At 39.9% G+C, this 993345-nt stretch overlaps 14 protein-coding genes, 1 long non-coding RNA gene and 1 other non-coding gene across 31 annotated transcripts; 8 read left to right on the top strand and 8 right to left on the bottom strand.

Annotated features, from left to right (window-relative positions):
- Positions 1 to 23508: 23508 nt before the first annotated feature.
- Positions 23509 to 570069, top strand: naaladl2 (N-acetylated alpha-linked acidic dipeptidase like 2). Its single transcript, XM_086283107.1, has 19 exons — positions 23509 to 23691; positions 28506 to 28551; positions 126976 to 127048; positions 235253 to 235292; positions 245423 to 245599; positions 247159 to 247336; positions 249471 to 249632; positions 295895 to 296162; positions 304955 to 305074; positions 307927 to 308059; positions 368794 to 368937; positions 402943 to 403035; positions 408924 to 409111; positions 409368 to 409496; positions 441384 to 441530; positions 483429 to 483518; positions 533044 to 533137; positions 548084 to 548282; positions 565461 to 570069. The coding sequence occupies exons 5-19, from the start codon at positions 245431 to 245433 to the stop codon at positions 565699 to 565701; spliced, it is 2355 nt and encodes a 784-aa protein (XP_086139233.1). The 5' UTR covers positions 23509 to 23691; positions 28506 to 28551; positions 126976 to 127048; positions 235253 to 235292; positions 245423 to 245430; the 3' UTR covers positions 565702 to 570069.
- LOC147301511 (uncharacterized) lies at positions 52259 to 58497 on the bottom strand. Its single transcript, XR_015127145.1, has 3 exons — positions 58407 to 58497; positions 56029 to 56159; positions 52259 to 55454 (listed from the first exon to the last, which is right to left on the bottom strand). It is a non-coding gene; the product is annotated as an uncharacterized LOC147301511 (long non-coding RNA).
- On the top strand, positions 84224 to 86205 carry LOC147301510 (uncharacterized). Its single transcript, XM_086282977.1, has 4 exons — positions 84224 to 84568; positions 84668 to 84823; positions 85274 to 85363; positions 85759 to 86205. The coding sequence occupies exons 1-4, from the start codon at positions 84224 to 84226 to the stop codon at positions 86044 to 86046; spliced, it is 879 nt and encodes a 292-aa protein (XP_086139103.1). The 3' UTR covers positions 86047 to 86205.
- On the top strand, positions 425377 to 430076 carry LOC147301509 (uncharacterized). The gene is made up of 2 exons (XM_086282079.1): positions 425377 to 426492; positions 429930 to 430076. The coding sequence occupies exons 1-2, from the start codon at positions 425377 to 425379 to the stop codon at positions 430074 to 430076; spliced, it is 1263 nt and encodes a 420-aa protein (XP_086138205.1).
- A 2344-nt stretch (positions 570070 to 572413) lies between the features above and the next one.
- On the top strand, positions 572414 to 668092 carry LOC147301507 (uncharacterized). Of its 2 annotated transcripts, XM_086283702.1 has the most exons (18): positions 572414 to 572592; positions 580017 to 580058; positions 581625 to 581698; positions 581806 to 581874; positions 582229 to 582325; positions 587680 to 587818; positions 593402 to 593467; positions 608912 to 609035; positions 624088 to 624187; positions 627904 to 627962; positions 630278 to 630342; positions 642270 to 642422; positions 653918 to 653960; positions 657417 to 657531; positions 657855 to 657957; positions 660447 to 660516; positions 660602 to 660705; positions 660940 to 668092. In XM_086283702.1, exons 1-18 carry the CDS (start codon positions 572448 to 572450, stop codon positions 661148 to 661150), a joined length of 1779 nt encoding a protein of 592 aa, XP_086139828.1. In that variant the 5' UTR covers positions 572414 to 572447; the 3' UTR covers positions 661151 to 668092. The 2 variants fall into 2 exon arrangements, with proteins under 2 accessions (XP_086139828.1, XP_086139829.1); XM_086283703.1 differs by lacking the exon at positions 593402 to 593467.
- A 142-nt stretch (positions 668093 to 668234) lies between these two features.
- Positions 668235 to 716525, bottom strand: tbl1xr1a (TBL1X/Y related 1a). Of its 2 annotated transcripts, XM_086283705.1 has the most exons (17): positions 716069 to 716525; positions 696469 to 696534; positions 676641 to 676775; positions 676431 to 676532; positions 673796 to 673941; positions 673365 to 673590; positions 673069 to 673201; positions 672533 to 672674; positions 671002 to 671065; positions 670657 to 670754; positions 670486 to 670546; positions 670285 to 670406; positions 670113 to 670187; positions 669752 to 669879; positions 668988 to 669153; positions 668795 to 668896; positions 668235 to 668715 (listed from the first exon to the last, which is right to left on the bottom strand). In XM_086283705.1, the coding sequence occupies exons 4-17, from the start codon at positions 676486 to 676488 to the stop codon at positions 668689 to 668691; spliced, it is 1548 nt and encodes a 515-aa protein (XP_086139831.1). In that variant the 5' UTR covers positions 676489 to 676532; positions 676641 to 676775; positions 696469 to 696534; positions 716069 to 716525; the 3' UTR covers positions 668235 to 668688. The 2 variants fall into 2 exon arrangements, with proteins under 2 accessions (XP_086139831.1, XP_086139830.1); XM_086283704.1 differs by lacking the exon at positions 676641 to 676775 and having other exon boundaries at positions 716069 to 716523.
- Positions 716526 to 795564: 79039 nt separating this feature from the next.
- On the top strand, positions 795565 to 812928 carry s100p (S100 calcium binding protein P). Of its 4 annotated transcripts, none has more exons than XM_086282627.1 (5): positions 795565 to 795642; positions 809456 to 809563; positions 810047 to 810217; positions 810349 to 810544; positions 810701 to 812928. In XM_086282627.1, the coding sequence occupies exons 1-5, from the start codon at positions 795593 to 795595 to the stop codon at positions 810983 to 810985; spliced, it is 810 nt and encodes a 269-aa protein (XP_086138753.1). In that variant the 5' UTR covers positions 795565 to 795592; the 3' UTR covers positions 810986 to 812928. The 4 variants fall into 4 exon arrangements, with proteins under 4 accessions (XP_086138753.1, XP_086138756.1, XP_086138755.1 ...); XM_086282629.1 differs by lacking the exon at positions 795565 to 795642 and adding an exon at positions 797470 to 797574; XM_086282628.1 differs by lacking the exon at positions 795565 to 795642 and adding an exon at positions 807876 to 808053.
- A 2484-nt stretch (positions 812929 to 815412) lies between these two features.
- Positions 815413 to 825011, top strand: LOC147301504 (meprin A subunit beta-like). Its single transcript, XM_086283892.1, has 15 exons — positions 815413 to 815648; positions 815789 to 815816; positions 816019 to 816069; positions 816157 to 816200; positions 817116 to 817194; positions 817284 to 817401; positions 818826 to 819004; positions 819163 to 819381; positions 821258 to 821407; positions 822898 to 823113; positions 823349 to 823605; positions 823862 to 824072; positions 824162 to 824338; positions 824459 to 824715; positions 824831 to 825011. The coding sequence occupies exons 1-15, from the start codon at positions 815607 to 815609 to the stop codon at positions 824873 to 824875; spliced, it is 2073 nt and encodes a 690-aa protein (XP_086140018.1). The 5' UTR covers positions 815413 to 815606; the 3' UTR covers positions 824876 to 825011.
- A 1146-nt stretch (positions 825012 to 826157) lies between these two features.
- Positions 826158 to 840383, bottom strand: uhmk1 (U2AF homology motif (UHM) kinase 1). The gene is made up of 9 exons (XM_086284572.1): positions 837438 to 840383; positions 836668 to 836797; positions 835740 to 835926; positions 834754 to 834951; positions 834553 to 834647; positions 834398 to 834474; positions 834205 to 834303; positions 833984 to 834072; positions 826158 to 833491 (listed from the first exon to the last, which is right to left on the bottom strand). The coding sequence occupies exons 1-9, from the start codon at positions 837736 to 837738 to the stop codon at positions 833345 to 833347; spliced, it is 1323 nt and encodes a 440-aa protein (XP_086140698.1). The 5' UTR covers positions 837739 to 840383; the 3' UTR covers positions 826158 to 833344.
- akr1a1b (aldo-keto reductase family 1, member A1b (aldehyde reductase)) lies at positions 837798 to 845662 on the top strand. Of its 2 annotated transcripts, XM_086284574.1 has the most exons (10): positions 837798 to 837938; positions 839437 to 839611; positions 842211 to 842306; positions 842956 to 843075; positions 843246 to 843397; positions 843677 to 843872; positions 843962 to 844161; positions 844575 to 844647; positions 844740 to 844826; positions 845348 to 845662. In XM_086284574.1, exons 3-10 carry the CDS (start codon positions 842226 to 842228, stop codon positions 845411 to 845413), a joined length of 975 nt encoding a protein of 324 aa, XP_086140700.1. In that variant the 5' UTR covers positions 837798 to 837938; positions 839437 to 839611; positions 842211 to 842225; the 3' UTR covers positions 845414 to 845662. The 2 variants fall into 2 exon arrangements, with proteins under 2 accessions (XP_086140700.1, XP_086140699.1); XM_086284573.1 differs by lacking the exons at positions 837798 to 837938; positions 839437 to 839611 and adding an exon at positions 839615 to 839746.
- Positions 840543 to 859448, bottom strand: lg23h19orf44 (linkage group 23 C19orf44 homolog). 3 transcript variants are annotated; one of them, XR_015127350.1, is made up of 11 exons: positions 858991 to 859448; positions 854642 to 854809; positions 854388 to 854509; positions 853768 to 854293; positions 852967 to 853327; positions 851671 to 851750; positions 848700 to 849171; positions 847876 to 847965; positions 846829 to 846995; positions 846274 to 846629; positions 840543 to 844197 (listed from the first exon to the last, which is right to left on the bottom strand). XR_015127350.1 is itself a non-coding variant. In XM_086284571.1 (10 exons), exons 1-10 carry the CDS (start codon positions 859108 to 859110, stop codon positions 846540 to 846542), a joined length of 2196 nt encoding a protein of 731 aa, XP_086140697.1. In that variant the 5' UTR covers positions 859111 to 859448; the 3' UTR covers positions 844237 to 846539. The 3 variants fall into 3 exon arrangements, 1 of the variants encoding a protein (XP_086140697.1); XR_015127349.1 differs by having other exon boundaries at positions 840543 to 844194; XM_086284571.1 differs by lacking the exon at positions 840543 to 844197 and having other exon boundaries at positions 844237 to 846629.
- Positions 859449 to 860004: 556 nt separating this feature from the next.
- trnam-cau (transfer RNA methionine (anticodon CAU)) lies at positions 860005 to 860076 on the bottom strand. The gene has a single exon. It is a non-coding gene; the product is annotated as a tRNA-Met (tRNA).
- Positions 860077 to 867014: 6938 nt separating this feature from the next.
- On the bottom strand, positions 867015 to 883893 carry LOC147301499 (protein shisa-like-2A). The gene is made up of 3 exons (XM_086284323.1): positions 883374 to 883893; positions 872498 to 872634; positions 867015 to 867867 (listed from the first exon to the last, which is right to left on the bottom strand). The coding sequence occupies exons 1-3, from the start codon at positions 883553 to 883555 to the stop codon at positions 867680 to 867682; spliced, it is 507 nt and encodes a 168-aa protein (XP_086140449.1). The 5' UTR covers positions 883556 to 883893; the 3' UTR covers positions 867015 to 867679.
- Positions 883894 to 912271: 28378 nt separating this feature from the next.
- slc1a7b (solute carrier family 1 member 7b) lies at positions 912272 to 966751 on the top strand. Of its 3 annotated transcripts, none has more exons than XM_086284320.1 (11): positions 912272 to 912612; positions 933308 to 933387; positions 937017 to 937232; positions 954477 to 954519; positions 954620 to 954851; positions 954967 to 955066; positions 958098 to 958331; positions 959194 to 959388; positions 962339 to 962473; positions 962589 to 962688; positions 964272 to 966751. In XM_086284320.1, the coding sequence occupies exons 1-11, from the start codon at positions 912472 to 912474 to the stop codon at positions 964530 to 964532; spliced, it is 1737 nt and encodes a 578-aa protein (XP_086140446.1). In that variant the 5' UTR covers positions 912272 to 912471; the 3' UTR covers positions 964533 to 966751. The 3 variants fall into 3 exon arrangements, with proteins under 3 accessions (XP_086140446.1, XP_086140447.1, XP_086140448.1); XM_086284321.1 differs by lacking the exon at positions 912272 to 912612 and adding an exon at positions 932690 to 933166; XM_086284322.1 differs by lacking the exons at positions 912272 to 912612; positions 933308 to 933387 and adding an exon at positions 934255 to 934356.
- LOC147301498 (uncharacterized) lies at positions 948186 to 954090 on the bottom strand. Its single transcript, XM_086284324.1, has 8 exons — positions 953845 to 954090; positions 953283 to 953351; positions 951578 to 951649; positions 950536 to 950600; positions 949408 to 950400; positions 949164 to 949325; positions 948969 to 949064; positions 948186 to 948682 (listed from the first exon to the last, which is right to left on the bottom strand). Exons 5-8 carry the CDS (start codon positions 950383 to 950385, stop codon positions 948374 to 948376), a joined length of 1545 nt encoding a protein of 514 aa, XP_086140450.1. The 5' UTR covers positions 950386 to 950400; positions 950536 to 950600; positions 951578 to 951649; positions 953283 to 953351; positions 953845 to 954090; the 3' UTR covers positions 948186 to 948373.
- A 1934-nt stretch (positions 966752 to 968685) lies between the features above and the next one.
- On the bottom strand, positions 968686 to 992847 carry podn (podocan). 6 transcript variants are annotated; one of them, XM_086284316.1, is made up of 11 exons: positions 992076 to 992211; positions 984968 to 985248; positions 984787 to 984880; positions 982496 to 982560; positions 981446 to 981555; positions 981204 to 981360; positions 978402 to 978517; positions 978041 to 978254; positions 977460 to 977903; positions 976641 to 976789; positions 968686 to 970007 (listed from the first exon to the last, which is right to left on the bottom strand). In XM_086284316.1, the coding sequence occupies exons 2-11, from the start codon at positions 985241 to 985243 to the stop codon at positions 969872 to 969874; spliced, it is 1761 nt and encodes a 586-aa protein (XP_086140442.1). In that variant the 5' UTR covers positions 985244 to 985248; positions 992076 to 992211; the 3' UTR covers positions 968686 to 969871. The 6 variants fall into 6 exon arrangements, with proteins under 6 accessions (XP_086140442.1, XP_086140443.1, XP_086140444.1 ...); XM_086284317.1 differs by lacking the exon at positions 992076 to 992211 and adding an exon at positions 991860 to 992037; XM_086284318.1 differs by lacking the exon at positions 992076 to 992211 and adding an exon at positions 986823 to 987753.
- Positions 992848 to 993345: the final 498 nt, after the last annotated feature.

The following is a 993345-nucleotide window of genomic DNA, read 5'->3' as shown; positions in this document are numbered from 1 at the left end:
TTGAAAATCCCTCTTTTAGATGAAATGTTAAAATAATTCAAAATTTTGTATTTTTTGATGAAGAGTGATCACACTGAAATGGCACCGAATAGTAGGAATGACCCAAAAAGCATACAGTACTGTACTTGTTTGAGACGTAACATTTTAACAAAAGTATAGATAACCACCCCTCCCAAAATGGTTTGTTCCAGCTCGCCTCTCCCCTACTCTGGCTCTAGCGCTCTTGCTGCCAGAGCGGTGGTGGCTGAGACACAGCAGAGCCGAGGTGTAAGTGCCTGGCTTAAAACAGGACATGTTAACTGCATTTAACCTTCAGTTACTCTTTATATAGGTAGGAGTCAGACCATGTTTCTTTCTAGCTGAAAAACATTACACCAGGTAACCTGCAGTGTTGAAAACGTGTTTTCCAACAATGTTTGCTACTCTACAATCCATCCTGCTCTGTAGTAAATTCAGCAACATCTGACCGTCCTGTTGCTCCCATTGAAATGTATATAGTCTATTTAAAATCTAAAACTTTAAATTGTCTGCAGCCTACTGTTGTTACCACTGTCCTGTTTGAAATGGATACTAACTAGCTAACTGACTGAATGCCCATTAACCTTATAACTCCTGGTGTGTGTGTGTGTGTGTGTGTGTGTGTGTGTGTGTGTTTGTGTGTGTACAGAGAGACAGCCAGGTTCATAATGGATATAGGGAAGTCAAATGATCCGTCAGTCAAAAATAATACTGGATCAGTGTTTCAATGTCTATATCTTTTATTAGATTTTCATGTGGTTTGGTTATTTGCCTTTTGGTTGAAAGCACACTGAGAGAGGACTTTTTGTTAGTGATCTTAATATAATTTTTTTCATATTAATGTAATTTTTCATCTAATTGAATACAATCTATTTGTGTATGATTGTCAGTCCAAAGAGGGAGAGAGGAAAGAGGGGAACGTGAGGAGAAAGTACAAGGTCAGGAAGAACCAGGTAAGAAAACAGACAGGGAACAGTGACAGGCACAACAGAAACTGTTAAACTGACAAAGAGAAAAAAAACCTAATTTTACTCACACAATCTGGAAGTTGTGTCCTCCCTATATTAAAGCTGTTATACAGAATCTGCAAAACAAACTGGGTTGAAACATTTTTGACCCTCTTTAACAACATTCCAACATAACATTGTAATTGATTGGGGAGATTAAAATTAATGATATATTTTTATGTGGTTCAGCCACAACTCTGCTAAAACCTCTGCCAGTAATAGGTCGGCCAACTTTTGGACCATTCAGCTGTCTGTATGACTGCTGCAGTACGTACATCACATTTGCGCACTATCAGAAAGTGCCAAACAGCCCTGGTGGAGTGAGGAGCTGTAAAGAGAAGCAGAGTGCTCTGTTTATATTCTAAAAATGTTTTAAGCTTGTTTCAAAGATTCTGTACTGCAGCTTTAAATGTTTTCCAAAAGCACACATACACTTAACTTCTCAGTGTTTCTCAAACTTTTTACAGTGTGTACCACCTGATAAAAATGTCAAGCTCTCCTAAGGACCACTATGAAAGCATGAAACTCATAAATCTTACAACACAAAATTAGTATTATTAAATTAGTAAAATTAGTAGATTTTTTTCATACATTGTATACATTCTACCACAGGCAAAGTTGCCTCCATTTTTATAGTTTTTATTAATATTTTGTAATAATTTATTCTGTTTTGGGGGTTTTGGGAGTTTATTTTTAAGTATCTGTATTATATTATACATACACATTAAAAGTGAATCTGTGTCCAAAAAATGCACTCAGTTTACTTTTTACTCACTATGAGCATCATTCATTATTCTCCCGCAGTAATTAAGGTTAGGATATGCATTTTTTCTATTCCAATCCTTTCTTCTTTTGCAGCATTTAAATAACCTTGATCAGATTTGATGGTTTTGTTACAGACTTTTCAAAAAAGTGTTTTGCTTCTCTTTCACAAATGTGGGGATTAAATTGTGTTAAAATGTAAAAAACAGTGATCTCATGTTTTGTGACGAGGACCCAGGCACGGAGAGACTTGATGAATTTAAGAATCTCATGATTTAATAAAGAAATTTGCAGACTTGCACAGAGATGGTAAAATTATGATGACTGATAATGGAGATGAAGACAACAGACGATGAGGACAGGGAAGAACAGGGGTTTAAATGCACCAAAGTGACAGTCAGAGAGAACTCGGGACAACATTTAAGGATGCAGGGACTGAGAGAGACAGGTTTATCTTGCCTGGCTGGGCAGCTCTCTGGGTGCTCAGCACCCCCAAAGCTCTGATCCTAGAATTTCCCCTGGATGAGGTAAATGACTATTGCCTATTTGTTCTCACATCAAGTGATGAAGGCACTGGAAAAACTAGTCCTAGTGCACATGAGATTGGCAGTCAAAACAAAACCTTAGTGTAAATGATTCAGTCATCAATATGCCAAGGGTCTTTACCCTACAATAAAAATAAAATTAATTGAATTGAAATAAACTGCTACTGACAGAGAAGCAATACAAAAACCCGTAACATCTGACTAAAAGACAAGCTCCAGTATGGTGCAATTGGGGCGGGAAGTGGCTTACAACACAAACTCTGCTACTTATAATCCAGTTTTGAGATCCCTTCCCAGATGCATTAACGCCCATTCGCATCTTGTGTCGCAATAAGTCACATGATAGGTTCAGGCAGGTTCTCACAATGGTTTCATCCGAAAGGCCTTCTGAGATACGGAGGACCACATTTCTAAAATAATTTTGTTTATCCAAATATTGCTAAATTAATGTATTATTTATATTTGAATAAAAACATATTTAAAAACATTATTTTTAATTCCAGTCACTGTCCCTCCATTTAGAAAGACAGAGGCGTCAGAGTGAACTTCTACATTCAACACAGACGCTCTCACAACCCACATTCCGACGTCAACTTGTTGACGGTTTTGAATAAATGTAATTTTTTGAAATTGAATTTATGTATGCTGTATGCATTTTGTCCATTCCTAAGATGTGAGTCTACAACAGCCATATTTCAGATTGCTGTGACTTATGATTATGAATCTCTCAGAATAATGTCAAATTTTCAGTTTCTTTCTTTATTGAATAAACTCTGGCCAAGGGAGCCAATGTGAGAAAATCCAAAATACTGTCTTTAGTTATTAACATTTGAAATGATGAAGGCACTTGAAAAGTAACACAAAATTAGCTGTCTTTCCAGAAAAAAACAAACTTTTCAGAAGTAAGGTTTTTGTGAGCGTACAAAACCCTGTTTACTGTTTCCCTCCCAGGCCTTCTGACTGGCCAACATTTCTTCTTGGTTTGGCATGTTCTTGACAGCGTTCAACTTCATTTTTTGCATTTACATTTACAGATATTTTTTTCAAAACTGCTCGCGTGGACAGGATTTTTCTATAAAAACGAAATCTGAAAATCTCAGCTTTCTAAAATACCTGTGGCCTTAGCCTTAAAAATTATTTTACGTGTAGTTGTTTCCTTTTTTACTGTGTAAGAATATTCAACATTGCTATCAATACATTTTTCAAAGCATGTCTCTCTGTGCAAAATGGGTTCAAAAACATAAACAACTCTGGGATACTGTTCGTCGTGATATGGACACAAAAATTGTGGTAGGATCAACCTGATGTTATTTGTATCCCACTGAAACTTTACTGTATAAAGAGCTAGCATCTCCAAAATTTCAGGAGTAGTTAGTCAATATAAGAAGTGTTTGTGAACTAAAAATCAAGAATGTTGGATACTGTTTGTCCGTGATTTGGACAGCCCAGCGTGTGCTCCCGTCCCAGGCGAGACAGGTGAAGCCAAATGCAAGATATGCTTCATCATATTTTCTAGTCTTTGGCTTGGAAGGAAGTTGGTTTGGAAGCATATTTGGCGATGCTTCAACTTCTGCTTTGCGTTTGGGTGGGAGCCCAATCAAAAACCTGATGTATTCAGAGAATCTTGCTTATCTGTCTCTGATGTTCATGACCTTCAGGAATAGTCCCGCTTCTCCACTCCTCTATTTCACAATGTTGACCACTTTCTACAAGTTTTGTTCAGGTGTTGAAATGATTACAGTGTCATCTCCATGCCTCAGGTTATTAATGAGGAATCCATCAACCACAATGCCTGGGATCAAGGCTGGACTGGGACAAAAAATCGGCCCAGGCATTTTGACTAGAGACCGGCCCACCAGGATAAAGATTGAAAATGTGACGTCATTCAGGGGTAAAACCGCAAAGGATTCTGGGAACTTGTGGCAAGAGGTACTAGCGCACGCAGGCTTTCAATTGAACTGAATTACACAGCGATAAAAAGAAACCCAAAAAATGGCAAGAAGCTGTTGTATTATTAACTGCAATAGCCGGTCGCATGACAGCCATGGGAAGCCGACGGGTAAAGAGATCGTTTTTTTTATCGGATTACGTCGTTGAAGAGAAATTTTTTAAGCCATGTTTCCGAAGTAAGAGCCGACGGATGGTCTGGATATACCAAATATAACGTCCCAGAACACTCCAGCTCACATGTTAGTCTGCTCCAAGCATTCCCACAAAGGTCGGAGTTTTGTAGTAGTTAATACGTCATTTTTCTTAACATAATTGGTGAAATGGGTTACAAGCAAGTCTGGCGCTGAACAGAAATTGTGGCGCTATGCTCCTTTATTTATTGTGCATAAATAGTGAATTGTCCTGACACAATATTGTGTTTCGCTTCTGTTATTACCTTGGTACATTTACAAAAACATATACTTTTATTCACAGGATAAAACAGTTGTTTTGTATCACTAATTGTCCAGTACGATTACAACATACAATATTATTGTCACTGCTACATTTCTGTGATGCTACCAGAAATTATTTCCACTACTAATTACCATTGAGCTCAAAGGTTATATTAATAAACGGTTAACGAATGTGTATCTATGACGACGATTTGTGAAACTGGTAAACTTATGATATGTACGATGGTCTTTCGTTCTACACGGTGCATTTCAAGGTCCTACACCCATCCGTCGGTAAACTGTACCTGGGCTTGTTGCAGTGACCTGAAGTTACTAAACTTCATGAGTGTATGCACTCACTCCAAGAACCGTATAATTATAAATCTGAGCGTGGTGAAAGTTGGGCAGCACGCTAACGTCTTTTGTCCCTCTGTGTGCTCGTAAGGGTCTGACCCTTTCACTCCTTTGATTTTTTCCTCGTATCTTTTCTTTGTCTTTTCGTCGAGTCTGTCTTTGTACGGACCGGCATTGTTCTCCTTTTGTTTTGTACATTCCTTTTTTGTGCGGCAAAGAAAAAACAAGAAGGTATTGGAACCGGAGAATGAACGTTTTGCGGTGCTGCAAATGCTTGCATTTGATGCGGTACTTGATTGTTTTGCCACGAGTTCCCGGCATGCAATGCGCGAAAATCACGTGATTGCTAAACAAGGGGGAGGGTGCATCCGGCCTCCTCGGCTGTAATTGGTCCAGCCCAGAGTCGATCATGATCATACCTAAAAAAAAAAAAAAAAAAAAAAAAAAAATCCATCGGCCCATAAAAACAAAAAATCGCCAGCGGCCCACCGGGCAAATGCCCGGTATGCCCGATGGCCAGTCCAGCTATGCCTGGGATTCAGTTCAGTCTTGCACTTGGTGTACTCACTGATGGCACACACCCTCTCCGTGTACCTCTTCTCTTCTGATTTTGACAGATTCTCCAGTTTCTGCTGATTTTCAGTTTGTTCCGAGTACAGGTTCTTTATAACTCTGAGGTCTTTTTGGTCAATGTTCAGAGCTAATAATAACTTTATCAGATGTTCGTAACTTATGATTAGTGATGTGCGATACCACTGATTTCCTTTCCGATCCGATACCAAGTAATATTCAGGGTGGTATCGACGATACTGATCCGATATGATACTTTGTACAAAAATTTTATTTATTGTATCTCAAATTATAGCATCATAATGATTACAGGACATCAGATTACTTGTTCTTATCACTTAATAATGCAGAGTTCATCATATAGAAATAAAAAAAACTGAAGTTGTGCTATCCGACCACCTTGCCTGCCTGCAGCACTAAAGGACTCAGTGAGAGACGTCTGTCTCGCCCTAGCAGCACCTGTCCCTCTCCTCCTCTTCAGTTCGCCTCAACATACGCTCGTCATATTCTGTGATATGATTTACTCTGAGGTGTTTGACAAAGTTAGTGATGTTGCCACAACCATACATGCCAACCCTCCCGATTTTTCCGGGAGAATCCCGAATTTCAGTGCCCCTCCCGAAAATCTCCCGGAGCCACCATTCTCCCGAATTTCTCCCGATTTTCCATCCGGACAACAAAATTGAAAAACCATATCGCAGAATTCATAGCGGGCCCAGCCAATTCCAGTTTCCAACAATGACGGCAGCGACTTAGTTTTAATATCACTCTTATTTCTCTTTCTGGGTCGCAAAAAAACGTTTAACATATTTTCAGGTGAGAATGTAGCTGTGTAAACTTCAAATATCTGAGCCGACCGACACATCGTTTTCAAACCCCCGTTACTCGGGTTAAACATGATATATAAGTCACTTTGATAACTTCAAAATGTTATCGTTTGGCTTTTTCAGTGTTTTATTTGTTCGTGAGTAAATCGGTTTGGCTGAGATTAAAGTTATTAGATTAGATTAAATTATATGTAACTTTATTAATCCCTCGGTAGGGTTACTCTGGGGTTTTCACACAGCTGAATAAAGGTCAAACAGAAAACTGATTAAATAGAAGTGTGAGACGGTCGACAGTTTATGCCAGTGCCCGCTTATATTTTAGATAGCAACGAGCAGACGGCAGAGTTTCACTCCACTGAGAGAGCTCGTGACGTACTACCCGGCTTTCTTTAGACCACGAAGGCCGGGTCCTCAGGTGGAAGCAGCCTCTGAATTTGGACACCCCCGCTGTTTCCGGGCCGGCCAATAATAACGGTGATATTTAACGTATTTTATCCGATAAATAAACACTGTAATTTATTTATCACCCCCCCCCCCCAACAGCCTTTTTGAATGTCTCCCTAATTCTGAGGTCTCAAGGTTGGCAAGTATGGCCACAACACCTCACTTTTTTGCCACATGTATCGCAAACCACGTCTCGGCTGTTTGTGGAGGTAAAATAAGTCCGCACATGACTCCAATTACGCTCAGCCAGTGTTGTGAGTGCGCACGCCAGCGGCTGAGAGACATTTATACAGCCGTATTTCGCACATGACTATGAAAGGGGGAAGAGGAAGTAGTTCCTTTGAATGTAGACAATCCGAATGATAGTTTCTTTCCACTGTGTTCCTGTTAATAATTACTAAAATATCGATATTTTAATGTGAGAATCGATTCTAGAATATAAATGATTGGTATCGGAGGAATCGGTATTTCAGGATCAATCCGCTCATCACTACTTATGATGTCGAAAGCCTTCATATAATTAATAAAATATGAGTATGGATCTTTCTGAACTTAAATTGCTATCTACAAGGGTTCTAATATGTATATAGTGTTTTTTGTTCCTTTGGTTCTCACAAATCCACATTGTTCTTCTGCCATTTCAGGTTTAATCTATAGTAGTAATTTTGTTACTCTGAATTCATCTCAGTTTTTAAAGCACCAAATCACAGCAACCATTGCCTCAAGGCAGTATTTGACTCAAGAGACTGATGTTACATTCTATTGTTCCGAGTTTCTTTGGGAGTGGGGATCTCAATTCCACACTCTTGTTTGGTGTTATTTATTTGATTGGATTATTGAAGTCTAAAGAAACAAGTCATATTGGAAATTTAACAGTGCCACTATGTCTTGGCACGGGGGCCTGTTGTTGGTTGCTGTGGCAGAAACAGCATCCCACGCTGCCTGCACTTCTGGGGTTGAGGTCATGACTGCAAGAAAACTATTCCATCCTCCCCACTCCCTCCCCACATTATCAAAGTAATCTCTGATAAACCTTGCTCCATGGGGGCAAGCATTGTCATCTTGGAGGACAGAGTTTGGTCCCGGACTAAGGAAGTATGGGATCGCCACTAGTTGCAGAATCTCATCTTGATATCGCTGTGAATTGAGATTGCCTCCATTGAGGAAAGGCTTGTTTGCTTTTTTTTTCTTTTTTTTTTTCAATGAGGGAACTACAACCCATGCCATTACACTGCCTCCACCAAAAGCTGTTGAAAGAATTAAGTTTTTGTACCAACATTGTCCTGTGAATATAAAAAAACAAAGAAAGAAACCTTTTCACTGCATCAAATGGTGGAAGTGCATAAAAACTTGTTCATTCTCCCTTTCAACCAATAATAAAACATACAGCTGACTATTGTCCTTGACAGTAGGCATAACTCTGCTTGCCTCCAAATTCTTTCAAATCTGAAACACAACTCAATCTCAAGGCTGTGATCATTCTCATTAACAAAGGGATAATTGACATTGTTTACTTTTCAGTAAGCAATGTCAGTGGCAGTCATGTAGATAAAAGGTTTTTCACAAGACTCTCTGCAGTCAGGCCGCAGTCAACATTTAAGCACACCCTGTGATATAATAACATGTAGAGCCAACTTTACCAGTAATAAATTGAAGCAATAATTTTTTTATATAACTACAATCCTCTCACATCATTATCACAATTTTTGCTCTTTCTATATGTATTCTCATTGAGGTTTGCAGGTATCCATTTATTCACAACTCTCTGAAGGTCCTGCCAAGGCATTTTAGAAGGTTGACTTTTGGACTTTAATTGGACAAATACAAAATCTTGATTCTTTTTTTCTGCCATGCTGGAGATCATTGTCCTGTTGCATGCAGTGTTGCCAACTCCTCAGTAAGGAAAATCGCTATTGGTAACATGCTAAATAGAATAGAATAGAATAGAATTCAACTTTATTGTCATTGCACATGCACAGGTACAGGGCAACAAAATGCAGTTTGCATCCATCCAGAAGTGCTTTAGTGATATAGATATATTACAATATATATTAGCAATAGTATAGATATGTAAGTATATTACAGAAATGGGTCTATTATGGTATGTTATAATGTACACGGTATGAAGTATGTTGTGAATATTCTATAACTAAGTATGTACAGGCTGTAGTGAGTACAAGCTATGTGCAGGCTATGAACAGGATATAAATATGAAAAACTATACAGAATATGAAATAAATAACTTTACAGAAATCTGAGATATACAGCTATACAGAAATGGGAACTATGCAAGTTGTAAACAGTTCTAGGATTAAAGATTATTGAATGTACAGAATGATTATTTACACAGAGCTATACAGTAGTGCAGTTAAGATAAGTGAGGGTGTAGATAGTTTCTACAGAGGCTATATAAAGTGCTAGTGGTTGTGAGTGGTGGTTCACTCCATGTTATTATTGTGTGTTTGAGGGTACAGTTGTCCATTGTGGGGGTGTGTATGTTCAGTCCATGAGTTTAACGTGGGTCAGATGTCAGGAGGCAGAGTTCAGGAGTCTGACAGCTGTGGGGAAGAAGCTGTTCCGGTACCTGGTGGTCTTAGTCCGGAGGCTCCTGTGGCGCCTCCCAGAGGGCAGGAGGGTGAAGAGTCCATGTGATGGGTGACTGGGGTCTTTGATGATTTTCCCAGCCCTTTTCAGACACCGCTTCCTGTAGATGTCTTTTATGGCAGGAAGTGGTGCTCCGGCGATGCGCTGGGCAGTTTTCACGACCCTCTGCAACGCCTTCCGGTCCGAGGCAGAGCAGTTCCCGTACCAGACTGTTATACAGTTGGTCAGGATGCTCTCGATGGTGCAGCGATAGAAGTTCACCAGGATGTCTGAGGACAGGTGGTTCTTCCTCAGAGTCCTCAAGAAGAAGAGGCGCTGGTGAGCCTTCTTGACCAGCTTGGAGCAGTTGGTCGTCCAGGTGAGATCCTCGGAGATGTGGACTCCCAGGAACTTGAAGCTGCTCACACGCTCCACAGCCATCCCCTTAATGTGGATGGGTGGATGTGGGTCAGCATTCCTCCTGTAGTCCACGATGAGCTCCTTGGTCTTCTCGGTGTTAAGCAGCAGGTTGTTTGTGTCGCACCACTCAGCCAGACGATCCACCTCCTCCCTGTAGGCGGCCTCATCGTTGTCACTGATGAGGCCAATCACCGTGGTGTCATCTGCAAACTTAATGATGGTGTTGGAACCATCAGCAGGTCTGCAGTCGTGGGTGAAGAGGGAGTAGAGGAAAGGGCTCATCACACAGCCTTGTGGTACACCGGTGTTCATTGTGATGGTAGATGAGCAGTGGTTATCCAGCCGGACATGTTGGGGGCGGTTGGTCAGGAAGTCCAGTAACCATTTGCAGATGAGGGAACTGATGCCCAGGTCTGTCAGTTTCCTGATGAGTTGTGAGGGGTGGATTGTATTGAATGCTGAACTGAAGTCTATAAACAGCATTCTGGCGTAGGTGTTGTTGTTGTCCAGGTGTGAGAGGACAGAGTGCAGTGCGATGGAGACTGCATCCTCTGTGCTCCTGTTCTGGCGGTATGCGAATTGGTGGGGGTCCAGGGTGGGGGGGAGACAGGATTTGAAGTGTGCTAGGACCAGCTGCTCTAAGCACTTAGTGATGATGGGGGTGAGTGCTACTGGGCGGTAGTCATTGAGGCAAGATGGGTTGGAGTTTTTGGGTATCGGGACGATGGAGGTGGATTTGAAGCAGGCCGGTACCACAGCGTGGTAAATGACATCGTCTCATAAAGTGAGTAAAAAACACAATACATTTAGAATATATTTAGAACTACTAATTCAATTTCTTTTAGCAATTATTGTTTTTTTTAAATGTCACAATTCCAAGCCACCTCCTTTATCTGGGCTTGGTACTGGCAAAAGTGACCTGAAATAGGCACTCTGGTAGAGTTACTTTGTGTGTGTGTGTGTGTGTGTGTTTGAGTAGTTTTAAACCTTGTGATCCACAAGAAGTAACAGTAAAAGAAGAACTGACTGTGTGACAGTCAGGGCAGCAACAAGGGCTTCACTCATGCGCGATTCATTTGCTGTTTTGGAGGTGTAGGTGATCAACAATGCTCTGACAGCCAGTGTTGCCAAGTTAGCGACTTTGTCGCTATATTTAGCGAGTTTTCAGACCCCTTAGCGACTTTTTTTCTAAAAAAAGTTGCTACAAAAAGACGTGAAAGCGCCTATCGCTTTTACTCTCAACAAGCAGCGGGTGCTGTAACGCAGTCAGTTCTTCTTTTACTCTTTTACTCTTATGCTGTTTTGTGGATCACAAGGTTTAAAACTACTTATAAACACACACACAAAATAACTCCACCAGAGTGCCTATTTCGGGTCACTTTTGCCGGTCCAAGCCCGGGTAAAGGAACAGGGTTGGAATTGTGACATTAAAAAAAAACAATAATTGCTAAAAGAAATTTAATTTGTAGTTCTAAATAAACTCTAAATGCATTTAGGACATTTTTTACTCACTTTATGTCTCTTCCACGATGTTATTTCTCTCTCCAACAACATAGGTTACAATCAGATTAGCATGACCAATTATGCAAATTAGCCGATGACGTCATTTAGCGACTTCTAGTGACTTTTAGGACAACCAATAGCAATTTTCCTTACTGAGGAGTTGGCAACACTGCTGACAGCAGTTGGGGGCGACTGCTGCAGATGACGATCCGTCGCCTGTGAGCGCTTGGCACAGGTGAGGTGCCCATGGCAACACCGCTGCTTGTTGAGAGTAAGAGCGATACGTGCTTTCACGTCAAAAAGTTGTCCTAAGTCTTCCTAATAACGCCAGCAAAAGTCGGCAGATTTGTCACTAGTCGCTTTTTAGACAAAAAGTCGCTAAGGGGGTCTGACTACTCGCTAAATATAGCAACAAAGTCGCTAAGTTGGGAACACTGGTCGCATGAAGGAGCTACCTGATGCCTGTAGAGACTAAGATATGGCTGTTTTTTTTTTTTTTTGTTCTTTTATCTTTGATTATTTCACAGTTTGCACAGCCTTGTGGTGACCACTTCTGAGAAGATTGGTAGCTGTCTTGAGTATTAAAAATCATTTTAATGACTTATTCCTGTAGAGAAAGATGTAAGGATGCATTTAGTTAACCTGGCATTTTGAGTTATTCTGCATTTGGTTCGTTCTTCGTGTTATTATAACGTTTATTTGTCTTTGTGTTGTTCACTCTCCAGGTCCTGCTCGTGTTATTGTGTCTCTTCTCTCTTTTCTATTCCTATGTTTCCCTCCATGTGTTTCATCCAATATCTCCCCCATCTGTCATGTGCATGTTCTCCCCAGGTCATCTCTCTCTCTCTCTCCCTTGAAGTTTCGTCTCCATTAACTGTTTCCGTGTTTCCCTCTTTGTGTCTCCTCCCTTTGTTTCCCCAGCCTGTCATGTTCCCATGTGCGCTTCTTGCTCCTGGCCCTGTGTCATTCCACATGTTTTAGTATGTCTTAGTGTTTCCTGTTTTATTTTGGCAGTCTCTCATCCTGTGTTCTGTTTACTTCAAATGTGTCATTATGTCTAGTCGTCCCAGCTGTGTTCCCAGTGTGTTTCCACTTCTCTCGTCACCCTCATGTGTAGGGGTGGGTTTTAATTATCGATTAAAATCTATTCTAGCTTGGATAACTTAAAATCGATTCATTAAAATCCTGAATTGATTTTTAAATATAATTTTATTTTGCCCGAAACGCCAGAATCTCAGGTTAAACCTCACAAAATTTCAACAACCACCAAACAGCTAAAACAGTAAATGAGAGCAGGTACATGGATTCTGCACAAGGACGTAAACACAAAGCGTGGATCAGAATCAGTGAGCTGTGGCTTTCTCACCCGATGGCACGGACACAGTTGGGGCTGAAAACCGACAGCTTTCTGATTCTTATCCGTCGGCAGGAAGCGGCAGAAACGTTAACTTTTATCAAGTGGAAAAAAAGTTAGCTTGTTTATATTATGCTAACATAGCTGTATCGCTAGCGGTCACGTAGCACATCGTTATATACCAGCTAGCCCAACTTCAGTAACCCTACAAACGTCACTGCTTTTTAGTTTTCTGTCTTCATTTATGCTGGAAGTGATAACAGAGCTGTACGTTTTAATTTGTTTCCAAAACCCCGCAGTCAGGACATGCTATATTGTATTTAGATAGAAGCTAGCGAGCTAACTCCCTGCTAACTTCTAACTCCGTTAAATGTCATAAACTCCCCCTGGTTTCTGCTCGGTGGCTGTTGAGTGAGCCCTCATCTGGGACTCTCCTCAGCTTTTACTGGGACAGTGGCGCGGCTGCCCCTCTGTTGGTCTTCCTTGGTCTCTTGTGTTCTGGGGGCCTCTGGATGTCTGGAGTTTTGATCTCCTCCATACCTGCTTCATACCCTGGAGGACGGGGCTGTGGCTCCCCACACTCCCTAGCAGATCGTTACATGGAGAAACCTTTGGAATGCAAACATGCTGATCCACACAGGTATGCACACAGGTGTACACACGGGTATTCACAGACGCGGACTACAGCTTTCTTGGCTGCTGCCTCAAAGCACATTGTGCGCTGTCTATCTTGCGTGCTGCACAATATCGTTTATTATTTAGTATCTACTGATATCTACTGCTAGCTAGTTTATTGTGATGGTGCTGTTTTTTTTATTATGTTGCTCTTTGTTGTTTGGCGATCGTGGCTCAAGAGTTGGGAGTTCGCCTTGTAATCGGAAGGTTGCCGGTTCGAGCCCCGGCTTGGACAGTCTCGGTCGTTGTGTCCTTGGGCAAGACACTTCACCCGTTGCCTACTGGTGGTGGTCAGAGGGCCCGGTGGCGCCAGTGTTCGGCAGCCTCGCCTCTGTCAGTGCGCCCCAGGGTGGCTGTGGCTACATTGTAGCTTGCCATCACCAGTGTGTGAATGGGTGGATGACAGGTTGTGTAAAGCGCTTGGGGTCCTTAGGGACTAGAAAAGCGCTATACAAATACAGGCCATTTACCATTTACCATTTCTTTTCTGTTTTTTTTCTCCATACAGGTGACCCAGGTGTTTTGTTTGTTTTTGTTTTTGTTTCTTCCCCCCCTTCTCACCGTCTCTTCTCCCCTTTGGTTTTCTTTCTTTCTCTCCCTCTCTTTCTTTCTTTCATTCTTTCTCCCTGTCCTATCCCCCAGTCATGTCTGTCCCGTTTGTAGCAACTGAAAATAAAATAAATTCATAATTATAATAAAGGTCAGTCAAATGGACCAATATGGCAAGGCCATGATGATCCACTTGGTAAAATAAATCCGCTTGGCATCTTTCTTCGCCTTAAGACAACAATTCTGATGGCTAAAGATCCAAACGGGACACAAAAAAAAAAAGAAGAAAAAAAAATGTCATAAATTCCGTTTTCATGGATGCCTGGATGTTAAACTCAATTGTTACACCTGGTAGAGCAGAACGCTGATCATTTTATTAAAGATGAAAGACTTTAGACAGTTTTTCAACTCTCAGTAATGCCATAGTGATCGTTTGATATATGGACCTGCAGCGGAGTTTAGGCCCAGACACGGCTAGTGACGTCAGACTTAACGACCGGATAGGCTAATTTAAACTTTTTAAAATTATGTAAAATTGCAAAATGCTTAGCTGTGTCTGTAATAAAACCTCTGTAACTTTACTCTGCTTCACTTCAGCAGTATCAGGTAATGTTCAGATGTTGATTAATGACTTTCTTTCGTTTTTGATCTACTGCAGAATATTTTTAAGGTCATCTGCTATAGAATCCCAGGCAAGGAAAATCGTCTTCATGTTTTATCCTCAGTTACTTTGACACAAAGACATCTGCTGTGATGCTTACACTTTTGATAAAGTTTCGCAAATGTCAGCTTTCTTTTTATAGATATAAAAATATAGAAATGTACTGATACGTGATCAAAATTATAATATTTCTGACTGAGACAAAATTTCTCCGATTCAAATAGAATCGAATCGAAACGTGGATCAAATCGATTCGGGACCTTGTGAATCAGAATTGAATCAATTCTAGAAATCAGTGACAATGCCCAGCCCTACTTGTGTATATATTGTGTGAGCTTCCCTGTGGTGGTCATCAGATTGTCTGTTATTCTTCCAAAATGGCTCGCTTTTGATTAATTCACGTTTCACGCCTCGTTTTGTCTGCATTTGGGTCCTCACCTCTAAATCCAAGAGTCTGCAGCTGTAGACTCAGACAGCATAGTTCAGATGCTGTACTTCTTCACTTTTATTTAAGTAAAGAAATAAAACTCAAAGTATATCCTCTGGAATATGCTGAAAAATATAATGGCAAAAAGTAGCTTTTAAACGGCATTTCTAGCTGCTGATCTGTGCAAAGGTAACGCACTAATGTCTTTATTTATTTTTTTATCATGCTGCTAACTGTACTTTTTACTGTCACAGGCATGACTCTGCTTTGTGCTTTAGTTTTCTGCCTTTTCATCCCTATGCCAATAAGTACAGACAAAGAATACACCAATAGAATTGTCTTTATGTGTTCCCTCCATTTATGTTCAAGCTAGTTTGATATTGAGAAAGCATATTATAATGTAAAATACTCAGTAAATGTTCGCATATGGTATAAAATTAAACTAACCAGTCCTTTTTTTCTTTTTTTCTTTTTTTGAGTAAAAATTAGAGATAGGGAAGCCAAAATTGATAGTCAACTACTAATACCTGAAAAATAACAAACAATAACTGCTTTGTTAGTTCCTTCACAAAAAACACAAATCTAAACCCAATTTCGATACTGCAGTGACTGGTCATCAAGATTTATAGGATTTACATTGTAAACTTAAAGATGTCTAAAAAAGGCCTAGCAGCAAAAATTGCAGACTTACAGTAGGTCCTGGGTCTGTAAGCTGAAAGAAAGTTCTTTCAGTAACTGTGAATCAATAATGATCTAACCTTGCCTGAAGGAGGTCAGTGAAAACTCTGAGTTGAAGAGATTCTCATCTAAAGAGACAAGGGGATGATTCAAACCCTCTGCTTCATTTAATACAAGGGTGATTACTGACACATCTCAGTTTGACCCTTTTCCTTCTATCACACTAATGGAGCAGGTCGCTGTCACCAACCTTCCCTATTTCCACAAAATAATATTATAAGTCAACACTAGATTAACGGATTTTGCACTTTCAATTGAATCTGTCTTTTTTTTTTTTTTTTTTTTTTACTGTGGAGCAATTGTTCTCTTGTTGATAATTAGTTAACACTGGTAAAGCTTAAATGGTCTTTCGGCATGAACAATACAGTGTTATTGACAGAATGAATGACAAAATTGACAGTGACAGGAAAATTAGCAAATTAATTTTCTACTCAAGATTTTCAATGCTGGCTCTGTGTAGCCATTAGTCAAACAGAGTTTCCATCGACATATAGATTGACATTGAGTAGAGGAAATGTTCCTTCAACAGCGACAGTAATAAATGTGCGCTCACTGAAGCACAGTGTTATTCAGCTCCACTGCCTGGTTGTTTTATAAAAGGCATCTGTTTTTATTTATGCTCTGACATTATAGAGATTTAAAATGGGATGAAGCGAGTGCTTAAATATCCAAACCGCCATCTCCATAATCTCCAGCTCAGTAGGCTCCACTGGACTGAGAGAATGAAAATTACAGCCTGTCAGGCATCAATGACATAGAGGAATGTGAAAATAGTGGACTTTTAACACCCACCTTTTCATCTTATATGCCCACAAAAACATTATTGATGGTCCATTTACCATTATGTCAAATAAGGTCACTCCCCCTTAGTTACATCAACTAGGAAATTGAACCTACATTTTCTTAGATGAGGATGAAACTGCATGATAATTAAGGTAGAAGATTAATTGAGCTGGAATGCCTTAATTTAAGCAGAAGTAAAATGCAGGTGTGCGTGCTCCAAATGTACACATTAAAAAGCATGGTAAAGCATAAGTTTCATGTTATGATGCTTTTTGCACTGCTATTGTCACATAATTCAGTTTTATCCAATTCAGTTTTATTTATATAGCGCCATATCTCAACAACAGTTGTCTCATGGTGCTTTATGTTGTAAGGTGTAGACTCCACAATCATGCAGAAAAACCCCAACAATCAAATGATCCCCTATGAGCAAGCACTTGGCGACAGTGGGAAGGAAAAACTCCCTTTTAACAGGAAGAAACCTCAACCTAACCAGTCTCAGGGAGGGGAAACCATCTGTTGCAACCAGTTGGAGGTTGGTTGGTAAGGAAAAAACAAGTAAACACAAGGTTCCATTCATATTCTGTATTTTACATATATCTAAATGTCAGTGTAACATATCCCATAGAACAGACCACATATCCCCCTTTTGTGGTTCGCTAGTTAACAAAATAGTTACTCTTGGGATTATAAACTAGTGCCCCTGGCTGAGCTGAATTTAACATGACTGAAATGAACAACAAAAAATAATGAACTAAGTGTTAAAGAATTAAATATTCCCTTTTTACTGTTGCTTAACCACATTCAGGTATGTTAAAATGAGTCTGTGATACAATTCTAAAGGTCTGTGAGCTTGAGGGTCCTGCGCAGTATCTTTGCTGTTGCTAGTACATAGATCTCAGATGTTGTTCCTGGGATCTGCTGGAGCCACTCACTTAGCTTGGGATTACCACTAAGACCACTGTTACCTTCAATCTCCTCACCCTCTCAAGTTCTTCTCGCAGCCCTTGGTACTTCTCCAGCTTCTCATGTTCCTCCTTCCTGATGTTGCTAATATTCACTGTAGCTATATTTATTACTGCAGCCGTCTAACGCTGCTTGTCCACCACTACTGTGCCTGGTCAGTTAGCCATCACAAGGTTGTCTGTTTTTACCTCCAAAAAAATCCGTAACCCCCCCCCCCCCCCCCCCCCCAAAAAAAAAAAACAAAAAACAAAAAACAGAAATCAGAGTTCCAAACATGAACCCAGTAATGAGTAGCTCCACCGATATTGTTGCAGCATGTTTGATGCAAGCGTTTCCAATGGGTGAGTGGGAACATTTTTCCAAGTGGTGGAGACGGCTGCACGACTGTTGTCCATTTTTGTAAACTTTCCTTGCCATCCATCCCCAAAGGTTCTCAATTTGATTTAGATCAGGGGAACATGCAGGATGATCCAAAAGAGTGATGTTATTCTACTGGAAGAAGTCCCTTGTTCTGAAGGCATTGTGTACTGTAGCGTTGTCCTGTTGAAAAACCCAGTTGTTACCACACAGATTAGGGCCCTCAGTCATGAGGGATGCTCTCTGCAACATCTGGATATAGCCAGCGGCCGTTTGATGCACCTGCACATCCTGAAGCTCCAATGATCCACCGAAGGAAAAAGCACCCCAGACCTTTATGGCGCCCCCTCCACTGTGGCATGTAGAAAACATCTCAGGTAGGATCTGCTTGTCATGCCAGTAATGTTTGAAACCATCACGACCATCAATGTTACATTCCTTTTTTCCTCCGAGAATAACACTTTCTTCCACCTTTCAATGTCCCATGTTTTTCAATGTCCCAACTGACCGTTTGGACTCTCTTGCAAAGTCCAAACGGTCAGTTCTGTGGTGTTCAAGGAGACGAGGCCTTTAAAGACGTTTTTTGTTTTTGAAGCCCTTTGGTCGCAGATGCCGTCTGATGGTTATGGGGCTACAGTCAAAACCAGTAACGGCCTTAATTTGGGTCAAGGATCGTTCAGCATCTTGACAGATAGTGTATTGGATCCTCCAGCTCAGTGCTGGTGAAATTTTTTGGGGTCTTCCACTTGACTTTTTTGTTCCATAACCCTCAGGATCATATAAGAAATTCCAAATGACTGTCTTACTGCATCCCACCTCAGCAGCGATAGCTCACTGCGAGAGACCCTGGTTATGCAGTTTAACAACCTGACCAGGTTCAAAAAGGGGACTTTTTTTTGCCTTCCCCATCAGAATGTCATGACAATGTGACTACCTGACAGAAAATGACAATGAATTAAATTTTTTTAAAACAGATTTGGCCTAAACTTTTGATCAGCTATAGAACAGCCTATAAAACAGCCTGTTTCAGTTTAAGCATTGTTTTCAATAAATTGCATGCTCAAAAAAATGTTGTCCCACTCCCATTTCTTCTTTTTGCATGTTGAAGCTCTACTTGGGACCTTGTTAAGATCCAACCGTGCAAAACTGTTGATTGGGACATTTTAGGGGTGGGATAGGTCACCTCAATTTAATCGCACTTTGCGTTCCAAGCAAAAGGGAACTTTTGTCAATACACCATTTCCTGGTATACTGATTACACCGATGCACACATCAGAGCTACAAAGAATCAGAAGAAAGTGCTTCGCTAGGACTGATAAGAGGCAAGTTTAATTTCAAAAGACTACCCGACGTAAGCCTTGATAAAAGTGTGGTTTTTTGCAAACTGTGCAGAAGAAGTCTGCATACCACCGAAGGACTTCAACCTTACGGTATCATCTAAATGCAAAACATTGGACAAACTTACAAATTCTCTCGCAAAATGGATTGCTCTGGACTGTAGGCCACTATCAGAAGATAGTGGGTTAGAAAATGTGCTACAGTTAGCACATGTGATCCAACTTTCCAACTGAAAGACTATTTCAAGTAAAATTCAACAGCTTTATGACACTCAAAAGCAAGAAAAATTGGATATATTACAGACAACCCTGCTAATATGGAGGAACTACACCAGGAGCAAGCAAGACTGGGGCAACAGAGCCCCTCATCAGGATGTTTCCACACGGTGGAATTCAATGCTGGATATTGCTGCTAAAGAATCAAGAGGCTGTTTTTGCTGCTTTACACAAACAAAAGCACAAGGTACAAGGTCATTTTAACTCCATCAGAGCTGGTAAAACTCCAAATGTTGGTGACTGTCCTTGAGCCATGCAGGTAGATAAAAAAAATTTTAACTTGTTGTTACTGTTCCTTCAACAAGCTCTATAGTTGACAGTTATTGTGTATATTAATAATTACTTTCTTGAACTGTCTACTGCAGGTTTGTGACTGAGCCTCTTGGAAGTGAGAAATATGTCTCATGTTCAGTGGTTTTACCTGCTTTCTTCCACCTGCATCACACCATGGAGGTCTCCGATGATCAAACTCAAACTACAAGGACCTATCCCACCGTGTAGCTACACTCAACCATCTGTGGCTCAGGATAGCTACTGTGCTTGACCCACGCTTTAAGGATTTAAAGTGTCTTGCAAGGGGACAGCGAAAAGAGGTTTGGACCAGCCTTGAGGCCCTGCTACAGGAACAGTGTAAAGATGCCACCACAAAGGAACCAGCAAAGACAAAGAGCTTCCTCCTCTCTTCAGACTCTGATTCAGATGAGGAAGCCCTGTGTAACAGGGTCCTGAGTTTATACAGAGTAGAATCCACCATCAGCAAGACAGACTACCCGCTGCAGTGGTGGTCCAGTTGAACAGGGACCCACCCACAGCTGTCTGTCCTGGCCCGCAAGTACTGAAATTAGTCCTGCCACTTCTGCACTTTATGTTGAAATTTTTATTTTTATTATTTTTATTATTTAAAGACAATATCACTTTTAAAATGTACTTAAAATAGCACTTTATTTTTAGGTCTGCCCAATTTGGCCAGGGATATTATTTTTGTTTCTCTGTTAATCGAGATTAATTAATTACAAAGCCTCTAATTAATTAGTTTTTTTTTTCGAGTAGGACACAAGTGTAAAGTAACTTTAAACATTTTTATATATGTTAGATTCTTCAAAATAGCCACCCTTTGCTATGATTACTGCTTTGCACACTCTTAGGTCAGGCGACTGTGGAGGCCATGCCATCTTATGCAGCACTCCATCACGCTCCTTGGTCAAATAGCCCTTACACAGCTTGAATGTGTGTTTGCGGTCATTGTCCTATTGAAAAATGAATGATGGTCCAACTAAACGCTAGCAGGATGGGATGGCATGTCGCTGCAAAATGCTGTGGTAGTCATGCTGGTTCAGTGTGCTTTGAGTTATAAAAAAATCCCCAATAGTGTCACCAGCCAAGCACCCCCACACCTTCACACCTCCTCATCCATGCTTCACTGTGGGAACCATGCATATAGAGACCATCCTTTCACCTTTTATGCGGTTCACAAAGACGTAGCAGGTTGAACCAATTTTGGTTTCAAGTTTGATGATATCAAATATATCAAACATGTTTTGCATTTTGTGTTTGAGAAAATCTTTGTTCAATCAATTTCTGGCATTTACATATAGTCAACTGATGAACTGTTCATTAGCGCATATATCTAAACAACAAATCACATGGCAGTAACTCATTGCATTTAGGTAAATAAACATGGGAAAGATAACCTGCTGAAGTTCAAACCAAGTATCATAATGAAGAAGAATGGGAATTTAAGTGAATTTGTTGGATGACTTGTTCTTGGTGCCACGTGGGCTTGCCTGAGTATTTCATAAACTTCACTGTAGTCAAATGGCCTCACCAGTTAGCAGGTCAATTCAATGGAGCACCTTAGGGATCTGGTGGAATGGGAGTTTTATGTTTTCTTTTTTAATTTGTAGGTAACAAATCTACAAAAACTGAGTGATGTCATCATGTCACTTATGTTTCCTTTATCTTGTTGTCATGAAGAATTAAAGTAACTCTGAAGTCAAAATGGTTCTAACAGGGGTGCTAGTAAATCTTACCTAATAGTGTTTAATTTATTTTTAATTCATGAGATCATTAATTTTCTCAAAAAGATTAATGAGAGAAGAAAAAAGTAAATAAATGAGGAAAAAAGGAGAAAAGAAGAAAGATAATAAATGTTGCCAATGCTTGTTCATGTTTCAGTGAAACGCACTCTTAAACAAGGGTGTCTGTTCACTGAAATTGTAAGCCTTTTATTTTGAAACAGTAACAGCAACACTGTAACAGAACATTCCAAGGGACCATTTCAGGAAACTGTGTTCACCATAGCAAAAATTATAACATCAGAAAAATATTAGGTATTTTATGCGATATTGTATTCTGTTTGTTGTTCTGCTTACAGTTTTATTTCAAAGCATTATCACTATAGATGAAATAAGTACCTGGGTTTGAGGAGTGATGTGCTTGTATCCCAACACTAAAAGAAGTACAATTAACGCACACTTACCAAATTAAATTGTTAAATGAACCTTTTCTTGTTCAATTAAAGTTTTTTGTCTTTTAAATTTATATATAATATGTCCAAGTTTGGATAATGCTGCTGAGGTTTGGTCTCACGCTGATAATGAATCTAATTACTGTCGTAGAATTATTAAGGAATTAGCTAAAAGGAAGCAAGAAATTAGTTAAAAAGTAAGACTGATGAATTGCCTGCCAACCGATAACCTACAGCCTTTATACACAACAGCAACAGTTAGTTACGCAAGTATCTTCGACACCATGAAGAACCTGGTCTGAAGCAGACAAATTTACCTACATTGTTATGACGCAGTGCAGCATTGTGCTTTGGAGAGCTAAATTTAGCTGATAGCTGCTGGGATGGATTACTGAGAGGCTTGAAGGCGACGTGATATCTGGGAGGGAAATTACTTGAGCTTAATGAAGTACATAAGTCATTCCTCACATGCTGCCCACTATATAGCACACTCTCTCAATCTGTGAGGACAGTTTAGAGGGCACTACACATACTTGTAGAGGGTAATAGTTCATTTTCCTTGCAAGCTCCTCCATTGAGACCTCGTTTCAGCTTGACCCAGTTTGTGGAAGGAAAATTATGACTCAATCATTGCATTTAATAGCAATCCAATCATATATAGTATTAAAATATTTAATTCTGAGGTGGTGAGAGAAATACTCAGACATTGAACATAATAACACAAAATATGTATAATATGAATAATGCTACATTTAAGTAAACTTAATTAAAAGTAGGAATAGCATTACACAACTCTTCTAGATTTTATTTTATTTTTTTAGATGTACCAGTGTTTAAGCAGGTTTTTACTGTTTAGACAGTAACTAGGTTAACCTATTTTATATGAGAGTTGATCAGTCTTGTTCATATAGCACGAAAAAACCAAGAATATCTTCATTATTCTGATATCTACTCAGATATATTTATTTTTAGGGATTATTTTTTTAAATCACTGCAACAGTCATAGCAACGTATTTTATATTGTAAGGTAATGTTCTAACAATATTGGAGAGAATCTCAATGATCCCCCGTAAGTACAGTTCTTGGCTGGTACGTAGTTATGTTCCAAGTGTTTTTCCGTGTTTTACAACCACTGGCTGTTTTTTGGTGAAGTAAGGCGATGCAAGCAGTGAATCGTTCCCCAACTTCCCGTAGCGTTGAATGTTTCGAAATCCTTTTCAAAAAAGCGTTTGTATCATCAAAGGCATCTCTGAGAAGCTAAACCCACAAAGGTTTTATCAGAGCACCAAAGAGGGTTAGTGTAGTTTTTCATAGGGTTAACCGTTTCCAAATGGTTGGGGTGGTAGATTGGAAGTGAAGGGCGTGCTCCTGGGCGAGAGAGGGGAGAGTGGATGAGAGAGCGGCCCTAATGCGGCATCTCATTACAACCTCTGTCAGGATCCCTCTATTCTACCATCAGCTCCCTTTAACTTGGTAAGAGCCCAACTGTCGTTTCGAGTGAGTGTGCCGCCAAAGAGGCATTTACAAATAAATGAAAAATGTCACATTTGATTTCACTCCTCTCGGACTGCGGCGCCTCAGCTTTGTCACAAACTGTCTTTGTTGTTCTGGTCTCTTGCAGGTCCAGCTCCCGGTCGCCGAAGATAGATTCTGGCAGGCTCAGGCCCTCTACTTCTCTCCCAGGGTAAGCTCGCAGACAATGACCTTCCCGTAATGTTGCTGAAACACTGATTCCTGCTTTTTTTCAGCTCTGCTTCTCTCATCCTTGTCCTTGAATGGCATGCGAGCGAGCAGGAAGTTGGAGCTGGTTTGCTATGACCGGGAAAATAAAGAGCTGGTAAAATGGCGTGGCATGTCGTTTAGGGAGAGTCAGCATGGTATCGTCTTTAACCCTTGGCTTTGTGGTTCGCCTGGGATGCCCTCGCTATTGCTGCTGCCGCCACCACAAAGGCGAGGAATTAAAGACACACTACACCTTTTTTTTTGATCGCGTACGTTTGCTGAGAATATTTATTTCTTTAAATTTTGCCGAAAATTGTCGTTTGCTTTTTAGGGTTTCGGAATTGGGATATTTCTGCATTTTATTTATGACGCTTTACGGTGGCTTTTTTGTATTTATTGAAAGATTTTATTCCTACGCCGAACCGTATGTATTATTATTATCATTATTATTATTATTATTATTATTATTATTATATGTCCGCACTGGCAATAACAAAGTCTATGATCATTATTATCAAAAACTCTACAAAATTACTGCGTTTCTATGAAGTTCCGAAACACGAAATGCAAAAATGTTTCGCTGAATACTACGAAGAATGACAAATATTCTATCAAAATAAGCACAACGTCCTGTTTGCATCAGTGAATTTAATTTAGATTTCAAAATGACTGAATTCAAATCCCGAACGTTTACATTCTATAGTTCATTTAAACTCCTATTTTTTTCTATTGCATTCATTCATTTACTGTGCAGTCCAAGTGAAATATGAAGCCATTTTAGTTCCCCCATAGTGTTCTCCTTATTTATCTTTTTTTTTTTTTTTTTTTTTTCCTTTAATCGCTTCAAGGCATGATTAATCTCATGGACTGAATTCTTACGCAGGTTCAAGGCTTTCATGTAAGCTTCATGACACAGTAATCTGATTTTAGACACAAGCAACTGAGGTACAATGGTGTGTACTTTTCTATTTATAGAAATCTAAACGTATCTCACAATCCCTACTACAGATTTCAGTCAACAACACATCCTCAGCATGCTAAATGCATCCACACAATATTGACATCAAACGCTGGCACTTCTTTAAAGCTCATTCGTCTGATGTAAAACAGCATATACGTATTGTTTGATGTTTCAGTGACGTATTACAAGGATCCATCAGCTCGCAGCGCTGAAGCAGCCAAATGCACGTTTTGTTGTGTAATATCATCATAACAAATGCCTTTTTCATTCATGATCACTTCCTTTTAGCCTGCGTTTGCAGTTGCCTCAAAGGAAACAAGCTGGACGTTACAGCCGCTTCAGATTTCACGTCATGTCGTGACACAGTCATATCCTGAATACTTGTCTAAAGAATGTATATATCTATGCTTTTACAAGATGTCCTAAGGCTATATTTTTACCGTCTTCTGTTTGTGCTCACAGATCTTTGAACAATTATTGGACAAGAAGTGCACTGTAGAGAAAACACTTTTACTCACCTGCTGCTGTCCTTAAGCGTCGCAGTACTGCAATCGGTGTGTGCTCCTCAGTGAAGTGTTATTTGTAGCTTGTTGGGTTTTTTATGGGGTACAAATGCCCCATGCAGGCTTTCTGGAATGGGCTGTTAAGCCTCTTTAGTAACACTTTAAAGAGTGTATGTAGTGGGTGGGATGTCGTAAGGAAGGGGGTATGGACAGCCTGTTAGAAGATCCTGAAGGCAGGACGCCTCTGCATTTAAAAGCTGTTAATGATGCATGTCGCTCACTGAGGAATCAGTGGACCGCAGCCACCATGTTTCTCAGACTAAACGTACGTGTGTGTGTGTGTGTGTCTGAGTAGGACACCTGTTGTGCTGTCTGTAGCAGACCTTCCCTTTGGGAATCAGGATGAATAACAACAAGCAAAGTCTACTGCTAAATAGAAGCAAACCAGTGTAGTTACTCCATTATTGAAGTAGCTAAGTTCAAGAGTTGTTGATGGGGAAGTTTGTTATGGCTTCAGATCTTGATCTTATGGAAGATGCTTATTTGCAATTTAGTAGCAAGTGGCTCTGCTGTTTTGCATTTCTGTTATCTGTTTGCGTGCAAGAAGTGTAAATGGAGCTGCCTTTAGCTAACCAATCAGAATTGTCCAAATTGTAGAAATAATGTGAAACCTGAACACATGTCGTCTGAAGGCTTACTAGAACTGGCTATTCATAATATCCTGTGCTTAACTGTTGCTGTTGTTCACAAAGATAAAAAAAAGACCTTGGGAGCCTGGATAGAGAAAGGATTATCTTTCAATAGACTTCAGGGGGAATGTGATTAGAAAATATGCACTTTAACAGTGAATTCATGTTTGCAATCATACTCTAATTATGATTTTTTTTTAATTGCATATGTAAGGTTTTTTCACCTGACAGATGAAAGAAGTGAATCATTTAACGGGTTAACAGTTAAACAGGTTTAAAGAATAGGATTTGGAAAATTAATACTTTTGGTGGCTTCAAAAGAAAAGAGTAATTTACAGCTTATATTACAAACACATACCCCTGGATGTTCACAGAAGACAATACTGACCAATGATAACAGGATTTCTTCACAGAACATTCAGCCAGAGGAGTGTGGCCATGGCTTAGGAGGTAGTGGGTCTGTTAATAGGATCTCCCAATCATGAACAACCCTCACTAAATTGAGATAATCTGTAGGGTTAAAATCTTACCATGTACAATCAGGTTGTGGATGTGACCACTTCTATAAAAACAGCTGTTACCTCTTGCTAGCTGTCAAGCTTGGTGGTAATGAAATGGTATTGCTGCTTAACGTGGTTCTAAAAGTTGTCTAACCTTGAGGAGCACTTAGTTTTTCAAAGGACTGCAAAGACTTTTTTTACATGACTGTTATGTGTATACACTTTCCCTGATATAATTGTTTAGACAATTCAGACTGTCCTGGAAATGAGAATCACATGCAAATCCCATTAAAACAAGAGCTGAATTTGCAGGGTGCAAAATATTTGGATAGTATGCTGCTGCCAGCATTGTCATCTTTAGTGTTGATAAAGAAAGATTTGGTAAAAGACACAGTTAATGAGTGTCAGTACAGTACAACATGGTCTGTGTCCTCTGTGTTGACAAAGACCTTGGTCAGTTGCACTCAGCTGGAGGTGTGTGTGTCTAGCTGTCTGTCTGTGCGTGTGTGTTTGTGTTTGGCATATGAATGATGAGTTCTATTCACTCAAGGTGACTTTTGAGGAGTCATCCATTTCTCCAATCACTGCCTCCTATTACTTGCTCCAGTGCACCACTTAGGCTACACACAAGCAATCATGGGCTGTTATCTGACTTTAAAGTATACTTCATCCTATACTGCAGACAGACTACATGTAAGGTTATACATTTACAGGGTGTTTGGACCAGAACTGGTGCTTATTTTATATAATCTCTTAATTTATTAACTTCAGAAATTTTAGATAAAGGGTTTCTAAACTGATTGAACAACAGAACTACAACAGCATGGCAGTTACTACAAATGAGCTTATTAAGGGATGTTTTCATTTTTATTCAGCATGTGGATTGATTTAATTATCGACTTGTTTGACAAAGTGTTACATGATCTTTTGTGTCTGCTCCCAGAGGGTTTACGATGACTGGCCCACTGCTGTACACTGATCTACACTGGTCCACTCTGTGCTTCTTATCATTGCTGTTGCTAGCCTCACTGCTAATGTGTTTCACCACCAACTGTATTAGCATAACTGAGTCCTTGTGAGATTTATAGTTGCCTGTGCTGTAGAAGAAGAGGAGTATATGGATATTTAGCTCTCTATAAAAAGGTGTAAAGATTAAATGGCACAACTTTTAAAAAGTTATTGCAGCAGTGGCTGGTGGTAAAGTTAAAGAGTGGAGGAAGATGTGTGTGTGTTTAGGTGGGGGTGGAGCAATCCTCTTTGCCTGTGTCAATTTCTACAGTCATTGGTGTCAATGCATGATACTGCATTACACAGTAGCTGTGAACACAGTGGCTTTTGCTGATGAATGGACTTGGCGCTTCAAAGTTTCTATCTCCAAGGGGTATTTTGTCATTTTTCATTGAGGTGTTGTTTAGTGGATTTTGTATCTGAAGTCTTCATATAAAGTACATATACAAGGGTTTTAGCTATCTACTGAGCTAGGAAGAAGCTCTTTCATCAAAGGTAATGGGAGTAGTCTTCACCAGTTCTTACTCAATCCAACACCATTTCAAAACAATGAAAACAAGTTGACTCAGGCAAGTACACTGTTAACCCTTGTATGGTGTTCGGGTCTGTGAGACCTGTGTTCAGTTTTTTTCAAAAGAAAAATGAAACAATTAATTATTTTTTCACGTGTAAATGTGTTGTGTCTTTCCACTCACTCCACTTGATTATAACTGATTTATTTATAACATTTTATATAAAAGAAAAACGAGAAGCACATTAATTCATAAATGTGATCTAACAAAGGTAAAGGGAAAAAATCAACCATGTTTGCTGTTCATATGTCTTGTAATTGGGATGAAGTAAACATCTGTTGAGTAATTTAACATAAAATTGTTTGATAGTGTTAATTTGGAAAGCCAAAACTCTAGCGGGTCCACCAGACCCATGAACACTGGCTGAGTAACAAAAATACGAACACCATACAAGGGTTAATGGTAGCAGCTTTCAAAGCACATTAGCTGGGAACATCACTAAATGCATTAAATGAATGCCTATTTAAATTCCAAGTGCATGTGCTCATAATCATTAAGTATCTTGCTACTATACACCAACTCTTTTTCTGTTTGCTTACCCAGGAACTCCTACACATTCAGGAGCTGATCAATCAAACCTGGCACCCAGGTACAGCTAAAGGTTTTTATTTATATTGCTTGCAAACATGCAACCACCTCCCAATGACCTAAAATGACCGATTTGTAGCATTTATGCACCTGCAATACCTTATGAATGTGATTTTCATTTTATAAAAATAATATTTAATTTATCAAATTTACCATATTTCTCATTTAATATCTACCACCCCATGTTTTTTCTTAGTGTGATTTATCAGTTTGCCAGCAGTACAAACAGAACAAACAAAACTGTAGCTTAGGCATGTCCTGGTTCAGATTAATGACTGACTCCTGGCATTATTTAGTTGAGGGTTTTTTTTAGTGGTGTCAGCGTTAATCTCGTTAAAATGACGTTAACGCCATAACCTCATTATGCCTTAACGAGCTAACCCCGCTACGGCTTTGACGCCGTGCAGCCCCACGCACAGGGCGATCCGCGTTAAATCGCTAACGGAGATTTGCCACCTTAATGCGGTTATGGTGTTAACGTCAGATTAACACTGACAGCACTAGGTTTTTTTTTTTTTGTTTTTTTTTTTAATGGGAAATTGTTTCATATTACGAGTGGGGCATTTACAGGTATGTTTCACTGACTTTACTTACAGACTGTAATTTTACACAGGGAGTATGTGCAGATGATGATGATGATGATGTGTGATGAAATTGGAGGAGGTAGAATATGTGATAGCCACCACAGTGACTCTACTTCTTCACTGCAGTATTTTTACACACAAAAATAAAAAGTAATATTATACTCGATCCTACTGAAAATCTTAAATTCTATTTTATGTTTAACTTGTATTGATAGTGATTTTGTCAGGTATCCTTGTTAAAAAGGTGAAAAGTACACACATATTCATGCCTGAAAGTGAGGAAAACAAACTTTTCTGTTATCATCCTGCATTCCTCTTCTGTGAACTCCACAGCTGACCATGAGTGTTAGCAGCATACAAGCCGACCCTCTTGTCTATGCTGGAAGAGGAATGCATGAGGAATGTGACAGGGTGATGACAAAATACTGAGTGTCTGGGTGCTTCTAGGACTATCCAGTCTTGTCTTATCTCAAAATACTGGAATAATTAGGTCTGACCTCAAACTAATGGTTTAAGACAAAATTATGATTTACAGTCGTTCTGGCTTTCTTACTACAGAGTAAAATCTGCCTTGCAAATACTGTGCATGGTTTATTGTACATTTGTGGCTTCAAAAAGGATTGATGGAAGTAAATCATTCTTAAAATGTTACAAGCCAGGATGTTAATATTATCCTGGCTTGTAATAATAAACAGACTGTGATTAAAGGTAATAGATAACATATTGTATTTATATACTGTGAGTTTCTAAAAGTGTTTGTCAGATACCCAAATCACTTCGTCTGGCTCTATGCAAGGAGTCCCATTTCTACTCTGAGCCCCTTACAAATGGCCAATCTCGCCACCTTATCTTTAAGACTGATCCCCTATCGCCTCTCCTTGGGTGGTGGGCCTGCAGGCCCATGGCAGTTTGGAGCACACACCCTAAATCACATGTAGCATGACAGAATACAATATTCTATAGTTGCCTGGTGCCTTCGTTTACATTCTTTAGTTTTACCAAGAGCCTGATTCACTTAATTGAGGTGGAAAAACAGTGACAGAGTGTTTAATGGTGTCGGGTGTAATACAAATTTTAAAAATTATTTGGAACTGCTAAGAATTGCTGATATTATTAGGATATATGATGTTAATATTCTAAGAATTGAAAATTGTTTTGGCATTTATGGACTGTTATCATTTCCACATTGTGTTGTTTGATTTTTAATTGTTTTGACTTCTGTCTTGTTATAAGTAACATGCAGAAGTTCACAAAAAAGTCTGAACAATAGTGCAGTATATCACTGGACAAAAAAATTTGGGGATTTTGATTTTAAATCCAATATAAAAATTAAAATGACAGATTAGTGGCTATTTCCTGTTACTTCATTACTCACCTGAGAAAATAATTTATTGCACACGTTTTGTGTTACTCTTTAAATTGACCTGAAAAATACAGTAAAACAATTATGAGTTAACAATAAAAACCTGAGGCTACAGTCCCATGTACAAATCCATATCTCAATCCTAGGACACACATACGATGTTTTAGTTTTTTATGTATAAAGATGAAAAGATAAACCCAAACCCACCAAATCAGTGGCTTGCAGCACAATCACATAGAAAGAAAAAGGGATGTTTTAAGTTGGGGTTATCTCTTGTCAATCTTTATAATGCAATTAATGATACAATTGAAATTGTAACCTAATCACAGAATTTTGTGCAGTAATTGAGTAATTTACTTTTTTCAGTTACACAGTAATATGATTACAATAATTCATTGCTTTAGAATTTGTTACAACCAGTGCTGGTTTTGGCAGTTTCACAACTGCATTTCATATTTAACACAATTCCAATTCATACAATCTCAGAATTTGTAAAAATGTGAATAGTTTAGATGGAGTAACCAATCAGAATTGGTACATACTTGAATTTGGGGGATTTTCCCAAAACTTTGAGGTCAAAATAAAATTTTCTGTTATCTGGCTCGAGTTAAGAACTTTAGGTCTTAGAACTCATCCTGTAGAGTATCATTAAAACTAGAAGCAGTCATAAAACCTAGAATGATTCGACTTTGCCTGCTATCCACTACAAGGCACCTCCCTCCTCCCTGCTAAAAATTTCCATTCTTACTCGCATGTGTGTGTGTTTGCAGTGTCACCACTAACCTCGACATAGCGCAACGAGGAAACATCAAATTGTATTTGCAGCTGTATCTATGATCATTCACAGGGTTTTGTACTGTAAATCTGTGCCAAAGGGGTCAGTCTGTCAGCTGGGTGCTGTATAACATCTCCAAGCATCTGATATAAGTATTTGCTTCAAAATAACTACAACTATAAACTGTAGTATTATGGCATTGTGAGCTGTTTGCTGGCCACAACAACACAATCATCACTCACCACCTACCCCAGCTTGACAGATTTGGCTCTTTGAGACTTTGTCCTCTTCTGATGTTCAAATGGTTAAATTTTAAGAAGTGCACAAAAATAGGCATGCTGGAAGTCAGACACAAGGAAACGACCTTGACAGGGATATAAGCCAAATTTAACCCTGGAGAACCCATGGGGTCAGCTCTGACCCCATGGGTTCTCCAGGGTTAAATCATGTTTGTTTTTCACTCTTAATAATTAAGATGGTCCACATGGTACACATACAGATATTGTGTGTGTGTGTGTGTGTGTGTGTGTGTGTGTGTGTGTGTGTGTGTGGAACATGGGAAATTTTCATCATGTCTAGTGTGACTAAATTGCATAAATATGCTAGATGCACAGATCAATTTTGCAGAGGAACAATGGTAATGGCTTGATAAGATGGCTATGTGAGCCTGTTGAAAATTTAGTTTCCAGCTGCTGGAGACAGTAGGGGTTGGGAATGCTGATTTCATCCAGTGTTAGATGAGCCAGTTATTTAGTTCACGGGTCCTGAAAGTCAGGTGAAGGTCACACATAACTGACAAATAGAGGAGCCAGTGAGCTGGCACATGGTTAGTGATGTAATCAACATAAAACCAGTGCTATAGCTAAAAGTGCACATCCAACAAAGGGCAATACCACAACAATGTGTGTTCGGTCTGAGCTTCTTGAATCCACTAACACGATACTCTGTGCCATCATCAACCACAGAAATGTGGTCAATACAGTCAGCTGAATGACCTTTCAAATATAAATAGAATCTGACTGATTCATTGCAATTGTAAGGGATGCTTTGTCAATATATTTTCAGCAAGAATTATAATGTATTCATCCAATCATCATCAAGAATGATATTGCCTCTTTTATCCGGGTAATTAAAAAACATCTACAAAATGCAAAGGATGCAAATTTTGTGGTGTCCTTTAAACATTTGACTTATGTCATATTTGTAATGCTTTGAGGATATCTAACACACAAACGTATTGCAGTTGCAGCAAAACCCCCACCTCCACTTAGACAACCTGGACCTTTGGAATCAGATTTGAAAGGCCCCTCATTAATAGACCTAATAGTTTTGCACAAGGCCACTTTTTTCAACTGGATGTGAAATTATATTAAATGGACTATGAAACAAGTTAATTTGTAGTGACAAACATCAGTGCAGAAATTTATGGTAACTATAGTACTAGTCAGGTTAACTAACCTGTTTAGCAGAACAGCACTAGGGAAAACAGGAAGTAGGCAGAGACTGGAGCTATATCTAGTTTTGTAAATATGCTTTCTCATACTTGAAACATTTTTATTTAAAATGCTGTTATTATCAGATGCTCTTTGACCCTATTTTTGATAAGCGAATCCTGCTTTGTAGGCACATACAGCCATTGCTGGAATATCAACTTCTCCTGCAGGCTTTGTAGCACTGAATTAGGCTTTCCATCATCTGGAGAGACGTGCATGTGTAGCTGCATTTGTAGAGCCACCAGCAGCAGCACCCTTTCACTGAAAGACTTGTCACTGAACAAAGTTGGTAGTCAAGGGTTATATTTCACATTATATGTGGATATAAAACCAAGAGCAGGGTCAGAAGTTGTTACAGTATTTTAATTTGAAGAACAAAATTGCAACCTAACATGCAAGTATTACTTATTGTAATGTTTATGAGAATTTTCTTTTCCTCACTATCAGCTTTCACTGTGTTTAAGGAAGCCATACTTCAGTGAGCTTTATGTATTAGATTCTGTATTGGACATAAAAGCAATTTCTGTCTCCAAAATGGTTAGGAATAGTCAAGAAAGCATTCTTTGTCCCCATGTATGAAGCGCCCATGTAGAAATGCACTAATCTCCTTCCCGAAAGGTTAGCCCTGCATTTTAATTGTCTCTGACATTTCCCACTTAAACTGCACACAGGGACAGGCCATGCAGGTTTCACGGGCAGTGTGGAGGCTTGTAAATGTCTTTTGACAAAGTCCTTACATTTTAGTGTCTTTCTCATGGCTCTGTCAGTTTACTGAAAGAATTGGTCAATGAATTTTATCTTTGTGTATTGAATTAGGCTTTTTTAAAGTGTCTGGTGTTATTGCATAGATATCTTTAAACAGTTTTTTCCTGTCTTCTGGTTTGATCTGTGTACCTTCTGCATGTCACACCCATCCAATTGCTTGTTGGGCTCTTCAAGCACCCTTTCCTTCCTGTGCTCTCATTCTCTTTCTCTATCAGTTTCCCCTTTCTACCTATTCTCTTATCGACCTTATCACATCCTGCAATGATACATAACTCAGCAGCACACCTGTGATCCGTGACAGCTGAGCCCCTGGCCTGGTGCAGTGCTGTCACTCAGCTAGCTAACTGCCATTAAACAGCATGACCCTGCCGCCCCATTAGGCTTGAGTCAGATGGGAGTGTCAAAATATTCCCCCATGCACCTTGCTGTTTGGCACTACTGTGTAGATGTGGTCTGGGTGGAATTAGCTGTGAGCTCAAGAGCCTTTTTAGTTTACAGTTACACTTGCAGTTACACTTATAATAATTTATATAATGTGTGTTTGTGTGGATGTATGTTTCTATGTATATTGTTTTTCACTGCCTCCCTATTATTCACTATTGGCTACCCCTTATATTTAAAAGACTAGAAAAGCTAGTAGATCTTCACCAAAAACTAATAACTATAGTCATAAACAACGCCAAAAATAATGTAAACATTTTAGAAATAAATGTTTTAATAAATAAATGCTTCTAAAATCCATAGATTCAGTTCAGGTACATTTGCATTGTGGCATCCAGTCAAGTCATTTCATGGACGTCACATAAATTTGTGCCTGCTATGAAAGTTGCTTCGTGTCCTGTTTGCACACATCATTAAAATGCTGCAAGTTTTAAACGAGTTTGTATAATTTCTGCAAATTAAGTCTGTGTCAGTGTGCATTTCTATCACCTAGTTTTTGCATATGTAAAAGGATGTGATAGATTAGATAATTTTGAACCAGCACATTTTATTGCTGCAGCCCACATGAGACGGCTTTTACATTTTCCTCTTTCATAATGACTGACCTTGACTCTTCACTAAGTAAGCTTCTAAAAAAAAAGAAAGAGGGAATGGAAAAATATTAAATCCACTTTCAGGGGATGCCAGTTTAGCTCAGTGCGTTGAGTGGGCGACCACATGCCATACGGCTGAGAGCGACCGGCCTGGGCTCGAGTCCGACCAGCGGCCCCATTTGCTACATGTCTCCCCCTCTCTCTCTTTCCCTCTGCTTTCCTGTCAGTCTTCACTGCCTCTATCAAATAAACCTGTCATGGTCCTGAGTCTGACTAGTCAGTGTTTTGTGTTTCCTTATATTTTTCTAGGTGCTTGTTTATTCTGTTTTATCCTTTAAGGTTTGCCATTTGTTAGGGTTTTGTTCTGTGCCTGCCTTCTCCCACTTCTGTGTTCCCTGTGTCTGTCTATGGTGTCACACAGTCTGCTTGTGAATCTGTCTGTTTAGCTCAGTGTCTTGTCGAGTTCTCTGTGTCTGCGAGTTTCCTGTTTTATTCTGAAAGTATCTTTCTCATGTGAGTGTTCAGTTTACATTGCCCCTGTCCCGTCAGCTCTGATTTCTCCCGGGTGTGTTGCCCTCCTGTCTCTCATCCCCTTGATTACTGCTGTGTGTATTTAAGCCCTGCGTGTTCTCCTGCCTGTTGCTGGTTCGTCTGTGTTCATGTCCTCCGTCTCCCTCCGCAGACAGATTTCCCTTCATCTGTCTGCGTCTCTCTGTTCCTCTCCACGTACGGTTATCACTTCAGGTTTGCTTTTTAGTTTTCCAAGTTTGGGTTCTCCGTTCTGTTTCTCGCCTCCCCTGCCTTGTGTATTTGTTCCACCTCCCTTAATAAATTCTCCTCACTTCAGAAGTACCTGCGTTTTGGGTCCTTAAATAATTCCACACGGCTCGCCTCGACAGCCGTGACAAAACTTTAAAAAGGCTACAAAAAACATATTTCGGGGGTTTCTGTCTGATTGGCAAGCAGAGACATAAATACCATGTCACATTTGACCTCTGACCTCTCCTGAAAATAAAACAATATAGAGCCATTTCGTACTGCCACTGTTTGTATTTGCCACATACATGCAAATAGAGAATGACATTCCCATTATCATTATTATTACTATTATTATTATTACATAATAAGCCTGAGTTATTCATGTCCAGTTATTTACAAACCAGTATATATCACTATCTATTGTCTATTACTTAATTCTGCATAATGTCTTTCTAATCAGTGTAAACATCTGTCATGGTACCGCTTATATGAATTTTACTGTAGTGTAACTTATTAATCTGTCTTTAAAAAGAACAAAGAAAAAAAATGAATATATAGAAAACAGAATAATATTACTTTAATAATAAATGCTGACCAAACAGTGAGCTGCCTTGGTTTGCACTCTTATATTGCTTCTTGTTCATTATGTTATCTTTATTTCTTTCTTTCTTTTTAATCTCAAAGTTGAATTTGTTGGCCTTTTTTGTGTCTTAATATTTGACATTTGGGTTTTCTTAATACACATTCATAACGAGCATATTACTAACACGCCTGTAAAGGTAATACAGTAAGATATACATATGACCTCATGCTATGATTCCATGCCCTGTGCCCTTTTTCTCAAATATTGTTTTAATAGTAACAGCTACTAAAACAGCAGCAGTGACAGCGTGTTAGTTAACCAGAGGTTGCTCAGTTTGCTCCTATTTGTTCATAGCTGTATTTATGTAGTGTAACATTTATTATGAATATGCAAATTAGCTGTTCCACATTCATTATTACCAATTACTCTCTTACTTGGAGGTAATTAGCACTGATGATGATATGCTACCCTTTACTGTCACCTTGTGTTGTGGTGAACGAGGTTGATGAAATAAGTGGGCTATGATATAATATTGCTATGCTAATGTAAATTTAGTTTGCAAAATAGCAGCACCACCTAATACACATGACTTCAGCAGGAGTTATTCTGTGAGAGTCCTTGTTCCACAGATGCAGGGCAGTTCATTTAACTGAGGTCACATCATGTTTGCACACTGTTGGTGAAAGACCTCATCCTTAAGGTGTAAGCAGAAATCCTGTGGTTATATTAAAAAAAGTAAAATAAATGGTTAAAGCAAGTAAACTTTCATTTGCTGTGAAACTGCATGTAAAGATGACCATGACCAGGATATTTTGCTTTTACTTAAAATAGTATGTTAATGGTATGTTTTCCTACAGTAGTTTGAGTCTTGTGCTAATTAAGGCTGATTCTGACTTCCTTTGAACTGGATGCATATAAATTAAATTCTGTGAATTTTAGGTCAAAGTGTTTTTTGTTTGTTTTTAAATATGTTGAATAGGTCCTTAAATTAGCAAAGCTCAATAGGGATCTAAACTTTCTAAATTTCATAAAAAAAATTAAATTGATGGGGAGGAAGAGACGCTTGATAGAGAAAAATGAGAAGAAGACAAGCTGCCTTTTGAGATCTGCAGAATGCAAAGCAGGGCTTCCACCAGGAAAGTTGTTTGACCCAGCACTGCAGGGGGCTTAACTGAGCACTATCCAGCTGCAATACATCATTCTTTTTGACAAACTCAGTACAGCAGAGCTGTGTAGGTGCTGCTTTCAATGCATCAGACACTGCTGCTGATGTAAGTAGAGAGACAGATGATCAGCTAATGGTAAACATTATGATTTCACAGAATGTAGCATTTTTTTATTTTATTTTTTACTACTTTTTAAGTTCTTAATGCCTCTAATCACTTTTGCCGACTCTTTTTCTGCTAAATTGGTAATAGTAGTACTATAGTTTTGTTTTTTTGTTTTTTGAAGACACTCACCACCTTATTTTTGGGAACTGACACACATCTTGGGGGGAGGTGTGTCAGGTTGTCCATCTGGAGGAAAAAAATCTGCCAAACCAAACATGTACAGCTGCCTGGTGTAAAATGTATTAGTAGTAGTAATAACATATGCAACTTAGCCTGGTTAAAAAGCACAAAAATCTTCACATTATAAAATCCCTAATCTTAAAATAACAGCTATTGCCAGATTAGTAATTCAACTGAAAACATGCACACATTGCCCTTAATTTATAATACCTGTACCTGTAGTATATAACTTTAAGACAGTGTATTTAGAGTCTGAAAGCAAAAGGAACCTTTTTAACCTTTTCTAGCAGGGTCTAAAACATCTGTTTAAGAAGGTGTCTAAGAATCTCTTGAATTCACCTCACTTTTGTGGAACAAATCCTTGGTTCCCTTTAATTTTACTGGTTTAAAATTTAAGTGTTCGGGCTGACACTAGAGCCTCGTACAGTGTTCAGCTGTCTAATGCTTAGTACACAGTGCACAAAGGACAGATGATGATGTGTAAAAAGTACAGTAAGAGGCAACATACAAGATAATGGATAGAGAGGAAGAAGCACTAATTACCTCTGTCTCTCTTCCACAGCATGTCTTTATCCTGTTTTCCTTCTCTCACCCCAACCGGTCGCAGCAGATGGCCGCCCCTCCCTGAGCCTGGTTCTGCCAGAGGTTTCTTCCTGTTAAAAGGGAGTTTTTCCTTCCCACTGTCGCCAAAGTGCTCATAGGGGGCCATATGATTGTTGGGTTTTTCTCTGTATCTATTATTGTACGATCTACTGTACAATATAAAGCGCCTTGCGGCAACTGTTGTTGTGATTTGAATTGAATTGAAATTGAATATATGGTTTTGTGTCTAAATTAGCAGCAGTATGAATAGATGTGTGGCTCCAAAGCTTTAAATTCTTAATGGCAATGAAGGACACTTTGTATTTGCATCACAAGTTTCGTAGTATCCCGAGTTTGGACTATCATGGGGTCGAGACTAATGGCATAGGTCAGCGGTCCCCAACTTTTTTTGCGCCACGGACCGGTTTATGCCCGACAATAATCAAATAAAATAAAATAAAATCACTTTTATTGTCACATCACATGTGCAGGTACATTGGTGCAGCACATGTGAGTGAAATTCTTGTGTGCGAGCTTCACAAGCAACAGAGTTGTGCAAAATACAATAATGTAAACAAGCGAAATACAAGAATGGCTACATCTGAAACTAATAAATATATGTACAATATATAATAGTATATGCATTTCTGGATGTGTATACTAAATATTTTCTACGTGTGTGTGTGTGTGTGTGTGTGTGTGTGTGTGTGTGTGTTTACACATATTTTACAAGTTAAATAGAGTAAACAATAAATAAAATATATAAAAATATACAGAGTTGAGACATGTGCAAAACAGTGGCATTACTGTACAGTATGGAGTGCATAATGTTGAAGTTCCAGTAGTGGAGGTGAGGTGTCTATGACGTGTTCAGCAGTCTGATGGCCTGATGGAAGAAGCTGTCTCTCAGTCTGCTGGTACGGGACCGGATGCTGCAGAACCTCCTTCCTGATGGAAGCAGTCTGAGCAGTTTATGGCTGGGGTGACTGGAGTCCTTGATGATCCTCCCCGCTTTCCTCAGGCAGCGCTTCCTGTAGATGTCTTGGAGGGAGGGAAGCTCACCTCCAATTATCCGTTCAGAGCACCGCACTACTCGCTGGAGAGCTTTGCAGTTGTAGGCGGTGCTGTTGCCATACCAGGTGGTGATGCATCCAGTGAGGATGCTCTCAATGGCACAGTGATAGAAGGTCCTGAGGATGCGGGGGCTCATGCCAAATCTTTTCAGTCTCCTGAGAAAGAAGAGGCGCTGCTGCGCCTTCTTCACTGTTTTGTTTGTGTATACTGACCACGTAAGATCCTCAGCCAGATGTACACCAAGAAACCGGAAGCTGCTCACTCTCTCCACAGCAGCGCCATTGATGGTGATGGGGGTGTGTACTTCTCTGCACCTCCGGAAGTCCACTATCAACTCCTTTCTCTTTGCGACGTTGAGGGTGAGATGGTTGTCTTGACACCAGTGGGTCAGGGCGCTGACCTCCTCCCTGTAAGCCGTCTCATCACCGTTGGTGATAAGACCCACCACTGTAGTGTCGTCCGCAAACTTCACAAACTTCACAATGATGTTGGAGCTGTTAGTGGCCGTGCAGTCGTAGGTGTAGAGTGAGTACAGGAGAGGGCTCAGTACACACCCCTGTGGAGCACCAGTGTTCAGTGTGATGGGGGATGAGGTGATGCTGCCCAGTCTGACCACTTGGCGTCTGTCAGACAGGAAGCTAAGGATCCAGCTGCAGAGGGAGCTGCTCAGTCCTAGATCCTGCAGTTTCCCGTCCAGCTTTGAGGGAACGATGGTATTGAATGCTGAGCTGTAATCTACAAACAGCATTCTCACATACGTGTCTCTCTTCTCCAGATGTGACAGGGCAGTGTGTAGTGTCAGGGCTATGGCATCATCAGGCTATGGACCTGTTGTGGCGGTATGCGAACTGTAGAGGGTCCAGTGAGTCGGGTAGTGCAGAGCAGATGAAGTCCCTGACCAGCTTCTCGAAGCATTTGCTTACGATGGGGGTCAGGGCTACAGGTCGCCAGTCGTTCAGTGAGGAGATGGTGGAGGATTTGGGTACAGGGACGATGGTGGCCATTTTGAAGCAGGCTGGGACTACAGACAGAGAGAGGGAAAGGTTGAAGATGTGTGTGAACACTCCAGCCAGCTGATCCGCGCATGACTTGAGGACGCGGCCGGGAATCCCGTCCGGACCAGTAGCTTTGCGCGCGTTCACCTTCCTGAAGCACTTCCGCACATCCTCCTCAGACAGTGTGCGCACTGACGTCATCCGCGGTGCGCACACTGTCCGGTCTCATGGTGTTCGCTGTGTCAAATCTAGCGTAGAATACGTTTAGATCCTCACACAGAGAGGCCGTGGTCTGCGGTGTGCTGGTTTTCCCTCTAAAGTCTGTGATCGTGTTTAGTCCCTGCCACATACTCCGAGGGTTGTCAAACTGTTGCTCCACCCTGTCCCTGTACTCACGTTTGGCTGCTTTGATCGTCTTCCGGAGTTGGTAATGTGCGTGTTTGTAGTCCGATGTGTTCGCGGAGGCAAAGGCGGTGCTCCGTGCCGCGCGAACATCTCCGTTAATCCAGGGTTTTTGATTTGGGAAGGATTTAACTGTTCTGGATGGGACGACATCTTCCACGCATTTCCTGATAAATCCGCAGACTGAGTCTGTGTACTCATCAATGTCCCTAGCAGCCACGTGAAACATTTCCCAGTCCGCGTGATCAAAACAGTCCCGCAGCGCAGACTCCGATTGGTCGGTCCAACGGTGCACCGCCCTCCGAGTTGGAGCTTCCTGTTTCAGCTTCTGTCTGTAGGCGGGCAGGGGCAGGAGCAGGATGGAGCGGTGATCTGATTGGCCAAATGGGGCGCGGGGGAGGGCTTTGTACGCATCCCGGAAAGAGGTGTAGCAGTGGTCAAGTAGCCGGTCTCCACGAGTGTTGAAATGGATGTGTTGGTGGAGTTTTGGTGAGACTTTCTTCAGGTTTCCCTTATTGAAGTCCCCGGTCGTGATAAACGCTGCCTCTGGGTGTGGGGTTTCCTCACTGCTAATCGCGCTGTACAGTTCCCTGAGTGCTCGGTCAGTGTCGGCTTGTGGGGGAATGTAAACAGCCGTAATAATCACGGCTGTAAATTCCCTCGGTAGCCAGAATGGCCGGCACTTAATCATCAGGTACACCAGGTCCGGTGAGCAGAAGGATTTGACCGGGTGCACGTTCGCATAATCACACCAGCTGTTGTTGATCATGCAACATACACCACCGCCTCTGCTTTTCCCAGTAAGATCCTGTGACCTGTCCGCGCGATTCACGGAGAACCCCGGTAGTTGTATTGCGAAGTCCGGTACCTTGTCCGATAGCCAGGTTTCTGTGAGGCAGATCACGCAGCAGTCCCGCATCTCTCACTGGAATGAGATCCGTGCCCGAAGCTCGCACAGCTTGTTCTCCAGAGACTGCACATTAGCCAGTAATAAACTGGGTGACGGTGGTCTGTTAGTGCGCCGTCTCAGTCGAACCAGAACGCCAGATCTTCTCCCTCTGCGTTGGCGTTTGCGGCCTCCAGGGCCAGAGAACAAAGGCGTCTCAGGTGAGATGAATGGGGGGTCTGCAAACGGAGCGTCCGTGTTGCAAAACTTGAACTCCGGAAAGTTATAAGAAAGACCGTCTTTTATGTCCAGTAAGGTTTGTCGGTCGTACACAAGGAGACATGTGCTACTTGCGAAAAAATGAAGAAAAAATGAAGGAAAAGTAAAATTAAACACAGAAAAAAGCTGTTGCTTGGGGGAGCTCGCGACGAGGCTGCCATACTCGGCACCATCTTGAATATTTTCATGGACCAGCCTTTAAGGTGTCGCGGATAAATACAACAAAATAAAACTAGTACCGGTACCGAAAAAAAGAAATTTTTTTCATAACACACGTGAAAAGACCAAGGAAAACCGAGTACACGATAAAAACAATAACAAAATAACCCTGAAAACTATACATTTCACACCTGAGCCTCAACTCTCGCGGCCCGGTACCAAACGACTCACGGACCGGTACCGGTCCGAGGCCCGGGGGTTGGGGACCGCTGGCATAGGTAACAAATAAACTGTTGAAGATACTTGGCACTGATTAGATCTGAAAGAAAATTACAAAAATGACTTTTCCGTTTCCATTTTGGCCAAGAAAAGCATCAGTTTCACAAAGCTCAGTCAAAATGTCACCTGAAAGTGATATGGCCTGAAAGCTCAAGTTGCTATATCACAGTGGCTTTGTGGTAGAGGTAGAACCCAAAAGCAGGGCTCAGAAACTCAAGGAGTAAACTAATAGGTGGTTTTAATTAAACTAAAATCACATGCAAGTAACAAAACTAGAAAATTCAAACCTTTGACAAAATAAGGAAAACATATTGCAAGGGAGGACACAACCATGAGGGAAAACGTGACAGAGAACAGAAGGAAATGCAGACAATAGGTATGTCCCAATTCATAGGAGGCATCCTTCGGAGGACCCGGCCTTCACGGTCTATGTGGGCTTGGTCCTTCGAAGACCGAGAAGGCTGGAAGTGCGAGGCTGTGAAATGGGACGATCTAGCCTTCAGATTTGCATCACCAGCTGTCTCGGTGGAGTTCAATAAACTCAGCCGTTTGCTCCTCACTCGCTAATATATAACACGACACTGGAGTAAATTCTCGACCATCTCACACTTCTGTTTAATCAGTTTTCTGTAGAACTTTAATCTCAGCCAAACAGATTTACTCACGAACAAATAAAACACTGAAAAAAGCCAAACAATAAAATTTTTAAGATAATAAGTAATTTCTATATCATGTTTAACCTGAGTAGCAAAAGACTGCAGGGGTCTGAAAACGATCTGCAGGGAGTCCGGTATTCTCGTCGGCTCTAGTGAGGCTCGACCTCCCAGTTTGCTATCAAGCTGGTGGGTAACAGACATCTCCGACAATGTCGGAGCACTTTTGCAAATATGTGATGTCTTCATAAATCAAGCAGATACACAGCTACATTCCCACCTAAAATATGTTAAAAGTTTATTTTGTGAACCTGAAAGAGTAATATTACAACTAGGTAGCTGCCCCCATTGTTGGAAACTGGAATTGGCTGGGCCGTGCTATGAATTCTGGGATAGGTTGGGCCTTGAAGGATATACCCGACCCATCCTTTAAATTTGGGGGAAATGAAGGACTCATTTGTCGGCCGAATTGGGACCGCCTTCGTCGCCTGGCTGTGACGTAATCGGCCTTCAAATGCAGCCTCAGGAGGATGCTGCCCCTGAATTGTGACTTACCTAATATATACACAAGGAGCATAATGAGGGAACAGGCTACAGGGTGGAACACAGCTGACACTAATCTGACTGATGAGCCAGAGGAAGCAAAACTGATCATAATACACATGAAACAGACGACTATCAAAATAAAACAGGAAATGCAAACCCTGAAACCATGACTAAGAAACCTGGATGGGAGAAAACAGACACACATGACTGGGAAGGCAGAAAGACAAGGAGAAAAGACTCAGGAAAACAGACCCAAGACCACAATAATATAAATAGAATAATCCTTTACCAAATTTCCCCTTGTGGGACAATTAAAGTACTCACTATTCAATAACAGCTGAGCAAAAGTAAAAACAGTACAAAAATGAACCAGTTGCAGAAACTATTCCAATAAGGAGAGATGATAAGAAGGAATTGAACATGATTTATTTATATTATTGGCTAACAATGTATTGCTGTATGTTTTAGAAGCCGTTAGAGTGATGTGCAGAACTTTAGCTGCTTCTCAGTTTTGCAGGTTATCTTTTAAGCATCAGAAGTAATTCCTTTTATCCCAGCAGCAGATATCGAGCAGCCATTACCCAAATCAAGCAATAGGAAGTAAGAAAAGTACTTATTTATTTTTAATTACACGAACAGGGCACAGTGTATTATGATACTGTTAAAGGGATTAGGAATATCACTGATACCCTCAATATATCTTTTTCTGCCAAGTCATTAACACATCTCTCTGCTGATAACATTATAAGCTCCAAAATATAAAGTGGAATTTACTTAATATATTTTTCTCTGTTAAATGGGGTGAACATGTAGCCATGTATGGAAGAAGTTTGTATTATATTAATTATCAAATTTTAGAAATAGACAACTTTTCATCAACAGGTGTGCTAGAATCCCACCAGGGATTGCATGGCTGTGCCCTGTTCGTGTAATTAAAAATAAATAAGTACATTTCTTTCTTCCTATTGCTTGATTTGGGTAATGGCTGCTCGATATCTGCTGCTGGGATAAAAGGAATGTGCCATAGTTACTCTCAACCATTTAATCCAGTGCTTGTGATTCCACCAGATGTGCAGCAAAGTGTTTCAGGAACATCCTAGAAGCTGCTCTCTGACCTGCATTCCTAAAAATGCATGACTAATCTATTTTTAACAGAAGCTGAATCGGCTCAGAGCCGATTTGAAAGGCGGGGACTTGGATACAGTAATGGCATATAGACTCTGGTCAGTTTTCAGAATAAGAGACCCAGTGCAGGCTACATGGTTGGGGGGAGGGGGCAAAAACATAAACATCTCTCTTTTGGCTGTCATAAAACTGTACAGTGGTACCGTTCCTGCCATCTATTTTCTAGGATCACAGAAAGGCTTAACACAATAAGGACAAGTTGTACAGTACACCCTGAACAGGGTGCACTTTCTCAAGAAAGGCACACAGAGATGGACAACCATTCAGTCTTTTTCAAACCCATGGCTAATTTATAATCTGTAAACTGTTTTTTCATGGTGGAAAGAAGCTGACATACCCTGATGAAACTCATACAGACATAGGGGGTACATAGGAATAACATGCAAACTCTACACAGCCCCAGCAAGCCCGTGCTGTGAGGCAACAATGACAAGCACCAGTGTATAATTGTACAGGTAATAGTGAATCCATAAATACATCCATTTACCAAAAACTGTTTGATGGCTCAAGTCAATAAATTTAGGCTCTGTTGTGGTTGCTGGTAATCATAGTCACTAACTCCAATACAGACGTTATCTAAAAGCCTCCTAAAGTCAAAGCCTCTAGCTCTATCATTCTATCGTTGTTGAAATAATTAGAACCAGATTAGACCAATATAGCCACCTTTCTTTGCAAGGACACTCAAAAGCCTGCCATCCATGGATTCTGTCAGTGTTTTGATCTGTTCACCATCAACATTGCGTGCAGCAGCAACCACAGCCTCCCAGACACTGTTCAGAGAGGTGTACTGTTTTCCCTCCTTGTAAATCTCACATTTGATGATGGACCACAGGTTCTCAATGGGGTTCAGATCAGGTGAACAAGGTGGCCATGTCATTAGTTTTTCTTCTTTTATACCCTTTCTTGCCAGCCACGCTGTGGAGTACTTGGACGTGTGAGGGAGCATTGTCCTGCATGAAAATCATGTTTTTCTTGAAGGATGCAGACTTCTTCCTGTACCACTGCTTGAAGAAGGTGTCTTCCAGAAACTGGCAGTAGGACTGGGAGTTGAGCTTGACTCCATCCTCAACCCGAAAAGGCCCCACAAGCTCATCTTTGATGATACCAGCCCAAACCAGTACTCCACCTCCACCTTGCTGGCGTCTGAGTCGGACTGGAGCTCTCTGCCCTTTACCAATCCAGCCACGGGCCCATCCATCTGGCCCATCAAGACTCACTCTCATTTCATCAGTCCATAAAACCTTAGAAAAATCAGTCTTGAGATATTTCTTGGCCCAGTCTTGACGTTTCAGCTTGTAAAGTAAAAGTAAAGTAAAGTGTAAAGTGTGCATGTTAGTCCCCATAGGGAAATAGTTCCCTATGGGGAACTATGTGTGTCTTGTTCAGTGGTGGTCGTCTTTCAGCCTTTCTTACCTTGGCCATGTCTCTGAGTATTGCACACCTTGTGCTTTTGGGCACTCCAGTGATGTTGCAGCTCTGAAATATGGCCAAACTGGTGGCAAGTGGCATCTTGGCAGCTGCACGCTTGACATTTCTCAGTTCATGGGCAGTTATTTTGCGCCTTGGTTTTTCCACACGCTTCTTGCGACCCTGTTGACTATTTTGAATGAAACGCTTGATTGTTCGATTATCACGCTTCAGAAGCTTTGCAATTTTGAGACTGCTGCATCCCTCTGCCAGATATCTCACTATTTTAGACTTTTCTGAGCCTGTCAAGTCCTTCTTTTGACCCATTTTGCCAAAGGAAAGGACGTTGCCTAATAATTATGCACACCTGATATTGGGTGTTGATGTCATTAGACCACACCCCTTCTCATTACAGAGATGCACATCACCTAATATGCTTAATTGGTAGTAGGCTTTTGAGCCTATACAGCTTGGAGTAAGACAACATGCATGAAGAGGATGATGTGGACAAAATACTCATTTGCCTAATAATTCTGCACTCCCTGTATATGAATGACTAACTTCGTATTGTGGCTGCATTATCTCAGTTGTTCTCCTGGCTGAAGTTTGGTCCTTTTACAGCATCCTGCCATGCGATTACATTTGTTCCTGACCACCGAGAACACTCACGCTAACTTTTATCGAGTGGAAAAAAAGTTAGCTTGTTTATATTATGCTAACATAGCTGTGTCGCTAGCGGTCACGTAGCACATCATTATATACCAGCTAGCCCAACTTCAGTAACCCTACAAAGGTCACTGCTGTTTAGTTTTCTGTCTTCATTTATGTTGGACGTGATAACAGAGCTGTACGTTTGAATTTGTTTCCAAAACCCCGCAGTCAGGACATGCTATATTGTATTTAGATAGAAGCTAGTGAGCTAACTTCCTGCTAACTTCTAAATGTCATAAATTCCGTTTTCATGGATGCCTGGATGTTAAACTCAATTGTTACACCTGGTAGAGCAGAACGCTGATCATTTTATTAAAGATGAAAGACTTTAGACAGTTTTTCAACTCTCAGTAATGCCATAGTGATCATTTGATATATGGACCTGCAGCGGAGTTTAGGTACAGACGTCAGACTTAATAACCGGATTGTGAGCTACATCTTAAGCTTTGTTTTATATTCATGCATATCTAAGCATCAATCTTTTGTATAAATTTACTTCATTGTCAGAGTGGCTTGAATAAACATCCTTTTATGCATCCTTGTGTAAGAAGTCAACTGCCCTTCAAGGAAAACATGATTTCCCCATTCTTGTCTATTTATCTTTACTCTGAAACACAGCAATGCACGTCTCAAGCGATGAAAGTCTCCCATGAGTAAAATATGTCCTAAAATTCCTTTTGGTGCACTGTATCATGCAGATTTAGCCAGTTTAGCAGTAGCTGGCAGCACCGTGATGCTAACTGTGGATATCTATATGGAATAAAAGAGATTATTAGGCACTAAGAGGATTGGCTGCTGAGAGGTATAATGTGGGACAAGCTTTTTCTCTCAGGGGCCCAGATAGCACACAGGGAGATGATCAATGGTAGAGGTAGAGATAGCACCATTGTTTAGAACAAGATTAGACAGATTAACACCAGTGGCTGTTTCCTCCAGGGCTTCTGTTAGGCGTTATTAAACCCTAAACACTAAAGCATCTCTACGTTCACTGAAGGGTTTTGCTTTAGATACGAGCCCCTCTCTTAAGGTTTTTCTGCTTTTTTTTTTCTTTCCCTCCTTACTTTTTTTAAAGTCTGAACATTTTTACCCATGGCGTCTCTTCATTTTTTTCATTATCTGACCCTCTCTAAGCCTACATTTAGCCCAGCTTACCTTCCTCTCTGGAGCACCAAATCCTCTGAAACAAGTTCAGAGCGGAGTAGATGGTTGAGACACACTCTTTAAAAGTGTTGCTAAATGTGCTTTTCCAGTAGCAAACATATTTTTTAAAGCACTCCAAAGAAAATTGAAAGTGGAAGGGGAGGGATCCTCACCCAACTAAATTGCCGGTGTTATCAGTTGGGCATTCTTTGACAAAAAAGGTGTATGGATTATTATTGTAGATATATCAAGGACTTTTTGTCCCTGCCCAAGCCTACCGATAGCCATCTGTACCCTCACAAGCCTGTCAATGCTGCTATCTGACAAACACACACACACACACAGTATGATACGCACTAACAAACATACAGAGCAGATGGGAATGATTGCAGAGTGGAATAGAAGATATGTATTTGCTATTTTTGATATCTACTGAGACTGATAAAGAATTTTTGGTACTAAATGTCACATGCAGTATACCGCGCACAGATGAATACACTGATGCTTTTCTACACTTAAATCTCTTTTCCTGCAGGCCCAGCATTTGCTGTTCTTTACTTCCCCAGACCCACTTCTTCACCATATGCCCTAAACATTTTCCACCCCTCTCCAGTCATCTGATTCCCAGCCACATGACACATCTGGCACTATTTGAACTACAGTAATCCCAAATGAATACTTACTATTTGATAGTGTTAGCACTGTCCCGTTGCAAGTCAAGCTCTGCAGTTCCTGAAGTACTGGCCCTCATATTCTCAAGTATGGGCCAAATTTGCTTCCAATTGTTTTTTTTTTTTTCTTTTAACTAACTCACTGCTATAGGATTGGTAGAAACATACACTTCTGAGCATGCATCAGCTATAGGAGAATCTTTTTTTCTGTTTCTCTATGTCATGTGTAGAAAAATCAAATATAATTAACAGTCTCAATGCACAAAGAAGATAAGAGGTTTTTTGTGAACTATTATGGAACAGACGTCTGGCATTGGCAGGCTAACAGTACATTTGGTGTGCTTACAATTTGAAATACTATAATTTATAAAGTTTTTTTTTTTTAATAGAAGATCAGCTCAAATAATTTATTTTTAGGGGACAGCACTTCAAAACACATTACCATGAAGTGGTTGTATTTATCCTGATGTGAAATAGCAGCTACTCTATCACATCTTACATTTTTATGATGGGGTCCCCTTTCATAATCTCAGCTCTGCTCTAATGTGTTGCCCTAATAAGCCTTAAATTGTCATCTTGGTTTGATTTAACTCAGCCATAATGAGAAATCTGCCTTTAGAATGACAGTAGCCATCCATTTATCCTCTCCATCTTTCTTTACATGGCCTCTTAACACCTCCCCCGGACTGTCCAAATTGAAGTTGGAAGAGACAGCGGGGTTGGATTGTGAAATGACAAAAATATATATATTTTCCTAGACAGAATATTGGGTTTTTCATCATTCATATTGTAGACTTATGAAAGGCTAGGAAGATTATTTGAAAAGTTTAATTCAAAGAGTTTTTTGCAATAGATCACTAATGGGTTTGGTAAAATATATTTATGAGTTTTGTGACCGTGTTGACTTGATGGAAGTACAGAGTGAGGGCAAAGTCTAAAGGGATAATTTGCACAAGGAAAAGGTCTTTTGTGCTCACCAAGCATCACTCAATCTCCATTTTCCTCATGTCTCCAAGTGCATGTCAGAGAATGAAAGTAAAATGAAAGCAGACCCATTTCCATTCAGGCTTTGTTTGGTTTGTGACATCTTTGTTAGGCCTTTCTGTTTCAATACGAGTATGCCACAGAGTCTTCCTGTAGAATAGCGCCTCAGAACCTGCTGTATTTCTTAAACCAGAATGCATTACCTGCACTTTACTTTTCTTTTGTTGTGACATGTTACATCTTTGGATGTCATTAAAATAACATTGTAACAATTCCAATTTACTTCTACTTTCTACATCATTGCACATTTCTGAACACAAGTATGTAAATGTGGCATATAGACTTAATAGGAGATGTCCTTTTTTATTAAAAAAAAATTGTTACAACTATTCACAATTAAGTAAAAGTGAATCAGTCTCACCATAATTAAATCTAGCAAAGGATTATGGATTTATAAATGGTAAAAGACAGCAGTATTTCTCCATATTCAACATTTGAGTAGACCAACAAATATATTTAAAAGCATTTTTATTGAAGTTAAAAAACCTCACACTATATTCACTAAAACTAAAATAAATGTGTGAATGTGTCCTGTGAAAGAGTGTGTGGAGAATAGAAAGTATGTGTTTCATATACAGCATGAGCACAGATTTTAGGTCAAAAGAATAGATAAAGTTTCCTTAGTTTCCTTTTTGAATGTTGTAATGCTTAATGTTAAATCAAAGTATATGTGTGTGCTCTGTGTGAGATGGTGATGCAAAAGAGTTTTTATGAAAGATCCTATTTCTGTGTGAAGCATAAAATTAACTTAGCCATAGAACTAACTGTACAGACCCTTAACTATAAACCAGATCACAACAACGTAGACTACCAAGGGCTACCATAGGATTTAGCAGTTGGGGGAACTAATCTCAAGTGTAGTGATGCCACATAAGGAAAGGATTTACACTAGTAGATTTTATATTTTATTTATATTTCACTATAATTGCCATCATCACCTTAAACATCACTAAATTTTATTCTTTGCCAAAAATATTTTCATTCAATCTTGGAATTAAGCTTCAATTGCTTTTACAAGATGTTTCACAAAAACATAATTCAGCAACAAATATATGCTTCCAATATCTGATTTAAAAAGCTGTGAAATTAATTATGACAAGTTAAGTCTAGTTTATCAAATTTCAGGAATGTGTTGAAGGTGCAATAATGTGGGATGTATTTCATTTCTTATTACTGAGCAAGTTTTTCCATGCCATCAGTCTGCAGCACAAAAAAATTTAACTAATTCACCAGTAATTTACATTAATCTTCCTATCACATTCGACTTCTCTTTAACTGAACGCTGTTCTGGCCCACTTAAACTCTTGATAACAGCCTATGAAATGGAAGTGGTTTCTTGGTGTCCTGCTGTGCTGGATGATAAGCCAGTGCTGGAGTAACAGTGTAGTTTTTGACATTTCACACTAAAAGATCAGTTTAAATCACATAAATGAGGGGAAAAAACCAACATCTGTTCCTTGTTGTTCCTCATTGGGATTGAGCAACACCACAATGAAAACCCACTCTGTAGTTGATCTGTCCTTCAACTGTGTCTCCATGATGGAGTGGCTGTAACTCAGGAGTTGGAGCAGTTCATCTGCTAACTGGAAGGTCGGTGGTTTGTTCCCTGTATGATTGGGCCAAGAAGGCATGTTGTAGAAAGTGCTTTGAGTCCCCAAGTAGAGGAAAAAGAAACTACATAAGAATCACTCCAGCCACCATGATCCAACTGAATTATTTTTCTTCTCATATGCTGGCAACTTCAGCTGTGCAACTGACCACTCCTGGACACATTGTGTTTACATCAAACATGCAAGAATCTGTTTCTTTCATCTGTTGAAATCTCCATCTTAATGCATGGTGAATGATATAAGTGTCTCCAGATTCGGAATGGGCATTTTTATGCCTAGTCTTAATCTAATCTGGCAGTAAATTAATTATTTATGACTATGAATTATCTCATCATCAAAACAGGCACTGTCTGACTCTAATGATCAGTGACAGTGTGTGTTTTTCTACACATCACATAGAGAAACTGTAACATAGATTCAATGCGAGTTTATCCAGTCTTTTGGGAATATGGCAGTTGTCCTCCTCAGCCCTGAGCTACACTGAATCTGTCAGGACATTTTAATATTACTTTTGGTGAAAGTACACACTGTGCATACCACACTTGGCAATGTTGGTTGACTAATCAGAGGAATGAAACATCCTGGCTGTGTTATTAGTTTGAAATCTATCTACTTATACTAATATGTGACTCAGTGTGTGCATTAGCTTAGCTGTGGGAAAGAGCTCCACAGCTTGAACAGGTGTAAAAGAAAATGTTAAAGTCCCAGACAATCCTCTAATTCCTGCATCTACCTTGCAATTCAGGTGTGAACACATATGTGATGCGATGGTTTAGTCAGATGACTTGCATTTAACAGAATTCGTGCTCGTCGGTTTTTCTCTCATCTGTGTTCCACTGAATGAGTTAAAGCTGGACAGCCTGTGACTGATGCGCTCATCATATGTCTCACAGTGGTACTCTGATTGATAGCATGTGATTTCTCACAAAGATGCTGAGGAAACTTGTACAGATCCAGGATGCGGTTCTACTTCACACTCTGCCTTGACAGCTGGTACTGCTGTGAAGGAGGAGGACAGCAGGGTTGCATTTCCTCATAAGTGTCACAAAAATCCTTATGTGTCACTTATGACATCTCTCATTGAGTTTCAAATATGAAAATCACAGTATAATAATTGTTTCAGCATGCATCTGAGCCCACACTGACACTATATCACAAAGCAAAATAAATGAATAATAACAATAATTTTTCTCCACCTTTTATTAATATCTTGCAGTGACAAATGATATTGTGAGATAACTTTCCAACTGCAAAGTGTTTCCTCCTGCTGTGAGGTTGTTTTTTTTTTGGCTTCATTTTTTTGGAACAATCTCAAAAGGGCACAAATTGAAACATTTTTCTATTTTTAGAATACAAAGGCAAAATTAGTTTACAAAAAAAAGCATAGTGGAAGCAAAAGACAAGGACATAAATGACTTTGATAGGGACTGGGTTTTACTAATCTTTATTGAAAATATGAACGAACACAGCTCAATAAGTAGAATATACAGTACTACGCAAAGGTTTTAGGCAGGTGAGAAAAAATGCTGTAAACAAAGAATGTTTTCAAAAATGGAAGTGTCAATCATTTATTTTCATCAATCAACAAAATGCAGTGAAATCTAAATCAGATCAATATTTGGTGTGACCATCCTTTGCCTTCAACACTGTATTAATTCTTCTAGGTACACGTGCAAACAGTTTTTGGAGGAACTTGGCTGGTAGGTTGCTCCAAACATCTTGGAGAACTAACCACAGAACTTCTGTGGATGTAGGCTTCCTCACATCCTTCTGTCTTGTCATATAATCCCAAACACACTCAATGATTGTTGCGATAGGGCAGCGGTCCCCAACCCCCGGGCCTCGGACCGGTACCGGTCCGCGAGAGTTGAGGCTCAGGTGTGAAATGGATAGTTTTCAGGGTTTTTATCGATTTCAGCGTTTTGTTATCGTTTTTAATCGTTTACTCGGTTTTCCTTGGTCTTTTCACGTGTGTTATGGATAAATTTTCTTTTTTTCGGTACCGGTACTAGTTTTATTTTGTTGTATTTATCCGCAACACCTTAAAGGCCGGTCCATGAAAATATTGTCGGGCATAAACCGGTCCGTGGCGCAAAAAAGGTTGGGGACCGCTGCGATAGGGCTCTGTTGGGGCCATACGATCACTTCCAGTACTTCTTGTTCGTCTTTACACTGAAGATGGTTCTTAATGACTTTGGCTGTATGTTTGGTGTCGTTGTCCTGCTGCAGATTACATTTGGGGCCAATAAACAATCACTTATATTTCTGAAAGCATTCTTTGTTTACAGCATTTTTCCATACCTGCCTAAAACTTTTGCACAGTACTGTAGTTTGAGTACTTTTGATTTAACAAAACTGTTCAAAACTGGTCACAGAGACACTCATTAGCTCACAGAAGAAGGGCAAGAAAACTACTGGACCAGAACAACAGAATTGAGTTTGACAGCATGGCAAAGCGGAAGTGACAAAAGGAATAGAATAGCAGCACAAAAAATGAGTGAGTACAGAACTAACTTATTGAATTTACAAAAAAGCTTCATAAACACCTGGCAGGGCTCTAGACTAACTTTTTGACATGGGCGCACCGGTACGCCTAACTTTAAAAATTTAGGCGTACCGGCACAAAAGTTAGGCGCACTCAAATTTTTCAACCGCATCGCTTAACACCGCAGTTTTACATGTGCACTTTCTTTGGGGGGGGAAGTCCATACAGACAATATTAATTTCTAAATTATTAACTAACAAACTTGTGCTTAAAGTGCTTTGTCAATATTGTAGAAAATGTTAAACTTAATCATCATCTTGGCCTCCTCTGACGACCTGTTTGCTCCTGTCTGCTGCTGAAAGGCCGTGGGGAGAGGGGACACTTGGGCAGTGCATTTATTGCAGCATATAATGTGTTTCTGGATACACTGTGCTTTTTCAGCATTCAAATATTGATGGCACCGTGTCAGAGCACTGGCTATGAATTTCAGACAGATCAGGCCTTAACTTAACAAAAAAGTTATCAATAGTTCTTTTCATCTTTTCTTATTACCCACAGCTACATCCACTTCTCTCAGGCCTAGGCTGCTCACTAGGGCTGAGTATCATCACTGATTTCTATAATCCATTCAATTCCGGTTCTCAATGTCCTGTTTTGATTCAATTTAGCCTCAGACAGTCAGAAATATTATAATTCTGATCATTTATCAGTACTGACTTCATCAGAATTGTGAACATCACAGCAGAGGCCTTTGTGTGAAAGTAACTGAGAATAAAACACAGGAAAACATGAAGGAGATTTTCCTGGTCTGGCTTTTTATAGCAGATAACCTTAAAAATATTCTGCAATATTCTGCAATTTTGCATAATTTTAAGAAATTTAAATTTCTTCAGTATTGAACAGCAGAAATTAGGCTTTCTTGTCCGAGGTCATTTAAGTGAAAAAAGAAAAAGCGCTGTAAAAAACGCTAGACTGGTGGGTAATAAGCGAATGAATAATGCAGAAAACAGATTTGAGACGGGAAACTGTTCCTGAAGTACAGAGAGAGAGAGAGAGCTGTGCAGGAAGTGTGATTTTTATCGTGGTGGAAGCAAAACAGCAAAAGTCAGAGGGAATTCATGACGACATTGATCAAATGTGAAGCGCAGTTTGCTGCTTCTTTTGCTGCTGGCTCGGTGAATTTTGGTTGGAGAGAGGAAAAACCTGCAGCTCAGAATCAGCGCAAAAAGACGTAAACACAGCGCGGACCCGAAGAATCGCTAAGCTCCGACAGCGTGTCCGTGTTCGGGCCGTCGAGTGAGAAAGCCGAGAAAGACGAAGCTGATTCTGATGTGTTGGGTCCGCTCCGTGTTTAGGTCTTTGTGTGGAATCCGTTAATGAATTGATATCGCTTTATTCAAGCTACTCACCTCTCTCTTCCACCTGCACTTTCAACTGGACCACGGCCAATCAGAGAGGTCCCGCCCCTGACTATCTCTGATTGGTTTAGTCCACGATAGGGGCATAATGTGTGTCTGTTGTTGACCACACGGAGAGTTAGAGTTTTTTTTTTGTTACTGGAACAGTTGGTCGCACCTGTGCGACCAAATATTTATTTTTAGTCGCACCACTGAAAAATTTGGTCGCATTTGCGACCAAATTGGTCGCACTCTAGAGCCCTGCCTGGAAAAAATCAAACATTGTTGATTGAACACTGTCTCATAGTATATGTGGACAATAAACTAAAAGAATTTAACAGTTAAAGAAACTAAACATTCTACTGTGGTTGTCAGTCACCCAGTCTCCCTTCGATCTGTCTCCACTTCAAATGTTGAAGAGAAAACTAAATGGAGGAGGAAAAAAATGGAAGACATGCAGGAAAGAGACTTGGTAGGAGAAAACGCTTTCTGGTGATGTCCATGGGTTCCAGGCTTCAGGTAGTCATTGTCTCTAGAAAAGTATAAAAATGCACTTGTGTTATTGTCTATATTTTTTAAACATCATTTCTGAAATATGGGGGTTTAAGACTGGTTGTAATTCCTCAACCGTTAATGAATAATTTAGTTTTTCCTCTCAAATTGATGCTCATAATAAGATGAAGCTCATCTTATTATATAAGAGCATGCAGTGTGTAAGAATAAATATTTGGACCTAAATGCATTTCTATGATAGTATTGACATGTAGTGTTCAGTGCCATTGGTGATGAAAATAAAAATGATCATTTACAAGTCTGTAAATTCACCCAGACTATCGCCCAGGTTGTCCTGAAGCCACCTTTATCTGCTATTGCTGTTATCTCATTATCCAACTCTTTTGCTTCTTTTCCATAATAGACCTCAATTTTGCTGTCTTTGAACTAATGCACCATTAGCGACACTGCATTTCAAAGCTGACCCACTCAGGCTTTTAATGTAAGCAGCCATGTTTCCAGATGTTTCCAGCCTTTTTTACTTTGATGCCCCATTCCTGATTATTCTTTTTTCACACAAACACGTTTCCTTTCTCTTTAAAGCATTTCCTTACCTTAATACATTTATTTTCTTTGGGTAGACTGAGGCATGGACTGTTTGAGCTCCACATATTGATTGTTGTGGGGAATTTGATGCCTAGAGACTTGCTGTTCTCCTCTACTCTTCTTTCCTCTCTCTTCCACCCTGGGGGAATTTTAAATGGAAACACATTACTATGAATCACACAGCAGGGAGCTCCATGATTGATAGCATTGCTTACCATTTACTAGTCACTGTCTGGAGATAAGCCCTGAATTTATGGAGTATTGGAAATCCTTGCCGTTGCTACATGAGGATTAGAGTGAGGAACAGCTCCCCCTGTACTGCCACTGGAGTCACCCGGTTAACAGCATAAGTGGAAAGTAAGGAGCCCCTTTTATTATTTATTTAAAAAAAAATAGTATTTGCGTTTTTGTTTTTTTTGTTTTCTGGATTTCTGCTGTAAATGAAACTGGGAAAGCTTGGAGAACAGTGTCACCTGCTTGTGAGTGAGTTTATGTTGTACACTTACTTCTCAGCAAAGCAAATGTGACTTTCCTTATTTTAAAAAAAATCATATCGTTACACTAACTGGCTACTTTGTTAAGTACACCTTGCTACTACTGTGTTGGACCCCCATTTACCTGAAATCCTTTCTTTCAACCAGGTCCTGGAAACATTCCTTAGAGCTCACGCAATTGCTGCAGATTTGTTGGCTCCACATCCCTGATGTGAATCTTCCGTTCTGCCATATCCCCAAAGTGTCCTATTGTCATGAGATCAGGGGACTGTGGAGGCCATTTCAGTACAGGGAAGCCATTGTTCGAGCAGCCAGTTTGAGACAATCTGAGCTTTGTGACATGACGTACTATCCTACTGGAAGCATTCATCAGAAGATGGGAACACTCTGGTCATAAACAGACGGGCCACAACAGTACTCAGGCTGTAGCCTTTAAACAATTCTCAATTAGTTCTAAGTGGCCAAGAAAATATACTCACAGCATGAACACCCGAATTGTTGATACAAAGCATGATGGATTTGTGCTTTCATGTTGCTTATGCCAAATTATGACTACAGCATTTTTCCAATCTTCAATGAAGTAATTTTGGTGAGCCTGTGCAAATATTGGCCTCTATTTCCTGTTTCTCAACTGACTGTAATGGCACCTGGTGCCATCTTCTGCTACTGTAGTCCACTTGCTTCAAGGTCAACATTCAGAGATGTGTAATCAGAAATGCTTTTCTGCATGCCTTTGGTGGAATGATTATTGGAGTTACTGTTGCCTTCTTATACGCTGAAAGCAGTCTGGCCAGTCTTCTGACATCAACATGGCATGAACTCACTGTTATTTACTTACTCATATTTCTCTTTTTCTGATTATTTTCTGAAAAACCTATAGAGGTTGTGGGAAAATGCCAGCAGATCAGCAGTTTTTTGGTTTTTTAAATTCTTAACCAACAACCATGCCATGATCAGTCAGGTAAGTCACCTTTCTTACCCATTCTGATTCATTATGTACTTTAAAAGATCACCTCAACTATGTCTACATGCCTTAAATGCACTGGTTTGCTACCATGTGGCCATATTTGTGTTGACGAGCAGTTGAATGGGTGTACCTAACAAAGTTACCAGTCAGTGTATATTTAGTTGAAATGTAAACAGAGCAACCCCAAATGAAAAGAAAATTACAGACCTTAGATTAATATAATAATAATATATTTATGCTGAATCTTTTATATGCTTGTCAAATCAACCTTCAGGTAAATTATCCATTTTCTTCATAGTTCATTTAATACAATATGATAAAATAGATATATGTAATATTCAGAAATGAATAATTAGTCCATCTACTAAGGTGGGCACTATCATAGTTCATTTAAAATCCCTGAAGGCATATATGCAGGAATCCCTAGACTTTGCAGGGTGCAGACAGTAGTTCACCAAAGACTTTTGTTTAAAGAATGTGCTTGCAGACCAGTTTTTCCTGTGCCTCAGATACAATTTGCAGACTAAAACTTTTCTTCTTTAGAAATGGCTAACAGTTATAGATTTTAAACATCAAATGAAAACTGTGTTTGCACAAATAGAGAGCTGTCTGTACTTTTATCCTGCACTCCTTGTGTGTGTATGCTACACAATTCAGCAGTAGCCTAACTCCACTTGAAATAACGCGCGAAGTCAGGATGTAGCGTCCAACTCCTTTTAATTAGTAAGTATTTCCTCATGGAGTAAAACTGAAATACAAATAACATAGCTAAAATTAACCTAGCATCATTAGCACAACAAAATTAGATTCCAATACACATCCATTAGCTTTAGCACACAACTACTAAAGTATTCATCTACAGCAAATATTTTCACAAAATATACATAAAATACAATCCTACAATTCAATACAAATGAAAACTTACAGACGGTGGTGTCGATGGCACAAACAAAAGGCAGACGTCGCTGGATTAAATTTCCCCACATGTGATCCGCTAGGAACTAAACAAACCTGGCTGACATTCTGTCACTTCCCGAAACTGGTTTTCAAAATAAAACGAATTTCAAAATAAAATTAGCTCATTGCAAAGAGCGCCTATATCCGGTTGTTCAGTGATGACGCGACGAATCCTACTTCCGGGTCTAAAGTAGTAGCGTTTAATATGGCTTTTGTGTTGTTAACATGTTTAATGTTATGTATCTTCTTCTATTTGATCTCAAAAAGCTCCTAAAACAGTCAGTGATCACTGTTGACCTCCCTCGGCTTTTATTACCGCTAATCATTTATTTAAGCTTAGTTTTTAAAACCTTAGGATGTAACTACAGCCCAGCCCATGCAGCAGTATATGAATGACTAACCTCGTATTGTGGATGGATTATCTCAGTTGTTCTCCTGGCTGAAGTTTGGTCCTTTTACAGCATCCTGCCATGCGATTACATTTGTTCCTGACCACCGAGAACACTCACGTTAACTTTTATCGAGTGGAAAAAAAGTTAGCTTGTTTATATTATGCTAACATAGCTGTGTCGCTAGCGGTCACGTAGCACATCATTATATACCAGCTAGCCAAACTTCAGTAACCCTACAAACGTCACTGCTGTTTAGTTTTCTGTCTTCATTTATGCTGGAAGTGATAGCAGAGCTGTACGTTTGAATTTGTTTCCAAAACCCCGCAGTCAGGACATGCTATATTGCAGAGGTGGGACCAAGTCATTGTTTTGCAAGTCTCAAGTAAGTCTCAAGTCTTTATCCTCAAGTCTCAAGTCAAGTCTCAAGTAATGTCAGGCAAGTCAGAGTCGAGTCTCAAGTCACTGGTGTAAAAGTCCAAGTAAAGTCACAAGTCTGAAATTTTGAATTTCAAGTCCTTTCGAGTCTTTAAAAAAAAAAAACCGAAAAAAAGCATGTTGCAGTTATATGCTAAATGTAAATATTAGACCATGTAATTTTTATATCTGTGTTTTTCTCAACACATGACAAAATAGTGAACTTAGAAAATATACACAAATTGTGAAATTGCACCTCTTTAAAATGCAGCTCAATTAAACCTAGCTCCAAGAATAATTTTCACCGACAGTTCTGAGATAAGCTGCATGTTATTCTTGGATGCGGTTGTAGGACTGGCTTTAAAATCGCATGACAAAAATATCATACACATTAAAAAAAACTGCATCACCAACGTAGCCTGGAAAACATTTGCTAGTTAGATGAAGTCAGCTATCTCATCGTAGCATATTTATATGCATATTTATAATCATACGGTTCTTGGAGTGAGTGCATACACTCATGAAGTTTAGTAACTTCCGGTCACTGCAACAAGCCCAGGTACAGTTTACCGACGGATGGGTGCAGGACCTTGAAATGCACCGTGTAGAAAGTAAAGACCATCGTACGTATCATAAGTTTACCAGTCTCACAAATCGTCGTCATAAATACACATTCGTTAACCGTTTATTAATAGGACCTTTGAGCTCAATGGTAATTAATTAGCAGTGGAAATAATTTCTGGTAGCATCACAGAAATGTAGCAGTGACAATAATATTGTATGCTTTAATCGTACTGGACAATTAGTGATACAAAACAACTGTTTTATCCTGTGAATAAAAGTATATGTTTTTGTCAATGTACCATAATAACAGAGGCGAAACGCTAGTGATGTGCGATACCACTGATTTCCTTTCCGATCCGATACCAAGTAATATTCAGGGTGGTATCGACAATACTGATCCGATACCGATACTTTGTACAAAAACTTATTTTATTTATTGTATCTCAAATTATAGCGTCATAATGATTACAGGACATCAGATTACTTGCTCTTATCACTTAATAATGCAGAGTTCATCATATAGAAATAAAAAATCTGAAGTTGTGCGCTATTTGAACACCTTGCCTGCCTGCAGCACTAAATAACACCGTGAGAGATGTCTGTCTCGCCCTAGCAACACCTGTCCCTCTCCTCCTCTTCAGTTTGTCTAAACATACGCGCCTCATATTCTGTGATATGATTTACTCTGAGGTGTTTGACAAGGTTAGTGATGTTGCCACAACCATATGCCAACCCTGCTGATTTTTCTGGGAGTGCCCCTCCCGAAAATCTCCCGGAGCCACCATTCTCCCGAATTTCTCCCGATTTTCCATCCGGACAACAAAATTGAAAAACCATATCGCAGAATTCATAGCGGGCCCAGCCAATTCCAGTTTCCAACAACGCTACTTAGTTTTAATATTACTCTCATTTGTCTTTCTGGGTCGCAAAAAAACGTTTAACATATTTTCAGGTGAGAATGTAGCTGTGTAAACTTCAAATATCTGAGCCGACCGACACATCGTTTTCAAACCCCCTCTACTCGGGTTAAACATGATATATAAGTCACTTTGATAACTTCAAAATGTTATTGTTTGGCTTTTTCAGTGTTTTATTTGTTCGTGAGTAAATCGGTTTGGCTGAGATTAAAGTTATTAGATTAGATTAAATTTAACTTTATTAATCCCTCGGTAGGGTTACTCCGGGGTTTTCACACAGCTGAATAAACGTCAAACAGAAAACTGATTAAACAAAGTGTGAGATGGTGGAGAGTTTACGCCAGCGACCAGTTATATTTTAGATAGCAAGGAGCAGACGGCAGAGTTTCACTCCACCGAGGGAGCTCGCGATGTACTACCCGGCTTTCTTTAGACCACAAAGGCCGGGTCCTCAGGTGGAAGCAGCCTCTGAATTTGGACACCCCGGGCAGTTTCCGGGCAGGCCAATAATAACGGTGATATTTAACGTATTTTATCCGATAAATAAACACTGTAAAATGTATTTATCACGCCCCTCCCCAAACAGCCCTTTTGAATGTCTCCCTAATTCTGAGGTCTCAAGGTTGGCAAGTATGGCCACAATACCTCACTTTTTTGCCACATGTATCGCAAACCACGTCTCAGCTGTTTGTGGAGGTAAAATACGTCCACACAGTTACGCTCAGCCATTGTTGTGAGTGCGCGCGCCAAGGGCTGCCAGACATTTATACAGCCGTATTTCGCACATGACTATGAAAGGCGGAAGAGGAAGTAGTTCCTTTGAATGTAGACAATCCAATGTTATAGTTTCTTTCCACTGTGTTCCTGTTAATGATAAACTACAAATTTACCCTAAATTACTAAAATATCGATATTTTAATGTGAGAATCGATTCTAGAACATAAATGACTGGTATCGGAGGAATCAATATTTCAGGATCGATCCGCACATCACTACGAAACGCAATGTTGTGTCAGGACAATTCACTATTTATGCACAATAAACAAAGGAGCATAGCGCGACAATTTCTGTTCAGCGCCAGACTTGCTTGTAACCTATATCACCAATTATGTTAAGAAAAATGACGTATTAACTACAACAGCAGACTGATCTTTGTGGAAATGCTTGGAGCAGACTAACCTGTGAGCTGGAGTGTTCTGGGACGTTATAATTGGTCTTTGAATGGCTGCAATCCAGTCGCCTCTTTGTTACTTCGGAAACATGGCTCGAACAATTTCTCTTCAACGACGTAATCCGATAACAACCGATCTCTTTACTCGTCGGCTTCCCGTGGCTGTCATGCGACCGGCTATTGCAGTTAATAATACAACAGCTTCTTGACATTTTTGTGTTTCTTTTTATCGCTGTATAACTGATTTTAATTGAAAGCCTGCGTGCGCTAGTACCGCTTGCCACGAGTTCCCAGAATCCTTTGCGGTTCTACCCGTGAATGACGTCACATTTTCAATCTCTATATAATATGCATGTTAAATTTTATATTTGGGGTAAAATATCAAGTCTTTTCAAGTAAACCGGTTCAAGTCCAATTCAAGTCCCAAGTCATTGGTGTAAAAGTCCAAGTCAAGTCACAAGTCTTAGAACATTTTTTCAAGTCAAGTCTAAAGTCATAAAATTAATGACTCGAGTCTGACTCAAGTCCAAGTCATGTGACTCGAGTCCACACCTCTGCTATATTGTATTTAGATAGAAGCTAGTGAGCTAACTCCCTGCTAACTTCTAACTCCGTTAAATGTCATAAATTCCGTTTTCATGGATGCCTGGATGTTAAACTCAATTGTTACACCTGGTAGAGCAGAACGCTGATCATTTTATTAAAGATGAAAGACTTTAGACAGTTTTTTAACTCTCAGTAATGCCATAGTGATCGTTTGATATATGGACCTGCAGCGGAGTTTAGACCCAGACACGGCTAGTGACGTCAGACTGAACAACCGGATTGCAATAAAATTAAGAGCGGAACAACTTTAAAGGCACAATGGTTGTTTGTTTTTTACAGAGGGTCTCATTCTTTTATATCATAGAAGCTGCTTACAAATCTTAGACTCCATACATCATGGCCAAGATTTTTTTTTAACACTGAACAGAAAACTGAAGCATTCAGTTTTAAAACTGGTTTGTGATTTAAAGACTACAAACAGAAGATTGTGGTTTATGTCTCTACTAATACTAACGAAATAGCTGTTTTCGTTTATGTAATTAATTTTTTTTAAAGAGCGCTTGAACACATTAATTTTTATACTTATACAAAAAACTTGCTTAGCTGTTTTTTGTTGTTGTTTTTGCCCTGGCTTTATGTATGTTAGACAAAATAGACTTAGCTTCAATAGTTTAAATGAGTTTGTGGACCTTAGCTTCTGCAGCTTAAGAAGGACACATTTTTACAGATTTTATGTGTTAGAAACATTTCTGAGTGCTTGGTTTACACATCTCCATTTTTGGCTGTCAGGGGCAGCTTAGACCTCAGATTTCATACCTCAGCAGCCATAGCCATAGACCAAGGGCTTTGGGTTTTTTAGATTCCTTGCAAGTTTGTGCATCACTCTGAAGAAAGTCTAACCTTACTGCATTTTTGAATTATTTGTTACCAAGCTTGGTTTACCAAACACCACTGCAGTTTGTATAATGGTGTGTTTAGCAAGTAGCCAGGAAGATGACTGATCAAAATCTCATTGCTGCTGCACCCTGAACCATCGAGGCCATTTCATCACATTAATATCCTGCCACACTGTGACCGAATATTTGATCTACACACACTGATAATCAACAAGTCGTTATACATCCACACTGTGCCAGCGCATCACACATGGGGGCTGTTTCTGTGGTGCTGATCCCATTATGGAACATGACTTAATTCTCCTTGACACAAAGCCAATTCAGGGAGTGATTGTCTCACAGGTTCATCCTCTCTCACGCAGCGTGAGGGCAGAAGGGAAGTGGTGGTGAGGAGGTGGGTTGTATTAGGCGCTGAAAGACCACAGCTGAGGGGGAAATAGCTGTCAGGCCTGTGGAGGAAGGAACAGGACACAGTATAGCCCATCACTTGTGCTCCCTGAGAGACTTATTACAGAAGCAGGCCAGGGAGAGAGCTTGTAATTAATTTGGAGGGAACTGATATTGGTTTTGATGCACCAGAGACTGACAACAATGGCTGTCTCCTACATGTACCTGCACTCGTGGCTATATGTGTCTGCATAAAAACAGGAAACCAAGACGAGCAAGGGGAGAAAGGGCTATTTACATGGAATGTCTGCAACAATGCATATTAATGCCTCCTTTAGTCGCCTCATCCTCCTGCAACTCGTATTCTCATCTCTCATCTCTCTCATTCCTCTCTCACTTATCCATCTCTGCAGCAGCTTTGGTTAGATTCTTCCTCTATCATGAGTACGTGTTGTTCAGGGCAGCATTTTTTTTTTAAATAATGAAACTATACTCGGCATGGCAAATTATTAATGTCACAGAAAGGAAATAAGCTTGTTTTCCTTCAGCTCATTCATTTAGAAAGCTCCATGACTGCACCACAGAAGCACAATTACAGCACTAAGGAATCACAGAGATTGAAAGGACCACAGAATTTGCACTCTTAGTCATGCAAATCAGCTGTTAGGTCATATCCGAGGACAAATTCAGCATTATTTTCTAATGACTGAGGAAGAATGGAAAGAAAAATGTGAGTGACACGATCAGAATGGATTTATAATATCTGCTGCCATTATTAAAAGTTTTTATCATATCTTTGGGTATATATATATATATATATATATATATATTGAATATATGCCATATGGGTTCCATCATTTAGCCCAGTATTAGCTCACAATGACATTGGCGTTATGACAGTTTTGTATGATGGACTGTTACCACCTGCTTCTGGGAAGGAGGGCGATCCATTTGATGGAGCTTCAGAAAAGCAAGATGTATATTGTCATAGTTTTGAGTGAGAAGGACACAATCAAATACACTCAACAAAAATATAAACGCAACACCTTTGTTACTGCTCCCATTCCCCATGGGATGGACGTAGAGACCTAAAATTCATTCCAGATACACAATATAACCATCCCTCCCAAACAGTGGTCACAAATCAGTCCAAATGTGTGGTAGTGGGCACATCTGCTATATTGAGATAATCCATCCCACCTCACAGATGTGCCACATCAGGATGCTGATCTGACATCATGAGTAGTGCACAGGTGTACCTCAGACTGCCCACAACAAAAGGCCACCCTGGAATGTGCAGTTTTGTCTCACAGCAAAATGCCACAGATGCCACAAGCAATGAGGGAGCATGCAATTGGCATGCTGACAGCAGGAATGTCAACCAGATCTGTCGCCCGTGCATTCAATGTTCATTTCTCAACCATAAGCCGTCTCCACAGGCGTTTCAGAGAATATGGCAGCACATCCAACCGGCCTCACAACCGCAGACCTCGTGTAACCACACCAGCCCAGGACCTCCACATCCAGCAGGTTCACCTCCAAGATCGTCTGAGACCAGGCACCCAGACAGCTGCTGGAACAATTGGTTTGCACAACCAAACAATTTCTGCACAAACTGTCAGAAACCGTCTCAGGGACGCTCAACTGCATGCCCGTCGTCCTCATCGGGGTCTTGACCTGACTCCAGCTCGTCGCCGTAACAGACTTGTGTGGGCAAATGCTCACATTCGATGGCGTCTGGCACGTTGGAGAGGTGTGCGCTTCACGGATGAATCATGGTTCACATTGTTCAGGGCAGATGGCAGCTGAGAATGTCCCAGTTCTTGCATGGCCAGCATACTCACCGGACATGTCACCCATTGAGCATGTTCGGGATGTGCTTGACCGGCGTATACGACAGCGTGTACCAGTTCCCACGAATATCCAACAACCTCGCACAGCCATTGACGTGGAGTGGACCAACATTCCACAGGCTACAATTGACAATCTGATAGACTCCATGCGACGATGTGTTGCACTGCATGAGGCAAATGGTGGTCACACCAGATACTGACCGGTTCTGGGTCCCCAGACCCCCAATAGCGCAAAAAACTGCACATTCCAGGGTGGCCTTTTGTTGTGGGCAGTCTGAGGTACACCTGTGCACTACTCATGATGTCAGATCAGCATCCTGATGTGGCACACCTGTGAGGTGGGATGGATTATCTCAATATAGCAGATGTGCCCACTACCACACATTTGGACTGATTTGTGACCACTGTTTGGGAGGGATGGTTATATTGTGTATCTGGAATGAATTTTAGGTCTCTACGTCCATCCCATGGGGAATGGGAGCAGTAACAAAGGTGTTGCGTTTATATTTTTGTTGAGTGTATAATAATTCATACCTTCATGGAAGGTATAATCTCCTGTTTTTATGTGACTTGTGGGGAAATAATGACTCAGATTTATGGTCAGTTTGAGGATGTTTAGGAGTACAGGTGTTTAGCCTTTAGATTTTGGAAATTTGTTGTGCACAAAAGCTCATTTAGGCCTCCGTGACATGTTGGTGATCGTCTGGCAGCCACCGGTCACCAGGGTAAAAATGTATTTTCTGCAACTGATTGGTGAGTTGATGGATTGCTGGAAGTTGCTAGGGTGAAACTGGTTGCAAAAAGGTAGAAATATTCAACAATAATTGCTTTATAATTACTTTGGGTGGTAGCAGGTTGCTGCGATCAACAGTTATTTGCATGGAAGACTAACAGGTCTGCAAATGCTCTCAAACTGCTCCCCAAGCAGTAGTCAAACTGTGAAAAGTATTGTCATGTTTAAAATGAAAGTTGTGCTGTGTGAAATGTGTTGGTTGCAGTGGTAATCCACAACTTCCCCTTTGAAGGTAAATGGCCAACTTTCATTTTTTCAAGTTTCACTGCTGCTTGGGGAGTTAATGGTAAGTGTAGTGTAAGTGCAGAAAAGTTGGTGTCTTCCATACAGTCACATTTTCCCCTCCTGATAGGGAGTTGCTGACTAGTCTCTAGGCCTGTGTGACTGGGGTCCATTTTGAGGTGGTGATACAAAATGTTGAAAGTGGTAGAATCCACAGTGCCATTTAAAGATAATTTAAATAGCACAGGTTACCAATTAGACAACATATCAGCAGCATATAGTATACATTATGCATTCTTGTGTTTCTGCTTCCTGATATAATCACTAAGCTTTGTACATCTTTTTGATGTACAGATCTTTGTTTCATTCTGACACTGACTGTGATGCCTTCTGGTAGTGCAATCCCCTCATTTCTGACTTACTTCCCTCTCTTTGTTACCATCTGACTTTTTATTAGTGTGTGTGTGTGTGTGTGTGTGTGTGTGTGTGTGTGTGTGTGTGTGTGTGTGTGTGTGTGTGTGTGTGTGTGTGTGTGTGTGTGAGTGAGAGAGAGAGAGAGAGAGAGAGAGAGATAAGTTACTTTGTGATTAAATTAGTGGGTTACACCCAACACTGTCAGTAATTCATCACATGGGCAACCTATGTTAGTTTGATGTTATGGAATGAAAAGAAAAATGTAGCATTTGTTTCTAATTAGATTGACCTGATTTCTATTAATTTGACATAGACTGGTCTAGTGAGACAAACCCTCAAACTGTACACTTAACAATTTAATTTCAGTCACAACACTCCTTCTCTGTCTCATTCTTTTCTTTTTTTAAAATGTGCATCTAAGACAGAGCCCATGGTAGTAGTGAAACTAGGTCCTGGGCTTCAAATAGCAGCCCATTGTATCCCAGGGGTCCACAGCTGAGGAAAGGCCAAGAGGAGCAGACATACACACATACATAAACACACACACACACACACACATGCACGCACGCGCGCACACAGACAGACAGCAGGAGTGAGAGATAGAGGGCGAATTGTTTGATGAAAATTAATATTTGTCATTTGGTGCCGCACATAATACCCTGCGGACTCATAAAGTACAGCGCCTATTGTTTGAATCTATTTCTTTTGAAGATACTACAATGTACCTGTGTTTTCAGCACAGTTTGGGGGATGTGGGTATGTGCAGTTCTTGTATATTTGCTTTGATGTACTTCGGAACTGCTGGCTGTTTCCAACTTTGTTCCAGTCCGTTACTGGAACCGTCCATTCATCAGGCTGTGAGGTGTCATGTGTGATAACTTTTGTGTGTTTTTGAGAGAGAGAGAGAGAGAGAGAGAGAGAGTGTGATTTAATACCCCTGACAATAACTAAAATTGTGTTTTATTGCTATCTTGTTGCTATATATTTGTTATTTACTTTATATTTAAGTCTGTTTTTATTTATTCATGTTCCAAGATCTTTTTGAGGCATTTGAGGCATCTTTTTGAGGCATGGTTTAAAAGAACTAGTAAAGTAAAATAAAAAAAATAAAAATCCCAGGAAATTTGAAGGTACATAACAGCTTTTAAACATTGTTGGTCAGTCTGTATCTTAAGTGCATGACTGATAAAAGCTGTACCAAAGCTCATGATATAATTTTAAAGAAAACAAAATGAAAAAAGTACAAATGTTCTCATTTTATGCATTCGTTTTTCCAACTGTAAAAATCAAATATTATCCCTGTCTTTTTCCCAGCTTTTTAAAGCCGGTGTCTTACTCACAAACAGATGCTTGCAGAGGACCATGGGGTTACATTTAAATCCATTATTACTGTTAAGTGTTATTTTAGTTTATGTAAGGTTAATGTTGTCTTCTTCTTCTTTCAGCTCTTTCTTTTATGAGTCCCCACAGGGGATCATCTGTTTCCCTTTCACTGTGTCCCTGTCACACCAACCCTCTGCATGTCGTCCTTGACTACGTCCGTGCCCCCTCTCCTCCTCATTTGTCTTTGGTCAACAATAGCAGTTTCCACTGGTTTGACAGTTTATTAGAATCACAGTTCTGCTGCCTTAACCCAACAAATGTGTTAAACCAAAAATAAAAGTGCCAGTGAAAAACAAAGTGAAAACAAAGAATAAAACAGTTCAAATGACCCCATAACTTGAGAATGACTCAAGTTCATCAGTTCAACTTTTTTTTATCTTTGCTCGCTCCTTCTTTAAAAGAGATTCATGAACTCATCACCTCATACTATTGTGGCCAGTGCAGAACTGTGGGTATGCTCTGTAATGCTAGTGTCACCTGGCATGTTGAAAAAGAATCTATGGTTTATTATGGTTAAGTTTTACATATGTAAATAAATGCAGTTCTTAATTGGGGTCTTTGGAGAATGGGCTGCCACTAGCAGTTGGCAACTGTGTATATTATGCATGTATAACACAGCTGGCAAACACTGTCTTGAATATTCACTTTTCTAGTGTTTAAGTGAGTCCTGCTCTACTGGAATGCCTCCAACATACTTGTCCCATAAAACTTTGGTTTGGCACCTCATAATACAGGACCTCTGGATTGTCAGTATGAATCTAGCCATTGTGCATCAATACTACAGAACAGGTTTCCTGTTGTGAAGGATCAGTGTAAAAAGTCTTCGTTAGCAGCAATGAAGATAGCAGTAAACAATAAAACTGGCAGCTGCCAGTGCAGAAGATGGTCATTCCAAAAAAAAGAGCAGTGAGGGTTAAGTCACAGATTTGTAATACATTTGCTGCTAATGGAACAGATGTCTTGTCTGGCCAGTTGTAGTTTTGCTAACATTATAACAATTTTTCATCCCTCATGTGCTCTCTGACGTATTAGTGTAGCTCATCATCCCATAATACCAACCTACCTCAGTGTCTCCTTGGAGCAGCATGGCAGCATTTTAACACTGGTTACCGTGGAGACCACAGCGGTGCCACTGGCAGAAGCAGCCTCTTGCTCATTCCGGATGACATTCAGAAAAGCCCCTCTAGTGTTTGTATGCACACACACTCTCTTACATGAGCATGCAGCCACACAACAGCACCCCCGTGTGCTATGCAATAATGTTTCCTTGAATACACACAGTCAGAGACATATGCTCTTACAAAAGATCAATGGAATATGGATGACACACACAAACATACAACAGTCAGTCAACTGTCATCTGTTGTAACAGCTTTCAGAGTATGTGACTACAGCTTTCTAATATGCCAGAACTATGGTGACTAACACACGTGTGTGTGTGTGTGTGTGTGTGTGTGTGTGTGTGTGCGTGCGTGTGTGTGTGTGTGCATGCGGATTTTTGTATCCAAGTAGATCTTGAGCACTTGGTTATCAAGTGGATATAAAACTAGCAGATGTAAAAGTTTAAAGGGATGTTTTTCTTTTTTTCCTAAAACTACCTGTACGTTTCAATTTACTTTGTAACGCCATATTGCAGTGATTTACACATTTTCCTAACACGCGAAAGGACACCCAAATGCCTCTGGGATTATGTTGGGAGGAGCATCTGTTGTGAAAATTGTCAAGATCAAATATGCAGAGCTATCTGCTGTGGTGACCCCTTTTGAATAGGGGAACAGCTCAGTCTTTACTTTGTTTATACTCAACATCCTTTAAATATACCTATATGAGAACTCATATAGTTATATTTTAAGTTTGATTTTCATTTTGCTTTATTGGTTAATCCAAATAACCTTAATTCATCATGGTTTATAGGATGGGTTGAAGAAAATGGCTGGCAAATACCACTATTTGGTCAAAGTTGCTAGCCTCTGTTGAGAAAATTGTCCTTTGGCACTCTTGCTGCCACAGTTTCAACAATAGTGAGGTGTCATATAAGAGTCCTCCAGTGGGACCTCTTGGTGATGCTTGGATACAATAGGTACTCTACATCGTAATCTTTCAGCTTGGCAAGTTAAAACTGGGGCTGTTGAAAACTGGCACTATGCTTGATATACATAGCTATTACTTTTCATGCCAAAACAATAGCTAAAGGGCAAGTGATGATGATGATCATGATAATAATAAAAATTTATTTTTAAATTTAAATTATTTAAAATAATTTTACATTTAAATTTAAAATAAAAATGAAAACAAAGCAAAAATAGTCCAGTACAATATTGCCAGGGGTGGCACAGCAAGGCCAAAGAACATAGTGTGCATATCACCAATGAGTATCTCAATAATAGCAGCTAATTCATGAATTTGTTTTCTAGTAATAAAACACAGTTTTTGCATGACAAAAATCTAATTTCCATTGCAATATTCATTGTGTCATATGTCATCTAGTTGTCATTTCAATGTTAGATTCAGTTTGTCATGGAAAAAGATGACAAGTGTGGGCTGTTTATAAGAAGGCGTTGGAGGAGTGTGACAGCACTGTCAACATCTCTGTTATGTTTGCACATATCCAATTTGATGCGAATTCTTCGTTTTTATGTTGCTTGATGTTGTGTTCAATGGTTCTTTTTGTTACCTCACAATTTGGATCATGAAGTCATGTTTTTCACTGCTTAACCCAGAAAAAAAACGGCTAAGTGGAGATAAAGCCTGTCCTTGAAAGACCAAACCAGCCCAAGACAGCAGGTAGATACTGGACATGAGATTACGTTTTCAGCCAACTGAACAGGCGACTGCAAGTTAGAGGAAAAGCAATGTTAGTAGAAGGAACACGCAAGAGAATTTCACAAGAAAAAAGGAGCCTGATTACCACACAACATGCAATGACAATCTGTCAGAAAAATGGTTGTTTGAGCTGGTCCTTAAAGTGAGGTTTCATATAAGAGTCCTCCAGTGGGACCCACTTGAAGGTCAGAGAGACTGAGATAGAAAGCAAAAAGAAAGAAAACCCTGACAACCCAGTACTATCACATTCATTTACATTAATGACATACTGCATTTGGCTGCCAATAACCAATCATTGGTGATGATTGGTAATTGGTGTAAAAAGAAATTGTTAAGGTATTTTAGTTAACCTTTTTCATGTTTTACAATGAACAAGGGCAACTGATGATCATTTTACACTCAACAAAAATATAAACGCAACACCTTTGTTACTGCTCCCATTCCCCATGGGATGGACGTAGAGACCTAAAATTCATTCCAGATACACAATATAACCATCCCTCCCAAACAGTGGTCACAAATCAGTCCAAATGTGTGGTAGTGGGCACATCTGCTATATTGAGATAATCCATCCCACCTCACAGATGTGCCACATCAGGATGCTGATCTGACATCATGAGTAGTGCATAGGTGTACCTCAGACTGCCCACAACAAAAGGCCACCCTGGAATGTGCAGTTTTGTCTCACAGCAAAATGCCACAGATGCCACAAGCAATGAGGGAGCATGCAATTGGCATGCTGACAGCAGGAATGTCAACCAGATCTGTCGCCCGTGCATTGAATGTTCATTTCTCAACCATAAGCCGTCTCCACAGGCGTTTCAGAGAATATGGCAGCACATCCAACCGGCCTCACAACCGCAGACCTCGTGTAACCACACCAGCCCAGGACCTCCACATCCAGCAGGTTCACCTCCAAGATCGTCTGAGACCAGCCACCCAGACAGCTGCTGGAACAATTGGTTTGCACAACCAAACAATTTCTGCACAAACTGTCAGAAACCGTCTCAGGGACGCTCAACTGCATGCCCGTCGTCCTCATCGGGGTCTTGACCTGACTCCAGCTCGTCGCCGTAACAGACTTGTGTGGGCAAATGCTCACATTCGATGGCGTCTGGCACGTTGGAGAGGTGTGCGCTTCACGGATGAATCATGGTTCACATTGTTCAGGGCAGATGGCAGCTGAGAATGTCCCAGTTCTTGCATGGCCAGCATACTCACCGGACATGTCACCCATTGAGCATGTTCGGGATGTGCTTGACCGGCGTATACGACAGCGTGTACCAGTTCCCACGAATATCCAACAACCTCGCACAGCCATTGACGTGGAGTGGACCAACATTCCACAGGCTACAATTGACAATCTGATAGACTCCATGCGACGATGTGTTGCACTGCATGAGGCAAATGGTGGTCACACCAGATACTGACCGGTTCTGGGTCTCCAGACCCCCAATAGCGCAAAAAACTGCACATTCCAGGGTGGCCTTTTGTTGTGGGCAGTCTGAGGTACACCTGTGCGCTACTCATGATGTCAGATCAGCATCCTGATGTGGCACACCTGTGAGGTGGGATGGATTATCTCAATATAGCAGATGTGCCCACTACCACACATTTGGACTGATTTGTGACCACTGTTTGGGAGGGATGGTTATATTGTGTATCTGGAATGAATTTTAGGTCTCTACGTCCATCCCATGGGGAATGGGAGCAGTAACAAAGGTGTTGCGTTTATATTTTTGTTGAGTGTACATTTCATCCATGTTAGAAAAATCGCACCAACAGTTGTCACCTTCTTACAAAACGTCTTGCTGATGGTCTCCAGTCTTGTCCCTGATGTTCTTTGACATGTCTTTGGCCTTTCCCGTGGTGGTGTAGAGGTTAGAATGACATAAATTGATTCTTTGGACAGATGTGCTTTATACAATGAGATAAGATCAGCAGTATCTATGATAAGTTGGTTGGTTGGCTTGTTGGTTGGTTGTAATATAGGTGCACAGAAATCTGACCACATTACCACAGTACTGAAGGCACTTCATTGGCCCCCAGTGTAGAGTTACCTCTAAAATTCTTCTATTAGTTCATAAAGCTCTCAGTGGTTTGGCCCCCTGGTATATTTCTGTTTTGCTCACGCTCTACAGTCCAGTCAGACCTCTCAAATCATCAAGCGCAGATTTTTCCCTGTTCCCAGAATCAGATCTTAGTCTGCTGAGGGTGCTGTCCGTTATTGTGGTCCTGTTTTTTGGAACAAGCTTCCTGCTGACTTCACATCAATTACATCTCTCTGAACATTGAAGAACAAACCTGTTGCTTTGTTTTGTTTAATTTGGATGTTGATGTATTTATTTTAATGTTTTGTTTATGATCGGATATTATAGTACATAATATTGAAAATATTCATTAGAAAGAAGAATTTATTAATTCAGTAGCTTTATGATGGGGGTTTAGCAGTGCTGTAAAGTGTAGTGCATCCTTACAATCTGCTGTTGTTTTCTCTGTATTTTATTCTCTGTTAGTTAGCTATTACAGTTTGGCCGTTTGCTTTTGGCATTGCCAAAATTTTTGAGCACCATGTCACCAACATAATACCATTGCTGTAACTGGACTTGCAACAACTCAGCAATATCCATCCAAAGTGTTGGGAGACTGCAGGATTTCAGTTCATAGTGCTGAAATCCTGTCATCAGGGTTCTGATAAAGTTCTGTCTACAACAAATTACAAATCGGAATCTTTAACTGTCAATGTTTATTGCATGGGTCCGCCCCAAGTTCCTGAAGACTCTGGACGTTGTAGGGCTGTCCTGGTTGACACGCCTCTACAATGTTGCATGGAAATCAGGGGCAATACCTCTGGACTGGCAGACCAGGGTGGTGGTCCCCATCTTTAAGAAGGGGGACCGGAGGGTGTGTTCCAACTATAGGGTGATCACACTCCTCAGCCTCCCTGGGAAAGTCTATGCCAGCATGCTGAGGCCATGGTTCTCAGCCGGAAAAGGGTGGAGTACCCACACCGGATCGGGGATGAGTTCCTGCCCCAAGTGGAGGAGTTCAAGTACCTGTTCGCGAGTGATGGGACAAGTGAGCCGGAGATCGACAGACGGATTGGTGCGGCGGCTGCAGTGATGCGGACGCTGCACCGGTCCGTCGTGGTGAAGAGGGAGCTGAGTGTAAAAGCGAAGCTCTCAATTTACCGGTTGATCTACGTCCCTACCCTCACCTATGGCCACGAGCTGTGGGTAGTGACCAAAAGAACGAGATCGCGGATACAAGCGGCGGAAATGAGCTTCCTCCGAAGGGTGGCTGGCCTCTCCCTTAGAGATGGGGTGAGAAGTTTGGCCATCCGGGAGGGGCTCAGAGTAGAGCCGCTGCTCCTCCACATCGAAAGGAGCCAGTTGAGGTGGTTCGGGCATCTGACAAGGATGCCTCCTGGGCGCTTCCTGGGGTTGGTGTTCCGGACATGTCCCGGAGGAGGCCCCGGGGCAGACCCAGGACACGCTGGAGAGATTATATCTCTCGGCTGGCCTAGGAACGCCTTGGTGTTCCCCCGGATAAGCTGGAGGAGGTGGCTGGGGAGAGGGAGGTCTGGACTTCTCTGCTTAGGCTGCTGCCCCCGTGACCCGGCCCTGGATAAAGCGGATGAAGATGGATGGATGTTTATTGCATGTGTTTTTGTGAACCTAGGACTGGATCAGATTGCAGATACTGATGTCAGTTACACATAAGACTTGAATATTTTGGAGGAGTCTAGAGATGTGTTCTTTCCATAAGGAAAAGTGTTAAATGTCAGCTCATTTGTGGAGGTAATATTAGTAATACATAGCAATCGGCTACTGTAACGGCCAGCCGTAAGTATTACAGTGGTCTTTCTTTAAAGCAAAAGGCAACTGTAAGAAACTGAAAGGTCAGATTCTAATAAAAATAAAGGTTTATAGCAATGCTACCTTTTTATCTTGTCTCTCTACACTGAGCATAGACCTCAGACAAGATAGCTTCATAATGCATATTTTAATGTGTGTCTCACTTCAGCTTGTGATCTGTCGGTTGGTCGGTCACTCAGAATGGGCAGCATCAGGCCCTGATATTTACACTTACTGGCTACAGAAGCTAACTGCGTTCCAAGAACATCTTGCAAAACAAATGAACCAGATGCTAATGGATGAGATGCATTAAGCATAGTTAACTGAAGGCTGGACAGTCCAGATCCCCAAGAATCCAAAAAAGGGACCTGTCCTACCTAACGACCAGATAATAACCTGCCTCAGCACCACATGGATGCTCCTGTTAGGCATCATATCAGCGCAGGCATATGGCTTAGTATGGTTTGAGTAGGGCCCAGAAGGCAACTGGGAATGAATCCAGAAATGCCTAGAACTATACAAGAAAGGGAGGTCTGGGTGTCCTTGCTTAGGCTAGTGCCCCCACAACCCAGCCCTGGATAAGCAGAAGAAAATGGATGGATGGATAGTTTTTCTTCAGTAACATTATTCGGTTTGTCACATTCTTAAATACCTATTAAATGTCTGGCGCTAAGAGATTTTTCTACTATTTTGCATGTACTGATCCTATTTGAACTTGAACTGATTAAATGAATGTCTGGCATCTGTTTGCTGTTGGACCATTAGTCAAAACCATAGGCTACAATGGGTGCTGAGACCTGAGATCAGGTGTGCAGCTTGTAACAGCCGTTATGGTGTGGTGTCCCTTTAAGACACCCAAGTCGAGGGTTGATGGTGTCATCAGTGTGTGCCACTGCTCTCTCGCTCTCTCTCTGTGATTATGAGGACACGTGCCTTCACGCTCGTGCTTAACGAGGGACGGACTTATGTTTTCTTTTCGAGACCCTTTTTTTGTTTTGTTTGCAGCGCTTGGGTTGTATGAACGCTGGGCATTTTGTTGTTGAGCCGCAGCCGTTCAGCCGGGCTTTTATACGGTTGCTGAAGAATGCGTATTAAAGAACCACCGTGGATTACTGATACCAGTGTGGGTGTGTATCCTTCCGCCTAGCCTGCTAGGTGTTTTGCCGCCTCTTCTCAACCACACAACACAACCCAACGTTACAAGCTTATGGAAAATAATGACTTTACATACAATATTTTATTTATATTTTGTTTTGTGAGCGCTAGTATATTTTTCTTTGTGTACGGGCTTTGAAAAGGTCCCTTGTATGGATATTCATATTATCAGATTAGCATTTTTTAAATTTTTTTTTATCTCCCTTGGAAACATAGAAAAACATTAGGATTAGCTACCAGATACATTGTGTGACAAACTACAGAAATGGTTAGTATGTTTGGTGATGCTCTTTACCTAGTTTAACATTACTCTGTTTATATGCCCATCTCTTCTGCAGTGTTAGGTGTAGGTTTATTCATAGTATACATGAATATCGACTCCTTTGTCACGTGGTGTGAGCAGAATCATCTGCAGCTCAACGTGGCAAAGACCAAGGAACTGATCGTGGACTTCAGGAAGACCAGGAAACACTTGACCCCTGTTTCAATCCAGGGGGTCAGTGTTGACATTGTGGAGGACTATAAATACCTTGGAGTACACATTGACAATAAACTGGACTGGGCTAAAAACACCACAGCACTTTACAGGAAGGGCCAGAGTCGTCTCTATTTTTTGAGGCGACTGAGGTCCTTCAACATCTGCCAGAAAATGCTGAGGATTTTCTATGAGTCTGTTGTGGCCAGTGCGATCCTCTATGCTGTTGCATGCTGGGGGAGCAGGCTGAGGGTCGCAGATGCCAACAGACTTAATAAACTGATCCGTAAGGCCAGCAATGTTGTGGGGATGGAGCTGGACTCCCTCAAGGTGGTGTCGGAGAGGCGGATGCTGTCCAAGATAAAGACAATGTTGGATAACACCTCCCACCCACTCCATGACATGTTGGTCAGTCACAGGAGCACGTTCAGTGAGAGACTGAGATTACCGAAAAGCACCACTGAACGACACAGGAAATCATTCCTGCCTGTGGCCATCTCCCTGTACAACGCATCCACTTAACACACTGTTTGCTGCTACAGCTACACATGTTTCTTTTCCAACTATTTATTTATAAGTGACTTATGTATGTATGTATGTATATATATGTATATATTGTACTATTCTTAGTTAGCGTATTGTCTGTCTTGTCTTAATGTTGGTTTTAAATGGAGCACTGTAAGAAAAAATAATTTCCCCCAGGGATCAATAAAGTATTCTGATTCTGATTCTGATTATATCAAAAGAATGACACCATATCAGACAGCCCTGTGTCAACTGTGAAGACCTTCAAGTTCCTGGGTACAACCATCTCCCAGGACCTGAAGTGGGAGACCAACATCAACTCCATCCTCAAAAAGACCCAGCAGAGGATGTACTTCCTGAGACAACTGGGGAAGTACAGTCTTCCACAGGAGCTGCTGATCCAGTTCTACACTGCGGTCACTGAGTCTCTCCTGTGCTCCTCCATCACAGTCTGGTATGGAGCAGCCACTAAACAGGACAGGAGCAGACTGCAGCGGACTGTGCGGGCAGCAGAAAGGATCATCGGCACGCCCCTGCCCTCCATCCAGGATCTGTACCTCTCAAGAACCAGGAAACGGGCAGGGAAAATCATCACAGACCCCTCACACCCTGCACACAGACTTTTTGATCTGCTGCCCTCTGGCAGACGGTACAGAAGCCTGCAGACCAGGACCACCCGATACAGGAACAGTTTCTTTCCCCTCGCCATCTCCCTTCTTAACAGTTGACCTGTCACACTGCTCCCACTGCCAGACTGCAGCTGCACCTTATGTACATTTTGTAGTATTCATTCCACCTCATTCATTTCTGTATTTTATGTATGTAAGTTTAGATTTGTTATTTATAGTTGGTTTACACAGCTTTGTGTATGTATGTGTAATGTGTATATATAGACACGTGTGTGTGTGTGTGTGTGTGTGTGTGTGTGTGTGTGTGTGTGTGTGTGTGTGTGTGTGTGTGTGTGTGTGTGTGTGTGATTTACATTGCTGTGCTTGAGAGCCACCATCTACCGGAACCAAATTCCCTGTATGTGTCTGCACATATAGTTGGCCAATAAACACGATTCTGATTCTGATTCTGACAAGAAAAGTGGATGTGTTGAAGGTATAGGCATGGCTGTAGAGTGTCATAATTTTATCATTACTGAGCGAGTATCTCCATGCCATCCCTGGGAGCAACACTAGGCTGCAGCACATGAAACTATAACTAATTTAACAGTAATAAACATTAACCTGCCTATCAGATTTAATTGCTCATTAATGGAAGGTGCGGAAACACTGTTCCAGATCGTTCCGGCCCACACTCTAAAAAACGATTCATGGGGTTAGTAAGTAAAGCTTAAAATCAATAGCTTTTTCTGCATAAAAAATTAAGTTTGTTGCATGTACACATTGTAATCAGTTGATAACTTAATTTAATGAGTTGGTCGAAATGAAAATAAAGAAAACAGTCTTAGCTCAGTAATATATCGATTTTGAACAGACATTTCTGTGTTAACTTAACATGAAAGTGTATTCAGTTAATACAACTTAAAAATCTCGTAAGCGTCCTTTAAAAGCTGAGTACAAGGCTGACTTGCCCGGACATGCTGCTCTCAGACCACTGATCGAGAGAAACGGAGGCAAAGAGAGAAAGCGGAGAAGCGCCATTTTGTACGGAACGTTATCAAACGTTAAAGCTTTGTGGTGAGTACAATTTTTTGCCTTGTTTTATTCACAGCAGCTAATAACTCTAACTTTAACTCTATCAACACGCACTGCAAGAAATCCTTTTTACACAACACTAAACTCTTCCTCGGCGAGTGGTGGTGATAAGCTAGTAACGTTACACTTCTGGCTAACTTGTGAAGTAATTCGACGTAACATTAGTCTTTGTTAAGTTTTGTTTTACGGTGGCAGCCAAATGGTGTTAATTGACACTGAGCTTCTGTAGCAGTAGTTTTAACTCTGCAAAGACAGGGTAATACACGTTTTTCTTCTTTCTACTTTGAAATCGTTGCAGCGTTGATGAAGGTTTGACCAGCAAAAGGCTGGACCGTTTTACATTCATGACTAAACAAATGTAGGTTACTGAGTATACATTCGGTTTAACATCGATGCATTTTGATGTTTAAGTCCTAGAGTTATTTTTATGTGAGATTGAAGTTTGTTAATTGAGCCCTAGCTGAAGAACAGCCTGTGTCAAAGTTCAGTCAAAAAACGCGGGCGAGGAAGCGAACGCCATGTTGTAGAAACGCCACAGGAAAGATCTTAAGTAACATTCATAAACTAGTTGTTTTAATGACATTACATTGAGTGTGCATTAGCACATAAAATATAATTTTGCTCTTTTGGGTGTTAACTGCAGATACATAAGCGCAGTTGTATCACTTAAGAAAAAATATCTTTGATTTGGAAACATAAAGCAACTTTTAGGAGAAACTCAACACTAAAAATAATATACATAGTTTTAACTTTTAATGTCATAAGGATTTCCTGTGAGATAATGATTAGACTAAAGACTATAGTTAAAAAAGCGTGAATATTGATTGCGTGTAGTTCGCCAATTTCTTTGCAGTAGTTTACAAGCATTTTTCTTGTTTTTCATCTTGAATATTCAAAAACAATGAATTAAAATTTACTGTAATGCTGATGTAGCACAAGTTGTTTGTACTACAGCCTTCTGAATCACCCAAGTTAAAGTAATTTAAACTGTTTGTTTTTAAAATGAAGTGGATCTGTAAAATTTGCAAATTTGAAACACCAAGAAAGACAGATCTCTTAAAGCATTATAGATTAAGACATGGTCATGGTGGAGAATTTCACCCTTGTCTTTATTGGGAGTGTTATTGCTCATTTAAAACATGGGGCAGCCTGCGAACCCATCTGTCAAGAACTCACTCGACCCGTGAGTCAGTGACACTGTCCACTGTACTGTCATTTAAATGTCCATGTTGTTCTTTAAACACTATCTCCACAGAAAGAGAATACTTTGAGCATATTGGTCGTCATTTAAAGAAACAGGAAACTGTGTCTTGTGTTTTTGAAAATTGTCCTTTCAAAACAAACATTCATGGAACATTTGCCTCTCATAGGAGCCGGAAACACACTCCTCATACACTTGATGACTTCAAGCCTGAGCTTTTGCAGAGGTGTGTCAATCCTCTAAATGCAGGGGATGATCCTGTGGATGAAGACGATACTGAAGGTGCAGTGAGTGAAGACCCTGAAGGTAATGAAATAAGAGAATTGCCGAATTTAATAGAAAAACATGTAGCCCACGTGCTGCTTAAGTTGGAAAGCATATTCAATGTACCACAACGGTGTATTGATGAGTTAGTTGAAGAGCTACACTTTATCTCCTCATCAGCTTCAGGTCCTATTTTAAAAGAGATTTTACAGTCATGCTTAAAAAAGCATAATTGTGAAGTTGATGATTTGATCATCTCTGAGATGGTAACAGACCTATGTGAGTGCAACCCAATTACATTAGCCCTAGGGCATAATGGTCCTCTTTCCACCTCCTACAAAAGAAGAGAATATTTCAAGGAGCATTTTTCCGTGGTGGAACCCATAGAATATATGCTCAGTGCCAGGGAGAAGAGAAGTTTTCAATATGTACCTATTTTGAAGTCTTTGCATGAGGTTTTGAAGAAAAAAGAGATCCAGGATTTGCTCACATCTAGTAATGAAGCAGACAGCAGTTCCGAAAGTCAATACAAATCATTTCAGGATGGCACACATTTTAAAAACAATACATTGCTGTCAGAAAACAATCCAGCTATTTCTCTTATTCTGTATGTGGATGATTTTGAAGTGTGTAATCCACTTGGCACTTCAAGAAAAAAGCACAAAATTACTGCTGTGTATTGGGTTTTAGCAAATGTGCCACCATTGCTCAGATCATCACTAACATCGATATACCTTGCCATTCTCTGCAAGGCTGATGATATCAAAAAGTTTGGCTATAGTGCTGTGTTTGAGCCAATGCTAAAAGATCTTGCCAGCCTTGAAGAAGAAGGACTTTACATTCCTTCATTAGACATTCGAGTCAAAGGTACTGTGTATTGTGTTGTTGCAGATAACCTTGGCGCCCACTCTATCGGAGGATTTGTGGAGAGCTTCTCAAGTACACACGTCTGCAGGTTCTGTCTTGGAGAAAGATCCCAATTCCAAGTAAGTGAAGTTAGAACTGGAGCATTTAAGCCTAGGACAATACAAGAGCACAAGGCTCATGTTCAGACAGCACAGGGACATAATCATTGTTATGGAGTAAAGAGACAGTGCCCACTGACTGAAAGACTAAAACATTTTGATGTTTTATCTGGCTACCCACCTGATTTGCTCCACGACCTCTTTGAAGGTATTGTACCTTTCGAGTTAGCACTGTGCTTAAATGCCTTAATCAAAAAAAAATATTTCGCACTTGATGAACTAAATAAATTGATCAAAGAGTTCCCATACAGATGGGCAGATAAATCTGATTCACCACAAGCAGTTCCACTGGCTTTTGCTACAAGAAAGACTGTCGCTGGAAATGCCCATGAGAATTGGGCTTTGCTTCGCCTCCTTCCCCTGATAGTTGGAGAAAGAATACCAGAGAGTGAACCAACGTGGCTGGTCATCCTGAACCTGAAGGACATAGTTGAACTTGTCCTTTCTCCTGTGCATACAGACCTAACTATTTGTTTCCTTGAAAGCAAGATTTCTGAGCATCGACACAGATTCCTGGAGACTTTCCCTCAGGAAAGACTTATTCCAAAGCATCATTTTCTAGAGCACTACCCACAGCTAATAAAGGCTTTTGGTCCCCTTGTATCTCTTTGGACTATGCGCTTTGAAGCTAAACACAGCTTTTTCAAGCGTGTGGTCAGGCATACCCACAGCTTCCGAAACATTCTGTTGTCTCTTGCAGTGAAGCATCAGTTCATGGTTGCACACCATCTACATGGTGGTGCAGTTGTTCCACCATCTCTGCAGGCAACAAAACTGTCAATAGTGGATTTGACTGTGCTGAGGGAAGACATAAAAAAAGCACTGCAAGTAAAATTCCCCAGCGAGTCGTTTGTCCAGATGGCAACTACAGTGTGTTGCAGTGGCACCAGTTACTCCACTGGAATGATCTTGGCACATGGCTCAACAGGTTGCCTTCCAGATTTTGTGGAGTTGATTCAGATAGCTGTTGTCAACGGAAAGGTTTGCTTTATTGTGAAATGTTTAAATGCATGGTATATTGAACATCTTAGAAGCTATGAACTCGAAAACACAAGAAGTGTTAAGGTGATTGAGCTGAGTGAGTTGTCTGACATCTTCCCAATGGCAGCATACACTGTTGCAGGGAAGCGTATTGTTACCCAGAAGCGTTACATTTCTGTCCATGTGTAGTGGTCATTAACAGTTTCTCATTTGTTTGACTTTACACACCAGGCAGTTCTGGGATAAAATGCATAACCAAAAATACTCTTTATAGGTGAGGTCATGATTTCATGAAGAAAACAAAAAGGCTGTTTACATTAACGTATGTATCTCAAACTTAAGTTAATCATTTTCACCTGGCCTTGCACCATCTGATGTGTGAAAGATTTGATTTGCTGGCTAATATGTTTACCTTGTATAAGTGTTTTGTTTTTTACAGTTCAAGTGAGAATGTTATATCTACCATCAGACATTGGACAATAATAATAATAATAATAATAAAAAAGCCTGGAACGCCTTTTAATCTCAGATCATGCCATTTCTTAGAGCAAAAAGAGATGAATCTCTTGACTCCCACTAGTATGCAGAAACAAAAAAGTAAATCTGAGTAGTAGTTGTAAATATGACTGGCATATAACTGAAAATGTTATGGTTGTAGCTTTTATGTGACATGTGACATTACTTTCAGCTACTGTAATTTTGTGATCTTTGTAGTTTTGCATTTATTACATTATGCTTCAATGGAAAAATGGAAAATATTAAGAAGATGAAAAAAGACTCCTGTTATTTTCCATAGAAATAAATGTTTCAAACATTTAGTCAAACTAAAAGCAGGTATATAAATGGGCACTCAGTTTCGCAGTAGTCAATTTTGACAAAAAGCATATATAAAATGTCACAGTGTAATGTGAAAGCTAATGATTAGAGACGTAATCACTACCTTAGTTCCTTTCTGCATGCAAGCTAATATCTCAAAGGTGATGAAAAGTCCTTAGCTTATCAAAGGTAATATTTACCTCTGATACTTAATGTCTTAAGGTTGACACTGGATGTATTCTATAAATCAAACTGAAGCGTGTGGTTTCTCTTACAGACGCTCCAATGTCTCATCAAACCAAACTTAGGATCGTTCTTCAGGACCATGACATTCGCAAACTTGACTTACCTCATGGCCTCCCTGGGACTGTGGGTGAACTTGAGTCCATTGTAAGAGAGACATTTGGGCTTCAAGGGAATTTTACTTTGCATTACAAGGATGCTGATTTTGGAGAGGAATATTTCAGTCTTACCTCAACAAGTGACATCAAGGACAAGGACACAATAAAAGTGGTTAACATTGTTGAACCTCCCACATTTACTCTGAACTTAACTGAAGTGAACACTTCCTTTGAAAGTGAATCAGAAACCTCCATCTATAGCTCAGCAACCTCAGTCAGTACTTCAGTGACCGCCGTCGGTCCTCCCCAAAGCAGTTGCTCATCTGGATCCCAGGATACACTGATTCTATCATCACCTGAACATGGGATTCAGCGATCACAGCGGTGGCCGGCTGAATTTCCTGTACCTCGCTTTGCCTATGACACAGAGCTTTTGCTTGCCTCAGGAAATGAAGCTTTCAAGAAGGATGGAATTCCACTCAACTTTACCTCAATCCTTCCAGACATCCTTGAGAGACTGGCTGAAAGCGTCTTTCAGTATGTTGCCTACCCAACAAGCGCACAGTTTGTGGATGTTGCTGAGGCGCTGATTCAGAAGCATCCTTGCCTTAAAGAACCAGGGTCATATAATGGATGCTATGGATGGCAACAGAGACTAAAATATAAAATGGGCAACTATAGAACCAAGTTGAGAGGGCTCGGATGCCCTGAACTTGATGTGAACTCTCTCAGAAAGAAGCGACTACATGAGAAAGCACCTGCAAAGAATGTCAAAAAGCCAAAAAAGTCAGAAGTGAACTATTTACCTCCTCACCCACAAGGAGAAACGGAAGAAAGTTTGGAATATGGAAGAGTGGAGCTCCTCAGTGAAGTGAGGAAGAGGGACAACTGTCAGATCATCAGTGACAAAATGGCGAAGACATTCTCCATTCGCAGGCAGGAAGTTGTCAATCAAGCACCAAAAATCAATGACCTGAAAGAAAGATGGCCTGCTCTTTTTGATGCAGTTCAGGTAAATATTTTTCCATAAGATAATTTGCAGTATGTATTCTTTTAAAGTAAATTGTATACATTAACATGTTGTGCCTATTTGTGCCTTTTTTTTATACAGATAAACCAAGAATTCAGAAGGATCACCACTGTTAACCTGGAGACAACATTCATGGCAAAGCTGGACCAGTACTCTCAGAAAATAATGTCCTTGCTGTCCTCAAGAGGAGGGGCTGCAAAAATGCGCATTCGGCGCATCCAGAACATGCTGCTAGAGGTATGAATGAATGAAATGTAGTTTATTTCAAATAGGATAATCCACTTTTTTTTTTTCCAATAGGTGATATTGAGTCTTAAAAGGTAGCTGTTTACAACTCAACTATGTCAAATTATTGTTTAGAGCTTGAGGCACAAATATCAATTAAAACTATAAATACTTAATAATAAAACAAATTATAGGTGATGTGGATCATGATTGGCAGAGTAATTTGCAAGATTTTCCAGTTTTTCTATTTGTTACCTGGATTTTTCAAGTTCATGAATTGATCATTTCAGAGAAATGGCTCTTTGAAATGATCAATTCATTACTTTGATTATCACTGGAAATCTATAATTGGTACAGTTCAGGCCATATAAAGTCAATCTTTTTTTTTTTTTTTTTTGGATGTAATTATCAAAAACCCATCCTCCTCGAAGAGCAGTTCGACATTCTTTTTCTTATTCACAGGACGATTCTGTGGAGAGAAGGCGAGAGGTCGCTATCCGTGGCTTAGTGGTGTATCTCAGGGAAAAGGAGGAGGATCTCTTCAAAGAGCAGGTAAATCAGACATGACTATACTTTGTATTAGAGATACGATCTAATCTATTATTAATTGATTTCTAAATTAATCGGCAACTATTTTGATAATTGATTGATCGGTTTGAGTAATTATTTTAGAAAAAGAAGTCCAAATTCTCTGGTTTCAGCTTCATAAATGTGAATGGTTTGGGGTTTCTTTACTCCTCTATGACAGCAAACTGAATATGTTTGACATTTGAGGTCATCATATTGGGCTCTGAGAAACATTGACATTTTTCACCATTTTCTGACATTTTCTGGACCAAACAACTAATCAGATAATCGAGAAAATTGTTAGTTGCAGCCCTATTTTGTGTTACTCTCATGTATAAGTATGATTACTTAAAACATTTATATTGATTCTGACCTACCAGGATGGTGGCGGGGATATTACCAATGAAGTGATGAAGATTGTAACCAGAGGTGCCACAACGTCTGATCCAGCCAACGCAAGGATCATACTTGAAGGAACAGAAGTCCTAGCAGACCTGGATGTACCCAGAGCCTGTGCCTTGCTAATGGGGCTGATATATGCACTCAACCTCAGCTACCCAAAAGAACTGAAAAACACTTTTGAAGTGTTTCAAAAGATATTCCTCGAGCTGGATGATCTGAAAGCCAGTCCTAAGGTAATGTCACTAAAAAGTAAACTGTTGTACTAAAAAATGTGAAGAGTGAGGCTATCCTCAAATTAAACGGGAAATGTTCCACTGTTGTTTGCAATGTGTTGTGTTACATACTGTACAGTAGGCAGTAGGTGTAAAGTTGAGCGTTGAGCATTAAGTACACCTAGTTCAAAATAATGCACTTTAAAAGGATAGCTCGGGTCTTTTGAAGTGAGGCTGTATATGAGGTACATATGTATAGTGAGTGTATTACACACAGTAGATGACAGTCAGTAAGCTCCACCTACGGAGAAGCAGACGGGGCCACCGGCACACAAGATGAGCCTCCATCCTAATAAAACTGATGTCAGTTTTAAATGTACATTATATCAAGAATATGTTTACTGCTTTATTTTGCTATCAGACAGCCTTTTCTGTGAGGAAAGAGAAGTTCTACTGCTTGTTGTTTCAATCGCTCTGGCCCACCAGCGTCCATGGACAAAAACAGCAATTTTACCTGACAGCACACAGGAGTTGCTGGTCTCCTGCTGCCTTGATCAGTAAGTGTAATTGTGTTATTTGGTGACTTTGGTGTTAGTTCGGGTTAGTTCAGATTTACCAAAGTCACACAAACAAACTGAGCCTATCGTGCGTGTCGGTGGCAGGAATGTGCTGACTGCTGTCTACTGTGTGTAATATACTCACAATGTACTTCATACTTTAAAAAAACCTAAACTATCACTTTAACACAAACAAACTTGAATCAGAGCATGACTGTCAAAATGTTCAGTCTTTTTGAGACAGATTTACAGGGGTGTTTTATGTCATTTATTTTATGGAGGCAACAATTTTGTCTGCTATTGAAATGTCAATGAGTCTGGAATGGTGGACTGGTGTTCTAATAAACAGTTTGATCATAAAACTGGAATTTCAATGTGTAATTTATTGTATAATTGTAAGTTATAAGTTATTGTAAGTTATTAGTACTCAAAAAAATTAAGGTAACAATTTGCATGGATATTTCTGAGTAGAATAAAAGTAAAAAAATAAGTTTTAATAACTAAATGGAGTAATTTTTAAACAATTAAAATTAAGTTGGTTCAACTTAATTAAGCTTGTAGAGGACAAAGCAAATCATGTTGTTTGTACGTAAGGAACAGAGTTTGCCTAACTAGAGAACTCTTGTGGCATTTACGCTATAGTGGCTAAGCTGAAGTAACTTAAAAAGATCCATGCAAATTGTTACCTTAATTTTTTTAAGTTAAGCCAGCAGATCTTTTTTTAGAGTGCACTTTAACCCCTGGTTCTACCACTTGAGGTAGTTGATTTTTGATTCTGAGGCTTTTTGCAGATCATTATCCTATTTTAGAAACCGTTCTCTTTTCATCTTCAACTTTCAAGCTTCACATATGCTTCGCTGTTTGCTAGTATTTAATTGAATCTATTTTCCTCTGTATCGGTGGAATTTTGCCCTTCCGCTGGTTCCAGCACAAGTCCAAAGGAGGATCCAACCTCATGCTTAACGAGTGAGGTGTTCTTTTAAAAATGTTCTGCAGCCTTTTTATCTCTAAATATATATTTACTCATAGCATTCTTTGTTTGGCCATAGGAACTGGCCAAAATTTGCATAAAAGTTAATTTTTGTGGTAAGCATGAAGGAATATACATAAATGTATATGTATACTACCAGTCAAAAGTTTGAGCACACCTTCTCATTTATTTTTTTTACTTTATTTTTACTACTTTCCACATTGTAGATACATACTGAAGACATCAAAATGAAGCAAGATATAAGGAATTATGTAGCAAAGAAAAAATTGATATTTTAGATTCCTATAAGTAGCCATCCTTTGCTTTGTTCACAGCACTGCAAACCCTTGGCCTTCTCTCTCTGAGCTTCATGATGTTGCTATGGTCGGCAAACAAAACTATAATTGCTATAACTTTGAATGTGTCCCCAAGAGCAGTCCCAAAAATCAGACATAGGCTACAATGAAACTGGCTCACATGAGGACCGCCTCAGGAAAGGAAGACCAAGAGTCACCTCTGCTGCTGAGGATAAATTTATCCATGTCACCAGCCTCAGAAATCCCAAGTTAACAGCACCTAAGATTAGAGCCCAGATAAAAACCACACAGAGTTCCAGTAGCAGACACATCTCTACATCAACTGTTCACAGGAGACTGTGTGAATCAGGCCTTTATGGTGTTACGTTTCGGTGTTGTCAGTGTTTTGTTTTTGCGTGACTGTTATGTATTTCCTGCTTTACTTTGAAAGTCTGTGTTATCTTAGTGTGTTCAGTTTACATTTTCCCTGTCTCGTCAGTTCTAATTTGCCCCAGCTGTGTTTCCCTCCTGTGGTCCATTCCCTGATTGCTCCTTCTATGTATTTAAGCCTTGTGTTTCAGTATGTCATGGTCGCGATCTTCCCCCCCGTTGTAAATAGTTTGACGTTTTGTGTTTTGATGTAAATAATTATCGTATTTTGCTTTGGAGAAACAGTTGTCGATACTTTCGTTTTGGGATTTTTGGTGGTGAGCTTTAGTGGGGTTTTTTTGTGTGTGTTTTTTTTTCTTTATTTTTACTTTTTTTCGTGTTGCACTCCGGTTGCCTAGGCCGGGGTGTAACATATGGGGGCTCGTCCAATCGCTGGGGGGTCCGAGGAGGGACGGCTTCGGCCTTCTGTCTTCGCTGGTGGGTCCGGGGACCGCTTCGGCCTCCGTCTGTCTTCGCTGGAGGGCCCGGGGACCGCTTCGGCCGTCTGTCTTCGCTGGAGGGTCCGGGGGCCGCTTCAGCCGTTCGCCGTTGCTGGAGGGTCCGAGGGTGGGCCGCTTCGGCCTCCGTCTGTCCTCGCTGGAGGGTCCGAGGGAGGGACCGCTTCGGCCTCCGTCTGTTTTCGCTGGAGGGCCCGGGGTCCGCTCCAGCCTTCATCCGCCTTCGTTGGAGGGTCCGTGGGACCACTCCAGCCTTCGTCGTCTGCTGGAGGGTCAGGGGGACCGCTCCGGCCTCCATCAGTTTCATCTGCCTCCGCTGGAGGGTCCGTGGGACCGCTTCAGACTTCATTTGCCTTCGCTGGGGGGTCCGAGGGACCGCCTCAGCCTTCGTCGTCTGCTGGAGGGTCCGTGGGACCGCTCCAGCCTTCATCCGCCTTCGCTGGAGCGTCCGAGGGACCGCTCCGGCCTTCATCCGCCTCTGCTGGTGGGTCCGGGGGACCGCACCAGCCTTCGTCGTCTGCTGGAGGGTCCGAGGGCCGGTCCAGCCTTCATCCGCCTTCGCTGGAGGGTCCGAGGCACCGCTCCAGCCTTCGTCTGCCTTCGCTGGAGGGTCCGAGGCACCGCTCCAGCCTTCGTCTGCCTTCGCTGGAGGGTCCGTGGCAACGCTTCAGCCTTCGTTTGTTTTCGCTGGAGGATCCGAGGGACCGCTTCAGCCTTCGTCCGCCTTCGCTGGAGGGTCCGAGGCACCGCTCCAGCCTTCGTCTGCCTTCGCTGGAGGGTCCGAGGCACCGCTTCAGCCTTCGTCTGCCTTCGCTGGAGGGTCCGGGGCACCGCTCCAGCCTTCGTCGTCTGCGGGAGGGTCCGTGGGACCGCTCCAGCCTCCACCAGCCTTCATCCGCTTTTGATCAAACATTTCACTTGGGGTTACATGTTTGATTTTTGGGTAGGGGGAAATGTTACGTTTCGGTGTTGTCAGTGTTTTGTTTTTGCGTGACTGTTATGTATTTCCTGCTTTACTTTGAAAGTCTGTGTTATCTTAGTGTGTTCAGTTTACATTTTCCCTGTCTCGTCAGTTCTAATTTGCCCCAGCTGTGTTTCCCTCCTGTGGTCCATTCCCTGATTGCTCCTTCTATGTATTTAAGCCTTGTGTTTCAGTATGTCATGGTCGCGATCTTCCCCCCCGTTGTAAATAGTTTGACGTTTTGTGTTTTGATGTAAATAATTATCGTATTTTGCTTTGGAGAAACAGTTGTCGATACTTTCGTTTTGGGATTTTTGGTGGTGAGCTTTAGTGGGGTTTTTTTGTGTGTGTTTTTTTTTTTCTTTATTTTTACTTTTTTTCGTGTTGCACTCCGGTTGCCTAGGCCGGGGTGTAACAATGGTCAAATAGCTGCTAAGAAAACACCACTAAAGAAAAGCAACAAGCAGAAGAGATTTGTTTGGGCCAAGAGACACAAGGAATGGACATTAGACCAGTGGAAATCTGTGCTTTGGTCTGAGTCCAGAGTTGAGAAGGTGAAGGGATGGTCTCTACATACATGGTTCCCACTGTGAAGGATGGAGGAGGTGTGATGGTGTGAGGGTGCTTTGGTGACACTGTTGGAGATTTATTCAAAATTGAAGGCAAACTGAACCAGCATGGCTACCACAGCATCCTGCAGTGACATGCCATCCCACCCGGTTTGCGTTTAGTTGGACCATCATTTATTTCTCAACAGGACAATGACCCCAAACACACCTCCAGGCTGGAGAGTGATGGAGTGCTGCACCAGATGGTCTGGCCTCCAAAGTCACCTGACCTAAACCCAATGAAGATGGTTTGGGATCTGATGCAGAATGAAGAGGGCCAATAAATATATGAGCAGATTTTTATACCTTATTTTTACATTCACAATTCTGGTTAAATGGAATTTCTTAACAATATGAACTAAGGGACAAGAAATTTGAAATAATAAAACTGTTGCTTTCACCATAAAATGTTTTCTTGTTTTGTTGCATCTGTTATTTTAAAAGCAGTTGATGAGTGCAAGACATAGAAGTCCTGTTGAGACTATGTTTGAGTAATCAGAGAACTCATAAAACTTCTAAATTTGCCTTAATGATTGTGAAAAGCCATAACTTTATCAACCCCATTAGGGTCAAAGACTGTGGTTTCAAACACTGAGAAACTTCCGAACTTTTGATAATTTTTTAAAAAGCTAAATTGTAAATTGCAATTTTTTCCATGTAATCTAAATCTGGGTTAATCTAAAAGCTCCAGGCATGCGAAGGTTGTGAGCTGCACTGTGGAAGATTGCCTGCATTTAAGAGCTGGTTGTAATATTTTGTCATTTCACATTAAATGGTGTGCTCTAGGATCGAGGTTGCAGTCAAGTCAGATTAATGGCAGGCATGCTCAATAAGCTCAATATCTCCCCACATTATATTTTCTCTTCAAATTTAACACAATCACTGCTGTTATTCTTGGACAGCTTTTGAATATTGAATTTCAAAGCAAAGCTGCTTCCCACTGGCTGAACAGCTAGAATTAAATAAATGGTGTTTCAGCAGTCACATTCCTCTCTGCACTCTCTGATAACACTCCTAATTTAGCATCAAAGTGATTTATCTTTGGTGACCAATCAAACAACATATGTTTTAAATTTAAGTCTGACTTTTCTATTGTAAGATTCGTTTCACAGAACAAACTCAGACATTCCAGAGATGGGGATAAAAGAAAGACAAAAAGTAGGCAATATAACACAAACGGCTGGTCGAAAAGCAGAAAATGTTTGTCACCAACCCTCTACTTTCTGGCACTTATCCAGGCCAGATATGTGGCAGAAATGCACAATCCTCCTGTAACAACTCAACTTTTGATTCAAAGAAAGAGAGGTTCTAGTCCAAACTTCCTCGAGTTGTCAAGTTAATTTTTGTCTTATTATTTCATCATTGTCAAAAGCCAAAGGTGACCAAACCTGTTGTTTGAATGTAGATCACCTTGTAAATTCAACAATTTGTCCCTTGATTCAACTAACTCTTTTACACAAAAGACCAGTACAAAGTCCACATATGCTGTGTTATTGTTTATATAGTACCAATGCACATTTGACTGTTTTATGTTTTATAATACATCTTTTATTTCATATTATTAATGATTTTGTTGTTGTTGTTGTTGTTTTGCCTGTCTGTCATTTGCCTTTACTCCTTTGGACTTCACAAAGCTCCTTCCACTTTACCTTTGAACCTTTATCGTTACCATAAGACAGAGGCTAGGTTTCCCATGATCTGGCTGGAAGTCAAAATAAACCCTTCGCAGCCAAATCCGAGAATTGGAGCAAGGTATCAAAGACTTGAGAACTGATTATAAAATTACACTGCATCTGGATTATTTGAGTGATTATGCATACACTGCAAAAATTTAAGCTTTTCTCATTTCCACAGTTTTGGTCCCAGTAGAACAATAGCATTAGCAACCTCATCAGTTAAGGCAGATTCTGACCAAGATTAATGCTGACCGAGCTGACTGGTTTTCTATTGGCTGCCCAGTACAGTGCTTGACCTACAGGGGGTGTAATTTTCATTGTTTAGGATGAACCAGCAAAGTGCATAATCAGTCACTAGCAATCTATACACAACCCTTATTAGAGTTCTTTTTGCCTACAAAACAAACTAGTTTATAGCAGTCAGACACAAGAAAAACTGCAGGGCCTGAATTCATGAAGGAATTCATGGCTGTGACTAGAAATAACATGGGCTGGTTTTACAGTTTTATTTTATATTTTGTTCAATTATTTTTTTTTTATTTTGTTGTTAAAGACCATACATATAGACCATAGCTGGCATGATACACTATTATCATAATCTACTGTAATTTTCCTTAAATATTTTAAGCTAATATAATGTTTGATAATTTTTCTTTCATTCTAAATGTTAAACAAATGCAAAATAGACACATTTTCCTCATGGCATCAGATTTTTTTCCCAGTAATAGTACAGAAAGTACTATGTTCTAATTTCTCTGTCATGAAAAGTGATGGATTTTCATAGAAATTCTCCATGGCAGTTTAATAGTGTCTATATAATAATACCAATACTGTCTGCCTGATGCAGTCTCAGTTCTTTCTTGCTATGCAGCACCAGAACAGATGCTCTATTGTAACTTTCTCCTATTGTCTGAATCTTTCTTTTTTTTCTGACTTTGTGTCTCTTTCCCACTCTCCCTCTCCTCCTCTATGTCCTGTTTCTCTACTTTTCTCTTGTAAGCCTTTAATGGTGATAAGCTGTTCCATGCTGAATGTGTCCCTGTGTCTCCACTCTCCCAGGAGCACTATCACTGAACTCAGTCCTGCACTGTTAACTGATTCACCTCAGATGAACGATTTTGGATACAGTATAGGAATGTGGACTAAGGATACTAGGCAGCAGTGCACAGTTTTGGTTTGGCTGAGATGACTTCTCTTACCAATGATGGACTTGTATGTAATGAGTATCAGGCTTGAAAACATTTGCTGTCTATCATAATGTGGAGCAAAATTTGATAATGCAGACAGACATACAAACACACATGCCAAGAAATAAATCTATCTAAACTGTACCTACTTAGCTGCACAAGTTACATTCTACACTGTGCCACTCTGTGATATTACAGCAGTTTTGTTGTGTCTTTGTTTCAACATTGCATTATATTATTCAAAACAAAGCTCTGACATAGGGCCCAGTTGCAGTTTCCTTGTTTATACAGTGGCTTGCAAAAGTATTCGGCCCCCTTGAGCTTTTCTACATTTTGTCACATTACAGCCACAAACATGAATCAATTTTATTGGAATTCCACGTGAAAGACCAACACAAAGTGGTGTACACGTGAGAAGAACAAAAATCATACATGATTCCAAACATTCTTTACAAATAAATAACTGAAAAGTGGGGTGTGCGTAATTATTCAGCCCCCTGAGTCAATACTTTGTAGAACCACCTTTTGCTGCAATTACAGCTGCCAGTCTTTTAGGGTATGTCTCTACCAGCGTTGCACGTATAGAGACTGAAATCCTTGCCCATTCATTACATGGACAGCGTTTGTGAACAGCAGTTGTCAGATCTTGCCACAGATTCTCGATTGGACTTAGATCTGGACTTTGACTGGGCCATTCTAACACATGGATATGTTTTGTTTTAAACCATTCCATTGTTGCCCTGGCTTTATGTTTAGGGTCGTTGTCCTGCTGGAAGGTGAACCTCCGCCCCAGTCTCAAGTCTTTTGCAGACTGCAAGAGGTTTTCTTCCAAGATTGCCCTGTATTTGGCTCCATCCATCTTCCCATCAACTCTGACCAGCTTCCCTGTCCCTGCTGAAGAGAAGCACCCCCAGAGCATGATGCTGTCACCACCATACAGTGGGCATGGTGTGTTCAGAGTGATGTGCAGTGTTAGTTTTCTGCCACACATAGCGTTTTGCATTTTGGCCAAAAAGTTCCATTTTGGTCTCATCTGACCAGAGCAGCTTCTTCCACATGTTTGCTGTGTCCCCCACCAGTGTTGGTCAAGTTACTTGAAAAAAGTAATCAGTAACTAATTACTGATTACTTCCCCCCAAAAGTAATCCCATTACTTTACTGATTACTTATTTTCAAAAGTAATCAATTACTTAGTTACTTAGTTACTTTTTAAAAACACGATTTACAACCTGAATAGGTGATAAAGCGATAGATCTCTCAGCCCAATTCTACTTTTTCTACATAATCCATCATACAAGATGTAATCAAATGGAAAAGTCCCTTTTTAAAACTTTATTAGTTTTAATCTTTTAACTTTTTGCATCAAGCAAAAATGCAATTATATGCAACATTCACTGACTGGAAGAAATTTGTTTAATATTTAAACCTATTTTCTGCACATTCCAGCACATAATTTTTATTTTTTTGTGTTTACACTCAGTCTTTCAAATAGATGCAAGTAAAACACAGCAGAAAATAAATAAAATCAAAGACTAGCGGTCCTGTTGCTCTATTTTCACCTGTAAAGCACAATGCTAATGGACACTAATGTTTTTGTCACTTTTTATGGAATCAAACTTAAAGTAAGGTCAGTACTTCCACGCTTTAAACGCTGCATGCTCATACTCTCTCCGGTACTCGATATATTATCCATTGTTGATCTGCACACAGCTGTTGTCATGAATGTCGCACTCGCTTATGTCACTGTCATGAGACATTCTCGCAAAAAAATCACGGTTTTAGTAACACAGTAACGCAGCGTTCCTACGGGAAAGTAACGGTAATCTAATTACAGTTTTTGCAATAGTAATCCCTTACTTTACTCGTTACTCGAAAAAAGTAATCGGATTACAGTAACGCGTTACAAATAACGCGTTACTGCCCATCTCTGTCCCCCACATGGCTTGTGGCAAACTGCAAACGGAACTTCTTATGGTTTTTGTTAACCATGGCTTTCTTCTTGCCCTCTTCCATAAAGGCCAACTTTGTGCAGTGCACGACTAATAGTTGTCCTATGGACAGATTCCCTGGCTGTCTTGGTAGGTTTACAGTTGTGCCATACTCCTTCCATTTCTGGAATGTTCCTGGGATGTTCAATGTTGTTTGATGGCAGATACTCCCTTCACCCTGGCCAAAAATGACCAAAGAAAAAGTGGAAAACAGCTAAATATGAGAGGGTTTTGAACAAAGTTTGTGTTTTTTCCATTGTTTAAGCACTGCTTCCAGCCAAGAGTGATACCATATATGCCCTATAGCTGCAGAAAAGGCTAACATTGTTATCTTTTTACAAAAAAAACAGCTAAAGGTGAGAGGTTTTAGGACAAAATTTGTGTTCTCCATTCTTTAAGCACCGGTTTGAGCACCGTTTAAGCATCAGCACTGTTTCAAAAGTACCGGTTTGGCACCTGTATCGGATAAAACCTAAACGATACCCATCCCTATCTAGGATGCCCTCTGGACCCAGTGGAGGTGGTGGGTGACAGGAGAATGGTGGCCAAGCTGTCATCCCTGTTGGACAACATCTCCCACCCCATGCAGGAGACTGTTACAGCACTGAGCAGCTCCTTCAGTGGCAGGCTGCGGCACCCACGTGTGGGACTAATAAAGGTTATCTTATCTTATATACATCAGTCTAAGTGGGGTTGACCAGATTTCTCTTCCCCGAGCCTCTGCCTCTACCTCTGGGAGGACACCAAGGGGTTCCTGGGCTAGCCAAGCGACATAACCTCTCCAATGCATCCCAAATCTGCCTTGAGGTATCCTTTCAGAGGTTTCTTCATGTTAACAGGGAGTTTTTCCCTCCTGGTGACGCCAAGTACCTGCTGATAGGGTCTCATCTGATAGTTGTCTAATTGAATTTAATGAACAACAATGTCTGAAAATATTGTTATCTTCTTTTGTGTTATATTTCATTATGAGTTTTTGTCTGTTCTTTGGATCTCTGTACTTTGTAAAATAGTCTGACAGAACAGAGTGAAAACCATGGTTAAGATGGTTGGAGCACTCTCCTCTAGGGAATGAGATGGCAGACGTCAGTGAACAACTCCCACTGTAATTAATCTAAAAAGTGTTTAATCGGCTTGTTAATTAGCAGCACTCGGATTGTAATGGGACTCTTAAAGTCAGGTGCACTAGAAAGGTCAGACAGTTTCACATTTTACTTTAAAATGTAGATGTGTTTAATTAATGCTATCAAGATCTAGTGTATTTGTGATTAGTGAAGTCATTTCTAATAAGGTGAAAGGCCGAAATTATTATTCTATTTACAGACACACACTCAGTGTTTGGTAATTTTACCAGCACACCTCCAAAAATTTAATTACACTATAAGACAGAGTGTCCAATAACTCCTGACTGGTGTGGGGTGTTAAACTGTTTCAAATGACATTAAAATGTAATTCCTGCCAGTAAGACCACAGTGAAAGAGGAGTTTACAGACTAATTTGGTTACATGTCCTTCATGCCTATGGATGGATGAGGCAGGAAAATTAAAGCCTCCCCCACTTTTGGCCCAGTATGTAGTCTTATACTTAGAAAATTATCATCTTCATGCCTAATGGCATATAAGGACAGACAAGCCTCCTCCACTGTTGGCTATTTGTGGATGACTTGGCAGTGTGACCACAACTCATCATCACTCCTTTTTAGCTTAGCTTTTTGTGGACATAAACCAATGTCTGCTTTTATAAATTTAATTTGTGTTGACTTTTGGACTGAAATGTTGACGTCTTGAGACATTCTGGATTGAAGATTGAAGCAGATCTGTTGAATTTTCCCCATGATTTAATTATAAAGTGTAAGTATCTTGTCTAGTGTCATATAAATGAGAAACCAGACTCCTCCGGTCCTGGCAGTTTACAGCATGCTTGGCAGCAGGACTTCTGCTTCTTGTCCATAATAGGTTTTTCCCATTTCTCTCTCTCTTTTTTATAGATCATTTAGCATTTAGTCATTTCTTGCATGTCCTGATATTCTTGATATCCATAAAAAGGCTATATTTATAAAATAAAATTGCAAAAACACCATCTAAATAATTTTGCACTTGGTACCTAGCAACCATCAGTTCTTAGTAGTTGGTGCTCGTTATAGTGGAAAAACACTGGCTATTGTTAAAGGAATGCAATTAAACTGCAATATAAAATATATAATTGCCCAGCTAATGCAATCTACAATATGACAGAAAAAAAGAATGATTAAAATACATTTTAGCATTTGTCTGTGACACCTTGAGGTAGTCCAAAAAAAATTATTGGTGATTATCTTGTAATTTTCCAGGAAGCATCAGTTTAAATGGTAAAAGCTCATCAGAACAACTAAAAGAAAAAAAAAATCAAACAACAATGTCAAAATGGCTTTTTTTTAAGAATTAATATTTCACCATATAGTGTGACAGCCTCTTGTCAAGGAACTCAAATCAATTCAGTTTTACTTATATATCATAAAATCAAAACAGTGCTGCCTGTAATGCGCAGCAGCACAAAGCGTAGCTGCACAAATAACACTGGCACACTGGAAGAAGTAACCTCTGAACCAAAAATAACTGTATAAAATTCTAAATGTCCCTCAAACTCATTTTAATTAACATATTTACGTGAAACCCTATTCACAGCACTCAGACTTCCAAGCCATCCAGACTCTCATTTCCTTCTCTTTGCTTATGTTCAGATTCAACTTCTTCCACTTCCACTGCATAAAACATTCAAAACTTGGCTTAAATATAAAAAAAGTATCAACTGCTGTTCATTTAAAATCTCATTAAATTTTTACATTTTAAAAAGTAATATTCCTGCAGCTGGCACACCAGAAAAAATACCATAAAATAATAGAAATTTACCATTAAAATATAGTACTTTTCAATAATAATAAAAACTCCTCCTAAATATTTAAAATACCTGATAGTAGGGTCAAACACAGATGTAATGCAAAATATCAGACTAAAAATTACACAAACATATTGTTACCATTTGCTTTTAGTATGTTCAAGTAAAAATTGAATGTTCAGACTGGACTTCACAGTAAGTCATAGATATAAACTTTGCAGTATTTACACTTCTTAAATTATCCAAGGCCACTTGATCATTTCGTATGAGATTTATGAATACGAGATATGACAACTGTTAAACAGTTAGGGCACACTTATCTACTGCTCTCAGCATTTCATTTTGTTAACAAATAGACCACAATCGAAAATAGTTGCCCCTCTTTCAACACTCTTGGTAATTAATTTGAACTTATGTGCAGTTTATAACAATCCTCTGAGCCAAATGGCTCTTTAGGAGCCATATTAAAAAAAGCAGAATAAAAATTAAAAACATCCATCAGTTAAACCAAGGGTACCTTAAACAATCACGTTGAACATGGCAAGTCTCCATGGTGGTTCTTATCTGAAAGTTAACATTTACACACTTTGGTCTTGGTCTGTTAATGCTCTTTGACCTGGTTCTAACTATAAATTGCCATTTTCTTCCCCAGGTTTTTACCTTGTTGTATGCATGCCCTCTTCCACTCAAAGTGGGCACTCCACTCTTTTCCGGCATATCTGTGATTTTATATAAAATTTTTAACTCTATCTTTAGTCTAATTATCTCTAAAAAGTGTTTTTACATTAGACATGGTAATTCAGTCGCAAATGTTTTTAATGTATTGCTGTCAGCTCTTCTGAGAACTCTCCACCTTTTGTCTTGCTAAAACATTGTGGAAGTTTGTACACTGAGTGGCTGTCCTTTGCTGGTAGGTTATTGATTAGTTGCTAATGAAAGGCCTATTAAAGACAAGCATATTGATTCAGAGAGAACCCGATGACAGTTTCACTGCAAAAGGGACACAATGGAAAAAGACATGCAATGCCAAGAGGCCAAAGTATGAGGATTGAATAATGACTGTATATTTTGGTTTAACATTATTTATATATTTCTTTTGATTACTTGTTCTATCCTCTAACTTATATACTGATGACTAACATTCTGCAAAAACAACCTTCTGTAAAGTCATGGTTGCAGTATCATTGGTGTATCATTACTTATCAAAATCATTAGCTCTAACATTAATTACTCAACCCATTACTAAGGAGAACACTGGCCCCAAAGGCTGCTCCAGGATCCATTGGTGAATTATCTTTACCATTTACTATAACTGGTTAAAAAGCATAAAACATAGGTCCAAATGCCCAGGGTCCACAGTTTCATTTCTGGCTGGCTGCACCATATGCTGCTTGTCATTCTTGTACTGTGTTTACTCATATATTAGTTTCTCTCCACTGATTATATCAAATGTGCAAAAACGTATGAAAAAAATATTTGCTCTTGTGCAGAGCTGTAGTGACTACACAAGCATTAAAGTAAGCAGCCATGTGATAGGGTGCGATTAGAGGAACTGTGGTATTATAGGAGAAAGTTAGGACTGGCAGAGAAGTATGAGAGGGTGGTGCAGGACATGAGGACAGTAAGTCTGTGGCATGTGTAACAGGTGTTACAAACGGGTTTCAGTTCAAGCCGATACATCAGGGATCCAGTCTGAGCCTCTTCTTGCAATGTTAGTTAGCTAAAACAAAAAACTAAAAGTAGATGTGAGAAAACATTTTCCTTAGTTTTGGTATTTGTTTGTTTGGTGAAATGTTATGAGTTGCCTGATGAGGCATCAATGTATGAGGTGCCGTAAGGGACATTATTACTGAAACGCTCTCACACACACAACTGAAACACTCTCACACACACAACTGAAACGCTCTCACACACACTACTGAAATTTTAGCTCTCACACACACAACTGAAACGCTCTCATACACACTACTGAAAAACCAAGACATTTCAGTTGAACAGGAAGGCATTTCAGTTAAACAGGAAGGCATTTCAGTTGAACAGGAAGGCATTTCAGTTAAACAGGAAGGCGTTTCAGTTAAACAGGAAGGCATTTCAGTTGAACAGGAAGGCATTTCAGTTAAACAGGAAGGCATTTCAGTTTAACAGGAAGGCATTTCAGTTAAACAGGAAGGCATTTCAGTTAAACAGGAAGGCATTTCAGTTGAACAGGAAGGTGTTTCAGTTGAACAGGAAGGCATTTCAGTTAAACAGGAAGTTAATTCTTGACAAGGAAACTAAAGGAAAAAGTGTTAGATTTCAAACAAACCACTACACAGATGTCTACTCAGCAACCTGTTAGTTAGGGGTGGGTTTTTATAATCGATTTATTGATTAAAATCGATTCTGGCTTTGGATAACGTGAAATCGATTCATTAAAATCCTGAATCGATTTTTTAATATAAATTTATTTTGCCCGAAATGCCAGAATCTCTGGTGAAACCTCACAAAATTTCAAATTAATATTTAGGGAAATCGAATTTTTTAAGTTGCACCAAATACATTGTGTGATAGGGCATAGGAAAAAAAAGATGTTCTAGGGTTTCATTTTCATCAGTACAAAAAGAACACTGATCCACCTCAAAGCCAAATCTCTTTTTTTAGAAATTCTGCCACAGTATTAGTTTTGTTTAAAGTGTGTTTCTTTAACTTTAGGTAGAATAGGCTATTTCATAAATTTTTTGTATGCTTTATCCAGTGTATATGAAATAACTAAATTAGAACCATGCCATGTAACCATTCTGTTGTAACTATGAAATATTCTGTCTTTGAAGAAACTACTAACAAATTTCTTATTGCATTTTTATCAAACAGCTGACATTGCCCTAGCAATAAATTTGGGAGCACTGATGAGAAATTATTGTATATCATAAAAATTTTAATCAAATGAAGCAGAGGCAGTGGGACCAGTTCACAAAATTTGTTATATTCTCTTTGAGAACAGTTTAGACAATATTTTTCTGAAAGTTCTGTGTAACTTAGAATGACACCTTTATCATCCAACAAATCTGTTATGAATATAATATTTTTGTTCAAACCAGTCACTCTTGAAAATTGATTTTTGATTAAGTGTTATTACCCTATTATTCCATAAGGTTGAATTATGGGGAGAAGTTGTGGGTAAATCTCATTTTCCCAAAAATGCAACGTCTGTTTTGGAAAGTTTGATATCTTTATGGGGATTTTATTTGCCGCAAAATCACATTTCAAAATAAAGTCTAATCCTGTATACTATTTTATTAAACAAGAATCATGGGATGTGGAGCTAAGTAGAGTCTGGCTGTGACAGACAAGATTTTAACCATTTAATTCTAAGGGTGCCAACCATAAATTCTAATTCTGGAGTTTTGATACCACCTTTATTGTATCCCTTCACAAGCTGAGATCTTTCTATGTAATGGGTTTTATTCCTCCACAAAAATTCGAACACATTTCTATTTATGGTTTTCATGGTATTTATCGTTTTTTTATTTTTATATCGTTTACGTGGCGCAAAAAAGGTTGGGGACTGCTGTACTAGCAGGTTGCTGAGTAGACATCCTTGTGGTGTTTTGAAATATACCACTTTTTCCATCAGTTTCCTTGTCAGGAAACAACTTCCTGTTCAGCGGAAATGCCTCTGGTTTTAGTAGTGTGTGTGAGAGCGTTTCAGTAGTGTGTGTGAGAGCGTTTCAGTTGTGTGTGTGAGAGCGTTTCAGTTGTGTGTGTGAGAGCGTTTCAGTAGTGTGTGTGAGAGCGTTTCAGTAGTGTGTGTGAGAGCGTTTCAGTAGTGTGTGTGAGAGCGTTTCAGTAGTGTGTGTGAGAGCTAAAATTTCAGTAGTGTGTGTGAGAGCATTTCAGTAGTGTGTGTGAGAGCGTTTCAGTAGTGTGTGTGAGAGCTAAAATTTCAGTAGTGTGTGTGAGAGCGTTTCAGTAGTGTGTGTGAGAGCGTTTCAGTTGTGTGTGTGAGAGCGTTTCAGTTGTGTGTGTGAGAGCTAAAATTTCAGTAGTGTGTGTGAGAGCTAAAATTTCAGTTGTGTGTGTGAGAGCTAAAATTTCAGTTGTGTGTGTGAGAGCTAAAATTTCAGTTGTGTGTGTGAGAGCTAAAATTTCAGTAGTGTGTGTGAGAGCGTTTCAGTAATAATGTCCCTTTCGGCACCTCATATCAATGGATGTGTTTTTTGAGATTCTAAATGTCTAAGATATTGCAATTCAGCTGCTTTCAAAAAGTTTGTTTTTATTGGAGTACCTATACTATGTTTTTTTTATTTTTAATATTACCTCTGACATATGCCCTTCACACAGTAACTAATAAAAACTAAACTTCAGCTAAAGATTTTCAAACAATAAAAACTAAACTAAAATAAGAAAATCCACTCTGTAAACTGCAACTAAACTGGAATTAAAACAAAAAGTAAGCTTTTTATAAAAATAAAACCTATTTAGAAAATACAAAACTAGCTCTCTAACTAACTACTAACTACCTCATTGTTTTCAATAGGTTAACGGATGAGGCTGAATTGTAATTTGTAGTTAGTGAAGTTTCTTTCTGCTGAAAGTGCTTGCTCAGAGTGGGTTGTTTGATTGTTAGGGTTTTCTCTGCATTATTGTAGGGTCTTTACCTTATGATGTAAAGCGCTTTGAGCTTTTGTCATTGCTACTATCTAAATAAATCTCAAAATCCTTGTAGAAAACTTTCAGTTTTTACCTTTGATGAAAGATCATTGTGATGATGATAAAGTAGCTGTCTGTGTAATAATGGGGTCATAAAATTCCCTTTCACTATTTATAAATCGCTTTGTTTTGAACCACTTACAGACCAGAACAATGGAGCAACTCTAATCAGTTATTCACAGATGGAATGGCTATGAGACTTTTTTAAAAGAAAAGAAAATTGTCTTTCTAACAAAGCAGACATGAAAGTGTCAATACAGTACATCTGTAATGGTGTAAACCTTTCAGAGCCTACTTGGACTGTCTCCAGTTGCCATTGTTATTGGAGCTCTACAAGCAGTTTCTTTAAGACTGTGCCCATATCCAGTGTCCAACCTTATGGGAGGAGCTCTGAGCTTGTTGTATGACTCACTCTTTACACCGCTTCAGTGAAAGCTATTGCACCACATTTCACAACAATTTATGTTCACGGTGCTTTATGGCATTTACAGTATACTGTTTTGTCTGTAAGATTTTTAAATTTGTATTGATTTATTTTGTTTGCTTCTTTTGCTTTGTTGTAGAGGTAGCAACAACTTCTCATTTTTACAGTGAAAGCAAGTGTGCTTTCAGTACAGTGGCTACTGTGTGTAAGGTGTGTGTCTGTGTCTGATTACAGCAACCAATGTAAAACATAACCGCAGAGGATTACATCATAGAAGCTAAAAAAAGTGCCAATTACACAGAGACACACACACACCCTCTCGCACACACACGCACGTTATGCTGGCAACACAGCCAAACAGGTTAGTTGAATGCAGGTAAGAGAGGAGGAAGGACTATGCTAATGTCAGCACTTGGAGAGAGAAAAGCTAGCCTACTGTTAAACAGTTCAACTAAAACACAGCCGGGGTAAATTAACAGGTGTACGGGTGAGCAGTGAGGGCAGACATTTATCGTAGACGGGTAAATAGTCAGAAAGGTGTAGACAAGCAGTCACACAAGTTACCAAGCAGTGTGTTTTTTAGACAGGCAGAGTGTCAGGTAAACAAGCAGCCTGCTCTCCCTGTCTGCTATGGTGTTGTAGCTGGAGAAATACAAGCAGAGGCAGCAACACAGAAAAGAAGCTATTAGAAAGGTCTTTATCCTCTGCTGCCCCCTCTTTGAGACACACAGACTGAGGCTACTCCAAGGCTATTCAACCAACTCGGCTTTGAAAGGTAAATGTGTAGATTCAGTTTGCTTACATCTCAAACACTTGATCTGTACACATGACTGTGTATGCATGCACTTCATCCATGCTTTAATCTATCTGTGTGTTTACATGGAGTTGGTCAGATTCATTTAGTTTAACATGAATCTCTGTTGTTCTGAAACTCCAGTAAATGGTAAACAAGCTAAGAATATCCTGCTCCTTCTTTTTGAGTGGCAATAGGCTAGTTCAGATACATGCATATTGTCAATGTACTCTGTTATGTTTTTGCACTGAAATTAAAATCTACCTAAAATGCAGTGTGAGATTAATGGGAATAGATGTTTCTTAGAGTTGAGCAAGTTACTTCAGTTAAATTTGTTTTTGTTCCTGGGTAACCAAGTGAAGGCCAATGACAATGAGTATGTAGGCACACTGGTTACCATTGTTACAGGCATGGTCCTTTAAGGGTGAAGCCTGATGGGAAATGTATGCGGGTGTGTGTAGCGGAACTGCCTGTCGGGTGTGTGAGGGTGAGCGGAGAAGGAAAAGAAAAGTAACGGTTAACTACAGAAGAGACGAAGAGAAAGTAAATAAAAGGAATATAATAACTCCCTCGGCAGCCAAAGTTGTATCGGCGATGCCCGCTGTGAGTAAACTGTTTCAGCCCACTGTACGCGGTGTTCGTGCCTTGGAGGAGAAATAAAGGTTCGGTAAAGCAGTTTCCTACGCCTCCCTCGATCTTCTTGCTAGCGGAGTTGACCTGTATAGTAAGCTGTTGCCGGCTGCGAGTCAAGTAACTGCCAGAGGTTTCCTTACTACGGTTCGGGGCCGCGGATCTGGCGCGGTAACACTGGGGGCTCTTTTCCGGGATAAAACTCCGCAAAGCGCCGAGAGAGAGGGAGCGAACTTTCTTTTTCTCTTTTCCCTCGGACGACAGAGAAAATGGCGGCTCCGAGAGATGCTGAAGGGGATGGCATGGGAATGTACTTCAGTAAGAGCAGCAACCCATTTTTGCCAGAAACCCCAGAGAGTGGCACAGCTAATGTGGACCGTGCCACTTATGTAAACAATAGAATCCACAGCAGCAACCCCTTCATCACGGACATAGAGTTAACGCCAGCGGCGAGCATAGCAGCAGTCTATACGACGGAGTTTGAGGCTGCATGGCATCTCACCCCGCCACCTTCAGCTCACACCAACCCTTTCTTAACACCAATAGCGAAGCAGAATGCAGTGTGCAGTGAGTTTAAGCAGTTGCAGTGCTCAGACTGCGAAGGCCCTGGTAACACTGCATCTACACCGCTCACAGTGGGACAGCATGGCTCGCATGATCACCCACCTCGGATTGTTACATCTCGGCCATGCAGCCAGCCATTCACCGCCATGAACTGTACCTGCAGTGTCCCTAGAAAAACGCAGTTTACTGAGCCAGCGAAGCTACCCATTATGCCGGGTATACCCCAACCTGCGCAGTACAGCTATGAAATGCCAGCTCAGGGCTATTTTTCCCCAACAACTCGCATGGCAATACCAGCACCAGATGGGGGGTGTGGGCTTTGCAAGCATGACCAGGGTCACAGTTCAAAACAAGCCATGCCAGGGCCATGCGGCTGTTTTCCTGGTGTAGTGCAAGACGGGGGTTTTGCAGATTGTAGTGCTGATGGACAGACGAGGGGCAAGGAGAAAATTCCCACATTACAACCAGACCATTTCGGTGGGTCAGGGTCATGGAAAGACTTTCTCTATCAGTTCGAGACCTGTGCAAAGGCCAACTGCTGGACGGAGAACACCATGGCTGTCCAACTGAGATTCAGCCTGAGGGGCGCAGCTGGAGCCATAATCCACAAAAACCCCAAATCTGCTCGCTGGAGTTACCAGAGGATTGTGGAGGAGGTGGAGGCTGCCTATGGGCCGTGTTCAGAGCATGCAGCAGCCATTGGCATTGAGCTACGGCAGAGAATCCGGAAACCAGGTGAGGCCCTGCACACCCTCAGAGATGATATATACGAGAAGGTTTCCATTGTGTATGCCAACCGCTCCGAGCTGGAGCAGGACTGCATTGCTGTAGAGATCTTCACTAATGCTTTGGCAGATGCTGAAATGGTCCAGAAATTGTTGGAAGAACAACCACGCACCCTGGCAAGAGCCTATGAAATCGCCCACAGGTTCGAGACAACGAAAAGGGCCGCCAGGGCAGTCACACAGCTTATGCAGCCAGGGCCACGAGTCTCTACAGCACAGGGGACCCGAACAGCTGCATTACGGGAGAGTGTTCATATGCTAAGTTATGAACCACCGGAGAGGGCCCAAAGACCTATCCAGCGTGGGCGCCAAAGCTGGAGCACATCTAACAGGTCAAGCAGGAAGGAGGCTGTTTGCCATAACTGCTCCGGCATAGGACATCTACAGAGGAACTGCCCCTCTCCTCGCTCACCTGCCCAAAAGCCTGTAAAAGCTGCTAGAGGCCCAGCCCCTGACCCAGGCACAGTGTTCCACAACGGAGGCCAAGATGTGATGTGTGTCCAGATAGCAATACAGGGACGGGAAATACGGGCCTTGCTGGATTCTGGTGCACGGCGGAATGTGCTGCCCCTCCACTATTTTAACACCATCCCCGCAGAGTCAAGACCTCAGGTGCAGGCATCCATTGCTCAGACTCTACAAGGCATTGGTCCAGAGGGATTGGCCGTTCTGGGCGAGGTCAACCTGCCTGTACAGGTGGGGAGCGGTGTTGAAAATGTAGACTTTCTTTTGGCCGACATGGCTGAAGGCACTGAAGTTATTCTGGGGCACCCTTTCCTGCAACAATCGTGCGCTTGCTTAGACTACGGCCGCCAAGAGATAACCCTGTTTAATGAAAAGATACCATGTTCTGGCGTGGGCCCTCGACCCCAGGTGCTTGTTGTTAGGGTGGCACGCACTACGGTTTTGGAACCAGGCTGCGAGTATGTGGTCCCCGGGTTTTCCAGCTCCCACTGTGCCGCCCATAGAGACATGATGCTAAGCCCTACAAAGGGCTTTGTGGAGAAGCACCAAGTACTGGTAGCTCACGCAGTTGTGCAACCTAGTAAACCCTCTAGCATCCCAATCAGAGTCTTTAACCCTGGGGCCGCAGCTGTCACCTTAAAGCGTGGTGCCGTGGCAGGGGTTCTTCAGCCCGTGCAGGTCCTGGAGGGGTCGGGGGGTCGCCCACCAAGGGTCCTGGCAGCCCTCGAACTTAATGGTACTCCCCCTGCTTCTGTACCAAGCCATTTGCAGGCCCTTTACGCCGAGAGCAGCCCCGGTTTGACTCACGTTGCCCGCTACGATCTGGCAGGCCTGCTGAGGTCCTACAGTGATGTCTTCTCCACTGGCCCGAATGACCTTGGTCGCACTGGTGTTGTTCAGCATGACATCCTGACCACGCCAGGGCCACCAGTTAAGCACCCGCCGCGCAGGATGGCAGGGGACAAACAAATAGCGGCCGACCAGCAAGTACAGCAGAGCTTGGAGGCTGGGCTAGCTCAACCTAGCAATAGCGGCTGGGCTGCTCCAATTGTGATGGTGAAGAAGAAGGACCAGAGTCCCAGACTATGCGTGGACTATAGACCACTAAATGAGCGAACCCTTAAAGACGCTTATCCCCTGCCACGCATCCAGGACACCCTTGACACGCTTTCTACTGCCAAGTACTTCAGTACACTAGACCTGACTTCAGGGTACTGGCAGGTAGAGATGACCCCCAGAGCCCGAAAAGCAGCTGCATTTTGTACCCGTAAGGGATTGTTCGAGTGGAATGTGATGCCGTTTGGACTGTGCAACGCACCGGCCACATTCCAAAGGCTTATGGACAGAGTCCTGGCTGGGCTGCAGTGGGAGACATGCCTAGTGTACCTAGATGACATCATTGTCCTGGGCCAGGATAGCACCCAGATGCTGGAGCGGCTCGAGCAAGTGTTCATCAGATTGCGTGGAGCCAACCTAAAACTGAAGCCATCTAAATGCTGCCTGTTTCGGGAGCAGGTGGCCTATCTGGGCCATATCATCTCTGCTGGAGGTATTTCCACGGACCCCCAGAAAGTCCAGCAGGTGACGGACTGGCCTGCACCGCGGACCGTCACAGAAGTGCGTCAGTTTGTTGGCTTAGCCTCATACTACCGCCGGTTCGTGGAGGACTTTGCCACAGTGGCTAAACCCCTCCACGAACTCACTAAGAAGTATGCCCGTTTTAACTGGACTGCCGAGTGCCAGGGAGCATTCCAGGAATTAAAAAGACGGCTTACGGCAGCCCCTGTCCTGGGTTACCCACTGGACCAGGGTGACTTCTTCCTCGACACTGATGCCAGCAATTGTGGGATTGGAGCGATTCTCTCCCAAGTGCAAGGGGGCGAAGAGCGGGTCTTGGCCTATGGGAGCAGGCGGCTGTCGGCTACCGAACAAAACTATTGTACGACCAGGCAAGAGCTTCTGGCGGTTGTGGCGTTCACTTCCCACTTCAGACAGTACCTGCTGGGTAGGCCGTTCACTGTCCGGACTGACCATAGCAGCCTCCGCTGGCTGACCAGGCTGAGGGAGCCCGAGGGCCAGCTGGCCCACTGGTTGGAGAAGCTGGCAGAGTATAACTTCCAGGTGCTGCACCGACCTGGGAAAAACCACCAGAATGCGGATGCACTTTCCAGGAGACCCTGCCGCGCTTCATGCCCGTGCACACTCCCAGAGCCCACCATCAACAGCGACCGGTTCGAGCATAAAGGTGTGCAGTGTAACTTAGAGGACTGTGGTACTAGCATGACCCCCCCAGGGCAGCCCCCAGTGGGGGTAGTGGGGCCTGATGGTACCGATGAGAAAAGCCGGGTAGCAGAACCAGAGTGTGCACCCGTAGCAGCAGTGGACTGTTGTTCCAGTAGTAGCCACGACACCTGCCCAAATATCCACCGGGTGGATGAGTCCCATCACACTAGCTTGTTCAGTGGCTGGACCCCAGAACAGCTCTTGGCTAGCCAGAAGAACGATGTGGATATAGGCCCAGTTTGGGAATGGAAGGAAAAAGGGGAAGGTCGGCCCGTCTGGGCCGATGTAGCGGCATGCAGCCCCGCAACCAAAGCCTACTGGGCGCAGTGGAAGAGACTGTACCTAAAAGATGGAGTGCTGGTGAGGAAATTCCACTGTACAGAAAGTAATGTGTTTTTCCCCCAAATCCTTCTGCCTCACGCCTATCGTCACTCCGTAATGCAGCAGATGCACGATGGCCCAGTGGGTGGCCACTTTGGGGCAGAAAGGACCCTGGCACGCTTGAAGAATAGGTACTACTGGTACAACATGAAAGATGATGTGACCCTGTGGTGCCGCACTTGCACCAGTTGTGCTGAAAGGGCGCGGCCCCCAAAAAACCCCCAGGCAGCGATGGGCACGGTACGTGTTGGCGCCCCCATGGAGAGGATTGCAGTCGATCTGATGGGACCGTTGAACGAAACAGAAAGGCATAACCGATTCATATTGGTGGTACAAGACTACTTCAGCAAGTGGGTGGAGGCTTATCCAGTCCCCGATGCACAAGCGCCCACGGTGGCAGGAAAGGTTGTTGCGGAGTGGGTATGTAGATATGGAGCCCCACAGTCTCTGCATAGCGACCAGGGCACCAACTTTGAGTCGGCTGTGTTCCAGGGGATGTGTGAACTGTTCGGAATCAAAAAGACACGCACCACGCCCTTTCATCCACAGTCCGATGGCCAGGTAGAGCGTTTTAATGCTACCCTGCAGAAGGCCTTAGCCACCACCGCGGAGCGCTGCCACTGGGACTGGGATATAATGATCCCCTATGCTGTCATGGCTTATCGGGCAACTAAGCACAGTTCCACAGGATTGACCCCAAACATGATGCTTCTGGGCCGAGAGATAACCGAGCCTATTGACCTGGTCGCGGGTCTGCCGGCCGACGACACCCCCAACTGCACTACACCACAGTATGTGGTGCAACTCAGGGAAAGGCTGGAGCTTTCCCACCAACTGGCACGGGAGGCTCTCGGGAAATCTGTTGAGCGCGCTAAGAAACAGTACGATAAGAATATCTGCCAAGTTCAGTATCCAGTCGGCGCTGCAGTGTGGCATCTGATCAAAGGGACCAAGAGAGTGCGGCACAAGGTTCGCAAGTTTCTGCCTTCCTATGAGGGCCCCTACTTCGTAGTGGGCCTGTTGGATGATTTAGTCTACTGCATTAAAAAGGGGCCCCGAGCAAAGACTAAAGTGGTTCATCACGACAGACTCAAGCCTTATCACTCAAGAACGCCGCTGGACAACAGCTGGGTCTTCCAAGACTCCGACCAGGCAGCACCCACCGAGGTGCCTCCTCCAGCGCTCGACGAAAGCGATTCTGACATTGATTTCGGCCCCTTCGACTTGTGGGAGACCCCAGCTGGGGCAGATCAACCAGATACTGGTGCTTCCCTGAGAGCTGGCTCTCCGCCACCCGCTCAAGGAGATGGTAGTGGGTTGCCAGCCAGCCCTGTTCAGCCTTACGTGGATGGGGCTGAAGGACCAGAACAGCACCCTTCCTTCAGGTCCACACCCCGTTCCAGACCACAGCGTGTGCGGCGGGCGCCGGACATGCTTGGTGACTGGGTCAGTCACTAGGCTAGTATGTCCTAACTGAGTCGGGGTGTAGGCGGATCGCTGCCCTGCTCAGTAGTTCAAAAAAAGAAAAAAAAAAGAAAAAAAAAAAGAAAAAAAATTGTTCATGTTACATATGTTAAGTGATATGACTGTTGTAAATTGAGTTGTTACAGGGGGCTATTCTTACGTGTACTGTTGGGCTTGTTTGTCTTGCTGTTTCCTGGCAACATGGCTGTCGACGGGCTGCAAGTTATTGTTTGAACTGTTTATACTAATGAGGTAAAGCTGGATATAGGGGTAAACGTTCAGCTGTAGTGCCTTAATGTCTTTCTTTATGAATACTGTCTATGTGAAGGGCAGGATATGGATATTGACTTGCACCCTCCTCAAAGTGAACCCTGTACATCCTATGTTTTCTTGTGCTTAAAATATGGACAGTTGTCTACTTCAAGATTGTTCCATCCTAAGGATCGCCATTTTTGGACTGGGGGCACGACTGCTGTCCCGCATTGAATGCTGTATGTTTCCTTGTTAATGGGGGGTTCATGTGCTGGAATGATGTTAAGGGTTTAATTATCATCCAGAGTGGGGGTAGTGTTACAGGCATGGTCCTTTAAGGGTGAAGCCTGATGCTCACACTGCCAAACCAATTCACCACACAATTATATCCACGCTCTTTGGTTCTGTCCACCAGTTCAGAAGTTTTGGCGCGAGATATGTGAAGACTTATCGAAGTGTCTGAAATGTAACATTCCAACTTCCCCCTTAGTGTGTTTGTTGGGCAGCTTAGATAATGTCACTTCAGAAAAGAATATCGCCCATATGGTTTTCACTGCCCTATGCATAGCCAAGAAAACAGTCCTCATGAACTGGAAAAATAAAAATAATCTTAATTCTAACCAATATAGAAATTATCTATTAGATTACTTTAGTCTTGATACAGCCTCTGCCACCACATCAGATCAATTGCTCTGGGCTCCTTTGATCAGCTCCATCACCTAGTGGGGGTGGGGGGTCATAGTTTGGTCCCGCCTTCACTGTTGTGATTGGTGTGGGGGTAGGGACAGGCTTAGGGCGTCGGGGGGTTCCCCGGAGGCATCTTCCTTGGGGGGCTCAACCTGGGGTAGCGGTCATGTCCGGTTAGGGGCTCTGTTGGCTCTCCGGTGACTGTTTCCTCGCGGCTGCGTGCAGCGGGGCTAGGGGAGGGTCTGTGCTGACGGACGTGGGTTACTGACCTGGTAGCCTGGCTGCCCCTGGGTGGGTCCGGGATGGGCGTGAGGTTCTGGGGGCGCTCCGTCTCTGGGCTGGGACCCGGACCGGGCTTCGGGGGCTTGGGTCCTGGTTGGTGTGTTGCCGGGGTTGTGGGCGGGTGGGTGCATGGGGGCCCAGCCCTGGAGCAGGGTGCCGCCGGTGCGTCGAGCCACCTGGGGGGCTCTTCAACTGGTGGGGGAGATTGTCACATCTTGCAGGAGCTTTCCTCTCCTCAGGAGCTCCCTCTGCAGGAGGGGGAGATACAGGAGAGGTGGAGGAAGATCTCAGCCTGGGTGTTTATTGTCTTATGTAGTCTGGAAGATGAGTGGATGGTGGGGTGGGTGCAGTTTTCTCTGTGGTGGGGTTGGGTGGACTGTCCCGGGCTCTGTGGGGCCGGGCGGCGCTGCTGCACTGGGCCCGGTCTGGATGGGCCTGGGCCCCCTTTCCCTGGCGGGTCGCGGAGTATGGGGGTGCCTACTGGGGTCAGCGGGGGAGCTGGCCCCAGGGAGGGGTCACTTGCCCCTCCCTTCCTTCCCTCCCCATCTCCAGCTGCCTCCCTCTTCCCGCTCCACCACAACCACCCACACATGCAGGGCCTTGGAGTAGGGGTATGTCACCAGGGTGCAGAGGAGGCTACCCCCCCCCCCCCCCCCTCTGTCCCCTTCTGGCTGCCTCTGCCTCAATTTTATCCCACAACTTAGACATTCACATTACTCACACTCTCATTACACATACATATAGGATCTTGGGGGTGGGCACGATACACGGAGTCCAAAGTACCATCAGGGTGTACACCCCACCCCTGGCATCGTTGCCCACCTCTCAATTTTAAATACACGTAGACATTGAGGGCTAGCAGGAGGGACCATGCGCTTACCTGCTGCTCTCTGGCAGGTAGCTCCAAGCCCTCCTGGGTTTTAAATGCACCTTAGAACACACATGCATCAACATTACAATGAGCGGGTGGAGGGAGGTTCGGAGTCTTCTCTCACCCCCGTTCCCTGCGACCTGCTGGAGCGGGGGGGCTAGGACTAGGAGGAGGAGTTGGCCGTCCGACTGCGGTCTGGAGTGTGGAGCCTTCCTGCTGCTGCGGAGTCGGGGTGGTCTGCCTCCCCCCACCGCAGGGAAAAGGGAAACACCACCTGGGTCTGGGTGCAGTTCCCCCCTCCAGGGGCGGGGGCACCTAGACCCGGTTTGTAGAGTACGCTTGGGGAGTGTGATCGTGTGTACAACGTCTCTTTATGTCTGTCTCCACGTTGGTTGAGTGTGGAGTAAGTGCATATGAGAGCATGAGGGTGGGAATGGATGTTTGTATCTGTGTGTGCCTGTATGTCTGTGTCTATATGTCAGGTTGGGTGTCAGGCGCCACCTCTCTGGGGACATCTCAGGCCCTCCAAGGTTTGGAGGCCTATCTCCCCCTACCACCACTTCCCCTGCCAGTGGCGGACCCCCTCAGACATCGGTGCGTTGGTGGTTCTTTGTGTCCAGGGATGGGCGTCCAGGTACACACCGGCTCACTCCTTGGCGGCCGCTTATCGGGGCTTGGGGCCTGGGGCTCGCTCGGGCCACTTCGGAGGTGGGGTGCCCCCGGCCTCTCGGCCTGGGGCTCGGTCACTCAGGCGCAGCTGGCTGCCGGCGGAGCTCACGGGCGCGTCACTGCAACTCCCCCTGGCTTCTGCTCCGCGGCTGCTGAGTGAGCCCTCATCTGGGACTCTCCTCAGCTCTTTCCGGGACAGTGGCGCAGCTGCCCCTCTGTTGGTCTTCCTTGGTCTCTTGTGTTCTGGGGGCCTCTGGATGTCTGGAGTTTTGATCTCCTCCACACCTGCTTCACGCCCTGGAGGACGGGGCTGTGGCCCCCCCACACCCTCTAGCAGATTATTACATGAAGGAACCTTTTAAAAAAACAAAAAACAAGCGCGTCCATGCTCACAGGTGTACACACGGGTGATCACACCCACAAACTACACCCTTTTTGGCTCCTACCTCAAAGCACACTGTGTTCTGTTGATCTTATGTGCTGCACAATAATGTTTAACATTTAGTATTTACTGTCATATTCCCATATATCATTGTGATGTTGTTTATTCTATTACTCTTGTTCTCTTCTGCTTGCTTTCTTTTTTCTTTCTCAGCAGGTGATCCAGGTGATTGATATATGCATTTTTTTTTCTCTGCCCGTTCTGTTGGTTTTTGTCTCTTGCCCTTCTCCCCCGTCCCTCTTCTCAGCTGTTTCTCTTTCCCTCTTTCTTTCTCCCCTTCTTTCCCCCAGTCAAGTCTGTCCCGTATTCATTAAGTGAAAATAAAATAAACAATAAAAGGTGAATCAAATGGACCATTACGGCAAGGCTGGGATGGTCAGTTTGGTAAAGTAAATCCGTTGGGCATCTTTGTTTGCCTTTAGACAACAATTCTGATGGCAAAAGAGCCAAACGGGACAGGCCAAAAAAAAAAAAAAAAAAAAAAAAAAAAAAAAAGGGTGAAGCCTGATGGGAAATGTATGCGGGTGTGTGTAGCGGAACTGCCTGTCGGGTGTGTGAGGGTGAGCAGAGAAGGAAAAGAAAAGTAACGGTTAACTACAGAAGAGACGAAGAGAAAGTAAATAAAAGGAATATAATAACTCCCTCGGCAGCCAAAGTTGTATCGGCGATGCCCGCTGTGAGTAAACTGTTTCAGCCCACTGTACGCGGTGTTCGTGCCTTGGAGGAGAAATAAAGGTTCGGTAAAGCAGTTTCCTACGCCTCCCTCGATCTTCTTGCTAGCGGAGTTGACCTGTATAGTAAGCTGTTGCCGGCTGCGAGTCAAGTAACTGCCAGAGGTTTCCTTACTACGGTTCGGGGCCGCGGATCTGGCGCGGTAACACCATTCAAAAATCCTATACCACACCAGGCCAGCCCTGTCTCCCTGTGCTTTATGTATTTGTGTGCCATCTTCTAGAGGATCCCCATCAATCACATTTGTTAACATATGGTCCACACACTGGACCTGCAGCTCAGTGTGCTGCTGTGGTTTTTTCTTACTGTGTTTTGCATGTGTCACAGGCAGTATGTATATACACATAAACACACACACAGCCAAAAGTTGGTATTTAACAGGTGTTGAGGCTCCAGGCATCAAATAGCAGCGCATCCCTGTGTGTGCTGAAGAGATATTCTGGAAGTGATTTACAGCTTTGTAAATCTGAATCACAATTATTCCTTAAATATGAAAGGAGGCGATGGAAATGAATCCTCACAAACAACAATTATGGGAAAGTTGATATTTTTGTTGTTTTAAAATCATTCTTGGTTCATATTGGTTCCTAAAGGTATGTGTAAATAATACTGAAATTTACATATTAACATTACCTTGCAGATTCAGGTTACTCAGGTTATAAATACAATGAAATAAAATTTGGAATAAAAAGTACATTAGATATTAGTTAAACACTGGAACACAATAATCAGGAATAAAAAGAATAAATGAAATAATCAGGATAAAGGTGATCAGTGGACAGTCGTAACTTCTTTACGTTTGAAACAAGTTGGCACTTTTGTACTGTTAATGGAAGAACATAATTAAAAGAACACATTTTAGATGTCACATGTCCAGTTTGTAAGGGCTTGTGTTTGAAATAAAAGTAAAAAAAAATCAAAATCATCAGTAGTTGTAATATTACAGAAATATTGCTGAAATTGTGTTATATCATGAATATATTGTGGGCACCATTAAAACTAGAACCTCCGACTTTCCAAACCCCTTTAGAACCGCTTGAATAAGCTGTTAACATTTGATATATACCTAACAAGTCTAAATCACTGAATAAGTATTGTAGCATAAGAAAAATATTTTAAAGAGGGAAAAAACAGAGAAACGCACGGAACCCATCATTGCCGGTATTTTAAAACTGAGCTCACAGTTGACTACAACAAAATCAGAAACACATTTTTGTTAATTAATCAATGTAAAAACTAGAACTGTGAAAAGTTATCACGCCATACACAACTGTCTTCTCTCCACGAAACTTGAAGTCTCTCTCACGTCAAACGTCTACCCTGCCCCATTCAGTCTGCAAGCCTCTTCAGTTCTCTCAGCTCTGAAATCTGTCAGATTTAGCTGCCCTGCTCAGACTTTCAGGGGAGATTATGAGACCGTGGACCTCGAACATTCAAATGTAATTTATACCAATTTACAAGTGGGCCACATTAGGTTCAATCCACTGAGTCCAGTACACCTAGCTGCGGGCCAGCTAGGTGTACTGGTATTTAGTATTTAGTTTCAGTTAACTAAATACTGAAAAAAATAAAACTAAAGAAAGTCGCACATATTCAGGTAAGCCATTTAATACTATGTTATTATACAGCACTTTTCCTATTACACCTATCACCCTGCCGATTTGTCTGCAACAGCTGCGTCACTCTCTGCCTGCACCATTTTTATAGTTTTATATTTGTTTATAGTTCATAATTTTCCCATATTAGATCTTTCTTTATGAACTCAGTTGCTTTGCGGATTAATATTTTTAAAAAGCTCATTTGATTATTAATGCTTTTTTTCTGATGGTGGGCACCGTTAGCAACACTTCCATGTAGATGCCTTGTAACGAGATCGGGAAACCTTCATGTGACTGCTTAATCTGAATACTGAGGTTAGGTTAAGTGAAGCTAGATAATGGCTACCCATCCTAGATATGTTGAGCTTCATAGTGTAGGGTCCAGTTCAGTTATTACAACATAAACTTGATCATTTGTTTGTTCAGTTTTTCCGTTTTGTGTTTTTTCACCCAACAGGTGTGAAACATAAGTAACTTAAGCTTTTGGAAAACTTTTGATGCCTGACTTTTGTGAACTCAACTTCCCACCTTCTGATTTCTTCAGATTGTTTTATCAGTAGCAAAGCTTTCATGTCTTGAACGTCAAGTCTTTGCCTTTTTTTTTAATTCTACAATTTTATCTTAATTTTTCTGTTTCTGCATATCACTTTCAAAATGTTCACTTTATCCAAAAGGCACATGGATATTTTCTTCTTGTTTCGCACATCTTCTTTGATTTCTCCCGAGCTTTCCTTTTTCCTCTGTCCTTTTTTCATCTTAATATCATCTGACATTCCTTACCTGCAAGCAGACGGGGTATCACCTGTCGTCTGTTCGCTTTTTCTTCTGCAACACGATCTGATGCGTCTCTCAAACAACAAAAGGGAACAGAGAAAAAGAAGGGGTGGGCGACAGTGGAGAGGGAGGAGGGAGAGGATGGGAGGCTGGTCTGCGGCTTGGTATCTTAGACAGTCCAGCACTTTCTTTGTTATCTGCTCTCAGTGTGGGAGAAAAGCATCCCACCTTCTATATTATCATCAAGCAATGATAAGGATGGCCCTGGCTACTCTTCTCTCACAAAGGCAAGCTGATGCCTCAAGGCCATGTATGTGTGTGCGTGCGTGTGTCTGTGTGTGTGTCATGGTCCTGGGTCTTAAGTTTGAGTTTATTTTGTTCATTAGGTTATCTAAGTTCATTTGGTTATTAGACTCCTTGTGTTTTCTTCCCCTGTATTTAAGCTTCCCCTCACCCTTCGTGTTTCATGCTGCGTGTCTTATGTTATCAAGTTTGTATTATTATGCCTAAGTGTTTCTAGTTATTATTTTCCCCTCGTGTTTCCAACCATGTTAAATCTCCCCTGCTCTTCATGCGTTTCATGTCTGTGTCTTACGTTGTCAAGTTCGGGTTGTCATGTCTATGTCTCATTATGTTTCCTGTTTTATTGTGAAGAGGTCTGGTGTTCTGTGTTCATCATGTTCAGTTTTACTCTCCCACTGTGACGTCATTATGTTCATGTGTGCCAGCTGTTTCCTCATGTGTCTCCACTTCCCCTAATCACCTCCTGTGTATTTAAGTCCTCTGTTTTCAGTGTGTGATTGTCAGGTCGTCTGTTGTCCACGCCATGTTTCCTATGCCATGCTTCCAAGTTTCTTGTCTAGGTTTTTCTTATTGTTTGTTTAGATTTCCCAGTTTAGGTTTGTGTTAATTTTGCTTCAGTTTGCCTTGCCCTTTGTTTGTACCTTTTTTTCCAGCCATATTAAACGGCTCGCTTTTTGTTAACATTCAAGTTTTGTTCCCTGTTCCTTGGAGTCTGCATTTTGGGTCCTTTTTCAATTCATACAGTCTGCCCTCGCCAGACTGTGACAGTGTGTGTCCGTCCATGTATCTGAAACCATGTCATGAAGACTCCAAAAACACCAAGGGATGTCTTATCCTTTTATTCTATATAGAGATAACAGTGTTAGCGTGATTTTGTTGCGACTTTGACATACTGGCTTTGGCTCACCTCAGTACAATGGAACTCAAAGGCATTGTGGCATTCAAACAGCCCTGAAATTCACTGACTGAAAGTTTCCGTTTCCAAATGTATTTGCATGGTTTCTTAGGATAAACAACCAAAGAAGCGTCTGTACACATGCTTAAAAAGTTTTCATTAGCTCGGCTTTTGTGGAGAATATCTAAACTATGATTAGATTGGCCAGAAGTTGAAACAAGTTTAATCTTTTCAATTTAGCTGGAAAAGTGTTCATTCAGGCGGTTTCTGTAATAGATGCATAGGAAAAGCCTCAAGAGCTGGATGACATATGCAGTATACGCATCCATGTGCAGGAAGCCAGAGAGGATTCAAGGTAATTTTGACTGGTCTGCCACTTAATTGGTGTGTGGGATCTCAGGAAGTTGGTATTGTTGGGCTTTGAAAATATGTGCATATTTATTTTATTGTATTGAAATAGGTTTTTTTGTGTGTTTTTACAGGGGAAAGTTGCACCACACAGTTTACAAAACATCACATTTTTCTTGACATCAAATGCGAAACGTGTCCATATGTCTCCTCATCTTCCAAAGCGACACCAGAAGCAACAAGTTGCATGGTCAGTGGGGGTTGAGAGAGCTTTTAGATCGGTATGCGTGCCCATTAAGTGCCATCAAAGGGGTCCATATTAATGATAATGATGTTGTTGCACTATAGGACATGTTTGTGAAGAAGCATCCTAGCAACATAAATTAAAAATATCCAAACTCCAATCAGTTACAATTGTTACAGTGTTGTGTCAGCAGTGTTTTAAATCAGTAATTTTTCAGTTTTTCAGAGCCAGGAGGCAGAAAGGGATGCATACAGCATATGGTTATTAATGTTTAAAGATTCTGAACATAAAAGCTTAAAATGATTATTTAACAAAACTGCAGTTGTTTCCATGTAAAAATTAAAATCTAAGTTTATGAATAATTATTACTTGGTGCTGTCAAAGAACAGGGCATTTTATATGCATTTCAAAAGGGTGAGCAAGCTAGAGAGAGCGTGGATTGTGCAGCACTACTCTATTTTTCATTTTTGATTGAATTATTTTTCATTAAATTAACTTAAAACTTGAAATGAACCAGTGAAGGAATGTTGGCATGGAACAGAAAAAACAAATGAACATAAAAGATAAAATGCCAAATTCCAAAGTTTGGTTTGTTTTAGTTTTAGGATAGTGTTAAAGGCCTTCTGTGGGGCCTGTTTTATACAGAAAAGTAGAGACAGGAGACATGAGTTGCGTTTGGTCTGCAGGCTGTTCCTCGTCTGTTTTATTAAACAGAATTTCACAGCATTCTTCTCTGTTCATGCAGACACACATTCCTCTTGTAACACCCCCCCCCATCATCCAGCCCATTTGGTTGCCTTGTTTTCTCACAAGTATAAGTTGTGAGTACAAGTATATCGGTCTCCTTATTTACAATGAATCTGCAGCAATTACATTCTGCTGCTGTTCAGCATCAACAACATCTCTGTGCAGCAATGTTAACACTGCAACCAACCTGCTTATATTACCATTGTACATTCTTTATATCTTAACAGATTCAAACATATATTACACTTGTAAACAATAAACAACCATATTCTGCAATTGCCCACAAAACCGTATACATCAGACTGTTTACTTTGAACAAAACAATAAGTAAGATTTGAGTTATGCTGAAAGCATCTTTATCAACTGTAAACCCTCCAGTAATGTCAGGATAAAAGAGGTGTGTCTCGGGGCTACATTTGTCACGAAATAAAACATATGTAATAAGATCAGCTACCTCTTTACACTACAAGTGGAATCGCGGCTTCCATTACAACTGGCGGGAAGGTTAGCTTTTTCTCAGGCTATAAAAACACACTTTCTCACAAAATTTATGGTCTTTAAACTCAGACAGAAAACGGTTTCTTGTCTTTATATGGGCATCGGAGTCAGCTAACTCAAATTACTAACCTGTTTTATACAGAAAAGTAAAGACAGGAGCCATGAGTTGCATTTGGTCTGCAGGCTCTTCCTCGTCTGAGGTGCAAGAGCGTTGCAACGGCCTATCGCACTCACAGCTACTTCCCCCTATTGGCGATACCACATAATTACATTCTCATAACTTCAACTGAAAAGTGCAATATCACAATGCCTTTTACATAACTAAATATTTAAACCCAATTACAATTGTGACCATACACTTGTAGGTGTCACAATAAGACAGACTTGCCGGCCGGCAAGACTATTCTGTGTTGGTAATTTGTTCTAATAGATGTGAGCAGAAGAGAGAGGAAGACATCATACAATGAATTTTGATTATAAAATCTTATTTGGTTTTCATATGTGCCCATTTTCAGTGATATCAACTTTAATAGTAAGGAATTAACTAGGCATATTATTCTTTTCTTTCTCTATTTTTTTCCTTTTCTTTTGCCCCTGATTAAGATAAGATAAGATAAGATAGAACTTTATTAATCCCTCGGGTGGGTTCCTCTGGGAAATTCGACTTCCAAAAAAAAGCACAGCAACGACCGAAGTTACAGTTACAGAATTGTTATATATATATATATATACACACACACACACACACACACACACACACACACACACACACACACACACACATATATAAATACAGAGACAAATATAAATAAAATATACAAAGGGGATAAATAGAATAAATAGGAATAAAAAATAAAAATACAAGTGAATTGCACATTTCAAGTATTGAGTCTATTGCACTGTTGACTATTTACAAAAAGTATTGCACAAGGTATTGTACCGTGAGGTGAAGAGGCACTACAGCTTAGCTGTTCCCCCCTCCTTTGTCCTCCTGATTAGAATCACTTTAACTTTTGAAATATATTTTTGAAATACTTATAAAAATGCATCTACCATTTTCAGATATATGTAACTGCTGGATATATCGTGAAGTGATTTAGACCATATGATCAAAGTCATGCTTCAACTATTTGGTTGTCTGTCTGTTTAGTTACACAATTTTCTGAAATTGTCCCGTATTTGCAGTCAGGTGAAAGCGTTTTCTTTCTTGCTTTCTTTTTCTGTCTGTCTTTAAACTGTTGCCTTCAACACCGAGCTGCAGGCTAGAAGTAGAAGGAAGCAAATGAGCTCTGAAATACTGACTCCTTGGTAAAACACAGTCGGAATGACCTTTAGTTAACGGACAAATTGAGTTGCTGCCAGGGCACACTTCTGACTGTTGAGTGAACACTGTGAAGGAGTATGCATGTCTATGAATGCTGAAGTCGGCAAGTGCTTGAGATCAAGCTAGGGATGTGTGGGCCATATTTTATTTCAATACTTCCACAATACAACAGGCTCCGGCCCCCTGCGACCCTGAATTGGATAATCAACCGAGTTTTGCTTGATCTGTATTTAAGTAAGATAAACACTGGTAAATATTTAATACTAATGTTAGGGTTGGAGGAAAACCACCTTTATGAAATATATCCTTATAACCAATGTTAATAACCTGTTGGCACACGCAGTTAAGTAATGATTAGGGGCATGCTTATCTTTAATTGTTGGTGATTGTAGAAAAAATGAAAGAAGTGATTGCTGCAGATGAAGTGTACCTGTCTCTGGGTTTCATTTACATAAAGCCAGAAAAAAGTCAAGGTTTTACATTTTGCAGTTTGTCTGAATCTAAAGGCAAACAAAATCATATATTCGGTCTGCATGCCCTGCTTAGAATCAGTTGTGTTTTACTGTTCCAAGTTACAATAGATCATGAGCAGAGATTACTGCCAAGAGAGAAAACCGCTGTGATTTTGAATGTAGTAACTGGATGTTTCTGTGACACCAACAGGTCGTAACAGGAAGACTTCATTCTTTCCCAAGGATAACTTAATTATCTATTTACATAGACATGGTTCTGCTGGCTCCACAACACACTAAAGCTACTTCATTCAGTGTATTGATATTGTGTAGAGATGGTAAAATTCACTGACAAATATTCATTAAAAAATGAATGTTAATAAAAGTGTATATATCTTTGAATATAGTTTTATTTGTATAGCAAATCCAACTTATAGGTATCGCAACACTACAAAATGCTGGTAAAAAGAGTAATTTTATTATTATTACATATTCAATTCAATTCAATTTTATTTATATAGCGCCAAATCACAACAACAGTCGCAAAAGATTGTGAGCTGTCAGAAGCTGTGTTTTTCTTTTTTTTTCATTGCTTAACAAATAAAATCAAAACAAAAAAAAAACAACAACCTGAGGATAGTGATATATGCAAATATCACAAAAGGGACAACTTTAGGTTTCATTGCACTGCCAAGATCCTTCATCTTTCTTTTTCCTTGTAACTAAATGTAACAAAACTGTTTTGGTTCTAGAAGTTTGTTCTATGCTTTGGAGACAAAAGCTTTTTGTCTATGCTGGGGAGGAGAGCAGTCTCACTACTCCCTGACTGAACCCTAAGAACCAATCTTCCCATTTTTATCATCCTGGGAACTAGGAGTGTGATCCAGTACACTGATGTATTCTCCAGATGAAATGAGATATTTGCAATAACTGTCACAGGTGCCCACTTTACACCTCCGGTGTAGTTCAGGACTTCCAGTAAATGATTAAGACTTTAAAATTACCACTTTTTTAAAAAGAAACTCTAATCTCTTTTTTTTTTTTTACGTCAGTATTAAGGTACTGCCGAGGAATAAACCAGCTAAAAACTACAACTGCCTTCAATCTCCCTTCCTTTTCCATATTTTCGTGAAGAAAATACTCATTACAGCTGCGCACGAAACAGAAACGGCTTAGCATGCATAGCATCAAGACTGAAACAAACCGGGGCATACATACAAAATATCTTAGACTCGTGTACTTTTACACACATACACTCATCAAAGACCATTTTGTGTTCATTTCCCTCCCTCCAAGCAGCTCCTCTCCTCCCCAGTCAATTTGACAAATCCATTAGGGATCCATTACAGACTTTATGAAAAGCAGCTACATTATTTTTCTTCCAGTGCCGAGGAGCCACATAAATAAGCCCAGTGATAGTAATGGCAGTCCTGATGGGGGTTTAAGCGGGATATTTGTGTGTGAGCTGACATGTGTGTGTACACTTGTCCCTGGATATGTCATATTTATCCCTGCACAAATGTGATAGCTCTATTTATAATTTCTAAGCTCTTATATTTGGTAACATTTCACTGATTTCTTTGATGCTGTGCTTTTGGTAGTTCTTTTCCCCGAACTATCAAAATCATCATGATGCAGTTTCACAAGTTGCATGTGTGTCTAGAATATGGTTTATGTATTATGTTTGTTATTGACTGAATGAATGATCTTTATTAGTTCAATAAAGATCATTCATCAATTCATTCATTTATGTTCTTTGTTTATTGCTATATGTTTTGTATGTTACCAAATTCTCCCTGGCAGATACGTGTGTTAACTCGGTTGATAAAGTGTAATGCAAACAATATGGCACATCTTAGACCTTTAGTCACCTTTAAAGGACATTGTCATAGAACTCTACAAAGCAGTGAACCATGTTTTGAACACATTTACCTTGCTGCATGCTTAGCTTTCACACTGATTTTCTTTCTTGCTGCTTGCTGTGACCTTCATGCTCAATGGCTGCTACTGTCTTTGATAGCCATATCACTACTGGACAGGTCCATATGGTACCTCCACAAATCTCTGTTCAATACTATTTGTAAGCTGTAAGGTGACCTGTAGCCTCAAAGCCTGCAGAAATTTTTTTCAGCGGATTCAGAATGAATTAAACTTTGTGTTACCAATCGGATTATTACTGATAAAAAGTGTGACATTTTTTCTTGCTGTTTTTCCTCTTTGGTCAGGTTTAGGCACTAAAATCTACATTTTAGTATTTATACGCTAACAACTACAGCAATTTTTTACAAAGCTTGAGAGACATAGTTTGGTCACATCTCCGTCACTACATTAACCAACATTGAGCCAATGCATGTAATTCATTAAAGCATCAATGTTAGTGCTTTGGCATCTGCTGCATTGATTTTTGGAAACACAAGTTACCGTATAATGGTAAACTGATGGAGTGCTAATTTATCAGCTAATGCTAGTTAGCTTGGTTAGATTGCAGGTTGCATTCATAAACTGTAAATCTACTGCAAAGTTGTTGACTTGATAAAACATTTCACCAAAACTGAGGTGGAAACTTCTGGTAAGGTGTTTAACACACAGCAAGTCATAATATTGGAGAGATAATCAATTAGAAATGCCCCCAAAAGGCTCAAAAAGCAAACACACAATGAAAATGTCAAGTTTAATGACTGAAAGCAGAGAATGAAGCCTCACAGATCGTCTTTATCCAGACAGCTGAAGATCAATGTGGCCACGCCCCAAACTCAGTTTTTAATTTTTTCTAAAACAAAATTTGGATTTTGGTGGCATTTTTCATATTCCATTAACAAAGTATTCGAAGAATTTTTTTTTTCATTTTTTAGTATACATTTTAATATGGGGATTGACACCCTGGGGCCAGCCTCAGGTGGCACGTAAAGAAACTTGTTTTTTTCCCCCATTTTAATGTTTGGTTACTTTTTCAGCTCTGAAGGTTGACCCTTGGTGCGTGTCCAGTGGGCACTTTCCAAGAATTCATATGTGAGAACCATAATGGCAGAAATAACAGTGACAGCAATATTTAACAGCCTGTGAATAAAGTGGCCTACTTACAAAAGTCGCAATTTACTACTACTGACTGATATCATTCATTGTGATTATAGATTTTAACATCTTCATCTTCGCTGAAGTTGTTTGAAATTACAGCTGTCACATAGATATACATAGTGGAGTAAAAGGTGCACTGTTTCTCTCAGAGACATAAAAGTTTAAATACTCAAACTGTATATATCTAATAATTGTACTGCAGAACTTATTTGTGAATGATCTCTGATATCGTTATGTGTTCACCCAGAGTGATTGGTAGTAATAAAATTACATTTTTGGTCATAGTTTTCAGTTTGATGCCTGGCAATGTGACAGAAAATGCCAAACTGGTACTTGATTGTGTAGTTTATATAGGGACTCTCTTTATCTCTTTCACACACACACACACACACACACACACACACACACACACACACACACACACTGGATTCATGAACTTTATTGGCTGACATGCACATGAACACAGACACACACAAATTCACACAAGAACGCACAGATATACTTGTACTTGCACTTATACTGTGCATGAAAATGTGAGAAATTGTGAGAAAAAAATGACATCAAAAACAAATAGATAGCTAATAGATTCTGACAGGTGGAAAATTGAGATTTCTCTTAAAATTGAGAAGTGGCCCTGTAAAACCAGACAATCTCACCTTGCTGGTGTTGAAAAGACCTGCCACGAGGAGGAAGAGGATATTAGACAAGCTGACAAGCTGTCACAAAACCCAACTGAGCTGCACTTTATGCACAAAGAGGAAAGGCCTAAAGGTGTGTCTTCTTGCCTCGTGACTTAAAGATGGATTCTCATGTTTATGTTTCAGACCTCCAAAATCTGCCCAGCAGGACACCCAGATGTTTTGTATTTCTTTTCTTGCTCTCTCTTCACTCTGTCTTGGCCTACAGCTTCATCAAAATCCCTGTCTTCCACTCAAATGCCACAAACTATAACAGTTCCTCTAAAATAATGTCAAATGTAAACCTCCCTGGGGACTTTCTTGCTGTTTTTACTTAACTTGACGAATAGCTCAAGTCATGTTGTGCTGTGGTGAGTTAACAGTGATAGAGCACCAATCAGACGTGTAGAAAAGTAGAAAACTTTGCACTGGTGCATACATGATATTGTGAAATCTTTGCTCTCTTTCATTTCCTTTGTTCATTGTTAGTATTCTTCCATCTTGTCTCAGTCCTGCTGCAGAGGCCAGGACCCCTGACACCTGATGTATTAGTCTGTCTGTGGACTCAGCAGTAGATGTTTTGATACCTTGAGTTCCTGCAGGGTGTGCCTGTGTGTGTGTGTGTGTGTGTGTGTGTGTGTGTGTGTGTGTGTGTGTGTGTGTGTGTGCGCATTTTATGTCATCACATGCAGGCCTAGTGCTGTGTGTGCATACATAAATGCCTGTGTGTGTGTGTGTGTGTGTGTGTGTGTGTGTTTGTGGAAAGAGTGCAGTGTAATTGCATGTACTTTTTCCACAGATGGCCACATGTTGTGTAATCAACACCTGCACCATCGTGTGGGTGTCACGGGTCAGGAATTGGTGCTACAGTATAAGCTGCTCTGCTCCACCACCAACTGATGTGGCCAGTGGATTAAGCAATTGTTCTACCAAGGAGACAAATACTTACCTACACTATATCTGTCATGACCTTACCATTCAGTCTGCACTGAGTGTGCAAAGTACAAAGGAAGTGTATGCAATATAAAAAGAATACAATTTATATGCTTTTAACTCTTAGTTGCCTCTATTAGCAGCGAGCAGACAAACAGCAAATGGCCCGACAGCAAAATATTTTGCTCACCGTCTTCGGGGAGACTTCAAAACAAGAAAATCTGAAATTAACCTACCAGAACAAGGCAATTTATCAAGGAATATCTGGGAGCATGTTACTGACACCTATGTCATTACCACAGCAACCCATTCAAATACTTATATGATGTCTGGATACATCATTTGATCTGACCATATAGAAGTATTTATATAGAGAAGGCCAGTCCATCCTTAAAATCTGCTTTGAGAACACATATCTGATATGCCTGATTGTTCAGGAACATGTGATGTGTTAACTAAGCCTTGGGATTTGAGTCACAACAAAGTGATTCTTGTCAGATCTTTTGGTTTCCCAGGTTTGAAACATTGTCTTTCAAACTTCAGAACATATTTACATACTTTATTTGCTTTAGGTATAGCGATGTAGCTACATAGCTGGTTTTAAGAGAAAATCCATACATGCCATCATATAACATTAGTTGTAAACTTTTCTTTTTTTTTTAAATAAAGACACATTTTCCTTTGCCTGTTTTCTTTTACAGAACTTTCCTGTGTGCTTTGTGTTCAGCAGTACTCCTACTGCAGCACTTGAGAGCAACAACAACTCCAGCACTTGTGAGTACATTCTCATTTTTTAAGCATTGCCCTTTTATCAGCATAAAATTCATTAATTTTGGCAAGAACTTCTTATTAAATAAGAACTTCTTATACTTTGTGTTTCAGTTATTCAGTTATTATTCCTCAATATATTAAAAAATAGTCAAGGAATCAGATGTCAACCTGTCCATAATATAGTTACTAGTACTATGCTGGCAACCTGCCTGTAGCTGGTACTGGTACTTGTCTTTTTTCCTTCCATCTCTATGGTAATAGATTGATTAATTCACAATTAGCTCCAGTGTTCAAAGTCCATCTTTGACTGCTTCCAGCAGTAGGGAACATCTGTTTTATGAACACACACACACACAAGCTCTTGCTGATGCTCAAACAAGTACACACATACAAGTTGCGGCACATGCACACGCACGCACAGACAACTACAGAGCTTTTGTTGGGTGGGGGTGAGACATCTGCTGTTTGTTGTTCACAAATTATTGATAGCAGTAAACAGAAAGTTGAGGGGAAAACAGGCATTTCTCATGCTGATGAAATTTTCACGACCTGTCAGCCCATTCAAGCCAACACTTTGTTACCAAGTAGGATGGCATGACAACAAGAGACGCTCCTTCAATATGCTTTTCCCATATCAAGGAGAGTGCAGGGGAGTTACAGAAACAAAGAAATACACAGGAAAGAGACCTGAGACAGGTGAAGCACTTTTTTTTAAGTCATTTGTATTTGAAAACCTAATGAAAATGAATGTAAAGCTATGCTGTTGCTATAAATGGCAGTGTGAGCTGAGCTAATGCATATTTCTGCATTTTAATCATAAAGAGAAAAAGCTCTAATATGTCTTACAGGAATAACTTAATAACTTGCAGTACTTTATGATCAAATAAATACAGACATATAATTCACAAGCATTTTGTCACAAGGTGTTAACAAGGAGAAAACATTTATCCATCATCATGGCATACTTGTCAAGTTGTAGTATAATGTAATTAGCGGGAGGGTGTATGCATGTAAATGATGCCTCTCTGCTTGGCTCTCACCATCTGTATGCCTCTTACTCCCCAACATGTGGCCTATCATTAAACCAGATTAGTGGCACTTGTAACTAAGACAGAACAAATGCCCAGTATCCTAGGTGTAATGTCCATATACTGTATAATTCTGCACTGCATTATCTCATGAAAAATGCCAGTGGATAGGAAGGCAAGACTTTAAAGGAAAGTAACAGGGTATCCTATCACAAACACACTTTGGCAAGAGATATAGAGGAACATCTCTCGCCTCATGCTGACAAGTAACAAGGAACTCCTCAATACTGGCGTTACAGTAGCTAAGAGGGCCAGATTAAAATGCATCTAAACATCTTAGGAATGGTTTGAAAAATTCATCCACCATGTGTCATTTTCAGCAAATATTAAATAGTTTTATGTAACATTGTAGATATTTTTTAAACTATAGTAGTAACAATATTTTACAAATCTTCAGGCAGAAAGAAAATGGCGTCCATGTAGGGTGCAGGCAGGGAGCACAAACGCTATGTTTTCATCTGATCCAATTTATGTTGTTCAGAATCAGAATCAGAATCAGAATCAGAATCAGAATGGGGTTTATTGCCAGATGTTGAGGTTTACAACATTAGGAAATTGCTGCGGTGCTTCAGTGCAAACATAGTGTCATAAATAGCACTTAAATAGACATGAAAAAAAATAAAATAAAAGTAAGAATAAGAATTAAGAGTGCTACGTAGAAAGATATATACATGAGTGCAGGTGGTGATCAGTGCCAAACATGAAATGATGCAGTGACACAGCGTGGGGTCATGTGTTAGTGGTGGGAACAGTCATATGGTTATTGTTCATGTGTCCAACAGCAGAGGGGAAGAAACTGTTCTTATGGCGAGAGGTTCTGGTGCGAATGGACCGGAGCCTCCTGCCTGAGGGGAGCAGGTCAAACAGACTGTGTCCAGGGTGAGAAGGGTCAGCTGAGATCCGGGCTGCACGCCGCAATGTCCTGGAGGTGTACAGGTCCTGCAGAGATGGGAGTCTGCAGCCAATCACCTTCTCAGCAGAGCGCACAACACGCTGCAGTCTCTGTTTGTCCCTGATAGTGGCTCCAGCGTACCACACGGTGATGGAGGAGGTGAGGATGGACTCGATGATTGCAGTGTAAAACTGCATCATCGTCCGTGTTGGCAGGTTGAATTTCTTCAGCTGCCTCAGGAAGTACATCCTCTGCTGGGCTTTCTTGATGACGGAGGTGATGGTGGGCTCCCACTTCAGGTCCTGGGTGATGGTGGTACCCAGGAAGCGGAATGAGTCCACAGAGGTGATGGGGGTGTCAGTCAGGATGATGGGGGGGAGTGGGGCTGTGTGCTCCTGAAGTCCACAATAATCTCCACTGTCTTCTGGGCATTCAGCACCAGGTTGTTGTGGCTGCACCAGGACACCAGACGTTCAACCTCCCTCCTGTAGGCAGACTCATCCCCGTCCGAGATGAGCCCAATAACGGTGGTGTCATCTGCGAACTTGATTAGCTTGACAGACTGGTGGGTGGAGGTGCAGCAGTTGGTGTACAGGGAGAAGAGCAGAGGAGAAAGAACACAGCCCTGAGGGGAGCCGGTGCTGATGGTCCGGGAGTCCGAGACATTCTTTCCCAGCCTCACATGCTGCTTCCTGTCCGTCAGGAAGTCAGTGATCCACCGGCAGATGGGATCAGGCACATTCATCTGGGAAAGCTTGCCTCGGAGATGGTCTGGAAGGATGGTGTTGAAGGCAGAGCTGAAGTCCACAAACAGGATCCTGGCGTAGGTTCCTGGGGAGTCCAGATGCTGCAGGATGAAGTGTAGGGCCATGTTGATGGCGTCGTCTACAGACCTGTTGGCTCTGTATGCAAACTGCAGGGGGTCCAGGAGGGGGGCCGTGAGGGTCTTGAGATAGGAGAGAACCAGGCGCTCAAATGACTTCATGACCACAGATGTCAGAGCCACGGGTCTGTAGTCATTTAGTCCAGTGATCCTAGGTTTCTTGGGGATAGGGATTATGGTAGAGGACTTGAAGCAGGCAGGCACATGACATGCCTGCAGTGAGGAGTTGAAAATGCCAGAAAACACTGGGGCCAGCTCGTTTGCACAGTGTCTGAGGGTGGCAGGGGACATGCCGTCTGGGCCGGGAGCTTTCCGAGCATTCAGACTCCTAAACTGCTTCCTCACATCTGCTTCATGAATATGAAGAGTTGTGGTGGGAGGAGGTGGTGTGAAATCCTCTTTTGTGTGGGGTGAGGAGGGGGGTGTTGTAGGTGAACAGTTTGAAGGTGGTGATGGCTCTATGGAGGGGGGAGAGGTGGGGGAATGAGTGTCCAAAGTGCCTCTATTGTTGGGGCCGTTGGAGGTGTGAAGGCTGCCTGATGGCTCGTCAAAACGGCAGTAAAAGTCGTTAAGGGTGTTGGCTAAGAGCAAGTCATCAGTGGAGTGGGGGGTTTTAGGCTTGTAGTTGGTGATATTCCTAAAACCTTTCCACACAGAGGCCGAGTCATTCTCTGAGATCTGCTGCTGCATCTTCTCAGAGTGCTGGTGTTTAGCAATGTCCACTTCTTTAGTGAACCTGTACTTGGCCTCTCTGTAGCAGTCCCTGTCTCCGCTTCTGAACGCCTTTCTCTTTTCCAGCCACAGCTTTTTGAGTTTAGGAGTAAACCAGGGTTTGTCATTGTTATAACTCACCCTGGTGCGTGATGGCACGATGCTGTCCTCACAGAAGTGGATATAGGAGGTGACAGTGTCCGTAAACTCGTCCAAGCTGTTAGAAGCAGCCTTCATTGTTAAATTGGTAAATAGTGGAGGAAGATGTTTCTGTCTGTGTGTGTGTTTGGTGGCGGTGGTGTTGGCAGGGCTTCTGAATTCTGGTCAAGAATATGCAGAACATTGTATAGAACAGCTGTTGTTCTTTTTGAGTGTGATGCTACAATGTAGTTTGATTCAAGAATGAAACTTATAAAGCAGAGCTTTATATTGGGTTCTGCTAGCTCATTACAAAATTTGTATATGCACTAAAAATTACAGTTTATATTGCAAGAAATGTTGATAATTGTTTAATATACTTATTTAATGCTATTTAGTTTACTACTACTATTTAGTTTGTTTTTGTTTTTTTGTGAATCACTCTTTTTTGTTTTAAAATTTTAAATTACTATTATGTAGCTCTTTTCCCATTGAGAAAAACGTCCCACCAATGAAATGTTGGTCTGAGGGAATATTAAAGTCGTAGTAAGTGCAAATTTCGGTATTTTGCTGATTCTGGCAATGGGCAACCTCCTGAGCTGAAATATGTATGCAAGTGGCAAAAACATCTGTAGGTACCATGCAGCTGGTTGTAACAGAGTCCCATGTTAAAATGTCCATCTTTGCATTAAATAATATGTTTAAGGTCTGATGCAAACAACAAACAATATGGACATTTAGATGTTGTATTGTCATACACTGAACACACTTACTGTGTATGTGTGCTGTTGTCGTTTGGAACATTTTTTAATGGACTGTCTAATAAATACTATGGCTTACTTTGTAGTACAAACCTTCCAAGAAGTACTGTATTATTGTAGGGTCTACCTTACAATATAAAGCACGTTGAGGTGACTGTTGTTGTTATTTGGTGCTGTATAAATAAAATTGAATTGAATTGAAGAGGCTTGTCCTTCAGTTTTGGTGAACGGAATTTTAGCATTTTCTTAATTAGTGCTAACTAGCCAATGTGTGTATTTTATTGCATTCATACTGTTTATGAATGTAGCTTGCTTACTAAGCTAGCTCGCTAGCATTAGCAGATAAATTAGGAATACTCAACAAAAGTTATTTTAATATTGCTGCTAATGTTGAAGATTCAATGTTCACACGCAGCAGGTGATGTCCTGGTGGCTACTGTTTTTATACAGTCTATAAACTTTAGAGACCACAGAGATTAGTTGCTTATGCAAAACACACAAAATCATAATATTAGTGCAAACAAGTGATCGTAATTTCACTCAGCAGTCTTTAATTTGGGACCATTTGTGGGGCGATCATGGCTCAAGAGTTGGGAGTTCGCCTTGTAATCGGAAGGTTGCCGGTTCGAGCCCCGGCTTGGACAGTCTTGGACAAGACACTTCACTTGTGGTGGTCAGAGGGCCCGGTGGCGCCAGTGTCTGGCAGCCTCAGTGCGCCCCAGGGTGGCTGTGGCTACAATGTAGCTTGCCATCACCAGTGTGTGAATGGGTCGATGACTGGTTGTGTAAAGCGCTTTGGGGTCCTTAGGGACTAGGAAAGCGCTATACAAATACAGGCCATTTACCAAACTAAAGAAATACCAAAATGCAAGCATGCAGCAAACATTTGACAAAAATTCAACGCAATAACATAACTTCAACACAAGCACATGCACAACCATAACATGACAGCTAACATTGGAATGCAAAGCAAATTAAACATGTAATGTTACAAAACCAGGCACAATAGAAGAATAGTGGGCAGCAGACATAGCATATTTGGAGACATAAGAGGCAATTCTTTGACCAGCGATTTTCCAGTGGCTTGATATCTTCACAGAAATCAGTACATAGCATTTGAGCAGCACATGTGTTATTAACAGGAGAAGCAGTTTGGAAAAAGTGAACAACATAATAGAGAGGACAAACCAAAAAGAACTTTGTAAAAGAATATGAACTGATGAGTACTATATCTGATGCGCAAGCTCAGCTCATCAACGGAAATACCTCAAAAAAAAAGAACAAATAAAAAATGTGCTTTTGTCTAAGTTTAAGAAAGGTCTTTCAATGTTATTTTTTTTAATACAGTGTAAACAATAGCAATCAAATACACCAGAAATATAATGGACAATGCCAGGTCACTTCAGGGATCAATGTTGTTTTTTCAGAAATTTTGAAGTCTTCCACAGACTGAACAAAAAAGAAACCAAACCAGAAAAAAAGGCCTTCTTTTCATTTGTTATTCTCTTCAGGATTCTTTACTTCTCTCAGAGATATCTTCTTGCTATTCCTGGCCTCTTTATTGACTCCCACAGCCGCCTTTGTTATGTCCCCACTGTGCTGCCTGGAAAAGTGGCCACCTTAAGTGTTCTCTTACTACTGCTCCCATTGTGGGAACATATTTCTAAAACAACACAAGATAGGCAGACTGTTTATAGTTTGATATAGAAGCAGAAAAAGGAACCTTCTTTAGATCCAGAAGGAAGAAATAACTTGAAATGCATCGACTGTTTGCAGTCAACAAAATTAGTACATGGAAACATTCCAAAAAATGAAGAAGAGAAGCAAAGGAAAGCAAGAAGAGTCATTCTGTTTTTATCAAACGCGATGTTTGAACTATAAAGAGGATGAACATCTAAAGTGAAAGGTAATGCCAAAGTAAACACTTGTTTTGCTACTTTGATTTTATCACGGTATCTCTTTGAACCTCCCGTTTTCAGGTATCAGTGAACTGTCTCACTTTTAACCTGAATTTATCCAATTTATCCCTCTGGTCACTTATTCTGAATCCAGAGCAAATCGACTGTTATCAAAGCCAGTCAGTAGCCTAACTGCTGACCAATAGGATTACTGAAAATACAAAAATTATGTTTCTACCAGATCCTAATAGAGATACAAGAGTTTATAATAATGTAACACACTTAACTAGAAATAAAGACTGTTGTGGGTTTTTGATGAATCGATTTTGTTGCAAAACAGAGCTTCAAGAATGGAAGGAGAGTTTATTACACTAAATGCTTACATAATGATAATAATAGCCATGTTTTACTTTTACAAAGATTCTTTTATTCCCAACAGAATTTCTCACAGTTGTTGGGTTTTATTTTTATTTCATTGCTCTGCCTCAGGACAAAATGAAGTGCTCTTTATTTTAATATTATGAAACTGGTTCACTGTCACCACTGTAGTATTACTTGACCATTTAAAGTGTCATAATTCACAGCGGGTGGATGCAGAAAGCGGTCTGCTCCATTTTTGTGTGTGTATCCATATGTGTGTGTGTTTTCTTTTGTCCTTAGGATTATTTGACTGTTTTCTCTAACTTGCTGATTGCATGTGTAGTACATGCAAATTTCATTAAGCAAGCTGAAATATAAAACCTGATATGAAGGCCCAAATATTAGCAGAGGTTGTTTGATGGCTATGTTCAAAATGCCAGTAGCTTAATTCTCATGCAATATTAATCTTCATATGAGTCTGTGGACAGAGATGATTTTTAAAAAAAAAATCTTTCCATCAAACACTAATTTAACTTTAATGTACACAAAAATAGTCGTTTATTTTTTGAATAATTTGAGTTGTTTTGTTTTTGAAACCAAATGTTTAATTATGAATGCTTAGGTAGAGTAGAAAAGTGCTATATAGTCTTAGCATGAAGGATATTAAAGTGTTTTGGATTACCCTGCATTAAAAAAAAGTGCTAAAGAAGAACACAGCATGTTAAAATACCTAATGACCTAATAATACTGAACACGTTCAAACGTGAAAATAGGTTGTTCCACTGGGTCTGAGGACCTGTTGGGCATTCCAGTTGTTGGTTGACCTTTCTGCTAAGCGTGGGCCTCTATATACTCCTCTGAAGTACAGAAAAGGGCCAAGCATTGAGCCAACCAATCTTGTATTCTCTTTACCCCTTTCTCTTCCTTCCTCCATTAGTCTTCCCTACTCCTCTCTTTGTTCCACCCCTCTTCTCTCTTGTGGACAGTGAGATTCTTGGGTATGTGTGTTGTTAATAATTCAGCCTGGAGGATGGATTTTGGTCTTCATTTGCAGCAGGACATGCCTTGCTCCACTGAACAATGCACTCATGTCCAGGACCCTAAAGTGTCTTTGGAGGCAGAAATAGGAAAACCCCTTTTTTTTCCTTTCAGTGACTGCTGGGTGTCTGAAACTATGGGGAAAGAAAACGGACAGGAGAGAAAGAAACAATGACTTAAATTCATTTTCTTTGCGTGTTCACAGAGCGCATTCTCTGACAAAGAGGTTATTCTCCTAGCAGAGGTTGATGTCAGTGTATAGGTACAAGGCATGAGAAGATCAGGCATTTTTAGAAACATTGTTTCTGCCTTTTGAACCTCCTCTGATAGATTTGAGGGTCATTTTTGCTCCATTTCCTCTCTCGATCTTTTTGTATTTTTGCGTTTCCATTTGTTTCTGCCATGACACATTTTCATGTAGTGGCATATTAGTATCCATCAGTTTTGAAGGGCAGGGCGATCAGGGAGGGCTGTCGACTGCTGTGTGTCATACATTATGTCGCAAAACTAATTTCCTGCCTAAGTTTAACAATGTCTGTGTCCTCTGAGAGGTGATACTATATGGGGGTACAAATCGTGAGGTTCTATGTGTTTCACATATTGTGTATGTGCGTGGAAGCTGGAAAAAATGTGGCAAAATAAGGTCAGAAGAAAAATCATGTTTGTGCCAATGTGACATTCAGAGTTACTCTGGTGTCATGCTAATTGATAATAAACATGTCAGGGTAAATTAAGTATTGTTGGAAAATACTGACATAAATAAATGATTATGAAAATTAATGTATTTATTATAATAACACTATATCAAAGTTTAGTCTGATGCATGAAGGAAAAAAAAGGTAACAAGCAACTGAGAGTTGAGATGAATTATTCTGTGAATTTACTATAAACGTATCCTTTGGTCCTGGTGCTGCTTTTAGTTTCATTTACTGGCTTTGTGGGTGTGAGAAGTGCCTGAGACTCCACGTTTAGGGTCTTTAACTGAGTCTTGTTTGGCTAAACCTTGCCTTATCTAGCACACTGGTGTTCCAAGTCATCAAGCTTTGATAGAAACATTTGAAATATAGGACTTACTAAATAAATAGTTTAAAACTTAATTTGTACTGTCAAAAGAATGCTATCTTTTTTTAATGGTTTGTTAGGTTAAGTAGCACCCACTAATGTATTGTTACTTGTAGGGTTGCTTGCTTAATTACTTCTAACTAGACTTTTTTTTTATTAGCAAACAAAAGTCCAGGTAGTCCAGACCCTCTAAGTCAGTAACAATAATAATAATAATGATGATAATAATAATAACCTGCCTAATATCATATGAAATCTTTTAGTCTTTTAAAACAGAATCTTGAGCTAAAATATGTAGCTGTGAAAATTCCCCCTCTGGTCTTTTTTCAACATGTAGATCTCATGTTAACAGAAAAAAAAAATGTTATAGTAATTTTACAAAACAGTAAAGGAGGCAGAGTGTTTATACGTTTTAAAATTTGTTTTGACCTAAAGGAAGAAACTCATTTTTCAATGGAGTGTTACCCAGTCTGTGTTCATACGTCTACATTTTTGCTCCAGCTTTATCACTTTCTGGTTTTGACGTGATAATTATACACCTGGATCATCTGCTCGTGCTTTTTGTTGTCATATCCAGTCTAAGAAGCTGAGCCCTCCGCCCTACATCCCTTCATCATTCTTCATCTCACAAAATGTCTGTGGTTTAAATATGAAATGGAGAATGACTGACAGGCTGGCACAAGGAAATAACTATCACCATTTTCTTGTAGTGGTTAAAGCCCTTTAAGAGTGTCAGGTTTGGTGGAGGAAGTGGAGGTGCTAGTAGGGAGGTGGGTTTCTTATCTCTCCTAAACACCTGTACCTGCTCTATAGTGCCATTTAAGAATTCATCACTGCATAAACAGGAAACACAATGCAGATTTTTGGGTCCCTTTATGAAATACTGCAGGCTAACTGATAATAGTTCCTGGGAACAGTGAGTCTTGTATTACTGAGCCTTGAATTGACTTGTATTGCTTTGCAGAGGCATTTATGTTTTAGATATATATCTTTGTGGTAAAATTACTTAGTGCTAATTTTTGGAAATGGTTGTATTTTGTTTATAAATTAGTTAATTGTTGGTATCTAATTTTTGTGATTCCTAAAATGCACGATCTGATATCGTCGTGTTGGTGTTGTTCCCAGATCAACATAGTAAATGTTGTTCCAGGATCAACATTGCACCAATCAGAATGTTGTGACGTCATACTTTTGCGACTTCGGGAAAAACCGCCATAAAACAAAAAACTGTACTTAATCTGCGAGAAACCGCCTCTGTCAGACGATCAACGTACCCTGACCCTAACCTTTTAATAAACGCTAAGCAGAATTGATATTGTCCTTGCAACATTGGAATTTCATAAATGCACTAATGGCTTGGCGCGCCAAAGAATAACGTCACAACAATGTGATTGGTCACTTGCAATGTTGATCCTGGAACAACATTTGCTATGTTGTTCCAGGAACAACATCAACACGACGATATCAGATCATCCTCCTAAAATAGCCTTATTGTAAAGGTCACAGTGGAAAACAGTAATTGAAGTAATAGTAATAGAACAGTAATACTCACTTTAGTCCAATTTCCATCATTATATAGCATGGTCATGCAAAATTACTGTTGGTTTTCCTGGAATGGCATTTCTTTCAAAGTTTTAAGGTGGATGACTGTCGCACCTTGATTGGACTGACTCAAGCTGGGAAACTAGAGAGTCCGTAAGTCTCAGACAGCTAATTAACATGTTGATTTTAATCAGGCTGTCATTAAGCTGTCACTGGTCTGAGGAAAAGGGTGGTGTGAATTTGTTCATTTACCATGCAGTTAAAATCATGGTAAATATTAACACATTCAAATGACTCAATAGGGTCATGCCTTTTATGTGAATATGCTAAGATGAAATTATAGAACATGGAATGACTTGTCATTTTACATACGTAAGAGACAATCAGCTTAATAATCATCTGTCTATCTATTTCTTTGACACCAGCAATTTAAAGATTCACACTTTTGTCTTGTCACAAAACACAATTTTGACAAAGCCAATTGTTTCGCATCGAGTGTGCTTTGCAGATGCTGGTGATGAGTCTTCATTTTTAAATGCATTTGTCAAAGTCAGAGACAAGAAAATTATAGAGAATCCAATAAAGTATTTATTTTTGTTCAATGTCAAAGAGGTGCAATTTCCCATTTAGAAGCCCAGTAGTTTTATTTCAGAGAAACAGGCCAGTTAATTTTTGTTGCAGGCTAATACCTCCCTTTAAACGTGACATAAATGCCCATCACTTTCTTTTTTTCACCTCTTCTTATTCCATTAAAAAGTAAAGTGAAAGTGAAACTGCTTTGAAGCAATGTCATCAAAGTCGGGAAGTCTGTTGGGAGGGGGCTGATTTAGTGGATGGCAGGGATAAGAGGATGTTAATGGAGAGCAGCACTTTCTGTTTTGTTAGATGCAGTTAGATATAGCAGGCTGGTGAGTGACTACTAATGAATGACCAGACAAATCACACACAAACAGATACACAGTCAGATGTGAAACACAATGAAGAGTCTGATTCTCATTTGGATCTATTTTCTTCTTGGTATTCTGTCCTTTGTGACTCTTTGTGTATATCTGTAACGAACAGCAGACTGCAGCATTGTTACACTAACAGCAATGGTGGATCACCAAACAAAGAAAGGCTTGATGTTTATAACCTTCTGGTTGACTTTGACGTTATTCTATATGCTTCATATAGGATGATCAGGTGAGCACCTAATGAGCACGTGGTGTGAAAGAAAACAAAATGAAACAATCGTTAAATAAGTCTCAAAAGAGGTATAAAAAAAAAAAACAGAACTTAAAGGAAAAGGTTAAAAAACCAAGATGTTTTAAAATATACTTAGCAAATATATCAGATTCTACACTTGATTAGGGATGTTACTTTGTTAACTTTCATCAAAAGAGGAGGACCTAAAGAACAGATTATTATCTCAGCTTGACAGTAGACAAAAAGATAACGTGTGACATTCTTGGCATTCCACAATATTGCACAGGCAATTTAAAGCACTAATATTCTTAAAAGCTAAATGTAGGGGATGAAGGAATAGACTGCAACTATGCCTGTAGTTGTGTTTCTGGTACATTTTATGACTTTGCATTCTACGGATTCAAACATGCTCAGAAATTTTAGCCAGTCAGGAGCCTCAGGGGCAAATGATTCCGTTTACATCACATGGGCCCTTGCAGGCCCCCAGGGTGATGCTGACTGGGAAAGGAAAATTTGAGATTAATTTTTTTTAGCTCTTTATGTGTGACCATCTGTCAAGTCAAATCATGTCAGTTTTATTTACAAAGCCTAAACTTACAAAATATAAATTTCACTCAGGCTACAACCCTGATCTTTCCTGTGTTTCTTAAGAAGTTATGCTGGTTTAGCTAAATGATTACTTCTCAGCAACTGTTCAATGCTTCACACTCAGAGGGCTGAACTTTTGGGTGCTGTCAAGTGCTTCTCCCCGCCCCCTTTGAGGTTGTATCAGGAAGGGCATCTGGCGCAACCTCTTCCCAGCACTGTGGTACAGTTTGCACTTACCATAGCATCACATGCATAGATTCAGGGGAAGAAAAATGTGTGTACGTGCTTATTAATTCATTAATAAAATCAATGCAAAGCATTTCTCACGTGGCTGCTAACGCTGCTGTCACTTTCCATTGGCTTGTATTAGGAAGCTAGTGGTTGGTTTACACATTTACTTGACTTTGCTAGCATTTAGCATAGACAGCATGAGAGCAGCCAGCAGAAACAGGGACAGTTAAGCATCACATCACTGCACTACACATCACTAAGCTTCTACTTTTTGTTTCTGGCATTGTTACGTTCCCCCCGAAGAGGTCTAGGCATGTGAGTGAGGGGACCAGTAACAAATGAGTCCAGAATCAGAATGAAAAGGAAAACAGACAGAGTTGTTCTGTATTAATTTAGCTTTATTACAAATGATATAGGTTTATTACAAACGACATTAACTTAAAGAGCCGGCAACGCCGTTTTACCAATAATGCCAAAGAAACAAAGGAAACACTCGCAGCAACAAAAGACAAGAAGACTACTAAACAAAAAAGGGAGGCACTTCCCACACTTCCTACCCTACTCCTCACCACGGGGAGACACTCTCAGGGCCCACAAGCCCATCTACTCACTAGTCAGAAGGAGGCTGTCTGTCCAAAACGTAGCACAAAAACGTGTCGAGCCACAGAGGGAAAAAACCACCCTGCTCACAGCTCATCCCCAGTTTAAATAGCCTCAGAGGTGATTGCTGACTGGAGTCAGGTGGCAAACGAGGCTAATCAAAAGCAGCTGTGTCCTGGGGAGAGAGGAGAGTGAGAGAGACAGAGGGGGTAGGAGTGGCAAGAGAGGAGGAGGCGGGGAGAGCGGGCAAACACCCCACCCACACACTCCCACAGCCTCAAAGGATGTAACATTCCCCCCCCCCCCCCCCCCCCCCTTACATTAAAGCTCTACCAAAACAACAACAACACCTTATCGCGAGCTGCGTTAGAGTGCATCAGCCACTATATTGTCAGTACCTTTCTTGTTTATGATCACCAGATTATAATCCTGGCATCAGTCGCTGGTTGTGGTTGTACATCCGGTTCAGAAAAACGAGGGGATTGTGATCTGTGAAGACGGTCACCGGGGAAGCGCTGGAGCCCACATACACTTCGAAATGCTGCAGAGCTAGAAGCAGAGCTAAGGCTTCCTTCTCTATGGTAGAGTAGTTCAGCTGATGGTGTTTGAACTTCGCAGAGAAATAACAGACCGGATGGCACACACCCTCCTCATCATCCTGCAGTAGAACTGCTCCGGCTCCGGTGGCACTGGCATCGACCTCTAGCATAAAGGGTCGAGAGAAGTTAGGAGCCGCCAACACAGGGGTGCTGCACAGGAGAGATTTTGCTGACTCAAAGGCATGCTGGCACTCAACTGACCATTCAAAAGGCACCTTTGGGCTACACAGTTTGGTTAGCGGAGTCACGACCACAGAAAAGTTCTTACAGAAACACCGGTAATATCCGGTCATACCTAGGAACCACCTTAGTTCCCGTCTGGTGGTTGGACTCGGGTAGTCCAGGATCGCAGCAATCTTCGCCTCCACTGGGCGGACCTGTCCAAACCCCACCTGCTTACCTAGGTAAGTGACTGTTGCCTTACCAAACTCACACTTAGCGAGACTGAGGGTCAATGAGGCCTCAGCTAGCCGCTGAAACACTGTCCTCAGAAGGGACATATGATCTGCCCACGTGTCTGTGTATAGCACTACATCATCTAGATACACATTGCACTGGGGCACATCTCCCAACACCAACTGCATCAGACGTTGAAAGAGCTGGGGCATTTTTCATGCCAAAGGCCATTACTGTGTATTGCATGAAGTGGTCAGGAGTGACAAATGCAGAAATATCTGAAGCTCTGGAAGTGAGAGGCACCTGCCAGTAGCCTTTAAGGAGATCAAGTTTGGTGATGAATTTGGCAGGGCCGATGCTGTCGATGCAGTCTTCCATACGAGGAAGCGGAAAAGAGTCAGAGACCGTTACAGCGTTTACCTTCCGATAATCTGTGCAGAAACGGGGTGTGCCATCAGACTTAGGCGTTAGTAGACATGGGGAGCTCCAGGGGCTACAACTAGGTTGTGCCAAGCCGTTTTCTACTAAGTACTTAACTTCCTTTTTCATCACCTCACGTTTGGCGATGGGGCAACGGTATGCATACTGCTTGATTGGGGCTGCATCTCCAACATCAATGTCATGCTCACAAACATTGGTACGTGAGGGTACGTCACTAAAGAGAGACGGGTAGGAGTGCAACAAGTCAAGTAAATCTTTACACTGGGACGGAGGAAGGTGAGACAAGTGGGCCTCGGCCTTAGCTAGAAAAACAGAATTTGACAACTGCCCACATTGCTGTCCCTCAGAAAGGGTACCCAGATCATCATCGCCCTTAACTTCTACACTTAGCAGGGTAACAGGGACTGAACCGGGGACAGCCGTCCCAGCAGTGTCTGATGATTCTGTCATGCTGGTGTCTCTGGTATGGTATGGTTTCAACATGTTAACATGGCATAGGGGAGTCTTCCTTCTGAGTTCCGGGGTGTTGAGAATATAGTTGGTGTCGGACACTTTTTTCACTATCACATAGGGGCCTGAGAAACGAGCCATGAGGGCAGAATTAGGCATGGGCAACAACACAAGAACTTTGTCCCCAGGCTGGAACTGTCTTTCCACTGCTTTTTGATCAAATCGTTTTTTCATGTTTGCCTGGGATACACAGAGAGCCTCTTTTGCTAACAAAGTAGCCCGTTGCCACCTGTCCTTGCATGTTTTTACAAACTCCACCACATTAGTTTTAGGCACACAACCGCTGAGAAAACTCTCCTTCAGCACCTTTAGCGGACCCCGCACATGTCCAAACACCAGGGTAGCTGGGCTGAACCCCAAAGACTCCTGCTTCGCATCACGTATAGCGAACAATATAAAAGGGACCCCTTCATCCCAGCTTTTTCCTGTGTCATGGCAATACTTACTCAACATTGCCTTGAGAGTTTGATGCCACCGCTCAAGTGCACTTTGTGACTCTGGGAGATAGGCACTAGACACAGAATGAGAAACTCCAAAGGACTGTAAAGTCCGTTTAAAATCCCTGGACATGAAATTGGTACCCTGATCTGTCTGCACAGTTTTTGGGAGGCCAAAGGTGGTAAAGAATTTGACTAGTGCTTTGGTAATGCTTGCTGTAGTGATTCTCCGCAGCGGAATTGCCTCAGGGAATCGAGTGGACACACACATTATGGTTAACAAGAACTGATTCCCTGCCCGCGTCTTTGGTAAGGGGCCAACACAGTCTACCATGACATGCTCAAATGGTTCACCGACAGCAGGGATAGGACGTAGAGGGGCGGGGGGCACCGCCTGGTTCGGTTTACCCACAAGCTGGCAAGTACATGACCATGCATGATCATGTGCTAACTGTAGCACATGCCGCCGCAGACTTGTCGGAACCACCATCTGCCGCACTGCGCTCCAGTCTTCTCCAGGCCTTGGGGTCCACTTGCGCATCAATAAACCTTCCCAAATGAAAAATGTCTGCTTCTTGCTCCCTTCACCACCCTTATCCTGAGCTGCAGCGGTAAAACACTTAACTAATGAAGGGTCTTCTTTCTGAGCCTTCACAAGTGCTTCCCGGGTGAGTGGAAAAGGAGCTCCAGACTCACGAGCTGGCTCAACCACACTTTGAGCCGACTCTAAGGCTCCATTATCTCCCTCATCAGTACAGGGCATCACATCCTTCTCTAGAATAGAGCCAATCACTGATTCTGACAAATCAACCCCCCCACCTTGTTGCTGGGCACGTGAACGAGTCAGAACGCTCACCGGGAACACATCCGGGTGCTGCTGGCTGAGAGCATCTAACACAGGCTCCATAACAGGATTGATGGTCACCTCAGGGGTAGGATAAACTTTCCCACCCACGATATCATTTCCCATTATAAAATCCACCCCATTAATTGGGAAAGAAGGACGCACACCCACTGGGAAGGAACCACTCACCAGCTCACTCTGTAACCAAATACGATGGAGAGGAGCAGGCACAAAACTCATCCCAACACCTCTTACGATGATGCTAGAGTCACAGTCAGACTTCTCATTAAATTCAAGCACACTAGCTAGTATGAGGGACTGTAAACCACCAGTATCCCGCAGAATGGTCACTTCACACTTATCCTCGGTCTTACCAGAAAGCAAAACTGTCCCCTTAAAAATGAAGGGCTTAAAACACTCATCCGGGGTCTCAGGGGAGGGGGGCCTACTGACAGGAGGCATGGTTTTAATCAGCCCGACCACTTTTGGTTTACGTGAAGTCGAGACTGATTGTTTCCGTTTACAAGCTTCACAATCTGCGATCAAGTGGCCAGACTTAAAACAGAAAAAACACTTTCGGTCTGCCTTGGGACGAAATCCAAGTACCTCACTCTTTGGGTGCGGTGCAACTAGCACCTCGCTAGCCTTCACTGGGGCATCGCACCAGTCATACCTACTGACACTGGTTTTATGGACGAGCGCGAACTCATCAGCCAGCGTCGCAGCCTGCTGTAGCGAGGAAACCTTCTGTTCGTTAATATATACTGCAATGCACTCAGCAATGCAGTTCTTAAATTCCTCTATGAGCATTAGTTCCCGGATCGAAGCCAGGTCAGTGGCTTTGCAGGCCGCACACCACCGATCGAAAAGAACACCTTTTTCCCTGGCAAAATCAAGATAAGACTGACCCTGTCCCCTTTTCAACCCCCGGAAACGCTGCCTTCTGGGACCAGCTCATAAGCCAGCAGGATAGCACTTTTCAGCTTGTCATAGTCCAAGCTGTCCTCAGCTGACAACGAGGAACAAACTTCTTGCCAGCTTACATTGGAGCAAAATGGCCCACGAATCCGGTGGCCAGTGCAAGGCCGTGGCTATTCGTTCAAACGACTCGAAGTAGCTGTTGACCTCAGTGTCACGGAACACCGGAACCAGACGACTATTTTTCCCTACATCAAACGGTGTGTCTGCCTGACGAATGGAGGCAGTCGGAGGAAAAGAAGCCTGCCGGAGTTCCAGCTGTCGCAACTTAACAGCTGTCTCCGCCTCCACCTCCACCTTTTTCAATTCGACCTCCCTGGCTCTGGCAAGCTCTGCGTCTAAACGCATAAGCTCCAACTCCTTCTTTAGCTGGAACTCCCTCTCACGATCCTCCTTTTCCAACTGGAGACGAGCCAGGCGTACACGGAGCTTAGCATCCTGCTTCGAGCCTACACTTGATTCAATGGAGAGAGGTTCGAAGCGAGGCAATGTCATGGCTTTGTCCTCAGGCAGCCCCTGAGCAACAGGTGTAGACACCAATGGACCTACAGCTTGAGCTGGCACCTGCGGAACAGGCTGAGATGCTACACCATGCTCAAGTGGACTGGCAGACACTGGCAAGGCCACTATCCCTTTCTCCACCAAGCCAGACACAAGAGCAGCTTTCAGCTCAGCCTTACGCAAAGCTTTGGAGACAGAAATGCTATAAAATGATGCCACCTCATGCAAATCCCTCTTTCTACAGGCGTCCAGTTGGACAAGCGAGGGGTTTTCCTTAAACACGGCAATATCAAAGGTAGCCATTAAATCCAAAACAAAAATTACCTGAGGCTAACAATAACAACAAAGAAGCACCACCTCCAATACACAAATGAAAAACAGGTGGGAAATGTGTGGCCACAGGTTAATCAATAAATAAAAATACCGCCGACACTCTCCCCAGACCTACCTACTAAAATTTCAGCCTAGTTAGCTTCTGGAGTGAACCAGAGTTGTTCTGTATTAATATAGCTTTATTACAAATGATATAGGTTTATTACAAACGACATTAACTTAAAGAGCCGGCAACGCCGTTTTACCAATAATGCCAAAGAAACAAAGGAAACACTCGCAGCAACAAAAGACAAGAAGACTACTAAACAAAAAAGGGAGGCACTTCCCACACTTCCTACCCTACTCCTCACCACGGGGAGACATCTACTCACTAGTCAGAAGGAGGCTGTCTGTCCAAAACCTAGCACAAAAACGTGTCGCGCAAGAGGGAAAAAACCACCCTGCTCACAGCTCATCCTCAGTTTAAATAGCCTCACAGGTGATTGCTGACTGAAGTCAGGTGGCAAACGAGGCTAATCAAAAGCAGCTGTGTCCTGGGGAGAGAGGAGAGTGAGAGAGACAGAGGGGGTAGGAGTGGCAAGAGAAGAGGAGGCGGGGAGAGCGGGCAAACACCCCACCCACACACTCCCACAGCCTCAAAGGATGTAACATTCATCAATGCAAAGCATTTCTCACGTGGCTGCTAACGCTGCTGTCACTTTCCATTGGCTTGTATTAGGAAGCCAGTGGTTGGTTTACACATTTACTTGAATTTGCTAGCATTTAGCATAGACAGCATGAGAGCAGCCAGCAGAAACAGGGACAGTTAAGCATCACATCACTACACTACACATCACTAAGCTTCTACTTTTTGTTTCTGGCATCCTTTCCATTGTTGTTTCTTTGAGTCATTTTGGAGAAAGGTTTTTTAAAATATGTGTTTGTTCCTTTGTTATAACTGCTTAACAGCTTTTTTTTGTTAAGTGTTTGCTACAGGCACCTAGCTAACTTTTTTTGTTTTTTTCTTAAATTATAATCCATTCATCCATCTTCTTCCATGTATTCAATAAAAACGTTTTCATTGGATACGTTGGATACAAACACATTGTTGCATTTACCCAGACCTAAATGTTCATTCATGGGTACATGCAACAATGTCTTTGTGTCCCTGGTATCAAAAACTGAGTTGCTAGTGTAACAGAAATATGCTGCAAGTGTCGATTGGTGTTGGTTTTCCTGATGCACCGATAGACTTTTTAAAAATGTCATTTTAAAAATGGCGCCGGTGAGGTCGGCTGCCGTGCTGGATGCTCTGCCCCAACTTCTCCACTTTTTGCAGTTTTTCGTCACTTTTTGCTATATCTGCGATAATCTTGCATGGGCATCATGCAAAACACACAAATCCGCTACAGTAAAGACACTTTGGTTTCTATTGGTCTGCAATACATGAACATTTCACCATGTTTAACTCCGGACCCAACCTGGCCAAAGGAGATCCTGAGAGAGAACAAAGGACGCGACCCTAAGTGACGGCCTCGAGGTAAAAGGCATCAGGAACAGGCTACGGGCTCGCGCACACCGCGCACCCATGCCCAGCATCCTGCTAGCCAATGTTCAATCCATCGAGAACAAGCTTGATGACCTCAGAGCCAGAATCAAGTTCCAGAGAGACATTCGGGACTGCAACCTCCTCTGCTTTACCGAGACTTGGCTGAACCCAGCGATACCAGACCACGCCGTGCAGCCGACGGGGTTCTTTTCGGTTTACCGCATGGACGGGACAATGGAGTTGGGGAAGAAAAGAGGTGGTGGAGTATGTTTGATGGTGAACAACAGATGGTGCGACAGCACAAACACAAACACAAACACCCCACTCGCACGCTCTTGCTCGCCCAATCTGGAGCTTTTGATCGTTAAGTGTCGCCCTTTCTATCTCCCTCGGGAATTCACTGCGGTCATTGCCTGCACTGTTTACATTCCGCCTCACGCGGACTCGAACACTGCCTTATGTGAGCTACATGAGGCTCTCACACATCAACAAACACTTCACCAAGATGCCGCACTCATTGTTATGGGAGATTTTAACAGAGTGAATCTCAAACGGACATTTCACAACCTTCACCAGCACATCAACTGCGCCACCCGGGGCACGAGGACATTAGACCACTGCTACACCCCGTTCAAGAACTGTTACAAGGCTCAGCCCCTGCCGGCATTTGGAAAATCGGACCATTCCGCCATCTTCCTCATGCCTGCTTACAAACAAAGGCTAAAGCAGCAACCACCAATCAGGAGGGAGGTCGCTCGCTGGACGGACCAATCGGTGGCCGCACTGCAGGACGCACTGGATGACGCAGACTGGGACATGTTTCGGCGCAGCTCTGATGACATCAACATGTTTACGGAAGCGGTTGTGGGATTTATCGGGAAACTAGCGGACGACACAGCAGAAAGAACTATCATCCGAACGTTTCTCAACCAGAAGCCGTGGGTGGATAAAAACATCCGCGACGCTCTGAGATCACGCACCGCTGCCTACAATGAAGGGCTTGTCTCCGGTAATATGGACCTATACAAGGCGCGGTCCGAAAGGCAAAGCGGAGTTACGGGGAAAAACTAGAGTCACAGCTACGACAGTGCGACTCTAGGAGCCTGTGGAAAGGACTGCGGACTATAACGGACTATAAACGACCAGCTTCTTCAATGATGAATGCAGATGCTTCACTGGCTGATGAGCTGAACACGTTTTATGCTCGCTTCGACGCCGCAGCAATTAAAACAACAAACGACTGCGCGCGCTCGGAGTGCACCAGTGAAGAAAATGCATTCGTCATCACAGAGCATGGCGTGAGGAACACCTTCAGGAGGGTGAACACCAGGAAGGCAGCAGGACCAGATGCAATCCCTGGCCGGGTCCTTAGAGCCTGCGCTGATCAACTAGCACCGGTGTTCACGGAGATCTTCAACCTCTCCCTGGCCCAAGCTGTGGTTCCCACGTGCTTCAAACAGTCCATTATTGTCCCTGTTCCAAAGAAACAACAGCCCACTTGCCACAATGACTACCGTCCAGTAGCACTGACTTCAATTGTGATGAAGTGTTTTGAAAGACTGATGAGAGATCACATCACTTCTTCACTTCCTGCCACCATCGACTCACTTCAGTTTGCTTACCGGACTAATCGTTCCACAGACGATGCCATATCTCACCTGCTCCACACATCCTTGAGTCACCTGGACACTGGCAGAGGGAATTATGTTAGGATGCTGTTCGTGGACTACAGTTCAGCATTCAACACAATAATTCCCTCTAAGCTTTTCACCAAGTTGACGGATCTAGGACTCAGCTCATCACTGTGTCAGTGGATCCTCAACTTCCTCACAGACAGACCCCAATCAGTGAGGGTGGGAAAACAAGTCTCCCCCTCCATCTCACTCAGCACTGGAGTGCCTCAGGGCTGTGTTTTAAGCCCCCTGCTGTACTCACTGTACACTTATGACTGTGTAGCCACATCCGACACCACCTCCATTGTCAAGTTTGCTGACGACACTGCTGTTGTGGGCCTGATCTCCGACAACATCGAGACGGCCTACCTGGAGGAGATTAGAAACCTGGAGACCTGGTGCCAGGAGAATAACCTCCTCCTAAACATCAGCAAGACTAAGGAGCTGATCGTGGACTTTACTACAAAGCAGGCGAGGAATTACAAACCCCTCATCATCACCAGTGGAGAGAGTGGAGAGAGAGAGCTTCTTCCCCCAGGCTATTCGGGGCCTGAACCAGGTGTAGGACTGGACTCTCCCAAACACGTCACTATAAGACTGGACTCTCACACACGTCACCACACGCACCAACACACATTTCCTATAATCCTATAATTCCTATAATTTATAATCTTTATAATCTCTTCTGCTATTTGCACATTCTTTACTGTAAATTCCTAAGTTAATTTGTAAATTTTTGTAGTAAACTGTAAATTGTAAATATTGTAAAACTTTTCTTCTGTCATTTAATGGTCGGGCATTGTACAGCTACAAGCATTTCACCCCCATGTCATACTGTGTATGGTTGTGTGTGTGTGACAAATAAAATTTGAATTTGAATTTGAGACTTGTAGTCAAGACTGCCTAATCCGAGACCAAGACAAGACCAAGACCAGAGGGTATCGAGACCAAGACAAGACCAAGACCAAGTCGAGACAAAGACCAAGACCGAGACCGAGACAAACAAAGTATTTAAACTGCAGCCAGATGCTGCTTCATTTATGGGTGTCAGGCATATTTATGTATTTTTGCTTTCGCACAGCCCTCCTCACCGCTGTCTACTGTCTCACTCACATGCTCAACTTGACTGTCGCGTTTCTCACCCTCTCTGTTTTTCACATAATGATATTATCCTATATCCTTGCATGTAATTGGCCACAGTATGGAGGTATTGGAGCATAGCTGAGCCACTGTGTGAGAGCTGAGCAGCGAAAGGAAATTAAGTGAGGGTAGAAATGACTGAAAGATTAATAGGCTCTGTTTTGAGTTTTGCTCAAAAAACAATGACTTCATATAGGAAAAAAATAAATATCAGGTATGCAGGACACCTTAAACTAGGTTTTTAATTAAGCAGCAAGGCAGAACAAAGTCGGGGCTGTATCAAGACCCAGGGACTAAACCCCAATTCAACCAGACCCAGAACTGATCCGGAATTAAAACAGGACTACAACAGTTCAAAATCAGGACTACTTAGGACTTAACCAAAACAGAACCAGAATCTAGAACCAAAAACTAGATGATAGTAGCACTAAAAATCATCATAGACCTGCACTAAGACCGGTCTCGAGACATCCAACTCTATGCAATATTTCATGTCAAGAGATAAAAGTAGTCTTTGCAAACAAAAATTCTGCATTAGTCACAATTTGTCAGCCAGGACATGATTGTGTTTCGAGATTTTTGCACTTCTTATCAGTTTGTTTATTCTAACTTTTTTTTTTTTTTTAATTTTGATGTAATTAATTTATTAGATTTAGGCAACAAAAACATGGGTTTAGGATTGTGGTTTAAGTTAAAGTATCCATGTATTACACGTATGTGTATTCTCAACCCATTAGAGAATGCTCGACATTCAATTTGTTTAAGGCAAAGGTTAAAAACTGGTTATGGACAAATCAAGTGTGTGATCATGTATAAGTTGTATAGTTTTAATGTTTTATTTGGGAACAGAATGGTGTGTATGTGTAAGTTTGGTGATGGAGTTTTTATTATGAATGAATGATGAATTTTTATGAATTATTATGTCTATTTTTGTGCTTAAGGACAACAGATGGAAATTAGCCCTTGGCTATAATCTGGTATGTTTACATTCATGTAATTTTTTTTTTTTTACATTTATGTTCATTAACATGCACTGTCCTAAATAAATAAATAAATAAATAAATAAATTTATGGTATTAATAATGACATATTACTCTGAACATCAAAAACAGCTTCCATACATAGTTGTTTGTTTGTTTGTTTTTAAGGTCATCTCTGTCTACATGCATGTCTACTGGACTCTTTGTCCACTCCATTCATAAAATCTTTATTTAAAAAGAAAAAAAAAGAAGTGGGATTAAATTAGTTTCATCCTGTAGTCCTTTGCTTCTTTCATCCACCTGCTCTCTCTTACCCTTTCTGTCTCTCTCCAATTTGAGTGTGTTGGGCCTTTTGCCAACAGTTAGATCTCAGTGGGGCCCATCCATATGGCCAACATGTTCAGCAGTCATTATTGGCCCATTTAACACATCTAACTGTTCAACATTTGACATCTTGTCAAGACAGTTAGTGTAGATTATTCCTGCCTAAGACACTGTGATGTTGATTTTCTCACAAATTTCTGGAGATTTGTTTGTGTTGCCATGCATGATACTGGTGCTATAAATAGTTGTGCATGTGACAAATATAACAACCTACTCAATAGTTTTCACACTCACGCTCTTTCCCTTTTTTCACCCTTTCCCTCATTCTATTGTATTTACTTGTTCAACAATGCTGTTTAACATCACGGTAATGATCTCATTCAACCTAATTTTTTTGGGTGTAAGCAAAGAGACAAATTGAAAGATAACCCAATGCATAAAGAAACATGTTTTAATTTTAAGTGTTTTATTTATTTACTTTGATTTATTTTATTAATTAATGTATTATTTATTTATTTGGGGCAGGGGTATTACAATGCATTAATATTTCACATTTTTTGTTTTAAAGGGTGGCATGACAAAAAAAAAAGATCTGTCACAAAACTCTGGAAAAAAAACTGCAAATTTCCAGGGCCCAATCAGGTCCCATATTAATTACTTTGTCAAACAGTGTACACCCAAAGATTTTAATTTGCAATGATAGCTTATACAACAGGGATAAATAAGGATTACCTACATTTGAGAATTTTACATCAGTGATTTTTTGTTGTTGTTTTTTGTTGTTTTATAAATGATATAAACATATCATCAGTTATTCTCTGTGGATAGACTCTGATTAATTGAAAATTGCAATAGTCCTTACATAGTTAAATAGAGGAGGTAAGTTTTACAATGGTTTTATATATGTTTTTACATTCTAAAGAAATGGTACATACATATGCTATAATATTAACATTTTGAGAGTCTCCATAACAGGATAGTGTGTGTGTGTGTGTGTGTGCGTGTGTGTGTGTGTGCGTGTGTGTGTGTGCGTGTGTGTGTGTGTGTGTATGAGAGAGAGAGAGAGACCTACTACAGTAGAAGCGCATTCGTCCCTGAGGAGAGGTGGAAAGTGTAATTACCTGGCATCTGTCTTGCTCTACCTCATTCACCTATTTAATTCCATCAACACTCCCATTTTTCTTAATCTATTTCCTGATCAGTTCATCTCTCACCTCTTTCTCTCATCTCTTTATTTTCCTCAATAACTATTTTTTTCTGATTCCTACAATTTTCACTAAACATTGTTCTTCTACCTCATTTGTGACGCTGATGCTGAAAAACTAGTTCATGCATTTATTACTTCCAGGCTGGACTACTGTAATTCATTATTATCAGGATGTCCAAAAAACTCACTGAAAAGCCTTCAGCTAATCCAAAATGCTGCAGCAAGAGTCCTGACAGGGACTAGAAAGAGAGAGCATATTTCTCCTGTTTTGGCTTCCCTTCATTGGCTTCCTTTTAAATCCAGAATTGAATTCAAAATCCTGCTCCTCACATACAAGGTCTTAAATAATCAGGCCCCATCTTATCTTAATGACCTTGTAGTAACATATCACCCTATTAGAGCACTTCGCTCTCGCTCTGCAGACCTACTTGTTGTTCCTAGAGTATTTAAAAGTAGAATGGGAGGGAGAGCCTTCAGTTTTCAGGCCTCTCTTCTGTGGAACCAGCTTCCAGTTTGGATTGAGGAGACAGACACTATCTCTACTTTTAAGATTAGGCTTAAAACTTTCCTTTTTGCTAAAGCATATAGTTAGGGCTGGATCAGGTGACCCTGAATCCTCCCTTAGTTATGCTGCAATAGACATAGGCTGCCGGGGAATTCCCATGATGCATTGAGTTTTTCCTTTCCAGTCACCCTTCTCACTCACTATGTATTAACAGACCTCTCTGCATTGAATAATATCTGTTATTAACCTCTGTCTCTCTTCCACAGCATGTCTTTTATCTTGTCTTTCTTCTCGGTCGCAGCAGATGGCCGCCCCTCCCTGAGCCTGGTTCTGCCGGAGGTTTCTTCCTGTTAAAAGGGAGTTTTTCCTTCCCACTGTTGCCAAAGTGCTTGCTCATAGGGGGTCATATTATTGTTGGGTTTTTCTCTGTTTCTATGAAGCGCCTTGAGGCGACTTATGTTGTGATTTGGCGCTATTTAAATAAAATTGAATTGAATTGAATTGAATTCATTTACCTCCATATTCTCTTTCCTTTTCCACCCTCTCCTCACTTGTCTACCTGTACTCCCCTTTTATCTTGCAGCTCCAATCTGTTACTGTGTCACAGGAAGTTAACAGGTCAAGCGTAAAGACTAATCTAAATTTCGTTCTCTCTACTCCAGAGAGAGTTTATGATAAAGATGGGAGAGAGGGGTTGTATTTTTATCTAAAACTCTCTTTTATTCTTTCAGTCTGTGACAGGTATATCTTTCCTTTCCTTTCTTCCTGATTAATCTTTTGCCATGGTGTTTAGTAATGTAAGACTGCTATCACAGTAGTAAAGGGCACAGATTCATGGCTCCAGCAAGGCCCTACAGTTGTTCTTGCTGGTATTAGGCAGAGCTTTGAAAGAGAGAGGGACACATGGAATAATATACTCTTATGTTTGTACTGTTGTTGTACAAACTACTGTAGAGGCGTAGTTAAGTTTACAGTCTGTCTTTCTTACACCATAATACTAAATGAAGAAAGAAAAAAACTCTTTCAGTCAATGATGAGCACCATAAGACAGCAGTACGTTGGGACCTTGTACCTTCATTATAGAACACTAACTACCTTTTAATTTTTGGGAGTTGCTTTAAATCTGTCATCAACTTCTGCAACAAACAGATGTGTTGCTTGGTGATCCTTAAAGACATTTGTGGCCCTCACAAATTAATATACCCTGAGTAATTTTGAATCTTCATTTAATGGTCTGTCTTTCATAATTAGCTCAGAAACTGTTCAAGTCTATTTATGTGTAAAGGACATGCTACATCCTACACCACCACAGACTCACAGCCTGAAGAGAATACTTAATCATATGTACTTAACAGATCACATGCAGAGAGAGATTAAACTGTAAGTGCTACTGCAGGTCACAAAACATTCATGCCCTTTCTCAAAAGAGTGATATTTTAAAGTGTTAGTATGCATAAATTCACAACGTTGACCTTCATGTGACATGCTGTCTGCTCCTAAGAAAGTGAAGTGTACATTAGTGTGTGTAGAATCTTACCATGGGGAGCATTGTTGTCTTCACCTTCCACACCTTCTCTCAATTTCAGCACATCATACTTCTCAAGCTTCTTGTGTTCCTTCTCCATGACGTTGCTATCACTTGGTATTGAATCAGTCACTACAGCCTTCTTCCTCTACTTGTCCACTTCTTGGTTAGCCATATCTTGTTTGTCTTAGCTTAGTCATTCTCAACCAACGTCGGGGGTCTGTCCCATTTTGATCTTGGGACTACAGGGCCATACTATTGCAGATGTTCCTGTATAGGCCTGGTAAATTCCAAGTATGCCCTGCCTGCTACCATTTTAGACTCTTCTGTTATGAGCTGGATTGTCTCAGGCGCATCTCTGCAGAGCCTGCACCTTGAGTCGAGCCTGATGTGGTAGACCCCAACCTCTATTAATGTTGTACTTAAAGCTTGTTCTTGTCCTACCATCATTAGTGCCTCTGTGCTGTCTTTTAGTCCAGCTTTGTCCAGCTGCTGGTAGGATTTCTCAGTATGAGCCACTATGTCTATCTGCCAGTGGTGCAAGCCATGCTGGGACTTTGTTTCCAACAGTGGTTCCTCTGCTTCATTCTCTTCTATTTCATTCTATGGTTTCTACCACCTGAGATATTTACTAAGCACATAATCAGCTGTGTACTCATTAATGTTTTTTCTGATGCACTCATGAATGTTTATGTTCCATCCTGGATAGTGGTTCTAGCACTCACTAGTTTTTGGTCACCCTTCATCCACTCAGTGTGCAGTCTCAGAGTGCTGGATTTGGGTGAAACTGTTGATACATTGTAAGGAGGTTGTTTGTCTTGATGTTAGTGGCTTATATCTCCTCTTTCAACCTCCTTTGATGTTCTTCCAGTTCTGCTGACTCCTCAGGATTTGCCTTACTCTCAGGCAGGTAGCTGTAGCTTTCCTAGTGGTTAGTTCATGGTTCCCATTTGCCTGTGATTCCAGACTACTTGTAGTTTTCCTTGTCGTTATTATCGTGGAATCTTTATCTTGCAATATAAAGCACTGAATTTAATGTCTGTAATATTGCCTTCTGACTACCTTCCCTCCCCTTGTTGCCACCTGAGTACAATTCTCCAGCCCAAACATCGTTGCTGTAGATCCTAGTGATGTGGACCACTGAATCAATATTTCATTTACTCTTGGCATACAGCTTGATGTCATCCATGTAGAGGACATGACTGATGTTTACGTCATTTCATTGTCATTTTTTCCTGCGTACTCAAGTTCAATTAAATTAAATTCTGTTTTATTTATATAGCTTGTAATATCAAAATCAGTCAATGTGCTTTGTATTGCAAGTTAATGACCAAGAAAAAAACCTTGAAGAATCAGACAACCTCCTATGAGAAAGCATTTTGTGAAACATAACAACTCTGGCAGAACCAGTCTCAAGGAGGGGCAGCCATCTGCCATGACTGGTTGGAGCTAAAGGGAATTCTAGATTGGTCGTAGGTATAATGTGGATTGTGAATATTTGTCACCACTACAGACTGGAAAGAGTCCTGAAGAGAGTCCTGAATACTCTGAGCAAGAAGTAAGCAAAGCCCTCTCACTAAGTAAGAGGGCTTTGCAAGATACAATATTTTGTGTAACTACAAATTGAGGACTATCAACATAGGCATAGAAATTGTGAGGAACAAACATCTTTTCAAGAGTAAGACCAGATTACCTTGTACTGTATGGCTGCCAGTGAAGACACACAGGCTTGACACGCTGCACACGGCTTTGTAAATGGGTCTGTTAGTATTCTCAGTGTGCCCCTAACAGGAGCTTGATGATGTACAAGGTATTTTGATGCATTGAAATTTTAATGATGCCGTGAACATTCAGTAGCCTAGTTAAAACGTCTGAGAAAGAGGAGTTGCTTCACAGTTAAAAATGTCAGTGGTTATTGTTGATTCATTATAAATGACTGGGTTAACATGATGAGTATTATGCAATATATATATAGTCACTCCCTTGCATTTGTGCTCCCCATCACTGTCTTCTGGCTAGTTACAAATTGTCGGATATGAAAACCTTTTATTTGTACTGATATGGTAATGAACTCACTCTGAATGCAGCTTACTCCATTAGCTTACTCCCCTCGTCCACAACCTGTGTGCCCTTCTCTGTGATTATGTGTCATGATGGATGTGACCAGGTAACTATATTTAATCATACTGATAGTCATGATGGAGAATTTACTACCTTGAACTGGCAGCATGGCAGTGACATATGTTCACACACACACACACACACACACACACACACACACACACACACACACACACACACACACACACATTTGTACATTGCCAACACATAAGTCCCTTTAGAAGGATAGCTGGCTGGTAGTGCTACACAAAGCTAACCATCTGTGCTGTATGAAGAAGTAATTGACAGTTGGGACAATTCAAGTTAATTTTATTATTATACCTTCAAGCAGGTAATAAAATGAAGACCTTAGCCTGCATTGGTAATTCTTTAAATATAATCTATGCATTTTTTCTTCAGAATAAATAAATATTAATGACAACAACAGGTGTCCCACTCCTTTCCCATTGATGAGGAATGAACGTTAACGGCACACAAAGTGTGCCAAAGTCATATTGTTACATTAGCAAACCAAAGTTTATTTTTACTCAGCTAAAACTAAGGCAATTCAGAATAGCAGTGCTAATTAAAATTATATTAATTAATATTAATGCTCAGTTCTCTCTTCAACATAACAGCTTGTAATAGCATCTGCATTGTTGCAGATGCAGCAGCAATGCATCTGTCAATCTCCTACTTCATTCTCCTCTGGTTTTCAAAAAAATAAAAATAAAAAATCTGTGGAGCAGCTCCTTTACACCTCAGAGTGGGCACCCCGCCCATCTCAAATGCTTAATACTTGGCTCCTCAAAATTAAAAAAAAGAAAGAAAGATGGGATCCCAAAACCTTCTGCCAGTTGGCTATACCAGAAATTCTGTCGATATAAATATGGATAAAAGTTGATGATAAAGGGTATCTTGCAAGTAACAAGTCTGAGCTCATAGCAGCAGTTTTAACTATGCTCGCTCTATAGTTGTATAGTATATGTATTGTCTGTGACGATGGGCCCAATTGCCCCATACTCCTGAAGCACCTCTTGCATGGAAGCCACCTGAAGGGATGCAGATATGTGCCCTCTTCACGTCCCCAAAACACATGAAAAATGGCTGGGAAAACTACCATAGACACTGTCTAATGTCTTTTCAGAAAGTTTTCGGAGATATCCGATTTAAAATTACAAATTAGATGCCGATGTGAACAATTTTTTTGTGTGTGTTTGTGTTTATATTTGCTTCTATCTCTATTCGTTTTTCTTATTTTCTGCTCACAATGACAAACATGTAGGACTGGGGGGGACACAAATAAAGAAAAAAAGAGTAGGTGAAAGATTGAATAAAGCACTGGTGGGAAAAGGAGTTAAGAGGCAAAGTATGAAGAAAGAAATAACAAACAGGTGAGCGAGGGAGAGATTGTAACGAATGAAGGGGGAGGTACAGGTGGGCAGAACCAGCAGATGGAAAGTTCAGACCCTGCTTGTTTTCTCTGAAATGTCACAACTGTAAAAATGGTTTTATAAAGCATCAATCACGGTGGAGCTGTACCTCCAGGAATAGTCATGGGGCTTCGGAAATGAGACCTCCACATTGAACTGCAGAGGCAATCACCACTGTGTGGTTCAGGTCACCACACTGCTCACAGACAGGAGGAAATGGAGAGGAGAGGACCTGAGTAATAAATGAGCAGGGAAGAGGAGGGAGGGAAGAGAGAAATGTGAAAAGGTTTGGTATTAAAGCTGCTAGTAGCATTTTCTGGTGATAATATATTTGTTTGACTTTCCATATAATAGCAGATCATACAGACCAATGCCATGATTAATCTATTCAGACAAGACAGAAATAACAAAAAAGTCACCTTTCCTTTTTCTTATTCTTCATGTCTATGCATGGAAACATGATTACATCACTGCACACTACTCAATTACAATGCATATCTTCCATAAAACACTTTATACAAAGTTTATGCGAGCCTCTAGGGGTTAAACAAGCTGGCATTATACATTTCTGCCCACTGTGTGTTTGTGCAAGCTCAAACTTTCTGAATCATCTGTCTGTACACATGTGATATTATGGTTAATAACTGTCTATTTTTTATGTTTGATTTAATTGTTTCCTTACTTTCTTTTTTTCTAAGTTACACCTTGCACAATCCCGTTATAAATAAACTCGTCAATTTCACATATCAATTGGAAAAATATACACTATTGCGGTTAGATTTCACAACTAGCAAACTATACTATTTATCCTGTAGTCCCTTGAGTTTGCATTAATATTTTAGTGCATAGTGTTCCTTTATGATTGAATGAAGCTTTATAGCAGTTGTTACACTGATTTTAGGCACCATATGAAATTTTATATGACATGCAAAGTGCTTCAGGTTCTCTGGTATTTATGGATACAACATATTACTCTGACTTTGCAGAAGTATGAAGAGTGCGTCTTTTATTGGTAGTGTGTGTGTGCACGTATTTGTGCATGTGTCTATGTGAGTGCTACCTACATATGCAATCTGAATTTGTGTGTTCTCAACTTGATTAACAAGGAGACGCTTGCCGGTAATTTATGTTGGGTAAACAAGACAATAATACTGTGTTGCTGATTTATATTCACTTGCAGTAAGGTTCACTGATAAAATGTGACTGTTATTTATTGCTGTTTTATCAGTGCATCTTTAAAAGAAAGATTTAAGGTTTTGAAAAACTTGCTCCAAAAGCAAAGGAACTATTTCTGAGAAGAACAGAGTGTTGAAGATGTTTCTTGAATTGAGTTTTCTGTGGCATTTGCTGTATTTCATATGCCCACTTTATTGTGTCAGATTAGTTTAGAGCCACAGTGAAGTAAGACTTTATTCTACATTGTAAAAAATTATTATCTAAACCATATCACTGTTATGTATTAGTTTTAGTTTTATCTTTTAAAACTCACTGTTACTGATTATGAAGATACAATCAGGATGTGAAAGTGTTGCTCATAGTCCTCAATACAAATGACACAAACCATAAGGGTAAATAAAAAACATACTGTGCGGGACCCTCAAGCTCCCAGCCCACTGGTAGAGGACCTATAAAGCTTTCATATAGATCTCTGGCAGTGCTTCAGAGTTTGAGCAATGAGGATATACAGCAGAAAGCGAATCAAAACACAACACAAAGCCATATAGTCACAGTAATTTGCAATGATGGGACCATGCATAACATTGTCAGGACAGTAGCAACATAATTGGATGACAGAAAGTTGTTTAAAGTCATGTGAAATACCTTTGCCTTTCTATTCAGTAATACTATTAGAAAATCAGAATCAAGGAAGACAGCAAGGAAATGAGCAAGGACTTCACAAATGGGTTTTTTTTATTTTCTCTTCATTTCAACCTGCTTTTATTTTCTGATTCTGCACCCTCTCCTTCCCTCTGCATGCCCGTGCCTTTTAGAGTGCACCTTACTTTTCAAAAAGTACTAAGGGCATTTGCTGCTCTTCAGTAATCAATAAATAAATACCCCTTCACTCCAACACTCTTTTTTTAACACGGTAATTCCCAATGCAGTGGAGCAGTACTTTTGTAACAGAACAGTGTGACCTCTTGTTCGATTCAGGAAAGCCCACACACATTTATAATTAAAACAGATCTCTTTTTACTTCTGTGGAGTCTGATCATCTCTAACTTTGTAGGAGGGAACAGGGATACTGGACATCAGCCAACTTTTTTCTTTTGATTACCTGATAATCAAAGAAGAGAGAATGTTCATTTTACATTTACATTTTTCAGCCATACTCTGATTGTGATTAAAGTTAATTGAAAAGGAAAATGTTTTGTGACCGGTGTGATCACAGGTGGGAATGAAGTCTATAGGTTCTAAAGGTATTGTCCAATGAGTCTGACATTTGTAGTTCTAATCTAGGTAGAAAAAAAATGCAACAATGCAACAAAGAAAATGTAACATTTCATTGTTTGCTTTCCAATAAGCCATTTAAACCTGTCACTTGTAATTCATTTCAGCTACATGCTTCCTTTTCACACAAAGAATAATAATGTGCTATTGATGCGATGAATTTTCATATTAGATTCATACTCATAAGGTTTTCAACTTTGTTTCTATTGGATATACTTTATAGTTTCCAGGGCATTCATGTGCCCCAAAGTAGGGCTGCATGATTTTGCATAAAATGAGAATCACGATTTTTTTGCTTAGAATTGAGATCATGATTCTCTCACGATTTTCTTTTCCAATATAAATATTTATTGCACTTATTAACTGCACATCAACTTTGTAACAGTTGAGACTGAACATAAAAACAATAAATAAACATAAAAACAACAAATGTCTCACATTTTGTCGTTGCCGCAAAATGTTGTACTGCTTGAAATTCCGTCTCCACCGTTGCTCGACACTGCGTGTATAGAGCAGGTAGTGCAACAATAGAAAAATTGTTGCGGGACGGCACTGTGTAGCGTTTGTCTAGGGTGTTGATCATTTTCCTAAATCCCTCGTTTTGCACAGTGTTGATGGGAGCCATATCTTTGGTCAGGTGATAAGTAATAGCCTCCGTAATTTCTTTGTGCCTGCGGGAGTTCAACGGGTATAGGGAAGCAGCCAGGTGGCTTCTGTATCACGTGGTATAAGGCTCCGCCCTTGTCATTTGTTGAGCAGGAAGAGTGAGCGCTTGTTTTCATGCAGATTATGTCCCGGATCAAAATGCTGTACAATCGTCATCTTTTTTTTTAAACCGTTGCCATTTGGAAATGAGATCGCACATAAGTATGAATTGAGATCGCGATTTTCTAACGATTAATTGTGCAGCCCTACCCCAAAGGGTGAATTAAAGTAATTAAATCAATCTCTTTACATTGCCCCAATATAAACTTTGGATTTTAAGAAAAGTAATTGCACAACACAATTTGCTAAATATCACTTAAATATTCAACAAGTTTTAGGAAAGAAGAAAACAGCAATTAGTTTGTTGCAAAATATATCTATTCAAGTCATATTACCTTTTTATCCATTGATGTACAAAATGTGCTAAAAGTGAGCAAAGACTTTAATCCACACATTTTGTCCACAGTATTTTCAGTCCCTATCCCTACAAATAGAATTATGTGAGATTTTTTTATTCCTTTAGCTGCACTTTGCCTTGATTACAGCTTTGTGTGACATTTTCGTATAATGCTGTCCCATGAAATGATTTTCAGATTTTAAAAAATGTAGACCTTGTCAAAAGTAAACTGGTAGAATTTCTTTCAAAGTTGCAATTGTGCTTGAGATTACTTGAGCTTGGACTGGTAGGACCGATACACTGGTACATCTGTTTTAATTAAACATGACAGTAAGATGCGTTCAGCTATTCAAGGATGAATTATTCCTTTGCTAGAGACACCATTAGTGATTCCTTTAAGGCCGCGTGGCTACCACAATATTCTGCAGCAGCCCTGGAGCGATGGGCAATGAGCCAAAAATACACCTGCATGCTCTGTAATGGTTGTTTGGGCAAGAAGCAGAGTGATGGAGTGCTGTATTAGATGACCTGGCCTCCACAATCAACCTACCAAAAGCCACTGAGATGTTCAGAAATTACTTTGGACTACAGAGTGAAAGAAAAGCAGCTAACAAGGATTTAGTATATGTGAGAATTCCTTAATGACAGACTGAATAAATAAAAAATCTCAAAACGCTGACGGAGAATTAAACTGATTTTAGTTGTTTTCGTTCTTTTTCTTTTGCTTATGTGTTACTGTAAATGTGTCACTGTTATTTAAATAGGGAAAAGTTCACTTGCAGGTCTCAACGTGAGAAAACAATGAAAAGTCCTTAAATGTGTTACTGTATCCAAACTGTCAGTGTGTGAGTCCCTTCAGTCTTTCGCTCTGTGTCACACACACACACACAATGACAGAAGCACATTTATCCATTTTGTCCATCTCTGGGATGTTAAAGATTCTCTGCCATACTCTCTCTTCAAGGCTTTATCTGTGCTATTTTCAGAGACCGCAGTAAGTGAAGTATTGTGAGAAGTGATACAAAAGCTTCCTTAAGAGAGGAGAGCGAGAAAGAGAGAGCGCGGGGGGGAAAAAAAGAGTTCGTAAAATATGCCTATTCATCTCTCCTTCTTCCTAGTTCTGTTTCACTCCATGACTCTTTCCAGACTAGTAGAGAGGGCACTTCAGAGGCTTAGTCAAGAAGACTGTTCAAAGTATTAAATAATGCAGGTAGTCGACAATTCCTCCATTTCTCCTTCCTTTTTCCCCCCTGGCCATTTTGAACACCAGATCCAAACCAGTGTATAAGCTGTGAATAACAAATGTGACAGATCATCATAAACACATTTCTGTTTTTCTCCCGCCTGGTACATTATTTAAAATAACACAGTACAGATCAAATTGGATAGGCAGCGTTTGAATGCTTTCATGCATCCATTTCTAAACATTTGATGCCAGTTTACAAGCAAATTGCTCTTGTGTTTACCGAGGAATCGTACATTTCTGCTTCATTTGGACTGATCAATCTTGTGTTCTTTTCAGTGTGTTTCTTGCATCGTGTGTGTGCTTAACTTAGTTTCTATGATCCATGAGGGGTTAAACGTGCAAAGAAAAAAAAACAAATAGTTTGGCAAATGATTAGATTCACCCTTATCGGGGATTTATTTTAATTAGGACTAAACTGCTCACGTTTGCCAGTGTGACTGTCTCTTGGTAGCAGTCATGCATTTGTGTTGCCATCAGTTATGGACCAGGTCATGTCAAGTCCTGACATTAAAGCAGGCATGGTTTTATTATTTATTGATATGTAACATTCACAATAGAAGCTTAATGTCTGTATATGTCCGTTTGGCCGCATACGCCGTCAGCGTGGCAGCAGAGGTTGAAAACACCTAAGAAATAAGATAAATTGTTATTTCCATAGCCCTTTTACACACAATGAAACACATAAACATAGAACCACAAAAAACCTGTAACATACCTGAGTGGTGAATTCATTGCGATCTGTCTGTCTAGTGGATTGAGGAATTTCCCTGAGAATCCTGTTGACTGTGCCGAGGATGGTGGTTTTCCGTCTAAGAAGTTTTTGTGCAAGTGAAAGCGATGTGAAAAAATTGTCCGTGGTAACATTTCTGCCCTTGTCTAGGAATGGTTCCATCAGCCTCATTACTACATTTTCAGAAAGTCTCTCCCCAGTGGGACGATTGGGGTCCTTGCCAAGATATGGGAAGACATTGCAAATGTACTTGGATTTTAGGTCGCAAGCCACCCAAAACTTGATCCCAAACTTGTCAGGTTTACTTGCAATATACTGCAGGAAACAGCACCGAGTCTTTGATGGGAAAAGCTGTTCATCAACGGTGATATGTAGACCAGGGTTGTAGCACGTGATGCAGTTGGTGACAAATGATCCCCACACACTGGAAATTGCAGCAAACTTGTCAGTCTTTGCTCGATCACAGCGGGTGGACTTGTCATCAAAGCGTAGGTGTTGCATGATGTTTTGGAAGCGGTTTCGTGCCATAGTTCCAATTATCTGTGGGTTTCCCAGGTTTCCTGACCAGCAGTCATTTACAGATGGAACCCTGTAAACCCCCCGCAAGATCACAATTGCAATAAATGCCATTAGTTCAGGGAGGTCCATGAACCAATGAACATGCTCCGTTTGCTGTGCATGTTGAATAGTCCATTCTTGAATGCTACGAAGCATGTCAAGAGTGATGAAACACAGGAAGCTCTGAAGGCGACTCGAGATACTTCTCCTGGCCTTAGCCGTTGGCTCTCCATCTGCAGCGTACGGTTCTATTGGGGTGAAAGGGAGACGGGTCCCCACATGTTCTTCACGCCACACTGTGCCATCTTTCGCTGTCTCAGTCCCCAAACAAGCTCTCTTTTTCGGTGGAGAAGCAGTCTCCTCATCTGCAGTGTGAACAAATTCAAATTGTGAGCAAAATGGGAAGGTCAAACAAAATCACAAATGCATGCATAGATACTAATTATAATTCCAGTATCTCCTCCTCTGTATCAGAATAATGTCTGAAATATCTTACTTACTAACTACATCCACTTACTTGTTTGAAATGAAAAAGGAAATAACATGAAATGAAACTAACCGCAAGACTGATCAGACAGCTCTGAGTCCGAATCCGGCTGAACTTCTAGGTCTTCTCCATCCGAGTCACAAGGGTCGACTTCCGTCAGGATCATTTCCAAGGCCTGCTGAGTGGTGAGACTTTTAGCAGCTCCCCCACGCCCTCAATCACACACCCCCACTCCCCTCCCTCCAGAATTCCCAGATAACGACCTAATATACATATGAATGACTAGCCAATTTAGCTTCCACTTGGCTGAAGCTAAAGCTTAGCTAAAAGCCTACCAGCCATTTGGCTGCTCTCGGGTTTTATAGGTAGAAAGGTAGAAGCCTGGGGAAGCTAGTGTTAAGAGACAAAAAATTTCTAATTTCATATAATTCACAGACCATATATGTAGGGGTCTGCAGGAAGTAGTTAACACGTCCTAGTGTTAAACAGAATTCTGAATATTTTCTATTATGAATAGCAGAGAGGCTTATTTAGTATGCACCTGTCTGTGCATCGGCCCATGGGATATTTGCAGCTGATGATCTTGCTATTGATTTAACATTTCTGTGCACTAAAAACATATTTATAAATAAATAAAGTTACTTGAGGGAGCAATTCTATCTGCTGCAATTGTCATTCCTGCCTTTGATGGATAAATAGTATGGTAGGAATTCGTGTTAGTCAGCAGTATCATCCACGAGGTTCAGGCCTTTGACAGTGACATCTCTCTAACTCTGATAATAGAGCTCATTTTTAGACCTTTCTGCACCCCCACGCCGACATACAGCAATTTGGGAGACGCAAATGTCAACACTTGTTTTCCTGTAGTGTCACAGATGCCTTTGCTTATGGCTGTATCTGCCTCGGCTGGTGTGTGTACACATATGATGCCTGGCATCTGCTTGACTGCTCCGTTTGATTGCTCATTCCTGTGGCACTTTGGAAAATGTTAATGGAGGGCAGCTAATGTCAGATACAGTTCACTGCCATCTGTACGTGACCCACAGTCACCCCAACAGAGCTATCCACAAAAAAAAAGTACAGAAAGACTTACCGAATGGCTTTAAGAAAGTCAAAGAAAGTAAAGAATGAAAACCTCCCTTGTATTGCTTTAATCTGCTTAATTGCGTTTATGTGTACTTGTGTTTATACTTGTGTTTATTTGTCTGTGTATGCGCAGGCTTCACACATTTGTGATTTTGTGATTGAAGCGTGTTCTTTTGTGTAAAGCATTTATATCACTGTGTAAAGAAGGTGTGAAGCAGACAGACAGTCAGGACCATAATGTCCAGTGGCCCGTCCACCACTTTAGATACTGTTGCACTGTTGGGGTTTTCACAGACACACCCACACACACTGCTGTAACTCTGACCTGAGATTGCTGTGTGCTGCTACTCTCATCCTTAGAGGCACTGGACCATACAAGCACACATACTCACACACAGACAAGCTCACACTCACGTACACAATGATTTATGGCCTCCAATATAGTCAATAAGAGCCAGGGCCAAGATGAAGGACTTGGGCAGCAGCTAGCTGGACATACACATAAAAAAGAATCACACACAAACACACATACAAACAAACACACAAAGCAAGCCCACACAGACACAGGTATATACACATACACTGTTGTCCATTAGCTAAATGTACGGTAGGGAGCTGCTTTCCTCTTTGACTCTCTTTATCTCATTCTTGCTTCATGCCATTGTTACTCCCACTGCTCCGTGTGAAAAACTCACAGTCCACATATCCATATACTATACTATACTTTTATCATAACACAAATATAAACAGATATAATATTTTTATATGGACAAATTTGGCATCAGAAATTAGCATTACCCACTTTAGCACTCATCCATTCAATATTCCATCATTTTCAATATGTTTGAGTGATTCTGTGCAAGTCTCCTACTGCTTGTTTCAAATCTCCTCACACCATTTCAGTTTGATTTAAATCAATCGGTAATTGTCATTGAAAGCATGTTAGCGTGTTAACTCAAAGCTCCACTGGGGTAAAACAGTTTCACGTAGCCATGAAGATGCTTGTAGAAAATGTATACTGTCATCAGTAAGTCTGTCTGTTCCACTGACATTGCTTTTACAATTAAAAACTTCTATCCGAATTATTTACACAAGAAAAAAAAAACTGTCCTTGAAAAGGCTTAGTACTTATTACAGTATATTTCAGTTTGTCTGTGAACAAAGTCATAGTATATAGTATCTGTTCTTTCTCAGGTCTTCTCCTGCTTTGATTTCTTTTTTCTGCTGTCTTTATCATCCCCTATTTGCTTGCTTACTTTGGTTTTCCTAATAAACACAGGAGTATCTGGAAATAAAAGGAGCTTTTTTCTACAACAGCAAAAACTGTGGATCTCATAAAATCTATCTCATCTATCTTATTTTATCTCTCCATCTCTCTATCTATCTATCTATCTATCTATCTATCTATCTATCTATCTATCTATCTATCTATCTATCTATCTATCTATCTATCTATCTATCTATCTCTCTCTCTCTCTCTCTCTCTCTCTCTCTCCATCCATTGTTTTAATTTTACAGGTAGAATACAACAATGCAAAGCCAGAATAAATGTCCATGAATTTATTACTACTGTATTTAATAAAGCTAAACTGCTTCATATGCTTAGGAGAAAGAATGCATTTACCAGAACTCAAAGTCACTTCTTGATTATTTTGCATAATGCTTTTAGTTTGGATTTAATCTAAAAATGTACTCTCTGAAATACAAAAGGGTCCAGCTGGTAAGAGGAAGTGTGACTCATAAATGTCATGTGTATCCACTGAGTTACAATATTGCCACGAAGTTACAATTTTTGTTTCATATTGAATGGATGAAAGCTTTAAAAGAATTCAAAATATGTTGGTCCCCCCTTTATGTCTAATTCTAATTCCAGCACGCCCCACTGGCCTCCAGAGGAACTAACATTCTTGACTGCAGTTTAAGTCCAGATTTGTAGAAACGACACTCTCTTGGAAGCACATAAATTGGTTCAGAATAGATATTAAACATTTCATGAAAAGTGAAAACTCTGTACTAAATTAGAGCAAAAGACTCATTCTATTGTTATCCTCCCTTCTCTCTCTCATTCAGAGAGGGGTAGGAAGTAAGAGCAACCGACTGGTGTATCTCATAGAGTGTATCGGCCGCTGACTCTGCGTTTTCCAGTGCCTGGGTTATCTCTGTGGCATAATGAATGGAGTCCGATGGAGTTAAGTTGAGATGAATGGAGACAAGTTCTAGATTCTGCACTCAGGCCTTATCACTGGAGTATGAAGGTAACTATTAAATAATGGCTACAACATACAGTGCATAGAAAGGGACTGGTCGATTTAAGCTGGCTCATCATTCAAAGAAGACAATTTATAGTAACAAGTAGACTCTATGTTTGGTTTCTGCAGCTGTTAAAACTAGTTATCCTTATATCCTTGTGTATATATATGTGTGTGTGTGTGTGTGTGTGTGTGTGTGTGTGTGTGTGTGTGTGTGTGTATATAAAAAAAACACCCAGCACGCCCCTGCGGGCGGTTTATCCTTCGAGCTCGGGTCCTCTACCAGAGGCCTGGGAGCTTGAGGGTCCTGCGTCCTGCTCTGATGTTATTCCCGGGATCTGCTGGAGCCACTCGCCTAGCTTGGGAGTCACCGCACCTAGTGCTTCGATTACCACGGGGACCACCGTTACCTTCACCCTCCACATCCTCTCGAGCTCTTCTCTGAGCCCTTGGTATTTCTCCAGCTTCTCGTGTTCCTTCTTCCTGATATTGCTGTCATTCGGAACCGCTACATCGATCACTACGGCCGTCTTCTTCTGTTTGTCTACCACCACTATGTCCGGTTGGTTAGCCACCACCATTTTGTCCGTCTGTATCTGGAAGTCCCACAGGATCTTAGCTCTGTCATTCTCCACCACCCTTGGGGGCATCTCCCATTTTGACCTCGGGACTTCCAGATTATACTCGGCACAGATGTTCCTGTACACTATGCCGGCCACTTGGTTATGGCGTTCCATGTATGCCCTGGCTGCTAGCATCTTGCACCCTGCTGTTATGTGCTGGATTGTCTCTGGGGCATCTTTACACAGCCTGCACCTGGGGTCTTGCCTGGTGTGATAGACCCCAGCCTCTATGGATCTTGTGCTCAGAGCTTGTTCTTGTGCTGCCATGATTAGTGCCTCTGTGCTGTCTTTCAGTCCAGCTTTGTCCAGCCACTGGTAGGATTTCTGGATATCAGCCACCTCCTCTATCTGCCGGTGGTACATACCATGAAGGGGCCTGTCTTTCCATGATGGTTCCTCTCCTCGTCTCCCTCCTCTTTCTTGGGTTTCTGCTGCCTGAGGTATTCACTGAGCACTCGGTCAGTTGGGGCCATCTTCCCAATGTATTCTTGGATGTTCGTTATCTCATCCTGAATTGTGATGCTGACACTCACCAGTCCCCGGCCCCCTTCCTTCCGCTTAGCGTACAGCCTCAGGGTGCTGGACTTGGGGTGAAACCCTCCATGCATGGTAAGGAGCTTTCTTGTCTTTATGTCAGTGGCTTCTATCTCCTCCTTTGGCCAGCCTATTACCCCAGCAGGGTACCTGATCACGGGCAGGGCGTACGTGTTGATGGCCCGGATCTTGTTGGTAAATGGCCTGCATTTGTATAGCGCTTTTCTAGTCCATAGGACCCCAAAGCGCTTTACACTACATTCAGTCATCCACCCATTCACACACACATTCACACACTGGCGATAGCAAGCTACATTGTAGCCACAGCTGCCCTGGGGCGCACTGACAGAGGCGAGGCTGTCGGACACAGGCGCCACCGGGCCCTCTGACCACCACCAGTAGGCAAACACGGGGTTAGTATCTTGCCCAAGGATATTTGGCATGCAGCCAGGATGCAGCCTGGGATCGAACCACCGACCTTCTGATTAGTGGCTGACCTGCTCTGCCACCTGAGCTACAGCCAGGTGGCTACCGTTCAGCTGACTCCTCAGGACTTGCCTGACCCTCTGCAGGTACTTGGTGGTTGCAGCTTTTCTAGCGGCCTCTTCATGGTTCCCATTCGCCTGCGGGATCCCCAGGTGCTTGTAACTGTCCTCTATGTCTGCAATGTTGCCTTCTGGTAGTTCAATCCCCTCAGTTCTGACTACCTTCCCTCTCTTTGTTACCATCCGACTACACTTCTCCAGTCCGAACGACATTTCAATGTCATTGCTGTATAGCCTGGTAGTGTGGATCAGTGAATCGATGTCTCGTTCACTCTTGGCATACAGCTTGATGTCATCCATGTACAGGAGGTGGCTGACAACTGTGTGTATATATATATATATATGTGTGTGTGTGTGTGTGTGTGTGTGTTCTCTCATTTCTTTCTCTGCCTACCTATTCTGCCGACTACTAGTGGCTACAAATGGGGGAGCAACTCCTTCCCAACCCGTGATAGGCACAACACGCTTTTCTGGTTCAGAACCACTGACTCAGACTTGAAGTCTTATCCACGCGGCAAAACAAATTAATTAATTAATTTAAAAAATCATTTGGGTCAAAATATTGAAATCAATTTTTCAGGGTTTTGTTTTTGTTTGTGAGGCACTCTTCTGTGTGGATTTACCTCATTTACAGCTGATACAGCAGGTGATTTTTGAACAAAAATCATGCTAAGAGCACCATCTGGAAAATTTTATCCAGGTTTTCATCTGACAAAAGCAACAGTGAGTGCAATCAATTAGCAGTCTGAGACAGTCGGCAAAGCATACTCAAAGCACTGTGCTGGAAGAGTAGTCTCTGATAATTGGTAAACTGTCCTCCCATTGACATGATGAATAACCATGGAGTTTCTGGAAAAGAAGCTCTCTAATATTTTCCTAAGGTGGGATAACTGCCACTTCAAATGAAACTGAAGATTGTGTTCATAAGGAATAAAGAGGGGGAGAAAGGTAGGTGGTGGTGAGGGATGGAGGAGAGAGTGGAAATGTATACTGAAGGAGTGGGGAATGTTCTGTGTGTGGCTCATTAACCCTTTAAGACCTACCATAGAACCAAGTCCGCCAGAGCTTATATTATATTTTTACATGCTGTGGAGCCATTTTTGGGAGCATTTCAAGTTGCTATACATCAATACAACCATTATAGCCCAGATTTTAATAATATGTATTCATTAAGTGCATAGTAATTACATAAATTGCAAAAAAGTGCAATAAACTACAAAAAAATTGAAAATCGTTTTTGATTTTTTGACATATATTTGTAGTTAGAGAAATTTAAGAGTCTTATCCCTCAAAACTGTAAATACAAAAAAGTTGCACAAAATAGTTTCCCACCACAGGAAAATTATTTTGAGTGTCTTCATAGTTTTATTTTTGAAATACACCAATTTTTATACACTGTAGGAAAAACGAAAATAAATATTATTCCGCAAATTTGCAAAAAAGCAGCATATGCATCAAAATAAACTATTTCCAGCAGTGCAATATGAGTCCTAAGCATCCCAGAAATGACACAGAAAGTCATAAAGTCAAAGATAACTTTTAAAAAGAGCAGTATAGGCCCTGAGGCCCTGATCGCAAAAAAGACTACATTTCCGCGAAAATGACGTCACTTCCGGTTTCGGGCAGGTAATGGCGGAAATGCAAAAGTTCGCGCTGACGTCTATTCCAACGTAGGAAGTGTTTTGAACAGCTGATCAGATCGGTAAAGCGTGTTTCTGGAATATTATGTTTTTGTTCCTGCAAGCGCTTTTTATGCAGTTTTTGCAAAGCTTTATGTGGAAGGAAACTGTGACCTAGGACAAGCTGATGGCATCAGATGTAAGTACAACTCCTCCGGTTTCATATGCAAAAAATTTTTTTGCGTTAGCTTAAGTGGTTGCAGTGCTACTGGGATTTAAAAATAGTTATGCATAACAGAGCGTTCCCGCTCCGATCGGCTCTAAAGGGTTAACTTGGTAGATGTAATCAGTGGGAGGGAGCGAGACATTTTGCCAACAACTAATGAACAGCATGGGTAGTATAGTGGTGAAGCCATACTGTACGTGCACTGGCTGAACTCTCTAGCTCGGAGACTGTGTGCATTTGCATCTATGCTCTTGTGGTAAATAGGATGCATACATAGTAACTTCACTGATCTCGCTGTGAGACATCCAAGTGATAAATAGCAGTGGGACAAGAACTGATTTACAGAGTTGCAAGACCATCACCACTTTCACAAATCACAAAGCAGCTAACCCAAGTGAAATAAATACTATGCCTGTGCCATGTTTGGCTTATTTCCTTACCCCTTTCATACATCATACTAGAATAATTGCCTTATGTAACGTCATATGAATTGGTATTTCATAAAATCATCATGCCTGTTTTTGTTCTCTTATCTATATAACATCAAAGAAATCCAATAAGTTATGACTTTTCTTTGAAATAGTTGCCAAATTCATATTTATGAGCTTATCCATTGTAAAGATGATAAAAGATAATACCTACAGTGCATTTGTGTAAGTACAGCTTGCATCCCCAGCACAGAGAGCAGCCATATGGGACACATTATGGTCTCACTATGTGGTGTCGTCAAACTGACAAGATACCGTGATTTAGCACTGCTGGAAGTGGATGGATCCATGCTTACCTTCAAAGTCATCTGTCTCCTGGCTCTGTGCGAGCCTAAAAGCCCCCAGGGACATAGTACAGCATGTTGGCCATTCAAGTACCTCTCAATTACTGCTTTTAATTCCCCTTACATTGCTGGTCTGTCTCCATTAGGTGTGACATTTCTCTGAAAATGTGAAGGATATAGCAGATTTTTTTTAATGGTTGCCACAATCCCGGTCTGCTGCAGATATTTGTTAGAAATCCATGTTTTCATATACTGAAAGACAAAATGTGAATAGCTGAGCTTTAGATGGCATTTCCCTGCAGCCAAACTACTTAATATTTCATTTAGCCTTTAAAAAGCTGAATGCTCTGTGAGTTTCTTTGAGGTTTCCACGTTCATTAATTGATTGCGTTATTAATATTTTTGTGAAAGAGGTCATTTTCTTAAATGCAATAGCTAATAAGTGTATTTACTCTGAATCATCTGAGCATTTTACTGTTTTGCCAGTACTGTCGGTGTATAAATGGACATTTTATAGCCATACTTGTAATTAGATTTAAATTTAGATTAAAACATTAAACGAAATGTATATTCAAAAGTAAATCAACTATATTATTCCACTTTAAAATACATAAAATTAAAAATAACAATCAGACGTTCCAGATTAGGTGCACTGAAATATCGTTACTGGGTGCATGTGACAAACAACCTTTATACACTGTAACCAACAAAATTCCGCATGGTCGAGTGGTTACAAAAATAGCAAGCAAATGTCAGAGACTAGGGAAATAATATGGAAAACAGCTAAAACAAAGGGGGGGGGGGGGGGGGTTGGGGTTGGTTTTTTTTTTACAATTTTACAATTTCTTAATCACAGTCACTATTTTTTCATTATTTGGACCAGCACTGACCAAGAATAGTTCCTTAGAATCAGTGATCAGCTGAAATTGTAATGCATAAGACTTCAGACTGAGCTGCAAATGGTTGGTGTCATCATGAACCAAAATTATATAATCCATATTAACAATGAAATCAATCTGTGACCTCAGAAATATAGTATAAGGACCTATGTCTCAGCAAGGCTCCTGGGGATTACTACTTATTCAGCAAGAGGCAATAATTTGTTGCCCTTATGCCCTTTAGTAGGTTACCTTGCCATGACACTGACATGCTGACGTTAAAATGCTTCAAGCAAGGATAACTGTTACTACTGCCTTGTTACTAAGCTGTCTCCTTTCTAACAGATAGAATGTTTAATATATTCTATATGTAGAACATCCCATGTTATTTCTATCAATCTATCTGTGCAGTGATGTGGTTATACTTAAGAAAAGTAATGTTTTCAGCATTACTTGTTACTTTTCTTAAAATAAAGGCAGTGTGTTACTTCATTATTTGCCAATTAACCATTTAAACCCATAGGCCACAGTCCTATACACCAACACAGATCCTAATGAAGACACACGTGCAATTTTTCTTGTAGTTTTTATGCATGAACTTCAAACCAAGGTTGAAAGTCAGCCAGAAGTGACTTCAAAGCAATCTCCATAGTGGTTCTACTTTACAAACATGAACAGGTAGAAACAGAGGCTTCAAGCCTGACTGCTCATCACTGCCTTTGTTACCTGTTGAAGTTCAGGTCTGATTTTTTTCTTTTTCTCTCAGGGGCTCTCTCTCTGATTTACTGGGACAGTGACTTTGGATATGTGTCACTGTACACATACACCCATATTATGAAACACATGCACTCATTAAAATAAATAAATAAATAAATAAAATGATTTTAAAAAATCAGGTTGCCATGTTTTTTTCACATCTTGTTAGGGAGCATTTACATCAGAAATAAACCTTATCCTTTCACTGTTTTTCTCTCTCCCATCTTGATATGCCCTCAAGCTGATCTGGCAACAGAGTGACCAAATCTGACCTATTCAGTCTCATTTTTAGCATGTTTGGCCCTTTCTGACATTGCAATTTTCCACACAAACGGTGACAGAGACTAGTAAAAGAACAGATTATGGTTTAAGAATATTCCTTTGATCTGTCAAGATGTCAACAGTGTATCTGTGTGTGTTACTGATTTGCTGCATTAGTGATTTGCTTCTATTAGTAATTTGAATCAATGTGTATGGAGCACCTTTTGCTCCATACATATGGAGCAAACTGATAGGCAGTCAACAGGTGATGGGAATCTACAGACAGCTGCCACTACTCATCTTAATGCAGGTAGTATAAAAAGAAAGAAGCATAAATTCCTTGTTTGCACATGACAGAATACAAATTTTAATCATTGATACACAGGGGGCTAATCTGATTCTAAGTGCCTTTGATTATAATAATGGTTCATCAAAGCTTTATGACTAAATTATTATTCTTTAAACATGTTTTAAAATTATTTTGTATTATTTAAAATAAATGTGTTTCTTGTGTTTGTGCTTACACTGCTGAAGGGAAAAAATACCTTGATAAAGTTCAAATTTAGCATCAGAATGGCAAACAAAGTCTATTTAAGTGGCACTGACTGTGCCATGATTGTTGATGTCAAATGGGGTGGTATTAGTATTTGAAAAGCTGGAATTTCCATTTGGTCTACTGGAGTTTTCCCACACAACACAACACATTAGTATTTGCAGAAAATTGTACCCAAAAAAGATATCAAGTGTACAAAGCAGAAGATAATCTCTCAATGCGCAAGACGTAAAACCTTGAAGTAGTTGGGCTAGAGCTGCATAAAACCACACATTAGAGGCCACAATTTTTTACAGGTTCATCAATATGAACAATATTTGACAGGAAAAATGTCACCTGCTATAATGACTCTCAATTTCTGCTTCAGCATTTAGATGGTACGCTCAAAATTTGGTGTAAACAAAAAAATATACTGATCCATCCTGCCTTGTGTCAATCCTGGTGATGTTGACCAGTAAAGTTACAAAGTGGGAACATTAATCCAGAGAAGTGAGCCCACATTTTAAATATGAAGTATGTAGTAAAATAATGATATCAATTTTGTTTGGCTGGCCTAATAAGCTCTATAAAATATATTATTTAACAAATTATAGTGAGATTTATTTCAGTTCAGATAAATATACTTAGCAAACTGATTGTTAATCAATATATCTAATTAATCATGGTTAATTGAGTGGCACCTCAAGCTATCGAGGTGATTCTTCATTAAAGATTTAATATTATGTAAACTGGGAACAGATAAGCTGAGTTACCAATTTACCTTTAATTGTTTGTGTAAATGTTCCAAGGCTGCAAATTACAAGAAAACAATCCTATTAAGTTCAAGCCAAATGAAAAACAATTTGTTTGGTTTTTCACCTTTAAAATCCTGATAATGACTCTGAAATGATTAATGCTTGCAATTTAATTGCTGCACTGAACAGAGCTTGCTGCTCTACAAAGAATGAAAACTGAGAAAGTGAAAGGAAAAAAAAAGAAATTGTTTCAAAATAGAAATTTCCAATGAGAAGAGGGAGCTGTGTATCCAAGATCTAAAAGCAATTAAAATAATCAGAACACGGTCTCTGTGGCTTCTTGAACTCGGATTAAATGTTCTGATTGCAAGATAAATCACTTTCTAAGAGGGAGATCCATACCTGCCTCTAGTGTAAAGTGGCCTATTGGTAAATCCATTATCCTCAGAGACAGAGGTGTGTTAGACAAATGCTCTAAACGAACGTTATTAAGGATCAAAGGGGAGTATTTCACAGATTCTGCAAGCTGCTAAGAGACTCGCAGGCTTTGCTTCAGGTTGAAAAAAGCCTGAGCTTTCTTGGGGGTGGGGGTGGGGAGGTATTGTGTGTGTGTGTGTGTGTGTGTGTGTGTGTGTGTGTGTGTGTGTGTGTGTGTGTGTGTGTGTATTACATTTACTATTGTATACTGAGAATCTGAATCCCAGCTCATCCTGTCCTATTGAAGGCAACCCATACACATTGAAACATTAGAGATCAGTGTGTAAACGTGCTCCAAGGAACTGGTGTGATTAGGGACTGCATATAACCATCCAATTGCATGACCATTTATCTTTTGTCAATCACAGTTGCAATATCTAGCATCTATATCTAGCATTTTGGGTCTTTCACCAAGTGCATGCTTGAGATAACAATGGATACAATGGATTGATGAAATTTTCATGATGCAAAAAATGTAGGAAATGGGCAGTGATATTGTTTGAAAGACTGTGGAAAGACCTTAAGTGTAGTGGAGTGAAAAGAGATATTGAGGATGTGTAATACTTACATAAAGAATAATCTTTACTGCAGGAATGTCCAATTAAATGTCATTTCTTTATTTTCTTTCTGAGCTAGAAGGCTTTCAATTCATACTGCAATCTCAGTTTTATTGCCCCGTCCTGGTACAGCGAAGTCCTGTATAACTAGCACAGGATCATGATGGAGCTCTTACTTTCTTATCTGTTAAAATACAGTGAAAGCAACACAGAAGACCATCAGCACACTTAAACCCGCATTGCTGGGAGCGCCTGTACATATGTTTTTGTGTTTGTGTTTCTTATTTTACTCACTTGTTTAATTGTTGTTAATAACACAGGGGATTTACGTAAATCCCGGAATGCAGTTCACATCTAAAACTGAATTGATGCTTCAGAGTTGGGATCAGGAAGCAGAGTTGCAGTCTTGCAGTCACATCTCTCTGCAGCTTCTCTTCTCCTGTCATGCACCCGAAACCCCATCCCTTTAGAGACTGATGTAAAAGCCGAGTGCATGCCAACCCCAGCTCAACACCCCCAGGCCCAGCATGTGTTTAGACATTTGTAATAAGGTATATGTGTACAGGGACTGCTATCCAAATTCACTGTACCAGCAAACCAAAGAGATGGTCCCTGAGAGTAAAAAAATTCAAAGCCTTAACTTCAACAGGTAACAAAGGCAGTGATGAGCACTCAAGCTTGAAGCCTCCGTTTCTGCCTGTTCATGTTTCTAAAGTAGAACCACCGTGGAGATTGCTTTGAAGTCACTTCTGACTGATTTGAAACCTTGCTTTGTGTTGTCAGCTTTGTGTTCATGCAAAAAACACTAAAAGAAAGATTGTATGTGAGTCCACATTGAGATGGGGACTTGTGTTGGTGTGTGAGACTATAGCCTATAGGTTTATATTGTTAAATGATAATTATGAGACAAAACACAAAGTAATGTAGTGAGTAATGTAATTAATTACTTTATCTTGGGAATAATGAAGTAACATAATGAATTACTTTCGAGAAAAGTGTCCTGTGTAAAATGCATAATACACTGACTACAAAGAGAGGAAATACCTCAAACATGGACAAACATTTGACCACACAACATGCAACTGATTTGCACGAATGTAATGTCTTTAATATGCTGCTTAGCGTTTGGGGATTAGCGAATGGAGAGCCATTGAGAACCCAATGAGAATCAGTAAGAGAATCGATAAAGAGTTGGATTGACAAGTGAATCGAGAATAGAATCAGAATCGCTAAATTCTTATCAATTCCCGTTCTTACGTTTATCTAGTAATGACTTGATTAATTTCTTCACAAACGACAATAACATTAGAGAAACATTAGAGAAAAAATGCTCATAACCATCTTGCAGACGTATCCTTAAGTACACCTACTTTCAATACTATTGTTGTTTATTTAAACTATTTATTTAAACTATCTCTCCGATTGATCTCTCTGAATTAACTTCAGTAATCAGCCTTTAAGGTAACAGTAATTAAACCATTACTTAAAAAGCCATCATTTGTTCAATGTAGTTAAGTTAGGTTACTGGATTTCTAGTCATGGTAATTAGCTGACCTAATGACCTAATTATAGCTGACCTTCTTTTTAACTGAAAAATTCTTGAAAGAGTCATTGAAAAAAACCTACCTGATCTGATACTGTGCAGATGATACCGAACTTTATCCATGAAGCAAAACTACATACACACCAATTACTTAAAATGAAGGAATGTCTTAAATACATAAAAGCCTGAGTGACCTGTAATTTCCTGCTTCTAAATAAAGATAAAGGGGAGTTTTTTCTTTCCACTGTGTCCAGGTGGTTGCTCCTAGGTCATCTGATTCTTGGGGTCTCTCTGCATTATTGTAGGGTCTTTACCTTACAATATAAAGTGCCTCAAGGTGACTGTTGTTGTAATTTAGTGATATATGAAAAAAAAAAATCTTCCTTTGTAAAGTTTCAAAAAAGGAGGAAACTACTAACAAGAGGGGAAAAACTAATCAGTTCACTTAGGTAAAACAGGTTTTTATCCATAATAACGCAGGTATTTAGAAAACCCCATTAATAAGAAGCCACCAATAAAATGTAGAAGCTTGTGCCTCAGATGTGTGAGAAACAATTTTTCCTTACAGTCTCATGATACTGCTTGGTGCCTGTTCCTTAATGGATTAGCCATGAACATCTAAAGGCCCTGTTTTAAATAGCGACTAAGGGGACTGAGCAGTGGTACCAGGTCAAGTCAAAGTTGGAATCCAAGGAGTTTTGTGTAGCTCAGCTTTTCTCACCTGGAAACATCAGCAGGGAACTGAGTAATTTTGTCCCTATACCAGAAGCCTTTGCACAAAACAGAGGGAATTAACAGCCTTCCAGTGACAGATTATAGTGGTTAAGTGGCATTTCCATTCCATTTCCCTCTCCAAACAGAAAAGGTTTGGAGCCATGACTTTCCAACTGAGGTCTTTGCTCCCACTATTTTCTATTTGCGTGATTTCTAAAAATGTAATCCATATAATAATTTGACTTCAGATCAGCACAGATATGTTATATGCCTTCACCATATATCCAGAAAAAGGTATTTCCTTACTTTCCACTCTCCTACTTTGACATTTCTGTTTGGTTGAATGTGCGGACTAGAAGTTGACCTTTTCGGCAGACTACCAGTGCTGATGGAATGGCTTTGGCTGTCATGGCTTTCATTAACCTGTAGTCCCTGGCTTCATGGGGTCATGGATCTGTTATGTCAATAAAAAGTGAAATATCATTGAAAACGTACATAGACTGTATTCTTTTAATCAAACTGGCATCCCTGGTTCAAATGCAGATATGCATGCATGTATGCAACCAGAAGAAACAGAAGGATGCATGATTAGAGGTCACTGCAGAAGGTGTGAATTGGGGCTGTTAAGAAGAAGAGTTGGAGCATCTTAGTGGCCATTTTATTCTGCTCACTGGAGCATTTAGGAAGCAAAGAGATGAAGGAAGAAGTCAAGTGACATTTTCATTAATTTGTTGTCAGGCATAAACTCTCCCCACCAGTGAGCTTGGCATATAAGTCTGTTTTCTTACACAGATGAATTTTTCATCATGGGACGCTGGGGCATGATTAGATGAAGAACTGAACTAGTGTGAAATAGAAATGGATTACTCTAGTGCTTGTTTAAGCTTTGCACTACCATGTAATGTCATCATTCTAAAGAAAATTAAACTGCCTCTGATTTGAGCTAAAATCAGTTGGCCTGCAGTACATATTGGCTTATATTAAAAGCCACAAGTAAATAAATTTTTCGATCCGATCGTCTACATCACATTGATCACCTTTGAATTTTGTTACCAACAACTTGATAGCGAAATGTTAAATATATATTTTAAAGTGATTAAAGTGGTTAAGCAAGTCTTAACCCTTAAATCTCTTTTTGTCTGTGAATCCTGAGAGATGTTTGGAGCTTCTGCAGATGACAGTTGACTCACTGATGATTGCCTCAATCTCATATGGCCCAGTGTACCTAGGATATAGAATTCTGAACAGGGATTTCAGCAAAATATATTTGGAAGATAATACGACTTTCTGACGTTGATTGCAGTGAGGGTTTGGAGTCCGCTAGCTGGCAGTTCTGGTCTATTGTGCACTTTAACATTGGGCAGATATTAGATGTATAGAAAAGAACACACATGGGCAGAGCTTACCTTTAATGGGCCAGAGCCCTGGGAAAGGTGCCAACTTTGGAGTTTGAAGCATCCATCTCCACTATGAACTGCTGTGGGTCCTATGACAGGTGTAGTGGACTATTGTCTGAGCAGGTGAAAGGCAGAGTCTGCTTCTTTGGAGCAGGAGAAGGACATGAGTTTTTTTTAATGGAGACACTTGATGTAGTAGCAGATGAATCAGCAGTAAAAATTTGTATAGCTGAGATCATTTCTACTGCTGGGCAAACAGGGCACCGGTAAAGTTGATGGAACAGTCATAAGGTCAATGCGGAAGTAGAGAGAGGGCCTTGTTCTTCCCGAACACCTCCTGTAGGGAGTGATATTCTTTGGAAACAGAGGAGTGAGTTAGTATTAGCAGATGCTTGTTTGGCCTGGGAAATGGCTGACCTTCAACAGTGAGAGAGGCAAATACACTCCAAATTTCCACTCTTTCTTTCAGTCCAATAATTATTGATTATGTTTGTCTAACCATGGAAAGCCTGAGATAACTAGTGTTTGTCAGATAGAAAAAAACAGTACACAAAGTACTAACAATGCTTGCCAGAGTCAACAAGGTGGACAGGCTCTGTCTATTGAGTGATTCTAGCTAGGATCTGTCCCTGCAGTCCTGACACTATGAAAGTCATATCAATGGGTTTTGCTGGAATATAAAGTTGTTGAGTTAGATTAGGATCTAGGTTTTATTCCGCCACAGAGTTAACAGATACTTGGAGAGGCGAAGCGTGATGATTACAACATAGGGTAACTGGCAACATTAATCGAGGCTGACTGATTCCGAAGGAGCTGCCCACCAGTAAATGTAGGAATATTGGTGGGCGGCTCCTCGGGTATCAATCAGCCTCGATTTTGGATTTTTGGCTGCACAGAGCATGCAGCAAAATGCCCAGCCCGACTACAATAGAGACACTCTTTAATCACAATTCACCTTCCCTGCCCGTTGGGATCTAACCACGCTCTTCCTAGCTACCTTGGCTCAGCCAAAGTATCAACTGGAAACACATTTATTAGAGAAGGTGGGCAAGTGGTCCAATTTAATCTGGCAAACAGGTGAGCTGATATTGGCAGAGGGAGTGGGAGGTACTCTTCAGTCTGACAGGGAACACTGGGAAACAGTGAAGCACAAGGGTTAAACTGGAAGGTTTACAAAAACACAAGGAAGTCATGCAAGGGCGTGGCTTCACACTAACATAGTAGACAGTCTGGTGTAGAGTGGATATCAGAGCTCGTCCTTCAATACTGGCTGAGAATGAGATTTGAAGAGCAGCAGGAGTGAAAGCTAAAAAGCGAGAACATCTTTACCTGTTTAGCTCTCCCTAGACTTTGGAATGAGTGAAAAGACCAAAATGGAAAACACACCGATGCAGGAATATGACAGATACTGCATTATTGTGGTAATATAAGCAGCAGAAGTGAAGCTTCTTATGTGTTAATGTTCTTTAATCCAAATCATTGGAACAGAATGCTTGTGTGCGACAGTGTAGTAGAAATTTACAGGCTACAATGTCCATGTTCCCTTTTCTCTCTTTAGCGCAAAATATTATCTTCTTAAAGCACTATTGTTTATTATTTATTATTGCAAAAACTTTCATTGTGCAAGAGAGAGTTTTTCACTTGCTTGTTCTTTTGTAGCGCCGTCCCTTTCCTCATTTCACCACCCACCTCCTCCCCATACATCTCCCTCCAAGCCATTAATCTTTATCCTTCATCATTCCTTCACTCATGCCTCTCTATCCCTTATCTCTGTCACTGCCATCTCGGCTGCGTTCTGTCTTCATTTTCCAAAAGCTCTCGTACTGTTAGCGGTACGCTCAAGTCAATTTTCACGTGGTCGACTGCTCGCTAACTGAACATCTGGACATGTATTTAGTGTTTTTGTGACATTTTTTATTTATGTTTCGTTTTGTTCGCATTAAGCGATTTACATAATGGGGGCAGATTCTGACAGGAATTTCATAGGTTTCTGACCATAAATATGACTGAGCTGTGCTTTTGAGATGTTTTCTAATAGATTTAATTGAGATGTATTCATTATTAAAAGCATGGGGCTACAGTACGGATGTAAATTTCTATTTTATCTCACTGACAGATTAGAATAGGTGCCACAACTGACAGTTGATATAACTTAAAGTTAAATAAAATGACAAAAGTTCTACATTCAAGTTCTTTCCATACAATAGTGACCAGCGTACTATCACCAGGACTGGTGGTGGGGCAGAAGAGCCACTGACATTGGTACCCTTAAACTTTACCTTTAAAGTTTGACTGGTCTGATTGGCCTGATTGCATATAATTCCACTTCTGAGAATATCACTATGTTATTATGAAAGTATTAGTAGGTCCCTGTTTCTCGGTATTATTGTATTTACATCTAGTACCACATTAACCGTATTGTGTTTTTTCATAATCTTAACCTTCATCTTCCCAGTCCAGTATTTCTTTCAATCCTGTCCACTTTTCTATCCCAGTACTAACTTGACCCCACATGCTGTTTCACCCTTTCATATTTAACACTTTTTCCTTGGAGATTCTCATCTTTCATTTTGCTGGTCTTTTCTTCTGCCCCTTTTTCAATGTTTTTTCATATTTCTCTGTCAGATTGCTTTGTCTATATCCCAAATATTGCTCTACCTTTTCTCTTTCTCCCAGCAGGCGAGTATAGTAGTGATCTGTGATAGAGAGGATGATTCATGATTGACTGGCAACGGAGAAGAAGACATTAATCAAAATGCCGTTGTAGAGCTCTGCCACAATGCAAATGGAGTGTTAATTGAGTGCTGGATGGGTTTGAATAATGGCCCAGGCTTTTCACTTCAATCAATGCACATCACAACAATGGGCTGACAGCAGGCTTTCACAGTGTAGGTACATCCCATAATGCTTTAATGCTTTATTTCAGTTCTTTGTTTTAGTATAACAGAGAAGGTTGACTGTTGACTGCCTGCACATTAAAGACTTGATGTTAATTGAGAGAAATCACAGGTTACAGACTGATTTGGAGTTCTTCTCTGCATCTTTTTTAAAATGTGATTTGAAATGAGATTCAAAAATGAATGCAGTCAAATGGAATAGAAGGATGATACTGTGTTTATTCAGCATGCAGCTAAATCAAGAAAAATGAGCTGCCAAAAGTTGGGCATTTGTAGCTGAGAAAATACTCACTGACTTCCCAATTTCATTGTTTTGGATTTGAAATGAAACAGGGCATTTTTATTTCACAGCTCAAATTTTGCAGCCATGAATAATGAATTTTATATTACAATGGATCATTTGACTACTTGAAGTATACAATATGTCACTTTTGGTAATAATTAATCCATTATCACCCTTTTAGTGTTATGCTCCTCTTGCATAATTACATAATTTCCTGAAGGATTAATAAAGTATTCTAATGCTGATTCTGATTCTTGCCACTGCTATTCACAGATACAACAGGCAATGTTTTTACTGGAGGTATTTTAATAATTCACAACACACTACCAACACCTACCAAGTATCTGTTTTTAGCAACATGAATAGGAACATTATGGAGATAACATTATTTATCTTAACAAGTCGTGATGACCAAAAAGAGGTAAAAAAATACTTTGTCATTTATTAAAAGGGTATTTTTTTAATCTACATTTTGCACAATGTTTGCTAGGATATTAAACCTAAAAAAAACCCCATTAGTTGTTGTGTTTTCAACTTGTTGCACTGATCCCTTGTGATACTTAAATTGAAGTGATAGATGTAGTTTTAGCTGAAATGTTGAGACCCATATCACAAGAAAGAAGAAAACTCAAACTCAAATAAAATAACTAAGTTCCTCATTTTCTAAGGCACGTTCAAACACCATAACTGTTTTTATAACATATCAGGGTCGTTTGGTTTCCTTCAGGCTTGCCACAAATCACTTACCACATCATCAGGATGAAATTAACTGGTATATATGCCTTCATTTTTAAAGTTTGTCTCTACAGTCCTAAAACATGTTGCTCCATGAAGGGACCATATGTATGTCCCATTTTTCCAGCTTCAGATGGATACCCTCTCTAGACTTTTTTGCTTTGACTGTCAAGTGCAGTCTAACACATATCTCCAAACACACACACAAATATTCCGTTCCGCATACCCAAGCCTACATACATACAAACACACATTTCACTCCATTTCAAAAAACATCTGGTGTACCCTTATCCCCTACCCCACAACACCCCGTCCCTCGCAGGAGACTAATAGACTCATTAGCAGTCTCTCCAATAGAAAACAGAATGCAGGAACAAACTGGGCACCTGTAATGTTATCCAGTGCTACTCTTAATTACAAAGCATCAGGCTGCTAAATGAGCTCTGCTGAGGGACCATGTGGGGAAACAGATCGGCAAACATAGGATCTCACCAGCTGTAGGGAGGTGCTTGATCGCCATTACACTGAAATCCACAGGATTAAGACAAGCTCAATGATGAGAAGAGGCCTTGTAGGTTCGCCGAGCACTGCTGCCGGCAACTGTGATTGGAGAACAGTTTCTGCAACAGAAGACACAAAGCTAAAGTCTGAAAACTGGCTATGTGGTTGTAGTTGTAACCAGCATTGCTATGGTTAAATGCACGACATAAAGGAACCTGCTTATAAGCCTAACAGAGAGTGCTAAGTGAACCCCTAAAGGTTTGCAAGAAGTTGAACAGCCTACGACAAAGTCAGTGATAAGGTTCAGGCAAAGTAGAAAAATGGCAGCATTAAAAATCGGTTTCTTTTCAGAACTTATCTCAATTTTCCATCATCGTAGACTGTGTTGAAATGCGTGGTAGCAAAACCTTATTTCTGAGGATATTTGCAATCAATTTTCTAAAGGAAGGAAGCAAATATACTGAGTTTAATAGAAGTATAAGCACATCTTTTTCTACCAAAGAGATAGCAAGTCACACTAATCAGTGATCAGTCAAGGTTAATCAGGCTTCTCTATGAACATCTTCACATTAACCAAAACTAAAATGCACTGAAGTTAAATTCAACAGACAGCAAAAGATGAATGCAGCATGGTGGAATGTGTGAATAAGAGAAAGCAACATTCATATCGTTTAAGTAGATGATCCATTAATCTTGTCTATATATTCTATAAGCTTCTGTAATCACACTGAATATGCATTGAGAGCTATGAGCTCCACTTATCATATTGATTGCACTATGGAAAGATGGCAACTAAAACCAGTTATGTCTTGCTCATCTGTGTTTAGCTTTTAGAGTGAATAATCTATGATGTGAGACACAATAATAATTAAAAAATAACTTTTGTATTGTATTTGTATTTTACAGTCAATTTTTGTTGAACGGAAAGAAACAACTCTCCATTAAAACTGCCCACAGCCCACAGCTGCTGACAGTTCTGACTGTATCATTAATTAGTTCATCACCAAGTATTTAAAGATAAGTTGTCAGATCAGCTGATTGAATTGTTGCTTGGTTGACACTATGTTTTCCACTTCACTTCTCCATTCTCTCCCCCTCTCTATTTGTCTGGATTACTATTTCTCTCAAAGGGGAAAAAAGCACGTTAAATTAGCACATTAATAACCCGATGTTCCTCAAACACTAATTCAATTAATTAACCCAAAATGAGATGTTTAATTTCCTCTTGCGTTAACAATCGCAGTACCTTATGCTAAACAGGCAAAGCATCAGGTTGAAGGGTAGAGTTGAACTGCTGTCAAATTGAGCAAAGCTTAATTTCTATGCAAATGAGAAAAAGCATAGGGGTAAAACTTCGTGCACCATTCATGCTAATGCGGAAACAGTGGGATTAATTATATAATGTCCCCTTTGTGCAAGAACTCGGGTATTTGGAATGTGGCTCAAAAACATTATTTATGATGCTGTAGTAATTAGTGATAAAACACACAAAGCACGCGTAATCATCTTTCGGAAATATTTTCTTTGCACTTTCTAAATAGATAAAAAAAAACTATAAGCTATTTTGTTTTAGTTATTTGCTGTCACGGCTGGCGGAGGGAGCCGTGTGGAGTGGAGGAAAAGGAGGACCCAAAATGCAGCAAACTGATGATACGAGTGAAGTTTATTTACACGGTGGCAGTGGCAAAAACAGGCAATGAAGCATGAGTAATGACAAACCTAAACTGGGAGAAACTAAAGAGCAAACCTGAAATCTTACAAAACGGAGAGCGGAGCAGAGAGACGCAGACCAAGGACCAGGATACCAAGAAACACAGACGAGCCGACAACGAACACAGACCGACACCCACTATATATACACACACACACACACACACACACACACACACACACACACACGGTAATCGGGTAATCGCACACAGGAGGGAAGAACAGCTGATCTGAATACACATGATGACTGGAGGACACAAGCTGAACACAATGACAACAGACACAGACTTTCAGAACAAAACAGGAAATCTAGAACCCGAACCGGACACAAGGGGGGAGGACACAGAATAACTAGAACAGAGGGAAATAATCACAAAACACAAAACGCTGGGTCAACGACCCAGGACCATGACATTTGTAATGTGAAAGATATAAAGTTAAATCAGACATGCTTCATCGGGTGGAGCACATCATTGTAGGGCTTGTGTATGTGTGTTATTTCTAATCTAAGGTGAGGAGAATTGATTTCTGAAATGCAGCAATAATTACATTCCATGAGAACAAATGGATTTGAAGAAGGACAGGCTCTATGGGAAGATCAGAATGTGCAGAAATAAAATTGCAAACTGTTTTTTAAGGTCACATTTTCAGTGGTGTGAAACTGTGTGGACGAACTAATCAAAATTCTGGGAGGGTTAAGATTTGTCACATTATAGGAGGAACATGGCAGGTTATGAAATCATCAGTTATCTAAGCTCTACAGGGGACAGCTGCACGATGGGACTGGAGCTCCCCAGAGTTTTAAGGGTTAGCTGACCACAGATAATGTCCCCTGGGACATAACTATGGCTTTACAGCAATAAATAAGTAGATAAATAAATGAAAAAAAAAAGGTAGCATACACTTTCTTTACATCTTGAAATTTTGAAATCTGATGCACTGCAAACCAAAAGTGTAATTGAAAAATACCTAAAATATCAAAGGAGATTCAACAAAATCAGAATTCCTCTACTCTTAGCAACCTGGAAAATACAAATATACAAGTCAGCAAGCATTTTGGGGGTTGTATGCTGTCTGCAGTCTTCTTGCTCATCAGAGGTCATACAACATGATTACAATGTCAGACTGAATGAATACAGAGACACAAACGGGTCAGTCAGATTGGCTACTCTGACAAGCACAACAACATAGTATATTTGATTGGTTAACCTGATATATTTCGATTTGCTTTTTGCGTTCCCACTGGAGTTAAAACGAAAATAAAGCTCTAAAACTGAAAACTGAAATCTTCACAGGATTACAATCAGAATTTTAAGTTCTTTAAATGTATAGATAACCTCACCAACAACACTTTTCCACATTAAGCACATGTGGTTCTCTGTTAATTTGCTGTTCTATTCTATATCAAACAGTTGCCCAGTACTGATCATGTCTCCCTGCTCTAATCCTTTCATGGCGCATAATGCAGCAATATGCACGATGAAACAACATTACTATTTGTGCATGAAGCACATTATTAGAATTTTTAGTAATCATAGACATGTCCCGACATTTGAGAGATCAGACAAAATTTCACAGAAAATAATCCGAGTCTGTGAAATCTTAATGTTTTAGCTTCTTAATCTTGCCTTCTTTTCAGAGTGTTATGGAGTCCTTGGACAGTTCATATGGCTTCATATGCTTATAGTAACTTTAGTGAAACATTCAGTGGGCCAGAGGGTTCACAGGAAATAGAAGGCGGAGACACTTGATTGTGTTTTACAGATAGCTGTAGAGGGCAAATAGTGGAGGAAAGAGTAATTGAAGACAGTTCATTAGATGCTGATCCGGTTCCCCCCAGAGGGCCCGGTGAAGGCTGGAGGGAATAGGATTCAAGCTGGGCAGAGAATTAGACAGGATTTGCTGCAGGCTTTGGTTCCTCTGGACAAGTTCTTACTCATTACTCACTTGAGACAGGCAGGCTCACTTGCTAACACTACTATAATACTCACATTATTAGCTGAGGAATATTACTTGGGAGATAGGTCCATATAAGGGGCAAGAAATGCGTGCTAGTGTTTAAAATCTATCCTCCAAATTGTGTGCTAGTCTTATAATAATGGAAATTTAAGATTTCAGTGTATTTCAAAATCAGCCTGCAATATATTGATTCCCAAAGAACAGATATAGATCACATTCACAACATTACTGTTGTATTCAGGTTGACAAAAAATCTATATATACTGGTGCTATTACAAAAGCACACATACAAATTCTTTCATCTGTGAAGCTGAGTCTTTTACCGCTTTGAAAATAGCCTATCCTATATAAATTTTATTCAGAGACAGATTTTTCAGTTTGAACTTGTGAATTAAGAAGTTAAATTTTTTAATCATTTTATCATTAAGACATGCACTGGAAGTATATTTATACATTCCAGTAGAGTTGAGGCTCGGGTGTGAAATTTATGGTTTTCAGGGTTTTTATCTTTTTTTATTGCTATTTTTTATCATTTTTATTGTTAACTCGGTTTCCCTGGGTCTTTTCCGGTGTGTTATGAATAAATCTTCTTTGGCACTGGCACTGATTTTTATTTTTGTTGGATTTATCTGCAACACCTTAAAGGCCAGTCCGTGAAAATATTGTCAGACATAAACCGGTCCGTGCCCCAAAAAGGTTGAGGAATGTTACAGATATTTACTTCAAATGATCAAAAATGAGTAAAATTACAATTTTATACTTTTTTGTTACTTCTAAGAAGGACCGTTTAAAACACAATGTCTTAATGTTACAAATAATTTCAATGAACAATTATGAATGTTTTTTTAATCTATTTCTTTTATTTCACCTACAAACTTTGTCTTTAACTGACAACTGGTAAGTGACACTGATCTGATATAACAAGACAACATGGCTCATTCTAGTATTGTATAGCAGAAAGGCAGGGTTCCAGGCTCCATATTCTACAATAATCAATACTGCTATTTTGTGTGGGAGATGTGACACTGTCATCTCAAGGCATTGAAACAGTAGTCGTCTTCTCCCACTACACTGTGGTGTTTCTCAGCTAGGCTTTTCTGCATCAGAATGTCATCATTTCTACCCCTAGTCTTTCAGAAAGGAACATACTGCAGAATGAGCTGCAACATTCTTTGCTAACGTTGAACTTTACCCATGTTGATCATGAGGCAAAGGGTTATGCACTAATGGTAATTATGAAAGTGCCGAAGTAAAGCCTTTGACTGTTACAATTATTCAAAAAAGGGGAATATTTTGATAGAAGCAATATATCTGCCAAAGATAAGCCACTACATAGTACTTTCTTTACTGTTTTTATTTTTATATGAAACAATTAATTAATGTTTTATGTGATTGAGTAACGAAAAAAGCAAATAGATAGCAGTGAAAACTTCTCTTGCGGGCAGTTTTTATCACACTCCACTCCACTTCTCTACCCTCAGATCATAATCTGCTTTCCAGAATTTGTCATGCTTTTATAGTTCTTTTATTGGCTTTATTTCTCTCTGTCCTTTACTCTGATCTTCTCCTCTTCTCTTCGTTTTCCTTTCATCTACCTCCACTCATCTCTCCTCCTTTGATTATCAGTTCTTGTAAAACTTTTGTACTCCCCTGAACTCCTCTTCTTTTTCTTCTCTCTTGTGCACTCCTTTCAATAGCTTTCTCATGCGTACATGCGGAGAAGTACTTTCTATGACCTGGTTGGAACAAGGGAGAGTATACAGCCTAGCAGTAGCAAAGCAATTTATTTATCTTTCTTTGTCTGGCTTGACCCCTTTTTGTGGGAAGCAGATTGCTTCTGAAAGTGAAATTTGAGGGCAAAGCTAAGGTCCTGTTTCATGGACATGTAGATATGCCATTTCCTCCCCATCAATGCCATGTCAAGGTGTTAGGTTGAGAACATCTGCTGTTTTTCTCAAAAAATACAGAAGGCTTTGACAGATCTGTTTTGGTTGTGGACTTGCAAAAACAGCAGCCAGTGCATGAGCTATAGTGAACTTGTCCAAAAGGACGCCTCATTTTTCCGTGTGGATTTACAAGATTTGTAAATGTCAGGTTTCTGGTATAGAGATAACGGGAGAGACACTGTCTAGTCTACATCCTGCTTGTAACAGAAGTCAGTCATGTGTATATTTTTAATTAATTGTATTGTGTTTGCTTATTACTTGAATGGCATGGAGTAAGAGTAAGAAAGGGCCATTAATGCGGTATGATGGTAGTTGGTTACAGATTTAGCTTTAGTGGTCAAACCAGAGCACTGCACGTGTTCACGTTCTGTTAGCCTTCTTGCTTTGAATCTGCAGGATCATTACACAATGAAAAAAAGGCCATATTGGATTTACTTAATTCAATAGTGGACATTGGTTGCACACAAATGTTTTGCTTTGGCAGAAACTTAAACAACTGAGTTAAATCAAAACAACTTATTCATATTCAATAAACCTGTGCATTTTGTGTTGATAAAACGCGATTGAAACATGTTTAGATGAAGTAAGTTGAGCTCTTGGAATATTTTCATCCTTCACAATTTTGTCATTTTATTTCAACACTATTCAAAAACTTTTACCCCAGTACTACTTGGTCACTTAAATACTACATGTTGTCTTCATATTACATAATGTTTTTTGTTTTGTTTTGTTTTGTTTTTTTTCTTTTTTGCCTGTCCCATTTGGTTTTTTTGCCATCAGAATTGTTGTCTAAAGGCAAAGAAAGATGCCCAATGGATTTACTTTACCAAATGGACCATCCCAGCCTTGCTGTATTGGTCTATTTGATTCACCTTTGCTTTTATTGTTTATTTTATTTTCATTTGCTGAACACAGGACAGACTTGACTGGGGAAAAGAAAAGGAAGAAAGAAAGAGGGAAAGAAAAAGTGTGGGGAAGAGGGACGGTGATAAAGGGCAAAAACCAAAAACCAACAAAACAAGCAGACAAAAAAAATACATATATCAGTCACCTGGATAACCTGTTGAGAAAGAAAAAAGAGAAAACAAGCAAAGAAAAAGAGAGCAATATAATAAACAACATCATCACGATGATCTATGTGAATATAACAGTAAATACTAAATATTAAATATTATTGACAGAAATATTCTCTTTTAGGCTTTGAATACACGTGGAATGCTTCACCTAGAACTGGTTTTTTTATCTTTTGTAAATGTATGGATAAAAAAAAATCACATTTTACTACATGTCATTCACATTAACTGCACTATTCCACACTATGGCGATGCATTCACTCCTCTAATCTATACCACCTCTTCTCTCCTGAAAACACTCCAGTTTATCTTCCCTTTACTTCATTATGTGGTCTTAATCATTTTAATTGTGACTAGACAGAATTCAATACAACATTAGAGCAATTACACGGTATTCTCACACTACACCGATTAATAAATTGTTGAAATGGTCATTCCTTCTACTAATTAAAAGTAAACAATATATTATCCACAATGCAAAGAATACCTTAGCATATGCAGTATGTAACTTTCAAAAGTGCAGAAAAATTTGCACTGATTAACAACTAATACTGAACTACTAATACTCCTTTTACCATTCAACTGATCAGTATTTTTACTAATTATGATGAGCCATAGATTATTAAATGTTTGAATGTGCAGATTCACGGCTCATAATTAGGATATCTTTAGTGTCAAATTCAACATGGTGCATGATGCCGCCAAATCAAGGAAATTCTTTAGTTGCTACTCATATCTGCTCTTTCATTTATCCTCTATATAAACAGTTAGTTCACATATCATCGCCATCTGATCAAGGTGCCAGTGAATTCTCCTCCTGTGTTTCCAGCTTAGTATCTTGTGTGGGACACCAGATGGCAAACCTGAAGGTTGTAGCCTCTCCCTTGTAACGGCATGCATTATTCAAAACTCATTTATCACAGAAAAGTCCCAGTGTAGCCACATTAAACATTTGCCTAGTCGTTTGTTTATGCCTTATTTATGCCTTCAAAATACAGAGCAAGGTTTGATATGTGTACAATTAGTGACCTATATTTAACCCAGTGTGACATAATGAAATGATGTCTGCTAAATAATGCAGCATGATTCACTTTATGCTACATTCTATCTTCTAGGGAGATACATGAATATAAAATGCTAAACATGAGACTCGGTACATAGTGTACACATTAATGTACTTTCCAATACTCTTCTTCATCTTCTAGCTATTTCTCTTACTGTGCTGAAACATTGGTGTACATTTAGCTGCAAATAAATCAGTTTCAATAGGCTGAATTTATCTCTTTTTTTTGCTCATTTACTTAGAATATTATTTGTTATTGTTTCAAACTTGAGACACAGTTTTTAACGTGACGCTGAGCTTCTTAAGCCTCTGAAAATGAATCTGTTGAACATGGGAACATGGGGTTTTTAATGTTAAGCAAGGTTGAAACCCATTTTGATTTAGTTAATGTACACACATGCACCCACAGGCAAAGCTGCTGTGAGGCCTCGGTAGTAAAGTCAGGGTGGTGATCCATGTGATCAGTAGCCAGCATCCAGGCCCTGCGTTCACAGTGGGTGAATAGAAACAATACTATTGTTGTACAAAGCTTTAACCCTGCATAAAAACGAGCTGCTCTTTTTTACTGAAATTCTTTGGCACTGACACACTGGCAATGACTGTTATAGCTCCATTGAAAGTCATAAAGTCCACAGGCTACCTTTAAATCTATACAGTGTCTACACTGAGGGAAATACTTGAAGACCAGTTTTATAACTTTAGATCTGCTTTATATTTTTCCACTTGAGTGCCAAGTTTCTCCTTTTAATCTCTTGAAGTACAGACACACAGTCTCCACAAACTATTTGTGAATCCATCATCAAATAAAATACACTATATCCCCCAAAGTATTGACTCATCTTTGAATTCAGGGCCTCCAGTCACATCCATGGACTCAGGTGTATAAAATCAAGCATCTAGGCATGCAGACCGTTTCTTTATACACTTGTGAAATCAGTACTTCAGTGAATTCTAGCATGGTACCATGATAGGATGCCAGCTGTGCAACAAATTTCCTCTCTTCTAAATATTACGCAGGCAACATTTAGTGATATTATAACAAAGTGGAAGCGACTAGGAATGACCGCATCTCAGCCCTGAGGCTATGTAAAATCACACAGCACAGACCCGGGTCACTGCATACTGAGGTTCATAGTGCATAGACATTGCCAACTTTCTGCAGTCAGTGGCAACAGAGCGTAGACAGTGTCATGGAATGGGTTTCCATGGCCGAGCAGCTGCCTCCAAGAGTTACATCACCTACGCACTGCAAAATCTCAGATGCAGTGGGGTAAAGTACTACGCCACAGGACTCTAGAACAGTGGGGATGTGTTCTACGTGTTTGGTGTGGAAAAACTTAACTGGTCCAAAGAGAGTCCTAAGATCTACCCGGTGGAACACCTTTGAGATGAATTAGACCAGAGACTGCAAGCCAGGCCTTCTTATCCAACATCAGTGTCTCACCTCATAAATGCACTTCTGGAATAATGGTAAAATATTCCTATAAACGCACACCCAAACCTTGTTCAAAGCCTTCCCCGGAAGAGCTAAAGTTGTTATTGGGACAACATAATACTAAACCCTATGGATTAAGAATGGGATGTCATGCTAATTCATATGCATGTAAAGATAGAAGAATGAATACTTTTGGCAATATAGTGTATTTTGTATATGACTTCATCACATTCCATCTATGTCATTAGAAATAGAATATGTACACTTGGTGCTCAAAATCAAACTCAACTTTCATAGCCTAAGTTTCACAAGATGTTATATTCCCTTAAGATTTGGGTCAGTGTTGAAATCTTGTAATTTTTACAGATTTCATTCATGCACCAATCTCCTCCACATTTTGCCATATCCCTGTTTTCTGCTGCATATAGACTTAGCATCTGGGAAAGCCAATAAAATCAGCTGAACTCAGTGTAACATTTATAAATCCAATTGGAAACAACCTATGCTTAGCGACATGGTTCATTGTCATGCTGGCAGTAGCCTTTAGAAGCTGTTCAATTCTGACCTTAAATAGGTTTATGTGGTCAGCAGCTATACTCAGCTATAACAGGGGTAATTATAATTAACTGGTTTAAGAACCTAAAGTATTCCAAGAAAGCATTCTCCTTACCATGACACAATCCAGATTAGATTCCTGGATTTATATGTTTGATGCTCAGTTCTGATCAGTATAAAATGAGACTACTCAGACCAGCTTACCGTATTTTCCGCATTAAAATCCTTTATATATATATATATATATATATATATATATATATATATATATATATGTGTGTATATATATATATATATATATATATATATATATATGTGTGTATATATATATATATATATATATATATATATATATATATATATATATGTGTGTATATATATATATATATATATATATATATAGATATATGTGTGTGTATATATATATATATATATATATATATATATATATATAGATATATGTGTGTATATATATATATATATATATATATAGATATATGTGTGTATATATATATATATATATATATATATATATATATATATATAGATATATATATATATATAAAATTTGGTGCGCCTTTTGTATGAATTCTGGTTGTACTTACTGACCTCGAACCGATTTTATGTGATACATGTGTATTATGTGGCACTCAAATATCTGTCAAAAATGTTTTAGTACGACTTTGGTAAGCTATGAAGCAGCACCGCTTGGTGGATTGTCGGAGCGTTACGGCTACCGTAGTCAAGAGCCTCGTGGAGCAAACTGGGTCCAAAACTCTGTCTCTTCAGGTCCCAAAGTCAATGAACACTGCGTCTTCAGTGAGAGTTAAAAACTGTCTAAATTCTTTCATTTTTAATAAAATGATCAGCGTTGCTGCTTTACCAGGTGAAACAATTACGTTTAACATCCATGAAAACAGAATTTATTACATTTAACAGAGTTAGAAGTTAGCAGGAAGTTAGCTCGCCACCTAAACATGATATAGCATGTTCTGACTGAGACAGCTCTGCTATCACTTCCAACATAAAGGAAGACAGAAAACTAAACAGCAGTGACTTTCGTAGGGTTAATGAAGTTGTACTAGCTGGTATATAATGACATGCTAGGTGATCGCTAGCGGCACAGCTATGTTAGCATAACAAACACTGAAGGTGGAGGATGAATGCTAAATTTTTTTCCACTCGATAAAAGTTAACGTGAGGGTTCCCAAAAGTTAGGGGAAAATGCAGTCGCATGGCAGGATGCTGTAAACAGACCAAACTTCAGTCAGGAGAACAACTGAGATAATCCATCCACAATACGAGGTTAGTCATTAATATACTGCAACAACATGGGAATAGAGCAGCTGCGAGATAATTCAACAATAATGAATCAATGGTACGGAAGTGGAGGAAGCAAGAAGAATGAGTTGAGTAAAGCTTGACTTATCTGACTGTTTTGTTTCGCTTAATGCGCCTTTTAATCCGGTGCACCTTTTGTATGAAAACAGACACGTTCATCGACAGTGTGCCTTATAATCCGGTGCACCTTATGGTCCGAAAAATACTGTACATTATTCTAGCTTTCAAGTTTACTCTTTCAGTGAGTGCGTTGAACACAAAGTAAGCCTCTGTTACTCTAGTCCATCAGTGTCAGGGTTGGAGGGATCCTTATTCAGCTCATAATTGGGCAAGAAGTGAGGTACACCACATGGTCAAAAGTCCATCTCATAACTAACATAGAGAGACAGACTGCCATCCAAATTCTCTTAATTAGAATCACTAACTAACTTATCGTACATATTTGGACTGAGAGCACAAACTGGAACAGACTGCCTCTGAGGACCAAAAGAGAGCCAGAAAAACTGGATCTTGTAGTTATAATCCTAAGCGGGACAGAAAGAGAACTCTAAAGAAATATATACCTTAACAGGTTCTTTTGACAACACGTTTTTTTAGATTATTTATTACACTATCTGGAGTAGGTTACCCCAGTATTAATGCAACTTTGAAACTGTTCAAACCAACTATGTGTATGTTTTCTACACTGAGTAGCTTTGTGGTTTGCCAGCTATTGGTCCTCTTGAGCATTAAAGAGTTTTCCAATTACCAACAAGATGAATCGTAGACAGTCCAATCAATGGCTTTTAGAGGGTTTCTGCTGCTATAATAAAAAGACAGAAATTAAGGGCTAAAGGTATTTCTCGTGCTCATTTGTCATATTGGAAACCAGCGAGATGATGGGTGATTCTAAACAGGAAGTGATGCAATAAGATCAAAGTGATTTACACAACAATTCTGATGAAAGCCTAAATAAATAGATGAAGTAATCATATGAGGTGACCTTTTGAAGGGACTATTCTTGTTTAATACATTTCTGTTCTTTATATATTGTAATGAACAAACTGAAAACAGCATTAAATGTTCCACTCATAGGTCTAAAACTATCATTACACATAAAATGGATGCTACTTACAAGTTAGATGAATTAGTCTACATGCGACCATAACTAAAATTGACACTGAATGAAACGAATGAATCTCATCCCCCAACTGTGGCAGGCTCACTGAACCTGGTTCTGCCACAGGTTTCTTCCTGTTAAAAGGGAGTTTTTCCTTCTCACTGTCACCATGTGCTTGCTCATAGGGGTCATCTGATTGTTGGGTTTTTCTCTGTAATTGCAGGGTCTTTACATTTCAACATCAATTGCCTTAAAGTGACTGATGTGATTTGTTGCTGAATAAATAAAATTCAATTGAATTGAACTGAACTGAATGAAAAGATACATTTCAGTGAGTATTTTTTCTTATTCCTGTGTGCAGTAAAGTATCCAAATTACAGAACAGCCATATTGCTATATGAAACAGAGCACCACCTGCATTCTCCTTAACATTATTAATTTGTTGATAAATAAATTAAGTATATTAAATCTATACTGATTCATCATTTTATTTAATTGTTACTACTTATTAGTTTTTTTTAGAGCAGTCAATAAATCATGGAATAAAGGAAGATACTTTATAAAACTTTGTCATTATAATTTAATTCACTTAATGGATTTGGTTTTCTAATTCAGTGATTAATAACTCAGTCTAAACCACATTTTTCACACTCATAGTTAGGTTTATTTTTTTATATCCTGGTGTTTGCTGCTGTAAAGGCTACAGCTTATTTTAGCCATCCTTGGCTCAAAACAAAAGTCTTAGACATATAGAAAGGTTATAACCTGATTTTGAAGTAGTTAGTGTAGCGGTTTACGCATTTTCCTAACATGCAAAAAAATTATGGTTTGAGAATAGAACGGGACACAAGTCCCTTGGAAGTTGAACGAGCACACCCCTTGTGAAAGAGGGAGGAGCCAAAACACTATTTTAAAAGTAAGTTAACAGCATGATCAGCTGATCAGCATCTAAGGGATAGCATACTAAAATGTATCTGATAATTATTGTCTGATACTAGGCTAGCTTTTTGTACTTTGTTATGTATGTTATGCAGTTATAAACTGTAACCAGCAGACACAAACCGAAATCTTTGTCGCGACTACTGTTGGGTTTACTGTGAAACCCTGAAAAACTGTCTGTTGTCCTATCGGGTAAGTCAGCAGACTAGGCAATGTATTTATACTACCATGCTCAGTAAGTTGAATTTGAATCTTTTTACCAACTGTTTACCAACTGTTAAGCTACATTAAGCTATCTTGCAAAGATCTTTGTGTTATATTCTGACTTTTATTCTCTCTCTAACTTCGCATCCAGTTCCACGCCATCTGCATTATCTGATTCACAAAAGATCTGTAAAGTGAAGACTCACACTGACAGTGTGAAAGGAAGAATTGCTCTGTTATATAGCAATGCAATTAATATTTTAGTTATATTATATTTTAGTTTGTTCATATTGTGGGTTTTTTGTATTTGTTTTTTTGCGTGGCGACAGTGCATGTGCTTGGAATATTGGACTATATTCAGTTATAGGAAGAGAATAATACACATTAAATTTGATTATATTATTATATTATATTTAAAATAATCGCACTGTCAAATTCACATCATTATTCACATCAGCACCAATCCTTACATCCGCTAAAAGAAGAAGTGAGAAAGTGTGTTTGAGACCACTTGCAAATTTGATGATTTTTGGATGTGACTTTGTATTTTTCAGTTCATATTCTTCAAGTGCGGGTCACAATCAGAGTCACAATTTAATGGTCAATGACCCACTGATTTTGACAGATAATCCATTTGAGTAGTCAGTCAAAAAGACAAATGTGCAATCATTCAATGAGAAAGCTAAAAACTAGCAAGTCAGATGGATGTTTGCAAAGTCAGTCAGTAGGTTAAGTCACTGAGACAGATGGAGATGAAGAGATCAAAGTGGGAAAACTAGATGGACCAGCAGTCCAGATGGCTATAGAGACAGATCCCAGCCCAAGTTAAGAGTGCTGCAGCCAACACATTACCAGATAGAACTGTCTCACCAGCAGCCAACTGCCCAAGAGCTCAGTAGGCTGTCTGTGGATGCCAGAACTTGCGAGTCTGGGAACTGGGTCAGACAAATAAAATTGTAGTTCGAGTTTGATACTCCCTGGATCGCATGCACATTAAATGTCTTTTTCTTTGACTCGTGGAATCATGTACAGTATAATGAAACACAGTTTTCAACAGTCATCTGCCATTCAGAAGGAATGTTAAATGGGTACAGTACTGGACCATTAGAAGTCTATATTTGTTTTTAGGAGTGCATCACATCCTTAATGTAAAAATTCTTCTGGTCTCACATTTCTGAATATAATTAGTAGTCAATTGCAGCCAGATTAGATAGTGAATCTGTATAAAGAAAAATAATAATATCTGCACAACTTGTGACCAATGAGAGTTTTTGAATATCTGTTTTTAGTTTAGGCTAAGGCACTTATTGAGAACACTTTAAATGACAAGCCATATCCATTTACAATATATCTGTTTATTTGCACCCCTGAAATTTCTGAGTTAACTATTCGATTAAGTGTTTTTAAAGTAAATGTGCAGAGAGAGCCATGCCGTCAGGTTGAGATGACATTATAAAGTAAAGGGTTACTATGCAGAATTTTGAATGGGTAAGACTATTGTATTTTGGTCTAGGGCTGCTCAATTAATCGAATTTTAATCTCGATTACAATCTGGGCTTTCAACGATCATTAAAAATGACTAAGCCGATTATTAGCCCCTCCCTCGTGCTTTACTCTCGCGCTGCTCCGTGTGGCAAAAGGAGAGCACCTCTCTGCATTTCGAACACGTGTTCGTGTTCTTATCAGTATTTGCACACTATTTTATATTATTTTTTGGACAATCTTTAAAGTCATTATTCAATACATTGTTATTGTTAAATAAATATCGTCAAATAATCGAGATCTCAATTTCAGTGAAAATAATCGTGATTATCATTTTTGCTATAATCGAGCAGCCCTATTTTGGTCTTAATGATGAATCTTAGACTTCATTTTATACTGATTTGAGGCAACAGTGTGGAGCTATGTGGTATGAGATGCATTGTCTGCGATTTTCATTAGTATTAGTTTTAGGTCCTGCTGAAGTGTACGTCCTGCTTCTGAACCTGGGAAACAGGTCTTGGAGAAATGTTGAGCTACAGGTCAAAGGAGCTTGGAAAGAAAAGCGTCTGGACTTCTTTAAGTTGCTTGAAGACGTTTCACCTCTCATCCGAGAAGCTTCTTCAGTTCTAAGGTCAAATGGTGGAGAGTCCCAGATATAAACCTAGTGGGAGTATCCCCCCACAGAGGGACAAAAGGACCCCCTGATGATCCTCTAATCGCCTGAGCCAAGGTGGGAAACTGGGTGTGGGTCCCAATCAGCCAGAGTTTCGGGTGTGTTCATTGTGAAACCTGGCCCCACCTTATCATGCGAATTCCTGAGGTCAGATGGCCCAGGATGTGAGTGGGCGTTAAGGCGTCTGGGAAGGGATCTCAAAACTGGATTATAGATGGCAGAGAGTTGGTGTCGTAAACCCCCGCCTCTGTTCAAAGATGGTCGCTCACAGTGGACATAGATGGCTTCTTTCACTCCTCTTTCAAACCATCTGTCCTCTCTGTCCAAAATGTGAACATTGGCATCCTCGAAAGAGTGACCTTTGTCCTTAAGATGCAGATGGACTGCTGAGTCTTGTCCTGTGGAGGTGGCTCTTCTGTGTTGTGCCATGCGCTTGTGAAGTGGCTGTTTGGTCTCTCCAATGTAGAGGTCTGAGCATTCCTCGCTGCACTGTACCGCATACACCACATTGTTAAGTTTGTGTTTTGGCGTTTTTGTCTTTCGGGTGAACCAGTTTCTGTCTGAGCGTGTTGCTGGGTCTGAAATACACTGGGATGTCATGCTTGGAGAAAACTCTCCTGAGTTTCTCTGATACACCGGCTACATAGGGGATGACAATGTTGTTGCGTCTGTCCTTCTTATCCTCCCTCGCTGGTGTCTGGTCTTCTTTTCTGTGCCTCTTTGCTGACTTTAAGAACGCCCATTTAGGATAGCCGCACGTTTTGAGTGCTTCCTTTACATGTGTGTGTTCCTTCTTTTTTCCTTCAGGCTTAGAGGGAACATGTTCTGCCCGGTGGTGTAGGGTCCTAATTACTCCAAGTTTGTGTTCCAAAGGGTCCTCTTCCATACCCGCCCTGGTTCCCAAACCAAACAACCGAAACCGGTTATGAGTGAAAAAGGTGTTTTTATTTAGTGTCAGGAAGCAGAGCTCCAGGGTGAACCCAGGACAAAATAATAAACAAAACCAACTAAGTCCCGCTAGAGAAAATTAACTAAACCCTAAGAAAGAAACAAAACAAACAAATGACAATAACTATCTCTCGCTTCGTAGCCCAGAAACAGGAGAAAACAGTTCAAAAGAAAAGGCGGCTCACCCCTTCAGCTACAGCCTATGCACGCATAAGCACCGAATTTATACACACAAGTGGCGGCTCTCACAGAGCACACTTACACATATACAAAACAGCACAAGAATTTGGAAACCAGGGCCAGGTCCACATCTGCTGTCAAAACTGCTCACTCTCGCTCGCTTCTCTCTCTCTCCCGGCAGCTGTCAGAGCGGCTTTTTGAACCCAGTCACATGCCCCATGGTCCAATCAGCAGCTCACTGCTCTTTATTAGAGGAAGGACCTGCAGAGAGTCTTAAGACAAAGTAAAGGAACACAATACAGCAGCTCACACACACTTCTTATGGCCACAGGCCATAACACTTAGTTTTCTGATTAACCAGTTGACATGACTAGTTGCAGCAGCAGCTTCTAGATCTGATATAAAAGAGCAAACTCTCAAGTACCAGAAATGGCAAATCCTCAAATGGCCACTTGAGACTGATTTGCAAAGCAAGCAATTCCCATAGACTCTCTTGTTAAAATGCTGCAGCATAAATAAATAGAAACAACCCTTTCAAATAGCATGCTTTGCTGTGTGGTTTTACTAACAGACTATTAGGGCTAAAAAAAAAAAATCATTAATTTATTTATTTTGAGTAAGTGAATTGCACTCTACTATAATTTTAGTTTCACATGCACACATTTTAGTAGATAGTGGTGCATGTGCTATGTGTGACTGTGGTCGTGGTTACTATCAAAGTTTGTTCACATATGTAGATAATTTCAATAAGCAGATAAACAAAAAACATATGAAAAATAATGGGCTAACACTGATTTTTCTTTTTTTAATTAAAGGTTTAACTTTCATTTATTGGTGCCTAAATATAACCAAGACGTTTTTAGTTTCCCCTTCTAACTAAATCAGTGAGAAAGTGAAAGCTAATCAAACAAAGCTAATAAAGTCCCAAACAAGACACAAACCGTGCATTACATTAAGTGTTTAAGGTGCTCTGACTACAGAGGAAGGTGGTGGATGCCAGAGATGTAATTGAGGTGCATTATTGTGAACTAAAGCCAAAGTACAAGTGAAATTTCGTGTCTGAACAGCAGTTTAAAAAGAATTGAATATTGATTGTTGCCATGCTGAGCTTACATTCAAGGTATTTTCTCCCAGGTACAATTGTGCTGTCAGTCAGCCAGATGAAGTCAGTTTGTCCAGCTATACTCCTCTAAGCAGCTCTCTGCTGCTGACAGACAGACTGTTTTCAAGGACAGAGATCAGAGTCAGTGTGGATTTAGTGGATTGAAGGCTCATGTTTCTCTTTTAATGTGAAATCCCAGTTTAACCAAATCCGAAGTGCTCTGAGTGTCACGGTTTGCGGGGGCAAGCCGTGTGGAATATATATAGGACCAAAAGGCGGCAGCTCTGGTGCAGGTGAGTGTTTATTAACAACAAAAATGCAAACAACAAAGGCGCTAGGAACATGAAACTGAAACCTAAACTGGGTAAACTAACACACAAACCAGGAATGACGGTGCAGGGAGGTCCGGGGAAATACATGCAGGGAGACCGAGGGGAAACAACACAGACGAACCAGCAACGAGGACACGGTAACACACACTATAAATACACATGCCAGGAATCAGGGGATGGGAAACAGGAGGGGAACACACCTGGAATACATGATAACTGACAAGGCAGGGGAAACGTAAACAGAACACACTGACATAAGACAGAGCCCTTCAAAGTAAAACAGGAAACACATACACGTAATGACACAGACTCAAAGACGCGGACTAAACACAGAGACTTACTACACTAAGGAAATGCACAAGCAGGGAAGACATCAACCAGAGGGAACACCACTAAATGCTAGAAAATACAAAACTATCAAAAGTACATAACCAAAAACACTGGGTCACCGACCCAGGACCATGACAGTACCCCCCCCTCAAAGGCTGGCTCCAGACAGCCCAACAAGGAAAAAAAAAAAAAAAAAAAAAAAACAGCCAGAAAAAACAGAAAACAACCCGACCAGGGCGGGCGGCGGGGGCCCAGGAAGGAGGGCTCGAAGCAAAACAAAACCGGAGCACCAGAAGGCCAAAAGACAAAAACAAAAAACGAGCCCAAAACCAAAAGAAACGAAGCACACCAAAACACAGGAAAAAAAAAAAAAAACAGTCCAAAACAGAAGAGTCCAGGGGGCCGACAGCACAGGAGTCCAAAACAGTTCAGGGGGCCGGCCAGGGGGCCGACAGCACAGGAGTCCAAAACGGTTCGGGGGGGCCGGCCAGGGGGCCGACAGCACAGGAGTCCAAAACAGTTCGGGGGGCCGACCGTGCGGACGGCAACGGCGGCGACGTGGATACAGTTCGGGAGGCCGGCCGTGCGGACGGCAACGGCGGCCACTCAGGCGATGGCGGTCCGGGGGCCGGCCGTGCGGAAGGCAGCGGCGGCCACTCAGGCGATGGCGGTCCGGGGGCCGGCCGTGCGGAAGGCAGCGGCGGCCACTCAGTCCCAGGCGTGCCGGCCATGGCCCGGTGGGCGCAGGGCCAGACGAGGCAGCTGATGAGGATGCTGGACCAGACGAGGCAGCTGATGAGGATGCTGGACCAGACGAGGCAGCTGATGAGGATGCTGGACCAGACGAGGCAGCTGATGAGGATGCTGGACCAGACGAGGCAGCTGATGAGGATGCTGGACCAGACGAGGCAGCTGATGAGGATGCTGGACCAGACGAGGCAGCTGAAGAGGAGGCTGCGGCAGACGAAGGCTCTGAAGAGGAGGCTGCGGCAGACGAAGGCTCTGAAGAGGAGGCTGCGGCAGACGAAGGCTCTGAAGAGGAGGCTGCGGCAGACGAAGGCTCTGAAGAGGAGGCTGCGGCAGACGAAGGCTCTGAAGAGGAGGCTGCGGCAGACGAAGGCTCTGAAGAGGAGGCTGCGGCAGACGAAGGCTCTGAAGAGGAGGCTGCGGCAGACGAAGACTCGGAGGCCGGGCCAGGCGAGGTTGCAGAGGCTGAGGCCGGGCCAGGCGAGGTTGCAGAGGCTGAGGCCGGGCCAGGCGAGGTTGCAGAGGCTGAGGCCGGGCCAGGCGTAGCAGAAGCACAGGCGGATGTAGCCGGGCCAGGTGATGACGAGGCGGTCGCAGATGGCGGCTGGACAGGCTCCTCGGGCCCTCCAGCTGATGCGGCGTGAGGCTGAACGGGCCCCTCGGACCCTCCAGCGGAGACAGGAGGCTGAACGGGCCCCTCGGACCCTCCAGCGGAGACAGGAGGCTGAACGGGCCCCTCGGACCCTCCAGCGGAGACAGGAGGCTGAACGGGCCCCTCGGACCCTCCAGCGGAGACAGGAGGCTGAACGGGCCCCTCGGACCCTCCAGCCGACGAGGCATGAGGCTGGTGTGGTTCTCCGGAACCACCAGCTGACGAGGAAGGCTGCTGGACGGGCTCCTCGGACCCTCCAGCGGAAACAGGAAACAAAGGCCGGAGCGGACCGTCGGACCCTCCAGCGGAGACAAGAGACGAAGGCCGGAGCGGTCCCTCGGGTGGCTGCTTAAACTCCAGGGGTCCAGAATCAGCTGAGGACTGGGACCTAGCCTCTGGGGAAGCCCTGGAGCGGCAAACAGTGCCAATGGCGGCTGAACCAGGAAAAGCACCTTGAGGTGAAATTAAACTCTCTCCCTGCACGGAGTGAATGAGTGAAGCCGATGATACTGGGGCCTGCGCTACAGGCGGCACTGGAGCTACTGGGGCCTGCGCTACAGGCGGCACTGGAGCTACTGGGGCCTGCGCTACAGGCGGCACTGGAGCTACTGGGGCCTGCGCTACGGGCGGCACTGGAGCTACTGGGGCCTGCGCTACGGGCGGCACTGGAGCTACTGGGGCCTGCGCTACAGGCGGCACTGGAGCTACTGGGGCCTGCGCTACAGGCGGCACTGGAGCTACTGGGGCCTGCGCTACAGGCGGCACTGAAGCTACTGGGGCCTGCGCTACAGGCGGCACAGGAGACCGAACTGAGGGTGGCACAGGAGACCGAACTGAGGGTGGCACAGGAGACTGAACTGAGGGTGGCACAGGAGACTGAACTGAGGGTGGCACAGGAGACTGAACTGAGGGTGGCACAGGAGACTGAACTGAGGGTGGCACCGGAGACTGAACTGAAGGAAGCACAGGAAACTGAGCTGAGAGTGGCTGCGGGGGAGCTAACTTAGCTGCCGGTAGCTGCACAGGCGATAAGCAGCTCGCGTTGATATCCGCCACACAAAACGCAGCCCCTGAATGAACAGTCATGCAGTCCGAAAATGAAAAACAGTCCTCACTCACCACAGCCGGCGAATTAGAAGTCCGAACGTCCAGCTGTGGGGTGGCGCGCTTACGGCGCGATCGGCGTCTCCTCCCCGCAGACGGCTCCGACGGGCCGGGCAAGATCACATCCGGCGAGTCGGGCAGCGAGGCAGGAGTGGCCGAGAGAAGGTGCGGTGTGAGCCGGAGAAAAGCCTGCATAGTCGGAGGAAGCGAGTTCAATAGCCATGGCAGGCCGGAAAAGAGCCGTTGCAGCCGGTCTTCTGTTGCGCGGCGAAGCTCTTCCGGGGGATGTTCCAGCCATAGGCTGAGAAGGATCTCCACATTGTACGTGATGTCGTCCTGGAGCTCCTCGGACGGATTTACTGCCGCTGGGTCCATGGTGGCTGGTTCGTTCTGTCACGGTTTGCGGGGGCAAGCCGTGTGGAATATATATAGGACCAAAAGGCGGCAGCTCTGGTGCAGGTGAGTGTTTATTAACAACAAAAATGCAAACAACAAAGGCGCTAGGAACATGAAACTGAAACCTAAACTGGGTAAACTAACACACAAACCAGGAATGACGGTGCAGGGAGGTCCGGGGAAATACATGCAGGGAGACCGAGGGGAAACAACACAGACGAACCAGCAACGAGGACACGGTAACACACACTATAAATACACATGCCAGGAATCAGGGGATGGGAAACAGGAGGGGAACACACCTGGAATACATGATAACTGACAAGGCAGGGGAAACGTAAACAGAACACACTGACATAAGACAGAGCCCTTCAAAGTAAAACAGGAAACACATACACGTAATGACACAGACTCAAAGACGCGGACTAAACACAGAGACTTACTACACTAAGGAAATGCACAAGCAGGGAAGACATCAACCAGAGGGAACACCACTAAATGCTAGAAAATACAAAACTATCAAAAGTACATAACCAAAAACACTGGGTCACCGACCCAGGACCATGACACTGAGGCTGTACAGTACGCTAACATCAGCCTGCATACATGCTCACAATGACCATAATATAGTAATATTAATCTATAATAATAAGCTGATGTTAAGCAGCTGTGCTATAACAACTATCAACAGCTAAATACTTACTTTGCTTAACATCACGTTGAAGTAAGTGCTAAACAAATCTGCTATCCCAGGTCAGAAGTCAAGTTTTCTGAAAATGTTGTGTGAGGGCAAATATCATACCACTGATACCATAACTGTATATATTAAAAATCCTGCAAAAACCTTCAAATATCATTGATGCAATGTCAAGGTCAAGTTTTCTAAAAATCCTGTGAATGCTATAACTCAAGAAGAAAGTCACCTAAGATTTTCAAAATCTAGGATCCTTGAGTTTAACTGCAAGAATTTTCTGCCATTAAACAGCTGTGCCACTAACTACTCATAACTTTGTACATGAGTAGCAGCAATGGAAAAAATTCTGCCCTTGAATTAAATTATCATCACCTTTTAAGTTCAAAATAGGCAGGATCTTCACCTTGTTACATTCAGTATTAATTTGTAATGTTGTCTTTTTGTCAGTATTCATTACTTGATCCTCTTTTTTTGAACCACTGGCCATGATATAACCACTGCACATTTTGTCCTGCCAATAGCAACTAATAAAGCCTGCAGGAAGGGCACTCTGCGTGCTGTGTGTATGCCTCATTTTCATCTGAATACTTAAGGGACAGTATTCATATCTAAATTATCAATTGCCTTAGGGCTGACTGAGATTTTGACATTCAGCCATTTCTGTTTTTTTTTTCTTTATATTCATAATCGCATCTATAACTTATTATACCCTTTTTCTTCTTTTTATTAATTATCTTCTTGCGTTTTTCCTTGTTATTAACCAAAATAATTCCATCCAGCTTTCAAGCAAATGCTGAAGTGTTAGACTTTGCTCCAATACAGCCAATCAGCTGGGTGAGTAAACTGCTGTTGAATTATCCGCTATATTGTCCACTTTATAGTGGGATTTGTAGTATACCTCAAAATTTTCATCTGACTCATTGAAATGGAAAATACAGAGGCTGTACTCATCAACTGGATAGACCTTGCTTTATTGTGACCTATCTCTCTGTTGTCAAAATGAAATAAGCCTCAGATATGAAGCTGATGTAATTATTTTCTTACCGAGTGCCTTATGACCATGCTTCTATTCTATATTTTAACCATGAAGAAGCTTGACCTCACCTTAGAGGACAGAGAAACAGCCAGAGAAACAGGAGAAGTATTTAAACCTAAACGATAAATGATCCTCCAAATAAAGAAGTTTAGATCATTTTTTTGACTACAGATTGAGTAATGGCACTGTAAATTATACCTATATAAATTTTGATGACTAGTATTTCCCACATTTACACCTCTTTAAAGGACATTGTAAAAGTTCAGTTTGTAAAAGTGTGGAGCCATCCAAAAAAGGCACCTAAGCTTTTGATGGTTTGGTAAGTTTGTCTACACAGACAAACTTAACAAACTATCAATTTAAAATTGTATCTGTAAGCGCTTTGTTACTAGCAGCCTGTCTCAAAGACATATTTTTTCCCTATTTCTTTAGTTCAACAGGTCTTATGGAGTCAACACTCTGAATTTCAAACATTTGTTTCAGGTAGTAGTCAATATGTGCAGATGAGGTCAGGGGAGGAGAACCATCATTGTACAGCCATCTGTAAAACAGGGTAGAGGCTTTCTAAAGGTTTGTTTTTTCAACATGGCGATGATCCCAAATATACTGGCAATTCAGTAAAATTATACTGGAATAGAACAAAAACATAAGGGAAGACTGTTAGTTACAGACTGGCCTTCCTAGAGCCCAGACCTCAACGTTATTGAAGCATCTTGACAGAGAACTGAACAAAAAGCAGCCAACATCCAGACAAGACCTTTGTCCTTCAAGAAGCCTATTACTGAAGTATAGTTAAAACAATTACAAGAAAGCTTGCCTGAGAGATATCAGGCTGTGATGAAGAGTAAATATAGTCAGACAATTTGACTTTTAACCTCATTAGATCTGTTGAAACACTTTTTTGTCTATTATACTGAATTTCCATGCATGTTTGCATGTTTCAATTAATTGCTGAACATATTTCTTAATCACACACAATTTCCATACACACAAATGTGGTAAAGGGCATGAGAGATTGGGTGTAAGATGTTCAAATGACCTTGGGTTGATTAATATGTTTGAGTGGAATATTGTTGTCACTCTTCCTACTCAGCTTTTGGTTTGAGGGTTGTGAAATATAATGTGACAGCTGGGGGTTGATTCATTTACACTGAAATATTCCTTTTTGGTGTAAACCAGGTTTTTAGTCAGACAAATTAAAACTGTTCTTCATCAGTTTCCAAATCATTTATTAGCAGAGCAAGAGCTACACAAGACAAATAGGCATGAGCCAAATTGCTTGGTGATAATTCAGACAGATACCACATGAGTTAAATACTCTAGATAAACTTTTGGCTGGTGGACAAATAAGGACTGATAAGAGCACTGTTTGTGTTTATTACTTATTTAGAATGCGATATTGCTCTCTTCACATATTACTGTAGTTAGTATAATTTTGTTATAGTGGTAACACATTTTTATGACAAAAACGTCATAATAAAACCGTGTAACTTATCATTATAATTTATTCAGGGTTAGATTTCATAAGAAAGTCATCAATATTGATTTGCAGCCAGCCATGCAATATCTGCCATAAGAAATCGAATCAACAGCTGTTGTTGTAATCCTAACAATAATAGAATCTCAATCCATTTGACCCTTTTCCTTGTGCTTTTAAAAATAAATCATACATTTGGGCTGATACTCGGAGTACTTGCTATCTTTCTTTTCCGTGTCTTTCTCCCCCACACACACATAATGGCAGTGATCCTTTGTATCTATGCCCTCACAAAGGCATAATCAATTTAAGAGTTTGTCTTGGGTCATTATTACCTGCTGGAGGACCATCTGTTCACTGAGACTGGCCGAGAACTCTGCCAGGTACACACACACAGACACACGCGCGCACGCGCACACACGCACACACACACACACACACACACACACACACACACACACACACACACACACACACACACACACACACACACACACACACAACAACCGTTCACATACTCCCACCTAGCCTGAAGCATTGCCAGGTAGATTTGGGCTACACTAAGATGTGAGATGTTGAATAATTGTGCTTCAGGAAGAGCTGAAGAAAAGAAATGCTAGCTGTCACACTATCTCTGGCTATGCTAATGTGGTAAATGTGTATGAGAGCATGATGATGTCACATGATGATGAACTGACCAGAAAGACAGGATCATGGTGAAGCTTGAAACCTGGATCCTCCATAGCCGGTTACCAAGACTAAGTGAAGTACCCTCAGAAGAGCTACTAGATTATGTGAATGCAGCACTACGGACAATACCTACCGCTACCATTACCAAGACAATGATCAGTGATATGCTTGGCTATAAGTTGAACAGTCACAAGGACCCTCAGCGGAGAAGGAGACTAGAGGCCAGGATTAAGGTAGCATGGAGGGAGGTTAGTCAACTATTAGAGCTGCAGAAAGGTGTGACAAAAAAGGTGCCTAAGAAGTACAGAAAGCTGTCTATTCCTGAGGCCTTGGAAACTGCTAAGCAGAGACTCAAAGACATGGCCAGCCACAGAGAGAATAAACCAGCTGTTCTCCACAGAATCAGCCAAGGTGTACTCTCAGTGGCAGGGGAACAATAGGAGAACAGCATCACCAAGGCTGGTACGGAGCAATACTGGAAGGAGGCAACCCATAGTGGCTGGGGTAACGCTGGTTCTGTTGGCTAGTAGATCTAAGGGTAGACCATGGCAACCTCCCTGAACAGGGTCCAGTAACCATCACAGTGGCAGAAATCCAAGACAGGGTCTCCATTATGAAGATTTCTACTGGCTGAAGAAGCTGACTGCACTCCACGAGCATCTGGCAACACAAATGAACCAACTGCTAGTCAATGAGAGACACCCAGAATGGCTGCCCAAAGGCCAGACAGTCCTGATCCAAAAGGACCCTCTGAAGGGACTGGTCCCTTCCAAGTACTGACCAATAACCTGCCTCAATACCACATGGAAGCTCCTGTCAGGTATCATAGCAGCTTAAATGAATGGATCAATACATGAGCGGGGCACAGAAAGGAATTGGCAAGAATACCAGAGGCGCAAAACACCAGCTACTGGTAGAGCAAGCAGTCGCCCAAGACTGCAAGGCAAGGCTGACCAACCTGTGCACTGCCTGGATTGATTACAAGAAGACTTATGACTCAATGCCCCACACCTGGATCCTGGAATGCCTAGAGTTGTACAAGATCAAGAGGACCCTAAAAGCCTTCATCAGGAACGCAATGGGGATGTGGCATACAACACTAGAGGCCAACTTCAAGCCCATAGCACAAGTGCAATCGTCTGCCGCCTCTTGTACATGGATGACATCAAGCTATATGCCAATGGTAAGAACAAGATCCGGGCTATCAACACCTACGCCCTGCCCCTGATCAGATACCCTGCTAGGATAATAAGCTGGCCAAAGGAGGAAATAGAAGCCGCTGACATCAAGACGAGGAAGCTCCTTACCATGCATGGAGGGTTTCACCCCAAGACCAGCACCCTGAAACTGTATGCTAAGTAGGGATGGGTATCGTTTAGGTTTTATCCGATACCGGTGCCAAATCTGTACTTTTGAAATGGTGCCGGTGCTCAAACGGTGCTCAAACCGGTGCTTAAAGAATGGAGAACACAAAATTGGTCCAAAAGCCTCTCATGTTCAGCTGGTTTTTGTAAAAAGATAACAATGTTAGCCTTTTCTGCAGCTATGGGGCATATATGGTATCACTCTTGGCTGGAAGCAGTGCTTAAACAATGGAAAAAACACGAACTTTATCCAAAAACCTCTCATGTTTAGCCGTTTCCCTCTTTTTCTTTGGTCATTTTAGCCTTTTTGGCCAGGGTGAAGGGAGTATCTGCCATCAAACAAGAAGACAGCCGCATGTAGCTATGATGATGTTTGCTAGTTCACCTTACCTGCATTAATGTAATAACGTGGTTAGCCTACTCAACGTAAATTACACACAAACAACATTAAGCTACTCACGCAGAGAAGAACGGCTGCTGCTGCCATCATCATCCGTCATCATTTCTGCTACATTGGCAGGGCTAGGGGCCAGGACTCTGTGACGGAGCGGAAAGGCTGATTATGTTTCCAAGATGGTTTGTGTTTTTTAAAAGGAAGGAAACCTTCCTCAAAGCGGGCAGAGCAGTGGAGCCGCCGAGGGAAAAGCACACGATACAAAAACTGTAGAATTAAAAATATAATTTATTATATTTAAATAGTTAAAAAGGTAAAATGAATTAAAACAACCTTGGCCAAGGGAAGACACAATAAAAATCAATAACACACAACATTAAAAGTCCAGTGGAATCCACCACGGCCTAAAAGTCACAGAAAAACTAAGAAATCCAGCGTAGTAATAAAAGAGGGAAACCCAGCAGAGTCCTCGCCTTCCTCCTCGCATTCCACGTCCTGGTGCACTGAAGAAAGGGAGGGAGCGGCAGTCACTATTCCTTTGGCAGTTTACTTTATAAAAAAGGATAAGTCAAAGACTTACCTGGGAGGGCAGAGCTCTCAACTCCGCCCGCCGCTTCCTTAAACTGCAATCGGCACCGCGGTCTCACTGCTTCTGTTCTCCCGCAGTGCACGAGCTGGCTCTTGTCGTTATTGCCACCAGACTGCCGCTACGCGTCCCTAGTCGCTGGTCATCTGCCTTTTTTTCCTCTGATCGTTTCCCCTTTCCAGTCGCTGGTAATCTCTCTTCCCAGTCGCTGGTCGTCTGCTCCATCTGATCATCTCTACTCTCTGATCGTCTCTCGCTCTCCCCTCTGATCGTCTGTGTCTTTCCTCTGTCTGTCTCGCATTCTCCGTGTTACATTTTTGTTGAACACCGGCTCCAAACCTCTTATGTGTCCTTGAGCACTCTGTAAATTACCTTTTCTTTTCTCTTCAGGTGTGTCCAATTAGTAAAAACGGGGGAAAAGGCGGAGTCTCTCCAGGACAATTTGCCGGCAACTAAAACATGCAAACTAAATAAAACACTGCACAAAAATATAACCAATGCATGCAATATAAAAAATAAATATGTACACTTCACATTAAAATACAGCACAGCAAAACAACGTCCGTCCTTCCCTGGATGACAACTCTCCTCTTCGTGTTTTTAGGGTTGTTGCTAACTCCGGGTCTGATAACTGGCACCACACTCGCAGTAGATGCGCTCGGTGTGAAGTCTCGCAGCAAGCTATCAAATACAGCGCATTTCTTGGCTTTTTTTAAAAAACGCTATGCGTCGCCAGGTGTTTCATCGGATTCGAGGTGTTACCTCATTTGACAATATCACAGTATCAGCTTAAAGCACTTGTTGCAGGCTGCTGAGTTTGCATATTTTGCTGTGAAGTACAGCCAGACTTTTGACCGCTTCGCCTTGGGAATTTTTAATCTGTAGCTCTGCTCTAAAAGAACGTACATACCTGGACCCACCTACTATCCTCGGAAACGTAAAATGATTGGCTAGAAGTGTATCACAGCTCAGGGAAAAAAAACACCGAAATAAAGCACCGAAATGTGCGCTGCTTTTCGGTCTGGTTACTACCGTTTATGTCAGAACCGGTGCCATCATGGCACCGGACACCGGTACCCATCCCTAATGCTAAGCACAAAAAAGGGGCCAGGGACTCGTGAGGTTCAGTACCACAGTCTAGGATGAGACAACAAACATCCACGAAGACATCAGAAAGATGGCCCCAACCGACTGTGTGTTCAGTGAATAACTAAGGCAGCAGAAACCCAAGGAAGAGGAGGAACCATCATAGAAGGATAGGCCCCTGTGCAGTATGTGTTACTGGCAGATAGAGCAAGTGGCTGACATCCAGAAGTTCTACCAGTGGCTTGACAAAGCTGGACTGAAAGACCGCACAGAGGCACTAATCATGTAGCATAAGAGCAAGCCATGAGCACAAGATCCACAGAGGCTGGGGTTTATCACACCAGGCAAGACCCCAGGTGCAGGCTGTGTAAAGCCCCTGTGACAATCCAGCGCATAACAGCAGGCTGCAAGATGTATGTATACCTACAACCTGAACACCTACAACAGAGGCTGTGTGGACTGTCATAAAATGACTCCAGTCAGACAGCTACTTACACAACAGAACCAGCTTCAACTCAGAATCCGATTTGCATGTTGTTAGACCACTGCCTTACAACTACATATTTTAAATACAACAGTAAGTACAGTGGGGCAAAAAAGTATTTAGTCAGCCACCGATTGTGCAAGTTCCCCCACTTAAAATGATGACAGAGGTCAGTAATTTGCACCAGAGGTACACTTCAACTGTGAGAGACAGAATGTGAAAAAAAAAAATCCATGAATCCACATGGTAGGATTTGTAAAGAATTTATTCGTAAATTAGGGTGGAAAATAAGTATTTGGTCACCTCAAACAAGGAAAATCTCTGGCTCTCACAGACCTGTAACGTCTTCCGTAAGAAGCTTTTCTGTCCCCCACTCGTTACTTGTATGAATGGCACCTGTTTGAACTCATCATCTGTATAAAAGACACCTGTCCACAGCTTCAAACAGTCAGACTCCAAACTCCGCCATGGCCAAGACCAAAGAGCTTTCGAAGGACACCAGGAAAAGTATTGTAGACCTGCACCAGACTGGGAAGAGTGAATCTACAATAGGCAAGCAGCTTGGTGTGAAAAAATCAACTGTGGGAGCAATCATCAGAAAATGGAAGACATACAAGACCACTGATAATCTCCCTCGATCTGGGGCTCCATGCAAGATCTCATCCCGTGGGGTCAAAATGATCATGAGAACGGTGAGCAAAGATCCCAGAACCACACGGGGGGACCTGGTGAATGACCTGCAGAGAGCTGGGACCAAAGTAACAAAGGTCACCATCAGTAACACACTACAACGGCAGGGAATCAAATCCCGCACTGTCAGACGTGTTCCGCTGCTGAAGCCAGTGCATGTCCAGGCCCGTCTGAAGTTTGCCAGAGAGCACATGGATGATACAGCAGAGGATTGGGAGAATGTCATGTGGTCAGATGAAACCAAAGTAGAACTTTTTGGTATAAACTCAACTCGTCGTGTTTGGAGGAAGAAGAATAGTGAGTTGCATCCCAAGAACACCATACCTACTGTGAAGCATGGGGGTGGAAACATCATGCTATGGGGCTGTTTTTCTGCCAAGGGGACAGGACGACTGATCCGTGTTAAGGACAGAATGAATGGGGCCATGTATCGTGAGATTTTGAGCCAAAACCTCCTTCCATCAGTGAGAACTTTGAAGATGAAACGAGGCTGGGTCTTCCAACATGACAATGATCCAAAACACACCGCCCGGGCAACAAAGGAGTGGCTCCGTAAGAAGCATTTGAAAGTCCTGGAGTGGCCTAGCCAGTCTCCAGACCTCAACCCCATAGAAAATCTGTGGCGGGAGTTGAAAGTCCGTGTTGCTCGGCGACAGCCCCAAAACATCACTGCTCTCGAGAAGATCTGCATGGAGGAATGGGCCAAAATACCAGCTACTGTGTGTGCAAACCTGGTAAAGACCTATAGTAAACGTTTGACCTCTGTTATTGCCAACAAAGGTTATGTTACAAAGTATTGAGTTGTATTTTTGTTATTGACCAAATACTTATTTTCCACCCTGATTTACGAATAAATTCTTTACAAATCCTACCATGTGAATTCATGGATTTTTTTTTTCACATTCTGTCTCTCACAGTTGAAGTGTACCTCTGGTGCAAATTACTGACCTCTGTCATCATTTTAAGTGGGGGAACTTGCACAATCGGTGGCTGACTAAATACTTTTTTGCCCCACTGTATATACACACACACTTCTATATACATATGCAGGACACCTTAAACTAGTTTTTTAATTAAGCAGCAAGGCAGAACAAAGTCGGGCCTGTATCAAGACACAGGGACTAAACCCCAACTCAACCAGACCCAGAACTGATCCGGAATTAAAACAGGACTACAACAGTAACCAAGACAGAACCAGAATCAGAACTAGATGATAGTAGCACTAAAAATCATCATAGACCTGCACTACACTTATTTTTTAATTCTACCAAAGTGCAATATTTAGATTGAGAAATGTTTATATAATTGTTTAGCCTTGTTGTGCAAACAAGCCTGCATAACTTAATAAATATAGAATTTGAAAAGTAACAAATGGTATCTAAAAAGAAACACTAGGTACTAGATACATGTTCTGATGAGTTTTGGCAAACATCCATTTTGGCAACATGTGTGTCTCACCTGCTCTTGTTCCATCTCTGTTCTGTCCTCATTCTCTCTCTCCCTCTTTGTGCTGACAATCAAGCCAAACACCAACGTCATCAAATATACAGTTGAAACCAGATATTTATGTACTCTTCAGATAAAACCACAAACACTTTTTTAATTGTAACATCAAATCAGACTAAATGTTTATTTTTTTAGATTGATAAATATAAAAAACATATTTGTTAACTTTAAGAGTAAAGAGAGAAAATATCTGTATTTCTTAATTGCAAATGGCACCAAATTTTATTCAAAATTGAGCCACATTTATGGAGCTCCACAATTCTTTTCCTGGGGTTTTGGTTGACATCTCTTGATTTTCCCATGTCAAAGAAACAGGCTCTGTGTTTTGCCTTATATGCATCCACAGGTGTGCCACCAATTTACTCACATGGACTCTACTAACCAATCAGAAGCTTCTTCAGCTCAGAATGGAATCGTCTGGAGTTTTCTTATTAATTAACAATAAACTTAGTGTATATGTACTCCTAAATTTGATGAAAGTGATTAAAATAGACAGCTCCCTCTTTTTATTCTGACATTTAACTAATTCAAAAGATATTTCAACATTTATTTATCTAAAACAAAAGTTTACTCTAAATTGATGTTTAACAGTAAAAAAAAAAGTTTTATGTTTTCTCCATAAAGTGTATGTAAATATCTGGTTTCAACTGTGAATATACTGCTGTGTATTGAAATTCCTCTTGTTTTGCATAGATATACTGAACAACATCCAAAGCATAATATATAAAATAACATCTACCTGAGTTTTTTCTTTGAAAGAAGCTCCTTATGTCCATTGTTGTGTTCATCAGTACACAATTGAAACCGATTTAGAGAGTTTGTTTAGCCGTGGAGGGTAACAACTGAAAATATGAGATGTAAGCTAAGACTCTCTAAAAAATCAGCATTGCTGTTGGGCTTTTTATTTATCCATTTGTTGATTCACTCGAAGAGCAAGTAACGCAACCAAGTGATCAGTTTGATATCAATCTTTTGTGATACACCGTCATATTTTACATTATTAGTTCAGTACGAATGATTTGCTTTGGTACCTGGTCAAACTTAAGCTCTCCTCTGTCTGCAGCAAACTCGCAGGCAGCAGCTTCTCCCCCCTCGCTCACATGGGTGCTGTGCTCAGTCTTAACTGTTTTCCATCTGACATTAAGAGGTAGCACAGAGGCAATCATCCACATTCATCTCTATGGCCTATTTAAAAGCACTTGTTATTTTGAAAACAGATGCCTATAGACTTTCTAAAGAGGTGAGCAATTAATTTTTTTCCAAGGGGAACCATGAGAAACTGGGACTGTTGTGGACAATTGCACCTGAACTCTGTTCTGCTCAATATTCATTGTATCTCTTAATAAACTCCCATTTGTAAGAGTACAGTAGATGTTAGAATTATGCAATAAAAATCAAAAATAGGCATAATATAAACAACATTTCATCACTGTTTAATCATCATTCCCATTTTGTCATTTTTAGCTCCAGCCTATTCAAGGATGCTGTTACCTGTTACTCCCTGTCATAGTCTCTTCCACTGACAGCATTGCTGCCAGCTTCTTTGTAATCTCAAATTCATTTCAATTATTATCCAATGTACAAAGATGAGTAACTGGACTGTGTTGCAGACATTACAGCAGACATCACAGCAGACATCACAGCAGACATCACAGCTCTCATCAAAGGAAAAATTCAGAACTGTCTGCTTTGTTTTTCAGCTGAAGCTCCAGATTTCCCGCAATGTCCTTGATCCTTCTTGTTACAGTTCGCCTGTAGGGGACCAAATTCTCAATTGCTTCTTTTTTCTCAGAGCATATTAATGCAGCATACACCACCAAACACTCTGACAAACTCTTCATCGGTGAATGGATCAATGGTTTTTGCAATTTTGGAGGAATTCAGAAAGCTCCATTCCTGGATTTGTTTGATTTGCTAGTTGTATCGATCAAACAACCTTCTTTTGAATTTTTGATTTAAATGAATCCAGTCTATATTACCAGGGAACTGTTCTTAATGTTGGTGGCTAAAACACAACCAAGGCAACTGATTTTCTTACGAAAATCATTTAGTAAATGACTGTACTAAATAATAAGATAGTGCCTTCTATCTTTCGTGTTGTTTATGCATGAAAAACATTATATCATTTTGATTATCATCCTTTGCTGACTGTAATTGCAGCTTCTCTTACCAGTTCTTGTTTCATAAATATATAAAATATATAAATGTATATAGATTTATCACTGTTAAGCTACTCTTAAAATCATTAATTCGATTTTTATGGATAGCTGATAGTAGAGGTATAGACAGGAAATTGTTATAAAAGAAGCTTGAAGACCACCATGTAGGATGTAGAGCAAATGTAAACATCTAGTTCATTGGCTCAAACTAGATGGCTGTACTGGCAAAGAGAGAGAAAGGCAGTATTACTTCATGCGGCATTAAGGTAAAATTACACATCTCTCTTCAGTGGGTCATTAAAGTTTATAAATATGACATAGAAAGGTTTTTTTTAGTTCTCTCCACGAATGAACAAAACTAAAATGTATGAAGTCTGACTTTACCATTACCTTAAATAATGTCTTCACTATAATAACTGGCATTATGGGGATTTGCTTTTTTGTTTGATATCTTGCGTTATGTGAATATGGAAACAGATGTAGATCCCCTCAATAATAGTCCAGTAATACTTAGACTACACACTCACATATGTGCGCTGTGCATTATGCTCTTGACAAAGGCTCTAAAATGAATATATCCATGCAGTTTGGAGAGTCATTGCCATAAAACCCCAGTTCTACACCTGCTTTATCTGTATATACTTGCCATTGACAACACACAAGCAATGTGATGGTCTTAGTTTTAAGGGAGTGGGAAGGTGACACTGATTATGTGTGTGTATGTGTGCCAGCATGCTGTGACAGTGGCAGGTGATAATGAGTGATGTGCATTAGCTGTTCAGCAGCATGATCCAGGCTATATTTAGCACTAATTGTGTTTTTGTGTACAGAGGGTTTGAGAGAAGGTGTGACTTTCAACAAAGTACAAGTTCATCATAACTGAGTCACAGGGTGGGTGAGCAAAACAACCTCATTTGTCTTCCTGATTTCCTCATGACACTGTTTGTGAAAATGTGGGTGTTCCTCACATATCTTTGCAGAATTAAAAAGTTAGTGTAATGTTAGCCACTTAGTTGATTTTTAAATTAAAACCATGTTGATTCCTTAGAACTTGCAAGACATTTAATCTCTCTTTTAGAATCATCACCTAAAAACGATTCAAGGCAAACCAACATATAATGTAAAGAAGAGCGGACACAGGAGTTGTAATTTATTGATTTACAAACTGAATCCATATTTATGCAATGTGATGGGAATTAAAATTTACAACTTCAAACATCAGCATCTGCATTCTGGAACATCTGGATTAGTGAATTTGACTTTCAAATTTAATTAAAATGATTGAATAAAAATATTGCATTGAAATATTTAGGAATAAAAGCCATTTTTATACACAGGCCTCCATTTCAGAAGATCAAAAGTAACTGAACTTACAAGAACATTTATGGCTAGATGAGGCCGGTTCCTTCATTCTTTTGTCCAAGGTTAAGCAAATAAAATATCTGCAGTCAAATCCAAGTGTTGAACCTGCATTTGGTAATTGTACATGTGGAACTCTCAATTTGAGGTCTACAAGAATGTCAGCGCGAATGAGGTCATTGGTAGACTAGAAAACCCAAATAAACCTATCCAGTCTTTTAAGTGATGACGTGATGAATCTTGCTTCCGGGCCCAAACTACCCTGCGTTTAATATGGCTGTTGTGTATTTAACATGTTTTAATGCTTTGTATCTTGTTCTATTTAATCTCAACAAGCCCCTAAAGACAGTCAGTGATCACTGTCAGCCTCTCTCGGTTATTAACGCTAATCATTTTAAAGCTTAGTTTTTAAAACCTTACGATGTAACTACAGCCCAGCCCATGCAGCAGTATATTAATGACTAACCTCGTATTGTGGATGGATTATCTCAGTTGATCTCCTGACTGAAGTTTGGTCTGTTTACAGCATCCTGCCATGCAATTACATTTGTCCCTAACCTTCGGGAACCCTCATGTTAACTTTTATCGAGTGGAAAAAAGTTAGCGTTCATCCTCCAGCTTCACTGTTTATATTATGCTAACATAGCTGTGTCGCTAGCAATCACGTAGCACATCATTATATTCCACCTAGCAAAACTTACAAAATGTCACTGCTGTTTAGTTTTCTGTCTTCATTTATGTTGGAAGTGATAGCAGAGCTGTACGTCTTAATTTGTTTCGGAAATCCCTCAGTCAGAACATGGTATATTATATTAAGTGGAAACTAGCGAGCTAACTTCCTGTTAACTTCTAACTAACTTCTAAAATTTCATAAATTCGGTTTTCATGGATGCCTGGATGTTAATGGAAGTTAATTGTGACTCCTGGTAGAACAGCAAAGCTGATCATTTTATTACACATGAAAACATTTACACAGTTTGTATGCTGCTGCGATTGTCTGATTTTGGGACCTGCAGCAGAATTGGGGCCCAGGCATGGCTAATGACATCAGACTTAAAGACCGAATTGGAGAGATACCCAAAACTTTACGAGTGGCCAAATCTACAATATGGTAAACTCTTAAAATCTCAGCTAAATTAAAATACTTGAAAGACCACTGTTGGGTCTGTGTTTCCACAAACCCCGCTAATTCTAGAGACTTATTCATCATGAAGAAAACAAGACAAGACAGTCGATCGATCCATTACTTGCGCAAGGGAGGTCTCTCATGTCCAGCACGACAAATGACCACAATGGTGGCCTCCTCTCGCTGCCTTTTATTGACAACTTCAAACATACGCACCATGCGCTCAACGGCAGCACATTTACATCAGTCAGACAGCGCACACAGTCATATAAGATACACACACACTTAAGCCAAGCCTACTCATATTAGTAACTATGCATACACAAAGTCAGACTCAGGGAGCATCTCGCCACACATTTTTTCTCTCTCTCCTTCTCTTTATTTATGAACAAGTGACGTATTCTCTCCACCTGTCTAAGCGACGCACACAGCATACATCCCTAGTTATACACAAACATCTATGGGTACACTGAGGTTCATTACATGGAATATAAATGGAGCTGGCTCCAGAGAAAAGAGGTTAAAAATATTTAACCAACTCAAAAAACTACAGGCGGATGTTGTCCTATTACAAGAGACCCACAGACCTCTTAGAGGTTCGAATGAACTTAAAACACCTGAGTTTCCCAATGTGTTCTCAGCTTGTTATAATTCTAGACAAAGGGGAGCAGCAATTTTAATACATAAAAATATTAATTTCACAGTACTCGATACAGTTATAGATCCAGAGGGCAAGGCAAGGCAAGGCAAGTTTATTTGTATAGCACAATTCAACAACAAGGTGATTCAAAGTGCTTTACAGAGACATTAGAAACAAGAACAAATAAAAAGCATGATTTAAAATTGAATAAAACAAGCAAATAAACTAACTAACTAATTAACAAACAAACAAACAAACAAACAAACAACAGTATATAAAATCAAAACAGATAAAATCAGAACAGTAGATAAAATCAGTAGTTAAATGTAAGTTTTGAAATTTAAGCTTAAAGTGTGGATTTGGTGCTTTATTCAAATGCAGCTGAGAACAGGTGAGTCTTCAACCTGGATTTAAATAAACTGAGTGTTTCAGCTGATCTGAGGGCAGATTCTTAATCATTAAACTATCTATACGTGATAAAAAGCTATGTATTGCAAGTGTATATGGTCCAAATGTTGATGATCCCTCATTCTTTCACGGTTTTTTCAGTGCACTCTCTGAACACTTAGATGGCACACTTGTTCTTGGAGGTGACCTCAACCTTGGACTAAATGAAGACATGGCTAGGCTCAATACAGCGGGAACTCAGCGTAATTGGCAGTCCACAAATATAATCAAACAGTATATGAGTGACTTTGGTCTTTGCGATGCATGGCGCTCCCTTCACCCCACCAGTAAGGAATATACTTTTTTCTCACATGTCCATCACTCCTACTCTCGTCTGGATTATTTTTTGGTCAGCAGCTCACTGCTGAACGACATTTCAGACACTGAGATTCACCCTATAGCTGTCAGCGATCATGGTCCTGTATCTTTAACACTAATGCACAAGAATAATACTACGCCAAGAAAAAACTGGAGATTTAATATATCACTGCTTAAAGATGAAGACTTTATTAAATATTTTAAAAAAGAGTGGACTTCATATTTGGACTATAATGACACTCCCGAAACATCAGCTTCTGTTCTATGGGAAGCAGGGAAAGCTGTGATGAGAGGTAAAATAATTTCTTTCTCATCACATAAAAAGAAAAAAGAAAACAAAAATATTCAGGAATTAGAAAAAAAATCAAATCACTAGAAGAAGCCTACGCGTCCCACCAAGATCAGGAAACATTGAACAAAATACGCAAAACAAAACTAGAATTAAATGAGATAATTGATAAAAAAACAAAATTCTTAGTACAAAGACTACGCCTACAAAATTATGAACATGGTAATAAATCCGGTCAATTTCTAGCAAACCAGCTAAAAATAAATAAAGAAAAAACAACTATATGTGCTGTTCAAGATTCATCTGGGAACACATTATATGAACCGATACAAATAAACAACATTTTCAGGGATTTCTATAAAACGTTGTATTCACCACAAATAAACCCATCTAAAAAAGAAATTGATCAGTTTTTGGACAACATAACTCTTCCAAAATTATTGGACACTCAAGCAATGGCACTGGATTCACCACTGACACCAGGTGAACTCCAGGAAGCCCTGATAAGTATGCACAATAATAAGGCTCCAGGTCCAGATGGCTTTCCTGCAGAATTCTACAAAGAATTCTGGTCGATTCTAGCACCAGTTTTCTACAGAACGTTGTTGGAAATTAAAGAAAAGGGCAGACTTCCATCAAATATGAATTCTGCAAACATTAATCTCCTGCTAAAACCAGGCAAAGACCCTGTATATCCCTCAAGCTATCGTCCAATATCCCTTATAAATGTAGACCTTAAAATAATCTGCAAAGCTCTCTCAAAGAGACTGGAGAAAATAACCCCCCTCTTAATTCATCCTGACCAAACTGGTTTCATAAAAGGTAGGCACTCATCAACAAATACACGTAGATTACTTAATTTGATAGACTACTCATACAGTAAAAACCTAGAAACTACAATATTCTCTTTAGACGCAGAAAAAGCATTTGACAGAGTTAACTGGAAATTTCTATTTGCAACTTTACACAAATTTGGTTTTGGATCCTCTTTCATAAACTGGTTAAAAATATTATATAATTCCCCAACAGCTTGTGTTAGAACAAATGACCAGACATCCTCCAGCTTCTGTCTCTTGAGGGGCACCAGGCAGGGATGCCCACTCTCCCCTTCACTATTTGCAATTTTTATTGAACCACTAGCAGCAGCAATTAGACAGAATTCAGTAATTAAGGGCATAAAATGCAAGAACGTGGAACATAAAATCAGCCTTTATGCGGATGATGTGTTACTCTTTCTCCAAAATTCACAAACCAATATCTCTGGGGTGATTGAATTGATAAACTCTTTTGCAAGAATATCAGATTACTCAATTAACTGGTCAAAATCTACAGTCCTACCGATTAATTGCTCCTTCCATAATTCCTCTTCTACACCACTGCAATCGGGAAATATAAAATATTTAGGTATTAATGTTTCTCCCAAGCTTGCAGATCTAACTAAATTAAACCATATCCCACTTTTAAAGAAGGTAGAAGATGATCTGGCTAGATGGAAATGTCTACCCATATCACTCATGGGAAGGGTTGCCGCTATAAAAATGATGGTCTTACCAAAAATAAATTATTTATTCTCAATGATCCCAACTAAACCGCCACAAGATTGGTTCAGATCTCTAGATTCATGTATGTCCAAATTCCTTTGGAAAAATAAACCCCCACGTATAAGCTTAAAAACACTACAAAAGACCAAGGATAAAGGAGGACTAGAACTGCCTAACTTTCAGCACTACTTCTTAGCCAACAGGCTTCAGTTTATCTCAGGATGGCTAAAACACACCCTCTTAGATGAACCTTGGCTAGATGTAGAACAAGCACTCTGCAATAATCTAGAGATCTCAGACCTACCATTTATCAGCTCAAACATCCAACGACATGAATGCTTTAAAAGCATCAACATCAGCTCTTCTCTGACAGCATGGTGGGAGTTTCTAAAATTGACGGCGTCTTCATTAATCCCATGCAAACGTACACCTATCTGGAACAACCCTGACATATTACAAAACAATAATATGATAAACTTTTCAGATTGGAGTGATAAAGGAATCAAATATTTAGAACATATACTAGAAGGAACAGAATTTATTTCATTTGACGGACTAGTTACACAATATGGGATCAACAAGAAAAGATTTTTAGAATATCAACAAATTAAATCCATAGTAAAAAAGAAATTTAAACCGGGTCAAGTTGAACTACAAACACCACCAAGTGTGGTTCAATTTCTTACTCTTAAACCCCCCAAATTACTATCCAAAATATACAGAATGCTTTCTAAAACAGATGAATCAATATCACTTCCTATTGCAAAATGGGAAGCGGATTTATCAGTTAACTTAGACCTAAACTTCTGGTCTCAGATTTGCTTAAAAACCTTTCATCTAATTAGAAATCCCAGTCTTCAATTAATTCAATACAAAATATTACATAGAGTGCACTATACAGGTCATCGGATGTTCAAGATGGGCTTTACGTCTACCAACAACTGCTCACACTGCCAAACCAATTCACCGGACAATTATATCCACGCTCTTTGGTTCTGTCCACCAGTTCAGAAGTTTTGGCGCGAGATATGTGAAGACTTATCGAAGTGTCTGAAATGTAACATTCCAACTTCCCCCTTAGTGTGTTTGTTGGGCAGCTTAGATAATGTCACTTCAGAAAAGAATATCGCCCATATGGTTTTCACTGCCCTATGCATAGCCAAGAAAACAGTCCTCATGAACTGGAAAAATAAAAATAATCTTAATTCTAACCAATATAGAAATTATCTATTAGATTACATTAGTCTTGATACAGCCTCTGCCACCACATCAGATCAATTGCTCTGGGCTCCTTTGATCAGCTCCATCACCTAGTGGGGGTGGGGGGTCATAGTTTGGTCCCGCCTTCACTGTTGTGATTGGTGTGGGGGTAGGGACAGGCTTAGGGCGTCGGGGGGGGTTCCCCGGAGGCATCTTCCTTGGGGGGCTCAACCCGGGGTAGCGGTCATGTCCGGTTAGGGGCTCTGTTGGCTCTCAGGTGACTGTTTCCTCGCGGCTGCGTGCAGCGGGGCTAGGGGAGGGTCTGTGCTGACCGACGTGGGTTACTGACCTGGTAGCCTGGCTGCCCCTGGGTGGGTCTGGGATGGGCGTGAGGTTCTGGGGGCGCTCCGTCTCTGGGCTGGGACCCGGACCGGGCCTCGGGGGCTTGGGTCCTGGTTGGTGTGTTGCCGGGGTTGTGGGCGGGTGGGTGTATGGGGGCCCAGCCCTGGAGCAGGGTGCCGCCGGTGCGTCGAGCCACCTGGGGGGCTCTTCAACTGGTGGGGGAGATTGTCACATCTTGCAGGAGCTTTCCTCTCCTCAGGAGCTCCCTCTGCAGGAGGGGGAGATACAGGGGAGGTGGAGGAAGATCTCAGCCTGGGTGTTTATTGTCTTATGTAGTCTGGAAGATGAGTGGATGGTGGGGTGGGTGCAGTTTTCTCTGTGGTGGGGTTGGGTGGACTGTCCCGGGCTCTGTGGGGCCGGGCGGCGCTGCTGCACTGGGCCCGGTCTGGATGGGCCTGGGCCCCCTTTCCCTGGCGGGTCGCGGAGTATGGGGGTGCCTACTGGGGTCAGCGGGGGAGCTGGCCCCAGGGAGGGGTCACTTGCCCCTCCCTTCCTTCCCTCCCCATCTCCAGCTGCCTCCCTCTTCCCGCTCCACCACAACCACCCACACATGCAGGGCCTTGGAGTAGGGGTATATCACCGGGTGCAGAGGAGGCTACCCCCCCCCCCCCCCTGTCCCCTTCTGGCTGCCTCTGCCTCAATTTTATCCCACAACTTAGACATTCACATTACTCACACTCTCATTACACATACATATAGGATCTTGGGGGTGGGCACGATACACGGAGTCCAAAGTACCATCAGGGTGTACACCCCACCCCTGGCATCGTTGCCCACCTCTCAATTTTAAATACATGTAGACATTGAGGGCTAGCAGGAGGGACCATGCGCTTACCTGCTGCTCTCTGGCAGGTAGCTCCAAGCCCTCCTGGGTTTTAAATGCACCTTAGAACACACATGCATCAACATTACAATGAGCGGGTGGAGGGAGGTTTGGAGTCTTCTCTCACCCCCATTCTCTGCGACCTGCTGGAGTAGGGGGGCTAGGACTAGGAGGAGGAGTTGGCCGTCCGACTGCGGTCTGGAGTGTGGAGCCTTCCTGCTGCTGCGGAGTCGGGGCGGTCTGCCTCCCCCCACCGCAGGGAAAAGGGAAACACCACCTGGGTCTGGGTGCAGTTCCCCCCTCCAGGGGCGGGGGCACCTAGACCCGGTTTGTAGAGTACGCTTGGGGAGTGTGATCGTGTGTACAACGTCTCTTTATGTCTGTCTCCACGTTGGTTGAGTGTGGAGTAAGTGCATATGAGAGCATGAGGGTGGGAATGGATGTTTGTATCTGTGTGTGCCTGTATGTCTGTGTCTATATGTCAGGTTGGGTGTCAGGCGCCACCTCTCTGGGGACATCTCAGGCCCTCCAAGGTTTGGAGGCCTATCTCCCCCTACCACCACTTCCCCTGCCAGTGGCGGACCCCCTCAGACATCGGTGCGTTGGTGGTTCTTTGTGTCCGGGGATGGGCGTCCAGGTACACACCGGCTCACTCCTTGGCGGCCGCTTATCGGGGCCTGGAGCCTGGAGCCTGGGGCTCGCTCGGGCCACTTCGGAGGTGGGGTGCCTCGGTCACTCAGGTGCAGCTGGCTGCCGGCGGAGCTCACGGGCGCGTCACTGCAACTCCCCCTGGCTTCTGCTCCGCGGCTGCTGAGTGAGCCCTCATCTGGGACTCTCCTCAGCTCTTTCCGGGACAGTGGCGCAGCTGCCCCTCTGTTGGTCTTCCTTGGTCTCTTGTGTTCTGGGGGCCTCTGGATGTCTGGAGTTTTGATCTCCTCCACACCTGCTTCACGCCGTGGAGGACGGGGCTGTGGCCCCCCCACACCCTCTAGCAGATTATTACATGAAGGAACCCTTTAAAAAACAAAAAACAAGCGCGTACAGGTGTACACACGGGTGATCACACCCACAAACTACACCCTTTTTGGCTCCTACCTCAAAGCACACTGTGTTCTGTTGATCTTATGTGCTGCACAATAATGTTTAACATTTAGTATTTACTGTCATATTCCCATATATCATTGTGATGTTGTTTATTCTATTACTCTTTCTCAGCAGGTGATCCAGGTGATTGATATATGCATTTTTTTTTCTCTGCCCGTTCTGTTGGTTTTTGTCTTTTGCCCTTCTCCCCCGTCCCTCTTCTCAGCTGTTTCTCTTTCCCTCTTTCTTTCTCCCCTTCTTTCCCCCAGTCAAGTCTGTCCCGTATTCAGTAAGTGAAGGGTCGTAAACGCAGGAAGCTTACATCAAAAGAAACAGATCTTTCAGATAGGATGTATCTACAATAAAACCTCCCCCAGTACAGAGTGGTTGGAGAGGTGGTCAGGATCAAAGGAATAGCTTTGATCCTACTGCTTAAACTAAGACTATACAAATTTAAGAAACACAATGGCAACATTCAACAATTAGACTTAACAACCACAAAAGTGAGTGATTACAGAATTCTTTCCTTGGTTCAGAGAAACCCCTTCACAACATCAAGCAAAGAGGTATTATTGTCAGAGTGTATAATGAGGACATGGATTCATGAATGTAAGGGTATATAAATAGGTGAAAAGAACTGGACAGAACACACAGGAAGTGGAAGGCCAGTCAAGGCTTTATCAGGACACATCTAAAAAAGGAAGCCTAGACAGTTCTAGAAAAAAAAATCTTGGGATGGATGACATCAACATTAACTTGTCTGACTGACTCACAATAAATGATGACCCAAGTATTACAAGCAATCTTTATATTTAAACATATGTTACTTTTTCCAATAACTTTTGACCACCTTAAAAAAAAACCCCACATGTATAGCTACTAGAGATGAGCCGGTATTTGTATCTGTATTTGTATTTGTTGAGGAGGGAAAAGTATTTGTATTCGAGTAAAATTCAAAATAGGCATAAAAATCCAATTTTTTTTGCGTTACACTTCTAACAAATGTTATAGTGTAAGTATTCTTTAATTTTATTCATTATAATAATTATGGATATGCAATATTAGTTGATGTTTTTCCATAAATCCAGCAATAAACATGTAACAAAGAATGTCATTGAAAAGAAAATAACATAATAGCCATTGGCTGTTGTTTTTTATGTTCTTGCCAGATGGCTCAGCAGCAGCGGCAACACTCTTCAAATCCATGTGGGGAGTTTCAGCTAAGTTAGTGAGTGACTACACAAGCATTGTTTTAACCTTTTTAACCGAACGTAAACATTATTCTGTAAACAGCCTATTGTCTAAATTACCGAGCTAACAGAGCTACGTAAACAGAGTGAACATGAGAGCTCCCGACTGCAGACGTCAATAATGCAGTGCAATGGAATAATCTCCCGATCTACGCGAAAGTTTTAAACTGCGTCCGGAACCCAGTTAAGGTAAAATAAAATCGATTCAACAAAAATAGTGATGCCGTTCAGTCTTTTTTCACTCAGCTGAGCCTTCTCTGTTGCTGTGTGCAGCAGCGTCAGTCACCTCTTTCACACGTCACTCACTCAGCCGGCCATGCACTGCGGTCTCATAAGGAAACTCTGCTTTTTGATGTAAAGTTTTTCCTTGTTCCCGAATACAAATATTTTTTTAAAGTATTTGTTCGAAATAGCCCTCTGGCTATTAGATTTACAAAAGTTTTAATAGCTTCACTCTAACTAGTCCCTTAGGGATTTTGCGTATTCATACATTTTTAAGACAAAGATGGACTAAAATGTGTCCTATTTAAGTGCTGCCATGTTTTCTCTTGCTGAGCATGGATCCAGTGATGAGCAGCTGAAAATACAGCAGGGACTCTAGAATTCACATGATGTGAGTGTGCTGCTGAAACAAGTGCATTATGTAAGTTGAGTTCAAAAGTCTGTAAATAACAATTCAGAGTATAAAAGGAACGAAAAGTTTAAAAAAAAAAGTTTTAAATTAAGGCCTCTGTTTTTATGTACCACAAAATATAGGTTTCTGCTGCTTATATAGTCTCATATAACACTGAAAGCAAGATCAAGTATATGAGCAATAGATCCTTGTCGCTGTTTGTTGTCCAAGTATTTGTTTGAAATAAGTATTCGTAAAAAACACGTTATTTGTGCCTTTCCAAATACCGTATTCAGGTTCGGCTCCACCCCTAATAGGTGGAGCCAAACTCTGGCACATTATGATTTAGGGAGGCATAAAGTGTCCTAAAACCAAAACTATATTGTGTTATGTTTGTTTGACTACCATCTAATTCTTTTTTTTTTCTGTAAACTTTAAATTGAATTTTCTGATTCATTGCTGACCTCTAGCAACATGCCTACACTGACATAGACCTGTGTGTTATTTTGCCAGAGGGCTATTGTCAGTCTCAAAGTACTTTAAGTGCTGTCTGAAAGGCTCACCTCAGGGCAAAAACATCCCTTTACTACCATAGCTTGTCTTCTATATCAGGCCATGCAAAGCAGACACTCAGCTGTGGTTCTTGGATCTAGCATGCAATGATTCTGTTCACCACATTATCAAACATCCCTTTAGAATATCAGAACTCACACACTGTCGATATTTTACACCTTTACAACAAGTTTAAATATGTATATAACTAAAGAGGCTCCAAATGATACTTGGATGGCAGGTTGCCTACTTTGAGTTCTTTTTTCATCTATAGTTTCGATATAGTCTAGATATGAAAGAACAAAGTAAATTTAAATTGTGATTGTTCCTGATTCCTATTGTCCTGTATCTGCGAGCTTGACTTGAAAATAGTGCACTTATAACATTTTCTTTTCTTCTTTAATAATTCCCACATTTTAAAGATACAGATAAATTTATTTTCTTGCACTCCTAGCTATAAAGGCTTATTTTACTTTCTTTACTGCTGACTGAAGTCCAGAGTGGATGAGAACTCTCAGCAACAGCTAACTGATAGGCTTGATGTGTAATTAATGGTCTGACACGGGCTAATGAAGCTAATGACGCTAACTGCGCTAGCATATGGGAGCCCCATGGGGATCCACACTTGGCACTCTAATTTAGATAAATGACGCCCCAGGTTATACTGGGCTATTTGCATTTAATTTGGTGGAGGCCATAGAAAAAGAGGGGATTAAACAGGGGATGGATGAGAGAGATCACAGAAAAGGTGTTAAGGGTTGGAAAAATGGGGACATGGAGGTGTTTATTCCAGTGAAGGTGCATGTATGTGTATGCTCTTGCCATATAAAGGGACTGAAAGCTGAGTGGGCTAATGGCAGAAACAGTTTTTGCAGTGTGTGTGAGAGAGAAATAGAGAGAGAGGACAAAAGAGCACACCACTTAGCCACAACAGTGCATAATATTCTGAATGATTGCATCATGCAACCAAAACGTCTGCGACACATTTGGGTGTGAACACTATACTTTTAGAACTTCAGATTAGGGTCGTGAGGCAGGACCTGCAGATATAAGATGTAGTCTAGCGCAACATCTTTGTTCTCAAGTTAGTCCTTAACTATTTGATGATGGGGAGGTCCAAATTGTGCAGCTGGGAGAGATCGGTGCCATTCATGACAAATTTCGCACAAGTGGTAGTTATCAAAGTCACAAAAACATAAACGCCTAAAACCAAGATTAGCCAGCAGATGACTGCATTGCATTGAAATGATCGGTGTTATCAAAATTTCAGTTTATTTGCTCAACAGATAGAAAGTCTCAAGAATAAAGTCGGGATTATATTTTTGGATTGGATCATTGTAGTATATGAGACATCAAGTGTCAAATCTATGTTGAAACCAAGACATACAATACTTCTTCAAAGAACTTAATTAGATTTACAAAAGTTTTAATAGCTTCACTCTAACTAGTCCCTTGGGGATTTTGCGTATTCACAGTCAGTAATTCATGAAGACACTTCAGATGACTGTCACCAGTTTTACATTTTTAAGACAAAGATGGACTAAAATGTGTCCTATTTAAATGCTGCCGATGTTTTCTCTTGCTGAGCATGGATCCAGTGATGAGCAGCTGAAAATACAGCAGGAACTGTAGAATTCTCATTATGTGAGTGCACTGCTGAAATAAGTGCATTAGGTAAGTTGAGTTCAAAAGTCTGTAAATAACAATTCAGAGTAGAAAGGGAGTGAAAAGTAAAAAAGTTTTAATTAAGGCCTCTGTTTTTATGTACCACAAAATATAGGTTTCTGCTGCTTATATATTCTCATATAACACTGAAAGCAAGATCAAGTATATGAGCAATAGATCCTTGTCACTGTTTGTTGTCCAATGTCAGTCACTGAACTCCTTTTGGTCCCTTTACAACTCATCTGCTGTTCTGTTCTGGTGTTTACAGGCAGTTGATTTCATTTCACTCCTGTAGTGCTCCCCACAGCGATCACAAGTGCCAGATGTTTGTTACATTTAGAACTCTGGAACTGGTAGTGTCTGTGCTCGTCTTTGTATTAGCTTAAAAGAATTAAAGAAGAATCAAGAATTAGTCAGTAGCAGTAAGGGCTCCTTTCTGAGACTCAGCTGAATCCGTTATAGTATAAACTGCTAGGTCCATAAATATTTGAACAACAACACAGTTTTTGCAGTTTTGGACAGCAAAGATATGACTGAATTGGATACCTTTAGCTTTTAGCTTTAATTCAAGGGTTTAACAAACAGTGCAAAGTGTTACAGTTACACATTTGCACTGTGAGTTAGTTTTGTAGCATTTGGATGAATCTCAGCAGAGAGTGTAGTCCTGCATACTTCAGTTTATATCTATTTTCAAGTTAATATATATTTATATTCAGTTTATACTATTGATTTGACTGCTTTTATCAGCAGTCAAATCAATAAACACAAGTGACACAGTTCCAATGGCAGCTATATGTTCCCATATGATTGTTGGGGTTTCTTTCTAATATTGAAAAGTCTTTACCGTACAATATAAAGCACCTTGAGGTAACTTTCATAACTAGGAATGCGCTTTAGATGTTTTGATAAAGGCTCATCTTGACTGTTATTGTGTGCAACCAGTGGTTTGCACCTTGTTGTAAACCTTTAATTACAGTCATGCGAAATGCAGTACTTTTTAAACCAATTAAATTAAAGTTGAAAGTTTTTTTTCCTTCAGTCAGATCTTTTTTTCATATTTAAAATAAATAAATAAATAAATAAATAAATATGTAAATGTCAAAATACTTACTTCCTATCTGTATGTGACTCTAACCTCAGTGGGATGTGGAGTCTAGATCCATTTACATAATAATCTTTATTCTGATCTTAAGTATAATTTATTTAAAATGTAATTTTCAATTTTCAATCGCATTCTCGACAAGCTTAGTGTTCTATTGCTGTTCCACTCATTACCTAACTGTAATTTGGACAAGGGCTTTACACTAGTCTGTTTTTCGATAGTCTTCTTTCCCAATTTCTATAAAAATACTAACAATTTAACCTCACATAAACACATTTCAATGCTGACAAATTTTAGATATTCATAGAATAATATTTATTATTTGCTTCTTTTTTGTTGTTAAATTAAGTCTTTACATTTGTGGTCATCACAAAAAACATAGCGATGGACTGCTGATATCTGAAATGTAAAATGTTATTCAGTGTTTGCCTGCGATACTTTTCCATTAAATATCTGACTGTTCTGTTTTCCAAAATCCACCCACCACGGAACAAGAAAACTTGACCTTCAGCTGTAATGGGCTACATAACCTGTTGACTTGTGGGTAATGCAGTTTTTAATGGACTGGCTTGAACCTTTAGAGTCAGGAATATAGCAAGCATAACAGCATCCAAGAGAACCAAGAGAGAAAACAAGAAAGAAAAATGGTATTGAGAGGAAGAAATACAAAAACACCCTACCAGATAAGAATGTTTGGCTGTTATTGTTTTCCGTGTCTAACATCGTGAGACATGGCCTGTGGTATTCAGGAGATTTAATGCGGAGGAGAGAGTGAGGGATCCATAAAGCCTCTGCTCTCCTCCAACACCCCAGGGGAAGCCATCTTTAATTCATGAACACTATAAAAATAAAGGTTTTTCTCTGATGGCCCTGCAGCCTGTAACAAACTCTCACAGCTACATGGCACCGTGCAGATGTTAATGCTGTGGTTATGGATGGATACCGGCATGCGAGACCCAGGATATATTTTATGCAGAAATGAAGTCTACCTTTGGCTGTGCTGCTAAATGGATTCCAATATGCTTCGTGTTGATTTTTTTTACTCTGCAGAGATAAGACAGACACATGAAGGCTAGACTTTGTGTGGTACCAAGCTAGCATAGCTGGCTAAAATAAAAGAAGCAGTTACACTTCTTAATCTTAGAAAGATCCTATCGAATATAAACCAAGTTTCAAGACTTTCTTAACAAGCCCATATTCCAATTTATATGTAGCACATCAGTTTTGGCATTGGATCCTGTCATAGCTGTTAATCTGAAAGTCTTTTAACCGTAGCAAAACATCTTACTAATTGTGTAATTAACTATTTCTGTTAGTATCTATAATGGTGTACTGTCATTTCATTCCTTAAAGTATTTTCCAGTTTGAATGTTACAGAATCTCCCCCAACACTTGCCACAACTTGGGGGAAAATTGAGATAGAAGCTGGTACCAACTTCTGAATTCATAAGTCTCTGCAAATTAAAAGAAAAGGTGTATAGTTATCTACTGGAAAATCATATGGTATAATACAGTCTAGTACATATGGTACCAAAACATAAGACAGTCCGTGATATAAAAAACCCTGCAGTAAACCTGGTGTGACCTGGGCCTCCCCATAATGACAGCTCACCAAATAGATATATATATATGCCTTGTTCCAGTAATCTTCTCATTAATACATCCTGGTTGCTTAGTGCCAATGCTGGGTGTTGCCTGAGCCAGTATGGCTTTAGATATGTATCTCTTACTCATGTTCCAAGTTGCGCTTGGGTAGCATGAAGGGCCAGTCAAAAGTGGTCACAGTAGTAATAGGACCATTAGGAGTTGTAACCTCAAAAATTGGAAGAGTTGCTCCAACAAATTTGAGGTGTAACATCAAAGGTCTCTGTCCAAGGTACAGCTAAGCTACTCTCGTGTGTGTGTGTGTTTAAGAAAACACAGCAAGACTGACTACAGCATAGCAATATACTCCTGTTTTGTATGCTTTATGCTCTGTAAGTCTACTCGGATGGCATAAATATGTCAGAAAAAATTATTTACGCATTTGATTTAGTTATGTGTAAATGAATTTATATCAACTAGACAGGCAATTTTTAAAATACTATTTTTCACATCTTCTCAAACTGTTCTCTCCACTTTACTTCCCTTCACTGTCATTGTTGTCTATCTTAATGTCGTGCCTATTTTTGACTCAAAATGTTTAAAGCAGTGAAGTAAATAAAAATGCAAATATATTTAAACACATTTGTGGGTATGCTTAAAAAGTCACCATTGCCAAACAGTGTTGCCCTGAGAAGGCAGAAAAAAACACAATTCTAAACAGACAAAATGAAGAAAACTTAAATGGGACAGTCTCTACACAGACCTTGCACACACACACAAACAAATCACATTGTTTTATTTTATAGTTTATGTCATATCATTTTAATACATTTTTAAGGCAAATAATCTTCCCTTCATCTTACAGCATGTCCTCCTGTGACAAGTATCAAAAACGTGCTTTTTTCAAATGCTGCTTGACCAATTTTGTTTTGTTTTAATCATTTCTAAAAGCATTAACTAGACATTTGGCTTAAGAAAATTTCTGTTGCCAAAGGCCAATGCTCTGCAGAAGAGGGTTAATGTTGAACATTGAATTCATTGCTTATTATACTGATGCACTTTGTAGAATTCATGGTCAGATTAAATTATATTAACAGTATTCTCTCCCTAAACCTTGAGTCACATAAGTGTGAAAAATTATATCAGCAATATTATCTGGAGTTTGTAAGGATGTGGCTGTATTTTGCTTTGCAAGCTGTGACATGAGTTTTAACCTTAAAGTTGTACGAAATCCACAATGATATGGATAAATAATAGATGACCCATTAGAATGGGGATATGTTGCACATTGAGAATATAACCGAATACAACCCTTGTTAGAAGTTTAGAGTGTAAAAGGTTTACATTGGGACATTAAAGGCTCCTTTCACTTATGCTTCCAAAGTTAAGGAAAATGCATGGCATGAAGTAAAATGCCATCGTACCAAAAAAAAAAAAAAAAAAGATTGTTATTTTTTTCCTAAATACTGACTTAAACCAGACAGTCCCATGTATCTGTTAGCAAATAAGCCTGCATTTTAGCACTCCCACTCATGCAAGGACCTCATTTGCTACCAACCACCACAGAATGTGAACTTAATGGAGATGCTTGATTATTCCATTACACTGCTGTTTGCTCTTCTTATTTGTCCCCGGTGGTCTTACCCTTTCTTGCATTAACCTAGAATACTACTGGGACACGCATCAGGGTGGAAATGATTTTATAATTTGTGTGTATTGTACAGTATTCGTGGATCTGAAAGTATACAGTGAATGGCAAATTTGAGGTTTTTTAATACATGATTTATGTGGAAAAAAATGAATAATTTGTGGTCTGTGCTTCTCTGTGGCAGGGAGAAGGAAATCCATGATTGACAGCATACTTCCTGCTCTGTAAGTACGGCAGCTGACAAGGTCGTGTCAAATGAAATGATTGGTGAGGAGAAGTGTTTGGGAAAATATTCTTTCTTTCTCTCTCACTCTTTGTCTCTGCCCTGATCACACTAAGTGTATTCAGCTGTGTCTAGAGCAAACTGGCGATGCAGTAATTTATGAATGAGAGGCGAATAGTAGTGAAAGGTAGCAGATACAGCAGATGGCCTGTCAATCTGCTTAGAGCTGAAAGACAAAAGATGAATGACAACTTTGTTCCTCAAGCCTGCATTTGTCCTGCTATATAAATAGTAATCTTACACAAATACCTGTGCAAGTATTTCATATCAGAAGAACAATTTGATGAGGGTCTTTGTCCCAGCATACCAGTGCTATTGTTCTACACCTCTTCAAAGCAACAGATCTGTCTGATTATGGAGCGCTCTCTCTGAAGGTCAAAGAGTAGCTTTTGCATCAGGCGTTTCATTTGCTATGCAAAATTAGTTCTTGGTTTGACTCTGAAATTGATTGCTATTAAAAAGCCTACTTTGAATTGTAATTGCACATAATAGAGCCATTTAAGACTCATTGAACAAACTACGTAATTGTTTTGGGCAGTTTTCTCCCTCACTATGGCTGCTCAACATGTTTTTTTATGTCTTAGCATATTTGCCTAAAATATGTTGCTATAAAATCGATCTAATAAGACATCTACTACTTCTACTTCACCAATGTAAATTATATAATATAAACAACACACAATTGAAACTAGCAGTGAAACTAGCACTAGTGAAAATTTTAAATAAATTCCTAAAATATGAAAAAACAAACGATAAAATGAGGGGCTAGATATTATACACAACACTGTAACCAAGGAACTTGTTAATGCTAGTCAGTCACAGCAGCTTTTAAAGTAAGTTAGCCTAGTTGTAAGCAGAACAATAAACCTTGTCTACAGCTAGTAATGTACAGCTAAACATTGCAAACTTGCATCAAATTCATATCCAGCAAAACGTTCAGAGATTTATTTTTCCTCCATGAACTTCAATTCCATTGAATAAAACTGAGTTTGAGAAGTTTTTCCATTTAAATGCTGATGTGTCATAGATATTGCACTCAAGTCATTGCTCAGCAAAAAGCGTAGCTTATGATCCTTCCTAAGTTACATTTTCTTAATGTCAATCTCTAATTGGATTATTTTTTTCTCAAATTTAACTGCAGATTATCACTGAAATTATTGTTGGTTTCTAAAAGTACAATTTAATGTAAAGGTCTGATATAATGACGATTATAAATAAATGATAAATGTATGAAGTTAGTGTCGATAGTTGAATGCTGCACTTTTCCTATATGCTTTGAATTTTATATGAACGTTTTACTGCACAAATGCTTTTAATTTGTTAGAGAAATGTAGCTGCTATGCCTACATCCTCTGAAATGATGTGTCTGTCACCTCAATTAAGATCAAGTCAGAAAAGGCATACAGATGGCAATACACTGGCACTGTCAAGTGTTGTTACACTTCGAAATGAAGCCGTGAGCTCAAAGAGCAACATTTTGTTTTACTTCTGAAAGCATAACGAGCCTTAAAAATTCTGTGACATGTTCAGGCAAACCCACGGGCAAAAGTTGCCCCCTCGCTACATCATTTATTGAAAAAGAGCTTTAAAGTGTGGTGATGTAGTTTTGGTTACAGCTGGGAGACGGCATCTAACTCGAACTGACAAAGAGTGGAGTGGGTGTTGGACGAAGAGCAATCAGCAAACCAACAGTTTGCTGATTGTGTACTTAAAACTCCACTGGAATAATGGTGATTAATGTAATCGTGTTTTATTCAACTACTTTTGATTAATGTTGATAATTGGAAATGAAATTAGAATGTCAGTTTAATTAAATGGTTACTTTTATTAACAGGCATATAGAGCTGGGCGATAGAACGATAACGATATGTATCGCGATATAACTTTTACTCGATAGAGAAATTAAGCTATCGCGATAGACCTCGCCGCTCTTGTCCTCTAAAAAAAAAAAATTAAAAAAAAAAAATTAAAAAAAAAAAGGTCAGCCAATCCAAATTCAGTAGCGCAGAGCCGAACCAATCACAGCCGCAGCGTCACGTCGCGTGACTTGTTACGTACAGCACAAGTGCCAAGCCGCACGTGTGTTTGTTTGGGAAGCAGCCAGCGCATAATGGAGGAAATGAGTGTGCCGACTAGAAAAATCAACCGAGTGTGACCGAAGAGAAAACAGATGATGGTTCCAATGCCGAAGAGATTGTCGAACGGAAGAGCCATAGAAGTTCCGTAGTGTGAAGGTATTTCGGCTATTTCAAGTCTGACAAAAAACAGAGTAGCGTGCACTGTAAATTGTGCCGAAAGCAAGTCTGGAAATACAATAAACTGGAGCATGCGTCACACTGTGCGCCAGGTTATTGTTTCGGTGAAATAAATTTCTACAATACTGTTAATTCTACTCTCTGCAGTGTTTAAATGCTTACATATACACACAGTTACTGTCGGTCCACACATACGACTCGGTTCTGCTTCTATGCCCCAGCTTTGTTTACTTTTTCCCACCGAGGCTTCTAGACTTCTGATTGGCCAACATTTCTGCACGGCTAGGAATCTAGCGCCACCTGCTGCTTTGGCATGTTCATAGCGTTTTCCTTCATTTCTGCCTTTATGTGTGGACGGGATTATTTTTTAAAACGAAAACGGAAAATCTCCGTTTTCAAAAATACCCGTGTACGTGTGGACGTAGCCTCAGTCTCTGACTGGAAGCGCTAATTCGTCATTCGGCTTTTGTCAGACTAAAGTAACTGTTAAAACTGTTTGAAAAGCTCAGCTATACAACAAGGAGAGATTGAGAATTTCCTTTTAGTTCTCAGTTTATTTGATATTGACAAAAGTTAGTCAGTTTTGTCTGTTCTTCTGTAAAACAAACTAAGATTTATTTTTAGAATTAATATTTTGTTTCTAAGTGGAACTGACAATTTAGTCTGTTTCGTTTGTTCTATTTTGAAACTTAAACGCTTTAGCGGCTGCCTTTTGTGTAGTTTGCAATATTTGCCTTTATTTATCTGAAAAAGTCTCATGTTCCTTAAGTACATCTACCCTGTTGAACTTATTATGGGAAATAAATATTTAAAAACAAGCTGCTGATTATTTCACATTTTACTTGTGAGCAACGGCACATTTAAATCTTACAAATATAGTTATTTGGCTTATATCGTGATAGATATCGTTATCGCCTGAAATGAAAAAAACATATCGTGATATGAAAAAATCTCATATCGCCCAGCTCTACAGGCATATTATGTATTTAAGGGATTATTGGTATTACAGTTTGTCAGGATTTCTTATTTTAACTTTCAGGAACTTTAAAGACAGCAGTGGTTAGCATTGCACATTTCTAAGAATAAAATTAACAGAAAAAAAACAATGTGTCTTTGTGTGGATTAGAGAAATCAAGAAGCCTTCAGTAAATCAAAAAATTTATTTTAAGACAAATACTGGGAGGAGTGAACCAAATTGCCAAATTAATGCTAAATTAAGTGACACCATGTTTAATACAATTTTGGATTAAGATGTACAGGAAAAGTTGAAAATCACTCAATAATTGACATGAACAGCAACAATCAATCAACATCAATTTGTGATGTCAATGATGCTGGTAAAGTTATCCAGATTTTTGCTTTTCCTAATGTCAATAGAAAGATAGTAAAAATAGATGGTTATTTGTCCATTTATTTATACTTTTTGTCAAGGTTCAAGGTTCTTTATTTGTCACATGCATAGTTATACAAGTATAACACACAGTGAAATGTAGCCTGACACGCTCCTCGACATGTGCAAAAAAATTGGGGGGGGGGGGGGGGTGTAGAGGAGAAACATTATATATATATATATATATGTGTGTAGTATATACACTGGGTGAATGTGCAGTAGTAGCAGCAAGCAGGTGAATTCTGTACATTAATAAGAATAGACATCTGACTATTTTACAGGATAGACAATATAAACATATTTAAAATTAAAGGAATTGAAATGTACATTGTGCCTTGGTTTAGTGTCTGGAAGAGAGTCCTGTCTCAGTCAGTTATAGATGATGTGAGAGGGCGGGTGTGTGTGTTTAGGGCACGGATGGCTTGGGGATAGAAGCTCCTCTTGAGTCTCTCTGTCCTTGCCCGGAAGATGCGGAACCTTCTACCAGATTGCAGAAGTTGGAACAGTTTGTTGCCAGGATGGGACTGGTCCTTCAGTATCTGCGCTGCTCTAGTCCGGCATCTCCTGGTGTAGGTGTCCTGAAGCGGGGGGAGAGCAATCCTGCAGCAGCGTTCTGCTGTACGGATCACTCTCTGGAGAGCTTTTTGGTCCTTCACACAGCTGTTCCCAAACCACGATGTCATGTTCTGTGTGAGGATGCTCTCCACAGCGCCTGTATAGAAAATCCTGAGGATCTTTGGAGAGACCCTGAACTTCCTCAGTTGTCGTAGGTGATACAGGCGCTGCCTAGCCTTTTTGGTCTGGACCTGAATGTGGGCAGCCCATGTCAGGTCTGAGGAGATGTGGACACCAAGATACTTGAAGGATTGCACCCTCTCCACTGGAGCTCCATTGATGATAATGGGTTTGTAGTCTCTGTGCTGACCCCTTCTGAAGTCCACCACCAGCTCCTTGGTCTTGCTGACGTTCAGCTGGAGGTGGTTGTCCTGGCACCACGATGCCAGATTCTTCACTTCATCCATGTAGGCCGCCTCATCGTTGTTGGAGATGGCACCCAACACCACTGTGTCGTCAGCAAACTTCACAATGGTGTTGGAGCCATGGGTGGCCACACAGTCTGAAGTGTAGAGGGAGTAGAGCAGTGGCGAGAGGACACATCCCTGAGGTGCTCCTGTGTTGATGGTGATGCTGTTGGAGAAGCACCTGCCCACCCTCACCACCTGAGTTCTGCCAGTGAGGAAGTCCAACACCCATGCACACAGACGGCTGTTAAGTCCCAGATCCCTCAGCTTTGTGAACAGTCTGCAGGGCACTATTGTGTTAAACGCTGAACTGTGATCAACAAACAGCATTCGCACATAGTTACCCTGTATCTTGTCCACATGGCTGAGAGTGGTGTGTAGGACGTGGGCGATGGCATCCTCTGTGGATCTGTTGGATCTGTAGGCGAACTGCAGCGGATCTGTGGTGTCTGGGATGGAGGAGGAGATGATGTTCTTCAGCAGCCTCTCAAACACCTTCATTACTACCGAGGTCAGTGCAACTGGCCGGTAATCGTTCAGGGATGAGGGTTTGCTGTTCTTGGGCACAGGGATGATGGTGGATCTTTTGAAGCATGTGGGGACCACAGACTTCGCCAGGGACTCGTTGAAGATGTAAGTGAACACACCTGCTAGCTGGTCAGCACAGCAGCGCAGCAGACGGCCGGTGATGCCGTCTGGCCCCGCCGCTTTCCTTGTGTTCACTCTCCTCAGTGCCGCTCGGACGTCATGCTCCGCGATGCTGGTCACCGGTCTCTCACTGATGACGTCACTGTCCTCGGTAGTCAGGCGGTAGATAGCATTAGCCGCCTGGCTAACCTCGAAACGGGCGTAGAACTGATTCAGCTCGTTGGTGAATGCAGAGTCAGCGTTGATCAGCGCAGTGTCCCTGGCTTTGTAGTCCGTAATGGTGTGTAGTCCGTGCCACATACTCCGTGTGTCGCCCTGGTGGAAGTGGGACTCCACACGTCTTTTCTGTCCATGGAATTCAGTCTGAAGTACATATATGGAAACTTAAGATATACTGAACATCTTTTAACATACACTTTCAGTAACATGATCAATATTGTGTTGTGCGAATATATATGTATATACATATATATTTTAAATCTGTGGATGTCACATGAAAAATCGATATGAAAAATGCAACAAGTTAAATTACATGTACAAAAAAAGATAAAAAAGAGAGGGAATCTTATAACTCCTGCAGTGATAGGTATCAAGTGAAAGCCACTGCATTGTGTGTGAGGCTGTAACAGAAGGTCAGCAGTTAAATGAACTTTTGTTCCATTTTACTGAGAGGAGCCTCCATCTGCATTGAGCTAGAAGTAATGAAAGTGTGGTAGAGCATTGAAGATTGATGCCAAGGAACTCCCAGACCTCTTTCCTCTGCTTTTTACTCTCTCTTATTCATCTATAAACACTCTGTTCTTTCCTTGCTTCCTGTTTTCAACTATGTTTCTTTGTATCTCTGCCACTGCTTTTGTACCATTTTCACTGTATCCGTCTTCTCTCTTCTCTAAAACTCTTCATATAATTGTCACACTCACATGTCTCCTCTCTATCTAAATCCCCCTTTGTAATCACTAAAAAAGAAACCGATGCAGTGTCTAAACAGGGACAATTCAGATCTGTAATCGATTCACAGCTCCTCTGAGCTATAAAACGATAAAATCACAATCATTAGTATAACCAACAATTGTTGTGTTCTTTTGTTATTTTGGTTTTTAGGGTAAGTGCAATAATTGCCTCTGCTAATACAAAGAAAGGAAAAAAAACACAAAATATACTGTTCTTTATATGTTTGTTGATTTACTTGTAGTTATTATTGGCATTGTTAATGCTGACTGTTATACTGTATACATGTAGTCATATGTCTGGTGACGATAAACATAGCAGTCAATCACAGAGGCTTATCTTGTATATATCTGTATATTGCATTGTAAAACTTGAAAAATAAATACAAAATATTTTATTTGTTGAGATGTTTGTTAAGATGAGGTCAAATGTCATCTGGCTTTATCTCTGTGAGTAGCATCTTGCATCCTTAGCATGGCTTTGACTCACACCGGGCACATTTCTGATGTTTGTTCTGTGCATAGTTTTTCCTTTTTTTTCCTGACTCCGACTTCCTGCCCCTTTTTATTTATTCTCTTCAGCTTGATAAAATTGTGTACAGAAAGAGGTCCAGCATCACTGTTTAGCAACGCTGAGTGTGGAACCCCTTCTGGGACACATCCACACCCAAAGTTTGTCTGGAGCAACTCTTGAAAGGGGGTTAAAGTAACCACAGTTGTAAGCCCATTCAATTGCTAATAATAATTTTAAAATTAAATGGCCTAGTGTAAAGAATACTTAAGGACAAGTAACATTACAGTATAAAAAGGCTTAAGATAAGTACAATTACACAAAAATGACTGTAGTAATGAGAAGAGTTGTAACTTATTCGCAACCAATTTAGTTGCTATTTCAAACCCGCATCACCAACTTTCATGTCAACATGATTATCTTTTTGTGTCCTTTCTTCTTTCGTTTTTCTTTGAACCAGTTAGCAATCAATAAGCTGCCAAGTATGAACTGGTCAATGTATGCAGAATAAGGGCCAGTAAGTTTGACAACCAGTCTGGTGCTGTTCTTTATTTATTCTCTCTCTCTCTCTCTCTCTCTCTCTTTTTTTTATCCTACCACAAGCGGTTATTGATTGGGCAGTTCATTTGCCCATTCATGGTGGACTTTGATGGAATAGCGTATAAAAAGCACTGTTAAACTTGATGACATGCTGAGACACTAGCTGGGAGATTTTATAAACCTGATCTTCACTCAGATAACACAGACACATACACAAACAGACACGCAGTCAATGCATGCATGTGATACCAGCCACACTGAGATTTAATGATGCTGTTAAGGAGCTGTATTGAACCCAGAGTTGGTTTTACTGGCCAAAACACAACCAACACATATACTATCCTACAGTCTCGACAAATTCTGCATCCATAAACACAAACTTGCACACACACACACACACTTACATTTACTTAGATCCACTACTTAACTTGCCTTAACAGCTTGTAACCAGCCTTCTCTCTGTCATTTTAATGTGTATAAATGAATCGCAGCCCCCTGTGGTGCTTTTACTCTTCATAATTGTGTGCTGAGAGGCTCTGGTCAGTCACTTAACCCAAGCAGCTTTTAACCACATTTATCAAATTTTATTCTTTGTCCCACACGAATGTAACATCCATTACCTTAAGTCAAATGAGGCAGTTTTAATCCGACCCAGGTGGTGGACTTTCATTGCACACTGCCTGGCTTACTTCCAAATAAGTCTCAGTAGACACTGCGTATGTCAATACAGTGGGGCAAAAAAGTATTTAGTCAGCCACCGATTATGCAAGTTCCCCCACCTAAAATGATGACAGAGGTCAGTAATTTGCACCAGAGGTACACTTCAACTGTGAGAGACAGAATGTGAAAAAAAAATCCATGAATCCACATGGTAGGATTTGTAAAGAATTTATTCGTAAATTAGGGTGGAAAATAAGTATTTGGTCAATAACAAAAATACAACTCAATACTTTGTAACATAACCTTTGTTGGCAATAACAGAGGTCAAACGTTTACTATAGGTCTTTACCAGGTTTGCACACACAGTAGCTGGTATTTTGGCCCATTCCTCCATGCAGATCTTCTCGAGAGCAGTGATGTTTTGGGGCTGTCGCCGAGCAACACGGACTTTCAACTCCCGCCACAGATTTTCTATGGGGTTGAGGTCTGGAGACTGGCTAGGCCACTCCAGGACTTCCAAATGCTTCTTACGGAGCCACTCCTTTGTTGCCCGGGCGGTGTGTTTTGGATCATTGTCATGTTGGAAGACCCAGCCTCGTTTCATCTTCAAAGTTCTCACTGATGGAAGGAGGTTTTGGCTCAAAATCTCACGATACATGGCCCCATTCATTCTGTCCTTAACACGGATCAGTCGTCCTGTCCCCTTGGCAGAAAAACAGCCCCATAGCATGATGTTTCCACCCCCATGCTTCACAGTAGGTATGGTGTTCTTGGGATGCAACTCACTATTCTTCTTCCTCCAAACACGACGAGTTGAGTTTATACCAAAAAGTTCTACTTTGGTTTCATCTGACCACATGACATTCTCCCAATCCTCTGCTGTATCATCCATGTGCTCTCTGGCAAACTTCAGACGGGCCTGGACATGCACTGGCTTCAGCAGCGGAACACGTCTGGCACTGCGGGATTTGATTCCCTGCCGTTGTAGTGTGTTACTGATGGTGACCTTTGTTACTTTGGTCCCAGCTCTCTGCAGGTCATTCACCAGGTCCCCCCGTGTGGTTCTGGGATCTTTGCTCACCGTTCTCATGATCATTTTGACCCCACGGGATGAGATCTTGCGTGGAGCCCCAGATCGAGGGAGATTATCAGTGGTCTTGTATGTCTTCCATTTTCTGATGATTGCTCCCACAGTTGATTTTTTCACACCAAGCTGCTTGCCTATTGTAGATTCACTCTTCCCAGTCTGGTGCAGGTCTACAATACTTTTCCTGGTGTCCTTCGAAAGCTCTTTGGTCTTGGCCATGGCGGAGTTTGGAGTCTGACTGTTTGAGGCTGTGGACAGGTGTCTTTTATACAGATGATGAGTTCAAACAGGTGCCATTCATACAGGTAACGAGTGGGGGACAGAAAAGCTTCTTACAGAAGACGTTACAGGTCTGTGAGAGCCAGAGATTTTCCTTGTTTGAGGTGACCAAATACTTATTTTCCACCCTAATTTACGAATAAATTCTTTACAAATCCTACCATGTGAATTCATGGATTTTTTTTTCACATTCTGTCTCTCACAGTTGAAGTGTACCTCTGGTGCAAATTACTGACCTCTGTCATCATTTTAAGTGGGGGAACTTGCACAATCGGTGGCTGACTAAATACTTTTTTGCCCCACTGTATATGCAATATGCTATCATTGTCTAAAATGGACTGCTCTAAGAATCTGCTTACTTTTTTGGTCATTAAAAGTTGTTGCAACCATTGTATATGTTTTTTCCTTTTTATTTTTACTTTCAGATAACGAGAGGAGATGATGCTTTTAAGGAAGGCTGATCTATTATGCTCTGTTTCAGCTGAAGCAAGTGATTTATAGCTCACATTCATAGTGGTATTAAATATAAGAAAAGGCAAAAGAATGAAAGTCCTGTGATCTCAATAACAAATAACATGGAAACATTTGCACCCAGGGTTGTACGAGGATTTTAATGTTTCCTTCATGAAACAATTTTATTTTTTTTATAGCATCAGAAACATTTCTTATTCATTTGAAACTTGTTATTATATAAAATAAAACCAGTTTTAATTATTTGCATGTGTGTTTCAGGTAAGATAATGGCATATAGGAAGGTGTGTGATGCCCAGGGTGGTCCGCTGGTCGGTGAGGTTCTGCACTGCTCTGGAGGTCTAGACCTTGACTGGGATCTGGACAAGGAAGAGCTGCAGGAACCGGGGCCAAGCATGGACCGCATGCAGATGCAACATATAGACTGCCAGAGATCAGGTGAGGTTTGATTTCATTTCATTTGCAATTCCCTTTAACACTTTCTGTTTGATAAGATATCTGCTAATGGTTTTAAAACCTTTTAAGTACCCTAAAGCAAAACTTGAGTTTCTAAGCTTTGAATGTCTCCGTTTAAGTTGTGCCTGAAGTTCAGTATAAGCAAAAGCTCTCTATCCTATGCCTTCTGAAGCAAGTAGGCTAATCAGTTTAACGACTGAAAACCAAATATTGATTATTTTGTCTGTTTTCTCCTAATTACAGTAAAAGGTACATATTAGAAAGTTATAACCCAATCCAATCTAATATGCTAATATGCTAATATGCTCACAATGGTTATTTATTTGACATTAGTTCAGCATGTTAGCATTTACCTCCCTAAACTGAGTTTGATGCAATGTTATGGTTTTGGCAGAGAAAACAAACTAACTAACTAACAAAAGTATTGAACCCTTTTAATCTCATGACTGATTGATTAATTGATACTTTTATTTTGAACATGTAAATATAACTAAAATGATCATTCATAACTATATACAAGTCTACACACATACAATACACTCATAAAACACTTTTACAAACCAAAACGAGCTACATTTTTACATTGGCCTATAAACCCTGTGATTAAGACCCCACTAAATACATGTGCCTTGTAAAAATGATCTCTTTATATTTGTTTTTTAAACTGAGTTGTGTTTGAAATTATATCCATGTAACGAATACTCTAAGGAGCTTGGAAAGAAAAGCGGCTGGATTTCTTTAAGTTGCTTGAAGACGTTTCCCCTCTCATCTGAGAAACTTCTTCAGTTCTAAGGTCAAATGGTGGAGAGTCCCAGATTTAAGCCCTGTGGGAGTATCCCCCCACGAGGTACAATGGACTACCTCTACCTAATCACATGAGCCAAGGTGTTAAAACGGGTGTGGGTCATAATCAGCCAAAGTTCCGGGTGAGCTCATTGTGAAACCTAGCCCCACCCTATCATGTGATTTCCTGAGGTCAGATGGCCCAGGATGTGAGTGGGCGTTAAGGCGTCTGGGAAGGGATCTCAAAACTGGATTATAGATGGCAGAAAGTTGATGTCGTAAACCCCCGCCTCTGTTCAAAGATGGTCATGCACAGTGGACATAGATGGCTTCTTTCACTCCTCTTTCAAACCATCTGTCCTCTCTGTCCAAAATGTCAACATTGGCATCCTCGAAAGAGTGTCCTTTATCCTTTAGATGCGGATGGACAGCCAAGTCTTGTCCTGTGGAGGTGGCTCTTCTATGTTGTGCCATGCGTTTATGAAGTGTAACAAATACCTTAATGAATACTTTCAGCTTGGGTTACTCTCGCCTTGATCAACATAAATGAAGACAAGCTTCATTAGAATACAATTATACTGCTCCATCACAGAGGGACACATTTTCTATATTCGTGCTGTTTATTGTTTTTAATCTTATGAAGTTATGTAGCGTTGTACTTTTTTTTAACTTCATCTTTACAATTGTTCCACACACAAACTCCTGTGACAGTAATGCTGTAATGTTGACTTTAATTGTGTTCAATGCTATAATTTCAGGGTGTTCAGACCCTGGTCCTGACCCTGACCCTGAACTGATGGAACCCATCCAGCCCTCTGTATCAGTTTCACCACATGGACGATTTGAACGACTTCAAGAAGATCCCAACTACATCTCCCACTTCACCAGGGCTCCTGGACATAAAGGACAAAGACGGCTGCACTGTTTCCTAGTCAAGTAATTTAAGAAGCACTGTACCTGCCCACACTCACCTTTGTAGAATTTCTTTCACTTTTGAACTTAGATCATATTGACAGTTTATGCATTACAATGATGTAGCAGATGATAATGAATAAGATATAGGAGTTTAAATATGGGAACAAATAAGACTGGAAAATAGAACCATGAAGCTATAAAATAAATATGGTGTAATTTCAGAATGGATGCCATTGCGTTTCTTGGTTATTACAACATACTTTTGCTCTATATCCTGCCTTTGACAAAACTTTGCAATAGCATTATTATAATTTAAAAAAAAAAAAACAAATAAGCAAGGAAAGAGTAGTAATGCAATTTTGGAGTGAGTTAAATTTTAACCCATGCAGTCAAATTTTATCGTTTAAACTCTGTGGACAAGGCATTCAGGGCCTTCATTTGCTAGAAGGTAATGAAAACACTGGTCCAGGAAACATTTTTTTCCTCTTGTCTAACTTATGAGATCAACCTTTGCATTACTCCATAAAAAAAACACTGTCCATTTCCCTAACCCTTAAAAAAGTGTCAACCACTTCTTAGTTTCCCTGTCCCTTCAAACAAACTGAAATCAGCTGCAAAAAATGCAAATAACAGCACAATTGGAACCATAATGTAATTACTGATTTTAGTAGAGTAATGCACTGTTACATTACTGCGTTACTGATAAATGTAATGTCATTACATTATTCTTATTGCATCTTTGGTATTCGTTACACCCAACACTGATGACATTTATCTGTTTTTATTATATGACTCTTGCCATTCGTGTCTATACCAATGAATATTTGTTCCCTGCATATTAATTGAATTGAAAGTGGAACTAAAAAAGTCCTTGTCCTTTTTCCTCTCACTGCTGACGCTAAACATCATCTAATCTGAATGTTTCACTGAATTTACTTCTTCCTCTCGCTCCTTCTTCCATGTCTAATTATTACATACTGTATCTATATTACCCTACTCAGTGCCATTAATGTACTATACGAGAAAGTTTGGGAATGGTCCCTGTGTTCTTAGACGTCCTATAATTGACAGCACCTGCTAGAATGCCTTTTGAATATTAAACTTTACATTATGTGCAAGCATTGTTTTACTTTTAAGACTCTCAACTTAGTTAGATGACTCTATTGATCTGTATTTCCTCAAGACAACAGTAAGTTTATGAGGAGTACTTATGACCAGAGTTATCAGTTGTTACTTTCATTTTTTTGTTATAATGTTTCGTAATAAATGTTTGGTGGTTCTGAAATAAACAAGCTGCCAAATAAGACTGAATTTTATTTACAAATAAACCATTGTTTCAACTCATTTAGGGACTTACAGGGGGGTGTGAGCAATGCACTTTTCTCCAAATTGTGTTTCCAACTTCTTCATCTAATCTTCAATGTCAGAAGCACATATTACCATACACATATATCCAAATGTGTTTTTTAAATCAAGAAGATAATAAGTCTTAGAAAGTGTACTACAATGAGATTTTCAGCAAAATAGTTAATATGATTAAAAGCAAGAAGAAGTCTGCGTTATAAAGGACTGACTTCGGTTGCAGGACTGATCGAGTCCGGCATATGCAAAATACAGGCTGTTTAATGTTGTTAAATAGTCAGCACTGATTTTTTAAATTTGTTTATTAATGAACAAAAAGTTATTCTCAGTGTTTAAAAAAATAATCACACAAAAAAAAATCCACTTTATATTGGCATGTATGTAGGTGTAGATCTCAATTTAGTGTATGGATATTCTACAGCAGTTCTTTACCTAGGTCTCAGATAGATTAAGAAGGGTAAACTAATTATCTGGATAATAAATAATATATAAAGCCAAAACTAAATATTCATCAGATAGGCTGTGAACATCAGATAACACCTTAAGCAGCTGCAAGCTTTGGTTGTCTTTAGAAATTAAGGTATTTACATTTTGTAAACATAACAGATTTTTTTCAGTATGACTCAGGGATAGGCCAAGATCAAAAGATATATACATTCCTAGCTAAAGCCAGATGATACTGATTATTACATTATACAAATATATCTAATACATCTTAATAGCATCTTTGATTGCTTATATAATAGAATAACTTTAACATTAATATGTGATTGCTCCCTTCTTTTCTTTGTAGATACTTCCTGGCAGGGGTGGCTCTTTTTGTCCTTGGTGCCCTGATTGGTTGGTTTACTCACACATCTACTATCAAATCACCTGTTCTGCCACCCGACAGCTCCGACCTGCTGGAGGAGTTGTTAAAAGGAATTACCGCTGACAAGATAGATGCCCTTCAAAAGTAAGCCCCCAGTTTCAAAATTTATATTGCCCTTCTTGAATTAAACGCTTTTCTTTGAAACCACTCTTTCAAAAACACTATTCAGCTCAGTAAGGTTTATGTACAGACTAATTGCGTTATCAATGGTGTTATCATAAAGGGAAAGCAATATGGCTATGATGGAGTAGGGCCGAATGATTTTTTTAAAAGAAGTAACACAGGTGGACAGAGAGGAAGTCTCTGTCTACCCGTCTGAGGGCCCCTAACTTCACTATTATTTCCACTTGTTACCTTCTAGCCAGACACTGATCTATTTATAGCCAAAGAAGAAAGAAAAGATCCAGAGATAGCAGAAAGAGAGAAAGGGGAGAAAATGAGAGATAAAAAAGTAGCAGGTAACAAATCTTTTTTTATTTTTTTAATTTATTTATTTTTCTAATACTGATACAAACCTCCAACCTGAACGTTGTTTTCTCCAAGCCAAAGGATCACAGGATGCCTGGGTGTATGTGTCTGTGTGAGATAACAGGCTTTGCCACTGAACTGAAACAATCATGTCACCATGGTTTCTCTCTGAGTTTTCCATGCTTTTTATAATTTATTTTCTCACATTTATATTTCATGGTGCCAGAAACACCCCCATCCAACCTTCCATAACCACCAAAGCTACCCACACACACACTTACACACTACATCTCTACCATCTGTGTGAATGATGAGGTTTTTCTCCATCGCAGTTATCAGTGAATTTAAATGGTTATTTGTTGCTCCTGTCAGTCCTTCATGCAAGAGTTTGTCATTTATTTTAACTAAGAACATCAACACATATGACTAATGTTTTAGATAGGTGAAGCATGAAATTAGAGGAGTGGTCTGCATTAAAAAATGGTGCTAAAATAGAATGTACATACGTCATGGTCTTTGTAGACATTATGGACACCCAGCTTTGTGAACACAATAACTCGAGAACAGGACCACACAGGATTTTCAAATTGGTAATATTAGTAATAGCATCTGATAAAAATGTCAAAAAAGTACCATTACCTCATGGTAAGGAATCCGATCACTAGAGAACCCTAACTGGATCATCTAGAAAGATGAGAGGTAGCACTAGCGGCAGTTTTTTTTTTTTTTTTTGGGGGGGGGGGTTGTGACAAACAACCCTAAAACTAGCCCTCACGTATCAATTCCTCTCAGTTTCCATTAAGGATATATTTAGGCTTTCTTTAATAATGGGAAAAACAGTTTGTTGGGATGCTGTGGAAAAAATCAGAATGCAGTTTTAAACTAAAGAAAGAAGGCAGAAAGAATTATCTATATGAAATATTACAAGGGTAAGGTAAAGGTGGCAAAGCTAAACACAATTCATGCAGATTTTATTATTTAGTTCCAATGTACAGCACTTTGCATCAGCTGTGGTTGTTTTAAAGTGCTTTATAAACAAAGATGATGATGATGATGATGATGATGATTGCAATTTTAGAAATAGTGATGCATGTGTGGTAAATGAATTGATTCCTTTATAGTGCTTTTGTACTCTTCCAGAGCGCTTTATGCAACATTCACCCATTCACACCAGCACTTTTTCCCACCTAAGCTTAAGTGCTTTCTCAGAGAGAAAGTTGAGGTTAGTATCTTGCCCAAGGATATTTGGCATGTAGACTGGAGCAGCCATGGATTGAACCACCAACCTTCTGATTAGATTATGCTTTACCTCCTGAGCTACAGATGGGGCAATTGCGGCTCAAGAGCTGGCAGTTCGACCACCGGCTCGGACAGTCTCAGTCGTTGTGTCCTTGGGCAAGACTGAGACTGAGACTGTGAATGTGTGTGTGTGTGTGAATGGGTGGATGGCTGTATGTAGTGTAAAGTGCTTTGGGGTCCATAGGGACTAAGTAAAGCACTATACAAATACAGGCCATTTTACAGATACCCCTGTATCAATAGTATATGTATGAATAAAAGCAGACCTCAACATAGAACAACAGAAACTTGTGTAGACAAACAGCAGGCCCCTGTGCCATCATCCCTCTTTCTCTGGTTCAAATTTGCAAATACATCAGGACTTTTCCCTGGATCCAGTCCAATAGATGTGGTTAGCCACAAATAAATGATAAATTATTGTAGCAAATATTCTTAATCATTTTCTCTTGTTTCTCTATAATTTTACTTCAACAATCCTTCCCATTTACACCCACAACTTCAAGGCTATTATTGAAAAAGCTTCACAGTTAAAGGTGAAATGTGATCATTACTACACTTTGAAGGGGGTAGTATGTAGTTTTATATTGCCATTCATTGAAACTGATGGCATTTAGGGTTACTCCAGTCATCTCCGTCATCAATTACGATAATGATTCTATATTCACAATCATATGTTATGATAAAAATCTGTTATTTATGGACTCTTTACAAATAGATAGATACTTTAGGTATCTATAGTTTGGTTCAGTGGATATTCCAATATTTGCTTAACCTAGAGTCTGATCATTCTTTTTTTACTATTTACTTTATAAGGCACAGAAAACTGTGAAAAAAAGCTATCTGACTTTATGTTGAGTCTGGGATAGCAAAACTAAATGGTAAATGGCCTGTATTTATATAGCGCTTTACTAGTCCCTAAGGACCCCAAAGCGCTTTACATATCCAGTCATCCACCCATTCACACACACATTCACACACTGGTGATGGCAAGCTACATTGTAGCCACAGCCACCCTGGGGCGCACTGACACACTGGCGCCACCGGGCCCTCTGACCACCACCAGTAGGCAACGGGTGAAGTGTCTTGCCCAAGGACACAACAACCGAGACTGTCCAAGCCGGGGCTCGAACCGGCAACCGGCAAAACTAAGACGGGAGCAGACAAAGCAAAAGAGACACATGAAAGGACTTCTGAAGACAGAGAAAGATGTAAGAGGAAAAAGGGGAGTCTAAGGAGATGATGGCGGAAGGGGAGCGTATTTAAACAGCTTTGCTTGACTAGACAGGGGAAATATCTTCGTGTGAATTAATTACTGTTTGGTTTGCAGGAATCTCCCACATTGAGTGATTATTACATTTGCATGAATAGCTCCCATATTCAACAAATAACAATCAGTGTACATATTGTTTGGAATTGTGACTGTCTTTGCACAAACTAATTAAGTCCCCTTTTGTTTATTATATAATATTTCCAATCTTTGGCCTTGTTTCTTAGCAAAATAGGGGGTGTCACAGCAGAAGAGAACAGACTTTTTTTTTCCAAGCTTGTCACTGTAGAAAGTTTATGCAACCAATTCTTTTTCAATTTACACTTCAAAGAGGTGTGTAAGCAAGCAGAGCTACTTTGAGAGAAAATGGATTAAGTTCAAATCCTTAGAAGATGGGCTGTCACTGCTAGTATCTTTGCCTGTCTAATACTTATATCTCTCCTGCTAATTATACTCCTGTAATAAATTTTTGAGCTATATGGAAGTACATTTTTTTGGTTGTTGCTTTTCTGCATACAGGTCTGCACATATCTCAAATGTGAACAACTGCCTGTGGTTTTTAAGTTTTTAGAGATTTTAGGAGTAAATTATGACTGCAATCACTGCAAATTCCGGTTTGGTGATATGATCAGATGGCAAATCTTTATCTAGCTGATTTAGTCTTATCTAGATGATATAGATCTTGCTGTGCTAGCACCAGAACAAGCAGTAACATACATCACAAGCTATTAACACAAAAGTGAATTAAAAAAAAAAAAAGCTTAAAAGTGGACTTTTAAGCTTTGTGGAAAACTGCAATTTTAGATAACTAGCTAGCAGATGATGGCTGTTAAAACAGTGAATCTGTCTCTATTTAGCTTATTTAGCTCCATCTACTATTTTGTGTGAGTTTCTTTGTAAATTGCCTATCGCTTGACTAAGTGTGTCAATTATTTTTGTTGTACATTTTTATGTGATGCTAATGACCAATGCAGAAATTTGAACTTGCATAGTTCAAATGTCTTGATATCTGACATGCTTTGTGGACAGTACCAGTTTTCTCTGCATATTTGGAAAAATAATGAAAATTATAATGAAAATAATGAAATTATCCATGTTTGTTGACTGAATGGCTCTTTGGCAGTAGAACACATATTATATGTGCTAATAAAATAATCAAAAACCTAAACACACCTTATAGCCTTGTTAAAGCTACTGTATACATGTTTATTCTATTTGGTTATTGAAAAGAAGGGTTTTAGAGGATTTTGTGCAAGAAAACTAAACTACCAGAGAACTGGTCATGGAGAAAGCTGCTGAACGTGAAATGAATATGGGTGTCCTTGATAAGATTACTCGGTAAAACGTCTGACTTCTGGCTTTCTTAAATTATTTTCTTTTATTTTTTATGGAGTGTGAGCAGTGCTAGATACTTATCACTGATTTAGAGCTGACCACGTCCTCACTATTTGTAACTCTAATGTATCTACTACCTGTTCTTGTAGTAATGAAAAGTTTATCTAAGTAATTGCCAATTGGACCAGCTTTTTTTCTTTCTTTTTTTTACCTCTAACCACTTGAATGTCTCTAAACGTCATTAACTTTTTATGCGCATTTGGTCACCACATTGCTGTGCATTGCTTCCAGTGTTGACACGGCTTCACTTATGAGGCCGTAAATCTTTTTAGGATTTAACCAAAATCTCACAGAGCAGGCACTTCCCTTACCAAAGCCAATGCCCATTTTTGCACTTTCTTTAGAGAAACAACCCCTCATCTTCAGCTGCCTGTAATAACTGCCTCTAAATAAGAAAATTTAGATGAGCTTGTTTGTGTGTAGCAGACATGCTTTCGATGGGTGTTTCGTGTACAGTCACGATCCTGCTGTGTTGCAGTGTGACCCATCATCTATAGGTTCTCATCCATCTTGACATCACTGCAGCTCATTTCACTGATTACTTCATCTCTTCATTAAAGTTAAGTTAATCACTGAAATCAGTTGCTTTAGTGACTGATTGCAGAGACTCTCTGGCCATGATAGCACTGTAACCTTTCTATATTGATGGAAGTATAATTAAGCTTTTTTACTGTGTTTCTACTCTTGTGTATGCGCACAAGTCCACATGAGTGAATTGACGATTGTAGGCAGAACCGAGGAGATTGTGCTACCAGAATAGAATTTTGCAGACATTGAGGACAGCTACAAGTACCTTGGAATCCTATAGGGAAATGGGAACCATAAAAAGGCCAGTAAGAAAACCACAACCACCAAACATCTGCAGAGTGAGTCAAGGCCTCAGAAGTCAGCTGATTCCCAGTCAGCAGTGCCTAGGGCAATCAGCACCTGGTCATCATATACCCTGCTGGACTAATCAGTTGGCCAAAGGAGGAGGTGGATGCCACTGACATCAAGACAAGAAAGCTCCTTACCATGCATGGCATGTCGCACTGGCAGACTTAACAAGTGGCTGATATCAAGAAATCCTACCAATGGCTGGACTGAAAGACAGCACAGAGGCGCTAATCATGGCAGCACAGGAACAAGCTCTAAGGACAAGTTCAGTAGAGGGTGAGGTCTACCACACCAGGCAGGACCCCAGGTACAGGCTGTGCAAAGATGCCCCTGAGCCAATCCAGCACATAACAGCAGGGTGCAAGATGGTAGCAGGCAGGGGATACATGGAACGCCACAACCAAGTGGCCGGTGTTGTATACAGAAACATCTGTGCCTGGAAGTACCAAGGCGAAAATGGGATACATCCCTAGGGTGGTTGAGAATGACCAAAGCTTATGGTTTCTGAAAATCGATGTTGTTTTAAGTCATATTCACACAGACATATAGAATATTCCAAGTAATATTCCATGTCAAAAGACGTGGAAGCTTTTGTGGCTGAGCACATGTGTGTGTGTGTGTGCAGTATCCTAACTTGAAATGCAGCCCTTATCAAAATAACACCGAGCAATATGACAGCCATATCAATAACACTGTGTTTGGTGTTTCCAATAACATCAGACTGTAAATGGTAAATATGAAGTAGAATAAATGAATACAAATCCACAGCATAAGTAAGACCGCATCCAAACTGAGACATTATATAATTTGCAGTAGTTCCATTTAGATTATTCCAATGTTCAGTGCCAGGGTTTTGTGTTGAAATATAGACATATTTTATTTTCATGAACGGGATTTCTTGCTCATATAAAGCAATCAAGGGAAGCACAGAAGAGCAAAATACAGTAAGAGGGGAATGAAGGAAACAAATGAAGATGGAAAGGGTAAGCAGTCAACAGTGTGAATAAAAGGAGAGGGAAAGAAAAAAGAGGCCATATTTGACAATGACACTAGTCTAACATGGTGTTTGCTGAAAAAAAAAAAGAACATGAGAACAAGAAATAAGTTTAAAGGTACTTCAGATAATCTTTTTTTTTTAATTTCTTCATGTAAATTTTTAACGATGATAAATGTGTGACAATAGGGGAGGAGACATTTTTAAAGTCATTTTTTAAATAAAATAAGCTTATTTTCCTGATATGGAGATGAATGAATGATTATACAGGGATAGAAATATGAGATAAATGGACTTAATGTATTCCTATGCCACAACTAGTTCTTACAATCATGAAGAAATATTCTATATTGTAATGGCAATAAAGTGAATGAGAGAATAAAGGGAAATGTTTAAATTGCACTGAGATCTACTTGGGTTGCTGTGGGGCCCAGAAACTAAAATTGGCTGTGCTGCTTTAAAACCAAGGTTGAGAATAGATTTAATATATGTTTTAACATTTATTTGTTTTACTCAAATTTAAATAAACATATTTACTGCCTTGCTTCACATTCACTCTATTTGCACTTCTGTCCAGAAAGTATGGCATCTCAGTATTCAGTATCAGTATCTCAATACAGTATTACAGTATTGTCTGTAGTCCAGAGAGCGAAGGCAGCTGAATTAATTACAATGCAACTTTTACACTATTTTTTTTTTTTTTGCTCTAAGATAAAGGTAACAGTAACATTTCTCCAGTTTATGCAAGTCTTTCTGTGTCTTGGATAGATCAAAAAGAATGGAAAGAGAAAGGCCTGACACACAAAGGCCTATAAACCTAACAGTTACCCTCTGACAGCCTCTGGTTGCTAACGAAAAATGTTTATGAATGGTTTGCAAAAGTTGCAGGGTGTTACTAGGGGAGATCAGTTGCAAAAGGTGCTGCACCAAATCTTTCCTTGTGAAGAAATACTAAGTTTTTCTTTCTGACAGACAGCCTGGTGGCTGGTGACCAGTCCATGGGCCTGTGTGACTGGGCCAAAATCTCAACAGCACTGATAAATAACAGTGGGAGTCATTTTTTGAACTGAGAAGAGCATACCTGTTCTCAAAAGACACACAAGTCTTCTATGGTGCAGAAAACTGAACCTGTCTGATCGGCCATAAGTTCTCATCTACCGATGTGCTGCTCTGAGAGGTTTCCTAAGTATTATGTTTGAAAGAGAACAAGAGACACTTGAAATCTAAATATTGTGATAATAATAATACAGATATTCTTAAGCAAATATGAATATCATCTTGACATTTGGGCTGCTGCATTTCTGCTTATTTCATCTCTTCATATTTAAGTCAGCTGGTAAGGCATAAGTCCTGAAATCAAGCCTTAGTTAAAATTTATGAAAAGTCCGCCTATCAGCATAATGTAAGATATAGTTTGTGTATCCCAGCTTAAACTTAGAAGAAATAGCAAGTAACAGCAGGAGTACATAAGAAACTGTGAGAAAGTGATGATACTGTTTTTTGCTGAGAGTGCATTTCTGTTGCTCAGTTAAAGCTCTGCTTCATTACGAGAACACACACTCTCTAAGATCTGTGGTTATGGAGCATTAGGTGCCGGTGATATGTCATGTGTCACTGTTGTTTATAGATATGCAGTATATTTGTGATCACAGACTTTGTTTTTTGATGGCAAGGGTTGATCTCCACTTTTTGTCCAAATTGATGTGAATAGGAAACCATATAACACTTCAAAATCATATTGATTGCTTACTTTTACAGTGTTTTAGGAATAAACTCAAAAATTTTAAATTTAAATGTGCCACATAACCAGATTAAGAAATCTATTACCATTTTGTCTTAAAATTATTTTAAAACTTATGCAGCAGCACAGTGCTCTGAACTACTGCGCACCTTTCTGTGTTTCTTCTTTTTGTTGCGACTTCCTGCAACAACCTTCCGTCGTCAGGAACTGATAGACATCGACCTCAGCCTGAAACCGGACTTTATTTGGGATTGGACAGTATCCTACCCAAGATTGTGATACCACTGGGCACTCCGTAGGTTATTGTGGGGAATAGCAAGTGATGCAGACAGTGCAGGGAGCGGTAACAAAAAGGGGGGGATACAGAGCTGACTAACACGTCCAGCTGCGAAAACAACAACCGTTATGCCAATTGATTGATTGGTAATTTATTTCAAACATGCAAACAATATACAGATACATTTATAAAAGAAAATAAGAGAGAGAGAAAAAAAATACTATACAAAAAAATCAATACGTTTCAATATAGCTGCCGTTCTGATTCATTTACATGTTGAAAGGGAGTGGGAAGAAGTAAACACTTATTTAATCCCAACCCTTTGCCAGTTAATATTTAGTCAGCTTCCTTACTGATATAATTTGTAATAAAAATAGTGAACAGATTTCTGATATACTATATACTATAATATCACATCATGAATTTTTTTTTAAATAGAGACATTCACTTAATTTCAATATTTTCCTTTTCTTTATCGTTCGAGAAGATCATATTTTTATAACTCTTTTTGAACTGTTTTATGTTTGGACATTGCTTTTATTCCATATTCAGACTGTTCCACAGTTTCACTCCATGAACAGAAGCACAAAAGCTTTTTCTTGTAGTACGTACCTTCCCTGATTTGAAGTTACAAAAACCCCTTGAATTATAACTTCCTTCTTTCAAAAACAACATACTCTGAATATTACCTGGCAGTTCTTTAGTTTTTGCTTTGAATAGAATTTGTGCTGTTTGGAATTTCACTAGATCGTCAATTTTCAATATTTCAGACTGCAAAAATAGTGAGTTTGTATGTTCCCTATAACCTGCATTGTGGATGATTCGAATTGCTTTTTTTTTTGAAGAGTAAAAAGTGAATGTAATGTGGTTTTATAGTTATTGCCCCAGACCTCTGCACAATAGCTTAAGTATGGTGAAACCAGTGAACAGTAGAGAATATGAAGTGATGTTCTGTCGAATACCTGCTTTGCCTTGTTTAGTACTGCAATGCTTCGTGATACTTTGGAATGAATATATCTTAACATTGTAATGGCTGTAAAGCCAATCATGCTCCTTTGCCTTTGGGGAGCAAATTACACCTGCAGACAAGCCACCGTTCTCTGCAGATCACTTGTATGTTTGGATTTGTTGATAAAGAGGAAACTAACTATAAAATTTTGCAAAAACAAGAAGTAAATAAGAAGATTGTAGTTGCGACAATCTAGACTAACCAACATTAGCTTCTATCCCAGTAAGTTGATTTTGTTCATTTAGATGCAGTTTTCAGTGGGAGAAATGTTTTGCCACTTGGATGAACAAAATCAACTTTCTGGGATTTCCTTACCTGAATGATTGAGCATCCATCGGGACATTACCTTTTCAGTTTTGGTGTATGTTCCCTGGTGAGCACAGATGGAATATAACCACCTGTTTTGTCAAATTCTGGCCGTTGAAGCTTAAATAATATGAAATGTACTGTGGCTGTTGGATTCTAGAAGTATGTATTCTTAAAATAATATACTGAGAAGATTTTTATTTAAAAGCAAATCCTTTTTACCAGCCTCACGCGGATGCATAACAATCATCAAAAGACAGATTACACTGTTACACAAATTTTTGACCTTCCAAATATAGAGATTTCTTGTATACCCTGTGATAGATTAGTATTAGCCCTTCAGTTGACTGGCAACATGTAGAGGGTGTACCCCATCCTTTGGAGTTAATCTTATATGATTTTAATGAATCAGTTTCACAGTTCAATTCAATTTTATTTATGTAGCACACAACAGCAACAGGCAACATGACGCTTTTTATATTGTGAGGTAAAGACCCTACAATAATAATAACAGAAAAAATCCCAATATGTAAATGACTCTCATGGTCAAGCATTTGGTTTTGAATGATACTGCATGTGTAAGTACATTTGTTCAGTAGAGAGATTTGACCCTCTTGTTTTGTATTTGTGTGTTCTTTTCTTTATTTTCTCTAATAATGTAATATATTACAAAGTAATATTATAATGTAAGTTTGATCAAGCTGTGTTGATGTCAAAAAGCAGCAATAAATACCATAGTTTCAACAGAGAAATTACAGTATTCCATTTCCAGGTCCACGAGTCAACTTTGCAAGTTATGTTGAAGCTGAATAAAACGAAAAAAAGCAATTCAGCAATAAAGCAAAACGCAAGGCTGAATGTGTTTAGAGTGAATCTACTCTCATCTGTGAAAAGCACAAGACCCAGTGTTTAACCCACCAGTTCTGATATTGCATGGCAATAATAATAGAGCACAGGGCCGACTATGTTAGGTCAAAACAAACACCCCCATGAAGTCTGTTTCCGACTGTTTGGTAAGAAACAGTCACACCGGTGGCCTCCTGGATGTTATTTGGTAGGGCTCTGGCAATGCTCATCCTGTTTCTCCTTACACAAAAAAGCAGATACCTGTCCTGCTGATAGGTTTAGAACCTTTCACAGCCCTGTCAAGCTCTCCTCAAATAACTGCCTGTCTCCTGCATGTCCTCCATGCTCTTGAGACTGGGAGACACAATAAACCTTCCGGCAATGGGACATGTTAATGTGCCAACCTTTAGTTGGACTACCTGTGCAAACTCTGTAGGATCCAGTTATCACCTACCAGTAGTGACACTGACCCCATAGCTAAATAGAATAGAATTTGGATAGAATTCAACTTTATTGTCATTGCACATGTCACAAGTACAAGGCAACGAAATGTAGTTTGCATCCATCCAGAAGTGCTTTAGCCATAATATAGATATATTACAGAAATGGGCCTGTTATAGGTATGAAGGTACAAAATATGGGTCTATTATGGGTATGTTACAATGTAAACGATATGAAGGTATGTTATGAATATGCTATAACTATAAGTATGTACAGGCTGTAGTGGGTGTGCAAGCTATGTACAGGCTATGAACAGGATATAAATATGAAAACTATATAGAAATATGAACTATAAAGCTATACAGAAATATGAACTATGCAAGTTATAAACAGTTGTAAACAGTAGAATTATAATTATCGTATTATACTGAATGATTGTCTATACAGCATTTACAGTTGTGCAGTTAAGATAAGTGAAATATGTGGATAATTTCTTCAGAGGCTGTAAAGTGCTAGTGGTTGTGAGTGATGGTTCAGTCTATGTTAGTATTGTGTGTATGAGGGTACAGTTGTCCATTTGTTAGTTTTTGTCAAATGTGTGTGTGTAGATGGTTGTGTGTGTGTTCAGTTAATGAGATTAATGTGGGTCAGGTGTCAGGAGGCAGAGTTCAGGAGTCTGACAGCTGTAGGGAAGAAGCTGTTCCGGTACCTGGTGGTCGTAAATGCAAAGCTAGTGGGAAAAAAACAGTAAGAAAAGATTAGAACCACATCAATATTCCAGACGTTTACTTGACTTGATGCTATACTCTGATTAAAAGGTGTTCCTTTAAGTTTTTTGGCCAGTGCATTGTCTTTGGTTTGATTTTCGTTTTGATCCCATATATCACTGAGAGTATTTTTAAAATAATTGTAATGATGCTCTTAAATGTATGTAAATATCTCTAGATGTAAGTGTAGTTGGAAGAACAAAAAAGGAACCAAGAACACCGTTTACAGCCAAGCCTATTAACACTCTTGTTCTACCACTTTTGAAATGTTGTGTAACAGAATATTTTCCGATCCGAGGCTCTGGATCTGATCCAGGGATACAATTTGTTACAAAGCCAAAAGGCACTGATGGCAGTGTTTTTTTCTTCTTCTCCTCATGGTTCTCCTTTCTCTGTCTTTCTCTGTCTGCACTGTGCTTTTCACTCTTTCCGACTCACACACGGACACAAATAAGCGTACGTACAGAATGTGCATAGACATGTTTAAATTGGTTTTCACAAACCAGTACCTAGAGTTTCACACTTTAACAGTTTTGGGCGCAATTAATTGCATCGTTCTTTCAGTGCGAGTTACTGTGTGTACTTCAGTGGGATTTGAGTGAGGTGCTGTTGTGTTCTTCAATAGCTTGTAATATTAGCCTTATTATATGGCTCAGTCTTTGACTGAATCCACACCTTGTATGTAGATTACTGAAAAGGGAGAACAGAGCAAATCGAACTACTGCATTACCAAACTGGACTCATTGGCTTGAAGACAGCTCTTCAGTCCACTACTATGTTTTACAATTTCAGTAGGGGTAATAACACATGAATGAATAAGACACACTAAATCATGTGTTGATTGTCTTTTGCTTTGGGGTCATAGGAAGGCAAGTTCTGTAAAATGGTGGGAGGGAGGAAATACATTATTATTTAAAAAGTGTGTATCTTTTATTATGATTATGTAGACACATTTAAGACAGTAAGTTTCCTGGAAGGCAATCTGCTTCTTTGTTTATGTTAGGCTATAACATCAGGGAGGTACATCTGGACAGAATTATAAAACACTGTACGCAATCAAAATATTAACCATAAGTTTAGCTAATGCCTCTATTACCCACATAAAGCACTGATGTAAGAATCATAGCGTCACTTTAGAATTATATGACGAGGTTAAAGACACTGATATACACATATCATTAATATCTACATCAAATTTTCTTTCTGTGCACCAAATAAGTGCAATTTTTGTGCAATGCAATTTTTACTAGATTTATGAAATATGTGAAATATGTTTAAAGGGCAGTTTGGTTCTTACCATTTTATGTATCTCAGTGCTTGCATTCTGCATAGTACCATGCTGTTACAAATCACAATTTGTGACTAAATAATCTCAAATAATAGTATTCAAGGAAGAAGTAAAAAAATAATAATTTTCACCTTGATAAATTAAATTTTAATCAGAATCAGAATTGTGTTTATTGGCCAAGTATATGTGCAGACACATACAAGGAATTTGGTTCCGGTAGATTGTGGCTCTCAAGCACAGCAATGTAAATCACACACACACACACGTGTCTATATATACATTACACATGCATACACATACATAAATGGCCTGCATTTGTATAGCGCTTTTCTAGTCCATAGGACCCCAAAGCGCTTTACACTACATTCAGTCATCCACCCATTCACACACACATTCACACACTGGCGATAGCAAGCTACATTGTAGCCACAGCTGCCCTGGGGCGCACTGACAGAGGCGAGGCTGCCAGACACTGGCGCCACCGGGCCCTCTGACCACCACCAGTAGGCAAACACGGGGTTAGTATCTTGCCCAAGGATATTTGGCATGCAGCCAGGATGCAGCCTGGGATCGAACCACCGACCTTCTGATTAGTGGCTGACCTGCTCTGCCACCGGAGCTACAGCCACCCCAGTAATAAGACATTACTGGGGTAATGTATGTGCATACACATACATACACAAATTTAGAAGTGTTTTGCATTTACTCAGGTTATCTGCATCTAATATCACAGTTTGTTTGGTAACCTGAATCATTTAAGTAAAAGAAATATTCAAAAGAATAATAAATTGGAAAGACGGCATACTTTTTCACGGTACCGTGGGCCTATATTCATTTGAAAATTTCTACATCACATATTTGTGGGTAAAACATCTGCACACAGATTTGTGCCTTCTCGCTGTTTATGATCTGATGCAACTTTTAGAGTTGGCTCATCCACAAGTATGTGGGGGTCTGAAGGATCCAAATGATGCATATTTTGTCAGTAGAGCATGAATGTGAGTCTCCATCTCTTTGCCCTACAATTTGTGGTCTTGTCCCCACAGACAGTACAGTACAATGTACTCACGCTCGTCCTGAAGCACACTTCAAGGAGACTTTAAAGGCGTATCTGAATATTTGTGGTCAGAGGCAATATTGATATTCATTATATTTATGATCTGTTTGCTCCACTTACTATAAAGTTAACTGATACAGCAGTTTGCACCTTAAGCTTCTGTACAGCGATGATTTATGACGTTTTCTATATTGACAGCACTATTGAAATAAGTGACATTTGCAGTTACAAAACAGGATGCAAAGACGCAAGAGATTTTCTGTCTCTGGTTAGTTAGTTTGACAGACTTGTGCTTTTTCATGGCTTTGAAAATCAGCCAAGATCATGACCTTGGGAGAAAAAAGCTAGCTAATGTATGTTTTGATGTCCTTATATTTAACATTTTTCACATGCCAACTCCACTGCAGTGGGCCCTTAGTTGCTCATTGGTGTTATTTTTAGCTTAACTTACTATAACATGGTCCAATTAACCAGGGTGGGTTTGGTGAAACATGCTTTCCTGTACATTTAAACACACTGAAGGGAAAGTCTTCCTGAATGAGATTTTTAGCTTTGCTTTAAGTGGATGAACTGAAAATGTATTCTGATTTGCAGTCAATTACTGCTCCAGAAGACAATTTATGTCTAGTATCAACCCCAGTGACTCCTATAGTCTCTGCTACAATATCCATCTCACATTACATATTGCTATTTACTGCGGTTATACTGATTCCACCTACACAAAATCTTTTACATTTCTTGTGTTTGTGTGTGTGTGTTTACATTTATAATTTGTGAATTTGCCTCAAAGCAAAGATTTGGATCACATTCTACAAAGGTCCTGGATCACACTCAAACATAGGTTGTCATCTTTTTATATTGTACCTTTCTTAACTGACGAAGCCTGTCAGCATGACAGATAGAATTTGCTGCTCCAAAAGTGTCTGGGAAGCCTTTTCTTTGACAGGGGTGTCTTTATATGCTTTACCAAATCCCTACTGATAGGACACCAAATCCAGAAATTATTGGTGTAATATAAAAGTGTTTTTGTTTTGCCTCAAGATCAAGATGACTGTGGCAACACTACAGTATGGATCATGTGTAATGAGAACACAAACATTCTCACAGAAAGAATTTATTTGTGTAGAAGCCATGATTTTTTGGATTATTGTGCTTGTTGTATCTTATTAGCTAACCAGAAGGTCTTCTATGGACATTACCATTCATTCAAAATATGTGTGAGTAAAAAGGTTTAAAGCATAAACACATGACTTTAGTCCCGCAAAACAAACTTTTGTCAAACATTTAAAAATAATGTAAAGTAAATGCTTTATATTGGTGTAATGATCCTGCAGTTTCACTTCACACAAACACACACGAAAACACAGTTACCCTTCATGCGTCCGCTGATGCATGCTAGAAATTGGAATACTGCTAATTTCTGACAAGGTGTCATGATAAGAAAAGCAATCCAGTTCTGATTTTCTTTTTTGTTGTGTGCAAGCTCGTGCACTATTAAAAATTATTGTTTTGATTTTTTAAAAAGAGAGAAAAAATTGTCACAGTTGCATAGATGAGTGATAGCTTACAATATAAGTGTATCTGCATGTGTATGTGTGTGTGTGTGTGTGTGTGTGTGTGTTTGATAGACAGAAAGGTTTCGTTTAAGGTCAAATGCCAAGGCTGATCCAAACAATCTACAGCACAGCAGTGACATGTGTCATATTCTATTTATTATCATAATGTCATGTTGAAAAAACATCAATCCAGTCAAAAGGGTCAGTAGTTCACAGTCCAGTTTAAGTTTAAAGTTTACAGAGGCCAAATACTGCAAATGCTCTGTAAAACTGAGCAGAGCCCAACCCAACCATGCATAATCCTTCAACACGACAGCACAATGCAGTTTGTTTTGACTCACTCATACTGCATCCAGCTCCTAATAATACTCACTTACTCAATAGTTTTAACCCTCTCAAGGCAGATTTGCAACAGTTCAAAACTAACAACCTGATTACCCCACATACATATTTTATGAGTTTATTTTACTCAGAAGTACCACTGCAGGACTTGTTTGTGCATTAGCAACAAAAAGTTTAAAAAAAAGTTTGAGCCTGAGAGGGTTAAAATACTCAATATTCTTACGGCTGAAAATCTCAATAAATTTGGTATTTCCACTTGTTTTACCAGTAAAATCACTATGTCCACCTGTTTTACTAAAATAACTAAGCTTTTTTTAAAAAAATGAAACTAAATATGTTTTGTTGTTTTAGAGAAATTATAGCTACAGCAGGAGCAAATGAGCCTAGAGCTGAGTGCCAAAGGCAAGTGTGTTTAAAATACTGAGCCAACAGCTATCACATTTGTTAGCCGTTCACCGGACTTGTTAACAATAAAAAAATGTGAATAAAAAAGTGTTAACATAGTCGATGTATTATAAAGATGCCAGGTCCACCGCCTGCATATCAGAATATACAGCACGGCAACAGTTTACAAGCTAGTTTCCTTTGATCATACTGCAAATGTTTTACAATAAGTCAGCAAAGATGCCTTAGTCCAGTGTAAAAATCTATACTATGGGAGCATATGAGCTATTAACTCCTATTGATTCCTTTATTTTATATTAGCTGATAACCTGAACTGCATTTACAGAATAATCTCCACACGATGATCATCAGAAAGAGTTTGTTTGAAAGAGAGAAAAAAATAAATTGATAAAATAAAATAGCGATAGAGAGGCTTTCTAATGTCACTATTACTTTAACTTTGTGTCGATAAAAATGCTGCTACGATGAGCTCCCGCTGTTCCGTAATGCAGACATGCTCAGAATATCCTCCACCACTTCAAGCGAGCTTTGTGTGTGCATCTGGGGATAGATTTAGGAGTTTGGAGTGCGTCTGGTCTGATTTCAGTGCTATTCTCTTCTCTATCTGTGGAATGTCTCATTCAAGAATGACAAAAGTCTCTGCTGCTTTTACAGTTCTTGCTGCTTCACTCAAGATGTCCCATCCCTTTTCTCCTTATGTAACTTCCATCATTTCTTACACTGCCGCACTGAGACATGACAGACAAATGTCAATGCTGCGCAAGTTGATGGGCTGTAGGTTGTGTTTGTTGCTGAGATGTGACAAGACAGTCAGACATCAACTAAAAGGTTACATGGCCAATCAGAGTCGAACATGGCTGGGAGCTGCCACGACCACAAATCAGCAGTGTTGATGAGGGCTGGTGCTAGAGGCACTCAGTGGGGAGAGTACGCGTGCGTGTTTTTGTGTATTATTTGCCATCAGAACAGATGTCTCTGCAGCCTGTCGTTTTGATGTAGACATGCATCAAACTCTTTTTCTTGATGGCTGCTGATGAGTTTGACACATTACAACTAAGTATTTAGTTGCTAGTGGGCAGGTACACATATTGCTGCTGGGTATGTGTATAAAGTTTTTCTTGGTTTTTTTTTGTTTTTTTTGTAAAGGAAAGTAGGTTCCAAAGTTTTGTAGTCATTAGTCTTTTTTTTTTCTTTTAGAAAGCACTTGGAATTTCCCTCGCGTAATTTCTACCCTCATACTTGCAGAGTATAAATAAAAAAAGTCGGTATAGTCGTTTTGCACAGCTCAGTGCAAATTACAGTGGAAACTCATTTATCTGGAGCCAGTGGGAATAGAGGCTGTTAAGATGGCCGAGACTCATTCACTCATCCAAATGCTCACACATGAGGCTCTACTAGATTGTATACTATTTGGTAAACACTTTGCTTTACACAGTAAATGTGTACAGTTTTATTGGCTCCATTGGGAAATCATCTTGGCTTTTAGCAAAGGTGCGGCCATGGAGTGAAATTGTAACCGTTATACTTCCAATTTTATCACATTTATCTTTTTACAATTATTAAGTGTGTCTTAATGAACAGGAATATTAATGGTGATAATTATAACATGTGCAGCCAACATGTGCTTTAAACAAGTGTGCAGTATTGTCTGAATAAATTTGAAGGTGTATATCAACTAGCATGATGTGAAGTCTTTGTCATGTGGACAGCTGTAAAATTTTCCTTGCGTGCATTTAAGAAAGAAAAGTTTATTTTCTTGCTTCTTTTTACTCATTATTATGATTATACCTAAAAGGCATTAATCAAGGTTTCTATTAACCAATATGCATCCACTTACTGTCCCACTCTCCCTCTTGTGAGTCCCTCAGACTGCCCAGCTGGGTAATTACCAAAGCTTGTAATAAGGTGGGCACCGAGACATTAATGTAGTTTAGTTCGTCATGGTGAACGTGCTGAGACAAGCCATCCATTTTCAATTATAGTTGCATGCATGCGTGTGTGTGTGTGTATCATCTGACATACTTGACTTGTAGACACACACACATGCTCACATATACTTATAAACACGTCCCTGGAGTGTGAAGCCTACAGGTAATTACTTTACCACAGAGCTGTCTGCCACAGCAGTGTCCCTCTGATCAATACCTGTGTTAGCAGCAGGTGCAAGCAGCTTTATACAGTGAAACTTCCCCAGGGGCTTCTGTTAAAGCTGTACATGTGGCTTATAAAAGAGCTCGTGGAATAAAAGTAAATCCTTACAAAATACCCTTTTTAACATGTTTTTTTTTTTAATTTAGTAGTGACTTAACCTTTATTTTCAGAGGAGAGGATCTCGAAATAATTTTAAAATGCCATGCACTCATGGTTACCATTTTACATTCACTCATGAAATGCACATAAACATGCGTTCAGTTTATACAGTCCAACAAAAGAAAAAATCGAAGCGTTCCAGTATTTTATTATAACGTGCCTTATTTAAGTGGTGCAATCAAAACTTAAAGAAAAAACTGTTAATAATTAAGTCTGTTAATATGTATGCATTATACCCAACTTCCAATTAACTAACAGCCCCCAAATCACTAATCATGCAGTTAATTAAGAAATGAAAGCTAAAAGGAGGATGGCTTCTACAACAGATGAGTTATCTTAAGCTTTACGTTCTAGAATGACTCACACATCAACTTTTCTGAAAATCAAGCTCAGTGATCTTAATCATGCTTTATCTGTAATACAGCTGAAAAGCAGCTCAGGGCTTGGAGTGATCTACAAGGACAAGTGGCTGAATATTTGTAAAATTAAAATGAAAAGACTCTTAGTTATCTGCAAGTTTTTTAAAGCAGTGATATCTGCCAGTGCAGAGGTCATTGTATTAAACCATACTGACTTGTTAGGTTTCTGAAACTTCTGGGCATTCCAGAATTACAGTTTATCTTTCATGGTCAACTTACCAAAGAAGCAGTCTTTTGTATACTGTAGTTGTGAGCTAAAAATGCAGACACAGCACAACATTACAGCATATACACTGAATCTAAAGTCCGCCTTTATGTTACTAATCTAATATATTACAGTCGCATTCCTATTTTGACTGTATTTTTACATCGTTTTTGAAATAAGAACCTAAACTGGCAACAAACTGCAGTAAACAGAAGTGAGACTCCTTTTTTTTTTTTCAGAAGAGCTGTACGGCAAGGGTGGGTGGTGTCACCTGACATATTTCTCTGTACGGTTAAGTACATCATTCCTGAGACTCAAGGAATGCCAGGAGTTGTGCTTGGTGGGGACCTCATTAATAATCTGAGGTATACAGATGGCACTGTAATAATTTCACCATCTGAAGAATAAAAGAAATAAGAAAATAGTCGACATCATCAGTGAGAAGAGTGAAGAAGTGGGACTGGTCCATGAATGTGGATGTGGCACTTTATACTATAAGGTAAAGACCCTAGAATAATAAAAAAGTAAACAGAGAAAATCCTAATAATCACATCACTCCCTCTGAGCAAGCTCTTTGGCAACAGTGGGAAGGAAAAATCCCCTTTTAACAGCAGGGGGACTAGATTTTGATGTAACATCTGGAAAAATCAAACCAAAACACTTTTGGAAACCATGTCTAGGCGACCATTAAAAGATATTGGAAAAGTCATATTTACTAAATGGGTTTACATTTGTATTATGTAAAAAATGTTGTTCTTATTATTGATAATAAAGAAAATTCTGCAGAAAAAAATGGTTCATAGCTCACGAATCAGAGAGGAACTGGGCATGCCAGGATATCGGTAAGCTTACAAAAATCATCTTGCATGATGTTGAAATGGTGCTTCTCCTATAGATTCCAGGAGTATCTTTCTTCAGGGTGACAATCTTAAGCTTGTTGAAGAGAAAGTCAAGAAAATATGAATGTCCATGATATTTTATGAATTTTATATATGATTCAGATATGGATATACACAAATAGAGTCCATACCAAGAACACATAACTATTATAGTTGTGAAATGCAACTGGCATGCCAAATGACCTATTTTACTGTGTCAGTTCACACACTGAAACAATTCATCAAAATAATTTAAGTACTAAAAGACATTAAAAAAAAATCATTGACCAGATTTGCCCTCTCAAGTAACTCATTACACAGCCCGGATATAGCATCTGATAGTATGCTGGATATTTCAGCCTTTATTCTCAGCCTTTTCAGGAACTCTAAAGCACAGAAGGAGGTCTGGATGTGGAGGGAGACAAACAGCATAGCAGGAGCTAACTTTCTTTCTAGCTCTGTCTTCATGAAACTTGAAAGGAAGGGAAGAAAGAGTGAGAGAACAGAGGAATTTGTGGGATGAATATATGGGGAGAAGGGAAGGCATTGAAGCCAGTATGAGGATGGAGAAAAAGATAGGAGCACAAACCAAGGCAGAGAAAGCAGGAGACACACAGACGTAAATGAGCCTCAGGAGGGGATCTGAGAGTGACAGGCTGCTGCCATGACTATACCGTGCTGTGGGTAAACTGTCAAAACATCGACTGGTCCACCTGGCAGCCCACCCCATCGCATTTTTCTTTTCAAAGTTTTATTCTCACTCTTTATTTCTGCTCCCTAAAAAGGAAACTCGCAACAGCTGCCACACAGAGACAAAAATAATGAAGATCTAAGTAAAACAATAACAAATTTCATTCGTATTTTAACATCTTCTATTTTTTTTCCAACATGCTTTGCCATTTGCAGACAACACTGAAAGCGCAGTTATGCGATCATGCATGTTTTGCTAACAGTGAATCCATATATAACTGATGTAATGATGTCGCCACATGTGAAAATAGCTTTGGGATTTTGTGACAAAGTAGCTTCATGTCATCATGTGATGAGAGAAACTGCTCCCCGCAGTACATGAAGTCATCATTTTTTTTTGCTTGTTGGTACAGTGACGAGCCTAGGGCCATCATTACTAAATGACACTTGTCAAACTCTTACAGTGAGCTAACAGACTGCAGAGAGAACAGGGTGACAGGTTAGAAGAAGTAAAAAAAACAGCTACACTGCACTGTAGATTGATAGGTTAATATCCCAGAACTTTGGTGCCTTTTACTCGCAAATAATAATAAATAAAATAAAACATCTGGTGTTTGCAGATGTTCCAATATAGAACATGTGAATACAGTTTTTAAAACAATCCTTTGTGCACGTGGATGAGCCTGTGTTTATTTTCTGGGTTACACAAATGTGAATATGTCACACTGACTGATAGCCATGCCTCTCCAGCCCAGTGTATGTTGCCCTAGGAGACCCAGCAGTAAACACACAGTCATCCTTCCACCATGAATCTTTGCCAGCCGCCTCATCTACTGCTCTTCACCCAGAGACAGACACACACACACACACACACACACACACACACACACACACACACACACACACACACACACTGATTTCAACAAGCAGCCATGCTGCAGCAGCTCCAAAATCATCCTCCCAAACCACTGAAATGCTCCACCCATCCATCTAGAGCTCCCCCTGAAGCTCTTGGGTTATGACTCCAGAATAGAACATTAGTGTCATGCAGCAGTATTAAAAAGCAAGTGGAAAAAAGTTCGAGGTAGTTATATTGTTGCTGTTATTGGATCCTGACATCTGTCAAGATTTCTTTAAATTTACAGACATCAGTGGTGAAGAAGCGTTAGTCTATACATCCCTAAGTAATGCTTTCTCAGATTGTGTACACAGAAACTGCTTGCTGAGCTAAAGTGGGATTTTTTTTTTTTGCTTTTGCTATTCTAGTGACATGCTGAATTTAACACAGTATTGATAAAACTTGATATTCAATACATATTTCATATACTCGCAAACTTTTAGTAATTCATTACAAATATCAGCCATGTTGGGAATGGAGGAGAGTCACGCAGATGGAGCGATGGCACTTTGGTACAGTTAATCTTCTCATAGATGGGTGACAAGGTAATGGCAAATGTGTGTGACTATTCCACTTGAACCACTCTCAAACTGGCATTCGGTGTGCAAATGAGCAGACAGCTTAATGAAGCTGAACACTAAAGCACAGCATAATAATTTTATCCCCTTAAAGTCTGTAGCAATCACCAACGATTGCTACGCATATGTAAATGTGTAAATGTATCTCAGCAAGGTCCCTGTGTGGGAGAGTTCCTCACTGTTTAAGGCACCTTTGAAACTTTGCAATGACAGCTAAAGATAGCCAAGTTCAGCAGATGATGGCAAGCTGAAATTGACTCACTAGTTGATTCATCATCACGAATGTGTAATCTGACCATCAAAACATGTGGAAGTTTGTTCACTCTTAGAAAAAAAAGAAGGCCAGTCTCACTAAAAAGGCACGAAAAACAGCAATTTTGTCAAATCCGCTTGCATCTCACAAGCACATGGAAGGTGTTGGTGCTGTGTTGAACTTTTTGGGGATAATGAGAGTTGTCTCTCACTTCCAACTCATGACACAAGCATCGTTGTAAAGGAACCTTTGGTTTCTCAATTAAACGCACTTGCTCCAGTGAGGTCTCTTGTAATCCAGACCCTAATTTTTGTTACCATATAACTACTGGTTTTCAAACTAAACCAGCAAATGAAAGCAAAAGTAAAACACAAGTCCACAGAAAACATGTCGGCGAGTCAAAACAAAGCAGACATGAAGTAGAAGCATTGTGACCTTCTCTCTTTCTCTTTCTTGTCCCATTATTGACTCTGCTGTTCTTTAAATGAGAACCATTTCTTCTGGCATCTAATATTTGTCACAGCCACTCTGCTAAGGCGTCAATACAAAAAGGACAACTTGGATGTTGCAGATTCTAGTGACGTTAGTGGCTTAACAAGAATGCATCTGATCTGTGAGCTTCTCCTTGTGAAAAAAGAAACTATCACAACTATACCTTTAGAAACCAAATGCCATCTTAAATGCTAATGGCAGCTTACCAACATGCTTACTTGTTTTTGATAACCCATGTTTAATGTGGCAAAAACCTTGGGCACTCGAGTATTTGCTGATGTTGAATTTGCTGCTGAAGCCGATTGGCATAGGATTTGCTGATCGCCAGAGCTGCTGCAGTTCATCGTCCCCTTGATATTTCAGTGAGGACCAAAGCAATGAAATAGCTGTCTCGCTCTCTTTTCAACCGACAGTGTGATAAGAGAAAATGTGTGAGACACCAGAAAGTAAGCTGTCTGGGGAAGGTTAATGATAATGATGATGTAGGTTTGTACTGTCAGGGGTTGTCTCACCATCTATCAGTCTGTTTTCAGTGTCAGCTGCTGTCATTACTGTGATATAATGAGACTTGTGCATCGTGACCTCTTATCCTAAAGCAATCCATACTTAGAGCTGAGCATGTAGTTGCAATTATTGATCTTGTTATGGTAGTTTTATCTCTCAATTCATTTCCTTTTTCTTTTCATTCCAGTTGTTGAAGTTGAGTTGTAGTGTGCCGTTTTACTCAGTAACACTGTAACTCCTTCTACTGCTTTCCTTTTGCCATGCCGGTTTATGATCTTTCTGATGCCAGCACTTTTGACATTTCCTAATCTTATTTGATTTCCAAAGCTCTGTCACATATGTCACATATGTAGCAGGTTAGTTGCATATGAGCTAATAACTGATTGCTGGAGCATCCGGGATGTGAATATTAAAAAAATAAAACAAACAAACACCAAAAAATGAAACAGCTTAGGTTCAAAAGATTAAAGAGCTGCATTGCTATCAGTCTTTCCAATGCCCGCAGCTGGAATTCCTTCAAAAGGCATTTGCATATCAGTATGCACATGTACGTGTGTTTATGGTTTCATCATAAAGTCTAATGTTTCTCATAACCCAAGGGTAATTCTTTGACTTCAAACAGAGACAGGTGAGCAGTGAACAATAGTGTGTCAGCGGGTGGCGCACTGGAAGGTTAGAAGTTACATAGGATGTGAGCATGTTACATGGAAAACACACTCCTTGGGGCTAAAATCACACAGTAGCACATCCTTACATGTGCCTCCCGTTTAATTGTGGCAGCTTCTCCTCTGTCCCTGTGAATGAGTCTGTTAACGAACAGTTGTAGCGGCGAATATAAGCAGACACAACCATAATTATAACAAAATAGATTCTGAGAAGCGTTTTACAATCGTTTTTAAATTGTGAAAATGTATCCATGTAAGCCAAATTGAAAGGATGTATAAGTTTCATTCTTTGTGCAGTCTATTTTTTTTACACGGCAACTGAAGTTTTCTTGGAAAATCTGTGAATTTCTGTGCAGCAAACAGAAAACCACAGTTAATAAGCAGAATGTTGAGCCTGATTTTCCCTTAAAATCTGACAAAAGATGAAAAAATGTAAAATACATGTTTTCATTTCAAAAACCTAAGCAAAAAAAATCATAACAATAAAAGAAAAAAGGTGAAAATAAAAAGAGCGAATAATGAGGAAGATCTTTTTCTTGAAGATCTACTTGTTTATTTTTCTGGGTTTTGTTTAGTTTTCTACAGTTTACATGTTTCTTCCTACCCTCTACTGACAGTTAAATAAAAAAAATAAAACCATATATTTAATAATTAATCAATTTAACTTAAATGTGTCCATTGTTAAAATTTTGCTATTGTGCCATTAAAAGGTACCAAAAATGATAAAACATCTTGTTACATTTGGTTTTTCATGATTTTCTAAAAGGAAAAGATTTACCAAAACAACATTAAACATTCCCAGCAGTGGCAGGAAGTGAGCGTTTTCATTTCATTGCTGGACATGCTTTTGCAGCAATGATGCCAAACTAACATTTCCAGTGACAGCAGATAGTTTTTAGGCAGTTACTGTTCAGTATTTAAGCATATTTGTTGAGTATTGCAGCATCGACAGCGATCAACTCGAAGGAAAATGACGACGGAGGCAAAAATGTCCTTAATATTTTGGGAACTTTATTCCTCATCAACATGCGGCAAAACTTTTCTCATGGGTGCCATTTTCGTTGTGGTATACTTTTTTTTTTCTTAGGGGCGTGATGACGCAGCATCCGTGCTCTTACAATGAAACAGTGCCTCCTTGTGGTGGCAACTAAAATACTGTCTCTGTTAAACCACAGTAACCATAATGCAGTTAAACACTGTACAACATGAGTACACACAATGAATATCTTAACACCCCCTCTTGTACTCAGGTTGCTGGAATCAAAGAAAAGTTGTACAATAAACGATAAACAGTTGTACAATCTCTACCACACTTCCTTTTTTCTTTTTCTCTCTTTTTTTTTCTTTTAAGCACCAAACATAACGTTAGCAAACTTAGCAAGTTTTAGCTTAGAAACAGGTTTGGTCATAACATCTGCAACCATTTCTTCAGTGGTGCAATATAACAGACACATTTTCTCTTCATTTACAATGGACCTTACAAAATGATATTTAATGTCCACATGTTTGCACCTCTGTCGGCTCACAGGGTTTTTAGCCAGGGCAATTGTTCCCTGGTTGTCCTCGTACACTATTGTTTGAGTGTAGCTGTAGTCATCTATACCTTTCAAAAGCTGTTCTAAATATATACACTCTTGCATTGTGGAAGCCAGAGCCATATACTCTGCTTCACAGGTAGAGAGCGCAACAGTGGGCTGTTTCTTGGTCTTCCATGAAACTAAAGAACTGTTGTTACATAGACGTACACAGTAACCAGTAGTGCTGCGTCTGTCGCCAGTGTCACTTGCCCAGTCAGCATCACTGTAGGCCACTAGACCCAAATTTTCATCTGTGTTTCTTCTAAAACACAACTTCTTGTCTTTGGACCCTTTGAGATATCTCAACACATGTTTCACAGTTCCCCACTGTTCTTCTGTAAGCTCATGGAAATGTTGCGATAACTTGCTTACCACAAAACTCAGGTCAGGACGGGTACCTGATGCGAGGTATATAAGACTGCCTACAGCCTCTCTATACATCCTCACATCTCTTATCTTAGTAGCACCTTCTGTGTAACACAACTTCTGATCACAGGGAGTTCCTCTGGGTTTACAGTTCTGCATCTTGTTGACATAGGTTTCTTGTGACATTGTTACACATCCATCAGACTGAGTGAAATCAATACCCAGAAAATGCTTAAGTCTGCCCAAGTCTTTCATCTTAAATTTGACTGAAAGCATTTCTTTCGCATCCTTCATTACCTTTTCATTGCCAGCAGCAATTATCAGGTCGTCCACCCAGATGATCATAATCACCTTACCATCTTTTGTCTCTTTGGTATAAACACAGTGGTCTGCTGGGTTTTGCCTGAAACTGTTCGCTGTTAGGTATTCATGCAAGATCCTATTCCAGTTACGACCAGATTGTTTTAACCCATACAAGGATTTTTGTAATCTACAGACTAGCCCTTCTCCCTCTTCATAACCTTCTGGCTGATCAATGTAGATTTCATAATCAATGGGAGCGTGTAAATATGCTGTCTTCACATCCATTTGATGGAGTAACAGGTTCTCCTGCGCTGCTTTCTGTAACAAAACTCTTATGCTGGTTAAGTTGGCTGTTGGTGAGAATGTCTCTCCATAATCTATCCCCAACTGTTGGCTGTAACCTTTGGCTACGAACCTTGCCTTGTATCTGTCGTTTCCCTCAATGTCACTCTTAACGGAATAAACCCACTTCCCCCCCACTGTTTTCTTTCCCTTTGGCAAAGTGGTTAGGGTGAAAGTGTCATTTTCCCGTAACGAGTGAATTTCTTCATCCATGGCTTTGATCCAGTTCTTTGAGTTAGCTGATTCTATGGCTTCCTTAAATGTGTTTGGGACACCACACACTGCCCTGTAGCAGTAGTCTATGGTAGTGTGGATCTCATCGCTGCCACTGTTGGCAGCTACAAAGTCATTTAAATGTCCCGGTTTTCTTCTCTCCCTAAGAGGATACCTTTTGTTGACAAATCCATCACTTGTCACACTTGTCTCTTTTCGTTCACGCTCATCAGGTATACCACTTTGTGGACTTGTGTCTGTCACAATAGGTTCTGGAACCTCATTGTCCTTGTCACCTTTCTCTGAAGGTCTGTTAGCCATAGGCTGTCTTACTCTGCTACAGTCATCATTTAGTTCTCCCTCATCTGTCTGTGTTTGTCTTTCTACATTTACTTTGCTCACAAACTTAACAAGTCTATGTTTCTGAACTTTCTCAGTTTCAGGGTGGTAAACTAAGTAGGCGGGACTGTTCTTATCATAACCTACAAAGAAACCTTGGTCACATTTTGAATAAAGTTTCCCCTTGTCCTGTTTGTATGCATAGCACACAGACCCAAATTTCTGCATTTTTGACAAGTCTGGCTTTTTACCTGTCAGCATTTGGTAGGGTGTTTTCCCTGTTCGCTTATTAAAGCATCTGTTCCGTGTTACAGCAGCAGTTTGAATGGCATAGTTCCATAGGCATTTCGATAGCTGACTCTCAATTAGCATGCACTTGCCCATCTCGAAAAGAGTACGCCACCCCCTCTCGGCTGTACCGTTCTGATGGGGTGAGTACGGGGCTGATGTCTCATGCTTACAGGGTTTGGAAATCTCTGCATGTGAACTCTGTCCCATTGTCTGATCTAATGCATTTTACGTTGCCATATGGTGCAACATCCGCTAGAAATTTCTCTGTTGCCTGCACTGTATCAGTTTTCGTCTTCAGGAAATATACAAACACTGAGTTTGAATAATCATCAGTGAATGACTGCACATATTTGTACCCATCAATAGATTCAGTGGCTATCGGACCTGCTAAATCTGTGTGTACCATTTGTAAAGGAGCCTTTGCTCTTGTATCAGGATCTCTGTTTCGGGTTTGTGCAAACTTTCCCTGGATACACACTTCACATTCCTTTTCAGGTCTATCGGTTCTCCCCTTAATCTGCATACCGTTAACCACACCTTGCAATCTTACTACATCTTCATAGTTGCAATGACCTAATATCTCATGTCATGCCTGTATGTCATGACAGGTGTTACACTTATCATTACCCTCAACTTCAGTCTGCAAATAGTACAACTTGCCATACACATGAATGTTAAAGTTAGTACCGTCTTTGTGGGTCAACGTGTCCTGCCCTTGTTTAAAGGTGACTGTTGCTCCTAATGCAGTGGCTGACTTTACAGAGAATATGTTCTGGGGGTATGATGGAATAAACAGCGCATCTTTCAGCGTTGCTTTGCGTCGCTGGCCTGTATTGTCAATCAGGAACACCTCTGCGTCCCCCCTCTGTTGGGCGACGCCTCTGCACTGGGTACCGTCTGCCAGTTCTACGCTGTGTGACTCCGGTCTGAACGCGTCGTCGAAGCTCTTGAACTTGGCGATGCTGTTAATGATGTGTGAGGTAGCCCCAGTGTCCACCAACAGGCCTTTCTCCTCAATGCTGTACGCTGACTGCTGGACTTTGATGTCTACGCCCTTAATCCTGAAGGCATAATCTGGCGTTTCTGCATTGGATCCGTTGCCGCTCTCATCTGCGACCTTCCGCGCGACATCTTGTTTGTCTTTATGTCTACATGTGGTATCACTGTGTGTGCTGCTTTTGCAATGACTGCACCACGTCCTCCGTCTGCACACTTTTGCTCGGTGGCCTTTTAGTCCACACTTGAAACACACAATGTCCACATCGCTCTTGTATTTGCATTGTGCGCTGGATCTCGTGTGCTCACGCCCGGTTCTTCCTCCTGTTTTCATTACGTTGTCGCTACACTCGGATGCGCTTGACTTTTCAGTGTCTTCGAAACTCCGTAGCTTTGTTTTGAACTCAGCAAATGTCATATCGTCTTTATCGTGAGTAACGTGTATTGCAAATGGCTTAAAACTTTCAGGTAGACCTTTTAAAACCATAGCAATCAATAATCCATCACCTAAAGTCTCACCCGCATTGCGCAGTGCTGTAATGGCGGCCTCTGCTCTGATGACGTGGGTCGTGTCCAAATTCATGGGCTGCATTCTCCTGAGGACCCGGCCTTCGCGGTCTACGTGGGCCGGGTCCTCAGAAGATCGGGTAGGCCGGAAGTAAACGGCCGTGAAATTGGACGGTCTAGCCTTCTGATTAGCGTCACCGCTGTCTCGGTGGAGTTTAATAAACTCAGCCGTCTGCTCCTTGCTGTCTAAAATATAACAGGACACTGGAGTAAACTCTCGGCCATCTCACACTTCTGTTTAATCAGTTTTCTGTTTGACGTTTAGTCAGCTGTGTAAAAACCAAGGAGGAACCCACCCGGGGGATTAATAAAGTTTTATTTTATCTAATCTAATAACTTTAATCTCAGCCAAACCGATTTACTCACGAACAAACAAAACACTGAAAAAAGCCCAACAATAACATTTTTAGGTTGTCTAAGTGACTTATACATTACGTTTGTCACGGCCGGGCGGGTTACACACAGTAATTCGGCGTGCCCGTGTGGCGTGCTGGCTAGACCCAAGCGCGGTGAAGGCTAGCGGTGGGTTTGGAGCAGGCACGCAGTTATTCTAGTAACGATCAGTGCACGAAGCGTGGCTTCGGAACGGTCGTTACCGACAGAGAGCGAGCGGAGCCGGGAAGAGAAAAAGGATTGAAGGGATAATCACTCACGGTTGCTGAATCAGGCGGAGACTGACGTCGGCAGAGTTTCGGAGCTCCTGACACGAAGAGAATGATATTTGAGCGGCGAACAGGTGGGTGGCGTCTCTCTTTTAACCCCGGCCCCGTGATCAGCTGATCACAGCTGATCACCGGCTGACAACGTTTAACCCGAGCAGCGAAAGTCCGCGGTGATCTGAAAATGATGTGCCGGGAGTTGTGCCATTCTCGGCCGCATCAGTAACCCTCGAGCTCCCGGCTAGCTATCGAGCTGGTGGGTAGCAGACGTCTCCGAAAACGTCGAAGCACTTTAGCAAAGATGCGATATCTTGGTAAACCGAGCAGATATTTGATGTTTACACAGCTACTTTCTCGCCTGAAAATATGTTAAAAGTTTATTTTGTGACCCAGAAAGATTAATAAGAGTAATTTTAAAACTTAGTAGCGGCCGCCATTAGCCGGAAACTGGAGCTTGGCTGGGCCGCGCTATGAATTCTGGGATATGGTGGGCCACGAAGGACACACCCGACCCATCCTTCAAATTCGGAAAAAGGAGCACGCATTTGTCGGCTGCATTCGGAGGGGTCTACGAATTTGGACAGCCTTCGGCACGTCGCTGTGACGTAATCGGTCTACAAATGCGGCCTCAGGAGAATGCAGCCCATGAATTTGGACACGACAATAGTCTGTGACAGTCTCTTCCCTCTTTTTCTGAAGCGATGATAGCGTGGTGTACAGGTTGATGATTCGGGGCTTCCCCTTTCCAGCGTAGTAGTCCCTCAATATTTCTAATGCTCTTCTCCCATTATCAGGGGCATCTCTCATAATCAGTGAGAGGCTTTTATCGTCCAAAAATTGGATTAACTCGGCGTAAGCGTCAGCGTTCTTCTTACCGTCTGCTGCTACTTCAGCCTGACTGTTCGGTTCCTTCAGAACAGTGGCTTTTAATCCCAACAAGTGCAAATATCCTAGCACCTTAGTTTCCCAAAGTTCATATCTGGTCTCATCTCCGTCAAACATGAGTCGAGGCAGCCTGCTTGCTTCTCGTTGATCCATGTTGCTATTTAGCCGTTAGCCCGCTATCCGTTGTGGCTCTGGATCTTCATGAGAAAAAAACTCTTCTTCGAGTCGGCCCTGGGCCCATAACCTGTTGAGTATTGCAGCATCGACAGCGATCAACTCGAAGGAAAATGACGACGGAGGCAAAAATGTCCTTAATATTTTGGGAACTTTATTCCTCATCAACATGCGGCAAAACTTTTCTCATGGGTGCCATTTTCGTTGCGGTATACTTTTTTTTGTCTTAGGGGCGTGATGACGCAGCATCCGTGCTCTTACAATGAAACAGTGCCTCCTTGTGGTGGCAACTAAAATACTGTCTCTGTTAAACCACAGTAACCATAATGCAGTTAAACACTGTACAACATGAGTACACACAATGAATATCTTAACAATATTTAACACTCAGTATTAAGGAAAAAAGTATTTATCAACATTTCTTGATTATCAATCTTTGATATTCCAATGTGATCACATGTGTATGGTACTTTTCCTCCCCATCTTAGAAGATACTACTTCCTTCTGAGCACAATGCATTCACGCTGCATTTTAACATTACGATGCTTCGTATGTGTACGAAACACAGTGTTGACTGCATGAGTGAGGAATGAAAAGAACTAGATAAACCTTTACGCAAGGATCAATAACGGTGCAGAGGGAGGATTACAAATTTCATGAAGCTTTTAAAGCCCATGATACTGAGCCACACACACTCGCACATACACACGCATACTAGCAGGTAGATAGAGGGATTGCAGAGAGCAGGATAAAGCCAAAGAAGGATCAAGTAAGAATGATGTAAACTGAAAAAAGTTGATCCTCTTTCTGATGGTCCCTTTCTGCTTTATCTTAGGCTTACACACTCATGTCCATGTCTGCTGGTGCTAAAGATAGAGGTTCACTGCACAGCGATATCTGAGGAAAACCAAGTCTCTGATTTATAAGGAAAATAATAGATCGAGCTCAAATGAGAATTTTTGAATGTTGACTCGGAAAACATCGGGTATTGACACATCTAATCAATGATTTGTTAAAAAAAAAAAGCTGAACAACGACTAAAGACTCAGTGCATTCGAAATGTCAAAGTGACCCATTATTTAAAAATTGCCCCAAACAGTGTTGTGAGAAAGAAGATTATTCATTCAAATTATTCAAATTATTCATTGCTGTCCCAACAGATATCTCATTAAGTATAGAGACTTTAATAACTGCTGATATTTACTTACTCTTTCTCTAGTTCCTCTAAATCATGAATGTGTCTTTTAGACCTCATTGCAAGGCTGTTCAAAGACCTTTTACTGAATGCTTCAATTTTAAACATGATTAATCTGTCTTCATTAACAGGCTACGTACCACAGGCCTTTAAGGCGGTGCTAAACTAGTACTTAAAAAGCCTTTACTTGAGCCAGCTGTCTTAGCTAATTATACACCAATTATTACTGGCTTTCCTTCTATTTCAAAAATTGCTGGAGAGTAGTTGTTAAAAACGTAACTTATAATTTGCAAAGAAATTGTTTATTTGAATAGTTTTAGCAGGATTTCGAGCGCATCATAACACAGACACAGCAAGTTTCTAAGGAAGCTCACAAATGATCTTCTTATGGCCCTTGACAGTGAATTCCTCTCTATGCTCATCCTGCTGTCCTGCTAGACCTCAGTGCAGCATAGCATGGCGACCACAATATTTTACTTCAGAGATTGGACCATATCGCTGTGAAAATACTGGCATGTCTTGAACACTTAAAGGCCTAGATGACCTTTCATTTGCTGCTTCTAAATAAAGACAAAAACTAAGGTTATTGTACTCATGTGTCTGGTTACTTACTCTGGCTTACCTTGGCCTTGAGAGAAAAGGAACAGAGTAAGGAGGAGGAAGAGAACAAACATTGCCAGTCCTTTATTGGGACTGCTACTCTGGCTGTTCTACAACTGGTATCCTGTTGTCTTCACAGGTGAGAGCAGGTTCACATAATTTCAGGGAAGATGACCATCAGCTGCCTGTTCAAAGTGTTCTTCCCCTTATTACCTTTTCCTAGGATTTGAAGAAACTTCTTTTGAATTAAATACAAACACTAAACTGTATAGAAATAAAGGATCCCTACAAAGTCTCACATTGACACTGAAGATGAAAGCTGATCGTTACAGTAAACAAGTTATTTGAAAGCACTGTAATTTTTTTGGGAATACTTGCAAGCTGCTGTACAGCATGCACACTTATGGTGCAAACTCACGTTTTCACACCAACAAGTCATATAATGAATCTGCTGAGAGAAAGAAAACCAAGTCTGTGTGAGTGCAGTGGACTCTTGAAAAGATACATCTGTCTAAATTCAAAGAAGAATATGTAATAAATGCTGTAGTAGCCTAAATGTGTACAGGCAGCTGAAAAGGTAAAGCCGTTATCATAACGTGAGTCATTAGCTTTGCTAGCAAGCCCACTCCTCTCAACACAATGAGTGGGAAGAGTTGGTTTATTAGTTTAAAATAGTTATCTCACCTCTCTGTTATTTTAGCACGCTAATGCTACAGAGCTTGAGTTTGGTACCCTTGCCTTGCTACAGTGTGTACTTTTGTCTTTGGCCGATATTAGCACAGTTTCCACCACCACCCTGCTGGCCAACAGCACCAGAGGCGGCCATTGTTAACCCGAGCTCTGACTGATTCGTTGTGGAAAGCTCATTCTTTATGATTCACATGTTTGATTTGGCCAAGACTTTATGCCCTTCCTGCAATCCTTACCATGTATTAGGGGTTGGGACAGGCACTAGGACTACACTAGCCGCATGTAACAAACTAACACTACAGCAAACTAACTACAAACTAACAAACAGCGTGCAAAATATGTTGGATCATTGGTTTAATCATTCAAATGTGCACAATTAGCAAAATTTTACCATAATAATTGAAGGAATATCATGAGATTCTAAGCTTGTTGTTTAGGTACTGAGCAGCTTCCTCTTCTTCTGCAGCCAATCACAACCTGACTTAAAGCATCCAGACACATAGGGTAGATAAACTATTAATGTGCTGACTTTAGAGAAGTTGTGAGCAGTTTAAATGTCACTGAACCGGCTGGTGTGTCAGCTGCTCTTTCGTTGCACCTGGCTGATATTGTCCATAGACACTTGTTCTTAATTCTGATGACATTTTAATTCAAATACACGTCTGTTATGCTACTAAAGACCACTAAAATAAGCTATGCTTCCATTTACAGCCAGCCTCTAATGACAATATGATAATACCCGCCATCCTATTTTGGAAAATTTCTTTTTTAACTTGACAAAAATTTTCACCCCATTTTTTCTTCTTAGTTTTATCTCAGATCAAATACATAAAAGTATATCACAAATATAACCTTCATTTTACCTACACCTCTGATGTTTTGTAGAAACATTTAATTTGCAAAGGCAACAGCTAATTACACACCCAGCTCTAATCAGCAAATGCATGAAAGATGTCAAAATATAAGTATCCAAAATGTTGGCAAAGGCAATTAATAATTTCAAAATGAGCAAAATTATTTGTGAATCTTAGTGTTACTCATTAAGTTAAATAAAAATGTCTTTCTTTTTTTTTTTTTTAATTAATGCATTAGGAATGATTAAGCTAACCTGAATTAAGAAGAGCTACAGCAACATCAGCAAATACTTAAAAGGAATTCTTCACAAAAGTGACAGCTGGTGGTGCAGTATTTAAAGAAAATTAGGTGACCCAAATCACCCACTATCTCAGAAGGTTACACAGCATTGATGTGCTTTGTTTTCTGCCTAGAATCCCAGAGCATCCAAATGCACATCTGTAAACACAATAATAGTGTTTTAGCAGGTCACTGACCATCTAGCCCACATTAATAAGTGTAATGACCATGAACGCCCCATCTGCCTTTTGTTTATTTTAAAATGGTGAGATGTTAAGTTAGATTCATTTTTACTATCGTGCATTAACAATATGATGCTGCAGCAACCCCTGCAGTGTTTGTCAAAAACACATTCCCTAGTAATGTGTCACTAAATAGTTTTATTTTATTACTGCTATTTTTTTCCTCCTTCTTTAATATTTGTGAATAGTGAAGGAAGTTAAGAATTTTGCAATTTGCTGTTGTACTAAGAACTGGAAGTGAACAGTGAAGCCTGTCATTTTTCACTTTCTATGTGTTGTGAATTTACAGTGTTAATAAAAGTAGTAAAAAAAAAATTAATTAATTAATTAAAGAAATATGTGTGTGTGTGTGTGTGTGTGTGTGTGTGTGTGTGTGTGTGTGTACACTAAATATACATAACCTGTTATAGACATTCAGAAGCTATGTTATTCTTCATTTCCCTGGGATAATTCACAAAATATTACCATAAACATTACATAACAAAAATAAGCCGTATATTAGATTCATCTACTAGTTAATTTTATCTGTAGTCCGTGCAAACAACATTGATTAAGATAAAAATACAAATAAAGACCCAAAATGTAGGTAGAGTTATATAATCAAATATACAGGTCTGTACTTTAAGCCAGGATTCTGGGTTAGGCCAGCTAACTTGTTTTGGTCACTAGTAGAATTCTAGTGAACCCGTCTGCATGGAAGATGCCAACTTATCTTTAACCACTCTCCAACTACTCGCTTAGTATCAGTGAAACATACATTTTAAAAAGTATTAAACTTGGCAAACTAGAAAAGGAGACAAAGTTTTGCCCTATCACCACAACCAGTGTTGCACCATTTCACTACTGCCCGGTGAGTAGTTGGCAAGTGTTTAGAAATAAGTCTCTGTCTTCCTTTAAGGTGTTTGGTACTGCACCATATAACTTATTAGCATTTTCACCTTGTGACTGCCAGAAACCTCCTGCAACAACTTGCCGGCTGGTTAGGGAATACACATTTATCCCTTGTGACCAGTGGTTGTTAAGGAATTGCCGACCGGCTCTTTGTGGCTTGTTTAGGGTTAAACTTTGGTTAGTCAGCATCATGTGGTATTTCTCTAATCATGGTAGCTTATGCTGCAAGTCTAACCTGCACTGCAGAAGATTATGTTGAAGATAAGTAGCAGGTATAAAAACATCACTTCCTGACCAATTAATTATGTTGAAAAATAACGTCTCTTTCCTGACACATTCCCTTGGACCTCAGTGGGCAAGTGCTTGTTTGGAGAGAATTTAATCCCCATGACTTGATGAGCACAAATGAGGGATAAAGATTGCCAGTGAAGGAAACTACTCCGTAATGACTGCAAGTGATTTCCAGCCAAGTAATTGCAAATCTGAGAGCCTGAACTAAAGTCGTTGTACTTGTTGAGTTTACATAATATTTGCAATTAAACAGGTTTTTTTTTTACATTAAAAGAATACATAGAAGTAACACATTATTTTAATTGTATCTGTTATAATCAGATTTATCCATACCCTAATGATACTGATCCACAATTGTGTTACTTTAATCCACTATGTTATTAACGTCTTTTTATTTTTTTCTATTTTCTAAGGTTGCTCATTCTTTGTAAAATATGGCACTCTAGTGCTAGTACTGGTCTTGGTTTTAGATTATTCAGATTCTTCAATTATTACCCCTTCTGTTTGTTTGAGCTAATTAATTAAAGTTGTGGAGAAAAAGTTGTTTCATAGTACAGGTCTCACCTCTGGCCCTTGCAAAACCTTTTGTGCAAGAATACTTGTTTTTTTTCTTCAGTCTGTATACAGTAGTGAATGCCCGGCCATCTGTTCGGGACCTCAAGCTGAAATGCATCTGGGTTCTGTGGCAGGACGATGATCCAAAGCCCACCTGTTAGTGGGTTAAGAAAAACAAAGGGGCGATCGTGGCGATCGTGGCTCAAGAGTTGGGAATTCGCCTTGTAATCGGAAGGTTGCTGGTTCGAGCCCCAGCTCCGACAGTCTCAGTCGTTGTGTCCTTTGGGCAAGACACTTCACCCGTTGCCTACTGGTGGTGGTCAGAGGGCCCGGGCGCCAGTGTCCGGCAGCCTTGGGGTGGATGATTATGTATAGTGTAAAGCGCTTTGGGGTCCTTAGGACCAAGTGCTATATAAATACAGACCATTTACCAAAGTGACGACTTTGGAGTGGCCTGGTCAATGTCCTGACTTGAATCCAATTGAGATGCTGTAGCATGACCTTAAAAAGGCAGTTCTTGCTTAAAAACCCTCCAGTGAGGTTGAATTACAACAATTCCACATGGGATGAGCCAAAATTCCTCCACAGCACTGTAAAAGACTCATTGCTAGTTGTCGCAAACACTTGATTGCAGTTGTGGCTGCTAAGCAACAACTGCTGGCGACAACCAGTTATTAGGTTTAGAGGGCAATCACTTTTTCACATGGGGCCATTTAGGGTGAGATTTTTTCACCTCTATTAATAAACACCTTGAATTAGAAACTGCATTTTGTGTTTAGTTGTATTATCTTTGTCTAATCATTTAAATTTGTTTAATGATTTAAAACATTAAGTGTGTCAAACATACAAAAAAAAGAGGAAATCAGGAAGGGGGCACAGGCTTTTTCACACCAGCGTACATAATAATTTCTTAAGAACGCATGCATCTCCTGACCTGCTCAGGGTCAATCACCAGCCAGTAAGTATTGCATAAAAGGGACTGAGAGGTGGGAAATAATGAACGACAACACTTGAGAGAACGCATGTGAACTGACATGAAAGGAGCGGGAAAATCACAGTCGTAGAAGTATAGAGAAAAAATAAAATGAGCAAAGACTATTGGAATGGAAAAAAGGAAGCATATGAAGCAGAGATGAAGAAGCTAATGAGCAAGAAGAACATGGTAGAGTGAGCAAGGTATTAAGAGTGTGATTGTATTCAGCATTCAAAGCCATCCCACTGGGATCTTCTGAAGGGTTAATAATCAATGCCAACACATCGAGCTGGGCCAATTAACACACAGCTAGAGATCCACCATGACCTGGTAAATGAAGCGAGAGAAAGTGAGGGAGGAGGAGAGATTGATTTTGTTTATACAGAACTAAAGCACTGTCTGAAGAAAAAACTGTCCTCCTTTCAGTTGGTGCTATTATTCTTAAGTAGATTCCAAAATAGTTTTTGCTTAAACTGGGCAACATTGTACAGAAAGAACAACTCATAGCATTTGAAAGCAGCCTATGCATGTGTTCATATGTGACATGCACACTGTAAAAACATCAGGTTATAGACATTAATGTAAACAGAAGCTAGTAAGTTATTGGACTCAAGTGTACTGACAGTATCTGCTGATACAATGACAAATAGTGTAATGATTGGGATTTGGCTTTCTTGATGAATTTGAGATTGTACTGTCCGTAAGTGTCTCTATGCTGTCTAGCAACATGAGCCTGCTCAATCTGTTTGTAAGAGTTGACAAAAATCTGGAAGAAATCAGAAAAACTTTCAAAATGCAAAAATGCAGAGTCACGTGGGCTAATGTTCGGCCCTATTAGACTCTTTGTGTCATTGTTGTATGGAAATGTGTGAGTGAATGGCTTTTGTGTGTGTGTGTGTGTGTGTGTGTGTGTGTGTGTGTGTGTGTGTGTGTGTGTGTGTGTGTGTGTGTGTGGGCGTCTGTATATGTATAGCTTAGTCAAAGTGTCAGGCTTGCTGAGCCTTGGTCCCTGTGGGACATGGTTGTGGAGGATGGGGGTTCTTCGGCTCTTCGGCTCCTGGGGCCTTGGTGCCCAACTCCCTTGGTGGGGTAGGCTGCCTGTTGCATCTTGTGCTCTTGGGCTCTTACCCTTTGGCCGCAAGGACTGCATCTGGTGCATCCCTCCTCCTTCCGCTGGGCTGGGCATGCAGTTATCGTCGGGATGTGTGTCCTCGGGTCTTCTGTATTCTTATGGGTCTGCGGAACATTAAGGATCTCCTGGGTCTTTCTCTGTGTGCCTCTGGGTCCATAGGAGACATTATAGTGGCTTTTCATTCTGATTATCAAATACATTCCTTGATAAACACACATACACACACACACACACACACACACTCAGCTAGAAAAAAATATTTTGTCTTATTTTGTGGCTAAATGTCTTTCTTGCGCGTTTTATTGGTGTCCCCACTCTCAAATATTGTTAGGGCTTAACCTTACAAGACTGTGAACCTGGACTGCTGTTGTAAACTGATTTTATATGAATAAAATTGAATAAAATTTATACGACTTGTATTGTATTACATTGCACTTTATTGGATTGAACTGTAATCAGGTCATTTGACCTGCATACAAATATGCATAGAATCGTGCAAACTGTGTAAGGAAAAAAAAACCCATCATTCCCATCAATGTCACACAATCACAAGAAGAGATTCTGCTGATTGCTCATTTGCCACCTCTGGCCTATCGGTTGCTGGATTCAACAACGGTATGAGCTACTTTAGTAACTTCGTCTTCTACTTTTGTACATCCCATGCACCAAAATTACTATGGCGATATGCAGAATCACTATTTTACTATCACTGCATTACAAAATGACTGTCATGAAAAACAGATACATACAGGTGTGCCGTGAGTTAGGCTATTTTAAAATTTGATAGAAGCAATGACAGAGAAAGTTAGAGTTACAAAGAAATGGTTGTCATATTCAAATATATTTTAATAGATGTTGCAACCCTATCCACTAACACTGTAACTCAAAGTCACCAATATTTAAGCATGGAATTTGGTGGCAAATGTAACAATGAGATTTAGCTCTAATTCTTGCAATTGTCCTGTGAAGTTATTTCAGTGTGCATATTATAAGCAACTATGTTTATCCTACTTTCGGCTTCAAAAAAATGTAATGTGGACATTTCCTACCATCAAAATGCAAAGTGGTACGATAAGATCATCCCTTTAAAGTTTGGCATTCACCTATCACTGTTTTTTTTTTCTTTTTTCTTTTAATAAACAAGAACAATGAATCAGGTTGGCAAAACAGCCATATCTAAAAAAAAATGTTTAGACCTAAAGAGTGAGGCAATTGATAAGAATGTGTTTGCTTGAACAAGCAAATGGCTTCTATAGCCCCATATCTTTCAAATTAGAATCTGCAACTTGTTAGATAAACTAAACATTTCCTGCCACCAAATAAAAGTATGTTTATCCTTTTGCAATTGAGGTCCCATGGATGTCTGTCAGTAGCTTTTTTTGTTTTGGTTTTGGTTTTACTTGTATAGACACATACGTGTGTGTGTGTATATCTACATATATATTCGTATCTGTAAATGAAAATATATGTAGTGTGTATATATTGTTTTTTGTTTTATATGTCTGAAACAAATAAAGATACAATACAATACAATACAATAGACAGCAATTTGTACATCAGTTTTTCAGCTGATGGCAGGCATATATATATATGTACACACACCAACTAGTCAGACAAATATCTATATATATGTATACATGTAGTCCTAGAAACAGCAAAGACACTGTGCAAGACCCTTGAGCTTGAAGTCTCTGATAGGGGACCCACGCCTGAAAGATAAAGACCACCCACAGGCTGAGTGGAAATTTTATTTATTCGTCTTTTTTATAAATGAGCACTAAAAACTGACCAAGTTTTTTCCTTTCACTGTTTATTTGATGTATTTCTTTGGTTTGTTTTAACTTATTGATATGAAATCCTGATGGAGATACATCTTTTTTTTGTGGCAACACTGAATTGACTGAATTTTATTACCATAATACTGTATAAATTAGATTTGTGAAAGTCAAAGGGTGGGGTTAAATTAATTAATTAGGAAATGTCCAAATCCCAATACATTATTAGATTTGTATAAACCAGGATCATGATGGCTGTGAGTGGTTAAAACTAAACTGTTTTTCCTCTTTTTCTCAATTTCCCTCTTTCTAATCTCTTGACAGCCCTTATTACCAGGACTCAAAGAGCAAAATGTAATATTTTGTTCAGGGATGTGAAAGGTTAATTGTACAGTGTATGCGCTGTCCGCATGTGTGCATTACTATTCAGCAGTGTAGCTGAGCGCATTACCACTGGACCTATTTTACATTCAGTGAGAAGCGGTCCTCTAACTGCTGCTGTATTCAAAGACAGCTTCTCTTGGAACTGTGCCTTCATCCATCACTGACGTGTTGGACTCGTAGTTGCATTGCCATCCAATTGCCAATCAGCATTGTTACACGAAAGAAATAATTGACCAAAAACAAAAATCCTTGTCAAACCACAGAAATTTGTGTTTTACCTAATGGCTGGACAAAGCTGGGGTGAAAGACAGCACAGATGCACTAATCATGGCAGAACTGGAACAAGCTCTAAGCACAAGAGCAACAGAAGCTAGAGTCTACCACACAAGGACATGTTATGATAAGCTAGCACATAACAGAAGGGTGCAAGATTGTTGTAGACATGGTATACATTGAACGCCATAACCAAGTGGCTGGTATGGTACAGAGGAACAGCTATGGTGAGTATGGCCTGGAAGTTCTGAGGTCAAAATGGGATACAGACTCAAAGGTGGTTGAAAATGACCAAGGTAGCAAGGTTCATGTGAAAAGGTCGCTCCCAAGACCATCAGAGAAAACTCTGGAGACAACGATTAAGCAGTTAGCAAATGAAGGAGAATTACATGAGGAAAACGCAGCCTGTTTACCACCCTGAGTAAGCTGAATAATCTTGTGAGGTCTGAATGGCAACGCTGGTTGTTTTGAACTGTCGCTTATTGGGCTGATGGGTTTCAGGTTGTCTGGTCAAGTACTGGAAATGCTTCATCTCTGCTGCTCATTTCCAACAGACAGGTCTGTGAAGCAACAAAGCGTCACATATCAGTGGTAGTTTGACAGATTCATAGACAGACATTACCATGTAAACTGTCAGATTCAAGGACTGGACTGAAAATGAAAAAGCAGCCAATGGCTAAAGTAAAATGTTGAAAGACCTTTAGAGTTATTGTTCAATCCTCAGGAGCATAATAAATGAGGGCTGACTCTAGAAAATAATAGAATATTATGATATTAGTTTATTTAGAACTGAATTAGATCTATCAGACTAGAAATATTTGAAAATGTTTCAAATCATCTTTTCAACGTAGCCACAGAATTCCCTGTCCCTGGATCAGTGATTTAACTCTCTGCTGTCTCTCTGATGTGCTTTGCTAATTTCTCCATCCTTACTTGATGTGCGTAAAAGTGCCAGTGATGAGTGGAGTCGTCTTTATTGGCAGCCTCTATCATCACTTGCATTCCACCTTAACACTAGCCCTGGCACCTGAATAAAGATTTCCTATCATGGAGCCTGAGCACAGGCGCCATGCTCTTAAAATGTGACAAATGCAAATGGGACGAGAGAAATCAAATGTGACTAACGTGTGTGGAAACAGAGAAAATCAATTGTCTCCTCAACAAATGGATGAGCTATTAAAATGATTGTGCTCTACAGGAATATATTATCCTCAGCAGCTGCCAGCAGAGGCAACAGCAGCTCATATCCCAAGTCTGCTTGGCCCAAGAAAGCACATCGAGCTCCCACAGAGGCAATTATATATGCAATATGCATGGGCGAAACATGTGATTTATCTGCCTGCTCTCATGCTAATAGCTCTTACATATTACCATTATAGCAAACATAAAGCATTCAATAAAAACACAAATCAAAATAAGACCATAAATGTATTCTTTGCCAAAGTTAATTTGTCTGGCTCTGTTTGAAAGGAGATGGTGCATAGATGCTAAAAACTGGCTTTGAAGAAGCATTGCCATTTTCCATCTTTAATAATAGAAAAGCTTTTGACTTGCATAGAAATTTAAGCTTGGGAGTTTGGGACCAGACTTTGAACTGTTATTTCAAATCAGGATGAAGAGACATTTCTCTTCCTCACCCCATTTGTCAGTGATATTGTGAATAAAGAATTAATTAAAGCGCAGATGCTTTAGAAGAGACGAGATATGAAACATTAAAAAAAAAAAGCCTTTCATGAAACAATTGCAGCTCGCTGAAGTTTGAATAAACAGTTTTTCATCAATCTCTGTGGGGTAGAGCGGCTTCAGAGGAAAGGATTCAATCCACTCATCAGATAAAGATATTTGCCAGCCCTCAAATGCGGCCATATTAACACTTCAAAACAATCAGAGTATCTCTGCAGGCGTAGGAAAGGTTACACAGCATGAAAATAACACAGATTTTCTTGTTTTTTGAAGTTTCTGAACAGCCTTTTAGAATTATTTGCCATAAAATAAATACAGATATTGTACACGATATCCATGCTCAATCCTATTAGTTGGAAGAAAATGTCAAGAAGAGGAAGAAGAGCCATCTGGCTTAAACAGGACACATCTTCACATGATATTGATGGGGTAGTAACCTTCTGAAATGACAGTTTTACTGGAGTCTCAAACATGGCTCCATTAAAGTTTTAATAAATTATATCACAAAATGGTAATGTGGCCCGCTGCACCAAGTGACCAGTGTCCTTTGGGAATGACACATTATATATTCGCTTGTTTGTCTTCAGGTTAACCCTGAAGACAACCCTGGGATTTTAGTGTTATGAAGGTCTGTAAGACAGCGGTCCTCAACCTTTTTTGTGCCACGGACCAGTTTATGCCCGACAATATTTTCACGGACCGGCCTTTAAGGTGTCGTGGATAAATACAACAAAATAAAACTAGTAACCGGTACCGAAAAAAGAAGATTTATTCATAACACACGTGAAAAGACCCAGGAAAACCGAGTTAACAATAAAAACAATAACAAAATAACGCTGAAAACCGATAAAAACCCTGAAGACCATACATTTCACACCTGAGCCTCAACTCTCGCGGCCGGTACCGGTCCGAGGCCCGGGGGTTGGGGACCGCTGCTGTAAGACAGTGTTGCTTCATTACATCATTAATTTTTTAAATCATTTTAAGACAATTTTATTGTTCTATACACCTTCACAATTATCTTAAAAGAGGGCACTGCTACCCTTTTCGTGTGAATGTGCATGATTCAGAAACCCTGGGTCAACTTAGTTGGCAACCACCTTTGTCTGACTAGTTGGTATGATTTTAGATGTTACTGTAAGCTAACAAGATAAGAACAATGTGTTGACACATAGCATATATAAATTTTTACCCAGCCAAACCTGAAAACACAAGCAAAAGTCCAGGTTTGCCTGCAATAAAATTAGCTGTGGCAGCTTATGTTGGAGTATTAACATGGATGGATGGTTTATGAGCTATAGTTATAATATTGCTTCCGCGGCTGATGTGATTAGCTAATTGCTTTCGTGTGGCCTTACAGCTTATGTTGTGTGTAGACACAGGTGAAACACCAGAGCCAGATGATGCTAATTAGGTTTATGCTCTTATTTGTATCCCAAAATTAATATGCATGTAGGACATTTAGGACCCTTTGTTTCACAAGTTAGCTGAAAACAGAAGTTCTGACTCGTTTCATAATGCTAGCTAAAAATGCTACTTTTACTAAAGGATCTGAATTTGGCTTTTAAATTTAAAGACAGATCAATGTGTTCTGAAAAATTGTGTTTGGTAGGTAAGCAGTAAGATGTCGTTTCAACACAGCTGTGTAGATTGACACATACAAGCAAACACAGACACACTCAAGTCACTTGAGACATGACGTATCGTTAGAATTGGGCATGTGTCCCAAACCACAGGGAGCCCTTCCAACAGCTTGGATTATAGATGCAGGTCTTCCACACACATACACAAGAAAACACAAACTAACACAGCAACACACACAATGCCTCCTGCTGCTGCTCCTGGCGAGCTATGTGACGTGGCCTGCTGACTAGAGAATGGCACAATTGTGTGTTTGGGCCATCTGCTGCTGAGACTGATATAGATATCACACACACTAAACACACAAGCACATTCTGCAGGCATACATAAATGTTTCCCTCCTACTTACAGATAGACAAAACAGATATGTGGCCCATCTTTATCAAGGTTATCCATACGTTATTCTTATATTATTTAGCATCGCTCAAGCCAAAAAAGAAATGTAGATAGATAGATATTTTGTATGTTTGTAACCAGCTTTTGTTCAGTGCTGAAAAATGTTTCTTCAGCATGAGGATGAAATACCAGCCAGTCCAATCTGGAAATGTCTTTATTGCTGAACTTTAGAGTCCAGACCTCTCAGAGTCAGAACAATAAAGAGAGTAAACATCAGGAACCAAACAAACCTGAAGAGAAGACTCAAATAAGGCCAACGGATCAAGTTTTATTGACATCTCTTTCCTGCAATTAGGAAAACGGAAATGACAGACTGACAGCTCCTGTAAGGAGTCTGGGTGTAAGAAATGCTTCAAAGAACTCAGCCAAATAGAAGAAGTACATACAAAAAAGATCTGCTTTATTAATTGATAAAAAAAATAATGAAGCTCAGTTAGTCAAATTCTCCAAATGTTGAACTCCCTAATGGAGTTGGGTTTTTATGTGAACAAATACTTTAGTTTAAAGAACAATTTTGAAGAAAGGTCTTTATTTAAAAAAAGCCTCCATGTGAATGTTATGGTCATGAATGTCTTTCCAACTGTGAAATATAAAGTCGTAGAGGACTGCAGGCTCATGTTGCGTGCTGATACCTTTTCTCCAGTTCAAAAGCACAAAAAAGGAAATATTCACAGATTCATAGTTTTCGTTCTTGTGCACAAACGATTTCAGTCAGTTCCTTGAGAGTTGTACGGGTTTATCAGACTACATTTTTATGGTATTACAAATTTGATGTTCCAGGTAGCATCTTGAGGCAATTGTTTTTGTGATTTGGTGCTGTATAAATAAAATTGTATCAAATGGAACTGAAATTGCTGACAGCTTGATAGATTTTTATCATGTTTGGAATGGCATCCTGTTTAATCCTCACTCAGTTTTAACAAAATAGATTTTTCTACTGGTCCATGATCTCACAGTAATTCTGTCTGAGGAAAACATTTCAAGAACAGTCTGACTCAAATTTGGCCAGTCTCCCATTGTAGGTCATCTCTTTGAGGAGTGCTGCACCAACTCAAGATCATTAATTGGAGGTCCCACTTTGAAGACGTGCATCTGTAATTTGCACATGATCTTTTCCAATGTATCAAATTATCAACCCTTCAACTGGAATACTTTTGTCGTATGAAGACAATAGTTTAGGCAACCAGATATCATGAGCTAAACTGGTAATGAGTGAAGATAAAAAAAACTATATGTCTAAAAATAAGTGCAATTTTTCTGGAAGTGGTCCAGAGGTGCACAATGTAAAAAGGAGGATAACATTTAAAGCAGTTTTTGTTAAATTTTACAGAGAAATATAGATTCTTTACAGCTTGATAGTTTGCAATACGTCATTATAATTTCACAGCTTTTCACAGTATTTGTTCATGATTCATTATTAAGCAAACACAATCACTTATCAAGTAAGTTTGTTTAGGAAAACTAAATACATTTCAATGAACAGTTCTGGGAAATAATGGGATCTTGCTTTCTGTTTATCTCCAAAGTAATAAGTCTTTCTCCACTCTTTCTAGATCTTTTTCAAGCTTGTCAGATGACAGTGAAGAGTCAAGAGCCAGGTACCTTTACAGACAGTGGGTGGGACTTGGTTTAACTGATGTCCACCTATCCAATCACACTGTTCTGCTCAGTCTGCCTGGTTCCACACCCAACACCATCACTGACAGATCTAGCCACCAGTGTTTCATGCCAAACGGGACCCCTTGTGACCAGCGTGGGCCAAATGATCTGACAAAGCAGCAGTTCTCCTATGCTGCATACTCTGCCATGGGAAGCGTGCAGGTATGGTTGTGCTGTGTTGTGTCATGTTGACATTTCTTGAAACGAAGGCTGTGTAACCTTTCTGGTTGCTGGAACCCGGTCCTAGTCTTTCTCACTCCTAACCCCAGCCATGGTCATGAACAAAGGTCATGGCAAGAACTTTTAGGTTCTAATGCTGATAATTTGTTTAACCAAAGCTCAGTGTTGAACTGTTGTTTGATTTATTTGATATACTGTAACTGTCTAAACGAGAAGGACACATATGTTATATTAAGCAGCTTTTCTAATAGCAGGTTGTTTGAAATGCAGAAAGCTCCCAGATTTTAGGGAGGTAATGCATAGAACGTGGACAGAATAACTAGCTGTCGTCAGGTAAATGCAAGTAATTGATTTGTTAGACTGAATAGCGCAGTGTTCAAATCTAAAAATGAAGCAGTCCAATTAAGTTTGACAAAAAACAAACAAAAAACAACAAAAAAGCTCATCAAGATTAAATTGAAAATTAAGGCAGATTCATTGACAGTCGATGGCCAAAACTCCCCAATTCTACTCAACAATGTCTTTATTAAGTTTTATTTTATTTTTGTATGTGTTTGATAAAGGATGTGCTTTGGAATACATTGTTTATACCAATTTTAACTTCTTTAAATGATGTTGTTGAATGAAAAAATTAATATATTGTATCTGCACAGGTAACTGAACAAAATGGAGTAGAGTCTTTAAAATGGGTCATACTCAAGATGGTTTTTTTTTTCTTTTGTTTTTCTGTATTTTTATAGAACCAAAAGGGACATTTTCTTAAAGGCTGTCCAAAGCCACCTCTTTCAGATAACCTCATTAACACACATTATTACATACACATTAGAAAGATAATAATACACTTGTACAATACAATAACACCAACACACTCAATGCAGAGATCTTAAAAAATGTTTTCATAGTAGTTGTGTCATGCACAGTGCACAGTTAATCTTTTTACCATCCTTCAAGAGTGTGAAGGTTAATGGAAGTCATTATGTATGTAGTCCACCCACTCTAGCTAGAAGACACACAGACATGCATACACAAAGCATACAGTCACACTATTTTTAGAGAGTTTTACTTCTCTGTATCCTGGGAACAGAGAAAGGGGTTGAAGGAGATGCTTGTTATTCCCTTGAGCCCCTGCCCGGCCTGAGGGCAGATGAAAAGTTGGAGTGATTCTTTGAATACCAAGTTTTCTTCTTCTTTTCTCCCCCTTCGTTCTCCTTTCTCCGCTTTACTCGATCCATCCAGCTGTCCACTCGTCGAAGTCTACCCAAAGGAGGGTCACAGTCATCCATCACTTTATTATTTCCTAGCTCTGTTCCTGCACGCTGCCTTGAATTAAGCGGTGGTTTGCAGGATCTAAACATGGCTTTCAGACAATTAAATATGGCATTTGTGATGGATGGATTGGGCCCAGAGCAAGTATACTGGACTAATAAGTCCTGCTGTTGGTGGCCCTGTTTTGCTGGTGCTGGACTGTGTGCTCTTAAAATTAACAAGTTCAACTATTGTGTTAAATTTGAAAGTAAAATACAATAACAGCAGCTTGTATTATTAATTCTTGATCTGTAACAGAAGAAGACGATATCACCATGTTCATTATGTTGCTATAGGCAAAGTGTATTTCAGTGAAGGGCGTTGTTTACACAGCGTGGTTCACTGGACTGTTTTAAGTGGAAAAGAGGTTGTTCACTTAATAAGTAATAACAGAGAATGGCAACAGATGTGGGAAACTCTACGAGAGAGGGACCCAGTTGCCACAGGACCCCTAGGACTCGTATAGACCGAACAGTGAAAATACAATAGCAGTGTCCCAGGTGTCATGAACATCCATGAAGAACAGAAAATCCTTCTGGTATAGCACGCATTCACCAGAGGATGTTATCCATCAAGTGAAGCAAGATACCAGCCTCCCTGTAGAACTTCAGGGCCATTCGGTCACAGCTGTAAGAACACAGTAAAGCATGCAAAAAAGTTGTTAGACAAAGTATCGACCAACATAAGAACAACTAAGAACTTCAGTTTTTTGCAATGCTTTTCTATAAAAGGTAAAATGTATTCTTGATTTTTTTACCTAAAGCTCTATGTGCTGTTTACTTATCCCCCCAATAACAAATTAGATCATCATTATGCTGCTTGAATATCAAACATTTTCAGTCAGTTTTCTTGTCTGAATATCTTTAAACTCTGCTTTAAAACTTTTTTTACTTTAAAATTGAAGTAGCTGTCATGTAAACTGGATATGATTCTACTCTTTCCTGATTTACTAGTAAATAAATACAAGCCTTGTTTATATACGTTCTCTCTGGAGTCAGTAGATTAGTTTCTAAGAGCCACATCATGTGAAAATTCAATAGATTTATAATGGTTTCTAAAATTGCCCAATTTATCTTATTTTACAGGGAATTAATCAACTATAAGAAAAAGCTTGCTGGACTGTTTCTTTTCCTGATATACTATTCAGGAATTATTTAAAAAAAAGAGAGAGAGAGAAAGAACGTAACTAACATAAATAAAAAATAAAAAAAAATCACACCCAATTGTTAAAGAAAGGATAAGAAAAATGCCAGCATTTATTCATAAATGGAGCCTTACTTTTTCTGCAGTGTTATACTGGCCACCTGCTTTTATGAGGGGTTTTGTGTGTCTGTGTTTTAAATGAAGTTAAAATTTGACCAAAGTTTTTTAAATAATAGGTTTTCTTGACATGAATTATTAATCGAATATGATAAACTGAATTCACTTCCAATCCACCGGCTGAGCAAACGTCAGTATTGAAAGAAACTTTATGCAAACCCACAGGCTCAATTATGTGACTCAATATCACACTGTAAAAAAGCTCGCTAATGCTTTATAAAAGCTCACTTTTAAGCCTTCCAAGGATAGACTGTTGGGAAAAGATTCTGACTAATTCAACACAGGTAGAGTAAAAAATACTCGTCCTGGTGCTTTCCCTTTTCTCTTTTCACTTTATCATCCTTTTTTTTTTTGTCATTTGTATGAATTTTCCTTTCCATTGTCAGTTATACACATAAGGATACAAACATACACTATATAATGAATTACTGGAGTAACTGGAGATCCAGGAATGCATTTGCTCCCAGAAAGCTTTATAAATGGCTATTCTGTATTCTCAGGCAGCACTGCCATGGTCCATTGCCTACTGAACTCTGACCAAGGGACACGTGCATGCAGTTAGGGGCTGTACATAGATACATAAATGTACAGTATTACTCAAGGTCTCAAAAAAAGAAATGTTTCAAGTGTGATCATGTCTGTCCTTTATAAAGTAGCTAAATTGAAGGTGATGGCTGTAAAGATTGAAGCCAGCGCAGCCTTAATCATCAATCAGACTTTTGAGGTACGGCGCTACTAGTGGTGTCTGTGAAGGTTCTCAGTCATCCAGGTCATCGTAGTCAAAGGAGCTTGCAAAGAAAAGCGTCTTTAAGTTACTTGAAGACGTCTTCAAGTAACTTAAAGACGCTTTTCTTTGCAAGCTCCTTTGACTGCTACTAGTAGTGTTTTCTTTACAATTTCACAAATTTTAAAAGTGCTTCATCATCATTGTTTTAACTCAGTGATTTACATGCGTTTGAAGTCATTCTTTGATTGGGGAAGGTTAGGTGTGTCTCAAAGTGGAAAATTCAACAAAACGTGAAAATCGTTTCTTCCTAAACCACTTTCTAAACAGAGAGGCTGTCAGAGGTTTGAAGAAACTTTCTTTTAAAAGTTAAAGTTTGGGGAAAAGTAATGAGAGAAGAGAATGCAAAAACACCTAGTGCAGTTTATAAAAAGAATAAATGGATGATTTAGAGGCGTTTGAGAGTTTAGAAAGAGTAAGGATATAATGTATGAAACATTGCCCTTTATGAGAAACTACTTTTGGCCTTCTGCTGTCAGAACCAGAAGGAAGAATGGAGTCAACCTTTCAGCTACTACCAGACTCACTTGATTTACTATACTGCCGTTGGACCACAGGACAATGGTGGGTTAATAGGGATGGTCATAACTGCTGCTAGAGGACTCCCACTATGGCTTGTTCTGGAGATGCAGATAGGAGTCTAGTTCCTCTTAAAGATTTCTTTTCAGAAAAACATGTCAAATAATTTGTCCCCTGCCAACAGTGAAACCTTGAGCTTTGTGAAGTATCTACGTTGATGGTTTACACACTGTAATTTCACAGAGGGGCCTCTCAGGGTGCTGTTACAAGAGATGTTTGAGGAAACTGGCAAGAACAGCAGCTAAGTTGATGGCAAAAATGCCTACATTTTAAAAAACTAATAGAATATGGCTTCCATCTGTGAGGAAAAAACATGACATTTTTTGTTGCTTAAGGCTCACGTTGTTAGTTGCTGTAGCATTATCTTTGCCTATACCAGTACAAGCAAGACTTTGCATTCAAACAACCCCCATTACAATAAAGTACTATAAAAGTTGCACGTGTTAACAGTAGCTTAACAATATGTCATATGTGTGCTTCTAAAAGTACACAGACAGTAAAATTATATGTATGTATATATATATATATATATATATATATATATATATATATATATATATATATATATATATATATGTATGTATATATATATATATATATATATATATATATATATATATACATACATACATACATACATACATACATACATACATACATACATACAGGGAGTGCAGAATTATTAGGCAAATGAGTATTTTGTCCACATCATCCTCTTCATGCATGTTGTCTTACTCCAAGCTGTATAGGCTCGAAAGCCTACTACCAATTAAGCATATTAGGTGATGTGCAACTCTGTAATGAGAAGGGGTGTGGTCTAATGACATCAACACCCTATATCAGGTGTGCATAATTATTAGGCAACGTCCTTTCCTTTTGCAAAATGGGTCAAAAGAAGGACTTGACAGGCTCAGAAAAGTCAAAAATAGTGAGATATCTTGCAGAGGGATGCAGCAGTCTCAAAATTGCAAAGCTTCTGAAGCGTGATCATCGAACAATCAAGCGTTTCATTCAAAATAGTCAACAGGGTCGCAAGAAGCGTGTGGAAAAACCAAGGCGCAAAATGACTGCCCATGAACTGAGAAAAGTCAAGCGTGCAGCTGCCAAGATGCCACTTGCCACCAGTTTGGCCATGTTTCAGAGCTGCAACATCACTGGAGTGCCCAAAAGCACAAGGTGTGCAATACTCAGAGACATGGCCATGGTAAGAAAGGCTGAAAGACGACCACCACTGAACAAGACACACAAGCTGAAACGTCAAGACTGGGCCAAGAAATATCTCAAGACTGGTTTTTCTAAGGTTTTATGGACTGATGAAATGAGAGTGAGTCTTGATGGGCCAGATGGACGGGCCCGTGGCTGGATTGGTAAAGGGCAGAGAGCTCCAGTCCGACTCAGACGCCAGCAAGGTGGAGGTGGAGTACTGGTTTGGGCTGGTATCATCAAAGATGAGCTTGTGGGGCCTTTTTCGGTTGAGGATGGAGTCAAGCTCAACTCCCAGTCCTACTGCCAGTTTCTGGAAGACACCTTCTTCAAGCAGTGGTACAGGAAGAAGTCTGCATCCTTCAAGAAAAACATGATTTTCATGCAGGACAATGCTCCATCACACGCGTCCAAGTACTCCACAGCGTGGCTGGCAAGAAAGGGTATAAAAGAAGAAAAACTAATGACATGGCCACCTTGTTCACCTGATCTGAACCCCATTGAGAACCTGTGGTCCATCATCAAATGTGAGATTTACAAGGAGGGAAAACAGTACACCTCTCTGAACAGTGTCTGGGAGGCTGTGGTTGCTGCTGCACGCAATGTTGATGGTGAACAGATCAAAACACTGACAGAATCCATGGATGGCAGGCTTTTGAGTGTCCTTGCAAAGAAAGGTGGCTATATTGGTCGCTGATTTGTTTTTGTTTTGTTTTTGAATGTCAGAAATGTATATTTGTGAATGTGGAGATGTTATATTGGTTTCACTGGTAAAAATAAATAATTGAAATGGGTATATATTTGTTTTTTGTTAAGTTGCCTAATAATTATGCACAGTAATAGTCACCTGCACACACAGATATCCCCCTAAAATAGCTAAAACTAAAAACAAACTAAAAACTACTTCCAAAAACATTCAGCTTTGATATTAATGAGTTTTTTGGGTTCATTGAGAACATGGTTGTTGTTCAATAATAAAATTATTCCTCAAAAATACAACTTGCCTAATAATTCTGCACTCCCTGTGTGTGTGTGTGTGTGTGTGTGTGTGTGTGTGTGTGTGTGTGTGTGTGTGTGTGCGCATGTGTATGTGTGTGTGTGTGTGTGTGTGTGTGTGTGTGCGCATGTGTGTGTGTGTGTGTGTGTGTGTTAAATCTAAAAAAAAAAAGAAAAGAAATGAATCCTTTTGCAGTTGAGATTCTGCATTTGTAACTAATTAACTATACTTTAGCTTACATATCTTTCCTATACAATTTTTTTTCTAGGAACATAAATCCTCATAGAAATCAGGACGACTTCTTATACAAAGTTTAGTTGCCTTCCTGCAACATGTATCCATGTACTATAACATATGAAGAAATATCCAGACCCAAGAATTTTTTAAGATCCAGTCAGGCCACTTCTACAAATAAATGTATAATAGTAAATTTTCCTAAATTGCATTAATGCCAGACACACAATTGTCTGTCTCAGGCAGGCCTTCTTTCAACCTGTCCCCTCATGCTGTCTGACATAATGCCTGTATGAAGGTACGGTTTCCACTTGACGTGATGAGACTTAATTGTAAAGTATGTGCAGGCTTTAATCAGCAGACAACAAAAGAAAGAAACAAACCTTAATCGTCTTTCTTTTCCTTGTATGACTGGTCTAATTCACGTCATCATTTCTTCTTTCTTCATATGCTGTATGCATTTAGAAACAGAGACTGAGATATAAAATTATTGCAATTATTGTTTTTTTATGTAGTCCATATTCTTCCTTGCTTTGTGCTTATTTTCATGCAGATTAGAGTATTCTTATATATTAAATCCCTATAATCAGCCACAGCCACATTTTTACCTAATGTTGTAGAAGTGCCTCTCCTCTGAAAACAGCTCTGAACATCCGGACGGGGCTGAAAGTCTTTGTGGGGTATTCTCTATGTTGTTCAGCACAAGGACATTGGCAGGGCATCATTTGGGACTCAGTCAAAGGATCCTCACATTTGGACTCTGTCAATCAAAGCCTTTGGGTCCGTGTGCTGTTCCTCGAGTCATTTCTTAGGCTGGAGGTCTGAAACGATTGCTGCAGCATGTTGGACAGTAACATTTGCATGGACACCAGGATGTAGAGTTTCCCTGGAGAACATTGTACCATAACTAGACAATCCACATACTAAACTTTGCCCATCATTGCATTTAATTTTATATTAATTTTACATACACTGGGTCCACTCACACCTAAGATCCTAAAGTATAAGATTGTGAGAATGCTCGTTTTAGCAAAGACATAAATTAATTCCTGATTGAATGATAGTTAGGTAAATATTCACATTTATTTTCTTCTCATTCAAAAAAGAAATTTGCATGCATGACAAGCCTGCACTTAAAAATACATACAGAACAGATTTAGGATAAGATACTGGATATATATTGGTCAACCAAAACCTGGTTTGACTGACAGGCTAGGTTGAAAGGAAAGATGTTTAAAAAAAGAGGTTAAAAAATGATTACCTTAACAGGTGAAAGATGCTCACTGCTTCAGCCAGACAGAGGACACTTACATCGTTAATTTTATTACCTTGTCAAGATGAAATGAAAGAATAAAGGTAGAGAGGAAAAGGAGATTGGTCTAGTTTAAGCAGTGCCATCTCAATCCGTATAGAATTTTTCTGTATTACAATTTGCTGTGTCTTGTACTGTTCCATGGCTTTCGGTTTAAATGGAAGACTTTTATAATGCAAATTCAGGCAGGAGTGATAAATCTCTCGCGCTCTCATGTACTGGGGTCCCCTGATGCAAAAAGATGTGTTCTCTCTCACTTTCTCGCATTCACACAGTCGGGCACTCTCTACCCCTCACTCACATTCACCCTACTGCAGCATCGTGTTACACTCGCCCCCAGGCCACATGAAAAATGAATCAGGCCCAGGTGAGGAAGTAGCGATGGGTGGAGTAGGGTAAAAGAGAGAGACTAAGAGAGAGAGAGAGAGAGACCCCAAAAAAGTAATGCTTTGACTTTCCTCAACAGCTTCTAGGTCACTTTAATTTGGGAGGTGATAACAGTTGCTCAGTTACCCAGACATGCATGGAGACAAAAGTACACATGCGCACACACACACACATGCATGCACGCACACACTCACATACAGATACAAAGACACTTCGTCAAAGTGATTTCGGGATGCTGCAAAGTCAACAGATTCTTTGGTAGTAATATTCTATATAGTAAATTCTGGGCATGCACGTTGGTTATTAATTGACGTCTATCTGTTTTTTTTTGTTTGTTTGTTGTTGTTTTTTTTGGAGGGGTGGGGGGTCCTCAACAAGCTTAAAACTGAAAGTCATTTAATATTGTCCTAATGAGAAGCCAATGTCAGCATCTCACTTTTAGACAGTAAATATAAAGATCTGATATCCAGAGTAAGGCCATGCAGGAATTATTAATTATTCAGTGAGCTTCCAGTTGACTTGGCATATAAATACATAAATGCTACGTAAAATCTGGGTGGTGTTACCCTCAAACATATTAATAAACGATCAGAGTTTTTAATATTAATTTAGTATCGTAGATCCCTGATGTTCTGCTTGTTTTTCATCACCAGGGTGAGGTGGTGGACATCCAGTATGGCAGTGTCGATGACCTAAGAAGAGCCAAAGAGACCCTGAACCTCACCAACCAGATTGCTGTTGTCAAACTTGGCAAAATACCTTTACTATACAAGGTAAGATAGAAAGCTCCACAAAGTAATGCTCACTATACTGTGCCAATAAAGGTATCAAATGATATGGTCTGAAATGGTAATCCTGCAGCAGGAGAAATGAAATGTTTTGATCTTTAAAAAAATTCCAAGGTATGACTCAAAAATGATTTTCTTGTAATATCAGAGCTTCAAAACAGAGTGTCCTAAATGAAGTACCTTTAACTTGCATGGAAAAGTAGCACACTGCCTTCTGAATCTAAGTGCAGCTTGTTGTACAGGGATTTTATACTCAATAGCACCTAGTCCACGTGGGTTGTCATACATGACTAATTCTTCTGTTTGCCATTACCATACCTAACTTTTTTATCTGCACCTCCTTAGCACAGTGACATCTCAATCCATTTGCTTCATGAGCAGTAACATTAGCAATACATTGATTTATTAGGGTTGTTTCTCCTTGGATGTCTGCCACATTCTCCTCAAAGCAGTTTTCCCATCAATAAGAAGATGACAGGGAAAATATATGTTCCAATCCAGTTAATTAAAACATAAACACATACTAACATGTTAATTACCCTGCTCATTATTATTGTTTCACTTTTCATTAAATCAAAATGAATTCTGTTGAAAAAAATGAAGGCAGCCTCTACAAGGACATAATCAGCAATGAAATTTAAAGTTAATGTAAATGTACTGGATCCATGCATTGCATTGATTACAGCGATACATAAATGCCAACCTTGACACTACATTGTGTAATGATTAGAATAAATTATGATCTGATAACATGAACTTGCAATACAGATCACTTAGTCACCATATTCATTGTTTTGATTCAGCGGCCAGAAGTCAGTGAATAACAAAACTCTTTGTGCATGCGTTGTGCATTAAACCAATCTAATCTGAACGAGATCATTAGGTTGGGTTAACAACATGAATATATTTTAATAAAAGGGAACTATTGAATTTTATTTAAATTACAGGTGTCAAAATTCTGCAGAAAATTGTGTGGATGTATTTGGGGGAATAATGCTTTTACTTTGAGTAAGGTAAAAGATCAAATTTGATGCTTAACTCAGTTTGGACAAAAATATATCTGTGCTTGTACATTTGTGCTTCAACATTTCCAGGAGTTAGATTTTTTTAAGCATTGTACTTTTAACATTCTGGAAAGCCAATGTGGTAAGACGTTTTTGTAAAGATGATCATTATCTATTTAGAGTCACTCACAGACTTGCATAACCTCAGACAGAATATACTTTTTCTCATTGTTATTCTGCTATAACTGAAGGAATACTTCTGTACTTAATTCCTTTGTTTCAGACATTACACAACTTTTTTATGTTAAGCTATTGATAAATGACAGCCTAATGAGGTATAACAGGAGTAAATGGAAGTTAGCAAGGGAAGGAGAGGAAATGTTTAAAGTCGGGTCACTGTGCTTCATCTTGCATTGGCTTGGTTAGACTTCTAAAAATCCATTAACTGAAACAGCTGTCACATGGGACCCCTTCAAGCAACAGGCTGCTGACCCATTTTTTCCTCTTCACCCATAGTTTGTGACAAATATGAGCATGTGTGTTTCATAATGTCTCTATGTACCAGTGGCTGAGAGAAATGATCACTCCTTACGTAGAAGTAGGGAAGGATGATTGATGAGAATTGTACTCTCACTAATGAGTGTGTGACGGTGACTGCAGGGCCTAATGTTACACATGCAGCTTCAGTCAAATTTGACACACACACACTGATGTGCTTATCAGTGTGTTTTAACTTATTTGGCTCCATTAACAGCAGCTAATTTTGGAAAGACATTGCTAATTGCATTATGGTCTTATTTCAGTATATTTTCCTACTGTTGCGTATTTATTCCTAAAATCTTTGATACCCAGTTATCATAAATTTGAGTTGAGTAAACATTTTTCAGCTTGTGTTCTTCTGATTTTGGTTTTCCACAATTTTTTCTGCTTTTATCATGGACTACAAACTGTGTGTATGTGTGCTGTACATGCGTTTTTGTGTGTGTGGGCATGTTTTGTAAGTGAATGGTCTTAGGAACAGTCACAGAACACATGCATAATTGAGAAACGAAAAGAACCATTAATTTGCATGACTTTCGTGTATTAAGGGATTTTCATTAAAAGAGGCTGATTTTTGAGTTTGTGTGTGTCTGTGTGTCCCTGAGTCCATGCCTGTGTTGTGTCCCTGTTTTCCAGTGAAGGACAGAGTTGTGATGAGAGTAGAGTGACCGTGGTTGGTGTCACATATTCAATAAAATAGTCATCTACGCTCATAAAAAACAAGGACACTACATCTTCCATGGACAACCATAAAATACTGTGCTACACAGTGGCAGCTGCAGCACACTTCATCTCTCTCAGAAACACTTCTGCATTATTATCAGTGAGGGTGACTACATAAACACAAGTGTAACCTTTGATCAACATGAAAATCAGAAACCCCCTCTCACTGTGTTAATTTTGCTCATATAATAAGAAATAAACTTCAAAAAAATTATTAAGAAATCATATCAAAAATCTTTTGGTGTATTGTTTTATTAGATCTAAATTTTGAGTTGTGACTAGTCTATACACTGATAAAGGAAGGAGATGAAGTACACCAAAACTCATGTCAAAACAGCGTGCTTTACCGTGATTTCACCCACAGTAATGTTTAATTCTCAATCTTGCTGAATTAATGCTTAATGTTCTGACTTATCACCATCTACTGCATGATAGTGAAGTAAATATTTACTTGAGACAGTGTTTATGAATAAAATAACTATAACGTTTACATGTCTTGTCTTAACAGTGATGGTATACACAGATATTTGCTATTTCTGTTTTCATCATTGAATCTTTGTGTTTGTCTAGCTATCCCTGCTGTCTGAGTTGGGTTTTGGAGGTGTTCTTCTTTACATTGACCCCTGTGATGGTCCCCCCAGTCGCCACACTTGGCATCAAGCCTTTAGAGTCACTTTAAACCCTGGAGGAAATCCTGCAATTGGTAAGTGAGCAATTTGTGTTTTTCATGTATATTTTTTTTTCCGAAAGTTAATTCAGTTTGAGCTTATTTTTATAGAACTACTTCACAACAACGGTAAAGGCATTTTATTTTCTAAGGTAAAAAAACAACAAAAAACAGGTTTAATTTTCTGTCAAAGATATTTCAAAATACAAACAAACAACTTTAGTAAAAAGTAATGCATTTCTCCAAATTAATCAAATGTAATTTGCTGAACAGTCTGACAATAACTGTCAGCTTGTTATGAAAGGGAGCTTTTTACCACTTAAAACACATATTCCTGCTATTCTTATCTAGCTAGATACTGATGATAAGTACACAAACTGCAAGCTTACGACATCTGCCTGCATGACCCCTCTGATGGGAAAGCAAAGAGAATGAGGGCATGTCATGGGGTGACATTATGTTCAGATTTACTGAGTATTTCAAAGTCATAGTCTGTGAGCAAAGCCAAGCTACAGCATGGAACAAATAAACCTGCTTAGCATTATTGTGTTAAAACCTACAAATTATATTTATTCAAAAAAAAAACAAAAAAAACAAACAACAATGACAACACATGGTTCAGTTAAAGCCCTGCCTTTAAGTAAAGCTCAGTTCAATAACACTTCTCTCTGGATACTGGTCAGTGCTTGAAAATTACCTTGATCTCTGGCAGAGGATTTAATATCTTTTCGACTCTATTCTACTGTATTTAAATCACTCTCCCCAGATGAATGACCTCTCTGACACTGTCTTGTCCCTACTTCCTGTTTTTCTGCCCGGTCTGGTCAATAGGGATATGTCATTACTGCTGAAGTATCTTTAGTCCTTGTAAGAGTCCCAGCACCACAGTGGCAAGACCCACTAGAGCCCCACCAGATGTCTGGGCTGCTGTGTGAGCATGTGTAAGAGTGTATATGTGAACGGGTGTGTTGAGCTGTATATAAGTGGAAGAGAGAGAGACAGATGCTGGCTGTCTGATCTCTCACCAATCGCAATGCTCTCAGGTCCCTTGTGCTAATGCAGCTCAGAAGAACAGAGGATGTGAAAGGACACCTCATTACTCATATAAACCATACTTTATTCAACTGCAAGAGTCTGCCAAGATTAATCTCTGTGTAATTAATGAAATTAATAATAATTTCATTTATTAAGTGAAATTAATAATAAGAAGTGTCATGTGAACATGTTACAACCACGATTTAAATATAAATTTAAGTACATTAATATGCTGATGTCTTCTTAATGTGTGATACTTTTTATTGTCACCGATTCTCAGCAGCGGTCATTTGTTTCCATTATGGGATTTGAAAGTTCATGATAGTACAATTGGAAAAAAAACCTGAACAAGTGTGGTTTGTTTGGGTGGGTTCACAGGGGGAAAAGCCCTTTATGTCTAAAAAGAAGAGTGCAGATGGCTCCGCTTTACCTAGGTGTGTCTGAACAAACCACAAGTGTCATGATTCGTTGTGTGGCAGGCAGGAGAAGGACCCAAGATGCAGACTCACAGACACGGGGATAAACTTAAAGATCACAGTTTTAATGCTGGCTTAAAGGTGAAACACAAAACAGTACTGAACTAAACTGGAAAAACTAAACATGAGATGTACCAGGAACCACGGGGAGAATAACACACAACATGAGGGAGAACGCGACGCCGAACAGAGGAAGACGCAGACAGAAATAGAGGGTTAACGAGGAAAGTGGGAACACACGGGGAACACAGCTGACACAGATAACCATAACGAGACAGGGCGGGGTGAATATAACACTGACGGGAGACGGGCAGAGTCCAACAGGAAGTACACAGAGGTTCAGACAGGAGGAGAGAGCACGGGGAGAACACAGACATAACAGGCTGGGGAAAACATGGAATAAAACACGAAAGGGGACAAGGGCTCATGAATACATAGAGGGGCACACAGGGGGTGAGAGTCACAAAGGGAAAGCACACAGGGAACAACATAACAGGGCAACTCAGGAAACAGAACCTAAACAGGGAACTGAATACAAAAATACAAGAGAACTAAGAATACTGGGCCAACACGGCCCAGGACCATGACATCACCCCCCCCCCCACAAGGGCTGGCTCCAGACAGCCCAAACACAGGAAAACAAAAACCAAACAGAAAACGACCCAGGGCGGGCGGCGGGGGCCCAGGACGGAGGGCTCGGAACAAAAAACAAAAACGAACAACAGAAAACACAGGAGCACAAGACCATAGTTCAAATAAAGTTCAGGGGGCCGACCCAGAGCCCACCGGCACAAAAGTTCACGGGTCACACGGTCGGGGGGCCGACCGGGCAGGTGGCACAGGTGACAGAGCTGGTCCGGAGGCCGGCCGCGCGGAAGGCAACGGCGGCGACGAAGGAGACGACGGAGCAGTTCAGGGGGCCGGCCGCGCGGAAGGCAGCGGCGGCGGCGAAGGAGACGACTGAGCAGTTCAGGGGGCCGGCCGCGCGGAAGGCAGCGGCGGCGGCGAAGGAGACGACGGAGCAGTTCGGGGGGCCGGCCGCGCGGAAGGCAGCGGCGGCTCTCCAGTGTCAGGCGTACTGGCCGAGGCCCGGTGGGCACAGGACCAGTCGAGGCGGGAGACTCTGAGGCTGGGCCAGACGAGGACGAAGACTCTGAGGCTGGGCCAGACGAGGACGAAGACTCTGAGGCCGCTGAGGCTGAGGCTGGGCCAGACGAGGACGAAGACTCTGAGGCCGCTGAGGCTGAGGCTGGGCCAGACGGAGCAGCAGAGGCTGATGGAGGCTGAACGGGCCCCTCGGACCCTCCAGCGGAGACAGGAGGCTGAACGGGCCCCTCGGACCCTCCAGCGGAGACAGGAGGCTGAACGGGCCCCTCGGACCCTCCAGCTGACGTGACGCGAAGCGGTGGCGTCGCCGCAGGGTGCCAGATAGGCACACCTGGGAGTCCAACAGCAGACGCAGGACAAACAGTTATGAAGGCCCCTGGCTGGACTAGGAGCTGAGGAAACACAGGCTGCTGAGGCACAAACCCAGAGAGAGAGAGAGCAGGTAAAAAACAGTCTATAGGGCTTAACATCTTAACACAAGAAACCATGAAGTGGACAGTGGGGACCACCAGTTCTGAGCCAGCAATCATTAGGTTCCCAAAGTCCGCACCAGTCCAAAGTGGCTCAGAGGTTACTAGCCCAGTCTGTGTAGTCCTAGGAGAGGTCAACATAAGCTGGTTGGACTCAACCGGTGGTAGTGTGCGGCTCAGAGGAGCTGGTTCGACCATACGGAAAACAAGAACCACCACTCGATCCACAAAAACAAAGCTTAGATCATTAGGAGCTGACTCCTGGAAAAACAGTAAATGCACAGACATGGACCTAACCAATGGCACCGTGGTAGCATGACTGTGGTGTGTTGGATGGATGTGTTTGTTGGAACCCGTACCCGCAGTGATCTGTGGCTTCAGAGTGCTAACCCTATTGAGTGGAGAGACAGATACAGGTGAAACGGTACGTGAACCATTAACTGAAGCAGGTGACACTTCAGGCTGAGAGAGGGTGGTTACGACATTGTCCGGGGCCAAAACCCTATCTAGTGACGAGTTCATAGAGGCAGGAGAAAATGGTGTCACATAAAGCCTGACCCCAGCTTCCATCTCCTGAGTGGTGGTTATGGTGCTGGAGCAAAACAGTTCAGAACCACCTGGTTTATTACCTATGGGGAGACAGGAGACGTGTTGTGACATTACAGTGTCCTGGTCACCATGATCTGCTGTTATGTGTGCATCTTGGTAACATGCTAGGGATTCATGACCAGTGTTCACAGTCTCTGGTTCGTGAAAAGCAAGTGTAGCTGGGCACACCGGAGCACTAGCTATGCTTTTGTTGCCTTCATTCAGTGACCCATGGAGGAGCAGGGCCGGCTCAGGAGGGAAGAGAGAAACCACAGGCAACTCAGATTTAGTTGGAACTGCAGACACGGAAAGAGACACCAAAGGAAACACCTCCCTACCGTTATTAAAACCAAAGGCAGTGGGAAACCTTGTCAGTCTGTGAATCGAGTCTGTGGTCCCTGCCGGGTTGAGTGAAGCGGGAGCGGAACTGTCTCTGGCCTGCGGCTCGGTGAATGGCTCATTGCTAGCCACCTCACCGGCTAAGTCCGTAGCCTCCTCACATGCCTTCCGCTCAGAGGTAACTTGGAGCGACTGGACAGTTTCACTCACCTCCGAGCGTCGGGCGATGCGGTGGCGACGCGAACGCCGTTTTCTTTTGGCCGTGGGCCCCGTAGACGTGGGAGAAGGAGGCTCCTGAGGCGTCGCAGCGGCTGAGGAGGCGGTAGTAAGCGGAGTGGCAGGCGGGAGTCCCAGGCAACTCCAGGGGCCCCCAAGGGCTAGCCGTGTCCCGCGGAAAACCTCATCGTAGGGGGGAGCGAGCCATGGCTCCTCTCGTAGCTCTTCCTCCTATTGCGCGCATACGGCGCGCTGCCGCTCCTCGAGGTCGGAATCCGCGCCCCCCACAGCCACCTCGTGTTGCTCAGTGGAGGGCAGAACGGGCCGTGGCGGTGCGCGACAGCGGCGGGAACGCCGTTTCCTCTTAGGGGCGGCCGCGGGCTCAGCCTGGCCTTCCGTGGCGACCGGCTCCTCGCCCTCAGACCACATCCGTGCCAGGCAGGAAGCAGGAGACGAGTAGCCCGATCGCGGCGGCGAGGGTGGGTGGTCGGTCTGTGGTGGGACAGCTGACGAGAGCTCCTCCTCGGTGATAAGCCAGGGCTTCCAACGGAGCTCGTCCTCCCGATACGCCCGTAACACCTGCTGCCGCTCCTCTTCACCGAAGTAGCTGGCCTCTGGCATCTCCGTGCGCCACGTAGTGTAGACAGGCGGTGGCGAAGATGTAGAAGCCGATGAGAAGCGAACAGGCGGCGTAACGGTGGTGAGCCCCATGGTCCCGATCCTGACCGTTTCCGGTTCTTTCTGGGACAGCTGCCCCGGGCGGATGCCCACGGCGGACACAAGAAAGTCCCGGATGTGGGGGCGCAGCGCGCCGAATAGCCACGGGAGCCCGGACACCATCCGCTGAAGACGGACAGCTACGGTCTCCCGGTATTCGCCTCTAGGCAGCGTCGCCCATTCCTCACAGTGGTATTCCACCGTGTAGACCAAGTCTTCCTGGAGGTCCGCGGAGGGGTTGTGAGCTGCTGGGTCCAGTTCGGGGTCGCGTTCTTCTGTCATGATTCGTTGTGTGGCAGGCAGGAGAAGGACCCAAGATGCAGACTCACAGACACGGGGATAAACTTAAAGATCACAGTTTTAATGCTGGCTTAAAGGTGAAACACAAAACAGTACTGAACTAAACTGGAAAAACTAAACATGAGATGTACCAGGAACCACGGGGAGAATAACACACAACATGAGGGAGAACGCGACGCCGAACAGAGGAAGACGCAGACAGAAATAGAGGGTTAACGAGGAAAGTGGGAACACACGGGGAACACAGCTGACACAGATAACCATAACGAGACAGGGCGGGGTGAATATAACACTGACGGGAGACGGGCAGAGTCCAACAGGAAGTACACAGAGGTTCAGACAGGAGGAGAGAGCACGGGGAGAACACAGACATAACAGGCTGGGGAAAACATGGAATAAAACACGAAAGGGGACAAGGGCTCATGAATACATAGAGGGGCACACAGGGGGTGAGAGTCACAAAGGGAAAGCACACAGGGAACAACATAACAGGGCAACTCAGGAAACAGAACCTAAACAGGGAACTGAATACAAAAATACAAGAGAACTAAGAATACTGGGCCAACACGGCCCAGGACCATGACAACAAGACTTCTGAAGCAAAGTCCTTTGGGAAGATAAGACCAAAGTAGAGATGTCTGACCATAATAGTGCCATGTTTGGAAAAAAGAAAAAGAATAAAGGTCTCAACCCAATTTAAATTATGTGTCAGGACATAGTGCCCTCCAAAATGAGAGAGACGATAACTTCAAGTTATTTCAACTAAAAGTGGTTCTATAACCTGCTGAATAAGTGGGTCTGCTTAGTCTTGGAAACTTCAAATTGCTGCATAATGACAAAATTGGCACTGATACTCAAATAAGCTGCACTTTTACTTTCACTATTCGTTTTTGTTTGCTACCATCTGTCAGTGCCTTTGTTTTCCTCTGTAGAATGGAGGCTAGCGGAACAACTGGAGTCTTAACAACACTTTTATTTGGAAAGTGTCAAATTGTTGGAGATTATTAAAAAATGGTCAAGATATTTTTTTTGCCATTTTAACTACATGCAAACCATTTATTACATTTTTTTGCATATGAAATGGTGTTCTACATCATGAAAAATATCATTACGAATGTGCTTTTGCCATACAAGCAGTATGAGAAGATATTATGCCCTTCAATTTTGTAATTGTAGTTGGTCTAAAATCTGCATAAAACCTTCCATGCTTGCTGCTCACAATCAGCTGCCTTTCTTTAGTTTTAAATGAATCTTCATGAGGTCAAGATGAAAATTGGATCCACTAGTGCAATAAAGTAACCACCATTATTCCATAAAAAACATCCATTTCTGAAAGACATCTGTGTTAAAGTGCTCCACCTTCATTACAATATATTACATTTGTTTTTCAATGCCACAAAACTGTAGGGTTGTCTAAAAACATGTCTAACAAGCTTTGAATTTACTGTATCCTAAAGTAAGCATCACTGTGTCTCCTGGTGGTAAGGTGGAGAATGAGATGTAGAATACAACATAACGATAATAATAATACCCTGTATAATAATATCCTGAGGTTTCTAGTCATTTCAGGGTGGATCTATCTTTGTCACATGCCCCTATGCTAAGCACTTACAATTTACTGAAATGTAGGCCAGTTTCTTCCCCAAACAGAGGCATATTGTGCCGTTTTGTGAGACTTTTAAAAAGCTGTTGTGGTGCACCTGCTTAAGTTGAAACGCTTTTTTCTTTCCGGGCCCTTGGTGTTTTAAGAGCTTTAAAACACACTTGGTTCTCAGTGGTGTCAAAAGTAGCTCCCTTTTCAAATGGAAAAATAAGACACAAGAAGCTGTCAGTGGTGCTTCCCAGTGGAAATGCTGCCAGTGGAAGTGCCTTTTAGAGTAAATGTAATTCCACTGTTTGGAGGGCTCTGTATAATGTTACCCTAGACTTTCCCCCGCCTCTCAGTGTATTGTTTGGACTTTTTGTCTTCCTCACTCTCTACTCTCTCCTCCTCCTTTCTGAGCTTGTTAATTTGACTCTTCCTAGCAGCTTTGTATCACTGCTATATTGTCTGCTGAGACAGCTACAGCAAATCAAGCTGTGTGTACTCTAACACCAGCAGTCGTTCATTCACAGTTGTGGATATTTATATGCATTCACTGTGTACGTGTGGGTTGTTGAGTGTTGTGACCTTTGAGAAGAACTAATCATTTTATATGCATTAATTAAAAAAAATAGTAAGATGGTTTTAAAATGCTCACCCCTGCTAAGTTTCTTGTTTCGTATTTATTTATTTTCCTTCCATACATGTCTGTTAATGTCACATACTGTAGTACATGAGTGAAAAGAGAAACAAATCTAGTTGTATGCAGATTCCTGCAGAGCCCACAGTGTTTGCTTAGATATCATCAGCAGGTGTTCGCTGTCAGCTTTACTCCACATTGCTCCAGCATTCATCTAGTTTGATGTGCACCATGCTGCTGTAGCATTCATTTATTCTCTGAAGAGATGCCACAGCTTGGATTTTCTGGCTTGCCATATAACTGTCTTGACACTTGGTATAAAGTTGAACCAGTGCCAACACAAAAATCTGTTCTTATAGAGACACACTCAAATGACTGACTCAGAAAACATTGGCTGCAATGTTGTTTGTGTGGTGTATCAAAGCTTGATTACCTTGACTTTAATTTGTAAACCATAGTTGTAGAGTTTCACTTAGGCAGTTAATAAACAATATCGTTCGTGGAGCATCTTCTTACTATAATCATTGTAATGTATGCATGTATGTATGCATCCTATCTCATCTTCAACAAGTCATCTCAATGAAACTTTGCATGAGCGTCGTAGACATTAGGCAATTATAAACATCTGCATGCTTTTGAAATCAGGAAACAAAGCACTATGAATTACCATTTATGGCTACATTCCAACCAGGAACAGATAAAGATTAATTTAAAGTATTTTTAATGTGATCTATTCGGTAAAATGTAAGCATGTAAAAGGCTAAAATTTCATTTAAAGGTAAACATGAGCAGTATCCAACTCTTCCTGACATTACAACAGCACCTTAATATGCTTGGGTGAGCTACTGGAACAGGAAGTGGACAAGGTAAAATAATAGGGAAATGTTGGAAGGCTACTACAGATGTAATCCCAGTGGAAGAAGGTACATGAAGACGATTTGGGAGGTATGAAATTTCAGACATCCAGCATCTAGACTAACAGCAAAATAACTAGTAGCCCAGAGTTCCAACATCCGGAAGGAGCAACTGGTATCATAACTAGAGATTGACAAGGTACAACGCAAACGCTACGGCAAGGGGGAGACTTCTTTATACTTTTACTTCCTACATTTTTAAACTTTCTGCTCCTTACATTTTCAAAACAGGCTCTTTTGGGGGGAGTTTTTCTAAACACTCCCCCCAAAGAAAATCCTGTTCTTGTATTAATCACAAGGAGATGTTGCATAAAGAGACATGCGTGTGTTAAAAGTAGGACAGTGGTTTGTCATAATCATCATAATTTATCATCATTATGACCAAAAATATTTACAAACATAAAAAAACTCAATAACTCCAAAGATAACTTGGTGTAAATAAACATAACTGAACTTGAACTGGCAAGCTTTCTTCTGCTTAAATACTTAAGCTATCCAAACACACTGTTCTCCTAAGGAATACTCCATTCAATGGGTAAGACTAGACATTACAATCATAATTATACACTTATGCTACTCTTTGCCAGTTCTTTACCTCCCCTTTCACCCCCCCCCCCCCCCCCCCCTTCACCTGCCCCTTCCTGTGACATCAGCAGTAAACAGGAAGCTATAAATACAGGAAGTGAGGGCACACTTCCTCCTTTTGTTCCTGAAACACAGGTAGGTGAGTTCAAAAAAAGTAAAGTGGACAAACTAACAGTTGAAATAAATAAAATGTTAACTTAATAAACTTGTCAAAAATGATTTAAACCAAGATGTTATACTAAGTAATCTTTAAAAGTGCAAAGCATAAACAAATCTGGGATAGTAAATGTTTGCAAACTACAGAATAAGTTTAAATAAACTAATCAAAACAAGAATGTTAACTAAGAATAACACGCCTAAAATCTGGGCAAATGGTGTTCTCACCCACTTTGTCACAAGAAGAGAGGTTAGATTTAGGACTGCTCAGTGGGATGTGATAAACTGGAAGGTTGCATGAAAATCCTCTGCGGTTTAGTGCAGGATAAACAGGTTAGTTCGCTGTGATGGATTTAAAGTAACAAACAGTGTGTGACTGGTGCACAGTGGCTGTGGCTTCATGGTCAGAGTTGGGTTACCTCAATTGTAGCAGAGATTCATGGTTTTTCAGCTGATGATGCTTAGATTTATTCGCTCTTACGTTCATATCAAAGTTTGTGTTTTGGGGGTTTTTGTGTTGTTGTTGTTGTTGTTGTTGTTGTTGTTTTAAAATGTGCGCATTTGCTTTCCTTGAGTTCAATACGGTATTTTCATCAATTGCGCAATGCACAGCAAAACGAAAATATGAAGATGAACACAGGCCATTTTTAACAGAGTGGGAGAGTTTATATTTTTTTGTTGAACGCAATGGCAAGCCATTCTGTCTTATGTGTCAGACATCATTAGCGCATTTCAAAGCTTCAAATCTTTAGCGCCACTTCAGCTCACTCCGTGCTAACATTGACCGGGAATTTCCAAAAGGGACTGAACTTCGCAAGCACGAGTTTGCCACTTTGAAAAGTCAGGTAGAAAAGCAGATACAGTTTTTCAAAAAGTTTACGAAGCGGTCAGAGACCATAACGCTCGCATCCTATCAGCTGGCTTGAAACATTGCATGGGCTAAAAAGCCATACAATGAAGGGAAGTGCGTTAAAAAATGCCACAGTGACGTTGTTGAAATTTTGTCTCCTGAAAACAACAAACTAAAAAGCATGGTGTCAGACGTCCAACTGTCCCGCCACACTGTTGAACACAGAATATCGGACATTAACTCACAGTTAACTCACGGCTATTGAATCACAGTTGCACTCTGACCTTCAAGCATGTGAGTATTTTAGTGTTGCATTGGATGAGAGTTGTGATATACAAGACAAGCCTCAGTTGGCAATATTTGCACGAAGTTTTGGAATTTCCATTGCATCATCCACATGGAGCAACTTGTGTCTAAATCATTTCATTTAGATAACGTCATGAAGCCTGTGATGGAAATCGTTAACTACATCCGCACTCATGCGCTTAACCACAGGCAATTCAAGAATCTCATCGCTGAGCTGGACCAAGGGCTTCCAGGTGACCTGCCGCTGCACTGCACTGTGAGGTCTCTGTCAAAAGGCCAGGTACTCTCTCACTTGTTTGAGCTTTTGGATGCCGTGAAACTGTTATGGAAGAGAAGGACAAGGACTATCCCAAGCTCTCGCACCTCAAGTGGATTATGGATCTGGCCTTTTTGGTCGACATGTTGTGTCACTTGGACAGACTGAACTTGACCCTGCAGGGTAAGTTAAAAATGCTGCAAAGTGTGTTTGCACCAAACTGAAGCTGTTCAAGATGCATAATCAAAAGGGAGATTTAACGCATTTTACTGCTCTGCGGCTGAGTTGGAGTTGATCGATCTTTGTGAGGAGGACCAATTTAGACCATTGAGTTCTGGAAAAGTGTGCCAATGGAAAAATATCCCAATGTCAAATGGGCTGCGCTTAAGATACCGTCAATGTTTGGGTCAACATACGTCTGCGAGTCTGTTTTCTCAACCCTGAAACATGTGAAATCCAAGCATCGATCTGTTCGGACTGACACTCATGTGAAAGAATTGCGTCGAGTGACAACAACGGAATACAAGCCAGATCTGAAGAGGACTGTTCAAGGCAAGGAATGCCAGATTTCCCACTAAACATCATGCATTGTAAAAGAAAAATGCTATTGTAGATTATTATATTTTTGTTTGTGGACTTGGTTGAACTGAGAGTTTGTGTGTGTGAGACAGTGCACACAATGTTCATTGTTGAAAGTGACTGGCGTGTGGTTTTAGTACTGTAGGAGTCCATTTCTGTCATCATGTTGGTGTGTGACATTTACAATAAATCTGACTGAGCAGAGATGTGTGTATTTTTTGTGTGTGTGTGTGTGAGAGAGAGGGGAAAGGATGGGTGATGCCCATGTGTGCCCATGTGTATGATGTGGCTCTTTGTGGTAACACAGTAAAAAAAAAAAAGTGGCTCTTGGTCTCTGACTGGTTGGCCACCCCTGATCTAGAAAAACACAGCATAAAGTCAGTGTAGAGGATGGAAATCAGCCAGAACAACACATGACATTTTGCAAATCTACAAAGAGCAACAGGTCAGCTGATCACAGCCTATATACAAAGAAAATCTACTGGAGCTCACAATAGAAATTATTGTTATGAGTTATGATTCTTTTCCTCATACTGAGCCACTACAACTAATTTAAGGGTTCCTCCACTTGCTGAATCCCACTTTAACCCCTAACTATATATATTTTCCTGTTTAGAAGCAACGTCACCCTCTACAATGTAGGCAACAGAAAATAGATCATTTTATTTTCATTCTTCAGATTCAAGCAGAGTATAAGTAGAATAAAAAAGGTTTGTATTTCCATCTACTGATATTATTTTATCGTTACATTAACATAGTACAAGGTCCAGTTAGCTCTGTACAAAAATAGAGACATCCTCCAAAGGGCTACTTTTTACTTTCTTGCTTTGAGGACATTTCCGAGCCTATACTTTCTTATTTGTACTTGCATAAATAACATGAATCAGTACCTGAACTTTTACTGGTGTATTTTTTAACAGTATTTGTACTTCTACAGTACAGAAAGTCTGTACTTTTGCCAACTCTGGTTATCTGTGATCTTAACCTTCCTGCCTTCTTGGGACCTTTTTGTGCCACTGCTATGTGTTAAATGGCTGCCATTTCCACTGTGTTCAGTGGAATATAACCAAACTTGCCACAGGGTAGTTTTTACCTGTCAATGTTAATATTCCAGTGTGAATTCCTTAAATCAGCCTAAAATGGCTGAGCAGCAGAAATCCCCACACCCATCACCCTGGGGACCATTTTCTGCCCATTGACTTCCATTATAAACGCTATTTTTCAACCCCAAATTATCATCATATGATTTTATTTTTTCTTCTTTTCTTGGATGTCAATGAAGACTCAGGGCCTTGAAGTTTTAATTTTTAAATTGCAAAAAAAATGCAAAAAAAATAATGGCAGGTCAAAATGTATGTTGGTGCCAATCTTTGGTCCATCTAAAGGCCTACTTATAATGACAATCACATATTACTTCAACTGGTTTTTTGTGGAAATATTTAGTTTCGTTTTTTGGTTTTTGGGGCTTATAACACAGGGCGCTCATGTAATAACACTGGGATTTGAAGGGTTAAAACAACGAAAATATAATTAAAACTTTACATGAATATTTCAGGGAGAAGTAGTTTTACAAGGTTGGCTAATTTAAAGTGGAATAAAATATGGATATATGGTCTTTTTATGACGTGGCTGAGAATGGTCCCTAGGGTGATGGGTGTGAGTTTTTTAAAGGATGGCAGGAGGGTTAACTAGGTTATTATTTGTTATCAAATCAGAATTAGAGGTATTCTATACCCCAACAAGACACTGACCAATATGTTTTATTTCTACGAGGGTTGATTTTGTGGAACTAAAACAGATAACCAGCGGCCAACTTTCTGAATAAATGATAAACAGCAGTATGCAAATGTTAAGTTTACTATTATTAGTGCAATGATGTTGAATAATATTGCTGAAACCCATTTTCAACCTGTCTTGCTGAATTGAAACTAAATGCTATATCAGTCTGAGTGCATTCTTCGTCAGAGCTGGGCTTGAAATCAACCTTGTTTGAAGTGCTAATGATAGCATTGATTTCTCGATAGTGAAATCATAACGTTTTACTTACTGAACAGGTTCTGTCTGGATATATAGTCAGGGTTTTGGCACCAGTGGTGGTACGAATAAGTATTTTTGACATTGTTCTCTTAATTTCAACAATGAGGCAATCTGCATGAAAGGCATGCCATGCCCAAGACTCATATGAGAGCAGACCACAGGAGGGAAACAGAAACTGTGTTCTTCCTTTGTGAGGAAAAGAGAAAAATAATTGTTTCTGGCACCTTTTTCTGCCAGACGAGTCATGTCTTTTGCCAAGCTGTTGCCTCTGGTAGTGAGGCAATTTCCTCTGTCTTTTTAATGTAGCTGCCATGCGTGCAGTTTTTCTTTCACAGATTTATTTCTGGATCCCCTCGCTGTGATAAACAAATGAGCGCTGCTGGTCATCGGCTTATGATTGTTCTCCATTATGAGTTCACTTTGATATTTCGGTATACACTACTGGTTGTGCATATGGCTACGATTCCATAATTGTGTTAAACTTTAATATGTAGCAATTCTTACTGCAGTCCTCTTATGTTGCCAAATATAGTATATTCAAACCACTGCACTGTGTAAATTTCTGAACTGTTTGACACATGGCTCATTTTTACAGCATCCCTTGGGTTATTTAGACACCTGCTGGATTCAAATGAACCCAAGGAATGGAAATGTAGTCATTAACATACTGATTCAGATACAAGGTGGTAGTAAGACATCAACTCCCCTCCTTTCACTGACCAAATATAGCAACGTTAATTTAAAAACTAAAACGGAAAGACACAATGGCTGTCATCTGCATCAAGATTTTCATACTTAACTGTAACTAAAAAACAAACAAACAAAAAACTAAACTAAAATTAGGGTGTACCTTACAATATAGCGCCTTGAGGCAACTATTGTTGGGATTTGGCACTATATAAATAAAATGTAACTGAATTGAACTAAATTGAATTGAATTCTGGTTGGAGAGGCAACTCTCTGTATGTACTAATATGCATGCACCTCAGTGTTGAAGTAAAATTACCTCGGTACACACACACTTTGTCTAGAACTTTAGGTTCTAGTTGGTTCACCAACATTTTCTAGAAGTCACTGAATTCTTTAATATTTGATGGTTTCTAGTTGTAGCCACACCTCTATCAGGAAATTATATTCATAATCTTGCTTCCACTTTCACTGCCACTTTGTAACTATGTGGCATTACTATGATATCTGACTGGCAAGAGATACAGTTATCACTTAAAGTATTCGGGTAAGTTTGGATTAGAAAAAAACATTAATCGCAGCTCTGCAACATACCAACAACATGAAGTACCAATACTTACTATAAGTACTATAATGGTACACTCATACATAACGGTTTACTCTACTGACATAGAATGGTGCCACTGGCTGGGAGGTCCGCAATCATGTAGTATCTTCACTATATTAATTTCCATTAAATTACACCGGATGACACAGTGGTTTAATAATCTCTCATTCTACTTTTCTGTTCCATTTATATAAAAGAAATTATATTTCTTATGGTCAGAGTTCATATTGAGACTTATTTATGATCATAAAATGACACAGAGTGCTGAAAGTTGGTTTTTCATCAAATGGTCTACTGTTGGGTAATAAAATAGAGCACTGAGCTTCTGTTTCTAAAACTGTTTTTCAGGTGTTAATACTAAGGATTGAACTGCTGGGAATAGCAGTAAGCACCCAATCAAGTTAAGCTTTACAACAAATCACTTTAATTTTAAAGACAATTTAATCAAGGTCACAACTGGTGTTAGTCCACGCAGTTCTCATCCTGCTCAAAATCAGGGTATTCTATACTGAGCACAACAGTGTCTGACCTCCCATCTTGTTTCAAGGTTAAAAACAAACCTTTAGTGAGTTCTCATCAGGGATGAACTCACATGGTTTTCAAGAGAATGCACTTTTGCTTAGAGTTGCTGTATGCATTACAACACAGTTGGCTGTTTAGTGGGATATTGCTGAACAGTTAAATGTTGGTACAACAGCGATAGCATTTACATCAGTGCAACCTGAATTATGCAAGGAGGATAAAATTTCTCGTAGATCTCCTTATGATTTATTAATATCTGGTTGCAGATTGGAATGGAGGGCACATTAGGGTACATATACAGATATCTACCTGGGACAGGTAACCCTATCGAAGTTACCATTTCCGGGATGGTAAACTGGACCTTTAGCCTTAATGTTGAGTGCCCAGATCTTGTTATTCCCCTTCAGCTTACTCCTCAGGACTTAAATGGTAAATGGCCTGTATTTGTATAGCGCTTTATTTAGTCCCTAAGGACCCCAAAGCGCTTTACACGTTCAGTCATCCACCCATTCACACACTGGTGATGGCAAGCTACATTGTAGCCACAGCCACCCTGGGGCGCACTGACAGAGGCAAGGCTGCCAGACACTGGTGCCACCGGGCCCTCTGACCACCACCAGTAAGCAATGGGTGAAGTGTCTTGCCCAAGGACACAACGACCGAGACTGTCGGAGCCGGGGCTCAAAACGGCAACCTTCTGATTACAAGACGAACTGCCAACTCTTGAGCCACGGTCGCCCCTGTGTTACTCTCTGTGAGTACACTTTTCCAGTCCAAATGACATCCCAATGTTGTTGTTGTAGATCCTATTGGTGTGGATCAGTGAATCAATGTCTTGGTCACGCCTGTCATACAGCTTGATGTAGTTCATATGGATGAGGTGGCTAATGATTCCTCCATTTCGTTAGTATCTGTATCCAGCATTGTTAATGATCATCTGAGGGGGTCCAGGCCTATGCATAAGAGCAGTGGTAAAACACGATCTCCTTGATAAAGCCAGCACTTGAAGACAATTTATGATCAAAGGAGCTTGCAAAAAAAGGCGTCTGGACTTCTTTAAGTTGCTTGAAGACGTTTCACCTCTCATCCGAGAAGAGAGGTGAAACGTCTTCAAGCAACTTAAAGAAGTCCAGACGCTTTTCTTTGCAAGCTCCTTTGACTACAATGACCTGAATGATTGAGAACCTTCACAGACATAAAGACAATTTATGCAATTTGCTTAAAGTTGACCTCTAGTATTGTGTGTGTAAGTGAGAAAGACATAACACTCTCTCTATCTGTATATCCAATAGCTCAAATGAAAGAGCAGGATGCTAATACAGAGAAACCTGAGCTATAAATCTAAACTGTAATCAGTGTTTTTAATCATGCTACAAGTACACAGAGTGTACAGCCCTCAGTTCATTGAGCTACTAGGATCTGCCTCACATCCTCAGATTCTCTGGTATAATCCTCTCTTGCTGTCACAACAGCTAAATCTGCCACCTGTGTCATACACGATCCTATTATCTTCCTTTTACAATCTAAACACCACTAGTAGTGCCTGACATGTTGCAAAGATAGACAGGTACATCCTATTTGAAATTCCTGTCACACTGGCTTTGCTGAACTTTGCCTATTTCACAGCTGATCCATCATGCATGTCAAGTGTGTGTGTTTAACCCTCTAAAGGACATCATTGGCCTTCATTACACTACTTCCTGTCTCCCTAAATCCTTTCCTTTCCAGCTTTAATGTGATTCTGGTGTGTAACGGTTTGTATGTGGGTGGATATTTGGAGGATGTTGAATGTGCAGCAGAGCTTCAAATTGGCTCTCCTTGCCTCATGTCAAGAGTTGCAGTTTTCTGAGGTAATAGACATGCAAATGTGTGTATATTCCAGGCAGCGTCGCATCTCAGCACTCGGTCAATAACATTATGGAAATGTGCTGTGGTTTTTTCTTTAGGTCTCACTGTTTGAGTTGGATAACAAGGTAGTCCAATGAGCCTGTTAGCACGCTGACAATGACAGAATGAGGCGTTTTTGATACACACCGTGTATCACAGCAAGAGCGAGAGATCCAAAGAGAACGATATACTGTAAATGCATAAAGAAATGAGCAAGAGAGGTGGAAAGAAAAAGTGATCAAAGTTCTACACTCCTTTTCTCATTTTACTTTATTCAACAAACGGAACATGTGCAAGCACATTCCGTGTTCTCGGCCGTTTTAAGTGTCAGCGTTTCCATTTGTGAGACTTAATAGCTTATCAGTTCCAACATCATGCAGCAGTATGACTTCACTCCTTGCTTGCATAATTTAATTTTTATATATTCCAGTTTATTTCTCACTCAAGTATGCATTTACTTTACCACAGCATCTGAGACTCACTTGAAGGAATGGTGTAAATGGTGTTTATAGAGCTTAGCCTTGGTCCTGTTGATTTTCTGATTTAATAGGGTGACAAATAGAGATGTGGCTTATGTGGAGCATGTTTTCTTAATTGCATTGGCATAATTATTGCCATTCTCAAGACAATTTCTCTGCCTGAAGATTTTTTTTGTGCACAATTTTTATGTGCATGTGTGTAAGAAGAGAGTCCAGTGGGAAATTTGAACATCTGTGTCTCGCTGCCTCGCTAAGCCCAGGAGAGTTCTGAAAATAGATGCTTTGCCTATAAGGATTCTGCTTCAGCAGGTATAATATCAAAAGGGGAAAAATATGTAACATATGCTTTACCTGGAAGTTACTTACTTATTTTTATGTGCATGTAAAACTCATTTTACTCATTAACCTATATTCCATAACCATGTTTATTTTTCCTTCACTACAACTATTAAAGGGTTTTCCTGTGGATATCAGATTGTCACCTTCAAAAATGTTTTTCTGCTCTTTGAGATATCAGAAAAATACTTTCAAAATCATTCATACACTACTTCCTGATTTGCCACAACAATTTTTAAGGATTATGTTTATGTACCAAGTCTACTTTTTTCAGCTTTTGTAGGCTGTGCGCTTGCAGAGAAGCTCTTACTAAATCAATATGTGTCTTGGGGGTACTGAGAAAAAGTCAGTCAGCATAGTCAAATATTGTGTGATATTTGTCATTAATTTGAATGACCAGGAGTATTTGTTGTACTCTGTCAAAACAACCACAGGAAAAACTAAGGTGCAAGGATTAAAGTCTGTCTGTCTCAGATTCAGGCTCTTAAAACCTTATGCCTGCATTATGTGACAACAAATTTAGTTTTATATGCTGAAAAAATATTCATTAAGTAATAAAATATTAGCTGAAAGACTGAGCTTTCGCCTGACAGATTACTCAGTCTATTGATGCGTTTGGTTGTTTTTGAGGTTTAAAAAATAAAGTTTTATGGGCTACATTCAGATTAATCAATCACAAAAAAAGTTGGTTCTTTAGCTCAATAATGAATAAAGATCAACATAAGAAAAGTGAGACAGCGATGACATAAATCTGATACTCTCGCAATTACTCTCTGGAGCTATTTTTCTCATTTTCTTAGTCAGTAGTCTAGTAGTATGCATTCCTCTCCTTCATTAAACTTTATCCTGCCCAGCAAACAGCCTACACTGAATGGCTAAAAACCCTGAGCAGCATCAGTAACCAAACCTTCTATATTTGCTGTAGTGTCCTCTCCTGGGCAAATGTAGCTGTTTTCTGTTCTTGCTTCTTGTACCTTCTTTGTCCTTTTTGGCCTTTGCAACTTTCAGTTGATTGAGTGTAAGATGGAAACTTAAGTCTGGGGGAATTGCAAAGTTGTGTTATTCAACACATAAATGCATTCCTGTTTGAATGTGGAATTGCGAAGGAGATGATTGCTGACAGGAGGGAGAAGCTTTCAAAGGCATTTTCTTTTGTCTACTCTCAATTTGGTCAAAAGTAAAAGCTACTTTTTCTTGCAGTATTTTCTATTATTGTTGTCAGAGAGAAGACTATCTATTATTTAGTCTTCTCTCTGACAAATTTTTAATTACGTGTGTAGTTTAATTCTGTATTCTTTATAGACTTTCCTTATAGGTATTTGATTTCTTGTAGTGTCCCCTTACATTTTGTTGCCACGTTTTCATCTGTGCTAGTTGATTTCCCATTTAGTTACTTTCTGTTTTGGTAGTTCTCAGTTTTTTGTGTCTTGCTGTTAGTTTTATGCTTCCTTTGTTATTATCTTAATTAGTTTCTGCTATATTATCTTCTTTACTATAGGATACATTGGGGAAATTTAAACCAAGCTTAACCCTTGTATGGTGTTCGGGTCTGTGAGACCCGTTTTCAGTTTTTCTCAAAAGAAAAATTAAACAATTAATTATTTTTTCAAACTGAAATTCATTGGCTTTGGCTTATTTTCTGTGAAGAACATAAATCCGAACTAATTTTCAATGACCTCATACTGTACCTCCCCCCACGCATTTACATTACATACAAGGTGTTCGGGTCCACTGGACCCAGGCCTAATAAAAGTGTTGAAAGTGTAGGTCCTGTGTTCCCACACTCTGTCTTCCTCCTTTCTGGTGCTGCTGATAGTGTTTTCTTCCCCTCCTGCTCCCGCACAAAGTTGCAACATTGTTGAAAATTCAACTATCAACACCGTCTGCTCTTACATTCCCACACATTTTACCCTCTTTCTTGAGGGATCCAAATTTTATTTTCTCATACCCTGTCCCACCTGCAAATTAGGGGCATAATACTATAAATAAGACTTTGCCAGTGTGGTTCGTTATCACAACTGATCAAGATGGCAAAAGATTATCTGCTGCGAGGGCCATCCAATTGATTTTGGAAGAGAGAGGGGCTTTGGATGATGATGTTGACAAAGAGGTTTCAGAATATTTCACATTTCTGAAAATTCAGAGTCTGACAGTGACTTTGAAGAAGAGGATGAGGTTGAGCACCATTTAGTAACAAAACGAAGATGAGTACCCCATCTGCAGCCAGCTCCAGGACCAGAACAAGCCCACCAGACAGCAAGTGAAGGAATATGGATGTCAATAACTGGTGAAATTGAATGGTCTTCTTGCCCAAGAAATGAGCCACCCTGCAGAGCTGTTACTGTGATAAGGCAGGGCCAACACGGCTGACAGTTACTCATGTGCAGGACATCAAGTCTTCATTTGAGCTTTTCATCCCAGATTCCATCCAGAAAATTATTCTGGATTGCAGTAATCTAGAAGGAAGGTGTGTTTTTGGAGAGAGGTGGAAGGAGATGGACCAAATTCATCTAAGAACCCCAAAGGCCTACTTTGGGGTTTTTATCCTTGCAGGAGTTTTCAGGTCCAAAGGGGAATCCACAGAATCCCTGTGGGATGCAGAAACCGGCAAGAACCTTTCCATGCATCAATGTCTCTGGAAAACTTCCACAAAATTTCCAGGATTATCCGTTTTGATAACCGAGACGACAGACCAGCTCGACGGCAGAGAGACAAGCTAGCTGCCATCAGGACAGTGTGGGATAAGTGTGTGCACCACCTCCCCCTGTCTTACAACCCTGGGCCTAATGTCACCATTGATGAGCAGCTGATCCCATTTAGTTGTGAAACATATTGCTTCACGTGTAAATGTGTTGTGTCTTTCCATTCACTCCACTTAATTATAACTGATTTATTTTTTTATAACATTTTATAAAAAAAAAAAAAAAAACGAGAAGCACATTAATTCATAAATGTGATCTAACAAAGGTAAAGGGAAAAAATTAACCATGTTTGCTGTTCATATGGTTTGTAATTGGGATGAACTAAACATCTGTTGAGTAATTTAACATAAAATTGTTTGATAGTGTTAATTTGGAAAGCCAAAACTCTAGCGGGTCCACCAGACCCATGAACACTGGCTAAGTAACAAAAATATGAACACCACACAAGGGTTAAGTCATACCATAACTTAACCAAAATGTTTTTAATTTTGTTAAGCGCACATTAACTATGAACATTAGACTGTTATAATAAAATCAGCTTCTTGTCCAATTGTTGCTTTTCATGAACACAGATTTATATAAAATCTCTTAATCCAGATTATGAACTATATTAATTGATCAAAGTGCTTTCAAGGTTTTGATTCATTCACTTTCCATTGTTGTATAGCAGCATTATTACTGCCTTTAGCCTTTATCACAAATCAATTTTTAATTTGGGTCAGCTGAGATGAGTGATAGAGGGAGATCATTTTATTTTACAGGAATCACAGAAATTATACAAATTGCAGGATCACTATCAAGCAGGCGAAACTGAAAAATAAGATATGTAATATGTAATTTTCTTAGGCAATGAGAAAAATTTACCAAGTCTGGTAAATTATTATAATCCTGCAATTATAGGATGATCTACTAACTGCGCTATGATTTATATAAAATCACTTTAGTAATAACCAGCATTCCATCCAGAGCAGTGCACATTAGTGGCTCAGAAACAAGTAGACCCAATGAGGAATGTGAGGGATAGTGACACTGGCCTACTAATCAAAATAATACAGTCTAAGCTCACGTTTTACGCTTGTGTTTCTCTCTGACAACAGCAAAGCAATTCTTACTATTTTGTCATTTTTCAGATGCAGTAAAAACTGAAATTGCAGTATGCAGAAAACTGATAAAATGTTATCTTGCAGTAAAAATGTAGGAAAAAAATGTGGGTAAGATCAGGTTAGGCTAGTGCAAATTCCTGCAGGTGAAGAAAAAGGAAGTGAAACTAGGCTGAGTTAATATGCTTAAGGGAATATTAAGTAACAAGTGTTTTCCGATAAATTTGGCTGCTCTCTCCTTCACAGTTTGTCTCCTTTTGCACCTCTGGACTGTTTCCAGCACTACTGCTTTTATGCTTCAAGGGGCTGTGCACTTTGAATTTGACAGGGGTCAAACTGTCAATATGGACTTGCAATTTCCTGAGTCTGTTATCATGTGCCAACAAGCAATGAACTGAACATTTTTGGCCTCATCAACCTAATTACCGAATACCACTGGCTCTGCTGACAAGATCTGGTTGCCTTTTTCCCCATATGGAAAAGAAATAGTATAAACTTATATGTGATTACTCATGAAAGTGGCCACTTTCATGAGTAAATCATATAAGGCTTACATGATTTACTCATGAAAGTGGCCACTTTCTCATTACTTTCATATATTGTTTTAGTAAGTATCCAAAACATACAAGTTTCATTATATAATTTTTCGAGGGATCTTATATCTGTTTTCACTCTTATATGCTTTTCATACAAGTTTCACACAAGACAGATACAAACTTTATAAAATTTATATATATCTTTTCCATATGGGTCTCTAAAAATAAAATTCAAGTTAAAGGGTTAGCATTTTCATCGAATGGAAATCCAGCACATATCATGGATACACAAGTGCAAGTAGGTGGAATTGGACCACCGGTCTAAAACAATGCAGAGAAGTACACAAGATGACAACCTTGAAGGAGCAAGCTCTTTTTTTCTGTGCTGTTTTCAGTGTTTACTTCCTCTAAAGATGTGTTTGAACTAATAAACAGTTCAATTAATTGCCAGAAAAAAAAAATAAAAAATAAATATATATATATATATATATATTTATATATATATATATATATATATATATATATATATATATATATATATATATATATATTTATATTTAAAAAAAAAAAAAACACCCAGCACGCCCCTGCGGGCGGTTTATCCTTCAAGCTCGGGTCCTCTACCAGAGGCCTGGGAGCTTGAGGGTCCTGCGCAGTATCTTAGCTGTTCCCAGGACTGCGCTCTTCTGGACAGAGATCTCCGATGTTATTCCCGGGATCTGCTGGAGCCACTCGCCTAGCTTGGGAGTCACCGCACCTAGTGCTCCGATTACCACGGGGACCACCGTTACCTTCACCCTCCACATCCTCTCGAGCTCTTCTCTGAGCCCTTGGTATTTCTCCAGCTTCTCGTGTTCCTTCTTCCTGATATTGCTGTCATTCGGAACCGCTACATCGACCACTACGGCCGATCACTATATATATATATATATATATATATTTATATATATTTATATATATATATATATATATTTATATATATATATATATTTATATATATATATATATATATATAAATAAATTAGGGGTGCAACGATATTCGTATCGATATTGAACCGTTCGATACAGTGCTTTCGGTTTGGTATGCATATGTATCGAACAATACAACATTTGTAATTTATTTTATCAATTTTCCTTCTGACGATGCTGTCTGTGTTGCGCGCTCAGTGAATCTGTGTTCGACTACTCCGCCTAGGCTGCACTGTCGAGTGCAGATCCACTGAGCGCTCAACACAGACAGCATAGTCAGAAGGAAGAGCGCAGGGCAAGCTAGCAAGACAGAAGTTAAGCTCTCCTTGCAACAGGCAAATTGAACCTCATTCAGATCTGGCGTTTGGAATTATTTTGGTTTTCATGTGACGTATGACCCTGAAGGTAAGCGAGTCATGGACTAAAGTAAAACAGTATGTTGGATGTGCCATGCCATGTTGTTGTGATTTGGCGCTGTACAGGGAGTGCAATTACATGGGTGGGAGCTAGTGTGTTAGCGCAGTTAGCTCGTTAACGTGTTGGCCGTCCAGCCCCATGCACGGGGCGATTCGCGGTAGCTCGTTAACAGAGATTTGCCGTGTTGTGGCGTTAAGGTCATTTCAACGAGATTAACCTGAATGCACTAGTGGGAACACAACGAATATGACTGCACATTTACACCGACATCATCCTAGTGCAAAGACAAGTGGAAGCAGACAAAAAAAAGCAAGCATGCTACTAACTTTAGCCGAGTCATTTAGACCGCTGTTAGCACATGATTCTCCTTATGCTGCTGAGAATATAGCCCAGAAGAAGCGGATAGTATAGCTTTTATTTTGGAAAGAGCCATTTCTCTGTAATAAACTCTCTTTTCCAAAGATGAGTGATTCCTCAATCATATACAGGGCTTGCAATATCGCTAGCCCGACGTCCCGAAGCCAGCGATTTCTGTGGCTGCAATATGATGAGCTAAATAACCAGGGCTGCACATAAGTGGTCCGCAGGTGCGCATTCGCTGTCAAAATAAAAAACACGCACAAGGGTTAGGGTTAAATTTAAAAACTGTACTTTTGAGTTAAAATATATATTTATAATTTTAATAAATGACAAATTAAAAATGCATGAACATTTTTTTGTATCGAAAAAATATCGAACCGTGACACCAAAGTATCGAACCGAACCGAACCGTGAATTTTGTGTATCGTTGCACCCCTAATATATATATATATATATATATGCGCTAAGGCAGCTTTTCATGATTGTCAGACTCTGTTAACACCATGAGGATTGTCCAGCACCCAGGCCCAGTTAACTATGGATTTACAGGGTACAGAGCTGATGTTTTGCAGTCACACAAACACAACTGAAATACACACATACAGAAACACGCAAGGAGAGAGAGAGACAGAGTGAAAGCATCCTTGTGTAGGACACTTAACCTCACAGCCCAACCGAAGAGAGAAAAGAGGATCTCCCCATTGGAGTTGAACAAAGTCTGTCAACTCAAGACAGTTTGTGTTCATTCCTTTCTCACTCATTTCCCCTGTCTGTCAATGTCATTACGTCTTTTTTATCTCTCACATTTTCTTTCTCTCCATAAGCAGCTTTAGAAGTTCCACTGTGCGCTGAAGCCAGTGGCAGAGAATGGCTTTCCTGTGGATTGTGGGTTAGACTAACAGTTTACCACAGTATAATGTAGTCCATACAGTAGCCATTGCAAGGACGAAGGTGCCACTCATGCCACCTTGTGAAACAGAACATGACATGTATTTGTTGACCTGCGTCATTTGAAATGATTTGTAGTTTGAACATAAAAATAAATAGAGAGTCTGTTCTAGAATATAAACATGCATAAGCAAACTTAAATTACTTTAACATGCTAATGTCAATGTGCCATAATCACAGCTAACAAGCTGATTTATTGAACGCGGATAAAATAGCATTAGCATTATTCTGTATTAGCACCACAAACTGAACAATAAAAGGGATGAAATGCAACAAAATACATACTGACAATGCAACGAGAGGCATAAGACCTATGGTACATGTTTTTATAATACAAGGTATCATTAAAATATGATGCATGAGTCAAAACATCTCTTGATCACATGCCTGTGATCTCACATCGAGTAACTGCAGAGCCTATTTTCTTTCCTTTTTTTTATCAAATCAAACCATCAACTCAAAAGGTTTTGCAGCAAAATAATAGCAATAACAGAACAGTCACCAAGAGATGATGTTTTCTTCATAGAAACTTTGACTTATATAGTTCCCAAGAATTTCATTAAATATTTTCACTTGCTGAATTTAAGTTATTATAAACGGTTTACGTAGTTTGGAAACTATAATTGGCTCAAGGACACCACATCCAGCCAAGATTACAAGCTTCATCAAAAAGATATGTTTTAAGCCTAATCCTCAAAGTAGAGAGGGTGTATGTCTCCCAAATATAAGCTGGGAGCTGGTTCCACTGAAAAGGGGCTACGTGTGTGTGTGTGTGTGTGTGTGTGTGTGTGTGTGTGTACACATATTTTACAAATTAAATAGAGTCAACAATAAATAAAATATATAAAAATATACAGAGTTGAGACATGTGCAAAACAGTGGCATTAATGTACAGTATGGAGTGCATAATGTTGAAGTTCCAGTAGTGAAGCTGAGGTGTCTATGACGTGTTCAGCAGTCTGATGGCCTGATGGAAGAAGCTGTCTCTCAGTCTGCTGGTACGGGACCGGATGCTGCAGAACCTCCTTCCTGATGGAAGTAGTGTGAACAGTTTATGGCTGGGGTGACTGGAGTCCTTGATGATCCTCCCCGCTTTCCTCAGGCACCGCTTCCTGTAGATGTCTTGGAGGGAGGGAAGCTCACCTCCAATTATCCGTTCAGAGCACCGCACTACTCGCTGGAGAGCTTTGCAGTTGTAGGCGGTGCTGTTGCCGAAGGCCGAATCTTTTCAGTCTCCTGAGAAAGAAGAGGCGCTGCTGCGCCTTCTTCACTGTTTTGTTTGTGTGTACTGACCACGTAAGATCCTCAGCCAGATGTACACCAAGGAACCGAAAGCTGCTCACTCTCTCCACAGCAGCGCCGTTGATGGTGACTATTACTGTGCATAATTATTAGGCAACTTAACAAAAAACAAATATATACCCATTTCAATTATTTATTTTTACCAGTGAAACCAATATAACATCTCCACATTCACAAATATACATTTCTGACATTCAAAAACAAAACAAATACAAATCAGCGACCAATATAGCCACCTTTCTTTGCAAGGACACTCAAAAGCCTGCCATCCATGGATTCTGTCAGTGTTTTGATCTGTTCACCATCAACATTGCGTGCAGCAGCAACCACAGCCTCCCAGACACTGTTCAGAGAGGTGTACCGTTTTCCCTCCTTGTAAATCTCACATTTGATGATGGACCACAGGTTCTCAATGGGGTTCAGATCAGGTGAACAAGGAGGCCATGTCATTAGTTTTTCTTCTTTTATACTCTTTCTTGCCAGCCACGCTGTGGAGTACTTGGATGCGTGTGATGGAGCATTGTCCTGCATGAAAATCATGTTTTTCTTGAAGGATGCAGACTTCTTCCTGTACCACTGCTTGAAGAAGGTGTCTTCCAGAAACTGGCAGTAGGACTGGGAGTTGAGCTTGACTCCATCCTCAACCCGCTTCTTGCGACCCTGTTGACTATTTTGAATGAAACGCTTGATTGTTCGATGATCACGCTTCAGAAGCTTTGCAATTTTGAGACTGCTGCATCCCTCTGCAAGATATCTCACTATTTTTGACTTTTCTGAGCCTGTCAAGTCCTTCTTTTGACCCATTTTGCCAAAGGAAAGGACGTTGCCTAATAATTATGCACACCTGATATAGGGTGTTGATGTCATTGGACCACACCCCTTCTCATTACAGAGATGCACATCACCTAATATGCTTAATTGGTAGTAGGCTTTCGAGCCTATACAGCTTGGAGTAAGACAACATGCATGAAGAGGATGATGTGGACAAAATACTCATTTGCCTAATAATTCTGCACTCCCTGTATAAATAAAATTGAATTTAAAGGGGCCATTCTACTTTAATACCCTAGGAACCACAAGTAAGGCCACAGTCTCACACAAAGTGCTCTATTTGGTAGGGGTGGGGGAAAAAATTGATACTGTGTAGTATCGTGATATTTTGTTTGCTAATAATGTATCAATACAGGGACAGCAGAAATCGATATTTTGTTACAAAAAAAGTTTTTGTGGACTGGAACATGCTCTGACTTCAGAGCATGTTGATCAGCTCCTTTTTCTGAGCAAGAATCCTGACATTCCTTCACTGTCCAAATGTGTTTAACTTTTTTTATGGCAGCAATAAACATGACAGTTTACTTATTTTAATTTAAGACATGTTTTATTTTAATTAAGTTTAAAACTTTTTTATTTAATGTAACACTATATTTTGTTTTAATTTACTTTCAAATTCTTCAGTTGCTGAAGGGGCTGCATAGTTTTCACAAATTGCATAGTTTAGAATAGCTATAATTGTACCAGATGGTTGCATTCAGTTAAGTTGGACTAGACTGTAATACAAACCGTTCAGTTTGTCAACAATTAAACTGACTGAAATGAGAGAAAGACTGAGTGTGAGACTTTGTTATTAGATAAAATGAATATTGATCAAGTTTACCTTTATGTACTGAATCTGAATATTGCAAAACATTTTTAAAAATTGCAATAATATCGTATCGTGCGTTAAGTATTGTGATAATATCGTATCGTGGGATGTATGGTCATTCCCACCTCTACTATTTGGGTGATATGATACTTTATGGGTTACCTGATTTAAGGTGAATGCTTGTGGTACAGTCAGGCACTTCTCATTTAATTTCTTTTTCAGAGAAGCCACAGTATCCAGAACCTTTGAGGATGTAACACGATTAACGAAATCAAGGGTCCAATATTCCACACAGTTCACAGAAATTTTACCCAGATTACAGACTTATATAAATACATATCTAGCTATGTCCTGGTGTCTGAACATATTTTGCTGATAATCATTGTAATTTCCTTGTTTTGTTATGTATCTTGAAGGAGAAGTCAGATGTGAAATGTGACATGATACTTTAAATCTTTACATGGTACTTTCTATATGTTAACACACCATACTTGTCAGAATCATAGATGTAAGTTTTTTTTGTCAGTTCTGGACAATTAACATTTATATTTAAAAAGCTGTGCTTTTTTTCATTAAAGTTACACCAAATTGTATAAATAGAAATTGGGTTATAAGAGAGAAGTCATGAAGTAAATTCCACACCTACTGTACTGTATATGACATGAAAGGCTAATTTGTTTATTCAAAATGTATGAGGTACTAACGATTTTTTTTCTTTTGTTTTATCTTTTACACAAAGATGGTGAACAGTGTGTCTGCATTGCTAAGTTTATGCATACGGTCTTGGCTGTTTCATTAGTGGATGCACAACCACAGTCATTTTCCCCTGCAGATTTATGTTACATAGCCGAGATTTTTGGCATTTTAAGCAGTATTCTCACAGCTGTTTTCTAAGGCTAAATCTGTTTTAACCCCTACTGTTGAGGTCGCAAACTGTACAGCATTCTGCCAAGTTTTTTTCCATATTCACAAAATCTCAAATGGAAGCGATTGCACATGTCATGACCTGGGGCTCTAAATGTATGTGGACTGTATGCCTATGTGTACAGCTCCACGTAATCCTAATGTGGTGGTGACTTTGCTTCATTTCCTGCTGAGAAATATAATTCCAGGACATAACCTCTTTATTAACATCTCTCCACACGGAATAATATATGCTGTTGGCATCTGATGCCTTCTGACTGGCTTCGTATCTTGTTATATTTCCTCATGTATATGGAAAGGAGACCTCTGTCATGTTGATTCTATTTAAGCCTTTGTGTATGCATTATACAAATATACAAGTCAGCTACAATGTTAAAAGTGCCTGATAATTGCCTTTGTACCACCTACACAATTATTTAGAGACCAAGTTGACGGTCTCAGTTAGGGCTGCCACAAACGATCATTTTGATAGTCGACTAGTCACCGATTATTTTTGCGATTAGTCGACTAATCAGATCATCATCCACTGGACGTAAAACTACAGCTTATTGCACCAGCAGCATCTGCTCATATAACTATCATTAGCTTACAGCTTTAAGTGTTTAAGGTCTGTGCTAACTAAAAATAAAGACAAGATGATAGTTTATTAAATTTTAATGAAATTTGCAGATTGTTTCGGTGAAGTTTAATGAACTCCTTGCTATCTAAAATATAACAGGACACTGGAGTAAATTCTCCAGCATCTCACACTTCTGATAATCAGCTGTCTGCTTGACGTTTATTCAGCTGTGTAAAAACTATAACTTTAATCTCAGACAAACTGATTTACTCAGGAACAAATAAAATACTAAAAAAAAAAAGCCAAACAATAACATTTTAAGTTATCTAAGTGACTCATATATATTTAACCTGAGTAGCGAAAGACGGCGGTGGGTTTGAAAACGATTTGCGGGGAGTCCGGTGTTCTCACGGCGCTAGTGAGCCTAGCCCCCGGCTCGCTAACGAGCCAGTGGGTAACAGATGTCTCCGAAAACGTCGGAGCGCTTTTGAAAATATGTGGTGTCCTGATAAACTGAGCAGATATTTGAGGTTTACACAGCTACATTCTCGCCTGAAAATATGTTAAACGTTTATTTTGTGACCCAGAAAGAATAATAAGAGTAACATTAAAACTAACTAGCTGCTGCCATTGTTGGAAACTGCGCTGGGCCACAGCTGCTTCTTCTTCTTCTTCGGGGTTTAACGGTAGCTGACATCCTTGTACATGCAATGCTGCCATCTTCTGTTTCAGTCCGTTATTACACTCTTAAATCCTGCCACTTATTCCTGCGTCTTTTGTGATCTTACAAAGCTTCAAATGACACGTCGACTATTAAATCAGTCGTCGACGATTTTGATAGTCGACGTAATCGTGACTAGTCGACAAATCGTGGCAGCCCTAGTCTCAGTTCACATCAGACAGTGTTTTTTCCATTAAAGGTTTGCTTGGTCTGCAAGAATGTGATGAGTGGTACATATGGATGGATGCAAACGGCATTTCGTTGCCCTGTACCTGTGCATGTGCAATGACAATAAAGTTGAATTCTATTCTATTCTATTCTATATCAAAGTATACATAGTATACACAAATAACAAAAATGCTGGTTTGTCATTGGTGGTTAACGTTCCAAATTAAATGGATTTAGATAGTCTAGTTGTGTTGTTTTTGTTTATTTTTCCCTCTAATTAATTAAGTCAATTAACATTTACCAATTGTAAGACCAAGGAACAGTCCTGATATCTTCTAGTTTGTCACAGGCATCTCAGGGTTTTGAGAAAATGGAACATTCTCACTGTCGACATGTCAGTGAGTGATAAGCACAATGCCATAACTGCCTTTTGGCTTTTGCATCGCATCAGAACTGAAGAACATGTAAAATGGTGGGCTCGGATGTCCTTTAGCAGGATGAACTGAATGTCTCTGAGTCTAGGGGAGTTTGTATGCCAGTAAAAACACTCTCACTGGAGCAAGTGAAGGCACACAGCAGTAGCTGAAGTGGAAGTAATCTCAGCACACTGTGAGGATGAGTAAGTGTCTCTTTGTTGTGTACTTCATCCACTTAAGAGAGGTTCAATAGTTTCCAAACTTTGTACATCTCTGATAAATCTCTAATAGATCCACAAAGTCCTCCTTGTAGAGTCGATCCTGATTTTTCTCAAGATCGCTGTGAAAACATCACTGCACATTTCCAAATTAAATACATTAGCTGGATCATCATCATCAAAGCATATTTGAAAACAACAAAAAATGTATTTAAACAACTAAAGTATGTACAGTTACTTAAATATTAAAGGAAGAATTTGATTTCAGGTGTACAAAATATTAAAGGCATCTTAATAAAATGTCAAGAAGTAACTTAAAATGAGCAAAGAATAAGGATGGATATTTGGTTTCCTGTACCCAGAACATTCAGTAAAAGCAAAACGGTCATTAAAAGCTTTGATCGAAACACAAGATAGGAATTCTATATTTGGCCTTAACATATTAACCATTATGTACGTTTACTATAATTAATTAAGTAAGCATAAAGTAGATATAGTTGAAATTTAATATGAATAGTTTTCCAAATGCTGTTTAATTTTTTTTTTAAAAAGTAAAGAAATGAAAAAAGAAGAAAAAAAAAGAAATGAATACTCAATAGTTTACATGTAACGAAATTCCCACGATATAAGTTTACAGGTAAATCCGCGTTGTAGTGATTCCAGGAAAAGCAAACCAAGATGTGGCGAGGGAATACTGTATACACAGTCACCAACTATTCATTTTCCACTCTAGTAGTGTACAGTCACTTTTACAGAAAGGTGGTAGATTATCCTCCACCAACGAAAAAAATGAATGAATAGAAAATGAACTAAAATAAAAGAGAGCACCTTGATACAGTTGCGGTGGTGGGATCAGCAAACGGCCCTGAACTCTGTGCTATGTAACCTACGTAAAATCTGATATGCACCTCCACAGAAATACATGTCAGGTTGACAAAGCAAGGAAAGATTGTAATTGGCCTTTTCCAATCATTTGCCAGAAATACTGAACACTAGATATTCTTTGACACACACATTTTGGCAAATCGTCAAACTCCACTAATCCATAATAGTCACCATTATGTTCTTATAACACTTCCAATTAAACATTTAGGGCCATTTGACCTGCTGTGAGGTACGTAGTAATCCAAATCCCAAGTGTACTGAACACTCTGAAGTTTCTCTAAAATGCATGGCTGAACTTCTTGGGAAGTAACATAGAGGTGTATGTTGGATTTAGTAAGGATGTGTAGAAATTTCAGTGCTCTCTAATGCAACACATAATAGTCGTGCCTCTCCTCTTTATTGCTGCCTGCTTCTTGTCTTGGTTCTACCCTCATCTTTCTCTGTTTTTGGCAGACACTGACAGTTAGTACACCAGGGTGTTAAGAGTGTCATTAAGCTTTCATTAAAACACCATCATCATTAGAGAAGGATTAGTTATTCCCTGGATCCACCACTTCAGCAGCTCAGGAATATCAAACCACAATCAAAGTCTATTAAAACAACTGTGGTGCTAGCCCACTTGGAAGCAGTTGCCTTTTACTACCTTATGTTTCTTTTTGGGGGAGGCGGGGGGGTGTCACCATGTGTGTTGTGATTCAGTGCTATATAAATAAAATCGAATATATATGTATATTAGGGGTGCAACGATACTCGTATCGATATTGAACCGTTCGATAGAGTGCTTTCGGTTCGGTATGCATATGTATCGAACAATACAAAATTTTTAATTTATTTTATCAACTTTCCTTCTGACGATGCTGTCTGTGTTGAGCGCTCAGTGGATATGCGCTCGACAGTGCAGCCTAGGCGGAGTAGTCGAACGTAGATTCACTGAATGCAGGGCAAGCTAGCGAAACAGAAGTTAAGCTCTCCTTGCAACATGGCAAATTGAACCTCCCCCAGACTCATTCAGATCTGGCGTTTGGAACTATTTTGGTTTTCATGTGACGTATGACTCTGAAGGTAAGCGCGTCATGGACTAAAATAAAACAGTATGTTGGATGTGCCACGCAATGCTCAATTACATGGGTGGGAGCTAGTGTGTTAGTGCAGTTAGCTCGTTAACGTGTTGGCCATCCAGCCCCACGCACGGGGCGATTCGCGGTAGCTCGTTAACGGAGATTTGCCGTGTTGTGGCGTTAACGTCATTTCAACGAGATTTACGCTGACAGCACTAGTGGGAACACAACGAATATGACTGCACATTTACTCCGACATCATCCTAGTGCAAAGACAAGTGGAAGCAGACAAAAACAACAAGCACGCATGCTACAAACTTTACCCGAGTCATTTAGACAGCCGTTAGCACATGATTCTCCTTATGGGGACCTGATATGTTTAATATGCTGCTGAGAATATAGCCCAGAAGAAGCATATAGTATAGCTTTTATTTTGGAAAGAGACATTTCTCTGTAATAAACTGTCTTTTCCAAAGACGAGTGATTCCTCAATCAGATACAGGGCTCGCAAAATCGCTAGCCCGACATCCCGGGGCTAGCGATTTTTTCAGTCGGGCTACCAAAATCTATCTCTGCCCGTCGGCCTATCGTTGGAAGGAAAAATATATGTCAATGCTTTTGCATTCTTTCGGAAATGTAGCTGGGTAATTATGTCATTGGCATCGGTAAGCCACTGTCAATATGTGACATATTGAAATTGCGTTTAAATTTGCGCTTATTTTTTGCTTTCACTTTGCAATCGCGCGAACTGTGTATAGAGAGCGACAGCACTGATTGGTGAGTGATGATAATTTGCGCACCAATTCCTCCGACATCGTCTTATCAATCGTTAGCTTACCATGTAAACATGACAAGTGAACTCTCCCGCAGCAAGCTTAAACATGTGAGAGGTTGATTGCGCAGAGAATTGCTGAGCGTTATGTGAGTGCGTGTGTAAAAGCAGCAGGATATATATTTTAGTTCTGCTGAGCCAAATAAGACAGGTCAGGGTGAAGAAGTGACAGCCAAAGAAAAGCTTACCACAAAACGGAAAAGTTATGACAAATCAGACTGTAAGGCAAAAAGAAAGTGCAGCTTTATGGTTTCATGGACAAAAGAATTTCTGTGGCTGCAATATGACAAGCTAAATAACCAGGGCTGCACATAAGTGGTCCGCTGGTGTGCATTTGCTGTCAAAATAAAAAACGTGCACAAGATAAGAAGTTGCAATGCGTGTTTGCGTACATAGGATTTTCAGGAGGAGGACAGACATTTGTTTAGAACTCTTAAAGATGTCGAAGAAGCTCCTTTAAGCAATTACTGTGGTGTTTCTCCACCTCCAAAGAAATGTCAGAAGGAGTCCGAACCACAAAAGAAGCACGTATTCTCGGAAAAGTAGTTGCAGGAGGTGAGCTGGCTTCAAACAAATGATGAACGCACAGAGATGTGGTGCGGAATGTGCTGTGAAAATTTAATAAATGACAAATTAAAAAGGCATGAACATTTTTTTTTTATATCGAAAAAATATTGAACCGTGACACCAAAGTATCGAACCGAACCGAACCGTGAATTTTGTGTATCGTTGCACCCCTAATGTATATATCCTCATGTTGTGTTCCAGTCAAATTTGACCGATTGAAAAGTTTTACCTCTGAAAAGTGTAGTTAATTTGATTAGACTGACCTGAGGTTCCATGACTCTGTCCACAAAGACCATGAGTATTGTTGCAAACTATGTATTAGTTTGTAGTTCGCGAAGAGAGATGCAACATTTTTTCAATAACATTGAAGACTTAAGAACAGCTTTTACAACAGGGCAATAGCCCAAATCAATGCTAGCTGACCTGATTGGCTATCTCCCTGGACTTTTTGGGTGCAATAACAATAATAATATTAATAATAGGGCGACCGTGGCTCAAGAGTTGGCAGTTCGTCTTGTAATCGGAAGGTTGCCGGTTCGAGCCCCAGCTCCGACAGTCTCGGTCGTTGTGTCCTTGGGCAAGACACTTCACCTGTTGCCTACTGGTGGTGGTCAGAGGGCCCGGTGGCGCCAGTGTCCGGCAGCCTCGCCTCTGTCAGTGTGCCCCAGAGTCAGTGTGCCCCAGAGTAAACCTGCTCGGGAGCAGGTTTACTTTATGTAAACAAGATTAGATCGCGGCCACTCAGGTATGTTCGCTTCATGTATACGAAAGCAACAGCGATATTTTAACACTGTTTTACCACAAATAAATATTATCAATGTAACTAAAGATAATGTAGTATTTGATCCTTTTATTGATTCCATACAGATACATACAGGTCATTTCCTAAAAAAAGGGAAATGTACTATTAATCATTCTATTTCATGTATTTGATTATTTCAGATGTAATTCATATTTTAGAGTAGTAATTGTAAATTACTTCGTGTAATTGAATATAAAAGTGAAGGTGGATTTGGGAAGTCTGTCGCAGCCATGTCCTGTCCGTATACGCAAGCAGCCCATTGCGGAAGGTGCAAGATTGATAAGGAGAGTTCTCAGAATTCAGCGTATATTGCAGGATAGACAGGATCCTTTAGCTCAGCGCGACAGTGTGCTCATAGAGAGATATCGATTTTCCCGTGAGGGTATTATTTACTTAACCAACTTGTTGACGAGGGGGTGCAGGACCACCACCTGTCTTTTTGTGCTCTGCCCTTTTCTTGGTTGCTGTTATAAACAAACAAACAAACAGATTATTTCAGGGTCTCTTTTCAAGAGACTAAAAGCAATATAAGTGATAAATATTACCATTCTGTAGAATATTCTTATATTTCACTTTTACTTGTTCCCATGTTCTAGTGGGTCCTGTTGTGGCTCTAATGTGAAAGAGGATATAGTGTAATATAATATAATATAATATAGTGTAATATAATAAATTTACCCTACCGCCTACTGGTGTTGGCCAGAGGGGCCGATGGCGCGATATGGCAGCCTGGCTTCTGTCAGTCTGCCCCAGGGCAGCTGTGGCTACAACCGTAGCTTGCCTCCACCAGTGTGTGAATGTGAGAGTGAATGAATAGTGGCATTGTAAAGCGCTTTGGGTGCCTTGAAAAGCGCTATATAAATCCACTCCATTATTATTGTTATTATTGAATTACTTACGAGTTTAATTTGTCAGCAACTTTCTGCCAGCCCTCTCTCCTTGCTTTTGCAGCCTTTGCAGTGTTCCCTTGCGTTTTAATTAAACTCTAAAACTCCTGAAATCCCTCACTCAAGAGTTCTTGCTCTGCTGCCGAAAAATACCGAGCGCGCTCCTTCGACATTTTCGCCGACCAATCAAAGGGTTGCAAATCAATGTTTCTACTATCGATGCGTAGCCCCTGTTAAGCCACCCAGTGATCTCACATTACTTCATCCAGCTGTACTAATCGTCAACAGCAGGTGTGTTTGGAGAACCGGAATAGCGAGCTCAAAGTTAGCGCGATGATTTGATCTTGGATGTGTCATTTGATCTTGGATGTAGTAAGCGAGGTACGAAGAACGGACCCCAGGAAACTGATGGTGAGGATTGTTTAGAGAAGAAAGAATCGGAAGCTGACGACAGCACGGAATATAATTCAGACCTAGAAATGCCTGATGAGGACGAATTCAGTGATGAATTCACATTCAGCTTCTCATTTACTCTCAAGAAAATGAGAAGCCAAGAGAAGTGAATGGTAATCTTGACCAATACATGTACTGTTCATCTTTTTGGTAAGGAATTTTTTTCAGCTCTTCTTGAAGTGGGGTTAACCTAGATTCTCATGTGATGTGTTACATTAGACCTGTAAACACGTGTGAATGATTGGTGGAATTCACCATGAAGTAAAACATTGCTAAAATACCATGTCACTAGAAATGCACAAGTGGCTTATATGTTATTTGAACTTATAGATTCAAATGTGTTTTAATGCTGCTCAAAATGACACAAGCACGTCTACAGGACAGCAAAAAAAAATGAACATTTTCCCTCAGAATATAAATCAATTTAATAGTAGCCAAAGGGCTAGATTTCATGCTGATTTCTGAGAATAGCCTGAAGCAAAGCTGCTGAAAAAACACATACTTTACATCTGGACAGTGCAGAAGACTAAGATGATAATGACAGTAATAGAGCTTTATAATAATATTTGCTTGATAGACAAAGGAAGGATGAATTTAGGACCTCATTGGAGATGCTTTTCCTTAGCTGTTGATTTGTTGAATAACGTTAGAAACATTTGGTATTTAGAGTTCTATGGAAGCCATTACTGCCATGTAAGAACCTAGAGTAGAGGTTTCAATGGAATTTTAAAAAAACAATGACATTTCTAACTGTAGTTTCGTACTGACTTGGTCAAGGTACTAGCTGTACCAAAAATGAATGCCATGCTATTTTTTTTATGTCTGAACTTTCTGCTTCTCATAAAGTCGCTTCAAGGCCTGACTATGCCAAAGGTTTCAGCTCCATATGGTGTTTAATGTCTATCTGATAGTGTTAGATACTTTGTGGAGTCTTATATCATGTGTAGTATTTAGGCTCTCAAAATCTAGTGATGTATTTGACTATGTACTGCAACCAATTATTCATGGCGTCCAGTGGGAGTCCAATAATCAGGTCTTTCAAATTATTCACAAAATATATATGTCTTTATGTGTGACTACAAAGATAAGTGTCACCTGCATACAGACACAATCTCAGAAGCTTCACTGCTACAGCACACTTTAGGTTTTCAGACTCAAAATGAAACTGAATGGAGTCAGATTTCTTGTGATTGGATGATACTGACAAAAGATTTGAAGAATCTTTGTTTGACTTGTACTTTTGCAAACAGAGCAGTGTGCTGTTTCCTTACAACAAACAGTGAAAAATAATAAGTCTTACTACTATCTTGCAAACTTTCCTTTTTACTTTTGCTGCTATCCTGTCACAAATTCTCCCTGACCCTCATCTTCATTCATTCCACCCTGCCTGCACTCACTTAATCACCTCTTTTGTGGACTTTGTGCTGTTTTCAATGATTGAGTCCGGGTATTTAAACTTGTCCACATGCACTACCTCTCCTCTTTGTATCTTAACGTTACAACTGTCTCCCTCTCATTCATGTCTTGCTTCAACTAACTTTCATTCGGATTCTCATCAGACCTCAATCTCTGTAGGCTTCCGCCTCTTGCTATAGATCAGAATATAATCTACAAATAATATAGTCTATGGAGACTTCTATCTGCTCTTATTTGTCAACCTGTCCATCACCATTGCAAACAAGAAAGTGTTCAGTGCTAATCCCTAAAGTAACTCCAACTTGAAGCCATCTGTCACTCCTACTGCACACCTCATCACTGTTTCGCTGTCCTTATACATGTCTTGCACCATGTTCACATACTCATCTGCCATTCCTGAATCCCTCTTGCAATCCAGTAGTTCCTCTCTTGGTACCCTATTATATGCTTTTCTCTAGATCCATGAAGACAGTGAAATTGTCCAAACTTCTACTGACCTTCTCTATACTTTTCCATCAAAACTCACAAAGCAAACATTGCATTTATAGAACTCTTTCTTAGTATGCCTTTGCGCTGCTACAGTGAGCACTGAAACCAACCAGGTGTCTACATCACAGCAACGGTGATTCTTAAGATTCTCTCTTCTTAAACTAGCTTAATTTCTTTCCCAGAGCTATTTGACTTATCAACTTTATCCCTCTCTAGTTACTACAGCTCTCCACATCACCCTTGTTCCTAAAAACTGATACCAGGACACTGCTTCTTTTCATACCTCCACAGGTACTAGTATGTTATTTGGACTAACAACTTTTCAACTTTTCTTTTTCATAGCAACTTTCACTTCTTTCTTACTAATTCACTGCACTTCCTGATTCACTAACTTTTCTTTCTTCCTTATTCATTAGCACTGCAAAATACTCATCCCATCTTCCCCAGTCACTCTCTTTACATGTTAGTACATTAACATCTCTAACCCAGGAATTTAAGCCATAGTGGGATTGTCCCTTAGTAGGTGATGGTTGACCCACTATCAACCATGTGCATTATCACGTGAGCTAAAGTGTGCAATAAGGCACGGGTCATTACCATCAAAGGTTTCAAATAAAATCACTGTGAGACTTTGCCCCTCCCTATCATATGATCTATTGAGGTCACCTGATGCAAGGTGTGAGTTCCCCCATGAGGCACCTGGGAATAGATCTCAGTTGTCCTTCAAAGACACTGGTTCAAAGATGTCAATGTTCACATTTTGGACTGAGAAGATAGATGATTTCATGGTTTCATGGTTTCTCTCTGGTATACCATAGAGATAGATGACAGGAAACTGAACCAGATGTTCTCCACTGAGACATCCAAATTATACTCTGAGTGGCAGGGCAACAATATGAAAGCAACTCCACCAAGCTTGGAGATGGAGCAATACTGGAAGAGCATATGCAAGAAGGCAACAACTAGGGCTGGGCGATATGACCCAAAATTCATATCTCGATATTTTTTAGCTGGATGGCGATATAAGATATATATCTCGATTTTTTTTTTTAAAGCCATAAAGTAAGAACAAAAAGAGAGTTCTTAGTCAAAGCTGTGTCCCAGATGTCACACAGGCACTTTTATTAACATAGAGCAGATGTACATAAAATTTACTCAAAAATAAATTATGAGCATTTATTAAATAATAATGCTCCATAAATAAAAGAAAACAATGTTGTTTTTGTGCATAACAAAAAGCTCACAAATGTGCAGTCAAAATGTAAACTAAAAGACGAGCACTATAACAAGGACAGATTTCACAGCTGCTCTGTTCCCAACTTGTACTGCGTGACTGACAACCTGGAGTTTGAAATCCGCTTCGCAACCACGTCTCTTAACAGGTGCCATTTATGGTCCTTATACACAGTAAGGTAATATTACGTTGAAGCACAGTACGTATCACTCCACGAGGCTCAGCCGTAATGCTCCGACAATCCATCAAGCGCTGCAGCTCCGTAGCTTACCAAAGTCGTACTAAAACATTTTTTGACAGATTGCTGAGCGCCGTGTTCCACATAAAATCGGTGCGCGGCCATCAAGCACAACCAGAATTCATACATAAGGCGCGCTGTCAACTTTTGAGAAAATGAAAGGATTTTAGTCCGTGCAGCACCTCTGGGCTGCATGGCGTTAGCGTGGTTAGCTCGTTAGCGTGGTTAGCTAGCTAACACGTTGACGCCGTCCAGCCCCACGCACGGGGCGATGCGCAGTAACTCGTTAACGGATTTGCCGTGTCCATCTTGTCGCTTCCTGCAGGTGAAGCGATGGGGGAGGAGGGGGAGTTGTGTTCAGTGAAGGAGAGGCGAGGCCGAGTAACGTTGCGTAAAGACGAAAGTGGACGAAAGAGAGGCAAACTTGCGGCTCCGCAAGTATAATTATAACGTAACATAGACTATATCGATATAAAGGATATTGTCACATCTTATATCTCGTATAAAAATATATCGATATTTTTTAAAAACTCGATATATCGCCCAGCTCTAGCAACAACAATGCTCAGTGGCTAGTGGGACTTGGACAACACCAGGCCCTGACATGATTGATACCTGCTGGCTAAAGAAGCTAACTGCACTCCATGAGCATCTGGCAACACAAACGAAGCAGCTGCTAATGGGTGAGATGTACCCTGAATGGCTAACTGAAGGCCGGACAGTAGTGATCCCCAGGAAGGACTGGTCCCATCCAATTACTAGCCAATAAACTTCCTCACCACAAGATGTCAGGCATCTCCAGGTCCAGACAGCTACCCTGCAGAATTCTACACCGAATTCTGGACAATTTTGGCACCAGTATTCCACGGAATGTTGCAGGAAATCAAGGAAAATGGGAGACTACCACCAAATATGAATTCTGCCAACATTAGTCTCCTGCTAAAACCAGGCAAAGACCCTTTATTTCCCTCAAGCTATTGTCCAATATCCCTTATAAATGTAGACCTCAAAATAATCTGCAAAGCCCTCTCAAAAAGATTAGAGAAGACAACCCCCCTTTTAATTCATCCTGACCAAACTGGTTTCATAAAAGGTAGGCACTCATCAACAAATGCACGTAGATTACCTAATTTAATAGACTACTCATATGGTAAAAACATTGAAACCACAATATTATCTCTAGATGCAGAAAAAGCATTTGACAGAGTTATCTGGAAATTTTTATTTGCAACTTTACACAAATTTGGTTTTGGAAACTCTTTCATAAACTGGCTAAGAATATTATATAATCCCCAACAGCTTGTGTCAGAACAAATGACCAGGCATCCTCCAGCGTCTGTCTCCTGAGGGGCACCAAACAGGGATGCCCACTCTCCCCTTCACTTTTTGTAATTTTTATCGAACCACTAGCAGCAGCATTTAGACAGGCTACAACAATTAAGGGCATAAAATTTAAGAACGTAGAACATAAAATCAGTCTCTATGCGGATGATGTGTTGCTTTTTCTCCAAAACTCACAAACCAACCTTTCTGAGGTAATTACCCTAATAAACTGGTTTTCAAGAGTTTCAGATTATTCAATTAACTGGTCAAAATCTACAATTCTTCCAATTAACTGCTCCTTCCATAATTCTTCTTCTGCCCCACTACAATCTGGAAACATTAAGTATTTAGGTATTAATGTCTCTCCTAAGCTTTCAGACTTAACTAAATTAAACCACATCCCACTTCTAAAGAAAGTAGAAGGCGATCTGACTAGATGGAAATCTCTACCCATATCACTCATGGGAAGGGTTGCCGCTATAAAAATGATGATCTTGCCAAAAATAAATTACTTATTTTTAATGATCCCGAACAAACCATCACAAGATTGGTTCAGATTGGTATCAGCTTAAAAATGCATCAAAGAACCAAGGATAAAGTAGGCTTCAGTACATCTCAGGATGGTTAAAACGTATTTTCTTAGATGAGCCCTGGCTAGATGTTGAACAGGCACTATGCAATAATCTAGAGATTTCAGACCTACCATTTATCAGCTCAAACATCAAAAGACATTAATGCTTTAAAATCATCAACATCAGCTCTTTTCTGACAGCATGGTGGGAGTTTCTAAAAATAACGGAGTCTTCATTAATCCCATGCAAACGTACACCTATCTGGAATAACCCTGACATATTACAAAACAATAATGTGATTAATTTTCCAGAATGGAGTTTTAAAGGAATTAAATACTTAGAACATATATTAGAAGGAACAGACTTTATTCCATTTGACAGACTAGTTATACAATATGGGATCAACAAGAAAAGATTTTTAGAATATCAACAAATTAAATCCATAGTAAAAATGAAATTTAAACTCAGTCAAGTTGAATTGCAAACACCACCAAGCGTGGTACATTTTCTTACTCTTAAATCCCCTAAATTATTGTCTAAAATATACAAAACACTTTCTAAAATAGATGAATCAATATCCCTTCCTATATGCAAAGTCTGTGCTGGCGGACGTAGGTTACTGGCCTGGTAGCCTGGCTGCCCCTGAGTGGATCCGGGGCAGGCGTGGGGGCTTGGGGTTCGGGGGTGCTTCGCCTCCGTGCTAGGGCTCTAGCTGGGCCTTGGGGGCTTAGGTCCTTGTTGGTGTGTCGCCGAGGTTGTGGGCGGGTGGGTGCACGGGGGCTCAGCCCTGGCGCGTCGGCCTAACTAGGGGGCTCTGCAACTGACAGGGAGTTTGTTCCATCCTTGCAGGAGTCCACTCTGCAGGTGGGGGAGAGTCACAGGAGAGGTGGAGAATAAACTTAACCTGGGTGTCTACTGTCTTGTGCAGTCTGGGAGATGATTGAATGTTAGGGTGGGTACAGTTTCCTCTGCGGTGGGGTTGGGTGGGCTGCCCCGGGTCCTGTGGGGCTGGGCGGTCCTGCTGCCATAGGCCCCAGTCTGGATGGGTCTGGGCTCCCTTGCCTTGGTGGGTGCCAAAGGACGGGGGTGCCTACTGGGGTCAGCGGGGGAGCCACCTATGCCTCACCTATGCCTCAATTTTATTCCACACCTTAGACATCCATATTACTCACACTCTCATAACACATACATATAGGGCCTTGAGGGTGGGAACGTTAATGGCGTCCAGTGGACGGTCTGTGTATTCAACCCCACCTCTGGCGCCGGTGCCCACCTCTCAATTTTAAATCCATGTAGACATTGAGGATTCTCGGGAGGGGCCGTGCTAACACCTGCTGCTCTCTGGCAGCAGCAATATGCTCTCCCGTGTTTTAAATGCACCTTAGAACAACACGCAGCAACACTACACATGAGCTAGAGGAAGGAGGTTTGGGGTCTTCACACACCCCTGTTCTCTGCTGGCCATCGGGCGGGGGGGGCTGGGAGCAGGTGTTGCCCATCCGATTGGGATCTGGGATGTGGGGCCTCCCTGCTGCTGCGGAGCATCTCCTGGGTCTAGGTGCCGTTTCCCCCTCCAGGGGTGAGGGTACCTGGACCTGGGGTATAGAGTTTGTTTGGGGAGTGTGATTGTGTGTACAGTGTCCATGTATGTCTATCCCTACGTTGGGTGAGTGCTGAGTATTTGTATATGTGATCATGAGGGTGGGAATGCATGTTTGTGTCTGTGTGTGCCTGTTTGTCTGTGTCTATATGTCAGGTCGGGTCTTACACTCCACCTCTCTGGGAACTCCCAGGCCCTCCAAAGGCCTGTCTCCCCTCACCACACTCCCTGGTGGGAGCACATGGTTCTATACATGAATATGGTGGTGCAGAAAGGAAATAGTAGAAAAACCTGAGGGTCAAAACACCAACTACTGGTAGATAGCACAACCACTTGAGCTTGTAAGACCAGACTGACCAACCTGTGCACCACCTGGATTGACTACAAGAAAGCTGTAACTCAGTACCTCACACATGGATACTAGAATACCTACAACTGTACAAAGACTGTAAGAACCTTCATCAGGAATTTAGTGGGAATCTAGAAAACAACGCTAGAGGCCAGTGTCAAGCCAATTACACAAGTCGTCATCCAGTGTGAGATTTGCTCTGTTCCCACTGTTGTTCTGCATAGGCCTGAACCCCCTCAGCAAGCTCATTAACAAGACTGGCTACGGATACTGACTATGGGATGGAGCAAACAGTCACCGACATGGATGACATAAAGCTGTGTACCAGAAGTGAGCGAGACATTACTTCGCTGATCCACACCACTATGATCTACAGCAACAACACTGGAATGCTATTTGGACAAAAGAGGTGTAGTCAAATTGTAACAAAATAGTCAGCACCAATTCACAACAACAGTTGCCTCAAGTTGCTTTATATTGTAAGGTCAAGACAGTGAAAACATAATTCTGGGTTCTGGCTTGGGTACAGATTGCAATCTGTTATAAAAATGAAAGTAATCTTCATACCGCCTCTTGTCAGAAATTTTACTACTTTGCTACTCCATCTACATAAACTGAAGTCAGATTGATTACTGTAAGACAAGTGTGCATGTTAGGGTGTTTTCTGTAAAGTATGTAGAGCAAATAAGATTATAATTGAACAGTAATTATGGCTTAAGTCTTGCTCACACAATATAATTTTCTTCAAATGTTTTTTGAAGTTTCTAGGTGATTATTATATTGCACAAAGCACTTATGATGTGCAGTAAATGTATCTGTTTTAATTTTAACACAGTATGCCGTTGAGGTTTGTGTTTTTTGTTGTTGTTGTTTTTTGTGTATTTTACTGTAATTATTGCTGGGATTTGTAAACAAAAACAAACAAACAAAAAAACCCGAAAGAAACAAAGATTAAAATGGATATGTGAGGTATTGCCAGACCAGTATTTTCTTACAGATAATGGGCATGTTTGCTTTATGGCCATGTCGGTCTATTTATGTTGCGAATAGAATAATAATTCATAAGGGCTCCTAAAACTGAGGAAAAAGCTTAAATAACTTTAGTTTAAAAAAAGAAATAAAAAAAGCAGTTAATAATTTGGCAGTTTAGCCATGTTAATTAACAGGGAAGAAGGATTCTATTTTCTGGCAAACTTTGATACACTTGGATGCTGGTGGGAAATAAATGAATGAATACATTAAAATAATTCCTGTGGATATACTGTATATGAAATACAAGTCATGACAATGGTACTTGTAAATGTTCAGACACTTTCAAATGCCTTGAAATCAACTACCCTCATTTGGGTTTATATAGACCCTATATGTTTCCACATAGGTCGTATTTACCACTACACCAATAACTGATATGACACCAATTACTTATAGTAATGAAGAATGCACCTAAAATAAGTTTACCTTTCCTTAAGCTTTTTACCTCCATTGCTATTCACCTAAAATTGATACCTCTTTGTCCTTCTTATGATTCTGCTACAACACTGGCACTCTACTGCTACTTTTAGCAGTTCCTTTATCATATAGCTACCTTATTTATTAATGCATTAGTGGTACATGAGGAACCTCCACACTAGTGCACCTGCAACCCAACCAATGTGTGACCATGTCATTGTCCCAGATAATGCATTTGTCATTTTAATTTAACTGCCAGACCTCAGGGATGTGTTTGGCACTATTGATCAAGACATCTGTATGTTTGTATTTTTTACAAAAACTGGAACATATCATTGGGTTTAATGAAAACTATTACAGTTTTTTAATGAAATTTATCAGATAGATTCAAGTTTGCTCTTATAAATTATAATTCTTTCACAAACAAACAAAATTTAGTTATTGATTTCCACAAGTTTCTGGTATCACTCAGAGTTTTGGTATAATGCTATTGGGAAATAGTGCAGAAATTTTTGCTACTGTGCAGATGCTCTCCAGCTGTATATGAAATCAAATAGTTAACAGAGTACTGTGCAGTAAGAAAGTACAAACATGTGCCAAAATGCTAATATGTTTCAGCTTTTTATGAACGCAACATATATCATAAATATCAAAATCTTATGCTTTGCTTCTTTTAGTAGTTTTTCTTTCCTGGAACATGCACAATGTAATTTTAAAAAGTTGCATCAGTTACTACCTTTAAACCAGTTCCTCTCTGAACCTGCCACTCTGCACTTCCTAAATCTAGACATAACAGCTATTTCAGACACAATCACCATTAACATGAAACAAACAAGCAAAAAAAGATTTGTTGTGTTAATTGAGCTAACTGTGCATGTGCTGGCATCAAATAAACAAAATAAGCAGTTTTTAAGATTAAAAATGTAGATTTCATTAACTTAAATCTTTTCTCAATTCGTAAAGAATCTACTTCTTGACAGTTTTTCAACTAAATGATTTGATGAGTTCTGCCTGGTCTGCACACCATGGAGGCTGGTCCTGCCTCCGTGATATGTCAAGATGTCAGAGCCCTTCACTTGGTTACACACAAACACGTAAGGAAACACACACAAAGAATCATTGCCCTATAGAGCCAGTCTGTCAGTCCAGGTATCTGTTAATATCAGTGTCCAGTAATGGAAAGACTGATTTACAGAGTGTGGAAGCTGCCCAGGTATTGATTTATGGAGTTCTTGCTTTACTGAACATTCAGACGATGGAGAAAAGTGAAGAGAAAAAAGGTTGAAGTTAAAGTCCATGGGACAAAAAATGTCAGATAAAATAGGAGAATTTACCATGTGAGAAAGAAAAATTGAGAAGTGTTACATGTAATATCATTATTCAAAAAAAAAAGAAAAAAAAAAAGATATTCGATAAGTTTTATAAGTTTCACTGATGAACAGACTTGAGGTTGGTATTCATAGCAGAATTCTGCTGATTTTGCATTGGCTGGAAGGATAGGAAGGCAAGCAAAGAATGTGTAAGTTAAAGTCTGTGTAGTTTCCACCATGGTGACATACAAAATACAACCTAATTTCAGACCGAGCCACTAATCAAAACTTTTTTGTTTTCTCTTAGGGGTGAAAACACATAAGCAGTATTAAGGAATAAGTCCTACTCCTAATAACTCCTCCCAGACAAGACTCAGAGTTCCTCCTGACATGGTACAATTAAGCAATTCAGACATATTGTGTTTTGTATAAAATCATTAAAATGGCCCGCATAATTCTGAGATATAAGAAATGGAAAAAAATCCTTTCAATCCTTTTTTTTTTGGGATGTGGATGGCAGGACTGTCAGACATAAAAACTGCTGTTTTAGAAAAGCCATGACTTTTAAAACGTCTACACTACATTTAGATCTATAGGAAATATTTCAGTAAATACAGCCAAAATCTGTGGTCGAAATTACGATTGCGATTAACACATATGTGCTGTATAGAAACAGCAACCTTTCCTTGAGTGCAGATCCAAATGCGCTGACAGTCGCATTAGTGTCACCAATAACAACACATTAAAGCTGTAGAGGATGTTATAATAGAGTTGAAGTGCTAAAACTATATGCACACATGTTTCCACATGGTACGTGGAGAGAAAGGTCAAATGAGTCATCTTTATTCACCATGTTCTTGACAAGTAGTTGACTACAAGTACAGTTCATACCACAGAGCATCTACGGTAAGCTGTGGCTAAGGTTTACTGTTGAGAAAACTAACAGCAAGATGCCAAGAATATGCAAGTGTAATTGAAGCATCAGCCACCTACATAAACATGAGAATAAATATCAGGTGATTGTGCTGTAATGGAACTTGCTAGTATCCTAATACGTTACTGATGCATAAATGAGGGAACAGAAATAATAGCCAATAATTATATTACTGTATGGTTATCTGCTTTAAAAACGTAATTAGAAAATCCTTAATAAATTCAATTTTACTTATTTCTGAGCGTCTTTCTTGCTGAATCCATAACACTTTGTGCTTTTCCCGATGTGCATTTCTGTTCTTGTTTTCATACTTCCATCTGAACTCTCTTGTCTTTTTTACACTTTCACTGCCCCTTTCTTACCCTAGATGTAGTATCTTTCTGTTCCTCCATCCTCCAATGTCTTCTCATGTCATCTTTCCTCTTCTTCCCCTGTGTTCATCTTCTGTCAACCTTTGCCTATATTGTCACTTCATCTGCTATTCACTTGTCTTATCCCCTATTCTGTTCTCTAACCTCTCATCTTTCTTCCTTTCAGACCATTTTCCCCCATCTTTTCATCCATCTTCTGACCTCCCCTTTTGTCTGTACTTTTTGCCTTATTCCCTATGCTCAGTTTTTCAACCCTTGCCTCCTCCTGATAACCCCTATCTCCGTCCCCGTCCTTGTCTTCCATGTCGTTCATGGATTATTAATCATCCTCCTGATGAGGCAGGGATAGCTCAGTAGGTAGAGTGGTGGCCCCATGATCGGAAGGTCGGGGGTTCGACTCCACTGAACGGCTACCCTGAGGTACCCCTGAGCAAGGTACCGTCCCTACACACTGCTCCCCGGGCGCTGCAATGGTGGCTGCCCACTGCTTCACTGGGTGAATGGGTTAAATGCAGAGGAACTACAGTGGGGCAAAAAAGTATTTAGTCAGCCACCGATTGTGCAAGTTCCCCCACCTAAAATGATGACAGAGGTCAGTAATTTGCACCAGAGGTACACTTCAACTGTGAGAGACAGAATGTCAAAAAAAAATCCATGAATTCACATGGTAGGATTTGTAAAGAATTTATTCGTAAATCAGGGTGGAAAATAAGTATTTGGTCAATAACAAAAATACAACTCAATACTTTGTAACATAACCTTTGTTGGCAATAACAGAGGTCAAACGTTTACTATAGGTCTTTACCTGGTTTGCACACACAGTAGCTGGTATTTTGGCCCATTCCTCCATGCAGATCTTCTCGAGAGCAGTGATGTTTTGGGGCTGTCGCCGAGCAACACGGACTTTCAACTCCCGCCACAGATTTTCTATGGGGTTGAGGTCTGGAGACTGGCTAGGCCACTCCAGGACTTTCAAATGCTTCTTACGGAGCCACTCCTTTGTTGCCCGGGCGGTGTGTTTTGGATCATTGTCATGTTGGAAGACCCAGCCTCGTTTCATCTTCAAAGTTCTCACTGATGGAAGGAGGTTTTGGCTCAAAATCTCACGATACATGGCCCCATTCATTCTGTCCTTAACACGGATCAGTCGTCCTGTCCCCTTGGCAGAAAAACAGCCCCATAGCATGATGTTTCCACCCCCATGCTTCACAGTAGGTATGGTGTTCTTGGGATGCAACTCAGTATTCTTCTTCCTCCAAACACGACGAGTTGAGTTTATACCAAAAAGTTCTACTTTGGTTTCATCTGACCACATGACATTCTCCCAATCCTCTGCTGTATCATCCATGTGCTCTCTGGCAAACTTCAGACGGGCCTGGACATGCACTGGCTTCAGCAGCGGAACACGTCTGGCACTGCGGGATTTGATTCCCTGCCGTTGTAGTGTGTTACTGATGGTGACCTTTGTTACTTTGGTCCCAGCTCTCTGCAGGTCATTCACCAGGTCCCCCCGTGTGGTTCTGGGATCTTTGCTCACCGTTCTCATGATCATTTTGACCCCACGGGATGAGATCTTGCGTGGAGCCCCAGATCTAGGGAGATTATCAGTGGTCTTGTATGTCTTCCATTTTCTGATGATTGCTCCCACAGTTGATTTTTTCACACCAAGCTGCTTGCCTATTGTAGATTCACTCTTCCCAGTCTGGTGCAGGTCTACAATACTTTTCCTGGTGTCCTTCGAAAGCTCTTTGGTCTTGGCCATGGCGGAGTTTGGAGTCTGACTGTTTGAGGCTGTGGACAGGTGTCTTTTATACAGATGATGAGTTCAAATAGGTGCCATTCATACAAGTAACGAGTGGGGGACAGAAAAGCTTCTTACGGAAGACGTTACAGGTCTGTGAGAGCCAGAGATTTTCCTTGTTTGAGGTGACCAAATACTTATTTCCCACCCTAATTTACGAATAAATTCTTTACAAATCCTACCATGTGAATTCATGGATTTTTTTTTCACATTCTGTCTCTCACAGTTGAAGTGTACCTCTGGTGCAAATTACTGACCTCTGTCATCATTTTAAGTGGGGGAACTTGCACAATCGGTGGCTGACTAAATACTTTTTTGCCCCACTGTATTTCCCTATGGGGACTAACACGCACACTTTATTTTATTACTTTATGAGTTGGAATGCTGCTGCGACACTCAAGAACAGCTGCAGAAAGCTATTGACTTTAATTTTGGTTCAAAGATACCACAAGGGATTTTTCAGTGGCTGTTGAACTTGTCCTCTCTGTTGAGGTTAGTGTATAGATTATTCACAAACTTAGTATGGATAGATCAGTTGCAAGAGAAGCAGAAAAGTGACAATATGCTTAAGTTAATGGGGTATGCAAAAAGCAACTGGCTGAGGAAATTAGATATTAGGGACCAAAGAGCATGCCTTTGTAATGAGTTATGACTGCTGGCTATGGGTGATCGGAAATTCTATTTATTTGTGAACATATTATAGTTCAACTACGGCAAAGAGATTAAAAAATACATATTTCATTTTGGAATTCTTCTTTTTTTTTTTCCTGAGCAACGAAATTACATTAAAGAGACATCTTTTGATTGTATAAAAATGGCTGTAGAATTTGAAGGATTTATTTAAGTTTGTTTCTTGCTCACACTGGAACAAGAGATTTACAGTTATGTTGAAAACAAGGTTTTCAGTAGATTATGCAGTCTTGTGTAATACACCCTTACTGCTTCCAAAGAAATCAAGAGAGTAAGTGATAGTCGAGAGCATTATCATTTTCAACGAGTAACATACCAACGATTTGTCACGCCCCTAGGCATCTCATAGTTAAGCAAAAGGTACCCTTCCACATCCTTATTAAGTGGTCTGGGTTCTCCATTGACTCCAATATAAACCCGCTCGTGGCGGTAAGAGACACTTAGAGCAGAGGCTCCAGCCGTCTATTCCAACACAAACACATGAACATATCACTGATAATTCAAAAATAAAATAGCTTCATGTTGTCGCCATCACATAGTGTTTTCCAAAGTGATTTGGGATCTGAAAGTGAACAAATTAATTGATCATAATTGCAAGTGTGATGACCTTTTAAAGCACAATTTTTGGCATTAGCTCATCTAGAACATGTGGGTGTTAACTCAACACACCAAATTTACCTCATGGTCAGACCATGCAGTGACCAGAGAAACTGCAAACAATACATAAATAAATTATTAACATAAAACAAAATAAAATAAAACATAATAAAACGAGCACAAAAGCTCAGACAAGAGATTTTAGGTAGTATTTTGTGATGGTCTATATGGTAAACTGAACAGTACAGCTTGTTTGGAAGGGTCCTGAGGAGAAAATGTCTTTCTCAAACAAAAGAACATTGCAGTACAGCGTAGCTTTGCAAACCTTTTCTTCACTTGTCTGGGGCCAGGTCACAGGGGCAGCAGCCTCAGCAACTACGCCCAGATGTCCCTCTTTCCAGGTTATCTAAGGGAACACCGAGGCATTCCCAGTGGAGAGATATGAGCTCTCGTGTCCTGAACTCAGAGTATTCAGAATCTACCCCAGTTTTCTCTCAGCAGGACATGTCCAGAATATTAGACCGGGAAGACGTCCAGGAGGCATCCTAGTCAGATGCCCAAACCATCTCAGTTGGCTCCTTTTGATGTGGAAGAGTAGCAGCTCTATTCTGAATACTCTCTCGAATGCCTGAACTCCCCACCATATCTCTAAGGTAGAAGAGATGAGTTTCTGATATCAACAAGGCGGAAGCTTTCCGCCATTTGGCTACACCTAAATATTCTATCCATAAATTATACACAGGATTGGTGACAAAGAGCAATCCTGGTGGAGTCCAACACCAGCTTGAAAGAAGTCTTTCCTGTACATAGACTGCCATAGACTTGAAGAGTGTCATTCCCTGTAGTTGGAGCCCACCTTCCCCAGTCTGCCGATCCAGAGGCACCACCCCAGATCTCAACGCAACACAGCCTTTAAGAACCAGGTAAATCTCATCCACTCCAAGGGCTACGGCATCAAGGAGTTGTTTAACTACCTCAGTAATCTCGCACCAGTGATGGACAAGTCATCCCCAGACAGTGCTTCCTCTAAGAGAAACCTCTGTCTTCATGAGATTAAGGTCTTCAAAGTATTCATTTCACCGTGTGACTATGTCCTCAGATATTAAAATCAGCAGTACCCCACTATACACCTTTTAGATAAAGCGAGACTTTCCCCTCCTGAGGCACGTGATGGTTTGCCAGAATCGCTTTGAGACAGTCTGAAAGTCCATAGCCTCACCAAACTCACCCCACAACTGAGGATCAATCATTGACCTATTACCTAGGGCGGCGGTCCCCAACCCTTTTTGCGCCACGACCGGTTTATGTCAAACAATACTTTCACGGACCGGCCTTTAAGGTGTCGCGGATAAATACAACAAAATAAAACCAGTACCGGTACCAAAAAAAGGAAGATTTATTCATAACACACGGGGAAAGACCCAGGGAAACAGAGTTAACAATAAAAACGATTAAAAAATAACGATAAAAACCGACCGAAAACCCTGAAAACCATAAATTTCACACCCGAGCCTCAACTCTTACTGCCCAGTACCAAACGACTCATGGACCACTGTAAAATCTAATATTGTGTTTAATTAAAAATATTAAGTAGGCTGAACTCAATTTTTATCAAGATGTTATTAGAACTCAATTTAAGTAAGTTACCAGTAGTTTTTATGCAAAAATGCTGATCAACTCAATTTATTTGAGTTATCTTAACTTAGAAAAACTAAGTACGCTGGAAATTTTGCTTCTCAGTGTGGAAGGATGAAAGATGTGTTTTGAAAATGCCACGTCACTACCGTCCTCCTCCCTAGCACGGATCAGTCCACATGTTCATTAGTGATGTGCGATACCACTGATTTCCTTTCCGATCCAATAACAAGTCAAATCCAGGGTGGTATTGACGATACTGATCCGATACCGATACTCTGTACAAAAACTTAATGTTTAATTGTATTTCATAATACAATATAGAATTGCATTATGTAATTGTAATAATAATATAATAATATAGTTTCATAATGAGTACAGGACATCAGACTACTTGTTCTTATTGCTTAATGATGCAGAATAATCATATAGAAATAAAAAACCTGAAGTTGTGCGCTATTTGAACACGTTGCCTGCCTGCAGCACTAAAGGACTCCGCGAGAGACGTCTGTTTCGCCCTAGCAGCACCTGTCCCTCTCCTCCTCTTCAGTTCGCCTCAACATACGCTCGTCATATTCTGTGATATGATTTACTCTGAGGTGTTTGATGGGGTTAGTGGTGTTGCCACAACACCTCACTGTTTTGCCACATGTATTGCAAACCGCATCTTGGCTGTTTGTGGAGGTAAAATACATCCACACATGACTCCGTTTAGGCTCAGGCATTGTTGCGAGTGCACACGCCAGGTGCAGTGTTGCCAACTTAGTGACTTTGTCACTATATTTAGTGAGTTTTCAGAGCCCCTCAGCAATTTTTTTTCTAAATACCGACTAGCGACAAATCTGGTGACTTTTTCTGGTGTTATTGGAGACTTATTTATGACAAGCATGTATCGTTCTTCTCAACAAGCAGCGGGTGCTGCTCTGGGCACCTCGCCCGTGCCAAAGCACTCACGGGCAGAGGATAGTCCTCCCCCAGCTGCTATCAGGGCAGGAGATGTTCCCACCTAAGCGTCCAGACTGCAAATGAATCGCGTATGAGTGAAGCCTCTGCTCCCGCACTGGCTGTAACGCAATCAGTTCTTCTTTTACTGTTATGTTGTTTTGTGGATCACAAGGTTTAAAACTACTTACACACACACACACACACACACACACACAAAGTAACTCCACCAGAGTGCCTATTTCGGGTCACTTTTGCCGGTCCAAGCGCAGATAAAGGAGTAAGGTTGGAATTGTGACATAAAAAAAGAGAAGAAGAAAGAAATTTAATTTGTAGTTCTAAATAAATTCTAAATGCATTTAGGACGTTTTTTTACTCACTTTGTCTCTTCTTTTTTTCTCTCCTACAACATGTGTTACAATGACATTAGCATGACCAATTATGCAAATTAGGCGATGACGTCGTTTAGCGACTTCTAGCGACTTTTAGTATAGCCAATAGCGATTTTCCTTGCTGAGGAGTTGGCAACACTGGCCAGGGGCTGCAACACATTTATACAGCCGTATTTCGCATCTGACTATGAAAGGCGTAACAGGAAGTAGTTTCTTCTTTAGATCCAAATGATATAGTTTCTTTCCACTGTGTTCCTGTTAATGAAAAACTACAAATTTACCCCAAAGTACTAAAATATCGATATTTTAATATGAGAATCGATTCTAGAACATAAATTACTGGTATCGGAAGAATCTATATTTCAATATCTACAGCATACACCACATTGTTAAGTCTGTGTTTTGGCGTTTTGTCTTTCGGGTGAACCAGTTTTTGTCCGAGCGTGTTGCTGGCCCAATGTGGTGTATGCTGTACAGTGCAGCGAGGAATGCCCAGACCTCTACATTGGAGAGACCAAACAGCCACTTCACAAGCACATGGCACAACACAGAAGAGCCACCTCCACAGGACAAGACTCAGCAGTCCATCTGCATCTTAAGGATAAAGGACATTCTTTCGAGAACAGGAAGTTCCGGTTCAGAGGAAGGTCGCGCGCTGGACGGATCAATCGGTGGCCGCGTTACAGGACGCACTCGATGACGCAGACTGGGGCATGTTCAGAAACAGCTCCGACGATGACGTCAACGTGTTTACGGAAGCGGTTGTGGGATTCATCGGGAAACTAGCGGATGATACCGTGGAGACAAAGACTATCACAACGTTTCCCAACCAGAAGCCGTGGGTGGATAAAACCATCCGCGACGCTCTGAGATCCCGCACCGCTGCCTACAACACGGGACTCATGACGGGGGACATGGACCCGTACAAAGCCGCGTCATATAACGTGCGGAGGGCGGTGAAAGAGGCGAAGCAGCGCTACGGGAGGAAACTAGAGTCACAACTCCAACAGAGTGACTCTAGGAGCCTGTGGCGGGGACTAAGGACAATAACGGACTACAAAGCACCAACAACCGGTATGACGAACGCGGCCGTGACTGGCAGACGAGCTGAACACTTTCTATGCTCGCTTCGAGGCTGCAGCTAAGGTCTCCAACAATGCTAGTGTTAGCGGCGCTAACGGCTGCAGACAGGAAGATACTGCCAGCACCGGAAACGTGCTCGTCATCTCCGAGCATGAAGTAAGGAGAGCCTTCAAGAGAGTGAACACCAGGAAAGCAGCAGGACCAGACGGCATCCCAGGTCGTATCCTAAGAGACTGCGCATACCAGCTAGCTCCTGTGTTCACTGAGATATTCAACATCTCTTTATCTCAGTCGGTGATCCCCACATGCTTCAAAGAGTCCATCATTGTTCCTGTCCCGAAGAAACCCCACCCTGCTTCTCTCAATGACTATCGCCCTGTAGCCCTCACCTCAGTAGTGATGAAGTGCTTTGAACGCCTGGTCAGAGACTTCATCATTTCTTCACTACCAGACACACTGGACCCACTACAGTTCGCTTACCGTCCAAATCGTTCCACAGACGATGCCATCTCTCATCTCCTCCACACATCACTCACTCACTTGGACACTAGAAGGGGGAATTATGTTAAAATGCTCTTCATAGACTACAGCTCTGCATTTAACACCATAATTCCCTCCACACTCACCACCAAGCTGGAGCATCTGGGACTCAGCTCATCTATGTGTCAGTGGATCTCCAACTTCCTAACTGGCAGACCACAGGCAGTAAGGATGGGCGGACATGTCTCAGCCTCCACCACTCTCAGCACTGGAGCCCCCCAGGGGTGTGTTCTGAGCCCCCTGCTGTACTCTTTGTACACATATGACTGTGTGGCCACTACCAGCTCCACCACCATCATCAAGTTTGCTGACGACACCGTCGTGGTGGGCCTGATCTCTGATAACAACGAGACGGCCTACCTGAAGGAGATTAGGAATCTGGAGAACTGGTGCCAGAGGAACAACCTCCTTCTAAACGTCAGTAAGACAAAGGAGCTGATAGTGGACTTCAGCACTAAGCAGGAGAGGAACTACCAGACCCCCGTCATCAACGAGTGCCCAGTGGAGAGAGTGGACAGCTTCAAATACCTCGGAGTTCACATCACGCAGGACCTGTCATGGTCCTGTCACATCAACACCGTGGTGAAAAAGGCCCGACAGCGTCTCTACCACCTCAGACGCTTGAGAGACTTCCAACTGCCCTCCAAGGTGCTCAGGAACTTTTACTCTTGCACCATAGAGAGCATCCTGGCGGGAAACATCTTAACCTGGTTCGGGAACAGCACCATGCAGGACAGACGAGCTCTACAGAGGGTTGTGCGGTCAGCTGAGCGCACCATCCGCTCCGAGCTCCCTGACCTGCACTCAATCTACAGCAGGCGGTGCTGGACCAAGGCCAGGAAGATCGTGAAGGACCTCAGCCATCCCAACAACAGACTGTTCTCTCTGTTGAGGTCAGGAAAGCGATTCCGCTCCCTGAAGACCAACACAGAGAGACTGAGGAGGAGCTTCTTCCCGCAGGCGATACGGTCTCTCAATCACACCACCACACAGTACTGACCCACACATACAGTTCTTACACACACACTGGACATTCTGGACATTGTTTTTGCACAACACTGGTCACTATATTCTTCATTTCCGGTTAATACTTGTACAGCTGCTGTTATTGTGTATATATTTATTTATATTTAGATTTCTTCATACATTCTTATATAGTTCTATATTGTGTATTGTGTATTTTGTTGTACAGTTATTTTATTTTCAACTTTAATTTATATATTTTATCTTATTCTTCCCAGTTAAATTTACCCTTCATTCTAATTTGTGTTGTACAGTTATTTCATTTTTAACCTTAATTTATATTTTATTCCTTCCTAGTTAAATTTACCCTTTTTAATTTTTCATATTTATTTCCTATCTTATTCATAGCCTTTCCTTTTTTGTTTTCTTTAGGTCACGAGCAGTTGTCCAAGCATTTCACTGCATATCGTACTGTGTATGACTGTGTACGTGACAAATAAAATTTGAATTTGAATTTTGAATTTGAATTTGAAATCCCGCAGTGCCAGACGTGTTCCGCTGCTGAAGCCAGTGCATGTCCAGGCCCGTCTGAAGTTTGCCAGAGAGCACATGGATGATACAGCAGAGGATTGGGAGAATGTCATGTGGTCAGATGAAACCAAAGTAGAACTTTTTGGTATAAACTCAACTCGTCGTGTTTGGAGGAAGAAGAATACTGAGTTGCATCCCAAGAACACCATACCTACTGTGAAGCATGGGGGTGGAAACATCATGCTATGGGGCTGTTTTTCTGCCAAGGGGACAGGACGACTGATCCGTGTTAAGGACAGAATGAATGGGGCCATGTATCGTGAGATTTTGAGCCAAAACCTCCTTCCATCAGTGAGAACTTTGAAGATGAAACGAGGCTGGGTCTTCCAACATGACAATGATCCAAAACACACCGCCCGGGCAACAAAGGAGTGGCTCCGTAAGAAGCATTTGAAAGTCCTGGAGTGGCCTAGCCAGTCTCCAGACCTTAACCCCATAGAAAATCTGTGGCGGGAGTTGAAAGTCCGTGTTGCTCGGCGACAGCCCCAAAACATCACTGCTCTCGAGAAGATCTGCATGGAGGAATGGGCCAAAATACCAGCTACTGTGTGTGCAAACCTGGTAAAGACCTATAGTAAACGTTTGACCTCTGTTATTGCCAACAAAGGTTATGTTACAAAGTATTGAGTTGTATTTTTGTTATTGACCAAATACTTATTTTCCACCCTGATTTACGAATAAATTCTTTACAAGTTCTACCATGTGGATTCATGGATTATTATTTTTTGACATTCTGTCTCTCACAGTTGAAGTGTACCTCTGGTGCAAATTACTGACCTCTGTCATCATTTTAAGTGGGGGAACTTGCACAATCGGTGGCTGACTAAATACTTTTTTGCCCCACTGTATGTACTGCATTGCAAAAAGTCCTGCCATTTTATGATATGATATACAGAAGATATACAACAGATACATTAAAATTAAAACTGAATTTATGACAGTAAGGAAGCCACAAAAGTGTTTAAACTGTTGTTTGCTGAATTGATTATATTGTTTTTGTTTTAGTTACAGTAGTAATAAGGAGGCATTGAATATATGCTTTGCTTCTCATTTGAACACATTAACTTAGAGATATGTTACAAGCAATTTTTAAATGACACTAAGTATGTATATAAAACACCTACAAATAAAGTGAACATCCATCCAATCATTTTCTTCTTATCTGAGTTGCTTTGGCAGCAGCAGGATATTCCAGATGTTGTTTTCCCCAGCAACATTTTCCAGTTCTTCTTGGGGGATCTTGAGATTTTCCCAGGCCGGATAAGATATAATCTCTCCTGTGTGCTCATGGGCTACCCTGGGCTTCTTTTTGACTGAGCATGCCAGTAAGACCTCCAACAGAAGATATATAGGAGGCATCTCGAGATGCCTGAAACATCTCCGCTGACTCTCTCATGCAAATGAGCAGAGGCTCTAATCTAAGCTCATTACCAGTGTGTGAATGTGAGAGTGAATGAATAGTGGTATTGTAAAGCACTTTGGGTGCCTTGAAAAGCGCTACATAAATCCAATCCATTATTATTATTATTATTATTATTATTATTACCAGACAACTTAGGCTGAGGTTAGAAACCATGTAGAGGAATTCCATTTCAGTTGCATGTATCCACAGTCTAATTCTTTTACTCATTTCTCAGAGCTCATGGCCATAAATGAGTGAGTTTTTGGAATTTTTAACTTCTCTTAAGGGAAAGTGATGACTGGATTTTTACAATAGCGGTTACTCGAGGTGGATGGTAGCACTTCTGCTATTGTTTTTTAAGCCTTTGTTACTGTTGCAATGAGTCATAATATTCGTCTACACCTAGTACATGTTGTCTACCCCAAGTATATATATTTAAGGCTCGGGGGAATGATGTTGCTTGGCTATTTATTCAAACTGCATGGACCTTAAGTAAGTGAATTTTATTTTATTTTCTTAATGATGGCAAAAAAAAGTGATGACAATTGTTCATATTGGCTGAATATTTAAAAATCATTTCTGTTCGAAGTAACTTAAAGGGCTGAAGGAGAAAAGGACAAAAGAAGAGCACAATAACAGTGAAGATAACATTGGAATGAAGATAAAAGGTGCCCAGTAACATGGACACAACTCTTCCCTGGATAGATGAAACCTGTGAAGGACAAACAGTGTTTCTGGTAGTGACAGGAGAGCAGTCAGGATAATCAGACAAGCCTGCCCATAATGATAACTGAATGATGAATTAAGCAGGATATGGCACAGACAAATAATGTGTTCTTCATCATGTGGCAGACTTCAGTGTGTTGTTTTTTGTTGATTTTTTTGAATTTGTGTCACTTTTTTGATGAATAGTATCCTGTGAAGTAAGATAAATCAATTATATTTCTGTATTTCCATAATAGTGACGTGTGTTCTTATCAGTAAACAAAAACACGGAAATTTAAACTGTGACCAACTGATGGTAATCATTTTGTTTCAAGTGTGTAATCAACCAAATAATTTCTACATATGTTAACAACAAACTGCCTCATTAAACCTCATTAACTGTACTGACTGTACAGTCGATGTTATACCAATAATCCATCTTTTATTATTTTTTTTGTCTATTACATTGAAGTCAGGAAATGGAAAGAAAACTTGAAACCAATGTTTAGTTTTCATTTGTTTTTGTTTTTTTATTACAGATCACGAATCCTTTGGAACAAGGTTCCAAGGAGACAAAACATTTCTTTGAGCATTCAATTTGTTGAAAACAACTGAAACTGGCTGTTTTACAGCTGATCAACAGTTTCGGACCACAGTCCTTTAAAAGGCCAAATCTTTGCAAACATGTGGATTCATTATTATTTTCCGTCAGGTAGTTACAATGTCATAATTTTCTGATGGTAAAGGCAAAAAAACGTCCCCTTTTTGAACGTGGTCGGGTTGGGTCTCTCACAGCGCACAATCGCTGCTGAGGTCGGATGGAGTAAGACAGTCATTTGGAATTTCTTCAATGATCCTGAGGGTTATGGAACAAAAAAGTCAAGTGGAAGACCCCAAAAGATTTCACCAACATGGGACATTTTTTTCTCTGATGAGAAAAAAAAATTAACCTTAATGGTTCTGATGGTTTCCAACGTTACTGGCATGACAATCCCACAGATCCCACCTGAGATGTTTTCTACGTGGCACAGTGGAGGGGACCTCTTCCAGGAGAATAACATCACTCTTATGGAACATCCTGCATGTTCTGTTCCCCTGATCTAAAACCAATTGATAACCTTCGGGGATGGATGGCAAGGGAAGTTTACAAAAATGGACAACAGTTCCAGACAATAGATGCCCTTTGTGTGGCCGTCTTCACCACTTGGAGAAATGTTCCCACTCACCTCGTGGAAACGCTTGCATCAAATATGCCCAACGAATTTGATCAACAGTGATCAACAATAACGCTGGAGCTACTCATTACTGAGTTCATGTTTGGAACTTTGATTTCTTTTTTTTTGGCGGGGGGTTACAGGTTTTTTTTGGAGGTGTGGTCTTAAACTTTTAATCAGCTGTAAAACAGCCTGTTTTAGTTTAAGTGTTGTTTTTCAATAAATTGCATCCTCAAAAAAATGTTTTGTCTCAGTCCCATTTCTTGTTGTTGCATGTTGAAGCTCTGATTTTTTTTTATTTTTTTTACCTGATTTTGGTTTTTTGGGTTGTTTGTTTTTTTTGCCATTTTTCAAGTTGTCTTAAACTTTTGATTAGCACTGTATTCTTAAAAAATATTTATTTTTCCTTTGTCGTTGATTGCATACTGTGTTTTGCTACTTTGTGATTGCCTTCCTCATTCTCATTAGTTCATCTCATTTCAGTTCATTTAATGTGCAGTTAATTCTCTCTCTATTAATTTCTGTGTTCTTTTTCATCTGTCAGTTTACTGTCCATTTGTTATACAAGTTCTGTACTGACCTTTATAAATCCTGAATGTTTTCCAGGGTTAGCATAGTAAATAGGACAAACTCCAAATGAGAACTTTGAGTATTTCCATGTTTTGTTTTGTTTTTTATAAAGTCTCTGTAATGATAGAGTTACTTTGAATTACACAAGTAAGTTTTGTCTGTTTTTGTTGTAGCCTCTCAAGTTTCTGACTATGTTTTCTTTTTCTTTTTTTTATCTCTCTAGTTGGGTTGTCAAAGGAAGCACGGGGAAGTCTGACATCTTTGTTGGTTCAGCCCATCTCTGCCCTCCTCGCCAAGACATTGCTGTCATCGCCATCCACGGGCCAGGAAGGCTCTTGTATTCCTCTAGCAATGCCTCCCAATACAGGTAAGCACACAGACTACAGGAAACCAGAGTTGCTAATAATGTCTCATTCAACAGAAAGTGTTTTCAAAAGTATGAGGGTTTTTTTTTTTTAATTGATAAAAACAAACCAGCTTCAATCACAAGCGAAAAGTTACAGCATGCATGAATGGGGCAGTGTATGGAGCACATGAGTGACACAGCTTTAGGACATGTTTGGATTAAACCAGGCATTATGATCAATGAAGCATTGTGCTTAAAAGCATAGGATATAGATTTATCAGTTCATCTAGGTTCTATTAGTCTCCCTTATCCTTAGGGTGCCTATTGTGGCTCGCCTTGTAATCGGAAGGTTGCCGGTTCGAGCCCCGGCTTGAACAGTCTCGGTCGTTGTGTCCTTGGGCAAGACACTTCACCCGTTGCCTACTGGTGGTGGGCAGAGGGCCCGGTGGCGCCAGTGTCCGGCAGCCTCGCCTCTGTCAGTGCGCCCCAGGGTGGCTGTGGCTACAATGTAGCTTACCATCACCAGTGTGTGAATGTGTGTGTGAATGGGTGGATGACTGGATATGTAAAGCGCTTTGGGGTCCTTAGGGACTAGTGAAGCGCTATATAAATACAGGCCATTTACCATTTCATTTACCATTGTGAGTTTAGGGTCTGTGTCTAGAGCTTGCATTTTTGTACTGGATCTGTCTGTCTTCCATCCAAAACCACTCTGTTAGGACAACTTTCTTAACCACTGCATATGTATATATAGCACTCATAGTTGAAAATAGTCTAGTTAGACTCACTGAGTGAAAAAGTTACACATATAACTTTTCTAAATTGGACCTCTGTGATCCTGTGGAAGCTTCCAACCCTACTGCTGTTGAGCTCTCATTACATTACTTATAGATTTTAAATAGAAAACATTATAAATGTTATTTAAGGTAGAGCAGCTTGATGCATGAATGTAAAAAGGCAGAAAGGAGTATAAGAGGTAAGAGACATATAAGGAGGATTATGTGACAGTCATGGTGGAGATTAAAGAAGGGACTGATTCATTACTATAGCTTATTGTTACTGGTTCTTTTTAGCTACTAGTATATTACCCAAAGTTTATGGTGACATACAGTTTTAGTTTAATCATTATAGGAGCATGTTTTGTGCTGATGCTTAAACATAGGTTGAGAAAAACTATGATGAGCTATTTATGCTAATTAGCAGTAACAAAATGTTGTATTTGCTAGTTCAATTCAATTCAATTTTAATTATACAGCGCCAAATCACAACAACAGTTGCCTCAAGGCGCTATATATTATAAGGTAGACCCTACAATAATACATGCAAATCCAACAATGATATGACCCCCTATGAGTAAGCACTTTGCAGTGTAAATGTCTGAGAGCAACATAAAAGCTAGTTTTGTAAAAGTAATGGCAAAAGATGTGTAAAACGTTAACTGAGAATCCATCACATTAAAGAAGAGACAAAAGAGATAAAGGTCAGAATGACACCCCTAGTGTTGACCTGTCAGTAGGCAAATACATAGAGAAAGTCAATAATTTCCTTTGTGGAGCGGCTGCAATAAAAAGGGAAAAAACCCTCTTTTAATATAAAATCATCCTGGGCTGAACTGGATTCACGTTTGATGGCCATCTGCCTCAACTGATTGAAGTTAGGGAAGAGCAGAGACAGAGGAAAGCTGAGCACTTAGAAGCAATAAAAAAATATGTCAAATATCAACCAGTGATTCTATTTACTATAGCAGGTAGGGCTGCCTGATTATGGCAAAAATGATAATCACGATTATTTTCACTAAAATTGAGATCTCGATTATTTGACGATATTTATTTAACCCTTTAAGACCTACCATAGAACCAAGTCCGCCAGAGCTTATATTATTTTTTTTACATGTTGTAGTGCCATTTGTGGGAGCATTTCAAGTTGCTATACATCAATACAACTGTTATAGCCCATATTTTAATAATATGTATGCATTAAGTCCATAGTAACTACATTAATTGCAAAAAAGTGCAATAAATTACAAAAAAAACTGAAAATCGTTTTCGTTTTTTTTACATATATTTCTACTTGGAGAAATTTAAGAGGTTTATCCCTCAAAACTTTAAATACAAAAAAGTTGCAAAAAATAGTTTACAACAACAGGAAATTAATTTTGAGTGTCTTCATAGTTTTATTTTGGAGATACAGCAATTTTTATATACTGCAGGAAAAACAAAAAAACAATCCTATGATGCAAATTTGCAAAGAAAACAGCATGTGCATCAAAATAAACTATTTCCAGCAGTGCAATAGGAGTTCTAAGCATCCCAGAAACTATTCAGAAAAGTCAAACAAGGCCTACAAGTAAAAAACTACATTTTTAGCGAAAATGACGTCACTTCCTGTTTCGGGCAGGAAATGGCGACATGCGATAGTTCTCGCTGACGGCTGTTTCAATGTGGGAAGTGTTACGAAAAGCTGATCGGATCGGCAAAGCCTGTTTCTGGAATATTATGTTTTTGTTCCTGCAAGCGCTTTTTATGCAATTTTTGCAAAGCTTTATGTGGAAGGAAACCATGACTGAGGACAAGCTGATGGCATTAGATGTAAGTTTCATATGCAAAAAACACTATTGCGCTAGCTTACATGGTTCAGGTTCTACAGCAGGGGTGTCAAACTCAAATACACAGTGGGCCAAAATTCAAAACTGGAACAAAGTCGCGGGCCAACGTTAATATTTATTGAAAAAAATCTTCCTCCAGATATAACAAGGAACCTTTTCTTACAGACTCAAATAAGTTTTGCTGAAAAACTGAATATGGAATAAGCAACGCTTAATACTGAACGATATAGAACTTATATAAACATATATAACTTAATATTGCACACATGCAAAATTGAAATTCCAATTAAATAACATATCACTGGAATGCATTTCTTAAATAAAAATTGTATTTGCAGCCTTCTGATTTAAATTTTAGCAGTAAACTTTTTCCCCAGGCTAATAATAAATGTAAAAATAAAATAACAATAATAAACCACTTAACTAATAAAAATATCATTAAACGTGAAACCATTCAAGCCCATGTCTGGGAGTAGCAAGACAAATTGCACAAAGAAAATGGTAATTATAGCTCAGTTTGCTACACACTGATCTACTCTGATGCGTCCAAGCCAGATACCTGGCATCTCTTCTTGGATGCTAGTTCCTCAATGTCTGGGCTCAGGCTCTGAGCTGAGGAAATCCTCAGGATCGAGTGAAGGTGTTCATCGGTCAGACGTCTCCTGTGAGATGTTTTGGCCATCTTCATTGAGGAGAATAGTTGCTCACATAGGTAAGTGCTGCCGAACATGGAGAGCATCTGAGCAGCGTGGGTGCGGAGCCCAGGCATTGTGTCAGGGATGAAATGTGGAAATTGTGAAGCGCCCACAGCATCATACTTTGATTTCAGCGTGTCACTACACTGGAGTTCAATCAGCTCCATTTGGAGGTTTGTTGGTGCTTTTGCCACGTCAACTGCAAAAGGATTACTGAGCAGTTCAAATCGACATTTCTGGGCGTCAAAGTCGGCAAACCGCCGGGTAAACTCAGTACTGAGTACACAGAGTTTTTCAGCAAACTGTACGCATGGGAACACAGCAGTAGAGATTTGCATGTTCATCGTTTGGCAGCAGGGAAAATGGCCCAGGTTTCCTTGTAGCATCTGATTCTGCCACAGGCACAATTTCGTTTTAAAAGCCCTCACTGCAGCGTACATATCTGTGATGATACGCCCCCGTCCCTGAAGCTGCAGGTTCAGCGCATCGAGATGGCTCGTGATATCACACATAAAGGCCAGCTCACACAGAAACTCTTGCTCCCTGAGCTCAGCTGTGTCTTGCCCTTTGCTTTCCAGAAACTGAAATATTTCCTCGCGTAGCTCGAAACATCTGTTCAGTACTTTCCCTCGGCTTAACCACCTCACCTCCGTGTGATACGGCACGTCTCCGTATTCCGAACCACACTCCTCAAGAAAAGATTTGAATTGGCGGTGATTCAGACCTTTGGCTCTTATAAAGTTAACTACTCGTGTTACTGCGGTCATAACATGTTCCATCTTTAGGGCTTTACCACAAAGTGATTCTTGATGTATGATGCAGTGATAAACAGTCAGCTCACCTGCACAGTTCTCCGCTCGCATCTTCTCCCGTACCCTGCCCACCAGTCCGCTCCTTTGACCACACATCGCTGGTGCACCATCTGTCGTTAACCCCACAAGTTTTTCCCATGGCAACTTCATTTGGAAACCTCTTCAAATATTTCCTTCCCTGTGGTTGTTCCATGCATTGATTTTAATCCTAAAAGTTCTTCCGTAACACAGAGAGTTGAGTCCACACCACGGATGAAGACTGAAAGCTGGGCAGTATCAGAGGCGTCGCTGCTCTCATCCACAGCGAGGGAGAATGCAACGAAACTGTTTCCCTTCTCCATCAGCTGGTTATTTAGATTGTTGGCAAGTTCACGTGTGCGATCAGCTACTGTGTTTCTGCTCAGGCTAACATTTGAAAATGCTTGCTTTTTCTCTGGGCACACAACGTCGCAAACTTTCATCATACAACTTTTCACAAACTCTCCCTCACTGAAGGGCCGGGCTGATTTTGCGATCTCTGCTGCCACAACAAAACTAGCCTTTACAGCAGCCTCACTTTGTGATATGGCTTTTTTGAACATAGTCTGTTGTGAAACAAAACTTCTTTTCATCTCTTCTGCTTTCCGGCGCCTTTGAGTCATGTCCAGGTCCTTGTACTTCTCTTGGTGTTTCGTTTCATAGTGTCGTCTAATGTTGTACTCCTTGGTTAAAGCCACATGAGCTCCACATACAAGACAAACAGGTCTGTCTTTTACATAGGTAAACAGATATTCTGTCTCCCACCTGTCCAGGAAGCTCCTGTTTTCGTTCTTTCTTTTCGCCATTTTGGGAGAGGTAGCGCGGCAGTATTCGCGCGGTTGCTATGACTACAGTCAACAGAGGAGAGGGCGTTAATGGGTCCTGTCCTGACTGACGCGCCAAAACACCAACAGAGCATCCTGGGAGTTGTAGTATTAGCAGTACATGCGCTGCTTAAGACCGGCGGGCCAGCTCTAATAGCAATTTGGTATGGCCTCGCGGGCCAAATGTAATTAGGCTGCGGGCCAAATTTGGCCCGCGGGCCAGAGTTTGACACCTATGTTCTACAGGGACTCAAAAATAGTTACACAAAACAGAGTGTGCTGCTCTGACCGGCTTTAAAGGGTTAACAATAACAATGTATTGAATAATGACTTTAAAAAAAATAATATAAAATAGTGTGCAAATACTGATAACAGTGCAAATGTTTGCAATATAAAAAATAAATGAAAAATGTAAACATCTATGTTTAGTGATGTAGCAAAGTTTACACACTGTGTCTACTTGATCCACGATCCGCGAACCCATAATGTTTCCACACCACTGAAGTTTTTTTACCTCTCTTTTACCGGTCCGTGAGTTGTTTGGTACCGGGCCGCGAGAGTTGAGGCTCAGGTGTGAAATGTATGGTTTTCAGGGTTTTTATCGGTTTTCAGCATTATTTTGTTATCGTTTTGATCGTTAAATCTGTTTTCCTGGGTCTTTTCACGTGTGTTATGAATAAATCTTCTTTTTTCGGTACCGGTACTAGTTTTATTTTGTTGTATTTGTCCGTGACACCTTAAAGGCCGGTCCGTGAAAATATTGTCGGGCATAAACCGGTCCGTGGCGCAAAAGAGGTTGGAGACTGCTGGTGTAGAGTATATTATCAACTGTCCTACAGATGTCCTGCTGCAATCCAATTACAGGCTTTGCATGGATCCCTTTCAATCATTTTGAGTCCAGTATCAGGGCATGTCACAGTCTGTCTATAATTACACTAAAGACATCTGTCCTAGATTTGATTCAGACTAGAGCTGAAAAAAAATTATTTGGTTTAAAAATTAGCTAATCAAAAGAAAAATATTTAGCTTAAAATTTGAATCAATACATATTTAAAACATGTTTACATGTTCAATCACAAATCATCTTTAGTTCGGGTTAGTTACTTTAGCTCTGGCTTTTCTTCATCACTTGACTGGATATTAGCCCCTGTTAAATAGAAGAAAGAAGTTATTTAACAACATGAAACTGACTGCCAGCCAAAACATTTTCAAATGAAATTAATAGGTCCAGTGCTGAACTAGAAATAATTTGGAAAATATTTATTAACTGCTGGATGTTTATTAATTTATTTCATCATAGATGTGGGGATATTTTTTAATCACAAGACAGCATTAAACAGAGACGTTTAAAACAAACACACAAAAGGCGCATAAAGTTACATAACCAATAAAACATAAAATAAAGTGTTAAAAGAAAGTCTAGATTTGAAATGCAAGAATAAGTGTGTGAGATGCTGTTTCTGCAGCACTCACATGGATAACCTTCACCAGCACCTACCCATGCTTGCATATCAGTCACACTCTATGGTGACTCATGGAGTTCATAACCTGGAATTTCCAGCAAACATTGCTTGGTTAACTCACAGATGTGACCCAAATGCCTCCTCACCACTGCAACTCTAAGGTTTTGTGGAAGGGTTTAAAAAGCAGCATGTCCTGAGCGAATCTTAAGTCCTTTGTTTTTTATTCTCTATATGTTCTCCATATGGAATACATCGTCATATCATTTTATAGAATTTACTAATCTAGATTTGCAATTAGTACAAAATTTGTACACTACATTAACAGCATTGAGGTCATAGTCAAACATATCTGGTTTAAAGGATAATTCATAGTGGGTTTTGGTACCTAAAGATTTTACATGCATTCAGAGCATGTGAAAATTTTTTTAATCAATCACTGAACTGTCTAAAAATGATTTTACGGTAAATTTACTTACTTAGAATTGGAATTTAAATTGGTGACTGAGGGCTTCTGGAAGCCATGAACAAAAGCATAATCTCAGAACCAGTTTTAAAACGGTTAATGAGTTGTATTGTGTACAGTATCAAAAAACAAGTAAAATCTGCTATAGACGGAAAAAAATATTGAACCATACAAATATGAATCCACTTATTCCCATCCTAAAGTAAGACACAAAACAGTTACTGATTTGGAGTTTTAGGCCAGAATGAACAAGCGTGGCCTACATTTTCATTTTGGCTTGCATGGATAAGAGAAACTTGGGAGAGTTTTGAAAATAGTCTACCTGTGTGCATCGTCATTTAAAAGAAATGCTTCTATCTAATCTAAACTGAAAATCAAAACGTAAATAGCAGCCTTATTATAACAAGTTGCACATTTATGTTACTGAAAGTTGAAAATTGTTCAAATTTGATGGAACCCAAACAAAGTGCAACAATGCTGCAGCCATTTTTAATAGTATTATTTGAGACTCTTAATTTTGAATGTGCCAGAACTATGAAAAATGTTTCCAGACAAAGAGTGTCTAGATTGAGTGCTGACATTTTTTAGGTTTTATTTCTGGCACTCTGGTTGATTTGACAACACCATGTCTGGTCGTTTTTATTCATTTTTCACTGCTGTGCAAAAATTCAGTTTTTCAGAATAAGACAGCTATAGAAACTGATAAAAGAAGTTAAATTTGAGGGGCAACAGGGGACCTGATCCATTATACTCTATATTTTATATCACCTGTTACTACAGCATTGTATTTCTATACAGATTAACTGTAATATAATAGAATAAATAGTTTGAAAGACATCATTACAACAGACCTCCTTCTGCTAAAAGATGCAAACAATATAGGCAATACATCTGAGCAAAAATACTTTTTTCCAAATGTGATAATTAGGCTGGTGCTGAGAGAAAAGAAACAGAAACGGAAGAAAGCAATCAGCGAATGTCAAAGAGGCTAAGAAGCTCATAAAAGAAAATATATATGAACACTACTTGCAAGTAGTATTTAAATGTTTTAATACTGCTGTGGAATGCTATGCAATGTGTGTAAGTTAGATTGCTAATGATGAACTACATTTTTCTGAATAATTCTGATTATAACTAAAAATATATGTTTTTGTACCACTATTTTTTTTTTTCAAATATGACCATCATTGCACCTGTTAGTGGGTGGGACATATTAGGTAGCAAGTAAACAGTTTGTGTTGGAAGCAGGAGTGAAGACAACTGGGTCAGAGTATCTTGGAAGCTGGAGGTCTTGTGTGGTGCCCCCAGTCTGCAGTAGTCAGTATCCTTCAAAATTGGTCCAAGAAAGTAACAGTGAAGTAACTGTGACAGTGTAATGGGTGATCAAGGCTCATTGTTGTATTTGGGGAACAAAGGTTGGTCCCATTAGATGAGCTACTGTAGCTTCAGTTACCAAACAGTTTAACGTTGATGGTTGGGTGTATTTGCATCAATTTTTCTTGTGAACACATGGCATCAGGATATATAATAGGAAGGAGGAGGTAGTGTGATGCTTTGGGGAAAGTGCTGCTGAGAGGTCATAGGTCCTGCCACGTGGATGTTACTTTAGCACAAACTACCAGCCTATGCATTGTTACAGACCATGTACGCCCATTCATGGGAATGGCACTCCCTGATGGCTCTGGCCTCTTTCAGCATGATACCACGAAGCAAAAATGGTTTAGGAATGGTTTGAGGAGAACAACGCATTTGAGGTGTTGACTTGACTTCCACGTTTCCCAAATTTCAGTCTAGTCAAGCATCTGTGGTATGTGCTGAATAGAATAGAATAGAATAGCCTTTATTGTCATTGTACAGAGTACAACGAAATTGGAGTGCCACTCCCTTGGTGCAAGTTTCAATAATAAATATAAATGTAAAATATAAAAAGTACAAAAAAAACAATCGTAAGTACTCAAACAATAGTATGTACAATATATACAGGATAGCAGCATTAATATAATGACAGTATGAATAGCAGCATAATATAATGACAGTGACGGTATGGAATAGGTTCAATTGTTTTTGTGCTTATTTACTACGGTGATAGCTCTGGGAAAGAAGCTATCCCTGAATCTGTTTGTCCTGGTTTTATGTGACCTGTACCGTCGGCCTGACGGTAATAGTTCAAACAGTTGGTTGCTGGGGTGAGAGTGGTCCTTGATGATATTGCCAGCTCTGCTGAGGTACCGAGAGTTTGCAGTGACCTCCAGGCTGGGCAGAGAGCAGCCAGTGATCTTCTGGGCTGTGTTGATGACCCTCTGCAGTTCTTTCCTGTCTGCAGCTGAGCACCCTGCATACCATGTTGTTATGCCGTACGTTAGGATGCTCTCTATGGTGGCTCTGTAAAATGTCACCAGCAGCCTCTCCTCCAGGTTGTTCCTCCTGAGCACTCTCAGAAAGTGGAGACGCTGCTGGGCCTTTTTAACCACCGCTGTAGTATTTGCAGTCCAGGAGAGGTCATCAGATATCTGCACGCCCAGAAACCTCATGGAGTGTACCCTCTCCACACAGCTCCCGTGAATGTAAAGTGGGGCCGGGTCTGCTCTGCCCTTCCTGAAGTCCAAGATAAGTTCTTTAGTTTTCGTGGTGTTCAGTTGGAGGTTGTTAACTGAACACCACTCAGTCAGTCTGTTGACCTCATCTCTGTAGTCCGACTCATCCCCCCTTGATATGAGTCCAATCACTGTGGTGTCATCCGCGAACTTTATGATGGTGTTTGAGAGATGGGTAGGGGAGCAGTCGGATGTGTAGAGCGTAAACAGGAGGGGACTCAAAACACATCCTTGTGGAGACCCGGTGCTGAGTGTGATGGTGCTGGACCGGTGGGGGCCGAGTCTGACAGACTGTGGTCTATTTGTCAGGAAGTCCTTGATCCAGAGGCAGATGGGGGTGGAGAGTCCCAGGTGAGACAGTTTCTGGACCAGGATCTCCGGGATGATATGATTGAATGCTGAGCTGAAGTCCAGAAAGAGCATTCTCACATAGCTTCCTCGGTGCTCCAGGTGACTCAGCGCAGTGTGGAGCGCTATGGTGATAGCGTCCTCGGTGGAACGATTTGTCCTGTAGGCAAATTGGTGGGGGTCCAGAGTGGGAGGCAGACCGGCCCTGATGTGCTGACAGACCAGTCTCTCAAAGCACTTCATCACTACAGGCGTAAGTGCAACAGGCCTGTAGTCATTTGGGCTGGCCACAGCTGTCTTCTTGGCGATGGGGATGATGGTGGAGGTTTTGAGGCAGGGCGGGACGGTGTTTGATGACAAGGAAAGGTCGAAGATTTTAGTGAAGACTCCGGTCAGTTCGTCAGCACATGCTCTGAGAACCTTTCCATGTATTCCATCAGGACCTGCCGCCTTCCTGGGATTCACTGACCTTAGAACACACCTCACTTGGTGCTCCCTAAGTGTTAGTGTGCCAGTGCTGGGGGCGGGTGGAAGTGGTGTGGCAGCTGAGGGCTTGGTCGTCTCAAAGCGGGCGAAGAAACGGTTTAGATCCTCAGCCAGTGAGGCATCAGTCCTAGATGTTGCCTGGTTATTGCTTCTGTAGTTGGTAATGTGATTGATCCCCTGCCACATTTTTCTGGGGTCGTTGTCAGCAAAGTGATCTTCAATCCTCCTCCTATAGGCAGCCTTAGCTTTCCTGATGCCTCTACTCAGGTCTGCCCTGGCCGCCCTATACGCAGCCCTGTCCCCTGACTTGAAGGCAGTGTTGCGGCTTTTTAGGAGGGATTGCACTTCGCTATTCATCCAGGGTTTTTGATTTGGAAACACCCTGACCCTTTTGTTGACGGTGACATTGTCAACACAGTTCCTGATGTACGAGAGTACAGTGTCCGTGTACTCCTGGAGGTTGTGGCTGAAGAATAAATCCCATACAGTTGTTGAGAAGCAGTCCTGCAGTTGAGAAAGGGCTCCTTCAGGCCAGGTTTTTATTGTCTTTGTCTGGGGCTTTGTTTTTCTCAGCAGGGGGGTGTAGGTGGGGGTGAGGGACATGCAGAGGTGGTCAGATCCAGCCAGGTGGGGGAGGGGTGTCGCTCTGAAAGCATGCCTGATGTTTGAATAGACATGGTCCAAAGTGTGTTCTCCTCTCGTAGCAAAGTCCACGAACTGGACAAATTTAGGAAGCACAGTCTTTAGGCACGCTTTGTTAAAGTCGCCGGCGACAATAAAAACCCCATCGGGGTGGGCAAGCTGTTGTTTGTTTATGGTGTTGAGCAAGAGGCTGAGAGCCATGCTAACATTAGCATCCGGCGGTATATAAACAGCTATCACAATAACTACTGTAAACTCCCTCGGGATGTAAAAAGGTCTGCACGAGACTGCCAGAACCTCCAAATCAGGAGAACAGTGTGTGTGAATGATCCTGCTGTTACAACACCACTCGTTATGCACGTAAACACATAGCCCCCCTCCTCTGCTTTTACCTGAGTTGCTGTTTCTGTCATGCCGGTGTAGCGTGCGGCCTGCTAACTCGACTGCAGCGTCGGGAATCAGCGGGTGAAGCCACGTCTCCGTAATAAGAATAATGCTGCAGTTACGTGCAAAGCTTGTGTTGGCTATCTGTAGCTCCAATTCGTCAAGTTTGTGGGTGATGGATCTGGCGTTCGATAGGAAAAGGCTCGGAAGTGCTGGCCGGTGTGGATGTTTGCGTAGCCTAGCGTCTGAGTCCGACCGGCATCCCCTCTTCTGCTTTCTTTCCCTCCGTCGCCTTCTACGCTTGCTGGGCGGGCAGACCATCCACGGTGACCCTGGCGGTCTCGCTATCTCCACCAGGATGTTGTGTGTTCGCTGATAGTCGCCAGAAACAGACAAACTATATTTAAAACCTAGATCAATTAGGTTCTGGCGACTGTAAGAGATGGCGGCGTTGCAAACATTCAAAAATATCCACATTAAAAGTAAAAACGAGCACCAAACTGGAGAGCTAAGAGCCGCTGCACCCGTGCGCGCCGCCATCTTGTTTACTGGACAAACAAGTCAGATCCATGGAGACCCGACCTGGCAACTTACAGAACTTAAAGGATGTGTTGCTAATATTTTGGTACCAGATACCACAGGGCATCTTCGGGGGTCAAGTGGAGTCCATGCCTCGACGGGTCATGGCTGTTTTCACAGCAACAGGGGACCAACACATTATCAGGCAGGCGATCATAATGTCACACTTGATTGTATTTTGCCCTTTAATTTGAAGAGTATGTTAATAGGTTCTACAACTGGCAATGAAACTACTCTGTATTGGGAATACTAGCAACCTGAAATTTAGTTTTTAATGCCTCTTCTTTGTCTCAGTGCGGCTTCAGAGGCTTTTCAACTTTTCTAGTCCATAAGGTAATAGCTCTGTAACTTTAATCAAAAGTATGTAGCTAGTGAGTTTGGAGAGATTAGTGAGCTTCCAGATAAAGAATTACAAGAGAAATAGAGGTGCATATGTTGTAAGTCATATTATACACCCAGTTTGACAGTGACTTCTGTAGAGTCCTAATTTCAGTATTTTTATTCAGTCAACAACTGCTGACAATAATTCAATATTAAAAAATTTAATTGCTGCCCAAAATTTTTGCATCCATGAATACATTTGCTCTCTCGTCTTGTATTGCGTCTCCTTTTTAGAATCAGAATCAGAATCAGAATCAGAATCAGAAAGGGGTTTATTGCCAAATGTTGAGCAGGTTTACAACATTAGGAAATTGCTGCGGTGCTTCGGTGCAAACATACTGTCATAAATAGCACTTAAATAGACATGAAAAAATAAAAGTAGGGATAAGAATTAAAAGTGCTACGTAGAAAGATATATACATGAGTGCAGGTGGTGATCAGTGCCAAGCATGGAATGATGCAGTGACACAGCGTAGGGTCATGTGTTAGTGGTGGGAACAGTCATATGGTTATTGTTCATGTGTCCAACAGCAGAGGGGAAGAAACTGTTCTTATGGCGAGAGGCTCTGGTGCGAATGGACCGGAGCCTCCTGCCTGAGGGGAGCAGGTCAAACAGACTGTGTCCAGGGTGAGAAGGGTCAGCTTTTATTGTAGTTGTATACCATCTTTCCCCATGTTATTTTTTAATATTTAATTATGTGAACTTTCATTGCTGTAAAGTTTGATTGGCATGAAATGTTCCTGTTTTCTTGGTTCCACATCTTGTTCAAGTCATCAGCAGCAAATATGTCCTCTTGGGGGTTGGGCAAACGCCAGAGGTCCACAGTGGGCTACCGACTGTTAGGCCCAGTACTGGTATTAACTGTAGGGCACATGTGGGCAGGCTGTGGACTGCCCACACAAAGCAGAAAGAAGCCCATAGTGGGTCTACAGTATGCCCATTCTTTTTTATTTGCTGGAGAGAAACAGCTGTTAACTAACCTACTGTGAATGAGAAGAAGAGGTGCAAGGCCAAGCTGTAATTCTAAGAGCTACTTTAACCTGTTTTTCATCCATCCGTACACCCATCATCTTCCGCTTATCTTGGACCAGGTCAGGGGGCAGCAGCCTAAGCAGAGAATCCCAGACCTCCCTCTCCCCGGGCCACCTCATCCAGCTTATCTGGGGGAACACTATGGCGTTCCCAGGCAAGCCATGAGATATGATCTCTCCAGCTGGCCGAACTTCTCACCCTGTCTCTAAGGGAGAGGCCAGCCACCCTTTGGGGAAAGCTTATTTCCAGCACTTGTATCCCCAATCTAATTTTTTCGGTCACTATCTAAAGCTTCTGACCATAGGTGAAGATAGGGATGTCGATCAACCGTTAACTCGAGAGCTACGCTTTTATGCTAAGGTCTCTCTTCGCCACAACAGACCGATACAGCATCCACATCACTGCAGTCGCAGCACCAATAAGTCTGTCGATCTCCCGCCCCCCTCACTTAACAAGACCCCGAGATACTTAAAATCCTCCACTAATTCGTCCCTGACCCGGAGTGGGCACTTAACCTCACTTAACCTTAACATCCTATACTTCCAAAAGCACTTCAGTCGAATGCCTTCTCCAAATCCACAAAACACATGTTGGGCAAACTCCCATACACCCTTAAGTATATTTGAGAAAGAGCTGGTCCAGTGTTCCACGACTGGGATGAAAAAACACATTGTTCCTCCTGTAAGTTCAACTAACAGACAGACTCTTCTTTTTGGGACCCTGGCAAAGACTTTCCTGGGAAGGCGGAGGAGTGTGATCCCTCTATAGTTGTAGCACACCCTCCAGTCCCCATGCTTGAAGATGGTGTTAAGGTTCAAAATATTGGGGATGGAAACAAGAGAAAAAACCACAATAACAACACTGGTCCGGCCGGGTTGAGTCAAACGATGATTTAATGATCACACACGTGGGAGATGGACACTGATGCAGACAGCCTCAAAATCTCAAAATGGTGGAGCATTGCTCAAACTTTTATAGCCTCTGGTGCCTCCACCTTATCATAAAAAGCCTAAACATTCACATGCTTTCTCTCACACAGCGCCTGAGCTACGACCTTGGCTCCCTGTTTATCTGCTCCTGCTGAAATGGGGCAGAAAACTCCAGCACACTCTGTTCTCTTCTACTCAGACAAATTAGACAATAACCTTCTGCGAACAGTATTTCTTATAACTCAGCAATATAATGCATCATAAAACAATATCATTCATTCACAACAAGTCAGCAATTTAATGTAATGCAAATCAGTTTAACTAATGCAATAGTTATCAGCTTCTTCTAATTCAGGAGAATAATGCAAACTAAAACTACATAATAATTCACAATCTTTAATTAGGGGTATAACATGGCATAAAATAATATCATAATTTTACAATTCCCCCTGATGAGGTCATTAGAATAATGACCTCACAAACACCCTGTAGCCCAGTGTGGCCGGGTTCATCTCTTCTCACTCCTGAGGTCCTTTGTCCCCCTGAGGGGCGAACCATATGTGGGATGACCTCTGTGTTTGCGCAATTCAGATGCAAGAAAAACTATTATTCCAACAATAGCAGGTACAGATGACACTCTCCTTGTCTCCCACTGCTTTCAGCCTTTATTCCATTGCTGCAGCTACCAGTGTCGTCCAGTTGGGTGATCCTCTGCTCTTAATTCTTCAACCTTAGGGGTTAGACAACCCTTCAGTCGTAACACAGATCAGGGGATTATTCTGCCCCGATTTCAAACAACGATCTGTGTATTCTCCAGAAAAAGGAACAGGAAGGTGTCCCCTTTTTGCCCAAAAGCCTCTCGAACTTCGTTGGTCTGGTGTTCCCGGATTTCCGCCAACCCCTTCATGGTTATTGCTGTGTTTATGGGATCCATCCTTTTGTGGTGACTAGCTGGAGCCCAAACGCCATGACCCTTGGACCCAGTTGATGTCTCGGCAGTCACTGTGTCTGACTCTGTTACGGAGGATCCTCGCATCTCTGTGACCTCGTCTGGTGTCTGTTCCTTTCTCTGTAAGAGACAGAAAACCAAAACACCTCTCTTCCTAACCCTAATAATCTAATGTTGTTATCTACTGACCTTCTAGTGATTCAGAATTGGTCTAAAACATTCAGAATGTCCCAGGGACTTATTCTAATCATATCTTGTGTGTGTGTAAGCGTGTTTGCATTTAGCCCTCTGCACTCAAGGCATTTCCTACACTTTATCAGTCCGGACAGTCACGCCGAACGAAGCTTCTGACCTTCAAAAGGCCGAGTGCCAACTCGTTATAAGCACATTTGCAAGGTGTGTCTGAAAATTTTTGAAACCCCTCTTTTTAACAAAAGACAAAAAATTAACAAATCTTCTAAACGCTATTCAGTTCATTTCAATGAGTAATGATTAAACATGAAAGTGATAGTTTATGCTTTTTCACTGATTCTCTAAAAGGTCCGTCTTCTCGGACCGCTATTAGCTTAAGCTTTACCATTCCTAAATTATTAAAGACACAAATGAAGTTATAAAATGTTCAAATAATCCTGGTTTGATGTTAAAGCTCAACCTTCCCCCCCTTTTTTGACACATTCCAATGTGTCAAATCAATGGAGCTAGAACATTCAAAAAAAAGTTAGGCAGCTACAAAGTTTCCCAGACTCTTAAGGTGATCCGCGTGTAACGTTCTGACTCAGGTATTTAATATTTTAATAAATCTCGTTTAATTAACTGCCACTATTTAAACTAACCTTAAAGACATAATTTAAGAAAAGATCACAAAGAATAACATGATATCAGTGTTTTGTAAGCGCGTGCGGCCTTCTATGCTCGAAGCCTTTCCCCTCAATAGATCAGTCAGACATTCGCGCTGACTGTAGCTTTTAACCCTTATTAACTTGAGCACAACTCTACAATGAGCAACAAGTTGCAATATGTATAAAAATGATCATGGTTACACCTGCAATGAAAAATTATATCATTATCCTAACACCTGTAAATAGAAGATTCATCAGAGGTTATAACAATCACAGGAACACAGATGTTAGTATAAGGTCAAAAGCTTCAATAAATGATCATCGATGCAATGCTTGTTGCATGATTCTCATACAATAATAATGCTGACATTGAAAATAACAGTAAAACACCCCCTTTTGTCCCGTTTCACTCGACACCTAAATGTTTATAGATGCCTCTTTAATTCTTGATTTTATTTCCCCCTTTTCTCCCCTTCCTGACCACAGCAGGGGGATCTTAGTTTTGAATCAGCCATGAATCCAGCTCACCTGATTCATCAGTGAGCTCCACCATCACTGGCGTCTGACAGGGTGGTGCTGCATACTCTTCCTTTAATGTCACTATTTTCAACCTGTTAATTAGAGTGTTTAAACCTGAAGTCGACTACGTCCACAACAAGTCAATACAGCTGTAAATGTGGCCAATTATCAATCTATTACCAATCAATAACAACAGATAACTTCTATTTTATGCATGCTTTTAATCAACCACTCACCCAGAGGATCTCCAATCCCAGCAAGTTCCTTCTCCTCCTTTAATGAGTCTGTCCTCCTTCCATGCCCTGGTAACCGGTCCATCCAGAGCCATATGATCTCAAATATACATACAACAAGCCAAACCACACCTTGGTCACACCAACCCCTTTCCACCCCCAAGATGTCCAATGCCATCCTAGTATGGACTGTCAAATGCGGCTTTAACGCTGACTGTTCTGACAATCCATCTCATACTTTTCCTGGTCAGATTTGCCAATCTCTGCACCAGGGTTTTAAACGTTTCGCCATTTTCATTAGGTTTTATTTTTTATTTAGTTTCGACTCCAGATTTTCAATTTTTTGCCAGTTGTAATTAGTTTTTACCAATTCTTTGCTAGTTTAGTCTAGTTTTTATTTTCTGAAAATCCTTAGTTTCAATTTAGTTTTATTTGTGTTTTGCAAAAGTTAAGTGTAACAAAATCTCAGTCCCATCATATCAGTCATGCTCTTCTGGTTATCCTTGGGTGTTGAGACTAATAACTATTAACTCTTGCCGCACCGAGTGGTCCTAATTTTGGTTAAAGTTAATTGATAACCTTTTGAAGGCGATTGTTTCACACCTTTATTTAGATGTCCCAGTCCTGTTATCTCGGGATACATCACGCTGCCTTATCTGGGGTTAGCTGTTTTCTTGGGATGCGAGTTAAGTGGGTGAGCTCTAAAAAGAGGGGGAGTGTGCTCCCCCTGATGAGGTCTTCTAGGTAAGCTAGGTTAACCTTCTTGTGTGAGCTTTTCAAGTGCACTTTTAAGGTTTGTGGGATTTTTTTTGTTTTATAAATGTCCCTCAAGACCCCCTGATGACCCAGTAATTCATTTTTGCGCACTGTAGTACACATTTAGTTTTTTGCTTGTAGCTCTCATACTCTACTTGCCACTCCTCTAAGTCCTGATGTTTCTTAGAGAGGACAACAGAACCTTTAAAATTATATCCCATGTGTGGGGGTGTGGCCTTGCCAATTGTTTTTCCCACCTTTTCAAAATGGCTGGCGTGCCCACAAGCACATTTTATGGAAGAAAGAAAGGTAAGCTTGATATTTACAATTAAAATGTTTTGTTAAACTCAGATTTTTATTTTATTCAAAAAATAAACATCTGGTAAATAATTTCAGGGGTCTTTAAGAATTAGGCTCATTTACTTTCACAGGGAACATGACTAATTTATTAATGTGTGCTCTACACATTGGGACTTTATATTTATATTTATTTCACTTTTTCCTAATACCCAACTTTTGACAAAGGCGGAGAGAATTCTTAACACAATTATTAAGGGAGATTCAAACATAGATTTTTCAAAATATGAGAGGGTCAGGACCCACTAGAAGCCACACAAAGATTATCGAGATGCAGTGGCAGATGTAATAGAGAAAGACACAGGGCCACCTGAAATCTGTCATCCTATCTGGTGCAAAACCAACATGTAGTAGAATCTGGAATTTTGATTTTGAGTTAAAAATAAAATATGGGTAAAATGCAGAAATGTTTTCCAGTAAAGTAAAAAATAAGAGTCGCAATTATAGTTGAATCCATAACACCTAATTGTTTCTACGAGATCACGTCGTTGCTGAAAGTTATCAGTGATCTCAATGTGTGAAAGGAACTCACAGTATCTGGAGTTTAAGCTCCTCTTGGCTGAGAAACCTGGGACAAACATGTGAACAAGACCTGAATAATACCAGTAATGAAGACTTCTCTCCAAAGATCAATAAAAGGAAGCCCCAATCTGATGAGAGTCTAGCAAAATATGGTTCACTCCACTTGCCTGAAATGGTTAGCAGTCCAAGGCATTTCAGTTGTAGAATGATTGGGTACAACAATGAAACAGATGTGAGATGAGGGAAGTGCCAAATGTTCCTTTGTGTCTCCAAATAAAATCAGTACTTCCTCAGATATCCTAAATAAATTGACTTTTGTGAAATAGAAAGTTCAGTGCCATCACTTATTCCTAAACCAATAGTTTACAGCTAGTGAAGTGTCAGTGACTTCTGGGTTGGTCCCTGATCTTCATCTTATGAGATTGTTATTTTAATAACACTTGATTCATTTAAAAGAAAAAAGAAAAAAAAGAAAAAAGAAAAAACGAAAATATTTTCTCCCTGTTTTTTCTTATTCTCTGGGTCTCAGGAGGACATTACGTCCCTCTCCACTACAAGACTCTTGTTATGTCTACAAAACAGTCATATTAAAATCATCCTCAATTCTATTCTGGCGCTGTCTCCCGACTTTTCCTGACCTGATTCTGCGCGTGAACGGAGCAGCAACACAGACGACTCGACTAACGTACTACCTTAATTTCACTATAGCAGGGCACGCACACATCAATGCAACCAAACACATTTTGCTATAAATCTAGTTAATTTTAGTTAGTTTTGTGAACATTCAGTACAGTTTTAGTTAGTATTCCTTTTTGTTTTGATTTTATTACCGTTAACGCAAATTTTTTCCACTTCTACTTTTCGTTATTTCATTTGTTGTCTTTAATAATAATAATCTCCTCTGCACCCTTGAATAAACACCATTAACATGATCAACCTTTTGCTGCTTGTTATTTCACCATCTTATTGAATCAAATACTTCATGCTTATGTGGTTTACGACATTATATTTATCTAAATCTCCACTTTGTGTCTAAATGTTTGAAGAATTTTTGAGGGTCAAATTTTGAGAATTTGACCATAGTGAAAGTTATGGCGTTATCACCCCCTTTGGGGATTACCTTTTTCCAGTTTTGATGATATTCCTCCCCGTTCTTTATTTTTGCAAGTACCCCTCTTCGGTGGCGAGAAACTGTTGGTGTGATCAAGCGGGTGCTGTAAAAACAAAAGCTCAGGACAGAACAGTCACCAGTCATGTACTTCATTCAAAATTAGCATATATCGAACTTCATATTGATCCTCTGAGTGTAATGGTACATTTTAATTTGCACTTCTAAAAACAATATTTTCTTTATTTTACTCTTGTTCTTGTGCAGCACCACCCCTCAGCACATGCCCCTGTTATTTTATCTTACTTTTAAATTGTTGACTACTTCAAGAGAGCGCCCAAAAGACGGGGACCAGTGTTTATCATTACATATCTCCATTTTGAGTGTGGCTGTCTATCATTCCCCTGTTATTCATAGACCTCGGTGGAGGGTTTTTTGTTTGTTTGTTTTTTTCTAAAATTAATTGACTCTCTATAGTGACCCACTATGGTTAATAATAACATGCTCAGTCATGAGTGGGATCAAACCTTTTCTTCACTTTAGCATTTAATATTCCCAACAATATAATGTAATACCTTAATTAAAACACAGCTACTAAAACACAATTTCCTTAATGCAAACATCAGTAGCTCAAAATTAGCAACCAAAGGGTTCAGTCTGCAGTTCACACTGCTGTGAAGCTACCAGTGTCGTCCAGTTGGGTGATCCTCTGCTCTTAATTCTTCAACCTTAGGGGTTAGACAACCCTTCAGTCGTAACACAGATCAGGGGATTATTCTGCCCCGATTTCAAACAACGATCTGTGTATTCTCCAGAAAAAGGAACAGGAAGGTGTCCCCTTTTTGCCCAAAAGCCTCTCGAACTTCGTTGGTCTGGTGTTCCCGGATTTCCGCCAACCCCTTCATGGTTATTGCTGTGTTTATGGGATCCATCCTTTTGTGGTGACTAGCTGGAGCCCAAACGCCATGACCCTTGGACCCAGTTGATGTCTCGGCAGTCACTGTGTCTGACTCTGCTACGGAGGATCCTCGCATCTCTGTGACCTCGTCTGGTGTCTGTTCCTTTCTCTGTAAGAGACAGAAAACCAAAACACCTCTCTTCCTAACCCTAATAATCTAATGTTGTTATCTACTGACCTTCTAGTGATTCAGAATTGGTCTAAAACATTCAGAATGTCCCAGGGACTTATTCTAATCATATCTTGTGTGTGTGTAAGCGTGTTTGCATTTAGCCCTCTGCACTCAAGGCATTTCCTACACTTTATCAGTCCGGACAGTCACGCCGAACGAAGCTTCTGACCTTCAAAAGGCCGAGTGCCAACTCGTTATAAGCACATTTGCAAGGTGTGTCTGAAAATTATTGAAACCCCTCTTTTTAACAAAAGACAAAAAATTAACAAATCTTCTAAACGCTATTCAGTTCATTTCAATGAGTAATGATTAAACATGAAAGTGATAGTTTATGCTTTTTCACTGATTCTCTAAAAGGTCCGTCTTCTCAAAATTCCAGTCTGCCAATCCAGAGGTATGACCCCTGATCTCCACGCAGCATTATAGAGGCATGTCAACCAAGACAGCCCTACAACATCCAGAGCCTTCAGGAATTCAGGTCGAACACCAAGGAGGCCATGCCTCAGTAACCTTACCCCCAGTGGTGGACGAGTCATTCCCTCATCCCCAGACTGTGCTTCCTATATGGAAGACATGTGAGTTGGTTTAAGGAGGTCCTCAAAATATTCCTTCCACCACCTGATGCTGGGCTTACACTGTGCGATTTTTGGCCCATTTTGAGCCGATTTTTGAGTCGTGCGACCGTTTTGGCGATCGGCCCGATTTTGGCCTTCATCGTGCGTTGTGCATCGTGTAGTATACGTGGGGTAACGAGACGCGATTAACACCTCACGACCAGCTCCCGATCATCAATCACGACCGTCGTGAGGGTGTCACCGCAGTTTGTCACACTGCGCACGCGCAAACACAAATGTCAGCGAAAAAGACGGCGCAGCACGGCAGTGCAGCGTGTGATCTGGACACAAGCGATGGAGGTACAACTTGTAGAACTTTGGAAAGCTCATCCGAGCCTTTTCGATGTGGCCTCACAAAATTATCACGACACAACAACCGTGAAAATAGTTGGATCTACACTGCTGCTCAATCACAGCTGCCTGATCAATGTTTTTCATTAGCAATTTAGCAAAGTTGATGGTGGTGGTGTGCGTGTCTGTGTGAGTGAAAGACAGAGAGAGCGAGCGACAGAATTTCTGTTATAACCTTCATTTTATGGACGCACAGTGTGAGCACTCAGGTCGCATCAGTCGTATAGTGTGAGACCCTGCATCGTGACCTGTGAACTTCTAACCCCTGCGAGTCAATCGTACAGTTTGAGCAGGAGCTGAATCGCACGACTGAAAAAATCGCACAGTGTAAGCCCAGCATGACTCAGTCAAAATCTCCGAACTCCTCCCACACCCAAGTTTTGGCTTCATCCACTGCCTGAGCCGCGTCCCACAGGCTATCCACCAAGTGTTGATCAGTTGACGGGTCAGCACCTCTCACCCAAATGTCCAGAACACATGGCCACAGATCTGATAATACTGATCTAATAAAAGTTTCAAATTTGCCATTTGTTCTACTATGACTGCGGTGATGTTTTTTGACATCTTTACTACTACACAAGCAGGACTACGGATATTTTCATTGGCATATTGAGGTACATGTGTGTTCCCACTTTTGTACTCTATTGAAGCATTTTGTATATGTGAGTATGTATATAAAATGAAATGTATACAATATAAATGGAAAATTCTTTCTTTCCTGCTTTTGAAAGTTTAAATCCTTTTTTTTTTTATCTCAGTGTCTTTACTACAGTTCCCTATCACAACACTACCTTCTGCTCCCTCACTTTCTTATCCTGAGCCCTCTGTCTCTCACTTGAGTCTCTGCTCAGTCGTCATCTCTTGTTGTCCACATGCTTCCCCTATTGAACGTGTGTATGGTCTGTCTATTTCCATTTATTTCTCGATAAATCCAAGCAGCTGGTCATTGAATGGAACACTGCATTCTGCCCTTTTCCAATGTTGCACAGATAACAGTCACACAGCCCACACACAGTTCATCACGTTTATGCACCCATGTGGCCTGATGGAGTGATGCACCCCTAAAACCCAGTGGCCAAAGACATGAGTACTATTGACTGAGTGATTGGGCATGTGTGTACCACATTCACTTTATTGCTTTTTTTCCAGTTGTGAATTTGAAACTCATTAGGTTTAAAACATTTCGGTGCTTTTGAGTATTGCAGTCAACATAATTTTTTTTTGAATCCCTGAAAATCTATACCACGAGTCTTAGTTTGTAGATATTTTGGTTCAGTTATTTGTTTTTAGGTCTCTACTGGGCAAAACAGTAGATGATTTCAGTGTAGCAAGTGGTGTGTCAGATGCTGTTCCAGTTCTGGCAGGGGTACTGTTGGTTTTCGAGTGGACATTTTGAATGTGTGTGAGTGTTTGTGTGCATGTGTTTGTCCCTGCTCTTAGAAGAAAGGCATCTTCGAAGACTGATCTTATTGTAGAGCCAATGGTTTTGCAAGGTAGGCTTCTTTTTCAAGTGTTTCCATTACTTCAAATGAGGCAGAAAGAGGGAAAGAATAGTTGCAAGGGAGGGAGCGAGTCAAAAGGGAAGACAAAGAGAGAAAGCGAGAGAGATGTAATCTGTCTCCAATCGATTGGCTGCACCTCTGACCACTCTTGGGATCCCACTATCATTTGTTTCCATCTGTCTGCCTCCTTTCATTTTTTTCTCTTTCTTTTTAATTCCGTTTCTCCTTATTTTCTCTTTTAATTCCCATTCAATTAAGGCTGGGTATATTGGCTGGCCATTGGTTAATTGCTTAGGGGCCCTCCATGGAGCTCACCAGACCTTAACGAGATGATGTGGTTGCCCTCACAGTACTTTTAGCAATGTACGTGTGAGTGAATTTGTGCATGTATGTTGGCATTTTTTAAATGTGTGCATATTTAAAGTGGTGTCCAGCTTGATTATTCCTTTTATAATATATTAAATTAAAGATCTAATTTTATTAGATCTGTGTAAGACACTAGCTTATTCTGTATATGATCTATTTGATGTTAATAAATGTATAAATAAATAAATGTGCAATATGCAAGCCCATCTGCTATAACCCCACATACTTCATATTCTTGAGTTGCCATAAAAGCATTCATGAATACAGCCTTTTACATAGCAGATAAGAAAAATTTTTAACATTCAAAATGTTTAGCATTCATCTGCCAGACAGTTTATTTTATAAGCATATAGCTACCATTTTGAAATGTATAGTTGTAGCAAATGTGTTTAGAAAGAAAATACTCCTGATACCCATTTCATATCTATAGCTAAGCTATAGATATCACACATCTATAGCTAAGCACCTTGTTAACATTAACTTATACACATACTCAGGCACATTGGAGGTGACTTGGCTTTCAAAGATCCATTGACAAGCAAACTACCAACCAGCTGGTCCTTTATGTCAAATTTCAGATTTAAAATCTTCCTATTTTTTTTTCCAGTTAGCTTCCTGTTTGAATTTTAGTTTGAAACTATTGTTGTTCTTTGCGTTCTTGCATCTCTAATTGCTCATGTTAATTAATACGTTAATGAATACCTGGTACTTTTCTGTAGTCTGTGGCCATGTATTTGTATGTGTGAGTGTGTGTTTCTGATAGATGTCACTTCCCCCATGTGTTGTGCCCTTTAAAGATTGATTAATTCACTGAGCACACGCTGTCTAAATCGGGCCTTGGGGCTTTGGCGCCAACTCTATCTGAGTGGTGTGTCTGTTGACCAGACAATTACCAAGCTAGTCCATCACTATCTCTAAGGCCTGTTGCAAGCCCCAGTTTACCCTGGCAAGGCTGATTAATTGTACACACACATTTACACTTTGAAATGCCAGCAAGTACACACTTTCACACACTTTTCTGCATTCATGCATGTTCATATATCTTATTGGACTTGAAGTCAGAATCTTTGCACGGCCGGAGTGTTTGTTGAATTAGCAGATGGAATGATTGCAGATACTGACAAAGATGTGACAATGACTCATAATGTCCTTCTGATATATAATGACCCAGCAGGTGTACTTGTGATTGGTTGTGTTTGCTCATATACAGCGTTTTACTTATTTATTTATTTTTTAAATTGAAGCTAAATGCTTTTTCTTCTTCCGATCTAAGCTTGGCATATATCACAGCTAAGATACGCTTATGTAAAATAAAAGTTTAAAAAAACATAGACTTGAGACTTGAGATGTTGGAAATACTCGCAGTTTGTTTTCATTTTTTATTGAAAGTGAAATACAAAATTTAAAGAACTATAAAATATTTTACAACACGGTTATCCTGAAACCTTTTCTACTGATTGGTGGGATAGGACTGCGTTTACTTGTGAAAATGGCAGTGCATTGCATTTTAATAAGTCTAGAAATATGTTCCATCATTTTGAAAAGGTTAAAAGTTGGCATTGCAGAATGTGCCTGAGTGGTAACAGAATAAGTGCCCTAAAATATCAACGTATCAGTGACAACAGCAACAGTCCCCTTTGAAAGTCCACAACAACATGCTTTACATATAATCATGTCTTCTTATATAAGTTACTATAAGCAATATAAATGCTAAAGGAAACTAAAATAATGTTTTACAGCCAAACAGAAATCTTTAAAAAAAAAACCTCATATAAGTTATGTTACTTAGATAGGAGTAAATACTGCAATGTGTCCTTTCCGTTCAACGAACAGTACTGATATTATAACTCTGCACTTTTTATTTTTCCTTTATTATTATTCTTTCACGCTTATTTTGGCCAAAGGCACTATTACACCTCTACTGAAAGTTACAGTAGGTTTCCTATAATTCTCTAACTTGCTTTTTCTGCTACACTCTACATTTAATACCCTCTAGAAAGGCTAGACTTTATGTTCTGTGATTATATAACAGATCTTTTCATTACATAGCCAGAAAAGTATTACATCCTGTTATAATACAATGCAATATAGTATTTTTAAAACTTAGAATGATTATACAGTTTCTTTTGTGTGCGTTATTTTCTAGGTCTTTGTTTTTTCTTATTGTAATCTTTAAAATAGATTTTTAGTTATTTAATAACAGTTCAGAGATTCCATACATGTAAAGATAGATCTGGATATGCAATAAGACTTTAATATTGCAATATTAATTCTAAAATGAGGACCAAATCCTCCCTCTCTCATGGGCACACAGAAACATACTGACAGCACCACACATTCATCTTGCAGTTATTAATGGTATAAAATTGTATTTGATTAAAAAAGCAAAAAACAAAGTCAGAGGTATCTAAAAGTCTTTTTGTCTGCCTTTTAATTTTCTAATATGTACAATTCTTCTTTCTCACTCTGTTTTATCCTGTCTCCCACTCAGAACAAATGCCAAAAGTGTACCAAATTTCCATGGAAATTACATTGCAAAGCCGCAGAGGGAGAGGCGAGTGAAGCAGAGCAACTTAAAATGGCTTTATATAAAGGACTCCGAGGCCCTTTAATTACACTGCTATTGATTGCTATGTGCAGGTTTCCCACATTCATTTGCTGCTTTTTCCTCTCAACTATGCATTTAATACCCAGCAGAGAATTGCACTTAGTTGCTTCTGAATGTAGACAATTTTATAAGATTATACATAATATCTTTTTTTAATTATCTAGTTTATATATTTAAAGTAGTAGAATGTATGGATGTATTTTGTTATTGCATATATGGTTTCTTTCTTATTTCTTGCCTTAAAAATGTATTACATATTTTAATTCTATGTAATGCTAAGTATAAGTTTGTCTAATAAATCTATCCAGTAGTCAGAGTAACACAATGTTACAATGCTACTAAAAGACCATTACCATTACTAGGAGTTTATGTCTTTACCAATACACCATGGCGCTGTAACCAGGGTACATATCTGCCACCTATTCTTACTATGTCTCATTCTGCCATTTAATCAAAGAGGCTGAGATGCAGTAGATGTCCTAGAGTTACGGAAATCAGCATTGGTAAGCCGAAGTGGTGTAAATTATGAGATTGTCAAGCGGGAGACCAAGGATCTTGTCACAGGAGCTTTGGTTGTGTATTTAGTTACATTTCATTTCACTTCCCATTAGGTTTGGTTTAGGGTTAGGGTTTAGATGGCAAAAGCACTTAACAAGGTTTAGGAAAGGATTGCAGTACGTTATCCCCGTCGGCAACTCAGCCATGAGTGATACCAGAGGAGACCCAGAGTGTTCAAATGCAGTTCCAAGGATCCTGAACAAGTGTGGAATTAGTTGGTGTAAAACAATTTCACAAGCACAAACAATATGATTACAGTTTAGTTTTGAGCAGTATCGGTGGCACTGGTAATCTTTCCCAACTACAGACAGAGCCAGACTAGCCTTGCCGCTAAGGTAATTTAGATTTTGTATTTCGAGTATAGACATGGCAGTGCTACTAACTGTCTCGACCAACTTGAAATGGAATAAAGTCGTATATGCTGTTTTAAAAGGTAATGTTCTACATGTGTTTGAAGTCTTCATGAACCTTTGATCATACAGAAGCTACATTTTGTGGGGAAAGTAAAAGTATGCACAGGTTGAGCACATTGGTTCCTTTAACCTCCTAGGACCTGGCGTCCACATATGTGGACATCACATTTTGGGTTATTTAGACCAAAATACTCAATTTTGATCTACAAGGGCCTGAGATCCACTTACAAGGGCATTATACTGCTACTGTTCTATCAAATTTTTAAAGAATATCCTCATGTGGCTCTCATTTTTCTTAAAAACAAAAATAACGTAAAAAAAAAAAATATATATATCTGGTAATTCTTTGTATTTACATTCATCGAGCCCCAATATGCCCAAATATCAAAGAGAAATTAAAAATGCATGTCGTGAAGGAGTTTGGGTCTTAGGAGGTTAATTTCATTTACAAAGGTAAACCTCTGGGAGAAAGCTCTGCCTTGGTTTGAACCCAGGACTCTTTTCCTCTGAGGAAACAGCTCTTACCACTAAAACAACATGCTGCTTTTTATTCTGCCATACTGCTTGTGATAGGGAATTCATACAATCCTCCAGGATAAAATGGTGCTAAATAGCTTAGCTCTGTTGGTGACATCACAGTGTATTTGAGTTTTATATTTGCTGAAATCAGGACACATTCTGTGGGGAAAAGGGCATTTCCATTTCATTTAGCCCTTGGAAGTCAAACATGTACTATTGTCCCTTTAAATATTTTCATCAACTCTCAAAACTTAACTTAGAGTCACCTCTTACCTGTAGAAGCAGCCGTATCTGTAAACCCATTCATCATGAGGGGAATTACTCTATGACAAATCTCTCTCCCTACTCTCTGTGCGTTTGCAGATTGAATACACAAACGGTCCACATGTTCCATCCCTCCTCTTTAGCCATAGTCATTTGTGCCAATGTCAAAAGTGATAAATGGGTTATGTGGTGCCTATGAGAGAAAGCAGTGAATTTTTATAATGTATTAAACAGGAGCGAGAGGGCAAGCAGACAGGCAGGGAGGGAGGGATGGAGGACAGGAGTGAAACTGGAAAAGTGGGCTGTCATGCTGTAGTGCTGTAGGCAGGGGACCTCTGTCACACACAGTTTGAGCCCCAGCTCGCATCTTTGCTGGCACTTCTTCTGTATTTCCCTCAGATATCCAGCCATCAGCCCCCCAAGAGCTCACAGCCATCCAGCAAGGCAGCTGAGCTGGCAGACACAATATCTAGTGACTGCTCTGTCAAATGCATCATATGGCCATCTGTGTGTGCTTTTAAGTGTGGTCTTTTTGCCTTTCTTACAAGAGCCAGTTGCACTTTAAGACTATCACATGAAAGTCTTCGAAGGTCATGTTATGTTTCACATTTTTATGTATTGTTGCTGTTTGTTGATAGAGCTGTAAATACAAAAACATCATAATCATAAAAATAATAATCTCCAATCTAGCATAAACTGAAATTGGAACTTTGAGCTGACAATTTATTATTATTAAATTTTTAGTCTGTGCAAAATCCCATTTAGTTTTCTATTATTACTTTAATATGTGACTTTCCTTACATACTCCCCTATTAACACTCTCTCACTGTCCCATATATGATGAAAATGCCTAAAAGGAAGTCACAAGACCCCAATAAGGTACTTTTTTAAGCGGCTCTATGCAATATTGTTTATATCTGCCTTTCATTACCTTTACTTTCCAACTGGTTGAGATTGATGCAAGTGCATGCACACACATTCCCTAGTCATCTACCCTCACATCATGATTTCGTGTAAAACCGCTACCCTGCCTTAACATGAAGTCTTAACCCTCAAACAGCCCTGCAAGACGTGTTAGCAACTAGAGACAAGCAAATGTTCTCACTTTCCACACATCGTGTCTCTCTCTCAAAGAATCCAACACCAATGTGTCCTTGTAAAGATACACATAGAAGTAAACACAAATGAACCCAGACACACCAGAGTGCACAAAAACACAAATGGACTCTATTGTAATTACTTTAATGCCACTCTAACCAACCGCTCTATGAGAGGGCTTGACAGAGCAGTCTAACGGTGTGTTCACACCGAACGCGATGGGCGCGTGAAAAAAGCCCCAAACGCCCCTAACTTGACGCGTGCACATTCGCACCTCTACGCGTGTCCAAGAAAAATCCATCGCGCCCCAAAATATCATATTTTAACGCACGTGAACCGGGGATGTGGGAGGAAGTTTTGCAAGACCGGTATCTTTGCAAGATGGCAGCTGTCGAGCTAGCGCTTGAAGAGAGAGTCTCCCTTCTCTATTTACTGTGGAGAGCAGAGTAGCGGCGTAAAGGACATCCTTGCCGTACCTGGGTCCATCAGGTCCTCCAGAGGCGTGAGCAGTTTGGTGAGTTTCACCACTTGCTCCAGGAGCTGCGCCTGGATGACGGCCGATTCCAGCGCTATCACCGTCATTCACTCGGCCAGTTTGAGGACCTGCTGTCCCGCGTCGGTCCCAGAATCGCCCGCCTAGACACCAACTACAGGCGCTCAATCCCACCTGCAGAGCGCCTGTCCGTCTGCCTGAGGTTAGTAAAAGTATTTAATACGGTAGTCCTTTATTGATACCTATGCTAATATATGCTAAACCATCCATTTATACACTGCTAACATGGATGTGCTATGCTAACAGTGAATGCTCTCGGTGTTTACTGAAAGCAAACTGTGGTACAAAGACGACTGTTTATAATATTTCTAGTGATACTCAGAAGCTCTCATCAAGTCCCGATTTAATTCGATTTATGCTGTTATCAGTGTTTGCGATGATAGCATGGCTGTGGTGTCACATCAATGTATGCGCTCGGTGTTTGCTGATATCAAACTGTAGCATTAGGACCACTGAGTTAACCTTTGTAGTGATACTCACTCCTTTTTATTTAGACCTGGTTTAATTCTGGGATAGTTGAATATTTGTATATAATCCCTGCAGCTGTCAGACTCTATAGCAGGGGTCACCAGCCTTTATTAAAACAGAGTTAGATAAAACTGTGAACAGTTTGGTTCATCTCTAGTTACATGGTTCTATCTTGATAAGCTGTCTTATCACAGATTAATTTTTCAAAAATATTAATGATTTAAGCAAGGAAAGGGCTACATGTCAACACACAACTCTTTATTTCTATTAATGTCTCACTTCATTCCTACCTGATTGACATGTTTAGGAATTATGAGTGATTGGCTCACTGTAGTTGTGAAAGTTGCTACCAATCAAATTATGATATGTTAAAGTTAAAATAAAACACAACTGTTTTAGATATTATCTAATATACATTTTGTAATTATCCTTATAATTACAAAATCTTTTATGTAAGATTTAAGTTTTGTGATTTAAATCTGACATCACCAAAGTATTTTGGAATTTGAATAATGTATTTTGTAACTGCAGTACACATAATACTGATTTTGAACAATTTTGTCCAGGTTCCTTGTCACCGGGGACTCCTTCAGCACCAAGCGTTCAGTTTCAGAGTCGGTGTGTCCACGGTGAGCCAGATCACCCCCCAGGCAGCGACAGCCATCTGGGACTGTCTAGTGGACGACTTCATGGCTGTGCCTTCACCTGGAGACTGGCGGTCCATCACAGAGGGACTCCAGGAGCGCTGGAACTTCCCTCTGTGCTGTGCAGCTCTGGATGGGAAGCACGTCCAGACAAAGGCACCCCATATATCATATAGGAGACACACACATTGATATACACTAAATATTTATTTCATTTCTTTTTTGTGGTGCCCAAATTTATGCACCTGCTTGATTTTGTTTAAATAATTATTGCACACTTTTTGTAACTCCAGTAAACTTCTTTTCACTTCTCAAATATCACTGTGTGTGTCTCCTGTATGATATTTAACTGACATTTTTTATTGTAACAACCAACGATTTATACAGGAAAATGATGTCTATTAACAAGGTTGCCCAAACTTCTGCATCCCACTGTATCAGTATATTTTGTCATTAGTATAATATGAAATAAAGTCTACATGTGTAAAGTCGTGTGCCAACATTTGCTGTGTAGTAGAACTGAGACATTAGTCATTATAAAAATTTATTTGAAATAATATTAAAATTCTCACACAGAAATACATTAAACATAAATATATAAAATATAAGTATTTACAGAGAGACAGGAATAAAAAGGACCAGCTGCTCTCCAGAGCAGGAACCAGGCTGAGGAGGAAATGCTCCATTGGAGACTGGTGTGGACTCTTCAGGGACACCAGGGTGGCCAGCTCCACCACCGATGGACCGTCCTGGGACCCGTCCCTCATCTGCCTCGGAGCCGTCCTCCCCTGTGGGCCTGTAAAACAGCACAAAATGCAAAGAAATGAGAAGGCTGCTACTAGAATTTAATTTCATCATTGAAAAAAACAAACCAAAAACAGGATATAATCAGATTGGTTGTAGATCTTTAGTAAAGGTGATCACAAGGCAATCCCACCGACTAAAAAGGTATCAGTGCTTGCTCTACATACCTGTGGGTGCAGCAGCAGGAGCTCAGGGACTGGGGAGCCAGGAGAAGCAACAGGGGATGCTCTGCTTCAGAATCAGTTGGTTCTATCAATACAGTATTAAATGTTAACAGGTTGAATATAATAATCATAGAGTAGACAGTGGTCCCTCATTTATTGCAGCAGGGGTTCTCAGAATAACTAGCCCCTGGCCACGCACTTTATACACTGTTTTCCACACACACACATGAACATTGGTCACAGTTCTCACAATTGATTCTCAAAGTGCAAACCTTTGTAGATTGCAAAACGTAAAAGTATTATTATGCCGCGGTTTGTCTTCATCTGCCTGCCACTTTCGTGCGCCTTTTTCCCTCGCGGTGCAGGTGTCTATTTCCGAATGAGGCTCATAGTTATGGGTGTTTTTGTGCTGTTTTTTCTATTGGACGTGATGGTTATCAAAACCAAACGTGATCAATTTGGCAAGTGCAGGAGACACGACACGGAGCAGATTTGTCAATCAGGCTGCAGAATGCAATGCTGTCCGGTGCAAAAAAAAGAAAAAGAAAATTTAAAAAAAGAGGCAGTGACGGATGAACAGCGGGACCACTGTGAGCTGTTTATTAATAAACAATAAAATATATTCTTAAATGACAACATGCCTAAAAGCAGAACGGTATTTGTACGTCAGTGGGAAAATAGCGGTGGCTTGCTAGCTTTTGTGCTGCTTCCCCGGGTCAGTGAAAACTTTAGAGAAAACTTAAGAGAAATGAATGAACTTACCAGGTTGCCCGATCTCTTTACATATCTTCCTCCAAGCTCGGTCCTTTATATTCCTGTCTCGGTCCAGAAAGCAGCTGGTGTCGTATGGCTCCGGGTTGTTTGCTACGGCATTGATTAGCCTTCCTTCTATTGAAGAATAAAGGGCTTTGGCTGGATCTGCCCCTTTGAACTAGGTAACAGCCACGTCACCAGGCTCCTGATTGGTTGTCGCGGCGTGATTTGACGCTGGAGTTCAGATTTTTCCAACTCGAGCGGGGGACGCGAAACGCGTGTATACACAAAATGCAACACATAAACTCACGCGCGTGGTTTTTTTCGCGAGTCAAACGCCTGAAACGCGCTACACTCACGCGCGTTTCAGGCGTTTTCGCGACGCAAATCTGCTTCCGAATTTTCGCGGGAGCCGCAATCGCGGGTCAGCGCGCCTTTCCATTGACTTTACATGTAAGCCTGACGCTCTGCCTGCTTCTATCGCGTTCGGTGTGAACACACCGTAACAGATGAACAGTAGTAGTTTAATGCATTCTGATCTCCAGTTTCCTGAAGATTGTGTGTTTCCTTCCCTTCTGACAACCATCAAGAGTTTAACCCTTGGAAAACAACTTAACAATTTTAGGACACCTGTAAAGTGGAGTGATGAAGTACTTAAAGGTTCAAGTGATATTTCACTTTGACCGCACTCTGAGAGTGCAGTTTGTCCAATCAGATGAATTATTTGGAACTGCCAATGCACAAAAGGATAATTTCAACAATTGTGACTAAAGTCTAAAAACTATTGGTGGGACACTGGTGAAGAATGAGGATGACTATCTGAATGTATACGATGTGGAGCAAAAACAAAAAAAATCTAGGAGAGGAGAAGAAAAAAGAGAAAACATTGTCAAGGAATGTAATTAATACATCAGTTCCTCCACAAGGTGTTAGATGTGTAATTGCTAAAAAGAAATATGAACCTAAAGGTAGATAAAATGTCATAAAATCTAACTGCTGATTGGTAGGTGGTTTGTTTCATTGTGTTCACTCTGAATTTGAAGGCTGTTTTTAACCTAAGCAATAGCTATAGGATATACTAACCACAACGTTCATTTGATTTAATTTATTTTACGTCAGTCTACTTTGTTTTTGGTTTTTAGCTTGAAAATGTAATTAAAGTCAATTCAGTTCAGTTCAAATCAGTTCGGTCCAAGGAGCTTTCTTTCCAAGCCTTTTAGACTACCACGGCCTGAATGACTGAGAACCTGCACAGTCAATTCTATTCTATTTAATTTATATAGTTCCAAATCACAAATCAGTCACCTCAATATGACTGCAAGGTTACTGTTTATATTCCAAGTTTTAAAAAAAAAACAAAAAACACAATAATACAGAGAAACCCCAACAATCATGCAACCTCTTATGAGCACTTGGCGACAGTGGGCAGGAAAACTTACCATTTAACAGGAAGAAACCTACAGAGATTAATAATAACGAACTCCAGAGTGGTAATATCCCCCATGGCACATTTGATTTAGAACAGAGCATTCAAACCAGGTTCTGTCTATGTAAATATATTTTCTTTTTGCTGAGTGAAAACTTATGAATGAAAATCTCCCAGTATCGTCACACTATGAATCAATAATAATTCAGAATTACTCATCTTACAATTTGTCTTTTTCTTTCTTTTTCCTAGAGCGCAAGAAGATAACCCTGACAATTGGAAACCAGTTTTCGTACAAGAAAATTTACAACGTTGTGGGATATCTGAAGGGAAAGAGGAACCCAGGTTTGTACAAAGCCACTGCAGATTTGCCTTAAAGTTAAAACACAATCTCAGCATTTTTCTGTCTCTATCTTTGCTTTTAGCTACATTTGTATTCTTTCCTGTTTCGTTAACAGAAAAGGTAATGATTTCTTGATGATGCTTGTATTACTTAGCTCTGCTGCAACATAATGCACTTAGTCCCCAAACATGGCTTTCATTCCTCAACTCAATCTGTCTGTGCTTGGCTTTAAACAAGCAGTAGAAATCATAAAAAAAAGATTAAAGGAGAAATTTGGAAACATCTGTATTCTCTTACTGGCAGAAAATTCCATGATAATATCAACACCACTTTCATAGCCATCATAAATGAGGCTACAAACAGTGCATGTTAGTTCAGTTTGCCACTAATCCTGTAAATGGGGAAGCAGTTTCTGCTTCCCACCATCAATGCTATCCACATCTGTGTCTCAGCAGAAGAGCAAATTATAGAAACTAAGCACATTCTGTGCTACAGAAATATTCTCACTGGTGGTTAAATGAGACAACCACAATGACTTCTCTTAAAGTGCTCTTGAGCAACTGAACCACTGGGTATTTAGACAAGACTAGCACTTTGTAGCAGTGACATAACATGAACCACTGGCTTCTGATACATAAGATAATAATAATCATTTATATTACCTTTCCATGTGAAATTAACCGTTTTGATGACTAAAATAACCAGATGACATCACCTTTAATGCAAACACAATTAAACTCAAATTGAATTATATGGCTGCCATAACAAATATTTTATATTAGTGAGGAAAATATTCTTTTTTTAAATTCTTTAATAAACTGTGGCATTGCCTATTATTTTCCTTGCATACAGCACTTCTATCCACATGTAGTGAGCACAGGGATCACAATAATGCATGACTTTCTCACTTAGAAGTGTTGTTTTAGAACTATTAGAATCTATTAGATTCTAATAGTTCTAGGTATTTACATTACTTTTAATTAGTTTTGATTATAACATTATTTCAGATCCATCTAAATTTAGGTTACATTTCACCTGAAAAGTGATTCTTATAAACACATATTAAGGTTCAGAAGATGCAGGTGCACGTTTTTTATGGATACATTAGATCAAAACACAATAATAGAAGCTTTAACTTGATTTGATCACACTTTCATTTTCATCCCGTGAATCCAAAGGTGGTTAAGCTCTGATAAGTAGACATTAACCACCTTAATGTTGACTAAAGTAGACATTAACTGCCTTTTGCTCTCTTAATGTCAACCATCGTGTTTCTTAAATGTCTGCCATTTGCATCTATTTATTTCAAAAAGTTGCCCATTGATGTTGGCAAAGACTTTTGAAAATGGACCATTGGAGACGTATCTTTTTTTTCTGTTTCCATTTACAAGGCTTTGTTAACTCTGCCCATTTCAAACATGCTGTATGCTGTGGTCTTTTAATATTTAAATGTCAACCCTGGCTCTTTCTTCTTAGCTAAAACTACCCCTATCCTTTTTTAAATTGTCTCTTTATCTTGCCCTTGCCTCATCCACACAGCCTTCCTCCAATGTCACGCTACTGTACCTGTCCTGCCCACTCAGTAGTGGAAAATTATCTTGCTGATTTACAGTGTAATATTAAGCAGGCATAATGGCCCACTAAAGCAGATAATATGGGTCACAAATCTCTGGAAGGAGTGATGCTTTAACTGGTTGTGGGGGTTTCATCATATGTCTGTTCCACACTTAACTCTAAACAGACTGAATATTCATGCATGATGGCAATGGGTAATTCTGAATGACTCTTTGCTGTTTTTCTTAAATAATGCTGTACGCAGCTACAGCTAGCAGCATAACAAATCTGCCAAACAGGCACACTGTAACATCAAAGCAGCCCTGTAGTTTGAGCCAGTGTGGTTCAACACAAGTGTTACATGAATACTCCAGGGACATAACTGTTTATATTCTAATAATAGCTCAGTGAAATGAATTCATAGATTTAGATTTGTATATAATTATAGTATAAAGCTGGTTCAAACTGTTTCGAACGCAACAAAAATGTAGAAAGTCTATCAACTGCTCACTAATAGCACATTTTATGATTATTCTTCCATTATTTTATTTGGTTGCCTTCCTGGACAATGTTGGGAGAATCAGTTTCAGGCATTGTCCAAAGTTGCCCTTTCTTATATGCAGCCCCAAGCAAACATGTTGGAAATGGCGACTTCAAAATGTGCTGTGCTTCAAATATTCAGTTTGACACCTTTTTACATATAGGTGCAGACAACATGGATTTTGTACTAGGCACTTGAGTGGTTAAAGACTGCATCAGACATCTGCATTCACATGCATTCAACTAGCTAAGGCTGGGAAGCTTGGTTAAAAAGCTGCATCCATACACTATATGGCTACATCACAGAGTCCAGTGCCTTAGTGCCTACAGTGTGCTAAGTAACATAGCAAAAATAAGCATTTAAATAAAGCACTAGAACTGGAGCAGGGATTACCTGCATGGACTGTTACAACAGTACATATGTCTTTGCAGCAATCCATATTACTTGTCAGAAAATAACATTAAAACATTTTCCAAAAAGCACCAACATCAGACACATGGTTAAGAGGAGCCTTATCGGCATCACCTGCCACTTAAATCAGTCGTGTCTGTGATTTTTTTTTTTGTCCATCATGCACATAAAAAGGTTTATTTCTGCTGTAAAGTTTGGGTTTACGTAGGAGTCTTATAACATTGCACTCACTTTGTGAAGACGTTCTTATTCTAAAGAACTGCAGCTTTTTTGTTTGCTTATTTGTTTGTTGTGTGACAAAAGTGTCACACATTTGTACTAATTAGTGTCTCATCCAGTTACTATGAAGCCGGGCTTTGAACAGCTATCATGACTTTATACTTTTTACTGTTAATCTAAAGGCAAAATATGACCAAATAATCAGAATCAGAATCAGAATACTTTATTGATCCCTGGGGGAAATTATTTTTTGTATAAATAAATATAATTTAATATAATTCTTTTTGTATAAATAAAACATAAAGTCCAAATTGCCATGGTGTGAATGGTGTGAATGTGCGAGTGAATGTGAGTGCGAATGGTTGTCTGTCCCTGTGTGTTGGCCCTGCGACAGACTGGCGACCTGTCCAGGGTGTACCCCGCCTCTCGCCCTATGACAGCTGGGATAGGCTCCAGCGCCCCCCGCGACCCTGAAAAGGATAAGCGAATGGATGGATGGATAAAACGTAAAGTATAGTCATAGAAATATTAGCTTATGCCCACAATCCTCAGTTAAAAGCCCGAAGCTATACAATTCCAACACAATCCTGAAATAAATAAATAAAACTCATGCATATGAAATATGAGATAAAGAACTTGAGTGGCCACCTAATCTCAAGATACCTACATTGCTAAATTGCTAATGTAGAAAACTCCATCCATCCATTCTCTTCCACTTATCGTTGTCAGGGTCGCGGGGGGCTGTAGCCTATCTCAGCTATCAAAGGGTGAGAGGTAGGGTACACCCTGGACAGGTCGAGAGTCTGTCACAGGTCTAATACATATAGACAAACAACCATTCTCGCTCACATTCACACCTAGGGGCAATTTGGAATTACCAAATGACCTAACCCCACTAACTGCATGTTTTTGGACTGTGGGTAGAAGCCAGAGTACCCAGAGAAAACCTACGCAAACACAGGGAGAACATGCAAAGGCCCACACAGAAAGGCCCTGGCCAGGTGGTGGAATCAAACTCTGGACCTTCCTGCTGTGAGGCAACAGTCCTAATCACTCTGCCACCATGTCGCCAATGTAGAAAAATTCCTCGCAAATTTCAAAACTGTAGCAAATGTTAGAGGACTTCTACCAAGAATCAATTGCACCAAAAAACAAAATAAAACATGGTTGGTAGCTCATGTATTTATGCAAGTGAAAACATTCCTCCATTGACTTACTGCACTAAACTACAGTTAGTTTCAGCTGAACCAATAATAATTTGTCCTAGCCTAAGGGCATCACGTCTATGTTATTTTATGTTATTTTCAGTCTGTGTTTATTAATTAGGGTTTCTTATGAAAAATTAATTTAGCTTTTGATATATTAATCTCCTCCTCCCTCTATACATACCCATGAACAAAGTAAATTACACTTTCACGTATGAGTGATTTAAAGTACTTTACGCTAATCGCTGTTCATAAGATTCACCCAGGAAGCTCCACATAATGTAATAATATGTTGTCATGGGCTAAGCTAGCAGGCTTCTCTAAGCACCTCTTTTCTCAGACAGAGTCATCAGTGCTCTGTGTTGCAGTTGTGAGGTTTGCTCTGTTCTTCTTGTTGCCTGCAGGAGTTCTGCTTTGTGCATCCATACTCATCTCTCTGTCTTTGTAGAAAATGCAAAGCATACAAAGAAGCCTGAAGCATTCATGTGTGAATGCAAGTGACTTTCTTACCTCGGTAAACCACAGGAAGACACTGTGTGAATGCCTTTATGCTACTATTATTAAGTCACATCATTTGTACATATTCATTTTAAAACCCCTTTCTCGGTTTAGCTATATAATGTGCTGTGTATCTGATTTCTTGAAATAATCCCTGCTGTCTATAATTTAACACAAAAAGATGGAGAGACATATTTGGGCCTTTTACCAACAAGTATCTGCACATTAGCATAAGAAATGTCACCCTTCAGTCAAATTTCTTCCTATACAAAATCCTTAAAAGCCATGTTTCTCAGTTCAGCAGTTTAGTTCTTATAGTAATTAAGGACAGTTTGGTGATTTGAATTTGATGTGCCTGTTGTGGTTCCATGGGTCATGCAAACTTATGTAACTCTTCCCCTTTATTCTAGAGATTCTGAGTTCTGCTTCAACCTTCTGAGTCATCTTAAGGCTGGCAAAACAAAATTACCCCTATTAGGCACCAATACCCGAGTAGCTGCAGCTACCTGCATGAGCTTCAGCAATGGATGTGTGGAACATGGTCCACTGGGGACTCAGTGCAGGTAGTGTCCCCACTCTCCCTGAGTCTGGTGATGGGCAAGGGGCTGTATCTCCCTGGTTCACTGCCTATACATTGAGGTTTTTCCCAGTGGATGAGAGGCTTGGTAACCCTTGCCTTCGGATCAGGGGAACAGGTCCTGACCGTAATATGTGCCTATGTGACGAATGACAGCCATTTTGAGTCAATAGGTGAGGTGCCGGAGAGGGCTCCAATAGGCAGTCTATTTTAAATACAACCAACTCTAAATGGATAGCCACTGAAGGAAAAAAGGTCAAAAAGGATGATGGGATTTAAATATTACCCAGATGGAGACCTGTTTAAAGTACAGTGTGTGTGTGTGTGTGTGTGTGTGTGTGTGTGTGTGTGTGTGAGTGAGTGAGTGAGTGAGTGAGTGAGTGAGAGAGAGAGAGAGTTTGTTTATGAGCAGATGATCAGTGATACAACATGTGTTCAACATTAGGTCCATCAAACAGCGAGTGACCTTGTACTGTGAATTGTGGGAGGATAAATAAACCTGTTACAGTAGGTGCACTCATCTGTGTGCATTTGTGCACTCATGGACATATTCTTTTAGCATGATTGAAACATTGTCTCTAATAGTACAAAGCACAAAACACATAGAAGCCCCCCAGCTGGCCTGTGGCTCTGAACCCAGGACCTGTTTGCTGTAAGGCAAAAGAGCTAACCACCAGACCATTGTGCACCCCATCGTGCAAAGTGTGGTTGTCACATATTTGTATATCATCCTTTACCTTATTTATTTTGAGTTTGTGTAGCATCCCTCATTTTTCACCATAAATTTTTGAGTATCTACCTATACAGAGATGAAAAAAAATAAAGATTTCTCTGTTTTTAATTTACTTATTTGTTTGTTTGTTTTATTTATTTATTTATCTTCAGATCGCTATGTGCTGGTTGGTAGTCGTCATGACAGCGACCATGGAGGCGGGACTTCAGCTATTATGAATCAACTGATTGCAGCACTGACAGAGCAAACCAAACGCGGATGGGTACCAGACCGTACCACTGTGTTTTGCTCATGGGGAGGCTCAGCCCTGGGAAACATTGGATCTTATGAGTGGGGAAAGGTCAGCAAACACAAGAGCCTCTGCTTTATTAAATGTCAGAGGGTCAAGGGTAGAAATGTCTGAAAATAGAAGTACTGGCAACATACATGAACACCAATCACTAGAAATATGACGACACTTCTTGTCAAAGGAGTGTGAGGGGTTGGGTCTTAATTATGATGGTGTGATGAGTGTAATGACAACAATTATATGATTATTATAGTAGATTGAAATCATAATAGCTGGTGTGTGGTGTACATTTATGTGTTCCTTTCAGGATAACAGTGTTGTTCTGCAGAGCAGTGCAGTGGCCTATGTCAGCCTGAACTCTCCAGTTAGAGGGACGGAAGCTCTCAGAGCTACAGCTTCACCAACTCTTCTGCAGCTCACCTCAGATATACAGAGGGTAACTATTACTATGATTCCATGTACTGCTACTGTCACTCCAACATGATGTCCTGCTATAGTGTCCAGTGTTCTCACAACATACACCATATAAATTATAAGGGATCCCTCAATATTAGTAGTAGCAGCACTGTGATTCACCTAAATTATGGCAATGAATAATCGCCTCATTTCAGTGAAAGGATATAAAGCACTGGCATTTTCTTTTCTTTTTTTTCAAAATTACAGCTGCTGCCACAGCTGCGATTTTGCCAGGTTAATGTTGAAATTTGTGTGAAAAGGTCTGCTAAAAACCACCAACTGCTAAGCACCATATTAGAGATTACCCTTGCGGTTTCAAGGGCGGTTCTGTTACTTTAAAACTATGTTGTTTTGCAAGCTCTAACCCTAAGAGGGTAAAGTATAGTAAATAAGACTTAATCTTGTTTTCTATTTGAGTTCCTAGAGGCACAGTTCCCACTAAGTTGTATGTTATCAGCTTAATACTTCATGACTTTTCCCTGTTTTATAAAGGAATGACTTAAAAAATATTTTAAGCTTCAGACATCCAGATTACCCACGATCAGTTCATCTTAAAGCTCCAATCATGCATGATTAAAAGCAGTTTTCATATTCTTTATTTTTGTAACTGTTGTTGAAAGAACTTTCTATCTATTTCAACCCTTAAAAAAGTGCTCATAGAAGGTCTTCTCTGGATAACACACTGCTTTCATCAATGCTTTTCTGCATCAGTATCAGTTTTAATACCCATATTAAATAGTCTGTCTGTATTTGTATAGCGCTTTACTAGTCCCTAAGGACCCCAAAGCGCTTTACACATCCAGTCATCCACCCATTCACTCACTGGTGATGGCAAGCTATATTGTAGCCACAGCCACCCTGGGGTGCACTGACAGAGTCAAGGCTGCCGGACACTAGCACCACCGGGCCCTCTGACCAACAGGCAACAGGTGATGTGTCTTGCCCAAGGACACAACGATCGAGACTGCCCAAGCTGGGGCTCGAACCGGCAACCTTCCGATTACAAGGCGAACTCCCAACTCTTGAGCCACGTTCGCCCCGTTATCCCCTCATCAAAGCATGTGCCAGATTTCGATGTCTCATTATGGAGAAATGAGCAGATGTAAATGCCTAAACTTTAACAAGGACCAAATATTCATGGCTGTGGAGTTGGAGCCTCTCCCAGATCGCAGAACTATCACTGATTTTCTAGTTTACAGACAAACCAAACCAATGACAGGATGTTAGTGGTTGTGTTAGAGCTTTAAACTCACAACTTAAAGGACCTAAAGGATCCGTTGCATCTTAATGCTACTTTTGGAGATCTTTTGGTGCTTTTTTGAAACTATGTAAAGAAACAACAGCAGGCTTGTTGTAACTAATTAGAACATCTCACTATATGACCACATTTCAGTTTACTTTGCTTCTTCATTTCTATTATTTCTTTGTTTCTCTGTAATTACCCGTCACTAATCAGGATGTTAATATTTTCAATTCTGCTTTGATGTTTTTTGAGGTAAGTTTTCCTCAGAAAATTGGCTTCAGGAACAACTGCTAGCAGACTCTTAGGCAGACACACTGATTTCAGCAAGCTCGGTATTAAGAATAAAGATGGCCAGATGTTGACATGAAATACTGCCACCTTGTTTTGAAGGCCATTCTTAATGGAGTAATTTTATGCTCATTCTACACATCCATTATGATAATTCTCCCTTACGTTTAGTATAATAGAAGGATAAAAACGTTATGTGATCCTCCTCTGCCTTGCAGAAATTAGTTAAGGATATGCCTCACAGGTGTCCTCGGTTTCTTTGAAACAAGACGTCAGGGGTTTAAAGCCTGGTTGGAAAATGCTTCCGGCTAGACCCTAATGCCAAATCAGCTACATTGAACTATGAGTGAGAGACAGGTAACTGAAGCCATAACAGCTTTAGTAAAATAGATGGTGTAAAAATGTTACATAACCAAGGTCCCTCTCTTTCTTCCTGAAATTAGTTGGAAGAGATGCCTTGCAGGTGCAGATTAAGCGAGACATCTCTCAAAGGCTTTGGGCAACTGCTACAACTGCTTGTGTTACACCCCTGAAAACAGGGGGAAAAGAATCACGAGAGTGATTATGACTTGCGTCTCTCATGCAGTAGTTTATTGCAGTAAATGCAGTAAATGAACAGAAACGTTTCACATTCTGTACTGCTAAATGTCACATGGTGGAAGAAAAACACTAACTAATAAACCGAAATACTAAAGTGCTGACTATACATATACTTGAGCAGGTTTCCTGGAAAAATGGCTGACAATTGTTTTTAGCTCCTGCCGTTATCTTAATGGCCATTACACAGTACAAAACTGAGGCTCAAAACCGCCACGTATATGTGCACAAAACTGTAATATAATGCTTCTAAGGCTTACAAAACAATGAAGGATTACCTCTTAAATATCTTAACAGTGTACACATTGGAAATATATCAACTTTTAAACACTTTTACCTGAAAACGGGGAAAAGAATCACGAGAGTGATTATGATTTGCGTCTCTCTCATGCAGTAGTTTATTGCAGTGAGGAGAATGCGCAAAAGCCCCCTGGTGGAGAACAGAGACACTACTAATCGATCCCAGAAAAGGCTTACTAGCAGATCAGAGATGTATAGATTGTAGTTCTCTTAAGTAACATGAAAGCCATTAATATAACATGAAAAATAATAAACTCTTAGCAATTTTCTTACCATATTTACATTATTTTCATCCTTATATCAACAGATATCAATTAGTATTAACTGAACAGTTTTATATGCAGTAGTCCTTCAACCTGTCACACTTGTACAAGAATTCAGCTGATTATTAACCTGTTCATTTATTGGAGCTGATAATTCTTTAATTAATGATGTTTTTTTTTAACAAGCAAACCACCACTACAAGGTCTTTATCAGTTTATTATAAATGGTAAAGAACTGAATGCTTATATATCAAGAGTAATACAGTGGTGTAGTAGACACAACGCCCATCCCATTATAAAAACAAAACACATAATTTTATGACTTTGTGCTTCCTGTATTTATTGTTTCTATAAATGCTGCACTCTCCCTGGAACTTTTCACCTTTTCCTGTCTGAATTATAAAATGTATCCCTCCTACAGTGATTAAAATATTTGCCATTTCCTGAACCACTTAGCAAAAGTAGCGATATCACACTGTGAAATATACCTCACTGCATGTAAAGCTGAGTTACTGACAAATTTTATTTAAAGTTTCAAAGAAGAAAGTAATTTTTCTCTAGAAATATGAGAAAAATGTTTCCCATCAGTGTTATGTAGATCTATGGATCAATATTACTGCTGCAGATCTTTAGGGCTGACCTCAGTTGAAATACTTTATATTCTGTTTACTCTACAGGAATACCTTTTTAAAATCATATGGTTGTAGTGTCTCTAAAAACAGCTTTTAAAGACCTCCAAAAAAATAGGGCTACAACTTTATTAAAAGAAAAAAAGTTTATTAATATAAAATAAAAAGATCACAGGTAAATTAAAAGTTTTAAGCACTGTGTGGCACTGATAAATGTCAATCTCTCCAGCGCTGTTTATAAACCAATAACAGAAAAATAAAGGTGCTGTATCAGCAAAGCAGCTTGTTAAATCTATTATATTTGGCCAAACCAAAGTCTTTTTCACTTTTTCTTGCTAATCTGAAAATGCAGGTGAAGCCTGCACCTATTCAGCTGGCCTTTTCTATTAAGCCAGACATGGCAGCAGCTGGCATCCCCTCTCAATCATCAGGGGTTTTCTTTGCTAATGTGTTAAAGGAGTTATTAAAAGTTTCTTCACACTACTCTCTAACTCTGCTATATCCTATGATGGCCAAGGTAGTCTGAAAATGAAAGCTTATTTGTTAATATGATAAATCACAGAGGGCTCACTTATTTACCAATTCTCGCTCTGTTTCTGCACCATGAACTGAGCAATGGAACAGCTTTCCGTTACTTCCCTGTTAGCGTTTAAACACATTTACATGTAAATCTATATTAGCCATCTAGCTTAATAATTTCTGGAATAGAAGAACCCTTGAATGTACTTCTTACCTTACTTACTCACTAGCAACTTATGGGCTTTAAATACGTTATCTACCCCTCCTGGTACTCCACCTTCTGCATGCGGTATTGCAACTGCATGTGTCCATTTCAAGCTTTAGAGAGGAAAAGTGTGAAATAGACACAGTAGACTGGTGTGTGTGAGTGTGTGTTTTACAAACCATGATATTGAGTAATGTACTGAACTTCACTGACATACACTTAAATAAAACCATGTCATAATTAGGGATGGGTATCGTTTAGGTTTTATCCGATACCGGTGCCAAACCGGCCTAAACGGTGCTTAAACCGGTGCTTAAAGAATGGAGAACACAAAATTGGTCCAAAAACCTCTCATGTTCAGCTGTTTTTTTGTAAAAAGATAACAATGTTAGCCTTTTCTGCAGCTATAGGGCATATATGGTATAACTCTTGGCTGGAAGCAGTGCTTAAACAATGGAAAAAACACAAACTTTGTCCAAAAACCTCTCATGTTTAACTGTTTTCAACTTTTTCTTTGGTCATTTTAGCCTTTTTGGCCAGGGTGAAGGGAGTATCTGCCATCAAACAAGAGGACAGCCGCATGTAGCTATGATGGTGTTTGCTAGTTCACCTTACATGCATTAATGTAATAACGTGGTTAGCCTACTCAACGTAAATTATACATGAACAACATTAAGCTACTCACGCAGAGAAGAACGGCTGCTGCTGCCATCATCATCCGTCATCATTTCTGCTACACTGGCAGGGCTAGGGGCCAGGACTCTCCTCTTCGTGTTTTTGGGGGATGTTGCTAACTCCGGGCCGATAACAGGCAACCCACCCGCAGTAGATGTGCTCGGTGTGAGGTCTCACAGCAAGCTATCAAATACGGCGCATTTCTCGGCTTTTAAAAAAACCGCTATGCGTCGCCAGGTGTTTCATCGGATTTGAGGTGTTACCTCCTTTGACAGTATCACAGTATCAGCTTAAAGCACTTGTTGCAGGCTGCTGAGTTTGCATATTTTGCTGTGAAGTACAGCCAGAGTTTTGACCACTTCGCCTTGGGCATTTTTAATCTGTAGCTCTGCTCTAAAAGAACGTACGTACCTGGCCCCGCCTACTATCCTCGGAAACGTAAAATGATTGGCTAGAATCTAAAGTGTATCACAGCTCAGGGAAAAAAAGCACCGAAATAAAGCACCAAAATGTGCGCTGCTTTTCGGTCTGGTTATTACCGTTTATGTCAGAACCGATACCGGTACCCATCCCTAGTCATAATACTATGAATGTTGAACTTCAAATGAAGTACCGTAAACATAATAAATGCACATCTTACCAATAGTTTGCGTGAGCATGGAGTGCAGTTAAAACAGTGTCACTTTAGCATGTTTACATTTACTGTTATAGTCCTTTGTTTCACTCTTTTCATGTAATCACTGACTGATTCCATTATGCTGACAGTTTGAACATATTTTACTTTTTGGTCACAATGATGACTCTATGTATGACATATGCATGGTAATGTAGAACAAAATATAATTTTTTGCTGTTGTTCCTTTTCCTTTTGGGACTGATATTTGTTTCCCTAACTCTTTAGCCTTCATGTGTGCAAATACCCTTTTTCACCTATACCATGACTATTTCATTTCATTTCCATCAATAACATAAAAGTTAAAACATGTGTGAAACGCCACAATAAAAGCAAGACTTTGACTGTTCTTTGAGATGTTGCTTGTGTGCAAGGGGGAGGATAGCACTCCTAATATGAGCTAAATATTCCCTCTCACCCCATCCCACACTTCACAGTCATATACAATCTGCATTGGCCACTCTGCTGATTAAGTATACCAGCTCAATGATTCAGCCTTCCAAACTGTCTCTTTATTCCAACCTGGGGGTGTTTTGCAGATATGATCAGCCCTCGCGGACTTCTTCCCAACTTCTACCATCTTTTTAAACTCTGAAAACTTTTGCCTTTTGAAAAAACACACCTCATCGTTACTCTATCTCATTTCCTTCCTCCACCCCCACCACCACCTCTTCCCTTTTTTTTTGTTTTTTCTCATTGTCCCTTAAGCACTACAACCCTCTCCCCACCTTGCTCACTTTCCTTCTATCACCTCTTAACCTTCTCTTTCATGAGCAGCAGGCTTTGCATCTCCCTAACCTCTCACTTTCCTCATTAAAATCTTTCTCTTACTTCTGCTCTACATGCTCTCTTTGTCTGTTCAGGCTATGATGCTTAGTATAATTTTTTTTAGAGTGAAGTCGTTCATCCACAGGGAAGATTTATCTTCTTGCAAATTACTAATCAGTTTCAGGTACAGGAGGTCACAAATGGATTTGAGTGCAATGTCTCTTTAATCCCCTAATCTAAAATAAAGAAAAGGGCCCTGTCACATTTGGCTGTAATGAAGCTGCAGACAACCTCTGTCAGTGCCTTAAAAGAGACAAAGAGAATGTAACTTACCTTTGATCTTCTTTAAGGAAACATGTTAACACGTATCCTGCTTGGATTTATAAAAGTCATCGTTTTTTGTCAGGTTTCATTCTTCTGCGTTTCATACTTATAGCCACAGCTTCATTTACAAATTTTGTTTTTACAGTACTCTCTGCTCTGGTGTCATTCTTAATGTGTATACTGTAAATGCCAATGGGACACTGGTGGTGCTATAAATATCGCTACCTATAATTTATTTGCAGACACATTGCTCCATGCGCCTACTCTAATCTATGGGGCGTTAGCCATACCTGCAATAATTACCTGTCCAGATGCTGGACTAGCTCCTGAAAAGCGATTTTTTTGAAAAAAACAACAATCTAACCACTCACTTAGAGGATAATTTAATTACCTGCTCACATAACCCAGGAGGATCAAAGTTACTCTTTTCTCTGGCCATACCTTTATGGACTTTCGGTTTTCACTGCTTTGCTTATTGTACCAGACTGAAAGAGGTGCATGATGCTGTAGAAAACCATGTCATAGATTTGTCTTCTGATCAGAAAAACAAGGCCCTGTCTAGACTTCAACCTGATTGAGCTTGTGGTAGGACCTTAAGACAGTTGTGCATAGTCAAATGAACTGAATCAATGTGTGTCAAAATCTTCTATTTTAAAATGTTGACAAACTTTATATGAGGAAACAAGCTCTAAAGACTACTTCATGGAATAAAAATTTGAATTTGAATTTGGAAATGGTGAACATGGCACAAAACTGTTGCCTACTGTAAATGCACCTCAAGCAGATGCAGAGCAGTGTTGCCATTTATTTACTTTAATCTGTCTACTTTGTATTTGAGTCCAGTATTTAATCTATTTTAGCTCTACTTTTGATTTCTATCGTCCCTCTCTCTTACTCTCTCTCTGGGGAGGCTGGTTCCAGCAAATCTTTCGAGTTGCGCAGATTGTGGAGCACAGAAAACTGAAAATCACATCATAGGATATTGATTTTACAAGTTTGAATTTGAGTTTGATATAATATTTGAAATGGCTTCTCCTATACTCATAGTCAACAAAAACTCTTGTTGAGTGGGTGCTAGGCACATATGCTGTTATATATGCTGGGTTTGGGGAACTCTGTCAAGAATGGTTTATTTAAAAAAAAAAAATCATTGCGTATATTAAATAATAATAATAATAATAATAATAATATTAATATGGATGTAAACAAGGCCACATTATACATTAAGATTTTATATATCACCTGTTTGTCTCCCCTTTTCCTTTTAAGCTTCACTGTTGTTTTCATTAGTCGATCTAGTAGATAAATGTATAGTGAAACTGTAAAAATAAGTAAATAATGCTTTTGTTTTTCTTAGAAATGTACACTCTTTATTAACAAGATGTTCATCTAGCCATGTGAGTGTTGCATACAAAGCCTTTTTGGTCCCAGACAGGCTCAGCCAATGCTTTGTTACATGTAACAAATCAAAACAGCGAAATGCATCATTACAACTCTGCAGAGTGCCACTGAACTAACCAAATCATTTCTCCACTGTGTATACTTTTTATTTACCTTCCTGTCTCCTCTGCCCTTGCCTCATACCTGTCCATTCATTGGCATTTGTGTCTCTGGCACAGTCTATCACACCATTCATCATCTCAAGTGTGTTTGAGTTGCCCCAGGTATTCTTTTCACCTTCTAGTATTTACAAACAGGTCTACACATGTCATTTATCTTGTTTGTGCAACAGCTGTAATACCTGCTACTTATCTTACTTTGCTTGGACCTGTCTTCCAAACCGAGATGCTGCTGCACTGATAGTTTTGGAATGGGTGCTTGGGAACCAATTATAATAAAACTAGATACTCGTTTTGTAGGGGATTTATACCAGGAGAGGGGGCAACAGGGGGTCGAAGGACTGCGAGAAGTCAAGAGGATGAGAAACAGAGGTGGGAAGGGAGATACAAGTGGTGCTTTGGTGGCTAGAAGAATACAAAACAAATGGAGAGGACCTTGTGCTTTAATTAGGTATTGTTTCAGATTTATGTTGGTCTTGTCTGCAGCTGGAGTGTGGGTGGCTTGTGGCAGGTTCCCCTATTTGAAAACAAATGGTCGCCAGTGGATAGCACATTGTTAGAGTGAAAAAAAGACCACAGTGGCAAATGGTTCATCTTCCCTCTCTCAAAGAAATGGTCAACTGTTTGTGTGTGTGTGTGTGTGTGTGTGTGTGTGTGTGTGTGTGTGTGTGTGTGTGTGTGTGTGTGTGTAACTGGAATTACAGGATCTTACATGTATATGTGCACTTGGCAAGTTACTGTTGTGTGATTTAAACCCCTCCATGTGGGCTTTATGTGGGCTCTATTCTGTATTGCCTACAGAAACACTGAGGTTCAAAAGTTGTTTTTTGAATCTAAACGAAAAGAATAATACCTTAGTCAGCTAAGGCTACATGAGAGTATACTACAAGAGCAGCATAGGACAGAATGAATCTATTGCATCCAAAGTATCTGAGACAAAAAATGACTACACCATGCTCTAAGAAGACACCAATACAAAACAGAAGCCTTGTTCTAAAGAGGAAAACGAGGACAAATAATTTAAATGCACTATGACTAGTCCTGTCTCTACTAAAGGAATTAAGTTTGCAACATTAGCAGAAGGGTGTATGTAAGCGGATGTATGTAGCCCATGACTGGGCCAAACATAACTACAGTGGGGCAAAAAAGTATTTAGTCAGTCACCGATTGTGCAAGTTCCCCCACCTAAAATGATGACAGAGGTCAGTAATTTGCACCAGAGGTACACTTCAACTGTGAGAGACAGAATGTGAAAAAAAAATCCATGAATCCACATGGTAGGATTTGTAAAGAATTTATTCGTAAATCAGGGTGGAAAATAAGTATTTGGTCAATAACAAAAATACAACTCAATACTTTGTAACATAACCTTTGTTGGCAATAACAGAGGTCAAACGTTTACTATAGGTCTTTACCAGGTTTGCACACACAGTAGCTGGTATTTTGGCCCATTCCTCCATGCAGATCTTCTCGAGAGCAGTGATGTTTTGGGGCTGTCGCCGAGCAACACGGACTTTCAACTCCCGCCACAGATTTTCTATGGGGTTGAGGTCTGGAGACTGGCTAGGCCACTCCAGGACTTTCAAATGCTTCTTACGGAGACACTCCTTTGTTGCTTTGTTGTTTGACTGTTTGAGGCTGTGGACAGGTGTCTTTTATACAGATGATGAGTTCAAACAGGTGCCATTCATACAGGTAACGAGTGGGGGACAGAAAAGCTTCTTACAGAAGACGTTACAGGTCTGTGAGAGCCAGAGATTTTCCTTGTTTGAGGTGACCAAATACTTATTTTCCACCCTAATTTACGAATAAATTCTTTACAAATCCTACCATGTGGATTCATGGATTTTTTTTTCACATTCTGTCTCTCACAGTTGAAGTATACCTCTGGTGCAAATTCCTGACCTCATCATTTTAACTTGCACAATCGGTGGCTGACTAAATACTTTTTTGCCCCACTGTAGATCTCAGTGTCATTGCAAGTTTATGTGTTAGTTTGTTCCTATTCTATCGCGACATCAGGGTTTTTCTGTATGTATGTATTTCATGAATACACAGTATTCATTTCCAGCATGCTAGCAGGTCAAAATGTAAAGCTAACCTAAGAGATTTTCAGTCCTCTTTACGAGTACCATGAATACATACACCGTGGCAAGAGGATACTGACAGAAAAAATGTTGACGTGCTGTGAAACACATTGTCATTTGCAGTGTTGGTCAAGTTACTTGAAAAAATTAATTAGTTACTAATTACTGATTACTTCTCCAAAAAAGTAATCATGTTACTTTACTGATTGCTTATTTTAGTAAGTAATTAGTTACTTAGCTACTTTTTAAAAACATGATACACAAGCTGAATACATAATAAAGCAACAGACCTTTCAGCCCAATTCTATTTTTTATGCATAATCCATCATACAAAATTGAATCAAATGGAAAGCCTCTTTCTAAAAATAGTTTTATGAGTTTTAGTCTTTTATTTTATGCACATTGCATTAAGCAAAAATCCAATTATATGCAACTGTCTTTGACTTGAAGAGATTGTTTAACAATTAAAACTATTTTTTGCATATAAAATGAAATAATGTTTTGTGTTTACACTCACTCTTTCAAATAGATGCAAGTAAAACACAGCAAAAAATAAATAAAATCGAAGATTCGGCGGCACTGTCCTGTTGCTCTTAAATCTATTTCCACCTGTTTAGCACGAGTGGGGAAAGTGGAGGTTTGCCCAGTGCTCATGTCAGTGGGGGGATCTGGGGGTTTCTTTATGAATTTCACATTCCCGTGGCAGCATGCTAGGTACTTGCTCAGATTTGGAGTTTAATTTTTCGCTGTAGAAAGACGTTTTCTTCCCACGCAGAGTTTACAGTGGACGCTAATGTTTTTGTCAATTTTAATGTAAGTACGCCCCCGCTTTAAACGCTGCATGACCATACTCTCTCCCACACTCCATATTATCTGTGGTGATCTACACACGTCTGTTGCTGCCACGGGTGTCACACCCGCTTACGTCATTGTCATTAGAAACACTCTCACAAACAAAATCACGACAGTTTAGTAACGCAGCGTGCTTACGGGAAAGTAACAGCAATCTAATTACTTTTTTGCAATAGTAAACCCTTACATTACTCGTTACTTGAAAAAAGTCATCAGATTACAGTAATGCTTTACTGCCCATCTCTGGTCATTTGCTATGCTTGTGATTCCATGTGACACTAAAAGTTAAAATCGGTTCCAATATACAGAAATGTTGTTGTAGACAGTGCAGTAAAAAAAAGATATTCAAATATTCTTAGGAACATATTTGTATCGTGGTGTTTCTGAGATAATCCTCTTAACATTCCTGGTTTGTGGTGTTTTTGTCTGACCTAATCTTCTCAGTGCATAATAGATTTCAAAGCACTAAGCTTCATGTTCATACAGATTTGGTTTTATTAATCTATTTGTCGTAAATGCATGTGAACAACTATAACAGAAAGAGGATGCTGTTCTAATGTAAAACACATAATAAAAGGTGAAAAACTCCTGCAGACACAACTATGGGAGCATTTCTGAAAAGGAGCATTTCTTCTGAAAAAGAATATATATATGAGACAGAGAACGAGAGAGAGGAATACACTGAAAATGCCCAAAAAGTTGCCGCCAGTGAAGAGTAAACATGACAAAATGCCCTCAAATGTATCTACACAATGATGAAAGCACACAAAATGTCTGTGGTGACTATCTTAGTTATGATTAAATCAGCATTAACAGTCCTGTAGTGTGCTTCTATATGTGAATGAAGAACCCTCATGGATGCCCTTTCATTGGAAGAAAACATGATGGTGACCTGTAGGCCTCCCCCCAAGCAAGAAAAAATGACATGCCCTTTAAATGAAAAAGATGTAATGTGGTGCCTTATGAGTTGCGGTTGTAATGGGCTCAGCTGGGGAATCTGAGATGTCACCCTCCTAGTGAAATAAAAAAAACCCTACAAAAGTGCTATTTAGTATAGCATACCAGGATGCGGAATTGGATGCCCTTTCAAGGGAAAGAAAAATCACAGACAAAACAACCCTCTAGTTTGACCTCATGTATGATGAAAGATGATGTCGTGATGACTTCATTTTCAGTGGACAAATCCAGGGTGCCACCCCCTATAGGTTGTACTGTTCGGGAGAAAAATGCTGGGGAGCAACTCTCCATTGAACAAGAAAGGATGCCCTTGCAATCGACTATATAAGCTATTATGTATCTTCCATGTAATCTTGGAAAATAAGGCATCATCAAAAACACTTTGTAGGTCTCATTATTCAATTAATTTGATTTTTGGCACATTGCTGTTTATTCTTCTGAGGTAATTGTGATCGACAATTTAATGTAAATCACAACTGACAATTGAAGTTTGGGGGTCACATACACGAGCACTCTGTTGTCTTGTGGTAGTGTCTTGAAGTTGGAAGTAAGGCAGGTCATATAGCACAATATATTGCACAGATTGCAAAGAAAAGCTTGCATATTTCATGTCATGAAATACACAGAAAATTCTCAGGTGTACATTATTTTATGACACCAGGTGGCATATTATGTAAATGAAAAACTAAAAAAAAACTGGAGCTAGTAGATATACATGTACATTTATCTTCAAGTGTAGTGGTCTCCTCCTCGTGTCCTTCTGTCCCTTCATGCATCAGTTTATGACTTCTCACACTGATCAAACGCACAACCCACATCCAGCCCAAACTTTTGCACATGAAATATGAGTCTGAGAAACCAAGTTTACACAATAGAAAATACTCATGACAATGTATATCTTTATGGCCCAAAGGAGCAATCATAAATACTTACCCACAGGAGAAATTTTTGTGTCTATTCCTCTCCTACCAAAAAATCTAAAATTCTAAAATCTCACACAAAGGCCATTTCAAAACCAATAAAAACGTATAATTTAAGTCATCCATAAAATGTATCTAAAATACCATAGTCCTTTGTGTGTTTCCAGAATGTTGGATTTTGAACACAATTAGCATTCGCTGTGACAAATTGTACTCTTATGCATGCTCATGAGTATGCTTCTACTGGAAAAACAATGGCTGATGCTTTAATTGAATTATAATACCATGTCAGATTTTCAAACATAAAGAAATGGATAACAATAGGCTTGCTTTGGAATCACACTGTATATGGTAAATATGAACATCATCCACATTAGCTGGGAGGCTTAATTTATATGTCTATTTTATATGTTTTCTCACATAAAGCCAGCGGAAAGGAAGCTGATGATAAATCACCAGAATGGGTGTGTGACTTTATGGCCTTCCAAGATGGCTCGACGGCACACTTGGCATAATGTTTGAAATAGTACGCTGTTGGCAATATGTTTGAATTACCATAGTTCTTGTATTGTCAGGAAAGGCATTGTGTGACTGCGGCAGCCTCAATGAATCTGCATAATCACGAGGAGAAGCTGCTCGGTCTCAGAAGGCGTTTATGCTGCTGACAGCATGGCCCTTCCATCACAGTTTCATATCACAGCGACAAAATATAAGTAGGGGAATGCATATGAAAATGTGTGTTAGGTGAAGAATGACGACTGTCATTACTTGTGGCTGTGATATTTGTCAGATGCTGTGGGGTGATGCATTTTTCGAACAGCGTTTTTTTTTCCCCCTTGCCTATTCTGCAGAAAATACTCTGCAACAAACCTATTGTTTGTAAAAAGGGGAAGCAGCTGAACTTTCTTGACATTTATTTTGTTTAATAACTACCTCCTAAATTAAGGACCAATTACAGACTATTTTGTTGTATAACATAAGGCCTTGAATGGATTTTTTTATATATATATATATATATATATACACACACGCAGCTGGATAGCGTAGTGGTTAGACTACACGCCTTTGGAACAGAGGATCGCAAGTTCGATTCCTGCCTGGGGCGTCTGTATCCAGTAAGGGTCCTAAGGCTAGACCCCCTATGCTAAGCAAGCCTACCGCAGACATGAGCGAGACAGATAAATATGAAGGCATGCCGGCTCGGACGTCGCCCGGATCAACAAGGTCCGCGTCAGGTGTTGAGGAACCAGGGCACCCTGACGAAAAGTGGGCTACTGGAACAAGAAGGCATCGGTGGGCAAGGGACGAAAACAGGGCGTTGTTGGAATGCTACTACGCAAGTAACCCCGGCGGAAGGGGCTACATGAATAGGATGAGGGACCTATGGATTCTTCGATACCCAACATCCACAATGACGGCGAAACAACTAGTAGCTCAGTGTTCCAACATTCGAAAGAAGGGACTGCTCTCACAGCTAGAGATTGACGAGGTACAACACAAATGCTACGGCAAGGAGGAGTCAGGACGCCAGGTCAGGGGGGAGATATCATCACCCCCACCCGAGATTGGGTACATAGCCCCAAGTGTGATAGGAGAAGGATCGTTGAGTGCGAGAGGAACTGACCTGAAAAATAGGATCATGGCCAAGCTTGAAACCTGGATCCCCCGTAGCCGGTTACCAAGATTACGTGAAGTACCCTCAGAAGGTCTGCTAGATGATGTTAATGCAGCACTACGGGCAATACCTACAACCACGATTACCGACACTAACAAGCTGATCTACAATACGGCAGCAGTGATCAGTGAGATGCTTGGCTACAAGTTGAACAGCCACAAGGGGCAGTACCCTCCATGGAGAAGGAGGCTAGAGGGCAAGATCAAAGTAGCACGGAGAGAGGTTAGCCAACTAACGGAGTTGCAGAAAGGTGTGACGAATAAGGTGCCTAAGAAATACAGCAAGCTGTCCATACCTGAGGCCTTGGAAACTGCCAAGCAAAGACTCACAGCCTTGGCCAGCCGCTTGAGGAGGTACACCAGAGAGATAGAAGGCAGGAGAATAAACCAGCTGTTCTCCACAGAACCAGCAAAGGTGTACTCTCAGTGGCAAGGGAACAATAAGAGAACAGCACCACCAAGGCTGGAGACGGAGCAATACTGGAAGAGCATATGGGAGAAGGATGCAACCCATAACGGCAATGCTCAGTGGCTAGAGGATCTGAGGGCAGACCACAGCGACCTCCCTGAACAGGGTCCAGTAACCATCACAGTGGCAGATATCCAAGAAAGGGTCTCCAGTATGAAGAGTTGGACAGCACCAGGGCCCGACATGGTTCACGCCTACTGGCTGAAGAAGCTAACTGCACTCCACGAGCGTCTGGCAGCACAAATGAACCAGCTGCTAGTTAACGAGATACACCCGGAATGGCTAACTGAAGGCCGGACGGTCCTGATCCCCAAGGACCCCAAGAAGGGACCGGTCCCCTCCAACTACCGACCAATAACCTGCCTCAGTACTACATGGAAGCTCCTGTCAGGCATCATATCGGCTAAGATGAACAGGCACATGGGTCAATACATGAGCGGGACACAGAAAGGAATTGGCAAGAATACCAGAGGCGCAAAACACCAGCTACTGGTAGACAGAACAATCAGCCGAGACTGCAAGACCAGACTGACCAACCTGTGCACTGCCTGGATTGATTACAAGAAGGCCTATGACTCAATGCCCCACAGCTGGATACTGGAATGCCTAGAATTGTACAAGATCAATGGGACCCTAAGAGCCTTCATCAGGAACTCAATGGGGATGTGGCGTACAACACTAGAGGCCAACTCCAAGCCCATAGCACAAGTCACCATCAAGTGCGGGATCTACCAAGGAGATGCTCTGTCCCCACTGCTGTTCTGCATAGGCCTGAACCCCCTCAGTGAGATCATTAACAAGACTGGCTACGGATACCGACTACGGAACGGAGCAGTTGTTGTCAGCCACCTCCTGTACATGGATGACATCAAGCTGTATGCCAAGAGTGAACGAGACATCGATTCACTGATCCACACTACCAGGCTATACAGCAATGACATTGGAATGTCGTTCGGACTGGAGAAGTGTAGTCGGATGGTAACAAAGAGAGGGAAGGTAGTCAGAACTGAGGGGATTGAACTACCAGAAGGCAACATTGCAGCCATAGAGGACAGTTACAAGTACTTGGGGATCCCGCAGGCGAATGGGAACCATGAAGAGGCCGCTAGAAAAGCTGCAACCACCAAGTACCTGCAGAGGGTCAGGCAAGTCCTGAGGAGTCAGCTGAATGGTAAGAACAAGATCCGGGCCATCAACACGTACGCCCTGCCCGTGATCAGGTACCCTGCTGGGGTAATAGGCTGGCCAAAGGAGGAGATAGAAGCCACTGACATAAAGACAAGAAAGCTCCTTACCATGCATGGAGGGTTTCACCCCAAGTCCAGCACCCTGAGGCTGTACGCTAAGCGGAAGGAAGGGGGCCGGGGACTGGTGAGTGTCAGCACCACAGTCCAGGATGAGACAACGAACATCCAAGAATACATTGGGAAGATGGCCCCAACTGACCGAGTGCTCAGTGAATACCTCAGGCAGCAGAAACCCAAGAAAGAGGAGGGAGACGAGGAACCATCATGGAAGGACAGGCCCCTGCACGGTATGTACCACCGGCAGATAGAGGAGGTGGCTGATATCCAGAAATCCTACCAGTGGCTGGACAAAGCTGGACTGAAAGACAGCACAGAGGCACTAATCATGGCAGCACAAGAACAAGCTCTGAGCACAAGATCCATAGAGGCTGGGGTCTATCACACCAGGCAAGACCCCAGGTGCAGGCTGTGTAAAGATGCCCCAGAGACAATCCAGCACATAACAGCAGGGTGCAAGATGCTAGCAGGCAAGGCATACATGGAACGCCATAACCAAGTGGCCGGCATAGTGTACAGGAACATCTGTGCCGAGTATAATCTGGAAGTCCCGAGGTCAAAATGGGAGATGCCCCCAAGGGTGGTGGAGAATGACCGAGCTAAGATCCTGTGGGACTTCCAGATACAGACGGACAAAATGGTGGTGGCTAACCAACCGGACATAGTGGTGGTAGACAAACAGAAGAAGACGGCCGTAGTGATCGATGTAGCGGTTCCGAATGACAGCAATATCAGGAAGAAGGAACACGAGAAGCTGGAGAAATACCAAGGGCTCAGAGAAGAGCTCGAGAGGATGTGGAGGGTGAAGGTAACGGTCGTCCCCGTGGTAATCGGAGCACTAGGTGCGGTGACTCCCAAGCTAGGCGAGTGGCTCCAGCAGATCCCGGGAACAACATCGGAGATCTCTGTCCAGAAGAGCGCAGTCCTGGGAACAGCTAAGATACTGCGCAGGACCCTCAAGCTCCCAGGCCTCTGGTAGAGGACCCGAGCTTGAAGGATAAACCGCCCGCAGGGGCGTGCTGGGTGGTTTTTTTTAATATATATATACAAACAAACACCCAGCACGCCCCTGCGGGCGGTTTATCCTTCAAGCTCGGGTCCTCTACCAGAGGCCTGGGAGCTTGAGGGTCCTGCGCAGTATCTTAGCTGTTCCCAGGACTGCGCTCTTCTGGACAGAGATCTCCGATGTTGTTCCCGGGATCTGCTGGAGCCACTCGCCTAGCTTGGGAGTCACCGCACCTAGTGCTCCGATTACCACGGGGACGACCGTTACCTTCACCCTCCACATCCTCTCGAGCTCTTCTCTGAGCCCTTGGTATTTCTCCAGCTTCTCGTGTTCCTTCTTCCTGATATTGCTGTCATTCGGAACCGCTACATCGATCACTACGGCCGTCTTCTTCTGTTTGTCTACCACCACTATGTCCGGTTGGTTAGCCACCACCATTTTGTCCGTCTGTATCTGGAAGTCCCACAGGATCTTAGCTCGGTCATTCTCCACCACCCTTGGGGGCATCTCCCATTTTGACCTCGGGACTTCCAGATTATACTCGGCACAGATGTTCCTGTACACTATGCCGGCCACTTGGTTATGGCGTTCCATGTATGCCTTGCCTGCTAGCATCTTGCACCCTGCTGTTATGTGCTGGATTGTCTCTGGGGCATCTTTACACAGCCTGCACCTGGGGTCTTGCCTGGTGTGATAGACCCCAGCCTCTATGGATCTTGTGCTCAGAGCTTGTTCTTGTGCTGCCATGATTAGTGCCTCTGTGCTGTCTTTCAGTCCAGCTTTGTCCAGCCACTGGTAGGATTTCTGGATATCAGCCACCTCCTCTATCTGCCGGTGGTACATACCGTGCAGGGGCCTGTCCTTCCATGATGGTTCCTCGTCTCCCTCCTCTTTCTTGGGTTTCTGCTGCCTGAGGTATTCACTGAGCACTCGGTCAGTTGGGGCCATCTTCCCAATGTATTCTTGGATGTTCGTTGTCTCATCCTGGACTGTGGTGCTGACACTCACCAGTCCCCGGCCCCCTTCCTTCCGCTTAGCGTACAGCCTCAGGGTGCTGGACTTGGGATGAAACCCTCCATGCATGGTAAGGAGCTTTCTTGTCTTTATGTCAGTGGCTTCTATCTCCTCCTTTGGCCAGCCTATTACCCCAGCAGGGTACCTGATCACGGGCAGGGCGTACGTGTTGATGGCCCGGATCTTGTTCTTACCATTCAGCTGACTCCTCAGGACTTGCCTGACTCTCTGCAGGTACTTGGTGGTTGCAGCTTTTCTAGCGGCCTCTTCATGGTTCCCATTCGCCTGCGGGATCCCCAAGTACTTGTAACTGTCCTCTATGTCTGCAATGTTGCGTTCTGGTAGTTCAATCCCCTCAGTTCTGACTACCTTCCCTCTCTTTGTTACCATCCGGCTACACTTCTCCAGTCCGAACGACATTCCAATGTCATTGCTGTATAGCCTGGTAGTGTGGATCAGTGAATCGATGTCTCGTTCACTCTTGGCATACAGCTTGATGTCATCCATGTACAGGAGGTGGCTGACAACTGCTCCGTTCCGTAGTCGGTATCCGTAGCCAGTCTTGTTAATGATCTCACTGAGGGGGTTCAGGCCTATGCAGAACAGCAGTGGGGACAGAGCATCTCCTTGGTAGATCCCGCACCTGATGGTGACTTGTGCTATGGGCTTGGAGTTGGCCTCTAGTGTTGTACGCCACATCCCCATTGAGTTCCTGATGAAGGCTCTTAGGGTCCCATTGATCTTGTACAATTCTAGGCATTCCAGTATCCAGCTGTGGGGCATTGAGTCATAGGCCTTCTTGTAATCAATCCAGGCAGTGCACAGGTTGGTCAGTCTGGTCTTGCAGTCTCGGCTGATTGTTCTGTCTACCAGTAGCTGGTGTTTTGCGCCTCTGGTATTCTTGCCAATTCCTTTCTGTGTCCCGCTCATGTATTGACCCATGTGCCTGTTCATCTTAGCCGATATGATGCCTGACAGGAGCTTCCATGTAGTACTGAGGCAGGTTATTGGTCGGTAGTTGGAGGGGACCGGTCCCTTCTTGGGGTCCTTGGGGATCAGGACCGTCCGGCCTTCAGTTAGCCATTCCGGGTGTCTCTCGTTAACTAGCAGCTGGTTCATTTGTGCTGCCAGACGCTCGTGGAGTGCAGTCAGCTTCTTCAGCCAGTAGGCGTGAACCATGTCGGGCCCTGGTGCTGTCCAACTCTTCATACTGGAGACCCTTTCTTGGATATCTGCCACTGTGATGGTTACTGGACCCTGTTCAGGGAGGTCGCTGTGGTCTGCCCTCAGATCCTCTAGCCACTGAGCATTGCCGTTATGGGTATCATCCTTCTCCCATATGCTCTTCCAGTATTGCTCCGTCTCCAGCCTTGGTGGTGCTGTTCTCTTATTGTTCCCTTGCCACTGAGAGTACACCTTTGCTGGTTCTGTGGAGAACAGCTGGTTTATTCTCCTGCCTTCTATCTCTCTGGTGTACCTCCTCAAGCGGCTGGCCAAGGCTGTGAGTCTTTGCTTGGCAGTTTATATATATATATATATATATATATATATATATATATGTGTGTATGTATATGTATATATATGTGTATGTGTATGTATATATATGTGTATGTGTATATATATATATGTGTATGTGTGTGTATATATATATATGTGTATATATGTATATGTGTATGTGTGTATATATATATGTGTATATATGTATGTGTATATATATATGTGTATATATATATATATATATATATATGTATATATATATATGTATATGTGTGTATATATATATGTGTGTGTGTGTGTGTGTGTGTGTGTGTGTGTGTGTGTGTGTGTGTGTGTGTGTGTGTGTATTTTTAAAAGAAATCCTGTATCAAAGGCCTGGGAGCTTGAGGGTCCTGCGGAGTATCTTAGCTGTTCCTAGGACTGCACTCCTCTGGACAGAGATCCCGGATGTTGTTCCTGGGATCTGCTGGAGCCACTCACCTAGCTTGGGAGCACAAAGCACCAAGCGCTCTGATTACCACTGGGACCCCTGTTATTTTCACCCTCCACATCTTCTCGAACGCTTTTCTCAGCCCTTGGTATTTCTCCAGCTTCTTGTCGTCCTTGTCATTTGGTATCGCTACATCTATCAATACGGCTGTCTTCCTCTGCTTGTCTACCACCACTATTTTGTCCGTATGTATCTGGAAATCCCAGAGGATCTCAACTGGGTCATTCTTGGACGTCTCCCATTTTGACTTCAGGACTTCGTCTCACAAGACAGACCACCCTAGTTGACTGGTTATCCCGTATTAGTAACTGATTCTTGATGGATATTAGAAGGAGCTATAATCATGGCCTGGAGTTTAAAACAAGGTAACAACTGGAGAGCCAGTCAAGTAATTTTTTCCTTTTGCTCATCTGGGGAGACCAGTATTTTTAATTGTGGTCTAACATTTGATTCCTCTTTGGACTTTGATTTGCACTATTTCATGTTACTGTGTCTTCCATTTAAAGAACATTTCTAAGCTGCAAGCTGTAGTATCCTCTAAGCAAAGAAAAATGCATTCTTTTCATGCCTAGATTATTGTAACACATTATTTAATGGCTTAGGTAAATAATTTTCTTTCACACCTCCAAGTGATATAAAATGTTGCAGCCAGTTTCCTAAGATACTCAAGCAAGCAAGCTCACATTACCCACATTTTGTTCTCTTTACACTGTATTCCTGTTGATTTTAGTATTTGCTTTAAAATCCACATACTTACATTGACAGCATAAAATAGACAAGTTCCAGACTAATATCTCAACTCCTTGTTCAACACACTGCTCACTGTCTGCACTCATGAACTCAAAATCTATTAGTTCTCCTTTGTTTAAGACTGAAGACTAGGGGAGGTACAGCCTTTTAGACTGTGGCACCAAGGCTGTGTTTACCACTTCAGCTCCACTTGCTTTTAAAAAGCAGTTAGAATATTTTCTGTTTAATCAGGCCTTTTGTGGACTTTTTTCTTGTTTTAACATAGTTTTCTATTGATATTGTGCTGGTGATTTTATTGTACAGTGTTTTGTGACTTTGTCTCTGAAAACTGCTTTATAAATAAACTTAACTCATTTATTTACCTATTTGGAAAATGTAACACTTAGTTAGGCCTTAAATTATAGTTTATGGTGTCCCATTAATTGCATTAGTTTTCAGTGGAAATGAAAATGAATAAAGTTATATTTAAACTAAAGTTGAAAATATGTGTGCACATGAGACATATAAAATGTATTTCTAGATTACATTTAAATTCCCTGTAGATCGTTTTACATTCAGCAACACTGTTTTAGCACTAAAGTTGTTCATCCAAACACTGTGTCTGCTTCTCGGCATCTTCCTTCTTGAACCCTAATGTTTCTTTTAGGTAACACAGAAGTGAATAAGTAACGGAAGAAGACAACCTTTAGTCTGTTGCAATCTCTTTGAGCCTTTCCCTGCTCTATTTTTTGTCTATTTAATATCCCAGTCACTCATTTCTGAGTGGCTTGTACATGCATTTTAGTTCAACAGCTGCAAATTGCTTTTTCAAAGACCACAGTCTGGAACGGAATTATTATTATCATCATAGACATAAAATTGTTTTTGTCATTGGCACTTTCTTGCAGCGCATTGCATTTTGATTACTGTACACCGTCCTTCCCTGTTACACTCTGCTTATTTGATGTGCCACACTGCTGTACACTGAGTTTACAAAGAGTTATTTTTTTTTTTACATTTTATATATGTGTGTGTGTGTGTGTGTGTGTGTGTGTGTGTGTGTGTGTGTGTGTGTGTGTGTGTGTGTGTGTGTGTGTGTGTGTGTTACTCTTTATTTAGAACTGTCTGCTTGTCTGCTTAGTATAGAAGGTTGATTGCTGGGAAAGCAACTTGGGGATAATGATCTGTCATCTTTCAACTTAATAATAAAATGACATCTGAGTTTATCACAGTTTCTAACAGTTAACATAAATGAAATAAAACTACGAAAGGCAAAACTTTGCTGTGGAAAATGCAATTTCTACCTTACAAATGTTGACAAAATGGGTGTCATAAATTATTTATTATAATCTTTTGGGGTAATTGCACAGTAGCTTAACTTTCGATCTATTACCTGCCTCAGTTTGTAGGAATGCAGAGTTTTTTTATTTTAATACACAGTCTCAATCCCACTGCATCAATTTAATTCAGTTCAATTGTATTTGTATAACAACAAATCCCAAAAACAGTTATCTCAAAGCATTTTATATTGTAAGGTAGAGACCCTAAAATAATACAAAGAAAAAACAGCAAACCCCAACAATGCAAACCCCCCTGTGTAAGCACTTTGGCGAAAGTGAGAAGGAAAACCTCCATTTAAAAATGAAGAAACCTTCAGCAGAACCCATCTGCCATGACCAGTAGGCGGTGAATGAAGGCAGAAAACACTAAGAAACGTTGTGGGAAAAGAGCCATTGATTAACTAATGATTGATTTCAGAGTGGTGTATAAACACATAGTGAGTTAAAAAAAAAAAAAAAATACTGGTTTACCAAAAGTAAACCAGCAGTCTGAGAGCAAAGTGCTCTGTTTGAGTGATATGGCACTTTAATATAAGATGGGGCCTGATTCTTCAAGGACTTCTATGTAATGAGATGGATTTTAAATTTGATTCTGCATTTAACAGGGAACCAACGATGAGAACCCACTGCGCAAAGTGACTTCGGAGTGATGTGTTTTACAAGACATTTTTGGACGTACAGTTTTGATCCACTGAAGGGGTTGTTTAGTATCACCAGGCAATGTCCTTTTTTTCAATGTCTGCTGAACTCCTAGTGTTGATATCCCTGGGATCTCAGTGTACGGGTTATTTATAGTCCAAATTCGGTCATTGTGAATGTCTTTTCAATGTCAAACGTAGACGTCCAAAAATGATTTATAAAACACATCACTCCGATGTCACTTTGCACAGTGGGTTCTCATCGTTGGTTCCCTGTTAAATGCAGAATCAAATTTAAAATCCATCTCATAGAAGTTCTTGAATAATCAGGCCCCTCTCGTTTTTATGTTTTCTGTACAGAAACAGTATGTGTGAAGGAATGCAGAGTGATCAGTAGACATCTCTAAGATGTTGTGTGCTCTTGAGCTAAATAAAAAAGTGAGCAGCTGCATGGTGGATTTCAAGCAGAAATGTCCCTAGCTTCTCACAGACAGCTTGCACAATGTGCACATCAACAAAGACTGTCGAGCAGATAGTCAAGTTCATACATACACACTAGTACAAACGTCTCGTAGTCCTGCTACTGATCACAACCACATTCACTCCCTCTTACAAAGCTCTTCACAATACAACAGGATGCCAGCCTCACTAAAATAACAATGAACTATATAATGCAAATGCTCTTTTAAACTTCTTAAACATATTTACTCCTTTTAAAAAGGATTCGAAGAATTTTTCTAAATAATTTATCCATTAGTACTTTACATTTTAACATGCCTTTCAACATTTTTTTTAATTCTATTTTAACAAATTTTAAGAAATGACAGTTCTAACCTGGTTACAAAGAAATAAGTTGATTATTTAAAATAAATGAACCAGTTAAAGAAAAACAGGATAATTAAAATAACACACAAAAAAATCCCACATGTACTGAATAAATCAATAGACTAACATATAATAAATTGTGTTTATTTATAAATAATCCATATTCATATGTATAACAGCAATGTTGATATTTGTAGTTTAAAAAAATACATTTATTAACCATGTAAACTCCCTGCACCTGTCATAGACAACCACATGACATCAAAAAACATTATCCAACCCAAAGTTCAAATGTTGAACGTCATATAGATATCTAAGTTGGGTCATGGTTGGACGTCCAAATTGGTAGATCTCCAGAATTGGTCATGGACCAACAAACCCAATATAGACGTGATCTGCACGTCTATTCTGCTTCCCACTAAAGACTGGATGCCAGATCCAATGTTTAGTGAGAAGAAAAATAGTCATGTTCTAGTCCCTGTCAGTACTTTTGCTGGACATTTTGGATCAACTAGCAATTTAAGTCAGTGTTTACCAAATGTTACGACATTTTGGTAACAGGATGTTTCTAATTTTAGATATACTGGAAGAAATGGAATAAAGCAATCCTACATATTTGTTTAATATGGTATTGAAAGATATATCCTGGTCAAAAAAGAAGCCAAAAACATCATCATCAAGGTCTTTATTTTTTAAGATATTCCTGTAGTTTAACTAACTAGTGTTTGTTATCTGGCTTCATTGATAGATAAGGTTGGGAATCATCTGCATAGCAGTGAAAATGTATGCTATGCCTTTTGATGATACTGTCTAAGGCATAGGTGTCAAACTCTGGCCCGCGCGCCAAATTTGGCCCGCAGCCTAATTACATTTGGCGCGCGAAGCCATACCAAATTACTATTAGAGCTGGCCTACTGGTATTATACAGCTAATAAATATATTGTTTAGTATTAAAATTTTCTTGTTCCATATTCAGTTTTTCAGCAAAACGTGTTTGAGTCCATAAGAAAAGATTCATTCTCATATCTGGAGGAATAAATATATTTCAATAAATATTAACGTTAGCCTGCAACTTTGTTCCAGTTTTGAATTTTGGCCCACTGTGTATTTGAGTTTGACACCCCTGGTCTAAGGGAAGCATGTGTAGTGTAAAAAGAACAGATCTTAGCACAGAACCCTGTGGAACTCCATAATTACCCTTAGTGTGTGACGAGGACTCTCCATTTATATAAACATGTGGAGTCTAATAGATAGATATGATTCACCCCAGTTTAGCACAGTACCTTTAAAATCACCAGCATGCTTTAATTGCTAATAAAATATGATGGTCAACAGTATCAAACATTGCACTGAGGTCTCTCAGGACAAGCTCAGTCCACTCTCAGGAAGATCATTTGTAACCTTCACTGATGTGGTTTTTGTATTGTGATGAGTTTGGAAATCTGAGTGAGACTTTTTGAATAAACCATTCCTCTGCAGATGACCGGTTAGCTGTTTTATAACTACTCTTTCAAGAATTTTGAGATAAAAGGGAGGTTGGAGATTGGCCTATATATAATTAGCTAAGACAGCTGGGTCAAGTGATGGTTTTTTAAGTAACGATACTGAGTGTGAAGTACCTTTGCTGTCAGATTACGATGCATTAAAATGGTTCTCTTTTACCATTATTTCCCAACATGCGGCATATGCAAGCATTATATTATCCCAAGAATAAAAACTGACAAAAGTTTGAATAAAATCCCAGGTTTTCCAAAACAGGCTTGAAAGCATATGCACCCTGACAAGGCTGTTAGAGTTAAGAGTTTTACATTTGTCTTTGAGTTTTTGTTTTCATTTACTGTTAACACTACAATGCACTAAAATTTCCTTGATTAGGTTTAGGCAAAGAAAATGGTTCAAATACACCATTTCAAAGGCTAAAATACTCCTTCCATCTGCAACAGGTTTTCCAGACTAATGCATCCCATAAAAGCCTTGACACCAGTCTCATTAACTGCCCCACTTGTCACAGCATCAGCACGTGACAGTCTGAGAGTAGAACTGGGTTGGATTTTATGGTAAAAACAAAAGTGGAATATAAACTCTAACAATAATACAGCCTTATTCAAGCAAGAACAGCCTCAATATACTCACCCCTAAAGATTATCTAGTTTCAAGCTTTTTCGTTCAAGTCCAGCAAGCCATTCTTTGTAGCACATAGGATTTTGTAGACTGGTAGAGTGGTATTGAGTGGTAAGCTGAGATCTCAAAATGATTTCACTCTTCTGTTATCATAGCAGACAAAGAAATTAAATATTGATTCCCGGTGTTCCACCACAGGCTGAAATTAACCATTCTCTCTGCTCTCTCTCATTCTTTTCCTCCCTGTTCACTTGCTTATTCTGTCTGTCCTCCCATTGCATCCCAATTTTTATACCTCCCTATCTTATTATTCCCTCTCTAAAGTACTCTCCTCTCATTCTGACTGTCTGTTTCCCTTTCCCCCTCTGACACTCTTTTAATGCACTGTGACTGCTTGTAATAGAGAAAAGCAGAGAAGCTGTACATGGCATGACTTTAAATCTTTTCCCTAGCTGATAGAATGATAGTGTGCCTCTCTATATAATTCCATATTGCGACTTAGTTCTTTTTTTCTACTGGGACTCAAAAACTTCACAGACCTTTAAAGTTCTGAGTAAATGCCATAACCTCAGGTCATCCAAAAATCTCAAAGTAGCCATGTATTTTTCTAAAACCTTAGTTTGATCAAAACAAGGCTAAGAGGTTTAGACAGATTGTCATCCAATGCAACAAACAAACAATACACAAAATGTTAAAATATATTTTTTCAGTACAGAGAGTGTAACATTGTAGCCAAAGTTGTACTCAAAGACTGTGCTTTTATGTAATGCAGATTGGGTCCCTTTAAAGTTCTCATGGTTAGATCCATTCTTTGTTATATCTGCAAATATTGTAATTAAAACACAATTAGATTATTGTATTCCAAATTCTGCTCACTACTTTGCATCTTTAGATCTATAGTGCTACCCCCTGTAAGGCTTTTAAGTGTCATGGGTGACCACTCATAAATGTAAAGTCATTGTCTGTCAAATGCCATAAATTCAGTAATGCTAGTGTGTTCTCTAATTAGGATTTTGTGCAAATCAAGTTCAAATGAAGTTCATTTCAATATCTTGCTCAGCAACACTGATCCATTATAATGCACAAACAACAAAAAAGATTTGCAGACAGCTATATTTACACATCTACAGTTATAATGTGAATTTAACTTGATGAATGAAGAAAACAGTAAGATGTTCTCTGTGTAATCTGTACATTGGCTTCAAAATGTTCATAGAGTTTAATTAATACTTCAAGCATTGACATTATACATTGGAAAAGCATTGATTGCAGAGCAGTTGAATGAACTACAGTTTATGTACATTAGAGCTTCTTCTATTGTCTCTGCTTCTGATGTTTGCAGCAGTGGGATGTTTGTCTCCCTTTTCTGGTTCTGAGCTATACAAGTTTAGACTGCAGTCATTATGACTTCAGGTTGAGTAAGATTTGACTCATATATCTGGTGACTTATGACTTAATTAGGTTATTTTAAAAATACCTAAAAACCTGCTAGAGGCACATGATATGTAGTGTCAGTATTATGTAACATAATACATTTGAAATATTGCAATATTTTCTTTTAGGGTAAACAGTTTTATGCTATAATTACTAATTTTATTTTGTGTTGCTTCACTCAGTCATTCAACAATGCTAAGCAGCTGGGATGATGGTACCTTACTCATGATGCTATCGGTCATGTAAAAAGAGTCAGACAACAGCCGCTTGTGTTGTCTGATTTGCTTTATATTCTGTTGCCAGGTTGTAGGCAATTAAACATATCCTGAATTTATGAAGTACTGCTGTTAGTCAGTGTTTGTATAGGGACACAGCTGAGCTGTGTAGCCAAAGACTTCCCACTAAATCTAGTTACTTTGTAAGAACACATCCATAGTTAGACGTAAATGTCAGTGTGTCAACTTTAATTGCAAGTATTTTTTTTTAAGGGAAAGACAAAATACATGTAGTCTAACCAACTTATTTTACTGAATGACATTTCAACTACAGATTTCATCCAACAGGTTAAACTGAAGACTGAACATATTCCTATATGTAATCATTATCTTCAGCTAGGCTAGTCTGCTTAATTCAACAGAGGAGTCGTCTCAGTGTGAAAAAAATCATATTGTAATAAGACTATATTGAAATAAAAACACATTTGTCAAATAATTTACCATGTCAGATATGCCATGACAATTTCAGCAGAGATCTTTCATGGGCCAGTCGTTATCACAAACAAAAATAGATCAGGCATGGACCCTCTGGAATACATCCAGGTGTTTCAAATCAAACAAGATTGCAGATGTGGTCAAATTAGTCTCCCTTCTTACTGAAAATATCCAATAATCAATCATCTACACAGAGGTAGTTTTTTTTTTAAGTGGCCATTTGTGCATTAGACTATTTAAGCTACTCCAATGGGCCACATATAAAACCTCCCCAGTGTTGCAGAATCAGTGACTTTCTTCAACTCCAGTGTAGAGACAGACTAGTTTCCCCTCAAGAGAGTCGCCAACCCTGCTTGGTGAATTTGTCGTCCTCCCTGCTTGGCATAGCAATAGCTCTCTGGGTTGACAGTTGCATTCAAAGGTAGTAAAGTGAGCATAGCAGTGACCAGACTTAGACACGTAATTGACTGTAGGCTTGTCTAGCATTATTTCTCTGGAAGAAGAAATGTTAGGTCTTATTACTTCATTTTAGTAAGGTATTTTTAACTAAGCAGCTATAAAAAAAAATACTGTCAAAAGATTCACTGCCAATCATTTATTTAACAAATGAATTCAACTGACCAATGGCCGGTCTGACCAGTCTTTCTGGCATTTCCTTTATAAGAAGAATCTGTCCAACAACACATATTTGTCCAGGCTTCTCAAGTAGTTTAACACGACCATGTTAAGATCTCAGTGCACATTGGCCTCATACATAGGGATGCTCTCCCAGTTTCCCAGCTTTTGCTGTAGTAGAGTCTATTTGTTTTCTGTTGATAAAGCTTAACTTTTTCTAAGTTTTCTTCCTTGACTGAGCCACAGGGACTATCATTGCATGGAATAATTTCCTCCAAAACAAAGAAGAAATCTGAAATGGAGTGTTTTTTAATCCAACAGCCTTCACATATAAACCTTTGCTTGAATTCTACACTAATACACGGCTTTCAATAAATGAAAAGCCAAATACTTAAGTCAATACTGTGATAACTGTGTCCTCTGTGTACAAGTTCGTTGTTATGATTCTCAATCAAGTTTTAAATTGTACACACATGAACAAGCATTCAGTCCCACCCTGTTAACTCCCACAATCAGCCGTAAGTAGGTAATGAAATGCCCTGCATGAATATTGATATTCATGTGGATGTTCTTGTCCTTCCAGTCTTTTTGTGGAAGTAAAAAAAGAAAAAAATGTGTGATTAAAGGGAAATTTAATTGTGAGTCAAGGTTGGAGGTATTATTTACTGGCCTTCATTCAGCTGGAGTGGTGATGTGTCACAGCAGCAGTTAATGTTTAGAGAGCCACTGCCTTTAGAAAGAATAAAACAGAAAAGGTTGACAACATTGTGTCAATGGCAGTGGCGGGGATGATTGGACACCAGAACACTTTCCCCTTGACAGACCTTGATAAAAGGGAAACTCTAATTAAATGCAATGTGACAGAAGAACACAGTGACATCAGGCAGGCACAGAGGATATGGACAGTTGAGATAAGCCTCCAGTTGATTGACTGTTGCATTCTGTTTCCTTCCGCTACCCACTTTAGTCTCGACAATTTCTGCAACAGCAGCTGTGTTGTTCTTTCAATTATGAGCAACGCCAGAAAGCAGTCAACCCAGGTGACAAGCCACATGTTAGTGGTGAACTGTGACAAAAGCTTGAATTGTGCAATTAGCCATAATAACACCCTCACCTCGTCCAGCCCCCATCTAAGCGCTAAACTATACTTAGTAGAATTTACACTTGTACTTGAGAATTCTTATTAGTGTCAGCCTTGAAACTTTTTTTCATACCTGGCAAGGTGATTTAAATATACGTACAAAAAACTGAATGACTTGTACATGTTCCTTTGTGTAAACAGGTTCCTGAGATATACAGAATTTTAATGGTCTTTAACTATGTGCTTCTAGTTATCATTTAAGTTACATTTTGAGTGAATAGGGTGCTAGCTGCCTTATTCAAATGGTGTACGTCAACAATATTAAGGCTCTATATTAAGGCTCTATGGCTTAAGGACAGATTTTTTTTTAAGTTTTAAGTGTTTTAAAGTGTTTTAAGTTCTGGCTTGTGTTATGTGCTATCTGAAAGTTTTTTAAATGATAATAGCAGTGGTGTGCAGTTATTGTTTTACATTAGTTGTAGAATTATGAATTATGGACTATATAATTTTTATTTAAAAAAACATACTTGTAAATTATCCAAGAATAATCATATATGCAATTGTTCTTTTTCCTATTTTTTCACCATACCTAATATAAATATCCAAATACAACCATTTTTCATCTTGTTTTCTTAGCATATCTTATCACAACTGTATCTGTGTTACAGTATAATCACCTCTGCTAAGCATGTTTTTGGACATAAATCGCATGTAGAATATGTTTGCACTATATTTCTACATTGCAAAGTGTTTGGAGCTGGAAATCTTTTCTGGAACATAAACTGCCATTTCAGCTTGAACACCGATGGAAGACGGAGGTAAAAGTTAGTTTTTCACTAAAAAATATCTAAATTCATATTAGTTTCATGGCTGAAGCTAATGACAACTGTCAGATATGGGTATATGCTTTGCTAAATACAATATTGTGCTTGGGGCCCTGATGATATGAGACTGTTATTGTAGATAATTGCACATTTCTAGCTTTGACACAGTTCACTACCACTAACATGAGACTTGTCACCTGGTTTTATTGCTTTCCGTGTTATTTGCTATTGAAAGAGAAGCAGCTGCTGTTACAATAATTGTAGAACATTGGTTAGTGGAAGGAAACCACTTGAGGAAAATTGTAAATAAGTTTGATTTAGTACCCTAATAAAGACAAGTCAAACATTATTATTCAGCACCTGCAACCACATTGTAGTTTTAATGAGCTTAATAAAATGAGCTATGGTTTAAATACGCTTTTTTTTTTCTTTTCTTTTTTGTTTTAGTAATCCAATATACACTCATCAAAAACTTTATTAGGTCCACCTGTTCAATGGCTTGTTTATGCAAATATCTAATCAGCCAATGGCAGCAACTAACTACTTTTAGGCATGTACACATGGTCAAAATGACCTACTGAAGTTCAAACCACGCATCAGGAAGAAAAGTGTTTTAAATTACTTTACATGTGACATCTTTGTTGGTGCCAGTCTGTGCGCTTCAGAACTTGCTCAACTGCTTGTGTTAGTCGTCATGATGGTAGGATCAGAATTTGAAGTAAATAGCAGGAAAACATGGACCAATCATCGTATGAATGGTTCAAGCTTATGGTGGTGGTATGATGATTTATGGGATATTTATGGGTAGTAGTGTTTTTTATACACATTACCAAAGCTGGTGTTTTGCATAAAACATATCCTGTATTGATGTATTATTTGTTCCACTAATGTGAGTGCATTGGGGTCATAAAAACTGCGTGTTTGGCACAGGTATACTTTTTTTTTTTTAACTTAATTGTAGCAACTCTGAGAGGATTAATGACATTTGTTTTATTCTATACACTTTCATGTCCCAGTGACCATTTAAAGTGCACTTATTGCACTTTGCACATTTATTTAGTTGAGAGCCCAGTCTTGTTAGACAAAAAATATCTGCCTGGCATGTTACCAAAATGACTTCTGAGTGGCGAGACTTCCCTCTGAAGACTTTGCTGTCTCTCCTCTTAGTCTTTCCACCAATTAATTTTCTCTTCTCACTATGGTTTTATTCCCATTATTCTTTCCTCTTCTTTGTTAGAGGCAGTTGCTGAGTTGTATTCGTGGCGGAAACTGCCCTGGACCCAACGTCAGCTCACTGCAGTTGCCTGGAGATGTGGGTTTCTTTGCCAACCAATTGGCCGTGCCTACCATGGAGTTTGCCTTTGAACAGACTAGAGCAGAAGAGGTATGTCTAAACCAAAAGACCCAATTATTTTATTTCCATTTTTCTTGTGACGCTCATTGCTTTGATTTTATGCCATGCTACGTTGTCCCTTGAGATCAGAGGAACTACCATAATACAAGGCACGGTCACACCTTGTCTTTTAGTTTCTGATAGTAAAAATTTCCTCATTAGAAGCAAAACTTGTCTTTGAGAAGGTACATTTACCTTTAACTTACGACAGACACAAACTACTTAAAGTGCATGCTTTAATGTTTTAGCGTGTGAAACAAAGTCTGTATGAATATATACCAGTTGTGTGACTGAAGTAATTACTTCATCCCAGCCTTAGTTTCACATAAATAATCTAATATATACAATATGCACTGAGACAATAATGGAAAGTATTAAACCAAAAGGAGAAGAGTATTGTTTCAGTTTGTGTGAATTTTCTTTTAAAGAAAATCTAGTAAGGACCCCATCTGTCAAACTCTGTTAAATTGGAGTGGCAGTCAGAGGGAGATCTACCACAGGGCAGTTCATATATATACAAAGACAAAAAAGTGGACTGGATCTAAAATTAACGACTTTATTACATTACACGATTTACATTTTAAGACATTTTTCCAGCTATGTCACATGACCATATGTGGTACACTGTGATAACAACCATATGCAGCCCATATAGTGTCACTGCCAATATGAAGAACGTTTTCAAACTTAAGCAGAGTGCAGTATAGCTTGTCTCTTTTGTAAGGAACAAATGCACATCATAGTGCTCACAAATTATGCATGCCCCCATTTATTTCCATTAAAAATGCAGTATTGATGTTTGTTGCACAGCCTTGGGGTGGAAACACAGTGATTTAGCCTCAGCTTATCGGCCCACTCAAATTTGGAACTTCTGGCTAGGACGGCAACTTTGAGCTTAATTAGTGCGAGAGATCTTCATGATGTTTATCTGCCCTCAAGGTGCCTTTACAACCTGAAAATAATAGGTGGTGGAGAGTGAAATCTGCATCACTGGGTTTGTTTAGGAAAGACAAAACCTAAATTAAATTAAAAACTATCTGTAAACAAACCTGACTCTGTTAGGGAACACCCTATATCCATATATTAGTAACGGCTTAATAGCATTTGGCTTGAACTCCAGCATTTAAAATCGGAGGGCAATAAAATTTCCTCTACTGCTTTATATCTTAACCGGGTCTCTGGGGAAGCTGAGACAGACAGAAGAACCTACACAGCTTCCATTTATAGTTAATTTCTCCACTTGTAGAAATGCTCAACATGTTTTAGAAACTGAATTTTCTCAAGACAGTTCCGAATTACTTTCAGATTGACTGTTCAGTCTGGAGAAGGAGAAAGACTATTCAGCAGCTAAGCTGCAAGTTTAATGGCAGACCATGGTTGATAGAGTCAGTGAGGAGTCAGTGAGCTTTTGGGGAAATAAGAGACTAATTAATAGTCAACTATTCACTAACTACAAATGTTTAAAAAACAACTGTATGTTATTTTTAGATTCAAGTATGTGTTTATCCCAGGTATATGTTCAAAAAGAAGAGAAACTGCTACTAACATTAGCACTAAATATGATTATAGCCAAATATTCTGTCCAATTAGAGTTAATATTTAGCTACTGTGTTGCTTTCCTGGGCTGCTTTGCAAGTAAATAAGATTCATTAGTGTTAATGGTGTTAGTGTTTTATTGATTGTTTAAATCTGGCTTTCGTATAAACCAGTGTCTGTATTGCCTGTGTTTTGTGTCATGTGTAAGCTGTGTGCAGGCAGGATAGGAGGAATGATGGACCCAAAATTGTAGACTCAAAACAAAGATTTATTACTAAATGACAAAAACAGGAAACTGGCTAAACTGGAAATACATAAACTAAACTGGCAGGCAGATGGACAGAACACACATCCTGGGATGGGATGTATTAAAGTATTCATATAAGGACATGGACATGGATTATATAAGAAAATGCAAAACTAATGTACATTTAATGGCATGCAATCATTTATACAGATCTTTTAAAAAAAGATAGTTGCTGTGGGGGGCTTTCCCTAACTTAAACATAATGCTTCCACCCTGCAGCACCCATTTGAAACATGTTCCCACACTCGTTTTACCATATTCACTTTTTTTGCAGATGTCGGCATATTGAACAGTAACACGATTACAAAAAGTGGGAAACAGTACAACTTCTGCAAGCAACAAATGCTTAATGCACCTACATGTATTTTCAAGACATGCTGATTTAATATGCGGGATTTATATTTCCTTCTAATGGCCAATTTCTGCTTTCACAGCGTGACCACATCTTTAATAGTGTTCTCCCACGAGTAATTTTAAATAAATTCCTGTTCGTATGGGACAGTTTAGCTTCCACACCCTCACACTGAAATGAATGGATATGTATTTTCTGAGTAGTGCAAGCTGGAATAACAAGAGTTATATAATATTTGTTACAGAGATCTCATATGAAAAGCGATTTTCCTGCCACAGTAAAGTTTTGCAGGCTCTAACCGCCTATATTTCTCTGTAACCTTACTGTCGTTGCGCATATTTCCAACTCCCAAGCGGTTAAAACACCTGTGGAGTTCACCCTAAATACAAGCACAAACAGGAGTCATTTAGATCTACTTCTAAGAACAAAGATGTATCCAAAATGTGTCACTCTGAGATGATAATACAAAATGAAATTTGTTGTTTACATTATAAATAACACGTCTAACTGTGAAGGTAAAGGTCAAATATTCAGTAGGACAAAAGTACAGTTCAGTACAAGAAAGTACAAAAGTAACACTGTTTATTATTTATATTCCATTGCATCTTCATTTTGCTGCTCAAAGGGCTTTTGATATCTGCAGGCATCCTTCATCAATTCAGTTCTACCTATATAACAGCAGTTGCCGTGCGCTTTACATCGTAAGATAAAGACGTCACGTATAGAGAAACTCTGAGAAAGAAGAAAAAAAACTTTTGACTGGAAAAAAATCTGAAACGGCCTCAGGGAGGGCGGCTAAATACTGCAACTGTTTGGAGTGAGGGGAAGCAAAGAGGAGAAACAAGAGCATAAAGATACGACAGTCAACATCAACAAAAATAGCAAGCTCTAAACCAGCTGTTATTACCGAGAGTTTGTAGGAAAAAGACCTGGAAACATTTATAGGGAGAGGAGACAATATGGAGAGTAAAGGAGGGGACACCATTAGACTTGGAAACAGAAGTTCACTATGTATCAGCACTTGGGAACAGTGAGTTAAAAGCTGCTTTGTCAGTTTGGATTTTTCTCCTCAACAACAGTTTTGACAATCGAGGCCCAAAATGCCACAAAAAAAAAAAACCTTAGTGCACAGGAAATGTTTATCTCAAATTACCCTCGGTTATTTTTAACAATTGTAAACGTCATCTCTTTTTATTCTGTCAAACACTGTGTTAGTCATATCTCTTATTTTTCTCCCACACACTGAACACAGATTGTGTTCTGCTCTTAGGCTTTCCCACCATTACATATTATCAGTGTTGTCATGGTGAATGGCCCTGATTTTGAAGAGGTGGGAGTGAAGCTGTGATACGACCTGACTTTCACATTCTCTTCAGTCAGTTGTATTTAGAGCTAGCATTTCAACAAAGGTGGGTAGTTGCAGTAAGCATAAAAAACTAGCAGCTAAAAATATTAACTGATTACAAGGGGTTTAGTACATTTGGTATTAAAAGGTCAACAAAATATTTTTCAGGGATGCCCTGAATATAGCTCGAGTGAAAATGAGCAATTGTGTGTTTTCCATTTGTTTGGCCTAAAAATGTAAACATGTAACACAGGCCATACATTCAACCACAAACTTATAAGCTGTGTTTGGGGGGGAAAGTTAGGTTTTGTTTTGCTGTTTGGCTTCACTAGAGCTAATAAAGTACAGGGTTCACCGAATGATTCAATAGCCAATTTTCAATAGTGGAAAGGACCTAATTGTCATCGAAATGACAAATTTGATCTTAGCACTGGTTTCATGTCTGTTGGTACTGTACCATACCATGCCATAATCTCATCGTGCCCTTCTGATAACTGCAACAATCCCCGTGCAAGGTTTAGGAAAACATGTGATTGAGCATCAAGCCCATCTGCCAACCGTCCATATTCAGTGGAAAACCAGTTACATGCAAGTTCCTCATTGTTCATTTTGGCATCACCTCACTGCTAATGGCGGTGGACAGGTCTTGGCACAGGCATGCTTTCTCTGAAAGGAACACAACCTCATTCTTGCCCTAGCTGAGCTTTTAGCTGGTGCATTGACATCCCATCTGAGACTTTTGTCATGCAGTCAGTGATGCATGTCTCGACCCACATCAAGAGGGAAAGGGCAAGAATAGCGCATTGTCATGAACATGAAAGTAGCTGGAAGGTAAAATTCATTTCATATGCAATATAAAATGCTATATATGCAAGCTGCTTTTGTGCTGAAGTTTGTTATTTTCAAACCCTCTTTGATGACTAGAATTAATATTCAGTCTCATCACTGGCAATACAGTTACAATTATGTGTGTGATATGAATCAATGACATACCACAGGTAGGAGAAAAAAAGACATATGAACGCATAACAACTGTAATACTTCATGTTTCTTCTTTTTGAAAGATTATTAAGGCAAACATTGTTATTAATTTATGATAAGTACATTAAATTGTGTTGATCCAAGTAGATGGTGTACTGTGTAGCTATTTGCTGATCCATGAAACCAAACAAAACTGTAAAACAAGAACAATAAAAAGGCAAAGAATTAATGTCTATATATCTGCTTTTTCTGTGCAGATTTTGCAATTAAAATATAGTGATTATTATTTGCCCACATTAGGCTCCGAACAGAAAAAGAAAATAATAAACACACAGAAAAGTGAGTGCCTATGTATGTGTGAGACAGAGAATGTTTGTGTTTTCCAGCTAAAAGCTTTAGAACAGTGAACCGAGTTGGGCGACGATTACAAAGTATACAGGTGTGCATACTGATCCCATGTAGGCAATAAATCAAAGCAGGTCCATATGGCTCCAACTGCGTGGGTGCATTTCTGAGAAACCTCTGCTTGGTTTCCAACTTTGTTCAATATTCCGAACAGGTCACTATACTGTGTGTGATCCACTGTGTTTGTAATTGCATTCATTCATCCTCATATGCTGAGCAAACAGAGTTCTGTGCTGGTAATGTGTTGGGGAAACAACCAGATGTTGTGCACCATTGCTGTGGTGTTCATGACAAAAGTGTGGCTCGCTGAACATTTGTTTTCTCATTTAACATCTGTTTTTCTTTCACTCTATGGTAGTTTTCATCTCTTTGCACTCACAGTGCTCCCTAAAACTTCCTTTTGTTATTCACCGCCTGCAATATTTTTACAATGTTTTTTAAAAAACATTTGCGTGTTTTGTTTTGTTTTGTTTTGAAGTCTGAGTAGATTTAAACCTGTTTTATGTACAAAAACAGAGAAACATGTTCTGCTGTGAGAGAATGACGTGACTAAAGTTATTGAGATGAGCTATATAACACATTGTTTGAATAATTCATTGTTATGTAATGTAATACGCTCAAAAATCTCCTTCAGCATATTTTTCTTCACTGCCATGTGCAGAAATCTGGATGTAAAATACCATCCTGTTCGGGGCTACGCGTGGGAGTCATCTTTGACATGTGTCATCAGGCAGTTGCCTTGGCTTTGGGGACCTGGAAGAGAACTCAGACAGGCCGCTGAGGTGTGAGAGGAATATCTGACATCCCCTCATCTCTGCAGATCATTGGTTCAGGGCTATAGTCAGGTTCAGGTGGGGAGAGCAAGAATTAATAGAGTCAGAAGGATCTTCATCTTGACTTTGGCATGTACTCTGTTTAGACCAGAGGCCATTACTGCAACTTTGTGCAGACAATTAGAGTCCTCCAAAAATGTAGGACAAGGGCTGCAGCATCTTCTGCCCTCCCACAATTTGTGACAGGAGTGGACTTGTGATAAACAGCAGTGCTGCCTAAATGATTTTTAGAGAGAGAGTTTTTGCAAAAACACTGGTATCAGGAAATCTATCTTCTGTAACAACCACAAATTATGCTTCTCTGGCTTCATCCTTAATTTATTTTCCCACTGCACCAGGAACAGCTATAATTATCTCATTGTACATTTTAACCTATGTGCGAGTACACACTTTATTGTTCAAATCCTGTAATACAAATCTTTTATTATGTTCAGGAAAGCAGCTGAAAATAATTGCTTTCATCATTTGACTCCTTCCCATTTTGACTCTGAAAATGAGCTCTTAGTGGTAAAAAGCAAACACAGTTAATCAGCCTCTGTTGTATTGGCTTTGTTTTCTTTCACCTGCTTATTGTGCTTGTAGGTTTCCTGTCTGTTGGCGTAGTTGCAAAGGCAGTTTTTAATTGGACAGTTAGCCTTTGATGTCCTGTAATATCCTGCATTGTAAATGTAGCATCTTTGCTAGAAGAAGAGCGAGAGTAAGAGCACACAATCCAAACAAAACAAAAGACATTTTCCAGAATAGACCTTCGTTCTGGAGATAAAACACCACATGATCTAGATACATTAAAAAAAACCTAAATGAAATTCCAGTCTGGAAAGTAGGATGTGTATACATTAACACTAATTAGCTCTCATTTTTGCATCAGAAAACTCTTTTCTTTCACTATATACTGTAGTGGATTAAATAAGTAAAGCTGACTAGCGGTATCTCAAAAAAGTATTAACAACCAGTGGTTTCTACTCAAGCATTATATGCCATCATGGAACTTTATCGAACTTGACAGCAACAGCAAATCTTCACAAAGCTGCCAGAAAAGCCTGCATTTTATTTGATGTCCTCTCAGTAAAAACGGATTGACGCGGGGAAAAAAGTTTTTTGGAAAACACTGAGTGAACTGCTATAATGTAACTTACTTACATTACTTACTTTTATTAACATTGCTCACTCATTGTCATTCCCGATTAACACGTTAGTTGCAATAGTTGCACAAACTCATAGATCTACAAATATATATATTTGACTAGGGCTCCAAATGTATGTATTCTGATAGTATGCACATAGAATATATAGTAGTTTATTCATTATCAGGTAGAAGTTTCAGCTGCAACATTTCACAATTATTCTGTGTGAGCCATTGCTTGCAAGGAGCTTTTATTATCATAGTGTGATTAAGTTTTACCAAAGTATTTTGTCAGGAAAGCAAATAAGATACAGACTGTATTGCATACACATCAGTAAACACGTCATTTAATGCTTATTTGACCAGATGCTTTTAAGTTTGCTCCAGTTTCATAACACCAGTTCTCCAGGAGCTCATTGAGGTTTGATTTATCATTGGTTCCAGCAGGAGAAATACCATTTTATTACAGCAATCTACAGTGGCATTTGGTCCTTTTCAAATGGTATTCCTCATCCTGTACGTGTTGGTTGTAAAACACAGTAAGTGAAGTCTTGTTAAGTGGCAGTAGTACCTGTCAGTGCCTCCAACCTTCTTGGAAGTCTAAAGCTGATGGGGAATGATAGAAGGATATTACATCTGCATCCAGCTCTCCCCTGCACAGCTGTCAGGCCCAAACTCCCCTTGGTGCTTCAAGTGGTGATGATACCAGGCAACAGTCATGCAAGCTAAAGCACACTAACACACACCAGTGTGCGTGTGTCTGTTCAAATCTCCATCTGACACATCTTACATGAAGTAATTTTATTTGCAGCTTTGAAGATGGGAGTTACTGGTGGTGAGAGGACACGAATGAAGTCTGTAGGGTAGACATGAGAGACAGTGAGAGTGAGGAGAAGGAACAAGTTGGGGAAATGACATTGCAATTGTGATTTGTCAATAAACCCTTACCGTACTACATTTTAATATTGACCAAATTTACATATATTTCTTGCAGAGTCTCTAGAGTCTTCTATGCTAACTTTAGTGCACAGTACAAAAGAAAAAGGACTCTACCAAGAGCCTCCAAAAAATTGTGTAGAAGACTTTAAAGTTGGGCAAAACTTTTGCAGTTAAACTTAAAAATAAATAAAAAATATGACAGTGGCACAGTTCCTCACAGCAAGAAGGTCCTGGGTTCAAACCCACCATCTGGGTGCGTTTCTGTGTGGCTTTTGTGTGTTCTCCCCATGTCTGTGGTTCCTTTCCAGGGGTGTCAGCTTTCTACCATAGACTATAGACAGGCAGTTAGTAGGTTTATGTTAATTAGTGATTCTAAAGATGTGAATGGCATCTGTCTCTCTGTGTTAGCCCTGTCATAGACTGGCAACCTGTCCAGGGTGTTACCTGCCTCTCATCCTATAGTTTATCCAGTTGAAGCCCCATGATCCTGTGATGGACATTTAAAAAAATATTCAGTTGTCCTCTGTGCACAGTTTTTGTCAGTAAACATTGAGTAGAGTTATCATTTAGCAAAACACTTGATAACACCTCAAGTACACAGCAGGATGCTTGTAAATCCGTTAGACAGTTGTTTGGTTTTCAGGCAGTGCACAGTACAGGGAGTGCAGAATTATTAGGCAAGTTGAATTTTGAGGAATAATTTTATTATTGAACAACAACCATGTTCTCAATGAACCCAAAAAACTCATTAATATCAAAGCTGAATGTTTTTGGAAGTAGTTTTTAGTTTTAGCTATTTTAGGGGGATATCTGTGTGTGCAGGTGACTATTACTGTGCATAATTATTAGGCAACTTAACAAAAAACAAATATATACCCATTTCAATTATTTATTTTTACCAGTGAAACCAATATAACATCTCCACATTCACAAATATACATTTCTGACATTCAAAAACAAAACAAAAACAAATCAGCGACCAATATAGCCACCTTTCTTTGCAAGGACACTCAAAAGCCTGCCATCCATGGATTCTGTCAGTGTTTTGATCTGTTCACCATCAACATTGCGTGCAGCAGCAACCACAGCCTCCCAGACACTGTTCAGAGAGGTGTACTGTTTTCCTTCCTTGTAAATCTCACATTTGATGATGGACCACAGGTTCTCAATGAGGTTCAGATCAGGTGAACAAGGAGGCCATGTCATTAGTTTTCTTCTTTTATACCCTTTCTTGCCAGCCACGCTGTGGAGTACTTGGACGCGTGTGATGGAGCATTGTCCTGCATGAAAATCATGTTTTTCTTGAAGGATGCAGACTTCTTCCTGTACCACTGCTTGAAGAAGGTGTCTTCCAGAAACTGGCAGTAGGACTGGGAGTTGAGCTTGACTCCATCCTCAACCCGAAAAGGCCCCACAAGCTCATCTTTGATGATACCAGCCCAAACCAGTACTCCACCTCCACCTTGCTGGCGTCTGAGTCGGACTGGAGCTCTCTGCCCTTTACCAATCCAGCCACGGGCCCGTCCATCTGGCCCATCAAGACTCACTCTCATTTCATCAGTCCATAAAACCTTAGAAAAATCAGTCTTGAGATATTTCTTGGCCCAGTCTTGACGTTTCAGCTTGTGTGTCTTGTTCAGTGGTGGTCGTCTTTCAGCCTTTCTTACCTTGGCCATGTCTCTGAGTATTGCACACCTTGTGCTTTTGGGCACTCCAGTGATGTTGCAGCTCTGAAATATGGCCAAACTGGTGGCAAGTGGCATCTTGGCAGCTGCACGCTTGACTTTTCTCAGTTCATTGGCAGTTATTTTGCGCCTTGGTTTTTCCACACGCTTCTTGCGACCCTGTTGACTATTTTGAATGAAACGCTTGATTGGTCGATGATCACGCTTCAGAAGCTTTGCAATTTTGAGACTGCTGCATCCCTCTGCAAGATATCTCACTATTTTTGACTTTTCTGAGCCTGTCAAGTCCTTCTTTTGACCCATTTTGCCAAAGGAAAGGACGTTGCCTAATAATTATGCACACCTGATATTGGGTGTTGATGTCATTGGACCACACCCCTTCTCATTACAGAGATGCACATCACCTAATATGCTTAATTGGTAGTAGGCTTTCAAGCCTATACAGCTTGGAGTAAGACAACATGCATGAAGAGGATGATGTGGACACAATACTCATTTGCCTAATAATTCTGCACTCCCTGTATCTAACGACACCTCCCAGAATGGGTTTAAAATTGGATGCTGCCTACCAGTGTTGGTCAAGTTACTTGAAAATAGTAATTAGTTACTAATTGCTGATTACTTCTCCAAGAAAGTAATCCAGTTACTTTACTGATTACTTATTTTCAAAAGTAATTTATTACTTAGTTAACTTTTTAAAACATCATACACAACCTGAATATGTAATAAAGCAAAAGACCTTTCAGTCCAATTCATTTTTTCTGCATAATTCATCATATAAATTAAAATTGTAATCAAATAAAAAAGTCTCTTTTTAAAACTTGTTTTATTCTTTTAACTTTATGCACATTGCATCGAGCAAAAATTAAATTATATGCAACAGCCTCTAACTGGAAGAAATTTGTTAAACATTTAAACCTTTTCTGCCTTTTCCAGCACATAAAATAAAATAATTTAAACGCTGCGTGGTCGTACTCTCTCCCGTACTCCATGTTATCCATTGTTGATCTACACACGTCTGTTGCTGCCACAGACTCGTACGTTACTGACATGAGACGCTCTCACAAACAAAATCACAGTTTGGTAACGCAGCGTGCTTACGAGATAGTAACAGTAATCAAATTTTTTTTTTTTTTTTTTGGACTACCAATCTTTACTCGTTACTTGCAAAAAATAATCAGATTACAGTAAAGTGACAGAGTGAATGGGTTAAATGCATAGAGGAATTTCCCACAGGGATCAATAAAGTATACATTATTATTATAACTGAATAGAGACTTACTGGTTTAACGCCAAACTTCCTACTCTGCAGTGCTTCAAACCCTGGGGCCCAGTAATGGTTTTGATTGTTTGTTTTGTCACCTTCGCCCTACATGTCTTCCACTCCACAGGTTTCTTTACAACCGCTGGTCGTAACTAGAAACCGCTATTGCATTAGCCTAATTTTTAACTTTCCTCCTACATACTGTTGTAAATGGACTACTGGTTATACTCCCACTGGAACATTAAAATTTTAATGCTTTAAATATTTTTTATCTCCATATCTGTGTATTAGGAGTAAACTAAATTCTGCGTAAGCAGGCAATAAAACACACTGTTGTAGTAGCTGACTCAGCAGGGCTGATTTATGAGAGGCTGTTTGCTCCAGTTACAATTACTGAGGAAGATCATCAGCTTTTTTCTGTAGGCCGAGCATTTTTATTTAGTTCTGCAAATACAGACTGTCCAGAAAACTGAAACCAATCTTTTCATGATACAGCAGTCTGTTTATGGAAGAGATTATTTATCGATATTTGGCTTTAATGGCCTCTATATCACTTAAAAGTGGAGACTGAAACATGAAAAGCTATTTTTTAAACCATCTCTTGCCTTGGTCAAGTGTTTTAAAAGTTCCTATGAAGTTGTACAACTGTGCAGAGCATGAAAGTTTGGTGTAATATCAAAGATGGGGTCAGAATATTGGGATTTTTTTCTTTCAACCTAGGACTTGTTTGGATATTGGATGTTCAGCGGTTTGTTTTGATATTGCACCGTCAGTGATGTTCAGCAGAGGGATGAACAGGTCTGTGTACAAAATAACTGATTGATCTGTGGAATGTGCTTCTGCATGATTTAGCCATATATGCCTAAATCATGGGGGAGGTGAGGCTGGTATCAAACTGGAATGTGCATCAGTGGAACACCACTTCCTGATGCACTGCTGTACAGTGCATTCGAAACTGATACATATTTTTTATACTGCACTAAATAGTGTCCTTAGAGATTTCTGAAAGCAGCCTGTAACAGCCTTGATAATTATGTTTATATTTAAACATGTTTAATGTTAAAAGTACTTTGTTTAATAATGATTTTAATAATAATATATTCCTAACTAACAAGGTCAAGTAAAACCAAATCTAGTTTCATGCTGTAAAATTATGTGTTGTACATGTGTGCTGTCTGTAGCACTCGAACTTTTTTCCTCTTTTCTTTTTTCCCAGTGGGGACCTCTCCCACGCTACAATGCGAAAGTAGTAGAACAAGCAGGCTGTATTAATGAACTTGAAATGCGTGCACTGCATTTCACATTCTCCAAAAAATTTACTACATAACTCCAGTACTGTACGCCAACAGGCCAACTTAAGCCACTGAACAAAACTCCGATATTTAGCATATTTTGTTTTCTTTCTTCCTTTCCTTCTTTCAAGAGTCAGAAATCTTGCTTAAGTTGGAGACTTTCAATGTTATTATTTTACATTTGATGCTTTAAAAAGCATTTACGGTGGTGGGATGTTTTTTTTTTCAGAAGTGAGTCATATGCACTAAATTGCCTCCCTATACTATGTTCATGAAAATAAAGCGACATGTCATCCATTGCAACAGTATGACTCAGCTATGTGTGTTTAATTGTGTTTAGACAACAGTGGAGTTCGTTGGCTCAGAGCATGATCCAGAGTACACGGTAAATTCTTATTCAACAGCTCGCATTTGTTGTTCTTTAGTTTTGTGGGATTTTTTTTGCCAGTTTTATGCTTTTATTCATAATTGCATATTTACAGCACATCTGATCCCATCTTTATGTAGCTTAGTGGTGCAAACAATTATAAACTGCACTGAAACTACTATCAATACCAGACTACTTAGGAACACAGCTTAACTTGACAAAATCTTTAAACATTACTATTGAAGGCAAAGCTGAGGCTTCATCGTCCTACTAACCTAATGCATATATAACCCCCCCCCCCCCCAAACAAAGTTATACAGCGTACCAGTCTCATGTGTGAATCTTCGTGACTGACTGTGGTTCCAAAAGAATTACCAAATGTTTCATCAGGTTACAATACTTACCCGGTTTTAAGCTTAATGTCTCAATGTACAGTTACTTATCAGCTTTGCTGAAATCTGGATTTGCCTTATCTGAAATCCCAAATACCTTTGATTCACAAAATGCTTATCATAAAAAGTGATAAGTAAAAGGCTCAGAAAGGTTAAAGTCATGGTAAGTCTCATATCCCCCTAAATCTTCTCCTTATCCACTCATTCATTTTGTGCATATCCACCCAGACACCAAGGTTTCCAGGGTTCTAAATAGTGCATTCATCGTAATGGTTGCATTCATATTACCTTAAAGAATCATTATGATTCATTACCAGAAGGGTTTTTAACTAATAGCTAAAGTCACTCTTTCTATTAGATGAGATAACATCTTATTATAGATTTCTGACAAAACAGCATCCTTCAGTCCATCAGGGAGAGAAATATGAGGTGTTACATGATCCAAATTAACAGTTCACCACAAAAGTCAAGAAAAAAAAGTGACGCTACATCGACGCATCCCTTTAATTGATGGACAGAGAAACAAGTTAATTAAAAGTTAACTGTTGGTAATTAGCGAAAAGTGGTTAATAGAAAATTAGGCACTATTTGTTAGCTATTAATTATAGGATCTTCTAGCTGGTTCTTTATTAAATAATCATTATCTACCATAAAGTCCATAAAGGATTAGGAGTTAGGAAAGTATTAATGGACGATTCATTGACTTGAAGGTCATTTCTGATTCTTTCCCTACCTGATCTTAACGACCTAAGCAGGTTTTTATTAACTCACTGTAAAGTGTTGCTTAGGTCACAATAAAAAACAGAATTCCAGCAACAAAGCTCGGGGAAATATAAAAAAATAAGTAACTGTGATCAATGTCATTATTAAACTGCCAGGTATTCATCCAGTATAAAAGGGCCTCCAAGCAGCATTTTTTTGCAAATCCATTTCTATTCGTGTTTTTCTGTTACCCAGCATGAATAAAAGAGTTCAAGTTTGTTCCCCGTGCTTTAATTTCCTCGTAATATTTCACTTCTTCGTTTTATGACGCTGTATACTTCTTCTTGCTTTTGCTGTTTTGTCCTTTCTGTTGACATCTCCTCCCCTTCCTCTTAATACTCCATGTCTCCTTATCCTAACTAGGAGCATAAACATTCTGGTAAGTCATCACAGCCCCAAGAATATAGACACTTAAGCAGATATATGGGAGACTGTCCATTATTTTCCTCATTAACATACAGTATCCTCATATAACTTCCAGTGCAATGATATATACCACAAATTCCATAAAATATAGATTAATGTCAGCCCAATAAGGCAAGTAAATCCTTTTCTGCAAATAAAGTAGATAAACTGATTTAAGGGTTTACTTTTCCCTGCATCCCTTAGTTATTAATCTTCATCAGCCCTCTCTCACTGCTGTTCCTGTCTGTATCTCTCCTCTTTGTGTGTCATCCACACCACTTTAATAGAAAATGAAAGGTTTTTTCCATCGCTCTCTCATTCCTGCCTCAGCAGTGCCCAGTTCTCTCAAACACACATACACGAACATACTTATATACACCCTCAACAGATGTTCAGTCCAATCAACTGGATTAGAGGTTTTAGTATTGGTATCAATTACCTCCTCAGGAATAGACTGTGCCAAAGTTTTTCCCAAGCCATACTCCCATACCCTCTATAATCTGTTGAAGAGACGATGGAAATGAAAGGGGCCTCTGTAGAGGCTTTCCTTATTTTGCCTTTCATTTTGGTGAAACATTTTGTGAACAGGAAAATAACAAGGCGCTTTCAGAGGAAATTGTATAATTCCCCGGTATCTCCAAATTGTATTTTAGCCAAGATACGGATGTAGCCACAGTGACATCATCCATTAGTTTTGGACTCCCTTTTCCAGCCCCAAAGGGGCTGCAGTTTTCAGCAGTTCTGCGTTGGCTTCACTTTTCAGCTACAAAGGTTGCCTTCTGATTTTAACCAGGTAAAGATCCTTTTTTAATAACATACTTAATTTGTGTATTAACTTTCATTCAGTAGGTACTGTATTCTTCTTAGAAACCACTAAATCGTTCACACAGATGATGATTTATTTATGCATCTATTTTGATAGACTCACTATTAGCTAACTCTTCTCATTTAAAGTATGACAGTGTGACCACTGGCTGGATTATGTCCCTTGGCTGGATTAATGTTCTGGCAAATCATTGAAGCACTAGCTGTCTGACCTATATAGACTGGTGGATCCTGGTAGACCATGGTGTTCCCACAAATCTTATACTAGAGACTCACATTTACACTGAATCATCCATCTTTGACATATAATGCGTGCACTACAAACATGACAAAAGTGAATATTGTTTTCCAAGATGATCATAAATTGATCAATTGGAGTGTAAGTATTAGGAACCTTAAAAAATATATAATATAGCCCTTATATTAGCACTTAAAAGCCCATGGTATCACCAGCGATCCCAATTTGCGTAATTATTTTTAAATCCCGTTAGAATTCCAACCAAATAAGCTAGAGCAATCATTTTTTTCCATATGAAAATGAAGAAGTTTTACTTACATATCATACATTAAATTGTCTCACACCATGGTTTCCTTCCACTAATGGCTTTGCAAAAATCACGTAAAAAGTGCATGCAACAACAAAAACATAATAATCCAGATAAATGCTTTTTTCCAATATCATCAACTGTTCATACCACTTTCTATGTTGGAATAAATGTCATTAACTGCAAACGTTTTTTCTTCAGGGTCTTTCAAAGTTCCACTGGTGCTATTGAAAGTCACTTTATGCCTTTCTTTATAGTTCCTGGGACACTTAGAACTTTGATTGCAGTATTGGAGATCATTTATTTTGATGCACATGCAGGTTTTTTGTAAATTGTGCGCAATTATATCTATTTTCATTTTTGCTGCAGTTTTTGCATTTACGCTTATGAAGGATATACCTCTGACATTTCTGTAACTAGAAAAATACGTAAAAAACAAAACAAAAACGATTTTAAAATTTCTTTGTAGTTTAAGGCTAAATTCAAGCTCAATCAAAACAATTCAAATGTGTAAATGTTGAAAACACAATGGAAATCACATCATCTATTAAACACTGCTTCTGACCTTCCCACTGTCTGAAGTAAACAGAATGAATGCAGAGTGAACACAAGCATGTTGTTTGCTGATATCCAGGCACAAGTATCACAAGTTATTGGTACCATATCATCATCCAGGACAATAGCTTTAAACAATCAAAGGCAGCCGTAGAGCTCTTTGATGTGGAAAAATTGAATGTCTTAGGCTGCCTTGGTGATTCACCGGATATCAATCCATCCCACTATGCTGCTGCTAACTACACACACACACACCATTAAATACATCAGACAGGTACCTTAGAACTACGACATGTACGACAACTACAACATTGACATGTAAACCTTTAATCAGTCAGTCCTTCTGATTCAAGAATCAGCTGAGACAGCATCTGATTGTTAACAGTAACAATTAAAATAAAAAAAAGTGTGTATAAATGCATCGCTTTATTGCAGGTTTGTTAGTTTTAGGTTGTGTTATATTTTTCCAAACCTGATTCTTTGCCCTGTTTAGCTTAAGTACACCATGTAAAACAAAAAAAAACTAAATTAAACATATTAAAGACAAATGTTGCATCTTGTTGTTAAGGAGAGGTTTCTAACTGTAGCACAATAATAGCTTTCTTCTTATTCAGTTTGAAATTGCATAACCACATTCTCATGTCTAATGCCTCTAAATGAGAGAGACACAGGGTATGAGGCCATTTGAAGTTCAAACTCATAACCCAGTGGCTAATTTATGATTAGAAGAGAGGGTGACAGCTTTTACATAGATTTCTCTCCCTACACTAAAATCAGTGAAAACCTTTTCTATGGGTCTAAGAGGTATTCTGAACCACATGAGTAGGCATATTAAAGTCTCCATATGTGTTGTCATGCATGTCTGAGTACATATCTCCGGTTCAACATATGTGTCTTCAAGCAAAATGTGTTTCCATGTATGTCAGGAAATATGTTTGTATGCTTGTTAAAGTGTAGATTTTAGTGAGAATTAGGTACCATCAGTCAAATGCAAGGAGAAACAGCAGTTTTCACTTGATGTCCTTCAACTGTTCCGTTTCCCCTCACGAACCCAGTGAGTGTAATAGGATCATACATGACTGAATGCATGCAAAATGCCCCAGCGCCACTGCTGTCTGTCGGTGTTTTCTTGTTGTGTAGCCATAACATGTACTGACAGATCAACATGCATCTAATTTGGTATGCAGGAAGATGCTGCAAGGGCCGAGATTCACTGTAAGGGATGCATACAGTAAAGACCCACATGAGCATACATAAAATTAATTTTGGGGAAACAAGTGTAGGAAAAAGAAAGAAAGAAGGAAACACTACATTTAAATGTGTGCTAAAGTCACAGTCTAGACATTTGCTTTGCCACTCAGTAATAGTCAGAAGCAATTCTAGTGTGGACTTGGCTCTGGTGGGCTGGTTCACTGTTGCACTAAAAGCTGAATCTCCACTTCAGTCTTAAAATGCATGCACTCATTCTGATAAATTTATTTTTCCTGATACAAAGAATCTCACCCAATAGCATGATGCTACCACCGCCATGTGACAGGCAACAGCAATGCCTGGTGTCTACCAGAGGTGGTTTTTGAAGTTCTTCCAAATGTGCCCAGTTTTCAGCCTGCAGATCATAGAATCTTTTAAAAGGAGTTAGGCAAACTCCAACCGAGCCTTCTGAGCAGAGTGGCATAATTCCAGCTACTCTGGGTGACAAGAGGGGGGATTGATGCCATGCTGTTCAAACAGTTGTCCTTTCGAATGGCTCTATCCTCACAAAGGACTTCTGAAGCTCTGTAAGAGTGACTGTTAAGTCCCTTGTCACCTCTTTGATCAAGAACCTTGAGAAAAGAATTGCTCAGTTACTGAGATTAGCTGGATGGACAAGTCACTGAAGAGTGCTAGTAGTTACACACTTGCTCCATTGCACAGTTACTGAGGTCCTGTGAAGTATCAGAAAGAGTTTAGTACCTTTGGCCAACCTTTGCCTCACCACAGTTTTAGGATATTGGTGTACATATTTTTCCTTTGACTTTATGGCTTTGTATGCCATATGAATTTTGCAATCTTATGTAGACATTGTGTACTTTTAAAAAGAAATTGAGTCCAGTCTAGATTCCAAGTTCTAGATTGATCATATGTAATTAAGAAAAAAAGGTATTATAACACATGGGGGACTATAACATTATTAAAATAACTACAATAAAAAAAATGGTGGTGTATTTTTTTTTATTATTATCACCCATCATGATTTTTTTTCTAATTCTAAATCAAGTTATTAACAAAATCTAAAGTTATCTCGATTAAGTGAGGTCATGTGTGTGAACATGTAGTACAAACTTTGTAGTAGGAGTGATACACTGTGGTGTAAATCTGCACTGCTTTGAAAACAGGCTGTATAACACATGGTGCACTCTCGTCGTTTGACTTCTTTGGCAAGTTCCCAGTGGTTGATCGTCCTGTGGAGGTACGTGTATCGCTGGGTTTAATAACAATGTACTTTGGCATTAATGAAATGGCTGAACACCATTTGGGGTTGGCAGCCTTCAAACTGCTGCATATCCATCCACTAAGACAGATTAATCCTTTCTATTAATACGACTTAGCTACACAACAATACACAAGTAGTGTATCCTTCCTTGTGTTGGCTTGCCAGGCATGTATATTTTTTTTATATAATTTAATGGACTAATCATTTAATTTCTCTTATTAATTTAATTTCGCTTGTTGCTGTTATTATTTTGATGATTGGGATACTAAGTCCTTATTCTGGGATGCCCTGTTTATGACAAAATTGCTATTATGACTTTCCTACTTGAATAATTTCACCATTTTTATGAGTACTGGCGACCAGCAGAGGTCGACCAGTATACAGTTTTTAAGATTTAAGATTTTATGGTTCTAAACATGGGTTGGTGGACAAACTAAGCAATGTCAACAGTCATAAGTGGGCCCATTAAATAGTTTATTTGGACTGAAGTTAAGCATTTTGGTCATATGAAAAAAATAGTATGTGGGGGTTTGTTTGTTTTTTAGCATACTTTGACATATATACTGTATATTTAAAATCAATATAACTAAACAATTAAAACTGAAGGGAAGATTTTAAACATTTTCAGTAGAATGTAATTTATTTCCACTTATAATGCCTAAACAAAGGTGTATCACATCAGGTGGACATAAGTAGGGCATTTTTACTCTGCATTTTGATGGAGCCTTGCCCTTTAAATCTTCCTAACCTTATTTAAACCTCAGACATTTAATTTGGTGTGTTCCCAACTATAGAAGTGAGATTTAACACCATGGTGAGATCAAAAGAGCTGTCTAAAGGCCTTCAGAAAGAAGATTGTAGCAGCTTATGAGTCTGGTAAGGGATTTAAAAAGATATCAAAATAATTTGAAATCAGCCATTCCACTGTCTGGAAAATACTCTACAAGTGAAGGACATTCAAAACAACTGCCAACATTCCCAGGTCTGGCTGTCCAAGTACAGTGGGGCAAAAAAGTATTTAGTCAGCCACCGATTGTGCAAGTTCCCCCACCTAAAATGATGACAGAGGTCAGTAATTTTCACCAGAGGTACACTTCAACTGTGAGAGACAGAATGTGAAAAAAAAATCCATGAATCCACATGGTAGGATTTGTAAAGAATTTATTCGTAAATCAGGGTGGAAAATAAGTATTTGGTCAATAACAAAAATACAACTCAATGCTTTGTAACATAACCTTTGTTGGCAATAACAGAGGTCAAACATTTACTATAGGTCTTTACCAGGTTTGCACACACAGTAGCTGGTATTTTGGCCCATTCCTCCATGCAGATCTTCTCGAGAGCAGTGATGTTTTGGGGCTGTCGCCGAGCAACACGGACTTTCAACTCCCGCCACAGATTTTCTATGGGGTTGAGGTCTGGAGACTGGCTAGGCCACTCCAGGACTTTCAAATGCTTCTTACGGAGCCACTCCTTTGTTGCCCGGGCGGTGTGTTTTGGATCATTGTCATGTTGGAAGACCCAGCCTCGTTTCATCTTCAAAGTTCTCACTGATGGAAGGAGGTTTTGGCTCAAAATCTCACGATACATGGCCCCATTCATTCTGTCCTTAACACGGATCAGTCGTCCTGTCCCCTTGGCAGAAAAACAGCCCCATAGCATGATGTTTCCACCCCCATGCTTCACAGTAGGTATGGTGTTCTTGGGATGCAACTCAGTATTCTTCTTCCTCCAAACACGACGAGTTGAGTTTATACCAAAAAGTTCTACTTTGGTTTCATCTGACCACGTGACATTCTCCCAATCCTCTGCTGTATCATCCATGTGCTCTCTGGCAAACTTCAGACGGGCCTGGACATGCACTGGCTTCAGCAGCGGAACACGTCTGGCACTGCGGGATTTGATTCCCTGCCGTTGTAGTGTGTTACTGATGGTGACCTTTGTTACTTTGGTCCCAGCTCTCTGCAGGTCATTCACCAGGTCCCCCCGTGTGGTTCTGGGATCTTTGCTCACCGTTCTCATGATCATTTTGACCCCACGGGATGAGATCTTGCGTGGAGCCCCAGATGGAGGGAGATTATCAGTGGTCTTGTATGTCTTCCATTTTCTGATGATTGCTCCCACAGTTGATTTTTTCACACCAAGCTGCTTGCCTATTGTAGATTCACTCTTCCCAGTCTGGTGCAGGTCTACAATACTTTTCCTGGTGTCCTTCGAAAGCTCTTTGGTCTTGGCCATGGCGGAGTTTGGAGTCTGACTGTTTGAGGCTGTGGACAGGTGTCTTTTATACAGATGATGAGTTCAAACAGGTGCCATTCATACAGGTAACGAGTGGGGGACAGAAAAGTTTCTTACAGAAGACGTTACAGGTCTGTGAGAGCCAGAGATTTTCCTTGTTTGAGGTGACCAAATACTTATTTTCCACCCTGATTTACGAATAAATTCTTTACAAATCCTACCATGTGAATTCCTGGATTTTTTTTTCACATTCTGTCTCTCACAGTTGAAGTGTACCTCTGGTGCAAATTACTGACCTCTGTCATCATTTTAGGTGGGGGAACTTGCACAATCGGTGGCTGACTAAATACTTTTTTGCCCCACTGTAAGTTCACTCTGAGAGCTAAAAGAAGTCTCCAAAAACCCTAAAATGCAATTACGTGACCTACAGCAGCCTCTAAAGTCAGAAAGAGACTGCATAAGTTTAATTCTAATAATAGGTGCAAGAAGGAAGTTTGCTTTCTAAGAGACACGTGAAGGCCAGCTTGATATTTGCCAGATAGAACATAGACAAAGACTACTACTGGATTTCTGGGATAATGGTTTTTGGACAGATGAGTCTAAAAATTAATTTTTGTAGTAAACCAAATTCAGCGTTTCAGGAAAGGAACCTCATACCAGCTGTGGAGCATGGAGATGGAAGTGTCATGAGGTGTCAGTGGAGGTGTCAGAAATGTGTGAGACCATCTGTAGAAAGAAGTAAAGTTGAAGCAGTAACTGGACCCTGCAACATGACAATAACACAAGGACTGACTGAAAACTAAGAAATGGAGAGTTCTGGAATGATTAGGTCAAAGCTCAGATCTGAATTCCATTGAGATGCTGTGGGGGAAGTTCTTTGTTTTTAAAAGCATTGGGTGACAAAACAGTGGATCTCCTGGTGGTGCTTGATTGGACTTCATCTATTATTAGCTATTCTGCTCAAACAAGATCCACTCATGTTGTTGTTGGATTATTTTGTATAGATGTTTTCATTTAACTCATTTTCACATTTTCAATGGTGTTTAAGGTTCTACTGTTCATAAGGCTGTGAACACTTGACGGGTGAATTTGAGCGTTATGATTCATGGTGAAGAGAGAGTTGCATGTTCACATGTCGAAGCTTGAATTTGTGACTTAAGCTGAAAAGCAAGTTCAGCTGTTAAAGTTACCCAGGCAAAATTTTGTCACTTGATAGATTTGGAGTCTGGCTTTACTAGGGAACCGAACCTTAGTGGTGTATAAAATGATTCTCCAACCTATTTTTAGAATGAGCTGGGGAAACAAGATGAACAGGTCCCTGAGCTATCTGGGAAAAAAGTACACTTACCTTTCCATCAAGAAGCATTTTGCCAGCATCAAGTCATCATTTAAAATGCCTGATGGCTGCCCCAGTAGAGCCTTTCAGCAGTCTGAACCAGTGGACCATAGCTATATAGGGCATACCTAGGTGAACCTGCATCAAATTGTGTGAAGCAGAGCATGGGCAAATAAGTGTGCTCAATGAACTCAAACCACATAATCAAAGGTGTTAGAAAGAAAACAGTATTGTACTAGACACTGCATGGGTGTGCGAAATCAGCACAGCATTTCAGAAAATGTTAAATATAATGTGCTTTGTTGATCTCAATGGTAAATAAAGAAATACTCGCATTCCTAGATGGCAAACAGAAAATCTTAGATGCCTCTTTCGTTTTTCATCCATTTAGCTGTCAAGACAACAAGAAAGCTGTTATTAATGTCACCCAATAAGGACCAGTTAAATGTTGTATATTAACAATTCCAGCAGATAGCATATTGCTCCCAGTTAAAACCAAATCGCTTTCAAACACACGGAATCCGAGCTTTCAAACTACAAAGATTACAGAAGGTGACTGACAGTCATTACAGTGTGATTTATATACAGATTTTTTTCATTAAAATAAGTAACCGTATTGTGATTTTCTATATTCTCCGATGTTTACATTATTTTGCTTTGTTGGAGTAATGATGGCCTAAATACATACTTATAGAACTTACAATATTACAATAATATCAAAAGCTTAGTCACTATTTGGTGTTTCAAATAGCATCCTGAGTTACTGTAACAATGTTGTACATGTAGCAACATAATGGAAAATGGTGTTGAAACTTAAAGTTTGAGTTTGACAATTAATATTTAAAAATACTTTTTTTCTATGACTGTGTACGATAAGAATGAGATGATGAGATGAGATGATGAGATAGCCTTTATTTGTCAGTTGCAGGTCTTTTGCCCACAACCGAGATGACAGACCTCGCCGACCGTACATACAATACAAACATCACATTGGGGAGACAGGTCAGGCCAGGTAGCGAGGAAAAAAAAACATTGAAATGTGCAACACAAAAGGATAATACAGGAATGCACAGGTATCAACACACCATAGCACAATAAACACAGACAAGCAACATGGGAAAGAGTTCCAGTGTGTACATCTGATCTGGGACCGCTGCAATCTTTTGACTGCGCCTCCAGCTGATCCGATGTCCACATCAGAGGGGAGGTAAGCGTTGGAGGTGGCGTTGGATCCGGGGTAGGGAGGGTGATGCGTCAGTGAGTGCTTATCAGTATCAGTATATGTAGGTGTGTGCGTGTCCATAGTTCAGCTGAGACAGTGCCCTTCACCCTGCCAGGCTAAGTAAACAGTCTTCCAGCCAACCCAGGTGGCCTTGCATGGAATGGGAAGGAACAGGCTCAACACAGTCGTTATCAGGGAGTTGTTGTTCGGCTCCAGCCTTGAGCTGGCGCCGAAGGGGTAGCCGGGTTATGATGGTAATTGAGAATTTCAAGCTGTTTTTTAACACTCCGACACTGGTCTCTCAGTCTCCCGTTAATAGCTGCGAGCGTCTCCGTGATGTTATTAGCCGTCGATTCTGTGGTCTTGTCACTCTTTTTGCTCACATAGCAGATTCTGAGACCTCAGCCAACTGATCCGAGGTGTAATCCAGCTCCACCCAGAGATGTTGTTCTGAGTTGATTCTTTCCTGATGTAATCCAACATACAAGGTGTTATTCTGAGCATTCACTGCAGTCGTAAGCGCCTCCAAGCTCTTAACCATGCTGCCTTCAGTGAGCCCTTTCTGAGAATGTCCCTATTCTGACTACGTGGTTCATTCATGTGACATAGGAGCTTCAAACCTTTCCACTATACGGTGCTAGAAATGGACCATTTAAATATTATTGGTAAAAAAAATATTTTGGGGGGATTCATTCTCATCATGAACCATCTGGTAGAAGCTGTTGGAGTAATTAGGGTCCTTCTCTTTCACAGTAATGCTGCATGGATTTGCAGATACACAATGCAAAATATTACATTATCACTAATGATGGGGTCATATTATTTCCCATCCACTCAACTCCAAATGCAGATTGAAGTAGTCACTGGTCTGCAAATGATAAACCCTTCATTTACGAAATTGTCTTAATTAAAAAGTGAATGAATCCCAGCTTTGATCAGTTAAAAGTTCACTCTTGCCATCCAGATGCTCTCAATAGCAAACTGAGGTTGAGGTTGCCTCTTTTGTTCCCTCAGTGACACCCAGTGGTGAACTATCGAGATGGAAGACAGACAGAAAGGGAGAGGATAAGATGCTGATATAAAGAGAGCAAGATAGGAAGACAGACAGAGAGGAACAGAGTGTGTGCTTACTTTGGGAACCCCAGCAGAGTCCAAATGAATATCTCAACACGGTATTGATCCAGGCACTGTCACTACTATTCTTTATCTCGGCTCTCCCACCTCCCACACCCAGTCTCTCCATCTTTTGCTCGCTGTCAAATTCAAATTCGTCTCATTTTTTTCCTACACCCTCTCCCCTTCTCTTGCTCAGATTGTCTCTCACTCATATGGTGCCCCAGGGTATAATCAAATAACTGCCACAGAGATGGAGTGTATCAGGAACTGGCATGGAGTTCAGTGTATGTGTGTGTGATCATGTTCTTGTACCTAATGTGCTCACCAAAATAGAAGATACTCAGGGGCTTAGTTACTGGACAGGCCTGGGTTATAGGGTTTAAAATTAGACTGAGGAATGTTCCAGTTTGTGTGTGTGTGTGTGCGTGTTGGGTTTTTTTTCAGTGTCAGATATTTACATTTGAAATCATCTCTGTGCTAATTGCTAACACCAATGCTTCACAGAAAAGAGAGAGACTGAGACTTCTGACACCATCAATTTGTAAGTCAGATAAAGTTCAACTGGAAAAAATAAATATGTATACATAAGTAAATGCATAAATATGCATCTTTGTGAGCTTAATTTTAGACATGGGAGTGACTTGCTCAGTAATAAAACAAGAATGACATCTCATGGCTCGCCTATACCTTCAGTACAGTCTTGTTTTTTTTTTCTTTTCATCTCTTTGATGTCTTCCTGGTGCTTATTTAAATAAAGTTGTGTTACTGTTATAGTGCTTTGGAAAAATGAGTGTTCAGAAACAGAGTAAGGTTTTTAAATGCCCCTTCATTTTAAATACAACTTAATACAACTACAAACAACATTACAAATACAGCTTAACAAAAAATGGGTCTAATGTGTGTGTTAGGTAACGTAAAGTTGGCCAGGGAGAGAAAAAAGATTAAAGTGTGACACATTAGAGATGTAAGGAAGACAGGACAGGTGAGGAAGATTATTTTTAAAGGTAAGGACTGTTCAGTAAGTGCAAACATCACATATTTTAGTTATTATGGTTTTGTGAATTCTGACTTCAATCTCAGAATTCTGCAAAAGAACGGGGGGAAAAGACGTGCCCACTTTTTTTTCCAGTGGCCCTAATCCTCTTCCGTACCATCATCTGTTTTTAGAACTGAAGAAGCTTCTTGGAAGACAGTTGAAATGTCTTCAAGAAACTTGAAGAAGTCCAGTCGCTTCTTCTCCAAGCTCCTTACACTAACTGAAGTACAGTAGTTTGTGTTACTCAAAAGTTGCATTAAATTTGACAGTTTGGTACAGCAGGTTAAACTGGTAAGTTTACTTCATTAGACTGGTACATTGCAGGCTGTGCCATAATCTTGAGTAGATCCGTAAATATTGAAGTACCAGCACATGCCAGCTGACTACAGCTATACACAAAGAAAAATCTACTTGAGCTCACCAAACAAGTTATTATGTGACTTATTGGTAAGTAATTATTTTCCCTATGCTGCACCATGACCCCTCATCTTAGGGTTCTCCCACCTGCCATATTGTGTGTGTGCCCGTGTCTGTAGTGAGAGGGAAAAAAAAGAGACCAATAACCAGGCTTAAGTTGGTTCTTCTGCCTAATCAGCCACTAACTCCCCTGGATCCTTCTGCAGTAATACCACAGAAGAAGAGAATGAGAGCGCGAGAGAGAGGGGGAGAGAAGTCACATAACAGACAATCAGGGATAAATGAAGAAAATGTGGGAGAATTAAAGATGAGGAGGGATGGGATGGCATGACAATGCTGCCAAACAGAGGACAGAGAAGTATATAGAGACTACAGGTTATAGGAATGATCAGATAGATAGATAGATAGATAGATAGCTACAGTATTGATCCCACAAGGGAAATATCTTTTTAAAAAAACACCTCTGATATTGGATTTTATATTTGAAACTGTATTGTGATGTACGCAGATACAAAACATGCATTTGGTTCCAGCACAAATGAGTACATGATAACAGTTAAAGCAGTGTCTGACGATAGCGACAGTGATACCTTTAGAAGCATTCTCCTCTTCATTCATTAACATTTTGTTCTCGGTGCTTTTCTGTTGGCTGTGCTTGACCCCAATTGAAGACACCTAGATGTTTTATTTTCTCACCCATGAAGTATTCACCAGGGTTCAGCAGTCTCTCTACAGTCTGCCCTTCGCTTTTGTCTGAGTTAAAACATGTCTTTGAATGCTGATGTCTTTGTTTCTTTTTTCCTTTGGTTGAATGTCTACTTAATTATTACAACACAGAGCAACTTTCTGATTTGTCCTCATTATTTGATGTTTCAGTTGTTCTTTTAGTACTTTTAGTAAGTGATGTTTAAATAATGTCTATTGTGGCATGTATTGACTATATGGAGTTGAGGTTTTAGCTGTGGTCAGAAGCATGAAGGTATACAAATATCGGTATCGGTACACTTAAGTATATTATTGTATGTATTCCATGTGTAAATAATTAATGTGGATATTTACACTTAGATATTGATGACTGGCTAGAAGTGTTCGCCAGCAAAGTATGACTAGCCGTCAGAACTCACTCCAGCAGAGTTTTAAAATCACAGGTTTTCAGTGAGGGAATCCAATTACATCCAGCACCTGGACAGACAGTGAGAACTTGAAAAGGATAGACAGAGGGGATACCGACTAAGAAGAAAGGGGGGGAAAAATCAATAACTATCCAGCTGAGGTGGAACTAAGCTTGACAATGTGTCTCGTTTCACCTCTTTGCATTCATTTGGTGATAAAAGTGAATGTCTGCTTGGTGTTTACTTCACAAGAGTCTACCGGTACAACCTTTTGAAAACTCTCAAAGATTTATTTTTATATTCATACTTTTTTCCCTTATACTTCATGTTCTCTTCCTTTTCCTTGCCTTTATTTCAAGTCAGTCATTACCTCTTTATATGTCCTTTCACTGCTTTCATCTCTTTCCCGTGTTTGAATTTGTTAAAGCATCAGTGTTATATATTACTAATAAAATGGATATTTTTCACACACCCTATGGATGTAGCCTTGAATCAGTCCATTAACTCTCGCCTAATCAGGCTCCTGAGTTCCTGACTTTTGTTCCATGTTTAAAAAAGGTCTGCTGATGTTTTTAGTAAACACCTCTTTCTACTTCTGCTTGGGAAGATGGTGCCAGTGTGGGGGGGGTCAGCTGTTTGTCAGGCTTAAAGGTTAAACCAGTGAAAGGCCTGTGGTTGAATGATACTACGTGCACTCTTGTCAATGTACTAAGAGAAGATGGAAGAAGGATCAACTTCAAGTTTCTTTACACATTATAAGAAAAAGTCTGCTGGAGTACCAGATAGCCATGCTGGGAAAACCCCAATTTTTATCAAACTTTGTGTTAAACAACAGCCACATACCTCACTTTCTTTTCAGCACTCTTCCCTCTCTTATAAATCCTTGTGATTGTACTTGTATTGTACCCTGACTGGCACATTTTGAAAAAATCCTTACAGTTTTTGAAGAAAAGATTTCTACGATGAGGCATTTTCTCTTTGGTGCTCTTTGGTCCGTGTATTGTTGACGTAATTAATTCCTCACTGATGTCTGGCTGTGTCCGAACTGCTTTCAGACATGCTGTAGTACAGCCCCTCCATCAGAAAGATGAATTTGATTTCTCCATTCCCTCAAACTTTAAGCCCATTTCTAAGTTCCCCTTTCTATCAAAAAAGAAAAGGAAAGAACAGAAAAATCAGCTTGTGACCAACTACAGTTCTAGTAGTATTTAAACAGTATGTCAGAGAAGTTTCTTTCTGGTTTCAAATCACAACATAGCACAAAAAAATCCCTTTTAAGAGTTTTTTGACCAGGTTTTTAATTGTTGATTCTGGAAATTCTTTTGTCCTTGTGCTCTGGGACTTTTCAGAATAGTGTTCATCATGTCTGTCTCCATGTACTTCTAGGATACTTCATGGTGCCACTGTGGCTCCCATTTTCATTCATTGCTTTGCTGATAATTTACAGACATTTCTGTCTGTACCAGATCTTTATTTGAGCAACTAAACCTTTTATATATGTATGATAACCAGTGTTGGGTAAGTTACTTTAAATTAGTAACTTAGTTACATTACTAGTTACTCCTATCAAAAGTAACTCAGTTACTTCAAGTTACTCGTGACTTTCAGAGTAACTAGTTACTAGGGAAAGTAACTTTGGTTTTTCTCAGAATTCTCTTGTTAATGTGTTGCTTCCGTAACTGGATACCCAGCAAGATTGCCAGTCTTCTAGCTTGCTTACTTGCCACAAGTGCACTGTGCCACCTACCAATAGAAAGGAAAAAATAATGTGCACATTTCCACGAGAGAAATCCCACGCCTGATTCTATCCTAGCCTGCTTTTTACATCCAACACAAAAACTGCAGTCGTGGTGCTTTCGATTGTACTCAGAACTCGGAAATTCTGCCTTCTGAATAGGAAGATGTAGGTAACACCAGACTGCAGATGAAGCACACATTTGTTACCCAAATTCCACTCATTTTTTTTCTTTCTATCTGGTAGTATTGTGCCGCTGAGCAACCACATGACAATAGCCAACCTCATCAAGGTAGCTAAATGAAACATTAGCTCCAAAGACTTTAGACAACTTTTCTGGCCATGCTCAGATTCACAAAGTTCTGCCTTTAAGAAAATCTTTTTGTGGAACCTTTTTTTATTCCTGTGTGTGAAAATTATATTCACCGTTCCATTGTATTGGTAGATAAATGTAATTCTTCAGATACAGGGCTCTCCAGTAGCATATTAGACTCCAGATATGACCATATCACATGTATCTTCACACTTATAATTGAGTTTATTCATGACCTTGTTCTTGTCATAGTGTTGCGTCCTTTCTAGAAAGGATGTTCTATTTTACAAAAAAGCATGAAACTTCAGAAGAAAATGATCTGTCTTTTTTCTTGCTGGTTTTGAAGCAGTTAACCTTTTTGTTGCCTCAGCTTTCACTTTTATCAGTTGTCATGGGAGCTTTCTCTAAACATTATAAGCAGTACATTCGTTATTTCAAACACTGTCAGCCTCAGTTTGTGTCAAAGATCTTTTTTTTATTTATTTATTTATTTTTTTAGGTTGGGCTTAATGATGTAAAAGGTTTACTAAAACTGTCAAAAAAAGGGTTTTCAAAGAATTTAATTGGAACAATATCTGAAGAAACATCTACACTGTGCAATACTTCTCAGGTTGAGTTTATAGCTGAATGAACATAAAACTACCTCTCCAGTGCTTTTTCTTTTCTTTTTAGGTTAAATAAATTAAACTGCTATATGGATGAAAAGTAGAGGCATAATCGATGCTAATTCCTATAGTAAATCTTTTACAGCTTATTATAAAAAACAGCATTGGTCTCTGTCATGACAGCTATATTGGGGAAAAATAACTTTATACTTTTGTTTTTTCATTCCTAAAGTCATGGCTTATTTATCTTATAACCACTTTGAGGTACAAGTGATTGTACTAGTAGACTGTGTAAAGTTAGCGTCTGATACTTGGTAAATACATTTCATTGGTGACTTATTTTGACATGTAATGAAATGGGATACTTTCATTGTGGTTGTGAGGCAAATCTCTAGAAATGCTATCATGTCAATATGGACCAAAATCCAGCACTTTGTTGAAACCATATGATGAAGAAATAAGAGAGGTCTGAAGGCAAACAGGGTTCAACTCACTACTAGCAAGGTGTGACTAATGAAGTGGCCATTGCGTGTATACTGGGAGGGGGGGAATATATAATAAAAATGCTATTCTGTATCTGTATAGTTACGCAACATCAAACTTCTGGAAACAGATAAAATCGTTATCAGACATAATCTCTGGAATAAATTGGTAAGAGCAATTATAATGTCTGATCTGCCAGACTCTCCTGACACTCCTGTGGAAACTGTGCACAAAGCTGTACTTGTATAAAGTGGAGAAAGATGGCCTTAGACACAGGAGGGCAATGTTTAAATCCAACAGAAACACAGTTATTTGTCTTTTAATATACCTTCAGTCTAAAAAATATGGCTATCCAGTTTTCCTTTGTGTTCATTTACTGAATTGATGACATTTCTCTACATTACGAACCACAGAAATGGCACTTTTTATGCTATCAAGTCCTTGAATATAGGCAAGAAGGAGGAATGGCTAGCCAGGGACACTGATGTCTCTATGCAGAAGTCTGCTGTGTTCTTTTGGTATCCACCGTTGAAAATGCTGATTTGCAGCTGAATGTTGTAGCAAATGATGAGCATGTAAAAGGGGCCATGTTCTGTAAGCAGGGAACGTCTGAAGCAGGGACCTCGTTTTGTCCAGAAAGTGAAAGTCAAAGTGAGCTTCTTGCAGAGCCAGGTTTTGATAGAGCTCAATCAACTCGGTTTACAGAGAAGCTGTAGTGTCCCAAGGGCAGATTTTTAAATGGGTTTTCAGTGCACAGTAGAGCTTGTTTTTTCCAAGCTGAAATCCTTGAAGTAAGTTTTTATTTTTTATTTTTTTCAGCTTTTGCAGAAACTCATTCTCAAGCATGAAGCTGATTGTTTCCTCTGGTTTGTTCTTAAAGTTTTTAGAAAGTCTAGCAAACCCTGTTATATGCCAGGTTTGAATACCTCCAGCCTCCTATAAAAAGCATACACTTACTTATACAAGGTCAGTCCATGTGTTGTTTCTGCCCATAAGTTTGACATTGAGGAAATTGAGTTGTGGGGTTATCGGGATACAAAACAGCTTCTATTTTCTTCTCTTTATTGTTTCAGGAGATGCACAGACATTTTAGGTTTACATTTATTTTCAGACCTAAAATCTGATACCAAAACACTTGAGCACTCTCTTTTTGTAAGGCCCCATTATTGTAAGGGAGTATATCATCATGTAGTGTGTTTGGAGGCTATAGTTAGTGTGTACTGTAGTCATTGTTTTGTTTTGTGTGTCGGTTATACTAGTGAATGTCACAGTTGATCCAAAAAAAAGCCACCAAAAGCAGATTGCAGTCTAAACGTTGTCTCCACATGGAAAACTGGATTGATACACCTCTATTGTCAGACCTGCAGGGTTTAGGCCTGTGATATTCTCCTCTGTCTTATAGTGGACGGAAACTATTTTTTTGGAGTGGCACAAATAATTTGTGTGCCTTCTTATTTGATGCAGCCCACCTGATTGTTCTGTAAATGGTTTTAAATGGTTATATAAAAAATGCCTGAGGCCTTGGATGCATTTTTAGGTAAATAGTACCATATAACTTTGTTGTTTGCAAAATTTGTGCATAATTTTTAGGAAGGTACAATTTCTATTTGCATTTCAAGTTATGAAAATGATTCGTTAAACATGTTTGTGGTTTTTACAGTAAAAAATATAACTTTTTTCTACTCGGATTTAAAAACATTTTTTTCTGAATTTAGCTCAATTGTGCTAATATAGTACGTCAAAATGAAAAAAATAACTCCAGTTTCAGATATTTGAGGTTGTGCTGAAAATACAAGGCAAGATAAACAGTTTTTAAAGGTGAAATATAGAGGTACAATGAAAAGTAGTCAAAAACGGCAAATTATACCCTGGTCCCCAGAGGAATAAAGTGGCCAAAAATTGTCATTTTTGGAGGGGAGACTAGTGTTAATATACCGTAAGTTTAACTAATCAGTCAATTAACCTCTGAATCCCTAAGCCTGTTTCTGCTGGAGGTTTCTTCCCGTTAAAAGGGAGTTTTTCCTTCCCACTGTCACCAAAGTGCTTGCTCATAGGGGGTCAGATTGTTGGGTTTTTCTCTGTATGTATTATTGTAGGGTCTACCTTACAATATAAAACGCCTTGAGGAGACTGTTGTTCTGATTTGGTACTTTATAAATAAAATTCAAATGAAATTGAAAATGAAAATGAATATCATGGCAAGAGCTACGAAATTACCTCATGAATGCCTCTAAAAGTTTGTGTCACCTGTTGTGCAAGAGACTTATGCATTTGCATATATGGTTCCCAATGTCAAGCATAAAGGAGTGGTAATGTGAGGGGGTAGAAACATGTTTTTGTCCTAGAAATTCAGTTTCTCTTGTTATCCCTTTCACTTGGCTCCAATGCCTCCATCACATCACTCATACACACTTTGAGTTCTCTGTCTATCTTGTGTTTGCTTACTTTTGGACCCACGCTGCTTTCAGTGAAGCCTCCATTGCCCGTTCTTGCTGTTCCATTGATTTTGTATTATCTTGCTGGATGCTTGATCTGACAACTTCAACTGATTTTGTTTTCTGGTTCTTACATCCTCCTTTTCTGAATGTTTTTTTTAAATGGTCACATATGGTGTTACAGTGAAATTTTGTTACCACCCTGCACTGTGGTCTCTTTTTTCATTGCCAATAGCTAGGATGACCAAGGGTTAATTTATAAAAATGAATTTCAAATTTCTAACTTTTATGTAATGTGTTTTATCGTGTGTCGTATGTGTTTATATTATTCTGTCTTCATTAAAATGAAACTACAATACAAATTATATACTGTTCTTTCTTTCTACTGTACTTTGTAAGTGCACAAACTTAAAAATTCAGTATTAGATCAAATAATTATTTAACCCAGTAACGTTTTCAATGAAATTGTCACTGTTATAGCTGCTTTTTAGTATGTATTCCCAAAAGTATTTGCTTGTCTGCCTTAACACACATATCACTTTGAGTGACATGCCATACTTAATTCATTGGGTTTAATATGATGTGGGCCCACCCTTTGCAGCTATAACAGCTTTAACTCTTCTGGGAAGGCTTTCCACCAACTTGGCACACTGATTTCGAATAAGGGCTGGCTCACAGTCTCTGCTGTAATTCATTCCAAAAGTGTTCTGTTGGGTAGAGGTCATTTTGTCATGTTTGAAGAGGAAAGGGCCGACTCAGTCCAGCGGGGCGTGCTTTACAGCACTGCATCTGACCCCTTGCGTTTAGTTATGTAAGGCTTGGATGCAGCTGCTCAGCCAGGGAAACACATTCCAAGAAGCTCTCTAAGCGCTGTTCGTGAGCTAATATGACGACCACGTGAAGTTTGGGGCATCTGTAGCAGTTGGTGACCACTGTGTGCTTCCCAGTTGTGTCAACTTTGTTATAATATCACTAACGGCTGCAGACAGGAAGATACTGCCAGCACCGGAAACGTGCTCGTCATCTCCGAGCATGAAGTAAGGAGAGCCTTCAAAAGAGTGAACACCAGGAAAGCAGCAGGACCAGACGGCATCCCAGGTCGTATCCTCAGAGACTGCGCATACCAGCTAGCTCCTGTGTTCACTGAGATATTCAACATCTCTTTATCTCAGTCGGTGATCCCCACATGCTTCAAAGAGTCCATCATTGTTCCTGTCCCGAAGACACCCCACCCTGCTTCTCTCAATGACTATCGCCCTGTAGCCCTCACCTCAGTAGTGATGAAGTGCTTTGAACACCTGGTCAGAGACTTCATCATTTCTTCACTACCAGACACACTGGACCCACTACAGTTCGCTTACCGTCCAAATCGTTCCACAGACGATGCCATCTCTCATCTCCTCCACACATCACTCACTCACTTGGACACTAGAAGGGGGAATTATGTTAAAATGCTCTTCATAGACTACAGCTCTGCATTTAACACCATAATTCCCTCCACACTCACCACCAAGCTGGAGCATCTGGGACTCAGCTCATCTATGTGTCAGTGGATCTCCAACTTCCTAACTGGCAGACCACAGGCAGTAAGGATGGGCGGACATGTCTCAGCCTCCACCACTCTCAGCACTGGAGCCCCCCAGGGGTGTGTTCTGAGCCCCCTGCTGTACTCTTTGTACACATATGACTGTGTGGCCACTACCAGCTCCACCACCATCATCAAGTTTGCTGACGACACCGTCGTGGTGGGCCTGATCTCTGATAACAACGAGACGGCCTACCCGAAGGAGATTAGGAATCTGGAGAACTGGTGCCAGAGGAACAACCTCCTTCTAAACGTCAGTAAGACAAAGGAGCTGATAGTGGACTTCAGCACTAAGCAGGAGAGGAACTACCAGACCCCCGTCATCAACGAGTGCCCAGTGGAGAGAGTGGACAGCTTCAAATACCTCGGAGTTCACATCACGCAGGACCTGTCATGGTCCTGTCACATCAACACCGTGGTGAAAAAGGCCCGACAGCGTCTCTACCACCTCAGACGCTTGAGAGACTTCCAACTGCCCTCCAAGGTGCTCAGGAACTTTTACTCGTGCACCATAGAGAGCATCCTGACGGGAAACATCTTAACCTGGTTCGGGAACAGCACCATGCAGGACAGACGAGCTCTACAGAGGGTTGTGCGGTCAGCTGAGCGCACCATCCGCTCCGAGCTCCCTGACCTGCACTCAATCTACAGCAGGCGGTGCTGGACCAAGGCCAGGAAGATCGTGAAGGACCTCAGCCATCCCAACAACAGACTGTTCTCTCTGTTGAGGTCGGAAAAGCGATTCCGCTCCCTAAAGACCAACACAGAGAGACTGAGGAGGAGCTTCTTCCCGCAGGCGATACGGTCTCTCAATCACACCACCACACCACCACACAGTACTGACCCACACATATAGTTCTTACACACACACTGGACTTTCTGGACATTGTTTTCACTTCATCACTTAAATCACTTTAAGCATATTTGCACTGCACAAGACATAATGTGGATTGCACAACACTGGTCACTACATTCTTCATTTCCAGTTAATACTTGTACAGCTGCTGTTATTGTGTATATATTTATTTATATTTCTTCATACATTCTTATATAGTTCTATATTGTGTATTTTGTTGTACAGTTATTTTATTTTCAACTTTAATTTATATATTTTATCTTATTCTTTCCCAGTTAAATTTACCCTTCATTCTAATTTGTGTTGTACAGTTATTTCATTTTTAACCTTAATTTATATTTTATTCCTTCCTAGTAAAATTTACCCTTTTTAATTTTTCATATTTATTTCCCTTTTTAATTTTTCATATTTATTTCCTATCTCATTCATAGCCTTTTCCTTTTTTTGTTTTCTTTAGGTCACGAGCAGTTGTCCAAGCATTTCACTGCATATCGTACTGTGTATGACTGTGTACGTGACAAATAAAATTTGAATTTGAAATTTGAATTTGAATTTAATAGTTGAGTGTGGATATTTAGTAGTGTTGCACAGGTGGCATCCTGTCATGGTACTGTACTAAATTCACTCCTGAGACCCATTCTTTCACAAATGTTTATAGAAGCAGTCTGCATGCCTAGATGCTTGATTTTATATACCTGTGACCATGGAAGTGATTCAAACACCTGAATTAGATGATTTGGACGAATTAGTTAATACTTTCGCCAATATAATGCACTTCATTATGGATAATGACACTATTATACTGTAAGATCTGTTTTCTTCACAGCTTTGTACTTTCTGTTTTTCGTGTTTCACAGTAGCACCACACTATAATAGAGACAGAAACAGTCCCACAATGCCATATTAATGGTTTCAGTAGTTAAGTGATCCACTAGCAAAAGTAATATTTTTGTTTTATGAATGTCTGAGCAGTGGGGATAACACCTGTGCAGCTTAAATTCTCCTTGATGATGCTGGTGGAATTTGATTTATTCTGTGCAATAGATGGAAGATGTGCATTTATCACTAGGATTAGAAAGCGCTGAGTCATTCTTAAATAAATGGACATTTCAGAATGTATTTTTTTAAGTCACAAGGACATCTAGTTTCATAGAGGACATTCCTGATTGATGAGTAGGACACCTTTAATCCAAAGGTATCACTGTCCTTCATGCTAAAGAGGCACTTTCTTCCTTTTGCGTTTCAGAAAAACTAACATTGATTGAACGTGTGTGTGTGTGTGTGTGTGTGTGTGTGTGTGTGTGTGTGTGTGTGTGTGTGTGTGTGTGTGTGTGTTCAGGCAAAGTATGGTTCAGGCATCGTTTTGTGCCAGCAGAGGATTTGATCATTTCATGATTTCATGCTTTTTTTTTTCTCTGTTTTAACCCCAGCAGTAACCTTCAGCACAAATCAATATAATATTTAAGAAGTTGTCAAACCCAAGCTGATTAATGCTCATGTTTTTATAAATAACAACCCATTATACCCATTTTAGCATTACAATATTTTAACCACCACGAGAAGGTCAGAGCAAACCTAAGTGTTGAGGCACAGAGAGGGTCTGTACTGTAAAAGAAAGTGAGCTGTACATAAGCCATACAAAGGGCACTTAGTACAGAGTGGATGCCACTTGGGAATCTTTGAGCCTGGCCATTTTCTTCTGGTTTAACAGCTTCAGTTCTCCATAACCCCACCATCCTGAACCCATGAAACCCAGAGAAAATATGTCAATCTGACATAAAGCACCGCATAGTGCTTGTTAGAAATGCTATACGAAAGTGACGACAGTGTTTAATTCGAATTATTTCTATAAAATATTTATGTTTTTATAAAAACTATTCAACCTGTATTCACAAGCTCGATCAGCAGGACAAACCTGCTTATGTTTCTTTTCTGTGTTTCATTTTTTTCCATATTCATTGGCATTTTTTGACCTTTGACTTCTCTTAACTTCTTTGTTCGGATGTCTTGCTTATCAGTCTTTGAATACAAGCCATCTGCTAATTCTTCCATCTGTTAACATGTGACGCACTAATGCTTATGGGAAATGGTGCTTGTGAAAAATGTCTAAAAGCAAAATATTAACTGAGCAACACAACAACATGCAGCTTTGTGATTACAGGGAATAATTCATTTAAATGGGAAAATTAATTAACACAGTGTGTGTCCGCGTAGGTGTGTGTGGTGTTATCTTCATCATGAAATTCAAATTCAAATTTTATTTGTCACGTACACAGTCATACACAGTACGATATGTAGTGAAATGCTTGGACAACTGCTCGTGACCTAAAGAAAACAAAAAAGGAAAAGGCTATGAATAAGATAGGAAATAAATATGAAAAATTAAAAAGGGTAAATTTAACTAAGAAGGAATAAAATATAAATTAAGGTTAAAAATGAAATAACTGTACAACACAAATTAGAATGAAGGGTAAATTTAACTGGGAAGAATAAGATAAAATATATAAATTAAAGTTGAAAATAAAATAACTGTACAACAAAATACACAATATAGAACTATATAAGAATGTATGAAGAAATCTAAATATAAATAAATATATACACAATAACAGCAGCTGTACAAGTATTAACCGGAAATGAAGAATATAGTGACCAGTGTTGTGCAAAACCAAAGTCCAGAAAGTCCAGTGTGTGTGTAAGAACCATATGTGTGGGTCAGTACTGTGTGGTGGTGTGATTGAGAGACCGTATCGCCTGCGGGAAGAAGCTCCTCCTCAGTCTCTCTGTGTTGGTCTTCAGGGAGCGGAATCTCTTTCCTGACCTCAACAGAGAGAACAGTCTGTTGTTGGGATGGCTGAGGTCCTTCACGATCTTCCTGGCCTTGGTCCAGCACCGCCTGCTGTAGATTGAGTGCAGGTCAGGGAGCTCGGAGCGGATGGTGCGCTCAGCTGACCACACAACCCTCTGTAGAGCTCGTCTGTCCTGCATGGTGCTGTTCCCGAACCAGGTTAAGATGTTTCCCGTCAGGATGCTCTCTATGGTGCACGAGTAAAAGTTCCTGAGCACCTTGGAGGGCAGTTGGAAGTCTCTCAAGCGTCTGAGGTGGTAGAGACGCTGTCGGGCCTTTTTCACCACGGTGTTGATGTGACAGGACCATGACAGGTCCTGCGTGATGTGAACTCCGAGGTATTTGAAGCTGTCCACTCTCTCCACTGGGCACTCGTTGATGACGGGGGTCTGGTAGTTCCTCTCCTGCTTAGTGCTGAAGTCCACTATCAGCTCCTTTGTCTTACTGACGTTTAGAAGGAGGTTGTTCCTCTGGCACCAGTTCTCCAGATTCCTAATCTCCTTCAGGTAGGCCGTCTCGTTGTTATCAGAGATCAGGCCCACCACGACAGTGTCGTCAGCAAACTTGATGATGGTGGTGGAGCTGGTAGTGGCCACACAGTCATATGTGTACAAAGAGTACAGCAGGGGGCTCAGAACACACCCCTGGGGGGCTCCAGTGCTGAGAGTGGTGGAGGCTGAGACATGTCCGCCCATCCTTACTGCCTGTGGTCTGCCAGTTAGGAAGTTGGAGATCCACTGACACATAGATGAGCTGAGTCCCAGATGCTCCAGCTTGGTGGTGAGTGTGGAGGGAATTATGGTATTAAATGCAGAGTTGTAGTCTATGAAGAGCATTTTAACATAATTCCCCCTTCTAGTGTCCAAGTGAGTGAGTGATGTGTGGAGGAGATGAGAGATGGCATCGTCTGTGGAACGATTTGGACGGTAAGCGAACTGTAGTGGGTCCAGTGTGTCTGGTAGTGAAGAAATGATGAAGTCTCTGACCAGGCGTTCAAAGCACTTCATCACTACTGAGGTGAGGGCTACAGGGCGATAGTCATTGAGAGAAGCAGGGTGGGGTTTCTTCGGGACAGGAACAATGATGGACTCTTTGAAGCATGTGGGGATCACCGACTGAGATAAAGAGATGTTGAATATCTCAGTGAACACAGGAGCTAGCTGGTATGCGCAGTCTCTTAGGATACGACCTGGGATGCCGTCTGGTCCTGCTGCTTTCCTGGTGTTCACTCTTTTGAAGGCTCTCCTTACTTCATGCTCGGAGATGACGAGCACGTTTCCGGTGCTGGCAGTATCTTCCTGTCTGCAGCCGTTAGCGCCGCTAACACTAGCATCGTTGGAGTCCTTAGCTGCAGCCTCGAAGCGAGCATAGAAAGTGTTCAGCTCGTCTGCCAGAGTCACGGCCGCGTTCGTCATACCGGTTGTTGGTGCTTTATAGTCCGTTATTGTCCTTAGTCCCCGCCACAGGCTCCTAGAGTCACTCTGTTGGAGTTGTGACTCTAGTTTCCTCCCGTAGCGCTGCTTCGCCTCTTTCACCACCCTCCGCACGTTATATGACGCGGCTTTGTACGGGTCCATGTCCCCCGTCATGAGTCCCGTGTTGTAGGCAGCGGTGCGGGATCTCAGAGCGTTGCGGATGGTTTTATCCACCCACGGCTTCTGGTTGGGAAACGTTGTGATAGTCTTTGTCTCCACGGTATCATCCGCTAGTTTCCCGATGAATCCCACAACCGCTTCCGTAAACACGTTGACGTCATCGTCGGAGCTGTTTCTGAACATGCCCCAGTCTGCGTCATCGAGTGCGTCCTGTAACGCGGCCACCGATTGATCCGTCCAGCGCGCGACCTTCCTCTGAACCGGAACTTCCTGTTTCAGCCTTTGTTTATATTTTGGCATGAGGAAGATGGCGGCGTGATCAGATTTGCCATGACAGCAAGTCCCCATCAAAAGTTTCAGAAAAAAGCAGTCTGACCACAGAGAGTGACAGCTACAGATATCCACGGGGCTCAAATACCTCTTGAATCCATGTCTTTGTGCGAGGGCACAACAGCTGTATCCGTGCATTTCATTTTAATTCTTCTCCTCTGAATGCAGGAGGTGAGGATTCTTTTGGGGGAACTCTGCACATATGCAACTTGACATCAACAACAGGGGCATATTTTGAGGCAGATGCTGCGTTCAATAATTCACATATTTATTCAGAGGCAGCACACAGGGTTTGATGAAAACTTTCTCCTTGTTTCTTCTTGGAATGCATAAATATGCAAACTGTTAAGTAAAACTTCTATTCCCTGTGTACTCACCGTGGCTGCTATATTGACTAGTTAAGTGCATTGCCAGTTTCACCCCATCATCTATGGGGAATTCAACTTTTTTTTCCCTTTAACATTTGCTTTTGTTCCAGTATCCTGAGGGTGCCTGATGAGTCATGCACTTCTGAGCGTTTGTTCCAGTCCATCATAATGTTGTACAGCATCCTACAAGTTTAAACCGAACTCTGAAAGCTTGATTTACATTTGTAAATGGTGCATTTGTTACATTTTACCAAAAGATAGGCTTAACTACCATGAAGTCATCCTTGAGTTTTAAATGCATTTTGAAGCCAAAACCCCTGAATGTTCTTCACCATTGCCATCTTGATTTTTAACAAGAGGTTACCATTATCAGTCATCAGCCTCTGCTACCAAACTTGGTTAGCAAGATACACCCATATGGATGCATCTTACAGACACAGATACCTGCTAATTAGTGCTAAGTAGCAAACTACTACAACAAAAAATTCACTCAGCAAAACAAAAGCACAGAATTCCCGGAGAGTGTACATCACAACAGGCCATATTATTGAAATGCTAAAGAGTAGATTCTATAAGTGCAAATGAGTGAGAAATTAGTGAAGATAAATATAACTGGATGTAAATGTCTGTACCCACAGATCATATTGTACCTTTTTCATTTTTTATCTGCAATTTTCACTCATTTTAGTTGAATAAATGAGTGATATTTACGATAAACACAAACTTTGCCTAAACAAAATCACATAAGGCAAAGGTATATATATATATATACAGATATATATCTAAATGAAAAGCTTCTGCAGAATCAGTATCAGTTTTACTTGTTTAGTGATGGGGCTAGAAAAAACAAAGTGCTCACATACAAGATAACTCTTAGTGACAGTCAGGCGAGAAGAGAAAAAGCAGCAAAACCACCAACATAACTAGGCTCATGGAGGGCAGCCACCTGCTTTGACCCTTCGTTGTGAGGGAAAGGCAAACAGAGAAAAGAAGAAGACCTGACAGTTTGCAGGTTTGTGGTGCCAGCAATTGCAACAATGTTGAGAACAGAGAAGGAAAAAATGCTATTTTATGTGGAGATAAAATATCCTGTTCATAGCATGATAATAATATAAATATCCTGTACTATCATGGAGAAATAACTGAAAAGTAACACTTACTTTTCCTGTTGAAAGCATTGACACCGGTCAAAACTGGATGAAATAAAAACTAATAGGATGTTCAAGACTGCTGCAGTGTGCCGTGTTTGAACTTCTGATATCATGAACTCTCTGTTTGGTTTGACTCTATTTGAAAAAAAAGAAGGAAAAAAGACGGAAAGAAAGAAACTTCTACAAAGACAGCACAATGACTTTGAAGTCACAGTGAGGTACTTTGTTTTTTGAGGACGTTACATAGTATACTGAGGTGACAGTGAGGTAATTTTAGGTGGCGTGTAGTCATGGTTGACTTTGTGTAGCCGTCCGCCTGTGAGTTTGTGTGTGTGTGTGTGTGTGTGTGTGTGTGTGTGTGTGTGTGTGTGTGTGTGTGTGTGTGTGTGTGTGTTTGACACCACAACACAAAAGCTGAGCAGCTCTGTGGCCTTGAGAGCATTTACTGTTGTTTCCTGTCAAAAACTTGACAGGTCACTCCACTCTTTCCCGCTTAGAATAGAAGAGAACAAATTAGAATATATGAAAAAAAAAAAAACAAGTAACTGGAGGGAAAGGTGTCTTTTTTTATTATTATTATTTAATACTATGGAGAAACAAATCATTGTTGTCGCTCACTAACATGGAATGTTTCTCATACTTTAAAAAACGGGACATAGTAACTTTATCATCTTATATTTAAGACTTTTTTCTTCTCTTTTTATTCACCCCTTTTCTTTTAGACCACCAGTTTTCTGTCAGAGGCCCAGTTTTCTTCAGAGTCACCAGAAACCCTGGACCCACTTTTCAAGTTCCATGAGACCATTGCTAAGGTAGGACCATGTAATTATTTCTAATTCTAGCAAGAATTGCGACTGTTATGACGACTTTACCATGTAAGGCAGGATCTGTTGATTTGGGACATCTGTGCTACATATGGTATTTTCTACGCTGCGAATTTTGACAAAATTAGGAGACAAATGTAAAGAATATAAAGTTCTTCCAGTTGGAAAAAAAATGAAAAAGCATATACGTTCATGGTTTATCCTGACTTGGGAAGTGCTTGGTTAGGAATGTTGGTAAACAGAGCATAAAATCTGAAAGGTAGAACCCTATGTAAAGGAGTGTATAGTTTGATATCACTGAGTGCACTGCTGAAGAAAGCCCATGCCATAAATGTGGTTTAAACTTTCTTGTCCCAAATGAGATTATCTCTTCCATCAGAAATTGCTAAAATACTACACTGTAAGCTTGTCTGTGTTGAATGAACCTGGGATAACAACTTTTACTCAATGTCTAAGCGTTATGGAAAAATAGTTTAATCCTTTAATCAAATAGAGCCAAAACAAAAGGCAACAAAACAATCTCACTTGTAAGAGGAGAGAAAACAGACTCAAATTGTAGACATATACCAAGTGACAGACAATAAGCGAGCTGCACCACAGGGTTATAATGCTGGCTGCTGATGCCTGTGACAGTCCAGACAAGCCAGTTCACCATGCAACAAATGAGACATCCTTCATGTGTATATACATGCTGTGTGGCTTTCTGTTCACAAGATTCTCCCAATCAAAATAGTTGTCAGTCAAATATCATTTTATTAACAAAAACACAAACATTCTTATTATTATTACTGCAATAACCTTATCAGTATTGCTTGCTTTGTAAGGAAGGTTTAATTGGATTGGACAACTTTTGCAGTTGGAAAGAACAAACTGGGTCATTTTGCAAAAATTTGTTATTTATAATGATGTAAATTAATGTTAAATTTGATAATCCAACTACACATTTGTTTTTCACTTGTCTAGTTCATTGTTGTGGTGTAGGCTAAAGCCTATCCCAGGCCGTCCTCAAGGTGCAGCAGGTTGAGAGGCGGGATATACCCTGGCGGGATATACCCTGGACATGGTGCCAGTCTGTTGATAATTAGCCCATTCTACTTTAAAGTCTTTAGCGTTGCATTACAGAATCTGATATCTGCTATGCTTCGAAACAGGTGGTGCATCATACATGCAGGACAGGGGTGTCCGAACTCCGGCCCGCGGGCCAACTGCGGCCCGCGATCCATTTTTAATTGGCCCGCCAGTAATTTTATAAATAGAATAGAATATTGTCCGCACTTCAACTTTTGCTTGAGCGTATTGCACTTCTTAGTTTTAACACCAGGGGGAGCTTCTGTTGATCAAGGCAGTTGCTCCACCAAAAAGGACAATCACAGAAGAAATTTACTAAACATGGCAGAACCAAAGAAGCGAAAGGTAGAAAGTGAATGCAGAAAATTTCAGACACGTTGGGAGAGTGAATATTTCTTCAGAGAATTCAAGGGGACGTGTGTCTGTTTGATCTGCACTGAAACTGTGGCGGTTATGAAAGTATAATGTACGACGCCATTATGAAACCAAACATCAGGCCTATGCATCCTACACTGGTGCTGAGCGAGAGCAGAAATTAAAGCAAATGGTAGCTGTCCTGCAGGGTCAGCAACAGTATTTTTTTCGTGCTCAAAAGGTCCAGGAAAAGGCTCCAATAGCCAGCTATGAGGTCGCCCAACTCATCGCAAGACATGGCAAGCCTTTTTCAGATGGAGACCTCATAAAACACGGCCTCGTTAAAGTCACCGAAATAATGTGGAAAAAGTGCAGGACTTCAACAACGTCAGCATGTCCAGAGATACAGTTGTGCGATGCATTGAAGACTCGTCGGCCAACATTAAACTGCAACTGTCTGATAAAGCTGTGCTTTTGATTTTTACTCCATCGCATGCGATGAGAGCACCGATGCCACAGACACCGCAAAGCTGCTAATTTTTTGCGGGGAGTGGACGAGAGCACGAGCGCTTTAGGTGAGTAAAAAATATATTCCACCGTACCCGTGTGTTAATGTGCAGGTACACATGCTTCAAATATCAATAATGCGCATCAATTCTGTCACTACCCTGCTTTTGCGCACCACTTTCTTATATGCGTTTTTCTTGTTAACACACAGAGTACACGCCGCTGTGCACAGCGCACGCAGACGCAAAGAAGTCAGCTGATCTCATCTGATGCAGATTTGCTCCTTGATCAAGTGACATTTGTCCGGATTTTTAGCACGAGTGGCGATCAGCACCGCGGCTGGATGGCCCGATTTACATACCCAGCGCAGCTGATACTCACCAGAATAATTTACTAAGATTATATGGACTCCTGTTATTAAGTCCAGTTCAGTCTGTTAATGTTGATAACGGTTTCAAACAACGTTAATAGTGTTCCTAAGCCTAATAACTTAAATAACAAACTTGAAATGTACCCGTCCCATTTTCCCCTGTTTTTTCTCTGTACTGTAAATCTTCTGTCTAAGAAGAAATCTGAGGCTGCTGTTCTGAGAATGAGCTACCAAAGCTTTTTCTGAATAAGTCAATAAAGATCCATTTATGGAAAGCTGTGATGAAGGTAGTTTTGTCTTTAATTATATTCAACAATATAACATATTCAGCCACTTTTAAGTGATTTTTCTAACTTTAATACACTAAAGTTAAGATTATATACCTAATTTCTTGTAAGTGGCCCAGCCCCTCCTATATTTTTATGTATGTGGCCCTCAGTGAAAAAAGTTTGGACACCCCTGATGCAGGAAAACTGGTACCAGGCTTCTGCTGTTGCTAGGCAGCTGCAAAGCCAGCTGCTGTCAGTCACTTAGCTGGTGTAGCAAATGAAATTAGCAGGGTCATTAGCTAAGTAAAGCATAAAAAGTCACAATCCATTTTAGCTGCAACAGTCAATGCCCAGCATCTATTGATATTTACTGGAGATGAGCAGGCTTTGCAGGAACAATCACTTTATGTTCAGTTCCTCAGTACAGCAGATCTAATGAAGCCCTGACTCTGAAGAAAAAAGCAAAAGCAGAGATGTGGTTTCACATCTTTGAAAATATGCACATTCAGGGCAGCTTGCCAGAAAACTTGTAAGGTGTTTCAGGGAAGTAAAAAAGGCAACTTGAGGTTAAATGCACTGCATGTTTATCCACAGCCATCCCTTGTGATTGCAGCCTTCCTTTCTTGTTCTTTTGCTATAGTTGTGACATATTTTTTCCTCTACAATGACACCTCTGTAAAAGTCAGAATAAATTCACACTGCTTATATAAGATGTTGCCAAATTAGGATTTCCATCTCAGCTAACAGGACCTTTTTAAAATAGCCCTTGCTGTTAGGAGGAACACTCTCATTGCTTATAAATGCCACCAGCTTACCATAGCTATCACCGCTGTGGTAAGCTGTCACAGCATACAAATTACATAAGGCACAGTGACATTTTCATTATCTTTTATGGAGCCCAGCTCTAAATGAAGACACTTCATTTTGTTATGTCCCTACCTTGGCACCTCATATGTGAGAAATTACACTTAGTTTACAAGTACCACCCTGGCAGAACTGTAGTAGCTCGTCCTACTCCTGTGTAGGTTTGTTCTCTGTAAACAAAAGACATTTTTATTCTTTGATGCAGAGAGTGGAGATGGAACCAGATAGAAGCAGACAAATAACTGAAATCACTGGCATTTACATAGGTTGATTATTTTATGATTATTTGTCTTGACTGTGTTTATTGTCACAGTGTAAAGCTTGATGTGGAAATCGCACGCAGACAGAAAAACCTGGTGCAATGCTGTGTCTCAATGGGGATTGCCATAAACGGATTACCAGATGTGTGTGCCTGGAAATTATATCTAGATTTATGAGTTAAGTTTATTACTGACTATTTATTACTAATTATTTCCTGCAGCTCCTGGGTAATAGAAGTCTTCTAAAAAAGAAGAAGAAGAAAAAAAGCAACTACAGCTCATTTTCTTCTTTCATTTCACAAAAGCATAACAACCACAGTGCCCCAGTTAGTATAATGATAAATGATGAAATGAATTATTGTCCATTTAAAACCATACACAGCTGCGATTTCTATGATGGAAAGGGACACCAGAGAATCATTGTATGACAGAGAGATTAACATAAAGCTTAAACGCAAAAAGACTGAATGCAATTTTGTCTTTTTTCATTCTTTTTATGCTTTCAAAAAGCTGGAACTCTATTTCTGCAGTTATTTAACTGCCAACAGTTGATACTGCATTATCTAAATTCAGCTCAAATGTAAGCAAAACAGGTTTGAATGGTGAGTGTGTGGTCATTTGTGCATGTGTGTGTACCGGCAGCGTAAGGTGTCATTGTTCACAGTGCAGGTGACCTTCATGTCCATCCCATCCCTGCTGGATGGTGATTGCTCGCCTAAAAAGCACCTGGTTGGCAGCTCATTTTTCTCCCTTGATTTTCATTCAACAGCACCTCTTCCATTTATCTGGACAAAAACGGTGGAAACTTACTGACCTTAAAAACAAATACCAAACAATAATGGCAGGTCATTCTTGTGGTTCGGCGTGTTTCACGGTATTGCAGCATGCTTCATATCACCTCCAACTTTATCCACAGTTGTGGGTTGACACAGATACTGGCTTGGGTCAATAAGTTTCACTTTATAACGACTAAATAAGTACTCTCTCATGTGAGTTACTGTACTTTTGCAAACACAATGGAAAAGGTCACAGATCGGCTTTTATTAAGTGTTAATTTATGTCTTTCACTGAGCAGCAGAGCTTTCTAGGTCTCGCATTGTTCTGTATGCTTCCTACCGCTAAGACCAGGTGTCCCAGAAACATTTTTCTTAGAGAAACTCGAGGCAATGAGATACACTGAGAGGAAATGAACTTACACACTGACAGCTGAATGTTTTTTTAGATGTATAACACTGCATAACACAATGATGCGAGGTTGTAAAGTCAGTGGAAGTATAGAACTTTACAAACCATTTCACATGTAGACCGCATGCTTGAAAATGAAGTTTGACATTGTGACAGTAGCATAACTGTGTTTGATGACTGATGTGCTCCACTGGCAGGGGAGATAACACATATGCCAAATGTTTCCTAGCTTACTCATTCCCCACTTTTTGGAGAGGAAGGCTGATGGTAAGATGACCTGGAGGAGAAAACAAGTTGAGGTTTGGGTTAGGAAAAGTGATCCACATGTCGCTTAAGCATGTTTTACTGCCTTCCCACATACTTGTTTCCGCTATCACTTTCCACTATATTACAGGGTGACCGTGGTTCAGGGGATTGGGAAGCTCATCTTGTAACCGGAAGGTTGCTGGTTTGATCCCTAGCTCTGTCTGTCTTGGTCGTTGTGTCCTTGGGCAAGACACTTCACCTACTGGTGATGGCCAGATGGTGCGATATGGCATCCTCGCTTCTGTCACTCTGCCCCAGGACAGCTGTGGCTACAACTGTGGTTTGCCTCCACCAGAGAGTGAGTGAATAGTGGAATTGTAAAGCGCTTTGAGGGCCTCGAAAAGCGCTATATAAATGCAATCCATTATTATTATTATTATTATTATTATCATCCTGTTTGCTAGTTTTTAGTTCCAGTGGTCAGATTTGACCTTTCTCTGCTTTAGTTTCAGCCTCCTACAATAAATGATGTCACAATGTAGCTTTAAATGTTTTTTATAACGTCCACTTCTATTACTTGAAGTTCTCCAGTTGTCTTTAAAACCAGCAGTTGTAATTACGCTCGCTTTCTCAATCAACTCATCCTGGCCAATTTGCCCTAACCGCTTTCCTCGCCTGTACTACTGGAAATGTTTTTTAAGTTTTTTGCACAGTCGCGTAAATTGTTAAGCTTGTAATTATACCTTTAAAATGCTGCACACTTGTGTGCAGTTATCCTAAATGATTCAACCAGTATGCCAGTTAAATTTAGGCGGTGATGTTCCGGGAGGAAAAGGGTCACATCTAATGTGCTTTTAAGAATGACAAACGGTTAGGTTGCACTTCATGGTTGTAACAAAAGGAGGGTGTGAGGACAATTGTACACACACAGAAAATCTAAAGTAGGAGTACTGCAGTTTTCTGCATTTTAGATGGACAGACAAGATTTTTTTAAGTGCTTATATGAAGAAAAAAAATGTTAAAGGTCTTTGAAACCCAGTGACTCACCTACCCAGTGAGCAACAATCAAATGGTCAAATATTTGGGCACATCAGTGGTTTAAACCCTGGAGTGGATATCTCTGCCCTGTGTTTTCAGACATTTAGAGAAAGAAATCTTCCCAGCTGACAATTCATGCCGAACATTCAGGTTTGTTTCGTACTTACCCTTTATTTTTTATCACATAGACAGAAAAAAAAAGTTTTTATTTACAGATGAGTCCTGTAATCTCTGGCAAAGCTCGTCCGTGTCTATGAGGAAGGTTGCAGCCATGGTGGGCGGAGGAGAAATAGCGCTGTCATTTGGCCTTAATCATCACATCCTTGGAGATCAGGCAAAGTGCCAGATGTTATTTGTGCAGGTTGTAAAATGAAGGGAGAGAGAGAGAGAGGGGAAGAGAGGGAGAGAAGGCCAAAAGTACACTGACACAACATGTCATCATGAAGGGCAAATAGGAGGAGGCAGAGATGTTATTCTCCATGTTAAATATTCAGACTGGGAGAGGAATACAGAAAGGCAGAGAAGTCTGTGACCTCTTTTGGACTTGTGTGTATGTTTGTGTGCCTGGACTTATGTTGTGAAGAAATGAAGCCATTGTGGTGACCAAACGCCCCTCATCGGGTCAAAGTCTTTATGAACAAAATCATTCAAATACATACAAGAAAACATACAAGACGAGGTTAGGATGAGCACACGTTACAGATATGGTAAGTTACCAGGAATAGAATGTATATCACTGTAATGTCCTTTTGAGTATAGGGAACAGGAAAGTGTGTGTGTGTGTGTGTGTGTGTGTGTGTGTGTGTGTGTGTGTGTGTGTGTGTGTGTGTGTGTGTGTGTGTGTGTTTTCCGAAATGTCAGCAAGTCTGCAAGAGACATGGAGACACAAACACTTTTGCATATCTTGTAGTTATAATGAACAAAGTTTTTAATAACAAAAAAACATACTTAGTTTTTGTGCCAACTGATTCTACTAATAGTAATACCTGCATGTTGTCTATGTCAAATATTCTGATCAATTTATTTACTTATTGTTTGTTAAATAAATCACATGTCCTTCAACATTGTGAAGCACACATAAAAAATGGTCACTCGGCTGAAAATCAAATCAACAGAAATCTCAAGATAATCCTAATCGTTTCTCTTGTTTTGTCACCATCATACAGCAGAACAAATAAGATTATGCCTGTGAGGACATTAGTGCATTGCACCAGCAAATAGCAAGTCATCTCAGGACAAAACAAATTACTTACAGCAATAATATGACTTCAGAAAGCTGGGGTCAGGGTGCTAGTTTAGCTCACTGGGTTGAACAGGCACCTCATATGTTATAAGGCTATTGCAGATGCCTGGGTTTGAATTTGCTCATGGCCATTTGCTGTGCGTCTTCCCAGTGCTCTCTCTCTCTCTCTCTCTTTCTTCTCTCTCCTAGCTTTCCTTATAAGAAAGCACTCCCCAAAAATACTTAAAAGAAAGCTGGGGTCATTTTAAGGCAGAATCCTAAGTGTGCCCAAAGATAGATGGCTAAAAGACAAATGAGCTCACTTTCCATTCCAGTGTGACAGGGCAGAATTTGTATTTGCTTCAAATAGAATTAATTATTCCTTAAAATCATAGAGTTCAGTCAGAATGAACATTCAATCCTTAAAATTGAGTGGCTCTAAAAGAGAATAGGGTTGAATGAAGACAGAAAAATAGCTCATGGCAACAACACGTCTTGGACATTAGCTGATATACATCTGATATACAGTCTCACTACAATGCAGTAGGTTGAGCTGGTGTCACAAAATGAGAAAATGAATGTTTGTATGTGTCATGTTCTTCTGTTTAACAATTGCAGATATGAATATGTATTTTTTCTTTCTCTCTTCTTATTGCATCAGTGTTTTATCGTCTTTCTCTGTGTATCATTCTCTCTGTTTTATCCTCACAGCAACACCGAACCACCTCCTGACTCTCTATGGAATGGTGCATGTGCATTGTTAGTGTTGTAGCTCAGGGACTTTGCCTATGCTCTGTGTCCCTGAACTCATTTGTCAAGTGCGGTTTTGGACACAGCTTGGTTGGAAGGGCTGAGGGTGGCAGGTGGCAACAGAATGCATCTTTCACTTTCTTTGTTCTTTCTCTCCTCTGCCTCCCTTGGCCTCTAAGTGTGCAGTGCTCTCAGAGTAGCACATTTTTTAAACGTGGTCTTGTATACAAGCTGGAGTCCTCTGAGTTGGCAAAGCATGGCAGGCGTTGATCAGGCCAAGGACATGTAGCAGGTCCCTGCTGCACAGTGCTAGGTTTGCGTCAAACAGCCATATACTTTACATGTGCAGTAGGTATACAAGTGTAAATAGAAATGTGATGTTTGCCTCAAGAAAAGAAAATTTTTACTCGGCCATTTTAATCCTTGCACTTTAAACACTTCAACCCAGTTTTGTTTTGGATCTTAATAATCGCTGCGGTTAGCAACGCTTTCCTGTGAATTCTTAAAAAAATTTTGATTTCCCACATCTGACCATGTGGATTTGTTTTCCTAAATCTAACTTAATCTTAACCACAGAGAAAAAAAGTATGTCCACAAACTGAGGGCAAGGTTGTTAAATGCTGCTGAAGCCAGTGATGTGCTTTCCATGTAAATTAAGTGAGCCGTTAATGTTGTTACAGGCCTGCAAAATGTTTTCAGTGCAAGTCTTCGCTAACATCCAGAGCATCAAGTGCTGTTATCTTATCAAAGCTGTTCTTTCACACATCCAGAACATTTTTGTCCCTTTTTTGTGAACAAGTAAAAACAAAACAAAATGCAACAGAGCTGCAAAAGAGCAATAAACTTCTTCTGGCCAATGTATGTGTGACTTACTCCCCAACGATCCCTAATTTAGATTTTGTCTCTCTTAAAAAGAGGGCTGATCTCTCAGTGCAGAAAAGCTAAAGGAAACTATGTTTGCATCTCTGTGACATCAAACATCTCTGATGCCCTAGGATGACAAAGAACTAACACAACATGAGCTGAGATGTGTCATATTTTTGTATCTTCTCTTCTTAATATTAGTAGTAGTAGTAGTAGTGGTAAGCAGTATTATGTTAGCAGTTGTCATTAGAGTGTTATCATAGCTGCAGTCAGTTTAAATCAAATCCTGAGATGTGCAAGTGCGGACCAAAACAACCACACCAAGACCCTTTGCAGGAGGTCATCTTAGTGCAAATAACTATGAAATGATGTCTTCCAGTATTCCAGAACATAGCACCTTCTTCCTGTATTTACTTTTCTTGGTCCCGCCCCAGACACATCTGGCCAATGAGCAGACATACTATAATATTCTCACGTGGTTTATAGTCATGCATTTTGGTTCACTTGGAGTTCACCTGGATTTTTCTCTGTGTGAAAATAAACCAAGTAAAAAAGAAGCGACGAGCTACAAACCCATCAACTGATTTGGATTGGTAAACATTTATATGTGACATTATTCAAGACATTTTTTTCTTCCCAAGACACATGGAATGTGCACTGTATGTGGGGCAAGTGTCAGATTAAACACTGGTGATACTAATAAGGATAGAACAGACATGCAGGCTGGAAAACTGGCAAACTGGGGGACGTAAACCTGACAGGAGTGCACAACTACAGCAGATTAAGAAAAAAGAAAGCAGAAATAAGAAAAAGTATGAGCACAAAAAATCATTATTGCAGTAGTAGTTTCACACCTATATATCACTGGAATTAATTTGTTGTCCTTGTCTTGGAGTGAAACACAAACAGAAACACAGAGGGCAGTAAAAAAAGAAGATAGGCAGGGAGACAGGAAGGGTAGATGGTAATAGAACAAACAGGCCCAGAAATGAAGAGTGGGACAGAGGGAGAATGAGAAAACTGCAGATAAGCCTGCAAATATAGATGGAGGTGATGGTGATGAAGACTAAATGTCCCTCCCAGAGAGACATTGATTGGTGAGAGGAAATGAAGACAGAATGACTTAACATAATACACAAGATCAGACACGCAAATAAAGATGTGTCAGGAGCCAGATAGACGAGTAAAAATGAAAATAATAAACAGAGAGAAGAAGATGGCACCTATACGAAGGTTGCAAAAAGTTGGCAGAAAGAGTTAAATATGCTGGGGAGAGATTCTGATTCATGGAGTTAAGGAGATGAATAGGAAAGGTATTTAATACATTTTATTTCCAGGTCTGGGCTCATGTGTCTTCTTTATTGAATTCTGTCATCTTTACTTAACATCCATTTCTCATTGCTGCCAAAGAGCACAAATACCACGAGATGTGATCAGTAAAGGAAGTTGAGAACTTTATGTGAGAAAGTTAATCTGAAGGTGATGCTTTCATGATCTCATACACAACAGAAAAGAGAGTACAGTAGTAGATTAGAAAGGAAGGAGGAAGAAGGAAGACAGCAAATGTTATTGGGAATAAAAACTCTTGTCATGTAATCATGACCGTTATTCAGGGTTTCTTAAGGTTTCCATCAAAGTTTATATTCTTCTGGACGTCACCAAGAAGTTGTGGTGTGACATTATTAAAACACGGGATAAAAAGGTTCAGACTTCAAATTGACCCTTTGAAAACCCTGCCAGATGTCCATAGAAATGCAGACCTTCTGTAAACAGGTATTTGTGAGTATATGAATCAAAAGCGTTCAGAGTCCAAATTAATGTAACTGTATGCTGGAAATGCAGAGGAGATTTTCAAGAGTCAGACCCTGAACCCTCGGGCAGTTCCGGCAACATCGCGATTTATAATTATCACAGGAGAAAAATGTGTTTTTGACATGCAGCCTAGAGTCTAACTGCAAATTGCTGTGGAGGGAAATACGTATTAAATATATACAAATATTTTGAATCTGATGCTCACTAATTGGTGCCACATAAGACTTCTGCAAGTTGCAGCAGTTGTGAAGCTCTGTTTGGCATATTCATGCGGGATCTAATAATCACGTTTTTTCAGACTGAGTCTCATTTTGCATATTGAACCTGTTGGTTTAGTTAGATAATCCATGGATTCGTTTCTGTTCATTCGACAGATTAATAGTTTGGAAGCCCATTGGTACAGTGGGGCAAAAAAGTATTTAGTCAGCCACCGATTGTGCAAGTTCCCCCACCTAAAATGATGACAGAGGTCAGTAATTTGCACCAGAGGTACACTTCAACTGTGAGAGACAGAATGTGAAAAAAAAATCCATGAATTCACAGGATTTGTAAAGAATTTATTCGTAAATCAGGGTGGAAAATAAGTATTTGGTCAATAACAAAAATACAACTCAATACTTTGTAACAACCTTTGTTGGCAATAACAGAGGTCAAACGTTTACTATAGGTCTTTACCAGGTTTGCACACACAGTAGCTGGTATTTTGGCCCATTCCTCCATGCAGATCTTCTCGAGAGCAGTGATGTTTTGGGGCTGTCGCCGAGCAACACGGACTTTCAACTCCCGCCACAGATTTTCTATGGGGTTGAAGTCTGGAGACTGGCTAGGCCACTCCAGGACTTTCAAATGCTTCTTACGGAGCCACTCCTTTGTTGCCCGGGCGGTGTGTTTTGGATCATTGTCATGTTGGAAGACCCAGCCTCGTTTCATCTTCAAAGTTCTCACTGATGGAAGGAGGTTTTGGCTCAAAATCTCACGATACATGGCCCCATTCATTCTGTCCTTAACACGGATCAGTCGTCCTGTCCCCTTGGCAGAAAAACAGCCCCATAGCATGATGTTTCCACCCCCATGCTTCACAGTAGGTATGGTGTTCTTGGGATGCAACTCAGTATTCTTCTTCCTCCAAACACGACGAGTTGAGTTTATACCAAAAAGTTCTACTTTGGTTTCATCTGACCACATGACATTCTCCCAATCCTCTGCTGTATCATCCATGTGCTCTCTGGCAAACTTCAGACGGGCCTGGACATGCACTGGCTTCAGCAGTGGAACACATCTGGCACTGCGGGATTTGATTCCCTGCCGTTGTAGTGTGTTACTGATGGTGACCTTTGTTACTTTGGTCCCAGCTCTCTGCAGGTCATTCACCAGGTCCCCCCGTGTGGTTCTGGGATCTTTGCTCACCATTCTCATGATCATTTTGACCCCACGGGATGAGATCTTGCGTGGAGCCCCAGATCGAGGCAGATTATCAGTGGTCTTGTATGTCTTCCATTTTCTGATGATTGCTCCCACAGTTGATTTTTTCACACCAAGCTGCTTGCCTATTGTAGATTCACTCTTCCCAGTCTGGTGCAGGTCTACAATACTTTTCCTGGTGTCCTTCGAAAGCTCTTTGGTCTTGGCCATGGCGGAGTTTGGAGTCTGACTATTTGAGGCTGTGGACAGGTGTCTTTTATACAGATGATGAGTTCAAACAGGTGCCATTCATACAGGTAACGAGTGGGGGACAGAAAAGCTTCTTACAGAAGACGTTACAGGTCTGTGAGAGCCAGAGATTTTCCTTGTTTCAGGTGACCAAATACTTATTTTCCACCCTAATTTACGAATAAATTCTTTACAAATCCTACCATGTGAATTCATGGATTTATTTTTCACATTCTGTCTCTCACAGTTGAAGTGTACCTCTGGTGCAAATTACTGACCTCTGTCATCATTTTAAGTGGGGGAACTTGCACAATCAGTGGCTGACTAAATACTTTTTTGCCCCACTGTATACAGATTTTGTCTTTCAAAACAGACTGCTCTTATTGGACATCAACCTGTTTCCACTAAAAAATGTTAGTCATTTTCATGGCACTTTCATTCCTGTAGTCATGACTGAGAACCTTGTCACTAATTCGACAAAGGTAGTCAGATTATTCTTCAGGAAAGATGGGTTTTGCGTCTGTGTGTAATGCAGTTGCTTGTCAGCCCTGTCCACTGCTTTTTCGATAAATGCTCGAGAACAAAGGAACATTAAAGCACCCATATAATAGAGATTACAGCAGAGCAAAAAGGAGGAGGGAAAACAGAGGCTTTTCCATCCACTAAGATCAAAGCCTTGGCTTGTGTTGATAGATTGGGCTTATCTCTGTGCTGTTGCTTGTTAAGGCTAAGGGGCTTTTTGGAGATAAGATTCGCCCTTCTGAGGCACTCACTCAGACTTTCCCCAGGGGTCACCAGCGAACAAACAATTAGCGTGGTCGGTAGCTCTAAATGTATTTCAGACTATGCCCAGTGCTACTACTGGAAGCACATATACTGTCAACTCTTATGTGTCGCATACCTCTGATTATCCACAACATAATCTTCCTAAACATCCAAGGTTTCATTCGACTTACCTACCACAGCAATCTTTGACAGCTTAGCTGGAGCGACGTCATCAGCACCTCCTCCCCCGCCCCAACTATTTTGCTGGTAATACCTGAAACGAGTAAAGAAAATCAACAGCCTATTTGTGCAAGATAATTGGGGGTGGGGGCTATATTGGTTGGGTCTGATTATTGGGGGGGGTCATAACCCCCCTAACCCCCCTGGAAATTACGCCCCTGAGTGACGTCTAAGAGGAATGCATTGCACAAAACAACAAATCGTGAAAATTATAGAATTATTACATTTGCTGGATGTTCTTGTTTTTGTAGCAAATAAACCATCAATGTAACAGAAAGCAATTTATTTAATAACTAAACATAATAAATTCAATTTGCATTTTTGGTGAGTTTTTTCTGTTTTTCAAATTGCGTACAGAAAAAAAATATTGGATCATTCTTAGTTGAAAAAATTAAAATATTATCAACAAAAACATGACAATTAGTAACGTTGCTGTACCACCTCTGGCTTTTATATTGTCCTGAACTAATTTAAGCGTCTACCTGTTCATTAATTGCTGAGGTAATGATTGCCATATCTCCGAGTCGTTTAGCTGACACGCAACTCCTTATATCATAAATGAGTGGGAAAATTTGCTTGTGTTTTTTCAGGCAGTCATCTTTATATTTTTTCCCCTGAACAGCACCAGACAAAGGTTGCAGCATAATCTCCATGACCAAAGTGATGCTCAGTAATTCACCACTGCTCATCACTTTCATTCAATCATCTCCAGCCCATTGCTTCTCTTTAGCCCTTTGTAACCGTGTTTTCTTTCCTTTAGATGATAGATCATTGGCTTTTCTTTATGTAAAATAAAGATGTTTTCTTTTTATAAAATTCCCATTTTTGGTTTGAACTTGCTCTAAATTTTACAGGAAATGTTGGTCCATCATTTTCTGACACAATCCATGTTGTTTTGTTCTTGAAGGAATTTTAAAAATGCTGTTCACTGGTTCACATAATTAAATAATGGTAAGTAAGTCACATGTGCTATACTTTTCATGTTAGTCTTAAGAAACATTATTAGTTATTCCAGATTAATAAATCATAAATGAAACGTTGCTGAAACACAACACTGCCTTTTCTCCAGCTATAGCAAAGTGGACAGCAAACTCTAAACTAATGTGTAGTTATATCTTTGAGGTGGGATATGTCAGATACAGCACAGCCTATGACAAATCAGCCTCTTCATGAGAAGGCTCTAGCCCAAATCTTTTAACCTCTCAGCCTAGTTACTATGTTAAATATAATCAGTCATCTAGGGACCCTGGATCATTAAAATGTATTGCTACTATTATCACGCAGGGACCCACAAGTCAGTGTTTCTGCCACCTGTTATGGAGGGCACAAGTCACTGAAGGATGACCAGACACCTGCATAATGCAGACCTCACAATCCATCTTACCGTGAACTCCTACTTTCACCTCTCTGGCTATACTTTTTTTTAGTATTTCTCATTGTAGCTCTCCTCTAATCTTCATGTTTCAGTATGTGTACAAATAATCATGCTTGCAAATGTTAACTCTAATCACAGTGAATCTTTTGGACTTTCACTTCAAGCACTTGAGCTTAATTTGTGGAAAACAGAAAGGTACAGGTCATGTAATTAAGTCGGCTCACTCCCTAGAGGCAAGTTATTTTAGGTCTGGTTTGGGGACAGTTTGGTTAAGATGTCATGAAAAATTGAGTGCTTTTGAGTCATTTAGTTCCTTTCTTCTGTTTCACCTTAAAATCCAAAGTACTGTGACTGTCTAATTGGAATTATGGACTCTTATCTTTTGTGAAAACATTCTAAAGAAAGATGCTGATAGATCTTTAGTCATTCAATTGACAGATGAATTACAGTGAAAACATAAATTGGGAAATATTGTTATAATATAGTGTACTATATAAAACATATCCTTAAACAATTGTTTGTGGTGTTTCCAGGTTTTAAATGCTCTTTCTGCTGTGTCCTTCTATGTACAAACTAAATGATTTTAGCAAAAACAAATGCAGCTGTTGTAGACAAAAGCAATGTGAAAAAATGAAGTTGACATTAAGTGATGATGAGCTGGTCCTAAACAAGAAAAGGAAGAAACAAAAACTCTGGTTCATCCAAGCAGGAGGGAGAATTCCATCATTTGATTCACGATTTTAAACTGTATCACAGCTGATTTCATGCATATTTCAGTCAGTGGGCAGTTTGAACTCTTGTTGGCAGAGTTGGGACCACATCTGAGGAGAGCCAATTGACCCGCAGCAGCAGCTAGCTGTATGCCTGAGGAGAAATAGCATTATTTTACTATTTCCCTGTCATTGTATATTCAGTACCTGTATGTGTTTTGTGCTACAAGCTTTCTTGTTGCCAAATGCAGTGGTATGATTTGTTTGATTTGTTTATTTTAATCCAAAAAATTGGAGCAATCAATCCTGGATCAGAAAAATAAATAATTAAAAAATATTTAAATATTTTTAATGCACAAAATATTCACGAATATCCGACGGGTTTTGTGTGTAAACTCTTTTAGACTAAATGTAAATGCCTGCAATGATCAACAAGATTTCTTTAATGAGACACAGAGGGACTGACTTGTTTCAGTGTCTTTGTTGAAATGTTACCATATTTAATTATCAGCTACATTTGGCTAAATGTATAGCAGTTAGGGAGGTGTTTTAATGTATCAGACTTCCTGACTGCGACACATCTATATCATATATTGGGTATAGGTTATCATAGAATTACACTGATATCCATTAGAAGTGTTGAAGGTAATTATGCATCAGAGCCATTTTCACCTGCATGCACAATGAATTACTGATCCTATAAATGATCATCAGTGGGAAAGATTCTCATAGATATGGATAATAGGCACCTTTCTGTATCTAGGCTACAAAGAAAACCTCGTCATATGAATAAATGCAAAAAATTTCCACTCACTTGTTACCTTGGAAAAATCAAGCTTTATATTGATTTTCTCCTCTGTTAAATCAACATTTATGACATTTGAAAGACAGTGGGAAAGGGTGCTTGCTAATTTAACCATAATGTTTTCTTTAACCACATTTAAACCACATTTCATTAACCATGCAGTTCACCGTCTACAATATAGCCCCTGCAATTTGAAGGACTCCTTCCACATACCTTTTCAGCAACATGACGTGATCAGCGTCAATTGAGAAGACTGTTAAGGCCAACTCAGTTTAACAGTGATCTCTATAGAGTGATTGTACCTTCTAAAATGCATTCAATGGCATTTTAACAATCAAAAGAAGTGTTTGCATTGGATTGCAAAAGGAAAATGTTACATTCACTGCTTGCAATGCATCTTAAATCTACAATTTTAAAGCTTTATTGACACACGTGCCAGCTTTTCATGCATTCATTTTGTCAGAGCCAGCGTAGTCCACATATCAAACTTTACCAATAAATGTTCCTATATTTTACTGACATTTCACTAAAATGTAATGAATGTTCTTTTTTTCTCCAAAATGGTCGAACAATATTTTGCTAGAGAGAGCAACATAAAATCACATGAATATGACTAAACAAGGTTTTACAGATTTTTAAAAGGTAAACAAAAGAAGCAATCTTAATTTGAAATGGGTAGGTGTTGATAAAAAGCAAAAAAAAAAAAAAAAGCCAAAAGAGGGTCCAAACAGAGCTGCTATTTAACTTCTAGTATGAAATATATAAAAGCAAATGAAACTGTACTCCCTACCTAAATGAAATAAACTGGCAGAAACGCCCTTCTCTTTGTAGCTCTGTGGGCTGAACTGTACTTTAACAAGGCACTCGCTTTAACTAATCCTGGCCCAATCCCCAGGTATTTCAAAGAGTGCCTCGTTAAAGTACAGTTCAGCCCACAGACTTAAAACAACAAAATTATCAAAGTAAAAAAAACTAATGAGAGAACCAATAGAGATTTACTCACATCAATTCGCAGCTGTCCCCAATGACGTATTAAATATAAATGATGTGGCAGCAGCAGTACACATCTGATGATTGTCAAGTGCTTGACCCAGTCCCACTAAGATGTAAACATTAAACCCTGTCACACTTAATTTAGATCCCCGGTGTGGACAGGTGTAATGAGTTGGTGAGTTCATAAGAGCTGATTATGATGTGACAGCATTAAGTGCTTGTTTCAATTTACTGTGGGTTTGTGAACTTTTTTGTCATAAAGTTTTTTTTGTTTGTTTGTTCATGGCCAAGGACCTTGAGGGACTGACGTGCGGATCTGAAGCGCTTCCGTGCTTTTAGCTTACAAGGTTTGCTTGCTTTAGCCACACAGCCACACGTTTTTTCCTTTTTTTGTGCTTTGGGGCTTCCCTTAGTAACCCCATGTTTTATATCTCATGAAGTTTTAAACTGGGGCAAAATCTTGAGAAATGTGAACTTCAATAAAGTGTGCATGAAGGGCTCAAAGTGAGTGAGAGCCCAAGTGCGCTTATCAGTTGGCCAGTGGGACAAGCCTAAACCCTTGCCGTCTTAGCAGAAACATTCCTCAAAATCTATGAGTCTGTTAGTGTGGACATTGGGATTGAGCCCTGGACTGGGCATCTCTCCAATGAGTGTGCCAGAGTGCAGCTGGGAAACAGATCAGCAGCACTTTGGTCTCAAGGCCAATCACATGCGAGAGATTGCAGTCTAGACTGCAAACTAAAGGGGCAAAGGAGAAAGGTAATCACAGTGGTGGATTGCCTATGTGAAGCACTGGGACATTTGGCCTAAGGGTGTTTTTGGCACATCGTCTATAGACAGCTTAACTTGACACTTGCATGCATATTCTATAGAAATTTGGATTGACTTTTCAAGTTGGCATGACTTAGAAACAGCTCAATTGTATTTTCGTATTCCTGAAACTGATCACATTTTGATACAAAATGTGACCTGTGCCACCCCATATGGAAAAGATATATATAAATCTTATAAAGTTTGTATCTGTCTTGTGTGAAACTTGTATGAAAAGCATATAAGAGTGAAAACAGATATAAGATCCCTTGAAAAATTACATAATGAAACTTGTATGTTTTGGATACTTACTAAAACAATGTATGAAAGTAATGAGAAAGTGGCCACTTTCATGAGTAAATCATGTAAGCCTTATATGATTTACTCATGAAAGTGGCCATTTTCATGAGTAATCACATATAAGTTTTTACTATTTCTTTTCCATATGGGACAGCTTGCTTATTTATCTATTTATTTATTTTTACGAGTACTGAGTTTTGAAAGAAACTCCAAAATCTTAAAAGCAAATAAGTATCTTCTATGGTTGATTCTGTGTACAGGGTTGGTGGTGGTTCTGAGGACGGGAGGTATTCTCCCCGTACACTTGTGAAAAATCGGCACCTACGTGTACTGTGTAGACAGACGCTAGAGAAAAAAGATGATAATGTCTTTGCTAGTCAGCCAGTCAACGTGTGAGCCAGCCAGTGAGGAAGTGCTTGAGTCAGTCAGTCAGCCAACCAGCCACACGTTCAGTCTTAACAGCACAGTTTACAACAGGATGCTATAAAACATGCATATCTGACAGCTACAGTCACTTCTGTCTGACTCACCCAGGAGTTGCAGTGACGTTACTACAGCTGCAGTCGCTATCGCTGCAATGACAAGCTCCTTTATCACCTGTTAACAGGAGGTAGAGTTTGTGCATGTGCATCTTTGAGAAAGCGGTGAAGCAAGTGTAAGTCATATGTATGTGTTGGTTGGTGTGGGTGACTGAGGTTGTACCTATAGGTCATTGTGTATGGGAAAGTGTGTGCAACTGAGACAGGCATGAGTGGGTATGAGAGCTGACAGAGGCGTCCAGGTTGACAGCCTTTGTAATAGAGGAGAAGGTAATTTGTTAGACGGATCCTCCTCTGCGGCTGCCTGCACGTCTTCCTCTGTTCATCCTTCTTTTCTTCGCTCTACCTCCATCGCATCTCCTGTAAATCTTTCTCAGCCACTCGTTCTTTCCCACTTACCCGCCATCTCCCACCATCCTTCTTGTCTAATGTTCCTCCTCCTCCATCCCTTTCTTCCTCCTCCTTCGCCCAGCTCAGGCCTTCATCCATCAGGCCTAATGATTAAACTGCTGCCCTGCTCATCTGAGGCCCTGTTTCATATTTCCCAGAACTGAGAACTGGTTTTCACAGAGCAGCTGTATAGAGTGCTGCAGCATCCAAGCAATGTATGGCATGTTCTTTAATGCAATTAAATTGTGTGTGCGTGTGTGTGTGTGTGTGTTAGTGTCAGTATGCTACTTAGTAACTGGTTGGAGGTTCCCTCACATCAATCTTAGGGTAGAGGATCAGTTCCATTTGAGGCCACCAAAAGCAAAAAGAAACCTCAGGTTTATTCCATTATCTCCATCACATCAAGTTGCTACATCACGTCACATCTTGCTTTATAATAAGAAAAAATATTCAGTATTCATTTTGAGGCCAATGAGTGCAACAAGTTGGTTTTTGAAAGTCTATAAAACTGAGAACTAGCTTGTTTTCATAACCTCGTACTATATGACAGTTTGACTTTGTATGCACTTGCAGTACGGCCAGCTGATTTTACCTTGTTTGCTCAGAGAAAAATGGTGGAGTAGTCTACAGCTTTTGAGCAGTGGACAGTGGGGATATGGACATTATTTTTATTTATATTGTATTCAGTTCAATTTAGTTTTAGTTATGTGGTGCCAAATCACAATAAGTCACCTGTACAAAAGGACAAGTGTGTGATAGTCTAATGCCAGCTGCATCCAGGACAGAAGCAACTATGCTGTGCTGTTAACCTAACTTCAGCTCTTTACAAGCAGAGATAGCATGCTAACCCAAAGCTAGCTAAGAACCTGGAATGATTATGTTTATAGGATTGGGGAAACCTGCAGTCAGCTGAGACTGAAAAAGTCATTTGGATATCATGGGTGATCGTGGCTCAAGAGTTGGGAGTTTGTCTTGTAATCGGAAGGTTGCCGGTTCGGTGGGCAAGACACTTCACCCGTTGCCTACTGGTGGTGGTCAGAGGGTCCGGTGGCGCCAGTGTCCGGCAGCCTCGCCTCTGTCACTGGCTGGGGTGGCTGTGGCTACAATGTAGCTTGCCATCACCTGTGTGTGAATGGGTGGATGACTGGTTGTGTAAAGCCCTTAGGGACTAGTAAAGCGCTATACAAATACAGGCCATTTGGATAAGTGACAAAACATTTTCAAACTTTTTGGGATCTCGGAATGATGCTAAAGCTGATTGTATGCCGACGCCAGCCCAGCAGCTAGACCAGGGGTGGGCGATCTCAGTCCACGAGGGCCGGTGTCCTGCAGGTTTTAGATCTCACCTTGGGTCAACACACCTGAATCACATGATTAGATCGTTACCAGGCCTCTGGAGAACTTCAGGACATGTTGAGGAGCTAATTTAGCCATTTAAATCAGCTGTGTTGGTTCGAGGACACATCTAAAACCTGCAGGGACACCGGCCCTCGTGTACTGAGATTGCCCACCCCTGAGCTAGACCCTGAATTTCAACAAGTAATGAAAGCAGTGATGTAGATGTTTGTAGAATAGAATCACTGTGGCGATTGTGGTGCTTTTGATGATGATGGTGATGATGGTGATGATGATGATTATTATGAATCTGTGTTTCAGTTATTCTTGTTTAGGGATTAGTTCTTACGTTGTGTTCTTGTGTTCTCATGTTTATTGCAGGTTTAGTTCAGTGTCTAGTCTGTCTCTTAGTGTCGTGTCTGCATCTTTGTTTAGTAGTTTCTTGTTTCCTGTTTTATTGTGAAAGTCTATGTCTCATGTGAGTGTGGTCAGTTTACCTCCCTTGTCTCGTCTTGTTAATCACTCCCAGCTGTGTCCCCCACCTGTGTGTAATCGCCCTGTGTGTTGTTTTTTTTTTTTTGAGTGTATTTAAGTCGTGTCTTCTGTTGTAGTAGTCGCTGGTATGTCTGTGTACTTTCCATGTTCCAGTCGTGTGTTCTCCCTGCTGTCATCATCATGTACCACAGTCTACCTTCCTTCATGTTCAGGTTCGTGTTCTGGTTCATGTTCAGTAGTTAGTTGTTCCCAGTATAGTTTAGTTCATTCTCCAGTTGCCGTTTGTCTATTTATATTTCGTGTTCAATAAACCACCGTCACACCTTCACAACTGCCTGCAATTGGATCCTCCTTTTTTATTTCCACACTGCTCATCTCACTCACCATGACACCATCGTTAATTTCATTAATTTCACATGTGCTTTTTCACCTTTGACAAATGCTGCAGAGCAGAATTTGTGAAGAGACTACACAACAATGCAAATATTTCAAGTTGTAACTGTTATTTAGTTTAAAATATAAAACTGACCATAATTTGACTTCATTTTCCTAGATTCTCTTCTAGGAGAGAGTACAAGGATGCATTTAGTCCTCTCTCCATTTTGCTTGTGATGTTTTGTTTTTTTCAGATACATCAACTTGGTAACTTTGATGCCACAAGATGTCTTCTTTTCTCCTGTTTTGCACGAATACTCTAGTGATCCCTGTCTTCTCTTCCTCCCACTCTGTGGTCTTGCTCTCTCTCTATTAGTCACTTCTGCAATCTGCCCTGCAGTAGTGTTTCAAGTCTTACTAAAGCCAGAAACAAATTCATAATTTGGCAACATGGCAGTCAAATTGAAAATCTTAACATATGTATGTTTCTAAACTGCACTGATTAGTTCATGCTCATCTTCTACTCCTCAGGGGGAAGGAGAAGAGCCAATGCCCATTCAGACCCGAGCAGTCGTGCACTCATATCAGCATGCATTAACACAAAAACACAGCAGTAAATGTACCTCATTTGAGTTTGTAGACCAAAATAACATAAGGCCACATGGTTCATGCTGTAGGCTGAGCTGGCAGGTGTAGCACTCCAATATTTAAACCCCATGCCTGATGAATTATTAAACCAAAAACATAATCCAACTCTGTTTCAATGGCATCAAGAATCACCACTAGATGAACACATAGCAAAACAGCTCAAGGCTCCTTTATTGCAAAAATACTACTGTACTTCTGCTATTTTGTTATTACCTTCTTGTTTTTCACCTTTTGCTGCTCTCTCCTGACTGTTTTCTACTTTTTTTCATGTTATCCTAGTGGCTACTGTATCACTATCTTTTCTAGCATGCTCTCTCTGAGCGGTGCTGAAGATGCAGGAGATAAAAAATTGATCGGCATTACCATTTAATCAATATACGGACATGAAAATGTGATGCGGCCGTTCTCGGGGTGCTGTTGATAGAGGTGAGTTAGATGTTTGAAAAGAAGGGAAATGCCTCAGAGAGCCGAAGATACAGTGATGCCGAGCTATCAGCTGTATATGTTAAGTCAATGTGTGTGTGTGCGTGTGTGTGCGCGCGCTGTCATTTAAAATAAAGTATTTCTTTTTTTTTTTTCTTTTTTAAAAGTATTTCTACTGGGAGTAAAAAAGAGGAGATATCTGGCTTCGATGATTGGCAGGCGGGGGAGAGGTGAGGTTTCATTGTGTTTGCTGGGTATTAAAGATGAATGCGGGAGAGATCTATCTCCCTAGAGACCCGATCTATGTGCATGGATTGTGTGTTTGGGTGGGTAGCTGCTTGTCCTCTTACGGCTTCCATAGCTGTCATATCCCATCACAGCCCATCAAATCAACTGAAAGCTGGGCTGACAGAACTGTTTAATATACAAACTCACAAAGGTAGGAAATAGAAGAGACAATAAGACATCCGCACAACACCTTTCCATCAGTTGTACCTATTTCTACTTTGATTAAGCAGTCTCCATGATAAATAAGCACATCAAAAACAAAAAAGATAATATATATGTATAAACATTGAGAAGGAAAACCAGGAGGAGTAAAAAAAAAAAAGGACATATGTCATTATTCATTACAGTGTGATCCACATTTCTTCTTCAGAAAGCAGTTGGTTGTGCAACTCAGTTTCAAGGCAGCACATAAAGTATCCACATATTTTTTTGAAATCTGTGTAGGTGGCCTTTGGTTGCATGTGTCAGCTTTTTCATTGGCAGGCAGCTTGCTTTGTTCAGGCTTTTATTTCCATTAAGCAGGGGTCCAATTGCAGACCAAAGACCCCTTAAAGGGGAGAAACCTTTAAAAGGACCTCCTGTTACCCCAAGCACATTACAAATATAAGAGAATACCTGTTAGAGTACACACTGTGGTTTTTAAAACCACTCTTTCAAAACATTTATGTAAGATTTGTAGTTCACAGCTCTAGTTTTTCCTCTCTGTTTACAATGGAAATAGCTCGCCTGAGATGTGTGCCTGTCACTGCACAGTTATAGCTGACAGGCAGACTCATTTTCCATAGGCAAACATGTCCTGTTATGCATTTGGCTGACACCAGCACATCCAGTGATGTTGACTAATGTGTATTGTCCCCAAAAAAAAAGAAAAAAAGGCTTTCTGTTTCTGCACAATATACATATATTGCATGCTATATATGCTAGCAGGCAGGGCATAAATGGAATTCTATTACCAGGTGGCCAGCATAGTATACAGACACATCTGTGCCAAGTATGGGCTGGAAGTCCCGCAGTGAAAATGGGAGACGCCCCCTAGGGTGGTGGAGAGTGACCGAGCTAAGATCCTCTGGGACTTCCAGATACAGATAGACAAAATGGTGATGGCTAACCAACCGGACATAGTAGTGGTGGACAAGCTGAGGAAGATGGCTGTTGTGATAGATGTGTCAAGGTTTGCAAGGGAAGGACATGTGGAGATTAGAGGGGTGGCCCCAAGCGCAGAAAAACAGAGAGATAGGCAGAGGTTTAACTGAAGGCGAGCCTTTATTTGTGGCTGTACGAAAACACAACAAAACAACTAGCGAAGAAAAACTGAAAAAACACAACCTAAACTGGGAGACGCTAAACATGACACCTGAAACATTGAACAAGAAAACCTAAAACCGGGAAACACGGGTAGAGGAACGCAGGGGGTAAACCACAGGGGGTGATATGCAGGTGAACCGACAAAGGGACAAAGAAAAACACACACTATAGATACAGAGGGCAACAAGGGACAACGTAAGAGGAAGGAGACTCAGCTGAACCTAATCAGATGAGACCAGACGGGAGGAAGCAAAACAGAATACACTGACACAGGACATGGGACTGTCAAAGTAAAACAGGAAATACACAAACAGAGAAACCAGGACACTAGACATAACACAAGGGAGGCACAGTAACAAGACCTAAGGGCTAGAAAAATAACTAAAGTACTAAAGAAATAACAAAGGGAACTAGAAATACACAAGACAAAATCATGAAGAACCACTAAATAACAGAACCTTAAATAATCAAAAACATTAACACGGACTCACCAGAATCCGGACCATGACAAGATGTAACGATACAGACAGCAACATCAGGAAGAAGGAACACAAGAAGCTGGAGAAATATGTGGAGGGTGAAGGTAACAGTGGTCCCAGTGGTAATCGGAGCGCTCGGTGCAGTGACTCCCAAGCTAGGCGAGTGGCTCCAGCAGATCCCAGTAATAACATCCAAGATCCCTGTCCAGAAGAGCGCAGTCCTAGGAACAGCAAAGATACTGTGCAGGACCCTCAAGCTCCCAGAATTAGAAGAATTATAATTTAAGAAAGAAATAGCGGCTCCACAGTATAGTGGTTTAGACATTCATCTTAAAAGTGAAAGATCCCTGGTTTGGTCCCATTGAAAGATACAAACCATTTGAGGATTACGTGAGGCAGGGTATCCAATGTAAAGATCTGCAAAATCAAAGATGTGGAGCAACCCCTTGTGTATAAGGGAACAGCTAAAAGTACAACATTGTTTAAGTGAAGACAAACCTTCAAGTTAACGAAGACTTAGACAGTCTGGCAGAAAGACTGCTAAGACTTTAAATCTGACTATAAACTATAGATAGGATTGAATAATTTTTCCACCAGCATATGAGATAGTTAGTTTTAGTTTTCAAATAGTTTACTGAGCAGTCAGCATCATGATACTGACTTACTGATAGAGATTTCAGCAACAATGTCTTAATGAGGCAAAGTAATCATTTCTACTGCCTCAAGGCTGCAAATTTTTCATTCTTCGCCAACCACCTTGCTTCTTACAACACCTGGCGGCGCATTGCAGAGGAAAGGTGTTTGGCCTGCATAGTGTTTTTATGTCGAAAATCATCTAGAAGCCGTTTCTTTGTCTGACTTCCTGCCCTGCTCATCTGTTCTGTCCAGCATGACACAGCTTCTGTCAAAAGTAGGTGTGAAGTGAACAGAGCCATTTCTGAGACGCCTCTGCTGGCAGAATCACAAGTACCGTCAAGTAAAGCTACACTCAACTCTGGTGGCCGTGTCATTGCCAGAAAATGATGCATCCAGCCATCCACTATGTTTCTCAGAAATAAAATCTAGTGTAAAGGATTAAGTACCGCAAAGGTGTTTTCAATTCATACTACAGCATTGTGCAGTGTGCATAAAAGCCATCTTTATAAGTCAGTATAGTTAGGAGCATGAAGGATAAAGACTTTAGATGGCAGTTACATATATAATACAGTAAAGGTGTGATCAGGATGCTGAGATGAATACACAAAGTAAAAGGCACATATTTCCACCAATAGTTCCTTCGTTGTTATTGAATGATTTATTCCCTACAAATGATCAACCAATAAAGATTGCAAAGAGAAAACCATGGGAGGTAGTAAAAGGTTTAAGTTGCTAAAGTATTTCCCAGTGGCCATTGTTCATGAATAGGGATGGGTATTGATAAGATTTTCACGATTCCATTTTCGATTCTGTTTAACGATTCGATTCTTTATCGATTCTCTTATCGAGTCTTTTTAAAAAGGAGAACACTAAGGTCGATTAGCTTAGAACTTTGTTTTATATCTTCTCTTTGAACAAGATAGAAATTTAGGAGTAACATGGCCTTACAAACCCAACAGTGAGATCTTAAGAGATCCACAGCCTACGGCTCTTCAATGGGGTGTCACAGGGTCCCCAGGAAAAAAAATTGTAAATGTAAAATAATAAAATAAATATTCTTCTGTAGCAATTACACAAGAATATCCAGTAATGTTCCTGCCTACAATTAAACACATTCACTTACCGAAAATCGGGGTATCTGCTGTGGCAAATGGGTGCAAGCCTTTGGCCACAAACTTAGTCACTGCTCGGTGACATTCGTCTATCCTGGCCTGAAAGGAGACGCTACCGGTAGACTGCAGCGAGAACTGCCAGCATCTGAGCCTCTCTCATCATGGTCACCTAAATGCAATGCAGAGTAATGGCAGGTTTGTAATAAGGCAGATCGCGCTAACATAATATGCACTGTTAGTAGATTATTTACCTGCCGCATTAACGGGAGAGGAAGTGCAAATGTTACTGCTGCTGCTGGGTTGAGATTCACGAGTCCGGAGCGGAATTAAAAACACAACATTCATTTAAGGTTATCGCGTGTTTTGTGAGCAAATGCTTTTGCATATTCGTAGTGTTTCCTCCCTTAAATGAAATATCTACTTTTCAAGTATTGCAAGTTGCCCTGTTGTCATCCGTTCTCATAAAGTATAACCAAACTTTTGAGTGTTTGAGCCGCCATGTTTCCTGCCAGGTAAATGGCGCTCCGCAACGTGGTCACGTCATTTGGGGCGACTGGAATTGATAAGGGAATCGTTTGCAAAAATGGCAAACAATTCCAAGGAATTGAAACAGTGGGAACCGGTTCTCAACAAGAACCGGGTTTCGATACCCATCCCTCTTCATGAAGCCACCATCAGGCAAACACTGAACAACAAAGAATCCTGTTCGTTTGTACCTAGCTAAGAGTCATGAGGACAAGCCAAAGCCTGTTGGCTGATCAAATACTTATGCAAATGCACCACCAAGACTTCTGCTTAAGTTTCATAGAGTGAAGCATTCTACAGGGAGTGCAGAATTATTAGGCAAGTTGTATTTTTGAGGAATAATTTTATTATTGAACAACAACCATGTTCTCAATGAACCCAAAAAAACTCATTAATATCAAAGCTGAATGTTTTTGGAAGTAGTTTTTAGTTTGTTTTTAGTTTTAGCTATTTTAGGGGGATATCTGTGTGTGCAGGTGACTATTACTGTGCATAATTATTAGGCAACTTAACAAAAAACAAATATATACCCATTTCAATGATTTATTTTTACCAGTGAAACCAATATAACATCTCCACATTCACAAATATACATTTCTGACATTCAAAAACAAAACAAAAACAAATCAGCGACCAATATAGCCACCTTTCTTTGCAAGGACACTCAAAAGCCTGCCATCCATGGATTCTGTCAGTGTTTGGATCTGTTCACCATCAACATTGCGTGCAGCAGCAACCACAGCCTCCCAGACACTGTTCAGAGAGGTGTACTGTTTTCCCTCCTTGTAAATCTGACATTTGATGATGGACCACAGGTTTGTCAATGGGGTTCAGATCAGGTGAACAAGGAGGCCATGTCATTAGTTTTCTTCTTTTATACCCTTTCTTGCCAGCCACGCTGTGGAGTACTTGGACGCGTGTGATGGAGCATTGTCCTGCATGAAAATCATGTTTTTCTTGAAGGATGCAGACTTCTTCCTGTACCACTGCTTGAAGAAGGTGTCTTCCAGAAACTGGCAGTAGGACTGGGAGTTGAGCTTGACTCCATCCTCAACCCGAAAAGGCCCCACAAGCTCATCTTTGATGATACCAGCCCAAACCAGTACTCCACCTCCACCTTGCTGGCGTCTGAGTCGGACTGGAGCTCTCTGCCCTTTACCAATCCAGCCACGGGCCCATCCATCTGGCCCATCAAGACTCACTCTCATTTCATCAGTCCATAAAACCTTAGAAAAACCAGTCTTGAGATATTTCTTGGCCCAGTCTTGACGTTTCAGCTTGTGTGTCTTGTTCAGTGGTGGTTGTCTTTCAGCCTTTCTTACCTTGGCCATGTCTCTGAGTATTGCACACCTTGTGCTTTTGGGCACTCCAGTGATGTTGCAGCTCTGAAATATGGCCAAACTGGTGGCAAGTGGCATCTTGGCAGCTGCACGCTTGACTTTTCTCAGTTCATGGGCAGTTATTTTGCGCCTTGGTTTTTCCACACGCTTCTTGCGACCCTGTTGACTATTTTGAATGAAACGCTTGATTGTTCGATGATCACGCTTCAGAAGCTTTGCAATTTTGAGACTGCTGCATCCCTCTGCAAGATATCTCACTATTTTTGACTTTTCTGAGCCTGTCAAGTCCTTCTTTTGACCCATTTTGCCAAAGGAAAGGACGTTGCCTAATAATTATGCACACCTGATATAGGGTGTTGATGTCATTGGACCACACCCCTTCTCATTACAGAGATGCACATCACCTAATATGCTTAATTGGTAGTAGGCTTTCGAGCCTATACAGCTTGGAGTAAGACAACATGCATGAAGAGGATGATGTGGACACAATACTCATTTGCCTAATAATTCTGCACTCCCTGTAGCTATACAACCAGATGTACTTGTATGCAGTCCTCCAAAAAACCAACAGCACATACCGTGACAGTGATGACAATGCATAAATCAAATGCAGATTGGTTGAAAAATGTGCTGGAATTAAACGTTAAGACAAAGTGGAGTTCATGACAAAGGGAGAAGCAAAAGAATACATAAAAGATCCAAAACACAACCTGAGAAACACAGACAGTGGCTGCAGTGGGCAGTTTTCATTGCTTTTGTCACTCAGTTTCATTTCATTGCAAAGAAACTCTGCTGGCTGAAAGACCAAGACCGACAATAGCACAGAGAAGCCCACATATTTTTTGCTCTGCCCCCTGGTTACAGTACACAGCTATAACTTGTAGACAACAGTCTACAAAGCTGTGCACATCCTCTGTGTAGGACCAGCCCACAAACATCTTGGTCCTTTCAAACTTAGTTTTCCAAGAAGGGCATGGCACTTAGAACATAAGTGACCAGTACCAGATCTGGTAGGATAAGTGTACCCCACCATGGTGTACCGGTACCGGTCAGTGAGTCATTTGGGCTACGTTCACACTGCAGGTCTTAATGTTCAATTCCGATTTTTTGATCAAATCCGATTTTTTTGTCTGCTTGTTCACACTACAAATAAAATGTGACAGCAAACGCGCTCTAGTGTGAACCCTCAAAGCGGCCCGCATGCACAAAATAAGACGTCACACACAACGCGCTCTGTTTAGACCCAGACCAAACAGTATTGTTTGACTGATGGCCTTAATATAAAGACTTGTTTCGGACTTTACGTTGGCCTAATAATTATCCTTATTGCTGTTTTAGAGAGGAGCGATGCTTCAAAGGATAGTTGCAGATTTCTGTCTGAATCTGCAGATTATACAGTACAAATAAAATGTTCGCGTTTCTCCAACTTTGTCTTCCCAACAGTTTCACTGGATGGCCAGGAAGCGTTCACGATGTCTTTTTGGGCGCTTCTGCTGATAATTGGCGTCTGTCTTGAGTCAGTGACGTAAAAGACGGTTTTAATGTGACGTGACCATTCAAACAGCAGTTGCTTTCTAAAACATCGGATATGTATCGGATTCAGTACCACATACGAAAGTGACCCAGGTCGGATTTGAAAATATCGGATTTGTACTGTTCACGCTGTCATACCATAATTGAATATGGATTGCATAGGGTCAAAAAAGTCGGATTTGATGCGCTTTCACATGTAGTGTGAACGTAGCCTTGGTTCCGGGCCACGACAGTTGAGGCTTGGGTGTGAAATGTATGGTTTTCAGGGTTTTTCTCATTTTTTATCTTTTTTTAAATTTTTATTTTAATTTTATTTTTTTACGTTTTATCATCAACTCTGTCTCCCTTGGCCTTTCCCCATGTGTTATGAATAAATCTTCTCTTTTTTTGGTACCAGTACTGGTTTTATTTTGTTGTATTTATCCGCAACACCTTAACCCTTTAAAACCGGTCAGAGCGGCCACGCTCCGTTTTGCGTAACTATTTTTAAATCCCGGTAGCACTGCAACCACGTAAGCAAGCGCAATATTTTTTTTTGCATATGAAACCGGAGGAGTTGTACTTACATCTTATGCCATCAGCTTGTCCTCGGTCACAGTTTCCTTCCACATAAAGCTTTGCAAAAACTGCATAAAAAGCACTTGCAGCAACAAAAACATAATATTCCAGAAACACGCTTTGTCGATCCGATCAGCTGTTCGTAACACTTCCTACGTCCATCAGTGCGAACTATCGCATGTCCGCCATTACCTGCCCGAAACCGGAAGTGACGTCATTTTTGCAGAAATGTAGTTTTTTACCATCAAGGCCTCATGAGCTTATACTGGTGTTTTTAAAAGTTATCTTTGATTTTATGACTTTCTGTGTCGTTTCTGGGATGCTTAGGACTCATATTGCACTGCTGGAAATAGTTTATTTTGATGCACATGCTGTTTTTTTGCAATTTTTTGCAATATTTTTGTTTTTCCTGCAGTGTATAGAAATTGGTGTATTTCAAAAATAAAACTATGAAGACACTCAAAATAAATTTCCTGGAATCCTGGTAGGAAACTATTTTGTGCAACTTTTTTGTATTTACAGTTTTGAGGGATAAGCCTCTTAAATTTCTCTAACTAGAAATATATGTTAAAAAAACAAAAACGATTTTCTATTTTTTTGTAGTTTATTGCACTTTTTTGCAATTTATGTGGTTACTGTGCACTTAATGCATACATATTATTAAAATTTAGGCTATAATGGTTGTATTGATGTATAGCAACTTGAAATGCTCCCAAAAAATGGCACTACAGCATGTAAAAATATAATATAAGCTCTGGCGGACTTGGTTCTATGGTAGGTCTTAAAGGGTTAAAGGCCGGTCTGTGAAAATATTGTCGGACATAAACCGGTCCGTGGTGCAAAAAAGGTTGGGGACCACTGGTGTACAGGATTACTAACAAGCTACCATAACTGTACAGTTGCAGTTATTGCTAAACACATGGATCTCACCAGATACTGAATGCAAAGGTTCTTATACTCACAGACGGGGAATGTTGGATCATTTGTCGTTTTAGGCCATAGTGATACAGAATTATACAGAAAATTCTACGGTGGTCACATGAATGGTTGTAAATAGATGAATGAGGCAAGTTGTATAAAGCACTTTGAGTGCTGACATAGAGTAGAAAAGTGTTATATAAGAACTGGTCTATTTATCACATACTTTTCCCTGCAAATGTATTTCTTAGTTTTTTGGGGGGCGGGGGGACGCACTTTAATTAAGACCACGTAAACTGTAAGTTACCCGTGCTACAATAAGATGGTTGAGGTAGCAGTCATGTGTTAGTGCTGACAAGTGTTAATTCCAAGAATTATGTAGAGCAAATTATGTAGAGCAAATGATCCACCAGGGACACAAAGAGGACTTTTGCTGTGTGTGTTCTCATCACTTCAAATCTGGGACAGTCTCCTAAAAACCTGCCACATTCTTCACTTCCTTTTGCAATGCACACTTCAATTGACTCTGCACAGCTCTTTGAGTTAGCAGGAGCACCATATGTTGTCTGAGAGCACAAAGAGCATTTGATTCTTTTAATGGCGCCCCCATCTACTCTCTTCTCTGTTCCTTTCCCTTTTCCTCCAACTCTTTTTTCCTCACATCTTCACATAACTTCATCATTCTTTCCACCCTTCATTCTACTTGTATCATTTCTGTTTCCATCATCAATTCCTGCCCTGTCCTTCTAAACTCTGTTTCTCATGATTCCTGACTTGATTACAGGAAGTCTCCTACCACTGCAGCTGCAGGTGATACAGTATATAGGACACAGAATTATTCTGAGGTCTGGATTTTATACTCTATAGATTTTCATATTTCCCAGGTATTAGCATACCTTTCATCTGATCCTGTCAGTTTGTGCGATGGCCGTGTGGACAACAGATGCACTTGTCTGAACGGTATAACACGAGGACGTGTAAGGATTCTACCTAGGTTGATGTATTCTGAAAGACCTGCTATTGTTTTGCTGACACTCACATCAAAGCCCCGCTGAGACAAGCTTTTATACAAACACAGCAATATGGAACCACTTGCCCTGGAAGCTGTGCAGTGAGCTTCAAGGTTGAGTAACTTACTCAAGGGCACTAGATCAGCCAGTTTGAGCATGTACCCACAAAACTGCCGTGTAATATAATTTGCACATTGCAAATGTCACCCTCTGAACCTCTGTGTGTATGGAATTGTTTGCACATTCTTGTGCAGACATCACGTGTAGATGAGCTCAAAGTTTTTAATTATTTTGATGTTGCTTTATTAAGTTGTGATATTTACATCACTATTTAAACGCCACAACTAGCTGGTGCATTTAAAAACACAGCAACAGTTTTTTGGTGGTTCTTGCTATTCATCTCATCAACTAACATCTGAGATGACCAGCCAGTCAATGTCCATGCCTCCAGGAGAGAACAGTCTGAACTCAGCACCCATCTGACTATGTTACTTCTTGCTCAGTGTCTGTAAAAATCACACCAAACGAACCTAAAATGAATCCAGTTTAGGGAAAAACCAAGAAAAGCAATCAATAAATATGTCTTTGTTATGTCTTATGCTAAAGCATCTAGTAGACCTCGTGGTGCTGACAGATAAATTCCAACTTTCCTAGTATTTCCTAGTACTTTACTGCTGCACTTACTAGTCATACACAAAGAATGTACTGATATTGTACAAAGTTGAAGTAAAATTATGCTAAAACACTTGCTACTGAGCCTGAGCCCCAGAGTCAGTTGCACCTGACCTGCATAAACCATGACAGATGAGGGTGATCCAGGAATTATCTACTGCAGTTGTTCTCACCACTGATGAATGAGCCCCCAGGGCTACGGAGACAGGAGAGGAGCTAATTATCCAATCACTAATGAAATTACTATAAAACATTTAACACCAGCACTTTAAATATGTGAAATGTAAATTGCTCAAATTACAAAATGAATGCAGCTAGAAAACAGAAACATATCTTTATTGGCATGCACATTGTTTTTTCCCCATCTTATTATAGTAAATGGTTTAATATACAGTACTGTGCAAAAGTCTTGAGTCTCCCCTCTTTTCTTTATATTTTGCTTCCAATGAGTCAGATGTTTTTTGTCATTTTTGAAAGTGGACTTGAACGATAGTTCTCTAATCTTTCTGGAGATTTTTCTTTTGACTTTTTTGACTTCTGCTTTTTGGAAACAGAAAGAAAAGACCTATGTATCCCACATAATAACTGGACTGTGGTATGAGGTCTTATGGATCGATGAATTCCAAAAAGTTTTGGTTCAAATTATCATCAGTATATACGGAGGTTGTAGGGGAAAAGTTATGACAGTGAGTGTCTACAGCCATCTATAAATCATTGCCATTGTAAAAGCCTACATTAATACAAAAACATCCATCCATCCATCCATTCGCTTCCGCTTATCCTTTTCAGGGTCGCGGGGGGCGCTGGAGCCTATCCCAGCTGTCATAGGGCGAAAGGCAGGGTACACCCTGGACAGGTCGCCAGTCTGTCGCAGGGCTAACACATAGGGACAGATAACCATTCACACTCACATTCACTCGCACATTCACACCTAGTGACACTTTAGATTAATCAATTAACCTATCCCCACAAGCTGCATGTCTTTGGACGGTGGGAGGAAGCCGGAGTACCCGGAGAGAACCCACGCAAACACGGGGAGAACATGCAAACTCCACACAGAAAGACCCCGGCCTGATGATGGAATTGAACTCAGGACCTTCTTGCTGTGCGGCAACAGTGCTAACCACCGTGCCACCGTGCTGCCCTCTAAAAAAACATACAGTGGAATACTATTTGTATGGAATGATATCACAGAGCCTGGACATCAACATTATTTAGGTAATGTGGGATCATCTTGACAGAGAACGTAACCAGAATCCAAAGAAGAGCGTTGAATGTCCTGAAGACTACTTTTAAAAAATGATTTAAAAAAAGGCTTGCCTAAGACAGTTTGATGAATAAAGGAGGTCATACTAAATATTGACTGTCAGGCTTGATAATATTGTACAAATCTCAATTTTAACTTATGTACTCTATGTACTGTAAATTGCTTGACTTACAAAAATATAAAGAAATGAAGGGTGACTGCAGTACTGCAGGTTAATTGGCTATTTTAAGTGTCACAGTGCTTACCTAATTTGACAGTCATAGAACCTCTTGCTCTGTCCATGCTAACAGGATAGTTACTCATGCATCTGAGGCATTGTTGCAGTGGTTATCGCTTCCAACATGGACCCTAGATTTCCTGTGTGAGGTGTCCCATTTTCTGCAAAAGCAGATGGTGAAAAGATCTTTTGATATTTGTATTGACATTAATACAGCAAGATTACATGAGTGGCACGGTTCGCTGAGGTAACAATGTGGTGCAATTTTCATGTCTATGAATGAGACACGGACGTGAAAATTGCACATGCTTCTTTTCCTTATTCTGTCTAAATTGAATTTATAATGAAATTAAATCAAACACTCAAATACTAATGTCTGTTATCAACGGCAAACTCGATGTAGAAAGAGCTGGCAGACGCAAAGACAGTATCTTTAATCCACGCGCCATATTTGTCGAATGGCAAGGCGTTTCAGTTTAGAATGACCCTTGTAAAGTGCTTGGTGCTTTGTCAGTCACACTTATGTAGCTTGCTCTGATGTTTACATGATTCCCCTTTAAATCCATATCAACAAATGGGTGATATGCAGTTCACTGCGTGCAGATGAAGTGCTCTTTAGATGACTGGAAAACTGCAGTTTCTGCTTGTTTGATCAATAACACAAATGTAAACAGTAAATCTTACCCTCAGAAAAAAGCTGTCACTAACTGCAGGAACACACCTACTCACAGTGCACGCTCCCGTGCTCTGTAATAAGCACATGCTACACGGCAATCTGTCAGTCTCCGCCTGTCTATATTTGCCTGCGCTGGGTTTTGACCTCTCATGAAGCAAAAACACACACACACACCTACACGAGCAAACACAGACACACGCACACAAAGATACAACCATCTGCTTCTGTAATGAGCATGGCTGAATGCCGTCATTTGCAGTATCAATCTTCCAGGCTACATATGTCATGCAACGCCATACAGAGACAGGAGGCATGGGGGCGAGCTTTTATGATCGCCAAAGTGTGAATTAATTAGCACTATGTCTGGGGTTCTTATTCACTTCTCCCCAATATGTCACGCTCTATGATCTAACAAGGCCTCGAGCAGATAAAAAGCACAAGCTGGAGCAAAGTCACTCTCTGGCACATCCTTAAATTGTCCTCCAGTACATGAGCGGAGCCCGAAAAGGAGGCGCTGTGGAGGAAATGAGTTTCTTCTCTGACTTCTTTCTTTTTTCTTTTTTTTTTCCTCCATTCAATGACATGGAGATAAAAGCAAACAGAGCCCCGCATCTTTTGTAGTTTCTTGCACTAACAGCTTTGTGTTTGTTTTCCTTTCACCATTATCTAAAGATGATGATGATTATCACGTCTAATAGCTCTGACAGGTTAAATGCTTTCAGATCCATCTGTATTTCACCTTCACTGATGTCGCAGTCACTTGTGAGTAATGGGGATTTAACTCTGTGTTTATCCAATAAAGCTTTGCCAATTATGTGTGCTCATAATTGCTTGTCTTTGGGAGAAAGATTTTTTGCTTTGATTTTGTGTGGTGTCAGTAATATGGGCATGCACATGCACACGCACACACACACAATGTGTGCAGAAAGAAATACTGCCGATGGGATCATCTGTTATTAAAGCTCAGACTCGTTGAAGCAGGGAAAAGATGTCTTCCAGAAACCAGCTCACTGCATGTTATGTGTCTGTAAATATTAGTCCTGGCACTGGCTATGGGTGCTGACTGTGTATGAGTTCTTGCATGAACAGCACTGTGTGTGACTTTTTTGTATTAATGAGTGTGGAGGCTGAGCAGTCATGTCAGAAATCACCTGGCAACTGTGCCTAGGAACACCATAAATTGCAGCAAAGAATTTTTTGTGCACAAAAAATATTCCAAATTTGCTAAAGGCAAGAATTACCTAAGTGTTTGGTCTCATTTAGATAATTAGTAAGTCAAGGAAGTGAAGGCAACTCACATCTATTATTTATATAGTTAAAAGATTTATTTTCGTAAACTGAACAAATCCTAACACTCCGCACATCATCATCATAACACTCGGGTAGGATTAACACATCACAACTTTAAAGAAGAAATAAATTTATTATAAAGAAGGAGCAGGAATAATTAAAAAAAAAAAATCACCTGCAAAAGCACCACCCCTGAGAAATCGGACCCACCCTGTCTGAGTGGGTGGGTCCAACTTGGGTTACTTTCTATGTACTTAATCTTCAAGCTGTAACTTAATCTTTTCAGAACCAAATCTCCCCCAAACATAACATATATCTATCTTATATTTACTCATAGTTATGATAAGCCACCATGTTGACTCTTTCTGGAAAAAGAGGGACTCCATGGTGTAGTCTATGTGCTACTCAGCCCACCCATTCCTTTACTTGCCCACAATCAGATCTGTTGTGTGTGGCGTGCTGTCAGCTTTGGACTAGGACTGCAGGCGCGGACTTTGATAGCTGCAGACACCACACACACCCGTGGTATCTGACATACTATTTCCCAGTCTGCTAGAAGGACGCACGAGTCTTTTTGCCTGAAAATACAATCAAAGTAATGTAAAATGGAACTCCCTCATAGTGATAGTTTAAAGAAATACTTAATTATAGCTATTGTTAATACACCAAAGAGCAACAGAAGGTACAGTTAGTTCATTTATTCTGGCATCCATAAGGACAAAAAGTTTCTCTTTCAGGCTTGTTCTTTAGAAAGTCATCGTAATTCAAGCTGAGGGCTTCTACTAGAATTATTTCTTTCCTTGTTACAAGAGTTTTTGTACCCTGCCTACCCTTCTCTGGCAAGTCTAATTACTCATTTTGTTATTTTTCTACAAACACACTTGAACCTTGAACACTGAGAGTTGATGAAAGCTCTCCTCTGGCACATAAGTGCGATTTCCTCTTGGCCTGGAGGCAGCAGACGGCTCATTGTCACAAGAGCAGCATAGCTGCCAGCTGAACCCCAGTTCAACTCGAGTCCACAGCTTGTTTGTTTTTTAATCCCTATGCTGTGTTGCCCTGAGTTGACTTCACCCCGGCTGTGATCACCATCTTACATTTTTTCACAATATCTTACTTTTTTTGTTTTTCTGAGTGGGAGAAAAAGCAGAGATATCATTACTGACAGAGGATGGAAGGAGGCTTTCTGGAAGCATAGCAGCTAACCATAAGGTTACATACTACGCACTTTGAAAAAGACTTGATTAAAAAAAATCTCCATGTTAGCTTTGCTCTTTTCCAATAAATGTTTGTTTTTAAGACAATAAATCATGTCTCCCATTTCAGTCCCGCTGTCAGAAATTATGAGGAAAATTCCTGCAGAATGACAACTAAAAGGATTCAGCGCTATAATTACACCGAGCACTCATCTCTCCCTCTGTGTCATCTTTGTGAAAGCTTGACATATGCCACTTCATCAGATGTACGGCATGCTGGCAAAACAGCTTGAATTTGCTGATGAAGCAAAGCTCTTCTGTCCATCAGTTTGGTTGAGACTGAAATATCTTAACAACTAGTGAATGGAAACTAGTTTTTGGTAACTAATTGAGATTTTCACCAGAGTTTTATTAATAATAATAATGGATTGGATTTATATAGCGCTTTTCAAGGCACCCAAAGCGCTTTACAATACCACTATTCATTCACTCTTGCATTCACACACTGGTGGAGGCAAGCTACGGTTGTAGCCACAGCTGTCCTGGGGCAGACTGACAGAAGTGAGGCTGCCATATCGTGCCATCGGCCCCTCTGGCCAACACCAGTAGGCGGTAGGGTAAAGTGTCTTGCCCAAGGACACAACGACCAGGACAGAGAGGCCGGGAATCGAACCGGCAACCTTCCGGTTACAGATATGCTTCCTAACCCCCTGAGCCATGGTCGCCCCATTTATTTATTTATTTAAGGAGCCTAGAAAGAAAGCAACTGGACTTCTTTAAGTTTTGCGAAAACCTGTTAGGCTTTTTTTCCAAGCTATGACCTGGATGACCAACAAAATCAGTGTTAAAATGACGTTAATGCCATAACCGCATTAACGCGGCAAATCTCCATTAGCAAGTTAGCGCGGATCGCCCCGTGCGTGGGGCTTTACTGCACTAACGCATTAACAAGCTAACCGCACTAACAAGCTAACTGCGCTAATGCATTGACGCCGTGCAGCCCCACATCAAGCCCCAAGTTTTGACCATAAGACGCTTGTTGTCATCATCACGCTACATGCTCCGCTCCCTGTTGAATTGTTGAAATCACTTCAGTGTAACAAACTGTAGTGATCAAAAGGCTGCATCTTACCCGGCCTGCTTTTGCTATCAATGTTAGAGACAGTTCTGATTCTCCAGTAATTTCAGTAATGTTCAATTTGTACTGTTAAACACACATAACGTCAGTGTACAGTGTCACATAAAAGTCGGCTGCCAGTTCCACAGCCAGCCAATGTTATGAAGGATTAAGCCCCATGGCACATTGGTAATTGAGGGTTGGTCACCGGTGGACAGCTAAGGATCTGTTGGCATAGTAATCCCTCTGAAAGTTTGTATTTACCACCTCGTTACATTTCTTTCACACTTTTCTCTCATCTTTATCGGCCTTAAAAGCTTGACTTAGGCTGCTTCACATCTCTAATGGGTGTTGTGGAGCAGGGAAATTATTTTACTGCTATTGGTAAATAATCATCATTATTACTATTGCATTAATAATATAATCTGCAGCATTGATATTGCATTCAGATGTTTAAACAGTGTGTGTCTTTCAGAAAGACTAAGTTGCAGTTGACAGGAAGTTGCAGGCTTTGCAGAACTGAAACCGAAAGTTATTCTGAGGAGCAGGTTAGATGAGGCTATTTGAATTATTAGGTTAGTCAAATTGTCTGTTATACTTTTATATTCTTTTATTAAGCTTTTAGTAGAGGTTCTTGATTAAAACATTTATTCAACATAGTACAGTAGTTTCAGTTAGGTTATTACACATAAGGATGAGCCTCTGGTCTGGTAAAAGGTCAGAAGTGCAACGGGTGAGATGAGAGAGCATGTAAGGTCAACACATACACACACACACACATTAGTTAGACTCATTTATAGGTGGAAGTTTAATCATGTTTTGCTTGGGATTGCAAAAGAGCAGTTTGTCGCAGAACTGCTGCTGAGGTGTCAAGATGACAAGCGAGCATCCGGCAGTGACAGGATGTACCGGCCATGAAGATAGAAGACAATGTTCTTTTAAACTGTGTTAAAAGTCATTGTGGTTTTGATTTGACATAAGTATATATTCTGTCTGTGACGTATGAAGGGGCATCATTAATTCAAACCCTGATGCTATAAAAATCCGTGTATGCTTTGATTAAGTTGAAGATCAATCCCTGTCTGCGTACAGACTGGTCTTCCCACGCGTGTATTCATTAAAATCAATTGTTTGACCAAGATCTTCTGGACCAATGGTTGTTTGTACTCTCCTTCCTCAATATGTAACCTTAACATTTGGGGGCTTCGTCCGGTGGTTGAGGAGGGAGAGAATTGGAGGTGTAGACGGTGAAATTCGGTGGTCCGTTGTGGTCAGACAGGCAGGCGTAACCCGGCAACCAAACTGAGGGGACAGGCGCCTTTATAAAAGAGGTAGGCACAGGCCTGTTGATTTTATCCTGATTTTTGCCTGTGGTCTCCAGATACCACACTGGTAGTCTCCTCCTGTTTGGACACCCCTTAAGTCTATCCTCACTGATCTTGTTAAAATTTGAGTCCAACCTTGTTCCTAAGAACATGCTGACATAATGATTTTTCAGTTTGGAGTTGTGGTGGTTACATGTGCTGAACACATTCTCCCAACCTGGATTATTTTTTTCTTTGTGGCAGAAAATGTCTTCCTAACTAGAGAATAGAATATTATGCGTCCTCAGGCAAGCTCAGTGAGTACCAGCAGGAGAGGAGACATTTACCTATGTGGAATTATTTTAGAGTGGCACTTTATCACTTTAGAAGCTACGCATGTATACAATAATGTTTGTTTATCCACTTGAGCACAGTTTGAATAGAGAAACTGAGCATCACTCCTTCTACTGTACTTTAACATGCTGCATCTATCATGTGCTGCTGTTACATAACTTAACTACATAGTTTATGGTTTATTCATGGGGCCTATTTTAGCCCAGAGAACTGGGCGTCCTGAATCAGAGGAGAATCTCTCCATCTCTCCACATGCCCCGGGGGGAAAACAGGCAGGCAGGCGAGTAAGATTGTAGACTTGGGCAGAATTACCACTTCACTGAATGAGAAAGAGAAAATGATATTCGTCACCTGCTCTGCCTCTTCCCTCTGCCCATCTGACCATCATCGTTTTATTTTCCCACCAGCCTCATCTGTGTATGTGTGCCTGTGGGGACGTGCGCGTGTATAACCGCGTCAGAGGCAACGCTGCAACTCTGGATGTCTGCATGCATGTATTTATGTAGCCCGACAAATGATGCTACCAATCTGGACAGGACAGGAGTTGGCTGAGAGGATGTGTCGGCTGTGCATCATTGAGGATTCAGCAGCTTCTCCTGTGTATATGTGAGAGAGGGGGGGAAAGAAATGTACGTAGCATGTCACAGCAGAGCCCTCTGCTGTTTGAAGCATCAGCCTCAACTCATCACGTCCTCTGTTCTGGTTTCAAACGTTTGCTGTACAAGAATCTGCATATAAACGTCTCTTTCACTGCAATTTTCAATCTGTGTCTTATTTTCAAAAACCTATATTAACTGGATATTTCTGAAGGTTACATTTGTAAATATAGGGTGAACGTGACAGTGTTTCATGTTGCACTCTTTATCTACAGCAGAATTCTGAAATGTTCTAATGATGTTAATCATGCTTTTCAATGTAGCCTCACAGCAAGGAGGTTGCTAGCTTTGAATCGTGCCAGCTGGTGGCCTTCTGTGTGGAGTTTGCATGTTCTTCCCATGCTCGTGTGGGTTCTCTCCAGGTGCTTCAGCTTTGCCTCATTCGTGGGTTATGTCCACTGTAGAACTGGTTATTCTAAATTGGCCGTAGGTGTGAATGTTAGCTTGGATGATTGTCTGTCTCTCTGTGTTGACTCTGCAGTAGACTGGTGACCTGTACACGTGCCAAATCATAAATGTGGATCCATCCACTGTGGCGACCCGGTGAGAATAAGCAGCTGAAAGATACTTGGCTGTAAGCACAAATGTGGGCAAACAGCTTGTTCACTGGCTCAAATACCCACTCCTCGTTGCTACTGAATAAAGTAGTATAGACACAGACAGAGACTTGGACTGACCTGGTGCTCATCGGGCTGCACTAGTGTCAATCCAAAATGGGAAAAAAAATCACCAAAAAAAACACCAGTTTGGCAAAAATGAAGACAATGATCATACCTGTGGTTGAAGAGAATGCTAGGCAGCATGCATAGAAAAATGTAAAAAATAATATCTATATCCTAAAATGGAAAAATCAATTAACCAAAAAATACAAACACACTAATATTTAAAAACATGGGATTTGTGTGCATCACTACACAGCTTGTGAATTATTTGTTATTTTGCTGCTTGATGTACACGTGTAATAATTAGTGAGTATCTCCCTTGTTATCCCTTACATAGACTACATGCTTGAATTCTTCTTTTTTTGTAGCTGTTCATATGAGATCACAACAGAAAAGACAGAAGTCCTTATTCAACAAAAAGATCACGCAGAATTGAGAAGAAAGAATTATAAAAACACAGTAATTGTGAGTTTATCTAAAAAGAACAGGAAGTTGCACTTGTGGCATGTAATATATTTATACGCAGAGATCATTTTGGCAAAGGTCAATTGTGTGGCTGATATTTTTCATAATGTCAGCATATTAAAAATGTATGTAACAACATGTTCCAGCCAAACAAATGTTAAAGTGACATTTCAGATCGGTATCCTGTGTTTATCTGTTTGTTTGTGTAGTATAGCTCATGTTGACTCACATGGACGGATCCATAGAAGGGTCAGGATTTCAGATTTATCTCTGGTATTTTATGGATTTATGTTTTATCGCTACATTATCCAAGAAAGCAAAGCTGATATGGTGAAACAAGTAGGTGGTTGTTCCTTGGAATCAAACGAATGCGTGGTGCAAGATGCAGGAAATGTGTTTCAAATGTTTTCTTTTTTTCCCCTATTTTTCACCAGACCCCACTGTTAATGAATCTTTTCAAGTTACGCATCCATTATTGAAAATAGCCAGACACATGTGGAACGTGTGTACCCCATTAGTGCCCCGCTGAGCTAATGAAGGCCCCAGTTTTTTGTTTTTTTGCTTTTAACTAAAAATCCATTTTTATAATATCTGAAGATATTGTGAAAATGTATCTCACTCCAATTAGTATTCTTAGTCAACTTGTTCTCATCTCAGGATATCAACGTTGATATTTTGTCAGAAGCTGCAGGCGTCACTGAGATAAACACTTCAAACATGTGATAAACACTGTCCTTTGGTGTGGGTGCTTTTATTCACCAACTAAGGCAATTTTGGACATGAGAAGAGCTGATGTTAGGCTTTAAAAACAACTTTATGAAATGGCTGTGGTTCGAGTTAAAGTATATTTCAGCATTGTCATGACCACTGTTGAGTTAAACACGTTCCAACAAATGACTATATAAACTTTTCTAAATTCAATAATCACATAAAATTACTAATCAAACATCTATATTGCAGTTAGTGCGAGTTATTGGGAATAAATGATCAAACATGTCCTTTTCCTGCACAGAGTGAGTGGATATAATTACCTGAGGCACTCTACCCACTGAATTAATTTGATAATTACTGAGAAGTGAGTACCTGCCTACACCTGCTTAGAAACCATGCTCTGTCTTGCACGTGTACTACTAATGCTACTTTTTGGTGCTGTTGTACTTTTTTTTTTTTTTTTCACCTGAGGTTTACTTGAGGGCTCCCTCAGATCTCGAAGGTCATTTTGGGTCATGTGTCCAGTTAACTGTCAGGAAGAACTGGCTTTGGTCAGTTAAAAAGCTTTTCTTTCTTCTATCTTGGGTAAATAGAGATTGTGACGGCAAGCGAGGCGTGTTTCATCCGCCAAACGCTACTTAGGAGGCTGCGGTTGATTTCATTAAAATCTCAAAGGTCAGGTCAGGAAAGGAAATGAAGGGAAGATGATAGAAAAAGAGGTGAAAAAAAGGGAACGTGAGAAGAGATGCTCAGACTAGTTTGTTCAATCTTCCACTCCAGTCGAGCTGTCAGCTTTCTTTAGCTTGTCTTTTGCTTTCTGTTATGTTACAGCCTCTTTTCTGCCCGTCTTCCTCCATCATTATCTCTTGCCATCTTTCTCTCCCCTTTCCCTTTTTCTCTCTCGCCTAAGCCTTAGAAAGAGACCATCCAGAAATAAGGCCATAAATAAGAAATCAACGGCCTTTTCTGTCCCACCACATTACAGGCTTTTGATGTATGCTTTCTGCAGTAGTATTACTCACCAGCTTCAAATCAATGCTCTAATCTTTCCCTCTGCCAGATTGATTTCAGTGGCAGTGACAACAGCGCAGAGAGGTGCAGTACACTGTAAGCCATTTTCAAAATACTAGCAAATGAGTTAGATGCCAGAGATCACACAGGCAAAAATGCATTATGTAGAGAAGGGAGACAAATAAATGGGAAAGCCCTTAACCACTACAATGAGAATGCCTCTGTTCCTGTTACTTTTACTGGCATGCTTTGGGTCCACTTGTCTTTTTAGAGGAAGGGATCACTATAAAACAACTGAAATTCATTTTGAGTGACCACCTTCTCCTAAGATGAAACATTTTTATCCTTATGATAGTGATCACCTCCAGGATGGCACTGCCCCCATCCATAAGGCAGCGAGGGGTCGTTACTTGTTTGAAGATTATGTAAAGCTAATGCAGTGGCTTTGTTGGGGGAAAACTCTGTAAAAGACCCAGGAGAAATAAAGACACAATGAGACAAAGTTACTTTCTTTATCAAACGTGTACACGGGTGAGCTGCCAAGAACAACTCACAACGTGTACAGAGGCTGGGCACTTTTTATAGGAAAGACAGTGAGAACAGGATAAGAAAATACAAAACAGATAAAATAAACAACTCCATATGTGGCGCTAGTCTCGTCAGCAGAGAGCTGGGAGAAAGCTGTGAGAGATAAAACAATCTAAAACAATATGTCCCAGAAACAAGATGTCTTTGCTGGGAAAGTCTAAAAAGATAATTCTAAACGAATCTAACCATAGGCAAAGGGCAGACAAAAGGCATCTTTGTACATTTAAAAGAAGGTAAAGAAACATAGAATCATTTTTCCTGTAACAGGCTTCTAGATATAAACTAGTCTAAACATGTATGGAAGATTTTGGACCAGCGTTTAGACTGTGTTCTCCACCTTCATTGTTGTGATGGCAACTGTGTAATCACTGTTTGTTAATGTGTGGATAATAAATCCACGTCCTTGAAGCTGGTGGGGAAAATCAGCAGACTACTTCAGCAGCGTAATCAGTTGACTCCAAAAGAGGAAATATCTCTAAGAAGAGTTGTTCCTTTCCTTCAGTGGAGATCCAGAGACTTACAGAGTCAATGTCAGGCAAGCTTTTCTGGTAATTGCCCAACATCTAATCAAGACACTTAGTGGCGTTTTTATTTAATTTGTCGTATTTTCTGTATGTGTATTTCCAGTTTAGTTTATCAGAACCACAGTTTAAAATGGTTTAAATCCGAGTTGTTTAAAAACAAATACAAAGATATTAAGTTATGCATTTTTAGCTGCCTGCTAAGTGTTGAGTGAAGGACACTTTGCAAGCTTATTACGTCAGCAGCGTGATGTCGACTTTTGTTGCTCAAAACTAAGTGAAAGTTAATGTATATTTGTGTGACCTGAGACTGAGAAGCAAGACTTGCAACATTTATTTACTTATTTTAATACATTGATCATGAATAACCTGAAGATTTAACTGTGTTTTTGCTCACTTTACAGGAGAAAAGACTTACCTCCACTATGTAATCTTGTGTCTGTATTCAATTGAAATCAGTGGTTTTTATTTTTTACAGTGATACCTTTCAGCCATTCTTTTTTACAGGAAGACTCAAAAAATAGACTTAACTGTAAAGTGGAAATCATCCGTTTTAAATAAAGTGAAAAACATATTAGCTTACATTATAAGCATGAGAGATGCTCATGTGAGCTTGTGGTCCACTACCACCCTTACATGATTTGGGTTTTTCCAACAATTCCATTAAGATGGCAAACATTCAGATGAAAGTCAAATACTGATGTTAACAAGTTACACAAGGGATGTGTGAATGAGAGAGCTGTAGTTTCTGGCAGTCTGCCCTTCCTCCTCAATCCAGTCTTAGCCAAGCTGACCTCCAACACATTCAACCTGTGAGGGCCCGGAGAGGGCGTGTTCACACTTGCATGAGTGATGTGTGCCTCTGAGCGGATGAACCTGGTAGTGAGGTTATCATCCAAGCGTCTGCTCAACTGGAGTCAGACTTGAGGCTCACTGGCCAGAAATGAAACAGGTCAACTGGAACACACAGACACACACAAACAGGGAGAGAGAGACGTATTGCATACTGACCTTTACTTATCTATTCTTTTTCTACATTTTACAAGCGGCAACTTTATTTTCAAAGCACATTTCAGACAATAATATATAATAATATATATTTATCACACACACACACAGATATATGTATACATACATGCCGCCTTTGTGCTGCGAGTTCTTCATACTCCTGAAGCATCTCCGGTCATAAGCTCTCTCTTAGTCAAAAATATACTTTTAGACTGGTTTGATAAACTCCCGACACTAAAAGGGTGCATACATTCGTGTTCTGTTGGCATTACTAAGTACCAGCCGCTACCAGTTTGGGCCATCTGTTGATTTCAGAAGGAGCCGTCATTGTATTCTGCTCAAAAATTGGAAACAAGAAAACTTTGCAGCTTTTACTCACAAATAACTGGGGAAAAAAACAAATGAATCATTTTCAGTTTCTTTCTGTTAAAACTTTTTAGATCTTCACTGGTGCTTAATGCCTCCAAGAATTAGTCATATGCAGTCTTGTGCACACAAATGCTTTTGACTTTTCTGCTCTTACATGACATCAACTAAACTTGCAAAGCAAATATAGTTTCCATTGGCAGTGCAGGTGGTTACTGAGTTTTTGCCACTTCAGTTTTTCCCATACTAGAGATGCTCAGCTGGCTTTGCAAGATTACCCACTTGAAGTCTTTGACATGTTTCTGATCATTTCTGAACTTTTTCTTTTTTTTGCTCTTGTTGCATTATTAACTTGCTAAACGAGGCTTTATTCCGTGAAGTGGTTGAAATGAATGCTAAGTTAGGTGGTGCAGTTCAAAGTTTCACCTGCATGAATGCACGCAACACTTCTCCAAGGATCACAGAGCCTTATAAAGGTGCCATTAAAAGATGATAATCAATGATACTGAGTTCATCTGTTTTGGCTGAGAGACATAAAATAATCTACAGTAAGATTCTGGTGCTAATTTGAAATTCTTTAATAATATGGTAATCAAACATCCACGATGTGATTCCACCTGGAACGGTAGCACTCCGTGCCGTCCACTCACTTAGTTTTTTTGTTACATCTCTCCAGTAAACACAGAAAAATTAAAGCAGGTTTGAAAAAGGTTGGTGCCTTTTTTAGTTTTCCACCAAAAAGAAAGGTGAAAAAAAAGAGGAACAGACCGCGTTCTCTATCTGGCATCTTAATGTGCGAATGAACATGGCTCAGATTAAATCTTTCTTGTGATGTCTTTGGCTGATAAAAGTGATTCTAGTTACGACGTGTCACTGTGAAATACAAAATAGGATGTACTTGGGTTTACTTTCTGTGGGAAGAATATAGTCTAGGTGGAGAGTAAGAGTCGATATATCCATAATCACAGCTGTGATGTTATACCAAGTAATTGGTTAGCTCACTGTGATGTTATACACCCAATAAAAAACAAGTGGAAGCCATGCCAAGTCCTCTACCTGTGAAGAGAGTGGCTGAATCAGTGGCAGTGATCTGTTTGCATCAAGATGACAGACACTTCAGTGTGAGAGCAGAGCCAGACAGACACTCTCTGTAATTTGGATGATGCTTCTCAGTATGGGGTGCCAGAACAAGCGGGAATCTCCATAAATGCTTGCTCACATTGCAGCCAGAGGTGTCCCAATTATTTATTTTCCCTCACAAGACAGCTGTTATCTAATCAGTATGAAAAGCACAATGTTGCATAGAGTGTCAGATTTTTAATTTACAATCTGGACCACCAGGTTATTGGGTGCAGAATCAGATCTGTGGCTGGCAATAGCTTAAAGGACAAGACATGATCTGACTCATTGAAATTTTACATCCTCCTCAGCACCAATTACATTCTACACACATAACCGAAAGGTGTTAAAAATCTGATGTTAAAATGTTGGCGTGAAAGTGAAGGTGATTCATTTCTTTCATTTAAGCTTCATTGTTTTTGATTTTGTGTTGTTGCTGAATGTGGATTATACTCTTAAAGGCACTGAAAGAGCAAAAACATGTTGCAATTTTCCAGCTGGATAGGACTATGATGTATACCAAATCCTAGAAGAAAGCAACCAACCTGAAAAGAGGTTACCTTTTTTGAATGTTATCAGTAACATACATTCCACCAGAAGGTGACTTACTGCTAAGTTGCTGTGAACACATTCAGTGGTGGCTGTTGAAAAGTGTTTCTAGGTTTAAGTGCCAACAGAAGCAGACAGTAAGAGTTAGAAGAGATAGTCAACTGGATCAATGGAAGTTGACATTGAACTGTAACAGTTCAAAGTTTGCAATACATGCAATACATTATTTGGGCTCTATTGTATGGAAGGCTGTTTCCGCCACTAAAAAAAAAAAAAAAAAGTATCCATAACATGAAATTTGAACTTATTAACTCAAAATTTCAAGAAAAGTACCTTGAAATTTTGACTTACTTTTCTCAAAATTTCGAGTTAGCTCTGCCAATCAGTAATCTACATGAATGACGTCATTTCCTTGTTACCCGGAAGCTGAAGCCCTCAGCTACAAATGCTACAGCTAAGCTACCAGTATTACAGCCATGAATGCACAAATTGCACAAATTGCTGAGTATTTTCAGCGTGGCTTCACAAATGATGAAATCTTTGTGTTATTAGCTGAATCACATGGCATTACTATCAGCCAACGTACTCTCGAAAGCGCCAATTTGTTGTGATCCAGTTTTAAATGCACATTCATCTGCACCATATCCTTCTGGGTAACAAGAAAATGATATCATTCACGTAGATTACTGACTAGCAGAGCTAACTCGAAATTTCGAGAAAGAGAACTCGAAATTTCGAGTTATGGATACTTTTTTTTTTAGTGGCAGAAATGGGCTTCCATACTATTTAGCTGAGTTTGCTAGCTTACAATAACATTTGGAAACCAAATTTTTCACATAGGTTTTCACATAACCATTAGATGGCTACATTATCTGTGCCACTCTGTGTTCATCAGTGATTATAAGTAGATAATAATGGCCCCTGAAGCTGCTCAAACGTAGAGGAGCTTCCTATTAGCAATATGCATGGGACTGATACAAAGTGACAAGTCATTAAGTGAGCTTTTTTTTTAGTGATGACAGTCACAAGGACTTCAGCCAACCAACCACCCATTACAAATCTGTAATCTCTCATTTAAAATTCATTTGACAAGAGAACTTTGACAGGAAAACATAAAGTAAAGAAAAACCCAATCAACTGGCAATCATAATCTGACAGAAGAATTACTTAGTAAAAGGTGTAGCACACATGTAAGCCTTATGACTGGCACAGTAGAAAGCCTAACTGGCCCACTACTGTTTTAGTTCTTTTTTTGGTTTTTTTGTTTGTTTTGTTTTGGGTTTTTTTAATTGAGAAAATTATCCACCTATGCTGGTGTCATGTCTGAATGCGGGAATGGCAAGAAAAAAGAAAGTGGAGCTAACTTACTAAACCATTTGTTTGGCTGTGTTTCCACAGATGACTGCAGAAGCAATTCTCCGACTGGTCAATGATCCCGTGCTGCCATTTTACCCTCTAGACATCGCCCTGGATGTTCAAAACAAGCTCAAAGGTAACACTGATGATCATGTGTTTTCAACTGCGGTGATGATAAAATACAGTCTAGTGGTATGTGCATGGAGAGAATGATGAGGCTAGGTGTACTATATACTGACTGACTTCCACTAAAAAGCACACAAACAAAGGTAGCAAAAAAGTGTGGCGCATTTTGAAGATGAAGAGTTTCGTATTTCTTTCAGTTGTTATGGAGAACAAAACAGTCAAAGAAGAAAAGTGGGCATAAGCAAGATAATATCATAATATGACTTTATATTTGTCTGCTGGATGAGTAAAAAGATTTGCTTCTTCATATCCACATATAGTAGTGTGCAAAGGAAAAAGGAAAAATAACAATAAAAAGTTTTTAGTTGTGGTTTTTATTTTAAAAAGAGACTAATTATTTGGCATAAGATGATCATTCAGATTGAAAACAAGTAGCAGTTATGCCTGAGTATCTACCGCTTTAGACAGACATAACAATGAGTTAGGAATAATAAGAATCTGAGTTCAATAACTGTATTTCTTTGTTCTGAATCCAAGGTAGCTAATATTTAAGCAAAGGGCTCTGTAGTCTGCTTTTCAGCTCTTTATGTCAAAATTGTGCAGTTGCTGTCTGTGTGTTTAGCTAACAAGCCAAAGACCAGTTCATACAATGTGTTGAGACCCACAGGCCTGCAGCGGTGCAGCTGTAAAAGATAGCCTACTTAAAGCATTTTGTTTTATGTATCTGTGGGAGTGTTCATGTTGGTTGTTGGGGAGTGTAAATTAGGAAATGATGCATAAGGTGGCTGATCTGTGGAAATGAGTTATGCATCGGCACAGAAGTCCATGACAGCAGCTACTACACACACACACACACACCGCAGAGCTTTCTGTAGTTTCACACAGTGCAGGCTAAAATATCACCATTCAAACTGCAAAACTGCAGAACCCCTTTGTCAGGATGCTCATTGAAATAATGCATTAAGTAACTTTTGTCCAAATTTTGACCAGGACAGACTAAGAGTCAGATTCACTAAGTGGCTGACTTACCTGAGACCACAATCTCAAAAATGCACTGATGAGAGTGGACAGTTCTGTGGGTGATCTACTAACAATGCATTAAATTCTAACACAGCCAGCCAGTAAAGAGTAGCAAAAATTCGCTATCAGACTCAAAGAATGAGCGAATAATGTACCTACCAAAATAATACCGCGTAAGCACAGGTTTTAGTGTTTCTCCGCTGAGGAGAGTCCATGTGTTTTTGGTATAAGGGTAAAATTTGCAGGGGACTTTATAGGTAGGCATTATAGGTTTCTCTGGATAAATGTGATAAACCTGAAATAAGTGTGTAAAATTTGAGCTGCATGATGTGCAGACAAACTTGAAACATTATTTAGAATGAGTTACCCTTACTCTGCCGTGGATGTAAATCCATGCATTGCTTTTGTTTTCCTCTATGAGGCAGCATGTATTTATGAAAGTCGATATTATATATCGATTTAACACATCATGAATTTCTGCAAGTTGACAGACATTTCAGTGTTATATATATCCAAGGTTTAAAAAAAGCTGCATGTGCATTTAAAACATTGGACTCAGTAAAGAGTTACATGACAGATCCAAAGCTTTGGCAACGCTCTCAGAGCACCGAGCCATCCACCCACACCAGTTACATGCTTTTCCTGACAACATCCTCCCCTGGCATTTCAAATAAATCCACAGTCCTAGCAGCAACTATCACAGTCACTTCAGGCGCAAAAAAAGACATGCTTTTTACTGCACTGACTTCAATGCAATTTGCAACAAATTGCCTGCAGCACACCTTAGTAAATCAGATTTGTAGGTTTCATTTAAATATGCTCTTCCCAAAAGTTTTGAGCTATCAAAGGGAAACTCCTAGAAAGACACAATAAGGATACAAAAACTCTGTCCACACCTTTCTATAGCTTTTTAAATACATAATACAAATTTGGTCCCATATTGCAACCATTGAAGAAGATATTAACAGTGATGTGGCTGCCAGAGAACATATGTGTTAATATATTTCAGTGACCAATTACTTAATTACTGTGACTCTCAAAAAGATTTTCATATTTTTTAAAAGGAAAAACAATCTACAAAGTTAACTTAAACCCCATTTGGAAAAAAGGATATCATAAGGATGCACAACAATTTCAACATGCAACAAAAAAGTTGCAGAATGTTTCTCCATGCAGGCACATACACATGGACATGCAGAATAATGAAGAACTGTTTCAGCTGATTAAACCAAAGTCTTTCTCTCATGATTACACAACATACTGACTTTGATTATTTTAATTTGTAAATCCAGTAAAGTGTCAAATGTAATCCCTCTCAGACTTTTACATCAGCCCTGAGAAAACTAAGTCTTCTTGAGTTGTCCTTTTGTTGTAACTCCCATAGCTTTTTCTGCACCCTCTCATTCTTCTGCTCTTACTGTTCTTGGTTCTCCTCTTTCAGCACAGTATATATCCTTGTATCGAAAAGGTGGTCTTGAATCTGTATCTGTGTGTGTGTGTGTGTGTGTGTGTGTGTGTGTGTGTGTGTGTGTGTGTGTGTGTGTGTGTGTGTGTGTGTGTAGAAACTGAAAAGAAATTGGAAATCTGTAATGGATGTAAACACCAGATTCATAACAGTCCAGTATGGCTGTAATGCCTTGGCTAATGGACTGTAGTAAACCACTGAGGTGTTTCATACAGATTCCACGTTCACTTTGAGAGATCATTTGCAGTAAAGCAGGTTTTTTTTTTCCTTGAAATCTCTGGTCATTTTTTACTTTAATTTATTAAACTTCATTTCCTGTGGATCGTCAGGTTAATATCTGTTCTGTGCATGCAGCCGATCCTCTGTTATTCCAAAAAATCAATTTCATTCACTAAGCAATCTAATTATAAGATATAATTAACATTAGGAATGGATATTTTGGATTATACTGAATAAATGTTGTGTGGAATCTGGCTAGAGCGAGCAGGTATCTTGTACTGTAGGTCAAGTTAATAATCTATCAATTCGAAGCTAAATTAATTGACTAAATTAAATGGCCCTGTTGTATGACTTGCATAAACACACTTGCATTTATAAAACCTAAAAAATGTGTGCCGTTAGCTAGAAAACATAGCAGTTTTGTCAAGGGATGAATTGAAACCCATGAAAATGTACATTGTCAAATACTCAGCGGTTAGCATGCTGCACAGCTCCGGCCTTCTGAGCCAAAATCAGCTTATTCAGTCACAGTCTCCAAACATGCAAAGACTGTCCTTGAATATTAAGATGACTATTCAAAGAGGATGGACAACAAAGGCTTTAATACATTTACCCTGCACGCGGCCTTCACACAGCCTCAAAGTCAAAAATAAAAAAATAAAAAATAATGCAATGTTAGTTTTGTTATGCATGAGGAAAACAAGCACGCTGTCGAACCGAGTGAGTTCTATGAATACATTTTGATTGGTGCACACTGTACCGAGCTGATTCTTCAGACTCGTGATAAAATAAATCTATAAGCCAAGGTGTATCAATCATTCACACACTATGATCAGAGATTGAAAGAGATGGAGATGGAGAGATGCTCTTCATGACACGTACTGTAGCTCTAACTTCAAGTCTCATTCATTGTACCACTAAGGCAATCACTCAGTGGCTCGGGTTCAGTGGCTCTGTCTAAGTATGTAAGCATTGTCCCATTAATGCCTAGATTGAGTGGTTATGCTTCCTCATCTGAGACTAATGGACAGATTATAACCTGAGAGAGAGAGATGACTGATTATTATACCTGCCTGTAGCCCCTATGTCTATTTCTTCATCACCCATATGTCTGTTCCACTGATTCTCTTCTCTGTCATTTCAATTCAAAAGCACTTTATGAGCATGAAAGCTACACCGTCTTGGCAACTTTGCACATAAGTGGTGTGCTGAAGAACCGTACTACAAATGAGTGTCATTTCTTTGTAGCTAAAAGGTGAACCATCCAACAAAGAAACAAACAGCAGCAGGAAATTACACCATCAATTAGTAGCACAGAACAAGAAAAGTTGAAAGAAAAGTGCTGTGGTTTCGCTGGTCCAGACTGTTGAGTTTTATATAATTCATACGTGAAGCTTCCGATATTTAATTCGGCTACTCTCGCTACTCAATTCCTACTTAATCTTTTTTTGTCAAAAAAGGTAATATCACCCACTGCAGCCATCCTTCTAAACCTACTGTAGGACTTTATAACAGTCTAAGTTCTGTCCATATTCTAAAAAAACACAAATCTTTGGCATTTTTCCATCATTAGAACAACCTGTTTGGATAAGTAGATCATGTTTCTTATTTATTTATTTATTTGCTCTTCAGTCATCAGTCTAATATTTCGTTAATTATATGTGTTGTTGGAAAGATGGAGCAACCGTTACTATGGTTACTAAAGGTATATTTAGGAGTTTTTATTTTCTGCTGTGGGTTTAGCTAGCTATATTCTGAATGCTGCCTCTGACCATTAGATCATGTGTTAAATTAGAAAAAGAGCAAAAACACAAATCTGTTCACTAAGACACTGTTAGTCTGAAGTTGCATCATTATTTAAATGCTTAAGAAACTTAAGTAATAGAGCGTGTATTATCCAAATAAGTTTGTATAAAATCAGTCATATACAAGTAAAAAACTTTACCCGAATAATTCACTGTGTATGTTAACATGTTTGTTAAGTTTATGAGCATTGGGGCTAATTTTTCAAAAAGTTCACTTGTTATATTTTTAGTGGCCTGAGGTCCCATTACAGTGAACTGATTAATCATAATGATTATAATAATCCTATTTTGTTCAAAGGTTAACATTTGAAATATGATATTAGGGACGTGGCCTTTGATTGCTATGAGGCTGCTGTCAGTGGCGGTTAAGGAGCTGTCTGCTAGACCAGCAGTCCCCAACCTTTTTTGCGCCACGGGCCGGTTTATGCCCGACATAATTTTCACGGACCGGACTTTAAGGTGTCGTGGATAAATACAACAAAATAAAACTAGTACCGGTACAGAAAAAAATTTGATTTATTCATAACACACGTGACAAGACCCAGGAAAACCGATTTAACGATAAAAACGATAACAAAATAACGCTGAAAACCAATAAAAACCCTGAAAACCATACATTTCACTCCTGAGCCTCAACTCTAGCGGCCCGGTACCAAACAACTCACGGACCGGTACCGGTCCGAGGCCCGGGGGTTGGGGATCACTGTGCTAGACTACCAAAAAAACAAGAACATAAACAAAAACAATCTATATATTTATATTAAATATCTTAATTTTAAACATTTTGTATTAAATGCAGTTATTTACACTTTTTTCTATTTATTATGTTTTATGTTATGTGTTGTATGTTATTTTTGCTTGGATGCTATGAGTGAGAAAGAGGTAAATTAAATAAATTAAAGATTATTTAAAAAGATTAAATAAATCAACTGAATTGTGTACGGTGCTAAGGATGAATGGAAACAGAGTAGTGCTGCTACTCATTTTTGGAACAAGCTTTATTTTATTTTTTATCTCTTTTTTTAATACACAATTGGACACCCTGTTCTTAGACTGTCATCCAGTGTCATCTTTCCTTATGCCTACATGTAATTTTACTATTCTCATCAGCTGTGTCTAATCAGAAAGAGACTGGCTGTGACAGATTTGGGGCTTTTTATTGTGGTTATTAAATTGATATTAAATTTAATTCCAGGTGGCATTATAAATGTCCTAAAGTTATAAATTTGACTTTGGTGAACGTGCTGATTTTCTCAATGCTTTTTTTTTTTTTACAAGCCTCTCCTGCTTAGTCAGAAAACAGGTGGGAGAGGGCTCTTATCTCTGCTGTTTAAAAATACAGAGAAGCACCAGATGGAGAGAAAGAAGAGGAGGAGGAATAGGACAGTGAAATAAATACTTTTTGATGTGTGCGTGTGTTAACAGATAGTGAATGATGATAAATAATTCCTGGTGCGGGGCTGCTGTTGTGTGTGGGTTGGTTAATGGCAGTGGTTGTAGATAAAGCTGGCACGTAAATAGTATAATTTGAACACCTTATAATTTTAACCAAGATAAAAAAAAATAAGAGGATTAGGAACAATTCACTTGAGCCCCTGATTCTGATAGTAGCTCATAAAAATAACCATTTTAAAGTTAGTTTAAACTCCATTTAACCCCCCCCCCCCCCCCCCCCCTCCTCCCGAGATCGCATTTATTTTGACTTTTTCTTATATTGACTTTTTGTATTTATTTTTATATTTGTTTGATGTTCTATGTCTCATATGATGCTCTCTGTTCTTTTTTAATCACCCCCTTGGGGATAAATAAATTGTTTTTTGAAGTGAATTTGAATTAATATCTTGTATGTTAGGTTGTGCTCATATTGATTCTCATAGTCAGAAACGTATAATCGAATAGAAACACATAATCATAACCCAGCTGCGAAGTTCCGCTCCAAAGTCGTTCTGCTGTTTTGGTTTGTTTTGGTTTGTCAAATTCGACGCCTTTCCAAAGATGGCTCATTTGTTACCATATGGCCAACGTATCAATCTACTGCAAAGCAGCGTTTTATAGAGGAGGTTTACTGCTCATGTTAATTTGCTGACAGCAAAGGAAATTTCAAGGAATTGAGAAGAACTGACATGAAACATGATCCAGGAGAGCCTTTCACATGTCAATAAAAGTGTTTTGAGTTCTAAAAATTCACATGAGCATGTGTGATGGTTTCCTAACAACAAACTATGATGATTCTTTGCTGCCACCGCTGTTGCTAAACTTGTTTCAACATTTGAAAACTGGTTATATTTTAAACAACAAATGTACAGTTAGATGAGGAAAAAGGCCAAACAGAAAACACTAAAATGTTAGCTCAATAAACAGCTAAGTCAGCGTGTGTGTACGTGTTACTGAAATAAAGAAGAGGAGACTGATAGACAAGCAGACTGAAGTCATGTTACTTGGTTCTGCTTTTTTGTTGCTGCTTCGTGGTTTTGTAGGTTTTCCCTGGTTGTAGCCATTGACTGACAGAAGCGAAGCAAAGTAGAAGTAAACAGGCTATTAACAAGACTAAGAGAGCAGGAGCCACAATAAAGTGCTGTTCTGAATTTCACATTCACTGGAAATGGGGGTGACAGAAAAAAGTGCAGTTGCTGAAAGCTTTTGTATATGAAAAGGGTTTTTTTACACTTGTGCGAGAGAGTACTGTTAGTGATTATTATTTCGAGTGTGCTATCAGGACATTTGTTGTGTCTTTCTTTATGTATAGGCTAAATGGTTGGTAACTCGTGCTGTTGGTTGTTTTTGTTTGGTTTTTTTTGAGTTTTCTAAATGCTCACTGTGAGCACATTTAGGGGATGTGAAATGGCTGTGTGAGTGAGTTTCTGGGTGTTTTAGCAGCCCCCTGCAGCAAAGGACCAGTGATATTTAATGGATTCTTCACAGCCAGCATGGAGCACAGCAGTATTCATGACTGGCAGTTATGGAGGGTACTCAGATCAAACAACCAGAGCTAATTGAACCCCCCACCCAACACGTTTTGTTCAACTTTTTTTTAATCACTATGCTCCTTTTTTCTCCCTTTATACAAAACTGCCTTTGGTCTAGTCTGATCTGACATAAATCTCCATTAATTTACTGTTCAGATAGCGCCCAGTATCAAGGCTTCCTTTGGTCCTCAACAGCAGTGCTCAAAGATAGGTAGATCATTTCTAATTTCAGCACTGAGAATTACTAGTATACACTGAGGAAATCAAACTAAATGTGTGTGTCTATGAAGGAATTACACCTTATACCTGACTGACACTTAAAATCCATTGTACATTTTCAGGATTAATTAGGCATATCAGTGGCAAAGCCAAATAGCTTCCTTTCACTCTATAATTACATTTAAGTCTGGAGATAGAGTAAAGAGAGAAGGTAACCACTATTATGAAGCTCTGACTTCAGTATATATAATGGTGGCTTTTTATGATGGCTCCCTTCTATCCTTGAAAATCCCACTGGTGAGTATATTCCTATCTATCATCTCATCAGTCTACACAGTGCTAACCATCTAGTCTCTCTGGCAAGATAACAATATCCCCACATTCTTGATGACAGTGCAATCATATATGAATTTAGGGCTTAAAACTGTGAAATTAAGCATGTGAAGAATTACGTAAATGAGGCTTTATTCTGCTGCGTTTCTCCACTCTGAAACTTCCAACATTTCAACTACGAAGTAAAACCTTAACTATACAGAAGATTTTTAATGTTTTGGGGATATGACAGTCTGTAGTTCAGTTCAAGCCAATGGTGGTCTAAATAAGTGGGGGGCTACTTGCTTAGCACACACTGAGTTAGTTACCATGGTAGACTTCCACATCTGCAAGTGCCCAAGGACTTTGCTCAGGTCTAAGCAATATCACATTTTATCATCAGTAGGGGGACATGAGGCTCAGTGCAAACGTTGCAAATGTGTCATATTTCTAATCAAATATGTAACCAAAGCCATGTAACCAATATTCATGTGTCCAGTCCAAACTCCAGAAAAATAATAATAATAAAAATCATTCTTCATCTGCGCTGTCAACAATCATCATGGCATATCAAACCATGATGATGGGGTCCTTGAGGGTCCTGTGCAGTATCTTAGCTGTTCATAGGACTGCGCTCTTCTGGTCAGAGATCTCAGATGTTGTTCCTGGGATCTGCTGGAGTAATGCTCCTATTCTTGTACCCCCTTCTGCTGGGGTTACTTGCTTAGTAGCATTCCAACAGCCCCCTATTTTCGTCTCTTGCCCACCGATGCCCTCTTCTCATCAGGGTGCCCTGGTTCCTCAATACCTGACGTGGACCTTGTCAATGCGGGCAACGCCCGAGCACCCTTACTGCATACAGACATCCCAGGTGGGAATGGAACTTGTGACTCCTGTTCCAAAGGCATGTATATTTCTTCATGTATGTCTTTGACTTTGCTCAGTTATGGAAATTTAGTTATCATTTCCCAGATTCCTCTGCTTTAGAGCAAAAACACAAACTCCAAATGACATTGCTAAACACTTTGTCTTGCAGCTTTGATTGTACAAGGTTTGAGCTGCTAATTAATTCCGATTCGTAGCCAAAAATTAAAAATCCACTTGTAATGGATTCTTTGTTGCACTTGCACAAGAGGTTGATCCACTATATGATTAACAGAGAGGAGGAAAGTTTCTTTCAGAATTTGTCGTGGACTGACCTTGGCTTTAATGGACATTCAATTTGAACACATTCTAAAAAAGTACTTTAATGAACATTTAGCTGTGAAACACTCAGGGCTCTGCTTGTAATCAGTGAAAGAACGTTAAATGGACAGAGAGTTACATTCTAACTTTCCAATCAGTGATCACCAAGGACACCACAGCCACTAATATTAACAAAACATCAAAGTTTTCTTTCACTAAAAAAATTTCTATTCTCAAGCCAGTTACAGAACATATTTACTGCTCTGTGTGCTTTCAGTTCCACGCACTTGCCCGTCACCATAAGGACACTCTTATTCTCCACTTTATCAGGATGGCTTCACAGTCAGAAGGCCTTGAGAAGAATAATGTCTGTTCAGCCTTGCATAAATGAATTCGGCCAACATTTTTCTGCAAAGACAAAAATGGTTTATAAAACTATGTTGATGCCTCAAGTCTTCAATTTTTTAACCTCATTTCACCTCATCATTAACCACTATGTTGTTAAGTCTAACGTCACTAGCCGTGTCTGGGCCTAAACTCCGCTGCAGGTCCATATATCAAACGATCACTATGGCATTACTGAGAGTTGAAAAACTGTCTTTCATCTTTAATAAAATGATCAGCGTTCTGCTCTACCAGGTGTAACAATTGAGTTTAACATCCAGGCATCCATGAAAATGGAATTTATGACATTTAACGGAGTTAGAAGTTAGCAGGAAGTTAGCTCGCTAGCTTCTATCTAAATACAATATAGCATGTCCTGACTGCGGGGTTTTGGAAACAAATTAAAACGTACAGCTCTGTTATCACTTCCAACATAAATGAAGACAGAAAACTAAACAGCAGTGACGTTTGTAGGGTTACTGAAGTTTGGCTAGCTGGTATATAATGATGTGCTACGTGACCGCTAGTGACACAGCTATGTTAGCATAATATAAACAAGCTAACTTTTTTTCCACTCAATAAAAGTTAACGTGAGTGTAATCGCATGGCAGGATGCTGTAAAAGGACCAAACTTCAGCCAGGAGAACAACTGAGATAATCCATCCACAATACGAGGTTAGTCATTCATATACTGCTGCATGGGCTGGGCTGTAGTTACATCCTAAGGTTTTAAAAACTGAGCTTAAATAAATGATTAGTGGTAATAAAAGCCAAGGGAGGTCAACAGTGATCACTGACTGTTTTAGGAGCTTTTTGAGATTAAATAGAAGAAAATACATAACATTAAACATGTTAACAACACAAAAGCCATATTAAACGCTACTACTTTAGACCCGGAAGTAGGATTCGTCACGTCATCACTTAACGACCGGATTAGGAGTATGTGTTGTTCATGCAGAAAATAGCAGGCATGAGGTATGCTTTGCTGGATGCTATCATAATGTCCTCTGGTGAAATCAGGTGGACACTAACCACTTTCATCTGCACAGCATGTTATTTAGACACATACAGAGCTAATAAAATCATATATTCAGTATCTAAATTCTAATAATAACCAAAAGAAGCACATTTTCTCATTGTCACAGTCGGTGTTAAGTGCAGGTGGTAGAGAGGCGTAGGGTGAGTTGGAGAAGGTAGCGAATGTGTTGGTGGTGTCTCCGTTTGTGTGCCTGGTGGCACTGGCAACACAGTCATAGCCACATGATTTTGAATGGAAAAAAGAAAAGAAATTTTAAAAGATTGAGATGAAGTACTCAAAGAGTTGGGGGATTTAGTTAAAAGGAAGAAATGATTCTTCAATTCTGTGCAGAATTTGATTGCAACATTTGATGCAATCTGATAGTTATTTTATGACTTATCATGCTTATATTGAAAACAAATCAGATTTCTTTTAGTTTTATTTTCTGGAAAAGTGAAACAGACGTCAAATCTGTTGCAACCTGACACGACCCTCTGAGTTTTAGGCGTCCTGTAGTCCTCCACAGTCATGTGACATGAACATCACCTATGTGCTCTGAGGCTTTGTGAATACGACGATGAGCTATCTTTGTGTGCTCAGTAGTTAGTTATTAATTGAATAATGAGTGAAAGTTTGAAAAGAAGAGCTTGAAAATGTTTGAGATTTAACATGTAATTTATCTGTAAAAAGGGAACTGCTTGTGGATTAATTGCAGTTCATGTTCTCAATATACCAGAGCCGAACTGAATTGACATGACATGACATGACATGGTAGATATATATTCTAAATCATTATTTGAAACCACACAGCCTTTCTTTCCAAATTGTGTGAACTATTGGAAGACACAAATGCCACAGCAACAAGACTGTGTGCGCAGCTGAATGTTTTTTATTTACAATGTATTTATTTGAGTTGCTGTGTGCTTTACACTTTTTTTTCACCCTTCCAATGAACAAAGTGGTGTTTTTTTTCCACACACACAAAAAATAAATTAAATGCAAAGAGATTGATATGGAAAATTATATTATAAAAGGTTCCACAATATACAGTATATAAGTAATGTCTTTATATATACACAGCACAGTGTTATTAGTGTTGTTTTGTGTATGTATTTGTGGATTTCATGAACATAAGGTGGAGCATCTTGGTGCAGATTTGGATGACTTGCTGTAAGATTGTGAAATATGGCATAAACCTTGGTGGGCTTAAGGGGTTTAAAAATGACCTTGTAGCTGTCATTTATTTTATTTTTTGTGTAGTTTCTCTTTGTCATCATTTCCACGTGTCATTACATGTGCTCCTTTACTGTTTCCTTTCAGAGGTTTCAGTCTATTGGTGACATTTGGTGACGATGACTGAGATAAGACACCAGTAATCCCTTACAGATACACCCTATGATGAATATTTTATTGACGCTATAAGAGCTATAAATAAAATGACAGCTCTGGTACAACTGAAAATCTTTACAGCGCTGAAAGGTACATTACACTACCTCTTCTGAGATTTAAAAAAAAACATGCAGCTAGTTAAGAGAGTGTCCACTTCAACCTCCGACTGGGAGCAGATATTATCTTTCTTCATGTGAGCTCAATAATTAATACTTATAAGGAAGCACTAAAGAATATCCACTGGTTTACAAACCTGACAGAAAGAAAATTTACATTTTAGTTATTATGTATACAGAGTTTTAGTAACAAAGCTTGATACTGATACAGTTTGATACTTGGTATCTTTGACAGAACACAGGAAGGTAATGTAGGTTTAGTTATATTACCTACTTGGTCCTAATGCAAGTGTAATTTCAAAAAACAGCAACAGACATAAAACACTTTAATTAAAAACTAAATAAAGACAAATGCAAAATCAGAAAGCCATAATTCTTGAAGAATACGTGAAAATGAGAATAATTTCCCTGAATATTTGTAGATTCTGATATAAATGAATGTTGAAAAAAAACATCACTTTAAAGCTCTTTCCTTTACTTCTTCTCTCTGCCTCTGTCATCGCATGAGGCCATGTCCCAACTGTATACCCAAACACAAACACACTCACACACGTCCCTGTGTGTCAAAAGATGTGATGGATTACAACAATCAAACAATATTTCATGAGTCCCAGCTGGCTGCGAGAAGCCAGAGCCATTTAAATTTGTAGGAGAGAACTGCGCTCGTTGTCTATTTTTGTCCCCTCTGTCTTCCACTCTCCTCTGCAATGAGTCACGCTCTGTTCTCAAACCTACTGTGACACACTCTTATCTGAAGGAGCACAAACACGCGGGAAGGTCTGTCGATTAATATCTTGGAAGGCATTAGTTTATGCTGTTCTTTAGAATAATAACACATAATCCTCAAGAAGTCTGCCCTTCTCTCTTCTGTCATCCCAGGCAGTCAGCTCTTCACATTCTCCGAATCCAGGAACAACTTTCATACAGCTGAACCTTGCACGATGTCTGTATCTTTCATCTCCTTTTATGGGTTCAGTGAAGTCCGCAATCGCCAGATAGATCCCCTTTAGATTAATGGTAAATTAGGGTAATTCTAGCTTAAGCTCACCCCTGCCCAGTTGTTTTCTTTTTTCGTTTTTCTTTTTTAGATGTCTGTCATAACAGGTCTGGAGCAAAACAGCATAATACCAATAGTAATAGTAACCATATGAGAATACTTATGTATAAGTATCAAAAATAGCAAATCTTGCAGTGGTTTATTTTATTGTTATTCTTTAATGGAAATGTTAACAATGAAGTTTTGTGTTTCCTCTGGAATGCATGGGTCATCATTGTTTTTCTACATATGCAAACATGGAAAGCATAAAGGACATAATCAGCTCGTATAATAGAACAAATTAAAAATGACCTCTGTATTTTCCTCAGTCGCTATTTGGCAACAGTGTTACTGCTGTGCTTACTGCTGTGTACTGCTTATTGCTAACTGACAGTTGACCATTAAGAGCTGAACACCTGAACAAGAACCTTTGTCCTCATGCAAACAGTTGCATGGCAGATTTCAGCCTTTCCAAAACAGGCCCATTGAATCCAGCCAGATATCATTTAATAGAGCCAAGAATACAAGGCAATTAACTGTAAATGAAAGGTAATTGATTTGCGGTGCCAAATGTACTGTAAAACAAGCCTGCTTTGTGTTGACAGCCTAATGAGGACAACATTGCATCGTTACTGGATATGTATGCGCGTTAGCTCGATAGGGGGAATCTGTTTAATTTAGTGTGTTTAGTGCCCAGTTGGTGGAAGGTTTAAAAGAGAGACTGCTCAGGTCACAAACTAATTTTGAAGCCAGATAGGGAACAGATGTATGGTCTAAACTTTTTGCTATGCTATGAGAAGAAGAAGTAATAATTTTCTATTGATTAGATAAAATAAGAAAATAACTGATTTCTGATTTTTCTAATACCCGCAGCTGATATCCGCAATGCATAGACGTGACCAGCAGCATCTGAGCATGTGACGCAGCTCATTCCTGATCTTTAAACTTGTGAAAACAGCATGCAAAGGCTAGCAGCTTTAACTATTTAGAGAAGTATTTCATGACTCTTCTTTCATCCGTCCATGAGCTGTATCAGTTTAATATGTGGTTTAAGTTTATCCCTAAATGACTTCTATTATTGTGGTATATGCTGAAGAAGGCACCGGTTATAACAGGGCAATTTCCCATCTGATTCTGGCTATAAGGTGCAATCAGACAAACCTCTGACTCTGCTCATTAAAATCAAAAACCTTGCCTTATTTTGACTTTCAAGGTCTTTGTGAATTTCTGATTTCCAGTGCTGCTGTTATTTTTAGATTGCTCCATGGAAGCCCTGTTCTGACCACTCACACGTGCAGTTTTATGAAAATCTATGATTGCACCACTTATTTTGCTCCAGCTAATACTGCAAAGGCTGCTGTTCCCAGCAAGGGCATCTGACATGCACGAGACTCCAGACAATGCACCGCAGTGTTTTATTGTGTTATATTTGATACCGTGTCGATCCTGACAGCTGACCCATGGGGTTTATGCTTTGACATGTGATGTAAACTTGTGTTGCCATGCATTAATTTTGTCTGTATTTTATACATAAGATCACCTTCAAATGTGATGTGGCTTATAAGATAGTGATTTGGTCCTTGTTACAGGCAGTCCAGTCCTGAAACAGCCCTTAAGGTGTAAATTGTTCATTTCACAGGTCTTGTTGAGACATTTACTCCGAGATTTTGGTTCTCAAACTTTCAAACCACAACCTAGTGACTCCATATCGTCTCTCTTTTTAGGCTAATATTTTTTTGTGGGCATAGCTTAAACGCGATATTCTTTTTCATCCATTGTTCCTGTTGTTTTTCTTTCTTTCTTTTTGTACATATCCGTCTAGACAAGAGTGCACTATCGCTGCCCTTGCTTTCCTCAGCCTCCGCTCTCAGAGACCATGCAGCTTTCTTCCAGTCAGAAACTATGCGGCCGGCAAATGACCCAAAAGAGCGTGACCCCTCCCACGTGCGGATGCTGAATGATGTACTCCGTGACCTGGAGAAGAGCTTCATCATCCCACAGACACCGCCTGGAGTGTACAGGTAGGAGAAGAGTTATTGCTTCAGAGTTGCAACATTGGTGTAAGGAGGTATAAGCATTCCATTTACCGTTAGCCAATGCACCCCCAGGATACCGATGCTTTCAGTTTCAAGACCTGCAAGATTATGTTACATAATTAAATCTCCACAATCTTGAATATATTTTAATTAATTGTTTGACATTAGAAGTTTCATCCTATATCAATGTGGCTGTTTTCTCTGTGTTTTTATGGGTCACCAGTTCATTTCTTTGCCTTTTTACATTGTTAAAGTTTATTATTTATTCCACATGGCATTAAAAGGTCTTAAATCTAAGCTAAGCAAACTTGGAGATGACTGGAACAACATTCTTCTCAGAAACCTTTTCCACCTTTGGCTCACTCACAGTTGCCTCCTCCACATCACCGATGGCACAGTTGGTCCTCCTACCTCCTTGTTAGCGTGGTTTAGTTTGAATGTTCTCACATACCTACTCAGCTCCCCAGATACAGCCAAGCCATTGCATTTGCTGTGCGCTCCAGCATCACATACCACTTATCAATGATACTAGATGGCATTTTCTCATTAAAAAAGAAAGTTGTGTGTGATAAAGTTTCCCTATTGATGAAGTCTTTGCAAACTGGAATTTTTGAATAGTTAGAAATATGCGTATTTGTTGACCGGCAGTGTTCTTTCCTGCCTTTGTTCACAAAAAATGCCGTTGAGGTCTTTGCGTAGCATTTTTGCCAGCTGTTATCAGTCGACTCCACTAGTAGGAATATGTGGTTTGCACATTTGTTGGTTTACAAGATGATAAAAAAAAAACTGGTTAAACACTGCTGTAAGGCATTATTAGTGGTCAAAAATTCCACAGGGATGAAAAACTACTTGAGCAAAGCTCATGTGAGCAATACTCGAAACAAGTTTATTGTGTTCTATCCTGAAATGAAAGTGTGTTTCTTTTACACATCCTTTTCCAAAATGTGCCTCCCTGTTTGTCTGCATGTGCCTTCTGTCGCCCTCTTTTAGTTGTTGGAAGTTGGGTTTCTGCATTTTTGATTTTTCCTTTGTTTTTTGTGAAAACTTTATGGCATGAGCAGAAATGTTGATTCTGTATTAACAAGTTAACTTTTTTATTAAAGATGATGAAGTGAACAATCAAATGCTCTGCCCTCCATCACTGGTAGGTGCAGCCAAATTGTGAACTCAACTCAACATAAGTGGTCATTAAAACCATAAAGTCCATATGACAGAGTGCATAAAATTCACACGCAGAACAAAAAAAATACAGTGTACAAATATTGTATTGACATCACTTTGGTACATCCAACCAAGGATGTCTAATTAAATTCCTGCCATTTTGACTCCTCTCATTGTGTCTCTTTTTTCTGTCTGGACTTTTAAGTTTTGTCACTCCATTAGTTTATTTGTTTAAAAGTTTTTTTCCTCAACCACTAGCTAGCAATGAGGCAGTCACATTGCTTGGTATATATACCCTGGAGTTATTTAAATTCATGACTTCATTTGAAAAGGTCTTCTGGTGAGCTGTCATTAAACAGATAATTAGAGAGGCCTTTATTAAATGTCACCTGTTTAGCGTGCAGAACTCTTCATTGTGCGTGTGATCATGAGAAATATCCCAAAACTGTACACATTGATTGTAGTGGTGGCCCAGTGCAGCTGAATGAAAGTGGTTCAATCACTAGCTTATTCAGAAAATCCTGGCAGGCAAAGAACAAGCTTGTAGGTTACACCTGTTTGAACACAATGGCCTGTAGCCTGCATAGCAATGACTCATCTAAACAGTTCCCACTATGCCTGGGAAACATTTGGAACACGTGGCAACTCCGGAGGCCAAATCCAGGAATTCAAATTTGCTGATGAATAGAGCAGCGACAGTAAGGGATTACAGGAAAGATACTTTATCACGGATAGTCTAATCTCATTTCATTTTGGATAAGAGAGACCCTGTCAGCATTTGTAATACTGTAACACACACAGGTTCTTCAAATTAGCATCCTTTTGCTTCGATACCTTTGTAAGTGGGTAAGTCAGCTGTGCACTATGTTTATTCTCTGAACAGCTTCATGTTTCAGCTCCTGAAGCTTTTTACATAATCTTGTATTAACTACTTATTGACAGATTTTCAGTATTGGATTGTTTTTCAGCATTTTGGTCATAAAGTTCTGATTTCTGTCTCTCCCAACATTTGATGTTATTGTTGCTGCTTCTTTAACTCTGGTAAGCATTAAATGTGGTTCTTGTTCTGAAGCTGGTAAGACTAACTTGTCCTCTGCAGCAGAAAACCTCTTATAGGAGCTGGTGCAGTTATACAAACCACCAAATTACTTTTGGATTGGCTAACCTTAATGTCGTTTCCGTCTTAACGTGCATTATTCTTTTGTTTTTTGTGTTTTGTTTTTTAAATAGCAGAAAAAATGTTATTACATTAAAGAACTTTATATACTAACAAATCCTAACATAAGTAGTCTCAGCAGAGTTTCTCAATATTACAGAATTAAACGTTAATTCATTGAATTTCTTGCCTAGTAAAAATGTTTAAGACTAATTTTGCTTTGCAGAGGTGGTGCTGTTATCCAGCAAACTAGCATCCTCTTCTTTACTTTATATTTATATTTTGTATGTGACTATCAGTGAGAACTTGTTTTCTCTCCACTAGACTGTACTTGTTCTACTTTGCCCTCGCCCTGCACATTTCTGCATGCACCTTTGGCTCTGTGGGCTGACGTTTTCTGACCTGTAGTTACTGACCCCACCAACCTGCTCACTTTTTATTGTCTGTTGTCTCCTGGCTCCTCTCTCACCCTAAGATTCCAAGTACATGGCCTCACTTCATTTCTTTTTCTTTTCTTTTACTTTTTTTCCCCCGTCCTGTTGAAATTCTTCCCCCACTTTTGCAAAGTTCTTCCTCAAAGGTGTTTGTTGGCAACCCAACAACCCAACGATTCCCTGTGACTCCTGGGAGCCATTTAAGGTGCTGTTTTTGTGTGAAAACTTTACTTACTATCCCATATGTGTTACTTCACTGTTTGGATTCCTTTTTCTTCTAAACTATAGAAAACTGTAATGATGTATTTTTTTTCCATCCCTCTCATTCCAACCAGTTGGCTGAACTCAAACTTTTGTCCTCTTGAAGTTGTAACTCAGTCCAAAATTAGATGACACAAGGAGCACATAGGTGCAGGTACACTCGTTAACACCCTTCTACTGGTGGTGGGATTTCCAATGCTCATCAAGGATAACTACTCCGTAAACCGAGGGGTTTTTTTGGTTTGTTTTTAGCGCTTTAAGTGTCTCTTTTTACATCGGCTTCACAAGCAGCTTCTGTATGAGTTGTAGGTTTTATTTTGCAGTTTTAGGTATAATAATTCTAACATTCAGAAAAGTTTATCCTCACTAGCTTTTCGTCAATCCTCACAAGATTGGTTGTGCAGTGCAGGATAAAAATTTACTCATGTACCCTATGCTATTTGTTTATTTATTCATCATGATTCAATACTGCAGTCGATAGAAGCTGAGGAGCTGAAGCTAGCTACGGATTCAAAAGTCCATTCAAATGGCCAAGAGACCTCTTTTAACTTCAAACGAAGCTCATTTTCATTTAGACCTCCTCTGATAATATGAAAGGAAACTACAATGTTGTATTAGAAACACACAAATGCATCATATAAACTGGACCACACATTTAAACAACTTCTTAATAAGGCACATACCTTCTCCTGGAAAAGTTTGAATATAATAAATCGGAAAAGTATGTGAAGTCAACAAGTTCTTATAACTTCGCCAGTAGTGTTGGCACAAACCTGAATTTGAACTGCACAAGCCTCTTCATGCACAAGATAACATTACGGATAAATCATTCACAGATGGATACAAGTACCTAACTTGGTATATACACTTTATATAAAATTGAAAATCAAAATGATTATCCTTTCCATGATTTATGTAAAAAAAAAACCAAGAAAATCATTTTTCCCCAGATAAAATAAATTAGACTTGTCTCCTTTAGTGATCTTAGTATCAAATCATACATGTTAAACCATGGAGAAGTTGACTTTCGTTGGCTTGTTTCTTTGTTCGATTTATTTGAAAGCTTGGGAGTAGGGTGTTTTGGTTCCATCAGGGTGCTGGGTCTTTTCACTCAGCATCCTGAGCTAATTGTGTATTATCTTGGTATCATGATGATTTAGATCCTGTTTAAACACAGTTTAGTCATGTATTATATTCTGATATATTTGAGTTTTGTGGTTTGCCTTCATTATGATTTATTCCCTGAGGTTGTGTGTTTGTCTCACTCCCGTGTCGCCCATGTGAGTCTGTCATGTCTTCAGTGTTAAGTTCACCTCCCCTCTGTGTGTCTTAGGTCTGCATCTTTATGTTTCCTGTTTTATTGTGACAGTCTCGTGTTCCATGTTCAATGTGTTTAATTTTGCTTCCCCTCTGGCGTCATCTTCATTCGTATCAGCTATGTTCCCCATGTCTTTCCACTCCCCTCGTCTCCTCTCTGTGTATTTAGCGTGTCAGTTTTCTGTTATTCGTTGTCACGCGATGTCTCCAGGTTTCCTCATATCCACCCCAGGTTTTCATGTTTAAAGTTGTCACATATATTTTCTAGTTTTCCCAGTTTGGGTTTAGTTTAGTGTCGAATTGTTTTGCCTCACCCTTTGTTTTGTAGTCTTTATCAGCCACAATAAACGTCTCGCCCTTAATCTCGTTAAGATTCCTGTTTTGTCCACGTTTCGTTTGTCTGGATTTGGGTCCACTACTCTCCACTTCAAGTTCAATTCAATTCAATGTTATTTATACAGCAACAAATCACAACAACAGCCACTTTATATTGTAAGGTTGACCCTACAATACTACATCCAAATATATTCAAGTAATACTAGGAGTCCCGGATGGGCCCCTTACACCTCTCACTGGAGATGAGGAGAAGGTGGTTTGCACGAAAGAGTCCGAAAGGGAGAGTGATGGAGAGCATAGATTTAAACCATGTGAAGCGGAGGCTGATTGGCTCACAGGTAGACGAGAAGATCATTGGACTAGGGTAACGATGTCAGTATTGCGATTGACAGTGTGGGAAACCAGTAGTCATGTAAAGAACAGAAAAGCAGCATAACAACCAAGAAAGCAGGAAGACCAGTGATTACAGATGTTCCTTATTGAAATTAGGCTAAGCTTCATTTAATAGTGATTAGACTAATGTTAGTCAAGAAGAGAAGTTAGTGAGGCAGGTTTGGTGTGTTGGCAAACTAGGATCCTGTATGGCGGTTTAAACTGATTCATGAACAAATTCATTTGTGACTTGTAGTATGTTCTGCACTGGAGCTATCCTGTGCTGCTCTTTCTAGATTAAACCAGCTGAGTTCACTAATATATAACCTTCATGAGTGACATAAAATCAATGTCATTTAATCTGTTTTCAAAAATATTTCAAAATATCAAAAAATAATTAACATATCATGTACAGATCAAATCGAAATTATTTAAAAAAAAAACCCAGAACATTGCATTTGTAATATTACATCTATGTCTTAAATTTGAACTTGATCAAATTTCACTTGCTAAGCAGGCCTTACCTTTGAAAAGAATCTGTTTTCTTCAACTTTCTTGAGGAAAAAAAACAGTTCCAGAGTTTGTTTGTGTGCAATTTGGCAAATAATCAGCTTATGTTTCTAATATTTCTTGATCTGTTTGAAGTGTTGAAATTTGCACATTTGAAATTTTAAATTAATCTACACTTCTCAAAAAAATAAAAAGCAACTCAGTTCTCTGTTATGCAGTTAAATGAAAAAGAAACTTTTCACGGGTCTATGCAGTCCACTAGTACACCCGTACTGCTGCCTTAAGATTTAAGAAGGTAAGTACCAGCTATGTGCTTCTGATCAAATGCATCAGCAAATGTGACCACCTCTATAAAAGTAGAAGTTTTGACAGTTTGTTGGTCTAGCCTGCTCAGGTATTAGCACAATGCCACAAACCTCCCATGAGTGGACCTCCCAGAAAATTCACCCCAAGGTCAGACCGTGCTCTGAGAAATTGCACAAACCAACAAGCTAAATCTCAAATACTACTCAGCTCAACTGTCAGGAGGCGATGATGTGGGCTTGTTTTGTGGCCACAGGCATCTTGCAGTCACTGTGTGCACCATGAACTCCTCTGTAAACCAAAGTATCTGTTCAACAACTAAAGCTTAGCTGAAAATGAGTGACACAAAAGAACAAAGAAGTCAAGCGCACCAGCACTATGTTTAAAAAAAAAGAATCAAAGTGTAGCAATGGGACAGATTAGATAAGTCCAGACCTTAAACCCAAAATGCTGTGGCAGGAACTTACATGACAGAGCTGTGCATAAATGAATCCAAACAAACCTGAATGAACTTGAAGTAACATTGTAGAGCAAAGGAGATCAAAATTCATCTTCAACCATGTGAGAGAGACTGATAACAGACATGGACCTACAGATGTTTGGATAATGGGGTCTACTTCCATGGATGGCACACAGTCCTGTGAAAACTTTCTTTTTCACAACTACTCCGACTGACATCTACTGAGAAGGAAAAAGGGATGTCTGCAGTGTGCACCGGGGAGGCTGTGGAATGACATTACTCTTTTAGTTATTGAGTGCCATGCCATCAACTGGAAGGAACAAAAGGCTGCAGCACATGAAAAATGAACTTACTTTGTATTTATTATGTATTAGATTTAATTACTTTTTAATTGCAGGTGCCGGAGCGCAATTCTGGGTCGCTAGCTCAAGCACCGGTTAAGAAGCTATCAAGGGACTGCAATGGTCACACTGATTAAATATTTTAGCCTTTTGTGAAATATAAAATCAGCTGTTCTGACAAGGTCAATATAACTAACCAACCAGACAGCAGTCGACACTGTCACTGTGGCCTTCCATCATAGTTGTGGTTGTAAGTAACCAGATCTGACTACAGATACAAATCAAACAAGCGCGATAAGGACGTGACCTTGACCTAGTTTTCACCTAAATTAAATCAGCCCGAGCTTTTATTGGTATCTTCCTTCAGAGAACATTTGAACATGATATCTTGAAAACTGTGGATCCTAGACTCCCAACAGACAGACAGACAAAGAAAAGGAACCGATTTCATATTCCTCCCTTCAGGGGGAGAATATACAGAAAGCTTTTGATTACACCCCCACTTTGGACCTTTGACTAGTGATCACATTGTAAAGCAGGACAACAAAAAGCTACAAATTTAGAAGACCATCCAAGAAGAATATACATACAAGTAACCCTCACACTAATAATTTTACACAGTCTCTAAATCACATGCAGTTCCTCATTTGGGCAGGCATGATTTAAATCCCCATTAGCCATGTATCTTGGATTGAGTGGATCCACTTCTTTTTCAAGTTCTTATACATATGGAGCAGAACAGCAATAATGCAACATAAAACTTGCTTCACAGTATTTCACACATATTTATTCCTTCTGACAAAAAAAGTGAAAAGGGGAATAATTTACAATCCACAGTGTTTGATTTTCCTTTTTCACCCCCTTTTTTTCCCAGGCGGCAGCTTTTCAGGGCAGAGCAGCAGTAATTCATTGGCTCTGCTCAGTGCATGTGCAAGAAAGTGAGCGCTCCTAGATTAATTGATGAATTTATTTTAGTCAAACTGTCCAGCTTAAGAATAAACACAATGAATCATATCAAATTACATTTACTTGGAGACAGCTGACCTTGACTGATAGTGAGGACTTTTCTCGCCAACTATATTTCTGTCTCGTAACAGTAACACCTCAGTGATGTTTGATTTTAGCATCCACACAGTGTCTGGGGTGTACACTGTCTCCCCCCGACACCTCTTTAGCTGTCTACTTTTCCACTAGATTCCAACAGAATAAATGGCTTCTGCTGTTCAGTGTTATTCACAGTTTATGGCAGTAATAGACATGTTAATTGTTCTAGACTGCCATTAGCATCCAAGCTAAAATTAGCTGCTCCATCATGCCTGGAAAGCATTAAGGCTTAATAGCACTCATTTATAAAGGAAGTTACCATTCACTCACAGGACTAAGACTATTAGTCTAAGAGTGCTAAACAGTCTTTAAAATGTTTACTTTGACAACATGAGGTGCATTATATGCAACCGAAACACATAATTAGGACATTTTGTCTGCTCAGTGAGGCAGTAATGCTAACTAAGTCTTTAAAATGTCTGTGATTTGTTTGTATGAGAGTGTTGCTTTCACATAGAAAGATGGAATAAGCATTAAATTGCCATTGAATTCCATACACTGTGTTTCTGCTATAAAATATCATTTGAGAATTTAGGAAGTTATTGCAGCCTTATGTCGTCTCAGTTCAAAAATGAACTTGGTCTTGAAACAGGAAAGAAATCCAGGATAATGATTAGCCCTGGCAAAGAGGGTGGGCTTATGTTCAACTCTAGGCATAATTTTTAATCCAATTGATAATCCAACTAATTTGCAACTGCAACCGCTACTTTGTAGCAGAATGCTGCTGTGTATGCATCACAAAAAAATCCCCAAACACAGCTCTACCACAATAACACAACACACACCTTAACATTTGCTTAATATTTCTGTTCTTTGACTATATTTCTAAGGGAAGGAAGTGTATCATGATGGTCTAGACTTGATGACTCACTGTAATAATTCTTTGCTCCACCTAAATGTGTCCAACATGATGACTGGAGCTCACACTCAGCGGTTGCAGAGGTACAATTATTTAGATATTACCCTCGATAACAAACTTCAGTGTGAATTACATATTGATGCTTGAGCTAAACAGTCCAAAGACAAATACCTTTTTCATTATTCTGAGATGAGGTAATTATTTTACAGAACTGTCCTTGAATCTGAGACTCTTTTTTTTTTTTTTGGTTGTGTAGGTTGCTGCTGTACAAATAGCCAATAACGTTGCATTGTTTGGAAATTTAACAACCAGCCCGTAAGTGTTCTTAAAAGATACTAGTATCTTAAAATATACTCAAAAGGAGACAAATTGTGTGGACATTTTAAAAAAAAGCAGGTCCTTCTGAATTTAATGCGATAGCAGATAATCTGAACCATCTAGCCTGTAGATAATTTGCAATAGTGACTTTAGATTTGGCTTTTGAGAGACTTACATGGATAAACTAATGGAGTCCATCTGTCATTCACTCTATTGCTTTTACTATGCTCACGGAAAAGCACTTTGGATAACACTTTAACTGTGCTTCTTGTGATACTCTTTTCTCTCTAATCTGTATTGCAATGTGTGTGTGTGTGTGTGTGTGTGTGTGTGTGTGTGTGTGTGTGTGTTCCTGTCTAGCTATCTTTGTGAGGACCAGAGGCGGAGCCAGACATTTGAAACACCCGGGGCTTAGCCCAAAGAGTAGTATGCATGTGGGATTTTTTTTTTTTTTTTTTTTGGGGGGGGGTGTAGAAATGACTAAAAGATTAATAGGCTCTGTTCAAAAAAGAATGACTTCATATAGGGAAAAATATATATCACATGTGCAGGACACCTTAAACTAGTTTTTTAATTAAGCAGCAAGGCAGAACAAGGTCAGGGCTGTATCAAGACACGAGGACTAAACCCCAATTCAACCAGACCCAGAACTGATCCAGAATTAAAACAGGACTACAACAGTTCAAAATCAGGACTACTGAGGACTTAACCAAGACAGAACCAGAATCAGAACTAGATGATAGCACTAAAAATCATCATAGACCTGCACTACACTTATTTTTTAATTCTACCAAAGTCCACTATTTAGATTGAGAAAAGTTTATATAATTATTTAGCCTTGTTGTGCAAACAAGCCTGCAGAACTTAATAAATACAGAATTTGAAAAATAACAAACCTAAAAAGAAACACTAGGTACGAGATACATGAGTACCTATGATACGGTGATACTTTTGGTAAACAACCATTTGACTAACATGTGTGTCTCACCTGCTCTTGTTCATCTGTTCTGTCCTCGTTCTCCTCCATCTCCCTCTCTGCTCCTCTCTCTCCCTCTTTGTGCTGACAATCATCAAATATACAGTTGAAACCAGATATTTACTCTTCAGATAAAAACACTTTTTTAATTGTAACATCAAATCAGACTAAATGTTTATTTTTTTAGATTGATAAATATAAAAACATATTTGTTAACTTTAAGAGTAAAGAGAGAAACTATCTGTATTTCTTAATTGCAAATGGCACCAAATTGTATTCAAACTTGAGCCACATTTATGGAGCTCCACGATTCTTTTCCTGGTGTTTTGGTTGACATCTCTGGATTTTCCCATGTCAAAGAAACAGGCTCTGTGTTTTGCCTTATATGCATCCACAGCTGTGCCACCAATTTACTCACATGGACTCTACTAACCTATCAGAAGCTTCTTCAGCTCAGAATGGAATCGTCTGGAGTTTTCTTATTAATTAACAATAAATTTAGTGTACATGTACTCCTAAATTTGATGAAAGTGATAAAAATAGCTCTGTCTCTCTTTATTCTGAAATTTAACTAATTCAAAATATATTTCAATATTTATCTAAAACAAAAGTTTACTCTAAATTGATGTTGTACAGTAAAAATGTTTTATGTTTTCTCCCTAAAGTGTATGTAAATATCTGGTTACAAATGTGAATATCCTGCTGTGTACTGAAATCCCTCTTGTTTTGCATAGAAATATACTGAACAACATACAAAGCATAATATATAAAATAACATTTACCTGAGTTTTTTCTTTGAAAGAACCCTCGAATGTCCATTCTTATGTTTCAGTACATAACTGAAACCGATTTAGTCGGGGAGGGTAAGAACTGAAAATATGAAATAAACACACGTAAGCTAAGACTCTCTAAAAAAAAATAGCATTTGTTCGGCTTTTCATTTCGCCATTTGTTGATTCACTTGAAGAGCAAGTAACGTAATATTGGTCAAGTGATCAGTTTCATATCAATCTTTCGTGATGCACCGTCATATTTACATTATTTGTACGGTATGAATGATTTGCTTTGGTACCTGGTCAAACTTAAGCTCTCCTTAGTATGGCTGGCTCCGTCTCTCCAACAGCGCACTCACGGGCAGCAGCTGCCCCGCCCCCTCGCTCAGTCGCTTAGTGCCTGAGCTTGGATCATACCAATATCAGGGGGGGATTCACGCACAGTCGTAAATTCCCACAGTGTGCACTATGTGCTTCGAATATTGTGTGTACTTTTTGTTTTATACAGTTGTCAGCCAGGCATCTAACTATGAAAAAATTACACTCCAAAATACCCCGGGCTTCTGACAAAACAACCCGGGCTTAAGCCCCGTAAGCCACCCCCACGCTCCGCCCCTGGTGAGGACCGAAATCTGCATTCTGCTATACTTGTGAGAACCAACAGTCACTTGTGAGGACACACAACCCGGTCCTCACATTTTTGAAGGCATTTAAAGGCATTTTTGAGGCTCAAAATGGGGTTTTAGTATCAGGGTTACAATTGGGTTATGGTTAGGGTTAGGCATTCATTTTTAATAGTTAGCGTTAGGGTAAGGAATTAGGGAAACCATTATGTCAATGAGGGTCCTCACTAAGATAGCTGAACGGGGTTGTGTGTGTGTGTGTGTGTGTGTGTGTGTGTGTGTGTGTGTGTGTGTGTTTTACACAAACTCCTGTGTAAGAAAAAACGTCTCCTATAATCATAAAATGAGGACAATCTTAAACCATGAACCTTAAGTCAATAACGTCTACAATAGCTGCATTATGAAAATACTTACGTACTAAAGTGCTGGAGAATTGATGCACAGGTTAACTCTGTTCATTCTGTTCACTTTGCTGTTTATTCTTAAAGCACTTGTAATGTCTTTTCCATTAACATGCAAGATAATGACACCTGGCTCCTTGTTAACAGAAGTGATAATAACCACAAATGTGCACACACTATCACTGGGAGGTCTGTGAAGTCCTGCAGCCTTAAACTCAAAGTGTGTGTTTGTGTCTTGCAACCGCACATGCAAAAATTCTGAACTTTATATTTGGTGTGATGTTTTTTTGCTTGGGTTGTAGAGAAAATGATTCCACCTCTTCTGATTAAATTACTACAAGGATCACCAGCGACAGGCATGTAATACCAAAGAGGAAAATCTGTTCCAGTAACACAAGGTTTAATCAATATAAAAAAGCGTAACGTGAGGAAAACCAACATGTACAGTACAGCTGATAGTCTCAAAATTAAAAGGAGAAAATGTCTTTTTTTGAAGAAATTTAAAAAAAAATCTGAATTAAAGAAATTTGGGATTGAGCCTTTTGGAATTTCCTGGTTTTGCTGTATTATTATTGCAACACAGCCTGAGGGCAGATTGTGATCATGGACACATGGACGTAGCTTCTGGATCTGAAAAATTAAACCAGTACATAGGAGACTAAAAACGTGTATTCCATATGAAGGCCGCAAGATGCTGCAAAAAGACTTTCAGTCCCAAGTCTAGAGAAACACAGCTTTCTGACGTCTCCTCTGTGAACACTTTCCTGCTCAGTTTATGGGCTCAGTCACCTATTTTGGTTATCCTAAATAAATAATTAAGTCTGTTTTGTTATGCTATTTTTCGATTGTGGCTCAAGAGTTGGCAGTTCGTCTTGTAATCGGAAGGTTGCTGGTTCGAGCCCCGGCTCCAACAGTCTCGGTCATTGTGTCCTTGGGCAAGACACTTCACCCGTTGCTTACTGGTGGTGGTCAGAGGGCCCGGTGGCGCCAGTGTCCGGCAGCCTCGCCTCTGTCAGTGCGCCCCAGGGTGGCTGTGGCTACAATGTAGCTTGCCATCACCAGTGTGTGAATGGGTGGATGACTGGATGTGCAAAGCGCTTTGGGGTCCTTAGGGACGAGTAAAGCGCTATACAAATACAGGCCATTTACCATTTTCACTAATGGGAGTTATCTGGCTAATTTATTGTTGATCAAAAGTCCTAATTTCCTTCGGGATTAATAAAGTATTCTGATTCTGATTCTGAATAGCCAATAAATTTACAGTCAGACCCACCGTTCTTCATTACATCCATTTTTTGTAAAGACAGTCCTAAACTCAAGGCCTTAAGACAGGACTATAGTGGATGATGTCACATAGCTACATGCATCTTTTATACTGTCTGTGAGTGTTATATAGTTACAATATAAAATACTACAGACAATAGAAAAAAAATCTAATTGTAATCAATATCTGGTGACCACTAAACCAAACCCAGTTCTGTAGATACATCCAGAAACAGTTTTTGGAGATACTTGACAGATAGGACACTTCATCTTTCCCAGTTTCTGTCTTTACGTATATAGTTCTGGGAATCCATCAGCTGATAGTTTCTAAAACCAATTCTTTTTTTCAGGGCTTTCAGAAGTACGAAAATCCAGTAGCTCAGCCATGATAGTCCATGCCATAAAGCTCCCAGTTTACGGCCTTTGTGCTGTGGTTTGGAACTCTGATTCAGTAGAGTGGTGGCAAATTTTACGCCAATGTCCCTCAGAACTGGGCAAGCCCACTCTGTCAAACACTTCTGCCTCCTTGGATGTGTCATCACTTACAGTTGATCAAAGACTATCTAAGAGGGTAATGAGCTTTTTAGAACAGCTCACAGTTTCTCAAATGTTTGTAAGTAAAACTGTATGGCTACTGTAGGTGCTTGATTTTATACACCTGTGGCAATGTGCTGTGCTTACAATATCATACATTAATTGAAATAAAACTAATCATAATACCAATGTGGAGGAACTCGGAGGCAAAACAACTGGAAAGGTCTCATTAAAATAACAACATAGAACATAACATAAGTGTGATGTGAACTAAAAACTGGGCGGAAAAATGTTTGTCAGATATACATTTGCTATGCTGGTGAAATTGAACGTTAAGAGCTTTTGGGAGAGTATTTATCTTTACTAATGAACATGATGAACGAGTCAACACTTGGAATATCCTTTTAATGCTGTGAGCAGACTTAAGATGCTTTCAATGTTTAAGCCAAAAAGTACATTCCAGGTAAAACCCTTACATGATCTTTTAACTTTGGGAAAACGTGTTGAGTTATGCGTAGGACAACTTTGACTCCTTCTAACGGCATCGGCAATGGTAAGAGTGAAACATCAGTCGAGTCCAGTCAAACTTCCTCTTTCCATTCACTCATGTTACATTTATACCCCAGGTGTTGATTTAAGTAGAATTTATCTGAGGCACTACATGCAGTAACCCCCACTGACTGGCCGATTAAACCAACTGCAAAGCATCAGACTTGGGTGGAACTGTAACTGATTGATGTTGGCTTTCAAGTTTATTTTGACGGTAATATCACTGGGACACGAAAGGAGGTGGCGGTACTAACTGTGATTAAGGATTATATGAATCACTCAGATCTCGAATTCCTCCAGAGGAGGAAAGACTTTTCCACTCCCTCCCTTCCACAGCCACTCATGGGGTACAGTACATTGAAAAGAAAAGGCCTGCAGCTCATATAGACATAAAGCTGCAATGTTGATATTAAAACATCAAACTCAGGACACAAATCTAAAGTTAGTGCAGGGCAATCTCCACACATCATATGCACAATTATTTTAACTTCTCTGCCAATTTAACTTCTATCACTGCATTAGAGAATGCTTCCAAATAACAAGACAAAACAAAAAAGTATGATAACTAAAAATTAAATAACACATCTTATGCATAAATACATTTTTAATATCATAGTTTTTTATTACTACATTTTATATTGTTGGGGTTTTGGTTTTTTTTGTTTGTTTGTTTTGTTTTTTTACTTTTCAATTTCAACAAATGTGCAATTTTTGCAGCATGTAGAACTTCCTGATTTTGGCTTTCTGGATAATGCAGTATACTACCCCACAGACTGAGTAGCACATGAACTATCATTGCCATCTACATATTTGCACTTTTTTTTGGCAATACAAAATCCCCTCAGTTTATCACAACAAAAGTAATTTCACTGTGCTTTATATTTTAAAGTAATCCCTCAACATTAAAGATAAAAGCTCAAAGACCTCTATGAGCAAGCGTTTGGAGACAAAGAATTAGAAAAAAGACCTTTAGTCTCTTGAGGGTGACCATCTGCCTGAATCCGTAGGGGTAAGGGAAAAGAGGAAAACACAAAGAACTGACATACAAAAAAGAGGGGGGAAAAAAACAAACTATGAGAGATAATAACACAAAGTTAATATAATATGCACTAGTGGAATATAAGTATGTAAAGTGCAAAAGAGAGGAGAGACAAAATATATCATTGGAGGGCCTCCAGCAGCCTGAGCCTATAGCAGCATGATCACGGGTGGCTCAGGGTAATCTGATCCAGCCCTAACTAAACTCACAAAGGAATCGTTTTATTTCTAATCTTAAAAGTAGGGAGGTTGTAATTGACTTGAAAGGAAAGTTTCGTTTAGTAGTAGAGTAGTTATTGCTGGCCAGATTTTCATACTAAGTCACTGCCAAATATTTTGACACCTATTCCAATGATTTTTGGAATATATCAAAGTGTCTCACATGCAGGAGCCAAATTTTACATTTTGATATTCCATGTATCATATATTCTATGACCCTATTGTACCTTTGTAAATATTGCACCTAACCATCCTTAACTTGGAGGAGAAGCGTCACTGGTGTCATATACTGGTTTTATGTTGTAGAGCAGATACAGAATCTTCATAGCACTCTGACTTTGAGTCTAAATTGTGTACTGAAGGTCAATGCTCCTTCACACCCTGCAGCCCACGACCTGTGTCTTAACACATGAAGAATCACTCCATTTACTTTTTGAGACTGGCAGTTCAGCCACTTTAAGAGAAATCAATGTACTTGAGCCCCGAGGAGCGCAACACTCCGCAGTCACTGCCTTTCTGACCTACAAATGAGTATTCTGCTACCCTCAAAGGCTCATCTGTATTTATATACATGCTTTGCTTTAGGTGTGTGGCAGCGAGTAGCAAATGTGACAAAACCACAAAGAGAAACAGAATGCAATTGTTTAAGGACAGTAGTTTGTGTTTTATAGTACGCTAATGAATTTCATGTGACAAAACGTTTGATAATTCTGTTATTGTCGTGACTTCTCGCAAAAATGCAAAAACATGACATGCAAAATGGGCTGGCCTAAAGTGCCATCTTGTTATACACAGATCCACGATATCACATGAGGTAGAGCTCTGTGGTGTTGATGGCAATGAGCTTTTCTGTTCCCAGGGAATCTCTTTCATCTTTCCCAACAAATCAAACAAAAACCCTGTGCCAAGTATAAAACAGCATTATGTTGTTATGCTTACTCTGTGTGTCCCTATAAAGACTTATGAAAATATATGAAAAAAATATGAGCTGTCAGCACAATGAGTGCTCCATTTCATTGTTACTGTTCAACACAGATGTTAAAAATCCAGTACATCTGGCAGTCATCTAGAATTAATAGAACATTACATTATGTATGTAACTAGCATTTGGAGTTTTAATGGGCTTGCTCCCACTTTTACCAAATTTATATCCATGTTAAAAAGATTTTATGCCTTTAACTAAACCGGAATTACTTGAAAGACTAACTCACAGAACGCCTCTTTACTGCCTGTCTTTTTCAGTTTTTAATTTGTTGTAAAAAGGTTATTGTTTTGATGGCTGTTGCTTTTATTATTATTATTATTTCTTTTTGCATTTTGAAAAATACAAATATGAAATGTGCTTCACAAATAAAACTGCCATACTGGATAAATGTAATCATTAATTTAATTGAATTGTCGTGCTACATTCTGCTATTATGAACTTAGATGTAACTTCAGATAAACTAAAGGTGCACATAGCAGCATTTCAGACGTATTCTCCACGAAACACCTGAAGATATCACATGACTATTCATGCACACGTTTTCATGTTAAATGCATAAATGCACAGCAGCTGCTCCTCTATAGAGAATGAGCTCAGCAACCCCTGTAACTTTTTATGTTTAATTAACCACTGATGGTGAATGCTGATGTTTCTGTTGTCTTCCTGAATCGGTGAAAAAGAAGTGACTGATTTTACTCAGTGAATATGGTTGTCTGCACCAAAGTTCCCAAAGTTATTGCCTACCACTGAGCTTTAGACTGGGTAGGCCTGGGGGTCCTAAAACGGATTAGTATGGATGTTAGATATATACATTTTAAAACATGCCTGAGGTATTTAGTGACACTCTCTTGTCTTTATGTCCTTCAACAGGAATCTGTTATACAGCCTTCCAGGAAAGACTCCTCAGTTTTCCATCTTGAAGTTCCCTCGGGAAGCTGTCCTGCCTTGCAACATCCCCAGCAAAACAATCAAACACAACTCCGCAAACAAAGAAGTACTTTTCCATAGCGCCACAAACCAGTCTCTGTCTCTCATCCTCAGGGCCATCCAGTCAGCTGAGAGGCTTGTGTGCTTTGGTTTGGACTTGTTTGAGAATTATTCAAGTGAATGAGGATTTTTGCTGAAACGGACGTAACTGGCACATATTAAATTAATTACGTTTAATTCAATGCAAATAGCAGAAGACAGCTGATCTTCTAACCAATCTTACCCATCATACTATAGTCCTGAAAAAGGTTTAAGGTCATAGGAAATCCATCTATTGAAAAAACAATGCTCAAAGACATTGGAGCTGCCATTCCATAGTATCACCAGTCTACAATGTGTAAAGTATAAAGGTGTTCACTTCCACACCTCTCCAGTAATTAGTGTCAAACGAATGACAGCGATATGCAGTTCATATTGTAGAGAGACATTTCAGAGACTTGACTGATGAATGTATTGAAACAAATTTAACACACACTAGGGCTTATACATGCATATGATGCTTAGACAGTGAGGTTCTTTAAATTGCAATAAATTCTCTTCCAGTGAACGTAATAAACAGCATTAGTACTTTCTTAGTACTTTACACCAGGTATGTAATTTGTGCCTGAAAAGTTTTCATCAGGAGCAAATCCCTGCACAAGATTACGAGCTGTAGACACATTACTAAAAGCTGTTGTAAAGCCAGTGGGCAAAAATGGTTTGGGTCAGGGTAACTTTGACAACCTTGAAATCTTGTTTATACTAGAAAACAGTTAACTTTGCACTCACTGCGAGCACAATTGCTGGGACAACAAAATTTGGGAAAGCTGCTCCCTAAAATGTTCCAAATCCGATTTTTCATTTGGCGTCAAACCAAATACTAGCTGCCCAACCAAATGGCTAGTTTGCTTGGTTAATTAAAAAGCAGCCAATATTTTTTAGCTAATCCAGAGGCCTTTTTCTGTTTTATTACAAAATATTATAAGAATTAATAATAATTAATTGAATGTAATATAGATTTTGCCTCAGGATGCAAACAGTTTATAAATAAAGTTTTTGCTTTGGGGCAGGGGAATGCAACGTTAGCATTAGCAAAGTTAGATGCAAATTGAAATATTCTTAAAACTCAGCTCTCCGTGTGGCTTCGTGTAGCAAAAAGCCATTCTAGTATCAGCCTACCCAACAATCACCCTTTTGCTGACACTGTAAGCAGTGTCTGCTGCATTTGATGAAGCGCATCAACACAACTCAACTTGACACAATAACACAAATAAAATCAGCTCTTCTACAATTTCCATGTTGTAGCATAGTCAACAAAAAGGATCTTAAAGGTAGCTGTTTTAAATATGTCTTCATAGATGACTATGTGCAATGCCATTAATTTCTCCTGCTGATAAAACCAATATAGCTCCTCAGTGTCAGGTGAAAAGAAGCGGTTGTGTAATCCTTATTTTGAAGTATGAATGGTGGCTTAAAGCTGGGACTGGCTGTGTCATGCAAACGCCATATGAGAAAGACAAGTAAGAGAAATGCAAGATTAGAAGAGGGGCAATCAATAGACTAACACAGTCAACGTTAGTGTAAAAGGCATTTTTAATCAGCTGAACCAGATATCCTGTTTGACTACTCAGAAAACCAGTCCAGTGTAGTATTGCTGACAATCTCAGTGTCTACATCAGGTAAATATATTGGAAAATAAGTGAAATATTTTAGCATACATTCATTTAGTTTAAAGCAGAATGAGCAGCAGCACACACTGTAATGGCAGCTGGATGAATGTTTACAACCATTATGCCCTGTTTGACAGTTGCTTTCTATCTCCATTTGTCATTTATCCCATTTTCTCAGTGTGTGCACAACATACTGCAAACTCCTAGTGTTCTAAGTGACAACAGTCCTCTGTCTCTTTATTCTTCACACATTCTCTCACTAATTATTATCACAGTCAAGCAATCTCTCTCATTCTGCATCAGTTTGCTCACACGACAAGACACTTCTGAGTCTAAGGCTGATGTGCTCTTTTTAACAGCCTGCACATGCATGGATGGAGAGCTGAGCAATAAATCTCTTTTTTCATTAGCGTTTTTAATTAATATCGTGAAATTGTTTGGGAAACAAGTAGAGGATTGTTGTGAGCAAGAGCAATAGTATATCCTGGTTTGTGGTTTTTAAGCTGGAACCAATCTAAAGCTGTGAATGACAGATCAACAGCTCAATAATCCTTGAAATAACAAGAATCATGAGCTATAAATAATAGAAAAATAACTGGTTTCAGGTTTTTTGTAGTTAGGCATGATGTTTGTAATAGTGGTGTCTGTGATTATAGCAATGGGGAAAAGATAACAATTTTATACGTAATATTTCTTATCTTGACTTATTTAAATTAGTTTGAATGTGATAGACTTTTGTAGCATAATTAAGGGGTGGGAGGGTAATGGATGGGCTTAGAGTTTACATCTTGTAATTTCTTATTAAATTGGAGATTTGTACAGATTACACACTTATAAAATGTTCTGAGAAATAATTAAGCATCTGGAGAGATACCAACAGTGTTGACTACAATTGTTTTTCTTCCCCAGATAATCTGTCTGCTCTCTCATGTGTTTTAGTGTTTTTGCATTAATTGCGATGCACTCAAATAGTTGAATTTCAACCTTTCAAATCTCGTGCTTTTTTTTTTTTATTATTTCCTCTCAATTTCTAGAAAATATTTGATACGCAAAATTTTTGTAAGCTAAACTGATCATTTCTACACATGTTACTATCCAGTTTGTAAATAAGCAGAAATGCAATACTGATTTGATAAGAAAAAAAAACTCTTCAGGGATCAAAAAATGTAAATGTCGAATGCTTTAAATAACGTGCCTTTTATCAGAGGAGAAAATGCTTTAATTTATTTAAATGGCATACCAAAAACTTTAATTGACTGACCGTGGAATCTCATCAATAAGTTACTGATGTGGCATTAATATATCTGATTATCACGATCGTTTATTGGAGTAGCATTACACTGCATTTTGACTATATGCAAAACAAGTTTTAGTGGTGATGTAATTGTTTAAGAGTAAACACAGAAAACCCATTCTGCCTGTAGCTAGCTTAGCTATAGATTATGGACTGGCTGCTTGTGGTAAACAGACTGGACCAACAGCTGTAACTGTAACATCTGTTGAATTTTGTTAAATCCAACTTTTGAAAACTGATTGTTGTTACTAAGATTTTTATTTTTTAACTAGCTTGCTGTTTTAGCTAGTTAACAGATATGATAATACATATGTCATGTAATTAATCAGAAATTCAGTCATTACAAATGGCTAAAGGTTTTAAACTATCATGCATGCTGTGCATTACATACAAACCAGGCACATCAGTGGACTACCAATACAATAAGCATGTTATGCCTGCTCCGGTTCAGGTCTTTATTTTGAATATTTAAAAGACGTATCTTCCCTTTTTTTTTAAAGAGTTTCGTTGTTGTTTGATTAGTCTTTGTACACTTTGTAAAGTAAATGTATTGTCTGTTGTGTATTGTCCATGCGTGAGACATACTGATCCTGTCACTGTGTCACAGACTTAACATACAGTAAGCAGACTACCGTCCTAGATGGACAGAAAGTAGGTCTCACCTTAAAAGCTATTCAAACATTGTCACTGAGCTCTATGCATGACCGACACAAATATTATTGAGTGATACTACACATTATTTAATTACACTGTAAATTACCTAATTATCTACCACATACAGTTAATCCAATTTTGACAAACTAAAAGGTCAGTTTGATTCCATTTGGTCTGATGGGTTACAGTATGGTCAGTCTGCTTCACAGCATATGTTTTCATCTTTTTTAGTTTTGGTTTATACAGTAATTGCATGAGCCATGCAGAGTGTCATCATTACTTCACAATTTTGTACATGGATTATTGTTTTTGGCAGTTGCTATTGTCTGTTAATACATTGTACATAAACAACCAGAGGTTCACCAACTTTTTTTTAAATGAAAAGGTTACAGGCATGACAAGATAATAAGGGTACGAGGATAAAATATCACGTAAACATGATTATTGCAGTACAAATTGCATAATTGCACAAACACAGATTCACCCTACCTCTTAAGAGGTCTCAACCCACAGGTTTAAAAATACTTGACCTGGCTGAACTGTGAGCTGTCTACTGTGTACAGTATTTATTTGAAATTTTGGACAGTTAGGCTAAACTGATATGCAATGTGAAATATATATTTTTAATAAAATTAGACAATACTGGAAACTGCTGTATTGTGGAATTTGCACAAAATCTGAATGTTCTGTTTTCTAATTCTCAACATTTGCATTCTGCAATTATTAATCACACTGTGTTGTTATTGTTTTTCTTAATTGTATATTTAGAATGACCTGGTTTCTTATGCATGACATATTAACACTAACCCGCTTATGCAGGTTGTTGGCATGAATTTTTTGTCCTCTTCACTATGTAAAGTCTTGTTGAATTTTCAATGCAATAAAAACAGTTTTAAACTTCTGCCTTCATTTCTGCAACTGTAAACTTACATGTGCCATTATGTTTTCAACATCTGGAATAATGTTAGAGTAGTAGCTAAGTTAGTCACTTTAATTCCAAATTAGGGTGACAATAGGGATAAGGTTAGGTTATCTCTGTTCATGAAATTGTCACCTATAAAAAATACTCACACCGGAAAACTTATGAAAGTAGAACTGCAATTCTGAAATACATGTAGGAATATGTGCTTGTTTAGAATATGGCTAAATGGTTAAAACACAACCAAAAATGTAGCTCTATTATTAAGAGTGATTATTAAGATGAAAGCAAACTAAATTAGGGAAAGTAATATGGTTGGATAAGGAATAAACTGAATAAATGAAAAGAAACACTTGAAGGTCAATACACTTTTTTGTCAACTATTATTTGCCTGCAAAATGAGTGTGACAATAAAGCTGTCAGTTCAACAATCAATCTGTATTCCTAGCCTGACCTATGGCCACAAGCTATAGGTAGTGAAGAGGAGAAATGAGCTTCCTGAGAGGAGCTCCAAGACATAGTGAGGAGTTTAATCATTCAGAAAGGGTTCAGAGTAGAGTTGCTATTCCTCCGCATTGCAAGAAGTCAGTTGAGTTGGTCATTATGCCTCCTTGACACCTAATATGTGTGTTTGGGGCATGTCCAACTGGCAGCAGGCCCTGGGGCAAACACAGGATATGTTAAAGAGAGATTATGTCTCTCAGCAATGCTTTGGTATACTCTCTGAAGAGCTGGAGGGTGGAGGTATTACTGGAGAGTGGGCAAAAACAGATTTTAACATTTCGGGTGCCTGCTCACATCCACCCAGCTCAGTGTCACCTGTGAAACAGAGTTTTAACTTTTTTATGTGCATAGGGTACACTGATATGAATTCCCAACTTTACCAACACAACACTTGCTTTCAAGGTTCCCCTTGCTTCTGATAGGTTCAGGTTAGGAGAAGCTGGGTTATGGGTGTTGTTATTATTATTAATGTGCATGGATTTCTTAAGCTTTTATTGTTATATTGGTATTTGGCTTTCCACTGTCAGAGCTCTCAGAACTCAGAAGCCTGAGAGATGAAACTTGTTTACAAACTTAAATAAGTCCATGTACTTTCTTTGTTCAAGCTATTAAGGCAACGGAATCTGGATGACAGCACCTACACAGACATGCTTTCCATCCTTAGCTTTACTCCATGTTGAGCTATATGGAGTTGACCTACAGCTCATTTATTTCAGCATGATGCTCCAATGCTGTAAACAGCTTGTGCTGTAAGGGAGTTTTTAGTCTTCAAGCAGCCACAAATGTTGGGTGTGGTTGAGGTCAGACAACTTTTGGGTGAACGTCCATGACAGTCAGCAGTTCTTCTGCTTCGTGTAAGAGAGAGCTCTAATGTGTACTTGGCTGATTATCATGCTGCAGTGCAGATCTTTCAACACAAAGATGAAAAGGTGTAGCGTGTTCCTGTCAAGAGCATGCTAAAGCAACAGGAGTTGTTACAACACCAGGAAGAAATGCTGGCCAATCAAAAGCTCACAAACAATAACACACAGCACATTCTGATGTCAAAAAATTTGATAAAGATGCCCACCTTACAAGACAAAACCTCTGTTTTCCTTTTCTGCAAATCTTCACCCTAACAGGGCTTTTCTGAAGGCTCAGTTTGTCCATCTCCTTAAAGACAAAAGGCCAAAATGCATAGAAAAAGCTACGTTATGTCCCAAGATACACATGTAAGTGTGGACGTAGCCTAAGCCAGATGCCCAAACGATCTCATCTGGTTCCTTTTGATGTGGAGGAGCCGCATTACTGAATGAACAAAATTATCGAGCTCCTCATCCTATCTAAATGCACAAACTACCCTTTTGTTTCCCACAAAATCTCTGCTTCAAATAGAAATCAGTACATGGACATCAATGCTTTTTTAGCCATTGTACATACACAATATTTATTACCAATTTGTCTTTATCAATATCATGTTAAATGCCAGCACTCTTTCAAGTAATTTTGTCACATCTACTGAATCATCCCACATCATGCCTCAGCAGTATTTTCTGAAATATTGTATAAAATATTGTATAAAAGCGCTGCTTCTGTCTGTGTGCTCCCATCTCCTCTTTTATCACATTAAATCTGTCTTTTGCAGGCTGCTTCCTCTTTAAATGCTCATTATATTATTCACCATACCTGTTTTGAGCTAGCTTTGACTCAAACGTCCTTTGGGTGGATCATGCTCCAAACAGAAAGAAAGACCATCGAGCGCGCGCAGCATCCCGACGACAACGCGTGTTCGCGCGCTGCGAGAGAAGGGAGGGAGAGGAGGAGAGAGAGTGAGAGAGGAGATTGGGGGGGACAGAGATAGGGTAGTAAAAATGATGGCGACCGATTCAGTGGAGATAAGAAACCAAACGAGCCCCTGTCCCATCCCTGACAACAGTCTCAGCACTCTGTCCATCAAAATAACGCGGAAAAACCAGGACAGACACTGGAAGTTGCGGTTTATTTATCTGCAGTGCTGTGAGTACCGACACACACCACGACGTTTAGAGTCAAACACCGAACACAGGCTACACAAGTCCGCTCAGAAAATCATGGAAAATGTGCCGCATCCCTGTTTTAGGCGACGTTTGGTTTGTCGCAGCCGAATAAATTTATCATATAAACACATTTGAAGAGCCGAGCCTCCATTCATGTTACAGAGGGGGTGGAGGAGGCGGATAAACGCCCCGAAGGACAGGCACGGGGAGGACGCTGTTTCCACTAGAAAAATTAAAAAATAATTCCTGTTCATAAGGCAGTAAACATACATACCTAGCTTTGCAAAACCTTGTGTTTTACAACGCTTTACATTTCACTTCGGCATGCATTTAACAAAGGAAATATATGTTTATATATATATTTACTTACTACTTCAAATTAAATTTGAAGTACTAAGTAGCAAGTTATGTGAGAGAAGTTTCATGGAAATATATGCTATAGAGTCATATTTCTACGCAAGAAAAATGAAGCCACACTCCACACTACAGTGTCTGACAGGATATTTAATATTCCCAACCAGTAAAATTTTGCACTGCAGTGAAAGTTTAGTGTTGGTCTACAGGCTGTCACCACTTCCTATCAGTGAAGCAGCAGTGTTGAGTATGTGGGTTGTGACCATTACAAATTGGCCAAATCTTCTCTGCCAATTCCAAGCACTTTATTCTGCTGTGGACGCGTGTTTGGTGTCCTTTATTCAATTAGATGATGAAAGTCTCCAGAAACAACATATACTGACAATTTAACCCATCATTCATTAAACAAACAGGGGCCTCAGTAGTATGTGGAAGAACCATATACAGCCATAGCAGCTTGCCACCTCCTCCTTGTGGTGGCCACCTGCTTGGGCCCACACTGCTGTGGGATGGCGTCTCATTAGTCACCCAGCATTTGTCTCAAGTCAGCCAATGTGGTTGATTTGGTCACCCTGGCATGAACAGCACACCTAGACTGTGGACATATGGGATTGCCACTGGTTGGAGAATATTATCTCAATATTTCTCTGCATTGAGATGGCCTCCAATGTTGACAAGCTTGTTTTTCCAGTGACCATCAGACTGTAACCACCAAAGCTATTACCCTGTAAATTCAGCAGTCAGTGTTGCCCAGATTAACAAGGTCCACTTCAGGAAGGAATCAGGACACAGTGCTGAGAAGTGGGCTAGTACAACAAGAAGGCATACGTGTCTGGCAGCACATATGAACCAGCTGCTAATGGATGAGATGCAACCAGAATGGTTAACCAAATGCCAGACAGTCCTGATCCCCAAGGATCCCTAGAATGGATTAGTCGCATCCACCTCGTGGTCAATAACCCGCTTCAGCACCACACCTGTCAGATATCATAGGAGCTAAGATTAACAGGCACATGGCTCATAACATGAGCAGGGCACAGAAAGGAATTGGCAGAAACACCAGCTCCTGGTAGATAGAACGCTCGTGTCAAGACTTTAAGAGGAGACTGACCAACCTGTGCGCTCCCTGGATTGAGCAAAAGACAGCTATGACTCAGTGTCTCACACATGAAGGCCTAGAATTATACAAGATTAACAGGACCCTAAGAGCCTTCATCAGGAACAAGATGCTAGCAGGCAGGGCATATATGGAACACCATAACAAAGTAGCTGGCATAGTCTACAGCACGGGTCCCCAATCCCAGTCCACTAGGGCCGGTGTCCCTGCACGTTTTAGATGTGTCCTTGATCCATCACAGCTGATTTAAATGGATAAATTACCGTCTCAACATGTCTTGAAGTTCTCCAGAGGCCTGGTAATGAACTAATCATGTGATTCAGGTGTGTTGACCCAGGGTGAGATCTAAAACCTGCAGGGACACCGGCCCTCGTGGACTGGGATTGGGGACCCCTGGTCTACAGGAACATCTGTGCGAGTATGGCATGGAGGTCCTGAGGTCAAAATGGGATTTGCCCCCTAGGGTGGTTGCGAATGACCAAACTAAGATCGTGTGGGACGGCTGGACAAACTGGTGATGGCAAACCAACCGAACATAGTAGTGGACAAGCAGAGGAAGACAGCCATACTGATAGATTTACTGAGTTGTAGCAACATTGGGAAGAAGGAACATAAGAAGCGCCAGAAATGTAGAGCACAGGTCTAGGAACAGCAAAGATACTGTGTAGAACCCTCAAGCTCCCAGCACTCTGGGGGAGGATAAAGACCACCCGCAGGGCAAGTGGGGAATTTTAAAATCCCCCTTTCACCCCATCTCTACTAGATGATGTGAAGATAGATAGATAGATAGATAGATAGATAGATAGATAGATAGATAGATCTAACTACATTGAATTGAAACAACAAAAATATATGTAATAAACATTACAGGGGAAAAATACATATTTTTGTGTATCCAGGGTAAAATTGCCTACTTCTTCCTGAATTAAGATGACAGAGGCAGACATCTCAGATTTAGTGGTTACATTTGAATTTCAGTTATGTTTGACAATTAAGTTGCTGGTGGTGTACTTATATGCTTATATAAATCCTATTGATACTATGGCAGGTATTATCATTTTGGCAAAACAGGGATTACATTTGAAGGCAAAACTGTGTTTATGAAATTCACAAATTTAAACACAAATGGATAATGTTTTGAGCAAATTTTGCATTTATGTGATCATTTCAAATTGACTGAATCAAAACTCAATATAGGGTATTGTGTGATGTTAGTGAGGGTTCCTTTGCCTTTGTCAGGCTACACAAACTCCATCATTTCCACTCTGTATGTGTTTTTTTTTCTTCCTATCCTATATTGGGCAAGATTTTTCTCTTTTATTTGACAGAGACTCACACCAAAAGTCTGAGAGCTGGTAGCCCTGTTGATATTTGATCTTACCCGTACAAATAATTGATGCTGTTTTAAAATTCTTCTACTGAAAGTGGAAAGTTTCTCCTAAAATCAAAATTAGATTTTCTGACATCATGACTGGAAGCCAGTTTGAGTCCAGCAAGCATCATAGACCAGGGAGCTTTGGGAACCCGATGCCTCCCATATGGAAAAGAAATAGTAAAAACTTATATGATTTACTCATGAAAGTGGCCACTTTCTCATTACTTTCATATATTGTTTTAGTAAGTATCCAAAACATACAAGTTTCATTATATAATTTTTCAAGGGATCTTATATCTGTTTTCACTCTTGTATGCTTTTCATACAAGTTTCACACAAGACAGATACAAACTTTATAAGATTTATATATATCTTTTCCATAATGGCTCCTTTGCAAAAAATATCAAAAATTGACTTTATGTGATGTATGAGACAGCTTGTCGACACCCTAAACATCTGCAATGATATTTTTGAACATATTCATACATTCTGTTTTTTTGTTTTTTTTTTAAAACAAGGTGTAAATGTCATTTTTGAATTTCTTATTATGTTATTATTAAATTGCATTGAAAACCTCATCACACACAAATTATCATTCGAAGCAGGTCTTTCATATATCTTCAAATATTGTCTTGAGGGAATCTTTAAGGTTAGGTTAAGTCCTAAGTCATCATGTTACGTATTATAGCTTATTAAAGCCTCCCACCGCTGTACTTTTCTCTAAGCTTTCTCTTTTTGCCAGTGTCACTGTGGCAAAGTTTTTTCCATGCACTTTCTATATAAAGAAAGTTGTTTGTTTGTATTTTGTGAGTAAGAAGTGTCAAACTGTTTGCATGAATAAAGACAGGGGTCAATCAAAAATGAAGCATCCAAATCAAAGTGCTATTTATGAATATTAGGGTCACTTTGTCCAAGTTCCATGTTCCTTTCCTGCGGTTACAGTCTATATCTGTCTAAAATGAGTTATTGAGTTGTTATATTACATGCCTGCCCAGCTGTGAGAACGCAGACAATATGAAAGATTTTCATGACATGTCTGATTACCGTCACCATATGTGCCTCACTCATCTTTGGACGGCATTGAAAGAGTACAGAAGAGGACTGATAAGACAATCGTAAAAAACGACCAGGCTGATTGAAAATGACAGCCTATTTCTAGTGATGATGGGAGGTCCTTAGAGTCCAAGTGATGGATCATAGCTTTCTGACTACTCTCTGGTAATATGTAGCACAAATGTAAAAGCTTTTATGTGATGGTAAGGCTTCAGGTGTTGTTTTTGAAGTATAGTTTGAGCTACTAAAACTAAACTGGGTTAGGGTTACTGTTGGGTCCATAAATATTTGGACAGCGGCACAGTTTTTTAAATTATGCCTTCATATACCTTGTATGTGAAACTGTCTGATGAGTTCTGCATTTGGCTGAATCTGAGCAGAGAGTATGGCCTTGTTCACATCACAATTAGTCTTACTTTCTATATCAGCAGTCACATTATCAATAAACACTAGTGATCTTGTTCCACTGGATCCACTGGCAGCCATGCATAGCCATGTCCATCTCCACCTTCAGATAATGTGGTGTGTTTTTGATCAAGAGCTGTTCTTCCCCTTCTCAATGCGTTTCTCCTCCCATCACTCTTAACTTTGGTTGCAGCTATTCAAAGAATTTCTTTAGATGACCGTTCGGTTCTTGAGTGTAATCACAGTGCTGTAAAACCTCTGTGGTTATATTCATGAGAACACGTCTTGATTGTAGACTTTGGCATTGACACGTTTACCTCCTTGAGAGTGCTCTTGACTTTGCTAGATGCTGTGAAGGTTTATTTATTTGTTTGTTATTTTTTTAACCAAAGAATAAAATATGCCATCATCAACTTCAATTTTCTTCCTTGGTCTTTCAGGCCTTTTGGTGTTGCTAAGTTGGCCATTGGATTTCTTTTTTTAAGAGTGTCTGTATTGTTGATGTGGCAACAAGTAATCAAATCCAGATCTTTTATGTGCTCAATGTATTCCAGAGGTGAAGGCCTCACCTGAGTCAATTGTCCAGTTGCTTTTGAGTCTTTGAAAACGGAGAATTATGTATACAAATGGCTGTGATTTAGAAAAAGTGAATGCAACACTTTTGTTAAACCCTGTGAGTTAAAGCTGAGATGGTGCATTTCAATCACATGTTTATTGTTTGATTTAAAATCAACTGGTTGTGTACAGAGTCAAAAAAAAAGTAATTCAAATACTAAAAGTAGTTCACATAATTATAAAAATTCAGATGTCGACATAGTGGCCTGTAGCTTTTTTCTCTCTCTTTTAAATACAGTGTTTGATATATATATATACAGTTTTATATAAGGTGGGTGTGGCCATATGCTAAATAAATCCTGCTACTGTGTGGTGTATGGAGTACACTGGTTCTACTGACACTGTTCCACTGTTTGAGTTCTTTCCACAGTCCCGGTATTGGTCAGACCTTAGTTTGGACTAACCGTTATGCAGTGAAGAATGAATCTGAGACAGTCTCATTCCCTCATGGTGGTGATGTGTGACAAATCGTATGGCTGAGTGATTTTCTCTGTAGCCAGGTTTGAACACCCCCCTGCTCTAGTAAACGTAGAATTACCCGCCCACCAAAATACATACTATGTGGTCCCAAAACAAAACAATTTTTGTGACTAGTGAAAAAGAAGTACCTAGGAGTTCCCCCCCCTCAACACACACACACACTTTAAGCATGATGAGACAAAATGTAGACTATACCCGCAGGAGAGCTTGGTTGACTACAGTGAGTAGTGACTAAAAGTGGATCAGATGGAGCTTGCACTGCATAAAGGCATAACATTTCATGGTCCTTTACTGTTATTTTCCCTGGTCCTCCCTCCTTATTTGGCCAGCAGAGTTACCCTCTTTCTGTTCTCTCTTCTCATGTGATGTTGTGGCTTCTTGTGTGCACATTAATTTCAAAGAGTGCAAAGTTGTCCTCACCTAAAAATGTCCTTATCCATGTTGCAGATTGTGCAGAGATACCAACATGAAAGTGCAGCAGTATTAATTGCTAATTAATACCAATTGATACTAATATTATTCCCAATAAGCAAAAACTGCGCTTCCCAAACATAAAGATTGCAAACTCCATAACACTGACCAGGACCATTCATTTGAGTTAGTGGTACATTATAATTATGGAAGATGCTAACAGCTTCATTTTGCTGTTTAACATTTTAGTGTACGTTGATATCTGTGATATCTGCTGCTTGATGGAGACAGTGTGAAGGATCGTTTGGGGTTATTCACTGTAATCCTGAATTTAAATCTCAGAGTGATAGCGGTTACATAGAACGGGTTGTTTATGTGAGCCCGAGTGAGCTCGGAGATGATGTGTGCAGCTCTGAAAAATGTAGTTCCTTCCACAGCTGTGATTACACTGAAAAGGCCGATTGCACAGTGGAGTTACAGTGAAAGCTCTGCTGAGATATCAGGAAGGGTGCTTCAGTTATTTGAATTTGTGCTGCCTGGTTTATTTCTTTGTCTTTTATGCTAGACCATACACTCAATGTGTTCATCTGCTTTTCTATTCAGTATCCGTATGCTTAGGAAATGATAATGTGAGTCAGTGTGATTTGTCAATTTAATTTAGCCTTAAAAATAGCTGTAGAGTGGAAAGGCACTATATATATATATATATATATATATATATATACATTGAAACTGTTAATTGAGAGGTGCTCGACAAATATTGAAGACTCTGTAATGTAAGTTTTGGGGATATATAAGTAGAACCCCTACTTCTTTGGTCTGGAGTTGTCATGTCAAATCTAAAAAATATCGTATGGTTTTGCTGTCTCTTATATAACCTTTAGTGTTGAGTCAGCTCCATCTAATCCAAGGGTGGGGAACTCCAGGCCTCAAGGGCCGGTGTCCTGCAGGTTTTAGGTATCATCCTGCATCAACACACCTGAATCAAATGATTGGTTCATTAACAGGCCTCTGGAGAACTTGAAGCCATTTAAATCAGCTATGTTGGATCAAGAACACGTCTAAAACCTGCAGGACACCGGCCCTTGAGGCCTGGAGTTCCCCCACCCCCAATCTAATGAATGAAAGTAAAGAAGGTCCTGGCTGTGTTCAGTTTCATGGTGTGTGTTGAACACTGTTATATTTAGTAAGTTTTGGCCCTATAGCAGCTGATCCTTGCATGCACTACTTTTTGTAAGATGGCATAGTTTCTGTACCAAATGTGTGTTGTTTGGGTTGCACTTCGAAGACATCCACCAAACAGGGCAAAAGCTGTTTATGAACCGAAGCTGCAGCAAGTAATGCTACCCTGGAGGGTGTGGCCTGGGCAGGAAGATGCCACCTTTGACCATGCGTTCTCAGCTTAAGGCTGTTGCAGACATTCCTCCTGATTTGTTTCACCCAACTCAGTTGGTATTTGCAATATATTTAATTTTGTCTTTCTGTGAACCTCGGTGTTATTTTGTATGTTCAAGTCAAACATTTTGTTCCTACAAGTAGAACAAGAAATAATCATAATAATAATCACTCAAATAATCACTTTCTGTCTTCCCAGACTTTTTGACCATTGCAACAATACTGGGAACTGGAATCTTAGGTGAGTATTCACATATTCACAGCTTTTTTTTTCTTGAGGTGCATGAATCACAGTTTTTACAACATCAAGTAAAACGTCTGATAAGCAAACACACGTCAGTCTGTCCTGGAGGTTAACATCTTGGGCTAGGGTGTATAGTCCGCAGCAACAATAGCACTTTAGCTATTATGGTTTTGTTTTTTCTGTGTGTGCGCTTGTTTGTTTCTGTACTAAAAATGGTTGGACAGTGAGTAGTTGTTCTTCCTCTTCTGAAAGGTCTACTTCGGAAATTAAGGTTAAAGCCTGTTCTTCTCTGTTTGTTTGCTGGTTTTTCTGAGTCATCAGCCTTGGGTTTATTATGTTGGCTCAGCACTTGACCATATTTGTTTTTAGATGAATTAACACTTGCTTTGATGCACATAGAGTAGGTTAATGAGTTGACATCTTCAGTAAGCTCTTTGTGAGATGCACTCATTTCTGCTTATGGAACACATGTAGAGCCAATCTCAGCGGGAGGTTTTTATGAAACAAAACGCTGAAACTTAAATCACTATTCGGAGTGAGAATAACGCTCTGAATGACAAAGTAAATGTTCAAGTGAACTCTTATCAGGGCAGATGAACACCTCAAAAGCAAAATTTTACATACTTTTACGTACATAGTTGTTTCCATGTTATCCTTCCCTGCTGCTCCTGTTTGACATATGCTGAATCCTTGTGCAAAAAAAAATCTGCAGGGATTCAGAATACACATTTCTTGAGGACACTTGGAATTGGATGATGAGTCAGAACAGTAAGTCAAGTGACTTAATACTTAATGTTGAGACTGAAGGTAATTTGGTGGCAAGCAAAAAAAACTATTGGAAAAACAAGACAAATTCAGAGGCAGCGTTTAAAACAACCAGAGTTCTGGATGAGACAAAAGAAGGAATATCGTACATTTCAGTATGAGATGAACAACACTACAAACTGCTCTGAGAATTTACTGAATAGTAGAAACAAGATCCTTCACACACAGTCTCAAAATAAACCCGACTCTTCACAGAAGGATTTATTAAAAGTTTACTGCACTGGAGTATTGTGACTTGGCTAACACAGTGGTCGAAACTTTAGAGAGCTGTATTTTTTCTTTCTACTGGATGGACTTTTCTAATATAACTTGAAGCATAATTAAAGCGCTGTCCATCTCCTGGCTGTCATTGGCAGTGCAAATTTAAGTGTGGTTTATGAAGTGTAGTTAACACCAGAGAGATTTTTGTAGAGGTGGAAATTACATGGAACATTACATTTAAGTACTTTGTTTTCAGCAGGGTCTTCATGTAGTTCCACAAAGGTGGAGCCCTTCCAAGTTAATACTTGTTCAGTCACTTAAATCTCATATTGAAATCAGCACCATCCATTAAATTTTATGGGAAGTTTGAGCCAGAGTACAAAGGAGTGTCTGAGAGAGCGAAAAACGAGCCGAGATGGTGATAGACAGGCAGGTGGATATGCTGACAAAGAGTCAGACATTGTCTAGCACATATCTTCTGGTAAGCTTAGATGGGAATGAAATTCAGAAATAGTTTCACCTCGTTTTAATTTGCAGGTCTTCCAGTAACGATAGCCCATGCTGGACTGGTGCCTTTCCTGTTCTCCTTTATTGTTGGCTTCTTTGTCCAGGTAAGTAATACACAACCTCTGATTTTATTGTTTTATAGTTCATGAAACGACCACAACCATTTCAACCACAAAACCTACATGTATTTTCCGTATTCTTTCCCATGCAGGCCTTGCTGATCTACCTGTTTGTGGAGCTTCTTCAGAAATGTCAGGTGATGCAGCTGGAATCCTTAAAGGTCAGTAACTGAATTAAACCTGTGTAGTGCCTACATTTTATGTTTTGCTGTCCAAAAGTACTTAACTGGCAAGAAGCTAGAAGCTTCATTCTGCACTAATAATAATCAAAGACACGGAATATAGCTGGAGCCTTTAGGAAGGATTAGGGATTAAGGGAATGAAAACTTGATACAGAAACATGATACAGAGCATGGATTTAGAACTTTTTTAAAAACACAAATCTTTACCCTGATACTTTCCCTGCATGTCAAACGAAGAAGTGTATTAAAGCTTACCTTACTTATTCATCATTTTCTGGTTTCGTTTTGGTCAAGTGGAAAGCTAAATGACTCTACTTTCTGTGGTAATCATAGACAGGTGTTGCAGAGTGTATAGTCATGGATCAGGTGGGTGTGGAGGATCCAGTTCATACTGAGGAAGAAGATGATGACAGTGAAAATGCAGAAGCAGGTGAGAAGCCCATTATACAAACTTAAATTCTTTAGAAGTAATTTTGTTGCTAAAGGAACCAAACCTGGAACACGATTCTTCCATCAAAATGTAGCTAAAAATGAGACATTTCGTATACTATAACAAAGTGCGTGTTTGCGTGTGTGTATATATTTTTGTGTATATTTTTTAAATATATTTTGCTATTAAAACTTTGAAATGCCCCATGACATTTATGCTCAAACTTAGTTATAGAAAAAGATGTTCTGGGGGGAAAAGAGAGCTTTTAGCTTTAGATTGTAACATTTGGAGTGGGTGTAAAATAGATTTTTCTGCAGAGTTTAGACTCTAAATGTGTTTTTCAACTTTGAAAATTTCACGTGTATCTTTTGTACTCAAGATGTTACCAGTTATTAAAAAAGAAAAAAGAAGTCTACTTAAAAAGTGCCAAATTTCAACCCACTGCTATGTACTTTGAGGGCCTGTAACTAGAACATTTCTTATAATATGAAGGTCACATTTTGCAGGCTTTAATAGCTGTGCTCAAGTTGTTGTACAAAAAGAAAAAAAACATTCTGTTTCTGAGCGGCTCATGTGGGAGGCAGTTACTGATTTTTTCCATAGGAATTTTTCCCAGTGTTTTAAATGGACTTAAACTAATACATTGGGGCAGGACAGATTTGAATTATATTATTCTGTTGACTAAATTTTTCAGATCACTAATTACATTCAGGAATACTAATTAAACTGGTGTTAAACAGGAGATATGCATGTGTGCTAATTTATGAAGCCTAATTTGTTATAACCTAAAGTAGAGGAATCATTTTTAAATATTAGCGATGACACTAACACTAATTTGCAAGCCAGTTTTTCAGGAATATAATCATAATTTACTAAGAATTCTGTGTTTTCTGATCTGCACTGTAGTTGTTTGATAGTAAAACTTCTGCTAAATGCTTGCCTGTTAATTCAAGACCACTGCAAATGTACTAATTTGCAAATGGTTCAACAATGTATTTGTGTGATGGTTTTAAACCATCACACAAATACATTATTTGTGGTATTTGTGTGATATTGTGCACAGAAATATTGCTTAATGTCTACTCTTTAAAAAATTTCTAAAAACAAGTTAAAGCCTTGATCTTGGCTTTGTGAGGCTGTGGTAATGGAAAATAAGGAAGCACTTGCTAGAGATGGGAGAAATTTGCCTTTTTACATGTGAAAGGTGTATTTTAACCTAAATTGTGATGTTTTTCAAAATACCACTCCCTGCTCTGTCTACCCCCAAATTCTGACTTACTTTGGTTTTATACTGCCAAATTCAGTAACATACTACCCTGCGCATCATAAAATGATGCTTGGTGTCACTATGCATTAGTGAGAACCTGCTGCTTAATTCTTTGAACTATAATTATTTTTTGATTATTGATAAGGCATATTCAAGGTTGCTTTTCAAAGCTTTCTTTTTGCATTTCTAAATTGATGCTTGTGCTGCATGTTTACACATACATGTATAGAAATAAACACATTTCTCATAAATTCTCTGCATTCATTGCTTGGGTTTGTTTACTAAAGATCTCTTGCAATTAATCACATTCCTCTCCAGTGCTGCTTGGAATACTCTGAGAGGAGCTGTAGATATCACAAGCATTACTACATTTACATATATCATCTGTATAATATCTTTAGTATCTAGCTTTACCTTGACTTAAATGTATGACTGACCTCTCTAAGTACTGCGTGAGTAGAGTCATAGATAAACTCGTCAGTATACCTAAATTGTGGAGATAAAAAGGAAACGTCAATACATAAACCATGATTTAGAAAAAGTTCAAGTACATACTCAGGATGTGGCTCTCAGTAATTGAAAGATCTATTGGGTCTCTGAATTATGCCTTCTGCAGTTTATGGATTATTTGCAAATAGGGCTGCCACAAACGATTATTTTGATAGATGACTAGTCACAGATTATTTTTGCGATTAGTCGACCGATCAGATCATGCATCCATTGGATGTAAAACGTACAGCTTATTGCACCAGCATGCATCTGCTCTTATATAACTATCATTAGCTTACAGCTTTAAGTGTTTAAGGTCTGTGCTAACTAAAAATAAAGACAAGATGATAGTTTATTAAATTTTAATGAAATTTGCAGATTATTTCGGTGAAGTTTAATAAACTCCTTGCTATCTAAAATATAACGGGACACCGGAGTATATACTCTCGAGCATCTCACACTTCTGATAGTCAGTTGTCTGCTGGACGTTTATTCAGCTGTGTGAAAACTATAACTTTAATCTCACCGAACTGATTTACTCAGGAACAAATAAAATACTGAAAAAAGCCAAACAATAACATTTTTAAGTTATCTAAGTGACTTATATGTGTTTAACCTGAGCAGCGAAAGACGGCGGTGGGTTTGAAAACGATTTGCCGGGAGTCCAGCGTTCTCACAGGCTCTAGTGAGCCTTGCCCCCGGCTTGCTATCGAGCTGGTGGGTAACAGACGTCCCCGAAAACGTCGGAGCGCTTTTGAAAATATGTGGTGTCTTGATAAACTGAGCAGGTATTTGAGGTTTACACAGCTACATTCTCGCCTGAAAATATGTTAAACGTTTATTTTGTGACCCGGAAAGAATAATAAGAGTAATATTAAAACTAGCTAGCTGCCACCTTTGTTGGAAACTGAGCTGGGCTGCGCTATGAATTCTGGGACCCAGCCAGTGTTGCCAACTCTTCAGTAAGGAAAATCGCTATTGGTTGTCCTTGAAGTCGCTAAATGACGTCATCGCCTAATTTGCATAATTGGTCATGCTAATCTAATTGTAACCTATGTTGTTGGAGAGAGAAATAACATCGTGGAAGAGACATAAAGTGAGTAAAAAACATCCTAAATGCATTTAGAGTTTATTTAGAACTACAAATTAAATTTCTTTTAGCAATTATTGTTTTATTTTAATGTCACAATTCCAACCCTGCTCCTTTACTTTGTGTGTAACTCCACCGTAACCCAAGCTGTTACGAGTTCAAATATTGGGGATGGAGACAAGAGAAAAAAACCACAATAACAACACTGGTCCGGCCGGGTTAAGTCAAACGATGATTTTAATAGTCACACGCGTGGGAGATGGACACTGTATGCAGACAGCCTCAGATCTCAAAATGGTGGAGCATTAATCAAACTCTTATAGCCTCTGGTGCCCCCACCTTATCATAAAAGCCTAAACATTCACATGCTTTTCTCTCACACGGCGCCTAAGCTACGACCTTGGCTCCCCGTTTATCTGCTCCTGCTGAGATGGGGCAGAAAACTCCAGCATGCTCTGTTCTCTTCTAATCAGACAAATAAGGCGATGACTTTCTGCAAACAGTGTTTCTTATAACATCATAAAACAATATCATTCATCCACAATAAATCAGCAGTCTAATGTAATGCAAATCAGTTTAACTAATGCAATAGTTATCAGCTTCTTCTAATTCAGGAGAATACTGCAAACTAAAACTACATAATAATTCACAATCTTTAATTAGGGGTATAACATGGCATAAAATAATATTATAATTTAACAGTTTATAAGTAGTTTTAAACCTTGTGATCCACAAAACAGCATAAGAGTAAAAGAGTAAAAGAACTGACTGCGTTACAGCACCCGCTGCTTGTTGAGAGTAAAAGCGATACACGCTTTCACGTCTTTTTTCACGTCTGAAAACTCGCTAAATATAGCGACAAAGTCGCTAAGTTGGCAACACTGGACCCAGCTTCTTCTTCTTCTTCGGGGTTTAACGGCAGCTGGCATCCTTGTATATGCAGTGCTGCCATCTTCTGTTTCAGTCTGTTATTACACTCTTAAAATCCTACTACTTATTCCTGCGTCTTTTGTGATCTTGCAAAGCTTCAAACAACGCATCGACTATTAAATTACTCGTCAACGATTTTGATAATCGACGTAATCGAGACTGGTCGACTAATCGTGGCAGCCCTATTTGCAAATAAAAAACAGAAAAGTGGCGTGTTGGACATATTTACATAATGTATTCTGTATATGTATATAGATTGTTGTTAACCTGCAAATGGATGTTAGCCTTGTCTTGGCCAGCTACAGCATTGAAATGCACCTTATACATTTATGCATCAGTAAAACGGTTAACAAGCTTAAAAAAAACAGTCAAAGGAGATTTGTTTTTAAAATTTGATGTGTCCCAGTATAAACCAGCCGTCATTATCAAATCAGGCAAAAATTCCTCTTCACCATGAAAGCTGCATGTTAATGCTATGCAGTTGCTTGGTTCTGGTTTGGAATTTTATTTTATTTTATTTTTTTTTTTTGTATAGTGATGCTGTTGTGTTTGTGTTTCAGTGCCCTACTCTTACTTAATGGACTTCTGCATTGCTATTCATTTAACAGGCATGTTTGCCATTAATTTAACATGCTGGTTTTAACTGTCACATTTAATAATTTACACTCTGCCAGGTCCACTTTCATCAAAGTTATTATCATCTGTCCTTGCAACATGCATGTGAGTTCAAACCCAGAACAGCAGCAACAAAGACTGTGGGTTACTTGAAGAGCAGAATCTATGGCAATAGCTGCAGCATTCTTCAAGCTCAGTGTTCAAGTCAGCACTTTAAGGAAGCTGAAATAAGCTTCAAAAGAACAATGCATAGCATAATCGGTAGTTGAAACAGAATATTAAAAAAGTGATGGGCTGTAGTAAGGACCGTCAAGCCTCCAAAGAACTTTTTAAACACCCTTCTTTTGATATGTTGTCTTCACTCATTTTTTGTCTCTTGGGGGTTATCATGAAAACAATGAAAAGATTCTGTGGGGGTTCGTGACCTTAAACTCTCTTGTTGTGTTGTGTGTGGGTTTTGTCTGGGTACTCCTGCTTCGTCTCAGAGGCCAAAGACACGCTTGTTAGATTAATTGGTGATTGTAGGTGTGAATGTGAGTGTGAATGGTTGTCTGTCCCTGTGTTAACCCTCTGATACATTGGTAACCTATATAGGGTGTGTTCTCCTGTCTGCCCTATGACAGCTAGAATAGGCTCTAGCTTAGTTGTGACTGAATTGGATAAGAAAACTGATGGATGGATGGATTATTTTTATGTTTAAAATTCCTGGATATGTTCTTTAGTGCTATTCACCTTCAGGAGGCTTGAAAAAGTGCAAATAACATGAAAAATGAAAATCTGAGAGGGGAAACTATCATTCATGTCTACATTGAGGCTATAACCTGTGATAAAAGGGCCACGAGTCTACTTTCTTTGGAAATGATGTGCTAAGCTGAACATTTGGCAGCTTTTTTTTTTTTTTTTACTGTAGCAGTTTGAGGTTCGGTGAATTGATTGCCTCCTGCATTTGTCTGTGTCTTTTAGATACAGGTTTACTACAGCCGGATGGAGCAGCTCTGCATGACCAAGCCGGCAGTCTGCAGCCGAACCTTCATCTGCTTGGGCGAATCTTCCTCTCCCGCCCCATGAGCCATGCTTTTAACTGCATTCTCCTCTTCCAATTGTAAGTTACCATGGCAATGATCTTTGCAGGTTCTTAAAGTTGCATCATTTACCAGTCACACATTAAGTACCACTGAGTGTGGGCGGAATGTGGTTGAATTCAGTGTTTTGCAGCACTTCGCTCTACATGTGATGGAGAATAAGTTCAACCTTTGTTAATGAGCTGTAAGCATTTTTTGTTTTAGTTTAGTTTCCTTTTCTTTCCTTTTTGAAGGGCTGATCACTCTTAGACTGCTCCAGCTGTTTCTTCAGCCTGTGGTGTTTGTTTTCTTATGCTCCTTCTGATTTTAAGAAGCTGAATAGTATAGTGGCACCATTACAACCTCTGGAACAATTGGTAAGGGATTCCAGCCAGGGCATGTATTCAGTAAGGGTCACCAGACTAAAACTTAATGCTGCCAAGCAAGCTTCTGAAATAACTTATTTTGTAAATAAGTTATTTATTAGATTAATAAAAACTTGAAAATAACCAAATATGCTTTCCTTGGGTAAAAACCACCCAGTCATTACGGCCCCCTAATGTGTACATGTCACAATTATGAAAGTAAGTTCTTTCTAAAAATGTAACTCATTTCTAAAAAATCCTGGAAATGGCAAAAGTATTATATAATACTTCTATAAGAATTGGGAATATCACCAGATCCTTATATTGTTGACTCTCACACTCTTACTGTAATGAGTGAAAGATGCTGCACAAAGTGCAAGGTATAAGAGGGGCATTTTTCTACAAATGTAAGGAAGCCTTCCATCGTCTGTTTTTTTGTTTGTTTTGTTTTGTTTTGTTTTTACTCGAGGTGTGTGCACTTATCTCTGAACTACCCATTTGTAGGAAATGACATAAGAAATGAAGCGGTTGGGGTGGTGGAGTAGCATTCCACAGTCTGCTGTAGTTTGTAGACATTCATTTAAGATCCAACTCAATGGAAAAACCCAAAGTGTTGTGTTGTGATGGGTCCAAAGAAGGAGAAACTACACAATTGTTTTTCCTGTGAATTATAAACATTATCACAGCCCCACACATGCAGTAGGTTACTTTCCAAGTCTAGTAAGACTGTTCTGTAAAGGTGCATTATGGATTTTTATTTTATTATTTTTTTTTGTAGTCTCATAGTTGCTAGGTTCATGAATGTTTTCAAGGTTTTGTTTTGTTTTTTTATAGTTACTCTTTCAGATTAGTGACACAACGCTGAGTTTTCCTAGAACAGGCTTCATAACTTGTTTTTCACACCCGTCCCTTTAAAAGTCACATTAGAATAAATCCTAATATCATATTTGGCCATTGTTTTTTGGTTTTCCCCCTTCGGGCGTTGTTACACAGTGATATTGTCGAGTAATTTCATTTCAGTGTCCTGCACCAGCACAACTACTCTTAACTGAGCGAGCACAGCAGACTTGTGTAAAAACTGTCCTTGAGGTTCAGACTTTATATCACTGGCTTCTGCTGCACAGTCTTGAAATATTGAGTTACAAGCCTGAGCCAAATAGTGATAAAATATGATCACTGCTGCACCATCTGCAGTCCACCAACTTTTTTAAGTAACCTGTTTTCAGTTGTCTGTCCTTAATTTAAATGTGACAGCTGGTAAATGAAACTTTGCATTGAAATGCTTAAACATGGAAGCTGCTGTGGCTGGCTGAGGTCGAAATCTCCTGATTATGCATGAAAGCAAAGCACAATCACAGCTGACGCAAAAATACTGACCATTAATTTTAATTATATGCATATTGTAGAAAAACACACAGTATATTTCCTGCAAAAATAATGGGAATGTAATGTTTGATTTCCCTAATGGAAATTTCTGTTCCTTATCAATTTCTCCTCTGGCTCAAAACTAATGATCTGTCTGGGTCAGTCTGTGGAAGTAATGGTCTAGAAAAGTCATTCTTTTTGCTAATATTTATTTATTTTTAATTTGAGGAAAAACGCTGATGCATCACCCTCCAAATAAGTGTCTTCAATTAAAGTAATGACCAAATGTTGCCAGTGTAAGTACTTTGACTTGTCCATCCTGTTGTATCCTGCATTGTTTTTCTTTTTTTTATTCTTAACAGAAATACACCAGTGTGCTGTTAATCAGTTTAGGTTTGAATTATTTGTTTGCACCATTGACAGATTTGTGTGTCCATGTGTGTGTCCTTATGGGCACAGAGGAGGGGCACAGGGCATTTAACATCGTCGGTGGAAGGTCTTGTTATCAGTGTGTGAACAGCTCTGAAACACCTGGACAATCGATAGTTCCCTCATTGTGTTCAAGGAGGCTTAGTGGTCGATCAATGCAGAGGCTCAGCCCCGCTAACGCACACACAACACACGACCTGCATCTTTTACCCTTGGCGCCCCTCGCTCTTTATGTACTGCCCTACACGGTAGAGCTGCTGTAAAATGTGCATTTTGGCACAGCCATGCAGGGCACCTTATGCACACAGAATGTATGAGTACATATAAGTAATCTAACACAAATTGCTTGATGAAATGTGTTTGCGCTTTATTAATTTCATGTACCCATGTACTTTTTTTGACTTTATAAAACTGGAATTTAAGGATGAAACTCTCAAACTTCTCTCTTGTCTCCCCCAGAGATCCGTACACACCCACACATGCAGACTAATGAGTGGATTATATAGCCAAGTCGTAAAGATAAAATGTGTGAAATATCTGCCTTACTGAACCTCTACCAAATCTCCTTTACATTTTTGTGAGTTTAAGGGGAAGTACACAGTCTGCAGAATCTTTGTCATTTTAAAATGCTTTACCAAAGGCCAGACGTTTTATTAAAATATTATTAGAAACACTATACAAACAGCCAATCGTGTGGCCAACGTACATAAAATCATCCAGATACAGGTCAGGAGCTGGAGTTACCGTTCATGGCAAACACTGGAGGAAAACGGTGATCTCGCTGATGTTCTGTGGAGAGAATCACTGTATTGGTAGAGGAGAACAGCCAGGTCGGTTGGCTCTGACAGAAGGGTCACTCAGATAAGCACACCTTACAACCAAGTGTAAGCATCTCACACTGCACAGCACACTGAAGCAGATAGACCCCTGTCAATCAAAACAAAAAAAGGAATTTGAGGTAGTGGAAGGTGATAGACAAATACAGACATCCATTTTTTTTCTTCAATGAAAACAACACATGAGATGTCAAAAATTACTAAATAACTAGAGAACTACGATAATGCCTCTGGAGTTTTTCAGGAACCACATATTTCTTCTAACCTTTTTTTGAATGCTCACATACTGTAGCTGGGTATATTTCATTTTAAGTGGGTTGCAATGTTACTGTCCACAGTCTGTGTTTTACTTGCAGTAGACAGAACTAAGCAACATCCCCAAGCAGACAAGTGCACGACTAGCATAGAAACTAAACACATGTACTGCTGTGAACGCTGTCACAGCCGAATAGATATTGGCAACCTAAAGAAATCCGCATCAGTTTGAGTATATACTATGCTTAAAACATTTTCATCTCATTATCTGCTGTTGGACTGCGCTTTCCATCAAGAAAGTGAAATGATTACACTCCACCAGACTCTATTTACAGAAACAGGACTTTTACTTGTGAAAATATCAGATTGGTTGGGTGCTTTTTGTGGATCTTTAGCATTTTCATTGTTTATTTTGCAAACTAACATCATAAAAGGAGGAGCGACCAACATTTTCAGTTTAGTAGATATCTGATTTTGTCTGGAAGCTTTGAAAAAGTTAACACAGTAATAACCTTTATTCATTGTAGCCATATGTCAGATTTTTAACATTATATTATCATGTCTTTTAACCTAAAGAAAGCTTAAAAATACTGATGTAAATGAATAAGGAAATATTGTATTTTTTTTTAATTTTTTTTTTTAAGAAAAAATGTTTCTCACAAATATGTTTTGTAGGCCTAATATGAGGCTACACTGCTCACATCAAAATTGGGTTGACATATTCATATGCTAGCCTCTATATTTGGCATCAACAGTATGACTCCATGGACTCACCCTGCCGCATGTTAACAACCCAGGCTAGTGATGGTGTCTCAGAAATCCTTTACCCTCCTGCTCAGGCACCAGGCCTTAATCAGATCATTGTGTTTTGGATGTGATAAAAGATATGACTGGTAACAGGAATGTGCAAATGAGAAAGATATTAGAGAAATATATTTCATACCATTCGTGTGCATCTCCTGAACAATTGTTCCTGTACGAGTTCAGACCTGGTTGCATCATAATTTCCATGACTGTTCATAGCTTGTGTAAGAGTTTGTGTGGACATGAGTTTAGAAACCAGTGTTCTCCCAGTAAACGAGCACAAATGTTACCATCTACCCCAAATGAAGGCCCCCCGTTTTGGACACAGTTTAGAAGATCTAGTCTGTATTTCACATGTGCATTTGCAAGTGATTGGATCTGAGGAATCCCAACTTTATCCCAGAGTCTTTTATAAGGCTGGATGTTGTCCAGAGGTAGAGGATCAGAGGGTTTGAAGGGGAGAAGTTGGCCAAATTTATATTGAGCAAACATTTTTCGTTTTAAGGGGGAAACTTTTTGGTCTAACCTCATACCAGAGGTTGATGAGGACATTTGTGCTGCGCAAGTTGTGTGATTTCATATGTTTTTGACTTATGTTGTGTGGATGTTGTGTTTTCATGTGTATACAACTGTATTTCTGTGGCACCACAGGTTAGCAGAAATGTTCACATATTCAGAATGATAGAAGTAAACGTTGTTTTTCTTTGTATTTTGCCTTTTTAAGTCCACATGTTATATCTTGACTTTGAAATCTCTCGCTGCAACGTTGACATCACTGCTTCTCTGTTCTTTGCTTTTCAACTCTGGCAAGTTTTTTTTTTTCTTCTTATGTTCAAAAATATGGTTTAAACTGCTGTAGATGAGAGGACTAGGCTGCATAAAACTTCCTAAATTTGTTGGCATTTCCTTTCAAGATTTGAAAGCGGGGAGATATGAAAGAGTGGGCGTAACGCCGCGCTCCAAAATAACATTTAGCTGTCTGGAGAAACCACTAATAGATTTGCAGTCTCAACAACCAACTGTTGAGAGATTACAGGAGCTTAGACTTATAAGGAATGGAACAGATGTTGAGCTCCAAAAACCTGTCTTGTCATTCACGTGGGATTGAAACGTACTGTAAAGACACTCACTTCTAATGTTTAGCAACATCCGGCTTCTTCGTGATGGTACAGCATTTTGCAAGCAGATTTCTGGCTTGATGTGGGTGTGTGATGTTCAAAGTACATGTAAAATATACAACCAAAACATTTGCTTTAAGTAGCCCCCGAAGGCACCTTTTTTTGTTTGGAGAAAATATAAAATCGAAAAGTTGTGGAGGATCAAGGCACTGCATGGTAAACAAGAAACTATTATAAAATTAAATCTCTTCATTGCCTCGGGCGCTATGATGCAGTAACAACCTAATGTTTAATACAACGGAGGAGTGCTTGTCACTAAGACTGTAGAGGATGACTGATCACTACTTAATACCTAAGCGCCTCTCTTTCTCTCCTTTTCCTTCCCTGCTTTCCTCTGCCTGTATCTCTGTTTTTCCCCTTTTCTGTCTTTTTCTATTACTGTCTTTCTCCAGCATTTCAATTGGAATTAGTTATGTCTTAGCTGGCAGTGAGGCCTACGCTGCACTTCTTAATGTCAGGTAAGTCTTACGATCATGCTACTTGGTTAAACTGTAGCTTTTTAGGTTATTCTGATTAATTTCACGTTACACTTCTCTTTAATCAAACCTAAATCCAGTTTCAAACCATGCACAAGGGATGGGAATCCTTTCATCATATCTTTTTAGGCTCTGCTTTCAACATCTGTTAATTAGCTTTTATGTGGCTGCCTCTGTCAGTTTTTGCTTGCATTATCTGGGGTGCTAGGCTTTCCGATTTAGCCTAATGGGCCTTATGTATGCTATCCTCTACATAGTTTACATGCAGTATGGTGAGGGGATCAAGATGGCTTAGCCTGACATATGAGTTGCTTTAATTCTAAGCTTGGGTTCCTTCTACATATAAATTACTTAAATTCTTTAAGGGGTTCCAGCTCAGAGAGAGTGCCATTCAAACACAATTAACAGCAGGGAAAAATGTCACTGAAAAAATAAATAATGTGCAAAGAAAGCCAAACGTCATGCAGGGCTGCCAGAAATTTTGCACATCAGTCTGGCTCCCCGTTCCCCCTTCTCAGTTAGCACAAAATTGAAAGCGAATTGTCACTTCAGGGTTGTGTTGTTAGGGTGACATGAGTTCACACAAAAATATTTTTATTTGATATTGATTTAAAAGGGGAAAGAAACACTGATGCAACCCCGAGAGCTGACCACAGGAGAGGGAGGCCCTGAAAGGATTGCATGAAGTTACAGCATTGCTTTTAATCAAAGCAAACAAACACGTACAGGCTGCACACACTGCAGAGATGAGAGGGAAAACATCCCATTATCAGGCATTAAGGATTTATTTTCTGTTGTAGATTATTCAGTATAGTCTCAAAGTAATTTATGCTAGTGAAAGCTAAATGGATAACATGTTTCAGTATTTCTAAATATGTCAGGTTTAGGTGTCTCTCTTGAAGTTGACATAATCTCACCTAGATCATTACGAGCTATTCTGGACTTGTCTTGCCAAGTTTGAAATTTATGCATATTTAGGTGCCGCTTTCATGCTGCAGTAGCATGATAAATGCTGGAAAAATGCATCTTTCTGATACACATAGATTTTTCTTCCTGCAGCTTTCTTTTGAAATCACGATCTATTCTTCACTCTAACTGTCACGTGAAAGTTGATTGCGGGTCCTGCCCACTTTGCCAGCAGTTATTTCGCCCAAAGTCACTTAAAGGCACCACATATCATTCACTTTTTATGATCTGTGGTTGTCACATTGGAGCAAATCTCCTTCAGTATGTACGCAGCTTGAGACTTCTTAATTTGGGGCTGCAGAGCAGCATTCTGTTTTATCAGCAAAATCTCAGATGTTGCATCCTGGTTTCAAAGCTTTACCTATATGGAGATGAAATATCTGTAATAATGTAGCAGTCTAATAGTAATTCCTACTTGTAAGTCCTCATATCTATCCATAACCAAACAAGTACAACATGGTCAGCCAGGTGAACAGTGTCCATAAAGCTTTCAACCAGAGGTGGGACCAAGTCATTGTCTTGCAAGTCTCAAGTAAGTCTCAAGTCTTTATCCTCAAGTCTCAAGTCAAGTCTCAAGTAATGTCAGGCAAGTCAGAGTCGAGTCTCAAGTCACTGGTGTAAAAGTCCGAGTCAAGTCACAAGTCTGAAACTTTGAATTTCAAGTCCTTTCGAGTCTTTAAAAAAAAAAACGAAAAAATAATGTTGCAGTTATGCTAAATGTAAATATTAGACCATGTAATTTTAAAATCTGTGTTTTTCTCAACACATGACAAAATAGTGAACTTAGAAAATATACACAAATTGTGAAATTGCACCTCTTTAAAATGCAGCTCAATTAAACCTAGCTCCAAGAATAATTTTCACCGACAGTTCTGAGATACGCTGCATGTTATTCTTGGATGCGGTTGTAGGGCCAGCTTTAAAATCGCATGACAAAAATATCATACACATTAAAAAAAACTGTATCACCAACGTAGCCTGGACAACATTTGCTAGTTAGATGAAGTCAGCTATCTCATCTTAGCATATTTATTTCAATTCAATTCAATTCAATCTTAATTGGCAGACTTCATGTCCATAGAAACAAGACAAAAAAAAACAAAAACAAAAAAAAACACACACACACACAACACTCCCCCCCCCCCCCCCCAACACAAGGTATACACCATTAAATATATATATGTATATAAATAAGTATCTAAAACATTTGTAAAAATATAAAACCATAATATACATAAAACACAATTACTTAAAATAAATCAATAAATACACAAACACTTTAACCAGTGCTTTCTGAGACTGGATGAGTAACGGGAACCACTCACTGTCGGATCTGTGAGTGCTAAAATTATACTGTTACTCGAACCATCCAGTCGTTCTCTAAAATTGAACATTAGCTTCCTTAAAAGTGCTTTAAAAGTCCAAACACCCACAGCTACAAACATCTGGCTGGCACTACCACTTCTAGGTATCCTGCAAAGGATTCTCATCGCATCATTATATGCAACATGCAGCTTCTGCATGCTACATTGTTTGTAGTATGACCACAAGGGGGCAGTATATAGCGGTGTGCAATACGCTTTAAACAAAGCCACTTTAACTGGAAGTGAACAAAAGCTGAATTTGCGTGCAATAGTATTTGCCTGCACATAGAGCTTACACCGTTGTCTGTATATGTCATCATCATCATTCATTTGCTCAGTAATAAAGTGACTGAGGTATTTCACCTTTTTATGAACTTCAAGAGTTTTTTGTGCCAGTTTAAACAAAGGGAAATTTAGCTGTTTATCCTGCTTGGTTCTACATATCAAAACAGCACTTTTAGCAGCATTGTACTCAATGTCATATTGCACACCATATTCAGTACAGACATTAAGAAGATCCTGTAACCCAGCACTGCTTGGACTAAAAACAACCAGGTCATCTGCATACATAAGATGATTTATCAGTGCTTCACCTAATATACACCCAGTGTTACAGGCTCTCAGTTGTATGGACAAATCATCAACATACAAATTAAATAAAATTGGAGACAAAATCCCACCCCGTCTAACACCATTGCTGACACCAAAGGGGGCAGAAATACTGCTTCCCCATTTAACCTTCATGTTCTGATGAGCGTACCAGTAAGAAAGAATCCTCACGATGTACTGAGGAACTCCCCATCTCTTCATTTTATCAAAAAGTTTTCTGTGGTTCACTCGATCAAAAGCCTTAGAGGCATCAATGAAAGACATGAGGACAGATGAATTTTTAGCCCTGTACAAACTGACTATTTCCTTGAGTGCATATATGCACATGTCAGTGCCGTGCTTTGAAGCCAAACTGATTATCCAGAGAAGAGATGAACACACTAACTCTGTCAAACAGGATTCTTTCTAACACCTTAGATAAAATACTGGCTAGTGCAATTGGCCTGTAATTATCCAAGCAGCTCACTTTTGCAGCTTTGTCCTTCATAACTGGTACCAGTAAAATACACAGCATTGAGTCTGGTAATATGCCATGAATCATAAACCCAGTGAAACAGAGTGCTAAAAGAGGAGCTAGCCTTACACTAGCATGTTTTAAATGTTCTGCAGTGATGTGATCCAAACCAGAGGATTTATTATCAGACAACCTATGAATGGCTTCATATACTTCATGTGTCCTTACACTTATTGTGTCATTACTCATGTCAAGATTGTCCTCATATGGTTCACTTTTTATACAGTTAAACAACGCACTGTAATGCTGTCTCCATAATGCTGCAATGTTATCTGCCCCAGAAACACCTTCAACAGTTGATGGTAGAGATGGTTTACAGTTATTAAGAGCTTTCACCTCTTTCCAAAAATCTGCCGTATTATTACACAGCATTTTCCTGGCCAAAGAATCTGCTCTTAGCATTTGCTCATTTTTAGTTATAAAGCGAACAGCGTACTTATATCTGGCATTCGCACATTTTTTCTGTTCAAATTCTGGGCCTTGTTTAGGTCTTCCAGCCATGGCCCAACATTTATAAGCTATGCAAGCTTCATCATGGTACATGGATACATGTTCTTTCCAGCCAGGTCTGATGTTAGGTTTCTTATGCTTATATTGTTTATCAAGCAGTGTGCCACTTTTATACAGAGCAGTCACTATATCATCATACATGGAGCAGAGTAAATGTTTATGCACAGCATTCTTACAGTTGACATCTTTGCACAAAATAGCTTCTTTATTTATATGCATATTAATAATCATACGGTTCTTGGAGTGAGTGCATACACTCATGAAGTTTAGTAACTTCCGGTCACTGCAACAAGCCCAGGTACAGTTTACCGACGGATGGGTGCAGGACCTTGAAATGCACCGTGTAGAACGAAAGACCATCGTACGTATCATAAGTTTAAAAGTCTCACAAATCGTCGTCATAAATACACATTCCTTAACCGTTTATTAATATAACCTTTGAGCTCAATGGTAATTAATTAGTAGTGGAAATAATTTCTGGTTCATCACAGAAATGTAGCAGTGACAATAATACTGTATGCTGTAATCGTACTGGGCAATTAGTGATACAAAAAACTGTTTTATCCTGTGAATAAACGTATATGTTTTTGTCAATGTACCATAATAACATAAGCGAAACGCAATATTGTGTCAGGACAATTCACTATTTATGCACAATAAATAAAGGAGCATAGCGCCACAATTTCTGTTCAGCGCCAGACTTGCTTGTAACCTATATCACCAATTATGTTATGAAAATGACGTATTAACTACTAAAAACACTGACCTTCGTGTAAATGCTTGGAGCAGACTAACCTGTGAGCTGGAGTGTTCTGGGACGTTATATTTGATCTTTGAATGGCTGCAATCCAGGCCACCCGTCGCGTCTTTGTTACTTCGGAAACATGGCTCGAACAATTTCTCTTCAACGACGTAATCCGATAACAACCGATCTCTTTACCCGTCGGCTTCCCGTGGCTCTCATGCGACCGGCTATTGCAGTTAATAATACAACAGCTTCTTGACATTTTTGTGTTTCTTTTTATCGCTGTATAACTGATTTTAATTGAAAGCCTGCGTGCGCTAGTACCGCTTGCCACGAGTTCCCAGAATCCTTTGCGGTTCTACCCGTGAATGACGTCACATTTTCAATCTCTATATAATATGCGTGTTAAATTTTATATTTGGGGTAAAATATCAAGTCTTTTCAAGTAAACCGGTTCAAGTCCAATTCAAGTCCCAAGTCATTGGTGTAAAAGTCCAAGTCAAGTCACAAGTCTTAGAACATTTTTTCAAGTCAAGTCTAAAGTCATAAAATTAATGACTCGAGTCTGACTCGAGTCCAAGTCATGTGACTCGAGTCCACACCTCTGCTTTCAACCACACCCACTTAGGAAACACATTGTAAATTATTGTAATGTTATTAAGATTGCTTTAGACCATCTTTTCTTAAGTCTTTGTTTTCAGTGGACCTGCTGAAACAAACAGGAATGCAACACCATAACCCCAGAGTTGTGTTTACATACCCTGTATTCTTTGCTGCCTTGCTGCAGTCTACAGACATTTTAGTCTGAGTTAGAGGCTCACTGCACATGCCACTTCAGTGAAGTCCTCACGGTCACTGGAGTAAAGCAGACTGTAAACAGCTTTTTAAACTGTTTACAATCCCCCCCCCCCCCAAACACACGGTAAGATGTGCCATTAGGTGGGGTAGCGCTGGAGGAGTTTAAAATCCACTTTGGCCGCGTCAGTGTCATGGCTACTGAACGGACCCACGCGCAGACAGTTCTTTCAAGGAAACAAAAGGGGATTTATTTACAATAGGGATCACCTTAGTGCAAAATATATGTACAGTGAGTTGGGAGGGGGTCCAGGGCTCCAGGGAGAGAAGGGGGGGGGGGGGGGGGAATCCACACACACGCTTCCTCTTCCACTCAGTCACCGCCACCGCTCCTCCGCACACACGCACTCCTCTTCAGCCGCACTCGCTCCAACACTCCACACACTGCCCCACTTGGACAGGTCCGGTGATTCGGTCCAGAATCTACAGACAGAAGGTCAAAGGTTAGTTCCACAACATAAAACACGTGTAAGCGATTCTTCTTTGAATATGCCGCGAGCACGAACTCAGGTGGTTCGACGTTCCAGCAGTGAGCTGCTCTGTGCCACTGCCTTAAATAGCAGCTGGGGAAATCAGCCAGATCAGCCGCAGGTGGACACCATCCACAGGGGTGCGTGGGCCAAGAGTGAGAGCCCGTAATGAGCTCCACCCAGGCAGAGAGGAGGAGGAGAGACAAAAAACTAAAACTAACAACAACAAAACCTGTAGCCAGCGTGGGCCAACCAGAGAGACACGGGGACCGTGACAGTACCCCCCCCTTAACGGGAGCCTCCCGGCGACCCACCAGGCTTATCCGGATGAAGGCGATGAAAGTCGGCAACCATCCCGGGATCCAACACAGCGGAGCGGGGAACCCAGCAACGTTCCTCAAGGCCATAACCCTCCCAGTCCACCAGATAGTGAAGACCCCTCCCGCGACGGCGAGAGTCCATGATGCAGGAGATCGTGTAGGCAGGGAGGCCACCAATGACCCGAGCGGGCGGAGGGGGCCTGGAAGGAGGGCACAATGGACTGGAGAGACACGGCTTAATCTGAGACACATGGAAGACATTGTGTATCTTCATGTTGCGCGGCAACTTAAGGCGAACAGAAACAGGGTTTATCAAAGCAGCAATTTCAAAAGGCCCGATGAAGGTTGAGGTGAGCTTCTTCGATTCGGCATGAACAGGAACGAAGCGTGTGGACAACCAAACCTTTTGACCGATGGTGTACTCAGGAGCGTGAGTGCGGCGCCGGTCAGCCAGACGTTTGTAGCGTTCTTTCGTGCGCAGCAAGGCCGCACGGGTGGCCCTCCAAACCCGGCGACACCTACGAAGGTGAAACTGGACCGAAGGGACAAAGTGCTCACCTTCCAGAGCAGGGAACAGAGGAGGCTGATACCCCAGGGAGGCCTCAAACGGAGATTGCCCTGTAGCTGAAGACGTCAGGCTGTTGTGGGCATATTCCACCCAGGGCAGTTGGTCGCTCCAGATGGTTTGGTTGGAAGCAACTATGCAGCGCAGAGCGGTCTCCAGCTCCTGGTTAGTGCGCTCAGTTTGTCCGTTGCTCTGTGGGTGGTAACCAGAGGAGAGACTGACCTTGGCTCCTAGCGCCGAGCAGAACTCCTTCCACACACGAGAGGTGAATTGCGGCCCACGATCCGAGACCACGTCCTCCGGGATGCCATGGAGGCGGAACACATGATGCGTGAGATGCCGAGCCGTCTCCAGGGCCGTCGGGAGCTTGGGGAGTGCAACAAAATGCGCAGCCTTTGAAAAGCGGTCAACAATAGTCATTATAGTGGTGTTACCTGCTGACTGTGGGAGGCCGGTAACAAAATCCACCGCGATATGGGACCACGGCCGAGACGGTGTGGGTAAAGGTAGCAGCAAGCCGGCCGGAGGTTGATGTCCCAGCTTGTTGCAGGCGCAGGTTGAACAGGCAGAGACGTACTCCTGAACGTCTCGTGATAATGTGGGCCACCAGAAGTAGCGCTGAAGGAAGGTGATCATTCTGTGTACTCCTGGGTGACATGTGAAGCGGGCAGTGTGAGCCCAATGCAGTACCTGAGACCGAGTGGCCGATGGAACAAAGAGCCGCCCCGCTGGTCCTCCTCCTGGATCTGGTTCAGCCCGCTGAGCCTCATGAATGGCCGACTTGATTTCCCATGTTATTGTAACAACGGCACAAGTCGCTGGCAGGATGGGCTCAGGGTCCTGCCTCTCCTCAGGCACCGAGAACTGCCGTGATAGGGCATCCGGCTTCACATTCCGCGAGCCCGGTCTGTAAGAGATTGAAAAGTTGAAACGGGTGAAAAAAAGAGCCCACCTGGCCTGTCGAGCGTTGAGACGTTTTGCTGTTTGCAGGTAAGCCAGGTTTTTGTGGTCCGTCCATACAATGAATGGCTGAGCCGTGCCCTCCAACCAGTGCCTCCATTCCTCCAAGGCCAGTTTTATAGCCAAGAGCTCCCGGTCTCCCACGTCATAGTTGCGTTCGGCTGGGGAGAGGCGGCGAGAGAAGAAGGCACAGGGCCGTAGCTTACCCTCTTGCTGTTGTGAGAGCACCGCGCCGACCCCCGAGTCGGAGGCATCCACCTCCACAATGAATTGGAGTCGCAAGTCAGGCTGAGCCAGGATGGGTGCGGTGGTGAATCGGTCCTTGAGCTGTGTGAAGGCCTTTTGGGCCGCCTGATCCCACTGAAAAGAGAACTTAGGAGAGGTTAAGCGGGTCAAAGGCAGAGCGATTTTACTGAAGTCCCTAATGAACCGGCGATAAAAGTTGGCAAAGCCGAGGAACTGCTGAAGCTGACGGCGATCAGTTGGTTCCGGCCATTCCACAACAGCTTTGATCTTGGCCGGATCTGGTTTGAGGTTACCCTGGTCAATTATGTAACCCAGGAACGCCACTGTTTGAACGTGGAATTCACATTTCTCCCCCTTTACAAAGAGTCTGTTCTCCAGCAGCCGCTGCAGGACCTGTTTTACATGGGTTACATGTTCGGTTTCAGTCTTAGAGAAAATCAGGATGTCGTCCAGATAGACGAAAACGAACCGATCTAGGAAATCACGGAGCACGTCGTTAACCAACGCTTGGAAGATGGCTGGGGCGTTGGTTAGCCCGAAAGGCATCACCAGGTACTCGAAATGACCGAGGTGTGTGTTAAAAGCGGTTTTCCACTCATCGCCGTCTCGGAGTCTGACCAGGTGATATGCATTTCGGAGGTCAAGTTTGCTGAACATGGTGGCCCCGTGAAGGAGTTCGAATGCAGATGAGAGAAGCGGGAGAGGATATTTATTCCTGACTGTAATTTTGTTCAGCCCCCGGTAATCAATGCAAGGACGTAGCGATTTGTCCTTCTTCTCAACAAAGAAAAAACCAGCCCCTACCGGGGACGAGGAAGGGCGTATTATGCCAGCAGCCAAGGATTCTGAGATGTAAGTCTCCATTGCTTCCCGCTCAGGCCGCGAGATGCTGTACAAGCGGCTCGTAGGTAACGGAGCCCCAGGAAGCAATTCAATGGCGCAGTCGTACGGCCGGTGGGGGGGTAACGACCTCGCCCTGTCTTTGCAAAACACCTCGGCCAAGTCGTGATAAACTGGCGGCACAGAGGAGAGGTCCGGTGGTTCCAAAGCCGGGGGCGGTTCGACAGTAGAGGCGAGGGGAGGGGCTGATCTAAGACAGTTCATATGACACTCCTCCCCCCACCCAGACACGCACCCCCTCTTCCAATTTATGCGCGGATTGTGTTGCTGCAACCAGGGGTGGCCCAAAACCAGGGGGGCGTGTGGAGCCTGAAACACAAAAAGGCTGATTGTCTCAGAATGATTGCCAGATAACGTGAGGGTAACCGGCTCCGTAACATGAGTGATGTCTGGTAGGCGCTGCCCCGACAAAGCAGAAACACGAAGGGGGTGTGGCAACGGGTCGGAGACCAAGTTTAAGCGTTTGGCGAGGTGTGAGTCAATGAAGTTTTGTTCGGCGCCAGAGTCTATTAAAGCGGAGAGAGAGTGTGTCATGGTTTGCTTAGTTATCTTGGCTGGCAGCAGAAGACGTGGAGGAGAATCTTGAGAGAGCCCGCCCACCAGTATTCCTGCCTTTACTGGCGGGCGCGCCCTTTTGATCGCAACGGGCAGGTTGCCATGAAATGGCCTGTCTTGCCACAAAACAAGCACTCACCCGAAACCAAACGGCGATGGCGCTCAGTGGCGCTAACCCGGGAGTGCCCCAACTGCATGGGTTCCTCCTGGTCCAACTCCTCCCTTCGCTCACGGAGCTCTGCCTGGGCTCCTCCGGGCACCGTCTTGGGCCGCCCCGAAGGCTCATGAAAGGGGTGGAGCCGGGAACTCCGTCGTGCACGCAGGCGGCCGTCTACTTTCACACACAAACTCATTAAAGCATCTAGCGAGGAGGGCAATTCCCGCATGGCTAATTCATCTTTTAACTCCTCACAAAGGTTATTTAGCAGGGTACAACATAATGCATCCTCACCCCAGCCGGTCTCCTCAGCCAGAATCTGGAAGTCAATGGAGTAGTCTGCCATACTCCGCTTCCCCTGCTTCAGGTTCAGCAACCGATGAGCTGCTGCTTCGGCGCCGGATCCCTTCTCAAAAACATTTTTAAATTTCGAGAGAAAAACAGCATAGGTTATGTCTGGATTGGCTTTAAGCGCTGCCTGTGCCCACAGCAGCGCGCGGTCACGTAACAGCTGTACAAAGAATGCGATTCTTGCTCCATCATCTTCAAACAAACGTCTCTGTTGGCGGAAAACCAAAGAGCACTGCGTCAAAAATCCTGCACACTTTGACAGCTCACCAGAGAAGGGCTCAGGGGCAGGTAGACGGAGTCCTGCGGTGCCTGGCTCCAGAGCAGAGGGGGCTGTTACTTCAGCTGCTGCCGGCTCCACAGCTTGGGCTTCGGCGCCTTGCGGGGCGGGGTGAGCCGCCGAGGGCGTTCCTTCCAGCGGTGTAAGCCGAGCCACTGCCTGGGTGAGGGACGCAATCTGGCCAAGCAGGTGTGAGAACATCGCCTCGTGGCGGACCAGCACCGTCTCCTGTGACGCAAGGGCTCGCTGGACTGGGTCAAGGTCTGCTGGGTCCATATTCTGGCTGTAACGTTCTGTCATGGCTACTGAACGGACCCACGCGCAGACAGTTCTTTCAAGGAAACAAAAGGGGATTTATTTACAATAGGGATCACCTTAGTGCAAAATATATGTACAGTGAGTTGGGAGGGGGTCCAGGGCTCCAGGGAGAGAAGGGGGGGGGGGGGGGGGGGAATCCACACACACGCTTCCTCTTCCACTCAGTCACCGCCACCGCTCCTCCGCACACACGCACTCCTCTTCAGCCGCACTCGCACCAACACTCCACACACTGCCCCACTTGGACAGGTCCGGTGATTCGGTCCAGAATCTACAGACAGAAGGTCAAAGGTTAGTTCCACAACATAAAACACGTGTAAGCGATTCTTCTTTGAATATGCCGCGAGCACGAACTCAGGTGGTTCGACGTTCCAGCGGTGAGCTGCTCTGTGCCACTGCCTTAAATAGCAGCTGGGGAAATCAGCCAGATCAGCCGCAGGTGGACACCATCCACAGGGGTGCGTGGGCCAAGAGTGAGAGCCCGTAATGAGCTCCACCCAGGCAGAGAGGAGGAGGAGAGACAAAAAACTAAAACTAACAACAACAAAACCTGTAGCCAGCGTGGGCCAACCAGAGAGACACGGGGACCGTGACAGTCAGAGGTTAGCCTTATTAAAAAAATGATTGTTAGTAATTCAACTTAGTGTACTACTTGTTAGAACTGTCAGATAATGTGAAGTATTAAATAAAGCAACTTTGTTTAAACTAAACTTGAAGCAGCAAAAATCGTTGCAGCAACTCCAACCAGCTCTTCAAGTAATCGTTGTCTCGACCTCGCGCCTCCCTCTCCTTTCCTTTCCCAAGCCTATAATTACCCTTATCAGTTAACGGAGCTAATTTATTTTGTCATGCCCCAGTAAATACTTAACCCAAATAATATTATTCACACTCTACAGGATGGTTGGACTGCTTCGTCGGCACACCTGGGGGCTTCATTATCGGGCCGCTCGGTGCCGGGGGGGATTCTGCGATGTGTTGTGGGGAGACAGGGTTACTGGAGTGAAAACACCTTAGGAGACCTCCTTTGGATAAACTACCATATTCCCTCTCCCCAATCAATAGGTTACTGCAGATCTCTGTGTAAAAACTCTCGTCAATACTGCTGTAGGATAGCGGACACGAATCCCAGAGAGTGAATCTCACTGAGCTCTACAGGAATTGCGCATCAGCACCTCACTCTCAAACCAATGGCCAGATTATATTTTAGCACTTTAGATAAAGAAAATATTAATTTTCTATCTAGTTGGAATCATTACAGGCTTTGAGCTATGTTTAATCAATAAATACAGTTTAAATTGCAAGCGTTTAATTAAGAGGAGCAAAAGCTCATCCTTATGTCTGTTGAACTTAAATCTTAATAGTCTTGTTCCTCATAATTCATACAGTTGGCAAAATGAACTAATTTTAAATATATTTTTTATCTTACTGTTAATATTTTATTTAAAATATCCATTTGCTCCAGTTGATACTTTAAAACCACATTAGGGAAGCCTCTGTGGAAACTGATGGACAAATACAACAACCTTTTTACTGCATATATCTTTATTATATAGAAGATTGTAATAAAGAGTGTTAAGTCATTTTAGGTTTCTACATTTTTTCCCCTAGTCATACAAAAACGTATATCATTTTTTTATTTTATATTCCAAAAATAAAAATGCTGCAGAACGTCATAGTCAGATTACAGCTACAGTATTCCGATTGACTGATTGGACAAACACTTAAGTGGGAATTTAAGAAACAAAGAAAAAGAACAAAAAACAATCCCCCCCAAAACTTTTCTCTTACTATGTCATCTGTGCGACTCATGAAACCTCCACATACAGCATTTATCCAATCAGCTTAAGCCACAACTGGAAAAAAAAAATCAAATAATAAAGTTGTGTCTAAGAATCTATATGTATTAATGACGCTCATCAGGGAAGCACAAAGGTTTCAGACACAACTGAAAAACTTTACATCCTCCTACTCTCCCTAATCCTCCGAGGGATCCTCCAGGAATATTGATGCTATTTTCTGGAGAATTGATTGCTGAGTGGGAGGGGGGGTTCACACGTGCTGATCTGTAATCTTGAACTTAACCTACTCAGGAGCAGGTTAGGGCTACAGCATGTGCCATGGCGATTTACCCTGATAAGTCGTGAACTACCTTTGTAGTACAGAAAACCCAGGGTTAACCTTAAAGTTACCTGGATGAGCCAAAATCCTGCTTCGTAGCACAGGCCTCTCTGCGTTGCTCTGCTGTCACAAATGAGGCTGAACTGATCATGTTGCACTTGAAGCTGAAAATTCTGTAGCAACAGTTACTTTTACAATAAGCATACTGACCAAACCCGATAGGCTATTTCATTTTGCTTCATGGAGGCATTACCCCTCTGTGCAATAAGACTCTGAAAACACCTCACTACACATAAACTGTATTATTAAGAAATTGTGCTTAAAATATTGAAAGTAAAAATAATTGTTCTGCAGAAAAATGTTCTCTAGCACTGCTAAACGGATGTATATTACTACTGCATATGTTTAAGGTTGAGCTCATTTTAAATACTGTTTAATGTTCAGTGTCGTATTCTAGAGATCACTCGTTTGTATTGGCTGTCCTGTGAGAACCACATATCTATGAAGAAAAAACTGTTCATGAGCTTAGAAATACAGGCATACGTCTTGGTATATTAAATATTCATTTAGAAAAAAATCAGCTGAATTAAAAGGCTTGTGCAGAGTGTGACATGGTTAACTGTCAATATCCACCGAGGGGATTAAAATATGAATGAAAAATGAAGGTGGGCTGTTGGCAAAACAGGTAGTTAAGCTTATGACATTCAGTCATTCTCATAGATGTTAGTCTCAAAGTACTGCTGAGCCTGCACCTGCTCCACTTACCATTTTTATGGACATGGTCAGAGCTGCCTTCATCTCCATCATCGTCACAGTATTCCTTGTTAATGCCTTAAGGGAGTTATTAACAGCTTTTTCAAACTCCATCTTATCTACATCACACATGTTAGTCATGCTTAGCAAGACCAAACTCTTCTGTTGCGAGGTTAAATCACTGAGGGTTATTTACTTGCTAATGCCAGCTGTGTTTTCATAGGGAGGGCAGGTCGTAACTGAGCTGCTGGCGTCTGAGTGGCTGAGCTTTATGACAGCTCTGTCGGAAAAAGATTGCCTTACATTGGTATGTTTTAATTTATGCTTATTCTTAGATTTGATAAGGCAAGCACTGCTGCCCTTTCTTCCACTGGCTTAAAACGTTGCTTTTTGACAAAGCATATATTTAGAGCTTGATCAGGTGACCCTGAACCGTTGCTTAGTTATGCTGCAATAGGCTTAGGCTGCTGGGGGCTTCCCATGATGCACTGAGCATTTCTTCTCTCACCTTTTTTTCACTCTTTAACGCTACTTTGCATTTAAACCTTAGTTGTTATTCTTTGGCTCTCTTCCACAGTGTGTCTTTTGTCCAACGAGGCGTGCCTGATATCTGGGGTTTTCTCTCCATTATTGTAGGGTCTTTACCTTACAGCCTAAAGCTCCTTGGGGGTCACTGTTGTTGAGATTTGGCACTTGGTAAATAAAACTGAATTGAATTGAAATGAAAACTGTGACTGCACAACATGCAAACAGACCTAAGTCTACAGTACAGGATACAGTTTTAAATATAATGCTGTATTGTACAGTTAACTGCTGTTTCTTTTCGGTGTACATGGTTGTTGTTGTTGTGAAGGGGCTGATTAAAGCCTAGCAAAGTAAGTTTGTTGCATAAAACTAATCCAACATTTAGTAAAATGTATTCACTGAAAACAAAGAAAAACAAACTGCAGGACTTTAAATTGTATGAAGAGCAGTTTTTGCTGTTAGCTATCTAGTTGCCTGGAAGATCCCCACTTTTAAACCATTTGCTCTCATTAATTGTATTACTAGTCATCTTTACATCAGGTCAAATTCATGAAGGTACTTTAGTACCTTATCTTAAGGTACTGTCCTCTACATAGATAGTAGGTAGGCTGAAGGTCCTTGTCTAAAAGGCAACCAGCTTCTGACAGCAGTATTTGATATCCTGTTTTGAGAACGAGAGGTTTATTGTTGTATTCTTGCACTGTTGCATAAGTCTTTGTCCTTTATAGCAGCTTTATGTGCTGCAACACATTTTTTAAATAATATTTAAAAAAAACAATCATTATATGGTCATTTTGCGTATAATTATTTTATATTATAAATATGATGCGTTTGTATTGAATATTTAATCTAGAGCTTAAGTAGTAACTTTAAGCACTGCATAAAGTTTACTATAAAATGTATTTTGTGCTCTGTGTATGCAGTGGTGGATTAATAGTAGTATTAAGTTGCATCTACTGGAAAAAATGTCTGTTTCAGTGAAGTAGCTAAGAGCAGTTTTAAGTATAATAATGCATGAACTTCAATTATTTGTTTGGACGTTTTACAAAATTGTTGACTTACTGTATGTTTGGTTACTTTGGCTGTGACAGTGAATATCCAGGAGGTGTTTTCCCTCAGTCAACAGTAGTTGCTAAAACTCCAGATGTTTTCATTGTTAATAAGCAGCAAACAGGTGTTTGTTTTGGAGGATGACTGTTAATTGAACCACAAGCTTATGAAGTACTAGACTTGCATCTTGATTATCTATCAATGCAGAGCGCTTGTGTTTAGTCAACAGTCAAATTGTGCAGATTTTTATAGTATAGAGTTTAATTATGTGTGTTATGGGTTTTTTTTCTCTCCACAGCCACATCTATGTGATCCCAGTCTTCACCTGGACCCTGACTCTTGCTATTTTACTGGCCCACACAGTTATTCAGCCAATCACTTCAGTGCTCACCCTCCTGAAAGGAATCCTCCTCATTGTCACGGTAACAGTGATTCTCTTCATTTTGATACATTTTGGCATAATTTTCAAGCATTTGCAATAATGACACAGGGCTTTACTGGGAATAGCTTTTTATCATTAGAAAAAGGAGAATTCATGTAAAGGAAAAAACATATTTGGGAATGTCGCTAATGATAAAGGCATCTGATGGCTGTGTCATGTCCCGAGTATCCATCTGTTCGATATTTATGTGACGGTGTTCACTTATCTAAAATGGATTCTCTCTTCATGAAAGCGCTGATTTGATGTAGAAGGTGTTGTTTCAACAGTAAGATCATTTTGGCAGCTGCAGCTTGTGCTGTTGTATTGCATTATGCAGGGAGGTGTTTCTGTTATACAGCCTGCTTTTATTGATTTGAATGGGATGGACAAAATAAAGGAAACATAAATGATAAATGTGAGACATGAAATATCAAACAGAATTTGATGTGAGGTTGGAGTTGTTTGATGTGTTTTCTAGTTGAATGATGCCTGTGAAGTAGTTCTGGTTTGTTAGTGTAAATACTGCAGCTTGTTGGAATTTTGATGAGGTGAAATGACACACTCATCTCAGACTCTGCATAAAGTTCACCTGTTTCCATAATGTGTTATTATGGGTCATACTTTTTGTACAGGTATGCTTTCCCTCACCAGTGATTTTCCATGACTTTCCAAGAACTGATATTCAGCTTATTATCCTATAAATGTTTATAATCGGTGTTAAAAGTATTACTAGATTCATATTGGTTATTCATATAAAATTTTATCTGTCTCATGATAGTTTCATCATAGCCTCTCCGCATACAGCTGAGAATTTCAACTCAGGACTTTAAGTTGTTGCTTGCAGCTCTCTAGTCTTTGAACATGAGTGTAAATTATTGTTCTCTCTGTGTTCTGCCTGAGACAGACTGGTGACCTGTCCAGCATGTACCCCACCTCTTGCCCTGTGACAGCTTGGATAGGCTTCAGCCTTCCCGTTAGTCTGGAATTTGATAAGTGAAAGAAATTGTCAAAAGGAAAAAAAAAACTAAATTAGGGGTTTTTTTGCTTGTTGCTTGGACTTTAAAGCTCGATGGAAATGTACGTTTTCAGAGTTGCTGCTACATCTCCCACCTTTTTGTTTTGCCAGTCAGTGTGAGGAAGACGATGTGCCTGGGAAAAAATTAAATGGGCTGAATGAAATTAGCAGAACTGCAAGTCAGTAATTCATAGGACGTAAGTCTGAATGAGGTTCTCCTCTTGGGGAAGTGGGGAAGAAGTCCCCAAGTGTGTCTCGCTCTCTATCTTACCAACAGTAGTGGCTCTGATAACATGGAAGACAGCATGACCACACAATGGAAAAATCGTTGAACTCTAATTTGGGTTAAAAAAAAATTTACATGGGAAAGCTGTTTCAGGGTTTTTGTGCCTGCACAATGGTGGAGTTTTAAAAGAGTAGTTATGAGTCCTGTTATCTTGTTCTACTACTTCTCTGTACTGCTTCTTTATTACCACACCACTGCGGCAAACACTGAAAGCATAGATGATGTACATGTTTCTGTGCCTTTGTTGTGTAAAGATTTGTGTAAAAATAAATGTGAGATGTTGGATATTAATCATTTCAGTTTAATTTTTCTAGCACCAGTTTAGCTCGTTTGCTTTATATTGTAATGTAAAGACACTGTAATATATGCAAGCCCTTGGGTGTGGTGGGAACCAAGAACAGCCATTTAACAGGAAAAGAGCGCAGGCATTATGAAGGTCAAGGAGGGGCAGCCATAGAAATACAGTGAGTGATATGGCTGATCAGTACATCACGGATATACTGGCTGATAAAGGAAAAAAGATACCTTATGTATCAGTACAACCCAGAAGTAATCCAGATTAGAGGAAATAGATAATAAATTATAACTTCAATATCAAATTTTTGTTTTTAAAGTCATTAAAGTGTACAATCACTCTGCAGCTGGGAAAAAGAACAGTTCAAGGAAGTCATTAAAAGCTTCAAATCACTGTTACACTCATGGCCATGATGGGTTTATGTAAACTTCTGACCACTACAATCCTTCCAGTTGTTAAATACAATTCCTCCCGTGGATTTTTCTGTGTTCATTAGCGAAGGGAAAAAACATTTTGATTTATTGTGGTTGACTTTTGATAGCTGAAAATCCCACACACTGTCCATCACTTGAGCTTACTTCATTTGTGCACAACTTTGTGAATAAGAACTTCACCAGGCAAAATTCATACAGAAATTACCTTGGATAAACAACAGGTTTTCAGACTTTTTTATCCAGCCTGCAGTATACATTATGCAACATGATCCTCAAGGGAAATTACAGAAAAAACATTTCTTCACAAATGAGTCTTATATTACACCATGTAGCTTACAGTTTTTGAAAAGCAGAAAGAGTCACCGAAGATGATTTAAATATTGGGTAGAAAAGGAATTAATCACAGTACTTTAAGCTTATTTGCTATTACATGAAATAGCACGTAGGAAAGGCAAGAGATGAATTACAATATATCAAGACAACTCTACTTGTATCAGAAAATGAATACTTTGAATTTATAAAGTCCGCTGGCATAATAATGAAGACTTTCTACAACACATGTCAAAGGGGATTCAAAAGATAATTCATATCTAAAGTGTTATTCTAGAAAAACTAGGAAAGCAATGAAAAGATTTATACTGTACAGCTATACTTTGTACCGGCACTAAAGGAGACAAAAACAAGACAAAGAAGAGAAGATCAAGACAGATAAAGGAGAGATCAAACATGTATTGCAGCTTCCAAACTTCTGAGAAAATAAAACTCTCAAAATCAGTTTATTCTTTTGTGTTCGTAATCTCATCTCAGTTTGAAAAAAAGAAGAAAGAAACTCATTTCTGACTTGCACAAACTCTTTGCTTGTGTACCTTGCTTTTATCACTTTTTTCAATTACTTTGTCAGTTTTAAAGTGGGATGAACTGTACACTCTCTGCATACAAACTTCTGAGTGATGTAGCCATACTAATTGTCATGACAACTGCTCCGTAAGTTTGTTTGTTTTACATTCTTATATGAAATATAATTTGATGCAAGTATCACTCTGTACACGCAAAGTGTTGAAGGGTGTAGTAATGACTGCCATTACAACTCTTCAGTAAGGGTTTATACATTTCTTATATGAAGTATAATTTGTGATTTAAATGGAAAGCCGTCTGTTAAATAGTGAAATCTCTCTCGGCCTGCCTAAGCCAGTGTTTCCCACCCACTGTGCTGCAGCACATAGGTGTGCCGGGGAAGATTATCTGGTTCCCGGCGTGAGTAATGGGCAGAACAATTACATTCTATTTCCACTAGAGGGCAGTACAACTACCTGCTCTAATTAAATGGGTTGCCAACTTCCAGTAAAACAGAAGAAGACGAAGAAGAAATTACATAATAGTCATACTGTGAGGCGATGCAGTGCGTAATAGGAATAGATAAATATTTGAAAAGAAAAAGTAGTCAATGTGACATGGGTCTCACATTGACCCAGATCTGCTAGAGCCTTAATCTGACTCAGATTAAGGCTCTAGCATGAATAGTGGTCAGAAGAAAGCAAAAAAATTATCAATATGCTTTTTGTGACATTTTTGTCTGGTGGTATGCCGTGTGATTTTTCTAATGTGAAATATGTGGCATGGCTCCAAAAGGTTGGGAAACACTGGTCTAAGCTATGGTTGCCACTGATAGGCAATAATATAAAGATTAGATCATGCAGTGTACCAAGTGGGGGCAAATCCCAGTACTGCACACAAAGGACAGTCTTGTGGCTTTGCAAACTGGAGTCAGATACCAGATGCCCTCCCAAGGTTACAGAGCAGGAGCTAAGCTAAACTAAAGGCTAGCAGGTGGAAGTGTAAGCTGTTTCTGCTGTCGCTTCTGATGGGGAAATGTCAACTCACTAGTAGACAACCTTGATGATTTGGTGGCACTGTTGAGAAATATTGAGATGCTACCGGGAATGTTGTCTGCTGTGCTTTGTGGAAAAATACCTGACTCCTGTGTAGACTTATTGAGCTTCACTATTATGTGATCAGAAGACGAGCAACAAGAGCAAAGGTGTTCTTGTTGAGGCATTCAGAATTGGTGCAGTAGGAGTTGCCTCCATCTCAGTACTGCAAAAACCAAGAAGATAGGATAGCCTAGATCTTCTGACTATCTGCCAGTCTCCGTATATAGCCAGGACACTGAGGTGGTGAACTCATAAATATCTGGAGGTCCTACTGGATGACAAGCTGGACTGGTCCCTAACCACAGGCTGACTACACTGGAAGATTTTGTCCCCACTGCAGTAAGCGTTTTTAACACCCTCTGATGGGAGATCCACCTGGATATTCATTCATCGCATAACGAGGCTTGTTTGCATTTCTAGCTGATGTGCTTTCTTTAGTCTCAAGTTACAGACCCTTCAACTTTGCCTTTGTTTGGTTTTGGCACGTAGCTCTACCTCCACCTCTCATCACCAGTGAAGGTTGTCTTGGATGTAGTGCCTTTTCAATTGTGACACACACTTGGCAACAATGTGGTGACTTTCAAATTTATTGTGAGAACTGCTCTTAATGAAAAGTAAAGAATGTCAACAGTTTCTCTGATTGTTGTGCAACAATCCTGACGCACAGTCTGCTCGATATCTAACAATTTTAGCAGTTGTTACTGTGGAAGGTTGCCTGACTGTGTGCCACATTCCCGTGATGTTCTGCCCTTTTTACTACAAGAATGCCACTCAGAACATCTTGTCAAGCTCATTACTTCACTGACTTGAATCTTTGTAAGTATTTCAAAGTCAAATTTCTTAAGTTTGAAACAGAATTAGAAGTTTGCTTTTCTTTGAGCTTGAGATTCTGCATCTAACTTGGTTCATTTTCCTGAAGTTATGCTTGGATGTTTCTCAAAAGCATACAAACGTTCTACTTAGCACACACAATTCAGTTTGGAGTTGTAAATTCACACTTAATATCAAATTAATATATTTTTGTGTGACAAATAAAAGAAAAGTAAATATCATATTTATTCATTTGGTTTTTTTAATCGTAGATCCTGGTAAGAATTTTAAAGGGAGAAATTACAGTATATTCAGTATCAACTGAGAGAGGATATTTAAAGGTAAAAAGATTTGAGATTAATTATATTAACAAAAAAAAGTTTCAGGAGTTTATCACCTTTACGTGACATACTTTGCACTTTGTGCTTATTCGCCGCCTAAAAATATGCTTTGTATATTTTTTGATGACTGCAGTGACATAAGAAATGCTGGTTTCTGCAGCAAATGAAAGGTCATGCTGGTAAAATGGATGGAGGTGGAACTCTACACTTCTACTCTATGCAGAAGCTTTGTACTTAAGGAGCTCCCAGTGTGTCTGTGGCGGTTTTGGGCCTTTCCAGGTCAGTTCCTGCCAACATCTTGGCATGTCAGCATCTCAGTAGGTGCTCTTTAAAGACATTTTTAGGCTTGGCTCAGAGTCCATTTAACACCACCATCACATCCCACAAGATTACACTGCCTCAGTGAATTGTACATCTGCTGCAGGGAAATGTATTATATTCAGTGTTAGCCAAGCTTTTGATGGACACAACCCTTTGCGACACAAATGATTAATAATAATACTTTGAACGCCTACATTAGCGTAATCCTAGCAAGCTCATTTTATATGTAAATTAAAGCTTTTCTTATGGGACAATATACAGTTCTTCGTGTATAGTCGATAAAAGTATCATCGCAGTGCCTCACAATTCTCTGTGAGTAACCAAATCGCTATATTTGAATGTCCATGTAACTGGAGCCTATGTTTAGGACCAGGGAACAACTTTCTGTGATTATGCAATGTGAGCATTTATGTCGGAAAATTTGCATTTAAACAATTTCAGGGATATTCATGCTAGTTAATGGATAAAAATTTCTGTATTTAATGTGCCTTTCCCTTCAGCTCTTTCCTAGCGTGGCACAGGAAAATCCCCAGTGTCTCTTTAAAATCAAATGGATGCAGATTTTTCAAAATTGCAGCCAATCAGTGATAGAAAATATTAAATGTGTCCTTTTTGACACTTTTCTCTCCCCCATCTTCTTAAAAATCACTGCCTAATTGGCAAAAGAAATGTCTCTGGAAGAAATACTTCGACAGCTTTTCACCATCTTTCTAAAGGTTTCACTTCTCTCCACTATTGTTGCTGAAGACTTTTTTTTTTTTCCATGATATTCGTTCTTCCCAAGGACAGAAATGTCTTTTTTGTGTACCCTGTAAATGTGTTTATATTCTACATTAGTTCAGCTCAATTATTGACGTATTGGCAGATGAACTAATGCTGCGAGGATTAGTAACAGCGGCGATCGATGCCAGTGTTATTCAGTCTTATCTTGCTGGCAGCAAGAGAGTGAGGTGTGGGTTTTGTGCTACAGCAGCTCACGGTCTTTTGAGAGGTACCCGTCACAGGTGGCTATATAAATATAAATAAAAATAATGTCGGCATTGTACTCATAAATGTGTTGAATTGGGGTGTTTGACCATAAGTGTATAGAATTACCGGATGAATTTGAGACTAGTTTTAACAAACGCTGATCCACATGTTCTGAAAGGACTTGCTGTCTTGTAGCTTAAACCTTTTTTTTTTTTAAATGAAAAATATACACAGTTCAAATTTACAAGACACTTTTATACGTCTTTAGATAGACCAGGATGTTTTTTTAAACAAAAGGAAGCTGTGAGACAACTTTGCTTATTTATTTTTTTAGTTTTCTAAAGATGCAACTTTGCTGCACAGCCCAGGATTCAAGCACACTCAGTTTGTAGGATGGTGCCATACAATGATAGTTTGTTAATTTTACTACTTTTGGTATGTCTTTATTACTTTTGCTGCACTCTCTGATGAAGAAATATACATCACACTAGTGGAAACTCGCATTGTTCCTTCAAGTCCTCGTCCAAAAAAGCGATGTATTTGACTTCAGTAGTATTTTACAATTGAAACCTCTCCATGGGGAGCTGCTGGTTTGAGTTTCTAAGCTTGATGCTGTTTGAACAGCTCTTTCCCAAACAAAAGGTTTGAGTTCAAACTCACTCTCAGCTATTTGCTTGTTTACTTCCGCCTTATCTTTATTTCTGTCTGAATGAATCTCACAGGGCGTGAACCCTTGAGTATAACTGAAATGCTGGAGTCATACTAATTTCAATATGCCATGGAAAAATTGAAAAACAAGGGGAAAATGTTGAAATGAATAAGCTAATTCACATGCAAAATGTGTACAATATAGTAGGAGTACAGTTCAGCAGTAGCAAATTGATAGCTATTTGTTTTTATAGAGTTACTTCTTATTAGCCATTAGTAGGACATGTAAATATTTTTCCCTTTGCATATTTTACAGTAAAAAATATGACAAAAATATCTGACATCCCCTAGCCTAAGTATTAAGATATGTTTTAAAACTATGGGAATATAAGAATAAATGTCAGGGTTGTTGGTGAGCAGCTATCCAGACACCGGAATCAGATCAATGACGTCCCTCCAGAGCAGAAGGCGTTCAGTGGAACCTTTATGTCTCCCCAAAGGATCTTCTGTCCTTGAAGAACAATGGAGAAACTGCGCAGATTGATTTTAGATTGCATTGATAGCACACAAGTCCATAAGCGCTTTCATGCACAAACCCACACTGTCAACTGAGCGTGCGTCACAGAAGTTGTGGTTCAATTTTGCCGTCGTTACTGAGGCCGAATTTTAAAAGGAAATAGATAAAATCATCCTGACACCTCTGTGAGGTGATGCTTCCTCTGTGATGCTGTTTTGGAAAGCCGCCTTTTCCTGCACGTCCTGTAGATGGAGATGTGTACACACACACACACACACACACACACACACACACACACACACACACACAGTATGAAAGAAATGTGACCTAAAGCCAAATCCCAAACAGGGGGAGGCGTTAAGATTTAGAGGCTCAGTTCTGGAGCAGGGCACTGAGAGCCATTCCCTCTACTCTGCATCAATATGAGAGAGAGCTGGGCGGGCAAGGCCGACTGCACCAGAATAAAACACTGTCGTCAAGCACCGTCCATTTATGGCCCACCAAATGTGATTTTTCTCTTTATAGCTGAAATATTAATGTTTCTATCTTGGTATACTTAGAAAGAAAACAGCAGTTTCCAGGCCCTGAGCTGCCAGGATAGAAGGGCATGAAAAGAGGTAGACTGGAGAATTTAACAAGTAATGCATTGGCAAATAAAAGGGTGGATAAAGTATGACCTTCACTCAGTGACCACTGTAAAACATCAAAGCCAATGTAACAGACATAAACAAAATGTTTTTCAAACATTTTTTTTATTCAATTCTTTGCCGTGTTTATTAAAAAAGCATACAGAGCATTAGATGCTTACAATTGGCATTATTTGGTAAGTGGGCGAAACCAAAAGGGTAAACTGACTGAATTAATACTTAATGCAACAAACTGCTGCCACAACTCGGCGATTACTTCATCAGGCTATCGGTGAGGTCCTTTCACGATTGTTTTTAAAACGAAGTTGTTAAAATACCAAAACTGCACTCAATCTGTCACTGGTGCATGAATACTTTTAAGTGTTGCATGTGTACAATAAAATCACTCTATGGATGTATATGTATATTTCAGTGGCTGATGGGACTCGTCCATTTATGGTTTGTGGTTAAACTCTAACAGACCTCAAATCTGTGTATTTTCCACATTTACAGTCAGTTTATAGAAGTCTTTTGCAGCGTTTACCAGGATTTCCAGACATTCTCAGAACAAAATCAGCGCTGCAGTCTCTTTGATTGCTTCCCTTTGCAGGAGCATAATCCTAAATAAAGCCATCCATAATTTATTCCACATTAGAAATGGTGGCCGCAGGGAGATGTTTTTCCACTGCAAAACCACTTTCACTTTGCATCTGGGCTTTTTTAAGTCAAATTCATGAAAAGTCAATGTGAAACCTTGGCAGTAAACAACTTATGAAGTTGAGTGATGTTTTGAGGAGGCTTTAAATAACTGTTTGTTTTGGGGTCTGTTGAGAGGCAGAGTGGGGAGTATGTAAGTAAGCCCTTAAGGCATGTTGATTTGGATTGATTCTGGTGAGACAAAGGTCTATTTAAGTAACCTGATGGAGGCATTAATAGTGAATGTTTAGCTCGCTGTATTCCTTGCATGCTAGCAGCAGTGGTCAAAGATTTGTTTGGCCAGTTGTCTGTTAGATGAACTGAAATTTATTGTTACAACAATCCTGACTCCCAGGAAATGAAATCATCAAACACTTTTATTTGCCCAATAGTTTATGATCAGGTACATAAACGGTAACATTGCTGCCACCTTCTGCTAAACAGTCTGGAAGATGCACATACTGTAGGCAGGACGCCCTCACCATCCTGCTTATTTTGAAACCAAGCTTGACCAGAGTATGATAGGAGGGTACAAACTAATTGTTGTGCTGCTAGCTAGCTTGGCTGACAGGTTGTATCAATGTCACTGTGCTATAAAATGATGCCAATTTTGTCTGGTGAAAGAGAGCCTCTAACTCTTAGTCTAATTAAATACTGAAATGGCACCTACTTGTCATTCACCCTTCAAAGGGCGTAGCCTTAAGCTTTATTGCACTTAAATTTACTCTAGTTCAAAAGTCATGAAGGGCAAGATTAGTATTAAAGGCTTAAATTAGTTTTCTACAAAGCTGGAAACATATGTTTTCATGCTGAAGTGGAGCATTTCAACTTAGGGGTCTTTAATTTGGCTTAGATTGGTGCCACCCTCATTGACATTCTAAGAATTGCAGTTTTTGGTATTCCCAGAGCTTGCCTCTTAGTGCTACTATAGATAGCAGATGCTAGCATGCAACTCCGGTTAAGCCATGTTGCTCATCTCAATCTGATTCCCCACAACATATGAAAACTGTTTTGACCCCTTTCCTGGTTGCGTACTTTTGGACATATTATTCAACTTTTATCTCCCATTCATATCATAGCATGTCCCTCTCAGTTGCCAGGAAACGCAAAAACTACACATACAGTGTGTAAAGTCACACTTGCTTCACTCACATGGGATCTCTCACTTTGTAATGAAAACACATTCTCTCCTCTTTGTTCCTCCTCTCCACTCCTCTTCTCCTTTCTTTTTCATTCCTTCTCTCTTCCCTCCTTTATGTAATTTCATCCGAATCGATGTGCTGCTCCAGCAGCTCCTTCAGGCCTGACGTCTGACTGATTGCTCCACACAAAGACCTGCAGCTAAATAAAATAACAGGGCAGCCTAGATGAAGTTTATGCACCTTGATAAGAGCTCTATTAAGTCATTGTGAAATAGGCTTGAATGTAGCTTTAGCCATTACATCAGCTAGACATAGCAATGCTACACACACACACACACACACACACACACACACACACACACACACACACACACACACACACACACACACACACACACACACACACTTTTAAATGAATCTCATGCACTGAGCTGTGGAATTATGTTTGAAGGTAGATTATTCACGGAGAATCGACTACAATTTCACGGTTTTCTGGAAATAATTAGCGTGACATTTATTCAGGCTTTATAATTGGTTAAGATTCCAGACCCTCACCTCTAATAAAGTTGTCATTGAACCTTTAATGCTACTCGCTCCCATGACAGCAAGGGAATATTGCAGCCTGGTGCAAGAGGGTCAAATCACTTGGAAGAGGACAATGTAGTTAGGCCTGTGGTGCATTTGTGTTAGGGTGGACCATATTTTACTTAAGCAGTCACCCCACAGACTCACCCATTCTCTCTAATGTAACGTGCTCCACCTGTGGAACGATGAGGAAATTTCTCGAAATATTACCAATTATTTTGTTCTTACACAAACCTCACGATGGTTTGCGTAACCTGGGTGATCATCTCCTCGATGGGAGATCTCCAGTGACTTGACCGCTGCTTCAAAGTCTTAGATATCCTGCACCTAAAAATGTTTAGCTTTCTTTTCTTTCATTACTTTTTTTTCCAAATTTTTATTTTTCCTTGGTTGAGGTGAACAAAACAGAACTTGGAAATCCTTCCTTGTTTTAAAGCTGTGCATTTGTGGATTGCTGAGAAAGCTGGAGTTTTGTTTCATTTCATGTGCGTGACTAGAAATTGGGGAAAATTTTGGATCAGACTATTATTTTGCCTTTACAAGAAAGTAGTGAGACCTGCTGTGATGTATGGTTTGGAGACTATTGTACTGACAGAAAGACAGGAGGTGGTGGAGTTGAAGAAGCTAAAGATTTTCAGTGGGATTGACCAGGAGGGACGGGATTAAAAATGAGTACATGGTTGAGTCGTTCAGAGACAAAGTTAGTTTGAAAGGCAGGGCCCAGATGCTTTGGACATGTACAAAGGGGTTTGTTGATGTATCGGACAAAAGATGTTGAAGATGGAGCTGCTAGACAGGAGGAAAAGAGGATTGGTGTGACAGAGGAGGATGTTAGGGATAGGGTGAGAGGAGGCAGAATTTATGGGACTTATGGTCAGGTTTATTTGAACCGCATTTATTTTTCATAATCTTATGCTACTTTCATGGACACAGTCAGGTGCCATGTCACTAAGGAGGGGGAGATTTTTTTAATTTTTTAATTCTTAGGACTAACATTAGATCAAACAACTACGAAATAACCTAAAAGCATCAGCTGAAATATGTGTCTAGGACTTTGAAGTCATTAAAACCAGTTCTGTGTCCTCCTCTCTCTTTCCCATTTTTTCTAGTCTTTCTCCACATTTTGCTTTTCAGCCCATCCCTTTTTTTTTCTCACCTCTAATTAACTTGCTGCTATTATTTTTTTTTTTTTTCATTTGTTTTTAACACTACCGGTCTCCTTCACCCCAATTTCCTCTTCCTTGTTCTTTTGAAAAAAAGTGCATAGTGTTTTTGTGCACTAAAACACCAGTTGCTCTTGCACTCATGTTTTGGCAACATACAGATCACACTTACTCATCTTACGAAATGTTAAGCTGATTTCTGATATGACTATTGTTGTTCACGTCAGGTGAGCTTCCAGCGTGGGTTTTGTCTCCTGTTTCTCAGCCTGAGATGGAAAATGTCAACAAATGTTGTCAAATCCTGTTTGATGCTGCAGAAATGAAAATTAGACATCACAAATACTCGCCTGACATGAAATTGCAGAAAGTTTTTCAGTTCTTGAATTTCTTTCATTGAAACCTTCCATCTTTTACTCCAAACGGTAAACAAGAAACCCATTTTTCAAACGACATTCATGGAATGATTGACTTTTCCGGGAAAATAATCAAACGATATCCTCAAAGCAATTTCATCTGTGTTTAAAAACCAAGTGGCTCAGGCCAAATAAAAACCTCACTGAGCATATGGTACATCATAATATAGAAAAAGAATTTCAGGGCATGAGGCGACTGTAAAAGTTTATGGTTTGATGATAAAGTTAATGTATTTTGCATTCTTGAAAAAATAACCAAAGGTCAGTAAGAGAATTTAGATATTGCGTACAGTAACTACAGCTGTTCTCTGTGGAGTCGATATTTGCATACTGCAAATATTGTGTACTTCAAAAAGCCAAAGGCCAAAACTGGAGTGTTGCTGAAAGCATCACACAGCACAATGTAACCTAAAAATCAAAGTCAACAAGTGAGTCATGTCGGCACAACATCTTTGAGGAGGGATGAAAGATCAAGTCAAAGCCTACCCTCCAGCTTGATTCAGCACAAAGTGTGCTCTGTACACTTTCTTTATGAGCACTCTGTTATGTTGGCGGTTACGGTCAGCGCTGGAAAAACTGAACCAGCTCATTTCTTTCAAATGTGGACAGTTCTCAATTCAACTCTTTATTTCTGGGTTACAGTTTTTTCACGATTGCAAAGACGCATTTCTTGAAACCTTCAACCCTCTTCTCTAAACTGTAAACATCAAGTTCAATTTTCAAACTACATTCACAAAACTCAAAGTGTTCCCAAACAATCAAACCAGCACAACAAAACAGCTTCATCTGTGGTCAGAATCACACATTTTCAGAATTCACAGCCTGTAATCACAGCACCGATACTGAGCATTCATTACACACTACTTCAAAACATAGAACAATATAAACGCAAAAGAATCTGCTGAGATTTGTGTTTTAGTCTTTATCCTGTGTCCCTCAGGCCACATGTGGGGGGAGAAATGTATAAAACATATGCATTCACTGTATGTATTACATGGCTCATACGACATGTCTGTGGTGTGATTATAAACATGATAAGTTATGCTTTTTTATCATGTAGCATAATTCTAAAATCTTAATATAATAAAAGAAATCTCTGTCTGTTGTCCAACTTGAAATATCAATGCTTTTCATATTTTCTTATCTATACACTTTTTACATTTTACACTTGGTCTACATTTAATAGGCCATTATTAAGAAGAATAAAACTGTTCAAAACCAGCAAAGGAAGAGGTGACTGACTTCTGATGAGTTGGGATGACTATGAGGAAGGCTGTGCAAATGCTCTAAACCAGGGGTGTCCAACTCCAGGCCTCAAGGCTGGTGTCCTGCAGGTTTTAGATGTGTCCTTGATCCAACACAGTTGATTTAAATGGCTAAATTACCTCCTCAACATATCTTGAAGTGGCCTGAGGCCTGGTATTGAACTAATCATTTGATTCTGGTGTGCTGGCCCAGGGTGATATCTAAAACCTGCAGGACACCGGCCCTCAAGGCCTGGAGTTGGACACCCCTGTCTAAACTATTCTGAGATGCTTACAGGTATAGTCTGGATATTTTGAAAAAACAAGTTCCAGTGCTTTAACACTACTGATAATGTAGTGATGATCTGTCGCGATTATAACTATTTCAAATGCTGTCCCATAACTGCAAGAAAACTAGCAAGAGGCTTATTGTTCAGGCCAGAAAATGACTTCATCAGAACCACAGACCTCCAGCTTGCTAAACTTGGTTTGGAAAAAAGACATTAGTTTACACGGGCTGTGTGAAAGTAGAAAAAATGACTATTTACTACTTGTGTCACTTCAAGTCATCCATTGCTGTTGTAATTTTGTGATATCCTTTTAGAAATTTCCTTCTGCTGCAGTCACACTGCCCTCAGTCGTGTTTCATGCGTCCCTTTTGTGGCCAGGCTGGACATTGCAAATTTGATGTTACTAAAATTGTTCAATTTGTCCACTAAGACCTCCAATTATACTGCAGATTTTTTTTTTCTTTTCCTGTCTCTCTCAGTCTGTGCTGCTCTGCTGTTTTCCAAGAAAAACTCATTCAGGAAACGTACGCTTGGAGTATTTTGTTGGATGGCGAGTTACAAGCTGAATATGTGTTGCCAGCACAGTCTCGGTTCCTGACACAGTTCTTCTTGTTCGTGGCTCCATGCAATTTTTGTGGTCTTCTTAAAGTGCCTTGGTCATTACTGGTACACCTCAGTTCATAATTTGGCATATTACTAGTAGATCAACCCCAGATGTTTCCAACCTACTAATTTGGGCTGTGTGGTAAATTTGCCCTAAAGTATTTTTGCAATTTAGAAACAGTTGATAGCATCTGAAATATTAGATGGGAAGTATGACTAACACACACAAAAAAATGTCATAATTTGCACAGCTTTGCTTGTCTGATTGCTGATGAAATGTTGGTGCTCTTCATATGTTTGTGTTTTTTTTCCCTTTGCACATGTTGTGGTGTCAGCATGAGAAACTAACAGCAATGCTGAAAGTTTGTTAGATAGCAGAGTTGTTTCACTCGATGTCAATATAAACTTCCAACCTGCTATCTCTCCAGGGTTCGCAAGTTTAAGAGATTAAAAAGTGCTTTGGTACCTACAGCGGGGCAGGTGCACCATAACAAGTCACCCAAAGTGCTTATACATAACTTGTTTTAGAAGTAAGAAATGAATGTTGTTGTTATTTTTTATGTAACTGTCCTGTCTCGGTTGTGTTACGGTGGAAGAATTAATTATCTTCCTGCACAAAGAAAAACTTGATGTTTCTCTTCTTTTATTTAGAACTAGGGAAAAATATACTGCCTGAGATGTAACAGAAGGCCTGTGTGTGTGAACTCGTCTGTGTGTCTCTCAGGTGGCTGTGACATTTGCAGTGGGGTCAGAGGTCGGCCTTCAGAGCAGCAGTGACTTCAGTCAGATGGGAAAACCTTTCCTAATGGGCACAGTGGCTCTGGGTAAGCTTCAGCTTTGTGCAATAAAGCTCACAGTCTTCCTTTTTTTTGTCTTCTTCTTTTTATCATTGTGTCTTTGTGGCCCTTTTCCAGTCTGTTGTACTGCAAAGGATGTTGAAGCTAATGACGGTCTGACTTTCCATTCCAGCTGCTACCAAAATTGGAATTTCATTACATGAACAGATCTCCTAAGAAATGAGAAAACAAGTTGTTTAAATGGGCTTCAAGTGTAACCAAAGCATACCTTTGAACTCCTGGCAGAACCCCATCTTGTGGTTTCTCCCACAGTTTGCATGATCCTCAGACTGTATTATGAATACTTGGAGTAGATGTATCTTTAAGACTTGTTCCTCTAATGCTATTTCCAAGGAAAATATAAAGAAATCAGAGCCAGCTCGAAACTTTTGCCCAGTACTGCACCTGATGTGTGCAAAGCTACTGTTTGCACAGGCTGACTATTTGAATTCTGACTGATCATTTGACTTCACTGCTGTTTCACCACTTACTCTTGTCTCTCTTTACTGCAAAGATACACTGAAGAATGAGACTTTACAGACATAGCAACATAAATAATAGTGAGCCAAGTCATATGTGCAACAGGGAATTGCTCATTTCAGTATAGCTGGGAAGACCTTACTTGATTCAGTTTTCCAGAAAATTGTGAAAGTGCAAATATCTCTTTCAATAGAGGAAATACAAAAGAAAAGCCTCTGGTCTTTTCAGATATAACAGTTGGCAGGGACGCCAAATCTACAGTTGCACCAAGTAGATCTTGTCAGCTCAATGTTATTCCCAGAATTTGGGAACAGAACCATAAAAATCATGAACCTTATCTAATTTAAATTTGGTCAATTTATTGTTCAAGGTCATCTTACAAACTAGGATGGTTATAATACTAGAAAACTATGAGGTGGGCCAGGATGAGCAGTTTTCAATAGTTTCAGTGGAAAAGTCCAGTTTTAAAGCACGAAAGCAGCTCATCAAATAAGGGACAAAACCAGGAACATTTTTCGAGTTGTTCACCCTGATCTTTGTTCCCCGGAGTCGGATTGACGGGCATTTACTGTAGCGTCTTGAGTGATTTGCAGAACATTCAGAAGAATCAACGGGAACTGTGGTGTGTGCAGAGTGCCATCATGTGCTGACTCAGAGTGCTTTTAGGTTTGTTTTTTTTAACCCACACCAACACAGTCTGCTTGTCAGCTGCCGTATTCACCAGATTTGCCTCGCTGTGACTTTGTCCCAAGTGAAAATTTAGCTGGAGGATCGCCAATTTAACACGCTGGAGGAGACGCACGCAGGCATACTCGCATATCCTGCACATCCGAACAGAAGGGAAATATTCAGAATAGACACAACCAAAACAAAAACTGTTTCTCTATCACTTGTTCTTGTTTTTGTTTTGTTTGTTTTTTTCATTTTTTGTAATCTCTCTTTTCTACAGTCAAATGATACAAACAATAAAAGTGCTGGAAAAGTCAAACTTTCATCTTTACATCAAAGATTTTCTTTTTAAACAGGCGATTAAGAACATAAGAAGCACTGCTTCTGAAGTCCAGCCCTCTGATTGTTCGTTGTTTAAACTTGGGAACAAACATCTAGCGTCGACAGAGAATATCTTTAATTCCCTTTAGAATACAAATCTATTAAACTGTTTATAAATCTTCTTTAAAAATCTAGTGCACCAGCTAGTAATGGATCTGTGACGTCATGGTAGTCTGTGCTGATTTTTGCTCTTTGTGACCTCCATATGTCCAGTCTGCTCTTTTTCACTCTTTTCAACTTTTTCTTTTCATCCGTCTGTCTTCACTTTGTAACATTAAACCACAGACTGTACAGATGGATGATCCATCGCCATCTTCTCCTACTGTTCGAAGTGAGGAAGAAATAGAAATGAACACTGCAATATTGGCTGTCATTTGAAACCAAAGTCTGTTAAGGAATTACTGGGAGATGGAGCCCAGACATCAAAGTCCTGCCTGCTGCCCGGCACAGATGTGTGTTGAACTTTGTGTAGTGCATCCATCAAATTCTGGACTACTACTACCTACTAGTTGTCCAGCCACCCAACGATATGTCTGCATAGACAGATTTTTGCCACTTCTCCACATCCCAGCTTGTTGTTAGAAGAGGAAGCCTGTGCCCATTTAGGGCGCATATTGGCAACACTTCTGGGAAGGCGTAATTTCATCCATCTTTATATACAGTGTTAAATATTCACAAAGCAATGACAAACTTTGAAGTACTTCAGCAATTTACATTTACACTACATTTTATGTTAAGCTTCTCCTTTCACAAAAACACATTTTCAGAGGATGAGTCAGTGTCTTCGGTTTCGCTGCACAGCCTTAAATATCAGACTAAAGTAAACAGAAGGTGGAATATCCCAAAATGCATTCTAACAAAAGTTAGAGCAAGCTCAGTCAGAACAACTGTTAAGACTCACTTAACAGATGGAGGTAGCTGGATGGAGAGTCGTGTGTGTGTGTGTGTGTGTGTCAGTGAGTGTGTGCGTTTGGGTACCAGCGAGTACTCTGACTTCCTGAAGTAACTGCAACACATCAGCTGTGGCAGGCTAAGGGGTGATTACTCTGTTTCATTAGCATCTCTGTGACAGCTCTGACTGTACTTCCTACCCGCTTCCATTACTTCAGAGAGCCATTTGAACATGCAAACTGCCAGCTATGACAGCTGCTTTGCAGTTTGTCACTGCTAGTTGTGTGGAACAGTATACAGAACAACTGTAAATCATTTTCCCAAGATTAAAAATGGATTACTTTTTCTTCTGAAATCCGGTCAGGATTTTAAAAGCTTCTCAAACAACATTCAGACTATGCTGAAACTCTAAAACTACTCCCCCAAAACCAAGACTAATGCGGTGCAGCTCAGCAGGGTGGGACCTATTTCTCTGCTACCTTTGGAGACTGATTTCTCTAAATGGAATTTTAAAGGGAGAAAGTGCCATGATATTGAGGAACTGAACTGCAAACAAGCAAGGAAACTTTTGCAGCTTGGTGACAGCGCTTGATTTGGCTAATATAGAAACAAAATACCATAATTGCAAAGACAAATCTTCAGATCTTCAGAAATTAAGTTTTCCAAAAAATGGACCCAACATATCTGCTGCTTCTCATGATGAAATATTTAGTGAGCATAAGCCAATCACATGGTAGCTTTGGGAGCTGCTCTAGCTATCTGACATGGCCACGCCCCTTATAATGCAAACTAAGCCTTAATAAATGCTGTACAGCTGTCGTTAAATGTGAAGTTGAACCAAATATAGAACATAGTTTCTTTTACTGTAAAAGGTGCATTTTAAAATGGGAATCTAGAGGACCGGACTCACTTTTGGAACCAGAGGCCTCTCAATGAACTACAGCTTTTGACACTTTCAGCTTTATATTTTCTGCTTAATTTTTGAGTTGCTTGAATTTAAACTAAAGTTTCTGACAAAAAAATGTTTAAAATGCTAATAAAAGAAGGTGGGATTCATGATACCAGTATTTCCATAATTTCGTTTTGCTTCCTTACTAAGTTAATACTGTTGGGATGTTTTTATTTCAAGCAGTGATATCTGGAAACCTATTTGGGTATTTTCTGTGCCTCCCTTCTCATATTGAATATCAACATTTTTGTGCTGAGGAACAGTAAAAAAGCCCACAGATTACAGACGGAGGTATCATATGAATGACGCGCTGCTCTGTTTTTGGTCTTGACAGGTGGGATTGTAAACGTGATGCCTCTGCTTTTCTCACAGATCTCACACAACAGAACACAGGTAAATCTAATCTTAGGACTGCACCTGGCACTACCCGCTGATCTGTGGACTCAGTGTACTGAATTCAGAAATGGCTTGGGAAGCACTGTGTTCGTATTCTTCAACATGAGTTGGTCGTAGAAAGAGAGAGCGAGAGACGGGCATCACTGTGAGAAATAAACTAGAATTTCGGAGAAGAATTAGGACTGAAAGGCTCTTACACAGGTGGTCAACCATATTATTATTCTACTGATGGCTCCTGGTATTAAGCTCCAGCACTGAAGCAGAAAGGTTTGACAACAAAGTGTTCCTTAGATTAACTAGATAATTGGAACATCTCAACTCCTTAATTAACGCTGATGCAAACAGTTCATGTAGAAATATTAAAGAAATATTAAGTTATTGTGAGACCTTACTCATCAAGCCTATTTTGCATCAGAAGTGTTTGGAGTCGACCCACTGTCATAATCGGGACACAAATTGCTCCATTATTTTATTCCTTTTAAAATCATTTCACAACACTAAGCTGTTTTACTCTGATTTTATGTTAATATATGACTTTGCATGCATCTAGATATTGGATGCACAGTAAGCTGGCCCCAGTACGGTCCAGACATATGCTTTGCAGCCCTGAAATTTTGAGATGTTACCTTCATGATGGTGCATTTGGAAATGCAGGTGTCTGGCACGCTCAGGTTGGACATTAAACAGCTTTGCCGGGCTTCCTACTACAAGGGTCATGTGCCAAATGGCATATAAGAAAAAAACAGTTAAACTCAATCGCTTAAATCAAATGTCGTATTTCCAGTATCTCCTATTGAGTGTTACGAGAGGAAGGAAAACTGCCTCCAGCCGGTCTCTCTGCTGTTTAAAAGGCATGCACTGCAGATTGTGGTGTATGCAGAATAACAGTCGGCTGAGAGTTTTGCCCACTTCCATACAGAATGACGGGAAACTAGACCCCAGGTCTCAAAATAAAGAATTCTTGATAGGTATTGTTTGTGGAAGGAAAAATTCAGGTTTCTTTTTCTGTATCTCACCATTTCTGATAGGCCACTAACCCTACCTGCAGGATGGGTCAGTCTTTATTGGTCAGGTCAGAAGTAATGCTGTTAGGTCACGGCTCTTTCCCAGCCACACAGTCTAGTCTTTTATTGACCAAGCTCCTGTCTCAGACTATCATCTGGACACATGCAAAAGCATTTATTAATATAAATAAATAAGAGTAAAAGGGCTTAGTGATTAACAAAAAATAACATGAGAAATTCTATTCATTTACTACACGTCTAGAAAACCAGGTACAGAAGATGCAGATTGATTGCTTTTTCCATTCTTCATAAGTGGAGATATGCCATATAACTTTGTTGCCATTCCAAAATCCTCCAATTGAAAATATACATAAAGACAGAATAGAAACACACTTGCTACTCTGAAATGAAAAAAGTATCCTGATGTAAATATCTTCATATCACAGGGTTCCTGACTACAGGCCTGCATTTTGCTGCCGTAATGTTTCAAAGCCATTGTCAGAATAACATGGAATCGTTCATATAAACAAGCACCTGCATGACTACAGAGGCTAGCATCTAAGTTGGAGTCATATAAAAATATATATATACAAATATATAACTAACAATATTTTTGTTTTATAAAAGATCATATTGAAAGAGAAAATTAAAAAATATAAAGGTATATAAAAAATTTTGAAGCATTTATATTGTGTTTCAACCTAAAATAACTACATTTTTAGAAATGCATGTATGGAAAAAAAATGTCATTTACTAAAATAGTTACAGTTATGCCAGAGGTGTGTATCAGCTTTTTTAAGCATGTTATTTATAAAAGCTGCCCCTTCTTAATTCATGGGTGGCAATTACATGGTTACATGCAGTTGTTATTACATGATATTTACAGTTACAGTTAAATACCTTTTAAATCAGGCCAAAAAAAGGTTTTAAAAATGAAAAATGAAGTGAGGTTTTATAACAATAGGTCAATTTAAATCCAAACGAGAAGTTCTTAACCATGAGGACAGTACTAGGTAATTAAATTTTTATTTCTTGTGATACAGTAAAACTGCCATGTCACATCCACGGCCCATATACAAAGAGTCAGACCCACAAAGATGCTCTCTCTCTGCCACTGATCAGTTTGCCTAAGCATCATTTAGATGAAGTGCACGACTGGAATAGTAGCAACTAAGTTTGCTTTTGAGGAACTCTGTATTATCACCTGTGCAGTTATGTGATTACGTAGTGCAATTGTTCCACAATGTTCTCCTGTTACGCTGCTTGAGCCGGATGTTGGTTATCGTGTTCTCTTGTCTTCATCTTTAGATCCTGTGGTTTCGGAGAGCAGTGATTGGAGGTCTGACAACCTGCACTGTGCTCAACATCCTCTGGTGAGCACTTTACTCGTTATTTGATCTTTGATTCTTTATTCTTTTCCAGATATTGGTTGGCACAGTCATATCATGGTTAGAACTGTGGTCTGAAAAAGGAAGTTTTTCAGGTGCTGTGGTTTCAATTCTGACATGTATGCCAGGTTAATTGAGGATTCTAAGTTGACTGTATGTAGGCCTCTCTCTTAGCTCTGTGATGGACTGGCATCCAGTCCAGGCTCCAGGGTTCCTTGACTTGAGCACAATGTCAGTTGGGATATGGTCCAGCCATACTGCAACCTTGGAAGAATAAGAGATTAACAAAGAAGCATGGATAGACTTTCCAGTCGGTTAAGAGTTATAAGCTATAGCTCTATTTATATTTAATTATCCTTTATCTCCTTCCCTTTCTTTTGCAGTCTATGTGGAAATAAATTGCTTTTTCAGTACTTACTAAAATGTAAGGCAAGCAATTGGCACTTTTGCTGCTTCTTAACCATTAACTATAGAAATTCTCTTCCCCCAGAAGACCATCTGGTGTATTATCACCCAGAGAGCACAACAGGGTGCTGGACTATTTCTGTGAACAATGACCACAACCTGCCCACAACCTACTCTCAACCTGGTTGAGGGTCAGGTACTATTGAGGAAGGAAACTGTGCAGGATCTTTTAGGCACAATCATCATTAAGCTTAAAGTCTTTGTCGTTTATTATAATTTTGCTAGTAGTTATAGCAAATAAGCTTTTACTGGGTAATTCCGCATAGGTAAGGAATAAGTGGCTGCAAGGCTGTCTTCCTAAGAAAGAATGAAATAGTTCAGAAAGAATGATTTAAGCCATATGTCAAATGTCAACTGTTAAAGCTGTATACGATCCAGTATGATTGACATAGGGTATTATGGCCAGATGGTCACATATGACCACTTCAGGGTCACATACGCTGGCTCTGAAGGTGGGATCCTCTGAGACCTTCAGCAGACGTTTGAAGAGAGCAAAGAGTAAAAGCAGCAGCAGCAAGGACGGTGGCCCAGAGTTTAAGAAGGCCATCTGGCAAAATAACCATCCACAAAGGACTCGAAATGCACCAGAGAGCACAGACCCTTCACTGTCTATTGAACCCCCACTTTGCAGCTGAAGAGTCAGTTGCATTTAGGAAGAATGTTTAGTGTGCCCTTTCCTTCTCGCGACAGAGAAACAAGCCTCAACAGGATGGAGTTTGGAGTCACACTGCACCTGGTGTATATTTAAACTGGTATTTAACTTCCCTCTACTCAGTAAATAAGTCTGTAAACATAGTGAGTAATGTAGGCAGCCACTGCGTGGTTAATTTTGTTCTTCACCCAGCACAACAGAAATATATTCTCCCAGAGTATTACCTGAGGAAATCTGGTCGTATCTCACAGTGTGTGTCATCCCGTCCATTTGTGAAAAAAGTCAACTTTTTATTAAGGGGAAAAAATGGAGAAATTTAAAGGAGCACTCTGCCAATTTCATTTTATCTGCTTGCCTTATGGGCAGTCTAGGATATAACTAAGCACTGCTGTAAAGGTCAGGATACTCCATCTCTCCCTATTGTTTTTTTAAATCTGCCTCTCAGGCTCATTTCTGTCTTCTTTTCTTCTATGTTTCAGTGCTTGATCGTATCTCCTTTAACGGCACATTTTCATGTGTGCTGGCACTACAGCTTAAAACAAAGTGAGGCGGGTATGCACGGCGCAAAATCAATCAAATCTGGAAATTCCGATCTGGAAATAATTGGGTTTGGCAAGGCGAACACATGTGAAACTTAAGCAAATACAATGTATCACTGCTGTATGAGATGCTCTCTGCACACCCATGACAAATTTCACTGAGCTACAACCCACAATTGGTTGTATCTGACCTTTGGTGTACTTTACTGATCGGCTTCTGGCAAAACAACTTGCAGCAGCTCCACACAATAAGTCTCTCTCCTCTGGGATGCTTCTCTAAGATTTATGAGCTTCAGGCAGAATTTTTTTTCTTTTCTTTTTTTTTTATTCTTGTTGTTTTGTGTTCAAGCTATACACCAGAATCTGAAAGCAGTGTTGCGTGGCAAAATAATGCTCCATAATAACAGGTTTTTCACAGAGGGGCTCCATTTATTGAATCATGATAACATTTCAGAGTTATTTCAAACAGGTTTGCTTTTCCTTCCACATATATAGATCCCTTTGGTCAACACACGTGCGCTGCAAAAAACCTAAACTCAGCTTATACCTTTAGTTTTATAAATGCACTTTTACAGACCTATAGCACCTCAGCTAAGTGTTATACTTCACATGGGTACAACAGGCTTTTACATTATTTTCCGGTCGCTGCAGGTTACAGAACGCATTGTTGAACAGACAAACAAGCATTTTCATGCAGCACTGAGGTTATTTCCTCCACCGTGTTGACTTAGTATGACTCGCAGTAGACCCGAGTGAGAGGAAATGCACGGTAAGAGAGTTTGCTAATGCTGATTGTTTGCAGCACTGCAAATCTTCATGCCAAGAGGCTATGTTTTAAGCGTGTGATCCCAGTTTAGTGCAGCCATTACTGGAGGTCACCACCCAACAATGTTTCTTTTGCCTACAGTCCTCTTACTGATGGGAAATAAGTCACACTGAGATTACTTTGTGCAGTCTGAGGGCCTTTCTCACAGAGGTAAAGTAAATTTATTTGGTCCTTTTGCGAGAGTTCAGCTTCAGTTTGTCATAGAAAATTGTGTTCTCGAGCAGTACTATAAAACAGCTCTGACACATCAGGGCATCGACACAGCGATACAGTGCACGGTGTTATCAGGCATGGGGACGTTTGCAGTGTGTCCATCAGGCTGTGGTATCAGGATTGCTCTGGTCAGCCCACGTATGCTCAATCCGATCCGGGCAATGCGGAGGCGAGGCCAAATTTGGGGCTCGGTCTGATCAAGCTGTAATCCTGAGACATTTTTGTAGTGTAACTGGGTGCGTTGTCCTGCCAAAAGATGCCACTGCAGTCCGACTGTGCCTTTGCCGAGGGATGACACTTGGTATCTTACTGTATCAGTGACATTAATCAACACACACATATATATATTGCATCTCAAACATTAGGAATATTGTGAAAGGAGGGGTTTTTTTGCATTTTATTTAATATATTTTTTACACAAAAACTAACACATACGAGCCATTTTAGTTGTAACTTCCTAGGACCTGACATCACAGTTTGGGTTGTCTAGACCAGCGGTCTCCAACCTGTTTTGCGCCACGGACCGGTTTATGCCCGACAATATTTTTCATGGACCGGCCTTTAATGTGTCGCGGATAAATACAACAAAATAAAACTAGTACCGGTACCGAAAAAAATAAGATTTATTCATAACACACGTGAAAAGGCCCAGGAAAACAGAGTTAACGATAAAAACGATAACAAAATAACGCTGAAAACCAAACATTTCACACCTGAGCCTCAACTCTCGCGGCCCGGTACCAAACGACTCATGGACCGGTATACCGGTCCGAGGCCCAGGGGTTGGGGACCGCTGGTCTAGACCAAAATACTAAATTTAGCTCTACAAGGGCCTGATATTCACTTACAAGGATGTTATACTGCCACTGTTCTAATGAAATTAAAAGAAATGTCCTCATATGTCATTTTTCTCAAAAACAAAAATCAGGTAAAAAATGAAAATCTGGTAAGTCTTTGTTTTTACATTCATCAGGTCCCAATCAGTTAAGTTAGGTTGCTATTTACAGTATAGGTACTATGTATCTGTCTAGTTTTGTACATGCAACTACACTCATGGGAAAGACTGCAGGCATAGTTATTCAGATAATGAGCATCGACACCCTCCGTGAGAAGGGTAAGCAGCGGAGGGTCATTGCTGAAAAGCCTGACTGTTTGCAAAGCGCTGCGTCGAGGTGCATTAATGGAAAGTTAAGAGGAAGGTAAAAAGATGCAAAAGCTCTCGAGGTTCCAGGATGACTGGAACTTGGAGAGAATTCTCAATTAAGTGAATGCAGTAATTTGTGTCCTTGCTTATGGTGCCACGGGGTGGCTGTAGTCAGGAGGTAGGGCAGGTCATCTGCTAATCGTAACGTTGGTGGTTCAGTCCCTGGATGCTCCAATCTGCATACTAAATGTCCATGGATAAGATACTAAACCCAACTTGCTCTCCGGATGCATCCATGAAAGTGTGAATGTTAAGCACAAAAATATGTATGAACAAGCCATATAAACTGCTTTGAATGCTCCAGGGGAGTAAAAAACCACTATATAAGAATCAGTCCATTTGCCCTTTAGTTTTAGAAAACGTATTGGACAAATGAACAGTTTCCATTTAGAGACAATGGAACAAACTGCAGTCATTTTACTTTGAAACAGATGAAATGCTACAGCAAAGATAGCGTTTTTCAGTTTAAATGATTTGTCTCCTTTCAGGTGTGTAGCTAACTCTTTTTTGCAGTTTCTCCCACACTGAAATGAGATCTGGATAAATCATTGCCTCAAACTGATGTGGGACTTAGAAAAACAAATTAACTGAACGCGTCCTTTAAAAAGAGTTATTGCTTTCTTTAAATCCCATATGTCACTATGCTGCTGAAGGTTTAAACATTTCCCAGTATTTGAAAGCTCAGCTGGAGCTGAACTCAAAAGTTAATGTAATGCCCATGAATTGACCTTATTTGTTTCTTAAAAGCTTAAAGTCTACTTCTCTTGGTTACTATAAGTTGTGTGGTGGTAAAACGCTCTTTTACTGCACGAATGCAAATCTGCTCTCTCCCCTTTGCTCTCTTTCACCACTCTCACTTATCACACTACTTCTTTTGGGGGTCCTGTTCCTGCTTGACGTCCTGGTAAGCAATTTCCTCTGCCTCCATTTTTCAGACCATAATTTTGATTGATAATTATCGTTGGGGACATAATTCTGTTGAGCCACCCTGCAGAGTGAAAGACTAGTAGAATAAAATAGAAATGGTGTGTTGTTGGGTGCATTCGAGCGTAGCCACAACAAATGAATGGATAAATCTCTCAGAGCTGCACTCGGCACTGCCGATTCAAAGAGACCAACAGTCAGTGCCGCAGAGAGAGGAGAAAACTTGCTTGTTCGTGACTGGCTTTCTCTCTCTCTCTGCAGCTGAACTTTACGGCCTTTGGTTTCAAACAAAGAACTTGTGATTTGTCTTCTGTTTCACAGCCTGCCGTTTGGTTTTAAAAATCTTCAAAGACCACTCATATCCTGAAGGATTATCAGGCTCATTTCCACCAAACTTTAAAAACCTTGACAATCCAAGTGGAAATCCACATCAGAGGCTTGATTCGGCCTTTTGGCCGGCCATGTTTATCACTAATAATAGCACATTTAGTGGGCACACCAATGCCTTGTGAGATTAAGAGTCTTAATGTGTCTGGCATCACCATTTGTGTAGTTTTTATGACTGGAAATAGCTTTATTTTATTCAGCATGATACCAAGATTAATGAAGTGTATCAGTTTGTTTATATCATAATTGAGATATTAGTGTAGTTTGAATTATTGCAGAAATATAATGATTATTTCAGAGAAATTTCACCAGTTCTCAAATATATGTTAAAGAACATATGGTTCCAAATAATATGCTGAGTCATGACTAAAGTGCACTGAGGCATTTTCAGGTGTGCTGTGACATTTTCTGACAACCATATGTTATTATCACAATACATGACTGCACAAAAACTCATTTATTTACTAACTGCATCAGTTCTCTTAACCTGAGTGTGTCATCTTTGGGGAGTCCTTGGCTAATGCTAACATTATACCAAGAGAGTTAAAGAGATTCTTGGTAATCGAATATTCCCTCTGAGACAAACTACTTCAGAAGAGTGCTGCATCTGAACAGACAGACAGTATTTCTGTTTAGGCAGTGTGAAAATACCTGACCAGCTGATGGAGGTCATCTAGAGCCTCATCCCATGATGTCACTCGTGCAAAAAGTGTCATGCTAGGTCCAGATGTTGCAAATGGGCTTTTAAATGTGCCGTCATCTAACAATTAAATCCAAAGAATGATAGCATGCCAGATGGCATAGAGGCTATTTTTGGCTATAATGAATACAAATAGGACTTGGGCACCAAAGTTTAATAACCAGTGCTATAGCATATTGACATATTATAATATTAACAATTCTTCCTTATTAGATCTTGTGATTTATGTCTAGAGCTGATGCACAAGTCTTTGCAGTGGGTCAGTGCAGAGTCGGATAATATTTTTCAGACTTGTGGCGCATGTGCTGACAATGGGAAACCCAAAATTCAACTGTTACTTGATCATACTACAGCTGTCCCCACCAGATATCACTTTGAAGCTGATGTTTGGTTGCTAGCTACCAGGCTCTGGTTGCCAGGGTAACCATCTAATGTATTTACTGGGGGTCCATCATATGCCGATCACTGATATACTGCCCTTTCAATGCTAGTCTTATCAATCGCTCACCTTAGGGTCACTTCTTGGACCCACGTGACTCTGAATGACTTTCTATGTGCTGCCATTGATCGCTTCCAGTGTGGACACAGATTAACACTCTCAGAACTGTATGGTGTTTTATGGATCAGGTTTTCATGCACTCAGTTCCAGGTTTAAAAGCAGAGATGCTAGAACAGCTTGTTTCAAACAGTGGATAGACTGAGGGGTTGCCTTGTATGAGATTTTTTTTTTAAAGATTACTTTGAACTGTAAATCATATTAAGCTACTCTAGTAGACAAAGATTAACAAAAATATGGAGCTATAAATGAGCAAATAACTTGTGGTCCCTTTTATTCACAAAGCTTTTGGATCGACTCATTCTTTGTGAAACGGCTGCATTTTCAGACTGACAGCTCATTAAAAGGTTCCTAGCTGAGACGGTTGCCTTGGGCTGTGGTTGAAATTAGAGTAACATGACAGTATAAACGTTGTCATGTGTGGCACAGTCACACAGTGACTTGTTAGCACAGATGTAACATCTTACGCCCTAATTTGCAGTACGTAATTTACAAACTTTACAGATTCAAAAGGTTGGTACAGCAATCATATATTTGATAATTCAAATGAAATAATAATTTATGTAGGCAATTCTATTTAGTTTCTGTAAAATCACATATCCTAATTAGAACAAAGGGAAATGCTGTGTGCATTTAACTGTAAAAGTTTAAAAGGTGATTTGATGAATTGCAATAGAATCCTCATGTTTACATTTTTCTTCCTGTGCAAAAACAACTGTTGGTAACTTGGTTTAAAATTCAGATTTTTGTCAACAAGGATAATCAAATACGTTGAGAATATGTATAGCCGTGATGAAATAGCACTTATATAATTCATGATAAATCTAAAAAAAAAAAAAACAGACATACAGTTTTGCATTGTTGGTTTGATGTAATGAAATTTAATGTGCTTACATTTTTGCATTTTTGGCCGACAGCAGGATCGCGTTATCTCATCTCCCTTCTCCCGTCACTACTGCGCAAAATTTGCTTGCAAATTATGTCAGAGGCTCTTTGAATCATTTGATGATTGGTTGTCACACCAGCATCAGGTCAGAATTTCCTGAGAGCAAGATTAAGCGAAGGACTTCACAGGCATCACCGAGCCGCGACTGGTGCATCGGAAGGAATATTTCAAGGGGACAAACAGTGTGCATCGTGATCCTCCACCTTGTCCTTTAGAGAAGTCCTGCTTCAGCTGAAAGGGACTACATTCACATGTAATGTATTACCTTTCATATTAGGAGGAAAGTGTGGTATTTTCTGCCAATTACCCACAAAATAACGTAACGCTATGAGATGAGTGATACACAAACAGCAGAAGCGTCCAGTGAGCTTATTTTACCTCAGAAGTCGACTCTGCTCTATCCTTGGAGTCCTCAGAGGAAGAGATTAATATTATCAGTGTGTACACTAAGCTCGTTTTCCCTCTTCACTTTTGCTTTAAAAGGACAGAGAACATTAATCGCTCTGCGGCCCATTAAGTTCTGCTGAAAAATCCAACACACCTGTTTAAATATTTTGTGAATTCCCAGCTCCTCAGTGTGCCGCTACTTGTTCTGAATATTAAGAAATAAGATCTTTATTGCACACAAATACGTCTCATTGCTGTGTGCTTTTGGAACTTCATGCTATTCAGTTTCTCTGAGTCTTATTCTCTTAAGGTTGATTTTTACGAATGACTTTAATGCCCTTTTAGAGCATGGAAGCTGAGAAGTGTAATGTAGTTTTCTTTTCTGATGACTCCTCTGCTGCAGTAGAAAAGTACATTGAAAATTTCAGGAGTATTGATTACTAATGCATTAAACTTGATGCCTTTTTGCTTCTCATACATGTTTTTATTTTTGTTGCTTTTTTTGATTTCTACTCGTGTGTAAAACATCTGTTATCTCTCTTTAACCCCCCTAGAAGCTCTTCTAACTTTTAACCTTACCGTTCATTCTTCCTCCAATCACAGTGTTGCTGATGATGGTTTCAAGTATTGATATATTTCCCTCAGGCAGTGACCACAAGAGTGCTGAGTCATCTTGGATGATTGAATCCAGCTTGGCTAATCTAATTCTCTTGTGGCTTCGAAGAACTGAACCGTGCAGATTAGCGTAACTAGCTCATCTTGGGTCACACAATTGATCTTGGATTTTTTTTTAAGCGACACGCAGTCCCCAACACATGATGACAGTCCCCATTTCTGCAGATATTATAGCTTTATTTCTGTGCACTGAGAGAAGCTGGTGATGTGAAATCCATTTTTATGTAGAGACTCCGATATAAACTATTTTAATTAAGCATTACTGAACCAGTAGATTTCTTTAAAGGGATCAAATATTAATGTTTAATGTGGTTAAATCAGGAATGCCAGTATATTGATCCATATATTAATTTGAGTGATTGTTACTGTTGTCCACAGCAGCTTTATACTGCATAAAAAGTTTCTCTTACTTGGTCCCCGCAGCATTTTGAAGGCAGCGTGACTCACGTCCATAAATCTGCAGCATTGCCACGCCAGAGGGTAGTGCTATTTTGCACAGCAATCCACCGTGCTTACATTGATTAAATCGTATGCAGTGGCACACGGTAGCTGCAAAAAACATTATATAATTCTGCACACATCAGACAATGCAGTTTTAGTTTTACGCCAGATGTAGCAGGATTCAAACTGCATACACAAAGGCTCAAATGTGAAACGAGCCTTTGTTCTTTTTGGCCGGTGGTGGTTTTCACCTTGGAAATCTCCCATGGGTGGCATTTTTGCCTGGACTTTTTCTGATTGTTGAATTATGAACTCTGTTCTTAACAAAGGCAAGTGACGCCTTCTGTTCTTTCAGCGATGTTCTTTTGTGACCTCCTGGATGAGTCATTGGTGTGCTCTTAGAGCTGGCCTCTCCTGGGATGGTTCACCACTGTTCCAAGTTTCTCTATTTGTGGATAATGACTCTCCCTGTGGTTTGATGGAGTCACAAAGCCTTAGATTTGGCTTTTCCACACTGATAGATGTCAGTGGCTTTAATATGATGCTTGTTTAGATCTTTTAGCAAACTTTAGTTTATCTGACAGATTTTGTTTAAGTGATTTGTTGATTCTACAGGTTTGATGGTTCTCACTCCGGATCTGTCTAATGAAATTGAACTAAGTGTTTCGAAAATTTTGGTAAATCGTAGTTATTTCAATCAGAAATTAACAAGGGATTTCTATATGTTTAATACTTTAACAACCAGGTTTGGTGGGCAGATCAAGCCTTAATACAACATAAGAGAGTTATAATACAACTCCTCCCTTATCCAATTATCATCAAGCAGGGAAATTGGCTATAGAGACCAAACGTTTTGCAGCGGGCTATAAGCATACTGGAAAATTTAACATGGGAGTTCCTGGCGACTGACTTGCTTTTGGAGTAAGCATAAATTGGCAATTTCAGTTTTTCAGACTTTTCTTTAGTTTGTTTGTTGTCATCTTGTTTAAAACATGAGCAAAAGAAGAATTATTTATAATTATAACAATTAAAGAATTAATCTCGGCACATTGTTGTCAAATAAATGGCTTCATTAATATTTATAATAACTAAAAAAAATTTACTTTGGGGGGAAGAAGCCAGTTAAAATAAAACAAACTGCTAAATTTACACACGAGAACTTGTGTTTCTTTTCAGAATAAGCTATGCTTTTGAAACTCTGTCCCAACCTATCGAGCAGCAGGAGTTTCAGCAGGGGGCACGGCTCCAAGGCTGTGCAGTACAGAACCCAGCAGACAAGCTGCACAGAGAGATCCTATACACATAATGCACAAGGAAATAGATGCCCTTGTCAAGTATAGCAATGGGAAACTAGCACAACAGCAGCCTGTGGTGTTGGAGAGAGTAAATTATCAACACACCCAGTAACGGTGTTGTCTAGCAGTTGGATGAAAATAGTATAACTAGCTGTTATGTGTGTAGAATAATATCATGAGAGGTTTTTGTCAGGTTTTAAAGATCACCTCATTTTCTTGATGTATTGCTCTGCCAACTAAAATGAGGCTTCGCCACTGCTTAATATGTATCAATAATTAAAATGATATCAGTCTTTGTGATAAATTTGTAATTCATTCATTCATTCATGCTGTCTACTACTTTTAAAGCCTACAGAGGATACAAAGTCTCTGTTTCCAACTCAGTCTCGGGGTTGGTTTCATTTTCCAAAGGATAGAAATTAAGCTACGGTTAGAAGTACGACTGCTATCGTTGTCAGGGAATGCAGACTTTTGGACGCTCGCGCAGTTACAGTTAGGAGATTTCCAAGATCCAAGGCTGCTGTTCTCTACTAATGCAACTGCCAGTCACAATATGCCTTGTGTACATGTCTATTAATATATCAGTTATCAAAAGAGAGTTTTCTGAAGTGTTAAATATTATAATATAGCAATTTTATGCTTCCAATAATTAGCCTAGTAGAAAAAAATTCTCAAGTTTTTGACCTTTCTTATTATTATTATTATTATTATTTACATTATTCTATTGTTTTCAGGTAGCAGGATGACAGTCAGGTGTGAGTGTGTGCCCTGGTTTATGTAAAGATCAGGGATCAGCCCAGTGTCTGAGCTTCACAACATTGTTTTAGGAAGTGAATCATGAACAAAGAAGATCTCCATGGACCTCAAAAAAGGCTTATTGATGTTCAGCAGCAGTCAAACAGACAGGCTACAAATGAAGGAAATGAAGAACATTGCTTCACCCGACTGGAGTGTCCAGTGTTCCCTCACAGAGCACGGTGTCTAATAGTGTGAAAGGTCACATGGGAGCCCAGGATAACATCTAAGCAGCTTCTCACATTGTGTACATGTTCACGAATGAGAAGTTTACTAACACTAAAGGATGAATCAGAAGGCTGTTTGAACCGGGAGCTTATCCCATCTGTAAAACGTGGTGGCCGCATTATGACTGTTTGAGACGGTTATAATTAATCTGCACCAGGGCGGGTCATCATCGATAGAATATTACTGCAAATTTATAAAGAATGAAGCAACATCTGTTCATGAATTGAACATTAAGAGAAAGTGGGTTAAAAAAAAAAAAAGCATCAGCATACAAGTTGTTTTACCAAAAAATGATCAAAGAAGCAAGATGATGTTTTGGAAAGCCCGAGTCAAAGTCCTGACCTTCTTCCAGCAGCCTGAAACAAGCAATTCATGTGATGAAACTAACAAACATCCCAGAGCTGAATGTGTTCTGATAATTCAAGTGTACAAGTCCTCCAAGCTGGTGTGTAGGACTGTTCAACAGTTTTCCTACATTTTTAAGGTTTGCATACATTTGCTTCTTGCAGAGTAATAGAAATACTACTCGGCTAACAAACCACTGAGTTTTTTCATATATATGCTTTTAGGTTTTGTGTGTAATTGTAATATTTAATTCAAAGTTAAAGAAGTCACAGACCATCAAGCACTAAATTACATACCCTTTATTAATATGACAGGGTTTTGTTGTGTGTGTTAGGTGCTGGGCAGTGCTGGAAATTGTCCCGCAGACATCATTCCCAGAGAGGAGGATGACACCGGAAACAACAACAACCAGGCCTGACTACAGCAGCCCCTCTGGTCCTCCATCCTCAGTCTCCTCACAGAAATACTCTAACATCTCGCTAGAAGAGTGAGTCTGTACTTAAAGTGCTTACCTCTCCTGTTCTGTCTTTCCATCTTTAGCCACAAGCCTGACACTTATGGTTGTATCCTTTGAATAAATATGTGCTAATATGTAAAGCAGGGCTTCAAATCTGTCCTAAACAGCTGTTTGGAAGTTTCTTTATCAAGAAAAAGCTCTTTGCTCACTGTTATCTGCATGTTCATGTGTAAACCTATTGCTCGGGTTTTGCAAAATTCGTCTGCTCACTGCAGAACCACTAGATCACTTGTTTCAAATACAGGCCAATCGTTTAGTATTTACTTTAGAAACAGCAGGTGTTGGACACTCAGTCGAGGTTCAGTTTGTGCGAGTGTTGTTTCTTCAGCGGGTGTCGTTCTCGCTGTCATAAAATCTCTTTTTTGTGTGTTGGATACTGGAATGAAACAAAGACACAAATTTTCTATAAAAATCCAAAGGAAGTGATGTCCATGCTTGTGCCTTGCCTCAGTGCATCTTTGATTTCCATCTTGCTAATATTAGCTTAGAAAAAGGGCTCTCGTCAGGATGCAAGGAACGCTCAGATTTCCCACTCATGTTGGCTTGAATATTGATGGTTGATTCATAGACCTTGAGAAACAATAGCTGAGAAAGAGTTAAGAGTAGTTAGAAATAGATATGAACAGGGGTTAAAGTGGGCCATGGGATGGTTTTGTTCTCACCTTCACTTAATAAGCAATTATAACAATGTGTGATAACTGTGCTGTCAGAAATCACAAACGATTTAAGAGAAGAAGATAAGAGATCACGTTCAAAGGTAGCAAGTGGCATCCGATCAGCTGGTAATTTAAAGCTTACCTATGTAACGTCCTGATTTATGTTGGATTTTTTCATTCAGAGTGTGGATCTGGACAGGTGTTGCTGAAGTTAATTCAAACTTGGAAGTGATTATGAAGGTTATACTGACAGCAGGTGCAGGCTTAACTGGGCAGTTTGCAGTACTGTGGTACAGCTCATAGTGATGAACTGCACTCCAGCCACAGTTCAAATGCTTGTTAATGAGCTAATAACATGGCAGAAACCTAATGCGTTTAGAATACCAGCAGAAGACCACACTTGGTGGCACTCTATCAGCTGACAACGGCAAACTGAGCTTGCAGTTCACATAGGCTCACCATAATTGGACAACAGAAGGTTGGAAAAATGGTGTCTGGTCTGATTAGTCTTGATTTTGCGTCAGCATTCAGATAGAGGGGTCAGAATTTGGTGTAAACAACATGAAAGCATGGATCCATCCTGCTTTGTATCGACAGTTCGGGCTGGTGGTGGAGGAGGATATTTTCTATGCAATGCTAATACTAACCGAGCATCGTGTAAACACAACAGTCAGATTATTGTTGCTTATCATGTCCATCCCTTTGTGACCACAGTGTTTTTCACCAGCAAAGATGAAGGCGAAGTATAACTTTGAAGGAAAGACGCTTTTAAAAATATGATTTGGAACGCAGCTACAAAGGCTCACGGAACATCTGCCTGTATATTGTAGAATGTTGGTGGCTAAAGCAAACCTCAAAACCAGCACCGGTCAGGTGGTCATAGCCTTCACATAAAGAGAGCAAATGTACCGGAGCTCACAATAATGATTATTCGAGTCAGTTAACCTTGAGGCATTGCTACTTGGAAGTTCTGGTCCCCACCTCCCAAATCCCACTCTAATCCCAGCATATGAAGCACTGAGAGACAGACTCAGTGGACAGTATGTAAATCTGGATATTGAAGGGCATAAATGCCGCACCTTGAAAGGAGAGAACCAGAGGATAGCAGATATTCCAGATTAAATGTCCTGGGTTATCTGTAGTAGAATAACAGTGTCAAATAGCAGTCATTTCAGGTCAGCCTTTAAATAATTTGGCAGGTATGAAGCTCTTTTTATGCTATTACATTATCCACACCCATTCTGAGATCATCAAAAAATGGCACCAGATTTCCATTTCTGATACTAAGTTGGCTTTTTGTCATCAGCATTGTACAGTATGCCATTTCGTTGATGGCCAAGTTTGACAGTGATGATACATCAGCAGAGAATTGTGTGAATATGTGCAATTAGCAGCTCTTGTACTGAATATGTAATTATTTCAAAGCATCTTTGAATTGTAATCGCTCCCTGGCTCAGGCTTTCCCTTTCCATTAAATCCTCTTTCATTACACTGATTTGCAGAACAACCATTTTTCATTCTGATTGCTTGGCATGAATTTTTATTTCTGTGTTATTCTTTCCCCCTTACCCATCACTGCTCATTGTTCATCTCTTTAAAAAAAAAAAAAAAGGAAAGGAAAAAAACAGAGCTCCTGTGACCCACATGGTTGAGACAACCTCAGTGACAGGTACCTGCACTTCTGCCTTTGCAGAGCTTTTCTATGACAACAGTGCCCCCTGGTGGCTTTTTATAAATCATCTATTAAGATCACATGGTTGTTTATACTGTTCCAAATCCCAGTCCTCTAACCTTGTTCCCCTCATCTGTTGAGTCGTTCAGAGCAGCTTTGTGCTTTTAAAGCCATGGTGGAATGAAGGATGGAATATAAACGATAAAAGTAAGGACAGAGGATTTTTGCAGCCTTGTCGCTAGTCTCATGTGTCACTGGGATCAGAAACAACTGTTTGCTTTTAGACTGTTGCAATTAGACAAAAGACAATTTGGGAGTCTTGGAAAGTCAAAGTAAAGGTGATTGGAGAGCATTTGTCCATCTGGAAAATGTTGGAAGGCTCACCTGAGGTGCTGGGCTGTTGATAAGTCTGCCTTTATCAAGTCCTTGGCTCGCTCATCAAAGGATGTGCATGCTGGAAGTGTCCATGCAAACACAGAAAGTTTCCATGCATCCTTCACCTTTAGTTGTGCTTTGTGCTTTATATATATTTATGTATATGAAAACGGCACCTTCAGTGACTTATGCTGTCGATACATCCCTTTGAATGTTCCAATGGCCTTGCTGTTGAGGAAGTTTCACCTTGATAATCGTGGGCTTTCTTGAAATTTGTTGACAACTGACTCCTCAGTTTAGATTTGTTGCCACTATGAAGTTAAAAAGAGCTTTCACAACTGACTTGCCCCTAAATTAACAAATAAAAACGGCATTATAAGCTATAAAATCCATACCTTTGTGTGAATAACCACTTCAATGTAATTCCTAATTGTTCTGAAATAGCTTTTTAACTGTTGCACATTTAAGAAAAACATACCTGGGTTAAGAATGATCAGCAAAAAGAAAGAAGCTTAAATGTGGCTGTTTGTTATGTATGCAAACTGCAAATGGATATTGGTCTTGATCTAATAGTAGAAATAAGATAAAAGGCGATTTCTTGCTTAAAGAAATGTTTACTCTGTGTTATGAATGAAAACACATCTGCTCATCTGTTCATAGTGGTGATTTACTTTCAGTTTGGTAAAAGTCTGTTTTAAACATCATTTGTTGGTTTGTCTCTGTCAGGACGACAACCTGATGATTGCTTCTTTTTCACCCAAAGTAGTGCCAAGGCCTAGCCTGACATCAGTTTCATGTATTTCCACTCAGAAAGTTTGGTGCCAATGCTAAAAAACTGGTAGCATTGTGATGCCACAAAGTTGGAACCACTGTTGTTAGTCGCTTTGGGCCATATTCATTGCATTAATATATTCATTTCCATTCATGCTTTAGAGCATGTCTTGTGTTGGGCTGTATGTGGGATTTCTCACAGCAGTGGAACCTGCAGTCCGAGCCTTCAGCCGTGGGTTTCTTGAACAGGATGTCAGGGTTGGTTAAAATGGTTGTGACAGTTGCCTTTGGCAGCATAGTACACACTGCATCTTTCATACTTTACAAGGTCAGAACATGAAAACAAGCCCCACGCGCCTGTGAGTGCTGTAAATGGATCCCTGTTCATTGGGATGGATGTGCCTGAGTCTTGCATGCTTTCATTCAGATGAGTACAAGCGTCAGTTAAGCCAGCTTGGCACTTTGTGCAGAAAAAGGTAAAACAAGCAGGTCAGCACCTTTCCTCAACCACCTGCCATCAAAGTACAGCAAGAGGTCATGGTCGTCTGCACCCATTTCCATGCATATTTCTATATAAAGCTGGAATTAATGCTCCAGGTTAATTAGAAAGTTGACTCCTAATTTGAGACCTGGACTACCCGTACCTCACTGAGGCTGCAGGAAGTTTAATTGTATTGTTTTACATTCTTGTTCGGGTTGAGGCAAACTAATACATCTCATCTAAATTTTAACATGTTTGAAATTGCTAAATGAACTAAAAACAAAATAATAAATCTACCTATCTTAATAACTATCTATCTGAATTAATATCTGATTGGTGATTGGTTGGGCTAACAAAGGAGTCCAATCAATCACCAATCCAATCAACCAGAAATTTCACACAGCTGGTTATAAATTGGCCAAAGGACACGTTCAGCCTTTGCTCGTCACATCTGGCTTCAACAGTCAAGATGACGAAGTTGAAATTCTAATCTTGATACTTCAGTGGGTGAAATCAGAGGGCTACGACAATCTTTTATACCGTCTATGATTTATACTGTGGCGCCAGAAAAAGATGGGTGGTGAAAATGCCAACTTGGCTGCTCTGCAACTACATGAAACACAGACAAATTGTCCACTGGAGAAACAAAGGCTGCAGAAAGCTGCGGCCCTCACCCTGTTTCAAAACTGTCCTCATCCTTGACTTGGATCACAGACTGTGCATGTGTTGATGTCACAGTTTATTTAGAAATTGTCCCCCATTTGGTTGTGTGTGCTGCGACTCTGTGTATCTGAAAAGTGGAACATTTGTCATCAGTCCTGAAGCTTGTTTCCTTTCACAGAATTTGCTCAAAGTGAGAAACAAAGGCTGTTCCCCGACTGTCTAAGGCTTATTAGTTTTGGCGATTTGAAACACCACAAATGATGCACGGTGCGTCGTCTTTGCTGTTGCTTGTCCTTCTAATTAGCTTTGTCTCCCTTATCCCCCCGCTGTGACTCAGTATGTCACAACCAAGAGTTTCAAAACTGGCTGCGCAGCCACTGCAGTAAGACAGAGGAAAAAAGTGAAAGGAATTAGAAAGTAAGGCAGATGTGAGTTATTGTGCTGTAAAGCCAGGATGTTGCTAATTTAAGGCCCGTCTGGCAATACGTTAAGTTATACTTTAAGAAAAGGCAAGAATAATCTGTGTTCATCAAATATCACATGACTATGTAAAGTTTCACCAGTAAACTGAGTTTTCTGGTCATTTTGCTTTAGATTAACCTGATTCCAAAGCATTTTTAAAATTATGTGAAGCCCAGCTAAATGAACATATAATGGTGTTTACTTTAGCGCTCAAACATTTTTAAGTTTCGTTCCGGCATCAGAAAGGCATCCAGTATAAAAGTCTGCCACGTCAAACATGCAGAGCTAGCTGCGGTGGTGACCCCTTGTGGTATTGCAACAGTCAAAGTAGGTTCTTCTTCTTTGATCAACCTTTATTGAATATTTGTTTTTTACATTCTGCATGGGAGCAGTGTGTATTTGATCTTTTCTCTCAAGTTCGTGCATTCAAATTCCTGAGATCACACAATGACAAATCTATTTTTGGGATAACCTGTTCACATCATAATAGAAAGCTTATTTGGCTTTGTCCTAGATGCCCAGGCGTTAGTTGGTTGGGTATAAAAAGCCAAAACTAATGTCTAATAAATTATAATCTGCATGAAAGCTATGAAGCTATGCAGCAGATTTCTGGTGTTGTTTTTTTTCTCTGGACAGTGTTAAATTTGTAATATTTTTATCACCCTCATTGGTATAAAAGGATGCAGCGAGGTGCAGATCAGTGTTGTCAATCACCGATGAAAATCCATCAGGCTTTATGCATAAGAGACACGTCTCTAGTTATATTTGCCTGTTTTTAAATTAAAAACTGCTGTTAGGTAAAATTTGACTTTCATGAAGACTTTGATACAAATGAAAATCATTTATTTTAATTTGCTTAAAAGAAATACATCTTTGCAAAATAATTTTGCGACACCACAATCAAACAAAAACATGAAACTCTGACTCGCTGTCAAGATTTATTGTGTTAAGAGAACACATGCGGGGTTGATGATGACGCTCAGACAGGCTGAAAATATTATTATCGCTGCTTTCGTTGACCTTGATAATTAAAAGCTCGTGCTCTTTGCTGGTGCACGTGCACGTGTTTTTGAGTCGCTCCATGCTTTGCCTGGTATTCACTGAGTTTAGCAGATGCTGCAGTGCAGCTGATGACCCTACCAGTAAGTTGATGTCATCAGGAAAGCAGAGGTTGTTGAAGGTGGCTCCTGATTAGCACTCCTACGTCACCTGTTACATCCAAGGCCAGTGTCATAATGTTCTCAGTGGAAATAAGACTGTGCTGAATTCAAAACATTCTGCAAGAGTGACGTGAGGATTCTCAAAATAACTAATGTGAACTGCCTTTCTGACACATCAACTGTTTGTCTTTTTTTTTGTTTCCTTTGCATGCGACTCTCTCCTCATGGTTCCTTTTCATTTATATGACAGGGACTGGTTGCAGCAGACTGGTGCAAACTGATAATCATCCCAGCACACTATTTTTGTCATGGGTGACGCTCGGCTCTGTTTTGGCAGTATGATCATTTCATCTGCCTGCATTAATTTAAAAAAATATCCTTGTAGATCCTTTTTGTTTTCTCAGAACATACAGTCAAGGAACTAATTCTGCTTAGTTTTCAGAGTTCCTGTAAGCGGTGGTGTCACTGTTGACTTTCAATATACGGGAAAAATTCTCTTGCAAAGCCATATTTTAAAGTTTTTCTGAACAAAATGTATATATTTTGTTTTTGGAGGTTTGGGATTTGTTTTTTGCTTTTTTACCTCTTCATTGCTTTTTAGCCTTCAGATAGTTATTTAGCCTCATAGCAGTTTTTCTAGATGGCTGTAGCCATTTTCTTTTTCTTTTAAGTCTTGCAACCCGGCCTCAATTGTCACACACATCACAGTACAGCAAACAGGGAGAGTTGTGAAACAGATACTCGGGCTCCTGTTCTGAAAAGTGAGGGTATCCCTGAACTGTCAGTCTGCAGCAGTACCGGTCAGTTCGCTGTTAATTGTATGTTTGGAAGAGGGGCAGCAGTTCAATCCCACGAGGTCAAAAAACAGCAAACATACCAATGCACTACCAATAAAGACGGGAGCGTCTGGGGCACAGAGAGCTGCTGTGGGAAATCTGAAGCAACCAATTATAGAGCAGCCACGGGTCACCTGCTTACCAAAGCTTAAAGACCTACACACACACACACACACACTGCTGCCCTCTGCCCCTCACATAGGAGGTAAACTAATGAACACAAAGATAAATCATAGTTTAAAAACAATCTGCAATAAAATAATGAACTGGCCACTGGGTGCACAGTGCGATTAATCATAATTTATTTTTAACATGTTTAAGTAGTGTTTCTTCTCCGGATAATTAAGAGGGGGGGAAGCATCCCACATTAACCAGCTTGTACTGACAATCCTCCACAGACGCACAGTGAGAGAGCCTCTTGTAATAAAGCAGCCGGCTTCACTACAGCACAGTAACACACACTGGAAATCTGCCAAAGGGCCATAAATGTGTTTCTAGTGACTGTCAAAGCTCCAAAACTCCTGTGTTTTCAGTAAAGAAAAGGACACTCTAGCAGCAGCTTCCCGTAGCTGTTAAGAAGCTCTGTCTCTGTGTATGCTACACTTGAGCAGCAGTCAGTCCCCAGTGTTGCCTGATCATTCACACTGTACTTGTTAAGTGGCCACAAAGCCGCCTCCTTTAGTGACACTGCTGAATCACTTCTTTCCATTTAAAAAAAAATGCTTTAAGTGAGAATTCTACCTAAGCAACAGGACACGACAGAAGTGATAAATTCACTTCAATTTTATTTATATAGAACCAAATCACAACAGTCATCTCAAGGCACTTAATGTTGAAAAAAACAATCATACAGAACAAATATAGAACATTCCAACTATGACATGACCTGCTATGAGCAAGCACATGGTGACAGTCGGAAGGAAAAACTCCCTTTTAACAGGAAGAAACCTCCAGTGGAACCAGACTCATGACGGGGCCGCCATCTGCGACTGGTTGGGGGTAAGGGGAGAGAGACAAGACATAAGACACACTGTGGAAGACACCCAGAAATTAATGATTAAATGCACAGTGCTGTTTAAACACATGTGAAAATGTAAAAGAGGTGATTTAAGACGACACTCGGTGCATCATCGGAAGGCCCCAGCAGTCTAAGCCTATTGCAGCGATTCAGGGTCACCCAATCCAGGACTAACTATATGCTTTATCAAAGAGGAAAGTTTTAAGCCCAGTCTTAAAGATAAATAGTTTGTCTTGCAAATCCGTACTGGGAGCTGGTTCCACAGGAGAGGCGCATGACAACTGAAGACTCTGCCTCCCATTCTACTCTTTAAATATCCTAGGAACAACAAGTAAGCCTGCAGTCAGAGAAAAGAGTGCACTGTTTGAGTGATATGGTAGTATATGGTCTTTAAGCTAAGGTTCTAATTATTCAAGACTTCGTCTGTGAGGAAAAGGATTTTATATTCAATTGTGGATTTATTTGGGAGCCAATATAGTGACAAATATGCTCTTATTTTGGTCCCTGTCAGTCTCACTGCAGCATATTGGATCAACTGAAGGCTTTTTATGTTTTTAAAACAACCTGATAATAATGAATAACAATAGTCCAGCCTGGAAGTAGTAAATGCTTGAACTAGTTGAACTAGTTCCATCAGCATCAGCATCATTCTGAGATAGGATGTCACAATGTTTCTGGAAGCCAGTAACACAGTAATAATCTGGTTAGACACTATGGTTCTAAGATTTTTAGGGCTGGAGAACCTCAACATTTAACATCGCCGAAACATTCAGTACTCCAGCATTCAGCTGCTGATGTTTGCCTGCATCAAAGGAAAAATATGAATGAGAGAGACACAACTGGAAGTTTATTTTCAGCATGAAGTGAAAGATGTTTTGGCCCAATCAACCAGAGAACATCAAATCATGGTTAAGCTTTCTCATACAACAGTGACTGTTTCGTCAAGTTTTTTTCAGCCGCATCCTTAAGCACTGCCATGCTGTGGATCATCTGCCTCTGTGTCTCCTTATCCCTAGCATCCTCCTCTATCACAGCAACTGCGAGCATGTCCTCCTTCACTACATCCTTGAACCTCCGTTACATGGCAGCTCCATATTCAACATTCTTTGTTCAGTATATCCACTATCGTTCCTTACAGCCATCTCAGACTGCCCTCCCTAACTTTATCTCCAAGATTCCTTGTTTTACATAGCAGTCCAAAATCCAAAGACTTTACTGTCATGTCTGCCACAAAAAACAGATGTTTATGTAGGTTTATGTGTTTTCTTCCTAAAATCCCAACTTGTGATTTCAGTCTTATTTGGTTCTAGGTTTCTTTTAATAGACTGAGGTTTTTAAAAGGTCTTTAGAGTCATTGATTGAATTTACAAATGTGGCAGGAACCCTGATGGTTCCAATCCCCCCGACAGCAGGGCTTTCTGATATTGGGCTGTGCACATCCCATATCGTGTGAAGCTTCCAGTTAGAAAACTTTCTATTTCTTCTCTTTAGTGATTAATAAGACTTTTTGAGTTCTTCAGTCTCATTGATAAGCATTTGCTTCTAAGGGTGGAGACGCTGCTGTACGTCAGCTTCAGTGACGTAAACAATGTGGCGTACCTTTGTCTCATTGTTTCATTCAGCTCCCTAGTTTTGTTTCAGTTGAGTTGAAGGTTGTTCTCTTCATTATGGTGGTATGTTATATTTCACTGTTATGCAATTATGATGCACCTCCAAGTTTTCACGTGTGCACACCGACTGTTGTTGTCATATTCTCGAGTCTTTAACTTTCTCTAACCTCTTTTCACAGCACAACATTTAGTTCTGTTAGTTTGGCTGCAAAGAAAAACAACAGAGTAACTAATGAAACCTACAGCACATTACAGCAGCAGCAGACAAATGGCTGAAATTAGAGTTTAAAATGGAAACACTGATTCATAGGTTTAGCCCTGACCTGCCATATGCTTTACTACCATTTGTGGCTAATTTTATATTTAGGACAATATTTTCCCCCTGCTGTAGTATTCTTGTTTCTCCCCAGGAGATCCCTCTGCCGGCCGGGAGTTGGCCAGCTCCCAGCAAACCTGAGAGAGCCAGGCTCTATTTCACTGACTTCTAATGAAGATTAATTAATGTAGAGGGGAGCCATTTATAAATGATAATTACTATTAAAAACGTAAAGGGTCAGAAAGATTAATGTAGCATAAGACAGCGCAGGTATGTCAGTACAAAACCATATGCTCTGCTTCAAGTGTGTTAAATGTTGTTTCCCCAAAAGACAAACATCAAAGGAAATCGGTCAAATGAAGACATGCAACTTATCATATATACAGATACATACAAGTGTTACTGAATACAACATTTGATCATTATGGTTGCATTTAAAGTAAAACGAGCAGTGTACAGTTAAGGGCGGGGCTGTTAAAACTCCCCAACTCGCCTCTGTGACATCTGATTTTATCAGATGGTACGTGCCTCCATCTTTTATATACAGTCTGTACTCAAAACAGTCAAATGAACAGTGCACAAGACACATTTTTCAGACGTAAGCCTTTACTTGGTTTATCTATGATACTGGGGTGTGGCCAGTGTCTGTTAAGCTAATGCACTGCCACAGGTCAAATCCATGGTTTTTATGTGCAAAAGAAGTGCAGATCAGAGTTTTTTGTGTCCTATGTGTGAATTAAACTGAATTGTGCATTCTATCTTTCGCTTCCTCTGTAGATAATCCTGCTCATCATACAAAATAAGGTTCTGGAAATGCAAGTGGAGGTCGGCTTGTTGACAACAATGTTTCTGAGTGAACAATGAAATGGATTGCAACTGTGCTGCTAGAATTTATGGTGTGGTTATGAAAAGCTTCAATTGATGTGAACCTAATTTAGCATTATATTATGGTTTGTTTTACGCCACTCTAACCTTGAAGAGAAACTTCTTCACCTTTAAAGGACACACGGACTATATATATGTATGTATGGGTTAACAGGGAGAAAATCCTCCCTTAATAACATTCAAATCCCTTTCTGACTTACTCACTGATTCAATTTCTCTGTTCAGTGAGGTTTACATAGATGAAATATATCAGAGGAAATTGACTGAGACTGAATCATTTTATTACTTCTTTGTGGGGAATCTGATGAATTGTGTGCTAAAGGTTTTTCTCTTAAAAAGTAGTTTATTTGTTATTTCTAAGATTTCTAGAAATGCTGATAAAGTGTCACTGCTGGCGTTAAACATTAGATAAAGATTTTTGTTGCTCGGTGGCACATTTACAGCTGTGGCTGAGAGACCGGTTAACAGCAGTCAACTCACCTCCTCACAGATCTGTAACACTGAGATAAACTTATTTTCTGTTTTTTATTTCCATGTATTTGTTTGTCTGCTCCCCTCAGGTCAGAAAAAGCAGGAGAGATTGCCACTATTCCACTGACTAAGGTATGACTATCCAACCCTTTTTTGTGTGTTTGTATTGGTCAACTGGAAAATTTAGATATTTTTTTAAATATTACAGATATCGTGGATTAAATAATAATAATAAGCATAAATTGTTACCTGTAGGAAGCTATTTGAAAGAAAGATCACACACCCCATATCTCATTTGATAAAGTGCTTTGGCTCATGCAGGCTAGATATAAATAACAGCAACCTCCTGGCTACAATCGAGGGTTGCACATTGGTTCCATTGAATTTTTCTGCTGTCTGAAACAGATTACAGGTAGCTGCAACAACCAACTGATTCACCAGAGGTGGAGCGTGCAGCACCCTCAACCTCAGGTCAACCATTTTTAATACCAAGGCAACTGCACAAATTCCCTGGGGAGCGTCAACCTGTCTCTAAACAAACTCAGTTTGACTTGAAGTGACTGCAGTTACTCTCAGAACACAGATTGCTAACATGTTGCAATCACTCAGAATAACTCTGCACTGATCACCACAACTTGTCTGCAATCTGTCTTTTGCAATAGGGGATCTGACTCAGCTGGTTGTCAAGTGACTTTTTTTGTTTTTGTTTTTGTAGTTGTTAAGGTTCAAAATTGAGGAAGGAGAGTACAAACCACCCTTGGTCCAGAAGCTCTTGGTCAAACAATGATTTTAATGAACACACGTGTGGGAAGAACACTCTGTACGCAGACAGCCAGTAGTCCTCGACTTAATCAAAGCATAAACAGATATTTTATAGCATCAGGGTTTGATTTACTGACGCCCCTTCATGCGTCACAGATACATTTTATACATAGATCAGATCAACACCACAATGGCTTTTCACCCAGAAAATCATCTTCTATTTTCATGGCTGGTACTTTCCGTTCTTGTCTTAAAGTGAATTGTTCCTCTTTCTTGTCGAGACAACAAGGACGGTTCCTCTTTTACCGAGACACTTTTGTAGTTACAACCAGACATGACTAATCTCTCCTCTAAATAAATTTAACTCATGTGTGTGTATGTGTTGACCTCACATGCTCTTTCTCAATTCACCTGTTGCACTTCTGACCTTTTACCAGACCAGAGGCTCAGTGAGACTATATGTATGTCTTCTACTAAATAAATGTTTTAACCAAGAACCTCTACTTAAACCTTAATATAAAATGACCTGATATATAAGTGTTTTGTAAGCATGTACTGCAATTCCTTCTATGTTCTAGTTTTCCCTCAGCATGGATCATCTAGACACTCTCACTAGATGAAGCTTAAGACCATTAATGAACCTGAACATCAACTCAAATAAGCACAGATATGCATTGTGTATAAAATAGTCATAACTGCTTAAGGCCTTCTTAAAGCTATCTGTTACATTGTTAAAGCCTCGTCTTAGCCTGCTGCTCAAAATAACTTCCACTTCTGCAAAACTCTCCAAGCCTGTTTCCTGTCCTGTTACTTTTAGCCTTTCTGAAAGACACACACTGTTCAACCCCTGAATGCAATATAAACTCCAGATTGTATTATTAATGCAATGGTAATGATGACAATTATTTAACAATAGCAGTAAAATAATTTCCCTGCTCCACATAGTTAAATTGCTGTCCTGCAGCAACAACGTTGCCATTTGTGTCTGCAGATGCAATTTTCACCTGCTCATCACAGTAATCCACTGTTATCACAAACAAGATTGCATGCGATCTTGTTTGTGCCCGGTGACCCCTTCAGTCACCGGGCGATTGTGGCTCAAGAGTTGGGAGTTCGCCTTATAATCAGAAGGTTGCTGGTTCGACCCCCGGCTTAGACAGTCTCGGTTGTTGTGTCCTTGGGCAAGACACTTTACCAGTTGCCTACTCAAGGGTCAGAGGGCCCGGTGGCGCCAGTGTCCGGCAGCCTCGCCTCTGTCAGTGCGCCCCAGGGTGGCTTGCCATCAATGTGTGGGTGAACGGGTGAATGACTGGATGTGTAAAGCGCTTTGGGGTCCTTAGGGACGAGTAAAGCGCTATACAAATACAGGCCATTTACCGTAGGTTGCTGGGTAGCACACCTACAGCAGACCGACTCCCTGTCTTTACCATTTTATCAACACCTTGAAAAAAAAACAGCATCTCTTTGAAGACAGCAAACGACAGCGAGTTGTAGCAGATTCCCATCTTCGAAGCACATGCTGGGCCAGATAATAGTTTGTGTTGCGATCAACTGCAGGAAGATGTGATCACAGTGTGTTTGTATTCAGTACAATACAAGAAACAGTGATTTTACCCTGCTAACAGCTTCCTGTGGAGCTAATGGAAACATGCAGCAATTAGCTATAGTGCTTGGCTTGGCCTAGCTCAAAAATTAATTAGCAGTCAGATCGCGCTTTGGAGCCATCCTGACCTGATCTCTTTAGAGAGAAAATAACTCAGGAGAATAAAGCTGCACCAGGCAAAATGTAATGTAGAAATCCACACGTTATCAACCTAATGCAAAAATGAAGCTTCCTGACTGAAATTAAACTTTATACAAACAGACGTTCAAAAGTCTGCAGGATATTGTTTCACCAAACAAGGATATCTGCTAAATTCAGTTCTGCATCCACCTGTGTCATTGTGTCATTTTGGCACTGCAACTTATGGTGGTCTATAGTGCAACCAACAATAACATCACAGATAGACTTCTACTGTCACAGCTCGTGACAATAGACACAACAAAGTGTGAGCGGAGAGGATTCTGGTCCAAGTCTACCTTTATGCATGCACGGCTTTTCAGTGTACAAACAAGCACCAATAAGCTTTTCCAATGTGAAGACCTATACCTTTATAAATGAAAGAAACGTGAAAAGGTTTCAGAGGAGCAGGTCCTCATATTTTGCAAGGCCCTCACAAAACATCCTAAAAATCCCTGAAACATTACTGCGGTCAAAAACATGATCTCCAGCATCAACATTCCCTCTGAACGTGAGCTCTCCAGCTTGTTTCGACTTTAATTTCAGCCACGTAGTGGGGATGCTATCTGCGACATCCTGCTAGAAAGCTTTGAAGTGCAGGCCATCTCTGAAGAATTGCGAGGCCTCTGGTTTGTTGGCTGCATTTGCTGTGATGGGCCGATAAAGGCGAGCACACGCAGCGCTACTGAACCAGAGCTCAGTATACAACATGTTACAGAGGGATGCCGTTCTCATTTAGCCTTTTGCATTATGTTTGATCACCTGTATCTGCAACAGGAAATTAATTTCTTTCTTTCTTTTTAAAAAAAAAAACAACAAAAAACGTTAAAACATTCTTGTAAATGCAGCGATTGCATAAAAGTTCTGAACTTTATTCAGGTGAAATTCATAATCCTATAAACGTTGCAATAACACCGGCAATAAACGTAAGAAATTAACCGTCATGTAGGTGTCACCTTAGGTCAGCTTGGTGTATTAAGCTTCTTCTTGTGTCCTCATTTTCCACACCCACCGCCATCCATCACCCCCCATGACATTCCCTGTAGATCATTAATGAACGTTACAGGGCTTATTCATGGGTGGCTGAGCTGATCCAGGTGTTTATAGCCATCAGCGTCACTGTGTCCTTCCTGGTTATGGGATCTGCTATGAAGCACACCAGTAAGTTGACTAATTCCCATAAACTGCTCATGAAAGACGAAGGTAGACCCTGTGACATCACTATTGGTTTAAGAAAGTTGGTTTCAGTTTCAGAAAACTGCATCTTTTGGAACTTCGATATTAGCGTCATCTTTCAGCTCTGGATGTTGCTGTTGCTTTTGTATTTAATATTATAGGAGAAAAACAGAAAGCTGTGGGTATGCTATTTACTAGTGGTTCATCTCTGTGGTACTGCCACAATTGTTGATGTTTCTCTTGTTTATGTCGTGATTTATACTGAAGGAATACGCCGTGTAATGTTATGTTTTGACTGTTTCTTTCAGTCGATGGTCTGGTGAGCTCACTGTGGAGCAGCAAGCTGGAGTGGCTGACTAAAGCCTGGGAGCCAAAGTTGCCAAATAAACAGCACATCTGCTCAGCAAGAAGGTGATGATGGGGAGTAAAAGCGTTTAGTTTTCATGTGCCAGAGAGCATCATCAGCATCAGCTGTTCACATGTAAAAGTTAATAGTTTAATCAGTTATGTAATTATAATTATAGTTTTGCTTTAAAAACAAGTTAAAGTTGGTTGAAGTTGCTTTTTCATACAAAAACTTTAGACGTTTTCTGGCGAATCACGTGGGGATGTTTTCCACGGTTGTGCTCTCTAATGCATGCCCCCTTGCAGGAAGTGGTTTGCATATTACTGGAAATACTCCATGTGATTAAGGAGAGGGTGCTGCCTGGGAAGACCACAGAGGAAGCAGAATATGTGATTCCCTCTTGCTGGCAGTGCAAGCTGCTCAATTCTCACATCAGCACAGTCACCGCCTACTGGGAACTGGGTGGTTCAAGATTCGCCGCTGATTACATCAGACGTTTGTGCTTTTATGTGGACGACCTCTGGGTGATGTGCACAGAATTCATAGTTCAGGGCTGCAGAGCACGGATGAAAATGGCTTATTCTTGGAATTATATGATAAATGTAATATTTTTCTTTAATAGAAATAATTTCACAAAGAGATGTCATATTACAACCGGGCTCCACAGAACCTTTCATGCAGACATCCAGGTGATTATCACATCATCAGTTGGAACGTAATAGAAAAACTAATTTTGAGGCTGTTAAATAAAATAAAATGCTCGTCACGTTGAGATGACCTGCTCGTCCTGTCCATTCACTGTGATGAATGATCCAGATGATCCATGATCCAGCGTGTCTGCTGGCTTCATTAAGGCTTTCAACATTTGTTACTGAAATACAGTTATTAATAATCTCCAAGGCTACAACACAACAGCGCTCAAAATGATGGCATGCTAAAGCTCAAATTCTCTTTGATCGTTTAAATGAAGCTAGTTAATTATGGAGCACATTTTTAATCCAGGTTTAACAGTAATTATGGGAAACCAGGCCTCTTCGTATCAAAGAGATTTTAGCTTAGAATTCATTTTTGTCCCTTTTATTGAAGGTTCTCAACGTATCTACATCTGATGGAAACATGACAGTAATTTACATCATCTGTATGTGTCACTTCTGTACTTTTATAAAGGATGGTCCAGTGGGTCCTACGCTGAAGGACGTAATTAATTTCTTTGCGTTTAGACGATTGAGCTGGGTCTGGCAGATGCTTCTGGGTCTCTTCACTCAGTTAGAAACTCTGCGAAGCAAAGCTGAGCGCAGCAGTGAGTGTGATCCTTATCCACAACACTCTCCAGCTGGTGGATGAGCAGTGGCACCCAGGTCACTGCTCCTCTCCACAAGGCTTCCAGCTGGTGTCCTCTCTTTTACACCAGAGCAAAGAGAAGACAATCTAACTTTCAGTTGTCTTGTGGCCCCTCACTCCTTCTTTGTCAAGAGATTCAAGAGCAAGCAAGCTTGAAATCCACCATATTCATTCATACTACACCAAAGAAGTAATAACTGCAGAAAAGTTTCCGATTTTTCACTATCTACACTCGAAATTTCGATTGATTTGTTTTTTTTAACAGTTGGTCCACACAGCTTAAAAAAAGAAAGAAAAAGGGAACAAAGGAAGCAAAAGCTTTGTTTCTTTGTTAGAGGACAGTCTGGGCAATGAGCTACTTTTTCTGTAATTTTACACATTTATTACTTACAGTTTATTACAGAGTCGTGCTGACAGATTTCTATATAAGGACACTGAGACATGATTTTGAAATAGTACTTGTTTTCTCTCTTATGGGGATAATTCAGCAGGCTGGAGAAAGAAAGGACTTTCTCTCATCTGGACTGTATGTGGCCCATGATGTAAAATGACTTTAATATCTCTGCTTTAGGGTGCTAAGATTTGCAGACATCCTATCATGCCATCAGTTTAACATCCTTATAAGATGTATATGATGATTCCTTTGATTCAGCATAGCAGCGTCAAACACTGGAGATCAAAATTAACAGCAAACCTTAAACTGAGTTGCTCTCTGAGAAATAGCAGGTCCCAGACCTGTAGCTTCAAAGCCTGAAATAACTGCAGGATTTACAGGGGAGACTCTCGCAAACGTCTAAAACATCCAGTTAAAAAGTACTCGAACTACCAGGAGTCACTGCAGAAATCATGCGGCGCGTCCGCAGGTTATTACTTATTTGTCTCGTCGTGATTTTAGTATAAAGCAAACATAAAAACTGCATCGGCCTATTGAGGAGATTCACTTTGGGCACAAGACTTCGAAGTTTCACTCCTCTTGCACCATATTTGCACCAAAAAGCCACTCGAACCGATTTCACAGGCTGTTTACTCAGGTTCTCTCTGTCTCTGCCTCTCTCCTTTATAATTTAATCTGCAGCGTGTTTTCTCTCCCCCTCCACATAAATGAAGAAGAGGACGATCTGTGACATGACGTATAATTCATCTGAAACGCTCTTCAGACGACGACTGATTAAGTTAATTTCATGCTTCTCCTTTTTTTTCCTCTTCCTTCCAGCGTGGCCAAAGGATTCATGTCACTGCTCGGGTTCGTTGTCATCTTTATTGTGTCGGTGTGTGATCCCAGGGTAAATAACACACACACACACACACACGGAGTAATGACTGCTGTCTGGAATTCTGCCAGTCATCCGTGTTTTCCATCTGCTTCAGGGTTTTGTTGTCATGTTGGACAAAGTTGTGTCGTTCTCCCTCAACACTGAAGTGGGACTGTTTGTCTTCATCATGCTGAGAGAATGCAGAGAGGACAGATTCCAGTGAGTACCTGTGATGTTCAGGATTGGATTAACTTAAAAAACAACTTTAAGGCTTTATTTTGTTTCCAGAAACAGATTCGAGTTGGATTTTTGGCGGCATAGCACACAGTTTAACTGGCATACATGCTCCACCCTTTCTGTTGGAGCTTGTTTCAGCTCTTCGTTCCTGAAACGGTTCGACCGTGATAATGAGAATAATAAATTCTCCCTCGCTCTCTCTGCTTGTCTTTCCAGACAGCTTGCCATCCCTCTGCCACTGGGCGACTGCGTGTTCAGCCTCAGCTGGCTGCTGCCCACCTACTTCCTGTTTGCAGTAACCTACGACGTCCTGCAGACCCTGGCGGATCTGGCGCATTATCTGCATTTCTACAACCACGATCAGGAGCCACACATTTACAATCTGACGGGGAGTTTAGCAGCAGCCAATCTCTCCACCCTCCTCTGATCTAAGCAGCTAGTTAAGGCACAAACTGGTAGGAGTTAAAATTGCCAAAATGACAAGCTTCGCACCTTTGTTTGTTTGTTTTTATTTGTGCACTGCACTTTCCCAAAAACCGTGTACGTAACAATCTAACAGTCAGCTGAAGAGGGCTCTCTTTTGTTATCTCACGGTGGCCGTCCTTGCTCAAGTTGGCGACACAGTAGAGATCAAAATTTCAGACTGTTTTTTTTTCCTTTCAGTGGCCTTCATGGCATATTAGCTGTAGATTTAGGACTCATCTAGGAAGGAAATAAGGAAGTGTGGACCCAGTGTGTAACTAAAGTGATCAAAGTTAGATAAAAGTTTTTGTTGCTATAAAATAATAGACATCTAAAAATTACATTCCTGATGATCAAGAACTGCAGAAGCCGTCTTAATTGGAGCGGCTGGCAGATCTGCAGCGTGGATGTTACCAATTCCACGACTGCTCCGTTTGATTTCGTCCCGCTGTTTCTTCATCTCGTCCTCAGTCTGCTAACCGTAGTGGATTTCTTAGCCATAGCATTGTCCTCAGCAGTCAACCGGAGATTCTCGATTGGGTTTAGTTCAGGATTCAGGGTTTGCCATTTCATTATTTCAGGCTTAACAGCTGCAAGGAAGTGCTTTCCCGGTTCTGCAGAGTGATTACGGAGCATTGTCTTGCATAAATATTGTTGGCTGATTAGACGCTGATGTCAGGGAGGGAATAATCTGTGTTGAAGGAGCTTCATTGGGACATTAGCATTCACCTTGCTGAGGGGATGTGTAAGAGGCTCAAACTTTGCAGCAGAAAACATCCACCAAACCATTAACCTCCCTCCTCCAAACTTAACTGGCTTCTTCACACTGGTGTGGGTGCATTTGTTTTCCAGTTTTAGTGCAGAACATGATGCTTGCTGTGTGAACTTATTATTATACCAGTTCCTCTGTGTCCACGTGATCTGTTCCTCTGCAGATTTCAGTATACGCTTTTGATTTCTCCTGTTTCATGATTGGTTTGGTCCCTGCGGGCTTTCAGTCTGATTTCTGTATACCGAGAAAGGACCTTATACCTTTTCAGCCGAGAATCGGCATCAGTGTTGAATCAAATCTGTACTAAGACTTTTCTCCTCTTCTCCTTCGGCTTGTATAGACGGCCAGCATTTTAGAGGTAAACTGTTTGAATATTCTAGCAGTCAGAGGAGCCGGTTGTCCAAAGAGCACTAATACATTCAGCCTCCACTTGAACCACAGCCATCAACAACCAGCAGCTCCCCATCTTTCAAAATGATTGTTCTCTATTTGTATGGGGGTCTGTCAGATCCCAAAGCGTTCTCTAGTTTTGATCACGGTTCCTTCAGAAATTCTCATGAAAGTTTTTTTTTGCAGTTTTGTTGTACAGTATTTTCAGCGTTTTCAAATTCGACACTATGCCTCAATGACATATTTTTATTAGTGTTAGGGTAACTTTAAATTTGAATTGTTACAGCCTTGACTTTATTCTCTAATTTTGGTCTCTACTGTACAATAGTGCCATTTTTCTGGGTGTGCTTAGTTCGTATTGAGTCGATTTCTCTTAACTCTCATTTTGAGTGTTTTATACAGCCTTTTAACCAGGCTGCAGCCAGTCTGTGTGATGGGTAGAGCACAGACTAACTGGGTAATATTTAGATTGGAAATCAGATTAATGTTCAAAAAGCGAGAGACAGATTAAATCCTACTGAGATGAAACATTTCAGCGTGCTTAGTTTTTTGCATCCAGTCTGACGGTAAATACACTTTGAAATTCTTAGTGCTGTGCAAACGTTTCAAGCAAGTAAAGTGAGGATAGTTTGCAGTTATCAGCTGTTAACGTTTTACAGATTGTGAAGTAGGGCGAAACCTAAATCAAATCAGTGCTTTGCCTTTTAAATCAGCACCAGTTCATGTCGGTACACTTGCACAAAGTTCTTTTAAGTCATTTGGAAGGCAGGTTGTTCCAGGAATCCCAACAGTTCTCATGTGGATTTCCTCTGCCTGTGTCTTCTGTCTCTTCATGTAATCCCAGACTCACTCCATGATGTAGAGATCAGAGTTCTGTGGGTGTTACACCATCTGTTACAGGACTTCTTGTTCTTGTTGTGGCTGAAGTTAGTTTTTCATGACTGGCTGTTGCGAGACATCTTCATGCTGTATGATGAATCTGGGCTGCTTTGCTGTATATGCTGTCTGATAAATGGGACTAAACATCAGAAACTTCTGCACAGTACTATTTATTACTTTGTTATAGATTTACTCCTTAACGCCTTATGCAGAGTATAAAAATGGCATTTATTTAAACAGTAATGTATAATAGTCGAGTAAGTTATATAGTTACGACATAGGCAGATCTCTTCTTCAGGGTTTTTCAGCCTTTGCTGCAGTCTACATTATTTTCATACTAATAATATTGCAGTGCACACACAGGCACACGCACACACAATCATGTTTTCATATCAATGTGGGGACAACTAATTGATATAATGCTTTCTGTAACCCTGAAACTAAAAACCACATTTTGAATCACAAAAATACCTTCAAACTCGTGGGAACGTGGATTTTGTTCCCATAAGGGCTGTTGGTCCTCACATGTATAGTAAACTTCCAATTTTTGGTCTCCACAAAGATATGTAAACTAGTACAGGCACACACACACACACACACACACACACACACACAGAGGACTTAAAGGCAGCGTGTCACTGCACTCCACACAGCATTAGTACGCACAATGAAAAGTTAGACTAGAGAGGCTCCCAGTGGTCTCTTTGCATGTTCACAAATGCAAGAACTTTTGGTTCAGGCATGAGCTCCATTTAGCCTCCCAATACACAAGCTAAACCTGACAAAAATGTGTATTTTATTATAACCAGTTGACTGATTACTCATGTCTAGGGCATGTACTATAAAGCATTTGGGGATTCAGGATTAGCCTGATGTTTAAGGCCACAGCAGGTTAAGTTGGAGATAAGAAATCAACTCATGCAGTGCAAAAAAATCACCACCTACCATCACCACCCCCAGAAGATCCCTCAGACCTCAGTAGGCACAAAATAACTGTATCTTTAGTTTTAAGAGACTATGTGAAGTCTTTCTCTCTGTGACACCATCAATAAGAAATAGAGAGTATTAGAAGCAACCTCCTGACCTGCTTTTTTAAGTGCTGGTTGCAAACAACTTTTAAGCCACTCTATTTTTCCATAAGCCTTAAAATACTGATATAATCCTCAGACAGGGCACTTAAGCCTTTTACTTGTTGACCTTGTATAAAATTTGTAAGTCAGCCTCCTTACTGGCATGAGCTGCTGTTTTTTGCCAACTTTTCCGGTTTTACTGACCACGCAAAGCTTTGAAAGCCCACACACTTTCATGTGGGGCTTATCCTACCACGCAGCTGCTGTGTTTAGGCCACAGTGTGAGTTTAATCTTGTTTAATTTCTCTAATAATCAAGTTTATTATTTAATTTTTACAATCAATGCCTCTGCTGACTTGTCTGGTCACATGATGCCAAACTCTGGGATGACTCCCATCCTTGTTACATAAGGAAAAGATATATCTGGGGTAGGTTGAACTTGCTTTGTGTTGCTTGACGTGTTTACCTGGGACCTGTAAACCTACAAAGTCCAGCACATCCACGTCTTGTTGATTTCTGAGTTCTCCTACCCCATCATTACAGCTATTTAAATTAACAGGCTGTTGTCTGATGTAAGAAAGGTTTAGCTACTCTTTCAGCTTCAACCTACGCTTTTAGTTAACAGCGAGCAAAGAAAAAAAGTTGCTTTTGAGTCTATTTCTAACCGATGCTCATCAGAGAAAGACAAACCTATCTCTGAAACCTCACAAAACTGGAACAGCGAGTTTCTGAGGAATCTTCAGGAATGATGATGCTGTTTTCCTGAGAACCGATTGGTCAGTAGACGGTGATTTTGTGCATGTTGATATCTTACCTGCCGCGGAGCAGGGTAAGCCTGCAGCACAAGTTAATATGCAGATGTGTCCTGGTAAGACAGTGGCAGTGAAAAGCCAGGGTCTAGCTTCATAGTACAGGCTTGTGAGCATTTCACCGCTTCGCTTTCATTTAATTTCGATGGGTCAGGGTTAGCGGGGAATGCAGCATGCCGCTTCGGTTTGATTGCTTTCTGCAGAAGCACCAGCCTGAGGACGTTTGAAATCAAAGATTTACTGTTTTATTAAAGTCGGCTATTTTTGTTTGACATATATTAAAAAAAACATGTATTCATGATTGCCATTCAGTCGTATTCTTTGGCGCTATTTCAGCACCGACACTCTACAGACACACAAATAAAAACTCAAAGCTCTTATCAAAATATATTTTATTCTGCACTTAAGTTTCACTGATCGGACTTAAATGATGACACATGAAAGTGATGCGAGCTGCAGAGAAAAACAAAGATGCTCGGGGAGCCCATCGCAGGCGCTGCCGGGCTGACTCTGTGGCACAGACCAAATCAGGGGGACCCTGCCCGTGTGACATGTTGGGAGGAATTTCAGTACTTGAATGCTTTGAGTACAGGAAAGTTAAAAACAAAAGGAACAGGTACAAAATATCAGACTTTTAACACTAATGCATGAAAACCGTCAGCCCAGAAGTAGAAATTTATTGTAGAGAAGAAGAAATGAGTTAATTTGCAATTGTACAAACTTTTCTCAGAGGCAGAACTTCTCCTCGAGGCAGGTTTGGGTTTAATTAAACCTCTGAAGTTGCATTCATGGATGCACTTTTTTTTGGCCAATTAGGATTTTGGTGGATTTTACCTCGAATGAGTTCTTTGATTCGGAGGTTTAACTCGAGTATTGAGTTATAGTTGTCTCAGCTTTTATAGGTGTTTTCCAACTGTTACCCAGACGCACAGCAGGTGCCCAACAGAGCAGCCATGTTGGTTTCAATTTAAAATCTGGGAGCTTCTATGCAACAGAGTTGAGAGCTGATCGTGCGTTTCTCTCGTGGCTCATTCGTCAGTGATGTGAAGCGGCACGATTTCACGTGTGCAATAACACGCACACACAAATATAACTCCATACTCGACCGCTGACCTGCGCCTGGAGCGACTCTCTCAAAGAAACATCTGTGTGACTCCCAACTTTATCTGGCTCAATTTAAGAATTACAATCTCGTGTTTAGTGGACTTTCAGGAGACAGCGATTCAGGGACAAAGCTTCCCGAATGGATTCAAGCAAAATAAAATAACTTTTTTTTTATTAAAACAAATTTAGTGGTGATTTGCTCCTGGGAAAACGCTCCCCAGGCAAGGTGCCTTCAGAATGACAGCTCAGCTCAGAAAGCTTTTACATTACAGGGTCAACCTTTACTGTTTGCATCAGAGTAACAAAAAAAAATCTTTAAAATTTATTCAACATGGAAATTAACACTGCCAATAAATCAATTCACATTTTTTTTCTTCAGCTCTACAAAGAAATTACAAAAACTTTAAATTTGTCTTTAAAAGAGTATAAAACGTCTCGTCAGCAGGGACCTTCGGAATAAAATTTAAGCTGAATTTTTGGTGCATAAAACCAAGAATGACGATGAGAGGGCAGATGAGCAAAAAATACACTAAAGATGCAGCGTCATGTTTTACTTTTAATTCACCAAAACGGTCACGCTGTGACTTTTAGCCATTTGTTTGTGTCTGGTTTGTTTGTCCTTTGGTGCCTCTAATAAGTTCCTAACGCACTCGAGTGCGTTCTGATCCGCGCAGACAGTTCGTCCCTGGTCTTCTTCTTGTAAAGGGTCGCTCTGAGCGGCCCTCCGCTGCCTGCCGGGGAAATCTGAGTGACCATATTTAAAAAACTGTTTAAAAAAACCCTAAAGTTTCAATTATAAAAATATTTTAGGGACTTTTATGAAGTTACTGTTTGAATTCAACCAAGACAGCAAAGCCAAATAATTACTGTTTTCAGAACCAAGCTTGGAAAGCCACAACTGACCTCGCTCACCAGGTAGCATGATCAGATCGAGGCGGTATCCAAAGCTACTCCCTACCACAGACTTTCTGCCAGTTTCTTATCCTGAAATTTCTACTTCACGTAGTCCACCTAACAGTGGAATTATACACACCGTGCACAAATGCCGGCAACAGCACTGGTCACCTGCGGATTTTCAAAAGTCTCATTTAAATTTAATGTGAAAAGGGCCCGTGGTATGCGCACACTTCCTGTTAACAGTCAGACTGATCGGTGTTTGAAAACGGCCTGTTTACATCAGCGTCACTGGTACCAGAATAAAACTAGCTGAAACAAGTAGCTGCACAGCTAAACTTGCACACAATCTAACTTTAATTCTTCAAGCTAATGAAAATGGAAACTTTTCCATTCTGGGATCATCTTCCACGTTTAACTGTGTAACACTTTACTCTGGTTTCTTTGGCTCGGCCCTCTGCAGGTTTTTTTCTTGCCTCCGGCAGCACAGACACTGAAACGTGATGCCGAATTTTCTCACTCTTTCAGTCTCAGACAGCTGAAGTTGAATCCAGTTAGAGATGTTTGCAGTCTTAAAATTGGTAACTGTGTGTTTGAGTTGGAAATTCCTGTTGCTGTTAAGTTTCAAAAAACTGAAGGCAACAGAAAGTTTTGATCAGCGGGGTAAAAGAATCCTGACCCGTTTTAAAGCGTGTTATCAATGCCATGTGCCTGCATGGAGGCACAGAGGGGGAACTAGAGTGTGTCTATGTATTAAGAACTGCATTTAACCATGAGGCCTACTCCCAGCTGCAAGTGGAAATCGCTGAAACACATGAAGAAGAAAAAGCCTTCGCTTTGCTGCACTGTTTGGAAATCGTGGCGAGGACGCTGCTCTTCGTAACGGTTGGGTGTGCGTGTTTGTGTGTTCGAGTGTGTCTGTTTTGTGTGTCTGTCGTCCTCCTAAACCTGTAAATCCTCACCAAGCCCCCCTCCCGCCCCGCCCCTTCCCCCCGAAGATAGAAAATATAAAAACATTGAAACGAGAGTTCTGAAATTTAAAAAAAACTAAGTGCCATCCTATTTTTGTGGTGGAGATATGTCCGCACGATGAGATCCGACTAGTAACAAAGATCAACACTTTTTTCATACTTTTCATTTTGATGACGATGAGCATGGTTTAAAGATCGAAAAAAGCAAAACAGCTTCCAAATTTTGGTACATATACGGATCTGTAACTTCTTTTTTTTTTTTTTTTTTGTCTATCAGTTTTGTTTTTTGTTTTTTTTTGTTTTTTGTTTTTGTTTTGTTTTTTTCTTTTTTCGCCGTGTCCCTCCTGCATCTCTTTAAGAGTCTGCGCAGACAGAGAGGGCCGCTTCCATCAGCACGTTTATCCATCTGTGTCTGTCCGTCTGTCTGTTCACCCCTGTGTCTGGACCTGCTGTGTCGGGTGCTTGCTTCCTGTTCCTGTTCCCTGCTTCCTGTTTGTCGGTGGGCGGGGCCGAAGTCGTAAGCGTGAGCAGTACGCAGGGCAGGGCAGGCAGGGACAGTCATTTGGCTATGTACACATTCATGGTCGGTCCATGGCTTCCAACAAACGGCAGCACTATTTCCGAAGGTCTAATACACACACCTGGAACAGAGCAGAGGTCCATCCGTTAGACTGAATCGATCACAAAAAATCATTAAAAAACAGTCGTGTGTGGACTTACAGATCCGTCTGATGCGCTGGCTCCCACTTTATCCCCCGCTGCATTCCAGCAAACCTCAAAGATTCCCCCTGTCCCTCTGTAACTGTGGACTAAAGCTCCCGTCTGCAGGCACAGTGCAAACAAGCATTATTTTAATCTAACTACTTGTTGTATTTCAGACCTTCGAACAGTACATACACTGTCCTCCTCCTACCTGTGTATTCCAGATGTGCACGCATTTGTCAAAGGAGCCGCTAGCCAGATGGCGACCATCAGGGCTGAAAGCCACGCTGTAGACGGGCTCCTGGTGTTTGGTCAGCGTGTGAATACAGATGCCTCTATCCACGTCCCAAAGACGGACGGTGGAATCAAATGATGCGCTGTGGAAGGAGGGGCAGGTTCATAAATATCTCACATTGAGGGGAAAATGTGAACTGCGGCTTTCACTTTGGCAGAAACTGTAACACGTTTCACTCTCCTGTGTTAATTTAAAACCCGAGTGCTTTGTAAAACTTGGAGTTGATTTAGCTCGGAAACAACACAGTTCCATATGGACAAGCTAATGCTGAGTCAAATATATGTTTATTATTAGCTAGTTAGCTCATTAGCTAGTTGCACAGCAGATGATTCTACACTGATGACGGATGTGAGGCAGTTCAAGTGTAGAGAATAAAGCACTAGTAAAGACTAGAGAAGCGTTATATAAACACCAGCCCATTTTAATTTGAATGTGTATACTTTTAGCTTTCTAAACTGAGTGTCAGAGGTGTTGCTCAGTCAGCAGCGACATGTAGATAAACCAGACAGTATTAAAAAGGCCGTGCACACAATGGATCAGCTGCCACAGGCAATAGCAGGCTGTTCAACACACCATCATTTCCATTTAAATCAATGTTTAAAATCAAGTCTTGTCAGAGCTGAAGTGTCCTGATGTGTCCTTAATTACTTCTTGGGTTTCTAACACACACACACACACACCTGGCTAGCATGAGGTTAGCGCTGGGATTGTTTGTTCCAGGGCCAGTGGGACTCCATTTGATGGTGTAGATTTCTTTGCTGTGTGCCTGCAGGTCGTGGACACAGGCGTCCTGCTTCATACTCCAGATCTGAAGAGAAGCAAAATCCCAAAGAAAGTTAAAAGCTTTCTATTTTAGTTGAACTAATTATTCAAATTTAACCATTGCATTCAAGAAGCCTACAGAACGTCTTAATGGTTAGAAAGTTACTGTAATGCCTGAATGCTGATTTATAGCTCAGCTGTTTCCTAAATGTTTTAATCTCTTGTCATCATCATCAAGTTCTTCATTTGGAAGTGAGGAGCTGCAGCGATGCGACTCACCTTCAGCGTCATATCATCTGAGCAGGAGGCTAGGAGGTTTCCTGTGGGATCCCACTTGATTGCATTTACTTCGTTCTGGAAGCAGAGAGGAGACGAAGGTTAGCTAAAGCATTATATATGTGAGCGGTGTGTTTTGCTTTGGGAAGATGCACATGAACACAAATCTACTCACTGTGTGTCCCTGGAATGTTTTAATGGGTCGGTCCTGCCCCAGTTTACAGACGTGGATGCACATGTCTGTACTACAGGAGGCGAACGTGTTGTTACTCTGCCAGTCCACGTCAAGTGCCGGAGCTGTGGGCGGATGGAGAGAGGAATATTAGACAGGAACAAAAAAAATTTTTTAGTTTTGTTGTGTGTCTCGTCTGTTTACCTGAGTGGAAAGGAAACTGTTGTTTGGCTTCTCCTGTATGGGCATCCCATATGATTGTTGTCTGTCAGGAGACATGTACACTTAGTGTGAGTGCAGTAAAATATTACCTCGTGAGACAATAACAAACTATTCTTAAAGTTATTTCTCGTTGGAGCTGATTTACAGGTTTACCTTGTCTACGCCTGCGCTCAGGATAAAATTGCCTTTTTTGTTCCACTTAAGGGCAAAGATGGGACCTTTGTGCTGGCCGAGAGTACTGGCCAGGTTACCTGTGGAGCACAACAAGAGAACAACACGTGTCAGCTTTAAATGCAAAAAAGGATTTAAAGGCCTGAAAAGAAATACAGTGCAGGGGAAAAAAATAACTGCATTCTGTAAACCTGCCTCTAGATGGAAGCATTGTTCAAGGATGAACTAAAGCATGTGGCAAACTATTCACGTCACAATTCCCAAAGCATTCCAGCGATTACACCACATTAATAAGTGTGAATGTAACATCAATTAAAGCCATCTCACCATCTTTTGTCCATATTCTGGCAAAGCCGTCATAAGAGCCCGTCGCTAACAGTGTGCCCTCGCTCTGCCAGAGAGAGAGAGAGATGTTTCCATATAAATGAGAGCCTGATTTCGACACATTTACTGACCCAAGTCCTGTTCTTCAGTTACAGTATGTGTCCAAATATTTCAGATCGAATGAGCGTCAGCTGGTGTTATAACAGAGGTCTGTTTTCTCCATCAGCGTGGATGCTTTCCAGGAAATTTCCGACTCTGCCTTTGGCTCTGGTTTATGTCCCAGAGGCTGGACTGAAGGAAGAATGCATCGTCTGATAACTCCAACGGTTAAAATACTCAGCACACGCTGACAATTCAGGACTTTGCTCTTTATATCTACCTAAATGTTGTCATTTTATAAGACTGTTAAAAAAACAAAACTGTTCAGTACCTTCTTTGGAAATGCTTTAATAGGCCTCGAGGATTTCAACACCCTCGCCACAGTCTCAATATGGTGACTGATCTGGCTAGTAAGACTGCTTAAAGTTTTGGTTGATAGAGTGGGTGTGGGCATGCTGTCTTGCTGGAGCATGGAGGCCAGGCCAAAGTGACTGGAGAAACATGCGCACATTAAAAAACCTGAGTTTACTCTGTAAAGTTCGGTCAGCTGCTGCCATCCTCTGCGATCACAAATAAAGACACATGGGGCAGTTCCGAAAGCACCAACACAGGCCTCCATGTTTTACTGATACTTCCTTTCTTTAAGTTCTAATTGAGCAGTCACTACAGAACAACAATATCCCACCTGAAGCTAATGCACTGCCATGGCAACATGCTGCTTTTGCCAGAGTCGACTGATGCAACGTAATAAAAATGCACCTGGTTGAACAATAGCACTGACAGGCAGCTGACGATGCTTAGGTTTCATCTATGATGCTGATTGGCTAATCCCACTGCTCTCATTAAATGGCTGGGATTGTGACTGCATTACATATTACCTGATAAGTAGGCGAGGCTTAAATGCTCGACCCGAGGCAAATGCTCATAGGCAGAAACGTTCAAAAAACATGAGTGAATGAACCATCCATCTACTGCCACACAACAGTGGTGACAATCAGCCTATTTCGTAAAGTAGCAAAATGCACAGCAGGAGCCTTAAATTAAAGTTGATAGTGGATTCTTTTTCTTTCACATATCTTTTTATATCTTATCTAACATCAAACGTTATTACTACCACACTCTTGGAGGGCACTGCTGACAGGACTGTGCGTGGGGTGCAGCCTGTGCTTAGCCTGCTTTTGTTTTAGGATGCATATCTCGTGCTGAGGTGTTCACAACAATAAGCGTTAGCAACAAAAGTGTGTCTCTGATTCTTCAAAAAGGGGTTTAAAAATGACACCAAACTACCAGAATCCTTTTAGAAAACACATCAAGCAGCCCTTTGAAATTCGAAAATATCCCACAAACTTCTCGAGGTTACAGATTGTGACTTAATCCACACGAGCAGGGTGATTCGTGTTACATTCGGTGTGTTTGTGTGCCTGTGTGTACTCACATTCCAGTCTAGTGAGGTGACGTCTTTGTTGCTGGGGACATCTTGTCCTCCCTCTCGTATGCAATGCCTCAGGACCAGCTGTGTGGAGCTGCTTGTACTGTTCTCACTCAGGTTCCAAATACGAGCCGTCGAATCGCCAGACCTGAGACACACACACACACACACACACACACACACATCAGACTGCCATCTGAAAAAGTAACCTACAACATTGCTTTGTACAAATGATATGTAAGGATGTGCTATAAAGATCTCTGTAATAAATCTGAAGCATCACTTTATTGCTCATGTATGGGCAGAACATCTGCGTTAAGTGTTGATGTGATCTTGACTGAAATTAAAATAGGGTTGTGCTGCACTTTCATGTAATACCAAGTTGTACCACCAGATGGTGCACTGAGACAACCAGGCAAGTCCTAAGACTACATTCAGGTCAAACTGGCACTAAGCATTAATTCATGTTTAGTCTCTTTTTTCAGCTTGTTTGCTTCATGACTTGAACATTAACGTTGTACAAAAGTGGAAGCAAGGCTCACCCTGATGCCAGCAGATCGCTGACTGGGTTCCAGGCACAAATAAAGACTTCTGACTCATGGCCCCTCAAGACCATGGCTTTGTTCTGAGGGATCTCTACATCGCCGTCCACTTCCATCAGGTCAGCATGATTATCTGAACACAGAGTTGATGGATCAGGCATGAAAAACCACAAAATTCAATGAGTGAATACATAAAAAATGTAATAATATTCCATCATTTTAATTAATAACATAAATACAAGTCTCTGTTAAAAGAATTCCCCAATCCCAAAAATCATACGAATCATTTCGCTCACTTGCTAAGGCATGGGCTCCATTCTCCTCCCCATTGGCAGTATTCTCTCCGTTCTTGGCATTGCCAGCGATAGTGCCCCCAGTGGTCGACGCCGGCGCTGAAGCTGCAGCCTGCTGCTGGGCCATTTTGTCCCGGTAAGCCTGCTGCCTCGTCTGAACGACATCCGGCATCACCGCATCGATCAGCGACAGGGACTCAATGGGCCGGCCGTCAAATAGCGTGCCGTCCTGCGGAGCCAGAGAAGAAATCGGGTTGGAGCGGAAACACAGAGGAAGACAAGAAGCTGGTGAAAGAAGCTGACAGGCTTCTGTCTATATTACATTTACAGATTCCCTTTGATATCAGATTAATATGGGAATGACATCCTGATAGTCCGTTTAAGAAAGACTTGAATTATTATCTGATGTTAAAGGGTCTTTGTTTGTGTCCCACCTCATTTATGCTGACTTCAGCCTCCACGTACTGCAGGCCCTTCTGGATGATGCTGATCAGGGCAGCAGGGGGAACCAGAGCACCATTGATGTTGGACTGGCTAATGTGGCTCTCTATGCCAAAGGTAAATGCTGAGTGGGAGAACCCTAAAGAGGAGAAGAAAAGAATATTAGTAAATAATACTCCCTTCGATTTCAACACAGTGAAGAACTACAAGTTGTGGCGGTTTTTTCAGTCTTAATTGCCTTTTAACACTTTTTTTATAAAAGTCAACCCTTTTTTCCTTAAGTTTTTGTGGTGATGAAAGTTACTGACCCTCCGCAGAGTCGACGTATTAATGAAGAAAATGCTCGACCTCTGACTTGTTAGTAACATGTTTGTGAAGTCGTTGCTGTTGGAGAACAAGAACTGCTGCGTCACAACCGCATGACCCCCTGACCTCTGTCAATCTGCAGGTAACATCTAGACCTAAATAGTGGACTGACCTACTGCTGAGATGCTGCGTTCACGGGAACTGGTCAGACATACAAGGCTTTGTTTATGGCTGCCACTGACATGTAGGCATAAAAGTGCTTTTGTACAAACATGGTGACATTTAAAAGGTATCCCATAAACAAATGGAATGATCTAATCCAGACATCTCCGTCTTTCTGTTCTGATGTACATCCTCTCATTAGGATATAAACGGTAATAGAAATGTTAATATTGACCATTTATGTTTGAGTAAATTTTAGCTACCCGTGTGTGGAGAAACAGGACAAAAGCTTTGACTGAAGTTAAATCTCATAACCATCAGCTCTCTTGTAATGATGATTTATCTTCATTCATTGTTGGACTATAAATACAGAACAAGAAGTTTTGGCTCAGGGTATCAGTTATCCATATATCTGCTGGCTGCAACGTTGGCCCCCAAGGCAAAATCTGAGAACACAAATCCAGAAATACTTGCCAACTAATTTCATCACCGCCCATATTTGCTTAAATGTAAGAAGCTGTGGATATTTTTCTGTTATCATGTGATTATTGTTAAGCTCATCCCTCATTTGGACAGCTGGTCACCCTTTTAATTTTAGAGCTGGTCGAATTACTTCTCCTTCTCTTAATAATATTTCTCAAAACCTCTGATTCATTAGTTGTAGATCCACAGCTGAGACGACTCTCATCTGTGTACACAACGAGTCTGATCTCAACATGTCCCACTCTTTGCAGCCAAAGTTTTCCTCATCACTCGGCAGCAGAGCAGTTTTGTTTAAGTCTGCCTTTGTCTACATCCTCAAAGTGTTGCCTTCCAACAGATCGACTCCAGTTCAAATATATCTGATCAACCATCTAAATGATCATCCTTATGATGGTCCATAACTAATCTGTCATTTCTGCTGTGATGTCTGTAAAACGGTTATTCCAGATAACTTCTGCCTTTACTTCAAGTCAGGACCAAACTTATATAAAACGAAATGCAAATGGCTCTTAATGATCTTACTATCTACCACATTGCCAATTAACACTAAGGCAGCATTAAGGGTTAAAACCAGTCCAAATTATTTCCGCACCAATTGAATGATGAGTGCCTGTTTTCCCCGGTGTTAAAGTTCAACGTCCAGGCATTCAAAAAAAGAGGATTTAGAAGAGGTGGAAGTTAGCGGTAAGTTAGCTAGCCGTTTAACATCTAGAGCTACGTACCAGGTACTACGTACCTGAGTGACTAAATACCAGCAAAGTTTGGGCGGTGGGCGAAGTTGGGCTAGTTGACCTGGTGGCTAGCTAGTGCTGTGGTTAGACCCATATAAACACACTGGCACAAGGAAGACACTGCATGAAGGTTAAATTGTTCTCAATAATGGACAGTGACAAACACCATCATAGAACAGGAAGAAGATATACACAGATAAAACTTCAACCAACAGCACATCTGGTCCGTCTGCAGCACGAGGTCATTAGCATGTTGCTATGTAGTTTGGTTTAGTTGCCATTTAGACAAAAAACAAAAATTGCAAAGTGACACTATTCAGTTAGTGTGTATTTGGTGCGGACAGCCTGTGCTGTTTGTCCTCTTTTAAGCACTCTTGTTTACAATGGCGTCATTATATTCTGCTTTTAAACAACAAGCAGCACCACACTGACCGTGTTGTGTATACAAAGTGACAAAGATGACCCAACAACCTGACAGGCAGCTCGGGCATCTGCTGACTACCCTACCGCCTATAGTACGACAAGGAAAGAAAGAAACTGATTTCTCGTCTTATAAATGTAATGAAAACAGATCCTGAAAAAAAGGATTAAATTCCACCCAAACAAATAAATGATTATATATCTTAGAAGAGACGATTTTTAGAAATATCACAAACTGTCTTCTTGCTCAATTTGTGTTTAATTCAGTCCCTTCTTTAAAAAAAACAACAAAAAAACATGATAAATTGTTGATGATAATTACTTTTTTATAACAAACTTTTAAAGAGTACTGTTGATTCATACAGCTCATTTTAATCATCATTAGTGAATAAAAACACACATTTGTTGTGATGAAAACTAAGTCTGTTAATGAAAACTATAATGAGCCATGTTGGTAGAAAAGCAAAGAACTATTACAAAAACGATAAAGCTTTTCATGAAGAGGAGAAGAACTGGAGCTGGATACCTGACTCCTGTAGGTATCTGTAGACCAGGAAGTTGACCTCATCACTGCTAATGCTCATCTTTACTCCTGTTACACCATGAGGTCAGCACACACACACCTAGCCTGGAAAACAGAGAGAGGTTCATCAGTGAAGGGGAAATCTCACCAGTTATTTAAGCTCAAACACAAAGTCAGTTTACAGCTGATGTTACTGTGGAAAAAGGAAATTACTGTAGAGCTTGCGCATGTACAGAGCTTTAAACTGGACCTCCTCGATCACACTTAATCACGTCACTGGTAGCAAAGTACATAGCCTACAGCTGCTTCAGTGCACAACATGATCACATGACCCTCGTCTTGCAGGACCTCAGATAAAACAAAGTAAGAAAGAAAGTTTAGCACCAGCAATTTGATTACATTTTAAAAAGCAACAATCACATTGAGGCACTGATTCATGTATTTACTGAGAAATAGAATAGAATAGAATAATCCTTTAATTGTCCCACAAGGGGAAATTTGGTTGTAACAGCAGCCAAAAAGACACATATACAAACAAACAGTACACAGAACAGAAACATACACAATTTTTTTTTCACATATTTACATTAAGGACAGTGGTTACTATATACAGAGAGTACTGTACAGTTATTAAATTAAAATAACTACAGGTAAGAGGCAGAAAGCGTGTCTACATGCCTGTGAGTCAAGACATCTGATGGAGTGTCATTGTTTTACTGTTTGTCTGCATTTTAGTCACTCTGGTCGTGCTATGCTCATGAGCACTCTAAGTGGCTTTTACTGTTTAATATTTTATCTGATTATGTCATTGTTTGATCATTTATGTGCTTCTGACTTTGCTCTGTGCTTAGATCCCTCTGCGTTTACGCTTCTTGTTTGTGCCATCAGCCTGCCAGGGATGAAGAGTAGCCTGTATGGCTAAATGTATGGCACACTGACATCATTAATTAAAACAAGCACAAAATTGACAAAAATAAAATAAAGGCTGCAGCTTATATCTTAACAACAGGCAGATTAAACACATGCTATTGCATTGGTGCTAACTAAAGCTGGACCAGCAGTCTGTTTAGTTTACATCAGTTGACGTCTTTATTTTTTCGATGTGATCCAGACCATGCTGGCTGTACGTTAATATGTGTTACAATTACTTCTCAGTTGGTGTTTTATTCACAGTATGCCCACACCCCAAGCTGCTCTGTTCCCTCTGACCACATATTTAACATCTGATGCAGTCATCTGGGCACCGGCCCACTACAAACTACTCGACTGAAAAACACGAGCGGGAAGGAAATCAGCAGGACAGAAACACTTCTGCTGGTAGGACTCCTTTCGTGTGTGCGCCCAAGCACATGTCACATGATTTGACGTTGCCTTTGTGTGTGAACTAATATGGCTGGGAACCGCAAGTTTAACAACTGCGGGGTTAACAAGCGCAGAGAGCCGATTCCAAACAAGGACCAGTTCAAAGCCTGTTTCCCCCAGAGAGTAATCAGGCCTGGAGCTCCTCGCCTGCAGCACCCCCACCCGCCTCCCAGCAGGAGTCTCTCTGTGCATTTAATGGTAGTTAAGTGATTGAAACTCTCCTGGGTACTGTGGACACATTTCTTTTCAGAGGATTTTAACCTTGCGTCATCTGGAACAGCTCAACATCTCCGTACACTGAGCAGTGGTCTTAGCATTGCTGGATGCTGAGCTGAGGGAGGGGGGAGAAGTTTCCTTTAATGACCACCTGATAAACCGGTCGCAGCGACGAAAAATAAGACACAATTACACACTACAACTGTGAAACATCAGATTTGTCGACTAGTCACGATTACGTCGACTATCAAAATCGTCGACGACTGATTTAATAGTCGACGCGTCGTTTGAAGCTTTGTAAGATCACAAAAGACGCAGGAATAAGTGGCAGGATTTAAGAGTGTAATAACGGACTGAAACAGAAGATGGCAGCATTGCATGTACAAGGATGTCAGCTACCGTTAAACCCCGAAGAAGAAGAAGCAGCAGCTGTGTCCCAGAATTCATAGCGCGGCCCAGCGCAGTTTCCAACAATGGCGGCAGCTGGTTAGTTTTAATGTTACTCTTATTATTCTTTCTGGGTCACAAAATAAACGTTTAACATATTTTCAGGCGAGAATGTAGCTGTGTAAACCTCAAATATCGGCTCAGTTTATCAGGACACCACATATTTTCAAAAGCACTCCGACGTTTTCGGAGACATCTGTTACCCACTAGCTCGTTAGCGAGCCGGGGGCTAGGCTCACTAGCGCCGTGAGAACACCGGACTCCCGGCAAATCGTTTTCAAACCCACCGCCGTCTTTCGCTACTCAGGTTAAATATATATGAGTCACTTAGATAACTTAAAATGTTATTGTTTGGCTTTTTTTTTTTTAGTATTTTATTTGTTCCTGAGTAAATCAGTTTGTCTGAGATTAAAGTTATAGTTTTTACACAGCTGAATAAACGTCAAGCAGACAACTGATTATCAGAAGTGTGAGATGCTCCAGAATATACTCCAGTGTCCTGTTATATTTTAGATAGCAAGGAGTTTATTAAACTTCACCGAAACAATCCGCAAATTTCATTAAAATTTAATAAACTATCATCTTGTCTTTATTTTTAGTTAGCACAGACCTTAAACACTTAAAGCTGTAAGCTAATGATAGTTATATAAGAGCAGATGCTGCTGGTGCAATAAGCTGTAGTTTTGCGTCCAATGGATGATGATCTGATTAGTCGACTATTCGCAAAAATAATCGGTGACTAGTCGACTATCAAAATAATCGTTTGTGGCAGCCCTAATTGTAGTAGAGTAGAGCAGATCCCAAAAAATTCAATTACTCATGGATTTCTTCCTTGAGCAGATATTCTGTTTTTCATTCTGCTGTTCTGATAAAGATCTAACGACAGAAAAGGACATTTAAAAATGACAATGTGATGCCACTACCTTTTTGTTGTTTGTTTGTTTTATTTCTATCCAAACACCATTTTCTTAACTGCTTATCCAATTCATATCCCCAGCTATTACCGAGTAAGAGGCTAGATGCACCATGGCACAACACAAAATTGTCAGTTGGACGTTAGTCGGGTTAACCAAATGAGCACGTTATTGGACTGTGAGAAGAACCAGGAAGGAACCACAGAGCCAACATTAAACTCCACACATACAGTTAGGGGTGGGCGGTATAAACTGTATTTGGTAGAAACGATATGAACAGCTTCGCCTGTTTTGGTCAAAAGCATTGCAGCGGCTGCAAACAATATCATCTGCAAATTATGCGGCGACAGTAATAGCAAAGAGACGAAGCACGTTTTGGAATATGAGGAAAGCCAAAAACTGCACTTCCTCCACTTCCATACCATTGATTTATTAATGTTGAATTCTCTCGCAGCTGCTCTATTCCCATGTTGTTGCAGTGTATTAATGACTAACCTTCTATAGTGGATGAATTATCTCAGTTGTTCTCCTGACTGAAGTTTGGTCCGTTTACAGCATCCTGCCATGTGATTACATTTGTCCCTAACCATCGGGAACACTCACTTTAACTTTTATTGAGTAGAAAAAAAGTTAGCGCTCATCCTCCAGCTTCACTGTGTTTGTTATGCTAACATAGTTGTGTCGCTAGCGATCACGTAGCACATCATTATATACCAGCTAGCCCAACTTCAGTAACCCTAAAAGTCACTGCTGTTTAGTTTTCTGTCTTCATTTATGTTGGAAGTGATAGCAGAGCTGTACGTTTTAATTTTTTTAGAAATCTCTCAGTCATGAACATACTATATCATGTTTAGGTAACTAGCGAAACTAGCGCGCTAACTTCCGCTAACTTCCTGCTAACTTCTAACACTGTTGTATTTAATAAATTCTGTTTTCATGAATGCCTGAATGTTAAACTTAATTGTTACACCCGGTAAAGCAGCAACACTGACCGTTTTATTAAAGATGAAAGAAATTTGACAGTTTTTAACTCTCAGTGAAGATGCAGTGTTCATTGACTTTGGGACCTGAAGCAGACTGAGTTTTGGACCCAGATTACTCCGTGAGGCTCCTGACTACGGTAGCCGTAATGCTTCGACAATCCATCAAGCGGTACGGCTTCGTAGCTTACCAAAGTCATAGTAAAACATTTGACAGATTTTTGAGCGCCGTGTACCACATAAAATCGTTCGCGGTCAGTAAGCACAACCAGAATTCATATATAAGGCGCACCGGATTATAAGGCACGCTGGCGGATTTTAAGTGCACCTTATAGTGCGGAAAATACGGTATACAGAGGAAAAGAATATATCGTTAGTGCATATGTTTCAAATTATATCGCGATATGGATTTTAGGCCATATCGCGCAGCCCTACATACAGTCCTCGCTGGCCAGCAGATTTAAACCCAGAACCTTCATTGCTGTGAGGCAACGGTGCTAACCACGGTCATTTATTAATCCCTAATTTATGCCAGAGAAACAAACGATCTGACCTGATTTTATATCTCCTAATTTTTAATGAGATCACAAAATTGATGAGATTGCAACAGCAGCCACAAGCACTGATAATCTTCCATTTTATTTATTGGGAACAGCAGGACGATATTGGACTATGTGAATTTTTTGTTTTTGTTCAGTTCCCCCCCTTCTCAAAAACGAGCTGAGTAACGTGTACTTCAACAACTTTCTGGATATGTGGCCAGTACTGGCTGCCAGGTGCAAGTCCTCACTCTCCTGCAGCAAATCCACTTCTCTCTCTGTCTGAACTGTTCACTGTGTGACAGTGAGTACCTGTAAATGAGCAGTCTGCACATGTGCAATGTTAAACCGAGGCTGTGCACTGTGTGAGAGGAAAATAAGACATTCTGTCACATGTAAATGCAGCTGACTAACAGCTCTACCCTTCAACATGTGTGTGGTGAGTCTGTCAGGCAGCGTTGCGGTTCCAAAACGAGATGCTTGAAAATTTCTGCGGTTATTGAACTAAAAAGTACGCGCCCTTCCCGAGATACACCATTTCACTGACGATTTCTGCTGAAGCTCCACAAAATGGTATTTGAGAATCTGGTGTAACGACAAAGTAAGGCGAGTCAGTTGCATCAGCTTCACTGGAGAACAGGGGTGCCATGGCTGAGCTGTCTGGGGATGTGTTCATAACCCAGGAGACAGCAGATGAAGAAGAGGTGGTGTTGTTCTCTGGCATGTTGGCTCAGCGATACTTATCTGTGCCTGGACCCTCTGTCTCCAAAGAGAGAGGATTGTGTTTTCCACAGAGACAACTGTCAGCAAACAGATTGTTTTGAGGGGGCAGATAAACTCCAGGCAGACAAAATAATGGAAACCATCTCAGAGTTGAGCTTTTCAGCATAATTACAAAAGTAGCAACACTTTGTTGGGGCTGAAATGAGCCGTTCCTGCTGCAGCCCCATGAAACGGCACTACCACAGACACACTGTGTTAAATTAGACCTCTTATTATAATTAAATCATATGCAGCTGTCAGACTGCTTTCACTTCCACTTTACTACAGTGTTATACTGCAAGCTAACTTCTCAAACAAGCCACACCCATGTACTTTGCGGTTGGCCTTCTTGACGTAACGTGTGACAACCAGCCTCTGAAAAATACAACAATGACACAAAAATAAACTGCTCTGTGCAAGATCCTTAAAAAGTAATTTTACTGCTTCCACTACTGATCACATCTCTAGTTACACCACTACACTCAAGCTATTTTGTAATCATGTATCGGAAAGTCGTGGACAAAATACTGGTAAAAAAAAAAAAAAAAAACCCTGAATATATTATATAATTTGATATGATGTAGCACAATCCAAAAGAACAACCTACAACGGTAGGAAAAAATGAGCAAATTCATGACAGCCTACTCAAGACTGCACTGAAACCGACTCAGCTGGTGATATTTAGGGTTGCGAATTGAATGGATCTGTTTCTCTTTAAAGGATTTTTTGTGACGTTTGTCAACTCGACTCTGAGTTTAATCATCTTGTGAAGCTCAATTGCTAAATGGAGCCACACAGTGAATCCTTCTTACTTTGTTTCTTTTAAGGACACACGAGCTGTGCACACCCTCGTCTTGGGCTTTAGAGTAATTAAACTGAAGAAATTAAAGTAGTTTACCAGGTCTGTGCATCCTGTATTCAGAAAGTATTCATTTGTCCAGTAAACTGTTAACAAGCTAGAAAATTATAAAGTGACAAAACAAGGTGGCAAGCCCTCATTCTACCCGACAGCACCTTGCTATATGTCTATTTAGGTAGCTACTTCCATCTCTCTCAGTCTCTCCACCTATTAAAGATACCAGTGCACCATTTTAACTGAGAAAGGATCAATACAAAGCAGCGCAGTCAGTCTGTAGCATATTATACAAATAAATCTCACCCAGTGCTAATTTAAAGCAACTGCTTCTTCACTGAAATGCAACTTTGAGGTCAACTGCTTCAGCAGCAGCACACTTTAATTAGGCCTAAATAACTACATCACATTTGTATAGTGACCCAGGAACTAAAAAGTTCTATTGCCATAAGTCATGTAGTTCTAGAGTGGGATACGTGAAAGGCAAAAGCACCTTTGGTTTATTTGACAACTGTAGCTGCCCAACACTGAAAAACTATGATCTTATAAGAGCACAGTATGATTGTTCCAATACATTCCTCAAAAACAGGAAGACGCTCATATCAGCCATCTCCGGACAGAATTGTTGCCTATTTGACAAAAACTAATTGATATACGTTGAATCTACATTATGTGGTATTAAAGCTTACAGTTACTGGTAATGTGTGGTGCTCACATTAAGACTGGAGCTGCAGCCAGGAGCCTCGATCAATAACCATGAAAGCAGAGTATAATTTCAGCCACCTGCTGCTGTGCTTCTTTAACGGGGAACCTGTAGACGGTCCTGTCAGAGATCATTCAGACCTTTTGCTCAAATCCCTCCTGACAGCAGTGCTGTTAGTTTGTAAACAGTGAGCTGTAGTTCTCTCTACCACCACTCCACTGCAGTGGCGCTGTGGAGCCATGAGCGGTAGCCAGGAGCCTCTGTGTTGACAGTGTGGGAGAGTAAAGGGGGGGATGGGAGAGGAGAAGGGAATCTCTGGCTCTACATTTTTTCCCTTCGCCTCTCTCCCTCTGTCTCTGTGCTGCCAGTGGCAGACTGGCCTGTACAGTAAATGCTAGATCTGGTTACTGCTCAAGGAGAGAGGGGGAGGGTAGGAGACACACACTCACGCACAATCAGACAATCAATAATCCCACCCACCCAACAAACAACAACAACAACAAAAATCAGGACAGGACTATTACTGCTGCATGTGACCTGTGCCATGACCATGAAGTTGCTCCAGAGGAAGCAAGACTGAAATCACACCAACAAGAATAAAGGGGCAGGTGGGCATGTGGGGCTGACCTTCACAATATGAAATCAATATCGCTAATAAATTAGATTTGCTTTGGTTCATCAGCTGACATCCATCCATCCACAAGGCCCCAATCAATAAGAAGGAATTCACTTCAACTGCCTTTTAATCATGTTTTATTTGAGATTGCATCTCCTACATTATGAAGAAAACACTTTATTTTAAGATGCTTATCATAAAAAAATGACTTCAATAGTGTAAAATACAACCAAACAGTTACTAAAAAATAACATAAAACCTTTTTATTTTCAACACTAACACAAACAACAAATGTTACTCTCTGGTAACAATGAAGTAGGACTGCAAGTTTTAAGACTGCACTACTGGTGCCCCTTTTCAACACAGTTTGTGTCTATCACAGGATACTGTGCTACACCACACACACTGCAATCCCATGGACTGCAGATAGCAATCTTCACACAAAATTTCCTCTCTGAGCAGTGCAGAACATTTCTAAATACTCAGGTCAATAAACTGCTTGCATCATCACTCAAGTTAAAAGTAATTAAAAAATGTTTTGTTGTGCCACTTACTACTCAGCTGTTTAGTCAAATGAATGACAAATTCCTAGCTGATTGCCCAGACTGATGAATGAAAAGTTTGTGAAAATATTCTACAGAGTAGTAACCGCTCGCAGTCCAAACATTTCACCCCTAAAGAATTGTGGCAACGATGTCCTTTTCAGTTCCACATCCTGAACAAGTGACAGAGAAAGCGTCAAGGTTGTGTTGTTTACCACTGAGCTCATGCGACTGGAAAAATCTACAGGCCTGTTGGTGAGTGTCGAGTTCATCACTGGTTGAAATTTGCTAGATCAGTGGTGGAACACCCACACTATGAAATGATGATGATGCAATGTGTTGTGTTATTCAGTAAGACCAGAAACTAGCTGTTTAGCCAAAAAAAGTCATTCGGAAAGTGTTTACAGAGGTGACGCAGCGAGAGCAGAGGATAGTTTTCTGGTAGACTTCATGCAACTGTTCCAGACAAACACCAAGGGGAGAAGGAAGAACTAGCACTAAAACTGAAAAACAAAAACAGAAATTCCCAAATTCTAACTCTGTGTTAAAGCACTGCATGTTTAATAAAATATCCTGTGTTGGCACAGTTACAGCCCTTTCTAAACTTGATGGACAACAACTGCTATGGTACCGAGACATTTCCCCTCTAGAACATTTGTTTCAAAAGCTCACGTATGTATCAATCCAGTCTTTAAGTGATGACGTGACGAATCCTGTTTCCGGGCCCAAAGTAGTCTGTAATATGGCTTTTGTAATCTTAACATGTTTAATGTTTTGTATCTTCTTCTATTTAATTTCAAAAAGCCCCTAAAAACAGCCTGTGATCACTGTCGGCCTCACTCGGCTTTTATTACCGTTATTGATTTTAAAGCTCCGTTTTTAAAACCTTAGGATGTAACTACAGCCCAGCCCATGCAGCAGTATATGAATGACTAACCTCGTATTTTGGATGGATTATCTCAGTTGTTCTCCTGGCTGAAGTTCGTTTACTTTTATCGAGTGGAAAAAAGCTAGCGTGTTTATATTATGCTAACATAGCTGTGTCGCTAGCGGTCACGTAGCACATTGTTATATAGCAGCTAGCCAAATTTCAGTAACCCTACAAACGTCACTGCTGTTTAGTTTTCTGTCTCCATTTATGTCGGAAGTGATAACAGAGCTGTACGTCTTAATTTATTTCCAAAATCCCTCAGTCAGGACATGCTATATTTTATTTAAATGGAAGCTAGCGAGCTAACGTCCTGCTAATTTCTAACTCCGTTAAATGTCATAAATACCGTTTTCATGGATGTCTCGATGTTAAACTTACAACAACTGTCAGTGATGCCACAATGATAGTTTGATTTAGAGACCTGCAGCAGAGTTTGAGTCCAGACAAGGCTAGTGACGTCAGACTTAAAGACCGGATAAGCAGCATTAGAAGGGAAAAAAAGGAATCGTCGCTTTTCATTACAGTGGTATTACGTGCAGTAAAGTGTGACATTAGTGGTATGGTTACAGCACAGCATTCTGTCACATTGCCTGTCATTTTCTCCGTATTTTATGAGGATTGGTAGGATATGAACAGCCACAGGCTGTGTGAACAAAAGGAGCCGCTGGCCTTACTGGAACAGTCTGAACACTCTATTTTGCTAAAGTATGTGCCAGAGGAGCCTTTATAAAATGGCAGGTGCATGCAATGAAACTGAACTTCAAACAAACTGCCACTGCACACCTTGTCTCTCCCACTCTGTGACAATAATATACACCATTTAGGTTTGGTGTTCTCTAAAGGTATTTCTGCATCATGCGTAAAGGAGACCCAAGCTGTGATGTCTGCTGCTCTGATTCTACTCTGCACCAGTGCAGATAAAATGGGGCTCATTCCTATTTAAAGCTTCTCTCTCTGTCTCTGAGACCTGACGGTTTGGCTCTATTTTCAGAGCAGCAGAAAGAAAATTCAGGCAGTGGGGGATGGGATGATTTAAAGGAAACCATATTTCAAATCATCTCTCACTGTATAACGTGTCCAATTCTTCTGAAACCAGACAGAGTCACACATGAAAATCTGTTTCTCTCCTATTGTGCTGCCACAATGACACACTGAAAGCAAAGGCAAGACAAAGGTTACAGTCAGTCTCGAGCGATTCAGAATACATGTAGATGTACATGTAGAACTGCGCCACCAAAAATATTAGCAGCAACAACATCGCAAAAGACGGCGTTTAAAGGCTCAAACACATTTCCGTGTTTGTATTTTTATTCTGGGGCTAGACTAACACATCTGCAATATTCATAGCTTAAAACCCTTAAAGATAAATAAATAAATAAAACGCATTTCCATCCTCGGTGCAGAACAAACTATTAGTTCTTAGTGCTTTTAGACCACCATCCTGATTTGCCCACTCTGTGCCAGCTTCGGTGGTTAAACAAATAATCTGCTTGTTAAGTGAAGAAACATCAACATCAAAGCGTCTCCTGGATGAGGCTCTCTTCTTTTTAAAATCCTGGAGTGCTTAGTTTCTTGAGTTTTTGTTTGTTTTTTAGCAAACACAAGACCATTCAGCTGTTCTCGGCCTTTACAGCTCTTCATTAGCACTAGTCATGTGTAACATGCTCAAATATGGTTTGAAAAAAAACTCCCGATACTCACGAACACTATAGGGCTGCATTGTTAAGAAAAGAATCACTCTCCAGCCAACCACAGCTTTTATGGCTGCTAGTATTTATTTTTCACTTTCTGGTTACTACTCAATATTAAAGCTCGATTTAGACTTCTGCAGGAAATTTACATCCTAACTTGTGTAATAACCAGAAACTCCTTTTATCCCTACACAGTAAGGCTGCCACGATTGCGTCGACTATCAAAATCGTTGTCGAATATTAAAATCGTCGACGCGTCGTTTGAAGCTTTCTAAGATCCCAAAAGACGCAGGAATAAGTAGTAGGATTTAAGAGTGTAATAACGGACTGAAACAGAAGATGGCAGCACTGCATGTACAAGGACGCCAGCTGCCGTTAAACACCAAAGAAGAAGAAACTGTGTCCCAGAATTCATAGCGCGGCCCTGCTCAGTTTTCAACAATGGCGGCAGCTAGTTAGTTTAAATATTACTCTTATTATTCTTTCATGGTCATAAAATAAACATTTAACATATTTTGTAGCTGTGTAAACCTCAAATGTCTGCTCAGTTTATCAAGACACCACATATTTTCAAAAGCGCTCCGACGTTTTCGGAGACGTCTGTTACCCACCAGCTCGATAGCTAGCCGGGGGCAAGGCCCACTAGAGCCCGTGAGAACGCCGGACTCCCGGCCAATCGTTTTCAAACCCACCGCCGTCTTTCGCTACTCAGGTTAAACGTGATATATGAGTCACTTAGATAACTTAAAAACTGTTATTGTTTGGCTTTTTTCAGTATTTTATTTGTTCCTGAGTAAATCCTCAGACAACTGATTATCAGAAGTGTGAGATCCTCGAGAATATACCCCGGTGTCCTGTTATATTTTAGACTGTTAGCAAACGGCTGAGTTTATTAAACTTCACCAAAACAATCTGCAGATTTCATTAAAATTTAATAAACTATCATCTTGTCTTTATTTTTAGTTAGCACATACCTTAAACACTTAAAGCTGTAAGCTAATGATAGTTATATAAGAGCAGATGCTGCTGGTGCAATAAGCTTTATGTTTTACGTCCAAAGGATGCATGATCTGATTAGTTGACTAATCGCAAAAATAATCGGTGACTAGTCGACTATCAAAGTAATCATTTGTGGCAGCCCTACTATACAGCAACCATCTATGCCTTTCGCACACACGGCTCTTGCTCTCAGGGGGCTTGTGAGCACTAGGTATTGTAAACACATGACGTTGCTTTAGCAATGACATACAAATATGACACTTTCATATCATGTAAAAATATATATTATTATCATCATCATGATCATGAACAATATGACATGGCACAGCCCTTATGCTTCTTTGCAAGAGAGACCTTTGTGCCTATGTTGCTGATCATGATCTATGCACATAACTCAACTAGTGGGCCTTGCTAGCACATGCTATATTCATGTTGGCACCATTTGCAGAGATAACCAGCAAAGCTAGCTCATCCACCTCCTCCACGGCTGATGTAATTCCAACTGCCACACTCTCAAATGTCTCTTATGAGGGCAACTCTGGGATTAAAACAATGAAAAGGACACTCCTGCAAGCTGTCACCAGACAGATGAGCACCGCTGACGACAAACCACCACACCGACTAGCCCAACGTGTAGGGGTGAATCTGGAAGATCACTCTCCTGCCAAAAACAGCATAGTGAAAATGTAAATGTGGTTCATAGCCTGAGTTTAAGGTGGGTTTAAATTTGCAAACATCTGTGTAGACCTGTGATTTTTTTAATACATAAATATATTTTTTCTCCTAAGATGTACTACTTTTGATTCTATGTTTAAACCACAGCTGGGGCATTGGAGGCTTCAGAATCACTTCAGCTGCACAAAACACAAGAGCACCTTTATGAATGCATTTAACCAAAGACAGCAGGAGCACGAAGAGCCCGGTGCAGCAAGCAGCTCGAGCCATGTCCTCAACAGTCTTTGGTTTCCTGAGTTTACTTCAGCTTCCTCGAAATTCCTCTGTGCCCCCCTGCACCAGCATAGAAAGCGAGAGGCTGTTTGCATGGTCTCTAACAACAAGGACGAGAAAATACGTGCCAACCACAGAGAAAGCGGAAATGTTTCTTTAATGAGAAAGAATCTGCAGCTTATGGAACAAAACTCATCATTTCTCTTACTTATCTGGAAATTCCAGTTCCTACTTTCACTAAAGATTTATTTTAAAAAAATTACTACCCCCTTTATTTCTATGTTACTAAAGCTCTTGTTTAAGATGCTCACTCACACACAAGGAGTCCCAGCCCCTTCTGCACAGCGAGGAAAGCACCTTATTAATTAACGCTGGTCTCGGACAGATACTAAATACTCCATCAGTATCAGTGCATCCCAAGGTAGTTGTGTATGATGCAATGACAACAGAAATGAATCATAATCTGCTTGTGGCTCTCCCCTCCCCCTCTCCTGGGTTACTGGTCGCTTAGAGTGACAGATTGCATTGGCAAGCCCAGCTCAGCCTCACATGGCCAGTGAGAGGTCAGAGAGGCTAGCTGTCTGTCGGTGACAGATGGTAGCATGTAGTCTCTGCCAGCTAGCCTCGCTTGACGGGCAGTTAAACCTGCTATGGGCAGCTCGTGTCCATCTGAATGCATGAGGTCAGTGAGGGCCACTGAATCAGCGGTGGTTATCTCACAGCGAGCTGCCGTGATGACTAAGATTAGAAGACCTCGCCCAAGTCAGAATCCAAATCACATTTTGAGAATCTCTTTAGAAGGTCAGGTCTGATCTACTTATCTGGAACCAGTCCTGGTTACAGCCTGCTTTGCAATACCCATAATCATGTTGGACACGGGACTGGACGAATGCTAATGAGAGCATTTGGGTTCTACTGTCGGATATTTACCTGATGGTGGGCATTACTTTACTGATATACCATGAAAACATTCAGTTTCTCATATAAAGCGATCCCCATTCAGTTCCTCGTAATCAGTTAGCAAATATATCATATTGGTGTTTTGGGAGTTTTTTCAGGTTTTACACTGGAGCTGCCCTTCTTTGCACACACAATGACACCTGACATCACATATTAAGCCTTTTGTTTTCTGTTGTTTTTAATGGATTTACTATAGTAAGCCATTAATCCGCATACCCTAAGAAGCAGGCAGGCATCTATTTCCAGTAACATACTGTGAGATCAGAGGTACTGACTCTAACAAACAAGTTGAGTCTATTTACTGACAGGTGAGGTTAACAGGTGACCACAGGTCAGGTGTGAAATCGTGGGTTAGAACATGATGTAACGACAAAGAGTCCCCATTACGTGTATAAGCAACCAAGTATAACTCATTGATCTGTAAATGCAAAATAGTGAATACAGGGAAAACAAATGTGGCTTATTCTAAACACTGTTAGCAGAATTCAAACTCTCTAACCTGGGTTATATTAGGGTGATTTGTTTTTCACATTGCCTGAACTGAACTGATAAAACCTGGTTGTATCAGAGAGACTTACTTTGAAAGCAAAGGAAGGCTACATCTGTAAATATATAACAATCATTTATGTAGGGCAAGAATATTATCACAGGCCTCGACACACCGATACACGTCAACATCTTTCATCTAAGAAAGCATTTGACTTGTAACCTTTTGTTGTGTGATGCAACATTTGACAGTTGTACACAGATGCTGATAGAGATCTGGATCAGTATTATCAGCAAAAGTAGTGCCATTGAGAACTTGACCACATGTGGTTACGCTGTTGGAGTGAATTTGGTGGCTTAAAAAAAATTTAGCATGCATCTAGATGTGGTATTTGGTGCAAGACGACTAATGACGTGCTTAAGTTGGGAAATATTGCAGCAGCTGGACTAGCCGGACATTTTTGCAATATCTATTAAAGGTCTGTTGTGATGTGTTTTCTCTACTCTTGTACTTAGGCTTCAGGATTATGCATTACTCGATGACTGTAGAAGGGGAACAAAGCTCTCAAAGGCTGAAAGCTAGCATGAATTAACTTCACACAGTGACTCTAAAACATGTCTGAAAACTCTGCAAATCAATGTTCTTTTGAAAAAGGAATAACTTTTAAAAAATATAGGGAGATAATAACTAGCTGTCTCCTGGAATCTCCAGCTCCCTCTATTCCTGCAGAAGTCAGCACTGTGAACACCAACACGATGCTACTAATGTAAAACATGAAGGTCTATATTTATCAATTTGTCCAACTAGCAAACATAAGATATGTAGAATATTTCTTTTGGCAGGTGGTTGAGCGTGCCTGAACGAGCAGATGCACTCGCCAATGCTTTGGCATTCACCAATTTTTATTATTTGCAGTTTTCAGAGATAAGATAAGATAAGATACCTTTATTAGTCTCACAAGGGGAAATTTCATGTTAAGGCTGCCGACCTATTGCAGATATATGATTTAGTGAGCATTTTAACAAGAAGCAGAATGCCAAAGCAGTGTTTAAAGGAGCTACTGCGGAGACTAGGGTTTAGTTGGCAGTGATATTATGGCCTGTCCACACTGCTCTCTAACATTCCTGAAGCAGACAACCCAACATTCACTCAAACTTCATGCAATTATGGGCCAGCCGTGTGAATGTAAAAGAGGAGACAGAAGTTTTTCTCTTTCCAACCCTCTTTCTTCCCCATTTTTTACTCAACTATGTGTTCATGAGTACAGCTCAATACATCTCTATCAATGTCTGTCTGGAAGCATGCTCCATTATCTGCATTTTAGGAAGCGTCTTCACTAGGGATGGGTATCGTTTAGGTTTTATCCGATACCGGTGCCAAATCGGTACTTTTGAAACGGTGCTGGTGCTTAAACGGTGCTCGAACCGGTGCTTAAAGAATGGAGAACACAAACTTTGTCCAAAAACCTCTCATGTTCAGCTGTTTTTTTTTTTGTAAAAAGATAACAATGTGTGCCTTTTCTGCAGCTATAGGGCATATATGGTATCACTCTTGGCTGGAAGCAGTGCTTAAACAATGGACAAACCACAAACTTAAACCCTCTCATGTTTAACTGTTTCCCACTTTTTCTTTGGTCATTTTAGCCTTTTTGGCCAGGGTGAAGGGAGTATCTGCCATCAAACAAGAAGACAGCCGCATGTAGCTATGATGATGTTTGCTAGTTCACCTTACATGCATTAATGTAATAACGTGGTTAGCCTACTCAACGTAAATTACACACGAACAACATGAAGCTACTCATGCAGAGAAGAATGGCTGCTGCTGCCATCATCATCATACGTCATCATTTCTGCTACACTGGCAGGGGTAGGGGCCAGGACTCTGTTCTTCGGGTTTTTGGGGGATGTTGCTCCGGGTCCGATAACTGGCAACCCACCCGACGTGCACGGTGTGAGGTCTCGCAGCAAGCTATCAAATACGGCGCATTTCTCGGCTTTTAAAAAAACCGCTATGCGTCGCCAGCTGTTTAATCGGATTCTTGGTGTTACCTCCTTTGACAGTATCACAGTATCAGCTTAAAGCACTTGTTGCAGGCTGCTGAGTTTGCATATTTTGCTGTGAAGTACAGCCAGACTTTTGACCGCTTCGCCTTGGACATTTTTAATCTGTAGCTCTGCTCTAACAGAACGTACGTACCTGGCCCCGCCTACTATCCTCGGAAACGTAAAATGATTGGCTAGAAGTGTATCACAGCTCAGGAAAAAAAAGCACCCAAATAAAGCACCGAAATGTGCGCTGCTTTTCGGTCTGGTTACTACCGTTTATGTCAGAACCGGTGCCATCATGGCACCGGACACCGGTACCCATCCCTAGTCTTCACTCTCTGTGATGACTGCTTTTCAATCAGCCTTCTGGTGTGGCCATTCAGAAAGACCATACACTCACTTGAACTGGACAGTAGATTTAAAGAACCTAGAATATTTGAACCCAGTCCTATTTATTGTATATTTGCCATGTACATTGTGGAAGAAAGACAGAGAATATCTGCCCAATATAACTGTCTGCCTCTTCAATGAGCCTCTATTGTGGACCATGTAGAGCTGATATGGCTCAAAAATGCATTTCTGGAAAAGAGAGGACCAATTTAAATGCTGCTGTTGGCAGTCCTCCTTCTGTGCAGCCTCTTTAAGTTTGCCACAGTGGCACATTAGCTTGCAGCAGATCTCTGGACAGAAGAATCAATACCAACTGAAATCAAAGATAGTCGAATTGGAGTTCACCCAACTGCTGGATGAGTTCTTGGGGGGGAAGCAGCTGAAAGCTACGGTGGACATCACAAAGGCTACCTAGCCAGTGGGCCGGCTCATAAAGAAAACACGAGGCCAGTAGGTCCAAGCCAAGCTGGTATGCTTTGGTGGCCATTATTATACCTGGGTGGCCTACCCAACTAAAGACTACGTGTGGGGAAATCTACCTAGAGAAGTTGTATTTGTTCAAATTTAGCTGAAATGATACAACGATAAAATTCAAGTCACCATTGTAGTAATTCTCTTCTGTGTAGCCAAAGCTGTATTTTATTGCACAGTCCTTACAGAGATATAAACCACTGAGGGAGATGTCTACAGATGAAAAAAAAAGAGTTGTGGCGAAACTAATCTCACCTTCTATCCGCCATGCATGATCTGTATTCGGCTATCTCGCTTTATATCTTTTCATTCAACTCTGATTTTTCTGCTCTCTCACTAAACGAGGGTTTGAGCTTCAGGGTTAACCAGAGACACATCCTTTGCAGGAGGTGTGGAATTTTGCAGTCCCTTCAGGACACACTAATGGACAAGTCTCTGAAATATTTGTGGTGTGATTTCAGAAATGGGGGCACATTCTGGAAGAGTAGCTCTCGCGCTGGTTTCTAGGCAAAGTGATACACACGATCAATACAGTGGGCTGAATCATTTTAGAACAAAGGCTTTCTTCTCCTGTTACATACAACAGCCTTGTGAGAGCAACACAGTGTTCTGCACAAGTGCATTAATAAAAACACAAAACACAAGCTAAAATCAGAAGCCGGGTTTTCTAAAGACTCGTCAAAATTCAGAAGAGAAATGACATCCTGACAAAATTCTCCTAAAACCAGACACGGATGTCGTATCGCCTCGCTCCTGGGGTGACAAAAAGTATTTTAAATGTGAGAAACAATACTGGCATTCAGAGTGAAATTAAAGTTGTTAGTAAAAGGTTTCTGCAGGGCATAAACAAATTGGGTGTGTAGTTTGGCACCACTGAGTTACATGTCATCCTCAGCACAAAAAACAAAAAAACACTCCAACATGCTCCCCTGACATCACCGCCTTCCTCAAGCAGTTCAACCGCTGCACGTTACATCACACCAGAAAACACTATTTGCAAAATGACTTGCTTCTTGGTTTCTGATATGAAAATGTAAACTCTGTACCAGTGCTTATAGGCTCTTTATGTAAATAACACACTCACTGGGTGACTAAGAGCTCCAGTGCCGAGTTGTAGCATCATGAATAAAACAAATAAGCAGAGCTGAGGGCTCTACAGTGGAGAAAACAAAGCCTTCCAGCGAGGCTGACCTGACATTAACGTAGCTAACTGTTAAAGTGGGTGAGAGGAGTTTTTAGCAAGTCAGAGCAAAACATTGCGATTCAACCTGAAAACCGAACCAACAATGTCAGAAAGTTAGCACAAAATCACTTGCCATGTGAACTTAAACAAGCACAACCAAGAACCTGGATGTGAGTCCTATCTAGCAACAGTGCGTTTTTGGGCAGGGTTCACAGGAAACCTGCTGGATTCTTCAATGGTACAAAACAGGAAGAGGGGTCTGTTCCTCCAGTGGAACTCAAACAGACGCTTTCACACTTTCTGACTTTCACAAGTGGTTAAAGACCAAAAATAAACTCAGTACAACAGGAAAACAGTGGGGGAACAATGACACTTTTGTGCGACTAACTGCCAGTAAGCCTTGGGGAAATTTGAAACCTGTTTGTTCAGTCCAGATGAATCACACTGGACTCATGAAGTGGTCTCGGTACAGTCATAAAAATAAAGTAATTTTTGGATTCCAGTATAACATACAGGAATCAGGGCTCCAAAACTGAGGCCATACTGAACCACATCGCATGCTGCTAGCAGCTAGCCAAAGAAAAAACTAGTATAACTGATGTCTGCAGTCTGATTACACCTGCGAGGAAAGTACGGCAGTACAGGATTAACAGGTTAGTGAGCTGTGTTGAGTTTTCAGTGTCACAAATGTGGCTTTACCAGGTTAGGCTGACATTATGGCAAGAGTTTCAGACTTTTTCTCTGCGACATGCTGCAAGTGCAATATAGATACTCTGCTGAAGGAAACTGTTTGATATATGCAAGCCATTCGGTTGTATCTTAGTAATATTGCAGAAGGAAGCCGTGCTGCATAGTTATGCAGCAAATGTAAAAATCCTACTTTGCTGCCAGTTCTGGTTTTAACCACTGGAACTGTATCTAACAGGACACAAATAGTCTATTTGTAGCCCATTTACCAGCAAAAATATGAATCAATAAAATTTATTTAATTTTCACTTTGTAAAAAAGTGATTTCCCACTCTCCTTTGCTAAGCTGTGCAGCCGTGTCAAAGCTTATAATAATACTGGTTTTTAATGATGTCTGACTGAAGAAGGCACCACTTAATTGGACCTTTGCAAACAGAAGAATTAAATGGCGCACCATTACAGCTCACGTTCATTGCAGCCAGATTCGTGCCCCCCCCGTATTCCTGTCACCAATGCACTCTTAAAAAGAAAACTTAAGAAAAAGAATCAAAAGATACATTTAACAACCCCATTTCAGAGCCTGAAGCCAAAAACCTGAGTTCACAAAGAAAATTAATAGCAACCAACATAATACTCATGTCTGGCTGCAGTTTTAGGTCTTGCTGAGCACACGAAAGTCTCGCTATGTTGACCTTGATAGTACAACCCTCAGGATCAGTGTGCGTCATATCACAATCTTTCCTCTTGTTCCCTTCTGCTTTTATGATCTAATCAGATGAAAACAAAAGATCAAAAATAACCTTTAAGAAAACAGAAACAAAACTAACAACATTACCAATCCATCCACTCCTTTCAACCAGCCATTTGAGAAGTACTTCAAACACATGCTTTTTGTTTTTTATAAGAATCTTGCTAAAATAGAATTATTATCCATTAAATATATGCTTTTGCACTCTTGTGCAATTAGTTTGAATCGTGCAACATGCCACTGGTGTAGAATTACCTCCATCTGCGTCTATACAACCAGAATACATGGCACATGAAAAAGAAAATCATCATGCCTGCCTAAAACGTAATTTCTAAGAGGGAAAATACATATGAGCAAGAATATTACATTCTACAAAACCCAAAATCAATAAGGAAGTGATGACAATTCAAAAGCTATTATTGTGAAAACCACTGTCTTGGTTTATTTTTTGGGGTTTTTTTTCCAGTCCTATTAGAGTTGGGGATATTTAAGATCAAGGATCTGAAACTTGCATAAGCTATGCAGATAGAAACATGTTCAAATGCAGCCTGGCTGTAGATCACTCACCACAGCAGTAAGTCTGTTTGCACCACCAGTGTACTCAGTCAGGACCTTGTACCATGTGCTCAGAACCTGCAACAAGAAGCAGTTACAAACTCAGTTAATGGTCTCTGAATGGAGGTGAGGTTTTCAACCATGCAATTAGAAAACAACATATATCACAGCATGTGTTCGACATTTAAAACATAAGTTTTAGAATTCACTGCAAAGTGTCTATACACGGCCTGTACAAGCATCATGTGACACATTTCTAAAAGGCATCAAAAGTAAAGTGGAGGGTTTATTTATGGGAGTGAACACATCTTAAATTTGAATTATTTATCAGTTCACACAACCTTCTGTAAGTGTGGAAACTGCACATTTACTGCACTTGAAAGGAGCTCATGAAGAGAAATAAAGAACTACATTTGCATCTTTCAAATTTGAAATATTTTCATGAGGGATAATAATGCAGGAACATGCCTCTGAATCTACCTTGGATCTATTAAATGCACCCCTTCAAGTTTTTGACCCGAACCTGATGCAGAGCCAATTGGACAATGTTATATACTGTGTTATGCTGCATACTAGCAAATGCACGTGGACATTTCTTAGGGTTCACAATTTTTACTAACCTTTAATTTTTCACTACTTTTTTAAAAAACAACAACAAAAAAAACCTTTAATAAAAAAAACACACAAAATAGAAAAAAAGATCCATTGCACTATTAGGATGCATGAGCATCCAATGTAACACACGCAATGTCTCATATTATTTATTGCTTTCCACTGATTTGTGGTGGTGGTGCATATCTGCACATGTGGGCATGCAGAAGGAGGCACAAATTAATAATCAAATAATTCTAATAGTTTCTAATTTAGAAATTATGTGATCCAGCAAATAGTCTGCAGCTGGCAGCTGTAATTTATGTTCTGCTCTGGTAAACTGGGCATAGCGACACGTGATCCAGTTCTCAACAAGCTGCAGGTTCTGGCTGGAGTTCTCTGCTAGCTGTGCATTCCCAGATGAGAACGACGACTACCTTTGCCAACTGTGGTCCAAGACAGTAGGACTGGAGTCCACCGAATCCAAGACCAGATGCAGGTAAATCATACTAAGGAGCGCCACAACAGCAACTTAGCCACCAAGCAGGCTAGTTATTACCACCAACTGAACTTTCAAAATAAGACTGAAGGGATTGTTGAGCAGTAAATTTACTCCTGGTATCATTTCTCATAATTTATCAGAAAGACAAACAGAGAATGTTAACAGTGCTGGTTTTAACTTTTTTCAGAAAATAAAATCAACGCAGCATTACTGGATTTGCTAACATCAAAACTCCATAGTTCACCCTTTAAACAGATTTCGTTGCATGCATCACTTCCCAGAAACAGCCAGCACCCGTCTGCCGGTGTGAGAGGAAATATTTTCACCGTCTGCACCCACATTGGTAAAAACCATCAAAATGTAAAATGATACCTCGCTAATGCAATGAACTGAACATGAAAAAAAAAGCTCACTGTGTCAGCCAGCAGCACATGGCAACTGAATGGCTTTACCATGTGACTGACACTCATTCAGACATCTGAACAATGGCTCACCTCTTTAGTCTGAGTGCAGATGGAGACAACAGCACACCAGGGGAGCCTGCTCGCTGCCCACATTTCCAATGTAAAGTATTTAATGTTCAATTTTTAGAAACTGGGATTCGGCCCTGTGGTAATTATGAAAGCTGCAGACTGAGGTGATGCTTGACTGTTACTGGATTGCATAATTCTGTGTGCTGCAAATCACTGAACATTAAGATTTGTCTTTTCAAGCTCCTCCTCCCAGCTTGCTGCTTCCTCCCCTGTTTTCTTTGACCTTAATTCCCTCTGTGCCTTTCTCCTTTTAGTCATTGTTTCCATTGATTCATCTGACTCTGCTAGCTCTATAAAGTGGTGGTGAGGTTGTAGTAGAGCCGCAGAGCAAAAACAGCGATAACCTAAGAACAAAGAAATTGAGTGGGAGTAGCTGGGTTTGACTAGAATGTCACAACACCAAAATTATCCGTTTAATACAATTTCAACATAAATATGTTAGTACAGAATCTATAGGAACACCACAGAATACCTGAAATATCAGGAAAAGAAAAGGAATAATGGGTTAGACAACACAGCACTTAAAATTCTTCTTTTTTAATTCACTTTAAAATGTCAGTTTTAAGTTTAACTGCCTACATAGATTGTATACTGCTTTTGAAAGACTGGTCTCATTAACCAGAATTTTAAATTAGATGCAAAACTATAAAGTCCAGACCTTAACCTGTATTGAGTCATCTGTGTTTTCATCCATGTGGGTGTCTCTGTGACAATGAACCCTAACCCAAACAGTAATAATGAGATTACTCTGTATTAGGTCAAGCTCACAGTTTCATTAAAAGCTTTTACATGATACACAGTAATACAATGTCCCTGGTTTATGCCATTTAATAACAGGATTATTTAAAATTACATCATTATTATTGTTGATTAAAAGAATATTGTTACAAAATCAACCGCACTCCTGTTACATAAGCCATTTTCACACATCAAAGCTGGACAGTTTTAGAAAAATCAGGTTGGGACATCATCCAAAGCTGCCCTTTCATACATGTAACACGCAACAGGAAATAGTCTGCCTCAGATACACTCTCACCACTGGAAATACTCTGGTTTTGGCCCGGGATGGCACTAGGGTAGTGCAGAGATTACCACCATTTCCTTGCTCTTCTCCAGACAGATTCTCTAGGCCTGCGCCCAAAGATTTGGCTTTGGGTATATTGAATTATTGTGTGGGTTTTAGATTGTTTTTTCTTTCAGTTTTGAGATTCAAATTTTCCTCTTTTTTTTTTTTTTTTTTTTTTTGCTTCTGAACTTGGGCACCATTGTGGGATTTTTTGCTGTCTACCCTGGTTGACCTGTTTATACATGTCCAACTGTCCAAAGACTCTTCCCACCTCCCGTTTTTCACCTTCCACTTGACAGATTGTCTTGTTACTGCTAGTCAAGCCTTCAGGGCATTTCATTGTGTAACTTGTTTTCTAGTCTTTGGGTTTCTTGTGCAGGACATTTAGACATTTTTTCTGTATTCTCTGACTACCTTTCTGTATATAACCCCTGCCCAGACTAAGGACTGGTTTTCTGGATTTTATTCTTCCTCCATGTGTTCTATATCCCTTTACTCCTGTGACTTTCACATGCCTTGACATCCCTCTCACTCACAGCAGTAATTATCAAGCGTCAAGTCCATTAATTACCTATTAATAAACTCTTTGTTAAAGTAGTGGTACAAATAAAACTGACAATAGTACAACTTTTGAGCGCAAGGGTTGCAACACTTTTCTAGTATCAGCATACCACGCAACACTAATGGCTTATCAGTGATGTGTTTAACAGTGATATGTTCAGTGCTATAACGACTGTGTGGGCCACTCCTTCCTACTATGCATTTCTGGCTAAATCTACTGGAAAAGAGTTGAACAACTCAAAGAAAGAAACTCCGCTGGCAAATAGTGTTTTATGGCAGCGCAATGCAGGGACGCTACGCACAAGTATGAATGCTCCCACTTTTTAGACTACACCACAGGCTCTACTAGATCCACTACAGTAGAAATTAAGATTTAGAGGAAGTTCAGTCAGATACGGAAAATATAACATTAGCATAATTGGTATGAACTTGCTTTGTATTACACGCCACAGTTCCGCAATCCAAACGTTATCAAAATTTCAGTTTCCACCTAAGAGCCTTTACCAATGCCGTCGAGAAAGAAATGCTATGATAATACCAAATGCTGAGCCTAGAAATCAGGCTGAGGAATCTGAAATATAAATTGTGTGACTTCATTTACAAGCTAAGCCATGTTTTTCCAAGTCCTCTGACATTATGCACACATATTCCATCTGGTCCAGAAATGTTAAGTATAAACCCTCAAGAGTGAGCTCCAACAATTGTGATGGAGGTGCTAAAAAAAAAAAGCCACAGCGGCCTTTCTATTAAACACAGCACGGTGTGTGCTGTTGTGTGCTTTTGTTGCTGACAGCTTTGTTGCTGTGAAAGAAAAGAGCGCCGATGTTCCAGTCCCAGTATGCCAGTTCTACTATATACCGTATGGAAGCTTACAGATGGCGACAACACTGCCAGCGATTCATATTACTGTCACTACCGTGGCTACTGTTATTTTTGCAGGGCAGTATGACACAGCATGAAGCTTGTGTCTTTATTGGCAGTTTCATTTTGATTTGCCACAGGACAGTGCACTTCCACTGATCAATCACAGGCTGAACTGCCAGCCTTGTATCTAGATGTAGCTATAGTGGTAATGCTAATGCAATACTGGGCTGTGAGGCAATTTTGGAATGGATACCACTCTGGGATTGCAGTGCGCTTGTGCTGACTTAAAAACAAAAAAAAAACAAAAACAAACAAACAATTTTTTCTCATATACAATCATTACAAACAGAGAATGCCAGGATATTTCTTCTTTTATATTAACCTGGTCCATTCATTTCAATAAAATTGGAGGAATCCACCAAACAGGATCAATAATTCACCTAACGTTGTTTATGTGTGCGTGAAGCTGACAGGAAAGCTGTGGAAGGATTCTCCTGGTCACTCACAGAAGCCTAAAAAGCTTATGTGGGATTCAGTTACTCACAGAATTGGATTGCATTTGTGGTGTTAGCAGAAGGGCCGGATGTGTGAAAGGGAACGCAAGTATGCTTTCTTTACAAAAATTACAACAGAACAATAATGACCTGTCCTGCTGCTGGACAGTAACTCCACTGTGTGGGAGAGTAGTCCTTCTGATGCTCTGCAGCCACATGAACCAGCTCTGCTGGGTCTGGTTCAGGGTGGCCAATTGATGGCATTTTAATTTCCAATGTTTATGAGAACACAATAATACATTTTTTTTAAAAATACTGTCTTTTTTTTGCACAGCTTTTTGTCATAAAGCGTCCCTGTTTCCTTGCAGGGGACCCTCGGCCCAAAGATAATTTAAACTAAAGTCATACTGACTTAGTACAGTCTAAGGCCACACACTGGATATGTGAATATGAAGGTCACAGGTTACTACAGAAATATAATTAACACTAGGGCTGCCACAAAAGATTATTTTGATAGTCGACTAGTCACCAATTATTTTTGCGATTAGTCGACCAATCAGATCATGCATCATGGATGTAAAATGTACAGCTTATTGCACCAGCATGCATCTGCTCTTATATAACTATCATTAGCTTACAGCTTGAAGTGTTTATGGTATGTGCTAACTAAAAATAAAGACAAGATGATAGTTTATTAAATTTTAATGAAATCTGCAGATTGTTTCGGTGAAGTTTAATGAACTCCTTGCTATCTAAAATATAACAGGACACCGGAGTATATTCTCGAGCATCTCACACTTCTGATAATCAGCTGTCTGCTTGACGTTTATTCAGCTGTGTAAAAACTATAACTTTAATCTCAGCCAAACTGATTTACTCAGGAACAAATAAAATACTTTAAAAAAGCCAAACAATATGGTGGGTTTGAAAATTTGCCAGGAGTCCGGTGTTCTCACGGGCTCTAGTGAGCCTTGCCCCCGGCTAGCTATCGAGCTGGTGGGTAACAGACATCTCCGAAAATGTCGGAGTGCTTTTGAAAATATGTGGTGTCTTGATAAACTGAGCAGATATTTGAGGTTTACACAGCTACATTCTTGCCTGAAAATATGTTAAACGTTTATTTTGTGACCCAGAAAGAATAATAAGAGTAATATTAAAACTAACTAGCTGCCGCCATTGTTGGAAACTGAGCTGGGCTGCGCTATGAATTCTGGGACACAGCTCCTTCTTCTTCTTCGGGGTTTAATGGCAGCTGGCATCCTTGTACATGCAGTGCTGCCATCTTCTGTTTCAGTCCGTTATTACACTCTTAAATCCTGCTACTTATTCCTGCGTCTTTTGGGATCTTAGAAAGCTTCAAACTATGCGTCGACGATTTTAATAGTCGACTGATCGTGGCAGCCCTAATTAACACCATAAAAAAATACACCTAACTGCTAACTGCACACCTCTTAGACCTGCATCAATTTATTAGTGATTTGCTGAAATATCGGCATCGGCATTCATAACAGCCAAGAAATGGAAATTTAAAAAAAATAAAAAACCCTCAACTACCTTACAACTGTTAACACAGCACGGTTTGTCCAAAAGAGAACTCTGTCCAACGTTAGCAACACACATTTGGAATGCAACAAACACAACAACCACCTGATCGGAGCAGAGACAGGCGGTGGGATTTTCATGTATTTAAAAGAAAAAAAAGAGACTGGCCAAATATCTGATTTTAAGATCAAAATGTAAGTATCAGTCTGTAAAAAAAAATCCACCACCACTGTCTTTTCTGTTTCTTTTTGCTGATTTTGTTGCATCCCTAGTTCAAAGGTCATTTATTAACCTTTTAATATCCCTTCTCTCCAATACCATGCTCTGAAATCCACGTCATGTACAGCAAAAAAAAAAAACATAACCCAAAAATGGGCCGCAGGCCTTTCACTCAACAACAGTGCTGCATCATAAACAGGGGTCATATGCCCAAGTCCTTGTTAATACCACTAATCCGTGATGAGATCGGTTTTCTTTTGTCTGATCCAAGGCCATATGAGACGAGCTCAACCAACTGCAGATCCTTCAGATTTATGCCAGAATCACAGATAAAAACATCAACTACTAAAACAATGCTAAGCCCGGACAATCCCTGATAATAATGCAATGCAATATATCACAGCACAGGATCCCATGACATTTAGCTGGGCTTAAACACACCTCAGCTTTCTCCTTCTCTCCTCAAGTACAGAGGAGGGCCAAACCCTGGACAGAGCAAACCAGAATCACAGGGAGCTTGTTAGAGTCTGGGACACGCTGTGGGTCATTTTGGGCCTCTTGGGAATTATGGAAATTCATATTTCAGTAAAGCTGGTGTGTGTAAAATGACATCCTCGTGATCTGGATACTCGTAATAAGTTTAGTGTTTGACCTCAGACGTTAGCAGCACAAATTTAAGGTCATTAAATTTGTGCTGGTCAGCTCCAGACAAAAATACAGTGAATTCTTCTATAAAATAACAATAAATAATTAGGAGAGAGCAGAGTGAGTGATCTGAAGAAAAGAAAATGGATGGAAGGTTAAAGAGCAAAGTTGGAATTTACAATTTAGGATTTCTCCTAGTCTCACAAATAATTTCAGGGAGGCCAACTTAGCGGGCTGCTGTTTGGTCACAGTATTTTCTATTTTACTCCATACCTGAATCCCACAACAGGTGAGCAGCAAAAACGAAACACTGTAGAGATGTTTCAGAGCATCTTTCTGGTTTTAACCCGAGAAGATACTCAAAGATGATCACTGCTACAGCTGCTCTGCCTGAGGCAGCATACCTGTTTGGATCCTCTAATGACAGACCAGGACCAAACAGATGTGGCTGAGGCTTCCACACAGTGTATCACTTCAGCTGGACGAGATGTGCTTACATATGAGATTTACTCAATATGCCCTGTGTCTTCTTTGCTTCACAATATCTGTTTGGTCCGAAATTAACATCATGTCCACTAAAGGCCGAACCCAAAGCTAGCTTAAGCTGTAGTTTTTGGTGATTAAAATGATCACCCTAATGAAAAATATATATTTTAATATATTGGCTTCGAATCAAAACTGTCTCCGACTCTTTTAGAAAAAGACAAGTGTAAACAAACAAACAAAAATAAAGTAAAAATTCAAATGGAGCCATGGCTAATAAAACCTTGTTTTTGTTCTGTTTTCTTCAAGATTCTACATTAAATCATCATCATGCTATGTCGACCACAGGAGATGCAAAAGTATGATGCAGTCTGCAGTTTTTCGCTTATGCAGAAGACACATCAGATAAGAAAACACACTCAGCACGAAGAAGGGCACACATAAGAAGATATGAAAGAGTAAGTCGCCGTTCATATCGTTACGTATTATTGGACACTCTGGCACTGCACAAGCAGAATCCCTGATTTGAACATGCCCAGTATTTTCTGTTTCAGAGCAAAGGGAAGTTTTTATTGTGCAGTCTTTAAAACTTCTGCCAGACTTGCTTCATCACCAAATAAATCCATCAGGCATCTTTACATGTGAACGCGTTTCACTAATGCTACTTTTTCACCTTGGTGTGTTGAGAAGCGTGGCTTTTGCAGCTAACCAGATCATAAGTATTTAGGCAGCATTAATAAAGGAGGTAATATTTCTCTAAAGCCATCCTTTGGATCATAACCCAGTTCCTGGACCTTGGGTTCATGTTTATTTGATTCAAAAAGGGAAAATCCACATTAATACACATGAGAACAAAGTTCCATTATATAAATATGCCCAATTTAGCCATATGGGCCAAATTCCTGCAGTCCCTGAGAGGCTAATGGCATTTACAGATAGTAAAGCAAAGCAATGTAAAAAAACGTCCATTTACAGATAAGAGCCAGAAGCATTTGACTGATGAAACAAACACAAACCAGATAAAATATTAATCCAAGCCACACCCAAGCACATGAACACAAATAGAAACACTTTACGGTAATAAATCAATGACTTATAGTTGTTGATGATTGGCTCATGAACAAAAAAAGAACATTACTACTTCCATTTCTCTTATTACTTGACTGAGCCTTTAAAGCAGATCGTGCTTTAATCTGGCATTCATTAATAGCCATTAATGCAGGTGTAACGTGTTTAATGTTCGAAAGCCACACAAAAAATAATAATAAAAAAAAAACTTGAGAAACAATCCACTAACTTGCTCTTTGCTGCAGTGAAAAAGCATTAAAACTGCAGTGTATAAAACTGACCTGTAAATTTTCTGTACTATCGGTTTGCTCCAGTTTTATTAAGGCCAACCTCATTTCTCAGATTCCAGCAATGCTAAGCATTCACTACGACACCAGTGATAACATCAAACACGCTTGCCAAAAAAAAAAAAGTAGTGTAACAGGCTGAACAGTCAGTCAAGCAGTTCCTGCAACATGATAAAATCTGCACCCACAGTGCAGCTGCGGCGTGGCGTTCCTGTGTTGGCGGGTTAACCCGGGACCTGGAAGGCGTGGAATGCCCCAGTGGCCCTTTGTCTTTTCTTTCTGCTGACACTGTGACAGCAGCTGTGCTGGGGCGTTCCTGTGAGCCAATTAGCAAAGTGAGCATTCCATTCACAGTTTAACATCTCTTCGGATCCATGTGGTTCAATCAGAGGCTCATGTCATGGAGTTGGTCCTTTGCAAAAATACTGTCTTAATGTTAGATCTGTCAGAAAAGCACCTGCTGTTTGACAGAGCTCTCCAAGAAGCCAAGTAGAAAAGCCATCTCTGCTGGGAGGCCTCAGCCTCATTTATTAAACCTAAATGAACATTCAAGATAAATGAGTATCTGAAATATAGCACATTAGGGTAGGAAGGTGAATGAGTCTATCAGTGTCAGAGGGGTCAGGTTGTAGAGACCATGCTGTATGTCTTCATGAATATGATTGCACTGGATGAGTCAGCTGATGAATGAGCTGGTAAGCGCCAAGTAAAATTAGCAACTAATGCCACTAATGGTAGGATATTTATATTCTAGCAATATTACATTCATATCATGTTTTTTTTTTATATTTTAACCAGTTGCAATGGCTAACATGGGTCACGCTAACTCATAGAGATGAGATCCAAATTTTTAAAAATGCCACATTTTTCAACTACAGCTCTATAGCAGAAGATTAATCCGTGAGATTAACACTAGCTGTATAAACTCAGTAATTTCTGAAGGCAGGCTTTCTAAATTAAGCTGGAAAAAAGAGATAAAAGAAAAGATAGACCACCTCCTCAATAGACTCAATAGGGTGAATGCAGCATGTCGTGTAGAACAGCTTTGAGTGTTCAGTAAGAGTAGCAAATGGATTTATGAATACCAGTCGATTTACAACATTTAAGATGGATGAAGCTACCATTATGTTGCCCATCATGTCTCTTGTTGCCATGCTCCACCATATCTCCTGGAGATGAGCTTTTAGATTCAGCTAAGAATCTAAAAAAAAAAACTACTAGACTTTCAGTCAACAACACTCGAGCGCATGTCTGCTCCAGCCAGATCATTTTTGTGTTTACTTTCAGACTTTAGGTAATTAAAATGATTAATATAAAGCTACACAGTTTCAAGCAACTCATTGTTTCCCAAAACAGTTTCGCTATCAAATCCAAAGACCCACAGCAGCTAAACTAAAGGTTGCAACAGACCAAAATTATCCTTACTTCAGTGTTGCACTCTTCCTGGTTGTACTTGTAATGGCAAGGAATAGACCAATCTTTGTGAAAGTTCAACTGAAACAGTGAACATACCAAAGCTCTGCTAATAACTTTCCTGCATTTCCTAGATAGGACTTTATCACAGCTGCGATCGGAACCCTTTCTATACTTTTCCCCAAATTATAGTCAGCCCTGAGCTCACATTCCTTATCAGTCTAGCAAAAAAAGACCTGAAAGCCTCTGCATACCCTTCACTTAAAAGTATAAACCATGTGTTTGTCCCGCCAGCTGGCTGTGTTTGCCATGCATCAAGAACTTAAGGCCACAGACATCTGTTTGCACAATTTACAAGAAACTGCAGCTGGCATGTGTACTGATTCTTCAATGCTGTTTTAACAGAAAGAAAATTTAAGTAGCTGTAAATAAAATAACTGAATCTGATATTAAATACAATTTTGAAATGATACTGGCACATATGGAAAAATCAATCAAAGCACAATTTTTCCGCACATCAAAACGGAATGAATTCAACGATAGGTCTCCGTTTAATGATAGTGGGCATCTTTTGTTGTTTTATTTTGCCACTTCAGTGGACTCAGAGATTCCAGTACAATAAATTATTTATATCTAAAGCACCACTGGCGGCAGTGCCTCCTTTTCTTTTTGTTGTGTTACACAGAAGCCCTGGTTGTAGATGTCGTCTTGCTCTTGTTCTCAAAACAAAGGTGGTGCTAAATTGTGGTCTGTAACATGCACTAAGGCATAAGACTTTCATGCAGTTTTTTAAAACACAGTAAGCAATTTTTATCAGTATTGTTGCAACATGAAGTCAGATTGTGCTTAGGCCTAAGTTCAGCTAGGACAATCTCATATGGAGAAGGTACTATTAGAAGAAAATCAAGGTCTCATTAAGAGGTATAAAAACTCTTTCTTGTTTGCCTAAATACAAACTAAAAGTTACTTTCTTTTTCGATGTCAAGCAGCCACCATGTTATTACTGATCTCTAGTTTTTGTTAGAGCATGCAGTACATTCCAAACTAACAAAACATAAAATTATAAAATCCCAATCTTTCGTCATAAACAGCACAGTGGAATAGTTCATTACTAACAGGGTATTATTAGTCATATCATACTCTACTGGAATATATCACAAGATCCAGCAGTCCTACTCATGAGGTAAATGAAATTGTGGATTGGGACTTTCCCCAGAGTTTGGACGGAAGCTGCAGGCCATACATAATCACCCTGGGTCACTGCAGCAGAGGGGAAAGGGAGCTGCAGGCCTGTAAACTTCAAAGCCTTTTGAGTAAAGAGGGGGAGGGGCCGCTGAGCACCAAGCATTCTTCACAATGTTGAACTTGACCCCTGAGGTTGCCACACACACCATGTGACTGCTGTCAACTGTGTGTGTGTGTGTGTGTGTGTGTGTGTGTGTGTGTGTGTGTGTGTGTGTGTGTGTGTGTGTGGGGGGTGCAGATCTGCGTGGATGCGCATGTAGCATGACTGTGTGTGTGAGAGAGAGAGAGCGTTTTGAATACAGTTCTCAAAGATAATAAGCACACCTAACTCCTGGACCTTCAAACTTACAATTTAAACCAATTAAATAACAGGTTTGAACTATTTGGTAAATATAGCTAACCACTGTATTGGAGGATAATTTCTGTGATCAGATCAAATACCATACAAAACACAAGCCTGCCAAAGGAGAAAAACTCCACTTAGAATCAAATTACATTACACAAAGGCCCATTTCCTTTGTTACCCTGTCAGCTCTAACAAGCAGGAAGTTTTGTGTTATTCATTTGTTTTTTGTGCCACAAGCACAAAGGTACTAAATTACCTCAAGTATGTAAATAGCACAGTGTTACTGTAAATCTTTATTTCCACATCCACAACAACGTTTTTAAGTGTTAATAGAACAAAAGAACAATGTTACGACTTTACACAATTGTGACAAATATCTGAGCAACATGTTCAGCTGCCTCTCCAGAGAGTCTCTCATCCAGGTTTGCCATCTTGGACTGTAGCCATGGTGATACTCCTCGTTTCCCTCTACAGTGAGCTGTCTATACGAGCACGTGAACTGGAAATGGGGGAAAATCTGACATATGTTGACCCTAAAGCCAGAGGTTTTAATGCCACAAAGATCGCTATCATTTTAACCCGCTATTATCACCATGGTAACTTTCACTGAATCTTCTTTTTTCTGACGCCATTCAAGAATGACAAACATATATGACCGGCAATGCCACAGGATGTTGCTGACAGCAGCACTCAGTGGATGACTGAGCTGAGGTTAATGTCACACCATTAACAGCTCAAGTCCTTTTGAACCCAACAGTCAAAGAAGTAAATAATGAACTTTTATGGCCGTGATGCATCATGTTAAAAGCATAAACTAATTGTTACTGTCCAACATTATTTATAGACCACCCAAATCTTGTATTTATCTGTGTTTAACTCACAGTTTTAGTGACGTACTGATCTAATTTACGTAAAGCCCCTTATGTTATACAACAACTATCTGTGGTAAATTTCCAGGTCAATTCAATCAAGTCAATTAAAATTACGTTTCCGACATCCCAGAAATTATACACACAAACCCTGTACTCATTGAGGAAATAAGACCTACTTATTGTTTAGTTATGGCAGGTATGTACACGATCCAGGGTAGTTCCATATTTGTGCGTCTCTCCATCTCGTGTCAGGCCATTATCTAACCAAGGAAGACATTTTCACTCACTGCACTTTAGTCCATTTTGTCTTTCCCTTTTCAATTCACAACACTGATGACGGGCACTGGTTACATAACTGTACTACTCCACCACCACGCTTCCTCTGTGATTTATTAAGGCCAAGCAATAAATGTGTCCTGCGTAGATAACATGACTCAGCTGCCTGCTCTGTAGCAAAACCTCATTCTTCTGTCCTATGCTCAGCATGTGCTCTACTATATCAATGACAAACAGGCAAATTCAGTCCATATTAAAAACATCCACACAATATTTCAAAGATCACGACTTGAACTTGAAGCTTTCCTTTGTTGTCCTATTTTATACTCTGGTGTTAGACACAATAGGGTCAGTCATAAACGTCGTGCTCACAAGACAATCAGAGAAATGAACCAGTATGTGAATGTTCAACAACCTTGGCAGCTTAGAAACAGTTACCAAGGCAATTAGCTGTCACAGTCCAACGGGATTTCGACACATCTCTGCCTGTTTACTGAAATGTTGTGCTTCAGCTCAGGAAATTGTAAAATTTACAGGAAGTTGATTACAGCCACTCAAACAATAATAATAATAATAATGTATACTTATTTGATCCCCGTGGCAAAATTACTTGTTTTTCTCTGCATTTGACCCATTCAAATGCAGTGAAGCAGTGGGCAGCCACTAAGCAGGCGCCCAGGGAGCAGTGTGTAGGGACGGTACCTTGCACAGGGGTACCTCAGGGTAGCTGTTCAGTGGATTCGAACCCCCAACCTTCCGATCATGGGGCGACCACTCTACCTACTGAGCTATCCCTGCCCCCAAAGCTTTCTATCATGCCATAGCTAATCTATCAAAAAACTCAAGTACTGATGAATCCAAAGTTAAGCATGTTATCAGTTAAGATAATGTTTTAAAGATCATTCTAGCTTCTTCTAGTGCGTGTTTTAGAAGCTATATTACCTCATCGATAAATAGTGGTAGCGTGAAAGGAAATGTGAAAGTAGAAAAACACGACACAACCTCCATCATGTTGCCGTTTCAAGTTTCACAGTTACCAACAGGCAATGTTTTTCCTGGTTTAAACACTCCTTGGTCCACATATAGTTAAGACAAAGAGTCTTTGTTACTGTAGCTGACACACATTTAGGCATTTTCCTGTTATTCTATGACCATTTCACAAAAATGTAATTTAAACCCCACAATAAATTATACACTGCTTAAAGGTATTTTATAAATGACAGTTCTGGTGGTTTTCCTGTAGTTAAATGCCAAAACCTCCCTGATGGTTTGACATTTTTGTAGGGAAAAAGCCAATAGTGTTGAGCTGCTGGATAATACCAAGCAAGCCAATTGTAGCTCATTCCCCCCTTTAATGCAGTACATTAATATTATCATTAAAATATTAAACCTAATCTTCCAATGTAAAGCTTCATGTTGATGTGAATGTCACCCACCTCTTACATCACGGGCATATGTGGGCGCATCCACACCATGGACATAAAAGATGCTGAACTGCTTTAAACTTACATTCTACTGATTAACTGCAATCCTTCTAGCGACCCTTGTGGTTGCAAAAAGACTAAGTTATACAGAAGTTCGATCCCTCAAATCCCTCAGCTCAGTAAACACTATCCTGATGACTTTATGGCCTCAAGCGCTACGTCTGAGTCCTACTGAATAAAACATTAAGTTCATTGTGTAAATTACAGTTACTCAGAAATGAAGATTATCCTGGACATACTCATTATCTAACAACTTCTCAACTGCAAGTTGGTAGCCAAAGAGTGCAGTTTCACAGTCTGATCCGCCAGCCGCTCCTCACTTTTGGCTTCCACACACACAGCTCACCCTGAGGCTTCATAACGGGACTTCCACCTATTATACCATCCCTGTGTGTGAGAGAGCGCAGGCACACACACACACAAACAAGTTCATGCTCACAACTTTGTCCTCTGTGAAATTAATGTGAATATGTGGAGCTTCTACACCGATCCCTCATCATCCACTAATGGTCACACTTATGTTCACTAATTACAGCAGGGAACCTCTCCCGCTCCCTGATATAGACTATGTTCATTCTCTTCAAGCTAGAAGTGGCAAATAAACTCCCCACTCTTTCTCTTTCACTTGTTTTTGGGCAACCTACAGTTGGCTGGACACTGGCAACTTTACAGGGAGGCAAAAGGACAATCAGACTACAAAGAAGATTGCTTTAATTGCTTTACCACTGCAAAGTTGCCAATTTCAGGTTAAGTATTTATAGATGCGGATTTCTGCTGAAGACAATATGCGTCACGTTTGCATGAGGGTAAACAATGAGGGCAATGTTTCTGAAGACAATGTTTCTCACTGTCTTAGTTCGAGAGGATCATTGCAGCATTAAAAAAAGCATGTTTTATGTATACAGAGGAAAAAGTGCTTCTACATCTTTGGAGAGAGCAGACACGCACATGGTGAAACACAAAATAGACACAGTACAGAAACTAGCATCATTTCTGTTAAGCTCCAATTTACACTTGTGTGTTTGTATGCGTTCTAGACGTGAGACAGAACTATATTTTAAACATCTATAAATACAGTAAAAATAGGTGATTCAGACATTATGAGCCTTTCAAAGATCAGTTTCCTTCCCATTCCATCTCCTACCTACATGCAGGATTATTATTTTAATCTCTGTGGATGTCTGTTCAGAGTCTATTCAGGTGTGACTTACGATGCAAAACACTACAACGGGTGCAAAAAAGGAGCAGAGGGGAGGCCAGCACATGCTGTGTATGAGCTCTTCTTTCTTTTGTCTTTTTTTAACCAAAAAACCCACATAACATGTTCAGCGGTGATCCCAATTTTAACGATCAACACAAAGCTTTAGGTTTTGGTGGGTTTCTCTTGTTGTGTGGTTCAGTTCTTTAAAAACACAACTGAACTGATACAACCAGAGGAAAGAGGAGTAGCTCTGATCATAACAGCACATAAACCAAGATAAAAGCGCATATCTGAGATTGCTGTGAACTCAACAGTGACACTTCCACAGAGAGTAAAAGTCACACCAAGCTACTGTACAGGACAAAGTGATTTGTCTTTATACGCTGAGCTGAAAGAGACATACAGTAGCACAATTTTAGTATCTATATCTTCACGTTTATAGATTTGATAGTTATAGCTGTAAAAATAGCTGTCACTGTCTTGTCGGGTGACACACTGATTTTTCATTTATAGTACTATGTATGGTACGTCTCTGTAGGTAGATGGGCAGTATGTAGCTGCCACCTGACTGCGAACATGCTACCACTGCTAAACCATAATTTCCCCATTATAGTCATCTGTAGGGCTGCTCGATTATGGCAAAAATGATAATCACAATTATTTTCACTGAAATTGAGATCACGATTATTTGACGATATTTATTTAACCCTTTAAGACCTACTATAGAACCAAGTCCACCAGAGCTTATATTATTTTTTTTACATGCTGTAGTGCCATTTGTGGGAGCATTTCAAGTTGCTATACATCAATACAACTGTTATAGCCCATATTTTAATGATATGTATGCATTAAGTCCATAGTAATTACATAAATTGCAAAAAAGTGCAATAAACTACAAAAAAAATTGAAAATCGCTTTTGTTTTGTTTACATATATTTCTACTTGGAGAAATTTAAGAGGCTTATCCCTCAAAACTTTAAATACAATAAAGTTGCAAAAAATAGTTTACAACAACAGGAAATTTATTTTGAGTGTCTTCATAGTTTTATTTTGGAGATACAGCAATTTTTATATACTGCAGGAAAAACAAAAAACAATCCTATGATGCAGATTTGCAAAGAAAACAGCATGTGCATCATTTCACTGTGGGAAGTGTTACGAACAGCTGATAGGAACGGCAAAGCGTGTTTCTGGAATATTATGTTTTTGTTCCTGCAAGCGCTTTTTATGCAATTTTTGCAAAGCTATATGTGGAAGGAAACCGTGACCGAGGACAAGCTGATGGCATCAGATGTAAGTACAACTCCTCCGGTTTCATATGCAAAACAAATTATTGCGCTAGCTTACACGGTTCAGGTTCTACAGGGATTTAAAAATAGTTACGCAAAACAGAGCGTGCTGCTCTGACCGGCTTTAAAGGGTTAACAATGACTTTAAAAAAATAATATAAAATAGTGTGCAACACCACTGAAGTTTGTTTTTTTTTAAACTCTCTTTTCAACCAACGGCAGTCACTCTCCAAATAACTTCTGCTTAGCTTTCCGAGCTTCCCTCGGGTCCTCTTAATCAGCGGTCTCCAACCTTTTTTGCGCCACGGGCCGGTTTATGCCCGACAATATTTTCACGGACCGGCCTTTAAGGTGTCGCGGATAAATTAGGGAGGGGCTAATAATCGGCTCAGTCATTTTTAATGATCGTTGAAAGCCCAGATCGTAATCGTGATTAAAATTCGATTAATTGAGCAGCCCTAGTCATCTGTGCACTAGGACAAACAAAGGATGTGTTGCTTAATAGCAGTCAAAAATTGCACTATGACACCATAAAAACTGACAGAGAGCTCACTGCTGACATATGCATATCCAGCCCAACAATGTGAGATTAGATAGCAGACTTTGTAGTCGTCAATGATTCCTGATTAAAGAAAAAAATACTGAATAACTGTGAGGTCACACAACTGGCTTTGTGTCATTGTCATTTCTGGGGATGAACCCATAACAACAGATATAACGAGAGTGAAAGTAAATAAAAAAGCCTTGTAAACGAGCCTTGAACTTGTAAACTAACTTGACCACAGTGTGAAATACCTCAGAACAGCTCACCCGTTGCTGTTAGCTTCATCTATGCCACGTTAGTTCTCCACTAGAACTGAACTGAAAAGAACAGATAAGCTAACAGATCGGCAGGTTGCTCCCGATATCCGATCCAGCACTTTCAGTTAGGATTATACTGACATCTAAAAATCAGCTCTCATGCATTCATAAATGGTGACCTCCTGGTCACAAAAACAGGAGACACATTAAATAGCTGACACATAGAGCAAACCTCAAGTTTATTCTTCTGGAGCACACTTACTGTATGGATAGCCCTAAGGGTGGTAAACGCTGTAGATGCACGTGAATAAGGACACAAGTATATGTTTCAGCTGATGCTAACAGCCCATATTAGCCTATCGGAATATATCTGTTTCTGCGTCACTTTATTTAACTCTCTGCATTGTCTGCAGCACATGTAGCAGAGTATGCCCTGTAGGCAATTTTAAACTCTTACGCACTGTGAATATGAAGCACAGACACCTTGCCTGACCTTAAAACCCACAAAGACAAAAAAAAGCAATGACCTGAGATGACATGTTTTATGGTGTGGTTGGTCCTTGGCTTCAAAGAGTTGATAATTATCAGCTATGAAACCCAATAAGAGCTGCCCTTAATAAAATGAGGGCTGCTTAAGCCCGAGTTTATGTGTGAATACTGGACTCAAGACTGTGTGTGTTACATAACATACTTTAAATATTCGTTACAATGTTTAAAGAACTAAAATCCCATGAAAGGACCAGGTCAATTAAAAAAATAATGACAAATGAATTTAAAAATATCGATATATATTAAAGCCTACAAATATCTTAACCCAGTTAGCCTGTGAAATGTAACTGAGGCTAAACAGTCTCTATTGCCAGCCTTTTCCTTGCTAGATAGTGAAGGCTTATCTGGGACTGGTACATTGTGTCATTGAGTTGAGCTTTGCAAGGTTGGCAAGTGGCCCTCCTGTGTGTGTGTGTGTGTGTGTGTGTGTGTGTGTGTGTGTGTGTGTGTCTGTCTGTCTGTCTGTCTGTGTGTATTCGACCCTCCCCCATATCGTCCATGGCTTTGGAACAACCAGCTCCACAGCTCTGTAATAAGCTTTCAATCAAAGTGGCACAAAGGTAACAAAGTAAATAACATGATGAAATACTATGACCTGAACTTTGTCACAATTATGAATCCAAGGTATGCTACAGACAAAAAAATAAACAAGAGCCTGTAAAGCACAACACAACAGACTGGCACAACTGCTAACTGGGCTCAAACAGTTTCAGTTTTGATTCATAACCCTTCATGGTTTTATAGACACACTGCGTTATTTAACAAGTACAAAGTGCGTTGAAACACACAAATTGTCCAAGTTAAGTAAGAGAAAACAGAATAAATTAAACCATAACTGGCGAAAATAGTTACTTCACAATAATAAAACTTAAGTGACAAAGTAAAAAGTTTGATGTCATATTCAATCTAATTTATTGTGGGTTGAATCCAATATAAATTATCTTAGAAATGTATATTCTAATGACTTGGGTTTAAATAATACAAAAAATATATTACACTGGTTTTAATTCAAAGCTAGTAGGAGTTGCAGGAAGGAAGGGCGCGCTCACAAACACAAACCACGCGCGAGAACTGCTTTCGAACACATGCACACGACACGCGCGCGCCTACTCACGCGCTGAGGCTGCCCATCCCCCACACTCGAGAAAAATTATAAAAATAAACGTCCGAAACAGCGCAATAACCCGGCGAAACCTCGCGTTCACAGCCACGCGTGATCGATCTACGCGAGGTTATCATTTATAACGGCAATAATCAAGCGGAAAGACGGTAAACACTCACCAAAAGCTCCAAATCACACAAGGGGGGTGCCTTCTCCTCTGTGCTCCTAATATGGAATCTCCTCCACCACCGTTGTTTTCTAGCTCTAATTACACCTCGAAAAAAGCGTTATAACTGCCTTCAGACCCGGCCAAGCGGGGCTAGGAATCCCCAATGACCGATGTGTTTTGGAAACACGGGCATATATAGTGATAAATCCCCTTAAAAATGAGCTGGATGTACAGTTGGGTCTAGATTGTAGGTTTGCTCGCTAGTAGAGAAAAGAGCCAAACGGTTCAGTAGCAGCCAACGGCTTCAGACTGAAACACAGAGCATCTGACCTGCCAGGCGAAAATGAGCTAGGCCTGAGCTCCTCTCTCTGCAGGAAGCACACTCCAGTCACATAAACATCAAAATGGGTGTCGCAGTATGGAGAAGGATGGTGTAGTTAGGCTGGGGGTAAGCGGTAACTCCTCAAAAACAACTCAGAAATATTAGGTTAAAATTAATTATCCGTTTATGTTGCTCAGTAGTAGACTGTTATTACTACGTAGCTATTTTTGGAGTGTAGCTGTAGGCATGCTGTTATGCACATGAAAAATATACTGTAGCTCACATTTTAGTTATTTATGGAACTATGCAAAAAAAACCGATGTCAAAAAAAAATACGATTCTTTTATGCGATAACAATTAAAATTTTCAGGCAACATTTTAGGAACAAAATGTACTTTTGTTGTTTGGAACTAAGCCTTCCAATGCTGGCTCGCACACCACATGCTAACTATCTTAATTATTAGTAAAAGCAGGGCTATTGGAGTCGGTTGATGATAGGCAACGTAAATATAACCAATATCACCAGCTCCACATGCACATATTTATAGCTCACAAGAACAGAACTAGAGTGTGCAGGAATGTCGCGCTGTGAATGAACAATCAACTCCCTGGTGCGTACCAAAATGTACACGTCCATGACCATGCGAAGGTTAGCTTAGATCTGAGTGATGTAAATTTTATGTAAATAAGCACAAGGCAACATTCAGTCTTCTGCGTGCTTGGAAATTTATTTGTTACGGTGTGAATAGATCTGGGCAGAACCACTACAAGAAAGTGCACCAAATACACATGTATCATTTGGAAAAAACAAAACTTTTAGCCCTAACACAATTTAAATAGATATTTTTGTTTTAATTGCACCACTGTAGATGTTTTACAGGAAGATCAAAACTTCTAGTCTCTACAGTTCTGGTCTCTAGTGGCCATTCCAGGAAGTGGAATTTTTGACACTTAAGCTCGGCCCACAGAGTTTAGCTAATATATCCTAGTGGCCAGTACTGGGATTGCACACAATATTAAAACCCTGCAGTTGAAAATAACTTCCCACATAAACCACAAAGTAAATTAATTTAACAGGTAATTTAAAAATGCTTGTTGTTTACTTCCTATATAATGATTTTGTGATGTAAGAAGAAAACTGAATAAATCACACAACAAGCAGCCCACATGATAACAAATACAGCTGGTAACATTTATTAATTTCACCCCATTATTTTTAACGCAACATCAAGTATTATTCAGGATAATACATAGACGTACTGAGGTGAACAGTGTTATGTGACCACATGTGTTCACAGTCGCATTCATGAGGTGACAGAGAAGTGTGTGGTGGTGGCTTTCTCATGTAAATTCATCCTATAAGGAGAGGCATGAGCAGACGCAAACTGATGTGTATTCTGCAGACATAAACTGTGAAAAACAGACAGCAACTCATGTATGTATTACCCCAAAGCATATGCTCATCAGCATGCACACACGCACACAGATAAGGCTCAGCTGAGACAAAGAGACACACAGACAGAAAGCCCTGGGGTGCTGTGTAGTGTGAGCTTTAGTGTGGCTATAACAAGAAGAGTGGGGGATGGGTAATGACCTTTATACAGGGTGAGGGGGAACGTCAGTGTTTTTTCTTCACCCTCCCTTTCACATGCCTGGAGAGTTTTGTAGTACAAGAGGGGCCCTGCAAGTCTGATGGTGCAATTATTTTCACACTGTTCTCCCTTGAAGACTTTGATGACTTTTCTTGTATTTGTTTTAGGAGGAAATGAAGCTATCCCACCAGTGGTACATCACGGCATCTCTGCCCCATAGCGGCTGAACAAATCAGGGGGGTACAATGATTTAGAAACAGCTCCACTGTGGCAAACTGTGAAGTGAGTACCACGGGGGCAAAGCAGACCACTATTAGGGTAATGGCTTTCTGGAAAACCACATCACATTATCTCTATGCAGTACTCTGCCTCAGTGTTTTCTTCTTCTCTGTGCCTTCTACAGTAAGCACCCAACCACCACCACTTCTAATGAGTGAGTTATGAAAGTATGGTATTCATGCTACAGGAATTCAGGGATTCTTCTAGAAAACCTTTCAACAACCTAAGACAGCTTATCATCATCATTCAGTTTTTAAACAAGCCTCAACATTGTCTAGACGTCTGGCAACGTCATCTTCAACATATTTTTTAGAGCTTATTTCCTTGTTCCCTTTTTACATAATCTGTTAAAACTTGTTTTCATGTGAATGTGAAGAAGCAGAAAACAAGCTTTTTTTTAAAGCCTACTGTAATTGAACTATCACAAAGAGGTTTTTGAGTATTTAGCCAGATGTTTATGCATGTCCGCGTGCAGAAATTCCACTACAAACATGGCAGGTACAGTCATAAAACTTTAGTTGGGATCAAAATGAAGATCAGATATGCTAAGACTGGGGTGGTCTAGCCTGTGACCAGTGAACAAATGGCAACAGAAGAGGTAAGCATGGCTTTGTCCTACTTTACACCCCTGTCATATAGCTTTGTGCATTTTCTGTTGTGTATAAGTATATTTTCCACAGTGGGTGTAGCCTGAGAATTCAATGGATCTTATTTGAAAATGATTAGGCTGTCAGAGCTCTTGCATTCATGGGCAGTTAAAAAAATTGTTCTATAAATATGCTCATATTTACCTTCTTGTCAAAATTTGAGGAAGCATGTAAGCACCACTTTAATACCTTTATGTTTTATGCGAAACAACAACAACAGTTGGGGTGACAGAAACACAACAAGTAGTGTAAATAGTGTAAACAACCAGCAGACATTTTGACATGTCACAGTACGAAAAGTAATCAAATTAAAGTGCTGAAATCTATTTAGTGGCTTCAGATAGAAAGAAAAGCATGTGTCAGCGCATATGGAAATGCGCACAAGAGGAATTGTGGTTGCAAGGTGATCAGATAAAATGATGCTTCGAGGCGGCCTGGCTCACATAGTGATGGGACCTCAGTGAGGTGTGAATGCAGTACATACAGCCTGACAGCATTCTTAAGAACATATTCCACGGAGTGAGTTGAAAAGCTACGAAACCTCCTCTCTTCATGCAAGCTTAAGCAGTCTTGACAAAAGCTGCATGTAGAGGAAGAAACTTTAGCAAACCTCCCTGTACAAAAAGGTGTTCAATAATGACTGTGTCCTTGAACTCCGAGGAGCGCAGAATGGAGCTGAAGTGAACGCTGGTGAAAATGAAAGCTTCCACCAAATTGATGCCAGTATTTAAAAAATAAAAATCCACGTGTTGATGTGTCTTCAAGTAGAGCAGCTCCACTGTTAGGTTATTAATAACTGTGTGATCTGTGCATGCATACTTCCGCCCTGATGTTTAGCATTGACAGAGTGTTGCATGTAGATTGAATTTATTGTGTTATGAACTGCAGCAATGAGTAGGAGAGGTATAGCAGATGTGAACAAAGCAATACCACCAATGTCCCATTTAATATTTGTCCCTACCAACATATAACATGGAATTTCTGTCATTCACTGTGTTCGATGGCAGCTCAGCTACAACAGCAAAAGGAATTACCTGGAGTGGAACAGTGTGAGTTACACCTAGTGACACTGGAATAATCCTTTGAAAAAAGATGCTTTAGAAAATCTCTGCTGTGGTATGAACTTTATTTTCAGTGCTCGTTAACCCAAAAAAAAAAAGGGAAGTAGCTTAACCTGCAAGAATGTCTTATATGTGTATATATAAAGCATCATTAGCTGTGCCAGGGAGGATTGAAAGCCTAGTTGCCATTGCAACTGTAAGTCTGAGAGAGTCTGAATGTGTAGTTCTTTTCATCCCAAATCCAGCTTCAAAAAGGTTTTTGATCAATTTCTTTTTCTTTTCTTTTTTTTTACTCCTGACATCACTCCAACTCTCAGCTGGAAAATGGTGAATTACACTCCACTCCTAATGCACTTTTTTAGTCATGTCTCCTTTAATGAAGTTAAATATCAAGACATCTCTTTCCTCCCAGTTTTTTGGGGCTTCTATCAGGTCTAATTGGACATACACCTCAAATAGACCTGCAGGTAAATGCTTCCCAGACTGGGAACAGGACACCTGACACTGATCATGTGTCTTTCCATTCTGTCTCTTTAATAGGTTTACCTCTGGCAACATAATAGTTGGTATGGATTTTATTGGCTTTTAGCTGCTACAGCAAATATTTGTTCTAAAACCAGCTATTATTATAAGCTCAAGCTTCCCTTGGCTTTATAATATGATTCAGGTCTTTGTTTAAATGATGAAAGCTTCACTTTACTCAACAGTGACCCTGTTTGCTAGAACTTGCCTGTATATACAACTAAAACATGTCAATAACATTTAGGTGCTACATAATCATTGGCCATAACATGTTAAGATATTGGTGTTGAGACAATACAAAGCCACACATTTATTCATGTTTCCTGACTTGTTAAAGGGAATCTTAATCTGCTTGTATTTACATTTCATTTTAAAATCTACTGGCGTTTTTGATGCATAGGAAGGCATCAAGGAGACAGGGCTGTAGCTAGTTAGTCAATAAACCTGTGCTTTTTTGTGAGCCTGTTAGAAGTTTTTAGACTTATTATGCTGAATTAAACCAGCTAAAAGAAACTAAAATACAAAAAATTAAAGAGGAGCTGCAGAGTCAGATGAGAACTCTGCAAATTCCTCACTCTGAGCAAAATGTAGCTGCTCATAATGTTACTAGAAGCCATTCCCTAGAACATATTACTCGTTTCCTTTCAAGTCTTTCCATACTCTCACACCTTCATATCTCTTTGATCTTCTGCACATTGCCACTCCTTTCCATACTCTGAGATCCTCCTCTTATCTTACTCTCATTATACTACCCGCTTGCCATCATAGGCTTTAGCACTTCCATCTGATTGGCCACTTGTCTTTGGATCTCTCCCCCGCATCACATTTACAATATTGATTTCTTCTCCGTCTTTAAAGTCAGTCTTAAAAGACATCTTTTTAAGCTTGCCTATTCTATTTGATGCTGTTTTTTTTTTAATTCTATACTTTATTGACTTATTTTATGCATACTGTGATTTTGGTATTCAATTGCTTGTAAGGTGTCCTTCAGTGCCCCGAAACGTAGTGAATGTGGGAGGAGCTACCAAAAGGATTTCAAGAATGATAAGCATATGGATCCCACAGATTCACAATTATTTTCTTCCCATAGAAATGACTTCAACTTCTGCTACTAAGTTCTAGACATCATTTTGGTTCTCAGACCAGTGAAAATGTGGACTGGTTCTTAAAAAGAACTGAGGCAGAACTGGCTTTACACCCGCACCATGCTGGTGGAAAAGAGGCAATAGGCTTATGTTCCATGTTTGTGTAACTGTAACCTTGTGTACAGATGTTTGCATTGGTTTCACGTTTGTGTTCTCACCTTCCATTGTCTCGTTTCTCCCCGCCCTCTCTCTGACTGGAGAACTCATACATACTGTATAACCTCAAAGCAAACATGCCCTTCCTTCTGCCACATTTTTCAGCCAGGCACATCCAACAACAACAGCATCGGCCTTTAAAAACCCATAGCAACGTTAGACTATATCCACTTCAAAGTAGTAGTAATACGTCATTCCACCTCTGGCATATTTAGTGCTTTGACAATGACAAGGTCTCAACAAAGTGTGGCTCTATAATATGTCTTCATAGACCATACAGTAATGGCTGTTCTCTACCTACTGGGCTATAATTTACCCTTCATGGTAGAGACTGGGACTGCATGGTTGGCTTTTGCTCTTAAGTGATTAAATTATTTAGCAGAGCAGAGATGGAGACAGAGAAAAACAGATACTGCATGACTATTTCTGGTGTGTGTGTGTGTGTGTGTGTGTGTGTGTGTGTGTGTGTGTGTGTGTGTGTGTGTGTGTGTGTGAGAGAGAGAGAGAGAAGAAACATTGGAAGACATGTCTTTCATGCATTTGCTTGTATGTGTGTTTATGTGTGCTAATGACACACAAAGTGTCCACACTGTGTGTTCTTCCTCATCAGGCTGATAAGACAAATGGAAGCCGGTCAGTCTAATATCCTCATCGATCTCAGCTCACCTCTTTACACATTAACATTTACAACTAGGAAATCCAGCTCAGACAGCTAAAGACTCTCCTGAGTGAAAGGAAGTTGAAAATGTAGGGAAGTTATCTGAGAAGCTGGAGGAGGAGAAGATATGAATAGGGTGTGCAAATAAACCTGACAAAATTTAAAAAAAAAATTTTTGTATATGCATTCTCATAAATTTATAATTAATTAATTAAAAACACATAAGAGCACACTGATTTGTGGAAGCTACCGTATTATCCCACCATACTGAATACAGATAAGGGCATTGCTGTTCCCACATGCGTAGTATCCTAAAGGTAAAGGAGGAGGGAACTCGTAGGGATTTCCTAATCATGGAGGCAAATTTTACTTCAGATTCAACTTGCAAAGGATCATACCTATGTTGCATCATCTGAGAAAGGGTTCCCTTCACCAAAGAAGGAAAAACACTAAGGAAAGAGAGCGTGTGACCGTCATGTGGATAAATGTCATCATCTTCATTGCCTCAAGCCTCATCTCCTGAACTGAAGGCAGTGCTCTAACGCAAGAAAATGTAAGTGTTTATTTATCTCTAATATTGTCACAATTACTTATTCAATTCACTTACTGTGAATAGATTAGACATACGACAAATCTCTGGACAGCTAACAATGGCCTGTTACAAGCTAACATTATGTTAGCTAATATTAGTGTCCTAAAAAGGAAACTTTCTCTCTGATGAACAGTCTGATTATTTTCGCACATCGTATGAGAGTCTGAGGCCAATAATATCAGATCCACTTTAAATAAAGTTTTACTAATGCTGGCTAACAGCAGCAAAAACAGCAGTGCTAACTGACAGAAAAGGTCAGGATATCCTCAGCAACTCACCACAGTATCACTGTCACTGCACGGAGGTCAGCTCGACTGACTCATCAACCCGTGTAGGACTACATTCACAAAGTTTTATAGCCTCCCTCGGAGTAACTAGACATGGAAACCCAGCAGATTGACAACTGAGGTAAACAACTGACAGCCTACACTTAGTACCACGAAATATTTAATTTACTCAAATCTGTTTTTTATTCATGATTTATAGCTAAGTGTTTATATTATTAAATTATGTTAAAATATTCTGTGTATAAAAGTGTTTTTATCAGTCAGTAGAAAAACTGTGGGCATTATGGGGAAACATAGAGATAACCTTTACAGTCTCAGTGTAATGTTTTTTATCTCTCTTGTTTGTTCTAGTTCTTATATTCAGGTTCGTTCGCTGGATTTTAATGCAATAACTACACAGTGTTGTTAGGCCTTTGTTTAGATTTTTTACTGTAAAGAAAGTGTATGGTCGCCCTTCTCTCACCCCCCAACCAGTAACTACAGATGGCTGACCCGCCCTGAGCCTGGTTCTGCCTGAGGTTTCTTCCTGTTCAAAAGGCAGGGCTTCCTTCCCACTGTCACCAAGAGCTTGCTTATGGGGGTTGTCTGAATGTTGAGGTTTTCTCTCTATTATTATAGTGCTTTACCTTACAATAAGTAAGGTAAAACAACTGTTGTGACTGGGCACTATATAAATGAAATTTAATTAAATTTAATTAACCATAGGAATTTTAGACCAATCCAAGCTGTAATACTGTACCAGTCACCTGACAGCTTCTGGGAAAGAAATGTGGGATTTTATGACTGGGTTCGACTTCCAGAAGCAAGGGGGAAAAAATAGCCCTGCCCACTTCACGATTGTACAAAATGACCATTAAATCTGGCCTCTGTTCTCCAATATGAATTATTTTAACAATTACATTCCCAATTAATCAGCCACTGCTTCACAGAGCCCAAGGTGACACATTCAGAAAAATTGTTTTGGCTGACCGGTGGAACATAAAAATAATAATGGTAACTGTATTATAATAGAAAATAAGGTGAACAGGGATTATACATTAAATCTGTGGCTCCGGGGCCTTGAAATGGTGTGATAATCTTGAGCGCCTGCTGCAGGCTCCAACTCAGTCATGGCATATGACAGATTATGATTGACTTCCATAAATAGGGCTTCTCTGCGGGGAGCGCTTTGAAAAAAATGGAGAGAGATGATGTGTGACGGCTCATATCACATACTGTATCACTTACTGTATCTGCTGAGAGGTGTGTAGGAGCCTACTCGCAAATGCATTCATCAAAGTCCACAACACAGAGTTAATATCACACCGGGTAAAGCATGGTTTGGCTGTGTGTTAGTTTATTTTTAAGCCCCTGTAGCCTCGGAGTAAAATATATTTTGTATAAATGACTCCAGTAGTAATATGACACAACCATGACACAACCATGAAATAGTATTGGAACACTTGTCTGAATCCATCTTAAAGGTACCCTGTGGAGTTTTCTTGTATTCAAGGAAATATTTTTGCAGTCATTGCTGTTCACAAAAAAGTCCATGCAGCCCCTGATTAGCTTAGAATAAGCAGAGAAACAGGCAATGGCGTGTCCAGCGGGGTGGCCTGGGGGGGCACAGGCCACCCCCCAAACCAGACTGGCCACCCCAGGTGCCACCCCAAAGGCAAAACAATAAAATTCAATCAAATATCAAATGTCCGATTATGTTTTCACGGTGACGCTCAGATATCCGAGTGTAAGTGAATGCAGCATCGCTTCTGCGCTATGCGCATCACGTTAGCAAAGGTAGGAGAGCCAAGCGCGAAAGACGGCACTGCAGGAAACAATTTTTCGGTGAAAGAAAATGAGGACAGAATAAATGTCCCGGTAAGTAATATTAAGTTTGTTGAGTTTAGTAAACTTCGGTGAAATTAGAATACCAAGGAAAAAATAACACTTAAAGAATTATTGCAGCCGTGGAATATTTCAGACAGTATGCTACTGAGGGCAGCTAACATAAGAGTTATGAGTTATAAGATATAATCTAAGTCGTAACATTGCTGTATGGAGCTGCAAATTTGGTTGCAGGTTAACATAGCTGGACTGGCCATCGGGCTTATTTGACTTATTTTTTATTTTTTTTGTAACGGCATGAACAATGAGAGGTGGTGGATTGGCCAGATGCAGGTCGATGTGTAGAAATAACTCAGTTGTTTGGTGGTGGCTATGATGGGGCTTCCACAGAGGCCAGCAGGTGGATGAGGGAAGGGGAGGCAGGAGGAGAGCCCCGAAGCAGCCGCCAGTCCGAGTGTCAGGTGAACTGAACTTCAGGTAAGAAGTTATGACCTGCAGTCTATCTGGGTCAGATATGAACCAAGTTTAGGTGGAGTTTATTTTCATGTTGCTGACTTTTTACTGTCAGTTGCAATAACTCATACTGCGTTCTAGCCAGCTTGACGGAGTTTTTATACAGCTGGGTGGTGCTATGATGTTACTGATAGTGAACTTTATTTTATTCATAAGGTTAGTAGAGTTGCCAACGGCTCCTTAAAAAAATGGAATGGTCCCTCATTCAGAGAAAATATTACACGTTTCGTATTGAGCTGAGAAGAGACGCAGTTTGTCCCGAACTTTAGCTAGAATGGAAAAAAGACACAAAGCTGGAGTTATTCTGTCGTTACGCTGCACAGCTGCCTCTTCTTTCATTCTCCCCCCTCCCTCTCCTGTTGCTACTTCAATCATGAAACTGATCAATGATCAGCTGATCGGCTTTTCTCTCTTGTTTGTTTATCGCCCACTTTGCGCCAGAAAGAGGAAACCAGCAGATATTGCGCTAAACAACAGCAGCACGTTTAAGCTTGATCGGCTGTTGTTAGAATTTATTTAATATTAATTTCTAGTATCAGCTGATGTTTGCTGGAGCCACAGCTGTAAAGCTGCTGGTCATGATGTCGGTTTGGATATGTGGTGAGAGGGAAACATGAAGATGAAACCAGGAGATGTCCTTACTGAATCATCAGAGCTGTGATGGAGAAACAGGTTTACCTTTTAGGTGACATGAATGAGTTGAAGTTATCAACTGTTTCTGAGAGACAAATAACACCAGGATCCTTTTTTATGTAGCTGACAGCTGGTAACTGTGCAGGGGCGGGTCTAGGAAAGTTTTGCCAGGGGGCCAGGTAGGGCATTAACAGGGAAAGGTGGGCACAAAGAAATACTTTTCTTTCTTATTCTCATTTAAAATACCTAGTTTTTATTAAATAATTATCTAAATCTTACAACCAAAGTTTTTATCTGACGTAAAATGTATAGAAATCATACATATACCAACAAGACTGTACATCACTGTCACAACAGGGTTTGTTTTCAGTCAAAGGCTTTATGGCTTTACTACCTGGTGGGTCGGTCTGTAGTAAAAATGCCCAATTTTTTTGTCCCAGTCCAGCCCTGCAGGTTATACTGGCAGTGTCACCATGCCAGCTGACTGTATTTTATCATCAGCCAGTGTTGTTCTTTATCAATATTACCAAAGTTTACCATAAGGCAGCATAGAAAGTATTTACTTGCTTTCAGGTTTTATTCAAATGTTAGTCTTTTCATTTGTTTCCCCACTTTTTTCCTGTTTCAAAATCAAACACCAGTTTGTGAGAAGATTATCTTCTTTTTTTAACAGGCAGATAAAGTTTTGCATTGGCATTGGCTAATTTGTCAATTGTTTGTTACAAATGTTCATATTTTAATATTCAAAAATGTTTTTGCCCAAAACATATGTGCACTATATGTCAGTAAAAATACTATGCAAATATTGATGTCCTTGATTGCTGAGTAAACACTGACAAAACACTGATTGTATCTCTTGTACTTTATCAACGCAGTATCTAAAAACTTTGCACCGTAGTGGTTAAAATCTCATTCTAATAAGAGTTAAAAGTGCATTTGGTTATTAGGTTTATAGGATTATTGAATTATGGTTAAGGGTTGGTAGAATTTTTTTTTTAAACATTATCTGCCAATTAAATCTGCCACCCTTCTCCAAATCTGTGCCCCTACCTGGCCCCCCCAACAAAAATTTTCTAGACACGCCACTGGAAACAGGGTGCCTAGCAGTTTGTAACAGGCTCTAACCCATTAATAATGGAGCTGTAGATGTGCTAATACATTGATTGCGTGATCAACTCGGCTAATCAACTGCTGTCTATATAGAACACAGTCACATTTCAGCTATAATAGTGTTGCTTACCATTTTAAAAGAGAATTGCTTAGTAAAAACATGGCAAATGTTACCACTTAAAAACCCATAAAAGACCAAGTTTTAACCCACAACTTGAACCATATGATAGATTTTCATTCTCAGGAGACAGTACTCCATGTTTCATGACCAAGTGGCACTTTAATATGAACAGGCTCTAACTGCAGACATCCCTATGCATGAATACCCACAGCAGCATGTTCAAGATGATATTAGATTTTTAATCATTAATAGAACATATTAAGACATCATGTCACCATGTCTTACCATCACTTCCTGTCATGGTATTTTCTTCTTAACCACAGGCTGTACTGACTGATCAGAGGAATGAACCTCATGCTCATTCTCTCTCGGGTTCTCAGACACCAAGAACAATGTTTCTTACAGAAAATATAGCAAGAAAATATAAAGCTAGAAATGTCATCTTCACCTGCCAGTTCATTTGTCCATCATAAAAGCGTATTTAGATGCTTATTTAAAAAATGCAGCCCTCGCTACAGTTTGTTGGGTATTTAAAATTCAGTTATTATGGTTCACGAAAAAAAAATATAGACCAAAAACACTTTATTTCTAAAATGTGAAATGAACTTAAAAGCAGTCTCTTTCTTTTCAAGATAATTTTAAACATTTGTGCCTCCTATATGCCTACATGTTTTGAAGAAATTTTCAAAGTTCAGAGCAGTGTAAGTTTAACAGAAAAGTGCCAGGAGAGGATTTAAATGTGTTGAGTTTAACAGCCAGTGCATCAAGTGTTTATGTGGAAACAAGACCTCGATCACTGAGCTGTAAAATTGTATTGTTGCTCTATCAATCTCACGTCAACATCCCCCATGTTGCTGTTGCTGCGTTTCAGAAATTTAGAATAATCTTTTACATTGAGGATATGCTTGTCATATCAGTCTGTGGGAATAATGTATAAATGTCAGACAGCAATGCATGAATTTGGTTGTGTATTGATACACTGACAACTCAGATGTACATCAAGTAAAACTGAGTTACTTTGTGGTGTTAAACCTGGTTTATATTTGTTTGCTGGTGTCTTTAAGGGGTTTTCATCGTCACTGAAAACTTGCTGATCTTCTGGAGCCAATAATAAAAAAGACTTCAACATGAATCAGATCACAGATTGTTGGCACTATGATCAGAAAACAGCAGAATTCTAACAACTGCACCTACAACTACGGCCTATTCTGGTTAAATGTGGCATAATCTTCACTCTAATCAGCACACTGTCTATGCAATGCACCTCATGACCTTTCACGGTTGTTGCCATCTCCATGTCCTCCTCTGAGAAGGTGTTTGTCAGTCTGAGGCCATGTCCACACTAATACGTTTTTGTTTGCAAACGCATCTTTTTCTCTCCATTTTGGCCTTCCATCCACACTGAGACGACGTTTGAAACAATCGAAAATGTTATGTTCCTGTATTGCGCAAGGGTGAAACGTAAGCTGATTCGACCTGCCTCATTTCTGTCTGCCGTTTATTTATTTTCCGGCTTTTTGAAATGTTGAGGAAAAGCAACGAGTTTTTTTAATGGGCTAACAATGAGGTGGAGTTTTTGCCGCGAGTAACAAAAAAGCACAAAGATGCAAAAGAGAGTGAGAATCTATCTGGAGCATGTACAAAATGATATTAATCTTTAATAGGGCTGTCAAAATTGAGAGCAAACAAATCAACTGCTGTGTAATGCCCTCCGCTATCTTAGTTTAATTGGTCACATGACTGCATCACATGACTAAAATGTGTCATCGTTTTCGAAAAGGCTCCGGGTTTGCTGTCCACACTGCGACGCGAAAACGGCGTTTTCAAATAGATCCGCTTTGGAGAGCGTTTTCAAAACGCTCCGTTTTCCTTGACTGGAAACGCCGTCTCAGTGCGGACGGAACGCCAAAATGGAGAGGAAAAGATGCGTTTTCAAACGAAAACATATTAGTGTGGACATGGCCTCAGTTCCCTTTATTTGTTATGTTTTGGGCTTCTATGGGTTTATACTCCATTGAAATAAAAGTTGTCTTTGTTTATCAAGTTTAGCTTCAGAATCTGCATTTGGGTCCTTTTCAGCACAACCTGACAGAAACAGACTAAAGGTCAGGGTTTAATGCAGCAATCAAAACCACATCATCTGCAAAGACGAGAAAGGCAATTTTGTGCTTCCGTGGACGTGACTTCTTGTTTTCAAAAAGAAGCAATTCATTTTATGATACATTAAGAGAAATGGTTTAAACCAGGTTTTTCATGCTTTTTTTGTTTGAACAGCAAGCTCGGCTTTATAAAAGTCAGTGGGAAAACTATCCTTTTCTCTTTGACCCCACACAACATTTTCTTAAGGACTTTATCGACTCAATTGATAAGTCTAAATCATACTGAATACAATATGAAGTTCATTTTGAAAATTACGGTCATTATCAGAGTCACAATAGAGGGTAAATTAGGATATCCTCATTGGTAAATGACTTGTGATTGATAAGTCTAATAAAGCAGTCCCAAACCCACGGTTGAGGCTCGGGTGTGAAATTGATGGTTCTCAGGATTTCTTATCGGTTTTTAACATTATTTTTTAAATTGTTTTTATCATTAGCTCGGTTTCCCTGGGTTTTTTCCCGTGTGTTATGAATAAATCTTCTTTTTTTTGGTACCGGTACTGCTTTTATTTTGTTGTATTTATCCGTGACACCTTAAAGGCCGGCCCCTAAAAATATTGTCGGACATCAACCGGTCCGTGGCGCAAAAAAGGTTGGTTGATCTAATGATCTAATGAGAATCCAATTTCACAAACAGGTTCACACCATGCTCATCCGGTTTTCAAAACACCAAGATGGTGACTGTGAAAACACTACTGTAGAGGTTTGTGTTTTCTGTCCAATACTATTGATGACTACTTGTATAAAAACAGATAATAAATATAAACACTTATAAAAGAAATAACTAGCAGTGTGTGCTCACAAGCAATGTAATTTTACATCTAAGCAAATTTTTTATTATTTTTGGTCCTTCTGGTTGTTGCAAGGCAAGTTTATTCATATAGCACGATTCAACAACAAGATGATTCAAAGTGCTTTACAGAGACATTAAAAAACAAAAACAATAAAAAAGCATGATTTAAAATTGATTAAAAAAAAACAGTAGATAAAATCAGTAGTTAAAATGTAAGTTTTGAAATTTAAGCTTAAAAGTGTGGATTTGGTGCTTTATTCAAATGCAGCTGAGAACAGGTGAGTCTTCAACCTGGATTTAAATAAACTGAGTGTTTCAGCTGATCTGAGGCTTTCTGGGAGTTTGTTCCAGATATAAGGAGCATAAAAGCTGAATGCAGCTTCTCCGTGTCTGGTTCTGACTCTGGGAACTGATAAAAAACCGGATCCAGATGACCTTAGGGATCTGGAAGGTTCATACACTACCCATTATGTCCATCTCTATGCCTATGTACTCAGATCAAATCAACCAGGAGGGAGGGAAAACAGCAAGGGAGATGTGGGGGAGGGGTGAAGAGAGAGGGAGAGAGAGAGAGCTTATTGTAAACTGTAAGAGGTGTGCAGCAACTGGGACAGATTATGTCTGCGGAAACAAGGACTGCAGGATCCCACCCATCCCCCACACACACCACACCGGCACAGACACACAAACACACACGCACACACACTATAGCTCATTTGTGCTTGGCTGGTCACCTCACTGCAATAGATAGATTCCACCCCACCCCCATCCTCTGCTCAGTCATTCAGACCTGGGAGAGTCAATAACAAGCTGACATCATCATTGGTTTTGTAGGATACAGTGCTGCCTTTATTCTAGCAGCCATATGAGAGAGAGAAAGCGAGAGAGCAGCATCTTCTGTGCTGCTGATGAGGCTGGAGGCTGAGGAAGTGAATGCAGGTCAGGGAGCAGAGGTAGAGACAGGTGGACTGGGGAGAGATAGCCGTGGTGGGGGAGGGGAAGAGCATGAATGGCCTTTCCAGCACGGCTGAATCAGTGACAGGTGACCAAGATGTTTATCATACACACACAGTTAGGCCATTCTTGCATGCACGCATTTGCAGCCTTACAAACTCTCAAATCAAAAGACAAAATCTTAAGAGTCAAAAATTTAGAAAATGTGGTTATCAGATGTAATTTCCCGTCAAGGTTAATATCAATGTTATGGCGATTTATTGAGTAGAGAGCTGGAAAAACCATTATATGACCTACAGTTGGAGTCCTTACATCAATAACTGTGCTACAATGCAACAAAAGTATTTAGTTTTTTAAAAGTATTGATTTAAAAAGATCACTAAAATATACATTAGAATAGTTAGCTAGTATCAGCATTTCCTTGTGCGCGTGGAGCCTATTGCACTAATGCTAGTCCTACTGAGTTAGTGCACATCAGTACCGCACTGAGGATGTATTAACACAAGCAGAGTTGTGGGCAACGTGCTGCACGTTCATGTCAGTATTTTTACACAAGTCTACAAGACAATAGTTGGCGATGCTAACTGAACACAAAAACTGCAAACTCAAAAAAGACTGGAAAAATTGTGCAGCTAAAAACATGCAATAGACAACTCAACCTTGAGAAAGACAGACTTGGCATTGCCAAGCATTTCTGAAGCTGAAGCAGGTAGTTCTTGTAAAGCTTGAAACGAGCAGGAAACATAATATTAGGTGGATGTTTTTATCTGCTGCTTTAATCGGGGCTGAGCTAGCCAGGCTTACTCGCTTACTTGTGAGATTGCTCAATCTGTCTGTTTCACTCTAAGTTGACTTGTAAGGTATCAAGCTGAGAAATGCATTTTCTAAACAGCTGTCCGTAGAGCGGTGCTGAAGGACTAGCAGCATGCCTATCAGCACTTTTAATTTGTAATTGTTTAGTCAAGTTGTGCACTACTGCATGCATATTTTAAACTCCAGTGATCGCTTGTTTTCAGCAGCTCTGAGGCACGGACATGGGCAACTGTTTTTTATTCACTCCACTTGACTCGTAAAATCCTGGCAAAACCACCATGTTAATTTAGAATGATGTTAGCTGCAGGCACATGTGGGTCTCCAGTTATTGGATAAGGAAAATTGAATCCCCTCCCTCGTGGTTATTGGTTAGATGTTAGACTGGAGATTGGAGCCGAGTGTAATGAGTTGACAATTCGGTCTCATATAAAGCTACAGATTAATATCAATCTTCTAGTTGTGAAGAACCAAACTATCTCCTGAAATAGTAGTACTTCAAAGCCAAAAATGCAGACACGCTCATTCACACACAGATAGACGATCACAACCGTAACTTCCTTGCCCTTCCCCTTCAAGCACACACACACACACACACACACACACACACACACACACACACACACACACACACACACACACACACACACACACACACAAAAACAACAGACAAACCCAGGACTATATGAAAAAATACACACGCCCTACACAACATTCCAATCAATTTTCCACACTCCGCTTCAGCATTCCTGCCTGGTGTTAGAAGCTTTCTTCCCACTGCACACAGAAAGCCGTGTGTGTGTGTGTGTGTGTGTGTGTGTAAAAATCTTTAGATGCTGTGTAGCAGTAGGGCGCAGTGAAAGGCTTTCTCTGTCAGATCAGCTATGCCACAAGCTCAATTTCTAATCCTTTGCTGCAACAGTCTGCTTTGCCCCCCAAAATACAATTCATACCTCTGTCTTCTGTATGTCCACTACCAGTTCATTGCTATAAAGCTGCATAACACTGTTTTCACAATAAACACAAGAATTTCATATTTGCATTCATAAATAGTATGCTGGCATGCCAGATATCATTACTTACTGATCTGTTCTTATTTGAATAATTGGGATAGGGATTTGCATCATTGTGTAGCTTAAGCTGATATTGCTCAATAACATTGTTATGTAGGTTATAGCTCGTGTTGTTAAATAACAATTATGTAGCAATAATGTAACACAAAAAGAATGTAATGAGTAGTGTAAGAACTTACTTTCTTCTGACAGTAAACAATCCATTCTGTTGCAACAGTGTAGACTGTTATGTGCAATGCATTATTGTTTTGAGTAAGAACCATAGATAATATCAACGTCGGCATTGCTATTGTTTTGAAGCTTGGAGTTGATCGTTTTTAATATCCCCATCTTGGTATTTTGAAACCAGGTGTGACTAGGGATGGGTATCGTTTAGGTTTTATCCGATACCAGTACCAAACCGGTACTTTTGAAACAGTGCTTAAATGGTGCTCGAACCGGTGCTTAAAGAATGGAGAACACACACTTTGTCCAAAACACCTCTCATGTTCAGCTGTTTTTTTGTAAAAAGATAACAATGTTAGCCTTTTCTGCAGCTATAGGGCATATATGGTATCACTCTTGGCTGGAAGCAGTGCTTAAACAATGGAAAAAAACACCAATTTTGTCCAAAATCCTCTCATGTTTAGCTGTTTCCCACTTTTTCTTTGGTCATTTTAGGCTTTTTGGCCAGAGTGAAGGGAGTATCTGCCATCAAACAAGAAGACAGCCCCATGTAGCTATGATGATGTTTGCTAGTTCACCTTACATGCATTAATGTAATAACGTGGTTAGCCTACTCAACGTAAATTACACACGAACAACATTAAGCGACTCACACAGAGAAGAACGGCTGCTGCTGCCATCATCATCCTCATCATTTCTGCTACACTGGCAGGGCTAGGGGCCAGGACTCTCCTCTTCGGGTTTTGGGGGGGATGTTGCTAACTCCGGGTCTGATAACAGGCACCACACCCGCAGTAGATGTGCTCGGTGTGAGGTCTCACAGCAAGCTATCAAATACGGCGCATTTTTTGGCTTTTAACAAAATGCTATACGTCGCCAGGTGTTTCATCAGATTCGAGGTGTTACCTCCTTTGCACAGTATCAGCTTAAAGCACTTGTTGCAGGCTGCTGAGTTTGCATATTTTGCTGTGAAGTACAGCCAGACTTTGACCGCTTTGTCTTGGGCATTTTTAATCTGTAGCTCTGCTCTAAAAGAACGTACGTACCTGGACCCGCCTACTACGCTTGCAAAGGTAAAATGATTGGCTAGAATCCAAAGTGTGTGACATCTCAGGAAAAAAAGCACCGAAATGTGCGCTGCTTTTCGGTCTGGTTACTACCGTTTATGTCATAATGGCACCGGATACCGGTACCCATCCCTAGGTGTGACAAGCAAGGGCTAAACTAAAATCTTCTAAAATTGTGATCAAATAACTAGCTTACAGTGCCACGTTGCATCCACGTTTGTCTTCCAAACTATTTGAATTCTTAATGGCAAAGATTCAACAAGATCCTGGAAACATCCCACAGAGATTTTTGGTCCATATTGACATGCCAGCATCAGAATCAGATTCCGTTATGGTCATTCAGTCAATACATAAAATATGCATTGCTGAAGGAAATTAAAAAACACAGACAAAAATACAAAAGAATCACAATAAAAACAGAAGTAGGTTAAAAGAATATAGTGCAGCTGTCTATTACACAATGTTCACAGTTGCTTCAGATTTGGCAGCTGCACATCCGTGTTGCAAATCTCTCCATTCCACCACATGCCAAAAGTGCTTTGTTGGACTGGTGACTGAAGGCCATTTGAGTGCAGTGAACTCGTTTTTCAAGAAACCAGTTTGAGAAGATTTGAGCTTTGTGAGAGGGCACATTATCATGGTGGAAGGAGCCTTCAGAAGTGTTCATTTCAGTAGTTCATTAGTTCATCTGCTTCAAGGTTCAACCTGTTGTGTATTCAGAGACGCTCTTCTGCATACCTTGGTCGTAGAAAGTGGTTTTGTGAGTTATTTGGACTGGATAATTTGTGTTTTTTTCCTATAAAAATCTATAGAGAAACTTGTAATTTTCCAAACTGAAAAGTACTAAAAAAAAAAGTTTCAGTCCAGTTATTCATTCACACTGCACATATACACCTGAACTATAGCCTTCGTTTGTTTTTGGTAACACTGAAGGTGCATGAGTATGTTTGAATCCACACAAACACAGATCATTGAAATGCTGAAAAGGTATAATGCCCTTGCACTGAGTGGGTGGTGAGTAAAACACTGTATACCTCAAAAAATAAAAGCAAGACATGGATTCCAGGGTTGTAAAAAGTCACTCGCACTCAGACATTCCCAGACACACTCCCACAATCCCACAGTATGACTACACACCCACATGTAGAGTCATCCACAGATAAAAGAATAAAGCACAATCCCAGTCAACCTCCCACACGCGTACACATAAAAACAGCGAGTCCAGGAGAGCAAAAAAAGGGAGATAGTGTGGTGTGTGCACTCAACTGTGGCTGGGGACATGATGATGTGTCTGTATGTGTGTTGTAGGCTGCATAGTGGACAAAATTAAGGTAATTTCACGGCCTGGTGCTGCTGACTTGTAGCCACTTGCTCCCTTTGCTACAGCAGTATGTACACCTAAATGTACATGTAGGTGTTAATGCAGCTGTGAGAGCAGAGACCACTCCAGAACTCACAATATTAGATGTAGTAAACAGTGCTTGTCCCTTATGAATGTCTAATATTAATATTTGGAGGTTTAAGATGCTCAAGATGACACTGGAAGATATATCTTTTAAACTAGACTGTTTTCCTGACATTCATGTGGGTAACAAACAGAGGATTTAAGTCTCGTCATGGTTTTTTTTTGTTTTTTCTTTACCTGGCAAACATGAAATCTTTGACTTGTACCTCTGCTTTCTTTGCAGCGCACGCAGTACTGATCAGCTGTGGCATACAATCAGCCCATCTGCTCGATACCAACTCGACTGATATAATCTGATCTATAAAAAGATGGCATCAACCATCCCTGCAATCAGCAAACAGTCCGATAATGGTGATGTTCACATCTTAAACCTGTCAAGTCTCATGTTTTACTCATGAGGTTTCAGAACCCTTTTCTGTTATCACACAGCAATGAAATCAAACTCTTTCCAACTGTCACACTATCAAAGAACATCCCATAAAAGGCCCTTTTGGCTTCAGTAGCTTCTTACGTGTGTGGTGGCAGCCAGTAGGAGATAATGTTGTGAAAAAAGCCATTTCTGACCGCCTGTTGTGTGAAAATGGTCCATGTTCTTACCTTCTGTGGCACCTACAAATCCCTCCCTCCCATTTTGTAGCTTAGGAAACAGAAACAGTGCATGGTGAACTCTAGTGAAATAGTCTTTATCCTAAAAGCTTACAGTGTTGGCTTATAATTTAGCTTCTTCAAAACCATTAATGTGAGATAAAATTGCAAAAACATGAGATGCAAATCCTGGGTTAAGTTAACCAGCTTAACGTTGCAGATTAAAGTCTTTTAGTTGCTGCGTTAATCAAATTCACAAGCTGTGTACAAACAAATGTTGCTTCCAGGTTTTAAAAGTGAAATGAGTGCAGGAAGTACCTGCATTCTTTTCATTTACCAGCAGGGGCAACTACTTTAGTTGCAACAAAAAAAAGCCAGTTTATACAAGCGTGGCTCCTTTTATCGACGCGTTCAACAAAGTCTTCTGAAACTCTTCTGAAAGCATAAACAGGAAAGTGAACCACTCATCCACCTCCTGCACAAAGCTAAGTAATCCCCACCTTAGGGAAGGCCTACTGACATTGTTTACAAGCTTCTGGGCACATACACATTAGTATCATTAATAGGGAGTTCACAGCGCATATAAATGCATTTAAATCTTCACCAAACAGCCAAAAAGGATCCAATTCTGTGAGTGATTTTGTAGGGCCAACTATTCAATGAATCACCATTTGTTGACTCATAAATAACAATCATTTTCACGTAACCACCAAGTGATGAAAAAGTCAGAACAGTTTCTAAAATTACTGTTTTGTCACTGTTAATAAAGTTCTGAAGAGAATTAGGAGTTAAATTGGTAGCTGTGATGTTAAATTGCGTCAGTGTGGGAAGCAATGGGTGGAGAGAAATGACCCTCATCCCCAGCCGTGGTTCTGACTTAACAAAAAGATGCTTCAAGTAGGCTCCATCAGTACTCATCTATGCCTTTGATAGCCCAGATGGCCTGCTTGCAGCAGTGACCTACATACACTGAGAAATAAAGATGGAAGAGTGGTACACACAGCGCCTTTGTGCCTCCGTGTGTCTGTGTGTGTGTATTCCTGCAGGACAATGAGAGAGCAATTACACAACATTTAAGAGTGAATCCTAACCAAGTACTTTCAATACAGTTTATTCCCCTGGGTCAAGTTTTGTTCCGGCGGCCAATTTAGCTCGACTTCATAGCAGTGTTAAAAAGGTGAGGACTATAACGATGCACAGCAGCACATCACCAGCTCACTGAAGGATAAAGTATTTTACTCTCATCATAGCACTCTTATCAAAGGTGATGTTCCTCATTTCCATCCATTTCATGATAATGTGCTCTCAGTGATAATTTGTATTAGCAGTAAATTGGCCCATTGCTATGTGATAGACAGCAGCGATGTGGCTCGTCCCCACCACAGATTTGCAAGTCGCTGTGTTGTTGCTATCACCAGGCTTGAGCTTTCTTGCTTTCCTTGCCAGACTGATGATGAGCTCTGCCCCCCCCTCCACCCAAAATCCTTGGATGTCTGATCAGCCTCCAGTATGTAAAAAGAAAACCTCTCTCAGATCCTTCCTCCAGGATGAGTTGATTTTCTACTGATATAACTCTTAAATTGAATACAAGTGCTTTCATAGATAACAGGTGGGAACGTAAATGGCATCTTTTATGAATTGGTGCCTTTTAATTATCAAAAATGCAACAAGGGCACCTGTTCTTTGAACAGTACAAGAGGCATTTCTCCAGAGCAATTATGAGGTGTCCTGTTTCCTGTTATTGTGGTTTATATTTCTTCCCATAAGGGTTTCATGAGCTTCACAACACCAGCCCTAAATTTCACTTCTCTCACTGTGCTCTGCTGAGGCCCTAGGAGGCATTTGCTTCACATAGATTTCAAGGTTGCTGCGTTAAAGAAGCTTCACAAGACTTGCTGGATGAGAACAATACTCACTGGGCTGCAACTGGTTTAGGTTCAGAGTTTCAAAGTGAGAAAAACAAAAATATGAGACGGACTAGCCTAATGTCTACTGAATAATAAATATAAAGCCCTCAATGGAGCTAGCTGCTTCAAGAGTGTGCTTACAATTTATGCAAGTGTTAACCCACAAAGCAAGCACTCTGTTAGAGACAGAGAAAGCCCAGAGAAAGTTGCTGCTTAATAGTTAAAGGCATGAATAACTGACTCTGGTAAATGCTGCTCATATGGAATGGGTCAGGCAGTTTCCCTCCAGACAGAATGTGACTTGAAATCTTCCAGGTTGGGAGAAACTGAGGAATCTGACTTTAGCTATTATTCTCCAGAGGTTTTTACAGGAAACACACAAGAGAACAGGATTTCACACTGAGCCCACGCAAGGAATACTGGGTTTTCAGCAGAAGGTAAGGAAAGGTGAGCACCAGGCGGTCTTTAAAAAATGTGAGGTTTGATTAGTGGAATCGGAAACAGGTGAAGCAGCTGAAGCCAGAAACACCAGTGTTTCCCACTGTGCTGGCCAGCAAGAGAATCCAGCCCATTGCTGCACCTGGCAGAACAAGGACAGAAGTAGAGAAATAATCGAAGCACAGTTGATGTTATCTTTAGGATTTCTTTCTTTGGACATTCTCACTCAACTAAAACCTGTCTATAGCAGAGAAACAGTATAGGTCCTAAAGAAATAATAATAATAATAATAATAATAATAAATTGAGAATGTGCTGAAAAATCAAGGTGGTCTTACCAAATATTAACTTTCAAGCTCATTAGAATTCTACATACTATGTTTTGGCCTTGTATATTGTATTTCCATTTATGTGTTCACATTCCTATAAAGTGCTGCATGTAGTTCCCATTTTTCAAGCAAAATATGAAGAAAGGATGAGTGGCTCAAGACTTTTGAACAGTAGCGTCAATACTGACATTCATTTTATCTTAGTTTAACAGACAAATTACCTGCTGTGATGTATCAACTCCAGCATGTTCCCACCAGTAAGAATAAGATCAGTTCTAACTTGCTGTTTGGTTTTAGGACTTCTTTCATGTATTGTTTTTGTTCAGGAGCAGCATCCGATCGGTTTGGATCTTATCTCACTAATAGAAGTTCCACAATCTGTATCGGCTATCTCGTATCCGATTTTATCCCACTGTCTTGTTATATCTTGCAGGGCTTTGCCATTTTTAAACTCTTTATTATGACCAACTATTAAATTATAGAATTAACAAATGATTTATCATTCAGCACATTTTATTTGTAGATAACATCAACATTTATTTCTCTTTCAAACCATATGAGACTTTTAGGCAATCAAAAGTTGGTCATGTAGTCCTGTATAGAAGAACTGCTATAAAGTGTGACGTCTGAAATAGGAATGCTCAAAAAGCTCCAGGAATTATTAACAGTCCTTTAATATTCATAAAATATTCAGAGAGGTTTGCGGTTACAGTGCAGCTACAAGCATAGATTTCTTGCAGAAGCATAAATATATAGTAACATGTACGAGAACAGGAAACACAAAGGTATTTAGGAATAAAAAGACAATCATGCATAATCATCAGACTACTACCACTACCAGACATGAACCAAAACACCAGGGAACCAAAAGAAATAAAACTCATCACTAGAATAGAAATAAACAGAAACCCAACAGAGATCAGATACTAACAACATTACAAGGAATCACAACCACTATATAATAAAGAAATGGAAACAGGAATCAGTAACTTTAAACAGTAGAACAGAAACTCAAAGCTAAATATCAAAAAAGGAACAAATCCAGGGACCATAACACTAACAGATTAGCTAAATTTAAGTCTGTGGGACTTATCTATTATATGTAGATACCATATTGGAATATTGGTTGCTGCTGCTGTTTTGGGAGAATTGCATCTCCCAGTACAACTAACTAGTTTGTGTGAATGGATGAAGGAGGCAAGTTGTATAAAGCACTTTGAGTAGAAAAGAAAGAAAATGTAAGAACCACAGTTTCATTGTAAAAACTTTACATGATCTATCTTTTATAGACAGTCTTATTTTGGACATTTTGGTGTACTGAGCAAATCCTTTCCAATTCTTTCCTCAATGGTGAACCAGTAAAGCCAGGCCTACATGGTGGGATGTTTAATGGCTCACCTGTGAACTGATTATTTCTCTTATGTGCTGTAACCCTCAAGCAATTGCAGAACGATATGGAAAATATTAAACAATATTTTAATAATAGAAAAACAATTTGAAACATGTCGAGGCAGAGGGGTCTGAACATCCCTGCAGGCCTGGGAAATACTTTTGCTGGAAATCATGCATTGCAGGAATGTTTGGCAGAATACAAAAAACCCATAAAAGCCTTTCAAGGAAAGAGGAAAAAACTTGCTGTGTTATCCAAGCCTCACATTCTTCTGTCACAGATGGTTCTGCTTAGTGAACACCTCATACTGAATCTGGATTGGATGAAATTTTAACAGGCCCCATATTTAAAGAAGTGGCTCATTTGGGGATGCAAACGTCAGCTGCTTCTTTTCTTTGTGATTTGTGGCTGTTGTGGCCTGTTGCACATGGACATTTTTTTTCTTCTCGATTTGCTCGCCTACTTCCAGCGGACAACACGAGCACTGTTTTTGATTTGTGTTAACTGGGAAGACAGCAAACACTTGTTTGTGCATGGTAGTTCAAAGCTGTTTCAAACCAGAGCTTATCAGAGATGCGCTGGTATTTGGGTCCACCTCACCGCAGCAGTGTCCCACTATGGCTAACTGTTTTCTTTGCTTGGGTTGAAGAATGTGAATTTAAATAAGTTAGCTTCACACTTCCCAAAAACATTCAAACTAAACACCATGCAAACAAAAATGAATATGGTTTATTCTGGGCCAAGTTTTATCCTGTTATCCTCCTGGATCTCCATTCGAAACATCATCAGTCTAACTTGGAATGATGCACTCTGTCTGTCTGCATGATGGCTGTTATTTCCCCTTCCTTCAAATTCTTAAAATGGAAAAGAGATGAAGAAATTGCTGATATTTATAATCAGACTGTGGTCTTCCCTCAGTTCAATTTGTTATGTCAGGCTTTCCAAGCACGACAAACTCCTGACTATCAAATGTCAAAGTTTTTTTTTAAACCACCCATATGTTGGAATCACTGGATCCAAACTTATCATAACACTTTGACCAAACCACACATTCATCTAAGACCAGAACGAAGAAACATTCTCCGGGTCAAAGAGTACTTAGAACCTCCCAAGTTCATCTGGCATTACTGGCCAGGCAAACCAAATTTATGAATTATAGATATCACATGAATCAGCCCGAAATACTCAGTTTGAACACACCCTCACGCTAAAGGCTTTGACTGCACTAGAATGCAAAGTTCACGCATGCATGTAAAGAGCCTACATGCACCGTATTATTTTGCTAAACCTTTAAAACCCTTCAGTCATACAGGCCTAGAGACCATCTGCAAGCCACTGATCACGAGGGAAAAATTAGAATTCCCTGACTGGTGGCAAATGATTGCTAGTAGTAGCTGTGAAATGTATTGCTAAGCTCGAGTCACGCAGGCCTACAGCCCTCCTTGTGATTGCTTTGGTTGCTAGCAGGTTATTGCAGTCATCCACAGTTTGTATGGGCGCCAGCGATTTGATAAGAGGTTACGAAACTGTGAAGAGTTCGTTTACTTTGAAAGGACACGATCTCTTTTTCATTTTGCGTAACAGTTTTTCAAATTTAGCTACGTCTCACTGGTTAGTTAGCCAGTGTGTGCAGACAAGTTGTCATCTTCTACGTAAATTGCAGGTAACCACGGCAATCTGGTAGTTACCAAAGCAATCACAGGCAGGTTCCCGATACGGTTAACTGAATTTACCCAGCGACAGCCAGCAACTACAAGGAATATTTACCAGAGGTTGATATGGGGAACGGTCCTGGGCCTAAATAATAATAATAATAAATAAATAAATAATAATTTTTTTGTAGATCAGTTGATTTCAATGCCAGCTCACATCAGTTGATGGTTTAGCTTCAGCCTTTCTACATAGGCAATTGGCAGATCTCAAATGGGACGTGCCATTTAAGCTGCTTTAGGTACACACAATTATGACTCCCGTGCAAGCCGCTTCGCTCTCACCTCCACCTCATCTCCTACTGCAATGTTTTCTAACTTAGTAGATGTCATGTCTGCTGTCAGGGGCATCTTCTTTCTTTTGCCTTGAAAGAAGAATGGCAATACAAAGAGAATCAGTGCTATGGTATACACGGTGGCTGCTCTAGTAGAATGTGGTTGTTCTCACTTTATTTTGATATTCATCAGAATTTTAATTGGTTTACCATTTGTGTCATTTGGATATGCTCTAGTAAAAACCTTGAAAGAGAAGTTGTGTTTAAACTTGAGGTTGTAAATACTACTATCAGAAAAGAACTGATACTTGCAACCATATTCATGGACCAGGTGGAGCTATCCACTGGAGTCTCCCCTGAGACATGTTGGTACATGGGTGAGGCTGACCTTGAACATCCCGGCTGAGTTAGCGTTTGGCAGAATTGGCCTTTACTGGTGTTTATCAGATTTACATAGATTTTGTTTTTATTATGAGGGTCAAATTCACTGTGGCTGGACACTTACGATTCCTCCCCACCCGTTGTCTTTGTTTACTGTATCTGTACTGCACCACCCGCTCCTCTCACTCTCTCTCTCATTGCTCTAAGTAAAGAGGCTGCCATGACAGACTGCCTGTTTTCAGATGTCAGGCAGGGAAGAGCTTAACTCTAGGGAGCTCTGGAGATCAAAGTATTTACACACATACACACACACACACAGACACACACACGCGTGCGCAAACGTTCATGCTCTCAGTTACCACAAATCCAGCCTAACGTACACACACAGACAGAGGGATGTGAAATATCAGCATCAAACTGGATGCGACAAGGTCTTTCCCATGGCACTTTCTGCTGCTGCCTCTTCATGAGCATGCACATGCACGCACTCACACACAAATAATATTTGAAATCTGTAAGGGCAGATTAGGCAAAATCTCTACGGGTGTTTCAGCAGCAACCCACTCTTTGTGACAAGAGAATCCCTTTGTGTGTGTGAACAGCTTTTTAGTACTTTGTGTGTATTTGTGTGTGTGTGTATGTGCATGTGGTGAAAGTGTGTGAAGGTTGAATGGGTCTGAGTGACAAAGATGCCCCACATTCCCTATGTGTGTGATTTCAGCTTTGACTAAATTAACATTATCCTCCATCCCATCCCCATTCCCTTTTTTTTCACTCTCTCACATTGTCTCCCTTGTGCCCCCCTCCTCCATCACCAGTAATATGAGGGGTGAGATTATCCAGGCAAAGCCATTGTGGTTTCAACACAAACCTCCTGGATCTCCAGAGAGCTCCAGATTCTTTTACATAACAGCTCATCCTTTCCCGAGCACTGAGGAGATTAGGATGCAATTTTAGGTTTGTCTCTGAAGGCGAATATTAAAGAGAGGCTTGAGTTTTCATTTGGCACTCGAATAGGAGCGTCTGTGATTTTACTGCAGGACGGACAGCTACAGATTCTATTGCATGCGACCAAATCTGTTCCTTATTTCTGCTTAACTGTGCGTCACAGATGACATCTGATGCCATATATTATTAAAAGGCCTATATTTTCACGAAAGCAGGTTTTAAAAGCTTTACCTACTTTGTGCGTACCATTAAATTCACGCCAACCTGCTATGTGACACTCCAATTACAATACTTGTACATTTTGGGCTGAATGCAAAAGGTTAAATATTAAACGGTGTTTGATGAAAGCAATTTTTGGTAAACACTGAAAGATATATGAGCTTATGGAGAAATCATTTACTGCCCACAACCACAGCAGCCACGAGAGGCAGTTACGATATGATGGCACACTGAATTACTTTTTCCTCCAGTCACTTTCTCTGACTAAACATTGGGCGACCTGACTGCGAGACTCTGTCTCCTACTAATTATGTTTACCAGCCGCAACAATGTGGCTGGTATTTTTGTGTATGTGTGTGTCATCCTGCAAAATGTGGTCGTAGAAGCACTAACTGTAGCGGAAACTACCACAAAGGCGGTTTTGAGGACTTTGAAAGGTGTTTATGTCTGTCTGGTTGTCTGAGAATGGATTTTGTCAACACAATAGCATGACGGTGCAAAACACAGTGACAAAGCTTCAGAGGTGGGTGTGGTCTAACCCATGAGTAGTGAGTTTTTCGAGCCATAATTCATTGTCAACTTCAAATATGATGTGTTGTTTGTTATATAAGATACAATATTTACCTTACGAGGCATAGCTGATATTGTTTGTCCTTGTCATTATGTTTTTATATGTTGCTGATATAAAAAAAAATTAAGGATTAGATTGAAGAAAGGCATGATGTGAGAAGTCAAGGCTGTTGGGAAGCCTTCATAAGACGGTCTTCCAACACAATATCCCCTCGTGGCGACCAAGGGGCAACCTTGCAAGCAAAAAATGGAAGCCTGTCTAAATGAATCGATGAAAAATGCCAAAAATAACTTTTTGCGCCATCATAGTGATTCCCAAAGTGCTAACAGGCGAAGCTTTAACATATCTTGGCATGGTGTGCAATGTGTTTCCTCACAAATCTGAGGAAATTGATCAAATCAGTTACCGAGTAAAGTAACTGAATTTATAAATGTAGCTTGCTAACATTATCTTATAACTTTGCACTTCTCCATCTGTGCCATTATGGTAAGTTAAAAAAACGAGGCTTCAGAATTTATAATGTAAAACCGATGAATGACGATACAGTGACCGACTTTTCTACAACCCATTCAAATATCTCCCAGAAAGTTTGGTAAAAACTTGAGTAGGTGGAAGAACTCAAGCCCAGAAAAGCTATTTTTATGCTTGCACTGTCATCCCATTGGAAAGTCTGATGACTCAGCAGGCAGGGCCGTAGATAGAGGAAATACTGTGCATGTGCAGTGAGTCGCACAGACTGGATGCTGAAAAACATTATGAAAAAAGGACTCAGAGACATTCAGATGAGCTTGTTTAGTTTTTTTTGAGTGAATACTTTTGAAAATCTGGAGCCAGATATAGGTGCCAGATAATATGGTGGACATTAAAATGAAACAGAGGGTGTTTGTCTTTGCATGGACCGAATTTCATAATCTATCCAACCACCAGCAGGAAACAATACAGACCGCCGGGGAGTGTTTCTTACCACATGGGCAGAAAAGTCATAAAAGTAGCAGATTAATGCAGTATTTCAGAAAAAAGACTGAGCAACAGAGTAAACTGAATAGAGAAAATGTGCACTTTATTTCAAATTTTACAGCTGCAGCTTATTTTTTGCAGTTTGATTTTTGCAAAAATATAGAACCTCATGTTAAAGTGGTTAACTTGTAGCCATAGTACTTTTTGAAGGTGATGCCATCAATGTTTGCATCCTGTCACACTGTCAGGAGTCTCTCTTTACAAGTAGACTTCTTGATTGGTGGTAGTGTTCAGTTGTACTCATAGCAATCTACATGGATAACTATAGGACATCAGAATCGATCAGATAAAAAAACCAAACAAACCCAAAAGCTTTATTTTAGGGTGAGCTGTCCCTTTAAAATTAGTGCCGCTTCCATTTTAACAAGCACACACAGCTAAAGACCAAGACCTTCAGTTTTCTTGTGCAGCAAAGTCATCAGATGGCGGTTGAAGCAGGAAATTGTGACAATTGAAGGTTGAGAAATCCTATTGAAAGAGGTGCCCACTGTGACTGAAAACAGCTCTACAGGCAGATATAATGAGAGATAACTGTCTTAATTAGGCTGATTATCTGCATAATAGATTCCAGTGAGTCATCTGTCAGGAGAAGAAGAGCTATAGATTACCTTTTTCTTTTATGAAGGTGTTTGTTCTTCAAGAGCCAGCTTTCACATGTTTTAACAGCACGTACAAGGACAAGTATGTGCCAATAGGAAGGCTTTTTCTTCCCCGTTTTGAAATATGCGCACGCACTCTTTCATCACATTTTTCACAAGCAGTGATGTGATGGCCATCAGTTAAAAATATGGTTGCCCTGGTAAGAGTATTGGTCTGAGAGTTTTAGCTGGGAATTATTGGATGATACTGAATAAAAATAAAAAGAAAGGATGAAAAGAAACTGTCAGAAGAAAGGGAGCAAGAATTTCTTATCTTGGAAATACATATAAATCTACAACAGAGTCAAGAAATTTAGAAAGCAGATGCGTTATGTTTTTCTTTTCAGTTTCCTCTCAGTCACTTTGGCCTTTGCTCTTGACAGAAAGACAAATGTCACAGAATCTCTTCTGGGATCCTTCACTGGATTTTCTGTTACTGCCCTTCTTGCCTTTGTTTGAAAGATAATGCCAACTCTCTCTGTTTATGTTTTAAACTGTTTCACGGGACAAGAAAAAAGGTGCAGAAGTCAAAACACTTGTGCTGAAAAACACCTCAATGAAGACTGACAAAACCTGTGAAATCAGCAAAGTAAGTGATTTAATCAGAAAGATGTGGATGCAGAAGTTTCTTTACGTGGCATAAAATCTATTCAACCTGGAAATAATGAGCCCACCTTTGTCTTGTTTCCAGGATGTCCCCGGTCTTTTGTTGTAATCTGATTTGAACAGAGTCACTCACTAGGAGCTGAAAAGACTCTTTCATCCATGCAGTGAGTCACGTTTCATTTGCAAATGAAATGTGGAGGACAAAATGTGCAAGCAACATTTGACAAAGCGTCTCCATGATGACCAACTGAACCATGTGTGGTTTGAATCAGACAATCGGACGACCCACGTAGCTCTGTGATAACAGCTAAAATGAAAAGTGAAATTAAGCATGCAGTTACTGCTTAATCCGCCTGTGTGAAACAACCAGAATATACTGCAGAGACCTGTGATTCTTCTTGGTTTGATACAGCCTCAGAACACATGTGTTTGTGTAACAGGGAGGGCATTTTTGTGTTTTTGTGTGTAACTGTGGTAATATAGGCTGCCTGGATACAGCTGAGCCAATAACAGACACATCCTGAGTCTCCTTGGCAACACTCTAGCAACCTTTGCTATGACTGAGGCTGGTATCAAAGGGATGAAAAACATGTATACGATATGTGTACAGTTGGGTTTTGTTTCAGCATATTTGCTCCAGGGGGGTTTGGAAAATAAGAGCAGTGGAGCAGGTTTCACTGCAATTAAAGGCTTGGTAATATCAGTAATGCTATTTGAAATGTTGCGCACTAAAGATGAATATGTACTGTCAGAATATTTCCTTTATTAGCTTGCAGCATGTTAAGATGGCCTGTTTTTGATTTAGCTTCGTATTTAGCACTCAGAAAGGAAGAGAGGAAGGAAGCACATGTGGTCGACTTATTCCAGCTTATAAAAAATAAACCTGCTTAACTGTTCATTAACACAAATATCTACTCATCAAATCACATGGCAGCAACTTGGTGCATTTAGGCACGTAGACATCATCAAGATCATCTGCTGAAGTTTAAATGGAGCATCATAATGAAGAAGAAAGGTGATCTAAGTGACTTTGACAGTGGTTTGGCTGTCAGTGCCAGATGGGATGGTCTGAATATTTCAGAAAGTGCTGATCTATTGGGATTTCACTGCACAACCAACTCTAAGGGTTACAGAGTATGGACTGAATACAGTAACACAACATTAACACAATTAACCACGTGGTACACCAAAGGCAGCAGAAGAGCATATTTGAATGCACAACACATCGAACCTTGAAGCAGACAGGCTACAGCAGCAGAAGACCTCACTCAGCGCCACTGCTGTCAGCTCGGAACAGAAAACTGAGGTTCACATAGACTCACCAGAACTGAATAACAGAGGATTGGAAAACAATGACTGATCTGATGAGTCCTGATTTCTGCTGTGATATTTAAACAAAGCTCAAATCTGAAATGTGTTTCTTGAACATTACAATGAGTTCACTGTATTCAAATGGCCTCCACAGTCACTAAATCTCAGTCCACTAGTACCATTCAAATGTGGTGGAATGAGAGATTTATATCATTGATGGTCAGCTTACAAATCCACAGCAGCTACATGATACTATCATGCCATCAATATCCAGCCCCCATCAGTGCTGACAGTATGTTTGAATCCAGATGACATATTTTTCAGGGTAGTTTTTGCATGTTTCAGTAAGACAATGCAAAGCCACATCTATTTACAGCAGCATGGTTTTGTAATAGAAGAGTCCAGGTGCTTAACTGGTCTGGTTATAGTTCCTCAGATTTAGACTAAAAACCTGGTCCTGACCCAGGTTTTTAGAAAAATGTTGCACTGAGGAAATATTTTATGATAGGTTTAAAATTTTGATGGGTTCCTGTATTTTGTTAAATAAATAAATAAAATACTGGTTTATGAAAATTGCACATCTTTTTTTAACACAGCATCGCATTTTTTTGTGTTGGAAAATGTTTATATTTTTTGTGGTTTGAAGTGGGGCTGAGTGTAGTGTATTGCTATACTTATATCTCTGATATGTATTTGTATTTTATAACTTATTTAATATTGTGTGCACCTACACAGGTGCTGCAGATGGAAATGAGCTCCTGGCTAAATGTGGCACAAAACATCTTTTCGCATTAGAGGAATGTTTCTGTGCATGGTCCCTGACATTAAACTGAATATATACATACATAAATCACATTACATAACCTGGTTGTGATGGGTTGCTGAGCGTAATCAGCACATAGAGTAGCCAGAAAAGAGCGACCAGTGGAAAACTTTGTGGATACCGACACAGTGATGTGGTGACTCACTGGGATTTGTCTTGTAAAGAACTGCTACCGCAGTTGTGTCTACTTGCGCGTGGATTTGCCTGCAGAGAGGGATTTCCGGCCACCATGAACATGCTGCTGTGCAGTCCTCCAAAATCCCAACTGCACGTTGATTATGTTGTAACCATGTGGTGATAGGCTGACAACAGGGCCAGAACAGGGAAGGGAAAGATTCAACAGGAATGGGAGAAGTGCAGAAAAAACAAAACAAACAAACATTATAGATTAAAAAAAAAATACAGTATGAAATATTCAGGCAACTTTTTATTTTTTCTTCTTGGTAGAGGAAGTTTAGTTAATGGGATGGAAATCATTGCAGGAAGAATCTGTGGGCTACATCTGTCAGTCACTGGTTTCTTGTGATTGTCCCTCTCATATCCAGTTAGATGGTCATATCTTGGATTTACATCGGTCTCTCTATGTGTGAAACCTGGGTTCATCCCCACTCTTGGTGCAAAACAATATATGAAGGTTGGTAAAATGGCTCACGTTACAGCTTACAGTCTCTTTGTCCATAGCGATATTATACTTTGTGTATCCGACAATAGTTTACGTGTGTTAAAACAAAAGGCAACTTTTAATTTTTACCATGACGGCTCCCCTTTACATTAATATTCATGCTGATGTTCAATATATAGATCATAGATAACGATAAAAGCATCATGATGCTTCTGACTTGTCAAATAACCGTGTCTGATAATCACATTGACCTTTTCTCATTTCGAGATCCGGCTCTTATAATTAAAACACATTTCTGTGTAATTATGAGATAGTAAGTCATAACTGTGAGCTAATTTGTTTTTTTCTTTGGAGAGTGCGGGTGGCTTCTGCGAAAAACACATTTGCTCATTAGCACTAATAACAGAAAGCACGGCTGACCATGATTATGCCATTTGTTATGAATATATCGGTCATCACTTAGAACAGGGGTGGGCAATCTCAGTCCACGAGGGCCGGTGTCCCTGCAGGTTTTAGATCTCACCTTGGGTCAACACACCTGAATCACATGATTAGTTCGTTACCAGGCCTCTGGAGAACTTCAGGACATGTTGAGGAGCTAAATTAGCCATTTAAATCAGCTGTGTTGGTTCGAGGACACATCTAAAACCTGCAGGGACACCGGCCCTCGTGGACTGAGATTGCCCACCCGTGACTTAGAACCAAAATTAACCATAATCTATCCTGATGCAGTGAAGATGTTCTACTAAAAAGCACACGTGTCACATTGCCATTAGCTGAAAAGTTAGAAAATGTCCAAGCTCCTGGGGATTCATCCTGTGGTGAACATGTCAGTGAATTTAATATGAATCCGTTCAATAATTGTTAAGCCATTTGAATTTGAGAGTGTCAGTGTTGCAGTGAAGAGACAAATGGGACTCTTACTTTCACATACAGGCATTACAAATGTACCTTCATTGTGTTTGTGTGGGCCCCTTTCCCATCCTCACCTCAGCCAGTAATACACTGATCTCGCAGCACAGCGTGGTCTGTTGGTGGTCAGAGGTGTTTGCAGGTTTCCTTTCCTCATATTCAGTCTGTTTTCCACATGAAATATTCTCACTGTCAGATTTCGTTTCGAGCCGAGCCGTGGAAAGAGAGCAGGTGAGCAACAACGGCAGGAAAAAACACTCAACTCTAGTTTTAGACTAGCAAACTAAAAGTAGGTGACAAATTAAAAGAAAATACAACAATTTTATAGTAACAGCTCCGGTGCATGCTGGTCTAATGCTCTTTGTCATCGGTTCTCTGTTTCCCTGAAGCTCTACAGGAGGAACGAACCCCATGCTTTTTAAGAGATATTACCTCATTTGGTGTTTTAATTACAGGGGTGGTGCAGAGGCCTGTCTAACCTAGTGCGTCACGTGTTAACCATTAGTGCTTCTAATTCAATTCAGTTTAATCTATACAGCACCAATTCACAACAACAGTGGCTTCAAGGCACTTTTATATTGCAAGGTAAAGAGCCTTCAATATTAGTGAGAAAACCCCCTGTGAGCAAGCACAGGTCAGAAGAAAGAACCCCTTTTGACAGCAAGGGATCCAGAGTCATTGAGGGGCAGCCATCTACTGCAACTGGTTGGGGCTTGGGGGAAAGAGAAGCAAGAAAGAGAGCATAGGAGATGGTGGAGACATAAGTTAATGGCATGCAGTAGTGGCTCCGTATTCACAAATTCATCAAACACAGCAGCCTTACCTGCTCTTAAGGGATAGTTTAGGGTCATCTGATCCAGCCCTAACTATATGCTTTATCAAAAAAAGGAAAATTTTAAACCCTATCTTAAAAGTAGAGAGGGTGTCTGTCTCGTGAATTTAAACTGGGAGAGGAGCCACCAGATGTAACGTGCAGTACGTGAGAGAAGCAATCTGATGGGATAATGTGGTGCTATGAGGTGTGTAAGACGTAATGGGGCCTGATTATTCGAGAGTTTATATATGAGCCATTGAAGAGAATCCAGAATGGGACATACATGCTCTCACCGTCTAGTACCTGTTAGTCCTTGAGCCGCAGTGTTTTAGATCAGCGCAGTTCAAATGTGACTGGTCAGTCTTTTATGCTCAAAGCATCCTTTAGTGATGATCCTGGATTTACTGACATTGATGATATTGTTCACTGAAATCTTATTTTTCAGTCTCACTCACTGTTCAGGTTTGGGCATTTGGACTAAACACATCATAATGGATCACTTTGAGAAAATCAACATCTGTAGCTCTGGTGTAAATAAACGTAATCATAGCCAGATGGTTATCTTAATTTAGCACTAAATGGAAAGAGTGTTAACAGCCAGCTGAGCTAGATTACAGGGAACAAGATTTAGACTGTTCCTACTACAGGTTCACTTTATCATGTTATACATGTTATGTTACAGGTAATCGTGTACCAGTTCAAACATTACCGACAATCTGACCAAGGAACCAAAAATAGATATATAGAAATATAGTTGTTCCTTCTTTGTTTCATTCAGTAAATCAATCATAAAGCAACAACAACAACAAAAGAGTCCCTGTCTACAAATGTTGATGCAACATTTAAATCCATATTAATAAAACAGTTCACATCAGTGTTGCTGACAACCACATGCAAGTATAATAATCCAGTGTTTCAGCAGTTTTCCATGCAGAGCCTGGGAGTGGTTTTTGTTGAAATTAGATTTTGGACTGAACATGATGGATCTGTATTGAGGCCAGCTGGCTGCGGTCTGGCTTCACCAACACAACAGTCACTGTTCAGTGCACCCTTGATATATTTATACTGTCAGATTTACCTATTATTTTTCTACCATCTTTACTGCTCCAGGAACAAGGACTTCTTGCTCTTACGGCTACTATTTCTATTAATTCAACTACTCTGCAAATAAATTCATTTTCATATACTGATATTTTTAACGCTTTGCTCAGTAATACGATCTTTCCCTTTACAGTCTTCAATTTGTGCAATGTGCTCTCATTAGTAAACTGATAAAGTGCCCGGTTGCACATTTATATCGCAGCACAGACAGTTTGAGAGTGAATGAGTGTGATAACACATATGAGCTGGAAGCTACAAGCAGCCACACTATATTCCTAGTTGCTGACAGGAAGCTTTAGCAGGATGAAATATCTGTGCGTATGTGTGTGTGTGAGAGAGCAGGCAAGCGAGATGTGGAAAGTGGCCAAATCAGCACGGTCTAATTTCAGTCCTAGCTGACCCCAAGGCGCCCTAATGAAGACGGAGCTAACAATCAGCTGCCCTGCTGGAAGACAGGAGCAAAAAAAGATGATATTTACTCTAAATTGCACCATCCTACTTGGTTGTTATTCGCAGAGCATAAAACCCGACAAGCAGTACATCCACAAATAACATCTCCCAGGATTTAGACTGTTGCTCGTATTAATTTTTCAACCTGTTTGTGTGCATTCCAGACATTCCTAATAACCATTTGCAGAAGCACAGATGAATCAGCATTTGTGTCAGCCATGTCTGGAGAGCTTATACAAGCCTTTTCCCTCACAGATATCAGGGTGGGGATTTTAGACACCAAACTTTGTTAACAAAACTTGTGTGAATTGCATGACTCAAACAAAACTACCCAAGGCAAGAGCTCTCTGGAGGAGTCGAGTGTACCAGTGTCAAAGTCTGCAATCTAAGTCTGCAGTTCCTTCGTGAATTTAAGTACAACAAGGTGCAAACCGCTGGTTACACTCAAGAACACTAAGGCTAAATTAAGCTTTGTCAGAAAACGTCTTGATGCATTCTCAATCATCCAGGTAAGTAAATCTCAAAGTCTCCAAAGGTTGACTCTGTTCATCTGGACGTAGCATTTTCAGTGGGAGAAACGTTTCGTCACTCATCCAAGTGACTTCTTCAGTCTCAGCTGACTACAGGTTTCCCCAATCTTATAAACAGTACATTTGCATAATGACTGAAACCAGCCCACTGAAAGAACAATGGGCTGGGAGGTCAGTTCCTTCATCATGATTATGCAAATTCTCATGACCATAATTGCCTAAGTCATTTGACTAAGTCAATGACTTAGGCACTTATGCTATGAAGCTAACGATATGACTAAAATGTGTCATCGTTTTCGAAAAGTCTCCGGTTTCGCTGTCCACACTGTGCCGTGAAAATGGCGTTTTCAAATGTATCTGTTTTGGAGAGCGTTTTCAAAATGCTGCATTTTCCTTGACTGAAAATGCTGTCTCAGTGTGAATGGAAGGCCAACACAGAGAGAAAAAGATGTTTTTTCAAACGAAAACGTATTAGTGTGGACATGGCCTCAAGGCAAAGGAATGTGATTTTCTTCAATCACTAAGTCAGTAACCTGATCTAGACCCAACAGAGCATGCTCTTATGTTGCTGAAGACAAAACTGAAGGTAGAAAGACCCACAAAGACCCTGCAGAGCATCTCAAGGTGTGAAACATAGCATTTGGTGATGTCCGTGGGTTCTAGACTTTAGGCAGTCTCATTGAACAAAATATTTTCTTCCAAGTATTAAAACAATCCCCGTATTTGAAATTATGGTAGTTTGTCCAATTATTTTAGAGAGTCTGAAAATGGGGGGAGGGGGGATGTGTATAAAAATGGTTGCAGGTCTTAAACAGTGAATTTAAACTTTTGGTTAAATTTAACGTTTGATTTAAAGCAGAAAGTCTGAACTTGGATCACGTCTTGATTCTTTGATTTAAAATGAGCTATGGTGATGTGCGGAGGCAAAATGACAAAAAAAATGGGCTCATTATCCAAATATTTTTTGGCCTCACTGCTTCCTTCCCTGCACATTTCCAGGCAAATGAGACCACAAACAGTTTTTAACTTTTTTTTTTGAGAATGTAAAAATAAATCCAATGATCTCTTTTCCTTTGCTTTTACTTTGGTCTTCACCAGCTGCTCCACTAGTGTCTCAGTTTGTCTGCTGCATATCCAAAGTCTGGCTGTATGACTGAGTTTTAGGACTAAAAGCAAGACATAAGCTAAAAGTCTTAGGGTTAGGGGTTAGGAAGTCAGGCTCAGATTAAGTGATGATATAAAAAAAGTTTTTCTTTAGAGTGAAAGAACAACAAAACATGCAGAAAATATCTTCCTAACTAAGCGATGATGAATTTATTATGACTGGGTGATGAACAAAATATAAGCTCCATTATTTAGATATATTTCCATGTTACAGCTTTTTCTACGGTTGGTATCACTGTAAGTGTTTTAACCGATGCATACATTTTTAGACATAAGTTGTAACAGCCGGCGTTTTCTTTGTGAGTATTTATTACACAGTTGCTTTTTATCCGTAAATACTCTGCATCCTCTTTTACATGATTCAGTTTATTTTGAAAAGTCCCAACAGGATCTTGAGCTTTATTGTGAAAGGTTTATGTGGAAAATAAACAAGCGGATACGCGATGTTGTTGCTAACGACAACGCATAAAAACAGGTGATTGTCCATCCTTAGTGTGGTTATATTAAATATAAGAGAAAGAGAGAACTTTAAAAAATTACCATCAAAATGATGAAAAAATATTGCCGCAAACAGTTTATTTTGCGACACCACAAAACAAACGATAGCGTAAAATGAAATGATAGACGTTTTTATATCGTCATCCGATACATATCGTTATATCGAACAGCCCTACTTCAGTAATAGATTTAAGAGAAAGAATGTTGTAGCCAGTGTTCTGGACAAGATTGCATCTTTAACTGTAAGAATCTAAAGGCCTTGCTAAGCTTTGTAAGAATCTGCTTCTCTCCAGGGACAACTCTGCAAAAGGGTCACTGTGCAAACTGGCCACAATTGAAGATCTGACGGTCCCTTGAAATTCAGTTTGACACAGCCGTTTTGTAAAGAACAAACTTTAAACTCACCTACACACATTTCAATTAACAGATTGTTTTAGCAATACATAAATTTAAAAAAAAGAGATAACTTCAGTCATTTGGCTTAGAAAGGTAGTTTCAAGCACCAGATCTACTGAAACATACAAAAGGCTGAAGACTATTGGCTCCACCATTTTCAGTGCACAGCCACTGGATATCACATGGACTCAGTAGGCAAGTGATGGCTGATCTCACTACACTGGACACTGATGTTCTCACATACACATCCACCATCTGCACAATGCCTAGAAAGTTCAGTGCAGTGTATGTGTGAAAATTCACTTATGTCAAAATATAATAGGAAGATTGCTTTTATGTACCTTTATGATGCTGCATAAGTGGGGTTGAAGAACCCTTTTAGGTTTAATAATATTATCTCCATGAAGAGCAAAAATCAATGTTTTTTTCTGACATATCTCTATTATTGCATCTGTTTAATTGTTGTATTTATGTAGCTTTGTATCAATCAAAATTATCAACTGACTGAATACTATGGTGGAAATTAAAGGCTCCTGATGTTGTGAAAATGACTTTTGAAGTAGTTCACTGGGTGTAAATGAATGTATCGGCGTAATCCAAAATAGTTAAAGATTGAGAAACTTCATGAGCTTGTGGGGGGCACTCATCTGCACAAATGCATACCAGAGACCAGACTCACCATGGTAGATATTACACACCGACTTTCATCACTCTGAAAAAGGAAAAAGCACAAAAACATGCACTGAATCAAATTAGCAGACTAAGAGGCACTGCACTGAAGCTTCCAAACCCTAAAAAAATATTCACCTCTGTATGTTTTTTATATTAACACTGAGAAGCAAGGCGACACATTTGGACAAGGACGAGGTTTATTGTGGATTATGGTTAGCTGTTTTTTATTGCTTTTATCTAAAAACAAAAGTATCCAAGGCTAGCTGAAGCTTTCATGGCTACCAAATAAAAGTTTATACACTCAGCCCCACGCTTAAGATAGCGTTAAAGGAGAGAACAGAAGACAAGGGTATAGGAGAAAAAGATAGAGAGAATAAATGTAGACAGATGGTAAATACTTCCCTCCTGTAGGGAGACATGTCAGACCGCAGAGCACTGCTGCTCCCTGCATGACAAGACCAGGCAGGCAGACTCTGTGTGTGTGTGTGTGTGTCTAGGCAGGCAGGCACTCTCAGTGAATGTAGGTGAAAGGGCTTTGCTGTCAGAGCGAGGCAATGCAGAGCTGAGCAGAGCAGGGATAAGCTATAATCTACACTCCCCCGCCATCTTTCCAAAGGGGTGGGGTGGAGAGGCGGATCGATGTGGGAGGAGGAGGGAAGGGCAGTAAGGGAGAAAGATACAGAAGTCACTTGATTAACTTTTCCAATAAAGCTGCCAGTTTTTGTTGTTTTCTCGAGCAGCCATCTTTTAGTATCATAACTGCAGCCTCGAGGTGGGGCTTTAAAAAACAAAGAGCAGCTGCATTCAGCTCAGAGTCCTCAGTGTAATGTGGTGCCCATGCTAGTCCACAGGTTTTCTTGTATATCCTCACTGACAGCACATTGCAGAAACAACACTGCACGCCACAGTGCCACATTATTCACGTACCATCTCAAAAGGTTCAAGCAGCCAAGAATTTGTATTCCTAAATCAAAAACTGCAGCACCAAATGTGTCCTGAATAAACCGGACTCCATTTGTGTTCACCATAAAGAGGAGAATCTAACTGAAAAGCTGCAAATGTTTTTGTATTGATAGCATCCTAAAATATTCAACCGTTCTGGTTAGACATTCACACCACTTCATTAAAGTCAGGGAAAGATCATGGCCTGTTTCAATGCAGAAGAAATCCACAGTGACTTTAAATGCACCATATTTATTTATATTTAATCCAAACCATGATCTTCTATGACCTTTACTGGTGTTTCTGTTGCCTGAACCGAGTCAAAGGTGCCAGTGTAGACGTGAGCCCTGCTGTCTGGAGTATGAATCTCTGTCATTCACCTAAGTCACTTCCTGCCAAACTCTTTCAAATCATAAAAATAGCTTTATTTAAAAAATTACCTCTGAAAATAAGTGGCTAGTTCTGCCCCATCTAAAAAGCAGGAAGGCTAGAGGTCTTAACATTAAAATATAACTTTTAGCAACCAAGCAGTGTCGTAATAATCAACTACTATGGTATATAGATACGATGAATACTAATAATGAGTGGTTGGTGAGTGGTTGCTGGCTGTAACAGGGTGACATTGGTCGCAAACAGGTTGTTTTACCAAAAATCTCCTGGTGATTGCTTTGGTCACTAGTAGGTTGCCGTGGTTACCTATACTTTGCACAAAAGACATTAGGGGTGTCCAAATTCATTGGCTGCATTCTCTTGAGGACCCGGTGGTCTATGTGGGCCGGGTACTCCGAAGGCTTGGTAGATCAGAAGTGAGCAGCTGTGAAATTGGGTGGTCTAGCCTTCAGTTTTGGAAGGAGGACGCATTTGTCGGCTGCATTTGGAGGAGTCTACGAATTTGGACAGCCTTTGTCGTGTCGCTGTGACGTAATCGGCCTCAGGAGGATGCAGGATATGAATTTGGACACCCCCCTCAACTTGTAAATGGCCTGTATTTGTATAGCGCTTTTCTAATCCCTAAGGACCCCAAAGCGCTTTACACATTCAGTCATCCACCCATTCACACACACATTCAAACACTGGTGATGCCACGGACTGACAGAGGCGAGGCTGCCGGACACTGGCGCCACCTCTGACCACCACCAGTAGGCGTACAGTGAAGGACACAACAACTGAGACTGTCCAAGCCGGGGCTCGAACCGGCAACCTTCTTGAGCCACGATCGCCCCATTTGCTAGTAAATACTTGCTAACTAGCAACCAAAACAATCACAAAGATGTTTTCTGCACAGCACCCAATATGTCTTTGTGACCAATTTCCCCTAGCAACAGCAACTAACCTCCCAGAAACATATATTTCCCTAGCAACCAGTGGCAACCAGAGGATCTCTGACTGGTTTCTGTAGGTTTGTGTGATTGGATCTTTAGCAGTCAATTTTATAGCAACTGCCAGCAACGCCTGACAGGGAAGAAACCATTTTCCCTTGCCTTCACTTGTTGCCAACTGGTCTTTAGGCCTGTATTACTGGGGCCCAACTAAACCAGTAATAAAATAATGCTAGAATCTGCAGTTCCGAGAAGTGAATCATTCTACACAGACATGGTAAAATATTCAGTTTGTAGTAGAAAGTTATATTTTTGCAGAGTGATCACCACATCTTATTAGCCCATATATGAAAAGTCTCCAAAGCCAGAATTACAGAATTTTTCCCGTGCACATACCCAACCTAACTTGGAGTGTTAATATGTGATTTCATGATGAAAAATACCAAAACATAGTTTTAAGTTTTAAACTAACACTTCCAGCTATATTTATTCAACATGTACTAACATAACATTGTGTAGTCTCCTCTCTGTGCTGTTGGAGTTTTATAACACAGTCCAGCAGACAAAAATACATCCTGTACTTCTGTGCTTGTGGATGCCACAAATAAACAGTTAGACCGAAACCACAGCTTCCTTTCAGCGGTTTCGTAGCAATCTCTCTCAGAATTCTAAAAGCACAAATAACCATAACATTAACATTCATGCATCCCATCATCAGAGATCCATCAACAATACGACTGGAGTTGGAAATGGACAGCTCATACTTCTGTGACACACTTTGAAGTCCCTTGTTATATAACACAGAGCACTTTTGGCTGCAGGAGATGCTTACTGTTCACTGGGGAGAAATCTGCTTTCCCTGCATAACAAGACAGTGCTATAAAAAAATAGAGATTCGGTGTGTGTGTGTGTGGGCGCCTACGTGAGCTTGCTGCAGGCATAAACTGGAAAGGACAATCAACAATTACAGGCAGGCAGGCAGGCAGGCGTGGGGATGGAGGTGGTGGTGGGGGAGGTTTAGCTGAGAGAGAGAGGGAAGAAGAAAAATGAATCAGGGCTTGTGTGCTTGGTTAGGTTAGATAATGAATTGCTGACTGGGTGGGGATGTGGTGGGGAGTTAGTGTAGGAAGGCTGAGGTCACTTCAGGCCAACGTGTCTCACAGGAATAAGGAGATGAAACCAGTGCTGCTAAACAAAGCCCGGCAAACACGCTGAGACCAAAACAAAAAACACAGATTTATTTACGGAGGAAATGCTCAGAGTAAACATTCACAGTTTTGTGTCCCGTGTCACCCTTCAGTTCTACATACAATAGTATTCACTCTTGGAGCTGCCCACAGCATTGCTTGTGGGTCGTCTGTGCAATTTTTGACCACTTATGAGCAATGTTTTTAGAAGCGTTCCCACAGTTTGTTTGCACTGGGTTCATGCACATGCATATGCACGTACATGAGTGATGTAACACTCATTAATGCCTCAGGTTTCATGCTGTTCATTTCACTAAGGAGTTGGTGGGGTTACCATGCAACAAACACACGGAGGTAGAACACCACAAACTACATTCAGTAAGATTTTAAGACCTTTATGTTTTTAATATGTGAGCAGATGATGATATGTTCATTCTTCCCAGGGATTTGGCCACGTTGTGGAAACACTTAGAACACTTCTCCACCCTTTAGCTTAAGAAGCTCCCAGTGCGAGACACTGTGATGTCAAAGCCAGCTGCACTTAGGCAATGTCCATGTAATTTGCTGTATTGTTATTCTTCATGTAAAATGCAAGTTATGTAACTTGGTTAATAGAACAATGCAGGAGCAAAGGGGTTTTCACATAAAGAGACAGCCATAATAGGTTTAATGAAATGCTCTACAGAAAACTGTGAAAACACCTCCGTAATCACTTTGTTTCCTGTTTTCACTTCTTTTATCCCGTTTCCACTGGCATCTTTAGTGTAGGAGAAGACTGAAGTGAGTCAAGCACACACAAAAATGTAAGTATGAAGCTTTATGGCACTCAAATCCCTTAAAACAGAGATTCTGACACTGTTTTTGCCTGAAAAATCAGGGTTTGTGTTTAAGCATATAGGCAGAAAAATACCTGTTCACTCATTTAACTCAGCCTTACTATATGAACATTACCAAGACATTGTCCAGCAACAGTGGCCAGTGGATAAAATGGGCAATAAGTTATGATTGCTGCTAACATTACTGACTACACTAACTTTTGTGGCAGCATACATTGTCAGTAATATTAGAAAAGCCCAAAATGTTTTCGAAACAATAAAATAATTTGGTTTAGTGTGTATGCTAGGGTTTATAGAAGCTCAAACAGCAGTTAAACAAAGGAGTATGTACATAAGATATGTATGTAGCTTTAAACCTGCAATCTTCCAAAAGGCCACCAGGGGGCAACAACTGTGGTTACAAACAGACATTCAGCTGTAAACAGGTCTATAGACAAATGACCCCTGGCTTCCTTTACCAGATGAATTTAGTCAAGTCTACCAGAACACAAACCGATGATTTCAAAAACGGGACATCGCAAACTAACGTTAAAGTGTGGCTGCTTCCATCGTTTATATGCAGTCTATAGTTTAAACCATCCAACAACAGAATCCCCCTTTAGAAGGAATCATGTCATTCAAATACATGATTTAATGCATCTCAGAACTGTCTTGGAAGGGCATTTTCTTGAAAGCCCGTGTGTCATACTAATGGGGGTGCAGCACTTCTGTTCAGTAGGGATTGGGGGTGGGGAGGTTGGAGATGGGGGGGAGAAAGTGATTCCCTTAAGTGCATGTCCCAATAAAACTGGAGATGTGTATGAGAGAGGCTTGGATAAGAGTATTAAATAAATGCAGAGGACGACAAGGAGAGATGGTGCATTGAAGTTGGGGGAATGGAGGTCTGGGTAGTGCGGGGGTGGGGCACAAAGTATGGATTTATGACAGAAAAGGACAAGAAAAATTGAAAAGAATAGGAGGGGTGACACAGTGAAGCTAGCATGGATAGACAGATGAATTAGACTAGATAAATGTTTAATGATTCCCACAGAGGTGGGATGGGTTTGCAATAGAATAAATGGTATACAGAGAAGTCTGTAAAATAAACAAAAGCAAAAGAAGATCGTGGGAGTATGAAGCCAAGGATAAGCACTGAAAAGAAGTGCTTCAGCTGCAGCTTCAGCATAATTTGCTTTTCTTATAAATCTGTTATAGTAAAATAAACATGCAGACTGTACAACAAGCCAAACTTACATCTGGTGAGAAAGAGAGAGACTCATTTGAATCGGACGGCACAAGTTTTGCTTCATGTTGAAACTGAAGGTGGATATAAGCATGAAGTCAGAAGGAGACTTTCAGAGAGCTGACAGACTGTAAGGGGGTAACAGCTAAGCTTAAATCAAGCAAGATTTATGTCTTTTATGGGCAGAATAACTAAGCCCAACACTACGACAACTTCAAAATATTCTTTATATATGATTCTTTATCATCAAATATCGATGCCGAAACTACCCTCAACTGTCATCCTCATATACTTCAGATAGATCAAAGCCCTGACGTCATACATGAGTTCATGAAGCATCAAGGTAAATATATCACCATCTAGGTGTTTTGAAACTGGACATGATGAGCGAGGGGTGGCTCCGCCCGAGAAATGAAGGGACACTGCATGCTAAAGCCCCAGCATGCTTTATCCTCATTTTTAACTTTTATGTGGAAAAAAAATGCACAAATGAATTTCATACTGCAGTGAATAACCTTTTCATTAGAGACTAAGGCCATAAAATCACAAGGAAAGTGTTACTGAGGTCTTAGATCAAGTAAGAAATAACAACTTTTGACTTTAAAATATATATAATCTGATTTTTGAAAACATTATTATTATTATTATTATTATTATTATTATTATTATTATTATTATTATTATTATTATTAGTAACCAAAGCTGTCGCCCTCTACCTGGTATTAGAGGAATACTGGTATAAGGTCTGCTATGTCCATGTGTGGTTACTATGTTAGTGATCTGCTAGCACAAACACAGAGTTTTTACATCTCGGAGGAATGATGGGTTTCATTCAACATTTTTATGATAATCTTATACCATATGTTGTATACAATAAGACAAGCAACCATCTAAACTGCAGGTAGCCAGAAATAGCTCCAACTACGGTACACCTGCAGCTGGTGCCTTTGGTATTCTTCAACCTATATGCTGCAGTTTGGTGTGTGTGTTGTTTTTGGAAGCAGGGAATAAGAAAATGCTGAGGTCACTACTTTGCCTTAAAGTGAATGTCTAGCATTATTTAAGGATTTAATTAAGGTGAGGAAGTTTGAACTGGACTGTTGGAGTGACTGACTGAAGAAGTGGACATCTGTGCACGCCCACTACAAACCACAGGTTTCTTCTTTCCTTTTTAGCCTGCACTAATGGAAGGAGGTTACTAATGGTGAGGCTTCACTAGAGACGGCCAGACAGTGGTTGGATTGCTGGATCAGGGTTAATGAATGAAATCCCATTGGGACCACAAACTACTTATACATAGACATGGCAGGTATTCAACTTAAGTGTGGTCATTATTCACTCAACGTTAGTTCCACTGCTGTGGCAAAAAAACCCCCCAAAAAAACAAAAAAACAAACAAAACCTTGACCTATTTCTTTTGCCCCATCCAAAAAGAATTTGCAAGATATTAGTAATGTCAGAGGAAACAAACCAGATCTCACAGGATGTCTGCTGTTGAAACAAAATGAAAGAAGAACTTGAATTAAATTTAGAAACTAGGAAACAGCTGCCAGGTGAGGCCACAGTGCTACAATGTTTCCCAAACTGAGAATGATGAAGGTAACTGATCCCAGACTTAAACATAAAGCTGCGCAGCGCTGCCAGCACTGGGATATCTTCCATTAAGGTCAAGTATGCACTAATTCACATCAGAATGTTCTCAAAAAGTCACAGAACAAAACATCTGATTATGTAAACAGAGAAAGAAACAAAACTGGAGTTTCCCGTAATTCTAATAATAATAATAATTAAAAAAAAACCCCACACATGCACACACTCATATTTTAGATGAGGAAAGGAGCAGCAGTGACTCATGTCTTCCATGTTAACCTGTGGAATTTGATTTTTAGAGTCAGAACTAATGAAGAACACATTTTGTAGACTGTGGCAAAGACAGCTGTAGGAACCAGGATGTACGCCATTAGTTTTGGACTTTGGTTGAACTAGTTTTAAAGCTTCAAGGGCAAAAATTGCAATAATCGGACAAAAATGTTGTTATCGATTTTTTTCAGTTGCCAACTGCATCCAGACCCCTAACTCCAGTGTCCATGTGCGTTAGCTATTTAAAAAAAACAACAAAAAAACAGTCACCCTTGTCATAATTATTATGCAATCCATTGAGAACAAAGGGTATTTTATCATCAAGTCAAGATCGGAATTAGATTAGTTTTACTTTAGCTTTAGACATACAGCTTTATAACAAAGCTTAGCATGCAAAAGGTAGCTTTCACCGTCTAAACGGGCAAGCAGGCATTCTCATCTTGGTTATTATCACAAATTGTGGCTAGCAGTCTCAGTGGGAGCTTACATGGTGCAAAGGAGCTCAAAGACCCACAGACGATGAAGGAGAAAGTCCAGTAAGCTGCAGTGATTCTGTGTACAATCCACAACTGCAGTCCAATACTGCATGTTACTATTATCAGAGAGCATTGCCATGTCCTCTTTCAATCCATCAATCTCTGTGTGTGAAGATGGAAGAAGAGACAGGCTGGGTTAACAGTTAATGAGCGAGAGACAGGGGAACATGATGGATGTCGGGGTGGGTACTAAATGAAGAGGGGAGGTGAGCAGAATGAATCACAGGGTAGTGAGAGAGAAACTGGAGAGTTAGAGAAATAAAGGACAGCATAATGAGGGAAGTGAGATAAAATTAGAGGGTGGAGGCGGTGGTAGTGGTGGGGGGTTAAAAAAATGGGAGAAGGAGGGGGAGGAGTCAGAAAAAATAAGTGGGAAACTGTAGAAAAGAAACATAAGGAGAAGTCTGCAGATGTGTGTGTGCTGCAGGAACAGGCAGGGTGATGGGAGGCTGTGGTGCATGATAAGCACTGTTATTTATAGATCTATGGAAACAGGCGAAGGAAGACTGCAAACCAGCGCTATCAGCCGTCTCATATTATTCCCGGTTGAGTGGAGAGGGGCACATGTGTGGAGAGTGTGTGCGCAGTCCTGTGAGAACTGAATACAAGCATTGAAAGATGTGGAGAGTGTACTTTGCCAGTCTTATTGCTAGCTCTGGGTTAAGGCTCAGCGCCAGGCTTTTTAAACTTCCTGTCCATCCTCGTCTTGTTATCCCTGTCCCGGGAGACAAAGCCTTCTGTGTCCAGGCTCCAACACTGTGGAACTCTGTTCACCTTCATTTTCTCTCCCTGAGCTTGGTTTAAAAGCTGTACTGCTGTGTGACCGTTAATGTTTCTGGCCCCATTAGTCATGTTATATTAGGAATAAATTATAAACTCTTGTTATGTCCTCCTATCTAGAGGGCTGAGGCACAACATGATAAATACATCGACCCCCTCCCCATGTCCCAAGCAGCCAAAGAAATTAAGACGTTTTAATCAAGAATATAAGTTGTATTTAGTCTTCAGCAGATTTATGAACACAGGACAAAAGAACAAACAACACTGTTTACCAATAAAAGCTCAGATAACCTAATCAAAAGTAATTAAGAAAATACGAGCGCTTATCTACCTAGACTAACAAAAAAGGAGAAAACGGTGCAAACACTAATCAGAGCTCATCTTGCTCCATCTAAATACAGATCAAACTTCAGTTACACAAATGCTGGCTGGGTGGCTGAAAGGTAAGCAGATGGTCCGCTGGAAGTGGCAAGCATCTCAGCTCCTAATCTAGTGTGTAATTAATACACGCAATGCAGGCATTTCCATGAAAGGAAATACAAGGTAGACATAATGAAACAACTATTATTAATATCTATTAGCTCTGGATACTGGCCCGTCCGGTGGATCCGGTGAATAGTTTCTAGGCGTCGGGTCATCTTCTCCTTAGTCTAGTCGTCCCGTTAGTTTTTTTCTTTAGGCCTATATTGTAGTTCTACTAACCTGCTGGATTGTTTTTTATATGTGTGAAATAGCTAGATGTGTCCTCCACAAATGCACTTCCATGTGTGTTCATGCACAAACAAATAAAGTCAGCAGTTACACTAAACTGTAATTTAAAATTGAAACAAAACACAGAAATATCGTCCATTCGTATTTTGAGATAATGATGGATCTGTGTAGCTGCTGCTCGCCCACACGTCCTTGTTGCAGGTGTCATTGTATGGAGAGAAACTCTAGCAAGAGAAATCAACTTTAATAATGATGATAATGATCTAATACAGTAATAGGAAACCAGATAAAAACAGAACAAAAAACGTCGACGCTGGTGAGATGTTGGTGACAACTCTGAGCCAAGATCGTTGTCCCTCAGCACAACCCTACAGAGATACAGTATACGGGAGAAAAAACATGCTCATATCTATAAGCTTCACAGTTAATGTCCGTGAACAGTCAGCCACAGATAATAATTTCATCTTTACAGATTCCATCAGCAGGTTCAAATTCCAGACCATTCTCCCTTTTTATCTCTTTTGTGTCCCACGAGTTTCTCAGAGTCAGCAAGTCTTCTGAGCAAATGTATTACCATGCATTAAAAGGTGAATGCGGCACTGGAAGAGTAAAACTACAGCCCCTGAAACATGCTGATGTTGAATTATTTACCGAGATGTATATCCAGCAACAGCTTTGGACCGAGACAGAATCACGTAGGACATAAAGCTCTTTGTACACTTTTTAGTAACCCGTTCTTATTCATTAGAAAAGAGGTAAGTTGGGAGAAAAATGGCCTGCATGCATTTTTTTTAATTTTACAAAACACAAATATTGATGCCATTAAAGTGTCAGAGGTTCAGTACAAGCTCTCCCTGCATTCATTCTTTTCTCTTTCAAAAAAAAGAGGATTGTGAATTTTTGTTGTGAATTTCTGTTGTGGATTTTTGTGGTGAACACTGACAGACTGTTCACAAACGTATCAAACTGAAAGGCTGGCCCACCCACTGAGGCAAATAACATGGTTAAAGGTGCTATGTTGGTCACACAAGTTTTGGATGACTCACCAAATCCTCTTTGACATATTTAGAGCAAAGGCTTGGAAATCTGTCTGAAATCTGTCAAGAGCTGGAACCAGTTATAAACAGAAGAGAACATTAATTTCACACTGAATCTGTTTTTTCAGTCTTGAAAAAATTTGTTTGGCTCTGCCTCATCTCGTGGCTACGCAGATATTGGGTAAGGTGGAAGGGTTTTGTTGTGGCATAAATCTGCATGGTTAAAGATATGACTAAAAGTCATGAAAATGCAACCGGCAGCAACAGGATGAGATCTTCAGCCTTCTTTCAAGGTCCCCCTTTAACTCCTAAATCGCAGACTTTTGGAAATACTGCAACACAACAGCAGCGAGTGAACAAAAAAATCCCCAAATTCAGTCAGTAACATCTGTGACCCATGGGGAACAGCCTCACACTCAATGGACAATGATGACATGAACTGTCTGTGGCTCAGTGAGCAGGGGAGATAAATATTTATTTAAAAAAAAAAGACATTTATGCTTTCTGCTAATAAAAACTGCAAATAAGAGAGTTTAACATTTCCAAGTTTATTATGCTACATTATGTACTTTCGCTTTTTGTCTTCATTAATTTAATCTTCACTTTGTCATCTCACCTATTTTTAATCCCTGTGCTGGATTTATCTTATTTAAACATTGTAACACTTTATTCACTATTAAGTATACATTAAGTATACATCCACCACTTCAACCCTAGCGTCATTCATTTTTTCTTTTTCCTTTCTTCATTGTCTCTGTGGAGAGTCTTAGGTGTGTTTTTTTTAAAGAAAGTAACCTAAATTACTAAATTACTACATAACTGTATCAAAATTATGTTCTTAGCTTCAGCGTGCTTGAGTAATGTTAATTATCCTGTAATGCATTAGTACTGAAGCTGGGATTGCACTATGGTATTCAGTGCTTCACCCCAGCTCTATTGCAGTGACACTGGTAAAAGTATTATGGCAGAAATCTCTTTCCCAGCACTTATTTGCATGAGAAAACCATCTCAAGGACACTTTCACCTCCCTCCCTCGTCTCCCTCATAGTGGATGATGAAAGCAAAAGAAGCAGAAAGAAATGAAATGGGACCGGCCTGCCTTTGGAGTGAACAGTAAAGGTTAAAGTGACATTTCATTTTGCTCTCTACTTTGACTTTGTTATTAGTTTTTGGGGGGTTTTCAACGCGTATCCGGTGTTCTAAAATTAGTGTTGTCTTCATATTAGACTCCTTAACACGTCCTTCATAAGTCTACATTCCACACTTTTATATATACAAAGGCTGGGTTGTGTTTATAGAATCATTAGCGCTTCTCAAAAAATGCACAACTCAGTATCGTCCCACTGAAGCACACATGGGATGATTCTGCACCTTTTGATTTACATCCAGCATCAACAAATTTAATCAAACCAGTTTCCTCCTGGAGCGACTATAAAGGAGGGCCGCAGCCACCGTGGCACCAACCATTGTTTTCTTGACTCCATCTGAAGCCTCAGTGTTTGCATATTTGCCACCACCGTGTTGTTATTTTGGAGCTGCACGTGTGTGGATGAAAGGGGGGAGTGCTCTTTACTGATGGCATTACCCAGAGGCGTGTGTATGTTTCAAATCATTTATATTTCACAAATAATTGTGCGCCTCCTTGTTTGCCCTGTTGAAGAGTTAGTTGTTATTAATGGTTATCATGTGTGAATATTTTCTCATGATTACAAGTAAAAATGGTTCAGAATTAATACAGGCCCTCAGTAAACTACCAAGCTCTCCTTGCAGCCAGTAAGATCATTGAAATATACAGTAGTGGGATTGTATCATTACATATTACATCATTACAGGCAAAGACCATTTTACTAGTTCTGGGCTGGATCCACAGCTGCCTTTAAAACTGCCTTAATTTTATTCTAACATTAATTCAACAGAGTGCTGGGAGCATTCCTCAGAGATCTTGGTCCGTATTGACATTGTAGCATTGTGAGTTGCAGCCTTATGTTTCTGCTCTTAGCTGGCAGGAGTGGCGCCTGCTGCGGTCTTCTGCTGCTGTGCACATCTGCTACAGGCTGAACCATTAATGGTTCAATGTGTTGTGCATTCAGAGGCGCTCGGCTGCATACACTGATTGAGAGTTTATTTGAATTACTGTTTCCTTCCTATCAGCTCAGAGCAGTCTAGCCATTCTTCTCTGACCTCTGGCATTTTTGCTCATAAAACTGCCACTCACTGGATAGTTTTCTCTTTTTAAACCCTGGCTACGTAGCAAAACTCCCAGTAGATCAGCAGGTTCTGAAAGTTCCACTTGCATTATAAAGCATTTGAATAGATGTACTTCAGCAAGTGTGTATTGAATTATACCAGATGTACTGGTAATAGTTACCTTCGACAAGGAGGTTATGTTTTTGGTAGCATGCATGTCATCATTTTGTTTGTAAACAAGATAAGTCCAAAAGTTTTGCCTGAATTCTGATAAAACTTTTTAGAGGTCTAGAATGGGGTCATGTTAACAATCCATTAAAATTTGGCTTATATCCGCCAAGGTCTTCAAGGTCAACTCAATGATTTATTGGTTGAAAACTAACAAAAAGCCTTACCTTAGAAACAATGATTTTTACAAGTGTGGTGTGTATTGACGACATATAGAAAGTACCCTAAAAAGATTTTAAAATATCACATCATATTTTACCTTTGACCTCTTCTTCAAGGTCCACAGACTGATCTGAAGGTGAAAGTAATAATAATCCTGTCTTTAAGTGATGACGTGATGAATCCTGCTTCCGGGCCGAAACTACTCTGAGTTTTTATTAAGGCTGTTGTGTTTTTAACACGTTTTAATGTTTTGTATCATGTTCTGTTTAGTCTCAGCAAGCCCCTAAAAACAGTCAGTGATCACAGCCTCTCTCAGTTTTTATTACTGCTATTCATTTTAAAGCTCAGTTTTTAAAAACTTATGATGTAACTACAGCCCAGCCCATGCAGCAGTATAATGACTAACCTCCTATTGTGGATGGATTATCTCAGATGTTCCTGACTGAAGTTTGGTCCGTTTACAGCATCCTGCCATGCGATTGCATTTGTCCCTAACCATTGGGAACCCTCACGTTAACTTTTATCGAGTGGAAAAAAGTTAGCATTCATCCTCCAGCTATGTTAACATAGCTGTGTCGCTAGCAATCACGTAGCACATCATTATATGCCAGCTAGCCAAACTTGAATCACCCTACAAAACATCACTGCTGTTGACATTCCTGTCTTCATTTATGTTGGAAGCCATAGCAGAGCTGTATGTCTTAATTTGTTTCAGAAATCCCTCAGGCTGAACATGGTATATTATATTTAGATGGAAACTAGCGAGCTAACTTCCTGCTAACTTCTAACTCCGTTAAATGTAATAAATTCTGTTTTTATGGATGCCTGGATGTTAAACTTAATTGTTACACCTGGTAAAGCAGCAACACTGATCATTTTATTACAGATGAAAGAATGCAGACAGTTTTTCAACTCTCAGTGATCCCGGAGTGATCGTTTGACTTTGAGACGTGCAGCGGAGTTTGGACTCAGACTGGGCTAATGACGTCAGACTTAAAGACCGGATAATGTTTTATATTTCCATTTAAAACTGTTTATTCCAGCCATTGTTTGTATTGAAGGGAATGATATGTGGAGATTCTAAATGTCATGTTACTTTATTCTGACTTTGTTATGCACGAGCCAGTAACAGGTTATAACTGTGTAAGTACATAGCTATTTGTTCCTGTGCATGCATGAAATCTATTTCACTTGTATGCTGCACATAGAGGGCCACCATTAGTCAATGTTCTCTGCAGTTTGAGAACACTTATTATTGAGTTACTCAGAAGTGACACAGGAGGAAATAAAGAAGAAAAAGGCTCTTCAATCTAAAAGTGGTGCAGGTGGAGAGGAGCCAGTGGGAGGCTGAAGAGGTAGGGACACTGAGGCCATGTGAAGGCAACGAAGAGGAGGAACATTAAGAAATTGGATGAATTAATGATGAATCTCTGCCGGCAGGCAGCCAAGAAATGAAAGAGTGTTCGGATGTGTAAGAAAGATACACGTATTCTCATTCGTGCGTGCACACACACACACACACACACACACACACACACACACACACACACACACACACACACACACACACACACACAAAGAGATAAACACAGTGGAAGATGGGGAGAGGCATACAGAATGAGAGCAGCAGAAATAGCTGGTATGAAGCAGAGGGTGTATATGAAAGAAGTGGAGATGGGCTCAGTGCCAGCAGAGTAGCAGAGGCACGTCTGTTTCTGTACAGTTGTTGGGCTGGATGACAGAAACTGGGAGGTTTGAAAGAATTCATCATAGAAGTCAAGGTTTATTCCAAGGTTGAACCTAGATCTGAGAAAAAAAGGTTTTGCTAATTCATACTGTCACCAAATCAATTTTATATTTAGCATTCAGGGATCTTACTTACTTTATACCAGGCCATTTGAAAATGCTCAAGGCTTATCTTGGCTATTGATATTTTTTTCACCACACTGCCACTTTTAGTTTAGGGTTAACGCTTTATTTTTTCCCCCTCTGAAAGAAGTCGTGTCGCACAAGAAACAACCACTGACAGCGAACTCAGGGGAGCAAAGAGCCAGAGTGCTGCTGCAGCTGTTTGGCACGTCTTCAGCTTTAATAACACGAGAAGCAGAAGGTGATGTAGACCAAGCGATCTGGAACTCTGTGTGAAAAGTGTTTAGATAATGATCACCATCCAACAGCTATCAGTTTTATGACTGTGAAACTGATGCTTTCGGCTATTTTTTCAATAGAACAAATTCTAAGTCCGAATCTAAACAGCGTGATGACAAAACATAAAATAATTACAAAAATTAAATACGACAGGAAACAATCATTGTTTATTCCTGCATATTTGAAAGTAATGAATCTGACATTTTTAATCTTTAATGCACCGAGCTCATTGCAAAAACAATTGACACGAGATTCCGAATTTTTCAGTTGCCACACCTCCAGAATTTAGCGACATAGATAGCCTCAGCCATTACTTATTTTTATTTCTGGCTCTCTTTAACAATGTGTTATTGACTTGCCTTCCTCCCCTCATCACCCAACCGGTTCACGAGCCTGGTTCCTGGAAGCTTTCTGTTTTAAGGGAGCTTTTCTTTCCCACTGTCGCCAAGTGCTTTCTCACTTGGGGTCGTTGATTGTTGACCCCAAGTGAGAATTATTGTATTATTGTAGAGACTCAAATTCCAAAGTGCTTTGAGGCGACTGTTCTTGTGACTTGATACTATCTAAAAATACAATGAATCAAACTTCTCATGCAGCTCTTATCCACTCAGGTCCAAAGAGTTTCTCTGTATATGCTTTGAATGTGGGTTTTAGTGTGATTATCCGGATAGTGTAGCTTGTAAATAAAATAGTGATGGCAATAGTACGCTCTGTCTATGACAGTAATTTGATTTTATTTGAGCCAGCGCAGCTAATTGGTGAGTCCAAACGGGCTGTGGATATATGAGTATGTTAGTTTGTTGTCCGATGATGGAAATGGCAGTCACTGAAGGGTGTGGTCTCCCTATTGCCCTGAGCTGGATAAGCACTTAAGAAAATAGATAGATGGATAGTTTTACTACATGGATTCATTTGCCTTAGAGAATTGTCATTTGTTGCATTTGTATAAGCACTTGGAAAAAGAAAGCAAACATTGCATATTATGGGCTAAATGGGGGCAATTAACAAATTAATAGTTTGTTTGTTTAGAGGCCATTGGTACATAATGTTTCTAACCTAACAGGAGTCTGCTGTTAAACTCAAAAAGCAAAATAAGACACTAAAAACTGCATATCCCTTAATCCTTTCATCTTTTTTTTTTTTTTTACATTTGTCAGCAGAATAATCAAAGTGCAGCTCCTGCCAGGTGGCTTTTCTCTCTCTACTCTGCACAGATGACTAAAATAAAAAAGGCTTTTATGCAAATGTTAGAGAACCTGCGAGCTGCAATGGTGCCAGCACAAATATCCAGGCTGCCAGAGAACGCGTGTGCACGGAAAGTGAATGAGAAACCGTCTCTTGCCAATATTCCAGTCAAGGTGCCTTTGAAGATGCTGCAGCAGAAGAAAAGTAGATGCGATTGTGTTGTAAACATCACGAGTGTGAAGGATGGTTTAAGGCTGCTGCCGAGAAAGAACATAGAAACCATAAATAATCTCACAGTTTTATATATATATATATAAAAACAGGTGCCAAATGTACAGCAATGGTGCGACGCGGGCACTGTTGGTGTTCTTTTCTTGACTAAAGTGTGATCTTCCATACAGCTAAAATGCATGCGTGTGTCTGTGGAGGACTGACATGATATCGTGTGACAGATTGAGGCCACCGTGAAGCGATCATGAAAGAGTGGCTCCAGTTATTGATCCTGGGATTAACAGTGGAGCTGCATAGATAACACCACACGCCGCAGCGGAGGATTTTCATGATACGAGGCTATTATGCTTTATCGTTTTAGCTACGATCATCCGAATATTTGAAATCTGTCAGATACTGGTTCTTATCCCAAAAAACCTGTGTTGCATTTAAGATTTTACAGAAAAGCACGGAAACAACCCGAGGATAATAACGTCAGAAAAACAGGAGAGTAGCTGCAGGTGACAGACTTCACTCGACACCTCCACCCACTCAGCATCCCAAAACAAAGAGACACAGATTTTTTTTTTAAAAATGTAGCTGTTTCAAGGTCTGACTTTTTACTGTCAACATATTTATACAAGAATATTTATGCCAGCTTATGTAATTGAGCCTAAAGCTAAACTCTTTAGTTCACTTAAACATAATGCTAGGTGTAGGCCTATAAAAATCCCTGAAATTTGATCTTTCTTTCATCTGTCAGGATCATTTACAGTTTCTCTTCTAACTGAAACACGGCCACATTGAAAGTGATAATAAAATAAATAATCTCTCTAATAAAATGCAATATCATTTAGAATCAATTAAGCAAACAAACCCAGAAATGCTAAAAGGAAAAACGGCTGTACAGTGTCCAAGATTTGCAAGCCATTTGCACTCAGAAAGTCAGCTATGTGTCAGTTTGTGCAGGAAAAACATGAACAGGAGACAACAAATGACCTCAAAATGCTTGGAAGGATAAATGCTCCAACACTCTATGAAAGGAAACCAGGTTTTGTTACATCTTTTCCCTCTGAGAAATACGCCAGCTACTCTATTTCAAACCATATCACGACTTCCTTGATCCATTGTATAAAAAAGGGGGAGGCAGACTACCCAACATCACACTAACAATGATGTAAACACTGTTTAATTTGCAGGGTATGAAGTAATGAAATGGTCCATTTGGGATGGGGAGAGGGGACACGCTATTGTCACAGTGCCAGAGCAACTTTGAAACTGTAAGCAAAGGGCCACAGACTGAACAAACAAATGGAAACATGACACACGAAGAGCTGAAACATGCTGAAATCCAAGAATTTTAGTAGACATGACAGATTATTTTGAAATAGATCTGGGTCCTCGCTCCAGAAATCAAGATCTTTGTCCTTCCGTCTGTCTGTACATATCTAGTTCAGGGTTGCGGGGTGGCTGGAGCCTAGCCCAGTTGTCAAAGCAAGGCGAGGGAAAGAGTGTGCTGCCACTAACTTGAAATACAAGCCTGCATCAGTAAATGGATAAAATAAGCATTCACAGATAAACCTTTGTACATATACATTGTTATATTCATGAATATAAATGAAATCATTTCTGTTTTGACATGCAAAGCTAGCTAATACAATAGCAGTTCAGACCTGCTTCAATGACTGAAGAAAAGCTTGTATAATATTTATTATTTATGAACATATTTGAATGTATCCCCACACATATCAAATGCTTGTGCAGGCTATAAATATATATTTTTTTCTCATTTGAGACAAATGAACTAAGTTATTCCACCTGGTCTTATTTTGAAAGTTCACGAGGAGGCTTATCAGGTATCTGTTGTGAAATTGGTCTTAAGGATGGACAAACTAAGTCCACTGTTTTAAACTGCAGCTGGTGATGGCACTCCGTGGTCTACTCTGAAGATCTCCTGTGAGCTTCTGTGAGCATTGAAATCTTAACTTGAAGCTGACTGAGAAATGGTCCATGCACTGCTGCACTGTTGGACAGTGGACAGTGGCGTTTGAGTCCACACACATGATAAGAAAATCAGTAGAAGGACAGCTAATGTTTGCTCAGCTATTTATTGTAAAAAATATGTATGTAAGAAAACATGGGTGTGCCTCCCTTTACATACACATGCACCCCACTGAAGCAGTTTTTATTGCTTCTTCTTTTGTTTGGTTTTTAGTTTTCATTTTAGGACATCGGGTACCGACTGATCCATGGACTGGTTCTGGGTGTATTTTACCCATGTCTGGGTAAAAGTTATTTAATGAGATATAAGTTGCTGGTGATTAGTGTCACATGTCAGAGGTTGAGAACGTTATTAAAATTTAGCCACATTTTTTTATTTCTAGAGTTGCAAATCCAAATCTCATCACATTTTACAGTAACACCACTTTACAAGTCCACAGAGAGAAATCCCAACCCCTGAACAAGCAGTGGGTAACAGTGCAAATAAAAACACTGACTTTTTTATTGGAATCACAAACATTATTGAAAGCAGATATTTAAAGAGAAATTTGACTTTGTGTCTCCCCGCTGAGACTTTAATTAGAGACACATTAGTTCAAGTTTAAATCCCTGGGGTGATCGGTGGGAGATTTGACTAAATATTATCATTTTCCAAGTTTATATCTTGTTAGAACATAGACAGAACAGCCCCTGGCTCCTCTGCTTCAGAGGTTAGCTACCTTTCATTGACCTTCTGTTGAATAGTTGAGAAACTCCAACATGACTAAATATTCATGGCGTTTTCTTGTCATCCATAATGTATTGTATTTTAAATCCGGTGACCTCTTTGCACCTCTCATGCTTCTCTGCAAGTGGCTCTACACATGGGGAGAAGTGAAAACAGACTTTGCCACGTCCTTTAAAATAAGCAGCTACTTCCTGATACAGTTACTTTCAACAGTGATTTGGATTTGAAAGTAAAAAAAGAAAAAAAAGCTGGCATTACACTGAGTCACATTGGAGTGAGGACAGCAAAGTGTGAGCACACGCGACATTCTCATTCCAGAATCTTATAATAATGCCGTTTCTTGTGCATCTCAGTTATTGCCCGCAGTGTATTGCCAGGTTCTAGCATTAGTAAGACGGGGCTGTCACTCATATCTTGTTATTTTTCAGTTTTGTAGGTTACTGCGGTGAAGGGACATGCTCAAACCCAAACCACATCTTTTCCTAAACCTAACAGTTTACATAGTAGTTTTTAGTATCCAAACCTAACTAGAGACTGAATGCAAAAGTTAAGGCAGTGAAAAAAAATTCAAACAGCATGAGGAAAAACAATAGTGAAATAAAACGCAAACCACAAAATTTCACCATGTCTGGCTGTTAAATCTGAACCCAGCAATAACACCTCCGACTTCTTCGACTTTCCTGACAACTCTGCAGATCTTTAAGACGAGGCCATTACCTCTCGGTGGCCCCTCATTATTTAATGACATTGTTTGTTCATACCAACGCAAACAAGCTACTGTGAGGTTTCCTGAAACTACTTAAATGCAGCCAAGTCCCGCTTCGTTTTTAAGTTTCACTTCCGTTCTTTAGATTTGAACTACAAAACTACTCAGCTTGAGTAAGATCAAGAAAAAAGTTGTATGGAATGAAATATACCCTTTTCAATACATGATAGAAAGCTGCATGTTTTCGGTTACAAGGGTTCACTTCAGCTTGGAAAGCACCTGGTTGCTGACAAGTCAGCCAGCCGTTGAGATCAGATCAAAATATGGACGAACTCACGAGCCATTCTCACACATACAGCATATTACCCGACAGAGGCGCAGGTGAGAAGATTCATACCTAATGCAATGTGACTAGACACTTAAGGCTCTTCAAACTGCCAGGACTCTCACCCTTACAAAGCCTGTGTGATATCCGACTCCCCCATGTGACAAGAATGCTGGTAGCTGTCCACTGAATTTGAGTGAATGCACCCCGTATCCTACCTCCTGTCATAGAAACCAGAGCATTTCCATTTTTGAAGACTGTGTGCTACATGTGAGAAGTATAAAGTAATAATAGGTAAAGTAGAAATATATATCCTAATGTAGTCTGTGGTGTGAATGAAAAGTGTGCACACGTTAATACCAAGTGTTAATGGGACAGTATTGTCCGTTTTTTAGGGACAGAGAAACCACACCCAGGTAATTACATGGGCTTCCAACGAGGACTTTCCACACCCGGTGCAGCACGTGTACTGTGGTTTCTATACGACCAAAGCTGTGTGTGGTCTCAGAAATACAACCTCAGCTGTGATGCTGGGTGTGGTTCTGCTGACTAACCAGGTCAGTGCAGCTACGTTTACCTCCTTCTAAAAACACAAACTAGTGTGGAGTTACACTTTAAAGCTGCATTATTCATATGTTAGTTGTGAGGCCTGTGAGGCTCCCCGCGGCCTTACACATGCTTTACCCATTAATCTTTCGATATCTTTTGCTTGAACAGCACTTACACAAGCATCTTTGCATACCTGATCCTGACCCTTGCCTGAACTGGCTCATCATCTGATCTGTATGCCTTCTCTGATTACTTACCTACTCTCAACCTTGCGTGGGCTGTGCAGAGAGCTTTTTGACTTGTCTTGCTTATGAATTAATATATTAAGCTTCCTAAGAAGAGTGATGCTTCTCTCTGTCAAGCGTTGGCTTTAAGCACAGAAAGCTTTTCACAGACGTCACTAGACACTGAGCAATGCAGTAGATGCATGTTCCAAATATAAAATTTGCCATCTCCAGGTCAAAATGCTCCTTCAGTTTCCAAACAAGCAAACAAGTACTGAGGCAACGTTAAGAGCTAAAAATGATCTAAATTATTATTATGTTCATCTTCAGTATACAATCAGTGTATCTGTTCTCACGGGCATTAGGGTCAAGCGTAGATGACAGAATTTACAAATTTAAAAGGAATTAAACTCCTTTTCACTTAACACAGATTGCACCGACACCCTTGAGGCTTCAAAACGGGACTTCAGAAACGACTGGATGACATCACAGTAGACATCACTTTTGAAATCTCAAGTGGCCACTAGGGGTACTGCAGTTTTTTGCAGCTCTGTGTTGACTTCATTTTTAGCTCTGGAGGTTGCCAGTTGATTTAGGGTGACTTGGCGAGGTACCGCATGCCTTGAGGTAATAGGTAGAGACACGTGCCATCATACAGTATGGTGACGAAACGATATTGATATTGAAAAAACAAAACAAAATTGCAGCCAAGGGACTGTTTGAGATTGTGCTGATGACAACAGGTGAGTAATTAATGTTTGGCCGCCTGTTCATATTTGCTATCTAAAAGTTGTGATCCTAAGCCAAGTCTCTGCACAGAAAATTTCAGTTGGCTTGTCAGTGGATAATTTCTGAAGCCTTAAAATACTGGCGTGTGGGAGACTGTTAGCTGGAGGGGCTGTAGTGTACAGCAGCTCAAGCAATGACAGCATTTGTGGTGCCACATTTACTCTGTGCCGCCAAAAAGATTCTCATTTAAAACACAGCGCAAGCCTCTGTCACCGCGGTGATATTAAGTACAAAACGCTGTACAAACACAGGTGCTGAGAGTTTACACTATGTGGACATTTTATGTAGGAATGCAGTGAACAGTTCATCGTGTTCTCCTGCTCTCTCTCTGTCCTCCTCATGCAGCACAGTGTCCTCATGCAACTCTGCCAATGTCAGTTATAAATAGCACTGTAGCCCCGAGTGCTCACAGCTCACACCCCAAACACACACACACACGCACACAAATAAAGCCTGAGAATACATTCTGCATGATGAAGACTTTCATTTTCATTTAGGTTTGACCGGAACTGGCGGAACCAAAATGTCAGCTCCCCTCTGATTGACGACGAGTGTTGACATGTCAGTCATAAATCTGGAGAGCATTAAAGCTGATATTAATAAATCAATATGCAGCTGCAGTATATCACACCCTATTAACGGGACTGACATGGCCACAGTGAACTTTGCTTGGGCATTTTAACTTAAATTGAACTTTTAAAGCTTCTGTTTTAATCACCTTTAAACCTTTTCCATCTGGAAATCTATTGCAGCCTTGCCATCTCTTCTTCTCTGCCTGCCTTTATCTCTGCAAGCTGGTAATCCTCGGGGTGTCTGTCTGTCTCTTCAACTTGTCTCTCAGTTGGATATGGAGTGCTACTGAAGACTTTTACTGTCTCTCTGGAGGGAGTGAGAAGTAGAGGAGAGAAGGGAAGTGAGAAAGAGGATGTATGTTTTGGACACTGACAGGATTTAAAATGAACCCTGACTCATGTCGGGCTCATTACTTCGCTGTTGAGGGTTTGCTAAACTTTACGCTGAAAGCTCAGGATTATACTGGTGATTATCTGTAAAGATGTAGCTACTGAGGAGACAAAGAAAAGGAGGAAAAGAGAAAATAATGAGTAATCTGGACGATCACTGTGCTAATGTGTCAACACAGACAGAGCCAGTTCATTACAATAAAGGCCAGCATTCTACCAGGAGCATTGAAAGGGGCAAGTGCACTAACTAAAATAACACAATGTAAGCTCTGGTTTCATGCATCTTTTTCTCTGGCAGCATGGCAGTTCAGAGGCAGTTGAAACAAACTTGACATGGTTTGGATATAAGGGTGAAGTCTTCTATTAGAAATAGCTGGAGACTGTATGCCGATATACGTTTGTGATCTGTGGATGACAGCTCAGGTGGAGCGCATCATTCATTTTGAGGAGAGTTACCGTATTACAAACTATTCCACAGAATAAACCTGAAAGCTGACCTGTGTGATCTGCAGAAGAATGCAAAATATTTCTAACCATCAGATGATGCGTGTTACTGCAGTCGCTTTTACTGTGGGTTAAGGTTAGAGTTAGGATGCATGGAAACGTATGTGTCACACACTGAAGGATGAGGCATGTCTCAGGCTGAGGGTATTTATTACACACACATTTTATTTTTAAATTCAAACATTCAATTAACGCACTTCATATCTTTTGACTAAGTGGCAACCTCCATAGCTGAAAAAACGAAGCCGATGCAGAAGAAATAAGAATTGCAGTACCTCCAGCTGCCACTCTAGACTGACTCCAAAGACGAGTGAATATCCATAGGCTCAAATGTTAAATGTCGTAATCATAAATTAGCAATAAAAGGCATATTCATATCCCGATACAAAAAATGATTTTGCTACTTCTAGGCTTCACCTTCTCACTGTATGTGAGGTGTTGATGCTTTTGGAAGAATTTATTTATTTATTTTTATGTTTTGTACAGTCTGGCATCTGTGCCAAATATACTTGGAGAAGTTTTAATGAACTGGTTAATGGACAGCTGCAACATGTGATGAAAATGCATGTGGCTTAACCATGGAAAGAAGTAGATACTGGCTCATTGAAGCATGGTATAAAGACAGGAAATGGGTAAATTGCCAGCCTGGATCTATCCACAGTCAACATCATCAACTTTTTTAGAGGTCAATAATAAACATCTTTTAATCCCATTTCATTTTGAAGGGTGTGAAATACTGATATTGTGTCGAAGCTGCTATTATTTCCAAATCACACAGAATATGTCCTTTTGTGTTGGTGCCGAAAGCATCCGGTTCATGGTAACAGTGCAATATGTATTACTGTAAACTCATATGTGGATGTTGTGAAGAATCCTTTGGCATCACATTTTTACCTAAAAGACAGACAGGACTCAATCTTTTCATGAACATTATAAAATTAAGATAACAAATTAAGTAATTTTTCAGTTTTTAAGACCTGTGCAAGTAAAAACAAAATATAAAACAGGATGGTACACCACGGTAAACAAGTTGAAAAAATGTGGATTTATTCTACTGCCCCCATTACAGCCTCAAAATGTGGACTTTTGAAAAGTCCACATTTTGAGGTGTGATAAAATAGAGAAGCCAGCAGCAAGAGAACAGCATCATTTTACGCCCTGGGATAAGCACATGTTGCTTTATATCTTTGGTTTAATCGTCATAAAAACCAAAGAGCAAAAGAAGCATTTCACCATTGAACAATAAAGGAAAATGGTGCACTATCCCTTTAAAGTGCAAAAAGCCCTGACAAAAATAACACACTCAGATGTCAGTTCTCCATCTGGTTCTCACATTGATGAAAACAAAAAACGCCCCCAAAAACCCTCTTTTAATGAATATAAATCTGTATAATTACAACCAACCATACAGGGATACAACAAAGCCAGGCTTCCTGATGAAATGCATCCATCTGATCTGAGCCCCCACCTCATCATTCAACTGCAGCAGAGCTTCAGTAATTTTTTCGCTTTGGCTCCTTTTTTTGATCCTGCAATTCATATCATCGTCAGTTTCATACCTGTCAGATTTCCCATGCTCAATAATCCCATTCATTTCTCAGTGTGCTTGAACGATGCCAGGCCATTTGGTGAGGTTAACACAGAGACGGAGCTGTGGGACTGCTAGCAGTGAACTGATGTTCCTGTTCTATTTAAAGCTCCTGCAGCAGTGAAAGACAGATAGCTTCCCTTCATTAGTCTTAACCTGAAATATTCAGCAGGAGGCAGACGGGGAGCCAGAAGGAGGTCGACGGGGACAGAAGAGAGGTAAATGTTCAGAAGCCTTCCTAACTAAACTCCATCAGCATTATTAGCTCTTCCTATCCAACTGTCAGATCCTGTTATAAAGATCCCAATCTGAGTTACACCTGCAAAAGGGCCAACTGAAGTGCAAAAGGGCTTTAAGTTGGTGATAATCTCAACTGACCTCTAAAAGAAGAAACCTGAAGATTTGTACTGACGTGTGGGAGTTTTCTAATTTCATAAATGTCTTTGATGTTATTAAAGCCCCATGTGATCTCGTGAAAAATTTCAGTTGCAATTTTAGCTTCCAGCAACTATGAAACCAAGATAATGTGGATAAACAGTTACTTTTGTATGCAATCCTTACCCAATACAGCTTATTCGTTGTTCATTTCAGTTTTATGTTGATAATTATAGCGACAAAATGTTGACCCTTAGTTAACAAAACTACAAGAGGTTACCACTGTAAAAGACTTAGGCTACGTCCACACTAGCCCAGATAAATTTGAAAATGGCGTATACGTCTGAAAATGATCCGCGTCCACACTGTCGTTCTCATCTGTTTTCACAGAGTTGTTCATCCACATCTTTAATAGGGCTGTCAAAATTGAGAGCAAACAAATCAACTGCTGTGTAATGCCCTCCGCTATCTTAGTTTAATTGGTCACAAGACTGCATCACATGACTAAAATGTGTCATCGTTTTCGAAAAGGCTCCGGGTTCGCTGTCCACACTGCGACGCGAAAACGGTGTTTTCAAATGTATCCGCTTTGAGGAGAGCTTTCTCAAAATGCTCTGTTTTCCATGACCGAAAACGCCGTCTCAGTGTAGACGCAAGGCCAAAAGGGAGAGAAAAAGATCCGTTTTCAAGCTCTTAGATTAGCGAACCTGTGGAGGAAACATTAACACAGTGCAGCTAATTTATTTACGGATCTCCAAGGGTTTCTCACCTGGTCACCTTTCAGGGCTTTTATTTGGCTGTCAGCTCTTCATCACTCTCTGCATGGCTACTGTGCAGCTCTGCTGTGGTGTTGCAGTCTCCCCTGTCTGAATGTGACATCTACAACGTCTTGTTTTAATTAGATGAACAGCAATCATGCAGTAGCACTACTATCTGTGAGATCCTGGTAGAATGCTTTCATATGCAGGGCATCGCTGAAGAAATGTTTCACTCAGAGCTTGTTGGCTTTGCAACTGATTCCACAGCTGTTATGATGATATGATACGGAGCAGCAGTCACACTCCTCTGTGGAAAGATCAGTCCTAGCCCGACAATCATTCACTGCGGGAATCACAAGTTGGAACTTGTGATTAAAACAAATTAAAAAGCTGAGTCATTTTCAGATATTTATTGACTCTCTGTAAAAAATCCTGCTCTTCATCTCAATAAATTGGCCACCCCACCCCACTACAATCAGCTGATTTTTGGACATTAGTCTTATTTTTATTACTCAGTTTTAATATGTTAAAATTGAAGGAATAATCCCATGTGTGTCCTTCTTAGTGTTGGGATTTGTGTTGGTGTCTGGGACTGTAGCACCAACACAGTCCCAGACACAATATAGACAAGGTTTATACTTTTAAATGGTAATTATTTTAGGTTTTAGGTCATTTTACAGAGTACGTAACGCAAAGAGTAGTGTATAAAATTGTTTTTAATGGTGAGTAATTAGTTAGTTATGTACTGCATTCCTTTTAAGAAAAGTAACAAGTAATTGTATAGATTGCTTTTTTTGAGCAATGACCCCAACATTTATAAGGACTAATGAATAACTACACAGAACAAATGTTTATTGTTAATGTGTATTAAAAAAATAATTTCAGACAATATATCGTAATTTTAAATGACCAAAAATCAGTATCCGTCTTAAGACAGATAAATCAGTTTGGCTCTAATGTCCATCATCGTAGCAGCGTGTTTATTTATTCATTTTTTTGGCTGACATCATATCCCGTGGAAAGTTCTTAATTATCCCAATTCACAGTTCAATCAATGCCGCATTAGCCTAATATCTCGTAATTACAAGATCTTGTGGAGAAAATTGTAAATATGAGATAATGTACCACACACTGATGAGGCATGAATTGCTTCAGAAGTGAGAATGTTTTTAAGAATTATTCAGTGTCAAAGCCATTTCAGTTACAGTTGTCAGTATAGAAAAACAAATCAATTGTTAATAGCTAATCATTTTATTTACTTTGGTTTAATATGTAGAGGAATGAAAAGCCACTTTCATCATTTAACATATCACAGACCCTCTGGATGTTCCGTTAAATTCAATTTTATTTATACAACACCAAATCACAACTACAGTCGTCTGAAGGCGCTTTATATTGTAAGGCAGACCCTACAATAACACATACAGAGAAAAAACCTAACAATCATATGACCCCCTAAAAGCAAGCACTTTGGGGACAGTGGGAAGGAAAAACTTCCTTTTAACAGGAAGAAACCTCCAGCAGAACCAGACTCACGGAGGGTCGCCCATCTGCTGTGACTGGCTGGGGTGAGAGAAGGAAGACAGAATAAAAGGCATGCTGTGGAAGAGAGACAGAGGTTAATAACAAGTATGATTCAATGCAGAGAGGTCTATGAACACATAGTGAGTGAGAAAGGTGATTGAAGAAGAAAAACTCATGGCATCATGGGAATCCCCAGCAGCCTACGTCTATTGCAGCATAACTAAGGGAGGATTCAGGGTCACCTGGTCCAGCCCTAACTATATGCTTTAGCAAAAATGAAAGTTTTAAGCCGAATCTTGAAAGTAGAGATAGTGTCTCTCTCCTCAATCCAAACTGGAAGCTGGTTCCACAGAAGAGGGGCCTGAAAACTGAAGGCTCTCCCTCCCATTCTACTTTTAAATACTCTATGAACAACAAGTAGGTCTGCAGAGCGAGAGCGATGTGCTCTAATAGGGTGATATGGTACTACAAGGTCATTAAGATAAGATGAGGTCCGTTCAATGCTAAGTTCTTTTTTGTTGGTCTTGGATCAAATCTAGTCATTTCCTTGTTCTGTTTAGTCTTGGCCAGGAGAATTAAATGTACAGATCCAGTCAACATTGGATCTGGAATAGATCCTGTCCAGGGAGTGTTTTTCCAAACTGTTTCATCAGAGCCATAGGTGTTTCAGAAAGCTGTAAAACTGACAGTGATTTAGAGACACTACCCACGGCCTTCTGTACCACATCAATGTGAGACAGTAAACCTAAGAGGCCTGTTAGCACTATGAGTTATGACAATAGTTGTACTGTGATAAATGTATTATAATAAGTGACTTAATGAGGGAAAACTGAGACATTAGGTTATCACTGACAGTATAAAACATAGACGCAACTTTGACATCACCCATTTCTTATCAAAGTCCCGGCTTTAAGCCTCAAGCTGAGAGTTTTCTAAACATCTTGGTGTTCTGAAATCAAACTTGACGAATAAGGGATGGATCAGACTATGAAACGACTCATTCGTGACCATTAATGGATAATCCTTCTTTGTGACTCTTGGTGACCAAAATTCTGTCGAAAATGTAATGAATGGACGAAATATGACTGGAAAGTGTTTACTGAGGTCACAGCGATGGGAGTTGAAGCCAGTTTTCCCAAACACTTTGATACACCCTAAAATCTTTTCGCCACCAATGATGTCGCCCCCTTTTGGCCATTGAAACAGCTTTCATTTCTAGCTTTGGAAGCAACATCCACCTTTTATACATTTTCTTTTCTTCAGACGTCTTGAGCCATTAATTATCTGCTTTGTAAATGGACCCACTCAGGGGATCAGACTGACCTCTTTTTCTTATTAAGATAAAACCAGAGTGACTCAAGCATCAAAAAATATCCTGATGTAAGCCAGGCATGACTCAGAGGCTTTTCAAAGCCACAATCAGTTATGCCTTTTTATTGAAGCTCATCATTTGGTGCAATTTTAGAAATGGGAACTTTCATTTTTGAAGCAAAATTTAAGATGTTTACGGTCAAATTTATGCTTTAAACACCAAACCTGTGTGTGCAGTGTGGATAAGTGTTTTTCTCTCTTTCTTTTTAAGTAGGAAAATTTTTCTTTGGTCAACCTAAAGTGCTTTTCAGTTTCAATTAACAAAACACTGAATATCCAAAAGTTAGTATTTAGTTAAGCTTGTGCATCAAAAAAGGGTGCATGACTCATTAAAGTGACTGGTCTTCATGTAGCACACTTACTGTTTGTTTATGTTTTTCTATTTCATATTCAGGCACTGCTCGCTCATCAAAGGTAACAGTACACTACTGGAAAATAAACTCTGACACTGTTGACATCAGTCAAATCGCTTGAGTTCAGTGGAAAGCATTCTGTTTGATGTGGTGTTCAGGTGTGTCAGTAAAGGTTTTGAGGGCACGCAAAGCAGTGTTTGCGTTGCTACTTTTACTACAGAGGGATTTGCACAAATGTAAATAACATAAAAATAATCTCAAGGGTCACTTGTAACCAGTTAGTGGTGTCTGTGGTGACTGTCGGGAAATAGTAATACCATATGTTGTATTAATGAAAAAATGCTAACTTTAATTTAAAATATTTATTTGTACTGATGTACTTATCTTTTATTTTAGTTGGCTAAAAGTACATTACTGCATCATGCCCTGCAGCTATCTGTTTCCTGGTTTCGAGGCAATCAATCATTCTTTGTTTCATTTATGTTTTGGTGTAAAATTTAAAAGAACTCCAACACCATATCTTAAATATTTTAAAAAAAGGCAAGCTAATATCTACACTTTGTTTTGAACAGGAAGTTATCATGCATAATGACATCTTTGAGTGGGAAAATATTCACTGATTGCATACACCAGATAACTGTTCTCACTCCATACCACTTCCACTTTTCGCTTTATGAAGACTGCACAAAGTTCAAAAACCTACGACTGAAACATGAAATGAAAAAACAGCGTCTTGATGTATTTCAGCGTTCTGCTGGGAAACCTTGGATTGTCATTTGGAGCCTGAGACCTCAGTCCGATCAACAATTTATGGGACGCATCAAAACTCGATCCAAGAAGGTGTGCAACCTAAACAATATCAGACAGGCATTTTGAATATTGTGTGTATTGGATGCGTATTTAAAATACAAAATATGAGTAACTGTATTCCGTTACAATTACTGTTTAAAAAGGTGGTATTCAGAATACAGTTACTTTGTTGAAATAAATGGATTGCACGGCGGTCTTTTCCTGTTTCATATATTAGGCTATGCTCTCTCTCGTTTTGGTAATTCCACGCCGGTGGAAACCCAAACATAACACCATTAAGAGTCTCTAAAGCCTGTGTCTCAGTCTCGCGGCACATGTCACCCCTACTTCCGACGTATTAGCCAGAGGTCCCTTTACTACGGTTCGGGGCCGCGGACCTGTTTTATATATGCGTGGAATAGTTTTCTATACGAGATCGCTGCAAAAAGTGCAGCCTTATCTAATGTCCACCTATTCATTTTATATTAAGATTTAAACATCTAGTTGATATTGGTATGGCAAGTAACCTTCAGTTATAGTAATAAATCACACAGCAATAGTACGTTCATGTAGTTGTAAAAAGCATGATAATATATTAAGTAATACAAAGTATTCAGAATACATTACTCTCATTGAGTAACGTAAAAGAATACGTTGCAAAATACATTTTGGGGCATGTATTCTGTTATCTGTAGTGGAATACATTTTAAAAGTAACCTTCCCAACACTGGATGTATAATGGCTTGTATGATTTAAAAAAAATAACTTATATTTTACATGTACTTATTATGTATTATGTATCTCTTATTTGTATTTCCTTTTATTAGTCAGGTATTAGTAGAAAATATAAAAAGAAAAGTTGAGCAGTCTCAGTTCAAGTGGTCCAATAGAGCAAAGATAAAACCTCCCCAGTAGTGCATAATTAGTGACTTGAATAAAGAGTCTAGAGACAGATGTTGGCAGCTTTCCCCTTAACAGAGTCACCAATCATTCTGGATGAATTTGTGGGACTCCCTGCTTGGCATGGCCATAGCTCTCTGGGTTTGACAGCTACATTCAAAGAGTTGAAAGTGAGCACAACAGGCACCAGACTTTATCCACGGAGTTCCCTAAATTCATCAATTAAAAGCTCCATAGCTGCAAGGACAAAATGAACATCCTGCAGTTCAATGGGAAACAAAATATCTAATCTACATTTTAACTTTGGCCCAATCAAAACCGCTTAGAGTAAATAACAGCTGTTCAACATGAGTCAGCAGCAGGAATATTGCTGAATTTCAGCAGATACCACAGAATGTATAAAAACATTCTATAAAAAGTAATTTTAGTCTTTACTGGATGCACCATTCTAAACGCGTTGGGTTGTGCTCGGACTTTCATGGTGGAAAGATTTAAAAGAGAAACTCAGCCCTCATAAAACAATAAAGTTTTCAGTAGCTGTACAATATAAAACCTTAAAATGCAAAATTCAGAAAAGTGGAAAATAAGCTTTAGTCACACAATGTATTTCTGTGACACAATGCAATACAACACACTATGTAATATTTCCCTCTGCATTGCAGTGCTGTCTTGCACTCAGGTGATGTCCTTGGTGAATAAGTAGGAGGTTATTTGCATCTCCAGATGGCTCACTTATCAATAATTCATCGCGTGTTGAATACGTCCTCTCACACTTTGTTTTCCTGCTGCTGGTATTTTCACATAAAATGCTCATCTGGAGCTTTTTTTCCCCCACAAATCTGTGAAATACAGACTTTGTATCTTCAAACTAGAAACTCACTAATCTGTGGGCATTTTTGAGATAAAGATTGATGAAGAAAAGTTTTATATTATTACCATACATGTAAGTAAAACCGCTCATCACTTGTATTTTTTTTTAATGATGCCAGATTTCTGTCCTTTTCTGCTAAGCACTAAAACTGAAATAAAAGAATGAAAGTTTAAGACCAACGATCTGTATTTTTTCTTACTATTTTTCCACACTTTAGGCTCAACTGGGGTGTGGGCCAGATCATATGACCTGGTCAAACAGCAAACTTTCAGTAGGGGCATTTGGCTCACCTCACTCTCATTTTTCATTGAAAAAATTACTTTGTGTGCAAAAGAAGAGGATATAAACTAATATGCACATAAGTAACCACTGAATTCACATTTAAGACAGCACTGTGAGAGGCAGGTCTATAAAATGAATAAACCTAATCAATGAATAAACACTGGGATACCTTTACAGGCTACTCAGTACTTGCAAGGACGGTATGCACGGCTACAAAACGCTGTACACAGAGTTCTCATAGGAAAATGTAACCACATTTACAAAAATGCAGTCAATAGTTGTCTTTGAGATGGCAGTGTACAAAGCAGCACCGACTGGGAGTGCAGAATCTCAAGACCTTTCTATTTTCAAGTGAGATTATGATGTAAAGCTAGCTGCACACACTAACTTTTTTTTTTAAAATTTCCAATGAGACATGAAGGGTACTTGGATACTTTGAGAAGTCTGATGTGTTAGATATAAGCATCAGCTGCTGAGCCCCAGTGGGGTCTGTGCTAGTTACCTCTGCCATGGCTGATGCACGGAGGTACTTTTAAATGAATAATTAGCATAAGCTTAGTTGTGGTGCTGTTACTTATTGCTGCTGTGAGTATTTAAGTCTTTTGCTACCAAACTCCGTGCCTCAGTTTTAAAAGTAAAGGTAACCTGAGGGGCACAGTGACCTTTTTTTTTATTGGTCCTGGTCCCTCGACCTGCTCATAGCTCAACAATTAGTTGACATCTACACATATACAGTACTCCAGCTCTCCTATTCAGTCTTTGATAGATTGCTTCAACAGCTGTGGTAGAAAATGCCTCAAACTTCTCTTGTTTCTGGAAACTATTGCTGGATATCTTATTTGCTAACTTGTCCTTTTTGTGGTCCAGACTGTCTTCATGTGCCAGCCAGTCCTTCTGGGGGCCGAATGGCAGATTTTCTCTCTGGCTTTGCCACTCTCCACCACCTTTTCTAGTATCAGTCACTGCTCTGCTGTCTACCTACACTTCTATTGTACATTTAAACCTATAAAAACTGTAAAACCTCTGTTTTCACCCAATCATGTTTTGCTCCATCAGTTCTTGTTTTTTAAAATGTAAGGAATATTATAAAATGTGAGTTTTAAAGAGCCTTTCACCTTTTACAGGGAGATTGAAGATATAATTTTGATACTATTATGTTATATTTTATGCTCTGACTGATGTTTTGTTTGATCTCAATCAATGGTAAGTAAAGATAGGTACACTATAGCAGTTGGTGCATCAGTAAACAACACTTCCATTTCATTCTTTCTAAACTGAGGACAATATTACTGAATAACTATCTTTTTTAAATATAATTTAGATATTTGGCCACACTTTTACTCATGTCTTTATGGCTTTTTTCCTTTTATATTACCAAACAAAGACAGTATACAGTACCAGTGACAAATAGTGCAATAACACCAGAATCAATATAAGTGCTACATTCATTGGCTGATATCTAATTTTCAATTAAGAGATCGATATTGCCTCCACACACCAGTAATCACAGATATCTCTGTGAACCTTTTGCTGCCCTGTGTTTCAGCGCTTTCTCTCATTTAAGCTGGAGCACATAGCCACTGGTCTCCTAGGCAACAAGCCAGGTTTCCCGCGGTAACAGATCGCTGAAGCCCATTGGTGGGAGGATGAGGAGCTCCCTGCAGCATCCCCATGGCAACCAGCTCTGTGGTTTCTGAGAAATGATGACATGTTTTTTTTATAACTCTGTAATACCAGGCTCACCCCCAAAGTGACTCTTCACACTGCACACCGCACACACACACACACACACACACACACACACACACACACACACACACACACACACACACACACACACACACACACACACACACACACACACACACACACTTTTCTCAGCTGGCAAAAGCAATAAACCTGCTCTCTTTTCATTCTTCTTTGTTAGACTGGCTCGATTAATTCACATGAGCAGATATTGTGGTTTCAGTTACACATTACTGACTCTATGCTTTTCACCTGACAGACAAAATAAACAAGCGTTATCTGTCTTTTTGGTGTTAGTTTAGACACACCACAGAGAATAAAATGCAACAAAGGCCATTAGCTCTGTTGAAACATTGTGTGTTATTAATTGTAATGTATCAACAAAATCGAGCCAGAATATATTACCGTATGGTGTGACTACAGACTGTGTATCAACGATGAGCCAAGCCAAAATGCATCGCGTCAGTGTTCACTGCCTTTACCACTACTGAAGAGAAAAGAGCTGCAAATTCATCTAGCCAACATTTGTGAGACAGTCCTTGATTAACAAGATGCGAGACAAAAAAAAGCCATGAATTTATTTTTGTTTTTGCAAAGATATAGCATTGATTATATGTCATAACTTAAATCACTTTCTTTCCACAAAACCAATTTTGCCCTTAAAACCTGAGCATTATGGATTTACAGGAACCTTCCCTTGATGGTTCCTGTTTACAAACGCTGACTAAAATAGATAAAAAGAGCAAAATAAAATCAAAACAGGAACGTAAACATGTTCTCACAAGCAGCTGCTTGAGGCACAAAAACGTATTCATGGTACAATAACATCAAAATGTATTTTACTAATTCAAATCCTGTTTAAAAAAATGTTATTATTGTGACTTAATGAAAATTAACATTATATTTTGGACAAAGCCTCATACGGCATATTCATCTTGCGAGCTGTGCCATCAAACTGGACGTTTAGTGGGAGTGAGGGTTGTGGGTTCTTTCTTTTAGTCAGCCCCTCCCCAATAATCCAATTGCATAATGTAAAACAGTGAGAAAATGAAGCTACTGCTACACTGATTTACTATCCCAGTTAACTTTCTCCTGATGTTTGTTTAAAACAGGGTGTGGCTTAACACGGGGCCACTTTGTGACTGATAATCCACTATATTACAAGTGTGCTTCAAAACGGCACAAGCCTATGTCATGGTGATGTCATGGGGGCAAAGAAGCGAGTCTCTCCCTACACCCTACCATTCTACAGCCTGCTCATGTTGTGTGTTTTTTACTTTTAGTCAGATGTGAGTGGTTATAGCTCTTTAATTTGAAGCCGGAAATGTATTTCTTCATCTGTGGGAATGGTGTGCAGATGCGCATAATCTCAGCCAACGTATTTTATCTGTGATGTAAGGGACTGTCTCCCATTGCCAGAAACACATGCAGGGAGCAAATGACAAGAGAAGCTCGTGATCGCCTGATTATTTTTTTTAAATGCATATCAAGGGGAGCTCCTTTAAACCTTTGTATTGACTGGGTCTCTTCTGCAATGTGCTCATCAAACTGCTAGATCCTGCAGGGGTTGCTTCTTGACACAATAACATTGCCATTCTCTACCGACCAAACCACCCACAGGGAAACAGAGGGAAAAAATCCAATCTCTTTTAACCCTTCTTGTGAATGTAAACAGTAAGAAAACACTTTTAATCAGCTGTGTTTTCATTTTAAAATGACCATCTGTAGGACTTAAGGCATCTATCTACATGTTCAGTATAAAACAGAAACAAACGTTTATCCTCATCTCCATCTGACTTTAATTCACCCTCAACTGTATTTCAAGCATCCACACAGGTATTGGGAATGTCAGCTGTCGTCACTAGGTTCAATTCAGTCGTCCCCCCCCCCCCCCCCCCCCCAAAAAAAAAAGAATTATGTGTCTTTTATTACAGCTTAAAAATCCCAGTGTAGACACCATCTTTAATGTCCAGTCTGCTTTTTTGTTATAAATACTAAGCTAGTTTTCTAAGCTAGAGTTCCTCAAATGGACACCTGGCAAAAAAGTGAGTTATTCCTCACAGCCTCATGTTTATTTATTACAGGTCATCTTTATTTCTGTGTGTCTGGTCACTGAGCCTCACAACACTGGTGGTGGTGGTTCTTGGTGGAGCGTTTTTTAATGGAATTTATGGAATGTTATAATCAGCAGGTCTGTGTCTGTTCACTATAGTCTGCAGATGAAGCTTTCTAGGTAGGCTTTATCAAGTGAACGTTTTAATTTTTACTCTATTTTTAATGACATTTAATGCATATGTTGTTTGCAGATTGAAAATGCATAATATTAATATTATATTAATATTAATATAACAGCATTCACACTTTCTGACATATTTACTTTTTTATTATAGCCTGTCTGCAGTCTGCACCAAAAGGAAAAATAATCAAGTTATTACAAACCTACGTTCATCCTGGTTCTTCAGGGCTAAAATACCAAACTGTGTTTCTTTTGATACCTGATCTCACTGAGATGATAGCTTCATTAAACTGTGGAACTGCTGTACCGCTGGCACCACTGGTTCTTATCAAACTCGAGCAATTTTGCACCACTGATGCATTATATATTACTCTGTATATCCAACACTGTATGAAGCCCCCAAAAGCGCAGAAACACACACACTCGCACACACGCGCACACACACACACACACACACACACACACACACACACACACACACACACACACACACGGATGCACACTCGCACACATACACGCACACACACTCAGGCAAACACTGTAATCAGACCCTCTTTGATCATCCTGGTTTGGCTCAGTAGTTGCTATGCCAACAGGCGAGAATAAAAGCTTTGAGCTGCAATAATATGTCTTTCATTACTGATGCAACATTTAGCACAACCCCAACACTGCCCTCACTCACTCACACACACACACACACACACACACACACACACACACACACACACACACACACACACACACACACACACACAGGCAGGAAGCAGTTTCTCCTAGTTTTTCTCCAACAGTTTGGCAGATTTAGTATTTAGGTCACCTCTTTGTATAACAAGAGAGGGAGGAGGTATAAGGAGAGAGGTAATGGTTGCTTTTGATTGGTCAGACCCCCCCCCCCCCCCCCCCCACACACACACACACTTGTTATTGATTCTGATTCTTTCTTCATCCCTCTTTGACTCTTTCTGTCTCTCTGCCCCTGACGTTCCTTTGCCTCTGGCCACATCAGGGCTGGGAGTCTTTCAGGTGTCTTGTCCTCGTCTATTATCCTCCCCCTTGTCTCCCTCAATGTCCCTTCACTGCACTTCATCCTCGCTCATATCTTTGATGACCTACATTTCCTCCTAATGTCTTGGCCTTTTAGTTCCTCTCCGTCTTTTCTGCTTTCCCAGATTCTTGCACATTGTGTTAGAAACACACACACACACACAGACACAGACACACACACACACACACACACACAGACACACACACACACACACACACACACACACACACAAAGCAACACAGCAGGACGGGGGTGGGGTGAAGTCACTAAGTCCATTTAGAGCTGTTAAGGGTGGAGTTCTAAAATGGGATGCCAAGTTAAGCCTTGAGTGAACCCTGTTTCAAAACACGGCATGTGTTTGTGTGTGACATAGAGAACAGGGATGGCTGTGGATACAGTGCCTCCTATGGACAAACAGCATCTTGCTCCTGTTCACATGTGCAACTCCATACTGACCCCTGCTGAGCCTTGGTCAAAACTGCAACCATGTTGAATTTTTGCAGCACTGTCAGATCCTCCTCTCTGCTTCCACCTAGTGGTAAAAATAATAAGAGCGCCTCTCATTCTAAATTTACTCCATGGACTGCATGAACAGTTTTTCCTAGTAGTAGAGTTTGGTTTCCACATGTAATGCAGTTTTGTTTTTTAAAGTAACTTAAATTAAAGAAGTATTCCACAAATTTTACCTTGTGAACTTGTGGCTCTACAACAGCCTTCAGTGATTCAAAGCTTTTAAAAAAGTGAATTATGCAGCGATTAAGGTCTGTGTCTGAAATAAGCATTGAGCCTTTTTTGTTTAAAAGCCCCCTCTTTCCTAAAAGTGCACTTTCTTCTGATTGGCTGTCCCTTGTGTGGCTTCTGCAAGCGAGAGAGATTCCAAAAAACATCCTATTAAAAACATATGTTCTCATTCATGAAATAAAATTCATACTGTGATGCATACACTGCTGAACCGTTGAAATAATGTTACAATCATTAAGCAATCTAATTGATTAATAAGCCAAGGCTGCTATTAGCTAATTTTCTAAAAGGAAGATTGTAACAGTTGCTAAATTATAAATGTACCCGCTGTCTGTGCTGAAAGTGCGCGTGATGCTACAGACATTCGCAATCTAAGTCTGAGCCAGACCATGTCTGTGCAGTCGACTTGCAATCAAAAGTGGTTGCTCAGAAGTTGAGGGTCTTGTATCCTCAACCTCTCGGTGATCAGTTGAACAGTGCAGCTACCTGCAATTGTTCTCTCACAAAAATAAAATTCAATTCAGTAATTGGACCATAAACATTTCCTAGTTTCATGAAGGTTGCCATCCTATTATTATTGTAGCGTGACTGAGCAAACAAGTTGGTCTTTGCCTGCTGCTGGTTAAAAAAAATAAAAATTAAAAAAGAAGTAAAAATTGGCAGAGGTTCAGTGCATCTACAAAAAACAGCAAGTTGTGGAACTGTTTCAAAAATAATATTCATCAATGTATAATGTGAAGACTTTGAAATATCTCATCATCTGCAGTATAAAATATCATCAAAAAATTCTGAGAATCTCGAGAAATGCTGTAATTCAGTATTGGATGCCTATGATATTCGAGCCTATCACCCAGAAAAGTAAAAAACTGTCAGACCAGAATGGGATAACGATTGTCACTCAAAAGTCCTGATCTCCCGAGTTCCCAGATGTTTACACACTGAAGTAGAAAAGGCGATGCGACATAGCTGTCACAACTTTTGTGTGCTGCTGCCATCAAATTGAAAATGAGCGAAAATGTTCTTAAAAGTGTATTTTCCCCCCCTATGTTCTGTTGTGAATAAAATATGGGTTATAGAGCTCAAGCTTAAAGCATCAAGTATGCAAAAAAGTTTTTTAATTTTGAATAACTGTGAAAAAATTTGCATTAAACTGTCAACTTTCACTGGATGGAAGGCTGTAGTTGCAATTGCACATCTTTCACTACCAGGAAGGTGACCAAAGCTTCCACTTCCTACGATTCTTTCTCTGTTTGTTTATAAGATTCCGCCTCTTCCTGTGGACCTCATATCATAGTTCACTGACTGTGTGGACTAACTGTGAAGCCAGTCCACAGCTACTCAGTCAGTCATAAACACAGCAACAGCATGCTACACCAGAGGACCTTCAGAAAGACCACCATCCACTGCACCCCACGGTGAGATCACTGCTCTGTTTCTCCTTTCGGTCCAGACCAGATCATACGCATTTCCTTTTTGTTTGTTTTTTTTAAAAACTCTTTTCACTCTTTTTAGCTTTATGTTTATATGACACAAATAAAATACATGTTTTACTGTCAGATTATGAGAATCTGACTAACACATGTACTGGAAAAAACTTTTCTATAGAACCTAAACATCCACATCCACATTTAGATGTCTCTCATTCCACACATTTGTTTTTTTAATAATAGAATTTCAACAATAATCTTTAATGTTCTTGGAAAATAATTATATTACAACAATAATAATACTAGTAATAGTATTTTTTCTCACCATGGATTAGTTATAGCCATGTAGAGATGGATGGATGGGATGAGAGTCTGTTTAATGTTAAGAGGCTCAGTTGTAATAACACCATCACATAATCATGAATAGGTAGTACCTGACCATGAGTACTGTCTTTAAAGACTCTGAACCTTTTATTCTTGGACTCTCTTAGAGTAGCTTTGCACTATTCACAGTTCAAAATAATGCTTATTTTTCTTCTTCTGTGTTGATAGCCAGTGCTGTGTATCTGAGATCACCATATCAAGCACACCCCCACTCAATGACATCAAACACAGTCAAGAATAGAAAAAAAAACTACCTGAAAATTGTAAAGTGTAAATTTAGAGCCATTTGATTACTGAGCTTCCTGCTCTGAGCAAATAACTGTGCATCTCCTGACTTTATTATCTGAAATATTGGCCCTGTTTAATGTGACTTTGATGTATTACACATATTTAATGTATTCCTTTACTTAATTACTCACCAAGAAAGTAATTTTGTGACTCATTACATTGCTTTTGTGTTACTCTCTAACCAACTCTCTGGCTTGACATGCATTGTGACACATACTAACACCAGTCCCTATCCTAAAGAGCCCATACATACAATATTTCTTTTGTGTTGAAGCTTTAGCACAAAGAAAAATTGAAAACCAGCCCGAAGACACTTCAAAACAATCACCACTGTGTTCTACTGTAGAAACCAGTGCTGGGAGAGAGGGAGGGCAGACTGCCTGCTCATCACTGCCTGCTGAAGATCAGGCTTTGGCTGCTGGGCTGGAATTGGTATCCACTCAGCTTTAACATCACTCTGGGCTTTTCAATAGCTTTGTGTTAACATGCGGTCTGCGCAGATATTTTCGAAAGCCAGTGATGTGTTTGTTTTTGTATGTCCGGAAAACAGCGGCCTGTGTGCAAATATCTGAAGCTGTTTGTAACAAGAGTACAAATATAATCGGAATTGTATTCTGATTACTGAATTTAGTATAATAATGAGTTGCACTGCTGTCTTAACAAAAACGTAATCTATTACTTTGTAGTGCATTACACCCAACACTGGTCCCCTTTAATTTAACTGTCTTGATTTAGAACCAAATAACTAATCATCAAGGCCTAAACAGCTTAGGGCGCCCAGCAGCACAGATAGCCCAGATTGCCCCAGACTCATTGATCAGCATCTAGCAGCTGACAGATGTTTCAGGAAACATCTAGAATAATTGCTCCTATAAAGATTAACATGGCAGACTCTCTAAGAGATATTTTCCCCATCACCTTAGTTGTTCTTTTTTCACCTCTTAGTTCGTTTCCTGTCACTCACTCTTGTTTCCCTTTGCACCAAACACCCTCTCTCTCCTAAATCCCACAATCATCATCACACACTAATTATTAGTGGGAGCAGTGAGGGGCAGTGTGGCTCCTCTGGCTGTTGTTCAGTCTGCAGTATGGGAGGCATGCTGAAGGCTGCCAGAGCTGCTCCATGCCTCATAGACATGGACCGCCTGTTGGCTCAGTCTAGAGGACTCTTATTTGATGAAGCCTTGGATATTAAATGCAAAATGTTCACCTAGCCAGGAAACTTTTTGACTGCAGCTGCGTTTGAAGGTAAGTTCAGACAATTTATGAAACTGAGACAAGGTGAACAACTGTTTGTGAAGCTATTGAGTCCTCTGGTGATATATTTGTGGATTAGGAAGGTGTTTGATTACACTGCTAAAGGTTTCAGAGGGGGTTGGGATTATTGAATATGACAGAGATGCAATCTTGGCATCAGAGCAGTTTCCACACTAAGTGAAGTACCTCTGTCTCAGCTGTGTAAAAACTGCCTTTGTCAATCACTGATAAGAAAACAAAGAGATGCTATTCCTTTTATGACGGTTGTAAAGTCTGATGTGAAGCTTGATCATTTGAGTCGATGTTTGTGTATCAGCCCGGCTGAGGAACAATGTTTAAATTAAACACTGAAAAAAATACATAAAGGCTTTCTATAGCAGGGTGTTAAGGTGTGTTTTCTGATTGGTTCAGCTAGATTATCATCACAAGTTAATGCAACCTCTATGATAGTCAAGCAGAAATGTACTTGCCTGCAATAAAATGCTAACACGGGGCTACAAACAAATCACACGCTTGCACGACTTCAGCATTGGCACCACTAAGCTTGTGTGTTTGGTACAATGCTGCTGATTGTCCTTGACAGCTCCTGTAGTCTCATTTTTCCACTCAAACACCGTCAAAAGTCACCAACTGGGTAATTAAAGGTAAAGTAATGTAAAGTGTCAAATGCAAATTAATTTTCTCTATTGTAGGACTCATTCTAGTGGCCTTCTATTATGGTGAAAATATGACATATTAACCAGGAGCTAGAGATGAGAAAAGACTTCTGATTTAAAGGTTGCTCTATATTTTAAATTAGTTATAGTGGCTGTATTAATGATTTATATTAATGATCAAATGACTCTGTTCAGTATGAAAGAGGTCACCCACAGTGACAAACCCACAGAGAATAATATTATTATTATTAATTTTCTATTCTCAGCTCTGTGGAGCTTTTTGAATCTTTCAGCAAGTCAATTGTGAATGTTTTGGGACTTTTTTTTAACCAAACCTACATTTTTCTGTCTATATATGAAGACAACACAGATTAATACAAATGTTAGCATGCAAATAAGACATTTGTAGCTGTTGGTGGTCATGGCGACTATAAAGCCTGCTCATACAAACTACAAATTGTACAAATGGTTGTTATATTTCTAAAAAAAAGAAGTTGTTTTTTCTTTCATAATTCAAGTTTGAGTCTGTTTGTTTGTTTTCTCCTTCTCCCTTTGTTCACCATTACTTCAAATGTGATAAGACTTCATGTCCTCATAGCTCCTGTCCACACGAGAACATAAATTTTGCTGCCTTCAGTGTCACATTTTTAAGAATTGAATATACGCATGAGGAAACAAATAAAAATATAAATATAAATTTGATATAGTCTCAAAATGTTTTCTCCATATTTGGACTGAATGATGCCACCACAGAGCTACTGTAAAGTGTAGCTGTTAATTTAATTACAGCAGCAAAATGACTTTCCAGCAGTCTGGATCATTCCATTAATATTACCTTGCCGTGAGGAGCCGCGGAGTCTGGTTCTCAGCCATTAACACCAGCTGTCTGCACTGCTCTATTAGCAGTCATTGTAACAGTCACAACAAAATATGTGCCAGATGAAGCATCTTTAATCCAGTCTACAGTAAATCACACTGCTTTACCATCTCTTTCACTTTTTCACCTACAGGATGAGAAAAACAGTGAATGTTCATATTATCATGTGGTTTATTGTTTGTTTATATTCTCCTGAGAACCAGCCCATTCATTTATGTCCTCTGTAATAAACATTTGTTTTTGGTCTATATCTTTTGACTTATTTGAGCTATCCTAATAAGTCCTGATGGACTAAATAGAGGACATCCTGGTCTTTCCATTGATATCTCATGTGTTTGGGTGGCCTCTTTTAGCTCCACAGAGAAAGGAAATCGCAAATAACATTCAATGGGAAGATTCATTTTTCCTCGATTATCAGGATATGAAGAAGTTATGAACTTGCAATTTTATCTTACAAATCTCACCGGACTATTATTACCTAGAATCATCAGATCTACTAATTTATAATAATTGCTCGGATGACCTGTGAATGTCATCCCACATGTGTTTACTGTTTATAAAGACCACATATTACCTCCCTTATTATACCAAAAACAGGAGATCCTGCAATGGCTATTAGTCCCAAATGACAAATAGTGACCTGGTGATTTGAGGTTGTTTTTTGTTTTCTCTGCTCACGTTTTCTGCCTCTCTCCAACTCAAGGTTTAGAGAGGCTGCGTTTCTTTATAAAAACCGTGACTCACATCTCTACACACCACAGGGACCCATTCAAACAAATGGAAAGCTCCATTTCCATTATAAGAGTAAAATCTTAAAGCATGATGAGACGGATGAGATGGATGGCAGCATGCATTAAGGAACATCTTAATGTCTTTCAAGTGACTCAACAGTTATTATCTGGCAGCCTATTAGTAACATGAGATGTCTAGTTGAGTGTACCAGACACTTTCAAAATTTTAAATTCAGAGAGATTTTTCAGTAAATTGGATTAAAATGTGCATAGCATGAAACACAGATATGGGTCGGGAATGGAGGTTTCTTTTTCTCAGGAATGGTCTCTGATGCCTTGCAAATAGGGCGTTATGCAAAACCAAATTGAGCTATGGACTTCAGTATCCACCATTGAAGTCAACCAATATTGTCCATTTCACCTAGTTCTTGATTTAAAGGAAAATTCAATGAAAGCTACATATGTTTGAAGCATGTTTTCTGTTTGCTTGTCAGCCAGTTATGTAATAGCCAACCGCTGATTTCTAATACGTACCTTGCTGTAATCTTGTTTGCGCTACATTGCTTTGCTTCCCTCCCTGAGCCTGGTCCTGTCTCTTCCTGTTAAATGGGAGTTCTTCCTTCCCACTGTCACACGTCTTTGTCAGGGCTTCACAGCTGGTTAATTTCTTCTTGTTTTATTATATTTTAAGGCTAAATAAACAACTGTTACATGGATAAAATTTTAGTGGTTGGCTACTGCATTTGTGCCTTCAAGTAAACAACATACACTTGCTTAACCAATCACATTGCACCTCCATTTTTAAAGTCAAGGGGAAAAGACCCTGTAAACAGAGTTCTAAGAACTACAATGATCCTCAGTTCCTGCAATTATGAAACAAGCAAGGGAGCACTACTTCGAGCAGTTACTATAAAAGTGAAACATTTGAAATTCAATGTACCCTTTGACGTAAGCCTTATTGCTAAAGCACATGCCACATAACTGTAATGCCCCTGGTCTACTTCCAAATAGGAAGATGAATGCCACCATAGCTTCTCTTGCCTCATGTTTCAAATCTGCCTTCTAACTGATGAGGGTCAGTTAAAGGGAAAAAAAGACAAATAGATAATGTTCAAAAAGATATGCATCAATGCAGAATGATTTCAACCTAGGTGAAAACAATCCTGTCACAATAACCATTTAGCATAAATGACCTTGCCATAAACAATTAGTTGCTTTTGGGGACAACGTGGCCATCCACCTGGGCTTAACATCACAAGCACATCTTTACTACTTTGTCCAAGCATTTCACTACATATCGTACTGTGTATGACTGTGTACGTGACAAATAAAATTTGAATTTGAATTTGAATTTGAATTTTGAATTTGAATTTACTGTTTATTCCTCTTTTATTAGTTCTTTCAGTCACAGTACGTATTTTACAAGCTATAGAGTGCAGAATTTCAATTCTAAACAAAGCTGAACAGCTGTGTTATGCTTTCACGGTCTGCTCAGCAGCCACTCAGAAAAAAGACAACTGCAGATTACACACACTGAACAGATGCCATCCGAATAACCTTCCAGAAACAGACCCATGACATCACTGCTGAGACACACCCTCAGTGGCAACATAAATCTGTTTTCATGGTCACCCTGTGGTGACAGAAAGCGAGTGCACATTACAGAAACCATTAAATTTAAGAGTGAAGAAGTGATTTAGGGGTTTTGTGTGTGTGTGTGTGTGTGTGTGTGTGTACGTGTAGGCATGCCTCTGTGTCTAACCCTGTCACAGAGAATGGCAGCACCTGTGGTATCGCTACACCACCTGACGCTCCTGCCTTCCAGGAACACTGAGAGGTTTAAGTTGTCAAAGAGAGACAAGTGCTTAGGTTATGACCTGTTTGAGATGACGCCAGCACGTGTGTGTGTGTGCATCATGTACATGAGGACAGTAATATGTAGGCACCAAGTCCGAGCACGTGTTCATGGCAGTATTTTTGACCACATAAGACTACATTCCTCTGGTGGACATGCTGGCCATGACCTTTTTAACAGACGTAGTGGAAAAATAACAATGAGTTTCTGCTTTTTATAATATACAGATTTTTAGGATTACCTAAAACCAACTGCCATCAGATTAAATTCACAATGCACATGATACTAATACATGACCCATGGATACAGTGCAATAGCTGAGAACACCTCAGCCATAGTTTTTATTTTGCAAATATTGCTTTTAGTCTAGTTCTATACATGTGTAATAACATATTAATCTATTGATTTATTTTATTTTATTTTATTTGGCTGCACTTTATTTAAAAAAAAAAAAACTATCCCGTTTTATTGTGATGTTCTTGTTTAAACAGCTCTGGCATTCAACAGTTTTGGTGCTGTTTCCATAATTTAATACTTGTCGTGCTTTAAATATTTGGTAAAATAATGTGATAAATACTAAAAATATATACAAAGCTATACATGGACATACATATACAAAGCTGTTGTTTCAAATATCTGTCACTTAAAGGTCAAACTCAGAGCATGTCACATGCTCACACTCTGTGTGGTGCCAGACATTAGATGAGGGCAGTATAGAAAAAACAGCATTAAGAAAATTATGAAAGAAATCAGTCAGTTACAATACTGTATAAGATTGAGAAAAAGCACTAGAATAATTGAATCAAAAATAACATAATAAAAACTCTAAAAACAAATACGATGCAGTAAGTTTTATAATTTAAGCATTTCATTTCCAGTTTGGTCGTCAGTGGTTTCTATAGTCTAGTATTGCTTGCAGCATAATTTCTCCAGGTTTCTATTCTTACAAAGTTCTATTCATTGTTTTCGTATTTTAATATTTTTTTTTATAATATTAACATAAATTTTCCTACTCTCCGAAGCACCTTGGGCTGGAATACAGACTGCATAAAAAACATTGACAGAGCCACCATGACAGCGCCCACTAGTCTGTGAAGCGCTTGTGTGAAGCCTCAAGCTGAGCATAGTGTCATCAGCATGTTCCAAAGCCAGGAAAGATGAGTGAGACGTATATTTGACTAAGAAATAGAAGATGCTCCACACTCCCAAGGTATCAACCATAATTCAATTAAATTCAGTTCATTTTTATTTTATTTATATAACGCCAAATCACAACAACAGTTACCTCAAGGCGCTTTATATATTGTAAGTTAGATCCTACAATAATACATACAGAGAACAACCCAACAATCATATGACCCCCTATGAGCAAGCACTTTGGGGACAGTGGGAAGGAAAAACTTCCTTTTAACAGGAAGAAACCTCCGGCAGGACCAGGCTCAGGGAGGGGTTGAGGGTTGAGAGAAGGAAGACGGGATAGAAGACATGCTGCAGAAGACAGACGGAGATTAATAACAAGTACGATTCAGTGCAGAGAGGTCTATTAACACATAGTAAGTGAGAAAAGTGACTGAAGAAGAAATACTCAATGCATTGTGGGAATTATTTACCAGAATTACAGAGCATTTGGAGACGGATGTTAATCTTGCTGTAGATTTTTATACAGTTAGACAACTCTTTGTAACCTACAGCTGGTCATTAGAAAGAATACAAGTTAAAGCCAATTCCACAATGTCTTTGTTTCAGAGGAGCCATAATATACTAAGAATGAGAACTAATTGTAAAATTGTTTCTAGTTAAACCCAGTGGCCTTGTGCTTTCATTTCTGAAAGCTGCACTAACCTTTCCATTAGAACAAAAATATATCTAAAATGTTGATAGGCCTAGCAGCACTCAACACAGCAGAGCAAAAGAAAGCTCAACAACATGGCCAGTTAAATGGGATATTGATGTTTCAGGATTGCCATAAAACAGGCACAAAGACAGGATAAACTACACGCAACACCAAGACCAAACCAATTTGCTATAATATGCAGCCAAAAAGTGTGACTGAAAAATAAAATTCAAACTGTTTCCTAACAATTTCAATTGTTATCCATTCTGCATTCCCCAGTTGCCACTAAAGCTTCAGGTTCCGCATCATAAATCAGGTCCATCAGGGCAAAGTCAGTCAGTGTTCTGTCAGTCATACTCCTGAGATATGTAGCTAAGCATCATAAAGTGCTGACAGAGTCCTAAGCACTAGCAGTAGATGGTATTAATGGCAGCCATCATGGTTTATGCTCCACATCATGATTCTTGCAGTACAGCATTTGCAGATTTTCAGCAGGATCTTCACTGCTTAGAATGATTCGCTCTCTGTTTTTGAAAACCTAAAAAAAAAATAAAAACTGCTTTAATGTGCTCATTTCAAAATCCAACATGACCAAAGTGGCACCAGAAGCCATGATTAGAGACTTGACAGTGCCCCTCCCTTCCATGCAGCACGGACACCTCCCACAACCACCCTAAAACATGCAGATGAGGATGATGTAAGCTCAGTGACTGAGATTTGACCCATCAGACAGAGCAGCAGTCAAAAACAGAGCCACAAGGCTTCGTTCGCCCCAGACACAGAGAAGGGGGGGTCTGTGCTGTTTTTTATTTTTAGAACAATCGATCAGAAAACTACATTAATGACAATTTGAAAACAGCAACAGGAGCTTTATGTACGAGAAAATTATTTCATTGTCTCTGACACCGGTAACTGTATTCTTCTTGTTGGGTTTTACTGAGAAATTAAAGCACTGCTGAGGCTTCCTGAAAGGCATCAGTCATAGCATTAGATCTAGTCTTTAGATAAAGAGCTAAATTATCCAATGGGTGAAGGTGTTGTGAAGCATAAGGTGACATGGTAGGGGACAACTGCTCCGACAGTCTGACCATTGACTTTTATCCAACACCGCCGTCAGAAATCAGGTGAGCTCTGTTTCATCATCACTGCTCAGGTGGGAGCCATAAAATCTTAGCAATGCATCCTCTTCTCTAGATTTAGCATTTTCATTTAAACCACCATCAGTATGGAACTATTTGTTACAATATAGCATATTTGTCTGTGTTAGTCCTGGGATACTGAACTCAAGTAAAAGTATTGTTACTTTATTTGCATTTTCAAGCAAAAGCTGAATTTAAAATAGACAAATATTTACACATTAAATGTCAGCCAGTTATTTTATATCTGATGGCTCTCATCTTCTCTGCCACAGACAGAGACATATACGTTACCACCTCATACCACAATACGTGAATTTATGTGTTATTAATTATTAAGCCCTTTTTATATTATATTTACACTTTCTTCGAAGAAGTTCTTAAATTTTATATTAATTTCACTTCTTCTATATAAGTTTTACCTGATTAAGCTATTTTGCCTTGTTATAGTGTATTTATTTTATTAAGCGTTTACTGTTTTAAAGCTCTGTTAAGAGCTGTGTTTAATGCTGTGAAACAGCAACATAAAGGAAGTATATCTTACCTTTTGTCTGGAATAATACCTCCGTCTTCAGGTTGGAAACCTCTGATTTAGGCCGTGGTTTACATTTCAGTCATAAAACGGGATTCTTTGCTTCCAGTGTTGACATTTCCCACCACTGATCGTCTTATCGTCAGAGTAGACTTCAGTGAAGGTAAAGTGTCGCTAAGCTGCCACTAAGAGCCCCACAGTGCTGTGCTAAAAAGCTGGTCTGAAACTGTTCACCTCAACCAACAGTACAACACACACCTACAAGATAAGTAAATATTGAGACTCAGGCACCCATGGTTTATCAGCCATTGCCCGATTTTTTAACAGACTGTGTGCAATGTAATGAAGCATGCTTTAGTCAATATTAAGCGCTGTCATGTTGACCACTTCTGTTTAAGTAGACAGGTGCAAACAGCAGATTTGCTTCTCTGCTTGTTCTCGTCTCTGAAACAATTTTTGTATATAAATTGAAAAACACAAGATGAACATGAACCTCTTTAGCTTTATTTTTTTTCTGCTTCTGCCCTAAGAGCTCACAGAAAACTTAAAAAATGTTATAGTGCTCTATCAGGTTGTTTTTGAATCTTTTTGTGGATTGCATCCTGTTTTTCTGTAGCTAAGGCTTACCATCTGACATGTATTATGATTTAGGACCCAAATGCAGGCTGGGCTAACAAAAGGTGAGCCTTTTATTCACACTGAATCCAGAGTCCAAACCAAGACCAAAGGCTAAGTCCAAAATGGCAACAAACAGAAATCCAAAAATATCAGGGAACCACAAGGAACACATGCTCTGACAAAGAACGAAGACAAGGGCAGGCCAGAGTGACTAAGCACAGACTTATTGGCATAACCAATAAATCAAAATACAAGGAACCCAATAAAATAACCATAGGTACTAACAGAAACTAGAATATTAAAATATCAACAAACTCATGATAGTACAATAATTATTGAAATACAAAGAAATCAAGGGAAACCATATTTAAATCAGAACAATATAAAAGGCAACATAACTGAGGCCGGGGTACAAAGAAACAACCCCAAACCAAAAGCCTTTACTTTGTATTTATAGAAACCAGGAAAACTCCAATAACAATCGACCGTGACACCAGAGGTTTGCAACTTGTGGTGAATCCTCTGTGGTTTTGGTCATGAAGTCTTCAGATGTTTGTGAACATCCTGGAGGGATCATGTCCTTGACTTGCTGTGCATTCTTACAGAGCTTTTCAGTCAACCTATTAATGGTTTGCAAATGTTTGTCTGTATTTCTGCTCTCTATCTCATCTCCTGGGCACACCTCTTACTTGGATCACATCTTCTAAACTATAAAATGGTGCTATAACTTATAAAACGACACTAGCATTTACATAATATAATGTTTCTTTCTGGTTCAGGTGAGAATGGTGTCTGACCTTGGTGACGTCGGCTTTTACGGACAGTGTGGTGTCTATTTGTGCAGGAGGTCTTAAACTGCACAGGAATGGGTGCAATGTGGAGTGGGCAGTGTGTCCACATACCACTTCATGTGTGACCGTGGAGTTTTTCCATTAATTTACAGACATAAGTGTCCAAATAGCTGACAAATATAACACTCGAAGACACACAGGGCACCCTGCGTAGGCATGCAGTCAGTCAACACGTTCATTACTCATAAATCAGACCCACATATGTTCTCAGTTAAGACACGTGCACAGACACAAGTGCCATTCACACTTATTTTAGCTTACAGCGTAAAAAGAAACTGCAGGCGAACTGATGAATTTAATGCAATCTTGCATGTCCTTGTCAGGTATTAGCAATAAAAAATATTGTTTTAACACTAGCACAACTGATGTTAAAAGATCTGTAAAAATATTTAAAAAATGTGACCCTGGACACACCTACTGTGTGAATAATAAGTCTTACAGTAATAAGTCTACACAGACTTTTGGTTTCATGGGGCACAAATCCCAGTCTCCTGCATGAAAATCCTGCATTAAACATCCTCCCTGCATGGATGTTGTTGCCATGAAGGCAAACCTTTACCTTTTACTGTCCTAGAACACCACACGCTACACACATATACCTTTCACAGCAAGCTTGAAACTCTTATTAATGACTGATGAATAAACTTGGGTGTGTCAGCATTTAATGTAACTGGGTCTCTAGCTGTTTACCATGATGTGAACACACATGGTAAACAGCTGGGGTTGCTCTCACCTACTGATGTTTGCTGCAGTACAGTAATGCCTTGGAAACATAGTATTCAAGACATGTTTTGTCTCTAAAGACTGTCTCGTGATTAGGGATGGGTACCGGTATCCGGTGCCATGATGGCACCGGTTCTGACATAAACGGTAGTAACCAGACCGAAAAGCAGCGCACATTTCGGTGCTTTATTTAGGTGCTTCTTTTCCTGAGCTGTGATACGCTTTAGATTCTAGCCAATCATTTTACGTCTCCGAGGATAGTAGGCGGGTCCAGGTACGTACGTTCTTTTAGAGCAGAGCTACAGATTAAAAATGTCCAAGGCGAAGCGGTCAAAAGTCTGGCTGTACTTCACAGCAAAATATGCAAACTCAGCAGCCTGCAACAAGTGCTTTAAGCTGATACTGTGACACTGTCAAAGGAGGTAACACCTCAAATCTGATGAAACACCTGGCGAAGCATAGCGGTTTTTTCATTTAAAAGCCGAGAAATGCGCCGTATTCGATAGCTTGCTGCAAGACCTCACACCGAGCACATCTACTGCGGGTGTGGTGCCTGTTATCGGGCCCGGAGTTAGAGGAGAGTCCTGGCCCCTAGCCCTGCCAGTGTAGCAGAAATGATGACGGATGATGATGGCAGCAGCAGCCGTTCTTCTCTGCGTGAGTAGCTTCATGTTGTTCATGTATAATTTACGTTGAGTAGGCTAACCACGTTATTACATTAATGCATGTAAGGTGAACTAGCAAACATCATCATAGCTACATGCGGCTGTCTTCTTGTTTGATGGCAGATGCTCCCTTCACCCTGGCCAAAAAGGCTAAAATGACCAAAGAAAAAGTGGAAAACATGAGAGGTTTTTGGACAAAGTTTGTGTTTTTTCCATTGTTTAAGCACTGCTTCCAGCCAAGAGTGATACCATATATGCCCTATAGCTGCAGAAAAGGCTAACATTGTTATCTTTTTACAAAAAAAAACAGCTGAACATGAGAGGTGTTTTGGACAAAGTGTGTGTTCTCCATTCCTTAAGCACCGGTTTGAGCACTGTTTAAGCACCGGCACCGTTTCAAAAGTACCGGTTTGGCACCGGTATCGGATAAAACCTAAACGATACCCATCCCTACTCATGATAGGATCACACCAACTGCGATACTAGTGACTTTTCAACTAAAATAAGCCCATCTTCAGCTTCATTTTCATGTTAAAGCCAGCTACATTCCTATAAGGCTTTGTGACTATAGTATGAATGGTTGAGGTACGATTGTCTACAGAAATGCAGAGTTGTCTACAAGTCATTATTTGACTTGGGCTACCAATTAGCCCTCTGGGATTAGGAATTGGAATTGGGCAACCTGATATCGCAGCAAAATGTGTAATAGACACGCCAGTCCACTGTGTCCATTTCACACTTTAGAGAAGTAAAGTGTGAAACAGACAAGCATGCAGAAGAACCAGCAGAGGGAGATATCATATTTCAAGCCAACATGAAAATAATCATGGGAAAGTGTTTCAACACACATTATTACAGTATTTTCATGTATACATAGTAGCCTCCTAGTTTAATTGTTTCTGGCAATTAAGGACCCTGGAATGCACTTCATATGTTTTTGCTTACTTCCAACTTCTTGATTTTAAATATATTATCTCCCCCTGGTGGTAATGCAGCGTGAAATAGACACGGAGGTCTGGCGTGTGTATTACATGTTTTGCTGTGAGACTGGGTTGGATTGGAAATATAGAAGAGTAATTAGCTAGGACAAATCCTAGTACACACCGAACTTCTGTTCACAGACAGGCAAACACCCACTAATGTAATGACAAACGCATTTGTGGTAGTTCCTACTTTCAAATGTGTGATGATGCGCACAATACAGTATCAGTCACACTTTCACAGCTGGTAAGAATCTAAGTATTGTTTCTTTCTTTTTTAAATGTGTGCATTCAACACCAACAGATCAATCTAGAAATACCTTCTGAAGCTGACCAGAAAACTGTCAAGACAATAGAAATTATATCTTGCAGGGTGTGTTGGTTCTTAAATGCTACTTTTTGTATGTTTCACAGTTGGGTCAGCACCTCTGGCAGCAGCAGTGGACTACAATTTGAGCGTTCCTCAGAAAGAATGTTTCTGTGGGCAGGAAGTAAAGCAACAGATGGAAGATCTGATCGCAGGTGTGATATGTGTGTGTAATCGGAAGGTTGCCGGTTCGAGCCCCGGCTCGGACAGTCTCGGTCGTTGTGCCCTTGGGCAAGACACTTCACCCGTTGCCTACTGGTGGTGGTCAGAGGGCCCGGTGGCGCCAGTGTTCGGCAGCCTCGCCTCTGTCAGTGCGCCCCAGGGTGGCTGTGGCTACAATGTAGCTTGCCATCACCAGTGTGTGTGTGAATGGGTGGATGACAGGTTGTGTAAAGCGCTTTGGGGTCCTTAGGGACTAGAAATGCGCTATACAAATACAGGCCATATTTTTTTTTATTATATATATATATATATATATATATATATATATATATGTGTGTGTGTGTGTGTGTGTGTGTGTGTGTGTATATATATATTTATTTATTTTTTAATTAATTAATTAATTTTTAAATTCAGTCTTGCTTATTATTATAATTATAATTAGGAGGAGATGCTTCATCAATATTCACCTTTTTTAGATCCATCTACCAGAAGATTCGTGAATATGAGGTCCTGGACAGGAGGAAGACAGTGACAGCTCTGAGGGCAGGAGAGGACAGAGCCATCCTGCTGGGCCTCAGTATGGTCTTCTTCTCCATCATGATGTACTTTGTTGTGGGAATCACCATCCTGCGCTCTTATTCTGACAGGTAATAGGCTGAATTAATTTCAGTAATATTTAAGAAAGGTCTTGCGAATAATCTTATCAGAGGAGTTTCCTTGGAAACTTTCTGCTGCATATCCTCATAACATCAAGTGGAGTCTTTGTCTTTTTCTCCAGCGTGTGGACCGATGAGACAAGCTGCACTATTGTCAACTCCACTATAGTTTGGGATGTGAACTGTTCATACAGCTGTGGAACAGAGTGCTGGAAAAGGTCTCGCTACCCTTGTCTCCAGGTGTACGTCAGCCTTAACTCATCTGGAAAAGTGGTACGACTGTTCCATAACGAGGAGACGCAGGACAACAACCCTGAGGTACTCAGTAATTGCTGGCATCTTTGGTGTGCACTTTTCCATCCAAACAGCACACAGCAAAAATGAGAGAACAGCAGTACACTTTACACTAGTAGCATAATCTAAAAGAGTTACCAAACACAGCTGTTACTTTCACTCTTCTTCTATCCTGTTCAGTGCTTCTACATCCCAAAGTGCCGTAAGGACTACGCAGCCATGCAGGTCTTGGTTCAGAACATTTCCGAGCGTCTTCGGTCTCAGCACACACTTCAGTGTTTCGTGGACCGCACAGACAAAACAGACAGCGCCATCCTGACACAAATCTACAGTCAGATCGCTGTCTTCCACTCCCTCTTCTGGCCCACCTGCACTTTGATTGGAGGAAGCGTCATCATTGCCATGGTGAAGTTGACTCAGTACCTGTCTGTCGTGTGCGACAGACTGAGCCGCATCAAGAGGTGAAGGGTTTCGAGGCTACAAAGACAAGGGGCAATAAGCAGAGTCATGGTGTCAAGACTGAAACACAAAAAGGCTGAGATGTGGTTTGTCTGTGGCAGCTGACACGCTATGACTCGAACATTTTCTGACAATCACAAAGAAGCGTTTCTCTTTGTTATTATGCTTGACTCCAGTGGAGCCTGTGGGTAAATCACAGGATTTTTACTTATGTCACTTGTTACATACATATTTAAGTGCCTGTTCTGCTTTATATGTCTATTTGTTAAATAATTTAGCAAATACTCTTATTAGCCTTTTTGCTAAGAGCTGGATGAGAAGGTCGCTGTAGTGCCAAAGCAAGTGAAACAGCTACCCAAGTTTCAGAAAAGTGTAGATTAACCCTCCTGCCAGTTGCTTTTTAAATTTGTAATTGTCTTTATGCTAAGGAAACGTAGCATAAACATCTTAGCTTAAAAACTAGCATACAAACATAGCATAGTCCCTAGTCATTAGGGGTGTCAAAAATTCATAGGCTGCATCCTCCTGAGGACCCGGCCTTCACGGTCCTCCGAAGGCCGGGTAGGCCGGAAGTGAGCGACTGTGAATTGGACGGTCTAGCCTTCAGTTTTGCGTCACTAGCTGTCTTGGTGGAGTTTAATAAACTCGGCTGTCTTCTCCTTTCTACCTAAAATATAACAGGACACTGGCGTGAATTCTCGATCATCACACACTAATGTTTAATCGGTTTTCTGTTTGACTGATTTATTCAGCTGTGTGAAAACTATAACTTTAATCTCAGCCAAACTGATTTACTCAGGAACAAATAAAACACTGAAAAAAGCCAAACAATAACAGTTTTAAGTTATCTAAGTGACTTATATATCATGTTTAACCTGAAAAGCAAAAGACAGCGGGGATCTGAAAACGATGTGCCGGGAGTCCGGTGTTTATCGCCAGCTCTAGTGAGCAGTGAACCCCGGCTAGCTTATTTGACCAAAAAGTCAAACTATTTCCTTAAGAACAGATTAGTTCTTAAACTTTAGCTTAGTATCAAATTTTTTATTTAAATTATTGTGGTTTCCATATATCAAAGGCTGTTAAAGCTTAACCGGTCTTGTCTCTTAGAAGTAGGTTTTTAAACTGACTGGAAATCATGTTGGGGTTTGGTGAAGTGACTGCTGCCTGAAATCTTACAATCTTATTTTTTTGGTTTTAGGGGTATAACGTGGCATAAGATAATATAATAATCTAACAGCTCTTATAGCTCCCTCAGTCAGCTGATGACTCTGAAACCACTTCAAGCCTTTGGTATTTTACAATTTTTGCAGATTTTGAGTCTGATGTTCATTTATTCACAGCTGAGGAGTAACAAATATGTCAGAATTTCTGGGTTTCCATAATGTTTGTCTTTTAAAAATCTACTTTTAGCAAACAATCAAACCCTGACAGTCATTTTTTAAAGCCACACTTATGTAAAACCAGAATTCTTTCTGCACAATAAGTCAGGTATTTTGCAAGTTATATAGTCTCTCTGAGAGATTTTGTTTTTTCCTTTTTCATATCAGGTTGAACTGATTCAGAATTACAGTGTTAAGTAAAGTGAGTTTTGAAATGTGTTTTTAATGATTCTGTGGGAGGAAGATGGGAAATGGTCGTTAAACTAAAATAAACTGAAAACAGCTGGAATTAAGAGGAATGATGGTAAACAGAAAGGTTATCAATGAACTTTATCATCAACCATTAACCGAACATTTTTTATCTATTTTAAATCACCGAGCTCGCTTACCAAATACAGCACATTAATCTCACTCTTTTTGACTTTAGAACAAAGGATAAATTGGTGGTAATCCTTTACAGCCTCCTAATTAGGAGTCACAGCTTCACATGTTATACTACAAACAACTTGGTTTTACATTTTCTTTCTAACATTTTGTTGCATAAATGATTGTACTACCAAATAAACACAAGTTGCCTGTCAAAAAGAAGTGGTGACTGTTTAATAAAGATTGTTATTTATTCATTTATTTTGGTCACTGTACACACCTCCATAATACTCTGAAAATGTCAATAATTGCAGTAATATCATCTTATATGTGTTTTCTGTTTTTAGGTTGCAGATCAACCGATTGTACATGTAATTTAAGTTCAGGCTTCAGACAGCTCCAAACACCCATTTTTCAGGCACAGAACACTAGTTCTGAAAACAGAAGCCACGCCCACCAACAGCACCCACAGCCATCTGTTGGGGGAGGGCTTCCAATCAGAAGAGAGTTGATTAAAGGTAGAGTAAAAGGATAAACTGTGAGGGGAAAAAACTGTGAATGATGCAAAGTCACTACAGAAGAGTCCAAGAACAAAAATATAGAGCTGGATATTTTTACAGGTGTTAATGTCATGCAACAAGCAGATATGAGCTTCTAAATTGGCCTAAAAGTAATTTGTATAAAACAGCATTTCAGGTGTTGTGGAAAATTTAACACTAACCTTCAACACAACCAGTGAGCTTGATTTGAAGTGGGTTTAATAAACACATTGCAATGTGGAGAGAGCTTCCCAGTGAAACACTTGGACCATCTCTGAATCGTGGCCGCCGCCCTTACATCTTACATACAGAGACACAGACAAAGAACATTCCACAAACTCTTATATGTTGGCCTCTCTCATGGGGGGGGGCCTATACCCCCTCCCTCACAGAGAGAATTATGACATTGCTTTCTGCTTGGCCGTCACCTAAGGATTTACATCCCCGATAAGGAGAAGGAGTCCCACTATCTGTTCAATATCTCCCATTACAATGGCCTCACTGTGTTAACATTCCACATGCATGCAAACTAGTGACAGGAGTGTTCTTACAACAGTAAAGTGAGAAAGTGATATTACTATAACTAATGTGATATGATTAAATATGTGATTAATACATGAGAAAAGGAATCTTCCACCACACCAGTAAACTCAGTATGAAGGCCATTGAAAAAAGTTGACATTTATGGATGTTGCACACTTGCAAACCCACAAAATAACAAGAATATACACTTAGTCTTTTTCAGATATTATGAAGTGGACTGTAGAGAGCAATTTAGAATTAGCTGCACATTTTGTGGTCACATGAAAACACTGTATCTCTCCGGATCAGACGGGACCTGGAAGTGAGGATTATTGTCGACCGCCATCTCATGGAAACATGGAGGCGCAAAAGATGTAGAAGATTTCTGCTATGTAAATAGCAGAAATAGCAGCTGAGAGGGAAGCTGGAGGGAGCCGGAGTAGGCAAACAGCTGACTGCATGGACCCTCGACTACCTTACCAACAGACCACAGTATGTGAGGCTCCATGACTGTGTCCGAGGTGGTAATCTGCAGCACGGGGGCACCACAGGGCACGGTTCTCTCACCATTTCCACACTTCAGACTTCAGTTATAATTCGGACGATTGCCATCTACAGAAGTTCTCAGATGATACAGCCATCATTGGATGCGTATCAGATGGCAATGATCAGGAATACAGGGGGGGTCATCAGTGACTTTGTTGGCTGGTGTGAGACCAACACACTCCAAATCAACACCGGAAAGACAAAGGAGATGATCATAGACTTCAGGAGGAAGTCACCCCCACAACACCGGTGAACATCCAGGAAAAGACATCGAGATAGTGGACTCTTACAAGTACCTGGGTGTTCACCTCAACAATCAACTGGACTGGACTACAAATACAGACATCCTGTATAAGAAGGGCCAGAGTCGACTCCACCTGCTGAGGAGACTGAGGTCCTTCAGAGTCAGCAGGACTCTGTTAAGGACATTCTATGACACTGTGGCAGCATCTGCCTTTTTCTATGCAGTGACCTGCTGGGGGAGTGGATGCACAGACAGGGACAGGAGCAGGATTGACAAACTGGTGTGGAGGTCTAGCTCTGTGCTGGGATGTCCTCTGGAGTCTGTGGAGGGGGTTGGCGAGAGGAGGATGTTAATAAAGCTGACATCCATTATGAACAACCCACATCACCCACTGCACGAGTCTGGGAGTGCGCTGAGCAGCTCCTTTAGTCAGAGACTGAAACACCCTCGCTGCAGGAAGGAGCGCTTTCGCAGATCATTCACCCCAACAGCAGTTAGACTTTATAACTTCTCAATCACGATGTCACGACTCACTGGACACTGTGAACATCCACGGTCACCACTTCATGCATAATGGACCTTCCATGTGTATGGACATGTGCAGGTACTTATTTGTATTTTTGTATTTCCTTCTGATATCTGTACCTGAGCTGAGGTAATGCAAACGTTTCCCCGTCGTGGGATCAATAAAGTCTTATCTTATCTTAAATCTGTGTCACTGTCTCTCCCAGGTAAAGCCGCATCTGCATCTGTGAGTCTCTCCTGTGCTTCTAAACTTCAAAAATTCAAACCTGTTATTTACTGTCGCTCCAACAACACCAGATAAGTGTTTGGATTCCTGACGCCATGAGTTGAACTCAGATAAGCAGTAGAAAATGGATGGATGGAATTAATAATGAATTATGTAACCACACAATCTTTAACAACCTGAGTCATAAAATGATCGTGAAATTCTTCAGCACAAAAACAGGTTAACAGCTTTAGTTGAGACACAGCAGGCCTTCAGAGAGCATCGCCCTGCAGCTGGAACCATGAAGCTCAGGTGGATCATTCTGCTCTTTGCTCTGGGTTTGGTAAGAGAACCTCTTCATGTGGATACAATGAAAATATCTATTACATTTCCAGGCAGGATTTGAGTCCATTCAGTTTCACGGGGATAATATTAAAGTCTTCTCTGTTGATTGATTGTTGTGCCTTCTAATTTACTTTACAGACAGCAGCCAAACTAACCGGTGATACAGGTGAGCTAGACATTATGTTTTAGGTGGTGATGTTACTGAAGGAATGTTGGACTTATAATGTCACTGTTCCATATACTTCTTTGTATTACTCTTGTCCGGATATTAATGCTTTAGTAAAACAACCATTTTCAGCCAATTCTGTGTTCATGTTATTAGAGTTCACAGGCCTTTTATCTTATTATCACTGATTCCTTACCTGCAGAAATTGATGTTGACGAAGGCCATGACTGGGACATCATTAACATCAATGAAGGTTTGTTCTCGTTCACTGTTCTTGTTTCATTTTGCTTGATAATGTCTCTGAGGAGTCGGTGAAATTATTTTATTGTTTTCCCTTTAGCGGCTGGGCTGGACCTGTTGGAAGGAGATATTATTCAGGAAAAAGTGAGTTTATCCTTTGTCATGAAAAGCCTGAGTTTTATATTTTTATTTCTTTTGGGTTTTTCTATATTTTAGTAGTGCCACTGTGTTAAGTCTGGAGTTTTTACCATCTTTGTAATCTTGTTTCTGTTAGTGTTTAAGATTATTTCGAATTTTGATTGTTTGTGTTTTAATTAGTCTAGCGTTCCTAGTGTCTTCCTGTATCTTGCCAAATCTTTGTCCAAGATGATAGAGATTTCCTTTTTAGTCGCTTCCTGTTTTATTTTGATAGTCATTTGTTTCTTGTGTTCAAATTTTAATTAAATTTCCTGTGTTGTGACCTTGGTTGTTGCAAGCTGTGTTTTCTTTTATTTCTGTTTCCGCGTCCGTTGTTATCTTCTGTGTATTTATGGTTTCTGTCTGCCCTCAGTACTTTGTCATGTTGTACCGTTTCCTGCCGGACTGGATTCTAGTGTTTTCGGTTTGTGGACTCATTTTAGCCCCAGTTGTGGATGTTATATTTGGTCACTTTGGATTTATTTATCTTCTGAAATAGCTTATAGGACCAAATTAGGAACTTAACATCTCCTTCTATTAAAGTCAGTGAACCAGCACATGATATTTAACATAATGAAAACACAGACTGCATATAGAAGATGACCATAAATTCTTGGTCAGAAAAGTGATGGCAGTGCTAAAATGATTTAAATCTGCATATTCTTTTAATGGCACGCAGATGGCGTCTCTTCTGCTTGCAAAAAAACATCCAGTTGTTTGTAGTTTTCATTATAGGCTCGAACACTAGTTTCAAGTCATATTACATCATTGAATTCGTTTTTTAAATTTTAGTAATTAGTAGAGTCTTAAAGCAGGATAAAAGAAGGTTCACTGGCTTAGCAGGCATTTTTACAACATAACAGTATTCGTGTTTCCTTTTAGACATCTGACAGAAACTCCATCATAGGTGATCAATATCGCTGGCCAACAATCATCCCCTACTACTTAGAGGACAGCCTGGGTAAGACATTCCGGAAACTCTCATTCACAGCAGTTGTGACTCTATGCACCAAATCATTATGCTTCCCTATTTTATTTTGCACTTTGTAGAGATGAATGCAAAGGGAGTGATCCTGAAGGCTTTTGATCAGTACAGACTGAAGACCTGCATCGATTTCTCGCCGTGGAAAGGAGAGGAGAACTATATCTCTGTTTTTAAAGGCAATGGGTGAGTCAGCCTTCAACCATCTGGTGGCTTGTTAAAGAAACTACAATAACATTTGGTAATCATTCCCATGACCATTCCCTATAAATATGGTTCTAATACACATATATATATATATATATATATGTGTATTTATGTATATGTATATATATATATATATATATACATGGACAGCTTGCTGTATTTCTTAGGCACCTTATTTGTCGCACCTTTCTGCAACTCCGTTAGTTGGCTAACCTCCCTCCGTGCTACTTTGATCTTGCCCTCTAGCCTCCTTCTCCATGGAGGGTACTGCCCCTTGTGGCTGTTCAACTTGTAACCAAGCATCTCACTGATCACTGCTGCCGTATTGTAGATCAGCTTGTTAGTGTCGGTAATTGTGGTTGTAGGTATTGCCCGTAGTGCTGCATTAACATCATCTAGCAGACCTTCTGAGGGTACTTCACGTAATCTTGGTAACCGGCTACGGGGGATCCAGGTTTCAAGCTTGGCCATGATCCTATTTTTCAGGTCAGTTCCTCTCGCACTCAACGATCCTTCTCCTATCGCACTTGGGGCTATGTACCCAATCTCGGGTGGGGGTGATGATATCTCCCCCCTGACCTGGCGTCCTGACTCCTCCTTGCCGTAGCATTTGTGTTGTACCTCGTCAATCTCTAGCTGTGAGAGCAGTCCCTTCTTTCGAATGTTGGAACACTGAGCTACTAGTTGTTTCGCCGTCATTGTGGATGTTGGGTATCGAAGAATCCATAGGTCCCTCATCCTATTCATGTAGCCCCTTCCGCCGGGGTTACTTGCGTAGTAGCATTCCAACAACGCCCTGTTTTCGTCCCTTGCCCACCGATGCCTTCTTGTTCCAGTAGCCCATTTTTCGTCAGGGTGCCCTGGTTCCTCAACACCTGACGCGGACCTTGTTGATCCGGGCGACGTCCGAGCCGGCATGCCTTCATATTTATCTGTCTCGCTCATGTCTGCGGTAGGCTTGCTTAGCATAGGGGGTCTAGCCTTAGGACCCTTACTGGATACAGACGCCCCAGGCAGGAATCGAACTTGCGATCCTCTGTTCCAAAGGCGTGTAGTTTAACCACTATGCTATCCAGCTGCTATGTCATATATATATATATATATATTAATATATATATTACTATGGTTTATGAGACAAAATATATTCATGAACTTTTACACAACTTGGTGACATAAATAAACATAATTCATAATACTTGACATAACCAGTAACTGGTAAATGAAATCAATTACAAAATCTAAAAAAAGATAATAATTAAGTGATAAATTACATTATTAGTGGTAGCTTTAATTGTATTACCTGTTTGCCTTCTGCTAATAGTCACGCAGTTTGTGAGTTGAGCCTGGAAGATGGGAGATCTGTGTGTTTAGAGATTTGTACATCCAGATTTCTTCCTCTACAGATGCTACTCCTCTGTTGGCAACCGTCATGTGGGGAAGCAGGAGCTTTCCATTGGTAGTAACTGTGATAGGCTGGGAACAGTTGAACATGAGTTCCTGCATGCTCTCGGCTTCTGGCACGAGCAGTCCAGAGCTGACCGTGACGACTACGTCGACATCATTTGGAATCAGATTCAGTCCGGTAAGAGTGACAAGTGTGAATTACACCTCATTTAATGTAGAATTAGATTAGACAACCATTAGGAGTTTGTGTTTCTCTTATATCCCTGTTGTCAGAATAATGACAGACAACTGAAATATTGTGTCAAATAAGGGTAATTTCTTCTTGGTATTCCTCAGGTAAAGAGCACAACTTCAACACATATGATGACACAGTGTCCAGTGCACTGGGGGTTCCCTATGACTATGGTTCTGTGATGCACTACAGCAAGACGGCCTTCAACATCGGCTCAGAGCCGACCATCGTCACAAAGATCCCCCACTTCATGGATGTGATTGGCCAGAGGATGGGGTTCAGTTCTAGTGACCTAACTAAGCTCAACCGCCTCTACAACTGCAGTGAGTCATGACAACTTGTCAGAAATGAATCACATACAGTACAAGAAATGCAGAAACCGTACAGAATATTCAAAGGTGAGGAAGAAAACATTCCACACCACAAAAACTAGTGAGTGCTAATGAACTATTAATATCATAAATTAAGTGTTAATGGCCTTTTTTTCTTAGAACTATGTTTAACCAAATACTAATCGTGTCATGCAATAAAAATCTCTTTAGTCACTCTAATGTGGATTAGCATGCTAAGCTAACACATTGGACTAGATAAAATCCCCTGAAATAGATTATTATTGTATTAAATGGAGCGAAAACTGAAAATATTTTAAGAGGTTGTTGTTTGTGGTGACTCTTTGAGCATTTTCCAACAATTTAGACAATTATGGCAAGGAAATTTAAAATTTACCCATACTCAACCCAAACAAGTTCTGCAAAGTTCATGTGGTAATTTGTGCATAGTGTAGCAGAAAAACAGAACTGAAAAACATGAGATTCCAAGTAGGAACTCTAAAGATGTCTAAGCACAGAGCATGAAACAAAGCATGAAAGAAACATTTGCTCTTTGTGTTCAGTGTGCAGCGAAAGCTAATCTAGCTCATTTTCAGCATTTTCATATCTTCATGTTTTTCTTAAGTCATCATCAGCTGAACATCAAGATGGGAAGAAGCATGAAGATGGGAACCAATATTTAAATTCATAACACATCATGGGTGTTGTTGTAAAACAGTAGATAAAAATTCTACACGTATATTGAATCTACAGTGACCGATGGCACTTTGAACAAACAATAAATTGAATCCGTTCATTAAAACCAATGTGCAATGATAACCAAACAGTGTTGCACAGATTAAAGTCTGTCTGGCAGAAAATGATGAGATTATACAGTGATAATCTTGGACAATAAACCATAATCAGTCTTCATAGTTTAATAGTAAACCATAGTTTAATCAACAGATTAACTTCCCTCACGCTACACTGTACAGTGTTATGTAAGGCACAGGTGCCGATTTGTTTCCTGTCTTCAGGTCAACACACAGGAGCTCTGGAAGTCTGCAAGTTGTTTTCTAGACCTAGAAGCTTTTTGTACTATTATGATACATAATATAGCCACATGTGGATGGTTGTACTCTTGCTGTTTATCTGCATTATCACAACTTAGTTGTCAGGCTCTTTATCAGCACTTTGTTTCTTTTTAACAGACTTCAATGCAGCCCAATAAAACTTGGATCTGTGATAACACAGCTGAAGAGAGCGGAGCACATCAATAACTCTTGCAAAACAAGTTTCCATAAAATAAAAAAATTTTACTAGGCAAGGAAAGTTTATTTATATAGCACGATTCAACAACAAGGCGATTCGAAGTGCTTTACAGAGACACTAAAAAACAAAAACAATAAAAAGCATGATTTAAAATTGATTAAAAAAACAGTAGATAAAATCAGAACAGTAGATAAAATCAGTAGTTAAAATGTAAGTTTTGAAATTTAAGCTTAAAAGTGTGGATTTGGTGCTTTATTCAAATGCAGCTGAGAACAGGTGAGTCTTCAACCTGGATTTAAATAAACTGAGTGTTTCAGCTGATCTGAGGCTTTCTGGGAGTTTGTTCCAGATATATGGAGCATAAAAGCTGAATGCAGCTTCTCTGCGTCTATACTATGATATAATATAATTAGAATATATTGATTATAAAATTATACCAATAAACCTTAAAGACCTTATATTAAAAGTGTCAGCTTCCTCTCCTTTTTGCTAATTTCTCAATTTTAGTCATCTCTTTTCCCCAAAGTTAGAACGTATTTTTTGTAAAGAGGGGAAATGGCAGTGTTCTGTCTGTAGGACTAGATCGAGCAGTGAAAGTGTGATTGCTTCCTCTCAACAGCCACGTCTTCCACCTTTGTGGACAGCTGTAATTTTGAGGAGGAGAACATCTGCGGGATGATTCAGGGCTCTGGCGATGCAAAGTGGGAGCAGCTTGCTTCAGTGGCTGGAGGACCTGAGACTGATTTCACCAATTTGGGACAATGCAAAGGTAACCATGAATAATCACAAAAATGTGTGTTATTATGCTAAGCCTTCATGGAAGGATCTTTCCATGCACAAAGGGATTCTTAATCCCAACAGTTCTCCCTTAGTTAAATAAATAGTGTGCACTACAAAAACATTTAGTGCACTTTCAAAAACTGGACTCTGGTTTGTGGAGGGTGGGGATGTCTGAAGAGAGATGTTGAGAGTTCCAAGGAATGATTACCTGTGTGCTCTTATCTGAGTTAAGAGCTACTGCTTTGGTTACATGTATCTGAAAAACAAAGAGAGCCGAGGTGATTTACAGCAGTGACCTGTGCAAAGTTCAGACTGGAATCAAGATAAAGGGATTTATTGTTTTCACAAAAACACGCTTAGTTTGTTAGAAAAATAACTTGCAAGTGTTTATACGATAAACTCGGCAAGGATAAAATGCTTCAGTACTGATCTCACTAAAAGAGAGAATCATTCTTTATTTGGTTTTCTATTCGTTAAGTTGAACTACTGCTGTGCTAACAACAAAAAGACAAACCCAGTATCCCACTGCTTTAATACCAGTGGTACATCAAGAGAATAAAAACTGATGCCTGCTAAGAATCTTCAAACCTATATCCTGTTGTTATATAGAGAAAGCAATGAGAAAAATGTTTGTAGGACTTCACAAACAGATTGGAAGGTTTTTCAATGTGAAAGATTTAAAACATTCAGAAAATAAAGTACTTTATTGTACCTTTAAGGTGCACAACTGCTTGCTACTGAGGTAATACCCTCTAGGTACTACTGCTACTGCCTAGTCTGTACAGTACTTGGCAAAATTCTCATGACACTCCTAATTTCTCTATATTTTGATTCCATAATCAAAATAATAATATCAAATAATCTAAATTTGAGTCCATCTTGTGATGTTTAAAGTGGTGTTGAGCAATAATTTTTCATTCTTTCGTCATTGGCTGCTTTTTCACTCAGTTTCAGTTCAGTCCTTCTACATGACCATTGTAAGCAGAATGCTTTGTTGTTTGTTGAACCACTAACCACTGACCTATTATTCATTTAAGCATTATAAGCACTTAACTAATTTGATGGACTAGTGTTGTGTCTACACAAAACAGAAAATTTAGCAAAGAAACCATTTAAATTGGACCCGTAGGCACTTTGTTACTAGAAGTCTGTTGCAAAAACACATAATTTGTTTCAACTTCTTTAGTCAAACCTAGGAAAATACTAAAGATAATGTTTTTGCACCAAGAAGTTGATTCTCAATTAGCTGATAATTTGGCATATCTCAAGATGTTGAGTCATTAAAAAATCTGAGGAAACTGGGCAAAAGAAAAAGACAAAAGAAGAAGCAGATGCCTTAAAAAGAAGAGAGATGCAACAAGCATCTGTAGTTGTTTGAAATACAGTATTTCAACAATTATTTGTCTTTCACAGGCAATCAGATTTGCTGTAACATCCCAATGTTGATACTTAATATCACCATTGATTTTTGCTGTCCAGGGAAAGGTTACTTCATGCACTTCAGCACAGCCTCTGCACTACCTGGCGAGCGTGCTTTTCTGGAGAGTCGCTGGCTTTATCCCAAATCTGGAGCCCAGTGTCTGCAGTTCTTCCTCTATAACTCCGGGGCAGACGATGATGTTCTCAACATCTGGGTGAGAGAGTACGACAAGGCCAACCCCAACGGGAAAATGAAGCTCTTCCACAGCATTTCAGGTAAGAAATGACATACAGACCGAGTTGTGATTGTGAAGGTTATTGTTAAAGGTGTGATTTGGAAAGTTCTGAATTTGGTGACACTTAGCGAACGCATCAATACATTTAACCGAGATTTGTAAAAAGAACAATTAAATTGAGTTTTAAATGAATGAAAAACTTTATACACGGATGTGTTAAAGTTCGGATATAATTGATAAATTAAGAATTAACATCTGTTCTTCCATCTTTGCAGGAGGTGTCATGGGCTCCTGGGAGCTGCATAACATCAACCTGAACGTGACGCAGAAGGCCCGAGTGGTTTTCGAGGGCGTGAGGGGAATGAATCCATCAAAGGGAGGTTTCTCTTTGGATGACATTAACCTGTCATCCACAAAGTGTCCTCATCACATCTGGCACATCCGTGGCATCAACGAGCTGCTGGCCACCACACCAGCTGGAAAGAGAATGAGCAGCCCTCGCTTCATGTCACCAACAGGTTACACCTTCCAGGTAAATTACTATTTAATATTTATATATCTTTTTAATTCTGTTCCATTAAAAATAACTGGAAACACTTCAAAGTACGGTCCTCCATAATAAATAAAACACTATTTTTGTTTATTTATGACGTTCAAATACATTTAGTCACTATTTTAGAGCCTGTCTTTTTCAAATGGGAGAGAAACAAAAGGTTTTTGAACCAGTGTACATTAGGTAATGAACGTGGAAACCCTGTGGTAGCTTCATATTGCCCTGCCCTCTTCAGGTAGGTGTTTACCTAAACGGGCAAAGCAGCAATCCAGGGTATATGGCCATCTACTTCCACCTGACCTCAGGCCCCAATGACGACAATCTCAAGTGGCCATGTCCATGGCACCAAGCAACCATGACCTTGATGGATCAGCAGTCCGACATCAGGCAGCACATGAACATGAACCGAATGATCACAACAGACCCTGCGAAGATGTCCTCTGATGGTAAGAAGCAGGGCAACAGGTTAACTAATTATTTGTCAAGTCATTCCGTGTTTTCAGTGAGCTGTTGCGTTTCCATGTTTTCTCTCCAGGTACTGAGTTCTTCTGGGATAATCCCAAGATTGTGGGCTCTAAAATAACTGAGTCTGATGGCAGTTATTACTATCGAGGTCCAGGGTTTGGAACAAGTAGCTTCATCACCCACGACAGACTGAGGAGCAGATACTTCATCAAAGGAGACGACGCCTTCTTCCTCTTCAGTCTGGAAGGTGAGGAAGCTTTTAGACAACAGATGGGAACCACAATGTTTTGATCAGAATTACAATTCTGAGACAAATATTATGACCCACCCCTGTTTGGTTAGCCTTGCCATTTTTGGCTTCCCTCAGATCTATCGGACTTGTTGAAGCCGCAGCCTATGCCCGACTCTGTCGTCCATGGTGATGAGAGACCGATAAAGGCAGCAGATCAAGCAGCTCCACAGGGAGCTGTCAATAACACCACTGTAGTCATAGCTATCGCTGGATCAGTGGCAGGACTCATGCTGGTGGTTTCCATGCTGATTGTGGGGAAAGCCTGGAGGACGAATAAGATGAAGAGACAGCAGGAGGGGGTGATCATTCATAACATATCTGGATTCGTGGAAGTGAGTACGACTAAAACAGAGTCAGCACATCTTCAGTTGTTACTGTGTCCTTTCTGTGCTGATTAGTCTAAAGAAAATTTGATCAAATCCACATTAAATTTCTTTTTTATTACAGGAGCAACCAAGTAAAGATGTATCACCTCCTTTCTCTACACCGTGATGGGCAGTCAAAGGAAACGTGACAGTGGCCAGAACAGAAACTACAATATGAGTGAATCAGTGATTTCAGCAATTTTTAATCAGATTGTCACCAAGTGCAATCGGACTTTGAATTAAATAAAATCTGACAGCATTTGTCTTTATAGCATTTGTCCACTTTCTGACATCAGTTATATCTTCAGCGCTACAACACAACATCTCAGGGAGTTTTATAATGTAAAATGACAACATGGAAAATTATAGAGAAATCCACTAGAAGGAAAAATTCCCTCATAGAAGCAGGTGCATGGAAAGCAGCCATCTGCCACAACCGGGAAAGGAAGGAGAAGAGAAGATAAAAGTGATAGACACAAAAAAGCACTACTGGAGCAATGACACAAAGTTAATGACATACAATAGTGGCATATAAAATGGATGGGGAGTGAAACTGGGGTCATGAGTGAAAAGAAGAAAGATATTTAGTGACGCTGAGTCTGTTTTCACAAGACTCCTGGGAGAATCAGGTCAGGATGTTTAGTCATTTATTTTTAATGCTGGACACAACTAATACACATCAGGGGATTATCAGTGTTTTTTCCCTGGTTCTGAACCCTAACCATCGATGTGTACGCATGTATGCATGTCCATCTAAAATTTAATTTACCTGTGTTTACACTACTGTAAATGCTTTGGTTCAGGTGGTAAGTGCAGAACGCAGGACACATGTCCAACGCTGATGGCTGAGGTGCATCAGTGAAATTAGAATGAGGGAATTACGTAAACCAAAATAAATTACACAAAGGATTGGCTGATGATATGCGTTTTTACCTGAACATTATTCTGGATCCTCCCATTGAGTTGGAGAAATATTTTTGGGGAAAGTAACCTAGGAAAAGGTTTGGGAATCAAAGCATTAGTTTTTAGATTTTCAAAGGTGAATAACCTGGATTTTAAGTTTAACGACACAATTACCTTTAGTCTTAAGAGCTTGAGAAAAAGGCGACTGGACTTCAAGTTGTTGGTTTTTTTGAAGATTTTCACCTCTTATCCACGAGGCATCTTCAGTTCTTAATACAATTACCTCATTACTAATGTACAAGACTTTAGAGGATCTCTAACCAAACCTCATCAATCTGGTAAATGGAATTCCCGAGTTTGAACCATGCTGAGATGGTTTCTCACCATACCTGCTGACTGCAGTTCCAACAGTGACCACTAAGAGGCATTCCACTCCATATTACTGGACAGAATGAACCGCAGAAAAAACACAAATTGACTTTTTATCCCAGTGATGTAATTTATTAAATATCATTTTATACTGGACATAACAACCATATTTCATTTTGGACTGTTAAATGAACATTTGTTCTACATATAGGGGTCTTTTTAAGACTTCTGAGAGAAAAAGAGAGAAAATCCCGAGTCCCGAAACACCAGACAGACTGCAGTTTCAAGTCAAGCATTGTTTTTATTGTGATACACTCAAACACAGTGAGTGCCATGGGTTACTGTGATCTGGAAGGCTCTATAGAATGGATTAACACACACAGGTTCACACGTGTTGCATGCATCTTGCATACAGTGACCTTCTTACATTGTGCTTTCTCTAAGCAGACGATCTGTAACAATCAAAAACAATCATCTGTTTTCAGTGACCGGTGGGATATTCAGTAAGAAGGACTCATCACTGAGGACAGAAATCCTCACATCGCTGTGATTTATGAGCAATCAGTCAGGTTTGAGCTTCAAATGGACCCACTGCTCTCTGGAAGATCATCTAACTTTAACATTCAGTAAACTGCTTCTCAAACATAAAATCAACAAGAAGGCCTCAACCAAAAACAAAAGGCAACACTTGTCTTGTGGATTGTCTTTCGACTCTTTAAATGATTACACTAAAAGACCTTTTTTTTTAAATTTGTTCGGACTCGAAATGACAACAATTACTGTGCAAGTTCTCTCGCTTCTCACATCATTTGGTTTCACTCAGCTGGTACTCCGGTCTGGATTTGGTATTTCTGAGCCCTCAGAGATTGTGCTGCCTGCTTGGCATTTATACCCAAACCTGATTTTACAACAGTAGTTGGTCAGATATTAAAGAAAAAGAAAAGAAAACTCAGGTCAGTACTCTGGGACCTGTTTGTGCAGAAAACACACTTTTAAAGCTGCACTAATCAGTGTCTTTGTTGTCAAATGATAAAGGGTAACGTGAAAGATGTCATAAGGAGTGACTGTCTCCTCAGCTCCACAGAGCTTTTTTTCCCTTAACCCATGTAGAATTATTGTTTGGATTGAAAATGAAACAATTACTGCAGCTTTAAAAGATTTAAAAAGAAAAATGACAATTATTCACACGAAGAACACTTTTCTAAACACTTTGTCAATATGCAGCATGTTAAATTCAAATTCAGCAAAAAAACAAAAAAACCCTGAACCAACAGGACATTTCTACTGTTGTAGTGTTCTTGCTCACGTTTAGCTCGCTCATTTCACTGTCAGTTGATGTTTTGTGTAAATGAAGCAGCTGATGTTCTTTATATTTGATCTAATCTTCAGCTTTTATCTGCTGTGCTGTAAAGAATTTCAAGATATTCCTTTGATAATGTGCTTTCAATAACAGGACATCATACAACAGTTGTGTTAAAGATTAAACAGCTGGCGGCACTTTTTCATATTCACTCACTCTTCAGCTCTAAACTGACTCCCTGTTTGTCATTTCAAAGGATTTTTCGATTGCCTTTGCAAGCAAGCTGGTATATAGAGCCATATCACCACACACATGCTGATGGAGCAGAATAGTCCCAGCACACATTACACATCACGCCATGCACACAGCTAGAAGGCGTTTAACTTTTTCACTGCTATTTCATCCTCCACACAGGTGTGCATACATATAAGACACTATCTAGATGCACAATAAATGTGCAGTGAAGATAAAGTACACTCTGAAAAAATATATCTTTGATGGCAGAAATATAGAAAATGGACTGACTTAAAGCTGCACCTTGATTCACTAGCAGCTACAAGGAAAACAAACCCAGAATTTAAGTGAAGCAGATGGAATATGCAGAGAACAAATCTCATTTTTACAACTTAAAAAAGTTGGAAAAGTAAACACTTATGAGCCACGTTTGAATCACAGCATTGGATTTGGGAAGAAGGATGGAAGACTACAAGAGCAGGCAGGATGAAATTGGAAAAAAGGGGGAAAAGAAGGATCAAAATCCTCTGCACACACACTCAAATGCAGGTCAAAAGTGGGACAGCTAACTGGAAGAAAGACAAAGAAAATCATCGCCCACCTCTGAACCCTAATATTTTTAATTTCTCTGCTGAACAACATCATAAAATACTCGAAGGAGCTCTAATGCCACAAACACACACACAGAGAACCAGATACTTCAAACACTAATGCAGTCGCACATAAAGTAGTGTGCATTAGTGCTGCAACAAGCAGTCGTATAAATGAAGAAAAGAAATTTATAATCAACAACCTTAACTGAGTGCCTAAGAAGTCTATCAAGACAAAATAATGGATTTAAGTCTTAAGTGAGAAGCTGCCTCAGAGACAAGATAGAGATACAAGCCTCAGAGGGCGTAAACAGGAGGCGTAACACTACCGTGGATATTCTGATTTGCTCACACTTTGCTCTATTCTGAGTGATAAAAGTACATAAATGCAGTTCCTATCTGCAGGGTTTCAAAAATGCAGCCAGACAACCATCTGTGGATTACTTTCAGGCCAACGTACGTTTTCAGTTGCTCGAGTTGCTGCGAGTGCCAGCAGCATGAGGCGGCGCGGAGCATCTTTTCTGCCTTGAGCAAAGAAATTTTTTTTTTAACTAATATATTAAAAAACAAAAGTCTAAATAAACTTTACCCAATCTCAAAATGTAAAGCTGGACTGTGGCAGACAATCAAGGTCTTTCTAAACACAAAGCTTATTAAGCTTATGATTGCTCATAGAGTACTGGAGTTTTAAATTTGATGCACTGGTAGCAACGTGTTTTATGCCTATCCAGCAATAACTGGGTTGCCGAAACTGAAGAGTTAAGCAACCACAGTAATGCAGAGAGAGAAGAGGAAAGTGGAAAAAACCTAGGAAACTTCCAAGAAGAGTTTCTGATGATGTGTCTAAAAACAGTCATGGTCAGCATGCGTTAACAGTGTTGATGAAATGACTTCCACTGTCAGACACGGGAGACAAAGCTCCACACTGCACGTTTACCTAAAGAAAATCATAAACAAACTCAAAGAACATTGTTTCTGCATCATAGAGCTCACATCACCATCAGCAAACACCTTAAAAAAAACTGCAACCTGAATAAATATTCCACTCAAACATTTAAAACTGCCAAAGGATTCCCCCCACGTCTCTCTCTCACAGCTCTGTGGACACATTTTCTTTTTATATTCATGCTTCCAGTGAAATAAAGAGCAGCACTGGACTCAGACATTCAGGTAACAAACGCTTCATAAAATCAACGAGTATTTCTATTCGTTTATAAAAGCCAGCTGGTCACATTATCATTTTGAAGGTGCAGCCACAGACAGACCTGCTTTGCCCTTTTCACTATAAACTACTAACAGTAAAAACCAGAACTCAACTGATTATATACGACAAAAACATATGAAACTAACCATGTTGCAGCGCTTTAACGACAACAGTGTGGATTCATGTTCTGTTCTTTTTCAGTCGAACATCTTTAACTTCGTCTCTGTGCTTCTCTGGTTTATTGTGTGTTGTGGCTGGCAGTCCAAAAGAAACTGTGGATGGCCCCAGTCGTATTCATGAGTAGTGAAACCACCCTTACAGCCCATTTTAGGTGGAGAATAGCTTACTATTTTCCACATAAACAAGGAATTCATTCACAATATTCAATCTCTGCTTGTAACACGTTGTAAGCCAATTAATTAATCTGACTGGGTGAGTAGATGTGGGGTGTTTTTTTATTTATCCCTGTTTTACAGTTACATAATGTGCTTACATGCCACAGATCTACAACCTGCTTTATCATAAAGTGGTTGGAAGGACTCAAGTTTTAAAAATCAAGATTTCAGGGCAGCGATGCTCTCAGCTCTCAACTCAACAGAGATGCTCTCAACTTTGGAATTCACATTTCAGGCAAAAACATAAAGTTTGTAGAAAAATACATCTTTAGACCTTTCCAAGGATAACGCTGCTGTTTCTCTTTCAGTTTATATTTTAAGTATAATCCAAATGAAATTGGATTATATTAAAAAAAAAAGAGTATAAATGCATAAACTTATTCTCCTCATCGACGTCACCATCTGGTTTCTATCGTGTTTTTATGTTTCAGCAGCATACCCAGTTGCTGCTTTTCACACACCAGACTTTAAAGAAGACTTATTATGCCAGCTCAATATCATTATGACTGGACTCCAATACAGTGACTGCATGTTTCACTCTTCAGAATAACTCCTTTTACCACATACTGAGCCTTACTCTTCAGTCCACCCTGTCTGAAACAAATCGTTTCCTCTCCCTTGGAGCCAAATTTCTTCTGACTAGCAAACCCTCACAAAACACAAGATATATTATGGAAATCTGCCCTCGGCGGCAGAAAACAAGGAAAAGCATAATGGGTCAACTGTAAGGGTAACTTTGAGCAAAAAAACTGAACAAAAAACCTTTGTTCTGTTTAATATAATCAAAGGTGTTTTGTTGCTAGTTCAACAGTAACCACCCATGTTTCTAAGAGCTCCGGTTCTAGAAGTGAATATCCCATTCATTTTCTCCATTGATGTGGACTGGTTTGAATTTAGCGCTTTTCTACTCTAAGCACTCAAAGCACTTTACATGTTGTTGTTCAGAAAGTTAAAGAGTTTTAAGCCTCGAACCAAGCCAACCAGCTACGAGAGGAATCATAAAAAACAAACAAACAAACAAAAAAAAAAAACACAAAAAGATTTTTGGTTAAAAACAATAAAGGGAAAAAAGCAAAAGGTACAATAATATGCGCATAAGTTACTTTTAACGGAGAAGGAACTAGACATCCCACAATGCACTGCACACCCCAGATTCCAGAGGAAACAACTTTCAGCCTTCTTGAATTTAATCGTGTTCCCCATCATAGTGTTGTAAAATAATAGCTGTCAATATATTTTGTAGTTGATGTTTGCGTATGTAGTAAAGTAGAAGTTCTCAATAGAGTAAAGGACTTTGTTCCTGCCTGGAATCACTGTTTGTGGCTTTTCCATTTCAAGAAGGATTCAAGTCAGAATTTGAGGATTTAGGTCGTGATTGTGGGTGAAGTAGTTCTTTTCCATTTTACTCTACTATGAATAAAATGCTTTTTTTGTTAAAACAAGGTTGCTATCTGCTTTCTACAGGAGCACACAGCACTGCTTCATAATGTTGTCGCCTGTAGCCAGTCTGCTTTGGATGGTTACAAAATTACAGCTCACGATCAAAATCAACATGAAGAATATAACGGGAATTTCACTTCTAGAATCTTGCAGTATTAGCATTAGTGTTTACCGCAGCTAACACCTGCACTGTCAAATGTAGCTTCGAGCTTTTGATTAATAGCTACTTGGGCTATAAGAAGAAAAATTAGCAGTGAGCAACTAATGAAGGAGAAAAATGATTTGTTCCAGGTTATTGTTGGTAACAGTCCACTTTAATTTGTGTGGACACTAAAACTGCTGGAAGGTTATTTCATAAGGCATCAGCAAAGGCTTTAGCTATAAGCACATGCCGCTGTAGCACAATCAGCTGTCATAGCAGCATTTTGGTTAGTTAGCTAGCCTGTGAATGTCATAGGGCACTTGTGTAGAAATTGTCTGATGTTTCAAAATACTTTCAGAGCGGTCTTGGTGTTTACTATAAACCCAGTAATGGAAAAGAATAAAACCAAGAAAACAAAAAACACATTCCACTGCAAAAACACCAAAACCTGCTGCTAAAAGATGCAAAATATTAACTTTGTTGGCTCCAGGAAATCTTTATCTCAAGGCTACATGTTTTGTTTTGATTTCTTTTTTTCCCCTCATCATGCAAAAAGCAGCATTTCAAGAAACTGGCTTTAGTATGAAAAGTACTAACTACCACAGGACGATGATGCTACAACACTGGGCTGGCAGTGTACAATCAATCACCTGGATCATGCACCAACACACTGGAAGCTTGTCATATATTAAACCTTATCTAGTTAGTACAGTAGCCTTCACCTTGCAACAGTACTGCACAGCCTTTAAAAGCCACAATGTGCAAGATTTAAAAACAGTGATGACAGCAACACGGACTGTACCAACTCAAGATTGTCTTAAAAAAAAAGTCCTAATTAAAGAGGCTACAAATATCCTCCAGGTAGTGGCTTTACACCACTTGATCAGGGTAATCTCCAATGTCCCACTGCACACATCTGCATCCAATATCTGGTTAATGCTTTGGCTCCGGACTACAAAATTACGAGGTAAACGGAACACATCACTGGCTCAAGTTAGAGGAAGTTAGAAAACATTTTCGCCTCTGCTGGAACCTTTTTTTGTTCACAGGCTTATTTACCTACTAGTTCTTCAGTTTTATCTCTTAATTTTCTTGCTTGTGTGCTGCAGTGAAAAAACAACAACAACAACTATGCTTACTGCATGTTTTTCTGAAAGGTTTCACACACAATGAAAATAATCAAAATAGATAATAGAGCACATTGGCTTTAAATGAAAGGCTACGACGCATAAGGCTACAGGAGAGGGTGCAGAGACCCCTCGGCTTGCTCAGATAATGGCAGTGAGTTAGTGAGTGAAAACTACCAGCTAGTGGAAGCATTAGTCAAACAATATCTCCCTGAAAACAGGCAGAAGACACCTGGATATTCCCCTGGTACCATGTCATTTCCTCTAAAATGTTTAACCTAAAAAGATATATAAATAGGCAATATTAACAGATTGCTTTCACCACAGTAAATTTTCACTTTGAAGGGGTGTGATTCTCAGGGTGTTTTTGTCATTAGTTTTGAGTTTGATGCATAAAACTCCCTTTAAATTACTACTTAACATCTGCTACATGTTTTTAACAGCATTCTGTATAAAGCTGATGAAGTAAAGTCAATATCTATATATTTATCAAGTGAGATGTCCTTTAGAAGTTTTTAAATGCAGCTATAATTTTTCATCTTGGAACTCTGATGGGAGGTTTTATGAGTGAATGAAAGTGATACGGAAGCTCGAACAGGCACTACGGTCCCCAGAACGCAGGCCTCTGGCTAACAGATATTAAATGAGACAGATCTAGTATATATTAAAGCATTGGATGGATAAAAAGAGCACACAGACTGAAAGTGGAGGCTACACAGCTCAGTTTGCACTCTGCATGAAACACAGATTTGCTGTAGAAAACTGCATGGAGAACTACACTCACTCATATCTGAAAGAGCTTAAACTGCAGGGCAGCTACTCATTGGTGACCTTTGCAGTTGTGTTTTTAACATGCAAACTATGCTGAGGTGTAAATTGAGGATTTAAAAGTTCACTGGACAGTCTGATAGAGGTAACCTCTTTTATAGGCGCTCAGAGGGTAGAAGGTAGCCACGACAAACTTCCCATCGAAGGTGCGGCCTGTCAGCAGCCTCTGAGCCTCTTTGCAGTCGCTGGAGTTAGCATACTCCACAAACACCTGTGGACAGAAGGGAAATGAAGATTTAGTGGGTGCTTTTGTTTGTATTTCACGGCTATGCTGAATACATGCTTTCAACTCATTTAGATAATGAGCTGCAAACAATTTTCCTTTATAAAACATCTGATTTAATGGGACTTCATGTTTAAATAAAGGTAAATAAATTTAAAATAAATGTGTTTTCTGCTGTAATGACTGCATTATTAATCAATCTTCTGAACTGCATTTATAGATATACATTTATATACAGTGAGACGAAAAGTCTGCAAATAAACAAAAGATCGGTCATGTTTTAATATAAACCTGCAGCAGCAAAGGAAGTGTGAACTGTAATGTTTTCTTTCAAGGCTTCTCTTAATAAAATACAGCAACTGTAAAATGATGGAAGATTAAAACCCTCTCAGATTTCAATTCATTTGAAAGGTATGAAAAAGCTGTATTTGTTTAGAAGGAAAGTTTAAAAAGCAGCTTTAGAAGGACAAAAAGACTCACCTGTCCTTTCCCTGGATTTTCCTTGGGGATGAGCAGAGAAACCACGGATCCGTACTTCTGGCACTCCTCTTTCATGTCCTCCAGGATATCTGGGAATGACAATCCGACATTTTTACTTAACTGAGGCAAGCGATGGAATAATAAAGCTTCGAGAAATCAGTGAAGGATAGAAGCAACACAAAAATATGGAAAAAAACAAAGTAAAAATCATGCTGTTGTACCTTCATATTCATCCTCATTGTGCAGGTGGCTGTCATCGATTAGGTTGAGCAGACGCAGAACAGGAGAAGGCAGCAGAACCAGGTCGTCAATGTGAGGTGCTGTTACACACACACGCACACGCACACACACCTAAGTATAACACACCAGAGAGTTGTGTTTATCTTAGTGAATGTCTCAAATATTGACACTTACCAAAGGGAATACTGAAGAATGGGCTCAGCAGGGCAGTTTCAGCTGAGCATCTTTGTTTTGGATCAGTGACAAGCATGCTGCAGACACAAAGTAACATGAGTCAACAACCAGAGCCATCATGATAAGACTTCACTGTTTAGTGCATGATTCTTTACCTTTTAATAAGGTCTCTGAGGTGATAGACGGGGATGGCAGGGCATGCCAGGCTGTTGTTGGCAAAGACATGGTCTACAATGGCAGCGCTGTTATCCTGCAGGGCAGAAAACCATACTGTGTAAGCTCATGTCTTTCTATTGCACCAAAGGTCTGTGTTATTAGATTTTTCTTTGCTTAAAACTTGGAGAGCTTTGCCATACCTTCCACTCTTGCGAGCGGACGGTGTCTTTGAGTTTGATTCCTGAGAACATCTCCAGCAGGATGATGCCCAGGCTCCACAGGTCGACGGCGGCCGTGCAGCCCGAGTCTCCCTCCATTTCCACCCCTGCCTGAGCCAGGCTGTTCTGAAGCTCAGCCTCCGGTGCGCGGTACCCGTCTGTCTGGATGTACTTGACATCCTGCAAGATAAGGATGTCGTAATTTCACAAACAGAGCTATCCCTGATCCTCTTTTATTAACATTCACATCTAAATACACACTATTTTATCTTTAGCTAACATAAAAACAAAATGAGCACAAAACATTTGTTCTAGTCATCTCTATTAAGTGCATTTATTTCTTTTCAAATAATGTGCTCTAAATGCATTTGATACAGACTGATTCATAAAAGCTTAAACTCAATCGCTAGTTGGTTCAGCTCCAACCAAGAAGACAAACAGAGAGCCTGTGTTAAGAAGTTCTGTCAATAAGAGGAAAAACTCTCAATGCCTTCATAAGGTGAAGCTTGGAATAACAACAGCTGCTTTATCTCCAAATTGCTCAGGCTCTCTCATGGTCTGCTTTCAGCAGCCCGCTACTGGCTGTCAGCTTTCTTTCGTCTGCCCTAAGTCTGCCACGCAAAGTCTCCCGAGGTATCCATGTCTTCTAACACCTAGACCTCTCTTTAGTCTCATCTGCACCTGCAGACATCCTGCAACAACGGCAGGAAACCACAGACTAGTGGCCATCACAAACTGGTCAAAACCCACCTAATCAGTGCCAAACTCACTATTGAATGAACCTGTATCTTCCACCACATCCACCTTTTTCTGGATTTTTAAAAAAATCTGTTGAACAATATTTAAAGTTAAAGAAAATCTCCTGTAAAAAAAACACATCTTTAACTTCAGTCATTGCATCATGTTTTTTTAATGTTGGGGAATAAATTGTTGAGCTTAAAATATTGAGAATAATAACAAAACCCCACCTGGTTTCCCTGTTTGAAGCTGAGGCCAAAGTCAATGAGCTTGAAGGACTCGTCATCAGCGCTCCAGAGGATGTTGCGTGGTTTGAGGTCTGCGTGGACGTAGCCTTCTTTGTGAAGGAAGGCGAGAGCCTCGAGGATGTCTCTGGCACAGTGCTGGACAAGCCACATGGAGTGGCCTTGCTGGGCTCTAAACACAAATGTTGAACTAGGATGTTACACAGGTAACTCACATCCTCTTAGCAATAACAAAATCTAACATTATTTATTATATAACATGATCACTGGTCCAGATGCTGTTTATATTGTTAAAAATCTTGTATTACAGCTGGAAAAAAAAAGGAAAACTGAACAATCTTCACTCCCAACAACTGATAAATAGTGCTGTCAAACTATCCCACAATACGTCACTTTATGTTGTAGTACAGCCACAATACATGCAGCATATTTGTTTGACCAGCAGATGGCATTATGTGCTGCTTGAATGAGGTTTTGACACAGTACACGAGTATGGCAAAACATGAAGCCTTCTCTCCATGCTTTAGGAAAAGAAAACTATGTTACTATCCAATGTATTTAGAAGGTAATAAAAGATTTAACGCATAACGTTGCAAAAGTCTGTAATGTAAATATAGAAACTACTGCCATGAGAAATGCCACTAACTTTTGACAGTTTAAGTTGAAAAGTAGACATGTACAAAATCATAAAATTTTGTCATTTGCAGAGACTATTGACAGTGTCTGCTATTTTAACCTTTGATTATTTTTCCCCACTTCTTTCACTTTGTTAACTTCACTGGTGCTCTCATCTGTTCCAGTTCAGCTTTCAACCAATCAGCATTCTATCTATTCACAGTTTCATCCATACTGCCTACGAGCTATGGCTTCTTTTAATCACTACTCCACACAATAGTGATATCACCTCACTTACCTTACACCTTGGGTACTACTGTTGCGCCTCACCAGCAGCTCAGACACACTGACATCCAGGAGCTCCAGCAAAAGACAGCGTGTGGTCACACCCATAGAGCTGTGGTTGGTAAACACTCCATACAGTGTGACTGAGAAACAAAAGGGGGAAAAGAATGCATCGTTACACACATGGTGAGAATTATATTACTTAGAACTTCATTGAGGTTTTCAACAAAAACAGTCAATAACAGTGCAATGCCAGCAGAAAGACATACCAGTATAAGACCATCTTGCTGATCTGTACAGACATGATCCCCATGACATAAATGGATTATTACAATCCACTGAAGTTAAGCTCTCACAACAACTTTTAAGAACTACTTAAGGCCAGATGAAGGTGTTGAAGACTAGCATGTTACTAGATATGAGTTCATGAGTTATTATAAAGGAAATAAACAAACTAGGGTGGGGACAAATCAGATGACTGGGTTTTCTAAGCAAATACTGCAAAAATAGGCAGTGATTTTCTAATACATTTGACATTTATTGGTTAAAAAATGCTTCCTATTAAGCTTTTCCGCTGTTGTAGATCCACTCTGATCTCTTATACACATGTACTGTTGAAATGGCAGTTTTTCAGATATGTGAGGTTGTTCTACGTCTGCTTTGTAAACGAATGATTAGGTAGGTTGTGCTTCTATACAGGAAAAGAAAAGTAGTTTGTTATGCAACTGTTTTAATGGTCCACATGAGAGCAAACGTTTTACACAAGTGAAATAAGGCTTTTACCGATGTTTTTATGTCCCTGGATGTCTTCCAGCACGGACCTCTCCTTGTGATACCCGTAATCTCCTCCCTGAGTGTCGGCTTGAAACTCCTTCACAGCTGCAGTGGCTCTGCCCGAACTGACCCGGTACACCGAGGCCGAGACTCCCTGGCCGAGACGCGACTGGACGGTCCAAAGCTCGCCGAAGATCTCAAACAGCACCGGCTTCATGCTCTGGTCTACGCCACCCTGTGGGGGCAGGATGCTGTCCGGGTGCGGGGCCTGTACCTTTGCGCTGGGCTCAGAGGAGCCGCAGTGAGCCATTAAGGGAGGGGGGAAAGTAGGAGAGGAGCCAGCTAGATGACTGGTGGCAGCAGCTGCAGGATCATTGCAAAGACGACTGTACCGGGACGCGTCAACAGCAGCGAGAACACTCTCTGACTAAGCCTACGTCAGTGTTCAAACTAACCCGAAAGCAATATCCGAGCATATCAGACGACAGTTTTCTACCCGAGACGGCCAAAGTAAGTTCAAGCCAGTCAGCTGACAAAAAGTGAGCTAACTTATCTCCAAACTAGCCATTGAGTTTGAGCACAGAGATAAACCGCCGCCACAGCGCATGGGCTGAAGCTTCCCCCATAATGCACCGAACAATACTAAAGCGTAAGAAGTTATAACAATAACTTCAGAAATGTTATCCGCTACTGCAGCAAAGTTCGACTTGAGTTGTAAACTCAGGTTGTTGATATTGATCTTACTTCCGTTTCTACCACCCTCCTTCCTTGTTGGTGGTGCATGTTTTTCCAGCACTCTGCCCCCTACCGGTAGGGAGTGTACGTACACTATTTTAGATTAAACAAATATATGATGGTTAACTAAAATTAAACTATAAGCTAAAACGTAGTTTGAAAAACAAAAACAAAAAACTAATATTTAACCGTTTTTTTGAGTCATCACAGGGTACATTTGCAGTCGTAGCGCCTAAGCTGTGGAATAATTTACCCCTACACATCAGACAGGCTCCTACTGTCAATCTTTTTAAATCTTATCTTAAAACGCATTTTTATTTACTGGCTTTTAATACAGCATGAGAGTTATTTGTTATTTCATATTTGGTGTTTGCTTTTAATACTCTAAGTTGTTTTATTATGTATGTTGTATTCTTGTACAGCACTTTGGTCAACGCTCCTGTTGTAATTAAATGTGCTATATAAATAATTAAACTATTAACTATTAAACTACATCTGCATCTATTTCACTCTATCCCTAACATCCCCCTCTGTCACACCAACACTCTGTATGTCCTGTGTAAATACCTCCACGGGTCTCCTCTGAGGTCTTCTTTTCCTCCTGTCTGGCAGCTCAGTATTTAACATCCTCTGTCCATTGTATCCGCTACCCCTCCTCTGCACATGACTCTCTAACTTTGTCTCCAAATTGCTCAGCCTTAACTGTCTCTCGAATGTACTCACAGGACTGTGTAATCCTGTCCCTCCTGATCACGCCTAAGAAAAGCAGGTGAACTGTGGGGCTGTATGAGCAGGGCAAACCCACATTTGACACACCTGCGTCCCAGGTGGATGTGTCCACACAGAGCCCACAGCAGTTTTGTCTTTTGGGGCACCCATATGCCCCAAAAGAAAGAAAAACCCATATGGGGGAAACCCACATTTTTCTTTTAAATCATTGATACAATATCATGCATATTCGTTAATATCCTACTACATAATAACATACTTGGGGACATCCGAAGGACTTTATTAATTTGTTTATTTATTATTTATAAAAACGACGTAAATTTGAAATGGAACATCGCTTCTTTTGTTCTCTAGATAAATTACATTTGGATTGATATCCGATATATGCAAAGTAAGCCACTAAAGCTAGTAACTATTTGAAAGTCCTTAAATTAAGATAATCCAATAGTTTTTACTTTATTTCAGAGTAGACCTTTTCCCGTTCTATTACACGGTTTCTGCATTTTTACGTGATTATTATTATTTTTCTGTGAACTACCTTTAGATTCCCCGGAAATGGAAGAACTATCATACCGGAAAAGGAAAACGTCAACAAGATGAGGTGGTGTTTTTGAACATTTAGCAGAAAACAGCACTCTATGCACAGTGGTCCTACGCTGCAGGAGGACAACCGGAACAGGTCGTTGACTGAAGTCGGCAGCTTTTAAAACCTTGAAACAGTAAGTTGACGAATCAAAGTGAGCACAGAGCCGTGAAGGAGAATTCACGTCACATAATTTTACAGCATGCAGTCACTGAAGTGTCAGCTCCTAAAGCAGACGCTGTGTCGTTTGTGTGTCGGTTTCGGCAGCAGGGTGAGTGTGTGCAGACTTCTACTAAAAACCGACTTTAAAGGGAGTAACGCGAGAGAATGTGAGAGTTGACTTCAATAGAAGCTACAACAGCAGCCGGCTGTTATTTCAACAGAAAGTGTGGCGGCTGATGTTTTTAACGAGCAGCTGTTACATTCCTTTTTTTTTCTCCTGAAGACAATCTCAGCAACAAGCGAAGCCACCGAGTGACCACACAGCCACAATACTTTATCTAACCGTAGCTCCCTCTTTACTAAGTGTAGCATTGTTTGCTACCATTTGTTACATAATACAAACGTCACTCCTTATTTGCAGATTTGTTAAGGGGGGTTCAGCAGTTTTTTTTTTGATGTCGAAGGACAGTGAGCGCGAGGACAGTGGTATTGAGGTGTGGCAGGGCGCGTGACTTTCCAGAAAACCAGCTGACTTTCAGGGATTTTTTTGAAAGATCTGGAAAATACTGGTGTTTTTGCAGATTGGTCAGTCGAGTTGTAAACCAAATTAACACCGCTTTCCTTTCCTGCAATAAAAAAAGAATGCAAAAGGAAAACAAGTTTAACATACGACATCAAAAAGAGCCGTCAGACCTGCTGAAACAGGGCAAAATATAGCTCTAACCATAAAAGTCATTTTCTAGTTGGCCTCTGAACACGGCCTCCACTTCTCCCTCTTCTGTATCTTCAACCAACAATAGAACTATTTCAAAGGGCAAAAAGCAGCATGCACCTTGTAGGCGACCACTTTTTTGGAGCCATTTCAGTGGTCATTTGGATATAAAACTGCATGCATGCATGCATTCAACAGCCAAAACAAAGAAACTGCCCTTCTTCCCTCTGGAATCATACTTCTATCAATAATGCTCAGTTATTAGAGTGTCATGTGTCTCTCTATAATGCTTTCAAAGAAAGACATCAGGTGCTTAAAAGCTGACATTGACGTGGGAACCACAAAGTGTGTGGGCCTGTTAGTGAAAGCTACTGATGTCAGTAGATGATAACCAAGAAGTTCACAGATCATTTGTAGATTCTGACTAAATTGTTTCCGAGGAAAGTTACTCCACCCTCTGTTATCTAGTGATCAAGCCTTCAAAATCTCAAAAGGCACCAAGTAGCCACCAGAACTGATGTGGTGTTATGTGGAGTTTTTTTTTTTTTTTACTTTGTGGCTTCATAGTGTAGTAGTTTACACATTTGCCTAACAAGTGAAACATCCCTAGCAGGCACCCAGAAGGAGAGACAAATCCCTTTGAAATTGCATAAGACATAAAGAAAATCTGTTGAATACGGAAGCAGCTGAAAGCAGTTACTATTTGTGCCATCAGTGGAAGATGTCTGAGAGGAATGTGGAACAAGCAGATAGTGTTTGTGTTAGGCGGTGCGAGTCAGAGAGGGCGGGTACAGGTGTCTTGGATCAACAGGAATGTAGTTCCTTCTACACGCTGCCACACTGAGCTCTTTTACATCTGGGCTTGCACTACTTATTGACTGATACACATCTATGGCAGGTATTATCAAAGCAGATGTGTTTCTATGGTGTTCAAAATTAGATGAGAAACAATTTTGCATATATGGGTTTTGTATAATTAATGTTTGTGTGAGTGCACTTTGAGAAATTTCTTTGGCTGCTGAATCTCAAATCCAACTCTGAGAAAAATCCTCAAGTTTCTTACTTTCAGGTCTTTTTATTTGAAGTATTGTAATTATTATATAGTGAGGGGAATGATCACATCCCTCTAGCTGTTGAAAATGCAAGTCAGCAGCCTTCATTTCCTTTCATGCTTCCTTTTCAGCTTTTCCTTTTTCCCTTTGGTGCAAAAACAACTTTGGAAATTCTCATACTTTAAGATGTGCAAGCTTTCAATTCAGAAATGTTTTTCATAAGCTAATATTTTTACTCCTGTATACAAACTTAATTCTAGTGTTCTGGCTGCATTCTCATCATGAGATCTTGTGTTTAATCTAAGCTAAATTTTGATATGGATATATCACTTACAAAGGCTTTGCACAGTCTCTCCTTGCATTTGTCAGTCAATATGAGTTTAATTGGATCTTCCTTTTACTAGTTGGACAGTTGCTCTACCAGTTCTTCAGCTGTTATTTATATTCATTTGTTTGACTGTGATGTTTGGGATAATAAGTATATGGATCAAGAATCCTATCTGTCCAGCTGTACCTGCTGGACTCATTAATGGTTTGAACTCTGTTTTCAAAGCATAATTGGTCATTCTACCTGAGAATATCAATAATAATGCTATACTGTGAAAACTGTGACATACTGTTGTTACACCGTCATATATTTCCTTTGCTGTCAGTTTCTCCTAAGACCTGTGTTTGTGTGCATCCTTGTCTTTGTCTTAAGTTTATGCAGTATAAAACTACCGAATGGTGTACACACTTCCTACTTTTTCACAGCCACCTGAGTTGAGCAGGTCTTACTGACTGGCTCTTACTCTGCTTTTCTTTTTAAGGTGCTTCTGAGAGGCATGAATGACTTTGCAGTTCTTAACACAGGGCGCAAGATGCCCCTCATTGGACTGGGAACATGGAAGAGTGAGCCTGGAAAGGTAGAAACTGCACTTCTGTCCTCCTGTTTTTAAGCCATTTGAGACTTTCTAATAAAATAAAATGGCGTTGTGTTTACCCCTTTCCTTCATCTTAATGTCACACAATAAAGTTGCACTTTTTTGTATCCTTAATTAAATTGGCATGTGTAAACTGAGAAGTGCTTTCTGTTTTTTACAAATTCAACTCTGCAGTTCTCTCAGCTTTTTGGATTGTTTTTTTTGTCTTGTCTATTTTATCTATTTATTATTTAAAAAAAAAAATATTGACAGGGTAGTAATGAAGAGTAGACAGGAACAAGGGGAAGACATTATTTTCACCATATATTATTTTCAATGTATTAGAAATGGGGAAAAATACAGTTTATTACATTTAGATTGTCCTACATTTAAACTGAGTTTGCCCATAAATTCCTATCAATATGCTTCACTGCCCCCAAGTGGACAAGAAATCGTTTGATAAGCTCTAAGTATCCAGTGAATGAAAGTCTAATATAGTATTGTTTTATGTCCGGTAATTGCAGCCCATTTATTTTTTTCACTTGTTGGTCTGAGAATTTAGCAGATTCTGATGTTAAGTTTAGATTTTTTGGTACAAACATTAAGAACGTGTATGGGTACTTACTGAAACTTGTATATTTATTTCTAACAGGTGAAACAAGCAGTTATTTGGGCACTGGAAGCTGGGTATCGCCACATTGACTGTGCATCCATCTATGGCAATGAGGCTGAGATTGGAGAAGCCCTGCAGGAAAAGCTCGGACCCGAAAAGGTAGAACTGCTTCACCAAACTGTTCAAAGCTCCAGTAAAAACACACATAAAATGTGTCCCCTGAGAGCAACTGATTCTAGACTTGTCAGACTTTACTGACCAGTCTGGTCTACTACTGTCTTTAAAAACAAAAAACAAAGAATTCATATCTATCGTGTTCTGTGCTCCAGTCCCTAAGAAGAGAGGATGTGTTCATCACATCCAAGCTGTGGAACAGCAAGCACCATCCAGATGATGTCGAGCCAGCCCTCCTGAAGACCCTGAAGGACTTGAAACTTGAATACCTGGACCTCTACCTCATCCACTGGCCTTACGCCTTTCAGTGAGCTCAGCCTCCACATGGTCCAATAATGAGACAGTTAGCTTATGTTCCCAAAACCACCTTTGTTATATCAAGATAACTGATGGATTATTGTATATCTTATGCCAAATTAATCTGCTCACAGGTTAATAGTTTTAAAATCTTAAAACGATTTTGACAAGAACTATACTACTTCATTAAAAAGTGTTTATAAAAAAATTATGACATTTCTTAAAAGTTAGTTGATGCTCAAACTGATAAACAAGCCTGTATTTTGAGACCTTCTTGACTTGCTCCTAGACGAGGAGACGTTACTTTCCCCAGAAAGGAGGATGGCACCTTGCTATATGATGACACAGACTACAAGCTGACCTGGTCTGCCATGGAGAAACTGGTGGGAAAGGGTCTTGTCCGAGCCATTGGCTTGTCCAACTTCAACAGCAGGCAGATTGATGACATCCTGTCGGTCGCCAGTGTCAAACCAACTGTCCTTCAGGTACAGGATGTTTGTGATGTTGATGGTAATAAAAGGTGTTTGTAAAATGCCGGAGGTGACCCTGGTATTGCTTCATTTTTGCTGGACAGGTAGAGTGCCACCCCTATCTGGCCCAGGTAGAGCTGCTGGCCCACTGTCGGGATCGGGGCCTGGTGATGACGGCCTACAGTCCACTGGGGTCTGCTGATCGAGCCTGGAAACATCCGAACGAACCCATCCTGCTGGAGGAGCCTGTGATCTCTTCCCTTGCAGAGAAATATAAAAAGTCTCCAGCTCAGATTCTCCTGAGGTAAGTCTATAGATCAGAATATCCAAAAGAACTCTGCTAAAAAAAAAAAAAAAAAAATGCAAAGATCACACTGTGTCTCTGTTTATCTTCGACCTTTTTACATAAACTTGCCTTGCCTTGCCTTGCCTTACATTCTTTGTTTCTTAAGGTTTCCAATTTTACATTTCAAATGATATCATCAAAAACACATCCTGATTCAGCTTGTTAGTCTGTAGCTCAGCATGCATCTAAACATTGTAGTGCATGGCAACTTTACTCACATTTGTAGTCTTAAAACAGCAAACTAAAGCTAAAAAAAGCAGCATACTACTTGTATAAAACTCGTGTGCTTGATGCTCTGGGCAGAAATGCACACTGGTATGGTGACGAAACCCTTCAGCAGCTTCACATCAACACAAATCCTGTATTTCCAGGTGGCAGACACAACGTGGAGTCGTAACAATCCCTAAGAGTGTGACCGAGTCCCGCATCAAAGAAAACATACAGGTGAAGTGAGATTTAAATAAATGTTACATTTTGTGGTCCAGCTACAGTGAGGTATGTTGTGTTGTATGTAAAGGGTTTTGTTATGTTGTCAGGTGTTCGACTTTACCCTTGAAGCAGAAGAAATGAAAAGTATCGCAGCACTGACCAGAGGCTGGCGCTACATCGTACCAATGATCGAAGTAAGTGGACTTAATCAGTACTCTAATAAATCTTTATGTTGGGACATAACCGCTAAGGAGCTCTTACTGTCTACATCAGCTCTGCAGTGATGAGCAGAGACAGAGATGCAACACTGCACAACGTTTGTGTAAATCTTGTAAATACGAGCTGAAAATAATAAAAATACTATACCTATCCTATGATTATGAAGATGGGGGTGGGTTGAAGTTAGTTTATATTGGATTATGGAGCTCTTATGTGTGATTTGGAAAATGTTCATTATATGAATATTAAATGTTCCATCTCTTCATTGAATACAATAAAGTCATTAAAGAATTATTAAGTTGGCTCATTTTTAAAAAATAAAAAAAAATTTATTCAAAGGAGATGGTTGATTTTTACCAGCTAAGCCATAGTGGAATACGTATTTTCAGACAGTTTTGGTTAAACAGGAAAAAAACAGTTGATGTCAAGAATTAACACATGAACTTGCAAAATGCAAACAAAAAAAGCTAAATGTGTTTAACTTTTGTTACTGCAGGTGGAAGGAAAGCGTGTTCCCAGGGATGCCGGACATCCCTTCTACCCTTTCAATGACCCATATTGACAACTCACACTACAGCCTGAATTTGTGCCTTCAACAACCCCATCAACACACCTTCACCTTCCCACATCACCGATAAATGTTCCTGGGTCCTGCCATCGAAGTTTGTCTTTAGATTTTGTTCAATTCTGCACTTGCCGTTAGAGTAATTCAAGTTAATATTGGTGGTTGAGACTGAAAAACTGGTAACTGTAAAAACACCGTACAGTATGTGTTAATTTTTTAATAAACATTTTGTTACTTCCCTTGCAAGCGTTTATTTCACTGAATGATTATTGGCTTAAGCTGTCTCTTTAATATTATATCTTAGAAGAAAGTGCTTTTAAGATTCTGTTTGGTGTGTCCATTTAAACCCATTCATTTCATCTGGTCTACATGACCACCTCAATCATGCAACAAAAACAAGTCTGTATAATACAGTCAAGTAATTAATAGTAATTTGTGAATTGTGAGTGCAGTTCTACAAGAAGGCTTACATACACCCAACAACCTGTTTCACAAGCATGACATCCATGGTTTGCATGGGGTGAGCATTAAAACCAAATGCATCCTGATATCGAAGTAATGAAACTTAAATTTCATTAAAAACGCAGGCCATGAAACTAACTCCACATAAAAATTAAAGTTGAGAAATGTGCTGTAACTCCATGCCTTTTTTTTTTTTTTTTTTTAAATTCTGTGACTTTGATGCCTCCTTTCTCCACCTATGACTCCAAATCACTGATGGTGTATGAATTCAAAAATCACATTCTTTGAAAACAGAAGTTGTCTAAATAACTATTAAGGCTATTAAATCTCACTTCTGATGAATTTGTCTACCTTCAGCATCAGCTTTCAACTTTGTTGCATTCTGTGTTAGTTACCTTAACTTGCAGGTGCTGTGGAGGTGTGCCCATCTTTACATTAGCAGACCACAGCCTTATAATGTCCACTCCAGTATTAAGAACCTAAAGTGATGGATTTGGCTGCCAGCTCTTGATTTTGACACTTGATATAAAATTCCACGCAGTGTTTTATGAATAATAGTCATTTTCCACTGAGAAGGGAAAAAAAAGTTTTTAAAATGTGTATAAAAATGTCTTTAAAAATAAAGACACAATCCAGCTTCTGGTCCTTGCAATCACAGTGGTCACATACAATGGTCTTCTCTCATCTCCTGCAGTACCTCCTCTAAAGCTTCCTTCATTGTCAGTTTGGGAGATCTGTGCATGTGGATAAGCTGAAAACAGAGGGGAAAGTTTCACTAAGTCACGCTTTGACCAGTATTGTTTTGAAATTACTTTTGTGGAGATGAAAAATAAAAATAATGAGCTGGAAATTAGTACAATGAGTACACTTTAAATGTCTGTTATTTCCATTACTGAGCCAAAAAGCTACAGATAAGTGTTATTCACAGCCAGTGCGTGAGTATACTTTACCTTCTTGGTGTCCTCGAGAGTGGTATATCTGTAGTTTGGTGGTTCCAGACTCTGCACCAGGCTGGAGTGCAGGTGGCGGTTGCTTTCAATGAACCGCCTTGTCATGGCAAGCTGCTGTTTTAGCAGTTCATTGAGAACAAATACAGCTGGATTGAAGGTGCTGATTGCTGATGGAGAACCAAGGGATACACATTGCAGGTTTAAGTTGAAATATTTATGAATGTTTAAATGACAGTAATAAAAAATGTCTTTTAACTATTTAACTGATCTGGAAGGCACTGTCTCCCAGTATATCACCTATAGATGGCGCTACAGCTTCATAATTTTTTTTTTAAATGGCCCCACCACAGCCATCAGTATGACTCACTTGAAATTTGCCATCATCCTTGTACAAACCCTAATAATCCCTGAGAATTACCATCTGAATCCAGGTTTAAAAGATTTTCTGTTATCAGTGTGACAAATCCAAAATTTGACAACTTTCTAGTTTTCTTGACAAAGTGAAGAGTCTCAGTGAAAGTGTGTTTTCAGTGCTGTCTGTTAGTTAATCTGTCAGCAAGATCATGTGGAAAATGCCATCAAAAATCTTATTTTTGAAACATTTTGGAGAAAATCATGATCACTTTTTTTAACCAATGAGGAGCATAATTGGCCTGATGTACTAGTACACCCCAGGCTCTTAGTAGGTACACCTATGGTATGAATTTTAAAATAATACATCGCTTTGTTCTCATGTTATTGCATTCATAAGATTTTCTGAAAACTTGAGCTCTGACCTTGACTTTGAGGTCAATGTCACTGAGATTCAAACTCATCGAAGATTTTTTGTAGGTGATTCTATGGTATCAGTTTGAAAACCCCTACTGCATGCCTGCCCGCCTGGCAGGGTGACAACAATACCCAATCAGACTTTTACAGCTGAGGGGTAAAAAAGCACGTGAAAGAGCAAAATTTTAAACATCGACCATGGGAAGAGTACATATGTTAAAAAATATAGAATGTTTTTTTTAATTATTTTGTATTTTATTTAGTTTTATTGGTTCTCACCTTCTACCATTTCTGCATTGAGGGTATGACTGACCACTGGAGAAGGATTTATGTAGGTCATGCTCACCATAGGGTCCACAGCAGGAATATCTGAAAAAAAAAAAAATTAAAGCTCAATGCGATAAGACATAAGTTCTAGTTGCCCACTCAGAAAATGGGGACCTCTCTGGTTCACATCGGCATACATAATCATGGACTCATTTACGTTAGTCCCTGTCAATCAACACCAACGTGAAACAGCGCTCAAGCTTCTCTTCTTTTGTGAAAAGAAGCTTCAGATATTCACTCATGAATTCATCTTAACTTGTATTGATTTCTGCAATTCACTGCTTTCGTCACTCATTAAATCTGCCTTCCAGTGCTCGCAGGCAACGCAAATGCCAAATGGCTGCTCCTGTGACACTTGTTGCATTAAGGATCCAATTTAAAATTCCTTCCTACCTACCTACAGAGTATTGCACAGCCAAGTTCACTCTTTATCTTGCTCACTCAAGTCCAACAACCTAAAATTATTCCTAGTTCTCTGCACATGCCTGAAGCCACAGAGCCTGACCTTTAAAATGCTCTGAAGTTTGTGGATTCTGTGGACTTTCTAAGTCAGCTTCAGACATATCAGTTTACTCTGGCATTTTAGTTACAGGATTTTAAAAAGTAAATAAGTATTTCTCTTAGATCCAAAGAACAATGCAAGATAAAGTTCAGATTAGCGCCTTCATACAAACAAGATCTCCTTTAACTTAATAAGATGATTTAAAGGAATTTTGGTGAGAAATGGTGTCTCTCTCACATCTTAGATAGACAAATACTATGTGTAGCAGACAAACCTGTTGGCCATGTTGAAGCCAGTGGACCAGAATGGGTCTGTACTGCAGTCTCTTTTAAAACCTTTCTGGCTGAAGTACATCTCCTCGACTGTTGATATGAAGCCTGGCCCTCATGTAATAATGACGGTCTGGAGTCCTCACTTCTGCCTTGGCTGTTTGACTTGGAAGTGTGACTGCGATCTGAGGTCCGTGAGGTGGAGGAATGACTTGCTTCTGAGAAAGCTCTCGAATAATCATCTTCTGTCCTCCCATCAGACATGTCTGAATCCAAACCCCCATCTCTGACTTCTGACACCATCTTCTCTTCACCTCCATTTCTCTGGAGATCCTCTGACACTTGACTGGCACTGTAATCTGGCTCTGTTTTGCTCTCACTCTCAAAGTCACTTTGGTAATCCAGCAGCTGGTCTTGTTGCTGTTCCTCCTCGTGTAGCTGCTGCTTTCTGTCTGGAGATCCTGGAACAGGGCTACCCTGTTTCATGAAAGCAAAGATATCAGTCTAGGGAGTCCTTCAGAGAATTTAGAGATCTCAGACAGAGGGTCCCCTGAAGAATATTATACGTATACTAACAATCAGCCTTCACCTGCATGCAAGGAAATTTGACAAACACAATAAAATGCAGTAAACAGTTGCTTTCTCCAGCTGAAGAGTATCTCAAAATGTAAGTTCATCCTCTCAAGAATAGGAGCATTACTACTGCCCCATTTATCTCCTTGAGACAGGATAACTAGAATTCGCTGTATATATCTCAGCAGAACAGCTGTCAGTTGGTTCACCTCCTTCAATTAAAGTCTGTAAACTGGACCACTCAACAGTATTTGTGTTGTTAGTATTTTGGAGCATTTCTACTTTTTCTACTTGCGCACTTTATACAACATGTCTCATCAACTCATTTACATCAGCATGTTTTCTATGCCTAACTGCTTCTATCTAACATTCACACATCCACTCAAATTGCGGTTCAGTATCTTGCCCAAGGATACTTGGCAAGCAGACTGCAGCAACCAGGGATCGAACCACCAACCTTCTGATTGGTGGATGACCTGCTCTACCTGCTCTGAGCTACAGCCACCCCACTAATAATAATACAGGTAATAATACGGTTTGGTGTGCGGTACAACACAACAAGAAGTTTGTGCTCTAGTGTAGGTAACTGAACTTTCTAGCACAGCTAATTAGTGTGGTTATTTAGCACTAATTAGCAGATACTTCTAGAATATAGAGTGAATCTGTTTGATTCCCTCTATATAAATGTATCTTATGATATAGGTTTATTGTATAGGATAGCGTTGTTAAAAAAGTTACAAATGCTAATGTTATACTCAGTCTATTTAAAACGTAAACGTAAACCATCTCATTTCTGTGGGCCTCTTAGAATTCAAACTTAGTCCAAGGTTCATTTTTCCACTGCCACAGTGGAATAAAATTTCTATTTCTATTTAGTTTATTTCTATTTAGTTTATTCTAATAAATCTTTAGAATGTTTTTTGACCATTTTAGAGCAGAGAAAGAATCATATTTAAGATATGACAGAAAACAAACTTATAATCATAACCCCTAGGATATCACATGTAAATATCCAGATTATTGCACATATGTGTTTTAATGCTTGTGGTTATTAATGTGAGGCTTTAACACATGGCTGTTTTATGATGTAAGATTTTTTTGGTTTCGTTATTAATGCAAATTTCAGTGCACCACGCCAAGGAGAAAATGTCCTTGTGGACAGAATTTAGAGTCTCCAGCATTAATATCAGTGGCGTTACATTAACTTCAGGGTGTCGATTATCGTTCATCACTATCACAGACACAAGGATACAACTTTGCATACATACAGTTATTATCTTTTTCTAAATAAGGATTTATTTAGTGTGTGCACTGTGGAATAATGTTTGCACATAACATCAGGAACCTGTGATTAATACCTGAGTCACAGCTCCTTGCGCTTTCTTTCTCACTATTTAATGCCGTAAGGAACATCAGGCAGTCAGTGAAATCACATCAAGAGCAATTTAAAATATTTCTTCCTTTTCTTTGACACTACTCTAGCTGGTGGCTCCCTAGGTGGCCGGCTATTCTTGTTATATAAACAACAAACCCAGTGTCTATAATAAAGTCTTTCTCATTAAACTCATTGTTTTTATTTTATGTTATTTAACCAAATTCTTTTGGTAATCATTGCTGCTCTTTGTCTGTGGCAGCAGCAGTCCTAACCCAACAGCAGACAAAGTAAGCAACAGCTAGGGATCATAGTGAGGCATTTAGCAGCCAACTACCTGGCTGTTCCATTTGGAGCTGATGAGCAAATCAGAATTCTAATAATTTTAACTGCAACAATTATGTCTTGTGGTCCAAAACACAGCTGTTTCCCCATATCTGAAAAGATGATATGTTGATGATGTGTTCATAGCTTGTTTTGACTTTGTGTATAACATGTTTTCATAGATATAATGAGTACAATTCAACAAATATTTCCTTTAAAGTGGACCTGCTATGCTCTTTTCTTTCATGCATTTACCATTGTAGTGACTGACATTCATTTTAAAAATGCTCAAAGTTTAGTCAGGTCATATGTGCAAGTCATCTATGCGGGCCAAAAACTCAAGTGTAGTCTTATATGGTCATCTCTGGCACACAGCTGTGTGGAAGAAGCCCAAGCCACCTACTGCTCAAATCATGAGTTTATGAGGGGTAGCCAGTCAGAGCAGAGTTGGTTGGATGGGTTTTTTTCAGAGTGAGTATGAACAGAGGGGGCTGCACCAAGGCACAGATATGATGAGTCAAAGATAAATATGGATTATTTTGAACTCTGAATCATGCAAAGCTACTCTGGCAGAGTTCAAGAATACAAATATGGTGCTATAAATGAGACTAATAGGTCCTCTTTAAATTATGCTACACTGAATGGCAAACTTTCTCCTTTCTTCTTCACTTTATACTTGTTTAGAACTAATTCCTGTCATTTCCCACCTGTTTTCTTGGCGTTTCTGCATTAAATTCAAGGCGAGCAGGTGCAAGGTCATCCAGTGTCATCACATTAATCTTGAAGTCTGCAGAAACATAAAACCACAATGACAGAATTTAGAGTGTATATTCACGTAGCCAACTATAACATGTTACTCAGTTTATAGCTGCTAGCAGTGCAACGCATAAGGCTACAAAAAGACACTAAAAACACCTGATGATTAAAAACTGAAAACTGAATATTGAAAGAGGCTAACTTGTAAATTGAGACAATCTCATAAAACTGGTTTATGTGACAAACTGGAACATATCGAAGTCTATTACAATGCACGTCAGGGTACTAGAAATAAAGCTCAGGTCACTATGACTGCCAGTAGCATACTGCTCCAACAGTATCAATTACTGGTAAAGATACATTTATTATCAATATTATCAATATGTCTTTGGGCCTAGAAGTTGTACCTCCCATGTGGTAATGACAGGGACACTAGATCACAGTTATTAAACCAAACTATTACATTATTTGTACATTTACACAGCGCTTCACTAAATAGGAATAGTTAAAAAAGAACTATCTATACATATATAATTTTAAAAAAGAATATCCCAAAACACAGATAGTCTAAACTAAGTTAATTCTTTGCACGTTAAACTGTAGTAATTAAAAAAAAAAAAACTGTGCATTTTGAGGGAATGACTGATGATGCTGCAAATATGGACATGCTTGAAAGACGGATGGTTTAACTAATACCCGTGTTTGCCATTGTGCATCAGAAGATAAAATCTATTCTTTTTCTGTTGTTATCAAATTAATCCACTATCAAATGCAGCAGCTTGTTAAAACTCACAGTGGCTCGATACAATAAAAAGGTTCTCGAGACACTGATAATACATGCTTTATTCCCCCTTTTCCCTCTGAAAGCACAAATGTTGTTTTCTGCCTTCATGAAAAGCTTTCCAAGAACTGCCAAACAAATTAGATTCATCCTGTGAGTTCATTTTGTCATTAATAATTTTTCTTCAAGTATAACATTACTTCAATATTGAACAGAAGAATGACCACACTGTAACCTTCTTTTATACGAGCAGTAATGAGATGTTCATTTGGACATTAGTGATTTTATTTCAGATATAAAGTCATTAATGTACAAAGGAATGAGCGCCATGTTGCTCTCTCTTTCATAGGAGTGATCAATACATCATACTCCTAGATTGCTATTAATAGTTAAACACAAAGAACACAGCCGAGTCCAATCAACTCTTGAACACTAGGACTAAATGCATTTGATGAGCACCTCTCACCTTCAGAAGAAACTGAACTCATCTCACTGAGTGGGCGTTCAGATCCCGTCTCCACAGGGAAAAGCTCGTCCAGAGAGAGCACTTCACTGTGTCCTGAGAGGGAGGACAGGGATCGCTGTGGGCTTTCTGGCCTATAGGAGGTGCCCGGTCTTTCTGGAGGATGTGGGGAGGAGACACGGGGTGGAGAGGGAGAAGAAGAGAGCACAGAGGGGCTGAAGTGGGCCTGGGCATGGCCAGTGAATCGGAAAGGAGAACTCCGGTTAGAAGGAGAAGCAGAGGAGCGAGGTGGTGCTGTGTTGGAGGGTGGTGAAGGAATTACTTCGGCAGTAAGTGGAGTGGAGTGACTGCTTTTGAGGAATACCTGTATGAGTAGAAAGCACAGCTGCTTTGAGCTGATAAAACGGTGTCTCTGAGCCATCAAAGTGAAAACATTATCAGGTTTTCACTCTAACCCTTAAAGTGCAGGTTGCAGGAAAACAGCCTGATGTCTTAACCACGTACATGTCTGGCATGATTAACAACCACTGTGTGAATGTGGCTTGTCATTATTTCCACAATGAAAGTCTGTCATGCATAAAAGTCTGTCTATTATGTTAAAATGATTTAGCTCTGCCTGCGTAATCATTCAATTTAGACAATTTCCAATTTCCTGTAATAAACAACTTTTTCTTTTATTAAAACTGGGTTCAAAATGTTTCTTTTTCTTATTAAAACTGTTTTCATGCCTATCAGAATGATGCTGTCAGTTTATAGGCTGTAAGTAATGGGAGTGAACCAAGCAAAAAAACCACCCAAGTGTACCTTATCTGACTTTTTCATGGAGGCAGGTCTCCCAGGTCTTAAGAAGCTATAGTCTGTCGAGTCCAGCGAGTCTCCAAGCAGTTTCTTCATGTCTTCTTCATCACTTTCCAGACTGACACCACTCGTTAGTTTAACTGACTTTGTCTCCAAACGCTCTGAAGATGCTACACGATCTGCTGCTCTGGACCTGACTCTCACACTAACATCTACACTTTTTGGAGCCATAGTAAGAGATGTATTAGTGTTTTCAAGAGCTCCAGCTGCTTTCTTCTTAAGGAAACGGGTTCCCCTCAGGCTCTGGTCACTGCTAGACTGTACAGACTGTTGCACAGATGTCTCTGGGGTTTGGGTGACTCTTGCTGGTGCTGATGATGACACTCCCAAATCCGAAGTCAGAATGAGGGCAGATTTTGTCTCCTGTCTGGCCTGTTCCTGCGCCTGCTTGCGGCTCCGGATGCGACTCTCAATTTCAGCCAGTCTAGTCAAGGATGCAGTCTGAGTGGCACGCCGTGAAGATGATGCATTTCTGACCAGCGATATTAAAATAGGTAACTTCACATCAGAAAACGTTTTATTCTTTGTGCAAATTAATAACCACATTTTTATATGTTGAATCTTACCTTGATTCAGATTCAGGGTGCATTTGGTCCCGGTTGACGGGTGACTGGCTGCTGTTTGTTGGTGGTGGAGCCTTCTTCAAAAACCTGCTTCCTCCTCCCAGAGAGCTCTGTGGCCTGAGACCCTAACCAAAAAATTATTAATTAATTAATTAATAAAAAAAATTATACAATTCATGTCAAGTTGGATTTACTGGGTTCAACAACACTAATGTGTAGTCTTCCATTATTGAGCAACAGCAACAATTAGCAGTTACCTTGTTTGAATCCAGTTCTCTTCCATGGTTCTTTTCAGCATCCGTAGCTTTAACATCCCCTCCAGACTCAGGAGCTGAACTGACTGAGGACAAGTCGCTCAGATCTGGGAATAATTTGTGTGTTTCGGGGGGAGCAGATCTGGGTTTGAAAGATTCACCTACAGAAACCTACAAAGAAACAGATTATATTTATGTAAGAAGTGCTTTAAGATTTAATCACTGTAGTACCTCATTCTGCTCTTACATGTGAATTATACTTCAGAGTCACAACGACTTGAATGACATCTCTATCAAACCTCACTCTGGATCTCACTGGGAAGCAACTTCTGGCATGACCAGTCATGGAAGCTCCAGTACCACCACATCTGTCACCAATCACTTGAAGGATACGGGGTCCCCTGACCCCTTAACTGGCCCCACACCAAGCATTCTCATTCTCTAAGAGCTCCTCAGCAGTCCTGGACCAGGATAATTCAATTAATCTGTTTATTGACACAGCCATTAAGGTAGTCCGAATGTGGGTTTTACTGGTTTTCAGGAACATCTTTTACAATGTAATTATATATTTTTGTCAAGGAAATATCTTGTTATAATAGCAGCTGTTGTGTTGCTGCAAACTGCATGTTAAAAAAAAACTAGCTAGACAAGTAGCTTGTGGTTTGTGTTTGTGACTATTGCTAGTTGTCAAATCTAACCTTTAGTAATCATGGATATTGGCTCCTCTCAGGGTAACGCCAGTGGCGGCAAGGTTAAGGATGTCGTGTCCCACCCTTGCCCAGGTGTCACCTACTTTCCCTTGACCATCTCTGAGAAAACCCCATCCCCTCTTCATTGCCTGTATGGCAATCAGGGGGGAGGAGAGGGATGTGTAAGACAGAAAAATATTGCCCACTCGCCAGGCACCCATCAAGCAGCTCATGACTGCTGTCCCAGTGTGTATAAAGAAGATGAGCCATTACTAAACATTTTCCTCAAATTTTGGGGCTCATTTTTTAGCGTGGAGCAGTCAGTGGCATTTCATCTCTATCTGAACAGACGTTCACTTGTGTCAGTGGGACCAAACCTTCCAGGTAAGATGGAGTATTTCACAGCCTCCATGTACCAAAAGGTTTATAAATCAGAAGCGCAGTCAATATAAAATCTGAATGTGGTCATCCTGCTCTCAGCCTACCAAGCTGAGCTGTTTCAGGACATGGGCCCCCTGCTGGATAAGGGCTCAATCAAGGCTCAATCTCTCCAGCCTTCCTGGCCAAGACAAGGTCATTATGAATTCTCCATATAAGCCATCACGAGCTAGGGGATCGTTTGAGGAGGCACTAACTGCTATGCAGCAGGTTAGCGACCTGAGGAAGAAGCAGGGTGAAGCTTTTGACCTCTGGCTTCCCCATAAAACCACGCCACACCAGCCTCCGCCTACCTGCCCAGGCAGCAAGAGGATGTAATGTAGGCTTCAAAGGTCCTACTTAGCAGCTACCGAAGCAGCAGGTGCCTCACCAGCAGCGTCCATCCAGGCAGAGTGAGAAGGCATCATACCTTCTATACGAATACTATATAATCCATTGTTTAGTGATAGATAGATACATACATAGAATAAAGCTGGTCTTTAGGAAAGATTAAAGATTCCATCAAAATATGAAAGACTTAAAATTACACAAATCAAATAATTATTTAAAGAGCTCAAATGCACTTATTCAAAGGAGCTTGCAAAGAAAAGCGTCTGGACTTCTTTAAGTTGCTTGAAGACGTTTCACCTCTCATCCGAGAAGCTTCTTCAGTTCTAAGGTCAAATGGTGGAGAGTCCCAGATATAAACCTAGTGGGAGTGACCCCCCACAGAGGGACAAAAGGACCCCCTGATGATCCTCTAATCGCCTGAGCCAAGGTGGGAAACTGGGCGTGGGTCCCAATCAGCCAGAGTTTCGGGTGAGCTCATTGTGAAACCTGGCCCCACCTTATCATGCGAATTCCTGAGATCAGATGGCCCAGGATGTGAGTGGGCGTTAAGGCGTCTGGGAAGGGATCTCAAAACTGGATTATAAATGGCAGAGAGTTGGTGTCGTAAACCCCTGCCTCTGTTCAAAGATGGTCGCTCACAGTGGACATAGATGGCTTCTTTCACTCCTCTTTCAAACCATCTGTCCTCTCTGTCCAAAATGTGAACATTGGCATCCTCGAAAGAGTGTCCTTTTTCCTTAAGATGCAGATGGACTGCTGAGTCTTGTCCTGTGGAGGTGGCTCTTCTGTGTTGTGCCATGCGCTTGTGAAGTGGCTGTTTGGTCTCTCCGATGTAGAGGTCCACGCCCAGTTTCCCACCTTGGCTCAGGCGATTAGAGGATCATCAGGGGGTCCTTTTGTCCCTCTGTGGGGGGTCACTCCCACTAGGTTTATATCTGGGACTCTCCACCATTTGACCTTAGAACTGAAGAAGCTTCTCGGATGAGAGGTGAAACGTCTTCAAGCAACTTAAAGAAGTCCAGACGCTTTTCTTTGCAAGCTCCTTTGACTACGATGACCTGGATGACTGAGAACCTTCACAGACAAATGCACTTATAGTATCTCACAAGAAATATCTCACAAGAAATACTTCTTTAGAAAATCTGCTGGTAAATTTCTACAAGAGCACCACTGAGAATGTCACATTGAAGTGTTGGTATTGAAAGGAAGGACCTGCATCACGCGGTAAGCACAGCTCAGTGGGACAAAACTCCTGGACCTGAATAGCAGCAGAACAGCCAACTGAGAATGAGAGCCAGGAGTGAAAATACCACCCACCGCGTTCACAGCCTGTTTGAACCACTGCTGTAAACTAGTATCAACAAGCTGAGAAACAACCTCTATGACACTCCATTTTTCTGCTCCATTAAAGCACTGGTAACAAGGAGTAGAACTACACCCACACAATCTGCAATTTACATACATACCGCCCTCAGAGATGTGAAGTGCAATGCAAAACCACTTTAAAACCTCTATTTGATCATTTTCATCAAAATTATACATTTTTATCTGGATTTAACTTATTTGTTTATTCATATCTGCAGTACGGGGGGCCCACAGGGAACGGTTCTGGCTCCGTTCCTCTTCACCATCTACACTGCAGACTTCTCCCACAACTCCACCCAGTGCTTCCTGCAGAAGTTCTCTGATGACTCTGCAATAGTCGGCCTCATCACTGATGGGGACGACAAGGAGTACAGAGGACTGACCCAAGACTGTGGACTGGTGCTAGCTGAACTACCTCCAGATCAACACCAGTAAAACCAAGGAGCTGGTGGTAGACTCCCGCAGGCACAAACATCCTCCACTGCAACCACTGAACATCCAAGGTATGGACATTGAGGCTGTGGACAGCTACAGGTACCTTGGTGTTCATCTGAACAACAAATTGGACTGGACTCATAATTCGGAAGCCCTCTACAGGAAAGGGCAGAGCAGACGGTACCTGCTGCGGAGACTCAGGTCGTTTGGATTGAAGGGCCCACTCCTGAAGACCTTCTATGACTCTGTGGTGGCCTCAGCTATCTTTTACAGTGTGGTCTGCTGGGATGGCAACATCTCTGCTGGGGACAGGAAGAGACTGAACAGGCTGATCCACAGGGCTAGCTCTGTTCTAGGATGCCCTCTGGACCCAGTGGAGGTGGTAAGTGACAGGAGAATGGTGGCTAAGCTGCCATCCCTGATGGACAACATCTCCCACCCCATGCAGGAGACTCTGACAGCACTGAGCAGCTCCTTCAGTGGCTGCGGCACACACGGTGTGGGACAGAGAGATTTCACAGGTCTTTCCTCCCCACTGCTGTCAGACTCCACAACAAAGACTCCAACTGATCAAACACACACACCCACACATGTGCAATAACACTAAGTGCAATACTCTTTTTCTGACAAAGTTGTATTTTTACTGTTGTATACAGCATTTGTATTCTATTTTTATCCTATTGTATATCTTATTCTATGTATTCTACTGTACATAGTGTTTTATTTTATTCTCTTCTGTACAGTTGTGTACAGTATTTTATTTATTTTTATTGTATTCTAATTTTTGCTATATAACTTTTGCACTGTCCACTTCCTGCTGTGACAAAACAAATTTCCCACGTGTGGGACTAATAAAGGTTATTTTATCTTACATGCAAAATTTCATTGCATCAGAGTAAAGTTACAATAAAGATTCTGATATTATTGTTACCAACCGTAACGCAAGAAAACAAATTAAATTATTTCATCGCTTTTAACTATGATGCTGAAGAATTTCAAATTTAATTTTACCACAGACAAGGTAACTTTCCCGTGTAAGAACAGACAGCTCTTAAAAAGGGGGGAGACGACAGCTAAAGAAAACTCGGTACATACCCGTGTTTTGGATGAGGACTCTTGCCTGGAGCCCTGAGCGTCTCCTCCATTGCTCCTCTTTGCGGACAGCAACGCCTGAGCTCGATCCACAGCGGAGTTTCGGCCGCCTAGTTTCCACATTTTTAAAACACTCACTTTCTGGCAAACTGCTCCTTGATACAGTTCGATATGTAATATCACATGTTTTGTACGCAATTTCCACAGTAGCTAACCCATGTTATCCTGCATACGAGAGACTACTGTTGACTAGCAAGTAGCTAAAGCTAAAACTTCTAACTGCACAAAGAAAATTCGACATAGACTCACTTAGATGCCTTTCCTGTCAGTATAGTTAATTATCAATTATGCAACATTCAGGAGTTCCCAATTAAACTACATTATTTCCGTATCCCACCTACTACGTAAACGAGTATGAGTTAGAAGCGTCTGTTGTTTCCATGGAAGAGCTTCCGCCTCCGTCTTCTTCTTCTTGGTAGTAAGAAAGTTCTCCTTGGAGCGCCACCTACAGTTCAGTACAGAAGCTACGTGTATGTGTCCTACATGGGCACCGTTATGTTTTTTTTTTCATTCAGTCCATTTTTATCTCTGCACTTTAGTCAAAATTAAATCTAAGCTTTGCTATTTTATGTTTACTTTAATTATATTTAAAGCTATTTGGCTGCTATGTTTTATTCATTATCAAAGAAGGTTCGTAATTTGCGATCTATTCTGTTTATACCTCTGTGTCCAAGCATGCGCCCATTTCCCTCCATTCCCCCCATTCCACATTAGTATTGTTTTGTTGGTAATAATAGTAAGTTAAACTAGTTTAGTTATTATTCTATAATTCCATAAATACTACAAAAATCATGGTAGAATGGCAAGAAAATGCAAAATGGAAATAGTAATATATGCTAAACAGACTGTAGAGGTAACCCTGGCCCTGTGCGATCCAGCAGGTAAATGTGAGTCTTTATGATGAGCATGTTTAATTGTACACCAAATTTAACATGCGCTGATTTTAAAACATGCGATTAGCAGAGGATGGTTTCGATCCATCGACCTCTGGGTTATGGGCCCAGCACGCTTCCGCTGCGCCACTCTGCTATACGAAGATAACCGTCCGATTAAGCAATATTAACAGGCTTTAGTATATTGTGTGATCTGAATTGCTGTTCATTAAGAAAATATATAGTCTCTCTGTCTATATATATGATTACATATTTTCGCTGCTAATATGAAAGATAGAATTTTTTTTACATCGTGCTCTTATGTCAGAGTTTTCAAGCGATCAATAGCAGCAAGACAAAGACAAAAAAAAAATCGTTAACAACTGCTTTGTGTTTATTGAGTTTCTACTAATTATTTTCAAATGTTGTGAGGCGACTATCAGAAGTTTTGAGATAATCTTTTTTGTATTATGAGACCAAGGGGCAATTTAAAAGGAATTCAATTAAATGCACGCATTTTTCTATGGATATTTCGGAATAGCTTCACAGATGCTGCTGAATTGTGCAAATAAACTAAACAAACAGATCAATATATGAAGTACCTGCATCTGGCTGCCTGCAGAGGTTCAGTGCAGATGACACTAAGATGTTCCAGGTTTTTCTTTTTTTTTTTTTTTGCCTTCTTCTGGCTTCTCACATCCCGGAGATAAACACAGTCTGTCTTTTTCACTTTTTCCCGCCCTGTGTCAGATTGCAGCAGCATAAAAGTCAGACAGCTGACAGGAAATGCTGTTTCTAGTTCCCACACAGGGCTGGAGTCACCAATGGCCACGGCCTTGGAGCTGTTCTGTATTATTGAGTTTGTTGTTTTTTCATGTCCTTGTGCCAGGCTAGCTCTGCATGTGCCCAGTCAACATTATTTATTATCAGCCTGTGTGCTAAGAAATCACCTGTTATTGTATCAGGCTGCTGATTCTTTAATGACAAGATAGAATCCCCTTCAGGACATTTTGTTTCCCGTGAGGAAGCTCAAATCAAGCCTGCGATCTTGTTTTTGAGTTTCAACATCATGGGAGTGTTCCATAATTTTAAAGAAAGAAAGAATGAAAGAAAGAAATGGTTTTCATTCACACTAGCAGCTCTGTGAGACTGGGCATAGTCCCAGCAGTGAATCTAGCATGATAACATACAGATTAGACAAATGGGAATGTCATTTGTTTTGCAGGTATTTTGTCATAAACAAAATCACTGGACAAATTGAATTTCTGACCTGATGATAGTGCTAGACAACAAAGGAGACGAGATATTGTTACAGTGCCAAAAGAATCCACAATATACATGAAATCAATTTGATTTCAGTCAGCACTTCTGCACTCAAAAGACTATATTTTATATCTGATCTGCAGTGATCTATATTTGGAAATGGTTTATTCAGAGACTTACAGAGAGCACAGCTGTTTCTGGATAATAGAGTCTATTTTTGTATGCTCATAGAAGCAAGACAACAGAGCAAATCAGGCAGGAGTGATGACAGATTTGACCTTAGTGAAGTGAGTACATACATTAAAAGGAGGATCTGGGGTAAAGTGGGTTGCTGATACAGCATAACAGCATTGTAGGCTAAAGAGTTAAAAATATCACACCCTATATGAGCCTATAATTGCCAGCTGTTTAGAAGGGAATTATGTGACATAGCACTGAAGTGAACTGCTGGTTGAATGTCGCCACATAATTTGCTATTGAGCTCAGGTAAGGTCAACACCTCTTGTTCTTCGGTCCTTAAACTATTTCTAACCAGTTTTTGCAAGTGTGGCTTAGACAGGCCAACGTTTGCGGAGTGCTGGTGTCTTGAAGGTGGAGGTTGTCCCTAGGTCTGTAACAATGCTTGACTCAGCTGTGAAATCTTCCAGTTTATTTCAGCAGTGTCTTTCTTATTAATGTGGCTCTATCTGCCTCTATGATTATGATAACTTTTCCCTCACTTTTTACTTAATGTAAGACCAACGTAGTTCATGTGTGGCGTGTAAAGAGGTGAGTACTCAGCATAGGTAATTCTTGAGAGATCAAACACCAGTTTCGGGATGCCAGTGTTCAAGGCGCAAAGTCAGTAGCTGGACTTCTACGGCTTGAGTTTCTCTCTTATCACAATGTAGAGATTTTTCTAAATCTTGTTCCCACTCAGCAGTTCATTGAGCTGAGCTGAGTTTCAGGCTGACAGAACCACAGTAATTAAAAGCAAGTAATGCTACTGATAAACTCACATCAGTCCCTGTGATTGATATTACCCCTGCTCTACAGTTGAGCTGTTCTCAGTACTTAGATTAGTTGAATCCCGTTGCATAAGCAGACTGAGAACACACAAAACTGATGCAGCACACAGGTGGAAGACTTTTTCCATCCTGTAATTCTGCCTACACATGTCCTTCTATGTGTTAAATCAGTTAGCAAAGTCACTACTTACGTCTAAAAGGCCACACATTTTATAACCTCAATCAAAGAATGGCCGTCAGGACAAAACAGAACTTGCTGTTGCAAAGTCTTTGTAATGATGGGATACCTATAGCACTGGAAAGGACTGAAAAAGAGCAGTACTGACTGTCTGGTCAGAACACAAAAATAGTCTCCCCATCTCTTCCTTTGTTTGTTTCATTGTGGTGTTACTAGGAGAACATTTATTGAAATGACTCACGCCTCTCATTAAATTCATTAGATCCACTTATTAGATAAGTGCTATGCCAGAGAGAGCAGTGCCATCCCACACATCCATCCATCCAGTGTGCTGACCTGCCACAAGTCATTTACAAATTACACCATGGCACTATAAGTTCATTCAGTCCTACACACACCATACTGTCTTTATGAATCAGTGTTCTATATCTGATACAGCAGCTCCTCAGTCCTGCGTTATTGCTTCCTTTCCAACTTTCTTTTTGCTTAAGCAGAATTTCACATTTCATTGTTTATTTTCATCATCATTGTATTACTTAACCATCTGCGTGTGGCTGGAAATTTAAAGTGCTGTGAGTTCAAATCGTGTCTCTGTACACTGCCAATACCGATATAATTTCATGGAGAGGCCTCTTTCAACTTCTTGAGATTTTGTTGTCATCATTCGCTACGATTGGCTCATCTGTTTCGAAACAATGAAACCAGTGATGGATTGAATTTGAATTCCCCGTCAGACTGAAATTTTACACTGTTCGAGAAATAAGCAGAAAGATCATTTTTATGGAACACTTCAGGTTAATGCTATTACTTAAATAAGATTGAAGATGAATTTGAATATGAAACCTTTTCCCTTGGTAGTTTTGCAGTCTGCGTAAATGATCAAACTAGTGCTTCCTGCAGGAGTAAACCTCAGGAACAAGAGTACACTATGACTCATTTCAGATCTGCCACCTACTTCCTCTCCCTACATTTGGTGCTAATTATGTATCCGAGTGATGGATCTGACATACTAAGTGCTGTTCCTAACCAACTAGGCTTCAGACTGCTCTCAGTACGGTAGCTTCAAATTACAAGAGTACAAATGAGCACTACCTGTCAAGTGTACAGCAGCAGTACCTTAGAGGGTATTGCCTCAGTGGCAAGCTGTTGTACCCAAAATGAAATACTTCATTTTCTGAGTGTTTTTAAACAGCCTCAAAATGAAACATCTTTTAATTATTGTGATCTCAAAAGAAATTCACTGCAGTTCTTTGGCTGCATCACCTTCCACATGCAACACTTTTCATTCCACTAGTGAAACTACACTGCACACTTATGACAGTGTTGAACCTTCATCCCCACTAAACATCACATACTGTCTGGAAGCCTCCAAAAGATCAAAGCACAAGCATGAAACCGAGCTGCTGTGCCTTATATTAAAACATATAAACTAAAAATTACCATTAAGTGAGGCACCACTCAAAAGATTTGTAACACCTGCTCACTCAGTTTTTGCTTTCACTACTTTGAGCTGCTGCTCTTTACTATCGTCCCGGTCTCTCAGATTAGCTCACCACCTGTTCAATTTCACTTATTTAACTAACCCGCAAGAATGGATTTCAACTATAAGATGTTTATATATTGATGTTGTGGGTCGTGAAAAAGTGCCTCATTTAGCCTAAATGATAGCCCGTCTTGTAAGACCACCAAACTCATGGCACCATGATTACTATCAGACGGTAAGTAAGCAAAAGGTAAATAAGTCTGAACCATTTCAAGAACGTTTCTTTAAAAGTAGTTCCAAAAATCATCAAACAGTGTGATAAAACTGGCTCTCACATCACTACAGGAAAGAAAGATCTGAATGTTCCCCTTTTTCCGTTTTTGCTGTAGATAAGAGGATAAATTCATTTCAGTTACCAGCCTCAGAAATCACCAATTAAATTTACTCCAGGTAAGAGTCGATAAGCAGATAAGCAGCAGACACATCAACATTAATTGTCTGGAATAGACTGTGGCAATCAGGCAAAATAAAAAAAAAAAAAAAAAAGGGACACCATGAGGTGAACACTACACCAGTGAAAATGGTCTAATGAGCCGAAATTGTTGTATTTGTAAGACACAGAGAGGATGAAGATGGTAGTGTGGCTTTTGCATTGAAGCCTGGATGAAGAGGCTCAAGTTTGACTGCTTTAAAAATAAAAACATTTGTGGCTACATTTGAACTGTTTTGCACAAATTTCATATTCATACGCATACATTTAGGTATAACTTGAAACCATGAACTACTACTAAACTATGCGCTTGGATTGCAGAGGACCAAGAGTTTGCTGGAAAGACATTTGGAGTCTTGATGGTGCTGTTGCAAATGTAAAGAGCGGGGCTCTCTTCTGACATGTGGTTTGATATGAATGACTCATAAAAACATCCTATAATAGGGAGTAAATTACCAGTGAAACTCCAACAGCAGCTCCGGTGCGTCAAACTATAAAATATTCACGATGAACATTGAAAAAAAGTATGTTGAAAAAAAAGTGTACCGTAGTAAGTTCAAAGCTATGTAATAAAGGCAACAAACAGTATGCACACACACACAAACACACACATATAGCTTCATAATCTTTAATAACTTATTTATCAGTAATAGGCACTTGAGCTGCCAAACATTTTTCTGTAAGTACATTTCAACAATAAGAACGATTTATTGTAATTCATGTAGGTCATTAATAAGCCTGACACCTATCATTTAAATAAACTGAGCAGTTGCATTAACATGAAAACCCACAACTACAACATAAAGCTGATTTATTTTTCTTTCTTTCTTTCTTTCTTTCTTTCTTTCTTTCTTTCTTTCTTTCTTTCTTTCTTTCTTTCTTTCTTTGCAAAGTAAACACAAACTGTTCCATAATGTGAACGGGAGATATACAAGTGGGTTTGAAATTCCTCCAGATTCTTTTCACACTCAGCAAAGCACAACAACACTGATGGATTAAAGTGTGGCCAGACCTAGTTTTCATTCCTACAGCTGACTCAAAAACACTGAAATTACAAAGTCAAATCACATAATTCAAATGTTTTGGATTGAAAACAAATAAAAACAGCAAACCAAAAAGGCACATAAAAACAAAGCAAAATCTGTAGCTTTCTTTTCATTTGGTGGTTGCTGAACAAAGCACAATGTACAGTTGGACTGCTTTAAATGCAGTTTTAACACACCCTTGCTCTGCTCTGCTCTGCAGTGGCAGTTTCCAGAGACAAACTGCTGCCATTCGAGCTGGAGTGCCAGTATCAACCACATGCATGGTGCCTACTTTATACTCCAGTACTTCAGGTCTGCATGGATGGCTATAGTTTCTCGTACAACACAAAGTAAGAGACTGCAGCCATGCTAACAGCTCTGTGAGCCCGAATTTAAGGCACAGCATTGTTGTGAGACAGGTGCTAATACTACTGTAACATGCTCACAATGACAACGCTAAGGTGTAGTTGCTAAGAAAGAATAATGATCACCAACTGTTTTAGTTTGGCTTGTTAAACAGCGCTAAATATATGCATACAAAACAAACCAATGTAGCCCCCAGAGTGAACATTTGACCTGATACTGGTGATCGATCTTGGAGTTTTGTAGACATTTCCTTTAAAATCACAAATGTTCATCTGTCATGGTTGTTGGTTTTTGTTACAACATCTTATTTTTTCCTCGCTTTGCTGTCCTGCAGTTCTCTTTTTCTGTTCTTTGTTTCTTTGTGCAAATTATTTGCGTCTCTTTCAGCTGTCTTGATTCACTTCACCTGTGTCTTATTGTCACTTTCCTTTTTGTGCATTTAGTCTGTGTGTTTCCTTCAGTCATTGTCATCTCGCTTTGGTTCTTTCTCTTGTCGCCATTATTTTATCATTTATTTAGGACTTCCTATCACTTAGATTTGTCCTATTTTTAAATAAACTTGGTCCACTATCATTGAACAAAAAAGGAGAAAAAGGCCAAACAAAAAACGGAATTTCTCATTTGCAATAAAAATTATATATTTTTTTCTTTGAAAGAGCTCTGTCTTTATGAAGGCCTGATTGGGAGTGGCAGGAGCAGCTAGCCATTGCTGCTGCACTGCACAAACATATACGCACCCAGCCATTCTTTAGTGACAATGCTGGGTGACAAGTGTGGTGGTTGTAATGGTTACGCTTCACTACAGTAAACAAACACAATGCTGACTGGCAAAAGTGCAACAGTTTTTTTGAAACTGTTTGGCAAGAATTGCACATGTACTTTAGCTCTCATAGCCGGGGTCGTGAGTGTTATGTGTCAATGTTCCATGAGAGAAATTGGCATAAAAGTAACCCATGTGTGAAAGACAAAAACCATTTTAAGAGATTGACAAAGCCAGTAATGTTACCTGTCACATGCTTAAAAGGACTTACAAATAAAAAATGTCTAAAATGTGTAAAAAAAAAAAGAAGGCCGACAGGATTCGGTAGCAGTGAGATGCTTCGGGTTCATTTTAACTCAGAGTTCAACCCTCTCTTTATTGAATGTCTCTTCACCTGTGCTCACTGTGTTTAGAGCCACCGTGTTAAATGAGAAGAAATGGCTCAAATAAATCAAACACACAGCATGTGGGCAAACTCAGTGCGCCCCTCGCCCCCACCCCAAACCCCCCGTTATTTGAATGAGTCAATGAGTTTGTTTGTTTTTTCTCCCCTCAAGGTCCATGTTGGGGTTACTTATCATTTAAAGAAATTTTTTAGAAGTAAGCTCATCCATCTAAAGCCATTTCAAACTGTGGATTTTAAATAATGTGCAATCAACATTTTTCAGTAAATATATTCTTTTGAATACTCACTGCTGGTGATTTGCCAGCATACAAATATTCAACTATCCATAAAGTAGCAGCCTGTAATTGTACTGTTTAGTTGTATTCCTCCAAGCAGCCTTTTGGGACAGGCAGCAAAATAATGATTTCCAATCAGAGGTTTTGCTGTCTCTGTTGATTAAGTGGAACAATAACTTCTGGGTTTCAGTGCAACAAATAATAGTTGTGAGTCTTCAAACTAAAAGTAATACATGCAAAAGGTTGCGCCATCAAAATCACATTTGCATCTTTGGCTACATTTTTAATCAGCTGAAACCTTTTCAGTTTGTTCTTTTTCTAAAGCAGGAAAAATTTGTCTCAGGGCTCAAACAGAAATGTTTGCATTTGTGTTCTGTTGAATCAAACATGACAAAATGTAACTATGTGGAGATCAAACTTCAGCTCAGCCTGGATTGTTATAATGCAGAAAACTATAGTGGAGTGGTGACAGGTAGGCGGCCAAGAAACACCAAGAAATAACTCTGGCTAAGCAGGACCCTCCACTTTGACAGACGTAACCGTAGCCAAGAAACAACGTTGGAAAAGGCGGTCAGGGTCCGGGGGTTGGTTGTCACAGTCCAGCCTGCCTCTCAGGAAATGTTTCCTGAGGCCTTGGGGACCAGGTGGGACACTGCTGTTACTGGGCCCTGGTGCTTGTGGGCTAGATGTAGAACCTGGAAGAAGAAGTTCACGGACAAGAGAAGAAATGATAAGGCTTGTGGTTCCACTTAGTACCATTTACTATGATAACGCTGATGATATCTGTAAAGTGAAATCAGAGACTACCTGTTCACCAGGGAAACAAGATCACACTTTCAGCATGATGAGGTAACTGTCCATAATATTGCATGGCTACTGGCTGTCAACAAGAATGACCAAAATGCATGATCATTTAGACAATCTTTATTTAAGCATCAGTTTTCTAAGTGATCCAATTTAGGGTCATGAGGGTGCTGGAGCCTACAAAGAGCAAGATGCCCAGGACAGATCACCAGTCTTTAGAATCACCCATTAACCCAGCATTCATGCCAGATTACCCGACATGGGAGGGAGAACATTCAAACTTTACACAGAAGTGGAGTTTTTTTGTTGGATATTGCAAATTCATGTGTTTTCTTTGCTATTTATGTGACACAGCATGTGAAAAGCCAACCAAAGACATGTTTGTTATCCTAACTTCAAATTTTATTTGTTACATACACAATTCGCAGTACAACATGCAGTGAAATGCTTGTCCAAGCAGACAGGCTGCAGGCGAGGCCACGCCATCTCAGGTCTACCCAGTTGCTGTAGAGATCGTTGTGTGTTAACGCAGTGTGCCAAACTGGCAACAACTTCACTGTCCACAATCACTCTCACAGCTATGTCAGAAAAATATGGCTAACTGAACACTTGATGACGCATAAACTGCAAATAAACAGCACATTATTTTGTCTCAGATATTCCCCTGCTCAGCACAGGCACAGGAGTAACCTGTTGAGTCAGCCAGACAACTTTAACACTATGTGAGTTGTGATCAGTGGACTGTTTCTTGATAACCCAGTGGCATTTGTAATTAGAAGTTTGATCATTTACAAATGTGTTACAAGTTACTATTTATCTCTTTGCACTGTTACTAAACCACAGTAATTCAAAGAGTTTACATAGTGTGACATCTTCAAGTTACAAATTTACAGAAAATAAAGAAAGAAATCTGTTTTCACATGACTTAAAAAAATTAATACATTGTGGACTTCAACCTTGGCTAATGATAAATTACCAGAGAGTATTGGGAACATCTTAATCCCCCATCTCACCCCTTAATGTTAATCTTGTTTGAAACGTTAAGCCTTAAATTGAGCTTTCCGACTGAGTTAGGTTATACGGCCTCTACAGATATCACTATAAAATGCAAATATTTCTTTTTCTGACTGCAATGCCACCTGTGTAAAGTGAGCGGACGGACAGAGTTTCTGATATACGTTTTGAATGCCCTGCACACCCACACCAGTGCTGTCAATTACTCTGGCAGACTGGACCTCCATTCAAGTGGAAGATTGGAATCACACGATGTCCCCAAACTTCATCGACCAATTATAATGACAGCAGTGTCTAACAGGTGCAACAAACCCCACAGCGGGGTGAATGAAAGAGCAGGTTGTAGATGTGTGTGAAGACCTGTGCAGAAATCTAATGAGGCAACTCGAGTGAAAACAACATTAAAGATATTTAATAATTTATATGCATGAGCAAAGCCGAACGGCACAGGAGACAGGGGTTACACAATTTGTGCACTTCGCGTCTGCTTGTGGAATTAAAGCTTTGTTTGGAGCAAATTATTAGAATGACAACATGTCTCTTTCTTAAATTCAGAACTCCATCCCCATTGTTCTTTGTTCAGATTCAGTTTCTGACCTGAGACAGGTAGCTTTAATATCTGAACACGCACACATCTAAATCTTCAAAGGGACTGCTATAATGCACACAAAAAGTTCAAACTAAGAATCTTAGACCTGCCAAATCAACAACAGGGTTGAAACAACGATGAACATATCAACTCATTTTGAGTAGAACAAAACAAAAGACATTAAAAACTATGAAATAACACATAGGAAACAAAGTTTTTAAGAAAAAGTGTGACATATTTTAAACAAAAACAGTCCATAAGTGCATGCACATTAGTTAATCTGGAAAATTTCAGGAAACTAAAAGTGTCACGGTCCTGAGTCTGTGGACTCAGTGTTTTTCTGTTTGTATTAGTTATCTTTGTTTTCATGATGTGTTTTGATTCTCTTGGGTTTGATTTCTGTCACTGTATCCCCTAGTTTAGTCCACGTCTGTTCAGTTTCCTGTTTTACTTTGAAAGTCTGTGTACTATGTCAATGTGTTGAGTTTTGCCTCCCCTTGTCTTGTCATGTCTGATGAGTCCCAGCTGTGCTCTCCTCCTGTTTCACATTCTCTAATCACCTCAGTATGTATTTAAGCCCTGTGTTTTTCCCTGCCAGTTGTTGCGTCCTCCACGTTTGTTGTGTGTGTATCCATGGTCGTCTTCCTTCAGCATCTCCTGTCTAGTTAGTTTAAGTTGTTGTTTATGTATCGTCCAAAGGTGACTCTCCAGCAAATAAAGCCGTCGTTTAAGTTAATGTTTTGTCTCCGAGTCCTGCACGTGGGTCCAGCCACTGACAGTCACACAACATTATGCACTCCACACTGTATATAAATGCCACTTGTTTTGCACATATTCAACTCTGTATATTTTATATATTTTATTATTATTATTATTATTATTATTATTATTATTATTATTTTATTTTATTTTTTTACTATTTAATTTGTAAAAATGTGTATACACACACACACACACACACACACACACACACACACACACACACAGGAAAATATTTAGTATACACATCCAGAAATGCATACACTATTATATATTGTACATATTTATTAGTTTCAGGTTGGCCATTCTTGTATTTTGCTCGTTTGTGTTGTTGTGTTTGCACATCTCTGTTGCTTGTGGGGCTCGCACACAAGAATTTCACTCGCATGTGCTGTGCCAGTGTGCCTGCACATGTGATGTGACAATAAAAAGTGATTTGATTTGATTTGATTTGAACTCATCGTGACAAAAAGCACAGATGCAAAACTATCAAGAAGTAGAAAAGAAGTGCTAAGACCAAGGAAGACAGGAAAGAGATATTAGATTAGTGAAAACCTGATACCTGCATGTGTATTTTCCACCCTGAAGCATGGAGGAGTGTGATTCGTGTGATTATGGATATCTGGTTTAAGCAGCATATTTTAATTCACAGCAGACACTGATTAACATCTCTCCAAACTTGGAAGCAGAATGATGCCAATTTTTTTCAATATATTGTTTGGTCAGAAGATTTTTTGCATATTTCCTGAATATGAAGGGAAGGCTTGAAGCTGAACAAATACATTTATAATAACAACACCAGCTACATGAGCTGGAGTCATCACAAAAACATGCAAGTCTAATAAAGCATGTGAACAGAAGAAAAAACTAACTTGACTTAACTTAACTTCTGTCTTGGCGATAAAGTCTGTTATTCACTCTATTTTCAGTTTGTTTTTATGTCTAATAAATAGTGGGATGAACATGTAGGTCATAAGATAAGATAAGATAACCTTTATTAGTCCCACACGTGGGAAATTTGTTTTGTCACAGCAGGTCATATTATTATTGTCATTATTAATTAACTGTCTGTTTTCTGGTCCTGCATGCATAACAAAAATGGATTTACCAGAACCTCTCTTAAGGACAGCACAAGCTCTCCAAAAACAATTGCTGAAGACAGGAGTGAGAGTGACCGTGGTAAAGCTGTGAGTCATAAAATCAAAACAATGTGCACAGTGAGACTTAAAAGACTTAAAAATTATACTGTGGCCATTTCTCAAACAGCCCACATGAATGAAAAAAAATAAGCTCTAACTTATCTTTCAAAATATCCACCCAAACCCTCCCAGAGTCGTCCAGTCACAGCTCCACAATTGTGAGGCACAACATGGAAACCATTTTACTGACACTTAAAATCATTTGGAAAGAAATCCAGACAGAAAACTTCTAATTGCCCAAACACAAACTTGAGCCAAATCAAAACTGAATTGGAGATAGTGGTTACAAAACACCTGCTCTAAAACATTTCAAACACAGCTCCACCAAATGTAATTTTCTGCAAACATTTTTTATCTAGTACAAGGCTGCCTCCTCACTCAGCAACAAAGTTCGGCTGTCTTGTCAAAGAAGGTTTTCCAGTTTTTTTTGAAAGGAAATCATATCAGGTTCTTTTAGCATTCCTAAATGCCGTGTTCTTGGTTTTTCATTCAAAATACTTCTTTGGAGTAGCACACTGTAAAGGTCACAAATTTGAGATAAAACTTTTGAAAATTCAACTGTAACATCCACCCACACTCTGTGGCTGATGCATTCTACAGTTTAATGCTTCAGTAATTAAAAAAAAAAGCAAAATGTTTTGTTTCCAGATCAAGAAACGATCCAAAGCAAAGCATCTCTCATTGGTTGTGTAGTAATAACTTTTGTGCTTATGAATATATTCATCAGAAGTCTTTTGGGATTTTTTCTTGCTCATCAAGTACATTAATAATGTCTATAATAAAACAAAAAGACTGGCCATAAACCAAGGCAAGGCAAGAAATTAGCATTATTTTAATAATAAATAGAGAAGATACCAATTGACGTATTTCAGAACCTTTGGCTCTGACTTTGTCAGAGGCCCAGTTCTACTTAACTCTGTGTATTTTATTGATATGTTAGCAGAAAGTTTAACTCTGTACCTGGTGCTCGCAGCGGCAGTCCATTGTCCAGACCTCTGGGTTTGGTGGTGATGAACAGATAGCAGAGGACACACAGAGTGATGATGAAGGCGAGAAGAACCACAGCTGCTATTGAGAGACCCATGAGGGCTCCGAGACTAGAAGACACAGAACAAAGACACACCAGAAAAACACTTCCTGGTTACTGTAGCTCAGAGAGGTAACAATATTGCTGATGGCTAGAAATGTACAGGATGAACAACATCAGGCTGTCAATTTTGGCTCATCCATGGTTACCCAGTTCACACAAACTACCAGACTACTTATTTTGTTGGCCAGTCCTGGTTACAAATTTTGCCATTGTGCTCATATGAGAGGAAAGTTAAACAAAATGCAAACTCTTAAACTAATGTCGCTTGGCACACTGAGTAAGCTGAGATGTAGAGGAGGACAAGGATCATTTACTAGGAGCTCCCCTACAACAAAGTACAAATCATTAATTTCTTTAAGAGATCAATATGGAGGCTAATGTGATGGGGAAATGTCTGCTTGTCTGGTATGTGTACACCTTATCAAGAGTCACTGCTTGAAATTTAGCACTGTCTGTTCTTTTTTTATATTTTCTTCTTTGTTCCAATTGTGCAATTTTGATAGAGAGTTAAGAAAAATAAGTAATCATTTTGGGTACACCTTCACAATCATCCCTGCTTCTTTTCATCGCATTTTGAACACCTGCTATTTTACTTTCGCACAAATATGGATACAGGCGTTTTGCTTTAAGCACCTGGATGGAGTCTCATGTAGGTCAGAAATTTGAGTTTGGACCACTGCAGACTCCTCAGCCTCATTTTCAGCTCATTCAGTTCTCATACCAACCTGGCAGCAGATCATTATTAGGCACTGATGCTACGTATGCTACGGTTTTGTTAAGTGTCAAACTGTGGGTTCAGAATTTGGCAGTTTTGAATATTTGCAAATTGTTTTAAAAATGTATGTAATTATGAATGCAGAAAAGAATTGTTAGATTTAAATCCACAATACAAAACTATCTGGAAAGCATATGGTTGATTCTGTTCATCTGAATGTAATGTTTTCAACAGTACAGTTTGGACTGTTTATAAGATTGGGGAAACCTGCAGTCAGCTGAGACTGAAGAAGTCACTTGGATGTTTCTCCCATTGAAAACGTTACATTACTACCTGGATGATTGAGCATGCATCAAAATATCTGGAGAGCATCTAACTGCTAATGGTTTGTTTTTCAGTGTGACAATGGTCCCAAACAACTGCCAAAGCCATAGAAACATACCTGAATAGAAAAACCGATATTAGCCTCGGCAGTTGTTTGGGATTTACTTACCTGGATGATTAAGCATGCATCAAAATATCTGGAGAGCATCTAACTGCTAATGGCTTGTTTTTCAGTGTGACAATGTTCCCAAACAATTGCCAATGCCATAGAAACATACCTGAATAGAATAGTGTTTGTTGGGCAGCTTAGATAATGTCACTTCAGAAAAGAATATAGCCCATATGGTTTTCACTGCCCTATGCACAGCCAAGAAAACTGTCCTCATGAACTGGAAAAATAAAAATAATCTTAATTCTAACCAATATAGAAATGATCTATTAGATTACATTAGTCTTGATACAGCCTCTGCCACCACATCAGATCAATTGCTCTGGGCTCCTTTGATCAGCTCCATCACCTAGTGGGGGTGGGGGGTCATAGTTTGGTCCTGCCTTCACTGTTGTGATTGGTGTGGGGGTAGGGACAGGCTTAGGGCGTCGGGGGGTTCCCCGGAGGCATCTTTCTTGGGGGGCTCAACCCGGGGTAGCGGTCATGTCCAATTAGGGGCTCTGTTGGCTCTCAGGTGACGGTTTCCTCGTGGCTGCGTGCAGCGGGGCTAGGGGAGGGTCTGTGCTGACGGACGTGGGTTACTGACCTGGTAGCCTGGCTGCCCCTGGGTGGGTCCGGGATGGGCGTGAGGTTCTGGGGGCGCTCCGTCTCTGGGCTGGGGCCCTGGCCGGGCCTCGGGGGCTTGGGTCCTGGTTGGTGTGTTGCCGGGGTTGTGGGCAGGTGGGTGCATGGGGGCCCAGCCCTGGCGCAGGGTGTCGCCGGTGTGTCGAGCCACCTGAGGGGCTCTTCAACTGGTGAGGGAGGTTGTCACATCTTGCAGGAGCTTTCCTCTCTTCAGGAGCTCTCTCTGCAGGAGGGGGAGATACAGGAGAGGTGGAGGAAGATCTCAGCCTGGGTGTTTGTCTTATGTAGTCTGGAAGATGAGTGGATGGTGGGGTGGGTGCAGTTTTCTCTGTGGTGGGATTGGGTGGACTGTCCCGGGCTCTGTGGGGCCGGGAGGCGCTGCTGCACTGGGCCCCGGTCTGGATGGGCCTGGGCCCCCTTTCCCTGGCGGGTCGCGGAGTATGGGAGTGCCTACTGGGGTCAGCGGGGGAGCTGGCCCCAGGGAGGGGTCACTTGCCCCTCCCTTCCTTCCCTCCCCATCTCCATCTGCCTCCCTCTTCCCGCTCCACCAAAACCACCCACACATGCAGGACCTTGGAGTAGGGGTATGTCACCAGGGTGCAGAGGAGGCTACCCCCCCTCTGTCCCCTTCTGGCTGCCTCTGCCTCAATTTTATCCCACAACTTAGACATTCACATTACTCACACTCTCATTACGCATACATATAGGATCTTGGGGGTGGGCACGATACACGGATTCCAAAAGACCATCAGGGTGTACAACCTCACCCCTGGCGTCGTTGCCCACCTCTCAATTTTAAATACACGTAGACATTGAGGGCTAGCAGGAGGGACCATGCGCTTACCTGCTGCTCTCTGGCAGGTAGCTCCATGCCCTCCTGGGTTTTAAATGCACCTTAGAACACACATGCATCAACACTACAATGAGCGGGTGGAGGGAGGTTTGGAGTCTTCTCTCACCCCCGTTCTCTGCGGCCTGCTGGAGCGGGGGGGCTAGAAGGAGGAGTTGGCCGTCCAACTGCGGTCTGGAGTGTGGGGCCTCCCTGCTGCTGCGGAGTCGGGGCGGTCTGCCTCTCCCCACCGCAGGGAAAAGGGTAACACCACCTGGGTCTGGGTGCAGTTCCCCCCTCCAGGGGCAAGGGTACCTAGACCCGGTTCGTAGAGTAAGCTTGGGGAGTGTGATCGTGTGTACAGCGTCTCTTTATGTCTGTCTCCACGTTGGTTGAGTGTGGAGTAAGTGCATATGAGAGCATGAGGGTGGGAATGGATGTTTGTATATGTGTGTGTCTGTATGTCTGTGTCTATATGTCAGGTTGGGTGTCAGGCGCCACCACTCTGGGGACATCTCAGGCCCTCCAAGGTTTGGAGGCCTATCTCCCCCCACCACCACTTCCCCTGCCAGTGGCGGACCCCCTCAGACATCGGTGCGTTGGTGGTTCTTTGTGTCCGGGGATGGGCGTCCAGGTACACACCGGCTCACTCCTTGGCGGCCGCTTATCGGGGCCTGGAGCCTGGGGCTCACTCGGGCCACTTCGGAGGTGGGGTGCCCCCGGCCACTTGGCTTGGGGCTCGGTCACTCAGGCGCGGCTGGCTGCCGGCGGAGCTCACGGGCGCGTAACTGCAACTCCCCCTGGCTTCTGCTCCGCGGCTGCTGAGTAAGCCCTCATCTGGGACTCTCCTCAGATCTTTCTGGGACAGTGGCGCGGCTGCCCCTCTGTTGGTCTTCCTTGGTCTCTTGTGTTCTGGGGGCCTCTGGATGTCTGGAGTTTTGATCTCCTCCATACCTGCTTCATGCCCTGGAGGACGGGGCTGTGGCCCCCCCACACCCTCTAGCAGATTATTACATGAAGGAACCTTTTAAAAAAAAAAAAACAAGCACGTCCATGCTCACAGGTGTACACACGGGTGATCACACCCACAAACTATACCCTTTTTGGCTCCTACCTCAAAGCACACTGTGTTCTGTTGATCTTATGTGCTGCACAATAATGTTTAACATTTAGTATTTACTGTCATATTTCCATATATCATTGTGATGATGTCTATTCTATTACTCTTGTTCTCTTCTGCTTATTTTCTTTTTTCTTTCTCAACAGGTGATCCAGGTGATTGATATATGCTTTTTTTATTTCTTTTTTTTTTCCTGCTCATTCTGTTGGTTTTTGTCTTTTGCCCTTCTCCCCCGTCCCTCTTCTCAGCTGTTTCTCTTTCCCTCTTTCTTTCTCCCCTTCTTTCCCCCAGTCAAGTCTGTCCCGTATTCAGCAAGTGAAAATAAAATAAACAATAAAAGGTGAATCAAATGGACCATTACGGCAAGGCTGGGATGGTCAATTTGGTAAAGTAAATTTGTTGGGCATCTTTCTTTGCCTTTAGACAACAATTCTGATGGCAAAAGAGCCAAACGGGACAGGCAAAAAAAAAGAAAAAAAAGAAAAGAAAAACCAATAATAGCCTCCCCATGTCATGACTGAGGGTCTAAGACCCTGAGTTTTACATTTTTAGACTTCTTATCTTGCACTCCAGTGGACTTCAGGTAGCATGAATGAATCATTCGGCTTCAACGCTATGGTTCATAACTCTTACACTACTGACATATCCCATAATTTTTTTCAATGCTCCTTAAGTAAATCAATGTTGTCCCTTTTGTCTTTTCTATTTGTGCTCTACTTCCAGTAGTACAGGATGTTTTTCTTAGTGAATGGAGTGATTTTCCTTTATTTTTTTGGCCTTCTTCTTAATGCATTCTGTTAAGGACTTATTGAACCTATTATTAAACCTATTGCATTAAACCTATGAGACACAAGCAGAGTGAAAAAAGGACTAATTCTGAGAAACAGCAAATGCAATAAAATTCACTAATTCAGAATACATGTAGCCTCTGCTTATGCACGCTATAAAGCAGTGACTCTGAATCTCAAACTTAACCTCACAGCACTGTTAATATCAGTACCATGGTTAATAATAATGGATTGGATTTCTATAGCAGTTTTTAAGGCACCCAAAGCGCTTTACAATGCCACTATTCATTCACTCTCACACACTGGTGGAGGCGAGCTACAGTTGTAGCCACAGCTGCCCTGGGGCAGACTGACAGAAGTGAGGCTGCCATATTGCGCCTCACACCAGTAGGCGGTAGGGTAAAGTGTCTTGCCCAAGAACACAACGACCAGGACACAGAGCCCAGGGATCCAACCGGCGACCTTCCGGTTAAGGATGCGCGTCCCAACCCCCTGAGCCACGGTCGCCCCTGGTTAAAACCAGTTATGAGGTTACTGAGGTCTGGACCTCACAATTAAAGTTTCTGCAGTAAAAACTGCCGTGAGGCGTTGACTTTGATGGAAAATATGACCTTATAGCTCATGAAAATCAGAAATACAATGTCTTAAATTATGAGAATAATTCCTTAAGATCATAAGACCAAAATGTCCAACATCAGAAATGTATATGCATTTATACAGGCAATACTTCGCTTGGGCTTCTTTTTCACAAATTATTTGTGGCAGTTCTGAGGTGTTACTGAACCTCAGGTTAAATTGATAAGGTACCAGCCTTCAGCTCGTCTACATTTATGAGTCAGGTGTTTTTCATCTTCCTTTTAACAATACCCCACAGAGAATCTGTCACGGCTGCACAGCAGTCGTGTGGTGAATTGAGAAAAGGATCCAAGATGCAGGTACCGGCTGGGGTGCGAGTGAAAATTTATTTGCAGAGGTGATAAAGTGACAAAACAGGAAGAGCAGAGCGGGGAGTAAACAATAGTGATGTGACGTTCTGTATCGAGGCTTCGGAGCGTGTGTCGAGTAATGGAGGGGGCGTTTCCGCGAAGCGCGTATCGAGGCTTGCTTCATTTATGGGAGGGGCTGAAAATGATGACGTCCGAAGCCTCGCTGCCCGGCTATACCACGTGACTGGTTCATGAAGTGGTTCGAACTTTGCCGCGAGATATGACAGCGATATAAACCCCTCAGACTTCATTCAAAATGTGGGTGTTTGATGGAGAGTTGCGGTTAGTGAGAGTTTGGAGACCGTTTGGAGGTTTATGAGAGTGAGGAGAGAAGGTCAGGAGAGAATGGAGCCAGCTAAGAAGAGGAGGATGTCCTCCCCTGTGTGGGAACATTTTGATTTTATTCCTCCCAACAAGGTATGTAAATTTCTACAGAAGATGTATTTTCATGATACTGATGGTGCAATACAATTTATGTTGAGCTGTCTTGACTTTTGTACAAGGTGAAGTGTTTGCTATGTGCCAGGGAGCTGGGATATAACAACAACATCCATGCTTAGGCACTACAGAGCTTTGCATGAGAATAAGAGGAACACCGATTGTGGAGCAAGACCAGGTGAGCCATCAAATGTCCTGATAATATAGCATGCAGTAATGTTACTAAATGATATAACAATATTATACAACTGTTATAAGTTACGTGTGTGATATTTATATTTGTGCTTTGTCTTTATTGTCTTTCCTCAGGAGAACAATCTCCAATAGATGAAGACCTGGTCAGCATGGTGATTGAGGACTCCCAGCCATTTAGCATTGTGGAGGACAAAGGATTCAAAAGATTTGTTAAATCATTAAATCCTAGCTATGTTCTCCCCACTAAAAAGGTCATAAAAGCAGTGAAAATTTAGTTTTTACAGAATAAAATGTGAACAGGCAGGACTGAGGCTCAAAGCCTCAGTGTGTAGCTGTCCATACCTCAACGTTACAAAAGCACAACCACTGTCCACACCCCAACCACACCTCACCTCACAGTAAATGATCATTTCCATTTCAAGCATTTCCAAATAATCATTTCCCATACTGCCACTATAAATATACACAGTATACTGCCATCACTACAATATACATGTTTTACACACTCCTTTTGTTGTTGACATTTACAGGCTGTGTGCAAAATGCCACACTCTTCAAATTCATGCCAGCTATTATTTTTACGTCCAGTAGGTGTCCTGCTAGAGCAAATGAAGCTTCATGAAGCTTCGCGTTGGGGTGAACCAATTGGATGAAAAGCTTCAGTGCTTCATGGGGCTTCATCTGCCCATCACTAGTAAACAAACCTAAACTGGGAAAACTAAAGAACAAAACTTAAACCAGACACTCACGGGAGGAGGAGCGAAATGCACAAAGAGAGATGGCAGAGAGACGCAGAATGAATACCAGGTAACAGAATAATGCAGACTGACATGGAGTTAAACAGACAACGCGACAGAGAGCACAGGAAAACACAGGGCTTAAATACACGGGGAGTAATCAGGGAATGGGCCACAGGAGGGAGACACAGCTGGGAGCAATTAGGCTAACGAGACAGGGGAGAGGTAAAACTGAACACACTGACATGAGACATGAACTTTCAGAATAAAACAGGAAACTAACAGACACAGAGAACCAGACCGGACACTGAACTTGACAGGCAGACTCATGAGCAGACACAATAACACCATGGACAGACAGAGGGAACACAGAGAAGTGGAAGCAGGCAGGCAAAGAACAGAAACCTAACAAATGGCAAAATCACAACAGAATACACACTCTGAATGAACAAAAGCATAAGGAACACAAAACACTGAGTCCTCAGACTCAGGACCATGACAGAATCGAAAGGGTTCAGGTCCTGCTACTTGGCTGGCCATGCACAAGCACAGTAATAACATGGTCAGCAATGGCTGGAAATGTCACACTGGACTTCAAACAGCTTAGATTCAGTGCCTTTTCCTCCAGACTCTAGGATTTCCAAATTTAATCAGCCTGCCCAAATTCTTGAATAGATTTTTCTTGACAATTCTCAAGGCTGCGGTCTTTCCTGTAGCTTTTGTACATTTTCCTACCAACGTTCCATTAATGTGTTTCAATACAGCACTCCACAAACAGCTAGCCTTTTCAGCAATGACCTTCTGTGGCTTACCCCCCGCCCCCACCCCTGCAGAGCGTGTCAGTGAGCATTAAATAATTAACTGAAAGATTCTAATGTTTACCTCTGCCGATCCATAGAAGCCTCACCCACCTTTTGTCCAAACTGTCTGTTTATTAGTAGCAGCCAGTCAGAGTAAGGCCTTAAAGGGGGGAGGAGCTAAAATGGCTCATTGCAGACAAACGTCGAACGGAAAGGCAGCATCAAACCCAAGAGTGCAAGAAGGAAAATGTGGAGTTGAAAATTAGCATCATATGTCCCCTTTAAGTTTGTTTTTATTTATGTTAGTTAATGGCGTAGCAGGAACTCACAAAATGTGTGGGATTGCACGTGTTGCCCACCCACCAGGCTCTAGCAGCAAATCACCACTGGAAGGTGGCAGTGACATTTTATTTAATATTTGGGAGATGCATTTTCCATGTTAATGTAAAATGTATTAATGCAAAATCCACATGTTAAACCCGGTTTTGATGCAGAGTCAAATAGAAATAATAATTTTTTTTTAAAAAGAGCTGCCTCTAACGCAAGGATGTCAAACTCTTTTTGCACAGTGGCCCACATACAGCTCACTTTGATCTTAGGTGGGCTGGACTTAAGATCAAAGGGAAACTCCCCTTTCTCTCGGTGTACGGAGGTTTAACTGCACTTTAATCTCTGAGACATCGCAATATAAGAAAAAGAAGTCAACAGAAGTGCAGTGTCAACTGTATGATAAAGAAATGCTGTTTTAGTTGATAAAATTAATCTGTCTGTGCAACTCTTTGGGCTTCAACTGAAATCAATGTGTAGAGAAAAGGTTCTGGTAGTTCATTTATTGAAGCAAATGATTTATGTAAATATTTATATATTTTATTTATTTATTTGTTTCAATTTGAATACACTGTAAACAATGTCTATTGTTTTTTGTTAATTGTTAATCTATTACTTTATTACTGTTGGTGTGTATAAATGGAAAGTGTTTGTCAGCAGAACAAGCTGTAAAATTTATGAAAATATTGTTAAAAATGTATGCCCTCCTTCACGTTTTCCAAAGATGTCCAGCAGGCATCTTGCCCAGGCTTTTTCTGGCCCCCAGGCCTTTACGTTTGACACCTCTTCTCAAAACTTTTCTTTTTCAACTGAAACACGTCTTTAAAAAACACCTTTGGATGTGCCCCTCGAAACCTGAAAAGGTGCCTCTCAGTTGGAAACACTGTTTATGCAGAACATTTATAGTTAATTAACACATTACATAATTAATTGCAGCATCATGAAAATGCCAGTATATGTATATATGCAGTGTATGCAGGCAGAATGTGAGAACTGATGAAAACCACCATCTTTCCTAATTAACATTTTACTTTACTGTCTGAGAATCCAGAGTATAGAATGTACTTGAAGTAAAAAATAAAAAAATAAAAAAATCACAGAATAGAAGCCTGATTATTATTCTCTGTTCTCTCCCCCACACTAAAGACTACAAGAACATTTACTACATTCTCATATGAAGGAACAAGATGTCCTAAACATTCGATTTTTGCACCTGAGCAGCAGAGTATGCGAGTTATGCTCTCTGTTTCCTGCATGATGATATGAATGCATACTCTGTGGCTTAAAAGTGTTAAAGCACCAGTGTTTCACTGAAATTCTTATTACATATAATGACATATAATGATGCAGAGTAGCCATATGGTGTCCGCTGTTGGCTAGTTTCACTGACCTTAACTCCCACAGACATGAAAGCATGGATAGATTTTACACATACACAGCTACTGAGATTTTTGTGCGGAACAGGTGATGTTGCACTCTCTTTTGATGATGTTCTTTTCCAAGGTTTAGGTATGTGAATCTCCCCACTGTTGAACAATGGAGGATAATGTAATATTTTACTGTCAAATATTTTAAAAAAGGAAATAGAAAAATAATGGGCTATGAAATATGTTACATTAATTTTGAGAACAAAATAAGAACATAATCACAAATCTTAAATACCCAAAATAGGAAAACTGAAACATGACAATATGGCCCCTCTACATCCCTACTGGCATTGCAAGAGTGTCTAGGTGCTTGGGCTTAATTGACAATTGTCCACAACTTGAATTGCCTATGGCAACTTAATATGGCCACCATGCCATGCCAGTCATGCTCTCTTGGTTGCAGTTGACACAAAGCCCCTGTTTTCCTCCGGGGTCAGCATCCATTTTATGTTGTGGCTTATGAGTCATAACACAAATTGCAGAAATGATCCAATTATGTATAATAACCCTGGGGGCAAATTTTGGTTTAACCATATCTCTTGAACATCAAGCATAGAGGGGCCCCTGAGCACAAAAAACAAAACAAACAAACAAACAAACTCAACAGTTCTAATTTACTGTTTTAGAAGTTACATCAGATTTGAACATTTACACTTTTTTTTCTTATATTTTTATTTCCGTGTTTCTGATTTCAGTTTCAATTTATTTACTTTAAATGATTAATTACAGTATGCGCGTGCATGCCTGAGAGCAGCGCATAAGTCATTAATTTATCTTCCATCATTTGCTTGCTTGTTTGTGGTACACCTTCATAATTTCCTCTGCACCGTATTGCAGTTAAAACTTCAGATTCATTGAAATTCGTCTCTGCGCTATTAAATTGTTCTAAAGGTTACCCGTGTTCTCTGTCTCAAAACTCCCTCTAGTCGATAGTCTCTCATTATAACAGCCAATTACCATGATTGGAGTTAAACAGACACGAGACGCAAAATGTCATCAGCAAGTTGGCTCTTAAATACAAAGCACTAATAGGAACACTAAATGATTCTGCGCTTTACAACCCATCCACGCGTTTACCTTATATTTCCCTCTGCGGTTCTGTTTAATCCAAGAGATGCCAGAAAACTGGCATCGCATGCTTCCTGCTCTCACTGCGCTCTGGAGATTGCCTGATACATGTTGATTTACATCAATGTCATGTACCATCTATAAATCGGAAAATTCTATGAAACACTCATCAGTGATTTAAGAGTTTACATGCTCTTACCTCAGCCACCACATGTATCCATATTCGTAAGGGAAAAAGCTGTTGGGGTCAGCGCAGCAGTACTTCAAGTCACTGAACCCGCAGCAGTAGAGTGCCGTGGTGTCACCGTCCGCTTTCGGACACGTGAAGTTCTCCACGAGCACGTTTTCTTCGGTGTAGTAACTCTCGCAGTCCGAACTCATGTCAGACGTAAACTGCGCGCACTCGGAGAGCCAGATGCGCGGTGATTAAAACCCAGTTTCATTCCGTCCATTTCCCACTGCCGCAACTTCTCATCACCGTCAAACAGTGTGATCCAGAAGCTGTACCGCACTCACACTCCCTCTCTATCTCCCCCACCCTGTCGTCATGGTACACAGTACATTCGTATAATCCGATCCCCGATATCTTTAACTAATCTATGTTAATGATCAACTACATTACCTAAATGATACATTTGGAAAGATTTACCTAATTAAGTTGCAGTATGCATTCAGGAAGCAGGCAGCTGTTGACCACATATAAAGACAATTCAAAGCTGAGGGCTCTGCCCTCATGGCACAGGTGACAATCAAGTGCGCCAAGCACGTGCCAGATGCATGTCTCTTGTCATCTTGCGACCATAAGCACAGTGGTGGGCTAGGTGAATTGGAAACAATGCATTAATGTGGCAATCATGACCAATCTCCTTCTTACGGCTTTCCTGGTCTGGAAATGCCGTGTGAAAGCGTTTTACATCAAATTAAATCTATCGTTTAATCATTTTAACATGAAAGTAAAGCACGATAGCGCTACGATACCAAAACTCTTCTGTAAAAGTGCTAAAGAGACCAAGGTCACAGGGGCGCCTCCAGAATTTTGTTTATAGGCGTGCAGATATGGGGCCCCTACAAATATTATGGTGGTTTAATAAAAATGGAATTTCCAGTTTTATTATGCTGCTGTCAAATATAGGTTACTTGAAAAATGTGGAAAAAAAGAGAAAAATAAAATAATTATCCATCTAGTTTATTTCCTGCTATTAAAATTGATATCATTATAAAAGTCACCTTTAATAATGCAAAATTGTATCGAACATTTAATATTTTAAAACTGAAGTGCTGACTTGTGTGACATGGTGTATTACCCAGCTGGAAGCAGCCATTATGAGCTGGTAAACTGTGGTCATAATAGGATGCACATGGTTACAACAACACTGAGACTGTGCCCTTCAAACCATGATTAATTGCAATTAAGGGACGTCAAAGTGTGCAGAAAAAAAAAATTCCCCACATCACAATCAGCGGCCTGGATTGTTGACCCCGGGCGGGTCCATGGATTGATGCTGTTGTCTGTGTTGTCAAGCCTACTATCTGCAGCAGTCTTTAAAAGTCCATTTTTATTTAGCCTCTGCCCACTGCAGACTCAGGCTTCTGTTTGTGGCTGACATAGTCTTTTGTTTTTTAAGCCCATGCTTCACAAGACTGGATGGATTTTGCATGTGGAGAACCTTTTCTGTTCAGCACTTTTGTAAAGTGAACTTACCTTTCTGTCAGCTCCAACCAGTCTGGGCATATCTCCAATGACCTCTGTCACCTTTTCTTTTCTTGACAATCCACAAAACTGATGATTTTAGGCATAACACACCATACAAAATTGTCACTGTTACGTCATTGCTTCCCAGTGGTCTCTTGTTTTACTATGTGTTATATTTGAACCTGCCTTTTGTCTCACTTTTTTTTGTCTCTTCAAATTTCAGCAGATCTGTATGAGCCATGACTAAAATGTTGGTTCATTCTGTCACACTGATGATCCCTTATAAAAATCTCCATGACTTGAAAAAAAATGGAAGGACTGCAGTCCCACTCTACATCTTGAGTTGATTTAAATGCTGTTACTATCTATCCTCTTCACTTCTTCACTCTGAATGGAGACATGAGAGACAGCAAGTGATTTCTTTCACAGCTACAAGCTTCTTTACCTGGCATTCAGAGGGCACTTGGTGCACTCATCCTAATCATCAAGCCCTCACATTGTTCTGAATTGACATGACACACATGTCACACATCAGTCCATTTACTCCATTATTTATCTAATTCAGAGTCATGGGAGCCGTAATTGGACTTAAGACAGAAATGCTCTCACATACACATCTATGGTCAATTTAGAAAAATCACAAATTAGCGTAACAAGCATATCTTTGGAGAGTGGGAAGAAGCCGAAGACAGAGCACATGCAGGCACAGGGACAACATGCAAACTCAACACAGCAACGTCCAAGCTAGATTCAAACCCAAGACCTGCTGATGTAAGGCAACTGTCACATCTGCACTGAATAAAAAAGGAAAACCACTCCAATGCTCCAGCTCAGTCACTTTAGTCTGTTTTTCCTCCTCGTCAAGCAGAACAATCCTTTAGAAATCAAGTCAAACGCTTCACCTTTAAATACATTTGACTGATTAAATTAATCATTAATACACATTGTAAAGTTTATTTGTACAATTTCCTGAAGCCTGGTATCAGATCTAGGAAATAATATTTTATAGGTACACTTCTAGATGAGTTACCAGACCATTGGACAGTGTTTTGGAAAAATTATAGGAATAGAACTTTATGTAAGCTTCATATTTTTGTGATCAACATTTTTTGTTTGTTTTTTTAACATTAGTGACCAAATGCTAAATGAACACTCCTGTGATAAACATTTAATACAGTAAAACTCACATTATCTTGAGGCGTTTGCCTTCAAAATGATTGGAAAGTCACGAACATGGTCAAGAGGTGCATTTATTTGTTTTACCCTCAGACTTTTATACAAGCCAACTGATTTTGGGAGAGGACTCATCCACTCTTTGCCATTAGAAAGACTGCAGTTTTATGAAACTTCTCCATTGGCTTTATTTTTAAACAGAATTTCTAAATCCATCTTTTGTGTTGAGTCTTTGCTATGAACCCAGCAGTTATTGAAGATCTCTGTAGGGAGAACCTGTTGTATGGGCGACCAACTCAGCTGCACTTATCAATTAATGGGCAGACAGAAGGTTGACAAGAAAAAGTATATAAAACCCACTCAAAGTCTGCCAAACATTATTTCAAGGACTCAAAACACAGACACACACACAAAGAACTATGCGCGTCAAGCACAGCATACTGGCAACATGTGTTATGGGGGCTTTTCTCTGTGGTAGGTACAGACAGATTGTTCAGAATTAAGAGACAAATACTGGAAGAAAACTAACTTTAAAAACATGCTCCAAAACAGCAAGGTTCACTCTTTATCACAACAGAGACAGGTCTCTGTTTCTACTTGTTAAGATGTGCATGGAATTAAATCCAGATATAAAACTAAAAAAAAAAGAAGCAGGAGGACAGAAAAAGCACATCTTTTTAAGATTGATATGAAATCTACTATGAGTCCGTAAGGATAAAGACAAACTAAATCCAACTAAGTTCTTAATCATTTAACAAACACAAAAGAGGGCTTAACAAAAAGCTAACAGGAGTGAGGAGAAGAACAGGATGATTTATACATATGAGAGTAATCAGGGAAATAGAGACAGCAGGGTAAGGAGACACAGCTGCATTTAATCAAGACCACTTGTTTGCAAAAGAGTGAGCCCCCTGGTGGGCTGCGAAGTTACTGTAGGTGGGCCACAGTACTAACAGGAATTCAGTTTAAAATGACTCACATGTACGTACAGTGAGATATTTATCTACTATTAATATATGTATTGATTGATATAAAACTTAAACAAAAACTGTTAAAATTTGTGATATTACTCATTACTCCGATTCTAAATTTGCTGCTGTTATATTGAGGTTTGTGTGTAGTAACAGATGGGTCACATAGTGGCCTGGGTAGCATTAGCAATTTATAGCCAACAGCCTGTGTTGTTTATGTTTTTTGAATAAAAAAGGCAAAACATCAGTTTCACTTGTCTTTTAATTAGAGTGAAGATTTAAGACTGGGTGGGCCGCTTGGGACTTTCTGGTTCTTGAGTGGCCCACAGCACTCTTGACTTTGGGGATGGCTGATCTAAACAATGGGACAGGAAGCAAAACACATAAAATTCAAAGAGAAATGATTGATAATACTGATTGCTTCTTTCATATCACATTTCTTCTCTGCTTGAGCACCCAAAGTGATTCATACTAAAAGCCATTTTCACTCATACAAATACTTTCTTCCATTCCCAAGTGCTTTCTATCTAACATTACCACTGTGATGAGAAACTAGGCATTCAGTGCTCGAGGATACTTGAGCAACACCTGTGGTAGGTACAGACTGGAACAGACTGGCATAGAACCACTAACCTTCTGATTAGTGACTCTACCTTCTGAGCCACGGCCACGCTGATACCAAATAAGGAAATGCTGAAACATCAAATTTACATACAGGATAATGCTCAAACTGAACAGAGGGCAAAGAATACTATAGAACTACTGAAAAAATCTGAACCTAACAAAAAGCAAAACTGTGAACAAAGAATTTTGAAGCATTTTGAACAGCTTGCAGGTGTCATATTAGATCACAGCCAACTTATAAAGACATGCAATAGTCTAAACGAGAGGAAATAAAAGTGTGTATTACTCTCAAAGTCATGTGGTAGGAGGAAGGCTCTGACCTTAGTGAGGAGCCTTAGTTGAAAGAAGTTTGTCTTAACTACAGAGCTAATCTGTTTATTAAATTTTAAAGCACGGTCAAAAATCACGATTCCTTGCAACTGGATGACAGAAAGAGGCTAAGAGACTGTTTTGATGAGAGTTGTTATACAAATGTGTCTAGCCTACATTACAATAGAAGATCTCTTAAGATTTTTTGGACCTAAATAAAAGGAAAGATCCTGTCAAATTCAAGAGCACTGCATTCCTGAATATATGCTCCTCTGAAGTAACAATCTCAGTGAAACACTCATTAAATGACTTTTAACTCGATCAACTGGTCAAACTTTATGGATTTTTCTATATTTTCTTTTACTGACATAGTGTGATAATTAGCTTTAAGAGTTTTAAATAATGAGTCAGCACATGTACAAGTAATGCCTTTGAGCCAAAATGGGTTTGGTTTTTTTGCTACTCTTGGCACACAGCAGCCCAGTTTCCTAGCGTTTAAGTCTTTTGTTTTCAAGAGGCAGCCAATCAGAAGAAAGCTGAACTAAAAGGAGAGGTGTCATAAAGAAAAATGAGCTGAAGCTACTTGTTTCGAACAGGAGAAGTGTACAGCTTCCCAAAGGTCCATTATAGTACAAACAAGGGCTGCAACTAACTGCAAGAGAACCCCCACAAGACTAAAATATGTAAAGTAAAAAGGAACGGCATGAACTAAACTAACAACAATCAGTCATTATCAAAGACAATGGTTAATAAATAAAAAACAAAAATACATTTTAATTTGAATGATATCAGCACTTGCAGCTTGTAGACAGCTTGTACCTCTCAGAGGGTAAAAGCTACCTCAGCTTCTTGTTCTACACTTGTGAATGACTGCAAAGTTGATTTGAAACATGCCAGACAAGGTAATGAAAGACGGTGAAAGACTAGATCGTCTCAGGGTTTAAAAATAAGTGAAAGAACTTTAAAATCAATTGGCAGCCAACCAACTAACAAAGGACATCGACTGTGTAAATAGTGCTCTCTAGTCTGTTGTGAACCTGTAAATAAAATTTTGCCGCTGTTCTGCTTTATCTGAGAATTTTACTACATCCAAGCTCTGATGTCTAAAATACGTTTGAAAGGGCATTGATTGGTCTTATGTCACGAGGACCCAGGCGCATAAAGCATTGGATCAAAATATGATGTACTGCCAGTGCTAATGGTAAAGGTTCAGAGAAAAGCCAAGGCTTTTAAGCAATGATGACATTTTCTTTATTTATTTTTGTTGTGCATTTGGCTTTATGTATGTAAACTAGTCAGCTACTCTGACCCTGCCACAGCACTCTGTGCAACAGTCTGCTAGTATTATACCATCATTTTGTTTCAAACTTGGTTTCAGTTTGCATTTTCATGCTTTAGCTCATGGAAAATTATTGTGTAAGAGTAGGCAAACAGCATAATTATAGTCTTTGACATAACATCACGTCCTCAGTCTTCAAATAACCTTTGTGAATAGATGAGACCTCAGTAGCGTATAAAAATATTCAGTTTCCTACACTGTTTAGTTCAAATCAGTAACGCTCACCTCAAAATCCTAAAACTGTTTATCATGCAGGAACGTTTACATAAGTCATGGAAATGTGAATAAAGTACTTAATGAATTAATAACGTTACCATATAGAGAGCAAATCAGTGAGAGGGTCGGATAACATTTTGTGGCAGTATTCATAACACTGATCATCCTGATGGGGGCACCATACCTAAAGGGCAAAATTTTGCATCCATGTGCTGACACAGTCGAAGTGGATAAGCTTGATGGTGTTTGGTGTTTTGATGTTAAAGAAATTCACTGTTATAAAAATAAAAGAAAGAGAATCACCGGTTTTGTTATAACGTAAATGAGGATACATGCTGCAGGCTTAGAGCATGTTTCACTTATTTTCAAGCATTCATAGAGTTCTTTTCCTTGCCTTTCTCTTCATGGCAGTCATTAGATGGGTTTGACTTTGAACTTCGAACTGGTTTATTGTGCGCAGTATCAAGCAATGAGGGACTACAAAACTCAGTGAGGGCTTTCTTTGAGAAAATGTTGCAATATTTACATTTTTCACCTTCAAAGGGGATTTTAATTTATTCTGACCTTCCTTCCACAAAGACTATGTTGTTACATTTAGATTTGATAAATTCTGAATTTTTTTTATTATTCTCCTCATAAAACAGTGTTCAAGACAAACTTTAGTTAATTAAGTTCACCAAATAACATCAGAAAACTCTTCTTTGTGTATTTCTCCCCTCAAAATCATGCTCACTCAACTTAGTTTCCCTTCATAGTATCCCCACGGTTGTTCACACCTGACCACCAGTGGTTTTGCTCTCATCAGTGGGATCATTGTTCATTTTAAAAGTGGACAATGACCTGAACCACTTCAACTATCAGTAGTTATCAGTCCCATATACAGTTTCACCCCCCTCCTCATTCTAGCAGGTTCTATGGGCTGTAGTAATTCACTGTAATCAATAATTAGAAAAAGGAGCAGCACAGTGGCTGTGTGAAGGAGTGCAAGCGGAAGTTCACTTGTTCAGTGCTGTGAACAACTAGCAGATTGAGTTTCACAACATGTGCGAGCTATGGGGCGGGGAGACATTGTTAAATTTCTTTCCCGATTTCAGAAAAACACATGACCGGCAGGGCTACCAGAGCACCTTGCAGCGATATGCCATTCCATTTAAAGTTCGTGGGCCCTTCATCAGTGAGTCAAAGCACACCTGCAGGGTCTGTAAGGGCTGTTTGACAGAGAATCAGAGTGATGGAGCACTGCACTAGATTACCTGACATCCACAATCACTGAAATCCAACTGAGATGGCTCAGGATGATTTGTAACAGGATGTGAATGAAAACAACAAGAGGTCAGAAAATGTGGAAGTTCCTTTAGGACGGCTTGATAATGTTCATGTGATGCATTGTATTGTATTGAATGTATTTTGCATTGTACTATGCAAAATACAACACTTAAAGTGTATGTATATATATATATATATATATATATATTAGGGGTGCAACGATATTCGTATCGATATTGAACCGTTCGATACAGTGCTTTCGGTTCGGTACGCATATGTATCGAACAATACAACATTTGTAATTTATTTTATCAACTTTCCTTCTGACGATGCTGTCTGTGTGGAGCGCTCAGTGAATCTGCGTTCGACTACTCCGCCTAGGCTGCACTGTCGAGCGCAGATCCACTGAGCGCTCAACACAGACAGCATAGTCAGAAGGAAGAGCACAGGGCAAGCTAGCAAGACAGAAGTTGCAACATGGACCTCCCCCACCCTCATTCAGATCTGGCGTTTGGAATTATTTTGGTTTTCATGTGACGTATGACCCTGAAGGTAAGCGCGTCATGGACTAAAGTAAAACAGTATGTTGGATGTGCCATGCAATGCTCAATTACATGGGTGGGAACTAGTGTGTTAGCGCAGTTAGCTCGTTAATGTGTTGGCCGTCTAGCCCCATGCACGGGGCGATCGGCGGTAGCTCGTTAACGGAGATTTGCCGTGTTGTGGCGTTAAGGTCATTTCAACGAGATTAACCTGAAAGCACTAGTGGGAACACAACGAATATGACTGCACATTTACGCCGACATCATCCTAGTGCAAAGACAAAAACAACAAGCATGCTACTAACTTTAGCCGAGTCATTTAGACAGCTGTTAGCACATGATTCTCCTTATGCTGCTGAGAATATAGCCCAGAAGAAGCGGATAGTATAGCTTTTATTTTGGAAAGAGACATTTCTCTGTAATAAACTCTCTTTTCCAAAGATGAGTGATTCCTCAATCAGATACAGGGCTTGCAATATCGCTAGCCCGACGTCCTGGGGCTAGCGATTTTTTTCAGACGGGCTACTCTGCCCGTCGGGCTATCGTAGGAAGGAAAAATATATGTCAATGCTTTTGCATTCTTTCAGAAATGTAGCTGGGTAATTATGTCATTGGCATCGGTGAGCCACTGTCAATATGTGACATATTGAAATCGCGTTTGAATTTGCGCTTGTTTTTTTGCTTTCACTTTGCAATCTTGCGAACTGTGTATAGAGAGCGACAGCACTGATCTGTGAGTGATGATAATTTGTGCACCAATTCCTCTGACATCGTCTTATTAATCGTTAGCTTACTATGCAAACATGACAAGTGAAATCTCCCGCAGCAAGCTTAAACATGTGAGAGGTTGATCGCGCAGAGAATCGCTGAGCTTATGTGAGTGCGTGTGTAAAAGCAGCAGGATTTATATTTCAGTTCTGCTGAGCCAAATAAGACAGGTCAGGGTGAAGAAGTGACAGCCAAAGAAAAGCTTACCACAAAACGGAAAAGTTATGACAAATGAGACTATAAGGCAAAAAGAAAGTGCAGCTTTATGGTTTCATGGACAAAATAATTTCTGTGGCTGCAATATGACGAGCTAAATAACCAGGGTTGCACATAAGTGGTCCGCAGGTGCGCATTTGCTGTCAAAATAAAAAACGCGCACAAGGGTTAGGGTTAAATTTAAAAACTGTACTTTTGAGTTAAAATATATATTTATAATTTTAATAAATGACAAATTAAAAATGCATGAACATTTTTTTGTATCGAAAAAATATCGAACCGTGACACCAAAGTATCGAACCGAACCGAACCGTGAATTTTGTGTATCGTTGCACCCCTAATTAATATATATATATATATATATATATATATATATATATATATATATATATATATATATATATATATATTCATTTTGGTGTCACGGTTCGATATTTTTTCGATACAAAAAAATGTTCATGCCTTTTTCATTTGTCATTTATTAAAATTATAAATATATATTTTAACTCAAAAGTACAGTTTTTAAATTTAATGTTGCTGAAACAACAAAGTAATAAAAAAAATAAATCTATCTGATCAAGAAATCACTCATCTTTGGAAAAGAGAGTTTATTACAGAGAAATGGCTCTTTCCAAAATAAAAGCTATACTATACGCTTCTTCTGGGCTATATTCTCAGCAGCATATTAAACATATCAGGTCCCCATAAGGAGAATCATGTGCTAATGGCTGTCTAAATGACTCGGGTAAAGTTTGTAGCATGCGTGCTTGTTGTTTTTGTCGGCTTCCACGTGTCTTTGCACTCGGAGGATGTCGGCGTAAATGTGCAGTCATATTCGTTGTGTTCCCACTAGTGCTGTCAGCGTTAATCTCGTTGAAATGACGTTAACGCCACAACACGGCAAATCTCCGTTAACGAGCTACCGCGGATCGCCCAGTGCGTGGGGCTGGATGGCCAACACGTTAACGAGCTAACTGCGCTAACGCAGTAGTTCCCACCCATGTAATTGAGCATTGCATGGCACATCCGACATACTGTTTTACTTTTGTCCATGACGCGCTTACCTTCAGGGTCATACGTCACATGAAAACCAAACTAGTTCCAAATGCCAGATCTGAATGAGGGTGGGGGAGGTTCAATTTGCCATGTTGCAAGGAGAGCTTAACTTCTGTCTCCTAGCTTGCCCTGCGCTCAGTGAATGTGCGTTCGACTACTCCGCCTAGGCTGCACTGTCGAGCGCAGATCCACTGAGCGCTCAACACAGACAGCATCGTCAGAAGGAAAGTTGATAAAATAAATTAAAAATTTTGTATTGTTCGATAAATATGCGTACCGAACCGAAAGCACTGTATCGAACAGTTCAATATTGATATGAGTATCGTTGCACCCCTAATATATATATATATATATATATATATAACAAAATAATGAACATTGGAATGTGCACCTACTTGTATAGTACACTACTGAGGAGTATACTATAGACTATAGTATATATACAAGTCTATACAACAGTTTCACATTTCACTCACTGACTGTTTGTTCTGTATGTTCACTCCACAGACTCTATGTACAAGATGGACATTTTAGCCATTATGAGGTAACTAACTGGTTCATGGACATTACCCTCTTTTTTGAGAGGCCAGAAGTGATCAGATTTGGATGTATGAATGGTAGCAAATGTGGAGATTGACTCACTTTTGGAGTCGGCCTTAAGTGGCTGAATAACCCCAAATTTTTTGGCATTTCATTTTTCAGCACCAGCAGTTGCTGCTTGCTTCACTTGTTATGTTACAACACTTAAAGTGGATTATCATGCTCTGCTACACACTTCACCAATGGATGGGAACAAATACAACTTCTTTTTATCTGTGTTTTATGACGACTAAATAACATCATACTTTATTATTTTAAAAAAAAAGCCACAGTACAGATGTCTTCCTGCTCCTCCTCATCATTCCGACAACATCTTGCTCACAAAGTGACTCACTTCTGGTTTCTTGTGGCTTGAGAAGTTCAAGGAATGACACAGTGACACACGAATGCCCCGCTGCTTATAATTATTTTGGAACTTTTGTCTGAATCACATTTTGTTTGTCTTTTTCTGACTTAGTGTTCTGCTTTTTGTGACCTGGCTGTAGCTGTGGTTCTTGTCACAGTCCTGGCTCAAATACTGTGATTAAGTAGTGGAGAGAACAATAAGTTATAAATAAGACAAAAACTAATTTATTTTCAAAGAGATATAATAAAATACACTGTAGTAATTCAGTTTGAGCTTGTATGGATATGTGGCAGTTTATATAAGGAACAGAAGAAACTGAAAATCTTGTTGCTGAGTGAAAAGGAGACTGCAGGAATACAGGAGTTTTTACAGCTGAGCATGCAGGTGCAAAGGTGTAGTTCATGTAACACTCTGATGAACAGCTGCAGAATAAAGCACAGCAATAGAAAGACATGGACGATAGCTATGGGGTGTTGTATTCTACATTGTAATTCATCTCTGATCCTCCTTTGTCTGCAACTAGAAGCTGTATTTAGCTGTCGTCTTTGAGTATTTCACATGATATTTTATGTGTCACAGTAATTGTTACATAATGTTTAATGTGCTGTAAAAATGTGGAGGAGGAACATATGTGTCATTCCTTTTTGACTGTATGTTAACATTTACATCACAGCTTCTTTCGTTTTAAAAAGATTATATGACAGTGGCATTCACGAGGACATTGTGTCATTTAGTGGAAAAAATAAATTAATGCACTTGCAGTGGTATCAGATCTGTATGTGCACACACCTTATCTGAGCACACTGTTCTTCAGGCGTATTATCTTCTTTGTTCTCAGTGACCATTATTTGGTGCTTCTAAAGTGCTGTTCGTAATCATCCTGGCAAGCAGAAGGATGATGCACCATTTCTTGACAGATTAGTGTGGAAACTGTTTACAGCTACTGAAAAGCAAAGCCCATGTGTCCAGTGTTGGTCAAGTGACTTGAAAAAAGTAATCAGTAACTAATTACGATTACTCCCCCAAAAAAGTAATCCCGTTACTTTACTGATTACTTATTTTTGAAAGTAATTAATTACTTAGTTACTTAGTTACTTTTTAAAAACACGATTTACAACCTGAATAGGTGATAAAGCGATAGATCTTTCAGCCCAATTCTACTTTTTCTACATAATCCATCATACAAAATGTAATCAAATGGAAAAGTCTCTTTTTAAAACTTGTTTTATTAGTTTTAACTTTATGCATCAAGCAAAAATGTAATTATATGCAACATTTTCTGACTTGAAGAAATTTGTTTAACATTTAAACTTATTTTCTGCACATTCCAGCACATAAAATATTTTTTTGTGTGTGTTTACAATCACTCTTTCAAATAGATGCAAGTAAAACAGCAGAAAATAAATAACATCAAAGACTAGCGGTCCTGTTGCTCTATTTTCACCTGTAAAGCAGGAGTAGGGTAGGCGGAGGTGTGCTCTGGTGCAGGTGTGCCGCAGCGGTCAGTTGAAGAATCCGCGAGTTTCTCGGTGAGTTTCCCATTATGTGGTAGCGCACTCCCGGTGCTTGCTTGGAAGTTTAGGGGGTTTTTTCGCTTTAAAAAGAAGTTTTATTCCCACGCACAACAGACACTAATGTTTTTGTCACTTTTTATGGAATCAAACTCAAAGTAAGGTCAGTACTTCCACGCTTTAAACGTTGCACGCTCATACTCTCTCCCACACTCGATATATTATCCATTGTTGATCTGCACACAGCTGTTGTCACGAACGTCGCACCCGCTTACGTCATTGTCATTCTCGCAAAAAAAATCACGGTTTTAGTAACACAGTAACGCAGCGTTCCTACGGGAAAGTAACGGTAATCTAATTACCGTTTTTGCAATAGTAAAACTTGTTACCTGAAAAAAGTAATCAGATTACAGTAACGCGTTACTGCCCATCTCTGCATGTGTCTTAAAACTACATTTTTTCTAATGGCAAAAAGGAAGTTCAATTTTATAGTTTAGGTGAAAATGACCCTACTTCACGCTTGATTTAAGACTTTCCAGGTCAGTTCAGGCTCTCAGTCGCTACAGTAGGGCCGAGTTTTACTGGACACAACATGATGTAAGTCATAGTCCCATTAGAGTCAGAGAACACAAAAAGCAGAGGACGATTTAGAATGGGGATACTTAGTGATTACCAAGTCACTAGTCTGGTTTCTGAGTCAGATTAACTCAGTAGTCAACACATCCCATTTCAAAACACTAAGGTGGAAACGACAGATGACAAACATGGTGTCAATTATTTGTATGCAGTTCATGTTGGATGACAAACAAGAAGAGACAGCTAAAGAGGACGTTTTTGACTTACAGACCCTTAGAAAACAATAGAAGAAAAAGTGGAAAACTGAACTAAGCAACAAAAAAAGGGCTTTTCCCTTTCCCTGCGTACAATAAACCTATCTGTACGCAGCAATAACATTACAGAGGATTTTGAAGCAGGTTCAGGTGTTTTTACTGGTTTGGTTAGTATGAAATGGTAAATGGACTGTATTTGTATAGCGCTTTACTAGTCCCTAAGGACCCCAAAGCGCTTTACACATTCAGTCATCCACCCATTCAAACACTGGTGATGGCAAGCTATATTGTAGGCACAGCCACCCTGGGGCACACTGACAGAGGCGAGGCTGCCGAACACTGGTGCCACCGGGCCCTCTGACCACCATCAGTAGGCAACAGATGAAGTGTCTTGCCCAAACCAAGGACACAACGACTGAGACTATCCCAGCCGGGGCTCGAACCGGCAACCTTCCGATTACAAGGCGAACTCCCAACTCTTAAGCCACGATGCAATACTGTATATACTAGTTAAAAAAAAAAACAACTCAAATTTTACCTTGTGCAATACATTTTCAGACTTTGCGTTAAATCCATTTCTCAGTACATCATTTTAATCTCTTCGAAAACTTCTATCAGATGCAAGAAGGGAACGGGAGATCGACAGATGGATTGGTGCTGCGACTGCAGTGATGCAGACGCTGTACGGGTCCATTGTGGTGAACAAAGAGCTGAGTGTAAAAGCGATCTATGTCCCTCACCTATGGTCACAAGCTGTGGGTAGTGACCGAAAGTACAAGATCATGGATACAAGTGGCAGAAAAGAACTTCCTCCAAAGGGTGGCTGTCTTCTCCCCCAGAGATAGGGTGAGGAGTTCTGCCATCTGGGAGGGGCTCAGAGTGGAGCCGCTGCTCCTCCACATCAAAAGAAGCCAGTTGAGGTGGTTCAGGCATCTGACAAGGATGCCTCCTGGGCGCCTCCTGGGTGAGGTGTTCTGGGCATGTCCCACCAGGAGGAGACCCTGAGGCAGACCCAGGACACGCTGGAGAGATTATATCTCTCAGCTGGCCTGAGAATGCCTTGGTGTTCCCCAAGACAAGCTGGAGGAGGTGGCCGGGGAGAGGGAGGTCTGGTCTTCTCAGCTTAGGCTGCTGCCCCTGTGACCTGGCCCCAAATAAGTGGAAAAGGATGGATATGTTTTCATTTGATTTAACTCATTGCTCATCTCAGAATTTTTGCTTTCTGTTTACTGCGTTCTCAAGCTAGTGGCTTCATCTACAAAAAGTGTATGCACAACACTCTCATCATTGCTACCTCCATCACAACTCCATCTCTGATCTGTTGTTGGTGATCATCTGACTGAAATGAAGAACTCCAGCCTGTATTTTTGCCATCCTTGCTGCAACACCCCGCCCTGTGACTGTTTCAGATCCAGAGACTTATGCAGTCCATGCACAAAGCTTTCAGAGAGAGCCATACCGTGTATTAAGCATCTTGTATAAACATATGTTATAGTGATGTTGTATAAAATCTCTTTGCAAACTTGGATTTCTCTATTTTTTTTTTTAATGGTATTTGTCAAGAGCTTGGGTTCCGGACGTAGTGATGACTATTGAGTGAGCATGTCAGCAAGCCAGTGCCAGACTGAGGAGCTCTCAAGAGAAAAAAAAAGCACTCATCCAACACTTTTATTGAGGGTACGTAATATTTGTCATTGTGAAAGTTGCATTTAATAGCGTGCTGATAAATTATGGTCACATTTGAAAGCAGACGTGGACACCTTCTGATAGACAAGTTGCTACCATATAGGACTGCAGGGTCCTTGTTTGGTTTCAAGAGATGGCCGTGGGTTAAAAGGCTCAGCTCAAGCCTTCAAAACAGAGGTTAACAAATGTCTTAGTGGGCATTTTTATATACAGCCACTGGATACATTAAGCTGTTCATCAAAAAAGTCCCTTTGGCATTCAAGGAGAATCTGAAAGTTATCACTAATTTGAAGAAAATGGAAACAGACTGAGAAGGACTCTTTTAGTCTGCAAGCCTGTGAAATGGTGGGGAGGACAGAGCTGTCCATCATCTGGTGTGCAGATGACAGACGCCTAAATGACAGATGCCTAATGAGCCTCAGCAGAGCACAATGGGAGCCTGGCTTAATAAGAAAAAAATTAAAAAATCATGACTGAGCCCAGTTTGAATCCAAACTGTGTCACTCTGCCCCCGTCATCAAAATCAAAATGCTCATATAATTTTTGATTGGCTAGAAATGGGCATGCAATCAGAACATTTAAGATTAAAATGTCCTTTTACTGTTTATTGATCCTTGTAAAGCCATTCGGGCATCAAGCATAAATAAATTGTGACCTACAGTCAAAATCTGAGAGTGTCTTCCAGTCTCAGATTATTTCATCTGCACAGAGAAGAAGCCTGCCAGAGGGATAAAGCCCTGCACACTCATTGGCTGCAGCTCTGAGGTAAAGGGCAAGTGAAGGTAGCTAAACTACAACTTCAATACCACCCCCATTCTGGTGACATCATGCTGTCCTCACCGCTATGTTACGTAAACACAGAGCACATAACACAGCAATCCTGTCAAAGCAGCCACGTCATATAAATTATTTTACAGACATTTTTACAGCAATAAACGCCAGTGGTTGTGTTGTAATTGGTGCATTTTGGTTGAATTAGAGCTGAGTGAGCAATGCCATTTGGGTTTTTAATGAATGAATGCATGTCAGCTTCTGGGAGGTTGTCTAATCCTGTGTAATCCCTGCCTGATGAAACCAGATAGAGTGGAAATATTGGCAAAAAAGGGGGGATTAGTGACCATGGAGTCTGGCAAAACATGTGATTCCAGCATGAGCACATACTTTACTCACACATATGGAGCTCTTCCCTGGCACACATAGACAACACGCCAAAGCGCTCAAATTCATTCATGAGCCTTCATGTGTTCCACAAATAAGAAAGGAGGGGAAATGAGTCTAGTTATGCATAAACACTGCATCTCTTCTCATCTGCAACATTTTTTTCCCATAAGGTTCTTCATCACGGTGTACCCACGAGGAATGTACAGCAAAATAGGGAGAATTCAGCTGGCAGCTGATTCTGTGTGCCCTGACTACCGCACACATGGCCACGTCATGAGGACAGACTGTGACGGACAAAGCGACCTGAATCACTCAAGCTTTGGGCCAACAAAAAAATTAAAACTCCTACCGGGGGGAAATAAATAAATGAAAACAAATCTCTGCAGCAGACAGAAGTTTGGGGCTGGAGTTGTGCAAACACACAGCGGGAGTGTGTCTTCAAAGCGAGAGCAAATTCCATTCAAAGCAATTCCATGCTGCCTTTTAGATACATAACCCAGAAACGGCAGCACTGAGGTCATCCTGAGGTGATTTTTAAAAGAAAGATGTCACATTTTGAAAAAAATATACCAAGACAGAGAAGAAGATACGTTGTTACTGCTCGGTTACGATTACTAAATTACATTTAGACTTTAATACTGTCTTTTTAAGGAATTATGTTTATATAGCATGCTTCTTACAGTGCAACTGATTAAGCAAAAAACAACAATTTGGTTAATTTAGTTGTAAAACAATTGAGACAACAATTATACAAAAATAAGCTAAAATGCTTCTTGTTCGATTACTGCCGGCAGCCTGGATTTCCAACAGCTTTGTAAGAATAATGTTATGAGAGTGGAGGACCTGGAGCCTCAGGTAAACCAACACTATATAACTATCTGAAAATCTATTCTAATGTAATGAAGCCGCAATACATGTATTTTTGTTTTGACTGATGTAAGCAGAGAGGCAAACTAAGCCTTTTAGACTATCACATTATTTTAAATGACTGCACATTCAAAATCATTTATCTGTGAACACTGGCTTGATTTAACTTCTTCGTTTCTCAGTACAAGTATAGGTAAGAAAACTAAGTGGGCTCTTAGCTCAGCGAATAGTTCTGTTAAAAAGCTAATTTATCAGATTGTACCCTTTTCTGTATAAAATACACCAAACCTTGACCAAAGCACTGCACCGTAAAAAAAAAATCCTAAAAAAGCAGTAATATTCCAGCAGCTGGGGCGCCAAAATAATACCATAAAATAACAGAAAATAACTTTCTGAAATACGGTTATTTTCAGTAATGACAATACAGTTTGTTGCCCTAATTTTACATGGGATTTTAAACATTAAATTAGGTACATTTTAATGCGATTAAACAATGAAATTACCTATAATCAAGATCAATGAATGCAGCAATATGAATAATAATACTTAAATGTACAGAAATATACATTTAACAGTTGGTTTAAATAATAACGGATTGCATTCATATCGCGCTTTTTGAGACCCTCAAAGCGCTTTACAATTCCCCTCTGGCCATCGCCAGCAGGTGAAGAGTCTTGCCTAAAGACATAATGACCGAGAGTGTCCGAGCCGGGGCTCGACCCGGCAACCTTCTGATTGCAAGGCGAACTGCCAACACTTGAGCCACGATTGCCCTAAATAACAACAATAATAATAATTATTATTTGATGTAAAAAAAAGTTTATAAGAATCATTTTATATATTTTTCCAAAGCATTACATTTGAATTTAACAGTTCAATCTTTCAAATAACGGACAAATATTTGTGAAATTATGATACATTTGTGAAAGTATTTTAACAATCTAAATATGCATATGTACAGACAGATGCATTTAAAAAACAAGAAAATTATGTTTTATTACATTTACAGTGATTTTATGTTAATTTACATTTGAAATGTAAAATCAGTCTATTTATGTGAATTTAATGATATTCTAGAAGAACAGTACAAAACTGTAAAATACACAGCACATTTTACAGTGTGTCGTGCTTGTACATTGTATGCATCATCTATCACTGTTCATGGCTGCCTTCTTATGTGTTTAAATTTTAGCTTTTATTATCACAAAGTTATCAGAGTTCTCCTCTTACTAGAAACGGATGGGTGTGTCACCAAAACCAATAAAAAATAAGGCTTACTGCTCTTCGTTACTTTCAAGTAACGAGACTGCTATTTCACACAGCTGCAGCTTTCTGGATCAACACCAGTTAACAGTAAAAATGTTCTTTACTGGACACCAGAACACTTTTAACATTTAACCTTACTGACAAACTGTCACAATACACCTTAGTCAACCACCTTCTATCTCTAAAAGTGCTTTGTTGTTTGAACAGGAAACAAATTATTTTCAAATTAATCACTTGCACTTCTGAACCAGACACCCAGTGGATTAGCTGTTGCCAGTTTCCCTCCCAAGTGACAAAATAATTAACTAACCAGTGGCCAAAACACTTAATCTCTGCACATACAGTAAACTACATGGAATGAGTTATTATTCCTGAGTGATTTTTGTCATATTCCTTAATCCCAACTCTATGTTAAAGGTCAGGTGTATTGGGCAGGCATATAGCACCCACAGGTAATGGAAATGGGATACTTACCAAATGTGACAAATGTGACCAGTCCCATATCTTTTCCATACAACGTTCATTATTGGCTAAGATTCCTACCTTTACAGGGTCTTTTGTAAGCTGCAGTCCTCTGAGATAAAACATAATTTTATCACATAATTGAAATTACAGAATATCCTTTGAGAACAAAAGAAGTTTCCGGCTCTGTCTGGAATCTGGTACAATTTTGTTTGATTCAGCCTGAGCAGACTACAGAAGGTGAACTGCAGTTTTTGATTATAGAAATAGTTGAATACAGCTTTATATTTTAAGAAAAGCTTGGCAAAAATTTAATATGGAAGAATTGTGCATGTGGCTACCCAGCTCCGTTAAACCTCCACAATACAGAGTAACATCACTTTAGTGGTACCATACCTTTGTAGGGTAAAGTCCAAAATATCAAAAAATAAGCTTAAGCCCCAAAGCTCATTATCCATGGCCTCTTTGAATGCGCTTTGTTCTGTAGAATAAAATGAAAACACAAACAGGATGCTCGGAAATGAGTCATCCCAAATTATGGGACAGAAGTCAATAGCAATTAACCTGTCACCATAATGTTGTATAAATACATTAATCCCATTTCATTTCCCACTGAATTATGCTTCCTGACTAGTAATTTTATGCAACTGGTGTTTGACCCACATCACTCACATACATCGATGGATTAACTGAAGTTGACTACATACCCAAAGTTATTTATAAATAGCTTCTTGAGTATGTGATAGACAAACAGAAAATCTATATTTTTATACCTATTTATTTAGAGCCAGATCTATATATATCTAGATCTATATGTAAATAGCAGCATGGTGGTGCAGCTCCATATGACGACATGTTTGACAAAAAAGCATATGACAAAACAATGTTGTAAATTTTGAAATTGTATGTTACAAAAATAAAATACACAGATCAGGCATGTTAACAGTTTATGTTTATTCAGACAAAGACCAAATAAGACAAATCCTGATGTTTATCCCAAACTGTGGAATCACACTTACAATAATTAAAAATGAGACAAACGACTCATTCTGTCATCATCAGTGCATCAAAACATTTCTGGAATCTGAAAAGACGCTTTATTAATTGAATTTTATTCTAGTTCTCTCAAATCTGTCAGCTTTAACGCTGACAGGAAGGACTTCCTGCTGTCAGGTGTGTCACTACCAATCTTTAATGATCTCTTCCTGTCACTTAAAACTCAGATCGTTAATTGTGGCTGATACGAAGCATTCATAGTTTCCAACTTGTTTCTTGAAACTAATTAGTGCCTTGGCTGTATATGCTATACCTTCATTGCTATTAAAGAAAGATAGAATATTTTTTTTATTATGTCTGTGAAGGTTCTCAGTCATCCAGGTCATCGTAGTCAAAGGAGCTTGATTTTTTTAAATTAATTTCTATAATTTCTATTTCTATACATACAGTTACAGTGGTGATTTTATACATCAAACATGGCAGGATTTTAAATGTGAAGTAAAGTAAGTAAAATAATAATAATAACAATAACAACAACAGGTTTGAGGGTGCTCTTAATGCTTTGTTTCCAACAGTTTTTTCTCATGGCTCTGTGTGATGTAAAGAGACTGGAGATCCTTCAGCCAATTTCAACTTGAAAAGCCAGAGCAAGAGGCATCTGATAAACACCTGTCGAGGTTACTTTTATTCCCCATAACCTTAAAACACACTTAAATACAGAAGAAACACATGCATATAGTTGTGAATATGCAAAACATCAAAGACCTTTATATATTTCTTGACCTTCGTGCTCTCAGAGCAGAACTGGCTAACAAGCTCTTTTACCTTCAGCAAACTGTACTTGGCCTTTTTATGGTACAACAGTTCCACATTGTGTGTTTTTAATCTGCCACCTTGGAAACCTTCAGTCTAGCCTCTGCTACCCTGTACTCAGAAAAACAAAAACACTTCAGTTCTTTTTCCCACTGTAGCGGTGGTACTAAATCTCTAATGTGCTTGTAAATGAGGTTGTATTTGCAACACGAATGCATTCAGTTCCAACAGAGCATAGCAAAACTATTTCTCCTTTTTTGCGGCATGAAATCATGGTGCATTGAACAGACCTTTGTGCCGTGCAAGTGCTAGATCTAGGTGAGCGCCATCCTTTGTGTGCCACCTTTTTAATATGAGCTGACAAAGTAAGTCACATAACCAATGAGAGAAAATGTTCATTCAAAGTGTCATTCAAACCAACATTCGGCAGTAAAACTTTTTATTTTTTAACAAGCCACAGGTGAGCTAAGCTGCAGATTGATTTCCCCCAGCAAGCCTCTGATGAGTCGTTTAAGTCCACCTGATTATCATCTCAATGCAGCTGTTAGTAAAATTGACTGAGACATGACCAGTGTCACACATCTGCTTATTGATGGCCTAGAAATGCAGCAGAGAATCAGAAATATTTCTCCTTCTTTTGTTTATGAATCTAAACTTTCTGATTATTTCCAGGTTTACGTAATAATATGACAGACCTATTTAAATGACAGATATACCATACCATGAAGTACTTCATCTGCAAAGCACGGACACAGTTACATAAACTGCCCTTGGTTTGTCTGCCTGCTAGACCTATTCACCAGTTCTATAGTCATCCTAGTCACTTGTTTTTCTCATTGAATTTTGAATTTGAATGATGACCAGAGAAGCAAACCAACAACACAATAAGCAGCTCTTCAGATTATCACCTTCAGTGAAAGCAGACAGGGCCAAAGTCACAATAGTGTGACTTTTTCAATCAAGTTATCCCTTCAGAGAGGGTTGTATTAAATAGAAATAATCAAAAATATACCCCGATTTTAAAATAGGATAGAAGTGCTCCATGTACTTGCATGAGAAGAGTGAAGATGACAGCCAAGTCGGAAAACTTGAGGAGATAATAGCTGAACATGACCTCTGTATGAACTTGAATTATATGCCTCATTTAACTGTTTCTCAAAATTCATTCTGTGCTTCACCAGAAGTTGCCTGGCATGGCTCGAGAGATAAAAAAGAGGTTAGAAATTAATTTCACTTGAATTGTAATTTAATGAGGGGTATATAGTATATATTCAGAATGTATTATATATGAAAGAATGAGATGTGGATTTTAAACAAAATAGTTTCTCTTTGTTCTTAATCATGTCAAAGTAATTTTTTCTAAGAGAAGGTTAAGTAGCAAATCGCAGCTGTTATCCTGAGGATTAGACTATCACACCTGATCCTGCTCCCAAGGTCATCTTCTTCTTTGTTTCATTTCCTTTTTGCTTTCCTTTTACTTTTGTTTTTTTTTTTTTTGTTTTTTTTTTTGTTTTGTTTTTTTTTAAATGACATCAGAAACAGCAGTATGCGACATTACGTGATGGCAGAGCTTCAGTTCATCCTTTGTCATTTTTTTTTTTTTTTTTTTTAATAAATAGGACAGGGGGAATGAATGAGAGAAAGAGGGGGAGAGAAAGAAAGAAAACCAAAGGGGAGAAGAGACGGTGAGAAGGGGGTGGAAGAGAGAGAAAAAAAAAAAAAAGAACTCCTGGGTCACCTGTATGGAGAAAAAAAAAAAAACAAACAAAAAAAACAAACAGAGGAGACAGCAAACAACAAAGAGTAACATAATGATAGAGAAAACAAAGCACCATCACAATAAACTAGCTAGTCATAGATATCAATATTTACTAAATAATAAACGATATTGTGCAGCACGCAAGATAGACAGCGCACAGTGTGCTTTGAGGCAGCAGCCAAGAAAGCTTTAGTCCGCGTCTGTGAATACCCATGTGTGCATACCTGTGTGGATCAGCATGCTTGCATTCCAAAGGTTTCTCCATGTAATGATCTGCTAGGGAGTGTGGGGGGGCCACAGCCCCGTCCTCCAGGGTGTGAAGCGGGTATGGAGGAGATCAAAACTCCAGACATCCAGAGGCCCCCAGAACACAAGAGACCATGGAAGACCAACAGAGGGGCAGCCGCGCCACTGTTCCAGTAAGAGCCGAGGAGAGTCCCAGATGAGGGCTCGCCCAGCAGCCGCGGAGCAGAAGTCAGGGGGAGTTGCAGTGACGCGCCCGTGAGCTCCGCCGGCCCCCAGCTGCGCCTGAGTGACCGAGCCCCAGGCCGAGAGGCCGGGGGCACCCCACCTCCAAAGGGGCCCGAGCGAGCCCCAGGCCCCAGGCCCCGACAAGCGGCCGCCAAGGAGTGAGCCGGTGTGTACCCGGACGCCCACCCCCAGACACAAAGAACCACCAACACACCGACACCCGAGGGAGTCCGCCACCGGCAGGGGAAGTGGTGGTGGGTGGAGATAGGCCTCCAAACCTTGGAGGGCCTGAGGTGTCCCCAGAGAGGTGGCGTCTGATACCCAACCTGACATATAGACACAGACATACAGGCACACACAGACACAAACATCCATTCCCACCCTCATGCTCTCATATGCACTCACTCCACACTCAACCAACGTGGAGACAGACATAAAGAGACGCTGTACACACAATCACACTCCCCAAGCGTACTCTACAAACCGGGTCTAGGTACCCTTGCCCCTGGAGGGGGGAATTGCACCCAGACCCAGGTGGTGTTACCCTTTTCCCTGCGGTGGGGAGAGGCAGACCACCCCGACTCCGCAGCAGCAGGGAGGCCCCACACACTTTTGTTTTGACTCACTCACCTCACTTGGTTTTGGTAAAGTCTTCACTTCCTGTCCTTGTGTGTTTCACTCCACTGTGATCGCCTGCCTTGCTTTAGGTATCTCTTCTTGGTACAACACCTTCTTTAGTGTGCACGCTTTGTCTATGTTAACATCTCGCTTCAATTTCTACACTTGCTTGCATCTTTTCTTTACTTCTTGTTTCCTTCCAACAGGCAGGTAATGAAGAAATGTCTTTTTATTTTCTTAAATATCCAAACACATATATAATATATAATATGTCAAACACAAGCAATGGTAGAAAAACAAATTAAGTATACCCTCTTTAGAGCTTAAGGTTTTACTTATCAGGACAAGAAAAAAAAATAAAATGAGGTAAATATTGTTAGGTATTTTAGTACCATGGTAGCATTTACTGGATATTGTTTTATAGTGACATTATGCAGGAAAACTCTGTCATTCAATAAGGCCCCTTTGTTTTAGTTATTTTTCTCTTTGACCCAAGAATTGATGTGTGAGAATCACAGGCTGGTACAAGGTTGAAATACCACAGAGATCACTCCCTCAGCTACATTAGTTTCTTAATCTTTTAGACGCCTGTTGAAGGCCAAATGGTTTGTTTCAGATTTCACTAATGAAAGAACTCTTTGTTTTGTGCCTTGAAAATATGTCGCTGAGATAATCACAATTGTAGCTGAACTAATAAACTACACAAAGGATGCTTCTTCACCCAAGGGCAGGAAGACGCTCCCTTATCTTGGTCTGTACTGGTTTAAACTGATAATCTGCTGTCTCATGAATTTTACCCTCTATATAAACTGTTGTACTTGTGAATAAAGTTGAGTCAATTTGGGAAGACAATCTAAAGCAGTCTCTGTTTTCTTGTTCTCCCAAGCTGCTCCCGAGCTCGTACTAACACGCTGAATGGCATGCTTGAATATTGCTTGAGAATATATTTGACTGTGTTACAGACTAAGGGACATTCTCTGCTGATAGACGTCCACGCCTCGGAGGAAGCCGATCCACGGAGTAGGCCCTGGAAACCGTTTCCTTCAATTTTGGTGTCAGAAGTGGGATCCTGACGAAGGTAGGCACTCGTCTTTTATTTTATAAGACTGTGTTATGCCTTTCTCAGTGATCCACATAGAAACGGGATACGCTGACGAGGCCTTCTTCAGTGGCCCACATAGTAACAAGTGGGATACGCTGAGGAGCCTTCGTTAGTGGCCCACATAGAAACACAGGAAGTTGCCTGCTGTCATAAACTAAGAAGTTGCTCACCAGCAGAAAGGACACAGGAAGTTGCCTGGGGTCATAAAACGAGAAGTTGCTCGTTAAAAAGTGAGAAGTTGCTCACTAAAAAGATAAAATTGCTAGCAAAAAAATCAAGTAACCTCAGGTGTGCCACAGCAAAATAAAAACTAACTTAAAACCTTCAAGCGCCTAAACCCCTCTGGAAATCACTGACCATGGGTCAGAATAATTCAAAGACCTTAGACGGGTCCGATAAAAACTCAAAATTAACTGTAAAACCGAAAAAAATAAAATATAAAATCACAAATAGCGGCTCAGTACGACTCCCACTTCCGGTTACGTTTAACCCACGCTCGCGAATCAATGAAGACTTCCATGATTACGTATCCAGAACATGCGGAAGTGCTTACGTGACTGATTTCGTCTCGAACTTAAGAACTATAACTTTAATGCATCCTAATGTATTTCCGGAGCCCTATCCCGAACGATTATCGCCAGAAAACAGGTCAGTAGAAATGTTAAATACTATTTGTGATAAGGAAAGTAGGCTGATTAAAAAGTCCTGTAAAAAATATATGATAGAATGCAATGAAATAATACCCAGATTTGGAATACCTCACCAAATTAACAGTGATAGAGGACCTTCATTCACATCAGAAGTAATTCAAAAGTGTGCTAAAACTCTAGCAATAGACTGGAAATATCATGTGCCATACCACCCTCAGAGTTCAGGAGTTGTAGAAAGAATGAATAGGACCATAAAAAATCGCCTGACTAAAGCAATGATAGAAACAGGAATGACCTGGATCAAACTACTTCCTCAAATCCTCTGCGAGATTAGAATGACTCCATCCGCAGCAACCAAATTATCTCCATTTGAAATAATCATGGGAAGACCGTTTCCAACACCATGGTCAGCCTCCAGAGGGGCACCGCTATTGGAAGGGGACATAGACACTGCATTGTCTGACTATGTTCATAACCTGGTAGAAACACTGAATACTAACTATCAGAAAGTTTGTCTCTCTCAGCCTCTCCCTTCCATAGATCCAACCCATCCGTGGAAACCAGGAGATGCGGTGTTGGTAAAGTCACTAAAACCAAGGGCACTCAGGGAGGCCGCGTGTTCCAGCCCCCAGACTGTACTTGCAGTGACGAGAACCAGCATCCTAACAGATGGACAACCTCAGTGGATTCATGCCAGCAGGGTTAAGACCAGCCCCACCAAACCACCTAAGGCGTCGGATCAAGTAGATGACGACTCAGGCGAGCCAACGCCTGGATCCAATCCACCTACACACACACAATCACTGATTAACACACAACGCCTGAAAGAACAACAACAAGGTACTCGAACATCCAGCAGGAACAGAAAGCCTAGAGTACCACACAATGTCTAACCTGATAAAGATAGACTCGTTTCATCCTGATAATGGAGAAAATGAAATGCCCATTGTCATCACACGACGCTTATACGGTGTCTCTCGAACCTGGGACCAGGCCAGAAGACGACTAAAGAACTGTCTTTTTTATATATTTAGGTTATTAATCATATCTACTGCATTAACCTTAGGATTTTTATTTACTATTTCGTATTGTAAAGTGCAACCCTGTTCAAATTTCTGCAAGCCACATTTTCAATGATAACCCATATAGCTACTAGTACAGCTACTTCAATGTATTTGCAATTAGCACAAATTGATCCTGAGGATGTGCCAGATGTTACCAATGATGTTCCTGATGTGTATATTGAACATTAGGTTGTGAACTATTACATTTTATGATTTGCTTTTTATATTATGTTATTACATTTGTGATTTTTCCTTTCTATTTGAGTTATTATTTTTAAAAATAATAAAAGAGGGGAACTGTTAGGTATTTTAGTACCATGGTAGCATTTACTGGATATTGTTTTATAGTGACATTATGCAGGAAAACTCTGTCATTCAATAAGGCCCCTTTGTTTTAGTTATTTTTCTCTTTGACCCAAGAATTGATGTGTGAGAATCACAGGCTGGTACAAGGTTGAAATACCACAGAGATCACTCCCTCAGCTACATTAGTTTCTTAATCTTTTAGACGCCTGTTGAAGGCCAAATGGTTTGTTTCAGATTTCACTAATGAAAGAACTCTTTGTTTTGTGCCTTGAAAATATGTCGCTGAGATAATCACAATTGTAGCTGAACTAATAAACTACACAAAGGATGCTTCTTCACCCAAGGGCAGGAAGACGCTCCCTTATCTTGGTCTGTACTGGTTTAAACTGATAATCTGCTGTCTCATGAATTTTACCCTCTATATAAACTGTTGTACTTGTGAATAAAGTTGAGTCAATTTGGGAAGACAATCTAAAGCAGTCTCTGTTTTCTTGTTCTCCCAAGCTGCTCCCGAGCTCGTACTAACACGCTGAATGGCATGCTTGAATATTGCTTGAGAATATATTTGACTGTGTTACAGACTAAGGGACATTCTCTGCTGATAGACGTCCACGCCTCGAAGGAAGTCGATCCACGGATTAGGCCTTGGAAACCGTTTCCTTCAAATATAACCTCAGATAAGCTACAAAACATGACTTATCACATGATATAATTATTTATTTAACAAAAACTAAGCTAAAAGCAGTGCGTGAAAAACTAATTACACCCCTTCTGCTCTCAGGAAATTAAGTAACTAGCGACAAGAGCTGATAATCAAATGCACTTGATTAAATGCTCATCGGCATCTAAAGTGTGAAACCTCTATAAAAGCAGATGTTTTGGCAGTTTTCTGAGCTCCAGCATTCAGGTGTGCGTTAAAACAATGCCAAGGAGAAAAGAGATCAGTAGTGATTTTAAGAAGCAAGTGCTGCAGCCCATCAGTCTGTGAAGGCCTATAAGATCATTTCCAAACAATTTAGTCCACGATTCTCCAGTGAGAATGATTATTAATAAGTGGAAAACATTCAAGACAAATATGTCTCAACTCTACAGGCCTCATTTAGCATCTTAGAAGTAACATACAGTTAAGAGGAAACTGAATACGTATGATGTGGTATGTTTGGAAAGGTTGCCAGGAGAAAGCCTATTCTCTCTAAAAAGGAACGTGGCAGCATGGCTAAGAGTGGCAAAGCTGTATCTGAAGAAACCAGAAGACATCAGGACAGATGAGATTGGGTGGCTGTGGCTGAGGTGGTAGAGCAGATCAGCTACTGATCGCAAGGTCGGTGGTTCGATCCTTGGCTTCCCCAGTCTGCATGTCAAGTATCCTTGGGCAAGATACTAACCCAAATTGTCCTCCGATGCGTTCATCGGAGTGTGAATGCAGGTTAGTTTGCACTTGTGTATAGAAGTGGGTGTGAATGGGTGAATGAGGCATGTTGTATAGAGCACTTTGAGTACTCCAGGAGAGTAGAAAAGCGCTATATAAGAATCACTCCATTTACCATATGTCCTACCAGCTGCCAAGTAGGGTGTTGGAGGGCTGATGATTTGGGCAGTCGCTGAGTTGAACCATAAACTCCACTGTTTACAAAAGTATTCTAGAGTCGAATATGAGGCCATCTGTCGGTCTGCTAAAACTAGGCCAAAGCTGGGTCATGAAACAGGACAATAATCCAAAGCACAGCAGAACAGAATGACTGAAGAATCAAGATGTTCCAATGGACCAGTCAGACGTCCAGACCTAAACCTGACTGAGATGCTTAAGACCTTAAGAGAGTGGTATATAAATGGATGCCCACAAACCTCAGGGAACTGAAATAACATTGTTAGATGATATGAGAGATTAGTGTAGTTCATTTACTGACACAAATGGCACAAATGCCCAAATAGTGAAAATTGTTAATTAAAACATCTTCATTGAATTTGTTTAAGGTTGAGGAAGATCTTATTTGGGTATAGTAAAATGGTGACAAGGTTTGGAAGCAAATTGTCCAAAATCCTGTATGAGCATTGTTCTTGGTGATACTGGGTTGCAAACCCCAGGATCATCATGAATTCTGCTTTGCTGATTTAGCCAACATAAAGTTTTCAAAAAGCAGTTCTATGACCACTGTGTGTGAGACATATCCCCCTGTTTTCTCAGAGGGTCCGTAAGGTTACTCTGCTAACCTTTGTCAAATTGTTCATGGACTTTTAATCCAGCTTCAGACCTATTTAATACAGTTGCACTATAACAGGATTGGGAATCTTTAACCCCCTGTGACATGGTTGCCAGCTGTTCCCACCCACTCACAGTGGGTCAGCCCACACAGGGATGCTGATGGGTGGGGCAGGATGGGAGGACATGCCTGGAAAGTGAGAGGATCCTCTTAGCTTAGTGCAGATTGCTGCAGCGTAAAGACAAGAGGAATGCTGAGCCCAAAGGTGCTTTAAAACGTCGCAGAGGAGTGGATATTTTGCATAGTTTTTCTTCATTCATTTTATATTTTTCCTTCATTCTTACACCTGGAGTTTAAAGCTTTGGTTGGGCCATATTTATGGATTGCTGAGAGGACAGACGACAGGTGACTCACAATGGCCATGGCTTTGGATGCAGTGTGGGTGAGGGTGAAGAATGTTTGCAAGCAGAACGGGCTCCTCATCATGTCAGTGATGGCTGTGGTCATTGGATGTCTTTTGGGTTTCTTCCTGAGGACACGGCGTCTCACGGAGCAGGTCAGTGTGTCTCCTCCCCTTGACCCAGTGTGACGTCATGCAGAGAGAATCCTGTATGTATACTCAGTACAAAGACATAAGGTTGCTGTTTTCATCAAATTGAGAAAATGATGCTTATATTAGCCATGTAAAGCATTATTATTCATACCAATATTTTCCCAGTTTTATTGAAGTTCAGCCTTTAACCATAAACTGCATATTGGCTAAGTGATAAAGTGCTTACCCTTGTACTGTTTAATAAAGGCTGTCATCAAAAACTAAAAATCGTCTGAATTTTCAGAAAACAGACCTTATTTCCAGGAAACCTACTGCATTCATAACAATATCAAATAATAACAATTTGAAAGCGATCGCAATAATTCCCACAGGAGAATGAAAAACCCTCTGGTTGTATTTGATAAAATTTTACTACACTCTCTGCAATAATGAGGATTATAATGCATTGCAGGAAGTAGTTGTGTGTATTGCTAGAATGGTGAGGAAACAGGCAATAACAAAGCGAGTAAGACTGGCTAGCCAGGAGTTTAGTGTATAGCGAGATAATAACCTGAAACACTGGATGGAAAGACCAGCAGTCTCCATATTTAAATTCCTAAGTTTATTGGGGAAGAGCTGGAAAAACATTGTGGAAGCAAATCAGTCAGAGGCTTCAGCAAAAGTGTTATTGTAAAATTTTCAAAAGAAATGATGCGTTTGTTTTTCTGCTAAATGAGTGAAAAGTTATATTAGCACACTCTTGATGGTACTCCTGCTTTAATGTGTCTTTGCACTGATTTTACATTTGCTTCTGTCTGGATAGAGTGTAACTGTTTTGGGTAGAGATGTCTCCTAAACACATGCAGGAGCAATAAAGTTCCTTTTTGAAAAGAGCACAGCAAGAAGAATACATTCACCAAATGGATGTGTGATTGTTCCTGTTCAAAGTGGCTGTGCAAGTTGTGGGTCTTAGCTTTCCTAAGAACTGCTCATTCATACAACACGAGTGACTAAAGTAGTTTTTTTCCACCATAAATTAAAGGTAAAAACATGCATGAAACTGAATAAAAACAAGAAAGAAAAGCACTGTGTACTCATCTAGCTACCTTCCTAAGCAGTACTTTGAGATTTAGACCATTAGTGTTGAAATCTTTTGGATGAATGAATAAAAATTGAATTCTACTGAGCTGTGATTGATAAATTTGGGTGGAAACGCCTTGGGAATGCATTCATGTCTCTGGAGTGTGTGTGTGTGTGTGGGGGCGGAAGCTGCATCTACACTGGAAGTGATCCACTCCTTGCACACTGCTTTGAAGCTGAAAGTTACCTAATTAGTAGGCAATTGTCTATTCTATATTCAGCATACATGTCAGTCACTGGTACATGGTGATGTTATTGGTAGTCATTTCATTACTGCAGCTGACTCAGAGAGGAGAGACACACAAAACACAAAACACAAAACACAAAACGATGCACTTAGCTCTGCATCACTTCTACTGAAGGGGAAACTTTTAGCTGCCACTATAATAAAAGGAATAAGTATAGTAAGCAAAAGCTGTTTACTTGTTCATATATCAAACCATAGTCGTGTGCATTAAAATTTGCTGATTGCCAGTGACTCCCAAAAGCAAATATGAGCCCTCTGAATTTAACATTTAACAAGTAGCCATAAATGGATAAGAAGCTGCAGTCCAAATATTAGGTAGCAGAAGCTAACTCATAACATAGGGCCAGCTAGATGCCTACAAATAAAATACCAGAAATTCACTAACTGAAGTGCAGCCCTCCTGGTCTGTTGGCACAGTTAACTGCACAGCAGATCATATTATTTTCTCAGATATTTTACTCCTTTCAAGGCTCCAAAGCGCTCCAAAATGAACAAGGTCGAGAGATTTAGTTCAGTGGCTCATATCGCCTGAGGTAAAGCATAGCAGACAGAAAGTGATTGGCCTGCAGTCTCCTGTGTCAGCATCCACCTGCTACTCAAAGTACCATACATATGTATGATTATGTATGATGTATAGCTTAAAGCCATATCAAAATTTAACCTGGTTATATTAATATTCATCTTCGCTCTCAGGAGCTTAGTGCATTCCAGCACGGTACTCTGGTAGGATGCTACTTGTGCAACTTGTGCTCACTACAGACTGCTGACTATTCTATAGTCATCTGTTAGTGTTGAAGCGATTGGGAGCGATCGCAACTCAGCCAAGAAGTGGCAGGCCACGTAAAATCACAGGGCGACCTTCAAACTTCACGTGACCTTCCGATCAGCTCGAGAAGAGTGCGTAGAGAGCTTCATGGAGTGGGCCGAGCAGTTGCATCTAAACCAAACGTCAGTTGCAGTGGTGCGCTCTCAGAGATGTGCTCTCTGAAATGACGAATCACACTTTTCTGTCTGGCAATCCATTGGATTAGTCTGGATTTGGCAGTTGCCAGGAGAATGGTATTTGTCTGACTGCATTGTGCCAAGTCTAAAGTTTGATGGTGGAGGCATTACAGCATTGGCTTGTTTTTCACGAGCTGCCCTCAGTCACCTTAGTTCCAGTAAAAGAAACTCTTAATGCTTCAGCATAACAAGACATTTTTGGCAATTTCATGCTCCCAACTTTGTGGGACCAGTTTGGGGATGGACCCTTCCTGTTCCAACATGACTGCACACCAGTGCACAAAATAATGTCCATAAAGACATGGATGATTATCCAACATCGGTGTCTGACCTCACAAATGTCATTCTGGAAAAATGGACAAAAATTTCAACGCGCTCCTAAACTTGGTGGAAATCCTTTCCCAGAAGAGTTGAAGCTGTTATAGCTGCAAAGGGTGAGCTGACATCATATTAAACCCCATGGATTAAGAATGTGATGTCACTCAAGTTCATATGCATGTGAAGGCAGATAAGCAAATACTTGGCAAAGGCAATACAGTGTCTCTCGCTTACTCTAAATTTCTAAATAACACCACATACTACATAAACACTGGCCATTTGAACCCCTTTACAGTTGTTTTTCTGGTGATGCTGTGCTGTTACTATATAAGAGAATTTAAACCAAAAGAGAAAACAATAACTTAGTTGCTATATTTATTATGCTATATTTATGCAGAGGAAGTATTTGTGTTCCTGTGTGTGTGTATTCATGTTTGTTGTCATTAATTTATTAAAGCATGTACAGGAAACCTAAGCATTCATTTACAGTAAAGTTGCTTCGGTCAACAAGCAGCTTTAATGGGATCCGTAAACAAAATGCAGCCTTTTTCTTTCCCATCAGCCTTCTGTCTAAAGCTCTGTCAAATTCTCAAATAGACCTAAAAATAGCTTGTGGCTCCTTTACTCTCACAATAGGGGATTACAATCCAATCAAATAAATGCTTTCTCTAATTGTACATCAAATAAAAGTGCCTGTCAGTGGGGCTCATCGCAACCTACACAGAAGACATTTATGTTTCAAGGCAGATTATCTGTTTCTGCTCTGAACCCCCAAACACAGATCCTCTCTGTGTTTGGGGGTTCAGGGCATAAACAGGAAGTACAGCTAATCTTTTTAAGTGTGTTTTTGTGTTTGTCTGTGTGTATGTGAGATAAGACTTAGCTTGTTTCGGGAAGCAGGGGGATTGGACTGTGCAGCAGAAAAATGAAAAAAGAAGAAAAAACAAAAACAAAGATAATATTCAAAGGAATTAAAATCTGAAGAGAAGAGACATCCTAACATTTTTTAGCACAGGAATATATGAAGTACAAGTGTAGGACTGGGTACTGGGTGGGTGACTAGATTACAGTATAATGGAAGTCTGTAGAAGCAGCCCATTAGTTGCAAATTTCACAGTTAGACTGACAAAGAATGTAAAAATAACTCAAGATTATTTCTGTGATGAGATCGCAACAGACAGATGCACAAATACCTGGTGGAGCTGGTGATTGTCATCGGGAAAATATTTTGCCACAGGGACACACACACTGGAAATATTTCTCAGAGATTTTGATCCATATTGACATGAAAGCAGAGTTGCTGCAGATTGTATATCAAAGCCATGATGTGAATCCCTTGTTTCACCACATCTCAAAGATGCTCTGGTGACTGCAGAGGCCATTTGAATACAGTGCAGTCATGTTCAAGATTCCAGTTTGAGGTGACTGGAGGTTTGTGATATGGTTCATTATTCTGCTGAAAGCAGCTGTGGTCAGAAAGGGCTGGACATGGTCAGCAACAAGGCTCAGTGCACTATTTGTACTAAAGGGCCCAAAATGTGCCAATAAACACACAACATTACATCATAACCAGCCTGAACCACTGATACGAGGCAGGTTGGATTGAGGCTGTCATGTTGTTTATGCCAAAGTGTGACAATCTTACAATCCAAACGTTGCTGCAGAAAATGAGAATCATTAAACCAGGTGACATTTTCTCTAACTTCCTACTACAAACTTTTGTTGAGCCTGTGTGAATTGTGGTCTCAGTTTCCTGTTCTTGTCTGACACCTGGTGTGGTCTTCAGCTGCTGCAGATGCATAGATAGATAGACTTTATCATTCAGACTTCATTCATACACCATTCAGTGCACATCAAAACTACTCAAACTTCTCAAAAATACTGAGACTAGGCCGTCTGCCAGTAACAGCCGTATTCTAAGTCACTTAAATTATCTTATGCTCTAATGCTTTGTCTGAAGTTCATCAGGTCATCTTGGCCATGCCTGCATTCCTAAATGCACTGAGTCACCGTGATCTGATTGGCTGATTAAATATTTGCATTAATGAGCTTTTGAAGAGGTGTACCTAATAAAGTGGCTCTTGTATATTTTTGACTGAAGCACTGATTAGACCTACACTTTTTTTTCAGAGTGACTGAAAGCCCCAAGGTGAAGCAGCTAAACTCGAATAGTCTGTTTTCCATACTTTTCAAATTAATTCAGCTCAGTTTTATTTCTATAGCACGATGTTATAAAAGCAGCTGCCTCAAAGCCTTTTATATTGCAGAGGAAAGACAACATTAGAGAAAACCCCTGTTTCATACTGAAAGAGGAAAACTATTTCTGCATATTTGATGTGAGAATGAATTAGTAAAGACCACAAAGTCAGATTCGGGTTTGCGTTTCTCTGGGTTTTTTGCACTTTTGTCTTTCCTCTTTGCTTCATAAACAGCAAAGAGGCAGATTAGAAATTTGAAGGAATGGCAGCACAAGTCACTAGCTGGAATCAAACTGCAGCTGTGGTGCTGGGCATTTTCACATCTCAAGGTGTCAAGGTATTGTCATTTTGTTCAATGAATCTGGTTGCAGCCAGTGTGGTATGTGTATTTTAAAATGACCTTAATGCAAACAGAAGAAGAATATTTATCAAATAAAAAGTATGACCAGTGTAGTTATGATCTTGCTGTCACTCATTTGGTTGCTTCAAAGATGGTAGCCAAGTCTGAGACTGGTCACGGTCACATGCCATCTTCAAAGTAACTTTGTAACTTGTGATAAAGTGGCAATTAGACACAGTCAGCCTGCTGTTTATTTGTGTTTGAATGGAGTTAGGCAGGCAATTACATGCACTCCTTTGTCTGATTAAGTGTGATAAATCTGTTGCAAGTCTACTGCAAATCTGTTACCCTCTACATACGGATAAAAAAAACCCTCACAATAAAGAACATCACATTGTGTTCTGTAGGAAAGACTAATTCTGATTGGTTGCAATATGTTGGTTATCTTTCTGCAAGTGCAACAAATTAAATTATAAATTGTAACTATTTGCAAGCCTTCAAGTCGCCTCCCACTAGGCAACCTGTGCAATCACTTTGCAACTGAAAGTGCTGGTCCAGAGGGTGAGGGTAAACAAAAGGAAGAGTGAAGTGTAAATAAGACAAACAGACAGAATGAGAGAGAAACAGGACTAAACAAAGAGCAGAACTAATAGGAGCAGGTGAAACTGATGACAGCAATAAGATTTTTGAATTTTTGAAATAAAACTGGGGAAAAAGTGAAGGAAAAACAAGCAGGGAAGCAGACAGGGAAGCACTGAAGGGAAACTGAGGTATTAGAAATACAAGGAGTCCATTATGGTACAAGCACCATGACATAAGATGTCCTTTGGCGCCAGAGATAACAGTTCTATTAAATAAGAAATAATGTTCAGCAGGTCTGACATGATGACATAAGCTGTGGAAATAATATCATTTCTTGGCAGAAAGCTTTACAAGTTCTGGAACCTATATTTTCAGTTATCCCACCAATAATGCCTCTCTTTGAAGCTTCCAGAACCTACAGCTTTCAAACTCACAGCTCACATTTTGTAAAGTAACTTTTCCAATCCCATATACATATATATATATACACTCAACAAAAATATAAACGCAACACCTTTGTTACTGCTCCCATTCCCCATGGGATGGACGTAGAGACCTAAAATTCATTCCAGATACACAATATAACCATCCCTCCCAAACAGTGGTCACAAATCAGTCCAAATGTGTGGTAGTGGGCACATCTGCTATATTGAGATAATCCATCCCACCTCACAGGTGTGCCACATCAGGATGCTGATCTGACATCATGAGTAGTGCACAGGTGTACCTCAGACTGCCCACAACAAAAGGCCACCCTGGAATGTGCAGTTTTTTGCGCTATTGGGGGTCTGGGGACCCAGAACCGGTCAGTATCTGGTGTGACCACCATTTGCCTCATGCAGTGCAACACATCGTCGCATGGAGTCTATCAGATTGTCAATTGTGGCCTGTGGAATGTTGGTCCACTCCACTTCAATGGCTGTGCGAGGTTGTTGGATATTCGTGGGAACTGGTACACGCTGTCGTATACGCCGGTCAAGCACATCCCGAACATGCTCAATGGGTGACATGTCCGGTGAGTATGCTGGCCATGCAAGAACTGGGACATTCCCAGCTGCCATCTGCCCTGAACAATGTGAACCATGATTCATCTGTGAAGCGCACACCTCTCCAACGTGCCAGACGCCATCGAATGTGAGCATTTTCCCACACAAGTCTGTTACGGCGACGAGCTGGAGTCAGGTCAAGACCCCGATGAGGACGACGGGCATGCAGTTGAGCGTCCCTGAGACGGTTTCTGACAGTTTGTGCAGAAATTGTTTGGTTGTGCAAACCAATTGTTCCAGCAGCTGTCTGGGTGGCTGGTCTCAGACGATCTTGGAGGTGAACCTGCTGGATGTGGAGGTCCTGGGCTGGTGTGGTTACACGAGGTCTGCGGTTGTGAGGCCGGTTGGATGTGCTGCCATATTCTCTGAAACGCCTGTGGAGACGGCTTATGGTTGAGAAATGAACATTCAATGCACGGGCGACAGATCTGGTTGACATTCCTGCTGTCAGCATGCCAATTGCACGCTCCCTCATTGCTTGTGGCATCTGTGGCATTTTGCTGTGAGACAAAACTGCACATTCCAGGGTGGCCTTTTGTTGTGGGCAGTCTGAGGTACACCTGTGCACTACTCATGATGTCAGATCAGCATCCTGATGTGGCACACCTGTGAGGTGGGATGGATTATCTCAATATAGCAGATGTGCCCACTACCACACATTTGGACTGATTTGTGACCACTGTTTGGGAGGGATGGTTATATTGTGTATCTGGAATGAATTTTAGGTCTCTACGTCCATCCCATGGGGAATGGGAGCAGTAACAAAAGTGTTGCGTTTATATTTTTGTTGAGTGTATATATATATATATATAAAAACACCCAGCACGCCCCTGCGGGAGGTTTGTCCTTCAAGCTCGGGTCCTCTACCAGAGGCCTGGGAGCTTGAGGGTCCTGCGCAGTATCTTAGCTGTTCCCAGGACTGCGCTCTTCTGGACAGAGATCTCCGATGTTGTTCCCGGGATCTGCTGGAGCCACTCGCCTAGCTTGGGAGTCACCGCACCTAGTGCTCCGATTACCACGGGGACCACCGTTACCTTCACCCTCCACATCCTCTCGAGCTCTTCTCTGAGCCCTTGGTATTTCTCCAGCTTCTCGTGTTCCTTCTTCCTGATATTGCTGTCATTCGGAACCGCTACATCGATCACTACGGCCGTCTTCTTCTGTTTGTCTACCACCACTATGTCCGGTTGGTTAGCCACCACCATTTTGTCCGTCTGTATCTGGAAGTCCCACAGGATCTTAGCTCGGTCATTCTCCACCACCCTTGGGGGCATCTCCCATTTTGACCTCGGGACTTCCAGGTTATACTCGGCACAGATGTTCCTGTACACCATGCCGGCCACTTGGTTATGGCGTTCCATGTATGCCTTGCCTGCTAGCATCTTGCACCCTGCTGTTATGTGCTGGATTGTCTCTGGGGCATCTTTACACAGCCTGCACCTGGGGTCTTGCCTGGTGTGATAGACCCCAGCCTCTATGGATCTTGTGCTCAGAGCTTGTTCTTGTGCTGCCATGATTAGTGCCTCTGTGCTGTCTTTCAGTCCAGCTTTGTCCAGCCACTGGTAGGATTTCTGGATATCAGCCACCTCCTCTATCTGCCGGTGGTACATACCGTGCAGGGGCCTGTCCTTCCATGATGGTTCCTCGTCTCCCTCCTCTTTCTTGGGTTTCTGCTGCCTGAGGTATTCACTGAGCACTCGGTCAGTTGGGGCCATCTTCCCAATGTATTCTTGGATGTTCGTTGTCTCATCCTGGACTGTGGTACTGACACTCACCAGTCCCCGGCCCCCTTCCTTCCGCTTAGCGTACAGCCTCAGGGTGCTGAAGAAGGGACTGCTCTCACAGCTAGAAGGGACTGCTCTCACAGCTAGAGATTGACGAGGTACAACACAAATGCTACGGCAAGGAGGAGTCAGGACGCCAGGTCAGGGGGGAGATATCATCGCCCCCACCCAAGATTGGGTACATAGCCCCAAGTGCGATAGGAGAAGGACCGTTGAGTGCGAGAGGAACTGACCTGAAAAATAGGATCATGGCCAAGCTTGAAACCTGGATCCCCCGTAGCCGGTTACCAAGATTACGTGAAGTACCCTCAGAAGGTCTGCTAGATGATGTTAATGCAGCACTACGGACAATACCTACAACCACGATTACCGACACTAACAAGCTGATCTACAATACGGCAGCAGTGATCAGTGAGATGCTTGGCTACAAGTTGAACAGCCACAAGGGGCAGTACCCTCCATGGAGAAGGAGGCTAGAGGACAAGATCAAAGTAGCACGGAGGGAGGTCAGCCAACTAATGGAGTTGCAGAAAGGTGCGACAAAGAAGGTGCATAAGAAATACAGCAAGCTGTCCATACCTGAGGCCTTGGAAACTTCCAAGCAAAGACTCACAGCCTTGGCCAGCCGCTTGAGGAGGTACACCAGAGAGATAGAAGGCAGGAGAATAAACCAGCTGTTCTCCACAGAACCAGCAAAGGTGTACTCTCAGTGGCAAGGGAACAATAAGAGAACAGCACCACCAAGGCTGGAGACGGAGCAATACTGGAAGGGCATATGGGAGAAGGACGCAACCCATAACGGCAATGCTCAGTGGCTAGTGGATCTGAGGGCAGACCACAGCGACCTCCCTGAACAGGGTCCAGTAACCATCACAGTGGCAGATATCCAAGAAAGGGTCTCCAGTATGAAGAGTTGGACAGCACCAGGGCCCGACATGGTTCACGCCTACTGGCTGAAGAAGCTGACTGCACTCCACGAGCGTCTGGCAGCACAAATGAACCAGCTGCTAGTTAACGAGAGACACCCAGAATGGCTAACCGAAGGTCGGACGGTCCTGATCCCCAAGGACCCCAAGAAGGGACCGGTCCCCTCCAACTACCGACCAATAACCTGCCTCAGTACTACATGGAAGCTCCTGTCAGGCATCATATCGGCTAAGATGAACAGGCACATGGGTCAATACATGAGCGGGACACAGAAAGGAATTGGCAAGAATACCAGAGGCGCAAAACACCAGCTACTGGTAGACAGAACAATCAGCCGAGACTGCAAGACCAGACTGACCAACCTGTGCACTGCCTGGATTGATTACAAGAAGGCCTATGACTTAATGCCCCACAGCTGGATACTGGAATGCCTAGAATTGTACAAGATCAATGGGACCCTAAGAGCCTTCATCAGGAACTCAATAGGGATGTGGCGTACAACACTAGAGGCCAACTCCAAGCCCATAGCACAAGTCACCATCAAGTGCGGGATCTACCAAGGAGATGCTCTGTCCCCACTGCTGTTCTGCATAGGCCTGAACCCCCTCAGTGAGATCATTAACAAGGCTGGCTATGGATACCGACTACGGAACGGAGCAGTTGTCAGCCACCTCCTGTACATGGATGACATCAAGCTGTATGCCAAGAGTGAACGAGACATCGATTCACTGATCCACACTACCAGGCTATACAGCAATGACATTGGAATGTCGTTCGGACTGGAGAAGTGTAGCCGGATGGTAACAAAGAGAGGGAAGGTAGTCAGAACTGAGGGGATTGAACTACCAGAAGGCAACATTGCAGACATAGAGGACAGTTACAAGTACTTGGGGATCCCGCAGGCAAATGGGAACCATGAAGAGACCGCTAGAAAAGCTGCAACCACCAAGTACCTGCAGAGGGTCAGGCAAGTCCTGAGGAGTCAGCTGAATGGTAAGAACAAGATCCGGGCCATCAACACGTACGCCCTGCCCGTGATCAGGTACCCTGCTGGGGGTAATAGGCTGGCCAAAGGAGGAGATAGAAGCCACTGACATATATATATATATATATATATATATATATATATATATGCAACATAGCTGTATTACAAAACATAAACAACATGTTTGGTATATATAACTATAACGAACTTTTCTCAGTGATGCTGTTTATTGTACTCTAATGCTTCATTGTGTCACACTTGGTTGGTGAACCTTGTCAAATTGTACTGCCCAGTTCACTGCACACGCACACACACATGCAGGCATACGCACATTGACCCTTAATGCCTGAGTGCAAGATGAGCAGAGCTGCAACAGACCTTCTCTGCTGGTCGTATGCAAGTGCTAATCCTGCTCTTACACAGCAAACTAAGCTCTCTCTGCTTAACAGAAAAGCGCTTTAGCTATCATAATGCATCCACTTCGCCCTGCAGACCCTCAGTCCACTGTCTGTACACCTCCCCCCTGACACCATCCCTACATTCATCAACTCTGTGCAAAACATGACTTTCATAAGTTGATGGATAGTGTACTGGCATTTTTAGCTTCTTAGCATGCTGGACGCCTCTTGTTCACCACACCTTTGCAGCATTTTCTTTTTTGTGACAACTTAGACAGTTTTTGCTTTTAAAATAATAAGAGACTAACTTTGCACAGCCTGGAAGTATAAATAAGACTGGAACAACATTTACAAGAATCAATCAAGCAAGCAACTGCCAATTTTGTTGCTAAACCAAAATTTAAAAAGAAAAAAAAGTTCGATCTGAAGTAAAAGAAAAAAAAACTGCAGTAACTATGACATTATTACATATCAATGGGTCACCGAACACACATCTGCAAAAACCTTTATTCATGTCAACACCTTTTATGTTTTGTGACAAAATATGAGAAAAAACTCATATATACAGTAACGGACATTTTGATCGTGCACAAACACAGACACACACACACGGTTACACACACAGCCTTACAAGGTGAAAATTAAACTAACAATGCAATTGTGTTTAGTAACAATACAGTTATTCTGAATGGAAAATCCTTGACCTTCATTAATATTTCAAGGAAGCTTGAATTATTTATGAAAATGTGTCTTTCCAAAAACAATTCTCTAGTTTTGCTCTCTGCTCAGTGTCTTGGGTGTGAGGTGCATCCTCTCTCAGAGTTAGTTTTATTTTTATTGTTTTGTTTTTTAATGAAAAACTGTTGGTATGAGTTGTGGGTAGAGACCAAAAGCATTATGGGGTCAGGAACTTGGTTATTCAGGAGGGCTTAGAGTGGGGCCATTGCTTCTGATCGAAGAGAGCCAGTGGAGTTAATTCAGGCATCTGATGAGCGTGCCTCCTGGACGCCTCTTAGTTGAGGCTAGGCTCAGACACAGGATGCTGGAGAAATTGCATCTCTCCACTGGTTTGGGAATCCCTCAGTCTGTCCTCAGAAGTGCTGGAAGAGGTAAGCATGGAGAGGGAGGTTTTGGCTAAGACCACTGCCTGTGCGATCTACATCCAGATGAGCATTTTAAAATGGATGAATGGACTTCTGCAGCCAGACTGTTTACTGAACATAACTCACAATGCAGGAATGTCAGAAACAAAAAAAGAAAAAGGAAGATTTTTCCTTTTTGGTCCTTGAAGTCAATAAAACTGCAGCAATTTGTGTCACATAGAGTGACGTCAGCAACTTTCCACAGCAGTTGGTCTGCCAGCTAGAAGCTAATGCTGCTTCATACAACTCAAATAAGGGAATTAAATATATATAGTTAACTACTGCTAATCAATTGCTACACACTGTCTGCATGTACTGTATGAACTCCCAGTTTACCTATGAAAACATATAGAAGTAAAGAATAAATCATTGAGTTTTCCATTCTAAAGGTGACATCACAGTGACTTTCTTATGGTAACGGTTTTCTTCTGTTTGTTTGTTTTTTTCTTTTTGTTACTCACCTTTTTATTTATGACACATCCGTAGTCCATATAATTATTGCCTCAAAGTTGGACTAATTTAAAATTTTATTATAAGAATGTCCCTTTAGTTCTTTGAAAAACCTCCAGCTGATCCAAAGTGTTGCAGAGGGAAGGTTAACATGAAGTACAAAGAGAGATGGAATGTTTAAGAAATCAGATTTTTTCAGTGCTCATCTTAAGGTATTTTTAAAGCCTCTTTAAAGAAACACCCCACTGTGTAGCACTTCTCTCCTCAGTTCCACACACCAAACAGAAACTGTTTAATCTCATACAAAAAGTGCAGGGACCACATTTTTGTGTGCAATCAATGCGGTAAGATACTTTACTGAAAATGACTAGGTTGGTTTAACAAAATGATAAGCAATGACACCATATCAAGATCAAAACAATAAAGAGCAAGCCCACAGTTGCAAATCAGCAGCAGGAGAGTCTATGACCAGTGAATAGTATGAATAGCATAATGAAGTTGCATTTAGAGGTTGGGACACAGCATGATGGCTGACTCAGACAGCACAGCAGTGTGGATTTTGCGACATACCTCAGATGCTAAAAGCAGCGATAAAGTATAGAACAACAACAAAAACAAAGTGAACAATATATTGATATTTATCTTTATAAATTCATAAATGCTGTGATATGGGATTCAGCTGCACTTCCACACTATACTCAGATAGCTTGACTCCTGCCCTCTTTCAGCAATAACCCCCCTCAGTGAACTCCCTCTGTTATCCCTGGAAAACAATATTACACTTCCATGCCAGCGCCATTCATTTCTCTTTTTACTAGTTGTATTTTGGACAGTTTAAAATATTTTCAGACCTTTATTCCTCCAAATATTTTTTAAAAGAAACAAATTAATTCCTTTAACAAACAACTATGATGAATTTCAATCTGGCTAATGGTATTTATAGATCATTAAGACTGACTCTCAGAATTATTATTCTCTACTCAAACTCTTATCTAATAATGTTTGCAAAGAGGCGCTTGATCTAAGTTATATTTTTGAGTTCGACTTGTACCCCTGTTCCCCAAATTACTAAAGAAGTGCTGTTTTACTCAAATGAGACATTAATATGGTGTGTGTTTAATTTGGTTGGTTAGATATCAAGTTGTGTTGCTTTTTGAATGCTTTTAATATAAATAACTTTGTATCTTTGGGTCTGATCATGATTAGGGAATTAGGTGGTGCTAAGTCTGGACCAAGGCTAACTCACAAACACAATCATATTGCCAGGGGATCTAGGGGCTCAGATCACTGCAGCGCTGTACTGGAGCCTGTGTATTCCTGTCAATTTGCCTCCCTGTATAAATAATTCCTGTAAAATGCTCTCCTTGTATCATCCCACCAATTTCTAGTGGGATTAGCTCAGGACACCGACTGTTTTTAAAGCCACCACATCTGTTTGCTTGGGGTCACTGCCCTGTTTTCAGCCTATCTGTGAAAATGTGCACCGCCACAGCTCTTCTAGATTTTTTTGTGAGTGACTAAATGTATAACATCCAACAATCAACACAAAAGACCATGATTGCTATTGGCAAGGAGTCTTCACAACTGAACGCTTGCAACCATTCATTTTATATGGATACCTCGTAAACAAAGAGCTGCATTTTTACACATTGAAAGAAACAAATTATTGTTTAACTGTTTCTGGTCTCTACCAACTCCTAAAGAAAATATGTGGCTGAATGTTAGGCTGAGAGTAGTGAGAATGAATTAAAAGACTAAAGCTATACAAAAAAATGTAAAAACAAAAAAACATAAAAGTAAAATAGTAAACTGAAGTTTTGCAGGGAAGAAAATTGTCTACGCTGTGATTACAGATATTGTGCCTGTAATAAAAATGTGTAATCACCACACTGAAAAGCATTGCTGATTGAGGAAATCATGTTTGGCTGGTTTACGTAATTTATTGATTACAGAGATTGTTTGTCCACGTCAACAGTCTCTCTCACAAAAGGAGCTCCACAAGGTCCTGCACACACGATTTCAGATAAGTGGAGGATAATGAATGGATGGACAGACAGACAAGTCGATTTTGAACAAATAAATACAAATACAATAAAAATAAGCCCATCTCCACACAGTAGTCTAAATAAGGTAGAGAACAGTAACAGATTTTTCACATGTAAATGGCCTGTAAATGGCCTGTATTTATATAGCGCTTTACTAGTCCCTAAGGACCCCAAAGCGCTTTACATATCCAGTCATCCACCCATTCACGCACACATTCACACACTGGTGATGGCAAGCTACATTGTAGCCACAGCCACCCTGGGGCGCACTGACAGAGGCGAGGCTGCCGGACACTGGCGCCACCGGGCCCTCTGACCACCACCAGTAGGCAACGGGTGAAGTGTCTTGCCCAAGGACACAACGACCGAGACTGTCCAAGCCGGGGCTCGAACCGGCAACCTTCCGATTACAAGGCGAACTCCCAACTCTTGAGCCACGATCGCCCCATGTGACATTTCCAGCAAATTTTGTCAGCTATTGTCACACCCACAAATTGAGTTTTATGCACTTTTTCTAAGCCAACCCCTCTATTTGTACCTGAACTTAATTATTTGTTTAATGGCTACAATATACCATTCACATTTAACTGACCTGGCGGTTGTCATTTGGATAGATGGATGGATGGACTTACATAAACTTAAAGGGCCTTTAATTCATGTTCGTATGTGATTAGGTGTCATGTTATTAAAAATTGATATTTATTTGAATTCATGAATTATTATTTATTATTTAGAATAAACATATTTTTATATTATATTATTATTATTTTTCTATTATATCAAATTATTATTTTTAGAAACAGGAGCAAGCAACATAAGACTTCACAGGAACATAACAGAAGCTTTGACAAAGGGAAAAGAGGATTATTATACACAGAGTAAACACTGGGCGAACAAAACAAAGGTGGAAGTATTGACAATCTAACAGACAGAGCTTAAAAGCCAAAAGAAATCCAGATTATACACAGTAAACTCTGTGGTGCTCATGCTCTAATAATACATCCGGTGGTTCTGAATCCAGCACAGCACCTCTAAGGACTCACTTTTTTCAATTACCATTTGTATTTTCTAACTTCAAAATTGAAGCCTCAATCACATGTTTAACATTAAAATAAATAAACGATACACCTTGTTCATCTCGTTTTTAGTATGTGAAAACGTTATAACACCTTCATTATTAATAAAGGGCATGAACCAATTAATTTAACACAAGATAAAACCACCCTCTATTTATGATGGGATGAGAAGAGAATAAAGAAAACGTAAAAAACATAAATACTTTTATGTAAGGTCTTGTGTAGCACATATTCAATTGATCTTTATATTCTGGTGCATGAAGTGTAATTATATTTTAAATTGCATGATCCTGGTTCAGAGCTTTGAAACTGCACTGCGCCCGTAGAGACCACTTGGGAGGAAAGAAGCTTTGTCAAGCAACTGATCCACTGCCAGTTTCATTTTGGAGATATGCGCTCTGGCTGCATGGGATGGAAACAGCACAGCTGATAGAGAACAGCTGTCCGCTGTTGCACTGGACAGAGGCCAGTGTTAAGCCTGGTGGACTCACAAACACACAAAACCCCACAGGATCTGCCGACAAACTCCCCAAAACTTGCATATTAGATTTACCTCTCTGTGCTTAGCCATGACTCTCACCTCTTTTCCTGTTGAAATATTCCTTCCACCTACGCCAGTCTCTATTGAGTAATAGAGTCTGTGAGAGGAATGAACAACAAGGTCTACTTTACACACCAGTGATGTTGCTTTGGGAGTTTCTTAAAGTCAATCAGAAGGGATTTCTTTCCATAAAACTGAGTAATAGTCAGTTGAACTCCACTTTCACAGTAGGTGTTGATTTTGTGATTTGTGAAAGATTTTTAAAAAATGCTTTTTTTGAAATATAAGTGTCTTTGATTAGACACTTAAGTTTAAAACTACTCTTTCTATCTTTGAGATAAAACAGTACGACTCATCAGTCGTACTGTTATTGAAAGTATCTGCATGTAATGATGCATGAGATGGTTATGAATACTTTTTTCTCTATTGGTTATATTTTTATTTGTGAAGAAACTTGTGAGCTCATTACTAGTTAAGGTTCAAGGAAAGTTTGGCTCAGCAGACTGATTCTGGCTACAGTGTTGAAAAGAAAACTGGGGTTGCTCTTATTTTCTTCACTAATGAAAAGTAAGATGTCATTTTAGGAGGGCTTTTATATAGAGCAATAAACTATTTTTCCAGGTTAAATGAAGATCTTCTAAATTAATGAGATACCATTTCCTCTCTAACTTTTGGGTTATCTGCTATAAGGTGCACATTAGAGAGTTATACCAGGAAGTCAAGTACTTGTGATTTGAGGCTTTCTTTTTCAGAAGCGCCACAGTATCCAGAGTCATGCACAATGTCGATGTGACACCATTAACAAGATAATCGACCTCTGTGGGAGTAGCAGCTCTGCACTGTGTTGACACAATAAGTGGAGGAAAAATATGCTTAAATGTAATTACTGCGCTTTCAGAAAGACGTCTACAGTAATGAAATGTATTACCCACTATTGGGTAATCCATTATTGTAAATTTAAGTGTTATTAAGAAGTAATCAGACAAAAGAGGGTTTTCAGGGAACACTGCATAAATGTTCAGTTCCTATGTCACATGTCAGAACAAGATCCAGGGTGTGATTGAAGTGGTGGGTGGGTTCTTTTACATTTTGAGCCAATTAAGTTTAATAATAGGTTAAATGTTTCTTTTGATCTTTCTTGTTGCCATCACTGTGCAGCACTATGATGAGTTGGGCATTTTCTGAATTGAATGAATGAATGATATTAAATCTTATAAAAATACAAAACAAACATGATCTTATTGCTTTCCAGTGTATTGTTTTTGTAAGTGCATTCATTGTAATCATTAAGAAACATGTCAGAGAAATCTCCTGTGATGGGTCCATTACAGTACAGGTTTAAAAAAAACAAAAAAAAACACCAAAAACCAAGCTAAATTTATATAGGTAGTCCTGTATTCATCTAGAGAACATGCAGAAAGTAAATTTGGTAGAGTTGAGACATGGGGCAACAATGCAGAGCTGAAATGAAAGGCCTGCTTAAGTGAAAATAAAGGGAAAGCACAAGAGACAGAAGACTTACAAAATAAATCTGGAAGCAACAAAACACAGAAGCAAAACTAATACATGACTGAACATGGAGAAACACAAAGGAGGCTACAATCAACAAGGAAATCCAAATTCAAAAAATAGAGGACAACAAAGGTCAAACAAGAAAGCGACTACATGTTTTCTATTGACCGTTTTCTATTGACCAACTGGGGTAATTTCTGAATAAAATGAAATCTGAACATATGCAGTGAAAAGCAGGGAAATGTAAGCTGTTGTAGGTCAAAAGCTGGTATGTCATCCATGTTAATACACTGTCCATATGTGTAAGCCCGCTCTGCTGCAGCTGTTTTTTTCCATCTGATTTAACAAATCTCTGTTTAATGCTTAACAACTTCTCATGTAAACATCAAAGAAATGCAACACCAGTGAAAGGTAACAGTGAGATTTTTCTTTTTCTGGACCACTTTAACATCACATTTTCCATCCATGCGATAAATTGATAGCCTGGTACTCCCACGACAGGCTTTCAATTTATCGCAGGTCATGAACTTACAGTTGTTCCAGTATGTTATAATAAACTGCCAGTTAGGGGGGAAAATCTGTATATACAAATGAAAGCAATAGAAGATCTGAGGCTTTGTGGGATTTACAACCTTGATAAAATACTCATCACCTACCTTGTTCCAACTGGAATTACAAAATCACTGCTTTTGTGACAGCCAGGGACATAATTTCATCTCAAGGCTAAAGTCAACATCAAAGTCAATCGGCCTTGGCAACACAATTGCCTTTTTTTGCTTTTTAAACACTTTTAACAATTTGTTAATTCACCCTGTTAATTTTTTTCCCACTTATTCAGTCAGGAATGAATCTGAATTAAAAAGAAATGACTAACTGTGTGGCACTCCCTCCTCAATGACGGAGAAATTGTTAGCGATTTTCAATAAGGATTGATACTTTGTTTGTAATTCTAAAGTTCAGTATGTAGCCCACTGAATTGAAACAAAAAAGAAGCAGCACTGCAGTAAATGTCCAAAATGTTTGATATGTCAGTGATGGTAGCTCCAGCTAGCTGGGTTTTAAACGCTAGCATCAGAGCTACCAGGGTTATAGTTTGCCTAGTTGTGGCACAGAGCCAGTTTTATGAATAAGAGAGCTAGCTTTCTGCTACAGCTGTTAATATTAATGTACAGAATTTCTTTATGGATACTTTAATATGATTAGGTTATGATTAGTGTTGTTGTTAGGCCCACCCAGTAAAGTATCTGTGCCCCCTTAGCTGAATTCTATTAATAATAAAAGTTGCATTAATTCATATAGTTTGTTAATGAAAACCTTAAATAGCCATATTAGTAAAAAGTCATAGCTGTGCAAGTTTTTCAGTGCTTCTGTAGCAGTCCTGGTAAAAGAAGAAGACAGAGTGGATAGGCCAATAACAGTCAGACTGCTTCTAATGTCTCTTTGAAACCAAAAATACCTAAGTCGTCAGTTTGTGCAACTACTTTTAAAGCATGGAGGTACTGAAAAACTGCGAAACAAGTAGAAATGTGCTGAGGAGATTCTGTGTTCACAATTAGCTGGTGAGTTCATTGATCCACTTTCAGAAAAAATGTTTCTCCTTTTTGTTTCCTGCTTTCCCATATGGAAAAGAAATAGTAAAAACTTATATGTGACTCATGAAAGTGGCCACTTTCTCATTACTTTCATATATTGTTTTAGTAAGTATCCAAAACATACAAGTTTCATTATATAATTTTTCAAGGGATCTTATATCTGTTTTCACATAAGCTTGTAGATGATGTGGTGGCTCTTAACACTTTCTCCAGCTTCTCTTTCACCAATTCACCTCCATCTTTCCATCATACAAGCTCCCATGTTCTTTCTCTCATTCTTTGTGTTTATTGTCAGCGTGCTTCACCAAGTAGAGTGAATTTCAACCAGCATACACCTGCTCCTTGAGAGGATTCAAAAATAGAACATTTGATCCGTGAGTGCTGGATTTGTTTCCCATCTTTTGAGATTTGAGTCTCTAAATGATGCCCAAGCTTGGGCTCTGAGGCACATACTGTTTTGTTACTTAGTATGTATTGCTACAATTTTACAGAAACAAACCACTTTTAAATACAGGTTGCTACGTGATACTGTGAGCCACCGTTATTCTGCTGCAACCAGCCCTCATCTAAGGGTGTTACATCTATCCTTTAGATGAAATGATCTCTTTTTCTCAAATTCCACACATTGTTACTGTTGTGAAAATCAAAATTTCAAATACCATTTTGCTTGTTAAACTTAGCATAAGGACAAAAAAATGTTGTTTTCTATTTCTGCAAGTCTTGTGATATTTTGTTTCTCAACCTGGCAGAGGTGTGGGAAGGACAGTGATGAATCAAAAGATTTTCTGTACTAGGAAATCTACAATATTTAAGTGTAATTCAGCATCACATTTTTTATAATGGCTTGTGCTGGATGTGCATTTTCTTCCTGTATGATGGTGGATGTTAAGAATGCTGGGAGTGACCAGGAGGGACAGGATTAGAAAGGAGAACATAAGGAGGGAATGCTGAGGCTGAGGTGCTTGGAGACAACATTGGAGACACAAGGCTAGGACAGTTTGGAGAACACGCAGAGGAAGAAGGCTGAAGATGGAGCTGCCAGGCAGCAGTAAAAGAGCATGTAGTGAAGGATGACATTCAGAGAGTTGGTGTGACAGAGTGCAAGAGATAGGGTGAGATGAAGGTGTTTACAATGCAGATTAAACATGTACCCATTTATTAGCAAAGAAGAAAAATAGGAAGATAGTCAGAGTCTCATTTCTGTCCATGAAACTGAATTTTTTTTTATAACAGACATCTAAACTCTTCAAAAGGTAATTCATTATGTGTCACTGTTATGCCCTGCTCCTGTTCATTATTTCTTTTTTAGTAACATAAGGTCCTTTTCAAAAATCTGTGTGATAGACTTCCTAAAATTACCCATGACCATTATTTCTCTTCTCTTACCCTGACAGGAGGTGAAGTACTTTCAGTTTCCTGGTGAGCTACTAATGAGGATGCTGAAGATGCTGATTCTCCCACTCGTCGTGTCCAGGTACCTGCACGTCAGTACAGCTCTAACACAATGACCCAAATCACTACTTAACTTAGCATATCTAAAGTTTCCAGTAATGTATTCAGTCGGTTATTAAGACATACATACATTTACATTCTGCTGGTTTGGGATAATTGACATTGGAATCAAGTTTGACAAAATATGTGAATCTAAAATAAAATAAAAATAAAATGATATATGTACTTAATTTTAAGTCCATGTGAATAGAAAAAATAGAAAAATAATGTGATCAGCTGCTTACCTGTACTGCAAGTACAATAAACTGACAGTATTGTTTGCCTTTGATTCCTAGCTCCATTTGCGCTTGATCCATCGATTGAACAGTTCATCTCTGTTTCTTTGTTAGCTCATCGAGTATCCGGTCGTTAAGTCTCCTTAGCCGTGTCTGGGCCTAAACTCCGCTGCAGGTCCATATATCAAACGATCACTATGGCATTACTGAGAGTTGAAAAACTGTCTAAAGTCTTTCATCTTTAATAAAATGATCAGCGTTCTGCTCTACCAGGTGTAACAATTGAGTTTACCATCCAGGCATCCATGAAAACAGAATTTATGACATTTAACAGAGTTAGAAGTTAGCAGGAAGTTAGCTCACTAGCTTCTATCTAAATACAATATAGCATGTCCTGACTGCGGGGTTTTTGAAACAAATTAAAACGTACAGCTCTGTTATCACTTCCAACATAAATGAAGACAGAAAACTAAACAGCAGTGACGTTTGTAGGGTTACTGAAGTTTGGCTAGCTGGTATATAATGATGTGCTACGTGACCGCTAGCGACACAGCTATGTTAGCATAATATAAGCAAGCTAACTTTTTTTCCACTCGATAAAACTTAACGTGAGTGTTCTCGGTGGTCAGGAACAAATGTAATCACATGGCAGGATGCTGTAAAAGGACCAAACTTCAGCCAGGAGAACAACTGAGATAATCCATCCACAATACGAGGTTAGTCATTCATATACTGCTGCATGGGCTGGGCTGTAGTTACATCCTAAGGTTTTAAAAACTGAGCTTAAATAAATGATTAGCGGTAATAAAAGCCGAGGGAGGTCAACAGTGATCACTGACTGTTTTAGGAGCTTTTTGAGATCAAATAGAAGAAAATACAAAACATTAAACATGTTAACAACACAAAAGCCATATTAAACGCTACTACTTTAGACCCGGAAGTAGGATTCGTCACGTCATCACTTAACGACCGGATAAACACCAAAGCTCTCACAATGTGTTCTCACACAGTGCCTGCTTATTGCTTCTCTTTATCTTAGCTCCGTAATATTAGCCACTATTAAAATATAAACCAAAGATCAAGGTCAGAAGTCTGGAGGGGTGGTAGTAGCACAGGTTTATAAACCTCACTGCTTTTTTTGTCATGTCCTTTTTAGATTTGTTTTCACCAGCTTGTCACTTTTTGAATGTGGACGCTAAAAGCTGTCTGGTCGGTTTAGAAAGTCATTGTGGTTTGGGTTAAAGCACACTCTTTCACACCAGTAACCTTCATGTTGAAAAATTATGTGTTGGAAGTGGGCCCATCTTACTATCATAACACAGAGATAAGCCTGTGGTTTTGAAAAAAAGTACATTATTTTATCCACTGAGAGTGAAAACTTTGTTTCTCTCCACAGAAAAGCCCTCTTTAGACTCATGTCCATAAAAATTCTCCTTTTTTAAAATGTCAGTGTGCTGCCTGCACATCTTTACAGTTTGTTTCATCTGCTCCATCTTATCTAAACTTATCTCTATTGGAGCTTTGCTCATGAATCTGTTTATATACCAGTAAAATTACTAACAAACATCCCATGTAAGGAAATGCTGTTTATTATTCAACATAAAACTAGCTCACTGAATAAGATTTTGCATGGAAAAAATACATTTTAAAAGCATCCATTTATTTTCTTATTTACTGAGAAATACAAAACGTTTCTTCATTAATCTTGTTTTGAGAATTTGTATGTAGTTTAATCTTTGGTTTTGATGATGGTTCTTTAAAGATTTGTCTCATTGCATTTCTCTTTTGTTTGCTTTCACAGATGAAACTAACATTTTTACTTTGAGGAATTTACTTTGAACATTCAGTATGTAGGATATGTCTAAATGATCACCGTCCTATTCAGTAGCTTTTGGAGCTTCCGTCATTGTTTTAAGGGGAAATGAAACTGGGAAACAAACCACAGCTTCCTGCATTTGAGTCCAGTGTTTTAACTAGCCATCCAACCACCTGATGCTCTTCTCCTATGTGTCCTTTGCTCTTTGCTGTCCGAATACTTTTTTTTTGTGTTGCGTGTTGTTACTAGATCAAAATGTACTCGCATGTAACGTGGAAAAAATGTCACAGAAAAATATTAGAATTTTTTTTAATACTACCAGTGGCACCACTGCCAAAGCTTAATTTTTATGTATTTACCAATAATAGCTTTCAAACTTCTGAAGTGCTTTTTATTGTTATTCACTCTTAGAAACGTAACAAAATAATATAAATTAAAAACTAAAATGGTAACATTTATGAAACACAAAATTTGTGCTGCTGCTAAAACTTTGGAGTTTGAATAAATTCATATTCGGAATATAAATACCTTGTGTACTCCTAGTTCAGAAGGAAATATCTGAAAAGTCTGTCTGTTCACAGCATGCAATATGAAAGTATATTAATAGAAAGCTTAGTGGGAGAGAAAAGTGTGGTAGGAAAAGGTGCACAAGCAACAGGGATAACTGCAGCCTTGAGAGGATTGTCATGAAAAGTTATATTTTATTAAGTCCTAAATGAATTCAGATATTTAAAAGAAGACTTTCGAGCACTTTGTGCTTCCATTTGCTGAGAAGATTTATGGAGCAGCTGATTTTCTTTTCCACAGGACTTAGGACCTGTCCACGCCACCAAAACTACTACCAAATTCTTTACTGACGATGTTATTGCTGTGCTTGATTGGCCAAGCTGTGGTTTATTGCCAAGAAGATAATAAAAAAATACCCAACCCAACAAAGTACAGACAAACTGAATGTTGCAATCAAAGCAACCTGGGCTTCAGTAACACCTGAGCAGCGCCACAATCTGATAACCTCTATGCCACACCAGAGTATTATTTTGAATTTACCAATCGGTCCATCCATCCAATTTCTTGCACTTATCCAATTCAGGGTCACAGGGGGAATGGAACCCAGCTACCATAGGGGCAGGGCACACCCTGTCTGTCAAAGGGCTAAAACAGTGACACAGACCGCATTCACACTCACAGTCACATCTATGGGCAAATTAGAATCCCCAATTAACGCGACCCCACCAACTGAATGACTGGGCTGTGTTAGGAAGCTGGAGAGTACCCGGAGAGAACCCACACAGACATGCTAACTCCACACAGAAAGTCACAGCCAGATGGTGAATTCAAACCCATGAATGAACCATCGATCATCCAGGACCCTCACAGAACATTTTTGTTCTATGTACATATACTATTTGTGGCAAGAAAGAGCAAGTTATGTTGCATACCATTACAATTTTGATTGGTGGAATATTTAATCAGTGTTAGAAACGAGTATACAAATCCAGGTAACTCAGAGGTGGAAAGGTTAAAATGCATTCAGTCCAAACTTCTTGTTTTTTCTTTCAGTTTGATGTCGGGACTGGCAGCTCTCGATGCAAAATGTTCCAGTCGCCTCGGTCTGATCACAGTATCGTATTACCTGTGGACAACCTTTGTGGCTGTGATCGTGGGGATCATCATGGTCTCCATCATCCACCCAGGAGGTGCAGCCCAAAAAGAGGACTCTGAGGACAGCAGCAAACCCATCATGAGTTCTGCAGATGCACTCCTGGACCTGATCCGGTGAGATTAGAACATTTGTCTAAGTTTTCTGAAGAATTATCTCCAGGCCATGAATTACACACAAATGCGACTTTGACTCATTTGATGGCAGTAGAAACAAAGCACATACTGCTACAGTATGTGCTTTGTATGTGCTGAATTTAGCGTGTGCTGTGTGAGATGGCCAACAAAGGTGCGTTGGCTATCTCATGGATTGGAGATTATATATTGGAATTTCAGGAGCAGGACCAGGCCACCAAACACGCTCATTATGGATGTCATCTGTATATAGGTTCCCCCAGTTCTGCAAGCTGTTCATTCTCGTTTACGTGTCCCACCCTCCCTCCTTGTTCTCAATTTTTTAACTTCTTCACTCCTATGGGGATCTGCCAGGCCTGGGAGCCGTCGTCAGTCCCCTTCCAGGCCTTTCCCAAGCCGCAGCTCAGTTCATGTCCAAGCATTCACCTTTACCTACTAAAACGGTGACGTTGGCCCAGCTAGTGAATTTCTGTTCAGTTTAACCAGTGATTTAAGAATGAGGTTTGTTCTGTGGTCTTTACTTCATTCATGTAAACAAAGAGTCAAACTGAGTCAACACAGGCAGAGAAATCTCAACTTTTAGCATGGATACCAGACTCAAAAATACTGGCAAGATAGTGGAGGATAGGTACTCCAGGTCTTTTCTTTGAATCTTTCTCACAAACATGTAAACACCTGCCAAAATAATCAAAAGTTCCATTGCTGTAGTTCAAACTTCACCGTCTGTCTCGACAGCAGTGTTTTGACATGATGACACACACCCTGAAAACAGGTATATAGATTTTTTTTTTTAATAAAATAGCGTGGCAAGTTTCAAAAGTACGTTATTTCTTGGCGATTACTTTGAGCTAATAATTTAACCCACAATGGGTCGGTTAATGCTCCTCTCAGCTAGCGAAATTGCTTCTTTAATCATCAGAACAGATTTTATAACATAATTGGGAAATGGCTTTTACCGAGATCACCTTTTAACATGATAAACTTGCATTAGGTAACATAATGTGCCGGGGAACGGTGGCTGCTGAAAATGGGGCTCTGTACACCTACATAGATAATCCATTAAGAATCACAAAGTATTTATTTTACTTGTCATTTTTTTACATCATAAATAAAGAAATAGGAAATGTGCTTTTCTTTCAAAACTTGCAGATTTTAAAGTGACCCTAAACTAAGGGTAAGTAGGTGATGGTGTGTTTGTAGAGCAGACACAATCCTGACCGCACCCTAGTTTTTCAGGCTGTTCGGATTTGTAACAAATCCCGAGAGAGGATTAAACATATTGGTTGTCTTAAACTATTCAGTTCCCGTATTCTGGGATGACTTCATTGTTGACTAAAAACCATTTAATCTTCTTTAATAGAAGATGGTACTCAGTTTCTCATAAGCAGTATCTGTAAACAGGACTATTAACTGTCACCTGGCGTGTCTCTGTATCTGTTTGGTTTTCTAATCCAAGCATCTGATTTCAGGCTGTTTATTTGGATGGTGAGTCTGAAGCCAGTAATCAGAGCAGTGACCTTAAAAACTCTGTCAGTAAAAACTAACTAATGGAAGTGTGGCATGTGTTTGAGTTTTTGGAGTTGAAGTCTGCAGTTCCACAGTTTGACATTCAAATACAATACTATAGTCCTTAGTGCTTTTGTGTAAACTATATTGAAATCTATTTTAGACATTAAAAATACTGTATCGTATTCTGTTTTATTCGAGATATTTCCTTTATGTCAAGTTGTCTGCAGCCAGTAAAATTAATAGAATTAAACAGACAGATAATAATAGAAAAAAATGTCCATATTGCCATGTTATTTTGACATTTTTGACAAAACAAAACTCACATGTACGTAGTCTAACCAATCCAATATTACATTTAGAATAGAATAGAATAGAATAGCCTTTATTGTCATTGTACAGAGTACAACGAAATTGGAGTGCCACTCCCTTGGTGCAAGTTTCAATAATAAATATAAATGTAAAATATAAAAAGTACAAAAAAACAATCGTAAGTACTCAAACAATAGTATGTACAATATATACAGAATAGCAGCATAATATAATGACAGTGACGGTATGGAATAGGTTCAATTGTTTTTGTGCTTATTTACTACGGTGATAGCTCTGGGAAAGAAGCTATCTCTGAATCTGTTTGTCCTGGTTTTATGTGACCTGTACCGTCGGCCTGACGGTAATAGTTCAAACAGTTGGTTGCTGGGGTGAGAGTGGTCCTTGATGATATTGCCAGCTCTGCTGAGGTACCGAGAGTTTGCAGTGACCTCCAGGCTGGGCAGAGAGCAGCCAGTGATCTTCTGGGCTGTGTTGATGACCCTCTGCAGTACTTTCCTGTCTGCAGCTGAGCACCCTGCATACCATGTTGTTATGCCGTACGTTAGGATGCTCTCTATGGTGGCTCTGTAAAATGTCACCAGCAGCCTCTCCTCCAGGTTGTTCCTCCTGAGCACTCTCAGAAAGTGGAGACGCTGCTGGGCCTTTTTAACCACCGCTGTAGTATTTGCAGTCCAGGAGAGGTCATCAGATATCTGCACGCCCAGAAACCTCATGGAGTGTACCCTCTCCACACAGCTCCCGTGAATGTAAAGTGGGGCCGGGTCTGCTCTGCCCTTCCTGAAGTCCAAGATAAGTTCTTTAGTTTTCGTGGTGTTCAGTTGGAGGTTGTTAACTGAACACCACTCAGTCAGTCTGTTGACCTCATCTCTGTAGTCCGACTCATCCCCCCTTGAGATGAGTCCAATCACTGTGGTGTCATCCGCGAACTTTATGATGGTGTTTGAGAGATGGGTAGGGGAGCAGTCAGATGTGTAGAGCGTAAACAGGAGGGGACTCAAAACACATCCTTGTGGAGACCCGGTGCTGAGTGTGATGGTGCTGGACCGGTGGGGTCCGAGTCTGACAGACTGTGGTCTATTTGTCAGGAAGTCCTTGATCCAGAGGCAGATGGGGGTGGAGAGTCCCAGGTGAGACAGTTTCTGGACCAGGATCTCCGGGATGATATGATTGAATGCTGAGCTGAAGTCCAGAAAGAGCATTCTCACATAGCTTCCTCGGTGCTCCAGGTGACTCAGCGCAGTGTGGAGCGCTATGGTGATAGCGTCCTCGGTGGAACGATTTGTCCTGTAGGCAAATTGGTGGGGGTCCAGAGTGGGAGGCAGACCGGCCCTGATGTGCTGACAGACCAGTCTCTCAAAGCACTTCATCACTACAGGCGTAAGTGTAAGTGTCCTGACAGGACAAGACTCAGCAGTCCACCTGCATCTTAAGGACAAAGGTCACTCTTTCGAGGATGTCAATGTTCACATTTTGGACAGAGAGGACAGATGGTTTGAAAGAGGAGTGAAAGAAGCCATCTATGTCCACTGTGAGCGACCATCTTTGAACAGAGGCGGTGGTTTACGACGCCAACTGTCTGCCATCTATAATCCAGTTTTGAGTTCCCTCCCCAGACGCCTTAACGCCCACTCACATCCTGGGCCATCTGACCTCAGGAATTCGCATGATAAGGTGGGGCCAGGTTTCACAAAGAGCTCACCCGAAACCCTGGCTGATTGGGACCCACACCCAGTTTCACACCTTGGCTCAGGCGATTAGAGGATCATCAGGGGGTCCTTTTGTCCCTCTGTGGGGAGACACTCCCACTAGGTTTAAATCTGGGACTCTCCACCATTTGACCTTAGAACTGAAGAAGCTTCTCGGATGAGAGGTGAAACGTCTTCAAGCAACTTAAAGAAGTCCAGATGCTTTTCTTTGCAAGCTCCTTTGACATTAATGATGAATCAAATTATTTACTGTAGTTGAATCCAACATAATTTATTTAAGTTGATCCAACCCATGCAAATTACGTTAGTCCCACAAAAATACTTAATGCTGACAGAAAGCCATTTATTAATGTGAGAATCCTTCCCGTGATTATTTTAAGATCATTTTTTGGAGTGTTCAACAAAGTCTAGAGTTTGGATAACTAAAAAATTAATGGATTTATAAAAACTTTTACAGTTGTCACTCCATCCATCCTCTTATCTTTATTAGGTTCGTGGGGGGGCTGGAGGCTATCCCAGATGTTATAGGGCAAAAGGCAGGGTACACCCTGGACAAGTCGCCAAGTCTATCCCAGGGCTAACACAGAGAGACAATCAACCATTTGCACTCACATTCACACTTATCTGTAATTTAAAATCACCAATTAATCTGACCCCACTAACTACCTGTCTTTGGACTGTTGGAATAAACCAGAGTACCCAGAGTGTCAAGAACTAAGGTTCACATGCAAAGATGGGGCCGAATACGAAATTCGCGGGAACTATGTATAGATTAATTTCTTTAACATAAACGATCAGGAACCACCAAGGAAACAAGAATATAACTCAAGCCGAGGAAATCGGGAACTGAAATGCCCTGGGAAGCTGTGATTGAGACCGTGGGAAGAATCAGAGTTGGGGGAGGGTGTCCGTGGGAAAAATCCTAGGAGCGAGAGTTCTCTCGCACACAGAACAGGCAGGACGACAGGCAGCGAATGTCTTCAACTGCCGGATGGCGACCGGGGCACAAGTGTGTAATATTAACACGGGTCAAAGAATACTTGAATAAACTCAGAGCTTAGGAGAGCCAAGTTACCACCAAGAGTGACTAACAGACTGGCATGGAGGAGCTGTCCGTGCTGGGTGAAATAGTCCTCCTGCAATTGCCTGGGATGGAATACAGGTGCAATGCCGGTGCCTGACCCGAGGGCATGGTCACCCAAACACTCCCCGGATACTGTTCTCACGGACCATGACACAGCGAGAACCCACGCAAGCACGGGGAGAACACACAAACACACAGAAACAGTGCTATGCATGATTTTTAACTGTGGGGGGAAACCAGAATACCCAGAGAGAAACCACTGCAAACTAGTCAGAACGTGGATTTGAACCCAGGACCTTCTTACTGTGAAGCAACAGCACTAACCACCATGCCAACAATCTAGGAAATACAGGAAAGCTATGATTTCCTGTATTTGATGCAGACTTTTTTTGTTTTTGTCCTTGACAGGTTAATCCACAATAAATAGCAATAGCATGCACGTGGTGTGTGTGTAGTTGTCTGCCTCTTATAACTCCAGTGATTTTCCTGCAGTTTGAAATCTTGTGCGATCTTGTGAATTTCATGAGTTCAGCAACTAACCACTCTCACTAGATTGTATCATGTCATCTCAACAAGAACAAATTAAGTTGTTGAATTTCATACAGATCCTTCATGATTTAATTACATTCATAGAAACATGAAATTATTGTGTTCAAATTACAAGTTGGACTTTTTAATGTAACAACCACCCAATTTACTTTTTTCGGTATACCAAAAAAAGTAGAGGTGGCTGCTCGACTTGACTGAGATGGATGCCTTCCTGAAACCACGATCCAAAGAGCGTGAGACTGAAACCCGTGCAGTGTCGCGGGATTTAACATTGCTATATTATTGACTTACTTCACTTGAACATGATATGAAGAATTTAATGCATATCATGTAGTTTCTACACTATACTTTAAAGCATGAGGCATTTGTGTTAAATACACGCAAGATGCTTACGTAAATCTAAGAGCTGGCCAATCCCTTTTTTTCAGTGTAACCATCACCCCACCAAGCTGTCAATCAGCACTAAAAGAAAAGTAGGAAAGCTATGATTACAAGGCTTGATACAGAATTTTCTTTATTTTTTTGTCCTTGACAGGTGTGTGTATGCTTTTCAGCCTCTTATAACCCCAGTGGTTTGAAATCTCATATGACCTTGTGAATTTTCACGAGTCAAGGCAAATACCTACTCTTCCTAGATTGTCATGTCATCTCAACAAGAATAAATAAAGTCACTGAATTTTATGCAGATCCTGCATGAATTAATTACATTTACCATAGAAACATGAAATTATTTTGTTCAAATTAAAGTTAGACTCCTGTAGATGTAACAACCACTCAATTTCATTTTTTTTTGAGTGTATCATTATGTCCTATTCTGAATTTCTAGAAAATACATGGCAGACCATTGGAGTGCATCTCGTTTGAGGTTTCTAACATTAGCAGCCTTCTTTTGAAATTTAAACTCTCCCCTTGATTTTAAAGTGAAGCCTGCGCTATTCATAGTGTATCAGTAATTCAAATGCAATTTCATTTTGTCAAATGTGCAAGTAATTAAAATTCTAAGTAAGGGCTGAGGTAAAGTGATGTTTTTTGGGATTATTATTATTATTATCAGACCTGATCAGACCTGAACATTAAGCGTGGTGTCTGTCTGGCAAAAGCATTGTTTTTCAAGTTACTTTTTGGAAAGCCAACCCCATGCTTGCATGAGAAGAAAGTTTAGCTTGAGCAACCAAAGGCAATTGGAAAGGGTTAAGGTGAGGTTTTGGTCAAGGTTTAAAAAAAACTGATGAAAATGAAACAGGATTATTACTCTAAACAACTTGAAAATGATGTGAGTTCAAGCTTCCCAAGTCGGTGCTTCCAACTTCTGAATTGCACAACTTCACCAACCGCAGGCAAACAATTCAATTTAGTTTGTTTAGATGAGAGCATAAATATCACTGCTTTGTATCAGACAACAGCCAAGGGTTTTTTTTACCCTGAAGTCATAATATGATATTCTTGTTTTTATTACGCACACTGTGTTCCAGCGTAAAAACCCAAGTTCAATTTGTTAATCTAATATTGATTTCAAAAATAGGAATGTAAATGTTTTAGAAAAAATGCTTGTTAGTACATAGTTTAATAAAGTGATAATCTTTAGTTGAGAGAACTTGGGTTTTTCACTTGCCAAGGAAACCGAGCCCACTGCATGTGTAGAAAGGAGACAGAGGAGTGGCTCAGTAATAATAATGAAAGTTGCAGATTTGCCTTTCCTGTTTTGCTCTTCTTTGTTTTATTTTTGTTTTTGTTTTGTATGATGTTTTTTTTTTACTCATCTGTTGGCCTAAAAACAACCTTGCAGTTCATTCAAAATTATTCATGTTTTGAAAACAAGTGGGGAGTGACGAAAAGATCTCACTATTGCCAAAGCTTCAAATGGAAACATTTTGTCTGAACATGAAACACTGCCGGGTTTGACTAAACAGAGTATGAGTATGAATTTCTCTATATTAAGCATACGTGTAGGTTGAAAAACTACAATAATATACTGCAGTATCACTTTGTGTGAACCTTTTAACAAGAGAACATGCGATTCCTTAATTTTCTTTTTAAAGAGTTTTGAAGCCGATTTTGTAAGTTTTCTTTTTAGTTTGTGAATAGTTATGTTTGTGAATAACACATGCACGATGTGTTTTTTTGTTTTGGTCACAGAACACTGGATCGTCTCTACAGGGTGGGCCATTTATATGGATACACCGTACTAACATGGGAATGGTTGGTGATATTAAAGTCCTGTTTGTGGCACATTAGTATATGTGAGGGGGCAAAATCTTCAAGATGGGTGGTGACCATGGTGGCCATTTAGAAGTCGGCCATCTTGGATACAACTTTTGTTTTTTCAATAGGAAGAGGGCCATGTGACACATCAAACTTATTGGTAATGTCACAAGAAAAACAATGGTGTGCTTGGTTTCAACGTAACTTTAGTCTTTCATGAGTTATTTACAAGTTTCTGACCACTTATAAAATGTGTTCCATGTGCTGCCCATTGTGTTAGATTGTCAATGCAACCCTCTTCTCCCACTCTTCACACACTGATAGCAACACCGCAGGAGAAATGCCAGCACAGGCATCCAGTATCCGTAGTTTCAGGTGCTGCACATCTCGTATCTTCACACCATAGACAATTGCCTTCAGATGACCCCAAAGATAAAAGTCTAAGGGGGTCAGATCGGGAGACCTTGGGGGCCATTCAACTGGCCCACGGCGACCAATCCACTTTCCAGAAAACTGTTCATCTAGGAATGCTCGGACCTGGCACCCATAATGTGGTGGTGCACCATCTTGCTGGAAGAACTCAGGGAACGTGCCAGCTTCAGTGCATAAAGAGGGAAACACATCAATTTCAAATATCCAGTGGCCTTGATGTTTCCATTGATGAAGAATGGACCCACTATCGTTGTACCCCATATACCACACCAAACCATCACTTTTGTTGTTCCAACAGTCTTGGAGGGATCCATCCAATGTGGGTTAGTGTCAGACCAATAGCGGTGGTTTTGTTTGTTAACTTCACCATTCACATAAAAGTTTGCCTCATCACTGAACAAAATCTTCTGCGTGAACTGAGGGTCCTGTTCCAATTTTTGTTTTGCCCATTCTGCAAATTCTGTGTGCCGATCTGGGTCATCCTCGATGAGATGCTGCAGTAGCTGGAGTTTGTAAGGGTGCCATTTGTGAGTAGCTAATATCCGCCGAAGGGATGTTCGACTAATGCCGCTCTCCAGTGACATGTGGCGAGCGCTACGCTGTGGGCTCTTGCTGAATGAAGCTAGGACAACCACTGATGTTTCTTCATTAGTGACAGTTTTCTTGCGTCCACATTTTGGCAAATCCAACACTGAACCAGTTTCACGAAACTTAGCAAGCAGTTTGCTAACTGTAGCATGGGAGATGGGTGGTCTTGTAGGGTGTCTTGCATTGAAATCTGCTGCAATGATCCGGTTACTGCGTTCACAGATATCAACATAATTTCGACCTGCTCCTAACGTGTTAACCTCTTCGACATGTCAATGGCTGTGAACAAAGAGAAACTTGTAAATAACTCATGAAAGAATAAAGTTACATTGAAACCAAGCCCACCATTGTTTTTCTTGTGACATTACCAATAAGTTTGATGTGTCACATGGCCCTCTTCCTATTGAAAAAACAAAAGTTGTATCCAAGATGGCCGACTTCTAAATGGCCAACATGGTCACCACCCATCTTCAGGAGTTTGCCTCCTCACATATACTAATGTGCCACAAACAGGACTTTAATATCACCAACCATTCCCATGTTAGTACGGTGTATCCATATAAATGGCCCACCCTGTATATCCGCTCTATATTTGATGAAGTGTGGGATTCCCTCAGGGTGTCCTTCAGAGGGTGCTTCAGGGGTACATTATTGTGGGCTGTGCTGTCCTTGTACAGCTACAGTGAGACCTTGGCTCTAAGCTCAGCCAAGGGGTAGAGGGTGTCAATTCGGTTGTCGCAGGTTCTAACAGATGATGTGGTTCTATTTGCTTTTTTTAGTGGTGACCTCCAGTATTCACTTTGCAGCAGAACGTGAAGCAGCGGGAATGACAATAAACCAATTAATCAAGTCTGAGGCTATGGTTCTCGTTTGGGGTGCCAACTCTGGGGATGAGATACTGCCCCAAGTGATGGAGCTCAAGCATCTCAGGATCTTGTTCACAAGTGTGGGTAGGGTAGTCTGCAATGACAAAGATGCTGAGCTGATTTTTCAAAAAGAAAAGAGCCCTGAGTGTGAAAGTGAAGCTGATGATTTATCATTCAATCTGGTAGAGCACAAATAAATAAGATCACAGATACAATCAGCAGAAATGGGTTTCTTCCAAAGGGTGTTTGGGGTTTCCCTTAACAACAGGTCCTCCACATCAAAAAGAGTTGACTGAGCTGCTTTTGACGATGGCTTGTTGACCTGGAGATGGAGGCGAAGTGTTTTGGATATGTCCTCCTGGGAAAAATCCATGGGGCAAACTCTGGACACGTTGGAGAGAACAGTTCTCTTGACTTGTTTGGGAAAGCCTTTGCACCTTCTTGTAAGGAAGAGGTCATTGGTGAGAGGGATAATCAGCAGAAAATGGACGGATGAAATAATTATGTCTCCTGAGACTCCCTATCTTGGAAAAATTTCATGGTTTTATTTTCTCCATTACAGGCATCTGGCCTTCATTATTGCACAGTTTCAAAACGATGATAATTTTGTCCTTGGAATCAAGGACTAAATCACCCTAAAACATCTTCTCAGTATCTGACTCCATAAGAAAAGAGGAATGGATTAATATAGAAGAGAGTTCCTTTATGCAGATATTTCCAAAATAAGGTCACAGGAGGTCTACTGAGTTTGGTGTCTGTATGTACACTGTAAAACCTGACCAGTTAAGTTAACTCAAATGATTTGGGGAAACCGATTGCACCAATTGATTCAAGTTTTATAACTTAAACAGTTTTGGATTATTTAAGTACTTTATTAGAGTCCCAAGAACCCAAAGCAAATATGATAATGTAACTCAAATGCATTATGTTTATTTACTCATTGTTTTTAGTATGTTTTAACTTAAACCATTAAATTTGTTGTACTAAGATGCTGTATTTATTCAAACTTATTTAAAGTGTTACATGCTCATATTCAAATTAAGTTAAATTAACTTAAATAGTTGTATTTAAACAACTTAATCCATTTGGGGAAACCGATTGCACCAAATGGTTCAAGTACTATTAACACAAAACCAAGCTATTGTTCTTTCCATTCAGTTTTTATTAACTTTAACTGCAGAGAAAATACAGAATGAATACAACCATACTTTGAGTCATAACCTATGACTGCTAAAGCCATTATCAAACAAACAAATAATTAGGCATTTTAAAACTTGCGCTTTTAGGGAATTTTGAATGTTTTTTGTAGCATTTTGAAAATCAATTAAATATACAAAACACACATTTAGGTGTACATCATATAAAAAACAATAGTCTAGAGGCAATTAGAGCCATAACAATCACAATTTTAAGTAACATTTAGTATAATAATGAAATCAGATGCACTACAGCAATGCAACTATAGAAAACAGCTGAACTAACAAAAAATATTCTCAAAGGTATTTGTGGCTTCTGAACAGTTTTGCCCAGACCTCGAATCAAGTGAACTGGCACTCATCACACAATTAAAAAATAAAGCTTGAAAGTATACTGTACATATTGACTAATTATCAGTTATCTTCCAAAAGATTTCCATGTAACTAAAATATGTTTTTAGAAATAAGCTTAAGATTACACACTATGTAAAGATTTTTTTCAATCACAAACAAAACGTCAAATATGGATTGTCTCCTTATTCTTAGCTTTCTCCACATTGCTTTTTAGAAAGCTAATTACCCTGAACAAATAAAACTATTGAAGCCATTCACAGATAACTGAAAAAGCACGACTATACTGACAGTGAAAAACAAACATCATCTACACAAGCTCATTTTTTAGTGTCTGCAATTTTGGTTTTAGTTGCTTTCTCTCATCGTCTAGCTTCAGCAACACTACTTGAATGAACTCAAAAAAGCCAGTACACTTCTCAGGATAGCTCAGATGCAGAGCATAGATTAGCCCAAACAAACACACCAGGGCATCAGTCCATGAGTGATGAGTCATAACAACCTGATCTTCAAGTACTATGAACACTTGGCGTGGTGAGAAAGGAACTCCTCCAGGCACCTCCTCTTCATCGACATCAGCAACCAGAGCAATTGTGGCGTCATAGAACTCAATTTCCTCCTATAATACACAGTGCACAATTATTCATCTGTAATACCTCTGTTAAAAGTATAAATACAAATGGTCAGGCACCTTTCTTCAGTTTTTCAAATTCTATATATCATAACATGTTTTAAATTGACAGTGAAGGTTCATTTTTCATTCATCCAGTCAAATCAAGGATGAAAGAAGTTTATAAGTCATTCAACTTCACGTCTTCAACTTTCAACCCAAGTCCAGATGACTTATAAACTCCTTTCAACCTTTTTTAAATTCAAATGTGCAAATTATTGTAATACCCAAGTACCTTGCATGTTTTGAAAATCTCTGAAGAATCCTCCTTGAGGTACATTGGTAGGCCGGCCAGAGCTGCTGTTCTAGTTGCATAGATGTCGTTTTTGTCCTAAAAAATAAATAAAATAAAGATATATATATATATATATATAAACATAGCAATGGCAACTGCCAAGCAAGCAGAATAATAATTAGTATTTTTAAATACCTGTTTTCCATATGCCAACAAAAGCTGCTCCATCCTTTCACCGACCCGTCCAGTTTTCCTCTTTTTGTAAAGTCCAATCAGCTGAGGAGCATAATCATCCAGTGCAGCATAAAACACATGTGGCAGATTCTGATTGGTGATCCGATGAAATTCAAAGTAGAGCTGAGGAGAATTCCAAAAATATTATAAGCAAAACACAGCATACTATATGAACAGCAAATGTTATATATGTAGTTGTACTTACCTGTGTCTCATGAAAGAGTGCTGGCCATCTGTCCTTGAGCTCTGATACAGGAGGAGAAGTGGTGACAATCTCTTCACGCCGGAGGGCAAAAGTGGGCATCATATGCTGATGAATGAGAGGGATGTCTCTTTCTGCTGAGGTCTTCTTGAACTCCTCTACCATCTCAAGTCTTCTGGTTTCCAGAGACTCCCTTGTTTCTCCAGAAGGATAAGAAGGAAGGAAGTTGACCTCACCTCTCCTAGGTCTTTTAATATTGGCCCTTGGTGAAGCTCCATCTGGGTTTGTTCTGCTGCGCTTTCCAGCATTCACAGCAACATCCATGATGCCAGCTTTAGCCAACTTCTTTCTTTGGTTTCCCATTTTATATCTCAGGCTATTCTTCCACCCTTCCCACCCAGTGTCAGAATTCCTCTCTTTCAGACAGGGATGTTTTCTAACTAAAGCTTCTGCAGCCTTGCCAATTTGTGTTGTACTAGGGTATGCTTTTAGTTTGTAGATTTCTTCCCCCATTGTCTCAAGTATGTTGTGTTTTTGATCTCGTGTCAGCGTAATTACTTTCCCATTTTTATCAAATGCTGCATTACCCTCTCTTAATACATGTTCCACTTCATAAGAAAATGGCGGAACAATAAAAACTTCTGGCCATCTACTAATACGCTCTGGTGAATCTATGGTATCAGTGCTATCAGTCTGAAGGATTGTGTCATCAGTGCTCGTTGAAATCCGGTCAAGCTCAACTAACCTGACAACTTTAACAGATGCTATAGCTGGCAGGTCTTCTATTTTAACCAAATTACACAAGGCATTATCAAAATCTGGGTCATGAAACTGAAGCCGAAAGTCAAAAGTAAAATTTAGCCTAGATTTGATCGCATCTATGAGGGCTTGCACACTGTTTGGACGAGATGGCAAAATAAGTTTTTCAGCGTTATCCTTATCAAGGATGACCCTTAGCTTCAATATTCCTGTTGCCTCCATCTGAATTTGTTATTTCTGTAACAGACAGGTTTCACATATTATAGTGGCATTTTAATACATGTTTGTGTTTACAGTTATTTGCAAAATATTAATTGTGCAAAAATATAAAAACATTTATGTGAATACAAAAAAACTGAATAGATGAATTACCTTTGCATTGGTTCAGAAATTGGTGGAATCAGCTGATGTCTCAGTTCTGTTTCTTTAGTCAGACACTGGAATGAAATGGTTTGTTGTTAGAATGAGTTCATTTGCTATCTTGTAAGCAACATGCGGTCAGACAGTTGGCACAGAGATTTTACACTGTGACGGAGACCCCTCTGTTGATTCTCTGCTACTTCATATGAACGCAAGTGCTCAACGTAATAAGTGTCATAGTCTTTCAAGAGAAAATAAATGTTGTTTCTGATGAGCAGTACATTAAGAATCTCTTTGAACTCTGGCAATGCAGCATAAGCACCTGTGCATACAAACATGCCAATTGCAAAGTTTGTGCCATTAATTGTAACCTTTTTTGTTGCATATATTGTGTCACTGTCAGCAATACCTGAAATAAATAATTGTGTATCTGCAGGTAATGATGAAATGTACAAAGACTCCATTTTGGATGTTTGCACAGGTGGTTTGAAAAACGTTGATGAGGACAAATAAAATGCCATCATGCTTTGATGTCTCTCTGCCAAAGTTTTTAGTACATTTTTGTAGTTGTGAGTGTCATGAACTATTTTTTTGAAAACCTTATGCTTTCCCTCAAATCTCATTGTCCAAAGATGAACTAAGGGACCAAAGCACTTTATTAAGTGTGGGTAATGCTCGATGTAATGATGCTTTGGCCTGAATCGAACATTAGGAAACACTTCCTGAAAGAGTTGTCTGTGATCTAATATTTTACAGGCCATGTACTGAATGGTCTCGTCACTAAAAGTATGAGACATGGCAAGCTGAACTACGTCCTTTAAATCCATTAGCACTTCCCAAAAAGTGTCTCTTTCTGGAACTTTGGAGCCAATGAGAAGAGGCAACAGTCTAAGAAGGGCATGATTTTCATGCCCGTTCCCACCAATGGTCCCTTGCCTGGCAAAATTTGAGGGTATTGGATGAGGGCGATCAACTTTGTCAGAATGTTGGTAGGGAAAGCGCAGAATTGCTCTGTTTAAGTCTTCTAAGGTAAAATATCTCTTAGAAATCAAACCTTTTAAACAATGTGCCAACTCCACTGGAACGACACCTTCAAACAGGTCGTGTAGGAGGTCAGGTGGGAAGCCTGTGACAGGATGGAAGAAAGAGAGATGGTCAGAAAGAACACAGGGGTTTTTAACACCATAGTTTTCCTCAATGTCATCATTCTGAAGCTCTTGCACAAGATTATCATGAGCATCTTTTGTTCTCATTACATAATTCCCTGTAACAGCATTTTCAGTTTGCATTTCTGTTTGGGTGGCATGACAAAACCTACAGAAATATGTAGACCTGAAACTCTCATTGAAACCAGCAAGTCCATGGGCAGCAAGGTTGTCTGCCACAACAGAGTAGACAGTGCCTTTAAGACATTCACCAAGAGTCTCAATGTAGACACCTACTTCTTCAAGAGTTTTCAGATCATTTAAGAGTGGTGACAACATTTCCTTATACCCAAACTGGCGTACATCATTGGAATTGCACAGCAGAGCAAGCTGAGTGTAGTGTAGAGCAGAACGAGATTTAACTGGAAAGTTTGCCAGTGTCCAATAAACTGCAAAAACTTTATGTATTTTCTTTGAGGTACCAAGTGGGTTTGCGATTTCAAAATCATCCACGTAAAGTATTATTGACAATTTCTGTCCCTCTTGTGACAGTAGAACATTTTCCTGGTAGTAGGATCCATCACAAAATGACATGAAATGTCCAGGAATCTGTGTGGGTGCTTGTTTAATTTCTTCAAGCACATCATTTTTTTTCAACAACAATTGCAAAGATGTGAGAATAGGCACATACATATAAGTGTGCTTTGACGATTCAATTAAATACTCCACAGGTTTGACATATGGAAAATTTGCTTCGTAATATGATTTCCTCCTCTTTGCTGTAGATAGTGGTCCTTCAGATGTGACACATTTATGTAAAACATTACTATCAGAAACTGCCTGACAAATCTCATCCACCAGTTTGTCCGTATATGTACAGTTGTGCTTTTTCAGTATATCTACAACTGATTTTCTAACCAGAGGTACTGATAACAAAAACAACTGATCAATATGCTCAATAATCTCCTGTGTTGCTCTCTGGGACACATGGAGAATGGTCTGCATTTTCAAGAAAAATCCAGCCAGATTGTATTGCAACTGCTCTTCTAAACCCTCAATTCCACTGATTTCACTGGTGGATGCCACTTGATTGTCATCTGATGACTCTATTGAATCAAGTTGCATGTCATCTTTTTGTTCTACATTTATAACACTTTGCACAATGCCTTCATTGTAACTTGTTGAATTTTGGTGGTCTCTGCATTTGTGGGCATTGAAGGTTGAGTATACATTGGTTTTAAAATTGCAGTTCTTGAAAGGACATGGAACAGTTTCTTTTCGTTTTAAATGCCCCCTCAGATGGATAAACATTTGGCTTTCAATAAATGGCTGCTTAAAATTACACACAGGGCAACAAAATCCATATTTATTCAAATCTAGATAAGAACCGTCTTTTCTTTGTGTGGGAGTGTGCATTCTTGACATGTGTATCTTTAATGAATTAAATGTACTAAATGTACACATGCATGTGTTGTAGAGACAGGGTAAGGGTGAAATTGTGGAGTACTGACCATGGTTGAGCCGATAATGCTTCAACAACATGACTTTTATGGCAGTAGAAAAACTACACAACTTGCAATTCCACATTTTGATGCCAAATCGTTTTAAAATCACCTTTACTGGCTGTCTTTAGTGCAGTGCTGGATGATCTCTCGGCATGCTACTGCTCCTTCAATCGTCAGACTGTAATAACACAAAGCCATGAGGACAGAAAGCTAGCAGAACAGTTTTTACTTTTAGACTTTTACTTCACTTAAAAACAGTCAACCTGGATAACACAAGCTTTGAAAACAGTAACTACAGTTCATTTTCAATTCAGGTTGGTCAACTACTCTAAATGTTATGAAATAATAAAGCAATTTTACATAAGTGAAGTACACAATAGGCTAACCCTTGGAAAGTACAGAGTCAGAAACGTTTAGGTTTGGTGCAGTGCAGCTTTGAAAAGGTAAATTATTTCACGACTAAAATGCCACTAAGCATCATATTTTAAATTTGTGAAGGTGAACTTGTCCAGTAAACTCTTAAAATGAACACTAAATAAATCTTCTACCATTTTCACTGTGTCAAAAGTAGGCTACATTTGAACTTGATAAAGTTCAGAGTCAGAAAAGCCTAAACACTGATTTTACCAAAGGTTTTGTGGCATGCAGTTTGCAAAAATTAGACTACTTACCAACTATTTGATTGAAACAAGCCACCAACCGTTAATTTTTTAAATTGTGAAGGCAGACTCCATACAGCGCTAGGCGGGAATTGTGTGCTGGCAAGCTAAGTTACGAGCTACTACAACAAAGTAGTCTGATAAATTACAACAAAGTACAACTAAAACAAAGCAGTCTGATAAATGTACGCTAGAAGTAAGCATTAACAAAAAAACATAAAAATAACGTTTATCTTGTACTTTCCACTCTTGCAAAATTTCTCTTGACGAGACTCGTGTCTCATGGCCGACAAGTCCAGGCAAAACGCTGGGGGCGGGGCCGTGGATGATGACTAATACAAATGAATTAACACTACTTAAACAGTTTAAAGCAACAGTACTTAAAACGTTACAAAAACATCATGTGTACTTATTACAATAAAGTTATTATAACATATGTATACTTTTGGGTCTACCTAACACACTTCATGAAAGTTACTTTAACTATTTTTCAGAACTGAGTAAGAACAACTTACTTCTTTTAGTAAGATGCACTGTTGGGTTTTACAGTGTATGCACTGCATTGGTCAGCTCAATTTTTTATTAGCTGGCATTGTGTTCAACCTTTTAGAACGATTCATTAAATGTATGCGCTTGCCTTGCAGCAACATGTTTCCAGCAAATCTGGTCCAGGCCACATTTCAGCAGGTATGACCTCTGATGACACAAACTGCAGTTTCAGATACAAAGGTTTACATTTTGTAGGACTTCTTTTATAAGAACAACTCTTTCTGTTCCTTGGCAACAGTATCGAACAAGCAGCGATTACATAATGAAGCCCAGACCGACAGTGCGTCAGGCCCAGTCAGAGTCCACCACACGGCGGGCACTCGTCTACGGTATTCAGGATGACAACGGAACCGACATCCAGAACTTTGCTCTTGACCTGACTCCGCCCCCTGATGTTCTCATACAGACACGAGAAGGAACAAGTGATGGAATGAACGTCCTTGGAATTGTTATTTTTTCAGCCACCATGGGTAAAAAAAATGCATTGTTCTTATCTGACATTTCTTGAATACATCTTGCCTGAAATAAAGAAATTTAAATGATTTTATCCATCATTGTTTCAGAGGTTTTTCTTTGTTTTCACAGGTATTATGTTAGGAAGGATGGGGCCAAATGGCAGTGCCTTGGTAAACTTCTGCCAGAGCCTGAATGAAGCTGTCCTTAGGATTGTCGCCATTGTTATATGGTAATTGTAAAGTATTATTTTTTCTACTTGAAAAAGCTATGAATGAAAGAATTTTCTAAGAAACATAACCAGCATCAGCCGTTTAGACAAGAACTCTACGTATTATCATCAGAATCAGGTTGAGACATGGTTAACCTTTCTTTCACTTTCTTTATTGGATGCTTCAAAGTGAGAATGAGTCTGAGTGCAAATAGCAAATTATTATTACCTAATTACAAAGGAATATCCAAGTAAATCATTTTCAGAGAAACTGTTCTATTAAAAAGAATCGTGACGAACCTGAACTGCCTTATAGTCAGGATGTTATTGTTTGGAGGATCTTATTCTGTGATTAGAAAGTGTTTATAGAGCCACAGCATCTTATACAGTTCCAATCAAAAGTTTAAGACCACTTGAAAAAAATGGCAAAAAATCACATTTTGCATGGTTAGAGCTTTAACGTGCAAGTAGAAGAAATGGGAGTGTGACAAGACTTTTTTTTAAGTATGCAATTTATTGAAAACAACACTTAAGTTGAAACAGGCTGATTTACAGCTGATCAAAAGTTTAGGATCCCCCCCCCAAAAAAAAAACAAACAAAAAAAAAAACCAAAACAAACCCCAAAAAAAAAAAGATATCAAAGTTCCAAACATGAACTCCGTAACGAGTAGTTCCACCGTTATTGTTGATCAAACAACAGAATTAGAATGACAACAACGGATTTTGAACTAAATTAACAGAATTAGAATGACAAGAATGGAATTTGAATGAAAAGAACTGAATTAGAATGAAATTAACAAAATTTGAATGAGAAAAACAGAATTAGAATGACAAGAACGGAATTTGAATGAAAACACCAGAATTTGAAAGAAAACAACAACATTTGAATGAAAAGAACTGGAATAGAATGAGAACAACGGAATTTGAATGAAAACAACAGAATTTGAATAAAAAGAACTGAACTAGAATGGAAACAACAAAATTTGAATGAAAAAACAGGATTAGAATGAAGAGAATGGAATTTGAATGAAAATAACAGAATTAGAATGACAAAAACAGAATTTCAATGAAAACACCCAAAGTTGAAAGAAATCAACAAAATTTGAATGAAAACAGCAAAACTAGAGTGAAAATAACATAATTAGAATGAAAACAACAGAATTAGAATGAAAACAACAAAATTTGAATGAAAAAACTGGTTTAGAATGAAGAGAACAGAATTTCAATGAGAACAGCAGAATTAGAATAACAAGAACGGAAGTTGAATGAAAGCACTGGAATTTGAAAGAAAACAACAAAATTTGAATGAAAACAACAATATTTGAATGAAAAGAACTGGACTAGAATGAAAAGAACTGATTTTGAACAAAAACAACAGAATTAGAATGACAAGGATAGAATTTGAATGAAAACATGGGGATTAGAATGAAGAATTTGAATGAAAAGAACTGAGTTTGAATGAAAAGAAAAGTTTTAGGATGAAAACAACGGAATTAGAATGAAAAGAAAAGAATTAGAATGACAACAACGGATTTTGAACTAAATTAACAGAATTAGAATAACAAGAACGGAATTTGAATGAAAATAACTGGATTAGAAGGAAAACAATGGCTTTTGAACGAAAACAACAGAATTAGAATAACAAGAACGGAATTTGAATGAAAACAGAAATTTGAATGAAAACAACAGAATTAGAATGAAAAGAACTGAACTAGAATTGAAACAACAACATTTGAATGAAAAAACAGGATTAGAATGAAGAGAATGGAATTTGAATGAAAACACCAGAAGTTGAAAGAAATCAACCAAATTTGAATGAAAACAACAGAACTAGAGTGAAAATAACATAATTTCAATGAAAAAACTCGCACGTAGAAAACATCTCAGGTGGGATCTGCTTGTCATTCAAGTAACGTTGGAAACCATCAGAACCATTAAGGTTACATTTTTTTCTCATCAGAGAATAAAACTTTCTTCCACCTTTCAATGTCCCATGATTGGAGCTCTCTTGCAAAATCCAAACGGTCAGTTCTGTGGCATTCAAGGAGACGAAGCATTTAAAGCCGTTTTTAAAGCCCTTCGGTCTCAGATGCCCTCTGATGGCTATGGGGCTGCAGTCAGAACCAATAATGGCCTTAATTTGGGTCAAGGATCGTCCAGTGTCTTGATGGACAGCCAATTGGATCCTCCGGCTCAGTGCTGGATAAATTTTGGCGGGTCTTCCAGAATCATTTAAAAAATTCGAAATGACTGTCTGTGTGTGAGAAACTCTGCTTATGCTCAACTCTGTTAGTTCAACATCAGAATGTCATGACAGTGTGACTACCTGACAGAAAATGACAATGAATCCAAATTTTTGCATAGATTTGGGCTTGTAAAGGCATGTGGTACTAAACTTTTGATCAGCTGTTAAACAGCTGTTAAACTGTTTCAGTTTAAGCATTCTTTTCAATGAATTGAATACTCAAAAAATGTTTTGTCTCACTCCCATTCCTTCTTGTTGCATGTTAAAGCTCTATGCTATATTTGGAACCTTGTTAAGATCGAACCATGCAAAATATAATTTTTTGCCATTTTTCAAGTGGACTTTTGATCGGGACTGTATATGCACATTAATAAATATTAAAAATGTGTCAATCTAATATCTACACATTAAGTAGGATTAATTCCACCATTATAATCTGGTCATTTATCCTAGTATATTATGTTATGTGTATGCAGGTATATTGTAATTTAATAGTTTTTTCAGAGAAAGAAAAAATAAAGGATTTAGTCTTAGACAATCCTGTCACTCTTACTTTTAAAGCTCAATTGCTAAAACTAACTAGCTCCTTCTTGTCTAGATTTCTTGTCTGGTTGTCATTCAGCTGACTGATGGTTGGACAGACTGCACGCATATGTTCACATGCCCCTAATCTAATTATTTTTTTTAAAAGGACATTGGTGTTTCTTAGTGTAAAACTCTGTGTATGGCTTCTTTTCTCCCACCATCTCATAAAATCTAAGACTTATAACTGTCATTTTGACACTTGATTGTCTTCATCTCCTCAGGTATTTTCCATTTGGTATTGTTTTCCTGGTGGCTGGAAAGATCCTGGAAATGAGTGATCCCTCAGCCATGGGGAAGAAGCTCGGTTTCTATGCTATCACTGTGGTGTTTGGTTTGGTGCTGCACGGCTTGTTTATCCTGCCTGCTATGTACTTCTTCATCACCAAAAAGAGTCCCATTGTTTACATACGGGGAATCCTGCAAGCCCTGCTCATTGCACTGGCAACCTCCTCCAGGTAAAGAAACTTATTATAGAGAGAATGAATGCGTTACAAAAGGAAAACATCAGTAACTCATTTTATCATCTCATATGTGAGTCAAAATAAAACATCCCCGAGTCTTAACAACACTTATTCTTTTCTTCCTTTTTACTGGAACCTTTACTGTGAAAAATCTCAAAGGGCTGTTGGCTGATCAGAAAACATCTGGTGTGTGGGAAGAGAGGGAAAAGTAAAAGAGCATTCCACGTGTCTTTAAACAGACTCCACTGATGCTTGTGTATCATGTGTGCATGCTGACAGATCATATTCTATAACAAAAACAGGCTTTAGTTTTAATTTAGATGACCATGTCAGTGTTTTTGCATGTATTTGGCAGACATTGTGTTTGCTGTGGTAGATCTGTGACTGCCTTCATTTGTATCTCGTGTGTAAACGAATGAAAACAAGTTGTAGGTAGGGAAGCTCTAAAGTGAAAAACACAACAGTATACTTTAGAAAATGCACCTCAACAATATGTGATTTGACATAAACTGGTTAAACCTCTCCAAAAGCACTGCTATGGTCTATTAATGTTTTCTATTCTATTTTCTATTCAGTTTTAAACAAATCATTCCTTGTTGCATACGCAGACTGACAAAGACGGAGTTCTTCTGAGGTCTTTGGGGTCAGATTGGCTTCATCACGCATGCATGTGTTTGCTAGACTCAGATTAGTAAAAAGCATCTGCTGCATGCTGTCATGCAAAGCATTATTATTCTTAGTCAGCATGAATGAACAGATTGTGTTTGTTTGCATGCATACCTGAGAGAAATTAGGAGGCTTCATATTTATTTTTTTTATTAGCTGTCCTCTCTGTCTTTTTCTTCGTTTTCCTCAGCTCAGCCACTTTGCCTATAACCTTCAAGTGCCTCTTAGAGAACAACCACATTGACCGTCGCATCATCCGTTTCGTGCTACCCGTGGGTGCAACCATCAATATGGACGGCACCGCTCTCTATGAGGCTGTTGCAGCAATATTCATTGCACAAGTTAATAATTATGAGCTGGACTTCGGTCAGATCATCACCATCAGGTCAGTAAACCTTTTTTAAATGTAATTTTAATTGACTTTATTTATTTTGACAAAGCCATGTAAGTATCATTGAATATTTTTAGTCATTCATATGCTTTACATTAATCACGCTGGAAGTCCTGTTCTGATCAGAGGGCTGCACTAACTCAGAGCAAGCATCACCTTCTGTGTCAAACTTAACCACCTTTCATGTCAAGGATCATCTCTGGTGGTTAGACCTCGGTGTCAGGCTTAATGACCGAACAGCAGGTTTCAATTGAAGGGCTTGCAGTGTCCAAAACAGAAGGTATTTATCTTGCAGTGCACCACGAATTTGTTCAGGAGGTGGTGAGGAGATTTAGTGTACCATCCTGCGTTTTCTGAGGAAAAACATTCGCTACAAACCACCTGAACTGTGATACGTAAAATCGTGTTTTACGTATCACACAACACACTGAAGATGCAGGAGTGGGTTTTTTTGCCACATCAACACAATGCTCATCACCACAACACCCTGTTCATCAGATTTGTCTCTCAGGGACTTATTTTCCTTTCACAAAATAAAATTCAAGTTGAAGAGTTTCAATTTTAGACAGTTGTCAGCAGCTGAAATCTGTTTATAATGCTGCTTTATGTTTTTGTGTTGAAGCTGAAAAAATGTTTGAAAGCCCATCCCAGTGATTCACTGTTGCAGCAGAGAGCTGCTCAAGCACAGCAATGGATGCACGTAAAAGAATGGCTCATCATGCTGATCATCACAGAGACTCAAGCTCGAGAAAGAATACGCTGATGAATGTATTATTGTGCCTGCTGGTGTGAATGACAGCCAGACCTCAGGCTTCGCCGAAGTGAGAGGCTGCAACTTCTGAAGGGACTTTTTAAATAGATTGTTCCAGCGTAATTCATCAACCACATCAAACTATGGGCTAAAAACTAAGCTCAGTAGCCACACATGTAGTTTTAATTGTCTGTCATATCAGACTACTATGTGTAAAATGATGCTCACAGTGAACATTGCTGTTGGATAGTTGGTTTTGGAGCTTTATAAGGGAAATGTAGACTTCTACCAACAAATCTATTGAAGCATACTGATGCCTTCAAGATTAAAACAAAAAAAGAAGAAGTAGATAAAATAAGTTTCCCTTTAACCACTACTTATAAACACTATTTCTGTGTGGGAAACAACATCTACTGGTGCTGAACATGCAGAGGAGCTTGCTGGAAGACAGATGTGGAAAAATAAATCACAGAAAACAAACAAGGGCTTATAACAGACGGAAATAAATAAAAATAACAAATAAATGGCTTGCTGGCATTCCTTGAGATAATAAATATAATAAATGAGATGAAGTAAACCAACACTCTAATACATTTTCTCAGTCAAGTGTCTCATTTCCCTGTGGACTCTGCTGGTGATAAGAAACAAGTACTACAGAGAACTACAGGCTCCCATGGTCTGGTTGACAAAATGCTGATGGAGGATACTGTCTTTCTGAGATTCTTTAGAAAAAGCAAAGAAAAGTAGAACTTTTCTCAAATTCAGTATTAGTGTAAGAGGCTGGCCCTGCAGATGCTTTCTTCCTGTTTAAGGAATCTTTGAGCTTCTCTCATTCCTCTAATTTCTACACTTCTAAAACATATGGAGGACAGAGGAGAGAAGAGGCTTCTGTAGGAACTATAACCAAGGATGCACAGATGTATCTTTTGCTGAAGTGTCTTTACCTTCAACTCTTTCACATTGTGTAATGTTGTGAAAATAATTAAAAGTGGCTGTAAAGAAAAAAATAAAAAATGCCATGGGCACTGTTACCCCTGTGTACACCTATATATGGGCTATAATAAAATTATTTATGACGCAGGTGTATAATACATCATGTTTAATTGGTTTTCATTGCTTTAAAATGAGGCTCCAAATGCCTGTTTCCTTGACTCCTCGCTCCTTGTGTTGTCTCATTGCCTCCTCTGCTCAGATCTGTGGTAGAAGGAACTAACATGTGAAAACTGAAAACTTTGTAAATCTCTGCATGAGAACCAGTTTTTCCATAAAATTAGAAAAATTGACAAGCGGAGGACAAAGGAAGGCTGTCATTAGCCAGAGTACGCTTTTATAGATGTAGTATAAACATGACAGCTTATCACTTATCACTGAAGAGCCACGTGGCCTCAATAAACCAGTATATTCCCGTGATATCATGGTTGAGTTTCTGACCCTAACTCCCATTTCATCATTTCACCCCAGACTGTGGTGTAGTGAGTTGTGGGATCATCTCTTCGTCAAACTCTGGAGCTGCACCAGATATCCGATGTGCCAACATTTTACACCAGATAAGAGGCTTCCCAATTAGACAGTTGCCTTAGAGACATTATTAACATTATTGTGTACTTTTGGGGCCAGGCTCACCTTGAGATATAATCCACAAAACAAATTAGGCAAGAAGAGTCTTTAATTTACTTTAAAGTATTTGCATTCAGCACAAAAATGAACTAAACACAACAAATCCTGATGAACAAAAATAGATGGAAAAATGAATTAGAACCACCACATATGGGGGGAAAAACAATCAGTAAAAGTATGTGAGAATATCAGGACTATATTTGAAGTTAAAATTCCACAACAGTTGATGTCATGGACCAATACCTCTGTCACAGAAACATCTTCTTTCAGCTGCTCCCTTCAGGGGTCTCCACAGTGGATGATCTGACTCCGTCTCACCCTTTGTCTAGCTTCCTCTTCTCTAACACTAACCCTCTGGGTTACTCAGGGAGTCTGGTTGGCATAAATGCAAATTGAAAGCATTCTTTGTCACTTTAGGGGTTTATTTGGACAAAGAAGCAGTTTTTAAAGTAGAGCTGTTCTGCTTTGCCATATTTTCTGTCACACGTGTACTGTTTCAGCAGAAGAAGTCGTCCACTTTATATTTGTCATCAGCTTTTTTACTTTAATTAACTTCACCTCCCATCTCTCCAACAGCATCACTGCTACTGCAGCCAGCATAGGTGCAGCAGGAATACCACAAGCTGGGCTGGTCACCATGGTGATAGTGCTAACATCTGTTGGTCTGCCAACTGACGACATCACTCTCATCATTGCAGTAGACTGGGCATTGTAAGTTGCATATCACTTCTAAAATGTATTAAAGATCCAAACCGACAACAGCTCTACTGACTCGATTTCTATCGGTCCAAATAAAAAGTGTCTTAAATGTCTTCTTCTTTTACAGAGACAGATTTCGCACCATGGTCAATGTAATGGGGGATGCTTTGGCCACAGGCATCATGGCACACATCTGCAGAAAAGACTTCATGAAAGAGGGAGATGGGGTGAGTTTTAATGACAATATGTTTCAAAGGACTTGGGTAATTGGGGTGATTGAGCCCATAGTTTGCTTCTTGGGGCTGAAAACGTTATTAGTTCTGTTTCACGCATTTTTAGAGATTTGGCTAAGTAGTAGGCATTTAGAAGAAACTGAAGATTTAAGTGTGTATTTACTATAATTTTAGGTTTAGCCCCTCCCTACTTTCATCAAATCATTTGCAATCCTTTAGACAGCAATTACAACCCCAGTTCCAAAACGTTGACATGGTGTATAAAATGCAAATAAGACAGAATGAAATGATTCACAAGATTCCCATAAACCTTTAAGCTGAGAAAAGTGAGCAGCACTAAAAAGAAACAGCTGGAGGAACATTTTGCATCTAATTGGGTTAACTGGCAACTGATCAGTGCCATTGGGTATAAAGAGAGAATCTTAGAGAGTTTCTCAGAAGTAAAGAAGGGCAGAGGCTCCCTAATCTGCAAAATAATGCATGTAGAAATGTGAGAATATCTCATCATCTGCAGCACATAATAAAAATCTAATTTTCAAAGTCAGAATATTCAGAATCTGGGGACAGGTCTGAAAATGAGTAGTGGATGACTATGATTTTCAGGACCTGGGGCAGCACTTCATTAAAAACAGACATGATTAATACTACATAGGCTTAGGAACACTTCCAGAAATCACTCTCTAAACACAATTCAACATGCCATTCACAAATGTAGGTTAAAGCTGTATCATGCAAAGATGAAGGTGCATGTGAACATGATCAGAATAGCCAATTCTGATGGTGCCTTTCCAGATGTGAAAGCATCACCATCAATGCTGAAAGGTATGTAAAGGTCTTAGAGCAATATATCCTCCCGTCCAGACACTCCATGCCTTTCACCAGTTGAAAGCATGTGGAATTCAGTAAAAGGACTGGATGTTAGAGTCCCTGATATTGCATTGCTTTATATGGAGAGAATCTTGAGGGGTGGCTGTTATGAGGAAAGGCAGCCCAGAAACTTTACCAGCAGCACACATCGTTGTGTGCCTCAACATTTTTATTTTTTTTCATTGGGGTTGTAATTGAACAGTACAAAACGGCAGTGACTAATAATGAAATCTGATTTGTTAGTTGTTGTTGATGTTAGTTGACTGACTGATGCTCTGTGCAGGACGCGCCCCGCCTCTCATCCTATCACAGCTTCAGTCACCCTGAGTTTGACAAGTGGTTTAGAAAACTGATACAATAATTCAAAAATACTTCTATTGAAGGTAATTGGGGTTTAAATGGCTTCCAAATCTTTTGTGCACGTTTTACACAACATACAAAGATTTTGAGACTGAGCTAAAAAAAAAAAAATTGCACACAATTGATGAACATTTAAATAATGGGAAAAAATAATCTAATAATTTCATTATTTATTTTTGCCATTGGAAAAATGTATTTGTTAAAAACTAAAATGTATTACAACCACAAGAAGTGGCACTTCAATAGCCTTGGATCATTTTTCCTTTTCAACCTTTGGTTTCCTTAACAAAGAGAACCTTCTGAGCACTCCAGATTTTTTCAAGTAGTCCCATATATTATCCAATCTACAGGTACCTTTGATCTGTGAGACCAAAACAGCAATGAGCACCCCTCCTGTGATGAACTGCCACACCAACAATGGCAACTGCCGACCCCCTCCTTTAGGGGTCAAACACCAGTTCATCCCTCCTGAAGTGGCTCAACTCATACAACTGGAGGAGGGCGTTCGGCCGCTTTCAGACAGGAAGAAACCTCCAATTCCTCCGAGACATCTGAAGAAGAGCAAAGAACACTGCACTATAGATATGAATGGCCTTGAGACCAATGTATAGCCTCCTCTAGCAGTTTGAATGGTTCTCTGTAAGTTATGCTGAAAGGAGCGCAGCAGCAAAGGACACCCGTGCAGGCAGAAGGACAATACAGATGAGCTCATCTAGCTCCACAAAAACCTTTTAAAGCAAAGCAGTTGCAAAAGACTCCACAATAGCACATTTACAGTGGAATTTATGGCAACACAAGGACAATGATACGATTTCTATTATAAAATTTGTCCTTGGTCCTGTACCTGCTATTACTTGCATTGATTCAATAATTTTTATTTGATATATACATTTTTTATGACTTTTTGTTTTTGTTTTGTTTTTTGACAATGTATTTTTTTGTACTGCTGTACTGCAAGCAGCCAGCTGTTTGCATTATAAAAGATGAGACAGGATGTCTGCTTGGAGCTAAATGATCAGGAGGCAAAGTGAAATGCACACATTTTTTAAGTTTGCCTTAACAAAGCTGGTGGTGCTAGGCTGATGGTTATTATGGGACAAGAGGAAGTTGAGTGAACTGAATTTGTACCCACCCCTGTAGTGATGTTATAACTTTGATATGTGTTTAAAACAGAGATTAGAACTGTTTTATGTGTTTGAACAGCCTCAGGATCATTTGATTTAATTAAACTTTCTGGCATATTAGCAGCCTGAAAACATCCACTAGTAATTTAATTAAATGTTTGTCAGTTGACTTGATATCAAACAGAAATTGGCACATTTCAATAAAACATTAAGTTACTAACCAGCTCTTCCATTTCTGCTGTGTTAGTTGGTTATTTTTTTCTCATTTATGTAGTGAGCCAATAAAGCACTGGGGGAGCTTCCTCCTGTCAATACCCAACCTAAATTATTTCACCCAATCCCAACTCCAGTAGAAGAAGGGGATGGAAAACTACATGCCTTGTTCCATCTGGAAACGCATCTAAAAGTTGAGCTATTTAAAGGAGTTCAATAGTCAGATTTGGGTAACTTATGCTACAATTAAATTAATCCGACTATAACATACATGTAAAAAAAATGTTTTTGTAAAGTGACCTATATAAGTGTATCACTCACACTGGTTAGCAGCGTTGGGAAGGTTACTTTTAAAATGTATTCCACTACAGATTACAGAATACATGCCCCAAAATGTATTCTGTAACGTATTCCGTTACGTTACTTAATGACAGTAACGTATTCTGAATACTTTGGATTACTTAATATATTATCATGCTTTTTACAACTACGTGAATGTACTATTGCTGTGTGATTTATTACTATTACCGAAGGTCCGCGACTCCGAACTGTAGTAAAGGGACCTCTGACTAATACGGCGGGTTCATGTCGGGCTCTCTCTCACCCAGGAGGCACACAGTCGCAGAGAGAGAGAGCGCTGCCGCCTGGAACAACAGAACATAGCTGTCAAACAAACCCAAACAACCCGTGACAATATGAAACAGGAAAGTACCGCAGTGTAATCCATTTATTTCAACAAAGTAACCGTATTCTAAATACCACCTTTTTAAATGGTAACTGTAACGGAATACAATTACTCATATTTTGTATTTTAAATACGTAATGGCGGTACATGTATTCCGTTACTCCCCAACACTGCTGGTTAGTGACACACCCCACCACCACAGCTGTCTATTCCACGACTACTGGAGGTTACTGGCTGTTACTGGGTGACAGCCAGTAGGGAGCAAACACTTGCTAATTCACCACAGGGAGATGAAACTTGAATAAGTGAAAGAAATCAGTCAGAGACATCTTTGAATGGAAATTAAGATCGTAATATGTTGCACGGGCCTGGATATTCACGCCATTTTCCTTCACTAAAATATCTATATAACAACTGCAAAGACAGTCTAAGTTGCAACTAGCTAGTAACAAACACCCTGACCGACTGTTTAAGACCAAAGTCTATTTCTTGTTCATGTCATTTTATTCTAGTTAATAATAAGCTACTTTCATAAACCTCTTAGAACAGCACCATCTCCTTCTTCTTTTTTTTATTTATTGACATATCGTCTTACATTGAAACTGCTGGAAAATTGTGAACTATAGTTTCTTTCCACTGGCTTTGTCAGCAAACATATCACATATGTGCATGCGTAATACTTGACACAGGCACCATGATTTTACCAAATGCTTTGTGGACTGCTTGGTACCGTTTGAGATGGTGATATAACTGAAGATTTGACAAACTCACTCAAAGGGTATCTCAAACCTAACACAACCTAACGCCCATTTTAATTATTAAGAACATTTTCTTACTGTACATTTCAATTTTGTCATATAAAGGCAGAAATGTACTCTTCCAAATAGTATGTTTTCATCTGTTTTGTCATTCCATTAATAATTTTTCTCAGCTCTTTACACAGTAAATACCAGAGAATTCAGAGCATACAGACTGAGATGTGTTTTTCTCTGGCTAGTGTCCTGCCTTTTTTTATAATACTGAACAGATCTGCTATAGCTCCACACAGAGCAGTGACACTGCCATGTGTGGGAGAAGCTGCAGAAACAGCGAACAGATTTCAGCCTTTTCAAATAATTTATTCTTGTGTTTTTGACTGTCTATGTATGACAATATTGCATTCATATCAATAAAGTGAGATTTTATGCTGAAATATGTATCCTGTTAGAAAACATGAATGAACTAAAGGGTCAGTAAAATCAGCACTGGTTGAAGCTCCGGTTTTGTTGATAGAATTAAAATATTTCATTCGCAAGCAAATGTTATTAATCATAGTGGAAAATAATATGTATATTTACCTTCACTGCAGGTAAATCACTGCTTTTCAAGATTATTGCTATTATTAAACCAACTCGCTGGTAAAACATTACGATTTATCCAAACTGTTTAGTAATAGCAGAAAAAATCGTTATAATTTTTATCTTAAATTATCTGATCTGAAATTTCCCACTTGTGGGACTAATAAAAGTATCTTATCTTATCTTATCTTATCTTACCACTCATTATGATTTTAGTTAACTTATTTTTTGTTAAACAGCATGAAGGTAAGATGTCTATTACAAGTGACGTATATTGATAATTGATGGCAGCAAATATGTTCTGAGTGGACAGAATCAATTACCAGTCTCCTGTTCACTTTATGTTTCTGACATTATACTAAAATTTGGCTGTAATTCATCTAAAGGACGCTCTTAAGATAGTCCTTAATATGAAGGAGTGAATAAACCTTAACACGTAAAACAAGAAAATATTTTTTGCAGATAAAATATCAGTTTTATGTCTTTTTTTTTCTTACAGGAAAGACTTACTAGTCTACTAGTAGAGTCATTGCTAATGGGTACAAATTTGTCTTTTAAGGACTTATTGGACTCTGACAGAACTTCTGTCTTTCACCTCCTTTTTAGCACCCCATTTCTAAAAGATACACTAGAAAAACCAGAGTATAATTAAATCATAAAAAACAGTAAAGATTTATGTCTGGTGTTTTTGGACTAATAATAACAATAACAACAATAATAAAAATCTCCCATTTTTTAAGCCTGCCTACAGTTCTGCACATCTGCAAGTTGCTTTGCAACCCTCGTCCACTCCACCTACTCTTTTCAAGTTGTGTATGATCGATGTCACCAGAGATGGGCAGTAACGCGTTACTTGTAACGTGTCACTGTAATCTGATTACTTTTTTCAAGTAACGAGTAAAGTAAGGGATTACTATTGCAAAAACGGTAATTAGATTACTGTTACTTTGTCATAGGAACACTGCGTTACTAAAACCGTGATTTTTTTTTGCAAGAATGTCTCATGACAGTGACGTAAGCGAGTGCGTCGTTCATGACAACAGCTGTGTGCAGATCAACAATGGATCATATATCGAGTGTAGGAGAGAGTATGAGCGTGCAGCGTTTAAAGCGTGGAAGTACTGACCTTACTTTGAGTTTGATTTCATAAAAAGTGACAAAAACATTAGTGTCCGTTGTGCGTGGGAAGAAAACTTCTTTTTACACCGAAACCCCCCCCCCAAACAAGCTCCGAGTGCGCAACGATGTAATGGGAAATTCACAGAGAAACTCGTGGATTCTTCAACTGACCGCTGCGGCACACCTGCACCAGAGCACACCTCCGCCTACGTCACTCCTGCTATACAGGTGAAAATAGAGCAACAGGACCACTGAGTCTTTGACTTTATTTATTTTCTGCTGTGTTTTACCTGCATCTATTTGAAAGAGTGAGTGTAAAAACAAAAAATATTTTATTTCATGTGCTGGAATGTGCAGAAAATAGGTTTAAATGTTAAACTAATTTAGCTAACGTAGCGTTTCCTGTAAGCCTCTTGTCCATTAACATTTAGTGGTTCACTTTGGAGTTTCTAACAGGTGGCTATATCGTGTCCAGATGATTCAGAGGAGGAAGCTTTCTTGCAGAAAACTGATTTTGCAAATGTTTTATGAGGAAGCAAAATGCAACACATTCAACACATTTTCGGTTGTAAAATGGAATGTAAACTTTTGATTGTTTACCAGAAAACTCCACAGGGGGCTTTTGTGTTCTCTCCCAGATTGGTAAACTCTGACAGAAACAAAAGGAAGCAATTACAGAATGCAAATCTAGTGAACGACTCAAACGCTGATGAATAAATATATTTGATATTATGGTGATGAAATGCAGCTTTAAAGCTTTCCCATTGTTGCTATTCATTCTTTCTCTACCATTTTAAAAATAAACGCTTGAGATTTTTTAAATGTTTTAGATCTTCTGTGTTATTCCTAAAACTTCAATTACTTATGTAAAAACTAAGCTCTACGTTCAGAATAATGACATTAAATTGCAGCCTTTTTTGAGAATACTTGTAGCCAGGTTTGATTCAACAGTTTCTGTGGCTTTGTTGGTTTCATTGGAAATCGTATACTTATATTGGCACTTTTGTTTCAAATGTTTTCACAGTATTGTAAGTAAAATCACTCTTTTTTTAATGCAATGAGCCAAGGCAGGCGACTTTGAAGGAAAATAGGCTGAGAAAGCAGAGAAAGACACACACAGTGGGAGCAGAATTTTTCACTCTGCTTACATTCTTTGTATCGATTCAGAAACATTTACATGGGAAGGTTCACATTAGATTTTGCCAATAAATCTTTGAGGGTAATGCACAGAAACAATAAAATGATCAAAGACAAAAATAATTAAAGGTCAGATATAAAGATATGCATTAATAACCAGCCCAAAAAAATGGAAACATCAGTAACCCCATCCGGTTTCCTGCACCAGAAATATGTGACGCTGCCACGATACAAAAATGAACCTGGGAAATAATATTCACAGGTACATTCCCCATTTAAAAACCCTTTCTGTCTTTGATGCAATGCAGTCCAATTATAGTTCGATCAACCCAGGTCTAGTCTTGCTCCTCTTCGATCTCCTCTTTTTGAATGGGGAGGTCAGGGTTTCCTGCACCGGTGTCCAGCACCTGCAAGCTGGACAGGTATTTGAAGGAACTCTCATCTACGGCGTCCACAGACAGGGGGTTAAACCTTAAATTAAAAAAACAAGAAGAACAAAAACAAAACCAGATAGTTAATTGAAGTAGTCTTTTAATTACAAATTTTAAAGGCTCAAAGCAAAAAAAAAAAAAACAATGATCAACAGTCACATCTATAAAAATCTGTACAGCTGAGCATTGAGCAGAAGAATGTATGCTACGTATGCTACCCATTCTCTTATTTTAACACCGTCAAGCTCACAGGTGTCCACTGACTTTTATCTAAAACCATGTCTAATGCATATGGAATTTATTGCATTGATCACTGAAAATATTTGCATATGTTGTTCATAAAGTTTAAAAGTTAATTCACTAATAAATATACACAAAGGTCGCCCTTCCACTTCAACAACAGACACAAGCATTCCAGCAGCTTTAAATCGACTCGCGCGAAAGACTCCCAGCTGCAAAGGGATTTGGGTGGAAATAAAAAAAAAATTCTTTTAAAGAGACAAAAAAGTCAAATGTGCCAGCAGCTGACACTAAAAACACGATGAGCCTGGAAGGGTTTAGGACTTGTAAACACTGGCTGTAAAGCAGCCAGCTTGAGGTTATATTTGAAATGAAATCGAACAAAAGCCATGAAAGAGCATGTCGGGAACCTCTTTCTTCTTGACTGACCGCTGTTTCAGCTGCAGGGCTCATGGGTATTAGCCTGCACTCTGTGGAATAAACCAAAGAGGAAAAATTTGCTGAATGCACACAAGTTAGCGGAGATGGGGAGATTAGATACCCCGCTGCAGTACTCTGCAAAATGAAACTGAGTCAGAATTTTCAACACATAGCAAATTTTACTGATTAGTAACAGACTAGAGAACAACATTGTTTCTGAAAATGGTTTATTTTTGTGAAGTAAAATCTATTCAGTTAGCATACATATTTTTTTAAATGATGAAAAGGGAAAAATCTAACAATGCAAATTAGCTTTAAAGTGTTGGATCAAAATTTAGTCTCATAAACACACTGCAGCTGGAGCCAAAAATCTCACATTTGGACTCTTCAGATCAAAAGTCCAGATTTCCTCTGGTCTTTTCAGCGACTCAACCATGAAGAACTGATTTCACATAGTCTGCTCATTTCTGGTTGAGATGTGTCTGTAGCATGACCTCTGTAAAGCATTAATGTGGCCTCTAATCTCAGGAGCTTTTAAGTGCTGATTTTTAAGGCTGGCGACTCTAATAACACTTTCCTTTCATTTGATGTTTTTATGAATAATGTTGAAGAAACTATAAAAGTTCAGCGTTTCAGAGAAAATTCAGAAATACCAGATCCAGATATGGAGGGTGTTTTGACTGCACTGTCTTTAAACAGTAGAATAAATTAAAATATGTTATACGGGGTGTATATGAGGTGATCCAATCTATTGTAATTTCCTTGCATGTTCTTTAGGAAACTGCCTATGCAGTAATTATGAACAATAATGCTGCGTCTGAAACTGAACATCTGGTATGAAATCAGTGTCAGATGTACACACTACACACCTTTTGTATGATGTTCCTCTAAAGAACAGCTGGTAATTAATTTGACACTTGATAATTCAGGCTTTTATTTCAAACTTAATAATATTTTTTCTGAAAAAGATTTAATGATGATGAAGATATTTTTGTTCTAGGATCAGTGTACATTTTTTTTAGAAAGGTTATTTAACAGGGGGGAAAAAACAAACATTACTGTGCATAAAAAAATGAGTGCAAAATAGTGTTGATATATTGCATTTTGGGTTAGGGTTTTTTTTGTTTGTTTGTTTGTTTTTTGCAAAATGGCTCAATAAAGCCCAGATAATGTTTTGGTCAAAGAGGATTTTAAAAAAACTCAAGACAAAGACATCACATTCATGTTGTAGCCACACAAGGATCAAAGCTTTTCATGTATTGTGGATTGTTACAGCTGCCCTTTGTCTTGCCAAGAACTCAGTTTCATTTAGCTGTTAAGCACAGCTCATAATCTTATCAAATGTTTCCATTTTTGGACTTTATCTATTGTTATCTTTATTTTCATTGACATACAAATTTGAGATGTGCGCAAACAGATGATTATACTCTGCTGTCCTCTCTAGCCTGCATAGAAATATTAGTCAGTAAATGATTCATATTATATCAAAACTTGAGAAATGTTGGCTCTTGATGATAAGATGTTAAAGAGGCTTGGCAGACGGCAGAACCTGTCTCTTTGCAGCAGGAGGTTGCAAACAAGTTGCACAGTAAGACAAATGACAGCCATGTAAAGAAACATCGGTCTGTGGTAATATTTTCTAGGACAGGAGTGTCAAACCTGCCAGAAAGTCTAATCCATACCACTGCAAAATCTAAAAACTGCAGCCTGTCATCAATTACTCCATGTTTTATATCTCCATTATTATAAAATATTTTTACTGGTTCAGCCGACTTGAGGTCAAAGTGGGCTGCGTGTGGCACATGAACTAAAAAGAGTTTGACACCTCTGTCCTAGAAAATGGGCAGATGTATGTAGGCTGTTAGAGTGAAGTGCCACTCGACTGGATCAATCTGTAACCACATCCTACACAAGTGCAGACACGTTAACCTGCAAGCAACCTGCAATTCCCCAAACCAATCAGACGCTGTGTGAGTGTGCTGTCGACACAGCAGTATTTAAGATATGAACTGGTTATCGATGAATGTGATTAACACTTTCAACTGACTGGAATTTTTGCACAAACAATGTTTGACACGATGTTCAGTTTTCTCACTGCTGCTGTTTAGTAATTTTATTTTTTCATGTTTTTCTTCATGTTTTCATTTTCTTTATTTTTTATAGTTCTGTTTTGTTTTGTCTTTTACTATAAGTTGGCTGTGCATATTAAAGGCTTTTTTTTCTTGTCCTGTCCAGCAGTTTAACGTCGGAATTGTTGTCTGAAGGCCAAAAAATGCCCAGCAAATTTACTTTCACAGGTGTAGCATTACGATATTCACTATAATGGTCCACCTGGTCGTCATATTTTACTAGAACTTTTTTTTTTTTTTTTGGATTATTACAACCATAACAGACAAGACTGGGGGACAGAAACAAAAAAAGAAAGAAAATAAAGAAATGTAACAGAAAGAGAAGGAGAGAAAAATAAAGGGGAAGAAGAGGGATGAAGAGAGAAAGGAACCTGCCAGGTGCCCGACAGAGGCAGGGAGCCTCTGGCGGCAAAACAGCACACACCTAAACATTCAAACCCCGGACACCGAAGACCACCAATGGCGGCAGGTGGGGGCACCAGCCACTGGCATGGATTGTGGCGTCGGGAATTAAGGCCCCACACCTGGTCCCCCAGGCCTGGCATGTTCTAAGAGAGAGGGAGAGTCTAAGACCTGACTTGACACATAGACAAACAGTCATACACAGGTCTTGATGCATGCTCAATCATCCAGGTAAGTAAATCTCCAAAAGTTTATTCTGTTCATCTGGACGTAACGTTTTCAGTGGGAGAAATGTTTCATCACTCATCCAAGTGGCTTCCCCAATCTTATAAACAGTACATTTGCATAATGACTGAAACTAGCACCAATCACTGGCCCACCCAACCCCACTGCAGAGGAAAGACTACACCCAACCCCAACCCAACATTCAGTCAACTCCCAGACTACATAAAACAATAGACACCCAGGTTGAGCCCATCCTCCACCTCTGGTAGATCCCCCCTCCTGCAGAGTGATCTCCTCAAAAGTATAGAGCACCTGCAAAACATGGTAAAAACCTCCCTGCCAGCTAAAGGGGCCTCCAGTTCCACCAATGCACCAAATCCTCCTGGGCCAGGGACAGGCCCCAATGCACGCACCAACCCAACTTCCACTAGATGATGGAGCCAATCAAAGGAGCTCAGAGAGATTGGCCTGATGCAGTGGCAGAGGCTGTCTCAAGACTGATATGATCCGACAAATGGTCTCTAAGATTATTTTCATTTGTCGAGTTCATAAGGACAGTCTTCTTAGTGATGGATAAGGTGCCGAGGTGTTCATCTCCATAGTAACATCATCTAGGCTGCCCAAAAAGCAAACTAAAGGGGAGGCTCGAATGTTACATTTTATACACTTTGATAAGTCTTCACATATCCGGCACCAAAACCTCTGAACTGGTGGACAGAACCAAAGAGTGTTGATGTAATTGTCAGGTGTATTGCCTTGACGGTGTGACCATGGTGCACTCTATGTAGTATTTTGTATTTTATTAATTGTAGATTGGGGTTTCTAATCATTTTAGAGGTTTTTAAACATGTCTGATACCAGAAGTTGTGGTCAAAGCTGGCTGATAGATCCGCCCCCCATTTCACAATAGGAAGGGATAATGACTCATCTGTTTTCAACAGTGTTTTGTATATTTTAGATAAGAATTGTAATTGATTTAATTAGGTGAAAATTCCTTTATCAATATAGACTATAATTTGTTGGTCTAAAAATCTACTCTTGTTAATCCCATATTGTAATACTAATATGTCAAATGAAATTAAATTTATTCATTGAAATATATATTCCAAGAACTCAATTCCTTTACCTGCAATCTTTGAAGTCTAGCATATAATTTTTTTGTAAGATGTCAGAGTTGTTCCAGATAGGTTAAGATTATATATTAATATATATATTCATATTATATTAATGCTTAATCTTAATATGTATGCTTTTAAAGCATACAAGTCATTTGAGCTAATGAATATTAGGCCCGAAATCTCTACATTATTACATAGTGCCTATTCTATGTCTAGCCGCGGCTCATTTGGAGGCTATGTTTTAACAATCTTGAGATGTATTGTAGCGTGTTGGCTAAGAAGTAGTTGTGAAAGTTAGGCAGATGTAGTCCTCCTCTTGGTCCTATGTAGAGCCAAGTCTAAAACCGCGGCCTTGCCCCAACTTTTTAACCAATCATGTTAACATTCTGTTTTTATGACAAATAATAAAAGTGTTTACTGCCTGGATTTGGTGCTCTTTTGTTCGTTCGGTTTGCTGAATGGAGGAAGAGACGCGGCATCATTATTAATCTAAACCTTCAAAAGCTTATTAAATAGAGGAAAACAAATACTTTGAGTTTGGATGAACCCAACAGTTTCAAAAACCAAAGTTGCAAATAAAAAGTTCCACTTAACTCTATAAATGCTTTTTCTGTATCTAGAGACAATTATGTAGTTTGTTTTTACTGCAAGAACAGTCTATTAAATTAAGTAAGCTACGTGTATTTATTAATGAATGCCTCCCTGTTATTAAACAAGTTTGGTCAGGAAGTGTTATGAGGGGTGCTATCTTCTCTAATCTTTTTCAGAGGGCTTTGTAGATTATTTTAAGGTCAATATTAAAAAGGGATATTGGATGAAAGCTGATGGGAAATACAGTGTCTTTGCCTGGTTTCAGGCTTGACTGGCTGATAATTTTGGAATGGTTATGTTATCAAGAAACTGATCAACTTCATCTTCCGATGGGTGTACCTCTGGTGAATATAAAGTTTTTTTTAAAGTCCCTGAATGTGTTGTTTATTCTTTCAGGATCATAAACTGTATTCCCAGTTAAGTCTTTCACTGGAAATACAGGGAATATTTTGTTTCTTGTTAAAATTTTTGCAGTGGAAGTCTTTGCAGTAGAAATATTCTTTTTTTTTTTTTTTTTTTAATCCAAATTTGATTTAATTCTAGTTTTGCTTTACGTATTTTGCTCAACATTTCCTGTTCCAGCGAGGACACACAGGCTTCTCCTAAGGATTTAATGTTTTTCTCTAATTCATGAATACGTTTGTTTTCTCTTTTCATCCCTGACTCCAAGAAAGCAGATGCTGATGTTCCAGGCAGGCCATTATTGTGTAAATATGAAGCCCACTCGTTTTTAAAATATTTAATAAAATCTTCATCTTTAAGTAATGATGAATTAAATCTCCAGTTTGTGGCAGAATGAACTTGATGAAATAATTCAGACGAGAGTAAGAGTGATGGACATGTGAGAAGAAAGTATATTCCCGACATGCAGGTGTTTTAAGTTCATCTGCAGCTGTGGCAGATCTATGAGCCTCTTGTAGTAAGACAACGTTTTTTTTTAAGCTGGTTAAATATCTTCTACTTTAAAGTCGTTCTTCTATTGCACGAGTATCCTACCCCCAGTGAAGATCAATGCATTTGGAAAACAGATTTGTGCTTGAAGGCCTATGCTTGAACATGTAATGCAATAAAACAGCTTTTGCAAACAAGTGTTTAAGAGTTTAATTCATCCTGGTGGTCCCTGTGCAGAGAACAGGTGACATCAGCAGTAACGGGGCCATTTCAATGGTTTAAGAGTGTGGAAGAGGCTTGTTAGCAAAACTGAGTATAAAGCAGATCTAGTACTTCTAGATGCTTCTGCTTCTTCTGTTCAGTTTTTATTGTTTAGAGCTGAAGTTTAATTACATCAATATGACTCACTTTTTATTATTTTTTGATCTCTAATTTACAGGTTTGAGCAGCTGGAAGTAAATGCATATTTTAATCCATAAAGAAAATTGTTTATCCACAGAAGCTGTTGTTATTCATGTTGATCTTAAAGTATTTACTGGCTAAATTGGGTAAAAGGGTTTAAAGTTGTCTATTTGAGGTTAAAGAAATAAATAAATCAGGGCATGAAAATATACAGCTAAAGACTAAATATATTTACTTTACTTGTGAGTCCCTTACCGGAGGAAGATGCCTTTGATGTTGGGAGTGCCTTCAAAAGCTGAACCATGAATACTGGAGATGCGGTTGTTTTGCAGGTATATGTATTCCAGAGACTCGGGTAGGTCAGCGGGGATGTGTGTCATTAGGTTACCAGACAGGTCCAGCGTCTAAAAATTAAAGATGCATAATTAATAACAAACCTCCTGGAAAATTTAGTCTGTATCAAACCATTAGCCCTACTTATCTGGAATGAATGATTCTGGGAATGAATGATTCATTCCCAGAATCATTACTTTCAAATTTTGCATTGCAGGTTTCTGCCATTGCTGGCAGTGTTATTGTGCTGCCTTATATTTTGGCGAAGACTACAGCAAGCATATTGTCTTGTAAAAATTGTGATGGAAAAATTGTTATACAACAATCTATTTAGGATCATTGAATGGTTTTTGCCAGCTGCAGCAATTCCTTAGATTTTTGACTGGGGTTATATCCCAGTAAATATTTCCATTTTTGTCAACATCAAGTTTTAAATAGAAAGTTCCCATTGATAATGTTACTGTAAATGTAAACGTAAACAATATGACCAGTCTTGACTTTTAATTTTATAACATCTAAATCCCTAATGTCCAACCAATAGCCACTTTGCTTGGTATAAAAAAATTCTATGTTTGCCCTTTTCTGCACCATACCAAACTGTCATTTAGTGAAAGATCAGGGAGGAACCTAGTACTAAACCTTTATAAAGTTCCTAAATATTCAGATTCATGCAGTATACAAACATCATTGCCAAGCTTTTTTTTTTTCAGTGACTATCCCACTTGTGTCGCTTCCACTCACTGTGAGCGCAGTGAGCTCCATCCAGGCTCCCTGGTAGACTGAGTTCAGTTTCAGCTGGTTATTACTCAGGATCAGCTTTCGTAACTTCTCCATCTTTGTCAGCGTACCATCTGGTATAGAGTTGATCAGGTTGTTCTTGATTTCGAGCACGTGCAGACTGCGAGGAAGGCCCCTGGGCATTGAAGTAAGGCTGTTCCCCGACAGGTCCAGGGTTTCCAGCAGACGTAGCTTCCTAAAAGCCTCACGTTGCATCTTGGGGCTGGTAAGCTTATTGTAGCTGAGGTTGAGTTCTATCAGCGTGTACAACAAAGTTAAGTCGTTGCGGCCAATTTCAGAAATAGAGTTATGGAGCAGCATTAAGGTCTTTGCTCGCCGAGGCAAGCCTCTGGGAACACGCTCCAGCAAATTGTTGTGCATGTGAAGAGTGTGCAGCTTTTTCAAGCCCTAGTGAAAAGCAAATTTAAGATTTCAAATGGGTGATCCACTGTTGCATAATGTTCATTGCCATGCTGTTGTACAAATTACTCCTTCCAACTTGTCCTTACAATTTAAATTGGATCATTTATATCATCCATATTTACCTGGAAGGCAGCTGGGTGGATAGAACGGGAACGAAGTTTGTTATTGTGGAGGAGCAGGTATTCAAGATTTCGGGCTGACGTTAGAGCATCTCCAGGGATACTGCGGATGTCGTTCTTCTCCAAGTGTAGCAGCACAAGACTGCGAGGGAGACCCTTTGGGACAACGCTGAGGTTGTTATTTGACAAATCCAAACACTCAAGGCTGCTGAGTTGGCTAGAAGCAAAGAAAAGGAAGGATATGATGTTGTCTTTGTAGAGAATTTGCCCTTGAAAGGATAGTTTTGATATTTACACAGCTGGCAATGGCAAGATGTTGAAATCTGTTTATTGATAAACTTCATGAGTGAAGATTTTTGTCCACCTGAAAGTCTCATTGTCCATGCCCTCATTGCTGAGAAGGTTGTTCTGAAGATATAATTCTCTGAGATTGGGCAAGCTGTCAAAAGCTCCTGCTGGGATTTTCTCCAGCTTGTTTCTCTGTAACAAAAGAATATTAACATTGTTAATGTAAGGTGGAATCACAAAGTTCAGCAACTGCACCCACAAAAAGAAGAAATCATAGCTGGGTTAAATTTGGCCAACCTCCCTTGATAGGTAGAGCCTTTTGGTTACCTGCACCACTTCAAGTGTTGCTTTTGATGCAATTTTCTGAAAGTAGTGTTCTGTCTATCTGCACTGCAGATGTACTGAGACTGGATCTGCTTAAAGATGAGAGCAAACATCAAGTTCTTTTTTCAAAATGACCTGATTTTATAGTCAAGGATTGTCTGGAATGGAAAGCTGGAGACCAAGGAGAAGTTCTTAATCAAAACGTCCAGTGTCAAAGTTCAAAAGAGGCACACCAGGAGCGCTTGTTTTTTTGTGACATTTACTAAGTTTTTCACTATGATATCCTCTCCCTGGGACGGTCAACACAGAATTGTACTGTGACATTGTGTGGGATGTAGTATAGGCAACATTGTAAACTGGAAAACAGTTTGTTGAAAACAGACATGCGCAACACAATTTTTGCTCACCTCCTGCTCTTTTTGCCTGAATTTGACTCCTGCTACTTCAAGTTAAAGGGTCGCTGGTTGAAACATGGGAAAAAATGTCTGTAGCCAGGTACACACAAAAATACACATGAATATATATACTACCTGTCAAAAGTTTTATAACACCCCAATTACCAGTTTTTTATTGGAAATGACGCAGTTTAATGTCTCATTGCACTCTGAAATGAAAGAAAAGTACAAATAAGAAATTGGAGTTAAAAAAAAACTTATGCAATCAATTTATAGACAAAAATGTATTCTAAACTTTTGACCCTTCAAAGTAGCCACCTTTGGCAGATATAACAGCTGAACACACCCGTGGCCTTCTTTCTACAACAGAAATCAAATATTCTTCAGAAAGTTCTTCCCATATCTGTTGCCAACGTTCCCATAAATGTGTGGCACTTGTAGACTGCTTTGCTTTCACACTTCTGTCCAGTTCATGCCAGACCAGCTCGATGGGGTTTAATACCAGAGATTGTGCTGGCCACTTCATATTTTCAAGCTTACCATCTTCTTCTTTTTACCTCAGGCATGGCTTGGACTTGTTTTGGGTCATTATCTTGCTGCAGGATGAACCCCTGACCAACTAGGCACATACCAGTAGGTACTGCATGGCGCTGCAGAATGCAGTGGTAGATTTTGGGTCGGGGAGCTTCACACTCTATACAAGTCTTCCAGTCCTCAGTAGTCCAATGGTGCCGTTTCATGGTCCAGGCAAGTCTCTTTGTCTTATTCTGTGATCTTAGCAATGGCTTTCTTTCGGCAACGTGTCCTGTCAAACTCACAGCACAAAGTCTTCTCTTCACAGCTGAAGCTGAGACTTGCTTACTATGACCACTATTAAGCTGTGCTTGAAGCTGTTGCACAGTGAGCCCCCTATCACGCAAGCTGTTAACTCTCCGAAACTTGACGTCTGCTTCAGGTGTGGCTCTGGGTCTGCCAGACCTCTTCCTGTCAGAGTTTGCCCCAGGTTCTGAGTGCCTTTTCATGGTGAAGATGGCGGCGCGCACAGACGCAGCGGCCCGGAGCTCCTACACTTTTGCACTTTGTTGGTACTGTGTATTATTTCACACAGTCTGGGGTTACTTCAATACAACAGAGATGATCTACTCTCTTCCCCCTCCTGCCCCCCCCCCCCCCTCTTTCTTAAATAGATAACTATCATATCTGATATCATATCTCACAGTACAATAATATTGAATGGGTTGCATTGTTGTATTTTGTCATGTTTCTCAGGTCTTTGTCTGAATTTCTACGAACATTATTGCTAAGGATTGTCTTATTGCATTGGAGTCACACTGGGTTAAATATGTACACTTGGGTTTTAAGGGGTATTTATTATTTTCTTCTTCTTTTTTTGGGTTGTATGGAAGCCCCAAACGCAATTTCATTGTTCTTGACAATGACAATAAATAAATACTACTACTACTACTGAAGGAAACTGTACTTACTGACACCTTAACTTTCTTTGCAATTTCTCTGTAGGAAAGACCTACACGTCTGTCTTCCATTGTTAATTGCCTTTTTTATTACCATTTTAGTAGCAACACACACACTACTGTCTGCAGTACAATACTGTTCAACTGATGCTCACAAGGGTATGGTACCACAGTGTTTTCCAACACTGGGGTTCTAAGTGATCAAGAAAAGTTGGAACATTTGTAGGAATTACTAGGCTTGGTCAACCTCCATTGCTGCAGAACAGCTTTAAATTGTTAACCCATTTTGTGTTCCCTGAAAAAGGCTTTTTTGTACAGTTCTGAAATGTACATTAATTTTCCGTTTTAGGTAACCTTACCTTTTTTTATAACCCCTGGCATTTCACCACTTACCTTTGTACCATTTCAAGATATTAATTGGACTTGAATAACTTGAACTGCAATAAATAACTGAAAAAATTGGGGTGTACTAAAACTTTTGACCAGTAGTGTATGTGCACATACCATAGATATGTAAAGCACTTGAAATGTTGCAGTGATGCCCAAGGTGACTACCTACAGGCCAAATTTAATTCTGCATTTTTATGTACAAAGCTTTAGTTTAGGATTACATCTGTACATTTATGAATTATGAATTAAACAAACATCTTAAACCCACTACTGTCCAAGTATAATGCGATGTTAAACCTTCAGATGAAGACGGTAAAGAGTCGGAGGCAGGTTCTTGGGAACAACCCTCAAGAAGTTGCTAGACATGGTTAGGATCTCCAGGTTGTCAGAAGCATTGAACATATGTTCAGGGAGACCTGCATCAGTCAGCTTGTTGTTATGGAGATACACAGACCTGGGGACCACGACCATGAGACATGTGTTAACTGAGTAACTAAAGGAATCTGGGGTAAATTTACACAAACATGCACATCTCTTACCTCAGTTTTGGCTTATGACCAAATGTATATGGAAAGATCCTTGTAAGCTGATTAGCAGCGAAATCAGCACTGACCAAAGAGGGGGGCAGGACCTTTGGTGCTAAGGTGAGCTGCAAGCACAAAAAACCATGACAGGATATGATGTTGAGCATTTTTAATTAAACTATCAAGCGATATTCACAAACCCCTGACCACGATAAGGTGGCAATTCATGGAGGGGCTACCCCAAATTAATATGACACAATTATTAGTGTGCTAACAAGAAAACACACTTAAGATAATGATCACAGATCTCACTAAATATTTTACTATGCTTTGAAGATTAAACGATCATTTCTATTTATTTTATGCTTTTAACATCTTTCCCGGTCATGTTGTTCTATGGAGCTATTGCACTTGAAATGACAAGCCCTGCAAAATTATATCCATACAGTATATATTGGGACAACTACAGCAACGGGAAATCTCTAAAAAATAGAGATATGGCATATCTGAAAATGTTCATGTGCATAGTGTTTGGTCCTATGGGTTGTTCTGTAAGGCTCTGTAATTCTATTTTTTGATACAAGGACTTATTGAATACTTATTTGTTTTGACACAGGCATGCTGTCATCCCAAATATGTGTGGCATAAAAGCCATGTTTTCCTCATTTTTGTCATCCCCTGCTAAAAACTAACACTACAGTGTACACAATAACAGGAAATTGAAAAATGAGAGAAGCATCACTGAGATTAGATGTTCATTTATGGATTAAAGTAGCATCGGTGTTTTTAAAGATTAGCGAGAATTTAAAAATCCTCTATTCTTTTCGGATCCTATGTTGTGAGGGCACAAATAAATCCATCCTTTTTCTCTTGTTCCCTGTGACTGAAAGGTCAGTAACATTTTAGCTCCAAACAGATGGCACAGCCATACTGGAAGAGATCACAAGCATAAGCTTGTACACACTATATGAGCAGCAACTATACAACCTCCCTCTGTTAGCTGACACTGTCAGTCAAGCAGAACACAGTTGAGAGAAATATCTAAACTCCCGCTGTATGACTCACCTTGTTATTTGCCAAGTATAAATAAGCCAGTTGTTCGAGCATCTCAAACCCTTCATCTTCAAGGCCTGTTGAAAAGAAACAAGGATTTTTGACACATTGTTCTTGACTTACACCCTTTAACAGAATAAAACATATTTACCAGACCTGTATCACTTATCAGTTTTGGCACTGGTCCCAAAATTGACCAGAGGATTGTAGATTTTAGAAGAAATGGTATTAGTTGCAGGTTTATCGATCATAAGATTGTGGCTTATGTCCTGTTTGGACCTTTGTGCTTTGCAGTTTTGGGGGGGGTTTGTACACTCATTGTTTACTTTCACATTCACCCACTTGTTAGGCACTACAAACCAGTTCATTAGGGTTTGGAAAAGACTGTGGTCTTTCTTTTTGATAAATTATCATTTTAGAGAGACTCCCTAATTACATGACATCAGCAACTTTGACAAAATGGTGATATTTTTGCCTTGGGAATCAAGAATATCCTGTTTTGTTTCAAATTGATGTATGTTTATGAAAGCTGGAGGTGTATGCACAATTAAAATCCTTTGAACTTGCTGAATTTTCTACCAGTTTGTAAGCAGTTTGGGATTTCTGCTTGAATTTTGTGTTTTTCCACGGGCCACCGTGACAGACTATTAATTAAGTAGGAAAAGGTTCAGGCACCCAAGAGGATGGTTAATCATTTTAAGTAAGTAAATGAATATTTTCTGATAGTTAGTTTGAAAATGTGTTAAAATATTTTGATCAAAACAAACACTTTTGTTAGACAGATACCACATGGTAACCCGGATCTTTTCCATTGTGGCACTTTGATCTTACATTTACCAAAAAGGGTTCCATTACGGCAACATTTTTTATTCAACATTAGCAATAAAAACAGAAGCCAGCTGCTAGCACAGCTGGCTAGGGACAGAAAAACCATTTAAGCTGTCTGTTCATCTTAACAGCAGCATGATCCAGAATAATATTAACCAATATTTATGGAGTTAGACCAATGAGACCATCACAGGAGAATACAGAGGCTGAGCCAGTAGGAGCAAACAGTGGGCAGGTGTGACGTTTGTTTTTTTTTTGTCTCTGTTGGCAGTGCAAAGTAAAAACTGAGCAGACAGCAGCAGGAAGGTTGCTAGAGTATTAAAGTTACACTGTGACAGAACAAAAACCCTAACGTTAGCTAACTGTAGCTACTTGACATAGTCAAACAGCATTTTGTTAGCAGTGTCTGAATAACAGTAAGGACCACATCTCCATCCAGCTGATCTAAGTGAAATTGGTAAGTTTACAATTAATTTCCCCTTGGGGATAAATAAAGTCTCTCTGATTGTGATTTTGATTCTGACATCTTTAATATTCTGCAGCTGTAAGCATCTAATCAGTTATTTATCTGGCATGCTAAATGTAGAAGTGCTCTTTTTCCTATAATTGTTTCTTCAAGTGTTCAACAACTGAAGATGCAGGATTTGTGTTATCTCTTTATCACTTGTAAGATAAGGAGCAGTTCCTCTCCAGCTTTCTCCAGCGTAATTTTCGGTCTTTCTCTTTTTTTTCTGAGGATAATATGGCAGATATCTATAAATTACATGGCTTGCTGCGTGGTACAGCTGCCACGTACAGCCAGTACAAGAAGTTTGTGCTTCATGTTTGGTAAGTAAAGTTACTGTATTTTATTAGTTGCTTACTTAGCAATAAGTAGCAAATGTGTGTCCAATACACCCGAACAGTTTATTAATTCAGCTTGCTAGCATTAGCCGATAACTTAGCACACCATCTTACTGTGCACCAGAACCTTGACATGACAGTCTAAAACCAGCTTTATGGTCCCTATAAGACAGTAAGCTTTTCCAACTTTGCAAAACTTGTTCTAGATCAAGGCTAAGACTTTTCGATCAAAGGAAAACTGATTCTTATGTTCCCATTAATTGTTCTTTATTTCATGAATGTGCCTCTCAGCCGCGAGGACCAGTTATTAGAGGAAATGAACAAAACAACTGCATTTCCTCTGCTGCATTCAGGTTTATTTTGAAGGTATTTTGGTACCATAAATAGTTAGTCAAATTATAGATACTTAAACCAAGGCCAGACTAACTACTAATCAAAAATTGCAGACAGGCAAAAGCTCTAATTTCTACAAAATGGGTCAACACAGATCGACATCTGAGAATGAAAAACACAAAAAACAAAAGGAATTCGACAGGGCCTCAGAAAACAACCTCAAAAACATGTCTTGTAAGCTGTTCCCACTTTGAACAGCAGGTTCCTGCTGAGTGTTTAGATTGTGTGACAGTGTTTACCATCTGAGGTGAGCCAGTTATTCTGAAGATTAAGAGTCTCAAGCTGATGCAGATGGGAAATATGCTCGACCGTTATCTCCTCGATCTTGTTGTTCTAGCATCAGAAAACACAACACAGATTGTAAATGCAGGACTCCAAACTTTGGTTTTGTGTTGGTATTTATGGGAGTACATGAAAGACCTGTAGAGAGAGCTGGCGGGTTTTTTCCGACAGCTTAGCAGGGAACTCGATGAGGTTGACTCCGGGGCAGTCCACTACCCTCTCTGCTGTACAGCTGCAATCCTGCGGACAGATTTCCGGCTCAGATTTCGTCACCTCTGTTGCAGTTTCTGTTTCCTCTGTTGGCTCTTCCTCCTCCTCTTCCTCTGGTTCAACAGAGGCCTGGCACTGCACCAACACCCAGGCCAAGAGCAGCACACTCAGGGCGTGCAGGATGGAATGCTTGAGAAAGGCCATCTCTCCTGTTGCACAAGAACATGGATAGTAAAGTTATAAACATCAGGTCAGTGAGTATTTTTTTCCTGGAAACAGGACCTCACACGCTACAGTCTTTGGCTATTAAAACAGTCAAACATGGTTACAATAAAAATACTGTCTTAATTCAGCTAGATGTGCCATGCCATGTATTTTGTTCTTTATTGTTCTTTGTTCACTTTAGTTTACTAGATTTCCCCTCGTGCTTGTACCCCCTTTGTCCCCCTCCACGTATCTGTGAGTCCCCACGCCTCGTTCCTCCTCCTCGTGTTTTATTTCATGTTTTCCCCAGCCTGTTATGTCTCTGCTCTCCCCGTGTTCTCTCCTCCCCTCCTGTCTGCACCTCTGTGTACTTCCTGTTTTACTTTGACAGTCTCCTGTCAGTATGAACCTAAACTGGGAGATTCAAAAGGAACTGCCTCATGAGGAAACACACGGACAGGCACACAGTCATGAGGGAGACGGGGACATAAATACACAGAGGATTAACGAGAGACATGGGAACACACGGGGAACACAGCTGACACAGATAATCATAACGAGACAGGGCCTTTAACTTCTGTCAGCAATAAAGCTGTATTTTCTATTTCCATTTTCAATTTAATTGGATAGAATTTATTTATATAATTTATATTTAAAAAAAACATTTACTTATATAATGACAAAAATTTAAATAAATACTAAAGTTGAAGTTGAGCAGCCCTTGTAACAGTTGGGAGGAAAAACTTTCCTTTCCACGTGTGACCCAGTTGTAATCGCAGTTCATTGACCAGTCAGGTTTGAGCAGAAATTGGTTGCATGCAGGTAAACAGTCTGTGTGGAGAGCAAAAAGAGGAGTCCAACTGCCAAAATATGATGTCAAAAACCACTGGCTGTTGTCTGAAAACAGTTTAAATATATCTGCATTCATAAACACCATGCACCACCATGATAATAATAATAATGGATACTTTATTGATCCCCATGGGGAAATTACTTGTTTTCTCTCTGCATTTGACCCATTCACTCAGTGAAGCAGTGGGCAGCCCACTAAGCAGGCGCCCGGGGAGCAGTGTGTAGGGACGGTACCTTGCTCAGGGGTACCTCAGGGTAGCCGTTAAGTGGATTCGAACCGCCGACCTTCCGATCATGGGGCGACCACTTTACCTACTGAGCTATCCCTGCCCCATCATCTTGATCTGAGAAACTGGCCTGCTCACATGCACTCCATGAATCGACTTTGAGTTTTTAGGGTGACGTAATCAGATTCTTGACACCACTACAAAGAAGCAGTTGTTATATTGTGAGGAAAGAAAACAACAGGCCAGCAACTCTATAAATCCATACCTGCAAATTTACCATCCAGTCCAGGAGAGAAACAACTTGTGAATTCATAGATTCAAACTTGTTTCTTCAAGTAGCAGATTGTTTTGTGGTCTATTCCAGGTCACTAAATAAACTACACTGTGAGAGTTAAATCTCTGCCATCATCACACATTCTCTGGTTTTGTTTTGACTGCATCATTTCAAAGCTCTGGAAAAAGATATCAACAGCTGAAGAGAAAAGAAATTGCTTTCTTACTGTATGTTTCCTGTATTGAACACCTCTTGACATTTCTTCCTGGTGAGAGACAACTGGCAACCTGACTGATCCTAAGTGAATGACTAAAAGATAAGAAAAAGAGCCCTGCTTCAAGAAGGTGTGATGACTATATATGATACATAAGCTGAAAGGGGACTGTAGATTTTAACACCAAAATACAATTAAAAGTAAGAAGTACGTTCAGTGTGTAAAACAGCTGTATAATTGCGCAGCTGTTTGCAGCCTCTGTTGCAGCACACAGGGGCTGCTGAAATGCATAAAAAGAATACTGGGAATCTGTGTGCACAGTTTGTTAAAGCAAGCAGAAAAGCATCTCTGCAGAGCAGAACATGGCTGTTTCTCAATCAGTGGGATTTCCACCACCAGTGTGGTTGGCTTATGTTGGCTTAACCCTAACACAAACACATGTAATGGTTGTGGAAAGCCATCTCATATTCTGCAGAGACTTCTACTTAAGTTTAGTAGAAAACTCTAGTTCGTAACCTTTTTAGCTCGGGTAGGATTTTAACGAATGTCTATCTTTAAGTCAGCTATTTTCTAATTAGACGTGCTGACTAGTAAACAGAACCAGCTGGGAAGTCAGAAACAGTTTGGAGAGGGCAGTCATTTTGAAAACAATACTCACTGCACGAACTATCTTTCTATTGTATTACCTAAATCAGTGGTGTCGAACTCCAGGCCTCGAGGGCCGGTGTCCTGCAAGTTTTAGATCTCACCCTGGGTCAACACACCTGAATCAAATGATTAGTTCATTACCAGGCCTCTGGAGAACTTCAAGACATGTTGAGGAGGTCATTTAGCCATTTAAATCAGCTGTGTTGGATCAAGGACACATCTAAAACCTGCAGGACACCGGCCCTCGAGGCCTGGAGTTCAACATTTGTGATCTAAATCAAGCCTGTAGCTGTGACTTCACTGGCCAACAGGCTCTCACAGGACACTAATTAGTACAGCTACAAACATGAAGTTTACAGCAAGGTTTAGTTATTATTGTGATCTGGAAAAATTTGCAAAATTCCTTCTGCCTCGTAGGTTTGATCCAGAATAATATATCTTCATAATTAAGGAATGCGTTGTTTTTAAAAAGTTGTGGAGATACTTGTGTTTTACAGAGGATGAATCCCAATGACTTTGTGTTCTTCAAACCTTTGCACTGATTACCATGAAATTTGGTTAAGAAGTCCACGTTCCCCTCTGGATGACCTACAATAACTGTCGCTCATCAAAAGCTTCAGACTGGGTTTAGAGCAAAAATGTGGGACAAAAACTCTACTTTACAAACCAGAGATATGGAATTTGTATAGTGTGTGCATTTGTCAAGCAGCGAGTCATTCTACAATGTGCCTGTGAAGCACATTGTAGAATGACTTTTGATCAGTTATTTAAGAATGATAAATGTTATTCTTTTTAAGAACAAGTTCTCAAAGAGTAAAATTGCGGCTCTGTGCTTTATGCTAAGATATAGGGAAATTAAAAGAGACATTTTTTTTCTTCTTTTTTCTGTGAAGTTAATCTGGTTGAATGCTTTTCAGGTCTGACCTGAAGTAAACAATTCAATTAGCCACCTGGAATGGTCATTGTGTTAGCTTGCTTTAGAGATTTCCATCCAGGACAACTTGCAATCTGACCTAATTTTCCTTAGTTTATTAGATTCTTTCCTCGGCCATGGTGCCAGCAGCTAAATAGTAAAAATTTCCAAGCGTGTCTGCACTTGTCAGATCATCTCTCTTCCAAAGTTGGAAATATGTTCTGGAAAATTACTTGGGCTAATTAAGAAGCAAGGTCAGTCTGTGGTGAATTGTGTAAGAGATTCTTCAATCAATCCCAAATCATTGTGCAATGCCGACGTATTCTAAGTTTATCTGTCGTTTTTCACACAAGACATTGGTGCACATAATGTGATTCATCACTGTTGCTTTCAAATGCTGGCCTCAATTCATCAATTTGCACATTGTATTTCTGTCATGGTCCCTGGTCTGGTTCCAGGGGTTTTGAGTTGCTTTGGCGTTTTGGGATCCTTGTTTATTATAATTTTAATTTCAGCTTAATTTCATTATGATTCTAAAACCTTGTTTTTAGTTCTGGTTACTGTTTTCTAATTATTGAGTTCTGAGTTATGTCTGCACTTGATTATAGTTATATTATTTATTTGTTTGATGATTCAAAACAAAAAAAAGAATACTTCAAGATCCATTTTGAAGACTCTTGATTGTATGTATCACGTGAGGTCACATACTATTTTAATATTAGCTATACTGCTCACACTGACCTTACAAAAACTGGATTTAAATACTTTGTTTCTTATAAATGAAACAAGATACAACGCTAACACTATGAAACTGCGCCCTCTGATGTCATTTAAAAAGTTATATGTATTTATCTGCAAGCACTCTTTAGTCCTTGTATTATGTGTCTCACCTGAAAGCAAGATCATTTCAATAATATTAGTAATAATAATAATAATAATAATAATAATGACAATTTAGCTTTTTTTGTTAAACTTCCTCCTTCTGTCTTGTCTTTATGTGTTCAGCTCTGATGTTTTTCATCCATGTTTCAGCATCTCTGATTTTTAATTATGATTGTCGTTCCTTTCCTGTTTTCTTCTGTTTAACTATTTTAATCTTGTTTTGGGGTTTAGTTCTGCCTGTTGATTGTCTTGATTATGTTGAGCTCTGTCTTGCTCCTAACCTGTCTCCACTTCCCTACTCTGCACTGCGTGTGGTAATAGTCCCATCTTCCCTTTGTCCTTTGACAGTGCATCTGCTTATCTAGCATATTCCCTGTTTGGTCTGAATTCATCAGTAAGCCTTTGGATTTCTGCTTTATGGTCATTGTGGACTTTGTTATTTCTGTCTTTGTGTGACTTTCTCCTCGTGTCATCCTCTGAAAACATACTGGGGTTTTCAACTCTGCACTTTTTAGCTAAAAGATCTGCATAGGAAAGCAGGGTTTTTAGCATGACTGGTCTCCCCTGACATTACCTGTCTGTGATATTTTATCTGACAGAAATCTATGGCTAAAATCAGGTTCCTGGCTAAAAATGTGTACTATATTTGAGTTAATGAAAGATCAATTAACACAACTAATTGACAATGCAAAGTTATGCTGGTGATTTTCCTTTGTTTCTGGGTAAAAACAAATTTTCATACACATTTCTTTCTATACAAGCATATTATTATTGTTGTTATACCTGGCAAAGTATAACCACTTCATTTGAAACATATAAGACAGATAATCAGACTGCACTGACTGAACCTGTAGTGTCCAGATGTGGGTCTTACATCATCCCAATGTTTTTAACTGCATACTACTGTTGTTTTTTCATGCATATAAACAAGATTTATAACTTCATTACAAAGGTTGGTATTTTCAAGATGAAGGAATGTACAAAGAAAAAATCTACACATCAATAAGAAGCTGATTTTATTACAGCAACATGATGTTCAGCTTTGGGTTTAACAGCTGAACATTCAAAACATATCATGCTATGGTACGAAGAGTAAAATGCACTTATAATAAACGTTTACATGAGATGTGCCACTTTGTCAGTTTTGTTGATCATTTTTGTAAACAGTCAGATGGTGAATCAGTATGAATTATGGGATGGCATTATTGTTAAATGTGTTCTCTGCAGAAGGAGTCAATAATGTATGCAATGAAGAGAGGAGAAAAACTCTGCACTCTAAAAAGAACAGGGTAAAATGGTTTAGGTTTGCAAAGCTACATCTGAGCAAACCACAAGACTTCTAGAACAATGTCCTTTGGACAAATGAGACCATAGTGGACATGTTTAGTCATAACGCACAGTGCCACATTTGGCAACCACCAAACACAACAAATCTGCACAAACACATACCAACTATCAGGCACAGTAATGGAGGGGTGAAGATTTAGACTTGTTTTATACCCGCGGGGCCTAGGCATCTTGTGGTCATTGAGTCATCAATGAACTCCTCTGCATGCCGAAGTAATTTAAAGAGTCAATTCTAGATAAGCTTGTGCAAGCACAATGAGCCTGAGCACAGCAAATCTACAACATGGCTAAAAAAGAGAAGAATTGAGGTGTTGCAGTGACCCAGAAGTCCTGACCTCAACCTGACTAACATGTTATGGTGGGACCTTAACTCTACATAAATGAACTGAAGCAACATCGTAAAGAAGAGAGTGCCAGAATTGGATGATGTGAGAGACTGATAAAGTCATACAGAAAACTATTACTTCGAGTGACTGGTAAACTTTCTAAGCAAAACTGACTATTAGACCACACCTCTGGATTTAGGCATTGGAGTCTTGAGACAACATTTCCATCAACAGGCCAAACTGAGCTATATAACTTAACTAAAAGTTAAGCTAGAGTGGGAGTACATTATACATGCTTCCTTTCCAGTGGCCAACAGGGACTGACTTCTGTAATTTAGAAAAACATTCAGTTTTACAGAGGTCTATCAGAAAGTAGCCCACATGCTCACCTGTAACCTCAGTAAACACTTTTTATCTCTAAATTCATAGCTTCAAGTCTTATTGAGTACAATGTCAAGTTAATGTTGTAAATTACAATCGCCATGAAAGACCAAAAAGACACTAAGCACAGCAGTTAGATAATCCCCATGTGTCATGATGTTTTATGTCAAAAGGCTAAGATGGCAACAATAAACACAGTCAACTTGAGGCTTCATAATGAAACTGTCCTAACACATGGCTATGTCCATCTTTTATATACAGTCTATACTTTAATCCAAACTTATTGTGTTGAATGATTATTCAAAAACCAAACAACCCTTTCAGATAAAAATATATTTTTGACATTTAGATACAAGTAGGCTGTTAAATACTGCAAGAAACAAAAAAGAAAGGAATCATTTAACAGTGCATCACAATCCATTATATTTTTAAAGCAATTTCATGGCTAGCATTAATATAAAATGCATCCTTCCACAACCCTTTCAATCCACTAACACTGAATCCTGACGCACCATTCTGTCTAAAACAAATGAAACTGTGTTATGTACGCACCAGGTCAACAAGAAAAGAGAGACAAAGCTGTGTCTGAAACTTCAATCTTCACCAACTGCACGGTCTAGTTGGGAAAAGAACATTTATCACCCATGACAGCTTGATCTTGTTTCATTTCAAATAGTTTTTCAGAAGAACCCCGAAAAATGCAACAAAAAAAATCTCAAACAAAAAACACATCGTGTGGTCTAATCGCTATAGGTCAGCACTGCTTACATGACACTTGTGCTTTGATAAAGCCAGGGAAAATTATCCTTCTAATCATCTCCTCTAATGCTGTCAGAGATACTCCACTCAAGGCAACTCTCAAGGTACAGGTATAAAAGCCATTTATCAGAGGAGCTCTTTCTGCTCGTCACTCCACAGTATCTATCAGAGGAACAGCAGCGCACACACGCAGAAAACTCACAGTACAGCATGCACACACCCACAGCAAAATGCACTTTGTACGATGTCGACAACAGCCAGAATCAAAACATCAGAGCATCCAGGGGTTAAAGAGGAGTTTAAAGCAATCGAGAAGTTGACAACACTATGGTACCTTATTATTTAGAGACTTGAAGTGAGAACAGCCTTTAGATACTATGCATTTAAAATGTAATTATCTTGTTTTCATGCTGTTTAGCTCGTTCTCAGCAGAGGAGAGGCTGTAAAGTAGTTTGACTGTGCAGATTGTCTAAAATGCAGATACCAGAATGGTCATGCATGGATGAATGACACTCAAAGCTCAGTCTAAGCTCATATAAATGCAACAGCCACCCATAAAACATGCGGCAGTAAAGTCTACAAAGTAAAATGATGGTCTCCTGCTTTACTTTACCCCTTCCGAACAATGTTAGCTGAAACGCACTGAAGTCTGACTTCCAGTTCAAACACAGGCTGTCCCATAGTAGGCTTGGAGTCACACAGCCACTCCAGATACCCTCCAGATGTGAGAGCGAAGTGGGAGTGGGAGAGGGAAAGTTAAGGGAAAGACAGCCAGGCGAGAGTGAAAAAGGAAAGGAGTGAGTAAGAGAGACAGCTCTGACCTGACAGGGAGCCAAAAACACAAATTCTTTCCTTTTTTCTCATATTTTTTCCCCATGTTTCCCTCGTTTTCTCCTCACAGCATGCCATTTCAGTTTAAATGTAATAACTTTGTGCTTTGTTAACTTCTGGTAAATTTGTGTCTGGATTTGACAACAACTAACAAACTTAAACTGTAAAGCAGTGATTATACATTCAGTGTGTAAAAAAAAAAAATCTTGGATGCACTTGCTCAATCAGTCTAGTTCTCCAGGGCACGCTGATTTGTAAACCAGTGTAGTGCAGACTGCTGATAAGAGCTGCTAAAATAGCTATGAAAATCCAATCTGTTTACAGCGGTGTGCTCTCAGATAGCTTTCATTTGGGAGACAGACAGATTAGTCATCTGAAAATAAATTAAAAAGTGGAAGAACAGCATGCCAAAAAGGAGTGACAGGATATGATCTAATATCCCATGTGT

Source organism: Aulonocara sp. 'chitande type north' Nkhata Bay, linkage group LG23 (assembly GCF_057382095.1).
Source record: "Aulonocara sp. 'chitande type north' Nkhata Bay isolate Kocher_YH1m ecotype deep benthic linkage group LG23, A_spYH_male_GT1.1, whole genome shotgun sequence".
Classification (NCBI taxonomy): Eukaryota; Metazoa; Chordata; class Actinopteri; order Cichliformes; family Cichlidae; genus Aulonocara; species Aulonocara sp. 'chitande type north' Nkhata Bay.
Note: the sequence above shows the minus strand (reverse complement) of the source record. Positions and strands in the feature narration are given on the sequence as shown.

Coding starts and splice junctions, on each gene's coding strand:
- LOC147301510 (XM_086282977.1), top strand. CDS start 84,224: ATGGGCAACTATAGAACCAAGTTGAGAGGGCTCGGATGCCCTGAACTT. Junction 84,824..85,273: donor TCCAGAACATGCTGCTAGAG/GTATGAATGAAT, acceptor TCTTATTCACAG/GACGATTCTGTGGAGAGAAG. Junction 85,364..85,758: donor AGGATCTCTTCAAAGAGCAG/GTAAATCAGACA, acceptor CTGACCTACCAG/GATGGTGGCGGGGATATTAC.
- naaladl2 (XM_086283107.1), top strand. CDS start 245,431: ATGGCATATAGGAAGGTGTGTGATGCCCAGGGTGGTCCGCTGGTCGGT. Junction 249,633..295,894: donor AAGATAGATGCCCTTCAAAA/GTAAGCCCCCAG, acceptor CACTCTTTCTAG/ATCTTTTTCAAGCTTGTCAG. Junction 533,138..548,083: donor TGTTCAAAACAAGCTCAAAG/GTAACACTGATG, acceptor ATATCCGTCTAG/ACAAGAGTGCACTATCGCTG.
- LOC147301509 (XM_086282079.1), top strand. CDS start 425,377: ATGGATGACATCAAGCTGTATGCCAAGAGTGAACGAGACATCGATTCA. Junction 426,493..429,929: donor ACCAACCGGACATAGTGGTG/GTAGACAAACAG, acceptor GTATTTCTCCAG/CTTCTTGTCGTCCTTGTCAT.
- LOC147301507 (XM_086283702.1), top strand. CDS start 572,448: ATGATGGCGACCGATTCAGTGGAGATAAGAAACCAAACGAGCCCCTGT. Junction 581,875..582,228: donor TGCAGCTGGAATCCTTAAAG/GTCAGTAACTGA, acceptor TGGTAATCATAG/ACAGGTGTTGCAGAGTGTAT. Junction 657,532..657,854: donor ATCTGCTATGAAGCACACCA/GTAAGTTGACTA, acceptor TGTTTCTTTCAG/TCGATGGTCTGGTGAGCTCA.
- tbl1xr1a (XM_086283705.1), bottom strand. CDS start 676,488: ATGAGCATTAGCAGTGATGAGGTCAACTTCCTGGTCTACAGATACCTA. Junction 670,547..670,656: donor TGAGCGCAGGCGTAGACAAG/GTAAACCTGTAA, acceptor GTCTCCTGACAG/ACAACAATCATATGGGATGC. Junction 668,716..668,794: donor CCAGCGCATCAGACGGATCT/GTAAGTCCACAC, acceptor GCTCTGTTCCAG/GTGTGTGTATTAGACCTTCG.
- s100p (XM_086282627.1), top strand. CDS start 795,593: ATGCTACACCAGAGGACCTTCAGAAAGACCACCATCCACTGCACCCCA. Junction 809,564..810,046: donor GATGGAAGATCTGATCGCAG/GTGTGATATGTG, acceptor CACCTTTTTTAG/ATCCATCTACCAGAAGATTC. Junction 810,545..810,700: donor CGCAGGACAACAACCCTGAG/GTACTCAGTAAT, acceptor TATCCTGTTCAG/TGCTTCTACATCCCAAAGTG.
- LOC147301504 (XM_086283892.1), top strand. CDS start 815,607: ATGAAGCTCAGGTGGATCATTCTGCTCTTTGCTCTGGGTTTG. Junction 815,817..816,018: donor CAAACTAACCGGTGATACAG/GTGAGCTAGACA, acceptor CCTTACCTGCAG/AAATTGATGTTGACGAAGGC. Junction 824,716..824,830: donor ACATATCTGGATTCGTGGAA/GTGAGTACGACT, acceptor TTTTTATTACAG/GAGCAACCAAGTAAAGATGT.
- uhmk1 (XM_086284572.1), bottom strand. CDS start 837,738: ATGGCTCACTGCGGCTCCTCTGAGCCCAGCGCAAAGGTACAGGCCCCG. Junction 836,798..837,437: donor CCAGGGACATAAAAACATCG/GTAAAAGCCTTA, acceptor TTTGTTTCTCAG/TCACACTGTATGGAGTGTTT. Junction 834,952..835,739: donor GCTTCAAACAGGGAAACCAG/GTGGGGTTTTGT, acceptor CTTATCTTGCAG/GATGTCAAGTACATCCAGAC.
- akr1a1b (XM_086284573.1), top strand. CDS start 839,678: ATGCAGTCACTGAAGTGTCAGCTCCTAAAGCAGACGCTGTGTCGTTTG. Junction 839,747..842,210: donor GTGTCGGTTTCGGCAGCAGG/GTGAGTGTGTGC, acceptor TTTCTTTTTAAG/GTGCTTCTGAGAGGCATGAA. Junction 843,873..843,961: donor TCAAACCAACTGTCCTTCAG/GTACAGGATGTT, acceptor TTTGCTGGACAG/GTAGAGTGCCACCCCTATCT.
- lg23h19orf44 (XM_086284571.1), bottom strand. CDS start 859,110: ATGTGGAAACTAGGCGGCCGAAACTCCGCTGTGGATCGAGCTCAGGCG. Junction 853,328..853,767: donor CCATGAAAAAGTCAGATAAG/GTACACTTGGGT, acceptor CTACTCATACAG/GTATTCCTCAAAAGCAGTCA. Junction 846,630..846,828: donor CTCTCGAGGACACCAAGAAG/GTAAAGTATACT, acceptor CTCTGTTTTCAG/CTTATCCACATGCACAGATC.
- LOC147301499 (XM_086284323.1), bottom strand. CDS start 883,555: ATGAGTTCGGACTGCGAGAGTTACTACACCGAAGAAAACGTGCTCGTG. Junction 872,635..883,373: donor GGATACATGTGGTGGCTGAG/GTAAGAGCATGT, acceptor TGTGTCTTCTAG/TCTCGGAGCCCTCATGGGTC. Junction 867,868..872,497: donor ACTGCCGCTGCGAGCACCAG/GTACAGAGTTAA, acceptor TTCTTCTTCCAG/GTTCTACATCTAGCCCACAA.
- slc1a7b (XM_086284320.1), top strand. CDS start 912,472: ATGGCCATGGCTTTGGATGCAGTGTGGGTGAGGGTGAAGAATGTTTGC. Junction 937,233..954,476: donor GCACTCCTGGACCTGATCCG/GTGAGATTAGAA, acceptor CTTGCCTTGCAG/CAACATGTTTCCAGCAAATC. Junction 958,332..959,193: donor GCACTGGCAACCTCCTCCAG/GTAAAGAAACTT, acceptor CGTTTTCCTCAG/CTCAGCCACTTTGCCTATAA.
- LOC147301498 (XM_086284324.1), bottom strand. CDS start 950,385: ATGGAGGCAACAGGAATATTGAAGCTAAGGGTCATCCTTGATAAGGAT. Junction 949,326..949,407: donor CACTCTTTCATGAGACACAG/GTAAGTACAACT, acceptor AATTCTCCTCAG/CTCTACTTTGAATTTCATCG. Junction 949,065..949,163: donor TGTTGGCATATGGAAAACAG/GTATTTAAAAAT, acceptor TTTATTTTTTAG/GACAAAAACGACATCTATGC.
- podn (XM_086284315.1), bottom strand. CDS start 985,243: ATGGCCTTTCTCAAGCATTCCATCCTGCACGCCCTGAGTGTGCTGCTC. Junction 981,361..981,445: donor GGTCATAAGCCAAAACTGAG/GTAAGAGATGTG, acceptor CGTGGTCCCCAG/GTCTGTGTATCTCCATAACA. Junction 970,008..976,640: donor ATCAAAGGCATCTTCCTCCG/GTAAGGGACTCA, acceptor TTTTAATTTAAG/GTTTAACCCCCTGTCTGTGG.